Raw genomic sequence first — 1,013,288 nt, forward strand, 5'->3', positions numbered from 1 at the left:
GTGAATGGGATACGTGAAAACCGGGGACAGAGAGGCTTGAAAGGGAACCGGAAATAAGTGTGGTTCCTTGAGAAGACACCAAAGCGTCGGCGTCTCTTTCGTTTTTGTTTCTATAGCCCAACTTACTGGGAGGGAGTATGTTGGACCGCTTTAAGACAGTCTTTAAGAGGTTCTTAATAATGAATTGCTCTCTGAATGCAGGTTCATAGAGCGACCCTCTTACGCGTTCTCCATACATATTTACGCGGTTCTTTTCTTTCTGTATCTGGGGTGGATTGAATGTACCAGCGACTGCGAATGCGAGTGCGGATCAGTGGAAGTGAATGATGACTCTTGCTACCCCTAAGCTAACTTCCGTTCCCTGCTCCTCTACAGGAAATAGAAAGAAGTAATAAATAAATTTATAAAATTTCATTGAATATTGATGATATTTCCTCTAACTGATAAAAAAAATTAGCAAACGAAAATTCAAACTATTTTCCAGAAGTAAAGGTCGATTAACTCCTTAATTATCTAACACCCACTAATTGCTGGCGATCGTTTACACAGAATCTCGCTAAAAAGAATCTCACCAAGGTTCTGGAAATTCATCAGCGCGACGTGTACCGTCGTTCTAAATAAACGCGGTCGTGTAAACGAAAATCTGTGTAAGATCAGGGCTGAATACGAGGACAAACGAGGAGGGCTACCGTCGAAATAAACGCGTTCCTCGTTGCAGTTTGCTCATACAGAGCACTCACTGCGTTTAATCAACGTGTCGCTTCGCCTCCTTCTATGCACGAGACAATGTCAACAAGTCTTTCGAGAGTAAAAAAAAAAAGAAAGCAAAGGGGTTGTTTCACGCGAGTTCTACATAAATGATCGTTCCTATTTCCTTGCCCTTATCATTTCGCCTTTCATCCACCTCCTTGTCCCTTTGATGCCTCGACCCCTCCGTGTTTGATCTTTCTCGAGACTATTCAGGACTTTTCAATCCTTTCACAAGCATCCGTCCATCCTCTCCGCTATTCAAGGCTTGATGAAACGAATACCGGTGGATCGTCGATGAGTTTAACGAACCAAAGGAATACGATTAATATCGAGTATTTATTTACCTCTCGGATAATTGCATAAAAACGATCACCTCTCGGACTGTTCTTTTTTCTTCCCTATCTTTCTCCCATCGAAATGGAGAACTTTTGTCTTGAGATAATTATTCGTGCAACGACGATCGTTCGAGGGCTGTTGATTCTTGTTATCCGTAAACCATTGGTACTCGATGGATGCTCTTGGCTGAATGGTTCATCGAGAATCTTGATTTGCGGGGTGTCTAGAATACTTTATTAAAATAAGTCATTGTTGTTTTATACATTTATCCTTATTTTAAAATAAACGAATAACTATTACCATTTCTATCGATGTTGCTTCATTTTCCAGCCAATCGTCGTTATTCCCTGATAGTAACTCGAGAAGCATTGCGGCTTGAAAGGGTAGCAGAGAGAAACAGAAGGAAAGATAGAGTTGGATGCAGCAACAGGTGGCATCAAAAATTCATTCGCGATGCTCACTATCGACTACAACGAACACCTGTTTCTGGGGAATCAATTGCCCCTCTTAATTCTAACCCCGAACCGTCCATGGCAGCCCGCGTTATCGGCGACTCATTTACCGAGCCCTGTCATGGCAAACGGTCGAACGATTCCTCTTCCAAGACGTCTGATATTAGCTGATCGATCGACCGATCGATCGATCTTAGCCAGGATTAACGAATCGAAGGATCATTGGCCGCTTTTACGGCACCTTCACTGCACTTCCGGTGCGAGCTACTTATAAATCACGGCCGCCTATATTGGGTGCTTCTCTAATTGACGCTCATTAACAGGGGTCTGTTTTGATAGGAGAATATTTTTCGACGGTAACAAAGTTTCGACCCAGTTTTATAGACGTTTTTGCGATCAACTTTACCCTCTTTATGAGAATTCTATCGGAGATTTCGCTTAACACGTGGACTGTTATAAAAATCAATTGATTGGCAATATAAGTTCAATATAATCAAACAATTAGGAAATGAAGAGGATAAGTTCTATAAGTTCTATTTTTATTTTCATTCGCGAAAAGTGATTTTTAATGATAAAAAATAAAACTTTTATTAAAATTAGAAATAAATTGTATAAAATTTGAACTTGGCACAGATCAGTTCTTCATTTCCTATATGAAATATTAAACAACTGTTAATTTCAAGTCCCCCAAGAAGATCAGTATTACAAAGAGTACACTATTGCTCTCAATTCACACTTCAGTCTCATCTCAATATGCCCTTGAATATGCTCTTGAATGCTTCAACTTGAAACGAAACTTCAACTTCACTAATGGTACCTAATCTCAAACACTTAATTCAAGAATCAATCCACTGAACAGCCTTGCCCCATAAGTAGTCCTTGGTGCAGGCCAGCGCGGTATTGGACTCCACGTAATCTATCAGTTCCCTGCCTACTTGCACAAAGAATCCAAGGGTTCTTAGAAAGCCCATAAACGTTTCACGGACACGAAAAAACGTGCCGAAGGTTTTAGCAATTCCACGTGGCACGGCACGGTTGTCCGGAGGTCGTCGACCTCGATCCTTCGCCCAGAAGGATCGAGTTGATCTCGAATTCGTGCTTGTTCCTCTCGCCCAGCTGTCGTCCCCCATAAATTGCGGATAGTTGATGGGAGGTAAGAAGGGTGTTCCCACAGGAATGGTCGCGTTTCGACCTACGTTTGACTCCACCAGGAGAAAATCCTGTTGGCTCCTCCGATACCGATTATCGCTCACGTTCGGTAATTGTTTAGAGCTGTTCTCGTCTCCACAATTGCTTCCCAGTTTCTTTTCCTCATCGGGTGATCGATTCCTCTGTAACGCTCGAGGATTGATGGTGATAAATTGCCCCGGGACATTAACGATTCCTCCAGGTATTACGAACGATGCTTTTATCTTTGATCGAGTGTTCATTGGACGAATATTCGTAGCAAATATTGTCGCTTCATTGTTCCGTAATCGATATTTTTTATCGAGTGTTTCAATGAGGTTTCTGGAATTTGACGAACGTGACTCGATACCAGTTTTCCAAACACCCTGCTTCGAAATTTCATCCGAGGAAGAAGCGCGCGAAGAAGCCAGCCGCTTGATCCTCAATGGAAGCCAAACGAAGCCTCTTATCTGATCATTTACGTCACGTTTACCGCGTAAATTTCCGCGCTGATTCTCCTCGAAGCTACTCAACCGTTGTTCTACTCTTTGCAATTTCAGATTCACCGAGTTAAGCTTCCTTTCGCGAGGAAAATCGCCTTTATCCTTGTTACCTTCCAGCTCCTTAATCGCACCGTCTTCGAATCTCGGATCGGAATCTACCGTTTCTCCGACGGAAAGCAAACTACCGTCGAACGATTCCACTCGGTCCGGATGAAAAAATTGGAATAAAAATGGAACCTTTCGAGAAGCACCCGAAGAACCTTGACCCATTTTCGGAGATAAAAATTTACGAGACGAGTCCATCGATCCACCGAGCATCCAGTAATCTTCTGTTCGACTTTCTTTAAATTCATCCCTTGGAACGTCGTTCTTTCGAAGAGATAAAAGGGTTGAGCTGGCAAACTCTGAATTGGAAGGTTCCTGGGATACAGAGCGCGACACATTCGTCATATTCTTTTCGAACAGCAGAAAATACTCGGCCCAGCAGTAACCGAGAGCCACCTCTTCGTGGTACATCTTGTAGATCTTCAGCCAATATTTTAGCGTCTGTCGTATCAGAACAAAGGGATCCATCATTTCCTCGGCTTCCGCCGATAGCGACAGTATCAGAAATGACAGCACGAGAACGGGGCAAATGGTGGTCGACATTGATCCTTACGTAAATTCACCTGCGGTAGAAATAAACCAGTCTGGTCAACGTATCTCTTTTCGTCACTTCAATCACCGATCGACTCTCGACCGACTGGTCTACTCTTCAGCTTCCCGTGGCTGATATCTCGCCTCCGTTTGGTGGTTCGACGAGTCATCACTGGGACAAACTCGCGGGTTATTCGAGTTTTTCTCATGCGAAATAACCGGACGTCGTCGCTGTTTTATTTCCACTCCAACGCGACACTCGAGAGACCATTGACTTTAACTGTATTTCAAACTGGGGTCATTCGTGCACTGTTCACCTCGATTTAGCACCGAAACTCCATTAATTAAGTCGGCTCCTCGGCGGTCTGACACAAAAACCACGCACCGTCGACGAAAAATAATTTCGACGAAGGAATCGAGGAACATTACCGTCCGCTGGAGCGTAGCATCATCGGTACGAGCACTTCACCATGAAACACTCTCGAAACAGGCGAACGACAGTCTTCGGTGAACCGTTGCACGGAGGGTGGGTATATCTCGAGAGTATTTTACTCCGGCAAGGCCAAACGATCAACTGGCTAAGCTTTTACGAGACGGCTGTCCGTATACAGCAGGTACGGCAATTAGTGTCGGCGCCAAAAGTGCGGCAAGTGCAGAAGCTGGCTGGAAGGATTTCTTGTGCGTCCGACACCAGCCTTCCACTGTCTGAGTTGAATACGTGCGTGCATCTGACGGTAGAAGGCAAAGGTATATATAACGGGACAGCACATCGGCAGAAATGAGGATGAAGCAGCGGGCTGCATTCCTCTCTGAAATTATCGGATTGCGGATAACGACGGGCACGATTTCGGGATCGCTAGAACGAAACCTGTTTCCGAACGATCATCTTTGGGAATCCATTTATTTCTTCGTTTTACGGCTGCCGAGTGATGAGCGGAATGTGTATATGTTTCTTGTCGCCGTTAAGCTACTTTCCAGCCGATTTAATGGTATTACATCGAGAGTGTTTAAGTGTAATGCTTGGATGATGGTACGGCTGCAAGTGGGTTTATGGAATTTCGAAGATACGGAATTTTTAATGCGTGAAGGAGTTTATAGTTTTCAATCCTTTCCTACGTTTCCAATCATACGACGGTTCTCTTCTTTTTTTGCACATTTTCATAGAAATATTTTTCTCCGTCGTTTCATCCCTCCATCTAATCTTTTGCGAACCTTTTCACCACCACTTTGTCTTCGGCAGGATGCTTACATCGACACCCACTCGTCGATGTCGTGGGTGAATTGGAGGTTGGTGATTTCGAGAAGCAGCCTGAGGCTTCTAAAAATAAGTAGGGACTCTTTGGTCCGTTTCCTCGTCGGTGGTCAACAAACGAATGCCTGGCCCTCCCGGTTGTTACTGGAATAAAATTGCGGACTGTGGGAAGAAAGGGATAAAAGGGTGGGTCAGGAAGATCGCAACGGAGATGGTGTCTTGTCTTCTTGAAAATCGATTGGCCCCGAATCGACGATTACGAGTGCTATTATTGGTACCGGAATTGGATACTGGAACACGTTTTACGTATGTGATGACTTTCCCAGATAAGCGATAATAGTGCTCGAGATGGTGCATCGATAGAGGACGATATTTGCTGGGTATTAGAAAAGACAGTGGTAGAAAATAGCCAATTTTCTTTCTGATCTAAAAGGTATCGTTCTTTTGATTATGGAGAAGTTGCAACAACAGTTGCTTTTGACTCGCTAAAAATAATCTCAAAGCAGAATGGAAAGAATGAAGGAAGAGGAAGAAGATAATAAGCACTGTACCTGGTTGTACATATCTAAGACGAAAGACGCCAGAATAATTTAACGCTTAATAGTTGCAGCATACTGCTACGGACGTTCATAGATTTCTTTCGCTTATTTCCTTCGTATTGTGTTTCTTGTTTCGACAGTTACATCGAGGCTCGCTTATCTAGGACGAGTTTAACCGGCTTCGAGAGCTCTTGGATCCTTTAAATCTACAGGCTATCTCAAAAAAGATGCACCCCTATACATCGGATCTCCTAAGTATACTTTAAGTGATTCCTTTAACGACTTGGATCTATTCTAATTACTAACAGAAGGGTAATTAACTGAAAATCCTGAGGGGAGATCTTACGTGTCGATGATTTGAATATTTTTCATTAGAATTTTAGCAATTTTAACGGGGTATATTTATTTTGAAACGACCTATAACTTTTGGCTCGTTCTTCATTTTGCTGCTTAGCGATCGGAGAATGGCAGAACACGGTTTCCAAGGAAATAATCCTGCGAAGCAGCTTGCGTATCCCAGATTGCATGACTTCATGTAATTACGCGGACCCGATTTAAACGCACGCTCGTCCGAATATTACATGAACAGCAAATTAACAACAACGTTTCAGCGATAGCTCATTAAGGTACAACGATATTATGTAATGCATCGACTGTCGTTAAGCTGTAAACGTTATTAGTGAAGTGTAATTTAGTGGCCATTTTGAAGGAATTACTTACTAATAATGCAGATAACACGTTATGCATTAGTTTGATGTACAGATTATCCTAGTTATATAGCAAATACTATTGATTAAATCAACTCTTCCATATTATAAATACCCAATATCAAATTACAACAATTAATTAATTTAAGTCGTTACTGAAACTCGTTAAAAATTTGTAAAATTCTGTTATTTGAAACAGAAGCATACTGAAGATTGACAGTACCTATATTACCTACATTTTTCTCAGCAATTAGCGATCCACTAAAAAAGTAAATTACTTCTACTATTACTGTCGAGCGTTCAACGGTATGACGGACATGTCCCCAATGAACGCTTGATGACCGTAGTGTATCAAACTACGAGGGTTGCTCAATAATTATCCCTAATGCAACGGTATTTTTATTTGCAAAAAAATATTAGAATAATGGAAGAGTCAACTAGATTCAAAAAATTCGAAAATTTCTCGTGTTCTCTCGTTCGAAAGTTAAACCTCCCTTAGTAGCTGTCATTGATCACTCGTGTTTCCGTGTGTCGAAACGGTGTCGATACGTTTCCGGAAGCTATATCAAGCGGATAACGATCCCCGGCTTATCGTTGGTGTTACGAGCACTTGTGAATGGCTGTGGATGCGATACGATTGCTGTAATAAGCGACTAGAGATTCGTATTTGTTAGATACGATGCTCTTAAATTTACACTCCATCAGATCCTTTTACCAACATTCATAGTGTTAAATTCTTACAGGGGCGCAGAAGATTTCTATTTTTCTGAAGAAGTTTACCTTGGACTCGATGAGACGTTAAATTGAATACTAAAAGCTAGCAAGTTTAGATTTAACCAGGCACATACTTGGGTAACCGCATAAAGGTAGCGTCAGGATCGATGCAGATTGCTTTAGAAACGTCTCGAAGGAACGTCTCGTCTCTATTGACGCATTGCTGACTGCTCTTATCTAAGGAACCGACTGCAGGTGAAGAAGGAAAGCACTCATCGATTCGGGAACGAAGCCGCGATTTCTCGAAATTGCCTGGCATTTGACTTACTGGGATACCGATTGCGCCGTTCTTCGACGCCAATCCTTTGGATTCCATTCCCTTTCCTAGCAATTTTCTCCATTTCACGTGATAGTTAGATTTCCATCGATTCGTCCTAACAGGTAAATTGAACACTACGAGTGCCAAGTGCGTTCATCACAGATGACTCAATCTGTCAATGAATAAAATAAATTTGAGTCAAGAGAACGCTTCACCTTCATAGGATTTAAATTAGTTTTTTCTGATTAACAGGTGAAAAATAAAAATGACAGAAATCAATCAAATTCACGAATAAATCTTCCATGTAACCAGAAAGAGCAAAGGGAAAAGATGGAAGATAGAGCTCGTACATTTCGTGCGCTCCATTATTTCCACCAAATCGTGTTTCCAATAACGTTCATATTTTACTGTTCCTTTTATTTTTGTTAAGGAACGTCCTCGACTCTACGGTTGACGTATCGAATTCTGGATGGACGAACAGATGCACCGGGTCAGAAATAAATCTCGGTCTATGATACTCGATTTTGACCATTTACCATTTGAATCGAATCGTCCGTATTGTAAAACTTATACTTCGTCGGAAAAACTTTATTTCTTTCTCTATCCCTTCTTACTTTTTCGTTTTTATACGTTCAAACGAAATGAAATTAGTTAATAAAACATAGAACTTTTTGAAAGTACCTTGTAATAAACTTTCCTTCATTATGGAATTAGATTTACCTTTGAATATGCAATTTTGTAATCGCCTAAAAAGAAATTACAAACGTTTGATTGATTAATGCAAGTTAAACATTGGCGCCAATTAAATATTCGCAGTGAGAGGGAGCCACTTGTGAATTTGAAAGAGATCCTTGCCTCGGTGCACAAATCCATACGTGGAGTCAACGTAAGAGTGTTTAGGAAGTTTTACGCAGCGTTTCGTGATTTCTGTAAAAGGTAACAGTTGAATTAGTGAACAAATATAATTTCAACATTCATCTATGAACAGAGGAGCAACGAAGGTAATATGGTGTTTTTATACATATGTACGTCGTGCTAATATTCCAAAATATTCGAAGTAAATTTAAATTTAAATTTATGTACATTATTCAAAACCACGCTCTTTCCTCTATGCAATATTTCTAATGTTAGAAAAAGCATTTATTTGAATAAATTTATTATCATTTCCAAGGCTGCAATCATAACGATGCAATTTGATTTATTGCTATTTTAAATTGATAATAGTAATTGAACAACCTAGTTCATTATAGTTTTATAATTACTTTATTACAGAATTTTTATTTCACGAAAGAAGATTTTTATGAAGTTTCTATCTATAAGGACACAATGCATTAGCCTCGTAAGTGCGTAATTTGATTCTCCCTATTGATCTTCAAAGAGTTTTGCTATAGTAGCGAAGTCTAAAAGCAAACTCGCTTTTACCTTGTAAATAAATTTACATTCCGTATCGATGAAAATATCGAATATGATATTATGCGACGTCAAATTTTAAAAAAATTCAAAAACCCAGAGATTGTAATTATTATTTTATATGTAATATTTTGTACATTAAAATGAAACATAGAGATGCTTCACTGTATAAGCACGTTAACAGAATAACTATTTAAGCATAGCATACATAAGTAGGTACATACATTTCTGATTTAATATTTAAATAGCGAATCATGCATAAATGAAATGTATTCAACAGGTGTTTGCAAGTCTTCTATTATTAAGCAGTTGAATTACGTTTCATTTTACATTATGCACTAGCATGTATTAATTATGCTTTCACGATGCGACGAAGATATTAATAATTAATTAATTACTGCGTGAAAGAAAATTTGAATAGCAGATATAAGAGGTAAAATGCAGTAGATTTACGTATATGAAGAGAAAAAGAAGTACAGAATTTATGAAAATGATTTTGTGCATCTGTTCCTGTGAATCTATTTCACTACAAGGTTGTTAACTAATTATATAACAGTATAATCGTACCACATAAATTACCGATATCGTGGAGAAACATTTATTTCGGAAAAATCTCTGAGCATTTCTTGCAGAAAAATACCTTGGCAGAGGTCCATACGTTCTCTGTAAAGGAGGCAGGCATTAGCATTAAACTAATGAAATGTAAATTAAGCGGCGTTGTCCTGGCGACTTAGTCTATCTCTTAAATTTCCCTCCCGATAACTACCCCCCCGGATACACCTGCTTAATTGACGGCGTTTACTTGGAGGACAAACAAGGAACGACCAATCTCTCTTTCTTCCGTTTGTTGCCCTTTTTCCCCTAGCCGGGTCGCTTCATAAGTTACGATCGTTCCTGTGTCAGTGGAAAATTCGATCTATTTGTCCGCGAGAGGAGAAACCGCGTTACCTTCGATTGCACAGGTTCGAGAGGATCTAATTAACTGTGACGGGAATCGATTGATTGCTTTGAAAGCTGAGCTTCCGTGGCTTGTAGGTCGAGGAATTTTTTCAGATTTCTTCTGTATCGTATAAAAAAAATATTCTGAATTTTTTGGTTGTGCGAAGGTTTGTAATTTTTTCATTTAATTGCTGCAAGTAAATACGATTTTCTCGCAACTGTTCCATTTACAAAAATAAAGGTACGTTTAAAAGCTATTTCACTGTTCCTTAAAACTGGCACACTTCTGTTTCCTTTCTTATTAAGTTCACAGCTAATTTCTGGCACCATTAATTTTCTTTTACGCTTACTAATTATTGTAATGTTTCTGGCTTCCTGTTATAAAGAACGTTTACTTCTTACGGACTCCCATTCATTATTCCGCGAGTGGTTTCTTTTTCTTTTATAATATTCCATACACTGCTCTTCAATATCTTTAGTCCACTTGCAATATTTCCGATGAAATTGCCTTCATTGTGGAGAATACATACCGCAGGACGATTTTCAATAGAAATCTCTGCAACTTTCAGCATTTTCTTTATATTATAACGAGCGTGGTCTTAGAGAGAGAAACGAATAGGAAATTATTAGGACAAGTGTATGTTTTATAAAGAACATAAAATTGCGAGAATCATAAACTTCATGAAATGTGCTGCTATCAAAATACTAATTACCAGAGGTAACGAATGGAAAGTGCAAATTGAAAAATGAAACGATTCCATTCTGTATAATTGCAATTACAGTGTATTCTACACATAACTGTTTCCACTGTACCAATTAACGCGTTTTATTATGCATTTGTGGCAAATGGTTGCCAGAGGCTGTTGTTCCTAATGACACATTTCATTAACTAAGAGTCATAAAGCAGATAAGAAAATTCGTAATAAAATGGGTCGTTCCCAGATGATTTGCTGGAAATGCTATTTTTCAGAGGCTTCTTTAATTAATATTTTCTGTAACGATACACCAGTCGTCCTAGCCGGAGAAAAACCAGGCCATGGGTTTATATCGTAGCCGGCTTCCTCGACTACGTGGGCAGGGTCACTACCCCGCTATAAATTGCTTTAACTCGATTCCATAACTCGAACAGCGAATATCATCCACGTTCGAACCTTGTTTAGAGAACGCCGAGTTCTGGTCTTCGTCGTGAAACTCCTCCAAGGTTTTGCAGCCACATCCGGGGAAAGTTTCGTAAGTTGACCAGGCCTGCATCTGCGCACATCTTTTTTCTCAAGTCTCGTGCATCCCCACTTCCTGAACACTGCTACATCTTATTGAATGAGGGTAAATAAAGCCAGTACATCTTTCCTCCACCCTCGGGCAAACGATCGAAGCCCCGAGTCTCAAAAGTTTTTATTTGCAAAAGTAATACTATTTATTTTTTAGGATATACTTTATATAAGATATACTTGCAGTTTTTAATACGATTCTTTCAAAATTCGACAATATTTCATTGATTAAAACATTTCAGTAGCTATAAAAAAAAATTCAAGCGTCGTCGGATTCCCTCGGTATTCATCAAGACGCCAAAGCTATTCACCGTTTTATAGGACGGAATATCTTGGTCCGTGTTACCGTACGTACATTTGCATCCGGTGTTCTCGCCTATCGATCCAGAATGGAAATATAGTTTTGATCGGTTAAAAGCCCGTTCCGTCGCATTTTAAGTGCTAGCTGGGGTAAAGCGTAGAAAGAAAATGCGCGACGAGTGCGAAGAAAGGGTGGCTCGTAACCGAGTCTCGTACCGTTCTGACGAGAGGAGAAAGCGTAAGCTTTCGCTCGTTAAGACCCGTAAATAACGACGACGTCGAGGATAACGAGGCAATTTCCGAGCATGCTCACGTGACCACGTTCGAGTTTAGCTACCACCGTGACGGCGATTTGAATATTCCACTGATTTTTACGGCCCTCGGCTTTCTACCCTACGAACGGGTTGAAAGTTACGACAACTAGGGATGCTTTCGTTTGTTTCGAATTTCCGCAAGATTTTAGCTGATTGAAATTTCAGTTCTACCTTCTACCGGCAAAATAATTAAATGGAGGAGTGCTCTTTCTTTTTAATACAAAATTTACAGAGCTCCGGAAAGAACGAATTAAATATTGTAATGAAAAATTGATATTCTTTAAGATACAGTTTTTAATAGCAGCTTCGAATATAATGCAACGTTACCTTCTACGGAACATATTGGCAAAGTTCAATCGTTTAATTTAGAAACGCCCTGTATTTTACCAGATTCACAAGCAGTTCCGTTCAAAGCGGTAGTTTTACAAAGGGAAGGTAATCTTATAAATCAGGCGAACGCGTTTCCAAACTTTTTCCATAAACGAGAGCAGAAAATTGTTAGTTTACGCGACCATCTATCTATCCTACCCTATAGAAACAATTCTTATCCCCGTTCGTCCTCTTCTCATTTAATAAACACGTAATTCTTCGACAAACATCGGAGGGGAGTGCGTTCGCCACTCTTTCTCCCTGGAGATACCGCAAGTCAGGCTAACTCGATTCCTGTTAATTTATCTCAACTGTTTCTTCGGTGTTTACCAACCCCCGGGATTTATTTATCTCGAAGGATAGAGAAGAAAACAATCGCGCTCGGCATTTGGTGCCTGTTGGTCGCTTTTCAAAGTGCAATCGAATTGCACCTGATGCATCAAAGGTGTTTCCTTACGAATGGAATAGTTAGTGATTTACGGTTTGCACGTGATCGAAGGATAACCAAAGTTATCAGGCAGAATTGAAACATAGATGAAAAGCATTTAGGCATTAAGAAGTCTAATCCGGACGACTTAATGGATAATTACCCAATAAATAGAAGATTCAATCACAGAAATCCGATCTAGCGAATATTTTCACCCTTTCTAAGATGTACGTTGTTGACCATCCCTCCCTTTCCAGCGCGATGACTGTCTGTTGCTGCCAAAACGAACAAAGAAAACGTCTACCGTTCTCTGTTTCCATCCCTCGTTCGCCGCGGACCGTAGCGAGGGTAAGGGGTGCGACGAAAGAGAGCAAGGCGCAGTAACAGCGAGGAGCAAAATCTAGAAGAGATGCCGTCGAACGAGGAGAAATCGCTGTCGGGAGAATGCGAAGGAGGAGTAAAAATCGAGCTTGGAAGTTGTGCTCGATGAAGGGTGGAAGAGGTTGCATGCAGAAGAAGCAACGCGGAGATGGTAGAGCGGAGAAGTTTTGAAGAAGAAGAATAAGAAGAAAGGAGAGACAGAAAGGGGGAGAAAATTGAGCAGAAGAAGGGTAGAAGGTGAAAGAGGGAGAAAAGCGTGGAGCGAGAAGGAGGAGAGTCGGAACGACCCGGGGGTTGCCGTGGCGTTATCGACCGGACTGGTGGTCGGTACGAAACCAGGCGTCGGCGCTGTGGATGTCCCGGCTTCCTCGAGTGCCGGACCATCCTCCACCTCCACAGCTACCGCCACCATCACCACCAGCTCCACCACCACCGACGGCAGCATCATCATCAGCAGCAGCAGCAGCACCAGCAGCACCAGCACCGCCACCTCCATGGAGGTCGCGCGGTTGGCCGTCAGTAAAGCCCGGGACAGACTGCCGATCGCGTGCACGGAGGGTGCGGGTCGTCCTTGGGGATTGGTCTTCGGGATCGGGTTTGGTCGGTCGGTTGGTTGATTGTTCGGTTATAGCAGAACGATCGTATGCGATTCATCCACCCCCACCTCGGAGTGTCCATTTCTTGTTTTCCTCTCGATGTCGCCGGGAATTTTGTGAACCGTCTCGCGAGACGAACAACGTCGTCATGAGATCCGCACGAGAGTAGTGAAAGCTTGAGGAAGAGGGAGCACGAGATGAAGACACCTCGTGGTTAGTGGTTGGTGCGAGGGTGCAGGTGGTGGAGTGATGGACGAGTTTGTTCGCGAACCGATCAGACGGACGGAGTTAACCTGCACGAGTGCCGTGTGAACTAAGCCAAAGTTGGGTCGTGGCAATGATCTGTCGTGTTCCTTTCGTTTCGTTTGCAACAATGTGCTGGCTTTATCCGATCTCTCGAACTGGACCAATGGGTGACACGGTGTCGTGCTGTCGGATTTGCAACGCGGTCCGTTGATTGAAGCCGGCTATCCTGGCATTCTCTGTGCTGATCCTCGTGGAGTTTCAGAAAGTTTCAGACACGGTATGTTCAGTGTTTTACGAATAGAAGTGTTTCAAAATCATTGCTAAACGGCCGACACGTATGGCTCAGGCGTTATCGTTGTCTAATCATGTAAATTGCAAACAGCTTGCACCTCCGGGCTTATGGTTTAATAGTAAACTACTTAGCGAAGTGTTAACTTTGTTCCCCTCTCTTGAAGCCGTTTAAGTTCGAAGGTATGCAAATACCTGGTGGATTGAGAACTTTTAGTTAGCTCACGGTTTAATCACGGTTGAAAAGATTCCGTAACTTCCACGGCTTTTCCTTCCCTCCAACAGCTGCTGGATAGAATTCTTCCTTGTACGTCGATTCATTTTTTAATGATTCTTATGACCTTAAAAGTATACATCATTCTTCTAAGTATTTTTTGTTTGCAAAATTTAGTTCTCAAGATAAATCCGAAAGTAATAATTGAAGTTCCAATTTTCTTCCTTCACAATTATTCACGATGTAAATTTGAATATTGCTAGTGATCATTAATATTGGAACATTATTATAGTACCAAGCTTCTGTGTAGAATACATATTTTAATGGCAAAGAGTTAACATTAATTACCGGCATGATCATAAAGTACTATCGTAAAATGATTAACACTCCAACAGCCACAGTGAAATTGAGCGTATCTAGTACAGTACATTAATTATTCAGATCCTTCCCTCTTTCTTCTTAACTATAAATGCTTGTGAATATTCAAGTGTAACATAATTAATGGACTAACACTTTGATGGCCGTAAGTTTCGTGTAATTTACAATCTTCGTAATTTCATGAGCTTATGTGTATCTGAACTGAAGTCATTGATAAAAATAATTAATTTTCAATTATATTCATTATTTGTGTAATAATTATTCTTGAAACTCTCTTTTCATGAATCTTATGTATACCTTCGCTAATCAGTATCACTGTCGTAAAGTATGAATGAATTATTAGCGAATAACATTGGTATTTCTATAAAAAAAGTTCATTGATCTTCCCTGTCTTGACTGTCATCATCCGAATCTCAATAATTCCTAAAGGATCGATTGCGCCAGCTTGGAAGTTGGCTCCCTGGTATTATTAATCGCCCTGCTCGTCCTCTGCAATTAGTGGGAGCCAGGAATTTAATTTCGCCACGAACTACTCTTCTTCCTACCCCTTCGTTCTCCTTTCTCTTATTTCCTTGTCCTACTCGTCTCGATGATGGTCTAGTTATCGATATCTCGGCCAATAGGAGGAGACGTACAGATACTCGTCGCCTCGAATCTGACGCGTAATCCGACGACACTTTGATCCTCTTTTGAAGTTGCAAAGCCTCACCGACACCGGCCAACTTCCGTCGATGGAAGCCTCTGATAGGCGACGAATCAGCAAGTAGTTAGACTCTTGCCGGTCGCGTTTACAGTTTGATCCAAACTTTCGGATTGCAATCCTTCGCGCCAAGTTTTTCCACCACCCTTCCCATGAAACCTACTTCCCTCATCCGATGGAATATAAAATGATAGGAACGGGTGTCGTTTACTGTCGCAGACCGCCGTTCCGTCTCGGTTCGTATAAATTTTCGTTCGCGTTAGAACGCGAATGATCTTTAAACTTTAAGAGACGAGCATTAGTCGTATAAATTTTTATCGGGGTGAACGTTCGTAAGTTTAACTCTCGTGTAGTTTGCTCGGAAAATACGACCGTTCTTCACGCAAAACCATTCATCGTTACTACATTTGGAATTACATTATTTCTCGAAAGTGTTTTTCATCGTACTATCGTATCATTGTTGGGAAGTATAAATTTGACCGAATAAATGTTAATTTCGTGTAAACGAATGGGCTTTAAATTACACGATTTCATACGCGAATACAGTCGAAAGATACGTTATCTGTGAAAGGAGCTGGTTGTATTTAACAAATTAGCTTGAATACGCGAGATTAATCTGTTCTCGCAGACGAATGGGCAAATGTACGTATTGTAATTACCATTGCCGAGGTAATGTTTGGTAATTTCCTTCCGCTTCGATTCCCATTGGAGAAGAGAGTTGTCGAAGCGAACTTCGGGTTTCACGATGAACTGACTAAAGGATTGCGTTTAAACCGGCCCACCAATTGGGAAATTTCAAATTCTCACATTGCCACAGCAGCCGGGCTACTATTGGGTTTCGTGTCATTTGTGATCTCGAAACGGAACATGTTACAAATTGAGTTGCCGACGTAATTCCCAATGGAGTGAAAAAGCTCGCCGAACGTCTGTAGAAACAACAGCGAAATCGGTTAGTTTTCCCAGCCAGATTCTAATGTTATTACACCATTGTTCTCTCGCCGAGTTGTATTTCACCCATGTAGAATGTAATTTCAGTTTGTCACTGATTTGATCGGGAAATTTCGTGGAAATTACATTGCTAGTTTCACGATTGTTCTACTGCTACTATAAATTGAACAATTTCCATTATATTAGAAGTGAAATTTAACAAATTTTAATAGTAAACATTGTTTCTACTTCTGTTACAGAAAAGTGCGGCCAAGACAGCTGCGCGACGAAGAATAAATCAACTATCACCATAAGAACAGAACTAAGGAATTGATTAATAGATAACGATATACCATAAACGATCCCAAGAACTGCCAGTATCTTCGAGCCTGCATAAAGTACTTGGAAACTATTTCCCTCCGGGCTGTGCGAAGCATAGTCAAAGCAGCTAGAACTCGCTAGAAACCCTGTAAGCCGTTGGTCACCTAAGGGCTGGCACTACGGTATACATCGATACCCTCTTTGCCGATGCTTCCCTTAAAATTATTCGCTGACGTCGATTTCAGCTCGTCGTTCATCGAACGAACGACGAACGGTACGATAAACGAAGACGAGTTCCCGGAAACGCGGACACTCGTTCCTGTCCACGTACGTCCTCGAGGATGGAACTGAGAGCTTTAAAGTCGATCAGCGCGTTAGCACCGATATCTCGCGGGTTCACGGTGAACGGTTTAACGATCGAGAACGGAGAAACGACGAAGAAGTGTGGCCTGTACGCGTATTGGCAGCCGGTTAGGGATAAAGTGTGCGGAGAGATTAAGAATCGGGAGGGCAGGCAGCTGGAATATCGGAAATCGAAGGGTGCGGTGAAGAGAGAGAGAGTATCTGGGATAACGATTGAAAGTTTGAAGAAGCGAGCGAGATCAAAGGAGAGAAAAGCGACGGAAGGTTCGAAGGAAGATACGGCGGAGAGGAATAAGAGAGTAGGAAACAGTTTCGCGAGGAAAGATCAAGGTGAAAGAAGAGAAGGAATAGAAGTAGAAGAGGGAGGTCCTTTAGTAGGAGGGCCCCACAGATGCGGGGCCCGGAGGGGCCAGTCCGCGGCGGCGTGACGCGATGCGGACGTCCTCCTCCTCATCTCCGAGGAAGAGGAAGAGGAAAAACCTCTCGCCTCTTTACCCTATCGAAGGGTTACCACCCTTGGACAATAGTTTCGAACGATCGTTTATCTTCCACGATGCTCACGAGCGTCTCGACGCTGTCCGATATTCTACACCGGTCTACCAGCGGTGCCTTTGGCCGGAAACGAACGGTTACGAGAAACGGCGCGGCTCTATCGAGATCCGGGTTCATTTATCGGGAAACGAGAATGTTTGTCAGAGGGAAAGGGGACCGTGCGGTATCTGTGGTAACGAAAGTGCGAGCAGAAGAACAAGTGAAAGATGTGATGAAGATCGAGGGGGAGAGGTTGTCGAACAACGCGTCGACAGAACAGACAGATCGAAAAAGTGTTTGGCGACGATCGTCGTGTTTCTCGGACTTTTGTGCGGACATTGGTGCTCCGTCGGGGCGGAGGCTCTCGCGGGTAGCCAGAAGTACAGCACCAGGACGGTCAGGACGAGGTACGGAACTTTGCGGGGCGTCGAAGCCAGGTCGTCGACCTCCGTCGAGACTTACTATGGTGTACCATACGCCACGCCACCCGTTGGAGCGTTGCGATACATGCCACCGGTCACACCGACCCCGTGGCGCGGTACCAAACTGGCGGACACCATGCCACCTGCGTGCCCCCAAAAACCACCGGAACCGGATTCCAGTCAGCCACGGATCAGACGCGCTTACCTCGAGAGGCTAGCGCCGTTGCTGGCCAACCAGAGCGAAGACTGCCTATATTTGAACCTCTTTGTGCCCAAACCCCCTCATGGTAAGTGAAACTTCGATTTTTCTATTCTAAATGATTATTCATGGTCGAAAAACCTATTTTTTCCCTGCATAATTGAGCGGTCGGATGGAAATTACAGAAATGTCCCGTATCTAATGGCATAGTAATTTTCCGGGTTTAAATTTCGTTTAGATAAGACATTCACTCGAAAATACTCCCTTATCGGGGTTGAACTTGAACGTTAAACGGCGCGTACACCCCATGGTCCGAATAATTTTGCACGATAACCAAAGTACACCTTTGCACGCGAAACGTCAAGTGAAACTTTAACACATTCATCTTAATGAAAGCGATTATGGTCAGAAGCTACCCTTTGTACCTCACGTTTCTCGATAATGGTGCTTACCTACATTAATGACTATGTACCATTATCCTTAACATGGTCACGGATGTAATGAATTGTTTTCCCCCTTTGGCTTTTGTAGTATGTACGAGCTTCGCTAATATAATTGTTAATAAAAAATGTTGAGAATCAAGTGATTAGTCGCGTTGAATCATATCATTAGTGTCACGAACAAGATAACCGATACTTCTCACAGCCCTAGCTAGGTTCCTCAGTTAAGATTCTCTTCATGGCGAGGGTACTGGGATGTTAATTTTACTTAAGGTTTAAGGTGGTGTCGAGATAAAGGTGTTAAAGAAAATTGTATTATCAAGAGGAGACTCTGGTGCCTGCAGACAGTGCACGTGAAGGGCTTAACCCGACAGGCTCTGTCAGTTCACTTCTTTACGATACGTCGTGTTAGAGAAACCTTTGATAACAAACTTTGTCACCTATCTGTGAAATAGCCAAAAATTAGAAATATATGAAATTCAACAATTTCTCTTTAAAATAATTACTAAAATGATATTTAATTTTGAATTCAACGATGCTTAAAACCCCGCGTTCCACACGTGGAATTTGAAATATTTTAGAGAATATAATAGTTTAGCTATGGTGCATAGTTTATGTGGTATTTAGCAACATTCTAAACTATTATAGGCTAACCCATTTTAAAATTACACAGGTCAAAATTGATCCAGTGTTGGTTGAAGGAGGGTGAAACCCCTTTCTTGTTAGTATTACGTTCAGAGAAACAAAGCAAAATTGAATAGAAGCCTTTCCGGATTCAAAGTCCGAACGTTTCTTTAAAAAAGTATATTTTTCTGCCGCATAGAACAGGAGGGTTTCTACGATCATTCGAACACAGAAACTACATTTCTCTGCCGTTTCGAATGTATGAAAATAGAAAAACGGAGAGAAAGAATGGAATTGCAAACGCTGCAATTGACGTGGCAGATTCTTGCCGAAAGCATCGATTGCGGTTGGATGGCTGCTGCATTTTCAGTATATTCGATTGGATGAAAAATTTATTTAAAAATTCTCAATTTTACCCTATTTCTTCTGTTGCCATCATTTTTGTCTTTGACCCACCATCATGGTCGAAGGGTTAACAATTTATCTCTGTCAATTCCAAAATGATATCAATCCTCAAAAAATAGTCTCAGTGTCTGACTTGAGACCCTACGAAAATCAATTTCCTTCCTTTCACGATACCAGTTATTACACTGACTAACAATAAGTTATGGGAAAAAAGTATAGATGAAACATTGCACCCCTCGTGATATACGTCGTATAAAAAGCGGAGGGGAGTCCGATCAAAGGTTAGCGATCTAGATAAAACGTTTTGCACGACGTAGAAAAAAAAAGCCGAGTAGTTTCTCAAGTAACTGGGGTGCGTTTGTAGCAAGGTCTCAGAGTGCCGATTACCAAGCTCTTGATATCAACGTTGCTTTTTTTCCCTTCTCGCGCCTCGTTTCACCCTCGTGTCCCTGCCTTTTCTTCTCTTTTTTTTCCCGTTTTGATTCACTTGCGTTTCGAGGATAGCGGTAGACGGAGGATGCGGTATGGGGGCGGGTGAAAGAAAGCGGAAGAAAAGAGAGGAGCGTCTACGACAAAAGAACGCATCGATCGGTCCGTCGCGACGCTTTTCTGATTGCGAGCCAAGCGAAACGAGGAGACGACGCGAAAATCTAGACTACTCTATATCCAGCCGTTAGCTGGAAATCTGATCTTTAAACGAGTCGAGGAGGAGATGCCGCTCCTTCCGAGGGATTCTTATGCACGCGAGCCTCCCTTTTGTTCTAACCTTGCTATCGTGTCTTACGTAATGTACGCCCTCGAGTACCTTGCATAATCTCGAGATAAAATTGATTTTCCCGAGGAGGAAAATAGAAGTGTCGTTTATTATAAACGAGAGTATTTTTAGAGCTGTTCCGGGGGAGGAAAGTTGTATCCGGATCTGTGACCTGTCCTTCTAAATAAGAACACCACTAAAAGTTTTCAACTCTTTCAGTTACTTTGTTATTTGTGAAGTTAGAAAAAAAAAATGTTCCGAATACTTTACGGGGGATGAAAGTCAGTTCATGAAATGCGGAATCTTTTATCGCGAAAGTTTTTAAAAATATTTATACCTGTCGCGCAAACAATATTGCAGATTCGATTGCGATCACATATTTTTAACGTGAAAAATTTCTCGATAATTTAGATCCCGCCGTCCGAAAGGGGCCACCCACATAAATCTGTATTTTATTACTATTTGAAAATCGAAACGGCACATTGTTCGCGCGAAATGAAATTGGCCACTGGCCAATATTTGACTCCTCATGCACGAAAGAAAAGAGACCGAATGCAGAAACGAAAATGATGCATATTTCATGGTTTTTCGAAAATCAAAATGACGTATTACCGATAGCTAGTGAAGGAACAGTTGAGGTGATTGGTGGTTCATTGGAAGATTAATCATGTCGTTTGCACAAGTCAAAGTGATTCAACATTTTTGCAGCGATCGGTCTTCAATCGTGAAGAAAGTTATTCTACTTTTTTACCGAAGATAGTTTCTTCCTCCCTTCGAAGTGTATTCTATTAAAAAAACATTCTAATGAATATAACAGTAGCTTAGGTGCAATGTTAATTTCATTAAAGTAAAAACATAGAATCTGGAAGTAGTTGTGGCGTGAATTGCATTGAAATAAATTTAAGAACTTCTAATATATTAACCCATTCGATTGAAGTAACGAGTTGCATTCGAGTTGCATTTAAATAAAAATGCAAATTTTCAAGCTAAGCTTTTTGGCTGCAAATAAAAACAAGTAGTAAGAAGACAAATTCGATTATACTATTTTCGTAAGTGCGACGATGTATCTCCAGAATGTAAATGTATCCTTCTTCTCTAAATTGCATCTGGCATCTTGCATCTTGCATATTGCTTCGTGCAAATTCATTTCTTCGAAACTGCAATATATTTTTATATTAGTATATTTTCTTATCCTTTTCCGATACTCACGCATATTCTTCGATTCGAGTGCACCATCCATTTAATAAAATGATCGAGTATTAGGTGTTCAGGAACTGCAATTTCCACCGTATTTTAATTTTCGCTTAAACGTAAACAAGAATCCTTCGTAACTCGAGTTCGCTTGCGCAAAGAAGATAAGCGGTGCTCACTTTATCCTGCACAGTTTCTTTGCCCGTTTCCCGAGGAAGATAGACACTTTCCAAGCGATATTCTAGCCTGGTTTTAGTTGCGCACGGCTGCTCGTTGCAGCAAAACGAGTACGCTCCGACGTGCAAGCCTCGATTCTCTCGGCTCGTCTATGGGTAAGAAGCTTACCGTGTCCTGCGTTTTCATTCTGTGATATATGTAACCACGGAAAAACCAGTCAGCTGTCGAGGATTCTGGGCTACACTTTCGCCCGAGGTACTTCCTTTTCTTCTTTTGCTGCCATCCCGACCGTCGCGTCGAGACGCTGGATATTTAAATGTAATTCCCAGGGCGAAACGTATTTGACTTAAACCTCTGAAGGGTTTTTTTTTATTTTATTCTGCTCGAACGGGATACATTTGCAAATTGCTTTTATAGTGTAAGCAGAAGTTTTAGAATTTTACAATTTTTCAACTTTCGAACCTTAGAGTCTTAGGATAGTAAGGGTTTCATCTTGGCATGAAAATTTTAATTTTTTCATTTAAATTGCAAACAAAGCAACAGTTCGTAGAAATTACAGTAACGAGCTGAAAAGCACACGCACAGGGTCATTAATCGACACGGTCAAACGTATTACCGTTAATGTCGGAGATTATGTAATTTTCCATGTCCCCGTGGCAGTGTGCTAATCGTTTTGGTTGATGAGATATTCAATATTTCATGAAAATCACTGCGATGCGGATAACGTAGTTGCGTGTTTCCCTTTCTGGCGCGATCGTACGTGATATTCACAAAGCCAGCACGCGGTTAACCATGATTTTTCACGACTGCAAAACAAAACTATCCCCGTTTCTCGTTGCACAGAAAAGCGACAGGGATAGAGAAAATAAGGTCTGCGTTCGAGAGTGGTTCAGCAATTTCGAAAGGGGCAGCCGCTGATGTGTTCTAATTGAACGTCCTAATTAAATCATCCTCGAGGATTGGGTTCACGGGCCGTGTTCCTCGGAATTAGGTAAAGAGGATTTCCAAGCGTAAGTCCGAGTGTCGGTGTTGAAGCATCGTTAATTTATTACCGTTCTCCTGGCGTCGTTGTTTTCGAGGTGAACTTCACGTTACTCTCTTTCGTTTAAGCACACCGTAAGTGCTTTATTTGTTGTTCGATATATAGAACTCTCGGAGATGAATTTAAACAGACATTGCCTTCTGTGAATTCGTTCAGAGTATTATACAATAGGTAATGTTTCTCCTTTATAGAAATTTGTATAGCGTATACAGAGGATGGGTCAAATAAAGTGTTACAATATAGACTTCATTTTTCTTCTTTTTAAATTAAACGGAACTGGAAGACTGTCCCATTTGCTAGTGAAACAAAGGGACCACTCCTCGTTGTTTTTAAATGGAATGTCTTATTAATTCTTTCTTTTTTTATTCAGATAACTTTTATCACTGAAGTATTTCTTTTTATCATGCACACTTGAGGAATTACGAGAAAGAATATTTTTCTCAAGGAAAACTGAGAAGGTATTTTATTGAACGATATCCTTTGTCGATATTGAAGTATTAAGTAGTTTAGTAGTGGAATATAGATTTTGAGAAATAAAATCGGAATTGACAAGCACTGCAATAGTATGTCACGAACTAATAAAATGTCAGCAAAGACGTATAAAAGTACGATAAAATCCAATAATCGAATCTCAGAAGTCGAATACTATAAGATCATTCTAGCGCAAGTATCGATAAAACTAATCGCGACACTTGAATATTTTTACAGTCCTAGTTCCTGTTGTAGCGACGATGTAAATTCGCAAATTACAGCGATCTTTTAACCCGAATGGCTACTTTAAAATGATACTTAGAAACTATAACCATTTATTACAATATCTGTATCTTTATACCTACTATACATCGTGTATGATGCCGCTATCGTTGACCTTTTCATTTTTCTTTTGAACCCGTCTTCGTATACCGCGCACCATTTCTCTCCGTAAAAGTTGCTGGAAATACGAGCAGAATAATGCCGGAGATACGGCGTTAACTGATCGTGAATAACGTTGGTAATGTTAATAAATAATGGAAGTGTTCATCGGTATCATGGAACGTTCTTTACCTTGGAATTGTTACGGTTCGTGGTTGAAAAAGTATCGGGAAACAATGGAAAGTCATACTTTTATAGAAATGAATTATTACTCTGTGTAGCTGCATAAATTGTAAAAATATTGCAACACCTGTAGGTGGTAGAGGACCGTCGTGACAATTATTATGAAGATTGCTCGGTGTAACCAGGCTAATCCTTAGAGCATCATTTGGCACCAGGAAGCGTACAGCAATTTCGTGTTCGAAGTTAGTTCCGAAGTTTCGGTCGTTGGAGGATTAAGTTTTCGCGCTGTTTGGATCATTATGCTTTCGTTGAACAGCGTCGTACTTCCGGTAGCAACGAATATTTGTTGCTAGTGCTACGTAAATTGGTGCAATTGCTACAAAATGTATATCCAGTTATGAAACTTTCAAGTTCTACGAAGCAGCAAAGATTGCAATCTATGATCTATATATTTTTTAATAAATCTACATCTTCCAGTAATTCATATTCCAATTTTTCGCTTCGTTTACCCTGTATATCTTACTTCCTGGTTATACTATTCCCAGTGGTTACCATTGAAAGTGTCACTTCCTAAATTTCTTCTATTCTAGTTGCTCCTATTCCAATATCTCTTTCACCGCAGTGTCGCGATCGTTAAACATGAATGGCTGGAATTGAAAGGGTTAATTCACTGTTATGAAATGATTCGTGAAATCAGTCTGCCATGAACTGGCTTCATATTCAAGGCAGTCGCGAGAGATAATGCCGGATTCTAAAGGTACTCTCGAGTAAGACCACATAATAGATTGCATTCCAAGCTCTGCGCTGTAGCTACGGTATTAACAGCTTTTCACCAATGTACTCGTCACTTTCAGCTAGAACAAATTTTCTCCTTCGAGCAAAGCTCGAACGCTGAAGAAATTTTGTCAGAATAAATTTTTAATTATTTTTTCCCAAATAATAATTACTGCCTAGACACAGCGAGGCTAAATGTATTTTGCTTATGAAGAACATTCATTGCTGTCTGCCTGTTGTTTTTTCGCGGCTCGTCGTTTCATTTTAACACGGAAAGATCTTCCGTTGTCAGCGTGATGGTTCGAGCATTTAGACGAGCCACGGGAATGGACATGGCGTGTTTAGCGGTAAAGGGCACGTTATCACAGGGAGTCGACTGAAAACGAGTAATTAAAAGTGATAACGCTTTGTGCTGGTTCTGCTCGAAATATAGCACTCCTTTTACTGCGAGTAATTAACCGTCGAGACAGAAGCGCGCGTGTGCTGAAACGAAACCACATTAAAGCCGAACGATGCCCTCTAGAAATTTGGTAAATTAAGGCAGTTGGAGAGGGATGCCAAACGAACGGATAAGGGATGGAAAAAATGTCGTTAACTGGGACTATTAGAGAATCGGGATATGTATTTCTGTTCATCTTCCATGAAACGAGTTCACAGAGAAATAAGTAATGTTTAATTAGAATTTTCATAGAACGGAATCGTCTAAAAGTAAGTACGCTTTCTTTCACGCTAAAGCAATTTCCCTACAGCTAATCTGTTCGTTGAGCTGGCTTGTGAAAGGAAAGCGGACAAAGAATATTTTGCACGTACGCGCGTTATTACCGAGCCGAGTGTCTCGTTATTAAGTGTAGAGGAAATTTCCTAGATTCGAGGCAAACGAACGAATTACAGCGCCAGTTAAACCGTTATTTTATTAAAGCAACGAGGAACAATTTTCAGCTTTCCTTCCTTAACGAGTACGAGCAAATTGAAAAAATAATAAAGTGTCTCGAGTTTCATTAAAATTTTCAAATTTACTTTCATTTTATGATTAGAGATATTTTGAATTGTATATACGGATTGTCTGTATATTGTATAAAAATAAAAAAATAAAATATGCTCTGTGATAGATATTTTTTCCAACGTTTAATTCCCACGTTTTTTATTTTAATAATTTAGTTAAAATAACTCGAATGAACATCGTTATCTGAATATTTCATATCATTATGCGCCACGAGCGAGGTTTTTCCGGAAAAATTTACGTATCAAATTTGCCAAGGTAAAATTTCTGTTTCACCAACTTCGTTGCTTAACAATTTGCGCTTATTTGACTTTCCGCTTCCTCTCTACCCACCCGTGCATGTAATCTCTCCACGACAATGCATGCATATCCTCTTTCCCGTGGGAATATCGTTCGGCGAGATCAAAGGGGAAGGAAAACGAAAAAACGAAAGCGGATGAGAGGGTCGGACTTATCCGAAAACTGGTGAAAATTGCTGCCCTCCTCGCTCTCTCTCCGTCCATTTATAACAGCAGAATTGAACGTCACCGAGCAAGAATGCCGCGGGTCACGGACATGAAAAGGAAAGCTAAACAGGCCTGATAAGGGATGAAAAGCTAAGAGGAGGAAGTCTATAAAGCCGAAGGAGAAGAAACGAGCGTGTGCGTTGTCGCGTTGCTTCTTCAATTCCGTAGTGCATTGCAGTCGATTATTCGATTAACGAGAGAGAACCTGCAAGCACCGCGGGAGTGAGGTGGCCTCGTGGCAAATCGACTTTCTTGTCGGCGACCAACGATGGATTGAACACCTAAGAATTCGAAGAAAAGAAGACGAAGCAATGAATTTCTTCATTCTATCGTTTATTCCAATATGTTAAATATTTTTAATCCTCAGAATCTGTACCAGCGACACATTGTAACCTGGGTAAACAGAGATTCAACGAAGTTAAAATCAATTTTCCGAGGTATTCGCGTCGATGAACTTTCGAATAATGGCACTGTAGCGAAAGTTTAATTATAACTATCACGCTACAAAAAATTTAATGACCATGTAATTGTATTAGAGACTCTTAATCATTTTCAATCGAGAAGGGTCTTCGATTTAGGTCACAATGTAAACAGCACTACCACCTGTACGACCTCATTTAAAACACAATTTCTTGGCAAAATGTAACAGCATGTTATTAATAATAAAATTAAACTGTATTAACATTTTCGTTTATGAAATATAATAAATATTTTGAAAACTGGCATCTATGTTAGTGAATTAATTCGAAACACCTGTCTAAAATAAAGAAGGATACAGTTTTCCTTTACGAAGAAGCTATTCGTTTTTTCCATTTAGCCGAACATCGCATTTCCTAAGGATTCATTCACTTCTGGAAGCATGCACCCGATAAAATCGAGCGGACGTGTATGGAGGAGGTCAGAGGTCGAGGGATTAATTCTTCTTGGAAAGCTTCTACTCTCTCTACCATTTCTGCTTTCCATTCTCTTCCCTGAATACTTTTTTTTTGCATAATACCGTGAAAGGTAATTAAGGAAGACCAAAGTGATCTACGTTCTCGCTGGGCGAACGGCCGACTCCCTTAGGATATTTTTAAATTCGAGCCGCGCTTCTTCTTTCCTCCTTTCCTAACGATTTCAAGATCTCTCGTTAAGATCTTCAGATGGTGAATTTCCCGGGCGCAACTTTTCTTCACTCGAAGAATGCTAATCGCTAATTCAATCCCGGCTCCTCTCGTATTTCATTTTTAAATTTGATTTTTAATTATATAAAAACTTACTCAGAGTTTGAAAGAAGAGTTTTCCTTTTAAAATGGGTTCAAAGTAAATACCTACTATTCAGAAAATTTAATTCACTTATAGATTGCTATTTTCAAAGAAATATTTGGAAGATATAAAATCCCTCTTTCAGAACCTAAAGCTAGTTCCTAGAACAAATTTAGACCGCTTGATGCAGCTTACATGATATCTCGGTTTATAAATGCAGTCTAACCCTTATCTACGATCAAACATCGTGGACGCCGCGATAAGGAGGATCTAGCCGGTCTAAACGTCAGGGATAACGTAAAATACCAGATCTCCTCGTAAATTTATCCTAGATAGGATCTCGGCTCCTTGATGGAGGACCGAGACGTGCCGCTCGAAGATAGAAGCTGGCCTACTCACCTATCTGTCTACTCTGGCATGATAGACGTGTCAGAATTCGCAACAGGTGGATGTCTCGTCTCGTTTACAATCGCTTACGGCTTACAGAAGCACCGTTGTGGCTCGTTCGCGGACAATTATGTGATCTCATGAACTGCCAACCTGTCAATGAATCTTCGAGGAAAGTGTCTTCGATCAAATTCAAACGCTACGACAACTCCACTTGCAACAAAAACAGCTGCATTTTGTTAGATAAATTGACTCTAAAATATAATATTTTGAAATATGTCAGACTATCATAAGTTTAAAATGAAGTCATTATACTTTCTTCGATTTTCACAGTTTATCTCGAATACACCAAATTATTCTCTGCAGCAGGTGATCCTCCTGCAACAATATTCTCGATAGATGAATATAGGTACTATCATGTACAACCATGTCCTTGTTCAATCCATTTATAAATTGGAAGAGCAGGACAATATTTGATTGCTTGCAGTGCGTTGTAGAAACACAGAGCGATGCGCGTTATTTGCAATTGCACTTGAGTGCTTGGCTTTTAAGTTAATTGCGGGTCTCTGTTTTCTAAATTAAAGTTGTTGTTGCACTTTTACCGCGGGCCTGTATTCAAGATTTTACTCGGGACTAACACACGGCAAAGTGTACCGTTTTCATGTCGCATTAATTATTCATTCGCGTTTCACCACTCGCCTTATCGCGGGTGTAGTGCACCGCGAAATGCACCATTTTATGGTTCAAAATTTCTGATTAATACACAGCATATCTTTCGCTGCTATTTTATATAGGAGATATTAAATAAACGTATGAAAATTAAAGAAAATCTATTTAGGAAACAATCCGGAACGCTTTCGTTTGAAAGTAATCCCTGCACGTGACGTACTCGCGGCCGCTCGGCAAGCACCGTTCTCATCCGAGTGGCACTCATCTTTATGGGTCAATTCGTGACTTACAAAGAACGCGAGACGAAGTCGAATAAAGAATACAGACAGGAACTACATAGCGGTGCATCTAGGAGGCTCTGTGATAGGATTCATTTACGCCCCTGTTCTCGTTGAAAGGAGGTTTAACCGCAAGCTAGAATCCATAGCACAGGTTTCGACCGAGGTCGAGTAGCTGCGGTTACCAATCGACCCTGGCCGCGGATACGCCGCTACCATCGGCCAGCATTTCGACCCGAAACCATTTCATGTCCACTGCACGTTCAACCTCTTCGATTTGCTTAGATTTGCTACCCACTTGGGAACACGGTTTAGGAGTTACTCGACTACTCACCAGTACCATAAAGGCCAATTTAGACACCACTGTGTATTTGGATGCAACGTAGCTTTTACCATATTTACAAGAATATAAATATTAAATTATTGTCCCAATTTAATATTCGAAAATTACAGTATTTCATTTTGGTCCAGGCATGAATTGTGAAAGACGTTACAGAGTCCACGTATCGTAGAGAAATTATAACACGGTTATTCAATTATAACTGATGCGATCAAATTTAGTTGCTTTTGCATATTACATGTACACGTGTACAGGATGCGACGTCGATTACGATTGAATCGAATAGTGATATACGTTGCCGCAGTACCAGGTGAATACCAATAGTCATTGCTATTGATGAATATCGATTTCTATGTCTACGCTGTTCCTTTATTGAATAGTCTCCTAACAACATCGTGTTTGAAAGTATTTCTGCGATACTCGAGGAACATTCGACAATATTATTTTATCGAAAAATATACTTCTAAATGCGTTCTTTTATTAAGTAAATAAGAATTCCCTTGACGTTAGTTTTCTTTTGATTAAATAATTTTAATTAAGCGAACCTAGTTTCAAGTTCATTCAGGGTATACAAAACACTCGAATTTCCATTCAAATTTCTTTGTGTCCTTACAGAAAGTTTCATGTAGAACTCAATGAAAACGACGGCTGTTTTTTTATTATTTATTTAGACAGGGTGTGCAATGAATAGTTCGGTTGTTTTAGCACAGTTATTTCAGCGATTTTCTTGCTCGCCTTTTTTTCCACCGTTGAACTTTTAACGAGCTACGCTCGAATCGTATTAGCAGCGCTCCCGCTGCTTTTATAAATGATTATAGATTTTAAATTCTGTCCTAGTCGAGCAAGAAGATTTAATTAATAAAATTAAAAGGTTACGATTAAATGTAGATCTGTTACCCGCGGAGAGGGCTTGAATAATGGGCAAAGCGTTTCAAAAACTAATAGTGGTCAGATTAATTTCTTGAAAATTTGTGTAAAAATTCGGGAACTCAATGAACTGATTTCTGATATAATTAAATTTTTCTTAAACAGCTGCAAAATTTCACAAAATAGTTGTTTAATGTTTTAGGTAGTACCCCAGACTTGTTACCAGCTCTTCTTCTTATTCATGGTGATTCCTATTCGTGGGGTGCTGGAAATTCTTTTGATGGGACTGCATTGGCTGCTTATGGACGCCTTATCGTCGTTTCGATTAATTTTCGTCTCGGTGTACTCGGTAAGTCAATTAATTTTTTTTTCATCAACAGTGAAAATTTTCAATATTTTATTTGAAAAATGTTTTTCTATCATTTTCTTTTAATTGTCCAAATATATGTAATTTATAGTCTCTGTCGTTAGTGAACTTTATATCATTAATAATTTCGTTTGTAGTATTAGTATAAATGAACTTCCAGTGGCCATCGATCCTGAATAAATAAGAATTGAATAGTGAAGTATTCTGCTTTTAAATAATACCTTGGAACTACTTGCTCGTTACCATTGATTTTTCTACATATTCTTCGAAAGCATAGCGTTCATAGTTTCTTATTTTCTCGGTCAGCAGCCGAACTCGCTTCCTTCTCAACTTATATTAAATTCGTAACAATAATTTGAACTTCCAAGTCGGTCAACGGGTATGTTTCTTGAACAGAAATTGCTAATCGATGCAGAACAAGTTCTCTGTTCTTCCTGGAAGAAAGATGGAAAATAGGAAAATCGAGAAAGAGAGGAAGAAGCAGCTGTCTGGATTCTCAACAAGGAAAATAGCTTATCGAAACTTCTTCCTTTTTATCTGTTACTTTTTATTCCGATGAAACCAGTTTCTATTCAATAATATACTTTCGTTGAGTTTCCTTTATTTTTTGCAAACTATAATATTAGACATTATTCCTGGAGTCATTTTAATTCTGACATGACCGTACTTAGCTTTTTCTTTCGAAATTTGCACTAACAATAAGAAGAAATATAATAAGAGAAGTGCTGTTAGGTTCAATTTAGTTCTTACATAGTCGCATGAAGTTTTTTGTTTTCAACTTGCATCGCTCGTTTATGAGAAAATGAGGATTCCTACCGGTGTACGGAATTAAGCTTCTAATTATATACGGTCAGTACATTCTAAGTGGTTTTTGCCAACCAACTAAAAAGTTGCCCGCTCGTTCTTGTTCTTGAAAAAACAAGAGGATACGAGTTCGCGAGAAGGCCTTTTTGCTTGTTAACCAGAATACCAGAATTTATTTGGATAGTTTACTTTCTACGCGAATCATGTTTATCAGAGCGTACTCGGTTCGATAATTAAAAATTTCGAAGCGGATACAGTACAATACTCGCAAAATCCCATAAAGTTTTTAAAATAAAATCCATCATTTTTTCGCACGCACTTTTGTACTTTAAATTCTTTTATTTTTATTTTATTTTCTTTTTATACTTCCTTGCATTCCCGTTTCTCCGATTGCAACGTTTTCATTCCTGTCGTACCTATTTTATTTTCATATTTTCCCGGCGTTTTCACATTCCCTTTATGCTTCTCGCTTTTTGTTTCTCTCCTGCGCGCTACTTTTTGTCGCACACATGTTTTTCAGAAACAGGAACGGTTATGACATTCATTTTTAATACCTTTAATTCTATATGCAGTTTGCGGTGCAGTTTTACTTCAGCGTGAAATGTCGGGGAAGTGCAGCAGCAGTTTGTGCATTGAACTACCCGCCTTTTTAATACTATTTTCAGTTTCTTTCGCAATTTTATCAAACACTTTGGAATTTCAGTATGATTTAATATTTAAATCACTCGTCTTAATACTAGAATCACTGACGTTCGATACACGCAGAAAAAGGAAATTTTCAATCAATCACTAATTTTTACTTAATTCTTGGTGTCTTGTTTGAAAACCAGTTTTCATTAAAAATGCACGCCCTATAAGTGACGTGTGAGACTTCCGCAGCAGCGAAGTAATTCCCTAATCTGGAATCTCTCAAGCAAGCCGAGTCCCTAATGCTCAGACATCCGCATCCTTCTCAACCTGAACAGCTTAACTGTCGGTTAATCGCCCGGTGAATATTTAATCGAGCAATTTTCCTGTTGAATGATACCCAAAAGGAAGTAGTATGTCCCTTGACCTCACTATCTTTCCGTCAAGGGACATTTGGTAAATGACACGTGCCCATTTTTATAGAATTTTGCACAATTTTATTAGCATTAGAAAAGGGGATGATTATTCGTTAATCAAATCATTATTCAATTAACTGCTCGATAGCAGATTATTTATTCTAGCCGAGTTCAGATGATTAGAAAGTAACACTAGAGAAGGGTTAATCAGAAACACGAATAAGCTAGGGTCATCAGAATGAAATGATTTCTGAACGATGGACATCTGAGTTTTACAGTGTATGCGAACAAACGATGTATCCCCTTGCTATCAGAGACAAAGGGCTGGGATAACGGAGGGAAAATAAAAGAGAGACTTGTCTGCTTCGAGGGAAATATTTGAACTGGCTAAACGACAAGTTGAATGACACTTGTAAAGGTATTCAACGTAGCAAATGAATCCCCGAGTACGAAATTAGATGGGGGAAGTGGTTCGAAAGGGATGATAGAGATCTGTTGAATGTTTGAACTCGATTCCGCGACCATCTTGTTGAACGTGTTTCGAATACAGAAATAAGTCGTGCCAATTTCTTTGATGAGTTATTCCTGGGGATAATGAGGTTGTAAAATTGGAAATGTTGGGTACATTAATGAAGAGAGATTTCTTCCTTGACCTAATATTTTCCTCTTTAATGATGCTTATTTTTATTGATCAGAAGATTATTTAAAACGAAATCCCCGGAATCGTGGAGTTATCGTAAAATATTTTACAGGCAACGGTGAAAAGTTAAAAAGCTATTTCTGTTTCGAAAAATCAAGGAATGAAAGCTATCGTCGCGAGAACGATACTTTTGCTGTGCGTGGAGAAATAAAGGCCCGACGAACAAAGGGCCAAAGAAAACAAAGGAAATATAACGACAATAAAAACGCTCTGGCGATAAGGCGAGATTCAAACACGAAATGGGTCCTCTGTAAGCTCTCGAAAGGCAGTTTTCGCTATTTACCATTTCAAAGCCCCTTCGAATTGCACGCGACGCGATGACGATCAAGCATCTGAATTCTCGTTACGTCGAATATCTAAAGTGTCCTCGCGAGCAAACACTTCGCAGTCGCGAAATAGCGATGGAATTTTTAATTAAGGAAGCGTCGAAACATTATGGCTGAAAGGATTTTAAATATCTACAGAACGACCCTTGAAACGAACCCGTACCATTCATTTTGCGTTATATACAGTATACCTTTTTCTTTCCTTTTTTCATCCCTCGCTCTGTGAACCTTGAATGTAAATTGAAATTCTCAGATGTTCCGTTTTTACCTGCATTTAATGCAAGTAACTGAAATATTTTTAGTAATTCGACTGTCTTTTATGAAGACATTGCGAGAGAAATTTTAGCTGCAATAAAATGATATATATTTTTAAAAAAACAGAAATCGAAGTAAAGTAAAATCGAAAATCTAAGTAAGTATTCGTGTCATTCTTTTATATCATTTTTATTATCCTATCCCAGTATTTTCCCGTAGATATTTTATTCCCAACCTTTTGGATTTTCTTTCGAGCTCCACCTACACACAACGCTTATCGTTTTGTTTTACCCCCTCGCGCGATTCCCATAACAAAATCGAACGAGTTCTCCCGGTGAGCGGTAATAATTTTCCACCTTCTGTTCGTGTTCCTTCCTTTTATCCCATTCTTCCTTCGACTGAAATCTCGCTGCCGCAAGAAATGAGCGCACTTTCCTCGGAGAACCTCAATTTTCACCCTCGAACCCATCCCTCCCTCTCGCTCGACGTCGCTGCTTTTTGTTTTAAAACGCAAACTTGCCGGGATAAAAGAGTAATCACAGCGACCGGGGGTTGAATAGAAGCGCTATCGGTATCGGGTTGCTGTCGAGGGTTGGAAAACGAGGGGATATCGTCACTTGTGTCATCTGTTCCGTTCAAATATTTCTCGCGCGGAATTATGCTCAAGCTCGGTTTCATCGCGATGCTCATCTAATTAAATAAGTGCAAGAATATGTTCCGCGAAAATTTTTCGTTCCAGTCAACTTTACTACATGAAATGGCCATTTTAAAAAGCATCCCTGAAAAATTTCCAACTTCAGCTAACGTTATTATACGAAATGGTCATTTGAAAAAGTTATCAAACAAGGAGAAATTCGTGCAAAATTTCGCTCGACAAACTACTAAATTCAGCTCGCGTTGCGGAAAACTCTTTGCCAGAAAGAATTTCCAATGGTAGAGTTAGAAAATATTACATGAAGTGAAAAATAAAACTTTTCAGTTAATTAGGATAATTGAAATTGATAAGTCTGATGAAAAGTTAGAAGTACAGGAACGTACCAGAAAGAGCTACGTCTATCTGGTTACTTCTTTGCAACTTGTCGAACGTTAATTGACCTATCGTGATGGCGCGATATCGGGTATTAAAGCGTGCTATAAATTCAGGGTAAATCGAGCGTTAACATTCGTGTCCGCCATTCGGTACAATGCATGCCTGTATCATCAGTTGGTGTAACGGGATTTTTTCGGGTCATGCATGTGCACAATCTGCGTCTATCTATTCGGAAACGCGGCCCTGCGGCGATTAGAAGAGGAATTTGAAATTTTTTATGCTAACACGTGTGCTCGCCAGAGAATGCTCGAAAATGTATGATAAAGAGGCAGGCGAAAAATACTGGCTTCATTTTTTCTACAATTTATCCTCCTTTTTGGCTTTGTGTAGTTGGAAAAGCTGAAATGGTTTCGAGATTACTCTGTTGGGGATTCTTGTGTAAGAAAGTAACATTGCTTTGTGAGGTTCATTTTTAGAAGCAGAAAATTAGTATCGTGAAAAATACTGTGCTGCACAAAAAATTATAGGTCCTCCCTAAATTTCAAAGAGTGGCATTGAAAATTATAAGTACAGTAATTTAGTGAACAATGAACTGAACTGTTTAAATTGAAGACGATTTCAAGGAACATTTACCGAAAATAATAACACGATCGTCGATTGTGTTTCACGTTCGCTGTGAAGCTTGCCTTAACTTAATTAAATCACTTCTATTAACACGACAGAGGCAAAATATAATGGCCGAACCTGCTGGTGCACGTTATCAACTGCGGCACAACTTTCGACGGGACCTGTTCCGACGCTTTCCTTTGTTAGAATAGAACCTCCGCTACGTTTCGGTCGCCGTCGAAACGAAACAATGCGCCCATGGCATTATCCAATACGTGGCTGTCGCTCGATTCGATTCCTTCCCGTTTCTTTTTTCGCCCCTTTTCCGCCCTGGTTTCGATCGCTAGGCCGACAGAATCGGTCTACTACTTCTCGTTGCGAGCGCAAATCGACCATCATCGAACGATTAGCAATGCAAAAATTTGATAACAATCGAATTGCAAATTGAATAACAATTTTTTGGATAGAATGAAAATCGATGTCGGTCAACTGTGTTGTAAAAAGAAGAAAATAATCACCGGGCGAATCGCTGTGAAACGAAAATTTGCATTTTAATTGAAAAGTTCCCATATCAGCATTTCGAAACTCGCAATATCACCCACCTCGTAATTCACGCTTCAAAGTTTCTGATTGCTGTCTGTGAATAACCTTAGACTTTAGAAGCCATCGAGTTTGGCCCGAATTTAATGAAACGAGCGATAAGCTTTGAGTAATTACCGAGACACCGTACCGTAACATTGTCAGGGTAAATACTAGAAGTAATCATGCTACGGTCTTTGCTTTGCTCGTAATTAGACCGCTGCTGTACGAATATCTTGCGGTGTTTGCATCAGATGTCGAAAGGGGCAGCTGAGGCAAGGAGAACAGAACGATCGACAAAATTTTCCGGAAAATTCGTTATCTGATCTCCAAAAATTTAACAATACAACAATTTCGCGTGAGTTTAAATTAAACCAAGAAGAATGATCTGTTCCTACGAGATACAATGAGCCGCGAGTAATCCAATCACCGTAATCCACGAGTTAACCAAAGAGAAGCAGAGGGTAAATTGACAAAGTACAGAGGTAGGAGGGGTTCGGTATTCATCTTCATTCAGGCAAGAAGACAATCGTGTTACGGTAAGTTCGTTAGATCGGGCGCAATCTGTTTGTTCGACAAAGCTTCCTAAACTCGTCACACGAAAGAACCAGAATTACGAGTAAGAAACGGCGAGGACTTGAGCCTTTAAACCTCTTTAGGTGACAAGAATACAGTGCACGGAGTATCGTAAAGAGATCTGTTGGCTGTTACTTGTAATTTCCTATTCAATCAGCTTTTTATTCGCCTAGTAGAAGAAAGCAAAAACAGTTTTGTTTTCTTTTTCTTTTTTTTTTCAAGCAAAAGGGGATATTTTTTTTTGGAAAATCTTCATTTTAGATGAAAATATAGCAATTAATTTTCCAACATACAAGTTAATTAATTTACATAATTTATTTTTAAGTTAATATAAATTTATATTCTTTTGGAGGAAATGTAAAAATGTTACTAATTTATTCCCTCGAAGGGTGACGTTGAGTAAATTAATTTAATTTTAGTGGTGTGAACAACAACGAATACGTTAACTCGAAGCTAATACAATATTCAGGTGTACACAAAAGGTAATTATGTAAATTGACTTAACTTGTACGTGGTTTCTCGCTTTCTGCTTACTGCAAGTAGTAACGAAGAGCAATGGTCAGACGTAAATTACCAAGTTCTTGACTTTACAATTCTAATCCCATTTAAGTATGCTAGAACCCAGTTTAAGTATGTTACAAAATATTAGCCTATACATCGTTCGAATTTATATCATAAAATTATTAATAATGGGAATATGTAAAAAACAAATGCGTTAGCCAAGAAATTATCGGATGGCTTAAAATTTGATTAATATCCCTGGTTTAATTATTATCTATTAAATTTGAATAATTGTCCCTGGAATATTACAATATATTCCAATTATATTTCGAGGATATCTGAAATAGGTAATATATAATTACCAATATTGGTAATATGAATTATTACGAATAGAAACCCTTAATTGTTCTATAATCATAGTAATTCCTTGAATAATCGTATTAACCAGAAATCCACGAATTTATCTGAAATTTCCCATAAGGTTTTAGCTCGGGAACGCATAAAAGATGGCTTTATGTTCGCGATAAGAAACTTAGCGTGGCTGGTAGTTTAGGATTAGCCGTCTTTACGGAATCCTGTGACGCGAATTAAAACGTTGCCTTGGTCTTTGAGCGGAATTTCGCTCTCGCTCTTAAACTGCTCGAATTTATTTAAACGGCGCGCGAATTTTCCCTGAAAACATCCAAGTTTTGTAGCGGTTCGTTGAAATTCGAAGATACGATTCACGAACTTTTCCTACTATCGTTGAAACGTTTGCTTCGAATACGAACTTTAGAGGATTCGGAACTTTTCAAGAATTCTCCGTTGTTTCATAATACAATGGATACATGGGCGATCCATTTGGATCGAGTAACGAGAAGAGATCTTCGCGAAATGCGCAAACTGCACTGGATAAAATTTTCGAAAGAGAACTGTGTTGATTCGGGAAACTGATTTTCAGGCTTTCTTAAAACTGGCCCAAAGGGGAGCGCGCAAGGAAATTATGGGTTGATGGATTTGGTGGCAGGACTTCACTGGTTGCACGAAAACCTTGGTGCTTTTGGCGGCGATCCTGATCGATTGACGCTCTTTGGCCATGGAACCGGAGCTGCGCTCGCCAATTTTTTAGCCGTTTCACCCATGGCGAAAGGTAACAAAACCTACCATTTATATAAAAGTAATCTATAAACGTAATCCAAAATTCTAAACATAAAAAAATTGAGAAAAAAATTAAAAAATTAATAAAGTCAAGAAACTATTTGCATAAAATGCACCTGACTTGCATCACTGTCCACGTTCCTCTCGCGTTATTTTCCACGCTGCTTTACTAGAATAACCCCGTAGAACACGTACAAGTATTTCCGTCATCAAGATATCTTAGGAGGTAGCGGGCACGAAAATGAACAGCCGTTGACTGTCTGGAAATTGCAAACATTGAAACGAGATATGGCGGTCGGGTTGGCCAGTATTCATTCCACGAATATACGCTCTCCGTTATTGCAATTTCGTTTCACTGCCAGCGATTCCTCGAGTCGTTTCGTGTTTCGTTGCGGTGGAGTAGCCGAGGCATAGGTGTCAGGACACATGCGTGGGCACAGCCGAGAGAGGGATATTCCTCGAGGATGACGCTGTCATCACCGTCCCCGTTGTCGACGCCCACTAGACACCTTAATAAGCTTCCTCGAGTGCAGTCTTCTCTGATCTCACGACAGAGAATAAGGGGTGCAAAGGCAGAAAGAGGGAGGTTCAACACCGGTGTAAAGAAGAAGGAGTCGTAGCTCGTAGCGCGTTTCTAGATTGCACCTTCATCCCGCTAACGAACCCACCTCGCGTCCTTCTTAATGCCTTTCCACAATGCGTTTTACCCTCTCACACCTTTTGCTCGAATTCACCCCTAATGCTGCCTCTCTCACCGGCGAGATTCTAGGGATATATGTAACCAACGTTATGAACCTCCTCTCTGCGAACTGAATTCCCAGAAATTGTAATTTCATTTCCGTGGGATGGATTTAGATTGTGGCGGTAGTACAACACGATTGTTATAGGGTGTGATAAGATTCAAGATTCCTTGATAAAATTAATTGTCAGTGGATGTTTCTTTTTTTTATTTCACAGAGCTAGTCGAGAGGGTGGTTTTACTTGGCGGTTCGGCTCTGTCACCCTGGGCCATACAGCGTGATCCTTTAATGGTAAAACGTCTTGTCGCTGATCAGACCGGATGTCCCGGTGACGTTGAGGCTGACGATATCGCACCGTGCCTTCGTTTGCGGAATTTAGAAGAGCTTCTCGCCGTGCAGTTGCAACCGCCGAGATTCACTTCTGGATTTGCTCCTTTCGTCGATGGAGCGGTTATGCCACCACCGATCAATCAGGTATTCAAAAATCGATGTATTTTTCACGATTGTTTTTCTCTTTTCTATAATCGTTTACAACCATTTTTTAATCATACGAGTTTTATAGTAGAAGCATTTTCAAGCGTACTGGTACGAGATAAAGGTTTGAACGGCTGTAGGCGTCGATACCAGTCAAAGGGGTTAAAATCCTTTATCATTCCGCGCTATCAGTCGCTCGACGTATCGTTAGATATTTCGACCATAGAAGAGTGGACGAGACGACGTGTAAGCGATGAGCTTGCTAATTGAACCGACAACCGACTGACAGATGTCGAGCCAGAGAATCGCTGTTCTGTGAAACCGATATTAAGTCCCCGGCCTCTGTGCAGCTGCCGTTGATCGCATTTCCTACGCCTTCCCTTCTTCCTTTTTATATCTGTATTTTTGTTTCGAAAAATCAATCGACGGTATCGACGAGCGAAATTGTTCGTCGCAGAAGTTTTAATTAAAAGTCATAAAATATACGCTGTAATTGCAATTAACTGGAAGTCCAGCGAGATCGGCGACCCGTTGAAAATCAATAGTTGCCGCAACTTGCTGGTGTTCGCGTTGACTTAATTGCAACCGGGAGAGGTCCGGATCGATTTATCACGATCGCGTTCCACGATTCCGTTCAATCCGTGCTTTCTCTTTTGTTGTCAAGAATTTCCAGCCCACTGCCTCGTCGTCGGGACTGATGCCCTTGATGCCTGGACCTGGCACCGAGTTCGCCAATTTCGCCGATCGGGATTTGCTGCTCGGTTTAACGTCCGAGGAAGCTTGGGTTAATCTCACCGACGAAGATTTAATGGTAAGCAGACGCGTGAAGTTATTGCAATAAGTAGAACAGTATTCTTTTTCATTTAAGCTCAAAAGAATTCCTTTCAAAAATTTCATAAATTTAAAATTGATATTCGATTAAATTGTCCAAGTCTATCCCAGAAAATAAGGTTCCGCAGCCTTTTATCCCCGCCTTCGTATTAAATTTACATTTTAATTGAAATCCCGTGAAAAGAAAAACTGGTGTAAACGAGCGGAACGGCGTCAAGTATGCTCCTTGAATTGTATTAAATTATTTTCAATCGAAGCTGCGAGTCTAACGAGACTCGAACGATCTGCATGCATCCGGTGTATCGATAATTGACACGAACCCAATAAATTACTAATTAGCGGGCTCACGTTTGCAAAACGTGGTCATTGATCGCGCCGGACATTATCGACAATTCAATGACCACGGGCAATGGATACCTTGTGTAAAGCGCATTTCCGTAGCTTCCTTGGTAATTTGATAACAGTCGGACGTATCGTGATCCTGCTGAATTGTTCGTTTAACGTACCATTAACACTAATGCCATTCAGGTGTCTTAAGGCATTTACTTAGTTTCAAGTAAATTTGAGAAACTTTGTTAAATTTTGATTTCTTAGAGGGTGGTTATTTACGTGACATCTTTTGGCGATTACAGAACGGCTTAAACGAGACGAGGAGGGATCGTATTCTGCGGACCTACGTGCGAAACACCTATCGTTACCACCTTCACGAGATCTACTCGACCCTCCGTAATGAGTACACAGATTGGGAGAGAGGCGAACAGAGTCCATTGGCGATCTGCGAGGGTCTTCTGTCTCTCCTCGGGGACGGTCAAGTTGCCGCGCCTCTTTTAAGGCTGGCACTGCTGCACTCAGCCTCCGGGGGACGTGGTTATTTCCTGCATTTCCAGCTTGGCGATCGACCAAGCCAGAGGGGCGAGGAGGTACCTTATCTCTTGGGGATACCTCTTCTTCGTGGAGAGGTCGTGTCCGTTTTGTTCGCCCCGACCAATTACACTCTGGTCGATGAGAACCTGTCTAAACTACTGGTCCACTACTTGGCGAACTTCGTGAGACGCGGGTGAGTCTCTCTGTTCCACCTTGTTCTTGGTCCCCGGTTTTTACCCGCGGCTTTCTCCGTCACCGGGATTGCGTTTTCCTTGTCCCGGAAACCTGCGGTTCAACTTGCAGCTCCGCTTTCCGCTTCGAGATTGGATTTACTCCGAAAACCCCGTCTACCTAGCGCGGTTCGTGGCAGCTCGTTTTGAACGTGATATCGAGCGGATCCTTGCATTCAAAGTCTTTTCTTGTGGAAACTTTGGAACATCATATAAATCATTGAATATATGATATTCTATTTATCTAGAACTTTATCTGCTCGTTTTCGATGAAACGAAACGAATTTTATGCAGGTGTACTTGTTAATTTGAAAAAATCATTAGCGAAACTTGCACTGATTTGATAAGTGAAATTTTTAGAAAATTGCAAGTCTATAAAAATGAGTTTTAAGAGATGAACAGTTTAGTCTAAAGATTTCGTTGCAGATTCTTTCGAATGGTAGTTAATATCGCAAAGAGCCATCCCGAGATTCAATTATCGTTAAAGAGAATTGCTGTAATAACATTCAAAGATAACAGTTCTGATTTCATTTGTCACCATGGTTGACTTTAATTTCCAACAGTCGGGTCAGCATCATTCGTTTTATTAAAGCAATTTAACGCGGAAACGTTTAGATTAATCGATTTTTCTTTCTCGCCGTTGAAACCAATTTCGACGTCCACAAATCACAAGCATCGTTGAAGCAATTGTTGAAATGATTAGATTCTTAAACCATATTCAACCGTCCCGATATTGCTCCGCGCAATTTTAATTTCAATTAAGAGTTCCTATTTACGAGAGGTTTGATTTTGAAATAGAATATTTCAGGGAACAAAATCATTTTGGTATAATATTTCCATCAATGTGCCTGCGAGACGTTAGTGCCTTAATTAACATCGTTGTAACAAGTCTATCGCGAAACTTTAACAAGTTCGCCCGTAGAACTTTTCAAATTACGAACATCTCGCTTTTCCAATAGCCTGAAGTCGAAGCAATCAGTCGGTAGACTCGCTGACCATCCGCGTTAATTCCCGTAATTTAAAGTTGATGGACTTCGCCGTTCGATGCCTTCGAACAGATTCGCGTAGTAGACGTTCTATGAAAAGTGCAAACGACAATCGTGGAATTGAGACGACGTCCAGGGATTTGGATAATTGGGATCGAGAACAAATTACAGAGTGGTCAGCATAAAGTCCTAACTCTCAAAGTTACAATTACGATGATTCGGTACCGATTTCTTATTAAGTGTCAGTAACTACGGTCAGTAAAATTTCTCGATTTTAAAATAGAAAAAGATAACCGGTGATTTCATTTACACGAAGGAAACATTCGACCGCAACAACGCTTCTAAAGCAAACTACGAAGATATACGACTGTCCCTGAATCCCTATCGTTCCTATGTATCCGAATCGTTCGATCCAGAATACAATTTCCATCCCTGAAATCGTCTCGTCCAGCGTTCTAGGTTCGTGCCCGGGATGTTTCAGGGATCCGAACGGCGTCAGCCCGTTGACATCGGGATCCGATGGGCTACCGAACAGTCCGCCGTTCTGGGATTCGTACGATTCAATAAATCAGTTGTACCTGGAGGCTGGTCGTAGTACGGAAATGCGGTCGCATTACAGGGGCCACAAGATGTCCCTGTGGCTGAATCTGTTACCGCAGCTACATCGACCCGGCTACGAGATCAGCATGCGTCACCATCACCTGGCCGAAAGTCCCAGCCTCTACGAAGGCGCGGTACGTCCGCAGACCATGGCGCTTCCGCTACCAGCGCCCCCGCTTCCGGTGCCATCGCCCACCGAGCCGTCGTCAGTATCGAGCGCGATATCGACCACCGAGTGCACACCGAACGCAACTGTTGCCACGACACTGGCGACTACCACGAGGACGATGCAGCACTCGAACCTGGGCCCAGGACCCAATAACCTCCTTAGGAAATTAGCGTCCAGTCATTATCAGAGCTACACCACGGCTTTGACGGTCACCATAGCCGTCGGCGTGTTTCTGTTGCTACTGAACATCCTCATTTTCGCGGGGATTTATCATCAGAGAGACAGAAACGCCACGAACGCTGCTGGAGGATTATCATCCGCTTTCGGGGATAAGAAGAAAGAGGAATTATTGGAAGCTGGATGTTCCGGGATCGAGATGTCCTCCGGAAAACAAAGACTACCATCGTTGAACCTGATGGACTCGCCCTCTTCGAGTCCACCGGCTCACAAAACGAAACTGGCCCAAGAGCTCGAGCTACAATTGCAAGAGTTTCAGTGTTCACCACCTCCCGGTGGAGGCAAGAGGATACTCGAGCCACCGTTGTACAGTAGAAGTCCCTGTGTCCAAAGAACCCGCACACCGTCGCCCTGCGTCGACGCGACCACCGCAAGGATGGACGACGACGACGAAGACGGGGACAGCAGCAGCGACGATAACGACGACGAGAATCTCCCGGACCCCCCGCCGCCACCCAAGGCTCCGGCGCCCAACGTGGGTTTGTCTTGTCCAGGTATTCTTCGACAACCCGGGACACCCGGCAGTGCCAAGAAACGTGTTCAAATCCAGGAGATCTCTGTTTGAAAATGTTTCCACCCACACACACACACACACACACATCCACACCAAGTTTATTTACTTCGATCAGCGCTACTGCTGGCAGTGCGCGGTTCGAATGCTTCAATCTCTCGATTTGGATCAGGAATTAGAATTCAGCCAGTTGTTAAGAACGTCATGCCATGGATTTGAGAAGTTTTTAAGAAAGATGCCTGTGGATCTAGAAATGCGTTCAAAGGGCAATCGATAAACAAGAAGAAGAAAACAGTATTATTCAGAGAAGAAAGTCTGTGCTTATGGTTTATTAGAATCTTGTCCGGAGAAGAAAATTCATCATCGAAGATTTACTCTATTTAGTAGCCATAGAAGAGCCGGGGATCACTGTCAACTACGTAAAATTAAAAACAGAAAATTATTGAAATCTGTGCACAAATCGATGGCCTTAATGAAATTTGGTGCTCGAAGACACAGTAGGTGGGTACATACACGAAATCCGAGTGCAAATATTTTACAGTGTAATCCTACAGGAAGATCCCTAGGGACGAGCCCGAGGAGCGAGTATCTCCTATTCGAAAGAAATTTTTTCGCCCACGATTTTATTGATTGTTAATCGCGTGGAAGTGTTTGATACGTTCGAAGTTATCGTGAAGACAGACACCGATTAAAGCCCTTAGCTTGCTTGCTCGAGTTCTTCGGGATTAACAATATCGAGAGGATCTTGAGTCGGGCATTCGATAAGAAAAGAAAAACACGAGTCTTAAAGAACCATCGACTCTTTTATCTTCCTTCGAGGGTTCAGGATAGAAAGGCGAAGTTCGCTGCAGGTCGTTGCGACGCTCGACGCCGTGAAACGAGGGGATTGATATAATCTCAGGAACCCAAAAAACCGAAAAAAAAAGAAGCAACGCACGGAGGTGGCTTCCGGGCTTCCTTTATCCGAATTTTTCGGCGCACTAAGTGGAATTATTCGAGGAATTGGAAGGTCTGACCTTGACTTCTCGTGCTGTGACAGGAAGTCGAACGGGAAAATTGGACCTGATCAAGCGAAACTGCAGGTTAAGCAAGAAGGGAGCCTGTTAGCTAATGAATTGGTGAATCTGAAGTTCTCGTCAGTGTAATCGCGTGTGTATTTAGTTCCGTGCGCGAGTGCGTGTGAGAGGGAGAGAGAGATCGAATCTGAGAATGTCTGTGTGAGACAGAGAAAGAGCGAGCGAACGAGATAAATGATAGAAACGTCAAGTGGGCTTGCAAGAGAGTGGACAATATTAAATTGTAAATTATGCTCGATGCGAGGACGTAGAACGTGGAGAACGTTCTTCGAGGATGCTTACAAGGACGACGCAGCTGGGTGAGTTTCTACTATTTATTCTTTATTTTAATTTATTCATTTTAGTGACAGTTTATCTATAATTGAAAATGAGATTTAACCATATCGTGATAAAAATAAAATCGAAACTGGGCAAACAGTATTTCCTCACTGCCAACAACTCGCCACTTCTAAATTGAATGCAGACCAGAAAGCTGGTGACGGAAAATTGAATTACAAAAGTAGTTCTTGAACACAAATGGAATTTCCAATCGGTAATTTCGAGGGCGTATTTACGAGGATTGTTCCTCACTGTTCCCCAGCTCTCTCGAACAATTAGCCTTGATTACGTTTCGCTGAATGCAGAAACAAGGTTAGTCGTTTATCAAGTGGATAACAAACACGCGCAATAACTGACTGAGGGATTATTAACTTTCGAATGAAATAGAGTGAATTTTTAATAAATACGCTAACCGAACTCGCACGAAAAGCAAATTAAATTGCAGTGTTAATATTTATTATCAAAACGATACGAAAGATATATTGTTTCATCATATTTCATTTTATAGAAAAAAGAAAAATTCTCTACGATACCGAGTGTGATAATTTATGGTTGAGAATTTCTACTCCCTGCTAGTAGTACAAGTAAACGATAAACGCCAAGCACTGAGACTTTTACAACTTCCTGTACTATTTCTTCACGTTTCCTTCTTTTACTGTGGTATGGTTGTAGAAATAGCTACAACTACAGAGAGAAGTAACTGTTGACAAAGGCAATGGGGAAAGTCGAGACACAATTAAAGGAAAAGGTGCGTCGTTGTAAGCATCCGGGGAAGTCTGAGCGTTAAGGAAGAGCGAATGGAAGAAGTGGTTGCGCGAGGGGCCAGCCGTAAGTAAAATCTAACTACTAATTTAGTTTAGTTCGAGGAGCGCTCGCCATTGTAAAAGAAATCGTGCGTTCTGTATGAAGGGGTTGATTCTATTGAAACGTTTATCGAGCCGCGGCATGGCTTGAATTTTGAAAGAAAGAAAAATAAATGATGTATGTTCGTGAGAGAGAAAGAGTGAAAGACAAATTTGCAAGTGTTCTGTCGTTAATAACTCGTCGACGAATCGACGAGTCCTCGAATCGTTCGATCGGTTTCCATTTCATTCAATTCTCGCGATGATCCGACTCGAACGATACGCGGACTTGAAATAATTGCGAATTTTAGGATTCTCGATGAATTAACGCGTACCACATCGACGTTATCGGCGTCATTTCCACACAAAATTAGGCGGAAACATGTACACAAATACGATAAGGACATTGCATACAGACAAACACGTACACTTACACGATTATCAATGTTTGGAATGTTGGAATTTGTTTAAATAAATACTTAAAGCATTTAAAGCGTAAACATTGACGTTTTGATTCAGATCCTTAATCCTTTTTCTCTCGTACCGTTGATTAATCCTTCGTTTAAGCTTTCTCGTGGAACCAGGTGAGTGTTAATTTTATTTTATAAAGTGACGAACGAAACCAATCCTGTATCGAGGAAGCGACAAATAAAATCGAAAAAGAGAGATGTTGAAAACAGCGCGTTTTACGTGTTGGAAGATATACGCGAAACGTGACAGACGAGATTCTCTCCTGAGGCGGTTCTCCGTTTTCGCGAACGACGACACGCTCCGTTTCGATCACGAGGAAGCGGAGCGTTCCTCCTTGAAGATCTGCCAACATCGGCGATGCCAGCTGCCGTGAAAACCACGGGGACGCTCGATGTTTTAGGATAATGGAAATTCCGATTCCCTTGCGGCTCCTTGAGAACGAACAATCTCGAGGATCGTTTCCGCTCGGGTTATACAGGTTATTTCAAAATAAGTATCACCATTTGAAATATGACAAAATAAGTTAAAAGTATAGATTTGTTGTAAGGGGTTGAATATTGTTATCAGTACGTGATTTATACTGATATGACGTTCTTCGCGTTCAGTCATTTATATCGTCGATATGAATATCATGGGATGGTATTAAAATTTGTTCATTCATTTTGCTTTTGTTATCTGCGTAAAACTTTTATGTTTATCCTCCTGTTACGACCTGCTCAGTTCATTTTAAACGATTTTTCTTTGAAAGATTCATAAAAAAGGGAAACGTTCCACGTAAGTACGTTCTATAAGATTGTAATGGAGATTCATTTCTATAAAGAGAAAATATTTTTGTTAAAAGATTTAGATTTTGTTTGAACAAGAAGAACTGTAAAAATAAAAATGAGAACGATTTATGAAGCATAAGGGAAATTCGATGATTGTTTGTCTAAGAATTCACAAGATTCTGTAATAAAATTTTGGAGGTTTCAGGATTTTTCGGGTTGCAAGTTCAAAGCTTTGAAGTTGGCAAAGTTAGAAATTCCTATTCATAGAAGTTCAAAAAATATCTGCTTTCTGCAACTAATTTAAAGTAATATCAGAATTCTGTCTACTTTCCTGCTCACTGCAAGCGTACATGGAGGAACGAGAAACCATTGAAGACGAGAAAGTTTGATTTCTGTTTAAGGGAAATTTGAAGTAATCCTTATACATAAATTTTTCAACCAATGTGGAATATTAGAAGATAATTAGAAAAGGGGGAGATTGAAGCACGGGGTATAAATTCATTTGAAAATTAAGTTCCTAAATCCTAAATGCAAAATTGTGTTCGTGTGGTTGTATGTGCACGTTTAACTTTAGAACAATGCTGAATTTCTCTGCTGGATTGAAGTTGGAACAGTTACGAACTTTGAGTTAAATTCAGAGAAATTTCTGCATTTATCGATCCATCGTGTCCAAATAGTAGAAGCAACTTAAAGGAAAATATGAAATATAAAGAAGAAAATATCTACTTTGAACAAAATTTCCATAGGAAATGAATAAACTGCAGTGTGAACATGACGCAAAAATTTGCAAGACGCATTGCGTTAAACTTACTCTGAATTCCTTGAAAAAGTCGAAAGATATTCAGTATTAAAGGTGGAACAGAAAAATAGAAAAACACGGACGTGAAAAGAGGAAACAGAAGGAGAAGATCGTACATCAAGGCAGTCGAGCACCCGGCCAGGTAGCGTACCGGAAGAAATAAGAGTAACGTATGCTCTACCTTCCGGTTTTCTCTTGCTTCTCTGCTTCTGCTCGACGTGCTCTTCGTCCTCACAGCTGGTGGCCTCGTATTGACGTCTCATGGTCTTCCTTGCGGAGGGTGGCCGAAGCTCGAGGTTTAATGGGGTGCTTCCCGCCTCTTCAGGGCCGAACCAACGAGACCCGCCGCAGGCTCAAGTATAATTAGTCATGCCATACAGTCCATGGCATAGACCGAGTGTACCTACTATATAGGCTGTCGCACCTGATCGTACGAACGATCAGAAATATAACACCATTACAAAATATTTTTTCAATTAATACTTCCTTGATTATATAAAATGAAATACCTATTTCTATTTTGAATGCAATTTTTATCATTGTTTCATTCATCCATCTATTGCCTAACTTTTGGGGCGGAAATAAATAAAAGCGTTCATTTTAAAGAATTCAGGAACTGAAATTTTCCATTTCAGTTACCGAAACGTTTCATCAAAATAAAAACCCCGTATAAAATAAAAGTTCGACAAACTATACCCCAATTTCAATTAAACTTTTTCCTCGGGCAACCATATACCCGTTTCGATCTCGTTGGCAGAGGGAACTGAAAAGTCAGACTTGGAAACAAAAAAAGAAAGAAAATCATGGCAAAGGAAAGCGTTTTTACGATGGTATTTGCTTCACGTACGAGCACACAGCTACCAGCATGAAGTATTTGACGGCCGTTTACGAGCAACATACTGAACGTGCAGCGATAACGTTCCGCCATGGGTATCACGCCATTTTATGATCGCATGAAAAGCATTTTTCGAAATAAAAATCCTCAGCTTTTACGATCGTTAAAGACTACATTGTGATTTTTATACTCTCGCTTCGTTTGGCAGTCTGGTCGACGTCGGATTTCATTTTCGTGAAAATTAAATAGAATCTGAAATACGTCTACTATGTTTTATTGGCGAAATAAATATTTTCAGGTGGTACTCAAATATTTTTCATTTCGCTCTTTTATATCAACGAATGCAAGGTTGTTGTTGCGGCACGACTTTTCAATGCTCAAGGTGATATTCATTTTCAATTCGTATTAAATGATATTTCTGTAAACGGTTTGAAAGGGAAGGAAAATATTGAAGGAGTGTTGAAAAATTTTTCAGATCTTTTGATGGAAAGTCCCGTTTACGTGCTTTTAACGGACCTCTCGGAATGTAAGTAGAGAACGATCTATAGATAAACGTCGACGAGCTTGGTTGCTCGTAGTTTAAAAGGTTGAGCAAATATTTCCTTGAAAGTATTCCTTCTTTATGAACTGTACAGAGAGAGGAAGAGAGCTGTGAGGCCGTAACACTCTACTAAGGTCGTACCCTCTGTTTACGATGGTGTAAAAAACACTTTTGACAAGAACTTTTTACACCTTACGAGTATCAGCCACTATGATATGGGGTTCTTAGCTTCGGTTTATTTAAGATTTCAAGAAAACTTGAACTTGACTTTTCGAGATAAATTTCAGAACCAACTGGATCTTGAAAATTGGTATTTCGAAATTTGAAATTTCTATTTTTTCGAATCTGGAAATTTCTGAAAAATACATGGTGGTATGGAATCACGCTCATCGATACCTCACACACGTTTCATTCGTAAATTGCGGTTTGCTGTCGGCCGATTTTGCAATTCAGCAGAGTTATGTCCAAGGGATCGATTGTACAACCGGCCATTAGTAGCGCAGTTAGGGAATAATTAGATAACACGTGTACATAGCTTATAACACTAAAATATCCATGTCCAATGACAATGTTTCAGTTATTCTATGTATAATTTAAATTGAATTTCTAATATAATTTCAATTATTTTACATCCAATTAAATTTTAATGCAATTTTATAATTAAGTGTGTTTGCGATACAATCACCTCAAGTTAATCATGTCAAGATGTCGTAGAACTGAAAACAATTTTCTTACAAGTCTATCGGCGTTCAAGGAAAACTTGTAAATTCGTAGGGGATGAAACAGGTTCGATGGAGAGTCGAAAGCGCCATCAACCGTGTTAATCCACTCTGTTAGCTCTAACGACGGGCGTGGTTTATACCCTCGGCTTTTACCGAATCGCCCAAGCACTGGCAATGAGCCTCCTTCACATTTACCAACCACTTTGCTATTATCTAATTTTCTGCTTACCGTAAAATGCGTTTAGTCGCGCTTCGAACGTGTAGGTGAACGCGACGTGTTCAAAAGAGAGCTGCTTTTATTCCGATAAAATCAACTTCGCACAATAAACTGGTAAAATATCTTTTCAGCGGTTTAAAACAACAATTGATCCTTGAATTCATTAAGAGCACTTAGATACTTCCTCGACTGTGTCAACAATAAAAGAACATTCGGAATGAAGATCATCAAGATAAAAGGCGAAGTTTTATCAGCAGTAAACATTAGTTATTCGAGCGGTAATTGGGACTCAATAAACTGGAGCGTTGATCGAATCGATTACTCGTGTTTGAAAATAGTTTTTGCTGTCGATAACGAATGAAATGGAGGATCGGAGAAAAGAAACGAAAAAAAAAATAAAACAAAAAACGTCAATCCGTTCAGCTGTCCCGTTATCGAAGCGGAACAAGATCGATATTTTCTCGTGATTTATACCACGCAGAAATGAAAATTCTCTTTTGGTTACATCTTTCATAGGCTGTCGAAGCGAATTCAACGATGGCCATTTAAATCGCTTGACGAACGTCGATTCTCTGCTATCCGTTCATGGGAGGAAATGAGTGATTACCGGAAATATATCAGATGGCACGTGTGTTCCATGAATGAGACGCTTTATTCGTCAAATGGAGGAATTATTATTCTGAACACGAAGAATTCTTACACTCCATTTTTTCTAACTTTGAAAACTTGGGACACTTGGAAAAGCTTCATTGAATCTTCTTTTTTCCACATAACTACTTCAAGTTGTTGACTTATAATTAATTAAGCTTTTTATGTAATTTAGTGTTCTACCATTGTTTGCTTTAATTACTCTTCCAAGGATGCTTAATCTTATCATTGAGCAGGAGTTTAGTCTTCTTGGGGAACTCCATTTGTAGAAGATGTTCTTGGGAGATAGTCGGTTCTCACAATCGATTTTGGTTTACCGCAGAATTCACGAGTCATCGGGACTGATAAAACTTCCGACAACATATCTATTTTACGTTAAATCGTTAGATTCCTCCCCGCCTTCACTCCTTTCTCTTCCTCATAACTTGACTCATTCATCTTGCAAAATCACGTTTTATCTACTTATATAAATCATGTTAAATTCATTCTGTATAAATGCTTTCAATTATCGAAGGACAAAGAATATTTTCCTTTATCCTATTTCTTTCTTTTTTATTTCTGCACGAGCAAGAATCTGAGCAGTGCATCTTTTCGTCGCGACAGCACGTTCGGCTATCTCGGGAACGGATCAAGGGTGTTGGGATGGAATTTCGCGGGTCTAATCGATACTTCCAACTGGTGTCAGCAACACGATTTCCGGAAATTCGCGTAGAGCATAGAATGGCCTGCATCTTCGGCATGCCTGCACCTGTTGAATTAGGACATCGATCGAGGCTCCTTACGAGCAGATGAATGCCAGCCAAGAAAGGAGGGTCGGACTTGCTTCAGCTTCGAAGCTACTGAATAAAGTGATAAATTTCACGGAATACGAACTTTCCGACAGTTTTATCTGCTTCTTTCGTTGTACCATGGAACAGAGAAGTTAATGGCGAGAGTGTGTATCGGTAAAAGCTTAGTGCGTTTAGAGGGGTTAATTCACGAGACGCTAAAACCGAATGGATGAAATCGAAAACCGATTCGAAAATGTATGATTTTATACTAAACTTTGCCCTGTAATATCGAGTCACAATCGTGACGCAACTTACGAAATTATGAAATATTAATAAATGTATTGAAAATATATTGAATCAGAAGAATAAAAAATTATAAAAATAGAAATAAAATATTTTGAGCTCAGAAATACTTTCCAATTTTTCTTAAAAAACATACTTTTCTGAGCTGCGTCACTTTTCAAATATACGTGAGATTTATTCTTCTGTACCTATGGGGTAGCGCGAAGAAATATTTCATTGGTCGGAGGAATCGATACCAAGCGCGGGGTTGAAGTGTTACAAGACGTGGCACCGCGGACGACGTCAGTGTAAATCAAAACATTATGTCGGTCGGCCGTTCTCCGTGTTTCACCCCTTTAAAAGCAAATGTATCACTCGGTTTGTCAACGCGATCGAAATAATGCGTCACGCATCCTGTGTTCGGATTTTGACACTGCTTTCCGGTAAATTCATCGGAAATCGTAGAAATCGCGAGTTTGGTGGGTGCATCTCGGCGAGGTGAACAAAAAGAGGGTGATGGTCTTCGTTTGGTTAGGAAACGAGTGAGTGTTCTATTCCTCTCTATCTTATATATCATTTGTATAAAAACTAAAAAGAGTTCTGTCAAATGATAAATGTATACATTTTGACAATCAATAATTTATACCCTGATTCGTGTAAATTTAATATGAAATACAGTTTTCTAAGGGTTTTTAAAATGGTTTGGTTGATCGATAATGATTCATGTGGAAAGAAGTATATATAGCTTGTTAAAAAGACCAGTATTTATTGCACATCATTTGTTTCCTGCTTCACGAGAAAATTTAAAATTCCCTTGCGTTTATTCAAACTGAAGCGTTGATAGATGGCACGTCAATAGAGCTGTTGAATTTTAAATCGCTCCTGCTAGTGCAACGATGGCGAACATTTTTGGCGGTGGACCAAAATCAGATTAAAAATTTTGTAATTAAACTGACAACGAGTACTTTGAAAAATAACAACAATTTTTATATTTACAGTCTACCTTGCAATTGTCTCGCAAGTTAGGTGTTTGTCATCGTTACGCTAGTGATAGAACGGTATCGAACACTTTTAATATTTAATAAGTTCTTTAGCATTACGTCACTTTGACTTTCACATGTTGGAATATAACGTTTATATGAAAACTAAAATGAAAAGTTAAACATGTGTTGAAAAGAAAAACCAATTATCGGAATAGATTTGTCTTTCTGTTATTTATAATTTACAGGTGTATAAAATCGGGTAATTTCATCGTGTAAATTATTTTACCAAATTTCCTCTGTACACTTGATTCCTCGATTAACAGTCACGCGATAGAACGTTCAAAGGGTTCTGAATCTATTCCCTGTACTTGTGTTACCGTATACGTTATGCAGCGGAAGCTTACTATCCCAATCGTATCACGTTTACAGTTCTGGAAGCGATACTCCAAGTTTGCACTGTATCGACTGCCACTTCACTTGCAATAAACTTTCCTACCTTCCTTTGACGTAACATGATCACGTACGAGGGTGTACCTCGTCACCATTTGCACCAAGTTTCGCAACTATTTCCATAGATTTATTGTTGTGAGACAATAATATTTTGGCGTTAAATTGCTTATAGAAGATACGTGAAATCTGAAAGGGTTTGAAGAATTTTCATAGAAAACTTTTCTTAGAAAAATGTTCATAGGAAATAGTTATCGAAACGATACGAAATAGGAAAATAGAATTGCTTGAATATTTGCAATAGAGAGTATTGAATGGCCATCACCAGATATAGGCGATCTGGCGTCCCGACGACGGTAATGGGAACGCCGTCGAATCGAATATTAAGTGTTATTTACCGCGGAAAGGGCGATTTGGGGATCGTTGCGGAATTACACGCGGTTTTCATTGTGACCGCGTGAACAAGCGATCGAAAAAACTGATGAAAGAAAATTAATTACGGAAATAAGTGTACTCGATTATTACAGAAATATTTAACAGTGATATTATAATTCATTAAACAACTCTGTAATTTCTCTTTGAAATTCTCTAACTTATTTCATCCATAATTTCTATTGTATTATTATTTTTGTATAACAACGTCAGGCTGGTTTTGAACGCGAACTTTGATGAATAGCCTTTCTCTAACTTTATACAATACCTACTCGATATAACGAAGTCACTGAAAGTTCATCAAATTCTGCAAATAAACTCGCTGTTAGGTCTATAAGCTTCGTAAGATCAATAAGTTGAATACTAGCTGTTGAAGAGAAATATTTTCCATTGAAAATAATAGCGTTGAAATCGAATCAAGTCTATATACCTATACCCTTTTAAAGATTAATGGAATGCAAATTGATTTCCTCCGAAAATCTGATAATTTTTAAAATGAATATTTCACGTAAATAATAAAGCGCAGTAAAAACGGTAGCGAATTTGGTTTTGTTCCTAAAAAGCCTCGCGATCACTTAATTATTTCGATTTTACGAGGAATGTTTAACGAGCACAGGTGTTTCTGTTTCGCGTGAAACGAATTTCAATCACTAATTTGATCGGACACCTGAATCGCCGAGGGGAGATTCCATTAGCAACGATTAACACTTACAAAATGGAGGGTGGAAATAGTTTTCACCGAAACGATGGTAATCCGTGGAAAAATGAATAGCCGCGAATTTGCGAGCAGTGGAAAATACTCGAATTTCCGGCAGATATTAAAATAATCACTCGCTCTACCGATTGTGCGTTAATAGTGATAATTAAAGAGATCAATATCAACTTCTAATCGTGTACCTAAAATTGGTAGGTTGTTACGAAATTTGTAACAATTATTTTCTGGAAATTAAGGATAATTTGTCTCCTATCGCAACATGGTGGCGAAAGATAACAAACGCAATTTGTTGTGGTATTTTTATAATGCTAGAACGCGTTGGTCATTATTTTCAATAACCACTATACACGAATTTTGCATCACGATATTTTTCATTGTGTCAGCGAACATTGCGGTCCTCTAAAAGCAACCAGTTTGCGGTATTAGTAAAGAGTATGTTCATTTAATTTACAAAATACAAACACAGTTTATTTTGCTGTATTTTAGTAATATAGAAAGAAAAAAAATATCGTGGTATGTACCATTGGTCCGTGTTAAATGTTAATATTGCAAAATCAAAATTTGCGAGTCAAACTAGCTGGAATTTCTCGATATGTCGGTGATTCGGTGCGATCTTGTGTACTGGGGTGTTAAAATCAATAATTGTTTAGTAGTTATGTAAACCATAACGTTTTAGAGTTCGATTTCGGGGAATTTACACGTTATCGGTTTTCTGAATAAATTGTTCAAAAGAAACAGGTGCAGAACGGAATTTCTATTTCGACAGATTAAATTGCTCGAAAAAATTGCTATAGACGTGTTAACCAAATGTGAAAATTGTAATTTATCAAATAGATACAAATTTTTGCAATTAATTTTTGCAATTATCACAGTTTGACGAAACAGAAGCTTCTTTCAAAGACTAAAATACTGAATATTAGGATTAATTTAATAAATTTCAGGACTCTTTAAAAGCCCATTATCTCTCACAGGTTACAAGAAAAACTATCGTGTTTCTTCAGTGCAACAAGAAATTCTATTAAACTTTATGCAGGTCAGGTGTCTCGTCAAACTTTGTTCTTTTCAAAGACACGTTTCTATCGCGCTTATCATTTTGCATTTTCATGTTACGTTCCAGAATCGTGAAACTTCTAAACAACGTTTGTTTCGTCAAGTAATTTCATTAACGATTCTCGTTCAGACACGAAAGCTGCTTCATCGCCGATTCAACAGATATGAATTTTGTAAGCGGATCATCCTTTCGTGAGAAGATTTCGGAATCCACGGATTTCGGTGTAAAAATCGAATAAAATATCGAAAGGAGACCTCTAGCTTTTCCTCAAACTTTCAGTGTAATTAGATAGTGGGTTTAGCGAGGGGTCTAAATTGAACTAATAACAATCAAGAGGGAAACGGAATGCGAAACTTGAATCGTCGAGAATTCTAACCGTTGAATCGAGTGTTGATATTGGTAGAGGGTAATAGACAGCGTTAGGGGTGATAGAGAGAGCGTGAAGAGAAGCAGTCACGAGGGTTGCCTGCCATTTGTCACCCTAATACTTGGGCGACGGTGTGCCAGTAGCGGACAAGACACGCGAAGGGTGGGTGACCCTGTCGCAAGAGCATTTCACGCGATATATCCGAGTTTCCGATATAGGTCTATGGGTATTCGTGCCACGTCAACTCCCAACCCCCATGTATATTCTCGCCATTCCGATAGAACAGAGTCTGCGGGTTCCAACGGATGAAAAATCTACCCCGTAAAGCGTCGCATGGGGATCGAAGGATAAATGATCACTGTGTTCTTATGGGAATGAAAATTAAATGTCGCATTCAAGCCAGTAAATGTAACACCGACTTGAATGATACGAGATTGAAAGAAAAGTTTAACTTCAAGTTAAACCAATACGACGTTTGTAGTTGTCGCATACCGGTGTGGATTATGCGGTACGGAAACAAGCAGTGCACTTTATCACTCGCTCATGGGACTTACGAACCTGCAACGCAATAAACTGAGCTTCTAGCTCGACCTTTTTGCGCTCCGAACGCGTGGAAAAACAAAATTTCCACTAGCTGCTGATCTGAATGATATCACCGCTCTTGAGATATTGTTCAGGAAAAATTTTCTATATTCTCTACGCGAGTTTATATTACTATATGAAATATAAAAAAGGACAATAACGCAAGCTAAACTAAAAATATGATGGGTTGTACCATAAAAGTATAAGAATTCTCTGAACATAAGAGCTCAGATGCAACCTACAATGGCGAAACGTTGTGGTTATTGCAGCTAATATGAGCCACTCGCTCTCTGTCATCTCCAGCTGTCTGCAAATGGCTACTGACGTTACTGACATTAACTTTTTTTATCAAGAAGGCGTTCAGTCTTGCAGTAAAGTTTTATTCCTTATTTTTGCAATATTTTGTTATTCGTGTCGGGAGCGAATAGTGGAAATTATTTCAAATTTGATTGCTCGAAATTCGCGATACCTCGAACAGAAAGTATTTCATCATCGACGTATGATTGAAATGTTATTTCACGCAATCGCTTGTATTTCTGCTATAACCGCGTTTTGTTCGTGACACAGGCGGGGAAAGATTGCGCAGTCTGCAACGGTAAACGGAAAATTGCTGTCTGGTTGAATAAGCTTGGAAAGGATTTCGAAGCTTGTATCCAGAATATATTTCATGGCCCGAAAAAGGATCGTGAAAAATATTTAAACGAAGATCTTGATTCGCGGTAAATCGTGCGATAGGGAGAGCTGCAGGAAACTAAAGTTATTTTATACACCATTAACATGCGCACGGCGTAAAATGGAGCGGTATGTACAAAAGAGGAGGAGGAGGTTTAAAATTTAAATTACAAATTCAGCTTTATGTAAAAAAAAACCGATTACCGTAAAATCACGAAGCGAAAAGTGTGTTTAATCGAAAGGATTACACATCTTTATTAACATTCGTATTTTTTTTATCAATTCGGAATGATATGCAGTTAATCGGTGATGGTGATTTCGTATCGAAGAATGAAAAACGTACGATAATTTACAGGCCTCGAGGCTGAACGACGTTTAAAATATCCGAGAAATATATCATCGAGGGGAGATACACAGCGAATGGTGAATGGAATTTTTATGAACTTCGAGGGGACCAGAATTAATCGTCCATAATGATTTAATAGATTTGAATCAATAAAATCATGTCCTGATGTTCTGTTGATATTCTATGCGAACGAGAGATCGTTTGCAATCGTTTAAATAAATTTTCTGCAGAGTAATCAACGTTAAATTGAAGTTTTAATTTTATAATCAGCAGAGCTTTAGTATGTCTGACTATATGTAGCTATTTCCACTGTGGTGCTCAAAGTGTAGAAACAAACACAGAAAAAAACAGATTTAATATTATATTAATAAATTTTAGAGAACTTAAACTTCAAAAAAATTAATAAGGATGTGTTTCCACCATCGTTGGGTTAAATTAAATTGTTTATATTTTAATTTCCCTTTTCTCGCTTTTCTAATTTATCGCCGGATCAAAAGGTATTTTAATTACACGAGCCTCGGAAGCAAACTTTTAAACAGCCTATGGAATTTGATTCCCTGTGTAAATCAGACAATACAAATTTACATTGTACAAAGTAGACAACAGGAAAGCTTTTCTCTTTTAATTAACATGTTAATTTGCCATTGTACGGTTCAACTCCAGCTCCAACGAATTTTTAATCAATGATAAACGAATGAAATCAGAATAATGAATCGCGTAATCTGTTTTAAACATGTTATAGCTAATTCTTTCAACTGTTTGTAATTATAACTGGAATCTGAAATACATCAAACAGTTTATATCATTAATTGGAGCGGGCTTAATTGATATCATTCAAAGGAACGGAGAACTGTCTCTACCCTATTAATATGAAGCAGAGAGAAACCAGTGAGACGAAAATCAAATATTCATTTCGCTCTGTCTGTGCTTTCATCCTTGTATTAAATACATATTATGTTATTACATCTTACACACGGCCGCTAATTGCTTAGAACATTGCTATATTAGCTATCAATCGTTTCCCTCTAAATAAGATTTATTTACTTTTTTCACTTTAATAACGTTAAATAATCAAATGACCGATGAGTAAGTTTTTATCCATAGTAGAAATATCCCGTTTTTTTATCAAGAATGGATAAAACGAATTTGCATCTGAACCATTTATACACGTTATCAACAATTTGCAAATGCTGAAATATCGCTTCATCCATTTTGCATAATTGGTCTCTATACGATGAAAAAATTTCGATGAACAAAATGGAAAACAGAAGTTGTATAATTTTTAATATTCTCAATCCATTTATATGATAATAAACATGGTATTATTATTCAATTATTAACATTTAATTATTATAGAATAATGATACTAATAATTGTATTCTTTTCTCAGTTTCCATTCTCCCTCTTATCATTATTATATAATTTGAATTCCGATATGCAACGAGTGAAACACTGTTTTGAAGTTAATTAATATCTTCCATCTGCTGAATCGTAAAATGTTTCATGATTAAGCTGTATTTATTTTCAACCATTTCCGATCGATCAGTTATTAATTTTTGAACGTAATTATCGATACTAGCGTATACGAATAATTAGTACATAAATTAATAACACTTCTGCTATAATATTCTTATTGTATCTCCGTTCTTTTATCCTCTGGGTATAATTTTATCTCCTTGCATATTCTTTAATAATATTGATGTTTTATCAATAACTTTTAGTTATAACATTCTCTCTATAGACACAATTTTCAATTACGAATTTCCAAATAGTAATTAGATGATTAATATCAAATGAACTGGAATGAGAAACCTGTCAATTGATGACTCCCGTTTTGAATTGATAATTCTCGTTTCCAATGATCAAGTTCTGAATTTGATCACCAGCTTCGACAGAAACAAACTATAACATGTATCGGGATGTGATGAGGTTGTAATTACGGCCGCTAATTAAGTAAACTCGTATAGAAGAGGGAAAACCAGAACCATGTAAAGTACATGGTCAACAAGTTTTGATCATTGACAACTTCGCTTCGTTTACATAAGAGAAAATTGAAATACCTGAAGTTTGAAAGCAAAATGTTATTACTATAAAAATTAACCTGTTAATATTTTATTTGGGGATGTATAATTTAATTTAATTCTAATAAATTATCTACCTAAAAGGTTAGAGATAATGAAGCGTTCAAGGTATCATAAGAAAAATTCGCATTCGTTCGGCGTAAAAATGGAGGACGATAAGGATTCGATTAGGATGCAGAAAAATATAGTCGAAATAAATTTGAAGGATAAACGAAATAACGCGACGAGGCATTATCGTTCGTAAATATAGTGCGGACGTATCGATGTCTCGGGTGTGCAACAGAGCCGCCGTAAATCAGTGATTTATCTCTGACCTATTTGAAGTTTATAATCATGGGCTGCCGGTTGCAGACGATGTGTTGCACTTTAATTCAAATACGTTATCAGGTGCAACGTCAGCGACGCGTGCGATCCTGTACAATTCGATGTTTCGAACGTATCTGCGGTTCATCTCATAATATTGGTATTGCGTTTCGAAGATAGCATGGAATCACAGCCATAACAGGAACTAGATATAATGATAACTTTAATGTAATTGGATCCTTTTTGCTTTCAGCATGGATCTGCTCTATAAACGCTGCGTTTGGCGAATTGCTAGGCTCGTTGTTGAAAGGATGCGTATTGCGCACAAAAAAATAATAGAAAAACATATGGCATTTTGAAGTTTCCTATCTATTTTTGATCCTTGCTTGGAAAATTTCAGCTAAAATCAATTTTACTCAACAAAATGTATTTTGTTATTAGCTATGTCTAAATTCAGTTGGTCGAAATTCAAAAATGCTAGGCAGTGCACTTGGTAAAGTGTAATTATTCATTTCAAGCCTGCCCCCGTCGCCGCGTAAATCTCAATGAAAATGCGTGGAAGATTATCCGAAAATTAAAATTAATGGTGTGTATTTGCATTTTCGTACCAGCGGGCAAGTTTAGCTAAAGCATACCTAACAGGGAAGAAAACTACGAGGAAAATGCTTTCAATAATTTATCAATCCTTTTTTTACATCCTGAACTTGGATAATTTATAATCGTTCTCGCGAACGTTGGTGTTCTTAAAGTGCATCGCAGCGATAGATATATGTTAAACACCGTTAATGCATTTTAGTTCTACTAAATTAGCTTTCAGAGTGAAGAAATTTGAAATGCTTAGAATGAAAATTCAAAATAGCGATATTTTCCCCAGGATCACTAGCTATTCAAAATGCCAAATTGCTCAAAGGATTAAAATGTTAAGTGGGAACATGCAGGCAGACATTCCATTTTATATGGATTAATGGTCGTCGAAGTAGAGAAGGGTACATCGAAAGTGCTTGTCAGTACCATTAACACGAAACCGAAACCGCGTGGTCATTGACCCGTGGACATTTTGTAGTTCATCGAATTTAATTAAATCATGCTTTGATGTGTTGTTTCGCGTACCGTTCGATGAAACGGAGAAATTCAGCATAGAATTCGCGTTGTTGAAATAAGTCCACGGTATAAAACTCGGCTGGTTAGAATCGTATACATACGTTATCAAATATTTTGTAGAATATTTTCCAGAAGTCTGGTTACCATTTTCCCGGAAAACACGACACGGTCTCGCGCTAATAAAAAATATTTTCCGTGCAAAGCATCGCTGTTTTTCAGAGTTATGTTATCGGGTCGAATATCGTGTTACGTTTCAGTCGGAGAATTTTCATTAAAATGTTTTTAAACCAAAAAAAACGTAAGAAATGTAAAAAATAAGCTGTTGAATTTAATATTTCACTGAAAACGATATGAAGTTGCAATTTTTTAATATTTTAATAAATGCTCAGTCTCGTTTGCTAAGCACCTAAAAATCAATGATTATAGCTTACTAAATGGATTAAATTTTTCACAAGTGGGTGAAAATATTAGAACACTGCTCAAGTATCCTTTTTTCTTTTAGCTACTTCAGCTAACGATTATGGCAGAGCTTCTACTTCTACGATAGAATTTCGGGGAAAAAATGGCAGAAAGTTTGTCACAAATTATTTTCGCCAGAAATTCAAGGAAGGTTGCAGCGTAACGTAAGCCAAATAAAGAACAATTATCTTACTGATACTCGATTATTTCACTAAGCTGAAGCGGAAAAATTTTTATGCAAGATTCATTGCGGATGCGGGCAACCATTTCATGGTCGTTTGCCAGAATTTAAGAGATAAAAGCTTCAACCTTAAGCCGGTCATTTTTTTTTGCACACAGCTGTACGTTAATTAAATTTTCCCTTAAAATTTCATCTTCATCCCCGTATTTTCTCTAAAACTATTTCTCTTTCACACCAGAGTATTTGAACTTCACTGTGACTTTCTTTGCTGTTGAAGTAAATTTCTGTCAACATGTTTCAATGATTTCACTATTAATTAATTGCATATTTATCAGAGCGTTAATTTAAAACTTGCAAATTCATGTAGCTAGATGTTTCTCGTTGCAACTTGTGCGCGTTGCAAATATAACAGAATTCGAGGAAAATGAGAAGTAGAAATTAAACACCCTCGAATTTCTTTAGTAAAGGAAAATTTTAAGTTAATTTGCACAACATTTGCAAGTAATGTGTATACAATTTTGCTGCCCATAAGAAATTCATAAAGTCAAAATTAAAATTACTAAATAGTAGTAGTGTTGAATTTGTTGAGAGAATTTTTTGAAAGGGTTAAGCTAAGATTATCTGATTCTTTTTTTCGCGAATGGAAGACAAAAGTAAAATCTCAAGTTAACGAGTCAGATTGTTAGCAGCCCACCAATAATCACGTCAGAAAATTATTCCTCCTTGCTCTGTCGCACACTTCCTCTAACCATTACCACCAATTATTAGCCCTCGTTATCGCAGCTATGAAAATTGTTTCGACGAGCACTGTTTTCTCGCCCGATCGAATCCGAACAGTATATGGTACACACACTTAACAACATGTTTCTCGTGGTAACAACCTGTATATATATATTTTTCCTGGCGATAATACGACGGGAAAATATGCCCGGCAATTTATTTGTCGAAGTGTGAGCACAACATGTGATTAATATGAAACGCGGGAAAAACAGAACAAAATAAGAAGAAAGAAAGGAAAGAAATGTTGGCAAATAGAGAAAAATATTAATACACAATGTTCAATGTTAACACTGTGTATTATTATTACAACAATATCTATATGAAATATTAATTAGAATTCAGAATAGAAAAATCGAGGAAACGCGTCAAGGCTTAAATGTACAAGGAAAATTATCACTATGAAAATTATGAAAATTGGAAAAATTGCCAGTGGTTATTGAAAATAACTAGCTACTGACGTCTTTCGAGATTATTAGAAGTATTAGAAGTATTTGAAGTTTAATTTTCTGAGCAAACTATTTTCACGCGGAACCTATTATCTATTTTTGAACAAACTATTATCACGTGCATTGATGACAAAAGCTTCTAACATCATTCCCTTAAAATTTGTTCTTTTCTTAATTAGTAGAATAGGGTAACTTTTCATCCATCATAATTTAGAAAATTACACGTGTAAAGAGTGTTACTTCCTTAACACCAAGTACAGTTGTTGCATACAGAGGGTGTAACTTTGTGGTACCACCTATCCGAAGGTTGTCGCCAAAACCGCTATACTTTCCATGCTCGTCTGGCAGCCCTTTATCTCCAAGTGATATACGAGAACGAGCCACGCTTTTCTCCACGCGTTACATTGCTCGTTGGCCCGGGCTTTTAAGCTAATTCGAGGTGCGCCAGCTGCAACTGCACCACCTTCCTGTCGTCGTCTTGCTGTATCTTTTTCTGTGCTCCAGATATCCTGACACTGCTGTGTCCTTTGAAGCCGGCGTCAATTGCTCCATTTCCATAATTTTATTTCATTTTATTTCTTTCTACCCATTAAACTCGTGTCTTTGCTTTGTAAAACGAACAATACTAAAACTTAGACCGGAAATCTAAGGTAAGAGTTAAACTTTCATCGTGGTTTACAGGAATAAACACAATTATCTGGATCCATCTTCCAACAATACATTTGAGCGACGGCGTAGTCGCAAGTGGAAAAATAACTTCGATTTACTAGCTTCTCTTCGCCTACAGTTTCAGTGCAATTTCAATCTCACAGATGAGTTGGCCGGTGTTAAAACTTGTTAGCAACAACTGCACGATGTCGAGGTGTTCACCTTTTAACGAAGTTACCGACCCCTCGATATAGTCGTCAATTTTCCAACTCAGTCGACGAACTTGTTATAAAAGCAATAATTGTGCAATATTTCGTTTCCAATCATTCTCTGTGTACCCTATTCAACTAACATCGCTTCGTTTCCTATGGAGTATGTTCTAAGCCCCTTCTACCAGTGAAATTGATCGTTTCGTTTTGAATATCCTGGAAAAACTATTTTCACACTCTTTGAGTGCCAAAGGAAATTCCAAAAAAAGTGAAATGTAGACTAAAATAGAAAGGAGAGAAAATGAAAACTCTATTAATTAAATTTTAAATTTCTAAACTTTCAATTATTAATTTAATTATTCGACTATATTTAATTTGTGGTACCAGCCACCAATGACTTCCAGGATATTCAACGTTGCTAATAATAAATATAAACGACAGATTCGGTAATAAATTATTCCAGGCAAAGAATTTACATTGATGAATGAACGAACGTAAGCGTGAATAAAGTTATTTCGAGATCCTTTTCTCTATTCAATTTTTCGATGAAAACGAGGTATCGTGATTGTACTTGAGACAAAGTAGAGGCGGGATTGAAAGATCCGCTAACAAGACTTCTTTTAGAGCACTTGTGCGACTTCCCCCGGGACAAAGACAATGACCATCTTAAAGAGTAACGATGGTACGATAAAATATTCAGTCATACGTGCCATTCAAATACTTCCGACGACGGTGACCGAAAATAAACCTTACACACCAACCATTTCACACTGAATATTAATAAGTCTCGTGCTCTGTCTCCTATTTATTTGTCATTTAGAACAGTTAACGTCGCTCATAAGGTTTCTTCTAATGGATAATGTATAATTACCCTGATATAATTAAGCTAATTCTAAACATCACATTTGCTCAATTATTCATAGTTTACAGGGAAAAGTGTGTCCAATATTATAATACATTTCTGTGAAAGACATTATAATACATCAGGATAAAATTAAATCTGCAGAATATTTTAAATATGTACATAAATCACCGACTCGCAGCTTCGAAATCACACTTCATATATCACAGAAATACATTAATATCAAACACATATCATTGTTAAATCAACTTTCGTCTTAATAAATCTCTTGAAATTAAAATAATTTTAATTAAAATACTCATTTCATTATCCTTCTAATATCGCTTCAATTAAATTTCTATTTCCTTCCTCTATTTTTGCGCCAATTTATCCTAATGAAAAATTGAATGCCCGACAAAGCCATCGCGTTTGTGGAAACAGTCTCATCCGTCAGAAGTCGTATCCCCAAACATCTTGATCCCTCAAGATAATCTCTCCACGTAAGTCGTTTGAATACACGATTCAAGGAGCTTGAACGAATTATTTCAATTTAACTGGCTTCTGCGCTAAGTCTTGATACGTGACGAGACTTCCTTGAGCGCAATCGAGGGAGAGGAATTTGATCTTCTTCCGAAAGCGGGACAAGCGAGCGACTTGGAAAATGTTTCTTGAGGTACACGTCGCGAAACATGATAAGTGGTTTCTTGAAATGCGCCCTTTTTACTTTCGAGGGAATTCTTGCTCGATGCGTTTACTTGAACAGATGTAACCCCTGTGGGTTACACCCTAGGGAGATGGTAAATTTGCATATCATCTAGTTAACTCCACTAAGGAGAGTATCAAAGGGTACCTGACAAAGGTTTCCATCTACCTTGATAACTGACCATCTATGATCCGAAATCGCAATCATCTAGCAAGGCAATATGGAGTAATTGGTATTCAGAAACAGAAAAATAAATTAGATCGCAGAGGGTTAATCGTTTCGACCGGGTTGTTCGAGCGCTCACGCGACTACCGTGTTTGCTAGTGTGCGTAGGGGTCAGTACGCGGTCGGACGAGAAGCTGAAAGATAGATCAGAGAGATCAGAGAAACGTGGGAGAGGGATATTTGCAATTCCAATCCCATCTTCGACCTCGTACGTCTCTCCCTCTCTCTGTTCGTCCAAGTCTCCATATTCATCCGTGTATGATGAACACCGACGATTCTCGCGTGACTGCCGCGCGGAATGCTCGATGAAGGACGGAAATTCGCGTGCTCCTCGCGAGCCAAAGCGTAACGCGGAAGATCGCGGCCAGCCTGTTACGAACTCCGTTTCTTTGCGACCATAAGGAATTTTTCCAGCTCCGCTGCTCACGTTCCCCGGTAGCGAAGCCGCGTCTTCAGAATCGACCGAAGATTGCGGCTTTATTGTCAAAATTCTTTGCTCGAGAAATTGAAAAGCATCTCCCCTATGCCACTGCATTTCGCTTCCCCTTTATATCTATTTCGAGACGGTGTCACGTTCGAAATACTAAATATTTTTCTATGGTTTAATTTTCTTTTCAAATAGAAAAAAAAAATTTCGTTTTTAATATGCTATCACTTAAAATATTGATCTTTGAAAGGTGAATTAAATGTTGCTCATTAAAACAGCTTAATTAATGAAAAATCAACGTCCGGTTCACTGAATCAAAGTAAATCCGATATTAATAGTCGAACGATTGATAAATTATTAAATATTTCATTTTGAGTAAAATGACAAGATGTTTGCACGCTCTGCTTGATCGAAATATCCGAAACGTTCGATCGTTGAAAAATACGCATCAACGAACGAGCACGCGTGTCCGCGAATTCACGGCTAATGAAGAATGAAAATTCGCGACTTCCGGGAGCTCGAGTCGCACAGGCATGCGAAATCATGATTAGCGGAACGACAATATTCCCGACGCGCGTACTGCTTGAACGATGAAAAACGACCGTTCTCGACGACAGTGACACGGGAAAATATGTTTTGAAATAGACACGGCCGTATCTTTTTAGATAAGGCCTCGTGAAATTACGAAGAACTGAAAAATCCGGAGAAATATAAATAACTTGTAAATGGAAATTTCAAATGCTCCATTTCTTCCTTCATTTCACTTTCATTTATCATAGTGATATGTTTTTTGTTCTATTAAATACTGATCACTGATAGCCATCTACACGATCAATAATCTACTTGAAATTCAAAGAGTACTATTATACTGATAAAGAAATGATTATTACAGTCATATGACTCGAGTTATCTTGATCAAATATTTTCTTTCCATTATCGAGTGATCGAGTGATACCTGAAAACCGATCAACACATAATCGAGATCAATCCTTAATTATCAATTGTAACAAAACGTCTCAATATTTCTTATATCGAATAAATTTGTTTGTTAACAATATTGATACAAAATTTGTGTAGTTATTTAAAAATGTTAAATTTCAAATATTGATTACTATTTGAAAATTAGCCAATTGATTTATAAAGATTGATCCTTCGTTATCGACGTAATCAGGCGCGAATGAAACGATTGTAAGAAGAAACCTTTATCCCATGCAAGTTACAGCAAGACCGTTTTGACCCAGATACGGGCGTGTACCGTATGAAATGAAATATCGGAGGGAATGGATGCAAAGTTTTAATTGCGAGCGTTCGCGGATACTTTCGTGACTCATCGTAGACACTCGCCACGTTGAAGACGAGTAATTAATTCTGAACACTGACCGTAATACCGTGCAATCGAGCTGCGAACATCCATCGCGTTCTATCCTGGCAGGAAGATGAATCGAGTCACCGAGTCGGAAGCGTGATGACTGCTCACTACCATTGCCAACCCCTTTCACCGCTTTCCTATGCTTCGTTTCGATTCCTTCGGTGTGATTTACCGCCTATTATTATCGGCTAGGAACAATTAGAAAGAGAATTTAAGCAACAATGACTAATTTTTAACAGTAGATGAAGTAGCCTAACTTTTGAGTCATAGGAAAAGAAATTCTTCATTTTTTCAGGCTTATTTTTAAATTTCATTTTCACTTTGAAAACATATCAGAAGAAGTAGAACAGGTGTGAATATTATCACCTTTTCGTTTTATGTAATAATTGTAAGCTACTTATCTTTCTTACCTTGCGGTTAAGTAACAATTTTGTTACCATTTTTGCAAACTATAATTATTTAACTTCAATGTCACTGTTACGAGACGAGCACGAGAACATCCTTACGTTAGGATGTCCGCTAACATAAATTCAGCCTGTATGTATTCTGTTTTCACTGGCCGCGCGCGAAAAATGGTAACAAATAACGATGTGTTTACTTTTACCGTGATATATAGAATTCTTACTCAGTTTTATCGCAGTAAAACTGCGTAAAATAGCGCTTTGATTATCGCAGTAAACTATGATGGTGTTTACAATATATTTTTCTAAGTTGACGAGTAGCACTTTTTAATATGATTTATCTGACTCTTTGCAACACATAAGAGAATTATTACTAGCGCGTTTTCATCCTTGGATGTCTATTCATTTGCATTTTGTTCATTTTTAATTACAATTCTATTTGCATAAGCTCACAATTCATTACAGATTAATACGCTTTTCATTCGAAACTTCTCAAATTTTGTTTCTCAATGTGTTGCGTGCCCCCGCGAGACTCATAACTTGTTGCGAGACGAGCACAAAACGAATATAAATGATTTATGGAACTTCGCGTTTTATGTAATATACTTATTATGCACAATAAAAATTGATATTATAACACTTGAACACACTATGAATCGGAACGACGCAATGCTTTAAATGAACAAGAAAACACAACAATAGAGGGCGCTGATCACGAAATGGCGCGAGGCACTAATTTCAAATCATGTAATCTTGTATCTTGTTAGATAATGTTTACATTTCTCGTTCTTATTTCTTCTATATAGTGTTAAATAAAATTAAAGGCAAAGCAATGAAAGAGCCCTAATAAAATTCAATCGCCATCAAAATTTGTAATAATACGAGTAAAGTTCAAACTCCAAGAAAACCGCATCGTAGCTTGTTGTTTGTATGATCTAACGAGTCGAACACGTGCTTGGTGAGAGAATCGAATATAAATACCACGTGAACGCGGTTTTGCACTTACGATATAATTGTTGGTAACTAGGTAGTACACATATACGGACGGTTCGATCTTTTCCGCCACTTGCTCGGTAGAGTACTATGAGTTAGTGTCAATAAAACAGCTCGATTTCATAACTCGAATCCATTGTCAATGTTTTCTTTCCACCAACATTATTTTTTTTACAATTAACTCTATGGATTTCATTCTGTGAAATCTTTGAAATCACGAAACAATTCGCGAATTATTTAATCGAAAAACGGTAGAAAGTAAGACAATGAACTCGTTCGAGTTCAATGGATTGTCTCTCAACGACAAAACGATTTCGAGACTCGGTCAAATTAAAAATTAGCTTGCTATTGAAAGAGTTGAGTTCCCTGGGAGGCGCAACAAGTGACGATAATTCGAATTTCAAGCAGGATCGTCGAACACGCGCGATGCTAAACGAACGAAAATCCCGAAAGAAACACGGAAACGGAATCTAAAAAGCGTTCCATCTCGCTTATCTAACGATAAGAACAGACTCAACAAGTGTTCGATGAGTTCGCAAACATAATTGTTTCAAGCAATTCAGTCGGAATGTACCAATCGACGTGTAAAGGTATAAAATTAAGGAAAATTCCAAAATACAAATTAGTCGATAATTAATTAACTAGATGATTAATTCTTCTAACATATACTAATATCAGAAATTATATAATTAAGACGTACGTTCCAGCTGAAGAATTGCAAGAAATATTTTCCAAATGTCAATTACTTTTCTCTAATTTATGAATTGTCTACTAAATTAATTAAAAACATAATCAATTGTGTAATGAGACAAGAGAAGAAGCGTAATTAGGTGATCGATGAGCGGATGAGATTTGAAATATTATATAATATAATATATAAATGATACCTCGTTTTTAAATGAAATCCATTTGTTCGGCTCTCTGATTGTGTACACTCACTCGACGAAGGTTTAAGAACGAATGAATGAACGGTTGCGTTTCGACACGTCTGCTGTCGCCCGCTGATATAATTCACGTGTTTACTTCAAGGGATTATCCCTTTCTGGAATGCTGTACCAGCTCGGTCGGCTTCGTAGATGGCCTGCGGGTCTGAAGTGAACATTGTTTTTCACACGCACGCACTGGCCTGAAATAATCAAAACAGTCTTCCCCTGCTCGAACGTTTACATCTATTTCCACAGGTAACCACAGGTAAAGTTCTAACGCGTCGCGAACGGAAAAATAATACACCGGTTATAACAGATCGTAATTCCAAAATTAATATAAACCTTACACTATATCCACACGTAACAAAGGTAAACGAAGAACATAAAATAGTACATAATAAATACCACGAGCGTAAATCTTTCAGTTTGTTATTACCCTGTCGGTCGTACGCTAAATTTTAACGTTAAATATTTTCAGCGCGGAATAAAGAATAAAACTGGAAGCACTCAAACGCGGAAAATAAAATCTATATGTCAATCGAGCGTTGATTTTGTACGAAAAAATAAGTTGGAAAAATGGGATAAAATTGTTTCATACACAACTTTGTTTTCGTGAAAATTGAATTTCAAAATCCTTTAAACTATTGAAATAAAAAAATAACAAAAACTTTGACAGTTTTCCAAATGACACTACAATTTTTCGAAACAGATTAGAAGATTACTTTTTAAAGTAGCTGAGGTGTTAACACGTAGATCAAACATAACGCATCGAAATGTAATGGAAAGAGCTAAACATTGGATTGCGATATACCGTGTATCAATTAGGTATTCGACAACAGTACGATTACGTAGGACGAACGACAGGTGAAGATTCTAATTCGTCTAACGAAGCGTTTGAAAATCACGAAGAAGATGCTGAGAAGCTGGAGAACTTAATAATCTCTCAGCTCGTCTGGTATTTCGAGGTCGTTCTTCATCGCGGCTGTCGTTGGTTAAATGAACGCGTTGACCTAGAGAATCGGTGCAATCAGGGGCACGCCAGGTCGGTGGGTTAGTCCCGAATAGACTGTCAATGAGGTGTCCAGCTGTGCCCATCCTGTGCAACGCGGTAACAATTATCGCAGCCGTAACAGGTCCCTCCTTGGCCCGCGTTCCAGTACTTTTTTACCAGCCCCACCATTCGCAAAAACACGGTTTGCGGACCGGCGATGCACACTTTGCACCGTTTAGTCGTTGGTTAACCGTGCTCGTTCAACAGCGTCGTTTCCGCGCTGTTCGCGTGTGCGTGACGCTTCTCATCGAAGAAGCTCTTCGTTCGATGAAGCAAGCTGTTTTCTTTTCTATTCACGACCTTCGATGAACGAACCGATCAAGGTGAAATCGTGACACCTTGAAAAGTATAGAAATGGACAGGTTACACCGTCTTAGAGCTTTCGTTTTTGATCTTTCCTCGTTTATCCATTTTCCTCTAACTTCGTTGCGCTTCTCCTGTGAAAGGTTCGTTTGACAAACGATCAGTAGTGCAACTCGGAACGGAGGAGGCGAGTTAGAACCGGCAACGAGAACCTTGAATTTCGCGCTAACGAGGTGAACAAAGCTCGCTGCGTCGGCGGAGAGGATCCGCGTTCTAACAAAACCGGGTCAAGGTGTCAAAGACGTCAAGCAGTCGCGGAGATATCGGCGTAAGGTGTTAGCGCAGCGAGTACCCCAGGAAAACAAAGCGTCACGCGACTCAGTTAACGATCGCCGGCTGGGTATCAGCCACGTGATCGTTAATCAACGATCGGGGATCATCGTGTTTGGACTTTCTCGGGAGTCATCGTCACGCGACTCCGCTACTGTCAACGATCGTCAGGCAGAGGGAGAGCTGTGATGGTGAACCGAGCCATCTTTATCGGCAGTCAATCGCGGAAAGTCGTCGCTTGCTTGTTCCGCTGATAGCTCCGGCGACTTTTAAACTCGTCGCCTTCTACATTTTGAACTTGAACCGCGAACCGAGTGGGCGACTCGAAGGATACCGCGTTAACACTTCAACTCGTTCGGTCATTTAAAATACTTGCAATTAAGACAGCTCGGAATATAACGAAGTTTCAAGAGACCGGTGATCACGAATTATCAAAAAGAAACGGGAATTTGAGTCGCACGTTGAGTACATGGATTCGTGTTGCTTCAAGAAAATCTCTGATCTTGGAAACTGGAAATACTTGTGTATTCTAACGAGGAACTTAAAGGACTCTTGGATCCCCGTCGCCAAGCTGGACCTCTTTGCTTCAGTGCTTAGGAAGATCGCGAAGCTAACGTAGCAACTGTCTAATTAAAAGAACTTCGTTGCACCGAATTAAATTGCAACACTCGAAATTGAAATTCTACGTTCCCTGAATGCAACTCGATATCTTTGGATCTTGAGTTGAATTTTTACACGCGTTATTGAAGTTCAGCTTTCCCAGGGACAGCTGCTTTTCACCCATCGAAGAGTGTATCGATATGGAGATCGATATGACCGGCAAAACAAACAGATCTAACGAAGAATTAACGAAAAGACGCGTCTCCATTAGCGATCAGATCCTAGGACTGGATAATCCTGGCTTCGATCATCATCGACGCATAAGCGCCAGCTCGGAGCATAATTCCGATCAGGGCCGCGGTAAATCCATAATGCAACACGGGGGTAGCACGGAGAATATTCAGCACAAATTCGATCTCGAGAATGGCAGGATAAACGGGAACAGGAAGAAGTCCACGTACAGTCTGACGAGTTCCATCAGGGACAAGATCCAGTATTCGGAAGAGCTGGAACGGTGAGACTTCTACGCCTCTTTTCGGATAGGGTTCGATTTTTGCTCGTTAGTTCGAGGTGATGGGTAATTACCGGTGGAAAGTGACGGGTTCGGCTGCGATGCTGGAAGTAATCCTTAGCTCTGATAGACGTGTAATTATCGGTGTTGATATTTTTTCTTTTCGGGGATTTATCGAGGGTGAAATTGATATTGTGATATAGCAAATCTTTGGGGCGAGTGTGAAGAATCGTTAAAGAGGTGTTTTAGAGTCATTGGAAATAATTTGACGGTGCTTTTTTCAATGAAAGAATTTCTGTTGATAACAAATTTTTTTCCGAATTCTCGATCTATAAAATTTCCTTCGTATCGCTAGAATGAAATGTCACGTGGATCTTTTAATAATTTTCAAAAGCACACGTTATTTATCCTCGACGCAGATATGAAAATATTATTCCTCCAGTGCATCGGAGCGATATATCAAAGATACTTAGCAGGTACAAATTGCAAATCACAACACAGACGCAACGAATCCCGCGACATCTTCGTTTCCAATTATCCAAGCAAATATATGCCGTTCCGTTCGAAAACGACGTCCGCGTGCAATCGATTCAGAGAGAATGAATGAAAACTATTCGAAGCAGGCGATTCTAATCGAGTCGATTATAACGGATCTAGGAAGCTCCGTGTGGATCGCGATGTAACAGTCGCAGTTACAAAGCCTGTCATTTCTGATCGCCTTGATAACATCATAAAGTCTAATGAGATTTAACGAAGCGCAACGTCGAGTTTCCTACGGATTATCCGTTTGCGAGCATTTCAAAAAGTATCTGCTAAATATTCTTCTTTAGTTTCGCACTGTCTAAGATTCGGGGAGGGGGTTAGGTTGAACACCATTTTTCTCTGTTCTCTTTTTCTCATCTAATATTAAATTTTAGCATTCGTTCCAGGTCGTGGTTGTATCTGTTCTGCACGAGATGTCATGGACGCGACGACACACCGTCCTGGGAACCACCCGGTTGGAGGAAAGCTTGTCCTCATCCATTTTGTCCAAGCTACAGAAAATTCGCCAGGATCCTGTGTCTCTTTTTGTTGGGCCTACTACTCTGGGGCATCGTCTACACGATATTAGGCGATGACGCTGCCCCAGGTGGCCAACTATTCGGCCTCGCTGCCCTTTGCATAACAGCGCATTTCGCCGGATGGTTGTTCTCGCTGACCACCCTTCCTGCGCTAATTGGCATGCTGATTACCGGGATTATATTTCAAAATGTCGGCTTGGTGCACATCGAAGGTAGTTACACCGTCGTCGTCTCCAATCTCCGGTGAGTTTTTGAAATATCTCTTTTCTAATTTCGATAATTAGGCCTTATTTAGTGCTTAGAAATAAGAACGAGGCATAGAACGTTTGAATGACTATCAGTCGAAAAAGAATCTTCGGATAATAAAACGCGTGAAAATCTGAATGGGTGTTTATGTTTGTCGTGTTCCTTCAAAAGCAATTATCGTCATTTTCTTTTTAACGAACCATTAATTGTTTTCCACCAGCTTTTAACTCGACCTCAATTTACTGCGAGACATTTATAGACAATGTCTGGATTCAGGACACTGAAAATCTTTTATGCTTTTTGTTATTCCGTGCTTTTCATGCGACTTGAAAAATTGACAGTTTCTTAGAAAATTGGTTTTAACTTGTAACTGGTTAATATTGTAAGGATTTTCTGAATTAAGTATTCTAAACGAAAACATGAAATCTTTTAAATATACTCTGACACAAGAATCACAAAAAAACTCAAAAACGTTTAATTAACTTGACCGACTGAATTCAAGAAAGTTTCATCACAGACGTCTGGCGAATGAATACTGACTTTTTAAACTTCTTTAATTTCTTCAACTCTTCATTCAGTATTTGAATAGAACTTTATTATTTTCAACCTCATAGCCAAGAAAAAGGACTTTTATCTCTTCACTTCACACCCTTTCATTCTCTCATACTCTCGCCATTCCCTTTTATCTTCCTTTTTCGTTTAGGATCATTAAGTATCTCAGGAACTATTAGATTTAAAAGGAAAATTCGTAAGAAAAATCAGCTAGCAAAGTTTATAGAGAAACGCATGGAACAACCTGTATATCGATCGACGATGCAATCGGGGATAATAAAAGGATTTATGGGTTGCATGAAAAGTAACAATTTCCAAGTGTGAGACATTCAGACGGAATGTTTATAGTTGGTTGAACGACATCGTTGACCCGGGTGAGCTAAGGGGTTAATTATTACGGTGTTGCGCGTGACTACTGTTAGACTTAACTGGGCACGTGATTAAAATCATGTGCTGTTACGCACACATTGCTTCTTCGGCTGAATTTGTAAATGGAACTTCATCATTTCATAATTGAAATTTATTCCTTCGCGTCATGTGATAATATTTACTTCTCGTGGTTGGCCATGTTTCACCGGAAACGATTATTAGCCTGATCGCCGTCTTCGGAAGTGTATGGAATTCGATACTCGGAGTATTTCGCCGTGAAATTAATTCAAACGCTTAAAGGCGTTAAATACTTTATTCTAACGGTTTCATTTAATTCACATATCTTAAATAACTTATTTTATCTTCACGGTTGCTAATACTTGAGCTTAGATTCAATGCTTCGGCATTTCATTTATCTTCAATTTATCAAATCATTCATAATAAAATCTTACGTGTCGAATGATAAAAACTTACAATCCCTTAGGAAATATGTTCTGCGCATTTTTTGTACAATATTTTTAAATTAATCAAGGAATCACCTTAAGTGTCCCTTATAAGCTTTAACGAGCTTCTGTATGTTGAGAGCAGATTCATAGATCATTTAATCAAACGGTGTGATGTACGAAACGAGAGAGGCTGATGGATGAAAACAGGAAGAAAAGTGGATAAAATTTGCTAGCACGTAGCATTCAGAGATAAGATATAATAGAGAAATTTTCATTCGTCAGCTATTTCGTTGAGATTGATAGATCACGTGGGAACGATATCGAAGTTTTAAATCACAGCTTTGTGCGCGCCACTTAATCCCCTTTCCGAGTGAAAAAAATATTTCTTTTTTTCTCTTTTACTTCACCTTTGAATCACGGATAAATCCAACGAGACTTTTCTCATTTGACAGAACGTTCATATTTTGATTTCCTGCAATAAATAAATTTTAAAGTCTTCGAATTTGACCGATAGTATCGCTTTTATTTGATAATAGAATAAGATTTATTATTAATTCTGATCGAAGGAATTTTTTCATTTATCGTATCTTTCTTTTGTATATTCCAGTAGCTAAGCTAATTGTAAGCCATTTATTATCAGTATTTTTCAAGATTACACTAATCCAAGGTAAAAGTATTATTCCTTTATTCTTATTGGATTATATGGTCTTTACCTGCTCGTTTATGTGTTCTCTACGAGGATCCAAAGGTGAGGGTTTATGGGAAGTGCTCCTATGGGGAATATTCGTGGCGTAACCACACGTTCTGCCATTCATTTAGATGAAATTGTTACTAATGGATTTCAGGATCAATGTTATCACTTTGGAAAATGGGCAATTTTGAAAATGAAACTGAGCAACAATATTCCCCAAATGTAAAATCAGGGAATTATCAAAGGAAATATACCAGATTATGATATTTCCTTTGGCAATTTTGTAATGATTATGCTTTCCACTCACGAGTCTCTCGTCGAAAGTATTGATGACGAGCATCAAGAAGGTTCCCAGAAAGTCCTCGAAGCAACGACTCATCGTTATCGTAAGGTTGACCCCTTTTTAATGTCGAGGTCGTCCGACAGTCATTCGTCGTAGGCGATACATGTACAGCATAGTAATAAGCCCCATAGGAATAGAGAATTCCAGGTCCATTCCCGACTGTACTCGCTTTTAATTGAGCTGTTTATCGGAAAAGGTTACCCTTTGTTCTCTAGGTCGAACATTTCGTGGAGTCTTCTTCGGTATCCGGTGAAATTTCCAGTCACGAATGCGCTTAAAAACGTGCCTGTGCCTTGTATGAGTTTCCTTCGGTGTGCAGTCTGAAAAATTCGTGTGTCTTGGAATTTGCATTGTTCGGAATAAATTTGTATTCATCCGAGGTGATCGTTGAAATTTTACCAAGTACTCTTCTCCTTTTACAACTCTGCTCGAGAAACTGGAATTAACTGGTTGTAAGTAAATTCTTAATTATACTTACAATTAGTTATTCTGAAAAACAGATATATTCTATTCCACCGACAAAAGATCTTCTTTGTTACAATCGAACAGAAGACGATCGTTCATCTTGACGATCGACGGAGAAAAGGTGGCACTTCGAGCGAATTTTAATGCACGAATATTAGAATGCTCTGTAGTCCGGTATTCGTGAAATATTAGCTGTCAAGAATGCAGAATTTATGTCTTTGACGCGCGGTATTCGTATATCACTTGCCATCGGTTGTATTCGCTGCGCGAGTTTCGAGTGTTGCATTACGCGGCCCTCTATGCACCGACTATCCCGCCTGTATATCCCTGCTACGTAGATCCGATTTCGTTGCAATGATATTCGCATCGATATTCGCATAACGATTGTCGAAGTGTACGCGAGAGTTGCGAGCATTCGAGAGCTCAAGAATTTTGGAACGATGATAACAGAATTGGCCGTAGGAGGATTGAAATGATTCATATTAGCTGAGCTGGTTATTGTGAAACGATCGAATCACCGATGATATTGGGATATTTCATAAATATCGCATGATGGTAAAAAAAATTATTACATGGAGCAGTGAAAATTTTTGGACCATCTTCGTATGATTGTTCAATTATTTGCAACCCGATTTTTTTATATATGTATTAGTCAATTATTTGAACAAAGACCCTGAAAGCGCTATTGGCAAACCAAATAACGGTCACCGATAATCCCTAAGGCATTGAACGTGTGAATACAAAATGGCAGATTATCAGTTGCAGCAAACAATGGCTCCAGGGTGAAATACGTGTATTGTTCCTTTACAGATTTCAATCAAGACATGCCACGCCAATGGCAACCGGAAATTTAATACACTCTTTAAAGAAAATATAGCTAATGAAACGTTATTAGTTAATTTATATTAGAAAAGTAATATTCGGAGTTACATATATTTAAATTATTCTGGTTAAATCGTCCGTTTTGTCTGCAACAACCTAATGCATTGTTTCATATTACAAAACAAGTCAGAAAACGTGAGATTGAAACACGAAATTGGATTCCTCATAATTTGTACGCTTTCAGGTGTTCGTTTAATCTCCGTTTTCCGGCACCAGATTTCATTTTCATGCAAAGAATGAATGGAAAGCTACAATGTGGTACGCGTAGAATTTTCCCACAAAATTTCATTGACCAGCCAATTCAACTTTTATATGCAAAAGCAAATTTCAGAAAATTAGTGTTATCAATTTAGAAAATTATCACACGATTTCGTTTGTTATAATATGTTTTAAATTGCAAAGAATGTGAAAGGTTTTACACTAATTGCATAATGTCTTTGATGAATATATAAAATGAAATAATTGCATAAAAAACTGCTAATTATGTTTTCTTATAACATTGAAAAATCTGTCTAACATCAATCTAATTATTGGGCAATTTGAAACGACTAAATGACTTAATAACAGTAACGTTGGAATAATTACAGATTCAGTGATTTTTAATGTTAATTTATGTGTAATTATATATGTTATATAATAAAAGTGAATAGAGTGATTATAATCGAAATAATTTTAATTTAAAAAAAATTAATGATAGAAAAATTGCTACTATAACATTAAAAAAAAAGTGAATGTCGATTATTTAAACAATCTAATCCATTATTTGTACAGCGTAAGATAATTCATTCTTTGCAATTCTATCAGTTGATAAATGTAAGAATGCAGAGGCATTTAATAAATCAAAGCGATCCTGCGCGTGATATAACAATTACACTGAATCATTGATAACTTCAATTATACAGAAACTTTATTATGTCACGTGTGTGTTCATTAACAGAAATAGAGCTGCATTCTTCTCTTTCATTATCTAGAATTATTTTTTTCTAATTAATTCCTTTATGATATTTCCGTTTTATTATCAGACCCCAAATAATATCTACAGAATTATGAATTAAAATAATTTTCAAAGTAGGAACCACTTGAATTAATAACACGACCGCCTGATAATTAATTTTCTTCAACTTCAAAGTTTTCCTCTTTCAACCAGAAATATATTCTATTTCAACCTGTTTGTTGCTTAATTGAAGTCGAATTATTAATCTTTTCATTTGCATCAAAATGAAATGTTATGGTAGCACAGGATTTTCAGTCTCAAAACATTGACTGAGATGGAAATTTAAATAATTCTGAGCGTTCGCGTATTTCTTTTCCGCAATATGTACGCGGCTCGCAACGATAAAAGGAAGAAACTCTGTTGGTATGTTTTCGTAAGAATATATTGCTTCCTCGAAACATCCGGCAATTTGATGCGATATTCCAGATTCGCAACATAATATCTTGCCAGTAACGTGTACGAGTGATAAAAAATTTCTGACATGGATTTTCCGTTGGAGTCATTTTTTGCATTAGACGAGTCATAGAATTTTTCTTCCTTCTGAAGTAACATCAAAGATTTTAAAATTCTAATCATCAACACAATAATTGAAATCCTGTTGCTTTTCATTAACATAAAAATATATTTATCATTATTCCTGATAGCAGATTATAATTTGACAGTGCATGTCATTATAAGAAAAATTCTTTGATCTAAACTGGATTACTGAGAAAAGTAATTTCGTCCTACAATTTGAAGACGATATTTTAAATTCCAGAACATTCTGTAAGAAAATTTCCCTTTGGTTAAACGTGCCCTGACAGTTACTCGACGAGACACGACATTGCACACGGTTTTCTTTGCGATGCAACCCGTTACACAGGCGCACGTGGTGTCTGTGGAAAAATATATTGAAATTGCCTGCTGAGAGTTTCCCCGTGAAATTAATATCGGCGAACGTGCGCTGCAATGTGTAACGATACCCTGTTACGCGATAGATCTTCTTTCGATGAATATGCAATACAAAATAAATAAAAATAAAGGATCTCCTCTTTGATTTATATGCAATTTAAATAACAGGGAGTTCATCATACGAATATTGGATTTTACACAACTTTTTTTAGAAAATATTTTTAACAGAGATCTGTTATTCCTGAAATTCTATACAAAAGTTGTTGGCTAGTTAATCGCCAACCACTCGAAGTACATTGGTCTTTCGAAAAGAAATCTGCTTGCGTGTCTGGAATGCGGTACCTCGACGACAGACTGCGCCGAAGTTTGCCGGCAAGGTAACAGAGCGGACAAAGTGCGACATCCGGGAGCAGTCCATAAAATTCCTTCGGGAGAACACCCGTGAGACAGCCGTCCTCGTCGTTCTACCGTGGACTTTACACGGAAACGACGACAAGTCGTCACGGACGAATTCAGAGCCGTCGACCTACGGCTTCCGTTCTGGCTTCACACGATTTTATTCTTCTACCTACCAGATACTTGTCCCTCGCTACGTGTTATTGAAACATTTATATGGTGTCGTGGATCTCGTAACCTCATGCTCCGCCGAGCTTCTCCTTACTCACTGTCCTTTCGAATTTCAAACAATTTTACAGTGATTCGAGCTGTTTCGAACGGTGATTCGAACTCTTTCATATGTTAGTGTGCATTTAGAGAATTTCATGATTAAAGAAAAATTTAAACTTCTATACTTTCGATTTAGTGTTTTCGGAGTCTTAGTCGGAGCGACGCACAGCACTTAGACTCCGTTCCCTCTGTCTCGAGTGGAATTTTGATTTTCTTCCTCTTAATTTGTGAAATTTATTTGAAATATAAATGCACGTAGTAGGGTTCAAAGGGTTAAGTTGACCTTAAATCTTCAGCGTCGTAGGATTAACAGCAGAAGCAAATGTAGCACACGCTTTCATATCCCGTTAATGCTCGGGAAGTCATTTGATTCAATAAGCGTTTGGTCACTGCTCGACCACTTTGTTGGAATTGTTTGCGTGCAACTGTACGTTACAGGTTGGTCTGTGTAAGCGAGCGTGTAGGTGCAATCGTTCACAACAGTATCGATCGTGTTTGTCGAGGTTTGGCTATCTAGCTATCCCCTATCTGGCGTAAACATCCGGTTACAGCTCGCATGTTTAACCCTTTCATTGAGTATACGTCATACACAGAGCTCGGTAGAACTTGTAGTACAAGCAGCGGATTTCTCGTTAAAAAATTAAATCGAAATTGTGCAATTAATCGTTTAATTGTGTAATTAAACCGCGGTAAATGTATAAATATCCCGAAATATTAACGGGAAACAGAAATTAATCAAAATCAATAAGTAACGATACTTTTATCTCGAATGTTTAAATGTGATGATAATATCAACAATTATATCAACGACTGAACGTGATCCAGGTTATATTAAAATAAATATTGGAGAAAATATGTTGATAATATTTCATTATAAAAGTTTAAACACCTCAGCTTCGATGCTACCCGAGAGCTATAATTAAAACTCTTACAGAGAGAAAAATTCATTCAACGTATCTTTAATTTCGCAAGTTTTCAAGAGTTCGCGATTCGAGCGTCCGTAGATCATAGAAGAAGCTCGTCACTCTATGGCAATTTTCGTTGGAAATTAGCATCACAGAGGGACGTAATTACACAGGTTGTGAACAGTTTGATCTTAGAAGTCTTTCGAGGGAAATTCAGCTCGCGTGTCGCTGATACAAGTAACAGGGTCGAGCACCCACTAGAACATTGTCGTAATTTTCGTATGAAAACTTGGTTTACCTACTGAACCGGGCGAACGCGTGGTTAGGTACGTCGAGCACATCGCGAAATACTTGTTCCCATTTAACCAGAGCGTATTAATCCATTTTAAATTTCAACCACTCGATCCGTACGTACCGTGTGATGTGTACACACACTTGCCCGATGCTACAACCACTCGAGGGTCTCTTTATCTCTGCCGACCTCGTCGCAAGTTCCTCCTCAAAATGCATTTTCTAAAGCCTCGGGCTACGTTTGAAACAACAGAGGAACACGACTGACGGTTTCGATGTTTCGGATCAATTTTAACCGAGACGCGGATTAATCCACCGATTTATTAGCTCGCTGTATATTAAATATTTAATAAAAGTCTCGTGTCATTCATGTCAATCTTCAAAGGAAAATGATATTGAACCTTCAAATTTTCTCATAATATCACTTATAGTATATTAATTCGAAGCTTGCTACGTATGCCTTACGTTGATGATGTTAATGAATACTTGGAACAGTATTACAGTCCCTTTAACTTGTACGAGTAATGCCAGGAGCTTGGCTAAACCAAGTAACCACGCTCAGTAACGTGGCATACCACGTCAAAACGCGTTTAGACAGCCTAAACTCCAATATGCATTCGACATGCCATAAAATCGATCAAACGTGTTTAAGCTCGAGCCGAGAGCCAATACGCACGAAAATTCTCGAGCGTTTGCGTGACTCGCTGTTTCCCTTCTGTTCCAGGGAAAAGAGGTATACTTTAGCCCATTCCATTCATTTAATTCTGTACAAAGATTCACAAAGATCTTCGATCTAGAATTTCATTCACGAAATTTCATTATAATGATTTCTCGTATACGCGTTCGTTGCTTTGATCTTTCAATTGCAATGTTAGAAAGGGTTGAAAGTGCAGTCTAGTGAATGCATAAGCAAGGGAAGGTAGATTGAAAGGTTTCGATGGACATCTATCGATGTTAAGATGGTAATTTTCGAAAATTACTAATTTTGTTAGATTGTAGAAATTTTGGAGGAAATGAAATTTCAGTAATGTGAAACTTTTCGGAATAACAGTAACCGCGTCTAGCATTTATTTACTGCGATACGGATTGGGTAACTTTAGAAAAGGACTTGGGGAACTGTCTTAGACGGACTGCATCCAAGTAATTAACTTTTCAATCTCACTGCGCTTGGCACAGTTGTCGATTCGCTATATACTCGCTTAGTGGGCTACTGGATGATACTTCAACTTGTCCGAGCTGCAATTGAACTTCATGATTTTTCTATTTATAAATTTCCCACCTTCGAGAGCAAGCATTTATCTGAGATTTTTAAAGAAATAAATTCTTCGTTTCAAAGATAAGAAAATTTAAATAGACTCTTTAAATGTTTCATTTGAAAATGTTAAGAGACCTGAAATTTCGTGGAAGGATCGTGCAAACGAGTGATTAGCTTAATTACGTTACTTACAATTAGCGAATAGGTACTGCCTTGATTTCACCCTGTAACTATATCTATTTGTATCACGCAAATGTCCTTTGAAGTCGATGCAATTCGTAGCTTTCTAGCGCGGTTCGCGAACTGAAAAATCCCGTGGAAATTTGCATACGCACTCTCGACAACGGTGTCTTTGAGTGAGCATCGCATGGGAATCCTTTTGATCCCATTCTGGCAAATACTGCACGCTTATGCCCGTTCTTTCGTATGTATTCAAAGAATAATTAGCTTTAGTTGCTTCACGTGATTTCCATTCGACGTGAAATGCAAAAGAAGAGATGCATTCAAGCTGCAGTTGCGAACACCTTCGAACACTAGACAAGTGTTATAAGTTTTATTTAATAGAAAATGAAAACCGGATAAAGTCGTGGGATAAAGCGAATAAATTTAATACCCATAGTCTGGTTGGCTACTTAGAATTCCTAGGAGTAGAAGAATGTCTGTTGGTGCATAGAAAAAGCGCGAAACGGGAGCAGGTTTCGAGATCGTGAATTGCGAAATTCTAGAAGACCACGTACCAAGATCCTTCTACGAGAGGATTCCTTTGATCCTTCGAGACCTATCGGCGCACCGAAGATGCTCGTTAAACGAACTCTCCTTGCTTCGATCCCGATCGACTATTACACGAACGGAAAGACCGTAAATCAGAGGCTATCGATGCCATGTCGAAGACTTGTCTTTGCCTTCGATCAACGATGAAAGAGGAAAAATAGATTCTAAACCGTGACCTAAATACGACGTTTGACTTCGTAATTCAAAGTTTCGTTTTCCATAAACCCTTCGATATACTGATTCGATCTTTTTCCTTAACAGAGGATGCATGCTTAGGAATTTATACTTTGGGAGAATCAAAAAGTTTTAGTATTTTTGATGTTTAAAAAATATTAAGAAAATTAATGTCATTGAATAGGATACTTTGAAATAGAAATTGAATTTATCATTATTATATAACTATTGCAACATTGTTTGTTATCAATTGTAACACAATCTTAATTGAAAAGAATGTGTTACTCTATCTCTGTCTAGCAATAGAAAAAGCTCAATAAGAAATAATGAAAAAGATAATATCTGAGATTAGGTTGTCAGAATGGTTTTGTTAAAGAATCTTAAGAGCTTACGCAGATCTGTTAACTGGTAATGTATTACATTCATGTGCTTCTGATTCATAAATGTTTATCAGCCAATAACAAAAGAGGCTGTGTAAACACCTACGTTGATTTATGCCAATCACGTGGCATGATTTCAACTTATTGAAATCGTCACGAGGCATATCTTGTTAAAATACTTAAAAACATATAAGTTGCAGTAAATTACACAATTTCCATATGACTCTAAAATATCATCCACATGTATGTAATCATGTTAAGATAGTTACAAATAAGAAACGGGTGAAATTTCAATGTCTTATGATCATTACTCAACAGATTCCTCGATAAAGAGTTTGTAAACAATAATATAGATCAATGGAAATGGGAAACATGTAGATCAATATCTAGAGTATAGGTAAATACCCAAAAGTGGATAGTCACTTGACGAGTGGCTGAGAGTATTTGCTAATTTCACTGAAATATAGAAAGTCAGTGTGAACATGTTACTCTTATCTAGAATCTAAAATAATCTATATTTACTCTGTTATTTTCTATCTTTCTTGATGTATATTTAGCACACGACAATCGCCATCTTAATTGTCATTTTATAAAAAAAATTTCAATCAGAAGTCAACGTTGTTTAATTATGGATTTTAATTAGACGATGTGTTTAAGAATAACTAGGAAAAAATATTTGTAATCATTTGTGGTACTAAAAAAGAAGATCAAGGACAAATACAATCGAAGGTCGACCGATTGAATTCACTGGTGTGTGAATCGGTAGGTGTTGTATGTCGCTTTCCGCGTGTTACAGCAAACCATTAATTCAAATTAGAGTACATTTCACTGGTTTAGCGGCGGTCTAGTCGAAATGTAGGTCAAGTGTCCTTCGTCCGCGACACATTTTGGCCCGGAAAACAATGAAATGGCGAACGAATGCTCGCCAAACGGCGATAATTTCTTCTGAGAAGCATTTTGTCCCGCTACTTTCGCCCGGGTGTCGCGTTTTTGTAAGAATTCAGCTCTATTGTTCGTGGATATTTTAAACGAACCACTGTGCTCCTGAAGGTTATTGTTTAAATGATGCATTCTTTTATAACTACTAAACCTGATGCAGTAAAATCTTGGAAAATATCCGTTCTGACAGTGATGGAGATTTAATTACGACAATTGAAATCTCATTAAAATGTGTAAATTGGGCTGCTTGTTAATTGCGTTATCCTCGTTATTATCCAGAACATGTAGACTTCGATGTAATTATTGGTTCGTTCGATTCGCATTATTGGAATGTTAACAATGTAACATGTTGTATGTCTAAAATGAGTTATCGGAATTTCGTAAATGTTATTTTAGGACTGGTAGAATTGAATATAATTAAATTAAATTAAATTAAATGTGAACCGAAAACTTAAGAGAAGAAAGAAGCGAAGGACGTTCAAATGGAATTGTAAATTTGCGATATTTCTTTCACGTAACTCGTTGAAGCACGTCCGTTGAACAAGAAAATACCTCCCAAGAGGATAAAACTTGAAATATTTAAATAATCGTACTGCTGGAAACCGGAATGGACATTTTCCAGCGGGACGATTTTTAAATAACTTATTTCCACGTCGTGGCGAGAGCTCGATACGACTTTTGCATTTACTGCGAAGCAATGTCTTTCCCGCGGGAGAGACCGATTGAGAAAATAAATCAACCGAGTATTTTTATTGTACACACATGACCGGTGAAAAGTTTTGAAATAGTTGTTATCTGATATAAAATTCTAACCAATTGGACAAGCGTTAAAATTAAAGAATTTCGCTAAAATATCGATGAACAGGTAATGCACGTCCCCTTCGATGTTTATCGATAAAACGATAACGAATCACGAGACACGGTTGCATCACCATCGATCACTTATTATAATCGTGAACGGCTCATACTCTGGAGAGGGCAAATATTTTCGCTCACGTAAATGATCTAATTGGTTATCTCGGGACGACAGCTCGCAGGTATTTCAGCTGTTTCTCGAAAATTATTCGAGCCTTTAGTAAAATGATTTTTATGTAAAAACAGACTGATAGTATGTGAAATCTTCTTAATTAAAGAACATAAAATCTTCCGATACGAATTTTTCCTTTAAAGGTTTAATCAAGCTACTTTGTAATTACTTCAAATTAGTTTACAACGCTGTTTAACCTCACACAGGAATAAAATCGGTGCTGTAGCTATTAGTAGACACACCTGCGGATACACGGTTCGCGGGTTATTTATTGCTTGTTGTTTTCGTGTGACAACAATTTTATGGTTTTCCGCTTTTGTCCGATTCCAATCTCCAGCTTACATTCTCACTCTTTTTTTTTATTTTTTTTTATTTTCATACTGCACCTCTTGACTTATGAATTTTGTTTTTGAAATTGGAAAAAAATTGAGAATTTGTTACCATTGTCGAGCAAGTTCAATTTTGAAAATTGAACACTTAGATTTCACTATCACTCATTTCGTAGTAATTAACTTTTCTCGTTTTCATTTGGACTAAATAGAAGCATAGAAATTCGTATAACGTATTAAAGCCTTCCTGACAATTGAACTTCCATACAAAGTTTCCATTGAATCATTTGTGTTAAATAAAAACATAGAAATTCATATAACATATGTATTAAAATCTGTATGGAAATCAGTTTTGAATCAATTCAAGCGGGCTATGAATTACGTTAACATTTTAATCGTTCGAATTGAATGATATGAAGCGCAAGTTCCTATCACGTACGCGTTGAAATGATCGTGTCAGTAAGCGGGTAATTCCTTTCATTTAACGCATCATTATGCAATAACAAAGTTCCCATTCGCTGAACTGCATCGTGGGCGTCCAAGTTCCGTCCGCATTCCGCCAACTTCCTGTAAGTTCGCCTCGAAAACGATATTATTCTTCAATCAGCCAACGAGGCCGCCGTAAGGCTGCGGGATCCGAAATTTACTGAGAATTCCGTGCAGACCCGAAGGGAACAGAGATCCGGGGGAAAAAGGGCAGTAAGAAAATCTCGGTGAATTTCAATTCGACGTTCGAACGCTACGTCGGAACTTTTTTTTGCCTCGTATAAAAGTAGAAATGTTTGAAAACTGGATCCAGAAATCGTTAAAACTGGTCCTCGTCCGACGAAAATCCAGGTTAACGCTTTGCCTGCCTCGAGAAAAATAAACCTGTGTAGTTAAACGTATTTTAGGAAAAATTACTTAAGTTTATTATTTAGTAATTAACATCAGTGAAATTTAAACGAAATTTATTTCACATTACTCAACTTTTTAATTTCTAATCGACTTTGATAACGAACCTGCTAATATTTCAGAAATAATGGTTTGAACGAAAAATAGAAAATGTTTGTACTGGTCAAATTGAAAATCAGTATTTTCTAATATACTATCCATAATTATTACAGTGGCTATGTAAATAGTTAATTAAATAATTATTTTCGATTTGACACTAGGTACACATTTCAAATTGTTCCGAACCACAAATCCAATCTGAACTTAGCGAAAAGTCATACCTTGAATGATTAAAGTCGTCGAATCCTCAAACGAATCTAATCCAAACTAACTCTCGATAAACACGCACCGAGATTCTCTCACCCTGTCTCAGCTACTTAAGCTATGCAAATGAAGATCAGCAAAGCCGAAACCGGTTCTTCGAATCTGGAAAACGCGAAGCGCTTCTCGATGAAAACTCGAGATCGTTAAAGACGAGCTGACTGGAAGTTTGCTCGAGACCGATTCTGAGTCGGCCCGTCCGAAACTTATCCTATTACGAGTTTCCCGTAGAAGGGAGAGTGCGTCTCGGTCGGGTAACCGAGCCCTCCTGCAAGGCATCGGCAATCTAGAGAGAGGACGTTGAATTTACACGCAAACTCGAACGATAACCTGGCCCTGTCGCTTCGAAACAGAACACGAACGAGCCCTCCTCAAAGCAAGACCCCAGGCACAAGTGACCCTTCCCCCAGAATTGATCCATTTCCTTCTGAACTCCAGAAGCCACTCTCTAAAGTCTGCAGAATTTCCTTCTAAACGAATTTCGACGTTCTGCATGAGACTTGAAGTAGATAGGGCTGGGTAAAATAGTAAAATAAATCTGTACAGAAATTATCTATCTAATTAAAAAATAATCTTAAAATTGTACCCTATTTTAATAATGAAATAAAAATGAAGGATCAGTGGCTGATCTTTCCCTTTTTCTTTTTCCAGAAAAATTGCTCTAGTCATTATCCTCACCAGAGCCGGTCTGGATTTGGATCCAAACGCCCTGAAGAGGTTGAGAGTCACCGTACCAAAACTTGGTCTAATCCCATGGATCGTTGAGACGATCGTGGTTGCTACGTTAACGTCGCACTTCCTCGAGTTGCCTCTAGTATGGGGTTTTCTACTTGGAAGCGTGGTTGCTGCTGTTTCGCCGGCTGTAGTTGTGCCGTGTCTCTTCAGGTTACGTGCTAAAGGTTACGGAGTTGCCAAGGTAAGATTAGACGATCGTCTTAAACAGTTTTAGGCTTGATCCTCTGCTTTCTTTCGTTCACGAACCCATGAAATGCGACTTAAGGTTCCTGCTTATAGGAGCTGGCTCCATTCGCTGGAAAATTCCGTTCAATTTAGAGAAATGGTTATGTTCAGAGGTATTTTGATGATGAATGAATTGGAGCTTGAAGGAATTAGATGATGCATTTCAATTTAGAACGATTAGGGCAGCATGAAATACGTCGTGAAGATAAACTATTAAACGTAACTTCCTATTTTACAATACACTAATATTGAACAATTGGAAAATAGCATCGAGCTAGTGCACGTAGGTGAGAAAATAGATTGGAAATGTAGAATAAGGTTCTATCAGAGGGTTTCTTTTTCGAGGAAATTCAGTTTGAAAACTCGTTTCGCTCTCGTTCACTACTGTTCTTCGAGTCTACAAGATCTTGTAATTTATTTCTAACATAAAACTACCGATAGGATTATGGTCTCGAAAGTTTCTGTAAAATAGTGGTCGTACTATGTTCTTGTATAAAGTAAAATCATTCACAGATGGAACAAGAGAAAGCTCCGAGCACTCTTATACGAAGGTGTAACATTGATTAGGTGAAACTGGATCAGTTTCAGGTTGTCGAAAATCTTGCTTGCAGCTCGTTTCGTCGAAGTATGAAGCTGGAAAGTTTCTCAATCCGGAATATCACGGGTCGAATTAGTCGCGGGTGAATCGCGGATGCTTTGCTCTTCGGGGACGCATTCGTAAGTAGCGTGGCGAACTTCCAACGTCTGTTCTCCGGGAACGTGACACGCGGAACAGGGCGTTGTGAATTTCCCTAAAGCGACTCGACGCTAATTAAATTTCTTTTCAACATCGGTATGCTTTGTTCCTGTAATTTCGCGTTATTCCGCGCTAGCTCAGGGCGGGAAAAATTCGCAACAACCTCGAGCCTTCTGGCTGCTGCTTTGTGAACCGTTTGCTAGACGGTTTATTAACGCGACCGCGACGGAAGCTTCTTAACAAATGCGCTCTTTTGACTTAAGTGTTTAGTTACGCGACTTTCCACCGTTAAAATGGAAGTGTTCTCGTTCGTTATGTTTACCTTGATGTTTCAACGCTAATTTCCCGCTTTTCCCCCGTTTACATCGAGCTAATTTTCTAACAGCTTTTAGTTACAGCTATCTTTTAAAATTTAATTTTCACGAAATTTCTATATATTGGAAATAGGAAAATTCTTGATCCCGAAGATCTGAAATCGTTCCACGGCTAAATTAGTTCCAGTAGCGTTGAAATCTGGTTCGATCTCTATTTCTTCGATTCGCTCCATCGCGTCTGTATAATCGATGCGGGGAAAAGCGAGCAGAGAGCCGAAGAATGGCCAGCTTTATTCCAGTTGAACGGTCGAAATAAGACGAGAATTGGTTGCGGTTTGTCCACGTGGACGGTTCGCTTAAAACGCGAGAACCACGAACGGCTGGCTCGAAATGCTCGACGGGTCTCTAACCGGTACAAGCCGATGACGATAAATTCAGGGGAGGGCAGACTAGCGAATTAGATGGGATCATGGTTTAAACAGCGTTCTGTAATTGCGGTAAATTACGGGGTTCCCTGGTTTCGCTGAAATCTCTATGGACGGAAGCGCATTGTGTTTAGTTCCGATGAATCGAATCGCAACATGCAAACCATACAGGACAGACATTTTATCGAAGAATTTGCGATGAACATAGGAAAGGATCTAAAATTATTCATGCTTCAACTACAGAAAAATACCGAATTTATACGAGCCTGTTGAAATTAACCTTCGAAAAAGGTTCCTCTTGCACCTGGTTGGAGTTTCAAGGAAAATGGTACAAATTTCGAAAGGATCTCTGTTCATTTTCCTTGAATTAGATAGGATTACCGCCTGAACAATGTTTCGTAATTGCAGAAGATTACGGTAGACGCTGGGTTTAACCAGATCTTTATCGATGAAGTTTACTATAGCCCGCCTGTTCCACCTACCAATTAGGTGTACCTTAACGACAATTGGGTTCTATTTAAAAGAATGATAATGAATGGAGTTGACGCGCCTGGAAGTCTCAAACAACGAAGAAATTATTTTTAATTCTCCCCATTATAATTTCATTTTTTATTCCCCTGATATTTCTTGCGATCGATTAACGAATGAAATATTAGAAATGATCTCCTAGACGATCCTTCTTATTGTTAGTAAGTAAACAACGTTTCCCGGAGTTTTCGTGAAATTAAACAAGGAAATTAAACTGGCAGGATCAGATGTGGCTCCGTAATTATCGGAAGTACATCGGTCGCAGCTGGATTTTATCGAAAGTTTGCCGGCAAAGTTTACCCTCTTCTTATCAGCCAAACTCTCCTCGGTTTGTTTATTTACTCTCGAATAAAGGAATCGAACGAGCCAGGGTGGAGTAGTCGTAAAAGACAATTCCTGCAGGTCGATCGCGTATCCTTTAAACCGGAGACGACCAAATTATGCTTCGTAGCCTGGGGGCTGCATTGCAATCCCCACTGGCAATCATAAAAATTATAACACAATTTTCTTTCTATTCGTATTCTCTCGATTTAACTCCTTGATAAATAAAATACAAAGTCTAATGATAATTTGTTTCAAATGAAATCGTGAATGAAGAAGGGTTAAGTATCTTGTAGTACATGGGTCCAAGAGTGAAATTTTGGTCGCCTCTGCTTTAAATGGCGCTACATAGAATCCGCCAAAAATATCGTCTGTCGATGACCGGACTAATCGATATTCAGACAGCAGCCTTTATTCGAAAGGCGTATCCCATCCCCCGTTCACCCTCGCACCCTTCCCGATGGCCTGTCAGCAACAGTTCTTATTGACAAATCGACGTATTCATCAAATTTTCGAACGGCGCGAGGAAATTTCCATGAATGGCTAATTCAATACCACAGGCGTCTGACCATAACGATCAGTAACTACTTACCGGCACCTTTCGACAGCGGCCTGACGAATTTCCGGTGATATCCATTTACTATGTTTGCGATCAATTTAACAAACGACAATCCTGTTACTTGCGTCAAACACGAAGAAGGGTAATTTGTCTGTGAATTGAATTTGAATCGGAAAAGAAATGACCGAGAAAAACAGACATTTGTCCATTTTCTGTAATGACAAACACTTCGTCATACTTTTAGGAAACGAGTTTTGGACTAAAACGGATCTGCTATCGTATCAGCTATGAAAGATAATCGTTTTTTAATTTTAAATAATGGAGAAATCATGTTAGAGAGACTGGTTGAAAATGTTTCTGGAGGTGGTTGATCAGAATTTGTTGGGTTAAAGTTTCAGTTAAGTTTCCTTTAATGCTCTCGAAGTTGTTTCGAAGGAATTTGATTGCACTCGGTAACGAAATTTCCGCGAATCGCGGATGTTGTAGCCGCCGTTGCTGGTCAAAAATAAAGAAAATTACGGAGAAACGAGGGAAAGTACGGCAACCATCGATGGTCGTGCCGGTAAAATCTTCCTCCTGATCGATGTAGGTCGTTGGAGATACCTGATAAATCTTCTACTTCAATTTCATTATCCAAGTTACTTCAATTTCAATTCGACTCGTTTAATTATGATGGTTTTTCCTGGTTTCATATTTTTAATGGACACAAATAAATAATATTATTTTTGTTACAGGGCATCCCTACTTTAATCATCGCTATATCCGGAATCGATGATGCAGCTTCAGTTGCAATTCACGGAATCATGAAAAGTATCATGTTTTCCCACGATGCACTATGGTATCAAATAATCCAAGGACCTATATCCATTATCGGAGGACTTGGATTCGGTGTCCTATGGGGGTGGCTCGCGAAATACGTCCCGGAAAAGGGCGACGTAAGTACTCTTTACCTATCACAATGAATCAAAGTTAGCGATCTTTGATAAATTTAGAAATAATTTTGTTCGCCATTATGAAATTGTAAATTTATTAAAAACGCAAGATAAAGGACGTTAAGTGGGACATACGCGACCCGCTGGTTGTAAAATAGTTAACGTTAGCTAACTCGTTCAGTGGGTCGAATTATGGCTGCACGTCGATCTCGAGGTCCGATTATAATGGAAAGCAGATTCGCTGCCAAATCCTCGAAAGTGTTTCGTGTCAGCCGTGGCCCTACAGTAATAGCTCTTTTAATGCCATTGCCGTTGTTCGTCGCGGCGTTAAACACGCTTCACGGAGCGTGTGATCCTCATCGTTTCTGATTTATTGGCGAAAAAAGGAGGTCCATTCGCGGATGGATCTGGTGAAATCTCCGGAGAGTGGCAGATTTTCACTCTGTATCCTACTCTATAATTTCACTATAGAAGACGGTTATTTGGATGAGAAATCTCAAGAGAGAAGCCTGTCCGCCATTTTATGGTACTGGCATTAAATAATATAATGCCCGTAACACGTACAGGCTCAGATTTATTATCAAATTTTGCATAAAGTTTCCTGGCAAAAAGATTTCCCACAGAAAGATCTTTTTTTAAGAAAAAAAGGAATTTTTAGTTTAAGCTATCTTTTTTTTAAATAGATAAAAAAAATCTAGCTTTTTTATTTGTTTTATTGAATCAAAGTAAGCCCTATACTGAAAGTAATTAAAGTCTAGAATACTTGGAATCTAACTATAGAACTAGGAGAACAAATTAAATCGCTGTCATTCCAGTAGTACCAGTCAGCGCTTGATCAGACAGCCGTGAAAAAAGCGATCCAGCTAACGAATAATTAAACTTTAGTCCTCGCTCGAACACAACCTCGTGTTTCTCGTAAACACAGAGTTTTATTAATAACGATGCAACTTTTTCCAAAAGCATCATTCATTTTTCCGAACTTTTAACGACACCGTAAAATCCAGCGACCGTGCAAACAAGTCAACGGGGTTTCCTCCAATATTTTGTTACATCCCCATACTAAAAATCCGTCGTTGACTTGCGTATAATTTTATCGTTGTTTTTTTCTTCATTTCTCATTTGCCAAATTGCCGGCTATTTACGATGATTCATCGAATCATAATACTTGACCTGATCCTTGGCCAATAAAGAACATTGCTTTGGCACGCGACGATATTGTTCATGATCGATTATCAGTAAATGTTTCAGATTACAAATATAACGAGTAATTACAGAAATATTGATACTAATACCGAAATGAAAATAAAAGTAATTAATTTGCAAATTTCAAATTTTCTTTTTTCTTCAGCAAAGAATGAATTAAAGTAGAAAGAGTCTCGTTTCGCGGAGGAGTTTTATTAACGTCAGAGAAGCAGTGTCAAGGGAAAAATTCTATCCTGCTAAAAATTTTACTAAAAGATAACAGCATTACTTTAAACGAACAGCTATTATTTTAAAGAAGATTTAAGCTGTCGAGAATTTTTATTCCCCTATGTGTCTTAAACCTTCTTATTTCAGTAAACACGTGTATTTTTCATGTCCTCGATGAAACTTTAGGGCTATATCGAGGGTGCTTTCAGTTAAAATCACTTTTAGCCGACAGATACTTTTCCCTTTTAAAAGAGACGTGCCGCTATTTGAAGAATTTTCAACGAAAAATTGTATTTTCCGTGTATTATTCAGCGTCATCAGAACACCTAGAATCCTCTATCGTGCGAGAAACAGGTGAAATTTATTATTCGCCTCGTGTTTCGACATAATTTACACCAGTCGCTCCCGCGTCCTGATGCAAATTGTGCATTATCCATCTTAGTCTACCGTAACCGGGTTGAATTATCAATTTTGAGGTAACAGACGACGAAGCCACTGTTTATTATATTGCTTCGTGATAATCATTGCCTGCTATTTGTCCTTATTCGTCTCTGGTCCGTTTACGTTAACAAATGATCTTCAGAGACGAACAAAGGACTTTAGATTTTGTTAGAAAACACTCTACGTCTGTAACGGAATGATTAAATTAAAATAAAATATTCTCAGAACACTGAAAATATCGTTAATTTTGGGGACGTGGATTTATTTGTAAAATTGTAAATAAATAACGAGTGTAGGAAGTTGAGAGTGGACGAAGAATTTAAATGTGATTGAAGAGCGTTTATGACACAGCTCGAAAACTTTAGGCGAAGATAAATGGGGTACAGGATGAATTGAAAAGGATCGAGGGTCTAAAATTAGGAAACGTACGTAACTTTGCAGAACATGGAAGTTGTGATTTAAAAAATAAAAACTACAACAAAAATTACAAATTTGCATCCAGTCACATTTATCGATTCTAAAGAAATTTGTATTTCGAACAATTTCAAACGACACCAATTAAGAAAAACTAGTGGAAATGGAACAAAACCAGTTGGACTGTATCCCTGTTGGACAAACCGTGGTAAACTTTTCCGCAGTTGTAACCAGGGAAGGTGAATTGCCAGGATAGAAAGGGAGAGAAAGACAAGAGAGAAATCGATTTCCCAACAATCGTTGAAATTCGCTTCCGGCCACGAGAAAGTGGCTCGTCCGCCGCGAATCCGTGAACCAAGGTGGTGGAGGATGGGAAACGAGAGGGCTAGGACGATGGAAATATAAAAAGTCGGCCAGTGGGTCGATCAACGATAGGGCAGGTATTTCAAAGGGTTGATTTCACCATTTCTAACCACAAGATTCTAACAACGTCTTATAATAAAGACGTTTTTAATGAACATTAAAAGAAAGTAATGAGACAACTGTAAACTGGGTCGTAAATATTTTTCTTTAACATCGAGAATAGAAATCTTTTCGGTGCTTGATAGGATAAACTTCATTCGACGGGATAGGAGGGCGGGGGTAAGGGGTTGCATTGAAATATCTGTGCAAAAGGAAGCTTCATTAAGGATGGAAAGCAACGCTCAGAGTCTCTTTTTTATTTGAACAGCAGTCACGGACAGTGGAGGGATATTCTTAGTTCAGATTTGCAATCTGATTTCGGTTGAATATCTGAAAGTAGGTGAGCCTGGAAAATTAGTTGATAACAAGAGTACGCATTCTTTCGTGGTTCGTGGAAATTTATTGCTCACTGAAAAATTAAAGTCAGAATATACTTTTCACGAATCTTCAAATCGTTAGAGAACCCTAATTTTCCTCCTGTAATCGTGGAATTTCTAAAACGAAAATACACACTAGTGTGACGTATATTTACCAGCACAGCGAGGTTCGCGTGTAACTTCCGGAAGAGGGTAGACCGGAAAATGGGTCGTGAAATCTCTCTAGAGAATCGAAGTATCGTGATATCAAAATATCGTGGGTATTGTTTGAACGTTTAAGCTCAACGAAGTATTAAGTGCAAATGTGACGAGATGGAAATGAACTAGAAATTTACATCACTGTTAACGATTTCAATGATTCCCTTTTATTTGATGAAATATTAATATCCTAAGATTTTTTCAACGGGGATGTACATTTAATGCTAGCGGTTGTAGCGTTAGAGGAAGAGTTTTCTCGTGGAAAAAAACTGTATAGAAGGCAGTGTGTCACGAGGAAGGGGTCGTTCATCCCTGCGCAGGGTGGATCGCGCTTTCACGAATGCGAGCATCCAGCAGTGGGGATGCCAGATAAATCCACTTTCGCGAGATAAATCCACGTTTATCGCGGCTTTCTAGCCAGGCGAGAAAGAGACCGTGAAAAATCTACGAGGAGATCTCTCGCGAACCGAGCGTAAATCGCACGTGGCCTGGGAGTTCGTACCGTGGACGTGCGAATATCAAAACGTATTTCCAGTTTGGCTCGCTTAGAAGTTCGAGCCGTACACGAGCGACGGACCAGCCGCGTCTTAGCGATTCATCGAAAGGTGTTACGTGACGAACATACTTTGGCTAATAATTCGAGGCGGACATGAAACTTAGCGGACGGCAAATTGGACGTGTCGAGAATCCGCGATGACCTCGATCGAATTTCCACGGGGGGAGCGTTAACCTTTTCATTACTAAGGGTGACTATAGTGTCCGGAGTATACTCAGGATGACTACAGTCAACTGTAATTATCTGTTCAGGGTATACAAAGGGTGACTTTAGTCACGTTTAATCGAGCTGTAGCGCTACTTCCATTCATCGCTGCCATTTCTCGTTAATTCTCATGCAACGATACGTTTCTATGCACGGTATTCCATCCAAAGGTTAATTTGTACCAACGTGTAACATTGCTGTAACTATGTCTATTCTCTTCACTTGATGGACGAGGCTCGAGAATTTTCAATCTTTAAGAATTTGTCAAATGTCACATCACAAAATTCCATTAGTATCCTCGTCCCGAAAGAAACAAATACATTCGGTTTCCCAAATACTCTGTTGATGTTTTTGATTAATAAGTTGAAGATACCTATTTTTGTCAAGTTGCAAATTATCAGCGCAGAACGTAGAACGGTAAATTCGAGAACTCTTGAATGAACGGTGTGCCGTTATAAATTCGAAGACAAATTGTCTGGCAAGAAACTGGATTTTCATCGGAATTTCAAGCCAACGAACGGTTAAGAAGGTAGCGAGGGAAATGCGAGAAACGGGCCAGTAGGTCGATCAGCGAGACAATTGCACGGTTCTCTCTATTGAAGTGCGTTTTCGCATCTCGAAGACATTCTCGCTGGAATCGAGATTATTCGAGTAATTTAACACTTTCAAGATTGAACATACAAATTTATATCCATCTGATGCCAGCGGTTGCTGACTGAGTACATAAGAAATACTCCAAGAGATTCGCTTTATACATACTGTTCAATTGCAGAAGGTATACATGCTGGTTCTATAGGAGAAACGGGGACACGTTAGAACTATATGCATATATTTGCCGAATGCGAAGAAGAAACGTGGCAAAATCAAAATTTACTCTACCGCTTTGCCAAATTTGTTTTTCTGGCCACACTGACGGATTTTTGTTTATTCAATCTTGAAATCAAATTGCATCAAAAAAATATTTAAAAAGCACATGAATTAAAAATTCCAATGTTATGTAATTTTTTAATTCTGTAAAATATCGAAAATGGCAGTCTTCTCTAGGAAAAATAACTATATCCCAGACTCTCCTTCCTTCCCTCTCATAGGGTTCTAGGTTCCCTGGCTCTTGTCAGAAATTTCATTTTCTGCCTTTAATTTATACTTGTCATCTTGTGTCAAAAAATTCGACAAACAAATCCACGGCTGCTTAAAACAAACTTCGTATTTTTCCCGTCGTTTAAAAACAAAAATTTCCAATATAGTAAAGAGATAGAATATCCAAGGTTCAAGTCTGAAGACAAAAATGTTAGTCACACCAATGGGTAGGGGCTTAATGAAAGATGACATGAATATTTATCATGCAAAACGGTGGCCACATTAAAGTAACATTTGTCCTCGAATTCAGTGTCAATAATGTCGATGACAAAGTTTATGAAAACTTGTGTCACCGGCACCTGCCACTGACAGGATACGAAATTGGAATCTGTCGAAACAAATTTCAATTGGCACCTTGAAAAAAGAATTAAAGACTGATGCTCACGAAAAGATGAATAAAATTTTCATATTTTCAAACGACCAATTATTATCGATTTTAATTTCAAGATTCAGCGTTATATAAAACTCTAAATTGTTTGCATTCATCTTCTTCGTTTTTTGTTTTTGTTTTAATAAGTTGTACTACTCGGTACGATATACCTGTCAATTTGAAAGGTGCAAAAAGGAAGGAAAAAAGTCGTCAGATGGTGTTATATAAAATCTTATCCGTGCAAACAGGTCCTTCTTTCTCTCCAAATAAAATGAATCGACGTCTCCGTAGATTTGCCGTTCTTTCAGGGGTATTCAACGGCGCATTTCGAGCGAAAGGTGAAAAACAGAGACAAGGCGGGAAGGGTGAAAATGAAAGCGGGCATCGAGGAAACGGCGGACCGAAAATTGAAAACAATACTTCGGTTAAAATCACGCGTTCGTAGGGAAACGTTTTATCGCGTTGAAACGAAAGAACTCCACGCGCGATGAAATCGATGTACGCGACAATAATTCTTTTTCGACTGGTACCCGATTTATTTCATCAAGGAACTTCTTCCGCGTGGAATTGAGAGAAGCCCGAAATAAATAGAAATGTCGATGCCGATGAAAGTTTTGAAATTACTCATTTTTATTAAAAGAAATAATAATTAAAATGAAACTTAAAAGTAACAATGAAATATCTGTGACAGAAGAATAATTTCAAAAGTGTATTATATCAATGGGTAGAAAAAAAATTTAATTTTCCAAAATAGATCCATAAAAAAAGCTCTTTCGTTTTGCTTTCTAAAAGAAATTTGCGATGGTGGTTCTCGCGAGAAGCCGTTCGTACTTGGTTTCGAGGAGCTCATTTCTCCGACCTCCAAGTCGATGTTTTCATCCACCTTTCATCTCTTCTTATCCACGAGCGGAGCTGAATCCGCGAGTCGCGCATTCAAGATCCTCGCCGTGGAAAGAGCTCGCGGAAAAGCTCATTGTCTTCGGCCGTTTCTTTTGTCGTTGAATCGCACTGCACTGCCATGTCAACCATGTCTTACCGTCTGCATGTAACATACTGTCTACGCGCCACGGTTACGTACCTTTGCCTCTATTTAACCGCATGTACCCTTTCAAACCGAAGAAAAGGGTTGATCATCGGATCTATGATTTTATTAGATTTCGTTGTAGTTCGGAAGAAATTGCATAGAATTTCAATGCGAGGAAATGAAATTAGGGCCACAAAAGAGCAAATTGTCTTTGGATACCCGAATTATTACTAGTTACATTGATGATCGTGTATAGAATTTATTGTACAATTGCTTCCTAGTTGCTAGCACAATAGCGCTTTATTAGCGCTTCAAGAGAAACTGTACAATTTCGCTTATACAAATTGATTCCGGGATTGATTGACTGTTAAGTGAGTCAAGTGATCGTGATTGGCTCGCAAACTATGATTGGCAACTGATCGCTAATTGTAAGTTTTTCTTCTAAATTAAATCAATTAATCTCGAATGGTGGGTCAATTTTGAGTTATTATACCAACGCTCGAATACTCATTTGAGTATCACTTTTGCTAATTAGTATCACCGAAGAGTGAATTAAGTATTGTAATAAAGCTTTGTACTTTTTCGTCGGTGAAATGATAATCGTGACGTAGTACAAAGACAAATATAATTACGTACCCTGGCAAACGTTTACCTAAGCCTCAGGAGCTATTCGACCAAGGAATACGTACAAATTTAATCAAGGATCAAAGTTTACTTAGGTTTAAGCACGTTCCGGCAAAATCGTCCTGGAGAGAGAGAGAAACAGAGCTTTGCGGTGAGTAGCCTCTTAATGAATTGGATAACTGACCGCTGGCGTAAACCGTTTTTCACTTATACCGAACGGGAAATTTTAGAGAGGGAATTTTTATTAATTAAGATCCAATGTACCAATTGAAATTGATTTCATTTATAGCTTACATTGGACGGTTAAAATCAAAATTTGTTCCTTTTGTTTTAAATTTTTGTTTAATGTCACTTCAATGGTTGTGATTTTTATGATTTCTGTACACAATGCTTTCGATGCACGTTTTATTTGCGAATTGTATTATTCATGAATAAACAAATTCTCTGCCGAACACAATACGTTAGACACATAAATTTTTGGGTTTGATATAAATTCTACGTGTTTACCGATCAATGCACCCCCGATGTTATCGCTGATTTAATCAGCGTATCACGTTATTTGCATTCAAGCTTTTATCTGCCTTTTTGTTTGCACTTTATCGAATGTATTCGCACGATCATCGATGTTCAATTATTGATCCCAATTAATTTTAAATTTATTCATATGGCATTTTTCAAACGAATTGAAAATTTTGTTATTTCATTAAAAGTTTCAACAGTGAATTCTAAAAAATATCTCACTAACAGAAGGAGCTACAAAAATTCTCTCTCAACTCTATCAAGAGATTCGTCTCTTTTGTCGATGATCGTGTCCCTTTTGACGGTTCGTAGCAGAGAGCAGATTTTTCGCGTTCAGAGTCAGCGGTCAGCAAGAATACGATTCGAGATGAATCGTAGGAAGAAAAGGGGTTGCTTGGTAGGGTGGTAGAGCGAGTTGGGGGATGAACACGAGAGGCAATGCAGGTGCCGATGCGGCAACCAAGTGCTGGCCGGCTTTCCGACCGAATCCGTACACAAACATTTAATTCGCGCAAATCGATAGACGCCACTAGCAGCTCGAATCTCGACCCTCTGGCTGAATTCTCTTCAATTGAATTTTAAATCTTTTGCAATCGATACTTCGCGGACTGTCGCGTGTACACATCACTTTTAGACTTTCGTTCATAGATCCTCCGGCGATTTTCTTGTTTCTCCGAGTCTTATAATTGAATGTATCAATTGTTTTACCGTGTTCACTTAACTTTCGCAAGTTGTACGCGCATTTGCAAATATCCGAAAAATGTCGTAAACGCGGAAGGACAATGAACCGTGCAATCTTTTCGATTTCCTATATCTTACGTTCCATATTCTGTTATTTCGTTGGACGATCGGCTGCTTTGTCGGTGAACGAAAAATGGAAAACCGCAGAAACAAAGTATCGCAGTTTTATTGGCCAAAGAATCGCGATTCCCGCGGGTCCAGTGGATGAAACGAGCCGGAGAATCGGAAATAGAGAAAAGAGAGGAACGTGTCGAAGGGGAAATTGCTTCGTGGTTCACCGAACGTTAATTAATTCAACGCGCCGGTTTATTTCAGCTACCAGTTATTCTTGCCTTTTGTTCCGGCGCGGCGGTCGGCTAAATGAACAACGCTTTTCTTTTCTTTCGTCTCGAACGATGGAAATTACTCTGCAACCGGAAACGAACACAACGACGCGACGATACTTTCGAAAAATTATACGAGCAATTTTAAACTGAGTACCCCATAAAAATTGGAATGGTTAAGAATAAAGTAATTTTAATTTTGCTCTAAAATTTAATACGATTTTTGTCTAATTTTTTATACAGTTTTTTTAATTTAAAATTATCCTCTTATAAAATTTACTAATCAATATAAGGATAAAGTTATTATTCGTATTTATCAATACGAAGATTTATACGTTTTTCAGTAATAGCGTTTATATTTCATCAGTATAAAGATATCAATCTTTAATCCTTTTCAATAGCAATAAATTGTATGTGCCCATGAAAAGAAAGAAGGTGCGGTAAAAACAGGGTAGGATAGCATGCATAGATAACACATAGGAAAAACTGAGACCATAGTTCGTAGATATTGGAATCGAATCCTTCTGACTACGTTTCTTGCTGAAGATCGATTGCGAATGGGGAAAAAAGGGGTGGAAAAACGACTACGACATCGTATCGTAAAACTCATTCACGTGGTAGTGATGGGAATAAGATGGCTCGAATTCTACAGGATTCGAGATACGATCCTTTTCTTCCGCTTTCTGAATACAGAAAAGTGTTGAAAATTCGAGGCAATCTTTGACTTTTTGAATGTCTCCATCGTTTTTATTATTTTTATAAAAAGTGTTAAATACACACTGCTTTTAATTACTCTATTACATTAAATTTGTGATGTAAATGAGCATTACTCTTACATTTCATTCGCTCTGAAAATTCACCGAGTAATATTCCAGGAGACACGCATCTATTGAAAGTCTACTTATTCACGCGTGTGTACTTTCACTATACATACACTGGTTCACAGAGGAGGACGCAATATTCAGCGACTTATGGCAATATCGCAACGCATTTAGGAGAAGTCGTAGGATCACGTGTAGCCACACCAACTGATCCCTATGAACACGTGCGGGTTACGTGGATGTCCGGCTGATTTGTGGGGGCACGAAAATTTCATAACAGTGTCCCCGGCAGGACAAAATAGGCGGCTGGAAACTGGAGACATTAGCTGAAATGTCATCCAACTTTGCTATATCAAATTTCTAATTACTTTGTTTCGGTTCGTCCCCCCTTTCATCAGGATCTCTAATGAGAACAATGGCGAACAGATTGATATTTGGAATGAGCCAGTCCTTAATCCATTCATTAATTATTTCACCAAATTAAATTTGTAGTGTCAACCATCAGTTGACTAATTACAATTCGAAAAATTAATAATATTTTATTAGTATCTAATAAAAATTTAACCGATAATGATACAAGTGTTCGAGAAGGAAGGACCAAACACAAAAAGAGTCATGTCAATTGAACTGATTTCACCGTTAGCGACTGACGGTTAACCCACCCCCTTTAGTAATCACGCCACCCTCGAGCAAACTTTACAACGATCGGAAATAAGAAAGGGGGCCACGATGAGAAGGGAAATTCAGGAACGTCATTGAATTAAATTTCAAACGGAAGAGGAGAATCTTCCATCCGTTCGTGGAAGTATGAAGGGGTGAGTCGGAAAAATGACGAGGGAGGGTGGTGTGTCTTATTCCGTGCAGTTTCACAAAGTGTGACTTAACCTTAACGACTCGCTCGTTAAAAGCGGCCGGATTTACCGCGGCTGCCGACGAAATTGCCCGGAGATGAAGTGAGGACGAGGACGAAAAGAATTTCAGAGTGAATAGAAAGAGGGAGTTGCTGGGTGCAGTTTGGAGGAGGTCAAGGTGAATAATCTGATTGTCGACGCGGATCTTTTTCGCTAGGCAAGATTGATCGAGACTCGGTTCGGCCAGAAATAGTAATGGTACCAAATCGATGATATATTTAGTGGTATTATATGGAATTCCTATAGTCTGCTATCATGAAATAGTTGATATACCAAAGGTGACTACAGTCACTCGGTAATAATAAAAAAATAATAGTATTACAATAAATGGGAAGTAAAATTAATTAGTAATCTATTGATTACAAAATATTGTGTTGAGAAATGATTAATAAATGAGTTTCAGTGAGAGTGTTAATAGTAACTCGTAAACGATCATCCCAGAAGACCATTGTAATCGATCTTCCAACTCGTTAATGTTTCAGCCCTACATGGTGCCCATGAGAGTACTAATGTTATTAGGAGGTGGACTGGTAGCGGTATTTGGAAGCGAGGCGATCGAACTAGGGGGTGCTGGACCATTGGCTGTGGTCGCTGCTGCCTTCGTCAGCTGTTATTTCTGGCAAACACAAGGCTGGGAAGTCGACGACGTAAGTATAACAGCATGTTTATTGTAACAAATTTATGAAAATTATTGTTTCATCGAATTAATTCTATTTGAAATTCTCACTCCAATGAAAAATAATACTCTAACTAATAATGTCTGTTTTTCAAGATTGCTATCAATTTCAAAAACTCCAACAATTTATTCTTTTAACTATTGTCTTTTGTTAAGAACTTGACATTTTCATGGAATGCGATTTTTGTGGGAAATACAGTACCTTAAGAGCTGGCTGTGACAATGATTTATGATCAGAAAATGTCTGAGGCAATAGTTAAAAGAATAATTCAAAGGATTTCAGAGTGAATACATTGTTGGACTTTTTATGGTTGATATCAATCTTGAAAAACAGACATTATTAGTTAGAATATTATTTTATTATTAAAAACGATTTAATCATTTCTCTCGCCCTCCATTTGTTTCGAATTTATTGTTCCTTCGCACACTGGATCGTCGTAACAAAACACGTGACGAAGTTCAACAATTTCTCGGCAGCATTTTATTTTCAATAAACCGGTTGCACACGGTTCGACGCCGTTGAAGGCATGCCGTCGTTTATCGTTGACCCCCGTAACCCCGAAGGAAAAATCCGACGCGGGTCACCGGCGACTCCATAACCGGGAACGTGTTAATATTTTCCGCAGTTTGCTCATAAATCCTTCGACTTGAAAGTGGCAACCGATATCGTAACGCTGTTCCAGCTTTATGCATGCGTTACATTCTCCGTTGATCCTCTGATCATAAAATTCAGTTTCTTAACTTATTTGTTTCTTAACTTATTTAACGATTCGTATAACTTCTTCTTCTTCTATCACGCGTGTTTCCCGCCGAGCCACCCTCTTACTCTTTGTTTACGACACTATCCGGGAAAACTGACGTGCCGTTAGCTGCATGCCGTCGTAGACGTCAAAGATCGCTTCCGGTTTTATTAGAGTCGCAGCAGTTTTACGATGCACCAGTGGAAATTGAAAGGGATGACAATTGGCAGCGGGTAAACGGTCGCAGTTGCACATCTTGCGGGATCTACGTGACTGCAAGACCGTTCCCTCTGTTACGCGTTTCCGGTTAACTCTGTCGCGCTATCGGAATATGGAAATATTTCGGTGGCTGGTGCACGTTCAAAATAGCTAGAATTTGCACGTCGCCTCCGCGCACCACCGATATTTACTGCCGCTGTTTACCTGCAATCCAGATTACGTAACATACCTTGCCGCATGTTGATTTATTTAATTTAATTCCGCGCGATCCCCGTATTATGAGCTACGTGATCCTTTATACGCCGTGTCCCGATAATCCTGCCGATATTGCACGCGAGCATTGAATCATCGAAGGCATCCGTCTATGCACCGATGATATTGATGATAAATTTGGAACGCGAACGATGGCGTTCTATTTTTGTAATTACACGAACGTGTGCAATTCTATTAATTATTTGATTTTTTAAAATTTATTCTTAAAGTTGATAATCTGTTTCTAACCAGAATACACCGTCCATTTCTGCGTTCATTCGCGTCGATCACGGATCGTTGAAATAATATAGAAGGAAAATGGTAAAAAAACGTAACACTGCGCTCGGATTCTACCGGAAAACCGCGGCTCGCCTGATTTAATTAGAATCTACCCGCACAGATCAAAGGACCAGCCCTAGCGTCCCGACGCTTTTAACCTCTACCGGTTGAACCGCGGAACCGTAAACCCTGATGAAAGGACAAATGCTTCTGGACGTTTTCGCGTCGCGCCAAAAAACAAGGAAAAAGGTTATTCATAATGGTGGAAAGAACGAAAGGGATGACGTTGAATCGCATTTCCCTTCGGGGAAGAGAGCGCGAGAGAATATCTCGATGTTTGTTAAAAATGCAACAGGAAACTTTGTCGCGAGGGAAAGAAGCTTCTTCGTCGAGAAGCTCGGCAAGGAAAATTTTATTTACCAGGATTACGAGTGACGTGGAAACGGAGAAAAATGTAGTGATAGGATTATTTTTTTTTTATGTTGGTTAAAAGCCTTGGAATGGAGAAACGTTATGACTCAAAGACAGAATTTCAATTTTTTTTAATAATTTAGTTCATGCTCATTATAATTGACCGGCAATTTAAAAAAAAAGAGGAATTGATATAATGTAACAAATTAATATGCAGCTAACAATAATTTATAGCAAATTGACCCGATCAAATTAAAATCTAAACTGAGCCTAGTGGGGTTAATAACCCGCTCTGCCGTTCAGAAGCGTTAGCTTATACCGGCGGTGGTAAAGGGCGCAATTGCGCTAAAAAAATAAATCCACCCCCCAGCAGCCACCACTGTTCAAGTGGCGCCGGGTATGGATAAATTGCCAATCATTGTGTTAGGATCCAGAAAGTCTCAACACTTGACTCTTTGTCGGCATAAAGAATGTTGATATTGGGACGAAAAAGCTAACCTGAGTGGGTTAGTAACTACACCCACCAGGCGCCTTATGCCCGTATCATGAAAAGGTCTCGTTCAAAGTACCCGATGATGAAAGTCGATAATCGTCGTCACCCTCTTAACAACCATGTAAATGGAGGCAAATTCCGTTGCCGCTAGTTCCCGGTGAGTAGAACCCTTTTAAGGGACGATAAGAGGTATAGGTCTCGGTTGTAACTGGTCTGGTTTACTAACTAACACACTCTTCCCTTCATTTCCGGTCTACGGTTCCGCAATCTTGGCCAGAATGTCGGGCCATTTTCACTCTGCAAATAGATGATTTATCTGGTTGCTTCCAGCCAGATTTCGAGCTTTCACCGAAACTACCAGCTATGTTTTGCCCTTAAAATGTCTTTGGAGTTTGCGGTGGAGAAATGGTACAGCGTGTAACGCGGACGATTTGTTTATCAGACTGATGGAGAGACGCCTCCATTCGGAGACAGATTTGACTGAGATATTTACATAATTTGTGACTGGTTCCTTTTAAATGGGTTAAAAGTTGGGATCTCGTTGCCTGGAATTTTGCTGCTCATCTTGGAACGTAAATACTTACTGATAAAACTTTGGTTTTCAAGTTTTTCTTGCTACTTTCGACGTCTTTGGTAGACGTTTCATTGAAGGATAAATTATATCAGCTTGGATGAAATATTTAATGAACAGAATCCAGGTTTATTTTGTAATTATTTATTAAGGTTTCTCTTTTGAACGTGGGATTTTGAAGTAGAGGGTTGAACAATTCAATCAAAATTAGTTAGAAGCTGGACAGTTTATAAAATAAAGTTTTAAGTACCTTATAGTATAATGAAATATACCAATTTCAGAATTTCAATGAAATTTATCAGATTCACTGAGATTAATAACTCAGTTTTCCTGTTTAAATGCCAGTACAGTAAATACATTATTTTCACAACGATATTCGAAATTCTAACTCTGCTAAATTTCCCAGTAAGCTCATTTCGTTGCTTCCGGTAGCGCTAAAGCCCATTTAAATAGAATTACGAGGAAACTAAATTGTTACATTATGGAAAATGATAAACACTTCAAATATTAACGCGTGTCGTAAATTGTCTGAAAATTAAGATAAAACAGACGAAAGCAAAAGGTTTCCCCATAATAAGTTAAAGGCACTGTTAAAAAGAATATTATTTCCAGCAATTAAATGATAAAATCGTCACAGATTGCTTCATTTTTTCCCAGACATCGTTTAAATAGTCGAATTTACACGAATGCAACGTTGCACAGAGAAACAGAAATAGTAGACTGAGGAAGTAGAGGCAATACGATCGACAGAGAATGGGAGCGGTTCGTAATTAAGTACTGGAGGTTATATAATGAAGTTCGCCTTCCTTGAACGACGATCGATTTCATTAATTATGCGAAACACCAGGGGGGCGGGGAGGGTTGCTCTGGTTACAGGTCGCACTGAAAGCCCTCTCGGAACTGGCGGTGGTAAGACGGAGGGGATGGAAAAAATGGGAGAGGGTGAAAGTCGTGGGTTATATTGGGGTGGCGGAGACGAAGGAAGCGAAGAAAAGGAAAGTCGGTGCGATTCGGCGGAAATGAAAAGAACTGGCAACCCCTAATTAACTTATTCGATCGGTCCGTGTTAATTAATGCATGCCGAGCGTACAAGCGATGCAATTCAATTACGCGAAATCAACTGACGGGACGAATTGCACGACCGGGCTTATATTGCGAGTACACGGGTCCTGCAAGGGAAAAGAATTGAATTGGGCGTTGCTAATAGGGATCATCTACTTTGTTCTATCAAATTTTCAAAAAGAAAGAAAATAATTATTTATTTCTGCTCTAATGGATGAATAATTTCATTTTTTGATTTTAAATCACAGTTGTCATTTATTGATCACTCTTTTATAATATGGAATAAATGGCCTAGCTTTCCAAGAAGCAAAATATATAGAAAATGATTTCCTATAAAAATCCCTTTTCACACTGCTCAGTTTAATTATACTTGGTGCCGACGATTGTGTCGTGGAGGGCTATTTGAACTCAATTCGAACTCCATTGGCTGGGAATAATACCTGGCTGATGGTGGATTCTCCCTGAGCCACGTGTTTATATTATTCGTTTGAAAATGAGGATCGAATTGAATTGAATCGAGTCGTATTTCTTTTTCTCTCGTTATTGGAACCTTCATTTAGTAAAAAGTCAGCCAATTTTCAGCAGAAGAATCATTTTACCCTAAACAGTATAGAGATTATTTAAAATTGTTTTACTCTGGTACACAGCTTTCTCTTCCCTCCACTTTATCATTCCTTATTTCATCGTACCAAGTGGTCGAGATTTATTTTAGGTTCGACGAAAAGTTTCCAACAAAATAATCTAAATGCAGGGACACGCTGGTCGAGGTAGAGTTTGTTGGAGAACTCGCGATATCCTCGCTGTTGTTCGAGTTTTCGTTATTCGATCGATGATACTTTACCATTTGTTCCCAGATACACTACATGAACAGTTCGCTGGGGACTAATCCTCTTATGCGATACTATTGCTACGTAACAGTGACACGGTCTAAGCGTTCGACGATCGTATCGTGAAAAATGGCAAGAACAAAAGTTCCTATTGAACGCGGAAAGCTTATAGGTATATCCTTTTACAAAATTGCGTCGACCGAAACGAATGTGTTTTGAAAAGCTTTTAGCTTTTTGCAAAAATATTAATTTGGTTTTTGAAAATGGAATTCCTTCCCTCCCTATGTGTGATATTAAAAATCATAAATTTTCTTAAATTACAGTGATTAAGGTATCGTGTTGGAGCCGTTTTCCCTCGGCAATGTCCGATTAAAGTAGGCTTCGAATCCGTTATGAATTGTGCCTCTCACCACGACACGCGATACAATTACCTCACTGAGGGTGGCGTCGTTATTCTTCCGCACCGTCGCCCGTCGTCTCCCTTCAACTACCCAGGAGAGATCGTCAATTTCATTAATATTTCGCCGTGGATATTATCGTGCTTAATAACAGCCTTACACTTTCTCGTTGTAAATCAACGCCATTAATACCAGCGACCCAGCACGCTTGTCGTCTCTGTCGTCTCGCCTCGAGTCATTAAAACGAGTAAATAATTCCTTTGCCTTGGATATCCTGAATGTAAAAGACAAGTAAACTCGTCCATTCTACCGACCATTCTTCGAAGAAGAATTATCATTAAGCGTATCGTGATAATAATTATTTTAAGGTACCATTCTAACCACCCTCTTCTGTTTCAGAATCCTGTGGCTACAGCGTTCGAGATCTTCTGGATGATCTTCGAGCCCATCCTGTTCGCCATGACGGGCACGCAAATTAAAATCGACGAACTGGACGGTAAAACCGTGTATCTGTCACTCGGATGTCTCCTAGCAGCCTTCATAATTAGAATAATCGTAACGATCCTCGTTGGGGTTGGCTCGAAATTGAACCTCAAGGAGAAAGTGTTCATTGCTTTAGCCTGTATGGCGAAAGCGACCGTTCAGGCAGCTTTAGCACCCACCACTCTGGACAGAATTGACCATAACAATCCGAAAGAGATGTACTATGCTGAAACAGTGGTAACTGTGTGCATACTCTCGATACTGCTCACAGCTCCTACAGGAGCAATCCTTATTACCCTGTCGGGACCGAAGCTCCTGACGAAGACCACAGCGCCTATGGTGCCTCCCGAGGGTTGGAAAGCTCGCAGACCCTCGATTCGAGACATTTCCATCATCAACGAGGACCCGGACCTCGAGGAGACCGCAAACGAGAGGAAGCCTTGAGGCGAAATGCTTGTGCAAATGGTGCTCCCTCGAACGTGACCGTTTTTCCTTATTTCTCCGTAGATCTTGTGTTACACTCGCGTCACAGGTTAATTCAGTAGTGGGTGCCTTGGTTCTTTACAATTGAATGTTCATTGGTAACAAGGAGAGTCTGCCAAATGGTGGCTTTCAATTTTAATCAGCTTTCCTATGCTAATTGATTACATTGTTATAAGTTCTTTTGTCCTCCTTTCCCATGGATCTGCCGTACCTTCCCATAAACATCCCGGATTTCCGGCTCTGTCCATTATTCTCTGAGGGTTCAGGGATTTCTGGGCCCGATCATAAATCTCCCCTGACCCAGATTCCCCTTCTCCATAAGTGGTCTCCAAGAGAATAACGGATATAAGGGAGGACGCCCCATATTCTATTCTGAATTAATCTTAACATTAATATCTGCAAATTACAATTTTGAAAATTTTCGTATAATATTTAAATCTTTAATTTTCTGGTATATAGTAAATGATAAGGGTGTAGCTACTTGTATTGTACCACGTTTTCCCCCTTGTATACAGAGATTATAATAACGTGATTTATCAACGTAGAAAGGCTCATTAAAATCAAGGTATCACTTGGCGAGCTGTTCCTGCAAGTTTCAGGCTTTGTTGCTACAAGTTAGGAGAATGGTGATTAATTATTTTCTGATGTTTAAGGATTAAATGCGACTTCTGATTTACGCCTGGAGGTAATCCATGAGCTTCGTTTAAAAGATGAAAAATCTTGCCTCCATTCGAAATTTTAGATGATTTGTTGTGTGTTCTTTAAGGTTGTTACTGGACAACGTTTTATCTTTGAGGTTCGAGCCTAGATCTGCTTAATCAAATTCAAGCAATAAGAAAATTATTTTTGTGACTAGAGGTAATTATAATTAAGAAGAAATTCGGTAGGAATTTTATAGATCGTTATTGAAAAATATTTTCAACTCCCTACAAATACCCCTTGATATAAGGAAAAAGAAACAAACATAAATAAAAAGACTGGCAATTTGATATGTTTGAAAGTTAGGATTTTAAAGATTTTATAAGAGATGACCTCCTTTGACAGTTATTTGTAAAAATTTCTTTAACACTTACACAAAATTCAAGATCACTTTAATTCGAGGGTCAAATAATTTTCTGAAATGTGATACGTGTTAACAGAAAAAAAAGACACGTGTTGTATGAACATGGTACACACTTTTTTTTTAGATTGTTCTGAAACTATAATGTTATAAATTATAGGTATGATTGATGAATGCGTGTGCCTGTGCACGTGTGTGGATATGTGTGCTTGTACATACTCTGTGTCTATACAATTAGCCTTGAACACGAGAGCGAAAGAGAAATGCGACATAGTCAGCGAATTGATTAATCGATCGGCTGAGACTTCAAGTAAACGGTGTTCGCTTGTACTAATCGATTAATTAATTAGCTTGAGAGGACGCCGAGATTAATTTGCCAGATGGAAGGGATGACAGTGTGCCAGTAAAACCTTACTGTTGGTAGATATTAAACATTCAATTCCACTATGTTAGAATTAAAAAATAATTAGTTAACGATTTCACTGTTTTCATTTATCTTTCAGTAATATCATTTTCCAATTTGAATACTATTTTTCCACATTTAAAAATCGCTTCAGCTTTTATTTTTTATATAATCTTTCTCATATTATTCTAGCAAACCGTAAAAGCATTTTTGATTCTAAAATTTCTGTTTACATTCCTTTGGAATATAATATTTTACCTTTTTCCATGAAAATCTACTTCTATTATTTTTTTTCGTTTTTCATTAAAAGATTTCATTGAAGTGATATTGGAGTTCAAATATTATATTTCTCTATTTATTATACGTTCATTTGATACGATGAATGGAAAAATGACTACATGACAGTGTATAGAGGGTAGTGAAAGAAGAAGCCGTAAAGAAACAGGAAAATTAGTGAGGAAAAATGATTTTTCGAAAGTGCGGCCCTTCGAACCGGAAACTAGCACGGAAGTCTTTGGTTGTGCAAAAGAATGAAGGTAATAATAACAAGAATAATATTGATCTATCTCACGCGAATAACACTAAACTGCAATATTTATTTAATTTTACAAAACACCATCAGTATTTAAATTTTTTAAATTATTTCTACGTAAGATCAATTAATTCTCTTAAAGGATAAATACGTACCCAATAGAAATTAAAAATTTATTGAACATCCACTACAAATATTTTATTAATCAAAAAAATGCAGGATGAATACATAAAATATCTAATTACAAATTTAATTAAACCTCTTACCTTGAAAAAAGAGAGGGATAAAATGCACATGAAATCCATTATTCTGAAGCTTCAACTTCTTTCTTTGCACACTCTGCACTTTTCTCTTCTCTTCACCTTTCAATGCTTTCACTTTGCATCGAAGAACGGTTAATTAGCGGCGATCTATCAAGGACCAGTGGTTATCTGAATCGCCATTTGCCAGGAGCTTATCAAGTAACAAATTAAACAGCGCGAGGAACAATGCGATTGTGCACCTCAGCGGAAGTGTCAATATTTGCTGAAAGGTACATTGATTAATAATGCATTAAACCCGGGAACGGTGTTTATTAATACCTAGAGACATCGTAGCCGATATCTTTCGGACGTCAATATTTATTCTCACTTTTCAGCAATTAAACCTGGCAAGCAATACTTGTAAATTACAAGTTAATTGCACCGAAGTAACGTAAATATTTATAATTTCTCAAATATGAAAAATTAAAAATGCTGATCACTTGAATGCTTCAAATCTAATAGCATTTCGATTAAAACAAATATCTTGCAAAATGTTGCAAAAATATTTCATCCAGCGTTTTAAAAAACATCTTGTAAGGAACGGTCTGTAAAATTGCAGGATTCTCAATAATTTAACGCGTTTGTAACATCTCGGATGTCATCTATCGCGATTATTTTTCTCCGAAGTACAAATAATCGATGCAACGTTTCCACGAATGCTGCAAAACGAATACGAACCTTTTGGAAAAGTCGTTTATCATGCATCCACGTGATTTAAAGCCGGTTTAAAATCTGCGAGTATTTTTTAGAATGATGCATTGTATCTGTTCGATAGCTGAGCCTTTCAAAAAAGAATCCCCGATCTTTTTTCGTCAACTTTATCAAATTATAATAAGTTCTAACGAAGGCCATACCTTCTCAGGCTCAATGAAATACAAGTTGAAGTTCTATTACATTTTTTATTAATACATTATTCAATTATTGTGAATCGTTAACATAATCAATATAAATATTTTAGTCCTTATTTCATATAAAAATTAAAGTAACGACCTATGGAGAAGGAATAATAAAAACAAAAGACAAATTATCAAATAGTAAAAAAAATATATTTCCTTACTTCACAAAAGAGTTTAGTGGCAAGTTAAAATCGTAGAAAATCGTATACTTTTTCTACAATATTTAACTCATTGTGTAGGATAAACATTGGGTGACAAATCTGTATGATATTTCATACCCAATGCGATAAGTATGAACAGTGTGGTAACACAATTAATATTTGATTTTCACTGATCAAGGTGCTAAACTAACACCGAAACTAGACGTTAGCGTGCTGTTACTTGCGCTCATTTTCACTCTTAGTGGGTCTTGTAACATCGAGGTTCCTTGGCTCAAGCCTTTTCTCTTTTCGAAGCCCAGTCGCTTCATCAATGCATGATAAACCCTCTTCTTCATCACGAACAGTAGGAATATCAGGACACCCTGGAGACAGTTCAACGCGTCGGTCGCGTAGAACACTTGCTCCTGCCAGGTGTAATTAGTATATTGATTTACAAAGGAAGAAATTATCTCTGCGATCCAAGATATTCCCATGACGACAAACAGTTTCACGTTCATGATGAACCTACATTGATAAAAATTCAGTCTTTTATGTGAGCAAGAAAAAGGATAGGGTGTAGGGTGTAGAAATTTTGAATACAATTTAAAAAAATTAAGCTTGAAATTTGAAAATTAATCAATGTTATTCCACGAGGGTCCATTTTCACTGCGGCAGAGAACGTGCTAAAGTTGTCTTTATCTGTAAGTTCAACATAGTTAGGGTATTTCGGTGAAAATCAAGCAAATCCAAAAGTTCCCTTAGCATTCGCATCGACAAAGGGTTCGAGAAGTGAAAACGCGGACCGAGGTATTCCCGTATCGTATCTCTATCGAATTCAACGGGTTTCACTTTGAGGGAGGCCGATAAACTCACTTAGTTTTGTCAGCGTGAAATCGTTTGCTCCTGGGATCCGATGGGTCGGCAACCCTTCTTATCTCTGCTTTCACTTTGCTACACCGCTCTGACGTGAGAATGAAGAACACCACATTCGATGTCAGCTGAATTGCGATTGGTCCCCGGAAGAAAATCAGATCACCGTACATCCCGGGCTGACCTGTGACATTCACACATTTTCTATGTCAAATCATCCAGATGAAAATCATTTCTGAATTTCAACTTCTGCCTTATGATTATTAGAACACGTCGAATAATTAACGTAGATGTAGAAGAATGAGGGTTGATCCAAACAGAGGAAAGGTCAATTCGAGGTTCTTCAAACGAATAGAAAATATTTGTATTGTCGATGGCATTTTAATTAGGTCGTTGGACAATGAACTATTGCCGCATTAACGCGCAAATAATGGGTTATTGGAGAGAAGGAGTTAAGTAAGAGGAGCAACTCAACTTTCACGGTAGTTATAATAAAATCTCGCTATTCAGACGTGCAAAAGCAAGAAAAAGGGAAATGGCCGTGGAACATTTGTATTATAAAACACTTGGTCTCCGGTCGGCTTTAACGAGCTCGCCTCTTAAGGCTGGATTTCGTACAAAACCATCGTCTAGCAACACGAACTAATTAGTGTAATTAGCTGAATGGCCGACACTCGTTTAGCGTAACGGCGAAGAAACGTTGCGTGACGAGAAAAGCTTAGAACGGATGCTCATCGTGGCCTAAATACGTCTTTTCGTTACATACTCATTGCACGAATTTTTGAGGGCGTAATTAACGTGTCACGCTTCAACCGGTCAAAGGGTAAAATTTCACGTTGCACATCAAAGACTTTTGGTACAACAAAAGTGGTTGAATTATGTATCAAAATTCGGTGATTGATGAAAGTTCATCCTATGGATTTAATCAGCTTGCGTTCAAATTAAACGAAAGTCACTGAGATTTCCTAAGAATCGAGAATCATTCTTCAGTTAATTTCATTTCCATCGGAAGACTAATGGTCTATGCAGCACACGATTTCCCGTTCGACTCCTAATTCCCAGTGAAATGAAACGAGAAGAAACTTTGTAATTGGTGCTTACTTATCAATGACTAGTCGAGTGTGAGCTAAAGAAAGCCCGTACGAAACGAGGAAAAAAGATAACGAGACTGATAGTTACTTTGAATTGCCATTAAGGCAATTTGCGACTATTCCAGTCACTGAATCTTGAACATTTTTAATGACGATAGCTACGTTTTATTATAATAAAATATACTTGTTATTGCTATCTACTTACTTTCGAACCAGCAAGCTATAGTACCGAAATTAGGGCTCAGATGTCTTGGCAGAAGTTGAATCTCGTCGCTCAAAACCCCGAAGACTGTTATGAACATTGATAAGCCCCATGCATAGAGACAGTAGAAGAGGAATTGTTTGTTATGAGATTGACCTCGGCTAATTGTTCCACGTAGCCTTCTAAAAGAAAAAAAAATTTATTTTAATATTTTTTTTCTTTCGAATATTGTTCTTTCAGATTCTCTTTCTCTATCGTATCATCTACTTTAAAGCGTTTCGTATTTAGTCGCTCTTAATTTAATGCTAATCTATAAGGCCAGTCTATTTTTTTTAATAGAATCTTCTTACATAAGATGTTTTTTCAAATGTCCTCAACATTTTTCTAGAATTACGAAAGTATTCTCATTGGCACGATCGAAAAACAGCTAAGGTAACCTATAGGTTACCTAAAAATATCTCTTGTAAATATACAAAGCTTTTTGTTCTTTCTTAATATTTAACACGTTCTTTGCATCTGTAAGATGTCTAATTATTTCGAACATCCTGATCGAATGACTCACGATGAAAAGCATTCGTTCAAAAAAATTGACGTATTAACCGACAAATGAATTAACGATGATTTAGCGGAAAACTGAGAGCAAAATGAAGGACGTTTATTTTCGGGGAAGCTGTTTGATTGATATCCAAACGATTCGTCGGATCGACGATAGCCACCCTATCGATAAAACGGAAGTCGAGGAATTCGTTTTCTCAGCTCATTCGTATGAAAATGGAACAGATGTAAAATGTAATTGCAAGGTTATTGTGCCTATTCCTTGAAACAGACATTTGTAACAATATCTTCTCTTGAATTGTTAAAAATTACTAGCAATATGATCACTTCAGATATATATAATAAAAGAAACAAGGCAACAGAAAATGTATAACTTATAAATAAACTGACGACTAGAAAAATTCGAAAAATTCGAAGACTAAAAGAGTTCGAAACAATGTTTCGAAAACTGACAAGAAAAGGGAAGAACGAGAAGGCGACGATTCTCCGTTCACGTAGTTCTATTTTCTCCGCATATTTACAAATCCAACAGCTAGAATAGCATGCTAGAAACACAAACTTTTACGTGTTGCGACATGAGAGAACACACACCAAAACCTTCGATGAATCAGGATTGGATGCGAAACAATGGGGAAGCAATTTGAGGAAAACGTTAAGACGGAAGTAAACGAAATTATTATAAATTAGATTGATAATTCTGATTTTGAAGGCATTCAAATTAATATAACTTTTAAATATTAATACATGTGGCAGTCTTCTTCGATAGCACCATTTTTCTTAAGATAAATCTACCACGCTCGTTACTGTACAGTACTCGACAAATTGTTTGAAGTATCAATTACCTCTCTTTCATTTTCAAGAGGCAATCTCGAACTCTTCTAAGACTTCCAAAAGCTTCAAGAATATTTTAACTTGAAATTGTTTGAAATTCTTCGAAATTTCCAGGAGATAGTATCGGATATCCATTCCTTATCCGTAGTAACGAGAAATTACTGTAAACCGGAAATTCCCCGTTGACGGGCGCAAAGTTTACGTTAAATATCCCTCCGGAATCGAATTACCCTTCGCTACTGACACATTACCCTAGTTTTAACAGCGTCCGGTGTAATTTGGAAATGAAATCTCGGTAAACGCGTTAAAAGCCTGGATTACCGTTGTTACGTGGTCAGAGAACGGCGATACCGTGGAAATTAGAAATCGGAGAACGAAAGTTAGGGTATTTCTCAAATTACCGACCAGAGAGAGGGTTAATTCCCTCACGAGGGAAATAGGATGAAATTTATCGCGGCGAAATCCGCAAACCCGGATTATTGCATCTGTGAATATCGATGGAATTGATTAACTTTTCGATGAGAAAGGAAAATCGTTCATTTGTCATCGCTACTGGCCGGGTACTTTTTCATGAGACTGCTGAAAGATTTAGTGCTATAAAATTGACGCTTTTTTTAAAAAGCTTATGAACGGAAATGAATGATACTCTAGATTACAGTATTGAATGAAAAAGAATAAGTTCCATGGTGGTATATAACTTCCTTAATAGGAAAGTAGCAGAAAAATATTGACTAACTTCTACACTAAATAATTTATAAAATCCATTAAGTAATTCTATTAAGCAAGATAAAATATTAATCACGAATTCATCTGTAAGAAGTTGCTTAATAAATTCATTGAATTAATAAACTAGTAATCAATAATCGGGATCTTCTATGTAATCCTTCCATTGCAATTATCCGATAAGTATTTAATCGGAGGCAATTATTTTCTTACTCAATGGAAAGAATGAATTGTTTCATTTCTATTAAACTTTTCTCTTGCTGTTCATCTCGAGGGATTCGAGGAGATACCTGGTACAACTTGCAAGACTTGGGAGGAGAATAAATTATGTGGGGCAAAAACTATTCTTACAAGCTCTATCATCCTGGTAATCTATTATACTGGGGACACTTGAAAAATCGTCACGTATAAAGTACTCGTCGCAGTATTCCTCGAAAACTTCTCGATAAAGATCCACCGTGATCCGCTGGATCATTGACGGGCTCCATTTCTGTCGCATTAGTCATCGTGTACTTAAGTTACTTTGCAACTAATTCCCTTTTTATTTCACTCAATTTAAACTCGATTATCCACCTTTTCTTCGTAGTTTGCTTCGCGACAAATCTCCTTTCACAAGAATTTCGTTAAGTTGAGAAAGAAAAATGAACCATTGAAACTTACCCAAATGTTCGCCAAATATCGAAGCACATGACGTTCAACCAACAAAACGCGGACCAGAAAGCGAAGAGCATGATGAATGCTGCAAATGAAAACAGAAGATTTTATTCAGATCAAATTTGGATTTTTCTTAACACTAGAACTACCAACGTTTTATACACACTTGATTTTAAGTTAATTTTAAACCAACGTGTATTTCAACAAAAATACCTCGATGAAATTTATAAGTTATTAAAATAAGAAACTTAAAACCAGCCATTTTAACTAGTTTGGTGGTTCTAGTGTTAAAATTTATTTTAATTAAATATTTCCTTTTTTAGTTTAAATTATTATAACATTCCGAATGAAATAATTCATCAAATTTTATAAATTTTGAAAGATTTAATTAAAAACTTTGAATAAGAAGATAGCATACCAAGTATCGTGCAATATTTAGTGACATAGAGTTCTTCAACAGTTCCGGGTTCTGTCGCTGGTGTCACCCAAGGTATTATGGAAAGACAAGCAAAAGCCACCAAAAGACTCGCGGAATGGCACATCAGAGTTTTCCCATGTAGATTTTGAAGCGTTGGTAGACAAGCGTAAACCAACAACGTCAACAACAGAAACACGCAACTGATTGCCTCCAAAATGTTCGAAATTATAAATCTGAAATCAGTGCAAAGAAATAACGACGATTTTCTAAAGATCCATAGCTCGTTTCAGCTCTGTCGAGAAATCTTAGAAAACTGAAATTTCCTCTCGCGGAATGAACGTGACCACCACAAAGAAAATTGTATCTGCGCTTAATTATTCTCATTATCAAGAAGCCAGTATTCTGACAATAAGTGCTATCGAGTCTTCTCGTCATCAACGAGCTCGTTAACATCGCTTGATCCTTATTTATGCCAGAATTTAAGGAAACTTCGTAGCATTCAAATCTGTCAACCGAGTTGATTAATTTTTTTGATTAATAGAACCATGTGTGTGGGCATGAAAATGAGGCAATTAAATTCCACCGTTGCTGAGATTGAAGGAAATCATCAGAATTTATAGAAGTTCGTTCAGATGATTTACAATTCTTAATGGAGGATGTCGAAGATAAATGAAACCACTCCAGGAACTGCATTTCTGAGAAATAATATTACAAAGGTGTGCAGAGATAAACATTTGAACTACAATTGTTTCTAATCATTTTCACTGAAATTTGCTACATTTATTTTGCGCCGTATTCACCACGGACAATGTTTTAAATATCGTAAAAAGTAAGGAAAAGAAAAAGAAATATATACGACAAAAGGCGAATGTACGGTCAGATGCCACTTCGTTACGACTTGTCCCGATGAATGGCACTTTTTCTATTCATCAGACAAATGGACTTGTACCATTGTTATTTATTCTTCTGTTTGAAGATGCACGGCCGTGCACATTGTCCGCATCACTGGCAAACAACTTGGCTATCTGGCATTGATGCAGCCACAATATACGGCTATCATGAAAGAATCTGTGCTCTAGTTTGAACGATTGACCAGCAACGAGAACTTGTATCCATAGTTTTTAACTACCCACGGTTAGCAAAGCATAAAATCCACTTTACAATATACGACAGAAAATAATGAAGCAAATATAAAATTAAAATTCAATTGAAAATTGAAAAGAAATGTTTTCAAAACGGTACAGATGGAAACATAATTGCTATTGTGGGCCATGCAGTAATGGCGGTAAATTACAAAATTTGTAATTTTCTGTAAAATAACTAATTCCCTGTACGTATTCACACATGTGCTGTAAAACATCCAACAACGAATGTGAAAGTTTTGGAGCCAGCTCCTATTGAATTTCGCCAACTCGACTGGCTCTAGGTACTTGTTTAAACTTCGCGAAGTCAAACAAACGGATTCAAACAATAAATGGTCGCCATCCATCGGCTTAAAACTTTCGAACCTCGGGCAGATTGATACGAAGAGAAAACGCGGCAAAGCTAGATTTTCATTTGTCCAACTTGAATCAATTCAAATTGGATATGAACCTTTTTTTATTTTATTTTTAGACTTTTAAAAGTGAAGTACTGTCTTTTGTTATAACGATGGACCATCGAGTTTGAACATCGAGGGTGCTCGAATGGTTTGTGCGGTTTTTTTCAAATTACAGAAACATTTATCGGATAGTAATTATGCAACTTTGTGAATTGTATAACGAGCTGGATTCAATTCATGAAATTCGAGAGACCTGTTTCTATCTTTGCTCTCTCAAATATTATATGTGTAGTGGCAAGATTATTTTGTTAATCGGATTTTTATTTTATAAATACTATTCACCCTCGGTAAATCGATATCGGGTTACTTTTCACCCGTATCATAAAATTATTCTATTTCATTTTGATTTACGAGTACATCAGGCTTTTTTTATCGATGAAAAAAGATAAATAAATACATGAGATATGTATAGCACGATGTTTATCCGGTGTAGTTTAGAAAGAATACGTTTCACTTTTTAACAACTAACAGTGACGTTGAAGATTCTAAAATAACGAGGAAAAAAAACAAATAATTAAAACTTTATTACATAATAATATTATTTTAGACGGTTTTGCGTAATACTATCAAAAGGAAGAATAAATTGGTAAATCCAGAACATATGACATAAGAAATGCAATGCAACTAAAAATGCACTTTCAACTTCCTATGCACTTTTGAAAAAAAAATTGCAAAAAAATATGTATTATAAAAAGAAAAGGACGTCTTACCTTACTGTATTTGGTTCCTTAATTGGAGTATCGAAGCAAGCAAACATGGTTAGCCTGTTCATTTGTGTGTTATTGTAAAACATTTCCATACAGTATTCATCGTGGTACCACGGCTTGAAATTAGGATCGAAGCTAATATATCCTTCTGGCGTGATGCTCCACGTATCGTTTTCAGTCAGCATGAACATTCCATACTTGCATTTTGGTCCGACCATCAGACCATATCCTTTGAAACAGAAACGCGAACGAGGAATGAATAAATAAAGGGTATCAAACTATCGCATCATATTCCATTTATTTCTTACAAAACAGAAACCGCGAGAGAATAGAAATTGGCTATTTTATAGAGAAAACTTCCAGGAATATAATTTTCTAGTACCATAAATAATTTCCACGGATAAATAATTTCTTAGTCGACCCATCTACTTAAAATTCTTTAACCTCTTCCTAAACGAAAAACTGCTTCATCAATAATGATGAACGAAAAGGAGGTTCAAGCATCTGTTACATCATTTTTGACGGAGGAGGATAAATTTTCTTACGTAAATAGGTGTGACACAACCGCTGTTTGCGCAAATTCAATATGCAAGTACTCGTTAGAACGGGAAAAGATTATGTTATAGAGATATGAAACCTGTTTTATTCTAACACTGAACTAATTGTATAATCGTTCAATCTCATTCTCAGTAATAAAACCGTGTCATTATCCGTTGCATCTAGGGAATTCCATACATATTAAAATTTCAAATTTTAGATCTAACGATTGAAAACTAATCAATGATGTTCATAGAACTTCTATAGTACGTGAATTCTGGGAATTACTATTAGTAGTACAATTGCATTGGGATTAAGAAACTACTGGTCAGTAAAAAAATGAAAATAGTACTGGACACGTAGAGAATGGTCGAAATATTTTCTGATGAATCGAAATTCATGTTCTAGTGTTCCCTGGATTACTGTAACATCGCTCGGTTAAACTGGGTTAAGGGAAGGTGTCATCACGTCCCTGAGCCCACAATTTATGAGCGTAACTTGAATAGGGATATTCTGAGAGGGAGAGAAATAGAGGTGAAGGATCATACATTTTCTATTTGTTATAATACATTAATGAAAATATTAAAAATAAATAGGGAACATTTTTTCAAGAAAAATAAGTAGATACAAGATATTATTTAAAAATTTTGCAAGGGTGAATTATTATTCAAGTAAGAAAATCTACCTGCAACGCTGTCTGCTTTCAGAAGTTTCGAGACGGCTTCGTAAAAGAAACTCGGAGAATCGGGCAGGACATCACCGAGGCACGATTTTGTATTACAACATTTCCTTACGCAGACGTTATCCTGGCAAAGATCCGAACTCCTGCAAACACGAACCACCATGCGACGTGTCTTCCGGAAATCCGGCGTCAGCTCCAAACAAGCGTTCTCGCTGTTGATGCTCAATCTTTCGACGTTCCTCGCCGAGGACGTCACCGTTACCTGAAAAATCGCACGAGATAACCGGAAGGGTCAATAAAATCGGATCAGTAAGAATCTAGTTAGTTCGAAGCTGGAGAAATTCGAAGTGCCAAGAAGTTTGAATTGTTTTTACGAGCGAACCGATCGGCAGTAGCCGTGGATTCCTCGAATTCCTCGAACGATCTTCGATGCTTCGACTCGTCTTAAAGACTCCTCGGACGCGCAAAAATTTCGCCGAGAACTGGCGTGAAATCAAATATCACCGGTAGATTAAAGCGAAAGAACGTGACTAGCATCAGGGAAAAGGGAGAATTCCTGCAAATGAATTCCGTCTCCGTAGTACGTTAAATATTTCACCGCACCAGGCGTCAGGGTTTCCAGTCTTCCAGCCTTTCCGAATAAAGGAACCTTTGTCCCGTCATGGGCAATGAAACAGTAGTCATTCAGAGCTTCAAAAGTGCAGATGAATAAATTACACTGGTAACAAGATCAAGTGAGTTTCTATTCCGGTAAGTTAATAATAAATAATTCAATTTTAATACCAAACCGACTCTATCAATTTAATTTAAAATAAATTCATACAAATACAGTAGACTAATAAAGTATCACTCTCTTTTTAAATTTTTATTTAAGCACACTGAACAAACACTGTTCACTGAGGGATTGTAAATGTTACCAATACATATTGTTCCTTTAAATGACTCTCATTTATTCCCAATACAAATAAAGCCAGCGTTTCTCGTTTAACGCGGAAGAAGAATGATGGAAATATACCGAAGAAGAGAAAATTTCGCTAGAATTTCAAACGGGTCATCGATTCATCAAGCTGAGCAAACTCCCTCCGTTGAAATATCCCCCGTCCTATTATTCTATGGGAATAACAGTGCTTCAACAAAAGCTACGATCCTTCGATCATTCTCCGAATCGAGTAAATTTAGCGAGAATAAAAAAAGAAAACGATGTTCGTCGATTCGCGATGATGGTGAAAATAACGGCATCGAACCACACCGGTTGAGGAATCGTCCAAGTGACCATGGAATTTCTTTCATATTTAACCAGAGGTTCGGTTTTGGAAGGTCATTACGCGATGGTCGACGCTTAGCTCGTTTTCCGTGTCATTATTTCGCAAGTGTCGAAGGTGAACGATCGAGGAAAACGGGACCCCATTGAAACGGAGATAACGAGGGAAAGACTGTACAAGGCGGAAATGAGATTTCTGTGTTAACACTGTGACTGTCAGCCCGAAGACGATCATTGTCTATGATTGACCAAAAGCAGATAGAAAAGAAAAGAACGATGGAGACAATAATTCATTGTCCGATAGAGAATTATCGGCATGATGAGGCGAGAAGCGTTATTAGAACGCGACTATCGACTTCGCGAGGGTACGCTCGATTGAAAGCAGAGAGCAGAGAGCTTCTATCTGACACCCTCTGCAATGCGGTCCTTGGTTTCACCAGCAGCGCATCGTTCCTACGCCATTGCACACCGGTGTGCAACCACCACGCCCTGTAGATTCTCCGGCGATGAGTCGAATTTATTTACCCGCTCCGCATCCTTTTGCTGCTCGAAATAAAGCCTCGCTACCTTCAGCCACCCCAATGCGTTCGCGCCAAAAAAACAACCCTTGATATTTATTACCGGGTGGAAAAGCGCAGGATATTCAAGTTATATCGCGCGCATTTCTGTAAGCTTGGCAGAAAGGGTGAAAGGAGCAGGATGGTTTCATTCTTCTGGGATGAAACATTTGGAGTGTGCAGGTGCCTATGCTGTTTCTCTTAACTTATTCAACATAATTAACATGGTGATTACCATAGTGAAAAATAGATAAGACAAGCAACGATAAAATAATAACAACTCAAATTATACGTAAAATCTGTTTCACTTCTCAAATCCTTTCTTTTTTTACACGATGCATTTCTACTGCAACGCAGACGGAATACTATCGTTTCATAAACTCCAGTACGCTTCGTTTATTTATTCCAGTGCATGGCTGTGAACGTTTAGCACAACAAACATTGAATTCTGCGATACTGGATTTCGGTGGACACCGAGTGAACAATAAAACATTCTTTTAAAAACATCAAATGCAAATATTGACGTTGCATCTATGAATCTCACACAATGGTAGACGTTCCCGACAAAATACCAAACAGGTGCAAATTTCGTGTTTTTGTAGGAAAGATTTTTGTTATAAAATGCCCCGCGGATCTTTTCGATTTTCCCTCGTGAAAAATGGTTGCACAATTAATGTAAAAAAATTATACAACACCTAAAAGGAATGTATGAGAATTAAGGGGAGATAGGAAGATTTCTTTATGAAAACTGGCAGCTCGCTGCCAAGCTTGGATCTTATGGAGCATGAACCATAAAGGATCCTGGATCATTCTTCCCCTATTTTGGATATCGAGCTAAGTTAGCGAAGAATATACTGCAGAAATAGCTGAGCTAGCACGACGCGATATAGTCTCGAATAAAAAGTAAAATTTACTCGGTTAGGATATCGTATAAAATTTGTTCCAGCAAACTCTGATCAAAATTTTCAGAAGTTGATTTATAGAGAAACTTTCATACCGTTTGCTTGAAACAAAACGGCAAGCTTTTTATCGAAACCCGAAAAATATACACAGTTAGAACGATACCGATCTACAAATTCGCGGAAATGATTGCGTAGCTTAACGCGAGACGAAGGGTTTAAAAATGAAACTTAAAGTTGTTGCTTTGAAGTTGCTGGATTTACGGACATTCCAGACTTCTGTTTCCTGCTTACTTGGAATTTAGAGAACAGAATGCAGACATAGTTCTCCTAGAAGTTAATAAAAGTATGCTCCGTAAATTAGTTCAGTAGCTAATTTTCTCAAAGGGTTCGTAAATTAACTTGCTTCTGGCTTGTTAAAACCGTAAAAACCTGTTTTATTATTGCTTCAACGTTATATCTCTGCAACAGAAAACTAAAAGCATCTGGCAAAAGTTTATTTTAAGTACAATTTTTTCAAGGAAAAATGGGAACAGAATCATTAAAATTTAATTAATTAAAAGTAGGTTATCATCTGAATGTAGGCAATCGTTAAAGTATTATACATTATCAAATTGTCTCGTAATTACTATCATTGAAGATATTACTATTCACTTCATTAAAATTCAATCAGCAGATCAAATGTGACCTAGCCACGATGAGGATCAATGAAACTTTAATTCAATCCTAATTATAATTTGCATAATTAGCCACGTTCAAACTGACCCAAAATGGAAATTCAATATTTAATAATTTAAACTTGTGTTTCTTGAAGAAAGAAAAACAACTGTTTCCTAACAATTTGATGCATCTATAAAGAAAAAGAAAATGGGAGGAAGAAAAAACAAACTATCTCGTAGAAACAAACGTCATCTATTCAGAACAATTATGCACGTGGTGTTCGCCCAAGAAAACGGAACATCACCTCGGTGTAACGCGAGGAAAAAGACTTTACTGTTATGTGATTCGTCACGTGGTTCTTGTACGAGAGTAATGAAGGCGTCGAAATGTTTGTTATAAGGCACCCACGGCCTCGTGAATATGACTTCATCGTTTACTGGTCTGCTAGAAGAGGAAATCCCCCCAGTTATTAATACAACTGCTGCAAGAAAAGTGTACAGTCAGTGGAAACGATACACAATTGCAGATTAAAGTTTAATATGACTTTCTTCTCAACAAAGCATAAAACTACCAACATCCATGATTATTTCTAATCATCTACAATGAGACACTGTTTTTTTCTCAACTACCAAACATCACATTGAAATTTGTTGAATTCAGCATAATTTTCAAAATGAAAATTCATTGTAAAAATGTGCAAAGTTAAAATTAAAATTAAGAAGTTGAAATATTAGCTTTTATCGCGATTAAATTAAATTTTAATTTATAATTAGTTGCAACAGTTGTTGGTAATAACCCATGACCTATGCAGTTGATGGTACATGAAACTCTTACATAAAAGCAAAGGCCGCTGTTTAAAGGAGTAACAGTAAACGAGTGGCTGCTAATTACCGTCACCGTAAATGGAATCTAAAATAAGTTCTATGAAAAAAATAGAGGAAAAAACTCTTTTCTAATTGGAAAAGCTCTCACGTATCAGTTAACCGTTTCAGGTATGCTTATATGACACTTGATGGATTTTACAGACGCATTACATGATCCTCAGTGACTAACTATACGACAGGTGAATGACGATTGTGTGAATAGCTGCAAAGACATGATAACCGGTTTGCTTGATTTTTATGTGTGCATCTGTCCAGGAAAGAATATTTATAAATGCATTGTGGTATGAAATGCCATCACGAATCGCCGGTTGACCGGTGAGGCATTCAAGATGCGACTAGTGTTCGAATGCATTTGCCAAATTTTAGAAATTCCAGATGCGTGTTTGTACAATTTTTAAGAATACTTCAGATACGTGCTTTGCTTTTTTGAAACAACTGATAAGGAGACTCTGCCACAAGAAGACATAGATGACTTTTATTCTCGATCTGAATCTTTCATTTAGTGATCATAAATTTGGAATCATTTTCCTCGTTTACGTAAATCTGACAGTTTAAATATAGCAAATAAATACCAGAAGCTATCGTTTAACTACACCCAGCTATATTTACGTAATTACTGTTTGTATGCATTTGGGAACCATTTTATGGAACTATTAAATTTATCGGTTGAAGTGAAAATAAGCATTAAAAATTGGAAACGTATGAAGCACGTCATGCTTTTAAATTTTAAGAAATAAAGAAAAGCGTCGAAATAATAAATAAATTATACAGAAAATGAAATATTCCAAATTTACAAGCAGTCCGTCTAGACAATTCTATCTAATTATAATAGATCAAAGATAGACAGACTAATTAGTATAAATCAAAGATAGGAAACGTATCTCAAGGTTCATCTTCACGTTTGGTTTCAACCGAAACCAAGTTATTAGCGTCGCAAAAATCATCAAGATTAATATGCCTAATTATCTTCAAGTATAATCAGATATGAACCAGCCTGACACGCAACGTCGCGTCGGTGCGAGAATGGCATAAAATTTACGACAGCCTTGGGAATACACTATTCCATCGGCATCCGTGTATAACATACACAATTTACGTGTCATTTTAATCAAAATATTTTGTTTACCGCGTAGCTTTTCCCCGTTCAACAAATACGGCGCTGTTTTCCCGAGACGATGCTTTGATTTTCATTTTTGAAGGAATTTCACCACCATTTCGTCACGATAATACATTTTGGCACCTGCCTTGCTGCCCATATTTTGGAGGGCGCCAGGTCCAATCAAAATATTCGTAACGTGTTCGAAAAGCCCAAATAAAAAAGACGTTCAAAATAGCCGCTGAATCATTGCAAACAGACGAAGAAGCATCGATCGAAGGATCAACAAAGTAGACATTGTTCACGTTCAGAAGTAATGCTGTTATCAAGCCAATATAACACGAAGAGTGATATCAAAAGTGTCACGCCCCTGACCGATAACGATATCATTTCCCATGAATAGGAAATCCGTAATAAACGGAAGACTGTTGTAAAATTACGAAAGAGGATACATGCTATAAACAAACTGACACGTACACTTGATAAATTAGTTTGCCGTCATTAAGGTTTGTTTCTCTTTGCGCGAAGAAACGATTTTTCCCGGTGAATTTATTTTCTTATCATGCCCGGTGACCATAAATAGTCTGATCGGGTCGTGTGAGCGTACGTGGCAGAAAGCAGCCTTTTCCTTAAGGGTTAACATATGTTCCTTAAGGGTAAACTATGTTAAACTTAAGAATTCTTCTTTTTAAAATACATTCTATTTATTACTTCACCAAAGATATGTAACTTTTTAGCAATGAATGGACAAGAATTTTCGTCGGAAATTAATTTCACCGCAACATAGGTGCGGCAGAATGTTTGCATATCTGCGAAGAAATTAATGTAAGCTTCTGAGTAAATGGACACGCCTGATTAGTGGCATTGTTTCCCTTTTATCAGGATAGAATGTAAAACGCAAAATGGAATTTCAGGGCGTTTCTCTTCCGAGAAATGAAAAATGAAAAGTGCAAAATGAATTGACACTTCGAACTGAACATTTCATTCGTTTTAAGTAGCTGAGTTACATTAAATTTGCAAAGGGTATCCTCACCGGAGTTAAGTCCTCCGCTTTCGGTTTCCCTCGAGTCTGTCGCGTCTGAATCTCAAATTTTGAAATTATTTTTGAAATTTCTGTTTAAATTATTCAATTCCTATTTACAGAATTTTCAAGGAACTGGGTGAATCACGCAATCGAGATAAGACGTGTTCCTTTTTGATTGAAAATAAAAAAAAATAAGGTGAATGAAGAACTTAATATCTTTCAATCATAAATAATAGAAGAATTCTTAATCATAGTACAATTTAACACCTAAAAATTCTAGAATACACTAGATTAAAAAATTCTATAGAATTCTATTAACTGTTGATCTTCAATTTCAAGGTCCTCTGAAAATTTTCAGAAAGAAACTAAATAATCTTCCCTTCGAAGAATTTCACGTCACAGCAGAAGTTCATTCATAAATTTCAACTACGAAGAAGAAGCTTCAATTTCTTGCCGTTGTAATTCGTACCTTTTGAAAACTTTCCTATTATTTCATTCATGAAATCGTAAAATTCATGCGCACGTTTACCTGTAAGATTCCGTTCACGAAAACGAGATCCTCGGGGTTGATGACGTAAGTGAACGTCGCTCCCTGACATTTTCGCGAGATTCTGCTCACATTCAAGAAGTCCAGGCTGTCCAATTCTTTCGGCAGCATGGATAGAAATTCGTTAGTATCCGAGAAGTTTTCATCAGAAATGACGTTGGATATCGATACGCAACTTCCATTACTTTCGTCGAAAACTGTATTTCTTGGACAGCATCTTCTAATGTCCAAGAGTCGCGGTAATGACGAAATTGGTTCTTTATTTTCTTCGTCTCTGTATTTGTCCGATTGACAATGGACAATTATCGGTATGCTTTGGTACAAATTGGGTTCGTATAGAACTTCGAGACAGGATGATCCCTGAAAGTGCAGAATACTGAAGATTAATCATAGAAATTAGAATTCAATTCTGTTGCTCCCTAATATTATTGCAAACAAAAATTTTCCAAACAGAATTGCAAAACCTTTCCAAATGTAATTTCATCAATCGGTAATTGCACCATTAATCTCCTCCAAGACAGATCAATTTCTCGGTGTTACAAATCACGAGCGAAGAGTAGAAAATTAACAGATCAAGATTTAACAAATTTAAAGAGAATCAATCCGTGCCAAGAAAGAAGTTAACACGATTTTAACCAATTTAACATCCCAGAGTTGGCAAAGTGTAGTCGTCGAAAACTGCCTATCGCTAATTATTATCTTTCATCGTGGATTTATTATTTAAACTTCGTTCTGATGAGTTTCTATGATTTAGGAATCCTGTCTCCAATTGGATGCATTTATTTCGAACCTGCAAGAAATCGGTGGATTTCAGCTCGGCAATCGGCGTCGTAGCGATGTCTTCCGGATCCTCGCAGATCGGAAATTGAAATTGACTTTCAGACGCATTCGAACTGACATTCTGATCACCGTGATTAATCCTGTACAGTTCCATAGCGAATTGGGGTACCGGGACGCATCCCACCTTCGTCAGACCCGAGAAAATCTCATCAGGTGGACAACACTTCTTGAATTGCGTCTTCAAAGAGGACTCACCCACTGATAGTGAGATAAGTGTTAGAAAAATTAGAATTTTCGTCTTCATGACAAAACACAAGTGATCCAAGTAACTGAATTTCACAGAAATTTTTATTATTTAAGTTCGTCACGATTTACAACACTAAACTAAATGATTCAAAATTTGTCTAACGTTACACTAATCTAACACTGCACCTCCCTATACGACTTTCAGAACTCTAAACGGCTTCATCAATCGGAAGAAGAATTGATTAGATGAAATCGTAAGAATTCATAAAAACGTCGGTCACTGAAACGATTCCAACGAGTTCCAACCACGAACGGATGATCCCTCGAGCGGTAACTCGACTGATTTGAGTTTTTGCCCCTCTACGCACGAATTTTCTCGGAAGCTGTAACTAAAATTGACCCGTGGGTGTGCCCAGAACTGTGTACACCCGAGTGATCCACTTTCTCTATTTTTATATCACTTTATTACATTCCATCGAGGGTGAACCACTTGAGGGAACTTTGATCTCTGACGTTCATCGGGCTGCCTATTTTAATGAGACTCGTAAGTATCGAAGCACCGAGCAACGCCAGACGCAACACTATCAAACCTTCACGTATCCCTGGACCGGAAACACGTGATTAACAGTAGAATACGTCGATTGTTGGAGGCAAACTGTAGCTATACCTAGTCTCAACGGTAATCTTGTAGTCGTCGAACATAAACCGCCTGGTGGTCGATTAAATCGTCGCTTCCGTTGCATAATGCAACGCGATGCACGCACGCAGCTGCATCCTGGTAATCTCGAGGGGCGGTCTGAACAATTATAGAGGAGCTATTACTCGAAATTAGCCGGCACGTTTCGAGGAAAGTAATCTTATTCGTGTTGCGGGGTAGAAGTTCCGAGGAAACTTTACGTTCGACACCGTTCACGGTTCGTTGACCAAAAGCTTTTCTCCTGACTCCGCTCTGTCGGTTCCAGCTACCCTATCAAACGAGTCCGCGAAATTATTATTATTCCTTCGCCTCTACTTCTGATTGATTTCGCGACCCGGATCTCGTTATTTCTTCTTTATCCACCCCGTCTTTGTCCATCGATCACGTAGCCAATCCTTTTCCTCCAACTCTGCGCATTTTCCAAGAATCCGTATTCTCCTGGACCGCCTTCTTCTTCCGCGGATAATTTCCGAACGTTGCCACGAGACTTGTTAACGAGACGATCGATTTCCCGAGAAGCAGACCGCAGAAGAATGGCCTTCTCCTTCTATCTATCAATTTCCAAGGTTGTTCCACTTGTCAGCCTCGGTTGTAACCCTCGGTTTGAAAACGTCCACTCGGTATCACCCAATTCGTTCTCGATGCGCGTTTTCCACTCCGCCAGACGCTCGTACGCCGCCACTTTTCTCTTCAACACACGCTCGACTTGTTTTATACGTCTAATTTATCTCTCCTCGTGCCCTTGTCGCTGACCAATTTTTTCCGTTGTCTCTTCTTCCAGCTGCCCGGCTTGATTCTAAAGCGTTATTCGCGTTACCACCGTTCAGTCACCTTTCCCTCTCGACAGATCTTCAATGGTTACTTCTCGACTTTCTTTTCCCAACTTTGTTGAATTTCAAAGCCGACCCTACAGCCTTCTCGAAAAACACTCTACTTCCCATTGATCCGGTGGACCTGGTTACCTTCGGTGTTCGAACCTCGAGATTGCGACTCGCCTTTGTCCCGAAAGAACCGTTCGAGTTCATCGCTCGTCAACGATCCCTCCCTCGTCTCCTTCTATTTTCCGAGCCGAACGAGCCAAGTTACCCCATCAAACTCGATCCCTCTCACGGTTTACCATTCCTCGACGATTTTCCTTCCACGACTATCGGTTCGCGTTTGCCTACGAGACACCGTGATTCTCCCGGCGACAATGGGGGAACCGAGACGATTCAATCCATGGAAATCGAGCGTGAATCGCGGAAACGGGAAAGCGCGGCGAACAACCGTTCCTGGATAAATCGTGCCAATCTTTACGATACCAGTCTCTCGTGTCGCTTCCGAGATGGTGGAGGACGACACGTCAACGACACGTAACCGCGCGGTCCACACGAACGCAGAAACGCGACTGTAAGCTCGTACGAGCAGAGATCAGAGGGAAATTCGACTAAGCCTAGTACGAGAATGAGAAGACCATGCACGACGCGCCTCTTTCCGTTGGCGCCTGGTCTCCTCCTCCGCCTCCGCCTCCTACCTCACCGCATCAGGATTCCCCTCTACGGAAACAGACACCTTTTTTCTTTCTCTGTTTCTCTGAATACACCGTTCGATCGATCGATTAAACAAACGCGTCCCGTTTCATCGAAGGACTCGCGATCAGACTAACCTGCTGAACGCTAGATCCTTCGTTTTATACTTAATCCTTTTGGTCACTTTTCAGAAATTCTTTCTTTCGGACAACTGGTTTCAAACCTGTCGAGGCCTTTTTTCTCTACTGGTACCCAGTGCAGCAGGCATTTTTATGTGGTGATTTATTTTAATTTGTTGGTGTGGGTTGCAGTTAAGCAGCGCAATTATAAGGAACAGAATGCTAAGTATGTTGTAATTGTGTTGAAGGTGTAAGTGTAAATGCACGTGTGTTGGACGTCGATGTAAGTTAAATTAGATGTAAGAGAAAAAGTAGAATTTATTAAATGATGAATCAATTTATTTGCGATCTTCTCTGTTGTGTCTTGATGTCATTAAAAGAAGTAGGGCAGAACTGTTACTCTCAGACAGATGTAAAGATTTTAATGTTTCTCAAAAAATGCTTGAAAACTTAACAACCGAAGAAGGTTGCGAGCGTTTCAGTAATTACAGTAAAGAGAACCTGGACCTCGAGCTTTCCTTATGATGCAATTATAAAAAAAGCGTTTAAATATGTTTAGCTTCTTTCTGACTTTTTTTAATATTGTTTGATTACTGTAACTACAATTGGGTCATTTCATTAATGTTAGTAATTAATGGAAAAACTCATTGGTGACATGGTTTTGAAACCTCAATTTCTCTTCTAAACTGCATCGCATTTCGAATACCTTTTCAGATATACTCCTCGAATTCTTATTGGTGTCATTTGACAAATGTGTCGAATTCGATAATAGCATTCCAATGATCTCTGGTTTCTTCACGTTTGTTGGCACAGTTTCAAAGTGCTTCTTGATGAAAACTATATTTTAAACAAAAGACATCGACTCTTTTAGTAGTGAAAAATAAAAACGCTCTACGTGATCTATAAACTACACTAGTAAAACGGATCGCGTTTATTTTTAATGTCCAAAAATTCCACTGTAGAGGACCATCTTCCAAAATCGAAAATATATTATTCTACATTTAGAATTACCGACATTTTTCCCCAAATATTATAAATAGGAAATACGAAGATTGTTTTATATTGCTTTCAATGACATTTCAATTTCATTTACGACCACATTCGATCGTTTCCTCGAAATTTTATTGGTATTAATTCTTTTCCCTTCAATTATCCCTGTTTCACCAATTTCATCTCGTCAATGGTTCGTTTATTCCTCGCCAGACGCATTAAAAAGCGACGCGCCATTATAGCGGAATGCTATCGAAGAAGAATACAAATTAATTTCCGTCTACAGGACTCGTGTTTACCGCTCTGATTAATCGTCTTCGTCGCGGAGGAGAGGAACGCTGTCGTTTTCCTCTTTTCTTCCCTGCGCTTCACACCCGTCCACCGTGTTCGTTTATCTTGGGAAGAACAATTTTTTAAGCTCGTCGGCTCATTCGTTAGTCACGGTATCGGTGTGGCCGTAGAAACGGGGATAAAACTTAATTCATAGCCGTTTCGTAACCTCTTAGCCAGGATAAGCGGGAGACTTATAATTAATTTCCAGAAGATCTTCGCCTCGTAAAATATAACGCGAATGTTTCATTTCGAGGAGAAGCTGTCTGTCTATATAGATGCTCCAGCAGCTTCCACCAGCTGCGATTTCTTTTCGTCCTCTTCCTTACGCGTTCGTCTTTGGGTGCTTTCCACTCTGTCAGTCATCTTTTTTTCCCTTTACACCGACCTTCGTTATTACATCGTGAGCCAGCTTCCGTTTCTTGGCTGCCGTCTCAGAAGCAGGTCCCTGTTTTTTATTTTCATTCCAGTCTCTAAGAAATTATGAATTTTTTCTCAACCACCCTTTCGTAGCTGTTATTTTTCTGCTCGCCTTTTAATAAAAGGAACTGCATTCAATTTTATCGGTTTCATGAGTAGAGAGATATCAGGATAGATTTTGAGGGAAAATTCTTGGAAACTTGAGAAGGAAACTTGGATTCATAAACTTGTATCTTAAAAAAACCGCCATCAATTAAAGTTTTTTAAATTCGATGTCCAGCTCTATCTATACAAAAAGAGGCGCAAACTACTCGACAACTTACCGATCTATTTTCCGAAATAAAGGAATACTATCGTCATCTATAAAAAACGACTGGAACTACATACACAGTTGTTACGCCCTCTAGAATGTATTGCGACCATAGTAAAACACAGAACCTGAACCAGTCAGTTTGCCGATAAGATATTCTCGGGGCCAACATTCTGAATTACCGACGCAATTTAAAACCTTATTTTCGCCAATTGCTTGTAAGACGATCGGGAATAATTAGATACTACATAAATACCGCAACTGTGAATAACAAAATTGCATTTACATATATAAAACTCGCAGCCATTTGCTCATATTGCTCATAATAAAATAATTAATAAATTATATGATAATATCTTGCTTGTATAAGCCACGAATAACTGAACTTTCTATAAATGATTAGTAATTACATTATGATCAATATGATTGCCCAGGTCTCACCACGTGGAGGTTGCCGCGACTGGAGACCCGCCCGATCCGCACCCATCCACCCTTCCTTTTGCAAATAAAAAAATGTACTATAATACAACCAAATGTATTATCATACATTTTTTCAGTATTACTCCATTTGTTGTACAGTTACACAACGTACGACCCATGTACGTTCTGTAAATGTTACACAAATGGATATGTCAGCTAGCCTACCCGGAAACGGTACTAATTTTGAAAACACACAAAACCATTATGATACTGATAAAAAGTATCCATAATGGAAACTACACACAAATTCCATCGGTGAGAAAATCAGTAAAACAGCTAGAACACAAAATTGCAGTATTAATGATAGAATTCAAATGTGCAATACAATACAGACAAAATACGATAAATTGAATTTTTGAATTATGGTTTTAGATGATATCATTTTATTTTCATTGATAAACAGCTAATGATCAGGGTTGGGTTATCGTATGAAATTATTCGTCTGTGTAGGGAAATCTTGTTTTATCATTGTTAAAATTTACTTGAATGCAATAATTTTAAAATTTAAGTAAAATGGAAACTAATAAAAAATGATAAAAAGGATAACGATAAAAAAAAATAAAAAAAAAGAAAAACAAAGCGCGTGACTTTACTTGTTAATGTAGCAATCAATTGAATTTAAATGATTTAATTTAATTTAATTGGGAAACAACATATGTCAGTTCACAATGACGTAGTTATATTTGATGACGTCATTTGTAGACAAAATATAATATAATTTGCAATTTAACATGTTCGCTACTAGAGTCACATATATTTATCATAATATTTTGTATCATATGTTTTAAAACAGCTACAATTCAGAGTCTGTCACAAAATCCATAAAATAATATAATATAATAATATCCATAGTCTATAGTAATATTTCTTTGTTTTATGTTATTTCATAATATAAGAAAAGAAATAGTCTATGATGGACAAATTTCTAATTAAGTGCTATTACTGAACATGTTAAATTGACAACAGATATCTAGTGAGCATAGTGACTGTAAAAAGTAGTGAAAAAGATATTAATATGTACTTAAGTCAGAATTGAAGGATGACTTTCCATACAAAGAAGGAAAGACAACCTTTGATGATGTGCGATGATGTCCCACGATGTCCCACGACGATATTCTTTCTTCGACTACTCAATGAATCAGCTCAAAGATTCCATAGAAATGTGAAATATATTGAAAATGAGTGTCACACACAACGACCAACTATTAAATAGAATAGCTGTCCGAAGCATGCAACAAAAAAAAAGGAATTTTTGAGCAGATTTCATTGAAGTAGTCCTTTTTCGTCCGGGCCTAGAGCCGCGGGCGACCTTACATGCTAGGTATAGACCAAGGTTTAATCAAAATCAATTAACTAAAAAGTAATTGATTACGATTATACTACCCCAGGTGCAGACTTTTCACCGGTCCTATAAGCCCCCCCGAAAGAGAAATGTGATCGGTCTGCTTTCCTGGCCCTTCCTACTTACATCTAAATCACACACACCAGAAGTAAGCTACCTGCCTGCCTATCCCTATATTTAAAAAAGCAAAATTCATTCATTCCAACACACACAATCCACGGTACTCACACATAACACCCGGGTGCAAGCCTGCCCTAGAGAGAACGTCCCGGGACGCCTCCGTCACCCAAGCTTGTAACACACACATTTATACTTTATGTACGTACCATTTCCTGTAATCGACTGACAACGTAGCGTATATTGCGTTATTATTAATATAATATTAATGTATTGTGTCATATAAAACTATTATTGGAATGTAAAATTATTTATGCTATAATGCTGACTTTGAGTCATTCTGTTCTTTATAAAACTAAGTACAGTAATAATTAGTATTTCATTGATTTAAAAAAAGAATATGGTATTCAAATGGTAAATTTTCCTCATATATTGTAAAATATTATTATGATTTTTATACATGAAATATTCTCAAACAAGTATCCATTCGATGTAATATGATTGTATATGATATACATACAGTATGTAATATGGAAAATATTGATTAGAAATGTAACATATTTATTCTGTATGTATTTATATAAACTATTTAAGCTGAATAATAAAATCGACGTACATTCCACTAATTTAAACACACACACACACATGTGAAACGTACATCGTGCACGATACGCTAATACGTTTGTCAATCGCTGTAATATTCCTTAATTCTAAAACCGTATCCACCGCCCTTACCCAACAACGCACACCTGGGTTCGTTGATGAGCTCAGGCTAATAAGTAATGAATACGGGCAAAGAAATAATACACCTACCGTGTGAAGCTGAAAATCCTAAGCTAAAATGATAGATTAATACATAGTAAAGCTAACGGGCTAATAAACATTTTAAATTTGAAAATAATTTATTATGTAAAACATTCTTACGTTGGAACTATGTTTTCTTTGAACTAATGAGATTGAAATTGATTAGAAGAATAAAACATTAAAAAATGATTCTATTTGCAATACAAGACTCCGATTATTTAAAACTAACATAAAAAATTGCAATTGAATTAAATAATTATTAAAATAATTAAATTGTATTTAATCATAGTTAAAGAAAAAAAAACGTGTATAAAAAAATCACTACTTTAAGCAAAAACTTTAAGTATCTGTTAAATGGATCTGTATCTGTTGGAAATGCAATTTAATAATTAATATACATGTAATACATCCTCGGTTGATTGCATGTCGAAGTAAATTGTCCAAGTTACATCAAATGTACATTCGAAAATGTTACTTCGACGTTAGAATCTAACCGCCGCGAACTGTCTTCTTGCTCATAAAACATATTTAAATCAACAATATAATAATATACTGCATTGAAATATTATAGTATAATCAATGTATTGTAGCAAATGTACGTAATATTTACTGCATATAAAATATACAAATTTTGTATACATTATCAAAATTTAAGTATCTTTTAATTAAAAAAATATTTTGAAAGCTGTATTTTGCTTGTGAAATCGGAGGGTCATCCGACTTCTATCCTACAAACTATTTTTTAAAAAGAGACAAGAAGACCCTAGCCTGAACTAAGAAATACAACAATATAAAAATGAAAAAGATATGAAAAATATGTAACAGATTTCCATGAGGATACATCAACTCATGGGTCACTATGCTCACTTAAAATAAGAATAAAATTTGTAACTTTTGGGGCTCACGTATCTGATGAGTGGCTGTTGCATAGTAGCTGGAAGAAAGCACCCGACGCAACGGATGGTCTGCTAAGTAGATTGATGTGAAGAGTAGTGTAGTAGGTAGACTGTTGACATACAGGCACTGCTGATAATTCGGTAATTAAAAGAACAATAATATAACATTTGTGCAATTTTAAATTTACCATAATAATTTACTGCAACTACTTAATAATAAAACTTACCTTGAATTTGACGAAGATTCATTTAATAGTTCCATTGCAGGCTTCTGATGTTTTATTCGAATGTACTTCTGCAACAAAAAGAACACACAACAATAATATTACATTTAAGCTATTTTAAATTTACCGTAATAATTTACTGCAACTATTTAATAATGAAACTTACCTTTAATTTGAGGAAGATTCATTTAATAGTTTTATATGAGGCTTTTGATGGTTTATTAGAATGTACTTCTGCAACAAAAGAGAACACACAACAATAATATTACATTTGAGCCATTTTAAATTTACCATAATAATTTACTGCAACTACTTAATAATAAAACTTACCTTTAATTTGAGGAAGATTACCATAATAATTTACGGTGACTCCACTACTGCTTGCGGTGCTTCCACTGCTGCCTCCTCTTCTGTTCTGCAGCCTCCTCTTGTTCCGCAGCTTCTCTTCTGCAATATCCCCGCTTCCTTCGCTGATCCTAAAACAGATCTCAAAAATAAATCTCCACTAAAATCTACACCCTGACATCTGCGATCTTCGCTGCTGTGGAGCTTCTTCTCTTCTTTCCTCATTCCGTCATGTTCTCTTCCATGTTGTAGTGCTTTTCTTCTTTTCTGTCTCCTGCTTCAGTCGTTCAGGGCGTATTCTTCTTTATTGCAGCGTCCTAACCACTTCTTTCTTCTCCGTTTGTCTTCTTTCTTCACCTATTCTCCTCTGAAGGCGCTGCTGTTTCCTGCTTTGCCGCTTTCTCTTCTCCTATGGAGCTTCTCCTCTTCTTTCCTCATTCCGTCATGTTCTCTTCCATGTTGTAGCGCTTTTCTTCTTTTCTGTCTCCTGCTTCAGTCGTTCAGGGGTACTCTTCTCTATTGCAGCGTCCTATCCACTTCTTTCTTCCCCGTTTGTCTTCTTTCTTCACCTATTCTCCTCTGAAGCCACCGCTGTTTCCTGCTTGGCCGCTTTATCTTCTCCTATGGAGCTTCTCCTCTTCTTTCCTCATTCCGTCATGTTCTCTTCCATGTTGTAGCGCTTTTCTTCTTTTCTCACTCCTGCTTCAGTCGTTCAGGGCGTACTCTTCTCCGCTGCAGCGTCCTAGCCACTTCTTTCTTCTCCATTTGTCTTCTTTCTTCACCTATTTTCCTCTGAAGCCGCCGCTGTTTCCTGCTTTACCGCTTTCTCTTCTCCTATGGAGCTTCTCCTCTTCTTTCCACGTTCCGTCATGTTCACTTCCATGTTGTAGTGCTTTTCTTCTTTTCTGTCTCCTGCGACAGTCGTTCAGGGCGTACTCTTCTCTATTGCAGCGTCCTAACCACTTCTTTCTTCTCCGTTTGTCTTCTTTCTGTGCTGCATTGTCTTCACCTCTGGGACATCCTCCTCTTTCCTCTTCTGGGACAGTCTCTCTTCTTCTTCCGTCACGCTGACTATTCTGCTGAGTTATTCTTTTCTTCTGCGCTTTCTTCGCTGTTCTACAGCATTCTCTTCTTATCCGCATCGCCCTCGTCTTCATTGCAAATTCTTCTTTTCTTCTGCACCGTGCAACCTAGCCTAACGGTTGCGAATGTGCCACCGTGTTCAATAAGAAATACCGATGAAATGCGAATATCAGTATGGTCATTCGCCTTTCTACCCGCGAATTGAATTCGTTCGTCGCGGAGATTTGCGTACATATCCCGTGAGCCTTAGTAGTTTCCCGTCGCGACGCGTTGGCTCCCTAATCACCGTCATCACGCTGGGTAAGCGTGGAATATCAACATTGTCGATCGCATTCCTACCCGCGAATTCAATTCTTTGCCGCCGAAATTCGCGACTAATTCACGTGAGCCTTATCAGTTGCCCGTCGAGACGCGTTGGCTCCCTAATCACCGTCATCACGCTCGGTAAGCGTGGAATTTCATTATAATCGATCGTATTCCTACCCGCGAATTGAATTCGATCATTGTCGACAGTCGCGAATATATCACGTCCTACACCTCAGCCTCGGCTTTAGCTTTCGCCTTAGTTTTCGCCTTAGCCTTAGCTTTAGCTTCCACCTTAGCCTTAGCTTTAGCTATCACCTTCGCCTTAGCTTTAGCTATCACTTTCACCTTAGCTTAAGTTTTACACCTAGGCTTTGGATTCAGCTTTCACCTAGGCCTTAGCTTGGGTTTTCACCTTAGCCTTAGCTTTAGCTTCCACCTTAGCCTTAGCTTCAGCTTCCACCTTAGCTTTCGCCTTAGCATCGGCTCTAATTTAATCTGTCGCTCGTTCTATCTCTCTGATTTTAAGTTCACTCCCTATTTCCTAATCACCGTCTTCACGCTCGGTAAGCGTGGAATTTCATTATAATCGATCGCATTGCTACCCGCGAATTCAATTCGATGCCGCCGAAATTCGCGACTAATTCACGTGAGCCTTATCAGTTGCCCGTCGCGACGCGTTGGCTCCCTAATCACCGTCATCACGCTCGGTAAGCGTGGAATTTCATTATAATCGATCGTATTCCTACCCGCGAATTGAATTCGATCATTGTCGACAGTCGCGAATATATCACGTCCTACACCTCAGCCTCAGCTTTAGCTTTCGCCTTAGTTTTCGCCTTAGCCTTAGCTTTAGCTTCCACCTTAGCCTTAGCTTTAGCTATCACCTTCGCCTTAGCTTTAGCTATCACTTTCACCTTAGCTTAAGTTTTACACCTGGGCTTTGGATTCAGCTTTCACCTAGGCCTAAGCTTGGGTTTTCACCTTAGCCTTAGCTTTAGCTTCCACCTTAGCCTTAGCTTCAGCTTCCACCTTAGCTTTCGCCTTAGCATCGGCTCTAATTTAATCTGTCGCTCGTTCTATCTCTCTGATTTTAAGTTCACTCCCTATTTCCTAATCACCGTCTTCACGCTCGGTAAGCGTGGAATTTCATTATAATCGATCACATTGCTACCCGCGAATTCAATTCGATGCCGCCGAAATTCGCGACTAATTCACGTGAGCCTTATCAGTTGCCCGTCGCGACGCGTTGGCTCCCTAATCACCGTCATCACGCTCGGTAAGCGTGGCATATGATCGTTATAAAATTTCAGCCGCACCGCTACTGCAAATTTTCGTAAAACAGCTCGAATGCCTTGATCAAAATTAGAAATATGAAATTGAAATTTATTAACGGTGGCACAGACGCGCCCTTTTAGTCGCCTTTTACGACAAGCAGGGATACTATGGGCGTATTCTACATCCCCCCGCCCATAGGGGGTGATTTGCGACGATAAAAAATACGACACAATTGATACAATACAAATGTGCAATACAATTCAGACAAAATACGATAAATTGAATTTTTTAATTATGGTTTTAGATAATATCATTTTATTTTCATTGATGCACAGCTAATGATCAGGGTTGGGTTATCGTATGAAATTATTCATTTATGTAGGGAAATCTTGTTCTATCATTGTTAATATTTACTTGAATGCAATAATTTCAAAATTTTAGTAAAATGGAAACTAATAAAAAATGATAAAAAGGATAACGATTAAAATTATTAAAAAAAAAAATTTAAAAAAAGCGCGTGACTTTACTTGTTAATGTAGCAACAATTTAATTTAAATGATTTAATTTAATTTAATTGGGAAACAACATATGTCAGTTCACAATGACGTAGTTATACTTGATGACGTCATTTGTAGACAAAATATAATATAATTTGCAATTTAACATGTTCGCTACTAGAGTCACATATATCTATCATAATATTTTGTATCATATGTTTTAAAACACCTACAATTCAGAGGCTGTCACAAAATCCATAAAATAATATAATATAATAATATGCATAGGCTATAGTAATATTTCTTTTTTTATGTTATTTCATAATATAAGAAAAGAAATAGTCTATGATGGACAAATTTCTAATTAAGTGCTATTACTGAACATGTTAAATTGACAACAGATATCTAGTGAGCATAGTGACTGTAAAAAGTAGTGAAAAAGATATTAATATGTACTTAAGTCAGAATTGAAGGATGACTTTCCATACAAAGAAGGAAAGACAACCTTTGATGATGTGCGATGATGTCCCACGATGTCCCACGACGATATTCTTTCTTCGACTACTCAATGAATCAGCTCAAAGATTCCATAGAAATGTGAAATATATTGAAAATGAGTGTCACACACAACGACCAACTATTAAATAGAATAGCTGTCCGAAGCATGCAACAAAAAAAAAGGAATTTTTGAGCAGATTTCATTGAAGTAGTCCTTTTTCGTCCGGGCCTAGAGCCGCGGGCGACCTTACATGCTAGGTATAGACCAAGGTTTAATCAAAATCAATTAACTAAAAAGTAATTGATTACGATTATACTACCCCAGGTGCAGACTTTTCACCGGTCCTATAAGCCCCCCCGAAAGAGAAATGTGATCGGTCTGCTTTCCTGGCCCTTCCTACTTACATCTAAATCACACACACCAGAAGTAAGCTACCTGCCTGCCTATCCCTATATTTAAAAAAGCAAAATTCATTCATTCCAACACACACAATCCACGGTACTCACACATAACACCCGGGTGCAAGCCTGCCCTAGAGAGAACGTCCCGGGACGCCTCCGTCACCCAAGCTTGTAACACACACATTTATACTTTATGTACGTACCATTTCCTGTAATCGACTGACAACGTAGCGTATATTGCGTTATTATTAATATAATATTAATGTATTGTGTCATATAAAACTATTATTGGAATGTAAAATTATTTATGCTATAATGCTGACTTTGAGTCATTCTGTTCTTTATAAAACTAAGTACAGTAATAATTAGTATTTCATTGATTTAAAAAAAGAATATGGTATTCAAATGGTAAATTTTCCTCATATATTGTAAAATATTATTATGATTTTTATACATGAAATATTCTCAAACAAGTATCCATTCGATGTAATATGATTGTATATGATATACATACAGTATGTAATATGGAAAATATTGATTAGAAATGTAACATATTTATTCTGTATGTATTTATATAAACTATTTAAGCTGAATAATAAAATCGACGTACATTCCACTAATTTAAACACACACACACACATGTGAAACGTACATCGTGCACGATACGCTAATACGTTTGTCAATCGCTGTAATATTCCTTAATTCTAAAACCGTATCCACCGCCCTTACCCAACAACGCACACCTGGGTTCGTTGATGAGCTCAGGCTAATAAGTAATGAATACGGGCAAAGAAATAATACACCTACCGTGTGAAGCTGAAAATCCTAAGCTAAAATGATAGATTAATACATAGTAAAGCTAACGGGCTAATAAACATTTTAAATTTGAAAATAATTTATTATGTAAAACATTCTTACGTTGGAACTATGTTTTCTTTGAACTAATGAGATTGAAATTGATTAGAAGAATAAAACATTAAAAAATGATTCTATTTGTAATACAAGACTCCGATTATTAAAAACTAACATAAAAAATTGCAATTGAATTAAATAATTATTAAAATAATTAAATTGTATTTAATCATAGTTAAAGAAAAAAAAATGTGTAAAAAAAAATCACTACTTTAAGCAAAAACTTTAAGTATCTGTTAAATGGATCTGTATCTGTTGGAAATGCAATTTAATAATTAATATACATGTAATACATCCTCGGTTGATTGCATGTCGAAGTAAATTGTCCAAGTTACATCAAATGTACATTCGAAAATGTTACTTCGACGTTAGAATCTAACCGCCGCGAACTGTCTTCTTGCTCATAAAACATATTTAAATCAACAATATAATAATATACTGCATTGAAATATTATAGTATAATCAATGTATTGTAGCAAATGTACGTAATATTTACTGCATATAAAATATACAAATTTTGTATACATTATCAAAATTTAAGTATCTTTTAATTAAAAAAATATTTTAAAAGTTGTATTTTGTTTGTGAAATCGGAGGGTCATCCGACTTCTATCCTACAAACTATTTTTTAAAAAGAGACAAGAAGACCCTAGCCTAAACTAAGAAATACAACAATATAAAAATGAAAAAGAGATGAAAAATATGTAACAGATTTCCATGAGTATACATCAACTCATGGGTCACTATGCTCACTTAAAATAAGAATAAAATTGGTAACTTTTGGGGCTCACGGAACTGATGAGTGGCTGTTGAAAAGCAGCTGGAAGAAAGCACCCGACGACGGATGGTCTCCTAAGTAGATTGATGTTGAAGAGTAGTGTAGTAGGTAGAATGTTGACATACAGGCACTGCTGATAATTCGGTAATTAAAAGAACAATAATATAACATTTGTGCCATTTTAAATTTACCATAATAATTTACTGCAACTACTTAATAATAAAACTTACCTTTAGTTTGACGAAGATTCATTTAATAGTTCCATTTCAGGCTTCTGATGTTTTATTCGAATGTACTTCTGCATCAAAAAAGAACACACAACAATAATATTACATTTAAGCCATTTTAAATTTACTATAATAATTTACTGCAACTATTTAATAATGATACCTACCTTTAATTTGAGGAAGATTCATTTAATAGTTTTATATGAGGCTTTTGATGTTTTATTAGAATGAACTTCTGCAACAAAAGAAAACACATTTGTTCACATATATGTATACATTAGTGGTACATCATGTATATTTAACCAATTAATATTTCAGAAAATGTCCATATCCACAAAACATGAATTTTTGAATAAATATTTTTTAATTCTTTAACATTAATCAAATTTGCATGCCTATTATATTATTAAAAGTGTCTACCACCGCATAAAAGTTAATTCTGAATTGTAAAAATGTGATAATCAACAAATACGAAAGCATAAACAATGGCTGAAATAAGTGATATATTTGAATTTCCCGCTATAAAATATTGAAGATTATCGACGCCATATTGAAATGAAATCAAGATTACTTTTCTCAACTTTAAACGCCAAAATATAGGAAACAAAGTAGAAAAAACATAAGATACTAACGAGATTTAAGAAATTGTCGATGTAAAAGCAGAATAAATCAAGGAAATATTTTTTTATTTTATATCGGCAGAATAGTCAAAAGCGGAAAAATCAAGTATCACGATTTATAACAGTAAATTATGAGAAATATGTATTGAAAACATGAAAAAATGCAATAATGTTAAAGAAATTATTGAGATAAAGGGAAAATAATTCAGATTCTGTTGTTCCAACTTCATTGTCAATTCACGGCAAGAGCAAAAAATTTTACCTCGCGTATTTTTAAAGATAATGTCGAATTAATGTCAAAAAACAAAGAGCTAGACTTCTTTTCGGCTATTCTTTCTCTTTTTTGTATTTTCAACACCCGAAAGACAATTTAATTTAATGTTTGAAGATAATTTAATCTTACCTGTTGCAGACACGTGCATAACGGACGAAGTTTCGAAGAGAAATGATGCACTGCGTCACAAATCGACGCACTCGCTCATACAAGGACGTGTCTGATTGGTCGAAATGAGAGGACGCCAACATGGCGCAACCAATCACAGCCATTGGTAGAAGTTTCGTATTACTTCGAAACTGTAATACTAATCGTAAGGGAAAGGTTCGTTAAAAACTATCGACGCCATATTGAAATAAAGTCAAGATTACTTTTCTTTGATTAAAACATGAAAATATATGACAAAAAGTAGAAAAAATATAAGATACTGACGGGATTTAAGAAATTATTGATATAAAAGCAAAATAAATGAAGGAAATGTTATTTTAATTCGTATTTATATCGCTATAATAGTAAAAAACGAGAAAATCAAATATCACGATTTATAACAGTAAATTATGAGAAATATGTATTGAAAACATGAAAAAATGCAATAATGTTAAAAAAATTATTGATATAAAGGGAAAATAATTCAGATTTTGTTGTTCCAACTTCATTGTCAATTCACGGCAAGAGCAAAAAATTTTACCTCGCGTATTTTTGAAGATAATGTCGAATTAATGTCAAAAAACAAAGAGCTAGACTTCTTTTCAGCTATTCTTTCTCTTTTTTGTATTTTCAACACCCGGAAGACAATTTAATTTAATGTTTGAAGATAATTTAATCTTACCTGTTGCAGACACGTGCGTAACGGACGAAGTTTCGAAGAGAAATGATGCATGCGTCACAAAACGACGCACTCGCTCACACAGCGACGTATCTGATTGGTCGAAATGAGAGGACGCCAACATGGCGCGACCAATCACAGCCATTGGTAGAAGTTTCGAAACTGTAATACTAATCGTAATGGAAACGTTCATACAATAAATATCAGCGAAACAATCGAATAATGTACTTTTTTTAGCAACACCCGTCTTGTATTATATTTTATATTATTGTAATTATGTAATAAATAAAGGGAAATATTACTTTAATAACACTTTCCTGTGGTGTGATTTTGATAAGAAATATTTAAGAACATATTATTTCAGATATTAATTTTGACACTTATGTGCAATGTATGCACAAAAGTTATATAGAAAAATTATAATCAATCAAAAAAGCATAGAATCCTCACCAGCTAGTGAAAACATTGTGGGAAATACTGATCGAAGATAAAGAAGAACTCAACCCCATAATAATGAGTGGGGATTTTAGCTCGCAAATCGATAACCACAATCAAGTATAGAAGAATTAGTAACACAAAAAATAAATGTAACACACAGCAGAAGAGCATAAGATATTGCACTAAATTGTACAGGAAAATGCTATGACAAACAATAGAATAAATTGGCTTGATAATACTACATAGATATAATCACGGTTCAACAAAAAGCAGGTATTTGAATAATATTAATAAAAATTTCATTTATCAATTCAGTAACAACTTCAGTAACAGTGACTGAAGTACCAATAAAAACTTTCAATAACAATATAAGTGCAAAAATGAAAGTAGAAGCAAACAGATCTGTTGATTAGGGATAATAATACATAAAAAAAAGGAGATAAGGCACAGATCAAGAAAAATAATCCATGGTTTGATTAAAAATGATACAAATCTTGTAGGAAGATATAGAACAAATTAAAATTAATAACATTCTGCGTACACAAATAGCAAATGGAAAAAGCTTCTCCTTACAATTAATCAATGAAATATAATATTGCCTTACCATGTTTCTCTCTGGCATCAAACTTATATTTAATACTATGTTATTTTATAAAATGCTTTCAATCGATATGAACAAATGACTGATTATTCTGATTTTGTTTGGCTGTGTAAGATAGGATTACTGAAATTTTATTTATTTTGCCTAAAATGCTGCATTTTTTTAAATTTATAAATCTCCCTTCCCTCCTCTATTACTGTAATTTATATAAAATATCTATGCCTTATCATAAATATTAGAAAGCCACAGCTAATCGTAAATAAACTGACATAAGTATGAACACTGTACTTACCCTTACATTTAAGTAAAACTTATGTTAAGCAAAACACATAAATATAATAACCATAAAATATAAATACAGAGAAATAATAATGTATCTTTATTCTTCAACCAAATTATTATGTAAAAAACTGTTATACTAAAACCATATTTTTTTTCATATTAATAAAATTGCATTCATTCAGGACAATGAAATATTCAAAAATAAGTCTATTTTAAATGAGAGACTCTAATTTTGAACAGTGTAATAAAATAATTGATATTTATTCATAAATACTGATACTATTAATCATAATAATAAAAAATGCTGATATACATATGTAATTGTTATGTAAAAACTACATGCATTTTAATTATGTTATGTATTTCAAACTCTAATCAAAGTATATTTAATTATAATAAGGAAGTAGAGCTTTTTATTCTTTTACTCACCAAACTAATAAGCAGATGTTGAAGGGTAGTTGGATGGAAACACTCTGCTGATGATCTCAGTTGGTTGATATTGAGAGATGATATATTAACATTGGTCGCTCATTCTGTAATTATTAATATAAAAACACTGCATTTACATTGGCAATGATTCATTTATAAGTGTTTTATTTCTTATCCAAATACAATTCTGTAAAATGGAAGAACATATTTTTGCAAACATGTGCTTCAATGATACATCATGTGCATCATCAAAAAAACTACTCATACTCAAAAGAAATTCTTTAATAATTTTTTTTTTAATCATTAATATTAATCAAATTTCCATGCCTATTATATTATTATACGTGTTATTCATTGTATAAAAGTTAATTTTGAATTGAGATCATCAATAATCAACAAGTACGAAAGCTTAACACTGATTAGAATAAGTGAGACATTTGAATTTCCCGCTAAAAAGTATTGAAGATTATCGACGCCATATTGAAATAAAGTTAAGATTACTTTTCTCAACTTAAAACAGCAAAATACAGAAAATAAAGCAGAAATAACATAAGATATTAATGGTACTTAAGAAATTATCGATATAAAAACAGAATAAATGAGGAAAATAATATTTTAATGCACATTTATATCGGAACAATAGACAACCACGGAGAGATCAATTATAACCATTTATAACAGTAAATTATGGATAAAATGTAACAAAAATACGAAAAAATGCAATAAGGTTCGCGAAATTACTGATATCAAGGGAAAATAATTCCGATTCTGCTATTCTAATTCCATTTTGAATTCACAGCAAGAACAACAAATTTCAACTCACGTATTTTTGAAGAAAACCTCGAATTAATGTAAAAAATAAGGAATCTAGACTTCTCTCTAGCTATTCTTTCTGTTTTTTGTACTTTCAACACCCGAAATACAAATTAATTTAATATTTGAAGATAATTTTATCTCACCTATTGTAGAAGCGTGCAAAACGGACGAAGCTTCGAAGAGGAATGCTACACCACGCTACAAGATTGCACACCACCCACACAGCGACGAATCTGATTGGGCGAAATGAGAATACGCCGAATCAAACGACCAATCACAGCCGTTAGTAGAAGTTTCGAATTGTTTCGAAACTTTAATACTATTCGTAAGGGAAAAGTTCGTTAAAAACTATCGACGCCATATTGAACTAAAGTCAAGATTACTTTTCTCAGCTTAAAACATCAAAATATATGACAAAAAGTAGAAAAAACATAAGCTATTAACGAAATTTAAGAAATTGTCGATATAAAAGCAGAATAACTGTAATGCTAATCGTAATGGAAACGTTCATACAATAAATATCACCGAACAAATCGAATAATGTACTTTTTTAGCAACACCCGTCTTGTATTATCATTTATATTATTGTAATTATGTAATAAATAGAGAGGAATATTACTTTAATAACACTTTGAACTGCACTGATTCTGCTAAGAAATATTTGATAAACTATTATTTCAAAGTAGTTATGCCATGTTCAGACGTACCTGATTTCATCCAGTGGTGTCAGGGGCCACAAAGTTTGACTACTGCGCCATTTATCCAAACGCGGCGGAAACTCCTCAATTAATTACCGACTTATCGACTGAACTTCCGGCAGTCGGTAAGTTAACGAATAGTTTGCGCCGCTTTTGTATAGATGGCGCTAGGATCGAATTTGAAAATTTTTAATTGATGGCGGCTTTGTAAAACACAAGTTTGTCATACAATTATGTTAATAATTTTTCGACCTTGCATTAATCTTGACTGATTACTAGAAACAATTGAATCAGAGAGAGTAAAAACTATGTCTTTTTAGTTGTAAATGCGAGGTGCAACTATTATACCGACTATGCTCTTTACAGGCAGATTTATCTTCACCTGGGGGTGTTTGAGATCCCCAAACTCATGACCCCTTGATAACAAGAACATGTCCAGTCTTTTTTGTATCTGTAGTCACTGATTCGAGGTTAATCGATACAGTTAAATCTAGTATCAATCGTATCTTACTTCAGGTTACTAGCTTGTCATTCCTACTCTTTCTATCTTTTACTGCAACGAACCTAACGCCAAATTTCCTTAGCGATTCTATCCGTCTTTGTTTCGCTTATCACGTTTGGAAACAGCACTGCTCTATGCCTTTTAGTGTCAGTGATTTTGACGGAAAAAAGAGACAAAGAGTGTCAGATATCAAACGTGCGCTGAAAAAGCATGGTGGTGTCAACGATGTCACGGTGACGACAGATCTTTGTGATTGAATCTCCAAGAAGGCGCGAAAAGGTCCGAAGAATCCTCTCTTAACATTCAGAAACGTGCTATCGTCAACAGCCGATAAAATATAGATCGCTTCGTTACCGTGAACTATCGTTGGAATTATTGTAAAGTGTCAACTGGTGCCTGCTGAAAAACTTCAAATTCTTCAAGAAGTACAGTGCTGTCTTCTGATGAAACGATGCTCCTCTTCCAGAGGAGTAGTGATAGCTGCAAGCTGGATCGCTTTGCTTCGAAGGAAACAAATTAACCTCACAAGAATTATTCACCGTTAAAATGTTCAGTTTCGTTCGATGTCATGAAAATGTCCTCGAAAAGGTGGAGATTTTAATAAATTTCGAGTGTTCCTGAATTATCGAACGTCCTTTTCGAGTACACGAAGGAGCTTGCATATCAACGTCAATCATGTTCGGCTGCCCTAGAGAGGCCGTGCGGGTCAAAGTGAAGGTATAATTTTATTACAATTTAATAATATACCGTAATCCTTTATGTTTTATTAAATAAACATCGATGATTACTCAGTTATAAAAATTACAAATTATTTTTTAGACTGATAATGATTTAGTGCTACGTTATGTAGACAGAACTGCAAACGTTAAAATTAGTCTTATCAACGAGGCAAATAATTATTTTTTTTTTATTATCACATGAATATTATCAGAATACATTTTCTACTTCATTATTTCGCTACTTACCGCATAAAATGTTCTAAATAATATTTTCAAACAATGTTCGATTTAAAATAGTCATATGACATCGTTTTTAGCGCACTCTACGATACCGTTTGAAATTGAAATGACAATTTTTGAATGTTAAAATAAATTTCATTTTAATATTCATCCCGTGGTTAGAGTAGAAAGTCTCGACGAGAACTTTTACGTGATTTCGCTGCAAGAAAGTAGACATCCTTCAAAAATGCATTGCCGTCGCTAATTGGAATAACCAGCGTTCTGTAAAAATAATTAGAGCGCCGTTGTGCGTTTTGCAAATATTCATTTCTGCAGCATTGCGGTAGAAATATTCGATTCGAAACGGCAGCAATGTATTTTGTATGCATACCCTCTGACGCCCATGTTTAACATGTATCAAGGCACTTCAAACAGATGTTAAGATATCATTTGTCAACACTTGTCAACGTCGTTAACTGATTTAAATTTTTCGCGCTTTCATCCTGATTTTTCGTTTCATTCTTTTAGGTTTATACTTTAGCTAAAATTGGGGAAATTAATGACCTCGTTTTAACATAGAACCGAAAACCACAGAGTCCGCATTATGCATATACGTATAGGAGGTTTCCTAATTTGGATCCATCTGATTAATTTTTAATTTAAGCTAAAATATTTCAAAATATCTTTTAAATACTTATCATAAGTTCTAAATGGTTATAGTTGGTGGTTCGACGTTGGCATCGGTCCAATCACTTACTCCCTTAAATCATAACGAATTTACTACGAATTAGGGTAAAGTTATAATTAGATCGATGCTTCTGATCAAAATCAATATAATTAGAACGATGATTATGTAACTAATGTGGTGGTTGAACTACTAAGTGAAACCTAATTCTGGTTTTAGATTCAAGTATCTATATACATGTATACAATTAAACAAAAATTTAATAATCTCATAATAAACCCTTAAATTCCATGATATTAGGGGTGTAAAAGTACCGCGCGATTTTTCGATTCAAATTAATAAGTCTCGTAAACGACCCGCTATTATATTGTCTGTAAAACCTAAAAATTAAAAAATTTATTTGCAAAATATTTACTGAACATTCCTGTTTTGTTTTCTGCAATTGCACAGCGATATCACCTTAATTTCTAATTTTTCGTAACAACACTTGTTTCGAAAGTTTCAGTATCCTGTGCTCGGCTAAAAGATTTTCAGATTAAATTTTTATTTCTAAGATTTCTAGAATCGCAATTAATTATACAGAACCCGTACTTACTTTCCCGCAATGATATTCTAATCAGATTGTTGTAATTGATGGACTTACATAAGTGTCCGTAGTTTCTAATATTTATAACTTGATGAAACAAATAAACCTGGCAACAACAGAAACAGTCTTTTAATTCTATCATACCAAAGAAATATTTAAAGTAAAAATCGAATTTCCTTATTTTTAGAAATGCGAGACCAGGCACCAGCCGGAGTACCGGAAGTTCAGCGTGGACCCACAGATAACATCCATCGAAGTGCTCCAAAGTATACTCATCAAAGCGTTCGATATTAAAGGGTGAGATCTTATCGTCGTTAGAATTCGGTAATCGACAAGTGTATTATGTTGAGTGTACTCCAAACATGGAGAACCTCGGACTAACGTTCATCATTTATCTATCAAACTGAACTCATGTTTTTAGATTAAGAATGAAGAGAAAAATTCCCGCAATTTTTCCAGCCATTTTGTATTAAGAATATCGATAAAATGTTTACGTAGTTGTTTTCAGCAAGCTTGAAGCTTTAAATTAATATAGAATAAATGTTTTTAATTTTGTTCAATTTTAACAGAGAATTTACGGTATCTTATCGAGCGATCGACGACTATGGATCCGAAACGTACTTATTCCTGCTTTCTGATTGGGATTTGGATGCAGCGTTCATCAGGTAACTCTCAGATAACACTGTCTCTTTGCAAATGATAAAATACAACAGTGGAGGGTTTTAACCGATAACTTGTTATTTTAGCGCATCCGAGCCGTATCTATATCTTCAGGTGAATCTGAAACCTTTCGGAGAGACAGGCGACTGTGAGTGTTACTGGGAACAGAATGTACAGGAAGTGTCGACGCGGCAAGAAACCGGGTTTCCATACAAGACGCCCAAGTTACCTGGTCTCATAATGAATAAGGCGAGTATCGTTTACTTTCTTGACTCACTCACAGTCGAACAATTATATTTCTCTTTTACTGAGAAATGAGCAAGTAATTGCGGTATGTTTAAATAATACAATGAATGTATCTTGAAATATTTATGATATTTGGAACTTCCTTGATTACATATTAATTTAAAATTCAAGAGATAACATAACCACCATTTATATATTACTTTTTGTTCTTTAGTTCTTAATTTTAAAGAAAAATTGAATGGATTTAAATTAGACTGCTTTTTACAGATGGAGAGAACATTGAACATGGTTCAACGTGCTCTAGGTAACTTGGGTGAAGAATCATCACATCAGCAAGGCTCCCAACCACCAAGACAACCATTGACTGACGCTGAATTTCGACGGTTTTTGGATCCTATCGGACAAGTGATACATCCTAAAGAACTGAGAGCTGTTATATACTTTGGTGGAATAGAGCCTAGTTTAAGAAAAGTGGTTTGGAAGCATATTTTAAATGTATATCCGGAGGGTATGTCTGGACGTGAGAGGATGGATTATATGAAGAAGAAATCGCAAGAGTATCAAAATCTACGAGAGCGATGGAAAACTCTGGTACAGAAGGGTCAAAACGTTGGAGATCTCGCTTACGTCACCAGTATGGTGCGAAAGGATGTTTTGAGGACGGATAGGCATCACAAATTTTATGGTGGTTCCGATGATAATCAGAATACGGCCAGTCTTTTCAATATTTTAACTACCTATGCTTTGAATCATCCAAGTGTTAGTTATTGTCAAGGTATGAGCGATCTGGCATCACCTCTTCTAGTTACTATGCGGGACGAAGCACAAGCTTACATATGCTTGTGTGCCCTTATGAGAAGATTGAAAGATAATTTCATGCTCGATGGAATTGCGATGACTACAAAATTTGCTCATCTGGCTGAAGGTACGTATAATTCAATACACCATTCAAGTAATTAAGAGATCCTTATCTCCAATTATTCAAAAGGATAAATTAAAATTACCACAAAACTCATATTAGTTTCTAATATTTTTTAAGGTTTGCAACATTATGATCCTGATTTCTATGCTTACTTAAAATCTCATCAAGCAGATGATCTGTTATTTTGCTATCGATGGCTTTTATTGGAAATGAAGCGAGAGTTTGCTTTGGATGATGCTTTAAGGATGCTTGAAGTTCTATGGGCAGCTTTACCAGCATCACCTCCAAATGGAGAACTTGGTTTAGCTGAAATACCTTTTCCTCCGCCGTCACCACCTCCAAGCCCGAACGTGAAGCATATTCGTGAAAATGCGTACACGAAGGTTTGCGCAATTAGGCGGCAAAGTTCTTCCGCTAGTATCGCCGCCGCAGGGAAAAGAAAGAATCTGAACACAGAGGAACCCTCGTTACAAAGTTCAACAGAAACAAACGGCGATTCAAAGAGGTACTTTAGCAAACATCGATGAAAGCACTGAAATAGAAATAGTAATATAAAATGAAAATCACTATCTACAGATCGAGCTCTCCGTACGAGACGTTTTCTGAACCGGAAAACGACTTGACAACTGCAAAGAATCGAAGAAATACAGAATCCACGGAAAAGTGCCTAAGTACAGATTCTTTGCCTGGTAAATCTAAACGTGTAAATTTATTGGAATTAAAAGAAAGACTATCGTTACCTAATAGAGATCAGAGCAAAAGCAATGAACAGAATGATGGTGAAAAAAAGTGTGCTCGAGTAGTAAAAAATTTAAATGAATTTTTAAACTTTACAAGTCTGAACCGTAGTAAAATAACACCATGCGATGCTGAACCAGAATTAAGGTGAAATTAATACATTATAAACTTTTCCCTGATAACAATTCAATAATACCATTACGTATCTTTCTTAAGAAAATGATTAAAAATAATAGTATAACCAAAAATGATTTTATTGTTTAGACGCGTTTCGAGTGAGAGTGGAGTTATTAGAGTACTGAGAGACGAGCCAAGCTCTCCGGATGATCCAACAGATTTCTTCCCAATGACTACTTCAATGACTAGAGAATTAAGACTGGAATTAGAATCACTCGATCGACAAGTCTTCGGGCCATCGCCACCGAGCGATCAACAATGTGATTGCGTTCTTTCTAAGAAAGAAGGCGAGCTAATTGATAGTGAAACTGATACTGAATTAGCAAGATGTAGCCCAGCTGCAGACGTATTCGTTTGGGAGAATCCCCTTCACACATTGCAACAAAAGAATCATCCTGCTACACCAGATGAACAAGCAGAACTCGAATATGATGGTGAAATATTGGAGGATCAGAATGGTGTTAAATCAGTGACTCCCATTAGATTACTTAAACGCACTACTAGGTATGTAATTTATATGATTCCTAAAAGTTTATGAATTTAATCATTCTTAAATTACACAGATCTGAATCGGCTTCAGACAGCGAAGAAACTGAAGGTTGGCAACAAAACGCAACAGTGTCCGAAAGTCCAACGAAATCCGTGCAAGAGCACTGTGAAGAAGCTACAGAACTTACGAATCTTATTCCAGCGGGTACCAGTGAAGACCAGTTAGGAGAAAGTTCTTTACCTCCACCTCACGAATTCGGTGGTGGTAATCCGTTTCTTATGTTTTTGTGTATCACTTTGTTACTTCAACACAGAGACTTCGTTATGCGTAATCAAATGGATTACAATGAAATGGCGATGCATTTTGATAAAATGGTTCGCCGGCATAATGTTATCCGAGTGCTCAATCAAGCAAGACAGTTATTCGCTGGTTACCTCAGAAGGCATTCTTCATCGTCTCTAGCTGGAAAATCAGACTCTGTAAACGTGTAACCATGAAATGCTTGGATGTTGTACTTAATAATACCATATGCATTATAAAATGGACGATTTTAAAATATCTTGCACCGTTCAAGACAAATCATAAGAAAATAAATTCAAAATATGTTTTTTAAATCAGAATAGTGAATCAAAAGGCTCCTGTATAAAACTATCAGGTAAAATACGTATCAGTGATAAACTAGGCAATAAGAAATTAAAATATACATTCTTAAGGTGCTCCGTTAAATGTATGTAAAATCATTAACTTTTCTTACATAGTCTTTTAACATCTTTTATGTACTTGTTAAAATGTTCACAGTATTTTTATTAACTGATATTTTTAAAGAACTTTTTATAACGTTTACCGACGTTCATTTGCATTTTTCTTCTTCTACTGTCTGTTAATAAGTTTTCTATCGACAGAAATTTATTTTCTTAAATAAAATTAATTTCAATTTGAAAGGGTGGATCCTCCTTATGGTCGTGTATAAGCAAATACGAATACATATGTAAACTCATGCAATTAATTACCTGCAGTATATTAGTACTAGTAACTATCCATTCGGTACAATTTTTTATGTAGTTACAATAAATTGAATATTTCTTTGATATTTAATACGTGAAATTAAAAATACATCTTAAAACTGAAAACGTATTTGAATCGTGAATGGTATGCAGTTAGTTTTATTCACTATCTACACCATTCCTCGGCATTATGCACAATACTAATTGCACCAATTCGTACCCTTTCACTGTACCTCGATTTAAGATTAAGTAACTAGCTTAAATTTGTAAAATACATATAATTAACTTAGTAACCGTATCTTAATTTGTTCTCAAACAATGTGCTTGAGAAACGACAATAAACTGCATTTAATTTTAACGCTTATAGTTAGATTAATGTAGTCTCCCTATACGTTTATAAAAAAATACTGGAATATAAAATTATAAGTTTTATCTTACAGAAAAAACGTATAATTTTTGGATTTTATATTTTATTTTAAATAAATTAAGAATTTACATTATCTAATAACTGTAACAGAAAATGTATTGTTTGCTTTAAGCTTATATGTTCCGAATTAATTTTAAATTCGGTACTAGGATCAAACGTTGCTTAAACGCAATGTAAAAGTATGACTTCATAATTTGATACTCTAAAGATTTTCTCCCCTTTTACTTCTGTTTTCTACTGCCTCCACCTGCCAAAATAGTGAGGATTCGTACAAAGATATTAACTACATCCATATAAACAGACATGGCACTGAAACAAAAAGGATATGAAGATAAGTTTACATAGTTATTCATGATACAGTTGTATTCATCGATTTTGTCTCACGTTACGTTCGCGCTACGTGACACCATCAACTGTTAGGATAAATTACATCAATTTTTAATAAAATATTATATTTTTCATTTAATACCATAGTTAATACCTTTAGTTATGGCTCAGACTGGCATAATAACGCAGCTTAAAGTAAAAATCAACCACCGGTTCCCACGTAGCGTAAACGGAAAATCTAGTATCGATCTTTATGGACCATCGTGGCAGTTAACGTGTTAAATTACTTACTTATTAACTGGATCATATGGTCTTGCAATTTCATAGGCTGGATATGTTTCTGCCTGCTTTATGATTCTTTGTGTGTCATACAAGAGTAACATAGAAAATAGTACCAAACCGCCATACAAAGACATCGAATATAAACCAGATCCAAGAGCTGTGGTAGGTGGCAGAAACATTGATCCCACACTACTTGCAAACACAACTCCTAAACCAATTGCCAGTGGTCCTCCCATATTCAAAAACTTTTCATTTGGTGCACAAACAGCAACTGCTGATAAGCCACCAACTACACCAGCAGTGTACCATGCTGCTCTAAGAACCAAAGGTCCTCCCAACAAATACAATGGTGCAAGAATTGCACCAATAGTACCGGTGTGAAGTAACCATGCTATTTGTTTGGTACCAAATCCTTCTTTATAAGGAATACTTTGCACCAATATTCCAGAACCCCAGACAGCTGCAAGTGTTACCATAAAGGATACCCATCCCTGACGCATTACCATATTCATCATAGTTGGTGAACGTATGCATACTGCTGCTGCTGCTGCTGTAGATACTATAGATGCACCAAGATACATGTACGTGGTTCTAATTCTATCTTTAACATATTGGGGCCATAACCTGTAGAAAATTATATTAATAGATCATATTTCATGTTTATCTTCAGACAATGCTTTGAATAATTACAAAAATTAGAACAATGTTTTAAAAAATATACCTTGCATATTCTACAGCTCCCAGAGATGGTGACAAACCTAATCCATAATAACATAAAGAACCTAATCCTATTACAGCACCACAGGCAACGGCTCCTTTTCCAATGCTGAATGCTATAAAGAATATGAAATGATATATTAAAAAGTGGTTGCTTCTAAGATGTATGGTAAACATTTCACGATATTCTATGATTGCATCATATTATGTCTATGATGTTGAATGAAATTATACCTGTTTCTCCAGCAGGGGCCATCGCCCGTTCTGTAATAGTAGCTGATTTATTACGAGCCGTTCTTGCAAATGCACTACGTCCATCGCTAGCGAATAATCTTGCAGTTTGGATTCTCGGAATGAAAGTTTTAGGGGCAACCGGACTTTTTAGTAGACTAATTAATGGAGTTGATGAAGCTCCACTTCGACAAACTCTAGCGAGCATCATCTTTGCACGCTATGATCTATAAATTAAAATATATTATTAAAAAACGTAGATCTACGTCTATCAAGTGGAAAAAGTAATTTTAAACTCCATGCAATTTTTAATTGATCCGAATATCCTTGAGAAATGTAAAAGATCTTATAATTCAACGAAGTTTTTTCAAAATTCCATACCAGGTTTTGACAAAAAATTTTCGTGATTACTCACTGATGCAATAACGTTGCAATTGTTCTCGATTAATCCACAAACCGAATGGTACTTGGGTTTCTGACAATTGCGCGATATGTTTACGCATTAAATATATAAGCTACAGCTAGTATCAAATACTATTGAAAAGATGCACACGATCGAAGTGCTATCTGTTGGATTTAGTAAAGGGAGGTTGATCCAGGTTGATCCAAGTTCGTCTTACAATTTTTGGACCGAAGTAAAGTTGGCGCGGAATATTAATATTTCTTAACAATTTATGTCTTAAAAAATTGCTCCCGATTTGTTTTATAAGGTTCAATGGTCAGATATATCAATAACAATTTATTAACAAAGAGCAATTGAATCGTCTTTGCGCTTTATACATATATATAATAAAGAAAGATAAGATAGAATCAGAGGGATTCAAAATTGTCTATTTTCAGTAGTAATAGAGGGACTGGTAAAACAGGCACGATTGTCGTATTGACTGTTGTGCCTGAGGGTGCCTGAGGGTGCCTGGGATCCCAAAATCGAGACCCGTCGCACACAAAGGCATGTCCAATCTTCTACTATCTATAGTCACTGTATTCTTGAAGAAACGTAAAAAAATCATTCATATCTATAATACTTGAATGAACGTCAAAATATAGACGTAGAGAAAATATCTCGTAAGATAGTATTTTGGAAAAAAATATATAATAGTGCTATTAATTAAATTTTTAAACAACGAACTTAAATTGAGATATAAGTTATACTTGTTACAGATTACCGCAAGAAGGTTTAGGTGAATGTTATTGTACTTAAAAAGGAATAAGTTCTTTGCACTAATTACATGAAATATGAAAAGTTATGAGGAAAATCATTAATAAATGATTTCTTTTTTATAATTGTTATAATGCTGTAATAAATACGTCTATTTTTAACGATTTAATTCTCTTGGACCAAGTGTTACTATAGTTATGGCAAGTAAAATGAAAGACAATCTAATAAATATAAATGAAAAAGAAAACGGTAATCCACGTGCTTTATTTTATAAAAGACCTATTAAAAGAGATAATTATACGCTGGATATAGATAATGTTGATACACCTCAGGAAATAAGACGGCAGCGATTACTACAGTTTCAAAAAAAGTATATGTGAAATGCAATTTTTGTATTTCATAAAAAATTACAAAAGTAATAATAATAATAATGTTTCTTCTCAGGTACAGAGAAGCTGCATTTAATATTGGAAGAGGAATATTAGATGAAGCTTTTAACTCTGATGAAGATGAATGTGAAGAACATATGGAAATTGATGAAAGTGATAAAAAAAGGTATCACTTATCCAAACGATGCAAATATTATGCAAATCAGTTAATGATGTCCGAATGGATGTTAGAAGTACCTCAAGATTTTGTGGAAAAATGGATTATGGTTCCATGTCCTCAAGGAAAAAGAACATTAGTAGTTGCATGTAAAGTATGTTAAAAAAAATATATCATTTAAAAAAATAAAATTCTATTTTATTTTCTATTATATTTTCTATAGTTTTTATGTTTTACAGGGTATAACTAAAGCATATAATAAACGAGGTAATCGACTTGGTAAATTTTATTCAGCACTTCCAGGTGGCAATCCTTCTGAACACAGAAGTAGTTGTACTATTCTTGACTGTTTATGGATAAAGCAACAAAAGGTGTATCATGTTCTGGATGTGCTTGCCTGGTCTAATCAGTCCTTGATAAACTGTGATGTAAGTTAAACTGTACGTGTATTAACCCTCTGCAAATGCATATCTGTTGACATTTGCCCAAGCAATTTTGCCGTTTTGCAAAGGGTTAATATTTATATGTGCACTATTATGATTATAAATTCAACAAAAAATAAATTGTTTTTAGACTGAGTTCAGATTTTTCTGGCTAAAATCACAATTACAAGAAATAGAAGAATTACAGAAAAGAGATACATATAAAAATACATATCCAATATTACCTCTACCAAATATCAGTTGTAATACTGAATTAAGCTTAGCATTGGAAAATATTTCAGACTTATATCCTTTAGATGGTTTACTGTTTTACCATCGTGACGGACAATATACTAAAGGTCGTACCCCTCTTGTAACGTGGTTAAAACCCTTTATGTTATCCGAGGTACTTGGTATTTCGGTACCACCACCACTTGACGAAAAACCTGATGGTTATATAGATTTTAAATATTATATACTTAATAGCAGAGCAAAGAAAAGAAAGGAAACATCGGAAGTTCAAGTAAGTTTACGTTTCTTTTTAAAGATAAATTTTAATAAATTAAATCACTTATTAATTTCTGTTTACAGATGGATATTACACATGAGAATTGTTGAAATTTTATTTATATAAACGAGCTTCGAAAAGAAGCGATATACGTATACATATATAATATATTAAAGATGTTAACAGTACTGTGTTTTATAAATATAACTATCTTATGTCAAATTAATTGGCAGTAATACCTCTATCGAAGTTTAGTATTTTATACACTCTGTGATACAAAAATATTATGTCAAATATAAATAAAAATATATCATTACAAATCGTCAAATCCGTGAATTACAGTTAATATTACAGTAACTAAAAATATTATGCAATTAAGGCACGCAGCGCTACATCGACGTAACTAACAAAAATTAAAAAATGGCTTTTTTTCATTTTTAAAAACTACATTGGAAAGTTATTGTTTCGAAGTTAGGTCGGTGTTGCGTCAAATGTCTCAATTTAAGTTTCAAAATGTAAAGCATGAAATGTATCAAGAGCTTTTTCATTTAAGTATAACAGGACGCGATTCATGGTATCTGCATTCATTACTTTCATCTAAAAAGTAAAGTAATATTAGACAAATACAAACGCAAAAATCTATTTAAAAAATAATAACTTGGCTTACCTTATTTCCTATCATTGTAAATGAAGGCAAACCAATTTTGCATAATGTACATAATCCCAATTGTAAATTAGCAATTTCTAGCATTTGAGTATATAAAACTTCGCGAAACTTGTTTATATGTTCCAGTTTAAAAGAAATTTCGGCAGTTGCTTCGTCACTTTGATCCTTTATAATTCTAAACAAATTAATATGTATACAATATATTTTTAACATTGATGTTCAGCTTTAAAAATTAAAAACATACACTTTTAAAATTTTTATTAAATCTAAAATTGTGAATTTTATTGTAATTGTATCTGAATCTGGCAGTTCTGGTATTTTATAAACCATTTGAATTTCATCTTTATCCTTTGGATATTCTTCATTATTAGTTGGGGTGATTATAATTGGAACAAGCCACATTAAATCATCTTCTTGAGCATGTAATCCAATAATTATACAGTCAAACATCAGATTTAGAACATTATGAACAGTCCTTATAGTACTTTGTGCACCATGACATAGCAGAAGAGGGAGTCTTACAGAATTAACAGCAGTTAATTCATTTTTATTAGTTCTCCAAGACAAAAGTATCCCAGTGTAAAGACATTTTTTTACATCTTTTTTATCATTATTTTTACCATAAACTTCGATCTGTAATTATTTTAATTGTATGTACAGAAAGAAATAAGAAACTAATATTAATGATATTAGCTTTAAGCAAAAAGCTATTAAGAAATAAAACCTTGATTGGTGGTAGATCCTCTGGACTGGGCCTTAATGTTATGTTTTTCATAACAGTAAATTCTGTAGTATATGAAACATTTTCTTGTGTTGAAGCACTTGCAACTTCCTCTCTTAGTCGTTTTGCATATTGCTTTAAATGTACTTCATCTTGCTGGAAATTGAATAAAATAGATACCCCAAAAACAGTCCATGTTTGACGAAGCAGTCCTATAAAACATAAAATATAAAATTTATAGAGTTTAAATTTTAATAATTTACATAGAAAGTCTATCTTTGTTCACATAATATAATAATTATATGAAAACACCTTCAAATTCATCAAAACCCTCATCTGTTGCAGGTGCATATGCGGCACCTCCTAAACTAAACTGTTGCTTCCCTCTTGTACGTGATGTACAACTTGTATAAAGTGTGCGACTAGTATATGGCACAACATCTTCCACAGTAAAATCCATTTTACAATAAAACAAAGTTGTAAAATAAGATTTCTGGTAATTAGAAATTATATATTACATACAACACAGCCTAGTGTACAAAAGTTTGATCTGCTGGGGTAGTTTTGTATGAAACATTTACATTTCAAATAACTAGGTATATATGTATATATATATATATGTATGTTTTGCATCGAAAATTAAAAGAATTTTAATAATTTTCTGTCTAATTAAATAATATATTATAATATTAGATTTAAAGATATAAATTTTGTCTTTCTGTAGACAGAATTGTTTTTCTATGTATGATGGCTTGCACTATTCAAGTGATTATTTTTTTATTTATCGTTTCAATTAAACGTTATATTACGTTTTTTAAAGTCAGTACAAAAACGTGTGGTTAAATATATGAGAGTTCTAAATAATAAAAATACGAATATTTATTTAAATATGGAAGCGAAAAGGTTTTCTATCTTGATATATGTGTTATGAAATATATGTGTGCGTTTGTCAATGGAAAGAAATTTAATATTAGTGTGTGTTTATGTCATCTCCCGCGTAAAAACGTTGAGAGTTTAGCAATATTAATCATTTCATTTTTTTTCAACAGTTGATAATATTTTAAGATCTGAATGTTCGTTAAAAGATTATGGGGACAATAGAAATCACATTTCCTCCTGGAGGGCCAGGAAAAATATTGAAATGGAGAGTCCGAATGGATACAATGGTTTCAGCGGGTAGAGTGTTGTTTTTATATCAAAACATCACTCCAGGAGCTGAAGATAATAAGAGTCCTGAGAAAAAATACCGTGCTACAAAATTTGGTCGTGTTACAAAATTTTTGGTAAAGGAAGGAGATGTTGTTCAACCTGGGTATATATTTTTCTTAACCTTATGTTTGCAAAATCTACTTGCAAGCCTACCTACCTCGTGAATAAAGTAGAAAACATGACAAAAAATATTAATTAAACATTGGTTCATTTTGATCAACTTATCTCAAAGTATATTGTCTTTTGTATGTTATTGTTTTTAAATCTACATAAGTACTTAGAATTTCAGGCAAGTGGTAATGACCCTAGAAGGATGTCGTCATCCTACTGTAATGAAGGACTTATGTGCAGAATGTGGAGTAGATTTAAGGGTTGAAGGAATTGGTAAAGAAAATGAAAATATAAAAATATTACAAGCTAGTGTACCAATGGTACATAGTGTACCGGAGTTAAAAGTCTGTCCAGAATTAGCTGAAAAAATTGGAAAAGAAGATGAACAGCGTTTATTAAATGATCGCAAATTAGCATTACTTGTTGATCTTGACCAAACAATTGTTCATACAACAAATGATAATATTCCTCCTAATATGAAGGTATATTTACAGTTTGAAGCAGTAATGATGGGATTAATGTTAATAACATGTTTTACAGGATGTTTATCATTACCAACTTTATGGTCCAAATTCTCCTTGGTACCATACTCGTTTAAGGCCTAACACTAGACACTTTCTTTCTGAAATGAGTCGTTTATACGAATTGCACATATGTACATTTGGAGCAAGGAACTATGCGCATACTGTAGCATCATTATTGGATAAAGATGGAATTTTATTTTCTAATAGAATACTTTCACGAGATGAATGTTTCGATCCTGCGTCAAAAACAGCTAATCTTAAGTAAAATTATACTTGATGCAAGCCTTACACAGTTTATGATTAAAGTATACGAATAAATAATTTATTGCAGGGCTTTATTTCCTTGTGGAGATGATCTAGTATGCATTATAGATGATAGAGAAGATGTATGGCAGGGATGTGGAAATTTAGTCCAAGTTAAGCCTTATCATTTTTTTCGTCATACCGGTGATATACATGCACCACCGGGATTAGAGAAAAATGATGTGTCGGTTCTACCTGAATTACAAAGTACAAATGAAATGAATAACGATGATAATCCAGATGAATCGGGTGTTAATGGTGCACCTGAATCGACAAACGAAGAAGCTGCATCAGATAATAATTGTAAAGAAGAAATTCAGGAAATAACTGAAAATAAAGAAAATGTAAATGAGTTTTTAGAACAGAACGATGCGAATACCAAAGATGATACAAACACTAGCTCCGATTTAAATCCTAACACGAGTAATGAAAATCAAGATAATAAAACAGAAGAAGCGAAAGAAAATTCAATATCAGCTAATTTAACGCAAGATGTTAAAAGCGAGGATAAAACTTCGAATGAAAATAATATTATAGACGAAGACGACGACGATTACTTATTATATCTGGAAGATATTCTTCGGAGGATTCATGCCGAATTTTATGCTACTATAGAAAAAGAAGGTCGCGCCTCGTTACGAGATATTATTCCACGAGTTAGGGCACAAGTATTGAAAGGAGTACATATTACTTTTAGTGGATTGATACCTACTCATCAGAAACTTCATCAAAGTCGCGCGTATAAAGTAGCTAGGGCATTTGGAGCAGAAGTATCACAAGTAATAAATTGATTCTTTCTTCAAATTGATCTTTGTTGCTCGTCTATATTTTAATAAATTACCATGTATTAGGATTTGACAGATAAAACTACCCATTTAGTTGCTATTAGACCAGGTACAGCGAAGGCCAATGCCGCCAAGAAAAATCCAAATATAAGAATTGTAAATCCAGATTGGCTTTGGACATGTGCGGAACGTTGGGAACATGTCGATGAACGTTTATTTCCACTTACTGCAAAGGTATAGGTACTATAAAACAAATATAATGGTAAAAAAAAAGTAAAATTGATATCTTATTTTTATTTTTGATAAACGATATTCTTAGGGTCGTGCTTCTAGAATACCGCCACCACATTGTAGTAGCCCAGAACGCATAGAAGAACAAGAGAAAAATATAGAAGATAGTTTTGCTGATAGTATTAATCCGCTAATGTCATTTACACCAGAGGAAATAGAAATTATGGATAAAGAAGTTGAAGAAGATATGGATGATCAAGAAGCGGATGTACCTGTTTTCGATGTCGAAGAAGTAGAAAGTGCAAGGGATATTGAGGAGTTAGGAGAATTAGCGGAGATAGCAGATATAGGTGATACAGAAGAGTGTGATAAGAAAAGTTATAGAGATTCGGATTCTGAAGATTTGAAACGTAGAAAAAGTATGTGTAATTTATTTAGCTTACATAATCTATAATTTATATAACGATAAAAACGAAACTTCGAAATAACAAGTTTAGTTTATTTATTATCTAAATTGTCCAATAGGAAAGAAGAGGAATGAGACAAGTGAGAAAAAGAAGTTACTTCCGGATAGGAAGAGAAAAAAGTTTTGTAATGAAAGTTCTGAAGATGATACTTCTTCGAGTGAAAACGATGATGACGACCCCGTAACACGTTTCAGAAGAGGAGAAAGTTTGCCTGATGATTTAGATTTAGGTGATAATTCGCAAGATTCAGTTGAAGATCTTGAATTAATGGACAATGAAGATGAACGAGAATGGAATGCAATGGGTGCAGCTCTTGAAAGAGAATTTCTTTCAGAGTAATTTACTGTAGGATGGCTTTCTTTGCTTTTTTTAATCAGATCCTTACATTGATTGTAAATTTCAGATCGGTGAATTTTATTAGTTATGGATAATATTTAAAATAATTTTACAAGGAGTTTGTAGAGTTCTGACTCAAATAGTTTAAGGTAATTTTATAAAGAGTTCAAAATAATAATGAATAAGCTTAATAAGAAAAAATACGAAGCATTGTTTTGTATTTAACTATTACAATTAAACAGACAAAATCAAATATGTTTTTAATAAATTATAGTTTTATTAACATCGATTTTGTCAGTTTCTATTAAAATTGTGCGTACACGCATTATCGCGTGTAAGCACATGTAAATAATGAACATATGTTTATTCATATGTATAAGATGAATTTTAACAATTAGCTATTCAAATAATCAGACACATTTTTATTTTCGAAACTTATATTTCAATTTAAGATATACTACACAATAAATCATGATTTTTGTTTCAGAAATTTCGTTTATTTATTAGTTGGTAACAGATTTAATTAGTAAGTTACACTGGATCTAGTGCATATGGATCAGGATGATTTTCATCTTTCTTATGTTTCACGTAAGTTTTTCTGCTCGAGAAATCTCGGATGTTCTCCAGTCTTCCCCTCTCTACTGGTTTAGTGAAATCATACATTGATGGTAATTTTCCAAATAGTTCAGCATCTTCTTGTACAGTCTCCCTAATTTTATAAAATAATAGAAAATTATTTACCAATAAATTTTGAATAATTTATTTCACAGATATTTAAACATTTTCACTGAAAAATAAGGTATATTTACATACCTATATTTTGCTGCAATAACTGGTTTGCCAGTTACAGGATCTATAACATTTCCAAGTGGATAAATGACTTCAACAATCTATAATTAGAAAATATAAAACATTACATTAGAATATTAGGTATTAATGCTTTACTTTTTATATATACATACCTTATGAGTAATAAAGCGGGTTAATTTTTCAGGTAAATTTTGTATTAAAACTGTATCACCAGTTTTGCATAGTTTTTCTGGGTCAGTAGCATAAACAAATTCAAATGTAGGAAAGTGCTGTAAACAATTACGTGATATGTTATAAACAATCATATAACCTTAATTAGGCATTCAGAATTACACATGCTACAATTTACGCACCATTGAAAGATAGTCATCAAATTCTAAACGACGTACTCGTATTTTAGCAGCATTATATTTATTAGAAGGAACACATACACCTAATAAATAGGTGAGTGTTCGTTTTTTATGCGGTATTTTTGTAAGTTTTCCTATATTCATTGTACCACTTTAATTTCTCACCATGCTATATTTCCTTGCAGAAAAAATTAAAACAGTACCCTCTACCGGATGATGCCCTGTGATACACTCCTGGTATTTTCAATTCCTACCACAAAAGCGCTGTGATGGAAAAATCGCTGTTGATATAACAGAATACGACAAGAAAATGGTAAGGGGATTACATTTAGTTTCCAGCTCGATTCATTAGATGTCAGTATTCAAATTTTTAAATTGTAAAGGTATAAGAGGATGTAAAGAAGCAAAAGAAATTCATGGATGATGGCTCGGTGAATCAAGGACATTCAAGTTATCCATTGTAGACGAAAAATCGTATAAAATTAACTAAAGGTATGATAAATATAATTATTATTATTAATTTTATAATACACCCCAAAGGTACTTGATTCGATATCACGGTGCACGGCGCGTGATTTACTGTTACTGAATATTTATAATAAAAATGCACAGTGTCGTCGGTGTACACTTAACGATACTGTGTAATTATACGATGCAAGTTTTCATTCGACTGGCTTCCCCATCAATTCTCGTTTTTCCGATGTGTACGTATCTGCATTTACATATAAATATGATTGCGTACCTTCTGCTACCCCATCAGCCGAAACATTGCACGCTACGTGTATGAACAAAATGAATAAATTAAACTTGTTCTGGTATGTTCATGTATATAAACGATTCACATGAAGTGCATGGATATAAGAGATAACATATTACTTGTATCTTCAATAGCGTTGACAGTATTCATTTAACAAATAATAGTACATTTGATTTAAATTAAAAAAGAAGGATTTATTTGAAAATACAATTTTGATATTAAAGTTTGAAATGCAAAATTGCAATGTTGAAAGGATATTTGCATTGTTTGCGATCAATAAATATGGATTCCACATTAATTGAGCCGGCATCATGCATGTTTTTCCATTGATCTTTCACGCGTACAGATTCACGCGTAAACACACCATGAGGGGTGTCCCCCTTTTTTTTTTTTACAGCACAGCTGTTATACAGGGTGAGGGACAGTATATTTACACGTGTAATCGTTCCTTGATTTATGGTCGGTGGAAAAAGTAGCAGGGGTCTTTGACGCTCCACTTTAAAACCCTACGATCCCTGTATTGCAAATTAATCATCTGGAACAACGGAGCTTCTATTTTTTGCTACATTTTTCATTACATTTGCAGTTCCATTACAGTTTGCATTTAAAATGGAATACGATTTTTTGGTTTTATCATTAAGCTGCGATGGAGAAATTGCTTGAACACTTTTACTTTCGCCGAAATCGCTTTGCCATGGTTTTGGGAGAAATGGTTTAGAACGGTCTTCTTCCGGGAACAGATTTCATAGGACGTTCGTGATCTCTACGGGATTTAATGGTGTTGACGCACGCGAAACAAAATGTCACGGGACATTACACTCTCTTCCGGTTCATCTGGCCGATAGCTCTGTCCATGCATGAACCTCTGTCTCTTTTTGTTCCCCTCCCATTTCCCTTCGTGTCTGTTTCCTGAACATGATCATTGGCCTTTGAAATCTATTTTCATTGTATGTAATAGCTTTTTCATGCTCAGGGTTCAATGCGACCGAGCACACCGAGTGCATCGTTCGGCTATTGCGGTGCATTGATTTCTGAAAAACCCGCTACGTTAGCTTGATGCATGATTCGTATACCATCAGATGGAAACTCGTCTTGGATGTGATCCATTTTCCAGATTGCAAGACAATATAAACTGAATGGGAGCCGAGTGAAATGCTTGTTTTCACTCCACCTCTTTCCCTGATAACGTGTATTAGGCATTTACTTCAGTGCAGTCTTCGGTTTCAAATCATTCCATGGAGTGGTATTACCGAAACACCTAAAGTAATTTATTTATTTTTCATGACAGTACATTTGTACAATTAGGAAATTTTTAATAATTTCCAATTGCATGAATGGTTGTTAATAGCTTTATTAATAAAATAATTATTATAATAGAAATGTTAATTTCATTTACAATATGTTATTATGTGCAAGACAGTACATTTCTACGTGTTTGAATATAGAGGAAATTCGCGCCCCCATGGTTAAACGAGTTCAAGAGGGCGCAGTAAAGCCAATAAGTTGCAGTCGATCCCTTTGATCTTTGAGAGATTAATTTGTTTATATTACTTAAAAGTGCATTATTTTTATAGCTCTATAGAAAAAAATACTGATTAGGTGAAAGTTATCGTGTTAGTTATCAGTTTGGGGATCGAGAAGAAGTATACAAGTCGGTAAGCCCAATATATTAACGCAACAAGTTGCAAGAAGAATTGTAGCAAATTATTAGCATTTAATGTAATAATTGTAATATAGGTGTTGTTACTAAATGTAACAGGCCATAATATTCATTTTAATAAAGCTATTAACATTTATTTTGAATATAACCTATATTTATATTCACGCGATCAAAAAAATTAAAGATGACGTCACGAAATATCGCGATCTATGTATCGAATTGATAATCGAACAATACGGTTGCTGGTCACTTCAGGTATGGCGTGTGCAGGGGAAGCGTCGTTTCTACGTTTATCAAGAAAAAAGTGCCAATAAAGATGAAGTTAACCTGCTAATTAGTTTGGGAAACTAAAATAGAAGTGGTGTACATCCTGGTGGGTATAATCTGACTCTTGTAATAATATATTAACGCAACAAATTGTAAAAAGGGTTGTAGCAAAGTATTAGCATTTGGCATAATAATTGTAATCTAGATGTCGTTATTAAACATAACAAGTTCCAATATTCATATATATAAGTCACAATATTTAATATATAAGTGACAATATTAATTGTAAAAAGCTATTAACATTTATTTTCAATATAATCTATATATGCATTCGCGCGTTCGAACAAATCCAAGATGGCGTCAGGAAATATCGAATGCACGCGCGTTGCGATATATGTATCGAATTGATAATCGAACAATACGATTATTGGTTACTTCAGATATGGCGTGTGCAGAGGAAGCGTCGTTTCTACGTTTATCAAGAAAAAAGTGCCAATGAAGATGAAGTTAACCTGCTAATTAGTTTGGGAAACTAAAATAGAAGTGGTGTACATCCTGGTGGGTATAATCTGACTCTTGTAATAATATATTAACGCAACAAATTGTAAAAAGGGTTGTAGCAAAGTATTAGCATTTGGCATAATAATTGTAATCTAGATGTCGTTATTAAACATAACAAGTTCCAATATTCATATATATAAGTCACAATATTTAATATATAAGTAACAATATTAATTGTAAAAAGCTTTTAACATAAAAATTCAATATAATCTATATATGCATTCGCGCGTTCGAACAAATCCAAGATGGCGTCAGGAAATATCGAATGCACGCGCGTTGCGATATATGTATCGAATTGATAATCGAACAATACGATTATTGGTTACTTCAGATATGGCGTGTGCAGGGGAAGCGTCGTTTCTACGTTTATCAAGAAAAAAGTGCCAATGAAGATGAAGTTAAGCTGCTAATTAGTTTGGGAAACTAAAATAGAAGTGGTGTACATCCTGGTGAGTATAATCTGACTTTTGTAATAATATATTAACGCAACAAGTTGTAAAAAGAGTTGTAGCAAAGTATTAGCATTTGGCATAATAATTGTAATCTAAATGTAGTTATTACACATACCAAGTTGCAATATTCAGTATATAAGTGACAATATTAATTGTAAAAAGCTATTAACATATATATTCAATATAATAATTTTCAGCTAGTGGAATGAAAAGGAGTTACAACGTCATCGTGGAGCACAGTGCATCGCATAGACGGTTCTTGAATTCGAGTTGCTGAGGTGAACAGCTTTGAAGTCGACGATGTAGCATCTTCGGTGAGTTTTTAACAGACATAAATTTTCGTTTATGCGTATTGTCGGCACTTGCGTTGTGGAAATAGAGAAGGGTGATAGAGAAAGAGTTCGAAATAGTCGGAGAAGGTGGATATAGAACAAAGGCAGATCCTTTTCACGCAACCGACAGAATTCTTTCCTTCCACTTTCTTTTACCGACTCTCAGCTCTTTTTCTTGATCTCTGGCAAGGAGATATCGTCGCTTAGCCTTTTCCTGCTGGTATCCTCCCAAGGATCCCACTCGGGGTTATTTCCGACCTACAAAGGTTTGTCTATGCCGCGAAGAGTAAGGCTGGAGTATCGAAGGATACGAATGCCTGCAGATGTTACTTTCGTGAAAAATTTTTCGTCCGACCAATTCGGACTTGCTCAATTTATTCTTATAGACGACTGATAGAATTCGTGGTAATCTAGAGTCTCATACTTTCGTCGGGAAGATTTATTAATTGAAAAATTATGAAAGAAGTTCATTAGAAATTTAAAACGAATAGTTCTTTTTCTAATATTGTAAACATTACTTTGCTATAGAGGTACTTTAATTCTCAAATGGGTCTTACAGGAAGAAATGACTTACATCTGAAACTCCCAATTTACGGTCTTTTTTATTCCCGTAAAACAGTAAAGATTCAGAAATATGTTCGTTACGACTTGCTCGTAGCTTTTTACGAACTCCGGTAGCCAGTTACGCTCGTACTTGGAATTTCGAAACAACCTGCGCCCATTATGTACTCGCGAGAAGTAACGAGCGCACAAAGTACTTAACACGTTTTACCGTGGCACAAAGGTAGCTGGCATCCGACAGCTTAAGACTTATATACACGTATTTCGAAGACGTGTCTCCGTTGATTCCACTTTTCCTTCCATTCCGAGTTTTGTTTCATCCTCGTCCCCGGGTAACTCGTGTTCTCAACCACGCGCAAATGTTATTTGCGGACGTGCCTTTGCACGGTTACACGCGTCCCCTAGCATACATGCACAGGGACCGAAAAACGCGTGTCCGTGCGACGCTGTCTCGAGCGTATTCCGCGTGCGTGTTGCCGCGACGCGACGCGTATTCGCGTGTATTCGTTAGGACGACGACCACACGACGACGCCGATGTCGACGTCGACGTCGGATACGCGTCTGTTTCCATGGTTACCGTAGACGTGGGACCAGGGCCGTACGCCTTCAAACCCCACCTCGATGATGATGTGCAGAGGATCGAGAGGGGTTGTCGAGGAAGGGGCTGGCCGTAGGCGAATTAAGAGTTCGAAAAGCTTCTATCTCTCCACCTTCCCATCCGTTCTTCCCTCGCTTTTACCGCTTTTCTTCTTTATTTATTCTACCCTAATCACGAGCCTCTGAATAGCTTTCTCGCGTAGCTTGTCGTCTCTTGACAAAAAAAAAAAAGGAAGAGAGAATTCTGATTACATAATTCCCCCGGCATCAATTTTATTCTAGTCAACAGTATTCCCCTGGGGAATTGCATTCAACGGGATTGTGAAACGGAGATAGATTCTCTACGATTGCTCTCTTAATGATACCTTAATACGTTATTTCAGTTCAGTCTTTCTTTTGTAATTAATGAAGTTAGGGGTGTGATATATGAGGGTTTGTTTTATTAGATTGTTGTATGTTAAATGGTAGAATTTGAACATTGATAGAGTTTCATTCCCAATTTCCAGTTGCCTCTGTATACCAGAATAATTTCTGATATGAAATATTTCATTTCTTAAAATAATTCTAAAACAATCAACGAGATTCAACAAATTCCCTTTTAAATTGAATTTCAAAGTCTTCTGATTAAAATTTCCACTTTGTTGCTTCGACGGAAAGAAGTGATATCACAAAGAGGATGAAATTCATTTTTCCTGATACCAGGGAAACGAATATTTCATATATAACAATCAAATGAATTATCGAAGTAACATGGGTATCGCGACGTCCTATGATTGCATTGTAATCACATTGTCCCAGATACGAGGCAAGTTTCCCAGAATACGTGTAATCAAAGGAAAATTGCGATTAATGCGACAGGGACTGATTATTCTCAGAAGCCGAGTTGGCTTTAAGGGATCGAACTAGGGGGGGGGTTGCTGTAACGCGAAACGGGGCTGCAAATACGCGAGATTCGATAGCACGTGGCAAACACATTGATTAGCACCTGTAATAATTTCTCTCGCTCTCTGATGATATCATTGTTAAAATATCAAATAATTTCCATAATTTATAAATTATTCGTATCCGTCGGACACTGTCTGTATGATAATTCATAACGAATCGTCATTACGTCGCTCTTGAAACATTTCCACGTGACGTTTTCTGCAATCATCGCCCAATTGTTCGTTGGAAAATTGCAAGTGCATTGCATGCTCGGTTGTCATTGTCACGGTCGGATTAATCGAACTGGAAAATGCGTGTCCCGTGTAAGCAGAGAGCCGTTTAAAAATGACCACCCAAGAACGAATGTTTAACAGTGATTTAAGGGTGCAACGTTCGAGACAACGGGAGACTCCGTAAGGGATGAAATAGGGTGAACAAAACGTGGAAAGGGTAGCTGTTAGATAGGGAAGAGAGAAAGAAAACAAGCGATGGTATAAGTGTCAGTTCTTTTGTGAGTATATAATACATCATCGATGCGGCGAGGGCTTTTAAGCTGTCCTGAAAATACCAGCCGGCTGTACGAGTTATTAATGTCCCACCTCCTTATAAAGTACTCAATTTTCGTTCTGTACGGAAGAGAAATATTAGCCGTAATACGGGTACCGCGGCAACGAAACGCTGCACTATATCAGAGCCGCGGGGGGGAGTGAAAATTACAGCACCGACGAAGATGTTAATATCGGTGAACTTTATCGTCCGCACGACCGGACGTAGGAACACGCGACACGGGCACACATTGTTTTGACAAAAGGTCGAACCATCGAACTTTATCGCCCGCTTTGCAAAACTCCGGATAGAACGTGGACCACCGTTGCCCTTCGTTGGACATCGTAAATCACTTGGGCCCCCGGGTTACCAGCGTAAAGATTAACTTAATCGATTTCGTATCTTCACATCGGGAGATTATTGAATTCAAGGCGGACCTGGTCCTTTTTATGTTTGCCTGTCGCGAAAGTTCGGTCTGCTTTTGAATTTGCTCTCCAATTCGATTTTGCTTGATATTTTTTCTTTTAAATGGTATCCAGATTTGTGTCATTCAACAAATCAATTTTAACAGAGTCGCATCGATAAGATTTGTAATTTCCAAATATTCCAACATCTCATTGCAAATTCATGGTATTACTTTCAGCTTTGAAATTTACTCCATCGTATCTGCATTGTTTTAGAATGTAATCTTCGAAAATTGCATCGAGTAGAGTGTATTCTTGCCAACTGGCTTTCTTAAAACTCTGCAGGAAATAATTCTAACCGTTCCAATATTCTCCAATAGGAGTATGGACTGCGATCTGTTATTACAAAATACATTTTACAAGGGTAGTTTCATTTTCCACGACCAGTTGAAGGTATCAATGGTTGGTCGTTTCAAGAGAAGAGGCATACAATCGTGAAGTTTACGAGTCGTCTTTGAAGCCTCGTCTGCGCTTTTGTATCGTTACGTTTTCGTCTTATCAGAATGATTGTGAGTGTAGGAATCATGAAGAATAGGCGAGACATATAAACTTTTATTCAAAAGTGATAGGACACTTACTAAAATTTAAAAGAAAGGAGGCTTTCTTCAATAATTTACGTGCAAGATAAAATCTTTCTTCTAACAATTACTAATAATAATTAAAATTTCCCATACAGTTAAGTATCTCATAACTTTTGAAAAGAAGTTTACTTGAAGTAAACTTTTTATCCTGCGGAGTTTCTTCGGTTTCCCATTCGTGGTCCCTTTCATACTTTTCAGTTTGGAAAGGGCTTGTTTATAGCACCCTGTAGATACGGTAAAATAAGAAATAGTTCCCTCGGGGTAGGATACAGTTTTTCTTAAGATGTGATTGGAGTTACGTCCTCCGGTTCGTTTCGATCGTTTGTCGATCGAAAGCAATAAAAAGCTTCTGTCCAGGACGTATTTTCAGGATCGCCTTGTAAGAAACGGTGTCATTTTTAACAGCACATTTATCTTTGTTTCTTATTCCAACTTTTCGTTATACCTACATTTCAAACGATCCTTCTCTCTCTCTATTTCGTCTTAATTACACTCTATTATACCGCAACCTGTGTATTACCTGTGTGCTTATGTTTTTCGAAGTAATTGCGGATGCATTTACGCTTACACGCCCGTTACTTGCTGTCTCCTCGTTAATATAACCCTAAGGTACCTTACCTTGTTCTCAGACTGTGTGGTTCACCATAACCGGAGTACCCAATTAACTCCTTTGTTGTCGAATACACCGAAAAGCTGCTTAAATTATTCAAAAAGGGCTCCCGTATAGGGTGATTAAAACACTTGTGGTTTATTTTCAGATTTTTATTTTGAAAAAAGGTACAAATTTTCTACAGATTTGATAAAAATACGGTTTTCAGTGGAAAGCGTTTTAAAAGTACAGTTTTCAAAAAGCGCGTTTACCGCTGCCTCTCTGGTTAATACGCTTAGGGGTGCTTAACTTTCATCTATACGTCACCTACAGTTTTCTCTAAAATCCCTAGAATACAATATTTTACAAATTTCCAAGTAGATGTACAATTCATGTTTTCGCAAATTATTTACCCTTAACGTTAATTAGAAGATACCCCAGAATTCGGAGGGTTCTTAGGTCTTAAACAATTTCATCCAAGCGCTACTTAAACATCTCCCTATCCCCCGCGGTATCGTTACATTAGACTATTATTATATTATTATATTACATCGGTACTATTATCGCTGTCGGTTGGCTCGGACGACTTAAACGCAGCGATAATAGACCCATCTTGGTCCTCAAAGCGTTACCTGGCGACACAGAGCCCGGCTCTCCCGTAATTTCACGCTTGTACGATTCGCGAGATCGTTCCTCCGCTCCGCAACGGATGGGCTCGCCCTCGTGGACGAAATTTTTACGGCACATCCGCGGAGGGACGGAAACGCGAGACGTAAAAAAAGAGAAAAAAAAGAGGGTAAAAGAAGAACAGTATCTTCGATAACGAGAGGTATTTTCGAGGTTGCATGTGATCCGTGAGGATCCGGAGTAAAGTTGATGGTGACGCGCGTGCCTGGATTCGACTGCGCGCTCGGCGCGTCCACGCGCGCAGTCTACGAGCGGGCTAGGGTGGCGATGCTTTCGATAGTGGGGGCCATCCTTGTGGTTCAGGTGGGGGTGGCAGTTCAGGGGAAAACTACGAGAGCTGGAGCACGCGGGTTGCCGAGAGACAGAGGTCGACTACGATGGTAGGGGGTAGGGGTAGCTCTGAATCCCTCGAAACTCTCACGATGCTCTCTCTCTCGACTCAGTTCCGAAAGCAAAGCCAGAGCCGAGAGTACTACACTCGAAGCGTGTTCGTATCGCGTTCCGCGTCGAGCTTTTCCATCTGCTCCGATACCAGTTCGCGTTCATATACCCTGTTTCCGTTTCTGTTTCTCATTCCGGTGAACTTCGTGAACCCCTTGGTTCGATCGACGCGCATCAACCCTCCCGCGGCTTCGGCAGAGAAAAAGAATCCGCGGGATCAGCAGCTACCGAGAAAGCAGAGAATCACGTTTCGGTACGTCCCGACACGTTGGACGTTCTTTTGAAAACGTTTAGAGAAAAATCGTAAAGGGTTACCGAGTGCTACGATGTTTCTGAAAGGGTCGCGAATGTGTCTGCAAGCGGACGGCTGTTAAGAGAGTGAAACGTGCAGCTGAAACCACAGGCGTGGTAGTCTTTTTCTGCCCTCGTTCTTTTCTCTCTCTCTCTATTTTCTCTCTGCTCTCTTTCTCTCTCTGTACAGTTTTCAGGAAATTCCGTACTCACCGGTGACAACGAAAGAGCTCGTCGACTTTGCCGGGCACTTGTGCGCGCGGCCGTGATGATATTTGAACTCTCGAAGCCGTCAAAGCAGTCCGGGCCCTTTAACGGGCTGTGCTTTTGTTCCGAGTACGCGTACTCGCGACAGGCATCTGGCATTTAATGGCGATGATCGTCGTTTTCCTTTGTCAACCGAATGGAAGCGTTTATTTAATATCTAACCCAGTGATACGACCACGTGTCTGCTTACCCACCTTCATTTTATATTCATCATCCCTCAGTCGTCACGTTCTACCTACATGATTTTCCCGTTTGAATTTCAAACCAGACAAGATTGCTGGAAACACGCAACGATACGTGTTCGCATCCCTTCTTTTTTTGCCCCCTCTGTACGAGTAATCGAAACGTACACAGAGGGAAACGACTATTTTCCGAGCAGAAGTTTTTTTTAAACGAAAGTTAATGGACCCTTTCTGCCGTGGAAATCGAACAATCCGAGCATAGAAACGGTACACGGGCGAAAAACGCGAGGACAATGCGAGTGCTCGATGCATATGCACCAGGGGATTTTCTGTTGCCAGCTTGCGGACCGATGATTAGAGGTGGGAATAAACCGATACCAAGATATACGGCTTCTAGTACGCTCCGCTTTTCTCCTCTTCCCTTCGCATCGTTTCGAAAACAAATCTTGTAACGTTCCCCGGAAACGTTATCGTACTTCTAACTGACCGAAACGATTTATTAACTAACGAACCGTACGGACACGTAACGCGACGACGCGCTTGCTATTTTACCCCGGTTGTCAGTTTGATTTAATTTCGTCGAAACGAAACACGGTGCAGATAGTTTTTAATTAACATCAATTCCGCGGGACACGCGCTACACCGTTCAATCAGATCCACGGTTACGATCAATTTAAAAGGTCATACGTTTTCGGGTACACGTGGATGATTTACGCGCCGCCCTAAATACGTGATTTGTACGAACTGTTCGCGACGAGCCACGTTTTCCGCTTCAATTGCGCGTAAATCATTGCGCTCGAGAGAGAGAACGTTAAGTGACTCCGCGGCCGGTTCGCTGAAATCGTTACGTGCCCACGATAACGTTGCCGTCGATCTTCGCGGGGGAGTTATTTTGATTTTAGATACTACGAAGAAACGTTTCCGCGACTTCGAAGGTTTCCGTTAGCCGAGTTTCCTGTTCACGGTCAGTCGACGAGCTCTATCGTATGTAAAATCGTGTCGGTTCTTCGACTTGAATTACATTAGCGACAAGTACGTTTCAACGGGGCAAGTTAAACGCGTCCGTTCCGTCGACGTTCCGCTCGAGAAGATTCAACCGGTCCCCTAAACTCCGATAATTGGCCGGCCAGTGTGCATTCACTGCAATTGCATCAGCTGCTTCGTAGCCTCGTAAAGAACTGGGGGAACAAAGAAAAGCGAAATCGTTTCTTTCTTTCATCAATCCGGACGGGTGCATATAATAAATTTTAATTGCCGCAGTAGGAGAAAAAGGGGGGTGTAAATCATTTGACGGATTTACAGATAATGGCGAGTGGAAATCGATCGGTTTTAACGGTGAATTTAATGGTTAATCTTCGATGAAATTATTTATCGACAAAAGGAGAGTAATCGTCTCTTGGGTGATTAAGAGACACGAACGAGCCAGGGTGTTACGATGGGCGTGAATAGTTGACGACGCCATGTGACCGCGAGTAAACTGGAAATCTCGTGTATCGATGCTGTGCTCGATGTTTAAGTGCCACGGATGATAACCGGATGTTTATCAAGTGACGGTGTAGAGGAGAGTTAAACTCGGAAAAGGAACAAGGTGATCGAATCGGTGCTTCGGTGAGGATTACTGCCAAGGGTAGAAATCAGTAGTGATGCCGTGATGGGCTGCAGCTCGGGATCCTTCTTCCTGGCTACGCTCCTCGTGGGTGGATTACTGCAGGTCATCCTGTTCAGTGAAACGTCTCATGCAACCCGTAAGTCCGATATTTCAATCGTTATTATAAGATATCTATGCATAATTTCGTTATATTCTAAATGCATGTCTATGCATTTAATGCAATTTTTAATTTCAAGTACCTACTACTAGAATTGTAAATTTTGTTGTCTAGAAACTAGTACCTACTATTTTATGATTTTGGCTCTAATTTATAAATTGTTTATGAGTGGCAAATTTGAAAATATGTACTGAGGAATTATGCATACTTAGGTACCTTATAATTTATCGAACAATTGATCGCGATACTCGATTCCTTGATTAAGCTCCTTTAAGCTTGTTTAATCCTTTTCCTACAAAGGACGTATACATAGATATATACGCTCTCCATAGACAGACAGTCATTTAGGAAGAGCATATACAGTGTAAGTCATGTAATTAGGGCGGATTATATCTTGAATTTCATTTGAAATAGAAAGAAGTTGAATCGTCTATTCTTCGACAGTTTCACGTTTTTTGTGACTGCAGCGATGCACCTGAAAGATGCAACTGCAGTCTTTTTTTAAATTGGAATTTTTTCATTTTGAATTGAAGTTTTTATAAAAATAGCCATACTGTATCCACTTTGACGGTATTCTTTCCATCGTATCAAACTACATTTTTACAGAATTCGTTCAAAATAAAAAAAGCTGCAACTTTGTTAAAATATAAACGGAAATTTAGTCTTCGTCAGTTATTTTTTGAAAAAAGGATTTTAATAAAAGTAAAGGTTATTTAAATTCGATGTATCAATTTTTCACAAAAAGTTTCAATGGAATCTGTTCAGTTCTTTTTCAAGATAGTTTTGGAACATTTTATTGATATAGTTTGAAAAAAAAAGAAAAAGGTTTTGAATTACACTATCTGCTCACGTTACTTTTATTTATCCATGAAACCTTTACTTTTAGTTAAATTGGTTTAATAATTTGAAAAATGAATACGTCAAAATAAAAAAATGAATGTCATCCTTTCGGCATCGTTTTGATTCATTCGTTTTCCGATAACGAGATCAAAACGAACGAGTGAAAAACCATTTTGTCGAGATTTCAAATTTATGGTAATCAAGAAATGATTTGACAAGTTTTAAATTCAACTCCATCAATATTTTTTGTAATAAGAAATGTTAACAATAATTGAAAGAATTGACACGAGTTGGATAGTAGACACGGGCGAAACGGAGTACGATCAGTTTACCGTGAAGGCGACTTATTTTATCGCACTGTGTATTTTCAATGACAATACCTTTTATTGTTATGAAAACTGTGCGTAACGTCGTCTCCGTTTAGAGACTAAACATCGCTCGTGCGACAGTGGAAGCATTTAAGAAACCTTGTTTTCTCAGTAAGCTCTTTGCCGAACTTTCAATCCCTTTCCAATCGAACCATCAGTTGTCTTGCACAAGTTTTCGCGATCTACCCTGACGCAAATATAGCTGCATCGTACTTGTCAGCATTTAAATCTCGTCTACTACATATATTTCTCGGATACATATTTATTATACTGATTCTGAAGGATTTCGACCAATTTTTCATTCATTAATTTCGACAAAATTATCATATTTCAATCTCGTTTCCTTTTCGTCAATTTTAAAATTTGATAAAACAATGAAATGGCTACCAAAAATATACATCGAAAGGTAGAATGAATATCTACGTTCTGCGTGGTAATTCTCATTAAATCACCTGATAGAACATCTTCAACACGTTCAGTGAAATTTACTTTGAAGCTAGGTGCACAAATTGCATTAATACTGCATTCATATTATACCTTCATTTCGCTTTTCCTCTATTTTGCTTCATTGTTAACTCAAAGAATATCGTTTCTCGTTTAATTAACCGTTAGAGTGCCAGGGGCGATCGTAAGAGTACACTTGAAGAATATGAAACAGTATGGACTTGCTTTTTATACGTTCGAGAATTTTTTTATAATTCTGACAATTATAGTGATGTTCATTAATATTTAGACGTCGTGGTATTTAATTATCCCTTTCAAGATTGAGATAATTTTCACGATTACCCCTTAACGTTTTGACGACTAATTACCCTTTGAAAATGAGCAATTAAAAGCTTACGTTAAACGAGGCTCTGAAGTATTATTCGGGATGTCTATAAATCATGGCGATAAGAAAAATTCGCGTTGTTTGGGTGTCGAAATATAGGTCGTTAGGAGAATAGCAGATGGTGAGAAAGTAGAGGAATAAGAATACAAACGAGCTTGAAAGAATAAGATAGCAGGAGAAAGAGAGGACATAACGAGACACGAGGAAACGAAACGTGATGAAATGGCCTGTTTAGCTGAAAGATAGGCGACGCATCGTGAAAAGGCAGGAACGATACAACGGAGTATAACTCCCTTCGCTCGTGTTGGTTTGTCGTATCCAGTGTGTAGCAGGGTTGCTGGGTCCAGAGAGGGTGGGTAGAGTGTAAGGGAGGGTGGCAAAGAGGGCGTGAACGGGTGCGGTGGTTTGGCTCAAAGGACGTTGAAGCCAAAACGGGACGCGGACGTTGTCACGATGGGTGTGAGACGCCTGATATTCTCTTGTTTTCTCTGTTTTTTCTCTTTTTTTTATTAAGAAAAACTTTCTTTCCACCTTTCCTTCGTCTTGCTCTTTTTTCGTCTAGTTTTTTCTTCAAGATAGGTAACGTTCTTTCGACTTCCTTCTTCTCATTCATTTCGTTGGCGGACGGCTGTGGTAAATGCACATGGATGATAAAGAGAATTCTGATAAGAAGTTTGTAGTAAATCAAGGAATAATTAAAAAAACAAGTGGGAATTTGTTTTAGAATTGCAAAAAAATGTAAACGCACTTTTTTGAAAACTGGAACAGTGTATTTTATTTACATCGATTGATTTTTTTAGAATATTCTACGTAGAACAAGGTGTCGGATGCAATATACGGAAATCAACAATTCGTGGTTTAGCGTGGTTTATTTTAAAAGTTTGTACGAAACATTCCACTCCTGAATTTAAAATACTTCGTAAACTGTTGAATTTGTTATAACATGGTGTTTAAAAATATTTTTTTGCACAAATGAAATTCAACTTCGAAACAGAGGAAATTTTGTTTAAAACATTTTTTGTAAAACGATTAGCTGGACAGATTAAAATGGTACATCTGTATATTTTATTGAGATTATACACATGGAATACAATATCAGTTAAATGGCCAAAAGAACGTACCATAAACAAAAATGTTAAATCAATAATAAATAACGTTGAACCAGTGCGATATACAGGTGTTTACACGTCCCACAAATTGACAATTTTGATGAATCTTTTCATTAAACTTTGAATTGTTCACTTAGCAGCAGGTCCATTATACCAATTGAAAATCGATCGTCTTTGCAATATTTATCAATTTTGAAATTTTACTTTTTAAAAATCACCTTGAATATAGTTTTTGTAATTTTACATAAAAGCATGTTTATCATTTTTTCATCTGCTTTGATTACTCATTCATTTTCCACGATATGATATTTTTTCTACCTTTATCAAATTGCGGCGAGTTTTTAATTTCATGTGTACATTAGTACTGCTCGAAATGCAGAATCCGTTCTCTTTTATTTCCATCTTCATCCATTTTGTTCCCTAGCGTTGCTTTCAAGCAGATGGTAAATGATGTCATAGTTATTTTTATAAAAAGGAATGGCCACATTTTCTCTCGTGTTCAGTATTATTACTTTCAATGTTGTCCTCGCTACTTTTGCATTCTTGAAAAATGTTTGAGGACGCTTTCTATTCGCATCTCAGCCTTTTTGCATTCATCCTGAGTAACGCATCCCTCTTTCTTTCTTCTCATTTTCCAACTTTCCCTCAGAATTTTCTCAACCCCCTTTCGCAAACGTAATAACTATTCTTATTTGTTCTGTTCGCATCATCTTCCTTATTTTCCTCGCCGACCACGGTACGTCGAATGGATTTCTGAATGGCACTCGAGTTCGCGTATGTCCAACTTTTTCGGGGTCAGTTACAACAGATGCTTCGATAAAACTTGCCCTCTTAACGTCGTTACCTGAACGCACCTGGGATCCGCACTTCTTCTCTCGATCCATTGACTTTCCTTCGAGATTGATGACGTTTCCGAGGGTCGTTTTTGTCAGCCGCAGAGAAATCCTTCCATTCCCGAAAGAAATTCAAAATAATTTTCAGGAAAATAAAAATAAATGAATCCATCGGGTAACGGTAACGATAACGATAACGCGTTCATCGATGAAAAATAGTTTTACGTAGAAACAATTTCTTATAAAGTATTATAGATCTAATAAACTCGAAGCTTTGTACTTTCAATTTATCGAACTGGCCGTTGGCGAGCGAACGTACGAGCGAGCAAACATTTTACACCGTCACCGGGACCGATACAACTGGGGCGGATTAATTAAATTGCGAATTTTTCTTTTTTTTTCTTTTTTTTGCAACCATCCCTTGTTTCCTTCGCTCTGACGACCAGTCGTGCGGTCGCCGGTCTGTCGAATTACGAAATTATCGAGCGGCACACTTTGCCTTGCCGACAGTAGTCCGCCTTGTTTCATTTTATTGGCGTTGCTCGTTTCACCGTGAACACCGATATTACGCATTGGAGATTACCTGCGGAGCGGATCGTCGATGCGACGCGACGCGACGCGACGCGTCGCGATGCCATGCGTTCGTTCGTTCGTTTCGCGAATGCATCGAGCTGCGTTGAAAATCGATACCGGCTACCCTTTCGCGGAATTATGAGCATTACCCCGGCATCGAGCTTTTATTTGTTTTGAAGATTTATTTCGAAAATCCCGTCCCGTCCACTGTATTATACGTTATAGCGGCCGGCATTATGTTGCGCCAGCCGTATTTTCTCGCGCGTTTTGTTGATTTCGAACAGGAATCCGTAACTTTGGAGACACATATGGCACCAGCCATTCGAGTTCAATGAGATTTAAATAATACGAAGAATCGTCGTGGACCGACAGGTCAAACAAAACCGGTTGTCTCTCTTTGAATATTCATTTTTATTATTAAAAATTATTCCCCATTTGTACTGCGGTTTTGTTCATTCTCGTCTCAGGTGGATTACAGTTTGCTTTTAGGGAAACGATCTAATGCAGAGAGCTTTGACACAAAACACACGTGTCAAAATAATTAATACGTGTTTGAGTTTGTAAGTTGAGAGATAGTACTGCGGTTAACATTATTAACATTCGTCTTTTTTTTACCTCGAATAATTTGTATGGAAATTTTGTCTGTGTTAACATTGCGCAAATGCAACAAGATACATCGACTGCTTTTCATAAAATTAATTACTGTAGCTTCTTTAACGATGAAACCCATAATACCGTGAAACGTATTGTTGCGACACGATCCCACGATGGAAACGAAATGCCCTTAATTGGCGTTGGGATTACGCGCGGGAGGGTTGAACATTTTATCTTAAATTATAGCGTGGTTCGTTTAATTAGTAACGAGCAAATAATAGATTTTTTCCCCATAATATTAATAGGTATCGTCTGACATTTTTTTGGAAAAGAGTAATTAAATTTCACATTGGATAATTGGAATAAAGGGTTGGAAGGGAATTTCAATTTCTAGGGATTTTGATTAAAAACATCAAGTTCGTAACTATCCGACTGCTTTGTGTCAAGAATTTGTCATTTAAATGTCTCTTTGTAATTAGATTGTAATTATGAGCTGTACGAGTTCAAGATTCATCCACTTTACGAACAAGCATTCGTAGGAACTTAGGTTGAACTCGTTTCCGGTGAAATGCACCTCTCGGAACGATATGAACGTTAAATTATTCCAATGTGTTCGTGACGTTAATGGATAATAATTGAAGGTGCGCCTCGAAAACGGGGCATCTCGTGTTTCGTCGTTCTTCCTCGCCTATCTTTTTCAACGTCTTTGCGTCAGCGTTGCCAACAGTAGCGTACATTCTCGAACTGCTTGTCGTGCCGATAAAAGTGGTGTATCTTGTAAACGCCAGGGAAAAGTGCCTTTAGACAGCCCGGAGAATTTTCCTCGAAGAAGAGAGTGTGATAGACATTTCAAAGAGACGAGTTGATAAAATTCGTATTACCGAAGGTTTATCAATTTATCTGCTCGTTTGCGAATAGATCCGCCTTCGAATCGATACATTGGTTTCATATCAAAACTTTAGAAATTACAACTAGTTGATCTGTAGAAAATCTTTTTATAATTTCTCCATTCTATATTTATTTATTTTAATTTAAAAATTAGGTAATATTCAATGCTGATGGTACTAATATTAAAGGGTGGTTTTACCTTCGAGCATTGAATATTGGTTGAAAATAGTTTTCAAAATCAGATTTGATTGAAATGTAAATATTGTCTTGTTCAAGAATAAATACTGTGAGCTACAGGTCCACAAACTTGACCCCAAATGGAAATTCAATATTTAATAACTTGTTAGTCGAACTAGATGTATTCCCAGAGTAGAATATAAATGATACGAATGGAATAAATATTTGAATGACATACAAAAATTAAAGAGACAGATATATTTCTACGTTATGGCAGTAAAGGATTAAGAATCCTTCTTAATCGTTTCGTATAGAATCCTAGTTCGATCGTAGAGTAACAGGCAAGGTCTTCATTGGAAACGACGGCTGATCCGATCATTTATTTTACGCGAGGACTCATTTCTCGTACATTACGTCGAGCAAAGATTTATGTATTTTCGAGGATAGAACTGTACTATCTGCTTTATGACTCGGCAGATGAACGGAATGGCTTACCACCCCTTGTGTTACCCACCATCGTCATCCTCTTCCTATGTACTCCCAAAGGAGTCCTTTCTGGCAACGACCACTGTGCCCGCTAAAGCATCGACAACTTTTAATGCTCGTTTTTGATTTCCTGTCCTCCCCGAAACGCTCCTCAGCTGGCCCGGAGGTGCCATTTCTTCTATCTTCCTCCCTTTTTTAATTACTTTACATACTTACTCGCATCTGTCACGAGAGGGATAGGAGGATGAAAAAAAAGAATATAATTCAGTTAGTTCGACTCGTCATTTTTGCTGACACTCGAAACTCCTGGTGCACTGGGTTCAATTCCGGATACAGTGATTGATGTAACGATCGTTTTATCACCGTCTTTTTGTTGACGCATACGCGCGGGATTTTGAATCTTCCACGGCGTTGGGAAAATACACAGGGACGACGGATCCCGCGGGAACTGTAAACAACTGGCTAGAAATGGTACAGAAACGGTAAATTACATGGAAAGCTGTACCGTAGATATTTAGCCTCTTGCGCACATTTCACTGGATAAAATTATTGCTCTCGTTTTCGTTCAGCTTTCTGGGTCGAAATTCTTCTTTCAAAATGAACATTAAACCTTACAATTAATTAATGTACCGAACTTTCACAGCAATGGATGCTTTATACAGTCTGTTTGAATTATAGATGGGAAGAAGGCGATTTTTTTACTTGTTTGTATTTTTTATTCAGTAAGCTTCTTGAGAGTCGATGCAGAGTTGTAGTGGTTATCAAAATTATTGCAGCATTTTGGGGATTTTAAAAAAAGACTCCGTATTAAAGCTTTGACGTTGATAATGAATAATGAATCCTTCATCAGGTGTTAAATGATAAAATCTTTCGAACAGGTGAACTAATTAATCTGTACTTTCCTTTTGAAAATTTCACCAGTATTCCGTTATCCTCTTAAGTTCATCGAACGTTGAAAAACTTACCTCGAATTTATTAAAATTTCATCGAAAGAACGGTGCGCGTATCGACCAGGAAACCTTAGCTTTTTCTAGTCTGCGATGAATACTCTGTATTCGTGGTGATTCAAAGGGTTCGAAACCGTGGAATCTTTCATGGAACGCGTACAAAGGCGTCCCTTGGCGGTAATTTTCGCAGAATACTCGATAAGATCCGTGCAAGTGCAAAGCTATGCTCCCCTAATAAAACAGCCACTTTTGATCCTTTGATCCGCAATTTCGATAGACCGCGAGAATTCCAGCTGCTTGTCGGACGAAATTCCTACAACCGTTCCTCTCTCTATCCCTCTCTCTCTCTCTCTCACTTTCTCGTTAGTCCCTTTATCTTAAATCTTTCATGAAGATGCAACGGTCCGCGAATGGTCCACCGGATGCGACGACGTGCATTCGTTCCAGCGATAAGCAAGTCCCTCTGTCATCCATATCGTCGGGTCTGTTCGTTCCGACGCATCAAGATGGAAGTAAATATTGGATCGGCTACTGATCGTTTCGTTCGATCCTTTCTCGGAGGAAGAGAAAACCCTTGGCAGCTGGTTTTATGTACGTTGAAACCACAGCGATCCGTGCGTTAGCTTCGAACATGGGGGCATTATCTGACGGTAATGATGGCGCGTGCATGAATCGATGGAGAGACAAAAGAGGGTGGAAAAGAGGGTGCACCATGGGACAGAAACCTAAGTAATAGAGAAAAATGGTTGAAATCGTTAAATTGTGGAATGAATGAATGAAAAAGTATCGTGCATAAAATTCAGAATTTTTAGTGGAAAAAATGGCACGTTCAATTTTTCCTCTCTCCTTTAGAAATCTATAGTATTGTAGGGTGGCGAAGAACATGGGTAGAGACTGTAACCGGACAGAAACGAACCGTTGCATTATCGTTGCATTCATGCTCGGACAAACCCGTTGAATCGTTATGGATAAGCTATTGATACAAGAAGAAAATGGTTATTGGCGTGCTTCCTCGTTTCACCCCACACTTTCTCTCCGTCTCTGTTTCCGAACGGAAATTCGTATATTTTGACGTCATCGGTACGAACGGACCAACGGGTCCATTTGTAAAATGCTCGGTTCCTAGAATATTTCGTTGGGGAACGTTCGGAACGAAATCGAATCGGTAACAGCGTTGCGCCATTCCGTCGAAACGATTTAGCGTAGCCGGTTGAAAAGCTTCAACCTCAATTTGTTTCGGCCAAGTTAAGCACTGTGTTTTCCAACGGAAAGCTTAAAACCAGCCGTATGAAACGTATATTTTTCCCCCTCACGTCTTTCTTTTTATTTTCACCTCCGCCACTTCTGTTTACTCCTTCTTTTGAACGCCTCTCTATCGCGAATGATATTCGTGTTATCGAGGATTTTATTTCTCTCGTTTTGTTCCCTGTTCCGCTCTGCTCGTTCGCGGCCGCGCGAGAATATTCAAAGCCGATTCTCGATGATTCCCTCGGATATTCATCGTCCCGCTCGCTATGGGGTTATTGTACGGGGCGACAAAAATACTCGTGGACGTAAAACCTGATTTACGCGCCGTATTTAGAGCAAGAAACAAGCGGACGTGGTAGAATCGTAAGAAGAAGACACGGTTTCGCACACGTGTCGCCAACTTCTGTCACGTTGCCGCGAAGAAGCTTCGTGAAAACGCTTTTAACCCATCGTATTCGGGTGTGTCAGCGAGCATTGCCTCGCCGGCCCGAGAATGCCTCTAATGGACTGTTTCCGGTAATGCGATTGACTTTAATTATGACCCTCGAACGAGAGAAAAAGAAAGAAGGTACGCGCCTTGTACAGTGCGGGCTATTAAGTTTAATGGCGACGCGAGGGAGAATACAATGAGACATTAAAAATAATTGCTTACAAAGGCTTCGCTGTCTTCGCATGTTTAGAACCGTTCGTTTATCATCGTTCGAAGATTCTTTTTTAATCCATGGTTATTTAACGGTAGAATCGTGTACTCTTTTGTCTCTTTACACTTGTTGGTTCCATTCGAATTCGAACACCCGGCTGGAATCAATTTCCCCGCGAAAGTGGCGATGTTTTGCGGCGAGTATTTTCCTTGAGAGGAAAACAAACGTTTGCTGCGTGGGTGTACGTTCGATCGTGAAAGTGCAACAAATTTCCGTGGAACGGGGCACCATAATGCGTTCGATACGATGACGTTTGCACAATCGTTCGAATAACACCCTTGTGCGTTTCGCTACATACTTGACGATAAATAACATTTGTACCTACTAGCGATTTTCACCGTTCCACCCCTCACCGTTGACATCGTTTATTTTTGATTAATTGGAAAGCTCGCGTCACCCTCACGTGTTACCGAACAGCCAGTTGTAATGCAATTTGCTCTGACACAGTTTCCACCTTTTTGTTCTTTTCTCCATGACAGTCCCTTTTAGATTGACTTCGATGGTAGATGTAATTTTTCTTCGATAATAATGATTAAAAATACTCGAAATTGAATTTTTATTTCTTGATATTTCAACTTTTTGATAAGGGTCTTTCTACAGGATGACAAAAATATTGCAAAATATTATTTTGAAAACGTTTGTCAAAGATCATGCACACTCCGTGTAAGATTATATTTTAACAAAGCCTTTTAATTGCATTTCATTATTGGACTTTGAACATCAGATGTTATCAATGGTACCAAGGGAAAATGGTTGAAACACGATGCAGTGAATGCTTTTATTAGGTGATGGGGATTTTCGAGGGTTACTCGTGGTTCCTCTGGGGTTTCATCCGTTGCAGATGTTTCATGGGCGTCAAAGAAATAGCAGGGGGTCGGTGTGTTGCAGGATTTTCGATATCTTTAGATTTTAACGATGAAGAGAAGCCTTAAAACCGATGAGGCCCTTTGGGACAGCTGAAACTTCTAATAAGTTTCAGAATTTTCGAAACCCTTGAAATCTTTTCGACTTTAAATCCATTGATACTTCAGGAATTCAGAAATCTTTAAAGTTTGTGATCTCTTCAGTTAACTGTAATAGATTGCACCAATTGTTACGAATATCTGTTGCATCCTATAAAAGTAAAGTCGTTAAAAGTTAGAGAGAAAAAATATTTCTATTATGCAGCTTTCATTGTCGTTTCGATAGCGATGCGTTCTTTAATTAGAATCCCAACTCTCTGTAAATTCGACAGGGTGGTCGAAAAGGGAACAGAGGACAATTTTATCCCGAATTACCTAGCCATACGCGCGACTGGATACTCGCGCCGAGAAAGGAATTTATTGGATTGCGGAAAACGCTCGATTCGTTCGTTTCGTCGCGAGGAAGCCTACAAAAGGGAAAGCAAGGGCGACAGGGTTGGCATCGCCATTTAAGGGTATTTATCCTAATTGTAATTGCAGACTTACGGATTGGTCCATTCCTCTTTTCTCTCATCCCTTTCCGTATTTCGTAATCGTAGAATCGGAGCCCTTCTGTCGTAACCACAGAGAGGAAATAATAAAATCAAAAAGATGTCCTTTAATTTCGTTTTCACGCGAAGTCATTAATAAAAGAATGTCTTTGATCGTTACAATGGAAAATAAAAAGGTTCTAGGTACTTTTTTAATCAAGTGGTATAAATTTTGAGTACAATTTAAAATTATTTTTATAATGTAAATTGTGTATTTTTAAAGTAAAATTTAAACAATTGTGTTTCAATATTTTACAATCGTTTTAGTATTTTTGTTATTCGAAAGCAACTATCATCGACTAACTCGCTTTTACGCTCACGCGAATCTCGGGAACGACAGGTGTCGTTTCTAGTGTATTGAATTGCAACAATATGCAAAAAATGAAGGTTTTTTAAAAAAAAAATTGTATGCTTTCTGCTTTCATAGCCGTACAGATGGGTGTCAAATATTACATACATGGAAGTGGTCTATTTTTTATATTTTTCGATTCGTATAATCTGTGTTGCTTATTTTAAAAGCTAATATTATTTTTGCTTTTTGACAATCCTTTTTTTAATCCAGTTTATAGAGCTCTGATCTTTCTGTTACATTAAAAGAAAAGAAACTCCAATTTATTCAGGAAATAATAAAAGTTTAAACGTTCAGAAAAGTCTCAGATCTTTGAGCTTCTTGCGAGGGATCCGATCGTGCTCGAAATAATTACATTATCATCGGTGAGAAGAGTTTATGGAAATTCGCGAAAGGGGTATTAACGAGGCGTACGACGATGCGCGACAAATTGTTGTCGTCGTCGGGTGTTGTTCGCGTTGCTCGTTCTCCATCGTGTCACAAAGCCGAGTAATTTGCATTTAGAAAATGTCTGTCCCCCGTAACTGCTAACGCTAATCTGATTTCACCCCGTAAGCAGCAGTTTTTAACTGATGCTCGTCACGGTCTTGCCGCGTCCAGCGACCACCGTTTCATCCGATTTCACGTCACGGGGACACGTTTGCAATTACACGGTTCGTTTGTACGACGATCGTATCGCGGCCACGGTGAACGCCTTAAATCGCAAGCTTTGCCACGCTTTCGATCTGTCTTTTGCATATTTGCTTCTTTCCTTTCTCTGATCGAAAGCGCCACAATCTAATAACTCTATATATTAAACGTAATATTCAAAGAAAAATCAATATCTAGTGGGTCAGTGTTGCGTGCTGTTAATACGAACTGAATCATAATTTCTACCGCGTGAAAATTAATATTATCTTTGAAGATGGATATCTCGCGATTCCATCGTACATTCAAATTACCAGCATATTATACTCGCAGATAGTTGAACCGACGTGGCTGCTACGGAAACCTGTTAACGCCATCATTTTCATAATCTCCAAACGATAGTCGTAAGCTAATATTCATTCGTTTCTTTCATGGCTTCGTTTGACGAGGAAAAGAAGGAAGGAAATCGTGGTAATGTTTCGTTTCAATGGTCGCCGAGAGATAGAAGGCGTTCAACCCTCCCCCTCTAGAAATTAATCAGCACGGCTCGACCAGAGAAGGAAGTTTCCTCTCGCTGAAGATGGGATCTCGTACCATTTTGCATGCCCCTGTTAGCCGACTGTTGTATGAGTTACGAGAACTCCGTAACACCGTTTCTGTTGCTAATGCAATTTTAATGTGTGTGTTCCCGAATTAATGGTCGGCCAAGTAATGAAACTTTTTCGATCGATATCCTCTTTCGTTCTTCAACGGGGCTGCAAATTTAACCAGCTGTTGATTTATCGTTTGTTCGAGTGAAACAAAGCGGTGAACAAATGGGATTCGTAGTTATTTTTTATTTAAGTACCTTCTTGTTTTTTGTTCCCTCTTTCTCTCTCTCAACGTATCTCACGACTGAATTACGGTTATCCGATTAATGGTCGGTGAAAATCGTGCACAAGAGAAAACAAATTTTCCACTTTTAATTGATTTACCATTTTTTAAACCTCTTTCTGCCGTCTCTATGCGAGTGCACATTGTACGGTTCGAGTTTTCGTTGCTTCGGGTACACGTTTATTCGGTCGACCGAAAGTTCAGAATTAATTTGTTTCTCTATAATACACGTACGGTGAGGGTGAACGGGGATACGTATTTATAGGCGAAAATATTAATTATAAACGGTTATAAAGTTTTGCACGAGATAGTTTATAGTTTTCGTACTTTTTTTCTCCCTCTCGGTTTTTGTTACGCTAGGTATAGAAATTGTTCCCGTAATTTGCAGGGAAACTGTACAAACAAGTGGGAACTCGTCGTTTTGCGGACGCAATGGCGGGCAATATTGTCCCACGGAAATGGAGAATTCTCTGGTCGGCCAAGTGATTTGTCGTAATTACGGATTTTCCCCATTTTTTTTTAAAGCTTCTCGTTTTTCCTGTGTCTCCTCCTCTTTTCTCTAAATACGATCTTCACGGTTCGATGTAACTCGGTATTAAAGGAAGTAATAAGAGACTTATCGAGAAATAATAAGAATTTTCTACAGATCGGTCGGATGATCGTCCTGTTTTGTCTATCGTATTACACGGTTCAATTGTGATACTTTGTCGACGTGTTCGTAATCGATAATATCGATTAAACAGTGATGTTACTTTAATATCAATTTGATATTATCCGCTCTCTCGATATTAATTTATTTTCATGTTACTTGGAACAATGCACGTGGAATTGCATCCTCGTTTCAATAAAAATTAAAACTCGATCAGGAGATGTTATTGTTCGGTCTTTTTGTACGAATTACCAGCGAGAGGTTTGTGTAATTTATTTACGATCTCTGCACCGTAAGATTGATTTTATGCAAACATTTTATTAATCTCTTTTTCAATACACCGTTTATTTGGCTGATGTATTTTTTTGTCATTAAAAAATCAGCGGAATAATTTGAAAAGAATTTTCAACGTTGCATTTGTGAAAGTATGAAAATAAGAAGCGGAAGACTGAGAGCACAGTAGTAATAACGTGCAAGAATTCAGTCTCGTGTCTTTTCTCCGCCGGTGGTGGTTAATTGGACTGCTTTTCGTTTTCTCGGGAATTAATTTAAATTTCCTTTAGCTTTCGTGCAACGAGACAATAAAATTTCAATGAAAAACCGAGCATAGAATAATTTAACAATCACGTTCCTCTCTAATCTTTATCCGTCAGGCAAATAACAGTGTTTGCGCGACGGCCGTGCACGAATATTATTATTATAGATCGAATGTCAAACGCTTTTATTTTTATTGTGAAAACGCGGTTTCAGCTTTCAATTTATTAAATTTTATTAAGCTAGCTATATGAAAAGTTTTGTATATTTTTAATATTTTAGTAGTGTGAGAATTTTGGAACTTTAGAATCATAGAATCATAGAATCATAGAATCATAGAATCATAGAATCATAGAATCACAGAATCATAGAATCATAGAATCACAGAATCCCCCTCGGTAAATGGAGCAGTCCAAATTTTTGTGGGTGCCAGGTCCACCTTGGTCCCTTGTCAATTAATGATATAATTCCTCGAAGATTAAACGTACACAGTTAACTCCACGGTAGTTAAACAAGTCTTCGATGACTTTAGAAATTCTGTTTGTTCAGAATAAGCAGGTAGATTCGATTTGTAGGGACGAAAGGGTGGTGGACAAGAGAGGGGAACGTACGATAGTTTAACGGGGTTGATTAGTTCATCAATCAACGACGGAGTGTTTACTCCTTCGGCGTCCGATCAATTACTGACTGATCCACGGCGTCGGGTCGTAGGGGATGGACGTCGCTCAACGTTGTTTCGTACATCCACGGTGCTTCGTAATTTTGAAGCGTCACCAGGTCATTGATGGATCGTCGTCGCTAACTTTCTTTGTACTATACTCTTCTCTCTTTCCTCGTGTCTATCTATCTATCTATCTATATATAGAGTTAATCGTGCAAGTGCATCGCCTTAAGAAATTAGTTTGTCGCGAACATAGCTGGACGAGATGATGTCCTGTTTCCTTTCAAACAAAAAGCTTTTTCTTTTTCTTTCGAAAGGTAATCTTGTTGCTAGCGAGTGGATCTCTCGTGAAATGAAATTGATCGTTTGTCATTTGTTCTTCGATCGTATGACACTTTGAGATGTGGAAAAAAGTAGTCCAGAAAAGAATTCTTAATACTCGCAACAATTTGTTCTTTACTACCCGTTCAATCATAAGATTGAAAATCATTTATTTTCCATCCGTGGGAATTGATGCGTGAAGGGGGTAAGAAGTTGAGAAATTCAATCGACGAATTAAAACTCGTAGAATCGAGGGCTGGTTATATCTACCAGACTTATGTAGTTGTCTAGGTGCGTCTTGTCTTCTTCGAAATCTTCTCACGTTTCCATTATTCTAAGACTAGCGAGAAACTTTGAACTTCACGTGGGCGGGTGGATTTTCGCTGTACGGAACGAAAGGAAAGAAAAGGTGAAACAAAAAAGTTACGTGTCGGATCGAATTCGTTCTTCTTAAAGAGACGTTCTTTCGGAAACAATAGACATCGAATAAAACTGATTTCTTTTCATACACACTCTTATTCGATAATGTATTATTAATGAAAATTCAATGCAATTTCTAAAATATTTCTAATTACATTTATTTTTTAGTCGAATATAATCACTGTAGAATTTTTTCATTATATGATATTTGAATTGGATTAGATAGAAGAGCATCGTTCTGGTCGAAAAACCAGAATTCTCGTTAATTCTGTTCGTTTCACCGCTTTATCTACGATCGAGGGTTTCCAGAATGCATCTCGTCCTTTTTCGATGCCATTTTAGCCTGGAAATTCCGTATTTTCTCGCACGTACGTAACTCGGCTCATATGTTCGGTTACCAGGGAAAGAAGAAATCACGATTTGTATCTGTGGAAAGCATCGGTATTGCGATTGGTCGGTCGGGGGATCTTCATGACTGCCGAATAAATCTGTCTCATATACGAGTAATGGTAGTCGTAGAATTTCATCTGTAGGGTCGAACGTGTGTGCCGTCGTTGAAATCGTGTATCCCGGAAGTTTCACTGCTATTTTTGCATCTAACTCGCGTCGTATATTTTTTATTTCATCGTTCTTTTTATCGACGCGATTCTTCCTCTCTTTCTCTTTGTCACTCGTTTTAAACTTCCCGTTACATTCTGTCGCTTCTATCCTGGAAATGCTTCACTCTTCTCTCTGTAATTGCATTTGCCGCAGAACTTTTTCCCTTGAGATTATATTTTTATGCAGCTCCCTTGAAATTTCGACACGTTACCTTAGCGTTTATTCTCTTAGCCAAGGAAATGAGTGCTCGAGACACAGCAACGTAACAACTCGCATGTTTCGTATAATGAAACTCGAGAATGAAGCAGATCGGTAACGAGCAACCCTTATTTCACAGCGAGCGAAGAATTTTAAATTCGCGTAATAAAAGGGAAATTATTTGTTTGCGTTCGTGAAATGGGGTGCGATCGAAATTACCTCTCCATCGAAAATTGATAAGTACCAGGGTGAAAATATTCCGAGCGAGCCTTCGAGGTAATACAATTTGAAGACGGCAGGTCGACTTCTCGTGTTCGGGATAAAAGTTATAGCGATTCGATGCAAATCGAGGCTACCGTGTCTTCCAAACACCGCTGCCTAGCTTACATAATAATTGGCCCCCTTCGAATTCGGAATTCCGTGCGAGCAAACGCTCCGCTTGAAATAAGCGAATGCGTTCGATGGAATCGCCGAATTCTAACCGAGACGAATTTATGCGAACGAAACTGTTGGGTTCGCTTTATCAAACTTTACTGCAGATTCATGAAACATTATCCGAGTCGTGTTTTAATGCAAGATATTTGAAGCGATATCACGGAAGAATAATAAGACCTAACAGCTGTTCGCTGGTTGCATCGGGTCGATAAATCGATCTCATGCATTCGGATACATTCGTCGTGTTTTCACGCTAAGATAACACGCGTTCTCGCTGCCTTTCCTGCTCGACCAATGAAAATTAATGACCACGCTCCGTGGACCTAGTAATTACCGAACGATAGCGGATTCTAACTTAAGACTTGATGAAAACGTATTCGTGGACTGGGTTGAAACAAATAAAAATTTAATCTTCCTACGTTATGATTTCATCCACCGCGAGCCACAATTTTATTGCGTGATTCTACTTTAGGTAGGACAGCTCAATAATTACTCTTCCGTTGTTCCGTGAATAATTAGAGTAAGTAACAAACTTAAGCTTTATAGAAATAATTAACAGAGGTAAAATGTAATTTAATTTGATTTTAATCCTCGCGATCGCTCCAATTAACCAGGTAATTTAGATTCTGCGTGTACACACAATCGTTCCTTACGTGTACCTAATTCCAGTAGGTATACTATATTCCACTCCGTCTCGAAGATTATTACGTTCGGCTGTGAATTTTAACGGGTGCACTCGGATTTTCCGATAACGTTCGAGCCGAACGCTAATTAGATAGTTCTGTTGTTCGATTAATCTTATCGAGACGACGTAGCTGGAATAATTTGACGTACCTCGAAAGATTTTCGATATTCCTCTCCGAGCACTTTGATAACCGTATTCACTTGGAATACGAACGATGAACTTGCTCGACTATACAACTCGATCGAAACGTTATTGGTCCGAAACACCAACGTAAGCATGGAAATATCCAAAATATCCCGAAGAATGGACGATACTCTTCTAGATGCACGTCCGTCGCGGAACGAATGGTGGACGATATCTCAGGGCTGTATCCCCCTGCTTATTTTGAAAATACTTTATTTTGCGCAGCAGATTGTACCTATAGAAATAAATCCGCCCAGTTGAGCAGATAGTTGCTGCGATAACTCACAGCGTTTCCCGCCCTGCCTCCGCAGTCGATCCCACACGAAGCAGCGCGAATCCCGCACCCTCCGCACCCTCTCTTGTCGACCCCCTAGTTGCCGATCTTCCCGTATAACCTCCCTCAACCCCTTCGGCAGCCAACACTGCCACAGCGGAGCTTATTCTCTGCAGTTCAAACTCCTCTTCCACCCTTCCCTTCTAGATGCCCGACCTTTCCTCCAACCATCGAACCCAACCAACTTTACCCTCTCTCGTCTTCCCTTCCTTCCCATCGGTTCTTCGCTTCGCGCTCAGTTTTCTTGTTTCCTCCGCTATTTGCCAATATTTTTCACCCCCGTCCCTCACGGTCGTTCGCCGCCGCGACTGTTTCGATAGTAGAGACAGATTTGTAAAATTGCTGATATTTTTCCTTAGCTCGCGTCCGAGAGATCGCGAGTCTCCTTTGTTCCGCTTATCCCCGCATATTTCCTTTATGCTAGAGAAAAATCTGTATCAATCCGGTCGCGTCAATCGTTTATTGTCTTTAAAGACGGAGATTCGGACGGGGGTGGTTTACGATGCTATCACAGAGGGATACAGGCAGAGACCATACACGTCGTTATAAACGTCAAGGTGTCCTATATTCGGTTGTTTGCTGGTCACATCGGGCGACCGTAACACAGAAACACGCATCGTGCCTCGGGTTTTCGATATCCAATTCACTTTGACCGAGCGATTCTGTCTCGCGGGAATACTTTGAAGTATCGACGGAAAGACAAGAATTTAAGATCCTTCGTTTGAGGACGTCTGGGCTATCTTTAAAGCTTGCTAGAGTTTCGTCGGACCTCGTTTTCCGCGATGAAGTCTGCTTTACAGCGGTGAAGGCAAGCAATTTGCCTTTGTATTCTACTATTCTGGTCTCGATTGAAGGCCGTTCGTACGCAAACTAGAAACCGGCCATTCTATAGGGTAGAAAGGTACGTAGGGATTCTACTTATTCACCCCTTTACGTAAGTGTTGTAAACGTATCGTTCTTTATTTACTTGATTGTTGCGAACGAAATCTTGACGAATCCAACGAATTCGGGCTAACGTTCTAACGATATAGAATCTGGTTTACTCATTTGCCGAGCAAATTGAGGCACGATGAAAGCCTAGAACGCGGAGCACGTATTTCTCAAATTCCCCGGATTATGGCCGGAGGTGCGTTTGGTTTTCTTAGATGGAAAGCGCTTCGGGGAATGTATAGAACCACACCGGGTCTTTCGTGCTCGTAGACGCGTAGAGTGTCGAAGACTGTGCCGCGATGGGGATAGTAGACGGAGATGGTAAGGGAATGATGATGGCAGGGAAAGAGATGCTGCTGAGAGGGGTAGAGAGGGATGAATCTAAATTCAAATGAGAAGCGACGTACCAACACGCGAAAGCCAATCTCAGCCGATGTTATAGCTTTCCTTACCACCCTTCCGGGAGTTAGGTGGCTCCGTGAGCTCTTCGAGGTACGTTCGACTCTGGTGTCAAGGTAACAGTACGTCAATGTCAGAACATCCGACCACGACTAACGGCCCTGATCCTCTTCCAAGGATCATAAGGAGCACCGCGTCAGGATGGCTAATACCCGGAAGAAGATATTCGAATTTGTTGAGGTCCCATTCGATCCAAGCTGTTGCACCTTGAATTATTGTATCGATGATTGGAACGGGGGTTGCATTACATTTTCTCTTCTCATTATTGATATCGGTGATCTTGGATGATTGTCGGAAATTGAATTGAGAATTGACTGTCTTTACATTTATATTAGATCCTTGATTGCAGGGGAATTATAGATGTTAGTTTAAACCTGAAGGGAAAATGAATGTAAACGTTTTTGGTTTACTTTACTCGAAGGGGATTACAGAACATGTCAGGCCATCTTAACGTTACTTTATCAAGTAGATAAGCTGTTTTTGAATTTTTAAATTGAGGATCAGATGAGTACCTAATATTGTGAATTAAAATCTTGATGGAGTTGCAGGAAGCTTAAATAGAAAAAATGATCTAATATTTTATTTGCCACTCAATGCTCCCCTTTACAAATAATTTTCGACCCAAAGGCGGTCACGATTTATTTCGCAAGAGTGGAAAACGCAGACTAAAAACTCGATCCGAGCGCTAGTTTCGTATTTCACGGTAGCAGGGAATTGGAGCGTTGAAGGGTTAACTGAAAAAATCTGTCAAGTATATAATGCGTCGCAACGCGTTTTTTTTCCCATTCGCTCGAAGAAAAACGTGGAAACTATTTTGAAGGAATAACAGTGGTAACAGATAGCGATGCGACTGCAGTTTTCCGGCGACACGGAACGGCTGTTACTACCGGGTTGTTCCTCTTTGACGAAATCTGTGCCTTAGTTTCCATCGATCTGCGCGTATCCTTTCTAAACTTAAAGTACAAAAGAGCAGCGTCACGTTTTCTAGTTTACTTTTGTTTAGTAAACTCGGAATATTTCTTACAATATTGCAAAATATGAAAAGCTGGGAAATTTTAATGCAACGTTTCCAGCGTTCGATTGAAACCCATTTCGTTGAAGGGTTGAAAGGCTGCAAAATCCCGTTGTAATAAATTGCAGCAAGGTAGCGAAAGTTTATCGATAAGAGACGGTGGAAAGTGTGTCATTGACAAATATCTGAACGCTCGTATCAGCAGCGATGCGAAAAAAAAGCTCGAATGAATTATTTTCACTTGCATCGAGCTTAATGGATGCCTACCATTTTTTTTTTTTTTTTTTTTTTTAAAGATATAGAATCACGAACGATTGGCCGGTACTCTGACGCATGAATCGTCGATCGATTTAAAACGCTGTCATAGCCGGGAAATGTTGAAGCGTAAAACGAAAGAGGAAATTACCGTTTCCACTTCCATGCGCGTTTCAAGCCCTCATATGGACGTGCATCCCGACTGGCTAAGCGGAAAAGAAATCGAACATTTTTTATCGGTGAATCGCTTCACGCGAGGCTTCATTAACGCTACTATTGCAAAATTGTTGCTCTTCGTTTTAAGTACCGCGAACCGTGGAACTCACAAATGTTCACCAGTAGTAGAAAAAGTACTCCACACATTTTTTTAGGGAATGAAAATAGCTCTTAATATCGAGGTTATTTCAGAGGCTGTGTAAATAATTGTTGCAAATGTTAATTAAAATTTTTCTTTTAAATTGGAATTTATTTTCATACAGTTCACGACAGAAGTTTGTTAATAGAAAAAGAATAAAAAATATAATCTTGTCCAAGATCGGTCGGTTAATCCAAGATCAGCCAGATCCGCACGGTTTCGCGTAGCAGGCTTCTATTGTGCGTGCGATACGTGTAGAGGTTCGTTGGTCGAATGGGCAGAACCGGAACTCAGTCAGCTACCGCGGCTGAATTTTTCTATCTTCCGTCCGGCTTTTGTCCACGATTTTCGCCTCGCAAGGCTATTATAAACTGGCGGGGTACAGGGGTAGCGGGTTGAAAACCGGGCCCGCCGCGAACGGATAAAATACGGCTCCAGCGACATGGCGCAGGAAGTGGCCCTTCCACCCTCGGAAAATGGGCTTGCGCGTGGATTTCTAAATTCAACGAGAACCACCGTTCAAAACGTCTCCCTCTGTCCCTTCTATCTCTCACCCCTTTCGCAACTTGTATCTCTGTTTCTTCACCCTTTTCCCGGTCGCCTGTGTTTCTCCGCTTTCGCGATCCGCACGAGATACGTCGGGGAAAAAAATATTACGCCGAGGCCCCATCCGGTGACGCGTTTGTTCGTCGCGACCAAGCCAGATCCGTTCGTCGTTGAAAAAAATAAAAATAAAAAAAAGAAAACGATGGCTACACTTATTCTCGCCGACTGGAAACATAAAGTCTGATAGTCGATTTTTTCCCGCTGTCGAGTTTCCGTCTCTGCGCGTACCAAGCCGGATATATTTTTTTAGAACGTTTCTATTATTTCGGTCGAGCCATAGGGAACACACGGGCTTTCCTTCCACCGATGTTTTCGCCTATTGTTCGATCGCAACATGTACGTTACGATGAAATAGAGTAATTGCCTTTTTATTTGCGAAATCGCTCGAGGAGTGTTCCACACGAAGAAGGAACAAAGAAATTGTCGCATCGTGATTTGCATCAGCACTTATCATTTATAACGGTATTACGAAATTTGTGAGATCTTCCCTTTTTGTACAATTGAAAATTGTTCGATGCTGTTCTGTAAGTTTCATTTAAAAGATTTTATATTCCTCGTTGACGCCGATTGTCACGCACGAGCTGTGAAACATTCGTGCTTGCGATGTTATAAAATCACTGGTGATTGCAGACTTTCCACCCTTTCGCATTCGTCAACACGGTCGGTGACTCTGTAAAATTGTCGGGAATTTCCAGCGTAACGTATGTAAATGTTTAATCAGTGCTGAATAAATCAGGAGGAAATACATTGCGCGTGTGAGGTACGACGGTCAAATAAGTTTGAACGGATGATCGATGAAATTAATAGATCAAACATCGAAATTTCGATAATCTACCCTTATTTTTCATTTTTTTTTCTTTTTATAACCAACATTTTGACGACGCTTTGTTCGTCGGTCGGTGTTAAATTGATTTCGTTATAATTGACGCGACAAACGTACCATGCGCTGCGTCGTGATTGCGAATAATTGAATTACGTTAACTTGGCTGCGCTCTGCTCTAACGTGGTTAAGTGTTTACTCGTTAACATTTTATTTAGCAGAAACTATTTACGCAAACAAAGTCCGAACTAAAACGGTGTTTTTCAAGAAGACACTATAATTGCCGGCTTTCCATGAAAATTTTCCAGCTACAAATAAACGCGGCTCGAGAGACCGCGAAATTTCCTGATTTTTCCTCATCCCTTTATATTTTCATACGAATATTTTTCCCCGGCAAATTTTCTGCTATCGTATCGTTAATATGTTCCGGTATTAAAAAGACCGTTAAACGACAGCTTTAACGCTTTGCTTTCACCACCGCGTGTAATGTTGGCGATAATGAACATAATAAAGTGTCGTTATGTTCACTTAAAACATGTAATACAGCGCTTTTTAGAAGATCATTTAAAAATAAGATAAGATATTCAAATCACCTTTGTACAAGAGAGTCACGCAACGAGGTCATTTTATAATTTTTTTAGCTGATGATAGGGAAAAAACCAAAAATTTGTTAAAATTTCTTTACTTTTACCAAATATACAGTCTGGTGTTCGTCGAAGTGAAATCTGAACACTTGTTCGCGTCACGCGCACCTTTGTTTCAAAGAAGAACAAGCAGGAAGGAAAAATAAGTCCGAAAACAAATCTGCTTTTAAGTCGCAGCACCCTGCTGTGGCGACGGTTATTATTATGTTTTTTTTACATTCTTGGCGCGACGTTTGCGGTGTGCATCTGCAACACGAAAAGGGTGCACCGTTCCCTTGCACATGCACACGTATCTAGCCGTACGTTGCATATACGAGAAGCATAAACTACGCAGATAGTACAATGCAAACTCTTTTCCTTGCTCGTTGTAGCCTGTGTCTCCGACGATTGCAGTGGCCACTTGCAGCAGGAATAAGCTGCACTTCGGTGCACAGTATTGTCGATGTAATGACCGAAGTTACCGGTGCAGAGAAAGGGTGCATTGGCCATTGCTATCGTACAACTTCGGATGCATTCATTTTTATCCTTCCTCTTGTTACATTTTCGCCTCGATTTTGAGCTTGTTCGAGTTAATCCAAGCATCAAAAACACTGAGTGTTCAATGCCTGTTTTTTTATTCAAAGAAGGAATATTATATATCCTACATCAAATAATTACAATTAGCACTGCAGTCAGAACTCGGTCATTTCCATCGTGACAACCAATGTGTTAAGATTTAAAATCAAACGTGTCACTCAATCAACCAATTCGTTTGGTTTCCACGAGGATGATCTTCGTATAGATCTCGCATATCCGTTTTCATTTATCCGCTTATGAATTGCAACAGATTCCGATCGATATCTAAACCGTCGTATTAAAGGATTCGTTTCAAGCTCATTGTACGTTGATGATAGGATCGCATTAAACAACAAGAGAACATTGTCTTGGAATAAAAATCTTGTCCCTCCAAGCGAAAGTATTCGACGGTACGCGGTTGCGTTTCAATCCGATGCATTATCTACGGATGGATCGTTTGATTTGCATGCGATCCGACTTCGAATATCTCGTATCGTTGTTTCCAATTTATCCACGCACCAGTTTCAACTTCTGTTCATCGAAATCGGCCACGGTATCGCGGCGAAGGTATACCGGGCCCGTTTCCATCGTTTCGACGTAGGTTATGGGACAAAGCACGAAATAGGTGTAATATCGAGATGCTCGTTCTAGATAACAATACTGGTTACGTCTACCAGCCTCCAGCCATATTCTGACATGCACCCTGTATTACTCGTGTTTACCCATATGTTAAATCCAGTGGTCGCTCTTGGACGTCCGACTGTTTCGTTAAGCCTTGATCTACGTTCATGCTGTATTACACCTATGCGTGCGTGACAACTGCTTCCCAGTAGATATTGTCAACTGACGGCATTCATAACAGATGTGCTGTAACCGGGATAATGTCAGCAACATTAATGGCAACACTTCTGAGCACGAATCAATTTCCTCGATACTGTCGCGAGGGTGTTTAACCCTTTCGATGTGATCAAAAACAGCTACCACAGGTTTGATCATTTCTTTTTTAATCAAAATTTCGAGCACACGTGTTTTTGTTTTAAAAAATTTTTTTCACGCATCGTAGGATGGTCGTTGAAAAATTAAGAATCGGAAGTTGAATCGATGTTCAGACGGGGATAGAAAGGCATTGCGTTGTCGTTCGCACCAATTGCTCTGGTGAAGTTGGAATGAATCGCCACAGGCTCGAGGATTACTGTCAGTTCTCGCCGGCGAAATATGTATGGACAAATAAATCTAGGGGCGGAATGTAAAATGGAGGGAGAAAAGGTCGATTGGACTGCGATGAAGAGAAGCAAAAAGGTTGAACGTTGAACACGGTTGGCACAGGGTGGCGGGGAAGGGTAAAGGGTGTTCAGGAAATCGACGTTGGTGGTGTTACTGTGAGGTAGGATAAGTCGTGCTAGGGATAAGGAGTTTTAATGTTGGAAAAGCTGCGACACCGGGAAATACCTTTCAGAGACATTTTCAGTTGGAGGGTACGTCGATTCCAAGATTTATGGATACTATATCGTAACGTCGGCAAGATGTGATTAAATTTCATCGGATCAGGTCGCGCAGCTGGTACAGCCGTCTTTTCTGCGTTACTTGTACAATAACGTGACGGTGTAGGGATCTAATATCGAGTCGAGGAAATACTGTGTCTTTTCGATGCATGTAATTCCATTACTCGATTTCGTAGACGATTCGAAACAGACACGATAATCATTTAACCGTGCATCATCTTCTTTTCTATGGAATCAATTTTCACCGTCGACAGTGCCCTTAATTAAGAGTAACGAATAAAAGGAAATCGATTCCTCGGTATAACAAAGACCCAGCAGGATCGTGCGAGCGTTAATTGCAGCTCGAGTTAGTTCTCGGTGAATACGTTTCTCGAGTCGTTATTCGAAGACGTTCCGGTAACGACGTCCCGGCAACTTGTCGCTTTCCTGGTCGACTATATTCGGGGCAAGAAATTCGTGGTTTACGGTAACCTCAGTGACAAACGAGACTATCTCGGTTGTGGAAATGGGCCGCGAGTTGGCGCGTCCGCGGCCGGAAAGGCGGCACCCTAAATGGAATATAATCAAGATACAGGGTTAAGGGTAGGATAGTAAGGGAAGCTTAGTCGCATGTATCTATCTGTCGACAGTCCAAAGGTGGTCGCGAAGTGGTAGCGGTAGGATGAGGGGCCTCGTTCAAACGTTTTCCTCGACTGTTACTTACGGACCATTTACCCGCGATTATATCCACTCCTCTGATCTAACGTTCTCTAGCTAACCTAGGAACCTTTATGCTCGTCCAGTCCAGTTTAGCACCCCGAGAGAATCTACGGTGCTTCCTATCCCGTTCTACAACTTCTACCGTTCAAAGAGAGATCCTTAACGAAAGTTTTTGATCGATACAAAGCGTTGTGTACTTGTTGCGGTAGTGTTCCACGGGTAACGGTATGCTTTAAACTGTCTCGACTGTTGTTAATGCTCGTTTAGAAGTTTCCTCTAGAAACAGTCGGGTTCGATGCTGGATTTACCGATGGAAGAATTTAAACTTAACCCACCTTGCGACCGTTTTCCCGAAGAAATATCGCGTGGAAAAACGTTACCACCTTTCGTGGTCGAGGTTTCGTTTTGATAAGTTTCACGAATTCAGATCGATACCAAGTAGGCTATCTTCGTCGGTGTTCAGGCTGCCATTTCTGGCTAAGCGAACTTGCTTTCCATGGTGTGCAGCCGAGTTGGTTTCTGATTAAACCGTGAATGCCGGGAATACGTAGCACCCATAGCTCAATCTGTCCTGTGTGAAACTTCATTGAAACGCGTTCGGTATAGAATCACAAATAACCTCCCTTGTATCCCTGGGGATAGTTTAATTTCTCGCGAAAGAAGTACGAATAAGGGGCTCGGAGAGAAAACGTACACGTTGAAATCGCGCATGAACGGACACGCCAAGTAATCCAACTTTCAAGAAAAATTAACTTCCTCCTCGTTTTATCGTATGCTCGGTTACCCCGAAGCGAGTTCACCTTAATCTTAAATGGACGTCTAGCTGCTGGCTGTTTGCACAAGATTATCAGAGAACTTTCTTAGTTTCGTTGTTTCACGAATCAAGTACGCAATAGAAAATTAAATAAAAATCATTTCTTTTTTCTTCTCCCTTCTTACAATGTTTACCGTTTCGTAATTTATATTTCATGGTATACATTCAATTAAAGAGGAGGGATTCTCGAATATCTCGAGTTCCCATTGTTTAAAAAAATCCTTTCTCTTCATTTTAATGTATCTCAAATGAAGGTTGTTCCGGTGATTTTGATAAATTTTTAACAATGTACCGTCGTCAGCTCCGTGTTTTGTTTTTTCAAAGATGAGAGTAAAATGAATAAAATTGGCCAGCCAATTATAACTTTTTTCATTCCAGAAAATTGGGATTCCGCATTGAAAAATTTCGGTACTAATTAAGAATTTTTTTTTTGATTTTTCGTATTATACGTTTCTAGTTCACAATTTACCTGGATTGTAGCACAATAGTACAGAAAGTGGAGTTAGTTAAATGTTCGTATCGTTTAGCGCAGAGTAAAAGTCTGTTCCATGGTTTGTCCCCGGAAACATGTAACACGGTACAGGAAGCGGAACCAAAGCCTGATCTACACATAGCCCGGATATATTTCGTATTCACCCAAAGGTATTGCCCGAGACAAGCTTAATCCCGAACCGGTTACGACTTCCTAACTTGTGATCCTTGCGCGCTTCTAGAGTCGATGCTTGTGCACCGGTCCAATCCGTAATCCTCGCGCGGCTTGTAGTTTCCGAGACACATTTGCAAAGGTTCTTCTCCTTCGATTCACCTTGCCTTACCCAACCACCCGCCAGCCCACCTCTTATATTGTCTTACTCCCCATTTCCTTATTCCTCCTCTTCTTGTTCCCGTTTAAACCGTGCCGCCGGAAGGAAGAGAGGATGGTATACAGGCGCGAATTAATACTGCAAACGAGGTAATTGGAGCATAAACTCGCCTTAAACCTCGGAGGACCGAAACCAAAGTGGTCCCTCTTAATTTCTTGGTCCATCCCTCTGCGGCCGGAGTAGCGTTAGCGGATGCGGCTTGCAACAGGGCAACTCGTTAGCAAATACTATTTATGCTGGAATTCGTCCGTGTAATTCTGTTTTCCACGAAGTTTCCAAGGTGGAAATCTCAATGGGAAAAGAAAGCGGTAAGATAGAATAAGAGTTTGTAAGAAATGGCAAGTTGATGTTGATAAAAATTCTGGTACCTTTGGTCTTTCCAAGGTTAACAACGAATTACACGTTGTTTCGATTAACTTCTTCTTTCTCGCGATGCTAATTAACGACCAAGATCTCACTTTCCTGCTTCTGTTGCACGCGTTGAAAAGCTTTCGTGTACGTCCGCAAGTTTGTCGTGGAAAGGGGTTTGAAATTACACCCCTCGTACGGCGTTGAACTTTCATCGTCGCGCTAGCTCGCATGCACGAACGCTGTATTTCCCGTCAAATTACAAGCGACGACGACTGTACCGCAAGATGAAAAATTAGTTTAGCGTTCGCGAACTGTGTCAATTCGTTGTCGGCTTTACTATTCGCCGAGAGAGCAGCTATTTCATACGGAACAAAATGTCACGCGACGTAGCACGGTTAGAGCACCGAAATGATAACATTCGCGTCGCGTTGGGTCACGAGCATTCTATGTCTCTTTATTTTCCTTTTTTTTCCTTTTTTAACAGACGCATTCGTAAACAAAGTGTACCGGTGGAATAGTTCGAGTGAAAGGTGACCCAGTATGCGCCTAACCCCTTTTCGCATCTCTATCGTCGCATTCATTGGGACTCTACTTTTTATTCGAATCGCTAGTCTCTGTTTGTACAGAGACTTTAGCGAGAGAAAAGAATGTTAATACAATGCTCCTTTCACGGTTCGATAACCTTCTAGTGTTCTCAAGTTATCCTCGATTAATTTAGTTTTCCTTCTTTTTATCGTTTCGGTCGTTTTTTTTTTCGTTTTCAAGTGATATTTTTATTTTTACGCGATGATCATATAATAGCCGTGGATAGCTCGCGTGATAATGGGTTCACATTTTTGCCGCACATCAGAGCACAGCTGTCGACAAGAATGTATCTCTGGTAGTTCCATTTTCGCGTTTTGTCCCGTCGTTTGGACTTTTTATTCGGCTGCATATAAAGTATGCTAGTTCTGTACGCGGCCATCACGTGCAAACTGCTGACTGTCGGATAGGAGAATTTACTGGATCCATAAAACTGACACGAGCAAATTTATAAAATTAATACAAATCTTTGTTGAAGTACACGCCATTACATGCTGTAATATTTCACTGGCTCATTACTTTATATTGGAGAGTGCTTCAAATATTTCCTATCTGATTTACGATAGTTCAATAGCTATTATGGATATCGAAAGATATTTCGCCGATTCAAATTACACGTCAATTGCAGACGTTTTGTTTTATTTCATCATTTCTGTAGTAATTTTTATGTGTCGCGTTTGTGGAGACTTTTTTTTTAAACTGGAAATGTTTTTCAATTGAAAATTGCCCAGAGATTTATATAGGTCATCCTGGAAGTCGAGACATCCTGTATAGACCCCTGGGGATGCCGAGGATGAAAAAAAAAGTTGTGCCCCTTTCTCCCATTTAATTTATCATCGAGTCTCGTAATTACTGCTTGGTCGGGCAAGAATTTCTTGCTCGACATGACGTCTTCTGAAGAGTGTTAGGTACCGGAGTGGGAAGCTATTCTTCTGCAATCTAAAAGTTTTAATGACGTCGAAGCTCGGGAGATAGCCAATATTCACTTCGTTCCGTCACTTTTTCTTGCGTAGTTGTTGACTCCTTTTTTATTTTCAATGCAAGCGCGTTAAACCTCCTCCGACGATCGCTTCTGAATGACACACGAACGAACTACCGAGCTACAATCAGTATCGAGTAATTTCAATTATTTCCGTAATTAATAATTATGAATATCAATTGAGATAGCAGACACTAATTAAACCCTGGTACTGGATGAATTCATCGATAACGGTTCATCGGATATTCACGGTTAACGATTTTCCTGGAACAACGCGTAAAATGGATCGCCTTGTAAATTACAAGAAATACAATACCTGTATCTTGTTTATGCTTGCATAGGGTCATATACATTCGCGGCTATATTTAGCGTCATACTTTCGTTCGCGCAAATGAAAACGCAATTAAACGAGTGACATCGAAAGCCACAATTTCGTCGGGTAACTGGGGTGTAAGGGTTTCTTTTGCTTCGGAGCCACTTATTACCGTGGGGTTAAAAATGTTCCGCCTAGGGTGAGGTAAAGTGCTGCACGCCGGTTTAACGAACAGATGAATTCTGGAAACCAAGGGGAAATTAACGAAATTAATAATCTGCTCGCGCAAGAGGTAGCCTCGAAGGTAAGCAGGACGGAGGAGGGTGAATTCGTGGGAGGAGGAGGAAGGGGGTAGAAGTGGGTGCTTCAAGTTGTGCATGGTTGCGAGGACGTAGATAGAAGTTGTAGGGCTACCACCAAGGTTAGAGGGAGAAATGGTTGAAAGAGGGAAAGACCAGGTCTGCTGCTTTCAAGTACATAAAGCAATTTGCTTTCAAAGTATCTTTACTTAATTATTTCGTAATTGAAGAAATGGAGACGGTCTCCGCTCTTTCTCTAAAACTATTCCAACTATCGAGACGTTCTCTCTGTATTTTCTCTTGCACTCTATACAGGGTGTACCATAATACAGGAACGTAAGTCGTTCGCTTTAAGACGTCTTTCGGCTTACGTAAGCCGAAAATCCTAGGTTTCGCATGGATCAGACGAACGCAAAGACGAGTTCCGTTCCTTAGATACGGTGAAAGTTAAATTACACACGTGCCCGATTCTACCGCTGATGAAATCTTATGCGAGTGGATGCAGGTAGAGCGTTTTAATTAAAACAGCTTCATCGACGCGAGAAAGGGCGTGCGAGGGTGTTTTATTGAAACGTCGCTTTCATTCTTGTTATTGAAAACGTTTACCTCGATTTCCGTCACGTTTTCGAATAGCTTTCTAGTACGCGCAGTTTTCTTTTTATCTATCATCTACCGACACCTGCTTAATCATTCGGAATTCCAAATATATTCACGTATCCTGCTATTAGAATTCCAGGTATTATTCGAGCTTCCGAGTAATAACGCAAATACCGCGGCGGAATACCCAAACGTGCCTCTATCCGCTAGTACTTATCGGTAATACCGCTAAATACTTAAGAGATTTCATTGGAAACCGGTCGTATGATAATCAACTTTGGCTTATGTCGGGTTTCGTGCTCGAGCTGTGCGCGAATATTAATCGGTTGCACCGTTGTTGACCCAAACAATTTTCGTGATCAATCCTTTTTTCAATCTTCAAAGGATGTAAATTTTACCTTGTCCAACCTACGATTCAGTGCTTAAATTTAATTTGAAATTTGTTTCCAACGTACACGTCCCTCTGATCACAGAAGAGTTAATTAAGCCGGGGCCGTCTAATAACAGCGAAATTCCTGTGCGGCCGGTCCAGTAGCTTTGTCAATTTTAACTTCAGCGGCACAGAGAGTGTAACATCAGGCGCGTTATCCAGGACAGGGGCGTAGGTAACCAATTCAATAACGGGGTGTCTAAACACGGGCCTGTACGACCGCTAATGGTTAGCTTGTGACGTAGTAGTGGCCATTCTCTCTCTCTCTCTCTCTCCGTCTCTCTTGCTTTAACGTTCGTTTACTCGTCCTGCTTGCTTTCCGCTCTCTCCACCTTTATCTAGCCCTAACCTAGCTCACCCCCCTCATCCGTTTACTCTACGCGTTCTAGAAGCACAGGCCAATGGATCTGTGCGTTAGCAACGGGCCAGATAGGTGGGTACACGTTAGGCACGTATAACCGAACAGTGTTATGGGCATGTTCTCATGTCAAACCGCAACCTAACGACCTTAGGGGGTTAATGGTGGCGCCTGCCGTTGCTACCCCACCACCAACCGATCCAGTGATAAATTGCTGTTAATGAAGCCGTTGCACTTCTCTGCCATCATCTAGCTGGCCAGCTTGCGCGGTAACATCCGGTAGTCTGACCGTCCTTGTAATTTTCCATCTACGCGTACAATTTTGATACCGCGAATCAATCGTTGCACCGGATCGCACGCTCTGACTGGTTGACCTTTTTGTCGCAACATTTGCATCGGGCACACTGCGACAACAGAAGCGAACCATCTCTGGCCGCGTTCCCAACGAAAGCACCCTTTCCGGTGCTTCGAGTACACTCGACCGTCATAAGCATCGTCGACCAGCTACGTAGAGAAGAAGTGGTTAGAAGACGCGCGAATTAGTAGTTCTTTTATTCGATTCTCTTATTTCTTTCCCCTCTCTTCTGTGTTTTCCTCCCTCGTCTGACTTTTCGTGGTTTTTCCTTCGATATCCGTCGCGTTTCGGTCCCCAGAGGCTCGGGCTGAGTTTCTTCGCCGCCCCTTTTTATTCCGGGTCAGGTCGCTCTACGTGTTTGGCCACTATGGATAACAGGTATCCCGTCGAGTTTGTCTATCCAGTTTCGTACGAGGTCCTGGGGATTGGATTCTTGGAAATGTTTGTTAGAAAGAAACGACGGATAGTATGCATTTCATTCGGAACGTATCATATTTCTTTTTCGTTCTACTTTTCCTTCTCCAGATTCGATTTCCCTTTTTCAATCCTTTCGACAGGGAAAAATTACTCTACCCGGTTTATATTTTTATTTTTGGAAATCTTAATAGCCACGAAAGCTTTAATTTTACTGTTATCTGATACGTCTGATTTCTTCCTTGATTTTATATTTCCCTAATCTAGGAATTGCTGCTCGAGCATTCTCGTTTCGTCGCTTATCCCGAAATTACTCTCATCGAGGAGAGGGTAGTCCCTTCGGTTTTTCTTCTTATCCCTGCAGTACGGTAATTTGCATATACGCGAGACGCTTAAAGACTTCTTAGCAGGACGGTTTTGATTTAGCACTTTGCCAGTGGCGTTGGCGTGCCACGAGCACGAATGGAAGACAACGACGAAAGATGAGAGAGAATGTACCACGCACACGATGGAAACAGAGAGGAGAGAGAGAGATAGAAATGATGGAGGTGGGAGACATCGTTCCTCGTCTGCATCCTAATTACCTCATTTTGCTTGAAACTGGCCGGAATCCGGGATACTCAGCCCCCGGTTGGGTTTCCAACGTTCTCCCAAGCCGATCCTTGCGCCTAGCCAGAGGAGAGGGTGCAATCCCTCCTTATACCGTGCAAGCAGAGAAAGATAGAGTAGGCCGGAGGCGAGAAAAGGCAGGGAAGAGAAAAGAACGAAGTAGGGAATGGCTTTCATAAATCTCTGTCGTAAAAAGAGGATTTATTTGGGGAGGTGGGCAGGTAGCCTGATCCCGTTTCCATTGAGGCAGAGCGCGAAACCGAGCGCGGTAAAGTCGCGAGGACTGCCTCGTTAGCTCTGCGATAAAGCGTTTACCCGTCCGCCGATGTCACTTCCGGCAATCACTTAGACTCAGCCTGCTACCGAGGAAGGTTTCCTTCTTTTTTTTTCTTTCGCCCCTTCTTTCTCTCGGTCCTCTTAATTTTTTTTTTTTCTTCTCTTCCTTTTCCACCCGCCATTCATCGTGTCGTATCCACCCATTCTGAAGGGGAGCTGCGCCGTTTCTCGCGGCTCTCGTTTCGCTGGAAGAGTTTCACGTGTCTCGGTTGTCGTGGACGATGTTGCGGAAAAGCGTGTCGTCGTTGAAAAACGACGGGCCAATCTTCCGTTCCGCATTTTTATTTTTCCTCGAGTTTCGTTTGTCATTCGGAATCGTGTTCGACTCGAAAAAAAAAGAGAAAAATATTGTAACTCTTGCACTGTATTACACGAACCATTTGATCAATTTCGAGCTTCACATTTCATTCAATTCCGTCCACTCGCACCCCCCTCTTTTTTTTTCATTTCTCTTCTCGCGAATATATTCGCAACTGGACGCAGTTATAGATAACATGCGCAATTATATACGACCGACTCGTTTCCATTATTTACGGAACGTCCGGCTAATAAAATCGGGAAAAAACTAACCGCCGCGATTTATACGGACGGATGAAAATATTTTTCAGTGTATCACACGACGCAGCTGCCGCGAGATATTTTTTTAAATATATCTCGCTAGGAATGCCCTCTCTCTCTCTCTCTCGTTTATCCTCAACTCGTTAATATTCTTCGTTTAATTGATTATATCGCGGTTCGATCGAATGAAATCTATCGTCGTTCCCCCATAAATGATTCCGACCCGTTTTTTCGCCCACCCACGCGTCAATCGCGCCGCATCTATATTCGTGGAAAGTAAAGAGATAGATTTTATCGTTCGTTCCGTGCTCTTCGTACCGTCTCACGCTGGAAATTAACGGCCGATAAAACAAGCGAAACTTAACGGGCTAGCTGGATACTAGGGGGTGCCGTTTTTCTGCCGCGGGTAAGGATCATTACGCTGCTCTCCAGCAGCGTGTACACCTGTGCGCGCTCTTTATTTCAAAATTGACCTACGTGTTCTCGATTTTCCACCGTCTACCTCCATGGATTTTCCAGCATTTCACCTCACTCGTTGTACCAAGCTGACCTCTCGAGTATTACTCTTTCCGCACACAATCGCACGCGTAGCTTTGCACGCATTGTTTCGAAAGAAATACGCGAAATTCCGAGAGTCAGAGAAATTCTTCCGTTCGAGAGTGCCTCGTTATTTCTACGATTATTTTCGTACAGTAAATCGTTACAGTTGCTATCGGTAGGATCCTCTGCGTCAAGTATCACGGTTGGAGGATGTTCGTGTTCTCGTGGCAGGGAAATTCTTGTTCGAGAGGATCGAAGGGGTTCTTTTCGTCTCTCGGTTTGGCAGGGATGAACGTGATAGAAACACGAAGACAGGGTAGACAATGAGATTCGTCTAGGTAGCGAATTGGAAGGCTGCGATCGGATGATAGTCGAAAGGCGTACGTATAAGACAGTGGGAAATAAGTCTGCAACTATTTCTCCGGGGAATATCTCGCAAGACTCGCGCCTCGTCCTCTCGAGATAAGAGGGCAGCTGCCTCCTCGTCCCGGGAACGAAACGAAATCCTCAGGCGCAACTTGCTCGATCGACGACGCTGCTGCGTATTACAGAAATTGGATTTGTCTTGGGTACTATTCCGTGATCCTCGTCGAAACTAGGCAGCAGAGTTTAACGCCGTTCTATCCGAGTTTTCGGGGCCGTTCAACCTTCCCTCGGAACGATCAGTTTCCCGTTTACCTCACTCCCTCTTAGATTTACCGTAGTCGGCCAAGTTTTGTTTTACTTGGCCGTACGTTACCGAAGTATGGAGCAAGTTGGAGAATCGGGATTAAGAAAGTGGAACTGCTACGAAAAGTGGTTCAATTCGTCGACGGGGGGCAGACGGGAAACCTGGTGTAACCGAAGCTACAGGGAACATAGCCCGTGGCCTGTGTAACTTGCGACACCAATTGTCGTGGGCTGTATCAAAGCCAGTCGCGAGGGGTTCCAGAGATTCGTGTAGTTTAACAGGCAACGTCTGTAAATATATGCAGAAAGTTATCTAGCAGAGAGGTACTCGTGATTTTGGAAATTGCCACGAGCTAGATTAGAATGTTCTGAGCGAGCTGAGTAATATTCCGTCGCTAGAGAACCTTGGAATAGAACGACGACGAAGGTCCTGATCAATTATCTGAGAATTCGCTTTTCTTGCTTCTTCGTTGACGAGGAAAAACGAGGAATTCGATAGAAATTTTTGGAAATATTTGCGGTAAATATATCGCCTCTGATGGCAAGCACGTGGAGGGAAGCGGAATCACGATCAATCAAAGCGCGGGGATGATTCGATGGGGTAGTTTCTTCTAACTACGAACGAACGGGCTTGTTCTCGCAGGCACATTCAAAGTCGCAGAGAGAAAAAGCTGGCCGTAAGCCAGCTTGGCGCAAGAGTGCCTCCACTTACCAAGTTGCATACACGTTCTATACCAGACCCTCCGCACTTTCCACCGACTTTTTGGATCCGCTACCGAGTTTCGTCCTAGTCATCTTCCGGTAACAATGGCTCGCCGTTATAAACGTCGTTACGCGACGGATCTACGTGCGATCAGATTTTCCACGGATAAAATGAAAAACAAGAAAAATGCTCCTCGAGTATCTTGTTACGTTAATTGAGCTCTGCTTAACGAATCAAGGATCTACGAGACGCGAAGTAAAAAGTTGGTGACAAGTAAAACAGCGCCGTTACAAGGAACAAAAATATTGGCTTTTCCTTTAATTCCATTAAGAGGTCCACCTTCGAGGGTGAACGTATTTGAATTTCTGCCACTTTTAATTCCATCAGAAACTTTTATCGGCTATTGTATCAACGGGTAATGTTTTATGGAGTACCTTCTCGTCGTTCCACGCTCAGGCACATCTTTACAATACCTATCGTGAAACAGGATCGCTCTCTTTTATTACTACTTTCCTATACAGCAGGACGTTTTTTTTTTTTTTTCATCTCGTTCCTTTTCATCGAATTCGATCCCCGTTTCGTGCGTGTACATATATCCTTTTTTCTCCCCATCGTGTTCCATTGTTCCCGGTTACACGCGTCGCCTTTGCACGAAGTCAACACGGCCGTGCCAGTTTCACCAGGCGTCCTCGTTGTATCGGTACCTGGTCACGGTGGTGTTGTGTGCTTTGAAACAGCCCGGTGGATAGGAGGAACGATCAGCGCCGGTAGTAATTTCGGGGTTGGTCGCAGTCACGAGCCAAAATATCCCGCGGCTCGAAAGCGGCCTTTTCGTGGGCTCTGCAACGCCGGAGTTATTAGCGGCGAGCGACATTCGTTGTACTTCTTGTTACACTCGTCGGTTTGGTACACGAGCCAACCTTGCTTTTCCCACATTCTCCCCCGACCGTGGTTTTCATTGTCGCACCGTGGAAAATTTTCACGATCACTGATACACAGGGATTACCGTGTGTGAACGGTAGAATACAGATGTTCATTTTGCGTTCGATTCGAGGGTGAAAAATTTGTTCGCTTGTAAATTTCGATGCGAAACGATTACCATACATGGAAATCTCACTTTCTCGGTCATATTTCTTCGTTTGAAAAAAAGATTACGGATTCAAGGTATCGATTGTGTAGGTAGCATGTATTTCAGAGTTTGTTCTCGGTCGGACGACAGGTTTGTGCGAAAGTCCGTCGATGGAAAGGAAGGTGATCCGGGTTCTAACAAAACCAATTTGAGAAATCCCTGTCCACGTAAACCCTATCCGTAGGTTCTCGTCGCCTGCTAGAACAGCCACGTTTCGTACAAAGACGTGGATGGTCGTTAAGCGCAAGGATCACGTACTTCTTTGATAAAGTTCTGAGTCGTTTCTCTCGTTTCGAGCCGGACTCCTTATCCTGTCCAAGGAAACTGCGACGCTGCACGTGTACCCACTTACACAGCGTGCAGTTTTTCTGTTTTTTTTTTCTCTTTCGCCCTTCTATTGGCACGCTTACAAAGCCACATCAAAGTTTATCCAGAAAGGGAGCCCGAGTTTCCAGCTGGAATGACGCCTTTTGGATTTCGAATTTAATGCAGACTGTCTAATGAGACTCGACGAGTGGTGAAAAGCTTTCAAAAGTTAGCCAAAGATTAAATGGCTTCTCCCGTCCAACACCATGGAAATTTTGGAATGGAATCGATTGATTTTTAAGCAACCTGCTAACTCGTGGAAGAGCGAACGCCATTTGACTTCTAATGGATGATTGTGAGATTTTCGAAATGAAAATTTCGAGTGGCTGAAAGTGCGATAGAAGGTGATAAACTCTGGTGATATATAACAGTGAATATCGTCCCTTTATAATATCGTGGGCGGTTCTATCCAATAATTTTGTCTGTACTTCACGCTGTCACTGACAGAAATGCGTGCATCGGTCGGTCCTATGGTATCCATATGTCACTAATCCTTGTTTATGGTGCACCGACTGTTTCATGAATCGTGACCCTTCCCCTCTCGAATAGCTTTGGTGGCATTATGCCTCGAAGTTCTTTAGTCAGGTGGACTTAGTTTCATCTTTAAAAAAAGCTGAGAGTATAAGAAGGCTTTTGAACGTGATAAAAAATTCGAGGGTCTTTGAAGATTTCACGGTATCTAACGGATGGTAGTCACAATTTGGTGTCTTCTAATTTATAGAAATTTACGCAACGTCGATCGGCAGACGGGAAGCGAGCGTAATTGAATGTCGTGCGTGGAAATGCACTCTCCCGGGATGAGTTACATTCGCCAGACGAATTAACGCGATTACGTTCGCGGCTACATCTGTATATGGTAAATTCCCCGAATGCGTGCATTAATCGTCGTAGTTGTAAGAGTATCCAGGAAATGTTGATTGCTCGGCTGAGTTTCTAATGTTCAGTCAGCATGTTAGTTTGTTTCGCCGCGTTGGCCAAAGTTCCTTGCAGCTGCTTTGCGTATTTGTAAGCTGTAAGGTTGGTCTGTTCGCTTCAAGAAAGTTCCATCGAAGTTGCCGAATTCACTGGAACAGATTGTTCCTTTTATCCGTTTCCGGCGAGCCTGTGGTATTTAGCGAAGAAAATTTATCTGGAAAGAAATATCGAATATCTATGTCGGGTGAGAAACAATTGGATTTCAACTGGCTTCTCTAGGGATCCATTTACGAACGCTACTGAGGGTTATTATCAACCCTCCATCTCTGTACTATTATGTATTCCAAGGGTAGCAAGGATTGGTTATTTGATAGGAATTGCGATTACTGTCTCACCAGTTATTATATTTTAATTAAGTTTTAGTTAGATTAGTTCCGTAATTATGCAGATGGTCTTTTCTTTCTTAAATCTAATGTTAGAAAGGGGCTTTTGTTTAGACCTGTCCGAAAGAAATCTCCGGAGATTATCTTTGTAAAATGGGTCGGTAGGAAAAGCATATGAAAGAAATCTCTATTCGAAACGCTTCTCGGCCATTTGCCACATGGATTTATGGCGATAAGGCACAGGCTTAAAGCGTGACGAGAACACCAAAACGCTCTTGACTGAGAATCGTCGAATCCCGACTGGTTGGTAAGCGTTCAAAAACGAAATTCGATGCTGAACGAAATCCCAGAGTGCGGTAGGACCACACGCGAGCCTGAAATGGGCCTGTTCAGGGATTATTCTTGGGAATTTCACCAGAAAACGAATTATCAACTACGTTAATGTGTTCCTTAACAATTCATGGAATGCACGACTTTTATAATTTTGAGTTCCTTTTCTCGGTGTACCATATTTTTAAGAATGTAAACGCAACAAACTTCTTCTTTTCACCGTTTTTCACGGATCTCAGTGTCGCAATAAAGGTGTAATTATAAAGTATTTTTCAGAGCGAGTATTTTAATCAGTGGGAACAGTTTCGACTTTTCTTCTCGTAGTTATTGTCACGTATGTAGATGAAATGTTTAGAGGCGAAGAAGAAAGGGAAAAACGCCCGGATGGGTATTAAAATACAGTAGCGACAGCACGTGAGTACCGATATCGCGTTCGGATGGGAAAGGGTAGAATAAGACTAGGTGTTCGTCTAGCAATTCGGCCACGTTGCTTTGAACTTTGATATTACTTCTGGATAGGGAAACTCATCCTCTGTATATGTACGTAGGAGATACGAAAAAAGGAATCTCGACTTCCGATTCTAGTTGCATCCTCGGTGCATCGAGTTGCATTCTGTAGATGTTTGCATTTCCCGAGACCGAGGGAAATCAATGGGTAGACGAGCTTAGAAAAAGTAAAATTCGAAGATGCTTCTATCGTCGCCCTTTGAATTTTAAATTGCTTGATTTTATTTCAAATAAAAGCAGAATTTATCTTACTCGTTGGGTCTTACAAATGCAATTACAACGATCGTACGTTTAGATAAAAGGAATTATTCGTCGCGAAGGAAGGTTCGATTAAATATTCGGAAATTGGGATTCCAGACAACCGAGTTGGATGGGTCTTTATTATTTGATATGCATCACGAGTGAGCCACATCGAGCGAAGATATTTCGAATGCTTACGAAAGGACTCGAGGGCGTATCAGGAGAAATTAAATTTCGTTCCCCTACCTAGCTATGACAGAATCATCTTCGTAGCCTTAACGACTCTAGCTATCTTCAGTGATAACGAAAACTGTAACTATCCGAGATAACGGGAGAGTTTCAACTTACGAACAGCCAGGGACGAATACCGATAGCACCGACAGATTCATTCGATTCGCTCGACGAGTTTTATGGAAACAGCCGTATCTCTTCGAGGGGGGATAATAATTGTATAATATCACGGTGTTATTGGACAAATTAAGATTCATGATTGTCGAGGAGAATTCTATTCTTTCATTGTAAATCCAATTTGATCATCGGACATCTGAATTTCACCCCTCTGACAAAATATACGAAGAATTAAGACCTCGGAAGGTTAAATTAGAATTTATATTTCAACTCGAGTCACCTTACGATTTTCCCGTGAAAATTTTACGATCTCCATTTAGTAATCGTCGTCGTTTGAGGCTCCATAAAGTCTCTGAAAGAACTGTTCCGCGTAATGGTATTCCGGAGAAGGGAACTATAAAAGTTGAGTTTGCTATGCTGGAAACTGTAGTTAAAGAATGGAATAGTTTCTCGAACACCTATTTGTCCACCGTGTTCATTGAATTTATTCGCGTTCTGTCCGTTCGATTCATGAAATACGCTTGAAACAGGAACTTCCGATGCTTTCGTCGTCACCGCACTGACGAATAGTTATGGAAAAATTTTCGAATAATAAAAATTGATGCAGAAATAAAGAATCGCTTCAACGACGAACGTTATCCGCGCGGACTCCGTTAACCTCGTCACGATTATCCTCTTTGGATGGCAAGCGGTTTAGATAATCTGCGAGCAGAGGCTCGAGATGATATCGGAGCGGTGTCACAGCGTCGTGACTCTTGGGAGAAGATGGAAGGTTGGGGGATCGTCTCTCGGAAGGGGTAGAAATAAGGGACAGGGAGGAGAGAATCGATGGCGAAATCATACGGGGAGCGAGGGGTTCTGGGCTCTCGGTGTGTCCCAAACGTGCAATATCGAAGATTTCTCGTGCTGGTTAGCGGGAGTGAGAGAGAAAGGAAACTGAAAGGTATAGGTAGACGATAGGGCGAGTTTAGGGTAGCTCGAGAGGATATCAACAGCCAGCGATGTCGGCAACTATATGACGAAGGGGCGGAGGAAGATGCGAGATAAGCACTCGAGACAACCACAGGAGCCGCGATTTAATATTAACGCGGACAGCACCGCGCCGCGCCGCACTCGGCGTTGATTACACTCTATTGTGCTTCTCTCGCACCTTTGCTAATCTATATACGTCCCTACGCCGCCGTGTGATGCATACACCGACCCCGTATATCAAATGTGTCCGTAGCAAAAGGGGGAACGGAAGTGGGAACCACGAGCATACAGAGTCCGCGTAACCCGAAAGAGTGAGAGAGAGAGAGAGAGAGAGGAGATAGGGCCGATAGCGTGCGGCTCGTGAATTTCTGAATTTCGAAGCGGACCGGTCATGTCGAGCCAGGCACTAGCTTTGAATACACGTATTCTCGTAATTCATGCACGTCAGCTACTTCGTACTCGATTTTCCTGCACCCTTCTGTCACACTGATTCGCGTCGATTGCTCTGATGTTTTCTTCCTTCGAAAAAATATATAGATCGTAAACGAGTATCCGATACAAAAAGGAATTGGAACAAAGAGGTCGTTCTGTTGGGACCATGAAGCTGGTCACTCCTTCGGTTTTTCTTTCACCCGACACAGAAAGACCATTAATGGATTTCAATGCGCGGTTCACTGGTCGTGGTTACAGTTGTTTTTGAACGGTAATACGAGCAGAGAAGGACGACGGAGGGATGAAAAAATTGAATGAGAAGAAAGGGTTGGAGATCGGGCGGGAACGATTTCTTTCGATTTAATCAAAGAGGACGGAATACGTATTACTTGTCAGCTTAGCGGTGGTAGTTTCGCGGACACATTCCGTCGCGTTTCGCCGGTAGGAACGTCAAAATATTAAGCTTTATTCGGCTGTACGAGGCGAACGCGAAGCACAGCTGGTGCATTTGAATGAAAATTGGAAGCCGGAAGAGCGACGGGATCACACGGTTGTCGCGAACGAGGACGGGTCGTGATTAGCACGTCTTTCTGGATTGATATATAGCCAGAGGGAAGAACGTGACCATGTTTGCAATCACCGTTAGTTCACGTCGGTAGATTTGAAATAGTCATCGCCACCTGTCGATTGTGCAAATTGCGCACGGTCGCGCAACAAGCGCGTTAGCTACTGCCAGCTAGCCCGACCTCGTGCGATTAAATTTTAATTACAAGCCGATTCAGCGTATGCCCACGCATACTTTCCACGTGGACAGGTTGATTTTATTCCGTCCAGCTGCTGATGTTTCCCGTTTCGAAAACGCGCCGATACACCGACTCGGATCGACGAATGCGCTGATACGGGGGATGTTATTTGCGATGTTATGGACCAATGAAATTTTTCAATTACCACCTTTGTTCCTTTATCAGCCGTGATTCCGAACAACGGGCAAACCTGTCGTCATAAAAGGATCGCTTTTATCATTTAACGTACAGAGTAGCCCGCAATATGTACCGTATAAGCGTGATTCGGTATCAGAAAATGAATCGAAAACAGAGGGAATACATTTGTTTCGTATCTGACTTTGTTCTCGGGATAATTCAATTCGAAGATTATTCTTTGAAATTCTCTCATTTATCGCGTTTTCCAGTTGATTCAATTTTATGCACGTTCGTATTTTAACGATATCACGAAGGACGTTAAATGTAATAACGTTTCTTTTTCCCACGCAGCCATCAAATTATCAAGACGAGTTAATCAAATTTTTGGTTACGTTCTAGCTGCTCGCAACGAGAGATAACTTGGAATCACCGTGAAAAGCTATCGCAAGCATTTTTCGCGGTTCTCCATTGTTTTTCGCCCGCGGCTGCTGTCCGTGATATTCGCTGAACGATATTACGTATTATGCAACCAGTCGAACTCGTTCGTTACTCGTTACGTATAATATCGTGGAGCTCAGCGAGCGTGCATCGAGCTTTCGCGGTCGCGGTATATTCGCGTTCGTTCCATTCCGGGACGCCATAAACGTTTCGACAAAATCGTAAATTACCTCGTTATTCGCCGCGTGTATGATCGAACGTCGTGTACCCGGGGCTTAATCAAAGCGGTCGTGGATTTTTATGAAACTCGTATACGCGCCCCAGCCTGTCCTTAATTAATCGTATTCTTTTGTGCGGCCCGTTCTGCGCTTTGACGACGACTTTGTTAATCAAAGTGTTGATACGCGTTACACCTGTGTGCCTGTCTTGTAAATGCAAATTAGACCAGAACAAGGGGTTGCGTTCGTTGCATTAATTATTCGCTTTGTTGTTGTCGCACCCGTACGATGGTCGCGTTGTTTGCCGGTGGAAAATCTTTCGAGTGATCTCGGACGCGAAATCGTAGATATAATTAACGAGTCCACCAATTACGAAAGATGTAGCCCCGCGTAACGGCGTTATCTATCGATGCAATCAATAAATGATTCAGTAGCTCGGAAGTCTGAACGGGAGGCCGAAGTTACGCAAGCAGACGGCACAGACTTTTCCGACGGATGAATGTTTAATTGAAATTCCGTCTTTCCCGCTCGACGTTCCTCGAATGGGAACACTTAAAAGCATGGAGACGTCTCTTGGCGTTCGCGAGCGAGGAAGATAGGGTAAAGAAAGAAGGTAGGAAAGAGGAACGGGTGAAACGATTCCCATTAAGGAGACAGAATTAATTGTACGGATTTCTATATTTCGGCTTTTACGCTTCTCGTTCTGCGGTAGAATCGCGAGAGCCAGTGTCAGACGGCTCCTCGAAACTTCCCTTGCAAAATCGTTACGATTCAATTATCTTGATACGAGTCCGCGGATATTTCTGTCTCGAGAACTAAATAAACGATCGGATGTTCGCGAATTAACCGTGATGTTTGCCTCGCGCTAAAACAAACTCTCCTCCCCGGCTTCCATTAGATAACCCTTTGACATTCCTCTCGTTCATTCACCGGAAGAAATGAAAGGTTAACGAAAACAGTGTCGATTGAAATATCCCAGTCGGAAAATACTTATTCTACCGGGAACCTTGGTAGATAGCAGAGAAGTTTGGAAGAAATTTTTGATCCCGACCAAAACGTTTATGCAGGATTCTTGTAGGGAAACGAAAGGAAATCGTCAGACACGCGAGGCGCATCGCTGTCATTCCCAAACATCTTTTTGTGCTTCGACGGATCGAATCCGTAGGAACTCGGCCGTAACCGAATGGTCCTCGAGACGATGCTCGATGGTACTCGTCCTTCCGTCACAGGATCAAAGGAAGCTCGCACACGGTGCATCCTCGACGATGCAAGGATTTCTCTCTATCTAACCACCCCCCTCACTCCGCGCTTCGTATCCTAGTTTCGTCTCTCTAGCCTCGAAGAACATCGTCGCGTGGAATCCCTCGACGATGAGAGTAGATCTTCAGCGTTAGACACTGACATACTGCCGTTGGCTTACGGTTGGAAGGTAGTTTCCGTCGCCGACTGGAAAACCGGCGGATTAAGGGATGGATACACGTATAGACATTAAACTGTCGGTACAGGGGGGTGGGAGAGACAGGAGGGTGGTAAAGGGGAGTGGGTTGGCTGATTAGCATTCTAAATTGAAGCGTTGCGGTCGAGCCGTCGTAGAGCAGGTCCGGTTTGGTCCAGGGTAATTCAGAATAGACCCTCTCTAGTCTCCTACCCCCCTTTCGTACGAACCACCAGCGAGTTTCTCTCTGTCTTGTTTGCGTTCATCGTCTACCTCTATCCTGGCAACTCTGGTTCACCCCTAACCCCGCTGTGCCGATCATTCTACCCGGTTAGTTCGGCCTATGCCATACACCACAATAGGTTAGACATTTGCATTAATCGGCTTCCCTTCGTGTAACCATCCTCTATTCGATCTTCTCCATTCCACCAGTCAGCCGATAATGTCAACCGATGCTCAATTATTTCGCTCCGATCCAGAACGAGTTCTCCGCCAGCTCGATCGCGTTATTTGCATGCGGAGATGAGTCTGTTTGCGACGCTGCAAAAATTGGATAACTTTATCTTTCTGTTTGTGGAATAATATATTTTCCTCCGATTCGTGGTTTTTCGTCAGAAATCGTTCTGAAATTCCTGGAAATGAATGATCGTAACTGATGTTTTAAGAAATAATATTTTTTTTATCCTTTAATCATAGAAAGTGTATAATAGAATCGTAGAAAGGGTGTATAGAAATCTCAAGTAACAGTTTCATTTTATTCCGGTGGTAAAAGTTGCACCTGGGTACGAAACCTCAGCTGGGCTTTTTAACCCCTTGCCTTGTAATATCAAATCACACTTAAATGCGACAAATTCGAACCAAGTGCAGTTAATTTCCTCGAACCGTACGCTATAGGTATATAACAGTAACAATGAAAGAGGTAAAAGTGATATCGTGTTTAATATTCGAGCGATGGAATATTTCCCATGCTATAGTTCCCTGTGCGAGAGTTTACGTTAGCGCTTAAGCGAAGTGGTAACTCGGTAATTAAATAGGTAACGACAGAAGTTCTACCAATTCGGACTTCGATCTAAAGGGGACTCGATTGAGGGACATTCACCGAACATAATCGTAACTTCGGACTTGAGCTGTTTCAATTAATTGCTTGCGTTTACTAGTGAGAAGTCGCTTTACGAGTTCGTATTCCAGTGGTAATCGGGTTACTCGTACGCGACATCGTTATAACGTCTTATTTTATGAACGGTGTGTTTTGCGATTCAGCGTTCTGATATTCTGAAACAGCATCAATTCAAGTACCGTGTAAAACTCGCCTTACACTGTAATAGGATTTGTTTGTTGTCAACTCTTCCCATGTCGCTGGTAAATTTCCATGTTGGATTACAATTGTTCAGATGAATCCCAATGCCCGGAGCATTAAATTGCATTTAAACTTGACGTCTGTTGCAGAAGTTCAATTTTCTTTTTCCCTAATTAGACTTCGAGATTTACATGGATAACATCGGTCATCCGTGCTCGTAAATCAACTTTGTTTATTTTTTATATGGCAACAAATCACTTGGGAGCTTAGCGTGGTTTTGGGTGTGATATGGGTCCTTAGCAGTGGCTGGGTGCCGAGGATTTATATTTTTTAAATATTTTAATACTGGAGTAATTAAGGACCTTTATCTCAAACAGTATTACAACCCTTCAGATTGAATTTCTTGATTTTAATATGTTTATCAGTAATTATCTTGAACGACTTTCATTCGCGTGGTCTGCTAAAGGAAGTCGAAGCAAAAGACGGAAGCGACTAACAAATGACCGACAGTCTCCGAGGCAGGGTATAAAAACAAGTTGCACGGTGGTACTCCTTTTCTGGGGGTTTATTCGTTTTCTCATCCTGCTACCATTTCCTACGCGTTCTGTAGTCACCATGGCAACGCCTGCCACGGATGATTATAGTCAGTAGCAGCTAAAGCCTCCCTTAATTAACGCCGGCTTAAGCCATTTTCGCAACAACAAGCTGCGCCACTATGTATTTCGCCTCTCCAACCAAGGAACACCACATTCTTCCTCTATTGCGAAATTTGTTACCTTTTCGCGCTTAATCGACGACTTTGTTACGACTGATACTGTTCAAGGATCAGGCCGAGGGAATGGAAGGGAAGATAACAGGGTGCTTAACTCTGATGACCGTATATTTTATAGGATCTACTAGTCTTTTAATTTTATCTTCTTTTTTTTTATATAAAGTGAAAGAATCGACAGGTTTGTGATTTAAAATGGTAACTCATTATGTACATATTTTTAAAGCGACAAAGGAAAGAGTTTTTATGAAAGGATAATGCGATACGTTAAGAAGATTTTAACGTCGCTCTTTGTACACGTACTTCGTGCATAATTTGATTGCACGCGTTATGAAAATCGTTTTATGTCGACAGGAGTATAGTGAAATAATAATTTTGAGAAAAAAAATAATGGAACAAGGTAAACGTAACAGAGAATATCTATTTCGTTAGGAAAATAACTTCAAAGCGGTTGATACTCCATTCTGTATGGGAAAAGCTTTTGTCTTTATAATATCATAGAGAATCCATTGGAAACATAAAGAAGTTAAAATTATGTTTACGGAATATTTTGTCACGATTTTCTTCTCTGATGGATCACCGCATTACTTGCGAAAACATTTGCAGGTAAATGATGAAGAATAATTGATCGATACCTTTTCGTGCTGTGTGTGTTGTTTATAATTTCACAGAAATTTGTAAAACTCCCCTGCAGAATCCATTATAAATTCTCCATTATGTCACACCGTTGTATTATCTACAACAGTGATTACAGTATTCGTTCAAAGCTTTTTATCAGGAATCCAGCATTCAGCCTTATAATTGCGCGAATTAATTCGTCAGCTCTTCCGTTGATCATCTTTCATTTGCAATTATCATATTTTTGCAGAAATAACGAGACTACCCGAATATTCGTTCTCTCGCGATAACTTTAGACAGAATAATATACTCAGAATTGAAATTATTTAACGAATACAAAAATTCGGAAGTAGAATTGAAACATTTCAAAGTTCGATTCACTCGTTCGGAATCGTACACGTTGCGCGCACCGTTTGACGAGGTTGATTAGTTCGTTATGACAGGCGTGAAATTTAATGAAACTGGGTTAACTGGTGTGCCGTTTACGTGGCGGAATCGTATATATATATACGTATACTGGTAGATTCGCGGGCCAACTTGGCGGCGAACGATCGATACCGACTTGTCTGTAATTCAGATTGAAAGCGGTCTCGCGAAAAACGGCTTATCAGTCCCAGGAGATCGACGTCGCGTACACAAGCGGGTCGGCGTAATTTCCGGCGTTCACACGCTTCTCAAAATCAAGCCGCACACGTGACAGGACCCGGACAAAGCCGCCGCTTGTTATCTACGATCGCGTACTTGCATATGCAGTTTCGCTTGATATAGGGTCGCACGTGAAATATCGTTACGACGAGCCATTATCGCGAGTAAGCCTGCCGGATCCTGCGAGAGGATGTTCACTGGTAATCGCGTGAACTCAAAGGGTTAGCTTCGCGGATAATAACGACCCTTATCTTTCCGCCTTTTATCTTTTTCCCTCCCTTTCGTCCACTTGTCGCTAATCGGCTGCAACCTTCGAGCCTGTTGCGTTGCAACTCTTCTTCTCTAAGCTGCTGCTACAGTTGTTCCGAGACGTAAATGTGCACTCGGGTGCAATTTAATATTTTTGGACTCTGAAGTATGAAATAAAACACATATGAAATTCTCTTCATGTTTTCATTGTTATTTGAAGTGTACAAGTATTGCATAGAATGACTATGATTGTCTCCTACAATTAGTAGTAAAAGGATTAATTTTTCGTGGAATCGAGGGAAGTGGAGCGCGATGGTATTTTGCCCGAAAGCTTTTGTGAACTTATAAAAATATAATTTAATTGAATCGCTACGCTTGAAATGGAGACGTATTGTTAATCGTACTGTGAATTACCTTTGACGTTTAATAAAAATGATGAAAAATGGGTAGGATATATTCAATTTTATTCTGGAGATCATAAGTAATTTGTTTTACAATTCCTGTTGGCATTCTATGAGGTCTCGTTCCACGAAGACGATCATGTAAAATTTTTCATCAGAAACGATCGGTAACCGATTTCAGCAGCGAGCAACGTATCGATTCGTTCGTCAATAAAAGCTCGCCTGGATTACCCGTTCGACCCTGTCGCCGATATTTTACGTAACACGCGCTTCAATTTAGTGAACTGATTTATCGGCTGGCGTAGTCCGAGCTTTACATCGATTCACCCTCACAGCGGCCTGCTCTACCCTCGTAATAAGCGCGTAAACCTGGAAGCGATTAGCTGTGTTACGCAAGCTATGACGTAACTCGTAACGAAGTAACGTTCTGTCTCAACCCTCCTGCCACCCCTATACATACCCTCCTCTCTCCCTTGCCATTTCACCTTTGACCTGTGCACTTGGTGTCTCGTTTATATTTGCCCCCTGCGAGTTGAGCTTACGCCGGCGACGCAGAAGTAGCAGCGTGACAACTTAGAGTCAACATATTTAAAGTCTTAAGCAGGCGGTCGACTAGTCTTCGCACGGGACATGCATATTCCAAAGGTGTTAAGTATTGCTCTTTTCTCGGGCTTCTTCGTCGAACAAGCTAGATCGATGGGCTAGATCTATAGGAGGGTTAATTATCTCGGTGAAAAAATGACGAGAGATTGGTTGAAGCGTCGACAATTAGTAAGGGTTAATTAAGAAATTTCCCTTCGTGAGTTACGTACATGTTGAAAAGTGTCTTAAGGACTCTTAACACTGATTAATTTATCTCATAGCTTTACTAAATTAGGTTTAAAGAAAAATTAATTTAATAATTAAATCTCAGGGCGAAAAAATTATACAACCTCTAGTCTATTCTATAAATTGTTTTTATGATATATTGAACTGAATCATTGTTTTCAATTTTTATCATTAGCTTCATCTAAATGACAATTGTATGCCTTGTAATCGCAACCATAAAATCGCGAATCAATATCACGTTAATTTCTCTTGAGGATTGTAAATCTCCATCGCCTCGTTTCCGGATTATCGCTCGTTCCGTAATGAACGAAATAAATTACATTTTAAATTGAATTCCGAGCCACTTAACGAAACGCGAGACGATCCGTTGGTGAATTTACTTTTTGTCACGGAAACCGCTTTCGGGGTACAACGGGGCCAGAAGAATCTTTCGATGTCGTATCATTGACAAATTTGCATTTCTTCGTCGACCAGGCGTAAAGAGAATCAAGGATAGCCGGTCGAGCAGCGTGACGGATGTTGATCATCCATCAGGATCAACTATCCAATCATATTGATGGAGAAATGAATCGCGTTCGGTGCGCTATTGTCGACGGAAATGCGATTCCCCTTTCAGCTTGTCACGAACTTTTTGCGTTTGATATATCGTCAACGTGCAGGGAAACCGGCTGCGGATAAGAAATCCGGGAAAAACATAAGTAACGCGATCAACCCCTTTTCTAACGATATTTAGAACGGAAATCGTGACGGATTCGCGTTTCTATCTTAGTTAATCAGTGTTTCTCTTTTTCTTCTAATTATGGATTTTATATTTGTTGTAATTTAAACACGTTACATCAACGTTCTAGATATAGCACACGCGTTTCGTGTATTTTCATCGATCGCGAACGCATAAACATCGGCTGTTTAGTTTACCGAAACTAAATAGCAGCTGGAAATTTTCAAAAGGTCCGAAGCTTTCAGAACCGCACGGGCATAGGAACGATGTGTAGCCGGTTCTGAATCAATGATCGTCGGTTGATACGAGCTGAACATCGAGTTCCACGACCGCAATCGAAATTTCGAGCCGTCCGCATCGATGCGGAGGACCGCGGATCACGTGAATTTCCGCGCGACCGGCATTCGAAACGAGAACCCCGCGAGGATATCATATTCTAGTTACACCGAGGCTCCCGCGCCGATTCAGCCAAGGCCTGGTACACACTTCCGGCTCCGTGGGTTATTCGAAATCCGTCGGCTTGTGTGACGTAACGAGTGAAAAAGCCCCGCTGTGTGTACGGCTGCGTGTTCGATAAATTACCGAGCGCAGCTGGCGCATTTGCTTCGTTAATGCTTCAGGAGAGTTGCAATTAATAAATGATACCGGTTTCTTATCCCTGTTGAAACTATATCATCCATTGTTCGCAATCCCCCCCTTCTTCCATCCATCCTCTTAATTACTCCGCTGTCGTGCACGTCTTACGTTAGCTCGCGAGAAGCAAGTAGATCGTGGAGATTAAGTCTTCAGCGGGTCGCGCGTGGCCGATAGCGTGCTACGAATTAGCGAGCATTTAAAGGCTCGTCGAGACGATAAATAAACGGGAGATAGGGAAAAACTAGACTTCCCTAGGGAAAATGGGGTTGGAATAGAAGGAGGCTCCTAAGCATTTATTTGGGAAAATATAATTTAAGCAATATCCATAACATTATAGTAACCGGTGAGCCCTTTTTTTCTTCGGCGTGCTGGCTATCGAACACGACGATCCCATCTCGTTAGATAAAAAGAAGCGATCGATGCTACTATTTCGTGGTTCTTGTACGGACGTGAGTTAGTTTCGTTTTATTTGGGCGACTTTGATCAGTATCGGCTGCGATACTGCCAGGCAATTGGGTCAAATCAATTGGAAAACGATTAGTCTAAGCTTCGGCTTTCGAAAGAAACACTGATTGCACCGTCTTATTCCCTTTTTTTTTAAGTATCCAACGTCTCGCACTCGAAAGTGTATTTTTATTAGAGAAAAAGATAAGTTTTATTATTTTTTGATACATTAAATTTTGAAGCTTTAAAAGTGAGTTCATTAAATTTATTAAGAACGCGAATTCGAAAATCGAGGGAGGAAATTATTTAAGTGCGATCGATTTCGCTTAATGCTCATTGATCATTCAACGTATTACGCTACGCTCTCAAAGTTCAACGACAGAGTACATAAAAATTCAAGTGGATGACTGGTATGATTAATGAGGCACGGTGGCTCGAAGGAACAGGGTGTGCCATTTTGACCGCACCCTGATAGTCAACGGATAAAAATGGTGCTACAAGAAAGTTCTACAAGAATAAGAATATACTGTAGGGAAACAAATGATCGATCGATTAGCATAAACCTAGTAGCTAGGCTTTCTAACGATGCACAGTTTTTTGAAATTTAAAACACTCTATACATTATGCAATTTTAAGAAACGTTGCAACTGTTTCGGTATCTCGACATTTGTAAAACGAAAGGACAAATTGATACCATTACAATCTCTTTTTCTGACTTCATTTACTGCAATTTTCCGTACACAAATGGTCCATCAATCAAAGGGTTAAAATTCCACTTGCTACAGAGAGGATGGAAATTTCTCACGTTTGAACTGTAAACAGTTTCAAGAGTGTATCTCGGCATTATAGGGCAAGGGGTTAAACAAACAAATAAGAAGAATTAATGAGGAATCGTGTGTGGTTTGGTATGGCAGGCCGTAAGTCGCGCGACTTGAATAATGGATGGGCTGACAAGACAGCTCCGGCGATATACCGACAATGGGCTTCCCCTTCGTCTCGATTCACCCTTCGTTTCTTCCTTCCTTCTTCTCATCCGTCAAGTTTCATCGTGATTCCAAATCTCCTTTACAGAATATCGAGGACATAGCGGTGCAGTAGTAGATAGAAGGGTGAGCAACTGGCGTCGCAATAAATAACAAGCTGAAAAACTGCGAGAAATCGTTGGAATCTCTTCTGTCAAATGTGCCGTTTTGTCGAGCCGAGCGCGATACATCAACCTATCGTAGTTATGCCCATCTATGTATCTCGTTGAAATATCAACGAATCGGTTGCTTTCCAATCGACCAACGTTTTCTTCAAGCTAAAGGAAAACTCGTGTGTTTTCCTCCACTTTCCACGAAAGAAAGCGGAAATGCTTGGTAGCTGTTCCTCGCGAGAATCAAGGATAGGAAACAGCGGTTTTAGGAGGGATAAGCAATCGGATATCGGAAATATCGAATTCCGCGAATTCACCTTAATGGGCATCTCGTGTTCAGTCCTGAAAAGTAGACTGCTGCTGGCGGACGGAACGTTCGAGTGGGTAGATGAAGTAACGGATAGTGTCTTGAAGTTATTTAATTAAAGAAAGGCGAAGCTGGATGAAGGATGGCGAAGAAGAGTGTATATAGTCGAAGAAGAAGGAGAAGATAGAATGGGGCGAAGTAACGCTATAATGCGAGTCAGCTCCGCGTTTCAACGATCTAGCGGTAATGATAAATGAGATTCGAATCATTAATTAAGGGGATACCTATTAATGCTGTTCGCTGATTACTTACTGTTACACCGTTGACGGCTGTCATCTTAAAATTTTCAACGCGATCGTCTTTCATTTTTTTTCTTCTTTGTTTTAGAATAATGGATGATTAATAATCAACGATTCGATATAATTGGAAGGTTTTAATTTTTTGCAAATGGAGAAACAATTTCTTTATCATTTTTTAATTCACAGCTTAAGGTTGCATTCTCCAAAAATGAAATCTATCTTTTTAAAAAATAAATTCTTATCAGAATTTCGAACCATTTCGTTATCGGCGAAGGATATCCTTTTCACAGCACGTTGACGCGTTGCTAGGAACCTCGGTCCCGATAGTTTTCAGTTCATTTATTATCCCCCGGGAGAGATTCGTTCAATTATTCCCATTGTTTTCTTTGCTATCGACGCTGTGATTTCAGTCTTTGTCTTTCGTTCGTCCTGGATATTGGCCGGTGACAACGGACCGCGGGCAACCGCGAACAAAATTCTTATCTGACGGCCTCATCTGGAACCTCTCCAAGGGGTTATAACACAAACAATCCCGGAAGGGGGAGGGGAAACTTTTCTTAAATCACGTACGATATTGCGGCGTTTCTTTGTTCGCAGTTCTAGCAGAGACCGTATGGCGAAATAAGAAGGGTGGAAAAAAGAAATTCACTGGTGAGAGAAGATAGGTCAAACGTAACAGATACGGGAACGAAACTCGTTTCACTTGCTCGTAGAAAATACGTTTTAAACGATGCGTGATATTAATCCTTCCTCGATTTACCCCCTTCTATTTCCCTCTTCCGTTTTCTTCTTACGTGCTGTTCGAAAGTTGCATCGATTGCAAACGTTCTCATTCCGGACAAATCTCGCGTCTCGGGAAAGCACCTTGATGAATACACCAGCGACCAAAAATTGATGGCTGAAAGGAGCATCGTCGAAGGAATCTCCGATGTCCTCGATAATGTTGCGGGCTCGATCGAGTCCTCCACCCTTTACCGTAACGTACATCTAGGCCAGAGAATAAGAGAAGATAGACGAGTCGTATCGAATTTTGAGGAAGATCCTCGATATCAAAATCGCTGTTTGAAATGTGCCGCACGTGTTCGACGAGCTTGAGGAAGCTCGAAGGAAGCTGTCTAGTTGCGTCCTCGCCCCGCCTTATCACGTGCACGCGATCGATCCAGTTCGTCTTCGGGTTTCCCTCATTTATATTCCGCTCGTCTAGCACAGCTTTCGACTTGTTCGGTCCGGGGCGAGAGGGCTGCTTCTGGGTAATCCTGTTGCAGCGGTAAAGTTTCGCGTAACGATTTGACATTTGCCCTGTAAGTAGAACCCGTCGCGGAATCGTAACCAACGGTCGCTGTTTTCGAAATAAAAAAATAAAAAAAGAGAGAAATGGAATATAGGAAAACGTTGCCAGCTAGACGACAGGCTGCTTTCCAACCCTTTCCGTCCGAGTGTTTTTCCGATCGAACATGTAACGCAGTTATCGCCGACATGACTTTTCAGCTCTTCGATTTCTCCCTTTCCTTTTGCGGACCGGATGCTAGCGAATCGCTCCACCTTTTTTGTTTATCGTTGACCGTGTTCCACGCGTTTCAACGGACGTGCCGCTGGGAAATTGATTACTGGGAAATTGTAGAAATATGGAGCTCGAAAGCGTTTCTATTTCTTTCAAAACGATTTACGATTTTTGAAGTTCTTTGAATTAGAATTGTTTATTATTTTTTCTTTTATAAAAATTTCATTCCACTGAGGAGAGGAAATTATATTAAATAGAGCGGACATTCGGTGTGATAAATACAACCTACACTTCAAACATGACACGATTGATGATATTCGCATTGGTGAAACAATGTTCATTCGGTAGGAAGCATAGCCACGAGAGGCGGATTCCGTCGCACACGGGGGTTGGTACGAAAAATTAAATCGACGCTTAAAACAAAGCACGCTCGCGGATATCACTGCTAATGAATATGCAAGAGCGCGCAGGCTTTTCATAAGTATTCCAGGAAGCGGGATTTCGAACGTCCAGCCACGCCTTGCGCGCGATAGTAAATCGTTAAACTGAAATTTAATCTCCTGATACACGTGTGTCCTGCTTCGTGAACCGTATGCGGGAAATCTCGACGAAACGGCAGGGACCACGGTTCGAGTCTAAAGAAAAATTTATCGCTTCTATTCGCGTGACATTTTTCCATGGATAGGATTAAAACGCGATCGATCGATCGGAGTTGATCGTTCGAACCGTATCACCGTCAGATAATGCGAAATGTTCGATCGAAATTTCACGAGCTGTAATCGTTTTATTACAAGAAAATATGGGCTATCTTACAAGTCGGTTTCAAGCTGTAAAACGATTAAAAAAAAGGTAATGTAAAATGAACACAGTCAGTCGGAGTTGTAGATAAAACAAAATTGAAATTTTATTTATAATTCATTTATGATTGAAATTTTCTTCTAATCGGTAGTCGTGAAATTTTTCGTCGATTTACCGTCAGAGCAATTTTCTTGTATAAAACGTTATCACCGGCGTGTACAACGATAAGGAGGTTTCCAACGAAATGGTTTGCGCGTCGACACGATTAGCTCGAATGTAGCTATCTCGTTCTCTTCCGCCGCATCTTGGTTCGCTTTTTTCTCCTCGTCGTTTCCCGTTTCCCTCGCCTTTTCCGATCGTTTCCTCTATTTTTTTCTTCTTTTTTCCTTATTTAGCCGCAACTCGCTCGTTTGGTTCCATTTCGCGCAGCAGTTAGCTAGCGTGTGCGCGGCCAAGTCGATTTAGCCGGGCCATCGCCACGCTCGAAAACATTTCGCACACTGCTACGCGTCATGGGAATTTCGAATGAATTTTCGTATTTTCAGCAAGCAGACGCCTCGCTATCGCAGCCGAACGAGTATGCACGGCCGTTGCTACTGCGAGGTCGTGGAAAATTGCTGAATACACTGGCGTACGTTTGTTGCTCTTCTCACGAGCACGTAAAACGGGACTACTTCGCCCATTCTATTATCGAGATGATATTTTTTCATATTTTTTCCAACTGCTAATCATTAGTTATTTTTTCATTTTGCTATCTTATCTTTTAATTTTAAAACACTGCGCGATGTTTCTGGAGAATCTGAGATTTTAACTTTCTATCTGGATACAATTTGTCTCGTCACGATAGTCATGGAAATTCCGCACGCATATCTAGTGAAATTTCCATTAAAGCGGAGAATTGATTTCTTCGTGATAACTCGAGTTTCTTGTTATCGATGATTCTGCGATGGCGAAATCGTGATAAATTGGATGTGGATGTCCTAAGTCTATTGGAGGGTTTCAGATGTACCAGATACGGGGTGATAAATAGCTTCTTTCTTAAAGGAAACTTTCAATTGTGCTTTTTAACAGGTGTTTTCTTTTAGAAAGCGTTTCGATGACAGTGACCAATGAGATTAGTTAAAATGTAATGTATATTTAAATAATTTTAGATTCATCCTAATCTAAATACTCTATAATGATATCCAATAGTTCCAAAACTTCCCTTTCAATTATAATTTATCCTATAATGAAGCGTTGCTCCCGTATAAAACAGTTTATCACCCCCGATGAATAATCCTTAGGTAAATGAATTATTCCATCGAAGGGAATTTATCCGAGGGTTCGGCTCGAATAACCCATCCAAAAGGTTGTACAGTGTCGTTGCAATAAATAATTATTATCTGAACGAACAACGTCGAGCTGAAGCTCATTCGCCTAGATACGAACGCACACTCGAGCAGACGTTGCTCGAACAATTATCTTAGATAAACGTTTGCCGTAAATTGTTGGAGCAATGGCCAGGTCTGAAACCGCGGGTAACGTCGTCATTAAACGCAACAAGCTAAAAGAACGACGGGAAAAAAGGATTGTGGTAGCATGCATAGAAACGATCCATTTAGATAATCTATACACATACACGTACGTACATACAGGGTGTTCCACAAGTTATCATATAAACTTTGTTGCTGTATTTTACAGTTAAAAATTAAGTAAAAAATTTTCTACAAAAATTGTGGATAAATTCTTTAATGATTACAAAATAATTATGCATCGTAGACATTACAAATGGACATATTTTATTTCATATTTTTGTTACAATTTTTTAGTACAGTATTTGTACATTTTTTATTACATGACATTTTAGTTTTATTTTTATGGAACATGTTAACTTAGTTTACAAATCTACGATACACCCTGTATATAGGTGCACCGGTTTGCAACGTGGATGGAGTCTGTGCCAACAGCTTGCAGCGATCGTTTTGTATTATTTTTTACCTTCTTTTTTTTTTTACCTTTCCATTCGCCCCTCTACGCTTTCCTATCTTGCCGTAACAACGTTTTCAAAAGGGATCCGTTGCCTTTTTGCACATACGCTTTAAATATGTTACAACAAAAATGGTCGCAGCGATGTTTCCGCGATTTGAAACGGCCAGGAATTCGTTCGCTTTGTAAATTACATTCGATACCAATGTAATGGAATCGAATGGAACGATCACCCCCTGTTCGTTTCAACCCCTCCGCGACTCGTGAATTCGCGGCCTATCGCGGTTAAGCAAATTTGTCGTGAAACGGATTAACCCGTAATTACAGCGAAATATACCTAAATAGCGACGGCTATTTCAATGAGATCATCTACTGTACCATTTCGACGATGAATTAGGTCGTTTATTCTTTTCACCATTTCTCGCCTCGCTTTCGTTTTATCATTTCGAGACCGCGTGAACGTGCGTTCAGTTTTCTGGCTCGATTGAAATTTTCACGCTAACCTGGAACGATATAAAATGGGACGCAAACAGAATTGTTTTTTTTACGTCACAGCCACGGGGTAAAAGTGGCGAACGAATCAAAGTGTATTTTTCGAACGTTTATTGCAAATGTTGTTTCAATTAATTAAATATGTCAATCGATAGGGTCGTAAAATTTCAAGAGTTCTTAAAGTTTCATTGCTAACAGATCTTATCAATGACGAATGAGGGTAAAAAATCGATAGTAGTACACCTTTGATAAAAGAGCGCTTAAAATAATCAATGAAAGTTGAGGTTATTGTTTAAAAAAAGAAAAGGGTTCCTTGATATCAGAAGGAAGAAAGTAGTTCAACTTGAGAAAGCACCCTTGTCGACGATGGGGGTGGGTGGTGGCAGTCGGTCGTTCGTCGTAGAGCAAGAACGAGGTTAAGTTAGGTGTGATCTCTTATCGGTAGCGTGGAGTAGAGAGTCTACCCACGTTCCTCTTATCTTTCTCGCTTCCCGCTTCCCTCCCTGTTGAACTTACAACCCTTCCATACATACGTGCGATACATATTGTCGTTCGGGATCTAAGAAGCTGGCAGCCGAGCTGCACTCACCTATAGAACCCGACAACCATCGACTGTCCTCATATATGTCCTCGATGGCGAGGGTGTTCCCGTTTTTCACGGCAGTTTCGCTACCAAATCGTGCCCCCGTGTTTCACGACTTTTACGACTCTACGGTTAGCGCGAGCCTCGCGCAATTGTTCGTCGAGTAACGTCGTTAAGGAGCTCTCTGAAAAGATACCCGGGCTTTATTATATAACAATAACTTTACGATGTACCGGTTATTGCGAGCCCTCCATGATAAATACGCGTCGTTCGGCTCGACTTTCCTGCAGTTTTATACCTTCTATACGCCGGCAACGATCAGCTTCGTAACGAGCGTACAGCCTGTTGGTCCCGATCCAATCGAAATAAAATACTGGCGAAACGATCTCGTCCAAGGTAATTATTGTTTTCTCCAGTCGATCGAAAATCGATAGCGAAATGGCACGTATGAAGTCCAGTCTATTTATCAACGTTTCAAAAAAAATTAAGCACCATTATTAATCTTCAAATAATACAAATTTCTATACATATCAAGATTGACCCTATATCGTTCGCTAACGAAGACCTTGATGGTCACCCGAACTTTTCACGATAATGACCAGCAGTTGAGCTCTAATTTCACCGGGCCGATTTCACTTTACAACCGAGATAACAACCTAAATAACTACTTAACCCTTAGCCGTATTTGTCGTTGGAATTCAAGAATTTATGACCACGCTCGTTAATTCATCACGCTCGTTGAAGCCCTGACGAGCCACTATAAACAGAATTAAGAGCGGATGAAGTTTCTCTGCTGTTACACAAAGCAAAAAAAGAATTACCGACTCGCCTCGTCAAACAGACTGTCGAGCGTAAGGCCATTTCTGCTTTTTCCACGGAGAAAATGGAGGTGCGGTATGTGTGGGTGGGTAAACGATGAAAATGTGTGGGATCTTTGAAGCCGGGATCCAGTTTCTATACCACTTGGGAAAAGTCAGTCAGCCGGACGAGCCGAGAAGCGAAAGTTTTCGAAGTCGATGCGTCGGAGTGGCATGGAGGCAACGAACGAGATTGAAATACCCTCCCCGTTTTTCTGTACCCTCCCCTAAACTACTCCACCGTCCTTCCTTCTTGTCTTCTTGTTTTCTTTCGTTTCGTTGAATCCATGCCGCTTTTATCCCCGGCGCACAGGGACGGCAGGTTCGATTTGTAATTCAGCAAGTTTTCGGAGCTGGCATGCGGGGTGTAGAGTTGACGTTGCGCTCAAAAACTACCATAGATAAAGTTTGAATGTGAAAGTTACGGGCCGCTTATAGTGGCGGCAAGGGGGTGAAAGGCACGAGGAAGATATAAAACCGGTGCCCTCCCCTCGATGGGGCTGTAAGTACGTTAACTTTCCGTTTATGTTCCAAGAACGCAGGATACATCCTGGATTCCAGTGAGAAAAGTCAGCTGGAACACGTTCGCTTTCTTTTCTTTCTTTTGGTGGTTTTCTTTTTCCTGACTTCTTGATGCGGATTTTTATCATTTTTAAGGAAATCTTTTGATGGAATCGTAGAATTTAGAAACATTTCTGGAATTCTATATTATTGGACCATTGGTACAGCCAATTAAGCTGATCTACGAATTCTTTTTCTTTACAAAATCTAGCACGCGTTACGATTTCTGTTTCCTTTTTTCGTGTTATCTTCTTCTTCAGCGGCTGTCAGCTGCCCAAAGAGAAAATTCCTCCGCTCTAAAATAGCGGAAGATTCGCGATCGTGTCGTAAAATCAGTCAAGTGTAAGAACCAGCATCTTCTACGTCATAAATTCGTTCAAATTCTTTCGCGGGTTATTCGTCCACGGCCACGTTTTCAAAATATTATTTCTTTTGGGAAAATTCGAATAAGAAAATTTGTAAATTCAGCACTATAAACTGGAAGCCAATGAATTCACGAGAATTTTATCTAAATTATATGTTTGACGATATATAAGGATCCTGTTTTTTTTTGTTGAAAATCTTGATTAATTATAAAAGAAAATGAAATTCATATTTAATTTCTAATTTCAGGGTTACGACAGAGATCTGGTCCCACCGACACACCGAGGGGTGGTGAGTGTCTTTCCTTTTTTTTTTTTAATTTACTTTGATGATTAAAGAATTATAAATTTAACTCGTTCATGTGCCTGAAACAGCTGGCTTTGATCGCAAATTAGGTTGAAAAATCACCGTGTAACGAATGAAAAAAGAAATATCGCAGCAATAATAATGTAGCTTATTTCAAACGATAATTCGTTTATTCGTGAACGAGTAATCAAAGTTGAGTTCGAAACGGGAAATCGGAATGAGCCGAGCTTTTAAACGGATCTGTAATACGTTCCAAGAGCGGGTATTTAAAGGTTAATTTCCCGAATAATATCCTTGGCTGTTCGCGCTCGTTCGCGGCCCTCATTAGCGTAATTGACGTAAGCCTTTCGATTAACGAGGGCATTTTGTAGCTGTACCGGACACGGGAAAAAAACGAACAGACCGCTGATAAATTTCAAGCTGAAATGGCAGTGAAATAAAGATGTTAAAGCGCGATTGTCAGACTCGTAAATCTTTTACTCGTTTCGTGCCGATACTTACCTAGTAGAAATTACAATTATACAAGGTTTACATTTTTATTTAGGTTCGAACGCAATAATGTTCAGTCAATCGTCGATTTCCAAAATTATTCATATTTCACGGTATTTAAGCATCACCGGTGTAAAAGCGTAAAAGTTATTCTGCGTGAAACTAAAACGAAGACAATCGATTCCTTTTTTCTCCCGCATACGCGTTTCATGTACACATCGCACCTCGCATGAAATGAAATTTTATATACACATTCGTGGTGAAAATTCGGCTATTATATATATGCACGTGTCCTTTTTTTCGGGCCATTGTTACAAATATATAGGTCGCTCATACATTTTCAGCGTTAAAGGTGTTCTAAATTCAACTTTATTGCCCGGTTTAAATGGGGAGATACTGAAAATTGTAGCTAATTTATTCTTCTTTTCATCCGAGTTAATTGAAGAATCTTTCATGCTAATTAATTAGAAATATTCATGCTGAGAAATCTAGAATGTATAGGGGTTGAAGTCTATTCGCTATACAAATTAGTGCTTTAGGTCTCTTCCAGACGAAGCATGCATAATTATAAGTCATTTTTAAGAAAATTTTTCTAGAATAACATTTTTTATTATAAATTCTCAAAAATCCCTTACATTTTTGTAAAGTTTAAATTTCATTAATTAATTTTTCTTAAATTTAATTATAAATATTTCTTTACAGCCAGTCCTCATTTATTGTTCAATTTGTTTTTCTCAGCATATTTTAACCATGATCAAATTAAGAAATAATGTATTCTGTTGAGAAACAGTCGCGGTGAGGAGTCGACGAAACCCGTCTCTCCCTTTAACCTCCAATGCGGTGCTTTCCATCAGAAGCTTTCCTGTTCCCTGTAGTTGGTCAGCGGATGGAACACTCCTGACTTCCTCGTGAAAGTTAAATTGCCCTGGTCTCTGTGTCATCGTTGCATTTTTTACTTCTCCTTCCGGATGGTAGTTACGCGATCAACGTAATTTCATTGAAACATCGCTACCGCTTTCTAAATATTCCGTATATGGTGCTAGTTTTGCAAACTCGTACGCGGGCAAGCATTTATCGTTATCGTTCGGTTTAGTTCGGTGATCGATATTCGATTGAAATGCACGTATCGCCGCCGGATCCGTCGGTTTTTTGCGTTTTCAGTCGATGTAATCGCGGCGGATAGCGTGGTTTTTCTCTGTACACCAGGGCTAACACGAACGCGATGGACCAGTGCATGAAAAATATTTGGGAAAAACTAAAGGAACAGTAGAGCGGTGGGTTGGCAAAATAGCAGCAGCACCATTGAACGTGAATGATAAAATTCGAATCGGTGGATCTGGAGTGTTGTAAACAAATGTGCCAATTAAAACATGTTGTACGCCGCGTGTAGGGAAAAAGAGCAACGAATAATCGACATATTTTTATTATTCAAAAATAAATATTAGGTCATTAAAAAGTCGATAAGCAAGTTTGTTAAAAATAATTCTAGAAATAGGTATATCATATTTTGTACAATCGATGATGAATTCTTCAGTTTCGCTTATTTATATTCACTCTATTCATACCTTACACTTCTAACAAAATACCGAAAAGGAAGCAACAAAGTCAACAATGAAATCCAACCGTCAGATTTCTCATTCGTAGCAAGGATCCTGATTCGAGTTCAGAACTGGTCCCCAGAGCGAATCCTCGTTTCAGCAGGATGCTCGTTCGTACACGCTCGTGCACCAAGCGCACGAACTTAATCTCCTCGTGACATCCAGCCAGTAATTAAACTCGAATGATATTCGTTCGGTGAGCGAAAGTTTAAATTATCTTGTCGAGCATTCGGAATAGTGTTGGTTAGCCAGTTTTTCCTCTTCTTTACGACTTTTTAATCGTCGATATAACGCGTACGTATTCACGGTTCGAGCGTACGACACCGAAAGAGGAACAAAACGCGATTCAGCGAACGGCGAGGATTAACTGGCAGAGAACATTCGAGCTCGGTAGGTGGTTAACGTTTGAATTTGACGCTCGTATCTAATTCTGTTTAGTAGACCGATCGAGATACGCGGACACGGGCGCATCGTGCAGGAAAGTTTAAATTATCCTGTCCGCTGAGAGGAAGCATCCTCTCCTCGGGGAAACGGCTCGGATTGGTCGAGTCTGATTAGTTCGTCGGTCGGTGGCTCGTTTTATCCTCTCTTCTGTCGTTCTCCTTTCCACGCTTTCGTAACTACCGCGTAACCATCGAGCGAAAACGCCGCCAAGGTGTCGCGATCCTCCTTCGTTTTCGGACTAACCGGAAACTGCGAAGAGTACGGTCACCTTGCCCTTGCTCGCCCAATTTCCGGCTCCGTTCTTCCCCGAGGACGGCTATTCTTCGAATATCCCTCTCGGTACATACCGCAGTTCGCTATCGTTTAATCAGACTTCCCTCGATGAACCGGTCGACTGGTTTCTAGGAGATCTGTATCAATTTTCGCGATGAGTCCCTTCGAGGCACGGAGCTGCTTTATAGATATTCCCGGTGAATGACCCGCGGGGACAATGTGTTCCGTTTAATTAATTCGAAGCGCGACAACGTGTCTTCGACTGAGCGAACACCTGCTCCTCGAATAGACGGATCAATTATTAAAACATCTCGTGGTGATTCGTTAATTTGCTGAGAGATCAATGATGTGCCGAGCGTAGATATCTTCTTTGAGCTTTTTCACGTTTACATAATTAAATATATCTCAACACTAATTATTTGAATGGAATCGGTTAATTTTCTTCTCTCTTCGATACAAACGCACTTCCTGTACCCCGGAAATTGGAGCAAAATTGCATTCGCATCAAAGTGTCCGATCGACTCGCACTCTCGTAGTCACCTTTTAATGTCAGCTCGAAAAAGCGGCCGCGATGAAATCGAGGTAAAATAAACGAAACGAAGCGAAACGAGACGGGAACGAGTAGAGGAACAGGGCGAAACGAAATGGAAACGAATTTAACTATCCACGGTAGCTGGCGTACGTAGCCGATGGCCAGAGAAGTCGACAGCCAGCAAGGACTCGTCTTTTTCTGGAATCGTTGCGGTAAAAGGGATAGAGATTAAAAGTTCTGCGTTGTAGCCATTCGTTCTAGCGTGATACTTATCCTGCCATTACCGTTTTAACGACGATTCAAACACTCTTCCACGTACGATCCCTGTTTCTACTATCAATTAAACTTTCGTCGTTTTTATTTTAATCCTCCATCTATATAGTTGCATCTTTGATTTAGTAGATTTTCAAATTTGAAAATGATCGGCGACGGGGTGAAAGAGAGAGTGGGGAGGAAGTAGTTTGGAGGGAAAGCAACGAAGTAGTTTGGACGATGAAAGAATCCGTTGAAATACGATAAGGAGGTCGGGAAGTTGCGAACTTGCTTCTTGGCGAGACGCGTTTTACCGTTGATTCGCGCTCGAGCGGCGAGTATTGTCGGCAGCAGATGCAGAGCAGCGACATTCTGTCGAGTTTCTACAATTCGATTTGAATCTCGTAATAGCGAAGTTCGCCGAGTTCACGGAACTCGAGATAATTACGACGCCTCGTGTAACTGGGAAGAAACGAGAAGGTTTGGTCGATTTTTTTCTTCTTCTTCAATGAAACAGGAAGAATAAAAAAAATTCTCTTCCTATCGGTACGAAATAGGTACCGTCGTTGACCCGTGACCCCGGTAAAGGTACGAATTAAAGGAGAAGTAATTGCTAATTGCCTGAATGGTAATTGAAAGAAGAGCTTTCCTCGTGGAAAGCGAATCGAGTAATTAATATTCTTCGGTTCTCCGCGAAGACGGAAGTATCGTGGATGGTCGAGGCTAATGCAGCTAGTGCTATTTAATACCCCGAGGAGGAGTATACAGCTGGTCGGTCGGTCGGTAAGGACAAAACTCAATTAACAAAGTGGCTCGTCATCTTCTCTTCCGGCCTCGAAACTAAATCCGTTTAATACACTTATCTTTGTTGCCGCAGCAACAGAAAGCACTTGAAATCCGTTTAATATACTTATCTTTGTTTCTGCAGCGACGGAAAGCGTTTCTGCTTTTAACGTGTATTAACTTACACGCGAAAGGGAAAGCTTGCCTCATAGAAAACCCTGTTTTCCATGTAATCTTATTAGCGCTGGAAAATTAAGCTTACTCGTCTTCGACGATAGTTTTACTAGTTTCGTTATTTCCTTCATCGCCTTCTTCATATTCGGAGTCTTTCTACCAAAAATAAGTACCTGGAAACTTTGAAAATGCAAGTAATCCGACCGACTACTCGAACCTGACGAGTCATACTGGTATCAGAAACTTTGGAACTTGATTCCATCTATCATAGATGTAATTTCACATCGTATATCTTCGCTTACGAATTCGACCTGAATTTGCTACGTTGAAGTTCGAACATCAACGCGTAAAATTCACCGCAGGGAAACGTAGGTAGACGGAACGAAAAAGCGACGAATAATTACGCGTCACGAATCGAAACGGCAACTGGCTCGACGGGTGTTAATTTCATGACGAGAGATCTAATTTGTTCGCGTCAATTTACCACGCTCCAGCATTTTCGTCCGTGTTTACATTAATTCACAGGAAATGGTATTCGTCGAGGGTGGTAGTTGCGCCACGATCGAGATGGTTGGCTTCTTTCGGTTGGAACGAGATCCGACATCCGAGATTCGTCGTCGAGGACGCGTCTATTTTACGCCTATTTTATTTCACGCGATATTGCATTCGGTTTCGCGACCCACCTCGCGAGTGGAGCTATCGTTCTCAAAGAGACAAAGCTGAGACGAAGAGAAGAGCTCGCGTATCCACCGCCTCTTCATAGACCGAAGAACTTCTTCTTTGTGCCTCGAAGTGGCTTCTTTCGCTTCGTTCGGCGACTACTCGCGCGTGCACCCGAAAGAAACAGAGAGGATCCACTTTAGGCTGGAATTCTTTCGATTCTTGCAAGGTGCTGCTGATTCGAAACGTCACGGCTCTCGTGTTTCAATCGCGTCACCTGCTTTTGCAAGACGACGATAGGATAAAGAAATTGATTTGCTATTTTAAGATAAATCTAGAATAGATATTTGTTGTACTGTATCTTCTTACGCATAAATGTAAATAACTTTCAATCGCTTTGCACTGATACGGATCGAACTTTAGTAGTTATTCAAGTGTATCCGATCTCTCACAAAAGAACATTTGTAGTCATGTAACTGGACTCGTGACGAACGGAAGGAACTACCCTGATTGAAGTTGAAGAGAAACTTTTATCCCCCTTTTCTCATCATTCCTGTTGACTTGTAAAACTCGACATCTCTTCGCAACAGGCAAAAGGATCGTCGAAGACTTCCGCCTTTAAACTTCCCTCTGAATTAAACTTTACGAGTCGGATGTTCAACGATTTCCATCGTTTCGTTTCAGTCGATCGACACGCACCTTTTAGAGAAAATCAAATATCTGTTGAAGCATCAGGCGATTCGTGAACCGAGAAGAGCTCGGATATCTTTCAGCCGATGAAGTATTGGCTGCGAGAGGGAAAGTAACGCGATCTTTCAAACGGATGCTCAGGCGAACGGAACTCCGCTGGAAAAGCGTTCCACCAAGAACGATACGCGTCCTGCAATAATTTTCCTTCGATACGAGATTACGTATCAAACGTTTGGTTCGCGTGAAAAGACAAAAAAAATGTTGGAATTTCTATGATCAGCATGTTACACGAGGCAATTTTCATTCGCGTTACATTTCAAAGATAAATTATTGGGAAATTTTCTAAAGCAGCAGAATTATTAGAAAAATTATTGAATTTCACGCAATCTCTTTATTTTTACCGCGTCTTTTTCCTCGAGACAGTTCTGTTCGTGTCACGGTATTATTTCACCGATAGTTAGCCTGCATTCGCGCATAGATATCGGGTCGTTTCGTGCAGGACAGCTGAAACGCGGCCAGAAATTATCACCGATGACAGCCACGGAACTCGTAGTTACGGGGACAAAGTGACCCCGGTCGAAAGCGTAACTCGTAGTCGCGGGCTCGATTGCACGGACAGTACGGACAGTTAGAGAGCGGGGCCGTTCGCTAATGGAGACAATTTATTATTTTCAACTTTACACCGAGACGGTTCGCCTTTCACGAATCGTGTTCCCTCTCTTTCTACCCATCGTCGAAGCTGTTATGGGTGATGAATCGTGCTGCCGGGGTTTCGAACGAGGCCAGACGGGGCTTGGGAGAAATAGGCGTGCACCCAGGGGGTTCCGATGAAATCGTACCGACCGATGGGACCGTACAAAAGAGACTTACTGCTCCCCTCGTATGGACTATTCCCTGCAAGACTGCCACTTCATCTTATAATCGTGCTTCTGAACGTTAACTGACGTTCTCGTTTCGTTGCACCACTACTTTCTTCTTTCCTGCTCCTCTGTAAACGATGATTCTACTTCTGTCATTCCAATGCTGAAAGATTTTCTGCTATTTAGTTTGGAAATATTAAAAATATAAAGAAGGTATCTCAAATTTTAAACAAAAATTCAAAGGATTGAAAGAAACTTCTGTAATTTTTTTATTTATAAATTTATGCTTGACGGATTTATTAACGAGAAACGTGAACCATTTGTATCCGACACTATCTTCCTCGTTCAAGCAATTTCGCTTGGCTGCTCTCGAACAAGTGACTTTTCCATTCGAATGTGCCACGAGAGGGTAGACGCACGAGTTGCCGGCAAAATGCAATTACCATGTGAAACGAGCAATGCAACATTATGAGACACGAAACCGTTGATTTTCAGCAAAAATATTAAGCAATTCGAGTTGACACGAATTCGGTCGGTTTCGTGCTCGCTAGGAATAATAATGTAGACGCCGTGGCCGCTTCGTTTCTCATGTATCACGTGCTATTCTTGTTCAAAATAATCCATTATTATCTTAATTATGCAAACAGATTCTAATTGTCGTTTGTACCGCGGGCGTGGTTCCTGGTTGCACGATACGTTCAGTCCCGTTTTGGTTTACGTAGTTACATCGATGCCACATTGTTTCCCTAGAAATAGCTAATTTCATCGGTCTCGCGAACCGGCATCGTCGAATTACCGAAACGTCCAACTTCAAGCAGAACGGACTTTGCTCGGTGCACGTAATAACAGGGTGTTAAAAAGTTGCCGCGTGCACAACACCGAAGGAATTACTGCTCTGCGTGTCGCAATTCCAAATGCTCTGGGTTAGGAAGAAGGTCGTCTTGAACACAGGGACAGACGAGTGTCGAGCTAATTGGCTGCGGGTCTAAATTGGGCCAACGCTTTTACGGCTTCGCGACTCCTCGTGTCGCCAACTTTCCAACTTGTTCGATTAGAAAGGTGAAAAACACAAGAGACTACCGATTCTACTGTTTCATTTTAAAGGAACTTCTTAAATTGAATATTAGAAAGCTTCATCTTCGGTAATATTCTAAGCCTTCCCGTAGCCTAGAATCCGATCGTTATTACGAACGATCATCGATTGTCGATTACGTTATCGGGGCTCGAAGGACGCGGAAGCGTATTAAAGGTAGCCGAGGAAAGTTGAAAAATTATATTTAGCTTAGAGTGTTATTTCCAGGCCGAAGGATTTTCCAGCGACCGAGATCGTGGCGTCGGCCAATTTCAATTTCACTCTCGTTATCGATCAGCCGACACGAAGTGAGAGTACATACAGTTCGCTCGTATATCACGTAGAATTAAAAGTTTTCGATTCTGGTAACCAGAAGTGGCAGGATAATTCGTGTTTCCGATGATGCACCAATTGTAAAAGGCTATTTTCATTATTTCTTTTTTGGCATGTCAAATGGTAAATTTCGAAACATTGACAGAAAAGTAGCGTAAAATTGTGATTCATGAATTTATTAAAGTTTGTAGTTAATATTTTTATATCATAGAATCATATCGGATTTTCTGTTATTTGCTACTTTTTAATTTAACTCTTGCAATATAATGATACCAATGTTTAGCCTCGGAAAATGGAATTTTTTAAATCGCATTTCGTGTTTCGCGAAGCAGAAACCAACTGCAATTGGAGAAGTTGGTTATATTCCCTTCGAAGTAGATAATGGCCGAGCAACGAAGTTCAAATAGAGAATTACACACGGTCCAATTTCCTAGAAGATTTCGTCTGTTTGAGTTCTACAATTTCTTTGATATACCTGATAGGGATATATTCCGCTTCTATCATGCCAAGTTTGTTCAGAGTTTGATGGTTGTGCAAAGATTAACCTTAGTCCAGGAACGCGTATATGTCAGGGCAATAACTTGGGTCTACGACTTAAGATTATGATGCTGAAATTACCCGTTATTAATTTCTTATAGAACGATCATTTGCTTTCGATAAAAATGATATTTGTCAAAAAATATTTACAAAAGTTCGGCAAAATATGCTGCACCGACGCGAAGTTTAAATGATCAAAGGATAAAACAGACCGCGTTGTTTGTGGTCGTGGCTTAATTAAAAGAAAAATCAAAGGTGTCAGAAACGCGTGTCGGGTCCATTTTTCACAAAGAAAAAGACGGTCTGCGAGTAAGCACCGGAAGCAGAGGAAAAAGCTCGAGAAGGGCGGCTTGGTTGTAAAAGAGTGCGCGGTAGAGACAGGCAAAGAAAAGAAGGGAAGAGATGGAGAAGGACGAGTTTGGCATTTATCCCTTATCCCGCGGCTAAAATTGAACGCGAACGAAATTTCTGTCGCGGAATGAGGTCCGCGACACCTCGAGGGGTAAAAGAGAAAAGGGACGAACGGAAGAGATGGTGGAAGAGAGGAAAGAAAAGAAGGTAATTGGTCTGGATAGGGGACGCTCTCATTGCCGGTTTTCAAGCAATTCTAGACAAAGGCTTTTGGCCACCCTCGAGACTGCGTGCCTCTGTAATCCTCCGCTTCTTACGGCGAAGTATGTTCTTTTGGTTAGCCCCCAGCGGAGGAGCGTGCGTACTTGAAAGAAATTTTGGTCTCGTTCTTTCCAGCAAAGAGAAAGGAAGTTACGTTTCTTGGACGAAAGTAAGCAATTCTCTAGCTTTTGTTGAAATTGAACCTTTGAACGTTTTCTATCAATGCGCTTGTGCTTTGCTGAAAGAGAGGTGAACACAATCGATCCTTTGCAACTTTGTTGCTTATCAATGCGAACTTTTTAACGTTGCCACAGACGGTTCTTTATGAAACGAAATCGATAAATTTAGTATCCCTTGGTTATTAATGAATTCGAGTTGACGAGAAAATAAAAGTAATTAACGCGATGCATTTTAAATTTATTATCGTTCGACGATCGTTTTATGATTACGAAATCAATCTTCCAACTGCATAGGTGAATCAGCGATTGCATATGGGTTAGGGGGTCGAGGATTTTCCGATGAACATTTCGAGAGCGCTCTAAGGTTTGCAAGAAGAGGATAGTATCGACTAACTAACAGTATAGTATATAGCTGAAGCTCCATCGTTTCGAACTACCGACAGAATTATGATCGGATCAAGTACAAGTTAATCAACTTACCCTGAAACTGCAATTACTGTCTCGAAAATGCCGCGATACTCATTATTATTCTGAATACTGATCACGATAGGAACTTTGTCGAATTTTTAAAAGGATCTTTTTGCATTCTCTTTCGTTGCTGATAAAACTTTCAATAATAATCATCTTGTGTATCGATATAAAATTTTATCAAACGTGAAGTTTAATTTCTTTGTTTTTTTCTTCTGTTTTTTTTTAATGAAATAGAATGATCAGTTGGTCCCTAATGAGAATATTAACTTTAACGTTTCTTCGCTTCTTATGCAATCATCGAGGGTAACTTTTCGATTAACGGTACAAGTTGATCGGGAAACGGAAGTGCGATTCATAATTGAAACGATACACAAGGTTTCGCGAAACGTCGTGCTCCGATTCGTAAATTCGAGCGAAACTCGGCCAGCACCTTCTAAATTACTAAAGAACGGCACCGGAATCTGGGTGAAATTGAAAACATGCCTGAAGGTAACAAAGTAGAGTATATGAAGTTAGCGTTGAACTTTCTCAACGACAAAGAATCCTACGTCCTATAGAGAAAAATTAATTAAAGAACAAATTAGAGGACCTTCCTCGTTGTCTCAACTTAAATTAACTTTCGCGTTAAGAGACAATTTTTATAGTCATTTTGCTGTATCAGTTTAAAATGTTTTTTAAAAACTTCCCTTTGCTGTTTTCAAAATTCTTTTTGCAATTTAAACTGTCTAATTGACACCGCGTTAATTAATTAAAGCAAGCAACATCAAATCATCGAATAATACAGTGACAAAGTAGCGAGTTTTCTGAAGCACTTTTGAGTAAAATTTTTTTTTTTTTGAGCGACAAGTCGAGGTCTATTCGTTACTCGTTTCTTAAAACATTCACCTTCGTTCCCACTTGACATCGTCCCACTTCGGGCAGAATAGTTTTAACGAGAGTTGTTGTGGGATTACTTCAGTAATTACACGGAAATTGTAGCAAACCGTTGGGGTCATAAGAGCCGCGTTAAAAAGCGGCCCGCGTGTTTGTTCGAAACTTCCTCCTCTCTGTAGTTAATCACTCGCGGTATTATTAATTAGAATATTCAACACGGTCGTTTGTGTTTTTTTTCTGTAGCTCGTTTTCATTCGTTTCTACCATTTTTTTCCCCCGTCCGTTTAACGCGATTCAGCATGGACAAATAATGGTCGCACCCGATTAATATTCCGTATTACGAAGCACGGTAATTCTAATTATTTATTAACGGGATTGGCGCTTTGCTCGTTGCAAATTACTCAGCGCAGGGGACAATCGTCAAATGGGCGACGTGACAATTACAAACGCTTTCCCGATTATTCTCTCGAATTATTATTATGATGTCGTTGTATAATTTCATAATAATTACATTATAATGCTGAAACAAGCGCTGCCGAATGTCAGAAATGATCTGACCGGTATTAAAATCGAAGTTGTAATGAGAAATATTATTAGGATTTCGTTTGCATCGGATGGATTATTATTTGTTAATCAGAATTTTCGATTCTATTTGATCGAACGGTAATAATCGGTCACCATTGTAGTTGCGAATAAACGTATGGAATTTATATTACTAAAATATTGGAATCTAATTTGGAAATTAATTGAAAATATTTTTATTTGCAATCATCCGGAACAGCTATTGCGATAGTGTAATGTTACAATGCAAAATAATCACTACTATTATTTGCAACCCTTGTATGCGTTCACAATCGACGAATTTCCAACATGAAGGATCGCGACACGGTTTCTGTTAATGCAGCGGTATCGTTTATAATGTGACGTTGTTGCAAACTTCCCGAAACACCTGATTAATTTAACTTGAGCTTATGAGATTGTACCCAAAGCGCGAGATTTATTCGCGCACATGCATATGAACAACTATAATAGCCGCAACTTGCAGCTGAACCTATGTGGTCAGCTGACACACGTTTCACTCAACAGATTTAATACAATGGACTGATTAAAAGAAGTTACAATATCACATGTTTCATATTACGAAATCGTTTGTTTGACAGGTAACGTGCTAATAATGTTGCACGCGGTACAACAGATGGTTGTTTTCATCATGCAAACAACAAGTGTTGAACAAGTTTGTTGATTCTTCGCGGTAAATTTGCATCGTGTACGGATGCACGTCGAGATTTATCGCCACGGTGAAAAGACATCCGGAGAAAAAATATAGATTTCCACCATCCTGACCTTGCTTTTCCCTTTCGCTCTCGTTTACTCCTCTGGGACCAACGAGTGCGGATTTATCGAACCGCGCGAGAAGTAATGGATCAGATGGTATCCTGCATCGAAGTAGTCTAACCAATGGCTTTAAATCAGTCCGATGTTCAGGATAACGAAACATCTTCCTCGATTTCGAGCTTCCCGACGAAAGGGAGGCAGAGATTTTGTTACATAGCTCTGATCGCTCTATTTTCTCGCAATTTTCTCTGATCAAGATCCAAGTTAAAAAATTAGAATCAAGATTGACATTTTATTCCAATAGAGTCTTCTGTAATTTTTTAAAAATCTAAAAATTTTCTATTTTCTTTCCAAATCAAAATCGTTAATTTATCGAAAGTCTCGCTTTAAAAGTGTATTTTCAATCCTTGGAAAAAATTTGCAATTATTTCCTCCGTTTTTAACGTTTCGTCGGTATCGTTGAAAGCATCTTGTAAACTAAAAGCCTTCAGCCGTCGGAGTCGGCGAAATTAGTGGTGACAGTCAACCAGCCAGTCATCCAGCTGCTTTTTCAACATCGTTTCGGCCTTAATTGCTGAAAGCGGGGACAATCACTAATTGCGCCTTCGTCGCATATCCCGGCGGGTTTCAAAGCAAAAAGAGCACGGGAGAAAAGTGCTGGTTGTCCGTTTCCAAGCGGTCAACAATGCTCGAAGTGTCGAGTCGAGTGTACCGCGAGGAAAGTCAGCCTTTCTGTGTTGGTGGTTTCGTGGTTCAATGGGCGTTCAAAGAGCGTATGTGTCACCTGGAAATATCACTCTTTCTTTCACCACGTTTTTCAGCGACCAGTGTCCCTTTTTTTCATTGCGGTTAGGTGTAAAATCAAGCGTGAATTAAATATTTGATATTTTCGAGACAAATAAAATTCCAGAAGCCACGAGAATGGGTCTTCTATTTTTCATGATAACCAAAGTGACATTTCACGTGGAAACGCATCCTTACGCGGAGATAGAAGCTCACCTAGTGACAACAGAAGCAGATGACTACCTCGTTTCCAAGCAAGAGAGTTCGGAGCCGCGAAGTCGTCGACGGTGAAGAGGAAGTTGGCTTGCTTCTAAGCGTAGTTTCTTCCTCTACCCTCTTCCATTCTCCTCCAGTTTCCACCTCTGTCTTACACCCTTCTTGTTTCTCGTTGTTCCATGCTTTCCCAGCAATTCTCTCTGTCTGTCTTGGTTTTTCTATCGTCTTCTCCGTTTCTTGCTCCATCTCACCCTTGCAACAGCGTTCTATCTTCTTCCGTTCGTCTGTCGTCTGGTGGGTAGGTCCGTTTGTCCTGCTCTTGTCTGGCCTCTTGCTCTCTGTTCAATGTTCCATGCCTGAAGCAGGCAAATGACGATCTCTCAGAGTTCGGCTACTGTTCCTCCTCCTCGTATTCCTCCTTGCGCTAACCTCCGTGAACTAAAGTACTAGAAACTACAAGTTATAATTACGTCACAAGATAACTCGTACGGTCGGATGCACGGGTGTAAGTGGCCACGTACACGGGAACAGAAGTGTAGTCGCATCAGGAGGGTAGTTGCAAGTCGTTCGATGGGATGGGTACTGCTATTAAAGTTGGATGTTATTGGCGGGAGATAACACTTGTACAGACGTAATTGTTCGCGAACGTCGTAAATTCAATATTTATACGTAGCTGCATAGAAGCATCGCGTCGACAACTTCTTTCGAGAGCTATGATAAAATAATTCACCCTGGTGAACCTTTCGAAAGGGTGAAAGTGTCTCCAGAGAAATTTAGATTTTTACCCTCCGGTGTCGTTAGATAAATAGAATTTGAACTTTGAGATTTTTTCCTCTCAGAAATTTCGACGAAATTCTATGTAGAGTACTCGAAGTTGAATTTTAATGGAAAGACTTGCTCTTGTCGTTTCAGAACCATTCGGAGCTTTCGAAACTTGAATTCGATCATTTCTAGAGATTCGATTTGGAGGAGTGGTTTGCTCGCCGGAAATATTCGATGAAAGCGGCATAGAAAGTAGTTATAGACTGTTCGAATCAACCCTGGCCCATTGTCTGCTCACAAAGAGATCTCTGTCGTTGGATTAAGCTCGGTTTAAGCGTTTTCGAGGAAACTGAATCTTACTTACCGCGATAAGATCGCGTCGTATATCTACCGTCTACACCCTTAGCATCTAAAATATCTGGTATATAGCTAATTTTCGACCATGGATGAGTAATGCCATCCGCGTGACCACTCTAGGGTTAATTTACATTTATACCAGACATAATTCAACACTCGGTAACGTCCACATGAATTCCCTGAACAAACACTGACCTGTTTAACTGCTCTCAGCCATATCTCCCGGGCCTTCGACATTCGCCCCATTAAGACGCCGGAGCAAGGAGATTCCTTTTGAGCTAGCTCCTCCTCAGGATCGTATTTCGAGTCGAAATGGAGTCGTACTGCGGTTCGTTCTCCTGACGAGAACGGGTCGTATATCCAAGAGAAAAATACACGGTGGAATGTTCGGTAACTGAAAACTTCGCCGTGCACCCATAGCCGACTTTTTCGAAGTTATAAAGTTCACGTGGCACCTTGGGCACGCGCGGTTTACAGGAAACGGGAAAACGATCACCGTAGGATTGTCAAGATTTTCCTTTGTGTCACGTAACCGATGCTTTCTTCCATCGATTCTTTCGTTTTCTTCTTACATGATCACGTACGGGGACGTTTTAACGGTACCTTTCAACTTCCGGAAAATTGGAAACTTCTCTCCAGTTGATTTCCGATAGTTTTGTTGAAAAGAATCGTCGTGTTTCGAAACTGGAATAAGATAAATATATGGAACTATTTTGGATGACAAAAATATAATTTGACTTGAGGAAAAAACTTAGCAGAAAACATGTTAAGAGTACTAATAGTTTCCGATCTGAATAGAATCAGATATGAAAGAAGAAAAGAAATGTAATTTAGCAAAGAATATCTTGAACATAGAGTAACAGCAACCGTCGACAATCTTACAAGAAGGATGGGTCTTCGTGATTCTCGTGGCTGTTGCGTGACAGTAGTCGTATTCTAATCGGTTGGCTGCAAAGACAAAGATGTATGCCGCTCGGAGAAAAAGGAATACCTGTTACTTTGACCGCGTCCGGTTGAAATTAATGGCCGGTTATATTTTATGGTCTCTCTTTTGAAATTATCGGAGCTCGTTCGAGGGATAACGATCTTCGTCGGACGAACAAATGGCGGTGCCTGTTGTTTCTTAGGGTGTGCTATAAATCCGGCTGGGGTGAAGTGTTTCAGTTTACTTGTTGTACGTTAACGATAGGGTTGAGGAGATACTTTGCGCGATATTAGAATGATTCGGTTCGTTTCGATCGTGATTTTTAATCATTTTGTATCATTCTTTATGGAGATCATTTAAAAGATTTATTTTATTTATTAAAAATAATTCTAAGTTTTCCATGTGCAATTTAAAAATTTTTAAACCTCTTGGAAGAGATGTTAAATTCTTATAAATACTTATGTCTTTTTCTTCATCCATTTTACCCCCAATCTAATACCATCAATTTGTGAAAGGAGAACCATAAGAGGACTTCTGAAGTCACATTACAGTCAAGATTGTACGATATATTTTCCACGTACATCATAGCACAGGATAATTGAGCTTTCTCGACTTCACGGAGTGGAGAATATTTCATTCTCGCTTCCCCTTTTTTCTAATCGGACAGCCGTATCTTCCTCGTGGTATTCATCATCATATTTACGTTATCGCGAGGTTCGATGTGTCCAATAGTAACAGAGACGAGGAATAACGCGAGTCGGTGCAGTACATCTGAATTACATTTGACACAGCTCCATGGTATCGCGCTATTTTTACTGATTATGAATACCAGGCCAACACGTTTCTTCTTTTATATCTATCATATCCGATACCATTTCCGCTACGTTCTCTTTATCTCGCAATTTTAACTCGCAGAATAAAACAGCACATTTCCCTGGCGAAAATCTGCGGTGTAAAATTTTTATTTTTCTTTTATCTGGAGTCAGACAAAAGCTTCTAACCACCTGTATAAATTTCCCGTTGATCACAGGAACGAAATTGGAGCGTTAGATCGTCGGGCTAATAAAGCGGGCGAGGAATTTCGCGAAAAGCACCGGAGACTATTTGTAAACAAACGATCCCCCATAGTGTGCGTTTCACCATCGGGAATCAGTTCGCGAGTTTATTCTATTTCCTACGGTTTACCTGCTATTTTCGTCCTGTGTAAAAGGAGCATTTTGTACGGGCCATGGTGGAATATCGTGTACGGTCGGAACTCGGTACGCAAACTTGAATTTATAATGCGCAAGCGATGCGTATAGGTATTTTTCTGTCTCTCTCCTTCTTACCCCTGTTCCCGTCGATATTTCGTATGGATTTTTCGCAGAACCAGCAAACTCGTGTACATTTAAATTTCAGATGCTCGTGCACCGCCCCAGAAAATTTCCTCGTTGAATTTCCTGGCCCATTGAAAGAAGCTCGCTCGGTTGAATCAAAATTATTCTCGAACGCGTATTAACAAGCGTTGATCGAACTTTTCCGCAATTCTTCTGCTCGATTATTTTGTTTTAAACTATGACCACGATATTTCATTAAATCGTGTCGGGTTTTATATTGAAATTCTTTGGAATTCGAAGCAGATGCTCGCTTTATAGTTATAAGCGTTGAAGTTTGTAATAGCGGGAAAGTTTTTGAAGCTTGGCTAGATAAGCTTCAACTAGTTTTATTTTTGTCCTATGTTAGGCTCTCTTAGGATTTTCTCAAAATGAAAAGCAAATTTCATTTTATTAAAATCGTGATTAAAAAATAATAAAACGTGGCTGTACTTGGTCGTTCGAAATTGCTTATTTCTTTCGTCGTGCTGTAACGTTTGATGCTTCCCATGCAGGACTCATTAAGAAGAAATTAACAAGCGTTATTACGGAATATTTTGCGCGTGCTTTGTATATTTATTCGGTACTGTAATTCACAACGAATTGCGAATCGTTGGTAATTATGCATTCTCTCTGAAGTCGTCCATGCGTTGAGCGTAATTTTGTAATTTCTCGAAATTTTGAAATTACGTTTCCGCTGGAAATTATAGTTCGCTAATTGTTAGCTTCTAGTTTTGATAGTTTTATTCGTCGTCCGGCACAAGTTTCAATTTAATAGACGGTGGACGTCGTAGTTTAATTTGTTAAATCGAATGAAATTATATTTTTTTCGAAAGAATTTTCCTCAGTTTCATTGAGCAAGGAGCAATTATTCATATTTATAAACTCTTTTCATTTGAAGTAAAACGGTGCATGAGGGTTAATTTAAATATCTCAACTGTCTTGTATATTTAGTAGACACCCAGGGTGTATGAAAATATATTTTTCGACATTTCGATGACACCTATTCGTCGCGGTGTGAGACAAGCTGGAAGATACATATCCGAATTTGCATCTGCAAAGGGAGGCGAGAGATTGCCACCCTCCCATTGAGTTTCTGTTTTCATCGACGGGGGAATATTGGCATCGGTGCGGGTCTTTTCCCTGTAGAGCCCTTCTGGCAAAGAGCGTCATGGGGGCGATATACGATGACAAAGAAGGAGAGAAGTAGGAAAAAAGGTGGGGTGAAAGGTCCAAAGTTCGGCGGACAGAAACAAACAGTCGTAAGCAGAGGGTGAAACAGGGTGTAAGAGGACTTATAGATCTATATACAAGGTGTTTCTTTAAACTTCCCACAGATTTCCACTTTCGTCTCTTTTTTTATTTTATTAAATTCAGTGATATGAAAAATTATTTCAGATATTTGTTTTTTTTATCTTTCATAGGATATAACGGATATACATATTGATCTCTATCTATTTTTTTCGATATTAAAATGTACTCCTCTTTCATTATAAAAAAATCCAATATGCAGCAATGCAATATACAAAAATTGATATTTCATTCCATTCCTGATAAAAAAGGGTGAATGGATCTGTATGTTTTATAGAACAGAAAATTCTTGATTAATATGAACAATTTTCATCCGAAATAGTTTAAAAAACAACGCCCTCGTAGGTAGCTGGAAAAGAAATATTATAACAAATACGTTCGTTTGTATTGTTTGAAAAATGTGTCTGATCATACACTGACCATCTCTACTTCATTTTTATATATTTATTTCATTTCATTACAATGGTTTGTTGAGGGAAACAAAAAATGGCCCCGTAGAAAGAAAAATGGGTACACCGAGTATAGGTACAAAAGTTTTTGCATGTGCGTAGAGCCGCATGAATCCGCGATGTCTCGACATCGACGCGGCTTGTTGCTCGAGGGATCGAAGACGTTCGTGGCGTGTATAAAAAGATAGAAAACGACGGGGAAACGAGGGTGTGGAGGAAGAAAAGAAAAAGGTCGACGCTCGTGGCATACATATTTTATGGGGCAATCACCGGCAACCCTTATCTACGGTTTGTACACTTCTGTCCTTCTGTTTGCTTTCCTCCATCCTTCGTTCTCTTTCTGTTTCTACGTTATTCTGCCCGTTTGACCCTCTCGTCGAGTGCTCTCGAAAGATTTGCGGGATTACTAATAAACGAAAGTTCGTCCATCGAGGGACCCATTTAGCTCGAAGGCGTCGATAAATTTTTTCTATGGATCTTTGCATCGAAATTGGGAAATTCGGCTGGAATTTTGTATAATCAAGTTGGATAGAAGGATAAAATTACTTTTTCTATTACACCTACATTTTACTTTCGATACAAATAACAAACCTTTAAAGTCTTAGATGATTTTATCCATCGTAATCTACCATAATCTTCAATTATTTTTTTTCTCCTTTTTTCATTCGACCATTGCCCAGTTATTCATCGTTAATTGCAGCGACTCGAGGTCGCTTTATCGTGCCTCTTTGACCAAGAAGGGTGGAGAGTCGTAGTTTCTCGTAATGCTTATTGCCCAGCCAATTGGCCATGACTAGCAAATCGACGTGGTAAAAGTCTAAAAGAGGTTTCTGACCGTTGATAAGGGAGCCTTTCGAAGCTGACCATCGTTTCGTTTTCCCGACCAGTCTTTACAGAGTACGGGCCAATGTGTCGGCAGGTGGTGACCATGTAAAATGCATGAAAGTCGTGTATGGCGTGTATACGAGCGCAGCCGGCTGGTACCAGGGTAGCCTGAATGCGGGAATTAAAACGCAATTTCCCGCACAAAGGGGACAGTTTATGCCGGTCCCTTCACCCCCTACTCTTTTTCGCGTTCCTCTTCGCACCCTTCTTCACTGTTTCATTCTTTCTTACCTTTCGTTCCTTACCCTTCTTCCTCGCCACCTTTTACTTTCCACGCCACTTCTGCAACCCTCCAGCCATCTTCGTACCCACCCCATAACGCCGACCCTCCCCCGGGTCTGCTTAATGAAGCTTACCCGTAAGAGCTTTCTTTTTCTTTTCTTTCCTTTCCTTTCTTTTTTTTTGTTTACTCGTTCCAGGTACAGGTTACACGCCACCTCCAAGTACCACGTTGTTCCATTGCGGTGAAGCTTTTCGCGTTCTTTCTTCTCGAGTCTTCTGCTTCCTCCTTCCTTTCGTCTTTTTTATTCGTTGCCATGTTCCAGCGGCATTCCGGTAACTTTGCTCGCATTCAACCGAGTGGCCGCTCTCTTTTATCGCGCGCTACGCAATCGACTGCTTTTCCTTATTCCTTGCCTCGCCACTGTTGCTTACCAAAGACTTCCTGCGCTTTGAACGGTCCAACGATGCCTTCTCTCCCCTTTACCTTCTTTTCCGACCACTCGAGAAATATTTCATTTCTTGTCGATCGGCGAAGCGGAACGATCACGAGATCCTGATATTTTATGTTGACTCTCGAGGAATTTTCATTTTGAAATTACAGATAAATCGACGAATCACAAAGCGTTAATAAATCGCTGGAACCTTTTATGTCCAAGGTGTCAAGTTCTGTAACAATCAGATCTTTGATCTTTCCGACAAATAAACAGCGGATATGCTTGCGCTTGTACAAATTCAATTCGTCTGTCATCGAGGGGTTGGAAGACGTGGAGAGCCATCACCAGAGAGCCAACGGTGCTCAAGGAAAATCGAATGAGAATACTAGCGTGTGCGAAGCGGAGAGTGGGGTTGGTCTCGCGTGAAAGTGGTCTCGGATGGAAGTAAACTTGCTTAAGGGTTCGCGCGTTCTCCCCAAGCGTCTCGAAAGGGTTAAACCGGTTGATGAAAAAAAGGGTTTGCAGAAACGATGCTGGGGATGAGGGTTTCGCGCAAGACAAAAGGTTGAACATTCTTAAGAACATAAAACAAAATTATCTAAAAGTATATCGCTCTATTCTATCCAACTCGGATTCTTCTCCCTTTTTCTTATGTATCCCGGATATAGAGCTTCCTCCTCGGTTCGTTCGTGTTTCATCTTCTACCGCGAAGATTCTCGTTGAAATTTATGCGAAAAAATTATACCATCGGACCTTTGAAAACTGTACCGTTATTGTACCGAGTCGAGATACTTTCGAAACACCATTTCCTCTTCCTCCGCTGTACCTGTTTCTTATGCATGGTCTTCTTTGCTTTTCTTTTCCTTTGCTTCTTTCCTACTCTTTTGTTTTCTTCTTTTCTCGTTCCTCTTTGTTTTCTCTCTGTTCCTTTTTTATTATTCTGCTGTACTTCTTGGGCGATTTCTCAAGTTTTATAACGTACAGGGTGTCTAGGAATATGTTGTACAATTGATTTTCAAAATATAATATTTAATAACTTTTTAAAAGCTTTTATGACAGTTCTTTCAGTAGATATATATTTATTATATCTTCGATTTTATTTCATGAATTTTAGTGGCATTGATTAATTTATGAATTATCTTGAAAATAAAGCCGCGGATAAAATAATTTAATTCCGTATTTTCAACAAATGTTTTTTGTTATGCAGAATAACCATCTTGCTGTTTATATTATATTACATATTGCAGAGCACCCTGTATATATTAACCCGCTTTACATTCTATCTCCAGGATTTATTTTTCATTCTTTTTTGCACCCACCGCTGATCCGCTTAACACGGTTATTCTCCTCGTTTCTGTCTTTTGTTTTCTACCTTCATTTTTATAGATCTCTTTCGTTTCTTGCCACTTTTCTACTCTACCATTTTTCTCCAGTTTTATCCGGTTTTCTTTACCCATTTTCACCCTTTCTTGGTCTTCCTTCCCTCATATTTCATATTTCTACCCTCTGCACCTATTTCTTTCGCTTTTCTGTTTGCCCGCATCCTTCTTTCTTTCAGCGAGCGTTCAATCTTGCATTTTACCCACCTTCTTCCATCCTTTCCTCTCGAATATTTCTACTCGACTCAGCTGCACCATCGGTGCCCACCGAACGCTCACACGAAACGTACACAGTTTGTGTTGGTGGCGCAAAAGCGTATCCTTCCGCGCGTATCTTGTAAAAGCATAAGGGAACGTAAATCTCGCGTGGACATAAATTCCTTTATCGCGGCCCGTCTTGCAGCGAGAACGCACCGCTTGGTCCGGCTACTTCTTACTTTTCCTCTTACCACGAATCTCTATAGATTTCTTGCTAGAGCGACGACGAGCATTCGACCGTATCTAGCCAACCATGCTTCTCGTGGAACCCACCCCCTCACCGGGGCCAATAAATACCAGCCACGATATTGATGCGCAAATATTTAGGCTATTGGATATTTATATCGACAAGAATATTACACCGGCGGCTTCAGAATAGATGAATAGATTCTTCCTGGTAATTGGATTAGAAAAGTCTCTTACCATTTGGCAATTTGTATTTTTGTTTTTCAAGTAATAGCTTCGTTGGGACGATAGAAAAAAAGTTAATTCCAGGGGTTTGACTTTATTTTCTGTACGAAAAGAATCGTAGATGGGAAGGGAAGCTTTTACGAAGGAAACCGCTTCAATCGTTGGTCGTTAGTAAGTTAATCGATCAGACAACCGAGTATCCTTCCCTTTCACCCCTGCTTCATCCCCGTTCGTTGTTAATCAACCGCGCATACAGCCGGTATAGCGACCGGTTGAGAAGAAGTATTGGGCAGAAATAGGGAAAGATAGGTGGGAAATACACGCGGTGCCAATTAGCGGTACGCGGACGTCGCTCGAGACAACGAGGTAAGAGGAAACCAATTATCCGGTGAAGCGAGTGGCTACCCGCCAACGTAGTTGTTTCCTAATTGCATCGACGTTCGGACACGATGCTGGCACTAGGTTCTGCTCGTTTTCCACGAAAGTAGCCTACGTTTCCCGAAGAGGCTCGAAATTTACATTGATTTTGGCGACGCGGAAAACACGTACCTTCGTCGTCCTATTTGAAAAACGTGAATTTTTTAACCAACGAACGTGACTGAATTCTCGACTCGGGGTCTCGTTTAATTGTCGGCTACGTGGCTCGTCTTTAGAATGGAGATGAAAGTTAGAGGAGACGGAAGGAAGGCGAATGCCAAGCAAAAATTCTCGGAAATATTATAATTATTTAAGTGAGGATCGAGAAGAGCGAGAAAGAGTGTTACGTGACGGTTCTTGAAATTGGGACAGGTTATATAATCCTTTTCTCACCCCTCGAAGCGGAAATGGGGAAAGGTAGACGAAAAATTCTTGAATGGTTTAACGAGATTTATATGTCCCTTTGATCGTATCTTTTTAGCAGATATAACTGTTAAATATAATTTCTGGTTCTTTAATAGACAGATGTTTCTTTTACGTGAGTGAATAAATTTTCATAATTTTGTATTTGAAGATAGAATATCAATATATTATCCAAAATATACGTGTCGTGTCATTAAATATGATAATTATGTTTGACATTAGCCTGCGATCGAATTTAGATTACCAAATCAAATATGCTTTCCGTTTCCGCGATATGCAAATACCGTGGTGAAAGGATAACGAAAAATTGTAAATAATTGTATGATAAACAGAATATTGACGATTGAAATTAAATATTCAAATATTTAATGAGCTTTGAGGCTGAATGCATTTTGAAGGATTTTTGCGATGATCGATTGCACCGATCGATATCGGTGAAGAGAAATATCCTTATACGGTGGTATCGTTTTTCAATTTTCCCAATGGTCATTTCTCAAGTATTTTCTCGACAGCTTGCATTATCCCAGTCCGCGACACCCGTCCCTCCACCCATCGCTGGCATCGGTTTCATCAATTAGGTTACTTAAATGTTTGCACGAGGAAAATCCCGATGAAAATTACGAAGGAAAATTACGCGGCTGCATACGTTACCAAACTCGCATTATCGGCGTGAATCAGCATCAGGATAAATTATTAAAAGCTTAAACCGCGACGGAAGTATAAATTAATTAGCGCGAACATTAATGGATTTAGTCCCGTGTTCGAGTAACGCGATAATTGCGTGTCTTGCATATTTCTCTCGCGTTCGCGTGCCTGAACATCGTCGAAATCAATTGTTTGTTTATTCATTTGTACGCGACTAAAAAGAAAAATAATATCAGGAGCACGGAAGAAAGGTGTCGCGCAATTTACTCGCGCGATGAAGCGCGACAAAGTCGAAGTTTGCAAATTTTATACAGTTCGCTGATTTGTTTTACGCTCCTTGCTTTGTTTCTCCGCGCATTTCAGACCAGCGAACTCTCTTTAACGTTTCGTATCTAATAAGCTCGCGTGAGAAGAAGCAGAACGGAAGTCGAAACGAGTAGCAGGTTTAATAATTCAGTTTTACTAACGAAAGTTAAAAATGTGAAATAACATTTCTTCGTACAAAGCTTCATTTATGAATAAATTGAAATAAAAAATTCATATATTTATTAATTTTTTTGCATATTGTTTTTGAAAATTTTTCATTTAAAATTCAAGCACTTTAGTCTGGGTTACAATTTTATCATATAAATACAATTACTTGGAATAATTTTAATGACTCCATCAGTTTTTCTGATTATTTTTATCGCATCCATTCTGATCTATCTTTCAGATAGCCTTTTACAATTTTGAATATTTTATCACAACTTTCCTGTCAAATTGTATATTTAACTATAACACTGATAACATTGCATAAAGAAGGAGAATGCTGACATTGGGCACAGAGGGCAGCAACGAATTTATGGGAGTTACCAGGCGTAAGAATAAGGGATCATCCAACCTTTACATCTCCTTTTTACTGCCCCTTTCAAAGATTTGCATAACGTGTCCGAGCATCTTCTCTCAAACCGCGTGTGTCCTTTTTTTTCTGCGACTTTCACCTGAGTATAGCGATGGCTTTCGATATTTTTTACATTAAAAAAATTAATTAAAACCTTGTGGAAGATCAAGGTTCGCAGACTCGTAAGACCTCCAAAACTTTCAAAGATATCTCATTTCGAGAGATACTCGAGAAGCAATTCAAGTTCTCCTCGTATGTACATGTTCCAAACGATTATTAGCCCATCAGTTCGCGATAAGACGCGAGTTCCTTCCTCGGGGGTAACCTTTCAGTTGGAATGCTTCCTGTAGTGCGTGTCTCTCGTCGCAGCAACGTTTCGGATCGATAAAATCCGCAATAATGAGACAACTTGCTAACGAAGTTCATTTGAAGGCAGCCGATTCCAGGGCGTCGCGAATCCTTAGGTTCGAAGAGAATCTTTTATGGGTAGTTAATTGGGATCGATCGAAGGTACTTTTGACCTTTCGAGCGTGCATGCCTCGGCTGGTTGAATCGTTTTCGTTAGGGAAATATTTAATTGCTTCCAGCATTTTCCGGCTTTCGTTGCAGTCAATTACGCTTGTACACAGTTTTCTGCTGATACACTTTATTACATCGACCTCTCTACCGTCCATCGTCTGAATGGCAATTTTTCCCTCCTTCAAAGCTTTGAATTTCAATTACGACGTATTTACGCGTCACTTTGACGAACAACCTATCGTTACCTACTGTGTGATATTAATATCGCGTCGCGATTAATATTTACCTTTGATTTGATCTTTGCTCGTTCGAAGCTTTCGCTGTTGATTCCTCGTTTTGCTATTTCATAATTGAGCTTGTAATTGCTTCGAGCCGGGCAATCATTACCTTCTAATGAAATATTTCTTTCATTTTCATACATTTCAATTTCACTTATGTTAGATAATGTTAGTATTGTTGAATTATTTACAAGACTCTTGTCCTCCATAAAAATAAAAGGGTTTCGAAGAGAAAACGTCGAAGGATCTTCAAACAGTTACCAGGAGAAAATGTAAAGAAAATATTTCCTTTATTCACGGTTATGACTACGATTCATACCTGGAGCGAGGGTGTCGACTTGACTTCAATTAAGAGATCACCGAGAAAGTTTTCAAGAGCAAAGCGACCCTTTCGAACTGTTTTCTTTCCCCCTGAAAATCGGTTCATTGGCTTCAATTTCGGCATTAGTTCCACCGACTCCTTTTCTCTTCTTCTTCTTCCTCCTCTTGTATTTCTACTTTCTGATTTAGAAATCGACCATGCCAACCGACGATGTTGCCGGCGCGGCGTCTGTAATTGGATGATTCTGCTTTATTGACACTGGAATTAACTCCTCTCTGAACGTGCTTTCCGCTCGAGATCCACGTCGATTTCCCGCGGTTCCGATTTTCAACGGAATCGCTTCATTACATACTTTCCCACGGCTCGTACAGCGTTTAACTTTTCATCGTGCACGCGAAAAACTCGGACGAAATTTAATATCGCAACCAAAGGGAACCGGGAACGCTCATGTTAATTATCCGATGGATTACGGTGGAAAATTTAAGGAGAATTTTGAAATTACTTCTTCGAAATGAGAATGAAATCAGATAGGATCGGAACGTATCAGTGATATCAGTTATTGATACGTCATCAAATCAGATGTATTACTTCCCGTTCGATCTTTTTATATTAGATTACTATAAATCCATCGGGAATATATAGAGCGTTAAGAATGAAATGGTAGATTAAATCTTCGCGCCATTTCACGCACCCATAAAGAGGATTTATCAGTGGCATCCATTTGGCAAAACAGATGGAATATCGAAATATTGGAATAGAAATCAATAGTTACACGAGCGAGAATTCGATTCAACTGGATGGCATGGTCGAGGAAGGATAGTCGTTATATATATCAGAGGGAAAGGAAGAAAGCGATTGTTCTGGATAGTTCTTCCAGCTCGAAAACATTGGGAAAACTTCGAAGGGGAAGCAATAGTCACGAGTGGGAAGTTCTGAATGTCCACTAACAATCTGTGTCGTTAGAGACCCATGGAAACAGCCACAATTCCATTCCAACGTGCTCTGTTAAAGTATTGCTCTCTTCTGTCGTCGTTGCTTTCTTACTTTATCGTATAGAGATTCTAATTTACAATCACGCTACGAAAGGATTCCTTCCGCTTTCCTCAGGATCGCGATTTTTCTTCGTCCTATCTCCTCTGTTCGGTCTATTACACCGTTGACCCAGTAACTCCCGCCACCCTCATTCGCAGCATACGCTCGACGAAACTTTGATGGAGCTGAACTTTGGGAAAATAGAAACTTCCATCAGATATGGCCGGATATTGCGATATTTGAGCGAGCCATTCTCCACGACAAGCTGCTCATCCGGTCTCCCTTGGTTCGTTTCATCGGCCAACCAATGATCGTTCAAAGGAAAAAAAAATTCTATTGTTAAAACTGGGGATAACCTAATAGCTCATTATTGTTTTACATTCATCGATGGGTCTATAATTTAGTCTCACATTATTACTAAACGGCGCGTTAATCTTAGTCAAAATATTATCCTAATTATTTTATGCTAAATAGGTTGATACGAGAATTCGATACCAAGACGGTTAAAATGAAGACAAACATCGAAAAGCAAGCGAATAATTCATGCAAACGTTGGCTCGCACAATTAACCCAAACGAACAATCGAATTCGATACGTGTAACTACTTTGCGGTATAACTGAAACACACTCGACGGCTATTTATCCTAGTTTATGTTAACCATACATTATACGAGAAAATAAACAATCCGTTATGCGATACGATTCACCAATATTTGATGGCGCACGAACTGAACAATGCAGTCAGCATTCAAACGATAGAACATTTGCATCGTGAAATTGCATTTCATTTCTTGCATCCTCGCTGTTTAAGCCGCCACGCGTGTTGATAGAAAAAATTATCGATACACATTGCTAACCTGCTTTCCCGTGAGTACCTAGCCAAACAGAATTTTCCGTGATATTTCCATGAATAATGAAATATTTTGGTATGCAGTTGTTTTCGCGCATTTCAAACGCCAGTTTTAGTTTTCGATTCTTTTTATTTTCCTGCGTTTTTGCATTGAAAATGATATAGTGTACTCCCATTAATTTTTGTAGGTATTCAGAAATGTTTTTGACAAATAAATTGTCATATAAAATTCAAACAATCGATACGCTATACGTATATATAAGAGAGATAAAAAACCTTGGTGACATTTCTTGTATTCGTCATAAACGGGGTTGCAGAGTTTTCGTGGCCTACGTAAGCGTCACGATACCAATTTTATCGCGCGAATAACGCGTCAACGTAAGAAATTCTTCGAGTTCCATCTACGACAGCGAAATGTTCGTGACCTTCCGTCGTTGATCGATTTAAATTTAGAAGAAGACCGAGCACACAAACACAGACACGAATACAGACAAGCTGCACCCCTTTCCATTTGACGCGAGTTGCTTTAATTAAATTCCCGTCGATCTCGCGCGTTTCTCCAGCGACCAAGTCGGAATTCTCATTCTCCGCGAGTTGGAAAAAAAAGAGAGAGAAAATCGAGTCGAACATGGTTAACCTCGTGACCTCTACAATTCGGGTAACAAGCGTTAAGTACTTGAAATTAAAGAATCTCATTTAATTTTAGACTCCATTTATTTTTTGATAATTTAAAAGAAAATTAAGCGGGTAATTTTAGTCCAAGTATTTTCATCTCTGTACTCTTCATTTGTTAATTCCGTTGAAATTCTTAAAAAATTCTAATCGTCTCGCGTGGTATGTTTTCAATTAACATCAATTTATTCTCTCGTTATTTTTCGAAAAGTTTCCTCGTTGCTTCCTCTACGAGAAAGCCATTCGGGAACGACGGTTATTCTAATTTCAAAGTTACACGCGGAATTCCAGTTCGAGAGATATAAAAGTCAGAAGCGAGAAAGTTATGGGGCTGGAAAAGGCGGACGGTGCACGTGCATCCGAGGCATTTAATAAGTAGGTTAGAGAATGCATAGAAAATTATGAGACAGGGGATACGCTCGATGCCGATCGGAACAGGTTTCCGGCGAAGGATCCACCTAAAAGAGATCGTTTCTTTCCTTTCCCTCTGCCATTGAATCGAAGAAGTTCGAAACACGATGCCATCCACGGTATTCACCACAGTACACGATTCAACGAATCGTCGATGCAGATGCTCGTAACTGCGATTGGAATTCGAGAAACTATCCCGCTCTTTCAATAATCTTTATTTCGGCATCGAAATCCGTATTTGCTGGAAATGATCGGATACTTTGGAACCATCGATTTAGTTATTAACGCGATTCCAGTAAGAAGTGGTACAGGTTTGTGATAGCTCAGACGTACTAGTAACTAAATTTCCAAAATTTCATGAAATTTATAATTAATTGAATTGCATGTCTGATTATATAAAATAATATAGAGTACAAGATTCTTTCAGTTCTGTGTTTAAAGTTAGAATTATTCAGTAAGTAGTACAGGTCTGCGATAAGTCAGACGTACTAGTAACCAACTTTCCAAAAACAGTGGTGCATCGAAATTTCTAATTGTTCAATCGCATGCTTCCTCGCGCAAAATGATGTAGGGTTCTGTATTTAGAATTGGAATTATCCAGTAAGTAGTACAGATCCGCGATAAGGCAGACTTTAGTAATCAAGTATCGAAGAGCAGCGTCAGAAGGATAAAACCTATCCAGTGAAATTACATTGGGAAATCGTGCATCATCGAGAAAACGAAACACACTGACCTTCTCTTTCGATCGAGAAAATTTATTCTCGATCCGTTTCGTATTCGCAGCGGGTGGCTCGTATAATTTCGAAATCGATAGAAAACCGGTGCGGGAATAAATCCTCGTGAACGTACTTATCCCGCGAAATAAATGCGTGTTCCGTCCCGTTACCGATGTTGCGAGTAATATTCGATAAATCTTGGTCGAGCCACGGCCACACGTTTGAATTTGCCTTTCTTTCGAGTATGGCCATTTTCTCTCGTCGACTACTTAAAAGATTTACGACACGCCGGATTCGGAGTGCCGTGTTATTTATACCATTGTCGCACGGGTATTTACATAGGGTAGCATGTACGGTCAGCAACAGTTCGTGACGGTCGATCGTGACAATTCGATTCGGCTTTATCCACAGTTAATTCTGGCAAGTCTGCGTCGTCGGTCGGTAATTGAATCGTCACGCACCGTGTAGGACCATCGATTGCTTCGACGCGAACGCCGAATTCGCTCTCTGCGCGTAGCCATGCGGCTAAATACCTAGCGATTTCCTCGATATACATATACGTCTGACAGCGTTACGATATCTTGCTGCTATCGGACGTTTCTGTTTATTACATTGAATTACAGCCGCGCGGAAATCGGGCTCAGAAATCACGCGTCATCGAGAGGAGAGACGCGTGAGAGACAGCTTCCGGTATCCTTCGACTGCTGGTGTCGTTCTTGACTATCCTCGCACGATTGTATATTCTCGTTCAAAAATCTTGCGACACTTAACAGTTTTAATTAGATCTGGGTATATTTAAGGTGATATCATTATTCTTGGAAACTCGGTTACCGGTACGTCTGACTTATCGCGGAGTTATACTACTTGCTGGATAATTCTAAAAACAGAGTACGAAGAATCGTTCCTATCGTGTTACTTTATTTAAACGAGAATAGGGTTTTCTTTTATTTTATAATTATTTCCTTTGTTTATCACTTTTGTTTTAATCTAATAACTCAGAATTTGATTATGCAAAAAATTTAACGTGGAAAGACTTTGATACATAATTTCGTTAATTCTGGATCAAATTACGTACATGTCGGTGTTGTTAAGCAAGATTCGTTAGAACTGGAACAATTCGAGACGAAATTTACTTGGTTCGAAACTCCGAAAGCTGTTAGAGCGAGAGTTATTACAGCGGGAGTGTAGGATGCGTTGGAAAGTAGGACGAGGGTTGGTGTTTCTTATTATTATTCGAAGTCGAAATTACAGGGGATCGGATAAAATATATTGTTACCAAGTATCCCAAAAAATAGGTAGATAATATTTAGGTACGCTATTATTCGACGTGCTCCTTGAAATTACATTCATTCATTAATTAATATTTTTCCTTTGTTTTCCACGGAATTTTCATTCTTGAGTTTTATTTTAATATCGTATGCATATGTATTCAAATTAGCAACGAAGTTATTTATTAAATTTTATCTTTCATTCTTCCTGCTCGTATATTGAACTTCAATATTCCTATTGTTTGGTTTAGATGTAATAATACCGGACAATTTAATTTCGATCGCAATATTCCGCTTCCGATTTCAAATTCAATAGTACGTGACTGGGTATAGTATAAAATAACATTTTACAATGTGAAATCGTGAAACGAAATGAAATCTTGTAATGTTTGCTTATTTTTAAAAAAAGATATCTTTCAATGAAAGCTGGAAATTATTGAATAAAATAAAGTTCCAGACTTTTAATTAGTCAACAAATAATAATTAGCTCTCCTTGTTATGGGAGGGTCACTTATATAACTGTACCTTGTTTCTCAACTAAACAACTCATTTAAATTTATTTCTATTAAGAATTCTAACACAAGGTTCATCACGGAAACACGTTTATGTTTAATATTTCGTTTATGCACGTTTAAATTGAACGAGCTTCCTTTCACCCCCGGAATCAAAAGCAGAAGAGTCGCAACAGACATCGCGCAATTCCGTATAATGCATAAACTTGAACAATATTACAAGATTTCCATTCGTACGCGACAAGTCTTACACCGTAAGACCGGATATTACATATTATGAAAGTTACGAGTAATTCCCTGGCTGCACTCTTTATTGAAAGGATAAAATCCTTATATCGTCGCGATGCGTCGTGATTGCCCGACGTCATTTCATTTTTCCAATAAACCTTTTACGGTCGAGAGGCGAGTCTTTTTCTCTCGTTTCCACTTTCCCTCGGCACTGTCTCCCTTGTCAGTTCACTATCTCCCTCGCGCGTATTATGAACGAGAGAACAAATAAGAATACAGAAAGTGCGAAGGGTGTGGAGATTCAGAGAACGAATTCTCGGCGAAGTCCACGAAAGAAGGGAGATCGAGAAATGATAAGCGGATCAAGAGTAACACCATGGATCTTGTTCAGCTTGGGTCAGGAAGTTGATTCGTTGATTCGATGATCGTCTGATAATATCTGATTCTTCAGCTCGGAAAATAAAATCTTCTCTTGAGTGAACGGAATGATTTAATTATTTCTTTAATCATTTGTCTACAATTCGTTCTTGCCTGACTATCTATGGATACTGTTTGCGAGTAAAGGATTAGATCTTTTTTCTTAAAGTCTTCCTGAGGATTCGAAGATTGCAAATTTATCCATAAGGAAGGATGACATTTTCTGTTATGTAAATCATTACGCAAATAACAAAATTGTACCTTTATCCTCGGAAAGGAGAAGGGTGTTCGAAAGTTTCCGAATGAAATGCTGGTATTAGCGTAAAGCATAGGAAACACGAGGGGATAATGAAGTTTTGATAGACGTTTTAGTATGTTGATGAATATGTTCTCATTAGTAAGCAGAAGCTAGGTATTTTGGGGACGATGACGTTGGAAGAAGGGAATTCAGGTCAAACAAATGGAAAGGATGTTTTAAACTAGGATTTACGTATCTACACTGATGCGCATATTTATTCATATGTTTTTAATATCCTACGAAATGTTTCGAAACTTTGAATTTATTACTGCACATTTTTCCATCATAATCAAAAGCAAAAGGCATATGTAAAAATGTTTCGTTTGATAAAGGACTAAAATAGGATCAAAGGGTTGCAATAGAAATTTTAGCTACTATCATTCTCAGATTCAAAAATCGAAAAAGAAAATACAGACGCGTACAAACCCTCCGACTGTCCGCTTCTCTCCCAATCTTTTTTTTTGCTGAGCATGCGAATAAAATCGTTCGACGAATTTGCAAACGGGGCAGAAAGAAACGATCATCGTTCCATCCCCTATTCACCTTTGTAGTAGGAGAAATCGCCGCCAGCCAACCGCAGGGTCGTTCTCTTGAAACAATTGAGCCTCTCTTAATTTATCACCGGGCCAGAATGCAACGAATTCCACGGGAAATAAATTATCGTAGGTGGCCAGGAAGGCGGGAATTCAGGAGGGCAAGTAATTCACCGACGAATTTGTTCGGTCTCAACCCCTTCTTACCCCCGTCGCGCAAACAACAGGACGGTCAGGTCCGCGAAGAAAGTAATGTGACTCGCGTTGAGTCGAAAATTTATACCGTGACACTGGTCGGTTCTTTAACCCTTTCACTGTTGGTACACCGGAAAACGAGAAACACGAATCGTACAATTGTACTGTTTGTTGGGTACAATTTACAGAAGTTTCAAATAGTTTTTAAACTACTTTAATTAATAGCTGTTTTGTAATTTTTTTAAAGGGGTAACTTTTTGTTGCCGCAGTAGAAATGAGCGTATATGGTCAGACATACTGAAACTTTAGGATTTCATTGAAATTTTAAACTCTAAGCAGGAATGTCAGTACTTTTTATTGAATTATCGATACAGATAGCTATTCATAATTAAAGATAAATATTTGTCATATTAAATAGTTTCTATCTAGTTCAGGTCACGGATGGATCAATATTTGTTCCGAGGTTGCAAATCGTAATTCAGTGTATCGTGTTCAAAGATGAGCTCGCTTTTCAAAAGTATGGAAAATGACATCGCGACGGTAATCGTGGCGATAGGACACACGGAACGCCGACGAAATATTATGAGGTAGCGTAATGGTCGTGTTATCGAACGTGCTTGCCGGGCGAATGTCATTCCAGGCATCCCTAACTAATGGAGAGATCCGAAATGGAGGCGCGACAGAAACGGTGACAGCGGAACCGACGTCTAATGGGTCGAAAAATTTGCATAACACGCGTTTAATTTATCCGAGCGATGGAAACATTAGCGGGCCCGTTGATGCGTTCATGTCAGATCGTGGAATCGTGGATGCACGTTCTCGTTCACACGTAAATATTTCAATTTCCATAATTGAAGCTGTCCAACTAGTCAAGGATGTATTATTAACGTTACCTATCAATTATGGGCATTTTTAACAGAAAAGCTAACGTCCTTGTCTTTCAAATAAATTAGTAAATAATTATCTGAAATATAATGAGGAAAACCGTCTGAGTAAATTTATAACAATCTCTATTGATAAAGTGATACAATTCAAAGACAATCTGTTAATCGTCCCAACTTGACATCATAACAGACATTAGAATCAATCGACATAGTAATCATTGTCACGACACGAGCATTGTCTCCAAGGGCCTAGTCGTCTCATTAATCAAGGCAATCTCCCTGTACAATATTGAAAATTCCATCGTACAGCCGTGCAGGGCTGTGCATTCTCGCTCGACGACGCGGTGCGATTTCAAGTATTCGCAAAAGGAGCAACCAGATATCCTTCGTCAACGAGTGTCTCGTATACACGCACCTATATCCTCTTATGATCTTTCTTCATTCTTTTTCTTATCCTCGTAATGGGTCACTTCAGACGACTTAATTGCTCACGATTTATAGCAGAAGCCTTGAGGAAGGTACAGGTGCGCGATACGAGTCTCTGGTAATTGTTTAACGCGACTTCAAGATCGATCATACGCCGGCTGGCTGTCTTCTATTTCGTTCGCGGAGCCAGACAGTCTAGCATAAATTCAATTTATCAACGACCACTGCGAGAGGATGACTATTAATTGTGCCGCGATGCTCGACGAATAGATTGGAACAAATGCGGCTGAATGGAATCATTTCCGGTAACGATCGCGTAATATTCCAACTGATTATTATTTTAGACGAAAGGTGATTGTCCTCTGAACTCCGATAATTGGACTTTGCGCTTTTATGTTAGGAAAAAGGGAATAATGGGAATGTGAGTTAGAATTCTGAGTAGGGTAGACAGTAGATTTACAAGGCGGTGGTGGGAGTTTAATAATCATTCGCAAAGCATAAATTCGAGGCTTTCCGGCAAAGGGCAAGATTCGCTTAGACACGCGATTATACGGAATTCCTTTCGCGATTTCACAGACGCGCGATCCCACGCGACGCGTTAAAAGTACGAAGGCCCGGGCTAGCATTGGAATTTCCTATCCTCTCGTCTGCAGCTTCGCTCGAATACCTGCATCACTGAATGCTGCTAGCTAGCCAAAGGGGAGTTTTCCGCCAGAGAATTCCCCGATACGAATGCCTGCGGGAGAAAGGGCGCCCTCCTTGCTTAATACTTAGTCACCGGAATTGCGCGAGCACCGTTCGACGCGAACCCGTTTTGTTACGGCAGCGAAGTTGCGGCATGCAACCTGTTACAGAAACGCAACGGTGAAATTCCGTTCGACGGATAAATTCATTAATTTCCCGCGAGGCTGCGACCGGAACTTCCATCGGTAAAAGGAAGAACCTTCGGGAGACTCGTCGGTAATATTATTTCCAGGACTTAAGTTCCTTCAGACTTGGATAGAAAGGGAATAGCTTCGCTACCTTTTGTAGCCTTTAAGTCCCTTAGAGCTTTCGATCTTTCGCCGTTAATTAACTCGCATTTCGATCGTGCCATTGCCACGATTTTATATGAATACCGAAACGTAACCGCGGGATGTTGAATTGAATATTTTCAAAGTTGAAACGTAAAGTAGTCTGTCGGGAGCATTCCGAGAGAAGGAAGAGATACGGACAAAGGGGATGGTAGGAAAGTTTCGAGAGGTGGATGCAATTCGTGGCGGAAGCGATGAATGATCGGCAACACAATGGCAGTCAATCAGGTGGGCGTATTCACGCGAGTGAATCGGGTTCGATTATCCGCCACGGTACGAGCCGATCAACGACGAAACGGCCCGCAGTTGCATGAAAACCGCTTTCGGATTTGCACGGACGCCGCGACGCGATGCGACGCGACGCGGCTGTTTCGCCAACTGGTTAGGCGCGACGCCTCTGTTGCCGGTGTGCTGGATAGCTAGCTTCGCTGAACGTTGCAACGACGTTACCGTAATAGGGTCCGATTAAGATGCAAATTTGGGGCTAGGTCTCCGCCCGACAATTTAACCCGGTTACCGGGCTAATATTAAATAAAATGCAGGCCGGACTGCGGCCGAGGGAGATGCCAGAGGGAGGCGGTATTCGGTGCCGCACGGACCGCTTGAAAGCGGGTAATTTTCATTTTGAGAAATTGTTATTAAATTTCGTCCTGGCTTCCTCGTGCATCCTCTTTCTCCACCACCCTATCCTTTTCTTCTCGCTTTTCTTCGTCTATTCTCTCCGTTTCTTTTTCATGGAAATTGGATGCTCGATATGAATAGTATTATTAGGTACGTATGATAGAGATGGAAAATTCAATTTTTTCGTGTTAATTCTTTCGTTACTTAAATATTAAACTACCATCGGTATCAAGGAATTATTTTCCTCGTCGTGTCAGAATGTTCCCAGCAGAAGCTCTCGGGGCATATCTAAAATTATCTTCCCTTTCCCATTGTATATCGCGTGACACGTACGATTCAACAACGGGCGAACAGTCTTCAAACAATTTTCCGCAGAAGTAGAAAATCAGTAGGCAAACTGAAACTCACGGACGAGCGGAAACGCGGCACACTCGAGGCAGTATACTCTCGATGAGTTCGACGAGGACGCGTGTTAGGTAAAGTTTCCCTTTGAGGCGGCACGAAGCTCGCGAAACGGTCCTCGAAACTGACAGATTTTTCTTCCCCCTTTCGTTCGAGGGGTGAGCGAAACGACGCACGGATGATTAGTGACCCAATTACCTAATGTAACAGGGGGTGGTAGGTGTAGGGTTAGTTGCGCGCACGTCAGTCAGGCAACTTTCGCGCGCGATTAAAAATGCAGGCCAGCCTCCTCTGAGCACCCCGCGGTGTCTCTTTGAAATTCCACGCGAACGGCACGACAGGGGAAATGAAAGTTCAACTTAATTATTTTCGCATTAGCTGTAAGTAACCGCGGTATCTGGCGCCTGCACAAAGGCCGCGCCGGCGTCGTCGAACGAAATTCCGGGAGCTTTTAGCGGCCATCGAATTAATCCGCTCGAGGCACGCTTGCCGCCGATATTTTCCCCTCCGCTAAAAACCATCGCGAGCGACGCGCCGACGTCGAAGCAACCCCCGTGGAAGAAACAGGAGATCACCTCGTATTGTGTAACTCGCTTTTCGAATAATAAACGCCCCGGGCGGGACAAAGTTTTGCGGCGAGCTCCTTGAGAATTTGCCGCAGTTAACTTTCGCGAGCTCAAATAATTGCGTTCGAACGGCGAACCTTGCCCACGGGAATAATTCGATGAACGAGAGGGAAGGAGAGGAGCGGACGGACGGTAAAGAGGGCTGGTTAAATTGTACGCTCCAGAAGAAAGTGTACTGTAAAGGATTAACGTTAAACGCTTCAACTGGCGAGAGCTTATAGTTTGAAGAGTTGCAGGGATGAAAGTTATGCTTAGATTTCGTTTATTTTTCTCGTTTATTCGAAGGTATATAATTTTATGATTAAAATTAAATAATCTTTCTATTATTTTGTCAGTGAACGCGTAAACTAAACAAACGTATCGAAAATTGAAAATATAAGAGCAGCTCGTAAGCGTAAAATATAACAGTGCTCTACTGCAAGTAGCCTCAAACACGAAAGCACTCATCCTCGAAATTAGCTCGGTAAACAGGGTAGCTCGGTAAGTGACTCGATACATAATTTCCAAGTGAAACGTTCCAAAGAAGCCACGTGGAAACGTAAGCGGTGCGAATTTTCGGCTGCTAATCTCCAGTCGGCGTTCGCCTGGCAATAAAAGCAGGCGGCAGTGCATTACTGCTGGAAATTCTTGACTAAGCTTAGATGGCTCTGTCGAGGGGAGAATCCAGATGGAAGGGTGGCGGGCGGTTGTGAGAAGCCACGGAAAAGTGCAAATAAGATTACGCGCGTCTTGGAGCCGGCACGGAGTCACTTTTCAGCTTCCTCCGACCGCAGAGAGCTGAAACAAAAGTAACTAGACTGCTTCGTAACGGAGGGAACAAATACAAACTAATGCTCAACCACCATGGAAGACTCGTATACCTTTCCGTTCTCGTTCGCCTGTTTCCTGAAATTGATCTTCAAAACGGTCGAGCCATACACTCGGTAGAAACTTGTGATTTATCCTTTACCTTCTCGCTGGTATTGCACGCGTATACTTTTGTTTAGGGTTCGAAGTTGGTTGTGACAATTGCAGAGGGTGGTTCTCTCGTTTGTCTATGGAATGTTTAGAAATTTTAATTAAAACAATAAATTTTCATGAAATTCCATATATTTTTAAGTGAAATTACTATAAAATTTTACGCTGTGTAGATAATGCAACAATGTTTGCACCTGCGGATATTAATTTGTCAGACGTGTTTGCTTGAACACAACTTTATTTTGAAAAATAATTATCGGGATAAGTGGGTTGAAGCAGACTCTGTAATATCCTGAAGCAAAGTACTCCTTAACAGTACAACGGTGTACGGTGTTCTAGCCAATCCGTTACGGTACAATTAATTAAAATTGGTTAAAAACTAATTTCCGTTTAACTCGTTGGAAACACCCGGGTTTATAATAAACTTTTCCCGCAATCGTCGAGCAAAACAAGAGGAGAAGCAAAAATTCTGAACTTCGAGCGATAAATTGCAACCTTCATCCGCCAGTTTCTAAGGCGAAAGCTGAATTCACGGTATTCACTCATTATGAAAATTAAACACTTTCACACTTTTATAAATTCACCGTAACCATTAGATCTGTTTTACTTTTATTCTCTAACATTTTAATAAAAAAACGATCAGAAAATTTTCTTAATTCTCTGTAAAATTCTATAAAAATCATTGAAAGCGTAAAATGGGATGAAAATTTACCTCCAAATTTCCAACTCTATCGTTACAATAGTCTTTCCTCGTCTTTCTTCTCATTCCCCGGGGACATTGAAAAGGACAGCGACGCGGAAAAATCGTTTTCCTGCCGAGGTAATCTCCAGAGCCGCTTACAAGTTCCTCTGGGTCGGTTGACGAGGCCGTAAATACACGGGCTACGAATTGGGTCATCTGCTCGCGGGTCTACGCAAACATACGTCGGGGAATTACGTATCCGTTGGTCAATGAACGTGGTTAAACTTCTGGGAAAGTATATCGCGGCTAGAGAAGGCTGAAAGTTTCACGGGTATGCCGGCTTTCGAAGCGTATCTCTGGTCAGCTTCCGCTTGGTTCGCCTTCCTTTTCGCGTCTCTTTCGTACCAACTCCGCCCCGTATTTGTTTCTTTCTCTGGCCGTCCGTTTCCGGCTCGTCCACCGCTCCATTGTTCGCGCGATTTTCACGGTTCAAAGGCGACGGACAGCCACGCGATGGTTTGCCAAGTTCGACGTGGAAACTTCGCCAGCTTTCAAGCGAATTCTCGCTCGACTCGCTCGACCACCGCCGTCACGGCGAGCTGAACTCGCGAGCCTTCGGTAAAAATGTTGTGCGACGAGTGAAAAAGTTTGTCTCGCGTCTTACTGCCGCGTCTCGAGGCCCCTGGATCGATTCGTCGAATAAAGGCTTGCTTTCGGAATCATTTCTGGATGCTGCATTTCTATGCTCGAATTTTATTTTTCGTCTGTTATTAAGTTACCGTACATCAAATAGAGGATCAAGACGTATAGAAATTCAGCAGTGTCTTAAATTCGAGGCTGTCTCACTTGTAATTTGTTTGCGAGCCGGCTACAAAGGCAATTATCCGCGACAGCAGCGAGATACCGAGTACCGGAGACGGCACCTATTTGCGCGACACTATTTCCGCGAACGAATGAAAATGAGGTGACGAAGACTACGGGAAACTTCCGGGGAACGTTTAAACTCGCCGGGTATGCAAAGCAAAGGTACGCAAAAGGGAGCGTAGCTCTGCTCGAGGAAGCACGTTTTTTGCAAGTGTAATACAAGCACTTTGTGAAGTGGATTCGTGAACGTTTCCTCGCAACTTTGCGTTCTCAGATTGTACATTATCGAGCATTCGTTTTATTTCAATATTTTTAACCCGATGACGGCGTGCTAGAGAAATTTTATACGAGGTGTCGTCAGATCAGACACCTCCATATTTCTTTCTCTCTATATTTTATTGTCTGCGATAAATTAGAGGTGTGAAAACTTCAAAAGGGGAATTAAGATATTCTAATTGCCTGAATACATCTTTTCAAATGAATGAAGTTTAATTATAAGCAGCATTCATTAAACTGTAACGACGATAATTAGATCCAACATAGATTCAATCATACATAATTAGATCTTATTAGCCTAAGGCAAATCCGGATCTAACTACAAATGAGCAGCTATTAATACCTATGTAACGTCAACATATGTACATGTTCATACATGTTCATGGTATTTGAAGTGAATTATTAAACGACTTTTATATTGCTAGGATATTAACAAAAATTTCTGTTCGTTAAATAATTGTTAAATATTCTACATTTGCATTTATTGAAAAGCCATTATTCATTGATTTTCTTTTATTTTAATCACTGTGATACATTCACATTGAAAAGATACATTTAATTCTCTTGCTACGGATAAACAGAATATTTCCACAAAACGACAATACCACTTGTTTCAATATATCCTTTGTACATCGTCAAAGGACACCCCGGTTGAATTTGAACCAGGTTTAAAATATTTCTATACCATCGTTCACAGAGTTTCATAGAAGTCTTTAGAAACAAGTAACAGTTTGGTTTTCAAAAAAGAAAAATTCGCGTTGATCAAGTTTCAGTAGCTTTTGAAAACTTCGGTGTGTTCAAAATCCTTTGAAATTTTCCGTTCGTTACGTGTTTCCCTATTTAATTGCGTTCTGTAAAACGTTCGATCACCCGCGATTCTTTTTTCCATTCATTTTTCCTCTTCCTCTCTGTTGTGAATTTTTTTTTTTTTTAATGTCTCCATGGAGGATCGATGTTCACCGTGAAAAATATAAACGGGAACGTGCGATTCTCTTCGCCGTTTTGAACGCTGACAAAGAGACGATAGTAAATCCTGAATATAATGTAGCAGACCAGCTCGAGCGTAGGTCCTCGAATCGTGTCTCGTGTAACGACCCAGCTCCATGGGCAAACGCTTCCTGAAGACAGTGAAGAATTACCGTGATGCGAGTACACAAAGCGTCGTCCTGGCACGACGCTCGATCGTTAAAGATCTTCAAGCTTTCGTGCTTCTGTTTAAAAAAGAACAGAAAAAGGTTGAGGGTTTATGTCGCGACGCCTGATCGCTCGGATGTGTTTACTGTTTCTTTAAATGGCCGTAGTTTAATGCATCGGCGATCTTTAATTTTCTATAATGTATCTGTAAAATATTTTAATTTAGCATGGTTGAAATTTCAAGAGAAATCAATTTTTAAAAACTATTCGATTTCGAGGATTTTTAGAACTTGAATATCGATCGCGTGCTGTTAGATTCACCATGGCTCGCTGGACAACGGGCAATCGTTAGAAAGATTTATGCCACGGTCTGGGAATTGATCTGCCACGAGTTCAAGCCTTTCAGAAGTGGACGAATAAACGTTGCAACAAAACGCAGAACACCGTGGCACGATCGACGACCGGTTGTATTTTACGTGCACCTGTTGTCATTGTCCTCGCGGAAATAAATTGGGGAATTCAATAAGAAATGGTAGAAAGTTTTCTGATATTCTCTCTAAATTTCTATGAAAAATTGAAGATCGCAGAAAATAATTTATATTTATTCTGTTTAATCATTATTTGGTAATTGATTCAAATTCTAATATTCCAGCGATTTCACTTTAATCCTTTTTTTTCAAAATATAAAGGAACGAAATATAGCCACTTTTTGAATTCTACATATTGCACTATCGAAGCAGTCAAATATTCCATCCAGCATATTTACATATTGTACAAAAATTTGCATCGACTGTTGTTCTTTGCAAAATAGATATGCTTTTAAATATTTAAACTCTGAAACATCACGTCCGATAAACCTATACTTTGCAAACATCGACTGTTCAAAATTCATGCCTCTATGTCGGAGGAATAATTGACTCGTATCACTTAATAAATTACTTTCGGTTCCTTTATTATAAATACGCATTGGAACGATGAGAAATATGATCTATTCCGTCTGATAATTCCATAGCACTTCTTGTTCATCGTTCACGCTTGAAATTTTCGAAAAGAGGTAAAAAGCATTGAGCAACGTTCAGATTCGAAACTCGCGATTCGTCGCGATCCTAACAGCGGCACGGATTCGTAAAAATTGAATATACCGTTGGAGCGTAAAGCAGTGAGCAATTACGGTGGAGCAATTCATTGTCGCCGTCGACGTCGTTGAAGTAGTCGCGGAAACTGGCTACGCGTTTTCTCCACCCCCCTGTTCGACGTTGCGCCGCGAAATGAAACGAATGACACAAAACGGAGCGGAGCCACGAGAACGCGGATATTTAGCGTTTTCCGATAGACAGCCAGCCTCGAGTATCGCTGTTATTGCTGTCGGCCAGGAGTCCGCGTGGCTTTTGTTTCCCCTCTTAAAAATGGTTACAACAGCGACCGTGGGGGTTATTCTCGTTCGTCTGACGCGGCATCTCGATGTCCATTACGATTCCCCTGGCTATAATGTTTATTGCCCGTCGAATCGACGATCTCGTTTCTCCGCGACGGTTGTTTGCTTAATTTTTCTAATAAACTTGCGGCCACAGTCGAGAGTTTACTGTCTGGCGTATTAATAATGCTACAGCATTCAATTTGGATAACGTCTCAATTTTCAACGGACGAACATCGATTGCTTTGAAAATAGTAATAGAATTGTAGAGGAAAAAAAAATCATAAGTGGAAAGTGCTTGAAAGAAGGGAAAAACTGAACAGGTACTCGATGACGCTTAATAAATATCTATATAACTGAAAATTTAATTTCCGTGCAAAAGGGAGTAAAAAAAGCTGCTCGATTGGATTGTTCGATCGAAATTCGAAGCTGGATATTCCGTTCTTTTTTCTCGACTGGTTTAACTAATTAAAACAATCCGGACCATCGAGTTTATTTTTCCTAAGAGATACAGTGAATCAAAAAAGTACCAGTACACTTCACTATTTTGCAATCATTTTATTTAAAAGTAACAAATAACGTACTTATTAAAACAGAATAAATTTTTATGATATTCCAATTTTTAAATACCAATATTTTTATTTTAATTTACTGTATATTCAAAATTATCATTTATTTTTAGACTGTTGTTTTATAAATATTTGTCGAAATTAATTAATGAAAATTCCGCTCGTTCCTCTCGTTATTCGTCATAAGCTCGTTAATTTTCAAGAAAAATATTTAATTAAAAAATTTTTCTTTTCTATGTCATGCATCATGTATACATATTCAGTACAGTAAACTATGTTATGGGGTTAAACTCGTCTAGAAGAAAGTGTACGTACATTTCTGCACGTATTACAGCATGTTTTTGGAAAAAGAAAATTGTTAGCCGGTATATAGGAATAATTGGGGTCATCAAAGTTTCGTAACTGGCTATTTCAGCTTCTCCGAAATAGTGGTTGGTGGTGTAATGGTATGCATGCTCGAATGCGGTATGCACTGTCGAGGAATTAAGTTGTTCGCGAGTTTCTGAACACTCACGAAACCTGCTGTGCATACGTGAACTCAGCTTTCGTGGAAAATTGATGCATGTCACGCAGAAAGATCCCGATTGCGTGTTCTAGTCGAATAAAAGGTCATTGAATGGCGTAATGCTCTGTTGGTTTTTGTTGTGGTCAATTGGTTGCAATCAATCATCCACACTGCCATTGTGCAACTTTCCACCTAGCTTTTTCGTAAATTCTTTAATACTTATAAATAGAATTCTTAAATAGAATAATATTAATAATTAATGATGCTAAGAGATGCATATTCTGAAATTTAGGGGATGCACTTTTGTGCATCAATGCAGAAACTGCAATTGCACTTTTTCCTTAAGTGGATATTGTTCCATGTTTTTCTATTCTTAATTTTATTTTTATTTTTCCCTGGTTTCTGAAAAATTATGAAATGCGATACTGTTCCTTACAAATGGGGAGAAAAAAGAAACAGTGAGTAAAGTAAGTAAAGTTTCGCTAGAACATTATCGACGGCAAGCTTTTTTGCAATTAACCGAGCACCAAGGCGAGAGCCTGACGTAAAAATAAAGCGATGCAACAACGGCAAGGATGAAGAGGTAAAACGTAATTGGTGGAAACAGGTTGGAAAGTTTGTTGCTTGTGCGTCGATGGATTAAACGCCAAAAATCATTCCATCAACGAGCGAGCAACGTTTCAAGTTTGTAATTCTTTCTCGTAAATCAACGTCCTGTTTGAAACGGCCAGGCACGTTGAGACTTGAACTCCACCGTTGAAAATAACCGTTAGACGATATTCTTGTAACTAAAAGCGAGCACTTTGCTCGGTGGAGTTAATTTCCTGAAATGACTTTATCGATACGCGCCAGTCGTACAAGCGTGGAACGATGTTAACGGCGCACTTTCGTTCGTTTAGCTGAAAACCTTTGTGAAATTGCGTTGCCTGACGAACGAAAGTTATGTTCGTGGTAAAGATTACAAACGAAAATCACTTTGTTACACGGAGAAGTTATAAACTTAGCATCCCAGTGTGTGCCATTTATTTACCTAACAGTGATCAGGGATCCTTAATTACTTCTGTTACGCAAATGAAGTTTTAGGCAAATTTGAAATTATTGAGCGAAATGGAGAAAAATTTTAATTTTGAAATCTTAAAATATTAAAGAATATTTTGAATCCTTCATTTTAATCAGCGTCAATGTTCTCGTGTATTTTTTTATGAAAAGATTTCAAAGTGACTGGTTCTGAAAAGATGAAGTTGAAGATAAACTTAAGCGTTTCAGCAAGAGAAACATATTCACGTGTTATCTCATGAATTAGTCTCTTGTAAGATCATCAAGAATAACGTGAAACTTGTTAGCGAGAACTTAATACAAATGTCGTTTCCAGACCACATTTTCCACCATGTCTACGATATTAATTTCCCGCAAGTGCAACAAGTACAGTGCGAAACAAGATCAAGCAAAACACGAATAAACCCCTGGTACACGTTCAAAAAGACAACGCAAACTTTTGATGTTCTGAACCAGTAATTATATTAACTACTACTATGTATTCTTTAGAACAATTTATAACGTGAGAATTTTTTGGAATTTTAGCTAATAAGTATCAACGAATCAAAAAGAAAGAAAAACAAGCACACATGTGCAAAGACCTTCAGTGAAGGTTCCACGGATGACCCAGTTTACTTTGTTCCATTCGACGAACCATTCCGTTGCCTTTGATTTTTCCCATAGTTTTTAGCACGTTGAAACGGTGCGGTTCACTCGGCCAGGAACAGCGTTACATTCATAAAATCCGACGGTGGATATCGTCGTTGGCGATAGCGCTAGGAATAATCGCGTAATGGACGTGTCAAGGGCTTAAAAGTGTCCGGCACGATTTACTGCTCGATTCCGTTGGCCGGAGCAACGGCGGAACGTGCAGAGGAATTTTATCTCCGAAAATCAGGCGTGTAGCTGCCATAAAATCTCGATTTAAAGAGCGGGCCCGGAAACGGTTATCGTCAGCCCCTTTTTATAATCAATTATCGTACGAACGGATCCTGTGAAAATGTCGCGTTGATAAACGCCTCGCGATACGTTTCAACCCCGGCTCCGATTCTTCGGGGGTTAAAAATGCGATCCAGAGGAAGCTACCCTTTTGTGCATACGCAAATTCGTTCGCGTATCCATTCACCCAGAATGCTCCCGTTTCGTTGCCTTTTTTCTATGAATTATTTGCCACATTTTTCCATCGAACTCGATTCTTTATGGAGGATACCGTGTCATGACGGTTTTATTAGCGAAACTATTAGCTTTTTTTTTATTAATTATTCGTTTACATAAAATTTGAAGCAAATTCCATGGTTACATTGAATTTCATTTAGTTCCAAAACTATCCGTTTTCTCGAACTGTCCCAGAGCGACGATATTTAATAATAATTCAATTTTATGTAAATTGATTATAAGAGAGACCAAAGTCTTTCCGTTTCCTCCGTCCTAACTGACGATTAATAGATTCACCTCCGGCCTCGAGGATCCCGCGGGGTTTCCACTAGCGAGAAACTTGTCTACCCTTTCTATCCTCAACGTACGACCAGTTTCATTTATTTACAAAAGGGATTCTCGGACGCTCCCATTTAGTCAGGGACTTCCGATGCTGGTGAAAGATTAATTAAAGCTCAGCCACCGCATAATGGGAGCATTGCTTTCCACTTAAGATCGCGAACACCACCGGTTGCAATTGTTGAGACCCAGGAATCCTACCATCTGGCTCCTCTTCGTAACGGAAACTCGTCTCTATTGGAGCCGATTCCTATTTCGAACGCTAACTGCTCGTTGATTGGCTCCAGGTGGCGTGGATTTTCATTCTGGATGTTGGTCGGGTCGATATTGACCCATACCTAACCAGAGGTTCGGTTCTTTCTTCGAGGATACTCGATATCTTCGTTAGCGACAATTTCGGCAAAGATTGACGTTGCTCGTCATTAGTCCTCTTTTGCTCGCAGGCCTATGTTCTCGCTCGTTTGTTCGCCGACGTTCGATCCACTAAATCATCGGTACCACGACCGACTGACGTTATTAATGAGGCACTAATAGCGGCTGTACGAGGGCCATGTTTCGTATTCCCGTTCGACCCACTCTCATCGTTCGCCACTTAGCGATAATTGTTATCGTGGTGAGGACCTGGGTCCGGTACAAATCGGCCACCTATGAAAATCGATCATCGTCCAGGATGCTGCGAAATTTTGCCCTCCATTCAAGATATTGAAACAGGGACACACTAAACGTTTTCGGGAATCATAGCATAAAATTGCAATATACTCTTAATTAATCATAGAATTGTTCATATTAAGAAATATTCATTTCTAGTATTTAAAATGAGAAAAATTGCAAGAATTTGATGTAATTTTCTTACGATTCTGAAATCTCAATACTTTTTCAACCGACAAATTTTCTAGAAGTGTGCTCGAGGTAGGTCGTTTAAAAAATAAGGGGCTGCCATTAATTTTCGAACTATCCCCGCTGCAGGTTATAAGCACCATTAATTGCAATATCTCCTTAATTACGGCGAGAGATTTATACCGGACATTCGTTTGGTAGAGGAGCGAGCTTTCTTCCCACAGGTGATCAATGCGCGATCAGTGGTGGTTCACCACGCGAGCCGCTGTGCTCGTAAATTTCGAAATCGTGCGATTATAGAGAGCGGCTGTGAAAGATGCAACGCCTCCCAAGCGACGAACTTTTGCACCGTTCGAAAAGAAGGATGAGGAAAAAGGTGGAGGGAAAAAAAGGAGAACTGCGACGAATTTACGGTTGAACCTTAAGGAAATGCAGAAAGTACATAAAACGACGCGTCCGAGCTGGCAGAGATACTTTTATCGCTTACACATTTAGCGCTGCCAAGGGAATTGCCTCGACGAACGACTCACCGCGATGGAGGAAGTACCGTGAACCGGAAGATCGTCGATAGACCCTTCACAAGAGAGAAAGAGTAATATCTCGCACGTCGTAAATGCGACGGAATAAAAAATAACGTTTTGCACACTGCTAATAGAATCATCTCGATATTTTACGATTGCCTGTGTTCCTGCATTCTTTTCAAATATTTTTCTCGAAAAATGGAACGATAAATCGAATGAAATGGATGGGATACAAAGACCTAATTAAACCGAGAATAGTCTTGTCAAAGAGAAACGCAACGTCCAACTGATTGCATTAGCACTTGGAAAGGTTTATTTCGCCAGCAGACGAGTGGTCGACGTGTCGCGGAAATGAGACCAGCCAGGAAACTTGGCGTTCCCGTCGCGAAACCGCGTATTCTAGTCGACGTTAAACGTCAATCCGTCGGACGCTTCGCGAATGTTTCCAAGTTGCTTTCGTCGACCCTTCGTTCGTTCCTGTCTATCTGGGAAACTCGATTTCGAAACGTACAGAGCGCCGCGGCGATTTCATTCACCGCTGTCAGACGATGTTCGAAACCGGCCCGCGATGGGGAAATTCTGCCTCGTTACCAATCGAGGAATAACAAGCCGGAAAATGGATAAAACCGACGAGACGGCTCGAATCGAATCGGCTCCGCTCGGTTCGGCTCGAGTACTCCGCGCTCAAGATACGAAGAAAACTGTAGCGCCAAGAAATAACGAGACGAAGTCGCACGGGCCTGGCTCGTTAGAAGCCCATGGAAGAACGCCAACTTCCTTTCGACAGTTATTTGTCAAGCGAGCACTCGTCTCTGCGACGAGCAAACGATGCTCCGCTCGAGATTTCCTAACTTATCTATCGAACACCACCGGTTCCTCTACGCGAAATACCTGCTGATTTGCTTCAATTTATCGATGAAACAATTTCTTGCATTTTTCGAATTCTATGTTCCAATCTATTGGGACGATTCAATTCATTTTGATTTTTAACACTAGAATTATCAAACCAGTCAAAATGACTGACTTCTTAATTTTAATTTATAAATTTTATCGAACTATTCTTGCTAAAATGTATATTGGCTACTGTCAAGATAAAGAATTAAATTATGTTCCATTCTTTATTTATCTGATTTTCTACATTATTTTTAACTTAGAAATTAGTGTGCATCGAAGTGCATCGCTGCAAAGTGCATCGGTGCAAAGTGCATCGGTGCAAAGTGCATGTGCATCGTTAATTCTAGTGTTAATATGACTTTTGAATATAAAATTAGAATGTTCACGATACAACTAAAAGCTCATCGATTTGCTTGAAAGTATTCGACCAGGATATTCGTATCGATTCACTGCAGTCGAGTCTAAAATTTTTAGAACTTCTCTGCAATTCGGAAGGCACGTCTATAAAAACGTGGTACACGTTGTGTTCTTTATTTTACCTCGTACCATTCCTATAAGCATGCATCGCAGATGTTCCTCTGCGAACGATAGAGAAGCCAGTTTCGGTTTCATCGATTCGCGAAAGGGAGGCCAGACATAGCCCCCTGCCACCGTTGCTGGCACAATAGAGTCGCATGTTGGTTATGCAAAACGCTCGATGCAGGACGATAACAATTAGAGATAGAAACGGGTAGAAACAGCCCCCGCGGGTCAACTTCTTTCCGATCCTATGGATACGACGACCGGGTGATTTCCGTTTTGGCATCCGACACTGGACCCGGCACATTCGACATCCGGCATTCGGCTGTTGGCGAGGCTTCAGAAAACTTGCGAGACCCGCACGGAAAGTGTATCAATCACTCAATATCTGTGGCTCGAACCATGGGCCGGTTGGAACAGTTTGTTTGAACAGAGATTTTCCTGCGGCCATGTGATCGTGGCACTCGGCCAGCACGGAATTACTGGCATAACTTTCCGACGGAACAAAGGCAACCTCGTAAAGATTGTCAAACATTTCTTTCTTTTTCTTTTTTTTTTTTTAAATGTATAAACGAAACGTTCTCCTCCGGAGTTCGATCGAAACGAACGGAGACCGATGCACTCTACATGCATTTTTGTTTTCTTTTTATAATAAAAAAGGAATCATTTGTGAAGGATTCAAATTACCTAGACGTCTGTAGTATAATGATATAAAATGTAGGAATGTAATGGAAATGGAAACACAAGTAGAAAATCTGCAAACTTTCAACTTTACATAATTCTTCCTTTCTTCCTCTGGAAGAATAAATGCTAAGATAATCCTTCGTTTTCACACCTCGTGAGAATACTATTGCAGAAGTGAGCAAGTTACTATTATAATCAATTCAAAGAATCTTATAATTTTATAATTTCAACAATATTTTTTTTATTCAATTTTATCAATCCATACATTGTCATATTTTACTCCTCGCCAGTAATATACGCATTCAATTGAATTTCTATCCTAAGGTTATAAATATTCCTTCAATCGACTCACAGTGGACGTAGAAGTACGAGATGATAACGGTAGCGGATAATGGTCGGAGTTGAACCGATTCATCGTAACGATTTTTACGAAATGAGGAGTGGGTGCTGTCTGGAGGATCCAGAAGGGTCTCTCCAATTTAATTTGCATAGCCGCCCAGTGGTATTCCTTGGCGGACGGCGGTTTCGAATCTGGTGCTCGTTTACGCGACGATGCTACACGTCTCTCGTATAATCGTTGGCGCGGATCACAGGACGCATTACTGCGTTGCCGCGGAATTAATCAAGCCTATCTATATTAGAAGGCATGCTCTGCGGTCAGATTAGAATCCCGAGCAATCCGGCCAGCTCCGGATGGACAACGCCACTGTTAATGGAACTCCGCCCCGTCCGACATACGGCTTCCGTCAGCTGCTGCACCATATATAATATTCGCGTCAAAGAAAGATTCATTCGCCTCTTCGCCAGACGATAAGAATCCCTGCGACGCTGGAAATGCTCGTTTTCGGGATATCTCCAGGGATTTCCAAGGGGATTAACCATTCCAGTCCCCTACTCGTTTTCACGATATCGAGGATTTTGATTCGGGGATGGTCGCCCTGGATTTTGGGGATGCTCCATGGGAAAATGATTTATTTTCTTTTTCTACTTTCCAGTTTAAACATGGCCTGCTCTGTTAGACTGCTTTCACAGGGATTGTGTAGATGTTTCTTTATTTGATAAATTAATCTTTTTGTTTGTGGTACATGTTAAGTCTAGGTAGGATGTTGGATTGTGTAGGTATTTTAGTTCACAGAGTATTTAAAAAAAAAATAAATAATTCTTCAACATTCATCCCTGTTAGTGATCGATTTTATGAAATACATGGAAAAGTATGAAAGATTATTTCTCATAATCCATTGCGGGGAGTTGAAAATGTCGCATTGTTCCTCGACGTTTGCTCGTCGATTCGAATTAACGAGAGCGTCGTAGTGATTGGAATTAGCAGGCAAGGACCGGAACGAATGCTGGCCCCGTAACTGTTTCCGTAGCAGAGGGTATTACAGAGGGCTTAGTACAGGATGACACCGAGGATAGGAGTAAAGGGTGAAGAAAGATTAGAGGATCGGGACGAAGAGAACCGAGGGATTTTAGAGATAGAAGGAGACGTGGGCTAGGCGAAAATCACTGTGCTTCCTATCAAAGACGTTCGTATCATAAACGAAAATCATTTTTATCCTTTGTTCTGGTACTCGCTTTAAGGGTGGAAGTTATAAAATATAGATAATAATCACACTTTTGCATATTTCTCTAAATTTTATCAGATTTCTATAAATAGTCGACAATTAATGAGCAAACGGTAGATTCGAAAGGGGTAAAAAGTTTTAGGAACTCTTTACGAGTATCAGACGCGTTTCGCGGGACAAAGTTTTCCCTGGTCCGTTGTGAAACGTTCGACAAATCCAGTGTTCCAGGGATTAAAGACGTAGCCGAGTTTCCCCTGATTCCTCTTGGCAAATTACCGGAATTCCCTCTGGCGAACTCGCATATTTCACGTTTGATGCGTCGCGAACAAAGGGAATCGGGACGCGAGTTCTGGAAATTGGCTCCACCGAAACAGAGATAGAGGGAGACAGAGAGAATACAGGAGACTCGGAAATCGTGTCCTCGAAGATGTCAAGCAACCAACGGAATTCTCGCGGCTAGGAAGAAAAGGAGTTTATCCAGTGACACGAGGTGACAAATCCTCTTAACCGCTTTACAACCTCGCATTGTCGCGATTCGCATGCATACATGCAAACCTGCCGGCATAAGGGCGTCACGTCGCGTCACCCCGTTCGTTCTTCCGTTTCTCCTTGTTCACCATTTTTGTTTCCTCGTACAGATAACTCCGCTTATCGCGAACAGCCAGCGATAAAGAGACACGAGATGCCTCGCTGCGGTTATCTTTGCTCTGTGTAATTTTACGAGTAACAGCTACAGTGCATTCGTTGCATTCCCGCTGGTACAACGACGATGCACTTTGGTGCATTCTTCCGAAATCGTTTTATGAAAATCCTTTAGATATTATCCGTTAAATTCTTCAGAATTTAATGGGGGTATGCAAACATTGAGTGAGGCAGTGACAGGAAATGGGGTATCGTAACTTGCTTGCACCCTGCTTGATTAATGAAAGATTCGAGCACACTGGACGCTGAGTTTATCGATGTTACGACCCAGAATTTATCGGTGTCGGTGGTTGTCGAGGGATATTTGTCAAGGAAACTCTCCACGACCCGGAAATCCTTGCTGCTCACCTTCTTGACTCGGAATTCATTCGCATCGATCGATACGACCCGAAATTTATTCGATCCCGGCTGCACCGACCCGAAATTTATTCGATGCTGGTTACAGAGACCCGAAATTTATCGATAACGAGTTTCACGACCCGAAATTTATTCCATTCGGGTTATCGGGACTTGGGATTTAACGGTATCGTACACTGCCACTGAAGATTCATCGATATTGGGGTCAAGAAACATTGTATTGTTCATTTTCTTCTCCTTTGTAGTTTCGATTAACACTCGGATCTGTTTATGAACAAAGTCATAGACAACCCTGGGAACTAACTGATCCATTCCAGATCACTATAATCCAACAGCCTAGGAAGGATGAACGTGTCGTTTCTCCTTCGTTTCATAAAATCTGATCTGATGGCCCGTTCGTGTCGTGAGAGGATCCGAACGACAACGTGCTTTCACTTTCGGTTACGGCGACGTGTTCAGATACAGATCGCGGTATGTTGACATCCATTGATCATGACATGAATAATGAATGGATACACCGACTGAATAATGCATGCATCAATGTCGAACAACATTCACTCGATGCCAGTGTATAACCGGTCGGGCACATACCACCAGGAACACGTTGATGAACTCGGATCGTTCCCTATCCAACGGTATCACGATCGTATTACCAACTTGTTTTACAACCATCTTCCAACAACTTACAGGTCACCCCAGTTGAGTTCAAACTGGGTCTTTGAATATAAAACGAAATTGAAATTGAAATTGTGATTTTGAAAATGGAATAAGGGGAAGAAAATGATATCAATTATTTTCTAAATTAATTTCATTATTATTATTTTCAAAATTACAACTTTGCAATGACATGATCAAATTCTAACTCGTTTGAAAAATAATAGCAAGTCTATTTTTTATTCTAAGCTCTCCTACAACTGTGTTCAAAAATATCCACCCACGTTGCAGGTGGCAGGAAAGCAACGTTCTATTTTCCATGAAATCGTGCAAATCGAATTTCGAAAAAACGCTTTTCGCTGATGGACGGTTCGACGTCGATTAAACGATGAACAACAGGATCGATACGTACAGTATGCGCGAACAGAGGGGAATAATGATTTTACGAGGAGATTGTGTTAGTCCGTAACGGGGAAGGGGACGAAGATGTTCGTTGTTGTTTGTTGAACAATAAAAAATAGCTTCTTCCACAGTTTATCGAGGGTGGGAAGGGTGAGTTAGACACGGGTCGACAAGACGCCTCAGTTGCTCAGGATAGTTATAGCTATTTGCGGTCCATCGAAGTCATAATTAGTTTTCCTCCCGCTGCCTTGGTCGAGCCAGCCTGATAGACAGTTTTCGGGAGGATCGAGCGAGCGTTGGAAACACCATTTAGTTAAGAAGTGCTTCTGCTTAGGCGAAGTAAGTTTATTTTGCCGCTTTGTCGGCTTCCGTCGATGGGTTTGGATGATTAAAATGGACAGTTTAATTAGACGGAATAATATTGTTACTGGCTGGAGACCGAAGTGTCGTTTATGATATTAGTTTCGTCATGGTACCTCCAGCTTTCGTTGCCTATTATTAGAAATTAGCTGATTAGAATTTAATGCCATATTCTAATATAAAATATTTTCAATTTCATTCATTAAACTCTTTTGCAACCAACGTTAATTAATTTGAAATTTAATGAAAGTAAAAGTAAATTAAAATTTAATGCCATATTCTAATATAAAATATTTTCGACCTTAATTAATTTCAAACTTAATGAAAACGAAGATAAATTGTTTTCAAAATCCCATAGACGGTTCAAACCTTTGAACGTTCACTGACGAAAGGCATCGTCTAAATCACGACGTGTATGGTGGTGTTACAGGGTCCGTGAACGAGGCCGGCGTTTTCACCCTTCGTGGTAGACAAGAGGGTGGACGACGAGGCAGAAGAACAACGACGAGCACGACTAGTACAACAACGTCCAGCTCGACGTTGATTTCTCTGTCGGACGAGGTGGCGCAGCCTGCAGCCCTTTTAGCCCCAGAAGAGGACTTATGGTCTACCAGCTCCTCCGGTACAACCAACGTTCCTGTATCCTTGGATACAGCCGCCACGCCGTCAAAGCCACCCTTGGAACTGGTGGTGAAACCTCACAGCAAGGTCGAACTGCCGTGCGAGCTTGAAGGAAATTACTCGAGGCTACTGCTGCCCGGGGCCAGGTAATTTACCTTTCTTTATCGACGAATGAAACGCTGTGATCCTTTCGTGATCTCGTTGCTCTTCTCTTTTATTCAGGAATTTCTTTGTTCTATTTTGAGTTTTCTTTGAGATTGAAACAAAAGTTGAATGGTACTAGAGTGTCTATTTATCTGTGAATTCAAGTTCTTTTATCATTGAGACTAAAATTTATTTCATTTAAAATAGTTTCAATAGAACAGTCTATAGAATAGTTTTAAAAAATTCCTACACTTCGTAGGTTTAGATCAGTTAAGAGATTGTGTTTATAATTTGGTTGTGAGGAATGCGGATATTGTGTATCGGCCTTATATGGAGAGGCACCTTAAGGTGCGTGGTGGGGGGCACGCTACCTGTGATGATCTTTTAATAAACAGTTCAATTGTCGTGTATCATGGCGTGGAAAGATCTCAATAAACGCCACGCGCAGTTATTACTTTATTAGTATTAGAAATGTAATTAACTATATTAGTTTTGTATAATAAATGTGTTTAAGACATAACTGCGGATAATCCTGAGCGAGCTCTGCCGCGTCGTGTTTACATTTTCGTTTCTCAGAGCCAGTTCTGTTTCGACGTTCGCCCGAGACGGTCGCGTATCGCCGTTCTAATAGTTGTGCGTGTATTTAATTCGTTACTTCATTATTTTACGTTATTAATTAATTCAGTGAAAGACAATAAGAGATCGTGCGCCATGGAAGTGTACAGTGCACAGTTGAACAAGGAAATTTCGTTTAAAAGAGAATTAACTAGAAAATTGAAGCTGTTCGAACAACGAATCCGTGCGGGAACACAGCATTGTCGTGTGAAATTAATTCTCTAATTGGCACGAATTGTCTTGTCAGAAGCTACAGAATACGACCAGCGACATGGTTGCACGAGGGAAGTCCGGTGGATATGATTACAATCAACACGAGAACGGAGGTGAGCGGGACTGGACACAGATACATCGGCGACTCCATCACGGCTTCGTTACATATAGACAACGTTAGATTGGAAGACGACGGTATATGGGGTTGTACGTTGGAGGACGATCAGGGAAAGATACTCGCTGGCAGACCCGTGAAGCTCGTCGTTCTTGGTAAGTACATGATTATTAAATCCGATATAATATTAATAATAAGGCGATAGTGTTTCGTAAAAGCGGATTACGTTCAGCAATCTCTGTCGATCAGATTATATAATAAGTCTCTATTATACCACTTGGTTACGTAGATGCAATTTTGATATTTGGCAAAATTTTATTGAGAATCATTATATTGGCATTTTAATTGTAATGGTATTCATTATTACTTGAATAATAGTAGTCTAGAATATTTTTCTTTTAATTGGGAATTAATTTTTGAAAGGTAATATTAATTTTGATTATTAAAATCATTAATTTTATTCTCTTAGAGTATTCATATTTTTTTAATTACAAATTCATAATACAGCTATATTTTGAAACCAAAATTTATCTCAATCGAAGAATATTTCATGCATGTAAAATTTTAACGTAGAACTGTTTGCTCGCAAAGCATTAATCGAAAAGGTACAAATATTTTTGCATTTCGCTAATAAATAAATTCAATGAACATCGGGAAAGTATTCTGTCTGTAGAGAAAAAGCAGTTTAAAAAATCGAACGTACGAAGGTGGATTTTCTTCGAAAGTCGTCGAAGAGCGTGCATACATTTATGTAGAAAATTCATCATGGCCTCGCGGAACGGCAGAAGCCGGTTGCGTTCCAAGTAACGCAAGGATTTTATGCATATTAATCCGCGTCACTTGGACCAGGATGAGGGCATCGCGCGTCGCATGAATATGCATCTGCCGTAAACATTTCTCTTCTTTCTCTCTCGGTGCCCCTCGTTCTGCCTATCGTTTTTCTTCCATTCTTTTTTTTTTCCTCTCTTCCATTTTCGTTGACGGACGCGTCAGTCGTCGCGGTTTTGCCGACTGCACTTGTCTCCGCGGCAAAACGTACGCGTACACGCGAGGAAACAATGGGATCGCGAGGCGAAACAATCGGTCCGCGTGACGCACTCTTCAACCCTCTTCGCTGCTCCGCTCGAATCACGTTCGAAATGAAGCTGCGACCCCTTCCTACCACTTTTGTTTTTAATATCCCACGTTGCCCGCGCGAAGGACAGGCCTTCCTTTTATTTTCATCGCCGACGCTGTCCGCGCGTTGCTCCTCTTCAGCCTGAAACCATCCCGCTTCATTTATTCGTGGTCCGAGCGCGGTTCATCTGCCGCCAGCTTACGTCTGGCTACGTTGGATATTTAATTTCACCCGAGTACGTTTGAATTTGAAGCGGGATGCAGGGTTGTTTTTTAGTTTCGAGAGCTTGAGGATGAGTTGGGTGAAACTTTGTAGCCTCGTAGAATAGACAACAATAATAGAAACGAATTTTTTTAGCTGAATTTTAGTTTAAACTTAGCCCTCGTTCTAAGATTCTAAGATTAAAAAATTTTAAATTATAATATACTAATATTCTAATGAAACCAGCCCATAGAAGATCCTAATTACGCTGGTATTTAAGGGATGATACCACGTTTAAAATTTGCATGCGTATATTGTTAAGATTATTCGTAACGTCTGCAAAAAATCGTTCACCCTATAAAGCAAACCGGAAGCCTGAAATAGGGTGATCGAAATCGTATTAGGTCGATGATTCTGGCTCAGAATATTCAAACGTAGGGAGACGACGCGTACAAAGGAGATGGAAATAGAACATATAAAGGGGATCAAAGTGGCCGGTAACCGGCTTGTAACTCACCCGCGAGCCATAATCATCGTTCGAAGCTGCCCTTCGGAAATTCTACTGACTCATCCTTTATGTAATCCCAGGAAAGAACAGGGGGTTCGAAAGAGAGTGGAAGATGGTGCCTGGAGCATCGTAACGTCGTTCTGCGTCTGATGGGGATAGATTTGTTTAGCGCCCTCGGGGTTCCCGGCTTCGAATCCGCGAGCGAGAAAAAGTTAAGAGTAATGCGCGTTTTATGCGGCTGTTCCGCCAAATTCTTCGTATTTTAGCCGATAAATAGACAGAGAACGTCGGGTACCCTGGACAAATCGTGCATTCCTGCTATCGTCACGAAATTCAACGAATTCGTTCGATAATCTTTTTCCTTTTGTTTTCATATTTTTCGTGGAGGAAAAGGAGGGAAATTTTAGGAGTGAAGGATCTTTGTTATTAATTAATACACCAGCCTGAGTTTATTTGCTCATAAATTATTTCAATCTCCAACGTTTTATACTAGAAGCACATTTTTCACCCTTCGCCTACTCTTTATCCCTCCTCTCTTCCGTACAATCATCGAACACTAGTACGAAATCCCTTGTTCTCTGAAAAGTACTGATTTTTTCTCATCTTGTTGGTGAAATTCAATTTACTGGCTTGTTCCCGAAGCAGAAGAAGTCGAGCAGGAGTACGCGTGTGGCTGTTGTGTTGCGGTGAACGTCTGATCGTGACAACGGGCAGACTATCGCCGCTTAACGGTACTTGTTCCAATCGCAATCTTTCGATCCCCTTGACTTCCCTTTTAATCTCGCCTGCTTCTTCTATATATCGTTGCCCCTCACTTCATCCACCCTCTTTCCTCTCCATTCTGGCTGACGAGACTGGTATAAGGTACAGAGAGAAATCTTGTTGTCCGACGCGAACAACGGGCATTCCACTGTCTGACCAATATCGGTGCTTTCTCCTTTATCAGGCCAGACCGTACCGATACTACTAGCTCGAGGCCGTCGCGTCGGTCAAACTCCATCGTAGAAACCACGCGAAGGAAAATTCGTGGAATTCCGTTTTCCTTCGAGCTCGTCGAAAGGCCAGCTAGCAATATTGTCTTTCAAGACGGGTCTGTTCGATAAAACTCAAAGGTTTGCATGATAATGGTGTCTGATTCATGTAGACGTCAACGGAGACGTTCTTTATAAGTTTCTCCCTCTCCTCTCTATCTTTCTCTGTCTGATTCTTCCAATTCATTTGTCTTTTTTTCTCTTCCTCTTCCTCTTCTTTACTACCGTTTCGAAGCTTCTTTGTAGAATTTCACGGGACGAGCTGAGCGAAATGAAACGTCGATCGGGTGAACGATATTGCACGTTCAAAGGTGGATAGTATTATTTAAACTTTCCCAGAGGGACGTTAAGTCCCTCCTCTTTGACGGTACAATGAATCGTACGTTGGATGGATGAATTAAAAATTGCCTCTTTCATAGTGAATGGAATTTCGAGAGGAATATTGGCTTCACAATTTTTGCCAGATATTCTTCTTTTTTAAGAAACGGATGTAAATTTGTTTCGAAATTATTATAAGAATTACAGAATTTTATTTTAATATCTTCTATAAAATAATTGTCTTCATCGTGTCAGCGTTTACAACGTTTATTACACCGTTTCTCGAACAGTAATATACTCTTCTCTTCTGCGCGGCGAAATCTAATTAACCGTCGCGGCGTTTGTCTGGCGGGGACGAATTTCGAAAGATAAAAGTATTGTGCCGCATCGTAAACCGAGCGGAGGCTTCTTTTTCGTCTGACGTTCCTGGTGCGCCGAAACAAAAGCTGAAGTTTGCCCGCGGAACGAGCCGGGGCTGTTCATTGTTTTCCGCCGTTGTCACTGCTCGAAAACGGAAGCCGCGGAAGCGCAGGGAGAAACGCACCGGTGTCACGGAGACGTTTACACGGTGTATTTATAACAGACTGAAAAGTATAGCTGTCAGATACCGCGAGAAGAACGACTGCGAACAACAACTACCAGAGAATTTTAGGGAGGCTTTCGATCCCATTGTTCCTTTGGTTAATCGTGCTTTTCTCAATTGTATCAGATCGTTTCTTTGCTAGACATTAATTTACTTGTCACTGTTTGCTCGGGTAATTTAGCCTTTTGGTAATAATTGATCGTATTTCTCTGGCATATAAATGGACGTCAATTAACAGTTAGTTAGAACCGGAATATTCACGGTTGTTCGATCAAGTTGACCTTAATATATCGTCTTGTTCGCGGCGCCTTGCGCATACCTGTTCTGGGATCGTACACGCACTTAGACAATCGTCGTTCCGGACCAGTGGGACAAGGGCATTAATGCAGGTGGTGTAAATTAGCGCATCAAAGCCCGGTACTATACTACCACGTCGCCCAGTGATTATTGATGCGAGCCAACCATTGGCCACTAACTACCCATTGATTAGCTGAAGGTTTCCGCGTAATTAATGGAACATTCTCCAGTACCGATGGCCCAGATCGATCAATTGCCATCGTTGTCTTTGCGATGTTCTTCGAAACTTTTAATTGTCCTCCAGATGCTTTAATGAATGTGATTTTTAGTTGAAAACTTTATGCCGATCCGATAGTTTTATCGCAATTGTTTTGATAGTTAAACGCGGCGAAGAGATAAGAGAAACGTTGGGTTATTTAAAGTTTGGAAATAAATTTGAAAAGTGAGATAACATTTCTCGTTTGAAACTTTATCTTTAGGAAGAATTGAGATAATTTTTGGAAAGCATGGTTGATGGATCTTTAATTCTTCTTTTATATTTCTTAAGCTGATTATTATTTTATGATAAAATCGAGAAGGGAAGTAGGTCCAAGCAGACGGGAAAGCCAAAAACCGTCGATTACGAGTGGTTTGAGTGGAAAATCAGGTTTACAAGAGGGCTCGCTTGGCCATCGGGTTGAAGTAATTTAATCTGAACGGTCGATGATGACCACAGGAGTCGTCAAACATCGAGTGGCCGACATATTCGACGCGAGGCTGTTTCGACGCGCACGTTTCCGCGGTTACATCCGCGAACAGAATTCGCGCACGCTGTTAACGTACACTTGAACGAGTGCGCGATCAATCGATCGATTCGTTCTTGTTATTAGGGAATGGATTCTGTTTGTGCAGCTTATACAGCCAGCTTGGCTCGTCGAAAAAGCCTATTTGACGGTCGCAGTTTGATCTCGAATACGGTTACATTGACGCATCGTGTCCCTTTTGTTACCAGGTAACTCGATTTCCCAGCTGATTCGCGTTCACAGCGGGTTTCGGGTTTTCAATCGGTACGGACCTTTAAAAGGCAACCCAACTCTACGTAACCAACGTTTCACGTAATAATTTCCCGTTTAATTTTCATGAAACGATAAGCCGTGGATCGCTGCTGAAAATCCGCGAACGCGTTCGTTTACCAAACGATCGCGATTATTTCTTGTTTGCCATTGAACAGTCATGGCGATACGTTTCGATACTAATTGCTCGTTCGAGGGTTTACATTTTTACTTTCAAAACATTTATATAACTCTACAATCATTCGTGCGATTAGGATTTTTTTGGGGGGTGGACCAGATCCACCCTGCAACTACAACGTTAAGACTCGCTATTCTGAAGGGCCAAAAGCTTTTGATACAAAGGGGAAAAAAAAGAAGAAAAATTATCTCCAGACATGCTACGCTTTCCAAGCGACCTCACGTACTCGGTGTGTTTTCTGTGAAGAAGAAATTTCTGCTTTCAAAAGCCATCTCCGCTATCTGTTACGATCTCAATGTACTCTTCCGAGTTGTCTGTTGCTCGATCCTGCCTCTGTCTCGTCGAACACGAGAGCACGGGCCTATACTGACATAGGTGTGTTGCACACCGTCGAACTCCATCGAGGTGGAGTGGCGAGTCAATAACCCCGAGCTTCCGGTCGACGGTGCACTTGAAGGGCTGTCGTTCGAACCGACAACTCTGCTTCGTTGCGCGACGTTATCGTTCCTGCGCATTTAGCGTCGGTCAACGATACGCGTCGTTGAAGGAATCACGTTTCCTTTCGCTTCGGAGCCATTCATTTCTTCTCTGGATCAATCTTTATGAATCGGAAGCGAGTGCCGCTTTACAAGAATTCGAAATAACTTTAACGATTTGTTGGTCGCTTCTTATTAGATTCCTTGAAACGAAATGAAGTATTTCCTTTGAAACGATAATTATATTTTTATATAAGAGAGAATTCTTCCTCCGTTAATTATTAACACAACCAGCGGCATTCAAAGAAACACTGAAATCCTTGTACCGAATCAATACCAAGGGAAAGTTGAGAAACGTTGTTTAATATAATTATTCGGACGTTTCTCCTCGGCAAACTTTACTCCGCGTCGGAATAAAAGGACATCGCAAAGAAGATTGTCGTTTTGACGACAGATTGCCGAGATAAAGAAAGTACCCGGTCCTTTGAGCATCCAGCAGAGCGACAATCTTGAAAAAGAATCGTAAAACGAGTACTCGGTAAGCCAAAGGAACTGGTTAATTCTTCGAGGTTTAAATTAAAATACACAGCAAGAAGAATAACGTTTTCCTTGGAAATATTCGTGGGAAAAGATTCATCTTATGATAAGATTAAGAATAAAGAAATGAATAAATACAAGAGAAGAATGTTTTGCAAATGGTATGCAGCAAGATGATTAAAATAATTCTTTTTAAAGAATATCCATGGAAATTTGAAATATTATGAAATAATCCTTTGCAAGAGATATTTACGATTTACCAAGAAATATAAAATAGTCGATGCATCAATCAAGTTGATGAATGGACCATTGTAAAGATAATCAATCGACTTTAATCACGTTGACTGATATTGTGCAACAGTTAATTAACTAGTCTCGCACGGCGCATCCTTTAACGCACAACTACCAAGCGTGATCAGAATGCCGATATATATAGAGATCATTGTTCTGTTTTCTGGTTCACGAGGAACACCATAATTAGTTGACTATCTCCGGTCAGTCGTTTCATTGCTTGTTCAGTTGCCGTGCAAACAGCGGCGAAACAATCTCTGGTGTTCTACGCAATTTAATGACGAAGCCGGTCCTGTAATCCCTGCGATTATAATCTCTGTCGTATACAGCATGCTATAAAGCTCTACTCCAGTAGGATTCATTTTACGAGATAATACATATATTTTTTTATTTTAATGAAAAACAGCTTCTCATTTCTATTTATTTCATTTTTAATCTTACGTGGATCCTATATTTTATATTAGCGTGCAATTGTTTAATTAAATTTTTAATATCTTCAGGGTGATATTTTCTTAATATAAAATTACTTTATTACCCTAATTACAAACAGCAAAATTTACGCGTTATTTGGCTATTTGCATCCCTTCCAAATTCAAGGTAATCCTCCCTCGATACAACCAACGTAACAACAAATCACAGCAAATACCAAATAATTAATCAAATATTGTAACACAACTTCCATCGCAAAACCATGTTAACTCGTCGTCAATAAGCAGTACAATACTGAAGTTCTATCGGCTCGTTTGCTAATGGACATATTCATATATAGATTCTGTTGCTGATGCACATAATCATTAACATAATCGTTGAAACGTGATGCCAGATACAGATAAATGTATTTTGCGCGAAAATTATAAGTATCTGATAAATTTACTGAAACGAGATCAATACAGATTTCAAAGAACGTTAATCGATTATCAATACCTTCCCGTTTCCTCTGCAAGTAATCAAGGTTCTCTATTACGGTTGCAAGTATTTGCAACTTTGCATAAACACCAGTGTTTTGTTTCTCTAAACGAGTTATGTTGTTGGTTACAATTGCTAGTTTCTTGCGGACAAAGACATAGAGTGCCACTTCATAGTTCTGTTAAAACGTTCAATTACGAGCAAACAAGGTAACTTGAATTCTCTATCGCCAATTAAAACACGGGCTCGAAACTAATAATTTCAAAGTATCTATCGTATCCGGTGATGAAGTAGTTCATTTCTGATCTCGTTAGGTTAATTAGAATCGATTCTTGTCCCCGATAAAATCTCCGCGTTCAATTTAAAAACACTGCAATTGAGGATGCACTTGAATTCGAGTCACAGAGGTTGAGTATCTGGTAACAAGAAGCGCGTTAAACGACAATCGTCTTCAGGAACGCTGATGGTAGCGCTCAGCGATGATGTCCGTTTTATACAGGCGATTTCGTATAATGAAGCACGCCAATTTCCGGTTCCTCGCGAGCCCGGCTATCAGGGAAGCTTTTGCTGCAAGTACACAAGAAGCGTTTGGTATCAACTTTTTGTCATTGTCTCGTCGACGACGAAGACTGACAAGCGGATCATTTTGAGAATCTTTTGAGTGGAAAGGGTGAATTGGAAATGGGCTATGTAACGGCTGGTTCGTTGTCGAAAGTTATAAAACAGATTCGCGTTACGATAAGCTGTTCTGAACTTGGATTAAGGATGCTGATCGTCGTTTCATGAGATATTCAGAGAGTCTGGTCAAATTATCTGGAAAAGAGAATTTGTCTTTGCTTCAGGTTAAAGTTGAATCTCGGTTTAATTCTTTTATAGGAGCTTTCAATCATTTCTGATATTAATAATAATTATTTTCTTGTAATAATAGGATATTCTGATTACTCGTTGTTGAAATTTATTTGAATATTTCTATTTCTATTAGAATCAAATTAGACTCTCAAATCACGCGTTAATTAATACACTATTATCGTTTAAATCTTAATCGTCCCGCAAGGCTGTTATTATATAGATCGATGGTTTTGCAAGAAAGGAACTAGCCATCGTAGCGCGAAATTGTTAATTAATTTTCAGTTTTACCGTGACTCGATGACGCTTAATTAGACCGTTCGTCGGATTGAGCGGGTCTCGTTCGATCATCAACGGCTACAAAGAAGGACGGAATTCAAGTTTCCCGGGCAAAATGAAATCCAATTACCCGAGTGAGGGGGCCCACGTAAATAAGGCGAACACGATTGGATCTCAAGTTTTAATCAGAACTTTACCCGACCGACGGCTATTTTTCCCGCGAATCGTTAAGTTTCAGCGAGTACAAGCGTGTGCGCGGTTTTGATGAAGCACGGCTAATGAGTTTCAGAAAATTATCCGTACCGTAAGTACACCGACCGAGCAACCTGGATTTACCAAAGTGTTTTAAGAGTTAACGAATGAATAAGAAAACTTTACATTTTTATCAGTGCAATGTTACCATTTACACGAAATTCAACGGGGTATTTACATTCAATTAACATTCTAAATAATAATAATTTTTGTAGAAAATTATCAAACTGCAAATAATTGTAATTTCTAAAATTATTTTTACAAAGTCGCATTTCTGTGCATAAATATTATTCCTCCGAACATTCCAAACATTTTTCCACGTGCAATTTGATTTTCGAGTACGGGCATACAGGCGTGTATCATTTTACAATGGTAACCAGAAGCCTGTAATACGGATAGGGAAGCCAGCCAATCGGCCAGTGTGGTAAATCACGTTTCACCCGAAACCACCGAATCAATTGGCCTGGAAATTGGAAGCAAGTAAATAATATTACGGGATAATGGAAGCGTAACACGGCCACGAAGTGGGTGTTAATTTTCAAGCCATCGTTGAAGACGTCTCTCCCATTCGAAAGGAGACACCGATACCTAGGATTATGATATAAATCACGTAACCCCTCTTCCTTCTGTCTCGATTCCGCTGTCCGAGACCACGATCGATCGACAATTTTTCTCGACGTCCCACCACTGCAAACTTCATCAATAAGATCGTTCTTGAAGTGATCTACCAATGGTGAAAAGTGGATAGAAAGCTCTTGATAAATAGAAGATAATGGTTTGAAGAAGTCGAATCTTAATTGGAGGCACTAATTTTTGTAAGCACTCGTAACACGTGGATAATTTAAACAATAATGAACGCAATCATAATTTTAGTAATTTTCTAATGATCCTTCGCGAAGTCTCAGAAACTTAAGAGGAATTACATTCGAAGAGAAGTTTCACGGATTTCTCCACTTAATTAACGATCAGTCTCAATCAGAGCTCGTTTGAGTCGCATTAATTCATTCTGGAAAGGTTGGAAAGTTTCCATCCACCTTGGTAACTGTACGATTTCCTCTTCCTTGTCGCTACCTTCCACTACTTCACGCTCTACGCTCGTTTTATCGCGTGTACGTGAGAGATTAGCGGATTAGCCGCGTGCAAAGCATCGCTGATCAAAGTTTACGAGCGGATCGTTGAATGCGCTCCCACGGGAGGAAACTTCATCTGTACTCCACCCCAGGGTACTCGCGCAATAACCGTGTCTTTTGTAAGGGGGTGCGAATCTCCGTTGTTTGATACCACGCCGATGAGGCTGCCTCTGCTTCCCTTTTGTCCATGATTCTTGTTTCTTCTTTACTCTTTCCCTGCGAGCTACAGACACGGATGGTTCCGTTCTGATTGAACGATACTTGAAACACACTCGATACTTGATATCTCTGACGGAGTCTAATTAATCACTTCATCAAAAGTCGAGGAAATTCTTTGAAGTTAGGGTGAAAGGACTTTGAAGACTTCGAAGTTTAGAAACTGAATAAAATAGCAAGTCACAATTTGGCAGATAAAATCATTTCGTTTTATTATTCAGATTATTTAACTTCGTCAAAATGTTAAATTAATTAATTAGGATATTCGAACTCAACTGTACGGAATTGACGTTTGAAAGCAAAGATGTTTCAAAATCCTCCCCTTGTATACCAATCCTCCGGAGTGTCGTGGATCCCGCAGAAATCGTCAAGAACGTTTCAAAGAAAAAGGGAGGTATTATCCTCGAACCCTTTGAGGCGGAACCGGTCCCGAGGCGTGATCCAAGGAAAGCAATAATTCCTTGTAGGATCGGGTAGGATCTTCGAAACAGGGGAAGCGGTACGCGTCTCACGTATTTGGCGGGGAGGATAAACTCCGTCGGACCGTCATTGCCGCACAGAGCCGAGTGGTAAAGGAAAACCATTTCACGCCTGGCTTCCCTTCTCTAACCCGGCGAGAATAGTCGATCGTTTCGCGTCTCGTTAGCATCTCATCCATCCCTGGTGTCTGTCTGCCTTACCTGGCTGCCTGTTTGCTTGTCGAGCTTGCCAGTCGTTCGCTGCAGGCGGAAATTTCGACGCGTTGTTGTTGCCTTGTACCTTCATCTTCCTACGAGAAATCCGAGATTTCCTTTGGAAGATACTCCTATCGAAGCGACAACGAGCGGTTGGTCGCGAGGCAAGCATTCTACAAGCTGAAGACGAAGCTTCTTTCAGATCTTTCGTCTACGAATTCAACTCGCGACAGCGTCTGAATAAGTCATTTCGAGGGGTGTGCGTCGATGCATACGCGCGGAGGGTGTTTTACATTCGCGACACCTTTCGAGCGACGGAGGTCACAGCTCGAACTTACCCCCGTACGTTGATGCGACTTCCTGAACGCTTCGCGATATTATAGTTCGTTTAACCAGGGAGCGCATAATAGGCTCTTTGAGGGAAAATAGCGTTGTTAAATTTCTATATTTTTGTCTTCCTCGTCCTCTATTTTAATTTTCCTGAAGAAGGTTTAACCCTTTTTTAATATTGTACATTGTCTTTTCGGTGCAACGTAGATTGGATTAATTCTCGAGATGAATTTATCGCTCGATTTCCGTATGTTCCGCGAGAATCAGAAGATTTAGGGTGTCTTTGTGGATGGAAAAGTTGGAATTCGTTTTCGGGACGCGTTAATTTTGCGCTGGACGGGCTAATTTAACGCTTACGGAGGTTAAAGAAAGAGAGAAGGACGTTTCTGTTACGAAGTGGATGCTCTGGGATTTTTATCGCGAGCCTTCGAGCGACGAATCTTAACCTCGGCTGATGTCGACTCCGGCGGAGTGTCTACTTTATAAGAAGTAACATTTCTTTCGCTGCTCCGTCCTCGGAGGATATTTGCATTTTAAAAGGACCCCTCGTCCTTACTCGTGGGGCTGTAGCGACGGCCAGAGCTCGCTTGAAAAATTTGAACCTGTCCGGAGAGACGCGAGGACCACCCCCCGCCCTCTTCTTCCAAGCTTCGCCTCGTAATTTGTGGTATTCATGTTAAAATATCGGAGCGAGAGAATATCTCGAGGCGGGATGCTTTTGTCAAAGTGACTCATCGCTGTCGATATTTTTGTAGCGCGCCAACCGCTGTACGAACGAACGGTTTCTGAAAAATTTCTCGTATCTATATACGTCGTTAAAAGGACCTCGAGAAAATCTAATTCTTTATAAATAAACAATTTTGTTTCATTTATTTAGTACGGTTGTAAATTTGAAATATTGAACTCTACAGTTGATATCCAGTGTCTGACCATATATTGATTTGTACTACTTAAAACAGTACTGCTTACATGTTCGATTAATCTCGTTCGTTAAAGGTTAATTAAAAGTCGACACAAATTGTTCTAGTCACGAATAATGTTGTAGGGATTTATAACTGCGTGCACATTGAATAAATTATATTTAGCGATGGAAATTGGTGTGCAAATGATTCGTATGCACGAACGAGCAATGAATCGACGCGTGTTTTAGTCGAATTTATGTTTTTCGGTCGTCGATTCGATTATACCACAGCTACAGAATTCATGCTCCCACGTTTTCTAAACGAATGGATACTTTCATAATTAAGAGCACTTCATTGCTGGCTCGCACGAGGTGAAAATTGCTCGAGACGCGTGCATGTTCGCCCTGTTCGCTCGGATTTGAAATATATGCGCATTCGTAAAATGTAGTCGTTCATTTGCCAGCGAGTAGAGTAGAACTACTTTGCATTAAAACGTTTCTTTTACAAACGTTTCCGTCGCTTCCAACTTTGGATTTCTGAACTGGCACTTCTCTTTTGAATGGGACCATTTATTTAGGACAACTACTCGAGTTATGCTTGTTTAAATGTTTGACAAATCAAGGGTTAACGAGGAGATATTTATTTAATCATGATATTCGTTTGTTGATTGAATTATGATATTCTCATGAAAAATTTAATTTAAAAATAGGTCCTTTGAAAGTTAGTAAAATATACACAATTAAAGTATGAATGATACTTTAATTACTGCGAGTGAAGTGAATTTTCCCGCATTTGTATGCTCGTATAAATATTCATTATGAGTTTAATTATGATTTTATGCAGACGCGCAAAATATAGCCAGCTTGAGTATTGCGAAAATAAATATTAATGTAGGTAAAATCACCAATTAATATTTATCAGTCGTAATGGTTAATAATATTAGATTGCCTTGTATTAAAAGACCGATTTTAAAGTTCAAAATCTGCCAAAGGTGTCCATACAAACTTTTAGTTAATATCATTAATATATAATTAGTAACTGATGATTCAGAGTGAAATTCATACATTGTTCATTAATGGGTTTCAATTAGTACATTTCGTAACAAAAGTGTAATATAATATTTGGAAATATTGCAATTAAATTGTTTAATTGATGATAGAGTAGATCATTTTACAGAGTAAATCAACTAATTATTCAATATATAACTAATTATAAATTCACAGTATAGTATTATAAAATGAATCAGTACAGAATAAATAGGTAATTGAATAATGAATAAACCATTGAAACTCAGCATTCTTGTCTTCAGATCATCTCAAAGGTCTCGTATATTACAAATGGCAGTTCGATTATAATATTCAGAATTATGTGAAGGTATATTCATGGAATTCACATTATGCTGGCCCAGGTTTAATTACGATTTCGTGTCAAGAAACACAATACAAATAGGTCAAACTCTGCAGAACGTACCGATGCATTGTACGTGCAAATAGTTATCCGATATAGTAATTACAATATGAAGGTCTTCAATGCATCAACAAGTTTGTATAGGATGTTGAAGTTTCAAGAATGTGTAGTGCTTCTTGAAATTAGGTCACTGATGCTGTTCGAAAAAAAAAATATCAGTACTGTAAAACACTACGCTTTTGAAAACGTTGGAACGATTCAGAGATTTACCAAGCATAGGGAAGTAGAATAAACCAGTAAATAGTCAGAGGAGCATCAGTTAGGGGAACAGAAGTAGAATAGTTCGAAACACGAGAGACGCTGGAGAAGTAAAATAGGTTGGTATATGGGCAGACGTGTAGAAAGTAGAGTAGGTCAGTGTTTGGACTCTAAGTAAGTAGTGCGGGTCGCAACATAGTCAGCCAACGCAGTAACAGTATACCGGGTAAAACGGTTCAGCAATTTTGTCTGTGATTAAACATTTGTCATGAGCAAACATTGGCGATTCCATGGTATTGTAAAATAGACAAAGATATGTCGTTCTTGGTACAGATGAACCTTTTATGTGTCACATAAAACTTTATACTCAATCATTTATCTATCGAGGAACGAGTAATCTGGAATAGTATAATTCGTTCTCTTCAAACGAAACCATAAACCATTTCTGGTCGGTTCTTAAATTCTGTCACAAAATTGCCATATAAAGTTTCCAGTTTGAATAATTTTGATTCACTTTTTTCCCGCCTGTTGAATATAACTCATCTTCAAGAAACTTGTAAAATATTCAAGTCTTTCATTTTTTAAGAAAATTCAAACAGAAGATTCATCTCTTCGCTGCTTTTCTCTCGCGACGCGGGGTTAATTTCGCCTGATACCTTCCATTCAGCGAAGCCTTAGAATTTCGAAATCGCGACAAATTATGCCGACCTTCCGGTGGAATGAAAAATTATTGTCCTTAGCTGCTTCCCTTTTGAACGTCCGCGCTTTCGTTACGCGCACCTGTTGCACCTTTGTTGCGCACCGTGAAACGCAACGAGGTATTCTTTTCGGCGGCGAGCAACACGGTCAAACATCCTGCATTTCCGTGCAAACATGTCGCTGGTTCACGTGTTACCACTTCACCGAGTGTTTCGCACTTACCTACCAGCCGTGTCGACGTTTTGCGTTCTTAATTCCAGCATTTCATCTTGCCTTGCTCAATTTATCCCCGTGTTTCACCGACTGTGCTCAAGATGGGAACGTCAGTGTTGTTGCTTAATTACATTCTTGTCAGCTGAAGCAATTACACGAATGGAATGTTTCAGATTATTTGTATTTATCTTGCTATTCCAGAATAGTTTGATGGATATAGGGTAATTATTCAAAAATTTATTCCTTATAATATTGCTCTCCTTGAATTCAAAGTAAATTTCTGTTGTTACATCAGTAATTGAACGACATGTGGTGTTTGTAAAAGCATTTCGGAAATACTTTGAACGAGTGGCTGAACGTGTAATAAGAGAGTGAGTTATAAAGCGAGGAACGAATAGGTTCGAGCTAGAAATGATATAATGAAACGAGAGATGAAGGTAAGCGAGCAGGCAGGCTTCAGGCATTAATTAGAGATATTGCAGTTTCGCGTTTGGTACTTGTCGAAATGTACACCCCTATATATTTCTGTAATAATGTTGTTACTTCTTCCACTATTTGAACTGTGTATCTAGGAAGCAGTCTATAACAGCGGAAGCTGTAAAGTATGCTATAAATGGTGCAGATGATCATTCGTTTCAAATCTCGAGGGACAATATACTCTGTTTGTTTTATCTTATCAATCATTTGTCTTCGGATTACAATGCATTACCTATTGTTTCTATGGGCAGATGTATGTGCCCCTATTCTACTTGCTTGACAAGGCTGTGTTACTATTCTGTTTGACTGTCCAGATATCATCTTGTTTGATATGTCTGACCATTTACTGTCCCTATTCTACTGACCTAATTTTATTACATTTCTACCAATTTCAAATTAAGTAAATTTGAATTAAATTTGGATATCTGAAGAAGGGTTAAAATAAGTAAAAAACAATTTGAATTTCTTCCTTCTCTGGAAATCAGTTCATAATTCTGAAGGATCGATAGGTTCATACTTCTCCCAGGGTATCTGCAAACCGCTGGTACGGTAACGTATGTTAATAGAAACGATTTCCTTTTCGTCGGCGAAATCGGAAGATAGTAAATTCCCCGGGAAAAGCGAGCGGTCGAAAGATAGGCCGCGAGCCAGAGCGAGCGGATCGAAGGAGGAAAAGGTAAAAGGAGCCAGCTAATCTTTCCGCACCAGATACACCGACGACGAAGACGATGAAGTCGATCGAACGCAGTGATGCGTGCGGATTTCGCGAAAACCTTTCCCACCGGGCCATCCTCAGGCAACGACTTTAAATCTTGTCTATTTATTGCTCGCCTCGAGCGAGAGCCGAATGATTATTGGAAGAGACACGATGCCTACGAAACTTCTCCCACGATCCATCCTGTCCAATACCGTGTATCCCGTCTACCTTTCCCTGAAACTTCACCATCGAACCTTCCGACCTTTCGAACGGCGTCGAATTTCCTCGACGAAACGACCACGTTTCTTGTTTTTCCTTTCAACTACACTCTCTGCTAGATACAGAGGAAAAGCACGTAACTACTACTTCCTTTCGTCTCGTGTTACCGTGAAGCGAGGTTTGTTATTGGATAGTTCAAGACACAAGGACCTTCTGTTGAAATAGAGTTAGTTTACTGCTCCGTCAGCGATTTCTCGGAATTGAGTAGCTCTAAAAGGGACACCGCGTAAATTGGTAGGGATTTAATGGGGTACCATGATCATTCAGTATTTGACAAATTGTGTAATTATTTGTGTAACATTTAAAGTCACGAAGATCATAAATTGTTGATGAAATGGCGCATCTACCTCGCCGAAAGCTATAAGATCAGATTTCTTGAAGGAAATAAATTCTCCTCTTCCCGGTTGTTTCATAAATCACTAATGAAGACATTATTCCAAACGACACTTGCTGCTTGCACTTTCCTCCGCAAGAAAACGGTTTGTTTAAAAACAGCCAGGGAAGAAAGTGGCTCGTTAAGAAGCGAACGTCCTCCATCGGCTAAACGACTTCCAAAAACATTCCCCCTTTCTAACCGCCGACGAAAGGGGATCGCTCGCTCTGAATATTTAACGTACCCTCCTCGAGTTTTCCCTATCGGCGGAGTTAGGTAACGGCGTCTTCAGAGGCATTTCACCCCCTTCGACCCCCGTTCCATTATGATGCGCCCTTTTAAAAAGCTGCCGAACAATAATTAATCGAGTCGGCTGGTTCTCGCAGTTTCATAAACACGGATCCACTCGTAGCGAGAGGATTCTCCCTGTTCCTCGGCTTTCCACTCGTAACGAAGTAACACGGGAGTTTCCGTTAACTGCACCCCGTCGCGAGTTCGACGGTAAGTAAAGCGGCCCATTACCGTTTCTGTGCGCATCAAGTCCTTTTAATGAATGACAATGAATCTTTCAACGACAACCACGATAGCTGAGCGCGATAAACTCGAACGACGTCGCTCGCTAACTAGGATCGTGTTGGAAAATTTGCTGAAAGTAGAGGTAGAAAAAAGGTTTGCAAGCTTTTCGGTTGTAGTTTGGTACACTGGAATCGTAATGGCTTCATTTTATCTTATAGCTTAACCCTTTCGCTTCTATGGGCAAAATAGAAAAATAATAATAGAGAAAACTTTAGGAAGATATTATAATGATGGTTTATAAAATGAAGATTAATTAAACGTAAAAAAGGAGTATAGAATCGAAATTTCTGATACTTGTAGCATAATTGAAGACTTTAATAACCAACTGTTTCTGTTGGTCATCGCATAATTTACTCTACGATTAAACCTCCCTCGCTGTTGGTTACGTTATACACTGTACCAGCGTTGTAGTTCTCGTTAACAGCTAAATAGATCGCTAATACAACGGGAAAGTAGTGCAAACTCGTGGCACCTTATTAATTCAAGTTACTGGATTTTGACGTGCTGGTTACGGTGGTAACCCGACATCACGCTACAACAAGCCATCGAATGAACCGTGTACTGCAATCGATAAGATACAAAACTGTTTCTAACCCATTTCTGACCGAATTAAATTGATTCTGTTCGTGAACGTTTGAATTTATAAATGAAAGACACACGATAATTTGATATTGATTATAGAAAATCAGAATATGACGCGATACGAACGAGCATAGCACACTTTACCAAGTTAAATTTCAGTCTAACAGCTAGTTAGCGTCAGTTGCAGTTAGTTCACGTCAGAAATTCATCAACTTCCCTGTATTTCACGCTGTCATCAGAAACTATTGACAGGATATGTTTCGCTATTATAATTCAATTTAATGTCAATTTTTATTCATGCAAATTTAAATTGATATAAAATTGATGAAAATAATGGTAATTTATGATTTGAAAAATCTTGCCAACTTGATCTTGTGATTCTGTTTTATTTTGACCACGTACAATTATTAAATTCTACTTTGTTCCCCTATAAAAATTCCTCTGAAACCGCGAGAGCCAGTTCGATTCAACTCTCCCATCAGAATCAATGTTACCCTCCCTTTCCCCCTTTTTCTTTTCTTCGTTTTGCCCCTCTTCAACTTCGACAGGAGCATTCCTTCTGATATTCGCGGGCGAAATCGATCGTCGAAGGAGGTCAGGCCAGCGATATTGTGAAATTTTACGAACCATAGATAGCTAGGAAATTCCTGGTTCGAGCAGACGTGGCACCATATGTGCGAAATGCCGCTCGGCACAGCTCCTCGAAATTGTTTTTACCGTTATGTTTCTGTATTAACGCTCCTGATGCTCTTTCTTCCCCGTTAAAACGCCCACTCCCGCACCTATTATTGGGGAGGAATTTCAACAGGAAATGCTATCTTTCCGCCTTACACCACCTTCGTATGCTTATAGAGGGTAGATTGTAAGAAAGATAGTACCTTGAATAAAAGTCAGCTCTTTGAAACAAGCGGATAATATGAAAATGTAGAAAAATAATGCAATTCAGTAATTTGCTTTTTAATAAATTTTGAATTAAAGTAATGTAAAAAAAAATATAAATCAAAATTAAAATTGGGGCTACAGAGCGTGCGTAATAATTAAACTAATAACTAAAATGAATACCCACATTGTATAATGAATATTTGATTTTATGAGGGATGATAAAATATTTCATTGTCATTTATATGAAACCTAGATGCCAATAAAAATTGCATGCTTCATTATAAATAATGATATTACATAGAATTTCCATAAATTGTTTATACCAAAATATTTTTTCGGCATTCTGAATTACACAATAACAAATCTCTCTCGTCCTCTCACGATCCCGTTTTTTCAATCGTTAGAAGCGGTCGAGAGTTGTTTCTGATTGTTTAAAGCATCACGGTGCAACGAGTTTCGGAATTTACGAAGCGAATTAACAAATCTACCTAACAGAAGGGCAATCGAGGAACTTTTCATCTACTCGGGTGCTGGTACAGTGTATAATTGACGTAGGTAGTTGCGTTTCGAATATTTTATAAACGAGCCTCAGACGGGCAGGAATCAGTTGAAGCTTCGGGAATAGAAATCAAATAGGAGGCGTTATTTGGACGTTTCGGATGAAGCTTTAGACGATAGGGGTATCCTGCAAGTGTAATTCGATTCGTGCCGCGATTAAATCCTCCTCTCGATCGTTTCTGTACGCGTTTCGTGCACGCGATACAGACGCGGCCAACGTAGATAAAACAGTATTAATTCAGTGACCCGAATCGAGCCGGACGATTCCACGTTGCACGTAGCTTAAACCACTTTATTTCCACTTTATTACGTGAAAAATCTGCGATGCGTTCGTTTGAACGAGCCACGGTATTGAACGGTATTTTCAACCGGTTGAGCTTGACGAGAGTGAGAGAGAGAGAGAAAAAAAACTTGCCAACCCCTTTCGTTCAGTTCGCTCTTTCACGATATCCTGCGTACCTCGGCATTTTCCAACGAATTCCTGGAAAACGGCATTTGTTTTTTTTCCTTTCGCTCGCCGAGCAGGTCTCGATTGATTATTCAATTCGTTACTATTCCTGGAAATGTAAGAAACACTTCGAATCGTTGGAATATATTCTGATTTAATAAATTATAATAGTATATATCTGTTCCAAATTCTGTATGGATTATGTGTTAAGTGGAGTTAAGAAATTGTAGAGCCATTTGGAATCTCTCAGAAATGATGAAAGTAACAGAAAATTGTCAGAGGATATCGAGTGAATTAAAAAGAAAATTTCGTAGCCAGTTTCGTTAAAAACGAGTTCGCCGTTGAATTGTCGAAAACTAAGAAAAAGAAAAAGAAGAAGAAGCGTATGCTCGCGAGGGAATATATTACATAAGCAGCGTAGCAAGAGCCTCCTTTCCCTTCTGAATCCGTTCCTTTCCTCGATTCGCGATCGCATTACACGGATCTGGAAGTTTTCCAGCGGGCCAGGTTCCTGATTTTTAGACTGAAAATTGAGGCGAAAAGTGTATGCAAAGTGTGTGTCTGGATTTTCCCTCGGATTCTGCGTCGTTCGTTGCTTTCAGACTACCGAAGATACGATCTGCCTGTTATAAACTGGCCCCAATTTATCTTCTCCCTTGGAACGTTGAATTAACTAGACATTTATTCATTAACCCCTTGACGTACAATTTAATTTGAATTTTTCCTTTTTTCATACATATGCGATTTAATTTTCTTGCACCTGTTGGTATAAATAATGATCGAAAGGAAAAGAACGCGTTTTGTAATTATTATTATATAAAATTTCCATCGGCGATACTCGATGCTTCGAGCGATTTCAGTTTAAAGGGTTAAAGAAAACTCGAGATCGCCCCAATTTCGTTTGCGTTGCCTATGTTGCTGTGGTATAATTGGTTAATGCAAACGAAATTGGACGATGAAAGGATGAAATTGGAGCGAATTTCACAGTTCGATGAGAAATGTTAGACGATCGAATGCATGCGAGCAAACATAGTAGGTTAAAATTATTATTTATATTGTTGATTACCGCGATTGATTCTTTACTTTCCGTTAAATTATAAAATTTTGCTTACCTGTTTGTTAATAAGTTTGGTTTCAAACTTACATCATAATTGATTGACCCTTTCAATCAGGTGAAATCTCAAGAAATCTATTCTTGTAAAGAAAATCAATGATTTAAATCATTGGTAACAACTGAAAAACTGTAAATTCCTAGCAACTTTTACCATCATCAAAATGTTTTGCAATTTTATGTTAATTTACCTCCGTCGTTTCAAGTTGCATTCATGGCTTTTGATCCAACTTATATTACAAAAACACAGCGTATTCACCGAAAGCCAATTCCAGGGATGAAATTTCAAACAAAGCTTCAGGGATTTATCGAACGATCGGCTGCACTTTTTTCAGTTGGTTAAATGAAACACAGAACTTTGTCGAGACCTGTTTATTCAGTGAAATATTCGACGAAATTGCAGACAGAGAATGCGAATGTGAATACCGCGCGAATTCTTGCGTTTAACTCGTGTCGTAGATTTTCTATCGTCGATATCTCATTAGAAAGAGAGGTATAATCACTAAAAGTTTAAAAAAATTCTTAAGATTTCTATTCTGCTTCGCTGTACATGATTTACGGCCCAATTAACAGGATAGTCTGACATACGATTGACTTGCACTACTGAAAAATAGTAAAACATCAAAATTTATCGAAAGTTATCACAGTAAAAAGTCAATTAAAGTTTAATTCTTCTACTTTTTAACCCTTTTGACTAATTTTACTTTGATCAAAATTCAAGGGATAAACTTCCATCTTAAAATTCTTATCTTTTTGTCTGACCAATACTAAAGCTTGAAAGTAATAGCTTTTCCACTTTCAATATACGGGTGAAACTTTTAAGATTGCAGAAAAATCTGCACGTTGCAAAGAGTTAAGTTAAAAAGTCGATTCCAGTACTTGATAAGCGAACTAGAAGCACGTAAATCGGTATTTCCCTTGCGTTTTATTGCATTAAATTAAAACTCGTGACAGAGATTGCAATTTCGATGACCTCGAAAAATCTGCAGACCCTCTCCCTTTGGTAATCCGTTTCGAGAAGTGTCTCGTGCTGGCGTTTTGGCAAGATTCAGGCCACGAAGGAATTTAATGAACGTGACTGGATCTTATCGGTGGAGAACGAAATTGTAGAACGTGGAAAATCTCGTTGAAACGCTTGGCACACTGCTCGATTACATAAACACGATCAATTTGGATGGAAAACATGATTCTTATTACTGCTGTTCTCATTCGACCCTTTCCCTTATATATTTGACGATAGTTCTCTTCTATTCTGCTTCCGTGGAAAAGATAGTAAATTATAAAGCACTTTTTCTCATATTTACGAAGATCGTATTTTTTCGAGTAGCATAGTAAGTGTGATGGAATTTCATAGCGAGCACGTGCACGGAATTCTGTCACTATGAATCTCATATAAACTTTATTTATATTTCCATTACTACTATTGTTACGCTGATGGATACGTCTGCATTAAGTGATAAATGGTATCGCGTTCGAGGTAACCGTATAAATTAATTGAAAAATTGTGGTGGATGAAAATTCAATAAATTTTGTAATACTCTGAGGTGTAATTACATTAACGAATGACATAAATTTTATGATATTTCCAATTAACGCGTCAAGTATATATAGACAAATTGAAATTTGACAAATGAATTTTTCAAATACAACAGCTCGGAATGTTATAAAAATTACAGTACTAATCCAACATAATAAATTAAAGGAAAAGGATAATAAATCAACAAGATAAACATTTTAATCTTTAATAATCCCTATAACAATATTTTTCGGAGTGACAGTTAAACGCGTTAAAAATTTTAGCAATCACTCTCTAAAAACGAGAAATCCCTGCCACTGTGAACCCACCCTTCTTCATCACGATCCAACCCCCGTATTTCCTGACGTCGCTACTTTTTATCCTCCCTTTGGAAACAGTATCGCGACTACGCTTGTAAAGGAATATCCAGTCGGGAAGTCGTACTGTGTAGAATATATCCGACAAGATTTTTCATCGTTACAGGGTCAGGAATCGTAGAACTTAGCGGATGGTTGGATTTGTTGCAGAGGCGCCCCGGGGGACGTATCTGCTGATAGATGGGCGAAGGTTGGATCCGGGAAACCAGTTCGTGCCGGTGAAAGAGGGGTCAGAGTTGACGTTGGAGTGTGCCGCCGAGGGTGGAAACCCACCACCCGATTTAGCATGGGGGATGACTTTGTCGCAAGCCACTTTGGACGGTCCGGAACAACCACCGGACAATTTGACCGTGTTGCCCTCGACACCTGGCAGGCGCAGCGGGGCACACCTTAAAGTTCTTAGGGGACACCATAACGCAACCATCGCTTGTGTCGCTCGTCATGTAACCCTAACGATACCCATAAATGCGAGCATCCTTCTGGACGTGCAATGTAAGTGAATTTTTACTCTATTTATTTAAAATCATAGTAGAAATTTTAATTTATTAGTGATCTAAAAATAGCCGATATTTTTCCTGAAATAACAAGGAATTAGAAGACTGAATAGTAAAATGTATTCGTGTATTCCGCGATGGTACTAGTCATCTTAACTCTTGAAAGTCCAAGCGTTTCAATCTGAACGTCCAAGCAATTTGCATGACACTTCTGGGAACGTAGGAAGTTGTGTTCCACTTCAGTGACTACCACGAATTACGGAGGAAACGTGGTTCTAACAAATAAAGCAATTAGAATTTATTACTATCACACGTCCTGGACGAGTTTCTACGACAAACTACTTCGGTGTACTCCAACTAGAACATTACACTCGGTTGATTTATTTTCGACTTATTAATTCATCAAATTCGTACCGTACTTTAATTTTCTTCATATTAAACTTTTATAAATTTGGTTGGAAAGGGTAGTATTCTCTTGATTCTCATTTTTATACTTATCAAAAGAATTACATTCGGTGTTCCAATTAAATTAGGATTATCAAATAACATCGTTCTTGTTGGAGTATACCGTCCCACCCAACCCTTCACCCTTTCCAATTAGATCACCAATGTAATTCCACACCGTGGTCATCACAGCTTCGTTCCCCGAAGTCTCGTCTCCGGTGAAACGATTGCTATTTATCCCCCTTGCTACGTCTCTCTCCCTCTCTCCCCCTCTTTTCACAATAACACGAGGACGTAACAGGCAAGGGGGGCGAAAGTTACGAGCGTATTATTTAGTTGATGCCGCGGTGAAATTGCCGGTGGCCACGGTCGAGATCTAATTTCCGTAGACTTCGTAGCCAGCACAATTCTCGTTGAAATATTAGCTCGAAGAAATCGCGATACCGGGTCAGGCGTGTGAAAAAAAAGCCAGGTCGCGGGACGAGTTTTAAAAATGGGCTTAATTCGAGTCGAGCAGCCAGGAAGTGTTATAATTCCACGAATCGTTTTTTCGTGTTCCTTTTTTTTTCTCTCTCTCTTTGGTCGCCGGTTGGAAAGAAGGGGTGGATCGTTGGAGGGATGAACGAGCTAGAGAGATTTCCGCGATATTAGAAGTTGAATATAACCGGGAATAGACGAGAGACTAAAGAGCAGGGTATTGAAATTGAAATATAAATTTAATTAACCCTTGTTCGAATAGACTTTTCGTGGACAGAGTCAGATTCTATTGAAATATATGGGATTTTAACCCTTTCAGAATTGATGGTTTTCCTACCGTATTACTATGAATCACGTCAATGAATATAAATTTCCAGAGTTTAAGTTAAGCTGAACATTAGATTAGTTAAATGGTTTTGTAGAGGCTTGAATTAGCAGGGTTTCTCGTGCAGCGACGTAAGAAGTTGACCATGAGAAAATAAACCGTACACGTTAGATGGTTTACGGTGTTACCACGCGTGGTTAACGTTGTTCTCTTCTTGCTCGGTTCTGTTATCTCATGGTTTCCTTCCTCGGGGCGAGATAGGGACATGAAATCTCTTTTCTACCGTGGAAACTGCTTTCCTCCGTGATATCAACCAGTTTAATTTGATCGCGATAAACAATCTCGGTTTACAGTATTTTATCTTTGAATTCATGACAGGGTCGTTTGACAATAATCATTTAACTTCTCTAAGGAAAAGGGATAGAAATCTAAATGACTTTAAGGTTTTATTCGAAATAATTGGGCCGTTGGATTTTAATACCATTCCTTTGAACTTTTTGAAAAAAAGGACTGTTATTACAAGAATGAACAGAAATTTAGATGAATTTAATAGACATGAATTCAAACACTGTTCTTGGAGGAAGAACCACAGTGCTAGATGTAATTTCGTCGAAGTCTCAATCATCCCTACGACTTCGTATATAAGTTTCGGGAAAGACACACACCAAGCGTACAAAGAGAGTACAATTATCAGTCAACGGTGCTTCGAAAAGTTTCTGTTCGAGGCAAGTTTCGCGAAGATCCGTTACGAACGACAGCCAAGAAAGGAATATCGTTGTATCTGCCAAAGAATCGCTAGGGAAACTTCAATCAACCCGTTTTCATGATTCGCCGCTCTTTGAAAAACATTGGAGAAGTTTCCAAATACGAGAAACAGAGAGCATACTGAAGTCCTGGAAACTTCATCTTTGATGAAAATGAACGCGTGTAACTTCTTCTTTTTTTACGGATAACGGAACGATTTTTCATTGAATTATAGAAATAGGGAATAGAAGTAGAGCCGGTTCTATTTAGAAAATTTAGAAATTTAGAAACTTAGGATTTTAGAAGTTCAGAAATTTAGAAATTTAGAAACTTAGAAAATTTAAAATTTAGAAAATTCCTTGTAATTTAATTAAAATTTGTCTATGGTATTTGGAGTTTCTAAGAAGGTATCTGGAGTTTCTTGATTTGCTATATTCTGTACCATTTTCTTTTACTAACTTCTGTCGAAACATTAATTCTAAATATTCCTTCTATACTACCCCTCCGGTTACTATACTCACCGTTAAGGATATTAAGTTAAACTGAGTTTATGGTACGGACAGGATACTTCGCTATTTTCGAGGACACAGAAGCGTCGCGCACTTAAAAGACATTATTAGTTTACGAACCGGGAAAGTCCGAAATTTAATTAGGATTTCAGAAATTTGTGGAAAGTTTCTTGGTTGGTAAACTACTTTTTGCTTAATTGAGATTGTTCGACACGATCCCTCCGTTACTTGGTCTGCTAAAATTCAGGAATCTAAAAGCATTAAACCATTTCTGTTCCATTATTTTGGAACCTAAAATTAAAAAGCAAAGTATTAAATTTAAAATATCGTAAAATCTTGAATTTAAAAATTAGCCAATCTGTCTAATTATAAATGACCATTTTAATTATGATGATTAACGTTTTAATGATCCAAAAATCATCTTAAACTGTTTAACAAGTACAGAAAAAGATAAAGATAGGAGACTCGTTTTTCTTTGCTAACGTCTGATCTGGTAGACGCGTGTCGCATATCTCTGGGTGGGAATTGTTTCCGGGCAATTGGGGGAAAAATTCGTAGCATGGGAGAAATTTTCCGGACGACGGGAATACTCGCAGCGTCAAAGATGATGCGGGCGTCGTGCAACGGAGTCGAAGCACTGGAAGATGCATATTTTCTAGCCGAACAACTCTCGCACACTGTCGAGATGCCGGAAGGAGATGCGGGTGTTTCCCGGGCGATTTCTTCCGATAGGGAAAATTCTACGGGCAGACCGGCCCTTTTTCCACCTTTTCGCGCGAATTTATATTCGGATGGTACCTGTGTTCCGGATGTTGCGAGGAAAACGAAAACTCTCCGAACGCTCGTCTCTCGACACCCGAGCGAGCAAATTTTCCGCCAGAACGGATGCCGGGGACGTTTTAGAAGGCATTCGATGCCTTTACGAGCCACTTCAGAGACACGTAACGCGACCCACTTTGTCCATTGTCTGCGTAACACATACACACGCGACTTCCGGTTCTGTTATCCCTATCCATCTGCGATTCGATTTTCTTAAACTGTAAAACGTTTCATCGTTTGATTTTTCCTTTTCCCTTTTGTTTTAGGGTATGTTTCATTTAGGTGTGATTAAATTAGTTTTCTCATAAGAGGACACCCTTTGATGCATCACAGAAAATTTTAATTACTTTCGTGAAGGGTTAGGAGAAAATTAGATGAAATTAAATAAAATCATTAGGAAGTAATTAATTAATTTCTTATGAGTAATTAAGATAGGAATCTTTTCCAACGTGAAGCCAAAGACAAATTGAGTATTGTTTTTTCTCGTTCCATTGATTCAATTAAAAGAAATATTAGGGATCGAATCCAGACGGAAAGTTTCTTTTTTTTTACCGATAGAAGATCCATGTCTAAGTGAAATTTCGTGTCAAGGCGAAACGAGTCCAATTCGTAACAAAGAGACAGGTGCAAGGAGAAAAAAAAACACACCATGGTTTTATTGCTCCCCTTTTGTTTCCCAGCTCGTTTAGGAGTGATTTCTCAAAGGACTGAATGGAAGTATTGTGCTCGCGATTCCAGCATCTCCCCTGGCGGGCTTTGTGCAAATTGGTATCGAGATATTCCTTTTGCTTGCAGATAATAACATTCTTAGTTATCTATGCCGCTCGAAATGTCGGCATACTAATTGCCACTTCAACGAATTCCTTTGTGCGTTACCGCAACCGGGAACACAGGATAAATCCCGTCTGAAATAAATTTCAAGGCTCGGTTGTATTAAACGCTTATTAAAGGAATGAAGAGAGAGATCGATAAAAGGACGAAAGAGTCAACTGTTTCCCTTCGCGTTTTGTCTTCTTTGTTCCCCGGGTAAATGTAAGGCGAACTTTGTATACTTTGAGCCTTTTGTATCGGGGCATTTATGTTATTAATGATCTTAAGTAAAATGGATGTTTCCATATTTTCTGCTTAAGTTTTTCAAATGAAATTATTAGGCGTGTTTAATGAGAGTGTTAATTAACTCGTTGTTAAAAACGATTCCCTTACAATTTAAACATTCCGTTGTTTTTCTATCATAATATTTTCCTCGAAATGAATTTACCCAATCAAGATATAAATTCCAATCGTGTACGAAATAAATCTGATTGTCGGTTGAAAGCTGTTCCCATTAATTTTTCATGGCTCGGAAATGTTTCGATGGCACTTAGACAGTTGTTATTTGGCGAAGCTTGGTACTGAACTTTCGCGATATTATCGTAGTATTTTCATCGATAAAACTCCGACAGGATCTGAAAGAGCAACGTGCACGGTTGCGTAACGGGCTACGCAAAATTACTATACGCAAAGCTCGTCGTGATTTCCGGTTCTATGAGTGCGCGCGAAATGACTTTCTCATCAAAACAGCGAGATATCATCTTCATCGTGTACGAGAGCACTCGTGCCGTTTCAAACACGCGCACGCGTTTAATTCCTGCTAAAAGATCCCTCAGTTTTCATTTCTCTCTGTCTCGTTCGTCGCGTTCTATCCAACGTGTCTACTATTTTTTTTTTCTCCGCCATGAAATTAGTACTCGCATTTTCACGACGAAGTAATTACTCTGGCGCGTTTCCTCGATCTTCTGCTCGGCCTTTCATTGTTCCCCGCATTACAATATTTCAATTCGCGAAGAAAGAATCTGCGGCGTGCATGGAAACTGCAATAAGAAAATTGCAAATGAAATGTTGCATTTTTAAAAGAAACGATGGAATCTTTGGATTATTACAAATTTATTTAATGGATAACATACAGAAAAATTTCAATAAAATATTAATTGTAATTGCTTTTATCAGAATCGACAAGAAATTATCTGCTCGAAGGTCTTTCGTTAAAACAGATTCAATACATTCCTGTTACAACATGAGTGAACATAAACATATCAGCCGTTTCTTAAATACGCTGAATATCAACAGGTGTTGATTTCGCTGACCGTGTTTCGTGGTTATTTAGTTTTGGACTTCGAGCAGGTAAGAGCTGTTGTGTGTATTCGAGCCTGTGAAATTATTTCCCTGCACATCGGTACAGTTTGATAATTACGTTGGTTGCTGTTATTTGGCTTGTTTATCGTTCATCTGTGAGCATTTACATCATTTTGTCAACATGATCGATTCAGGTAACACGCTATTCCATCAAACATTGCTATGTGATAACGATACGTAAACGCGAATGTTGTTGTACAATGTGAACAACCCGTTGTTGAACTAGTGAAACTACTACAGCTGATTATAGAATTCAAGAATTATATTAATTTGAAATCCTACTATACTTTTGTAACCATAGAATTTTGGAAGCTTACAATTTTGAAAGCTTGAGTTTTAGCAGCTTAAAATATTAGAAGCTTAAAATTATATTAGAACCTTAGGATTTTAGAAGTTTAGGAATCTTACAATTTTAGAAGCTTAGAATATGAGAACCTTAGAAATTAGAAGCCTCAAAATTTGGGAATCTTACAATTTTCACCTACATCTAATATTTCTCATATATCATTAGAAATCTCTAAACCATCATCTTACAAAAATTCATTAAAATCTAAATGAGACAGTTAAGGTTCCTCTTTTATTAGTGGTAGTGAAAGCACTCGTCGAATAAAAAATAAAAAGAAAAAAGTATCTTAGAGGTAACGATGGTAGTCGTCTCATCGGATAGACGTTTCTGAAGATGAGATCATCGAGACCTGACACGAGGACGCATTTAATAAAACCAGCCGCGAAATGATAAGCATCGTCTGATGGGATCGAAGCCGCGTGAAGGGCCCTGTTGAAAGCCTAGAAGAGGGATTAGCTGGATTAGTTGGCCGGCTGAATCTATCTATTCCAGAGTTGGATGAAAGGGATACCTATAATTACGTTCCCCTTACGGTGAGAGGGCGCGAAAAGCCTCTCTATGAATGACGTCGATATCTCTTCTTCTAAAGGGACGAAATTGAACCCGCTGCACACGCTTTTTCTCTTCGCTCTACCCTTCCTGCAGAATTCCTCTCTTCGTCTGGCCTCTTTTCCTCTTGCTTTTTTTTTCAAACGGCTTTTCAGCCGCTTTCAACGCCAACGCATAACAGTATGCATGTACCGGGTCGTTCACTTATCGTGGTAACCTTAATTTTATTATTAAGAATGATCCAAATTTTCTTTTCCTTTTGTCATAGAGAATGCAATTTCAAAGGCCCCATGTTAGATTCCCCGTGTGTCTTTTTTAAATTAAATTTTTGCAGCTTTAATATATTAAAATTTAATACCGTAACAATAACTTTTATATAGGACATTTTAAAATAAATTAAAAGTTCCATTTCAATTTTTTAACTTTTGGCTTCGAAATGAATTACTGTGAAATTCATAAGTTGATTTTACGTTAAATAAGGTAGATTTATTTCAGACCACCGAATTATTTCAAAGTCAAAGACCCTGTTATGAAAAAGTGAAATCTTGTAGATAGAACGGTTCACTTAACGTTTATGTCAAAACACCTTTTCCGTGAAACCTTTTTATGCAACCTTTTTATAAAAACCATCCGGTCGAGGGGTGTGTTAAAACGACCACACGAACATGCACGATTCTCTCCATAGTAACTTTTTCAGTATTAAAACAGCCCCTGTTTCGCGTATATATGTATATTTTCTTTTAAAATGTAGATCAGAAAACATGGGGAGTTGAAAGCAACGATACAACGCGCACACCAGCAATTCTTTCCAATTTTCTGTGTTTTGAATTTGCACCAACATTTATAGCGTGCAAACAGAAAATGTTTGCATTACGTGGCTAGTCACGTTTATTAAAGGCCTCCGCGTAATTTATCATTTAAGCAATTTTGCTGTGAAAATTTTTCACACCAAATCTACTTTACGGATGAAAATTTTTTAACAGTAAATATTGTTTAATAAATAGGGTCAAATTATTTATTCCCTAGGGAAGAGGAAAGAAAGAAGATAGAAAATTTATGACAAAAGATATAAATTGAGAATTTATTTATTAATTTTTGAAGTACAATTTATGAATTACAAATTTTTTCTCAGTATTCAGTTTTGTTTTTCGCGTTCTATAAGAGCCAGAAGATCCAAGATTCATTTCTTCGGCTTACAAACAGGAGCTTTTGCCAGCAATTTAGTTTCACAGTCAGTAAGAAACTTCCTTGTGCTTTTTTCTTTTTTTTTTTTCATCTCCACAGTATCGCAAAAGTTCTCTTCTCTTGCGCTGAAAACAAATCCGCGACTCGTTACTCGTAAGCAAATTCGAGAACGTTTTTACTAGCGACCCTCTTGATTATTAGTTCGCCTGGAACTTACCTCTTGTTTTCTATAATGCTTTCGAGGGATCTTTAATTTAATCGAGTATTCATCAATTTTATTTGACAAGCAGCAATGAAAGAAGAAAAATTATTCTTTCATTCGATTCGAATTCGTAAGCCTAGATTTTCCAAACGAAGGAGCAGGGACTGGTATTTCTGAAGGATTCGCGTCAACGTCGTCGCAAGGATCGTCGCGACTCGCGAACCATCGCGCGCCTTCAATTTGAATATGATTGATTGAAAGCACTCCTAAGTGAGACGTGAATGGGTCGTGCGAGAGAGGGGTAGGAAACTAGGAACAGCCGATAAGGTGAGGGTGGTAACCCCTCTTTTGCAAAGGGAGAAGAGCTTAAGGAGACGAAGCGTGACAGTGACGCGTCCCGCGACGCTATCATTCGAACCGGAGACTCTCACTTATACGCGATAATAACATCATTACCCCGAAACCTTCTATTCGAAGATGTTCCGTTACGATTCGGGAGAAAGTGACAATGACAAATCTTGAGGATCCAGTGTGAACTTGAACGATTGTTAAGGTCGTCGTAAAATCGTCGAGGGTGTTCAAAGTATATTCAAATTACTTTCTGATGTAGTTGTTCATTCAAATTTAACGAATAACAATTTTTAATTAAAATAATCGCCATTCTAAAAGTAGGTAATAGAATTTTGATGAAGGGTAGAATCCTACACGTGTTTTCGTAATAAATTTAGAATTCTTCTATTGAAAATTACCATAATAACAGAGTAGCTACAGGTATGTAAGTCTCTTTATTACAACGCTTTAGTACTCGATGACTGAAAGGGGAAAACTGTTTAATGATCTTCAGCCACTTTTAATTAACGCTTCGGCTTCATTCCGTGAAATGTTGCTACGTTCTTGCCGGGTGCTTTGCCTTTATTTCTTACTTAACTTCGTACTTTCGGCGGGTTTCTCAACGAGGACTTAGAAATTCGAAGGCGAAACTTTCCAACGAAACTTGGAAACTCTCGAAAATTGCTAAACTGTCTTGAAAATTTATGTAATCAAACGGTACATTATGCGTTTTCGCAGTGAAAGAACGCTATACTATCGTCCCTTATTTTTATACTTATTCGAATTCCTTTGCTTTCTCGGAAATGAAGAATTTACAAAGTTTTATTTATATTCCCATGGAATACATGCATTTTTATTGTTCACGCAACGATGGAAATAAATGGGTTAACGATCCTTCAGTATACAAATTATAATTAAAATTGAAATTACAATTAAACTGTATTAAAAATATCATTCATATCTCTTCATATTTGAATTTGTAAGCTGCATTACGAGTGTGAAATAAAACAAGCACCCAAGTCGTGTATACAAAAACGTATAAATGAACAAATAATGTACTTTGATGCAGGATTTGCAAGAGAAATTCGTGCGCGTTAATAATACAGGATTACGCTGACACATGAAAGAATATTCAGGCAACAATTTTAATACAGTATGTACCATATTTTGTTTATTCGTCAAGTTGAAAAAGGGTCTTCTTTCACGAAACAAAATTTAATGTTTGCACATCAAATCTTAAAATGCTGCAATAGTATATTGTTTTAAAAACCTGTGTCTAATAAAAGCGATTATAATTGAAACAGAGAAAGTCAACTTAATTCACGGCTTTCGAATCTAATTTACTTCGCTAATAATATTCAGTTGATTTATATTGAACATCTGGAACATCTGGGACGGTTACTTTGCAATTCCAAAACTTCGGAATGTTTCTGTCGTTGGATATCTCGGTTGCGAAATGTCGAGGAATTATTGCTTTAGTTTTGAAAATAATTTCATTCTTTCGTTAAACATCAACGCAAATATTTCAGTGAAACGTTTAGTCTTTGTATTGTGTTAATATTTTTCCATATTTTTCTGTATTTACAATCGCTCCGTTTCGTATTTAATCTTTTTACGATATTTCACGTATTTGCACGCTCGAATTGATACAGTTTTCCATGAACATTTCTCGGAATCGCAATTAACGCGATCAATTGAGATTATTAGCGAAACGTCGTGACTGTTTTCTATATTCAGAGACATCGGGGAGTTGGGAAGTTTCTCAACAATAATCCTCCCGGTCTCTGGATCGTTTCTTCGACGGAATGTAGGACACGAGCAAGTTGAAACGGACGTTCGAAAGGAGATGAAGCGATCCGGTAGATACGGAATTTAGATTATAACTCGGAGCATTAAAGGCCATTTTCCTTGGAGATCAAACCGGCGCCGGTTAACAATGAGCTAGGGAATAATGGAGCGAGAATAACAGGTGTTTTCTCGTTCCACCACATCGACCATTCACACGCACACCATCCACAGTGATTGCCTTGTAATCGAGATATCTGTATCCGCGAAGCGTTTATACACGTATTAATACGTTCGATTGCCAATGCTTCGGGCGCGAGTTTGGTCGTCTAAGTCTAATGATACGAGACGATTAGATTTAACGATTAAATTCCTCCTAGGAATTTCTGGTTTGATAGCTTCATCGTTCTTAGATATTTCCTGGAGTATTAGATAATTGTAAGTTTTCATATAACGAGGCTTTTCAATTTTTCTTCTTAATTGAAAAGCTTGATTATTGGCATAAAATTGATTTAATAATTGTATTCAAGTATTTTAAAACATTTGCAATTAAGTATCATGGGTTATATCGTATTTTACATTGTTGGCTGATTAAGTCCACTGCATTCTACTTGTCTGACTACACGTTGGTCCGTTCCACTTGGCTGACCATATACGTTTCCTTTCACCTCGTCTGACTAAGCACAATAGCGTTCTACTTGTCTGACTAGGCCGTGTCCTATTCTACTTTCTTCGTCACGCGTAATCACGGCGTTCGTTTAATTGTTCTCTGTTAATTAAACCCCAACTAACTATATAACTTTTCATTCTCTCAATTGGATTTAATCAACTAAAACAGTCGAAAGAATCTTACGCTCTTTGAATTTCAAAGAAAGAACAAACGATAGATTGCATTCGAAGAAGCGTTTAAAAGAAATCAAGGTTTTTCATCGGAATGAAAAGATTTCGGTTCCCGGAAACGAGCCTCGAACTTCTTTCCACAAAGGATTCTGAAAATTCTCTCGTTCAATCTCTCGAAGCATTTGCCTCGAAAGGGGAGGAAAAAATTCTGACAGGATTTCCTTCTTCAACGATTGCAACGAACCGCTGTCCGAGCGGATCGTCCGAAGAAAACCACCGTCCCATAACGAACCATTGTAAGAACACGTTACAAGCGTGGGGCAAGGCTCGAATCGATGTAGTCAAAGAACCGATAACGAGAAGGTTAGGCGAAAAGCACCAGCTACGAAGAAAGGATATTCGAACAATTCAACCGTTTAAGCCGGGGCTACCTTCTCCATCCGGTGTAATTCTTTGGTGACCACCCGCGTTACAAACGAGTTTCTCTCCCCCCCATGACACGTTCGAATCGTGCTACAGACAAAGCTAACCCACCACCTCGAACTCTTAACCAACCACCATCCAACATCAGCTTCGCCATCGTGTCACCGTCCCTCTTCTAAAATCGAATCCACCCCTCCGCCGCCACTCCCAAACCCCTCGTCGCGTCGTCGTCGTTGAGTTTCAAGCAACCGGTAGGGAGTATCTAACGAGGCTAATCGGCCGCAAGGACGTCAATGATTTTCAGTAGGCAGTAATTTAACTAATTGTCCCGAGGGAAAGGACGGATGTCGGTTACGAACTGGCGAAGCCACAGACGGTCGTTCCTGGATTACGAAACGAGCCTCGTTACTGTCGTTAACGATCTGCTTTCATCCGTCCGCGTGACGAGTCCCCATAAACGTGACCCACCGGAAGGAGCCCAGCCGCTAACGGAGGCGCGCAGCATCGATCAGGAACACCGGAAGCTCGGGGCTGCGGTATGCTTTCTATTATCAAACGATCCCTTCAACCGACAAGACTTCTATTCGCGACGTTCCACTCGCTACTTCGACGTTTCCTCAATCGTAAACTAAGAACGTGCGCATGAGTTTGCCGATCACGTCACCGTCTCCGAAAGGGGGGTCGAAGTTAAAGGGGGACGAGTTGACTTGGTTCGAGGTACGTGCCATTTCGGCTACCGGCGCCACTTGTAATTGATTTACAAGCTTCGCATCGCGATCGGCCGAGAAACGCGAGTTTCTATAGGAGCGACCAACTAAGGAGACGTCTTCCGTCGTTCCATTTAGGCAGACTCCACTCTCCCGCGAACTGTGCTTGTAACAACCCCCCACCCTCTAACTCCGTCGTCGAACGATTGACGAGGGTGAATTTGTGCTCTCCCCGATCGAGAAATTGCTGCTGATGGTTGTTGGATGTTTGAAAATGTCTGTTAGGCGCTTGATTAATCCTCGGATTCGAGGGATGGGTCTTTGCTGACTCGAGGAATGATTTAGGGCTTCAATCTGGCTTTGAATTTTATATTGTTTCTCGGATGATATTTTATTTCAAAGTACACTTATTTTCTCTCAGTTTATTCCAAATCTGTCTTAACAATGATAGAGTCTCGTGTTCTGATTGTTTTCTGAAATTTGAAAGGAGGGTGGTTCGCGTAGCCTATTTTCTAGTACCCTTCGTTACTCTTGTTACAAGAGTCGACGAGAGATTCTCGGGCGGAGACCTATATTTTAAAGCTTCCTGAACTCGTGTGCGGGGACAAAAATTCCGCTGCCACTCGACACGGCAAATATCGAATGTGGTTTCACGGTTCGATTAGGAGTTGCAGGGAAAATTCCTCCCTTTCTGCTCTCCTCTGCTTCGAGAGTAAAAAAAATATCGAAAGTTACGCGACTACGCACCCTGTCGAACCTTCGATCGAAAACGAACTCGCTTCCCTACAGTGCTGTTCAAAAGTGTCGGCAATTTTCGTGAAAGAACACAAGGATTATTCCTATTCTTCGAAACTTGAGATTGAAAAAAATGAAAGACATATTTCGTGAAGAGAAGCTTTACCCTTTCTCCGTTAGTCTTTGCAAAGAATCAGGACTCGATTTTCGACTTGGCCAAGATTTCTTCCCGCTTAAAAGTCGCGTCCTTTCGTCTCGACTCCCCCGCTTATTCGAAAGGGGGATGGAAAAAGCGAGAAACGGCTTGGACGTTTGCCGCGACATTTCTTCCTACCCTCCCTTTCGAAGATATTCCCGAATGGAACGCAAAGTTACGTTACTCCGTTGGATAAAAGGGGGATTAGCGAGAGTTGTCTCCGCGCCAAAAGAGGCCAATACCCGTTACATCGTCAGACAGGGAACGATCCTTTCGTTCGCCTCTTACCCTTTCCCCCGTTTCATTTAACCCCTCGGCCAGCCTTTTATTTTCGGCTTCTTTTGTCTGAACATCGTTGACGGACGTTGCAACGAGATTGGCTGTTGCTTGATGGAAAACTGCAAGTAATGATGAGGACAGATGAAGAGGAGGGGGTGGAGGTATTTAGTCGGGGGTTGGATTTCTAGACGATCGTTCGCCGGAAATTGGTACTCGTAAGTAGGACATTTAAATGCTCAAATCCTGTTTTCTAAGGTTAGATTTTATATAGGGAATAATAATAAATATTTTCTATAATATTTTATAAATCCATTTATTCGAGTAATACAAAACTTCTTGCTAGATCCGTTCGCGGTTTTGCGCGTTTCTTCTTGTTGGCAGCTGTTCGTAGTCCACTTGTCTCTATTTGTTGTCCGTATAGGATCGTAAGAAATCGCTGACACGATCGAAAACGGTAGAAAGGAAAGAAAAAGTCGATGCGGGGAGGTGGGCCGCGTGCGACCCCTTTTGAATCCCGGCGCGAGATCTATTTCATGGAATCGTAAACGTTTCCTGCGATGAATACTGGCGCTCTTAACCGGGGTAATGCAGTCAGCTGCCACTTCGGATCCTCCTTTCCCGAACAAGTTAACTTCCGACTTGGAACGTCTTCGTGATCCTCGCTTTGACTATCAGCAAAGAGGATATCTCAGTCGGCATCTCGGGATTAAATGGAAGGGAAGATTGGCCATGGGATCCGACGGATGAAATGAATTTTCAATGGAGGCCGCCGAGATCGAACATCCTAAGCGAGAATAAGGAAGTGAAACAGAATCGGGACGATGGATGAAGAGAGAGACGGGTTTGCTATGCTAAAGTAATCCTGCTTTTTCAACTTTTTCTCTTATACCCTCTGCTCGAACGATCCGCGTGTCCTGATAAAATTAACAGAATTAATTTAAATTTCACCTGTAAATGAACTCCGATTTAGGCCGGATAACTATCTTAAAAGTATAAGATAGATCAGGGGCGATAGTAAAACGTTAAAACGTTGATATACTGATGGAACACAATTTTATAGAATATTTTTCCATGGAAATAAGGGTAGAATATGTTCTCGTAACGTGCTTGTTAAGAACACAAGCGTTTTCATCAACGATGGGCAAGAGGCGCGAGTTAAAACGCGGTGAGAAAGGTTTAAGCCAGGAAGCCGGATGGGGACACGAGTCACGGTAATAGAACGTAACGTTAGTCGGTGTGCAGAATGTTTTTGTTACCGGCAGTTAACCGTGGGCAATGAGGCAACAAACAACGCCGCAAGCCTTTCTCTCCTGCACCTTTTCTCCTGGAATTACACACTCGTCGCTGCCTTTTTTTCACCATCAACAACGACCCTCTTCTTCCTCTTTTTTACCTTCCCTCTTTCACCGACCCTCGTAGAAACAACGCGTTGCTGCTCGTTTTTCTCTTTCCTTTCGGCTGTGTTCGGTTCTTCAAATAGACGTTCGATATTTTCCTTCGAGTCTTTGGCGCTCTAGAGATGAATTTTTCGAAGAAACGAGGAATTATCAAGCGTAGTATCTAATTATATTAGTGCCTGTACGCAGGGGATGTTTTATGTTACATCGCGGTCATTTAGCGAGCGGTTACTGCAATTTGGGAATTAATTCCCAAAGCGGGGAATTATTAAACAGCTCCTCTGTTTACTTATTCGCGTTGAAACTTTACTTGGTGAACAGAAGGGTCTTGTTTTTGAACACTTTGAATCAAAATGTAATTTCGTCAGAGATACACACAGAGAATACGGAACGAAGGCGTAAGCTGCACACACGAACTCTGTGAAAGTCGACTAACGGCGAGCGCATGGTTAAAGAAAATATCGCTGAAGAGACGGAACAAAGAGACGGAATCGCGTAACGGTAGCAATCGAGCGAAAAATTGGGTTGTATAAACATCTATCCCTGCGGTATTCATCTTTGCTTGAGCCTCCCTTCGGGACGTTTCTTCTCGTCCGTTAGTGTCTTCGACTTTGAGCAGACATACACATTCGGGGAAACGTTTCTACGAAAAGATACTTTTGATACATCTTAAATTCTTTATTTGTTTCTGGGAAACGGACTTGGCAAATTTTATTTTAAATATCATTTTTGAGGTAATTTTTTATTTTTGTTTATTTGAATAATTGACTTCAAACATTGCATATTTACTGCTCCTGTTCCCAGAAAATGGGTTGTGTATTCATAATAGTAAAAAGCATCTCGGGGAAACGTCGGTAGAAGTCAGTAAACGAGGATACACGATGAGAATCATTGTTATCCCTCGTACTTTCAATTTCACTGCGACGAGTAACAATTTCCTGGCTTATTTACACCGGCTTCGTCATCTTTGACGCGTTATTATCGGAATTCGATAACTAATATCTTTCGACGACGCTGGAAAAAGCAGGACAGGGAATAATGGTAGATAGAAAAAAAAGGAAACGAACACAGAGGATTCTTTAACGAAGCGATTCCATGAAAACATGTAAAAAAAATGGGGGATGAGCTTTCAGATAAAGCATATGGAACATTTCTGGGTGCATTATGTTGCTGCACAAAAACGCACCCTTTCAAAGGTACATTTTAACAATCATACGCGATGAGTCTTCTGTAAAGTACTTAATTTTTTCACATAAAATATATTCTATCATAAAATGAATATTTTATACCTAATAAAAAGTTGGTACATTTTGATCAATATATCTAATAAGTTTAAGTACGATCATGATTTCGAAGTGACAGTAGGATCATTTTCCATTCTATAGGCTGAGAGGCACGTTCTTTTCGTATACAGGCTGTCGCAATTTTGATTTCTCTCACGTGCCAGCCGAGCTCTATGTAAAAAAGTCTTTGACGTCGCTAACGGACGAAGTTTAGTATTAGTATTCCAAGGCAGTGCCGTGAAAAAGACGGGGCTCCTGTGATCATCGAAAAAAGAACTTCTCCGACCCTCTTTGTCTAACAATCTCACATTACAGGATTTTTCTTCCCAACGGGGTCCAGCTTGGAAATCGAACGAACCCAACTGCTTTCTTCTCGTTTCTGATAGTTGAAAAATCTTTCTCTGTTACAAATTTTATTTTACCCTCGTCTCTAAAGATTTTTGCATTCTATTTAGAGGATTTTTATAGCCGTCGCTAGGAGTCAAATTTATTCGTCTAAAAGCTACAATTTCAATTTGTTTTTTATTCTGATCCTGAATTTTACTGACAAAGTCGAAGGGAACAACGCTTTGAAGCGTGATCCACGTTTCGAGACAACGAATTTATTGCGAAAACACTGGTTGAACGATCTCTTGAGCTTGCGTCAGCTTGTCTTCGTTCTGATCCACGTGTTCTCTCAGCGAGCTTCTTCAACGAGCCGTGACACAGGTAAACATCAGGATGGAATCATATGCGCGCGAGACATAGAAGGGAATCGTTGTATATGTATGCCAGTGTGTATTTGGAAGTGTGCGGAGCGTGTGTATGGTAATGCACCGAGGCGGGTAGACCTTTGCAGTGTTAACGATTCCGCGTTCCCGTATTAATCTGAATTTCAAATTTCCGCGCTATGGCACCTCGGCGCGTGGAATCGCTGACGAGCGAGAGCTTTTGTCGTTGGGAACTGGTGAAAATGTTAAAATCCCTGCTCCGTGTTTGACTGGGTGTGTAACGTCCGTGTACCGTGTACCATCCTATGTTTGCTCCATGGACGAAGAATGAAATTTGTTTCCCGTTCGTTCGATTTGCTGGACAGTTTTCAAATTTCAAGGGTTTTCAGAATCGATTAAATTACAGGGAAGTTATATTCGAAAAATATATGGCTTGAGATTTAAACATTTCTTGCAGTAAAAAAAAATAATATATAATTCTAAGAATTATTTAACGTTTAGAAGGATTGAATAAGAGCGATGGAACGTGTCGAAATGAAAAATTCAACCTCGTTAGCGTCACTTTTGAATGCTCGAATCAAGTCTTTGTAAGTACGCTTGGTCGAGGGAGTTTACTGCTTTGTCGTAAGTCGAGGATTACACGATGCGGCCTGGCAAAGTGAAAACATTCGCGCGGAACCAGACAGGCCGTGGCTCTGAAGCACAATCGCGTCTGGACGCCATAACGTTTCGCGCTTTTGTTCCGGAAGCCACGGAGCACAGCTTTACACCCGCCACTGTTGGCGACGTCCGACTCAAATTGTTGGGAAATCTTTTACCCTTTATTCGTACGTGGATAACACTCAAGTGTATCTCTTATCTTTTCCTTTTGTTATTTTATTATTTGTAAAACGATGACCCATAATCATCCTTAGCTTAATAATTATTTTTTCCACTCGTTTTGTCATATTTTCACGTTTCTATATCCACGTTAGCCTATTCTTTTTCTATCGCGACGTTTTTCCGCCCTTCCATTCGTTCACCTTCAACGTCGTCGACCTCTGAACCCGTCAGTCGCGTAATTTTCAACGCCAGAAAAGCTGGCGTACGAGTAAAAATGAATGTCCATCCTCGATGCGGACGACGCTTCGTTAAAGCAACGCGCTGACGATTCTGAACCCTTCCCTCCCTATTTCACCTGCCACTCGTTCGTTTCTTCCCTCAGAGCCATTTGAAAATTGAAACAACGTAAGCTCGCTGCAGGCAGTTTTGTTTCGTTTCCAAAACCTCGATAGACTCCCTTTGGCTTTTTTTTTCCAAATCATTCCGTTTGTCCATTAACTGAAATTCAAAGGATTTTGTCGTCTCTAAAAGCGGCCATCGACTTTGTAAATCGTTTTTGATTATCTTTATTCTCCTCGTAATTGGATAGAACTTTTTTTAATAAAATATCGTAGTAGTTTTGAATGGATTGATTAATTTGATAGAAAAGATAGCTCGGAGCTATCCAATGAAATTTAACGAAGAAACTCCGGCTACATCTGTCTCTGGTTTAAACACAATTTATTTCAAGGAAAAAGTCCGGAACTAATTATCCGTAAGTCGAAATACTTTCCAACGAACGGAACAGGTGCTTTCTCTGGCAACGACAGGTTTATCTAGGAACGTTAAGGTTTTCTAATTCGTATTTAACTTCGATTTACTTGAGAAAAAGATTACTCGGATATATTGGTATTCGGTTTTAAAAAGTCTTCCGAAAAACTTATCCTCTATATATCCATCAGATTTTAATACCGTTCAACATATTTCAAGTAGAAAATAAAAATCGATTCCACGCAGGACGATATTACGTGTGACATTAACCGAATATATTGCAACACTATCCTCCGATGAATTACAGTAACTTCCTCGATATGGTGCTCAGAGGAAGCCGGTAGATCTTTAATAGTTCCATTCCTTATCCCACCTTAACGTTCCTCCTTTACGTTAATCCGTCATATATTCTGCACATTCCGTTTTCCACTTATTGCCAGTGTCCGACGAGCTAACCTACCCGAGAGGCTTTATCCTTTACCGAGCTTCAAAGGGAAGCTGGAATAAATTTCAACGCTAGTATTATGCTTCCATTCTGGCGAACTCGTGGAAGCGTTTTCTACCTCGCAAAACGGTTCCTCTTTAATTTCTTTCCGTTCCAGAAGGCTAGGGTGGTGTTTTTAAAACGAGTCCGGCGAAACGCGTATTCCCCCCTCCGGTCGAAGCCGGACCCAGGAGCTTTTGATATCGAAAACGATCGATTGCCATGGCAAAAATCGCGGCCGCCCCGGGTACGCTCTTCAAAACGAAGGGATGAAAAATTCTCATAAAGCTTCATAAATATTTCAAGGATTCGCATAAACGAGCAATTAGGCTGAATTAGGGGTCCCCGGGGTAATATCGCGTTTCAGTCGTCCGGGATACCGATCCCTCTTCCAGGATTAATCGTTTCTCGATAGTCTTATATCCTGCTGGAGCCTTTTTTTTTACCAAACGTTGTTCTTTCTTCTTGATCCCTATGAATTATGCAACGTGGATGTATCATCCTCGGCGAGGGAACTGTCGGTAGAATCACGCATTCTCTGGACCCCGTTAATTATCTCGTTATTCTGAGTAGCTACTTCAACGGTAACCAGATACATCGGGATCGTGACAAACAGGTTCGTTGATTATCCCGCGAATCACGCGAAGCATTCGTTGCGACCCGACCATTCGCGACAGGGATGGTTATCTTCTAATTAGAGCGCGATTTGCTTTGCTGCAATTGCTCTGATGTTTCCTTTTGTTTCATTTTCATTGTTTTTTTCATTAAGTCTCTGTTGATTCTTTGTTCTTTAATTGCTTCTTTTCCTGGTACTCTCTGATGTCTTGTTATCATTCCTGTTGTTGCTTTGCGTCATGTAGTTTCGTTTTAAAAGCGCTGCGTCTTATGTCTGATCATTTATTTACTCGTACTACTTGCCTGACCACCTAATAATCTTTCAACCATCAACTGACTGTATTCTACTAGTCAGACCGTTAACGATTCCAGTTAATTTATATTTTATTACTAATTGGAAGGTGTAAGCTTGGAAATGATGCAATATCATTTATGATGTAAATATGCAATCTGCGTCCTACATACATTCATCAAAAACTGTTTACAAAGTGGTTGGTTATTAAACACGACGTTGTGTTCTCGACAATATCAAAACGCGCCGCTATACCCCATGGATTTCGGTCTTGCCACGCGCTCGAGCAAGATTAATAGCAGCTTCATGAAGCTCGCTTGATGCTCGGTAATTAGGTAGAAACAAGAGAATGCTTAGGCAGGTAGCAAGGCTTCCTTAGTTACTCGGGTAATACCTTAGAGGGTAACTACAAAGTTAAGATCGAGAAACTGTATGAACTTACGATTACAATTTCCTATCCGCCCCCAAGTTACTTGAAGATATTCGAGAAATCAATGATTCCCTTTGATTTCTTCTATTTATAGTTTCCCATGAAATTACTATTTATGGTACTTAAACATTTGAAATCACAGTTTAATATCTTCCCCTTGCACGAAATAATAGTAGATTCCTCGCCATTGTATTAAACAAAGTCGGTATTTTTTAATACCTATTACCACCTTACAACACCATAAAACTACCCTCTGCGTCCTCCCGTAAAATAAACACTGTCAGCGATAAAGGCTGACCTACGCGCGTATTCTATTAATTCGCGCTAGTCGTCGCGTTTCCGCGCGTTACTCCCGGCAAAAGTGGGTCGTTGGAAATAAATTTCCATCCAGCTGGGAAAAGGGGGAGGAGAATAGAAGAGCAGCGTTCGCGTAACGATCCTCGAGCTTTGGTCAGCGGTAACAATCGGCGGACGCTTTGTACGTAGCACGCATTTCAGAGGCTTACCTTACCTGCATGGTCACCGGTGATCCAATAAACTAGAACTTAAACTTGGTTACGAGGCAAGCATTGCGTGCCGTGGCCGTAACCCTTGCCCCGTGGGCCACGATGAGAATGCATTTCATGCTGCTTTTTGCTCTACGCCCGACGTTTAATTATGGGACATTGTTCCTGACATATGTTGAGAAATTTCATTTTAGTCCTCCGTTCCATTGTGTTATAAATCGAAAATAATTTTCCTCTGAAATTTCAAATCCTCGGTACTGCAGCTTGTATCAAGAAAATATGACTAATAGAATTCAAAGGATTTCTTATTAAATTTTCGCCAAAGCAAATGCATTTAAATTATGAAATTAAATTCTAAGAAAATATTGCTACTTCTTTCCGCTTGATTTATTTTAAACCATTCTTCTCTCCGTTTCATTTTCCATGCTACTTTTCTTTATTACCTAAAATTCCAGACCAAACGAATTCCCGTTGACCATAGTATCGTTGACAACATCTATCTGGCGGTACAAATTACAGACGTCTGTAAAGTCACGGTCGAAGCGTGCTTCGGTTCTTTTTCACGTAGCTACGCAACTATGGAGCAAGGTTAGGTTACTACGGTACCCTCGGTGAAACCCCTTTTTTCCGCCCTATGGGGTATAGGTTTGCTTAACGGCCCGTATAAGGTTTACGAGCGTTCCAGCAGGAACGGCAGAAAAATTTCTTTGAAGATGCTCTTCCACTTCTTCCTGTTCCCGTGAACCAGCTAACAAAAATCTGCCGTCGTTTTCGTCTCGCGTTAATTCATGACCGGCTTGAAGAGAATTATACAGGATGCTGGAGCGTAGGGAAGGTATTTCGTATCGAACAGGTCCCGGACGTGTGATTTATCGAACACTAGGTAAACGAGAATAAACACACACACGCGCGGTGTGTGCTCGCGTCTCTTTATGTGCAGAGGGTGTTTTGTTGTTAGAACAGGAGGGAACCGTTTTAGAAGCGAATTTGCCTCTAGAGGATAAATGTTACAATTAGAATCCCAAATGTTAATTACAGTTGAAAGGAAAAAGATATCTCGAAAAATACGCTTTATAAAATCAAAGTTTTCTGCGGTAACATAAGTTACATTTTAAAGTTAAGGTTAATACTTGAAAGGGTGTCGAGGTTCGCGAAATAAATCGGTGAAAGGAGATATTCGAAGAAATATGGAGGATAGGAGGAAGCCAAACGGGAGAAAAGCAGCTGAGAGAAGTAGAGGATGGAGTTTAGAAGGGAGGAGAGGGTTAAAAAAAGGAGCGAGAGGCTTTTCCTCGCTTCGACTACCGGATGGCTCCAAGTTATTCACTCGGCTATAATAGTGCGGTGCTAGGACAATGCAAGCTTAATGAAAGCCATCCCCATCCTCTTTTCACCCCCTTCGTTCACCTGCTCTCCTCGTCGCTCCTCGTGACCGGTCTCTCTCTCTCTTCTTTGTCTCTCCGCCTCTCTGTAGGTTCGGTGGTTCTTAGTCGACGCCAGCGGTAACGCCACCGCCGCTGTGTAGCTTGGGCGGACTGGCGTAAACACCGAACAAAGCAAACAATGAGACACAGAAGTGTCCCACAGACCTCGATCGCTTAATGAGAACTTTAAAGCGGCTCCGCAAACTACCAGTCTGTCTGGTTCAGAAAGGATCAGGGACGACCATGGGGTGTATAAGATGTTTCATCTAAACATCGATGACCATTTTGGTGCACTTTAATCTTTCGTCTTCGATGCGTTAAAAATAATATTGATTTTTATTGATTTCACTGGTTGAGAAACGATTTTCATTTTACGCAAGAATAGTTATCTTTGCGCGTGGGTGTAGAAACGCATATATACGCGTCCATAGTGTAGATACGGCCCAGTTCTGTCACTCGGTTCGAGGTCGTTCGTTAATGACGCGGAAGGAACGCTGCTAGAGCAGCAGAGACAAAGGGGCGGTTAGGGGGTGGCTCGTTCGTCAGGGACGCAGTTCCGTTTTGCCGATTAATAGTTTTGATGTCCATGGCAACGGTACGTTCAGCTCGTTTCCTCCTGGATGCTCATGTCGGTCGCAGTCTGAACCACCATTTTGATTTTATATCGATAATTCCTTCCTTGTGTCTATTTTTTTTTTCTTTTCGTGGATTGAATTTAACGTTTCGCAGTTCTCGGTTGAATTATTAAGAAATTTTATCGAAACTATATCCTCGTTTATTCGTGTTACACGCGTCAAGGTAAATTAACAATCTGAAGTGTTAAAATGAACGCTCTCGTATCACACCGTTCGCAGTTGATTGAATTCGCACGAATAGAATGGAACAAAACGATGAAAATAATCTAGACCGCGAGGGGTTAAAGCGGCGAATATGTGGGGTGGATGTTGTTTGTTCGGTGTCGAGGTGATTCGGGTTAAATGAACGAGTCCGGGAAGCGTAGGGTGGTGGTTTATCATAGGGGTTACATATTAGAAGTTTTGTGGCGGAGGAGAAAACGCTTTGGACGTGATTTAGCAAGGAAACGCTGATGGGTACTTAAGCTATAAACTAGGGGAAGAAATTGCATTGGAAAATTTAATCCAAGGAAGGATGCTTGGAGATATAATCTTTGTTTGTCTAATTAAAGTTTCAGTTTTAGTAGTCATTGTGGATCACAATCTTCAACACGTATTTTATTTTCTTGCTCGCGTACACTAGGATTTTGTAAACAGTTTGGGAGAAATTTAATTAAAAAAGAAAAAGAATATTTTCCTTCTTTTCATTTTTTATTTTCAATATTTTTTAATTAGTAGATTCGATAAACCTTTCCCTAGTTTTTGTAATATCAAACTTTCTGAACAATCCAATATTATTGAAAAATTGTCCGACTTTTGTTAAAGTATTCATGCTGTGGAGAACAATTAATGGGCTTATTTTTAACGAGAGTAGAGGCTATTAAAAGAGATTGTATAATGAACTTTTATTGAGAAACACGTTTGAAATTACGTTTCTTAAGCCTATGTTCTAGGCTATCTAACGCGAATTCCGTGATACCTTGTTACTATACAATTTGTGTTAAGACACTAAGCTCGGGTCTTATCGAGCAAACCTGCCGCTCCAGTTTCTCTGTGCGGAACTTTAATAAACAATAATAACATTGTAGTTTGGTGTACAAATATAAATATTGTATGGCATAAAACGTACTGATCTAAATCCCTCTGCGATTCAGAATAATTTTCACGTTTTCCAACTTTCGTTGAACGTTATTTGCTACCAAATTTTACACGTTGTTTCTTCAACCTGTCCACAAACAAAATGTTCAGTTTTATTTGTAATAAACCTAAGTATTAAGTTGATATAAGTACATTACTTTGTTTCGGACGTCTGTCGACACATTTCGCGATCGAGGGTTATCGATATCGATGCTGACACTAATTGCTTAATACCTGTTTCAGATACTCCGTCGTTCGCGATAACACGTTTACCTGGTTTTGGAATTCCGATCGTCGAGGGGATGTCTGTCAGCTTGAAATGCGAGGTGGACAGCAATCCGGCGAGCACTCCAATCTGGCAAAGGGGTGAGTGATCATTTTGCAGCGAAAAAAATCACTGAACCTATGAACTGAAACGTAGCATGAAACGTCAACTCATTGTCAGTCACCATTAGTGATCTTAAATTTAATTAAGAATTATACAAAAATTGGGTCAGTATAGAATGACCTAGAATTATTATTTATTACCAATTTTGATTTCTCAGAGAAAAATTGCAAATACCTTAATTTTCTCTGACGTCACATATCAGCATATTTTCTTATTTCATACAAAATATTCTGCTTCTTCCAACATTATCTTCCAGTCAATTAATTTTCTCCCAGTGATCAACAAACAGAACAATAAATCGTGTATAATCATGTTACTTTATACGAAAACTGATAGAGAAATACCATTAGAAGTCTAGTCGAATCAAGATAATAAATAATACAGTCGATTCTCGACGAACAACCCCCTTCCCTTTCATCGAAGATAAGTATACGAGTCAGATATTATCTAGCTTCCTAGCGAAAGATCGTGCCTTTCTCTTCTCTAATCCCGTGTTGTGAATGTCTCGTCAAGATTAAAATTCTGCACCATGCACCCTCCTCTCAGCGCCCTTCTTTCTCCTACGAATCAATGGGACTCCATTGAGATTTCGCTTCCGAAGCGTTCCGTCGACTTATTCTCGATAATTGGAAATCTCCTTGTACGAACCTCGTTGCCTCGCTCGAATTCGTTCGTCGCTTTTTTTCCTCTTCATCCCTCTCGCGTTGTAATCGATAACTCGAGGGTTGAAGTGGATCCCCGACTATGTTCCTTAGCCGAAGGAAGAAAAAGGATCTGATTTCGAAAGAGCATGGAACAGGAAGGCTTTCGTTTTATGGTCTAAAACTGATTACGAAAGATACAAAAAAATTATTATAGCAAATGTATAATATTTGTTATTAGAAAAATAGTTTCAGGATATATTGAAATGTGTAGGCTGATTAAAAGCAAACGTATTGAAAGAAATCGATAAATGGAAAAGTTCGAAGGTTCGTCGTTACATTCTTTCCTTGAAATTTCATTGGTTTTATACGAGAGGACGAGGAACAAAGAATTATTCCCGGCTGAGTGGATTCATTAGCAGTCCCTTGTTCTTTGTCAAGCTCGTCGCCGGTGGACTGGCCTACGGCTTGATAAATATTTAAAGCCTCCTATAATTTCCCCTTTTAACAGTTCCGAATACTATTTCTTTTTCTCTCTTCGAACCTTTCCAGTTGAAGATGAGATTTTTAAAGGGATTTTAAACGGATGATTGAAATTCTATAAATTAGCACCAAAGTGATTGCCAATTTGAAACAAATTAATGCAATACGAATATCGTACTTTTATATTTTTTAAATAAATTTTAGAGGTGCCATTTAGGAAATCTGATAGACCTTTCGGCTACCGTGATATATTCGTCGATGTAATAAGGTCAGAGAAAAAGCTTGTGAAAAATTTCATTTATCAAACAACCTGTGAATCTCGAAATCCCATTGGAGTTATTCTCGCGTTGGCCAGTGTCGGAATTCCCATTTTCGTAGATGCAACCTTGTTCGAGGCTGACGTTAACCTAGATTCGACGTTATGTGTCTCGTGACGGTACGTCCGTCGTACCAAACGTATTATACAGGGTGTACCAAAATTTGTGCCATAAACGAAAAAAAAAAAAAGAAAAAATATGATACATGTAATTCATATCAATTTTAATGTCTTCTCAATACTCTGTAATACTTAAAAGAATATCTGAATCCTATTGGCAATCATCAACTCTGAAAGGGTGAAAGCAACCCTTAAATTTGGAATTTCAAATTATACTTTAAATTAAAATTTTCATTAAAATATGAAGTTTTTATTAAAAATATTTTAGTATTGTATTCATGATTTATTTTTTGATGGGAAATGATATTCTTTTGTGCCATAAATTTTGGTACATCCTGTATACGTACAGCTTTAGATAATGGCCGCACCGCGAGTCGTTACATGTCCTGCTATGGGAATTAACGTTTGTTTTAATGGTACTTTTCGTCCCGAGTCTCCGTGTAACGTTGTTTCGTAACATCGTTGGTAGATTCATTTTCTCCCTTGTGTGATACAGTCATACGAACACCATGTTAGACTTGATTCAGCATTACTGATAACAATTCCGGGGGATGGTATGATTTGCAACTTGATTGCTCGATTTCGAAATACACGAATTGCTGACAGGGAAACTATTTGATAGAATCGATGAGATTTTTCGATTACATTCCCTCTATTTTTTAGATGGTAATTTTGGGACTGCAAAATGGTGATGAATTTTGAGAAGGTTCTGATTGGTTGGAATAAATGACGGGGAAAAATAGAGATGATCGCAGAAAAATATTTTTCTGATCTGCCTATACTTTCAAAATGAAAAATTTATTTTTTTTGTTTACTTAAAAATTTTTATGAATGTAGAGATTTTTTGTTAAAATTTTTTCTTAATTAGCAAAAATTTATAAAAGCTAAAGCAATATTCTATCTATTCGACTAGAAAATTGTTTTTCAAAAAATTTCCAATATTTCTCTTTTCACTTCAATAACCGAATGCTTCCAATGCGGTAGCAAATTCGATACCTTATTCTCTATATCTTCGAGGCAGGTTTCTCGTATCGGTTAGATACTTCTTCCTGGTTCGAGGTAGATTGAACCTTTTTGGTTCAGCCACGAAATCAAGAGTAGGATTTACAATCAGGATCGGAGAGGATCGGTAACGATGTTGTTTTTTTGCTCGCTGCCGGTGGCAAATAAAAGTTCGAGCCACGGTATAATTTCCTTTATTCGTCGTCAATCAGAGTAACTCGCGGATACAGATAAAGAGAGAGAGGAAAATGAGAGAAAAAGAGTAGGATTTTCGTGGCGAGTTTCATGATGGTATGGAGACCACTTTCTTGATTAGACCGTTCGATTTAAGCGAGCAAGCCCATTACGTTCGTTAAACGCATCGACTGCCCTCGCTAACTTTTCACGAAGCTACGTTTCTCCTTTTTTCTTTTTTTTTTTCGAATTCACGAATCGAACCGTACCCTTTCAGACTTTCACGAAAGTAGCCATTAATGTTACGACGTTGTTGATGTTTAATCTCGTTGCGAGGCTCAAGGATTCCTTGAAACATTTTTATCGTTATCCTGTCCAAGCGAAGCGCTGTAAAATACCAGCAACACGGTTTATTGCTTCTACTTAAGATAATTGAATGAAAGTAACTCTCCATCTATTGTAGCAAAGTTAATTATACGTGTGACAGCCTGTACACGCGAAGGTTGAATTCCCCAAATGGAAACATTCTTCACCCCCGCAGTTGAAAAGCCCCATTTCACGAAACTGGAAGGGTAGTGAAAATCAAGGGCTGAGATAATCGTACCGTCCTCGTTAGTACCGTGTTATTGAGTCGCACAAAATGCTGAGAGAAGCTGCACCTGTCACTTTCTGCCACGATCAGCTGGCGGAGAGTGATAAGGAATTTGATGGACGACCATTTACTGTCAAACAGTCTACGTGAAGAATTATTGCTGAACAGCAATCGAAAAAATCATAAATCCACTAATTTGAGCCTTAAATAAAAATAAGAATGTATTTATTTAAAAACACACAAATTAATTTTAAAGGCATTTGAATTCATACCTTAAACTAGAGAATCGAATAGGAAAAAAGCCCTATCACAAGGTATAATTCAGAAACGGTACGTATCGAAGCAATTCCTTCTTGATCGCATTACGAGTCGCGAGATTGTCCAGGAAATTGGCCGGCAAATCTCTCGCTGGCGACAGAAAAATCGGGCTTCCTGTCGTTAATGACGGATGGCTACGTTCAATAAATGGTGTGTTCGTTTCGCGTCGCGCCAGGTATACACCAGGTTATCCCATTAAATATTCAATTATTTCAGTCTGCCACTCGTGACGTTCGGAATATCAGTCGGCCTTGTACATCGGGTTAGCAACGAGCCAAGGAGGAGGATAGAAAGAGGGCTTAATCCCTATTCATAGACTCAATCGAGTGATTTCGAATAAATCCTGGCAGCGTTCCGCGAAATCCGCTGCAATTAAAATACTTTAATATCCTTTGGAGCACGTACCCGCTTCGGGCGATGCCTTCTTCCAACCACATCGTTTTTACCCTCGCCACCCCTTGACTTGTCTCCCTTTCCACCCTTCTCTCCTATCTTTATCCACGATCCCAATTTCTTCTCTTCCCTTTTTTCCTTTTTTTTTGGAAAGAGTGCTCTTATTAAACGCCCCAATCCGGATGCCTGAAGGTATCGAGAAAGCACGTTTGCTTTCCTTCAAAGAGCCCTTTATCATCGAACGAACCGTACGGCAGATATTTTGACCATTCCATGCTTCATAACTGCTGATTTTTATATATGATATTTATTATTTATAAGATTCATAAATTATGTAAAAATGACTGAACTGTTTCATGCTTCGGGAAGCACGGGAGAGATCGTTGATGTAAAGATTTATCGGAGAAAAAGCGGAAGGTAGCGCGCCACTCATTCATCGACGATCCGATCAATATGTAATGATCGCTATAAAGTGCACCGGTTAAGGGCGAAGATGCTTTAAATGAAAAGAAGGATAAATTTATCACGGCCCCGTCGAACGATTTATCACGACGATACATTCGAGCTGCGGACGTTCCAGAGAACGTACGATGGCGTCAGCTGCGGGAAACCGCTTCAGGGGAAGTAGATCCCCGTCCGATCATTGTTCATACGAAGCTAACATATAATACGATGGCAGCCAGAGTCAAATATATATCTATTATACGTAAAGTGAGATCCTAGTACGCAGTTTTTCTCGCGGCTCCGCGATGAATCTCGTTGACGGCTCTTCAATGTCCTGTTTTTATTGTGTCGAAGAAAAATTACGGTTTTTAAAATCACCCTCGCTTTCGGTGAAATGAAATATTCAAATGGTCTTACAGACTTCTAGTGCAAAAAATATAATTTTAATCATTTATTTTAACCCTCCCTTTCAGCCTCTTAACTCTTTAAATTAACCCTTCAATTTGAAAATTCAAGAAAGTAATATCAAAGTAATTTTAATTTTATTTCTTTTGCAAAATTTCAAACCAAGTAGTAAAATTCTTCATCCTTTATATATTAAATTACCCTCCAACTTGATAGAATTTAATTTGAAATATAAATGTAGTTTTGACACAGTTTTAATTCAACGACTCTGAATTGAAACAATTAATTGCTTGCACGAATTTGTCGCAGTCCCGTTAAATAGTACAAGGATTTTAAAACGATTACATTTATGTTCTCAATGTTTTTTGGGCCGGTAATTATCGCACTAGAGGACTGTAAAGCGAAGGAACAGTTTTTTAGGAACATTTATACGCGCCGTTGAAATGAATAAACTTCACGTAAACTCGTGTCTGCGGGACTGCTTCCTGTCTTAATTACTCTCTACTTTTTCTTTACGAGAAGGTGCGGAAAAACGCAATCTGTGTTACTTCTTTTACGAGTAAGTAGCCGGTTGGTCGTGTTGAAACGATAGTATCTTCTCTCGTAAAGAAAGAAAACTTCGCTCATTAATTTCATATTTATTTTGCACGAAATCATACTAATACCACTTCGAAAAGAAATCACATTTATTTCCAATGTTTTTTCAGTTGAAAACACTAAATCGACTAATTGCTTTACAATTTATACATATTCGCTCCAATTTGATTTTAATTATACTTCACCGATTCACAATAATCACAATTTTCACGTTAATTTAAAATAGAACACCCAGTAATCGATTCTCTATTTTTCGTTCTCTAACTGGAACTCTCAATAAACGAAACAAATTCGAATTTAAAGGAATTTTAGTCAAATTGCTTCACAAGCGTTCAATTCATTAACAAATAAAATTAAAAATAGTTTACATAGTAAAATTAGTTTTAAATAAGTGTAAATATTAATGGATGATTCCATACTAGAGCAATCAAAAGTAGGTCAACTTTAGGAATTAATTTTGAAATAACTACGATAGATAATTTAATACAATCTTTTGCATTTTATTGAGTATATCTTACACTATCAAAAGATACATTTGTTTTCTTAATACAACATCGAGAATTCGTTGAGTTGATTTTTCATAGAAGGCAATAATTTTATTCAACAATGTATCGGGCATTTTCATCCACCCCCTTTTGCCATCTTTACGATTCTCCTCTCAAAGAATTTCCTGTCTTTCTTCAATAAAAACTGCTCCAAGTGCCGTTTGATGTCTTGGATGAAAACGAGGCGGTGCCCATTCAAAAAATTCTAAAGTGCACGAAACAGGTGAGAATCGGAAAAGGCGAGATCAGATGAATGCGGAGGAAGCAGTATATTGTAAGCTAGCTGCAACAATTTTTGTCGGCTTTGCAAAGATGCGCGCAGCTTGAAAATGACGCCTTTGCAATTCAACAGTTCTGGATAATACTTTTTCGCCAAGAAATACAGGAAATTCTTTGAGCAAGGCATCAAGAATTTGACTGAAACGAGCCAAAGGAAAGCGAAAAAAAATAAAATTTAAGTTCCAAATCATACTCAGAGTCAACTCGTAAAAGTTTCATCGCAAAACACCTTGATACACGTTCCGCAGGGTGTTTTCTCTTGCTCGATTCAACTTTCCTTCTTGTCCCGTTCGATTACCTTTCTTTCGATCGCCACGTTGTCCAACCCTCGCACCTTCCCCCGATGTTGTTCCATGTTTGAAACGCGGTTTGAAGCTGCTGGTAAATCCAACAGCTGCGCCGAATCCTGTTTCTCGTCAAATCGCAACGGGGCTGGGGTAAAAACAACGCGCCGGAGAGATGCCTATGGCTGTGGATGAAAGTTTCGCGAACGACTTTGGAGAAACGGATACCAACCGGGTGGATCCTCCACCCCCTTTTCTTCTTTCTTTTGTTCGAGAGATAGCTGAGCTGCTGGAACTTGTTGGTTCGCTTTTATTTGTTTCGCTGAAGATGGGTGAATCGCGTGCGGTAATTTGATTAACGGAAATAAAATCAATACGATCAGGCTGTGCTCCTCAAGAACAAATGTTCTCGAGCGGAAAATTCAATGGGATGCTTCGTTTTAAATATGATTTTTTATGGAGTTATCGAGGGGTTCATGGAAAGTCTTTTATTCTTTTACACAATCGAATAAATCTTCGTTTCATTCTGTGAGTAAAATCTGAAATGGAGCAACCTGTTTATTACAACAGCCTACAAATGACGTGTAATTTGTAATCGGCGACGCGTGATTCCGATCGCACGGGGATTCTTCAAAGGACAATAATAGAGCGTCGGTTAATCGGTAGCAGCAATGTGATTTCGTGGAATCACCGAGTCGGTCGAACGGCGCGACGTTTCCAGTGTGTTAATTCCTATACTAACCAGTTTCTATGTTTGTGTTTCAGACAATGGACCGCCTGTCGAGCAGAGCGACGACGGATGGTTGAATTTCACAAAAATCACCCGCGCCGAGAGCGGCTGGTACAAATGTTACACCAGGCATATGCTCGGTATATTCACCAGCATCGGCTATTTTCTCAACGTTCGCTGTGAGTTTTGCTTTCGATTCTATCTATACAAGGTGTCTCAAGTTGGGTAGTACAAACAAATTTTCGCATTCAATTTACTCGAAAATGAAAGCTCAAAGGAAAAGAAATTTATTCCTTTTTTCGCTCTAATAAATCTCATTAATGAATAAATGAATCCAAAGATAAGAAAAATTCCATCCATCAACGCGATTTCTAAAAAGTTTATACAAAATCATATTTGTTAATGCAAAAAGAGTATCTATCCATTTTGAAGGTGGATGGTCGAGGAGACATTGACGTTAATTCGAAATGCTAGGGTGCCGTCGTCGGAGCCAATAACCGGAAACCACAGTCATTTGTCAAGTGCGGAAACCAGCGAGGCAAACGGAAATTATCCGTGCCCTGTCGTGAAAATTTGCAAATTTCCTACCCCCTTCCTCGGTCCCTTCCATCTTGTCGTTATAACCGAGTAACAGAAAGAGAAAGGGCGAAGAGGGATACGCCGGCTGGCACCCTTTGCATCTCGAATCACCGACGTTTCCAACGTTCCCTCCCTGTTCTACTCGCCCCTCGGTTCGCTCCCAGCTTCCGTTTACACCCTCGACCGACGATCCTGGATACGGGTTTCCGAGCACCTAATCTCTACGCAATTTAGATGGCTCGAAAGCACCTATAAACTAACCATCCACCGTAAGGAATTATCGATTACACCGTTACCCACGTCCTGTTCGAATCTCCTGGCCGGATTACTTATCCCGCGGATAACGTCGACCAGGATTTTAAACGGTGCACACCAATTTCGGCCAATTCTAGATAGCTCCAGCTCACGGAGAGCAACTCTGACCTTACGGAAGGGATGCTTTCAAGAGAAATTCGGTGGAATGGTGTTGTTTCGTAAATTGATTTCCGGGAGTCTTTGCTGGTAGACGGGTTTCAACATTTGTCACCAGGAACCTTTGGTTTATTATATTGATTTAGATCATTTTTAATGAATAGAATTTACAAAGTTTTCATTATTTAATCATTTAAATTGATATTAAGAAGAGCAGCATCGATGTTCGTAAGCTTGTTATAAATATGACATGCTTGTTAGAACAGATTCTCCAATAGTTGTTAAAGTTCTCTTCGCGACTGAGTGCAGAGAATACGAAAAGGATGAAGTTAGCGCAACGTGGATCGTGATAGTTTCTAAAGTTAGCGGTTAGTTAGTAGTTAGTCGATCAATTAGCAATCACTCATTAACCGGTATTACATGGGATTAGATGCAATCAAGCTTCGAACAATCTCCTGTTAGTCAACAGTCAAAGTCATAAGCTTTCATCGGATGAATGCGCAATCAAGCTGAATCTGTACACTCGAAGGACACTTGTTAATTGAACGTTGGACAAATATACACATCGCAATCCTTTATTTCATATTTTCATATTTTCATATTTCCATATTTCTTATTCAAGTCGAAATGATGATACATGTGTCCCGTCGATACAAGGACTAAAATTGTCCGGATGAAGGATGAAAGCCCGCGTGTCGTCCGGCTTTTCCGGCGATGGATCAGATTCGTAGGTAACGAGAATCGCCATTAAACGAGAGGATCGGTTCGGTGACGGTGGGTGGGCATAGAGCTGGCTAACGAAGAAAAAGTGGAAGTTCCCTGTCGGTTGCCCTCTTCACCGTGTTTGTTATAGCGTCACGACTGTGTTTGCTGTAAAATTCCGAACAAACTACAAGACAAACGAGGTATAGTCGGACAGGCGGCGAGTCGTCGAGTGTAAAAGCCTGCTATCGTCGCATCCACCACTTTGATCCCTTTGTTTTGTTAGAGGATGAGCCGGAGGATCAGCTTGCTAACTCAAAGGACTGCTCTTTCTCCGACCCTGTCCACTCTTTCTCTTTTCCTTTCTTTCCTTCGTCTATCCTCTCTCCTTTTTTTTTCATCCTCCAACGAATCCAAGCCCCCTTCGTTCTAATTCTTCGTTCGAGGAGAGATAGGCCAGGGCACATCCTCCTCTCGACACCCTTTTCCCTTCGTAATTGTGGACACAGCGTTAGCTGAAGAGCAAACGATCACGGACGTATAATTCCATAGGTAAAATCGGAAAAGGAAAGGTACACGAGAAAGCCAGACCACGCGCCAACCAGACCATCCACCTTGAACTTTATCCCTTGTACGTGCGTGTGATTCTTGATGCGCGACGATATCGATGACAACGTCCCGGATTTCGGGATCACCTTTAAGGTAGACGGGATAAGGATGCACGTTGCGTGATCCAGAATCGTGAGCAGTTGGCTCGTGAACGTAGGACGATTTGAAAAATTGAAATTTTATTATTTCCATTTATGTTATAAACCGATAGGCTGATAGGATTCATGGAATTTTTCGTAATGAATGGATTACTTTATTCAAAATAATACGCTTTATTGAAATGAAAATTTGTCGCGGCAAGTACTAAGCATGTAAATGGATATTCAGATGATCCAGATATAGAAACAGAAGCGGAAGCGTTGAACGGCGAGGCGACCGATTCCCGGAAGATGGAGGTTCAGATCGGTGGCGCGGTGACTTTGGAGTGCGACGGTGGTTGTTGGGGACACGGTCCTGGAATGGATCCAGTCGGTGGACCTGGACCATTGGCGCTGAGTCGAGTCGTTTACCAAGAGGCTGGCGAGTATCGATGCGTCGCACCTGACAGGAAAATGCAGGACACGTGGCGTGCACAGCTTCCCTATCACATCAAGGTTACCGGTAAGTGAAAATCTATAAGCAAATTTATTCAATCGACGCTGACCTCTTCGAAATCCGATTACTTGTCGGATCGGGCGTTAGGATTATTTTAACCCTTTTGCCTCTGAAGTAAGAAGGGTATTTGTAAAAATACCACGAGGAAAGCTTTTCCAGATTACATCTCCTGGTTTCTTCAGAATTGTTCATACTCGTTAAGCTTTTTTCCACGAACGTTGCACATTGTTTGCGAATTTTAAATCAACCACACACAGGATCGCGTCAAAAGAAGCGAGATCTGTAGGATTAGAATTTTTTACAATTCATATTCCATTCCCTTTTCTATTTTTTTTCTCTTCTTGTTAACGTTATTATCGTCTCTCATGATGCTGTAGCAAGTTCTGTCTTGCCTTGCCTCTTTCTATACAATGCACCACGCGTAACGAGAAAAAAAACGTATCCTTTCTATCGCGTACAATGTGCAACGAGTTTGTTGTTCCGCGAGCACATCATTACGTTGGCTATTGAGCGAATTTCGAACGGTGACGGAAGAAGAGCTGGTGATATCTATCAGTGTATGTGCAGCGTTAAATAAAAGCAACATCCGGGAAAATCGTCCGCGAGGGAGAAATTAATTAAAGGTGTATTGTTATCAGAGATCGATGAATGGTTATAATTTCGTTTCTTCGTTAAGTAGATACACAGAGCTTTTATAGAAAATTTTTAAATATTCCATTGAATCGTTCATTAAAATTTTTTATTTTTTTCTAATAGAATTTGAGAAGTTTTAAAATATTCAAAAAAGTCTTAGACTTTTTTAAAAATCATCTTGTATATTTATGATAAAAGTAGATAATGTTATAAAAAGTAGCTAGAAATTTCTTCTTGTATATATAGATATGGGATCTGGAGTTTCAGACCTAATAAAGGGACTGGTAGAAGTAGGGATGACAAAGGTGGTGACGTAGGGGATAAGATAGCCGAATACGATTGCAACAGCCCTCGGTTCGACTCCCGGTGCCCCTGGCACCTATTTTTCATAGGTTCCTACCTATATTTTCGATAGGAGTATCCTTAGTGAAAGGTATTACTATGAAAAGGTAGTAAATAATTTGATTTCGTAGACGGCACCGTAGAAGGTATTACTTATATTAGATCCCTTCTATAGTACCTTATGGTCTTTTCTTTAGTAAATTTATTCTTATCACAAAGGTACCTTTAATAGAAAACCTTTTATCATTTTTATCTTAATCCTCAACACTCCTTAAATATTAAATATGTATAATATTTCCATTTTGAAGATTTGATTTTCTAGTAAATCCACAATCTACATTTCCTACACAAAAGATAGAAACTATCCCTCGAATTTCAATTTCCAATAAAAAAAAAGAAATTCAACGAATTCAAACAATTCCAAGGATTCTCATTCCCCATCTTCTCAAGCATAGGAACACGTTTTCATAGGATAGCTTCGTTCAGGCAAATGTTCGACTTGTGGATAAATCGACACAGGGGAGAGTGGCTCGCAAGTAGAAGTCGAATCGAGGGGAAAGTAAGAGGGTCTTCGTCGTTGTGGGACTTCTGTTTGATCTTAGACGTGCACGTGGTCGTATATATAAACGTGTGGAATGTATGTGCCCTCCCTCAGTTTCCCCTCGGCGAGGGTGCAGAAAACAAGTTTATGACGCGGAATGGGAATTGGTGTCTCGTAAAGACTGTTTCGTACGTGGCGTTCCACGAGCCATCGAAGTGATCGAAGCTCGTTTCACCCGCGAGAAAGCGATCTCCCGTTCCGGGATACGTCTTTGAAATTGAGAAGCTCGCGATCATCTCATGATTTTAACTCGGACGCGTATTTTACGTTCGTTTTTCCTTGCATCGCTCTGCTTTCATGACCGATCCACTTATTTCCTTTTATTTAAGAAAAGTGTAAAACCCTCAGCCTAGAATTCGTCGTTTTATTACATGACGTGGTTGTAGATGGTTTACATCGTTTCTCTACTAAATATTTAAACCGAAGCATCCTCGTCTGTCATTTTTACTAAAAATCTTCCAAGAATCAGAAATCCAAGAATGAAAAGACAAGAGAATTTAACTTCTCTACTCCTCTTCTATCCACTCGCGAAGTAGCTGTTCTGAGAGACGATCGTTTGTCATGCTGACGGATTATGAGCACCAACGTCCATTCACTCTGGAAACTGCTGCGGGTATTAGAATCCGATTCAAAACTAAATCGGACGCTAATGGAATTGACTATTATAAGTTTGCGTGGCAAAGCTCGCAATCCTCGAACAGAAGGCAGCTTCTCCTAATGGATATCTTCCTCTAAGCAAACATTCTCGACATCCCGGCAATGTTTCTGATTGCTATACCCTTGTGCTAGTTAATTAGAGGAATCCTTCGAAGGGTAACTGGTAATTGTAGTGCTGGAGAATTTCGCTGGAATTATTGCGAATGCCCTTTATTTGCAGGTACAGTAATCTCGGTAGTTGCTGCTTACAATAGACTTTACATAAATTGCAATGTGCTCGTTTAATTTCTTTTTTTTACATATATTCTCCTTTCATTCGGTATCAAAAAAGGGTATTGATAGAAAACTCGATAAATTCGTAACATTTGTTAGAGCGTCCTTAACACAGATCTGGAAATTGACCTACATAAACGTCACTGTTGAATCCCATACTCCAAATTCCTTCTCGTTAACGGATTTCTATCGACAAAAAGAAAATATGTTTGTCACTCGAATGGTAGAGTGTTTGTATCACGATATCGAATCTCCGATTTTCAGTAATCGTCGCAATATTTTCACTGTACAGTCTGTTTCTCTTTGAAACATGATAAATGGAAATTCTTCAGCCTGCAATAGGATGACTTCTTCCTAAAACGGCAACTCGCTATCCAACCAGAAGCAATCACCGAACCAATCTCGACTTCTTATTGATTGCAGTTCGAGCAACTTGTGCGTGCAAAGGGTTCACTCGATATCCTCGGGATTTGAAAATCATTCCGCTAAATTGAACAGGAAGAGGCTCGGAAATTATTCCATTGTTTCGATTTTGATGCTCGTTCTTCTGAAACTCATCCGTCTCGTAACTTCTGTCATGCTGAATGCTAAACATTTCAATCTGACATTTCGTTCGTAAAGGATGCAAATTTATTTTGAAGTATTCCGGGGTTTTCATTTTCTAGTTACTGCATAATTCATGTAGAAATTCATACACCACAATCAACCGCGTTTTCTTCAATTTTTTTTTTTTTACGAATTTACAAAATCATTCGATGCAAACTTTATTGTAGCCCAATCCTCTCGCACTTTTTCATGCATCCTTCGTTTGAATTTTAAATTTACAATATGAATCCTTGTTGCGCCAACAGCTGGACGATGCACGGTGTAAAGTTTGCACGAAAAAAAATGGGTGAAAATTATTTTTATAATTTGAATTGCACATTGGCTTGGTAACTAAATTCGTCAGAAGATGAATTCTAATTAGTCGGTTAACAATCAGTTGAGCGAATTTTCGAATAGAAAGGGGCGAAAGTTAACAACAGCCCTTTGCAAGGGTGATGAAGGAAGCCGGCGAAGATGAAACGGATACGATGAGCTGGTATTTGCATGCTTAATAAAAGGTACGAACGAATCAGCGAGTCATTTACAAGGGAAACGTGTATCAGAGCGGTGGTGAACAAAGGTTTGATTGTGGGATCAAAGCGCAGGAAGTATGAGAGAAAGGAAGCTGATTCCAGCGTGAAAAGCTTCTCCACCCATCCTGGTCTCGTCGAGGCGTGTTGTAAATTTTTCAACCAGTCCAAGTTTCAGTTGCTCTCTTCTATCGTTTCGTTTCGACGCGGAACGGGTAACGACCGCGCGGAAATTAACCCACCGCGCCTCCCCTTTTGTGGCATCGCGCGAGCTATGTGATTAAAGGAAGCTGAATCGAGCGGATCCTTCGTCTCGATCCTTCTTCTTCTGTTGCTCTTTATTCGTTCCGCGTTATGGATCGTTGAATGGGAATCGGAAGCACCTGTGCACGTCTCGTCTGCAAACGGGAAATTCGTTGATTAAGAGGGCGAATTTTATGGATCGCTATCCCGACACCCTTAGATTTCGAAGAATTATATGGGGAAATATAGGATTCAATAGGTGTGTGAATATTTAAGAGTTCGAATATGAACAAGAATAGAAACTTTGACATTTTTTTATTTTTTAATCAAGTAGACTTAATTACATTCAACCCTTTCGAAGACACTAAATATTTAATATCTAGCTCGATTATAAAAAAACAAATTGAGTCACGTAAAGGTGAACAATCTTCCGGGAAGACAATTTTTACGGTGTCATAACTGAACACCGAAAGGTGACATGCTCGAAGTGTCGCGATTCCGGTGGTTGCTGATGGAATTCCACTTTCACGTTCACGCGCGCCACATATTCCATGGAAACCGTCACGAAGCCTCTCAACAATTTTCCCTGCAGCAATCTCGGGCTTCTCATCGAATCGTTGCGCCAAGTTTCCTTACCGTGCACCTCGTCGTATCCTTACGAACGATTGCACCCGCGACACAATGTCGAATGCACGTTTCGCGGATTGGAAAAATTTTCACGCCACGCTCTCGTAGACAATTTCATCCAGACAACCATCAGCCACCGCCTCGGTGGATGGAAAAGATTTCTTATCGAATCTGCGGAGGAGTTTTCATGGCTCCAATTAGCAGTTTCGGGCCAGGTAAACGAGACAAGGGTTAATAGGAACGTTTCGCGGAAAATTTATCTCCCTCTTCTTATCTATGCAGAAATTTTATACCGGGATCTGGATGGTTATAACAAGTTTTAGCTTCGTACAGAGATTCGTGAGATTGTTGTTAAAATTTTTCAACGTTTTTAAATTTCATTTTCAAAATTTATTTTTACTCTTCAATTATGGTCTCAAAATTTCATTGATTTTTTTTATTTCGTTATAATGTTCTTCGAATTGACCATTATTCGCGTGGTATACTTTGTCAACTGTGAAGAAAGAGAAAGATACGGTAAAGGGGTGACACGTATTACGTTTGCAGAGCGGCGAAAAAGCTAGCGGGAAGCACGTAACAAAATGTAATTCCGGAAAGGACGGTGTGCACGGCGTATCCCGTGGGAGCAGCTACGTTAAAACGAGACCGACGCCACGCTCGAAATGTTGGCTCGCGCGACCGCGACTGTAAAAATCCCTCGTTGTCGATAAAAATTGCCTTCTAACGAGACCGACTCCGAAAAACACGAGCGAACGCTTCGCTGCCTAGGGAATCGCTTTTTTTTTCTATCTCCATGTTCATCCCCATCGCCATCACCTATCGTATCGCGCGACAGAGGGCTTTCGATATGTATATTTCATTGTTCCGTTGTATCGAACATACAGCCATCTTTTTTTTTCTCTTTTGGTTGGTTACTCTTCTTGTTTGCTTTTCTTTCATCAGAGTCGATCATTTTTCTGTCACCATTTTATAATTCTATCTTTTAATTTCTTCTCAATAATTGATTTGAAACTGTTTCTACTATTTTTCATTTAACACGTTGATTGCTATTAATTATATTAATTAGAATCATAATTATAATTTAACGAGGGAAGATGATGGTTTGAAAATAATTTTAAATAGATCAAATTGTACAAAATGGAATGCAATACAATGTAATTAAATAAGTTAATTTGCTATCATTTCTGAAATACCAATCAACGTGTTAATTAAACGTTCCGACGATACAGAAGAACATTTGTCATCGTACAGTCGAATTCGTTCGATTATTCGAGCCGGCTCGGGGTGCCGATTAACCGACGAAAAAACGCCACTTGACAGCAGGCCAGGTTCGCGACAGAAAAAACGAAAAAACAAGATTGAGCGGTCGCCGATGGAACTTTTCTTCCAGCCGATGACATATACGCGTCGCGATTCGATGATGAACGACTCGCTTCTGTCAGCGGTAGACAATGCAAAAACCCGTGCACCGGTTGGATCAATTCCCCTGTCGTAATAGGCGTTGCTTTCTATCGTTGCTTTCGATCACGCTGAAGAATTACAGCAAGTTTCTCGACACCCTGTCGAGAAAACGCTTGCTACGTACTTGATAGAGTGGAATCGATTCTATTTGAAAAATGGAAAAAAAGAGATCGAAATTCGACGTTGGTTGCATTGTAAAATGGTCACGATCAGTAATACCTTAACTTCACATTTTGCATTTTACGTGTTAGTATTTCTTTTTAATTCTATTTTGGTATTCGTTTAGATTTTGAGTTTTAAATTAAAAATATTTTTACCTCGAGTATTTAGTTAGATTAGATTAAGTGACACTGCTCAGTAATAAATTCCACGGTAGTCGACATGTAAAAGGGAATTGCCAGGAAGCTCGTTTTTTTTTTTTTTTCAAATTCTTTTTACTCGAAACTATTTTTAAATAAATGCGCATGTCAAAAGTTACATATTCCGTTGGTAAAATGTAGCGGGAATATGTTTTATGCATGTTATAGTATGAATATATCATCCTGAATGAGGTATGGAAACGAAGCAAAATGCAAAAGAGAAGGGTACCGATGTAAGGGTATACGGATCGTCTTGTGTCAGACATTGTATGCAACCGATATAACGCGAAACAATACGATCGTACATTGTTTCAAAATTAATTCAAACGCAAATGCCTCTCTATGTATTTTATTGCATTAAGCTCTTGATATTTATTGAAAATTAAATAACGAGTCTCAAATTGCACAGAATCGTTTCAATTCAAATAGATTTTATTAGAAAAGAAAAATATTCTAGTGTGTACATAAGCTTTCCTGGTATACCACATAAATTGAAGTTTAATACTGTTATTCGAGCAAACTTTCAATCAATCAACAGGAAGGTGCATCTGAACCGATCTTTGTCAAACAGAAACACCATACAATATTTAAACAAACAGGATGCTTTAACAAAAAAATACGAGCCAATAATAAATGGAGGCCACCCGAATGCGTAGGCAAATACAGGCAGAAAATTGAAGACAAATATATTTTTAACTTGGCTTGCAATTTTCACTGCGATATAAAACGAACCGCGCAACGCTTTTTTTCGCAATTGCACCCCAGTGAGCCATAAGAGGTTCCGCGATCTTCATCCCCTCGCACTATCGGGAGAAAAAAAAAATTCACCGTTGCAATAACCCAAGCCGCAAAATAGTGTTGACACGAATTGTAACCATTGACCAGGGCCATCTGTCTATTCCCTACACTATTTACCAGCGAATTTCTGGAAATGTATGGAGTACAGGGGGTTGGATCTAATCATCGAGTTCTGCCCAAGGGGATGGCGAAGGGAGGAAACAGGGTTTCAGCAGTCAATGACACTCTGTCGTGTGTTCGATCCCCTTGTGACTGGATTTCTGTCAGTCGGGATTACCTTTTTTTGTCATTTCTGTCACGTGTGCCATCCCCGACCCTCGTCTCTGATATCCACCCTTCGTACTCTTCTCGCGTTTTTTTCGCGGAAACGATATTTAAAAAAAAAAGGGAAAGAAGTTAGATGGAAACGTTCCCTTGACTCGATCGTGCGACGTTCGATTGATTTTCAGTCACCGAACGAACACTTCCGTCCTGAGAGTTTCTTGAATGAGAAAATTACGCTGTCTGAAGAGATTACGGGATCATCTACTTGCTGTGAAACACTTTAAAAGAGTCTGACATCCTAGGAAATGTTCAATTTATTCTGGTTACTTTGGATAGGTGTTTTTTTTCAAGAAATCACCTCTTTGACATTCTCTGAGGTTTTTACATTAACTGCTGGGAAACATAATTTTAAATATAAAATGAAATATAAATGCAATTAAAAAAAATTTCATGTTATCGTATAATTAAAAGAATTATTTTGAAAGGGTTAATTGGACGTTCCAGTAACATACATTTTTCTCTTTTAATTGCATTTATACTTTAATTGGAAGAAACATACGTCACCCCATCATGTCACATATCATATAAATTAATTTTCTTTCACCGAATGGGTATCCTTCTGTGGTTGCGAAACAACTCGGTTAACAGGTTAAAATTGCATGGTGTTCCTGCCCCTTCATAAACATATTTTTCGAACTGTCGGAAGGTATACCTTAATTAAATTAAACATCGTGAATGTGATCGTGGTACATTGAAAAGCCAGATATTACGCGTTGTAAATTTAACTCTACAAATTGAAGCCAATTTGAAATTGAGACAGAATAAACTGACAGGGAAAAACATCGTACAAAAGTGGCACAAATTTTCCTTTGAACCTGATACCACTTTCTCTTGTATACTTTTTTTTTACGAGTGATTTATCAATTCATCAAAAGGTTAATCGATCCCTTACGACAGCCCATTATCTGTTGAACAGATTTCAATTTGGTGTTAAACCCATTGGACAGCTACATTTGCCCGAATCGCGTGATGTGTATGGGAACGCGATACGATCTCGGGGGTTGACAGATGTAGTGGTCATTAACTGTCTTTTGCTCTCGTTGCACCCTCGATACTCTTTTCGCCCCCAGTTAACCGACCCCCTATTCCACTTAGCTCCTTTTCATTCCGCCAGTTGGCCGGGAACGAAAAGTTTCTTTTCACACGAATGTTCGATCAATTCCGTTTCGTCTACGTCGTCCATAAACCATTTCAACGATCTCAGTGATGGAAATAGAATTATTAGGAATACTATTTTCTATTTCTTAAAATATTCCTTGTAGAAACAATTACAATTTTTCATTTAATTCACCCCTTTCGCGGTGATACAAACGAGTGGATATCACGATTATTCTCAAGGGTATTCATTAAGCTCCATTTTACAATGTACTCGTGATTGCAAAGGAGATAGAGAAATAGGATGATCCTATCTTGTCACGCGAATCGCGAATCAATTTTTCTAGTAAAATATGCAACGCTCCCCATTAATGTTGTTACAAATGCGCTGAAACACGAGTGTATTGGCAGGTTGGTTGAACCCCCCGGTAATGATCACGGACGGCAATTTAATAGCCGTGTAATTAACATGCGGAGCGCATCTGGAATGCGTTCCACTATTAATGAACGCAATTGAGGAAGATTAAACAAAATTCGCTCATGTTATCGCGCATTTTCACCGCGATCCACGAAAATACCTCTCTCTGCGGTTTCAAAGCTTGTAGGATCTTGTTAAGTGGAGGATCCATTAAGAAATCAGATTCATTTCACTAATATTTGAATTTATATTTAACTATTATTTTAGGAAGTTACAAATTTACAAATTTCATAATTGTAACAAAGCCCCATACAATAGTGTTCTATGGAATATTTTTAAACAGAAGGAAATTTTAATTGAGAATATTGTAATAATTTATTCGAAATCGTATTTGTATTATCATTAGATATTTCATGACTAGTACATTAATATCTCTACTCCCGTGGTTCCTCTGAAAATTCCAATCCCACATATTCATCTATATTTATTAGCACATCCTATGATACATGAATATATAATTATTACAAATGTGAGGCTGATTTATACATTTAAATGATACAAACAACCTCACATTACATTCACTAAATAATGAAAACTATCCATTGTAAATATTAAGTGGATTTTATTAAAGGTGTTTAATTGTTGTAACATTTGTATTTATATTTAATCTGATTATCGATTTATTGTAACAGAGCTATATTTTGATAATAAGGTGAAGGCTTTGATAAAAAATGAATTTGCAAAATTATCCAAACTTTACGATCGAAGGAAATGCTCAATTTTAATACAAAAACATGCAATTTTTTCCTTCATTTTTCATCAAAATTTCAAGGTAGTTTAAACATAATCATTGCAAACCCGCTCTGATATTGACGGTAAAAACGGTACCTTTCATGAAATCGTTTCTAAAGCCACGGCACAGAACAAATAACCATTTATCGCGTGGTGCTAGCGGAAACCGTTTTGCGCTTTTCATAAAAGGAGAAAAAAATATACGAGGACACAATATTTGCAAAAAATACTTTGAACGTGGATCGACCGAATTTCGCGATCGTCCCTTCTGAAATATAACTGATTTTCAAACAACCCGAGAAAAGAATTCGCTCCCTCCACATTTTTTTTTCGTCAGTTTTACGAGAGATAGTGAAACCCCGTGCACCGTATATTTACGCGAATGTTTTCATTTCAGCACCGTGAGTTTCACCGACGCGAACCTCTCCTGCTAAAGGTATAACAATTTTTAAATCAATATTCGAAGAAAAAAATTCATTTTCACTCGTGCGACAATTGTATCTTCTATTTCCTTTTTATTATTTTTATGGGGGATCAGGAAACGTGGTCCAATCTCCACAAAACTGTCTCCACTTTAATTTTGCTGACAATTTATGAACTCCTTAGTAATTTTCCAGATAAGGGTATAAAAATAGAACCACCATCCGAACTAGTTTAAAGAAATACTCTACTTTTATGAATTTATTTGTAAATTACAAAGACACTTTTTTCATTCAAATTATTTATTGATAAAGATAGAAATATGTATGAATAGGTGAGTGTAACACAAATTTCCATGGTTTTCGCGACAAAATCTTTCTCGAGGAAGTTGACAAAAAATTGTCAGGGTCGCTGTCTCCTCTCTTCTAGCTTCTTGTCAAGACGCCAAGAGACAGTAGAGCTCGGGACGGAATATCATAAAAGCGCTATTAACGAATCTGACGCGATCTGCTATGCAGATTAATCGTATTCTCTGACCCGCCTTGCACCACGGCTGAAGAATATCGCCAAGGGATATTAGGTATGCGCGCCACGACGCTGTGACCATAAATCAATTTGTATCCCGCTCGTAATATGTTCATAATTCATGCTTAGCCTAACAGGGCTCTAGCAAAGCGATGAAAAATTAATGCATCGAAAATTGTGATCGCCTTCTATTTCATTCTTATTATCAAACTACCCTTCGAGCCATTGTTTCCATCTAACTTTCCTCTTTTTAATTGAAAATTAATTTATCTTCCGAATTATTCATATATTAAATCCTTGCGATACAAGGAGTCTCGTTTTCTCGAAGTCCAGTCACAGTTGGACCGAACGTTGATCTTCGTTCTAAACGTGATTGATCTTATCGTTATTGGCTGGCAAAGCAGCTCGTCTCCTGATAGCAGGAAATAAGATGGTCGATGGTGGTTGCTCCTTGTTATCAGAGCATACAGAGTGAAATAGAACGCGGCTACCGGTCTGTTATTTCGATTCCTGCACAGGTTGGCACAGCCGAAATTAACAGCAAATCGTGACGAACATCTGCTCCTCTGATCTTCCCTCTCGCTGCTATGAATAATCCTCCGATGAACAGTGTCCTTCTATATGAACAGGATTATGGACGAAACGGTTTGTTTGCTTTCGACTACTTTGAATATCCTTCCCGTGGTATGCACGATGCACTTGGCTTTCTTGCAATTATTCTCAACCGCGGGAAACGAATACATGCTTTCCTTATTTTGCTAACCCAATTCCGTGTCCAGGGCGATTCAACGAACCCGCAGCTGTTGTAATTTTAACGCATCGCGAGAGTAGACATTTCTTCGGGATAATTATACAAGGACGGTGGTGTTGGTGGTAGAAGGAAGTGGCTCGTTATGAATGAATAAGTTGGATTAATATTGTTCTAGCTGACGTTTAGATGAATTCAACGACGTTAGGTTCAATAACAGGCTGTTATTATTTCACTGGACTGTCTAAATAGAAATTTTATTCATTTTCCGTGGTACGAATCGAGTTCGGATATTTCAGCGACAAACGAATATTTGGATAAACGGGTATTCCACTCGCAACGAACAATTGTTTCATTAGTCGAGGATAAATCCAGCGAAGCTGGTCGCGTTCATTTGCCAGCGGCGTCGACGGTAAAAGGATGACGATAATTTCCGAGACATTTATCGCGCGTTTCTCGGCCGAAAGGACACGAAGGAAGCGGAGGCGAGGCAACGACACGCGAACGAAGGCGTCACGTTCCTTCAAATTACGGAAACGAGCGGTGCCGAGCGAAAACAAAGGCGTCGCTGCGGAAAGCGCATACACGGGTGAAACACGGGAAACGCGGTGGGCCGGCTCTTCCCACGGGAATCGGTGTCGCGCGACGAGATTAATGGCGCTTTCGTCCAAAACGCAATTTACCGTGCAATCGACACGGAACGATGACTCGCCACGGACGCGAAACCCGTTCCTAAAGTTCCAATGTTGACGGAGAAAAAGAGCCGGCGACCGTGTTCGGGCCTCGACAATGAACCGTGGGCTCAATATCGTTCGTACGGATCGCGACAAGTTAATCATTCTTCCCGGAAAAGCGAGATATCGTCGCGAAAGGAATTTCCACTTTCATCTGTATACCGGCTTATCCATCAGGTTCGTTTCAATGGTTTAATCGTTGAAATTTAACATTAGAACTATCAAACCAGTCGAGATAACAGGTTTCAAGTTTCTTATTTTAAATTATCATTTTTATCGAATTATTTTTGTTGAAATGCATGTCGGCTATTGTCGAGATAAAGAAGGGTTTTTATATATTAAATTCATCCATTATTTATTTAATTTTCTACATTATTTGCAATTCAAAAATAAGGGTGCATCAGAGTGCAAAGTGCATGTGCATCGACAGTTCTAGTGTTAATATGATCTATGGAAATGTAAGTTAGATTTGAAGTAATACCTTCATTTTTAAACCCAGTTGAAAAGACTTTTCAATTTACTGGCTTATTAAAAGGCATCGAAACGTTCGAAATTCATCGAAAATATCACACTATTGCTCGTTTCCCAACACCTTGAAACGCGTATGCAGCGAGGGTTTATCGGTCGGTCGGGGGAAGAAACGTGGAAACAGGGTAGATTGTCGGTAAACGGGAAGCAAACTGAGGGGGTTGGAAGCAACGATTTTGGTAGGTTGCAGCCAAGGGAACGAGCACTCGAAGCATGGTGAATTCGTCCGGGGAGCATAAACTCGCAATCAATGCGGCGGAAGACGTTCTCGCATGCAGCTCCGAGTAGCGGCTGCTCGAGTTCGAGTTCGAGTTCGACCATAGCCGTGTGCTCGACTTGCTGAACAAGCAAACATTTGCATCGTGACACACGCGGATCACATCCTCCTTCTCTTCCTCCTACTCCTTCTCATCCTCCTCTTACCCGTACAGTTTGCTTTCCAGATTCGCGTGTACACGCGCGTACATAGACAGCTTACCCCGAGGGAAATCGGATTATAAGCGGATCCATGGTCCGTCGAGCCGATTGCCACCCCCGCTTTTGGTCGACAGAAGTCCGGTGTCTATCAATTAAGACTGCTAGGTGGAAAGGGTTATTCCTCTCTGACTTGGTTAATTTTCTGCAATTATTACGACATTTCTCCTCCTCTCGTCTAATCGCGTAATTATTATTATAGTATCAAATGTTTAACACTCCTTTTTTTATAATAATTTTCTATAGAAATCGATAAATCATAATCAGTTATACAGAGATTTTTCTGTAAAGAAGACCCTCGCACAAAAGGTAAAACTGCATTTGGAAAAATGTGAAAACATATACACTTCAATATTTCGTACTGCAATCAATGGATCCGAAAAACTGTGGACGAATTGAGAATATTTCGCATTCGTTCCTCGTAAAATTTGTTGGAACGCGTGTTAGCGTGCAGAATTGAATCAACTGTGCGCGCGGTTTTTTTCCGGAAAAATAGTCATTTCATCGAATTGACAAACGAAAATATCGGAATTGAATCTTGTAAAAAAACTCGCACAAAGGATGAAACTGCATTTTGAGAGGTGCAAAAATGCGCTTCAATATTTTGTATTACAATCAATCGCTGCCATCGATATTCGAACACACGTGATTTTGATACGACATAAATATTGAAATTCAGAGTATTTTCCATTCGCTTCTCAGAATCAGGTTTCTCCTTTTTCTTTTGCAAAAAGAAAATTTCGATACACGGGGAAGAACGAAATGTAAACCGATCAACGAAAGCACACCGTGTATCAATTCTTCATTATCGGTCGGTCCGGCGAGGTGAAATTAATTAACCTGGCCACGAAATTCAATCAACGCAGCGCGATGGTAAGCGTTGGCGAGCTGATTCCGCGAAAACGGGAAGCAGCAAGCAACTTATTCCGATCGGAATCGAAGGAAAGAAACGAAACGTTGGCACGATTTCAATTATATTCCACGTCGATTAAATTACAAGGACGATGAAAGATAACGCGTCGTCGCGTTCGACGACGATCTATTAACAACGGGATGGTTGAAAGTCGTCGAATAATCGGTGCTCGCTTGGAAAAAGAAATCTGCTGGCCAGAAGCGAGCAAGCGGAAACGCGATTGGGGAAACGACGACGAAAACGCGAGTAACGGAATTGTAAGTCGACTACGAGACCTTTTGCTTATCGTCGATTCGAGTGACCGCTTTTAGGGCACGTTTTCGATAAGGGCGAACAGCTGCATAAGAATTTTCACCTATGGTGCTTAGCTTTTCAAATGGTTTTTCCATTCATAGATATATTATATATTACTAAAATTACATTTTGCAAACGGAGTGGAAAACGCGCTCTAACGATCGCATTTTACGAAACCCATCGGGGGTAACCATTGCGTGTTATCGATTCTCGCCAACAATCGCACACCTCGAACCTGAAGACGCGTTTTCCGGAAACGGAAACGAAGACACCGAAGGATCCCAACGCCATTGTCGCGTTCACAGAGGACGATTTTTTGTCGTTCACCCTCTTCGGGTAGCAATCAAATATTGACTATCGTAATGACGTCTCCGTTCTTGCAGTTCAATTTCATGAATTCTATCTGCAAACCGGAAATGTTCCATGCGTGCATCCACAAAATAATTGAATTCCGTGGTACCCATAAAAAGCAATACCTTATCAATAATCAATAGCAGCACTACAGTTTTGTCTCGTTTCTCCGAAATGAAAAGTCCTTTATTATCGAATGAAATTCGTGAGAATATTATTAACAATTAGACGAAGTTTACCCAATTAAAATCATATACCATTTCGACTATTTGTTGTTCAAATAACATATATACATTTCAATTAACCAATCAATCTTTCACTGAATTTTACTAATAAATGAATCAAATGAGATCGTGTTTGGAAATCTGAATATTTCCAATTATTTAAAAAAATGGCTAAATGGTATATGGAACATTGGAATTGAAGAAGAACCCATATGTCTCTTAGCGTAACAACAAAATTGTCGATGATAAAGTAAAGCAATCATGAAAAAGAGCACTTCCATGGAGAGCATTTCGGACAAGGGTGTCTTCCTTTTCCATAGGGGTCTTTCAATTCCTCCAGCACCATAGTCGAGCTCGAGGCCTCTGAGATTACCGTTATCCGAACGACGCCGTTGAAACTCAACACCGGTGCAATATATCTAACTGGCCAGTGCCTCACCTTTGACCCTGTAACCGTATATAACCGGTAAGACCTCACACGTAGGAGACACCGTGAACTTTGTGCACCTTGTCGACAATGTATGTGCACACCGGCACAATGACCCACACAAGGGAACTTCTCTTATGTTGGATCCAGGGGTTAACCGTCTCTACCCCAACCCTCTAACATGCCTCGCATGGAAAATAGCTGCTTCTTTGTCCTTACGTGCTCCAGAAGGTTATGCACCCGTACAGGATGTTTCATAAAGTGTGATGTTATTTAGATAGGGGGAATTTGTTAGAAAACTGGTATTGATAAGACGTTCAGGATTATGTTTTCTTGAAATTGTAGTGGAATTTTTAGGGGTTGGATAAGGAAAAATGAAAATTCTTTATTTATCTCTTCATTGAACATTTTTCTATTCGCAGGAATAATTCGTATATTTTTTTCATCAATTCTGTTATTGCACTTTATGTGAGTATCAATTTCAAAAATTGATCTCACGATTTAAAGTGTTTGAATATTTTATTGGATACGTAGATTTATTGAATGCGATTCGTATGACATGCTCTGTTACCATATTTCTTTAAAATGGTATCGCTTGACACAAAATTTATGCATCAGGATTATTATACCATAATTTTCCCGTTTCGTATATTTCTAATTTGATACGTGAAATTCTAATTTCCTAAGGTTTTTCACACTTCCCCCCGTGCAAACATCGAATAATGGTATCCCTGTGGTGCTTTTAGCCGTCGCGTCGATTTTGAATGTTATCCGATTTACCGAATCCCACGGCTTTGACACCGTTGGTTTATTTCGTTGAAAAAGTGGATGGTACTGACTGGCCGCGCCCTATCGAGTATCCAACTGGTATACATGATAAAACAAATTTTTTTTTTTCAAATCTCCGATGGACGAACACACAAAACGATTCGAAAATAAACTGCAGGATATTCCCTGTAGAATAGAGCAAGCGTGAAAGCATTGTGCATGGATTCGAATTGCAAGGAAAATGTACCGTGTGAAATTTTACACCGAGGTAGAATTTCTAATTAATACGGATAATTTGAAAATTTTCGATCGGGTGAAACGCGATGCGCGTCGGAAAACTAACGATTCCTAACTCCGCAAAATTCATCCAATATCGACGAACGATAAAGTCGGGGGAAAAAAATAGTGAAAGAAAAAGGGTAGAAATGTTAAAGGCTGCTTAGAGTAAACTGACAATCCGACGGTCTCTAACGAAACCGTGTCACGTATACTCCTTTTGAAACAATGACTTTCCAGTGGCTCCAGTCACTGGAAGATCAGATATCGTCAGTATGTGACGTCTGGGGGACGTATTTATTTGGCAAGCTTGCGGGGAACCCTTAAGGGTTGCTTTTATTGCCGGCGGCGCTCTCTCACTTTATTTCTTCTACGTGCCACGAACCAAGGGTTCGGTTAAAGTCACCAAGAAAGTGGCGTTTCCTTCGGACTCCATCTTTACCGTTGGAATAGGTAATAAAAACGTAGTGAGATACCGTGTCCACGATCAGTGTGTGTTCGTTGACGGATAATCCTGAACCACGGGTACCATTTTATTACTCGCTGCCACGCGACATAAATAAAAATCTGAGAAACCTCCAACGACTGTTTGTCTCCTATTCGTTTCCTCGACTTTCGCTATAAACAACTTCGCCGAAGATTGCTTGCGGATTTTCAGAATAAATCGTTCTGATTAATTGTACTTTACAGAGTCGTTCAGAAAGACAAGTGGGTTCTTGGAAAATTATTCTATATTTTCAACAGTTGTTATTTAATCACTCGGGTATAGATGATTTGTTTCAAATAATTAGGTAATTAAATTCTTAATTTTGAGAAAATCTTCAAACTTTATTATAATAATCAGATACATAGTGTAAATTAATAATTTTACAATAATTTAACAAATTACTTACATATGCCAAAATTAAATTAAATTTGAGATTATTAATTAAATAACGATAGATAAGGAGAACCGATTTGTGGGTCCATTATAATAGGAAGGGATGGGGAGTGACGTTTATTGATTCACAGAGCGATTGTCTACGTTCGATTGGCTCTGCTTTTCATTGTCAACGGAACAAAAGGCAAAACGATACACGGATGGACAAATGTCGCCGACAGCGGACACGAAAATCCTGACTTTTTGCTTCCGGAGATGCGTTTTTTTCAGCACCGGCGACAAACAAGCGTCACCGTCGCCGGTGTAGGGAAATCCGACAGGACTAGTGACTTCCTCCAATGCCCACCAATCGACCCATGCGTTCCATTGTTGCGATATTGAGTTTTTTCCTCTTCTTCCAAAAATTAACACCGTTGCTAAAATTGTAAAAAAGATTATAATCGAGTTCTTAAGTCAGAATCGACGTGCAATATATTTTCATTTCACTCTAGAGTTCCAGAATTGAACTAACCTGATATTTTACTCGATTCGAGGGAGAAAAACTCCAGGAACTTCGATCAAAATTCATTTTATGAACCTCCAACACTTTTATGATCCTTTATTCTGATTTCTCAGTTCGTTCGTTCACGAGTAGCGTGAATCATAAAGGTAGGACAATAGTGGAGTTGAACTTTGAAGACCAATAATTTGATTTCAAAAATTGAAGAGGATTTCACTGTAGCATTGTCACGTGGAAATTATGGAAATCGTAAGAAAGATTCTTATAGACGTTCCCCTATTCTATTCTTATGATATGCAGATTAGGATCTCATCAAAATTCTATTGCCATTCAAATTATCCTTCTTTGAGGCAGCCGATCGAGGCAGCCGATCGAGGTAGTCGATCGAGGCTATAATCCGTCCAATGAGACGAGTTTGTATATGTTTACAAATTCACGCGCTCGACGCACGGCCGGAACTCAGTTGTTTCCACTCCTTCAAACGGTTCGGTCGAGGTTTGTGCATTGTGAGCCGGGCCTGCATCGAACACGTGCATTTGTAAGTACAACCCCTGTGGCTCGGGGGGATTAGAATACGGCCACGGTATCCCCTGCCTGTCGTAAGAGGCGACTAAAAGGGGACACACACACACAGACTCAAGCAAAAAATTGTAAAAATATGGCAAATGTATGAAACAATGTAAAATGTAAAAGGAAATGAGATTTGAAAAAAGGCGCGCAAAGCGCGCGTGGCCGAAAATGTTCGTTGGGCAAAAGGGGACAGCAAAAGTCCCTAAAGTACGCCGCCTGGAGGAAACGGGATGTAAAAATGCATCCTTTTTTTCCGAACCGGGGAAAATTAAAGTAAAGTAATTTGTAAGTACGCATATACTATATCGTCTCGTTGGATCGAGTATAATTTCTCGCAGTTTTCTTGCACTTTAAATTAGCTTCGCTGTGTTCGCGAAACGACTGCGTGTATCTCGCGCGAAAGAGTGTCAAAGATACAAACTTTAGCAAAGTGTCGTTAAGATGCGTTCCAGAACAAGATAGAAACGAGGACGCTGAGAAATGGTGGTCGTTTTCGTGGTTGACAGAGGAGTACACTGAATATCATGACTGCGTTATGAATACTTTGACTTTTCAGGCCATGCGTTCCGCTCGATGATAATTGTTCAGCAGTTAATTAACGATACCAGGTCACGACGAGCTTCAAAGTTACTCTTTGCATTGCTGAGTCGTTAATGTTACAAGGTAGAATATTTACAATTTTCTGTAATTAAATTTTAGAATTTAAAAATATAAAAAGAAAAGAACACTTGTTGATTTTAAAGTGCAGTAATTATATTTTAATTATTCATTTGATTACATGTCAGTAACACTTCTGAACACCTTTTTATTTTTATTTGCTAGTCGATATTAATTATAAACCAATTTCTTGTCAAATCTTGCATGGAAGCGTTGTATCAGGTTGTTTTAGGTTGTTTTTCATACAACCAGGTAGAACACGTTCGCGAGCTATTTATTTTGTCAGCGTACCGACGTCTGCTTATCCGGCAAGAAAGATCCGGAAGTGGTCCCATCGGGGCAGGAACGTATATACGAGCCGCATCTTCGATGCGTTTTTCGCGCGACTCCCGTTTCTTCATGTTCCAACTAAGTTTCTTCGAATTTCCCCCAACGCGAAGTAGCAATCTCCGCGTTTCCACGTTTTCTTTCGTGACGCGCGAGCTCGTTTCTTTCCTCGCGAAACCGTTCGATGCGAAAACTTAGACCGGCATTTTTGCCAGCAGTTGGCTAGCTTGGAAAATAATTCGTTCCGATTTCGTATCTTGTTTTGTTCAAAGTACAATATATAAAAATCAACGGTAGTTTAAATATTTCTGCTTCAAATATTAGAAAATCTAGAAATAAGTTGTGAAAACATATAATACACCCTCACTTTAATTATATAAGAAAATCGGTCGGTCATACGGCTTTTGATTGTTAAAAATTTAACTCTACGACGATTTGACTGTCAGGAGAATCGAATTTGAAAATTTGAAAACGTCAGCAAGTCGAGCTACTGAATTATACAGCGTCGTGGTTGAATTATCCATGAACCGGGCGAACGTTTTGTGCGTAACATTTTTTCTCTACTGTTGCCCCAACAGAATAACACGTGGAAATGTTCTTTTAATACTGTGTTACGGTTTTTAAATACCACGTGTATAATTTCATTTGTCGCAGGTTGGAAAGTTGGAGAGAGATGTTTGCGAGAGCGAAAAATAAACTTGCCGCGCAAACAACAACGCCTGTTTCTCGTTAGCGAGCCATTTTTGTTAAATAATCGCATTCTGTCGTTGTGTAAAAATCTATTTTTTCCGCAACATTTCGTTACACCGTGCCACTGTCACGTTCGACGATTGTTTCATGGAAAATGAACGTAAATATCGCTTTAATGTTCGCCGCTTTTGTTCTGCGGTTATAGGTAACGCGAGAGCAATTGAGTTTAATGAGTAAATCGAGGATCTCCGCGGTTTAACGTTGTCAATGCAATTTGTTCTACAGATTTATATTTCCCGGTTCATGGTAATTAACATTTATGGCGTTTTTTTTTAATCACAGTCGATTAACTCTTATTTGGATGGTCTATTTAATTGACAATTCACCCTTATGAAATCTATGCAAATATTATTTTATATCAAAGCTATAAATTCTCCAAACTTCCTCCCATCAGAAGTGGGAAAAAAATGGGATCTATTTTAAATTCCAAACTCCCTTCGATCGATCCAAAAGCAACCCATCGTGGATTTAATTCAAATTGCCTCCCTGAATCCATTCCGTCCAACTCCGAGAGTATAACAGCCTCGTATACACAAACCATAAGAAGCTAGAAGCCTGATCTTCGCATAGTTCGATCCATTAACGATGATCCCTGCTGGGTAAGGTTGTGTCCCCCTTTCCAGGGGCGCGTAGTTAAACACTCGGGGCCCCGGTCAAAGGCGTGATCTGTAATTGGACCGGTTTCCGTGCCGGCGACCAGAGTGCCACTAGCCTCGGGTAGTTTGAGGTTGCAACCCTCGTCGGCTAAACCTTCTCTCGTCCCCGCGTTTCCTCGATATCGATCCTACCCACGAACGTTGCTCACGATCGACCCCTTTGGCGTACTTGACATTACGAGCTCAATAGTCCATGATCTAGGTTACTCAGTTGGATAATACACGTAGCACCGGACGATTCATCGAGTGGCTCGTAACGTTTAGTTAAACACAGCCTCGATATTGCCCGGGAGTAAATAGCCAGCGAGCGAAGAGATTCATCGATCGGCTAATAAGAAACGTTGGAATAATTAGAGAAACAACGGGTTGCTTGTTAATGCTTCTTTGGAGGAAAAAAATCGCGATAAGCCGCGAGCGTTTCAACTGTTTGTCCCTCTTTAATGGAAAGGGTAATCGGATTCGTTTGTAATCTCGCAGTTTCTTGAATCCCATTGTCTGGATTTTATTCGAATTAATGGTAATTATAATTATATATCTCGCCGATGTGTCTTGAAAAACAAAATTTAATCGAAAGGAGATATCGTTATGAAATTATTTACGTGTTCTCGTCGTTCTCATTTAATTTCAAACTCACGATATCCTATATTTCCTTCACGAATGCATGTTCAGTTTCGAAATAATGCTGCATCCGAGCGAAACATCCGCGGGATTGCCTAAATAACCCGCGTTACTGCTTAACAATCCGCGCGCTGATTGCTTAACGCGCGCATTTCAAGTAGTCTGTACACGGTGTTCGGATGCTTGTGTTCCGTTAACCTCCCGGCTGCTACCGCACGATCGTGAAGCGGAGGCGCGCGTGTACGAGGTGTCAAACACACGACGCCGTTCCCCTGAACACTTATGTCACGAGTTCACGACCTGTATTTGACCATTTGCGAAATTACACCGAGACCGTGTGACAGCCGAACGAGAAGCACCCGCGAGAGGGTGATCGATATCGCTTCAGACAGAGATACTTTCATTCTTCTTCCGATTTCCCCCTTAAATCAATTGGTTGTCATCGTTTTAGATTCCTTAAATCTATAAAAACCTCGGCTAAGATCGGGCAAACTTTGGCGAACAAAGTCAAGTCGGTATTTTGTTTGTTACGATAACTCGACTAATGTTTCGCGAAGCCTTCGGCAACGCGCTCTTTGATCTCTCCTTGTTGAAATTCTTGAAAGTTCAATTGCACCGGGTTTCGTCGTCGAGTAGTTGGAATAAGAGCGTTCCCCTCGAAGGCGTACCTTCGCTCGAGGAAGTTCATCGAAGAAAAGAGTCGTCGCGACGACAGACTTCGCCTCGACGAAGTTGACGCTGAATAAGCTCCTCGGCCAGGCCGATGGGTTCGCGTAAACTGACGTCCGCGAAACTTTGCCAAGCTTTCCATTAACACGTAACCCTTCTGTTAACGACACTTTGATGGAATCTCTTGTTGGTTCAACGAATACTCTTAAAATTCAAGAATTTTTTCATAGCAAATCCCGTGTAACTCGTTCATCGATATTTGTCTCGATTTTCTAGCTGTCTGTTAGTCTCTTTTTTTTCCTGGGAACAGGAAGTCGGGGGATGAGATCTCGTCGATATCGGCTCGCTAATAATGCCAACAGAGCAGCTGAAGCTGCCTCATCGTGGCGTATTGTACGCGACGGATTGTGTTCGCGGTGGTCTACCACCAGTCGCCTCCGCGTTGCTTTCCCCGCTCAAATGGTTCATCTGCGAGAGGAAAATTTGATCAGCGACGCGATTCGATATTCTCTGTTTCTATTCACCGTTTCCCCTCTGTCTTTCTCTGGCCGTCTATTAAACCGCGACGCCCGGGAAATTTCGGAATTCAAACGGGAATGAAGAATATTTTGTAGCGCTGATTGGGGATACTCTAACTGCCGCGCGCGGGTCTATCGATGATCAGCCATAAATTCCGTTGATACTAGGATTATCCGCGGATTATAAAGTTCATCATTGATTTCGGCTCGAAGTATCAGAGAACATCGTCAGTGGTTAATTTATTAGGAATAGAAAGACGGATTTGCAAAATAAATTTTTGCGGAAGCGATAGTTTTGGTTAAACGAGAAATTTCAAGGAAATCAATATTTTTCATCGATGTATCAATTTTCTGAGTTTGTTATACTGCGTTCTACGATAGCTTCTAGATCCGAGGATGTTAGTAAGATATCTTTCTCGCACGACTGAGACGTTTGAAGGACTGATTCATTGATAACTTCCGAATGACTGGAGCACCAGGCGGAAATGAAAAGCTCTCGGTTTGACAAAAATGAATCGTTGTAAGCGAAAGAAGAACGGTACACTGGACGTCGTAAATAACCTTCTTATTTGATAGATGTTCTCTAGGAAAACTGAAGTCACTTCCTTTGATAGTGCTCGAGGCAAAAACATTACTTAAAAGAATTCCCAGACGTGTACAAGTTTCGAACATTGTAATATGTAGAAACGTGTGACAATTTATTTGCAACCAAGTTTAATACAAAATTCTGAAAATCTCCGAAATAAAATAAAATTACAAAATCTGTCAACATATTGATTAATTTTGAGATGTGAACGCTAGGGTGCTCCATGAAAAGGGATCGAAGAAAGTTCAAGGGGTTAGAAGCAGCCTCTGGAAATGTTCAATTATTATCGCGTTTCCCTCTCGAAGAAAGTAACAGTACTCCTGTCGTTTCTCTAGTTTCCACCTGGACGTTCTTCCGCTCGTCGAGAGTCAGAAGTTGCGCGCTCGTAAATTCATCGTTCCGCAATCGAGTTAGCGGAAAGCCGAGGATGCGTTTAAGACCCGTCGATCCGTACCAATCACCGTCGCCCTAAATCGGTTTCCTTCCTTCCTTCCTTCCTTCCTTCCTTCCTTCCTTCCTTCCTTCCTTCCTTCCTTCCTTCCTTCCTTCCATCTACGACCCTCAACAGTATATACGACGCCATATTTTAGCAGTGCCGGGGACTCGTTTTACATTTCGTATGCATGCGCTGTGTTATAGCAGGAGGGTGTAGGGGCTGCTTGACGGAAGAAGACATCTAAAAAAGAAGGACGGTATATATGTAGGGGGAATTTTGTGGAAGATGGAAGAAGAAAGATGAACGGACATTTTGTGTATAGAGTTTGGTCCTGCCGTTTCGCGCTGCATTCAAATTGTATTTCCCCTCTGAAATAAGTTTCTTCCAATATTCGACTTTCCCGCTGCTGCGGCTGCTGTTTCTCTTGCTCTCTGTTTGATCCTCTTTCATATCTGTCTCGCTTCGGAACATCCTAAATTGGTGGGAGTCCGGTTGGGATTGATTTTCGAGAAACGGTAACGTTACTCAGAAATTGATTGCAAATATTAGGATCGAGGGATGTTGAAGTTCTGTGTTGCTTCTGCATTTCAGAGTTCAGTTAGACTCTGAAGCTAGGAATTTTAATTGTATGATTTTCAAGCTTCCAGCTAGGAACTTTGCAAATTTTAAGAGTTGAGGATGCAAGTGTAGTGTTCTCAAATATTTAATTCTGGAAGCTCTGTATTTCGGAAATTTGTTATTCTAAGTTTTTGCAACTATAAGCATTGCAGTTTTAAATTTTGCAACTCCAAGCTTTGCAATTTCAAATTTTGCAATTCCTAGCTTTGCAATTCTAAACTTTGCAACTCCAATCTGAAGAACTCAGTTCAGAGTTCCCTCTAAAGAAGACCAGATCTCACAGCAGTAAATTGATTGCAACATTAGGACTGCGTCATGAGGAATCAAGCGAGTCGGAGCAATGCCATTTTTCAAAGTATCCGTTCACGATCCTTCCCCGTTTCTCAAGACACCTCCTCCGTTATCTATATCCTTCCTCGTGTCATCGTGGTAGGCTCGAAGAAAGAACGCCAGTCATCGAGTGGCAGACAGACGCTTATTGTTCATCGACTGTGAACGTTCGATAGGGAAGTGAAACTGTTCCCTTGTAAAAAGAATCGCGACGAGACGTCGATGCGACAAAGGAACGAACGAGCAAAAAGCTTGCCGGCAGAATGAGAGAAACGATCTCCTTGCTCGTCTTTATCCTTGCTTTTCTTTCACGTTGGACCGCGTTGATACTCCTTGGATCACGATAATCGCGAAACGTCGACAAGAAACTAATGACAACGACGGTTCCTGGCGGCAGCTTGAATAATAGTACCTGCAAAACCGTGTCTTTCTTTCCACGAGTTTGTTCCTCGTGTTAGTTACTATCGATTCGACTTCGCGAATGGTGGAAATTGGTGAGAACGATACACGCTAACAGCGACAGGATCAATCCGTGACATCCTTCCTTGGAGACTTTACGTTATCGCGAACGAGAAGGATAGACAGGTTTAATACTGTTTTACGACAATCAATTTCTACTTTGGTTATCAGTATGGCTTAGAGAATTCTTCCTTTTTGGGGATTTTCAATAATTAATAGGACTAAGTTTTTGGTATTCCTTTTGCTTGGAATATTTTATGTCTACTACCTTCTGTGACTGCTAATCCCCTCTCTTTTCTCTTCCTTTTCATTTGAAATTGGTTCTCTGTTTCTTCTTCAGGATACGCAGAATCAACGCTGTGTAATTAAGTAGACAAATAATTCAATAGAAATCGTGTTAAAATAACGTTTCATATAATACCTTCATCACCAGCTCCTGAAATCGCTTGGAATAACATAATCATCTAGTATTGATACACTGCAATGTGAATATACATAAATTATTCCAAATTGCTTGGTTGAATGCATCATCATTAATAGTTTCATCTATAATATAGTTGCTTTTACAATAGGATGTAATATCGCTTTCGAAATGGAACGTTTTGTATTCATATTCTCTTTCAATAGAATTATACTCGTAAAGATTTTTCGTATTTTCATCGTTTTCCTTCACAGTGGAATTAGCATTTACGACTATACCTCTGTCTCTAATAACTCTAACGGTTAAAATAAATTATTCTACCCATTTTCACCATATTTCGCATGAAATTTACATGATTTTATAGAAAAAAGAAGGGAAGGTAACCCTCTCGATCCATCTTCACGGTTATAATTTTTCCAAGAAAAAAAGGGAGTTTAAAGGAAAGGGTGCCGAGAAAATGGGATACGAGGCCTTTGAAGATATTCGATCGATTCAATATCCTGCGGATAATTCACATATCTCACGGAAAATATGACGGTTCCCGCTTCGATATCTCTGCCGCTGTCCTCTCCCTGCTGAAATTACGGTTAAATATTCGCGGCATAACGTGCTGCATGCGGCTTGCGTTCCAAAATAGCCATCGCTCTTTCACGATTTCGATCATTTCGTTCGGCATAAATTCGTTCCAAGTTCCATCAAGCAGCCCTTTTCATTTTTATCAAATCTATTCGGTTCCTTCTGTCTATTAAAAAATAAGTAAACGAGAAGACGGAGAATGTTAATCCTGAAGATGACAATATTTCTCGGCATCTCCTTCGCCGATAAACTTCCGGGCGAGTATAGAAATTGTATTGGACAGCGGTACTCGTCTCTCGCGACCCTTCCAATCAGATTTTCTTATTTAAAGTTCAGCAAGCCGCGTGTCTGGTTCGCGATAACGTTGTCACGTCCAAGTTTTGCGCGTGCCTCATGTTACGTTATCGTGTCCCGATGCCAGTTATAAGCCAAGCCGCGTTTCATTAAAACTTACCTCCTCTCGTGCCACCTGCACTTTTCTCCGAGGAAGGAATCCTATTTGCGAAAGTCGGACTGCAAGCTGAAAGAAGAAATGGTATTTTAAGCCTTTGAATGGATACCTATGGTTGGACGGAGAAGGGATATAAATCTTTGTCCATTAGTCATGTGACATTTATTCGTTTTAACTTTACTTTTCAATTAACCCCTTCTTGTTTTATTTTTTAACATAGGCCATTGTGTTAGAGTACTTCTACTCTTAGTTTATTTATTTAAAAAATATATGTACGATTTCTAATGTCCAAAGTTGATGGATGATTCGATGGTAAACGCGAACCATGGCCACTTAACCCAATTAAATTTTCTGGAAGGTCGGGTACGTTAATCAATTGATTGTGCCTATGTTTGGAGAAACGAGGGAAACTCGGGAATGGTGCCAACCGGTGGCCCTAATTTACGAACGCTCGGTCGCGCGTTAATTCGTCGGCTGTGAAGAAAACAACGGGCGAAGAAAACAAAAACATAATTACGAGCAGAGGCATCCTATTAATTATCAGACGATAACGGGTGTCGCTAGCCTGCTAAAGCGAGCCCGTTTTAATTCACTCACCGGCAGCTGCTTAATTAGCAGCCTTGCCATCAGATCAACCGGAAACTTCCCCGACAAATTGTCCTTTCTTACGTTCTAGAAAACTCCTATTCAGGAAGAGGAACCGTCAAAGGTATGTCGATTTATTTCCATATTGTGGAATTTGAAAAATTTCTATTTGTCCTGAAAATATTTTAGTAATTTGAAATTCCTCTTCAATCCTTCAACCCTTAATTTCACGCAACCAAAAATCATTAACCAAGATTTTTAAATTCAAGGAAATTCAAGCTCTCCTAGAAAGATTCCGTATGTATTTATTCCTTTACATTGTCGAGCAAAACCGCGCGGCTAAGCTAATCGGTAAGAACCGTTCCGCCATGGAATCAACCCCGTAACGATAATTGTTATAACGTCGAGAGGCGGAACGCATTGGAAATTATTTCACGTTTTATTCGGTCGTAGCCGCGGCTGAATTATCATCCTCGAAATACGATTATAGTTACGGGTCGACGATGTTGCGCGAATTTTTATGAGATCCATGGAGTACACCAGGGACATTTCTGTCGCGAATCGAACTCGTTTTTAACGTCGTTTAATTTGCATTCGGTTTTGCGTTTTCGATGATTGCAATCGATACTGCAAAGTTGATATCTCGAATGCTAACCAATTTTTTTTTTTCCTGAAACTTCGTTGTCTCCTATCGTGAATAACGGTTGACAACGACGTATTTGATCGTGTTAGAAAGAATTAATTGCATGGATTATGCGTTGGACACATGGGGTAGCATTGTTTCGCACTGCCTTGCAAATGATTTTCATTTGTAACGCGAGAGTTGCGGGATGAAAACTGATGAGGGAATTAGGACGCTTTGTGTAACATATTGATGCTGAATAAATCGAGTGGTTTCCTCGTTTGAAAAGGGAAATTCATGTTAATAATTCATTTTTTTTTTATGAGAATAAGATTTCATCTTGGGATGACGAAAATAAAAAGAAATCCTAGAATGCCTTATGTGGAAGTGGAAGTATTTTATTTATGAGAATTTTCCTAGCAGCTTTGTGGATTTCCCTTTTTATTGAGGCTTCTGGAATCACAATAGAGATTCATCTCTGATATGCATAGGTATATTTACTAGGAAATTGAATTTTTTTTATACAATTTATACTTTGTAAATATTCCCACATTATTATAGTTTATCAAAATTTTACTAGAAATTATCAAATTGAAATTTCTCCACTTAGAAGGAAATTCATTAAGATGACACTTATTAGAAAGTAGAACGAAGATGTAAAGCATTAAAATTGAAACTGTAGCAAACAAAAACGATCAGTGCTATGCTTCATATTACCAATCTCATTAAACGCTCAGCTCATTAACGCGACCATAAATTTTACAACGTACACAAACCAGGTATTCGTTTAGTGCCACTCGAATGCACTCCATTGTCCTAGTTCGAGGATCGAACAGAGGAACCAACTCGTTTCCGCTTGAGCATTCAACGAATTAACGTTCCTCAGCGATAAACGTTCTTGTCCCGGTAACGGAAGGAATCTCGGAAGAAATATTTGTGGCGTTCCAATAATTCGTCTTAGCTTGGCCCACCTGTATCCCATGGTTCCTAAGGAAACTTCCCTCGGAGAAAGTTGGAAGAACGACGTATCGCCTCTGGGGACTTGTTTCTTTCCTTGGAAAATAAAGATTTTCCAAGTCGATCGAATAATCGTCGTGCTCTAACGTCGAATTATTGCTAGAGGAGGGTTGGACTGTGTTTTGTTTAGGGTTTTGATAAGGGGTTGACTTTTTCAAATTTTTAATTTTTCAGATTTCTAATTTGCAAATTTTCTAAATTTCTAAAAACTTTGACTGACTCCTCCGATGATTACGCATAGTACTTCCACAATACAGAACTGAAATCAGGAAAAGCAGTCTGATTATTTGACTGATAATCGCGATTGGCATCAGTACTAATTAATACGTTTCCGGTACGGAGAAGTGGTAGGAGGTAGATGAAAAATTTAATTACAAATTCAGTCGCGTACGAATGGACGCGTTTCATTTACACACGATCGTTTAACTATGTTCAATTTAGCCGAATAATTAACGAGCGTAATTATGACGGTGATATTTGAGCGTAAATAAATCAGCGACGTGCTGCCGCGTAGCTATAGAGATCGGTGTCGTCGTGAGCCGATAATCCCTTGAGAAGTGATCGGCTAATTTCCAAGCGTAGAATTTCGCGTGTTTGCTACTTTTTCCTACCATGAAATTCTACAAAATGTTTCATTTCTGTTTTCGTGAAACAATAATTGCTTAACAGAAATGAAATGCTAGAAAAAATTGATATTCTAAAGTTTCCAGCAAAGTGGATTTTTCGCTTCCTTTCTCTTGGCTCATTTTTTAATCTTACGGAAAACCTCGAAAGTCAGCGTTTGCTCCCGAAATACAGCTTGAAAATGAATGTTTGAAGAAGTCGAATGAATTTCGCCTCGATGAAACAGCATTTTGAACAGCAATTTCATTCTTTCTTGCGTATCTACCGTGAGATGAAGTTCAACCACCTCTATTCAACGCGTTGAATCTTCTTTTCCACCTCTTTCGAATCATCCTGTAATTGGCTTTATTAACCGAGATCCCTGCTCCCTGGCGGCCGTATCCAATTTCAATTATCGTTTTAACGTTACCAGGCCATGGCGAGTCCCGAGTTTGATGCAATTTTAAAGCGTTCTTACGCTTTACCGAGGGGCTCTGATCGAGAACGGTCGAGTCAGCGTTTGAGAATCCGAAATAGAAGCAAATAACAGGGAGCTCTAATGTAATTTTTCGTAGATTTTATGGAATTAATGGATTCATAATTTTAGGTTTTTCATATTTGAACAGAAATTACTTTTGCCAAATTATCAGTTTTCAAAGCGAAAAAGTTACAATATCAAAATCACGAATTTTCAAAGCTTTAATTACAAAGAGCTTCATAATATTATAATAGAATTATTTTATATGAACTTAAGAGAAGATCATTTTAAATGTTAGACCTGTCGTTAGAGAATATGAATCCGCGAATAACCTAGATAACTCAGCTGGATTGGAAATAAAGAAAAGAAAAGAAATGAAATTGAAAGAGCAGAAAACGAAAGAACGGAATTCGAATCCCATTTCAACAATCCTATCAATTCTTATTATTTTTCTCTCTGTGTTCGAAATTTCCATCCGAGTCTCAGAATCTTGTTACAAGTGTAACTAATTAAATTCTGAACGAGAAGTACGCAAGCCTGAAAATGGACACGAAATTTCATGTTCTGTAGTAATAAAAAAAAGGGGGTCACTTCCAAAATACACTAGTCCGGATGCCTATTCTTACAACTCCGTGATTCTATTTCCCCGATAATACATGGGGATCCAGGAAGCAAGCAGATTCTGTCTCGTAAATCTTGCGTTTCTGTTCGAAAGCCCTGTGTGCCGCATATGTATTTCTCTTATTGGCCAGCCAAGCTGACCGAGCACATCGACGATATAAAAGTCCGATTGAACGATAAGCAGCCAACGAACCGTGCTGCCCGTGTACGCTGACTTATTCGATCGAAATTGCGAGATAAATCTGTGGAACGTCGGTTAATTCGCCGGTAATCACGGTGCATGAACCTTCTATCAGACATTTTCTTCGTCGTTCCTCATTTTTCTCGCCGATCTATCCTATCCACCGTGAAAATTCTTGCGCTTCAACATTCTTAGCGACGCTCGAATTTACGCCGGTTCATTAATACGCGTCCCCGCGTTATATATATCTCGTGCATGCACGAAGGTGGCGCGCGTTAAAGGAGGAATAATGGGAAATTATCTTTGAACCAGGTCAACGACCCTCCTACGTATCGCATAAAAGTTAATTAACGCATTAGCGACTGTGCTCGACGATGATTTAAAGGGATTGCACCAGGTCTTTGGCAAAATAGATATTTCTCAGTTTGAAAATATAGAGGGGAAATTTTTAATGACCACTCTAGAGAATTTTTTATTTTACTTTCGTTAATTATACAAGAAATAATTAATTTTATATTCAAATATATACGAAAATGATAATTTAATTTTCTTTGTCTCTGTTCCAGCGCGTCGCGACAAACTTTCCGCTCCGTTCAAAATCGTCTCTCGCTAGATTCTCGCATTCTTCTCTTCCGTTTCTTTAATCCTGTGTCGCAGAACATTTCCAGGATTTCTCGACGAAAATATCTCCTTCCTCTTTTTCCTCCCCGTTGCGCCGCTATCAATTCCGTTTTCGTCCGTTTCGTCCAGGGTTGTTACACCATGTACATTTACAAAAGACCAGGGTAGTTTCTCTCTTCCATGCCGTTGCCTCTGCCGTGTTCCTCGTTTGCGGCGACGATTAATCGAAAAGCTCGTCCCACCGGTCAGTCAAGTTTCGAAGTGTGCTGGTTTGTTTCTCGGATAACGAGGAGACTTGTTAAAACCATTTCGTGGCTCAACTTCTGCGGATCGAAACTACTATTCTTCCCGGCGAAAGGATTGCGTTGATTTAAGACAGTTATCTGAAACATTGAACGAAACATTTAATTATTTAATTTTGAATTTTCTCAAACTTCTCCAGATCGTTCTAATTAATTTTTACTAAATTACCTTCCTTATGGATCTTGAAAATAAAATGTCTCGAAAGGTGAATATCGTTTCCGCTCGATTCAATCCGGAAACCGCGTCGATATTCCTGTAGAAAGTATCGGAACGCGTGGTCTGGCTTGGAATACAAAGAAAAGATGAAAGGGTAGGCGTCGCGATGAAGACACCAAGTAGCCGCAGTGGCTCTGGAAGAAGCCTTAACCGCATTTCCTGTCCCATTTTCGCCAGTGTCCCACATCGTCGAAAGCTACAAAAGCCGATTCCACGGAAATAAACCGCCAGAAGGCTGACTAAGCCGTCAGAAAGAAAGGAGCGAGCGTAGGGAGGACCAGAGAGGGAACTTTTTTAACTTCACCCAACGCCGCGAAAATCTGACCTACTTTCCGTGCCTCCCTTTTCCTTGTCCGTTGAAAATCTACCAGAAATCAATCGAGAGACGAACAGAGCGTGTCACGATCTTATGAACGCGTTTACGTCAACGGAGAACTTAGAAAGGGTTAAAACGGCTATTAAAAATCATCCAACGATCTTATCTTTTATTTATACGCATAGGAATTCGGGAAATTCAATCTTTTCTTTCTCTAAATAATATCTAAGGAACATAGGCAAATTTTATTTACGAATAATAGTAAATTAATTTTTCTATTTGCATTAATCGAGTAAAAAGTCTTCAATTTTTTCTTTTTTCTTAAATAGTGTATAACTCGAAAAAGCACACAGTTTCTCGATGTTCCTTAAGCACAGTCGTAGGAAACGAAGAGCTCGAAGCAAACTTGTTTCACCAGCTAAAATTGCAAATTAACCCTTTTTCCCCAGGGGGAGTTACTCTAGGTAGAGTAAGTTGCCCCTTTTTGCTCGCTCGTTACGTGCATACCGTTTCAATGCGAACGACGAAAGAAAAACGAAAATCCGGAAAACTGGACCGTGGATACAGATAGGAACGGTGTCAGTGTTAACTTAAGACAAATTGAAAGCTCGAGGGGCCAGCTAGCCCCCAATTTGTCTTCCTGCTCGTTTCTGGTGCCCTAGACTTTACCCCGGAGGATGGCCAAAGCATCATTGGTCGATCGTTCCACCGCAAACCGAACTTTTACCATACATCATGAACCATGCCCTAATGGAAACAACGACTCCAACATTTTTTTCCAAATGAGAATTAAACCTTTGTTTTCCTATTACCTTGATTCAAGTTCTATTTCATCCTTTCTCGTGAATTGTATATTAGAATAATTATTTTAAGATTTTCAAAATCTATTTAAAACCAATTTAGAATTCTTGAATTTCCTATTAGATCCTATAATAGATCATTAATCATATGATAGAAAAATCAGAATTAATTTAATTCCCAGTAATACATTTTGAAGTAAAAAATTCCCTGAAACCACTCTTTGAACTTTTCAAAATTATATTATAGGCCAATGTAAAATTTCTAAAATCGATCAAATTTTTCTAAACCCTCCACCGTCCTTTTATTCTCACGTGAGTCGAATTTGTCGACTATCAACTGGTCGAATGTGCGGGCGTATCGCGCAGAAAAGCGTGTAATTAAATCCGCCCTTTGAAAAGGGAGTCCAGAAAAGGGGTTCGTGAAAGTGCATGACAGACACACAGCGCTTCGCTCGGCTGACTGATTATCGGGCTAAAGGTTCCCACGAATGTTTTAATGAATATCGAGAACAATTGCACAGATAACCGCGGTCTAGACTCGCGCTTCGAAACAATGGCGTCGTCCTGCGAACACTATCGCGCGTTTTCAATGCTCGTTGATTCTTATCGCATATCCGAGCGCATATAACCAAGTGAATCCTCGCTTGGATAATGTCACAACTTTCCGGGATATATCGTTCTTCCTAGAGGAGCAATCTCGAGACCCATTCGTGAGTCCTGATGCAACATAAAATATTATTCCTGCGTTTTTTTCTCCCCAGATATTATCTCCCTGAAATCGATGTCTGCATGGTAGCTTTTTAAATTTCAGAACATTTCGCATTAAACTTCTTACCCGCGTTAATTTTCGAATAGAATTGCAAATTTTCCTTAATTGTTTTTGACGATTATTCGTTCAAAATTCACTTCAGCGTTGAAATAAAAATGTTTTTTCATATTTAATCGATATTTATTTATCTATCTACACTTCTTCGCATAGCAAATATTCGACACGGTTATTTATCGAAACGGCTCATAAAAAAGAGAGAAATTTCAACATAGAAAAAACAAATGATAGGAGGGAAACGTTAAATAAACAGGCGAACAAGAAAACACCGTTGTATCTAGAAACAAAACGTTTATCAAATTGCTGAAAGCCTCGGTATATCCAACGGAATTCAATGCACGGAAATGTATATTTGAAAGAACTCGCTTGTAGAATGTGTAGGCGTGTGGAAAGCTATCGCGGTCAATCGAGCGTACGCAACGAAATTAATCGGTCAAAGACGCGTGCCATTATAATACAAAGCAAGTGGGACGCAAGCAAGGTAGAGAGAGCACTTACTCGTCTGATCCGAGGATTGGAAATTAATCGATTAATTAGCAAGCTGTTACACGTGTTCGGCTCCGCTCGGGGTACAAGTAATTCGTTTCATCGTCTGTCCGCTCGAGCCCTTCGTCCATTCGCGTTGGTTACCCTCTCGCTGCCAATTTCACGCACAGATTGCGTTTGAATCGAATAGCGTTTTCGAAAGTGGAACGCGATCGTAACGTGTCAGACAGCGAACGTGAAACGTGGAACGGTTAAACGTTCGCTTCCCTCGAATCGAGTCGAGGCAAGTAGAAATACTCGTTTTTGATTAGACAACCGTTTAATACAATGCACCATCAAATACGATGCTTGACAAAATTATAAGATACCCTGAAAATTTCTATTTAAACATCATTGAATATAAAATTAATTAAATGCCCTTTCGTTTGTGATTCTCCAAATTTTCAGATCGCCGCTTCTAATAAATTACTAATGCGAGGTTCGCCTGTACAGATAGTGTGAAGTCTATTTAATTAACGGTAATGCATTTAGAGGGATGGGTAATTTAAAAATTACATTATTAGGCTCGCAGTGGCAATTAATCAGGGAATATTTAACGAGCGAGAAAACTACGATGTAATTTGTGAAATTACCGCTAATGATATGAAACGGGGACAGCAATTTTATCTCGATTTGCAGAGAATCGTTGTACAAATTAATACCGCGTAATTAAACGGTCGATTCTTCGATCGAACGGGTCTCGTTCGCGGCCACGAAAAACGTTTCTCGAATTAAACTCGAAAATACCGTGCCGCGCGTGTACGAATGTCGCGTCGTTAAAAAACCAGTTAGTCTTTTAAGCAACGAGAGCTTTGACGATGCGTCCACGCGAAATTTTCGGGCGTGAAAACCGAAAAAGTGCTGGTTTTTTTTTCGTCGTAAGAGAGGCTCTCGGTGAAAATTTTCACCGGTTGAAACTGGTCCGGGAAATGTTTGAATATTCGCGAGTATTCGGTTCGCGTAAATTTTGGAATCCTGCAATCCTTTAATTCCAATCGAAATTTTTAGACCAATTATGGTAGAAATGAAAGAGAAGGATTGCTAATCGCTTTAAGGGTATGAAAAAAAGAGCAACCACGACCAGTTTGAGTTGCCGGTTGGAAAACGATTCGCGAACTTTTCGTCGGATCGAAGTTTCCCGTAAGGAACAAACTGCAGCACGCGAGTAGAATCGAGCAACGATCGCACGGACGAAGGAATTCGTTACGGTGACGCAACTTCTTGTCGAAACTTTTTCCACGACGGCATCAGAAATGAATCACTGTAGAACGTACCCAGCCATTGCCCACGGCTCATTTAACTTGCTAAGAGGTACTTTTCGTGGACATAACTCGTTTCTGAACTCTTCCCGGAATTCGATCAACCATCTCTGTTTTTCTTCTCGCAAACCTGACAATTATCTAAATGCACAATTCGATCCTTCTATTAGAACTTGCAACTTTTGGAATTTAATACGGTTGAGAGTATTGACGCACCGGATGCGTTCTGTCTTGTAAAAAAATTGCAATAGAATGTCATGAAATAAATATGAGACGAAAAATAACAACAAAGTGTCGTCGTTGTTTTTAATTCAGAAGTTTTTAAATAGGATTTTCCCGTCTTCTTCAAGTTCTTCTAGATAGTTTACTTATTCATGACGAAGAGAACTTTAAATTATAATTAGGACACGAGAGATCTCGAGTTTCTTCACATTCTTAATACCGTTTTGCATAATGCATAAAGCTACATGTGTGTCACGTGCTACACGCTGACACGGCTGGTATAAAAAATTCAGGAAAACGACCAACAGTTTCTTTGAGCTTCTTTTACGTTCTCATCTACATTCGCGACTCTCCGTGAATATCTTGAGAGAGGAACAAATAGTTTATCTCAGATTTTAAGATTAATGCTAACCAGATATACAACGCTAAATTTTATTTTTTCATTTAAACTATACAGTTTAGAACATGAAATTATTTGAAAATTTAAAAGATTATTTGACATTTCGTTTTTGATGCCATTAAAGGCTGATACCACTTCACCTGTTGCTCATTGACTGATTGAATAAATTACACCGTACCAAGCAAATTAGCTGTGCAATTATGGGCGTTTAAAAAATTTATTGAACACCGACGTCGAACATACCCTTTCCTCCAATTTTATTGATTTCTCAAATGAAGGTCCTCGATATAAAATTCATTTCCCAATTATCTACTACTATTTACTAACAGAATATCATATTTTATTTAAATTCTCGTCCTTCTGAAAAATTCATGACTACATAAATTTGTAAAATCTATTCCACTATCTCAAATAAAAATGTCTATCCTTTAATTTCCTTAAGAAAAACAATAGAAATAAATTTCTACAATAATCACCGATACACATTAAAAAAAAAAAACGAATAGAGAAAAAAATTCTACCATCTCGTTCATTGGTAAAAAGCAAAAGCTAGCTGTTCCCGTATCGAGACAGGTCGGCGATATAGATAGAAAAGGTTCGATGAAAGTTGAAAGAAGACAGAGAGAACGGGGTGCTTCCACCCTCACCGCAGAAACAAGAGGCACAGCCAAGGTATTCCAGTAATTTCAGTCGTAGGAATATTCATGAGCAGCCACGGCCGAGTGTACTGTTCCGCTTCTATTCACCGTTGCAGATGGGCCAACGCAGGGTCAGAAAGCTTGCTTTACGAAGCAGGAAATCCATGCAGATGAGAACGGGGTAAAAGGAACGGGTGTAGAATAGCGGAGAGGCGCGAGAGAGAGAGACGGTACACGTCGGGTCTAACCGGCCCCTCCGCTATCCACGCTTCAATTAGCCAAAGTGCAACAACAAAGCTACTGACGCGACATCGAGTAGTACGAGTAGCTCATAGTGTCTCTTCGCTCATCGATTTCTCTGATACGTATCGAACTAGAATCGCGATGGATCAAAAGCTTCCAATCAGACAGGTGATAGTTCCTTTAGATATTAGGATAGCAAGGGTTCGTTGATGAGATAATTGGCCGAACTAGATTGTGTCGATGAGAATATCTTCTCGTATAAATCGAGGCACAAAATTATTGTCACACATGGGACTTGTGAAATGTGTAAAAAATAAATTTCAATTAAATAAGGAATTCGAAATTTGCCACGCATCTGCTTCATATTTTTCCATCGTTAAAACTCAGCAAATAATAATGGACTTTTTCCATGATAAAGCAAAATGGAAACAAAATACTCGCTAATTACCGAGAAAAATATTCAACGATGAATACGGCGCTAATTTAATTATACTTCTTTTTGCAGCCTCAGCATCGTTCAACTCGATCGATCACAGAATAATTTAGCCATTTAAATAATTGAAACCGTGACGGGTATTCAAATCGATGTCTGATTGCAAACAAATTTTATTATCGCATTTCATTAAAGAAACAGAGTTTCATTAACTCTCTACATTGAAACGAAACGTTTATCCAGACTTTCGTGGACGTTGTTTTTGGAAAAGCAGCTTATAATTACGAACGAATCGTTTTAAATATTCTATAGACACGAAGGTCTGGTGAAACTACTTTTAGCAATTTTCATTTATTATTAAATGTATCGAGGGGTAGTTCGCATAAATTTCAGCCTTCGATTTCTAACAAGATCCAAAATTTTAGTCTCTTCGAGATTTCTAATTAAAAATATTCTAATTGCATTCTATGATATAATATTTTTGAAAAATTGAATACGTGTCGATAAAGTGGTGAGAAGCAGAAGAGATTCGTATTGGCGATTTAAAGGGGGATAGGATCGGTGTGGCAAAACATTTCAGGATCCCTTGTAATAATATTGAAATCGGGGATCAAAGAGACGGATCGTTACCCGTGAATCCCATCGATTTGCGATTTCCGAATGTATTTCCTCTCTCTCTGGGAACGTTAGGACGCGATTAACGGACGAATCGGCTGTCGTCGCCAGCGGCGGGACGATATTTTGACGAGAACCACGTTCGAGCTGTTCGCCGGAAATCAGAGATCGCCTTCAGGCTTTCGAATCGAGAAGCCCGTGACTGCAATTTGCACCGGAACACGCTTGTCTCTTTCTTCCCCGTTCAACGCATCGCTGTAGGCATGCGGCTACATTGTCACGCGTCTACTTTCGATCAGCCTCTGTCGTCTCGTGTTTGTCGAGAAATCGACGACGCTTGTGATACGAGTAAATCAAAAACGTCGACGCGAATCGTCAACGGAGAAAAATCCGCAAGATGTTGCGATAAAAACGTGATACGTGTTCTATAAATATTTATGAAAAGAAAAATATACGATATCTAAACGACTTCTCTTTTACCCAGTTGTTTCGTGGATTAACATAACATGTTTCAACCGACGGTTCCTCGCGATAAATTACTAAAACGACCGCTGATTATCGCTCTGCATTAACGTAATAAACATATCAACCTTTTCATTATTTGTAACAGCCATTATGACGCGTTTGATAAGCGGAACAAATTGAGCAATGAAAACCGAATTCGATTATGCGATACCGGGTATTTCTCTTTCGCATAAAGCGTTTCAATACTCTCGGTAATAACCCATCGATGCAGAATATCAATTTTACAGTAATTAGGCTTTAATTTATTCAGACGGTATATTCATAATTTATACACAAATTTACTAAAGTGTATCATATTCGATCAATCTTTATTTCAACCTTATGTTACAAATTATTTTTTACTTTTAATTATTATATTACTTAATTTTTTATACAACATATTATAATAATGCAAATTTTGTCCCTGTTGAATAATATAATTTTCTATCCCATGAAATGTTAAATTTCAAAACAGAAACTTGATAGTTAATATTTATTTAATTAATGAATAATGCAGTGCAAATAATCTAGTGAAAATTTGAAGTGGATCTCTCGACCGTTTACAAATGCAACGTTCTTCCTTTATACGAGGAAACTTTTGCTATTTCACGTCGATAGATCACGCTTTCATTTTAATGAAGTCCCGCTTAAAGCGGTAGCTTGTCGCGCCGTACTCGCGGCAATGACAACATAATTTAACAGGAATTACGGAAGATTACGTCGTTTAGCTACACGCCGAGATATTTTCATAGTTAACAAGACACAAAGCTCTGTGCAAGCTCGGGGGTTGGGTCGCGATTGCGTAACCGAAAGGGGTTGGATTTATGATCAATAAAGAAGCCCGCAATAGCGCATCGATCTAACCGGTTTGCAAATTTTTGTTCCAGGTCGACCCATGGTTTATCCACCAACTCAAACAGTGACATCGAAGGAGGGTGAACCTTTGAATATCGTCGTGGAATTTTGCGCTGAACCGAGATACACTAAAGTGTTCTGGATATCCGAGGAAAACGTTTATGTACCTGGTGCACCATCCAGAGACGGTGTTCAAGCACTTGCTATCGAGGTATATTCTATTTTTTATTTTATTTTACATTAGAAATACCAAGTTATTAATTAGAAATATCCCTTGAATTGCTAATGTATCAAATTTTGAAAAATACCAAGGGTCCATATTTCTAATTATAAAAATTCTCAAATCTTCAAATTTTAAAACTGAGATAGAAATAACATCTCGACCTCTTTTCTCCACTTCACCCTCTATATAAGAATCCCAGAAACCCTTCGAAACCCAGAAAAGATCCATTTCAAAGTTGCAAGCATGTCGCATTATATTTGGAAACACTTCCTCGATCCATAAACATAAGAGAGCCGTTAACAATAGCTTCGAAAACAAGATCAAGTAAGAAACGATTTAACTTTCCACGCCATTCGAATCGGTAAATCCTTGAAATACAAAACCACGTACAGAATCTTCGTCTCGTCGAATGGTGAAATTAGACGGTCAGCTAAAACGTGATTTCTTGTTTCAAGGAAAAAGATGAAAAGGATGAAAAGAAAAGTTGCTGAAACACGAGAAACGCTTGTTGCATGGAAATACGAGACGGAACGAGAAATGAAACACGATAGCAGGATTCATACGCGGTATTCGCGCTTATTTCATTTTCGAGCTGGCATCGTCCTCGAGCTTTCTTCCCCCTTCTTTTTCACTCTATTTTATTTCCCTTTTTTCTCTGTTCCGACAGACAGAGTCCAGAGACTGGATGTATCCGCACAAAAGACGGATTAACCGTTTTTCCGAGGAATCAGGAATAACGGGGACAGAGAGAGGAAAGTGGAGAAAGCGAAAGAGAGACGCGTTAGGGAAGCAAAGAATCCAACGTAGCTTTAAAGGGATTTGCTAATGCATCTGTGCGCTCCGTTTGTTTTTATTAACTTTTAATCTCTTTTGTGCCGGACAGGAACGTTCTTAATTCGTTCGACGAAAAAGCGATTGTCCTTGTTAATTTCCGCGTCCACGGTTCTTTTTTTATTTTCTCTGTTTTTGTTTTGTTTCTGCAGGTGTCTGCTTTGCTATACTCGTTTATCGGAGAAATTACGGATCTCATTGGAACCGTTTGAACGTCCCTTAAGCACTTCAATCTCTTCCTTGCGAACAACTCGCTCTGTATTATTCCTTTTTACGCTCGGGACACGCGCGAGTCCGCTTATTCCCCGTTCCAATCGTACGTTTCTTTCTCCGCTGAAGATTAATCGCGATTTCTATGGGGAAAAAATTGAACGATTTTCCGGTGAAAGATCTTTGTTTTTCTTCTTTCATTTTTAGAATCAAGAAATTTCATGGCCTTTCCTTCGAACAAAAGGAAATAATAACATTCAGACGCGTACTTATTTTCACGATTATACACCTTTCAACATAGCAAGCTCGAGATTTTAATTATTAAAGCGCGGTAAATTATTTCGCTACCTAATTTATAAAGTAACATCATGAAATATTGAGCTGAAGAAACTGGGGCTTAGGTTGTCTTAAGTTTAATACGGAATAGCCGTGCAAATTTAATCGCGAAGAAGAACGGGAATAAAAATGAACCCCAGAAAAAATTAAGCCAACATCCTTAATTATAAATTTCCTTCATGCTCGTGCTGTTTCTAAAAATATCAAAAAATCAACAAAACATTGCAAAAATAAAATTACTATTTCCTCGATTCTTCCACCCCTTATCAACCCCTTTTAATTTATACACCCACAAAGTTTTCTAACGAACATTTAAAAAAAAGAAAACTGAAAATCGAGAAGCTAGTTCACTGCTATCGTTAAACACATTGCCAGTGGCTCGTGGAGTACACAAGTTTCTTCATCAACTGGCGATTGCGGTGAACCGGGGGGTAGCTTATTAATTTTTCAGCGAGAAGTTTGCCCGGATAGTTGGTAAACAGTATAGACAGGGTACGGCATTCAAAACAGAATCTGGGTCAAAATAACTTACCCTCACCGCAACACGTGCATCGGCTCCTCATGCTCCTTCCTCCTCTCTCTCTCTCTTTCGCTCTCTCTCTCTAAGCCTCGTCGAGGATTTCACGAATTAATTATCCTCTAGTGCAGCGTCGGATAACAAGGGATATAGAGAACGGGTCGGGGATAAATCACGTACTAAATGCTATCAGTCGTGCTTTCGACGAATGCCAGGGAAATTTCACTTTGAGTTGTCAGGAACTTTCGATGAAATTCCTTCCCGAGGACCGACGCCCCGCGGAACTAGACTAATACGACCCTGCGGCGCACAGGTGTCTACTCGTGTTTGCACGCGCCAGGATGCGACGGTAAAGCAAGCAGAGTACACCGTTTCCGGGAAAGGCAAGCTTCTGCACGAGACAATCACTCGGTCGAAAGAATCTATTGCTAGAGTTAAATAAAATTTCCTTCTATCTTTTGGATCGTTGATTTTCTAGAACGAGTTTGATGATTAATTAAATTATTATTCATAGTGGTGTAATAGTAAACTTTAAATCACCTGTTACATGAAATTGGAGTAAATGTAGTTAATTTAATAGTGAGATTTTAGAATATCTTAGCCAAAGAATAGAGTCGATGCAAAAGGAATAGGATAAATCGGAAAGCAGTAAAACTGCAAAAGAAAAGGTAAGAGATGAAATCAGAGGCCAATCGAAGGAGGAGGAAGCGGTACGATCTAAGTAAGTTTTCAGTTTCCCCGCAGAAGTTTCGCGCGAAAGTTTAATCGTAAGAAGCTAAGCAGAATCGCGACAGATAAGAAAGACGGTCGCGAAATCGACGCTATCGAGTCGCGAGTTAATGAGCGATAAAAACGTCCCTCGCGAAAGAGGTCGAACAGCTTCGGAACTGTCGGTGAAGCATTAAATTTCGAATTTAATGAAACCTACGTTCCCGATCATTTCTCTCTACCCCTCGTATTATCCTGTTCCTATCGGTGATTTCGAGTTGAATCTCTGTAAACCTATTTCCTTATAATTATGAAAAATTAACAAAGTTACGCTATTTTAAAAGAAGAACATTGTTCTTGAAGGAACGGGGATGCGAAAGTATCTTCGTTGGTTAATAAATACGCAAATTCCGAGAGATCCATTTAAGAAATTTCAGGTGATTTTAAAAAATAACCCCAACTTCTTCGCCCATCAATTTTCCTCTTCGTAGCCCTAATAACTCTCTCAAACTTCTTCACGATCCATCATCCCTTTCTCATGGTCCAACATTATCAAATCTTCTGAATCACGTTGCAAAAGTATCTAGCGTTGGATAACAATTTTTTGAAAATTTCTTAAGACAAAATAGATGAGGGATGGCACAAGTAAGAGTGTCTCTTTACATATTTTTTAACCCTTCTTTCAGATACTGATCTATTATACAGGGGAAGGTATAGTCATAACCAAGAATCGTTGAATAGTAGAAATTTACCTCGTGCTATTCTGTTTCTCGGTACTACAGCATTCGGCTTCGATTCTTGGTTATGACTGTACCGACCCCTGCTGACCTGACGTTCATTCGTCGGTGCTGGGCGGATTGCAGGTTTCAGGCGCTTTTTACTCGAATTTTTAAACGTTAATTACTGGAAAACAAAGCCTCAAACGCTATTTCGGTATTCTTGATTTTCGTTTTATTTTGATCCCTAGAATCACCCCTTAAAATTTTGTCCACCTTCTGTCGAACTTTCGTTATTCTTGATTTTCGTCTTATTTTGATCCCTAGAATCACCCCTTAAAATTTTGCCCACCTGTTGTCGAACACCCTGTATATAGAAATAATCAAAACTAATAGACTATCGATTTTATCAAAAAAGCTACATTATTTATAAAGCTACAATTGGATCACTTAAATGGAACACACGAGGGTGGTTCGCAAACCGTAGCAGTACAGTGTCGAATTCATTAACGAGCCACGTCTCTTCCTGTTTGCTTTTCAGGACGGAGGCACGGAGTCCTGTTACAGGACGGTGTTGAGCTTCGACACGATTCAATGGTCGCACGCCGGAGAATGGTTGCTGTTAGTCCGCTCGTCGGAAGGGATAGCGGACGCTTCCGTTCTCTTGAACGTGACACGAGCCTCCGAGTACAGTCACGCTCACTTCCGGTCAACGAATCTCACCTGTCTATCGCTGTCTCTACTCTTGCTCGTTCTCCAAGAGTATCGTCGTTGAATTCACTCGTCCTAACTGTTTCTCGCTACTCGAAAATCAAAAATAAAAGAAACTTACTGGGGTAGAAACGAAGGGATAAAGAAATACAGTTCCGTCGTTCTTCCAGCGACGATTGTACATAAAACTAACGAAATAGAGAGGGTGGGTGAAAAACGTTTGATGTGTTCTTGAAAAGTCGAGGCGACTCGATGACGATGCAACGAGAATCGTGTTTGTTAGGTATCGAAAAATGAGCGCGCTTAATACGAGATTTAAAAAAAAAAAAAAAATGAAACGACGCCTTTTATCGACGCTGTCAATGAACGATTCAGAGCTTCCCGGCAACGACGATAATCCGGCCTCGACGTTCCTTACTCGTTGGATCTCGTTGCTAAGATTCCAATTCTCTTTTTTTATTTTTTAAATACCCTACGACTTTCCTAGAAGATAGGCGACGATACGAGGTAACAACCGTGCATGTACCGTTTGATTTTCCTTTTAAATAAGATACCTTGGTTCCTCCGGGGGGGAACCAAACGAAGGGGGTTGTTGTTTCCATGTGCGCTCGAAACTTCGAAACCAACGACTTCGAGTCCGCCCGCGACGTAGCGGATTCATCAGCTTTCGAAGAAATATTGTTACGCGATTTCGAATGCTTTCGATTCGTCTCGATTCAAGACGGAAGCCATGATGCTACGTTGCTAGCCACGGCGGGGCACGTGTAAATATTTGTATAGTTTATTTGTAAGGATACGACATGGCGGAGATTGAGGCACGCACCGAACTCGAAGACCAATTTTTCATCGAAGATTGTACACGCTCGATGCAGGTCCGAACTGGTGAGTGAAATTTTTACCGGAATATTAGCGACACGAATTTCCCGACCACCGAGAAATTTTTCTCGACTCAGTTCGCCCCTGGTTCGAGGGTAATTGTTGAACCTGAGACTCGCAACACCAGCGGAGGTTTTCAATGAACAAAGATAGGATTGATCCGAATATGTGTAGGGATAAGGGGAGACGAATGAAAGGGATGAAGGAATATTCCAAGAATAGGAGCATTAAAGGTAAATTGTTGTATATTATTTTAGGTAAGTAGCGTTTAAATAGCGTGTATATAGTGATTGTAAATGCATAGGCTATCGTACACCGACGGCTATGTATGACGAATTATACGGTGACGCTGTTAGAGATATATTTATTATTCGTTGATATATTTTTATAAAGTTTTATTTAGCCATAAGTTCTCGTTCGCCTTCCCCCCTCCTGGATGTCGCGTATCGATCGTGGTCAGTTTCGTTGAGAGAGGTGAGAGAATGGGAGAGAGAGCTGGCTCGATCATTTCAGTTCAGAACGTTTCAACGAGGATCGTAACAATAAAACGCACTCAGCTAAACCCCCTACGAACGTTCTAAATTAAACGTGCAGTGAGTTGCATAAATATTTTCTATCCCTTCGATCAATGCATGCATAACAGATTTTCAGAAAAACAAAATTTTTATTCATTTCATTATTATATTAGAATTATTTATCGAAGCATCAAATCATTCGCGTCAGTAGATTATACTTCACAGAGGATGGTCTGACCATAGTACACTTTTACTACTTGCCAGTGTCCAGCCACACTAAACAAGTAGTAATTAATTTTATTACATTAAAATTATTTATTGAAGCATTGAGTCATTCTTTGGTACATTATTCCTGACATAAAATGACCGTCTGACCATAATAGATTTATACTACTTGCCAGTGTCCGGCTACACTAAATATCCAGTCCTTTACTTTAATATCAACTTTATTGTCCGAAATCAATTTAATATGACAAGAACTTAATTTAATTATTGGAAAATGGACATTTTGGATTACGATCATTTTGATCCATAATTAAAACGTCATTATATTATGTGAATTTGAAGAGTAAATCGTGAAAATATGCTTTCAGGAGTATTTTCCTTTACTTCATATTGTCCGTAATGTCATTTAAATCTACAATACCTTTAATTAAATCTATAGTACCTATCAGAGCCGGTATTATGTATGACCGAGTGATTAATCGAAGGGATATGAATATTTTAGCAACTCGTTGTAAATGATGATTGCATTCTAACAGTATGAAAGGATGAGAGAGAGAAAAATCGTTGTCCTCTGTGTGTTTATTCGTTTGATCTCCACGATTGGTAGGTGAGAAATAAAAAAAAGAATAAAAAAGACGATAGCGTAGCGTCTCGTTTCGAATCGTTCCAGTTCCTTCGGTGAATAAATAAACTACATTGTTGCGTGGGATTTTTCCTAAAGACGAAAAAGAAAACGCAGTGGTTCCTAATTTTTTAATACGCCCATCACCGGCTACGATCCGTAGCTTCGTTAATTCATCCGTTCGCGCCTAATTCTCGCACGGTAGTCGGTGTTTAATTAATCAAACAGCGAGAATATATCAAAAGAAAAATTGTACATCCCGGTGTGTCTTGTTTTGCGAGTTTTAAGTTGATGCAACCAGGAATAATCGGATGTCCCTACCCTTTTTCTTTGTTGTTTCATTTTTTGTTTTACTCTTTATTTCGTCGAATTGCTTAGGTGTTACAAATAAGCAACGTGATTGTAATCGTTGTACCCCCATGACGCCTAAAAGTCCAATAAATGATATTTACAATAAAAATAATTTTAATAATCCACCCCTAAAATACGTCTCATCGAATTTCCATCCTTCCCGATTGGGTATCCTGGTTTCTAGAATAATTTTCGAATTTTTATTCTTCTTTTCATCGATTACAATTTGAAATTGAATGACGATTCGTCTATTCGTCAGTGCTCGTTGAAAACTATTGACGGAGTATGCAGAACCGAAGATAAGGTACCGTCGAATAAATCGCACGATTCAGCGACGAAAATGAAATACTGAAACGAGAAAATAAACGTGTCAGAGATAGGTGGCAAACATTACGGGTCGAACAGATAACGGAAAACGACCACGTGAACTACATAAATCGTGATCTTTCGAAAAAGAGCTTCGGCACAGATGAAAGAAATTGCATTGTCCGCGATATGTCGTTGGATTGTTAACATCGAACTTTGCGTTGCCTGTTGAAACGCGTAAATAAGGGAATAAAGAAAAAGAGAAATAACGAGGTAAAATACAATAGACTGTTACCATACTAATAGAGCCACGTGAAATACCTGTAAAAACTTGCAGTTACGCAAACGTACGTTTTGTCTGAACATAAATAAGGTTTCTTTGGAAAGAAAGAATAAAGAAAGTCCTGTTTTTTTCTTAGTAGAGAATAACTCATTGACATCGTGATATAATCATTGAAGAAATTCTTATCTTTATTATATTGTTAATTTTCCATTATCCTTTTAAGTCTTTTGCAATTTTACCAAATTATTTTATCTTTTAAATCACATCACGTAACATTGAAGAGATCCTTATTTTTATTAGATCGTTAATTTTCCATTACCCTTTGAAGTCTTTTGCAATTTTACCAAATTATTTTATCTTTTAAATCACATCACGTAACATTGAAGAGATCCTTATTTTTATTCGATTGCTAATTATTCGTTATCCTTTGGAGTATTTTATAATTTCACCAAATTATTTGATTTTTTAAATCACATCAGGTAACATGTAGCTTCGCGAGGTTTCAATTAGTAATAAACTCTTTAAAAAGTAAAACATAAGGTATAGACTTGAAACAATATCTTTGTATATATTGGAAAATCTGCCAATAGCCGTTGCTATTAATAAGGTCAGACGTAATCCTCGTGTTCCGTGCACCTCTAATCCGGAGCAAGCACATAATCAGTTCATAACGGTGGTCATTATCAGTTGACCAGATTTAACTACAACGCGATTAAGTCATTCTATTACAAAAGATTTTCACATTTTAATTGTTTAGAGTGAAGTCTGTTTAATTCCTTTTTACTATGATAGTTATTCGAGGCGGTACGATGATTCTTTATTTTTATTATTTTTAAAGAAATAATTTAATTTATAACTGAAGTACTCAAAGGGTTAGTAATCCATGGTATCGATCAGCATGTATCCCTACGATTTCGTTTGAACCCTCAAAGTTTCACGTATTAATTCGTATCGATATCCGATGAACGAGAGGAGCACGTATCAACCGAGATTCGATATTTTCTTAGCGGATTAAAATCTCAGCCAGGGCAAAATTATGTTCGGGATTTTCGGTGTTGAGTCAGCGCATTTCCTTGCCCGTTCCAGCTTTAATCTCACCGACCAGCAAGCAAGCCGATCCTCCTAATACATAATGGATCCCTAAGGCCTAAGGGTGAAGGTTCGTCCAATCGGATTAATGGCGTCGGCAGCACTTTTCCCAGCTAAATAATGCTACCGGGATTCGATGCATGCCGATCCCTTCGTAGTCTGCTTCTTCTTCGAACACACACAGACACGTTCTTGGACACGTATACCATCGTTGCAATATCTTGAATTGCCAGTGATCCTGTAGCCATCCTGCTTCGACAGCACTGCACACGTAAGTACTTACCGAATTCTTCTATTTTCTATCTTGCCAAGAAAAACGACGGACATCGACTTCGATCAAATTTTGCAGCGATATAAGGAATTAAAGAATGTCGACACCTCTTTGAATGTAATCGAATAATTGTAGGAAGGGAAAAGGGAAGGAATAAATAAAAATAAGTATTCCGTAGTATTACTAGATACATCAGATTTATTTTATACTTTTAGGTTTTGAAAGGGGTTGGCACGAGATTATGCCTACATCAAGTTTACAAAGTTTTCTATAATGTTTATAATAACTATAATACTTTAATTTTAACAATTTTTAAGGTGCTTTGAATCGATACTTGTAGTTTTATCTTCTTGTTCCTCGATTAACTCTTTTCTTCTTTTCACTATTATTCTCATCCATCTCCTTTTTTACTTTTGTGCTTGTATGATCGTCCATCTGCTTACTCTCTTTCTCTCTCTTTCTACCTCCAGTGACCATAGATACAAGAAGACTGGACATGCATTTGTTTTCCAAGGGTCATCATTTTGGGTATGACTGTCGAGCTTGTGTTACCAGCTACTCTTCTACCTCACCACCTACTCAGGACAGAAAAGACACCATTTATTATTCAAATAAATCAATATTCAATCAATTATTCGAATTATTTATTTATATAACATTCAATAACTATTTGATCTTTAAAAATTATAACCATTATATACATGAGAATCAAACTTAAATTGGAACTCAATAATTACTTCTCAATATAAGAAGGTTGACGTAGAGTAAAACCTAGTCAGTCTTGCAGCGACAGCTGTAGGGTATAGATAGCCTTGTCAAATGTTAATATACCTTTAATTTATTTTCCGAATCATTACAACTTTATTAATTTTCTTAGCTTATTAAATAAGCCCATAAGCGGAAGGAAATTTAAGATTTTATCCCACTTGTTAGCCAGCTGTCCATCCCTTTTATTTCTTATCTTATCATGCCCGCATTTTTATCATCCCAGCATTCTTTTCATCCCTGCATTCATTTTATCCCTACATTCTTTCCATCCATACATTCATTTTATCTCTTCATCCATTACATCCCTACATTCCTTACATCTCTTCATCCCTTACATCCCTACATTCTTTTCATCCCAACATTCTTATCATCCCTACATTCTTTCCATCCCTACATTCATTTCATTCCTACATTCTTTTCATCCCTACATTCTTTTCATCCCTACATTCATTTCATCCCTACATTCTTTTCATCTCTTCATCCCTTATATCCCTGCACCCTTCACAACCTATGTATGCAACCCTTTCATCCCTTACATTCACTTTCTACGACACAGAACGAAATAAATCGTACAAAATTTAGTTCCTTTTTTCGCCGCTAGAGGGCGCTGATCGGACATCGAAGTTTTAGTTCAAATTTTTGCCGCTAGGGGGCGCTCTATTTTTGAGATTTTTCGCGAAAATCTCGAAAAAACAGCGCCCCCTAGCGGCAAAAATTCGAACTAAAATTTTCGCGAAAATGCAGCGCCCCCTGGCGGCCAAATTTGGAACTAAAATTTTCGAAAAATTTTTAGTTCGAATTTTTGCCGCTAGGGGGCGCTGTTTTTTCGAGATTTTCGCGAAAAATCTCAAAAATCGAGCGCCCCCTAGCGGCAAAAATTCGAACTAAAAATTTTTCGAAAATTTTAGTTCCAAATTTGGCCACTAGGGGGCGCTGTTTTTTCGAGATTTTCGCGAAAAATCTCAAAAATCGAGCGCCCCCTAGCGGCAAAAATTCGAACTAAAAATTTTTCGAAAATTTTAGTTCCAAATTTGGCCGCTAGGGGGCGCTGCATTTTCGCGAAAATTTTAGTTCGAATTTTTGCCGCTAGGGGGCGCTGTTTTTTCGAGATTTTCGCGAAAAATCTCAAAAATAGAGCGCCCCCTAGCGGCAAAAATTTGAACTAAAATTGCAATGTCCGATCAGCGCCCTCTAGCGGCGAAAAAAGGAACTAAATTTTGCAAAATTTCCAGCGAAAAACTAACTTACCTTTACTTACCTTTACTCGAAGCAGTCTTTGTAATATAGTTATTATAAAGTTTGCAGGGTTACAAGAGATGTAGGGATATAAGGGATGTAGGGATGAAATGAATGTAGGGATGAAAATAATGTAGGGATGAAAGGAATGTAGGGATGAAATGAATGTAGGGATGAAATGAATGTAGGGATGAAATGAATGTAGGGATGAAAAGAATGTAGGGATGAAATGAATGTAGGGATGTAAGGAATGTAGGGATGTGAGGAATGTAGGGATGTAAGGGATGAAGAGATGTAAGGGATGAAGAGATGTAAGCAATGTAGGGATGAAATGAATATAGGGATGAAAAGAATGCAGGGATGTAAGGTATGCAGAGATCTAACAAAACGAGAGATGTGAAGGATGCCGCAGGGGTCCGGGGCTGGGGCCCCGGCCCCCACTGCACGCGGCACGAGTAGTGCCGACATCGGGCGTGGCCCCCGATGTCGGCGGAATTTGGCACATGGCGAAGGGTCAAACGACCCTCCCTACAACCCCTGTGCAGGCCACCGTGGTGGTTTTAGTGGGTAAAAATCCCACACTACCTCTGGCCCCTCCCCAGGGGGGTTGGAGGTGTCTTGTTGAAGATTTCCACCACGTAAAAAAAAAAAAAAAAAAAAAGAAGGATAAAAATAATGCAGTGGTGTAAGGGATAGAGAAATGCAAGGAAGTAATAAAATCAACACGTCTCCTGATGCATTTATTCAATAACTTAGGAAAAGGTAAATACAGCAAATTAAACGAACTCAGAAAATAAAATAAGGGTATGTTATGTTTGACCAGTAGGTCCGCACTCCTTGGCGGTTGCTAGAAAACTGAAGGGATTTCATTTCACTGTAGGTCGAACGGGTAGTAACGGTAGCGTGGCCAGCTGGCTACGCAGTGATGTTGCAAAGCGAAAAATCTGGATTACGCGTTTTGCAACAATGACTTGCCTTTCAGTGGCTGTAAATGTTTCTTTTTCTTTTTTATAACATGGGGAAATCATAAAGTAGCGAAAACTAGATATAACATAATTGTTTTTATAAAAACAGACATTCCAAGCGAGTATTTAACTAAAGAAGAAATAGATGACGATCAAAAATTGGATGTAAAAGTCACATGCAAAAGTATGGAAAAATGGTGTAAATACTGAGTAACAGAGAAGGAAAGATGATGCACTCTATGCAAGCGCGAATGGGATACGCTGGAACACTAGATCAAAGAGAGCAACGAGTTGGAGAAAAGGAAAGTAAGGTTGGAGACGATAGTGAATAGTAGAACAAGTTTAGAAATAATAGAATGATAAGAGAAGTAGAGAAGAGAAAAAAGAAAAGACAAAATGTAGATGTAGGTTAAAAGTATCTGAAAATATGAGATGTGTGTCTTTGTGTTGATGATAGAAACAGAATACACTAATATTGTGTCTGACTTTACATTGACCACTATCACTGTGACGGTCAATCTATTCAAAAACGACACTATTTTAAATAATTACAATTAGAACGCTCTATATTACTATACACTATCTATTTCGCTATAACAATGAACTCGTTTAATTGCGATCAATGTCCCATTCTAAGTAAGGTCAAGATAATAATCAACCCTTAACCCAAGAGAAATGCCTGCTCGTCTTTGTCCCTTTATTCCAGGGAAACTTGTTTCAGATGTTTCTTTCTACCATTGTTACCAGTGGAAAAGGAACGAGCGATTCAACGGAAGTACACCCCAGGGGAATGTCTCATCGGGCCAGAAAACAAGTAACCATACCTGTTTTCGTAACAATATTAGTAACATTTATCTTGAGTCTCCCGTTTCGCAGTTTCGCGGAAAATCAGGTTCATCCACGGCAGACAATTAACAAGGGGCCCAGGATCTTCCTGGTTTTCTAGCTGTTTCACAGGGGGAGGTAGCGAAGGATGGGATGGCTTGGGGATGAAGAGGGAGGGATGCCGAATAACGCCTACGAGGAGCCAGTAAATTACTCTTAACTTCTACGAGGGTAAAAATTACGGAGTTGTAAGGTCAGAAACCGAGGAGGGCTTAAAATGGCCCACTCCCCTTCAACCTACCCCGCGAGGAACCATAATTCTTACGCTATCTACGGAAGAGAAACTGTTCCTTGCCTTTGGACTCGCGGGGATCGCTCGTCATTTATTTATTTTCTCACGTCCATCGGGACTGGGATTCTTGGAGAATACCATGATACACCTCGCGGACATGTGAGGGTTCTAATTAAGGAGGTAGACACGGATAATGCAGCGAGGTGACGTTACCTTTTATGATTGATTCTTAATCTATATATTTGTAGCGACTTTCTAATTTAAAAAGAAAAAGTATCCTTACGCAGAGCGAGAGGAAAAGCTTGGAGTACGCGAAAGGTGCGATTAAGGGTGAGGATAAGAATCCTTGGTTAATGTGTATACGAAACGGAAGTTATTAAGGGAAAATATTCTTTGGAACGGTGTTACTCGACAAAGTAACAAAGTTGCTACACTTAATTTCATTGTATAAAGGACTTTAAAATGTGAACTACCCTTATTGTAATCTTCTAAGCTACAAAAGTTCTGAGAATTCTGAAAATTTTCAGAATTCTCAGAACGTACGAGTACTAAACGTTTACGTCGCGCGAACTGCTCGTTTCTCGCCGATTACAATTACATTAGTTCCCTAATCAGGGAGATCTCTATTCTTCGCGCGGCTATGAAGGGCCATTTCCGGTCTGTCGAGGGTCTTTTCGTAGGAAACAACCGCAACGTTCTTCGGGGTCTAAAATCGCGGTTTAAATGTTAATTCGTCCATTTTCCTTGCTCGTCTAGCGAAATCCGTGAAGGAGGTTCGCGGGGTAAGATCACCCTGCGAAAATAGCCTTGCAGAAAGAAGAGCCGAAGCGGAGTGTCGCGAGGGATATCAAATTATACCCGGCGACGTCGGTACGGTAAGTTGCGAGCGCTAAAACGTGGAAACTTTACCAATTTACTCGGACGCTACAAGGGAAATGATTTCTCTCCGGTACGACGGACAACTGTGACCATTTTATTCCGTACAGGGTGTACAATGAATCAAAAAGGTATTTACACGGGCAATTTGATAATTCTATTATTTGTAATAAATTTGTTTCATTTTAATGAATGATTCAACAGGGTAAATAATCTGATGGAATATGATGGCAGTAAAGTTACACGAAATGGTACTTATATCTATATCATTTGGAAATTATTTTTACCTTTAAAGAATGGCACGAGCTTTTCTGTCGACTTGATATTTCGAAGATTAAAATGAAAAGGAGTAGAAAAATGAAATTGAAATACCGGCTGTTTCGACGGGCTGTCATCGAAAGATTAATCACCAAAGATGGAGCTAATCCACAGGACCATTAACGATTCGATTCCATGATGAAACAAGCTGGATCCAAAGGGAACGTGTCAGCTACAGGTCACCGTGTATATCGACTGGCAGAGCTTGCAACCGCTATTACTCGTAAATACACGAGTCGCTGGACAAAATTGGTGGAAACGATCGTAATGGAAGGTGCGCGTGTGTCGACGTGAAAGGGTTGAACAAGAGGGTGAAACGACGACAGAGGACGATTCGTGCGGAGAAAGAAAGAAAGAAAGAAAGGGAAATAACGAAAAAAGGAGGGCGAAGAGATGACGAAAAGAGAAGCGAAAAAAGGGGAACGAGCGAGGAAAGCGAAAAAGGAAAAAAATGGATGAAAAGGGGTTGAAGAAGGAGCGTGTTCGCGTAAGCTGTTCTGTCCTCGATGCACTTAGCAACTGCAGTGTTCGTTTAATTTCAATTCGATTTGCGGCCGTGACGAAGGTAAACCCTCTTCAGTGAAAGCGAAAAAGTCTCGGTATCTCTCGACGAATGAGGCACCGTTTGCTCGTGATAAATGTTACAACTAAACGATGATGACGATTAAACGACGCAACTATTAGTTTCGGTGCAGTAGGACGGGATTAAACGACGCTGTTTGAAAGGGTGGTCAGCCGATCGCAATTTAACGCCCGAAAACACGATGATTTTCGATCGTTTCGCGCAACGGAAGCGGAAGAATTTCGAAATTTCACGTGTCGAGTACAATGAATGGATAAAAAGGGTAGGTCTACTCTTATCGTATGGATATAACGTGGAAATGATGGAAAAAGAAAAAAGATTGGAAAATAGAAGTGTATGGAAATCCAATATCTAATAAATTTTTTAATAAAATATTCTCTTCATGGAATATTTATTGACTTTTATTAAAGGTGCTCGAAGAATATATATTGGTCAAATAAAATATTATTTGCCTTTGTCTTTTGTTATATATGTGAACAGAATAATACAAGTGTAATAAAAGTTTGAATAATAAACAAAAGTTTGATTCTAGAATGACAGAAATGCCCCTTTTTTTAAATATAATCTCAAAATTGGGGGATGAAACGATTTCTCATGTATCGAGAGTTCGAGTTTATGAAAGATGAAAACTTTACCTTTGCAAAGCTTCGAGAACCTTTTAAATGAAATATACATACTTTAGCAAAATACAAGTTAGTAAATGAATGAAGTATTCATAACCATAAAAGCAGGTTAAAGAAAGTTGAGAAAAGTGGAAAGGGTGGAAGGAGCTAATTCCATGAAACATCTCATCATTTATTTGTAAGTAAAGCTAAGCAAATGATGAAACATTTTACAAAAATAAAATACAATATCTGCTTGTAATTTTATTTAAAAGAAACTGCAGAAAAAGATCTGGATTCAAGTATTATATAAATACTTCTATTTTCTTTTACTAACCCTTCTATTATTTCAGACAATCTTAAAATAGAACAGAAATAAAGAAAAAGTATCCAGATCCCTCATAGTTTCCATTCAAGAAAATGCCTCAAGGATAACAACATCGACTCGAAATGTTCGAATTACGTCCCTCGAAAGAAGAATCAATCGAGACTATCCAATCTGATCGTCGATCCCTCGTTCAGCTTGGTCCTACCTCTAATTCCGTCGGATAAGCCTCCATATCCGTCGAAAAGATAAGAAAAAGAGCCTTTCGTAGCTCCGAAATTTATGACAACTATGAAAACGTTACCGGGTGTTTCTCCATCAAAGCGAACACGAAGAAATATCAAAGAAAAGGGAAAGAAGAGCAAAAGAAGAGGGACTCAAAAGATGATTCGAGCCCGTTTTCTCAGAAAGATTGAACAAAGAGGGGAAGATATAAATCTCGAAGGGTGTAGAAAGGGGATAGCTTTCCTTCTGAAAACGTACCCTGGCTTGTTCGTTTGATTTATTTATTTGTTTCTCGTTAAAGTTATCCAACAGGATCGCGAAAGTTCGCGGGACTTCTTTATATAACTCGCGTCACGTGGCTCGAACGAGACGCCGAAAGCTTCGACACTTGGACGCATTCGACGGTACGAACAATGAAGCACCGATACAAAGAGACTTCCCGTTCGAATTGACGGAATAACACGATTCGATGGAGACCAGCGAGCGTGAATGAATTCCTTTCGAGTTCCGTGCCAGCGAGATTGTTCGCTCCCGCTTCGATATCCGTTTCTTCAATCCGCGTTACGCGAATGCGGACAGTTACGCGACAGAATTCTTTGCCGGCTGGAATTTAATGGACGCGTTCGTGAATGTGTCTCGGGAATAGGCTTGAAAGCGAAAGTCTACACTGGAGAATGCGAGAGAATAATCGACCGATTCGATGGAAATGAGAGACGTTTGATATTCGATTCGAGATGCAAGTTCGATAAATTTGTGAAACATAATTTCAAGATTAATTAGAAATGAAAACTATATTGTAGACTGTTAATTTACAAACTCTTTGGGATTTTAGAGATAGTCCAGAATTTCCTAGTCTTAATAAAAATTCATATGAGTCATTAAAAACACATGCTCTTAAAAGTGTAACAATGCCAATCCCAGGCCTTCGCGTCTACAATATAAAAAAAGGAAAATATTCAAAGAGCTCGCGTGGTAATTGGGGTGACACGTTGCACGTGATGGATTAAATACACATTTTCACGGTCTCCTCTCGTTATTGGTTCTCGCCGAGTGATAAAACCTCGCCGACAACGATAATAGGAGCACCTTTCCAGGCCAGGGGGACTAGGTCGACTCGTTAAAGCAGGTTGTCGGGTTTTTATCTCGACGATGGCGAACTCGTAATCGCCTCGCTATACCAATGTCGCCTTATCATTCGTATGCAACGATCCGTCACGACCAGTCATATTGTCGTGCGAAACATTTTACGTAGGTGAGAGGTGCAGCCGATTCGACGAACCACCAATAACGATAACATCTTATTCACGTACGACCACGCACGATGCGTTTCAATACGTTCGATACAATTGATTTGTGTAATATAATTGAGGACGCACCTTTTTTTATTTTTGTTTCTATTTAATTTTTCCATTTGGATCCCACGAGCAGGGTCGATAATCAATGTCCACCCACGCAGAGCCGCCCACGGTGCTTGACACCTTCAGGTAGGACGAGACTTAACCCTAACTTAAACCTAATCCCCCTTTTAGTCGCCTCTTACGACAGGCAGGGGTTACCGTGGCTGTATTCTAAACCCCCCAGCCACAGGGGGGTTAGGGAGGACGCACCTGATGCGTCTTACAATGTCTGAGATAATCAATGAAACACCATATGCGTCCTGAATTCTTATACAATAGAAACAAGGACGCACCTCATGCGTCTTGTGAAGGGTGATTATTAACTCCTATTATGATTTTTTTCAATAGTTCCTAACTATTCGTTGCTTGAATTTTAAAAGAAATAAAGAAAATTGAAATATGTCCAAATTATAATTAAAATTAAATTAAAAATCGAACCATATTAAAAGTACCAGTCAAAGACACATTTGAAGTGTAAATTGCGACACGAGTGTGTCTTGATATTACAGGGCAAAGGGATAAGGATGTTAAAAATTAATTTTTTTATATAATATCCCAGTACATGTATGGTTTATTACGTCAGTCGCAGTGTCGTAGAAAGAAATAAAGTGGTTAGACACCTTGAATGGTCGAGCTCGAGGAAAAGTTACTCGAATGAAACGGCAGCCGTCGAATGGGTAAATTAAATTAGCTGTTGCACGAGTTTTCAACGCGAAGGAAATTTTTTTTTCCCTCGGTCAACCGCAGCTTTCAAACGAGAAAAAAGCGTTTACCTCGAACACAGAGAGCGATAGAGGTACAATGCCCGGTGAAAATGAACCTTCTCCTGTGACAGAGAAGAAAGTGGAAAAAAGAAAATTACATTCATTTCTATCACCGTTTAATTAATATCGATCACCTTTGAAAATTTCTCAAGAAGTTCAACGTCTACCATTTCATCTTTAATTTGTGAAAAATATTTTTATAAAGGAAAGGAAAAATTTTTTATTTTTCTATCAAAATTGTTCGACGAAGGGAAAAAAGGGTTCGATTTGAAAATCCGATCGGCCGATTCTTTCTCTGGTCACGATAACAAGTACTCTCCCGCAGGATAGTCGGCTTTTATTGGACACGGCATTGTTGGCAAGATAAACTAGCTTCCGTGCGAAATATCCGCGCGCATCTGGGTAATCGCGACTACGTGCTGGCGAACCGACAAAAGCTCGATTCGCGGACGGACTATCAAAAAGCTTGTTCGTTCTCTTTCCCCGTGACGGAGCTGGTTAAAAAATTCTTGCACCACCGCTGCGAGCCAGCAGACCAAAATCAATGGGTAAATTGTAGCCAACAACGCATGGAATTCGATTTTTTTCCCATCGAACACCCGCGTATCCTGATATCTGACTGATGTATCCCGACGTTCGAATCCCTCGAAAAAAAAAAGGTACCTTTCAGTGAGAATCAGCTTTTCAATTGGATTTCAATTTCAAATACCCTGTGTACGTTCGTGAAATAAAGAATAGTTTGTAAATTGTTCAAACGATAATTCAAAGAAAATATTAAACGATGTCGTTCTAAAAATAAAATTGAATTTTCTTTCTCATGAATCGACTATTGATTGGCTGACCATCTTTTTTCAAGAGTCAAACAACTTTTACTGGTCCCTTCGTTCCACCAAGTATAACCCGATTCACGACACTCTATGCACCGCTATGATACTTTCTATCAAGCTTCTGGACTTTCACAATTCAATTGTCGCTGCAAGGCTGAGCCTGAACGACGTTTTTCCGCCGTTTTAGTTTGAGCAGCTTTTGGATTCAGGGTTTGTTGGAGGTTCCGGTAACAGAATCAAAGAACCGGTGGGAAAAGTGACATTTCCTATGGTCGAGGAATACCCATAGACATGGTAAAAAATTTCAGAAAGATTGGAGATCATTGAATATAAATGTTTTCGATTATAAAAGTGTAATAGTGGTACGTGGGAGGAGAAGGTCGCTCGTATCTCAAGTTCACCGAACTTAATTTCGTTTTCGTCGGCCTCGTAATGTCAGTGACTCCTAATCTCTAAACCAGGGCCTTCGACCTCATCACCTGTATACGGCAACCGAGCAATGCCAACTAAAATTACACAGCCGATCAAATATTTAACCGACCTTCTTTCAACGCCCAACGAAAGATCTTTGAAAACTTGAACCTCTATAAATATACATTCGAAAATTACCTCATCTGCCTTAACGACTTGACTGTCAAATATGTAATTCTACATAAGTAGAATTATACATATATAATCAGACACATTGAATTCAGACATCAGAATAATTAAGAATACAAGAAGTAATTAATTATCAAATTTAAGCTCTTGATTTTTTATATTCTATTATTAATATAAGACAGTAAATGTGTAGAAACTCACAAGCTCGAAGCAGAACTCGAAGCAGAAGAACTGGAAGCAACTGTGCTTCGACCCTGCATCGAGCGCGCGAATTTGTAAACACGTTCAATCACTGGTGACAATCGACGTATTAAATAATGTTAAAAATTAATAAAATACAAAACTGAATATCAGAATTAAAATATTAAGAATAATAAGTAAAAATTTAATTTAAAAAAAAATTTCATTCTCATTGGTTTTGAACTCGCGCACCTTACAATTCCTTTTTACTGCACCGTGCTTTGTATATTTTTTTAAATGCATATTTATCGCGCTGATGATTACATTATTCCCTGTTGTCCCGCCGTTTACAACGTAAAGGAACATTGTAACATAGGGGTCCAATGATCAAAGGCGGGTTAAAAGACGCTGGAAGTATCAGTTCCGCGTCCGTGGGCGTCCAATCTCTAGGAACGAACTTGACCCGGTTAAAGCAGCTGCAGGAATATTTCGTGATGTACCTGTCGGGCGCAGGTAACTCGAACGGCTGTTCGCGACGAAGGTGAACACAGAACGGAGGCCGGTGGAAAGGGACGTGACGTTTTCGTTAGCTACGAGAGAAGCAGGCTGCGCCGCGAGACAAAGAGTGGGTCAAGTTCAACGGAACGTGGTTGGAGTAACAGTCGAGTGACTCTCGCTTTCATATTCCCTGTGGCGTGTTACTGGCCCATTCACGAGTGCACGCGTGACCGCACACGCAACGAATCGCGAGCGTTCCTCTCCGCTGAGTTAACAGGGTGCGGTGCACCCTTCCTCAGGGATGAAGAGACAAACCGATCATTCGTAAACGGAAAAATTCCTCTAGCAGAAGATTCTCGGATTTGAATTACCTTAAAAATGAATTCTTCTAAATTTGCAAAACCCTGCTGCATAAATAACCAAATGCAATTTCAGAAGGGAAACCGATAACCATCACCTCCAACTTGCATTATTTCTACAACAATGGCGAGAAAGGGTTTCCAATTTTCGGAAAATTTAACTACAAGATGATATCTGCTAATGTTCATGTTCCATAGTGGTCCAGATTCCACGGTACCGATTATCCTGACCAACTGTCACGATGATTACTCGTAATCCGATTGCCGTTTGATAACAACGTCGTGGAGAATGTATGCTTTAATGGACAGCTTTAATTGCGACATCATTATGACAAATTGCAAAGACGAGATAAGAGAAGGGTAGGCTGAATCTTGGTGGAAAAATGAAGACAAAACAACGTTATCTAAGTATTCATCTAACACGATGTTAGCTGTAATTGGACTTTCAGTCTTATCTGAAAACAACTCGACCTTATGAAAACGCTGCCCGGTAACGAGATTATACAATAACAACCCCCGGGCTGTTTTCTAACGGAACAAGACATTCACGGTGGCAGATTGGGAAAGAAATGAACAAGGGTTGGAATATGGAAAGGGGAAGATTAAAGTTTAATCTCGGCATTGATACTTCCTAAACTTATTTCGAAAGAGATCATCAAAATTGACAAAAATAAATCCTTCAGAAAAATTATCGTATTTCTATATTATAAGGCTGTATCTGTATATCCATGTAATTCGATAAATAAATAAAAATAATTCTTTTTAATATAAAAATCGTTTAGAAAAATGATTTCATTCCTACACCAAAAGTCCAAATGAATAAATTCTAGCGAATGTTTGAAAAAATATAAACAAACCCTTCTGCGAGTATAATAAAAGACAGTAATATCATCGATACGAGATCGAGCACAGCCTTGATCGGATGACAAAATCATGCCGACTGTCATCGTAATCGATTGATATCTGTCCTTTGGCCCTTGACCGAACAATCGTCGAGAGAGAGGCATCGCGAAGCGTATTAAGTGCCGAGAGATTACCTTGAAAATTACATCAGGGTCGGCTTTGTATTATCATTTCGTTTCCGGCGCGTCGTTCTTGAACGTAGGATGCGAAGTTCGAACGTCCGAAAGGTGTGTGATAAAAAGGGTGGTGGAAGGCGCGACAAAGAACGAGAGTGAACAACGAGAAAGATGCAATCGTAAGAGAAGTCCCGTATAAAGAAGCCCCGATACCAGACGCTGCGACACTTTTTCATTGTTCCTCGGAGCAGAGGCTCGGGGAAACCGGAACAACATGGAATCCCGCTACGTTTGCCGGGTGTTCGTTTTTCTGCTTCTCGCCGTGGCTGCCAGCCATGTTTCCAGCGAATATAACAACCGTGAGTAAACGATATTCGACGGGACAGTTTTTGAGTAATTAGCGGAGAAATTGCGATGGTCGGTTATCGGTAATGTTCCAATCGGAACGAATTTTCTCTCGGATAATACTCTAGCATTGCCGATTCTATCGGTGATCATTAAGAGGAAAATTGATCCTTTGACGATCATTAGAATTAGAAATTTTGACGAGAATCCGACATTTCCCTTCGGCCGTCCATTTAATTATAGGAGAGTATTAAATGAACAGCGGAAGTGAATGGAGAGCCCCAGGACAGAAGCTTGCGGATTACGATAGGACACAGGAAGTTAATAAACCGAATTTACTGTTCGCCATAACTATAACGAACTTTCGTAATAGCTGTAAGCTAGTATTCTAAGATCACTGATATAAGTGTATATTTCATCTTGAATTGAAAAATAGAAATGATTAATTTCGCACTCGTGAATTGAATATTGTTTTTAACAGATAAGAGTAATCGAACGAAATATTCTCGGTATGAAAATTACGATTGATCGTCACGTTCGATAAACTTACGGTCCCGCGATGATATTTATTAAACGTAACAATTTTCCGCGACATTAGTCATTTTCGATAATACGCGCGTCAATGAAGCAGGACACCGTGAATTCCAGTTGCGCGAAATGATAGGATTAACGTTGGATTTTCGCAGTCATTCATTACCGATTAATGCAACGATGCAGTTGCACGTTGCAGCCGGTCACGCGCGATTGCTTTTTAAAACTGATGCAATTCTAATTTAAATCCTTCATATACATACGGATATAATAAACACCCACGCCGTTATGTGTATTTTCATATTTTTAACTGTGAGATATAAAACGATACCGTGGGATCTACGTACGTTGTATATCGAGGAGTACGCTTGAAATAATTGGGAGAAAAATAGACTGCGAAACTCGCGGGGATATTGGAAGATATTACATTCGATCGTTAATTGCTCGTGTGAACCTGCTTCTCTTCGAATACAGGAACAAGCGATTTAAATTGCACGGATTTTAATAAATATTCCACACGGAATAATCGAAGGTTTATTCATGAAGATGGAAAAATATTCGTTAATTATAAATTTAAAAAAGTGTAATCTATTATACGGGTATTATGTAAACTGCAGAATTGTTTGTAACTTTCATCGGTTGTAAATAACTTTTTATTTCATTGTAAATTCAAATGTGTGGAATATTTTAATATCGTATGAATAATCTTGCGTTGTGTGTAAAATTTAGAAAATGAAAATAACATGAAATACGAGATTAAATTAAAATTGGGGCTCTCTTCATGGTCCGTCGTTTGAGAGTTAAACATCTAATATTTGCAAGTTTTAATTAACGATAATTTTGAAAGAAAAGAATGAAAATAAAAATAGGGACGTGTAGGATAAACATTGATCCATTGTTACACGTGATATAAATCACGTTGCGTAGGCGGAAGATTAGAAGGAAAATTAAAAAAATGGGTGTATAACCCGGTCGAAGGCCGGGACTTAGGAAGTGTACGACCTCGACTGACTCGATGACTGTTGTAGATCCGAGCAGGGCAACGTTTGGCTCGTGTTCGGTTCTTAACCTGTCGAAGGTTGCGCAAACGCCGGTAGAAATTTAATTACCAGCCGCGGGCCCACAAATTTCCGAATTTCTCGCTACGCCGGCGTCAGGTTCGTGCATTCGACGCGCACCGCCAGGGACAAATTAATAGCTCGCACGCACGCCAAGGTAATCACGTTAATGGGAATACGTAATTGGCAATAAATTAGCGAAACGAAAATACGTCGATTTTCGACTCGACCCAATCGAACAGACTCGTCCAGTTAAAATATCAGAAATCGATCGAACGAATCATCCGCGGTGGATCTTCTTTGAAATCAATCACCGAACCATCGAAACGGTAATTAAGAAGACGAGTATGATCGATGGCCTCCAAAGTTTCACGGCTCTTTGACCGTGAGATATCGAGTCGAAAATTGCTCCAACTTCTTCCTAACAGTGGTTATCTTATCTGTCTAAAGAATCTACTTTCATTAGTATATAATAGTGATAAGTAGATGTGGGACCGATTACACACTGGATGTTTCTTGTCAAATGAGAAATCAAATGATTACTTATTTGACAATGTAGGGAAATTTATGATGGTCTGAAGCTGTCCGTCTCCGATTTTGATAAAACTTGATGGATATATTAAGCAGGTGGAAATAAGGGACACGTGTTTTTTTATAGCTACCCAATTACAAGTTTAGAGGGTGAAATCAGCCATTGAAATTTCAGCAGAAAAATGGGATCTCGAAAGCTATCAGAGATATAAGAAAATTTCTTAGGGAAAAGTTGAATTATTTATCCCAATTATGATACTAGAAATGCAATATTAATAGTATGACGACTGTGAATTTACGTAACATAAGTTCAATAAAAATATTACAAGCTGATAACATTTCATGGTAAATGTTTTGGACACTGACGTTTATATATCCTATGTACCCGTATCACAATTATCTGACTGAACTTCATTAGTATGCTTTATGGCCACAAATAAATAAGGTTTAATCAACAGAAAGTGTCTGTGTGCAAAACAATAGGATTAAAATGTCATTCTGAAATTCAATCAAATATTTTGGTATTTACACAAGGCATCATAAATTACATTAACTAAAATTGATTAATTTTCAACAATTGTCTATCATTTTCGTGAATTATGTACATATAACGATACGTGTGTTAAGTACAGAACAATGATTCTGTTATCTTAATATCTGCATGTCTGAATACCAGCCTTTGTTATAAAGACATGACACGGAAAGCAACGAAAACAAGACCTTACTGTGATTAATAAATGTATATCGCAAAAAAATAGCTGCACGTATGCTCATACATGTATATCTCACGTGGTCCGCGTATTAGAAGTTTTCTTATATCTGTGATGGTTTTCCAGATACCATTTTTCTAATTCAACTGCAAGGGATGATTTCACCTCCTCAGAGATGTTTTCTTATAAGTTTGCTAAACACCTTGTATGAAACGAATAGGAAAGCGTGGAATTTAATTGAATAAAATGAAATTATTCTCCATGAAATGGTGAAGAAGAGGGGACACATAGTAATCGTGAAAACTTTCACGTGTCTAATTCTCCAAATTCCTCGCATGACACTCGGAAATATCATTTACGAAATATTTCCGTTACGATTACGTAAATCATTCTCGTAACCAACGGGTTATAGGGTCGAGCCGTATCGAGTGGCAAGATAAATTAATTATCAGGATAAATTACCATCGATCTAGACAGGCTTAATTAATCCTTTACGATCCTATAATTCATACGCCGCGACAATCGTGTTTTCTACTACTGAATATCATATTAAAATCTACCAATGGTAGTCAGAATCCTTTTGATATTACACGTATCAAAAAAAAAAATATATATTCTATTCGGGTAATCGCTCTGCGACGAGTTTTAATCGATAGTTCTCTTTTATTTTTTTATCTGACCGATTTTAATCCGCGTGAAATTCATCGTCACGCTTCGTATCGTTTACGATGCAAATACGTTCCGCCGTTTTTCAGGGATAAACTCGTATGAAATGAAATGTTTGATAGACACCGATAATACGGATGACACTGTAAACGAGAGAACCATTGATGTGGTTAACGAGAATTTCAGGAACGTATGGCTGTTATTTGGAAGAGAAACAACCGGGATTAACGTGCAACGAATTACTCGTAATGACATTTTTTCTATTTAAAATAAATGATTAGAAATTAAGAAATCATAGAAATTATACTTTCTTGTTAACTTATAATATTTCCGATCAATTGAGAATCTTATAAATATCAATATAAATTGACTAAATATTTCAAAAGCATGTTTCTCTTCCTGCAACAGAAAGACAGTGAAATTTCTGAAAATAAAGAAAGACTCAAATCAACCCTTAACCATAAAAGAGATACCGAACGAAAGCGAAAGGGTTCGACGTCCCTATTCTCCTTTTCCTCCTCCACTGGTACCTGGTTGAAATAACTGGTACCGCTGCCACCTGCAGCCAGAATCCGTACAAAAGCCTCTAAAAAGAGTCTCCAGTCTGTCCATTCTCGAAAAAAAAACCCTGCAAACGAAGAGGAAGGGTAAACGAGCAAGGGGAATTCCCATTCCATGGTACACTGCACCGAAAGCATCAGCATATTATCATGACCATGTTCGGCCTGCTTTTGACATATCTATTACGCATTTCCGAATAGAGGAGACTTCGAATTCTATGCCCTGTTCCTATCCTTCTCCCGCTGTCTGCTCGTCTTCTTCCTTCCCTGGATGACAGAAGGGCCGATGGGAAGAGAAAGCAGAGGGCGGAAGTAGAGAAAGGGGCTGGAAACTGTGAGAGAGGAGGGTAAGAGGGTCCCACACAGTGGGTGGAGATCGGTGGTGCAGACGTAGAGGTCCAATTAATCAGCCAGGGCGTGAAACGAGAGGGGGAGGGGAAGGGAGAACGGGGGTGGTTTGGTGTTGGAGGATGGTCGAAGGGGGTGGCTACGGGTTGTCGCAGGGATTGCGGTGACAGATCCGCCGTATCTATCCCTATCTGCTCGGGGCATTAAATTCGCGCGATGCCAGTACCGGTGCCGTCACCGGCCTCGGATCCTCTTGAATCGGTTAACATTCCGCTGTACGCGTTGCTTCAGCTTTCAATTAAACGCTCGTCCACGCGTTTCGCCCACGCGTTTTATCTCGGTTTAAGGATGTTGGTCGCTTTGCGGCACCGATCACGAAAAAGACACCGAAACAACGAAATCACGATACCGTGTTTCTAATATTTTTCAAAATCACTCCCCAAATTAATTAATTCGTAATCACCGAAAGCAATCTAAAATTCCTATTAATGTGTCTCGAAACTAAAACCCTATCTGGGACATACATCCTGTAACGGGAGGACACTATTCCTGGAAGGTAACGAACGAAATAGGATTCGGTTCCGTTAATGAACACCGTGCTTGCTAAGTGATTATTTCCGATAAAAGTTGAAATGAACTTTCCTGGCAGCGTCGCAACGATGCTGCTCTGTTGGCTCGTTTAATGAAAAAAAAATCAGGAAAACTAGGACGAGCTTGTACGGCTGCTTTGTTGCAGCATTTCCCGGAATCGTTCCACCGTTTAATTGTACACAAGATCGTATATTACAACGCGTTTCGTTCGCGTCTATCGTAATCGATTGGCGACACTTTTAACGAGATAACGTGTACTTACTTGATAACAGTTGCCGATGTGCCCTGCGGCCAAGGAAGATTCGCTACACGCACGGCAAGGCTGGTCGGAGGACAAAACGCGATACCGCACGAATTTCCTTGGATGGTGAGCATCAGCAGAAAAGGAGGACACTTCTGCGGTGGTACCATTCTTAATTCAAGATTCGTCCTGACTGCAGCGCATTGCTTGTGTTCGTAAGTATACTATGCATTGTACTTTTCCTCGAGTTCCCCTACCGCGCTTTTATCCTTTCACGATTCCTCCATTGTACGAGTTCAGTATTGATAGTAATCGCAGGTGAGCTTTTGTCGAGCGGCTATTCTCGGATTTAGATACCTTTCAAATATTATTTCAACAATTGTCGATCTTAAAGTCCAGATAAAAATGAACGAATCTGATTTATAAATTCAGAACGGATCAATTAGCCTAATCGATTCGAAGAGCAGAAATAATCAACGAAAAAAGTGCATCTAAATTTCAATGCATGCACGTTAATCAATATGCAACTTACCATGGAAAATATTCGTGGCATAAAACCGACTGTTTCTGCATGGAAAGCTGCCCATTCTTCCAAGTAATCAAATCTGTAAATGTTCGTGGATGGAGATTTTATCAAAAGGATATTCGCAGAATCCGTGTGCCAAAATTGTCAGTGCCGTCTGTGTAAATGTCAGCAAAACGCTAGGAGCACCATCTTGTCCAACAAACCATGCTGTAATTATTCCAATCGCGACCTCAATTGAATAGTGTGATATTCGATTCGTTGCAGTAAAATCTCGCTGAATAGTAACTGGTTCGTTTTTCAACTGGAACCACGTAATTCGAATGTCATGGAAACGCATTAATACCGTGTATAATTTGCAATAATCATGGTCATGAATATGCGAAATGTTGAAAGGTACTTACCAAGACTGTTGGACGATGAAAGCCGAAAATCATACTAAATAGATTGATCGCTGGCAAAGGGATGGTAGAGATCCAAACTTCAATGGCAATCGGATGAAACCCATTTGAACCTGCAAAAATAAATGAATGGTTAGAATGGTATTAGAAATGAATTTGTAATTAATATTAATGAAACTTTATTTAATTATGCGAAGACAGAAGGAGCAGAGTTGGATAATAGTTTTCCAAAAAATTATAGTACCTACCTGAAATTTTGAAATTTAATATCTTTTGGTAGATTTAAAGTTTGACATTCTTTAGGAAAAGATATTTATTAATAATCCAATTTTCATCTCTCTCGTGACAAATATCCTGATGGTCCGAGAGTTGAACGCGAAATTGAAGGGAGAGAAGCATCACGTGAATGCGATTTAAAGTTCGAGGGACATGATGGTTGAATTTTTTAAGAACTCGTTCCCTCGAAACGCTTTGCGAGCAACTGCGTCGTAATCCGCTTAATCCGTTCGCGCGGTCCACGCGAAATCTGTGCCGCTTTAAAAATCCAGAAATTCGTGAAGCTGATGTTGGCCGGCTACGCTTGCAAAAATCATCACGTCCTGGTAAAAGGATAAAGGAATTTACCGGCGGCGTTCAGAAATTACGAAAGACTATTTTCCTCACGGTTACAAATTTTTATAACCCACCGCTTTAAATGGGGAAAAAATTCTTCCCTTTGGATTTTTCGTATTTAGAAATTTAAGTGTGGGAAATTTCCTTGGGACAAATTTAGAAACTTAGCGAATTTGACAATTACCAAAAATTTGGTAGTAGTAAAATTTACTAATTACCAGTTTGACATTTAGTAAATTTCCTAATTGGCAATTAGCAAATTAGCAAAGTGACAATTAGCAAAATTTACTAATTACCAAATTGGCATTTAGAAAATTATTCAACAGGCAATTACTAAATCTCCCTATTTAGAATACCAATAGAACAATTGGGAAATGAAAAGATCGGAAGAAAACTGGGTTCGTTTAATCGACGTGCGTTAATAATGAAAACTAAATGGAACGAACGAAAGGTCGAAAGGATGAGAAGGAAAAAAAATTCCTGGCCTATCACGATGAGTTTATACATGCAAATGTACTCGCTCGAATATCGAACGTTTGTTAGCAGGACAAACGTTTCTCTGACTTGCAGGCTAGCTTTGTGATCGTCGAAACGACCGGATAAACGACCAATCACTTCGTTGAAATTATATAAAACGACGCGTTCCCTCGTGGTTCGTGAAACGAGAACGATATCGATGTTAATTAGAGCGACGATTACATTTTGATTGAAACCACCGGTGTATTTTTCTAGCTCGAATGGAAACGCATAAAGCAACGTGTTTAATTAAAGATATCCATTAAATTCAAGTCCTACATTTACCTCGTTCCTGACAAAATAAATTCCGTCTCATTTCAGAAATTCGTCCTTAAAAGTGTAGATAATGTAAACGCTCGATATCGGTCTGGTAATTAGATTCAAAAGTAATTCGCTGTGCTCCCGTTTTCATCTCGTCGCTCAAAGTATCTCGCAACAGGAATTATGAAAAGTTTAGCAATCGTCCGGTATAATAGTTTTCGAAAAATATAATCGCGATGCCTCTTTCTCGGGGATTACACCGCGGAGATTTAGCAACGTCGATGCCGGTGTAATTAAATGTCGAGAGAGGAACGTTGCGCGATGAAACGTGTAGACATTGCGTATCGCTCTGTGGATGAAGCAGACAGAGGGTGGCAGAGAGGTAGATAGGGTTGAAGCTGGACAGGGTAACCATAGAGAGAATTCAACGGAGCTTCGCCGTTGTAAACCATGATTGCGTGTAGATTACAGACCACTGGGTAATTGCTAGTGGCCATGCAAAACGCATGACAAAATGTTGCCAGCAGGCGCGAGCTCGCGAAAATATATCCGACCCCGGGCCATTGTCTGCCTTTTCTTTATCGTTCACGGAAACGGTTCAAATAAATTTCGTTAATGCACTTCTGTAAGCGAAACGATATTATTCGTGGAAAAACTGCGGGAAACGAGTAGTTACTTAACCCTTTTGCCGCGTTACAAATGAAAATTGTCCATTGTACAGAGAACAGCTATTCGAGGCTTCAAATTTTCTAAATTTATTACTTCCATACGAATAATAAAATAAAAATTGCAAACTCTACGAAGAGGATAATTCGTTAAAAATTGGAAAAAAAATATACTCGTTTATCCAACAATATTCCAATTCTGAGAAGCCAAACAATACGTGAATTCATTGAAAGAGTTGAAGCGTTAATATTCGATTTACTACGTTTAATTGAAAAATACTTGAAAGCGCAGCTGAACAGTTTAACCAGGCGCAAGAATTTTATTTACAATGAACAGAATGAATCACTGAATGTAGAGTTTTATATATTGGAAAAATATTTCAAGCAGTTAATAGGTGAAATTCAATTAAACTTGTCATAACGCGGCAGACAAATAATTAACAGAATAACAACGGTTTTCCTCTTCGAGTGAATTTACAATTGTACCTCGGAAGGTACCCCAAGTTTCAGGGTCTCTGCTTTGTCTTTTCTTCGAAAACCCCCGTTAATAGACCCTTCCATCTTCGTCGAGGCCGTTCTATTGTTCCACCGTGCTCGCAGATTACACGATTTAGCCCGGTTGCATCATCGTCCCTGTTCCCCTTATCATCGCACCCTTCCAATTAAAATGCACCGCTGGCTAAACGGTGGCTCGGCCAGAGGGAACGAGTAGCCTTTTTACGGGAAGCCAACCATTAATTGTAGCGTTAATACGGTCGCACACTCTGTTGCAAAGGGAACGAGGGGTTGCTAACTGTTTCATGGCAATCTCGCTTTCGATCGTTCCATTTATACAACACTCTGTCAATTGTAAATTCGACACCCCTCTTGCTTTTGCTTTTGTTCTTTATGAAAATATTCCTAGAGGTAGAATTTCATATGATCCTCGCATCACTGCCCCCTATATTAACTGATTATTTAACAAAAATGTGAGGGCGAATAATTGTCTGTTGCCAAGCGAAGAGATCGCCAGAGAAGGGGTTGCTTTTCAAAAAGTCGGAGGTGGAGGAAATGAAAGGAGCCAGAGAAACAAGATGGCACAAACGTTTCTTTATTCCTTGTACCATCTATACGCTTGCTTCTTGGCGTACTTAACTCTCGCGATGATTACTTGCCGGCTACGTAGTCGCCGGACTTTGACTCGTTACCGGGCTGAAACCGGCAGCGGAGCAAGCTATTTGTCCTACTTGGCCTACGTGTATCCCGTAAGGTGCATAAAGTGGAAGTTATAACTTGGCATTTTTCAACGGTAACCCCGTTTTGTACCTCGAAGAGATACGAGTATAAAAAAGGTAACTCGAGTAGCTTGTTTCGACGCACTTTTGTAACCCGCGGTCTTGGACTGCTAATTAACGACGTTAAAGAAGATTTAGAAGGAATGGGAATGAAATTTATGGCACCTCCTTTTGTTGCCGATAAAGGTCGGTACAGAAATGCAACTTGTTACACGGGGAGAAGTTGGAGGAGTTTGTGGAACAACGATGATTTAAGATGGAAGTTAATTTTCTACCGTCATCCTGCTTGCAGGTGTTGTTTAGTTACCGGTATAAATCTTCAACGTTCTATGTCGCGTTGATTCTGATACTTCTATTGACGGAAAAGTTGAATATACTTTTCGAATTTCTATTTTTCTTATTACCACCCAACTAATCATAGAGACGAGAAATAAAGAAATTTCTTTCGTTCGATTCAGAGCAAGATCGATGGTACCTGCCGGTCAATTGCGAGTGAGCCTGGGCGAGTATAATCTGAAGGAACCGGAAGTGCCGGCGTCTAAAGAAGAGAGAGTAGCCAGCATTATCCTGCATCCGGACCACAAATGTGGAAAATACGTGGACGATATTGCCCTTCTAGAGCTGGCAAGGCCAATCAGTTGGTCGGAGAGCGTGAAACCCGCCTGTTTACCTGTGGCCACAGGGAAACCAGGGTACAGCGCCTTCGGCGGTGAATTTGCTAAGGCCGCTGGATGGGGGTGGTACGGGGAAGATAGATCTAAATGTAAGTAAATAATTCCACGTTCCTTCTCTGTACAGTAATTCACTCGCCAACTGAAACTCTCGACGATTAATTGCTCTACGTTTCGTGAAATTAATTGGACGACATAAAATCGAACCCGAACGAATAATTCCTTCTTTTTTTCCCTTCTTTCGCACTCTTTTGCAAGTTCTTTTTAACGAGGTCTTCACGAACGAGTTGGTCTATCGATGAATTAAGAGACGAGAGAAACGCAAGCTTTCCTGTAACGATTCAATTACCGTTTCGTTTTCATACAAATAGAAATCGTTGTTAGTGTAAATTGTCAAAGGGGTGTACACCGTGAACTTTTCCACTACGAGCTTCTATCCTTGCGAATTCTACGACTGAATTCCGGCTCGCTTCGTCGAATCAAAAGAACCAAGGCTACCTTTGGAATTGAACTTCGGTCGAAAGACGCTTTCGGTGAAATCAAATTTCAACGACTCCCGCTGAAGAGCTTTTCGATTTACGACTATTTCAACTACGTAGAACAGAAAGCATTTTCTCGATGGCAAATTGAAAAATATATATGTATCAATGATTTCTATACAGATAGATACGAATCGATTAATGTTTGCACCCTGTAATCTACCAATATACACAGTTCAAACGTACACTGTTTGCTCGACGAGATTACCCTTAAACATCGAGATCCAGCAAACTTGGGATTAAACGTTTCCGCTAGCAAAGAACGTTTCCCTGTCTTCCAGATAAACGAGCGGACGTGTTGCAAAAAGTGGACGTTCGCGTGATCGAAAACAACGTTTGTCGCGAGTGGTATGCCAGCCAGGGCAAGTCGACTCGCGTGGGAGAGAAGCAAATGTGCGCTGGCCACGAAGAAGGCGGTCGAGACGCTTGTTGGGTAAGTGAACCCTTATATTTTACCCTCCACTTGTCCCTTCCTTCCGTAAAATTTAGCAGAAACGTCGAAAATTTCCTCGAACACTCTCGAATCAAAAGTGTCCCTGATCCTAAATATCCAAACTTTGTCTCGAATTGATCATTCTTACAGTGCAATAAACTCTTGATATATTGCCGCTTAAATTAGCAGAAAATTCATGAAATTAGTGTTATAACGAGAGTTTACTGTATCGATCTTCTTTCAACTCGCGTTCAACTTGTTAGATAACGAATAGATCCGTCAATCGCTTACGCGCAGGAAATTCACGCGCCGTCGAACGACCGCGACACGAATTTCAATAAATATCGGCGGTCATGCAACGGATGCGTACGTTGAATTAACAGCGAATACCGCGAGAGGCCAAATCGTTCGACCGCGAAACAAGGGAGGAGGAAAAAAGGTGACACACGAGAGACCCAGTGAAAAATATGTTGACAAAAATATTGCGGTTCGATATAACGTAATTATCGGTGACAGCCAGCTGCGGTAAAAGGGTTCGGGAATACGTGCACGTGTTTCCAAGCCGATACGTTTTATTGCGTATTCCGTTCGCGGACCATTTCAGAGAGTGTCTTCTACTTCATTGAACCATATCGTTGATTTGTACATACTGCGGTTAGTTATCTGGGACTCTGGGAGGTAATACGGTGATTGGGTAGGATATTACTTAAGAATTGGATTCGTTCGTGTAATTAGAGATTCTTGGTCAATTGGAAAGATATGCTTGGTGAAGCATTTGAAAGCTTAGAACATTAAACTCTTAGAATCTTGGATTAATGAGGATTCAATCTACATTTTTGGAAGGACCCAAACCCATCCTTTCTTTTTTTTATTAGAAATTTATTAGAGAATAATTAGAGATTCTTGGTTAATTGGAAAGATATGCTTGATAAAGCATTTGAAAGCTTAGAATATTAAACTCTTAGAATCGTGGATTAATTAGGATTCAATCTACATTTTTGGAAGGACCCAAACCCACCCTGTCTTTTCCTATTTCATTCTTCCTTCCAAATTCCTTCACCATCTTCGATTTATAACACATAGATGTGAATTTTCGCAAATTTCAGTTTGACGAAATAGAATGATGAAGAATTTTGTGAGTTTATATTTCTTCGAAGCGTTTGCAAGATTTTGCGAGAAGATAAGAACGTTATTTTTAATGATATCATACTTTTGTCAACAGGCTGACAGTGGCGGACCATTGATGATCGAAGGTCTATCGGGGAATAAGATGATGGTCGTAGGAATTGTCTCTTCCGGGGTGGGATGTGGCCGACCACGACTTCCTGGTCTTTACACACGAGTCTCGGAATATATACCTTGGATCTCCCAACATGTACTTCCGATTCGGTGAAGAAGAATTAAAGACTTATTTCGTGGAGAATCATCTTAACAAGGGCTTGGGGATCGCATGTATTTATAAGACAATTCGTGAGACACTAGGACAGAGAAGAAAAGAATGAGAAACTTAATTTATGTAATGCAATTAACATCGGTAACCCACTAACAGTGATGCAAAATGTGATAAAACAATTCCTATTAAAGACTACAAAAGATCGTTATAATTAAATGTAAGTACTTTGTGAAATATGTTTTCCTATCTAGTCATGTTATTGTATAATTGTTGTATGGTAAAATTACAACAAATACTTTGAGAAGATGATAGTGTATTATATTGTAAATGAATGTAACATCTTGTATATAATTATATATGAAATATATAATTCAATATAAACGAATTTATTGAAAATCTGATGATACATTCTATGAATTATATCCTTCTTTGTTTCCTTGGTCTTGGAGGATTCCATGATACCCTAGTATCATCAGTGAGAGAAACAACATTCATTCCTGAAAGCTGAAGACCTTTCAAAGCACCCTGGATAAACAATAATAATAATCATTTATGATGAAAATATCATATAAACAGATATTCTAACTGCTAATGTCTGATATTCACCGCCCTACCAGGCCCAAGTCCTTGTATTCTTACTCTGACTGTTTTAATTCCTTTTTCAATGCCACGCTTAGAAAACATAAAATACATGGTAAAAGTATAAAAGAAATTTAATAGATCAAGTATATATCATTACAAGTAATCTCCTCACCAGCCCAAGTACATTAGCAGTTTGCTGTGCGGCAACATTAGTACCCTTCCTTGTATTTTTAAAACCTTCAACACCAGCGCTGTGTGTTATAATTACCTGTCCTATAAAGCATTAGAATTGCAATAGAATTATAACCATAATGCCTGAAGATCAACACCTATGAACTGAAACTTGCCTCTGTGATCAGTGAGAGTCATTATCGTATTATTCTTTGTTGCCTTTATATTAATAATATGCAACTTATTATATGGTACATCATCAAAAATCTTATTTGGTGTAGAAATATCAGGAAATAAGGTGTCTCTAAAATTGAGAAAGGTAGAAAGAGAAAGTTGTATATTATATATAATTTATAGCACTTACACCGAATCAGAGATAAGAGAAATATTAGTTACTCCTTCTCCTTCAGCAACATATGGTTTTTCGGGCTTAACTCTGAGTTTCTCTTTTCCTTGACGAAGTTCCTTCGATGCATTTGAGGTTATATGAATATTTCGAATGTCAATCAACTGAATACATGGCAATACAGTAGACTTTTTAACAGGTGAAATCACTGTCCTTGCAAGGGGACGTATCGCCAATTGCAAGGTGGATTTTATCATTTTAATAACTAAATTTGTAACGTTATTAATTAGAAACGAAAGCTAGCAGAACACTCTATCTATAATAACACAGAATGCAGCACCCTCTGCAGTGCATTGTGCTAAGCTCACATATGAAATCAATTCAAATATTCAAAATGACATTATTTTAATTCAATACGATAAAGTACATTATTGTGTTAAATCAAGTAAGTTTAAATATTAAAAATGATTCGATATGAAATTATATTCATAAAATATTAGAAATATTTTCATTATCAACCCACGATCATATTCCAACAGACGGTACCATGTTAAGTAAATTGCATTATGCACTCTGTTTATGTATAGCATTATTAATAATATAAGAAAGTATCAACCGTCTAAAATGAAAGATAAAAAATTTATATGTATATTAAATAAAAGATTTAAACTAATAATATTCGATACAATTTTCTATTTCATTAATTTATCCGACACCCACCAGATAACGCTAGACATACACCTTTCAAAGTGCACGGTAATATAAAATAAAAAATACAAAAATAGAATGAAAATTTATAAGATATATTTGCAATAGCATGATTTTGGATAGATTTTTATATTTTAATCAACGTAAAATGGCACATATACTTTTTAAAATATTAATATAATTGAATTAAGAAAAAGCGATGTATGCTAATGAATTTAAAATCCCTTTTTAATAAACAATTATACCGAACGAGAAGAAGAATCATAATACAATTTTTCCGATCATGATCATAATAAAATCCCATTATAAACCTTCATCGTTCCTGTCTGGAATTGAATATGGGACTCGTCTATCATCAGACATCCCACACGTCGAACTTATTGTATCCCTCCAGCATTCTATACATTTCGATACTGAATACGTTAATGCAACCCTCTACCCCAATTCCTGCCCCCCGTGCGGTACTATTTTATTAACATACTAAAGCGAGAATTCGAAATATTATGCTGGATTTCAATAATCCCAAATTACGTATTAACTATCACTAGATTTCCACGAACTAAACTGCACTCCACGTTTAATAAGTGACCAAAATCAAATCTCATATTTACAGAATGAATTCGGTTTAACCCGATCATAAAGGTGAAATGGAACAATTTGAAAAATGAAGAAATAAGAGAACTCTGAGTAGTATTACTATTACATTAGTAGCAGGGAGGAGACGGATCATAAATTAGTCTCTTAGCTAAACTAGTCCCTTGACTACACTATGTTAGCTAACAGTTAATACTGTAAATGAAGGTCTCACCCCATGGATACAGTGTCAATATACACTTGGAACTAACATAGCAATTGATAGCTCAGACTGGAGAATTAAATAATCATATTAATTATTATTATAAGGGTGGATGGTATTCACTCTCTTCTATTCTTTGGGTTTTTCACTTGTTTTTCTGATTCTCAGAAAATTTATGTGGACGTTGAAATTACCGAGATATGTACTTCACCCGTTGTATATCAGAACGAAGTGTCCTGGTTGAAAGTAGATCGAACGAAAGTTTGTTTATTTAACACAGCTTTACGTGCTACTAGGCTTTCGTCGAAAAATTATCTCTTGTTCAATGACGTTACCCCTTGCTCTATATCGGCCAAGTTGCCGGGTAACAAGTTGTTCAACGTTGATACTCGTGTCAGCCGATGAATTTTTCATACACCACTTTCAACGTGCTCGAGCTTTCTCGGGATCTATCATCGCGACGGATGATTAAATTCTGACCTGATCTGAACGACAAATCCGAGGACACAATTGAATTCTTTGTCCGTTAAATTGTGATCTTTCATGAAATTAAATGGTCGCCTTTCTGGCGATGTGAATTCTTATTTTTGAGACACAGTTATTAATTAATTCTCGAAAGAATACTCTAAGGTTGATGCAGAGTCATTTTGACATACACTTGGGTGCAATGCAGACTTCTCTTGGTTAAGGGTAAGCGTAGGGGTAGAAATCTACCACTAATTGCCTTCAGTCTTGGGAGAACCCAGGGTGAGACTCCTGTTTTCATATATGAAAAATATGGACTTCTCTTTTACATTTCTTTTTAATTAATCACAGCCTGAATTGCAGTCGACCATATAGAATTTTCGCACTCCAAAAAAGGACTCAATGGAGCATTGCAAATATTGAAGAATAACATGTTAACAAAATATATGCGTCCTCCTTGCAAAAAGAGGCATGGAAAATATATGTGGTAGAAATATTGTGAACTAACTGCATCATAAAATTCAATGTTTCTTTATTTTAAACAACGTGCAAATTGAAAATCGTTAGTCGTAAAAATGTTAGTATCAGCTGAAATCAATTTACCAGCAGAGAATTTGTTACTCGGACAATTAATTTTTAACAAAAGAAGAAAGCAATCGATTATGATTTATGATGTACGATTCCGAGCTATTTCAAACGAAAGGCAATACAATCAATTTTCAATTTAAATTGTATTTTTATCTTTAATAGATTCTGCGATAGCCCCGGGGTGTGAATTTTCAAAGGGTGATTTTTATCCCTTAATCTTAAAAAGATACGTTTGCCTCCACTTTAATAAAAGGGGATTTATTATTTTCCTATTTACTAAACTATTTCCATTTCTATTTACAATTGTTAATTATTAACCACTAATATTATAATAATTCCACTAATTAACTAGTATCAACATAAATTATTTCAACCCCAACCACCTCGGGTTAACTAAAATAACCCAAAGGAAACAAAATTTTTCAACCCACCCTCGTTCGATGTTCCTTCTTAGCTCGCCAGACACGAAACAGAAATAACCCAATCGTCGTAGTGCAAGGGTTCAATTCTGCAAATGTCAGTTGTTGACAGTCAAATGAACGGTATAAAGACTGGAAGGGTTGCCGCCCCATAAAGGTCTGAAAATTAACTGGTTCCGCATCACGTTTTATCGTCCACCTATATCAAATTCCCGGTTACAAATGGGGGTCGATGTGCGCCCTCGGGATATTATATCGTCGCGTTGCATTGTATACAGTTTTTTCCTTACGTTGCATGTTTCGTCATATAGGAAATAATCGGTTCGATGGCGAGCGTTAAACGACCCCACCCACCTTAACAATCCATTCCGAAATTGATTATAATATAATTTATGTAACACCTAAAATTTAATTATACTATGATTTAAACAGGGCGATGTCTAGAGCTTGATAGAATTTAATAGGTATTCAATTATTTTAAGAAATTGAACATTTTTCTTTCACATTAATTAATAATATCCATGTAAATAATTTGTTGCCATTTTCAATATAAAAAATGAAAGCGTTGCTATGAAAGTATTATGATTATTGTCTACGTTTTAATTAAATTTAAAAGTCGAAGCCAGCAGTCCTGGATTTAAAACAGAAACTCTCAATATTTTATGCTTATCAATGTTTCATTTTTTTCTATCGAATCGATCACTCCTAGCGAATGATGTAATAGGAGAAAGAAGTATCTTGTTTTTGCGATGATTCTTTTGATAGAGTTATTGATCCTCGTTGCTGTTGATACGATGTGTGAAGGGTATTCTTTAAGGTATTGCGGTAATCGGAGTGAAAGAAGCTCGAAACGCGATAAAAAGATTGAAGAAACAAGATAAGAGCGTAGGAGAAGAATAGGTATTCATGAATGTAAGCTGAAAAGAAAATTAGAATGACTATGAAGATCACTTTCAACCCTTTCATAATTAGATACATCTGACGAACCTATTACGAATATTTGTAATATTACTGCATATTAATTTTTCCTTTAAAAATTCTCTTCAACTGAAGATTGAATAAATTTCAGCCAGTAATCAAATGTTTTCCAGTCTTTATTAACCAGAACCATCAGAATACCAAGTTAATTAACTATCTGTACGAAAATTTAATTAACAAAGTAAATTGAAATCACTGTTCCTGGGAGGTAAAAAGGTACAAAGGTGGTTCAATATCGAAGATCTAATTCACAAAAATATTTTGGGGATGATTCTCAAAAATAGCACACAGTGAACCGATCGATCGCTCTCAGACTTCTCGCATAAATTAACATCGAATTTACCAAAAAAGAAAGAGAGAGAGGGTTCTGACCCCACTGTTTACAGATGCATTTTCGATTTTGTCTCCGAGGGGAAGTACGCGAGCATCGAGCCTCGTGCGCTACCCACTCCACGCCTCTCCCTGTAATTATGTAATGGTCTTACGACGAACTTCATAATAACTGACGCAAATGAGAGGGTCTCATAATTAATTCTCGCATACTTATGAATAGAATAAGAGAAGTGGAGAGTGAGACACGGTGCAAGAGTGGAGGTGCGGAGATGTTGGGGTAGAAACGGGGGTGAGACTCAGAGGAGGAGACACGTTACCCTATGCTGAGCTTGCGTAACCTAGTATCTGCAAATCCCATGTTGAAAGCCTCCCACAAAGCAGTGAATCAACCCCGTTAATTTGTTAAGTGTAAAGTGAATCAAATCCGTTCGCAATAGTCGTGTATCGTAGACGTGACCGTAAGCATCGACCGGCACTCCAGTTAGCCACAAAGACCGTTCATAAATTACTTTCACCATTCCCTCTGTCTACAGAATGATTCACATTTATACCAAAATATTAGCCGTGGAAATGAAATTTTTTTACCAGTTTGGTATAATAAATAAAACAAGGAGAATTCTTACTAGGGGATGAAGGGGTTAGAAGAGTCAGCTGAACACCCCATTAAGAAACCAAAATCCTTATCTAAAAATTTTAAATAACATTAAAGAAAAAAAATTAGTTGCTACCCTGTTTTATTTTCAGAGGATCTCTTTGAAAATATTAAAACGCTGTCAACTATAATTTCTTTCCCCTCATACTTCGATAACTTGAACATTCAGCAGTTAAACCGGTTCGTAATTCAACTTGACCATTCGTTTTGAAATGATTTGCAATTAAAAGCGAACGAACGCATCCGCGGCCATCCAGCGCAGACACGTAGGCGGGTTTTTGTCGATTTACTAGTATTCCGGTATGGCGAACGTACCATGGCCTGAATCCACTTTCGAGATCTATCTTTAAACCTTTCCTTTGCCCGGCTACCATCAGGATGCTCGTATACCTGGCGTGCTAACGAACCTGGCGAAAACACCTGCGCGGCTGGCTGTTTCATTCAGCATTCCCGCTTGAATACTTCGAATGTGTCGAACTTGAAAAGACGTTTAAATTTGGAAAAAATTCCGTTTCACGACTGGCGGGTTCGTTAAACGTCGTATCAAGCGTGTTGCTCGTTTGTCACGTGAAACGACGCGACGAATCGTGTGTCCGAATAATCGGATTCGATTGTAACTACGGGAGAATCTACGACTGCCAGTCGTAAAAATGGTATCGCAGTTTTTCTATTTTATTTTTTTTTTTTTATCTCGCAGTTATTTCACGTCGCTGAGAAAACTATTCGACTACGCGCGAATAAATTTTTACAATTTCTCCCCGTGCATTTCAATTTTCAAGGACCGACCGTGTATACGCGTTATTTGCACCAACGTCGATCAATGCATTCCATTATAAATGCGAACAAAAGAATTGTTGCGCACGGAGTAAATTGAAACACCGTCACCGGTGCATCATATTCGAATTCCAATTTCGTCCTCCACGTTTCTCTCCCTCTTGTTATTTCTCTTTTTTCTTTTTTTTTTTAATTGTTACTTAGTTATTAAAACCGCAATGGTATTAGATTAATCGATCGATCAAAATCGTTTGACTGGCAGGGATAATAAAACTACGAAAAATCGTACACATTTTTCTCTCTTTCCTCGGCTCTTTCTCTTCGAGAACGAGGTTCATTTGCACGAACCCGGGTTCATTTACCAGTGAAACTAATTCCACAGAACGAAGCTCGCTAAGAAAATTGTACCCGACGATTGTTAGTTAGGCTGAACGAATTATTAATAGGGTCTCTGCTTTACGAGCAGAGAAACCATTCTGAGGGACCTAATGCATAACTCGTCTGATCGTTTATCTGCTACCTACACTCCCAGCCAAAATGATATGTGCTATCATTCATTTCCTTAAATAGAAATTTAAGATAACAGAATTCCCATGTTGAAGCAAAAATATTCTCAGCAATTTTATAATATTTTAAATACAATTATTGGATAATCAAATGTAACACATATCTGATATCATTTTTACCGAGACTACATATCGTTCCTTTTCTACGTCCATCTTTCCACCCTTTTCACTTTGAAATTTTCATCCCATATAAGCTACCTGGAACGTACGCTTTTCGAGTACGAAACTCTCGTTAGTGAGGTCGACGAATTGATCAGAGCTCTGAAACGGAACGGAGTTATGAACCGATCGAGGATCTTCCTCGTCCTTATTATTTATTCAGTAACGGTACATAATATATATACATATATGTATTTTATATATACATATATATATGTGTATGTATACGTTGGCTGCGCTTGAATATTTTATAGAAACCATTGCCAGTGTCGGCGCTTTTCGTGCCATGATACCCCAATGGATGCGCGTTGACGATCGCTGGAAATCGTAAAATCGATGAGAAACCGTCGAAGGAGAGCCTTTTACCGGATTGGCGAAACCACGATCGCCGGTGAAAGGAAAACTATTCTAGCGTGGTTGCAACATGGATTTCTTTGGTCTGTCGTGACCCATCGAATAACCCCTTCTTAATTAACCAACGATTTTTACGTCGGAAGGAAATGAAAGGATCCCCCCACCGACTCGCAAGACGGACATTATATAAAATCGATGAAAGTCTCATCAAAAGGACCGACTTTCTCAGTTTTTGTTTAATTCTATAGGTCCGAGCATTCATCGGACCCCTTTAAATCAGGAGATGGCCGATCAGAAGGCTTCGTTTCGCAATTAACATGAAAGGAAACGGCGGCTCACGGCCGGTGCAATCACGAGGACCGATTAAAATGTTACGCTCGTTAGTTTATCAGAAATACGTTCGAACGGCGTTAAATCTTACCGTGTCCGGGTGCGATATTTTCGGAACACGTCGAAATAGTTTTCGTCGACGAAATCTAACACGTCGAACCGCGATTTAAATTCCTTCGACGAGACGGTCCATGATTTCTTACGATTCTCTCAAAGTCTCGTTTCATCCGTCATCATTATCTGTCGTCTCGCGAAATCCTCGTTAGAATGTCGAACACCTAGGTATGACTCTTTGAGAAACTCACCGAACCCATATCTACCCGCGTCGTTTCCCGCCTAGCAATCAGTTAGATTCTCTGAAAAAAAAAAAGATTTTCAATCGTACCGACATTCCATCATTCTCAAACGCATCCCGTCGAACGGTCTGCAGGTGTGGACATCGGCTATGAGTAAAACGGTTACTCCTCTCCTCCAACCTCATTGTTCCATTCTTTACCCACCCCTTCTGAAACGTCCCTTATCCTCCTCCCTCTCGCATACTAGTTTCCTTCTCTCGTTCTGTTCCCCGAGTAGCCCTCCCCTCGCCCTCTTCTCCTCTCTTTCTCACATCGAAAGTGGACACATGCTTGGCCCTAGTCACCGTCCCTACGAATTCCAGGGATCAATGCGTCGGTGCACCAAAACGCCTGCGCCACCCCCTTCAACCCCACCACACCCACACCGCTTAGCCGAGCAGCAGCAGCAGCAGCAGCAGCGGCGGCAGCAGCACCACGAGCACCAGCATCAACATCAGCAGCAGCAGCAGCAGCAGCAGCACCAGCAGCAGTAGCGACAATAGTGGCGACGAGGACGACGACGAGGAGGACGGTGGTGGCGGTGACGTTGGTGGCGATGTCACGAACAACCCCACCAATACACCCTCAACATCGCCGTCCATGCGAATCGTAAAGTACGTAGACTCGGGGCTGGTTATCAGAGTGCTGGTGGTGCATAACCGGCTGGTGGTGCCGCCGGTGTGTTCTCCTGCTCGCAGTGCCGAGAAATCCACCCTCCTTCGTGGAGGCATACCCTCCACCTTTCGTCGTACCTACCCCTCTCTATTCCGTTCCCACTACCTCCTCCGACGGGATATCCACGTCCCTTTTACCCTCCCTCGTCGAAACGCTCGTTCGCTTCTACAACGATACGAGAGGGCGCTCCCCTCTCTTTCGATGTGCGCGGTACCCGAGCCTCGGAAATTCTGAAAGCGTTTCGCGCCTGTGCGACCGGCGCGGGGGTGGCAAGGGACCGAAAATCGAGGTGAAAGGAAACTCCGCGGATCCGGCCTAAGGGTCTCTCCTAGGGCTGGTGCGTATCGGTTCTAGGCGATTTCGACGTGTCTTTGTCGTACGAAGAAGAAGGAAAAAAAAAAACGAAGTCTAACCAACTATCTCGTTACACGTACGATCGAAGTCCGCGTTTTCAACCCCCTCCGTCGTTTTACGTGTGTGTACCATCTAACGTGTAAACACACGTACGTTTGCGTGTTCCATTGGCGAGATACGGTGTACAGTGTGACAGACACATCGCGATACAAACGGATTATACATATCGTCTGAATATCGTGTAGACCTCCTTTCCCTCCAACTTCTCTGTGCCGATTCGACGGAAGAGCCGAGCTCGCTCGGCTAAGGAACAACGAACCGAGGGAGAAGAGAGGACATTTACACGAGACGTCCGATACCAGACGACGACTCGACGGACTCCGTTCGATCGTGGTAGTGGTGGTGGTTTCTTCCTTCGTGTGACACACTTTTGTCGTCAGAGAAGAGAAACTCTCTTTTTCTTTCTCTCTTTCTCTATTTCTGGTGGCTCATCCAAAAGGAGAAGACTAGGCGGACTGGATATATCAGTCCCGTGTGCGTAGAACATCGCAAGTGAGAGTTTACTGTGTATCGTGAGAGTGAACAGTGATAGGAAAGGGTTGTTTGGTGCTTGACTGAGGGAAAACTCGATTTCTTTCGAACAAGTGAATCCGTTGCCACCTAGAAACTGGCCAGGATTTACGATCAAAGACCATCGTGGATCGTGAATACGGGGGTATCATGTATCCCCGATTGCAACCCTCCTTTGAGGGTTAAATCAACGATTTTAACCGTCGGCTTTGCTGTGCTACAACCTACGCCACGGTGTGTAATTGTACACTGGAACTAGACGGAAGTTCACTTTCTTAAGGACTACCGATTTCGGCGCAAGATCTGGTCCCACTGAGGACTAACCGTGTACCACATCCCCGCGCTGAAAGTGAGTCTTACGCTATGATGCTTCTTCCTTTTTACCTCGCCCACTAGCTAACCTCTGTTTGCATCGTAGCTTCGATTTCATTCGAAAAAGAATCTATTTTACATAATGCATGACAAAATCGTACCAGCCAATTATCATCCTTATTTCGCGACGTCCATAAACTACGATTATGGATTTATTAAAATTCAATCGAATCACTTTATATGCATTTTTTTTTCTCTCTAACGAAGCAAAGTTAACAACACTTTAAATCGAATCCAATTTATCCGTCTCGCATCACTTTGTCGCAATTAAAATCCCAAGGAAAGTTGAACCGTGTCGACCAGTCTGCGACGATTTCGATCAACAAAGCGAAACCTTATTTCATTCTTCCGATTAGTGTGTCGGTAAATGATAATGCGTTTATCTATACATCCGGTCGTAAGGCTTTCACGATTGTGCTGCTATTTTCCGCTTAATTATCCAGAAGCGTTTCGAACGAAACCATAGAATCGTGACTTTGACTCTATTGTGGCGATAAATCACCGGTTACTAGACTCTTCAGGCACATTACACTTATAAGTAGACTTGAACTATCGCTTTTTTATTTCCTCATCGTAGATTGTGGAATGTTAAATATAGAAAATGATAAGGCGATTGTTGTGCCTTTTAGTCGTCTGATTCGTCGAGAATTGTTAAAGGAAATAAAATGATTTGCATTGGAGAAAATTAGGATAAAATGAGCTTCAGGTGTATCGAGACAAAGTTAACGCAGGCAATTAATTTCAAGCAGAGCTGTTTGAAATTTTTCAACGAGATAACTCTCGAAATGAAACATGATTCAACGATGTGCAAATTTCCCTTCTAATGAACTTTCTCCGAGCGCGCAACATATTCATTTCACACGCGCGAATTACACGTAATTTTCCGCGATGCAAATGCCGCGAATCGTCGAATATCCATTTCTGATTCAACTTCCCAGACAACGGGGGCGTTCATTGAATTCGTTGTCTCCTGCCTTTCGCCTCTGAGGTTATTCAACAATTCGTTATTTATGCAAATTCACCGTGAACCTTCAGAAGGTTGGACAAAAAGAATTTCGTTAGAGGCACAAAAGCATCGAGAAAATTGATGTACCGCTTCAGAGAACCGGCTGCATCAGAAAGTACAATCTTGTGTTCGACCGACTAATTCAATGTTCCGCCTTTTGTTGCACGAAAATCGAATTTTCCAATTTTTCTCTCGTTTTTTTTTCCCATGTTGAGTTACACGGATACCTGTCCTTGTGAACGCAAACGTTATCGTTAACCGTTACGATGGTATCGAGCAAAAGTTTTCTCGTGAAACGCTCTCATTAATCATCTATAGAATCGATAAAAAAGAAAATATCTTTCACAGAATATTTCAATCCAGTCGTTGACCAAGTTAAACTTACGTTATTTTTACTTCCTGCGAAGCGGCGACAAGAAGCGTTAACAAATGAAGAAATAAATATAAAAAAACCTCTTGACCGATCGATAGAGCGTTTAACCTATTTAACGCAATTAATCGTATTGCGGAAAATGAATCTTTAATAACTGCTACTTCTGCGAAGTAAAAATCTGTGAACTAAAAAACTACTAATTTGCGGCTAAGAATCAAGATAGAAAAGAAATTTCATGTTTCGTTTAAATGTAGGTGAAATGATCTTGATTATGTTATGAATATAAGGGTAGTTTCGAAACATAGAAGGTCTGATATGATTTGATGAAATAAAAGTAGAGCAAAATGGCAATTGACGTATATTAGTTTGAAGGTTGAAGTTATATGAAAATAAATATAAAAATGGTTCATTAATATTTGAATATAAAATGACTGCTTCTTTGATAAAACAAAAAGCGGATTAACCAAACCAAAGCTTAATATTGCCTATTAGTGATATTCAATTTTTAACTCCTGTTTAATCCCAGAAATGCTATTTAATGAGCTTTTTAAATCTACAATTTTCAATTTACAAACTACAGATCCTTCACGGTTTTCAAATATAAGCAATTTTGAATATTTGGTGGACTCATTAGATTCACTAATTTGTATAAAAATATTAATGAAACCTTTGTATAATCATGTTCATCAAGCTTTAAGCTTCAAATTGATACGCTGTAACTGACATTTCGTGATACTTTTATGTCATGAAATTCCATCAAAAACCTAATAATCCATCTTCCATTGGTACAATTCGATGAAACCCTTTTCGCCTAACTCGTTTATCGAGGGCGCAATTATAAAACGTTCGGTCTCTCAAGGCCGTCATAAATTCACACCCTGCTTGCACGGCGAACCTTTCTTCTAAGCATGCGACGTGCCATTGATCATGGTGGATAGAGGTAACTCGCGTGGCCGAGGGTTCGACGTTAGTTACGTTAATTTCTACGAGGCGTCCCAGTTTTCCACGAGTTGGCTCGCTGTTGCCCCAGCCAATACTGTCGTGGAAAATTACCAACGCCGTTCTGTTGACAAGCGATCCTTCTTTTTGTTATTCCACCCTTTTTTTTTACACCCTCGCTGCCTGCCTGCTTAACGTCTATCTCCTCTCCGTCGCCCCTTTTATAAGTTCCAACCCTCACGGTGTCGTTAGTCTTGGTGGCGCGGCTTCCCTTCCTAGCGAGCCATCGGATTGAAAGCGAATCAGATATTTATTAATGCGCGATAGACGACGCGGATCGAAGTCTTAATTGTCCCCTTCTCGCCCCCAACAGTTTGCACGTCGAAACGAATGCCATGGGTTACACGGCCCTTCAGGCCGACGAATAAACTCGCACGGTTACGTGGTCGACGAGGGTGTTTACTGCTGGAAGCTACGAAAGGGATTAAGAACTTATGACACTTCACGACCACGGTTCGCCCAGGGTAAACATTTTCTCGCGGGATCATCGAAACACCGGGGGTAAATTAAATTCGCCCCCGTCTGATTCTGAATTCCTGACCGAATGTTGGGGAGGAGATTTAGGTGGAAATATACCGATCAATCACGATATTTATATTTTGGAACGCTATTTTTTTTTATTAGATTGAAACGCGTTAGTGTAATTAGATTTTTGTTAGGGGTGCGCCGAGTTCCCTATTTTCGTCAAAAGAATCAAATTTTTAATATTGCTTAATTTTTCTTTTTTTTATTTGCGATGTCATAATATGGTTGGAACGAATTAAACACCTGTAATATTTATCGATACGATTGCCGAGTACGAAAGTGAAATAACGAATTGAGAAAATGAATCGAGCCTGTAAGTGTCTGCAAATTGAACGATCAAACTGTTTCTGTGTGTTCTATGAATAAAAATGAGAATCAAAGTGTCGTGTAAACATTGGTTCGGAAACAGGTACTTGTATAGAAGAGAAGATCGATTGCTTCAGGCTAGAATTCCAAGTTTTTTCCCCTTCGATTTTATTACAAAATCAACGTCGATTAATACTCAGATCCATCGTTTTCTGACAACTTTTGAAAAATACAAAGTGGAGGAAAGAAGATAAATGTGGGTCGAGTGAATTTATGATAAATTATTATTTTTTTTAAATAATGCTACCTGCGGACACGATAATCGCGTCGATGAAAATTATGAGTTAAAAACGTCGAAATATCTTCTGGAGGGATTGAAATTGATGACGGTCACCTATTATTACAATGGGAACGAGAGAAAAAGAGATTTTTGTCCTGAAAACGATGAACGAGAGAAAAAAAAAACAGTGAAGCTCGCCTGGCATTTTGACGGGTCGATAAAAAAATAAAAGAACCGGCCAACAACAAGATAAATCGGCTTGTTAAAAAGTACGGGAGGAAATATCTGCAGCAAGTGAAGTTTAAACGTGTTATTAGTTCGCCGTCGAATATCGCGCTGAGAAGTTATGGAAATAACAATGAGGAGGATTTCCATGTGCCAGTGCGTATTCAACGCGCACGCGCCTATCTTCTATAATTAATGATTTTTTTTTTTAATACACAACCAGGGATTCCAATTTTATTATTTTATATCGCACTTAATAGTCGAATAAACAGACAGTTTACTTGTAATTAATTAACCATCATTAACTGGTTAATTATCTCAACTGGAAACCATTATGGTTAAACGTAGTATTAATTATTAATTTCGTCACTGGAGTGTAATTACGTAATTATTCTTCGTATTATAATATTAGAAATTTGAAATAACAAAGATCATTGACTTACCGCGCTCTGTTAATTTTATAATCGTTACAGGCTTTTTATGCGAAAGGGTTAATATAAATGGTAAACAGATATTATCACGTATGAACAGCTCTCGGTTGAAACGAATGTGTACGGCGCCAATGAACTTTAACTCCGAATCGTTTAATGATATTCCCAGGCCATTACAGGCAATCATTGCAAGAGTCGAGCGTGAAATTTACAAGGTTTCATTAAGGCCGGTTGAACTCGCTGAACATACAACGGCAGCCCGCTAATAATCGAATTAACCGACCCGTTTTAAATTTCCTAATACGCGATCCTCACGAAAATTGCACGCTCCCGCGCTGTTTAAATCGACGCCCGTCGATTTCGCTCGTCGAGCAAACGAGCCGAGAATTATTTTGTTTAATATCCCTCGACTCGGTTGGAATGCTCTTTAAGCAACTTCTCGAAGACGTTGAGGGCTCGTTACAGAGTTAAATAAACACCTGGGCGTATTAACTAACGGGTAACCCGAAGGTATTGTTGCCTAGTTAACAAGAAAACACGTCGAGTTAGCTGGCTCGAACGAAGATGCTGTCCCGACACTCCGCTAACTTTTACAAAACTTTACGAACCTCGGGAACAACAAAACATCTGAAACAAAAGATGTTCAGAATTGTTTGCCTAACTATGCTACAACCGTTGATGATCAAAAACTTGTCTGCTCATCGAAATGGAAATATCAAATGTCGATGTGTACACCGGTTCATTAGAAACCCTGTTCTAACGGTAGATCGAGTTAAGCTAAGGCTACAAAGCTTCATTAACCCTTTCGTTACAAAGCAGGATTCAATCAAAATCCTCTCACAATGTACAAATTCTTTTGACTTATTACACGAAATTATATATTCCAGTTTATTAAATCTACTTCGCTTTATGAATTTCTACTCCATTGTTTTCTTTACTTATTGTATACACCGGACGATCTATACCAGGTGATTGTAGTTACCCTTAGTGTACAGTGACCTAACCAGTGAATGACTATACGCGTTTCCATTTAATGGCAAATAACATAATCAGTCCTTAGTACACAGCGACCACTTAATGACGGATGACTATAGCCACCCTTAACCACTTGATCAGTTCAATATACACTTAATGATAGTCTTCCTTAGTATTAACCACTTAATACAGTCTTAGTGCATAATAAGCACTCAGTGGTGGATGACTATAATCATCTCTGGTATCGAAAGGGTGAACTGGTCACGGTTCCAAGAGAGGGGTGCAACTATTTTTGACGGGACAGATACAACTCGATGGGGATCGAATTTTATCTAAACGATCGATCGAATTCGTCACGATGCTCAGGAACATAATGAAATTTATCAGAAGGATCGAGGAGAGAAATGTTGCATGCCGGTGACATCGGCACCGGGGGGCAACAACGAAGGGAGCGGCGTGGTCTGCGTGAGACCATTAACCGAGAATTTCATGATACGCTTCATTGCACTAATCCAATTTAATTAGAACCGCTCGGATAATAAGCCTGCAACGACACACTTTGCTCATTAATAACGATCAGACTCCAGGCAAGCCGTTGCCGCGAGAGTCATCCGACGTTTTATCGTCCATCGTCTGTCTTCCTTATCGTTTACACATTCCTTCCCTTGGATTATGTAACTCCCGCGAATCTTCGCCCAATTTTCCATAGATCCTTGCTTTGCTTTCAAACAGATACTTGAATTAAGTACTGTGAGGAGAAAATTCAAGTATCATCGCACAGTTTCTCCTACTCGATCAACTTGCCAATTCTACTGAAAATGAGATAAATAAAAGTCCTGACGTTTCACATCCTAAGCCATTCGCGAGAGCAAGAAACGGGCTGAGCAGAAAAACGCGCGAACGTGTAATGGAAACGAAACGAAAAGGTCGTTAAAGATCTTAGAGGGATAAAATTGTTCGAGAGGGGTTTATCGATTTAGGTTCTTCAAGGTGAGATCGTTAAAAACTTCCCGATGCGAGTCATGCTCTTTTCTAATGGCTGATGATTCGAACGTATCGATAACCAGTCAGGGTTATCGGAGAATCTTGATGCTACAGAGTATGCGGATATCAAATTCATCGAGAATCTCAGGATAGACTGCAGTGACTGCAGGTGGATCTAGAATCTGAGGATACATCCAGTGTCATTTTTCTTCGGCCACTGGAAAGAGATTGATGAAGAATTTTGTACATCTTTCTTTTATTCAATATCCAGAACCATAAAGTTGCTACTTTCATATCAAAATGTTAGTTTCGAAGAGAACAATGGCTGTTAATTTTCAATTTCTTCCTAATTGCAACACATAAATTTTATTATCTCAAATAAACTGTAGGCAGACCAAAGAAGAATGTATATAAAATGCATACAAATGTTATCCTCGTTGAAAAGTTGAAGGATTTGTTAGAATGTCAGAGAAATCTGGGAAACTTTTTAACAGAAGGATTACACTGGAAAGCCACTAACAGTTTTAACGTGTCAGAAAACGTAGCCAAGGAAAGTGACGATCTAAAATGGATCAAAACTTCCTTCTGAATCGTGAAACGAAACACTGCAAAACGTACCAATTAAATTCTTATAAACGAATTGTTACTGATACTAGCAAAAGTGTAGGAAAATGTGCAACTATTTTGAAAGGTAAATAGAAGCCGGATTAAAGTGATGTTTATTTGCACTGAACTGGTGTGTTTTGTTAATGAAATTCCAACATTTTTCAGCTGTTTCAGTGTAATTGCATCGTGTCAACCGCATCGAATAGAAAGTGCCATTTGAAAACGTTTAAAACGGAAACAAGTTTATTTGCGGCAGGGAATGCCGTTTTATTTTCAACACTTCAATTAATGAAACAATGCAAATTAAAAAAAGAAACTTTTTAGCCGCGTATCGAGGACAAGTTTAGCCGGTGAAACGAATCCAAAAATAAAAAAAAAAAGTATACTTTAATCCAATTAATCGATGGTCCCTCGAAGAAATAAAAATTTAGATAATTAAGAGATATTCAATAAAAAGTATAATATCTGATCTAAAAAAAGGATACTTTATTCCAGCTATCCGGTTAATTGATACGGCACTTCTTATTGGTGATTCGAGTAAAAAGGTAGCCAACTCTGGTCATACCCAGCGCCGAGTTAATTTCGTGCAATTAACCAGCGATATCCACGGGAAATCGATGTAACAAATGCAACTCGCGGCCTCCGAGGTTGCAACTGCCTGAAAACTACGTCTCTACCGCTGCTGTTTCGAACTAGGTTATCCACCTCGAAAAGTGTTTCGCGTTTTTCGTGCCGGCGTTATACCTTAACGTCCCTCGTAAGGATGGCTGGAAACTGTGCCACAGACGGCAATAAGGAAGACTCTTGATTACGCTAGGTTAACGGAACGTCCCTCGACAACGGGGCAGGAGAGCAAAGAAATTGAAGAAAGCTTCGCCTTTTATCCTAAGCAAACAGTATTTGATATTCGAGAAATCGTGATTGCCGGTGGCCGAACGAAGGACGGATAGGATGATAGATTCGAACGATAAGAGGGACGAGATGAATAAACGCAGACGGTAGAAATAACAGAATAAAGGAGGAGGAAAAAGTGAGGACGGGGGGGTTGAAAGTGGGGTATAAAACGAGGGGGGAAGAGTACAATGTTACCCCGAGCGATAAACTCTAGCGGAGCGATCCTCGGGGAAATAAAGTTCTGGAATGGCTACGAAGAAGAGACTAAGCTTCAGCTTCACCGTCGCGGTCGTCTTCTCTCGCTTGACCTCTGACGAATTCACGCTGGAAACATCATCTCCCTTTGTTGGATTTTTCACTTCACCGCGTCACTCACCGAGTGGACCTCTCATTCAACGTTTGTATTTCGGGACAAAGCAACGACCCCTTTATTCTTCTCTCGTTCCCTTGTTTCCATTTTTCCGGCTACTCGTAACCTTGAGTCTTTTAATTCAACATTCGTCTGACTTTGCGGCGACCGGAAGGAAAGAAATTGAAATAGAAAGAAAATGGTGAAAGACTGATGGAACATCGTCCATCTGTTATGGATAATATTGAAATCCCACAAAGGGAAACATCGATGTTTCAAACTTCCCTCGGATTTACGAGTGCATATCAAAGTTGCATATCGTGTCTGTCAGTTTCCTGCTCGTTTCTTTCGCAACTTGGTCTATTAACAGAATCGTAGCACGATGGTAGTTAGGTTCAGTGACACGGATAACGTTCACGAGCTTGTACGTTCGTTTCGGCCGAACGGATCCAAGAGTTATCGCCGCCCTCGAACACCCTTTGACCTTTGCACAAGCACACGAAATGGAAGGCGGAATCTCGAAGTCGGGCAGCAGCCGTTTGAAACGCGATTCGTCCGGCTGCTTTCATAGCCCGTTGATTCTCGGTGTAAGGAAATCGACGACGACTGGCAATTTCGATCCTCGTGAAACGAGGAAAAGAGAAACACCTGGAAGGCTTTCGCCTACGTTTGAAATACCTGATCCCCGTGTATTTTCGCTTCATTACGCGTTAAAGTTATAATACCATCAATCGTTACCGCATGAAAACGCGATCGGTCATTATTTCGCGCTCGGTTATCGTAGAACAGAAATTCGAAACCGATACCGCGTAATGCTTATTGCACAAAGAGCCCCTGTTCGAACGCCTATACCCGCGTGCACCCATCGTACACGCACTCGGTATATAGGCAGTGACGGTAATTACCGCTCATTAAATTAATACCGGGCATTATGCACAGAAGAGAAATCCACTGACCCCTCTCTTTTTCCCGTATTCCGCGGCCGAAACTCGGAACGTGACTTATTGCGACGCGGCTTCCTGTAACTTTCCTCGTTTGTCAGCAAAAATTCCACCATTATTCCTGGCTATAGAGCACCGACCGAACAGCGATCCTTTTACCGATTAGCTTTTGCCAGGAACACGATGCTCCTACCCTCCTTCCTTGCTCTCTCATCCCACCGAGATTATTAGTCCCCAGAACTTGATTAACTAAGCTGCTAATCACACTGGCCAAGTCACTTAAATGTTTTTGCAGTTTAACTTTCATATGTGTCGATATATGCGATTATTTGTGAATCATTTTTGTACAACGATTCGAAAAGAAACAAATTATCATTAAAAAAAAAAGAAAAATGTTGGAAACCAAGGATTTCAACCGTGGATCTCTAGATTGCGAGTTGTATGTGTGAGTTTGTCATACTTCAGAATGTAAGGAGTAACACTGTAATTGTTAATATCTTTTAAACAATTAGCAGTCTGCCCCCAAAAGGGGGTATAGGCGTGTTCAGCTCGACGAGCTCTACAAGCTGGCAAAGTTTCATTAATAAGTGAGTGTAACACTTGGGTAGTTCTCCGTATCAGTAATAGAAGAAATCTTTAGAGAGACAGAAGACCGGCAGTGACGTAGAGGGGAAGGAGCTGCAAGTTTGATTTCCGGTACCGGTAGTTCTTATTCTTGCAAGAAATACTCATGAATTTATAGCTATTAGATGTATCTCTCTCAGCTCGCATCCATAACGAAACAGAGGAAAGTTGGTCGGAGGTAGGGAGGTATTATTACAAGAAGTTCTGTGTTTTAAAACCGTTTCTCTCTCGTTAAGAATTCTCCTATTACGGAAAAGTTTCAACAACGGACACCGAGACACCGGTCCACTTATGAATTCACGGCGAAAGATAACTTAAAGAGCGAGCATTACGCGACGGAAAGGAAAGAGCTAGGGATAAAATATTTAGGGGTGCGCGGGCGTCTTAGGCGTAAGATACAAGATTCAAAGTTTTACGCGACACTTTCGGAAAAGCTTGCCCCACGGCATACTCTATCTTCGGATGCCTGTTCCGCGATAGGACTACTTCCCGAGTTAGTGACGTTCGTCCACGATTCCCCCCTTTTCTATATCCCATCCTCCTGTAAAAGATGTTCCATAACCCTGGATCGTGATAAGATGTTCGAAAGGAACTTCGGAAACGAGAGAAGAATACATTTCCCTACGATTGTTCCTTTCATCGAAATAATCATTTTCAAATATCTACGATTACATTTATGAGTCAAATAAATGTTACAACATTTGTGATTTTATCCGAGCTAAATAATTTTCATATTTTTGTTATTCGAAACGAGAGCCCTTTGTAAGAAATTCAATAAATCATTTTACAAACAAAGGAGGAATACAATGACATTAATTAAGTTAATCTTAAGAAAGACAATCCCAGAGAATAGTGTCTAGATTCTAAGCTCCGGTAACCGGTATTAAATTCTACACCTATAATACTCCAACCAGGTAATCCACCTGTTCTACGGTATCAAAGATCTCGTGTAGGTATTAAGCAAGAGATTTCGTATACGATTGTTCAAATATCGTTTTCCCTCGAAGAAACGTAACTAATAGTCTCTGATGTCAAAGTGAGAGCGAAGCTCGTGTTTTCTCGTGAAGCCTTTCATTCAGTTCGAAAGAATAAGTGTAATGCGATCAGAGGTTAACTGAAAGCCAACGAAAGGTAAATCACCCTTCGGCATTTTCAATGTTCATCCATGTATAACAGTACACATGCTTGTTATACATAAGTTTGAAGCAAGTAGAAACTGATCTACATAGGGTGGCTCGGATAAACATTTTATCGTATCAAATTCTAGAATATTTAGTAATTAAAAATTACATTAATATTTTTATGTATAATAACCCTCTACTATTGTAACAAATGAAATCGACTTCTCCAGGTGAACTTACTATAAATTTCTTCGGGTAAATGATCTAATTGGAAGCGATTAACTGGAAATCACAGTTACATGCATAGGAATCGTTAAAGCAAACTAACGACGTTAAACAACTTCCACGAATCCGTCTGGGATTTCCTTCGCAACTTAAACTGTAATTTGCGGGGGTGTAAAAGAATAGAAACGGCAAAACCACGTGACGGAATACACATTGAAAATAATCGTGCGACCGACAAGGAGCCTGGATCTTGCTCATCCTCGGCCCTTCCATACAAATCTAACGAAATGGAGGCGAAACACGCAAGAGAGAGGTAGCCAAGCTACCCAGAACGTCCCTCGACTTATCGCACGGCTTTCTAGGATCGTACAAAATGCACTCGACCCAATTCAAAGGCAACGAAGAAAGAGAAAATGGAAGAAGAGAGAGGTCGAAGGAACTAAGGAGGGAAGAGGATGAAGGGGGGTGGTTAGCTTCCTATGGCCAGGAAAGGGAAAAGCAGTTTGCCAGTGAGCATCGAAGCCGGCCAAAAAGGCGTTAGGGAAGCCCGTCACGTTCTGGACGGCGTGAAAGGCATCCCTGTAAAGGAAAGGAAAACGAGGGAAAAGCGGGCCCTCGTTAGCCGTTCTGTTATTATTTCGATCTGGGTCGATCGTTCGATCGGTTACGAAAGGAACCACAGCTAAGAGCTGATCGCTACACGACGTGTCGTTAACCATTCATTTCTTCCCACGACAACCTACCCCATTGCATTCCAAATTAAACATCATTTCTTCGTCTTTAATATTTTTCAGATTCATTCCATCGATATTCGGTTAATTTTGAAAATCATGGAGCAAATGGAATTTTGGGGGGGTGGGCCAAGTACCAGAATCCTAGAATTAGAGATTTCAGAATTTTAGAACTTAGAATTTTAGAATATTAAAATATTGGAATCTGACAATTTTAGAATCTTAAAATCTTAGAATTTTAGAATCTTAGAACCTTAGAAACTTCAGAATCTAAAAAATCTTAGAATCCTAGAATCCTCTCTCTTATGGAGATTGACAACTGGCTACTACGTTTAATCCCGTTTCATTGTCGTCACCGGTGCTCAATCTCTTTCCATTCTCAGCATTTCCCGGTCCCGTGTAGGTTAAAATTTAATAGGGAAGCGAAACCGGGTAATCCGTTAATGAACGAAACGCGATCTACTTGAGAAGCGGACTCGAGAAGATTGTTTAATAACGCTCATTATTCCTCGATCGATCCACTCGATTAACGTTCGCTAAAATTGAACGTTAATTGATTTCGAGGGAATTTTGATTATTACCCCGTCTTCGTTTGTTTCGAACGTAAAAAAACGCTAGAGTAATGACAAGTCGATGCATCAATCTACGGGAATATTTGATAAAATATTCTTCCTTTTTGTAAAATATCTCGGGTCATCTCTGTCACCTGTCTGTTCAGCTGAAAGCGCTTAATTCGACGGTTTGATAAAATCTCCGACGATTTGTCGTTAATCACCAGCCTGCGATGATGAACGGGAGAAAATTCTATAAAATCAAAGCACGTTTCATCGATTACCAACGGTAATTGCGGACGATCGTTCTTAAACACTAAACGGCGAAAATGAATGCTGTAGATCGAAAGTTAAAATTCGATCGAATATAAAGGGATCTATTTATTTATAGGTATGCGCAAGAAATCAAAGGAAGAGTATTGATTTTGATAAACAATTTTCATTTTAACCCATTCACCTCTATCGAGCTATATTCGTCAAAGTATTTTTTCCTTCAATCGTTTTGAAGAGCTGCTCTCGACAGGTTCTAGCATCACAAAGTGAATCTTTTTGAATATATAAGTCATGTTTGGTAAACTGATAAAAATTCATTGCTGAAGGCAATTTGTTGATCTTCGAGACCTGACCGGAAAGAGTTAAGTATTGACTTTAATAAGAGGCGAATGCATTACGTTACGAATATTTTAAAATAAAAAACCTTTCCTCGGGTTTCCATGAAATATTAAAATGTACAGAGTTTGATAATGAAATTGAAAGTTTTATACTTGTTAAACTCACGGAGCATACGCTAATTAATTTGAAAATTAATTAATTATTTCACGCTCGAAAATTTGGAAAATAAATATGAAATGGAATTATTAATAATAATAAATAGAATCAAAAAATGGATAGTATTAGAAAAATAGTAGTATTGTCAGCTAGCAATTTGAAAGTTTAAGTGTACCTTAACTCCAGACGGTTTTAATATGTCTGACTATACTACTATTTTCACTGCGACAGTCGACGTATTACAGCACTTACTCCAAAGTACCGTGAATTAGAAACTATTCCAAACACATCAAGATAAAATTATTCTTCACGACTTTGATTAATCTACGAAGAAGTTAGTCACGCTTGAAAGTTCGAAAAAGAAGCAACGTAATGGAATAATTAATAACATAGAAACGAAAGGAAAGAACTGAATGGCATTTCTATCATAGAAACTTGACATTAATTTCGCAGCCAGCGAAAAATTTAAATTAGAAAATAAAATGAACAATAATTATTGTAAGATGCTGTAAGCTTTCACTGTCGCATAGTGAAAAATAATAAATTAAAAAATTAAATTTCAAATTTAACCCCCATCCTTAAACCCATCCAAAAATTAAAATAATGTTATATATGATTAATATTGTTATGTATTACTCATGCAAGGTATCAAATGGAAAGCTTAAATTGAAAATTGAGACGATTTTGAATAATTATAATAATTATAATGTACTATACCACGCACAGATGTTTCCACTGCGATATTGAACGTGTTAATAATATAAGATAGCAAAGCTTAAATTTCAGAATTAATTATTCATGTTTTGAAAATTTGTAAATCAACTATTCTTACTCTGAATTATTATTCTACTCTGAATTATTTTTACAACACTCAACCAATGAATAATGATAGTTCCAATACGTCTTACTCCGCATGTTCATTTTCACTGCATCAATCAACATGTGCTAAATTACTTATTCTAAAACACCATGAATCACAACCCGCAATTGTTCCCCGCGATTTTGATTAATGTACGAGGAAGTTGGTGACACTCGACAGCATGAAAAAAAAAAAAGAAAAAAGAAAAAAAAGCAACACTGACCATCATCAACGATCGCACAACACAGTTTACAAGAAGGACGTTGAATATATTCTAGCAGGGCATAAATCAGTTGTCGTTGTCGACGCGTGTTAACGCGGCCGAGGAACGAGAATATCACCACGTGCCAATGGGGTTACTGTATCCGGTGAACTCTCTGCTGCCACCAAGTAATCAGGTTTATCTCGTGGTTCCACACAGAGACAGATACTAGCTATGGACACCGCTAGCTTGTTGTGTCGTTTAGAAACGACAGTCCGTCGCGAAATGCGGTGACTGCCACAAGCGATTGTCCTCCACTCCTGATATTCAAATTTTAAACTGATATTAAACTACACCCCGCCAGCCAGTGGAACAAATATGACTCTTTTTGCAGGTGTCTGCACACGAGTACAATCAAAGTTGAAACGAGCACACACTAGGTGGCGATGATGATACGCTTGAGGGTGCAACCCCAATTGATAAGCACAAGTTTATGTAGAATTTTTCTATTTTGAATTTTAATAAATTTGACCAATAAATTAAAAAATCCATAAATTAACGAGAGCACCCTGTATATGGAGCGTTAGTAAAACTCATGGTGCAAACTTTGCACCCGTGTGCTCATCGAATAACGACGCTTTTTTTTTTCACGCTTCCGATGTTAGTTCAAACATGGACAAATCGACGAGTGTCTTGTTTTTCCGAGCGTTAAATAAATTTCCATCCTATAAACTTTTGCAACCGTTGATAAATCGACAGGAGGAATTAATGGACAGTTACTAAAGAAGATAACAGAAATGGTTCGCAAAATGCAGTTGACCTAAAAAACTGCATTTTGCATCGTGCGTATGAGAGGACGTTACATTAGCAGCATTAAATTCCTTGTATCTCGGTTATATATTTATTGAATTCACCACAAACTGCTGGTACGTTTAGTAAATCTTACTAAATGGGCGCAAGACTTAAGTTTACACATTAATAATTACCACGACCCGGGGCTTTGAACGTGTGCACTTGTGTTTTGTAATTTGAAAGGGCCGGTTGCTTCAAACTGGAAGGAAAATTGAGAACGTACGCTGCGCGTTTATTTTCTCCTTAATATTTAGAAATCCTATGAATAATGAAGTACCGTGGGATATTGCTATCCTGTTTCCAAGTTACCCGATATTCCCCGTTGAAGCAACAGTACCCGTTGCCTCAGAAAGCAAGGGGGTAGACTGAATTACCGAAAATCTCAAACTGATCGAATTTACTCTGTGTACACACGATTCGGCCATTTATTTACAGAGAAACCTAATTTTGTTAAGTTGATTTTGCGTTTGGTGTATATCGAATGACCAATATCGTGACATAATTTCGTGACAGAAAAGTATATCAAAATAATATTTGACACATCGATTCAAAGCCTAAAATTCGGGGAAAATGACTACATAAAGGCTTAAAGGCTTCGTCGATACTGTTTCATAAACCGAAAGAATTACCTATCTTCCAGGCAACATGCATGGAATTCTTGAAATTCGAGCTACTATGATCGCGGGATTAAGTACCCTTAGTGAACCTCAAGTACTTACTTACATGTGCCACTCAGCTATCCAAGAATTTCAGTTTATGACACTGTCTGGTAATAACTAATTTCTAAGCCACCAAGAGTGTTCGTGACTCTTGTACGCTTCATTTACACCCAGACTTCTATATAAATTCCAAGAAACTACATAAATCATGAATGAAATAGAAATTGAAATATGGAACGAATAAAACTGGGATAATAACGAGGTGTAGAGTTAATCCTTAATATCCTTTATATCCTTAATAATCCATATCACTTTATGGTATAACTGGGTAAGGTTATTTCTATGCCAGTCACGTGTTAATTAAAAAGATGAATAAAGTATGAATCTGTCTCCAGGTATGAATATGAAATGAATGCATATGGAGATACTTTTGAATGAAATTGTAAGATGAGAAAGAATAAAGGGAGAGAGTAAACAACATTGACGAGAGAGCTGTGAGACACTGAAGTGCCTCGTGTTTATGCAAATTCTAGTTGTTACTTTAATACACATGGTGTCTCGGGTATTCCCGACGAAATATAGACATTTATTATGAAGATAAAAATAGGAAAAAAATGTTATACGAACTGTATAACAACTCGAGGACCAGAGAATGCAAATGAAATGAAATTAAAGATAGGTAAATTATTAAAGTAGAACGATTACAAGAGACAATGTTGTCACCGTAAATAACGGGGTCGTTTAAAACCCTCCCCGTCCATAAATCTCCATTACTCCTTCTACGCTATATCCACGAAACAGAAAGTCAATATTCCTTTCATATCGTTAATACGAAAATGACGGGCTTATACGAAATACGAGCGCGTTTATTCGACGCGGATTTCGTTCGGCTTCAACCTCGACGCTGTCTCCTTTTTCCTTTACCACAAGGTGGTGGTTATTTCTTATTCCTTTCACGGTCGGAAAAGCGACGTTATTCATTAGTTTCTTTCCTCCTTCCCGTTTTAATAATATTCCACGTTTCCTTTGTTCATCTATCAATTTTCTCGCTTATCTTTGTTGTCCACCCCTTTTCTTTCCTGCCGAAACGGCGTTGTACGCGATTTTTTATGGAGGAACCGTTTCTGTTTCATTGTTTCTCTCAGCTGGATGAAATATGACAAAAGTTTCCCTCTCCCCCTACACTTCTTTCCTCCACCCTCGCCGATCTCAAGTTCTACCACCCCCCTGTTTCCTTTCCACCCCTGATTCCCAAGGTTCGTCTCCTTGTTACCCGACGAAGTAAACTTCAATCAACGATACTCGTTCACGGTACGAAACGATTTGCGGAGTCAGATAAACGTCCCGCGAACAATACCGGCCGTAAATCATGTCCTTCCGAATATATTGATGCACTCGATGGCGTCGGATGAGAAAGTGGATGAAAGTGGATCGACCAGCGACGAAGCTTTTCAGAAAAACGTTCTCTTGATTCACGGTTCGCTTTTCACCTTCCTCTTGCTTATCCGTGTCTCTCTTCTGTCTGTCTCTACCTCTCGGACTCGATTAATCCACCCTCCCTTTCGTCTCTATCACTCGATCGTTTTTGAAAGGACGTCACTCTTTGGTCCAGAGAGTCGGCTCGATGCGTTAATTACTGGTCTATTATCGGCGAAACAGGGTGCAGAAAGAGAACGCGTGGACCCGTGGTCGAAAAACCGATCTAATCGGACGAAGAGCGCGAGAGACGGCGAAAATTACGGACCAGGGAGAGAGACCGAGGGTGATGCAGATGGAAAACAATTAATATCCGTCGATACGATTGCTACGATCCGTACAGCGGCTAAGCTGACGGGCAAATACGTCTGCAAACGTTTCAACGTTGCATAAATAAGCGTGATTCGTGATCGAGTGTAAATTCGTGTCTTAACGAGAACCGGAGCGTTTATGTAAATGGAAATTAAACGGGACGAATGTTGTAAGTGTCATCGATGACTGATACGAGAAATTTGATATAATAATTAACTGGATTTTTGGATAGTTTCAAATAGACAATAAAATGAGCCCTATCTTTAATCACACGTTTAAGGGTTGATCTGGGTCAACTCTTTTTTTTTCTGAAAAATGACTATCACCGAAAATCAAAAGGATTTTAACGCAAACCTACGTGAACACGATACACTGAAACGACGTCCTTTTTCATTTATTAAAAGAGTATACCCTGTCGGAAGCTCTATTGACGTTCGCGTGCGAATATCCATTCCCTCGGACGTCCATTCTGCGAACCGTCTGTTCTATGAATGGAACGTATAGTCCACGGGCATCATGCGTTAAAGATAATGCGGGGGCGACGTTTCGAAACAACGCGTACTCGTGTACGCAGTCATCAATTCTCCTCCCGTCGACTTTGTTTTCGAAGCCGTATCGTCGCATCAACGCGTCGTTCATTTTCTAAAAGATAACAGAAAGTGCGCTCGCGATTAATGAGAGGCATCCACGCGTTCGTTAGTCGTGTAATCGAATAACACTTTAACGGGATCGTGGAAAGGGTGAAACAAAAACGAACGATCGTTTCTCACTCCCTCTCCTCCTTCATCGAGGAAATACAGATTTAATTCGATTCCATGCGCGCTCGACTCTTGTAACGTCATCAAACGAACTCCAATAATTAATATTAAAACCCTTCGTCCGACCGATCGGTGTATCGTCGATTATTACCCCGCCCTATCAATTAAAACACTGGCCCGACACTTTTAAACGGTATCGCTCGTACACATAAACGATTCATGTGTGCACGCTCTTATGTGCACGTCCAGAGGAACCTGGTGTTTCTCTCTCGTTACACGTACAACGTTTCTGATCCTACGTTTCACGCGATCCGTGAATTGGGTCGAACGAGTTTATCGTTCTCGAAAGGTAATTGCTGTGCAGGTGTATCGACGGCATTTCGAGCTAATAATCGCGTGAAATTACGCCCACTTCGCGTTCGTTTACGATTTTCAATATCGAAAACGGTGCTGCAACGCGCTTTGCCGATCGTTTCGAGATGAAAGATTGGATGTTTTTTTTTTTTTTTCGTTCTAGATGAAAAATTCGTCCAGTTTTTATGGTGAAATATTATCACACGAGTCGCGTAGGCGAAACTCCAGCCGTCACGTATAATTGAGTTTCTAATCTCTCGCGATTAATCCGACTCCACCGGAAGGTACGTAGCTGGAATCGGTCGGTTGACGGAAATAAATCACCAACGTTACGTCACGATCGCAGCTACCTATAATTTTACCCGACACTTATCGTATGTCTCAATATCGAGCCTGGCGCATAAAACATCACCCACGCCTCTTTTTTATTTGGACGGTTCTTGAAAAAATTACGTTCTCGATCATTGATCACTGGTTACCAGAGATGTAAGGTAAATTGTCTGGTGAACAAGATAGACAGAGGCACCGAAAACTACTTAATGATTTAAGAGGATATTTCCATGTTTTATGTCAAGAAATTCGATTTGTTTCCTGCCATTTTACTAAACTATGATCCTTTCAGAATAAATGGTTGAAGAGTTTCCGAAAAAGTGGAAAATTCGAAAAGTTATGAAGATTTATAGCTAAGGGTGGCAAAGTGATTCTAGGACACTTCTCTTTTATATAGAAAAGATTTCTTTTGCCATCTTGCTAAATAATTTAGATTGAAGGATACGATAAGTTCTGACTGTCATTAATTTGAATTAATCTCAGCAATCGCATCGAGCTGGCTGCAATCAAGCTGTTTCATTCTGTAATAATGAAAAGTTTTGGTAACAGAGAAATATCTAGCGCATTAGAATGAAACGCACAAAGTTTTCGAGGCTACCGAACAGCCGGCCGAAAACTCTCTATTCAACGTTGAATAATTGAACGAAAGGAGAGTAAAGTGGACCTGCTTTCAAGTGATATTTTACAGAAGAGAAACCGTTACAAGGGCGTTCCATGCTGGTTTCGCGTTTTGCGAACCACTGCATGGTACACGTTACACCGGCAACTATTAATCACGGCAGGAATCGAGGTGCGATACGCACAAGCGTCATTCAACCTTTCAGCCGATTTTCACTTCGATGAATATCGCTTTCGGTTCAGGCTATTCGATGCTTCCCGACGTTCGTCTATCACTGGAACAACCGCAAAAATATTGATACACCGCAATTTATCCGGGCTTTATCGTGTTCCATTCACCAAGACACTATAATGTTTCTCCAATTAACACTATCCGATAAATCGGATAGAAAATTGAAGTGGAGGCGATAGATCAGATCTTTTTTTTATTAGATAAATAAAAATATTAGAATTTTTCATTTTTCAAATTGTCATCAAAATATCAATTGTGATAAAACTAAATATCAAAAGCCATTTAACGTTGACTGGTTTAATATCATATTTCCATTGTCCCATATAAATTACGGAATAAATAAACTGGTTTTTTAAAAGTGCTTTGCAACTTTCATTCGAAAATATATCAAAAAAAGAAATAGGCAGGATGGGTGATAAATCACGATAGATATTTATAGTTGAAAACAAATTGAAATGGTAGAATAACTTTTTCTCATATGAGGTTTCATTTTCCAGAGAAATGAATTTGAGAATCAATTGTACACATGTGTATATGACATCGTGAACTGTTACTTCACAACACAGAATGAAACTAAAATTAACTTCGTATTGCACTGTGCGATTGACGTCGTACTGAACCATGTATAAAAACAATAAGCACACCTTGTGCCAACAGATAACATAAATGTACCTCGTCTTGTCCTGTATTGAACTAACAATAAAAGAAAGGGGTATCCTGCGTGTTTTGTTTTGTTACATGACATTTTAGCTTTACTTTTATTTATAAAACACAGCTGCGAAGTCTGTAAAGAAAAACTTGAAATACCTAACATTTCAAATTATGAAAAATTAAAAAATTTTTTAAAAGAGACCCAACTAAAATTTCATAAATAAATATTATTAAACATTTTTAATACTATTATTTTTTCTACCCATCCTGCGCGTATTGTTAAATTATAATTATTTCTGTTTCGTACACGAGGTCAAATGTAATAGAATATATGTCTATAAAAACTTACAATTAGTTCATTGTTTCCAACTGTAATTACCGAAATGTATTTCGCGCATTACAGACACCGCACATGCAACAAATTGGTGTTTAACAATTCCTGCGATTTCATATTGGTGCGCCTGTTGCGGGTAACGCGTTACCAACAATAAGCACCTCGTTCTAGACAGAACATGTAATGGCATAGTCGTATTCGCATCATTAGAGAACAAAACGATGCTTATTTACCTGTGTCTAATCAAACAGTCCTATCACCTGTCCTCTAAATTTACAAGGTCTTATATTTTTAAGTAATCTTAAACACGCTCTGTAGGATTTAAATTTTGCAATTGAGACAGCAAGAAAAGCTTGAAATGTCCCTTTTATAGGAGTCAGACCATCCTGAGCGACTATAAATTAAACCCTTTAACGCCCCACTTTTATCCCCGCTGTCTCTCGATGTCAGAGAAATCTAGGAACAGTAAACGTTGATTCCGCTGGTGCGTCGCGTTTCATTGTACCGTTGAATCGGCACTGATCACGGTCCATTACAAAATTGCGCTGATTAATAATTAACGACGATTTCGCCACTTGAAATGGAATTTCCTCAAATAATATCCGTTCGTTTCTAGCCGATAGACGGGTGTACGGGGCGCAATTAAGAGCGTCGAACAGTTCAATCAACGGGCCTTTTAGCAATTTCTCCGAGGCTCTATTTCACCAGCCCCGTCCTCGTTTTACTCGAAACATACCGAACGACTGACAGTCGGCTAAAGTGTAGCCGTACTAAGTTGCTCCGTATGTACGTCGCACACATACAGACCCGAAGACGATAATGTGTTGCTGTTTATCCGTAATTAGTCTAATGGCCGTAGTCGCGTCGTTTTCGAAAGGATAATAGCGATGGTCCTCCAGCTAAATTGCACCACCCTCTCTGATACCCATCTGGACGATTCCATCGCGGAGATGAGAGAGCATCGATAGCGTACACGATGCGAGAATTGCCTGTGACTGCTCAAAATTTCTCTGTCCATCGTGATCCATTTTCGACCAGAATCGATGCTACTTTAATTCTCTCTAATTACTCCTGATCATCTCGCTGGAAATTCTTAGCCAACGGTTGGAAAACGTCATGGTAACGAGTTATTCGATTGGTTAAAGAATATAAAAGTCTCCACTTTGAACGCGGAGTTTGAACTATATTTGCGTTTAATCTCCGGTGCTACGCTTTCTAGATATTATTCAATGTAAACGGTAAATTTAGAGATGGATAAATTCAGAGAACCAAGTTCAATAATTGTCAGAGTTAATCAAATATCAATTTTTGCCAAAATTGATATGATTTAAAGAAAGCAAAACGATGCCAAGTTAAAATGATACCCCTGATTATTATTTTAGAAATATTTTTAAAAATCTTTATACTATAGAAAGAACTTTTCTTTAACGTTTGAATCCACCCTTTCTATTCTTTTCCACGATAAAGATAAAAATATTGCAAGTTCATGGTAAAGAATACCGCATAAAAGTGTAAATCGTGGCCCAGAATGATTCACAGTCGAAGAAACGATCAAACCATTTCCTTTAACGTAAGCACATATCAGCGATCCTGGACAGGCCCAACCCAGTAGGTATTCTGAACTGGACGTTCAGACACTGGCCATATTGGACGCCCTTTATTCCTTTTCATAGCGTCCCTCAAACACCTGAATACAAAGCTTCCAACCTTGCTACAGTTGAACACTGACGTCTCTACCTTTTCCTACCAGCCAGTGTTCCATGTATTTTGCGTTCGTACGTGAATTCACCTTCCATCTCGCGTATAACAAGGTGTACCTTTACAAAGCAAATAGCGAAACGTGAAATTCGTATAAATCGAGGGTATTCCAAGTTATTCAATTCATCGAGAATGCATCTACGCGTCTATATGATTATGCTTTAGAATTTTCAAATAGCTTCGAATGGAGGATAAAGGACTATTGAAATCGTTCGGTGATGTACATAATTTTCCAGCATAGCTGGCATGAAACAGAAGGAAAGGGTGCTGATGAATTTTCACTTAGGAAATGAAGAAATTTAATAAACGAATTATCCCTCAAGTAACAATAACGAACGTGATATTCCTCGAAGCTTTCCTTCTAGTCGTCTACTTAAAAAAGAGTACTTGTATCGTTGACCTGAAAGAGCGGCGAGTTCGCGTGGCCCGTTGCGTGAAATCAATACCGCAGGCGCACGCAAGTGTTTGCCTCTTCCCTTTTTTCCCTCCTATTTTCCCTTTTCCTGATTCGACGATTTTCAACCGACTCCCTTACAGTTACCCCACGGTATATCGTTAAATTAATACGCGGAAGCAACGATAGAAATCATTATTGTCGGACCGATTGATCGGTCAGGATCACAATAAATGAAAAGAGGATGAAAGAGGGTATTGTACGATTCCTTTCGACTCGCCGCCAAAGTAACTGCAATTCGCTGGATGAAATTACGTAATTGAATTTATTCTTCCTTCCTATAGAGTGCGTTTAAAACGTCCAAGATTTAATTCTTTGGGTGAAAAGCCTACTGCTTACTTTATCTCTTCAAAACCCACTGTTTGATGAGTTCTGATGATATTTCATTCGGTGGGAAATCGTGCGCTTTGAAACAATTTTGAAATTTCTGAGAATATAATTTAGTTCCTATTTTGCAATTTATACGACTATTATTTCAAACGTTTTTCATTGAAAATGTAATTGATAATTAATGTCATCGATAGCTTTACACTGTGAAACGCGATTGATTTGGATATTAACTTTTGAATTTATAATATAATGTTTACTATAGCTTACAAAGGATTACGAGTAGATTATATAGATTTATAAAAATAAAAAGTGCTAATAAAATAATAAAATAGCAAATCAAATAGATTAATTTAATCCACCTTTTCACGAAAATTTTGCCAAATTGTAATTAATAGTCGGCTACTTATAACGGGCAAAATTAATTATCGCACACCTGGTAACGAGTCCGAACAAACCCGACATAATAATCCACCGGTTTACGAATAATTTCTTTCATTTCTCGTTTCGCCGATTCGCAAAGCTATCATAACAGAAAATTTTAACTCGGCTATCCGTGGTCCGAATTTTCGCGTTTAATCAAATTCGTTAGGAACAGAACAAACGTTGAAACATTTTCATCCCCCGTCTTTTACACACACCTACCTACTTAGAAGGTACACGCGGAATACTAATAACACGAACATCCCGTATGCAGCCGGCTTTCAACAATTCATTAGCTTTCGAGCGTTGAAAAGGTTCAAACTACGAGGTCATCGGCGATCCAGGCCGAAACTTGCTGCAGAGGATTTTCAGTGGAGACATCGGTCACCGTGTCTGTAAACAGCCGGTGCGCACACACGGAGGGAGAGAGAGAAACTTCCGGTCCGGTCGACCGGTTGCGAAAATACTCGGATTTATCCAGCGGGCAGCATATCAAACTGCAAAGCAAACCCCTTTGTGTCTTCGTATAATCGCGAAAGTTTCGTTTCAATGGACTCGCTGAAAAACGCAACCGCTCTACTCCTCGCGCTTTTCTCTCGGTTCTTTTTTTTTTTTTTTTTTTTTCGCCACGCGAATCTTTACAATCGGATACGCTTTCGAAATCGAACCCATTCCCGGTGCACACCCTCGCGTCAGGTCTACGTTTAAACACGATCGAGGATATCATGGAATAGTGACCCTACTAGATACTCAGCGCCATAATTCACCTGTACTTTTAGCCAGCTCGACGATACCGGATACGGCTGGAAAAAGAGCTCGGCACACCTGCGCTTGGCACCCTGACAATACATTTCACGCGGTCCAATACACCCTGCGTATACGTGATCGAGGAAATATTGTCTCTGCGGAGACATCCAACTGCGTGGGAATCGCGGAGGGACACTCTCATATGGCGATGTTTGATCGATTCTTAATTCACGTGTTTACTTCGACGTTGTTTCTAGTTGTGTATTATACAGAGTGTTCTTGGTGAACGTGGAGGGAATAGCAGATGCCCAGGGCAATTGGAATGAATAGATAGTGGTCAGAGTGGATCTGGTTTTCCGAAAATGTAAACTGAACTACATTCTTCAATAAAAATTATTGGATATTGTATGTTCGATACTGTACCATGCAAATTTAGAACTATGTATTTTTTTTCTTTTTTTTTTGCAATGGATCAGAAATAAACTATTGTACACAATACAGTACAGAGGACGTAGAAAAATTGTCGATGTTATCAAACTTCCTAAAGGTAGAATTTCAACATGGAACGTATAGGCGTTGTATATCAAATGTTAAACGTCAGACGGTTTGGTATTCGAGGATTCCGAATTACAAGGAACAAGAATTCGTGGACGGGTTGGATCAGTTAATTGATTAAAGCTGTCGCCCAATTAGACGTGCAATTCCAACGTCTGAATGCTGGAAGTTCAAGTTTACAGAGGTCAACTAACTCAAACTATGGAAGTTCAGTGGCAATGTTCGGCAACCTGGACTACGAAAATTCGATTAATTCCGAGGTTGGATGTTCCGTTCGAACATCTGCGGGATTTTTATTTCGATCGATTTTCTCCACATCCGAGGACTACCTGTACAAATAAAGACGAGTAACGAGGGATCTTCGGAAAGTCGAAAGACCGATTAATTTTAGGAGATCCGATTTTAGAATTTATCAATCTAAAGTCATCGTTTATCGCTAAAATACAGGAAAAATGGTCTGACATTTTTATTTGCAAAAATAACAAAGAGGAATTTGTAAATCCTAACGAGTCTCTTGAAGTCTCAAGGAATTTCCCTCGCGTTACTATTGGCAACGGGTATTCTATATGGCGAAAATTCGATATCGTTACATGCACAGTTGATAAACGCGAAAATTTGTACGCAACGGTAACGCTACGTGGAAATAGGTAAATCGTAGTTTCCGGGTCTGAATGCATACAACTGGAAAAACGATATTGCGAAAAATGCTCGTTTCGACCATGTTACGCTTTCCAACTTGTCGAATAATAGTTCTACTTCGAATGGATTTTTTTTTAAATACGTGCTATTATGCATTCCAATAAATTGAATATAAACGTATTGCAGATTTGGAATTTAAATAATCTATCATTGTCATCGAAGCGATATTTTATTCGCTGGAGGAGCAATTACAGCAGAGATACTTAGCAATTAATTCTATCTGCAGAATAACTAATACTCTCCAATTAAAAATGCTCGAATATTAAATTTTTCCTCTACTTTGTAAGCCACGACGATAAGAAAGAATTAATTACTAACTTTCTCAGTAATCAACGGTGTTGGATGTTATTATAACTTAAGAACATTTAACCGATATAACTCTCAACAGTATTTCTCGGAAATAAAATGTTTTATGTTCTTTTAATAGCTTGTAAAATATTGTGAATGTTCTTTCTGGCAGTACACACATGATAGTGGTTAAGATATTGAGATAGTTTATGATGCATGGTTTTCATTAATACATTCTTGCATAGCAGTTTTCCAAGCTAGCAAGTAATAAAATAGAAATAGAAGCGTTAGAAATTTGCAAACGGTTTCTGGTTTATTTAACCAGATACGTTCTGTGTAGCAACAGGCTATTTTCTAATTAGTTCCGGCACTGCTCGTACATCACCTCTAAGTATCTTCAAAAAGCTACAAAACCGAATGCAGAAGATTTTTCATCATCGTGATGCTCCTATATTTTTCCATCCATTTAAAGTTTATCACCTCTTACCTTTTTTCACTTAAAAATCATTCCCCCTGCTTATATCCTATATAACATTTATTACAAAATTTTTCTCGCTTTTTATAACCGTCCAGCCATTATTGGATCTTCCTGTTCACTCGAAAAAGCTTCATCTGAATATTCAACGCTTCCGCATGAATAATAATGAATGAATGAAAATCATTTTCGCTCAAACAGAGCCGAAAAAAGCAACTAACTTAAACCGTATTTCTGATACAGAGAAAAAAAAGAAATTGAAGAATCCAAACTTACGGATAAATTTATATAACAAATAAATAGTAGTTATTAGATGGAGAATGCAGAATGAGCTAGCATTCGGGGTGCAAGGGTTAATTCGCGTCACCTGTAATTGCTCGCAGCCGGATACTCTATCTTTTCCGCGTAATCGCGACGAGATTACGCGAATGCTCGATATGCTAATGAGACGATATCCTCGAAGTACGGAATCGTAGCTGTAACCAAGCGTCCCTTCTATCAGCTATCGATATGTCGCGGAGCAAATAGCAATCCACTAATGTCCGAACAATGTGTACAATGCGCAGAGATAATTCGTGCCACGAGACACGCGTGAGAATGACGACACGCCGGGAATCGGTAATGACATCAATCACTTGTTATAACCAATCACCCGTACGTTTCGTTATCCCGGACCGATCCCGACCAATCGCTAGCGAACCATGTTTTACCTTTTCGGTAGAGCGGATCATTGCTCGCGTCCATATGGAAAGCTCGATGGAGAACGTATCGTTGCATAGATAATAATAATCGAGAGATCGATAAATACTAAAACGGGACTTTTGGAAATCACCCCTTAAATTAACCCTTTGCGTACGATCGTCGCATATTTTGTTTTAAATTAATCATGCTCCGTCCCCAATGAATTAAACATTGGAATTAATTGAAATATTCGCGAAAGTCAATGATTATGTCGAAAAGAGGATTTTGCATAGCTATCGAAACCAGCCGGAAATTACATCGAAACGCAGAAGACGAGAAGAAAGACAGAGGCCCTGGTTTTGCTTCCGTTCTTTCCACGATTCTCACCGTTCCGGGTCGTCATTTCCGTGAGCCAATGCAATTTTGGCTGGCTCTGTCCCAGTCCCTCGGGGACGAAAGTTGTTTGTTTTGCCGGCCGTTTGTTGCATCTTAGCGAATCCGCTCGCGAGGATCCCTATTATTTGCGACGCGACTACGCTCCTACTTTTGTCAACTTAACGGCCGAATTTATACTCCGCCAGCCAGACTCCGTGCTTCCGTATCAAGCAAGATAATCGTTTCGCGACGAAGATATTAAATTTCTTGCGCGTACGGACCGCTTTTCCGAAATAGGTCACTGAACCGGACTACTCCGGGAACAGGAGGAATGATAACGAGATCGAGGAAACTAATGTGAACCGTGATTCGAAAAGCTTGAGAATTTTGACTATTTTTACTGGAAGATTCGATATCTTAATGATATTCAAAAAATATTTTCTTAAAAAAAAATTTTTTAATAACTCTTTCGAACATGTTGATTGAAATAACGAAGTTCCTATCGCGAAAGCAGCAAACGCGTATCTAAACGACGAGCAACCACGCAGAGCGATTTCATCGTCGACGAGACGACCGTTTAAATCGATAAACAAGCAAGAGGAAGGCACAGCTTGCTGCTGACGTATTTATTTTTAATTGGTTCCGGGATGCGACAACGATGTAGAGAATTAATGGCAAGTGTGCCGAGCATCTCGAGAGGCCGTGGGTGATTCAAAACTGGACAACCCGAACCGATTAACAATTCAAAGTTTCGGAACGTTCGCGTGTCGTGGGCGGTTCACGGTGTTATATAGGGATTAACGCACGTTCATTGAATTATTCATTAGGCTACGTCGACGCCTGGAATCCTGGTGGAAAGCAAGTGCCAGCAACCGCCGTCTTTTTAATCACGTCGGATCGTTTGGAATGCGATTCGAGAACGGATGCCTTTTGTGCGCCACTGGACGATGCAAATTGTGAACCGTGCAACCATCGACCCACCAGATAACATTAACGTCCTGATAACATTATCCTCTGATTTCTCTGTTTCTCCATTACATCAACCTTCGGCGTGTAACACTGTTATTATTGATAATGCATCGTTTCCTTACATGCATAGATTATCCTGAATAACAATATTCAGAACCATACCATACCACGAATTTCGCCCAAAATTCTGATTTTGGGATGCTTTAGCATCCCTCTGGGGATTGACAGCCCTGCCAGCCCCAAACCTCGCGCATTTTTTTGCATTTTACATTATTTCATACATTTGCCATACTTTTGTTTCTGTTTTTTCGCCATACTTTTTGCTTGGGTCTGTGTGTGTCCCCTTTTAGTCGCCTCTTACGACAGGCAGAGGATACCGTGGCCGTATTCTAATCCCCCCGAGCCACAGGGGTCAAAAAGATCTATAACAATATTCAATCTGAAAGGCAAACACAGCAAAGTGGATGGCTTTATGAATTGATATTGGAACGAAACAGCTTTAGTTTTATCTAGATGATACTAATCGACGGGATTATCGCATAGTTACATAAGTAGAGTGATGGAAATACAAAATATCTACATAATATGTAAATTCGAGGAAATTTATGACCTTCGTCGTGATTTATTTGAAATGAATTGGTTGGAATGAGTTTTGTGAAGGTGCATCGTTCTATGAATGCATCGGATGCACCGTCTCGCCGATGATGGTTCAATCGTTTATCAAAAGTATAGTCCACGTACAGGTACGTGTTTGGCGAACCGTATTAGAGAGAGAAACATCAATGGTAATACAATTTACAGAGGCCGCAAATGATCGATCGGTCGGAAGCCGGATCGTTTAATTCGTTAAGTATTTAAGAGACGAGTGAACATCAACCCCCCCGAGTTTCCCGATATATTACCAGCCAACGGTTCAACTGTTGCATTTTTTATGCGTCCGATGAATGGCAATAATTACAGAACGGTTAATTACAGTGATCGAGTGACGTCCAATAGAAGATACAACTACCGATGGAAACGTGTTTTACGAACCCATTAACCCGACGAGATGAACCATAATCGACCATATTTAGAGCTCTATCAAACGTATTCGACGATGACGCTCTGCGCGATGATGAGGTGGTTGCAGCTTCATCGAGGAAATTAATACGATCATCGATTAATGTACGATACGAATCCAACAATAATATGAAGAACTCGTCAGAGAATAGAAGATCTGTGTGTAGTTTCATTTCATTTAGAATCCCTTTAAAAATCCCTTCAGAATCCCTGTCCTTAACCCAGAAGGCGAAACTTCGATCCAACTTGCAGACAATCACAATTTTTCACCAGTCCCTACAGTAATTTCTGAACAAACGTTCCTTGTTACGATCTCTCACCGAGCGTTCATCGTCGCGCGGAGAGGTTTCATCCATCATCAGGGTGGGTCCTAGCGACCAACGAAACGTCGATCGCATTTTAATCTAAAGGGAAAATCGGGGATCGCTACGGTCGAGAGCACCCCCGGGGTGTGTAACTAGTTTGCAGTACGCATTTGTTAAATCCAATCAGCTCTCGCGGTGCCAAGTGAACCGCGATTCGTTTCATTGGCGTCGCGATGCACAAGTACGATCGGTTTCGATCTCCCTTTCGTCCTGACGGACAAAAGCGTCCCCTCTCGTTTTATCCGACTTTTATCCCACATCTTGTATTTTTTTTTATTTGTTTCGTGCAGAAACGAAATCGTGCAGGAAGCGGCCTGGTAGGTACCAGCGAAATATTGGATTAAACAGATAAAGGTAGCACGAACCGCAATAAGTCCTCCGGAGCGTGTACACGCGAGGAACGGGGACGGGGAACAATGAAACGCGATACGGGATAGAGATAAGAATGAAATTGCGTTATGGCCGGTCAAGCCGTGGTTTTCGATTCGATGCGTTTTATCACTTCCCGTTGGACACCCTGCTACAATTTGTCCTGACTCGACCGTGTCCCGACGCCCTACGTCGGGACGCACAAAGGCTGCGTCCCGGATTGACGGATAAAAGGGACGTTGTTTTTGTCGCGACTTTTCCGCAGGTATTCGATCCGGCTTCGATCTCGTAATGACCAGAAGCTGATAGTATTGTCACCTTCGATGGATTAGCTTGGAGATAATCTTTTCATACGATTGGAAAAGCTTTTAGGTATTCTATGGCCTTTTTCTGCGACAACGAAGATAAACGTTTTTATCTTTTGTGAAAATTTCGAAATCGTAACTTCTCGAAGAAGTTGAAAACCATAGTTAATAATCGAACTTCGAAATTTATTCAGTTTGCGAAAAGGATGGATGAAGTTTTGAAAATACCAAACGTAAATCCTTCGGGGATTATCAAGAGCATGATGACCTTCTTTTCATCGGATCAAAGACAAAGAGGAACTTTTTCATTTTGGAAAATTTCGAAGTAGTCACTTGTAATATTAAGTTACTTTCTAAAGAAAGAAGCGGTAAAGGATATGTGATTAATAATGAAACTTTGAAATTTATTCAGTCTTCAAGGAAGATGGATGAAGATTTGGGAATACTAAACGTAAATCCTCGTTGGATTATCAAGAGTATGATATCTCTTTGTATCAAAGGCGAAGAATTTTCAAACTAAATTAACTATTACTGAGGACCTGTTAACGATGAAGAATTTCACTTTAAATAATTTTAAACTTGTAATACTAAATTATTTTACAGAGAAGAAAGCATATTGCGAGGAATATCTGATTAATAATGAAACTTTGAAATTAATCCAACTTGAGACGAAGGTAGCTGGAGATTAAGTAACAAAAATCATTAAGAATGCAAAATTTCCTTTTCACTTAATTCACCATTTGTAATATTAAGTTGATTATCAGGGAATAAAATGACGTTAATGAAATCTTTTTATTTATTTAATCTCGAGCGTCAACCCTCGTCGCATTAAAAAACCTACACGACCTGACCTAAGAAGCAAATTGAGCTAAAAATATTCAAACTCTCAGGAATAATTTACAAGTTCATTGAAATCGATGTCTGGTGAACAGATTGAAATATTTAACGAAGAATAAAATTTGCAATTCGTAATTCGATAGAGAAAGACCTGTCGTGCGTCATCGGGTTAATGCGTTTCTCTAAAGCTCCACTTCGCAAACATACTCTTGCCTGAAGTACAATTGAAACCCAGTAGATTCTAGTAGTACAGGTCAATAGATGAGCCTTCATGTAATGCACTATCCTATGTCCATGTTTCTGCTTAACCCACTGATTATCCACCATAATGGACATCCGTTTTATTAACGTGACAATAATACCAAAAACGTGTTTTACTTATCCCTCGAATGGCGGACCATGGAGAGAGCCACAGTCTTGATCTAAATACGTTTAACACTAAAACTACCGACGTTTGATGCACACTTATTTTTCAATTGAAAATAATGTAGAAAATTAAAGAGATAAAGAATGAAACATAATTAAATATAATTAAATATATCTTTATGAATTTATAAATTAAAATAAACTTGAAACCAGTCATTTTGACTAGTTTGAGATGCATCCATCAGCCAGAAATATTTGATATGGCTCCAAGTAAATAAATTTCGTTTAATCCATCTTCTGTTCTTCTTATAACCATCCAACTTTATTTTCATTCTTTTTTCTCTACACGTAATAATACTGACGTAAATCAAGATGGTATCAGATGACCCAGTCTGTACAGAGTATAGAGAATGCTGCGTTATCAAATGAACCGACAACGTGCGCGACATGCTGCGAAAATGGAAACAAAAATGAATGCTCTATCACGAATCGAGAACAGAAGAAAAAATGCCCCATAATTCTGTTCCTCTTATGAAGATTAATCGAGCCCGGTAAACGCCATATTTCGTGGAAATCGTTGTTCCATTCTTTCTTATCCGCATCATTTACCGTTGTATTCGCGTCAATCATTTCATCCAAATACGTGTTTTTCTCTCTATCTTCATTAACCGGATGAAAATTGTGATTACCCTTTCGATTAATCCTGTTAATTACCCTGCATTCCATCCGATATGAGTTTCCGTGCATTCGGAAAAACGAACGTTTAAAAGAAACATGGAACTAAATTTTCCGACTGTTTAATTTTTCATTTTTCAAAGCCTCCTATTCAAGGACTCGTTTCAAAAGTAATACACTTAACCGCGTAAGAATGAACACGTATTTCCTCGGTTCAATTTACCGACATTTTATTCTTCCATTACCGTGAATTTCATTCGTTCTCGAATTACTCGAAACTTTTTTTCCACGCTAGCGCATTTTTAACTGTAGAACCGGCAACTTTCCGCTCGTACTTTGTAAAACGTTTTGTGCAATACGAACACGTATAGAGAGGTAAAGGAATACCGGTCCTTTGTTAAATTTCGTCGGTCTGTAATCAATCGATGACCAGCCAATTAACAGTTCCCGTCTTAATTGGCAAACACGCTCGACAGGATGAAAGTTAGCGAATCTTCGATAGCAAATCAGATCGATTCGGCAAAACGTAGCCCTGTTTTTTACCCTGACGAGTCTCATTTAAATGAACGTGTAACGGATCTTCTGTATCGATACGATTCGATAGATTTACCCCAAAAGGGAGTACGAATAAGAAAAATATAAATGTTCGACGCTCTTTCGCGATATCCAATTTTTTTTTTTTTACATGAATATCTCACAAATTGACAACCCTAATCCGGATAACAGTTTGCAAATGACCAGTGAAACGATGAAATTTTCTCGTTTGATCTTACCACTTGTTGGATAACATAAATATTTATATTGTCGCCTGGCTCGGGTAACTGGAAGTTTTTTAGATGTAAATAGGAAGGGGGCAAGTTTTTTCCGTGCCGTCGCATCAAACGCTTCTCGCGACGGTGAAGTTTGAGAAGGGACACCCCGGGAAAAAACTTTAATTCTAACTTTGCCGCCGTTTGTAATTCAGTTTCTCTAGCATAACGCGAACGCTCATTACCACGGCTAACGTCCACGTATCCCGTTATATCTATGTAAATACACGTGTATTCCTTCCTTCGTCGTTCCTCGTTCTTTGCATAATAAAATACCCACCTCGACCAACCAGTTCGTCTATTTTTTTTTCATTTTTCATATTTCTTTTTTTGACACGCCGCTGTACAAGATTCTTCCTTTCTGACACCGAGGTGCATGTAATGAATACACCAGTAATATTTGAAATTTTTTACGCATGAAACCTTGTAACACAGGAGGGAATGAGATTGAAATATATACATGCTAACGAACGAACATGATCCAGGTTCGTGATATTTCAAAAGCTATATCGAACGGTAAATAATGTCGAGCAAAGCATTGAAACAGTAAAACAAGCTTCCGTGAAATTTTATCCGTCGAGATGTTGCTACCAAGTTATATACGTAAATCCTTTTAATTCTTTTTTTTCTCTCTCTCTCCCCTAGTTCATTGTAAACGAAATGTGTACGGAAAAACGACTGGATTACGTTGCTGCATCATTAATCCTCAGCGCGGTAAACAATTTTGTTCTATTTAAATGCACACCACCAAAAAATCCAGCCGTGTACCGAAATGTGCTAAAAATGAACTGAAACTCGATATAAAGCTACTTTTTGTGTTATCTGACTCGTATTACTCGTTCACAGTAATTACATCAGGAGGATACACTGGAAATAATTTCAAGCTCGGAATAAAGCTAGTTTTTTTTCAATTTCAATTCTATTATTTGTTCGGGGTAATGGCCTCGTAGAAAATCATTCAAAACAAGCTAAAACTCTAAATGATGTTATTTTTGTTATCTAGATCGTGATATTTATTTATGGTAATTGTTCTACCGATATGTCTTGATTTTAGTGCAATTTTGATATGATACAACACTCGAAAAATATTCGACATTTATTCTTTTTTTATCTACAATCGTCCACAGTGGAGAGATAAAAACTACCCTTTCAGTGGAGTTCGAAAAACATATTCCAGGGTATATTTCAAAAACCAGTAATCCTAGGAAAAAGTTCAAGTGTACGCTTTACCTACTTTTCAATCCTATAATCAATTTTCCATAGAAATAATTCGTTAAAAAAATACATAAAAAAACAATATGTTTTTTCAAATTTTTCTAGTAAAATGGTCATCAATTTTCATGAACTTTTGTGTATTTAAACTATGAACTTTGACCAAGAACATCAATCAGAATTTTCAATTTGACTCCCGGGAGAGATATTCCCGATAAAAATAAAACAAATACGTGTCGGATATATTTTTCTATTTTTGTATCATACCAAAATCAATGTGTATCAATTAATCGATATGCCTAGTTAGAAGGCTATTTTTGTTCACTAACTAAATATGAAATCCTTTTGAAATCTATCCTGATTCCTCCATCGTCTTAATGAACCTTTCATCGTCGATCAATCGTACAAAAATAGCGCAGGATTGGCAGGGAAACAGGATACTTGAAGCATCGGTATCGAACAAGCAAAGCATTAGCAATAGTTAATACGAAACCAATAAAGAGGAACGCGGTATCCGCCGGTTCGGAAATTCATCAAGAATTGATCGGAAATCGACCTAGATCCGAAGAATTTCTCGAACTCGCATGAAGAGAAGCGAGGAACTTTTAAACGGCTGCCAATAACTGGAGGACCCTTCCACGACGTTCCCTGTTCGCATAAATGTTTCGCACACGTGATACACGTGAACGCGCATATTCACGAAGACGTCGTATTTACCCGGCGTGGCGGAGAAAAACGTTTCGAGATGCAATCGGAGTCCTAGGCTGGCCTAGGTATCCGATCCGAATGAAAAACCCTTGACGCATTACCACTGGGAAATAACCTTCGCATAATTCAAACACGTTTTTGTGGAATACGACTGCATAGGAAACTACCTGCCCGTGCACCAGCAAAATCCCTTCCCAACTCTCGCTCTCCACCCCTGTGTTCCTTCTCTCGGCGCGCACAACGCCATCGACGACAGAATTTAATTAAGCGTGAAACTTTACAACTGCATGATTAATTTTTCCTCGGATTATTACCAGGACGGAAACGGTAAATCGTTTGAATAACAGCGCGGGTGTTGAGTTTCAACAACAGGATGATCGATCCTTGCCATATGTATAATATTTTGACGGACCATGGAGAGAGGCACAATTTTAATTGAATTTTCATTTTTTAAATTTCACACTGTTCCTTTAAAAATTAAACAGTGGAATAATAACCATGCTTCCAGGAAATCTGTTAACAAAAAGATATCTTTCTTCCGCTTAATTAAAAATGTGCCTTTTAATTTCACGAGAGATCATCGTCTACAAACCATCTCGAAAGGTGACTACTTTCTAAACCACAATAATCGATAAAAACCTGGAGAAAAGAAGGAAATGCTTGAGAACCATTTAAGTGTCTTCGACCAGCACTTACTATCGTCGCAGTTTAAACATCGTGGCATTCGCTCGAATCGTTGAGTCGAATGAAAAAGCGATATTTTTAAAAGCGTTGTCGAACGTTCGCCGATGCGAACGAAGCGACCCTCGATTATTTTCGCCCGATGAATTCGCTTACCATGGGACTGATTAATTCCGACAACGTGGCAAAAGGTACCGCAGACCGAAAGAGTTCCCCGAACGAAAGCTGTCTTAACTACATCATTATTTCGATCAAAAGGGGTGGACTTTGAATCTCAATAAGACGTTCTCAGACGACGGTCAACCGTTCCTTCCTTCGTACCGTTCCTCCCAGCTGATAAACGTTTATTCGTGGGAAATAACTTTTTTAATAGATTTACATTTTGCCTGGCAAGAACCGACGCTTTGAGCTCCAACGTTCTCTAATTGACTTGAAACTTTGCGGAGCCGTTGTTACAAAGAGACTTTTTAACATTCTAATTAATGCGAAAGCGACACGGATATTTAATTATAATTGTTCGTTTGTCGCTTGTCTGGTTAGTGCGTAGTCTTTACTCTGTAAACGTTGGTCAATTTTCTTCAGGTTAATTCGAAAAGTACTGAATTTTTCGCAAATTAATTTAGCTACCCCGAAAAAATTGGGAAAATTAAATTCTGCTAAAAATGACCGTATAAACCTTTCATCAATATTCTAAATACAAACTGGCTGGTTGTCAGAATTGTCTTATCGATCACTGTTTAATTCACAGTAAAATGGTTCTCCGACGAGCAACCAGGTTCTACTGAAATCAATTATAAAAGGCTTTTGTAGTCACTTTCTGCAAGCTTTGAGCTTTAAACTGGTATAGTATAAATGCTGTTTTGTAATACTTTTATGTCATCAAATCCTGTCAGACTTGTGCATTAAATCTAAGAAGTTTATAATTTCAAGTATTGAGAAGCAAATGCTTGAAATTATTTGAAAATATATTTTCCACTCACCAAAAGTGAAATATCATCCATGAAATCAACGTGGAAGAAATGGCAACGAATTCCTTATTGGAATTCCCCCAGAAAAATAAAATAACAGAGATAGTACATAATTTCATCTAAAATCGAATCTTCTCAGATTGCTTCTTAATCATTTTATATTGAAAAGTACTCAGGTAATTCTAAGGTTCGAATAGTTAAGCAAGTCAACTGCTGAAGTTCAAATAATTCAAAGCCCAAACTCCCAGCACATTCTAACTTCTGATCGACACTTAAAATTTTCATAATTACAAGCTGATGGTTCAAAACGAAGATTATTTAATAATGAAAAATTCTTAATCTTTAAGACAGCTTAAGAGTTGCTTAACACGAATTCAATTTCCATACATTCATTTCAGAAACACGTTTCATTTCATTAATCAAGTTTATATAATTTCTCCTTATGTTTCTAATATTTTTACTTAACTTTCGACGATATCTACGCGAAGTGCAATAAACAAGGTGTATCACGGTAACGCAATAACCCGAGACACGTTGAAATCCACCATTTATTTTCCAGGTATCAAATAATATTCCAAGAGAAATACTGGTTTCTCAGAAGGAATCTTTTATCAGGATCTAAAACCTAATTATCGGTACGTCGGGGTGAAGAATGAACAAAACGAAGCAGAGAAACGGCGGCCGCAAATTAAGGTTGAATTGAAAAAGTAAACGCGGTAACGTCGGAAGAGAGTGCGGAGACGTTTCAAATTAAGGAGGAAACACTCGGGGTCTATAACGGACTATTTTCTGGCCGCTATAATACGTCCTTCAATGGGCAAGCTGCTTTTCTCCTTGGCAAGCCTGAAAATATCCCCTTTAAACGACAGCGAGTCCATACATACGGCCTCGTTCGAACAAAAGAATTTTCTCCGCAGAAGTTGACATTGTAGAAAGAGGAACTCGTCACGGAACTCTCTAATGGCCGAGATTTTGCAGCTCCTTGGGATATTGCTTTAAGTAGAAAGTTGGTGAACATCCGTTTTCTGACAACCACCCAACCTCTTTCATTTCTTTTTCATTTTCTTTTTCGAAAATAACCTTCGAGATAACAAATCATCGGATGGTTAACGATTTTATAAATAAAAAATCACATACCATTGCTTCCATTTTTTCAAATTAAACTTTTCATTTACCTAAATGGTACAATATTAATGTAATGAAACATTGTGTTTTTTCAACAATAAAAAATAACAAAAGTTTCCACGAAAATTGCCAGCTTTGAAAAACAAATATTATACTTTGATTGAAATGGCAACGTGTTCATCTTGAAAAATATTGCAGTATTTATACATGTAATAATATTTGCATGTTAATACGTTTCAACAGTTTCGCGTATCATGGTTTCCCCGTTGAAGCATGTTTCATCGGCGGTACAATAATCTACTCTTCACGCGTCGACTTAATCTTGTGAGACCGATGAGCAGAAGATATATGCGAACGCGTGAAACCCTAGACGACAACGTTAAGTCGTTTAGACAGCGCGATTGCTACACGTCTGGCTTATCATACAACTTCCCCAACTACTGTTTCCAACTATTACGCAAGGAAATAAGGTGTATCGAAAAGTTTGACACGAACTTTAACATGCTCAAGGCTGTACACCTTCTGCCAGCCCTTCTAATCATTTTCATTTTTATAATTTGCAATTTTGTAAAAACAACTGTTGCAAGTTAAAGGTGTAATATCGATTGATTGTCAAAAAAATATTAGAGAAAAAAATCATTGAAATAAACCAGACATCTTTGATAATTACAATCGAGAACACGGCACGTTTCTCCCTACGGTTATGTACTAGTTTTCATCGTACAAACCATACATCATCGTTTAATCGATATAGACAGAATGAGACACTTATCTGCTAACAACCCTCGATGTGTCGACAGCCATGTGAAATGCAAACGCTCGACTTGCGTTACACGCGAATCAATAGAGGCGAACACAAACGAAAGCAGCGAGAACGTTCTGATAAACGTTCCTTCGATTCCCAGCTTCGTTTTCTCTATCACAGATGACAACGTTTATCGTACACCAGTAGTTTCACTGGTTTCCATAAAATCACGAAAATTTTCGTTAATATCTGCTGGAACAACGGATAGAACGTATTTGCCGAATGAATTGCCATTTCCAAATATCGTGTGCCCGACACGTGTTTGTTAAATTGATCGTAAATTAGAATTGATATTAATATTGAAATAATATTGATTTAATCATGCCAATCAATTCGGCTGGCATTATTATAAAATGATTTTAGTCAGCCACCGTACGGTGGGGAAGAGAAGTGTTCGAAACTCACTTGATGGATGTACATTCAATTAACAGAATGTATGTATGGTACATATATTTGAACGAAAAGAGCTGCGAATGTGTACATTCTCTAGTACGTACAAACTGAAATTACTTTTAACCAACGTCGATTTTAGGTATCAGAGATCGTGTGTCGATGACGATTGGAGATGGAAGTAATATTATACTATTATTGTTATTCCGGGGGATGAAAACCTTATTGTGCGCCGTGAGGGAATTACAATATGTTATTCGAAATTATATCATTCATACGTGTTGTATAAATTTGGATTGAAAATATTATTTAATGACTTATGGGGTAACTTTATATTACACTGTGAAAATGTAAAATTATATGTAATTTGGAAAATTTAACAAGGCTGATCATCTTGCTATTCTCTGCAGTAGTACGAGTCAATATTTATACATACATTCTTAAGTAGACATAAATATTGACTCGTACTACTGCAGAGAAAATTTAACCTTGTTAAATTTTCCAACAAACACCATAATCAACTTATCCAGAATTTATCCCCCGAAAAATTGAATCACACGCCACCCTCAATGTCTAGTATCCCCAGTGATAATAGTAAACCATCTTCCAAACATCGACCCCCTTTCGAAAGCATACTTCTGCCGAGATAAATAGTTGAAGAAGTAACACTGATGCCGCACGACAAGCTGACAAAGTCGAAAGGAATATCGCAACGCGTCAGGTCGTGGGTTTTCAACGAAATTACTCCATGTTTTACTAATCCAAGGGATGCACCGAGACGGTTGCTGCATCCTGGTCACGTATTTCCGGAAGAAATGCAACGATCCGGCAGAAAGAAAGAAAGGAAGAGACAGATGTCTACGTGGTTGAAACACCCTTGAGAATAATGGAACACCGATAGATCGCGACGGCACACGGCCACCCCCTATTCACTTTTTCCGCAATCTTTCTTAGCGGATCGTAGAACGGATCCGGTAATCATTCGTTCCGGGCGCAGCTGATCCTAAAATTGGTTTCTTATGGGCCGAGCCGTTCGTCATCGTAAGAAACGAGCCATCGGCCAACAGAAAGGATTCGGTCAGGCTGCGAAAATGATAGGACGTTACATTGAAAAACGTCATATTTCCGAGCCAACTGGCGTCCACCAAAACTTTTCATACTTTTCTTAATAAAGAGTGACGTGATAGCCCTGTTATCATAACAGGGAATAAAGAAAGTTTCGAGGAATAATGTTCTCGCGATAAAAATTTTCAGAAAAATAAAGATCTAATTAACTCCTTATTTTGGAATTTTTTTTTACAACCTACGTTTAACTTTCATTCTTGCAATTTTAGAATAAAGAAACAAATTCTGATATCCGATGAATGAATAATTAACAAAGTGCTAATAATCTAGGCTACCAAAATATTCATTATTTCCACCAAGGAGGCGTCGACGACAAAACTAGCTTATTCTCAATTACAAAGTCCCTTTAATTAAACGTAGCATCGTAAGCTACAATTACGCTAAAGCGTTTATTTAACTGCACACGTACCGAAATGCAACATTCGTGTCGTCTTTACCCAGCTTCAGCCATGTTACCTAATTCGGTATTCAAGGATCACTTTTAGCCATGGGAGAAAAGAAAAGGGAAGAGAGAGAGAAAAGGTGAAAATTAGACGGGACAGTTTCATATCGCTGAGAGAAATGATAGAATCCGAGGGAAAAACCGAGGATGACGTTTCTATGGTCTGAACTTGAAAGTTGATACAATAGAATGCCAGAGGCGTTACAGCCGGCCTCCGTTTCTCCTCTTTCTCACTTGTCCCCGGTGAAAGAAGTTCTGCTCGAAGCTTTGCTTAACCCCGTCGGAAGTAATCAACAGCCGTGTAAAGAAGTGAAATGGAAAGTGTAGGCCCGGGAAAGTGTATCTACGATGAGCAAACTTACACCACGGTTTTCCCTTCTCCTCCACCGCCTAGACGGCTGTTTATGCAGATACCAAAGCGTAATATCCCCCCTTTTCGTTTGATCGCGACAGGACGAGATACGAGGCTGAAGGTTACCTTCGTTCCGTCAAGTAGCCCTCTAAAAACTTTCCTATTACGTATTCCTTTGAGCAAGAAACTGTAAATTTATTGAAAGTATTCGTTTACTTCCGGACGATGCATATTCAACGGGGAGGACGGTTTTAGAGTCGCAACTTGCCCGGTTACACGCTGCCCTCGTGACATCCTCCAGCAAGAAGAGTAATTCCTCGCTGACAGAAAGAAATTTCTTCCCGGCAAACTGATACTATGTTTATCTTAAGCAAACGGCAACCAAGCAGCCCCTTCGCTCGAGCCTGACAATTTTACCGGCGCAAATGATAATTTCTCAAAGAGAATCCCGCTCGACGAAGCGGACCGGAATATTTCATAATTGAATAAGTCAACATTCGACCGAAACGCGGGGACGAGTCAATTAACCTCGATTACCCTGCGATCTATCATTTCCAGACTTTAAAAAATTTTAAAAAACCAAATTACTTTTGTCGAAAAACCAGCCACTTTAAGTGGCGTGTCACTCAATCTCTGAATATATCCTATGAATTCTCATCGAAATATGTTATCTATTCTAGTAGATATAATTTTACTTGGATAATTATAGATTATTTTAGATAAAAAATAACCCCTTTATACGATAGATGTATTTTTACCAGAGCATGCAGAAATAGCTTCAGACTCTTCATAATTTGCACCAGACTGGAGAACGGTGATGTCAGAGATTCCATAACTCCGGTTCGAGGCACGCGTGTCGCGAAGATGACTTTAATAAAATCCCGATTCCACCCACGCGGCCGTGTTTCACATTCTCGGAGGCCCGGCGTGCGTCAACAAACATGTAGGACGAGGCATTTTTAAGGATCGCTGGGGGTCGTTGTCGCGGATCGTTTCGAGAGGAAAAGTATCGAAAGCCGATCGTTCGGATGTTCGCTTAGAACGACAATTCTCAACGGGGACTTTCTCGTAGATCACGGAGGAACGTGATCTTTATCGATGGTAGCACCGGCAACAACATTGGCCCTACAGCTATCTCAATGATAAATCGTGACAGAACGATACGTGCCTCCGATACAAGATCGCACGGTCACTCGACTGTCGGACCAAGTTATCAAAAGCAACGAGTCGTTGGTTGGGGACAACCGATGGAACAAGGAGGCTGGAAAGTAGGAAAAAACGAAGGATGGAAACAGTTATTGCGAAGGATCTCTATCGAGCAATTCCATCCCGAGGAGCAATCCACCTAGCTCGATGTCTCCTCTACTCCTTTTCCTTTTTTACCTTGTATCCGGAGAAAGCGAAACGAGAGGACCTACAGCACCGGATGTATCGTCCTTTCGGAACTCCGTTCAGACTAATCCGACGTTCGTTTTTTCGTGATACCAGCCGTACAAGAAACAGGTTAATTACAACCGACCTAATCTTCTACCTTTCTTCTACTTTAATAAAGATCTTTCATCTAGACTTTTACCTGGTTACCTGTAATATGCGTGAGAAATAATTGAGAGCTGGACCAAGGGTTAACCAGTGTAATTAGCGCAAAAGTAGAAACATGTTTCGTTTCGTCGGCAGATAAAAATGTTGAAACAATGAGACCCACTTTGTCTAACGAGGCTACAATTATCATGAAGCGGGTGAAAGAAAGCAACGAGAACGGAGGACGGGAAAAATATTCCCTTTTCTAGTTAAGAATAATCCTGTCTCGTCAAAGAGAAGAAGCATGGTGATAGTCCGTTGGGAGGTAGAGAGGCACGCCTGCCCTGTTAAAGTATTATCGTTCCGCAACTTTCCGTGCAGCCATCGTAATGAAGTATTCACCTGCTCGTAATCCCTATTCCACTTCCCGTGCTATTCTACTCGACCTACCTTGACCGGATACCGTGTAGCGACAATGAGCCAGGATATTTCCCTCCCGCACCGAAGAAAAAAAAGCCGCATGCCTTATGTACGAACGGTTTAATCCCGTTTCTGCGGACAAAAACCGGTAGGCTCGGCTGCCGTTTTACCTTCATAATGCATATTTACATTTAGCCGCAATTCAGGAAACATCCACGGTTGCGAACCTCGCGGAAATTATTTATTTAGACGAACGAGGGAACGGGCTGGCAATAAACTAAATACTACAAAGCACGACACGGGCTTCGCGATGGTTTCTGTTAATCAGTTTTCCAGCTGGGACAAACGGTCGCCGGTGGGTGACCTTATTTTCCAAAGCTGAGTCGATGTTCGACGGGGTTTGCGAACCGTTTCCGCTCGAATTGTCGCGACGAAAATTGAAACACTTCCGACACCGTCGCTCCGCTAATATATTTTCTAGTTATTGTTGGTCAGCCGATCGTCCGAGAGTTGATCGTCGACTATTTTCAAACTGGAGAACAAAATTTAACCTACATCCAGGAACGAACCTTTCTACCTCTCCAACTTTACGCTCGATCCCAATTATGCGCCCTCGCGACCGCTTCGATAATTGCATTCGTACATTAATCGTGCGAAGTGGTCTCGTTAGTTGTTCGAGCGGAATCCGGGAGGAATCGAGCGGGGATTCCGTGGACGAGGGGAGAAGAAAAAAGAAATCGTTCTTCTTCCCCGTACGGTTTGCTCATTAAACGGGAGACAAACCTTTGCTCAACGTTTCGGCCTCGAGATCGTTCTTGAACGAGTCGTTCGCCACGAGACTTCAACTATAGAGATATACTCGAGGCCGAGAAATGAGAAACGAAAGCCACTTCTGCTATCACTTTACCAAAGATCCAGCTTAACCGTCTTCAACAGTTCCCAACACTTCGCCACTCGGCCTATTACCGTCGGACCAACTCTTTCGTTATCTCAGTTCCTGTCGAGCGTTGAAAATATCGAACTAACTTTCGAGGAAATAGCGAAAAGAAAGTTGACGGGGTGAAATTCCAAAAGGCATTAACCGAGAAATCGATCAGCACCGTTTATTTCAACGGTGTCGCTTGAAAAAGTGCGAGGCACGTACAATCGTTCGTAGGTATGCCGTAAAATTTCAATTTTCTCCTATCACGATATTTAGGAAATAGGCTAACCGTGCACACGGTCCTTTACCCGTGCCAACTTTCGCATGCACATTTGACGAACTGTGTGCACGGCTTTCAGAGGCAATGCTAAGGGATCGATACCATCGAGTCGTTCAATCTTTCGACCTCCTGTCGATACGCGAGAGTTCAAATTTATGCGAAAACTCCGAGGAGAAAAGGAGTACTCCTGACGAATCGATGACTGTAAACACTTCTGAAATTACATTGTATCAAATGTTTTATTTTATAATTGTTTCCTCCTCGAAACACAATAGCTGGTATTATTTTTAATTATTCGGAACATTATCGTTCCGTTCTTTAATTTAAACTTCCCAGTTGCAGCTCGCTTAATTAATATAATATTAATTCGCTTTCAAGTTGCCTTTTAATTACTTTTCTTTCAGTTATTAAATCCCCGACACCGATGACCCCCTCGCACCGGGGAACCCGCTATATCCTACCCTGAATTGTTAAAAAATCATCCCGCGATGCTTGAATCTCAATTTCGCGATAGATCCTGTACGAATCGCAGCACGTGGCGTGCAGATTTCGATGCAAATCGGAAAATCAGTGACGCAGGTGTCGTTTTTATTTTTTTTTATTTTTTTGGTGATCAGTTTCGATGGCGGTGCATCGTTTGCTTACGTGGTCGGATGTCCGATCGATCGTAAAATACCGGGAGGCAAAGTGGCGATAAAATCATTTTTATTTTTACGAGTTCCTTAGGGACTGTTAAAGTTCGACTGATCTCTCTAGTTTCTTCGGGGTTCGCGTTTCGATGAGGACAGGTTATAAAAAAAAGAAGATTATATTTCGATCGGCGAAATCACTTTTTACAATTAGGATCCCGGAAGTTGGCTACCGATAACCTATCAAAAATCGACGAATATAGTTGGATACGAATTTAGTGCATTTATTTTAGAAACGAGAGAAATAGACGGAAGATAGATACCCCGGCTGATATAACCGCTGTTTTTAGTAAATCGTTTTTTTTTTTTATCGACCGATAAAATCGAAGTTGTCTGGTAACAGGATCCCGTTCGACTGGTGAATTAAAAATTGAACCATCGTGTCTCTCCCAAAGCATCGCGGTGGCTGTATCGTTTTTATTGATCGTTTCGTCGATTCTCGTCATCCAACCGACAGGTCGACATTTTCTCGTTTCTCTGTTAATAATTTTAACACGTTGATCGCGGCTAGGGTCACCGGGACACCTTCGATCATGTGTAATTAACTGTTCGTGAAATTATGGATATAAAATGGGATGACGTGGATTGCTTTATTCTAATGACAGGAGATATTGTTCGACGTATCGTGTAACCAGGGCTCGCGTAACGACCCCCTTCGGAACCGGAAGTATCGCGCAAGATTACACGATAGGAAGGTTCGTGCGAAGCTCGCTCAATCATCTGCTCGAATCCGTCGGGCTTTCGGTGAAAGCAACAAATTATCCTGTTACTAGCCGTGTATTCGTTAATAATTATCTTCCGGTTGGCAAGACAGCAAACGTTTCCGATACATCGAGTATTCACTCGAACGTGCAGGATAATCTATTCATTTATCACAAAGGGAATAATTTGTTTCTTCTAAAGATGGAATTTTATTGACAGAACGAAAGAGAGTTTCGTTTACGAGGAGAAATGAAATTGTGCAAGTAATACACTTAAGTGTTGTTCTAATTAATGTCGTTATGAATAATCGTATCGTTGAATATGGAAGCTTTCGCGGTTTCAAGTGTTTGTTATACAACAAACGAGCAAGCTTTTCGTTAATATGCTAATATGATACTGCTCGGATACATAATTGACAAGGTTATAAATAAATATTAAAGGATATTGCGAGTGTTTTAATTGGAATGCGACAGAGTGGAAGACATTGAAGCGTGAATGAAGAGTAATCGTGATAGAAGGGTTAACGTGAGCAAAGTTTGGAATGAGAAGAACGAAATATAATAAAGCATCGACTGATAAATAATTAGAATAGAAGTCCTAAGATTTCAATATGCAAATTCAAGTATCATAATTATGGATTGCAATCGTTATAATAATTCAAATTAAACATTAGCATAAATATAGAAGCAAGAATAAAGGTTTCACCAATCAATCATCCTGTATTGAATATCACCGACCTACTTTCTCCGCAATAATATAAATCCTACAATATCCTTGATGGTAGACATATTCGCCGTATTAATTTATCATACTTGAATATAGAATATTGAAAATAGAAGATGAGATACTCGATTAACATTGTCATTCAATGTCATTTAATATCTTAAAACGAAATGATAGAGGGTAGATGTTTGATAACAGCATAGTTTCAATGACGTTCGGTACGTTCCTGTTAAATCATTCAGATGCATAATTCTCCCAATTATTTTGAGCACACTGTCAACTGAGAATACACGAATGTGTTCCTTGCTCTGGAAACATATGGTGACAACACGCTCGGCGCAGCTCGTTTGTACACTGAACAATATCCCACTGGCCACCATCCTGATGGACATATAATTCAAACAGTAAAGCTAACTGTAACTGAATACAGCGCATTCCGGATGCTACAGATCCAGATAATCATGATGAACATAGAAAGCCGAAAAAAATCGTAACAAAAATACCGTAACTGTTAATTAACTCTCTGATAATGGAATCTGTGATTTTTCAAAATATGAATTTTTCAACCAAGGATCAATATTCAGGATCGATCTTTTATAAAACAGAAAGGTTCAAAAGAAATTTTTACTCTCTATTTCCAACAGCTACCTCCATTCTCTCAACCAGTCGCTCGATAACTATACCGGCTCGAAATTATCAGCGCCGACCGCTCCTTTCTACGCCCGCGACCGCAAAATGCTTCGTCTGGCGTCGAAGCTGATAATTAACGCTACCGACGACATTTCACGGCGATTCATTGTCTCGGAATAAAGTGGTTCGCACGTATTCGCCAGCGAAACTGTTAGTTTCGCCTCAATTAAAAATAATGAGAGTCGCGGCTAGTTGCGAGCTACAACTGTTTGGCTAAAGGCTTCTCATTTGTTTCAGCCATTGTTTACAGCAAAGAAATGTACATTTTTTTCTTTTATAGCAGCTGAGACAATTGCCTTGATGTTAACCCTTTCGTCAGCTAAAGGTGATTAGCAAAATTATTTTAGAAATTAATTGCAATTAATTAATTGATAATTATTATCAGGCACAAAATAATCTTCTAAAATAGCAGAATATAATTATCTCTAAAATTAACATGGAATCATTAAAATTTCGAAATTAATTTAACCAAGACTCAAGTTTTCAATCAAAAATTAAAAATATATTAGAAATGAAGGAATAAAGGGAGAAGCCTATTTTGAAAGCTCAGAATTTACTCTGGCAAATCGTGGAAAACCAAACTTTGACGATTGATACCGAAGTGATTTTGATACGATCACCAGTGATCCACAACATCCCCGATGTTGTCATTGTTATCATGGAGATGTTATCATCGGCCGGATAATCGTGATGCGAACCGGACGTCGTTGCACCAGCCCCCGTTAATGACCACCATCCACCAAGCCTGATTATTTCGATCTTGGTTTGCGTATGGAACGTTTAACAACGGCCCTGTCATGCAAAACATTATGTGTACCCACAGTGAAACATTCGACCAACCCGATAGCACCGTTCCCAAGACCTCTTCAGGGTTTATAGCTGGAAACGTGTGCAACGTGTTCTAATAAGGTTTATCAGTAACACCATTATTATCACTATCATTGAATCGTAACGTAAGAAAGAATAGAGATAATACTGTTGGTTTAATCGTAACATTAATAGATTCTTCTCTTTGTTTGTACTTAATGGAGATAAAAATTATTGCTGTATCTATGTGATAAAGCAACCCTTCACCTGCAATGTGTTTCTATCAGATGAAAGCCCGCTCGTTCTCATCAGGTTTATCTAGGAAAGAGCTAAAGTTACAACAGATGAACACGATATCCAGCACGTAACGTTAATTTACTGGTTTTTTAAGAGAAACCTGCTATAACGATCACATGACCAAGAGATCTTTGCTTCTAGTTATGACGAGTTAAAAAAGATTCTAACGTACTCATTCATTTTTTATTTTAAAATTAATAACACTCGTCACTCATCTAATTGCTCGCGATACAATCGTAGAATCTACTAATCCTAGATCCAACCACAGTGACAATTACAGTCCTCCGATGTTATCGACGCAAAGTCCGTCGAAGTTTGGCAAATCGTGCTTCTCGCGCAAGTTGGAACAAAATGTATCGCGAGACACGAAGCGCACGATCCGCAAGTTTCTCCGTCTACCTGGTAAACTTGCGAAAATTCTTACACGACCAGCTGTCCGTTGCAACTGCACCGTGGAAACGAGTTGAAAGCTCGCGTCAACCGTGTCCCAACGATGAAGCGTTTCGAGGGGGAAAGCACGTGCTTCGAGTTGAAGCGAATGCTAATTGCTCTTAAGTTAATTGAGCCCACTAAGAACGAAATTGTTGTATAAGTTTGCGCAACTCTACTCGGCCACCCGACGAACAAAGTGGACAATTGCCCTTGGGTGAACATACGTGTTATTCGCATGAAAAGCATAGAAACACCCTCCCAAAAAGAAAGAAAAAAATGAAGAAAGAAAGGAAAAAAGAGAACGAAACATGCCGATTTGTTAAACACTCGCTTTTCAACGACAGACCGACAACATGTTTTTGATCTCAGCTTTTGAACAGGCTATTCACGACCTGTTTCCATTTCGTACGCACGCACCAACGGCACAAACGACGTACACGGAACAAGTGTACGTACGTATACATCGGTAATGCCACTTAACATGCGAAGTCACGAGCGATACACCCGCTGTTTCACTGATATCGCGACTACACCTTTACTCGGCCCCCTTACCAACCCTTTTCCGCCAACCGATGGATCGTTTAAGACACAGAGATTTTAGATGGAGACATTTGCACCCAGAAACATTTACAAGGGATGTTCGAGCGGGAACGGATTAAGAGTTCTAAGGGTCGGGGTAAGGAAGAAAGCACCCCTGAAGTAAAGGGCCTGAACCATGACGGGAAAGAAAAGCTGGTTAAAAAGGTCGTGAACCCGTTGAACCGAGAGTGGTCGTTTAAGCCGCTGTACAATTAGATAAATCTTGTTACGTTGCGCGTTTCAGGACATATTCGGGTGGAATGGCTTACGGAAAATAGCAGAGTCATAACAGGGAGGCTTCATAACTCAGAAAATTGAATTAACGTGTATCGATTAGCTGTATCAACAGTGTGTACTCGTGTGCCGTTGAGTTTACTGTACGTTGTTTCTAGCGCAAGTTTTTTCTAAAAATAGCGGATTAAAGAGAAACGAAGCTTAGAGGGCCGTTTGATGAAAAATCGAAAAGAATTTTAATCAGTGTAAATACCGTTGCTGTATGTACAAGAATTAGCGATGCGCGTCAGGATTTAACAAAATTAACTCGCACTCAAAGTTTAATTATCGAAATTTTCCGCCCCTTTTTTGAAAGTTTTATGAGGAAAAAAGCATGAAATTTTCAGCATGGAAATGTAAATGTGACACCTGCGAGAGTCAATGGTATGCAGAATAACGCGTTAAAATTCCAGACCGATCGGTTGGTTAGCTTTTTATTTTCCTTCTCTCGGTTGAAAAATAATAATTTTCAGAAAACCGTGTCAACTGGCTGGAAAATTCAAATACCTCAAATTAAACTGCGACCAAAATGGTCCTTTGATCGAAATTAATCGAAATAAAATATGTTGCTTTCCTCGGGAGCTGGACATGAATATATAGAGAAAATCAAGAATATCGATAACCTTCCTCATCCCATAAATCTGACATATGCTTTCAATATCCAAAAAGGTATCTCGACAGACGACTACCACGTGTTACACAGCAAACTTTTCGCATTAACGATTCCAGCCAAGTTTTCACACCGCTCGTTCTCTAACACGATCGTTTCTCGTGCAGAGGCTAATGCAACACTTCCGGGCAGGAAGAATCGGAACGATGCCTAATTCCGGGCCCAGTTCCGTATTCATCTTGCATATCAGCCCGGCAGCGAGGTCTTTCGCAATAAACATAGGTCGCACTTTAATTCTGCAAGGCCTTCGTTGCCTTCGACCCCCTAATCTTAGCCGATTCCATGCATACGTAAGAAGCATTGGCAGACGCCACATGCAAGCAGCATTCTAACTCTTTACAACTACTCCCTGCAGACCCATTTATCGATCCTCGTGCCAAAGGAAAGGTTTCCATTAACCACGCGCACCGCTGCGTGTGTCTGTGTACGTACAGTCTGTTTAAAATAAATCCAGACGCTATTTAACGCGTTGAGTAACGAGTAAGCTTCAACCCTTTGCACTCTAGCTAATTTTGTCACATGACTTACATAGGAACTTCAAAAGATTTTAGGTATTCAAAAATATTATTACATCAAATGAAAAAAAATTCATAAATAATTAGTCTCAGGTATCACTAGAGGAACGTTAATTAAGGGAAAAAGGGGTATTCTTAAATTAAAGTTTAAGTAACAGGAATACACAATTAATCCTTGAAATTCAAATATTAATATAAAAATTATATACACTACAATTTCCCTCAGAGATGACTTTAGCAAAAGGGATGAAGGGTTCCCCTTTCTTTCCGAAAAATTTCATACGATCACTTATCGATACCTGTTCGATGTCCACGTTTATTTGAAACTGACTGTACGTACGTTCTCGGTACAACAGTTTCATCAGCGTGCATTTACCATGTACATCGTCCCGTACCAGTGGTTCTACATATTCTAACTAACCAATTGCCATCTAGAACGATCTCAGTAAAGGTTAGACTGGCTACTTATCTACGACGATGTATATTCTCTCTCTCTCGCTCAGCGGGCTGCATCATCGCGCATTATATCGGCAACGAATCAATAATACCTACGCATACGCGTTACACCTACCATCCGCGTGTATTCTATTTCTATCGGTACGACGATCTGGATATATATCGGGTCCGTATCAGCACGGAAATTTATGCAAAGCAGAAAGACCGAACGGGGGTGGAAGCCCTTTCGCGAGGGCGGTAACGGAGAATGAACCCGATTCCGTGACCCAGCCACCCGGCGGGAAACAATAAATCTCGGATAACGATTGGCAACAGAGAATCTTACCTAGTATCCCGTAACGTTTTTGAAGATAGATACGACCACCGGCTACCAGGCGCATCGTGATGCATTAGTAACCGGGTGAAAGGCTGCGAACGAGTAGAGGAACGAGTTTATGCACCGCCCTAGGAAAATTTACTGGGAAAATTGGTACGATAAGGAAGCCGTGTACCACGATTCCACCAATCTACGTAAATTGCTACTTTCTCGCTGTGAATCGTGATTTCTTCTTACCTTTTTCTTTTTTGTGAAAAAAAAAAAATAAAAAGTAAAAAGTGATTCAGTGGTTTTTATCAAATACAATTTTACCGTGCTTGTACAGTCGAACTAGTTTCTATCTAGATGGAAATTTAATGTTTAAAATTTAATACGAATAATTAGAAATTAATCTGAAGTGAAAAATTTCAAAATTGAACTCTCGTTTATTTTTATCTGATTAATCTACTTGCTGGTTATTTTCTTGGTATCGTCATTCACTGGTGAAATAATCACTCAGGAAACCGATAGTAAATCGGCGATAGATTGATGTCGAACGCATACGCGAAACCACAAAATTATTACTCTGCAGAAACAACAACCGACAACCCGTTCACTAATGTTATGTTCACAACAACAGCCAATATTTGATCTAACAATAAGTGTTTATTGGAATAGTAATATTGTTACTTCACTTGGAAATCGATGTTTACATTTTAGAGTATTTCAAAATGTTCAGTATATAATTATGTAATATGTTACAACAATCAAGTATATTAAACTGAAACATTGAATCGTCCGGCTAATTTTATTTACAAACCACTTAATTGAAATTGATGCTCTAACAAACACGGTACCTATAAATATTTTGAACATGTGTCGTTCAATAAATCTAACAATAAACCAGATTTGTAAAGTTGATGAACAGATTGTCAATTGTTGCTCCCATTTAACAACAATTTTAAGATTTTTCTGATTGGTTCGATACCAATCTACGAGGAAATTACTCGTTCACTTCCAAGAATAGAAAAATGTTCATTTTTCAAATTTTCTATAAAACTATCATTTTTTTTATTCTTGGACATTTATATGTATTGGTGCAACTAGAATTTGTGGAGATTTTAAGACGTTAATTTGGAAGCCAGCCAATAATCTTAATTCGCCAATAATGGTCCCAGAGTTCTTTACTTTAAACAGAAGTGAATAATTCTGAATAATTAACTGGATGATCTAATTTTTATGCAATCGCGAGACTCGAGTACGCGTCTCAATGCATTAAATCTGGGTATTCCGAGCGTGCGTAGAAATGATTAGATAACGACGTTAAATAAAACGGCGCGATGTCGGATAAATGCAAATTTGGTTTTATCTCCAATGGTTTCTGGCATTCTTTATTTCAGCTCCCTCTCGCGTTTTCCCTAATAACAATTTTACGATAGTTAAACGGTAAATCAGGGGTATCGCGGATTAAACAGAGCGGGGGTGGAGAAGAATTTCGCAAACCATTTCGAGCCTCTTCATCTCCCTTTCCATAATTTTGTAAAAAATAATCAATACCCTCGGACTTGCGAAAATATTTTAACTTTTTACACGGAGTAGGTGCGGGATGAATAAAAATAAAGCCGAACCCGTGTTGGCGCTTTTGAAACGCTTTATTTTTATTCCCATCTCTCCCCTTCTTGTTTCTCCTCGTCTCATGCTCGAGTAAACTTTACAATCGAACCTCACGAACAAAATTACGATAGGGATTCCGAGTGAAAATTCGAAACGATAGATTTTTACGAAGCAATTCGGTAGAAAGAGTTGAGGGGAAGGGAAAAAAAAGGCGCGGTTAATGCGAACGATTCTTGCCGTGTTCCATCGATGCATCACACGACTATTTGCATCGCTACTGTTTTATTGACCGTGAAACGGCGTTTACTTGGCCGTACGATACTTGAATCAGCCAATTAACAATCGACCGCAAGAAATAAGCGTTCGTTTCTATTTCAGTCACGTGAACAGTTTAAAGTTCGTTTATAGTATCAAGGAACATTGCACGAACCGAGCAGGAAAAACGATGAAACACTATCAGTGTTGCATCTACTGCTTCTATCAGTGCCTTCATTCTGCTCGGCTCGTGCACAACTCTCGTCAATGGTATTAATGGACCTTTAATCGGCACGTCCACTGACAAATAATTACGCGTTAGTCGACAGAAGCAAGCTCGTAACAACCCGGCCATCAGAGGAATTAATCTCTTCGTTACCGTTCTGAACGCGAGGCAAAATACAATTGATCGTTTGCTAGCTGATCGTGTAAGGTTCTTTTTTATACAAGTTCGTATGGAAAGCGAGAGAAAAAAGATATAAAATATCTGGGATTATATCAGATCTTGGATGAAAATCCTTCATAGTAAGCAACTTTAATAAGGATTTTCAGAGGACTCGTTCATTGGAATAGAATAAGCTTATCGTTTACCCTCTGACGTCACACAGTTTCGTATTCACATGTACAATATTACAGTATTACGTAAACACAATATGTCATACTTAGGAAAACAAACGAAACCAAAAATGGAACGTTGCATCGATATGCAATGAGCAACTGCATCCATGCTAATTTATGATATTCCTCTTATTCCTCCACGAAAACTCAATATTTGTTTTTACATCATTACTAATGTTTATTAACGATTTGATATTGAATTTTCTCACGTAAAAAAAAAATATACTGATCGCATCGAGTAATCTCATTTTTTGAAGATTAAAAAGAGAAAATCAGCTTTAGGTCAAACGTAATCGTAACAGTCGGGTTATATTTTATAAACGCTCTTGCATTTCCCTGCCACGTAACATCCGCAAACTTTGTGCGCACGTTTTAGATCGTTATCCCGTTGTAAAGTAAAATAACGTGCAAGTATATGCAGTATGCATAGTCTGTAAAAAAGTTTGGCGATCCTGAAGCTTTGAACGTGTCGCGTACGCTTCTTGAGATATGGCACTGTTACCGCGCTAACGTCGTGAAATATACATACCACTTTAAGCGGTGTTAACTCGAAACTTGAAAGTATTTAAAAATTCTGTCGCTTTGAACGTAATGCGATGACGGAAACAAGCGACGTTCCGTACATCAGCACGAATGATACGCGCATCCGTTATGTGGAAAAACTTGGTACGCTCTTTTTAATTCGTTTCACACGAATCGCGACCGAAATCGATGTAAAAAGGATTTTATAGAATTTGATAAACGTTATAGAAATGATAAAATATTGGAAAATAATCAATATAGTGAAATAAAATTGCTTTTTACAAATTTTCTTTCGCACCGATTGAAATTGGTTTCGTAATTTATTTATTAACAAAACGATTACAGTACGTGTGATTAAATAATTTATTTAATTAAAGTATCGAACTCTAATAAAATTGAAATACTAACAAAAACAACAATTTTGTTTCACGATATGTAAATTAATTTTTCTGAGATTCCATTACCCTTGGGGGGACAATTGACCCCATCACCCCCTCTAGATCTCCCTGTGCTATGGAGAAACGAATAATTTCATTTTCCATACACACTGTTCCTGTCCAACGATAAACTAGCAATATATGACGAAGGTAAATCCACGACGAGAGGTAAAAAAAAGGAAAATATAAAGATTCATTGTTTCAGAGTATTCTTGTTACTTTTTAATATGTAAATCGTTCGAGAGCAGCACGAGTGCACCGTCGCTTTTAGATCGCTTTTTTCCCCCCGACCTTTTCAACGATGCCGTACGAAACGAAAGCAATTTGTTATAAATCAAACGCGTTCCGTGTTTCGAATGCATACGGGACACGTGAAAACGGACGGAAAAACCGTCTTTCCTTTTTAAGACGTTTTAGAATAAAAGCTTCTTGTGCTTGAAGAAAAATCAGAAATAAGAGACAATCGAATACGAGCGAATGCATACAAATTCGAGTTTCACCCCTGAAATTCAATGTTTCCTTTTCTTTTTTTTCCATAGGAGGACCTGAAACCTCGCAAGGATGCGGGACCGGCTATCGTGGTACATGGTCTTTTTGATCCTGCCGACAATCCTCTTGGCCAGGTCGCTCGATAAAGGTAAATAATTTTCTCGGGGCATTTAACCCGACCCATCCTGGATACAAGGATTTTCCCATCCTGGATACATCGTCTTCTAAACGTACTGGTGTAATTCTACCCTGGCAGTTTTAATTTGAAAAAATGATTTTATACCGAAACGTGACGATCGTAATTGGATTAAGAATTTCATCGAATACGAAATATCCTTATTTCCGTTTTGGAACAATTGCTTCGTTTGAAAGAATTTAATTACATTTCAACTACCCTTACGATTTCCTTTTTAATATGGAAAATTTTGAAATATTTTCTTTTCCAACCTCGTCAAATAAATATATAGTACATCTAGATGTACATACTAGAAGTCCTAGAAAGATTTGCAGCAGTAATAAAAATGACCACTGTTACAAACGTGTTGGTCACATGCAAGCCACCCCGTGCACATAAGAAATAACGAAAAAGGGTCAGGTACACTCATAAACTGAAATTTCCATTCGAATAGTAACATATCGCTGCGAGCTGACTGGAATTTAGTGCTGCATACTTTACTGTAAATTACAGTTTGAAGAAGAAATAAATCAACCACCGACGAAATGTTTAATTCAAAAATCTTCAAAATACATGAATTGTTAATTAGGGAATTTTTTAAACAACCAAATACTTCCATCGAAAGCAAAGCCTCCGTCAAGTGCCACATTAACGTTTGCTCATTTAGCCGGGTCCTCTAGCCTCGAGGAGCGTCTGCACCGGAAATCCTTCGATGCAAGAAGCCCCCCGAGTAAAGCGGTTGATTTTAATGCAATTAACTCTACATTAGACAAGGCCTTTGCTCGGTGTGCAATAAATAAATGCCGTGCCGCGACTGAAGGAGACACGCGAGGTCCTCTGGCAAAGGATTGAAAAGTAAGAATAGAGAAAACGCCGAAAAGCGCGGTAACCTCGCGAAAAGTCCCCTCTAGTGTGCACTTGCTCTCCCACTCAAAAGTGGCTGTGAATTGGGAATACTTAAGAAGGAAAGAAAAGAATACAATCCTGCCCAACTAACTGGTCGAAGTAAAGGTAGGAGCACCTTTTCCTCGTAGCCAGCCACCCCCCTTTTCCCACCCTCCTTGCCCCTTACTGCTTCTTGTCTCGTTGTATAAGGTTTCACATTGTCTCGTGGAAACAAAAGGCAGGTAGCTTATGCCCTGCATTCAAAAGCTCGCAAAGTTCAGTCTCAAGTGCTTGTCTTTTGCCTAGACCCTTCCTCTCCCTGGCTTCTCTCTGTTTCTCAATTTTCTCTCTTTCCATTTACGGATTTCTCTATATTCAACCGGCGCACAACTACCTACCAGTTTTCCTTATTCTTCAGTATTCTCTTTGCCGAAGCTAGCCGGTTACTTTCAAATTGCCTTCCTTGTCTCCTTCGACTTGGCTATTCCTCTTCGCCGCGTTAAACTTCCCCCTCGCCACCCTATCTTTGCACGTTAAACTTCTTCCCTCGCTTCCTGCTACCGTCGACCCACCCTTTCCCTCCCTCTTTCATACCCCGTCAACCTAATTAATTAATATTAAGCGGGGAACTGTGTATTTTCTGTTTTGCCGACAATGTTACGGAATAATCCTACTACGAATATTCACGTTAAAATTCCATGTATCTAAAATACCAGTTCGATGATTCCCTGCTTTAGGGACTTTAAAAGGCGTTCGTTTTCCTCTTTCAAAGAAACGGGAAATTATCAAGTTAATAGAGTGCACACGTGAGTGCACGAGCCGTTCCTAACGAGGAATTATATCGCACGGAATCATCGATTCTTTTCCTTCGTTTCGAGCTACCAGGAAATCAGTTCCCAGAGCTTTTTACGTCTCAACTTTTTATGTTACCTCGATACACGAAGATATCCTTCAGTTCCGAACAACAATCGTAACAAGGAATCAGAAACCATAAAAAAGTTCGAATAACAAAATTAGTAAAGCAATCCTCTTAAAGCGCGAACGGAAGAGATCCAATTTCGAAAGCCCAGCTTGATTACTATCAATCGCTTTTCGTTAAGGGAGCACACTATCCTGACAGTTTCAAAAAATCGAATTTCTTTTTCCTCTTTTTTTTCCTGGAGGTTTGATGTGTATGGTGGTATTTCAAAATTCGAACACCTGGTAAAATCACAAGGGTGGATAATGGAGATTGCTTCGAGGTAATTTAAAAAAGATAATTTCAACGAGTGGAATTCGAGTTTGAAGAATATTTTTATCGTGGTATGCGATAGGTATGAATGCAAGTTAGAATACTGAGACTTCCTTTATATTATTCTGAGAACTATGTCTTCTGACCTGGCTACCAGGAAATCTCAACTACGTATATGATTCCATTTAAATTTTATATGAAAATACTTTGCATAAGTATTCTACGAGAATGTCAAAAGACATTGTTTGAAGTAACAGTAAAGTCCACCTTCTGCAACTAATAAATTATTTCAGACCGACGAGTACCTTACAGCATACCGTCGGATTGGAAGACCCTGTGGTTCAGCAATCTGGATGAGCTGCAAAGAGTGAACGATGCGAACGATAACAACACCGTCTCGAACGTCACGGTGCAGTTGGGAGGGACAGCCTTTTTGCATTGCAAAGTTCGCAATTTGGCCGAAAGAACGGTGTCCGACGCCGAGGTAAGAAGCCCCGTTATCGGCATCGTTCAACCGGAAATAGAACCCGGAGGGGGGGAAACTGTACTTTATCACTGGCCACCCCAACGAACCACGGGACAAGAAAGCGTTGATCAACGATTTGCCCGACTGTTTCCAGATATCCTGGATACGACGACGTGATTTCCACATCCTAACCAGCTCCATGTTCACGTACACGAACGACGAGCGGTTTCAGGTTTTGCATCCAGAGGGTTCCGACGATTGGACGCTTCAAATCAAGTACGTTCAAGAAAGAGACAACGGGACTTACGAGTGTCAGGTAATATAATTAATTATCCCTACTTTCCAAGAATATAAATTATTAAATATTAATAAAGGAAAGGATGGTAATATGGCCCCCCCCAGTTTTATATTTCTTATTGAAGTCTGAATCATAATTTAAATTGCTTTAAATTTTGTTTAAAGTGTATGTAAACTAATAAAGTTATCTGTGATAAAATATGGAAATAAAAAAAGAATAATAATTTAACCGGATTCGATCTCGAGATGTTTTAGTTATGATATGAAAATCGCAAAGGTGACAAAGTACCAGCAGGGGGGCCATAATACCATTTTTCTCCTTTATCAGTGGATTTAGAAAATATAAAATAGTATATCTATCAATATTGTAATAATTTCAGTAGGTATCTGTAATGTTTGGACATAGAATTCTCTTGAAAACGACTTTGGATATTAAGGCTTTTCTTGCATCCACCAGTACAATTATTTTAATCGGCCACTTTGAATAATTAATACTTAGCTACGGTTCGCGAGTGTTCCCGCGAAAATGGGCAAGACGTGTTTAATGCGGCTGCAATATTTCGTAGTAGAACGCCCTCGAAACCCTTGGAAAGGGGTCGATTTTAATGGGAGACCGCACACGAACGGGGCGGGCAATGAGATTCGGTGCACCGGTTTCTCTGGTCTGTATACGTGCGAAAACAAATAAACAGAGGAATCTCTGTAAACTAGCTTCCAGAATACGAGTTTTAGTGTTCGTTTTAACGCATTCGAAAGCAACCACCCTTCCTATACACCCAACACTACCAACCCCCTTTTTTGTAAAAAAAAGTATAATGTAGATTTGCATTTGTGCCTTAAGTTAACAATGTGTGAAAGAGGAGCAAAATAAATTAAATTAAATAATGACTCTCGGAAACCCTTAGGAAATAAATTTGGAAATTTGTAAAAGCGTTTGCTTAATCGTCTGCTTAAATATTTTTCCAGGTCTCGAGAAGTACAGGGATACTATCACACTTTGTCAATCTAAACATAGTTATACCAGAAGCATTTATATTAGGGAGCGGCGAGCATCACGTCGATGTAGGATCCATTATAAATCTCGTATGCATAATAGAAAAGGTAAGAATCCATTTAAATCGTTGTTCATTTGTCTCGTGAAAATAAACAACGATTCCCCGGCGGTTCAGTAATGATTAATACCAGCGAGTTGAATTTTTCACGAATCAGATATAAATAACGAGACCAGATGATTCATGAATGCATTTAACGTGTACTTTCATTTAAATGTACAATCGCATTCGTATTTATGTTGACGCTGGAATTTGCTGTAAAACTTCCATCTCGTTTGTTTGCAGCAATGCATATATTTGAACATGTTTAATTCGATATTGCAATTTTTATTTGTTATAAACTGTATCTCAATTGTCCGATTAATTTGATTTTAAAAAGTATTTACCAAATTTTAATTAATCAGAAAATTGATATTAAAAAAATTTTACATTTTACTTGGAAAATTGTACGTGTATGAGTTACACAAGAAGAAATACTTTGACGTAAAATCAATTTCTCCAGCACGAAACTTTCCTAACTCGCTTAAATGCAAATTGTTGCTTTCACAAACTGACCTAATAGAATGATTACTAGAGTTTGAAAAATAATAGCAACATCTATCATTGAAAAAACAAGGGGTCTTATTCTGTAGCCTACTTTCCTCCCTTAAGTAAAATAACATTTGATACGTGCAATTACTTCTTATTTGTTACTCAAATAAAAAGTGCTCGACTCTAATTAATATCCACGACGCGTGTGTATACCCTGTGGTTCCATTATGGACACCCCTAATTTTAGATGTTTACCTTCTCAGCAAAATATTAAAGTTATGGCAAGTTTGGAAAGTATAAATTTCGTGCTGTTAGATTGTTTGAAATACAATTACGTAAAATGAATTTTGTGTACTCTGTACACATGGTGGTCCATTAATCCCCCAATTTAGATCCAATTAAAAATCTAAGTTATTCGAAAACTAATTCACTTCAAGTTTACCTGAAACGCCTAATTTACTAAAATATTAAACAAGTATAATAAGTGTTCCAAATATTAATATCGGTTTCATTGAAGCCGTGGTACACATGATGAATACGTCCCGCACTATCCATCCGCTTAACGAAGGCACACATAGAAACGCACAGCTTGCAGTTCGTGCGAACATTCAATATACGGTCGCGAATGTACAGCGGGGAAAAAAAAAGCTCTAGCGAAATAGGCGCAGCTTAGTCACGAATACAAGGAGTGGAAGTGCATTAAAGCTGCATTGCCGGCGTCGCTGCAAACTCGACACTATCGGGAAACGAAAATAAAGTGCGACGGTTCTTTTTTTTTCTCTCTCGTGACTCGTCTCGCGTATACGACTCGCGACAAAAAGGACACATCCGAGGCGTCTAATGCACGGCGAGAGTGGAAAATGCTGATCTAATAGGTTTCCAGCGGTTCGATACCGAGAAAATGCAGTTAAGAAATTCTTGCCAGGCAAATTGATCGTATTAAATGCGGTACCAATATGGCTTCCGGTGGGGAAGCGTCTTATGAGAAGACACCGGTATTCATAAATACGTCTTAGATTATGAAAAATGCTGACACTATAAAAAGCTCTTTGTACGATGTGAAAAAGAAGTTTACTCACGTTCGTCGAACTTCCGTGAAACCAGCTGACACCAGCTCCAATTGTTTTCCATTGATCAGCGCTGCACAATCGCCACGGGTATCGATCATAGGAACACTGGTCACACTGAGCACAAAACACGTGTAAAATACTGCCCGTGCAACAGAATTTCGTTAGATTGCTTGAACGAACGAACGACCGACACGGTAGCGAGCCAAAAGATGTCTAATCTATTCGTATACAAGTGACGCCACCGCGCTGCCGGTCGTGTTGATATTTATAAGATTACACTTACCTAAAATCATCGCCGGATCCTAATTCGATTTGAAACCGCGAGATACGCGCGTATGTCTATTAAACATAACTCTTTCAGGAACTTGTCTGGAGTTTTTCAGGCACTGGACATACAAATGAAAATAAAAGCATTATTATTTTTAATTTTTTTAATGAACTTACTTGTTTCATGCGGTAATTTCAAATACCTGAGAATTTATAATTACCCTTCATATCTAACTACTGAAATAAAGATTCTTCTTATTAATTTTCTTACGGTGAACAGTTATATTTGTCCGTTTCAGAGTCCGACACCGCCGCAATATGTCTTCTGGTATCATAATAATCGAATGATAAATTATGACACTACGCGAGGCAGCGTAACCGTACAAACTGATCCCAGCTCGACTCAAAGTCGGCTGACGATTCACCAAGCAGTGGAAACGGACACTGGCAATTATACGTGCAGCGCCTCGAATACCAAGCCAGCATCCATCTATGTCTTTGTCACAGAAGGTAAAAAACACCTTACTCAATTTCATTACTTCTTACGTTCTAAATACTACCTCTGATCGTGAGAAAAAGTTTCTAATCGAAAGTGATAAAAATTTTTGAAATATTGGCAAGGTATCGGTATTTTTAATTAACCGACTTCGAAAAAGGAGGAAGTTACTCGATTCGATTTTTTTTTTTTATTAATCATATATTTGTATCGGTACAAGTACTCACTATTGATTTATCTGTACTGGAGAGGCCCCTTCAGTCCACTCCTCATCCGCTCACCATCCGCTCGCCATCCCCTCGACGACACATCTCAGCCTCGGCCAGTCACCTAAAAATTAATTACTTATGTAGTTGTTTTAAATGTTTCAGGTGACAAAATGGCAGCCATACAGCGCCGTAAAACATCGGCCGCAGAGAAAAATTTCTGTGAATTGCTAGTACTACTTGTCACCGTTGCGATAGAGGTCGTTTTAACGCGATAAGCGTTTCTCTTCGATATGTCCATAATTATTATACCGTTACTTCCGTTTGTGATAGATAGGCTACTATTCTGCGATTTTAACCCTCTATTCACTCTCCTTCTTTCCCTTTAAATGCCTGAACATCGACATTATCATACGTGACTTCTCGTTTCCTTCTATCTCTTCAGTTCTTCCTCATCATTTTTTATCTTCAACGCTCCCGCCCGTATCATCTCTGTAATTTCACTTTCCTTTACCACGTTTTATTGGCTGTTTAACATAATTCTTATACCTCCCTTTATCATGTTTTTCTCATTGTAACTTCGCTTTTTATTTTCAATTTCGTCGCCGAGGTTGCCGCCGGCTGAATTATTTCAACATACGAGATTTTCATGGTAGATTGTTCTGCGTGTTCTGGATCCACATCGTTACGTGCGCCTGAAATTGTAGATATATTAGTGGTTAATTGGACAGTTTCTCTCTCTCTTTCTCTTTCTCTCACCTCTCTTTCACCCTCCACCTTCACCCTCCATCAGTAATCAATTTCTAACCGAAAGACGAATTGAAAAAAATTTTAATTGGATAGAAAGAACGTTTGAATTTTTATCCCAAGAATTAAATAATAAAGCAATACCTATAAGCATTATTGTCTAAATGTACAAAATAAGAAATTTTTTTCTCGCTCTCATCATTTTTTTTAAATATCGAAAATAGGAAACAATAATGATCTTTACATCAACATCTTTGCAAAACCGGCGGCAAATTGTTTCTCGGTTAAAAATCTAACGCAACGTCTTTTAGAAGCAATACTGATATACATACACATATGTACTGCGTGTACCATTGGTGGTCGCGTTTGCTCTCTTTGAACTAGCAATAAACTTCGAATCGGTTTTGATAGTCGTCAGAGCAACAATTCTATGCCGTGGCAATTTTCCCAAAGTTTTGCTTTCATTCAGCCCCGCGAGATACGGAAACAGACAGGAGCGTGCGTGAATCAAAGTTTGAAATTGATAGTGTTGCCAAGTATCGCCTCGAATTTCCGAAAGTTCGCGTATATCCTTTGCTAACCCTCGGCCCTACCACCATGATTCTCGTATCTTCTCCTATAATTAATCACCACTTAGGAGGTTTCAGTTCCATTTTATCGACTTCGATTCCGAACCGACTTTAGTAGTTTCAAGCGTGCAAAACCTTAGATCAATACTCCGCGCACACGCCGTTATTATTGTTCGCGACGATTTATTTAAAAAAAAAAAAGAGAAAAAAAATTGTGAATCATCTCGTTAATCGATAAGAGCCGAGGGTGAGACAGATTCCGATTTCATTTAACCAACGTTTCGTCTGCATTTGCCTCGGGATTATTTTTCAAAATCAAATACAAACGTTACATATCGTAAATGAATATTCTTTGATTAAAATTTTTTATTAAACGTAACATAGAATTTTAAAACGAAAGAGAAAAAAAGGAATGAAAAATGAAGAACTTGAAATGCGGACGAAAAGTTACAACAGGGATCAAATAACAAATATTGTATCTAGAAGAGTACGTAGTTCTCGAGTTTGATAAAATCCAGAAATAGCGAAGAAAAAAATGAAACTGCCATATATTGTTTCAAATAAGACATTCGAGATAAGTTTGAATTTTACAATTCCTCGAAATAAGCCTGCGTACAGTTAAGTAGAAGCTTTCGAAAAATATGTACAATGCGTTTGGTCTTATTACACGTAACAACTCACGTGAAATATAATCGCGTGACAGCGGTATCGATTAAAGGGAAAAAGTAGACGATGAACGAGAATAAGAAAAAGCATGATAAAAGAAGTCACGACACACCAGCTTATTTCGGATCGATTCGTTAGCTCGCTTTTTTATTTTCTCTTCCTTTCTTTACATTGTTAATTCATCGTCGCACGGAACCCTTTGCGGAAAACACCCTCCTAAATACTTTCCCCAGTGGCGCGAGCATAATCAACTAGAGGGGATCAAGAAATTTCCAAAATATTCCGAGACTTTTAATTTTTTATAGAACGGTCAACTGACCCTTCTGGACCTCCCTAATTGCGCCACTATACTACCCCCTCAAATTTTTGTCACGTAACACACCGAAATACGGTATGAAAGAGAATAGTCAATCGTAGGTATTTAATAATTCATGATTCACGATTTATTAAAGAAACAATTAGTCTAATATAGGGAAGAGAAACGCGTTAAGAGGGTAATCGAAAAGAACGATCCACTCTTGAAGATTCTTGTATACCACTTGAGTTTCTCGAGTACGAAGGTAATCATACAAGAGAAAGAGAGAGATAATAAACCTATCAACAATTTGATCTCTTTCAGGATAAGCAACAAGTTAAATAGAAACGTAAGATCCGTAGGATAATAGATAATAAGACTTTAATACTCGAAAAGAAATTCGATCTGCGACGCGTTCTGCGTGTAATATCTCAACATCGATTAATAGTAATATCTGCCATAGAAAATCTCTGTGTATTTCCGCGTCACGCGTGCATTTCTCTCCGATCTAACATCTCTGTAAATTAATTAATTTTCACTGCGTCAAATTTATACGCCGACCCCTTGGTTTCGATTATACTTTAATTGTAGTCGTAAAGATCTCAACACGTAGACGTTAAAAATAACTCGAATGACGAAAGATAAATTTGGTACGTTGCTTAACGTTCGCCCGCCTTTTTACGAATTTTGTGCCCTTACTTCGAACAATTATTCGCAAGATCCGTTGAAATCGAATTTTAATAAAAATCCACAATTGAAATATCGACTGTTTGGTGTCTGTATTATGCTCTGTCGTATTCTCATCAACCATATAGCGAACAAAACGATAAAGGGGAAAGAAAATAAGAACGGAAGGAAAGAAGTGAAGAAACGTCTAGAAGTAAAAATCTTGAACCACGTAGCAATTATATCTTCGTTAAGGTCTCGATGACAATATTTTTTAGTTCCGTAAACACACCGAAAAGTAAAAAAAAAAAAATAAAAAATAAAAAAACTGCTATACACGCGCGTGTAATTTACACACACACGTGCGTGCGTGGTTGCATGCGTGTAATATATAAGTCTGATTATTATTATAAAGACCAATTACGTCGTCCTAATTATAAACAAACTGCTCGTCTGTAGATGGTTCACGATTAAAAAAAAAACAAGAAACTGGGTTGCGTGTTTAACAATGGCATGTATGTATATTTACTTCGTCAAAAAGAGAATTTAGACGAGATGACAGACGTTTATTATCGATCAAACGTTTGTCGTTAAAATTTCTTTGTAATGTGAAGATATAAGAACGTATATACAAGAACACGTATACGTAAAACATGAAAAAGAAAAAACTCAATTCGTATCGCCTCTATTTGCTTCCCTTCGAAATCAGTTGTCGCAACAACCCTTAAACCATCTTATTAGAATCATTTGAATGGAGATACTCGTTTGCGACATTATCGTCGTGTCGTACGTGCGAAATTGGTTTTACTCGATCGTATCAATGAAGCCAAGTAAAGCCGATCAAATAAACTTACACGAGTTAAAACGTCAGGAGTGGCTCTGTTCGCGATAAAACGGTATTGCCAAGTTTCCAATCGGCTTTACTTCTCTTTTTTGTCATGTTTAACCGCTAAAAACAATCCTTCAGAACTGTCCTTGTGATCTGACGAAACGCACCAAAGGTGAGTTCGTTGAAAAAAAAAAGAAAAAAAAATCTACACGAATTTCAATAAAGCTGCAGAGTCTTTAGCCGATGCATTCTAACGTTCATTACGACGGGGAAGTTTGTTAACTTCTTAATGATCCTTGGATCCCTTACGTTTCATTTCAATCAAGGATAAATGGGAACTGATTCAACTGAATACACTTATCAGTTCTGATTGTGCTTCTTTTTTAGGTAAAGGATATGGATTGATAAATATAACGGGTAGAGAGATTCTATGTTTCAATTATAACATTAATCCCGCACCCCTTTTTGGACTCTCCCTTCCTGCACCCTAATTGGGAACACGGGCCTTCCTGGCTTAAGAACACCTGCATTATCCTACAGGACGAGAAAAGGTGAGCCCATTATTTTTTCTTTACACGAACACGCAATGTATGTTTGTTCGCGGGAAATCGGGTGTTTAACTTCCAAAGTAATTGCATTAGCGTTACTATTAAACCGAAGGATCGTTCGAAGGAAAGTTTAATGGTACGATGATCGTGATAGGAGAAATAAAGGATTATTACATACTTTTGCTTGTGTTTCTTTTTTCAGTGTTGGGTCCAAAGGGTGATGATCACTCCCAAGAGTTATGGAATCCTAAAAACAATTAATTTATATTAGAGAATGAAATTACTTTCGCTGGTATTTTAATTTTATTACATTTTTATACCCTGTATATCTTTTTTAATTTTAATAAAATAGATGATTTAATCATACATACTGTTTTTGCTTATTTTTTAATATTTTATCCTTCCTAAGACTCCTGGTTCTACCTGCTTTTTCTTCAATATTCGTTCATGAAATCGTATGAATTCCTCCTATCTCGACTTTCAATTTATAAAATACAAAATATTTCATGTTACTCCACAATTTAATGATCACTTCGTCGTAATACTGTTCAACTTTCCAGCGAAGAAAAGGTCTTGTAACACAACGAACCATAAACAAATTGTTTCTTATGGAAATATTAAATACCTTTCATCTGTACCAGTTTTCCTTATCAAAGAAATTAACGACATCGATGAGGGTCATGTCATAATACAAAAATAAAATTGACGTGTGTCTGGATATTCGCTAAAAATATGAATAAAAATGATTAATTTATGTTTAGGCACAATATATAATACAAAATCTAAATCTACGTTAATTTTCTTAAACGAAAAGTTGTCGTTAAAAACAAAAATTATTGAGTTAGATCATCGCTCGTTTGGTAATTATGGAGATTTGTATTATTGAAATTAAAAAATATTTCAGTTCTAAGAACAGATTGCAAACATAAATTTTCATAAAAATCATAGTTCAACTATCATTTGTATGAGAGCATGAGATGAAGAACATTCAAAGAAATCAAATTATGCCTAAAAAAATATCACTCGATGTATAATAGTAAATTTAATAAGTAGAATAAAATTCTTTGTTATAACTATAATCGTCATAAACTTGCGAAACAAGAAAGCAGATAAAAAAAACATAGAAGTCTATTAAACAAAATTAAAGTGTGAGTATTTAAAGAAAGGTATCTACAGAACATGTCATTAATGTCTATATTAGGAAAATTATTAATGTATGATGATAAATGGATTTGAAAGTGATTAATAATATAATCTTTTTCAATTTACAGAATATAAGATTTAATATTAAAATAGGATGGTATTTAAGGACGCTATAAAAACATTTTAAATGAATCCTTGGAAATTAAATAACCAAGTTCTGTTTAATAATTAACTTTGATGAATGTCTGCGATCATGTACGATAGAGAATGGTATATTTCAAATGAATAAAAAACAACATAAACCTTTGTCTATACAAACATCTATGTTATGTCATTTCAATTGCTTTTGTTTCTTTTAATTATCTTTGGCAAGCTTTGAATAATTTTTTTGGTAAATATGCAAATCGCACTCATACAATCAGATTACACGTAATCGTTTAAATTTAAGGTCCCTTTTCTTATCATACAATTTATTGAACAAACAAAATATTGTAAATTGAATTAACATTATATAACACTAATTTATCTGTAAAAATCTTAAAAGTTAATGTATGTATATATATATACTAATTTATATATAAAACTTTTGTGTTGAAGAATTTTTAAAAACAAAATTATTTGAAATAATATTGCTTTTATCATTATACAGTAGATTTCACTGTTCACATTAACTGAATGCACCAGCAACCCTTTCTTTTTTTTTTGTTTTTACCAACAACAAAATTTTGTACGTGTTCTTATTTAAATGACATTTATGTGTATACGTACACGTATACATGGAATCATTATGTACAGGACATTTCATAAGATGTGATAAATTTTGGAAATAAAAGATTCTTGAAGTATGATTACGATCCTGATTGTATTTATACTTTACCGTAGTAGTTATTATCTATAATCAATTACTGATGAAATTATAAAATATTACGCATCGATATAGTTATAATACATTTACAGTTTTAATGTTTCCCATAATTTTCGATATTTCCTATATACATGGTTATCCTAATATTTATTAAATATTCACAATGTATTTTATCATTATTTATATTAATCAACAATTAATTTTATAAAACTTTCAACTTTTTGGAATTATTACTTTGTTTTGTATTTTTCAAAAAATATACCCATAGTTTTACGTTAGCTTATTTCTACATTACGAATCTCTTATTTCCTGAATGTAACACATATTAAAAAAACACCTTGCAATACTCATGGTGTACATACACCATGTAGAATATAAAGAATCTTTCAACTTGTAACAAATTAAACTTACGGAAAGATTCGACAAGAGGTATTATCTATTATATAATTCTGAATGAAGTGTTTCCTTAAAAAATTTTTATAAAAAAGATAACTACTTTCTAAGCATAAAGAATTATTATAACATTTACATACAGTTTGAAAATACTAAACATTAATTACTTTATATGGAGCACTTTTACAGTTAATAATACCTTTATCGAGGTAATATAAATCTAGATAACAAAAATATATATATTTTACAGTACGATTACATTACTATAATTTTAAATAGATTGTAATCTTCGTACAGATTACATGGTAATCTTTACCATGAGAGTTATTAAACTGGATCACTCTTCTCGTAAAACTGATAAACATTTTTTGAGCAATTCCGCATGTGCCTACAAACAAAATAAATCAAATATTTTCTTCAGCCATATTCTTTTTAATCTTAATGATTTAAAAAAAAAAAAATAATTCTTACTTTTGCATGTTTTATTTCTAATTCGGTTAATTCAATTAGGTTCTTTCTAAATGCAGTTACTCTTCTTGTTTTGAAATCCATTAACTCTGTAAGAAAAATGAAAATATAATTTATGTTAACCGGTAACAAAGTTAAATGAATTTATAAAATGGTAGTAATAACCTTCTTTTCCCTTCTCCGACATTTGTTCAAATTTCTCGCATGCTTCCGTTTGAGCTTGTTCCGCCTGAATGAACAAAAATAAAAAGCAATTTCGAATTTTATTTAAATATATAACACAATTAAAGTTTAACTGAATATTTAGTACAATGTAATGTTTCCTTGCACGCGTAACTTCTGAGTTCTTTATTAAAAATTCCAATATAAACACGTAAAAATACATGCAAATTCTGCTCATGCATATTCAACGTAATGACGATTCACAGCATAGTCACTAATTATGATTTTGTGAACATTTTTTCCTCGGAAAAAAATCTATTTTAATGGTGCAGCAATATTCTAACGCTGTTTATGAACATAAATTCTTAATAACTATGTCATTCATAAAATAAAATAATTATCGTTACATACGCCGTATATGCACCATTTTAAATTTTCCATATTATCATTTTTGTATAATTTGTTTAGAAACTAAAATTGATATTAAAATTATTATGCGCTACTGCAAGGCGGCAAGCATACAAATGGGGAAAAAAACACACCTCAGCAACCTCCACTGCCTTGATGAGCAAAAAAATTGAAGTTTTGATTAGATACTCATTGAACACTGTATAATATATACAGGATGTTTCAAAAAAGATATACGCCATCAAAACTACAACTCTCTAAGAAAAAATTGAAAATCGCTTTGAGTCTTGAGAAACAAGGGGAACCGGAAGAACGGGGAGAACCAAGAAGAGTCTAAGCTAGAACTTCCTTTCCTTTGTTGGAAACGCCAACATCTATAATCCCGTGATCAATTATATTCGTTTAATCATCCAAGATTTATATTTCGGAAACAAAAAATCAAATAAAAAATTTACAGTTTTCATGGTATAAGTTTATGTTGAAACACTCGGTATATACGTATACTGTATATGATACCTTTAATACATAAGGATGTATGATTTTATGTAATTATGATTATGGTTTCTTTTCTTATGGGTTTTTATATTTCACATAAATATATCGAAAGGAATATACTCACAGCATGAACATCTTTATTTTTGGCACGAGCTTTTTCAAGAGCACGATTTGCTGATTCATATGCGTGTAAAGCTTTCAACCTTCTAAACAAAAGCCGTTTAGCTGCAGCTGTATCCCTCATATAGTAACGAAGAGTGTCTGACAATTTTAAATCTTCATCAGATGCTACCCGACCTTCAACTTTCTATTACATTGTAACATTCCAAACAACAATATGAATCATCAACATGAATAATACGATTAAAAAGGATTAAAATTAAAAGTCTTACCCTTAATTTTTCAAATGTTTCGGCAATTTTTGTTAAAAATCTTTCTAATTTACCGGTATCGGTTGTAGCTAGTTGTAAAAGATTTGTAGAGATTTTTATGTACGAATCTGCTACATCTTTATGTTTAGCGGTTTGCCGATCTGCTCGAGCTGTTGCTTCTTTTAAATTATGATGATAAGTTTGCAAAAATGACATTTCCTGGTCAAAGAAATCATTCACATCTTTAACAGTTGCTGACAAGTAGTATTCATCAGTGGTAGTAGAGAATGATTTGACTAAACCACCAAACATTTCCATTTTATTTTTTCCTAAAATAAAGTAGGAATACTTGTTATGTACCTTACAAATAAATAACTTAGTTAAGAAAAATATAGAAGTGTTAAAGCAACAATCAAAATCTTTACCTCTCACACAAAGATCTTGATCATACTCTAAAAATACTCTTAAATTATGATCATTTCGAAAAACTGGATGATGTGCTAATCTAGTTAAAACATTTCATGCATAGCAACAGTTTTCTTAAATGTAGCCAAATACTCACTGTAAGAAAAATTATATAAATTTATATTTTTATCAGTATATACAGGTACTAATATTTTAATCTGTTTCAAGATTTCTATCCAAGACTTACGCTTCCAATTCTTGTTTCATCTTATTAAATTCTTCACGAGTCATGTTACCCTCACCCTCTCCAAGTTTCTGTAATTTCTCACGGGATGCATCAAAATCTGGTCTTGGTGGACAAGGAGGAATCTAAAAATATATATTTTTTCTGTACTCTACTTAGTACTACAATTGTATAATTGTGATATATTCAACATGAACAAAAGAAGATGGCATACAATGTAACCAGCATATTCCTCATTTCTTCAAATCTATCATGTAACCATACAAATTCTTCATGTTGCCTTACAACTAAGTTATCTGGCTTTTGAAATTCAGGTAGTGTGGTTTTTGTATGTACTGTGAATTTTACTTTATCCTTTCACTAAGAGCATCTGAAATATCTACTTGTAATGACTTATCAGAAAGGTCTACATTGTCAGCATGAATTGTCTGCAAATATAAATAATTAGAATTAATTAATATAATCACAAAGTACAAATAGAAATGACAAACACGGAACCGCTAAGTTTCAAAGAAATATTATCATTTAGAATTGAAAAAAGAAATGAAAGATAACTGATGTTAAGTACCTTTTTAGAAGGAACATTATTTAAAATGTCGGCAGTATCACATATGCCGTCCTGAAACATTTTCTTGAATTAACGTCTATACGCAGTAGATTTATAATACAATAGAATAAACTACACAGTATTAAATTCGTTAAGAAGGCAAATCGGTGGATAAGTGATAACAGGTTCCACCTACCATCATGGCGTCCAAGCGTCTATTTGACACGTTCTATCTTTCACCAATATATGATTGCACAAATTAAACCAATAATGGTTTAAATTTCCCACTTTTGAAATTAATATTATACGTAAAATAGAAACTGTTAATTTTGTACATATATCTTTTACAGAATAATCGCTAGTGAAAAACTTTCAGATGGTAAAACACGCTTCACCGAATCATAATGTGTCAGAATGCGGTATACTCAAAAACATATGTTGATAAATCAGCTGTAAAGATAGAATTTGCAAAGAATAAGTAAAATAAAGTTTTGATAGACTTACAAAAACACGTCCCTAACAACTATCAAATACAGGAATTAAATCCTTGTTGAAAAATATGAAAAATTTCTTCACCTGTATAATAACTTTTAAACTGTATAAGAAATAAATAAAATAACAGTATAATGATACATTAGTTTTCACAAATACATTTCTCACTTATTGAACAGTCTTATATAACAATATTAATGAACAAGTATTTGCATCAATTTCTGATCTATCATACATATAACATACATAAATACATATGTGAACAGGTTTCTTCTATAGTCTATGTAACCCATATGATCGACCATCTAATTGTCATTACAAATACATTAACTACAATCAATATTTTATTGTAGCAATATTTACTGTTTTGTAATTATTTTTCTGTAAGTTAAAAGCGTTAATGATACTTTACATTTTATACTTTCATCACAAGAAACACTGTACCATTGTAAATTTCCAACTCCTTTTAAACATGTTCAAATGAAACGTTAGTAAATTAATTTATTAGTATATAAATTGACTTAACTCTTTTTCATGCAATGTTATTGTATTGCCCACATATTAATACATATTTGTAACATTTATTTCTTTATTTATATAGGTTACAACAAAGAGTGAATCATATATTTACATACAGAACACCAATACTTGTATTTTTATTTTATCACATTTATTGTAAATGTGTAATTCTAATTAATTTTTAAATCTCAATTATAATCTCTGCAAGAATATGCCTTTATAAATATTTTTGTTAAGTTTTAGCAATGGCAGACCAATACGATAATTTATCTTGGAAAGGTAAGCTGATAAAAAATGTATTCTAATAATTTGTAAGTTTTCAAGATTTATTAATCCTTTACATCTATAAATAAATAGAAGTAAGAGACTTATTCAGAACATGGAGAGAAGACAATGAAAGAAGAAGTAAAGATGTAGTGGATTTATGGGAATCAAAATTAATGGAAAAAATTGATCAACTTGGCAATGAAAGTATGACAAAGTATTTTATAAGTACATAATAATATTATGTAATATTAACTATACTTATAATGATTTTATATAACTTGTTTTTTATAGAGTATCTAGTTTTGGAACAAGTTTGTATGGCAGCATTGGATTGTTATCAGCTTTCCTTAGCAGAATGTTGCATTAAATTATTGAAGAGAGAATTTCCTAGTAGTTTAAGAGTTCATAAATATCATGCAATGCATTTGGAAGCCTTGGAAATGTAATGTTGATTTATAAGACTGGTGTTATGTATTATATGTATATGTTCTACATAAGAAAATTCAAATGCTTTATAGGTATAATGAAGCATTAGAAGTTTTGGATACTATCATAAAAAGAGATGAAACTAATGCAGCACCAAGAAAACGTTATATAGCTATATTAAAAGCAAAGGGTCGAATACCAGAAGCTATTAAAGAGCTTACAGAATATTTGAAAAAGTTAGTATTAAAATGAAATATCATTGGTATTCAAAAGTCATTATTCAATGTGTTAATTACAGATTTATGAGTGATCAAGAAGCATGGCATGAATTATGTGATCTGTATTTACAAGAACAAGAATATTCTAAAGCTGCATTTTGTATGGAAGAACTTATTCTGCATAATCCACATAGTCATTTAATTTATCAAAGATATGCGGAAATAAAGTATTCTCAGGTAAGAAATAGTAGAAGTTATTTGAAGCCTAAAATTTCATCATTGAATATTTACTTTTAGGGTGGATTTGAAAACATGGAATTAGCAAAAGCATATTTCTGTCAGGCAGCAAAGTTAAATCCAAATAATATTAGAGCTTTATATGGTTTACTATTGGTAAGAACAAAATTTTACAAGTGTTTTAATTGTAATTCTAATGCAATTCTATTTTCAGGCATCAAATAACATTGCTACATCTCCTAAATGTCCTTCTTCTAAAAGAAAGATGCAATAAAATTAAGTGAATGGGCAGCTAATCAAAGTGAAGAACAATATAAGTCAAAAGTTTCAGATGACATGTTGATGCAGTAGAAGGATTATTAGGACAATTACAACTTGATGCATAGGAACAGAAATTTATATTTATGTGTATGTTTAAGTACTGTATCATATGTAAATGTACTATCCACCCTTCACAATATACATGTATAATTTATTATATGTCAATTAGAAATTTTTACGTAATTAATTCTTAATGGGGAAGTAAACTTACACAGGTTTGGTGGTGTGGCGAAAGTTGGACATGATTCTGGAAGTTGACCGTTGATATATCCACCAATTCATAAATCTGACTTTCGGTGTTACATATCTAAAATAAACAAATTTAACAACAAATCATTTAGAAAGTTAGCCTTTGCCGGTACAGAGCTGTAGTCAACTTCCCGTACACCGCTATATATTAAACTATTTATTGATGCAAAATACAGAAAAATGTACTTTGCTAGTTAATTAATTTGTTAATCAGAAAACAGGAATGAAAAATTATAGAAAAATATAAAAACTATATTAATAGTTTCATAAGCATTATAATTCGACAAAACAATAGTTCAAAACTATTAAGAATCGTTTTATTTCAATAAAAAAAATTGTTTCAGTATTAAATTTATTACACGTTCGTGTATGTACATTTTTGTAATTCTTTATGATCACAAACGGCAAAAGGTTAGTGAAAAAATATATTCACAAAGAAGAAATTTGAAGGATGAAATAAATGTTTCTTACACATAAAATAATTAAAGAGTCATCTTTTGCATTTTCTTTATTATTCTGTTCCCAAAGTTCTCTGTTCTTAGCTTTTTCTACAGCTTTCTTCAGTCGTTTTTCTTTTCGACTTTCGTTCCTTAATGCAAAATATTGTTCTCGAAAAATCAATTAAATTCGTAGAAATCACTTCATCTGATTCCTGATACGGAAAATAAAAAATTTAGTTAACTGTTTATTTAGTTCTATTTACCGGAACATACCTTTGGATCCTGAATTTTTGATAAGTTAATAATCTTCGACTAGTATAATACTAAGTACTTGTTCTGAATTTGCAAACTATTCTAGACACGGATGTGTCGGCAATTGATGTTCTGAATATTGATCTCTAAAAAGAATAAAAATAATTTTTTCCAAAAGATAATTTTTTTCGTTCTAACAATACCCCTTACCTAAATAAAGGAAACCAACACACTAATCTGCCATGCATTTTAAGATGCCTGGCTGAAAAATTTAATAAATCTGTAATATTTGAGTTAAACCATAACCAACTTTAGATGGTATATGTGATGATGCTTGATGTTCCTCTATTACTGGATTTGATTTGTTGTACCTATTCTTTCTGTTGATTCTCGTATACCGTAAGGAGCTGTAAAATTGAAATTATTAAAATTAAATACATATATAATCAGCAATACCAATTTAATTATTGTTACCAACGTACGGTCCGTAATTATAGCATCTATGCGCATATCTGAAACGCCATAAAGGGTAAGAAAAATCAGACACAACAACATCAATATAGTATGATCGTTTTTCATACTGACTCATATTTGCGGCAATACTTTCATCCTTCTCCCTAATCTGGCAATTATTTTCATGAGAATTAGTAATGATTTTCTTAAGAAATTAATCTTTTTACCTTTTGTGTAATTCGAGTAGGTCTTGTACGTCCGTGAAGCATTAGAAAATCTATATCTGTTCCTAATGTATATCCTCCAAAATGAGAAGCAGCAACTAATAAAGAACCAGTACCCACAAAAGGATCAAGAACAATATCTCCTTTTTGAACCTGGGCCTGATTTGCCATTATTAATGACAATTGAGGATCCATAGAAGTATTACCTATAATTTTCTAGTTTTCAAGGATAATTTTCTGATTAAATCTCTTTGTCCACTTGTAATCTAAAAGCACATTATTTCAAATATCAGAGGTATAATCAATCATATAATGTCATTTGAATAATAGCTTACCCATCTACCAAAAAACAATTCATAAGGTTGTTCAGGAATGTCATTGGGATTTAATCCATAAAACTCTACTAACATAAAGTTGTATCTGGATTATTTAATCTCACTGGTCCTTCCAGGGGTAAATAACTGAAAGACTTTTATACAACACTTGTTTATAAAAGGATAGATTTAAATTGTTTAACTTATGTAATGTATTTGTAAAAATAGGGATTATAGAATAATTCATACATTTACCTCTATTTTGTTTACTTTTTCACATTGTGGAAAGTGTTTACAAAATGTTTCAACTATTATTTAAATGATTTGTTGTTTCCAGTATGTCTTTTTATTTCTGTAACTGGATAAGATTTTAATTTATCATGTAACTCTTCCAATGTTTACTGTTAGCCCATAATTCTATACAAAACCTCACACAAACTGCTCTACTTGAAATTTGATGTGCAATAGTTTCTGAAGGTAAATTAGTTATCCAATAAGGCTATAATAAAAATTATTTGTAATCCAAATAAATGTATGATATTATAATATATAATGTAATAATTTTAATTTCTTACATTTTCTTTCCATTTAGGTCTAACAATCTATATCTACATTGAACATATTAAGAATAGATTCCATCTCCTAAAATAAAAACAAAAATTAGCAAATATGTAAGATACTTAAATAAGTGAATATAAAATCCACTTACAGCTTCTCTAAAGTCAATATGCTCATGAGCAAACCAAAATAGATATTTTTTCCATTCACTATTCATTATTAATGTTTTATACTTATTTAAATTCAACTGCATCACACTACCTAGATGATATGATCCTAATACTATAAGTATATTTCAGTTTTAAATAGTAATTACTTGAAACAATTTGACAAAGTTTATTTAACTATCGATTGACCTAATGTCAGAAAATATGTTTTATTTTAAACTAATTCTCTAGTTTAGCCATTTATTTTGTACTTATGTCATAATATATCTTTGTCAGATTTGTAATCTCAAGTAGTTTTACAAAAGTAGTTTTACGACATAATACAAATCATTACATATTTGTATGTGAAATGATAAAAGTTATAAAATATCAAAAATACAAATCATGTAATTTACACTCTAACCAACGTGGTCAACATATTTTTTAATAATATACAGACAAAAGCGCATGTCTACTTGAAGCCATAGATAAATAAAATATAGTAAGATATCACTTATTATTGAAAAATTGTGTCCTAATTGCACTGTTATTTATTTCAGATCCTACGGATTTGAAATAATATTAATGTAATTTATTTTCATTTAATATTATCAACATATTAATGAATAAACTTATTGGTATTAAGTTTTCTATTTGGATACTAATCAATGAAACGTTATCTCTACTATAATTGTAATAAGTAGCAATTGCAGTAATGCATTAAAAAGTGTTCATAACTTAAATAAAATATTAGAAAATGTTTAAATAACATAATACTTGTATAATAAGGCCAAAATGAGTAAAAGATAATAAAAAGAAATAAGTTTGATGTACAAAGAAATAGAAAATGAATATTCTGAACGGAAAAGTAAGAGACCAAAGGGAAAGGAAAGAGATAAATTATAAATGGAATAATATACATAATAATATTAAAATTCCAACGAATGTAAAATGTGTTTTGACGCTTTTAGAATAGTTGATAAAATAGAAAACGATTATTTCGTAATCGGTAGATGTAGAAGATTATGGCTAATAGAACAATATACGAGGGGGCGCTATATTCGTAGTAACACTTCTTGTTGTTCTCATTCTAAGGTGGAATACCACTCGTCACTGTTTTCTGTTGTGTTTTTAGGCTGGAATCGGGCGAAAAACATGCCGTTTCGATAATCGAATGAGGAACAAAAGGCTCTTAAGAAGAGTTATTATATCCAGAATTAAGGAGGGTGTTGTATCGCGGATGTGTGTGAATGGTGCAGGTGTAATTTAATAAGAGCAGGGGAGGCTAGCGATTTAATAGGATATTGATTTTGTCCGCGACTGCCTTGCTGGCTCCATCGCACACACGAACCAGGTAGCATGAACGTCGATATTTTTGGGGCACTGCCTGCTGCAACGTGTCGGCTGTGCATATGCCGTGCTCTAATGTGTTTGCAGGCCTGAATAAAGCCCAAAATGCAGCCAGCCATTGACGATATGTGTTAACAATATTAGTCAAATTAACGGGTTACAACGAGTACGTTTCTACAATCATAACGACCATCACGACGGGCAACGAACGGCGACAGCGACGGCGACGGGTGACGGTGACGGTGAGGGCGACGGCAGACAGCGACGGCGACAGCGACGGCGACAGCGACGGCGACTACTGACGACAACGACGGCGACGGTGACGACCACGAAGACGACCACGGCGGCGGTCACGACGCCGACATCAACGACGACCACGACGACCACCACGATATCTATAACAAATTCGATAAAAACTATAACACTGGCAGTAATAGTAAAGACGTCAATTACAAAAAGAAAAAAAGTGGTGTTATTACTTCAATGTGCATCTTTTACAGAGAGTTTCATTACATTGGCTGTGTTCAATGTAATAGTTGAGAAAATTAAATGTGTAAACAAGATATCACAGACACCATGGATGCAACAAGCAATGGAACACCAGGGAGTGCAGTGGCTTGTCCAGTATGTACCCTCTACTTACGCGAGGGTATCAGCTTACAAAGACATTTGGACACTCATCCCAAGGAACAAGTTATTGAAGCTCTTATTAAAGCTAGTACTAATTCTTTACATTTGCAACAGACTCAATTGTCACCAACTGCACCTCCAGCATCTCCAGCTATACAATCACCACAAAGTACATCTCAAGTTACACAGAATACTCATGTATCAGCTCAATCTCCATATCCTATAGGACCTATTTTGAGTGTCCCCTATTGGTACTGTAATGCCACCTCAGTTTGCTTCATTTAGTTATCAACAGTTTGTAAATAATGGCACTATGATGATACCACAATACGCGATGGGTCCACAAGCTAATCAGATGATGCAGATGCTCTATAATCCGTATGGTATGTACCAGCAACAACAGATACCAACTGTTCAGATGATCTCACCGGTCACAACTATATCTAATACAGCTAGAATTAGGCCAGTGGTGACTATGGCTGGTGAAACAAGTGGTAGAACTGCCATTGCTGTATCTGTAAATAATTCCGAGCCAAAACAAATTTTACCTGAATTTTACCTGAGCCAGAGGCAAGAGTCTGAACAAGTGTTACCAGACATCAATCTTCCAGTATCTCCCCCTGCATTAAATGAAGATAGCTCTATACAGCAAAATGAAAATGGAACTAGTACAATTCAAATGAACATGCAGAAGAAGCACACAGTTCAAGTGCTGAACATCACATAATATGCAAAATGAATATGATAGCATTCCAAAAACATTAGAAATCACTTGTAATGTTGTTAATACTTCAGATGATAAAGTTGAAAGTGTTCTACCAGATATTGATGATGGAGAATCATCGCGTGTTATCACTGCAGATGTTCATTATGAATCATCAGAAATGCAGGAATATGTGCATAGATATAAAGATGATGATGATAATAATAAAATTATCATGCCTGAAATATCATCTGTGGTTAGTGAGAGTGAAACTGATAAAACAACTAATGAAAAAGTTCCTCACAGAAAAGAGATAAATGAAAATCAAGGTACCTCATCTGAAATGCCTAGAAAAGAATCGGTTCAACCTCAAGTAGAACAATTAGACCACCTTGTAATTACTATTGTGGCATCTGAATTTAATGGTGAATCAGAAAAAGAGTCCAATGATAAAAAGAAAGATGAAGGTCTGATACAAAATTCTTCCCTTGAAAGAGCAGAAAGTGTAATTCATGAAACTAGTAATTCTAGTGAACATGATACCAGTTGTAAATCTGACATAGAAATAAAAATTAATGAGAGTTCAGAAACTTATCTAGATAGTGATGAAAATAAAAATTCTTGTCTTTTATATCATTATAAAAACAGTTTATCTGCACCTGCATCACCAGTGGTACAAAGAAAATATAGAACATACTCGGTTCGTTCAGATTTTGGTTCGAATGAAAATCTGAATTCATGTCCAATTGGTTTTGATGCAAATACATTGCAAGATGAAGACGAAGAGGATGAAAAGAATGAAGCAGAAAATAATTTTGATGAGGCAGATATGGAAATAGAAGAAATACCTAGCCCACACACACCTTTTGTTAAATATGGAGAAAGTACAGATCATGTTAGATCGCATACTCCATTATCTGTAAGTAGTGGTATCTCTGTATTGAGAGTTAGAAAAGATCTCAGTAAACCATGTTCACCTGCATCAGTGCATTCATTTTGTCATATGGATGCTAATGACCTAAGTCATGATGAAGAAAGTAATGGAGCAATGGATACATCACCAGAAAAAGATCCTATTGATTGTTCTTCAATTGAACAAGATGTAAAAGCTGATCAATCAGAACTTTCTTTGTGTGAAAATGAAAAGAAAGTAGGAGACACAGCATATTCAGTCTGTAATCACTGAGCATGTGAGTTCATTTCCTACAATTCATTCGCAACAATCAACATCCATAGAAGAATCATATAATGCAACAAATAAGAATCATAATCTTGTAAATTTGTCAGAATCTAGTGATATTGCAAGCAGTTCTGATTCAAAATGCTTTCATTCATCTAAATCAATTATACAAAAGCAATCAGTGGAACTTCTTAGTTTAAATGAGGATGCTCATGCAGGTCCAATGAATATGTTTGAATTAGATGGTCTTCAAATATTAGTTCCTAGTACATTTATAAGTGATTCTTCACAAAAAGCTGTTAGTGCAACCAGTCAACAATCTATGGCAAGTAGCGAAGGAGGAATAGGTGTAGATGAAGAAGTGAAAAGTATTAACATGAGGGCCGATGAAACTATGCCACCCAGAGGTGAATTATCAGAACAGGAAAGCAATGGGTGTACAGAACAATCAGCTTGGCAGGTGTGTATACAATTCTTTTTCTGCAAAGAAGATTATCAGGTTGTATTTTATTTAATCGTACTTTATTTATAGTATATAAATTATTGCTATATGTTTATCAACATTAGGTTATCACTAAATTATTGTTTGAATTATAAAACTTACCTGTACAATAAGAATTCTATTTTATTCTATCTAGTTGTATGCTGGTCACGAGTCGTCGTGTATGTCAACCTCTTATGATTTGATGGCACGTGAAAGTTGGGAAGAATCTGAAGGATCGGACAATGAAATTAGTGGCCCGTTATTAGATAGCAGATCTTTAGCTACACATTTTACATCAGTTTATTCTTAGATCGAGATAGAAAAACACCGACAAAAAGAACATTTAAATGTTACCATTGTCCAGAAACATTTGATTGTCCGAAAGAACGTCGAGTACACAGTACTACCGTGCATCAAGAAGCTGGACCCAGTAGCAGTAGAGAATCAACAGATCAACCTGAAATAAAAGATATTAAGTTATTGGATGGTCGGATGAATGCATTTGACGATTTTTTTGTACCGGGTTTACATGTTCAGCAAGCTTACCATCAACAGCCACTTTTACATCAACAACCACTTTTACATCAACTACAACCACCGCAATCATTGGAATTAATAGCAAAAGTAGAATCTGATCAAAAGATTGAAACGTTGGTAATACCATCGAACATCGAAGTGCTTTGTACACTTTGTAATCAACGATTTAGTAGTGAAAAATCATTACAGTTACATCATAAAAGAGTACACGTTACCGAAACAGCGAAGAGAATTCGAGAGAGTACCAAGTGCCAGATATGTAACGAAGAATTTCCTTCAGTTTTACTATTTAATGCCCACCTAAAAATACATCCGTTAGAATGTAGCCAGTGTGGAAAGTATTTTTATAGGAAACAAAATTTTAAATTACACGTGAAAAGACATCTAGGAATCAAACCATTTCCGTGTACCGTTTGTGACAAAGCATTTTTGACGAAACAAAAATTAGACGAACATACTAATGGCCATACCGGGAATGCACCTGTCAAGTGTAATCTTTGCAATGAAACGTTTCGTAGATATTCAAATTTAACTCAACATAAGAATAGACATCATCTGAATATAAAAAAGAAATTGAAGGATTATATATGTCATTGCGGTGAGATATTTCATACAAAGAAAAAATTAGCTTGGCATAAGGAGACGCACGATGAGAAACCGAAAGCATGTACATACTGTAACGAAAGATTCATTCACATGGCTAGCCTGACTCGACACATGCGTCGAGCTCATAACAGAAGATTTGTTCCCGATGCTCAAAGAGAGAATGAAAATGTTGAATGTCCCATATGTAAGTGTATTTATTTGCGATCTTCCTTAGCAGTACATATGCGAGTTCATAACGGCGAAAGACCATAGAATGTCAAGTTTGCTCTAAAACGTTTAGTACTAAGTGGAATTACAATTGCACAAATGGACTCACGCTGCTCGTAGCACCAAACCTTTTAAATGTAATCAATGCAGTGCCGCGTTTTAACCGGCACAGCGATTACACTGCTCATATGAATTCTCATAGAAATGTGCGTCCTTTTACCTGCAATTATTGCGGTGCGCAATTCATACGAAAGTATAATTGTTTAAGGCATGTAAAAGAACACGAGGAGAACAAAGCGTATACATGCGATGTTTGCAACAAAACGTTTCATAGATCATATTATCTAAAAGAACACTTGCGAGTACATTCAGGTGCCAGACCATATACATGTCATATTTGCGGAAAGTCTAGTGGTACGAAATCCAATCACAATAAACATGTCAGAATTCATCATGCACGCGAACCTGTAAATACCGAAAATTAAAGGACGAACGAGATTTCCAATCTATTTAGTCAATATTTAATATTGTTTTACAAATAATGAATTACAATATTTTAAACGTATTCTTTTATCTTTTATTTCTTTATCTATTGATAGTAGAAACTAATTGAGCACAAAACAAAACGTGACCGAAACAAATGTAATATTTGTTTATGACCTTATATAGTTTTGTTTAAATCTCGTTCGTTTTTATTCTTGTTTATTACATACTTTAACATAGACATTTTAAACTTGAATTTATCCTGCTAGTATTAACTAGCGGTATTATCAAATGTAAAAGGTTTAATTTGTCTTATCCTGCAAGAAAAAGACGATTTTACATTATGTACTATGCATTGTGCATTATGTGTAGCACTTCGAAAATTTTCGTCATATAGTCTGCTAAATACAATGACTCGAGACTGTAACTACTTAAGATAATAAGAAATTTTTAATGAATATTAACTGATACATGTTGTCTGGAGATTTGAGTAATTTCCATAAAAGGAAGACTATAAGATGAAATGCTTTTGCCAACTTACACTAATTAACTATTAGGTAATAATAACTAACTGATCAATATTATGGAATCATTAAGCACTTTTTATGTGTTGATTATTGTACGAAATTTTTTTACAATAACTATTTTACACGAAGCATGCATATTGTGATTTTATGCATTGGCATTGAATGTGAGAAAGGATAAGAAGGCCCATATTGTATCTGCGTTAAGTTTATAACGCATATGGCCCTATTGATAATTAGCGTTATTAATTATCACAAGGTAGTTACGGATCTTAGTTATTATTCTTTTATATTTATATATTTTGCAAAATATCATAATTTTTATCTCTAATCGTAATTCCAAGACTGATCGATGTTGGTTCCTCATATTGCTCTCTAATAACAGTGAACCTTGATATATTAAATATATATCTGAAGTAATAAGAAAAATTTGTGAATCTAAAGGAACTAGTGCAAAGTTTCAGAAAATATATTTACCAGTATGTTTGGTATGATAATACTATGGCAAATATCTTAACAGTTGGTTGTTTTGTATTGAGATATTTGACAATTCATTGTCATTTAATTTTGTAAGAGAGCAATATGAAAATAGTGGAGCGCTGAACTACTACACGTATTCAAATTTCGTTGTACCGTATTAAAGGATCCGTTGTTGTTGTGAAATTAAGTTTCTGTAAAACGTTATTTCAAATTTAAACAAAACTGCATGCAACATTTTAAAAGATTATGCTGTTTCCGTATAATATATGGAGTTTCTATTTGTTAATAATTATTTGACGAATTATTTTTTTAGAATTCATAATCTATTATCTGTTTGTTTTTGTTCGTATGCAGAAAAGAAACTGTGCTTCGTTGTATTTAAATATATAATAGTTTTTAATATTGTCAACGATCAAGTAAAACTTATTTACATACATATATACATGACCAACATCGACGTCCAAACGTGCAATCGTTTAGTTAAACACGTGCATTCTAACTGAATGCGATTGTAGATAATGTAAATATGTATATCAGTTTTATTTTATAACTGGGCCAACGAATTGTGTTGGCAACTAATAATTGTCTAAAAGCAAACTCGTACTCTTATGAGAATAAAAATAGGATAATTATTATCATAAAAAGAAACTATAAATCAGCAACATGTGTATACCTTAATAAAAATTATGTATTGAGGTACTTTTTTAAATAAGTTTTTCTTTGCATTTTTATTATTAGTACCAATACCGTGTTTAATCCTTGTTTGTCAATGTAAAATAATCATATTTATGCAAAAAAAAAACCAAGTGTAAAAATGTTGAAAAAAATTTTATAAAGATTAAACTACTTTAATATTATATTTATAAAATAATCTTCATACGTTTAAATGTAAGCGTCTGCTAAATTTAATTATTAAAAGAATATGAAAAATTTATTTTTTATTACACAATATGCTGATTAGCGATTAATTTTAAGTAAATGAAGTTTATTTAAATTTATATATACAGTACGATTATTATTTAATTCATTACTCACAAAATACTTCTGAAAATGATAAATTTAAGCTGTTCACATTACTGGGTGATATTTTTTTTTTTTTTTTTTCGCCATCCCTCAAAGTGCCTGCTGTTTAAAATCAGTAAGAAAGTTGTTTATTTGACATAATTAAAAACATGATACAAAATCAGTTTAATTCTTAAGAGCAATTCAAAATTAATTGTGTAGAATATTAGCAAATAATATCAACGTTTTTTACGTGACTTAGAAGGTCGAGTATTTTTCTTAGCAGAATTGGAAGTTTCTGGGATCATTATACGACCTGATGCGATTTCATCTCTCAGTTCCGAATCTTCAACTTTCTTTTGAGCATCAAGGTAAAACATTAAATCCTGTACCTGATCCTTTAAATCTGCAACCTCTGCTTGTTTTGCTTCTTTATATTCGGTCATTTCATTTTGTAACGTTTTATACTTATCTTGCCAAGTGGCTTGATTTAATTCTAATGCCTTCCTTAACTCTTTTTCTTCAGTCAGTTCCGCCTGTACTTGTACTAATTTATTACTAACTTGTTGTAATCGTTTATCTACATTCTGTTTCTCTCGAGTTAACGAGGCTAATTGTTCCTACGATACAATATAATTTGTTTTAATATTAAATACATAATTATTAAAACAAACTAAAGCATATTAATTCACCTTAACTTTGGCGCTTTCTTCCGACACTTGACCTAACTTTTCTCTGAGCTCTGTAGTTTGTAAACAGAATGCTGTTCTAATCGTGACAATCTTTCTTCAAAGTACTGTCTTTGAGTTTCTAATTGCGACGTTAAGAGATAAGTGAATTCGAGCTGTACGGAATCTACTTTTTCCTCCATTGCAGCACCTTCCGCCTTGGTTGCTGTAGGACCACCTTCAACCATTTTTCCATCTTTATTTTGTAATAATCGATGAACAAAATTATCTCCGACATAATCCCACACTCTATTGTTGCCTAATTGCATAGCGTAACAATGGTCTGTTTCGCGGTAATGTTGGAAAGCGTGTCCTTGATGATATCGCGAGCAACCTATGTGCCCACATATCAAACAGATCCATAGAGCATCATTACTCTCTCCGGTATCTAAAAGATATTTTCATTTTTATTTTCTATTCCTATTACAGCACCTTTTTAAGTAAAACCTAAAGCATTTGTTTTTTTTACGTACTACATTCCATACAATAGCTATCTGCAAATGATTCTGGAGTCTGAGCATATCTACAAACTGGACAAGAGGTGTCCCCCCATTTAGCTAAACAACTTGCATGGAAGGTATGATTACACAGAATTGTTAAAATCCCATCAACACTTTCGTCCATTCTCTCCAAGCAAACTGGGCAAAGTGGTAACTCTGTATGCCCAGACAAAGGCATAGCATTGTATGTTACTTCTACGCTATACACGAATACCATATGACATATAACATCTGGTTCAAAAGAATTGTATGGAGTACCATTGAAAGAACCATAAAACTCTGTTGCTGCACTCTAGAAAAAGTGAAAAGCTAAACGATTATGCGAGAAACAATGGATTGAAATTTTCCTGTATTTGAAAAAATAATCCAATATAATTACAGCAGATTTAAAGGTAATTAGTGCCATATACTGATTAGGACTTCCATCTCTAAGTATCCTAAAATGCCGTACATCTTGATGGCAAGGTGCTGTAAACCTTAAAAGATCATGACAAGTCATTGTAGCTGGGACTGATAGGATGCAGATGGTTTGGGTACGTTCTGCTGCATGATGTATATCTGTTAATTTGCTGAAAAAAATTATCAACAACAGTTAGAACTGTATTTCATAATGATGTGATGAAATAAATCTGCATACTTTTCCTTATACAAATGTATAATTCCTTTGGTTACTTCAACAAATGGATTTCCAGAGATGAAATTTATTTGATCACATGCACAAGCACTTGCACCAGCCATTTCTGTATCATCATAAGTATTTTCTTCTGAATTGGCTCTTGAATTAGAGCCAGATTTACTAGTTCCTTGAGAAGGAAGTGATAAATCTCCCTTCTCAGTAAGATTCTCCATATTTATCTTGGTTGGTTCTCTGCGACCCCTCATCTTGGCAGCCATTGCTCCTGGATTACGAAATCCACTGTGAATTAATCATGATACAAACAAGTAATGATCTTCTTTGCACTGTTAATAACTATAATAACAAATTTCATACATCAAACAAAAGTAATACATCTTTTAAAAATGAGAAATTCATTAACTGACTTTAAGGATGTAATAATATAACTGAAATACAAACTACAGATATAAACACTATGACTTAACATTGAAATTTACAAAGGTAATATCATCTAATGTTTACATTTACTTAATTATATAAAATTAAAAAACAGAAACATGTATACTGGAAAAATTTATTTTGTTACATGTTTCGTTTATAGACAACGTACAGGTTTAAAAATTATCATTATTACTATGAAAAATATAATTATGTAAATATAACATTGTTGTGACACTAACATAACCTTTGAGAAGTTTGTAAACATAATGATTAATCAAAACAATTTGTTATGGGAATAAATAAGACGTTATTTAAAAAACAGCTGAAAGTGATGGCTCTAATAGAAAACAGTAACTAAATATTTACCATTCGATTCTTCAGAATTTTCATCAACAATCTCGACGCGAATAACGCAGAGAGATACCGAAATAGGAGAAGAACTCATCCCATGAAATAATATTTATCGTCCATTATTATAAACAAATTTATCATTGTGTACATTATTTGTAAGTATTTGTTGTACGTTTAAGCAACCCCCATGATTAACTAACAATCTAACAAAGTGTCACACTGCTTCTGATTAGAAGGTTAAAATTATCTTCCACTCATTGTTTTCCATTAAATTATTGTTAAGCAGTTAGAGATCCATTACATTTTGCTCATATCAAATGGTAAATACAATCAATCGTCACAATTGCAGTTTATTACGTCTTCTCATTACTCTTTTCCTTTATTTTATGTCAATCACATACAATCTATTCCTTTGAGTGGAAAACTTTCAGGTGCCAGGTGCAAAAAATAATCATGTACGCCATCTGAAATGAATCATTATCATTAAATCAGTGACTACAGATACAAAAAGACTAGACATGCCTTTGTTCTCCAAGGATCATGATTTTGGGGATCCCAGACACCCCTAGCTGAAATTAGGTCTGCATATTTTTGCCAGCTGTTTTCTTACACACTCTACGTTATAAGAACTTACCATTGTATTCTGTCAAAACAAAAACATTCATATAAAATATTTTTAAATTGTTCATTTAATTACAATTTTAAGAAAATGAAGCCTACCCTTGTAGCTGATGAAATGTTTCCTGATGGTGCTGGTTCTTACATTGAATTGGAGGAGGTAATTGTGTTATTGTTATTAAGGTTATGTTTACACCTTTCACTGACAGTTGACTTGATTTTATTTGTTAAATAATTAATGAAACCATTTATTTCAGGTTGGTGGCAGTCGCTTATTAGTTGATCTTACTGCAAGTGAAAAAGCAGTACATGCAGATTTTTTCAATGGTATTTAATTTGCATGTACCTACAAGTTATTACTAATAATATAAAGTATATGAGTAATAATTATGTCTGCTTTTAGATTTTGATGACTTGTATGATGATGATGACCTGGAATAAAGTGATATAAATTATTACATCATCAGTAACACTATCATACTTAGAATGTATTTCCCATTATCAACTTGTAATAAGTAATAATAATAGAACATATTAATTATATTAACCTGTATAAGTCACCAGTATTAATCCATCATCTTTTATTTAAAATGATAAGATAACAGTAACACAGTTTGAATTAATATTAATATATATATGTATATATATATCCATACAAATACCTATAAAAAATTAAAAGAATATTTAATATTATAATTATGTACTCATATTTTATTACAACTGAAACCTAAAACAAGTTACTAAACATATCAAGGAAAAGAAATTGATATACACAATACGTTAACATTATTACAATTTATTATTTTTAGTTTCGAAATTGAATCAGACGTGCGCCCATATCCAGAATACCATTTATCCTTGGTATATTAGTTTGGGCGATATTAATTATAAACGTGCCATAAGAAAATGAGTACTGGTCATAATGTCTCGTACACATTAATATCGATATCATTGCAAAGATTATAATTTACAATACATAGATGCTAGTCATATAAACCTGTTAAGATGATGCACAATTAAAATAGCACCCCCGGGTTTCAGTCGCGCCGCATAATCATGGATCCTGTCGATCGTCATACATCGATAGTCTCCTTTTTTAGACGAGACGTTCTGAAGCTTTTTTTGAGTTTTATCTCTACGCGATTTGTTTCTTGCTTTTTTTTTGTGTGTGTTTCTCCTTGGCCCCAATCGACATTTTATTCACTTTTTGACCATCCTCATTTCACATTAACAGACTTTTATCAACGGTGGTAACGAGGTTCTATTTTCACTAGAACCTCGGTTACCGGTACTCGTCCGCATCATGATTGCGTTCGAGAATGATGTTCTTAAGAGCGATATCGATGACGACCATGTCGAGTACGCTGCTAACAGTGACGAGTATCCTAAAATAAACAGTATTATCGTCTTCTTTCACTCGACACTTGACAATAATCAACTTCTATAAAATTACCCTGAGTCCAGCCCCGAGAAAATCGTTCGGAGTGCTAGTTAACTTCGAGATCACTATCGGCTTGGTCATCCTGGTCACTTTCTTCCTCTTCGTCCTCTTCCTCGGAATAATACTGCGAGGGTGGCGATAAAACATCTTCCGAAAGTGAAGTGTGAGAAGATGAAGGTGGTCGAGAGCCTTCTAATTTTATGTCCAGGTCTTCCATCGAAGTACTTGGTCCAGGAATGGTCACTGGGATGAATTTTTCCAAATCACCGGATGCTAGTTCTAGTACGAAACAATAAAAAGTATATGTTTAAAAAAATTATTAGATATCTAAACATAATTTATCAATAATACGCACGTTCCACATATTTTTCCAGAGATTTTGGAACCATTAATTTAGCTTTTCGCAAATTTTCCTCAGTGCATTCACCTTTTTCTAAACCTAATTAGAAATAATTATTTCTGATTAGCTAATCGATATCAGAGATGAATTAGAAAATAACAAACAAATCGTTTACCGAAAGCTAAACCCATTTGTTTTAAAACTTCAATATCGTCATGAATTTCGAACTTATCGTTAAAATTGAACAGGTACTCGGTTCTAAAATAAACAAGTTACATTATTGTTACCTCAAATTAAATATTAATAAAAATAGAAGTTATTTAGTATCATACTTGTCATTCGAAATGCTGCAATCTATTACAGTCTTTTTGCTAGTATTCACAATCAGGAATGGCAGCTGTATGGCAGAATTTGGTTTTGGTGGGCCACGCAGACTCTCATTGACACGATTACGTTCCACCAGATTTTTAAAAGAGATATGCGAAAGAATCAATTGATGTAATTGTTGCGTTTTCGCTTTGATTCTCTCGATCTTTTTCTTTTTATCTTTTTCAAGTGCCAAACATTCCTGAAGAGAATTAGTTGGCAAACCTAACCACCTAATTTCCTTTTTCTCTTTTGAAATAATATTCATCGCCATTAAAACGTTCAGAGCATCGTAAACGCGTCTTCTAATGTTTTTTTGATCATATTGCTACAAGCAAAAAATAGTATTCATGTTTATTTATGTATTGTTTAAAAAAAAAAGATAAATAGGAAGAGAAATATACCTGATCTGTTAAAGAATTTATATGAGCAGGATTAGTGAATTCTCCAACAAGCTCATCTGCAACTTCGTTGTACGACGTAGTTCCCTTCTTTTTAACTTTTTCGCAAACTTTCATTGAAAAATGACGTAATCCCTTACCTACTTTCTCTGTTTTTCTTCGTTTACTATAAATAAATCAAAATTAAAATTAATTTAAATCAATTCTCACTTATTCGGAAGTTTTTACAAACATGTAACTAACAGTTTAGAAATACCAAAGATTGCTGATACATTGTAATAAACGAAAAAGAAAAATATTCGATATAAGCATAAAAATGTGATAGGTTATTTACTCTGGTACAAAATCGCCGCCCTCGACATCCTGTCTTTTCCTAGAACCACTGTGATCCAATATTGGACTGATATATGTTTTTCCACTTGCATCTTTCACCAGTTGTTGATTACCAGATTGTTGTTGCTGTTGCTGTTGCTGTTGAGACACTATTGCCTGTTTTATATCGCTCTGAGAAGAAAGAACAAAAGAAGCAAACAATGTAATAATGTTTAATTTTCATTATATATAACTGAAGAAAAAAGTTGTTCATACAAGCTTTACCATTTGTGCAGATGTTAACTGTATAGTCTTAGTCAATACAGGTTCACCAGCTTTTGTTGTTGCTAACTTTGTATTCTGTAATGGTATTGTAACCAATCCTAAGATAATAACAAAAAAGTAAAAATGTAGACATAGATTACATTTCAAGCAACTGCTGATAAGAGACTACATTGATACAAGAAACATTTACAAAATTAAATATACAATAACCAGACATAAAAAGAGGAACTTAAGTTACTCACTTTGGCCAGGAGTTGAAGGCAAACTGATAGTTTTAAGAACTTGTGCGTTAGATGACAAAACCTAAAGAACATAAAGTTACATTATTAAATTTATTGTCAACATATGAAATTATATCTGTGACTATTTTATTTTACCTGAGATTCTTGGCTCGGAGTCTTAAAGACCTTAAGGCCACCTGCATTTGTTGTACTGACAATACCTCCCAATGCCTTATTGGCTGTACTTTGCACTACCTTTATTACTTGTGGATGACCTAAAACAATTGTAAATTTGCTAGTATTGTATGAATAATTAAAGAGAAATAAGTTTGGCAAAGTAGGAAATAAAAAATACATTAGCTTTATCAAAATATTTAATCAATTTTAACAAGGTATGAGTAATAACTACAAATCAACCAAAACTAATTCTTACATTATGAAAGATTTTTAAATCACTCCTCTTATCATTATAAAATTGATTCACTAATGAAATATACATATGTACTTATATACCATTGAAATTATATTAAACATTAATATATTAAATGTATTGACCTTCTTGAATTCTTGTAATTTAGCTAAATTCAAATATCAGTTCAAATAGGGTCTCTATATTTAAATGAAAACATTAGGAAGTCAGAGTAACCCATTCGACTGAACAACCAAGAGAAGCAAGTATGTAACTTTCCCAAGGGAAATACATCAGAATAACTTCAAAAGAAGTTAGATTCATTCATCTTATAATAGGGGGGGAAATAAAAACTTATCTACTTCAATGCAATATAGATATTTATTCTAGAAAAACACGATACAAGAGCAAAATGAATATAAGAAAAGAAAGGAGTTAATAGGAACTTACAATTAAAGGGAATCGTATAAAAAGGAAGAGGAAAATGAGCTGGAGTCGAGGAAAGCAATAACAATAGTGGAGCTAAGCGATCTCGATGGAATCTGAAGAAAATTGAGAGTATCTTCGAAGTGAGGCATGCTGATAATTGGCGCGCACTCGGCATACTCACCATTCGCGTCATGTATGAGAAAGTTCATCGTTTTGTTTTGTTGCGTCATCCTCGAGGTTAGAATTCCGTCCCGGCGTCACTGACGATCACGACGATCGACCGAATGCCGAGTGAAAATAAAAAGATCATAGGTACACTCGCTAATCTTGGCTCGGTCTATCACCAAAATGGCGACTATGATATAGAACCATTTAAGATCAGAATTCAACGATATACGGATTATACAATGTTTTATTTGACGCACGAAAGTAAAAGTTAGCTATTTCTTTATTCTACTAAATCAAGCATTTCCTTAGAATGCTTGTCTGCAAGCAAAAATATCGCACGAAAATCTAGCTTCCGCGTGCACAGTACAGAATAGAGACGAGCTTGGCGGCACGACAAAGTTAAACAGCTGATTGGTTACTTTTTCAGTCACGTGGCTCCTCCTGTTCCACGTTTATGGGCACAGTATCTGCACGAAAAACCTGTCTCTAGTAATCAAAACGATGAAGATTATTATCGGGACTTTTATTCGGAGTTGGTAAAACTTACCCGAATTTTATCCAATAATAAATTTGCTAAACTTGTTTATCCAATAATAAACGAATAAAAAACGAATACTGCGTCTTAAATAACTTTCAAATCCATTAACATGATAATGAATAGACGACACGTGAATTTAATTTAAATATCTTATTTTCTTCTAATTTCAATATGGTTCCTATGACGATATAAGATATTCCCAAATAACGATTTTTTTTTAGCAAATTTGAAGAGAAAGCCTCAACTTGACGTTGAATTTTTAATCGAAAATGAATAACCTGTTCCTTAAATTCAAATTAAGGTTTATTCCGTATTGAAATCAATGAAACTTTTCGTGATTTATATAAAATGAGTATTATCGAACATGTGATGTTCTCGCGCCATAATTCAATATATGATATATCGGATGCACAGTAACCCGAAGGATATTCTTGATGTTTTTAGGCATTCGAAATAACAAAGTAGTTCAAAATAATATTAGACAAGATCATTTTGAATTTCAACGTATGTACTTAATTGACTTAGCTTTTCAAAAGAAATCAATTAAATTTGAATATAAAGAAAGAAAAATATAAAAATTACTTCGTTCAAATGGCAGGAATAACATTTTAATTAAACGAATTGAAACGCGATTTTATTTTCAACCTATTCCAATTGGTTGAAGGAAAAGTTTCTAGATAGTCAAGACCAATAATGTTTTTGCAGATTCAGTATTAGTCGTGAAAGAATTTTGATAAGAGACGTCACAGAATCGTACAATTAGTCAAAAGTTTTTAAAGATAAATAATTTATTGCTAGCGTTCATTAAAAAAAGCTATATCGCATTGCGTAGAATTGGTATCCGTTATTGATAGAAGTGTCATAATTGTATAAATTGTGTTTTTAATACGTATTACTGAATTGAAAAGTAGTTGCCTTATATGTGCGCTTTTAAAAGAATAGCATAGGATACTTCGAACCGAGGCTGAGGGTTCGTTCAGGGTCTGACTGAATGGTAAGATTATTTTAAGGCTCGCGAGGTGATTGAAAGGCACAGGTTAAACGTTTACTATCTTGTTCGACGAACTCGCATCGTTGCAAGTCGCAACTTGACTTCTTCTTGTTTCTTTAATTCGTTGAATTTTCATCTTGTATTATTTATTTTCTCGATAAAAACGTATGAATCATGTCGCATTGTTGATTTCTTTCTTTTTTATTTTCACCTGAATCTCTTTATCGTCATTATATCGTTGATCAACTTGATATACGACCTCCATTTTTGTTGCAACTATTTCATTCGGCATATTTCTCACAGTATTGCTCGATTCATTTATTTCTTTTTACCATTTTTCAATCTTCCAATTATAACTGTTCGAGATGTATAATTTTTAGGTTAAATTAAATATGTACTTTCTAAGGAAAAAAGAGCAAATGCTAATTAATATATGTATATATAAAATCATGTTTGATGATAGTAGGTCGTAGCCTGCAACAAATTTGACATTTACATCTACAGATATAACCTGCAGGAACTTATTAGCATCATCGACTGCAGACCTTTAATACATGAAACATTCCAACATATATTCAATAATAAACCTATTAGATGTTTTAAATATAGAAAGTTTTAAAAATAATGGTTAATTCGAAGTTTGAAGTACATATCATTATGAATTAAATCATCATTTCTAGATTTAGTGTAACTTTTTGTTTATTTCTTATCTTTTAATTTAATTTAATTTTGTTAAATATATCTAAAAAAAAATGTTAAATAAACTTATTAAATTCTTTTTGTTATATATATAATAATTTGTGAAATTTGTCACATATACTTTACATGTTTGTAAATACTTGTATTAAATGACAAATAAATCTAACTTATTTTTCATTGTTTCCATATATTCTACAAGGTCTGTAAATTGTGAAAAACATGCCTCTGTTCGGAAAGTCTCAAAAGAGTCCGGCGGAGGTGGTAAAAGCTCTCAAGGAAGCAGTAAATGCATTGGAGCTTGGTGATAAGAAGGTACAAAAGGTATGTTGTCCAACCCAATTTTGGTTTCTATGATGCAATACATTGATTTTTAGGCTCAAGAGGATGTCAGTAAAAATTTGGTACATATAAAAAATATGCTGTATGGTACAGCTGAAACAGAGCCTCAAGCAGATATTGTTGTTGCCCAATTGGCACAAGAATTGTATAATAGTAATTTGTTGCTTCTACTTGTGCAAAATCTTAGTCGCATAGATTTTGAGGTATGTTTCAAGATATTAATTCAGAATACTATAATAAATTATCTTCAACAGTTTTTCATTAGCAGTAGTACAACAACACAAGTATGTAAAAATATTTATATAACAGTAAAACATTTAATTTATAATAATCTATTTCAGTGGTAGTCAAAATAATGAATATATCCAAATTATTAACATACTAATTTTATATTAATTTTTGACCTCTTTAAAAATGTGCTTGCTATTTGTTAATAGGGAAAGAAAGATGTCGCTCAAGTATTTAATAATATATTACGAAGACAAATTGGAACTAGATCTCCAACAGTAGAATATATATGTACTAAGCCAGAAATATTATTTACTCTTATGTCTGGGTGAGTTTCTTAATTGTTGTGTTGTGTTACTTATTCTGCTTTTCTATAACCATTTGTTAACACTAGAATATTTTCAACTAAAAGTGTTAACATACTACAATTTTTAATCTATTGTACCTGATTACAGGTATGAACACCAAGACATTGCTTTAAATTGTGGCACTATGTTAAGAGAATGTGCAAGATACGAGGCCTTGGCAAAAATAATGATTTACTCGGACGACTTTTACAATTTTTTCAGATATGTTGAAGTATCAACATTCGACATAGCTTCCGACGCGTTTTCTACGTTCAAAGTAAGCGATGATAAGCGCATGATATATCGTTCTTAAAGTAAACCATACTCTTGGTGCATTCGGTACGTTGGTTTTTAGGAATTACTTACCAGGCATAAAATACTGAGCGCTGAGTTTTTAGAAATTAATTACGATAAAGTTTTCTCTCATTATCAAAGGTTATTGAATTCTGAAAACTATGTTACGCGACGACAGAGTTTGAAACTGCTAGGGGAGCTTTTACTCGATAGACATAATTTTACCGTATGTATAAACTTTTAATACACCTTTAGAAATATATGCATATCTATATAAATACATATATATTTCTAAAACATGCTGATTTAACAATTTCTAAATTTCAGGTAATGACACGATATATTTCAAATCCAGATAATTTAAAATTGATGATGAACATGCTCAAAGAAAAATCGCGTAATATACAATTCGAGGCGTTTCATGTTTTTAAGGTAAATTTTATTATTTAGATTAAAATTTTGATTTTCACAGCAAATGGTAAGTTATGTTTATCATTTTTTAGGTATTTGTGGCAAATCCAAATAAACCAAAACCGATCTTAGATATATTATTGCGCAATCAGGAAAAATTAATTGAATTCCTAACGCGCTTCCATACTGATCGTTTCGAAGACGAACAGTTCAACGACGAGAAGGCGTACCTTATTAAGCAGATAAAAGAACTTAAATCTGTACATGAGAATTAAGTCCAAAATACAAGTTATTGCTACAGCTATCGTTAACTACTACTATTGAAGTCTATTCAGCTGCTGTTGCTACTGTTACACCATCACAGTCACTAATGTAGCCAATTTACCATTATTTTCTTCCTCTCTTTCAGTCTTTACTCTCCCTTTCTTTCTCTTGTTATAGTTATCGTTGATCGATTCGTAATGATTCGATTATTATTAATTATTATTATTATTAATATTATTATTATTAATTATTATCGCTATTACTTTTATTTGCGAGTAGTTCTGTAAATAAAGTTTTCGTTTAATTATGTATTATTGTATATTTACATGAAGATGATTGATATATTTCCACCTGATATCCATTAAAACAAATAGCATCAAAAGCAGAAAAATATTCCTTTTTGAAGTTAACCATTTACCTAGAAGGTACTATTACACTTTACGTTAAGTGATAAGATGATATAGTATTTCAGTTGAAAACTTATATCAATAAGGGCGCTTAATTATTATGCTTATCATTTTTCTGATAGAATAAAATGAAATTTCAATTGTAAACAGCGTGTGGTAGGGAGTGTCACGTGGTATTCAACGACAGTAATATGATGGCTGATGGCGGTCAGCTTAGGCTAGTTAATGGCAACCAGTATTGGTTGGAAATTTTGACATTAACGTCAATGTTATATTATTTAGCGAAATAATCGAATCTTCTCTTGTAAACATACACTAACTTGGTGTTTCAGTGCAATCATAGAATAAAAAGATATGAATTTAAATGGAATTCATAAAAATTGAATCATATTTGTATCATGTAAATTTAATGAAGAACGAAATCACATGAAATTGTTCAGCTTTGTGATGATAGGTGATATCTTTTTCAGTGAAGAGTATGGAATAAAAGAAAATGTTCGTAAAAGACCCCTGTGGCATCGTGTGTATCATAGTTACGTACATCGCTGTCTTTTATGCGGATTACGTCGTTGTACGCTGGGTTATCTTGCATAGTTTACAAGACAGGTGCATTTAACAACTTTTTGTATCTATGCTCATGTTTGTTTGTAGTTTTATATTTACTTTGTACGACATTTATTATGTATAAATTTATAATCATAACACTATGAATCAGTGTATTTCAATTTCTGAATAGCTTTTACATATTATATACACACTTATACCTTCAATGGAATGTTTTAGTCTTCATTATTGCACTTTTACTGTGAATAAAGAGACACAACTCAAGAAAACATATTTGTAATATTTATATAATGGTTAATAATTAATATTATTTTATATATTATTGTGTACAGTTTATGGGGTCCATTTCATGTAGTGGCTTTCAATACTGTAGTATTATTATTGATAATGTCACATTTGAAGGCAGTCTGCAGTGATCCTGGTGTTGTGCCACTACCACAGAGCCGTATGGATTTTTCTGATATTTATACAGATAATCCAGAAACAAAAATTGAATGTGATGAGAGAGACAATTGGACTGTTTGTACCGGATGTGAAACCTATAGACCACCTAAAGCACATCATTGTAGAATTTGTAAAAGATGTGTTAGGAGAATGGATCATCATTGTCCATGGTATGCTATAATTTATAGGCATATAAGTAATGTTTCCACTTTTGTAATTTCATCAAATTAAACTATCATTCATATTCTTATGGTTGTATTAATAATCAATTTTAATTTATTTTAGCCTTTTTTGATTTCTAGTCTTTGTGATTTATTTTTATATCTCATTATATCCTCTCATTAAGAATGTTTTATAAATTTTATACAAATTAGTCTTCTTATATATCTCTTTGTATATTGTGTTTTGGTATACTGTTTTTAACAATAAGTTTCTTTATAATGCTGCTGAAAGGATAAACAACTGTGTTGGAGAAAGAAATCAAAAGTACTTTATCCAATTTCTGGTGTATGTTGGAATATTGGCCATTTATGCACTAGGTTTGGTGATAACATCATGGATTGTAGAATGTTCCCAATGCAGTAATGATATTGCTGTTAAACAAAGTCGCATGTATGTGCATTTCATATCAATTTAAAAAAAAAGTTATTTTGATGTGGATTCGAAAATTTCCTTCTGCAAAAAGAGATTAATCAAGAAGTTTTTTCTACAGCTTACACTGTGTTATATTGGTTTTGGAATCAGCACTCTTTGGCATGTTTGTCGTTGCGATACTGGTAGATCAATTTCAAGGAATCCTGGGAGAAGAAAATACAGTGGAACGTGTGCAAAATAATCATCACTATAAAAGAAATAGTTCACGTACCTTGATATTACTTTCTCAAGTCTTTGGTAAAAGTCATCCAGTTCTGTGGATGCTTCCTTGCCAAAATACACCAAGGTATACTTTCAGGAGAGATGCATACCTAATTGATCATGAGGTTTAAATGCATAAGTTATTGTATACTATTATATTTTAAAAAACAAATGCTTCTATCATGACTATTTGTTATAAAGAATTAAAACATTACTTTTTGGTATAAGGTTTTGGAAAGCAAGATATTTATATATGTAAGAACTATCGCTCGTAATATTAAAAGATAATTATATTTTCTTCTTATTTAAAACTGGACTGTTTCTAGCATTTTTTTTTAAGTCTTTTGATAAGATCATATTTTTCTTATAAATTATTTAAGTACAAAAAGAAAAGTAATGTAAGAAATATTATCTTGAAGTGCAAATTAATATAAGTTTCATATTATTACCATTGAATTGCAATATATAAAATTCATATAATGTAAGGTAAACAATTAATATGTCGTTTGTTACTTGGATAGATCATTCCATTAAATTAAGTTCTTTCAGTTTAAATGTGCTTTCACTTAATACTCATACAATTGAATCAAATTATTAGCAATTGTATAGAATGTAATATTACTGAACGTATATTTAATTAAATCTTAGTAAAACTTGTAAGAATGTGCATGTATAAAAAATTGTTCAATATATCTTCCATCTAATTTCATAACATTTAAAACATTCGAAAAATTTCAATGTTTAGAATTGAATACTAGTCTTTAATAATTTTCAAAGACATTAGTATAATTTATTTGTATTAAAATTATGTAAAATACACAATTTTAGGTGTTATGTTGTTATTACGTTATATATATGTATATCGCGTTATTGTTTTTTGCGGTATTTATATGTTATCAAATTAATATATACGAAGATCTTCTATATCATAGGAAAGGAATAAAATTCACGGAATCAAAATATTTTATTTAAAATGATAGAACTGAAATAATTTAAGTTTTTTATTTTGTTTATATAAAAAGATTATTGAAAATGAGATAAGTTTTATACAAGGTTTAAAGACAAGCAGCCATTAAACCAGCAACATTCTCAAAATCAATTTTCTCTGTAATATTTTTTGTTTTTATATTTTCATCTTGATTGGCAATAAAAATAATGGATTTACCTTCTTCTTTCCATCCATATTTTTTTACCCAATGTTTTAAGGTAGTATCTAAAATAAATCAATTAATTACTAAGTCTATGTTTGTAATGCTTAATAAGTACCTATTAAAAAATATAGATAATTATAAAAAAAATTTAGTTTGTAAATTATTTGTTGAACCACCTTTAACATATCTACTTAATTTCAATATAAGTATTTTGTTAATTACCATCAACACCACCAAGAAGTTGTGCTAAGAGGCCTTTATCTATTGTTTGAAAAGTAATTCCTACTACATGACAAACAAATTTTCTTATTGAATCTTGAAATCCTACAATTCTGTCACAAACATCAGACATAGCACGGATTTTGTTCCATGCATGTTGAAAATCACACTGTTCTAAAATATCTCCTAAGTACATAATGTGACTAATTGGAGTTTCTAGCATCTGCAAAAGTAATGTGTAATTCATACATTAATATTGCTAATAGCAATTATAAAATTATAAAAAATAGTTTAATAAATAAGTGACTTGCAATTCTTTCATTCAGGAGGCATTTACATAAAACAAAATCAGTGTGTGGAAGATTTGTTAGAGCCTTTAGCAGTATCTGACATGTAATATCCATGTTAAACCTATGTGGATTTAATTGATACAGCTTTAAAACTGCTAAATTTGCTTCTAAATCATATGCATTTTCCCTTGACTGTATTTCAACGTATTTTTCAAGAGTTGCCAAATGATCTGGATTATATCTATAAAAAAATGTATGTTAATTAAATAATGTAAAAAGTTTTAGTTTGGTTACATATTTGTCATCTGTACCTTTCAATGCCTTTTAACATTCCAGCTACGGTTTGACGCATTGCTTCAGCCATTGTGCTAAAGAAATTATTATCTCCTCAATAATAAATAAAGTAAATTATTTGGTTAATTTCCAAAATATTAATTCTTTAGGTTAGAAAATGTTCTGTTCACGCGGTGACATCAAAAGGAGATATACCTAAATACCTAAATACCTACTCTTTGGTGACAGTGTTTCACAAGCTTACCAAATTTAATACAATACTAATGCCAACCTTCACAAATCAATATTTTAGGGAAACAAACCTCAGTGCCATCTATTAAATTTCAATGATTCCAATTACACATAATATTCTACAACTAATTATTTAAAAAACATTGGAACTTAGTAGCAGCTAACAAGTAGCAGTGTTTCAAAATTTATAGATGAACCTTTCAGTTTGTCATAATTCTTTCTTACAAAGAAAATGACAATAATTTCATATAATATCTATTTCAAACATAATCTTGCCTTTATAAATATATTATATTGTTTTATTTTGTAAAAACATATTTGCTAAATAAAATTTTGTATGGTAGTTTTATATCTCTACTATTTTAATAGTACAATATTTATAAAAAATGAACATCAATTACTGCAAGAAGAAACGATAGAATCATAATTAAAATCAGAATGTGTTTATTTGTATGAAAAATGAATAAATATTGCTCTTTACAGGATACTTTAATAAACCTCTGTTCATATTATTGATAACTGTAAGTCAGAAAGGAGGGAATTTAATGGAATTACTATTAGGATATCAGTTTCTTATAGGACGTGACACGGAATAAAAGGATTTTAAGTAATTCCTCCCAAATCAAAGGTAGCTTGACTCGTAAAAAAAGATTTGACCCGCAAAGTAATTCTTAATGCGGTTCCCGCGCCACTTCCCGCACATCCTCTAGTCATTGGGGATGCTCCCCTCTGCCATGCTGACCGTTAACGAGCAATCAAATCGCCTACGCTCAGGCGCAAGGTATAAAAATTAGATATAGTAAGTTTCCTGTTTCCTGAAAAAATTTCAACCACCCTAAAACCATTCGAATCATTTCTATCCGACTAAAAATTACTATTGAATTATTTAACTCTATCAACGATGAAAATTTCACGAATAACTTTTCTCCTACAAATTTGTAGCTTAATTACAAGGATTTTTTTTAAAGAAAACCCTTTTCTCTCTATAGGTAGGAGTTCCATTTCCTAGATCGAGAAGCAGTTTGCGCGTATACTAGCTGCTTTGGGATTTGTATGAGTTAATGTCGATCATCCTGATGATCTATATTACAGAGTGTACCCAGAACGGATGTAGCGATAGATCGGTGTCACGTGAACCCTCCGGATATACTAGCTTCCTAGTCTTGCTCACCTACTTTATCATGCTCTTCCATTTCGTCGGAAAGTACAGAAATTTGATTTACAAAAAGCCACAAAGATCATTAAGGAGTAAATGTCGAGTCCTAACAAAAATATTTTCAAACATTATCATTGGAAGCAATATGAACAATAGATATCTAGAGTAATAAAATCATGGTCAATTATAATATATGAAACTCTGCATATTCCTAAGATTACTCTCTCCAGTTAATTAATTCTTATTATTCTGTCGGACATGATGATCACAAGTTACTGGACCAAAGGACGTAGATCTACGCTCGGTGATCCGAACCGTAGGACCTGACAGAGTAGATCTACGTCCTTAGACATACGAATTAGCCAGGATTCAGGGATCCACCGAATCAAGTCGTGGATTTGGAAAATCATCATCGGTGGATAATGGAAAACAAAGAGGAGCAGAGATGTGTAGGAACGGTGGACGATAAAGAGCACAGCTTCGTCGGGATAGCCGTCAACTTGATGATGATATACTGTTGCGATCTTGGTGACCCTCTTTCTCCTTGTTTTCCTCGTCCCCTCCTGCTCCTCGTGCGGCACGAGTGAGCGAGCGCGCGCGGAATAAACGCGTGACACCGATGTAAACGGCAAGGGTGGACCGGGGGAAAAAAAGGAAAAGGGGGATCCCCCGATTTCGTACCCCCGATATTTCAGCTAGTTCGACGTCGAAAGCGAACTCCCGATTCTAGTTCCGAACGGGCCGGCTGAGCATACGCATCTCCTCGGACGTGGATCGGGACAGGTCCGTAACAGATCGTCGAAATTTGACAGAAAATAAGCGAAAGAAATCGAAAACGTTCATGTAGATCGGGGGTAGTCATCGATGATCGCAACGCGGAACCGTCAGGATCGAGAGGACATACGTTAACTCTTGATCGCTGAATATATTTATCAAAGTGTGTCATACTTCGATCTTCAACGATTCATGGAAATGTCGATTCGAGCCGCTGCGTGAAGGATCAAGGGTGTGCAGTGCAGTGCATACTTGATTTTTGATAAAAGAATAGTTTGGAGGTCAGCTTATTTCCCGCGCGACCCTGAGGAGGAACCATCGTGGTCAGAAGCTAGGATAGTGTCCTGGGATTGGTAGTCGGTTACAGTTAGGTTTGTATAAAATGAAAAATAAAAGGGAAATAAAATGCAAGGGATAACACGTGTTAGTATGTCTGATTATCTTGGAGAGAAACATTCGGTTAAGTTGCGGATTTAAGGAGAGACTAATTAATAGGAAAGCAAGGAATTCAAGATCATAGCAATGTCGATTATGCGGAACAACGCATTCTCGGCTAATTAGAATATAGCTGTTTTTTATGAGCGTGGAAGAGGAAGAGGGAGCCAATAGATCGGCCGCGAAGGGGCCAGGAAAGGATGAGCCTTAGGGGAACGCGGGCTCGGATATTCATTACACGGTACCCCGGCCGGACATTCGTATTTAACTGTATCGCCTATTACTTTTGCGTCTTAATTATTCCTTCGGAATTTTCACGCCGAATCTTCTTAGCTATCTCACCATAGAAATTCATTAGATATTCAAAATAGTGTTATTATTGCAAAGCCAAAAGTAGTTCAACATTAAATTCAATGTTAGAATCTAGTTTCCATTCAGCTGGTATCCTTGAATTTCAAGGTGTAATAGCTTTCCGCAGATTTTCCACGCGACAAAGCCAAAATCGCATCCGGCCCCGAAGAAAAAGAACTCGGTCGAGCTCATTTTCTACAAATCACCTCCTAGAGAGGACCTTGAGAATAGAAAGAAAAAGGCTGCGATGTGCTCTCGAAATCGAATAAATTGTATCAAGTGAGATTCATGAATTTTAACGCATGTTCGATATTGTCAACAGAAACACTGTTATGTCTTCGCGGTAGTTCCGCGATAAGTGGAGGAACAGCTGAGAGAGAAGAAACTTTTTCACGGCAAACGAGAGGAATTCAAAATGACAGTGACATCGAGAGACCCTGAACTAGCGGATCCTGAAAATTCGGACAAAACCGCTTTGAATCTGACACCTTCGTCGAACAAAAAGCCACTACCGGAACGTGGTACATGGAGCACCAAGCTAGACTTCATTCTAAGCGTGGTAATTTATCTATTCATTATTATTTTACTAATGAAATATTAATTAAACAATTATTCGAAGGTTGGTCTGGCGATTGGTTTGGGAAACGTATGGAGATTTCCCTACCTGTGTTACAAGAATGGCGGTGGTGCTTTTTTAATCCCCTACTTCTTGACCCTGGTACTAGCTGGAATTCCAATGTTTTTTATGGAGCTTGCCCTTGGACAGATGCTCACTGTTGGCGGCCTTGGAGTTTTCAAAATTGCACCCCTTTTTAAGGGTATCGGATATGCAGCTGCAGTTATGTCCTGTTGGATGAACGTTTATTATATTGTTATTCTTGCTTGGGCTATCTTCTACTTCTTCATGTCCATGCGTAGTGGTAAGTTATCTTAAACGAAGAAGGATGAGAGTATTGAATTAGACAATCATCATTTAAATTGCTTTACTTAACGCTATTTGAGACTTCCGGATGTAAACTGAGTCGATTAGAAACTTCTTCCAACATGGTACCTTGCTTCTTCAAGGGTTGAAGCACCGAGAGTTTTGACCACCTGAAAACTTGGTAAATGTTAGAAAGAAGTTTTCTTGTTAAATGTAACAAAGCATCGGTGTAATTGGGATAATTTTTTGGGGTGGGCCAGAATGCACATTTTTTAAGGGGTCAGACCCACCCTGGCCCCTACTTAATTACACCAATGTCAGAAAGTGTTGATACTATTCCTTCCCTCAGAACTGCCTTGGGGTAGCTGCAACAATTACTGGAACACGAAGAATTGCGTGAATCCTTACGACAGAGACTCATTGTTATGCTGGACCGAGGTTACCAGGCGTCACAACGTGGTTAAAATGTGTTCCGTCAACGACGTCAACATGACCATCACGGAGCTCACCGATCCAGTGAAAGAATTTTGGGAGTAAGTGAAAATCAAGGTTAAGGAAATAGTAAGGAACCATTCTGATCGCATCGAATATATTTTACAGGCGTCGAGCACTTCAGATCAGCGATGGTGTTGAACACATGGGAAGCATCCGTTGGGAATTGGCTGGTACTCTTCTTTTAGTTTGGATCCTCTGTTATTTTTGCATTTGGAAAGGTGTTAAGTGGACTGGAAAAGTAGTCTACTTCACCTCTCTCTTTCCTTACGTGTTACTGACCATCCTTTTGATTCGTGGCATCACTTTGCCCGGAGCCATCGAGGGCATCAGATTCTACATCAGTCCGAATCTTTCAAAATTAAAAGAATCAGAGGTAACTAGAATTTTTTCTGGAAAAAGTCCCATCTTGATCCCTACCTAATTATTCTAATATCTTTATTATTAAATGTTTCAGGTATGGATAGATGCAGTCACTCAAATTTTCTTCTCCTACGGATTGGGATTGGGCACTCTGGTAGCTCTCGGTAGTTACAATAAATTTACCAACAACGTTTACAAGGATGCTTTAATCGTATGCTCGGTGAACTCATCGACGAGTATGTTCGCCGGATTTGTCATATTTTCCGTGGTGGGTTTCATGGCCCACGAGCAACAGAAGCCTGTCGCGGAAGTGGCCGCTTCCGGTCCAGGGTTAGCTTTCTTAGCTTATCCTTCAGCAGTTCTTCAACTTCCTGGAGCGCCCCTTTGGTCTTGCCTCTTCTTCTTCATGCTTCTTCTTATCGGATTAGATTCACAGTTCTGTACCATGGAAGGGTTTATCACTGCCATGGTGAGTAACATCTGAAACAAAAATGATCGATGGAATTAATTTTGGAATTAATTTTTTCTAGGTGGACGAATGGCCACAACTGCTTCGCCGACGTAAAGAACTCTTCATCGCGATCGTGTGCGTGCTTTCTTATATCATTGGGTTATCCTGTATCTCCCAGGGTGGCATGTACGTCTTCCAAATCCTCGATTCGTATGCTGTTTCCGGTTTTTGTCTTCTGTTTCTAATTTTCTTCGAGTGCATCTCTATAAGCTGGGCATTCGGCGTTAATCGGTTCTATGATGCTATCAGAGATATGATAGGATATTATCCTCTTATGTGGTGGAAACTTTGTTGGACTGTTACTACTCCAATGATTTGTGTGGTAAGTTGATACCATTTTTGTTAACCCCCATAGTAGTAGGTTTGAGGAAATTTGTCTCACCTCTATCGATGTTTTATTATTTCAATAGGGTGTCTTCATTTTCAACCTGGTGCAATGGACACCAGTGAAATATCTAGATTATGAGTATCCATGGTGGTCGCACGTGCTGGGTTGGATGACAGCCTTATCTTCTATGCTCTGTATACCAGGTTACATGCTTTATGCTTGGATGACAACTCCAGGAGATAGGTCTACGGTAAATCAGCAATTTCTATCGTTGTTTCAAAGTTCAATAAATGTCACGATTAACAATTCCTCTTTGTTTCTTCATTTTCAGAAATTCAAACTGTTAGTACGAATAGAAGACGACGTAACAAGTCTACGAATGAAAATGGGACAGCCATCGGTCGAACTGACACCACTTTAACTGCCAAGGATTTATTTCCTAATAAAAAGGACTTATCGTCCTAATCTTTTATTATTTCCTATCATTAATTTAACGAGCCATTCTTTTCTCTTTTTTTTTTTGTAAAATTACCTTTCTCGTTGATTCGAAACGAACTTTTTATTGTGTTCCTGTTTGCGAAAAAACAAAAAACCATGTGTATTATTTAAACGAACTCTCTTAATTGTCTAGGAGATAGATTAGGCCTAGACTGTAGGTAGTAATTGATAGATTCTTATCGAACGGGAGCTCCCATAAAATAGAAGGCGGCTAAAAGTGTTCAGAAATCGCGCGTTTAGTATTATACTTTTAAGTATATTTAATAATTTACGTAAGTACAATTATTGGCGTACGCGAATAGTTCGTTAACAAACTGAAAGGAAATAGAAGATATCGTGTTACGACGGAACGATCATTCTTGAGAATGATTTAAAAGATTTGCAGCTTCCTATTCGAAAGATAGAAACTATTCGCGTAAGCCCGAAAGATTTAGCTGCTAACTTACTCTAGCAATGGCTAACTTACTAGCAAATATCGGGCGTGTACCATAAACGAAAAGAAAAAAACTATTGCACTCCTTGAATTTAATTATTTAAGTACACGTATATTTACGCTGCCATAATTATTATATCCTATCGTTCGATCGATCGATAAGCCGAAATATTTTTTTCTTTTTTGTATGATTACAAAAATGTCTCGGTTTACGCGCGATTCTGCAGACGGTGTACGTGCAAATTATACTGTTAAGATGAAATTGTAGATTCGCGTAGACAAAGTATGACAGTAGGTTGCATTAACTAAGAAGAAAATATTGTTACTGATATCTATTGATCAATGAGTATTTAAATTATTGTATATTTAATTGGGAATTATCACAGTTAGCTATTGTAGTTATGTACACGACGTATGTTTTTTCTTCTAGAGAGAATAACTTCGATGTGAGAAACGACGAAAAATAGGAACAAAGAATCTGTACGTGAAATCTTTTTGGTAAATAAAGATAAGTACCAAAAGTTATCTTGTTAATTATTTATGCTAATGTAACCACTCCGTTATGCTTTTATTTATCAATTGATAAACATTTGGTAGCTGTTAATTTGAATTAATGACAAATTTAAAGAATTTTTCTGTGTTTTCATCCCTTGTTTTCAGTGTTGGGAAAACTTAGGGAGAGCTGGGAGATCCAAGAGGAGCCAGGGAGGGCTAGGGAGAGCCTAGCTTAGAAGCTTCTGTATTTTAATCAATTACACACTTTTATAATACAAAATAAAATATTTTAAATAAACAAAGTATTTATTTGTATTCATTTGAAAGAAATGATTTTTTTTAATACAAAGATGGCAGCGTGGTTGATCTAACGGGTGTAACAGAGAAACTGGATTCTATGCGAGTGGTTTTCAGACGAGCAGGGAGGTGATGTTTTTTACGTGGAGTTGAAAAGCAATTACATTTCCAGTGGTGTAATTTTATGCTTTTTTACCAGTAGAAATCCGCGAGAAAATAAATTAGTATTGCTGTACTAATTATAGTAAATAAATAACATGATAGAAAAGAATGAAGAGAACACTGACAGTGATAACAATATTGTCAGGATAAGGCTAATAACTGACAAGAGAACAGTTTTAGAGAAACAATTTCTTCAGGTAATATTGTTTATAATTTTATCTATATCTTATTTAATAGTCAAATGTTTATTTAACATTTATGTTAAGGTTATGTCTGATTTTAAGGTTCAAGAGGAAATTAAAATATGCTTTGCTCAACTAGCACAAACATTATATGCTAGAGAAAAACAGCTTTTGCGACAATCAGAAGCAATTTATAGACAGCAGATATCTTTGGCATTATCCAGCCAAGAAATTCTTCCTCCCTCTGTAGCAGTATTAGATGAAAAGAATGCTCTTGAGGAGCAAATTAAACAGTTTGGAAGAATAGAACTTAAAGGATCTAATTCAACAGCAATAACTAATTTAGAACCGTATAAAATTGAAGAGTACCAAGATATTAGCAAAGATCATGTTTGTTTTGATAAGTCTATCAAAAACACAGAAATCATTTCTTCCAATACAAATACTGAATTTTCTTCCACAATGGAAAATAAAAATATGCAAAATACTTCCTGTGGATTGAGGACATCTAGTGTAACAAATTTAATAGGCAATTCCAGCCAAATTTTTAATTTTCAAGATAAGAATTCTCAAGAAGATCTTCATAATTCAAAAATGGATATAGAGTTTCAGAAGAATGACTTCAACCTTCAGGTTGTTGGCACAGATCAGCAAGAAAATGAAAAATGTAAAAATTCAACAAGAAATATTATAGAAGAACAGCATAATTCTTATGGACACACAGAGCAAGTTCAACAGTGGTTGGATCAAATACTTCTGGAAACAGAAATAGAACCAACCATTCATGAAGTTGAAAAATTACCTGAAATATCAGATACTTATATCTGTACAAAGCTTCAATTAGAAACATAAAAATTGTATCTAACTGAATTTACTCAACCCACCGTGTAATTTTTTACTTTGTATTTATTTTTAGTTATTACTGAGATAGAGAATACTTTTTTTTGATATCATTCATTCATTGTAATTGAATCATTCATTCCCATGCTCTTCTTCATTTCTTTTATTTATTTATACCTGTGGTAATTAATTATGAAATATTTTTTCATAATTAAGACCAATAGTACTACTAATGATTAAGCATATTTATATTGTTATGGTACTGAGAAGTTACTAACCATTATGACTTTAATTACAATATTTAAAACAAAAAGTGATAATTTAACTAACTTTTATTTACACATAATATGCATAAACAATGGTATCAAAATCATTTTAAACGCATTATATACTATTGTTGTTATAACATTACAATATTTAAAATTAATAAATATTCAGTAATTATTATTTTATAACTAATATTCTCATTTATAATTTGTATTCTTTTACTTACCAGTGAATAAAAGTTGTTTTTATTTATACACCTTTTTTAATTCTGTTCTCACTTTTTATCGTTGCACAAAACAAAAATTTAAAAAACAGTCACCTATAAACAGGCTATTAGTAACTGGAAAAAAATATAATCAGTGTTATAATTGAATGGTAGGTAGTTCTATGCATATCCCTTAACCTTTTATTACTTCATACACTTCATACTTCATGCAACATTTTCGATTTTTTATGTACATCTACAAATTGCTATTTGTTTAGTAAATACCAACAAGTGCAATCTGAATCCAAGATATATTCAAAATCCGTGTTAAAGAAACATATATATGTGCGTATGTGTGTGGTTAAATTTATATCTAATTGTATTTCTAGATTTATTAAAGATTTAATTACTAACATATTTATACAGTAACTTATCTGTTGTATTGATTTTTGTTTATATTCGTTTGTAGTAAATCATTGGGTAAATTAGTTTGATTATTGACAGTTAGTAGAAAAAATAATTGAGCACCTTTGTATAGTTTATTAGTTACTAAACAATTAAATAAGTACAGATAACCACCACCTTTTGTATGTACAGACGCCAGCGTAGTAGTGTCAATTGGGAGTTTATGTCCAGCATCAGGATTTTGTTTTCCAGGAACCGACTTGTTAGCAAAAAATCTGCGACTAGGATCAAATCTGGGTCATAAGGGAGAAAATGGATTGTGAATATACCTCCCTTGATACCTCAGAATTATAGATTTAATCCATCATTTTAACGATACTTGGTAGAAGACCCAGTCTTCGAAGAAAGAGGGTACAAAAGCGCTATCTTTGGTAAACGTTACGGGTACACAGAGCTGTGACAGAACTTCTTCGTACATTTGTAATGATTGTGGACAAGATGCTCCATTACCCTTTAAACAGAAGTAAGGTATTGTTAAATATCAGTTCCAAAATTCAAATAGAATATAGTCCAAATAAAGGTGTGCATAAAAATAGCTGAAACTGAATTATTTTTTACAATTAAAATATTTCTACACACATGAGTCATATATTTTCCTGTAGGCTTTAAAACTTTCATTGAAGAGTTTAAAATAAGTCTGATGAAATCCCATGCATCACCGTGTGGTGCAGTACTAATTGGTATATCTGTAAGATCACCAAACACATAATCAAACTGTCGACCTTCTTCAATCATGTGTGCCAAAGTCTTTGCACAATCTCCAACAATAATCTACAAAGTTTTAAATTGTTATTAAAAACTCTGCCGATTCCTGTTTAACTGTTACAACCAAAAACTTTTCGTGAAATTTACCTCATAGTTTTCTCCCTTTCTTTTATCCAAACAGTCTCCGCATATGCTTCTCATATGCTGACTGCAGGCTTTTATTACAATATCATCAATCTAAAACCGAAGAACTTCTTTTCAGTAAAAAGTGTAGTATATATTTTTATAACATACAATATAATGCATTATTTTATGTTTTTCAATAAATAATTTAACATACTTCTAACATAGTTACGCATTTCGGCTTCTCCTTTAACAATTCCCAAAGTAAGCCACCATCTCCTCCCCCTAAAATAACTATCTCTTTTCCGGTATAGCTCTCTTTTCCACGTTGCATTAGAGTTTCTGTATATATAAGATCTGCTTCAGATATATCTAAAAATATAATTCATTTTAGAAGATTTTTTAAAAATCGTTTCGAAAATATAAAATCCTTTTATCCCTTACTTTGTAATTCATCAAGAACCAGTAGATTCCCTAATGACTTTGAATGAACAATTTGCACTTTTTGGTAAGGCGAACGTGCCTCAAAGACCAATTTATCTATGTCATATTCGAGTAGTCTATCATCTTAAAAATAAAAAAAGGAATTTTGTCATAATGTTACAGAATTTAAAATTAAAATAACTGCATAAAGAAGCATTTAATAGACGCATGCGATGCAAAGCGCAAATTTGTAAAAACAATATAATTCCTTCTTACATCCAAAATAATAATAGTAAGAATAAAAGTATAAAAGATATTGTATTATCTAAATCTAGGGTATTAGTTATCTATCAATTCTTATGTGTTCTTAATATATATAAATTGGATAAACAAAAAGGTATACATATAAAATATGAGTATGAACATGTAAAAATGATAAATTCCATAGAATTCAAAATAGTTTATCATCTGTAGTTATAGGTACTGCAACAAAAATGATAAAGCAAATAAGAAAAGAATGGTTAAAGTGGTGTCCATTGCTAAGAAAGAAAACAAATGGAATTATGAATAACTTAGACAATACTGAGATGACACATACATGGTTTTAAAGATCATGAATAGCTGTACAGCTTCGCACGTGGATTAATGAAAAGAATGTTACTGATACAGGTAAGTTATCGAGAGAATGAATCAAAGCAGATTTCGTTTACGACGCATGATAAGAATTGTGCGGATATAGCTTTCCGCTTATACCGTAAACAGAATAATAAATAAAAAAACTCACCGGCGGTAGGAAAGTATCTCTCAAAAGGTCCGCCGCGTTTAATCGGTGTAAGCGTATGCGAACGCGTAGAGGCTGCTGCCGCTTGCAACGCTGTCTCCAATTCTCTGGCCAACTAAAGGTGGCCGTGACAAGCGAACCGACGAATAAAAAAAAAACAGAAACTATCTGGTTAAACCAATCGTGACAACTCCCCCATTATTGTTTTTTTTTTTTTTTTTACGTATGAATCAAGAGTCACTTTGAAATCCCTTTTGTCGCAAAAACTAAAAAGTAACACCGGGAAGAAGTAACAGACGCTGACCGGAAAAAAATTAACCGATCGGAGTTGTGGGTGTCTTTTATAGTGCAACGAAAACAATTCGCATGATGGTAAAAGTGCTATAGATAACTAAGTATGGGGAACTAGTTGGGGAAGTGGTTTCTACCTGATAGTGTCAGATAGAGGTCATATATGGTTCCTCGCCTTACTGGTGGCAGGCGCTTGCTGCGTTGGCTGTTCAGAGCCATCGCAACGTCCGCTTCCAGGTATCGCCACTGCTACAAGGTCCTCTTTGTTACGCGTGTTTCTTCCGCATATAGTAAAATTTCTACTTATTTCTATAATAGTAATCATCAGATGATGATCTTTTTACAATACATTTATCTTGCAACTTTTTGACATCAAATATTTCTTACACGAAGATACGCGAATTGTTTAATAATGCATCAGTTCATTTTTAAATATATCTTTTCAAAAGGTATATTCTTTTCTTTTCTTGTCATTGATTACTATGTAACAAGATGTACCTTGTAATGACCCCATATTTTGAGAGATACAAAAGCTGACTTTGTCTTTGATAGCCATGAAAGGCAACTAAATATCGTGAAATTTGCAACTAGATATTGCAAAATGATTGTTATATCTTACATAAAGAACTTTACCTCAAAATCCAGAAGTGCCTCCTCATCATCTCTCTTGTAATATTCAATGTTAAGGGTGATCAAGCCTTCAGTATATCCTCGAACAGTGATCAAGCTACCTCTTGGGCCAGTATAGAGAATCAAAAGACTTCCATCAATACTTGACTCAGTTAATGGCTTTAAACCGTTAAAATGTTCTCCAAGGACATTGGCAATTGCTAATTTTAGATTTGAACGTTTCTCTACATCTACTATTACATTTGATGGAACTGTGAAGTCAAGAAGTACTGTGTGGGCAACCATTGTGATAAATCTGAAAGAATTATTACTATTTATTATATATGCATAATTTAATGTTAAATATGAGTCAAATATTAATACCTGTTTATTAGTATAAAATTACAATAAGATTAAAGAATCCTTATTTTTGCAATTCCTATACAAATCCTTAGTTAGCATAAAGATAAATTAGTTTGTAGAAAATTTCTTATCTAAGCTCTTCCTAAAAAATAAAAAAAAAATATTGAGGTTACGTTACAACACATGCAAGGGTAAATAGGTTAAATCGACTTAAACCAATAGCTCAATTAAAACAATGAAGTAATTAACCTTATAAAGAAATACATAAGTATGTCTTTATTTTTGTGTAAAAATTAATTTCAAGTCATCTTAGAGCAACTGAAATTATGAAAACTCTATACTGTACGATTTTCTTGCTATAAATAACGTTAAAGCAATTATTTATTTATTTTCGAATTATATAATCAAAAATATAATTTCAATATAAGTGAATATTATACCCAAACTTTGATTAACATAAATTTTCATTAATGAAAAATATAAAAACTGTTTATGCAATTATTTGATGTTCACTCGTTGTATGTATTAACTTAATAGTAAAAATGTATATAACATATAAACAAAAGTATAATAAAATATTTTTAATTTCATTTATATTAAAATGAAAGAATAATGTTTGTTAAAATGTTTGTCACTTACTATATTACTGTAAACAATTACGAGTATTGTTAACGCATATTAGTTCGATTGGTTAATACTATGAATGAATACAGGAATTATACTCACAAATTAGAATATATAATTCTTGATTATAAGAATCTATAGTTCGTAAGATAAAAATGCTTTCGTGGCACAAGTCGTTGTGTTACACTTGTGTGCGTAACACTGCTACCAATTGTTTGGATGGAAAAAATTCCTAGATCATGTTGAAATCTGTACTTTCATGAATTATAAAAGTAATTCAAATGTTTCAGAAATGTTTTGATTTATTTCACTATATTACAAAACAACTTATCATAGTTTAAAATTAGTACTCTAATCGCTAGCATTATCACCCTGATTATTATCCTCTCTTCCACTTTCTGAAGCACTTCCGGAATTTGATTCTTCATCTGAATCTTTAAGAACTTTCCCTTTAATGTTCTTTTTCGCTCTGAAGGTCTCGAAATCTGAACCCTCTTCATCCGATGAATATATATTTGACGCTAAGAAAATAAAAGTATATAGATAATCCGTAAATACTTATTTTAATATAATAGCTCACCTTTAACAGGAATATTCATTCCTTTTTTATATTTATTCTTAATCGCTGCAAGGGAAATCGCACCCTCATCATCAGATCCATCATCATGGTAAGCATCAGCACCATATCCACCCACAGATCTTCCAGTAGTTCCTCTACCTGCACTACTTTTCTTTGTCTTACTTTGAACTCTCATTGCCATACGTAGTTTCTCTTCCTCTTTCTAAAGATTGCAGTAATTTTTAATATACTGCATGACTGTTAATTTAATATCATAGTTTTCATAATAACTTACTTTAATCATTTCATATCTATTTTGATCTGGATTGGTTCCTACTTGAGACAACACCTTTATACCAGAAGTCTTTTGCGATCTGTCCGCTAGCGACATTGTCATTTTTCTATGAGTGAAAGATTCTGTAGAATGTGGACGGAATGTCAATTTAGTTCTGAATACTGCTTGACCTTGGAGACCAGTTCCTTGACGGATATAGAGATGATTATGATCGCCTTGAAGTGGCTGTTTATACACATCAAAAATCTCGGAACCCAAATGTAAAGACATGCTACCATCGGACCACTTTACGAATCTGGCGTTGCTTTCTTTGACGACTTTACCATGATCGTCAAAAGTGTCCTTCCAACGAAGAGTATTTTCAACCTTTAACTTTAATCTAGCTCGACCTTCTTCATCTAAAGTTTCCTCCTCATCAATCTCATCCTCATATGTTTCCGTATCAAACGGTCGTGTTTCTACAGAAAGAAAATTAGGGAGCTTCACAAAGTGTATTTCACGACCTAAATCTGTTGAGATTTTTGGAATTTCTACATCAATTCTTGTTTCTGGTGGAGGTTCGGGTTCTTCCTCCTTTTCTTTATCCACATCCTAAATAAATTTAAGAACAATAATTCATTATACTTACTCTACTCTTATATAATGTTTTAGTTATTTAATACATACATCTTCAATAATTGCTTGACTAGGACCCTCACCACCACTGTCAGATCTATCTGGACTTCTACTTTTGCTCCTGCTTCTACTCCTGCTTTTACTTCTGCTCCCACTTCTGCTTTTACTTCTACTTCTACTCCTGCTTCTACTTTTACTTCGACTTTTCTCTCTTGGTTTCTCTTCCTTGTCCTTTTCATCATCTGTACTTATATCACTTGCATCTCCGAAAAGAGCATCTGCTGTTGGAGCTAGAGCTTCTTTTCCTGTTGGTTCACTTTCTGAATCACTATCTATTAGCGGTTTCGCTTTTTTCGCTCCATCTTCTGGTTCAGAAGCAGAGCCACTATTATCTTCTTTTGGAGCTGGACTTCCTTCTGCATCACTATCATTTGATTTTATACTACCTACAATGTTATGATACAATATTTAATCGATTCTAAATACAAATGTTAATTAACAGCTTTCTTTATTCACACACCCCTTGTTTTTACAGACTTCTCAGATTCATTATCATCCTTATTTTCTTCAGAGCTATCTGGTTTTTGTCCAGAATTTGCATGTTCAGTTCTTGAGAAATCTGGAGAATTTGCCATCCTGAAAATATTAATAGTTATCATACAAACTAATGTTTTTGGAAACTTTTTCAAGAACTGGAATTAATATCATGATAGTTTTCTACCCTTGCATTAAGCTCTTAAGAAATATTTTTAATTGTTAATTTACTAACTCTGTAGATTTTGGACTTTCAGGTGTCTTCTCTTGTGGAGAGCATGATCTTGATCTTGATCTTTGTGAGTCACTATTATGCAATGCAACTGATTTTGGAGTACCGCTTTTAGATCTCTGAGAACCAGACTTCTCACTGTGCACAGATCCAATACTTGAGTGTCTAGAATCTGATCTAGCTGGAGATGGACTTTTAGAATTTGGTCTAGAATTTACTTTTTCCTCTGCAGATTGACTACTAGACCTAGAAGATCTGTCACTAACATTTGAAGCTACTGAACGAGCATCATTTTCATCATCAGAATTTCTTTCTTGTACAGAATTTGCAGCATTAGAATTAGGTGTACCACTGCGACTTCGTCTAGAAGATTCACACTGATTGTCTGATTCAGAACCTATAAAAATTGCACTTTATTATGTTTTATTTGAAACAGGCAAGATGCAATTTTCATTACACTGGATAAAACATAAATATATGTATTAAATTAATATTGCTGTTTACCTGAATCCCAATTAGAATCAGGTGAGTTTCCTTTCATTGGTGACATTCTTTCTTTTTTATTTAAAGAGAAACTATTTTTTAAAAACAAACTCTGAAAACCATGGTTTAGAAGTGTTTCCTGAAGATTATAGATTGAACAAGTCCATAGGACACAGTGTATGAAGATACATACACTAAATGAAAAAGTTACTATAAGAATTAATAGGGAAAAACCCTAGAAGTCATGAACTGTGATTGGCGAAGTGTGGTGCTGCACCACGCGGCCAATTCTTGTAAAAGAGTAATTAGAATCTATAAAAAACCACATACACATTAGCATATGCAAGAACCGTACGTCCTTGTGTTGCACGAGTTGGTAATACAGTGTTACATTTTACCGTATTACATAAATGAATGCATAATTAATAATGACATAAAAATGAGATAAAAGTGCATTAAAGATAATGCAAAAATTAACGAAAAAATATAAGAAAGACAAAATAGAAAAACAAATTGTAAATCTCGCAGCCAATTCGCTCGCATTATTTGCTGCATAATTAATAAGTGTACCATTGAAATAATGATGCAATTATTAATTATCCATCAAATAATAACGATTGCCCAGGTCTCACCACGGGGAGGTTGCTGCGGGCGGAGACCCGCCCTACCTCATCCCATCCACCCTCCATTTATGCAAATTTTTATTATTATTCAATATCATCATCCTCTTGATGCACATTTGCAAAACGTTTTTGACTATTATGCAAATGAACAACAAAAGGAGCATTATTTTTATTCACTACCTACCTACCTACTTATTTATACATAATATCTACGTAGATTTTTGCGTTTTATTCATATCTCAACATTTTTTAATTTGGATTTTGATTACAGATCTGTAATTATTAAATATGCAATTGCATATTTGTCCTACATACTTATATTACTAAGAATACCTATATATACGAGCGCTCGTAATTATATTAAAAATTCACTTAAATCTAACGCTTCCTAATTAAACACTGCAGTGTTTGACGATTATACTTAATGACTATATACATAAATAAGTCCAATGAATATGTTGAATATGTTGAATTTGTTGATTTTGTTATCCTCATCAGAATACTTCCTAAAATAAAACTGAAAAGGATTAGATACAATTTTCAAAAATAATAAAACTCGTATTACCTTAATACTAGAATACTTTTTGAAACAGACTAAAAAGGATTAGATACCATTTTCAAAAATAATAAGACTCGTATTACCTTAATACCAGAATAATTCTTGAAACAAACTAAAAAGGATTAATTACCAAAATACGTCCTGAGATATTTCTCTGCAACAGAAACTTATTAATTGAATCCATATCAAGACAAAAAATTTAATAGCTAGAAAGAAGATGCATTAGTACACACAAAATTTCAGAAAAATCAGAGTCATTGTTAATGACTTATTTCCAATGAAAAGAAGGAACATCAATTCAATTTCAGTACCAAAATAAAGAAAAAAAAGATTTAGAAAAATATATGTCACTCAATAAGTGATTTGATTTAAAAGGATTAATTGTTTTTCATTTTATAGTATTTAATATTCGTTCATTTGTTAATAAACAGTACACGATATTTTAATTGAAACAACTATCTTTTACTGCAATATATGTACAACCATGACTCTACTTGACTTTATTGCATTATATCATTCAATACACCTTTCAATGCAAATTTATTGTAAATGGAAAAACTGAAAAGCAAATCGCGAGTGGACTTTGCTTTTCAGGAAAAGAATTTGAAAATTTATAAAAGTAATTTAATTAGCTTCTCCGTAAGCTTGAAACGAAACATCGCGATCAAAAATTAAAACTGAACAACTCGAACAACAATTATCCACTACTTTTGTTTAAATAAAGTAAAATTAAAATTTAATAAGCTATCTCGAATGAACAAATATTCCTTGAAATAAATTATCACCAATCATCAAAAAGTAAAATGAATTTCCATTTTAAATAAAACTTTGAATAAAGTTCTATTTAAACCTTATAGTATCTAATAATATCTTGAAAATATTAAAATCATAAATATTATTTAACAGTATTTCCAATAACCGAATGCTCAAAATTTTCAAAATTAAAAAAAGGGAAGAAAAAAAAGAATAAGGCCGGGGCAGTGGGAGGGAGGGTACAGGGGAACCTGAAAAGAAAAGTTTGACTGCCCATAAGAGCAATCCCTAAGCAAACCCTATAAAACAAACCGAAATCACACGCAACACTAATTTCAAAATTGCAAACATTCTGAACTATGACAAAACATCGGCTGGCAACGAAGGGTCTCACGCCCCCTAGTTCATACGCCAGACGCTACATACCACCCACCCCGCCTGGACGTCGTAACGCCAGGACAGGATGCACCCCTTCGCTAAGAGCGCTACCCGCCCGTCCAACACGTTGCATCCAACGGTGTCAGATTGACGGACGCCCATAGTATAGACAAAAGGACTACAGTTTAGAATATGGTAACATATTTTCATATGTTCCGTATTCTAAAGCTGCGCCTGCAAAGGCCTAGTAATGCACGGGTTTGTCTCCCATGAGATGGTGTTCACGGTCTCAGGCCGCGGAATCCTTAAAAGGACTCCCACCGAATGTGAGTCATAGTTACTTCCACTAATTAACAATCGCGAACTCATTCGCAACACTAATTTCATTAATTATATAATATGTACAAATTCACGCGTACGCGTGAAGGCTGCTTCAGTATGCGCAACGCTAAGCTGAAAAAAAGAAAAAAAGAGAAAACGCGAACTGTAACGCAACACTACTCAAATCTACCGAATTTAGTAAGACGCAACACTAATCTAAAAAAGGGGTACAGCCAATTCAAGGCTGTACCACGGCAGCTGGTCCATAGCTGCCTTATGGAGCATGGCAACTCCACTGGATAGTTTGGGGCATTTCATCCTATATTGCAACTCTAATGCAAAACGCGAATATTCATTACCGCAACACTAATTAGGAGGGAACTCTATAAACTAATGCAAAGCAATCGCGTATTTATAAGTCGCAACACTGGGAAACAATCGCGCTAATGTCATTCGCAACACTATCTTTAACAGACATGCAATTAAAATGCAGAAAAGGGGGATTCTAAAACCGTGAATTTTTTACTCGCAACACTAATTTGATTAATTATATAAATATGTACAAAAGCGTACGCGTAAAGGCTGCTCCATTATACGCAACACTAAGCTGAAAAAAAGAAAAAAAGAGAAAACGCGAACTGTAACGCAACTCTACTCAAATCTACCGAATTTTGTAAGACGCAACACTAATCTAAAAAAGGGGTTACAGCCAATCCAAGGCTGTATCACGGCAGCTGGTCCATAGCTGCCTTATGGAGCATGGCAACTCCACTGGATCGTTTTTGGGCATTTCATCATATATCGCAACTCTAATGCAAGACGCGAATATTCATTACCGCAACACTAATTAGCAGGGAACTTTATAAACTAATGCAAAGCAATCGCGTATTTATAAGTCGCAACACTGGGAAACAATCGCGCTAATATCATTCGCAACGCTATCTTTAATAGACATGCAATTAAAATGCAAAAAAGGGGGATTCTCAAACCGTGAATCTTTTACTCGCAACACTAAAGCAATAAACATTAAAAAGCAAAACTCTCAATAATCTTAAAGCAATCAACATTGAAAAGTTAAATTCTATTTTAAAGCAATGCAAGAAAGAAACGCGATATTTAAAGTTCGCAACACTAAATTGAAAACGCGATTTGCCCAAAATCGTGGGGGTCACGGGCCCCCTCTTCTCCTGAAATTACAAAACTACAACTACAAGCAAGCACAGTGACAAAGTAGTAACGATAATGATTTCCCATCCTTTTTTGCAAAAGGATGCAAAATCATTAGTAGTTCCCCTCTTGAAAGACAGTTTGTCGGGGCGCTTCGGCATATAGCCTTTTCTTTCTTCGGGCGGTCCACCCACCTGAAACTTATATCTAAAGCTCGAGACTTGCAAATTCGCAAAACAAAAAAAAAAACAATCAACAAAAAAGAAAAATCGCGAAGCTCTAATTGACACGTGGACGAAAAAGGACTTTATATAAGTCGTTGTTCGTGCACACGTGCCGTGCTCGAGCAGAACTTGTGCGTTTCGTGCCATCGCGATCGCGTATGACGACTTATGAAGTCGCCAAAAATTTGAAAAATTGTACAGATAGATAGAAGGCGAACAGCATACTCCATTCGTATCGATCGTATCGTCAATTCTTCAAATATATTCCAGGTACAGGTTGATCACCGAAATCGCGCCTACCCGACCAAGAGACTGTGACAACCTGTCCCGGCCCTACCTACTTACGATCTATCACACACACCAGAAGGTATATTACCTACCTACCTAACGCTATATTTAAAAAAGGCAAAATCACATTCTCACAAAAATTCATTCCACGACCCCCATACACTCCACCCGGGCGCAGAGCCTACACTAGGGAGAACGTCCCGGGACGCCTCCGTCACCCGAGTTTCATCTCACATCACACTCTACGGTACGTACCATTTTTCACTGAAATCGTCTGGCAAGGCTAGCAATCATTGCGTATAATGATAATTAAAAAATTTAATTAACTACTTTGATATAGAATATTTCATAGTAATGGTAATAATCATGGTAATAGTAATGATAACAATAGTATTTGGTTTATACGTTCATCGTACATCTTGTTGAATAAAATATTATTTCAAATTAAAAGTAAATGAAAAAGTTATTAAACCGACGCAATCCCACAGCCTAAAAACACACACACCATATGTGGAGATTACGTCGTGCACGATATACTAACACAATGCCAGCCGCTTATTAATTATTATTCTTATGAACTAGGTCATCGTGCCCATTGCCTCTACCCATCCAAGTAGCACCTGGGCACGTGAATGGGCTTTGGCAATAAACACGGAAGGGGTTAAATCTGAAAATCCTGATCTACAAACATGATTAGTACATAAACATCTAACGGGCTAATATTTCACTATTTTAATTTAATAAAAGTGACTCGACTTTGTAAATATTAAGCTTTAAGAACAAATACTGAAAAAAAAAAATAGAGCAACTATGACGTAAACATGGTGCACTGCTAATATCAGCTGGCAACGAAGGGTCTCACGCCCCCTAGTTCATACGCCAGACGCTACATACCACCCACCCCGCCTGGACGTCGTAACGCCAGGACAGGATGCACCCCTTCGCTAAGAGCGCTACCCGCCCGTCCAACACGTTGCATCCAACGGTGTCAGATTGACGGACGCCCATAGTATAGACAAAAGGACTGCAGTTTAGAATATGGTAACATATTTTCATATGTTCCGTATTCTAAAACTGTGCCTGCAAAGGCCTAGTAATGCATGGGTTTGTCTCCCATGAGATGGTGTTCACGGTCTCAGGCCGCGGAATCCTTGTAACTAATTTGATTATATAAATAATAAAAAGGATTGAGTTTAAAAACCAAAAGGATTCCCACCGAATACTAGTCAGTGCATCGTCATATTTACTCTCGCGCTGCAAATTTTTCGCAACACTAATTTAAGAAATGCAAAATTTTAATAAAACAGAATTTAATGTTTCTAATTATGAATTCTTTCCAATGAAACAAGAATTTATTGTGAAAATTAATAAAACATCCTCGGGCGACTCCCTCCTCAGAGTAAATTTTCAAGAATACGCAAAATGTGTTGAAATAAATCACTCTGAGTTGGAAATCTACCCGCCACGAATTGTCTTCTTGCACATAAATTGTTCATTTTTTCATGAACGTTTAAATAACTTAATTTTCGGTATTGAATGAATGAAATTTTACTACTCGTAAAAAATTCTAAAATTATATTTGAATTTATAATGCACAAAATGTAATTAAATCAATGTAATAGCATCATTAATATGTATATAAAGTATACATATTACTATCAATATTATATTGCTTTGAACTTTCGCAATAACTATGTCAGATAGTATTTGACTTCTCTATTACAGACAAACTAAATAAAATTGTTTCGGTATTAAAATATTTCATATTCCACATTTAAGAACATTTAAGAACATTTAAGAGCATTCACAAATAACTATTGGAATATGTGGAATGGAAATAATATTAAAACGCGATGTACAAGAAGACCTAACCTGAACTAAATTAAATGAAACAATAAAAATATTACTACTCATGAGTATGATATAATCATACCCATGGTCACTGTGCTTGCTAATCACATATACAACCGGTAGCCCGTGTCGATTCGGACCATTCGTCCTTCGACATGATTGGGCACCAGAGGAACCATAAAACATGCGACTCACCGTTCGCAGATATACTCTTCTTCCGACAGTCAAGTCAAGGTGAAGACGGAAGTCGTGAAGAAATTCATCTGTAACAAAAAAAGAAGAATTACGGTTAATTTTGAAAATTATCAATTTTTATTCTAATAAAATAATATATGAAATTGAATTTTATAAAATATTAGCAATTAAAAAGAAATCTCAATTATCAAGTGTTGAAATTGTAAATTATTCTATTTCAGTTAAAATTAATTAAATAAAGTAATAAGATACTTACACTCTTTCCTTGTGGTCCAACGCCCAAGACGGAAGTCGTGAAGAAACCCATCATCAGGATATCCAGAAACTTGGCTAAATTAAAAAATTCATCTGTAACAAAACAAAAAAGAATTACGGTTAATTTTGCAAGTTATCAATTTTTATTCTAATAAAATTATATATGAAATTGAATTTTATAAAATATTAGCAATTAAAAAGAAATCTCAATTATCAAGTATTGAAATTGTAAATTATTCTATTTCAGTTAAAATTAATTAAATAAAGTAATAAGATACTTACACTCTTTCCTTATGGAGCAACGCCCAAGACTCCTCTTTAGTGGTGCTTTGACTCTAATTCCGGATATATCGAGCAATTAAAAAAAAAATTAAAAATAAAAATAGTAACGCGACCGTGAATAATTTCCGGCGAACAATTATAGACTCTACTTTCACGATGGAAAAAGAAAAATCAGAGCCGCGATGCTCTAGAAAATATTTTATAATACGCAGAAAACACTGACTCTACTTTCGCGTGATTCCTAACTGTACAAACGCAACTCTATTCAGGGCCAGTTCACCCTTGAAAAAATCAAAACATTGGAACTATGTTCGTACAAACACTGACTCTACCGACCGCCTTGCGCGCGGCCACAACAATTCCTGGAAGAAAAGATTAGTGAGGAGGTTGGGGATGGGTGGAAATATACAAAACAAAACAACATTCTTCTAACTGAGCATTCGTAATGGAAATACTGTTATTAATGGCTTGTAAATGAAAATATCTATGTTCGTGAAATATATTCGACGACGACAAATATTGTTAAAGCTGAATATTGATCCTAGATTGAAATGAAATGTTTTAAATAATTGTTGATAATTATTTCAATGAATATTACATCGATAGAAAATCATTTTGTAATAAAGATAATAGACTATTGTATTAAAGCAGAGGATTTTTGTTGTTAAAATTGTAAGCATACTATAATTTGTTGGAAATTCTATTACGGCATGATTTATAAATTATCTAATTCTTTTCAATAAGCAAAGTCCAATAATTAACCATGCTTAAACAGCATGTGATTTAATAACGTGATTCTGTTTTAATTTAAACTTGCATCAAAAGCTGTATATTATAATATAATTACTATGATTTAATAAAAACAAATTGTTTAAAATAATGAAAATATAATTAAATAATTGTTGAAGAAAAGCAATCATCTGCAGTAGAATACACGATGTTTCAATTTTGTTCTAATTTAAAACACACGTATTAAATTATTAGTTGAAATTATTTAATAAAATGAAAAATTAATTATTCTTTTTCTATTAATTGATCAAAAGAAAATTTCTCTAATCTTTTTTTCCTTGACCTTGATACCAATTAATTATCAAACATGCTTACACTTAACAACGACTCAAAAAAAGCATTAATAATTGATTATAATAAATTAAAATGTTAACAATTATATTATATACCCTTTACAAAATTATATTTTGAACCAATATCAATGGTGTCGTATCCCATGGCGCCTTTTTGAAATCAAATAAATATCTGTAACAAATAAAAAATAAAAATTTATGCTAATTAAATTTAATCAACAAATAAACAAACGATCGAAGTCGATAATTTATGTAAATTATTTAAATAAGTAGACTATGCGTACTTTTGTATTGCTTATACGCCAGCACGACCTCGACACGTCTTCTCACTTCGACGCTCGAGAGAGCAATGACGAGACCTTCCTTTCCATCGTAGACCGGTCGGCACTTCGGCAACACTCGGCAATGTTCGGTATATTCTGCTACCGGCCGATACCTAACGAAGTACATGAACACGTCTAAACAGAAATAATATTACGATGCTCAAGAAAAGACGTTATTAAATTAAAAACAGCAAATTGTGTGAAACAATATGAAAAACATTCGATAATGTTTAGGAACTTAACGATATAAAAGAGAAAATAATTCAGATTCTACAGTTCCACTCTTATTGTACATTCCCGACGAGAGCAAAAATTTTCAACTCATGTATTTGTGAAGAAAACGCCGAATTAATGTCAAAGATCAAGAATTCAGACTTCTCTTCGATGTTTCTTTCTGTTTTTTGTACTTTTAACACCCGATCGGCAATTTAATTTAGTATTTAAAGATAATTTAATCTTACCTGTTGCAGACACGTGCCAAACGGACGAAGCTTCGAGACGACTGTTGCACGCCACCACACTCCGCGCATTGCACCCTGCAACGATAAACCTGATTGGTCGAAATGGAAGGACGCTATAATAGACGACCAATCACAGCCATTGATAGAAGTTTCGTATTGCTTCGAAACTTTAATACTAATCGTAAGGGAAAGGTTCGTTAAAAACTATCAACGCCATATTGAAATAAAGTCAAGATTATTTTTCTCAGCTTAAAACATGAAAATATAGGAAACAAAGTAGAAAAAATATAAGATATTGACGGGATTTAAGAAATTATTGATATAAAAGCAGAATAAATGAAGGAAATGTTATTTTAATTCGTATTTATATCGCTATAATAGTAAAAAACGAGAAAATCAAGTATCACGATTTATAACAGTAAATTATGAGAAATATGTATCGAAAACATGAAAAAATGCAATAATGTTAAAGAAACTATTGATATAAGGGGAAAATAATTCAGATTCTGTTCTTCCAACTTCATTGTCAATTCACGGCAAGAGCAAAAAATTTCAACTCACGTATTTTTAAAGATAACCTCGAATTAATGTCAAAAAACAAAGAGCTAGACTTCTCTTTGGCTATTCTTTCTCTTTTTTGTATTTTCAACACCCGAAAGACAATTTAATTTAATATTTGAAGATAATTTAATCTTACCTGTTGCAGACACGTGCAAGAGGGACGAAGCTTCGAAGAGGAATGCTGTACTGCGTCACAAATCCACGCACTCGCTCACACAATGACGTGTCTGATTGGTCGAAATGAGAGGACGCCAACATGGGGCGACCAATCACAGCCATTGGTAGAAGTTTCGAAACTGTAATGCTAATCATAATGGAAACGTTCATACAATAAATATCAGCGAAAAAATCGAATAATGTACTTCTTTAGCAACACCCGTCTTGTATTATATTTTATACTATTATAATTATGTAATAAATAAAGGGAAATATTACTTTAATAACACTTTCCTATGTCGTGATTTTGATAAGAAATATTTAAGAATACATTATTTCTCGGCAAGAGCAAAAATTATCAACTTGTGTATTTTTGAAGAAGACGTTGAATTAATGACAAAAATTAAGAATCTACACTTCTCTTCGACTTTTCTTTCTGTTTTTTGTACTTCTAACATTCGAAAGGCAATTTAATTGACTATTTCAAGATAATTTAATCTTACCCGTTGCAGACACGTGCAGGACAGACGTAGCTTCGAAGAGGAATGCTGTACTTCGCCACACTCCGCGCACCTCACCCTACAACGATAAACCTGATTGGTCGAAATGTGAAGACGCAATAATAGACGACCAATCACAGTCAATGGTAGAAACTTAAAATTGCTTAAGGGAAAGGTTCGTTGAAAATTATCAACGCCATATTGAAATAAAGTCAAGATTACTTTTTTCAACCTACAGCATCGAAATGTAGGAAAGTAAGTAGAAAACAACATAAGATTCTCATGACATTTAATAAATTATCGTCATAAAAGCAGAATAAATGAGAAAATATTATTTTAATTCGTATCTATATCGGCAGAATAGAATATAAATTTTCAGCTTACTACACAATAAAGTAATTTGCTATATTTCACATTTTTTACGTTTAAATGTATCATCTAGAATATTTTTAATTTAACAAGATATGTAACATTTTTATTTTTAACTTTAATATTATTTATTGTTAATATTTTATTACAATTATTGCTTTTCACAATGATTTTATGTTATGTAAATAACTAAACAAGGTTTAATTCTATCTGTTTAAAAATTTATTATATAATGTATTTTTTCTAAAATTGACATGAAATCAGTATCAGTTGTTTGAAAACAGTACAAAAGAACAGATCTTCTATTTAGAAAGGCACAGTGTGGCATATATCCTTAAAATATTTGATCAACGAAAATTGGTATTTGATGATAGTAAATATTGAGATATTACAATATAACAAGATAATACAAATGTAAACGGGTCAAAATTTCGAGTTCCACTTGTAGCGAATTATTTTTTTCAACATACAAAGAGTTAATAATAGTAGTCTTGTTCGTTGAATGTCTGTGTAAATAGTATAGCAATGTATTAAGTTTTAATATCCCGAATGGTTTTAAATTATTCTCATAAATTAGATATGCATCATATAAAATGTATGTTTTTAAAGTTTGGTATAAAATTATTCAAATTGTTTATACACAGACATTTTTCTTAGCTCTTTACATAAATATAATTTAAAAATAGGTTTAACAATGTTTAAATCACTATAACTTTTAATATTATTGACAATTTAAAATTAGTAATTTTTAAAAATATTGTTTTCAATATTATTCCTGTTTGCAGTGTTATTTAGTATAATATATTTATAGTCAACTTCATCGGGCAAGTGTGGAGTAAAATTTAGGCTACAACAAAATAAAAATATGTAATTTAAAAATGTGATAAGAGAAATAACTTTTATGTTCAATTTAATTACCTCATCATGCTTTTCTTCCTTATTTCCCTCCTCATCATCACCAGAACTATCACCACCTGAACTATCAGCAGAATTACGTTGCTGGTCTTTGTTATTTAAACTGTCAACAGCAGTTGGAGATGATGCCTTTACTTTACTAGCTGTATCATAACATTGCAAACACACTCTAACTGCCTTTCCATTTCCTTGTCCAGGTAATAACAATTTTTTATTACTGCAAGGCCCGCATACCACAGCTCCACATTGCCTACAATGGTGCTAGAAAAATTTTATTAATATTTTAAAGATTATATCGTATAAAACTATATTATTTAACAACTTGCAAAAATAATATATGTATACCCGTCTGTTTAAAACTGTAAACTGTGTTTTATTACAATGCATACAAATTGTAGCTTCATTGTCTGGAACCCAAACAGCTGCATGAACCTCAACTGGTTTTTTCCCACCTATTAAAAAAAGGAATTCAAAGCATAAGCATGGTATGACATAATAAATTTATATAATTTTTTACTAAGTTTATTATTTACTCTTTCTTAATAGATCCTCAATGCATTTAGTAATATGAGCCATCCATTCTTGCTTCTCTGTTGGAGTGGCAGCATAAACAGCAAACGACTTTGTTACTGTTTTTATGAGCCAACCATTGCGATACTCTATAAATAATAATAAAATATTACACTATCCTTGGTAACTATATATATATTTGCAATACCACATGTGTTTTTCTACATTCCTTTAGGTACCAGATATTAAAAATAGAGAATAAAAGTAAAGGATTATGATTTTATAACAGATTTGTGAAAAATCTATTAAAAAATGAAGAATATGATCTGATCAACAATGAAAATACATATAACTTACGACCATCATCAGCTAAAGATTCAAGTTTGACCTGTTCAAGTGGTATTATGTGTTGCTTGTTATACTGTTAACACACATAATATAAAATTGTTTATTATAATTGAATAAATTACAAACAAAATAAAACCATTTTTCTTTTAATACATAATTTAATACCTTTTTTTTGTTCATTACAATATTTCCATAAACCAATATATCATTAAATAAAAAGAACTGTCTTGGTTTTGGCTTCTTTCTACACATTTTTGTTAATACACCTTCTCCAACTAAAACTCTTCCAGGTACTGCAAGTGGCTGAAATATATAATATACTTAGCTACCTGACAGGATACCATTTAATTTTATAAATCTTTTCATTTAAATATTATGTTACAAATAAGTTCTTGAAAAATAAAATGTTAAAGACAACATAAAGTAAAATACTAATAATTCTAACATATTAATCTCACCTGGCCAGAACTGCCAAAGCAGTTTTCGACCATAGCAATGCGTCTGGCATTAGCCTCGCTATTTACTGGAATAAATCACATAAAAAATAATCATCTTTCAGTCAACATTCGTAAAAACACAGTGCATAGTAATGAACCGAATTCAGCAACAAATTAACTATTTCTTTTAAATAGATCTCACATTATGTATTCAATTTAACTGTCAAAATCACAAACTATCGAGTTACACCGTTATCTGATGCGATTTAACAAATCGTAGACCGTAGAACTTGTGAATTTTCCAATTCTTGAATTGAAACAAGTATTACGTATATTAATATTATATACACAAAAGAGAATTAAACCCTTTATAAATATTATAGCAATAATTAAATGATAACTAAAATATAAACTAACCCAATCGGTCAACCATGGTCCTATGAATCAGGGCTGACAACCAGGAAGTATGAATCACGTATGCTGCCTGTCACATTCGTAATAAGTCAAACTTATAATATTACAAAAATTACAATTATGTTAGAAAAATTACAAAAAAAATGTATTAAGTGACTTAAATAGTTTTAAAAATGATATAAAATTGAAATTTCTTTTTATGGAAATTATATGGTTATTAGGAACAAGATGCAAATGATGGGAATAAAAATTATATTGCATTTGCTTTCGTTTTTTATTAAAATATTCGTAATCTTATTTGTTCGTTAAGAAGTATTGTCAATGTAGTGATGTGGCATTTTATGTGAATTACACATTTTCAAATACCGGATGTAGCAATTCGAGATATCGATAACTAGTAGGACTGTTCTAAACCAAAGTCATATGATTGTCGAAGGCGTAGCAAGTTAACATTTGTACGTTTCTTATTAAGTTATCTTGGACAAAAGTATATAGAAACATATCAATTTTTACACCCAAAAATGAAGATATGTGGACCCAAATACGCCCTGTGTGGCCTGATATTATCTGTTTGGGGAATATTTCAACTAGTAAGTTATTTAACCTAATTCTAATCCATCAATATACAATAAATTTATTAGTTTCAAGAAGTATCAGAGATTATAAGTCTGCATGTCAAAGCATAATGTTAATTTAATTTTCAGCTCTTAATGGGAATATTCTTCTATGTCAAAAGTGTAGCTTTAATAGAAGATCTTCCATTAGAAGGCGAGTTTGTTAAAGCTACAGACTTTTACGCTGCAGCAGACAGGGGTTATAAACAAAATGCATATAATTGTTGGATTGCAGCCTGCATTTATGTTTTTACATTACTGTTTTCAGGACATCAGTTTTATATAAATTCAAGATCATCTTTGAGTGTTTGAAAGAATATTACTAGTGCATTGTACATCAAGTAAAGATATGTATAAATTTATAAAGTATTATTGTATGATAGTCAAAAGAAAGACACGTTTATGAATATTTTTAATTAGATTTAAAACTGTGTTGAAAGCTTCAATAATAATCTTTGCAACAATAGCATTTGGCTTTACTGGGTTTTAAAATAAGCATTAGTTAACTTGATTAAGTGTACATTATTTCATATTATTATAAAGATGTAAAAATATAAATATACCTTAAAACCCTTACTACATTTATTTTTTAGTATAATGTGAAACATTTAATTTATCCCAGTTGTAAATAACAATAAATATAATACAATTCTGATAGAAATTTGTTAATTTTGATGTCAAGTTTTATATCCATGGAAAATTATATTTTTCAAAATGTGTTTTGATATGAATCATTTTCAAATATTCTAATTATATCTATATATGTATAGTTTCATGAAACATGGGTGACATCACCTGTCATCCTGAAACTTAATATAAGTAATACATTAAAAAAAAGACATTAAGTGTTTCAAATTATTAAGACAACAAAATTTTAAGAAATATACTGTATTATTGTGTGGAAGAAACGTTAAAATCACTTGAATTGTGCACGAAAAAATTGTAATATCACAAACAATAGGTTACGTATCTATTTGCTAAATATCTTTTTCATTTTCTTTCAAATGCATGTAGTTTAAGTTAATTAATTCAATTTATATTTGAATTATTTTTTAACAGAAATGATATATTAACTATTTTGTAACTTATTAAAAGGAATAAAAGATTTTTGAAGATCGCATTTTGACTAAGTTCGCATGTTTATTAAATGTAAAAAATAAATTAAAAAACATATGCTAAAAGTTTTAAACAAGCATGATTTATTGTATAAATAACATTTAATTCTTTTTTAGTATATTGCAATGGAAAGTGAACAAAGAAGTTTAGCCGAAGACTATAGTGAAATAATACAACGTCTTCCTATTTCACTAAAATTATCATATGGAATAGGACATGTTTTAAATGATATTTGTGCTTCTATGTGGTTTACTTATTTATTAGTATTTTTTCATTTGGTACTGGGATTTGATTCTACATTATCAGGAGTAATTTTACTTATTGGTCAAATAGCAGATGCTTTAGCTACCCCATTTGTTGGACTTCATTCTGATAAAATTGATGAGTTCTGGTTATGTAAATATGGAAGAAGAAAAACATGGCATTTAATAGGTATACATACATCATACGTATATGCATTATTATTTAACTTTAACCAATTTTTATATTAAAGCACTTTTTAAATTGTGCACTTTAGGTACCCTGTGTGTATTATTTGCATTTCCCTTTATATTTTCACATTGCATTGGCTGTGAATCTGCTCATAAATGGGCACAACTGATTTATTATAGTGCATTTGTTGTGATTTTCCAATTTGGATGGGCTGCAGTTCAAATATCTCATTTATCATTAGTACCAGAACTCACACCTACTGAACATGAAAGAACAGAACTCATAGCTATCAGGTATTTTTTTAAAGTAATATTAAAATAACAATATTAAATATATGCTAATTAATAATCTTGTATACATAGGTATAGCTTTACTGTACTATCAAATATTTTTGTATATTGTATTACTTGGGCAGTTTTACATATAACAAATAACAAAGATGCAAATACGCAAATTGGTCCAGATGATGCAGACAAATTTCAAGATATTGTATTTATAGGAATAGGAACAGGAGTAGTAACATCTATTTTATTTCATATCTTTGTTAAAGAGAGATCATTGAGTAATTCTGATGGTAAAATTAAATTCTATTCATAGATTTTCTATTTGATAGTTAAGATTTTAATGTACTTGTATATTTATTTTAGGTTCATTACGTACAAATTCAAGAGCAATATCTTTATTATTAAAAGATGTCCAATTATATCAAGTAGCTTGTATATATATGCCCACTCGTTTATTTGTAAATCTATCACAAATTTATGTTCCTTTATATTTGCATGAGTCTCTAAGTATGCCAGCTACATCTTTAGCTATAATTCCCTTAATAATGTTTTTGAGCAGTTTTGCAATATCCTTAATTATAGAAAAATTAAATACAAAATTAGGTAGAAAAATTTCGTATTCTTTTGGTGTTATATTGGGTATAATTGCTTGTGTTTGGATAAAATTTGGTACTGGTGTGGTTTATACAAAATATGAAATATATCCAGTATCTTTGATGTTAGGTATTTAGCATGATAAATCTACTATTTAATAGTAATTTGAGAAATACAGTACATATTTAAAAGAATCATTCTGTTATAGGGTCTGCTGGATCCATTATGCTAGTGACCAGTCTTGGTGTTACAGCAGATTTTATAGGACAAAATGTAGATAGTGGTGCATTTGTATATGGTATCATGAGTTTTACTGATAAACTTTGCAATGGTCTAGCAGTTATGCTTATTCAATATTTGTTAGTGTGTTTGAAATCTATCAATCTAACACAATTTAACTGCAACTAATTTATTTAAAAATTGTAATAATATTTCACATTATTTTTTTCAGAGGAAGTTGGATTAATACCAAAAATTATTACAAAGATGTTTTAGTATATGTTTGCAGTTCTTCTGCAATACTTGGCCTATTAGTGATATTATACATAAAACCATTCCATAATAATGAAGGTAAAATTTATAAAATGTGCTACCTATAAAATAATATTGTATTGTAATAGATGTTATAAACTTTTGTAGCATATAATACATTAAGCTCAGGACAAACTACAGCATTATCGGAGAATGAATCTAATGATATATTAAGACAAGATCATGTTACATAATTAAGAGGTTTGTAACTTAAGCATGTATATTTCAATATAAAACTGTGGTAAAGTTCAGTTTACAAATACGACAATAATTTAATATAAGATGTTACAGTAATATGATTTAGAACATTATATTAATTAATCCGGTAATTATTTACATTGAAATTTTTAATGATAATCATTTCAACGCAAAAATAAATATGTGCGATAAGTTTAAAAAAAACACCGAGCATGGTAGACCTCTCCAGGGAAAACAGCGATGCTTCCATACGTTTTCCTGTCCTGGGGTTCTGGGATTTCTGGTCTTTCCTGGAAGATTCCCCTTTACCGACTGTTACCGACTTGGTAATGAAGCCACCTAAGGTGATGCGAACGTCGAAAACTTTACCGACAGATCCTAGAAAAATCCCTAGAAACGTGTTTTCAAATTACGTCGTCATTTCTAAACTTAATGTAAACAAATTTGAGGGACGTGTTCAGGAGGCCCTAAAGAATGGTAGTCTGGTCCTTATATTATCCAAATCGTCAAAAAGTTATAAAATATTGAAAGTTTTGTCTGTCAACTGTCAAGAAAATGGCGGATCGGACTCACCTGCATCAATTTATTCGTAATATAAACATTTCTGTGAATCGTGTGTCCAAATGGGTACCAGACTACCATTCTTTGGTTCAGATAGAACAAAACGAGCACCCAAGAGATGATGTACAAGTGAAGCCTCCAGGTAGAAGAAATTTGAAAACTACGATTTCGTTGATTGTTCACTCGCGAAAGACGTCAACAAGGTAAAACAGACTACAAATTTACTTTCTCGTTTTTTTCTATAGGGCGTAGTTCATTCGTTTTTTGCGACCGAACCGTTGACGACGATACAATGTGTCGTGGAGAATGGGACATTTGAGCCTAGAAGAGGCGATGAACTCTGACGCGTGAAAAAGACATTCACGCGTCAAAGTCCATCATTCTTATTAAAGAATAAAAAATAGCACCGTAGCTTTCTTCTAGTATAGGTTTTATCTACCCTCTGAAAGTAATTAATTAATTACTAGTAATATTTAGAGTGATCATTTTTGTTCAAGCCGCCGCCCCTATAAGGGTTCATAATTAATTAATTAGTGACTAGATTCTTACAAAACCTATATTAGAAAGTCGCTACAAGTATGTAGATTAAGAATCAATCATAAAAGTTCATAAATTATTCCTAGATAGGCCCATTTTTGCCGGTAATGTCACCTCGCTGCATTACCCCCTTAAGGGGGTAGACACGGGTAAAAATTTAACTTCAATCACTTTGGAAAATAAATCATTTTAGAAAAGCAATAAATTAATTAAAGAATAGAAGAGTATTTCTAACTGCTATTATTGTATAACGTTCAATAACTATTTGATAAAAATCAAAATTAAAACATAATAATCTCTTCTTAATATTGTATAAAAATTAAATAATTCAAACAAATTTACCGGATATCCGTGTATAAAAATAATAAATTTCAATAGATATAACAATAATTTAATTAACAAACAATTGTAAAATTATAAATAGTAATTAAATAAATTTGAATAGAATAATCAAACCAAATTTTGCAATATACCCGCGCAAAAATTGAAGAAATAAACAATTTAAACAGATATAACAATAATTTGATTAACAAACAATTGTAAAATTAAAAATAATAATTAAATAATTTTTGATAGAATAATTAAACAAAATTTTGCAATATACCCACGCGGAAATGGAAAGAAATAAACAATTTAAATAGATATAACAATAATTTGATTAATAAACAAATGTAAAATATAAAATAATTATTAAACAAATATTAACAAATATCAAATAGATATTCACCGGAACCGGTGAAACGGAACGTCATACTTGGTTGCGCGCGCAGCGCGCCGGTACAAGCGCGACCTCGAGAGGGGTCAAATCTAGTCAGTCTTATCGCGACTGCTGAACGATACGGATGGATCTGTCAAACATATACCGGTACGGGTTGATACCATGGATATTCGTGCATGGATTTATCAGTGTATTACCATAAGTGTTACTGTGTTTGCCTATAGTGTTTCCTATAGTGTTTCCCATGTGTTTTGGAATATTTATACGGATATATTAGTTCGTTTTATGGTGTGGTACCCCTTGTACCTGCATGTGCTTTATTGTGTTTTATGGCGTGGTACCCCATGTACCTGCATGTGCTTTATTGTGTTTTATGGTGTGGTTCCCTATGTGCTTCGGCATATTTTTACGGATTTATTAGTGGGTTTTATGGAGTGGTACCCTATGTGCTTTGGCATATTTATACGGATTTATTAGTGGGTTTTATGGAGTAGTACCCTATGTGTTTTGGTATATTTATACGGATTTATTAGTAGGTTTTATGAAGTGGTACCCTATGTGTTTTACTACAATTTTGCAAATATTTTATGGTCTTCTATGGTTTTGATCTTCATGTGTTTTGGGATGTATTTATTTGCATGTGTTTTACCGTATTTTATGATTTAGTTATTCCCATATAGTTTTGCATGCATATTTTTGAATTATCCTATGTATTAGCATATTAACTACAACAAATTCAGAGAAAACATATATCTTTCAAGAATCGTGATTTTTATACTTTCAGATGAATGCTTTGGCCAGGGGGGGTACCGTTTCTTTGACGATCAATCATGGATCAATCTAAGATGCGTGGCGAGTGCAGTAGTACAAGTCAACGATCGGTGAGTCGCATGCTTTAAAGTTCCTCCGGTTCCCATCATGTCGTAGGACGAATGGTCCGTAGCGACACGGGAATTGGTTGTAATTTTTATTTTTTGAGCGAGCATAGTGACCCACGAATATCACTGTATCATTTTATACAATGATAATCGTGCAAATTGTTTTTTTGTGTATTTTATGTCTTAGCTCAGGATAGGGTTTTCTTGTACATATTTACATATACATATAGATTTCGAGTTTAAAAATGTATAGAAGTCGGATGACCCTCCGATTTCACAATACACTTTCTTTTTTATATGTACAAGAATTTATTTCGCGATGAGCAGATTTCAATATCAAAGTAATAAGCATGAATACTTTTAATTACTTCAACTACTTACTTTGATAAGGAAATCGCTCTTGAAATTGAAACGTTTTTCCGATTTTATTCGTGAAATTGGCATCAGATTAGTAGATGGGCTGGCCCCCACAGGGGGGTGGGATTTTCAGATTTATTAGTGTTGCGAAAAATTTACAGCGCGGGGGTAACTATGACAATGCACTGACTAGTATTCGGTGGGAATCCTTTTGGTTTTTAAATTCAATCCAATGTATCATTTATTTAATAAAATTAGTTACAAGGATTCCGCGGCATAAGACCGTGAAACACCATCTCATGGGAGATAAACCCATGCATTACTAGGCCTTTGCAGGCGCAGCTTTAGAATATGGAACATATGAAAATATGTTACCATATTCTAAACTGTAGTCCTTTTGTCTATACTAGGGGCGTCCGTCAATCTGACACCGTTGGATGCAACGTGTTGGACGGGCGGGTAGCGCTCTTAGCGAAGGGGTGCATCCTGTCCTGGCGTTACGACGTCCAGGCGGGGTGGGTGGTATGTAGCGTCGAGCGCAAGTTCAGGGGGCCTAAGAACCTCCGTTGCCAGCTGATATTAGCAGTGCACAATGTTTTACGTCATAGTTGCCCAATTTTGCTTTTTAGTATTTGCTCTTCAAGCATTGTATAAAGTTTCCCTTTCGAACTTGAAATTCATTCTGTTACGTTCACGGTTCTCGACCCTAAACACTCATCATTCGCACTTCAGCCTCACGAACTCTATCACATAATCATTTATCCACCCGCATACCATTGTGTAGTGAAATATTACCTCGTTGGGATTTTCAAGTTTAAGTAGTGTTGCGAAAAATTCTCAACGCGAAAGTAAATATTACCCCGTTAGAATTTTCAAGTTTAAGTAGTGTTGCGAAAAATTTCCAACGCGAGAATAAATATGACTATTCACTGGCTAGTATTCGGTGGGAATCCTTTTGGTTTTTAAAATCAGTCCAATATTTTATTTATTTATTCAAATTAGTTACAAGGATTCCGCGGCATAAGACCGTGAACACCACCTCATGGGAGATAAAACCATGCATTACTAGGCCTTTGCAGGCACAGCCATAGGGTACGGGACATTTAAGTATGTCGCACTCCATACGCTAAGCTGTCTTAAAGTCCTTTTGCCTATACTATTAGCGTCCACCACTCGGACACGTTGGATGCAACGTGTTCGATGGGTGGGTAGCGCTATTAGCGAAGGGGTGCATCCTGCCTTAATGGCCAAGTGCCATTACGGCCAGGTGCCTTAAACAGGCGGGATGGGTGGTATGTAGCGTCTGGCGTATGAACTAGGGGGCCTAAGAACCTTCGTTGCCAGCTGATATTAGCAGTGGACGCATGTTTGAGTCATATTTGTTCAATTTTGCTTTTCAATATTTGCTCTTCAAGCATAATTTAAAGCTCCCCTTTAGTCATGTTACTAGATCAGGATTTTCTATTTTAATTAGTGTTGCGTAAAATAACGCGAGAGTAAATATGACGATGCACTTACTAGTATTCGGTGGGAATCCTTTTTGTTTTTAAACTCAATGTTTTATTTAATTAATCAAATTAGTTACAAGGATTCCGCGGCATAAGACCGTGAACACCATCTCATGGGAGATAAAACCATGCATTACTAGGCCTTTCAAGGCGCAGATTTAGAATGTGGCGGAGTACCAAATCTTCCATTTGATAAACTGCTGCCTTTTGTCTATACTATGGGCGTCCGTCAATCTGACACCGTTGGATGCAACGTGTTGGACGGGCGGGTAGCGCTCTTAGCGAAGGGGTGCACCCTGTTCTAGGCGGGGTGGGTGGTATGTAGCGTCGAGCGCAAGTTCAGGGGGCCTAAGAACCTCCGTTGCCAGCTGATATTAGAAGTGCACCGTTTTTGCGTCATAGTTGCTCTATTTTGCTTTTCAGTATTTGCTCTTCAAGCATTGTAGAAAGCTCTTCGTTCGTACATCAAATTCATTCTGTCACGTTCACGGTTCTCGACCCTAAACACTCATCATTCACACTTCAGCCTCATGAACTCTATCACATAATCATTTATCCACCTGCATACCTTTGTGTAGTGAAATATTACCCCGTTAGATATTAATGTACCAGACATGTTTCTAGATTAGGATTTTCTATTTTAATTAGTGTTGCGAAAAATTTCCAACGCGAGAGTAAATATGACTATACACTGACTAGTATTCGGTGGGAATCCTTTTGGTTTTTATGTGATAAAATTAGTTACAAGGATTCCGCGGCATAAGACCGTGAACACCACCTCATGGGAGATAAAACCATGCATTACTAGGCCTTTGCAGGCACAGCCATAGGGTACGGGACATTTAAGTATGTCGCACTCCATACGCTAAGCTGTCTTAAAGTCCTTTTGCCTATACTATTAGCGTCCACCACTCGGACACGTTGGATGCAACGTGTTCGATGGGTGGGTAGCGCTATTAGCGAAGGGGTGCATCCCGCCTTAATGGCCAGGTGCCATTGCGGCCAGGTGCCTTAAACAGGCGGGATGGGTGGTATGTAGCGTCGTGCGTAAGTGCAGGGGGCCTAAGAACCTCCGTTGCCAGCTGATATTAGCAGTGGACGCATGTGGAGTCATATTTGCTTAATTTTTCTTTTCAATATTTGCTCTTCAAGCATAATTTAAAGCTCCCCTTTAGTCATGTTGCTAGATCAGTATTTTCTATTTTAATTAGTGTTGCGAAAGATAACGCGAGAGTAAATATGACGATGCACTTACGAGTATAGGGTGGGAATCCTTTTGGTTTTGAAAGTCAATGCATTTAGTTAATCAAATTAGTTACAAGGATTCCGCGGCATAAGACCGTGAAACCATCTCATGGGAGATAAAACCATGCATTACTAGGCCTTTGCAGGCGCAGCTTTAGAATGTGGCGCACGACCATATGTTACATATTGTAAACTGCAGCCTTTTGTCTATACTATGGGCGTCCGTCAATCTGACACGTTGGATGCAACGTGTTGGACGGGCGGGTAGCGCTCTTAGCGAAGGGGTGCATCCTATCCTAGGCGGGGTGGGTGGTGGTAGCGTCGAACGCAAGTTCAGGGGGCCTAAGAACCTCCCTTGCCAGCCCTATATTAGAAGTGCACCGTTGTTGCGTCATAGTTGCTCTATTTTGCTTTTCAGTATTTGCTCTTCAAGCATTGTAGGAAGTTCTTCGTTCATACTTCAACTTCATTCTGTCACGTTCACGATTCTCGACTCTAAACGTTCATCATTCACACTTCAGCCTCATGAACTCTATCACATAATCATTTATCCACCCGCATACCCCGGTATAGTGAAATATTCGCCCGTTAGATGTTTATGTACTAGTTATGTTTTTAGATCAGGATTTTCTATTTTAATTAGTGTTGCGAAAAATTTCGAACGCGAGAGTAAATATGACAATGCACTGACTAGTATTCGGTGGGAATCCTTTTGGTTTTTAAACTCAATCCAATATATTATTTATTTAATGAAATTAGTTACAAGGATTCCGCGGCATAAGACCGTGAAACACCATCTCATGGGAGACAAACCCATGCATTACTAGGCCTTTGCAGGCGCAGCTTTAGAATACGGAACATATGTAAATATGTTACCATATTCTAAACTGTAGTCCTTTTGTCTATACTATGGGCGTCCGTCAATCTGACACCGTTGGATGCAACGTGCTGGACGGGCGGGTAGCGCTCTTAGCGAAGGGGTGCATCCTGTCCTGGCGTTACGACGTCCAGGCGGGGTGGGTGGTATGTAGCGTCGAGCGCAAGTTCAGGGGGCCTAAGAACCTCCGTTGCCAGCTGATATTAGCAGTGCACCATGTTTTATGTCATAGTTACTCAATTTTGCTTTTCTGTATTTGCTCTTCAAGCTTTATATTTGCAATGTCGAGTCACTTTTATTAAAATAGTCTGATCAAATCGTTTATTCGGATCAGATCGCTCTCGTCTTCGACTGATCTTACACCGCGTTACGCATATTCTTTTACCCCCAATCACTCTGTCTTTTTTTCGCGGTCATCCTCCAAGCTATCCGACTATATACTCCATCCCCCTGGGGGGGGCCAGCCCATATACTAAATCGTAGCCGTGAAATTTCGCCGATATTCTTACTTTTAATAAAGTGAGAATATCATCTTTAGTTTTTGCTAATCATACGTTTTAGCTTAGGCATTTCAGCACACATGAAGAAAACTGGTAGGTGAAAATACCTTTGGCCTTGTTCATTTTTATGCCCAAAGCTCATTCGGGTACTTAGATGTACTCGCGTGGGTGGAGGGCGGTGGACAAGGTTTAGTTTTAAGTGTAATACATTTTGGCGACTGACAAAAGTAGTGAACCAGTAGTGAACTACGATACAAGTTCCACATGTGTGTGTGTGGTTAGGATGTGGGATTTGTATCGTTTATTAACAATCTTAACTTACTATAACATTAGAAAATACTTATCAAGAATAAATTGAAAAATTTTTACATTAGATAATTCAATAGAATACTAAAATGAAATATATTACTTTAGCATAATGTTCACTATTATTTGTCAGTCGATTTCAGCAAAAAGGTATGAAATTATTAGAGTGTGAATGTTGAATTGAACTCGGGTGTCGGAGGCGTCCCGGGACGTACTCCCTAGGTGTAGGCATTTTTGCACCCGGGTGGTTGTATGAGAACCGTGGAGTGAATTTTTGTGAGAATGATTTTTGCCCTTTTTTAAATATAGCGATAGGCAGGCAGGTAGTTTACTTCTGGTGTGATTGAGTTTAGTTTATAAGTAGGCAGGGCCAGAGCAAGCTTTCATGTTTCTCTTCGTATTCTCCTCTAATACGTGAGAAGCTTGTATCTGGGGTTGGAAATTAAAAAATCAAGAGGAAAAATGAAAATGCAAATTAATTAGTTGATTAATTAATTAATTTAGCATTCTCTCTTGATTTTTTCAAGGCCAAGCCTTATTAGTTTGTAAGTCGTAGTCGTGGTACTAGACCCGATTACAAAAATGAAGTATTAAAGTGAAAGTGCAGTGAAGTGAAGTGAAATTAAAAAGTGTTTGTGCTTGGACATTTGCAAAAATTATGCAGGTATGCGAGTAGCGATTCAAGGGATCGTTGCTCGTTTACGTGCTACGTTTTTATAAATGTCTGAGCAAACGTAAAATTTTCGCGAGTGATTTTTGTGAGGCTATTGCCGAAGAAAGAAGAGGCTACATGCCGAAGAGCCCCGGCAAAATTTGCCCAGAAGAGGGGAACTACTAATGGCTCTCCATCTTCGGATGGACAGTCATTCTGTCACTATGCTCGCTAATTTGTTCTTTTCTTTTTTTTTCTTGACCGGTATGAAAAGTACCGTCGAGAACATATTGAACTTGAAATTTTATTGCAATTTTGTTTCTGTTCTCGGTATTTTCCGTTTCAATTGTTATCGAAATTTTCCGTTTCAATTGTTATCGAAATTGTGATGTTAATTATATTTTCTGTTTCTGCATTTTATTGTTGAAATTTTTATTTTATGTTGTCTGTTTTGGGGGGTTTACTATTTTATTTCAGGAAATTATTCTCTTCTTATACCGATTTCGTATTCTCGTTTCTTTTATTAAACAGCTCTGAGGTTGCAATGGTAACTATGTTTTCTGTTCGTGGCATTTTTTATTTTAATTGTTATTGAAATTGTGGTGTTAATTATATTTTCTCTTTCAGAATTTTATTGTTGAAATTTTTATTTAATGTTGTCTGTTTTGGGGGGTTTTGTGATTTTAGGGAGGTCACTATTTTATTTCAGGAAATTATTCTCCTCATGTATATAATAATCATCTTTTCTATTACAGCATTTTGTTGTTCAATTGTTATTTCGTTAATTGTTACTGAAATTATGATATTAATTATATTTTCTATTTTCTATTTCAGCATTTTATTGTTGAAAGTTTTATGTTGTTTGTTTTGAGGGGTTTTGTGATTTTAGGGAGGTCACTATTTTATTTCAGGAAATTATGCTCCTCATGTATATAATAATAATCTTTTCTATTACAGCATTTTGTTGTTCAATTGTTATTTTGTTAATTGTTACTGAAATTATGATGTTAATTATATTTTCTATTTCAGCATTTTATTGTTAAATTATTATTATTTTCTCAATTGTTTCTGATATTAGGATGTTAATTTTATTTTCTATTTCAAGATTGTATTGTTTAAATTTTTATTTTATGTTGTATGTTTTGAATGGTTTCACGTTCTTATGATTTTAGGGTGGGTCACTAAAGTAGCCACCTCCATGTGGTGTGACCTGGTAATTGATATCGTTTTCTAAAGATAACTTTTAGAAAGCGATATCAAGCTAAGAGCTACAATAAAAAGATTTATATATTTTTTAATTGGGAAACAATAGTTTAAATTCAGAAAAGTATTTTCGAGATTGCAATATTACCATATAGAACGTATAACTATAGTAATTTTATAGTTCCTGAAAAAGAAACTTGTATGATTTTTGACTAATTACAAATGACTAATTACCTCCTTCTTTTCGAAGTCGGTTAAAAATAAAATAAAAAGAAAATTACAAAATATGGAATTTAGAAAAAACGAAGTTGTTTGATACCCAATGGTAGAAAGAAATCAACCCTGGCGAAGATATTTCAAGCAGAGACGTTGTACATTGGAAAGGTCGTAAATTTCTTTATCCATGACTCTGGTCAGGCGCCAGATCTCCTCCTTGTCCACAGAGCACATTGTTTTTCATTTGATAGAAGTTCGCTACGTTGACTAATAAATATCTTTTTTATAACAATTTTCGAGAGGAATTCATTATTGAATGAAAGTAAAAATTTGCATAAATGGAGAATTGAGGTGGCGCTTAAATCGGTTTCTGTTCGACCTAATTTTCGATGAAACGTTGACTGTTTTACCGACGCGGAATTCGAAGTTCGGCCTCCACGGTTTTTCTTGTACCACGGCAACTTGTACCTTCACCAATCCAGTCAAATAGTAGATAAATCCTTGAAGACCTTTTATTATGCTGTCTATAAAATGATTGAAAATATAATAGGGCTAGCATCGCCCTAAGCATGTAGCAGCAGCACCGACGAGTCGACAAAATAATATAATCTCGAGACTGTCATACCAATTGTGTTCTGTTCGTACAGACCTAACTTCACCTGGGGGTAGCTGGGATCCCAAAAATCATAACCCTTTGAGAACAAAGATATGTTCAGTCTTTTTATATTTGTAGTCACTGTAATGTGACAGGTCAGTCTGCAAGAATGGCGACCATGGTAGAAGAACAGAATTCGATTGACATGGGTGAAGATAAAGAATCACAGTGAGTCGTGATGTATTAATTACAATAAACAAATTAACCTAATAACTTATAAACAATTCTATAAAGATGCTGTATAAAAGATATCACGACTTTAATTGGAGTTTAGGAAAATAACCTAACGCATAACAGTATCTGCAATTCTTAGCGATATTTTTTAATTTATACATCTATTTTACATTGCAGATTCGACCAAGTCACTTACAATTGGGTGGATATTACTCACGAATTTTTCGAAGCCATTACAGGTGCTTGTTTAAAAACTAATTTTTTTCCTTTTTAATGCACCCTTTAGTTATCTTTTTTGTTTTTTTATTGTACATATTTTTGCTTACCCTGTATCCACCAAAATCATAAAAATTAGATGTAATAATACATCATTTGAAACATTATTTATAATTAAGTATTTGAAGAACATTTAAAAGAATTGCTTTAAGGACTTTAGTTTATATTAATTAATAGTGTGAATTAATACAGTTAATAGCATTGTTAATATAAAATGTTTCATTGATATGTTTGTCTAGAGCTGGAATTGGGAGAACTTTTACATGATGAGTTGTTTGGGTTATTTGAAGCAATGTCTGCGATTGAAATGATGGATCCAAAAATGGATGCTGGCATGCTATGTAATAGAGGGAACAACAAACCGTGTACCTTCGCACAGGCTGTTGATTCTGGTGCATTAAAACTGGACAATTTGACTCCATCTGAAATTATAGGAATAATAGATTCAACTTATGCGTGTATAGTGTCTTGGCTTGAAGGTCATAGTTTGGCCCAAACAGTTTTCATCAACTTGTACCTTCACCAACCCAGTCAAATAGTAGATAAATCCTTGAAGACCTTTTGTTATGCTGTGTATAAAATAATTGAAATAATTAAAGACTGCATCAATAAAGCATTAGTTTTTGAGGAAGAAGATTTCCAAAGTGTTACTTATGGCTACAAATTGCAGCAGGATATTACAGAACAAAAAACCATATCCATGCTGAGAGAAGTAGAAGAAGAATTACATAGGAAAAGTAGAATAAAGCCAGTTGATGTAGAATCTGAGAAGGAAGTAGGTGCATTTTCTAAAAGGAAAGCACATTAAGCTTTTTATAATCTATGTATATCTGTTTGTTATATATATATTTTTAATAACAAGAAGGTTAAATAATTATTATCATCGTTTTTTTCAGTATAACGATGGATTAGCATTATATGCTAGAATTAGATTTACTAAAATGTTTTATCAAATACTGACATTAATGGGGAAAAAAGAGCAATTACAACAAAATTTAAATGATTGTCATAGATTATTAACAAATTGTTCGTACATGATTCAAGTCATGATTAAAACAGTGAATCGCGGAGAGAAGGCTGATGAGATATGTAAGTTTCTTAACATTATTTTGTTATCTGCTTACAGGAGTAATATAAATCATAATTTTAGCAAACTATCCAAACATTATGGGATTTGATCCTATGGTGAATCAAAGATTATTACCACCAACATTCCCGCGTTATACCAAAATAAAACCAAGAACAGAGGCCCTGAAATATTTAGATGAGTTACTAAATAGATTTCGTACAGTCACTATGATTACTAATCAAAGTGGATTTCATGCAGCTTTGGTAAGAAAAGATTTACAACAGGCATAAAATACAGGCATACATTCCAAGTACACTGATTTCTTTTTAGGACTTTTTTTTAGAATTTTCACGACAAAGTCCATGTATATTATCCAGATCAATGCTGCAAATTGTTTATTTGCCAACAACAAATCGAGTGTTTGGCGTTCAAAATTTTGCCGACGTTCTGAAAGATGCAGCGCGAAGTTTTATCGCGCCTCCCGTTTTAATGCCAAAGAGTACATTACTTCAAAATCATCAGGCCAAGGAATATGTCGATAGTTTTTTATCTCATTGCGTCAGCGTGTTTGGCAGTTTATTGCAACTTACTGGTCACAACAGAGCTAGGCAGAGAGATAAATTGGCACATTTATTGGAGGATTTTGCAACATTACAAGATGAAGTATGTTTTATAATATGTTGCTTATACTGCCAATTATATATGTTGGTTAATATTGCCAATCATTTATAATTTGAAATTTCAATAGGCCGAAAGAGTAGATGGATTCTTACATACCTTATGCTCAAAAATTGACACACACAGATCACATTTAGCATGTTTTGGAACATGGATTTTATATCATACGTTACGAGTTATGGTTATGTACTTGTTAAGTGGTTTTGAGCTTGAATTGTATTCGGTACATGAATATCACTACATATTCTGGTACCTGTATGAATTTCTTTACGGATGGCTTGTATCAGCTATTACAAGAGCAGATACATTCTTAATAGATCAAGATGTACATAACGATACACATAAAGGTAGAGGAGGTAAAAAGAGTGCTAAAAATAAAAAGAAAAAGTCGACACCAAGACCGTATGACTTAGAAATATTAATGTACCAAGCTATGCAAAATATATGTGGTGGATACTATAAAGTAAATTTTATATATCTAATTGTTATGAAATAATGTGATTTTTTAAATTTATAATTTAGCTAAAGCTGTAAAATTGTTTCAATAGGCTTTAGTAGGTTTTCGTATGGATGGGAAGATACCACTTCCCGAGATGCAATTTGATTCAGAACGAGTTCGGTATGAACATAGGTTACTACCGTTTTCTTCATTATTGACTCCGCCACCCGTTAATTATCCAGAATTTATAGATATGACTAATGCACAGATGCATAAACGAAACGTAAGTGCAATTTCTCTATTTTTCTTTCTTCTTTTCTATTCCTAAATAACATCAAGTTCCGTTTTGATAGGAGAAGGTTACTAGTGAAACGCAGTACATAGCCGGGTGCCGTCATTTTCATCAAGCTAGGAATATGTTGGAAAGAGCATTGTCCCTTTATCCACCGAACGCTAGTACCGTGAATGAGGTATACTTCTGAATTTTTTGTTCGTTTAATCTTAAACTTGTTTTTTTATTCATTGTATATATCGTTTGATTTGCAGATTAATGATTTATTAAAAGTGGCGAAAACGAATTTTGTGGTTCTAAAATTACTTGCTGATGGGCATAAAAAGGATTCTAAAAAACCTCCAGTATTTGACTTTTCTTGTCATCAACATTTCCCACTGATAAAACTAACTTAAAATTCATTTGTAATAGCCATCATTTCATGCTATAAACGACATATTATTTATTCTAGCTTTAACCGTGTAAAAAATATTTTTGTGTTGTTGACTTTGGATGCCTTTTTCTTTCATTTAATACAACCTTTGAAGCTCTTCCCCCTTTTTTGTTTTATTAACGTGCACCCACTTCATTGTACAGATGTGTATTATTTCTCGTACTTTGTGGATAAATTTCTATACAAAATGAAAAACGATATTTGTATATAGTTTATCACAAATTGTATATGTTTTAAGTGAGCTCATGTGGATATTAAGAATGAATGCGCCGATTGTTTGAGGGTGAGGTCTTTGTGAAATTGACGGGTCGCTGTGAAATGTACATAAACATGTAGAATGTATAGTCTCGAAATATTGTATAGTAACACATTTTATTAGTAAAGTTGTTAACGATTCTTGTTAGAGGTATGTGTAACATTTGGAAACTATTGAACGCTTCATCTACCAGAGTACACGTTCTGATAACAATCTTTTTTACAGAATAATTTTATAATTTTATTAATCTCATGTGACCTAATTTCTTTTCGTCTATGGGCATTGTAGCTCGGATCATCTGGACGAAAATAGCTATGGTTTATATACATTGTTAAATCCTGTACTATACATACACGAAAATTGTAATATTGAATCGAAGCAATGAATCTGAATGTAAAATTAATAATTGAAAGGAAAAAAAAAAGAATAAAATGCTTGTAAATCGCAAGATTCATGTGAGAAGGTGATGTATGTCTAATAAAAAGCGATAATCTGAGATGGATAAGAAGCGTATTTAATAAGAAGAAAGAAAAGAATCTTTTAATTATACAATACTATAGGCCGTCCAACGAGATGAGTCAGTATATGTTCACAAATTCACGCGCTCGACGTTGGGTCGGAGCACAGTTGCTTCCAGTTCTTCATACGCTTCATCGAGGTCTATATACTGTGAGTCGGGCTTGCTTCAAACACGTAAATTTTTACACATTTACTGTCTCATTTCGTTGAATGGACTACACATACACACAGCAGACATATTCATAAAAACAAATGAAATTAATAGCAGATTTTGTACTCGAAATTGAACTCGATGTACAACCTATTATTTTCTAAAATTGAATAAAACGATTTGTTGCTGTGCCATATAAATTATTTTCAATCATATATATATATCATCTCAAGATGGTTTGCTGTTCAGCGTGGAAGATAGAAGATCGAAGAATAAAGAAACCCTATTTGGGAGGATGGAGGCACAAGATTACTAAATTAGAATATTTAAATGCTGCATCTCAAACAGGACCTTTAAGAATGCCGAAAAGAAAAACGTGCAGCAGAATGGTGCAATATATTGCAACACTAGAAACGACCACGCAAACACCATGCCATCATCCAACACAGATGTGGCGGTACAATACCTTTCCTTGAAATTAAAACCACTTGGCATCATTAGAATGTTTCATTTTCTTGATGAAGCAATATGTATCTTTTCTTATCATTCGACTTAAAGCAAGGTCTTCGCAGAATGAAGAATTCTTTCTGTCCTAAGACGAAGAAACATCAGTATCTTATCCTTGATATAGCATCTCTTCTTTTTAACACTAATGAATCTAAAAATCATTTGATATTGTTGTTGAAATGATTTCTCATCCACTAATCGATTCATTCATTTCTTCCTTTTATTTAGACCAGATTGTTTTATATCAAACGGTTCCGATAAATGTTTAACGTCGAAACCTTATGAAACGTACGAAGAAATGATGAAGCGATTAGATTACGATGGAAAAGCTAGAATTATTCAAAGAAACTATAGAATATATGTATTATTGAAGAACATTAAAAAATTTGCGAAACAGTATCGGGAGTTGGTCGACGATTGCAAGATGTACGAGTTAGAAAAATCCCTAATTTACAGGTAATTAAAGTTATAAACTATCTAAGCTGTTCCCAAATGTGGAATTTCGAAATTTAGTTTAAGTGTACTATTAAAATTTGCCAAAGTTTCTCTTCTTCGAGATAGCCAAATGATTACCCTTCTTTCCCACTTTCCATATTTCCAGAAAAAGACATCAGCAAGAAATTTTTGGACGAATCAATCCAAAATCTCGACAAGATTTCGACATGTTGTACGAGCTGGTCGAGAAATGGAGATTGAATCGTCTCGACTGCACGAAGCAGCGTTTCTTCAAGGCTGCAAGATGCGCAGAAAATTATGTAATCCTGGATAAAACCGTGGAAATGTTCAAGGTGATCGACCAGAAGAGACAAGAAGTGAAGAAAGAGTATAGGAACAGGAAACGTGTGAAATTCATCACGTTTAATTGCAAATCTATCACCTGGCATGGTTACAAGGGGAAACTGGTAAAGGTAGATACGATGAGGAATCAGAAAGCACGAGAATTCAAAACGATCTACGATTCATTGATGAAATACAACGTCACTCGAGGAGAACGTATGGAGATACTGACGATACTGAAGAAATCATTAGAAGTGCATAATTGTGTGGCTGCGTTAAATTTAATTAAACTTTTAGATCAAGAATTGGCTTATCTATCAAGAGGGATGAAAAACATGTCACTGGAGTATTTTAGGAAAAGAATAATCTGTAAGAATTATAATTAATTTCTCATTCTTCAATTAATTTACCAAGGATAATTGATTGAAAACAATTATGCAGATGATTACTTGTACTTTGTACGATCGTCGCATTCCTGTTGCTGCGTCAATGATGACGAAAATTTCTGCAAAAATGTGGACGATGAGAAACTACGAGAACCCATAGAAACAAACACGAAATTATGCCCTAGTTGCTTGAAACTGCTACCCAGTCAAAAATTCACGGTCCATGGAAGGATGAAAAAGTTATCTTCATGTATAGGTACATTCTTTTTTATCCTTTTTTCTTTATTGTTAAAACATAATATTTCATTGCAACCAGAGTGTACCTGGTTGCGAGAACGAAACACTGCACACGTGAGTTACGCACCTTACGAGTTTCTTTTGGATTGCGTACGTTCTGATGAGAAAAGCAGATGTGCTTCGTCAGCTATTTCATTCGTGATGCAAAAACACGATATGTATCATCTGGTGAACAACATCTGGCATGGTCATTCGATTATGAGTGAGAACAAGGATCTTTTCGTTCTGAGAATGGTTCGATATAACGTGGAAGAAGAATGGTCACCATGGAACTGTATCCTTTTAACCCAGGAAGAGGCTGAGGTTCATTGCAGAATCAAGGATCTTCCTTCCATGTACTCGAAGCATCTTATTAAGCGGGTTTTATTAAACCATCAGTTGGCGAAGAATCAATTCAAGTATGTGCATACGTGCTTGCAAACATTGATAAATAAAATGAATATATTAATTGCACATATTGCAGGGACTTGAAACGGTTCGAAGAAGAATACAGAGAAACGTTCCATAAGATTGAAAACAAACTGGTTTATAAACCTGCGATCAAAGTGAATGATTATTTATTTTCTTGATACATTTTACAACAACCATGATCGTTTTTATATAAATTATTCGTCTGAGCAACAAATTAAATAATCTGCAAATAAACATTCTACATAATTAATTACTAATTATATTAGTTATAATTAATTATACAGGTGACAATGGGTTACCAGGATCATGGTGGAGATTCTGGGCTCGGTTCTGTACCTCCTAACCCTTTTTCGCAGATTCTATCATTTGAAAATTAATCAAGGATGGAGTATCGATCATTCAAAAATGACAGTGACGAATATTAATGAGAGTCATTAGATGAGGAAGTATTCAGAATGCAAAGACATTCAAAGACGAATGTTAGGGCAAGATGGGCATGAAATTAATAACAATGATGGGTTAATCCTGAATGCTTATGAAACAATCTACAGGATCCTAAACATCTGGAGATTCTTTCCACCCTGATGGACAATCATGGTTCAGCTACGTTTGTTGTAATCAAGGATAAGAAGAGAGGAGTTTCGAGTTTGAGAGGAAGTAGGGTAGGTTCTTTAAGTCAGTGGTATATAAAATCGAAAAATAATGGAGTAGAAAGTGCTTTTGACCGATCGACCAAGCAGGTTGCCATTGGCAACGCTGGATTTAAGGCTATGAGCTTTCGATTGGTGCAGAGCTTTCTCCTATATGGACTGCGTCGCATTAAAAGCTTCGTGTTCGTTCTTTTCCTGTCTGGTTGCTTCATTTTTTTTTCATTTATATGTCTGTTTCGATAAATCTAATAATACGTGTTATTTCAAGACGCGAGGTAGACCTTTTTCCTCCAATTTACGATCAGACAGTGCTGGTGGTTGTAAATTTCCTCAATGATGAGGAACGAATAGTCGTGACACGGTGAAACGAACAATAAATAATCGTGACGTTACGTAGATATAAACAGCAACGTTATAAAAGTAATTTACGAGGACATAAGCGATAGAGGACGAGGTGAAGCGTTTTAGGATACACGGGGGTGAGTCGAAATATAGAGTGGATTCGTATTTATTGCGTTTCCAGTCGAGGGATGAAGGGTCGTCCAGGAATTTCTTTTTTTATTAACCCAGCTTTTTTCCCTGTATCGTTTTGATTTGTGCTCGAATTTCCATAGGGAAAACTTCCAGTGCTGCGGTTTTGTTTCCATCGCTTTTTTTCAATACAATCTTACAGTAACAGTATATACAGAATCATGAAAATATACGGTTTCATATCCGAATTCACTGGTTAACGTTATTTTACAGGCATTGGAAATTTTTCGAGTTTAAATTCGAAAGGAATTTCATCGTGTCGTTATCTGATCCCTCGAAGAAATATTATTCCATCGTGTTTGTATTTAAATTTTGCAGAAACGTGTTAATCCCAGTAGTTGAAGAAAAAAAGGTATCGTTTCATAGATTCTATAGGTACATACGTTCCCAGAGACGAAGCTTTTATATCGACGATTCCCTTTTTGGATTTCTTCGATACCCGAGGCGGTTTGCTCGAACAGTTCTATATCCCAGACGTCTTTTAGCAACTTGTACTTCCTTTTTCACGTTAAATAATGTATAACAGGCGGAAAATGTTGGTTCGCTTGTGTGTCGCATGAAAATCTTTGAAGATCTTTCGTTCGTTCGATATTTCCAATTTCTGCTAAAAGAATATTCTAAGTTTGAAATTCGGGATTATGAAGCGATGTAAATTTTAAAGGAAAGTTTAGATACGAAATTGAAAATTCGTGAAAATTAATATGTTGCACTCATCGAACGCGTTACCGTTTATGATTAACACACTGATGTTTCCTTGGTCGACCAATTTATTTGAGATCGAGTTTACGCTCGCCGTACATTTATTTATGATGAAATTCACGCTGCTACGTGTTCGTTTACGACGAAATTTATGCCTCACTGACCTATCACCGATATGTTACGTTTATAGCTGAATTTATGGTGCAACGTGGATGCCTCGATGATTGACGCGTTAATATTTACGCGGTTTCCTTAATTACCGACGAGCAAAGCACGCGTTCGCCTTATTTTCGATGATTAGCGTCGTTTGATTTATGTCCCCGGTCGTGAAACAAGCCAAAAATGAATGTAATAGACGTTATGCGTACAAAATGCATCGGAATAATCCATATTTCCGTAATGAAAGAAATAAAAATTGCCCCCTGTGGCTGGGGGGTTTAGAATACAGCCACGGTATCCCCTGCCTGTCGTAGGAGGCGACTAAAAGGGATGAATGCTAAAAGTATGGCAAAATGTGAAACGAAATGTGAAAAGGACCGCTTGTCCCTAGAATACGCCACCCCTATGGAAAGGGGAAAACTGTAAAGTAAGTAGGAAATAAAAATTTAATTTCAATAGCAACAGAACGGTAATCGAAACATAACGTTGGTGTCTTCAGCAATGCACAGGTCTCTGTTCTTGATGCTTTACGAGACTGCAAGCCTCGCGATGCCACGTTTGCATTACGTGATTTCTAATGTCACGCGACTGCATTTACATTACGCTACACGTCTGCTAATGGCACGTGGTTGTGTTTACAATGCACCACGTGGATCCTCGTGTCAGCGAGCTTTATTTACCCAGCACCACGTGACCGTTGGTTTGCGATGCACTTGTAACTACGATTTACAGTCACGTTTACCTAGCACACTAAATTATGGATCTCGTGTAAACTCCAGTGATACCCAGGATGGAATAGTTGAAGTTGATTTTCGGATTAACATTGAAACTAGATAACAGGATAATAAATGCAGGTGTTGAGTTTCGCGTCGTAGCTTTGAAGAAAAACTAGTTGAAAATGAAGAAAATGTATTCCTGTCGATTTCCTGGAGACAGTTATCTTGATCTTAAACAGAGGCCAATTTCGACCCGGCGTTTCCTCGCTGTCCCAAGTGTTCTTTGGAATTGTAAAACGACGAATGGCGCAGGTCTTCCGGGCGAATCCTTTAAACCGTATCACAGTAATTTCCTTTACTACTGCCATTATCCTGGACGAGTTTTCAGCACAGCAGTTGTCCTTCCAAAGCTGACGATTCTCTTTTTTTTTAGGTGCTAGAGTCCTGATTCTCTCATCACCATGGCGCTGACCGTACGAACGGAGAAACGATCGACGAGACCATTTCTGGGTAGTTGGAGAAGCAAAGTTACCGGGATTATTTATTACAATGCCTGTACGCAAACCGGGAGGCACGGCCGGGATACCAAGGAGGAAAGAGTGCAAACTGAGTTTCAGGTCGACAAATTTACAGACATGCAACGCGATGTGGGGCTGCAGGTGAATTTTTATCCCGATGTTCGAGACAGGCTCTTAGAAGCTAGAGGTCATTCACAGAGATCCAAGGAATCCTGCCAGGATCCTGGCGACGAGAAGATCCTGAAGAGCGTCGTAAAGATACAGAGGTTTTACAGGTGAAACAACGAACGATGCAAGTTCGAGTAAACTGGTAGAAGTTGGTGGAACGATGTTCCCTTCTTCGACGGTCCAAGTTTTCGCCGAGAGCCGGGGTATAAATGTTTAATTCTTATACTCTTAATGAAAGGAAGTTTTTTATTTCAGAAAAACACGGCGCGAGTTAACCCTCGGCATCTCGGAAATATTCAAGAAATTTTCTAAGTCCTCACCGTCGAGGGGGTAAAAACTTTTTATAAGAAAGAATTCTCAAAGTCTGTTTGTCTGTCTAAAATCAACCCCAACTTCGTACCATAAATCCGCCAGCGAAGAAAATCGTTCAAACGTCCGTTCAACGTTGCTTACAGAGATCACCGCGGCGGGCAAACCGCGTTACTTCCGGTACGCGCCAAGAACACGGACGAGGATCGAGTACATACGAAACCGAGTTTCTATCGTAGCCAGGATTTCGTGATACTAAACCGCACGTGGCCGAGAACGAGGACGGACTTTGAGTTGCTGTACAATCTGCTTGACCGCTGGCGAATCCAGGAAACGAAGAGGGTAAGCGAACAGCTGTTCGAACCTTCCAGGATCGCCGTGTCCGGTCTAATCCTGTCGAAGGAGGTGGAACTGTTGCGAGCGATAGACGCGATGAAAACGACGGTTAAACAGAACAGGAAGAGGAGAACGTGCAGGAAGTTCCTGGACGAGTTGTCGAAGCCTGTCCTCTGGAAGAACAACCGCGGCCAAACGATCCTGGTGGACACTCCTGCAGTGCAACGTGCTCGTTATTTCAGGAACACCTTCGACGAGTTGTCCAACGAAGATATTTCGATCGAAGAACGTATAAAGACGTTGTCTCGGCTCAGAAACGACATCGACCCTCATACTTGCAGAACTTCTGATGAATTACTACGTTTGATAGATCAGGAAATTACTCTTCTGACCCTTAAGGTTGATCCGAGTAAATTGAACTGGTTGAGAGGTCGTTTGAGACTTGCTTTCTTCGAATTAGCTAGAAATTCATTAATTAATGAGTTTAGGAATAAAAGTATCAGGGGTAGTTCGTTAGGTCATCAAATAATTTGCAAAAGTTGCAACAGATTGTTGCCAATGGAAAAATTTCCAAGAGAAAAACAGCGTTATTCTTCTTGCTGCAATTATTGTTTGTATCTGAAGATTCAAAAGGGTCCTCGAATTATTTATGGGCAATATGAAATGTTGCTTCGTGATTTAAGACGTAGGGAGGGTAGAATGAAATGTTACACCAGTCTGGCGTTCGTAGTTGACGAGAAGCTGATTTATCGTTTAGTGAACGATATATGGCAGGGGAGATCGGCGATTTCGGGAGATGATCGTTTGGATCAGTTGAGATTGGTGAGATTTCGTAAGGGTGAGGAATGGTCGCCGTGGAATTGTCTACCGTTGACCGTAAAAGAAGCCTCGTTGCATTTGAAGGTAGACGATTTACAGAAGTTTTACGGCCCGACGGTGCTGCAGAAGTTTTACACGAAGAATCTGCAGGCGAAAGTTCAGTTCCATTCTATGTTTGAATTCAGAAATAGATAGAAAAAAATGCTGGCTTTTGTTTTCGTCTCAAGTATGATCGAGAAAAGAGCTGATCTTCCAAAGCTCTTCTATTAACCCATCAACAGTGTAATTATTTAAATTGTAATTGCGAAAATTACAGTTGAAAATTCCAAGTATTTCGAAGTTATCACAATTGATAACGAAACTCGTGAGATTCTCCGTCGGTCGTGAAAACAGTTGAAGGGGATTAAAACCCCAAGAAGTTACCAGTGTTTCTCGTTTTCCATCCGCAACTTTCCGTAGCCAACTTCGGCCTCGTTGATTGAGTTAATCACGTCGCAGTTTATAAGCTAAGTTCCTATCGGGTCAGAAAAGAGCCGCCTGATCTTGCTAACGTTTAAAACCCCTCATAATCCTCCGACGTTTCTGAACGTATATTACATCCCTCGCGTAACAATCACCTAGGAAGCTTTTAATTTCCTTCGGAAAATGTAGACGATGAATCAAGGTGTAACCGGATCGAGAAGTTTAATCGAAAAGGCAAAGTAAATGGAAACGGCGAAATGATTTCTCCTTTTCGAGAGGATCAATCGTATACATAAGAAGGTTGATCTGATTGTTTCTCAAGTTCTCATCAATGTTTGCATGTGAGATTGTCAAAGGAATAATTGATAGATTAACGTACGATCCTCTCAAAAGAGAGTACCGGAAACGGTTTCCAATTAATGGAAAAACCGGTTCGCTTTGAAGGATTGAGCCTCAGAATCTGTTCGTAGTTTCAAAAGGAACAACGAGATTAGTATTCTATACCGTGGACACTACGAATAGTAAAAAGAACATAATTTAATTATTTATATTTAATTTTTCTATAAATCTCTGTCAATCAAAATACCACTTTTTCGTTGTTTAAAACGAACCTCTCAACCCTAAACCCTTCTAGCATTGTTAAATAAAGTATTATCCCTGTGTGGAGGTAACATAAAACAAGATACGATCGCCGCGAAATGAAAAAGTATTAATAAAACGTAACGAAACGCTTGGTTTATGGATCGTCACAGGGTTCATTACTTGCATGCCAACATAAAAATGGTAACTTTTATTTTGTGGCACGCGGTGTCGTAACTACGAATGTTATCGTTGTTTACAGTAAAAAATTTCATCCCTGCCACGTGAATTTGAAGGGTTTTAACGAACGTTTGTCGTTAGGAATAAAAATTGCACCGCAATATTTGCAGTTGTAGTGCAGTGCCACTTGTCTGACCACGCGTTTACTTATACTACTTGCGCGCGGCTGATCTCGATCTTATACTACTGTGGCCATCTTAGCGTCATTAATCGCGGATTAATAATTAGATAACATTTAAGATGCATCATTAGCAATGAAATTGCTGGTATTAATAGGAAACGACTACTCACGCGCAATTTACTCGATAAATATATTCATTGAGGACGCTTTGAGGCGTGGTTCGACCGCCTGATCAAATCACTCGGTGCTTATTATTGGTCAAACGATCCCTGGAGCTAACATCATAAATTTCAAATACTCCGTCGGGTCGTTGCACATCAAAGTGATCGAATCACCCTGGGGAACGTCTTTGATACAGCAAACGCGTAAAATATTTTTCTTGAAAGTTTCATGAAATTAATCAGTTAATTAAATTATCCCCAACCGAGTTCTCCTATTACTATTTTTGAAATAAGACGAAACGAGGAGGGTTGTAAGTTTCTTTCTTGCTCGCTTTTACCCACGTAACGATCGCGATTTTAAAAGCTGGAATTACATTATCGATACTTCGACAAACTAATTACGATATGGAGGGTGGAAGAGTCGTCTTTGCAATTAGTGGATGTACACTTCGCTCTGCTCGCGATTTAATCAACTAGCCTGGTGCAGTTTTAATCGTTACATCGGACTTAATCGAATCGTTAACTTCTGTCGTTACTTTGATTACTTTTCTTTGCGACGCTGATCGAATTATTCATCCACCCACAAGATAATTCACGATTTTTATGCGATGACAGGGAACATAAATGAAATTTAAAAAAGCCAAGAAAAATGAGAAGGATATGGTTGGTAATGACAAGTCGATGACATGAAGCTTAATGATATCACGTGTAACTATGAGGTACATCGATAGATTGAAACTTCCGATTAATTAGCTATCGAAGCTCTGCAACAATTAATCATTTTTCCCTGGTACGGCTAATGAAAGGAAACTAATAAACCGAAAGCGGAATTGCGGTGATGATTAATTTTCGGTTTTTTTCCCCCTTGCCGGTCGAACGAGTCCTCGGTAAACGATGACCAATAAAGCGACAAATCGATACGTTCCAACGCAGATTCGATTATACACGATAACAGGTGAAATTTCAACTTTTCACGGGTTACACGTCGAATACTCCCGATCGATTAATCATTTTCCTTAATTAAACGAACAGCGATAGTTAATAAAGCGAAAAATGGAGCTACTATGATGGTCGATTTAAATTTGTCACGAGTTAGCTGATTCTGTTGTCGATGATCATAAAAGTCAATCAGTTAATTGAGATAATAACAGATTAACAGAGTTGTTTTTTAATTTTGACTTTTTCATTGTATTTTTCTCTTCTATTTTCTGTTGGTACAATTTACAAATAAATGCAATAAATGATCGAATTCCAAATTTTTCCGATCAAACAGCGTATCGAGGGTAAAATAACGAGACAAGCGAACAGACCACATTATCGGCCACAAATTCGAGCGGGTAATGTCGTTTCCGATATGTCGTTAATGAGTTTTATAACCACGAACAAAACGGCTGGAAAATCAGCGTTCCATTGATTTCGTAGAGTTCATAGACTGACACTACGACAGATCATCGATAGATTGATCTCCATTCGATTTTATCCACTAATTTACCCGTCACGCGGACGTGTAGAGATAATACTACTGAAATTTGCAGAGAAGAGTGTCCGATCACGCTATCATATTAACTGCTTCCCCTTCGAACTAGGTACAAGTAGAGCGAGAATCGCTCTAAAGCCAACCCCGATCAGAAGTGGCAAAAAAAAACAGAAAGTCTAGATGTTTTAGCCCTTTTCTCAAGATTTTTTAAATTTGCTAAAAACCATCTTATCCAAAGGTTCACCAAATCCAGAGATAGAATTCGACGTTATTAATCATGCCACAGGGTTTGGATGAGCGTTGCATCTTCACGGTCATGATCGCGCGATAAGTATGGAAATTGATAGGAAATCGGCGCGAAAGAGGGTGTACGGTTCGAAAAAGGGGTAACACAGAACGAGAGAGGAGAAACTGCTAGGAAAACACAATACTCATAGAGTGATTCATAACACGGCCGTCGCATAAATTGCGGGTGATATGTTGGCGCGCAATTAGGGTTTGCTAAATCGGCATTACTAATTAGATTTGGCGTACCGAGCTTGGCTGGCCGACCAGGCCGCCTCCTCGTCGTGCGTATAATTGATTCGAGTTTCAAACTAATCTATACTCACCAGGTCGACTCGATGGTGATCGATAATAATCGTTCATGATCTGCTGCGGGCCGCGCGATCTACCTAAGACCCTCGTCTCAAAGTTCTTTCGCACCTCGTCGAAATCAGTATAATGATAAATTAACATTTTCACCTGAGAGTGTTTCAGAAATCTCGGGAGAAGTTTAAGCGAAATTTGCTCTCGCGACGAAGGGGCGGTAAATATTTGATGATGCTCGATTACCGTGTATCGTTACGCAGCGATACCATCGATTAATTTCCTAGTTAATCGAGACGATAATTAGAGTGCCAGAGGAAACGGACGTTCCAGCACTCGTGGGCCCGTGCGGCTCCGTCACTTTGTCAAATCTGTGGCTGAGGAGCCACCCTCGGTTTAAATTGCACCCTCCGTTTCAGACCTCGTACGAGGAGGGTGGAGACTCTTGATACACCGCTTAACGTTCTTTCTCGTTCTCGACATTTTTCACGGAGCGAAACCTTTCATACAAGAGCACGTTGCTGCTGTATCAAAGTATTAAATCGATGCTCGTGGGAGTTCTATGTTGGTTAAACGTAGCGAAAGAAAGGGGTAGTCGCGCAAGATGAAGTCGACGCGTTATTTACAATCGTTCTGGACGATAAACAATTGATGTAAACAATTTCTTTTTCGTGGAACATTGACGGATTACTTTAATCCTTGTTCCAGGAACGATGCTTTATTCCAGAAACTCGGTTTCGTCCAGTATTCGTTTGATCGAGAAGAAAAAAACGAGGTGGACAGGGGACAAAGGATCGGTCGGAGACGTTTGAAAAATATCGGTCGTTACGGTGGAAAGCGAGCCGGCCTGTAAACAGATTATACGTACGAAACTGTTGATAATTTATGCGCTTCGAGAGCGAACAGCTCTAGGATCCGCCAGTTGGACGCGGGATAAAAATCGTTCTCCAGGGCAATCGTCGAACGAGAACTTTTCTGCGGTTTCTTGTTCGCTCGCTATGCATTACCCGCCAGAAACTTTTCGCTCTGTTTCTCGCGCGACGCGATACCTGCAAATTATTAAGCGTTTCATGAAGTTTAGCCGGATATTACGGTGACACGGACCACTTCCGGCTATCCGGCGACCTCGATCGAAATTTTAACCGGCGCATTCGTCAGCAACGTATTTCGTTTCGTGTTCGCGAGAGGATCGACGGAGAGGAAAATTTGGAAATTCTTAGAAAACTTTTTCTAAAATGTATTTACATTACAGGCTGTAAGATATATTTTCACGTCGTTTACGGATTTTTCGCGGTTGCAATTGACAAAATCGTTCTTCTTTCGAGCTCGTAAATCGTCGAACGGCCGGCGAACTTCGAGCCTGCGTTAAAAGCTCTACCCGTAAGCGGGGTCTTCTGGTTCCACCATAAATTCGGCTATTATCGAAAATCCTTTTGCCGTGGTTTCGACTCGAAACGCATATGCACAGAAGTATCGGTACCGTATGCAGCCGAAAAAGGAACGCTTTATGCCGTTTGACATTTATAACCCGACTGTAATTGTGTTAAACTGCAACGACAGCTTTCCGCGATTCCATTCCCGGAAATTGATATATTACTGGCGAACGATCCGCAGATTTTTCTCCTTTGTTTCAATTATTTATAACTAATATTTGTTAACGATGCTGTAGATAAATGTATCGCGTAAGAGAATATTTCAATCAGATGAAATTTAATTGGAAAGATTATGATTGAAGAAGAATCAGATTATGAGATGGGGAAGAGGGATGGAATGAAAAATGGTAGGAGGATATTGAATTACTAACTGTGATTAACTTAGTCTTTCAATTTAATTATAGATTATCAGATTATTTCTCTGGAAAAATATATACAAACGTCGGAAAGAACTGAAAAGTTTCTCTATATACTTTTACGTTCACCTCGTACAAACAAGTTTTGAAAGTCTATCGTAAAGAGAATTGCAGGATAAAAGAGGGTGCAGTAGCAAAAGTATCCAGGAAGTGGTACAACTCAACGCATGACACTTGAAAGTTAAAGTGGATGTTCATCGAGAAGCGAGCGAGCACGAAGAAAACCCCATCCGATAAAATTCTACGATAGAAAAGCGATCGAACAAGAGACGAGCGGGTAATGAACGGTAAATTTCAAAGTGAAACGTAATGAAATATTGGAAGAATTTAGAAGCACTTGTCTCACGACGAAAATAAAGGTCGCGTTCGAGAACACAGTCGACGCGAGTAGTTCGAAAGCGTACTCGATGAGCATTTCGAGTCTTTCAATCGACTAGAACGGACAGGAAGAAGCGGTGAGAGAAGGAAAAAAAGAAAGAGGAGACAAGATCTGTTTCAGAACGAGAACCGTCGATGAGGCGTGCTCGTAATTACGACCGTGTTTGAGCGACTGACAGGTGCTTGACGAACAGAACCGATAAAACCTTCTCGACCGTCTATCCTGTCCAATGACATTGCGGGTTACCTTTTTTACCCTTAATCTTTTTTACTCGGAAACGTTTAAGATCGTTTCCGCGTGTAACACCGAAACGTCGGTAACGAGCGTAATGATCTTGATGAAATAACATTTTGTAGTTTGAGGGAAGTAATTTGAGGAAATTTAGAATAGTAATAATATCCATAATGAATACAATGGAACGAAAAGATAGAAATATGTTAATTTTGAAAGAATCTAGAAAATGAAAGGAACTTCTTTCCTTAAGGAGGTTTTTTGGTAATCATGGATGGGATCATATGGAATGACAATAGGTTGAAGTCTCGTGAATAAATTAATTTGATGCTAGAAATAGAATTTCCACTTTATTAAGAAATTAGGAATTATACATTTTTCAGTGTTTACGATTACTAGGAAATGTTATTTATGATAGCAGTAAAGTACATCGATCGGTATATCGCTAAGGAGCGATTTATCTTCGTGGTGACTTTCTCAGCAATGAGTATGCGGAAAGTTGAGATAAGTCAATAAATATTTAACGCTTTGGGAGTTGTGCACAACCCGGTTGCTATCGTTATTTCGTGGTATTTGTTTCGGTACATCGTTTCGAAGATGAATTTCCTGAAAATTCTTTTGAAGAATATATACTTAAGATTAAAATGTCATTTTCAATCTTCTCATAATATCTCAGCAATACGATTAAGTTTTAGTAAGACAAATTTCTTGAAAGTTCATCGAAAAATGCGATTACCTGTACGCGTCTGACCAAACACGGTTTATACTACTTGATACGTTCTAGAAATTGATAGAACGTACCACTAAGCAAAAATTCTTAATTTTCATTGGATGTTGACATGAAAAATTAGTGTTTCTAATGCGATACAATTGTCAAACCTCGTTCCTCTATGACACAATTATCAAGGGATCAAAAAGGGTAGTCAAAGGCAGACTCCACCTATCTCCAGTTTCCCGCAGCAAACGAAATCCGCCATCAAATCCTCGTTCGCTGTTCCTCATCGATCCCATTTCTGAAATGGTACCCAGATTATCCAGTCGAATGGTCCGCCAGACACATCATCATCGGCGGCCTCTTTGTCTCCGACGATTCTCCCAATGGGAATTAGGTACCGCTGTCTTCTCACGGCATGGCCCCTGCTGGGGAACTATCCAGGCAAACGGGAATTGAAGAACAAAGAGGGAGACTAGGTTCTCCTCTAGGAACGAATCGAAACGAGAGAAACAACCTATCGAATGGTGGAGAGCCGAAGAAGGACAAAGGTAGAAGAGCTGTCACGGCGTCTTCGAGCGAACACAGTGAGGCATTCAGAGTAATTAAAACCTCGTCGGACTCTTTTCATTCGTTCGACGAGACTCCGCGTTGTTTGCAATAGTAGTTTCTTTTCTCGTCTTTTTCTTATACTTTGGTCGTTTGATTTTATTTCCTTTGTTTCGTTCAATTTCTTGAAACAGGACGAACGAAAGTATTCTACTGCTATTTATCGAATAACAATAAGGGACGTTAATAATTTTATGGAAAGTGCTGAGTACTTGAAAATTCTTCATTCTCTTTCATTATTTTAACCCTATTCCCTTGGCTGTTCCAGGGAAAAAGGGAAAGGGTTGCAAGGGTTAAAGGAAATGAAGTGGAGTATTAAGGTACACGAAGTAAACGATGTTAATACTTCATACGTCCATAATATTATTTTCTTTGGAAAAGGTAAAAAGCTATCACGGAAGCTAACATACACGCTTCTAACCAGAAGCAAGTTTATTCGGGAAAGAAAGGTGTAGAGCGCATAGGGAAAATTGAGTTTCGAGTGGCACCACGTGGGCTGCACGCTTCTCCCGAGACACTTTCCATCCCTTTCCTCATTTTTCCTCCATTTTACCTTTCTCCCTCGGTAAACCCGGCCGAGATGAAAGTTCGACGGAGTTTCGTCAAACTTAACCGAGTTACCCGTCAGAAGGTATAAACCATAAGAAGGTATAGTTTTGCTAGCCAGATTATTATGAAATCTTCTCGTGGACAAACACAATGATGCGAGTTTAAGATTTTTTCGTTTCTTCCCTCTCGACAATTCCACTCAATTTGTGTTCCAATTCGACGAAAAGGTTTCGAAGAAATACAAATCGATCGAGAGGGGTCAAAGACGGAAAGTTTTTAATTAGCGGATAAAAACGGTGTAATTAATTACGAGAGCATTAAAGGATCCTTTGGTTGAAAGAGAAGAATTTTTTTCTCTTTGTTACCGTTTCTAAGGACGAGGATCTTCGTTTGGGAAGTCGAGATGAAAATTTCCCTCTATTTTCATAACCTTTCCTCTGCATATTTCGCGACCCTTTCCTGCAGTACGAAAGGGGAAAAGAATTCTAACGCGTTGGAGTCTTGGTCGCTTAAGAGGCTACTTAATCACGATTTATTTAGGCGAGTTTTCTAAAAGAAGATTCACCTTGCGACTGATGAACTCGCGGAAGTTTTTCTTTTACAAATTAGTGAAAATTAAAAAGAAGGAGCGAAATCCAGCGTACTCGTTACCGTGCGTTAACGATAAGTGACCACCTAGGTGAACAGAAATGGCGGCAAAGTATCCGTGGAACAGATTAACAGGTAATCGGGTATACGATGCACACGAACGCCTTCCGGCCAGCATTCGACCGCAATTCGATTCGCACCTGAACAACCGCGTCACGATGCGTTGCATAATAAACGCGAACGAGTACGACTTCCGTCAGGGATTTCGCGTCTCTCTTGTCGAGTAAATGAAACGTTCCCAACGTTGGTCAATGACGGCGCCGTTATGTGACAGCGGTTTCGCGTTGCCAACGTTCATCCTTCCCGTGTCGGATCGTGGCTCGTATAAAACGCGTGTTCGACCGTGTATTCCCTCGCGCGGACACTGTCGATAAGCGATGCACGAATTACAACGCGTTGGCTGGAACGTGGTCACTGTTCGTACTCGAGGTTTGTTTGACTTGTACCCTTCGATTTGTTGGTTCCACTTAGCACCATCACTCAACCGTGAAGAGGATGACGGCTGGAAAAGTGGACGTTCACGCGTCATCCTAGAATGTTGCGCGCATGTAGCTTGTTTTCGTATTTCGAATTATTTGTTTCGAGATAAAATATCATATTGTTACGTTACGACAGTATTCTAATATGCTAGATTTCGAAATTTTTCTTTTCCTCCATATTCTACAACGTTATCTCAGTAATATTAAATGACTATCGTTCTAAGATATTCATACGGGAACTTTTCATATCGAGAAAGAACTATAGTTTCCCAAATGAATGCCATAAATCTATCGGATCCTATCTCGCTATCTTTAACCGTTCAATTTCGGGGTAGAATCGTTGGCCGAATGAGAGAAGCTTTTATTTGCCCAATCATATTATCGGAACGCAGGAACCCCTACGAAATAACGTCGATCCTTCGTAATCGTTTTCCACGCAACGACAGTTTGATCTTTCAGCTCGACAAACAACTCTTGGACCCTCTATCTCGTGACAGGTACTCCAATTTCGTTCGCGAAATGATTGACCAAGAATCGTCGTGGAAAATCTTATCGTTCTTCTATTTATCCTCCCTGCTAGTTTTCCAAGGATCTAATTTTTTGTTTCACTTCTCGTGTCTCCTGTACACGTCCAAAGTGTACAAGGATGATCGACGAAAGGATAGTTTTACATTACGAATTCGTGGTAAGCAAAGAAGGAAGCGTTGGAAAATGTTTGCTCGAAAGGTAAAATCACTCTGGAAAGGTAAAGTAATTTCTCACGGCTGGAGTCTGTTCGTTATTTCCCGCACGTTTCTGCTTCAATTTCCCGTTCGGTTCGCGGCCAACGCCGTCTTCTATCCGAATATTTTTCAGCCAGGATTATGCTGAACTCGAGAAATCCTCGAACGTATCCAAAAAAGTATCACGGATTTGTTTAAAGGAGCCCGACTACGGAGGCGAGAATTCTTGATCAAGAATTCAACGCGATTGTGAATTTAAATGTTCCTCCCGGAGAAATTCTTCCGGATTCCTTCTTCGAGCTCTACGAGCTACGAGTTTAACTTTAAACGAGCGATATCGATCATCAATTAATACAGAGGCGAAGTAAAAGAGTTTCGTTACGATCGAGCTTCCACAGACGGGTTTAACCGAAGATTCTAACATAAATTAATCGATGTACTCGAAACTCGTCAGCATTCCGATACGTGCGTTTAGTGACAAATATCCCTCTGTAGTCCAATCACGTTTCCATCAAAGGATAATCAACATCTTAGCAAGCACAATCTCAAGTACACTTTGACGCGAGTTTGCCAAGATTCCGCATCGAATTATTATAGCTAGGCTTTCGCTGAGATACACGCACCAACTTCAGATTCAAACTCATTACGAACAAAATATCTAGATTACGTGTTCTTAACGCAATAAGTAGAAACTTCTTTTTTTAAGTTGTAATCGCGTTAATGATCAGTTGCTTGGAGTTCGCGTATCGAGCACATCTCGAATCAATCAGCCTTGGATCAAATCCATCTTTCAAGCTTAACAAACTTTTCCTACCGCGAAGAATCATGGAAAGGGAGGGGATGGGGAGGGATACCAGCAGATGCGAGGTCCACAAAGAAGCAGAACCAGGTCACTCCGCGATAATCTCAATTTTCCGCAAGATCAGTCTTTCGTTCGAGGGTATTCAAGGCACAGACGATCCAAATCAAAAGCCGAGTCGTCCCAGAGAGATTCCTCCGGAGTAAGACCTTTAACGAACGCCATAAACCTCTTCCTCGACCAGGAACGTGCCAACTGGCCTTGTCCTTCCTTTCGTTCTTGCTTTATCATTTCGAAGATGGGCTACTAGACCCACGTAAAAGGACTGTGCAACGTCGGAATCAAGGTTTTGCTAACAATGCTTGAAGTAGTTGAAGCAGGGACCACATTGTGGACTCGAAGACGTGGCAAGTCGATCTTCAGACTAAATTGAAGACGCCATTTTGACTCGAGAAGGTTTATTTTAAGCCTTTTTATAAAATAATAGAGATAGCAAAGCAACATTGCTGAAGGAAATGGTTTGTGAGCTCTCTGAAGGGTAGAATGATGAATTTTAAGTAGTATAGGTCAATCATATGTCTGACAATGCGATAAATCCCTATTATGGCGATTATTTTTGGCTCTTTTTCACTGTGTAAAGTGTCGACTGGAAATTTAATTGCCCTCTTCTGTGTCTATATCTGATCGATGAACCGTGCAATTCGTGTATGCCGCTTAACGTCGAAATTGAATCTTTGTTATCGAACACGTAGCCGGCGAGTTGTTTTACGCTAGGCTGCCAGGCATATTGCGTTTTGTCAGCGAAAGGAAACCGTGGCTTCGTCTCTGTTTGCACGGCCGCGGGATCCAATGAAATTTTGTGAACTGTTCGATTCGACGCCCCCGGCTAGTCATCTGCCGCGATTCTCTTTTCTCCTCGCTGCCTTTTTTTCTCCCCCGTTCTCGTGTTTTTTTCCCTTTTCATCGAGCCCGCTCGCGAGAACCTTGATGCAATTCACACTTCTCGCGTCGCGGCTTCTCAAATGGCTTCAATGGAAATAATCGACAGACAAGAATATCTTTTTATTGTTACACTCCAAAGGTGGAACATTAATCGCTGCTTTCCCTTAGGTGAAAAGCAAAATTTTCTACTCGAATCACACGTCTTCTTTTATCGCTTTTTTATGCGACAGAATAAAGTGTTAGAGGGGTGCTTTAGATTTCCGCCGTTTTCATGGGGTGATTCGTGTTTCAATTTTCACGCGCTCATTGCGAGGAAACGACAAACGCCACTTCTAATGAATTTCAATGAATTGAATGGAACCTGTACTTTAATCAAACTCGACTGGGCTACTTTATGTCTCGTTTGATATTGTAATCGGCCTTTTAGTATTTATTTAATCTCCCTCCTTGAGGGTGCACGTTCTTTTGCAGACCGGGAAACACTCGGCAAGGTCTGTTGTATATTTCAATCGAAGAAAAGCTTTCAAGATGGGACAAACGTTATCGTGTTATTTATTAAGAAACTGTTTAACCTTCTGCCATTTGTCCAAAGATATATTTCTTATCTGTAAAGTTCCATTTTACTAACACAATCTGTCTTCTTCATGCACGATACATAATGTCAAAATGATACCTTTTCTTCCTATAACTTGTTTTGTTTCTCAAACGACATTGCCCGGCATAAAATCTCAATACTTCAACACCTGGTTTCAAGCATTCCACGCACGTACGATATAACATTCGATCTGTTCCCTTAGACGACACAATTCTCTGTGATCGTATTCACTTCGACTACGTAATACGATCATCAGTCGTTCAATAGGTATCAAGATCACATTATTATCGAGCGTACGATATAATTTATTCCATCAAGATTTGGTCGACAATGTCCTTTTTGTGTGCGTATGAAGAAACGGCTTTATTAATCCAGCCTGAATAATGCATCGTTTCCTGATCGAATTCCAGCTCAGATTCCATGGAATTTTACAACGGCGCTGCTGTGAAATCGAAAAGAGTTCATATGAAAGTAAAATAAAGTGTAAACTCTGTTGTACTATCTTTTAAAACGTTCCAGAATAGCGTTTCAAGCCTTGCCAGGAATGGAGGGCAGAATCAGGGAATTGACAGTAGTACAGGTCAATCATTTGTCAGACATGATCAATACCTTCACTACTGAAAGCCACAGACATTTACCGAGTGAATGGGATGAATAAAAATAATATTATAAATATTAAATAATATTAATATAACGATTATTAATATGTTAATACTTTGTTCTTTTCGAAAATTGAAAAATTAGACAAACAAAGCATGATCGATGAACTTCTTCATCTCTCTTTTCGTACTTTTTATTTTGTTTCGAGTAACTCAATATCGTGTCGGTGTATATCGATGTCATTCATCGGAAAGATGATCTCTGAAGTCTCACAACATCCTGTGATGTAGCTTCATTTAGATTCTGGCTACCATAAATGAAATTCATTTAGGTTAATCTAAAGCACCGTCCATAGAAACGATCCTCCTATTTACCGGATAGAGTTATTCGAACAAAGAATAACTAGAAGTTCAATCCATGAAACTAGAAGTTCAATCATACTTCGATTTCCTTAAAGGAGCAGCACGTTCGTGGCTGGCACGTCCAGGACGCAATAAATGCAAACTACGTACTAACGGCAACAGAAGGCGGACCCGGGGTGTCGTAGAATGTTCTGCGGCTCTTTTCCTCGGGAAAAGAAGGAGAACGAAAGGGACCTTTTGACAAACCGGACACGTGCGTCCCATTTCCGTGCTCGGCGAGACTTTCTCGTGCAAATCCAGCTGTACGCGGTCCTTGCCTCGTATACGGAAAAGGAAAACCAGCGTTCGCGGTCTGAGCCTGCTATTTCTAGCCGAGAAGCAACGATTTTGAAAATTGGCCTGTCACGATACCAGGAAATTACCAGGCGGAGCTTGGACGGTTTCAGGGTGCACCCTTTCTCTAGGTGGTGGTTAAATTATTGGTAGCAAAGTGCGAGGATTGTTTTTAAACCAACTAATTATTTACCAAAATAGACGCAAAATAGATTCGCCAGAATGTTGAATAATCATCGCGACGAGGAGAAATTCACACGTATGTATATGGAATATCGGTGACAGTTTGGTAAGCCCGGGCAGGCTGGTTGCTCGATCCGCTTTAATTCGACGAAAAGGTCGTCGACGCGTTGGTGAAAATTGAATTCGCGTATCGTTCGACGAACGAGCAGGAGAAAATTGGAACAAAAGAGAGGAGAGACGGGTGTCGTCAGGGAAATTTCTGTTGGAATACTCTATTCGTGGCCCATCGAATTAGGGCAAATTTAAACGAGACGCGTTCAGATCCGGCTGTTTGCCGAGGCTATGTGTTAGAATCGATCTCCGCGATACGGCCCATTCGGTTTGGGTTACAAACGCAGCCAGCGTGCAGAATTCCGAATAATTTATACGCTAATGGGCGACGTTTATCCGATTGTTTGGAGAAACGGACGAGGATAGAGGATAGAACGTTATTAATTCGTGAATCAAACGGAGCCCTTCGGCTGCACTGATGTTTCATTTAGAGTTTCGTTGGACAGTTGCTATCGCGACATGCTTCGTGCGATAACTAAATAAAATAAAAGAAAAGGGAAGAAGAAACGATACCGTCGCGTACGCGTTTAAACGGTAATTGCTAAACTCCTGGTCCAGCTCGAAACTCCTCTTCTCGGTTAATCCACTTTATTGAGTTTTATCGAGTTTTCAGGGGCAACGAAGTTTTGCAAGTAATTATTATAATTATCGCGGCAAGCAACTTTAAGTACCTTTCTTTTCCCTGATAAAAAGCTTCTCCTTGTTTAGTACTGGGATAAGATGAACTCGAGTTACGTTAATTAAGCAGCTTGACGCCTAGATAGCCGAAAGCCGAAATGTAATCAACTTTTGGTGCTAAACGAAAGCCTATACAGAACCCTAATGAAACATTTCCGACCAATCTGATCTTAGGGATAAGAGGCACACCTGAAACCCATGAATCCCTTGGGATTTCAAGGACCTCGTGACCGGACTGCGAATGTTTACGCAATTAGATGTCGCAATACGCTAGTTTCCAATTTCCTTAAATATCTTCGATATTTTGAACCTTTAATCAAAATATACGGATCTTGGAAATCTCACTTTAATTCGCCGCAAGAACCAATGCATATCAAAGTACAGGTATTATCTATGGAACCATACCAACTTCCACATCAGTTCAATCAAAATAGAAACTTGCGAACTACGCTTTGCGTCTCGGAGCACGAAATTGGACACGTACGAACGGAACAGAACTATCTGAGAGGGTTTCAGCTCGCGCAGCGGTTACCTATGGTCCAGGGAAATAGAAACGGTAACGTGATATCCAAAAAACATGATTTTCAACCAACACACCGAAAGGTATCTACGTACAATATGCGTACATGGGTTGCAAATTCATTCGAACGAAAACGTTCCAACTAATACTCGTTTCAAGAATATCATCTGAACTTATAATTCAAATGAAACTATAGTAAGTTACTAGAGAAACTTAACAATACAAAGTTTCATTTCGGTGTCGAAAAGGACGTCGTATAAGTTCAGCTGATGTAAACCGACTGAGGTGAACTTTCGTCAGTGAAATATTTAAAATAAAAGACAGTTTCATTTTGGTGCAGAAGACTTCTTTTTCAACGAGAGGACCGGCATTCTTCGTGGAAGTAGAAAGTCGGCAAACACTGCGAATAAATTATCATTAGTTTCCTTCTCGTTGCCCTAGAATGTCTTTACCCTTACAAGGGTGCCCTCGCGAAGCTGAAGTTGGTACACGTTAAATAATGAAGTATAACAAATTCCTGACAGGGTAAGCTATAAATTTTTCAATGATTCTAATTTATTATTCTATCATATGACAATTTAATTCACTTCCTCCGGACAATGAATGCACGCACGATAGAATTCTCCTTTCGATCCGCTTTCAAAGAATTTCCTCGGCGTCTGATTTCACAGTCACATGACCGACGTAGGGCGAATCAAAGGGTTCATTTTCAAAAACGAATCAAGACAGCAGTCTCCCCGAGCAGCCATGGCATTCGCTCATCCTTTGTACAACTTCTGGGAGCACGCAAAGGGGCTGCGCGCAGCAGTTCAGTGCCGGTGGAATGCGCTCGACGAATGGCGTGCATTAATTGTCCATTGTTTTCCAGCCGTCCCGGAATGCCTTACACCGGCTGCCGTCGTCGCACGTGTTGATTAATACATCCATATCCCTGAGATTCCGTGGAAAAATAAGAGAACCACCGATGGAATATACTCTCGAGATTCTCGTTGCTCGATTAACACTTTGAATGCATTCGAGGTCATCTACTACTACCGTCAATTCAATGTAAGTAATCGAATATCTGAGAGTATAAGAAGAATTTTAAAAAGATATTTTTGATAACACAAAAGGGTTCTTCACATATATGACAAAAAAGGTACCTCAAATAAAATTTATAAAATTAATATTAGCTTGTACAATTAATTTAGATTTGCATTTATATCGATTAATATTCAAGTGAACATTCTTAGACGCAAAATCGTCTTATGGGTGCCTTAGGTGACCGCCTAGTCTACCTAGGCCCAGGGCCGGCCCTGAGCAATGAACAGGATATTCATCACTTAATAAACCGAGTTTTGGGAGTGCGGATAGAGCAACGAAGCGGAAAACTTGTGTAGAAGAGGAAGGCGGTAGGTAGAGAATAAAGGAGGTATAACATCGATGGGTACACGTATGCATAGGTGGAAATTGGAAATGCTTTGCATAGTTGCCACGGGAAATTCACCCTCGGCTAGTTCGCGGACGATACGGTTCGGTAACAATTTCACCGGATATTTGTTTCCGGTGGAACTGGGCAAATTTTCATCTGACCAATAATATTAATTTCATTTCCTCGCGCGCGGTTAATGAAAAAGAATGCAAATGCAACAACGGGGAGAATAGTTAAACATTGTTCTCGTTTATCGTGAAAACGTAAACACGCTGATACCAGCGGGTAAAGTCACAATTGTAATAATAACTTTAGTATCGGAAGTTCCTTGCTGTACACGAGTTAGAAGATCCTCGGCAACGGCTGAGAAATCATGCGATCTCTTATGTATGCATAACGCCCTTGAAAGGTGTGGTTGTTCGGCGGTGTGAAACAGCGGGAACAGAAATGTGGCATGTTTCGGCGGTGATACTAATTCTTGCATGACACGACAGCTGCGAAGCGAAACGTTCAAGAGAGCTCGGTCTTGTCGCAAGACTAATTCTACTTCTGAAATTCCAACGAAGGCCGAGCGCGCGAAGTAAAACTATTTTATCCCTCGAAACGCGTTACTTAGATTAATTCGTTATTTCATCTCGAAATTTCCAACACGTCAAATTGACGAATACCGCGAACCTAGTTAAAAACCATTAATTTCACGCACGATTTTCAAACTAGCGGACCAACATCCGGCGATGTTTTATCGTTACAATGGCACCGAATAAAATAAAGCTTTAGAACGAATAAAATCGAGGCGCGAAAATATGCGAACGGGAATAAAGCTGATGCAAAAAATTGGCCAACGTGACAATCCCGAAAATCTGAACAATAAAATACGTGTTTATAAAACGTGCAGTACGTCGAGAAAAAATTCATTCATGAATTGTTTCATTTAATAAAATGATTTCTCGTCGTGTAGATTTTAGTCGGTCATCAATTATTTAGAACAAAAAAGGATGTTACCGTTCTGTGAAGTTTATAAATTTATTCGAATTTTTTGTATCGGTATTCTGTACGATAGATTCAATAGATTCCGAACACCGCAAGCTTCCTATACTATCGGTACCCTTCGTGACCCATGCAATTCAGAGCAGGAAAAACATCATATTTCCCTCACGTTCGTGGCTTTGACTTACCGCAGGATCGCAGTAAATACATTTACCGGTTTGTTTCCCGGGCGAAATATGCATGGAAATTACTGTTTCCCATGGCCCGATGCTCTACTAAATCACATTGCCGGAAGAGGGTAAAATTGTCTTGGGAAAGAAGGTGGATAACCGCACGGTGTAGCTACCTTGGGAGAATGATGTATCAGTTTTACCAATTGCACGTTTTTATAAGCAAACGGTAAGAACAAAAAGAAACAAAATAATTATTTGTTTTATTAATCAATCGAAAGGAAAAGCTACTATAAATTTAAGAACCTTTCTCCAGAAGCCGTAAGAAGATTTCGTGTAAAATGTAAGATTCAATTATTGGAATACCGGTAACACGAAAATAAAATTTCCAAGTTTGTGGAATGAAATTCAATCGAAGTTGGATGGGAAAATACTTTTATTGGAGATTTCAAATTCGATCGGAGAGGCTTTACAGACCGAGGGGATCATATGGGATTTCTCCGACGCTGTCGATATTAATTAAAAGAAATGCCTACCAATATTAATATTACGTCAGGTTTAATCAAAACAGTCACTGCGAGTGTTTTCATGGAATAATTTACCAAGTGTAAATGTATATGCTTTCCTGTACGAGAATTCGCCGACAGTTATTAACTATCCATTACGAGTCATTTAGTAAATATTGCAAAATTAATTACAGTAATGATTCAGAACGAAATTGTGCTACACTGATTGAAAATAAGCATATTCTACGAGCAACAAAGGTATTCAAAATATTTTATTTAAATTTATTTTAAAGCAATCGTCTACATTACTCTATTCTCCTGGAAAGCTTACAAAATCTCCCAAAATCCCGAATATCGAGAAAGTCTATTTGCCGCACGATTCAGGTAGATACTCTCGACCCCGAAATTCGTAATCACAGCATCCAGGATATTCAAGTAATATCGCGTTACGAATCACGGAGTAGCCATCGGGAGCCGTATAGAACAGCGAAGGGTAGCGAAGAAGCGTGCTCGCAAGAAGGGTGCTTTTTGTCGGCTGTTTTTCGACCGAAGGAAATGCCAGACGACGCGTACACGCCATACAAACCGGCTAATTGGTATGTTGCTACCACGACCCGGTTCTATAAACTGCACCGGCACCGTGTTCCGGAATACGGAATGCACTTTGACCCTCTGCTCGCCGGGCGTCGCCGTTAAATGGGTCAGCCTTATTTATCGTCGCGGGATATACGCGGGTCCCGCGATCACCGTGCAAAATCACGATAAGATTTCTCCCCTTTGGGAGAACGGCGTGTACGCCGCGAAATTTCCCCTCGAAACTTTACGCGGATGCTCCTGCATCGTTGATGAGCAACCGTCCCCTCCGAGCGTCGCGAATTATGCACCCGGTGTTTTTGGATCGTGCTCGCGGCAAAAATCGCTCCTCCACGACGGTGGCCATTTTTGAATGTAAATTTTCCCGGCAAAGTGCTCGTCGGAAGCATCGGACAGCTTAATTTGCAGCCCGGTCGACCGGAAAGCGAAGCGCGGTTTAGGGAAGAAGCAAAGGGAATTGCTAATTTCAAGGTAATTTTGCGGACAGATTTTAATAATTAAACGAAAAAATGGATTGTTTAATAATTTGATAGCTTTCAAAGGATTTATAAAATATTTATAAAGACGAAATTATGATCGTTTAGAACGGAAATGACGAGAATAGTGAATGGAGCGATAAGATTTCTCCAGGGTAGCAACATCAACGAAATTCGTGAGGGTGGGGTAAAAGTTTGTCGAGGTGTTGGTGCATTTTCAATAAGTAGCCAGAAACTTAGAGATCAGCAAAGTTTACCTAGATATCTTCTTGTTCGTTGTTCGTTTGATATTTGGCCACTTCTTGCTGACCTCGGCAGATTATTTCGAAAATAACGAAGCCAAACTCATTTATTCAGCTTTCAATTAAATCTTTAATTGACGTCGGTTTCGTTTCGAACAACCGAGTACTCGATTACGAGAACACCGTGCTAACCGCTCGGTGTCATTATTAGCAATTTAAAAGAAGTTACAGTAATTGAATTTCACTTGGAATATTCCCCTCGTTAGACGAATATTATATAAAACGCTTCGTTCTTCATTTGAATATCGGTATAATATTTGAAACTTTATACGGGATGATTCAAGAGGTAGGCTCGAGAAGACGCTAAATGTGTTCTTCATAGAAATAAGTTTGTTTTACAGTTTCCCTCGGTCCCGGTTACTTTCCAAGGGATCTGTTCGGCATTATGGAAATGTACATACACTTATAAGGGATTTACGAGTGTGTGTGCCTGGAAGAGAAGATAAATGTAACAGAAAGCTTGAGAAAATTGTTGGACAAAGTTTAATCATAGGAAAGAAGAGAACTTTGAACTGCATTATATATATCTATTCTATTTTTAATTTTTCTCCTAGCCATTTATCATTCGCTTCATTTGCCTTCTGTTCTATTTCCGTTCCGTCCCATTTGTAATTAACCGTTACGAAAATAGTTGAGTAGTTACGAGGAAATTCAATAACGAAACCAATGCTATCTATTTTCATCTTGGTGTACCAGCTATAGATGATCGCGAACGATAACGTTGCGGTTAATTGAATTTCTCTCAGAGACGAGTCGTATCCCAGTTTACCTTTTAATCCTGGAACGACGATGGCCGGGTCAATGGTGACCCAGACCTACAAAAGCGCGCACAGCGTAGAATCGGCGATAATTTACCACTCGAATTTCGAAACGAAGCTTTTTCATCAGTCAAAAATGTGAAAATCGGTGAAAGGTCGAATAATTTGAGGGTGACAAATTACACTGCTGCCATGATACCTTGGTGAAACGAAGCATTGAATTTTGACGGTGCAGACTGCTATTAATGCACCGTCGAAATAAATCCGACCACTTCGAAAATGGACGTGTATTAACGTTCCAGCGTTCTGCAAAGCGGTCGCATAAATAAAACTGTTCAAGTTGTAGCTTGTTGCCCGGACGGAATATTTCCTCGCTCTCCAAGGCGTACGATAGGTACACGGGGCACAGAGCAAAAGAGGGTGAATGGTATTGAGTGACCGAAACAATTTTCACTCGTACCACCGGCGTTGAATTTTATGAACTTTCACGGCCAACTCGCTCGAGCAATTCATTATCCCACGATGCAGTTCCCTTGTCGCTGCCATTTGAGAATAATCGTGTTTGCTCACCGTGTCGCGGCCACCCCTGTTGGCTATTTTCAAGAACGTCGCTCGTTTAGCAATTTAAACGTTCAAAAGCCGTCTCTTCGAGTATCGTTTCCATCCCGTTTAAACGGATATTGAAAGGCGTCCGTACAATAATACTATTAGGATTTCAATTACTTTGGTCGTTACAAAAAAATTGCAAAAATTCATTTTGGTATGAAATTAAAATATCCTGAATTAAACCATGTGACACGAAATATTCTGTAAAATATTTTCTAATTAAATTTGGTAGAGGAGGAAGAGGTTGACACGTGCATAATAACAGATGAAAGAATTTCTTGGAACACGTCGTTTACCGTTTGAAATTACCGTGAGAAGTTTGCGAGTTCATTGAATGCAGTTTCAGCAACGAGTTGAATGTGTATACGACTGGCGGAAGCATTAGCGCGTGACGTATTTAAGTTGCCCGCGTATGAAATCCGCGACAGTCTGCCGAGAGCACCGGCACTAGTAGCAGCTGGCATTACAATTTCGAAATCCTCCATTAAATAAGTCAACTCTAGAGAAACTTCGTTTCGACCCGGCCGTCTGGGATCGCGATAGGCGTTCAGATTTTAATTAAGAGCACCCTGTACTTCCGTCCGGAGATTTTCACCTTTTAACGTCTCCTTTATGGACCCCAGCTTCTCCATTCGAACACCATCGGTTTTAACTCTAACCGGTGTTGCTCGTGTCTGATCTATGATGTAGCTGTACTACTTAATTTCCTTGTTATCCCGTAAGAGGACAATGATGAATGGACTACGGCTGCTTATTTAATACTAATGTAGGCGTTTAGTCTCCCCGAAAGGGGAAAGGGGAAAAGGGAAGGTGGTAAGTCTCCCTCGACACCCTTAGCTCGGGTCGGCAACCACCAGATGGGGGCGGGATTGGTTTGTTCTCGATGGTGATTGGAATATATGAGTTCCAAAGGGGTGGGGGGTTATCTGAGACAGAGATCGGACCACAAAGGTGCCGTCGGGGCCTTGCACCCAGCCCCGACGGTGCCATGTGCCAACCCCTCCTCCTCGTGGTGTGGTCTGGGCACCGGCTTTTCCGGTGGCTAACGGGGCACTGGCTTTGTTAATTTGTTAATCTAATCGCGTCCTTTAACACCTCCGGTTATAAACCCCACAAGTCTCTTTTAAACACTGATCTGGGGAAAGATCGTCAGTCGTCAGCCTCACTAATCCCCTCATCCTGAGATGAGAAACCCTTTTTTCTGTTCCTGCTCTAAAGAGTTTGGATATTTATATTTTCAGTAGTGGAAAGGAATTTTGTAGAAACTAAACGAAAGAACGTCGATAGGTTTATTAATTTTTCTTGAAGCAACTAGAGGAGAAAGCTCGGGTCGAGTGCACATACGGAGAAGCTCGCAGCGTGACTAGAGGATATGCGAGCGTGTGTAAAGTTTACATAGCACGGATAGGAAAGAAAAACGCGATGCTCGTAAGTGCATAATAATAAAAAGTCTGCGAGGGAAGTACACGGGTCATTCCGTATGCATATTGCACCGGACCAGGTTGCTGTATGCAAAGTGCACTTTACGGAAACGTAACCGGCATCCGGTCGTCCTCAATTATACCGAGACGTTTTCCGTCCCGAGTGTCGTTTAAAACGTCTCGCGAAACGAAACGAAACGATATCGTCTTGTGATCCTCTCGTAGAAGTTCGCGTCGAGTTTGATACTTTTTCAGTCGCGATTAAAGGCCACGATTCTTCTAGCGAAATTTCAAACAACTACCCTCTAGCTGTTGAATTTTTCACAGGATTCGCCGACTTGCCCCGTCGGGCAAGTGGTTCAACTTTTTCCCAGCGAGTTCTAATTGAAAGCTGGATTTCGTTTCCGAACAGTACCGCGATTATATTTCAGAAGACGTGGCAGGACTTGGTAATTCCAGTATGTAGGTCGCGTTGTTTCGCGCTTCTAACATTCTCCTTGCTCCGGTATCCGTTATCGTGCTCCTCTTTCAACAACCATCCGGTTGGTACTTTCAACTTCTCCTCGCGAAAACTTTCCTCCTCTCTCGCGAAGTAACGTCGCGACGGTGCGGCGTATTTCGAACGCGTCGTACAGCAAATCGAAAAGAACAAATTTCGCATTTCAACGCATCAAATTTGTAGAAACGAGGCCTGCTACTAAAATCTAAAATCTTAGCGGTGTTAGGGTAGCTGGCTACAATTCACCCTGTGCAATTGACGTCACGCATCCAGCGTTTCGAATTAATGAAGCGGAACCTGCTGGAAGCTTAGTGGCTTGTAGCATGTTAATCCCCTCGGGACGTAGCCGAGAAAGGTACAACTGTTCGTTTTCACCTCGTAATATATTTTATTCGCGCATTCTAAATACCCAGTCAGCGATGCTTGATCCGTATAAAAATCTAGAGCCAAGGGAGGATCCTCGGTGATGGGTCGCACGTAAATCCTGGCCGTCGTTATCGAGCTACTCAAATATTTCCACGGCGAAATCCTGCCTTTCTCGTCTCCCTTTCGCGTTGCACGTTTTCCCACAGATTTATCAACGGTACCGAATCACGGATCAGAGTTGTTCGCTGAAAAGAGCGCGATAATACGCTGTCAGACGCAGAAGCCATTCGAATTTCGATACAACCGAGCTTTGAATGCCTCTTTTCAAACCCTTTGTCGGCTTTGTGAATCGCTCGAAACGGGTATATTTATGCAGCGACTTGATTTATCTTAATAGCGTTTCTATCGGTAAGTAGTACGGCTCGATAATTATCATCACCGTTCATTTGTCACGCTCGACAAAATCTTCCACGATCAACGAGCATCGGGGATCGTAAAAAATTCTTAACAGAGTAAAATGCATCGAGCAAGATGCGCATTCGATTACATTCAATTTCCTTCGGCGAGTTCACCGGTTACCTCTTTTTCCGCTCGACGTAGGTCGAGCAAAATGCCACCGCGCGTCACTTCATTTTCTGGCTGACTCGGCTTTTTTCCTCGTCGGTGCAGAATTATTCCAACGCGATTCCCACGAACAAAAGGACGCCCTTTAATTCCGAATTGCCGCCACGCCCAATCATCCTTCATTATCGACTGCTGTCGATGCTCGATCCCGTGAAAATTTCATCGAAATTTTCGTTCCCCACGATTTTCCGTGAAACACTTGAACGGACGTGTTATACAGCCGGCGACAACGATATGACGGCCACTCGTGACGGCGACTGGTAACACGTGCCACTGTTTGACTGATGTTCGCAAATCGCCATTTCGGTGCATCGAATACACGTGCTGGCTCCAAGTGAAATAGCCAACGATTAGGGTCGAATCGCGCCTGTTTCGGTACGACATCAGCGTTTTCTTCATTTGCGAACGATGAAAATTTCCAAATGAAAGTTAAGCATATCTTACAGATCGTCACAGACGTTCCTGTCACTCGATCTCTTTTATTTTTCAGCCTCGTTTGAAATCATAAATATTTTAGAGGGCACGATGAAATTTCATGGATTTATGAAACATTTATGAAATAGATTTAGGAGAAATTTATTAATAGTAAAATTTTATCGCGTATCCAATTGACAGACCACTAAGGAAGCTAAATAACACCACCCCAAATGCACCTATTCTCCTCGCAATGGCAATAAAATTAATTTAAATTCTTCTTAAGTTCGAAAAAAATTAAAGCTAATGCACAGGTCGAACTATAAAATAGTCGTTCGCTTTTACGAGGATCAACGACATTGTGACACCTCTCTGCAATCGAATACTCGCGGAGGAGATCGATTTGGTCGTCGTGAAATACTCGTAAAAGCGAACTCATCGATGCAGTATCGTTCTTTAAAAGGTACGTTTTATAAGTTCACGTAAACGGAAAGTATCTTTCGTAAAAGCGGTTTCCTAGAGAATCCTCGGCACAGTTTCGAATCAGGTTGCTTTCAAATTGGCAAAGACAAACGACGACGTGGATTGCCTTATTTTCGTGACGAAGGTACGACATTTGCTCCCGGTGCCATGGTGTCCCAAGAGGTCCACTAATTTCAGTCACGTCATTAACAGTAAGCTTGCTTACAATTCACCTTTGTTTCTTAATCGTTGATTTTTCTTTTCGAGCCAAACAGCTCGCAAAACAACGAATGCTGTACATTCTTTTTATGTTTTTAGTATTTTATGGAAGATTCTATAGACGCGTAAGAAACAAAGTGATCGGGTTGAAGAGGTAAAAAATGAACGTCGAATGACGACGCTTCGACCCTTATTCATTCCGTAACACAACTTTTTTTCTTCGAAATATCCCACGGTTTTATTATGATCGTCCTTCAGCATCGATCCACTTTTATTCGACACGGATCGACTGGTCCCTCGTCTTCTCCCTTTTCTATCGTCTCCTGATAGATTCTTGTAGAATACGTGTCTCCTGTTCAGCGATGTTCTTTAATGCATTAAAAATGAGGGAGGGCTGCTGGTTTAACGACCAGAGAATTTGCGAACAAAGAGAGGAAGAAACAAGCACAATGGCTAAGGTTTATAGAAAGAAAGAAGACGATTTTTAAACAGAAAGTGTTTTCTATTAAACTGAAAATTAAACTTTTACATTCCTGATATTTAATATTTTGTTAAATATCCATTACGACACCCTCGTAGTTCCAGACTTCTAAATTACACGTGATAAATAAGCAACCCTGTTAACTCGTCTCAAATTTTCCTCGCGAAAGAAGCATCCGACACTCGTGAGAGAAAAATTTGTTAATCGTTAGGGAAAATTAGGTTTCAACAAGGCAACGGCTTTAAGTGAAACACGATTGTTATTTATCGGAGGTGAAACAAGAGAGCTCTTAGCTAAAGAGTAGAATCTTTTCATTGCTTTATTTCGAAACTATCAATTGGTTGAATTCTTCGCGATCTATCGATTCGTTTGTATTTTCCGAATGCACCAGCGAGAATCGTTGGTTCGTTATTCTTTCATTTTTATTGTCGAACACTGTTCTACTTTTCGTACATTGTTTTTCCATTCCAACTATTTACACGGCCGGGAAAAATCGTTTTTTCACCGAGCTCATTCCTGGAGCCGTTTAAACACGCATCGTTAAATATTTGCGTTTCATTTATTGAGGGAATTAACGTGGCTGCGTGCATTGAAATCAGCAAACAGAGAAACGTGTTTGTTCCTATCGACTATACATCAGCAAATGTTTAGATATAATAATGATTTATTAATTCTGTACGCGTATTGCAATTTTCTTCGACCTTCTATGTAATGGCAATCGAATGAATTGCATAAAAATTGAATCGTGAACTTGTAAAATGAAATACTCGTCGAGAAATGTGATTGGAATAATAAAAATTCCTCTGCATGCTTTTAAACCTGTTATCTCTGTGTAAAGCCGGGAACATATGCTATCGAAGGGATCTTCGGAAGGTGGATCGTTGTCGCTTAAAGAGGCAGCCTCCCACGCTTCCGCAAACTGACGAGGGGAAGACGGAAGTACCCATTCAATTTGCGCTTAACAAAGCCCCTTCTTTCTTCCTATCTTCCTTTACAGCGCCAGGTAGCTGCGTTCGTTCGTGTATGAAAACCGATGGCTTCCCTCTTAATTCTTTTCCCTTTTCGTCACCCCATTTTCCATCTCGCGAAAATGAGGAACGCACGCGTGAAACCTTTCTCGCTAATCGAGCATTCGCCCGTAATTGGATCGCGCAAACATCGGAGATTTTCCTCTTTTTTTTTTTAAATTCCAACCTGGGAATTCTGTTGATACTTTGTTTGATGTTACGCGAGATTGAAGGATTAAAGGAATAATTAAAAGCAGGTCAAGTCGTGGGAGTTAATCATGGAAAATAATAATCATTTCGTCGATGTTGTTCGAACCGAGGAAATTCTAAGCTCGAAAATCTTGCAAAGTTAAATTAAGGAAACCAAGCATTCAGACGTTCCAAGAAATAACTATTCGCGTTCTTTCCCTGGAGACAGCCGTGGAATGTTTAAACGGTAGGAAAGATAGGAGAAAGTAGAAAGCCGGAAATGCAGATGGTCAGAAGGCAGAGATAAGACGGAGGACGTGTAACGCGACTAGTCACGCAATTAAGACGAAACAAAAGGCTTTCTTCTCACCTTTTGTCGCGCATGAAAATAGGCGGGTGTTTCTCTTAATTCCTTTTTCCTTTATCTTTGCCTCGCCTCTTCTACGTATGCATTCTTCTTCCACCATACGGACCGTAATTAACTTTCCGCTTAATCTTTTGTGCCCGTGCTGCAACGCGCAATTCAAACTCTTTGTTCGTCGCTTAAAAACGTTCGCGAATTTCGCGTTCAGCCACAATTATGAAGAGAACGTCGAAGCGAAAAAGGGGCGATGCAATTTTCTTTCTTTCCTCAATTTCTACCCTGTGGCGATTGCCATGTTGCCAATGTCTCGCGGATCCACCTTTCGTTGTTTTGTCTTTTTTAACGATTTCGATGCTCTTTGTTTCGTATTAAAAAGTGTCACACAAGTTGTAATTATTTAAAATTTTATTTGAATTGAATTTTTTGTCTTCTGGTCGAACAGGAAACCTTAGTTTACGAATTACAAGCCGGTTTCGAAGCTAAATCTTCTTAATTGGCAGTATTAATTAGGGAATACGGTGCGTTGGTTTAATCTGTCAAAAGGCGGCAGAGGCAAACGCGAGCCACGCGCGGAATTTATAGTAGGATATTATACTAAAGCATTGTAAATTAATAGCGGCAACAAAACTATTTGCACACTGATTAATGGTGTGATTCGTAATGCGCAGATAACGATAATTTCAAAATGCCCCACGGAATCGATGCGCCTGGCTATTTAAAATAATTGCCGTGATCACGATACCTATACGTACCTATCTACGATTGAATTCGATTTCAATTCCTTTGGTTTTTAATAAAAGCTAAAAATTATTAATAGATAATAAAAGAAAGACACGACCCATAACATTTCGCATACAGATACGATAACCATTGTTTAACAATTAATTCGTGGAGATCAAAATCCAGTCTGTTTAATTCAGTTTTCGACCATTACGTTAACCATCATTTCAATGCTTCTATATTTTTTTTAAACACCGTACCCACGTCGCCAATTATCATATTTATAAAACGTCCTGTTCCATATTCAGTCGCGTAAATTGCCAGCAATCTCTCGTCGTTGGATTAATTTTTAACCCAGATTCCATTCCCCTCGTATCGAAACGAGCGTTTCGTTTTATTTCGTTTAATCACATGCTGCAAAATGCATATCGGCCCAGAGACGTGTTACGTTAAAAATTCGTACCAGCACGCGTTACAGGGTAAAGCTTGGAAAATCGGGGTCGTGAAAATTTGGAAAAATTATACGAGTATCTCATGATTTTATGACGAATTAAATTCTTCGTTCCACGTAGGAATTGCTCGAAAAGAAAATATTTAACAAATGTAATAGAGAAATCAGGAAAAATGTGATTGCCAGTAGTACAAGTCAACCATACGTCAGACATGGTCACAATTTTCCAAATTTCTCAGTAATCATGGTCAAAATCAGTACCATTTCCGCATTGTTCTACTAAAAATAAACCTTGTAATCTGTGCCAGATCAAGGTTATCTCAATGTAAACGAGATCGTCTAGAATCATGGTGAAAATGCAGAATGCAATCATGCACTTGTCAAGTGCACAACGTGTCCCTATTCGGTGGGATTCCATGGTTGCAGGATGCAGGAATATTTCAGGAATATTTTAAAGAAATCTTACTGCTAGAATTTCAATATAATAAAAGCTCGTCGGTGCATATTCCTATTATTCGTTACAAGGAATCGTAAGCTTCGATTGTCCGAGGATCAGGGTAGAACCACAAAGCACGAAGTACGAGACCGCAGAGCATAGAAATCGGCGTTCCGTATGCAACACTGCAACGGGTTGCATGTAAATCCCCGAGCAGAATCCGGCGGCTTTCGGGAGATTAATAAAATATTTCGGTGCAGCCTCGTCTACGATCGAGCTAGCTATCTTTGGGTAATTGAAATCCATACGATTTCACGGGGCAATAAACGGGGCAAAACAACGGCTCGGAAAAGCTACTAAAATTCAACGTGACAGATCGTAATTGCATACCCGCGCCGTTTAACTTCTCTTAATTGAATTATAGCGATGATCTTTCATGGTAGAGATAGCGAGGGAGGGTTTAAAAAAGGGATTCGTGGCGAGTCGCAAATCAAGGTAGCAAATCACAGGGGTGGCAAATGAAAAGAGAAAAGAATGCCATAATCGCGGGGAAATGAGATTATGGGGCGACTATGCATTGCATTTAACGTCACCACTGTTAGAATTCGTTATACTTTTTACTCTGGACGGGGATGGGTCAGCAAATTTAACACCCCCTGGTTCCTTTTAAAATGGAATTCAAGTATCGTTGACTCCTGATTACGGTTTGAATGCTAACGAAAACTTTCATAGATTCCGTAGAACGAAACTGCGAATTAAATATTAATGAAATCCCGTTCGGGAAGGAATTAATTATAACGATCACGTTACGCTCGAATGTACGGTGAATTTTAAAAATAATTCCATTACACCGTTGCTCGTATTTTTTTACCCCGAACACGAATTTTGCATCGAGAAATTCAATACGTCGAAACGGAACGTGGAAAGACACACGATGGACGAAGAGAGAGCTTCATGAATTTTAATAATTGCTCGTCATCAATCACACCCGATTCAAAATGAAACTGTATAGAATATTCATAATTAATCGGGCAAAATTATGAGACGATTTATTAATTATTTGAAGGCACATCCAGACTCGTTTATAGTTGAAATCGAACGCAGCCTCGGTAGAATTTACGGTAAACGTTTATGCTACTTTTTAAATATTTCATTTTGATATAATATGCATGAGTAGCATCCGATCGAAATTTTTTTACGATGATGCACGTATGTGATTCGCCTAGCGTTATTTATTTTAAACGATCGAACATCCAGATAAATATGTCGGATTCGCGATTAGAAAACTATCGGGGTGATTGAATACGAATAACAAATTTTTGTATTTCAAGAATATCAATTGCTATGGCCCTATAATATTAAAACTGTTTTACGTAAGTCAAGTTTAACGTAAACATTTTCCCATAAATTTCTAACAATTTCCTTCTACAAAAAACCATTCACCAATCGGTCAATCAATCATCACTTCAACGGAAGGTCCTATCTAGTAGCATTTAGAGAAAAGGAAGTAAAGTAGATGAAATCAGAAAATCACAATCCTCGAATCTACTCGTAAACGTATGTAGAATAAATAAATAAATAATCTTCTGAACAATCACTCATGCAAATCAGGCCTGATCAGCGTGCATCAAGTGCCATTGTGAAGGACGGTAGAAAAAGAATGATGTGACAAACGTTTGGCGAGGCCGAATGTAAACGTCGTAGATCACAGTCGTCGTGTAAACACCGAGAGGTTAACAATCGTTTCCGGAATTCCGTTCAATGCAATCAAAGTTATTTTAATTTTATTTTCTAGTCTCCTTTTCTTCTTTAAATCCTTCGATTTCAATTAATCCTTCACTGAGTAAACGTAACGTTGAAAGAAGCATAGCTGCCGCGTATTTCGAGAAGCAAGTTGTTCCGTGGGACGATAAAATGCGAATATACGATGAGAAGGAAGTTTTAAAACACGAAACGCGCGAAACAAGATCGCGTTTCGTTCGAGCGCTGATAAAATACGGCAAGCTCTACTGTAAGTATACGAAGCTGGCGGGTTTCAAATATTTCACGGAATCCGGAACGACGTGGTTCGACAGGTAATTTAAACGTTCTTTCTGGCCTCGACAAATTTTAATGAAACGCGTGCCAATTTTCATATTTTAACAAAGTCTGTAAATTTCCTGGACTTGTGCTTTTAGAACGGTATGGTTCCTGTTGTACGCGTTCATGGTGCCCGCTATGGTTTACACCGTTTATTATGGTTATTTAGAATTCATGAAGAATCCTCTGATGATCAGCGTGGATACGGAATCCTTTCCCGCGTACAAATTAAATTTCCCAGGTAAACAGAAATTTTAATTAAAACAGACGAGTGTGAATTAGCTAAGTCTAATGTTTGCAGGCGTTTCCATCTGTTCTATCAATCGAATAAGTCGTCGATCAGCTGTGAAAATGGCGAATGAAATGTAAGAAATATATTACACTCATAAAGGTGTAATTGAATATTTAAGATCATCATTAATTTCAATTTCTACTCGCAAAATTTATTCAATAGTATGAATATTTTACATAAATATTGGAATTGCAGTTCATTACATTTATCGATCTTGAATTATTAAAATCTATTAATACCGAAATTAGAATCATTATTTCACTTTTAGCAACGAGAATGCATATTTGATCTCTTCCCAGTGAGTTTTTAACTAATTTCCATGAATAACGTCGAAGCTTTACACGGAAATAGAATTTTTAATTCAATTTTTGACCCGTACGTTTTACGATATTGATCGAGACCGATCAGTTATTCATAAATTAATCACTTTCATCGTAACTTTGCAACGAATTCAGAGACTGAATTTTTGATGATTTTTTCCAATTAGATATAACTCAAACATCTCTCGTTTAACTTCTGAAGAAATTCTTGACATGATTTTGCAATTGGGCGACCTTTACGATTCCGAATTCATAACACAGGCACGATCGTTTCGAACCGATCAGCTTCTGGCATATTTTAACGACGGCTATTACGACATCACCAACGTCATGAAACGAGTGAGTTTTTATTATTTCTTCAACCCTTTACAACTGGAAATCGTTCATTTAAAAGGGTTAACAGTCATTAAGAATTGTTTCGAACGATTGAAACGTTTCAGCTGACACCACAATGCTCGGACATTCTATCAAGGTGTCGTTTCAACAACCAAGAGAGGAACTGCTCAGAGATATTCGCGTTTCGCAAGACCCAAGATGGATTCTGTTGCATCTTCAATTACGCGACTAAAGGGGATGATACGCTGCTGTGAGTTTCGAGGTTTCATCTCTCTATCCGCTGTTTCTCTCAACGCTAACTCAGACTCATAATTTATTCGACTCGTCTCGCGACACCTTCCAAGCTGTCGGTCGAAATTTATTTTTCACCAGCTTCTATACGATTCCACGGTCGCGTGCATGCGAAATTTTCACCGTATCGTGTTTCCTAGCCGTTTCCATTTCCCTAGGTTTTGCCCGGGGCAAATTATTTTCCGGATAACGACAGCATCACGTGCAACAACGTTCCCTGTTTTTCAGTTTGATTTCTTTTTTCCTGTTGCGTCTTGTATCTTCGCTGTTCTATTTCGATAGGAACCCCGAGGTGGATCATAGAACGGAACCGATTAAAGTGGAGAACCTGACCGAAGACGGTGGACTATCCGTGCTGATGGAACCATTTTTGGACGATTATTTTTATTCCATACTGCCTACTTCTGGCTGGAAGGTAATTTATGAACAGACGGGGCAATTTTCTAACTTCCTATTTTGTTATTTTGGAGAAATAAGAATCGCGAGCTTCAGATAGTAGAATCGAACCGAAAATTTCTAAGTCTCCGTTTTACTTGACGTCGTTCCGAAATAATCCAACTAGACCCAAAAGCGGGAAAGTTTAATCGCGGTAAATGTGGGTCGTGGTTGCTCGCGACGATTATCGTACGAGACAAACGACGGTGCATTATGCAAATTACAGTTTTTCCTCCGGAGAACAGTCGAGATTTAGCGTTGCCAAGCGAGCGTGTAAATACGTCCAGGAGTTGGGAATATTTTATACCGAGTTGGTCATTCAACGCGTCAGGCTCGTCGTTATTCATGAATATTGAAATTTCATTTTCGCGAGAGGGTTTTTCGTGGTTATCACAAAGGATGCGTTCTTTCCGAAGGTGACGATCTTCAGTCCGTACGATTATCCGGATATGATCAGCGGGGGTGTCATCGATATTCTCGTCTCTCCGCGAACACGCAAAAGCGTGGAAATAGAGGCGATCATGTTTTACAGCACAAGGAGTATTATACCGTATCCGTTCGACAAACGAGATTGCGTGTTCGAGGACGAAATGACCTGGTTACGACCATTCTACACTTACAGCGACTGCATCGTTGATTGTAGAATCGAAGACGTATGGAAAATCTGCAAGTGCATACCCTTCTACTTGCCTAATCGAAGTAAGTTCCTCTTCGTTTCTATCGTAGAAATCACTGTAGACATTGAAGGCAAAGTTGTCTAACAAAGGAGACGTATACCATTTCTACTTTCACTTTCACGCCGACGACAAAACGACTTACAGGGCACAGAATAGTGGAAGACATTAATGATTTTCCAGCCATACTCTCTCGAGATTAGAAGCTACGAAATCTGGCTAAATAGCCTGCTTTCGCGAGCTCCCCAATGGGACTCGAAGCTTAAAGTGGATCGCACAAAATTAAACGAGGAAAATTCGACGTTTATCTAAGAATACAATCTACTTGTTAATTATTTTAAGATTTCTTTTATTTTTCGATTGTCCAGAATCTAGAAGGGTCTGTAACATAGAGGACGTGCCGTGTTTGACCCTCCACAAATGTAAGATATAATTCATTGTGGAGTTTCTATATTTTTCTCGATCGCAAGCGAAATTTTTCAAATTCCAGCCAAATGGTTTTCCGTGGTGCCCAATGAGAACGTGTACGAAGGAACGAACCACGATACAGAAACCATCATGCACTGTTACACCTGTTATCCAGAATGTAATGATATCACATACAATGCGAAATTGACTGAATCTGATTTAGTTGTGTCTGACCAACAATCAGCTAAACTACTGTGAGTATATTAATTTCAGAATCTTTAATATCGATTTCATTAATCTTTCGATGGACGATGTGTTAAAAATTCGAAGGAACGACGTGGAGATCAAGGATCAAGGCGTGCTGACGATATATTTTAATAACTTCGGCACCATGAGGCTGAGGCAAGACGTGATTTATCGATGGTACGAGCTGTTGGGTGAGTAAAATTAACTGACAGAAAATTTGTACGAAATTTTAAAACGAAGATTGCTAAGGAAATTAATATAACAACGATGCCACTTAAAATTTTATTAAATTCCAATCGAACAACTGCGAATTTCTTTCCATCGCCGATCGTACAAAATAGAAATCACTCTAAAAGCGAACGAGCCGAGTTAGAATCTCTCTTTCTCGATTTTCGTTCAACGTTTTAACACAATCCGTTCAATCCGGGGCGAAATGAGCAATCGAATCCGGCTCGATTTAAGGGATCTGATCGAGGGTACGATTACGGTGAAAATCTGTGAAATAAGATGTCGAGGAAACGTCGCGGCTGAAGATTATAAAACACAAAAGGATCTCGTTGTGTAACGAAGAGGATTCGTAGCACGAAACTTTTACCCGTCAGCGTGTAATCTGTTGCCTCGAGGCGGAAGGAATAAAAGCGCAAGGAACATCGTGCCGATCCATTGTGTTACGTATACATACTCGTGGCACCGAGTTACAAGTAGTATAATGTACACGGTATAAAAGGACTTACATTTTTCGTGAGGAAAATCCACTTTCGTCTTGTAACTTCGCGACGAGGAAATGGGTTTTATTTTGTTACACGACCACCTTGCACTAGGACAATGTGAATTATATTTTTCACGTGGTTAACGAAATTTTGCATGCATAAATTTAATGGAAATTTCGTGTCGAATGTAAATAAGAAAGGATTAAACCGTCCTTCATTTTGCGGAAATATTATCAAGTGCAAAAGTGTTCCTTTTACAGTCTTTGTTAATGAACACATATGAAATAATTTTCTATTTTTCTATTTTAATTTCGTTCGATTATTAACAAACGAATGTTACTGAAATTTGAATGTTTTTCCAGGCGATGCAAGCGGTATTTGGGGCATTTTCGTCGGTTTCAGCCTGATTGCGATCGTGGAGTTTGTCTACTTCATCGGGCTTTTCGTGCTCGAGTTGTTGAAGGGGCCTGTTTCGTTCGACAGAAACAAAAAACAAGTCAAGCATTGGGAATCGCCCATACAGTCGATTTATTGGGGCGAATTGTATTCTAACGTGAAACCAAAAACGAGCAACGATAGACATCGCAACAAATACTAACGCACGTTTCAATCATTACCAGGAATTCTTTTCTTCTTCTTCAGAGATACATGATCTAGATTTTAGATAACTGTTTCCTTCAAAATGACACGGAACGATTCAATGATGTAGACGAACAAATTCCTCCGTATTTTTCTCTTTCGTTTACGAGAAGAGTCAGGAAGAAAAAGACTCTATCCCCAGAGAAATTAGCGATCCTTTGCGTTTCTTTCCCGCAGGATTTAGCGAAAGAAGATTCAGCAATCTTGGAGGGGATCCATATTGCAACGAGGGCTTGCGAGCTTTCTAACGAGGCTTTGCCACAGGTTAGCTTAAAGCATTAAAGAGGATCTCGCTAAACGTCGCGAGGTATCACTGGGAAAGGATACTTAAAGTAATTCCCAACTGAACGTGTACTTTTCAAGCGTGTAAAGTAAGGAAACTGAAGGTGATTATTTTTTAATTGATCGAAATTACAATTATACTCTGACAGAAAGGAAAATGTTTATCGAACAGTGGAAATATCCGCTATTGTTGCATTTCAATTGCACGGTTAATTGAAATATATTCAGGGAATTGGATATTGTTGGAAATATTATATTACAGTTCGCTACGTTGAAATCGCAGAAACGTAGGTTTACAATAACGAACCGAATCAGAACATCGAGAGAGAATTATCGCGGAAAATGAAGTTTTATTTCATTGACTAAGGAACTTTTAATTAATTTATTCATGTACTGTAATTTATCACTTTTTATAGGAAAACAAATTTCTTGAAAAACATTAAGTATCTATAATTGATCGTATCCTTTACAAATTGGAGGAGACAATTATTTGTACTCTTCTATCGACGACAAGTCCTACGTAACTTTCGACCGGTATTATCTGTCCAGTATTGTTATGAAACTCGAACATTCGAACGTGCTTGAGGTTTCGAGAGGATCGACTCGTGCTTGAGATACGGACAAAGATGAAATTCAGTGTGAACCAGCGATCTGTACGAGTGAATTATTGACCGGCTCAAAAGCTCGAGAGCTTTGGTAAATGGATATTGATATCACTTAATTGTTGGCCGGCTGTTGAAATAGATTTCCTCTTGAAAGGAACGCTTTCCACGTTTCCCTGTCTCTTTCAATTTCCTTCGAGTAACAATATCGCACGTTTAAAAAAGATTTTCTGAAATATTACAAATTTCACGAAGGATTTATCAAACACACCACCTAGTCCACCTGGAAAACACACCATTATTCGGAAACAAAACGGAAATGTCTCCGGGCGTTTTTCCCTCGGATTCCATTGTTACCGTCAGCACGTGGCTAAAGTTATCAAATTGATCCGGTTCCGTAGTATCAGTCGCATTCAATTTTCGACGGTACACCGCGAGCCGGTGTCATTAAATTCGTATCGTGGATGAATTTTTATACCTGCTCGTTACTCGACGCAAAGGGGAAAAAAAATATAAAAACGATCCCGGTTCGAACGGGCGAATTTAAAAGGTAAACTATTAAAACGCAGCAGGGAACGTTGCCTCGTATCTCGCTGCAGTGTTGCAATAAAATCGTTACGATTCCAATTTTCCTTGCACCGCGCGAATTAACGCGTTTCCGTAACCGTGCTCCTCCGGAAGGCTCATTCTCGCGCCTATCTTGTCTTCGTGGGGTCGTTTCGTGGAATTGAAACGAACGATACGGACGAAGGCAACGATCTTCGATAAATTAAATTATCACGCCGTGGTTGTTCCATCGTGTTTAATTTTCTCTGTTATTAGACTTTTAAGGGGGATACCGTGGAATCTATGGACCCTTGTTTCCAAGGAATTTTTCTTTAATTAAATCTTGTCGCATTCCAAGTAAACATCGTTACTCCGCAAATGGCAAATGGATCGCTTTGATCCTGTTAGTCCTTATAGAGTTAGCATCGTGTAAACTTGATCCAATTTGCATGCACTCGTTTGTTCTTGACCCGAACAAAGGCTGTCGTGTTGCAGTTAACGTTTGCACGTGCCCTTCTCTCGTTAATGTATTCACGTCAGCCAACGAGCGACGGGTTTTCATAACGGCACACGTACGGAACACTTCGCGGTGAGCTTCGAACGATGGAGCGTGAGATTCCCGGGTCAGATTAACGACTAACCCGGAACGAGCCACCCGGTTGGATCATTCTAGTCACGAAGCTGACACACGATGAAGTTTCGAAGTTTTATGACCTTAATAACAAGGTACGAGTTAAGTTCAAGGCCACGGGTCGCAGGGATCTTCCAACCCCTGTTGGAGTTACTCAAAGAAAAATGATGTTCCAATTTGTTTTCTTTCAATTTCAACGCTTGTTTGTTTATAATTCTGTAGAGAATAGATAGGAAGTCTAATTACAACAAAGTAATAAAAATGTAGATGAAAAATTGATATTGTATCATGGCGGAATCCGCAACTTTCCAGTAATTACTGGCAGCCGATCGTGAGTCAGATAAACAGGGTTGAATTGGTAACTGAACGATGCAAGATACGCGATATCTTTGTAGTGAAATCTTTTTATCGTACCAGAGAGGTTTTATAATCCTCGTCGCAAAAGGACACTGAGTACAGTCTCGTAGAAATTGTCTTCAGCATAGTGCTTTAATCGAGAAACGTAATTCAAGCTATTCTGTATTAATTTCATTTGCTATTTTATTTTATTAAATTTAGATTATCTTCTTTTTTGCTCTTGTCTCGTAACCACATGTGGTTACATTGCCACAGCGGTTTTAGATTTATCTAGAATGTTCTTCAAATAATTAGCAGGCAATTAATACAGAATGCTTTTCGCAGGATTTTCAAACATTCACGCAGCAGCAAGTAGTGCATTCGTTTCCGAGTACTCGTTATACAAACGATGACAGATATTTTAATCGGTTCAGGGAACGATGAAATGTCTGGTAGAAACGCGCTACATCGAGAAGAACCCGACGCATCGTACAAATGGATCCCGCCGGTTACAAGCAAGTCCTCTGTGAAATCAAGCTTCTGGGAAATATTAGTGAAATATCTGAAACTCTACTGCGAGAACACCTGTTTGGTGGGCGTCAAGTATACCGTATACAAGAAAGCAACCATATTTGGAAGGTAATAAAAGTTAATGAACGAATTCATTCATGATCCATTGTATTCATTAAAGTACAAGTGAAATTACATATTATATTACATACTCATTACTGATACCGAGTATGAAACCACGAGCAAGTAGACATGCTTAATTTATAGGAGACACCTTGGTATTCGAGAAAACACAAAATTTTCTCAAATAAATAATTAGTTTCCTATAGTAGTTGGCTGTGCCATCGTTATCAACCGTTCGACCTAGAGCAAATTGAAATCCTTTCAGTCTTCTAGTGATGGCCGAGGAGTGCGGATCTGCTTGTCAAACATATATAAACCCTTATTTTATTTTCTGCGTTCATTTAATTTGCTGTATTTATTTTCTTAGTTTCTAAAAAAAACTCATTAGGAGGAGAACTAGTTGATTTCATTACTTCTTTATGCATATTTTACATACCTGATTCCATTACATCTCTACATCCTTTATATCCCTGCAACCATTACATCGCTACGTTCTTCATATTCCCGCATCTCTTACATCGCTGCATTCTTCATATCCCTGCATCCCTTAGATCGCTGCATTCTTCATATCCCTGCATTTCTTACATCTTTGCACTCCTCACATCCCTGCATTCCTTACATCTCTCCAACCGTTATATCCCTACATCCGTTTTTTTTTTTTTTTTTTTTTTTTTACGTGGTGGAAATCTTCAGAAAGACACCTCCAGCCGCTCTGGGGAGGGGCCGGAGGTAGTGTGGGATTTTTACCCACTAAAACCACCACGGTGGCCTGCAGGGTCTGACATTTGACCCTCTCCTATGTGTCAGGCTCCGCCGACATCGGGGGCCACACCCGATGCCGGCAATCCTCGGGCCGCGTGCAGTGGAGACCGGGGCCCCAGCCCCGGACCCCTGCGGCATCCTTCACATCTATATTTTTGTTAGATCTCTGCATACCTTACATCCCTGCATTCTTTTCATCCCTATATTCATTTCATCCCTACATTGCTTACATCTCTTCATCCCTTACATCACTACATTCTTTTCATCCCTGCATTCTTTTCACCCCTATATTCTTTTCATCCCTATATTCTTTTCATCCCTATATTCTTTTCATCCCTACATTCTTTTCATCCCTACATTCTTTTCATCCCTACATTCTTTTCATCCCTACATTCTTTTCATCCCTGCATTCTTTTCATCCCTACATTCTTTACATCCCTACATCCCTTATATCCCTACACCTTTTGTATCCCTGCAAACCATATAATAACTATATTACAAAGACTGCTTCGAGTAAAGGTAAGTAAAGGTAAGTAAAGGTAAGTTGGTTTTTCGCCGGAAATTTTGCAAAATTTAGTTCCGCTTTTCGCCGCTAGATGGCGCTGATTCGACATCGAAATTTTAGTTCGAATTTTTCCCGCTAGGGGGCGCTGTATTTTTGAGATTTTTCGCAAATTTCTCGAAAAAACAGCGCCCCCTAGCGGCCAAATTTGGAACTAAATTTTCGAAAAAATTTTAGTTCGAATTTTTGCCGCTAGGGGGCGCTATTTTTTCGAGAATTTCGCGAAAAATCTCAAAAATACAGCGCCCCCTAGCGGGAAAAATTCGAACTAAAAATTTTTCGAAAATTTAGTTCCAAATTTGGCCGCTAGGGGGCGCTGTTTTTTCGAGAAATTTGCGAAAAATCTCAAAAATACAGCGCCCCCTAGCGGGAAAAATTCGAACTAAATTTTCGAAAAAATTTAGTTCCAAATTTGGCCGCTAGGGGGCGCTGTTTTTTCGAGAAATTCGCGAAAAATCTCAAAAATACAGCGCCCCCTAGCGGAAAAAATTCGAACTAAAATTTCGACGTCGAATCAGCGCCATCTAGCGGCGAAAAGAGGAACTAAATTTTGCACGATTTTGCACAAAAATGTTGAAAATGTGTGAAGAATGCAGGGATGTAAGGGATATAGAGATATAAGGGATGTAGAGATGTATGGAGTGTAGGGATGGAAAGAATGTAGGGATGAAAAGAGTGTAGGGATGAAAGGAATGTAGGGATGAAAAGGATGTAGGGATGAAAAGAATGTAGGGATGAAAAGAATGTAGGGATGAAAAGAATGCAGGGATGAAAAGAATGTGGGGATGAAAAGAATGTAGGGATGAAAAGGATGTAGGGATGAAAAGAATGCAGGGATGAAAAGAATGCAGGGATGAAAAGAATGCAGGGATGAAAAGAATGTAGGGATGAAAAGAATGTAGGGATGAAAAGAATGTAGGGATGAAAAGAATGTAGGGATGAAAAGAATGTAGGGATGAAAAGAATGTAGGGATGAAAAGAATGTAGGAATGGAAGGAATGTAGGGATGAGAAGAAGGTGGGGGTGAAGGTAATGTAGGGATGAAGAGAATGTAGAGATGAACAGGATGTCGGGATGAAAATAATGTAGGGGTGAAAAGAATGTAGGGATGAAATGATGTCGGATGAAAATAATGTAGGGATGAAAGTAATATTGGGATGAAAATAATGTAGGGATGATCGTAATGTTGGGATGAAAAGAATGCAGGAATATTAGGGATGCAGTGATGTAAGGGGTGCAGAGATGTAAGGAATGTAGGGATGAAAAGAAGCTAGTCTAAAGCGCGGTTGAAGGGTCGCAGGGGGTCGGGGCTGGGGCCCCGGTCTCCACTGCACGCGGTCTAAGAGTTGTCGGCATCGGTTGTGGCCGCCGATGTCGGCGGAGCTTAGCGCATGGGGGAGGGTCAAAGGTCAAGTTCAGACCCCCTAGTGCAGGCCACCGTGGTGGTTTTAGTGGGTAAAAATCCCACACTACCTTCGGCCCCTCCCCAGGGGGGCTGGAGGTGTCTTTCTGAAGATTTCCACCACGTAAAAATAAAAAAAAAAAAAAAACGGAGAAAGGAATGTAAGAAAAGCAAGAGTTGTGAGGAAACCATAGATGTAAAGGATGCGGTGATGTATGGCATGCAGGGATGTAAGGGTGCAAAAATGTAAGCGGTGCAGAGATATAAAGAAAGCCAGGATCTAACGGATACATGGGTGTAAGGAATGCAGGGATGTAAGGGCTGCGTGGATGTAAGGGATGCGGCGATATAATTAATGCAGGTACGTAAAAGACACAGAAATATAAGGGATGTCGGGATGTGAGGAATGCAGGAACACTCGTCCGCACTCTTCGGCGGTCGCTAAGAGACTGAAGGGATTTCAATTCGCTCTAGATAGACCGGTTACTTATCTTTACTGGAAACAGTGTCTGTAATTTTTTTTTTTTTTTTTTTTAACATGGGGAAATCTTGCATAAGACCCCACACCGTCCTGTGGGGGAGGGCGGCGTGGGAGTGTCAGATTCCTACTGACTAAAACCCCACGGCGACCGGCACTGGTGCAAAAGGGGGACTTCGAAACCTTATTTGTGTTACCCCGAAGCCGCCTACACCTGGAACACAAGTGCTCACCTAGGGTGCCTAGTATGTGGCCGATACCGGGGGTCGCACCCGATATCGGCTTCTGCTCGAACCGCGTGCAATGGTATCTGGAGCCCCCACTCCTGATGCCATTCGCTTTAGATATCGAAAGCAACTAAAAGCATAATTAATTATTTTAACAACCAACTTTCGAATCGGGCTCATTGTTCATCTTAGCGCTTATAGCGAATGGACTTACTTTAGCAACTAACTATTTATTTGAGAAAATTTAAGAAACTTAAGAAAATTAAGAAACGCGAGAAGAAAGGAGGATAAAGTTCAATAAACTTTATCGAAACGTTCGAGTCGCGAGGAGGATGCGTCACGGCATGGCATGATTAAAAATATAAAACGTCCTGTCGTGTCACTTTTACAACACCAAGTCGGTAATAAACGGCTTTCTCATTTGCTCGAGAAAAAACTGGCCGACTCGTTTTTACGGCCATTTCAAGGATCATTTTTTCTTTTATGAGAGTTTGCGTTACGATTGGATGTGCTTAACGACGCCAGTACGCGTCGCGCGTTCATTAAAAAGAGAATTCGAGTATCTTTTTTATTCACCAGTTGTATAGGTTTTGTGGCGTATCGGAAATGCGATTAAAAAGTTTGATAAAACCGATGACATTAGCGTCGTAGGGTATCGTTGATCGACTTTCTTTCCTCGTTTACAGACTGATGTGGATCTGCGGATACATGTTCATTTCATATCTTACGGCCTCCTTCGTCTACGAGGTCTATACGGAATACATAAACGGGTCTACATCAACCACCCTAACAGACGAATCAGTGAATTCGGAAATACAATTTCCTGGTAATTATATAGCCGTAGAAGTACCTTCGAACTTAGATACGTTTGTTCTACGATATAAGTATAGAATTACCATTTAATCAAAGCCGCAATACACTGGCAAAGAATTCTCTTCGTTTCAACCGGTCGGTTTCAATTAAACCGCGGCGCGGTTGGTTAATTTTAATTAAGCCACCAGTCGGCTTTGGTTAGATAAATTTTACGAGCTAAACCGCGGGGCGAGGATCGAACCTAACCATTTTACGAGCTCTAAATTCCTACGTTCGCAGGTGTCGCAATTTGCACCGTCAACAGGATAAGTAAACGAGCCGGCATGGAGTTAACGAGGAAAATGTGAGTGTTAAATAAAGTACTTTTATTTCAGCGATTGAAATATTATTACAGTACGAAGATGGAAAGGTAAATTACGTAGAATTTGGCAGGAGGATTAAAAGCGAAATAGAGGAACGCGAGTGTTGGCACACCGACACGTCGCACTGCAGACAATTACACGGCACCGGATAATTTCAATAATTGCACTTGAAAAGCGTGATCTCGTTCAAGAAGCATGCACATGCTGTTGTCACACGTGTCGCCACCTAATCGCTTTGACGATCACCGTGAATGTGTTCATTATCGTTTCACGTGCTAGAGAAACCGACTGGAACATTGTTATTAATTCCAGCGTGTCGATTTAACGACGACTAACCCGCGCGATTAACATCGAGCAATTGTCTGCGAGGAGCTTTAACGCGATGAGATCTCACCTACTGATAGAATGGCCAGGTGAAAATTCATTATACGTTTTATTTCGAGCGCAGGTTCGAGGCAAACATCACTACTATGACGATGGATCAAATATACAACACAATTTTGACCATGGGCGATTTGTACAATTCGGCGTTCATGCCTAATAGAGACTACTTTCCGATCGACGAATTACTGTCCAAGTTTTACAACGATGACTACGAAATCACCGATATACTGGAAATGGTAAATGCAGTGAAATGGTTTCCACCATGAAAATAAAATTTGCACCAATTCTCACTATCATAATCGTAATCAGCACGTCAAAATATGTAAGAATCCAGAGAATCGGAGGTATGTCCTTTCCGGAAGTACACCCACCATTGACACTTAGGAATTATATTAAAGTTCCGATATCTATTATTTAAATTTGGCAAAATCTGAGTATCGAAAGATTAAATTAAGAAGAAACTTTCAGCTGACACCGCAGTGCTCGGACATGTTTGTGGAATGTTACTTTGGTGGCAAGAAACGGAATTGCTTGGAGACATTTAGATTAAGCAAGACGAGCAATGGATTTTGTTGTACCTTCAATTACATTGTCCCAGAGGAAGACCGAGCTAAGTGAGCCTCATACATGGTTATACTAATTGTCGATTTTAAAATGATAAAAATAATTATCCTAACAGGGCTGACAATGCAATGGATCCACCTGAAATATTTTTAGCTGAAAGCCCAGGCTTAGTCAATGGTTTAACGGTTTCGATCCACCCCCTTCTGGATGATTACGCTTACCCTACCCTTCCCACTACCGGATGGAAGGTAATTTACCGATTGCAATGTATTTAAGTTAATTAGATGATATTTTAAGCTTTTCGATGATTATAAGAGATTGGTATTAGTAACGTTTCAAAGTGCGATTATCCGCCACTAATCACTTTCCTTTCTTTCCACTCGGTCATCAACGATTACCCTATTTTTAGCGCAGATGTACGGCAACAAAAAGCTGGCGAAAGTCATTAGCAAGTGCGGACGCAACGCGTCTTTTTCCCTGATAAAAACCAATGCAGTGATCTCTCGCAGCGTTAAATACAAGTCTCTTCTGTTGTAGATTGTTCAACGTTTCGAGACATCATAGTAGAATTAAAATTATTACGCTTAAATTTCAAAATTCATTTAAAAACACACGTGTCTGAAATGTGGTTGATTTTATTCCTAGAAGAAGAGCAATGTTTCCTTTGATCAAAAACGCGATTACGAATAGCAAACACGAGTTCCTTCCACCTAATTTCAGTCGTGAAAATATATATATCCCTGTAAGTAGAACGTGCACGAAAGAATAAGCTTCCTTTCCTGCATTACGAAACATTTCAGCCGTGTTTCGTTACACATTGAACATCGTGCGAACTCGTAAAAGTGCAACCCGCTGTTTAACAAGTACGATGTAATTTAAAATTGTATTGTTCTTGTAGCATGCATTAAGAGAGAAATTGTATAATAATACAATTATAACGGGTAACAAAGAACGATGACCTCGTTTCACAAGCACAAAACGCGACCGGAAAGACTTTAACAATTATATGTGCATATAAGATATTACGTTCGTTATAAAATTCTCCTGTTAACCGGTGATTGTTTAACAGACGGATTCAAAGATTTATTCAATTTCTTTTTTATTACTATTTTTCAGGTGATGGTATTCAACCCTCGCGATTATCCTGACTCGAGCAGCGGCAGCGTTTTCGAGCTGCTTGTCGCCCCATTGATGCGGGAATACATACAATTACTGTTGTTTGGCTTGCTAACCAATAAAGTTATCCAATCATATCCAGTAGAGAAGCGTGGATGCATCTTTGTTAACGAAGACCAATCGTACCATAAATTGTATACCTTCAACCAGTGTATAGTGTCCTGCAGGGTTGAGGATATATGGAAAAACTGTAAATGCAGACCGTTCTTCTATCGACGCTACGGTCACACTAAACGTTAGCGCGAATTTTCTAATTTCAACAATGTTGTTCGTTATTTTTGATCATCGCCGAAACGGCAAGTTTTTAGAAGAAAACAATCTTCCACGAGAAAACTTTGCAACTCTTACCTCCTATTCGCGAGCTTCCTAACGAGCTTCCACTGCGAATTGCTTTAAAGCGTTAAAGAGGATCGCACCGTTCAGTTAAAGCTCTTTTGCCATTTAAACGTTCTAAAACGAATATCAACCTTTTTCCTTTCATAGATTCTAGGAGAACCTGCGGTGTCCGAGATATCATATGTTTGCAACAATACTACGGTGAGTTAAATTGCAAATTTTTCAAAGAATTCACTGGTTTCTCGATTGAAATTACTGCCGATTGCAGCGACGAAGGTGGACATTATACCGCATCATGACGAAACTCTGATGAATATGATTCCCGATAAGGAGAAAGCCTTGGTGTGCAATAATTGTTATCCTGAATGCGACGATACAACCTACTTCGCGAACAGCTTGAAGGCTTCTTTAGAATTTGATGATTACGATAGACAATTATTGTAAGAGAAGGTTCAATGAAATTCGGTAATTAAGAAAAGCAGTGTATTAATTGTTTTCAATAATTCGTAGCCCCGATATGAACACGACGAATCAGAGCATTATTCACGTGTATTTCACAGAAATGGAAAGTGGGCTTTTAAAACAGGATGAAAATTACCGTTGGTACGAACACTTGAGTGAGTGCATCTTTCTAAGATTAATGGAAATTTACAGACTTACGTTGTATCGTCAGAAATATTTTACAGGTGATGCCGGAGGTATATGCAGTTTCTTCATCGGTTTTAGTATCATCACCATAGTGGAACTTTTCTATTTCTTCGCACTATTTTTACTCGAAGTTTGCAGCATTTATCATGTAACTACGAAAAAGAAGAATCCCAATAAGAAGATCATGGTACAACCAACTTATTTCAACGAGTACTTTCCAAGTCCAAGAATTGACGAGACAAAGTATAAGGGAAATAACGACAGATTTTAAAGTTTCTTAGTCTTTGTGTATTTGAATTATTAGCACGTTGTAATTGTAGAAAATTATGAATAAAGATCACTGAAGCAATACTCTGATATCAAATTTATTTTTATCAAATCCAAAACGTTGCAAAGTTCGAAGGAAAATTGAACGTTTGAAAAATTTTACTTTCCTCGGGGTTGAAGTATTCGAAAGGGAAGACAAATAGGTTCGAACGGTAAGAGAAATGTACCGCCAAAAGGGTTTCAGTAATTCTCCTACTCGTAAAGAAGAATGTAACGTTTCGATATCCAGAAAGATCGAGACGGCTTCGAGTGGTTGAGGGTGTTATTAACGAGACACGTGGTAAACGGTTTGCGCTAGCAACGTTGGAACAAGAGAGCCTTCGGTCGTACGAAGAAATATATGGCCATCAAGAACCCGCCATGGCAATAATCCTCGGTCACAAAATTGCAGGATATCGAACGACCGAACTCATTTCCTGCGTCCAGAAGTATCGCGTCGTTTGTAAGGAAATTTATTAACGAAAAGAAATAATCGAGGCTATATGGGATTTCATAGAATACGATATTTCAACGCTGACAATTCAGTAAGCTGGAAAAATTTCCGATTTTCCTGCTATCAATAAAAAAAAAAAAATGATTCACTCTTCATAGTACCTACTTTGATGTAGATCGATCGGAAATCGGTCGTCCGATAATTTTGTTAGCGTTTCGGTCATCTTCATCGAGAATTTGCAGACACGTCGATACTGAAGTGTGTCTCAAAACGTTCAGCTATTCAAACATAGCCCTGCTCGTGTTCCGGATCAGTGGTTACCAATCACATTAATTGCTCAGCTGATTTAACAGAGACCCAATTTACCAGGGGTGACCACTATCGGATGATAAATTTTCTTCTAGCGGTTGTAGATTAATTTTACAACGATGGATCTCGTTAATGTCGGATCCGGTATCTGGCTAGTTCACAGCCCGAAGCTCGCAGAATTCAGTGTCGATAGAGAGAACTAGCAGGGATAACTCATCAGTCGTCGTCAATATTGATGTCCACCAAAGCCCCGGGCTGTGGGTTCTTCGACGGCAAAACAAAGTAATTTATCTGGCTTCTGACGGTAGATCTCACGTTCTAAATTGGCCTGGCCACGGTATCCTCGTTACAAATTGCCTTGCAACATTAGTTCTGTTCGACGCGACGGTCTCTCGTATACGCCGCAGGTGTTTCCGCCCAATGGAAATGTCTCCGGATCGACCACAACAACCTCCGAGTTTCATCGAACCTCGAGGGTTCGAAGAACAAGACCATGGAGCTGGTTTAATTTTTGTAACATCGACGACTTGGACGGTGGACAAAAATCCTAGCTCCAATTAGATCTCTAATCCTGGGAAACATTGTTCTATTTTTTGGAACTGGAAAGTGTCTTTCAACTTGACGCTCCACTTTTGTGCACCAAATAATTTCAATACTTTTCACCTATCGTCGGTTATAGAGCGATATTGACACCAATTTTCCAGCTACACGGATAATCGTGGTTCTCGAAAGTTCGCTAAATGTGCAATAATGCAGTGGAACAAGGTGAGGATCGTGCTTCACAGTGGATGATCGATATGATAAGAACCCGACCTATATGAGCCGAGTGCACTCAGCTTCTTGTTCGAGCAGTCATGCGACACCTGTTCTTCGCAAAAAGAATGCACTGACAAATGATAATGGTGAATCCATCGTTCGGCATGAATATTAAGAAGATGCATAGGTATCGTTTATCCGGCTGCATGAATATTAAACTATCGTTCGCGGTTTCAGCTGATAAAAGAACGGAATCCATCTTACCGAGCAAACTTCGATAAAGTGTTTATATCCATTTTTCTCTCTCATTTTTGCTTTTATTTAATTGAAATCGCAAAAGTTCATTTGCCGAACAAGTGAGATACCGAGCCAACGATGGATTTTTGATGTTTGCTGGAAACTCGAATTGAAATCGCGTGATTTTTTCAAAGCACCACCTCCCTGTCTTCGTCAACAATTGCGAATTAACGCCTCACGGCCGATCACGCGACATACATAGCTGGAAAATCGTGCTACACTCTGTAAAAGCCACCTCGCGAGGCTGAATTTCATCGTTTAAAATTTGCAATTGAACACGAACGGTCATGTTCCGCTCACCCGTTTCGATATTTCGCCTGATCCGTGCCACTTTACCTCTGCTTTTTTGCTTTATTTTGTTCATTAAAATTCGAACTGTGATCCGAGCTGTTTCAATAAGTGAAATCTATCGGAACTGGGTTGAATAGAAAATCGTTCTTTGATTAAGCAACGACGAACAATATATGAAACTAGTCTTTCTAGCAAAGGGAGTATTTGTGCTAAAATTTTATTGTAAATTTAGTATATTTTAATAAATGAAAACTTGAGGCACAGGCACAGGCACAAGGAATCATTTCAACCAGTAGTACACTGCTCGTGTAGTAGTATTAGTAGTACTAGTATTAGTATTAGTAGTACTAACCCAAGCATTGGTCAGACTATATACTCAAATGACCACACAGCTCAGTCGAAGAGATAATTTAACGAATGAAAAATATGAGTGAGTATTTTTAAACGAATTCAAGGGATTCAGGTTGTAAATGAAAAGTGACAAGAATGACAGAACGCGTATATGAAATTTAAGTAGAGCACATAAATGATTTACGCGAGACATCGTATTAGTTTAACTCCCGCATATGCAATTTATTCAAAAATAATCCCTACAATATATTATCTCCATCCTCTCCAATTCCGAATTGCAAAATCGTTGCTTTATCGTGCAGCAATTTTGCAAACAATAATTTGCACCGCTGGATTATTACGCGACGAATACAGGATTTTTGTTCATTCATAAAATGAAGATCAACGGGCTAATATAGTCATAAGCGTATATAAAGAGGATTAAGAAATATATGCACAGCGACGAAAGAGATACGCGGAAGGTTTTTAAGCGTGTTAATTCACTGAGAATAATTCTGCGTTTAAAAAGGATACGGACGAATATCACAGTTATTTCAACTTACAACGGAGAAAGGAATTAATTGTTACCTTTATTCGTACTACTGAAAAAAGAGGTACAAAGAATAAAAGCGTAGACGAGTCAAAAGAAAATTCCTTAACGACTGAAAAATGAGAATGTTACGTTAGAATAAAAACGCAATTAGAAACGAAGAAGAAGGTATCTACATCGATTTAACGGGAACTCAAAGTGACACGTTCATTTTCCGTTCGTTAAACATATCATTAATGAAAAGTCGACTTCCGGTGATTTGAAATGTAGAACGAACCGAAAAAGGCGGCAGGCACGTTACTTATTTAAGCGGAATATATTAATTTTGCGGAACAGAGGACCACCGGTGGTGCGGTGAATAAATTTCGATACTGGTCGTACGCCTACAAGTTCACCGCACGAGTCGGAAGTTTCGAGCCTGCTTGATGCTTTTTGCGCTCAAACCATACCTCTACCTACCGTCCATCCCCATCAACTCAAATTTCCCACTTCAATCTGTCCGGAACTCGAGCGCTTTTCCGCGGCTTTGATAATCGTTAACCGACGTCGTCGTGTTTTTTATCCCCGTCCCAAGGGAAATTTTTCGAGTGCTTATCTTACGCCACGGTTGATGGAAAAAATTTAACAAAATTGCTAGATCATTAAAAGCTTCTATTTTACCTTGGAGTGTATAAGGTTTTCCAGGCTTCCACGGTTAGATTCTGAACACGACGTGGCTTCTGGGATGGAGCTGCGTTGGTTGATGGTTTGTTGCCGACGTTTCGTAAACTACTGAACGGAGTCAGTATCAGGTTGTCCTTCGCCCCGAATAAGTAAACTGCAATGTTTACGAAACGTCGGCAACCAACCGTGAACCAACGCGGAGTGTATATTTGAAATTAAACTTATTTATATCATCAACGATGATATTCCTGATAGAAAAATCTTGAACTGCTGATTGTAGTTCTAAGAAAAGAGATTTATAAGATCCTTTGGGATCTTGCAAAACGTGTAGGGTACCGACAAGCACAGGCACGTACCTGTTTCGTATTAGACGTCGATGTCGAGCACCGAAACGTGCCTGTTATTCCGTCCTTCAGGGTCGAAAGTGGATTACGTTGCTTGTACTTGTTTAAATTCTGAAAAAGTCAAACGTCGCTTGATTCCTTTCATCCGACGCGCAGAAACTTTTCCCATTAAAATCCCCGCCACTCGAACGAACAAACGAAAAATGAGCACGCCAGAAGAAAAGGGAGTCACTCGTTCCTCTGCTTCTCATGCATGTTTTGAATTCTTTTCCCAGAGGAAACTTGCGGTTAATTTTGACTCCAGTACGAGATGAAAGCATTCATTTTCTATTTTTTTGGGGGGAAAAAGAAACTGTAACTTGATCGAGGATCTGAATTCCCTTTTTGCTTCTATGTCAAGTACATCTGGGTACGAGAAGTTTTCGCATTATTCCTTTTGGCAAAAGTGGAAATGGTCTGTTTAAATTGGAAAGGGACAATGAAGAAATTCTCTCCAATTTTCTCTTCGGTCACTTCGTTCTTTAACGCGATGATTGTCAAGAACGGTGACCAGTATTACGGGCTAGATTTAGTCGGAGATTGAAAAATGAAGAAACGAAGAATATTTTGAATTTATGATCTGTAGAAAATGAGAAGGTAAGGAGTGGAAGTAAACCCGAGGTAGGATGTTGAATTTGACCTCGTTATTGCTGTTCCGTATCGTAAAATTTTCGAATGGCCGTCGATGTTAGATCGAATTGCACGGGACGAGAAACGTTAGCGAACAAAATATTGTACGGTCGATGGCGCGACTTAACAAGAACGTCAGACGACCGATCGATCTCGGACAAATCGGTTTGCAGCAATCTCGGACAAACGCTCGCATCAGCCGCTAGAATCAAGGGAGAAAAAAAAAAAAGGAACTTCTATGCGGACATAAATCCTTCGGTGAACAGAACACATCGATCGGCACTTTATCTTCTCGTCGAACGTGTCGGAATCATGGGCCAGCGGAAAGATCGCCGTAAACTTTTCACGATTTTCTGGAAGTCTCCCGAACATGAAAGAGTCTTACTATTTTTACTGTTAATCGAGTAGAATTTACTATCAGTTGTATTTCTTGAAAAATAGTATTGAAAATCATTGAGGACCAAAGATTTCGTTTCATTCGTTTAAACTAATATTAAGGTGATATTAATTATCAATTGTAAATAAGATTGTACTATGGAACAGTCTGAATAAAAAAAAGAAAGAAAAAAAGAAGGATTGCATTGAATGTGACAGATTTAATTCCAGCTCCTGTTTTTTTTTTCACTCACTGTTTCTTTATATTCTGTGAACCCAGGCCGGAATTTAAATGAAGTCGATATAATGCCATTACGAGTTTCAACCGCTAGCCTGGTACCCTTTATTTTTATTCCAGGACACACGCCACCAGCTCCGGGGGATCTTTTTGGTTTCGTTCAATTCTCGTCGTTCGAATATTTCATTGCTGGAAGTGGATTCAAGTTTGAATCGGAATAATTTCGATTACCATCGGGTAATAACTTTCACAAACGTTTCATTAATGAAATTGAATTTTGATTATAATGATTTCGTTCGACAGAATGAACTGCGATTAACCTGAACATCCACGTCTGACAAACGATTGACCTATACTACTTGATACCTTCATTTTCGCGGAATTCCTTAATTTAACATTCTCTGTTCAAATTTCTGGCTATGATACCTTTATTTAAAGATTTTTTTTCAGTGTATCAGTATGATTATTTAAATTTTTTCCACTTTCGATTTTCTACATCAAAGGGGATATCGATTATTCTAAATTTCGCTTTAAGATTAATTACCCTATGCTATTAACATTATAACAACTGGTATAATTAACGTGATATTGATATTATTACTAAGTTTCCAATCTGCTATGTTCCATTAATATGTATAATACCGGAGACATAATTAGCATAATATTAATATTACGACAATATTAGTATTGCTCCAATTTTTCTTCCCTCTTCCCTTTTTCAATAATTTTATTAAACGCGTAGTATTGGTTATCGGTGATCCCGATTGCAGGTCAACTCGTTAAAACGAAATAGCAGCTGGCCGAAACAACGGGACGCCAATTTCACGTTATCAAAGATCAAATAAAAATTTAATCGTGCGTAAGCCCCGTTTAAAAGCCCCCACAGGGCGTCCAATTAATCTCGTCGAATCACTAACACGCGTGCCTGCGTTAAACGGCTAATTCGACATTAAACACCGTGTTTTCCATTACGGAAACACAGTGCCGCTCGTTCATCACTCTTTTATATTCACCGCGAATACGTAGCAACGCATTACAGTCGGATTATCCCCGGGAAAACGATTATACCAATCCTGAATGGTAGCCAATTTTATTTTCACGGTTCGAGTTTCCTCGACCCTTCCGGGATGTCGATTAAACCTTTCTATACCGAGTAAATAAAGTCGACCGGGATAATCGGATCATACGTTCTGTTCTAATTGTTCAACGTAATTAGGGCCACTCGCAGATTTTCTTCGAATCATTTCGTTCGGAATTATATCAACGAGATTCTGTTCAGCTTACATTTCAACGTAATTAATTGTTACGCTAATGATGGCGTTAATAATTAGGCTTAAGATTATACGAAAATATTCTACATTCGAATACATCATTTTATACGGTTATAAATTGTTATAAACCGAGCATAAACAAATCTCGTGATACGATTCAACGACTACGAATAGAGGACAGTATGACACTACTCACCCAGAGAAGCTCTTCCATTTGATTCATTAACTAATACCACGCTGAGGAATATTTAGCATTCCTCGTCCACTCGACAGTGTTTGCAGAGTTGTTGAATGTGCACCGAGTTCCATGTTGAATCTGCAGGAAGTTTCGGGACATCGTAGGCATGCGTTGTCGCGATTGTCCGCTAGATATATTAATCAAATACGCTTAAACTGGTGTGTTTGAGAAAAACTAAATCTTGTCAACCAATGAAAATGAAAAGTTCTTGCTCGATCGGTCTTCGATGAATCTATTCCTTCAAATAAGAATATTCGGGGATTCGATTTAATGAAAATAATGAAAATTAATTTGAGAAACCCGTCTATCATCCGTTTACCTTAATTCTTCCCGACGACCTCCCCGATTTTCCATTTCGTTGTAACGAAAATGACAGCAGGAGTTCGTTTCCAGGCTGAATGAAATCGACGATCACTGTGGAAATGAAAGGAATGAAAAGGAGGTTGAAGGAGCAACGAAACAATTTTCGGTCGAGCTTTTTTTCTGAAAACCGTAATTGTTCCTGGTAATGATATCAAGCCAGCGTGAATTATTCTTGGCCCGATTCGGTGAAATACCTCATCGTGTCCCGAGGGAAATGGCGTTCGTAGTGGTGCTTTCAATTCGTTTATTTAATAACTCACAATTGCTTTACATATACAGCTTCGAAACGGACGCGTCCAGCCGCCCATTTTAATTTATTCCTTTTCATCTTCATCACTCTTTCTTTCGATATTCATTCTTCTTTTGCTTATTCACGACTAGAACGCGTCGAGTTTACTTCGTCGTTTACGTTCTTTACAGCGGTGATGTCGATAAGTGCGAGGGACTTTATGGTATTATGTTATCTTATCGTAGTATGGTTTTATATAGAAACAACTATACAACTTATTACTATAATTAGTGGTAATACCTTCTCTCTCTCTCTCTCTTTCTCGTGAATCGCAGGTGGGAGCACGTTCTGATACGATTCATTTTAATATTCTTTTCCAAGGTAGATGGTCCATCCTTAATTTCTTTTTACTAACACCTTGATTACCACTTCATTTTTATTTTTAAATTTCAATTATAATAATAGAAATAATAGAAAAAATTTTTAGGAAATAAATATACTTCATCTGATGAGAATTTTAGAACATAGTAAACATACCTCTACTGTGGTAATCAACGTGCCAATTGAAATTTCGAAGACAAAGGAACAAAAGAAGGAACGAAAGAAAGAGAACATTTGCACCTGGAGGTAGGTATTCGCAAGAGGATTCATTTACAATGCAACTTTTCTAAATAAACACTGATTCGGGAATACTAGACAACGTTTCGTTGTAACTCCGGCCATAATAACGAAACAGCCGATGCTTCCAGGCCGAACAACGTAACTGGGAGTCGTTGATTAAACATCCGAACGGATCAACTGTTGCGGTGAATGCATTAGTATAAATTAGACTATGGCTACCATATCGCGTTTGTTTCCCTCTTGGCAACAACAATTTCATTTGGCAAACGATACCATTTTCGTTTCTATTGTTTCAATATTCCCTCTCTCGTACAACGACCATCTTCGCGATTCAATTTAGACAGTACGCCTCGGTTACGAATATTTGCCGGACTGTTTCATAAAATTATAACGAAGGCGAATTTTTGATGTTCGTTAGCACACTAATAATTTAATACTGCTGAAAGAATTTATAATTGGTAATCAATTGAAGTTGTTCTTTTTTTAAATACTCAAAGTGACTAATTAAAGGCAAGAAAAATCACCGCAACGATTCTCTCCGAAGCTTGTTTCTAAGTTTACCATTACGAAAAATGGCCAATTACCTTTGGGTCGCGGTTATACGGAAACGGGAATCGTCTGGCCGAGAAATTGGTACTTCGATTGTGACCAAATTCTCGTAGCAAGGGGTAGCGTATTCGTGGAATGCAGCCGGTAGGAGGAAGATCAGACCGGAACCGTGGGAAGAATGTGCAATTGCATCTGACCAAAAGGTGCTTCCGGATCCGCTGTATTATTGCGAATACCAAGTTCGTACGTATCGCGATGGGGCATTCACGATGTTCGGTTGCAACCCCATGCATCGGTAAATTATATTTTCCAGAGATTTCGGAGACGAACGAACTGGAAATTGACTCGAGTACCACCGCATTCGATGGCAAAGATCTACTGCAATTTCATTGTAAATTAATTTAATAATTGCATGGAGACTGTTCGGTTTGTTATATGGTAATGTAGTTTAATGAAATTTATGTTATACAATGATGATGAAAATTGATGAGCAATGTTAAAATTGAGTAATAATTAGTCGATTTTAATTAATTAACTGTAGGGGTAAATTTCTACGTACGCTATCAATCATATCAAGATTCGATCATCGGGAAATTGCAGAGTACCTTTACCAAAATAATACACGAAAACAGTTTTTGCAAACTGGCTATAGCGAACTAGAATTTCTCACCATTTTTAGAGATACTATGATCCTGACATCACGCTGACAGCACAATTTCATGAAAACCTGACGCGAGCATTGCGTGACTATGTTTTTTTTATCTCGTGATGGAAACGAAATTAATATCTTGTCAAAAAGAAAATTCCTTCTTGCTTCTGTAAAAAATCTATAAGAATTTCTATCGGGACACGGTGTATCTACGTTGAAGAATCAAGTGTAACCGGTTGAAAACAATCTGTCCAAAGATCCAAACATAATTCTCTGGTGTGTGGGATTACAATACCCATGGTCGAGTGAAAACGAAATTCTACCCGTCTCCGTGACACAGTTGTACAATTCTCAGCGATGTCGAGCCGCGCGTAACATTTCCTGTCGCATCCTGTTGCCGCATTGCAAACATAATCTCATTACGTGGCCGACAAGCCCCAAAACTCGGACTGGACCATCACCCTGTTGTTCTCTTAACACTACCCATATTTAACGCGCCTATGTTCAGCACGGAACCACCTTCGTTTCTATATCTCACTTAAACTCAAACCAACAATTTCATCCTTAATGATTGGGGTAAAATTGAAAAGGGGATTTCTCTCATTTCCACACGAAGCGAAACGACTACGAATTTCAAAGGAACACGGATCTCTGTAAAATCGGTGCTCCCATACCTGCTTGCCGTTTCTTATGAAACATTCATGAGTTAAAGCAATTCGTTCGTTTCGAGAATACATCTCGTCCACGCCTACTACTCGATCGCAGGTATCGTCTCCCTTCTCTATCTACCGCCTCATCGAATATATTTTAATAAGATAACAAGAAGGAACGCCATATTTACATATAAAAATATAATCTTATCGCGATCGATCGGGCCTATTTATAATATGTATAGATCGTGCACGTTAATATGTAGAGATAAAATCATTTTTCTCGAGCCTTGATACGTTTTCTTTTTTCTCTTTCGATGTTTCATGTTACAGAACATCATATCTCGATCACGTTTCACGTTCCCAACGCTTACGGTGAACAGTGAAAAGGAAAATGGTCGAAACGATGGATGCAACATGTCGTGTCGTTCTCCATGATCGCGGTCGCGATCTTTAATCGGCGAATCACGAGTATCGTGCTCGTGATTCCGTGAAAAGTCTCTTCGTATTCGATCAACGGAAAAATGGAACTGGCCTGATTCGATCCGCTGTCAACTGATCCGATTTTATATTCTGTTCTGCGTTCGGAACCAGAGGATTTCGAACGGAATGTATTATTTTTTCTTTTTTTTTTCAGGTGAAATTACGAGATTTTTGCAGATACTCTTTGTACAACTGGACGCTACAAAAAGCATCCAAAATAAAAAAATAAAAAAAATAGTGGAATGTACACGTGTTCGACAGAAATCCCCCTGGGGCAACAAATTGAATTATTCTCCGAGGATATTGCAGTACAGTCCTTGATGTCCTGGAAGTTCGACTGGAGGAGCACTACTTCGGTGGAAAATTGCACGTTCTATTGCCTTGAATCCAGGCTTCGAGGAGTGCTGTTACGTTGATCCTTGGCGTGCTCTGTGTGCCAGCACTCGCCTCTGCCTTGTATCACGGATATTGAAGACGCTGGCACGGTTTGAATAGCGAGTTCTCGGATCATCAGGAAACGCGAAAAAGAAGAGAAGAATGGGGAGAAAGGCTTGTACATTTAAACAGCGTTCAACTTTGGACCAGTTCCCTATTTTCCCGTCGCTTCGCATGGATCATTCTTTGGCTTTCAGTAAAACTTCACGTAACTTCACTTCCTCTATCCATATACATATGTATGCATATATAGTATAAATAAAATGGAATGAAATGGTAAATACGCGTTATGTACATTCGATCCTTCTTGCCAATTTTCCAACCCTAGTCTTCTCCATATCAAGTGATTTCAAAAGATTATTAAACAATGATTTTCATTTTAAAGCGAGAAAATGATGGAAAAATTTCGTAGAAAAGATCGACAAAGACTTATGAAATGACCTGATATTTCCTTTCAAATTATATTTCCTCTACGTGAAGATCTTCTTCTTGATTAATTTTTCGAAATTTTACATTTAATGATAGTTCGTATTGGAAAGAATTAAATATCAGAGTTAACGATTCATTCCGTTCGAGCTGAATTGAAAGATATTCGAAATATAAAAGCTTGAGAATTGGTCAACGATTTCTCGGCTCTTTCTTCTCCTTTCAAATACCATATTTCTGAACTGGAAATCCTGTCTCGTGAATGGCGGTTCGCGTAAATCGGAGTTCCGTGCCGTTCAGACCAGGCGAATGCATCTTTTCGTTCGAATAAGTACCGTCTTCCTTGAGCAATTCATCGTATACAACTATCTTTGCTTCCCGTCCCCTTTGGCGACGATTGTACTCACTTTCCGGACCCGGATTGATATACAAACAATTCGTCTCGATATTTTGAATATATATGTATATACTACGAGATCGTTGGTTTCCTCGAGGGAAAGGGGAGACAGTCGAAGATAAACGAAAGGAAAAGGGACAAGGACGAAAAGAATTCTGTAGAAATCACGATTTGCAACAAAACGCGATGATTTATCGCAGAAAAATGGTAAGAAATAATAATTAATTATTGAAAATAAAAACTTGATAAGAAACTCTGAACCAACATTTCTCTGGGTAAACTTTGAAAATGAAAAATTTTCCGAGTATAAAGTTGCTAAAGTATAGTTGAAGAATTTCTTAGTTCTTCAAGTTAAAAATTGGAAACTTTGAAGGAAATTTAATATCTCATAGGATCTGAGTTAACACTAGAACTAGTAAATTCGAATTGGTCTGTTTTTTAACATCAAAGTAGAGCAAATTGTTCTAGTGTTAAAACGAGGGTCTCTCGATGTAGACTTAACGTTCAATTAAGGAATGTGTACCACTTTGGTCTCTAAGAGTTTCTTGAGTCGATATATTCGACAAGTGTACTCGCAGTACTGAAGTTTCTCAGAGCTAAGACGATGGACTTCCTGATTGTTCCACTTCGTAGAACTGTCAGTGCCATTACATTAACACTCGAGCGATTACTTGTATCTCTGAGTTAACGACATCAAATAAATTCGAATTCTTCAAGTGAAGTGTTACAATGCGATAAACCATTCACGAGGCACCGAGATCTCGATTAAATTAAGGACTTGACCAAATCGCAATCAAGAGGAAATATAATTAGAATGTTAAACTTACCAAACGATCGATAATCCTTCGTTTCTTCCAACAAGATTCCTCTTAACAGATGATAAATCTCTGACTAAATCCTATCGAAGTAACACGTCCTCCATCGTTCTCACTCGACAAGCATACACTAGCAGATAATCTTCAAGACTGTCCACGCACTCTAGAGTGTCCGGCTAAATTAGACTGTACAATAATGGCCCACTTTTGTAACGGCGATCATTCCCAGGCGAAGAAACAGAGACATTCCGATGCTGATTGAGCTGATTCTTCGAAACAAAAAAAGGATCACCGAGTCCTTCGCTACTGATCGATCGATTAAAGATGAGATGTTATTAAAGGTAAAAACGATTCACCGGCTAATTTTATGCAGCCGAATCCTGATCAAGGATCGAACAGGATAATCAATGTTTTAGTCCTTGATTTCACGCCGATGTGTTCGTAGCTGCTTCTGTCCGCGTGTGAAATGCCAGAGGACCTCTCGACGTTGTTGAAACAACCTGCAACAAATTTAATTATTTCATTAGTTATAATTAGAAAATGAATTCAAGTATTCTTCGTCATCGACTAGAGGCGTTAATACTCGAACGATCTTGCGAAAAGTTTTTCGGGTAATGTATTCATTAGGTACACGGAGTAAATGGTCCACTAAACGGTTTAATCGATTTACCAGGCGTACGCGAGAGGAAGTTAAGGCTCCGTAAAGTTAAGGCTTACTTGCACAACTCGGCCGTATAAACTATATTCCGTGACACAAAGTTCGCGAAATCTGTTGCACACGATTACCTCTGGCGAACGCATTCCCGAACAATTTCTAATTAGACGACTCGAACGTCGGAACCCTCTCTCTCTCTCTCTCGATTAATTAAGATAGAAGAACGGAACGAATGCTAAATAGAAAGGGGCTGTAACAGGGTAGAAAGGTATAAAAGCGAAGCAACGTATTAACAGTGAGAGAATAAAAAGAACGAGGAAGATGAGATTCTTTTTTACCGGCTATAATCCGTTCCATTTTCGTTTTTCACGGTTATTTGTAGGAGGGTTTGCGCAACATCAACGAAAGCTTCTCGGTCGTCCTGTGTGTTAAACGGTCGAAAATGAAAAATTCAAAAGCAGCAGCGGACCGAGTCGCGTCGGTAGTGTGTTATTATGAATTTCAAGCGACTTCGTTACGACGAGACCCTGGGTTTCGATCTGAAATACGAGCGGTATCTTGGTTCAATCTCCCGCTGAGATTGAAGCACCGGAGGGATGTAACTTCGAATATGAATATATTGAACAGAAGAGCGCTCGTGTTACTGGAGAACACGTAGAATTGTCAGGGATACATACATAGACTGGGAAGGTGTACGCGGTTAGATTGCGATTCTCGCCGAGCACGAGTGTCTGCGAAGACGTAGTTTGTGTGCGAATCGTCGTAATGGATATTTCGGCAGACAGAGCTGTGTGCAGTTACACAGTTTAAGTGTGCTCCATTTGAATGCATCAATTATTCATTTTACACGGCGAGTTAGCTTCGTCTCGCATCGATTGATCTAAGTATTTCGATTCGGATTTATTGTATCACCTGTGACTCGAAAGAATATTATTTTCAAATTTTATTTATTATTATATTTAAATAGATGCAAATAGACCAAGGTTTTCCTGAATAGAACGTTATATTTTGAAAAAATTTCGATGAAGTGCAAATGAAATGGGCAAGCAACGTTCAAGTAAGATAACATCATCGAAATGATACAAGTTCAGCTCGGATTCAGAGACGGAAATCGATGCACGAGCATCCCGAGCGCATCCAGTACACTCATTTATCACGGTGTCAGTACGGCAACCGCATAAATCAAACGAAACGCGGCCAACTATGGATACATCCGAATCCACGACGCAACGGCTCTTTTAAAGTTCAACGATCGAATGCGTTCCGTTCTGACGGAACAAAGGCATTGTCTTCGTAACATCCGTGGAGAATTCAGCCTTGACAATACTAATGTTTCTCCTATAGATATCGCGAAGATATTTGAGCGCATGTCGCGTTCGAAATTACTGATGTACGATGATTGAAGCGGGAAGCGGATTAGAATATCTCTCGTACAGTTAGACTTCATTGATGCGGATTCTGCAAAAGTCGTGTCTGCGTGTCGCGATTGCAGGATTGACGGGTGTATAAAACAAAAAAAAGGGCAAAAACGAGGAGGGAGAAAATTGAAAATTCGTAGTCGTTCGGAGAGAAAACCGGTGACGAGGATAAAGCGCGTTCGGACAATGGAGCGTCGGTTATAACTCTTTTCCCGGAGATTTATGGAAGTTTGACAAGTGGACGTCGAACTTCTATCACCGTAACCCTTTCGGACTGGCCCGTAAACTCGTTAAATATTTACTCGCAGCACGTGGATTTGCCGATGAAAGTTCTCTTTCAGACGACTGTGAAAATTTAATGTCTTCGACGCGATGCCCAGCGAATTACGCGACGAGTTTGTTCATTTCCCATCGAGAAAGATTGTTATGAATTTTAATAACGTTTCATTGATTTTTTCTATCGCGGTTAGTTATTTTGTCGACGTGGTCGTTCAACTTTTTAATGGAGTTCCACCGTTCATGCGTGCATTGTGTTTTTCCAATCGGTTTTCGCTCGTCTGTTTTTACGATGGAAGATAATCAGGAAATTTGCCGCATAAAGTTCGATATATAAATAATATTCAAAAGAAGAATAATTTATATTTCCAAGCTAGCCTTTCGAAATCTACTTCTCGATAAGAATTAATAATTTCACCCCGACGTCCTTTCCATCCATTCTTTTTTTTTTTTTTCAATTTTTATTCCACCTTTTTGTTTTACGATATTGTCCGTGAATTGCATAAATTTCAGTAGACCAGCGATCGCCACGGTTTTATTTATACTTTCCCTTCGAACACCATAAATCGTGGAGGAGGAAGATACGCTGCGATTCTGTACGCTGCTCCACGCAGTTACAGAATTAATGAGTCCGATGAATGCGCTTGTTGTTCCATCGATTCTCCATTTGCGGCCATTTTTTTGGACAACGGCCAGAACCGGGGGTGGGTGGTGAAAAAGGCGGAAGAAAAATATGAAAAAAAAAAAGATCGACACATTCGAACGTGAATGAAAAACAGCGCGGGTCTTCATCGAACCGATGAATTTATACTCGTTTAAGCTTTTCGTCGAATTTGCTTTTCTTCATTAATTGTTTATGAAATAATAAAATAATGAATATTCCGGATGCAGTAGAACCATTGGAAAATGGTTTGATAGGGAAACGTTTTTCCAGGTAGAGATTTCTTATCCAACCGAGCTTTCGATCTTCCAGCAGTTTCATCTGATGGACAGCACGAGTCCAAACGGACCAGTCAGAGGATTTAATGAGAAATCCGCTTTGCGTACTTTTTTCACCGGATAATTGCCACTTCGCATTACGTTAATTGACAGATCCATACCGCGCCCTTTATCGCGATTATGAGAAATCGACGGTAGAAAAGCCGGGTTTCAGTTAATACTCGACCATTTGTCGCTGCTCGTTTCCGATAAACGTATTAAAATTGTAATCAGAGTTTCGAAGTCAGTTTCTCGTAAATAGATTTTAATCGTTTTATCAAGTTATCGTATATTTTTGATTGCTTTTTGAACGCCGTTGTGCGATGAAACATATTAACTTTTTAATCGTCCATCAAAAATTTATCAGCGAATTCGTTGATTTCCATAAAACATCACCAACAGTTTGCGTAATTTCGCGAGCTCCTTTCTAAAACTGAATCATTCGAGTTGATGCGAGCTTTCTTCAAACAAACAAACCATTTCCATAAGAACAATATTTACTCGTAACAGCACACGATCATCGTAGGATTAAAGTTTCTTAGTATAACGGTGGAAATCGACGGTGAACAATGAAAATTTATGAAATCACCTTAAAGCCAGTCTGCACTCTCCGCGATAGCGGAGCACACTTCGTAATTGGATTAAACCGATGAATCATGGTTGTTAAACTGTTTACCTTATGGATCAGCATTCTTCTACGTTCCTTTTCTGAGCGCACGGCATGAGAGTTTCTCTCTTGGAGGTGAAATAATAAGCCAGATTCATAATACTTCTCCTTGATATCCGTTAGTTACGACTGTTGATCAGACGTGCAATCGCACTTCTTTAGAAATATTACCAAGAAACTATAAAATATTTCATTATCCTCTTCGTTTCCAACGATACTTTATACAAATTTCAGCAGGAAAAAAATAAGGAAAAGTTAAAGAAGAAACATAGACCAACGCTGTATTCTTTTTCCAAGGAAATTAAATCCTATTTTGCAATAATTCTATGTTATCTAATTATACTGTGATAACGGTAACAACTAATTAGACGTCTGCGCGATACCGCGTAGCATATCAAGTAGTATAAATCACGTTTAATCAGACTCGCAGAGATAATAGAATTTTTCAGCCAAAACCGAGTCCAAAACTAATCTCTCGTTGTTTCGTTATAAAAGCACAGTACAAAGACAGGAAACTAATGAAGTCTAGCTCTGAATTACCCTCCAAGGATAATCTAAACGTTAAATTATCAAAAACAAAGGAGAAAGAGTCCTCTCCCAGAAGAGTACACGAAATCCCCAACATCCAAGGATCGTGAGGGAAAAAAAAAAACTTGTCCCATCCGAAACGAAGGTGGAGGACGAATAAATCACGGGCGATAGGAAAGCATCCTGGTCCCGACGGAACCGGGAGCGGAAATTGCTTCTGATTCACCGTAACCCCGCGAACGAAACGGGGTCGTGCGGTAATCCATGATCGTGGCTCGTTATCCGCTTCACTATCGGTGTCCATTCTTCGTTTCCGATCCTAGATGAATCCTCCTTACCGATCCACCATCTGCTAACCGACGATGGCCGAGACACACCGATACCGGTCGTGTGAATTAACCGATATTCATAATTCAAGGTTTTATCTGTGGGAGCGCGGCAACATTGCCGGGATATAATTTCAGAATGGCAGGTGCAGGAGGAAACCGGGGTGCCATGTTCGCCGGAAACTATAGCTTATACGACGTGGTCTGCAACCAGCGTATCTCACCTTCCGTGCTTTCATTATCAGTTACCATAGATCACCGGGTGAGCCCCAATGACATCGCATCCGTCCATCCCTCATCGCGAAACGTTGTTCAAGACCAATGACGAGCTGTTTCTCTGTTGCCCATGTTCCTGTGATGGTTAATGGTTGAAGGGTTGTACGAACCGAAATGGAAGAAGCTTAATGTTCCTACTATTATAGCTCCGCTTCTAATTAAGATTTCTGAGTATTCATGATACCCTATAGCTACCTCGGTAATATTCAAATTACCTGCTTCTATTTTGCAATCGACAGATTCACAGTGGAACTATCTTGATCGAAGCGCATTGTTTCGAACGTCTAGGGATACTCGCCGTGATCATTGAAAATTATTCACCGAATAAACCGACGATTATCCCCCGTTCTCTATAATCGGGCGAAACTCTATTAATGCTCGATGCTGCGTTGAAACACAGCTAGTTACGTTTCGTAATCGCCCTTTACACTTCATCGGCGTTGTAAAAGGTGAGCCGTGTAAAATCCAATTTAATCGGCTTCGATTTCATCATCAAGAGACCCGGTAACTTAAATTGATTTCCACGAAACAAACGCTCGAGTTACGTAAATCTAGCGAAGATTCTTCATGCAGACGGGCAACAGAGTTTACGTGAATTTATTATTAAAATGTTTGCGCTGCGGGCTGTGAAAGTTTCCGGAAATTCGTTGGTTAAATACCGCGAGCGCCTTGTAAATTTTAATCGGGAAAATTGAATCGCCGATGGAAACTCGATAACCACGACACCACAAGGAGAAACTTAACAAAAGCGAAGGAAGATTTCACGAACCTTTCCTCGCGGAAACACGGCATCGAATGTTTCGATGCCAAGATAGCAGCTCGTAAATTTTCCGTAAATTCTACGAACTTCTAACTGGATTCACGAACCGACGACGTAAACTGTAATTTGACTGAAAAGAGCAGCGGGGAAATCGACAGCAGGAAACCGCACCGTCAGTTGAAGTCCCTGATACGACGAGTAGAAAGGAAAAAGGCAGAAAGCGGACATCATCCAAGGTAAATAACAAGGGGAAACCAGCAGTTATTGCGTGGCCGACGAAAAGAAGCGGATAAAACTATAAACAGCGAACAGAAACGAAGCGTGTAAGTTAAAAAGAAGAAACCGCTGGTAACGAGAATCACGCGGCAGCCAGGGGAAAGTCCAGTGGGAAACAAAGAAGAAATTCCGGCACGCGAAAGATAAAGGGACGAGAGCGAGGGTGCGAGAAAGCAGAAGAACAGGCGAAACGAAGAGGAAAATCGTAGAATCGTGAAGGGAGGTAAACGGGCTTGAAAGAATAGAAAAAAAGAATGGAAAAGGGTCGGGCTTGGTAAAACGGATCGCAAGAACGGCAACAAAGATAGAAGAAACGGAAACTGAGTTGCCAAGGGAGTTCTAAATCCCAGGGAAACAGCAGGAAAAGCGCAGCGGGCAAAAAATCAGAGGGCAAACACAGAGGGGAGAGAAAAGTTGACAGAAATGAAGGAGAAAAAAACGGTGGAAAGTAGCGAACCGATACTCAATCGCGAGCAAACATATTGGTAACGGATAAAAAAGAAGAGATTCTGTAAACACTTCGACGGAAAATCGACGAGAAATCTACAGGAAATAAGATACTTGGTCAAGAAAAAAATAAAATAAAAAGAAGGAAATGGAACACCAAGAGGTTTCGTTGAACGCAAAACCAACAGATAAATGGTAAAACGAGAATAGAAACTGGAAAAATAAAAAGAACAAAGTGAAGAGAAATTTACGGGAAAACAAAATAATTTGTCAGGAGAAGGAATAAAGTTTTGAAGTGGTTGGTCGAAATCAAAAGGGTACGGTAATGACTTCGATAGGACAATGGGGACAACGGACAACTCGAGAACTTTACGAGCTTTGGGACGTTAATGATTACAATAATCGGCAAAGTTCTCACGGCAATCATCGCCACCGCAGACGTAATAATACGATCATCCTAATAACCATAGTTGGCGTACGGTTTTATATGTCCATCAGTATGTTCTCGCCGAGTTTCAACCGACACATGCAACGATAGTTCTACTACAGATCCTATCATTGAGCGTCGAACGACGGAATCTTCTAGCCAGTTCCCAACAACTACCGCACAAAGGATGAAATTGAAATGACATTTGAATTTCCATGGGGAACGCTTCAAATTCCGACGCTAGTTTATGTCCAACAACTGGAACTGCTTAGCATTTTCCTATTGTATCGTATATTTTTAGATAAACAGATTACGATAACCATGGGATCATTGTTTTCTATTAACATATTGTCTCAGTGAAAATGACTGTACATAGTCAGACATACCGAAATTTAATTTAAGAATACGAATGATTAATTGTAAAATTTAAGCTCACTAGTGTAAAAACGTCCAGCAAAAACCATGCAAGTGTTAAAAGAAGGTGAAATGGCGAACCATTTTACAATTAGAGACTGACCTTAATATTGTCATCTAGAGAAGACGTAGCTTATGGTTAAGTGAATTAGCCAGAGGTTCAGAAACGCCCTGGAGACCCCGTTACCGTCGTGCACCGCAGCTGGCAGCTCTCCTGAAACGAAGAAGAAGAAATTAAATTAGGTGACATCGGTGTGTTTACTGAGTTACTGGATCAATTTTCTATCTACTTTCCTTCAGGATCTTTCATTTGTCGGTGTAAAAATCCTCAAAAAAGAAACACGTTTTATTTAAAGTACAGAAGGATTTACCATCCCTTTGGAAAGGGTAAAAATTATTCATACAAATATAGAATCTCTCAATCTTTTTGCGAAACTTTAAATCCCTTGAATTCTAGCCAACTCTATATTCCCTTTTCTTTATTTTTACATGGAAAATAGTTGTCGGCCACAATTCACGAAGGCTTTACCTTCGCCCATAAAGCTTCCTACCTGTTGAACCGTCAGAAGCAATATTACTTGAAATAAAACCGACACCCATGGTAGAGTATCACGCGATCGCACCATAGGTGCTTCCTCTCCTCTACGGTCTACAGTAAATCCCGAATCGTTTCTACTAAAGCCAAGAAGATTAATCAAATCTTAAATTCTCCGAAATATTTTCACCTAGTTGAAAAATAATTTTTGGATAAAAATTTCTGTAACTCGAGACTAGCTCTACCGTTATCGAACTTTCTTAAACAGAAGTGGTTTCCTTACACAGGAAAGAAAGAAGATTGAATTTTACAGAGGAGGACAATGAAGAAGTGATCGATAGAAATGTGGAGCAAAAGTCTGGCAAGTAAAGATCAATCGAAGAATCGTTGGTCGTGGAAAACTGGACGACGTCATGGACTCGCGTTCACGTAAATCACGCGGTCGAATATATATTTTATTTTCCAGCGTAGCCAGTGACAGGCTTGTAAGCGTTCGCTCGCTAGCTCCTGGTGCTCGTGCCGTCGACAAGAACACATTTGTCATTTCATTAATGGTTGTTCCGTCTATAGGTTTTCTGTCAGCCACAGCCCGCCGCAGCTTGACGTATTTTGGTGGCGTCCGTTTAATCGCTCTTCGACCGAGTTACGTTTCCTAGATAATAGTTCGAGGCACCCTCGGCCTTTCATGAAATTAGGCAGTCCTTATTAATGGCTCTTACGCCGCGACCAGCCTATCCGCTTCATCCTTTGCTTCACTCTTCAGTCGTTCGTTCAACCGGAAGCGCCCATCGTTCAACCGAGCGACGCCCCTTTTCGCTTGCAACTTTCCACTTCTCGATGCATTCGAGTTTGCGGAAAAAGCGCGAGTTATTGTGTTATTTCGTCGAAGAACAGCGAGCATTTAATCTTTTATGGAGGGCTTTTAAAGTAGAAGAGGTACAGTTTCGAGAAAGGTAGCCTTTCCCTAGGGAAAATGGCAATATAGAGAGAGGAATACTAGAGTTACCTCGCAACGGGTTTTATTTCAATATCGATTGAAAGATTCTGATTTTACGAATAAGGCGTGTGACAATTCTTGAAGCTGCATAATTCGCTCCAAGACAGAGTATTAGAAAATTCCTAAGGGAGAAGGAAATCCAGCACAGATTGAAATGGAAGTTAATCACCGGTGTCCGGGATCCGAGATTTTCAGGTAGAAAAATAGCCACCCACCTTGTCGAGCTGTCAGGCTGTGCCCTACTGATTATCGATCATTCGAAACCTCCGGAGGATCGAAGGAACGTCCTTCCGGTTCTTCGACGAGAGCCTGATAGAAAATGTGCTCCTGGCTGATGTCCAGGATCGTCCTGGAATTTGTCTTTCTCGATACCCTTTTCCCGACCAACGTAACATCTTCGTCCTTTCGTTTTCTTTCGAGAATTTTTCAATTCGATGCTTTCGCACGTCTGTCCCCTTTCATCGGCTTCCACAAGTTTTCTTTTCTTTCAGTAGAATTCCTCCTGCCGGTGAGTTTCACAGACCGACTCTTTGATCTTTCAATTTTCCCTGACCCTGTCTGTCTGGCAATTTCCAGATTTATTTTCTTTGATTCCCCGACATTCCTTCGCCGCGAGACATCTATTTATTTGCTTTCTTTGGATCGTTTTCCGTTTCAGTTTCCACTCGCGCGGTAGACTTCTTTCTCTTCAGTTAGCTTTCCCTTTTCCGCACCATTGATCCCCTTCTTTCTCGTCTAGTTTCTCCATCGTTCTCTTTAAATCTGTCACTTCTGTTACTGACCTTCTTAGGAAGTTTCAATAAATCAACCGGTAATAATTTTATATCTAAGAAATCCAAAGCCCAATTTTAATGACACCTGGCTCCTCGAAATAAATGATCGAATTCCGCTAAAGATTTCCACCCTTCGTAAATGTCACATTTCTCCTTTTTTCCCCCATGAAACCAAGAGCCTTTTTCCTTCGATAAAGACAAAGGGATCCTCGGGGTTGGCGTTCTATCAGAACCGAGCCGGTGATAAACTTGTCAAAATGATGGCCGCAGGGATAAAGCGGAAGGTCATAGGTCAGGAGGACCGTTTCGGCTCATATGTGGGGTTACGCTTCCTGAAGACGGAAGCCTCCTATCGAAATCACGTGGCAGAATTTACTATTGGTCACTTCCTGTCCTCGTAACTTTCGTCTAGCAAACCGACCCGTAACGTTACGATCCTCTTGTTGCGATCGATTTTATTGAACACTCTAAGGTATCCTCGGAAGAAGAAGAACCGTTCCCGAGGCCTCTTTAGAAAGTCGATTTTAACTTCACCCTGTCCATTGAAACTCGAGGATCTTTTAGAAATCTTTTAGAGGATCTTCATTGATTTCGTTGGGTGTTTGGCGAATTTAAATAGACCAGAGTCGTCGAGAGTTTCGGATAAATCGTGAAAAGTTGACCCTCGAATGGCAGAGCTGCAGCTTTGCGTTTCGAGGGTTGATGGTTGAAAATTTAGTTAATTTTATTTTCTATCGATAAAAAAGGCAAACTTTCCTGTAAACACCACAACAATAAAGAACACCATCTTCAGAGCATGACACAGTTCTATAAAAAAAACCTCTTCGTGATCTAATCAAGTAAAAAGGGAATCAAAGTTTGAATTATCAAGAGCTGAGAGTACTTCAATTAGAATCGCGTGATCTTTGTGTTCATCGTGCTCTAATTTACCCCACGTCGACAGACAAGAAAGAGAAATAAGCAGATCAAGCCGCAACACCAAACTCACTCTCTTTTAAAGATTTCTCTTCGAGCGTAATCTGTAAACAGGGATACGGATGAAAGGTTCACTCGTCAAGCAACGTGATAAAAGCTACCTGTCTCCCTCAACTTTCTCCCTTTCTTCGTCTTTGATTATCGGCTCTCTTCGAATCCGAGGCACGTATACCTCTGCTAAGTTATTTCCTCCAAGATGCGACACGTTCGCCGGATTTCCGAAAGATGGACGGGATTGCTTTTTGAATAAAAGCGTCATCGTCAACGATATTTTAAACTACATAATGTGTATCTCCTTTCTTTTCTTCTTCTTATAGAAGAGGAAACATTTATATTGCGATCTAAATTGTTTCTCGGAACATTTCTTCGAGTAAAACATTTCCTGCAATGTTTCATTGCGATTCAAACACGGTAGATGGTAAACACGCTAGCTTTCAGAAAAGAATTTATGTACATATCGAATCGGGTTCGGTCGCTTCGGTAATGTTAGCTTCGATAATGATCGCTTCAATCGCGTTCAGACACGAATGTCGATCGATTGAACGTCGAGGTCAGTTAAACCCAGTCAATAACAGAGAGTCAATAATCCCTTGGTTGATAATCTAACCAACCACTTCTCAACAATCCTCTAGCAGGGAAAATGCTGATAATTGTCGAAAATTGTTGAAAATGATTCGAGAATCGAGAAATCATTCGTTCCTCCAAAATTGAATAATATCTAATCTTGTAAGTTTGATTAATAATTCATCTGGGTATAAAGTTCGATATCGATCCGGAACAATGTATCGAGCGTGTGCTTGTTTCGTAACTATAATGATCAATTTTCCGTTCTCTGATAATTAATCTTCTTACACGGTGTGCGGCCGACTCAGGCTGAAATTGGTCTAACTCTCTAATTGCGCTAATTACCTTAGCAGCTTTGAGCAATTCGAATGCTCCGACGTTTGACATTCGGCTAATTATAGGCGCGTCTCGAGTACATTCCATTGTCTCCTTTCGCCGTCTCGATTGTACCTAACTTAGAATGATTAGCATCATTATTTATTAATCTTTCGACCTATTAATTCTTTCATTTTACCATGATCTAACCTTTTAAAATATTTTATATCCACGACTGTTTCCCATAAGAGGATCGTTCAATTTTCACGAAAGAGGATAACGTGCCACGGAACCGTCCATCTTTGGCTTATTATGCCGGTCCGAGGGTGTTCTTCCGTCGAAACGTTAGCTTGGGATAGCATTAGAAGCGAGACCGAGGAGAGTCACGAACAGTCAAACATGCTGGGATAAGGCTTGCAAATGGAGGAAAAAAGTGGCCAGCACGATAACGCCATTCCCCTTCTGTCGACTCTGCTTTCATCCTCTCGTCCATCCAACCTTCCAGCTTTCACGCCTCCGACTTTTTTACCCCGTTCTCCTGTTACCGGTCTTCTCATTCCCGACGCGTTGCGCCGTCACATTAGGCTGGCGGCGTTTCCATTTTCATGAAACGCGCCTCGTCGACGGCAACGACGACCCGTTAACGCCAACGGACGAACCCTAGCGCGCATCTAGATTGCATCCGTGAACCATCCTCACCCGCTGGTTAATCTGCATTATCGCACCTTTCCGTCGGTTCGAACGTTTTTTCACCAGGATGCTGAACCATTTGTGGACCCGATAGATGTTTGATTATGATAATCGGTTGTATTTGCTTTTATGGAACGCTATTAGGATATCAAAACCATTGTCAACGTGGAAGTGGAAAAATGTTACACAGGGGGTTCTGTAACTTGATGGTAAGAGGCAATCGTAGGATTCCTTTGTCTATGGGTTAGGTCTTAGATGCAGAAATAGAGCTGTAATAATGATTCCAAAGAGCAGTAAAATGTCAAATACGGGTTAAAGGGGTAAAAGCGGTAGTATGTTCTTCCACGTGACCACAGAACTCGGTCGACTTCTTGGTGGTCAAAGTTTCGCGCGTCGTTTCGCCGACATTGTAACGGGGCGCACGTTTTCAGGATGAAAGAAGCTGAAAGCTACCGTGAAAAGGCGCTCTCTTGGCGGAAATCCTTCTGCTTTTACGACAAGGTTGAGCTTCTCTCTATCCTTGCCCGATTGTGCGATTCCAGACACAACAGTCGTTTACCATTTCGAATATACGTTTCACGATCCGGCGGGGAACAAATTCTAGACGAATTCTACTCGATCTTCGTCGATTTACCTCTTAATAACTGGCGGTTCTCGTTGGAATTACAAATCGCTTGTGGAGCACCGCGATCGAGAGAGTAACCAAGGGGTAACGCGAGATTAATCTGGTCGTTAGAAAGGTAATCCGCGATCGAATTACTTTGACCTCTTTCCAGAGAATCCATTCTTTTCCCGGCTCTTTTTTTGAACAGAATCGATACGATTTAATGATCCGTCTTCGTTTCTGACGTTACCAGCGAATATTGTTAGAAAAATTGTAACGCGATCTCTTTATTTTGAAATCTTTCCTGGGTAATTATCGGGCGGGCGGGTTGATCGAAAGAAATTTATCAGAAATTGGAAAACCGTTGGTGAAAAAGCGACTACATAATCTTGCAACAAAATAAGAAAAAAGTAAGAAATTACATTACAAGGGGAGCAGAAGGCTATCCGTCTTCATGATAGGACAATTTCTCCGTCGATTTACGAATGCGACGTTATCGTATCGCGATCACGACGAAAATTCGTGTTTCACCCTGGAAGACAAAATGGACCGGATTTTATCTCGCCTCAGGATCCTAGAGGTACACGCCCGATTAGGCATCCTGGAATAGGTTCAATCGACCACGAGCCAAGGTGATTCGCTCCAACGACACGACGTTCTCCAAAGGATAATGTTGCGAGAACACTCTGGCCTTTCCACCCGGTATACCTTTCCTTCTAGTTGATATCAAGAATTTTCAGCACATTTCGTAGGCGTGTTATCCGATAAGGAACTGTTCTATCCGACGATCATCGTAAATGTGGCTGAGATTTTTTTATGGTTAACCGATCATCGATGATGTACCGTTTATCCTAGCTTTATCGCATTTATGATTTCATATTTGAAAACTGGTAATAGAAATTTTTAATCAACGATATAATGATGTAGAAGCAAAGAAAGCAAACTATGAAAGTAATTCAAAAATTATTAGAAAAATCGATCGATTTTCTCCGAAGCAATCTAAATTTTCCTGAATCCTCAATTTCCGAAAACTTTCCACTTCATACGAATGATACAAAATGAAGACTTACCGTTCAGCACGTGGACCGCTATGGTGGTTTTCGCTTTCCCTGGCACCACGCAGCTATAGTTCCCAGCGTGTCTAGGGGTGGCTCTCTCGACGATCAAGGTGCTGACGATCACGAGGACCTCCTTGCCGGACGAGGTCTCCGTCGTCCTGTTCTCGCTGGAAAACGAGATATCCGAGCGTAACCCATATCCGGCTCACGTACCAACCTAATACCACGTATCCATGCTATGGTGTGGAGAAAAGGGGGTTCAGGCGAGGAAGGTAGAGGGTCGATGAAACGCGAGAAAGCTCTCGTTTCATAGATACGGGGTCTTAAGTGGGTCTCGAGGCGTTTTTCCTCTCGCTTCTCCTCTTGGTGTTTGATAATTTCATTAACGGTGGCTACAAGGTAACGAGGTGTTTTGTGAAATTGCTCCCCGCCGATGGTTCCTGTTCGGTGGACAGGATAAGGGTTTCGTGGCTCGTTAAAATTATGTTTCTAATAAGTGTACTCGTTTCAGGGTCGTTATGAATTCAATTGGTGGTTATTAGGTCGGTCATCGTCAAGTTTATTTAATTTTCCGATATCTCCTATGAAAAATGTTCGCAGTAGCGGATTAAGGAAACTCACCTGACATCTTCTGTCAGCGTTTCATCTCCCCTGGTCCAAACAACGGCCTCATCGAGTGACTCAATTACGTCTCTGGCTTCGCACCTGAGTTTCAGGGCGCTGCCTGCCTTTAGGTGCCTCTCTTTAGGCACAACTCGTCCAGAATCGTCCGTTATTGTCAATTCCGGCGCTGAAAATATAAAACACGTTTCCTCTGATAAACGATACCCATTCCGAAACACCATCGCGTGTAGCAGATAAAGAAAATTTCACGTTCTGCGAGGATATTAAACACAAACACTCGGGGGTTTCAATTACCAGGAACAGCGATAAAAATGTTCCTCCCCCGTGCTTGGGATTAAAGATCCAGGTAAGAGTACGATTATGCGAGGTCACGTTGAATTACATTCGCCGTTAAATGTATTCATAATTAACAGTCGTAAAGCGACAACTCGTTCGATATCTCCGGCGACTAATTTACATCGTATAATTAAAGCATCCCGCAATATCCTCGACAGAAGTGTACCCGTTAACGAGATGTCGGACGATCGCTAAGAAATCGTTTATTAAAAACCACCACCTTTCCTCGACCTATTAAAATACACGTCCTGTCAGGTAGACAAGTGGCGAAATAGGGATACCAGGTGTCTGTCCGAAAGGACATTTTCTAATTTAAAAATCAAATAACTAATCCCAACGAAAATTCACCTTATCAACTTCCTATCGGTTAAACAGGTTCAACAGCGATGCCGGAAGTCAGGATATCGTCGTCAGTTATCTTTTCGAGTATCCAACACGGTTTCTGACGAATGGGATACAGATAGGAGGTATCGGTACGTGACCATTCATACAAATGACGAGAGAAAGAAAGAAGAGTGAAGAACAGGGGATATAAGTTGTAGCTTTCGCAGGTTTCGAAGGAAAATCGACGTCGGGAAGCGTTCGTGACCGGCAGAATAAACGCTTTGAAACAGTTAAACATCGACGATCCTCGTAGCGACGTCATCGGGTTCGACGCCTCGCACACGACTCTCTTCCAGGTCGTCGTTAGAATTCAACACCGTCGTCCGACTACGATTCTCGAGTAGGCCACTATGCAAATTTCCTCTCGTCTTCTCATTACTTTTTTTTCGCCACTTTACACACTCGTATAGGGAAACTTTGACGTAACAGAGCTACCTTGTTCTACTTTTATCCCGAATCAAATAGTTGATCAATTGTCAAAACAACCCTAACGATTCGAAACTAAAGCATCTACTTTCCATTGCTATCTATCTAGGACGAAAGCGAGCCACGAGGCACGCGATTCAGAAAAACAGTGTCGTAACGATCCTCGTCAAAGGACAATCTCTACGAGCGTTGTTCGCCAAGTTGGGATGATTTCCAGGACGGAACGACAGTTTCGACTTTATCGACGACAATTGTTACGAGAGTAAGCGTAACGTTATACGAGGGAATCTAAAGGGAACAGGACAGTGTCCCGTTTCTCTCTTTCCGGCACGGATTTCGTATAATTCAGCGATTTTCCACGGCGGATGATCAATGTTCCAGCGGGACGAAGAAGAAAAAGATTGTACGGCGTCGGGATGTATCGACTGGACGCGACGGTTTAGCGGATCCTCAAAGGCGACAAGAAAAGTCTCTTTCTCGCCGAACTCAGCCATATATTCGCAATAATTCAACGGGTAACCGCGTTTTTGCGTACGCGTGACTGAAAAGAAATTCCTCCTCGCTTTCCCGTGGTAGGAAACGCGCGTGACCGGGCATACTTTCACGGATTGCTAAAGCGCATCTTTGTCGCGCGGAATTCCAAAGACGCGGACCGCTGGTCACGCGGTCGACGAACAAAACATCGCCGGGCGTGAAGTAAAATTTTATTCCGACCGGCAGACCGCAACCGTTCCGTCGGGTGTATTTTTTCTCCAACTCCGAGTCGCACGGAATTTTCAGAATTTCAAACACGCGCGATGCCCCGCGTCGCGTGTTAATAAAATTTCTATGCGACCGAGCGTCCACGTCCCTCGGCGAACCCTAATTCGAACCCTCCGGCTTCTGGCAGAAGAATTTCCCTTCGAAGGAAGAGGCAATTTAAAAATAAAAAAAAAGATACCTTCGCAGTTGCAGAAGGTAAATACAACTTTGGAATTATTCAAAAAACGGTTGCTGGGGGATATGTAAATCCGAGAGTGACCTTAGGCGAGTAAATCGCAAATAAATTCTAATTAGAAACACTCCGCTGTTATTTCTTTATCATTTATTCACTCAACGCTATGCGCAAATTTGAATATCTCATGGCATCCTAGAGTACTGGTAACTTGCAGACGGATTATGTAATCTGATACAGAAGTGATCATGCTAGCGGACTCAAAGGCAGTGCCTTTGATACACCACCATAAGCACCCTTATCCGTAAATGAAAAATCTAAACCGTGGCGTTACCCTATCGAATTTCTGTTTGTCTAAAACGTGTCGATCAATACTTCGCGATACTTCTATTCGAGCCTTAAGTTTTCAATTTATATGCAGCCGTAGGTTAGCAAGGGATATCGAGCACGCGATGTTTTCGTCGAAACGTAAGCGCCACCGTTCAAAACCAGACGAATCTGCAAACTAGATCGAGTTGTACGTACGATTCATCTGGAAACAGAAAATCTGTAACGTCGATCGACCGCGAATCGCGTTATCTGACAGACCGATTTGTCTGCTATCGTTTGCAAAAAAGGAAAAAACTAAACCATGGATCGGGTTATCATAAGGTGCACTGATAAATCGGTCAAATAGATGAGCCGAGCAATTTATCATACCGGGCGAACCTCGTTCCTCGATTGATCGCGGTGGATAAATAATTGTTCATCGAATCACGAATGGATCCCTTGGATTTTCATAGAAACCTGCCGACATCATGATTACTAAGTAATCTCCTTATTGAGAATTAATCAAAACGGGTAATTAGATTCGTCTGACGATGATCACACGGAAGATTGGTAATAGTATGCTAATACGAATCACCAAAGGTATTAAGGATTGATTATCAGGAATTATTAAGGGTATTAAAGATTCTTGTAACGACAGGTCTGGAAGGATATCGAGAAAGGGTGAGCATTCGTGATGCGGAAGCGTCGGATCTCAGCTTTGCTCGACGAACAGACGCGAGCGGAATTCAATGGAAAATTTAATCCGACGAAATCGGAGCGGACAGGATTGCGAGACGGGACCACGATCGAAATTTCTTTCGGTTGATCATTTTTTAAGCTCCTTTAGGATGAACGTTGAACGCGACGAAGGAAGAGCGTGCATCCAACCGGATCTCCGTTTTCCATGGGGATCTTAGAAAAGTCGCGGAAGGAAGGGAAGAAGAAAGACAAGTATTATTTAAATTGGATCTCGTATGACAATTCTTCTACCAGTTTCGAGAACCGATCTTCTTTCAACAGTAAATTGTCACTGTATCTTTATTCAATACAGAAAATATACCGAATAAAAATCTTGAAATAATTTTTAATTACAAAACTAATTTATTTCCTTCGGACCTCGGTAAGATGCAAACTTTTCGCATCACGAATTTGCATGCTCGGGGAGGAACTTCCGTTAAATATGAGCGCAGCTTGTTGAGGTAAGAAGACGCGCGAACGCCATTTCTCCACGGAGAAAGCGTGTCCCGTTACCGAGTGGATTGTTTAAAACGAGCAGCTTGCAAAATATCTGCTGGCAGAGGTTCATTACGCAAATAGAGGGAGTCCATTAAGGCGGCAGAGGTCGTGCGTAAATTTTTCCCCCTCGACGCCCGAGCATCCGGTAGGAAAGTAGTTTCACCGAATGCCAGCCTCTTTCCTCTCCCTAACTAAGTCATCGTTCTTCCCCGGACAAAAGAAAGCTTCCACGAGTTGCTTTGACCTTTCAAACATTACCTACGACTCGCAGATGGTGGTACGGTTAAAAGGTAGCTCGTCGAAACGACTCGGTTCCGAGGCTTCTTTAAGTAGAAGAGGGTTCTGGGGAAGAACGTCGAAGAATCCGCTTCTTCGGGCCAATAACACGTAGAGCAAGCTTTACGATCGTCTCTGAAGATCCTGTTGGCAATATTTACGACTTTTCTTTGTCCATTTTGGGTCGGGATGCTCGTAATTAAATTTAAGTGCTCATACCGGGATACCTTCTCGGAGAATGTTCTACCTTCGTGAAAGCGGCTTTCCTTTTTATTTTCCGATCATTCGTGCTTCAACGAGACGATCCTTTTCATTTTTGCAACCGTCAAAGATAGTTTGAAGGAAGAGCTTCAACGGAAGTGTGAATAGTCAATGAAAAAGATAGTGATCGGATAGGCGGGGACAGACGAAGATTCATGAATGTTGAATGCAGTTTTAAACAAATTTAATTGAGCATTCATGAAGGTTGAATATTCATCGGTGTTATTGACGAACGTTGTGTTTCATTCATGCAGTCTCTGTCATTTTGTCCCGTTTTCGTTTAATCATCCACCAGATCGATTTCTCATTCTTATCAAGTTCCGTCAGTTTACTGTATCGAATTGAAAAATAAATATCGAATACTCGAAATTTCGACCCGTATAAACTCGCAAAGTAAAAATACAATTTTCTATTAACATTCTAAGGATCCAAAGATGTTCGACAAGGAAAGGGTGTAATAAAGAATTGAAGGATAAATTGGTCCACGTAAAAACAGGCGTCGCAGAAGCGTAGCAAATATTGTCGCAGCCTTCACGGAGCTAACAAATGGAGCACGATGAATGCGTATCAATCATCGTATTAATCGTATCGATGATCGATGACCAGTCGACGCTACACGTCTGCTCGTCGACGGACGAGGCCGCGTTTCACAAGTCGTTCCGACCTGCTCGTAGCTGCTGTTCTAACGTGACAAATATGCAATTTCGAGGAACACGGAAAGTGCAGCCGCCACGCTACCCTGTATAACGTTTTAACGTCATGTTTCTCGTTTCGAATACGAACAACCCAGGACGAACTAATTCCCTTGTTTCCAGTAGCTCGATATCTCTTACAAAGAAAATCAGACGAAATCCTCCTCTTTCCGATGAAACTTTACAGGTTTAATAAGATAAAATACCACCTAGCTTTGTTTATTTTCTTGTCGCTTTATTTTCGCGGGCGACTTAGATGCGAGTGGTAGTATTTTCCGTGATTTCTGATTCCTTCGATACTTCTAGTCAACTGGAAAAACTGGTCCGAGTCGAGAAATTCACGCTGAAGAGAAAGAACACGTAGCAACGTTTGCTCAAAGGTATATTTATTTCTGTGATTGCTACTCTTGACCAACGTGCTTCTTATCGAAAAGCTTTCAACATCTTATAAATCGATACCACCCTGACTCGAAAGAAATATTTTGTTAAATAACTCGGACGCAATACTTCGCGGTAACGTAAGTGGTGTCGGTAAATTATCAAAATTTCGAACGTGATTACTCGTCGGACTGTAATTGAAAGAAGGAACAGTAAAGAATCGTCACAGAATCCTGCAAGGAAGCGAGTTTACCCGTTGGAGCCCGAATTAAGTAGTTCGATCAATCACTGAGCAGACCGAAGCAGCGTGTCGCGGACCTACGATCAATCATCTCCTAACAAATCGTCCCCCAGTGAAATTTATTTAATTCAAAAGCGGCGAACATTGTTCTTATCGATTAATCCTTCCTTCGAATTAACGTTAGAAGAAATCAAAGGTACGGGCTGCGTTCGTCGAGCGAGAAGGAATCAAAGAAATTCCAACTAGCGGAAGACGAATTGACGATTGACAGAGAGCAACAGAGAGAAAGAGAGGAAAGAAGGGAAAAAGAGTCGTGTAACAATGTCGGTTCATCCGGGTTTGTTCTGCCCTACTTCGTCCTTACGGTAGCTTTTGTTCGTCGACCAAACCCTCTTCGGGTCGGATCAGATTACTGGCACGGGGCGCTTTGGCCGAGGAAATGCGGGTTTCCATTGCACCGAATCGGCGACGTAAGGGGATTGGGAAACGCGAGACCGGCAATACTTAGCCGGCAACCCTTTATACCCCTCAAACCCTGACTCGTTCCTCCCTTTCTTGGTCTTCGATGTCGATTCGAACCAACGAATCGTCCACTATTGGTCAAGCTTCGCTTCTGATGCGAATGAGATTTCTTTTTTTTTCTTTTGAAATCAGAAACTACCGGATATTGAACCAAGAGGTTTTTTTTCTAATAAAAGGATCAGCCGAAAGGATCACTCACCCGTGACGACGACGTTAATTTTCTTAACCAAAGGTGGATGTGTCGCAACTTGGCACTTGTAGAGACCAGAATCCCTCGGAGTCGCGTACAGAATCTGTAATCTCCAGTTGCTTGGATACCTGCAGGATGTAACAGGGAATCTTACTCGCGACTCGTTTCAGAAATCCCTTCGCTTTTGTTAGGGTTAAAGCGTTAAACACGAATTGCTTTCCAATCGAACAACTTGAATTTTATTTTAAAAAGAAATTATTTCTCTTACCGAAAGTTCAGAGTGATCCTTTGATCCGCGCTGTACGGTTTCTTGCCAACTGTGAGCAATCGAAGGGAATCCTTGCTGTGCTGTTGCAACCACGTCACCTGAATCAGAAGCGAGAAAATATCTGTCGTTATTGCCTCGTAAATCATGGATTTCTAGAAACAGTTGGGCCGTAGTAAAATAGACGTGGTATTGTTTCGATGGCGAAGGAATTAAACGGGATCTCGTCGAAAGGTAATAATTTCACGGTAAGGAATCGAGAAGCTCTATTCGTTGAATCGTCCACGAATGAATACCGTCCTGCAATTTCTCGTTAAGTGTTCGAGAAAGCCTGGCTTACGTTCTTTACTCTACTTGCCCGTCTTTTCTTTCCTCTGCACTCCGTCGTCATTTTTTCTTATCATCCCGGATCCCTGTTTTATACCGTACGTGACGAGTGTCGCGATAGAGGGATACCAAGGATTGTCAAGCTTTGGCTTTTGTCCTTGGAAGCTACCATGCTGATATTTTCTCTTCTCGCTGAATAATAACTCGGTTAAATCTGTACTTTTCCTTTGCGACTTTTCATCATTTATAATTGCAATTATTCAAAATTCTCGAACGATTGCTTCGAGAATACAGAGATAATTATAATACAATAATATTATTTACTGATTAATCAAACAATACGAGACTAGAATAACCATCGGCTCTAAATATCAAACGAAAATTCACACGTGAGTATCGAGTTTAGAGGATGTTCCTCTTTCCGCAAACGGTGAACCGGTTAAAATCATTCCCTGGGGCTTTGATAATTGCGTTAACCAAAACATCATGAAACATTCACTTCTCGTGCGGCGTGCGATCATGAAATTTAATAATCGATCAAACTACACCTCGCGCCGACGTCGCGTCAACGCGCCCGGCTGAATGAAACCGATAATCGGCTCCGCGGTTATCGCTCGTGTCCGCTCTGTTACGCGACATCGCGAAAATGTTCCACCTTCCAGCTGGTAAAATTATACCCCATTAAACGAGTAGCGTTTCATGCAAATGTCCCGTGTATTCCATTCCGGATTTGTTAATTAATCGACCACGAACATCGTCCCAGAAACGCGATACTTTGACGCGACGGAGAATAATTTTCAGAAAAGGAAAAATGGAAACGAATTCTTGAAAATCGACGCATATGTACGTCGACGGTTTTACTTGTACCCCGACGAAGAGGTCGTCAGAATTGGATTCTCATTACGTATTCCATGGAATATAAATTCATCTGGAATCCGAAATGACTTCTCGTCTGGACGTCTGCGAGAGGACAACGCGGAATTCGACGAGAGCTGATTACAATGCGAAAAGTTAGCCGACGACGCTAACGAATGATGTTTGCAATTATAATCGTTCCGTTTTCGGCCCTGTTGTCTCTCGTTCGCCAGCTGCGTTTTCCGATTAAACGATGAATAGCCCAGTCCTCCCGAGAGTTGCTGCTTAAGCGCTAATTGCGATGCTTTCAACCCAGTTGCGTGTCTTTCTTCCGGATTACTCGAGACTGCGAGATACTTAATATTATCGAATATTAAGCGAGTCGACTTGTTTCTGATACCGTTATGTCATCGACACCAAAGTATTTTATACAAATATTTCAACAATTTCACTCGACTTCTTTGTAAAGAAAGTTCCACGATCCTAGACGGTGGTGAATCTCGAAAATTGCGTAAGACATTTCAAGAGAATGTTGCTTAACTTCTACAGAACGTGGAATCTCAGTTATTTTAATCAAGTAAAATTGCGTTCGTCAAAATTATTTGTATACGTCCAGAATCCTACGCCCGAAAGTTTCAAGAGAACCTCTAAACATTCTAATATTCCTTCCTTAATTAAAAAGAATTGCATATACGATTGCTCTTCAACGACACTCGAATCAAACTTTTCGATGACCCGTTTGTATCAATCTCAATATTTCCGATTTAACACAGTCGAACACTCTAACCGGAAGAGAATACACGAAATCGTAACGTATGATGCTATCTGTCATCGTTACACGATACTCTGTTCTCTCTGTACCTCTCTGTAAGAGATGTTTACTGGCAACAGAAAAGCATCTCGAATTTCATTGGAAAATATATCAGGCAACTTATAACGTTAAAGCTACAAGTACCAAAGTTCTTATTTTGAATAGTGGTAATAAATTTTTAATTACTTATCACCGGAAAATCCTCGGGTTTCAATAGCAGAACAGATTAATTAATATTAAAATTATGAAACTTTCTCTCGCGTAAAATACACGAACCAGAGCTAATAACAAATAAGTTACATTTAATATTCTCATCTTTCAATAATACGAGATTTAATGTGTATCGTGCTAAATGAATTGAAGCAACGAGGAAGGTTAATAACGAAACAGGAGATTAAACTCCGACGCGATACCTTCGTTCGTTGTATTCCTTGCAAATAAGTATGAAAAAAAGAAAAGAAAAGATTGCATCGAATGGATCGTTTTTTAACATCAGGTACAGGGTAGTTTCTTTTTCATTTTACATTGCAAGTAATCGAGAGGGTAGCGAGTTTCGAAGAGAAAATTTCAGCGGGTAAAAAGAATCGATCCGTGTTCTCGCCTCTCGCTTCATCATCGTGATATCTCTTTATCGTACGTCACGGAGACCATAAAAATATAACAAGACCGTTGCAGCCGGTTTTTCATCATGACATCGCCCATCCTATTTTCCAACTTGCATCAGCCACTGTCTCATAAAGGCAACGGTATTATAAAGGCAACTGAAAGAGCAACCGGTGAAAGGGAGACAAAATAAATAAACTTTCGCCATCGGAATGAGATCAAAAAGAGAACACATTGAACATGTTATGTCTTGCAACAATATATACATATGCCTTTTTTGATATCGTTACCTTACGAACAGAAATCCTGAGAATCGTAAAATAAATTTCAGAGAAAAATAAAATTACATTACCTCTTTATCACCGAGCATCCCGATCTTGCAATCGAGGAGCATCTTGCTCCCTATCCTGGCAGTGATATTCATATCCTGATCCCCATCCTCGAAATAAGGACCAAATTTGCCGAACGCGCTGTCCACGCTCGGCAACACGAATTTCTTTCCAGACAATGGTCTCTGGGTGCTGCTGACTGTCTGATCGTCCTCCATCTCGGTCTTGATCGAGGGTTTTATCTCGTAGAAACCCTTGGTGGACTTGCCTCCGGCTAACAGCAGATTGTTCACCGGTCTGGAATGATCCTTCCTTGTTTCACCTGGATTTCTCGGCTGTTCTTGTTGTCGCGTCTCCTCTCCAGCTGCTGGTACTTGGAACGAGATCGCCCTGATGTCCTCCACGTTCTTCTGCTCGATCTGCCTCGAGTCGGTCGCGATTGTTTCCCGGCTGGACGTCGTAGTGAAGATAAAGTCTCTCTGTATCTCTGCTTTCAAACCATTTGTTATCCCCTGTTCATCCAGGGTGTAGGAAGGCGCTTGCTCGTCCACCTGGACGCGATTTAACTCGTCTTCGCTCTTCGAGGAAGCTGTACTGGAGACAATCTCTCGAACAGACTCGGTCGACGTAGGGAATATCCTACTTATGCTTTGGATTTTGTTATTACGTTCCACCGGTCTCTGTTCTGACTGCTCAGGTTCACGTTCCACCTCGTTCTGTTCAGCCGCGAACGACACGGCTGCGCTTTGATCCCTCTGAAGTTCAGCACTGATATCTTGAACGAGTCGTGTCGCGTTTAACGAGTCGTCGAACCTTCGTTGAATCAATTGAGAATCGTGGAACATCTCGCTGTCGGTGCTGTTCTCGTGGATGGGGTCAGACTGGTTCCTCTGGTTCTCCTCATCGACTTCGGGATGATTGATACTGTGCTCGATCGCGTCGTTGCTCGATTCTGCAACACGGAATAAAATGCATCCTGTGTAGGCGTTTAGTCGTGCAGAACTATTTAACAAGAATATCTCAACCCTCGGCTGATATCAGCCACTCTATTTATTTCAAGAGACTTTCAGGAGAAATACGCGTCGTTTGTAATTTTAGGTCGAAGTTCGGTATCCTTCCTACTCTGCCCCACCTATATTCTCCTCCTCGAGTATCGACTCCTTTTCCAACCGCTCTTAAAGCACGTACCGACGATTTGTTCCCTTCAAACTTCCCTTTTATTTCTTCTTCTATTCGTGTTTTATATTTTTGCAACGTGCGTATTGCAGTTAACGAATCCGTTTAAAGAAAAACAAAGAATTCTTTCGACGATATCAAGACAAAGATCGTCTTGTATTTCAACAAAAAGGAAATAAAGATCGAGCAACTTCTGACCCGAATTCGGACGAAACAAAACCAATAGTAACTCGACGAATGTCTATACCTTTTTCACGATATATCACCGGGAATCAAACACCACGTCACCTTTTGTTTCTCAGAGTTATTGTTTTAACTGGATTTTCGGTCGATCGTCTGTCACGTCCGTTCCTTCCGGCCGATTGAAAGTGCAACATGAATTTAAGAGTAACGCCATTGTGGTCGTGGTATATTGTGAGGGGAAATTTAGTTACTTATTCAATATTTTTATGAAAGAAACCAAAACTTTAAAGTAAAAACTTAACTTTCCTCTATAAACTAGAGGAAATTTTTGCTAATTTTCTCTTAATTACAAGCCCAGGTATGAACGATCGATCACGTAACGTCGCTCGTCGATCATAATTTACAGATCTCACGGTTGAATCTGCAGCTCATGAATTCCGTGGATCATTTTTGCGGAACTTGCCTAGCAAACGGTCGTCGAAAACTTTTTCCCTTCTGTCTCGACCACGATGCATTCTCATCCGTTCGATTGTTTTATCATGATCGATGGCGAGTGAGAACGTGTTTACAGATCGAACGCAAACGATGAAGGTTTGTGTGCGAGAATGAAAAACAGATCTACTGTTAGAACGAATCAAAGAAACGATTTAAAGAGCGAAACTCTGATCGACGAATTGGAACAATTGATTTTTCTTTTTATGCATAAACAGTTAAACGCCAGAAATCCAAAGAATAAAAAAGAGAAAGGAATAATTTTTGTATAGCATCGTGTGTGACACGCGAGAAAATATCGAACAATATTCTATTTTCGATGGCTAACAACGCGACTGATCTTCGACATGCGCGTTGTTTGCGCGTAAACGAATTTTCCGCGATTATTTCCGGCTGGTGGTCCGCGTCATAAAAAGCGACGAACTGTGATCTTTCAGCTCGTGTGTCGAGCGTTTTTTTCGTCGGATCGATCGAGCGCGTTAAACGGTCAAAGCGTTTATTGTCCGGCCGAACGGAATCGCTTACGTGGCGATGCCTGCGATCCGAGTAAATAATCGCGTTCGTTAGAAACATTTGCGAAATCGTGCGAACGAAAAGCGATATTGAAGAACTATGTATGTGCTGGCTATGTAAAAGCACTCACCGGAAGCTGTGACAGTAATCATGACGGAGACAATGGCGATGACGCCGAGCGCCGATGCAGTCGGCCGCATCCTCCAGCCGGTCATATCAAGGATCCGCTCGCTCTCAACCTTCAGGAATCTGCTCCATCCCCTTCATCTTTGTTCTGTAAAAATAAGAAAAATAATCTGTTAGAAACTTGAAATAATCTGTTAGTCACACTGAAATTGAATAATTTCAACATCGAATTTTCAAATAGAACCCACCAAATTACGTACCTTATATTTTTAATAATCCTTTCTATTTCTCTGTAATTGCATTCGAAGCGTCGATCACCATTGACCTACATGACATTCACGTGTCAACCCTAAAAAGACCATCGGGTGCCCCTGTCTTCCTGGGGTTAATACCGGAAATGATCATTCGATCAACCAGTCACTCTTCACCACAAGATCAATCAATGTCTTTTACCCTTAATTCACATGGAGGCAACGAAGTCGATCCTCTTACACCAGGGTAGGATGTTAATTAAATTCCGCGGTTGTTCGAGTTTCGACGAACGTTTAATTAAGAGAAACTTTCATCGGTTCTCGAGCGGCACTTTTTAAACTCTTCACCGAATCGGATTCACGCGGTTGCGGCTTATTTGCAAACAGTTTACCCGTCGATCGAATTCCTCATTGTTTTCGAGCATAGTTTTAGGGGATCGTGGAATCTTACCGGGATACTTTTCTGATACGAATTCATGTTTCTGAGTTTGTAATTCGTTCAAATACGCACGGTTTATTAAAATTATAGACGATATTAATAATTTGACAATTGTTGACATTTAGAACACAGAACCATCGTAATTTAAAGTAATTGGTTCGCGAAATTTAGAAGAGAATCTTGAAAAGTTATGGACGCGCGTAATATACAAATTTCCATATAACCAGAAATTTTTGGGTTAAACCAAGCATTCGTATTATAGATGAGTTGCGTGTTATATATTCGAAATTTTATGACTATCGTAAATTGCTGAAACTAAAATTCCGTGACCGGCAATTTAAATGTTCATTTACAAATATTCTTGCTACAAAATATTAATCATTGAACAATGAATACACACAAATTGCAATTGTTATATCATTGCTTCTATTCAAACAGTGATACACGATTTTGAGATACGATTTTTTGAAACACCACTAAATATATAATTTTTATTCAACACCTATATCCGTTATGTTTTACTCGAATGCCGACAAAAATTTAATTCAATTTATAGCTTCACGGGTGTACGAGTATAAATTGCAAAAGACAGGGACTTGCGAATTTATTTTTTCCAAATTCGGTCAACAGCACGCGTACCTACACCGTTCCACGTCGCGGACAGATTTTCATAGGAAAACCGATCAATTTCCTTCATCATTTTCCCGGATATAATATCAAAATCGCAGCTGTCGAATCGGCGGCGTGTCGGGCGTGTTTATTTCGGTCAAAAAAGCAAGCTGAACGCGCTGGCTGACACCGATACGAACCGGTGTATATCCGAGACAATTTCAACCCCTCGCGATCCCACGGGAGTTTATGAACAACGTTGGATACAGCAATGTTTGCGCCTCCCGGTGTCAGGCACCTGTAACGTTATTACACGAACGCGTGTAATATATCAACGCTGATATAATATGCGAAAAAGGTTCTGCTTTATGAATTTGAAACTCGCTTGGCAAGAGAAAATTGAACAATCCCGAAATATCCAGTTGTCACGATTATCAAGAGCACAAGATTTCTCACCGAGTTACAACGGATTTGGAACAGAGTTACATAGTAGCTGCATTAGACAGTCCGATAGGCTAGACCGCGAGATCACACACGTTAGTGACAAATCTCGGTTGGCTCGCAATTCTAACGTTTAATCAGACGCGTAATTATGTCTACAGAGCGCAATGGTACCGGGCAGCTGCCACTTGCCAACTGGAGACGAATGAAATTTCCCTTGCGCGGCAAGTCAAATATCACCGTGATTACGCGATTTAACACGGTCCTGCACGCCGTTTCCGGCTCTTGCCTGCGACGTGCCAGCATCCGGCCGCGCCTTTCCTCTTCCATCCTCGTTCTGAAGTAATAAACGTTCACGAGCCGGCCCGAGAGTGTTTCACCGCGAACCTACGCTTTGTTCGACCGTTTCAATATGTCGTGAAGTGCTTCAACTGCAACTACAACCGTCTACCTTCCCGATATATCCCTTTTCTTTCCTCTTTCATCATTTCTTCGAGAGTTCGCGGGTCTCTAAATATCTGCTCCTCTTTCTTTTCGAGGGATAAAAACACGAGAGAACCCGTCAGTCAAATTTCTTCATCATCGTCGCGTGATTTATTAACGAAGAAGGTGAAGGTGTTATCAGGAAACTTGAAAAAAGTTTCCAAGTTTATACGTTTTCTCGGCGAGAGCTAAGGAGGTGTTGAAATATCGGGCTGCTTTAAACAACTTCCACGACGAACCGAAAGAAAAATGAAGAATCTCGATTAATAACGAAGGAAGTAAATCGGATTATTTAAGGTCAGAAGCAATTTGTCATCGATGAATCGAAGTGTACTTTGAAAAGTTTTCGGAATGAGCAGAAGAAGAGGAACAAAATTCGGGCGAGATTCCAATGAAAGGAGCCGCAAGAAACATTTACATATTCCTGGACTCTATTTGACAAAGAAATAAGTATGTCAGGGTGGATAAAAAAAAAGTGAAAGAAGAATTTCGTCGCGAAATCAGCGTCACCTAGATTCAAGGGAGCGACTGTACGAGTTTGGTCGATACTTTTATTCCTTCGACGCAATCCAATCAAACATCTACAATTTCTCACGCGAATTTCACGACGTACCATCGTTTCTCGCAACTCCTCGCATCCGTCGAAGCAACAGAGCAATTTTCTTTCTCGTCCATTCTCGTGGGACAAACATTTCGAACTTCATCGAACGGACTTTCGAAAGCTGACCGCGGTCAAACAAAGATGATTGTACGAAATTTATTCATTGCCTTCAGAAATATACACTCTGGTGCGTTCTGATAATTTCTCGAAGCACATAGCTCTTCGAAACAATTAGAAAGAAGAAAATTGAATTAAACGGGGAAGATATCTTCTAAGCTATTTGTAACTTAGAAAACAGAGACTAACTCCTGCCTCACGTTTGCAACAACAGTCTGCATGCGAACTCGGAGGTTGTGAAGTTACAGTGCCAGCTGAGTGAATTAAAGCATACTGGGGACATTTATTTTCAGTCAGAGAAACGTGCTAGTGTTGTACTGCAAATTATTCAACGTCCTCTATATATGCTCCTATTAACACTTTGGCGAATGCACATTTCGTATAAATAAACTTGTAAAATTTAAAATTATACTATTGATAGATACGTATTTAATAATTTATGGTACCGTACACTTCCGATAATTCGAATCTAAAATTTTCGTAATAAAACTTTCTAAAAAATGGCACATTTAAATGAAAAGCATTCGTGGAACACGTAACAAGCATTCAAGTTCATTGAACTTTGGACTCAAAGGGTTAAGACGATTCGACAGGAAGTTCTCTGATCGAGTTACCGAGCACAGGTTCGATATTCGAGTTAATCGTAATTCTCTGGGGAAGTCTAGACTGACTGATGGAAATTACACTGCAAGATAATCGAGCTTCAAAGAGCAGCTGTAATATGTAATACTAGCCGCAATTACGAGACTATGGTTTACCTAATGTGCTAAGAAGTTTCGCTTTCCGGAAAATTACATCTGCTCGCTTCCCTGATTGCTCCCTTGCGTTAGCGAGAACCGACGATTATTTATTTCTTTATAAATTCTAGCTGTAACGTTTAACTTGTTATATCGAAATTGTTTAGTCATAAAATATTTCTAAAATATCAGAGATTCTTTAACGGCGCGCTTTAATTAAATCACCATCTTTCATCGAAGAATTCGTTCTTCGATAGAAGAGAGTTTAAAGAAATTTTTATCTTTCCTCGAGTCATCAATTTTTAATCACAGATTCCGATATAATTTATCAATATTTAACGACAAAACTTTGATATCCATCGTGATAATAAATCATTCGTTGAAGAAAAGTTCAAGTAATCAGTTATAGTTTCTCATTAAAAATGACTATGGAAGTAAAATTGGTACAATCACTTAACTTCAGTTTCGATTTCCGCAACTGCAGCGTTTTTAAATCGCCTTTCCACCTCTTTTACGAGCAAACATCGCCACTCAAGATTCGAAGGGTGGTTGCTAGAATCTCGAGCCTGAAGCAGGTATCAGCAATTTAAAATTCACCGTGTGACAAAGAAGGTTAACGACGTAAAGAGACGTAGAACTGCGTCTTGGGGTTGATGGGACGCGTTAACGATGCGATGCGTTCGATCCTTCCCACCCCCTGGCTCTTTTACGAAGACGTAACGAGCTCGTTCCATTAGAGAAACTCTGCTCTGAAGGGCGGATTCTTTCTTCGAGGCACCGTTGATCGCGAACTTTCAAAGACCCGTTCGTGATTAACAATCTCCGTCTCGCAGATGCAGTTGCGGCTAGTGTTCCCTTTTTTTATTTTTCATTTTATTCCTCTTTGAGTATCGTCCGAGGCTCCTTTGATTACGCCAAACCATGGAATAGAAGGAGCATTGATTGCTGTGCATGACTTCCGGCTGCCACTGTGTACAATTACGCGTTCCTTTGTCATCGATATAGAAAAGCCACTCCTCGATAAATTCACTTAACCCTCGAATGAATTTTCTCCTGAACTCGCGATAGAAGGACAAGTTTTTACATGTATTAGTCGGAAAACGAATATGTCAGCCGGGAAACTTCTCCTATCAGTTATTTGCTTTCACCCTTAAACACACTCATCTTTCTCCGAACTTCCCAGTGGATATTTTCCTGTTCCTTTGATCATCTCCAAATACGTTACATGAATTACACAAACTCGGGGCTGACTCAAAGTAGAAGTTCGATTCGGTGTTCATAGTTGGAACAGGACACAGAGCAGCTCGGTATTTAACGTTCCACGATCCGAACCCTTTAATCCTGTTTGTCTATGACTGCACACGAGGAGTTCGTTTCCACCGAGACTGTTCAGCAGAAGAACAGGCACGTTAGGAACATACGTCTCTCGGCTAACGTCCTTTTAACGATTCATAAATTTCACCGGTTCCCGGCTACTGCCTGCCGGCCACACTTCCACCAAAGTTTCCATGAAAATCTGGGTCAGCTTCGCCGTCGCATCGGGACGGACAGATATTCCGGGACTAACCAGAGATCGATGCAGAAATACATACCGTATAACGATAATAAGAATTTGATTCTGTTGGGGATAGACGAAATAAACGTAAACAGTGAAATGGCTAGGAATAGTATGTTGTATTTATTTTGACGTCCGCCGTCTGCGGCGTCCCGATTCGAACTGCGGGTGCGCGCCGATCGGGCCCATTTAATGGCACGCGACTGTGGCGAGAGAGGGGGGGAATCGGAGACCCATGACTGTCTCTAAGAAAATTTACAATTTTATTTTTCTTCGGAATGTATCATCCATGAATAATTATCTTCTCCATTGATTAAAATTTTCATTGTGGTCGATGGTCGTCAGATTTCGAGGAATCGATAAACCGCACAGGAAAGTTCTGCAGAGTTTTTGAAGTCCAAGAATTCCAGAATTGTAGAATATTGCTGTGTAATTGTTGTCCAGCAGTAATTACCGAAGTTTCGGTACCAAACAATTTGACTAGAAACTTTAAACAGAGAGGAAACCATCGAGATGAAGTACCACCAGCGACGCAAATTAGACAAAGAACTGCATTCGACACTTAATTCGAATGTATTTACAAGTAATTAACGTGGAACGGTTGGAATTTCTCCAATTAACGATTAACGTTGAATTTTCGAGGACTTTAAACGTGGCTAAAGATGCGGTGATTTTTTTTTAGAGAAACTTCTTCGTCACCTCTGCATCGTCAGGGACAGCCAGACCATCCCCTGATTAATTTAAAGGAGCAAAATCGATGAGCATCCCCCTTGCTGGGGTAAAAAGGGCGACAGGGGAAAATAGACAGCGGCCGAAATGAAGTTCTTAATTAAACAAGCTTGGACTTCTATCCAGCGTTCAGTGTCGTTATCGGTGAGAGTGGACGAACAACGAGAACAAGACAACATCCAGGTTAAATTCACCCTGCGGAAGGATCTAATTTCGTCTGAACAACTTGTGCACGTGTAGCTGCCTCCGCAAACGCGTCCTGCGCAGGATAATGAATATGTCGCGGCCAGTGGAACGCGTAAAAATGCTTTTCCTTTTTTTTTATTATAATGCCATCCTCCTAAAACAGTTTACGTTTTACAAAGGTCGTTCGAGGCACTTAAAAAATTTCAACCCTTTGAACCTTTCAACAATATTGCCTTTCTTTCGCACGAATAAAATTAATAACGACAAATATCGAGTAGATTTTTGCTTTTCATATCAGCTTGAATTAATTTTGTACGCTTTGTACGCCACTCTTTGAGAAAATATTAATTATTTTTAAAAAGAATTATTAATGCTCTGTATTCGTATTTTCGTCAAAGTATTTTCCTTTGTGGATAAATGAAAAATATTTGAATCTTGCAAAGACTGATTATCCATTATTTCTGTTTTACAAAATAAAGGCAAGGACAACCATGGATTTCTACTGTAAAGATTTGTGGGGTTGCAAAAGTTAGCCGCGTAAAAAATTCTAAACGCGAGTTGCCCGCAGTTCAATTTGCACTCGCGTCGCTCTTTCGTTGTCCCGCGTTTGTGTAACACGCGCCCTAATTAAACGTGATATTTGAGTTTGTCCTTTGTGCGAAGTTTCATTTTACCCTGAGCCCAGGGAAGCGGTCTAAAGAAAACTAATTTCACAGGGCTCGCCCGATGGCGCGCGTATTTATTTTCGAAAGCGCATTCTGCGACCTCTAATGAATATATAGCTGCAGTATGAACCACCCTCGTATCCATGAAAATCTGATTGTGCATTTTTCAAACAAAATTATTCAAAATACGAGGCAGATAATTTCCAAACTTAAACTGTGCGAAACGTAGAATTGATATGCATACAAATTATTAAATATTTTCCCTTAATATCAGGGCTCATTATTCGCGAAAAAAGATTCAGAGGTTTCAGCAATTTCCTGCCAATACTGCGCGATGAAACAGGTCCATAAATTTGCCGGTAGACACGCGGATTCGAGGCGTGCATTTGGCACGAACAATTTCGCCAGCCAACGGAAAGTTTATAAGACACTTCGCCAAGGGAATAAAGAACAAAAAAAAAATGTACGTGAGGACCGTGAGGGAATAAAGGTTGGTCTATCGTTATTCGTCTGACGAAAAGGAAGCATCGCTTGAATACTGGCCCACCATCCTTGATATCCACCGTAAAACATGCACGTGAGAAACTTTTACGTTTCTTTGCTCGCTTTTCATCGCTTTCCTCGCTGGCAAATGCATCGTGAAACTTCGCTGCATACATTCGTTGCATCCCAACGGATCTCGTTCGCCATCCAGGGACTAAACTTCACCCTGTTTCAACAAACGCTTTCTAATTTTCCGACTGGAAAATGCGATTAACCGTTGGTACGTTGATTGCAAAGATACGTGAATGCAGCTTGAAAAAAGGAAGGGGTTGAAATCAAGTGTCTACATTGAAAATTCTCTAAAGGATCATTCAGAACTATGGAACGTTTAAAAGCGATCGTTTATTATTCCTAGACGATGTTCCATTAAAATCAACCCTACTGGTCGTTAACTTCACACGTGACCGGGACGTCGAGTAGCACTGCGAAGCTTTCGTTCGTTGAACACGAATCGGTCGCGATTCCCAAAGGGCCGGCTAGTACAGATCCGAGCGAAAATGCGATCTCAATCAACGTTCGTGCTGAGAGTTACTTTCCCAATTATCGTCATTTAATTGCGGTTAGTTATCGGCAGAGAGGAAAAGAAGGCCGACAGAAAGCTCAAGTGAAAAGTGTAGGAAAGAAATTTCTGGTTCGGTGGAAAAGTATCGGTGGAACGATGGAAAAAACTTATCCCTCGTCTGGCAACTTCGTTAGTTGCCCGACGACGACGACGAGAGCTCGAAACGTTATTATCGAAGTTACGATGGGGACAGGTAGGGTTCACGGTGGACGCGTGGCTGTGCCTAAGTTTCCAGCTGAGCTTCTGTAATTGGTAGTGGCAGAGAAGAGACTGCGGGGAGAAGCTGGTTCGCAACTATATTGTGTAGCACGGGACACTCCTCGTATTAATCCGATGTGTCTCAATGTGTAACGTGCCGATAATCGTGCTTCAGTGGCAGTCTCGTTTTCGAGTTCTACCAGAATACCGGATCAATGAGGAGCCGAGGAAATTGGGAACCGGGGGTGTGGAAAAAGGTATGAGATTTGGGGGGAAATAGGAGGGATTGCACCGTGCTTGATACTGTACAGACTACAAGCGTTGACCTAATAACTATAAGAGTACAAATAGGATTCATCAACTAATCACCGACCGCTCAGTGTTTAATGCTGATAACACAGGAATAAACCCATAGCTTTCGTACTAGGATTACAGTAGATCCCTTAATCAATTTTCCAACGATGGAAATGAACATTGTTACAGTATTAAGCTTCTATGTTCTACCTTTACAGTTACCAGAGTATAGAACAGAAAAAGAGAAATAAAACTGAAGTATTTTTTTTAGCAAAGTACAATCGTTAGATGAAAGAGCTTTACGAGGAAAGTAGCTGTCGATAGGACGGTCTACCGTTCAAAAGTGTTGTCGAGCAAAAAAAAGGAAAGCGATACCTCTCGTCGAAATAAATCGAGAAGGCAACGGCAAACTACTCGAGCATGGACGGCGAAGTGCAATCTATCACGTCGTTCTGAACGGGAATCTACCTCCACTTTCGCTGTTTTTCGGCAAATCGAGCCAGCTCGGCGAACAGCAAACGGCAACGACCGACTTTCATCACCGTGACCGATGTTTTGCGGCTTTGCAGAAACGTGTTCGCCACGGCGAACGTTCTGCATGTAAACGCGTCGCATCGTCGAGAGCTTAGAGGATGCGGTTTCAGGTTTAACGACTTCCCGGCCGCGTTACCGGATGATTCTACAAATGCGTCTCTCTAAATTTAAGCTTCGAGTGTTTTGCAAGTGTCGTGAAATTGTCTGTGAATTGTAACAACCCCTTCGAACCGTGCGCCCTTAAATTCTGCACTCCACCGTTTTACTGTTTAAACGGGACTGTCTATATTTCACTGATGTTCGACCCGTAATCAAAAGTTGTAAATTTCAGAAATAATAGCGGCGACCATAGAATCGTCGAAAAAAAGAGGAACAAAGAGAGGGAGGAAAAAGCGTCGGTGACACGACGTCTTGACGCGAACGACCGAAACAAAAAGCTGACCCACTTGAATTTTCGGAAACGCGGCCGGAAAAAGCTGCATCGTCGACGAGAAAAACCGCTGAATCCCTGCATTCCTTCGGGCTAGACGAAACAGTCTACTGATACACTGCTTTTTCTTCTTTTTTAATAATATTCCACTGTACGAAGAATGAAATGTACGAATATCTATTGTAATAATCGAAAAAGTACCTGAAAATAAATTTTTCTAATACTCAAATTTCTTGTTGTAATTTTACAAAACCCTACATCAATTTGTTTCTTTTTTTATTTAATTGTTCAAAACTAATTTAAAATTCCACTTCGAATTCCACGTATTTACTTATCGTGATGGTACGAAACGGCGTTATTAAAGAATGACTCGTCAGGATTGTTTGCCCGGTGTCCTTTTTGAAACGGGCATTCCGTTCCGGGTCTCTTGCGCTTAATAAACGCGTAACCGGGCTCGCCGAATCTCGGGGCTTGTTATTAAAATACACGCAGCGCGGAAAAGTTTAATGAAGCTTCCTCTGTATGGAAATTCGTGCGGAAAAATGCTTCGGATAAAAGTTGCCTCCGCGCGGATAAAGGCAAAGAGAAGTTGCGCGTACAAATCGGGGCTCGGTGCAAATTTTTCGGGACCATTCGGCGAAATGAGCGGCAGATATTATTTATTCGATGGAAAACAGCTGGAAATGAGCGGCGGAAAGAAAACGCCGGCTCAATTTTATTCGTTTGAACGAATTTTTCACCGAAAGCTGCTTTTACAAACGAAATACACGGTGAACCCAATAACTCTCTAATTGCAATTGAATTTTCAAGCTTTTGAAATGTCATTCGAACAAGCTGTACGATAATGATCTTACACCTCTTTCATCGAATCATTCGCAGGATCAATCTGAACACGCGACGCGGCAATTAGCCGGAAAACGCGTTCTAGGAAACGAGACTTCATTCGTTGCATGCAAATCTTGGCGCGCACCGCGGAAACATGCGAAGCGCAACAATACAATTTTCCCGACGCTTAATTCGCAGACAACGCGAGTAACCATGCGAAACGAGCTGCTCTTTAGAAGGACGAGGGAATAAGTTTATCAGGAAAGAAGAGGCTGGAAATATTTCCAGCTGTGGTTTTCCAGCTCTTAAAATAGACCGAGAATACTGGTGACCAGAGGGATAAAAGCAGTATCTCGTGCGGAGCTACCTTAACAGAGACAGGATACTGACCGACATTGTACAACCGTGAGACTTCCGCGGGAATACGACATCCGGTCGAGTTTACCGCTCTGTTTTATCTTTTATACGACAGACGTTAATCAAGGATCTTTCACGATAATTAATAGGATGCACTTCGATTACATTCAAATATCATAAATGAGAGCAGTGTCGTTCGAACCGCATATCAGGCGGGAAAACTCGTGGAACCGAGTTAATTGCCAGATTCCAGAAAGTTTCACCCTTCAATTAGATCTTCCGTTCACCGGCCAGCTGGCAGCTCCTAAATCATGATAATCATCGGAATCGAGTTACGAAAGTTAACAGCTCTTCGTCTACTAAGAGAAAAGTTGACTAATCAAGTAAATAGCCATCCACGGTCGTCAGCTGCAGCTTTTCTTTAATCCTGACGAAAATTTAATGAACTTTGACTCTATTACTGCGTTTCAGATTCAAACTCATTTTCCAACTTCATTATTCATTCTTTCACCGCGATTCATTCGTTGCACGAATGTTTCCCAAACTCTACGGTATCTACAAATTTATCGGATACCTTCAGGAAGAACATGTTTCATCATCGTCGAATATACAGAGAAGAGGAAAAGGATCTAATAGCCGACAGTAAAATCTTGCTTTACTGTGAAAAAAAGCTCGCTTTCCGACGCAAATGGATACCAACGTTCGCTTAAATTACAACATAGCAGGGGACCCCGTTAATTCAAGGATTCCATCATCATCCGTTCTGGTTATTATAATTGGACACCGCGTGGAGAACTCGTAAGGTATATACACACCACGTTCCGGGAAACAGAGGCTCCTTTTCTTTATTCCATTACGCGGTTATACGGTTCCGAAGAAACAGGAAAATAGCACGGTCGGCGGGTAGGTTCTTTCAACAGTTCGCCTGCAGCGTAGCTGCACCATCCTAGCCATTATTCCAACAACATTACGGCGACGAGCGGCTGTTTTAAAGGCCGGCATAAATATGAGCTTCGCCGATATAAATTTCCATTTGTTTCCAGGCGCCGAGCTTCGCTACTCTCGAACGCGTAATCCTCGCCGAAAATCGCTTTTGATCGACGGCGTCCGGGACCTGGTTTAATGAAACCCCATTTCTCTCGGAATCTGTATAGACCATTTTTCCGTAGGTAAGTTAAATATACGCTGTCCTATATCGTATTCCAGAAAATCGCGATATTTCAAAATAAAAATGGCAAAATGCAATAAGAAGAATTCGGAATATCCGACTCCCTGAAAAATGCTGTTCGATCGTGGCTCAACGAAATTCCAATTCCCCAGAAAGAACGAGGCAGAAGGAATAATAAAAGCAGCAATATCATCAGGCGAAAACGTTCATTATCTCGAGTTTCGGTGAACAAGGTTATTCGAGGAACGAACGACGGGGGGGTTTTCGCATCGCGTCGCGTCGCGTTGAAAGCTTCGGCCTGTATTTTCTGCTTTGCACTCGTTTACAATTAGGATCCCCGAGGGAAAGAGGTTCCTGCGGCTGGCGTGCCGAAAACGGTGCTTGTAATTTCAAGGTTTTAAGCAGCGGATGGAAGAGAAGCCGGCGTGGAACGTGCAACGGGGCCCGGTATAATGAGCTCGTCAGATGAATTGGACTATTCTCTGGTCCTTCTCCTTCGCCTGGATATATATCCGTGAAAAGGAGCATCCACTTTCTGAAACGGCCTTCTTAATTTCAAATTTACCACCTGCACCGTCTGCTAATCGCTATTCTTACACCGTAACTTGCTTCCGTGACCCACCGTGCCGAATTTCTTAACACTTTGACGGTCAACGTTACGTCAAAGCTTAATTTTTTACAATACTCCCCTCCTTTTTTTTAACTTTTATTCGTTCTAATAGCTTAATTCTTTAATTGCTAATAACGAGAAGCAAGAAATTCCCAGAATTTTCTCAGCACTTTAAATTGTGTATGCGTTCCAGTAGTATAAATCAACGATATTGCCGGCATTCTTTGTCGCTTCTTTCTTTTCCTCGGCCATCGTAACCGTGCTGCAAAACGTACAAACGTTTCGAGATGCTGTCTCGCGTAGAAGCGATCTTACTTGCTGCTCGTTTTGCGCTGCCCACTCGCACTAAATAACCGATAAGCACCGGAGGGCATTACGGAAGGTTACGCGGTGTTATCGGGAAAGTTCTAAATGCCACGAAGCACGTGTATTAAGTGCATCAAGTTCGCGTATCGCGTCGTTCTAGTTCACAAAAGCTCGCTTTATACGCCGCCCGTAAACGTCCGAGTGTCCCTCGTAAAAGTGAGGATTCAACGGTTTCAGTTCATCGCATCGAGCGTATATCCTCGACGTTTCATCGTGTTGCTCTTGCGTTTAATTTCGCCCCTGCTCTGTCTGTCATTATAAGATAACGCATCATACTCAGGGCTCTCTCCATAGTCCGCCGTTCGAGGATTAAGAGCAGAAGTGATCCATTTCGTCCACCAAAATGAACATTCTACGCTAATGAAATTTTGCTTCTGAAGAAAAGATCAAATTCCGCGTTAGGTGTAGCAAAATCGAACCGAAGAATCTTTGAGAGTTGACGGCTTTAGACGAGGAGGATGAAGCGTAATTTTCGTGCGCACCGCGATGCTTTATAGAGCACCGATCGAGAGCAATAAATTCCTGCGATTGTACGCTTATGAAGCATAAAAGGTTTGCTCGCAGCTCTCGTCGTCGCTTTTACGCTGGCTCGCGGAAAAATATCGTCGCACTCTAACGGAAGAACTAAACTAGTATTGCTACCTGCTAAGTGGCGCATTACAGCGAACGTGTCTAAAAAGCCGTGATAAATCTTCCCGGGGTTATTATAACGGGACACGAACGACGCTCGACGATTTCCGACCCCGCTGTTACCCGTTGTTTGCAGTTAGACTTCTTTTTATGAGTTTCGGGACACTTCGCCAACGACTCTTCTTTCTTCCTCCATCACCGGCCGAAGGGTTCGAGAGTAAATTCTTTAAACCGTTTGCGAGGGAACAGGTGACGTTGATAGGGGTGTTTCTGAGGATCTAAGTGTTTATTATATTCCATTTAGAGAAATTTTCCCTTAGCTCTTGTGAAACGTTATAATAATATAAATCACTTTGATAATTGATATGATTTTATCAGCGAAGGATAAATATCTTTGCAATAATAGTTCTCTACGACAGGTGGAAAGCTTTCCAAATGACTTCATACCCACGTCCAAACGATCATTAATCGCAACCCTCATCAAACCCTCATCAAACCCCTCAGAACAATAAGGCAGCCTATGAAAATTCTAAATCCATCACGCTATTCTTTTACTCAAGCCATCAATAGATTCTTCGATGCTGATGATTCTCTATTTCTTGTGTGTAGTATCGTTATCAGTGACCGTCGATTATAAGAATTTAAAAGGAAATACCATCCCTCAGCAACACCTTTTTCCTCGCCAACATTCCCGGTTTGCCCGTTGCTTTTTCTCAAAAATACTCTAGCCGACTTTTCGTTCCATTTCTTTTTCATCCCCCGTTCCTATTTCGTCCACTTTACCACCCTTCTCGCCTCCCTCACCTTTATTTTTCTCATCTCTCCGATCTCGAGGACGACCTCATCTGCATTCCACTTCCGTAATCGCGAACAGCACCCGACCCTTGCTAATGTTAAACGCGAGTCCGGTGCTCGTAGAAGAAACAAAATAGAAATTCGTGGCCTCCTGCTATTCGTTTATTTCTCCAGCTCGGCCACGTCCATGATACGCAAAATAAATGGGGTTAAGCAGTTCGTTTAACGCGATAGTTCTTCATTTCGAGCTTAAGTCAGTTCTCAACGGTAAAGAAAGGGGTTTCTTATCGTTCTTGAATATGCTCGTGGCTCGGCTTTACCTATAATTACCTCGTTTTATTAGGAGATCAAAACAAAAAGTGCTAATTAGATGCTTCATTATGCTTCTTTGTTTGCCATGTTTCTTTTTTAAGCTGCTATTCGGTGGATATACGGTTACGTTAAAACTTGAACAACTTTTGTTCCTTTTCTTATTAGTTATCTACCGCGCAGCGGATAGTAGGGTTGTAAAGTAAGCTTAAACAAGATTTCGCGTTTAATGGAGGGGTTCTTAAGAAATTATTATACATAAAAGCTTGTTATAACTTAGAGTGATTTAAATGTTGATTCTAGAAATTCGTATTTAATAGGGAAAATAGAAGAAAATTGCAGAAAATTCTAAAATTTCAAGCATGTTTCGAGTTCTAGGAATTGATGGAAAAGTGTATAATCTACTAAACCGAGCCCCCCGATTCACTGGAACTTGAAAAGAAAGAAATATTCGGAACAAACAAGCCGGCACAGCCAGTTTTCCACTCCAGAAACACCTTTTTTCCAGCTCAACTGGTACGAGTCTCTTCCCTTTGGTATTCGTTCGGTAAGAAAACCGCGAAAGGAAGGCTGGCAATCCCGCAGGAAGGAACGTTTTCGGTAGATCGCATTTCCGTCGCGTTTTCCGCGATCTCGCACCGCTTTCATTCGCTCGCGTGCTTTCGATTCAAAATTCATTTCGTTGCGAACGCGAATCGACGCTCTCGACGAAATTCAATTTAAGCCGCTTTAGTTGACACCAACGAAACGTTATTTCACGATCCTATCGAGTCCGTCCCTCTATATTTTTACGCTCGAATCGCGATGCAAGCAGCTACCAATTCTACGATAACACCGTCCCGTCGGCGAAGCTTTCGCTTTCAATCGCGATGCATCCACTCGAAAATCTCGCTAAGTGGTTCAAACTGGAACAGCGCATAGGTTCTCTATTTTTATTCTTTTTTTCTTCTCACGAATTTGCCAATATTTCCTCGTTTTCTCTGCTGGCATTTTTCGTGGAGCTAGACGGCTGTTGGAAAAAGGAGCCGCTGTTCGTGACACGTGCTCGAAAATTATTTCTCGCGTTGCGTGTCGATATGCTGGATAAAGCTGATAATTGATAGGTGATTTGGAAAGAATTTTAACCCGTTGCTTCGTAATATCGTAAAATTTGGTAATACGAGAATATAGGGTAGATTGAAACGATAGTAGGGTTACAATTTCTTCGCGTAATTACGAACTTGCATGTATCAATTACGAGCCGAACCAGCAGAATTAATTGAAATCCGAGGATACATATAATATGTTAGAGTCAAGAATAAAATAAATGAAAATTTTATATGTTCGAATAAATGTATGGAAGAAAAGTGTTAAATGATCGTCGTTTTAATAATTCAGAGGATTCGAGTGATTATTTTTTCGGGGATATTACCGCAAGTTTGCGGAGCAACGTTTTATCGGAAAGTTGTGCAAGTTTTCGAGGGAATTCGTTGCGTCGCGGTTACATTTCGAATTTCATTCGGAAACTTTTCACTGAACTTTCCGGCTCGAGTCTCGTTTCACAGTGGAAAAATAAAACTGGCAAAAAAGGTGAAGCGTAAATTCGACGAGGTTTCTCTTCTCCTCTTTCCCAATTTCTATCTTCGGAAACTACCTTTGTTTGTCAGGAAACGGAAGATGCCGGGAACGATGGTGAAATCGTTGAAAACGATTCATTAATTTCGCTATTCCCAATGAAATCTACCTGCTGCGAACAATGAACAATTAACACGAAATATCATCGTATTTCCAATCGACGATAACTTGTTTACACGATGAAATTCGCAGATAATATTGAAACAGAATAATATTATTATCGCGATTGTTTGTGCAGTTATGACATATGAGTATACACAGCGCAATCGGTATTAATCCGCAGTGGTATAAACATTTACACTTCTTTTGATGTAGAAACATTTTCTACGTCAGAAATATTTTCTACTGTCATGGAAAATCTTTCGAATCATCCAACGATTGGCTGTCATCGTGGAAAGATATTGTACATACGTAAAGATCGATCAGGCTGGAAATGCCGAGCCGGGTTACGAATTCGCGTAGCCGATGAACAGAGTCCTGGGTGGAGCTGAAAATTTGATTGAAACCTCCCCCAGGAGCATTCTCCGAGAAAAATTCGTTGCGAGTCGCTCGATTCAATGGTAATCCAATAAATGTTCCGACTTTTATTACACAGATATGAATTATACCGGACAAAATTGGAGGCAACGTTTGAGTATCAGTTTTCGCCGTAATTCCGTTTGTAATTGAAATTACAATTTCGATTAATTTCTCGATCGACCAAAGTTTCAAAATTTCATCCCCCTTCAATATCAATCATTCCAACAATTCCACGCCTACTCGCGTTAAATAATTAAACGTTGTATTATTATTTTCGAGGGTTCAATGCGCCTTGACCGGATGGCCTCTTTCAAAGTGACTCGTTTCGTCCTCTTTTCTCTTTCTTCCTCTCTACCCGTCGCTCGTTTCATGACCGGCACAAAGCAACGGGAACGTCTGAATTATCGCAATTGGCATTTTTCCATGGCCCTCGTGCACGTTTCCTTTGCACTGTATAAATTATCGGGCACGGGATAAATCTCGCGGCACGGTCGAATGGTCGATCTGCAATCCGAGCCGAGCGCATCGATTCATCCTTTGTATATTTTTCACCAACTCCGCCGTATGCACCTAGTCGGAAGTAGGCCACAACGTATCGACGATATGCATCCACGCTATCGTTTCCCGTCGGTTCTTTAATTCCATTTCGGCGATCCTTACCAAACCTGATCATCGTCTAACGAAATGAACGCCTTTTTTTATTAACACGTTCAGTGTCGCCAGAGTATGTTTTCCATGAATCATAACAAATGAATTGGCAAAATATGCAGTTAGGAAAGTATTGAATACCGTGTGTCGTTAACTTTCGAATAAAACAGGGAAAAAAGAAAGGATAATGAACATAATAGAATAATAATTATATGATTCTCCGATCTAGTTTCAAATATTATAAGCCTTAAATACTCCCTGGATATCCACGAAGCTATTCGCTGTTTCTTTCCGATAAAAGTGCATTGTTTTGCATTCGACCGAATCTACTTCGAAAGTGCAATTAAAATGGAAGCTTGCAAATATCTGCCGCGCGGTGCTATTAAAAAGAGGGAAAAAATACAGGTACACAGCAGGAGAAGTAGTTAATTCGTTCCGACTTTAACGACAAAATTCCTTGTGGTGAGCGCGATAGCACGGTGCATCGAGCCGGATGCATCGTGCATAATGCAGCCGGCATCTGGCCCGTTTCGAGCGCAACTTTTCCCGGATATTTTCACAGAGACGAAAGTTTACGCGTGTTGCGCCAACGTCATTCAACGTTCCTCGAATAACTGACACGTATGTTACAGGGGAGATCTGTTAATAATAATGCGACCATAGCCGTGCGTGATATAAACTTAATGACCTGGCATGCATAATTGATCCGACACGTAAATGAAATGAATATTATAAGCACCCTTTTCGCGAAAACCATTCAACCTTATTGAGAGGCAAATCATGAAATTCAATGAAAAACTATTACAATTTAAATTTATTCTTCTTTTTTTAAAAGAGAAATGATCTTTTATTTTTACAACGTATCGCAATCAAAGGGTGAATAACTTTATTCATCGGCCTGAAATCTCGTTAATAGTCGATAGAGATATTTAATGTTTTTAAAAAAATATGAAAAACATTTTCTATCTGGTCGTTTCTAGCAACGCTATCAATTGCAATAGTTCACCGGGTGATTTCGTATAGGAACGCTTTCATCTCTCTCGAAAAGCACACGTTGTTATTCAACCGCGTTCTTTTTTTTCTTGTTTAACCGTGCTTCATTTGGAGTCTGTCCCACTGTTTCACCCAAGTGTACACGGAATCGTGCACAGACGCGAGATTTGCAAGCAACGCGAACTATAAAAAAGAAATACGATCGCGGGCTGAGCAGAGTTATCCGGAGCCGTGGTTACTCTGTTAAATTTCGATATTTCACAACCGGTCGTGTTAACTATAAATATTTTGCAAATGATCTTTGATAGGAATCGAGTTAAACGCGAATTTCGTAGATGTTTATCGAGACATTTAGTCCCGATTCGAAAACACGGTCTGCTTCTTGATCGAATTTCCGAGGAACATAAAATCCTATATCGCTGGCAGATTTTATTTTCCCAAGTTACGACCGAACACGAGATATATTTTAAGCGCTCTGTGTCACCAATCTGTCGATCTAAAGTAATACGAGTTTCATATTTCATCGCGACCAAGAATAAATTTGCGAAGTTCGAATTTAATTTAGCGAAATGAAAGATGGAAAAAGGAAGGTAAAATTGTACCGGCAATCCGAGTCAGGATATTCAGGGCGGAAAGTTATCGAGAGTCTACTGTAGACATTTTAAATATTTCAGTTTAAACAGAAATACTAAATTTAACGCCAATGGTAAATGAAAATGATTCGATACAGATAGAAGATTCTGTAAGATATTGAAGAGCTCGATACGTTTCTCCATCAAAGGTTCACCGTCAAGTATGGAATATATTCAGAGTAATGGAGCGAATTTGATTCAACCATTCAGCGTTATTAATTCCACTACCGACGTATCATGATGATATTTTGTCCTGTTCAAAAGGATACTGCTTAATCATAAACTATTCAGAATTATTCAACAAGGCAAATTAATTCCAATTAGCCATCTGAGCATTGCCACACCGCAATAATTTAGCATCATCGTCTCCCTTTATTTATTACTCGGTTATCGTTGGAAAACGTTATAGCAATATTATCTGCATCGCACAGTTACATTTGCATTAAATGCACATTGAAGTTAAACACTTTAAATTTTGTAACGTTCCATGTTCCTACTAAAACACGGTGTTAAATAATGGATGTATTACCCAGTTATTTCGAACATATATTTCATTAACTTGGTGTTGTAATTGTACGACCAAAGTTAATAGAATTTTGGGGGCAACACAGTTATATCAACTTCATCCAAAATTCAATTAAAAACGAATTGAAATAGCTTAATTTTTAATTCTGCTTTCCACCTTTCTATTTGGAAAGGTAAATTAATTTAAAAACTTAACATTCGATAATTATGATGTCTAATTTTAAAATGGAAAGATCAAATGAAATTAAATTTTAACTTTTTTTCATTTACTTAAATGTTTTAAAATATTTCCCCAATTATTTTGCTTTTTGTCTTCGACCACCGATTGTTATTTGCCACTAGAAAAAATTTATTCCGGGTCCAATTTAGCACGCACGTGACCCGGTCGCTTTCTTTTTCGCCTTTCGTGTTGTATCGCAATCGTTGGTTAATGACCGGTTGAAAGATCGTCCTGGGAAATCAGCGGACACACCGATACGTTCGTCGATACTGCCACGTTTTATTTCGACAATTAGCATCGAGCTTGAAATCCGAGGGGACTACTGAAAAAGGCTCGTTGTAATTTCCGGTTTACGACGTGTCCCCGTGCTTTTCGTACGTCCTCCTTGGACCAAGAATTTTTAAAGAAAATTCTACAGCTCCCTAAAACGGCCCTCTTTCAACCACAATTTACGAAGGAAAATTCTCGACCTTTTAAACTACGTTAATCTTTGAAAAGAGAAATTTTAAAGAAAGTTTTCGAGATTGCAGTCTTATTTTAAAACAAGTTTCTGCAAAAGTGAGATGTGCTAATTTCTTTTTATTACAGAATAATAAATTCTAAGAATATTAGAATGATTAATGCTTCGTCCAAAATGATTTTCAGAGACTAACTAATCTTAGTTGGTGAACAATGGAGCGCCAACAACATAGGTAATTAGGAAGACAATTATTAATTAACAGATATTCAGAATATCATTTGCATGTTCAACATCATCACTGGCCCTACACTAAACAGGTTAATTAAATCTAAATTTGTATTAATTATCACTAACAAGACGAAATGAACAACTAAATCGTCAGAACTAAAATTTAAGTTTCATATTATTATTTTGTCGATTTATTTTCTTCAACAAAACCGAGACATGGTTGTTTATCGATTGGGCGTAACAATTCAAACAAACACGCGAGTACGCGGAATTGTTTTCGACAAAAATTGAAAATCGCAGAGAGAAATTCACGTTACATCGGGTATTATGTTGTTTTAACGGTTGTTATTCCGAAAGATAAAACCCCGGTCCGAGGGTGGATGCGGTTTAACAATGGACGCTGAAATTCCCGATAACTGTCGCGCGTTACGCAAATATTTTCCCGTAGCGCAAACGAAATTATTATTGTTGCGTTTTAAAATGGAAGGAATGCGATCGTTGTTGGGAAACACGGAGAGAAGGGAATAGTGTAATGAAGCATAATGCGCCCGAATATTTACGAATAGTCCTCGATTTTACATAATTTTCCGATTAATTCGCCCATCAATGTAATGCTCTTGGCATATTTTCGATAATAAACACATCCGCACGCCTGCTAATTCGTTACTGTGTTATGAAAGATAACACAGGCTAGAGGATACTTAAATTTTAATCCGATTTAAAGACGGGCTTACGTTCAGATCATTGTGAAAAATTTGCATTTCAATGGAAATTCGAAGTCCATCGGAATGGCGCGGATATTCATCGACTACCGTTACTAAAAAAGGAAAATCATATCTTCGATAGAAACGAGAGTACGATGTAAAGGAATCTTCGATTTAATCCTGAGATTATTCCCATTTTAGTTGAACTTGCATTTCCCAGAAAATGCTTCTATTTGGATCTTTTAGATATTTAGTTTAAAATTTTCAAGAGAAAAAGTTTTAAAACACAAAAGACTGGTCCAGACTAGTTCCATTTTTCGCGACGAACTTTTAGCACACATAAATATCCTTTTATTGAAGACGTTCGTCAGAAGCTCGAGATCCGTTTCTCGGCATTGTTCCGGAAATTAAAGGGCGGTTCCCAAGGAGGTACGAAGCAAGCCTGAGGCCAGACAATTCATCGTCCCTCATATCCAGATACCCGTTCCAATCTTTTCTCGCATTTATCGTGGCAAATACTGGCCGGTCAGTGGACGCTTTTCATTTCTAAATCACCTATTTACCGAATCGAACCACCGTGACCGACCGCCTCTATTGGATTCCTTCGTGGCGGAACTTAATCCTCTCCTCGTCGAGCTGGTCAGCGCGTGCTCGCCACGCGGAACCCTGGCTGAATCATGTCCCGTTTAATCTCTGGAGAAGATTGGAAAAATTCTGCCAGAGGATGAGAAGACAAGGGAGCCAAGGATTCTTGACGCCGCACTCGAGATATCATCAAAGGATTAATTTCATAGATCGTTCAAATGTTTTTATATCGTAAAGAAAGAAAAAGAGATAGAACTTCTTCTTAATTTTATACCTTCGAATCTATTTTCGTAATTCCAGCTCTGCTTTTCTTTGTATCAGAAGCTCTCCCATCTCGTTATTATGTTATTTTTCTTTTTCTCTTAGTTTCCTTTTGGAGCACGCGTTGTGAAAGGGCGAAGGATAACACCGAGTGTAAGCAAACGATATGGTCCACGTATTTTCTCAGTGCCGAGTATAGGGTGCAATTTATAGAGGAGACTTAGAGAAACACTCTGTCGCAGATTTAATTAAATTGGTGTCACATGGCAAATTGGAAAAGGGGAACGAAAAGCTCCGAGACGAAGCTAATTCGAGCAATGCTCGTGCTGCCGAGTACATTGTTACAGTAATAAAATTTAGCCACCACTGTCCTAGCAAAAGTTAATTGGAATTTCATTACTTTTTCGGTTTCAATTTCCAAAAACGTATGTAAACATAATGCGCGATTGATCTAGTTTCGCATTGATCGGCCAGGAAAGCGAAACGAAACGGTGAGTCGCGGAGGTAGGCGGACCGGAATCGCGCAATTAGCGATTAGGATTATCGCGAATTAATTGAGTACGCAGCCGGCGCGAGGGTTCGGTTAGAATAACGATCTGTAAGTGGCCTAACGACGCAGCACGCATCCGCTGTTCTATATTCATCGCGAACATAACCGATCGACCGATTCGTCGTCCCGCGGCGTTATTGCGTTCCATGGTAATTCAGTTTGTTCGACGTACTTCATTTTCCGCCGTACACCAGGATATATTCCTCTGGCTCGCCACGTTCGGATCGTTCGCGGGGCAGAATGGTGGCGAGGCTACGCTATCGAGGGCTCACGTTACGCCGCAATTTTCCTCTAATTACATCGGCCAAGATTGGGATTCGCCTCATTATGGGGCGACCGCAACGCGACTTCCAGCTTCTCTGCTTATTACTTGGCTGAATTTCGGAAAGACCAATTGAAGCACAATCAGATCCGATTAATGATCCTTTAAGACGAAAGGAGTTTCTGTCTTTTACGATTTTGAATAAGAAAATTAATATCAAAGTCCTATGTGTACGATTCAATAACTAAAAATTAAGATCCAAAGCGATAAACCCAATATCTATCACTTTTTAAGTAGAAAAACGTAGCATTAGTCAGACATCCTACGCATAAGATGTACAGGATTCTGTAAGTAGAATAAAGTTTCAATAACAGAGAGGCAGTACCGACATAGAATACCGTTAATTCTTGTTAAACATGCCCGTAGTAGAACAAGAGCGGTCTTGATCAGCCCTTAACGAGATTATGATCGTCCCTGTTCAGACACTGGCAAGTAGAATGGGGATCGTTCAGGGTTGGCCGATGAACAAGTAGTCAGGCGAGTAGAATGGGAACATGTAGGGTCGTAGCTTGAAAACTTGTTGAATGGAGGGAGGCCAATACCCTGGAGGATCGAGCACGAAGCAATTAAAACTTTCGCCGAGCACGAACCCTGAAGAAAGTGCACCCGAACGTACGACGGGGACGCAATGAAATCCAGATGAATTTCGGTCTATTTCGTTTACTTGGCGAATTATTCTTGTTCGCGGTGTCCTTCCTCGGGGAACGAGGTAGCTCGAAGTTAAATCTGGCAGGATTCTCGGAGCAAAAACTGACGGCTCGTTACGGGGTGCACGCGATTAAGGATAAGAGACGAATTTATCGTGTTTCTTATGGACCAATCTAAAATTCGAGTCTACGACCATGGGGTTAATGTAAAGCAGCGGTGAACGAGAGGACCCGAAGAAAAATCGTAAAACTTGCCGAGTTTCTTCGTCGATTAACTTTCTTCAATTCTTCCTTGTACCAAATCCTACCACACGCTCGTTAGTGTCCCTTCACACTTACCAGATCTTTCAGAAACACTTAGCTTCATAACACACAAGGATTTACCGTGAAATTAACTAGCTAGTTACCATTTTCTTGCGCTTACCACCGTCTCTACAACGAGGAAGCATACACTCGGTGCTGCGGTACTGCGGTTTTGCTCTTCGCGCTTAAACGTGCCAAGATACCATGTCTTTTGGTTCCAACAAAATTCTTGGCAAATAAGAGAAACGAAGTACAGACGAATATTACGATAAAAACTTCTAGCCATTCATTTTAATATTTTTCCTTCGATTTTTCTATTACTTCTGTCTTTTCCATAGTATTCGTTTAAAGCTATTCATGAAATACAGGCGATCTCGGATAAGAACGTGCAAAATCTAGGCAGATTGCAAATGGAGGTTGTAAATAATTCTTCGATGGTCGAAATCATAGAGAACCGTTGGTTTGTAGAACGTGACGGTGGTATAACGCGAGCTCGTTCCACGTTCAATGTAACATGGGATTACGTTGCTCTGTAATCGACTGTGCAAATTGTACCGCTTTTATCTTTCGTCGAAATTAACGACATTGGAGCACGTTTAATTTCATGGCCAACTTTTCATATTATACCCCGCCGATTATTGTAATCTACCGTATAAATAGCAAGAGGTTAATGATGTTCACGAACTTGTAATCAATGAAATTTACTACCATATTATGGAAGTTGAGTATAGTAATCTACGGCAGAACCTTCACGCGTGATTCTCATATTGAAAGAGCGAAAAGAAATCTTAAAATTCAAGAGAGAAAAACGCAAGAATGAAAATATTCGAAGAACTCTATTCGATAGAACGAGTAGCCCGAAGTAAAAGGGTGATCCTCTCCATTCAAGAATTGAATTCAACCATTTATTTAGGATCTCGATCTCCGTATTCTATCATTTTGAATAGAAATCTGCTTTCCGACCGATAAAACCAGTCGTACTCTGGGTACGATTCGCGGCACCGATAGTCCTGCAGTTTACATGTTTTCATGGCGAAGATATCTTTCAACGTATTCTTCCTTCCTTTCGTCCAGGTTCACGTAAATCCGTGCACATAAGACGTATGCAGAAAATACGAAGACCTTTTCCAAGGTCTTCGATACAGTTTCTGTAAAGCTTGCTTATCGATTGGCAAATCCTGACGTAAAGTGGCAGAAAGTGCATCACCATGGTCCGTAGAACCCGTCTTTATTCTTTATTCCCTTTCGGTTCGATGGCAGGCTGTTCAACTTTTATCCGTCGATACATCATGTTTGGATAGCAGGAATCTCCGTGCATCGACTTGGCAAGACTCCGTTGGGCCAGTTATTTACACCAAGTATTTTTCCCTCGGATATGACCGACATTTTAAAGCGAGCATCGGCTATGATTGAAGGCTGAATATAGAACGATACTACTGAATGCTTTCGATCGAATGAATGGTCTGTCGGGTTTATGGAACTTTTATTCGAACATTATCGAAACTTGTATGAAGTGGTCTTGTGTATTTCGATAAGCAATCAATGTATATTTCCTAAGGCCGTATTTCCACTTGCGAGAAAACTTCTGCAATAAGTGTCTGACAGACAGCAACTAGCCAATGTAAACAGTACTGCAAGTGAGATCGCACAATGGCTAGTTGCTGTCTGACAGTCTGTCAGACACTTATTGCCGAAGTTTTCTCGCAAGTGGAAACACGGCCTAACAAGTGAACAAGTAGTATAGGACCGTGTATGGTCAGACAAGGAATTAACCCTCGGACGGCGGACCATAGAAAGAGCCTCAATTTTCATTTTTAAATTTTACATTGCTCCTCTAAGCATTCTTTTTCTAATAATTGTATTAGATTAAGCAATGGAATATAATTGAAACACAGTAAATCAATCTTTACTCAGACCTGCACTCTAACTGTTATTGTTCTCACGTAGAACCTTAAGAAAATGTCAGAATTCATTGATAGCAGAAAGCAAATATTGTGTATGTAATATTGAACTTCTGACATACAGAGGGACCCATGTTTTCTTAGGTCTGACGCTCGAACAATATATCTACTGCCAATAGAACGATGTAAGGGGTTGTATATCCGAGCTACTTCCGTGTAAATTCTATCGGACATATTCGAATATTATGTTTCCTTGGAAAATAGAATCGTGCTGATTTGTCATTTTCTACAATGAATGTCACCCAGAGTCGTCAGCTTGAAATTTATTTCCAACAAATATCTAACGGCGAATATTTAAAAAAAAGATTCCAACGAATCACTGCCAAATTTATTTTTCCATCGATTTCACGAATGGACCAGCATCAAACGAGCCGTGCTTTCTCAGTTTTCCATTAGCGCGAGGACGAAGCGTTCTTAGATTGCGGCATTCACGGGCTGGCATTATTTTCATATCTTGCATCGGTTGCTGCTACCATTTACTCGCGAGCCCATTCAGCAGGCTCGTGCAATTACCTTGAGAGCCGAGTCGGACGCGGAGGTAAGACGGAGCCAACGGGGAGGGAAAATTGTTGTGCGATCGGCAGAAAATTCGATGGCCAGGCGAATTAATGGCAGACCGGCGAGAGAAAGGCGAGTGCCGGGGAAAAGTTTTCGAAGCCGGTAATCAGTCAGAGCTTTTGAATTTCGCGTCAGTTTCGCGCGAGCTAACGAGCGTTCGGCTGCTACGTACGTCGCCTCCAGGCGGAGAAATTAGCGGCCGAATAATTTAACGCGTTCGCGGATGAGCGAGCGGACAGGAGCGTGCAAACGCACAGGCCAGTGGTACCCGTCGTCAGGCGAAAATTAGATTTCCCCTGGAAAAGTAATTGTCGGACGGTCGAGCTGACCGACGGTATTTCCCTCGACCCGGCGACCCGGACGCGCGTTGGATATTGAATTCTTCTTCGGTTACCTACTCGCGGGAATTCGCCGTCTGATAGACGCGTACGCGGAGACAGGCTTGTTTCGTTCGGGATAACGTTTCACAAGGAAGGACATTTAATTCTTTCGCGAAAACGTCAAATTAAATAAAATGCTACGGCGATAGCTTTTAAGCGAAGAATAGTTTCAACTATAAATAGAAATTGATGGCACAGACAAGATCGATCAGGCGGTAGTATTATTTTCAAGGAAAGTTCGTAGCGAAGGAACAACAGCCGAGGGAATTCATATTTCTTACCTCGGTGACACAATAAATACGGTTTGATGCAAGATAAATAAAATTCCATTGAAAAGATTCCTGGCAGCGGGGCGATAGTATTTACTTTGTGGCGCATTGATAGAACGGCGTGGTTCCAGGAACCGGGAGATCCCTTTTCACCGATAAGCGACTAGAAAGGCATTAACTATAGGTTTCGGAGTACAATGGCTTTGTCGATGTTCGGTCGAGTTCGACGAATCGGTAACAGGCTCCGTATCCTTTCGGCACTGAATAATTTTCGCTCGAAACACGAGAAAATTTGCGGTTAATGCGGCCGGAGAACCATGAAACAGAGCTTTCCGCGCGTTGGATCTCATTTCACATGTGTAAATTGGATCGCTTCGAAAGTTCCGTAACACTCGTGGCAACCATAAACGATCAGGGCAAGTTTAACGACGGGATGGATCTTGTCGCGGCTTCGGTTAGCTTTCGACCATAAATTAGAAGAATATCCCAGTCTCGGCGAGCGCATCAATTTCCATTAGACGGACGAAAAGCTTCGAGCTTTCTGCGGCCTAGACGGTTGCAACAAACTATAACTCAAAGTTAGCCAATTTCCTTATCCTATGAATTCTCAATTAAAGGGGACGCGGGAGGGTCGAAAGATATGAATGTCGGATGAGTATAAATATCCTCAATAAGAAACTCGCCAAACTTCCTGGCTATATAACAACGAAAAAGTGCAAATGGATCTGCTCGATGAACTTCTTCCTGCCCTGGCAAGGAAAAAATCCGAAGCGACCTTCTTGATAAGTTTGAAAAACGAATGGTAAACAAACTTTCTTCCGTGCTGATCAGACTTTTAAATCTCCTTTCCTCTTTCCTTTTAGCATCCCCGTATTTGAATGTCATAAGATGGTTAATTGAAAGCGGATGGAAAATAACGCCAAAAATTCATAAACGTTAGAATGTTCTAATGCGAAGATTTTCGCATTTTCAAAGAGGAAAGCTTTCGTGGAGGCACGTAATCCGGGGTCGTTCGGTTTCACGGTAGAAACCATCAGATCCCATGGAACGTGGTGGCTGGTCGAAGCCATAAGTCAGCAGCAGGACTTTCGTGACTCTTCTGGATGGTAAGCGGTCCACGGATCGGTTATTCGACCCCAAAGGGAATCGGGTCATCGATCCCGGCGTAAATACGCGAGGAGTTTGCTAAGGGGTGTCTGTTTGCGTCGGCGAATGCTCGACCCCCGTCGGCAGCCCGCTTGGTTAACCCGCGAAGATGAAGTTAGCGGGCTTTACATAGTTCCAGTTTTGTTTCGAGGCCTGGCACCACGCCAGAGAAGGCCGCGTGCCTACGTAGGCCAACCGAACCTTCTGCACGCCGCATCCGCGCCATTTATGTTCGACCCTTTCGTAGCCCGCGTTTCTCGGACCAAAGGTACGCCACGATAGAAGGAAAAACTGCATCGTTGCTGCAATTGGAATTTCCAGCAACCATCCGTGTTTTCTATTTTTCATCGAATTTCAGAGTCTCTGAGAACTTTCATGTATTTGTCCCAATTACTAATTTGTACTGAATGTTTGAAATAAAATTGTAAACTCTGAATCCCAAAAAAGAGACTACTGTTTATTTTCAATTTATTTTTACGCGAGCATGCAGAATTGTGTCGTTGCGACCACGGTCTGTGTAATTAGCAGTGGGATCAATGAAACGCGTAAATTTTCACGTGGTCAGACCATAAAATAGAACCGCATATATGTTCAGGTGTCGGGCAAGTAGTATTAGACCGCGTGCGGTCAGCCGAAATAGAACAAGTAGAATTAGTCGCGTGTAATCAGACATTGCATCAATGGACCTACTCTTAATTTTTCACTTTCAAACAATCGCTAAAAGCACCCTATTAGATTGTAAGATAGTTTTCGTATTATTTTCGAATTTATGCCTGTTTCCGTGGTGTGCTTCGAGCACAGAACGGACAGTCGCGAAATTTTCGCGTACACGCGTGACTTTTCCAGGGAACCCGTGCTGGATTATATTAAAACTAGTCGTACGGACAGGAAACGTGTTGGTACTACTCGGAGAAACTAATTTAGATTCGAGGACTGGAAATACGTGGAGCGTTTCCTCGAAAACTCGGCGAACACCGCGCGCCATACGTTGCGCTACACTTCCAAATGATTTCGTTATAATAAAACCGCATATTTCGCGGTCTAGACTCTCTATTTCATCCATTCCTCTTGCATCGCCCCTACGAAGAAATTTGAATGTTTTTGAATTTTAAACAATTCTAAACCGGGTACACGATTGTTAATTTCATCCGAACGGGAGATTAAGCTCGCTCGTTCGTGAATTATATTTGATTAGCAAGATAAATTGTCTGGCAACTAATTGCGAAGATATTAAATGTCCGCGCTCCGAATGGAGCTAATATAATTCGATAGCCTTGCAGAGGAACGGGGCCCGGTTGGTGAAATTTAACTTTCAAAGCGTCCCGTTCACCATTTTCGAGTCAACAACATTTAACAAACATTCAAGTTCCTTTCAGTCGAGCGAAACGATCAACGGCACTGTTCCTTCATTTCCTTTCGCACGGACTTCACTCGACATTCAGTGAATTAAGGAACTTTGTTCATTCAGCTTTCAACTTTCCACGGTCGCAGACGCGATGCATCGTTAAATGAATCTTCTCGAGAAATTGATTCCGAATGAAATGTGCTTCCACCAGTCAACTGCAGACTCTTTTATGTTCTGGCCAAGATATATCTTACGATTAGTGAAACTTTTCGAACAATCGTTTGAAAGAGCAAACTAATACTATACGATCTAAGATTATAAAAAATTTTTATAATTTTCCTCAAGGATTAATATTGAATTTTAGTAGGAAACTTGAAAATTCATTTTCTTTTGCTAGTAAAAAGTCGTGACAATAGAATGTAAGTCACGAAAATCCTAGCGGAATATGTGGCTTCGTCGGACAGAAGCAAATTCATCTCCGGCTGCCAGGTTAAGTACCGTGGAAGGGCGGAAATGAATTTTTCATCGGTAGCGGAGAAAGAGAGGGGTGGCGAAGGATGCGCTGTTCGTCGACAAGCAACGGTAATATTTTTCGATCTTGCCCCGTAGTTTCCGTAACCAGAATCTCTAAAACGTGACTCGCGCGATGCGAGCTAATTTTCACGTCCCTTTTGATTTCCCGACGACGCTTTCCTCAACTTTTCAGCTCACCGACGGACGGCAAGTTTCCAGCCCGATATATTCCGTCCACGGCTGCGTTTCCGTCACGCTTTTCAAGTCGATTTGAAAGCGATGCCGAGCTCACTTTGACTTCCACACGGCAAATTGCTAGAAAACTTTCCCACGTTCCATCGACGAACGCTCAAACTTTCCTCCATGCTGGCCCGATCCTCCCAGGGTGTTTACGTTCGAAATCCACTTAAAACTGTCCTGATTTCTGCCCTGTCGCGTTCAATTATTCGAACGTTCCGAAAAAATATCGCATTGTTGTTATCGGTACAAAAACGTTAGGGTTGTCACAAAAAATTCAATCAAAAAAATGTTGCAAGTAACCTAACCGACCTAACCTGTTGAGAATTACATTAGCTCCTCCCTGAACCCTGATGTTCACTGAATTCTAAACAAAAACAACCCCTATCCTGGGTCCATACATTTTTCAAAGTTGATTTTCTAGTGACGAGGGTCAATGCGTGGTCAGACAAGCAATTTGACAACAGAGACACGACGAAACGTTACCAGTAACCTCATCGATCTATCCATTCGGAGAAAAAGGAATATCTACGTCGAATCGAAACGCGGCCAACAGCGACATTTAACACGCGTGAAGCATCAATCAGAGGAAGCAAAGCGTGCAGATACGATCAAAGACGGCTTTCGAGCTCGTCACAGAGCATCCGACTGTCATATGAATTTGTCGACGTCGCTTTCGATCGAGATAGAGCCGACCATGAAAGCGACTCGTGTTCTCAAGGATATTATGACTGACAAACAAGGTCGAGACTACGGCTTTCTTATCCTCGCGAGATTCGCAGCCGTGGGTGTGTTGAACAAACAGAAGCCTAAGCGAAGGTTAAACTCAAAGAAGACGCGTTTGGATGCCACTCGGTTCGAGATACTTGAAAAGTCGTGTGACGAGTATAAATGGAAGCCGAATGGGATGATTCGCTCCCTTCGGAGTGGTCATAAAACGCGTTATGACGAATTAGACCGCGTTAGAAGGATCCCTTCGGCTTTCTACCGTTCCCCTGGATATCTACATTTCTTAGGTGATGACGAAACGGGGATGCGAGTTTAGAGGGTTGCCATGAAACTGATTTGGGTCGCGGATGGATCCAATAGCGTTACGTTGCTTCAAGTTTACGCGAAAATAAATTACTCGGCTTATCCGTGTCGTCTGTGGATTTCGTCGGAAGTTTGTGAACACTTAACTTGTACATAAGGGGATAATACCTGAAGGAATTGTAATATCGCGGGATTTATTTACACGAGGGGAACAGATTGGGAATATGAAGTAATTTATGCGCCTACGTATCGGGTGTATCAATTAATTCAGTGCTTTCTTTTTAATAAAAGAAAAATATTGGAAAATTTCCATTTGGTGCTTCGCAATTTAATTGAAATGACTACACGAATGTTTCGTCTGTATAAAATAAATGGTACATTGTTGGAACGAACAAAGGATTAATTTACAGCTTACAACTGTCCATTGGCGAATGTGTGATTTTTAATTTAAAAAAATCTATGCATTTTATATCACGGATATTGATGAAATGTTTCTGTAAGTTACTTTCCCAAGCTTCTCCCTCGCATTCTACGATATTTTATTTGTAAATTTTGAACAGCCGGTAAGGGGTTCGTTTCGAGAAAACAATAGGGCAATATTTCATTACACCGTTCGAAGGAATAAATCCAGCGAAAGTGAGCGTCGTTTATTACTGGAGAACCGGAGACTGGGTCGGCCGATTTGTACGCATTATTTCTGCGGGCGGCTTAAATTATACCGGGCCTCGTTTTAAGCGTCGCCGGTTGAGGGTAGTAGCCGAAAGAGAGGTTCGAAGGGGAGGTTTAAACCGTAGCTAATACCGTGGCATTAATCTTGCCTCGAGCCTCCCAAGGCGGAGGAACGCTTTCATTAGAAATCCGGACTGTCGTAAAATTCTGGACAGACTATTTTGTCTGCGTTAATTAACCTATCGCGGCTGATCCCACTGTGGAGAAACAAAAGGGGCCCCCGGATTGGGTTCGATCGCTACGACGTTTCAACGTATCCTATAACTAATTACCTTGAAATTAATTATGCTTCGTTGGGAAACGCTTTAAACGATCAGTTATCGTGAATTGAAGCAACCGGAGACGTTAAAAGGTGTTATATTTCGTTTCCACGTGGAACAGTTTTAAACGCTTTAATTTGGTTAATTTTACTTCAACTTTTCCCACAGCATCCGTGAGAAACCTGAAAAATGTTTTGAGCAGACAATGTCCCATGACAAGACATTCACCAGCTGGGAAAGGTAAATGTATTCTACCGGTGAACGTTCATTTTCTCTCGGACAGTGGTAGAAGACAAGGGAAAAAAGAAAAAGGAAAATGCTCGAGAGACGACGAAGAACGGAGGCAGAGATTCGGAGAAAATTAAAGGGAGGTGGCGCGATGAAAGAGACCAGAAGTGTTTGGAGCGAATCACAGAGAAATAGACGAACTGGAGTGTACGGAAGGTCGGGAAAAATCAGGAAAAGATTCGTGGAGAGTGAAAAATGGTCGAAGAGTGCAGCAGAAGCAGAAAATCAATTCGAAAGAAGGACAGAGGAGGATAGAACAGAGAGAAGAAGGATTCAAGGAAACAGAAATTCGTGGAAAAGAGAAAGGATGAAAAGTTTCGAATACCGGATAAGAGCATCAGCTACGAAAACAAACGGAATGGAATAATTGGTCGTCGACTGATCGATTGAGATATGTTAAAACATTCGATCACTTTAAAGATAATTTTCTTCGTATCTTTGAAAATTATTTTCTCCTACTTAAGATGGTTTCATATTTTCGAACTAAAGTGCCCATAGAATTTTGCTATTAATTTTACCGACGCGTCTCACGATAGGCAACTCTGTTCCTTTACCCCTTTTTCTACTTCCGCCTAAAAGCCCGTGAATAACGCGACATGATACAATCCATTAAGACTTTTCCGCTACGCCGTGGGCAAAATTTCAAACCCGTCGCACTTTCTTGTACCTGAGTGCAAACCGAGATATCTTGAGAAGTGTATACAGCTTTCGCAAGAAAGTCTCGAGGAAAACTGCCAGCTATTTTCCACCTTCTCTACCTACCGACGCTTGTTTGCCTTCCACGTTAATGCATTAATTCGGATTATCAAAGTTCCTGCATTATTCATTTCCTAGCTCGGAACTATTATATCGCGGCCGAGCTGAAATCTTCAACATATTTGGTAGTGAAATATTCTAAAACATGTAATTAATTAATATATCGATAACGGTGACACGTATTTCGCGTTACGCGATGTTCGAAGATTAAAAAGAAATCGGGGCTACATTTTCGTGAAATTTCAAGTAGAATGCATCGCTATCGCGAAAAGTTCTTAAGCATCGCCGAAGGCGCGACCAAGTTGAATGATTTAAGTCGAGCGGAAAAAGAGAGCTGCAAAATGCGCGACCGATTGAAAAGTAGAATGGTCCGAACGAAGAAAGAGTAGGGTGAATCGCGCGCGTGGGAAATGGAGATCGTAGAAAACCTTTTCAAGAAGACAAGAAGGCCGTCGCGTAAAACATAAGTTTCGCGACGAGGAAACCCCGAAGCGATGGTAAACTTTCGAACGGACTTCCCTCGCTCGACAAATACTCCGACTCTGGCACAGTATCACGCGTCTTTTCTTCGTCTCACCTTTCTGTTCGTGTTTGAGAATTGCTGGGAACACTCGGGAGATTCGATTTAACCCTTCGCCCTCGTTATATTTGGTCATCTTGAAGTTCGCCACAATTTTGAAAAAGAAATAAAATATCAAAAGATATATATTTTTCATCGCGAAGCTTCTTTCCACTTTATAATGGGAATATCTTCTACGGCAATTCAATTTCAGTCTCTGACTTACCCGATACGGGAAATACAAGATAAAATTAGTAGAGGAAATTTCAGCAGAAAATTAAGTTAAGTTTGTTGAAAATAAACAACGAAACACGAAAAGATCTTTTATCTGGAGACAGTATCGATGTATCGAAGTTATATCCGGTCGAAAGGTAGCTAAACGGAAACGGAACGATTGCTTTCCTTTCAGTAACCTGATTACCTTTCGAATGGATACTGCAATCAAGAAAGGAAACGCCAGTGTTCCGAGTGTGAACGCGTGTGTGAGTTTGAATTCATCGAACATTTCTATCGTTACGATGCAATCGCTTTTAACGTGTAACAGCATTGTCGAAGAAACGACTTGCTATTTTCGTGACATTTATACCGAGTCGTTGAACAGTACAATGGTTAGTAAAGTTTCACTTAACTTTTTCTCTAAATCCCATCTTCATTTTCTTCGGTAACATTCTCCTAATTACAAAATTTATTAAACAGCCTGATAGGATTGATCCAACTGACCCATTTCCCTTGCTAGCACGATGCATGTGTATTATACCTCAAAGCACGGCTGATCGGTGTTTGACCAGTCGCGTATCTGTTCTACTAATTGGTTCGTCTGGTCAGCGAAAGGAAAGGCTCTCTTCCTATTAGTCGTGTAATCAATATTCACGGTTAGCATGTTTCAAAATGGTTACTCGTGCCGTGGTAATAATTTCGAAATCATAGAAGTATGAAAGCTAGTTAAACGCGCCATAGATTCTCTCTGTTCCATAAACATTTTCCGATGTCCGACTAAACACTCTCGTTTCGCTAGCTTCGATAACGGGGGAAAAACGAGACCGGACATAAATTGAATTATTCCATTTGCATCGAGACATCGCATTACCGTACGAACTACAACAATAACCAGGTAAAGGGAACCAATTAATTCCCCCTTTCTATGCCAGTCGGATAGAGCTTGCTGGGTCATTTTCATAAATGCCGAGTTTCCCCGAGCGTAGTGCAAGTTCGGCCTTTAGAGCAGCCCGTAACTTTCGCGTACTGGCGTACAGCAAAGATGGATGGGTGTTGGGCCACGCTACGGGGTTATCATGGGCACGCCTAATAAGCTTCCGTATGCGACGAACGAATAGAATTACGCTGTTCCTGCCAAGTTTCCGCTGCAAAATTATCCCCAAGTTATCGAGCACCGACCTAACGCATTCGTGTATTCTCGAAAGGAAGATCACCGAGTGATTACTTGCAATTAGCATAATTTAGACATTACGTTCCCCGCGTGATTTTCTTTCCGGAAAGTCGTTCTCCAGTTAAAGAAGAAACAGCAACGCGCGTGTGCAGCCAGAACAAATGGAAGTTTAATAGAGTCTCGGAAATATGCCGGAAAGTTATGAAAAGATATTCACCTGTGTCACTGTACGAGCTACGTCCCCGGGGCAATTCTGTCGAGCAAACTTCTGGCAATCAACATGCAAAGTGGAAATCAGCGAGAAGCAGCGGAATACAGACACTAAGAATTAACGTGTAATCTGAACGAGAGTTGGAGGAAACTGTAAGCTGACAGCTCAGCCGACAATCCCGAAGAATTGAAGATCGTATTAAATGACTTTCAACAAGTTGCCGGTGTTAAGTTAAGCAAAAACTTGCCGTTCCTACGCGCGATACCCTGCAACGTGTTATTATAAACAAGAGTGAAATTCAACTTTATGGAGTTAAAAAAGCAATCGATTTATTTAGTACCAAAAACCATTGCGCAACGTATAAACATGTACTCTACTTTATTGCCTGGCAATTAAATCAATTTAAAATCAGAGTGTACACAATTCGGCAATCAATAGCTCACGCGAAGATAAATATTTATTCAATCATCGTCACGTGAAAGCTGTAATTGTATCATCAATATTATTTGTTTTGCAATTCGTTAAAACACGAGAGCGGAAATGAACAAATTTTCATGGTCGTGCTTCTAATTTTTTTTTAAATCTAACGAAAAGTAAAGTTTGCAATTAAATAAATCAGAATGAATTCTGGCCAATTAAAACTCGCAATAATTACCACTCTATTACCCGCTCCTTCTCGCCTCGATTTCGTTCAAATCGAATCGCTTATTAATAATTCCTGTCGGTAAAGTTTCGCGTCAGGTGCTCCGGACCGGGTTCAACTTTAAACAGCATCGATTATTTAAGCCCGCGATGAATCGTATTCAACGGCGGCAAACGGAATCGTAACGAAACCGGGCAACTTTACCGGAGAGTTGGTGAAACTTATTTGCCAGCCGGTTGTTTGTTATCATGTCGCAGTGGCGGGCAACCAAGTTGCCCTGAAGTTACGCGGAAACTTGTTACTGGCCAGGCGACAAAAACTAATGTCTACAATTTTGGGAGGACGATGGAACAAGAGAAATTACGTGTGACCACTGTGACAGATTCGAAACCATTCCCTACCCAGATTTGCATCGCAAGATCGTTAATATCAGGGAATGTGCAATTTATTTACAAGAGTAGTAAAACTGATAAGGAAATAAGAAATTAAGAAGAAGTTAAAAGTACTTTGGCGAGATTGATACATTCCATTAGAAGGAAATTAAATCTTGCAAATTACTCTTAAACGGATCAGCCGCTCTCGACCAGGCTATAGGTCGAGGACGGCGTTAATCTGTCATCACACTATGGTCTGAAACCTTCTAATCCGATTCGCTAAAGCACGAAATAATAGGATACCCTTATAAACTATCGTTTACTGTAATTACATCCGGATCGATTGCGAGAAATAGCGGTCCTTTATATCAAACAGGATTTTCTTTGAAATTTTATCTTGAAAATACTGCATCGTTTCCTTTTAGTTGCAAGATGCAACTAAAATGCAACTATCATGCAAGTGATATTAAGATGCAGCGTACGTCGAAGAAAATTAGGATTAATGGTTATTGAATCACTAGAACCATCTATACACTAAACATTTATCTTCGTTCATAGCTGTCGGATATTTTGCTTGATTTTTTTCTCAGTGGAAAACTTTTATATTTGTTATAGAAATTAAATAATTTTTCCATAGTAGCAAAAGGGGTAAACCGTGATCTGCAATTTAACGAAATAAAAATCACGATATTTCTGAAATTCTCATCGAGAAGGCGAAGGGGAATTCTTTTATCTGGCCTGTTTTATCGTTTTTCGGTTTCTCAGGACGACAGGGAGCCGATAACGAGCGAAGATAAAAAATGACAACAGCTCGACGCCCCAGCGGTTTGCTCCTTTGTCGTCGCTCTCTCGACGTCAGTCGCCGGACAAAGGGGTAATTTCGAGGGCGAGAGGAGAAAAGGAAAAACGAAATTGTCTGTCGGAGAGCACGTTCTTGAATGGAGTTTTGATTTCGGATTCCCGACGGCCAAACCGCTGATAATGTCCCTCGACTTTAAACGTCACGATCGCTGGTTACCTTTTCACGCCTACTTATCGAGTTTATCTGATTCTCTTTTCCTTAAATTATTAGCAGACAAATACAGCTCGAAGAAAAATATTTATCTTGGGTAATTTGTACGTTGCTCGCGATACGTTCCTTTCCATCGCTGGTCAGGCATTCCACCGGGGAGAAGACTCTTGTCTCGGTTCACTCACGTAGAAACTACCCCTGTCAAGCCGTTAAACCGCGAAGTTACGTTGGTTGCAGCTTTCCGTGGATGTAAGGGACACCAGAAGGGCGGCCGTTTACTCCTACTAAATCTCAGGGGACACTTTTTCCGCTCGAACGTAAACCCACCACGTAGTGGCGACAATGGTTACGATCCTCATGATTGCCTAAAAGATCTTCACTTTTTCTACTTTCCAGACTAGACGCTAAATACTTTACATCCTGTAGCTTCGTAAAAATTTCTGCTACGATGTTGTAAATCAATCCAGTGGTATAGTAATGTATTTAAAAATGTTTAAAAATGGAAATAAAAAGAATACTAAGAGAGAATCATTTGCACGAGAGAAGTAAATTCTTCTCTTTCTTCGTCGGCCTTTTTTTTATTCGGGCTACATTTAAATTTGAAACCCTCTTAATCTTTTATGCATGAGCCATGGGCGTTGTTAAAATAAACACGTTAGACGGCCACCACTGCGCGTAGAATTCTATTCTTCTCATTCGCTTTTAATCTCTTTCATTCCCTCGCGACACAGGTAATTATATCGAATTAATAAATGAGCGATAATTCTTCTCTGTTCTCGCTGAACTTATTTATTCACCTAGTACACATCGCTTCGTAGATGCAGTTTCCCTGATAACCTCGAAACATTAGCAATTAAGTATCCGATTATTAATTCCCTTTGAACATTGCCAGTCGACGAATATAATGGAATAGCGTTCGACAATAGGATTTCCTGGTACATGATAGGAGATGAAGGAAGGGAGAATCGAGATTATCACGAATCCACGAAAGGCTGATTGAAATTGAAACCTTGTCAAATTCTCGAGAAGATATTCTGCAATTAATTCTAGATGTTCGCCGAGCAATTCTTCAATCGAACCTTATTTCTCTTCCATTCTTTTCTCGTGGATGGCATCGCGGTATTCAAACTATTGCGATTAGAATTTCTCAATTTTTCCACTACATCCAAAAAATGTATAAAGTCATCGATGATGTATCAACTTGAATCAAGCAAATTAGCGTGCTTTACGGTGGCAAAGGCGATTCGTAAGAAGGTTACGCGAGATTGGTGCGGTTAAACGTGACTGGCAAGCAAAAGCGTGCTTTCGTCCAGAGATTAAAAGCTTCTAAACGTCGTAGCAAATGCTTCGAGCGGTACTCGAGACTGGCCAGCAAAGTTTCCGCTTCGTTGGCGGATATTAAAGTCTCCACGATGGGGAAGTTGCAGTGGAGCTGGTTGGTTTTTTCGACCCTCCAGCCTGGAGCAATGCAAACGAGTGTTTGCGAAACGAAGGTACAGGCTAAGCCGAGTGCTTTCGCTTGCTGAATTTCGAGTCGAAGATGAATCTTAGACGATTTCGTGGATAGTCCTGAGAATATTTGGATAAATCGTTCTCAACCCTTGCAACACCATTTTCCCTTAAGGAGACGTGCGATTACTTCTGATTTGTTAAAAATGAAAATTATCGTGAGAGGTCGTGGAAAATAGGAAACCTGGAAGCAGAGGAAATAGAATCCAAGTCTCTTGCACTCGTATCCACCCGCTACTTCCACGATTCTTCTTATTCAACATAATTCTAAGTCAGCTCCTAAGTGACTGATGGTTGCCTATGACACCTCTGCTCGTAATACAATAGCTGTCTGAGTCGTATTTCACGAGAAAATAACATCGTCACTGTGAAAGCTTTCTTGTATTACTATTCCACCCCGAGAATATTACGTGGCAAAGAAACGATACTCGCGAATTTTCTTCGAACTCCGGCATGCAAATTCTTTAGTCGCTTCCTTTATCGAGAGAGGAGAAGAAAATATTTGTCGACGGTCTAAGTAGACACCCCCTGTATTTCTCTGATTCGAACCAAGAGGAACTTTACAAAAAATGAAAGTAGAATAATTAATTCTCAGATCAGTGACTGAGGATAAAACGCGATCGCCTAAAAACTGTTATCCAGGAAGATTAATCGTCGAATTAATTTCACGCGATGAGAAATAAGATTGATCGAAAGTAAACAAGATCGAGGCGGAGAAAGGAACCCCTAATACCCAGGAAGAATTATTACGTACAGCCATGGTAACAGTATCGAAGGGTTGTATAGGAGTGAATGGAAGTCCGTTTAAGCCGGTCGTAACCACGGAAAATGACCATCGCGATCCCGATGCTAGTTCCGTGGTGGCGATCTTTCTGCCTCGAAAATACCCGATTTCCGGAGAACGTTCCGGAAGCACGGCACACTTTGCCCGAGCAAATCGAGAGAGACGGTACCCTGCTGTTACGGCAGCTTCGACCGAATTTTTCTTCAAATGCGTCGCACCGTGAAATCGTACAGGGACAGTGCTTCATAAATTATTTACCGATTCGCTGGCGAAACCAAGAAATAAAGAGACTGGGGAAAGAGAACGAGACTCGGACGAATACGACTGGGACCGACAGGAATGAAGATAAAATCGCGCTGAACAGCTCACCCTCGGGATTATGTTAAGAAAAAGAAATGACTCTTCTTTTCCAACTTATATTTTGCTATTATTACTTTTAAAGGAAGCTCTAAAAATCTTTCAGCATTTCAAGATTGCAAGACTTTAAAAGAGTAATTTTCGGTTGATATCAAGTATTCGGCGACGCACGGTACCGAGGATCTTCAACCCTTGCTTCGAATGAATTAGTAAAATAGCAAAACTTAATTTCCTCGATATTCGCAGTGAAACGACAAAATATTCTCTGGAAGAAAGCCACCGTCGGGAACATTATACTTCCCAGTGACAAGAAAAATATCCAAAGCGCCGTTATCTCGTTGCACGCTTATACACGAATAATGTTTTATTCACAGTGCAATACCGTTGAAGTAAACCGTCCACGTAGTCGACGAGTTTGTTTCAGGTTCACAGTGAGGCGCTACAAAGGGGGTTATTAAATAAAAGAATCAAGTTTGGGAGAACAGAAAGAGAGAGACACGCAAAGGTATCTTCTTCAAAGGCAACGAAACGGAAGACAACACAAAAACAACAGATTGGTGTTCAAAAGAAAATGAAATAAAATAAAGAATCTAGCAGTAACTTGACATGAGGGAGGATTCTTCTATCGCGCGCAGGAAAAAATCGTGTCCAACGCATTTCCTTGTGACTTTTCTTCGTCTGAAACCGAGAAACGTATCGTTCCTTCGATCTACCTTTTCTCCTGGTACCTTCGTCGATGGTGTAGCTCCCCTGTTTCCCGATCGTTCTCTTCGTTACGTATCGTTTTTCGAGGATCGAATATCTTTTCCCGAGAAGAAAACGCCATCCGATGTGACTCAGTCACTGTGGTTGGTATTGTGTTCTACACAAAAGTGCTGGCCTTTTTCCAAGCTTCTTTCTGGTTCGTCTCTTTTTTCTCCGCGTACCGTTCTACTTTACAGTCCCAATTGGTACGAACCGATCGGACACAGACGAGTGATTGATCGATCGGAAGATTATTTTTGTTCTTCGTACGAAGTTACAGGGAAATAATTGTGAATTTTTCATCGCAATGTGTCTGATGATTTATGAACGGTAGTGTGCATAAGAAGAACGAGCGAGTGCAGGAGGAAAGCCGAGTCACGTCTGGTTCGCAACATTCACTTCACTGCGCGACTAATTAGCATCCTCCTCGTTTCCTCGTGAAAACACTGCCGTGTACACACACGAGGGTGGCCTGGCTTTCTCGGTTTTAACGCGACATCAAACAGTTCACGAGACTGTACACGCACACACCGATGCATTCGGCTGGATAACTCTGATAATTATTGTACGCGAAATGTGCGACTGCGAGCCAACTAGGTCTCGGGACCTCTTTGAAGCTCGCCTACTCGAGCGATTTCCGCTTTAAGCGCTCTCCCGCTTTTGTACAAGCGAGATACGCGACGGAGTCGTGCCTAGTCGCGATCGCCAGAAGGATCTTCCGTTTCCGGTGTTTAAATTTATGCTAGGAAATTAGTCGCGGAGATTACCTTTAACGAGGTCTGACGAAATTTAGCGAATGGAGACAGGTCTGATTATTTTTGCGAAAGAAAGTACAATGTGAAGCTTTTTAGTACTTTCTTCTTTGAAATTGGTTTAGTGGATTTGAATGAAGAAAGAAAAGAGAACTTTCTTTGACGATAAAGTACCCCTTTTATAGGTTCTACGGGAGAACTTGCTTTGATAAGAAATGGTAGTCAATATGAATTTAGGTAAAAAATTTCTACCGCCATATATTCAATATGTCTGTAATAAAATATCCTCTAGATTTCAGCAGTGAAATATTAAATGATGGATTCAAGTTCTAAGGTAAACTGGATTTTATAGGATATTTGCTAGACTGCTTAAGAGCGTAGGTACAAGTTCTCTTAGACAGGATTAACTGTAATTAAGAAGTAAATACTACAGATATCGCGTGTACATGGAAATGATCCGTTCCTATCTCCTGAATTTGCAATTCAAACTCTGTAATATTTTTATTTTCTTATTTTTTCAGAATACCAAGTTTCATTTTAAGATGAATGATACTGTAATTTCTTGAATACAACGGAGAATATAAATGAGCATAACACGATGACTAGTCTCCATTAAGAGATTGCCTTACAAGGATCTTTAATATCCTGAGAATGAGAGGGAAGAAACAGGGATAAAAATAAATACTAGCAATCCTTTTTAGTCCACCCACGCGACGAAAGTCAATTTGTGTTCTGCTCCTATTGCTACCATCGTTTTTCGACAAATCTCGCGCTGCTATTATCACACAACGATCACGTCGTTGCCAGGACTTTCGACTCGTGACCAGCGTACAAAGCTCATCCACGGACCAGAAAATGGAACAACCCTCCTTCACGGTAATTATTAACACGCCTTTGTTGAGTTACTACCGGGATTGAAGTTATAATCTCTGGTAGATGACTTAACAGAAATTTCCTGTCGTACTTGACTCGATAACATCATTATAGATACAACATCTAGCCATAAACACCTTGTCAAATCCTTCGAAACAGCGTTCTAGGTTTATGAAAAATATCTTGTGTAAAGTTAATCGAGAAAGCCAACGATAAGAAATCGCATCAGTGGCTTGACGATTGCCAGCCACAGGGCTCGAATAATTTCGAGGAAAGAAATGCATGCGATGCACGTAAACCGTCGCGTCGCTCGATTACACGTCACTGCAACCGAGTTCCCAAGGAAATAAGAAATTTCCCCTTTCTCCTACTTGGATTTGCACGGATCTTCTCGCGGGGATGCGACGAGTGCATTGAAATGCACCGCACCGGCCCGCCGGTAGATCTTAACAGCGACGACTGGGAACTGACAATGGCAATATCAGAGAATGAAAATTCGATCTACCAGCGTGAGTTGTAAATCTTCAGAAATGGACAATTTCGTCTGTTGACGAAGTTTTATTTATAATTATCAGACGGAGCAAGGGGAATAAGAAATGAAGGAAGGCATCTATTAAATAGCAAGTTCGCGTGGAAAGTTTCACGCCGAGCCATTGTAATCCAGTTCGGCCGACTCACAAAAGCTACTTTAAATGGGACTTTAATTAAACATCACATTAATATTACCGTACAATTAGCCCTTTACCTGGCTGTGCCGCGATCTACAGCAGCCACACCCCCTCGTGCTGGGGAACTTATTAATTATACAGGGGTGCAAAAAGAATGCATTCGCAGTGTCAAACGACCGCGACGAAGACAGGAAGAAGGATGAAGAGGTCGGTGTCTACCTTTTGTCGGCGTTCTTTGCTGATTTTGATCACCTTCCGCTGACAAATTAATCTTCTACCGCGATGAACGAGTACCGCTTACTACGCTTTACATCGACGTAGATGTAAGAAACTTTAATTATGAATCGTGGCATGAAATTCTTCGACGTTTAAAAACTGATACTTCTTTGAAAGTATCGCCGGATATCTTCGTTAATATACCATTATTAATGACTAATTGTATCTGATATTAATACGCGTTTGGAATTTAATCAAAGTTCGACGAATCATCAATCTTTCGAATATTAAGACTCTTTAAACCGGAATTACCCTGATTACTTCCTTCATCAAACACCATTGACGTCACTCTTTATAGATTAAAATGAAATTATTTCTAACTTTACCGTCTTTCATCCCGGCTTTTTACAAAACACCCTTCAAAAAGACTTCCATTTATTATAATTTCACCTATCTATTCTATCCATCCCGACGTGCATTATAAATTTCTTCAACGTACGGAATCGATGCTCGCGATTTATTATCCTTTGCATTAAAAGAAAAAGTTACGACGCGTCGTTGATAAGCGAAAAGAGCCAAATCGCCTTTTGTCGTCCCATATTCAGCCCGATACGGTGGCGTGACGATTAAAGTGATAAATTATTCAGCGAGAAAGAAGCACCTCGAAGAAAACCACGCGAGTAATTGCGCTAATTTCGCGACGCAACGTTCGCGACAAAACGGAAGACAAAGTCGGCCTGTTTCTTTGCCAGGCTCCCGCAAGTGGAATGGCCAAGATCGTGGGAGGAAGGTAAAAACGTTGAGCCGCAACCTCGTCGTTCGTTTCTTGCGAACGTGCCTTATCGATCTATCCCGGCGGGAATCGAATCGACGAGTTGACGGTGTCGCAGAAAACGCATTAAGGATTAAAATTGGCTTGCCAAAGAAATTACGGGAAATTTTTGCTATTTCTGAGGTCAGCTTGACCTAACCATTTCCATTCCTCGATTACACTGAAACTGGTATAGTTTGCACAGCAACGAGAAAAGAAATCGCTACATCGGATCTTGATTCGAGGAATCCTTTCTACGCAATTGAACTAACTGGGTCAATTCTTCCCTCGTGAATTCGGTATTCGAAACAGTAGAATAGAAATTGCCGAATTGTGTCGTTCTACAAATAAATGCCTAACGAAGGGAAAAAATGACTACGCAACAGGGGAAATGTTGAATTTTGAAAATTCTTTAACTGAATGAAAATTTTAGAAATCCTGGAAAACGGAAATTTGTAAATTCATCGACCGTGTATTTAATAACCAAAATTTTAATATACCTTACTACCCAGGATACAAAACTCCATTTTACCGATTGAATAAACTTTGCATCGAAACGTACACGTTTCCCGTAATCGATAACTCTCGTAAAGATAAATATTTATCCAACCGTTCTCGCGATGAATCCCGTGCAAGCTACAATTTTATTATCGACGTTTTTCTCTCGACGCAAATAGCGAAACGCGAGGCCGGAAGGTATCGTTAGTTTATTTTATGACGAGGAATGAAGAGAGACGGGATATTTCATAGTGTTTATTCGTAACGAAACAACGGGCTTTTATACGAAACACCTGGAATATCTCGTCGTAAATCGAGCAGGAATTACTCGCGTTATATATTATAGAATATTAAATTGATCGATCGCTTCGACGATTTTAAAACTATCACGCGAGCTTCGCGTCAATCTGATTAACGGCATCTAAAAATAATCCCCTGTATCGTATAAAAATATCAATAAATGTTATACAATGATATGCGCAAACAGACGAATCCTATTATCTCAAACAGCTATGCAAAACGATCGAAAAGCTTTCTGATGGAGATGAATGAAATAAAATTGAAAAAGAAGCATTCAAATGTACATATTTCGATAATTCCCTGTTGCCTAGAAGTGGCTCCTTTTAAAGACCCAAATGGAAGGAATTATCAAGCGCATACCGTAGGTACTTCAAATAAAATAATCTCTCCATTTTTGGACTCACTCTCTCTCAGCCAGGGTGGCCCTTGTTCATTCCGCGTAATTGGTCACGGAAAAGCGTGAAGCGTGCAGTTCTAAAGTATCAAGTGCAGCCGCTCGTCGATCGGCCTGTTTCCCGCGAAATTTTCCAGTTTACCAGGCCACTCGACCCTTTCAATTAACGACTCGCCGAAGAACGTGCACAGAGATTCACCGAGACTTCTAGTTTCGAGCGGACTCGCGCAATTACGAGTTTCGCGTGCGATAATTGTCGCGGAGGAACAAGTGCTCCCGTGGTTTGCGCAAAATGACGTCGGAACAAAGAACTTTCGACAGAGCAATTTCGTGCGTGCACGTCGGCCACAATAGGCGAACAGCGGCCACTAAAAGTTTCCTAAAATATTTCTATTCTTTTTTTCCTTTCTTTTTGTTTCCTTTCAAGCAGTATAATTACTGAGTTAGACAAATCGTTACATTTTACATAGTTCAAATTTAAAGATCTATTGATTTTTTTAAAGATAATTAAATTTCAAATGAAAGTTCAGATCAAAAACAGCATTCTACAAAAAGGTCTAACTATCCAAGCAACCAGTAGAACGAACTTCTACCAACTTCTTGGAACCGGTGCATCGATTTTTCGAACGGTCCAATTCCCTGCAGTACAGTAGATCAGAGTTGAACACAAATGTCCTTAGTTACTATTTCCTCTTGTGTATATGCGCATACCTGCACCCATTTATTCCCGACTTCACAATCAGTACCCCGTATATCCATCCATGGGTCCACCAAAGTGGATAAGAGTTCCTTTCCACGAAAAACACAAATGTTTCGCTACTTTTCAGTGATTTTATCAACGATAAGTCAGACATCGCTTCCCTTTCACGAAGAACCGAACATCAGACAAATTTTCTATTATTTTATAATAATTTTCTTCTTAGAAAATCGAAAATTTTTCGTTTCTGATGAACGACATAACGGTAAACAGATTTTAGAGCAATTTTCAGTGATTATCCTCGAAATAAGTCAGACATACTCGGTATAGCGAAGTTCATTAAAGGTAGCACTCTCGTACGAGCGCAATGTCTCTACCTAAATCCTTCCTGTACATTTACCGATGTTGGTACCTCGTACCATTTCAAGAGAAAATTCTGGTGGTTGGTCAACAGCAATTATAGGGCGTGTACGAGGCCGACAGACCGATTCGGAACAGCTGCCAGTACATTACAATCGCGCGCACTGTAATTAATACTATTCCACGTGTACTATGGAAACGGTAACCACGCGGTTCAACTATTGTTGTTGTTCTACTACGTGTACGCGTGATAGACAATAATTACCATTACATGAAATAAACGACTGACCACGGTTTTGCATTCGATACCGTAACAGAAAGAGAAACGGAATTGCGAACCGTTACACCCGTGATGCATCGCGTTCCACTTTCTTCCTTGAAAGCAAATTAATTCGCGAGCATCTCCATTACCATTGGTACCGAAGAACCCTCCGTTACCATCGCGGTAACGCGAAAATTCCAAATACTATTGTAACAATCACTGTATCGATGCCAGTTTGGTCGCAAATTGACCAATTATCTTGGCTGACCAATTTCTCGAATCGAATCTTGCTCCTCTATCCGTTGTCTTTTGTCGAAGCTATCATTTGCAGGCTACCGAGGCAGAAAATCAGTTTTTCCTTTACAAAAGAGCCAGCTAGCGTTCTGGCTTATTGCGTTGCCTGGCAATAGGTCCCAAGAGTGTGCGACAAAGTGCACGCCGCTCTTTGTGCTGTGCAACGTCCGAGATTGCACAAACTTTTGAAACTCTCATTTTCCAAGAATCTAGATAACACACGTTATTAACCGTCGACAAATTATTCGCATCATTAGAAGTAAATAATTTTCATTTCGACTAAGAAATTAACAGGTTGCGTCAATGATAATTACTCTTATTGAAATTAAGTATTAGGATACCAGAAAGGATTTATTCATAAATCTCGAACGAACGGAGCATTCGATAGGATAGGAGGACACGTGGTGTTGCGTACAAGTTATCCCGGCATCGAGGCTGAAGATCTCGTGATCGCTTCGCCTCCATAAAATCTTATTTCGAAGCTTATTGCAGCGAATCGACTAGCAGCCCGTGTATATCGCGTATCGGCAAATCCTTTTTCCACGATTCAAGGACAAATTCAGCCGGGATATCTTATTATCGGATTTCAGGACAAAATAGATGCCGGGGGCGGAAGAGCGTGAGCGTGATGCCATTATTGCAGCATAAACGGGAAATCGAGAAACAGGGCCAGGTTTATCGTTGTAAGAAGATACGATTTTGCATTTCACGATTTAAGGGTAACATTTTATCGGGTAACGAACGAAAATGTAAAAATAATTCTGGCTCTGTTACTTAAAATATCCATAAATTACGATCTTGGATCTTTCTACTGATGTAATTGTGTTCCTTTAATGAATTAATTTCAGTGACCAATATTAAACTTGAAGTAAATTCTTTGAATTTTCACTGGTTCGCTGGAGAACCAGATTCAGAACCATCTCGGCTTCCTTGAGAATTAAAAGATTATAGAAGAAGTATTCAACGAAAGAAGGAAGTAGAATTTTAAGAGCGTTCTAAACGAATCATTATCAATTCTCACATTGGAGAAACTTTTACACGTCCAACCTCTCGTCGCGTTTTTTTCACGAGAGTTACGTACCCGAAGATGGGTGAAAGCTCGTAAAAAGTGTGTTCAAGGAACAGAAGAAAAAAGAAGAATCATCAATAAGGGTGCCATAAAGTGGATAACGGCCATTGGTCGCCCATATTCCCCTCGATGTAAGATCAACGCTCGTTTATGGTCCAACCCATAGAAATTTCTTCGTACCATCGTCTTCGATGAACGGGACCAGCCCGTTTTATCTATGAAATATTAAAATCACTTTATGACACCGTAGCAGTTTTTTCGAATCCCAACGGAGCAGTATCCTCTTTTAAGTAACGTTCTTAGGAAAAGGTTTTTTGAATCTTCGCGAATGAACAGGTGGATTTTCGTTGAAAAATCGCAAGCTTCTCCCTTAAGGTAACGGATATTTGCGTTAAAACCTTTCGTTATTTATGAAACAATTCTCTGTACACGTAACGGCAATTGTACGTGACTTGAATAGGATTTAACTTAGAATTTATTGTGGAATTAGTAAGAGAATTTTGGTGGTTACTAGAGTCGAGCTGTTTATCGTTCGACTTTCGCGGATCCACTCGAAACTGGTGGTTTCGAGTTGCAATACGATAAATAGAAAATCTTGCATCAACTCCAATATTAAATTTTTTAATTTCCAAATCATCAGCTTGAAAATGCAATTGAAAAAATTAGATAAACTTACGAATATTCGGATTACTCGAACGAATTCGTAGCAGCGAAATGAACGATGATGCAATTAAGCAAAATAGTTTCAATTCGCAGAACCATTTCGAACAAGCTGATTATCCGATTATCAGAAGGCTACGGTACCGGGATACTCTGAATGTAATCGTTAACCCTTTGGATGAAATCTTCTCGTCTACCGTGCGAGACAGCTGACTGTGGTCCACTGCTGTTACACACATATCTTTCCTGATTACTCTGGCCGCGGTTTATGAAGCCGAGCGACCCCCATTTCCATCCCCAAAATGCGAATTCTTCGTCCGTGTTCTCTTTTTTCCTTCATCGTCCTCTCTTTGCTCGGCGAGCGCTTTGTGAAATACGCTCGCGACGTGTCAGGACGCTCGAGAGCCATTCTAATTCGAGCTCAAGCGACGTTAACGAGTTCCCCACCTAGCCCACGGAAAACGCCGCGCCGCGTCCCATTTTATAATGCTACTACAATTCAGACGGCTTCCGGTCTACTTAAAATTCTTTTCGTCACAGGACCACGCGTCGATGCGTACAATTCCTTTTCATTTTTTTTTTTTATCTTTTTTTCTTTTTACAGAAACTTGAAGAACCTTTTACCGCGGACAGTGGCTGCGTTTGTCGTTTTGCTTTCTAAAAGGATTTTAAGATTTCAAAGATTTTTCCACCCTGTTTCTAGCGGAACATTCGATCAATGGAACTTTCCAACAGTCAATCACACTTCACGAGATGGATCGTTTAGCGATGACCATTAACAGACCCTCTTTTTACTTCAGCCGTTAAACGGCTTCCGGTTTTCTGTATTTTTCTTTCCTTCCTTTTTTCTTTTCATTTTCAAACTGCACACGCCTCTTCGTTCGACGTACACCCGACAGATTGAATTCGGAAAGTTGAATGAGAAAAAAAGGTAGAGGTTTCCCGTTTAATATGAATCGAACGGAACCATTAAAAGGGCAATTTATTACATGTACCGTGTCGATATGAATTATTCAACGTCACGGGCAACGCACTCGCTGCAATTCCATCGGTCTCATTCGATTCTTCTACTCTCGCTTTTCCGCGCGTTCCATTCAGAAACTTTTCGTATTTCGGTTTCAGACGGGCTCTTTCTTCGATTTTCGAAACGGTTTCCGGAATTCTTAAACAGAACTCCTTAACCCGTGTAGAGAATAAAGATCCTTTCTAGGATTTAATCCTATTGTTAAGTTTATTTCAAGTTAAGCAAAGGAAAATTAGCATGAGGAAAGGCGGAAACGTGACGGATTAAGAACAATCAAATTGAACTTCTTAATTGGTTACTTGTACAACTGGATAACGAAAAGAGCGAAGGAAGGAAAGGTATGGCGAACTTAAGAAGCGTAGGAAACGTTACCTAATCGAAGGTTAGTTAAACAAATAAATAATTTTAAGTAGATAATAGAACAAAGATTTTCACGAGGGCTGAAAAATCAACGATTCGACACGAGTTATCCGAAAACCGCGTTTGTAAATGATTTTACAGAATCGTCATCAACGAAAGGATAATCTAGCCTCGTCTGTTCCTTTGCCAAGAGCTTAGTTCGCACCCTCAGCATTTATGAAAAGCCTCGTGAGCGCTTGCAGCCGCCACTGCACGCCGCTTTAAGCCCTTCAGATCAGCACGTGTATCCACTCGACAAAGTGCCACTCTGCAACTTTGATCTACGTCGAGAAGAAACGACGAGCGACAGAGACGAAATACCCTCCCTCGCCTACTGTGTACTTTCCGCTTAAGCCTATTTATGGGCCTCGCGTGACCCATATTGCAGATAGACGCGTACCACTTTTTTCCAACCAGGCTTGGTATTCACTCGATCGAATACAAAAGCACTTCCAGTCTGAGTTTCGAGGGAATCGAGAAGCTTAACTCGTTTTTCAAAGGTGCAAGCTGTCGTTGAAATTTCGCTTTAACACAGAATTTAACCGAAATCGCGAGAAGTTGCAGCTTTCAATGGGAGGGTAGTTTTCATTCAAGAAAAGGTAGAATGTTTCACGGTCCAATTTCTTGAGGATCCACGCTTCAATATTTTCTACCGTGGCGCAGACTTTTATTCGAGTTTCACTTTTGAGAGACTACAATCTTCACTGTAATTTGCTCAAATGAAGAAACTTGCGAACTTCGATTACGTACAATTACGCGATTAATCGACTAACGAGCACGATCACCACCGATCGCTGCAATTGAATTGGCTATAAATTCACGGGAGCATCGTTATTCTTTTATCTTCTCTACGATATTCTCTTGTCACAGTTTCAAAGGTAATACCTGTCTGTCAGTGGTAAGATGAATCGTCTCGGACGTTAGCTCATCGTTTACAGAGACAAACGTCGAGGTTGGACAGAGATTGTTACGCGAAAGGGCTGTTCGAGTTTTCGTAAATCATCACGTATCAGCGGGTCGCAATTTATTACCCGTATAATGGAATCGACAAGCGGTTGTTATTTATCGTGTCGCCTATAAAATTGCGTGTCGTTCGAGACACGCTCGAAGCTCGCTGCCGTTATTTACGAGCGTCGGTAATGGGCTGGAAGTATTTCACCGTTAAAAAATTATCCGCACTCTTGTTCGTTTCGTATAAGGCTAAACAACGAAATATTGCGATAATTTTCTTAATCGTTCCAATTCCGCACGGTGAAAAATTAATGCAAGATTTTTTGAAGGATCCTCTTTCAGGTCCGCGCTTCGGTAGATTGAAAGTGGTTCGCAATTTCCATTCGTTCGTTGCGAGAAACTTATTAGCTCGATCCAGCGGAAGTAGGCTCGAGATGATCGAAAGACGGGACACCCAAGAACCGGATGTTCAACTAACGAACAGACGTGCTTCTGAAAATTCCGTCTAGTTAAAGGAAGTCGTCTTGCCGTGAAGAAAATACCCGCATGCACAGCCGAAGCGTCTCCAACGAGCTTATTTATAATTATGTACCAGCTACGCTATTGATCGTCCTAATTGGATCGGAGCTCGAACGCGAGATAATCGAAGCGGCCAATTTAGATGCTGCCTCCGACCGTGCCGTGGCTGCAAATCTCATTAGCGTCGATCGGAGAATCTTGCGGAAATGGAAAAAAAAGAAGACGAAAGGCAAATCGAGTCGTGGAACCTCTTTCGAATTCCTAGCTGGCTGCTTTGCATCTCGCGAAGTTGTGCGTTGATCTTAACTTAAGGTTTTAACTCGAGGTCTAGAATTACGAAATTCCTTCAGGATCAAGTACCTATCCTCCAGAACTCGGAGTTAAAGAAAGCTGTTCCCGATAACGTAAAAACTGATATCCTCGACTGTGATGCAGCGGAATCGTGCTGGAATCTCGAAGAACCTCAGAAACCATTTCTCTAATGGATCCAGATTAATGACAATTAATCATCATCAACGTGCTAAGGGGAAGATTGATGGAGCCGAGAGACGGATACAGAAAGCGAAACTGACCGGAGTTGCCGAAAGAAAAGAAGAAGGGAAAAAGGAACTCGTATAAGGGAGGATATCTCATCGTAGAGATACATCAGCTAGTATTGTACGGTGAAAGTCGACAGATAATTATTTCTCGAGCCCCGTCACGGTTCCCTCAAACCTAGAAATTCTAAGGAAGATATTAGGCAACGCTTTGCCCGTCAGATTTATGGCGCGAATGCTTCAACACGCAACGAGCTTTCCAGATATGAAAGGCAAGCTGGCATTAGCCCAAATTGCCGAATGTCTAAAGACACCGAATCCTTATTATTTACTGGGCCACCGGCTCGATTCTGCCCCCCTGGATGCACGCAAATTTTCGTGCTACCAAGTCACCGGGAACCAAGACCTTTCTACGTTTTTCGAGGATATAAATCTTTCTCCAAAAAGACAGAATAGCTGAATTTCAACTTTGCTTGAACTCGAATTTAACTAAGGGAGAGGAATATTGTTTAGCGACCGAGAATTTTTGTGGAACATTTCGGTATTTAGACGGCGAAAAGTAAAGGGCTTAAACATTTGTCAGATGGAAATGAAGGTAACACTGAGTCCAACTTTAATGGAATTTAAACGAGCTTGAATTTTAAGGCAGATTTACATCCTACGCTAAGGTTGAAGTAATATCCTGAATTACTAAGGGTGGGACTCTAAATGTTGGAGTTTAATTTCATTAACACGTTAGATGTCACGGTGGTTACCGTCTCAAACGTAATGAAATTAAATAATTACTATTGCGTTGATAAGTATTAATGAGGTGGTTGAAAATTGATCGTTCCAAGACGAGAGATAAGAAGACGAAGATGGGCATGGATCGGCGATGGATCGAATCACGATACGATTCTCAAAGAGACGACTGTGCTTGAAACTGGGCCAGCTAATCGGATGCGTTTCACGCACTGCACCACTGTCGAGTGCATTTCCGGTTGCTGGTAGAGTGGCGGGTCAGGAACAGAGACGTACGTGGAATAATGCTGGTAATTTAGCTTTGTTTCTCCGCGAACAGCTGCTTGCTCGCACGAGGATTAATTCGTTGACAGGAACACTCGTTTTGTCATTGAAATATTTCCAAATAATAGATCTCCATTCTTCGGACGTTTCTGAGGACCCTTTTAAAAAAGGCCAGACTTCTGTCTTCTATAAAAACTGATGCACTGTGCACCATTTTTTATCTGTCAACCGCAATGATCTATGGCTTTCGGTTTATCCCAATCGAGCTTAATTTCCCTGATAACCATTATTTCTCGCAAGAAATATTGCACCTGCGTATCCGCTTGCTCTCCGTGCGTTAAATATTCATGGAAACCGGGAATGGGTTATTTATTACAACCTGATCGTCCCGGCAGCCTGTTCCCTTGAATTATAAACATCCATCCAGATTAGATCTGGTTTAAGCGTGCATCCCTTAATAACGAGGTTAATAGGATGTGTTTCAACTATGTACAACTGAGTGCATTTCCTCCGCTGCATAAATGCATCGTGTTCGCGTTAAAAATATCAAATTCGCTGCCTTTTCTTTTGTCCTAGTTTAAATGCAACTGCACTTCGTTGCGATGTTGATCATTATCAATCATTGATCTTGACTAATTACTGGCAACTGGTTAACTGATTACCGTTTGAAGGCTAACAAAGTCAGACTTCTCTAAATACCAACCTCCTGTCCATAGACTCGAATACTTCCTCGTTGAAAATTGATTAACCCTTTCGTTGCACTGAAATTTGCTACCAGCAGGTATGCTGCTACTATCTGGAGCGGTTCAAAAAACTAAACGATCCAGCTAGGAATGCACATTCTAGGTGTAAACGAGCATCAACTATAACATCGAATATCTCGGTTGAAAAACAACACGGATGTTGCGAGGTTCATTAACGAACCAACACCGGCAATGTGGCGAGAACAAGGATCGCTTTGACCAAATAATAGCCGCAATCAGCTTTGTGTCTTCGGCAAAGCGGCCAAACGCGTCGCATCCTGCATAATCCATGTAATCTCAATCAACGATCCGAGCAATACGGTTTTACAAATTAAGCTGATACCAATTAGCAGGTCTTTGCGAGCTTCCACGCGTACGCGTTGATGAAAAATTCAAGAGAAACGCGGCGAACAATGCCGGATCGTTCGTTTATTCATAGAGATCGGTCGGCTTCTTCTGTTTCAACGGAGAGGAGATAGAGGGTTCCCAAAATCATAGAGCAAATTTTATGCTTATAAGCGCACAAAAGGGTGAACGTTTCAAAGGAACGAAAAAGCAGAGCGAATGTCGAGAAAAACGAGCGATTAGATAATCGCGCAACGCGTTTATGTAAATTTCCAACGAAGCGAAAACGAGGTACGCGAAAAAGCGATTGCGTCTGGAACAGCGTGCACGACGCAACAGCCAATTTTCTCTAATCTGCTTTCGGCGAAGCGTTATCGCGCGGTTCGGCGCAACGGGTGCCGTTGACAGCGCGTAACTAAATATCAGTGAAACGCATTGTTTCGCGATCGACAGCGACCACAGTTACATCCTCGCGATCCCGATTCCGCGTGTGTTACGCCCACGCAACACGCGTTGAACGCGTGCCTCCAACTGTCTCGACAAATTCCAGCGCGTTTTCAATCCGTTCGTCTCGATTCGATGAATTTTCACGGAGAAGGAAAAACTTCTGCTAAAAAACCAGCATCGCGAAGAGACGTATTTGAAGAAAACGAAATGAGAAGTTTAAATCTTCTCCAACGAGACATTTTGGAGTATGAAAGTTTATGTGGATAATTTTTGTGGAGAAAGGATTTCTTTTATACGAACGAGGAAGTTTTGAAAAATTGAACGAATAGAAAAGTTCGAGGCATAAAATAAAATTATGTTTCTATGTTCAAAGCAAACATAAATTTGCAGTTCTGAAGAATTTTCTTTTCTCGGGGTCATTATATTCTACGCAAAGTAAATCTTCAAGTGATATTAATGTCAAGAGTCAAAGGGTTAAGCAGGATGGAAAGAAGGTTATGTAAGATGAAAGCAATTAATCATTCTCTGTGATAGAATCTCTTGCATACAGATGCGATAATTCGTTTTCCTTTTTCGTGTACTGCATATTTATAGAAGCTTCAGGGTCGAAAAAGAATTATGAAGAACGAGATGAAAAGCAAGCGAAAGCTGTTCTCAAACCTGCAACCCATTAAGATAGAAACTTGTGCATCCTTGGTTCCATGCTTCCTACTCGTCTTTCAAAGATGTGGCTTAAAACTTCGGCCTCTGGTAAGGAAGTATAAAAACTTTCGTAGTGTATGGTGAAACACGAGATCCTACCGTTGTACAGTAGAATTTTAAAGACTGTATGGGGTTCCTTACAGTGTCATCCTTTTCTCGTTTTTTTTTTTTTCAAATTTAAGCTCTAAATTTACCCTGTATTCAATTGTTTTCTTTAAACTTTCGTTAGTAATTCTAGTGGGAACTTGAAGTATTCGATAAAAAAAATTGTACACTTGAATAAACATCGACGTTCTCATCCCTGACGTTTCCATTTACGTAGAGACTTGATACATCGACAAGCACGTTTCCGTCTACAATACTCGAGGGTTCTGTCGACAGAGAGACGATGATTCTCCACGAAACGGGGCTGCTGGCATCACGGAATTAGCATGAAAAGCGGCGGCCGCCTAATCCAATGCATTTCCCGACGTTCACGCTTGTCGAATGCACTTCCGTGTCTGCACGGTGTATGCAACGGCTTACGTCGACGTAGAATCGTAGATATGTACGTGGCACGTGGTACGCGATGCTCGCTAACAACAACCAGTACATAACCCACCCACGGTTCGTCGAATAATTTATTTGCCGGGGTAATGAACCGTAAGAACATTCGAGAGCTTCGATCGTAAAAATAATTAAAACTTCCCGACGACCAGGAGGATGCCACCCATTAAAAAAAAACTTGTAATCTATTTAATTGCCGGGCGTCAAGTTTAAAACGAGAAATTAATTTTGTAATTCTCGAAGAGCCGGAAGAAAAAAAAATGATCACGACACCGATCTCATTGGACTCGAAGAACGTAAATCAGTTTTCCAACGTGCCGTTATTAATATAATTCAAAGTTCCCCGGCAGATCTTCGTAAAATTGATTTGTACCGTAATATAACTTCGGTCCAAGAATTATTATCAGCAGAAGAAGGAGGAGAAGGTGGAAGTTTTCAAAGCGGAACGAAGCAGAAGAAGTGCCGGCAAGTTATATCAAGGGTAAACTCCAAAGTTTACAGGTGAAAAAGAAGAAGACTGTTTTGAAATGTGTTAATGCCTTGGACGTTGGCGAGAGCTTTTCCGGAGAAGTTCACGGTGGATAAAGAGGTAGAAGGGTATCGGGTTGCGTGCCGTGGGGGAAATTCTGTCAGATAACACGAGAAACGAAAGGACAGAAGGAAAGTTGTTTTCTTTCGTTGGTCGAGGAAAAATTTCGAAATCTCGACGAGACAAAAGTGGGTACTTTTCAGCTTGAAGAGAGCAGATTTCCCTTAGAACGGTACGATTTCGAGAGAACGCGACGGTGTTACAGCTTCAGCCAGGTGTAAACAGAATCTTCTGGCGATGCTCGCTTACACGCCTCGACAACGAGGATCGAGCTTTTTCCGACCCAGGCTGAAACTCGACGCGGCTTTAATAAACCGTGGACGTGAAACGACCGTTTTTCAACGGGATTTTTTCCGCCCCGCGACAAAACAATGTACGCTGAAACGCGAGAACGCGCTGCACTCTCGTTGAAACGCGCTTTGCTTGGAAAGCAAACGGAGAGCTTCGCGTTCTGTTTACGCGTGAACAAGGGAGAGAGAAAAAAAGAATTAGTCGTTGTTAACTACTTGCGTTAAAAATCAATACCAGGGAGTACGATCAAGAGGAAAGTATACAACATCGTCGGGAAAATTATTAAAACGTCCTGGAAAGATCTTCGAATATTAATCGCGGAAAAAATGAGCGCACGGTCTCGAGCGAATTACAACCCCGAGACGTAGCGAACGTACGAGCGAATGAAATCTAGCTATGACCAAACACGAAAAAGGCGTATCCTTCTGGGAAGTGGAAAGCATTGCCAAAGAATGGGGCCGAGCATAACTACAGTGTCTGAAATCGAGCCAGTTCTTTCGTTCTTGCTATTCATACGTTCCGCTTTTCACCTTCTGCTTGCCTTTTTCTCAAATGATATTTTTGTTTCAACACAGTTTGCCAACGTTCGCGCGTCCTCCATCCTCAAGACGAATGGAGGTGACATTTTGCGTGACCATTTTAGAAAATTGTTCAATCTTTTAAACGACTTCTGCGTTTTCCGTTGCAAACAATAATGATTGATCAAATTATTAATTTTGGCAAAAATTTCTACCGTGTTGTTTTATTCATTTTATAAGACCACGAAAAAACCCCAACGAAATTATCTGAAAGGATAAAAAGTTCCAAGGGTCGGGGTTATTCCCTTATCGGTCGATGAAAATGTAATTTGAGCAAAATAAATATTATCAAAGAGGGAGGAAGAAGTTCTTTTTCCTTCGATTTTGATATAAGATCACGAAACGGCAACAGAGGCTTCGTGACGAACGAGCGTTCGATCGACATAGATTGGAGCCGCGACGTGCGTCGCGCGAAATGCTCGGAATAACGAGGAATAATCGCGGGAAATTCAATCGAAAAGCTGCATTATCAACGCGAGAATAGCTCGGGAGTACCCACTTTCCTTAACAAGCAGCTCCGCCCATGATCGTGCGCGTAATTGCCGGCTGGGAAATAGCGAACGCCTTTCGAGCCGATTAATTCGTCCGATCGCTTGACAAACTTGTTAGCAGAAAGCTTCGCCATCGCGAACCGTTCCATTTCACCTTCAATTTAGATCAAAAAATTCGAATTAATAACCTTAGGTACCTCGAAAAATATCGTGGAATTTCCGAATTTTCCCTGAAGCTATTCGACACATTATTTCGTCGCATCAAAGAGGAAAAACGAAGGGAAGGCGATCTCGATTATGCGCGATAGATACGATATCCGTGACGAAAAGTTTTCCATGCGACTTTCGGCGAGTTTATCAATAAGGGAAGCCCGAGCCTCCGGAAACGTTCTGTTGAAAAGTTCCGCAAGGTTGGATATAAAGCGAGATGTTCGAGGAATAAGAAATATTGAAGTTCCTGAATCAAGTTGGAAATGGCTTTCCTCGCGACGTAAGGGGATTATTCGTTCTGAATCTTCTTCGAACCTACGGATGTTGAAGCGTGTTTGCCCAACACTCCGAGCTTTCACTTTAAATATTTTCCTAAGTATTATGTAAAATAGGCGTTCACTGTTGTAACAGCGTAAATGTTTTTAATCTTTCGATTTCCGGATGGAAATTTTTACTCGAAGAGCTCGTCAAATTTTTAACGCCTTTCCGACTCGACTCCTGATTCCGGCTTTGGCGTCGATCCTCTTATACCGTTCCCGATTAAAGGCGTTCCTCGTAAAGTCAGACGACACGCGATGGAACGAGCACATTCGTCGACGTGCGAGCAAAATATCGAGCGTGGAACAAGAAAAGCCACTTGGAAGACACAGCCTCCATCAGCTCGCTAGCTCGCGCTCCTAATGGATTAGCCGACGCTAATGCGAACGAGGCTCGCGGTTACCGCGAGGAATACTCGCGAGAGACGCTAAAATGTAAAGTAGCTTTCGGGGATATTCGTCGAAATTCTCCGTGAAAACGTGCCTCTATTACGCGTTTTCTCTGTTTACCTTTTGCCGCTTGAATCCACGTGGAATTATAATAATTTTCTTCGAAAGTCTTGAAATTTAATTTGAAACTTTCACGAAGATTCGAGAGAAGAAACGAAGCATAAAGATTTAACAGAATGGAACCAGTAACGTGTAATCCCATTTTCAATTTTGGAACACGACAAACGCCCTGGTAATAAATGAAATTGCTAACAAATGAAAGCACAAAGAGTGCACAGAATCGTGCTAGCACGCGTAATCCTATTTTGGATTTTGGGACGCGACTATCCATCCCTCTAAAAGTAGATCGAATTGGTGACAAATCAAAGCACAAAGAGTTAACGGGATAAGAGACAACGATGTAATAGAATTTTCAACTTTTTTGAACATATCTGACAAAATCACGTTGTTAATAACTAGATCACCGATTGATTCTTTTTACTACAATAGTTCATTTGCGATTCTTCTGATTCAGAGTGTTTCTATTCTGTTAAAAATTTTTGAAAAATACCTTTCATTTCTATTTTCATACAAGAAACATGCTGCATCGATGCATCGTTTCCCTCTCGAGAGTTCGCTCGTTTCCGAAAGATGTTTTCGGTGTTTCTTTGATCATCGCGACCACCATGGGTCCGACATCCATTTTTCACGGCGTACCTTTCACCTCGACGATGATTTATCGTAGGATCGTCGAAAAACTTGCTAATACGTGCACCCTGCGCGAAGATACACGCTTGGAAAGAACGATGCAACCGCCACGAGTGGAGGATCGCTGCGATTTTTCCTCGAGAATTAATCTCTTTCGTTATTCAATCGTTTTCTCGAAGAAATATTACAATCGAAATAATCGCGAAGAAGAATATCTGTACACTCACCGATTTTTCGTCGTTGCCTGGAAAAGCTCGACGCATCAGTCATCTCGTTTGCTGAGGAAATCCTGGCGTCCGGTAGTCTGTGACAAAATAATTTTCCCCTTAGAAATAGAAAATTTATATTTATTTATATTTAATTTTAGAAGCAGCCACGCCAGTTGTTTCAGCGTTGAAGAAGCATCGAACCGAGCTGGCCATCACGCTCGTGCAAACTTTCGCACGTGTTGCACCGGAAGTTCGTAGCGTTTCACGGGCCGATAAAATCTCAATTATAGTTGCTGGCGTGTGTCCTACGAGGCGCCGGTTACCCTCCACGGATGAACGTTATCGCACCTCGCAATTTACCGCTTCCTAACCTTAATTTCGAGTTCATTAAAAAATTAGGACCATTGTGTTCTCGTAAAGTTTTAGCGCGCCAGCTGCCTTTCCTTCTGCTTTGCCACGACGTGCAATGCGTGTAAGTACCTTATATGATGGCTATGTTTTCTCGAGTTTACGAGCTATTAACACGGAGTAGTTTTCGAGCCAGTGAAACTTTACAATGTGACAAGATCGTAAAATACACGGACAATTAGATGGCTGGGAAATTGCCACGCGAAAAATTAATTAGATTTTTGACGACGAATTAATTGATCAAAATGACAAATTAAATATTTTTTACAATTCACTTTATAATTATCATTTTCTATCGTTTCTAAAATCAATCCCATTTATTCGCTGCTGAATTCGGACTTAGATGGAACGAAATTAACAGCGGAACACGCATTAGCACACCATAGTTAGCGGGAACCGTAATTAACATAGCTGGAATCGCAACGCGCTCCGACGAAAATCCAGCCCGCTTATCCTGTCGATAAAATCTCAATTAGGGTTACCGCTGGCAACACGGTGAGCAAGGCGTTCGCGGATCGACACAAAAGCGACATAATCGTCGAACAGATAGATAGGGAAAACAAGAGAAGGGCAATTGACCAGCGATCGTATTGGTTAATGGTGCAGCCGTTGCAATTTTGTTGGCAACACACGATTGCACAATGAAGCTTCCTATCTGTAAGCCAGATTTAAGCGCTTACGTAAAGATAGCACGTAGCTGTGCTTCAACTTTATCTCCCTTCGCGTTGAATACATCAATGTTTCCCTACTAAAAACGATATTTCTATCATATTTTACGTTTATCATATCTAACGTTTATTGTTTTATTGTATTAGTTGCTAAAATAATTTAAAAAATTAAAATCGATCAACATAGGAGAGACTTTTGCTTGCTTGCTTATGCATACCTGATCAAAGAAGATTGCTGAACTTAAATTTCTGTATTTGACAGTACGCTAAGGATCAACACTCTGACGATAAATTTAATCTCTCCTTCCTGGAGCAACATTTTCAAAGGATCTCGATTGAACACGATATACAAAGTTCCGATGCACCTTTCAATTTCGATCACCGCTAACTCTCATTTACGACCTGACAACTTAGAGGTGAACCTTGTGAAAGTGATCTGAACTTCCTGGAATTAATAGCAAAGATTATGAAACGATTACTCCGCAGGCTATAATTATCCACCACTAGAAATTTCATATATATTAATGCGTTCGTTATTAACGACGGTAACGAGTTAAAGTCGTCTGAAAATGAAATTCACCTTATTATCCGTTCTTAAATAAATAAAACCGACCTCTCGAGGACGGTTCGTCGAGCTACTCTTCGTCCGGCATGCTGAAATTACCATTTCAATAGTACTTGGCGATTCAACGAAAGACGGTAACTAGATATATCGTAAATTTCGTGACTAGATGCTGTAGACTCTCTGCGAGGAAGATAAAATCTCAACGAGCTGGAGGAACGCGTTACTTCGACCGAGAAGACCTACCAGCTCGTTATCAGCTCCTTCGCGAGGATTTACCAAAGGGGCCATCGATATTTATAGCACCTACTCCCTATGTATTCTACCGTTCAAGCACTTGCACTTTTTTTTATATAAAGAATCTTTCGCGTATCCTTTCCATCGAACACTATATCATTGATTATCATCGCGTGAAAATAATTGCTTCCTCCTTGTCGCTTACTCGCACGCGAGTGCGATCAATCACGGTCGAGCTTATCGTGATTAATCGCGACGTCCAAGACGCCTGACACGAGAAAATTCGCGATACACCGAATTTAAATTTCCGATGAGCGAAAAATCGAAATCGTACGAGACGCGTTGGCATACTTCATGCAAAAATGACGAATTGATAAGAGACATTAGGTACGTTGTTTCCAACTTTCAACAGCTGATAAATCACGTCGATTCGTTCTCGGAAACATAGTTCAGCTAGGAGAGAAAGATCTCTATGATAGACGTATCCTGAAACGAGGCGAAATTAACGCGTATTTTCCAACAGGCAAACATTTTCATCCCGAAACAAATTTTCCAGGCACAAAAGAGCGTGGAAAAGAGAGAGAAGAAAAACGATCCCGCGGGACTCGTCGGCCAATAAAGAGCGTTAATAATGATAATCGTTTGGTAAGCAGAGGGGTGGGTACGCGATATAACACCCTGTCAGATCCATTATCTGAAATTTTTTGTCATGCTCATCGTTATGCATATACTTATTAAACGGAAATATAGGGTGGGTTGACAGGACGAACGCGGGTAGATAACGTGGCTAAAGCGATAATTACGAGTGCACGTTTGGGGATATGTACACACAGAGATCGATGCAATTATTCTTTGTGACATTTTTCTGTGACTGTGAAAATACGCATCGTCGAATTTTGCATTGGGAATTGCGTGTAAAGCGAATTCTGCCATCCGGCAAAGTTATTCATTGCCGATATCGCGAATAAATCGATTTATTTTGTCGCTATTGGGAACGATATATTCAAAAAACGGCCGTTTTGTTCCTGGATAATGTTGTTCGTGTTTATTTTTTATTTGTATTCTATTTCATTGGTTATCTGATCGTATTCATAAATCAAATCGGTTGAGAAATTTTGCTTCGAAAAAGCTTTATTGATTTAATAATATTGTTCCATTTGAATTTTTTTTATACGACTTCACAGATCTTCCTCGGCTTGATATTTTTATTATTTTTACCGCTGCAGTTTATGACAACACCGCAACGTTTACGAAACAAAAGAATTTCAAAAAAACCAACACAATGGAAGCCTGCCAAAAATCATAACTTCTGTTCTGTTGATCAAAAAATATTATTGCTTTCACACTGACGCTTTGACATTTACCTCACACGTACAGTTAAAATAATAAAAGAACGTGTTATTTGACTAACGCCCAGAACCAGGACGAATTGAAAGAATGCCACGATAAACGTTTGAAATCCATCGTAACTTTTGTCTAAATTAATACAATTATTTAACTGAAATCTAACAGAATCACTGGATGTGACTGATACGAAAATAGAGAAGAAAATAGCCGGAATAAATTCCTCCAGCGTAACAGAAGGAAATTCGCAGCTTCTGCCACACCCAGGTTCAAGATAATAAGCTAAATAATTAATTCTCGGAATAATTCGCAAGCGTTTAAGTAAATTCACTGAAGCAGAATGCAAACGACTGAGAAGAGAGGAAAGATATTCGCTAACAACGGTCTTAAGAGAGAAAATTTAGATCGTAATTTTCGGAAAATCAAAATGCTGCTTCAATTTGTGTGACGAACACTTAACTCTCCGTCCATTGCGAACGGTAAAACGTCTGTTGACCTGGAGTACTGTCACTTGACATACAGTATTTGTCAAGAGTAATTCAATTTCATTACATTTCGAATGGTACATATTTTATGTAAATATTAAACGAGTAATGAAATTTTGTTACATTGCGATGAAATAATTGTGTTCGTTAATTTCTGATCCCAATTTCTAATACAATTCTATGGAAAACGAGTTTCCATACACCGTCTCGGATATCGTCGACCTCTTCTACTTAAGTTCCACGTATCCTGGTAATTGCATTATAAGCAGATTGAAAAGTTGCACGAACAAACTTCCTAAGTAGCTGTTACCTGCTAGATGTTCTTTACCAAATGATATTGTCTCTCTTGTTACTACCTAAAGTCGCGAAACTTCTTTCGAGCCTCGAAACACGATTTTGAATAGAATACTTTGAACGCGTCGCTCGTTAAAGAGCTTGTTTTCGCGATTCTCCGCACCGTCTGCTTAGAAACCATAATTAATCTTCTTGTTGATTCGTTTGCAAAAGTAGAACCGTTACTACAAACCACTGTCAACGTGTTACTTCAATTAACAGATATCCGAACAGTAGAAGCACAAGAGAAAAAGGGGAACAAGTAAAGAGTAGAAGTGTCAGAGGGATGATTTGTGATTCCCAGGACATCGATGTTCTACGAAAACAGGGTGTCCCTTTGGTCCCTTTTCAATTTTGTCGCCTCCGCGACGCCTTGCAAGTCATGCCAACTACATTCCTCAAATTCCTCTATTCCCTTGCTGGAAATTTTAATTTAATCCAGCGAAGAAGAAGAAAGGAAATCGATGAGTTACCAAAGATAAAGGCTCCCCAAACGAAGCGAGAAATGAGAATGGCTTTTTAATTGAAGTAAAATCGCCATGAATCGATATCGAACGAACGGGGAACGTTTCGAGGCAAAAGCTAGGAGAGTTGCTCGTTCGGGGACACACGTAGCGAAAATTTTTCCAATAAATGGAGCCATGATACTGCCAGAAAAGCAATTTCTGACTCCCATTTCTCGCGTTCCCCCACCACTCGATGGATCCATGTATCAGGAATTCGGTTCAAGTTATCTCTGATCCATTCGGAACGTCATCTAATACGTGGATGCATTATTGCATCCACCGTACACACATGGTAGATAGGATACCGTTTCATAAGTGTCTGATCGTAAACACTGCACCGAAACTGAACAAAGCCAAAATTTAAGAGGCGAATTCAATTAAGTCGTATCTTTCTGATATCCTGTGCTGGTATGTACCTCGAAAACACCATACACGTAAATATTGATGAATAAAATTATCGTTCGCTCTGAAACGTTAGATCCAAGCTGGAGAAATGGTTTTCGATAAGGGTACGCTTAAAAATAACAAGTTTTTTGGCAATGAGAATGGAGATTTCTAAAGCGAAGAAAAATAAGCACTATGAAAATTCAAACGCTTCAGACTGAGTGTTTTTCCTGCTCTTATTTTATATTAAATGTTTCAGAAACATAACAGTAAGAGGCTTTACCGATGAGATCGTTCTCGTAAAACGGTATTTCGAAAGAAATTTTCCTGTCGTTTGGCAGGAATCGTCTTTGAAATTGCTACATCCCTCGGTGCAGTGTCTTGTTTAGAAATTGCCATTCGGGTTGCCGCGAGATCGTGGCAATAATACAGATTCCCTCTTACGATCCTATTCGACCTGGCGACGCAAAAGAATAACGCAAATTTGATGACAGCTGCATGCAAACGACCTGCCATTCTCGTTCATGACCAAATCGAAATTTCTTCTTACTTTCGTATCGGAGGGAAACCTCTTCCCCTTTAAACTCTGAGTGCTAGAAAACTCCTTAGAAAAAGATCTCTATCGGCGATGATAATCTAGATGATATGCAATTTTTTAACGAATAAAATTTCGATTTCAATTTAATCCACGGAAGGGAGGTAAGGAAAGATTTCAAGAAGATGGGAAGAATGATGTCAGGAGGTCAACGCGTCGTTGGCTTTGATCCGTTCTAACGTCACCACAATGCGTGGACGGGGCGAATCCACGTGTTTGTCGACCGATGTTCGACAGCTTTGACGTGTTCCCGTAGGGAGGTTGGACACCGGGGATCAAATCTGGAGATGACCAAACCACTGTCCCACCACCACGACCAATTCAGGATTGGCGCTATCCAATCCTGTAGGCGAGCAGGTATTCGATGTATACAACCGAGTTACGATACCGATAACGTCTAGCTCGTATTATACTACGGATCTACCGACAGGATCGCCTTCCTGTACGCCAACGATAATTTAGATAGATGAAACCTGACCATTTCCAGCTAAACGCGTCATTTCGACACGTTTTAACAGCAATAATCGAGAGGTGAACATTCGAATTATAAATAAATTGTCAAGCTTCTTCATATTTCAATCCTGCCCGTTCGATGTGCGACAATTTAAATGTAAATAACTATTTGCAACGTAACGGCGTAATAATTAGCTGCAAAACACTTAATCAAGCAGCCATCAGGAAATGCCACGATAAAGCATCGATTTTGTTCGAACGCGTTACAAAAGCGCTACTGTTTGGAATCGTACAATACAGCAACCAGGTCACCAGACGAACGAATAGTGTGTAACGTTTTAATTAGAGTAAAACGTTGCAGAGGCTTGGTGATGTCCGCTTTTGTCCGCGATTTTTTTTTTTCTCTAACGGTGACAAACTTGAACCTCTTTTTCGTTTCTTTCTCGCGTTAGGAGGGGCTGATTTTTTTCGTGGTGAGGCTCGTTCACCGCGGAAAATCGTGAAAAAGGATGGAGACGATGGCGGGATCCGTGTCGGTGACAAAAACCGGGTCAATCTCTGTTTTTATCGGTCGATGTTACAACGAATTTCCATGGAAACTGTCTAACAGACAGAGCGGAAACGAGCGCAAGATGAGGCTCGTCCGCGACGCTTCGCTGTTGAATTTATGAAATACGACGGCCTATTTTGTACATTTAAATCCGACTAACTTTAACTTGCAAATGTCGCCGCGGACTGCATTTGAAACGCTTCAAATTTGAATACAGCGCGCGACGATTAGTAAAAATTTTTGCGGCAAGGTTTTTGCTTCTCCGCGAGAGAGATGTCATTAAACGAAAACGTGCGGGCTTTTATTCCCTGGCTACTAGAGGATAAAAAAGATGGTAACAAGCAAGAAATTTCTTCTTATTCGTACCAAATTCATTTTAAAAGCAAAGGGAAATTTTATTTGGACTGTTGAGAAACTCAGGCAATTTCTTCATCATGGTCCCTCGCAAAATAATTAATCAAACTCATAATTAATCATCGCGACTCCAGCGACGCTTAACCGTTTCCAAAAACGAACCTCCTACATCAGCGGGTATTTTATTAAATATGTCGACGAGGAGAACGAAAGGGCGGAGATGACGAGAAATTGGGGCAACAAAGGTACTAGAGGCATCGTTTTTCGTTCCATTCCCGTTAATCGAATATTCCCGGCAAATATTTGACGAGCGCAGATTGGCAGCACGTGTGTTCGCGAATAATAGGCGCGAGCTCGGCCGTCGTCGAGCGGAGTAGTTTCGATTAATCAAGATCACAGGGGTACGCGTAACGAACAATGAAACGTCGACGTTCCACTCGCTGAACACCTTTCCCGCTTCCACCGAGATCCTGACTTTCATTTCCATTAATTTCATGTAATTGTAGGCGGATGAATGAAGCGAGAGGCCCATTGTTTCGTCGCCGAACGAACAATACTTGGTACACGGTGCTCCCTGTTGCGCGTCAGGCTTCGCGTACCAACCTATGTTGCCCGCTTACAACTTCCTCGAGCGTGTACACCCGCCGCGATTAGACGCGAAACGCTTCTCTGCCAGCCGATTAGCTGTGAGATTCTTACAGGATGAAAGCTGCCAATTCGCTAACCTTCTAATTGGCTGATTCCGCGAATTTCTTCCATTCGATATTGGCCAAATTAATTTCTCTAAATCCACGTTGCATTTCTTTTTTTTTAGGAGGAGGGATTTTATTTGTTTTTAATCCTCACGATGCGACTATGTTCAATGGAAAAAAGGGGATGTTTCTGGTAATGAAATTATTAATAAATATTGTTATCAAATTACATCGAAATGGATGAAGCCTACAAAATGAAAATATGAATGTCGAGTATAATTTCGTTCAATTTCGGGACTCAATTATACGAACTTAAACGGCTGGCAAGTGACAACGAGGGGACGGAAAAATGAATAACGGTAACAAGATTGAAACGCGCGCGGATTACGCGAGATTACGTAAAACGCATTAAACGCGAGATATCGTTATTTCGCGTTAAACGCGTCGGATGTATGTATGTTTTCCAAGAGACGACTCTTTTATCCATTGTAATCCAATTAGGCCGAAAGTTGATTAAAAAATTTCAAAGCAAACGTTAAACGAACTGAAGAGCTGAAAGGATTCGCAGGAAAATTTGCCAACGAAGAGCGGCATCGAGCGGATGGATATCAATTCTCACCCCCCGTCGTACCCTTGTAAAATTAAAATCGAGCAGGATTTAAGTTCAAAAAGTCGCACGTCACGCGAGCCGAGAATTACGAAAAGACATTCAACATCCAATTATACGGAAATTAGAGAATCCTCGTATTATTCTTAAGGGAAGCAACGCAAGAGAGCAGATATTCTTCGAATTAAAACGTTCTCTTAATTAAAGCAGAACATTTTACTACCTGCTGCTGAACGATCAATTATTTCAATTATCCTCTTGAATTCCGTGCAATTTAACATGGAGGATTTAAGATTATTCTTGTGTACGAGTTAGCTTGAAATATCACTGAAGAACTCGGCAAGATGAAAAAAGATACTGAATTAAAACAGGGATTGTTTTTGAGTAATCCTACACAGGGGATTCAACTCCTGTCCGATTCCATAAATGAGCCAGTTTATCAGAAGCAACAACTGATACGTAAGCTCGTTATTCCAAAGTCATTGAACGGATCAAGGCGGATATAATCGCGCGTTGATTGATTCGATCGACCGCGCAATTATACCGGGCTACCTCTCCACCTAATGTCTTATCAGCCATTGGACTATCCTTCCTAATCAACCAAACGCCCCTTCCCCCAGCTAAATTAATTGAACAGTATAATGATAGCTAATCAGTGAATCAATCCCGACATTAATCAACGATAATAACTAGAATATGGATGAACAACCAAGTGCATTTTCTTCCGCGATGAAACTGTTAGAGAAACTTTCCGAAAATCCCTATATTGTCTCTACAGAAAAGTAGATATTTCCCAAAAATAAAAAGCCAGCCTGATTCAATGTTATTTTCAAACCCATGCTTATTTATTTCTCGAATAAATAACAATGATGAACCGAGCACAAATGATTGCATCTGGATCGTATAATTAGGTCATACGATCCCATTGACCGATCAAACGAATACGATAAGTCACTTACAGCCTAATGATCAGCAATGATTATCAGCGAACGAACGATCAACGCGAGCTACTTCCGATGACTGTTAAATACAGCCGAGTTCACTGTCAAATGAACCGGCAGATGGAAAATCTGTGTATGTCGATGGTTTTCAGGCGTGTCCGCACCAGCGACGCGTCGGAAACTAGAACGCGTGTATCTAGCGCCCTGTTAATCCAGCAGCGACCCTCTCTCAACGTCAAACAGCTGCGTGCTTTCCAAGTAAACCATACCCGGTTACGTGGCAAGCTGCAGCCTGCGTTCGCGGCCGTGTGCTGCATTCGCAACTGCATTTACGCGCGAGCCTAACCTGCCTGCCGTTTATAAAGCCGATCGGATTTCAAAAAGCTCTGCCGAAGTCATGGTGACCGCGTAACCGATTGTTAGGACGCGGTAACACGCGCCACCAGACTCGAACAATAACCGCACGAATTCAAATGGTTACGAATATTCAATGCTTTTTTCGTTTCTCCATCCTTCGTCTTTCTATCCTTTAATCTCTCTGCCTGGAGCTTTTAAAGCGCTCCGTAAACAACGTTAACAGGATTTTTGTTTGAAATACGTAGGATTAATTATTGACCTTTCAAAGGGTTCAATATTTTGGTGAATATTTGTTTTTTAACTCTTTGCGTTCAAATGAATGCTTGCCTGCAAATTAGAAGATTCGAGTTCAAAAAGAATTCGCTTTCGAAAATTGCGTTATAAAAATTTTCCTGTAACGCGAGTACTACGTTATTTATATTAAGCAAAGATATTTTCAGTAGCATGATGTAGGATAGCCGTTTGAGCTTTGATAAACCGAGCAGTTTTTTACTCGCCCACCGCACGAGAGAGATTCGAAGTGAAAAATTACGAAAGTACATCTATCTACGGTAAACGAGTAAGATCAATCGTCGGGAATCATAAACGGGAAAGAAGGGAATAATGCGAATTAACGAGGTTAAAAAATGGAACAACGGTTGAATGAAATTCATCGTAGTTGGCCGTGTTCTCAATTAAACGGAATTAAACTTTTATCATTGTACGCTCTAATAAACTTGGAATTCCGTATTTCAATTTGCGAACATCTCGATTTTTCAACGGCACGACGGTCGAGTGGCGAAACAAACGAAATAAATAGGCATAGGCAGTGTTAAAACGATTCGTGCATAGATCCGGCTTAAATATTCCACACGTGCCATAAACAAACGGCATTGTCATAAATCCGAACGCGTTTCCCGAACGAACGCGTGTCGTAATGCCGTTATCGCGATCTTTCGTCGCAATTACACACCGATATTTACCGAAACAACAAACGTAAACGGGTTACACGGCTGGCACACGGATAAATTGCGGTAAAATAAGTCAACTCGCGTCCCGAATACTCGTGTTATTAGCTAGCGGGCGCAATTCGTTTCAGGTCTCGCGTAACCTGCGCCTGCTGCGGTTTCCTCGTCAACGGGCAAAGTGCATAATTAGGGGAAACGTATACGCGTAATCAATGCTACCCAGCTAGATAATGTAATCGACGTTACTTGACATATGCGCATACTTAACGAAATCACCGACGTCCCGCGATATCGCTGTTCGTTAAATACGAACCAATGAATTTTATCGGCCTCGATACCGCGTCCCGTATCGCGCCCCGAATAAATTCAATCGACGCCAAACAGGAAAGATTACGATCGCTTTGCATTGCCCGTCGATATCGTTGCGTCACTGGTAAATAGATAATTTCGATAGAAAATTAATAGCCGTGTTACGAATCGAACCTGCATCATCGTTTGTTATTTTAGATGAAGAATTCTCCTCAATGGAGGTCAATAATTATTGATAGACGGGAAATTTACCTATAATAATTGACAATTGAAGCAATTAATTAGAACTTTTACGTGTACTTAATTGCAACTGCAGTGCCCCTTCTAACATGGCGATAAAAAGCTAGATCGCTTTTTCGATCAATCAGCAGACGAGGAAGCCCCGTTACTCGGTGATCCTTCAAGAGCAGTAAGTACAAAGTAATGGTGGTGCTGGTCGCGATTTAACAGGGATGAAATATCACGGATAGCTTCGTTTTATGACGAGATTTATTAAGAGCGTTGCCAACAATTTCACGGTCCATTGTGCCAGAAAACACAGTTTTAGAAAACGTTCCCCTGTGTACCGTGTCCATACATCTGGCTGGACTATCATCCACGAAATAATACATCGAACTCCTTCTGCACAGAACGTTCGTTCGACGGGAAAATAGGCCGCGCTCGTTACCGTTCACGACAAATCCTTCACGTTTAACGCTAGCGAAAGATCGTCGTCGGAATTGCGAGCGGCCGTCGAAACCGAGAACGAGGTGGAATCGCGCCAAAAAGTTTCCGCCAACTCGAACGCGTTTCTCCTCGATTCGAAGAAAACATCGGCTAGCTCGGAGTAACTTTCGCACTGCTAACCGACTGGCGATTTCTCGTGGAAAAATAATCGACGGAAAGGGAACTTGGACTTACCCCGATTCTTCTGTGACCCCTGCCTGTCCGACCTTCGGCTTTGCAGGGGATGAATGGAGCATCGGGAGGGACCGATCGATGTGGCGACGTTACTATACCTCCTCGATCTGAAACAGAAGAAAACTACATTATGTAGATAATTGTTATTTGAACCTTTACTTCTTACTTGAATATCGCGTCGAAAATAAAAACTATTATTTTACCAAAATCCATTTTAAGAATTCAAATGAAGTGGAAAATCTGAAAGTTAATCTCCGATTACGTTCAAGTTCTTGATCCTTGGCCTCGTTTCAGTTGAGAATCTTGAATTCGAAATTCCTGGTATTGTACGGGCTAACACGGTTCCCGCTTGATACAGCGATACTTGACGGGTTACAATTTCTGATCGGCTTATACATCGAGTTACACTGAGCACACACGTAAATGCACATACGTGGCAGGATACCGATAGCGTCACGGAGGCCATGCAATTGTCTCTCTCACCTACGACCCGTGAGTATAATCATTCCGGTGGATGGTTGAAATTCGAGATCTCCCTTCGGTGTTCCGTATCCTGTTTCGAGATGACCCATTCCTGTCTTGTCTGGCAAGGTGAACGCTAACGTTACGTGTTCTAACACGTGAGCTACATACATTCGCCGATATCCTACTCCATTTTCAACGATGTACGTTTTATCGCCTTGCGGTCCACCGAACCAGAGAGTTAACTTTGATCTTGCCCTGCTTGCGAACGAACAGAGTTTCGAAATCGGTCGACTGGCTCGGATATCAGCTGCGATTCATTGCCACTACCCGATGTGGAACTATAAATTACACTTACTTTGCTTCGCTTCGAACTTCGAGGTATCCTTGCTCGAATCTCGCGTCGTACTTTGTCTTCCTCGACTTTTCTTAACGTCTCTGATTTAGACGGTGAATTAAGACTTTAAATTAATGTATGAGTGAGTGACACAGGGTTACGGATGGATGAAAAATTACGCGACGACGATAGCAAACTTGTTAATCCTCTGACGGCGGGGCGGACCATGGAGAGAGCCACCGCGTTTTGATATAATTTTGAATTTTCTAAATTTTACGCTATTCAAGAGTTAATTATCAAAGTTTAAGCTTAAATTTTTATAAAAAAGAGTGTTAAATAAAATAAACTAAAGTTCCGAAATCAGATTAAACACAGATTTAATCCATCAGTCAATATTTCTCCTTTAATCTTCTTAAATCTCAAATGACTCTTTGCATTTCCGATACTTCATTCAATGTCCAAACGCGAATCGGATGATCAAAGTCTTATCTTAATATACAGCGTACTACAAAATATTATTAAATGCATATAGAATAAAGGAGAAACTTCCTTGACAAGGATCGCTATCCAATCTATCGAAACGTTATTGCGAATCAGTGTCAGAGCCTAGTTCACGAGGAAACAGCCGATATTCGCAGCTGCGATCGGGTCGCTCATAATCCCAGGCTAAAGCCACCTCACCCTGGATCACCGGGAAAATAACTAGACCCGAGAACGCGACATTATTCTGTACCCATCAAAGTCGTGCGCAGAGCGAAGATTTCCCTAAAATCTAGAACAGAACTCTGAGGAAAATTTCAATATTTAATGCAAGCGTATTTGCCGTAGCGTCCTGAAAAGCCTGATTCAATCGTAGGAGTTAAAAGTTTGGCCTAACAAGCGATAAAATAGCCCTGGTGACACGGAGTGGCCAAAGCCTGGTTTACACGAAGATGACCGTGCGTACAAGTACGAACGACACGAAAACGCTGGCTATCGACATTACAAATTCTCCGATCAACTGTTCGGGGTTGAAGCGTAAACCGGTGGTTTCCATCGTGGTTCCAAGTGCACCAATCAATCTGATGAATCGAACACGACAATCCACGCGTGTACACCCCGTGTCGTCTATCTGGAAAACTTTCTGCCTTTTCGATGGATCGTTCGTTGTTGACGAGCAAAGCGGCTAATCACGCAACAACCATCGTGTACAACCACAGTCCTCGTTCACGAATTTTCTCATTCTTTTTTTTTTCTACCCCCTCTATCTCCGTTACACCGTCGACCATCCTCTTCGTTCTATTTCCGATTTTCTAGCTGTTTGCACAACGTGCGGCCATGGATTGATTCCCTCGACTCGTGGGACTCGTGAAGGGTGACGCGAACGTGCAAAGCTTTTCTGATGAAATTGCTGTTTCCTTTGTCAGAGCCGTGTTAACATTTTGTGAAATAATGATGTCAGGTATACTTAGTGGATACGATTGATTTTTTAAGGAATGAAAGAAAAATGGAAATTGAAAAATAATTTGACGAAGCAATTAATAGAGATGGTACAAAGCGATGACTCGAATAATTTCGAATAAAATATAATTTTACCAGTGAATTTGATATGGTTCAAGGATCAGAATACAAAGAAAGTTTATTCGCGAAAGATCAAACGGAAATCCAGCGGAAAGCAGCAACATGGTAGAAAGTGTCTCGAGAGGGGTTGCTTGTTTTGCAATTAGCAGACTTGCACCGTGTGTTCGTGGAATAAGACCGTGTTGTTACGTGGAAACGTTCGGTAATTGCTCGAGCCACCGTGAAGCTGGGTAAAATCAGTCGATTTTGAGGTTCTCCGCATCATTTGCCGCCGCAAGGGAGTTCCTTGGCTCGTGTTTACATCGGATACCTCTAATTGTGTTTGACGTTTCCACGTGCACCGCGTATCCGTTGTTACTCGCTCGTTTTGTTCCTCTACAACCTGGTTAATTCGCGATCTCGATCGAAATCAGATCGTGCCAGACATTTCTAAGACAAATATTTGTCGGGAAATGTTATTTTCCAATCGACCGACGAAACATGGCACGCGAATAATTTGCAAATTATCATTTCAAACTTCTCCATCTCATTTTTCGTTTCGCTTATTTAAATTAGTTAGAGAACCAGGGGAACGATCGAGGAGAAACGAGTTTCCCAGAGAAGTCTCTGGTGGAAATTCACACAACTGCAAGCGAGTGCCTTGTAATTACGCGATTAAACGGTACAGTGGCCGACGTTTCTGGCTATTCGACCGGAAAATAAGTGCACATCCGTCTGTAATGATAATTAATTCTGCGCCAGCGAGATTTCACCGTGTAGTTTATTTTGCGGCTCGTGTTTCGAAGCCGGTACAAGGAAATCATTCCTATTAACGTTGCTGACAGTATTATCACTTGCATTAATGATGTTATCGTGGCGATAGTGTAATTGTCCAAACATTCGTGGAATTAATTCTGACGAGCACAAATGTTCAGATCGATTCGAACACATGGTATTTACGTTTGTACACGAAGAACAATGAAATTTCGAATAAAGAAATTCTTCCTATTCGCATTTTCTTTTTAATTAATTTCTTTAAGATGTTTGGCTTTCCTTCGTGTCTTATACAGTTTCACCTTACTTCCCCCTCACCTTAAACCTCGAACTTTGAACCCTGAAATTTCTACCCTCAGAAGACCATTCCACCCTCCCTAAAGGAAACTCCTACCCCTATAGAGGGTGGCAAGACACGTGTTCATACCCAACATTCAGTCTTTCAACTCACCACCTAACACAAACCACCTAAACGTTAATAGGAGAAAAAGTTTCTTTCGTCCCTACAATCTTCCAGGAGCAAGCAATTTTCGAACCGATACTAACTTTTACGTATCCCACTTGTATTCGCAAGTAAAAAAGCTCTAGCCACGTGATAGTAAGAGGAAAAGGTCTGAAAATTAGTTGGGGATCTGAGAAAATAGAGAGTTGAAATTTTTGTCTAAACAGGGAATTCTACAACAAGTGCAATGCAGCCCATAAATTGCTGGCTCGAGGATCTTTCCACTGGTTCGTGATGTTCTGTTCGTTTTATCGTCGCCGGGCTCGCTCTCGTAATCAGTTTCCGTTAAATCGAGCAACGGAAGCCCGGGAACATGCGACGCGTCCCAGTAGTCCGGCTTGTACCCGAAGAGAATAGAGGCCAGGAGGAAGAGCACCGAGGAGAGTTGCCTGGAGAATTTCCAACTCGGTGCCAGCGCTTCGAGCAAGTTAAAGCCATTAGCGTGTGTTTCGTCCAACGCAAATACCGTGTGTCGGCGTCTCCGGCTGGTAGCGTCGCGTCGCCTCGCGTCCCATGCATTCGGCACCATCGATCCACCCATCAAAGAGATCTCGAAGAAGTTCTTTTTTTTTTTTTCAAGAAACCACGAGACACGTTGTCGATTGAATGCAATTTTTAAGTAAACGAATGAAACGAAAGCTTGAATTGAAAAATGAAATTTGAAAGAAGATGAGATTTCAAAGAAGACAATTGCAAGCTAGCCATCGAGTCGAATGATAAATCTGTTGAGAAGTAACGGCGACAGAGGCATTATTGGCGTCCAAGTAACACCATTCTATCAGCCTTTTTGGACTCTTTTCAATTTTCTCCTCCTTTTTCTCGTCACTCGGTCGAAGCGACAACGGCTAGAAGTTGGTCATGAGCGGTCAATCCTTTTTACAATGGCGAACAGATCGTACAATGCTCCCGAGTGTCGTTAGTCCGCTAAATTTCCTTCTTTTGCCCGTTTGAACTGGCGGCTGGAAAAAAGGAGCTTCGAGTCCGACGTACGAGGAAAAAGAAAGTCGACACAGAGGCAGCTTCAAGTGGCTTCCAGTCGAAAAAGTATCCAGTGTTGAGAAATTCTTGTGGTGAAATACAGAGGGAAACGATAGTAAACGATCGCGTTAGAAAATAATAGACACGATATGTTTGATGATGAAATATAGAAACGTGTGTTCGTTTAGAAAAAGAAAATTGGTCGTTAAAAGGGAGCGAAACGAAAGCCAGCGGAGCAAAGTTCTCCACCGGAAGCCGCTAAGATGGGCCAAAGTAATTCCGTTGAAACCCATCCGTGGAGTCGAGGCTGGAAACTCTGGAAAGCCGCGGACGACGCAGAGCACGCGAGTTTCGCAGTTTAACCGGCTAAAACTGCAAAGAAACACTTCATCACCGTGGAACGCGTTAAGCCATCGCGACGACCCGCTAACTTTCGTCTTACTCCGTGACAACGAAGAAGCCAACGAAGATTCTCCTCGGGGAGAAAAAGCCCCGTGAACCATGGCTAGCGAAAAACACGCACGACAAATCTTGCTTGCGAAAACTAACGTAGCTGTGTTATTTCTCTACGTTGCTGTAATTTTCATGTCAGTTAACTTCTTTCAGAGGATGTTCACGGGTTTCGTCGGTGAAATTCCTACCTCGTATCTTCTCTTGCTACGATCTGGTACTAAGGATCTTTGATGTTTGCCCAAGTCAATTTATCGCTACTTCGAATGCCAAATTGGTTCTAGCCCATAGCAGAAGGAGAAGAAATCACACGTTGACGGCGAAAAGGGAAAAGGATCGTTCAAAGATTCAAAGGAGCATCCGATAGACGAATTCGCTTTCAAATCCACCTCTGTGATACGACGCGCGGGCCTTCTTCAATGAAAACATCGCACGCTCCAGCTCGTATATTTCATTTTCTATCGCTGCAACAACAGATACGCGGGCATAGTTTCTTCTTTCTATGGACAAGTAGAGGAGCTTCGCTGTCGCACAAAAGCTGGCTCATTCGGTTTTCCTAGTTTCCACTGATATGCGCGACGAAAATACGCAGCCTGGCTGCGCGACGATATAAAGCGGAGCGTGCCATAAAAATGAGGTTGAAATTAAAGAAACGAGATTCTAAAGCCGTTTCCCTCTTCGCGTCGTCTGAATCGTCTTAACTGTGACTTTTAATCGAGGACTGATACGCAGAACTACCCAAGTGTTACACTCACTTATTAATGAAACTTTGCCAGTATGTAGAGCTCGTCGAGCTGTTGAAAAATTATCATTAAAAAAAAAATGGGAACCGAGGACCATGGATCCGCTCCGTGGTTAAACAGATGACTCGCAATCTGAAGGTCCTCGGTTCAAATCCTTGGTTCCCAAGAAATTTTTTTTTTATGATAATTTTTATGTAATAGTTATTCAAAAAGAGACAAATTATGATTAAAAAAAAAACAAATGTTGGGAACCAAGGATTTGAACCGTGGATCTCTAGATTGCGAGTTGTATGTGTGAGTTTGTCATACTTCAGAATGTAAGGAGTAACTAACTGTAATTGTTAATATCTTTTAAACAATTAGCTGTCTGTCCCCAAAAGGGGGTATAGGCGTGTTCAGCTCGACGAGCTCTACAAGCTGGCAAAGTTTCATTAATAAGTGAGTGTAACACTTGGGTAGTTCCCCTTGTGAGAGACGCATGCAATTCTGAGCCGTGCGTCGCCGACTCTACGGACGTATTCCTGGTGTCTATAGAAGAGCATGATAGGGGAAGTTTACCGGAGGAACAAAGTTCCCTCGGCTTGGTTTAGTGAATTTGACGGAGCCAGAGAACTACTGCGCGGTCTATCGTGTTGTTCCTCGAGAGTTCCGTTGCGTCGGTATTGAACTTTCGGAAAGGAATTTCTTTTCAACAGTTCTTTTCCTTATTGCCAAGCAATGAACCACGCCGAGAACTATGTATACGCCCCTGACAGTGTTATCTTAGCACCTTGAGCGATTGTTTGCTGGAAGAAACTAAACCTTGCCATAGCGGTCTGAGCGAATGTAATAAAAAGAAGAATAGTCGGCATACTTGAAAGACAAAAGCTTTCAATAAATTCTGAAGACAATGAAAAGCGTCTTTGAAGAGGAAGAAGATGAATTGCTTAGCAACTCGACGCATTGATGTTCGTATTTGCCGAACAATTTGAGTCTGGTTTGAAATTAAACGACACCTGGCACAGCATCCAAGTTGAAACTTGATGCTGTTGCTTAAGGCGGACAAATATTCCTCCTTCCCTGTCAGCCTGCATTCCCTCCGTTCAACGTATACCCGATTATAGTCGGCAGCACATTGAATCTCAATCGCGCGACGACGTAGCGTATATCACGTTGACGGCTGTTCGTCGAACGTGTCTCGTATACGGAAATTCGACTGGCTACACTCTCGTAATCGAATAGCGTAATTAAGGGTAACGATTCGTTGCTCCGTACGTGAGCGACGCAATGAAATTCCTCCAATTACCGATCCAAGCAGTGGTTTAAACCATTCCGCGCCGATGTACTCTCGTGAAAACGTATTTGGAACAGTCGAAATCAAACTTGAAAATATTTTCAAATATCGAGGTACCCTTTTACAGTTTTCCTTCGCACGGTACATCTGCATAGAAAGTACGCTCCATAGAGGATCGGTAGAGCAAAGGTCTCATTTGCATTTTCTTATTGCAAGTGTCACGATAAAATGAAGGAACGCGAACGTTTCGCGCTGAGAAACAAAACGAGTCTTCCGCAACACCGACGGATATTGTTTCGAATATCAAAGTTGCGATGTCTGGTGAACACCGTGAGATAGTCACCCGCGGTGTACGAATGAACAACGAGGCTCGTGGGAAATCTTATGGGTTATGCGAGGAACGCGATGGTTGTTCGGATACCAGGACGAGTCTTAAACTTTCCATGCTTCCACTCTTATCGGCCTTTTGCGTCGAACTTAATCGATCGATAAGATATGCTGCTGGCTGATTTACGAATACTAGCGACGCGACGTAAAGTTCGCGAGTACTCGCGACTATGTTTCATTCATCCTTTTCGATTTTCATCGTGATCCAACAAGCTTCCGCGAACTATCGATAATATATTAATATTAGAATTGGGAAATACTTGAAATTGGGTATTCGTGTCAGAAATCAATGTAACCAAGGGAGATACACTTTCTTAGACGGTTACTCGGTAACAGCTGTGCCTGTCCGACAGTATTAATTTGATGCTCTCTAAAGCAATTTGCTGCCTTGTCAAGGGAAGACGAATGTTACAGACGACGTGGCTCGCGCGTATCTCCAATGGTCGAGGAACACCCTCGGCTCGATATCGCGCTAATAAATTGACCGCGTGATCGCGTTTGCAAATAGCCGAGTTCCTTTCGCGAATGCAAGATTGCGAAAGGCAAACGAGCCTCGAGTGCCTTCCGGCCGTGGAAACGGCCGTTTCGAGTGGACGATTAATGTTTCATAATGAAGTGGCCAGGCGCTCGCGGCTCGATTTCGCGAGACTTCAAGGAACCTTCTACTTTTCTACGTCTCTCGCGGTAAAGAGTCCAAGAATTACTTCGGTGATTTTCAACCTTACACGCTGATACTTTGTCGGAGAGCGTATAAAAGGCGTTCTTCCAGTAATCTGAACTGTAATTAAAAGTTCCACGCTACGAGCAAGCTGCCTCTTTATTCGTTCCACGATGGAGTAGTTAAACTTTCAAGTACGCAACTTTCTTTCAGTTTTATTCTACGATTGCAATTGATGCGAGATCATAAAACATTCTACTAAAAGTGTATAGAAATCGGCATGCGACACTTGCAAGTTCAGGGAACGTTATACCGCGGCAAGTAGTATGTCCAGAAATAATACCGACGGTCTAGTAGCGATGCTCAATCATAGCCGAAAAAAAAAGAAAATCTCTTTATTTAGCTCTGCTAATAATAAACAAGCGATCGTAGGTGTAACGCAAACGAGGCAGTCTCTTCTCGCGGCACAGCTTCGACGAACCATTATCGATACTCGTGCATCGAATCGTGGCAAAAGAATCGAAAGCACTCGGCTCTCGAACAGAAGTAGTTGTTTGTCATTTCGACGATCGTTCGCGAGGGAAGCGCGCAAAAGTCGACGATTGAATCCCGATAAAGGAAGATTAATTGTTTTCGTGAAACAACGATCCGTTTCGTTAACGCGACACCGCGTCGATTTACCGGCAATTACACCCGATCGAGTCGATATCGAGGCGCGAAATAGAAACGAAACGCGACACCGTTCGATTTCTCGATCGGAACGCGCAATTAACAACGGCTCGATTCTCGTTATTAAGAACCGTAAGAGGATCCCGTTTTCCAGCTACATCGTCGTTCAAACGACGAACGACCTACGTTACCGAAGAGTTTGCGTTCCTGTTATTCGAGAGCCGATAATGATTTTTCCTGTTTGCTCGGAGGATGATGGAAATACTCCTTTTTTTTCTCTTTTTTTTTAAAGACACTGAACACACTTTGTCAATTAACCCTTTTTAATTTCACGTATAGCGAAATTACTCGGAGTAATGATATTCATATTTTAAAAAGTAAATATAATACAGCAATCATTTTTCAAGCAATTTTACGTACGTCTGTAAAGTTCTTGTTGCAACAGGAGAGCATACCCGTGGATAGATAGTATGATTGTGCAACAGCGGATGAAAATGTTTCAAAAAAATTGTTTCCACCAAGCTACGAGCAAATATTTGAACGAATGTTTACGTTACTCGGTTGCATCGGCTGCGATGGTTTAATATTATTCGACAAACAACGCTCGTTAACCCCCGGGAAACACGGATGACGGTCGCGTAAAGTCGAAAGCGGGAGGGAGGTTCCTCTTTTGCCGTTGGATCCAGGCTGCTTCGTGACGGTAAATATTGAACCGGTGTATAAACTTTGCTTTTAAGGGTGCGAAAGAATCTCTCGTGAATGATATATGAAGGGTTATTCGATTGCCTTTGAATGAAAAAAAAAAAAATAGTACGACTTTTTCTGTTAGATAAACGTAGATTTTGCAATCCTTTGCTTTAATCCTCGGATGACGGACCATGGAGAGAGCCACGATTTTAATGGAATCACGTATTTCATATTAATTTCGTTTTCTAAATTTCACACAATTATAAGTTTGAATGCGGTGATTAAATAAATTTCCTGGTGTTAGTGTTCCGAAATTCTTTCAAGTTTCGCCAAGCTGAAAGGTGCACGGTACTCGTAAGTTAAACTACTTAATTAACACGAATAATGCTCGACTTCCAAGAGGCCTGGCAGAGGAAGAAAGAATGAAAGACGTTAAAAAGATCCTCGATAAAATGGGAACATACTTGGAGGAAAATTTTCATTTATACAGTTTCGAAAGCGGTTCGAGCTGAAGGGTAAATTCGCGTGGAAACCGGCCCCGCTTCGAAACGCAGTCACGCTCGACGATCAAAGGGCTTAAAGATTTTAATTGCTGCCGCTTGTGAGAATTCTGGAGGACCGGCGAAACTCTATTATGAGGAAAAACGAAAGGAAAAAGAGCGATGACAGTCAAACGATTCGCGCGAACACTTTCATGTAACCCCTTTCGCGGTATTTTCAATGCCGCTCCGAGTGGAATCAAAGACAGGAAAACTTTACGAAAATCCTAGGGAATTTTCTTATCCAGATTACGCGTCAAAACTATACGAACGCTTTTCTTTTTTCCTTACAACGAGAGAACGAATGTTGGAAAGTTTGAATCGGAATAATAATTTCATTTCAAATTCTGATCATTTTCAAACGACTTCCATGACAGTCAATCAGTTAAATAAAAGAAAAATGAAAGATTAGAGAAAAATATCACCGTCAAACAGAGGTAATAGTTTGAAATTTCGCGATGGTCGATTCGATGGCACGCGAAGGGAAGTTAATCAAAATGCGCGGCCACGTTGACCCGCTGTTCGCTCGGTTCCAGCTGCCTTTTTTTTTCCCTCCCGAAATCCACAAAATGTACCGTCAAATTCAGTTTATTAAATTCGAGCCCGACGACGCAGGGACACGTAACGAAAGTTAGAATTAATTAAAACCAATTTCCAGCCGCGGCAAAAGTTTAAATAATTAAGCAGAGCGAACGCAGGTGACGCGGTTCGTCGACGACACAATCCTTCTGGACATCCTTCTTTTTTTCTATTTTGTTCCCGAAAACCTGGCCGTGTCGATTCGACGAAAGCTTGTTCACTTCGAAACCTCGAATGATTTGTGGCTAAGAGGAAAAACGAGACGGTATTCGATTTCCTGAAAATCGACCGATTCTCCAAAGCAATCGGACGCATAGTGATTGCCCGTTAATTTTCAATTGGTATTCGATCGGCTAACCAATCTGTAAACCGATGTAACCGGTTCACAATGGATTAATCAAATACTGTAATCGGATTTGCAAAAGTGTTTCAATCAGTAATTTGTCCCAAACGACCTGGTTAGAATTCGCATGAAATTCGGTATCGTGCAGAAAATTGTCATTTTTACTGAATATAATTCCAGGCATAGATAGTCAATATTTTGTAAGACAACTTCCACGTTGTTCAAGGGTTCTATAGGATGTCGGAACCGGAAGCCACGTAGACACCGTAAATACGAACAGCCGCGATCAGATTCACGAAATAAAAAATAAACGACGGATACGCTCGGTCTGAGGGAAACGATTCGACTATAAAATCGCGGATCATAAATAAAGAACGCGCGACGTATGTGCGTGTACGTGAGTTCGCCTTTCGAACGAGCAAACTTACAGCAAAGGGTGTCAAATCAAACATCAGGGTACTTCCGAGACTCGTAAATCTCCCAAGATCTTTCCAGCTCTGCATTGGCCGGGATATTGCGTTTTTATAGACGGCACGTATCACCGCCGCGCGTAAATAGTCTTGCAAATTGCTATAAATGGGGTCTCGCATTTTCATGACAGTTTTATACGACTTTCCTTGCGAAAACGCACCTTCAGATACGATTTCAATACTGTTTAACGATTGATTGAGAATGTTAAATATCTTTTTTCTTTTCATTTCCTCGCTCATTGCAATGCAATTGATGTTAATCGCTCGCGTGCATCCAGTCGCCGCATGAAATATCAAAATCCCTCATTAAATATTAATTAACGGTCTATCGGCACGATTATATCAGGTATACGCATAATCAATTAAACAGACTGCATGTACATATAACGCAGAAAACGTTCAATTTTCACGAAATCCTGCAATATTTCGCGTACCGTGGCAAGATATCGAGCCACAGGCGTTTCGATTGAATTCCAAACGAGCCTTCACGATTGAATCAAATTCCTGTATGAAAAAAACGAAACGTATAGCTATATAAAATCGGGAGATTTTTCTCTCTTTAATCGGTTCGCAAGTGCTACTCGTAGATCGTCGCTCGCTTTTTCTGTCAATTTCACGAATTCGAAAATCATTCCTGGGAATTTTCAATGGAAAATATACTCGCGATACGTAACCGGAACGGGCAAATATTACGATGCGATGCAACGCGAGTGCCGGTTGACGGACAGCTGAATGGAAGCTCGAAAATTAATGTACGCCCGTTAAGAGTTCGCGTTCGCAGCCCACGGAAAATCAATTCGATCCCGACCCGATGTAAGATTAAGTGCTCCTTTGTTCGGCACCGACGAGACTGCGATTACGTCTGACAAGCGTGAGCGATTCTGACATTTTGGAAACGCCCGCGTCGACGGTGCTCGTTAATGGAAATTCGCGGGGTTCCTTGGCCGGATTTCCGGCGAACCGGAAGAAACCCTCGATACGACGTGTTTTTATCAAAAACATCTTGCGGTGAACTGTCGTGTCGTCTTGGAAAAAAAAGGTTCTTCGGGGCTTTGTATTATTTTTAGAAATTGTATGGGTGCGCGACCGAACTCGAGGGTAGGCAATAAAAGTAACGATTGCCAGAACCTCGGTTCGGTTGGAAGGACAGCTAACTGTCAAGGGTAACGAAGGGACGTTCTCTTGAAGCTAGTCCTTGAAGTTGGAGGGTTACTTTCCCTCTTTCAGAATTTTTCCTGGGACAAGAAAGATACGACGGAAGATACAACGAATGTAGTCTTATTACTTGTTTCGCGATACTTTTAACATTCACTCCTTTCGCTTGCGCCCCCTTTTAGTCGCCTCTTACGACAGGCAGGGGATACCGTGGCTGTATTCTAAACCCCCCAGCCACAGGGGGAGAATGTAGTCATTAATAAATGTTATTATTTGTTACCGAGTGTCGCGATCATTACGCACCCACGTCACATCGTAAAATCTTTAACCATTTTCATTATTGAAACTAGATAAAATATTTCCTAGATACATTTCCGATTGTTGCACCCTGGAGTTTGCGAGAGTTCAATCTCTCGAGAGACGAAAGGCTAATCGAATCTCGGTTGCTTTCAGCCCTCGAGTAATGACAAGAGTAATCATTGCTCTTGCTCGGCTAAATGGCACCGATTGAACGAGGAGAAAGGGAACTCTTCTCGTGCAAACAGTTTAGCTTCCCACGAGAACTTGGTCCACCCTCGGAATCGAATAAGTGCACCTTGTTTTTTCCTCTACTTTTTCCCTCGTTTCAAACACCCCGAGTCTGTCTCTCTTTTCGTATCCGAAGAAGTTCACCGGTGCATCGGGATCCGTTTAATCCTCTTAGAAGAGCATCGTTCCTGGCCTGACGCGTTTTAATTGGAAAATTTTTATCGCTCGTCTCCGCGATCCTATTACAGCTAATGCAAAAGGGAATAGGGATTCCAGTTAGATCGCAGGACTCCTTCTTTTGTGTCTGATTGTAATCTACCAACTGGTTTGTACGTTGATGCGACGAAAGAAGAGGAATATCGTGAAACACATCGATCTATAATGAAAACGCATCATCACCTTTCCGAATGTATTAATTCATTTAATCTACTCTGACATGGGACCGTTATAACGAACTCGAATATTTGATCAGAATATCTTTCCAATTTGTAACAGAATTTTAGTCGAATGATTCATGAGCTTATAATATATGGAGGGAAAATTTGAAAGGGAAAAAGGAGTGATTGAACATTCATTAATTTTCGCTACGAACCGAACGCCCTTTTCATCCCGTTTTGATGATACGTGGATTATGTCGTATCCATCATCCATTTGTTCGGAGAAAAGATTAAATTATCAGAATTCGATTAGCAATGAGGTTTCGTTGTATATAAAATATAGAAAATAATAATGGTAACAGTAACGAAGTATCTTTCTAGGAAGGAAATGTTTCGATTAATGAAAGTTGAAGTCGAGGAATGGAGCGATAAAGTTTCAAAGTTAAAATGAAAAAACTGTGAAGTTGTAAAATTGAAAATTGTCAGGTGGTGAAGTTGAAGTTGTGAATTTTCGAAGCTGTCAAGTCTCGATTCAATAAAGGAGGACGTACCGGTGCATCCATTACTCTAATCTGATCTTCCTGTAATCCAATTCTTGCGATCTTCCATTCGAACACCTACAGAAACCATCCCAGCATCGCGGTAGCTTTTCCCATTCGAATAATCAAACTAACATCACGTAAAGCGTTATCGATTTACGAGCGCTACGCTCTGGATGCAAGCAGGTTGTTCCATAAATACGAGTCGCCATGCGCCGGCTCTCGATATCGGCTATAAATACGTATTTTATCTGTCGCAGGATTTCAAATGAAAAACAGTCGCCGGAGTCTCGTGGGATTACCCGTAAAAGGGTGGACCGTTTTCCGAAGGGTGGGAAACGACACTCGTGGGACCCACGAACGAAGCTTTCGTCATTCAACGCGTCAACCACCCCTCGACTTTCTCCTCGGTTTCTGAGAATTCATAAGCGGACAAACTTCCAAACCGACGAGCATGTGTTCGCTGAAACACGTTCGATGGAATTAAATCCTGCGAGTGTCTGGGGGGATGTGTTTCTTTCCTCGGAACACGAACGCGGGAATCAAATCAATTCCCAAAGGAATTTTCCCTGTTATTCAACTTGAACGCTCGAGATACCTTAAACTTTGGATTGCGTTTCGTACGAAACAGTTCATTTCCAAACGCAAAGAAATCTAGGCTCGTTTAAACTTGATGCTTCAAATTGATATGGTGAGATAATAGGGTTAACTGAACGTGCGAGAAGGAATCGGGAATTCAGTAAACTCCTGAAGCTTAAACGATAAATGAGCTTGAAATTCGTGGAACGCAGTCTCGTATCGAAGGATTTAGCTGAACAGCAGTGGCGAAAGGTCTTAGTTACTGTTTTATGCAAATACAAAGGCGAAACGTAGTTAAACACAAAGGTGTGTCTCACGAAACATCGGTTGATCTAACGTCTAAGTCCTTCCTTGAGAAAATGAAGGTTTGCACAGGAACCACCGGGTTTCGAGCTTGCAACACCTCCCTCTGGGGTATTTCGCAACTTTACAAGGGAAGTAGATTATGAAAGCGGAGGGTTGGACGGAGAGGGAACGCTTTGGTGGTTCAAGTAAGTATCGACTATAATAACAGCGGTAGCCAAAATGGTCTAAAAGCGTACATAAGGACCCAGCATACGACTTCACAAGAGCTGCACGACGAATAAAAGATGGCTTTCGCAAACCCCACATCCTTTTCCTTATTCTCCGTGCTCGCGTGTACCCGACAGATAACAAGGGATGAAACTGTACATAATCTAACGACTACACGGTGAATAATTTCAGAATAGCAAATTTCTATGAAAGTCTTTAAGTAAAGAGGCCAATAGTAGTTTATTTCAAACCATTCACTTCTATTCACCTGAAATTCGAATTTTTATTTAATTGTCCGAACCACTCAAGTTTTTTTACCTCTGTATCGCGTCGCGTAAATGAAAACTCGTTACTTTCATTCTGGATTACCCTTAGGAAGTTGGTTCGAGCGTAAACCGTACCGACCTCTGCACGAAAGCCCATACGTTACGTGAAAACGTCAAAGGAGTAACGCGTCGCGAACCGAGCAAGTACGTTTCATAAACTGTGTCCGTTTCCGAACGTCGAGCGAGCGGAAAACGTTTTCGGGCGTGCGGTAGACCGGAGATCCGAGCCGGGGCGGGTGTAGCCGCGCGATTCACGAAAATTGAACGTCGTCCGACAAAACGGATGGCGAAAGACCGGCAACGAATGAACGTACCTCGGTTATATCCACCTTTCCAGCAACGTACCTTTCCACGGTACAGTTACTGTTATGGGGTTCTACGGGGCCAACGTCTCCGCGCTAACCCCATCGTACCTGCTTCAATTGCTACCGGTTACTCGTTTCAACGGGTTCGATCAACGCGTTTCCAGCAGCTCGGTCAAAGTCAGCCCCCGGATACAACGGTCTGCTCGAAGCAATTCCCGGGAACCGATAATATGCTAGTCGGTACGACTATCACCCTGCCCTGTTTCTGTTCGTGGTTGAACAACGAGAAATTTCACGGCGATTCAGGGTGGTTCGATAGACTTGGTCTTTCTTGGATTAATTTCATTTGACAGAAGAATCGTGTAGAGTGCAGATAAATTTTGAGTGTTATCCTAAAAAGTTTGCGAAGAAACGTGCACGATTCGATGGAACAAGAGTAATAAATTTGATCGTAGTACGAAGCGGGTCTGTTTGCATGATAACGTGGCAAATGTACGACACCCTTTTTCGCCCCGTTCCCAAAACTCATGAATATACCAACGAATATCAGTCTATCATTATCAGGTTCGATCCGATAAAATCAAATCTACCAATAGAAACTCTGTCGCGTGTATCCATTGCTCGACGCGGTGAAACGCACAATAGACCGCAAGCCGCGCATAAATTATACCGTGTCGTTCTATTTAATCGATCACGAACGTATTAAACGCACGACGAACCGTCGACCCCGGAATCGATAAAAGCTTTTAGCAAAATTGAAATGTCTTTTCGTTAAACTCATCCGTGTTCCCGAACTCCGAGGTATCTTTCATTTATCTTGGAACCACAGAACGGTGAAACGTCGACGAATGGAAGACCGTCACGCGGATCGAATAAACGTTTTCAATCATCGTTCCACCGACGGAAGTTGATAAATTATCGAACTGCTGACACGCCAGAAGTTCGACAAATAATTAGAAATATCGCGGAGAGTTTGGAAATTTCCTGGATACGCGCGAGGTTTATTATCGAGTGTAGCGAAACTATTGCAATGCGGAAAATACGAAACACGCGATTTGTCTCGTCCGATCTAATAATTTGATCATTCGTCATATCTCTCGAATGAGATTACGATTCACGGATTCATAAAATTTTGTCATCCGGCAGGATTGTACTGCTTTTTGACGCGTTTAAATTTTTCCACAACGCGCAGAGCAAATTTTTATATCCGATTGTTTCGTTTCTATCGAAAATACGTCCAGCGTCCTTTTTTTTCATTTCAAACGTGTACCTTTCGATGTTTTTTTTACAGGAAGTCAAGGATTTAATGAATTTTTTCTGGAATTCCCTTGGCAGATCGAACGATACTCGATAAGGGAATAAGAATGAACGCTTAAGAGAAAAGCAATGTTGGCCGGTGAGGTTGGAGGATGCATCTAGGGCCAAGCGGAAATGTCTTTCGTAGACAATGGGAGCTTACCGAGCGTAATACGGAGAAGCGGTTTCCCAGATTTCTATCTACCGATTAAAACCGTCCTACTTCCGTGGCATCGTGTTTCTCATTGTGTCGCGATCTTAAAAGCTCGCGAATCGATCACATCCCCGGCGACGTTCCTCCCAAAGTGGAATTTCGTCTTTTCTCTACGAACTTCAAACAACTGCATCGCTCGCTAAAAGCTATCGAAAGTAAAGCTGCTACCGTGGTCTAAGGTTACTGCCGTACGATCTGTTTCAGTATAGAACGCAGAAGAAAATAGGTAAGGATATTGTAAGGGCAAATTTTTATAAACAATGATCTTTTCAGATCTATCGTTCCATCAAAGTCGCCGAGAGATTCCGAATAATGTTTTTATCAGGGAAAGCTGCTGCTTTTTCACCCGGTCGCGTACCACCATTGTGCAGAACGATTCCAATTATTCCACGGCCGGATACAAGATCGAACCGGATGCACGGTTTGTATACAACGGGTTGCTTTGGTACGCGGGATCGTTTAAACTCGATATATTTCGATCCGACTCAATAAAGATCTCAACCGCGGTGTTATCACGAGATAAATGTTGTACCAAAATTACAGTCGCAGCTGACCTCGTCCCGAAAGTGCAATATATTTTCCCAAGCCCTGGCCAACACGCCAAAACGATGTACCTACTATCCGAACACGATTGCGTGTACCGTCGGAGTACCAGCTGTATATTGTATGAATCAAATTGCTTCCCGTTTTCACCGATACTGTCGGAGAAATTTTGCTAGTCTTCTTCTATGCTGCATTGTCCTCGCTGACAAACTGGTGACAGTAAAAGATGATGAAATTACCGGGAGATAAATTGGCTAAGTTGTTGCAAATCTTTCACTGTCTCTGCTGTTCAAAAGCGGACAAATTATCAATTCTCGAGATTGCGCACGGTGAACGATTTATTCCTGCCATCTTTGATTACTTTTTACGAATTTAATATAATCTCGAACCGTAATTGAACCATGAAATTCCACGACACCGACGATTCAATATGCACTTGCTAATTACACGCGCAAGAAGTCTACGTCATAACCGTATCCGTTACAATATTGTTCAGCGACGGAATAACACCACCCCACTTCGATTCAGTTATCTTATTGTTATTTCAGGAGACAATTAATTACCAACCGAGTTGCAAATTACGCGGCCGCGGTGAGAAATTCAGGCAAGATCCGATGCACTGTTGCAGCCACGAATTGTTTTGCAACGGATAGTTGATGAAGTGAGAACCGAACTGCACTTGCAAAGCTGAACGTTCGATAACACAGCTGTGATCCTAATTTCTAATTAGTTCTAATTAGCGCAAGAAGAGAATGGACGAAGAGGAAAATTTCTAAATTCCCATTTTCAAAAATCCTGAGTGCTAAAGTTCTAGGAAAAGCCTGGAGGCGAAGGAAAGTGCTTCAAAGTCCCTATAGATAAATATCACGTTTCACTCTTAAATTCTACGATCAAAGATCCTTTTTCACGTAGCCCTGATTCATCTTCGAAAGTGCAGAAACTTCGAATAGATGATCTTAACGACTTTCCATAACGTCAAAACGCTGACAAACCTTGAGATCGTTAGGCAAACACGAATTTGAAAATGGTACCTGGTGGAACATTTTCTGTGATCGTCGTTCCGTGCTTCAAGCAGAAGGATCGCGAGGAAACTGAGCGTGGAATGTCTAGTTTTATCGTTATAACGTGTCATTTCCACGCGTCGTTACTTTCTTTGCTTAAGATAAGAGATTGTTCGACTGTTACCGATGATTTTCTCGAGTTTAAGGCACAAGTGCCTGCGAACCTATTACCGTTTTACATCCACTTGGTATAGAACCGAGAATATTTCGAAGTGTTTTCGAGATAAGCAGAAATGATAATTAAATTAATCTGAAAATGAAACAATTCAACGTATGAAATAAAAATTGATAGAAGAATTGAAGAAATGTCTTCGCTAACGCAACGAAAACACGATCGTTCGTCTTCATAATTTCGTTAAGCCGGTTACAGTTTGTTGGTCGTTTCTGCTTGCCCGATTTTCCATTATTCTTCGATTATGGAAATAACATTGGAGAGTACCAGCAGGCCTCCTAATGACGTTCGATTCCGTCCACGTGCATGAGCAATAAACATTCCCATCGAGCTACGATTTTCCGTTCTCAGCCTAATTACGTGAAACTTCTCGAGCAGCTGGAAGGACCAACTATCGGAAAGTCTTTAGAACTTTCTGCCCGAGTCCTAAGAAAGGTATAATTTTCGGGAACCGATGACGGTAACTCGCAGTAAAATGGTATAATAGTTGGAACAATGTTACTATTTTAGACGCGTCGAGTACGACTATTCTTAAAGCAATTTATAAATCGAATCGCGTAAAAGCCTAATTTCCCGTTCACCAAATGATAGAAAAAAATGGGATGCTGTATTTCAGGGCTGTTCAAGGTCTATACGTCTTGGAACTCTATTAAAGCACAGGATAGCGGAAACACAATGGTACAGTGTATCGTCGTTGAATCGCTGTTTATGATGCTGTTAACGTAATGACTGTCTCTGGTGCAACAATCTAAGAGGCAATTGCCGTGTCTACGACGACTTATCGCCTCTTCCTACTTCTCCTTTCGCGATTAAACGTCCAAGAACGAACGAGCCTCGAGCCTCGTTCCCCGTCGACGAGCAATTTTTATTTCAACCGGCCGATGCTCCATAAATTCGGGGGGGCAATCGCGTACGTTACCCATAACTCCGGGCAAAAGGTTGGCCAAATTTTATCCTTTTTTCTCGCGATCGGCCATCACCGAGATTCATCGAAATATATGGCGAAAAGAAATTCAGAATTTCTTTCAACGAAAAAGTTATATCGCACCGGTACGCGTCCCCGGTGCTTGATCTATCGTTTTCTATACAAAAGACCTTTCCTCCCTTGGCCCGCGTTACCTCCCCGTCCAACGAGCACGCTTTTATTGGACAATTCTCTAATTTATGACGCTTATACACCTATAAAATTTCGCTAGCGAATTTGAATCCTCTTGCTCGTTCCCGACATATGTCGACGATCGTTCGCGTTCCCATCGTGACCAAATCTTTCGATTTTACGAGATTATACATTTTGAAGACATACGGTTCGACCTAGAAACCTTCCAACTGTGATATTTGTTATTTAATTGACCGTCGTTGGATTCGAGGAGGAAAATTTTTGCATTTTTCCAATCGAATAGAAACAGACTTTGTTCGTTTCTCAAGTATTTTTCGTTAATAAATATTCCAATTTTTACATAGGAAACTTGACATCGAGAAGGAAGATCGATTAGTTCCGCGAAGCGAGAATCTCTCATGCACCGTGGAACTGCAGTCGAGCAAATTTTACGTTTAATCGAGGATGGAAATCTTTCATTTGATCCACGTCGATTACAGCGATTTCAACGAGGGAGATTTCAAAGCGATCGCATTGAATAATTGGGAGCCGGGAAAAAAATTATTTCGCGAATTGAACACCGTTCGATGAAACCATTGGTCGGTGCTGTTAATCACAGAGCAGCTTCCATGATTGTCTGCCTTCATTACTCTGTCATTTCGTTCCGATGGTCGACATTTCTGTTCGTTAAACGATACGATTCTCCCGGATTAACACCCACCAGAATGAATTACTATGTACGACGATTGCTTCTTTTTCACTTTCAAAAGCGTTTACGCACGCGAAAATGAAAGAACTTTCTATTATTGAAAATTGAACAGATTTTAATTTGAATTTGTTTCAATTTTAAACAATAAATACAAGAGGTCTCGAAGGTGTTAAATAGAAGCCTGCATAAATTTCCCTGAAAATGGAGAACTCTATAGAATATTATTCAACAGCTGTTTATGCTATTCAAATCCATAGGAATTCGAAAACGATTCAAAGATTTCCTGACGGAATTGTAGGAAAATCGAGAGTGGAATATTTATACAAATGAATGAATTACGAAGGTTTTCCTGATCTTTCCTCGCTAGGTTCCAGCTGATTTCGAATTTTTGCGGTTTGTCACTCGCCAAGAATATATATACGCGTCCAGGATTGCGAATCCAGCGATCGAGAATGCATTACCGCAAACAAATTTCGCGGACTCGATAAAAAGCGGGAAAATCGAACGGCGAGCAAGGAAAGACCGCTGTAGGCGAGTGAAATTTCCGCAGATATCTTATCTACCATTTTTTTTTGTTTTTCGTTTTTTCTATCCCACCGACCGACTCTTTTATCTTGACGTTTCTGCTCGTTCAATTTCCACAGGACGCGAACTCGCTATCATGCTTTCCGCATGCCTTAATTAAAATTCATTCGCTCCTGTCGTCGATCGAGCCGCGAATTATTTCAAGTCGTAACCGTTCGTTTACCTTCCACGAATTCCACCGATCCGTTTTATCGTTCGAGGATAGCTGTTGCTTTCAATTAATAATTTAAAGCCGCCGTTTGAATATCGATACGAACATTTTCGGACAACCCCAGCGGTGTCGCCATTAATTGTACAAACGTCCAGACCCACGGTGATCGGAGGTTCTTTTATTTATCAAAGAGTTTGTATGGAAAAAACTAATCTCTCGAAATGAAGAGATGCGTCCGGGTGAAACAATCGTGACCCGCAGTTATTTTCTCAAGCTCTTTTAACGACGCCAATCGCGGTTGCCGTGTGTTTGTCGACAGTTCAAAGGGTAACGCGTACAGTTTGATCCGATACATCTCTCTTCGCTCTATTGATTCTACGCTCGCGTAAACCCGCTTTGAAATCGACAATGAAATTCGTCTGTGCTGACTAGAGCGACAGTGTTTCATGAAATCTCTCTCTATGTATATTTATCCAACTAACGATCCTATTTTTTTTTCATCCCCAAAGCAGGATCATAACGTGTAATCTTTGAATTTTCTTTACCCGAAGGAATACTCGAATAAAGTTTCCAGAGAAAGAATCTATCGCTGCCAATTTCTGTCTCGTCCGAAGCTGCTTGTTCGAGTTTCTTTTCGTTTAGTTGCGAATCGTCACGGTATCTCGCCCTTGCAAAATCGCAGCTCGACGAAGGAAGCGTACACGGCATATCGAACCGTGACGGTAGCCGAGTTTGGATTCCGTCCAAGGATGGGTCCAGGTTGGCAGCGCATAATTCGCAACAAGCAAACCGACGCCAACCGCACAGATCCGACAGCAACCGCTTCATTGTTCGTTGTTGCGAGCTTAATCGCGCAGTCGAGCGTGAAAAATACGAGGAACGGAATGATACCCTATCAGAGAACAGGGATGCTTGTAATTCGCGAGCTTTCAAACGGTGCACGCATCCCTCTGAGAGAAATAAACGCTTTGCTTTCGTGCGCCGTCGCTTCTCGCAAAGGAAACGTTACATCAACGAGCCTTGTTTTCGTTATTACATCGCCGACGTGCGTGTTTGATTCGAGATAGGTATTCTTTTGTTGCGATAAACGTGAAAACGAACAATATTCGCCGAGCCACTTTGGCCGAGGAATTATATAATCAGAACACCACTCGCCATTAATTAATTACAACTGATGAAATCTATTTTCATGAAAAAAATGAAGATCTTCCGGGAAAATCAGGTTGTTTGTATACCTTATTAACGAGATTACATGTTTTATTAAGTAGGACGGTTGTAATTAAATTAATTGCGAGTGAATGTAACGACGAATCAAGTGTTACTTTCTAAGGTTATAAATTGGGACATTAAAATCGATGAGTACCAAGATAATAGGACTTCTGATTTACTAATTATAATATCCATTCCCTTCGGCATCCAATTAAATCCACGACAAAAAAATAATTTTCCCTCCTTTAATGATCCACCTCAGTCCGTGAAAAGTAAAGAAAAATCCTTTAATGCTCCGTTCGGCAAATTTTTAATTTCAACCCCAAACACCGCCTTCGGTGGCCAACAAAGGGAAATTAAAAGGAGCGGTTAAGCAAAGGGACGGAGATTTCACGTAAGAATTTCACTTAAAAGATTAAAAGGTCTCCCTCGCGAATCTGTCGCGTCAATCTCGAAGCGTCGAATCATATTCCAGCTGGCTGAGAAACGCGACTATAATCAGAAGCGCGATGAAACCGATCGGAAAAAGGAACGTGGGAGGAAAAAACAGGCAAGCGGATAAAACCTCTTTCAACTCGGGCGCTTCCCGAAGCGTCGATCAAAGGACTAGAAAGACGTTCGCTCTTTCATCAAACAACGAGGCGGGCAACTTTCCAATTACGCTGCTGCTGTTCTCGAGTCGATGCCGAGGATGGTCCGCGTCGACTTCCGATCTGCGGATACCCGGCTATCCGGATAATGGAAAAGCGACGAGCCTCGCGAGTTCACGATACCCCCGTTCGTCCAACCGGAAACGCGTTATTAATGCGACCGGTAGTCCTAGGACAGAATCCTACTTCTGGATCTTCAACTTCCATTCGATCTTATCGATTTTCACGCTCCAACTGAAAGGAGCATCGCTCTCGACGCGTTGAAACAAGCTTCGAGTAGAAATTCAGAATTTGAAAGACCAGTGCTCGAAATTTAACAATCGCGTCAACGGAAATTAATTTCTTTTTAATTCTGGTTAAAAATGATCGGAAATGGCAACGTCAATTATTTAGGGATAATAAAATTTTCATTTCGAAGATGTCAAACACGTTTCACCGAATTCAGTCTATTAACCGATAGATGTACACAGGGGGCATAGTTATCGAAACAGTTAACATCGAACCTACAGGGGTCATTCAACGCCGGAATTAATATCTAATTATGGATATGACGGTAGAGGAAGCTGTCAGTAACAGTGTTTGAACGTCCAGTATGCATACTCTACTCGGCTAACCATGGCAGACAGAGAACAGGAATCGGTGTAAACCGACTGTCAATAGCGTAACTTGGATACCAGCTATCCTATTTCCATTAGAAATGACTTCCAACGGTCCACAGTATTTCCTCGAGATCTACGCTATGATACTTGTGTCTACGACATCCGTTAACCAACGAAATTCTATGTGCAACAGAACGGTTTAAATTTTGTATAATCCAAAGATGAAATTAAATAGATTTAATACCATTGCTACGAAATTTTATAATAAAACAGTTTGAATATTCTTTGGATTATTTTACGATGCTTTCAAATCAAATGTTGACTACCCATAACTCCTTTGGGAGCATAATAACCAACAATTTTGGTAGAACGATTCTGTTTACGATCAGATACAATATCCGTAGCCGATCGAACGTAAAATCGTCATCAAACAAAGGGAATCGTTTGCGAGACACGTTACAAATTTCCTACTCCATGAACGTTTGTTTTCCATCAACTTTTCCCCTCGTTACAAACAGAAAAACAGAAAAGCCGGGTATACGGGAATGAAATCGGTGTATCCTGAACGGAAGTGAAACGAATGGAATTCGAGCGGGGACGTCGTTAACGAGACCGTTTGCTACGAAAGCAATTTGCTTATGACTCGATCTTCTCTGGTTTGCCGAATTTCATTCGTTGAATTTTAATTAGTTCGCTCCCGGAGTGGTTGTTATTTGCTGTTTCATGGGGAACAAATTCGATATCGATGCTGGTTAAATGGTCCTAAATGTGTTTGTAACGTTCGTTTCGTGAAATTATGTTGTCCCGGAAAGAGAATTGAAAGTTACGAGGCTTTTCGAACCATTAACTTCTTCGAATCGATGCAACATTAATTGCTAATAACTTCCTTAAATTGATATCCGTGAGAAGGAAACGAATTATTTGAAAATTCTTTTTCCCGAAGACTTCGTTTAACAAACGAAACACGAGGCAAGAAACTAATGAACACAAGTTTAGTTTAGAACCGACAATTTAAAACTACACCCCATTATCCTTCGACTGCGAATCGGTTACTCTGAATCGAGTCTTCCGACCTCTTTTTTATCACGACTCTCGATGCATTTCCCAAGGGAAAACTCGATGAAACTATCATGAAATTACTTGGCCGTTTCGAGGCGTGTCGAGAAAGTTTCCGAATGACTGATCGAACGCAATTCGTTCTAGCGATTCCATTTGAACAACTTTGTTGCGGCGAATTCCTACTCGGAAAAGATTACATTTTCCAAACAATTGTTTAAATGATTGGATTTTATTGCCGCCTGCTCAGAATCAGTAGCACCTGAAAAATCTTTCCTTTGAGCAACAAAGACTCGAGTACCTCGCGTTTGAAGTTCATTCAACGTAAAATCAGTGCTTTTATCAAAGTCGAGGGAAAGGAATACTTGATAAGATCAATCATAAGCTCGAAGTAAGAATCGCGGGAAAGGAAAAAGCTTTCTGTTGGTTGCCGACGGAATATTTAACGTCTGAATTATTTCGATACATTTCTACTAGTGTCTCGAATTCGGTCTGTTCTTAGCGCGTATATCTTCGAGACGATTCGATAACTCCGTTCGAGCGTGAGCTCACGATTTTCTGCGAAGCCAGGAAATCCCGTCTCCGGGCACTGGTATTATCTTCGTTATATTAATGCAAGCCGATTTCAAACTTCGCTGCTCACGTCAACTCCTGATCTCCAGTTGGCCCGACACGATTTAGGTTTGAACAACTTCAGTCCTCCTGCCGTAGAACGTCCCCCTGATAAGACTAATGTTAGTTGAGTCACGTAGCCTCGTAACACATTCAGATATCCCAACCAGTCCACCAACTAAGCTTCGCCTCCATGTATCACGATATCAGCCGTCTCTTTTGAGACAATAGAGAAACCCGACCTGTTCGATGGACGATGTTGCAAGAAATTATTTGTATCTCTATTGCCATAACCCCGTCGTCGCATCGAGGAAGGACCTTCGCAATTAACACTTTGATGAGTCTTATCAGAGATCCATGGCTCGGAACTTTTCCTTGTTCCAAATACCGTTATAAATTACTACATTTTCCAATTTCCAGCTTCCTAATTTGGCTATCTTCAAAAACAAGTATCAGAAACGATCGATCATAGCGAGAGAATTAACGATCGATTCCCCGAAGAGATCGCGTGAAGTGAACGAAACGAAATCGAAGTTGACACGGTGGAAACGAAGCAACGTGATCGCCTTTTCAAGGAAATGAAAGGCAAGTTTTCCGCGAGGCATTAACACGATAGACGAGGGATTTGCCTCGAGAAACAGAAACGAGAAAGGAGGTTTCAATGTTCCTTTTGTTAATACCGTGGCAGATAACAAGTCGCGAGACATCCAGAAAGGCAAGTAAGTATTGTTCAACGGTGGAAGAGGGAATTCGTTCTTCTTAGCGTAGCTGAAGAGACGGTCAATATTTGTGCGAGACCGTTTCCCAGGAATGCCTCCTCCCGAATTATTATCGGGAAGCGAAAGGAAATGAGAATTCAACGTTGACGATACCTTGTTCGTTTGAACGACGAGCTGCAAAAACATCCTCTCCTTCATCGTATTTTATCCACCTCAAACTATCCACCATTCGAACGCAATTCGACTACGTAATGGAGTTTCAGCTTTAACTAACTGGCCGTAACTTCGACGGTGCCATGGTAATAAGGACATCACCGGGGGAATAGGACCTAAGGAGATCGTAAATGAACCGTGTTCTGCGCTGCTTTTGATCAATCGGACCGAGTAATGCGCAAAGTTACCGAATGATTTTATATATACTAACCGTACGGACGAGTAACTGGAAATTCCAGTGAAATTATAAATGATTAAATAATTTAAATAAATGAAGCTTCCTCTAATGCGGGTACCGTCATCGCACGCAACGATACCGAATAAAATCAATGAACCATTCGCTCGAACGATCAAAATCTAGGTTCCATCTCGTAAAACGAACCTGACAATCACTACTCTCTCCTTGAAATGCAACTTTACCAACACCGAAACATCCTGGAATCACTCGCGCGACATACAAAACATTCGCCAAGATTATTCGTTCGCAAGCCCAGGAGGCATTTTTCATTTCTCACCGTTCGCCATTAGATTTTACGTCCATCTTCCTAAACCTTTGTTCTTCTCGTCCCTGTTTTCCTCCCGATACATTTCTCATTTCTTTTCTTTTTATTAAGAGTAGAAAATTCGATTTCGTAGAAGACAAAAATCCGTAAGAAGCAATATTCATAAAATTCCGTCTATCTTCTTTGGAAAGCATAAGCATAGAGAGGAAGGAAAAATCAATAGAAGAAAGTATGCCGTGATAGGGAAATTTTGCCTATCGTTTGTGTTTGGAAGTTTGAAAGGAAGCTTCTCCTCAGCAACCAACCGCAATATCGTCTTCATAGAGACAGTTGCAAATAAACATATACGTCCAATAAAAGGGATGAGAATATAAAGGCAATCGATATGCTATGGTACACTTGGATGCAACGTAAGCTTCTCGTCGTTAAAAGTAAGTGTAGGAGGAATCGAGAGAACCTTAGAAGAAATTCAAGTCTTAGGAAGAATCTAAGGAAAGTCTAACCCAGAATCTAGTCGTAATCTTTGTCGTGCTCTATGAGAAAATAAAAAAAAAAGGAATTCGAAAGACTAAACTCTTTAGTCGGTTCGTCTGGAGCGGATGAAAACTAAGGAAGAAAAGGCTGAGTAGAAAGAAAAATCTGGAGGATGGTTAAAGAAGCAAAAGTCTCCTAGGCTGTAAACGCTAGCTGGCAGAGTACTCGAGGGTGCGCTGGCCGAGGAGCAAAAGACGGTGACGGAAACTGTAAAACGAAGGTCTAAGTAGCGAAGAGAAGCTTAAAGCTCCACCGCCACATGTGCGGGTATTCCCGAGAAGCATGTGGCTGGGCTCGAGTAGTAATCCGGACTACCATTTGCAGCCACGAAAACTAAGTACGTGAAACGAATTATTATCGGACCACGAAACGAGCTTCAAGCCGCAGCCGAGCCGAGATTATCAGCCTCGCTGTTTGCCTCGCCTCTGAACTGTCTCTACGGGCTGGTTCCTCTGAATTTAACCCGTTTCCCTCGCCCTTTTTTCAACTCGATTCTTTTGAAAGGGTCCGCGCAATTCGTCCTTCCTCGAAGCTACCTCCGGTAAATTAGTGTAAAAGATCTCGCGTATGTAACGACCTCTGATAATAATGAAGAAGTTAAGAGTGAAAAGTTTCTTCCATCGCAACCGTAATCCGTCAGGATTCGATAATTTCCTCAAACTCATGAATAATGCCGCGGTTTTCCATCAAGTTTCCGGGAAACTTACATCGGTTGACTGGCCGCTTCGGTGCTCTATAGGAAATTTTCTGATGGCGACCGCAAATACCAAAAGCCTCGGCTAGAATATTTACGAACTTCCAAACTTCGGACGTACGGTGCTTTCATTTTTAAAGCTTAATGGACGGTGGCGTGTAATCCCGCATGAAGTATGAATATCACCGGGCGCGATGTTTCCTCAAAGTTTTACGCGATTACGTCTGGACAAATGGTTCGACCCGCGGCCTTCCATTACCAGAATTTCCAAAAATTCCCGAATTAATATTACTACGCTGCCCCGTTTCATTTATTCCCATTTCAATTTGGAAAATTAATCGCTTTGCGACCTGCGCTATGAAAAGGTACGCTTTTCAAAGATACGTTCTTTTCGTATTCTTCAGGAACCACTTATAAATACCGGACAACGGGGTATCTGGCGGCCTTATAAGAAGCGGAGAAACGATAGCGCACACGCGCCCAAAATGTGCGGCTCGTTGGTAAGAAGTAACGTGGCGATAAATCCCGAGCATGACCCGGACGACTGGCTTTCCCGCAGCGTTTTGGTCTGGTTCCTCTGCAGCAAACTCAGCCACCGCTGAGCAACGAAATATTACGTTGTTTCCACGAAGAAGAATCGCGGGGAATAATTTTATCACGGATAAACTGTCTTCGCCGGTGAATTAATGGGCCAGTGATTTGATGAGGCAAAAGTTTCAAAGAAAATCAAATCTCTGCCAAGTTATTTGAACGAGACGTTAACACGATCATTTTGTACGAACAAAGTATTCGCTGTTGCCCTATTAACGAAACTTTACAGCTAAATTTTCCACGAACTAACCAAAGGAAAAAAAGAAATGCAAGGAACGTAATAAGAAGAAGAAATAGTATAAAATCCCGCACGCAATGAGAAGTCATCCTTATGAGAATTCCATGGAGATGGGTACCAGACAGTGTACCTTTATGAAATTCCATCGAAGCGGTAGAAAGAACGAGGGACGAGCGTAAACGCGATCGCGAGACGATGTTAAATATTCCAAAGTATCTATGTTTACCGTATTAAAATCAGCCGCGCGTTGTGCCAGCCACGGATCGTTAATGGAACAATAATAGGCGCGTGGGTGGTCGTATTACTGACACGTATACGATAAAATTACAGCGGCGGGTAATTAATGTTCGATAATGGCCGAGGACACTCGGTAAAATTATATTCTTGCGAGTTTTACGCGGCAGCGCCGCGATGCATAATCTATCGGGTTACGGGGTCATGCATAATTCAACTGATACGAATTATTGCCTTGATACGAATTGCACAACGTGAATTATCCTTTGTTTCTGTTTCCCTTTTTTATTTTTCTAATTTCCTCTAAACGCACCTTTTCACTGCCTATTGCATTTTTATTATACTTCACTTTAACAATAACAATCTAATAAAAAGCAAACGTTTTTATGCGATTTCCTTGCAGAATTCTTATTTGCAGAAATTGCAGATTCTAATTAGACTCTTCTCTGCACTCCTATTAATTAGCTTGTTACAAACGATACGTCTACAATTGAACTGCTGAATTTAAGTGGAGGTATACTTTTAAATTTAGAAGGACTTAGTCTCTCGACTCCACAAACTTATTAGTCCTTTACACTCAAACGCCTAACTAGCATGAAACTATTAACCCTCTGCAAACCCAATTTCTGGAGAACGTTAGGGAAATGCGAATAATAAATCACGGTAAGATTCGGCTTATTTCGTAAATTAAATAGCAGAACGCGATTTTCATTGAACGAATACGTCGTCTGTGGATCAATTTAGAAGTACTCCCTGTCCCCAGGGTGCATTATTCTCGACAAAAGAGCCGCCAGAAACTTGCGAGTTTGGTTACCCTTAATTACCAGCGGTCCTGAGGGAAAAGTTGAAATCACGGCCCTAAGTGAGCGAAAGAGAGTTCGAAAAAAAAGAAGAAATGGAAAGCAGAAGAGGACGGAGATGGGGGGATGATCGAAACGCGAGACGTTATCGGCGTGTCAAGAGTTTTCAATAGTTAACGAGCTTTTGATCTGATTATCGAGGAAACTTTCGAAGAAGTGTGACAACCCACGGCTCGAGGACCGGCCACTAGAAGCAGAGGGGTAATTTCGATGTTTTAATCTGACCCAACGAATCTTAAATGATTTATAACAACCAAATGAACAGTTCTATTCAATGCCCACTCGACTTTGTCGACTAGTTTCTTGTTTTCTACAAAAGATTTTCAATAAAACTATACTTTAAATATTAATGAGTTAAACGGTACTTCAAGGATATTAAGTGGCAGAGAAATTTGCATATTTCTTTCATTTTCCTAGTTTATCGAACGCATTCACGGCGTTTTACACGCGATAACGAAGGTCTTGTGTATCCGTGAAGGGCGCGTAATCATTCGTTTGAAAAGTTTCGCGAAATTCCAAAGCGGGCATAAATCACCGAAGCGTCGTTGCTTCGGGGCTGAAAGTCAAAGGTCGAAGAAACATCTAGTGAAAAGTTGAAAAACGAAGGAAGGCTGGTTTCTTGGTCAAGATACTGTTTTCCAGCCATTCGTTTGCGCGCCTTTCGCGCCGACTTACTTTACTTTTAATCTAATTAGTCAGGCAAAAGTCATCGGAGAAACTTCCGGCGAAAACTCGCCCGCTTTTTCGTTGGGTCAACTGAGAGGGAGGAGGAAGAAAAAAGAGAGGTACACGAACAGAAATGTTTCAACGTAACGGGAAAGTTTTTCACGAATAACGAGCATCGGGGAAAGTTTTTATTACGTTCCCCGATACAGCTTAATTCCAGTACGTGCCGGGGTAGATTCCTTGTCCATCGAGGATGATGAAAGACGAGATCTCGTATGCTTTGTTATCGTCAGACAACACGGAATCCCTCTTCATGGGACTCGCCCATAAATCAATTCGTTTGCTAGCACAATCCTCAGCTGACGCGTGACTTAGGTTCGGATATCAGGTTTTGTAAGGGATACTTTCGACTTCTCGCAATCTACTGACTAAATGATTTTTCGGACTGTTACAGCGACTCCGACCATTGGACGACCCAAACCACTGATACCCTAACATTCCCTAGCACCCTTAGTGAAAAGCATGCACCATCTACTATGTGGTATCGCAATTTAACGACTATCGATGCTACGATATAGACACCTTGTTTGAGCACAGGGCGTTAATCAGCGTTCGCTCAAACGTGTCTTTGTCTGCATGAAACCCGCGTATCCACCACGATGTAAACTCACAACGTCATGCTATGAACGATGTTACTGTAACTGCCTAATTGTACGGGATTCTCGATATACACGAACCGGAGACACCCGTCACACGGATCACACGATTAATTAACTAAAGCCGTGTTGCATCGCCAGAGGATATTTTTGATTATCACAAAATTTGTCCCGTTTTCAAAGCGGTCTTTAACAAAGAGATTGAAATTTCATAAAAACCATGAACAAATCAAATGTTTCTGATGATTAAAATGAAAATATTATACGGTCAAATAAACTGAAAATACGAAATGAAACTGTTTCTGTACAAGATTATCGTTACCAGAATATCAATGCTGAAAAACTCTGTGTTTGATTATGTTTTTAATTAACGAATCTCGTTTACGAACAACATAGGTTCGTGTATAAAAACAAACAATTTTTAATTTAATAAAATGAATTTTTTGAAACAATAAATGCTTCGTTATGGAAAACAATGCGAAAGAACAAAAGTGTTGAAAGTTTATAACGAGATTCATTCGAGCGAGTTTCCAAAATCGATTTTTTCAAAAACAGAACTTTCCTACATACATTTTTAGACGTTGTAATGAAATTTCACGAATAAAATAATTCGTTTTCTAAATTTTCTTTAAAATTCTTTCCACTTAATTCCAAGCGTGTTATTTTTATTTCACGAAATTCTACTAGCAACGTCTAGAAAGTATCTGAAATTCGTTCTTTCACGGGATTTTCCTCGTTCGTTGAAACAATCCTTAAATCGAACCGTAAGACTGGAGTTCGATGTTTACAAACGATACAAGCAAACTACAGAGACGCGCGACGATGTTCCACGGTCGCAAACACTTCAAGAGGTTCGCGTGGTCGCTGTGACTTTCGAATTCCGAAGAGTGTTTACATGGAGAAAAGTGTTTTCTTTTTTCTGTGCAAAGTTTACCGAGCCAGTCGTTGTTTCATGGACGGAGAGAAAGGGGTCAAGTGGCTTTTAGTCGAACTTACTTTATTGGTAACACGTATACACACCGAGCCACTCGACTTTGATCTGCTCGCATTTGATTCGCTAATTAGACCTTTCACGTCCAACTCGAGGCTTGAAACGAAATAAAATTCCCTCTTATCTCGGCATGAAACACGTGCTTATTGAAGATAAAACGTGAATCAAGTAATGATCTTATGAAAAGTGGACGACTATAATAATATATTTAGCTTCAAAGCGCGTCTGAAAGCCATAGAAAAGCCGGTTGAAGACCTTTTGTAAACGGAACAGTAACAGGACGGGGCTATAATCCTTTATTTTGGTAGCACGTGAAAAGCTAAAGATCGCTTATAACTCTGGGGATGTGTTTTCAACGCAAATTCGTGTTACAAACTACGCGTGTATCGTCGTTCGGATTGTTTTCCCGACGTTTCGATATCGAACTGGCTTTGTTTCACGGTTTTCTCAGCAAATCAAGGAAAAGTCGTTCGGTCGGAGTGACAAGGAAAATTCCTTACGCCGCCAATATCCTTCCCGATAACGTGTCTATCGGTAACAATTTCAATTTTCCATGCCTCGTTCGATATCGATCCCGGCCGAATGTGCGCAAGCTAACCCGAATTGAAAAGCTCCCTGAACGATCTTAAAACACAAAGAAATGAAAACGGCTGTATCACCGATTTGTGGAGGCGACTTTCCATTAGCGAAATAGCGCTCCTTCGTCGACCGGTCGTCACTTTCAGATACGCTTGGCACCCTTGTTTTCTCGCTTTTGTGTCCCTTTCCTATTTTCTCACTTCCTTCGCGTAGCTTTTACGGTCAGGGGTTAATACATTCGAAACCAACGACACATACCTTATGTGTTTCGTTTTACACATATGTAATGTAACCATAGACGCACCTTATGCGTCTTGTATTAATTAAGAAATATAATTGACTACACACCGCGTGCGTCTTCTGGTATATATCTTCTGGAATTGTATATTCCCTACTAATTATTCAATTCAATTGGCGGCGCACCGTGTGCATCCTACGACCTATACGCATTATATGATGACGTATCCTAGGCGTCTTGAGAAGAAATGGAGTCAAGGAACAAATATAGCATTACGATACGCGGTTACGTTCCACGAGCAATAATAACGACCGTACTTTTATAAAGAGTCCTCGTTACAGGATGAAGAGGACTGTATTACATTAAAATACACGTACACCATTACGGCAATTGCAATATTCGAAGCTCGTTGCGGTGAATTCGCAAGCTCTCCTCGATAGCAATTACTTTCTAACTAAGGGATAACAACGTAAGTCACGTTATGAAATTGCTCGTGGAAATCTAATAAACGGTATGATGCGAGGATGGAACCGGTATACAGAGGGAAAATACTCCCCATTTCCGCTGGTGCAACAGTTTATTTCATTATTTGTAATCGCGAGGAATATTAACGTCTACTGGTATTCTTCATTTTAATGACTATTATATCCGCACAAAAATGTAATACCATAACCAGAAAATAAAGTATGAGCAGAAATTGTATTCACCTAAAGTTTTCCGAACGATTGACACCACTGCTCCAATTCCTGCATCTCGTCGTTGAAAATCAGGAAATCCGCAGAAGGGTGTAAATCCGTCGCCCTCTCTTTTCTCAGCGGAGAAATGTCCCACACACGACTGTCGTTCTACGCACTAACGATATCCTCTGGCTTGACAGACCCCAGGTGAAGATTCGTTACACCGTAGCGTCACTCGTCAAGATCGATCGCCCACGTGATCGCCTCGATCGATACATCGATACCCGCGCACACAATGGCGTACGTGAAATTCTCGGTTATTCCATAACTGTCACCGTACCAATATACCCCGCACCTCACCAACACTGTACGTCCTATCCGTGTTTAATTAAAGCGTAAAAACGTCCTCGATTTTCACGTCATTTCAATAAAACTGTCTTAAAATTGTATCCATCCGCAGACACTTAACAAGATCATCGATGAAATTTGAGACAAGTTCCGTTAATTTCACTGCACCCGTGTGCTCCGAAGCTTAACTAGGTACTATCAAAATTCTGGTAGTGAACAACCGATAGCCATGGTGTGGGTCACTGTTTAAACGACCTCGTTAATTGCAAATTCTCACGAGAAAGACGCGAATAATATCCACCCGAAAACCGTACGCGCCGAGGATCGGGCGGTGACTGAAACCACTATCCCGTCTCGCTCTCCTTCGCCCCCCACTCTCGCGCGCGCTCGTTGAACTATACCCCCTCTCCTACATTCGAAATCGTTCCCTCTCTTTTCCTCTCACGAGTACAAAATCTTTTCCTCCCCTCTTCGTTTTTCTAATGTTCACAGTACCTCTCTTGCTCTAGATTACGATCTCTTTTTCACCTATTTTTTTATCAATATCACATTTCTCTGTCCCTCTGATAATGTTCCTTATCATATTTCTACCCTGTTCGTTCCTTCTACTAACCAATATTCCATCTCTCTTGCAACCGTGCACTTGAGCTTTTTCCATCGCATAACATCTATCTTTATTTAGTGTAGACAGTGTTCCTCATCGCACTCGCGTCTCTTTCTACAACACGCGTGTGTCTGTCGCTCGGTGTGTGCACGCGCAAGCACCCAACGGGCCAGCACAGGGTGCCACGCCTACCCCTTCTGTATATGTGCCACTGATACGAGAGAGGCGCCTAACCTCGGGCTTCCTGGAGACGCTCGAACTTGAAGCTTTTTTCTCCTTCTGCGACTACGCGACATGCATCTGAATTCGCTGCAGGACTATTGCACTCGGTTACGTGAATTGCACCGGCTTTAAGGACACGGCTGATCCGGGTCCTTGGGGATGCCGTTTCAGATTCGATTCTCGATAAGCTTGCGAACAGTTTAAATGATAATTACAGGCTGAGAAGACTGCTTAACCTATTAGACTGGAAAATATACACCTACTTGTTATTTTGAGGTTCAACAATTAGAGGATCAAAATAGATTGATAATTTATTTTTTATGCGATATTGGGGTTGAACGTTCATATGACATTATTGAAAGGAAATAAACGTCATTGCGAAAACACTAAGGAAATCCACATCCTTCTGTGGAACGTAAATCGGTCAATGTGTCAGCGAGCACAGTCACTCTGCGAGTAGAGTAAACTAATATTGCTCTGCCAGTAGTATCAACCTGTGGAGTGTCTGACGGATCCAACATTGTAAGCGATTGCTTACGTGGCTACAAACTTAATGCGTCTGCGATGAAGATGTCACAACAGCAAAACATCAAACTTAAGGGTTACTTTGTTTAATTATTTTTGTTGAAGAATCAATATAATGTTCGAGAACTTCATTACTAAAGTAAAAAGTAAATCTTCGGAGAGAAGCTTCGCAAGTTCGAACGAGAAACTTTTATCACCGCTTAAGAATTTAACAATTTTTCCCTCCTCTGTGTGTTTAATAATGCGTTTCATGTTCGATGGCCAGTTCGAAAGTAATTTCATACTGTAACCATTTCACGCTAGTAACAACAATGAAGTATTGTTAACAACTCGTCGCCGTTCGATTCTGTTGATTTTCGAAAACACGAATAATAGTCCTTTTTTGAGCTCGATGAATATGCATCGAACAAAGGAAAGCTATTTGCAATTATTAACGAAGTTGTTTAATGAATTTTCAACCAATTCTCCGCTGATGATATAAGAAAAATTCGACGAAGATAAAGAGGTACTTACAAAAATCTTTCTTCATCGAGAAACTCGAAGTGATTTCACTTTGTACCCTTACTTTGGTTTTCTTTCTCGCTGCAATATCAACGAGAAGTATGCGCGGCAGAAGTAATGCAATAAAATCAGCAACCACCATTAAAGTGTTTCGTAACGTCGATAAATAGAACGGAGGTGGGGCAAATTACCGGCTTGTTTCACTTTGTCCCGCGAAACAAAGCGCTGATTTAAAATCATGCACCAAGCTTCGCTCGCGTGGCTGCTCTAATTCTTCCCTGGGGAGTGTTTAGCCCCCTCTATTGTTACGAACGAATACATCAAATTCAACTAATTCCTTTCTATCAACGATATAAAGTAGCCAATTGAAAGACGAAATTTCTTCTTTTCTGTTTCACCCTTTCTATGAAGCGACACCGTTAATTGTTTCGCAACAACTTCCGGTGAGCGTACGTTAACAGGAAATCGTCCAACGTAGGAGAATGACGGTTTTTGGAAAGTTTTGGAAAATAGCTGGAACCGTGGACGGGAAAATGCTGGCAAGGACATACTCTCGCGTCCTTCCTCCGTTTACAATGCGGGGCCATTTTTATAACAAATGACCCCTCGGGTCGGACGCTGCGCTGGACGGCCACCGACAAATACCTAGGCCGTTGTAAAGTTTCCGCTAGCGTGTGTATGTACGCTCGAGTGAAAAGACAGGGGAAAAACAAAACGGGGCACCAAAAAAAAAAAAGAAAAAGAAAAATAAAATAAAATGAAAAAACACATCGAAGGTAACGGTACTTCTCATAAATATTTAACGCACGAGACCTGCTTCCATGGGAACTTTACTGGCTATTTCTACGACGGTAAAAGGAGCACGGTCGTTTTCTTTAAAGACTATTCGAGGAAAAAATTAGGGTGTTTAGAACAGAGGTTCGTGAGTCTAAGATACTTCCCGTTTTGAATGTAACGAGTTACAACACGAAGCTGAACGAAATCTGGATGAATATTTCTTCGTGAAATCCAACATAGCTTTCTGTGTATGCAATAATTTAATATTTTCTCCGGCTCGCTTTTTTCACCTGACAGCCGTAGCCATCCGTTTGGTCACGGTGTCACGATTTCACGGAACACTTGGACAGGTGTCGTTGCCTTTTTCATCAGCACCCTGATTCCCTGAGCGTGAATTGGTCACGGACGCGTTATTCGCAGCGCTTTTCAAGGGACACCATTTCTCGTCCGGTCGGAGCCGGATTAGCTGGGATGAACAGTCACGAAACCCAGCGAGCTTATCGCGCCTGCATACCGCTACAAAACGCGAAATACGCGTCGATCCTCCGTCGAAATGACTTTGCATAGCAGCTGGAAATGCAACGCGTTAGCTGCTTATTTCCTCCCCAAATAAGCAGCGACGATCTTGCCGGCAACGCTTCCGTGGCTCCACTAACGACGATGTCGATTAACACCATTCATGCCGGTCTCTTTGATTTAAGCGGCTGTCTTGGTGTGCTCTTAGCATCGTGGTCAGAGTTGCTTAATTATGAGCCAAGGAATTTATGGCCTCGTATCGTCACTTTGCAGGTAACGCTTTGATAATTAGACGTTTCATAATGAAAATTTTCGACGGAGAATTATGACACAGGAAAAACTGGTTTTATAAGAAGCTATGTAACACGACGGACAACATTTGTTTGATTTATCAGCAACGATCGTATTGTTTCATAATTAATTGCGGATGGTTCAATGAAGCGCCTACTTTCAACGTTTCGTTTCCCCCTTTGAAGCGCGCTTTTCCGTTTTCATTGCGTTAGTAGAGACTTTACAGCGGAGGGCTGTAAAATAAATTTCTGGGAACGGTTACGAGGGGCGAAACCACGCGAATGAAATAACCCTTTGAGCGTCGAATAGCAATATATCGGTCCGCTATAGACAAGCCAAAAATACAGGTTACGATGCGTCGTTGAAACACCGGTAGATTGATGCTGCTGGAAATACTGTGGGAATTGACACGAATAAAAATAAATCTGACTTTCCGATCAATAATAAATCTACAAGAAGGAATCGCGTTGAAAATGGTAAAACGTTTCATTTCTTTCTTCACCAACCAGAGTATATGAAATTAATTGGCGACCGCGTTTAATTATAGAATCGTAGGAATAATAAACGAAAGGATTCATGAATCGAGTCGCGAATCAGTTAAAAGATGCATTTTCAATAAAGATCGCGACACGGTAAGGGCGTTGCTTCGCGTCACGCGTTACGATAGCGCGCGCATAATTTAAATTTCAAATTTTCCGCGGGCGCGTGTCCATATATACGATATCCGCGAATGTAAATGTTTTTCTATGCAAAATACGACGGAAGAGTGTTTCGCTCGAATTAATACATCAGCCAGGTAACCGAAGCCACTCTGTTTTCTTCGCGTTGATACGCATTCGCGTAAGTCACGTGTCTGCAGACGTTTATCGCGTGTTCTGACGTAGATCAAAGGGATGTAAAAATGGATTTTAACGAAAGGGGAAAAATAAGTGGCTAAGGGCTGCACTTGTTATTAATCTTCTAATAAGCGTGTACAGGGCAACAACACGTGACCACCTTTAATAACACCTATGTACTAATAATAAGTTCGCTGTAAAAACAATACAACAACCTATTTTTTAAAAAAAGAAGAAAAATGAATTATTTCAAACGAAGTAGTAAGTGGTACTTTTAATCCAAAAGAATCCCTTCATCCATGCAACTCTACCAACTCTCAGTGATGGAACAATTTTCGATCACTATTCTCGCGCTACATTTTTTTTTTTTTGCATTTCGACAGAGAGTGAACTAAAAAAAAGAAGACTGCAGTGGAAATTGGACTGTGACGCGTGATATAGGTTTAATAAAATACCGCATACCTGCGAGGAGTGCTTGAAAATCTGCCGGACCACCGTTTGACGCGATCCGAAAATTATGTATCGCCATCTGTATCCGCGTGAAACGCGTGGAAAAAAATACGTTCGTGGAACGTGTGTCAAAGCGCGCTGATCGTCGATCGTGCACCTTTTTTGAGGCTTTCAGCCTCGATATCGGCAAATTGAGCTCATTGAAGGAAGCTTTGGCGTGAAACGAGACGACAAGGGAACAAGGTATCGGGTATATCCGCTTAATTCCATATTCAAAAAAAAAAAGAAAAAAGAGGACTTCAACGACGTCGAAGCTTCGTCGAAGCGCACTTCGGCTAATGGGTTGCTGACTTGATAATTATCGTCAAAGTGCTACATAAGTAATTTAGTAGGCTCTGATAAAGATGGTCGGAGGAATGTGTTACTACCACAAGTTGGGTTGGGATTTTCAACCTTGCGACATAATTAAAAAAAGATGTTAAAGCAACTTCTATGTAAAACTTTGTTTCAAAAATCAAGCAGACCCGCTTCACGTGTTAGAACATAATTATGTAAGTAGGTACGAGGGGACGAAGTTTCATACAGTGGAAGGAAGTGAATACCTAAATTAGAGGATTTACAAAGTTTGATACAAGCGAGCTCTCTATTTACTTTATTCAAGTGAAACAAGCTGATCCTATTTGCGAAGGAACACAACACTTAGTAGCAGGCTGGTTGCAAATAAACAGTGATTATGGTTCGTTACAAATAGTGTGAGAAGGTATGATTATGGAAATGAATTTAACAGATGCGCACTGAAAATCGGTACAGTCTTAAGGGAGTGCTCTTTACCGTAAAAAGGGAATCACTTGTACGAGGTAATAGAAACACCATTAAAGGCCAGCGTACTTGTTTCAAACGCGTAAGACGATTCGAGTACCTTGTACGAAGCATCGAGAGCAATGTGTCTGAAATTTTTATAGGCTCTTAGGAATAAATTGCGGGCTTCCGCCGAGAAACAGAAGGCGGTCTCAAATCCTCGAATACGGAATGAGGGTGAACGGTGATACCAGTAAAACATCGGAACATTTTCTGCCATCCTTAAAATAAGCCAAGAAATTTGAGAAAATTATAAGCCCAACCGTCTGAATCCTTGCCTATAAATGTAAATCCTGATGAAACTTCCAAGTCGTCAAGAAATCTATTCGTTATTACAGAATCTTATTTATTGCCGACGAAACGAAGGTGTTAACGCGCTGTCCGCCATCGCAACATTTCATTCAATAAACGTAATTTATTCGCTGAAACGTCGGGGGTGCATTACGCGTATTAAAGTTGGCGAGAGTCGTTCCTGTTGAAGCGTGTGTTCTACTTCGCGATCGTCGAGGGTTGATTAAATATTTACATCAGCGCTCCTTACAAACTTTGCAAAAATGTTTAGCGAACAACGTGCTGCGGTAGTCGACCAAATAAAAACCGACCGAGGGGAGGAAAGAAAGGATGTTATAAATATGAAACCTGCTTTCCGTGAAACCAGCATGAAACAATCTTTTCCTTTTTATTTTTGGAAAATTTCTTCGTTCCTTTCTAAACGTTAAGCCAATTAACTCTTGGAGGTCTTATTTACGCCCTTAATACTTGAATGATCATAATGAACTTTTAGTTGAACAAACAATGTAGAGATCTTGTTTAGAAAAATAATTACGTTGCTGGAAGAGGAAATCCTTTCTCTCGTTGGTGTAATTTGAAAGCAGCCCGAGGAATATTTGTTTCCTGAGCCTGTTTTCTCATTGCGGGGGTCCAAATAAGGAACGTTGAATCGCGGAAATCCTGTAAGCACGGTTCCGTGGCGGTCGAGCTTTTGAACGAGCAATGCAAGCAGGGTCGGTTGGTTTTAAAGAGCAGCTTATTATAGCCCGGTATCCTGGACCGGTTCGATGTAATTTTGCTATTGAACGCACATCGTTGCTCTGACGCGATAATTAAGGCGCGCGTTCGTCTACCATCGTTCGGTATTCCTCTTATCGATCTAACCGCTGGCTTCCATGTTAATTACCAGACCAGCAGGTCGTTTCTCTTGATATTTCCATCGTGATTAAGGCTAATTTCACATAGACTCGATCGTAACGCGGGTAGTTTCGTCCGAACTTTCGTCGACAAAATTACTATCCGAATCCTGAACTCAGCGGTGTTAAAAATGATCACGCACTTACAGGTGAAATTATGGTGATTGATATCCACGATACCATGTGGTCGGAGGTAATTAATAATTACCGCTGGCCGAGAAAATTATTCACTATTATGGTAATAGCAATTAAATCATCGTGACCGCGTGTTAGCGCGATGCGTATTTTCCACAAAGCGGATCTCCAAGCTTTCGTTAATTTGCATACAGCCTGGCCTGTTATCGTTCGCGGTACAAGAGACCGTGACGAGAAAAAGGCTACTGATAATCGAACGGTCATTAATTATATCCCTGTATCGGTTAATTGAAAGCGAACTCGTGCAACAGATAAAGAGAAAGGCTACCCTGTTCTATCGAGAGTAGCTCGTTTCTATAGAATTTCTTTTTCACCTTCGAAGCATTTTCAATCTCTGCGAATGCAGTTAAATAGAAACGAAAACGGGAGGCTGTCTTACGAATCACGATTGTCTGCTAACGAATCGAGAAAAACGCGAACGGATGAAAGAAAAGAAGAACTCGATACGCGTGTAGACGTAACGACAGGACGGAGGATGAAAGCTCTGCTTAATCCTTTCGTTTTTTTTAAGCTCCACCGTTGATACGTTTGTTCGGTAAAGTTTTGAAGACAGAACTGAAAGCATTGTTGGAAGATGTTTCGATGAAACCGAACGTTTTACCCGTGGAATATTCGCATACTTGGATAAGCGGTTAGACGGCAATCAACAGAAGCGAAGGAATAATACCCTGAAGGGAAGTTATACGTCGTGGTTTTTATTTCTTAGCATGATACACGATGATGGACCGTAAATAGAGATATGGATATTGTTTGAGAAAAGAATCGATGAAACGGAAAATACAGAGAAGGTGGGCTTGGGTAAAGCATTTTTGTAGAGCTTCATGGAGATTGATGGTAGGGTAAAAATACTATACCCTTGAAGAATCATCAAACTCTCTTTTTTCATTGATACATTATTTACCTCTCGAATGAATTAAATTCAATTTTTATGAGACCATCCTCTTTTTGCTAATAATTTTAAATAAAATGAAATCAAAGCTAGACCTCTTTCCTTACAATGAAACCGAATATTCAGTAGCTCAGATATCGCTCTGATGTAAGCAAAACAAAGTCTACAGCGATGAGGATGAACAAATCTGAACGTCACTGGCAGAGTGTTAAACACCTGCTTCTTTACCTTCTCAAACATTCCTGTTGTACTTCATCGAGATATGGCTGACGACATGGCAGCTCGTCGAAATAAATGCGACGATCGCGCGGAATAAGCAGCCCACAAATCACGCCGGTGCTCGTTTATTCACCGTTTTCGACGGCGTTCCACCGTTCCATCATCCATTCTTGAGCCGCGGAAAGAAGAGGCTGGACCAGCGGCTTATAGCCCCGTAGGAACCACCCGGGACAACAGAGGGACTCGTATTTGCCGTTTTGAAACGAAGAATGATCACCAGACATTTCGACAGCTTTCTTTCCGCTTCCTTCATCTCCTACCACGCTTTTAGAAAAATCAGTCTTCGCTTCGACATTTTTCAGAACGTTGAATGAATTTTAACGCGATACCCTTTGATGCTCGTTGTTTCTTTTAATTCGACCATCAAAAGTGTCTTTATGGGTTTGAATATTTGTACGGGATACAGGTAATTTTTCTACGGAGAACGGATATGGCGTTAAATGGAATATTCTTTAGGATCGTTTTCGGAGCTCAGCTCCTGGGAAAAGACTGGTTATCGTAAAATTTGGGATCGTAAAATCCGACAGGACTAGAACAATAAAATTTCAAGTGGTCGTCAAGCAACGCGTTCGGTATGAAATATCTTTAAATATTTTTACGGTGTTCTGCGTTTACGCGCTTGAATCGCGAATAATCATTTATTTTAATTATGCCAAGTATTCTCAGAAATATTAAAAATTTTATTGCATCGTTAAACGTGACCCCGAAGGTTTTTGTCAATCTATGAAATATGTTTTTCACAATGAAATTATTTATCTTCACAATGGAAATTTTGCAAATGGGGCGAAATGGACGCAACACAGTTGGATAAAGGTGAACTTAGGAACTAACAGAACAGAAAATTTGATTTTTTGGCAAAATGAGAAACTTTCGGGCTTTTACGAGGCCGTCAAATTATTCTACGACTTCAAATACATACTCTATAAATAAAGGAATACTAACGTCATCTATAAAAAACGACTGGAACTACATACACAGTTGTTACGCCCTCTAGAATGTATTGCGTCCATGGTAAGAAACAGAACCCTAATCAGCTAGTTTGCCGGTATGATATTCGCGGGGCCAAGGTTCTGAATTACCGACGTAACTTAAAAGCTCATTTTCGCTAGTTGTTTGACAGAATGTTCGGTAGGTGTAATTCACAATCAAGTATAGAAGAATTAGTGACACACAAAATAAATGTAACACACAGCAGAAAAGCATAAGATATTGCACTGAATTGTACAGAAAAATGCTATGACAAGCAATAGAATAAATTGGCTTGATAATACTACATAGATATAATCACGGTTCAAGAAAAAGGAGGTATTTGAATAATATTAATGAAAATTTCATTTATCAATTCAGTAACAACTTCAGTAACAGTGACTGAAATACCAATAAAAACTTTCAATAACAATATAATTGTAAAAATGAAAGTAGAAGCAAACAGATCTGTTGATTAGGGATAATAATGCATAAAAAAAAGGAGATAAGGCACAGATCAAGCAAAATAAACCATGGTTTGATTAAAAATGATACAAATCATACAGGAAGATATAGAACAAATCAAAATTAACTAATAATGAAATAATAATGAAATGTAAAAAACTAACAGAATTAGTATGTTTATTCTTCAACCAAATTATTATGTAAAAAACTGTTATACTGGGACGATATTTTTTTTTTATATTAATAAAACTACATTCAACGAGAACAATAAAATATTCAAAAATCATTCTATTTTAAATGAGAGACTCTAATTTTGAACAGTGTAATAAAATAATTGATATTTGTTCATAAATACTGATACTATTAAACATAATAGTAAAAAATGTTGATATACATATGTAGTTGTTATGTAAAAACTACTTGCATTCTAATTATGTTATGTATTTCAGACTCTAATCAAAGTATATTTAATTATAAAAAAGAAGTAGAGTTTTTTATTCTTTTACTCACCAAACTAATAAGCAGATGTTGAATGGTAGTTGGATGGAAACACTCTGTTCATGATCTCTGATGGTTGATATTGAGAGATGCTGTATTAACCATTCTGTAATTATTAAAGCAATAGCACTACATTTACATTGACAAGGATTCATATAATTCTAAATATAATTTTGTAAAATGAAAGAACATGTTTTTGCAAACATGTGCTTCAATGATACATCATGTGTATTCAACTAATTAATATTACTACTCATACGTAAAAGAAATTCTTTAATAATTTTTTTTTAAATCATTAATGTTAATCAAATTTCCATGCCTATTATATTACTATACGTGTTATTCATTGTATAAAAGTTAATTTTAAACAGAGATCATCAATAATCAACAAATACGGAAGCTTAAACACTGGTTAGAATAAGTGAAACATTTGAATTCCCCGCCAAAAAGTATTGAAGATTATCGACGCCATATTGAAATAAAATCAAGATTACTTTTCTCAATTTAAAACACCAAAATACAAAAAATAAAGTAGAAAATAACACAAGATATCAATGGTACTTAAGAAATTATCGATATAAGAGCAAAATAAATGAGGGAAATAATATTTTAATGCACATTTATATCGGCAGAATAGTCAACCACGGGAAGATCAATTATATCAATTTATAACAATTAATTATGGAAAAAATATAACAAAAACATGAAAAAATGCAATAAAGTTCAAGAAATTACTGATATAACGGGAAAATAATTCATATTCTGCTGTTTCAATTCTATTTTGAATTCACAGCAAGATCAACAAATTTCAACTCACACATTTTTAAAGAAAACCTCGAATTGATGTGAAAAATCAGGAATCTAGACTTCTCTCCAGATATTCTTTCTGTTTTTTGTACTTTTAACACCCGATCGGCAATTTAATTTAATGTTTGAAGATAATTTAATCTTACCTGTTGCAGCCACGTGCATAACGGACGAAGTTTCGAAGAGAAATGTTGCACCGCGTCACAAATCGACGCACTCGCTCACACAACGTGTCTGATTGGTCGAAATGAGAGGACGCCAACATGGGACGACCAATCACAGCCATTGGTAGAAGTTTCGAAATGCTTGGAAAAATTAACGTTAATCGTAACGCAAACGTGCATATAATAAATATCAGCGAAAAAATCGAATAATGTACTTTTTTAGCAACACTCGTCTTGTATTATCTTTTATATTACTATAATTATGTAATAAATAGAGAGGAATATTATTTTAAGAACACTTTGATCTGCATTGATTCTGCTAAGAAATATCTGATAATATCTGAAACTATAATTATATTTATGTAAATATTTTATCTCTCGTCGATGCAACGCTGTAGAATGCAGTTCCAGCCGTTTTTTATTGATGACGCTAGCGTTTCTTTGTTTATGGCGGCCGGCGTCGAGGTCGATAATGAAGAAAATGTTCATTAAGAAGAAATTGTCGACGCCGCCTTAATTAATCAGAAAAATAAACTGCGCCCTACGGATTATGTTGGGGTTTCTGGGCCCCCTAACATGGCTATGTGTATCTGTAGTCACTATTCCATGTAAATTTTTATGTTTTTAAAACATAAATAGATAAATATGAATGTTTATACATTCTGATTTTGAAAAAAGAAAGAAATATTGAACATTATGTTACTCGCTTTTGTATTATTACAGAAATGATGATAATACTTTATGTGTAACAGTTGCAAGAATTTTACTAGTGTATATAAATAAAGTATTTAGTTTCATAATAATAACAGTAGTATTTTTTTTCAGTAATAAAATGCCATATTTTCCTTATTTTATTTTTGAGAATATAAAAAGTAGCAGTATTTCTTAGTTAATTTGGCAATTTAGAAATTAGCAAGTTGTAGAAAAAAAATTGTCACGAACGGTTTATCTATGTTATAAAGGTTATATTTATGCTTTGTATTACATAAATACATAGTTAATTTGAAAGAACGCGTATTTTAAATTCTCTGGAAGTTGTTTCAATAAGATGGAGCAAGTATGTTAAACAATATTTTGTGTTATCACGGCTAAAAATTTGTTAGTGTAATTGTTTATTTATAGGATTTGAAAACAAAGATTGATGAAGCTTGCCGTACAGCCGAGGAATTTACAAAACTTTATTATGAAAGTTTAGATAAACGAAGATATGTAAGTAATTTTAAATCATTTTAAACTTGAAAAACGATAAATGTGCATAATTTTTTATCTACTTTTAGTTAATATCAAGATTGTATTTGGACACTGCAACTTTAATATGGAATGGAAATGGTATTGAAGGCAAAGATAATATACAGAAATTTTGGACAGATTTACCACCCTCTGATCATAATGTTTTTGCCTTAGATGCTCAACCAGTAACGGGTAAATATAATAAGGAGTCTTAAGTATTGCAATTAAATTTAAATATACTTGGTTCTACTATCTGCTAAATAAGATTTGTAAAATATGTTATTAGGTCCTGAGATGGCAGATCAACTAACATTTTTAGTCAAAGTTGGAGGACACGTAAAATATGATGATAGATCATCAAAACCATTTAATCAAAGTTTCTTGATTGCAGCAATGGGAGATAAATGGAAGATCGTAAGCGACTGTTTCCGAGTACAAGAAGTATTAGAAAATGCAAGTTAAAGGAATAGAATAATAGATTTGTTTTGTAAAATATTTACAAATCTTTTTGATTCAATATTCCTTTTTATTTCTATCGTCGGTCTTATATCAATGTATAAAGCGATATTAAAATTTTCGTATTAGTGAATCAGTACGTTGGTCGATCATTTAGGAGTAACTTTACACGAGAAAAAACTAAAAATAAATATAGATATAAATACTTAGACATAAACGTTACTATGATACATATCGTATAAAACATCGATTTTATATCCTTTAACGGTTCATCAACTTAAACATTCACTGATAAATGAGATTGAGAGAAGTTCTACATATACAAGTTTTTGAATGAAACATTTGTCAATCTTTAGTTCATAATACAGCTTAATAAAGTTTAAAAAATATTATCTATAATTACCCAAATTTTAAAGGAATTGTATATAACATTTCTCTATATACATTATCTGTATTCTATTTTATACTAACTCTAAAATAAAACAAAATTTTATATTTAAACATAACATGCAATATAGATTATTAGAATTGTCTACTTATAGTAGATAAAACACAGTCTTTATAATGTATGAGCTTGTTATAATAAGAATCTGAAATAGTTAAAAAGAATTATATATAATTAGGCTAAAAAATCCCTTAAAACATTATATGTAAATGAAATTGAAACCAGAATGTTATATATAATTCCTTGAAAATGATTACGTATTTACAGACAATGTTTTATCGTTGAATACTTGACTTAACAAAGTAGGAATTCATAAAAAATTCCAGTCAAAAATCTGTACATCTAGGGCTTCTCGCAAAAATCCGTTCGTACGATCGCTTGTGTCGTTCTTCTCCCATCCGCTCCCTCTTTTTCTCTCTTTTTTCTTTGAAGATAAAAGATAAGTCGATCGGTGTATCACAGGTACAAACGATGTAAAATGAAATTAGGTGATCGGACCGAAAAGAGAGAAATTCCGGTTCGCGTAACTAGTGTGTTCTCAATCGATGTTCTCTAGTAGCCATAACATAGGCAGTGTTACAAGGAAAGATTGCTTGACTCATGATTCTCAAGTGACATTTTCATTCTCGTTGCATATTTAATGGTTTTAAGTCATTGAATAAGAAAAAAAAAAAAGAAAAAAGATGTAGAACTCCGGAAACTTTCCACGGAAGACTACTTAATAAAAAGACAAAAATAATACTCTTAAACTAGTATTATAATTGAAAATTTTCAAATTAAACATTATGTTTAATTAAAGTTTAATAAATTAAGAAATAGTCTAAAAACAAATTCTTTACAATTACAAATACAATATAAATTCGATTATTTATTTTCCGTCCATTCTTTGGATCTTAATGTATACCTCAGTTCATTCATGACTGATGAATTAAAATGCAATTATACTATAATACATGATTGATAAATAAAAAGCAAAATAAATTACTAATTCACATTAACAATAATTTTACGATCAATAATTTCTATCTCTCTTTTCGTTTGTTTATTTCGTCAAGAAGTATCCGGAGTCCTGTATTTTCCATTAGCGTTTCGTGGAAGAACATCCACACGATTACGTGGACAAAACAAAACGCTTCAGAATTTGATTAATTACACCCGCTGATTTACATGAATAATACAGTAAAACCTCGATATTCTTAAACCATATATAAATCTGGTTTTTGATTATTGAAATACATGATCAAACTTTTGATTAATCGGATACTAATTATTCATATTATAATCAGCATTCTAAATTAATATTGATAAATTTTAACATTCTTGGAATATACTTTACTGATATATATTCTAAGTAATCAAATTATGATAAATATTGAAATCATTAATACTATTAAAAATGATGTGCATGATTTTCTAAATAAAGTATGAAGACGACAATAAATTAAATTGCTGCTGTATAAATAAAATGATTATAATTGATTAATCAGAAAATTGATCAATTTGAGAGTATTATTCCGATTAGTTTTCACGATCAAAGTTTTACTGTACCATTAAGCATACCTGTTATTCGACTTATTCTATACAAATACAAAAATTGTTACATTCTCTCACGCGTTAAAATGGCGTACTCGCTTAAAAGTTTCGCACTTACGATGTATAATCTAGCCTAAGACTGCGTACAATATTACGAAGCACGGCGCAAGAAAGTTCGATGAAAGAACACCGAAACATTTTACTCGACAACTATAATCACCACATTTATCGTATAGCGGACGAGTATAATTCACGTAGAACTTTACTTATACAGGATACATAGTGGATCGACGTAAAAGTAACAATAATTAATTTAAAAGAAACCAAATGTTTAGTGTACAAAAACTATTTTTTGCAGTATATGTATACATGTATATATATATAGAATTTTTTGTTTTGATAAATTGCGATTACTCGTCCCCTTCTCTACCAGTTTAAAAACTATTGTTCAAAAAATTTAAGGAACCAGTATATTTAATCCTTAGTTAGTTATCATACTTCTAGACTCATCTTGTTTTTGAGACTTAATAGTTCTTTTTCTTTTTCCTTTGTAAAACTCAATTGATAAAAAATATAAGTGAATTACTCGCTATATGGTCTTTTTTTCTCCATATCAAAAGAATAATACTTTTAGTACAACAATATCCCTAAATCCGAACGAAAATAGCTAATCGCAGTCTATGATAAGAAATATATTAATGAAAATCGAAATATATTTTTTATTCTTTAATTTAGTATCTTAATTTTAGACTTCATTATTATTTTCCCATCAAACCGATATTAATTGAGGCCGTGTTCGGTTTGAGGCCTAATTTTTCAACACTCTTGGTTTCACGTATTCTCCATAAGCGAAATTTAGACTCTTAACAGAGTCATCGTCAGAGAAGGTAGCAGCAGAATTAATAAAGAAATTCATCACGAAAACAAACATAAAACAAAATCTCAAATGAAACGGGGGAAGAACCATAAAGTTACTTAGTACGCAGAACCGAAATTTAAAAGGCTAATTCTATCGAAGAAATAAAAAGGGAAGTTTAAAATATATCCGACCGATTATACAGACGAGTATGATAAATTGTCAGATGAAAATGAGGACGAGAACAAGGGGTAAAGATGAAGAAAATGATCTTTCTAGTTTATCTTTGCACAGCATTAACAACATCCTTTATCGTGTTTTGCAGGTCAGTAAGAAGCCTTGTATTCTCTGCAACGTTTCGAGTACCAGCTGCACGAAGCTGCCGTGCCTGAAGCTCTAATCTTACAAGAAGTTCGCGAAATTGAAACCGCGCGTGTGGTGCTATACCGCTATCTGCAAGATTCGTGCACATTCCATGTAATAGCCCTACCTTGTCTGACAGCTGAAGCCAACTGGCCATTACTATTGTTGAACTACTTTTCAAATTTAATACGCTGCTCTCGATCAATGTCGAAAGCTCCAATACTGCCTGTTTCGCTGTCTTTGAATCTGTATTCTGTTTGTTTAGGTCATCCTCAGCGTGCTGGGATTTCGTACAGTTTGGCGTTGCATAAATCGATGAACCAAAGTGCTTTGTCGACGAGCACAGTGGTTTTAATGGTTTGGCAGGAACTGCCGGTTTTTCTGGTTCAGGTGGTGGCCACAGTCTGGCATCACTTTTGCTACCGGAACTATAAACATGAATCTATAATTAGCAATCATTAATATATCATAGTGTAAAAATGATGAACGTTTTAAATAACGAAATATAGGGAATAGTATAAAGATTGATATTATCCACCTCTGACTACGGGTCGAGGCTCCGCTATGATCCTCTGGTGAGTCTTCAGTCTGGTCAAGCATCTCTTGTTTGCCACTACTTCCTCTGACGTTAAGTTTCGGACTGTGAGGCTGACTGTCACAAGATTCTTTATTTTCCCAAAGTTTCTTCAAGCTACTGATACTACCGGTACTTCTACGCTTGTCATCTTGTTGCTCTTCCGATTCTGAGGATTGCTCAGTAACGGTACTTTTCTCTTCTAAAGACTTCTCCTTTTCTGCATTCTCAACTTTTCGAAGTCTCGCCTTGAAATCAATTATTTGTCCATCGGTTGCTTCTTCTTTCTGCGGATTATTCCGTTTGTCTACTCTCTTCAACTTGAAGCCAACATTTCCACTGGAGAGTAGTGATTCGGTCACTGGAGAGGATACCGACGAATCCTTGTGAGTGTTATGACTTTGTTGTTGCTGCTGTTGTTGCTCTTGAGTTATGTCATTGGTTTTTAAAGTTGACACAGCGTACTCGTTTTGGGCGTGTCTATTACAGTCAAAAAAATGTATATACAACGCACAATAAAATACAAAAAATTAATTATAATATGACATGTGTATACGATAAAATATAATATAAAATGTATAATTGTTTAACTTCAAGTACCTCTGTCCAGACTCCATATTAAAACTAGCGCAAAGTTCCGAAAGTAACTGGGATGCTGGATCGAGAGGCGCGGATGGAGTGTTACTTGTCGCACCGGGCTTCTTCGTGCTCGCGCCATGCTTCGTTTCAGCGCTTTGTTTAATTTCATTGATCAATTTTAATTCCAACATTTCTTTCATGCCAGGTTTACGTTCAAAACTATCGGGGGGTGTGTTCGTAGAAATTGGTGGCGGAGGTGGTGGTGGAGGAGGTGGTGCTTCCTCAGGTGGTGCGGCAGGCTCGATCATCTCCATTCTGGACTTAAACCCCGTTCTTTTGTTATCAGAATTTCTACAAGAATTATCTTGAGTTTCTCTGCGCCTTAAATTAACTCCAAACCTCGAACAAGCTTCTTTGACAGAAGGCTCTATATTACTAACGTCGTTTCTATCTTCCTGTTGCTCGCTATCTTCTTCCTTCGTACGCCAATCCGTATTCTTTGCTTTTCTTATAGAAAGAGGAGAATTTCTGATCTGAGATATTTCGGTACATGAAACGGGAAGAGGAAGTTCAGCTTGCTCCTGACCAGAGAAAGTTTCATCTGGGGGAGGAGGCAAGTCTGCGGGTGGAGGAGGAAATTCTAAATCAGCTAACGACGGTTGAACGGATCTTGATGGACTCGCGGTTCTGAAGTTTGAGTTACTCGAAACCCGAAAAGTTCTTAGACCAACACCTTCGGACTGATTGTTCTTTCTTACGGTTACTACACGGCCACGAGGGGAATTCGGAGGTTGGTAAGTATTAACGACACCGCTGGAAGAATTACTGCGGGTCATTTGAGGTTGATTTCGTAGATTGCTTTGACGAGGAGATAGTGATCTGTGTTGCGAATTATCGATAGAAGTCTCGTGTTGTTCTATTGAACTAGGTGCCATAGAAGAAACCACCGTTGAAGATTCTTGATTCGATGGCATACCACTTTGACGCAAAGATTCTAGATACGCTCCGATTCTAGCACCTTTTGGTAATGTACCATAACGATTAATAGCTCTTTTTACATTCTGCACTTCTAATGCTCCCACTTGTACTAGCTAAAATAAATTAAATTTTAATGTTTCAATATTAAAAGGAATATATTGATTTTTCTTTGTTTTTTCGTTTAAATTACCTTTTGCGGTAATGGTTCCTTTGATGGATAAGGTCGTGGTTTAATTTGTTTCTGAGAACAGGCTAGACCAGGTATGGGCTCCGGAGACGTCGATGGTTGTGGGATAAAATTTGGTTCCGCCGTACCTTGAGAACCCTCTCCGTCCTCCTCGACTTCGCAGCCTCCTGCAGCAATCGTTCCTTGAGCCATCGTCGCGAGATCTCGCGCAATACCTGAGTTCCCATTTAACAACAAACCGTACCGGTACATATTCTCTTTCTGCTTAGAGTCCCTTCGCTGAGAGCGAACAAATTCCGTAAGCTCGAATAACGAAATACAAACAATATATTTTGAAAATTAAAGCTAGAGCTTCGTTTACGCTACGATATTAAATTGAAGAAAACAAAATAACATTGAATTTTGTTAAGTTAGTATATTATGAAGGTATTCATTCAATTAATAAACACAACTTAACATGAAAATAACAGAAATTAATATATCAAAATAAATTTCGTATTCATAATATTTATGATTATTGTATAATTTTGAATCTTTCAAATAAGTATAAAAAGAAAGGCTCAGATGCAGAAAAGAATCGAGCATGAAAAGCCATGTACAGAGCTTACGGTAAGGAAACTGAAGCAGTACGTGCACGTATCAGTACGCTCGATTAATGTAGAATGAAAATACCTTCGAGAATCTTATCAATACCATTTAGATCCGTGGCATCGTCGAGAGTCATGGTGTTTGTTTCAGTATTTTGGGTATCTTGCTCTTGGTAGGCAGAATCGCGAAACGAACTGCACGACGACAGCAGGCTGTTACCCAATTGTTATGTTATCTTATTACTCTATGAGCAACATTTATCGGTGCTCTAACTAATTGAAACCTCGATTGTAGGAAAAAAATTCGATTAAAAATAATATCTATTTTAATGATATACCAAACAAAAAATATTTCAAATAGAATACCAAACTATTTAATTACTATTCTCTGTAAATTTAGAAAAAAACTATAGATATAGTAATCGAGGTTTCGCTGCACCGAAAATAAAAAGACGTACCTCGTTCTCTTTGGAGGTGCCGGAGCTTGTTTTCCTTTTTTATTCGTAGAACGCCTCATTTGGACGATACTGCTGTTATTTTTACTCGAGAGACCACCCGTAAATGTACTTAGCTTTGTTACCGAGCTAGTAGTTTCTATAACAAGTGAATATTATCTTCCCTTACAAGAATCAAATTATTATGAATAAAAACATAAAATAAAATGACAATTCACTCATTCGCATAATGACTGAAAAAGTTATTACAAAATAATAATAAATATTCTACATATTCCCTACATGTATACCTGAAGAGGGTAATGGCTCGGAGACTAGAACAAGCCCATGGATGTTTCCAGTACTACCAGTCTGGGATTTCTTATATGAAAGCAAAGGGATATCACCTCCTCCTTGCAGTTGTTTTTCCACTTCTATAATGACGAATTACATTGAAAATAAAGTTTGATAGATTAATTAGAAAATAATTAATGTTTATTTTACCCTCGGTAATACTGGATTCTTGGAACATATTTTCAAGAGAATGATGAATCTCTTTGAAGGTAGGCCGGTCAGCAGCAGCCCACTGCCAGCATTGACGCATCAGTTCGTACACCTTTGGTGGACATCCAGGTGGACATTCCATTCGGTAGCCCTTCTCCAGCATGTGATACACATCCGTTAAGTCGACGCCAGGATATGGAGACATACCATAGGTCGCTATCTCCCAAAGTAAAATTCCAAATGCCCAAACATCGGACTACAAAGATGATATAAACAATTAAGTACAATGTATATGATAAAATAACTAATAAAAATGTTACAGTACCTTCGTAGAGAATTTGTTGTAAGCTAACCCTTCCGGAGCAGTCCATTTTATAGGGAACTTCGCTCCAGCGTGAGCCGTGTAGGTGTCATCTCTCATCAACCGGGCCAAGCCGAAGTCAGCAACCTTCACCAGATGATTTTCACCGACTAGGCAGTTTCGAGCCGCTAGATCTCTGTTTCGAAAGTCGCGATGTTAACGCGAGCTCGTTTCTTAAGAGGAGAGGACGATGAAATTTAAAACATTTTTCCTAACTAATGCGTATCATTGTATTTCTTCAGTGATACTTGCGACGCTACGAATCGCTCCCTAAAAACAGCTACTTACAAGAAAAATATTTTGAGTGTGCGATTGCGTTTTGGCACAATTAAGGAAACTACACTATAATTCACGACATAGAAAAAATTAATTCCTTATGAAATGTATTATGTAAAAATATGGGCATATTACATCTTACATACTTATTAGACTTTATTATTTCTTTCTTGGAAAAAAATATTTAAGTTACCCTCAGTAAAATTTTAACTCCTTGATCTTCTGAAATGAATACGCAAATGTTTTGTAATAATTATAACGTATCATGATTTTACATCACAGGACAGCACCTAACAAAATTAAAATACTCACAAGTAAAATAATATGAAATAATATTAAAGGTACACTGTCAAAATAACTCATAAATAAAATTTGTTTAGTTTTCGTAGCTATTTATAATGGAATACAGTATCAGCAATAAAAAAAAGGATCATCAATTTTGTCAATTCATACCTGTGAATAAAATTTCTACTTTCCAGATAACTCATCCCGCTAGCAATCTGCGTGGCCATATGCATTAAAACGACGGCATTGATTTGATGCTTGCTCTCATTCCGCAAATAGTCCAGCAGATTCCCTTTGCTCATGAACTCTGTAATGATGTAAAATGGTGGTTCCCGAGTACATACACCTAATAACTGAACCAGATTCCTGTGTTTCATCTCCTTCATGATTGCGGCCTCCTCCAGAAAGTCTTTTAGAGCCATTGTATCTTCCTGTAAAATGTGTAAATTTCACAAATATAAAATAATAAGCAATTATCATTTGTATCGCGATATAAAACTGACCTTCAACGTTTTTACAGCGACGGTCATGTTATATCTCTTCCATACCGCTTCATAAACGTCCCCATATTGTCCTCCACCTAATTTATGCCTCATGACTATATCTGTCCTATTAATCTCCCACTCATCTGGTTCTGCATTTATAATTATTACACATTTTACTACCTTAATACAGCTTTAAAAATTATTGAGCGTTACATAATAAATTTTTATAACATACCCGGACTAAGCGGAAAAACAGTCGGTTTGTTATGCTTTGGTGCAGGATAAAGTAGCTGTGTGATTAAGCCATCAGCAAGCATTGAATGATGATGTACTAATTCTGCCAGAGTATTAAATTTGCTTTCTGTTGTGACAAACATCTAAAATATTAAATTTTTTCGTTATATAATTATGTTACATTATCTTACTGCTAATATACAGTATATGTGTATACTGTACCTTTCCTTCACTATCTTCATTGATCCTGTAATGATAGACTCTACCCTCATATCTCAGAGAAATACTGCGTTGCCCTGGGCTGCTTTCTGACTCACGAACCAGAAAGCTTCCATTTATACCAGAACTTAAGAGATACTCAGCAGCATTCCTGGATATCCTTCCATGATACCATGAATGCTTTTCCAAGGAATTTACAGGGGTGACATAATTTGAAGGAACCCACCCCACTTGACCAGTACTTGAATGAGCTTCACACCATTCTCCACTTTTATTATAACTTAGGATACGAACTTGCTCCCCTAAATCCAAATTATTTATAACATATAACATAATTCTTTTATATAATATAATAGATATTATAAGCATTTACCCTTTTTAAGACTAAGTTGGTTTTCTCCACCTGCTTGAAAATCATATAGAGCAACAAACAGTTGCGGATCATCTTCCTCCTGTGCTAATAAGTTTTCCTTACTTGTCCATCTATATGAATAATTCAAATTGTAGCTTGAATGAATTTTTATATGTTCAGTTTTGAAATATATTTATGAACTTTTTATTGTAAGACTTTAAATAATAAGTTAGAAAGTATTATCAATGACTTATAAACTATGTAAAAGTACAAAACCGTGTATCATATAACATTAAGAAACTGATGATTTGAAAATGATTAATCAATGAAAATATAATACAGTTAAACTTATGAACATAGTGGCTACAGACAGGATAAATACAATGAAAATTAACCTGTTTGCAGCTTCCAAAAGCCCTGTAGATGAAACACCAGCATGTTGCTGAATATTCACTTGCTGTGAAATTGGTTGGATGGCAGAGCCACTAGGAGGATCACCATCAGGTAATGCCGGAATGTGAGGTAGTGGTCTGCTTTGTAAAAGAGCTTCTGCGCAACATCATAATACTATTGTACACACATGACCATAAGTTGGAGAAAAAATCTAACATTCATATATCCAAGGTACAAAAATTGATCCATATTATATATTATTAAACTTATAGATGTATTTAACAGTTCAACATCTTAAACTAACATATTTGATCTTACAATTTTGTATTATTTCTTCAACTGATTTATTAACAATAGTATAACTGAGTGTTAATTATCATTCATTAGTTTAATAAAGAAGTTCTATAAACACATATACATGCAAGTACATAAATGCAGAAATTATATAACCAAAGTATTGCTTTTAATATAGTGTTTTTTCCATGTCATTTCTTGCAGCCTATTTTTTTCATAAACATTTATATTTGAAATCTGTTTCAGTGCAAACAAATTATATGATTGCAAGAGAGGGAAGGAAAGTGTGAGGGAGAGGATTGAAAAAAGGGGCGGAAGTAAGAAAGAAATAGAAGATAAAAAGCGAAAGAGTAGGAAAATAAGAGAAGGAAATTACCGCTGTGTTCTGTAAATATATTGGAACCAACAAGACGGGACTCTTTAAGGTTCCTTGGCTGTTTGCGCGTCTGTCGCGCAGTAGAGCCGGCAGGAACAATTCTCTCCTTAGTCTGTTGAGCACCCATAGTTCCCGAATTGGCATGCCCTTAGATTAATCCCGGCCGCAAAATTGCCGGGGCCGTTCACTCGGCACATTCACTTTCGGCCTGACAGTCTAACTCCAGATCGCATCTCTCGCCGGCCTCTGCCGACGACGAGAATATCTGAGATTCACCAATCTCACCGCAACGCGAACCTTCTATTCACATTTTTGACCAGCACTCAAGATCGACATTCTCGCCATGTTTGACAGTTTCGACGTCGACGATAGCTCGATTCGTACCGTACTGTTTACTACTTTTACTTACCACCAAAGTCATTGCCATTTCCTCATTGGACAACCAATTTCTTGGACAAAGATTTCATTGGTCAACTGCTTTGTTAACCGATAACATTGTCCAGATCTTATATTCTTTATTCTTTACAACAGCCAGAACGAACCATTACAATTTGGCAGCCTCCCTTGCAAGAGTAGGAATAATAAGTTCCAATAATTGCAGGTGCGGTTTTGAACAGGAAACTCCAAACCACGTACTATGGGACTATCCGAAATATATGACGACTAGGAAGAAAATGATAGAAAAATTAAATAAAGGTCTTCGAAATATAAAGAAAATTGAACCGTTTCTTCAAGGTCCTAACATAGTAAAATAGATTTAAGATTAGAAAGACAACCATTGTAAAATAGAATATAAGGCGAGACACGATTGTGAGAATCTAGATGTTGTTATGCGGATATGAGATTATGTACTTTATGAATGTAAATATATGCACACCGCATATAAGGCTTATGGACCTATGTAGGTTCGAAGCTTTTTTTACTCTTAATAAAAAAAAATTTGGGGGTGTTTGGGATCCCAAAACCATAACTCCTCGAAAACAAAGTGACTTAGTCCAGTGATTGCAAATGTAGAAGACTGGATTTATGGGGTACCAGACACCCTCAGATGAGATTAGATTTGTATGTAATCGACTCTTCGGCTGTCGGTAAGTTAACGAATAGTTTGCGGCGCTTTTATATAAATGGCGCAATGGCCGATGCTTGGGGTGTTAGGGACCCCGAAGCATAGGTAATACTCTTTGTATACCGACATCATTAATACTCTTTAATTGACTTTGTAATCGTTAAATAATGAATCTTTAAGAAAGTTATAACATGATTTTCGAATGAAAATAGGTTTATTTTATGATTTAATACAGTTAAATATATTTATTACTATTTAGTAATTAAGTATAAGTACATTACAATATTTTAACATTAAATTGAAAGTTTTGGATCACAGCCAACCCTTACAAAATACGTCGATGGCAGCGACGGCAGCGCGATATCGGAAATCCGAACTTCTTACGAATAATACGAGAAATCCCGAGTGCTACCGAAGCGATTTAGTGACGTCATGCTAAAGCAGAAGAGATAAGAAAGTCAAAAAAGTGAAGTTCTGTTTTCTAATATATTCTCAACTTTTATAGGCACCTTTGTTCGCTACGTAATTTTGAAAAATGTCGTACGCATACCTGTTCAAATACATCATCATTGGGGACACAGGTAACTACATGATACTCCTCAAGAAGCAAATAAATGATTCGCAAATTCTGCACTACGTCGACCGTGACAGAACCCATTGTTTTCGTTTCTTTACATGATAATATTTTTGATTCATAAACTTTAAAGTAATTCTAAACTTTGTAATGCGCATATTTCTCAGTAGCGTTTTGTATTATTAATTAAATGTTTCTTAATGTCTTAATTGTGTACAGTTTTCTTTATATCATATTTTTGTCAACTTGGAAGATGTCGTATTCTTTTATTTACGCTTAAGATAGATTTCACAGCAAGTTTATCGCCTTATTGTTTATTATTTTGTATAGAATAAGCGATAATTAATATTAATTAAATTGTTAACCATTGCTCTTATGAATTTTTTATATAAATATTACTGTAACATTATTGTTTTTTGTTTGATAGCATATATTGTTGCAATTAATTCTTGATCTTTTGTTTGTTAATATCAAGTTAATGTTTCATTTGAAATGTATACTGTATATTTATTTATTGTAAAATTATATATTGATAATTAATTGTTACAAAAGTAACTATTCTTTAAATAGGGGTTGGCAAATCTTGTCTTCTTCTCCAATTTACGGATAAAAGATTCCAGCCTGTTCATGATCTAACAATAGGTGTAGAGTTTGGTGCTCGTATGATAACAATTGATGGAAAGCAAATCAAGCTTCAAATTTGGGATACTGTAATTATTTATCTTTTACACGCTTGCTTGTTAATTTTTGTATAAACTTTTAAAAGATAACAGATGTTTGATGTAATTATATTGAATTCATAGGCAGGTCAAGAGGCATTCCGTTCTATTACAAGATCATATTACCGTGGAGCAGCAGGAGCTTTATTAGTATATGATATCACACGTAGGGAAACATTTAATCATTTGACAACTTGGTTAGAAGATGCAAGACAACACTCAAATTCTAACATGGTGATCATGTTAATTGGTAATAAAAGTGATCTGGATAATAGAAGGGAAGTAAAGAGAGAAGAAGGTGAGACCTTTGCAAGAGAACATGGGCTAGTTTTTATGGAAACCAGTGCAAAGACAGCAACCAATGTAGAGGAAGCATTTATCAATACAGCAAAAGTAATTTATGAAAAAATTCAAGAAGGTGTATTTGACATAAACAATGAGGTAAAATCAAAGTTACACAGGTTATGACACAGCTATAATATTATAACATTTTTTAAATAGTTATTAATAAATGCATTTGAAATATTTTCAGGCAAATGGTATCAAGATTGGACCACAACATTCACCCACAAGTCCTGGTGGTTTAGCAGGTACTGGTGGACAAGGAAACACGCAGGGTGGTGGGTGCTGCTAGGGGCTGGGGGTTGCCTGTCCACCGCTTCATCCTTCTCCAATTTAAATTAATCTTTCTACTCCTGCTCCCCATTTTATTCTCAACCAATTACTTTGTATATTTGTTTGCGCATGTCGCATCATAAGGTAACAAGTGATTATTGGTGTATTTATTATTTAAAAGAAAAACGTATACACATACTGAATAGGAATATTATAAGGTAAAATGTTATATATTGCTTAACTCATGAAATCTAATAAAGTTTTCATTTACAGATTCTCATTGATGTAAATTGATTATTTTTAAATAATGTTTGTTACATCTCTTGTATATTTAATTCTTCTACAATATAATAACATTAGTACATTTTAATAGATTCGTAAAGTAGTTCAATCTTTTAATATAACATAGAATCAATTTTATTTTTTACATATTGTAGTAAAAAGAAATAGAACTTGTGTTATTAACTCAGCACTACGTGTACTTTCACTTATTCTTACTTAAAATCGTTTAATTTCTATCATATAAAAAAAACATGAAAAATTAATTACATATTGGATACTGATCGAGCGGTAAAGGATAGGCACTTCTATTCGATGTTTTGTATTTGTTCACATTGTATATTGTATGTATTGTGCACTGATCTTTCAAATTTGATTTAATTTAATACTAAATCATAGTTAATAACATATGAATCAAAGTCGTTTGTCGAAGATATGGTTTACACTTGACTACCTAAGGCGACGCATGTATATGAATGTATCAATGTATGAAATTATGAATATATAAAACGTATAAATCAATTTTATCCTAAGGCCTATTTAACCAAATAATCGTAATTACTTAATTGTGATTGGTATTGTTATTTCTGGTATACTATATTACAAAGGTATCTTATTTACATGAAGTGAATTTTTATTTTCAAATAAAACGAAGGAAACTTCCTCGATTTTACATTTGTAGCCAATAGTAGTGATACCAATCAAAAATATAGAAAATACTAATACTACCTGTACTTTGTCAACTTCAATTTAAATGAAATACACATTTACATGTATATTTGTTAGTTTTATAATAAGTTTAATATTACTAAATTTGTTCAATGTAAAACGATCTGATTAAACGTAAAAAATATGCTATCAAAGTAGTGCATTTCGTCGTATCTATCGAAATGATAGCTGGTAAACAAATATATATATCGATATAAATGATATTTTATAAAGGAAACTAAAAAATAAACTTTGTTTAGTTAATGTAAATTGATTTTATACTTATTGCAATTACAATACATAAAAAATATTATAATACTATGTCAAATGGATGTAAAAATTAAAACACTTTTAATCATTTGTTTTCAGATAAATAGAAAAATAGATTTACATTAATTTTTACATCCGAATGATACTGCACTTTACATTGTGCTGTTTTATTGTAACAATTAGTGGATATACTTTGGTTTGCAAAGGAATGCGATCTATTACAATTTATTAATTGTTATTGTCAAGTGTTAGAAATGTGTGGTTTACTTTATATCTGTACATAAATATGATACATGTTTTTAATTGAAATATATACGTGCACATGATTTGTCTTTTTTATTTTTGAATAGCCTATTTGAAAGCAATTTAATTATTTATTTAATGGTCTATTTTTAATTGTTTGGGCATTTTTAAATTATTCGTAGCAAATTTGACGAAAATTTTTTAAAAGAACTTAGAAAGTGCATGAAAGATTAAGTGCGTCATACCGGAACAAGATAAGTAATACAAAAATATAATGAGCTGATAATGAAACTACTTGAGAGAGGAAGTAAAACAAAATAATAAAGCCAATGGTGTTCAACAGATGATATGAGTACTAATACAAAATGTTAAAATATATGTCAGTTTGAAAGCAAGTTTACGCGCCAACAAGTTTCATAAATCGACTACGCCATTGGAAGAGCGCTCGAAATAGCGGTTTGATACTGAATGTACTTCTATTGCTATATTCCAAGTGTTTCACTGTGTTCTGTTGCACGCGCGGACAGGAAGCACGTATTTATTTCGTATTTGGTACGAAATTTTGATTTGTATACTAACAACGCTATCAGTCGTTACTCGATTTTCTTATCAATATCTTCGACATTTATCCGCCGTATCAGATATCGTATCGTTGAATTCGTATAGCAGTGCATCGATATATAGTGTTTAATATCGTTTTTAATTGAAAAGATAGTCCTCTGAATAATTGATCTGTCATTTGCCGCACTTTCCAAAATCGAACGTGTTAATATTTAAAAAGTAATAGCAGTGTGCATTTATCAAGTTTCCGTCAAACGATAGCCGGATCTATGCTACGTAATCTTCTAACAATTCATGTATTGACGGAGGAATGAATTTAACACAATCGTGTCTCTTTTTAACGAAGTACACGTAATCTGGATTTCATGTGTAAACAGTTCGAAGAATTTCAGGTATGTGACATGAATTTTAATATTAAACTACTTGTTCCACCTACGGAATAAATTGAACATGTAGATATCTTCTAAACGAACATAAGGTTATACTCTCTCTATACTTGAGTATAAAAATACCGTATAAGTGCATGTTGATTTTAAATGATACATTTCAAACTATTACATTTAAACGTGTGCGATAAAAATGCGATCCTTGACCTCGTTTCAACTTGATACATCGTTTAATATCTTGTACAGGTTAGGAAATGTGTTTATTATTGTATCGATACATTTTTGAAATGTTCGATTGTTGACAGTGCTTTAAAATTTGGAGAATTTATAAAATTATCATTTAGTATAGACGCTTATTCATATCAATGGCGTTTAACATGAATATCATTCATAGTATCATGTTGTATATGTGCTTCTAAGAAAAATCTGACATCACCTAACAGGAAGCCTTCTTGTTTCTTTTACACGTAAACGCATATGTATATTTAATCGTGTGCACTACTTCTTATAGAGATCATTTGTAAAAAGAATTATAATTTGTTTGTTATCAATATAATTCTTTAAATTCTGAAATTATTTAGTATACTTATGAATAAATATATTTATAAATAAATTGATTAAAAAAAAGAAATTATAAATTAATGTATAATTACGATTTTATGTCACTTATATTATATATGTAAATTGTGAATGTTCTATATTTTTGTAAATCTGTTACTTATCAGGTATTACGTAAATCATATTTATCTATTTCTTTTATTACATATTTAAAAAGAAAAACACAAATTTAGTGTCATTTAAAAAAAGTGTACTTGATTAGGTAATAATAAGCACTGATTTAAGTAGTTGGAGTAATCAAACTGCTGAAACAACTTGAAATTTAATCGCCCTGGTAAATCGATAAATAAACAATTTGATCCCATGATAATTCAATGATCAATAGAACAATTGTATGACAAGTTATATCTTGTCTTATTTTAAATTATTATCCAAACTATTATCATCTCATAAAAATATGACCCTTAGTATCTTATTCATGACGACATTTCATTATTTTGTTATTGTTATTGAAGCGCGTTTTTAAATAAAACGCGGATAACTGATTATTCATGTTTTTAGTACTCCGATACCAGAGTCTTGTTTCATCGTTGTTGTGTCTTTCTATTACGGTAGTTATCTTTGTTTTCGCTGTAACAACTATATGTACAGGTCTTTGACTCATTCTATAATGAACTACATCTTGCCTATTCATCCATACGCGCGGGTGCAACCAGTGGAATACTTTCTGAATGAACGTAACCGTATAGCGGCACTCTTTCTGGCACAGGCATCGTTAACTGTACCGGTGCGGTGACACCACTTGGGAGGGTTAATGAACATAAAAGACCCATCATTTGGACTTCCGAGATTGCACATTTCGAATATATGTATTACGGTTTTCATTTTTCCCGCAAGAAATTTGCAGATCAAACGTTTCGAAGCCTCCAAGTCTGAAGAGGACTAATGATACCTATTGCTTTATTTAAATCATGAATCAAAATTAAAAAATATTTTTATTTGGTAATAAAATTTAAATACGTTGATTGCTATGAATTTTGTATAATAGTATGTTTGAATAATATTGGTATTATACTACTAATGATGTAAGGTTCCAAATTGAAAATTAACTGATGTTATACTTAATAATTAGTGTTTTAATATTCCATGTAGTCTCGCTACAGATGTTCATTTTCACTGCGGCAATTAAGGTGTTAATTGCCGAGGTACAATTTTTATTGCACATATGTTGAGGTGGATTAAATGTTATTAACGCTTTTAGTGCCGCAGTGAAAGTGGACACGTTTAGTCAGACATAATGTAACTCTAATTGGTGGTTGCACCGGAAGAAAGCGCATTGCCCTTATTTTTTTATAAAAGTTAGATTTTTCTTTTCGAAAACACATCGAAATTAGGTATTCACTTTCTAAAGTATAATTTTTCATAATTAAACAGTTATGATTAGAAATTGAATTTAATTCTATGTACATTTAGAAGCAATTTCAAATCTGTTTACAAACATATGCTTTCGCCTACTGGGAATATGATTTCTTGGAATATTTTACCAATAATATTACCCTTGTAGTTATTTAGAGCGGAAACTACTGGGAACAATTAATTTTTCATTTGGAGAAAGCTGTGTAAATCTAAGAATTATGAAATGTTGCTTTGCGAAACTTCATTAAAAACCGTACCGAGTTATTCATTTCATTTTCGAGCAGATAAAAAAGGATTTCACTAGTCAACTTTTCCAGGCGATGCGGCACAACCGAACGATGTGGATCGCGTTCTTTTAACGCATCTCAAAGAGACCAAACGACAAATTACCGAACGATGATTTTTCATATGGACTGACCGTTGGGATTTCTATTTATACGTGTTTCGATTATCACTGCAGCTGTTGCACGCTTTTGTCACGATGAGTGTCGTTCCACTCACCGATAAACAACTTTATCAGCTGGTAAATGAATCTGTATGTTCTTGAAACACTTTTTTACTCGTTCCTTAGTTCAAATCGAGGGTCGCTTTCCAAGAAACTATGCCACACTTTCTAGTCTTTATTGCTCATTGTTGTGTAACGTTAAAAAAAAAAAAAGGAGTAGAATTACCATTGAATTGTTTATATATTTTTTTAGAGTGTCAGTATCGGGAAAGCTGTAAATCCTACAGAGACTCCTGTGAAAGAGAAACATGTGCGAAGTATCCTTTTAAAATGTTTAATTTATAAATTAATTTCTCTTGAATGCGGTATATAAACTTAATAGAAATATAGGTGCGATTATAGGAACATATCAAGAGAAAAGTGGAATGATCTTTTGGATGTACATGTTGAAGCAACCAATTCAAGAAAATCAAATAGTAGCATGGAAATTTTGTCACGTTCTGCATAAAGTTCTGCGCGAGGGTCATCCGAAAGTAATTCCAGACTCTCAGCGTTATAGGGGTAAATTGGAGGATATTGGAAAATTATGGCAACACCTCCGAGAGGGTTACGGTCAACTGATCCAATTGTACATAAGGCTATTAATCACCAAATTAGATTTTCATAATCGAAATCCGCGTATACCGGGAAATCTTCAAGTAACTCCGGAGGAACTGGAATCCATCGGAGAGAATGATATTAACGTTTAGTAAGTTTACAATATTTTATTAATTATACAAAACAGGATCTACCTTGCTGATTAATAATGGGATAATATCAAAAGTTTTATATCATTTAATTAGATAAATTTGAAGATTGTCACACCCCATGGAACCACCCTATATTTCTATGTCTATCTTCAAAACTAAAATTGATCTATGGTACACGTAAATGAAATTATTCAGGACATTGATCTTTATACCACATGTTAAGGTCGTTGAAATCAGCGAGGTGTATCCTATTTTACATACGCACCCTACTTTCTTTAGAACCTCTAGAATTACTTTACAATTCTTCCAATAGCTTCTTACCGCTGTTTTATTATTTTCAGTTTCCAAATGTCGGTCGAGATGTTCGATTACATGGACGATATTTTGAATTTGCAACGTGCAGGTAGGTACGGAATGGAATGTTAATTATTATCAATTCAACAATCTTCCATTTCCCGACTTCGTTTCTTACACTTTTTATTGACAAATGCTTAGCATAAATTGTCAACCTTTGATCAGATATGAAAGAGCAGCGTGTCAGTTTAACTTTCGCTATTTTAACGTAATTAATCTAGTAGAATCTCAGTTATGCAGATCGAACAGAACCAAGGCTGACCGGTTAAATCAAGATCTGTACGCTGAATTAAATGAACGTGGGTGTGATTGACCGATGTACAGGATGGTAATACCGCTATGCTTCATGAATTTTTGGCAAATTCATCTTTTCTATTCCATGCAATAAGATACTTTGATATTCGATACGATTAAATCTGATCGTTCAAGATCCGTTCACTGTATCGTTTACTCCTAGTGTATCCATTTTATTAACCACTTCCCGAATTGAAAAACCTGTCTGGAAATTCTGATAATAATCATCATTGGATTCACGGTCGTGGTAACTTATGTCGATGAAATGTTTCAGTTACCACTTCTTTAAAGAATACACCTTCGAACTCTATGACTGCCAGCGGACAGTGTCGACTGGCTCCGTTAATCCCGTGTGTCTTAGATGCATCGCAGCTCTATGATTATTGTGTAAAAATTTTGTTCAAACTTCATAGTACTCTGCCCGCGGACACCTTAGCAGGTCACCGCGACAGATTTTCCAAACAGTTTCAAGAACTGAAGAAGTTCTATAATACTGTTAAACAGAGACAGTATTTTAAGCATCTTATAACAATACCTGCGTTACCTGAGGTAAGATTCATTATTATTTTTCATTATAGAAATGCATCGATTACATGCGTTCATTTATGTGTTTCAGAATCCACCAAATTTTTTGATACAATCTGAATTAAGAACTTATGTTACACCTATAGTAGTATTACCACCAGAAGAATCCTTCGCTGATTCTGAAACGGTCGTTGATAGTCTGATAGACACTTCTGACACAAGTTCATTGCCAGGGGATCAACTAGATTCCACGCGAAACGGATCGATTTCACCCGATGCAATCGCGGAAAGGTGATTGCAAAATGAATTCTAAATAAGAATTTATATTAACACAGCCGTTTGGGTTTCAGGGAAAGTCTTATTGATCATTTGCAACAAGAAAACAATCGTCAGAGGCAAGAATTGCATCGTGTATTGACTGATCATCAGCAAATTGTGGGAGAGCTGCATAGTCGTGTCGCGCAGCTTGAATCAGATTTACTTGTTAAAGTAAAGAATAATTGAATTTTATGCAAGGTTGATAGGAAATATAATTTTTAATATACATTTATTTTCTTCAGTGCCATGAGATGGAACAGGAGAAACAAGTCAATCAGGATTCAGTTAAGCAGAAAGCGGAAATGATGGTGAAGGTTCATGAAAGTGATGGTTAGTACCTATTAGTTTTATTTTTGTTAAATATTGTCATCGTTTTATTTATTTTTTTTGCAGAAAAGTATAAGATCTTGGAGGAAAAGTTTCACAAATTGAAGGATGTCTATGCAAAGTTAAGAGAAGAACATATCAGTTTAATTAGAAAGGTGGGATCATCTTAAGTCTTAAAATGTACAGTGAAAAATATTCGACAATTAAATTCCTTTTGTACAATAGAAAGCGGAAGTTGACAAGCAGCTTGGAATTTTAAAAATGTCTCAAGAACAATCTGAACGTCGAACAGTGGAAGCGGAACGTCGTCTCGAAGAATTATTACAAGGCCAAGCTTTAACACAACAGGAAGCGAAAAAGGCCGTCGAAGCGCAGCAAGATTTGGACGATGTTAAGCAACAACTCAATGGCGTGAAAACAGAAAACTTAGTTATTAACAATTTTCTTCCTCTTCAATTTACCTTAATGCTTTATTGTTATTTTATTCTGAAAATATTTTAGGCGTTGATTGCCAAAAATGATTTTATAACATCTGAAAAAACAGCCCTGGAAGGAGATTTGCATGATTTATTAGCGCAGAAGGAAGAGTTAGATTTAAAAATAGAGAAATTAGAGGTTGAAACTGAGCGATGTCGTAATGAAATGAATACTCATGCTGACACTGTGCTGCATGAATTGTTGCGTAAGTGTTTCAATTAAATCAATAATAAAATACTGGACGACACGTGGTCGCTTATCTAAGGTAAAATGAAACGTCTATTCCAGTTAATTGTATATGTGAAGCAGAACATATAATGCAGTATTCGCTGCATGCCATTGATAATCCAGCAATGTCGGATCTGACTTGTACACCTCAGTACCTTGAAAGATTAGAAGAACCGACATCGAAATCACTGGATGCTTTGGATGTAGCGTATACTGGTTTCGTATGTGACACAACGAAAGGGAAGGCACTCATAACAAGTGCAATACAGGTCGCTTACACTTTGGGACTTTATATAATCCACGCGAAATCTACGTCGAATACGTCTATTGATATCGCGTTGGGCGATAGTAAGTTGCGAATAAAAAGTCAGAAAAGATCATTAAAAAAAAAGCATTCCTATTATTTTTAATTTTACTCTACCGTAGAATTGACTGATGAGTGTAAACAATTAGGGACACAAACGTTAACAATGTTTAACCATGTGAAAGAAAAGTCACCCACAACCGTGGGTCAAATCAACGAAGTAAAACAACATTTTAAAAAAATATGCGAACTTGCCGCCACATTGTCGAATGCCCAAGGTAATGTAGAAGTTATAGGGAGTTTAGTGGAACAAGAATTGTTAGGTATGGATAAAGCGATAGAGGAAGCTGCTAATAGAATACGGGTAATTATTACGTTATATGATACTAATTAATACATGCTCCTCTTCTGTATAATTAATATCTGTCACAATGTTAAATTAGGACATGTTAGAGAAATCCCGTGCGGCGGATTCAGGATTGAAATTAGAAGTAAACGAGAAAATTTTAGACTCCTGTACAGAATTAATGAAATGTATAAGAATGTTAGTTAAAAAGTCACGATTACTACAGGCAGAAATCGTTGAACAAGGAAAGGTAACATACTTTCTTTTATTATTACCAAAGTTATTAATTTGTAGAATATAAACATGTATGTTTAATTATAGGGTACAGCCTCTGCAACTGAATTCTATAAACGTAATCATCAATGGTCTGAAGGGCTGATATCAGCAGCAAAAGCGGTAGCAATGGGTGCTAATCTTTTATTGTAAGTATAGATGCTTTATTGTAATTAACCATTTATCTACAAAACTTGTTTACGCTTATAGGGAAGCTGCTGATAAAGTTGTTGCCGGAAATGGCAAATTTGAACAATTAGTAGTAGCGTCACAAGGAATTGCTGCGACCACAGCCCAGCTAGTAGTCGCGAGCAGAGTAAAAGCAAATAGAAATAGCAATAATTTAGCTGCACTTTCTGAAGCATCGAGGGATGTTACGCAAGCAACAGGAAGCGTTGTTGCAACTGCTAAAAATTGTAGTCAACTTGTTGAGGAAAATGGTAAATATCATTACTATTGCAAACTTTTACTAATAAGAATAAGTAAATTTCAGATGAGAAAATTTAAAATATTATTTAATATTTCATAGACGACTTAGATGTTTCTGGCTTGACCCTACATCAGGCTAAACGACTAGAAATGGAGGCCCAAGTTCGCGTATTAGAACTAGAACAGGCTTTGGAGACTGAAAGATTACGCTTAGCTGCTTTACGTCGCTATCATTACCAACTAGAAGGCGAGAGAGAATGATGGGTAAGTAATACTAAGAAATAAATAAATCATAAATTATTTCGACGATTAAATAATTATATTCTAGTGAGTCTTTTTCAGATTTTTATTGAAGTCTATGTGAAGTTCACGTTAACCACAGTATTGAAAGAAACGTTTACAAATGGAAAGTAAATGATTAAATTTCACTATAAAATAATATATTACAGAAAAAAAACTCTATTTGGGTTGTCCAAAATGAATTATTGTAATATTTGCATGTTTAATGTTTAATAAAGACAATTTTATTCCTTTTTAATGATAATTGATAATAATTTTAATGATTTCCCGGACCCCCTGTGGCTCGGGGGGATCAGAATACGGCCACGGTATCCCCTGCCTGTCGTAAGAGGCGACTAAAAGGGGGTTCTAATCAGTTCTAATGGAGCGAGCGAGGCAGTATGATGTAAAAGTAAGGATAAGAAACAGAATAAAAAATACGGCGAATGTGTGAAGTAACGTACGGCGCGAATGAGAAGATATTTGAAAAATGGCGCGAATATGCATTGACGGGATATAGGACGGGTTTTCCCGCGCATGGGACGGTTTTCCTGTGCATGCGCGAGTTTTGCAGGGACGTGTCTATGTGGTGGCGCAACTACGGACTAAGCCCTAGTCACTAGTCAGTTTTGTTTACAATTATTTTAGTACTCGTCCCTTTCCTATACCCCCGAAAAGAGAAAAGTGTGAATTATGTATATATGTTATACATTCATTTTTCACAATCACATCATAACAATTTTTGCAAAATTATGCAGGGTGATTAAGGTACCCCATTTTATTGAAACTTGTACTGTACTGATGTTCAAATCGCCGCGCATGCGCGAGAAACGGCGTCCTTTTTTTTGCGTATCTCTGCGTACACGCGCGTGGTTGATAATTTTCGGTGAGTTAAATGGGGAAACTTGAAGTGAAGTGGGAGGATTTTCCCATAACGAACCCATGTTAATGAGGCCCATTAGAAATTTATAGGAAATTAACTTTCCGACAAGGTTGCGCGCTCATATCAGAGGACGCCACACTAGCAAATCCCTACAGTCAACCGCAACAATGAGCTCATCAGTCAGTCGTCGTACAAAGTGAGAAAATTTATTAATATTGTCTAAAGTATTTCGAATTTCTTCATTCCTTATCAGTAATTTGTTGATTCAAGTCTGAATCATAAGAATTCATGTATTAGAATTAGAATATTAAGTTTCGTTAAATGGTAGATTGTTTAAGGTTACGTCTACCGTAAATTCCGATTAATTTGCATTAAAATGAAAACATAAATGTTAATTCTTTATGCAGTCTAAAGATATCGGCAGGAGCCTTAGTATGCGAGGAAAGTATTTTAAAGGGAGACATCACTATTGGACCAAAAACTGTGATTCACCCAAGAGCAAGTATCATTGCAGAAGCTGGCCCAATTATCATCGGCGAAGGGAATATTATTGAGGAAATGGCAACTATAACAAACAGGTGAACTTTCAAAGTTAAGGTAAAACTGTTTATTTTCTTCTTTTTGCTAACTGAGATGTTTGTTAAAGATTACCAGCAGATGCTCCAGAGTTAACAACAGTTCGAGTGCAAATAATAGGTAATTATAATGTATTTGAAACAGATTGTACCTGTGAGGCATTTAAAGTTGGAGACAACAATATTCTGGAGAGCAAAGGTAATTATAAGATATATTATAATAATAATAATAATATAGTTTATTCCTATTGCGGGGTACAAACACGGACCTCCGCTCTACTTACAAACTCCACCTTCCCATAAGGTGTTTTCTTGTCTCTAAAAACCTCTAATGAGAGAGAGAGAATGCACACAGTTCATTCACTCCTCACACATTCACTCTCCGGACCCTCGTTTCCGCTGCTCGTCCTTTTTCTCATCTCTTCCACTCTATAAGATGAAATACTATGTTAAGTATTCATTATTTATGTATTTCATTAGAGTTGTATCCTTGTTCATAGCACATGTTGCTCGTGAAGTTGAGCTAACAAATGGTTGTGTTATTGGAGCATCATGCTCGTTAACAGAATCAGAAACAATTCCCGAAAATACCATAGTTTATGGTAGCCAATGTCAACGCAGGGAGATGTATGATAAACCATTTGTAAGTTTTTGCCGAGTTCCATTTCATATGGAAAAGTGATAATTTCAAGTGATAAGTGTGTAACACTATATAATTTCAAACATTTTCCTTCAGCCTCAAATAGGTCAGTTGGAATTCTTATTAAAAATCCTACCAAATTATCACCATCTTCGTAAGCCTAATGTAAAAGCAACTAAAAGTGAAGGGGGCTCATAATTTTTATTTAGTCAGTTAACTGACTGCTGTGAAATTTATTTACGAACACGATAAATTAACAAATACTAATAATTTCGTATTTGAAAAGATATTTAATAAAACATACATAAGTTAAATAGACTAAGAAGTTATTAAAAGTGCATTATAGTTACGTTTTTTTTTTTTATATTTAATTTATATACGATGTAGAAAAGAAGTATTTCTATTTAATAAATTGCCTACATTTACAATTAAGACTATATTTTATCGCTAGATAAAATAATTTCAGCCTTAATTTAATGTAAATTTTAAGGTAATTTTGTAATTATTATTTTGTACCATATTGTTCAATAAATAAAATAAAAGCTGCAGTTATAGACTGCCATCGATCATATCCACTCGCGAACTCGTAGTTACGGCTTCTGATAGTAGAGGACACAACCATCACTGAAATTAACTTGGTGACTCAATTGTTACCAATCTACTTAATTATTATAATTAGTAATACTCATCCACAATTTAATAAAAAATCCCACCGTTATAAAACCACTTACAGCTCCCAATATTACAAGGTGTGCCGATTTTTTTTTAAATATGGGAATTGTGTACCTTGTAGGGTGTCAATGGAAGCGCATTTTAATTCTCTACAAAAAAGTATTAACGCACTTGGGTCGAAAATTCTTCGGTTGAAAAGATATTCCTGGGAGAGACAGGGTGAGCCCAGCGGTCTCTCCCAGGGATAACTTTTTAACTAATAAATTTTCGACCCTCGTACTTCAGTAATTTTTCATAGAGAATACCAAGACGCAGAATTTGGTCGGAAAAGAATTTCAAAATTCCCAAAAAATTTTTTCTAAGATCTACGCCAAAATTTCAAATGATTTCTACCGTTCGTTAAATCAAGACCGCGGCAATTTGCAATATTTTGAAACTAAAATAATATCATTTTAATGTTTCATATATTTGTTTGATACTGGCAACAATATCATCCCCTAAAGGATGAAATCGTTGGAACGAGAAACGGTCGCAAATCTGTGCACGTTTGCGATGCGACAAGTTAATGTAACTTGATGTTTCTCCTTCTCTTCGTTCTTCTCCGAGCTAACTCTCCGGAGAATCCAGCGGCACAATACTAAACGCTACACCTATGAATATGAATTAGCGTCTCGCCGAGGGGGTTGGATGCGAACCATTTACCGTTTCCGTCAGCTTAACCGCGCACCGCAGTGGCTCTCAATGCGATACCCATTTAAGCCGCAAATGTGCAAATCGTGTAGCCACGTAATTTATTCGAATCGCTTCATCAAATATACATCGATAAAATTTCCTAGAAAATTCTTAAAGAATCATGCCAAACACGGGCCATAACAATTTCTGATGATTGCGATGAAATACAAGGTGTTTCATTCAAATCTAATAATGATAAGAAGAAGGGATGCTTCAGAAATAAATGGAAATCAAAGTGAAAACAAAACGAACAAATGTTCAGGTGATAGTTTGTTGAAGAGATGATGCATAAAAGGGAGACACGGTTAAAAGCCGCGAGTGCCGCTTTATTTTAATGATCGCAACCCCCTTCAACGCAACTCTTGTCGCGGAAAGTGGTGACCCGAGAGAGCTGTCATATTTTGACGTCCGCAACGGGCGTTCTGGCCTAGAAGGGGAGACGAGAAGAAAAGAGATTATTTTTCGTCGCGCTGGGAGAAGTCAGAAATCAGTACGAAAGCGAACAACGACGAGGGGAAACCCTTAAGGCTGGCAAGCAGAATTCGAGCGAGTTTTTCTTATCCATGCTCATCATCGACAAATGATTTAGTAATTCTTTTTTAACATAGAAAAATAAATACAGCTAACTTTTAAGAAAGAATGATTAATGTCATCTACAGAACTACCCCAGAGTGAAATCAATACCGTTCTACTATCAAGTTTCAAAAATAAAATTCACCTCATCGCAGACGAATAAATCCACTTCATTTCGCGAGTACGGTAACAAAATTTTCCCTTCGTTAATCCACGAAGCGGCGAATCCGGATCAAATTAAATCATACCATCGCATCCACGTCAGAAGTCTCGAAATGGTTATGGTTTAACGAACGACGAGGTGGATAGATGGTCTCAGGGGTAGGTTTCTCGATGATCGGCCGTCCATCAAGAACGTAAACGCGATCGTCAACAGTTGCGTTGAGCAACACTCTTCTCGCCCTCGCTTTTAGATTCGCGGACTGAAATTGACGTCCGCAGACACGGGCACCGCTTTGTCGAGCGGCAAACGAGAGTGACGAGCGTTGCGAATCTCCACGGCTCGCTTAACGTTTCCATTGTGAAGCCGGCCGGCAGAAGACGAAGGGCGAAAAATGTCATGTACGTCGGCGGGACCGCGCGTAGAATTAATTCGATACCGCAGCAGTCTGACAGGGATTCGGTAATTGCCGGAGAGAGACGCTGATTTCTGCCGAATTATGGCGATACGCGTCTCCGTCGGATTTCGGTAGATATCGGGGGTGGACATTAACACCTTACTAATCAGTTGGAAAAATTTGGATTAATTAAATCTGGGGATCTTCCATTTTTTATGGAACAGAGTGGACTTTACAATGAATAGAACGAGAAATATGACCTCCTTAGTATGGTAATAATTAAGAGATAATTAAAAGAACCACAGCCCAGAATTGTAATTATCTTGGAAATTATAATAACTTTCATTTGCCCTGTGAAGAATTAAACTTTTAACCATAATCCATCTAAAGAAACCAATCAACAATTGCAAAAGAAATGCATCTATAATCGCAAAGCAGCTGAAGCAACGATGACTGCGGTACAACTGATGATTTAACTCGAGTTAGCGGTCCAATCATCCGATGCTTGTCAACCCTGTGTATCTGTACACAGTGTCATCGAGAAGGATCTCTCGGCTGATCAGGATAGCAGCAATAGAGATAAACGATTCAATACGCGACAATGAATAATACTCGAGCAACGGTTAAACGCAGCAGCGGATCGGATCGGGTCCGCCCACGAGGCTGTCCGAAGGGAAACCACCCGTAAAATCCAAAAGGGGTGCAGTGAAGCGGGAGAGGCAGGGGGCGCCAGGCGACTCTGTGACGCGATTATGCTAACGAAGTTATTCCATTGTAACGCTGTTTACAACGGCGCGCATTAAGGCTACACCGGAACAATGGCACCCCCTCTGCACCCACCTCCCCCCTGCGTACACAAGTCAGGGAATCCTCGAGGATCGCGCGGCCATTGTACGTTCTCTTTCGAAATGAAATAGATACTTGCCGATGGCAAACAGGAAAAGATGATGAATGCAAGTACAATTGTCGAGTTTCGTAAAAGTTTCTACGATCCAAATAATAATACAAGAGAAGTTTGATTTCCTTGTTTAATCGGCACAGAATAATAACTGAAAATTATTCGTATCGCAAGTGATTTGACAACAATAATTTTTCTGCTAAATACCAATAAAACGTTTCTGTTGCCAAAACCATTGAAACACAATGAATACAAGGGGGATGGAAGGAGCCCCGACTACTTCACGCGTCTGGTTACACCCCACCGGGGCGCCACTTGACTCGTATTTAACTTTCAAATATATTTTATGCCCTTTGCATCTTAATACTTTCATGGATTCGCGATTCCTACTCCCTTCTTTGGATTCGCCTAACGCGCGTGTATTTTCGTTCCACCGAAACGTGCATGATTTTATATTACAAAGTGCCGCCACCCTCCAGAATCATAGCTATAAAACACCAGAAACACTATTCCACGGTCGCGTTGCTTTCAATCTTATCGTAGGACAAGTGTGTTTAATAAATGCATTAACGTCACAGTTTCTTGTTGAAATTCTTGATAATTTATTATCAAGATATACAGTTGTGTAAGAAGTTCACTTTTTCTATTCCTTTGTCAATTTTCTTCGACAGGATGTAATAATTTGTGGACTCTTGTTCTTCGATGACACTATGAATTCATCGTACCATCCCCTGTCAAAATTCGATTTCTTTCTGATAACAAGGAAACCCGTAAGATCAACGTGGCCGATTCGAGACACAAGAAACTCATGCTCGAACGGACCCAGCATTTTATGTGTTCATCGAAGCGTGGCAACGTTTCGACGGGATTATTTGTAGGATTCAGTCGTATACTCGACATTTCCGCCGAATCCTTTGTACCACTCACCCGTTACCACATCGGATATTTTCGATACGTATTTAGGCTTGTTTTCGACAGCCGGATATTGATATATTATCTTCAATCGATCCTACTCTTCAAATAAGAAGCAACGAAAATATTACTCTATTATTAACAGTAACACGAATATGGATAACAAAATAAGATAATTGGAGAATTATGTAATTATCTATTCACATTGAATTAGTGTCAGCTCGAAATGGAGCAAATCTTCGAAAAAATACTCTCCTATGATGTTCGTCTGTCTTTTCAACTTCTTTGACATTCATCTTTTTTGAAGTACGCCGACGACATTCTTTCCTCTTGGTGTGATAACTTTTGATGGGAAAAAAGATAATTAGTCGGCTAGACCAGCTGTGCTCGTTTTGGAGTAAACGCTGACATTAGCAGCATTCCCTAATTTTCACTTTTCAATTAATTTATTAATACCAAGAGGACTACTAATTTAGATAATTGAGAAAGGAAAACCGAGGAAAAGAATGGGATTTCGTTAGAACCAGCGAAGAACATTAATTTTTACTCGACGGTTACATAAAGGAAAGAAAAAGAAGAGAGGCAAAGAAGAAATAGAACTTTCACAAATGTTCTTTCCTGCAAAACGTGTCACGCTTCACGACAGACAGAGGAACGCCTACGTGGACGAAGAAGAAGACGTCAGCGTACACACACGTGGAATCAGATAATCTTCCCGCTTCGTCCACGAACAGAAGCGAGTATGCATATGTGGTTTGACGATGGGGGAGCCGAGCAGGGACGTAGATGGCATTCCTCTAATTTGTCGGCTCGACTTTGTCGGCTAATCAATCGAATTCGTGATTACCATGCGTCGTGAGCGTTAACCATCGTGAGCTTCCATGGTTTTCATGCCGTCTATCATAGCTGAGAATGTGTAGGTGTGTATACCTCACACATGTGTACTCGTTAGGGCGGTACCATCGATGGTTTATGGATAATTTAACTGGTGGGTAAATTTATTGAACATTGAACCCAAAAGTTTCCAAATTTTTCAAATTGAAAATTATGAAAACTTGACGTGAACCCTGGTCATTATATATAATAATTAATTTAGATAATCAAGATCCTGCAGTATTATTTGAAGTATTAAATGATTAGTTAGCCTTGTCAGAAAATGTTTTGGGATCGGTATGATCGCAAATTTGCGAGAACAAATTGCTCGTTACAAATTACCAGAACAATTAAGGACAGATTAAATTCATTTTGACGGCTATTTGGAGTCAAGCGGTGAACGTTTTAAGTCTCGTACGAGCACACGTACGCAAACGATGTGTCGTACGTGCATTCACGCGGTCTGTCGGCAAGCAGATGCACGCATCGCCGCCTTCATTTCACGCATAATTGAAAACACGTCCCATTTAGCGCCGAGGACGTTCGCCACTTCACCACCGCGGTCTTCCTCCCAAGATAGCACCCGTTTAAGTCGTGTCCCGTACGATTAACGTGATTTAGACGCTGGCCGCCCGTTTAACGTCTCAACGACGACGCTGCATACAATAATTTAAGCTGCATATTTCCGTGCATACTGTCGCTTAGTAAACTCGTATACTTACAGTGCACTCGGGTGCATCGTCGGCTTCTGTTGATTAAAGATCAGCGTAGATTTGCATTTAATCTTGGGAAAATTTGGGAAGATCCTGGGAACAATTTACGTTATCACCCCCCTTGTCCTTGCATTTAAAGAACATACGGGCATAAGGCGCCTGGTGAGTGTTTTATCCCACTCAGGTTGGCTTTTTCGGCCCAATATCAATAAAAGTCAAGTGTTGGGTCTTCCGGATCCGAACACAATGATTGGCAAATGAGTTTATCCATTCACGGTGCCACTTAGAGATTTAGCCCTATGAAAATTTAAGGAAAATGAATTTCCAGTAAAATAAAGTATCTTCTCTTCGTTTGATCTCTGATTCGCGAAACTGTTCGATGACCCCTGAATTGCGCACCTCTGTCCTAAAATGTGTCATTTAAGCCAACTCGAACGTAGCAGCCAGGATCGACGTTAATGTACCGTGTCGCGATGCACGCCACGGAAACCCCAACGATTACGAGACTAGCAGTTCGTCGTGTGCATAATTCGTAATGTCCGGCCGGCGTAGCGACACGAAGGTGGGATTAGGTTTCGCGACAGGTATCGTCGCCTCCCTATTCACTGCGCACAATTTGTCCTCCCGGAGGAGGGTAACGCGCACGGTAGCTCGCTGGTTAATCCATTACCATGGGCACCGTGTACGCGCGCCGTCTCGCTTTTACACGACGCCCACCAATTTGGTAACCATCGATTTCTCTCCTCTCTAACACCCTTTCGCGAGCAACCCTCGTAGCTTCCGTAGCGAACGGAAATAATACCGTACAACCGCGAATCGCGAATTCTAGACCCTTTCGAGGTGCTGCTATCTTTAGAAGCCGCGGCACCCGTGTCCCTTTTTCGACGGGACACAGCCTCGTCCGTTTCGCGTTTCGCTTCTACGTTTGATGGATTCGAGTGTCTCGTGCTTGCTCGCCGCTGAAAAAAGCTCGTCCTCTTCGTGGAACTGGGTTTGAAGGGATTATGGATTCGAGAATCGTGGACGCTGCTCGAGGAATGGGAATATGGATGGGGTGAAATTGTGCACGACCAGAGACGTTGTACGCGTGTTTGATGCTAATTTTGTTTTTCTTTAAATATTTCTTATATCTTCTCTTCTTCGTTCCTGCTCTCAAATTTGAAGAAAAAATTCAACATGAATTAGAAGACTTTCTAGATTTGAAAACTAATAATAGATGAAGATATTTTTCAAATCTACATTTTAGTTCGCCCTCCTGTTTTTCAAAATTGACACAAGCTTTCCTTGTAAATCATCGAGAACTACAAACACCCCGTTCGATCGTAAATCAAAAGAGCCCTCTGATGGCGACCCCTAAACGCGAGAGGGAGAAGGAAGAGAAATGCAGGAAAACAGGAGGGCGGAAGAGGAACGCGGAAAAGAACAAATTGTCCGGAGGAGATAAAAGGAAGAAAGAGTCCTGGAGAAAATAAATCGTCGAATGCATACAGTACCATCCATAATTGTTCCATTTGAACTTTGACTTCAAAATACGAAGAATGATATAATTCTTATTAAAGTATGTCGCACTAAATATAGAGTTTTCTACTGACAGGCAAATATCCATAATGACTCGTATGCATTTTCAATTTTTTTTTTCAATTCCTACCTACAGCAGCAGCGATAATTCTAAATGACACTGTACTTATTGTATCGTTCTCCTTCGTCGACGAAACTGCGAGTAATTAAAAGTTGTGCTTCTACGAGTGTCGCGGCACGCTTAAGAACCGAAGCGTTTAAGAGTCGACGATTCCGTTCACACGTGCGTAACGAAAGCTTGCGGGTCGCGGAACGACGCCTTCGCGTAGGAAAATAAAGAGAGGAAAGCGAACGGTTCGGTTCGCGAGACAAGATTTAGGGCCGTCTGAGCATTCGTGTCTGAATCTCCTTGCGCTTATTCCACTTGCTCCGTGGCAAGCAACGAGATTCTGCTCGAGAAAATCCGCACCTTGTAAAGTCGACGCGTGAAATGGGGGGAAAACGATGACAAGAATGAACGTTCCGTGAATTTCTGCTGAAGAAACACCCTTCGTGAGAACAATCGTCAGTTTCACGGTTCGTTCTTTCATGGTTACATCAGATTAGAGAAATCATTCGCTCTGGACACCTGAGACCCGTTTTAAATAATTTTATAAAACACAAGCAAAATATCATTTATGAATCGGAATAGTAAATTAAACAATTTCAAAGTACTCGACTGTGTCATAATTAGGTCCTTCGGTGAAAGCAACGATCGTTTCACAATTTTTATGTGCAACGCTTTCATGTTGCTTTACAACCCGTTAAGTGCTATTTTGTCAGACTCCGCGTCCGCCAGTAGATCCGGTCGATACTCATTTCCGTTTGGTCGTTACTCGAATAACTTTAGTCAAGACTGTTTCCTCGCACGATAAACTTCAACTGACAACGGCTCGTAAAGATGGTCATTCATAATGTTCAAAAGCTATCACAGAACATCTGGATGTAAAATAGTATATTGTTGAAGAGAGGAAAGAAAAGGGACAGTTGTAATAAAGCGATTATTTTTTGAAATCTTCTAAAGGTATGTACTTGCAACGAGCTCGAAGATACATGGCCTTGCACTTTATATAACGACCAGCCGTTTAACTTTAGATCCTGTAAGGCTCAATTAGAGCCGTGTCGCGTTAACGAGTGCCGAAATAGCGTCACTATTAGCGTGATGTACCGATTAGCCAGCTTGGAAACGCCTACAAACAGAAGAAATGATCCATGGGTGTAACCTGCCACCCGAGGTTCTTTATGATGAACGAGAAATTATATGAGTGTGTTTTTCTTACGATTAAACACTAATAATAGAACGACAAAGTGGCTATGGATTTTTTCTCAATCTCTTAATTAAGAGATTACAAACTCTGCTTTGGCAAAATACTGAACTTGCTAAATAATTCCCCAAATTTTGGACTCTGGAGGGGCGCACTAAGAAACAAGAAATTATCGAGCGTCTACTATACTGCGATATTATTATTTTATTATTTCTATATTTAACCTTATCAGCACCAAAATAAACGTATTCTTCAGTCTATTATTAAAAGAAAGCTGAAGAGAAGGTTCGAAAGTGCGCGACGGATGTTGCTTGTTAAGCGAGCGCAATCTCGATGACGCCGAGCGGATTGACAGCAAGAAGGATACATCATTATCCTGCAAGTGGATTGGCTCGCGCCAAGATCGAACGGATAAACTCGCTCGTTAAAGAAGCGTGATGCGGGGGTGGCACGGCGAGCTACCTAATGGGAAACACGTTGATCGCCGGCGTTCGCGAGTGAACGATAAAAATACATGGGACAAGCTTGGTGGGCTTATGGTAAACGTACGCAGCGCGTTGAAAGCGAGCTGGCTCGTTAACGCTGATCGCTTTGCATACTCGTTATGACGTAAATACACCCATGACCGATCGTGCATACCGGTCTAATAACCATGTCGATTATGTGCACAGGTTGATGCTCGTTCATTGGATGCAATTTTTTGTGAACATTAAATTGCTGGTTAAAAATATTGGGTGGAAAATTTAATTTCAAGTCTGGCTTTTAATTGTTTGGTTTAGAGGAAATTTTGCCTCAAAAACCAGGAAAATCTTCATAGGAATTGGACAATTAATTCTTGAAATAATCATAGACACCTGCTTCACTTTCCCCAATTTTACCAGACACTTGTCGTCCTTTTGTACTTTGTACTCCAAAGCTACATGAAACCACTGTCCAAACATCACTACCATCAAAGAACGCACCTTTTCCTTATTTTAAATTGTAAACAACCCTTTATAAACCACCCCATCAACCAGCAAACGCAGCCCTAATATCCTCCCTCATTAAATGAAAATCAGCAACAGCATCAACCTAGCTCAACAACAAAAGTAACGATAAAAACCGATCACAGCAGGAAATAAAACAAAAGGGAGAAAAAAAATAGAGTACGAGGCAGGGATAGAATGCCAGCACGATACCGGGAGAACGAGCAATTAACCGGGAATCGACGCCATGGGAACTGGACATGTACGAGGTCCTGAAATTTGACCCTTGGTCCGAGCTGGGTTGTGCTGGCGGTGGATCGCGAACACGGAAGGACAAAAGCGGCCAAAGCAGCAAGATGGCGGATCCATGGATCGGTAGGCGCGTCCGGGCACCCAGTTGGTTCAAGCAACGACCAATCCCCGGTGCGGTATAACCGCGTCTGTGCGGTTCCGCGGCCACGCCAGCTGCCAGACCGCAGCGAGTCGGCGCGGCCCAGCAATTGAAATGCGGCTCGCCGACCGCCGACAGTTTCCCGTCGACTCGTGTCAGCTACGGTCCTCTCCACGTGCTTTTCTCATCGTCCTTATCTTGTCTCTTGCACCCACGTTGCAGCATGCATTCAGTCAGTATGGCAACAATCGTGGACCAAAGTGTCACGTGTGTTTGAGACGGAGTAAGATTGCGGGAGCAAAATCAGCGATTTGGGATTTTGTTGGATTGTGCTGGACCGAGTAGACTTGTGTTTGGAAGAGAACTACGATTTGGATTATTTGAAACTGTGATTTTGGATTGGAGAAGGAGATTGAGTCTAGAAACGATTCGTCAAATTTTAGAAGTTTCAAAAGGTGGATTGTGTTGGGTTGGGACAGTTATAGTTAGCAGAAAAAACTGTTTCTCTGGGCTGTTCGAGACTATAAGGGGAATGTGATTCTATGTTGTAAATGATGGTTGATTAGAGAAACAAGCAATTTGGGCCTTTCTGTGGTGTTTGAAGAAGTTTGACACTGTGGTATGAATGCCAAATTGGAACAGCTCTATTTGGAGAACACTGTGATTTTGGGCCGTTCAAAACTATAAAAAGAATTGTGATTTCTAAGAATTTTGTGTGATCATCCCTAGGATTGAATTGTAAATTATTACTTACTGTGTATATTAACTTTGAGCAATGCTAAGCATTTAAAAACCAAAATCTTAAATAAACTGCAATCTTAAAGTGACAGGTATAATTGTACTAATATTAATTGTGATGTGTAAATGAAATATTTGATATTTCAATACCATTTTAAAATACAAAGGTGACCGAAGAATCACTCTCTTTTCGCAATAATTTCTTGCGACAGGACTGAAAATCATGATTAAAATCATCTTAAATCACTGAAGATTATATTAATCAGCATTGCAATATAGAAATCAACCAATAAAGATGGATTCTAATATAGAAGAAACAGAGCTTGACGTTGGATCAGCGAGCGACGAACTCGAATCATCGATAGCAGAATCGAAATTAATACGTCGACCGACACCAAAACCATTTACCATTGAGAGTTTGATAGGAAATTGCGGTGCGCAAAAAGGAAACTGTGATCCAACAACTCAAGGAGAGAGAACGAATGAAAATGAAGAAGATTCTGATAGAGATAGGGAGTATCTTTATCAAAGACACTACCTGGCGACTGCGGCGGCCAGCGCACTATCCCCTGGTTGGTTTGTGTTTCAAATTCCACGTTCTTTTTTTTATATTTGTGGGATAAAAATCAAAATATATGATGTCAAAAAAGAAAATTTTCTAATTTCATAAAATTTTCATTTCTGGCTTATAATGCAGGGGTTCTGCTATCAATATAACTCTAACACTGATTTGTGCTATGATAATTTTGATAATTATGGTAATTATATGTTAAAATGATTCCAACTAAAACGAAGGGTTAAACATTATTTTTCAGAAATATCAATTTCTAGTTCAATTCTAAATCCACAGATTTGAATGTAGCATATCAATCTCGTTAATGTCACAAAGCGACTGACTGCACTTTCTCAATTATTAATTACAGTTAGATACATATTTTACAATCGTCTTTTCATTCCCGGATATCGCAGTTGCCGGATGTAACGTGAATAATTGAATTCCTACGCGTCCTACTTTCAGGAAAGGATAAAGTCCATTTCCTGAAATAAATCTCCTTCTAAACGTCATCTTAAGATCGCGATATCATTCGAATTCATGTTAATCCACCTGGCGTATATATATTTCGTTCAATCGATCATTCATTAGATCGTCTAGTTCATATAATATGCACAGTTAAATGTCTCGAATTAGAACGTAAAGATTTTGAGATTTGATTGAAACAGTTTATCAAAATAACATTCTTTATTTCATTTGCGGATAAAAATAAAGGATAGCATAAATTGCAGACAGGAAGTGTTATCTTTTTCATTGAATTGCCTATCACAATACTGATAGAATACAGGATATTACGTCAAATGATAGCAGAATAAATCAAACGCGAATTACCATTTTTAGTTGGATCATTACTATCTTCTAAATTTCTGATACGTGTGAAATATATTTCCAAATAATTTTCCAAATCAAATATTAAATATTATTTTTACGAGGGATAGTGTTATTAGAATGTAATCATTAATGGTCGTTAATTTCGATTAACGAGTCATAATTAGAAGGTCACATCAGTCAATTTACGATACATTAATTGACTCACGATTCTCCAGGTTTTGGTATGCCACTCGGTTTATACGGTGCATGGTTACCGATGCGGATGTACGGTAGCGGTGGGACTTCCGGTGTTCCGATGTTACCAGCGCATACCTCCGCCAGTTATCCGTCGCACCAGGATCTCTACCAAAGTCGATTATCGCAGCATCTGGGCGCGGGGACAAATCATCTTCAGGGTGCAGCTTATCCGGTCGCTTGTCAGCGTTCATCAAACCATCGTGGTTCAACCAGCTTCACAGACAGTGAAGACGATGGTAGTATTGATTCGCCAGCATCACCTGCTCACGATCTTTCGAAATCGAGACAAGGTAATATAGCCCATTCAATTGTCTTTGCAATTGAAAGCTATATTAATTAAAAATTTCTTTGGTGAAATAGAAATTTTCTAATTTTTCAAGATTTCATTTTAAATTTTACCGAGTTAAAATGAATAAAAATTGTAAGAATAATATGATATTTAAATTGGTGGTGACGGTATGGAAGGGAAGCTCATTAGAAAAATCCCTTCGTTCGTCCTATCGAGCATCGATTCACCGGAAAAGTATAATCGATGAATTATCAGCCGGATCGAAGAAATTTCCGTGCGATGGCCCTGCGTTCGAGGAACAAGGGTTCTTCGTCGAAGGGTCGTCGAGCGTTTGAAATTCGGCCAGGACTCAACGTGTACCGTATCCACGTACGTAAACCGTGCGTGTGCTCACGGAATGTCACAGGTGTGCGTGCACGCGTGTGTGCGACCGTGCGAGATTTGACTTTCGGCCGACTATAATTTATGCACGCTACTGTGTATCTCGGGTCCTTTGCCGGCTTCGTTCGTGGCTACTGCGATCGTAGTGGAGGATACGCTCCTCGAATCCTTAAGTGTCCATCGCGATTTTTTTCAATTCGCGTTCCTCGGATAGCACAGGTGTCATTTGTCTTTTTCTTCTTCACCCTTCGTGGTTGGAAAATCCATGAAAAAAGATATGGAATTCCTTTCGTTTTACTTTTGGTAAAATTCGACGAAAGAGATATAATCGTCAACTTTTTTTTTGATAGTCAAAATTAAGATTATAATTGCTCGAAACAATATTCAACTTAATGAACGCTGATCACGAATCTACCAAGTCACGCGACACGCTGCTTGATTACTAATCATTTTTCGTTCTCGTTTCGTACAATTTATTGTTCCTCTCTTCTTCGAAACTATAGCGCACGCAGTGATTGAAGAACAATGGTATCGTACCGATATATTGATTTTCTATAAATCATTGCCGCATTTTTAAGGTTTTTCACTACTGCGTGATGCATCGCATGAGATGTACATTATACATCCACTGAAATTCATTATGCATCATGTAAAAATGACAAAAATTAAAATTGAGATTTGACTCTCAAGATCTGTTTCAATAACAACCCTTATCGATTTCAACCCTTACCGATCAGAGAGCTACTTATCGAACCCTAATTATCGTGTACAGTATAAACAGAGTTAGTGATAGTAACGATGAAAGTTTCGAGGATAGGGAGAGGTGGTCTATCGAAGATGGAAAGTCGAAACTCGCCGATCACGTATTTCCGAAGGGCGGCGGGGGGCGTACGGACGATCGACGAAGTCGCGCGCATTTATTCGTAGCCGATCACTTTTTATTGATGTACCGCCGACCGAGGCGATTTCGTATGCGCAACGAAATGGCTTCGAGGAATCTGTCATCGGTCATTTATGACGCACCGTGCCGAACCGGTGTGCCGATCGTAGCGACGAATCACACCGATCGAAACTCCTCTCTACTCTCTATCCTTGGCCCTCGATCATCGAAAATGTTCCATCCGAATCACTGTTCTGCCCTTCGACGTTTATCCACTCTTTGGTATTACGAGATTTACAGAGTGGATGCTGCTCTCTTTAAACTGATAAGTGGGCGTATGATTTCATAGTTTTCATTCATAAAACTGTCAAGATTGTTACATGTAAATTCTATTTAAGGGATGTTCGATCGTTGCTTCGCACAATTCTATTTGTATGGCGTCTGGAGTGCTTTAAACGAACCACGACGTGTCTTAAAATGGGCTCCATTTCGCTAATGAAATCCTAGTCGTGATTCTTCGTTTACAGAAAGGCGGATTTATGAATGAAGTCTGTTAAACCGATGTTTTCAATTGCTAGAAGCTTGCAGAAAATAATTTAGAAATGAATCAAATAGCAGTGCGATTAAAATTTAGAATCGGTATAAAAGAAAAATTTATCAATACAACAATATTTTATCATTCACATTCAAAGGTGTGAGAAATGAATTGAATTCTACTGAATTCAAAAATGAATTATCTTCTTTCATTAAGAAATGTCTTATTCAGCTGATGCGATAATTAACGTCGTTAATGAAACGTTCTATAGGAGGAATCTTCTAAAAATAAATAAAATTGAACATGACGAATCGATCGCAGACTAAATGAAATTATTTAGTGAAACCGTTCTGATAGGGCATTCAATGAGAACTTCGTCACTGACGTCGTTCCAGTTGTCCGGCGAATTTATAGCACCTTGAAGAACTCGTTGCACACATAGATTTAAAGGAAACCACGGAATGATCGTTTGACGGTGATTGATATATGAATTAAAAATCGAAAATCGATTGGAAGCTGATTGTCAATCTTATTATCCAGGTGCCACATATTTTTTTCGCGATGCTTTTACTCTTAATTTCAACTACATTTCAATTTAATCAGTTTAAAGAGGGCAGCATCCACTCTGTAAATCTCATAACACCAAAGAGTGAATAAACGATGAAGGGTAGAAGAGTGAAACACCTCAGTTATAATACCACTATTAATTACTATTATAGTATTATAAAGAAAATTGTCGACCACTAAGGGTTAATATACTTTCATCAAAAAACTACAAAGGAGGTAATTCGATTCCGTATTTTTTTCGCAATTTCAGCAGATTTTTTTCTTATTCATTACCCACCACTAACCCTGTGGCGATCTACACGACAAGGGAGGATCTCTTCGGGTTGTTATACGTAAGGAGAACCGAAATTCTGCCAAAAAAAGTGTCCCCTCGCAACAACATGACCGGAATCGGACCCTTCTATTAATCGATACAGTTAATAGACTAACGAAAAAAAAAGCATTCGCTTAATCTAAACTAATGAACAAGATTTTACACGAATAATAGATAATCTATCTACGAGACAAAATTACCAATTAACAATTTTTCACTTATACATGGAAACATCTGAAACAGTTTTCAACAGACGGTTTTCCCACTGGGATGTATTGATTTATTGCACGTTTTAAAGGTTCGTCTAATTTCTATCGGGGACCGACTTAATCGGACACGTAAAATTAGATCACCGATAGTCGACTGGTGAATAACTAATCCGTATTAAAAGTAGTCGTGTCGGTGTAACCTACATAAAATTGCTCAAGAGCTTATAGCTCGGTGACAGGTTTATCGACAGAACACGAAATGAGATTTCCTGACGAGTCATCAATTCAATTCTTAATGAGTACGATCGGTACAGAAATATTTATGCTGTTTAGAAATTTTAACCGTGTACAATGATTCGGTTATTTCACACGAATCAATGTATAACGAGGAAATTAGAACTCGTATGAAATTTTAATTCATTTCATAAATTTAACAATTCTGCAGGGATGCTTTCGGATGTGGATTGATATAAGAAAGATCATTAATTATGACAAATTGTGTCCACGTACGGTGGTAAGATTATCTAGTTGCCAAGGAAATGCATCTGTTTCTATTTTTCAACAGGTCCGTCGGACAGGAAATTATCACGAAGATGTATATGTTCCGACGGTGCAAGAACCGGATCGAACCTTGATATGGCGAGTGGCCACCCAAGTAGCTTCCAAATTATATTGACAATGCAGTATCGCATATTTTTCTAATAATTGCAAAGATAATGCAAATTGAGCGACTGTAAAAATAGAGCTCCTATTTTGGGAATTATTTTTGAGACTCTCCAAACTGTATTGAGATACTATTGATAGAATGTGATAATGTTTGGCGATATTTATCTATTTTCTATTGTTATCTCTTCAATTCACCATTTCTAAGCACCTGATACTTTTCATGCAACGATATCGAGCAATTGCTCTATTCGATCACAGCCCTAAATAGCAGGGGATTATAAAGATATAAAGATACCATTCGTGTAAAGACTAAGAGGAAAGTGTAAAGACTAAGAGGGGACAACGCCCGAATGTTTGCCCGTGGGATACTCGTAGGACGTCAGGAGCTCAGCTCGAGGAAATGTTATAGCCCATTCAATCGAAAATCCATGAATTAATAAACACGCGAGTGCATCAAACTCCCTCGCGGTAACTTCGTCGTGGAATTGTAACGTGGCTTGATACACTCGGGAAGAATACAGAGCTTAGTTCCGGGATTGAATTGTCGAGAGGGAGTTACGTTTACGTTCGATCGATCAATTTATTTCTCCTGAAATTGCAGGAAAGTGAATTACCTCCCTCTTGTTTCAGCAATATTGAATTTATCATTTGACAGTTGCTCTAGAATTAAAAAAATATACCCACCCTTAAGTTTCATATGTTGTAAGAATAATTCTTAAAGGAACAGTGTAAAATTTGGAGAATAAAAATAATAGGAAGTAGAAAATTAAATTAAAATTGGAGCTTTCTCCATGGTCCGCCGTCCGAGGGTTGAAACAACATAACACCTTCTGAAGGGATTAAGTTGCTTTTGTAGATTCTTTCTATGTCTTTACCAAGCGCTTTAATCAATATTTTCTATCATAAACAATGCCCGCAACGATCACACCGCTGAATTATCAATAATATCCAGTTGAAGTTAGATTCTGTTACCGTATTCTTGGGACAAAGTTTCTACTTCCTTGTAAGTAAAACGATTCCATTGAAATTCTTGTAATATTTCATCTACATGGTACTTGAAATAAAGACTAGGTAGTTCGTATAAAGAGAAGGAAAGCATGGAACACCTGGAAAATAATAGAAAACGAAGTTTCGATCGAGAAGTATACGGTTTATGATTGAGTTATTGTGTCCCGCATATTAAATTGTCTTCTTCTTTACTGTAATCGATGTTAATTGATTTCCATAATGACGTGGCACTTATAGTATTCAAAAGCAAACTACCTCGGTATTTTATGCAATTTGAATTAATAAAATTAATTAACAATACCAAGTATCGTGGAGTGCACGAATGCAAAGGTGCTCCAGTTATTTAAAATTTATTGGATCCTCGTAACAGCAAATCTCATTAAATCTTGGGTGTACTTGACTTAGTTCTCTTCAATTTGCAGGTTCGTACTCTCGTATTCCCTTTGATGTATTTTTTTTTTCTAACTAGAGCCGACAGGTGTTCAGAAACTTCTACGTTTCCAACATTAATATACCCTAAATCCATAGAAAAGGGTATTTACAAGATGCTCGAGACATTTCAAACTTCGATGAAATTTACTTCTGTAGAAATATGTCAGTCCTCACATAGGTAATCTCTTTTCAGGTTCCGAGAACGGTCGCGCTTCGGCGGACAGCGAAGACGAGGGTGGAGGGTTGAGCACCACCGGAGAGGGTCACGACCCAACCGATACCATGTCCAGCAACGCGTCCAGCAACGTGAGTCCCGGTGGATCGTTAGAAAATGGTCAAAACACTTCATCAACCGGGTCCAGCAATAACAAAGCCAGACGCAGAAGGACAGCCTTTACTTCGGAGCAATTATTGGAACTCGAAAGAGAGTTCCACGCGAAAAAGTACCTCAGTTTAACCGAGAGATCGCACATCGCTCATGCGTTGAAATTATCAGAAGTGCAGGTGAAAATCTGGTTCCAAAATCGAAGAGCCAAATGGAAGAGGGTGAAGGCAGGATTGAGCGGAGGGGGTGTTGGTACCGGAGCGACCAACATGGCGACGGCTGGTGCTTCCAGCAGACACAACGGAGCCTCTGGTCAACATTCCGGAAATGGTACCAGAATCGTGGTACCCATTCCAGTTCACGTCAGTCGACTGGCGGTCAGATCTCATCATCATCATCTGGAAAAGTGTGCCAGGCCACCAAGAGTCAGACCAACCAGCGAGAGTCCATCATCCAGTGCGTCATCGTCTGTTCTTGGAGACGCTCTAGGCTTGGTTAATTCGTCCATCAATCTGAGTGGACAGGTGCAAAGTCCTCTGAACAGCGGGGTTGGTATAGGTGTAGGAGTCGGGTTGAGAGCGTTCACTGTGCCCTCTCATCGAGGTGGACTCAGCTCTTCCGGCAGGTAGTGAATGGTACACGGTGAACCACGGACTTGATGAAACTTGAGGGGTCATGGTGATTCGTGATTCTTTGGATGAGACTAGTGAGAGTAGACACGGTGTATCGTTGATTAGGGTGAACGGTGAGGAGGAAACGATGGAGTTTAAGATCGATGGGTGATTTGGACTTTGTGAACCTTTTATGGTTAGTGCAAATTTGGAGAAGATTTTAGGATGTTTGTTACTCGAGAATGTTTCTTCTTTTGTGTTTTTGGAAATATTGGAACTCTAGTCCCGAATAATTTCCATTTGAATTTTACATAGCTGAAATTGCACTCTACTTGCCTCTACAATCTTGAACGCCGAAAAGTGAAGTAATGATTCAAATTGAAATTCAATTTGTATAACTAATCGAGTAACGAAACGATCTTCCCGAACACTCTCCCTTAACAAATTCATTCCGATCGAGTCATCCTGGAATAGTGTTTGATTTTTCATCGTTCTATGGAGATCAATCGATGTAAATAAGCGTCTGGATCGTAGGTAGAACTCTGTAAATAGCTTTCGCACAGCGTACCTAGGCTGTTTCATTGGTCGTACGACTGTAGGTCGTGTACTTGTAGATAATTTGCCTGCGTTAAGCGAACCTTCGCTCTATCCAACGAGTACTATGTTACGACGATATATTCTATCGATCGAGCGTGCGATTATTGCAGCTGCATCAAGGCAGCGATGAAGCGGAAGAACGGCCGAAGTGTATATCGAGAGGGTAATAAAACGTGCGAGTATCATGTGGAATATCTATCGTGTACCTGAATTGCACACCAAGCCATCGACTCCCAGCCCTGTTTCCCGCGACTCGTGCGATATTACAAGGCAGAAACGATTCGTTATTCCGCGAGTTGTCCAGAGTTATGGATCAAACGGTCGACTCTGAGGCTCTCAGCTTCATTATTCATCCGCGAGTTAAGGCGAATTAAACGCGTGCTCTATGCTTGCCGACGTCTATTTCAGGTCGTGACCACGAGGAACGTGTTTTAATTCCCATCTGTTCGAAGGTAAGAGATTCCTCTTCGAAGTTCCTGTTAAGGTAACACGAGCTGAAATTAAAAATTTGGAGAATTCGAAATCTCATAGAAAATTTCAAGTTGTTTCTTCAAAATTCTCCAACATGAAACCTTGGAAAAAATTCTCCTCTTCTTCCTTCTTCAGAAAATCTTTTAATTCCATTTGTCCTTCCCGTTGTATATCATTCTTTTCATTATCATTTTTTCGAATCGTTCGCCTCCGTAATCGATTCTCGAGTTGTTTTGACAATTACGTCGAAGCGAGACGCTTCGAAGGGGTGTCAGAGTCGCTTTTGTCGATCTCGACTGGCAAACGCGGTCACCGTCTCCCATGGGATCAGCTCGACGCGGAAAATTGCACCCTGTACACGACGGGCGTGGCACAGGCGCGCGTATTTTCGCAGGCTGCGGCGCGTGCTGGCCCGTTTTTCGAGGGGACCCATGGAAAAAGCGGGCCTCCGTAGGCGTGACCCCATATGCCACTTTCGGCCATGCAACCTAACCGCCTCGTAGATATGCATTTGTGCATTGTGCAGTCGGCTAATTTGTCGCCGGCTGAACTTTTCCTCTGAATACAACGAAACGAGGGATTTTTCCTGGGTTTCTTGGAAGGAATCTTATTCGAGAGCTCAGCAGATGGGCTAATAAACGATAACTTTTTTTTGTAGTTATACTTTTACTTGAAAATTAATTTGAGGTACCATTTGATCGACACGATTAGCAACTTCAGCGTTCTTTCATCATAATCCAAACGAGACACAATTTATGCGACACCTAATCGATCAAAATTTACGACTACACGAATATCAATACGTTCGTGCATCTCACGCGCATTAAAGCAGGAAGTGGATCATACAGTGACTTCGACCCGGGGCGTTGCAACTGGGGAAGGAAATTATAGGGGCACAATAGAGCAGGGTTCACCGGCACAAAGTGCACGAGGCATTTAGTTTGGTGTATCATCGCTGTAATTTTCTATCCCAATATTTGCATGATGATAATTTCAGTATTCAAACGACAGCTATTATCAACAGAACTGATGAAGGTACAAAATTGAATTAACGATTATCAAAATGTGGATATAATATTTGAATCTTTAACAAGAATTCATAGTTGATTAAGATTTTACTGAAAAATTAATTCTACCAAGTTATGAGAAACGGACATCAGAAACAAGTTTCTGAAGATTTCTGGCTACAAATCTGAAACGTGATCCAGAAACTAACCAACGAAGAAACTGAGAAGAAAGAGGAGAGAGAGAGAGAAAAGATCTAGACGAGGGGTTGCAAAAGCGAACAGGGTAGGTATAGTTATATACAGTGGGCACAATGGCAACGGCAGAGTGCATTACGGTTAATACACGAAGGACCGCGGTCGTTTAGCCGAGGATCTCGGCAGTTACCGCTTCGCAAAGGATAAATCATCTCGTGATTTCAACCACGCCTACCGGAGGACAGAAGCGGCTCCCCTAGAGCGTAACGTACGGCCTAGACGTACTGTTGCCGCTCGATGAAAACCCCCGGAGTCGTTCTGAAAGCGGAAAACTAATAATCCCTGGCCGCGGATATCCGTTCTGGAACAGTCACTGGCACGGAACCGGAATTGTATATTGATAGCCCGATCGCGGACGTTTTTGATGGAAATTTGACCGCGGAAATCACCGCGACACGTTTGCGGTGTAATTATAGATTTTCCAGGAAGACTTGAAACACTTGAAACGATACGGATACAAGTTTGAACGATAACGATTTACGGTTTTCTATTTTCGTTCGAAACAGGAAGTTTCTGATAAATTAGCTTCAATGAAATCGAAAATAGAAAGATGGAGGTGTTATTAAGTATATTAAATTGAGATAGAAAATTACTTTCAATTATAGTTTGGAGTTAAGATAAATAATTTTCTGTTTCTTGGATCTCAGGAACTGTGCTATATTTTTGTGTAGGTACATGGTGCTAATGTTAGGTTGAAGGGGTTAAAAGTAGCAGGGTAGATAATCCATGTTCGAAAGATAATGATAGGTATAATTCGAGATTAAACGGATTCTCACAGACATGTGAAGGAAGAGTGGCAAATAATAAACGCGGTCTATTTCCCACACTCGGTACTGCAGTCAAGAGCCGGGAGATTTTCCCATTTTCCCCAAAAGGGCCGTGAAATTGGGCAGACAAATCGTAACTCGAGAGAGCGAGACGAATTTCACCAGGTCCATGCCCTCTGCTACTGTATCCAACGTCTGTCACCTTCTACATCCAATTCGCCCCCTTGTTTCTCACTACTAGTAGAACATATTAATCCATTCCACTTATCTACCATTTTACCATTTTAGGTTTCAAAAAATTCTGAAAAATATATCCAATTTTTTGAAACTGTTTCCATAAAAATAAGAAATTAAATTTCGCTTGGGTCAGATATCATCAAAATCAAAGACCTCGAAGCACAAACTTCTAATATTATAATCTTCTGTCCAGTCGCCTACCCCTTAACCCACCCCAAATCATGTGATACCCCGATCAACCCCCTAGTCACACGAAACGACACACAACAGACCGTCGAAGCAGAGGTGTTTCTCGTAGAACACAATTCCTCTCCGTTAATTGCTCTCATTACCACGGCCGCTCGTAAAGCGTCGAATCGGCAGCGGCCAAGGGTGGATTCGTCGGGGTAAAAGAGGGTCGGGGGAAAAAATGAGCACGATGGAGGATCGTTTCGCGACGGACTCGGACTCGAGTAGTCGAGCGTGCAAGCTGTCTGCCTCGGGCCAGAGGAGGAGAAACGTGGCCGTGGAACGAGCGAATGAGACCCGAAGAGACGGTGATCTGGGGAGAGACGATCGGGGGAGGGAAACGGAGTTTAATGTTCCCCTCCAGTGGGTGACTCGAGGGTGTAATTGCCGTAGTGGGCGGAACGGAGCGAGTATAGCGGTGATGGGCGTGGTTCGCTGATTACACCGCGTTGATACTGATATCTCGGCTACCACCGACGAGTTTGCACCCCTCCCGCACCCTAACCGCACACCGTCGACCACTTTTCCCTTTTCCAGTCGATGCTCCACGTTCATGAAAATCCTGCGATCCACGGATCTAGTTCGTCTCGAATAGCTTCAACGGTTCCTCGTTCTCTTCCTTCGACTCGGTTACGTAGATCGTTTCCTTTCGTGGTTTCTTCCTTATGAGAGGAAGTGACTTACTTTGAACTTGCTGGAGGCTTGATTAGGATAGCTGAATTTCAGCAGAATGGAAGTGGTGCAAGAGTTAGAGAAGAAGGAGAGTTGAAGGAAAGATTTAACTTTGATAGGGTGTCTTCAGGGATGGTTCAGTTTGGGTTTGAAGGACGAAGGATGATTCTGATGAGAAATTAGTCATTTAGGATGAAATAATTAAACTCTTTAATGGATAGCTCTAGTATGTAATTTTCTGATTAATGACCGACACCATAAATTTAATTTGATTAAGATAATTAAGAATAATTTTGAATGGTACTAATCTTTTCGACCTGATGCTTTAATCAGAGTAGTATCTTTTATCACATACTGAAGTTTCACATACTTCACATACTCATTCTTCTCCGTTTAACTTTGTACCATTTCTAGTTGTTCAATTCTTCGTCGAACTTTGAATGTAAGTTTACGATATCGGGGACGTGGAAACACCGAATCAAAGCTCGCCAGGGATCCTCCTCTTTCTGATATCGCATGGACAAGTGCCAGGAGTGCAAGAATTTGAATTTCATCGCCTCGATTTCCTTTCTGTCGCAATATTATTATAACCATATCGATTTTCTCTTGTGAAACGAAGCGTTCACTGATTCCCGAATTTGCTTTATGTCTGAGAAACGATCTCGTGGACTGTCCATACAGTTCCAACTTCACTCTCTCCAGTCTCCAAAAGTTTCAACATAACTCACCGAAGAAGTAAACAGTTTTCAATTTACTGTCGTGCAGGAAATACTAACATATCAATGAATCAAATTCAATTCAACAACAACCATAAATCCTTCCAAAATTGAAAGGTAACCCAATTACCTATACAAGGATTAATCACAGAAGAAGATAATTAATCATCAATTAAATTATTTCAAATCAAGAAGAAGGGTGCATCCTAAATTTTTCATGTTGCACTTTTTGCTGCACTTCTGCAGCCGAAGTATGGCAACGGTTGAAGCAAAATTCCCAGGAACAGTTGGAAAACGCGAGGATCGCGAAAAGGGGGACGCGCAAAGTGATTGCCAGCGAAATGAACGAAACCTGCGGTGAAACCGGTGCCGTGCCATCGGCGATCCACGCCCCGCTGACTGGACTGTTTTTTATTGCCACCGCGCCCGAAAGATCGACCCGAGCTAGAGGACGATTCTCCGTCTTCCAGCCGGGGACACGTGGAACGAGCGACGGGAAAAGGAAGCGGCGTAGGAAAAAGCGGGCAACACGGGGCCAAGGGAGGATCGGAAAAGTCGAGTCCAGTACGCCTGCAGCTGTAAGCAGGGACAAAGTGGGTGGAGACACTGGCTACGAGTAAACGCTGGAGTCAGCGCAGCGGATTTTCTAAACGTATGGGGGGGTATATTTTCATGGAGAACTTGACTGCTCTTTGTCCTCGATTTCATACGGTTTTTAAAATGTGGGTAACCGATGAATACATGATTGACTGAATCGTCTGAATTGTGATCAGGGTTGAATTGGTAATCTGTTAATTAATTTATGGAAGAATGGATTATTCTTCAATTTTCCAGTTTCCTTTGTTTCAAACAACTTTAATATCAGTTCAATTTCCCTCGTATACACAACCGTGTTGTTCTTTACTCTGTGCAATCAATATTCCGGGGTATATTTAGAAATCATTTTCACTATGAATTCCACGATAGAACAAAAGGCATCGTATCAAAATTGCATTAAAATTTTCTCAACGAATAAAAGTATGTGACCAGTTTAAAAACACTTGTTCCTCTTGCTTCGATTTGCAATTTTCGGACAGACGAAAGCCACGAAAAAACGTTCCCAGAGTTTAAGAACCCGCTAGAAAGTGTACGAAATACGTTTAAACAGTTCGTAATGAAGTATTCAACAACGGGAACATCGAGGAAATCGCGTATTCATTTCACACGGAGGATCGAGTACCGCTAGCAAGAAAACAGCGAATCAGATCGATTCGACTTCGGGGATTTGTTCGTCGATCAGATCGCGGTATCGAGTGGGCGTACCGCACGAGGGTCAACCAGTCGAGATCTTGGTTTTGCCGTTTAACGAGGATCGGCCCTTCTGTAAATGAGACTCGATGACCTGGCAGAAATCGAGGAACGAGTCCGCCTTGGTTCTTGCATAGAGGAATGATATCGTAAGAAAACGAACGGGCTAGCTATGCGAACGAAAGTGCAGTCGTAGCACTCGTTCTTTTCACGGGGGGGTGTCGTCGATGACTTTCTTTCCGTTGCGCAACCCCGAATAGAATGTTGTATCGAGATCAAATTTGCTTTAAATATTTCTGCCTAGGAATTGATGGAAATTAATCCTCTCGCCTGATAGAACCGATAGTTCGTATTCTTAGTAGAATAAAAAAAGAAAATCAAAGGACACCGCTTCCTTTCCACCTTCGCCAGGCGTGATCGTCGAGATCGAAAAAGCTATTGCTAAGAGACGGGCTACTGGTATTCCTCTATCCGATCCCGTATTTCGAGAATCGTTTCGTAACCGAAGTCCGATGGTCTTTGCTCGGCAATGCCGCCGCGACGAACGCCGTCTGCATATCAAGACGTCCCCGGTAGCGCCGTGCCTTCTCTCTCCACGCGGCACGTACATCGTTCATTGTCAGTCTGTTACCTTTTTGTACTTATTTAATACCGTCCTCTGGCGTTTTCCACGTACAGTGAATGCGTAAATGGTCAGGGTGGACGTGGATCGCGCGAAATCGCGCGCGACTCCTCGCTTTTAATTGCGTCCTCGTTCTCCGGCCTTTTTTTTTTCGAAGAAAATCATTGTAATCTTACGACGATCCTGTCCTCCCTCCAAGTCCTGGTGACATTTTATCTAAGCGATTGTAGCTGAAAATAGAGGGAGAACCGTGAGAATCGAGCATACAATGTCCGTGAACTCTCTAATATCCGTAGGAGTGTAATTGTAAAACTGATCGGTAGTCTGGAACTTGAATTAGCGTGCGGAAAATAATACATGAATTATCGACTGAACGCTACACAACGATGATTACGATTACACAGCGGTGGTCGTCAGGCACGCCGACTCGGTTAACAGCCAAATAAGGGTGTCGAGAACTCGCATTGCCGGCTCTTTTATTATTCATATGCGAGAGAGTAAGGCGCGTGTAATGCTCGCCATGTCCGCGCACGAGACATTTCATTTGGACGCGTGCACGCGCGACCAAGGGAAATCGACGATCACGATACTACCCCTTTGCCAGGGGGGTGGATCGTGCGTCTGTTGTTTCACTAACAATTATAGAAACCTTTAATTCGTAAAGGTCCTTCACTGTTGAATTATGATTTTTAGAAGGGAAATACATTTTCCTACAAATATATAAAATCATAATTTAATTTTACAAATAATATTTGATATGTGATTAAAATTTCAGTTGACAGAAAATTGCTTCATTCCTCATCCAGTTTGACTAATTTCAAGCATCAGTTCAATTATTGAAATATTCCATTTGGGTCGGATCTATCAGTCATTTTCCTTTCAATTATTTGTGTACACATCTGTATGCACAAGTTTTGTTTAATATTTTACAGGGAAACGTTGATTAATCTTCTCTGAAACATATTGTTGGAAAGATTGACAGGAGTCTGTTTAATTATTCAACCCTGAAGATTTTCAATAATATTACTCATTATTTGATAACGAATTTGCAATGCTCGATATTTGTTATCTTGTCAGATACAAAAAGGGAAGTGAATTTTACCTTTGTACCAGATCTCTAGTCTCGAAAATGCTTTGCTGCCTGCCTCGCTAAGATGGGTGTGACCACGGTCCGCGATCGTATCGCCCAGGTTTGTTTAAATAATCGAACGTTTCGGGAACGTAGCGCGTATCTTCGTGTCGGCATCTGGCCAGCCAATATGTATGATAATTTTGACATGCCTACACCTCATAATAGATCCTGAGTATATACGAGTGCAGCGATACCAATACATTTGCAGGATTTAAGAGCAAAAATAAGATACTTAATAAATGATAGCAATTTCTGTCACTGTCATTTTAATAAACAATTAAATAGCAAATATCAAGTTTCTCGCTTGAAAATTTGAATATATGATATTCAAAGCTCTCTTGCATAGTACTCTTTAAAGACTTGGATCACGATAGATCAAAATTGGCAAATTAATAGGGATTACATGATCTTCATAATTAAAATGTTCTGCCTACTTAATTGGTACAATATGAACCTCGTGATTACAAAGTAATTGATATAATAAGCTGAAAATATTATATAAACCTCATTTTGTTTAGGTTTCTTCATTTCATATCAGCGCGCATTTGAAATGCAACTACTAGTGTCATCTGGTAATGAACTTCGGAACAAGCTCTACAAAAAAATGCATTTTTTGAGTAAATCAAAGATTTTTGCATTTTTTTCAGATCAGCAGAACATCGTACGATCTCAATTTAGTATAAATAATAGCAACATAGTTTATTAGAAACCTGAAACTCGATAATTCAGAAACCTGCAATCCATGGACTACAAAACGCTATAGCCATCTGACGGTGGACTGTCCCTCTGAAAAGCTTAATTAAACAATTCATGTAATCAATGTTCTGAGAAGGATAACTTTTTATTTTGAGAACTTACGACGAATAATTTGATGTCAAATGAAAGATTATCTTTCGTTCTATTTTAGAAAACCCCGAGAAGCTTCAAATATGGAAGATTTTAAATGCTAGAGGTGGGTGGGACTGGGGATGTTGGGGAGAGACCACAGTGTTACGAGACTGTTCGCGTAGTCAATGTTTTGAGCATGATAACTTTATATTTTCAAAATTTAGGACGAACAGGTTTATGTCATATGAAAGATTGTCCTTCGTTCTATCTTTGGAAACCCGGAGAAGCTGAAAACATGGAGGATTTTAAATGGTAGAAGTGGGAGAGCCTGGGGATGTTGGGGAGAGACCTGCGCTCCTTCCGAGCGATTTCATACCAGCCACGAACGGTACAAGCTTCATCGAAATTTGTTTATTTGAAACATTGTTACATTTAAACAAATTGTTACTGATCTTTCGTAAATAAGAAGCATATCTAATATCAAAACTATTGGCACAGATTTCTGCATTGGTGGCAACATATCAAAAAAGACATATAGAGGGTGTCTATACTACGGTATTCTTCAATACTGTGGTTCCAATTAAAAGTAGGTCATTTGATATTCGATATAGTTTTTTATCCAATATTATACTTATGTTTGAAATTTTAACGAAATAATTTGATGTTAAAAACGAAGATATACCCAATAATATCGGCGTATGATAATATTATCAAAGTAAGCTACATCGGTAAGAACGAAAGGACGCTGTAAGAGTAATAAATTTGACGAGGCGCTCCATGTCGAATGATTTCAGGTAGTAACAACGTAAAGCTGTCAGAGTGATTTTGGCATTCTACTGCATGTGGTTATAATAATAATAATAATAACAATATAGTTTGTGATGTGCTTATGAGATCAGTGAAAACAATTGTGATTGGAAGCAGTATTATTACAATATCAAAGAAAGAAGCTTGTTTCTACTAAACATGTCTTCCCTCCAAAAGTCGGTTTTAAAATCAAAATTACCACCATCAGGTGTAAACTATGGAGTCAGCACTAGGTTGGTCTGTTACAGATTATATATATGATTTTCAGATGAATGAAGTTTCACAATATTTTAGCTATTTATAATTCTGACTTAATAATAACTGTATTGCTAATTTATATTTAACATAAATGTTAAAGTAGGGTTAGTAAATCCAAAGGCTTTCAACGTAAAAGAGATTACGATCCAGTCCAATGGTGTCCATACTTTGATGAATCCGAAGATGTGAAAATAGGGAATAATACATTTCATGTTTATACTAAGGGAACTGAAGGACCTACATTAGTATTACTACATGGAGGTGGATACAGTGCATTAACATGGGCAGAATTCACTGTAAGTATTGCTTTTGAGATGTATCAAATCAAGAATAACTTGCATGTTTCATATGTCTCAGAAATCAATCATGACTATGGTAGTCTGTAAAGTTATGGCAATTGATCTTAGAGGCCATGGAGATACATATACAACAAATGAAGAAGATCTGTCTGGAGATACTTTAGCAGAGTAAGCTATTGAAGAATTAGGTACACATTGTATGATACATGTATTCTGATCTTACTTATTTCGTGAACAGGGATGTTGCAGCAGTTATACAAGCAACATTAGAGAACACTCCTGTAATTCTAGTGGGTCATAGTATGGGTGGTGCAGTAGCTGTTAGGGCTGCACCTTTAATTACCAATCTTTCTGGACTAGGTGTTATCGATGTGGTAGAAGGAACAGCAATGGATGCATTAGCATCTATGCAAAGTTTTCTCAGATCTCGTCCATCCAGTTTTAGTTCTATTTCACAGGCAATTGAGTGGTGGTTAGTATTTTCTTTATTATGTACAGCAAGGATACCGTATCATCTTTCTAATCGTCCACATTTTAGCGTGCGAAGTGGCCAGATCCGCAACGTACAATCAGCTAAGGTGTCAGTTCCTGGACAAATCAAAAAGTTCGTACACGAATATATGCATCGTGCTGCTCATATATCACTCTTTTATTATTTTAATATACCGTCTTCTATTTTACTGTAGCATCGAAACCAATAAATTAGCTACTCATGACATTGATTCTCTGTCGCAATCATCGTACGAATGTGATTGCGAGCCTACGATTCCGCGTGAAGATATTATTCAAGAAGAAGAACCTGTTAATATGCCACCACCGCTTCCACCTACCACTGCTACTGCTACTAGAAAGTATGTTTGGAGGATAGATCTGTCCAAAACTGAACAGTATTGGTTTGGGTGGTTTAAGGGCTTATCAACAGCATTCTTGAATGTACCAGTTCCTAAGGTACTATTATTAGCCGGTGTAGATCGGTTAGATCGAGAACTTACCGTTGGTCAGATGCAAGGTGAAACTAATATCATATATGTTAAAATTAACTATAAATGTTAAGAAAATGTATAAAAATTATATTTTTCTATTAGGTAAGTTTCAGATGCAAGTATTACCAGCATGCGGGCACGCAGTACACGAAGACGTTCCAGATAAAGTAGCAGAGGCAATTGCTACTTTTATGGTTAGACATAAATTTGCGGAACCAGCATCAGACTTTCCAAGGTAAATTTAAAGTTATAAATATTATAAAAATATATATATATTAACTTGTTGTTTTTTGGGGATATATTACAGAACTTTCCCTGCATGTTAGGTTCGTATAAAAGGAGATGAGCAATTTTATTAACAATACAATTATAAAAAAATTGATGAATTAGATAAAATGAGCATTTTATTTATTTAAAAAAGATATATTCACAAAATATATAGGGATACATATGTAAATAAAAACATTATTTCGACAAGAAAAATAAACTTGTTCTTACATACATCAATTTTTTTTTATCACCTCCATGCACACACAATGCTATATCTGTGTAGTGTATATTTATAATGACATATTGCCATCTGTACAAAAATATTAATAAAAAGTGTAATAAAAAAGATTCTATTAAAAAATTCTTATACTCTATATTCTCTCCGAATTTATAATACTTCAATATGTTCATACAAAAAATGGAGATATAAATATATACAAATTCACGACAATACACGAAAATGTATCAATTTATAATACAGACATTACTGTCTATATTAAAACGAGTGAAGTTGATATTGAAATGTATATTTCCTAATACCGTATTTTTTTTATTTAAGACACTAAATTAAAATATTTGATTTTAGTTTTGACACTCTACGTTTGAGCATGTGCGCATCGCACCATTAATTGTCAAACCCGAAATCGGTTAAATTTTTTATAACGACACAAGGACATCCTGCTCGACCAGCTTTCAAAGGAGCGACCTTAAAATATATTACCTTGGTATTTATTTATATACTAAAACTAAATGATATTTTCAGGACATTCGTTCTTACCGGTTCCCATTCGTTAAGATGAGGATCGTATGCTTCGACTAGCGTGAGGTACTGCTGGCCATCATAGCCACCCACTGCCATCAGTCTATCACCCAGTACGCAAACCCCAACAACATCCCTTGGAGCACTCATTGGTGCAACCATTGTCCATGTATCTGTTTTGGGGTCGTACCTAAGAATTTTCAAACATAAAAAACCATTAATTTAAATATTGTAACATGTATGTTTTCGAACATGTACCTTTCAACACAATCGAATCGGCTGGCATTGGGATTGGTAGAAGGTGCATCATGTCCACCCAGTGCATAAAGGCATCCATTTACGACACCTACGCCTACTCCGCCTCTCCGTTTTGACATAGGCGCACATGGAGTCCATTTATTAGTGTGTGGATCATAACACTCCACTGTATTCAAACATGAACTTATATCCCTTCCACCTACAGCATATAATCTAGAAATACGCGGATATGATATACATCATCGGATGATTGAATAGTTCACAGCTTATCTGAAAACTCACTTATCATTTAATACAGCAACACCAACTGTAGACCTTTGTATGGACATAGGAGAAACTGAGCTCCACTGACGCGTAGCTGGATCCCACCTTTCTACTGTATCAAGAAAACTCCAACCATCGTGACCACCAACAGCATATAGAGGTCCACCTAATACAGCTACACCTAACCCATGCCGATGCACATTCATAGGAGATAATGTACTCCAATTGAAAGTTGTAAAATCGAAACATTCTACAGTATTTAACGTTTTTAATCCATCTCTCCCACCAGCAACTATCAATTTCTTATCAACAATAGCAGCACCAAACTGAAGTCTCCTACCGCTCATACTGGCTATTGGTTTCCAAACATTATCTCTTAGAGAGAATGCATCTATAGAAGTAGCACCTAACAAAAGAATATTCAGATCACTAAATATTCACTTTACTGTCCATTACAGCTCATTTACCCTTATTGGCATCCATCCCTCCAACAGCTAACATATGACCCACAGTGGCTTTCCTGGGCTTTGTACGTTCCGACTGGAGTAATGGCCTACGTTCGGGTAGAAGGTGATACTTTAATGCTTCCATTACTAATTCCTGTGCCATTCTTTGATCTCTGAACATTTCATTGCTTTCAATATTATCCGCTATAAACTGTACGAACTCAATGAACTCAATTCAAATAATTTGAAATTTTCAGAAATATACGAAAGTATATAGCTCACCGCGGGCGATAATAAAGGTAATTTTACAAGACTTAATAGTTTGCTTGCATCTTTTCGTCTATTTTCTGGATCATGCTCCAGCCAAGTCATAAGTGCCTGTAGTTAATAGGAATGGTAATAGTTCTTCTATCACTTCAAGCCTTGAGTTTAATAATTATTGAACAGACATAATTATTGAACTTGAGGATTAAATTTATCTAGACAATTCTTTGTATAATTTTTCAATGTTAAAATAATGTAACTTCTTACATGAAAAATAGTCTCTTCTGAAGGTACATTAAGATCTTCAGACTCTAATAATTTGGCAACTTCGCTAGCAGAGAGTAGTAAAAATTCTTGATTTTTTGTAACTTCCATAAAATGTTTTGTAGTATATGCATGAGCATGATCTAACAAATCTGTACAACCCTGTGTGTCAGCAAACATTCTTATCCCTAAACAATTGCTTGGATGGAGTTGTTTCCTAAGAAATTGGCAACAAGCCTTAACAACTGGATTCAATTGTAGCAACCGTGCTGTTGCTAAAAGAGTTTCTACACTATCCTCTCTTAACTCTATGCAACCTAAGTTTAAAAAGATTTTATCAGCTATCATTTTCATATTGCCTGTGGCTTTGAGTCTTTGTCTTAGACAATACCTGTATAACAATAACAGACCAAAGCCCACAATGCATCCCCATCTACCTCTTTTAATTCAACTTCATTTTGTGCAGATTCCCTTAAAGAACTAGTAAACATCGCAGCAAAATATTCTGAACCTGCACTAAGTACTAGACGATGTGCTGGAAAACGTCTGCTTCCTGATCCAGTAACAAAAGAATAACAATATTTTTTACAGCATTTAAATAATCATAAGATCCATTTCACCTGATTGTAAACTCTGACAATTTATTATCAAATCGTAAACGGTAAGTTCGAAACAAAGGAACTTATCGACGACACTACTTACCAGCAATTAATATGACATCTGTCAATTGTTGCTTATGAAGATACTTCTCCATAACTCTAAGACTATTTTCTGCATGCTTTGACACGCGAAAATTTTCATCTTGCGAAGCAGTAATGCTTGAAACCATCCTTGAAATACTGTGTTCATTACCAGGCGCTTCTTTGTTCGCGAACAAAAATTCCTGTTCGCCTTTGTTCATTCCTGTTACGGTATGGTTTACTCTCGACATTTTCGCGCAATCAAATCTTTGACAATTATTCTCGTAATAATACTATCTTTTATTTCTTCAAGGCACTTTACTTTGTGAAAGTAATTTATTTTCACACGAACGATCCGTCTGTAGTGCACTGAAGCTTAACGGCGACGGAGTGTTGACGCCGTGCTTTACCTTGACAGTTCGAGATGTGTAAAACTGGATGTAAACAGTGAATCGCGCTTAGGTACGGTCAGTGACCATCTCTCTTCGTTTCTTGGGTCAGTGCACTCTGCTAACTATTTAGATTCATCATGAACCGAATATAAACGTAGGTACTAATGTTATGTTTCATTGCAGCAAACGGCATACTTGTGTTTAAAATTGCAACAAACAGTGCAACTCATCCAACTTATAAAAAACTCCGATTCCGATCCTTGCCTTTCTTTGTTAAAATCATGGAACTATATATAGCTACAATTCTTTTCGTATGAAACAATGCAAAAAGGTATGTCAATTCCGAATTTGAACACTTTTATACATTTCTGAATTTACTATTAATATCAAGGGATTTATAGTTCACATTTAATTTACGCAAATGGAATGAAACCTAAAGGTTAGGTTATGTCATTTCACTCTTTTGTTTCGTATAGCATCGAGCAAAGCTTCTTTAGAGAAAACGATGTTACAGGGAAAATAGAAATTCTCAAAATCCTAATTTTAACGATACTAATATTATAAATAATAAATAATATAGTTTCTTGCACTTCTACGTCTTTATTTTCCTCGGGACATATGCTCGACGCTGTACATGTGCTGTATATAGCATTTGAAAGTGCATATTTTATAAATATGACTCATTTAAGAGTTGTAAAAAATGCAAGTAATAATAATAAATGACTAATGTTACTTAAGGGGGATTTAAAAAGGAAAGATACGGAACATTTGTTGAAGAAATTCCAAGTTTATTGTACTCCACTGTAAATATATTACAAATATATTTCTTTGGATGACACACTGATTTCACTGTGTTCGTTTCTATTAATTAAAACATGTTAGATAACTGTATATAGTTTATCACATACAATTCATATTCATTAAAATGACAAGATACATAAAATTGCTTATATGCCGCAAAGAGGTAAAGTTACAAATGTTATGACTCGCATTAATTACCTAGTCATCTAACAATTAGTCTTGTAATTCACTACTTCACGTTTAATGACACTTTTAATAGAAATATATTTTCTTCTATTCCTCACATTTCAAAATTAATTTCGTCCACTGTTGTATGGAAAATAAGACTTAATATTTATACAAGTTCGTGTACATACAAAACTGTGCATGATGACTTTCCTTAATGACTTTGACATTACAGTTTTGTTTATACATGTAATTGTTCCTTAATAAGAAGATATATGATTTTTACATACACTTTGCATCATTAAATGTTTTTGGCAGAAAGATTAACTTTCTACAATTATCTTTAGTACGTTAATACTTTATAAATTATACTGTGTATGAACGACATTATTGCCGTTATTATTATGTACAACTGAGGCTTCCCTTAATGAAAGAAAAGCATAGAGACAAAAATGTCCTATCATTTGCCTTATTTGTACATATATTTTATTTGTGGGAGCGGAGGTTCTATGTTAGACTCTCCTTGGCTCTCCCAATCGTGAAGCCTAAGTTGCACTCGAATGTACATCCGCACACTTTCTGCAGAAATATTTTTAGCAAAAATATTTCGCAGTACGCAAACGGAAGTGAACGGAATTGTCTATCGTTAGTAACATACATATATAAAATATAAAAATGGCAGCCAACCGCAGTATTCAAAACAAACAAAAAATATAATCGTAACAATTTCATTAAAAAAATACTTTATATGACAAAATTGTCATTATAATACCCAATATCTGCCGTGGAACCATATGATCTATCTAATACATTATTGTCGATTAATGGACTATATACAGATTGCCCCCCCGCACGTTTGTTCCGGTTTCGTTGAGATTTCTGTGTTTGAATCTGTGAATGACCCGTAAAAGGGTCTTTTCCGACAACAAAATAATCGATCTATCAGCTCGGATAAATCGCTTTTCTCAGAATCATCTCTGTAGAGACCGCTAGATGCTTCGTCTGTACACGCAGCGATAAAAGTTTGTAAATCATTTTTCGGGAAACCGTCGCGATAATAAACCTTGATTGTATCGTAAGCGTCCATTATCACAGAAATGAATAAACTTAAAACCACGTATATGTACAATGAAATGAAGGTGTATAAATAGATCCTAGAATACCACCATAGTATTGGCGATTTGAAAGACGTTATAGTAAATGTGGCAAACATATCATCGCCGTTTATCAAAGCAAACAGACATTCAGAAGTTGTGGCGAGTGATCTGAATTTAATGTGATACGGGCCCAATATCAGCCAGCCGCAAAACGTAAAACCAGCGTAAATAAGAATCGCGCATATTAAATATCGTGCTACTTTCGGTGCGGCTGTTTTTAACGTTAAAATAACAACGTTATACGTTTTGAAGAAGCCGAGATATCGCAGTACACCGAACCAAACGAGTAAATTTCCAGTACCAAGGAATATGCTACACACGTTCCAATGATCGCTACCAAACTGTTTCCGTTCAATTTGTTCTTTTATCGCTGAGCCAATGATAATTAATAAATCGTTCACGATAATCATCACATACCATAGATTCAGAAATTCTAATCTCCCCTCAAAGCTCAACGATGTACCGTACGTTTTCTTGAAGAAATTCATAGTTTCGAATTTAAGTAATTGCGCTCTGTATATGGCTCTTGAGCACAATGCAAGAGATACGGTGCAAATTAAAATTACGAGCAGATTCAGTAACGTTCTTAGAATTGATTCAATGTGATTATGCGCGACGTAACGCGTATCACCTTTACATTGTAATCTCGTTGGTTCAGCGTCTAATGAAAGCAACATCTGCCCGTCGAAATCACGATTGTCGAAAATAATTTTTATATCAAATTGGTAACAGTCGGGTGGTGCCATTGGACCGGCAGCTTTTAAGTTAATTGTTTTCAAGGCAAACTTTAAATGAGCTTTGACAAGAGCCGAGAAATTTACAACGATATTTTGGTCGAACAACAAGCGCTTTGATGTACTAAATTGATGGTAAAACTGATGAGTTATATTTATGCAAGTTTCCACGATTTCTTTGTCAAAAACGTAACTTTCATTGAAACCAAATATAACACCTTCCTTATAATGGTACAAGCATAAGACAACTGAACTTATTGAATTATCTTCCGCAGTATATGAATATGATCCAATAGCATTACTAAGATTATAGTACCCATCTAAAGCATAATCAACTGTACTAAAGAAATCATCTTTCTTATAAATTGCCAAGGGACCTGTTGCTGGTGGATAAACTGGTACCTGAGGATAAAAATTATTACATCTTTATATTGTCATACATATATTAGTATGTGGTTTATACAATAAATAATATATGTTACCTCCTGAATAGCATCCCAACCTCTGAGAAACAGGTGTGAAAAAGCTATTCTATTATCCCAAGCATAATTCACATGCATGTAATTGTTATGAGCAAATAGGCATAACTGTACAGTGACTAACAGAATTTTGATAACTTGTACAGTAAATTTATATGGAAATCGACGCTTTGCTCGCCACTTTTCAATTGGATTCATGAAGAAGAATTTCAATTTTCTACGCATCTTTTCCTCTACAAACAGTGTCATATTGCACGCTGATGGATCATCATTTAGAGTTGATTGATGATGACTATAAAACAAAAAGGTTTCAAGTTTGAATATTACTGATATATATACATAATATACTACCAAAGAATTATTTAATCATCTGATATTTGCAAGAGCATGATATAGAATTGAATAATGAATCTCGAAGATACAACACTAACAATGAGTGCAATACTTTATTGTAAATGATACACCTGTTAACAAAGAAAACTAGCATACTAATGCTTGCTACTGATTAAAGTAACAAGACAATAGAAATAGGCCATACAACTAATAATATCATCAAAGTTCAATCAAGAATGATTGCGATAAATTTGCGAACCTTGGACTTATATTTTCGTTGAGCAGTCCATTCTCGCCATTCAGCTCGTCGTCGCTGTCAGGTCCATTACTCCACGAATGGTTCCTGAGAATATTACCTCTGGATTCTTCCCTTCTTTTCTGTGTTTCCGACATTTTGTATGAATCGTACTATCAAGAAACAATGGAACGAACTGAAAATTGATGATCGAAGATATTCTATCCCGCGGAACTGTCGTTCCAGTTTCCGACGGACGATGGGACTCCCAGTTGTTCACATGCGTTGATCTGCTTAGCAACACAAGAAAGATTACCGAATGACATCAGTCTGTATCGCGTGATCGTGTTTTGTTCCGTGATAGAAAAATTATGTTTGCAACGTACTGGATTGTAATACGCAACGAAGGGCGATCGCAATGATTTTACGTTGTTAGCACCAGCCATCGCACGCCATCCAATTCACGTATCTAGCTCTACTGATCGGCGCGCTCCTTTGGCCGTTCTTTGAAACCAGATGATCACGTGATGGGGATAAATGGAAGGGAGGGCGCTAATTGTCAGTTGATCGTAGTGTCATGGTAAATGTTTGACGTCAAGTTTTGTGATAAACATTTTACAAGTGTGTAATTGATATCCTGTACAAAACCGAGGGTCACACGAAAGCGACAAATAAACGTGGAACGGTCGAGTACTTAAGATTGGTAAATCTATTGATAATTTCGTACAATCGCGGTAAAACATCGAATCCTTATGCGCATTACCATACAGTCTAGCGTTCCGTATCATTCCATGATTCATGTAGATAATCAAACATTTATTGTTCATTTATAATCATTGATATTTGTTATTAGGTATATTTAAATAGCGACGTGATAAGCATTGATACAATAAACATGTATTTATAACTGGTATTTATATTAAATTTCAGTTTGCTTGAGGCGGAAGTTGAGAGTACAATTTCCCGCGCATTCGATAGCAAGCGTTGTAAACAAAATGGCGGCGCGGCAGTTTGAAGCTTCGCGGGCAGGAATGAAGTAATCAGTTATGAAAGGATAGTGAAACTTTAACGATGCAGTTGCACAAGAAAATAATTGGACAGTGTTCAAAGGTAAGCAAATAAGAATATTTTCCACTCTTACGAAACTAGAGACGCAATATTTATCGAGTGAAATTTGAAAGCAGTGAAGCATAGTCACAAAGTGAGATCAGCAGATGGAATTCGATCTAATCAATCTGGATCGAAAAAGGGAATGCAGTTGGTGATAGCACGTGGATGAATCGCCTACACTGATGCAGTGACAACGAAATGGTGAGTCTCAGATAAAATACCAGTATTCTACCGTAGTTTGGTTTAATACATAAAAAGGAGAAATTATGATTCGCTTGAAAGTGGAATTTGGAGGTTAGAGGTAAGAATGCGTGTAGGAAATTTTTATGAAGATTACAGTATATAAAAGCTCCTAGTTTCCGTGTATTCTACATAGTTTCATACATGTAGAAAACGCAATTTTCTCTGTACGTTATTTTATCTGGCCGTCACTGATGACAAGGGGGTGGGTGCGCGCGTTTCTACGTTTGAGGATCGGCGCGCGTTCTCGTTGCACCTTCTGCGCCCGCGTATCGGGGCTTCGCAACACAGACGAACGGTGTGTCCTGCCGCGCGCGCCAAGTGCCTAGGAGAGGAAGCGCAGCGACGGAGCCGAGCTAAGCTCGGCCTTCCTCGACCGACCGTAGGCGCAGTCTCTCATCGTCAGTCTTTCTCGTCCCCAGCCCCGTGAGAGCACGCTTTCGGGGTCAGATCTATCTTCCGAGTGTGTCCACCTCGACGCCAACCCTCAGCTGTCCCGGTCACCGACCTGACGGCCAGTCGGTTCTCGCTTTTAACGCGATATCCCTCACGTAACTGTGTTCAGTGTCTCGAAGTGTTGGCCTGCGGTGTGCAGTCAATCAGTATCGTAGCACAGGCGGGAGTAAACAGAGCAGCATCAGTGTGCTCTTTCTCCCTTTTTCCCTCTCGTCCATTGTCCTCTCGTTGGTACAAAATAATCGTCAATCAACAGCTCGGTTATTTTTCTCGACTTACATCCCACGTTGATTAGAGTCGCATCGCGCGGCTACAGGAGAATTTGAACGAAAACTGCAGGAAGCATGGTGGATCAACAGCAGTCGGATCAGCAACAGGAAGCTGTGCCAAGCGTGGTGGAGTTGAACGTGGGCGGTGTATTTTACACAACTGCTTTAACCACCCTCACCCGGGAGAGCGATTCTCATCTGGCCGCATTGTTTTCGGGAAAAACGCCGGTCGAGAAGGATGCGAAGGGAAAGTATTTCCTGGACCGCGACGGTGTACTGTTCCGTTACGTGCTCGATTTCCTGCGCAATCAGGCACTCGTTCTGCCCGAAGGTTTCCGGGAGAAGGAACGCTTGAAACAGGAGGCGAATTTTTACGGTCTCCCCGGATTGGAACGTGCCATTATGGAGAACGGCAAGTCTTCCGGTTCCTTGACCTCGCCGGGAAAGAGAGCAACCGGTCACATAACCGTCGGTTATCGCGGAAGCTTCGCGTTCGGCCGCGAAGGCCTGCCGGATGTCAAGTTCCGGAAACTATCGAGGATCCTCGTATGCGGTCGCGTTACTCTATGCAGGGACGTGTTCGGAGAAACCTTGAACGAAAGCCGCGATCCGGATCACGGTGCTTCCGATCGTTACACATCCAGATTTTTCCTGAAGCACAGCTCGATCGAGCAAGCTTTCGATATGCTACAAGAGCAAGGATTTAAGCTGGCCGGAAGTTGCGGCTCCGGCACAGCTGGCAGCAATTCGGAACAGCTGAAGCCCGGAATGGATTCCGAGGAGAATCGTTGGAATCATTACAACGAGTTTGTCTTTGTTCGCGATTAAATAGCATTCCTTCTTCCTCCTTGGTTTCGAATTAGCTAAACGAGCCGGTCGCTGGGAATAGTCGGTGTCATTTTATTCGATCGGCTCGACGAGATTCAATTCCAACAACCAAATGGAATTTCGGGATTATTTCGTCCGTCGAACGACAGACACGGGACAGCAATTCGCTATCCGAAGACTCTTCCTTCTCGAACTGATCGTAACCGGTAGGGTAAAAAGTAGCGATGAATCTTTTTCGTCGAACATTGTGCATGTACTATTCAAACTCATCGAGCTAATAAAATGACGATGACACGTATTCCTCTATCAAGATATTCTTTGCTCGTTTCTTCCATTCGAACGGACCCGAAATGATCGTTAAAGAAAGGGACGTGACGTTGTATTTGGATGAAGTCAGATCGCAAACGAGGTGTCTTTGTTGAAATTAGCAGACTCCCCTCGTACACGTGCACTTTAACGTGGCGAAGCACTTTCGTCGATGAAACAAAGACCAGTTCATCTTGCTTGATTCTGCGGTAATTGGCGGTGTTAAGAAGACCGAGAGACAACGGAAAGTTTGAAGAAGACGAAGCAAACGATACTGGATCGTCGCGACTTGAAGAGTTTGCTTTAATCTTCGACCAGTGTGAAGATTGTATTTCATCTGTACAACGGAAACTTTAATGGTAACGTCTCGAAGAATATAAAGAAGATGTTGAATGATACGAAAAATCAACGTTTGATCGTCAAATTTAGAGGAAGTTTCAACGAAAGATCCTCGTTTTCTTTTTCCTATTCAAATCTATTCATCACGCATCTACGTTCTTCCTGTTTAATCGTTCGTTTGCTGAATATCGTATCATTCCAATTCGAATAATATGATCCAAACTTGGGCATCGAGAATCAAAGACTCGTTAGAAATACTGTCTACATTATTCGGAAGGAGCTTCATAAAAAGGATACAAAATAAAATGCAGGATCTTTGCAATTTTTTCACTCGTAGCCGTAAATACGCAGGAAAGAAGAATACCATTAGAGGATGAAACTTTAACTAGACCAAGTAGCGTAAAGCAATCGAGACGATTCATCGTTTGAACCAATGGTCATTTTCGAACAAAAAACAAAACGAAACAAAAAAAAAACAAAACGGGTATAAAAGACGATCGAAGGATTTAGAATGAGAGAATTAATCAGGCTGTCTACCTGAAGTTTCTCTTCCGATAACGTAATTCATCTCTATCAATGCTATCGTAACGAGCAGCTGTAAGGAAGGAAGGAAGGACAGATTCAGGATTCAGCTTCAAACAACGCTGGCCGACTGTTCGAGGCTGAACTTGATATTGAACAGTTTGATTGTGTGCCACTGAAAACGAGCCTCCTGTGTCTACGTATCGTGTAACCAGTAGCTTGTGTGGACATACAAGCCAACACGGTGTTAAACACATGTCGAGCGATCCGAGTAACGCGTACGTCGAACGCCTCTGATAAGGCATTCTTGATTTAGAGACTGTTCTTTATTTCCTAATCAATATACATATAGAGAAGGATTTTAATTTTGGGCGAAAATACCGCGTTTGGTAAAAATAATTGAATTTAGTAGGTCGTTGAAGGTTTCGCGCGTTCGAGCGCGTGTAGGTACATTTTCCTTAGTTGCTGATTGAAAATTAAATCTGTGTATAACGAAATTCTCGAATTAAGCGATGTTGAGAAGGTTTATCAGATAGGAAAGGAATAAAACGGAAGTGTCGACGATGCGACGGGAGGAATCGGATTTTTAGAAAGCGACTTCTAGTTATAATTAGACGACTAAAGGGTTCGAATCGTCGTTTATCGCTAAACGATTATCGTGTTGTTAAGATTCCATTGTCTCGATTTCAAGAGGTGTGGCCAAGATATAGATTTCCTATTAATTAGAAACATATCGAATGATTGAACGTTTATGTGCTCCAAGTTCCGACGATAAAGATAATTGCAGATAAATAGCGTTATACGATAAGCGAGGTCGGCGAGCAACAGATAGGAAGACTTACCGAATTGTAGAGATGGTAGGGTTCCCGTGAACTTTTCTGAAATGCTGGCAATTTTTCAAGATAAACGAGACGATGTCAAGACTAAACGCACGGTTCCTTTCGAGAAACTTCAAACATCCATATTCGAACGAAACCTTTGTATGAATTTTATTCGACCCGAGGAAATCTCTTGGCCTGTTTCTTCTTTATTTTTTCTACTTTAAACTTAGCTCGCACGCTTCACCTGATAAAGTTTCCGCGTGACTGTTTTTCTCAGCTGCGAAACAACCTTATCTGTGTCTTACGCGATCGTAAACTCCTTTTTTTCCGGCACACTAGCTTTTATTAGACAGAATTATTTATCAGCTTGCCTGGTGTCCTTTTTTTTTCTTCATTCGAACACCCCAGAATCGACTTGCAAAATATTTGGAGCGTTTCGAATCGAACGGAAAGAATAAAAGGCGGGGATCGATAGGATCGATGCGGCAAGATATTGAAAATCCTGTTGAATTTTTCAATTTCAACGAGATTCCATTTTCCACGCCATTCCTCAGTAGATTGCAGATAGCTCCGGTTTCCTTCCCCTTTTTTTTTTTTTTTTGAAATTTTTCACGGTATTTCCGCTGCCTGGACGTGCATGCATAAAACAAGGGGACGGAAGCGACTGGTATAATCCGATCGGTTCAAGGCGAGATCTTCTCGTCCGGAACAGTGAAATTCGGTAAGAGCAAAGCCGACCTTTAGTGCTCTGACGATCGTATGGTTCATCGATAACATGCCCGACGCGTCAAAGGGGCGAAAGGTACGGACGATCTAGGCGGGAATCGTTCGAATTCGCTGACAGAGGTATCGGCTATGGTCATTCTCGTTAATTCGCGTATATAGAATACAGGCCATGGATGTGTCCGAGATCGATCCGGGTACGTCGAAGGTTACTTAGGTGTCTCGGGAATCGTTTCCTTAAGACGACCTCTCGGAATCGCGAATTCGTGCCTCGCGACGGAGATGTTTGCTTAAACGACATAGCTCCAGGTGCACCGATAAATCCGACAATGAATATTATTTCATCAAACATTAGTTTTCCTAAGGTTCTAGTTGCGCAAAGTATTAGATTTGCAATTTTAGAAAAACATTGCTGTAGATTATCCACTTCGAAGTTCAATTTACCCAAACGATCCTTCGGTTCCATTCGATGCAAATTGTCAGGAATAGAGATCAATATATCGCGCGATTAGCACGGTGAACAGAGTTCGACAATGCTCGAAGCGGAATTCAAACAGGTTGATGGGCAAGCTACTTGCCACGAAATTCCCTGAATCATGCAAATCCATTTGGCCACATTCCTAAGCTCGGTGTACCTGGCGTCTCGAGTCGGATCAGGCTCGAAAGGATCTTCGGTTCCTTCGGTGGCCCCGATATTGTCGGCTACTCCGGATATCTCGCACGAACGCAGCCCAATTCCAGAAGTCGTTGCGATCGGGAACGAACGATCTAGGATATCGAGGCGCGATCCTCGGATCGATCAGCCGCCACGCAGCGAAAGAGCGGTCCTAATTCGTAGATTAGAAACGGTGCATCGCCTTTTCCATTCGCCGTAAAAGGAAACGAGTTTCGAACGAGCGTATTTAGTTATCCGAAGAAGGAACAATACTTTAACCCTTTTAAGAAGGATTTGTTAAAAAACATCCTTCGTTACTTTGTCGTTATTGGTAATTTGTAAAATTAGTTCCCGAAGCAAGAGGCGATGATAAATCATTATCACTCTAGCAAGTAAAAGTGGTGTTACTTTGAGCCTAAAAGGGTTAAACTATGTTACGAGGGTTTCTCTCGTCGCGTGTTCGAGCCACTCTTTTCCTTCTTTGACGAAATGGAATTCAGCGAGTAGAAAAGCGAGAAGTTGCGTGCACCCTCGGCGAACAAACGCGTTAAAACGCCAACCCTTCCGTCGGGCATGCTGCCAAGATTTTATTCCGAACCCTTCAACCGTGACCGAAGCGAATCGCTTTTCCCGTAGATTTTCCTCCCGTGAAATCTACCGAGTAAACTTCGTGCTGAGAATCTATTTGGGAAGCTATCAAATCGGAAACCTATTTGTTACCTCACCTCGTATATTTCTATGCCGGTGAGTCAGAAGATCGAGAATCTGAAAATTGAACAACGAGACTCGTACACTTTCATCAGCTGAATTATTGTTCGTTGATCTTCCATTTTCGTTTTGTTCGGCGACGTTTGGGTGAAATGAATTGAAATAACGACTAAAGATCGAGAGCCTCGTTGTTTGTTCTCTGGTTTCGCGTTTGCTCGACGCACGTGCGGGCGACTTTCTCAAAAGTGTTAGGTAGCGTGTAAGGTAAGATGCTACATCGTGAAGATACTGAATCATTGTACATGTATATACATAAATCGAGAGAGGAAAAATAAAAGGATGATACGACGTGCAGCTGGAATTATTTTTCCTTCGGGTTTGTCCTCCTTTCACCCCTCTTTTTTTGTTACCGGTAGAGGATTGAATGTAAGCCGGATCGTAAAATGGGTTAGATGATAAAGTAGTGTAGGTGCTCCATGCGTTGGGAAGTGATTTTGAGGGGGATGATACGAATATTTTTTCGCATTTTTCATCATAGTATTATTTTAATTAAAAGATAATTAACCTCCAGATTCAATTAATCGAATTCTCTATTACAGCGGAAACGTTATATGAAAATATAAAATTGTTATTTTTCCAAACATAATTTCTCCTTGGTAGTTTAAATGTCAATGTTTTAATTTTTAAATCTTGCCTTTACAAATCCCTGGTATAAAAATACTATTTTATACATCACATATTCAGTATTTATTTTTCGATATTGGCTTTGTAAATTGAGGACAATTTATTTTTATTTTAATCCACGTTTATAACTCAAAAAGTGACACATGAAATCTTTGTCAATTATCACCATTGAACAGTCCTGATATATCTCTTCATTGCAATAATATTTACACCGATAAAACGGTAAACGAAAAACCAAAAATTATCTCTGAATTAAATGCAAAATATTTATAAATCGTTACACAACCATCGTGTGTTCAATATCGCTTTATCATGAATTCATCAACAATGAGTTAGCGTTATTCGTTTCTACTTTTCCAAGAGTCTATGCATTTTCTATCGCGAATAGACAGTCGAAGGCGATGATTTGTCTCGTAGGCAGTGGATATGACAGGGTGGTAATGATGATACGTATTCCCGTGGGTCGCGGGGGTGAAATATTTTCCCCGGAGGAGAAGTTTCCCCTTGAAAGAGGAGATTGCACGTTAACGAACGTCAGCCAAAGATGTCGGATGTAAACTCGATTGGCCGCTTGAATGAAACGCGTCAGCCACGGATAGATTTTCTGAAACCGTTGCTTCGAATTACGGGAAGCAATCTGTTGCTTAGTCTCCATTCATCTGTCGACCGTGCCAAGAGGGAAATAAATATTATCGACGTAAATGGCGCGGAAGCTAGGATCCTTAACAACGATCATTAACAGTGCATTGTATCCGCCGAGGTATATTTCCGTTTTGCCATCGAAACCATATCGCTTTTCTGTTAAACAAAAGGTGCCCTCTTTTGTATACGCGTTCGTTGAACCAGATAATAAGATGATACTTCTTCGAGAGGTACCCTTCATGCAATTCGTTCAAATGTTTCATCAAGCGACATTAAAATTTTGCAACGATAGGGTTATACGATCATATCTTCCACGTGTTAACTGAAAATTTTGTACAAAAGGCGCAGAAACAGCTGATTTTAACCAATTCCATCAGCGATTCATAGTCACGATCCCCATCAACCATCCACCTATCAGATTTATGACCGTAATATCCCCGAGACTTGTTTCCAGCAAGATTTTACGCTGATACAACAGACCGACTGAATTAGCAAGTCAGAAAGGTGTAATATAAAAGGAGCATAAATTTCTATAGCATACATGAAAAACAGAAGGGAAATTGATTTTGTCGACTGGTCGATTCGAGTTTCTCCCTTTAAGTTTCCATAAGTGATATTTATCGTATCGAGTGATCCGTAAATATTTGATTAACCCTTAATTGGGTATGATCTTATCGACGATTCGCTGCACATTCGTTTCCGCAATTACGCAAATCGTCGAATGCAACCACCCCCCGTGGGTGCGTCCCCCTATAGTGGAAGTGGAATATTCAGAATTCCATTTCTCCCGGCATCCCACGATTCATTACCTCGAATTTCCTTGGTCGACTCGATATTATCCCTTGGCATCTTCAATGCCATCCCCGCTGTTTCTCCAGCTGCGTTCATCGATCGAATCGGATAATTATAACGGCGCGGTTACCGGTTGCGGTTCCAGCGACGATTACACGAGCGAGAATTTCTATGGGGTGGATACAGTTGCACGTCAAACACCTACGGTTTCCTTGTAATCGCCTCGACGACCATTGTCCCTCGGACAAGCGTACCTGCGTCGAGAACACAGCTTTCGAATCAGTCAATCAACCGGTATCCACTGTTAATTACTCCCTTGTTAGAGGGTGGAATACACCCTGGTAAATAATTTTGTATACTTGATTGTATGCTTCATTTAGCGATGCTCTTTGTTGTAGAAGATCGAGGATCTGTCTCCTCTCATTGACATAATCCTTGTAGTAAATTCATGGTGATAGAGTATTTTCATATAAAGCTTATTTTAAAGGGTTAAATGGTTTGAAAATTGATTTGTAGGGATAGGGGTAGATTCTATGAAATTAATTTAGAATTCTGTTTTGATTTTCTTCTAAATAAAAAGAATTTATCAGTGAGAATTTATAGGCAAGGAAGAGATTGAATTAGAAAATTGAGAGATGGAAAAATATCACCCCTCAGACTCTTCAAAAAAATTGAAATTGATCACGACTTAGAAAGGCGCGACGCGTTCCATGAATAAAGAAAATTTAATAAACGCAAGCCATTTCCTTGTTTCTCAATTAACCATCTTGTGCAATCATCGTATCAGTCTCCTCGAATAATATCACGGACAAATTGACTCTTCAGCTGCGAGTGGCCGACGGTAAATTACTCTCGTGATAATTACTCTCACTCTGGCTCGACTCTCGAGGCTTCGTTAACGAGTGCAACTAAAAAAATTAGCGCCCTGCGGTTATGACGCGGTGGCGGTTAGCTTTTCCAAGGTGATAAATTGCTTTTTGTTTGAAAGTCGCGGGAAGGCGAAGGTTTTCTTTGAAATAAACGAAGGGCGCGGTGAATCGAGGGTATGAATGTAAAAGGGAACGTCGAACAGTGGTTGACGCGTATTGTCGCCAAGGTAATTGTATTTCGGTTTGCTGGATCCGTCTGGTTCGATGGTTCGAATCAGACTGAATGTTCGTTCGGTTTGATCAATAAAAGTAACGCGCAGGCGTCCTCGACGGCTGGTACACGAAAGCTTCCTAGTCCTTGCCCCTCTATCTGTGTCTGATCAGGAGCGGATGGATGATAAAAGATAGGGTGAATCACGAAGGATGATGTTCGCCAACGACATTCCTAGCGAAATGGTAAAAGAAGACCGTGGGAACTATCGTGGATCTTTGGACGCGTCTAGATAAGAAATGTTGTTCGATTTTACGGACACATACGACAAATAGTTCTTTTTCTTTTTTCCCTTTTGTTTCTTCGTGTATTTATCTCCCGACCAGGCCATCTTACACTAAGAAACGATTTGTTTTGTCACGATCAAACATTCATCTTCTTCTTTACGAAGGCGTTCAATGTCTCAGCCCAGTCAGCCACTGTTGTGATACGTCTTTCCGACTTTTCATTCATTTCCGTAATGGGAATTCAATTTTCTCGGTTTCCTCGTTAATCCTGCGAAAGGGTTATCGCGTTTTTTGTTTTCCACCAGCGAGGATACCGTTCCGTGATTGCCAGACATTTCCATTTTCCTTAACGGCTCGTAAGAATTCTTTTTATTGCTTCCGACGTACCGGCGAGAATTCACGGAAAAATTATTCGACCGTCCTTAACGTCGGCTAGAGAGCTTCTAAAAGTTACTTTATCATTCTAAATACTTTCTTCTATTTCCCTCCCTTCTGGGCGAAATTCATCGCTCGCCTTTCATGAAATTTGTAACAGTAACTGTTAGCCAACGGTGGAGAACTTTCCAACGTTTCGTCACGAGGGATGCGATAAATTTTGTTCCGGTTTAATGGTATTTAGAGCATCAAATCCAGCCGCAAGATAGCAATTTTCCTTCTCGTCCGTCCTTCCAGCCGATTTCAATTTTACCGCGCCCTATTTTCTCTTCCTCTGACTCGTGTAAATATTTCATTCACCGTGCAGTTGGATAGAGAAATCATTAAAACTGTATCTCCATGAGAACGTGTCATTTTCAAGCACCCCATATTCTTACCATACGAACTTAAAGGAGATGGAATTCCTTAAAATATTAACCAGCATAATTTGTAAAGTTTTGATAAACTTTGAATGACAAATTATCGAATCTTTTAATTACGTTTAACAGTCTTCTACAAATTAATTAATTTCCAAGGCGATGTCGATGACGCCAAGTTACACGTTAATGGAATTTGTATTAAGGGTGCGAAGGGAAGAGTAGAAGCGCGTCGTGGACAATGGATGTAATTTATTTTATAGCGGTTACATAACGTTTTATAGCGGTTGCAGATAGGATCGGTTGGGAAAGGTTGTATCGCGATAGGGGTAATGTCGACACAACGGTGACGTCGCTAACACAATGGATCAACAAAACGTGCGATCCATCTCACGTTCGTTTCGAATAAACATATTTTGGACGACGCGTTTGAAAGCGTGCGGCCCTTCAAACACGATCGAGTGTGCGGCTCAATCTCCTGTTATTTACCCTTTCCCGGTGTGTTGACTTTTTCCGTGACCCCCGCGCTCCGGTGAACCGCGATTGAAAGCAGCCTTTTCGATCGCGCACCGAGCCCCACGGAATTTTCTGACCTGGAAAAAGCGTCGTCTTCCTGGATATCCAAGTTTTATTAAAAATTCTAACTCCCCGGTACACGAAATCGCGATGGCTACGAAATAGTTCGAACCGAGGAAAGCTTCCGCCTCCGTAAAAATGGAAACTGCGAGTTTGCGGGAGAAGAAAAACTATTAGGGGGATTTACAAGAACCTTCTTTTTTCTCCTCGGTTATTTTTACTCCAAGCTGTAGATTGAAGAGCGTTTTTGTTTCTTCTCTCTTTCGGTTGAATTTCGCGAAGGGTTGTTTGTTCGTCCGTGAAACATTTTCCTTTTATTCTTGGGAAAATTTTGCAACAGCAAAAATTTCGAAGTTAGGTTTATACACTGTCAAATTGTAAGTTTGCGAACTGTGTCTCGAATTTTGCATGGAATTAAAGGAAGCTCATCGAATCACCTCGATCAGGGATATTAAGTGTTCGGTTCACCCCTCGAAATTCGTGAGATAGTTTCACGTAAATGGTGATGGTTCTCTTGAATGAATCATAAAGATACGTTTTATTGGCACCACCGTTAGTCGCGGAACTAATTTATGTAGAAACGTTTTCGGTGTAGTCAAAGATCGAAGTAAGTACACTTGAGAAACGAGCTAACTCTACGACCATGATTGATCCATTTCAAAGTTTAATCTCGTTTGAACATACTTCGACCTTTCTGTTCAAATTCTGAACCGTTTTTCATCCAATCGTGCATAAAATGGATCTTTAAGTTATATTTATACGATAGCCACGTCCTTCGCATTCTTCCTTTTAACCTTTTCAAAGGGACACCGTAAACGTAAACTTTAATTAAAATACTATTTTTCCGCTGTTTGTTAATAAATACATTTAATCTCATTCGATCGTGTTTTTCCTGCTTTTCGCGATAACGTTTAACGAGTTCATCGATAAGGAATTCTATGAAGATAAAAGAAATTCTGTTCGTCGAAGACTTCTTTGTATTTCTTACCTTTATCTGGATTAACAGGTGAATTCAATAAAGAAAGAAATTTGAAGTAATTTAAAAAGTGTTCCACGAGATGAATACCTGATCGTAGTTTCTATACGATTCCGTTGAAACGTATTTTTTTATTTTTTCGCAGGAATTATTTTCCTTGCTTTCCAATATCCACAAGGAGATTAATTTAAAAAAGGATTACACGAGGAAAATAAATTTTTAATCTTCCTAGGCTTGATCGTTTTAGCGCGCTAAACTCGCCATAGCTTCTCTGAAACGCGAATTCCTTGCATAAAACATTTTCTTCCTTTTCCATAGCATCTTACCGTGCCTTTAGGGTAATAAATAGAGAAGCGCTCCAGCAAAACCGACTCGGAACACATCTTTAACTCTCTTGAAATCTCTCAGTGCTATGCTGAACACGCGATATCATCCAAAAATATGTGTTCCTCGCTTGAAATAATATTCTTTAAAGTTTTCAATCGAACAGATATAACTTTCATGTAAAATTAACACTTTGATAATTCATGGTTTACATTAGAAGAACACGTCGTTCCAACGTTGTTTCATATAATTAATGATCATCGCATGCTATGTCGGGAGATAAAGTGGCAACCTTATCGTTAGGATTTTACGTTATAACTGATTACAGTTCAATGATGCACACGATTAGCTCGAACCATGCGGTGCACGTTTAATTATTCGAACGTCAGTTAACGCGATACGAGCCGGCAACGAGATTCTCCGGTGTAGCTATATTTTGCCGACGACAATCAAGAAAATTAATTCATTCGCCGTTGGCGGTAAACCGTGCGATGCACGCAGTTTCTTCGTGGACGCGCGGTCAACGTAAATAAACGACCAGCTGGTTGGTTGTTTCATGAAGATATTTCATGGTGAATGTCACCCCTATATTTAACAAAGCTGGGAGTCGATAAAAAAAGGGGTCAAGCGTCATCTTTTTTTAACCGAGTTTAACTGTGAATGAAAGCGAGCTAGGAGGTTTCACGTTTTATGCCGAGCAGTAGTCTTTACCGTTTACGATTTTATTCTCTGCCTCGTTCGGGTACAAAGCTATGATTCTTCTTTGCCCGATGTCTTGATAAAAGTACCGATGCTTTAAAAGAATAATCTAAATTAATGGAGCAATTGGAATATCTCTTAATTGATTTTGGTCTATTATGGACGATGGTAAGCTTTTGGTATTGTCCCATGGCAAATTTGAGAAATTCTGATGGTTTTCGTGTCTCCCAAAAATGGTATATAAATCGTGTAAATAGTTCTTCAGCTTTTTCAATTAAATATGTGTGAATAATTTGTAACTCTAACGAGAGTTCCTCTCAAAAATCGTACATTTTCCATTTATGGGATTTTTCGTATTTTTCACATTTCTCATACTTTCCATATTTTTATAAAATATTCACAGTCTACTAACGAGACACGTACATTTTCCAAAGAAATGGGAACTTAAGATTAGAGTATCCTGCTAACACAGTGTAAATACAGGTGCATAATAAAATGTGCTCGAGTAACTTTTCCAGCTGAAAGGGTTAATGAAATTCTCGAGCTGGTGACTTGTAAAAAATAGAAGTTCTCTTTAACGACGAAGCAGGAAGCATTGTTCGCGCTGACGAAGAAAAACTTGCAAGTTTTTCGAGTGACGGAGTTGGTCGCATTAAATGGAGGTTGCAAAACTGTTGCACGATGAAATCCTTGAAATGTACGTGGAGAACGGGATAACCTTGCGTTATTTGCGTCCTCCTCGTTGATCTCTTCTGTTCCGTAAGCGCGAAAAAATAGAGAAAGAGAGAAACAAGATAATGCCAAGGGGTGGTTTTATATACCGGTAGCAACGATTTACGATTTTTACGCGCGCTTGCTCTGACGAATAAAATCGAAACAACATGCAACTTTATGACCATCAGAGTGTCGTACGCATTAAGGTGACCCACATTATACGAGACGAGGCAGCTCGCAAACGACGTACAATTTTTGGTAGTCATTTAGGGCGTATCTCCTTGCTGAATAGCCAGAAGGCGGTTAGTAATTAATATTACCGTCGATAAATTGATTCAATCTGTAGATCTTATCTGAGATTCTTGAAAACACGAGTAACTGATTTAAGATATTGGAGATAATTATTTGGGAAGTCTAGAATGTTCTGACACTTCCGATTCGTATCTTAAGTGATAAAAAACTGTATCCTTATCCTTTGGATATTTTCAAAATAAAAATGTATTTATATTACATGTTTGCTTATACAAGGGTAAAAAATGGTTTAGAATCAATAGGGTGGATAGTACATGCTCATTAAATTCAATAAAAAATTCTTAATGAACGTATGTAAAATATTCAATCGTTTTAAATTTATAAGAATATTATATTTCTGATTGAAATTGTCTGGCTTCCTTTCGTGCTCTTCTATTCATAAGTTGATGTTTACAAACGGTGTCGAACGTAGCCTCTTCTCATTTCTACGCACGCGTCACAACAAAGGATTATCGAGGCTTCGTAAATTCTTCGTGAATATTAGTCGAGTTCGTCTTTGAGATCAGTGACCACGCGTCAGTTCGATGACTAACACGGTTTGATGAATGTTCGTTTAATATTGTGATTAATGGATGGTGGACGCGCACAGTGCATATGGTGCCAAGGTGTTGGGAATGGGAAGAGGGTGGAGGATACGTGGGCCGTTTTTTACAAATATGTAAGTAACAATACAACGTAAATTTGTTTCTTCATCTTACACAAAGAGGAAGCTGTTCTTCTAACTTTACAGTTATTGATTCTTCAACATACGTTCATTAAGCATTTTTTAATTAGTCTAGTGTGTAGGTACTATAGCGTGTAGTACATTGTGGACCTTGAATTGTATTTTTTAGCACGTTGAATGCAGGGTTAATTTTATATAACTTGCTCGCGGTGTTTAAGTAAATTTTTCATTTCACGATGAATATTCTATTATGTAAAGTGATTAAATTATCATACTTCATACATTTATCTTACAATTAGTGAAGCTTACCAGAGATCTCCACGGTTCAAAAGTGCATTTGTTTGATATTTTAACCGTATCTTGTACACTGTATTAATGTTACAAATTTAACAAATATTACCATTCATTTAATTTAAGTACTTTTATTATTATCTCTCACGATACCATTGGAAAGTCGAGTGTCAATCACAAATGACTCTTACAGCATTCAACGTGCTACATAAAATTGATTATAATGAGAAAAGGTTAAACGATAAAGCGTGTAATCGAAATGAATTGCGTATTTTTAATGCCTCTTAGAAAGTAATATGAATATTCGTTTACTAACATGACGAATGATAGTTTCCGACGTTCATCGTTAACGATAAAATTGAGGAAGTTCATTAAAAATCATACTTGTGAGAAAGTGAAGCACGCTGTTAAAAGTTTCGCGTGCCTAAAAACCCTTGAACTTTCCTCGCGCTGGACCTAACGTTCTGAAAACATTTGTCTTTCATTAATCAAGATCCCGTTGCATGCTAAACGTTCAAACAATTTAAATAATTTTCAAACAAACTTCTTTGAAAGGGGTACCCATTCAAGATTAAAATTGAAACAGTCCAGTTCATTCTGTTATTCTCTGCTAGCCGAGAAGAAGTTTTTGACTTTTATTTACACTTGGAAAGCTTTTGTTGATTTAAGTCTTTGCAGAAGTTGTTTTTTCTGAAGTATTCTACTTCATTACTTGAAGCAAGGAATCCTTGAGATTTCCGTATATAATATTCTTCGAATGTAAAATAGGTGCTTGAAAGAAACCGAATTTGATACGAAAAAGTAAGAATTCAAGATTCGCTGGAGGTCATGTTTTTCTTGATACGTAGGATCTTATAAAATAATTTTTAACAAAAAATACAACCGACTTCGAAATGCACTAAAAAGTATGAAATAATTTCTACTTCATTTATACAAATACCCAACAGCTATTAATAAAACCTATTTACTCGTTAAATAGTATACTAAATACATTTCAACCTTTTCGGAGGCGGCGCAAAATTAAAAATACCCGAATATACGATGCTGTCAATAATGATTTGATAGGTTATCGACGCTTGAATCTTTCTAGTATAAGAAAAGTTTTTAATTTTGCGCCGCCTCCGAAAAGGTTGAAATGTATTTAGTATACTATTTAACGAGTAAATAGGTTTTATTAATAGCTGTTGGGTATTTGTATAAATGAAGTAGAAATTATTTCATACTTTTTAGTGCATTTCGAAGTCGGTTGTATTTTTTGTTAAAAATTATTTTATTTCACACTTTTTAGTGGAACGAGCGGTATTTGTAGGATGCCGTAAGGTGGTTTACCGTTCTTATTGGTTAATTGCAACAACGATAGTTTTTAGTGATAACAAGTTCCATACAAGTTATAACAATAGTTATTAACAATAACAAATTGCATAAATTTTTGCAAGTGAGATATCGCGGAAATGTGAAAGGTTTCATCGCAATCGGTTCATGCCTTGGAAAGTATACATGTATACAAGAAACAGTAGAGAATCGGCGACTGCATGTTGACTCATACACCGGTAAAGACACGTAGGCATACGTAGAATTCAATGTAGTAGTAACAATAGTTTTTTACGAATATCTCGGAAACTAAAGCTTTCCGTTAATTATGCATAATGAAAAAGTTGTTCAGAATCATTTCCCCGACAACATATTAAAAGTTCATTGAAATCGTCCAATTTTGACATTAAAAACTTCCTGTATTTTACAATAACAATGAAAAAATGAAAAATTTTTTTTCAATGGGACCAACCGGAAGACATACCCTACAAGATGTAAAAGGTTTCGTTCCGATTGGTACACTCATCTCGGAGTAATCGGTGAACACACACAAAAAAAAAAAAAAAAAAAAAAAAAAAAAAAAAAAACATACATACTGATCGAATTGAGTAACCTCCTCCTTTTCGAAGTCGGTTAAAAAATGTGTAAACATGTTGTTCCTTGAAGCTATAGATTTGAGCACTTTCAATAACACTGTATCTGAAATTAATTAGGTATTTATCCAATTAATTTCATTATGGAAAATTTGAAAAGCACCTATTTTTCACTCAGAGTTTTTAAATATATAGACATTAAATACCTTTACTTTCACAAATGCAATTTATAACATCCTATATCCTATAGAAGCTTGAAATTTTATCCGTAAATTAAAGTGATTTAAATCCGTAGGATTCGCCTTAATTCTACCGTGATTAACGAGTAACAATCCCTTAACGGGCCATTAGCGGCCGTTTTAAAATCCTCAAATCGATCGGAGCTCTTCCAGCACAAATGGAATGCAAAATCGAATGCAAAATCAAACGGTGCAATAATTCGTCGACTATCGACGAGCCTACGCTCATGCCTATTTCGGATAGGTAATACGATGATGGATTACTCTCCATCCATTATTTCCAATAACGCGTCATAATTCCTTCGACGAGGCTGCGGGAGTCTCTGACGTGAGCCAATTTCCCGTGAAACGCATCGATGAAAGTATCCGAATGCGTGTATACCTTGAAGTTGAAGTGGATGGAACGAGCAAACGAGCTTCCATCGATTTCCGATCGACGTAGATCGATTGGATCCATGGATACGAGAAATTATTGGCCTTCTTTGACGATCAGGAAGGCAAGGGCAATCGGATAACAGGGGCGCAGGTTTCATCGAGATCCTTTTTCCTTTCAAATCCATTTCATATTCTCTCTTTTTAATATTAGGGCCATGCAATAGTTTTAGTCTTCTTTTGCAATTTTTCGCTATATTTTCGTATTGTATATAAAGTATGATTCGTTTGTCACAGTATTCGCCTCTATCTTCCATTATTTGACAGGCAGGAAGGTAGGAATTTATTTGAATTTAAAATAATCAAATCAGAATGCTGAAAGTAGGCTAGAAGTTTTTCATGCACTTAATATATTCTTCTTCCACCCTCCGAGACTTCGTGACGTGCCTGATAATAACGAGAATTATCGTTAGAATTACTTTTCCGACAATTGCATAGAAATGCATTTCCTCACCTCGTAGGTATGTCGAAGCATTGTTTAATTATTCATAAAAATTTTCTTTTATAATGATGTCTAATTAGTCAAAATTTAAATTAGATCAATCAATTTTTTGACATGTTAAGATACTAAAAAATTATTTTTTTGTGATATTTTTCTTGATAAATTAATTCATATTTCTTCGTTCCATTTTATTGCACGCAGACGTTAAAAATAATGAATTTCTCATTTACTTTAACATTAAATGCTTTCCACCGATTTTACCAATTATCATTTAACATTGATTCTCAATACATTTCATTTTACCGGTTCATCGTAATTTTCCGGCTACGAATTATTAATTGAATCTCACCGTACGGTTCTACCTCGCTCACATCCGGTTGCTGAAGTTTATTGGAAGCACGTGCTGAGAAATTTATGAAATTTTCAGTAATTCGGATCACCTTACTGCTCGATGAAATTTAATGCAGTTAATTGACTCGCGTGCTCAACCTGTGATCGATCTCTTTTTTTTCTCTTTAATTTTCACCTGAGATTTTAAGCGTACAGATTCTGCGTTCCCAGCATATTTAATAAATGAGACAGATTCAACGGAGATAGGGCTTGAAAGGCGCAGAAACGTCCAATTCAATTGTAAAATTTCTTTCATAAAATTCTGGTTCTTTATAATAAAATCCTGTACACAGCGAGAGATTTTATCCCCCATTTTTGTGAGAGTTCGTTTAATATTAAAGGTGGTCTGCTCTCAAAGCGATTCGTTTCATTCCTCGTTGAAACTTACGCTCGATTGCGTATTTATTGCTTATTCCTTTTGTTGCAACTTTTTTTTTTTCATTTCGCTTTTTTCCATCCCAGATGCCGTTCAAAGACAGATTTGCGCTTTTGAGCTCGAGTTAGCTCGGTATAAGCCATTTGTACAATCTTTCATTATTAATATTTGTGTCTCGATTCCTATGGGGATCATCAATGACCTATATTACGAATTCAATACTTTGATTACCGTAGTGGAAATAACTGTGCGTAATAGGGCACACTGTAATGAGAAATCATGGAAGCAAATATCAACGTTGATGTATTAAAAAGATTACATTAATAATTCGAGGTAACAAATTGAAGCATTGAATTAAAACATTAATCACGGATATTAATAGTAATTTACATCATCGTATCACGAATAGTGACTGCTTCAATGTATTATTAAAACAGAATTTCAAGAATTCAAGACGATTGAATAATATAGAATTCCGACGAATTTCTGTCGGTCACGTAGCCCCCATGACATTTCGTTGAACGTATCGGCTAGTTATACGACTCCATAAATTCCTTAAAATTTATGGAAGTCGACCGTGTTCGACCAAACATTCCGACGTTCGTGGAAATTCAGAGAAACTGAATGCAAGAGAGAATAGAAGATAGATCGTTGTACACAATGCAACTGCATATCGTATGTATCATCTAGTTGAATGTCGTGCAAATTAAATATTTGTTGATTTCTACGATACAGTTAGTTTTCGGTTATATATTAACTGAACTGTTATTTATTTAGATTTTTCAACGCTATAAATCTTAATTTTTAATTTAACCAACGCTATTCTAAGTTTGCTCTCCATTTTTTTTAAAACTAATTATTAAATTTTTCGCTACGGCAATTAAGGTGTTAATTACACAAGATAACAAGAGTTAAAATTGAAAGATAAAATGATAGTATTATGAATATGTATAATTATAGCGTGTCTGACCATACACAGTTATTTCCACTGCGGTAGTCATCGTGGTGCAGAATATGAACATTAACGAATTCATTATCCTGCACTATTTATTTTGTAGCACAATACTCAATGTCTTAAAGCATTATCGCTAGGAGTATACTAGAAAAACCTTGAAAGAAAGGATTGGGCGTGGTTGGGTCTTGATTGATCGTTCGAATTTGAAGGTAGGAGATAAGGTGAGGTCACTTAAATGGATACCATTTGTGTCCTTTCAACGATCATTCGGTCAAGGATTTCGAAGTAACTTAGACTTATAATAGATTCCTTTTATTAATAGAAGTATTACAAAAAAAAATTGATGTCTATAAAACTGTCCATAATAATATATTTGAATTTTAATAATTTACTTCCGAAATTAAATGAACAATTGGAAATGCAATAATCAAATATAAAAGTTCGATAGTTCAGACAAATTGCTATACATATAATAAAAATTGCAAGTGTCCCAATATCGAGTAGCACGTGTATCCAATCCAATCTTCCAGTTTTATCTTTTCTTACGAGCCATCTTATCGAATGGTCACCAAGATCCTCCATACGTTGCTCGGTTATTGGAACAATTTAACTTGCGGACAGCATCGTGGTCGGCCAGTTTGGCCACAAAACCACGACGCAATAAGTATTTCAACGTGTACACTGTGCTAGTGGTGCAATGGGTACGATACGGAAACTAGGTAGGCAGTGAGAGGCTGGTTTTCGTGCACAGACTCGAGGGAGAAAGAGTTACACGAAATAATGCAAAACACGAGTTTCTTTACATTTTACATAGGTGAACACGACCACCTACACACCCGTGCATCGTGTACACTTGCACCCGAGAGGGTAAGAAATGAATGGCCGCGTGACAGGGGTCACAAAGAGAGGAAGTAACTACATTTTTCCAACCTTGGATCGATAGAATTGGGACAAGTTAACCAGACGTACGATAAGGGTGGAACCCTCGATAGAGCTACGAATCGCGAATACATTTACCGTGTAACAAAGAACTCTGTTGCCGGGCTGACCACATAATTTATCAGCCAGAAAGCGTATTTTTCTTTTCGGGGTTTTGCGGTTAAGGTAGGATAGAAGGTTGAGGTCGTTTGACTAATTATACTGCTTCATGTGTACTCTGTTACATTTAAGAATTCATTTTGTTTGTTTTTTTATACTGTAGCTCGTTGTTTCAACGTACATGGGTACCTTTAGAAAAGTTTTCAACATTTTATCATCAGGGATGTTGTTTGGATCATTAAGATAATGATGTATTTCTTTGCAAATTCAAAATAAATATTGTTTTAGATGCTTCTGTTATTCGAGAATTTTTGACCGAATGAATCATTTTGTAAATACCTAGATCACTGTTCGCGTGATCTTGTTCCCTTGACCTATCGACTAAGCCTAAATAGATCCAAGGAAAACGATCGCTATCAGTGTTTAAGCGCGTTTTACAACGCTCTTCGCGTTGATTATCTCTCGCGTTTCCGCTTTAAACAAGATCGCCTGCTACCCTCCTCTATCAGACGGTCTCTCATCCTTGAACTTTCCGCGGGGAGTGTTTCAGGTGAGCTCTAGCAAGGGCCATTCGCGTGCTTCCCGCTAATTGCCAGAGCAAGGTGACGTATTTTAAGGAACGTAAAGGTAGAGCGTAGATGGAAACGCGGCCATACAGTCTCGAGGACTCGAGGGCCCCGTTACGAGGACGAGTTCCTCGCGTTCCACGCGTTCTTCTTCATCTTCTCTTTCCCTTCGACCATCCTCCTCTTTCGCGTTCCCATCCCTCGAGCAACGAATAGTCGCTTCCGGCATCCCTTGTCCTCCTTTTTCCAGCCTCGCCTTCGAACCCTGACACCCTGGGTATCCCCTTTCTTTCGAGTTCCATTATCGTCAGTCTTCGTCTACACATCGACGGGAGAAAGTTTCGTTTTCGAAACTGTCCTGGAATTACCGGCAAGATGAGATCCCAGGGTGTGAAATTTTAGCTGACCTCATTTAGATCATCCTTTCTCTCTTTCCATCGATATCATTAGCCTTTCCGTGATTGGCTATCGTTACGGTATTTGCTTTTAATCAGAGCTCATCTTCCAGTAGAATCGTTTGGTAATCAAGGGAAGTAAGTTAATTGAAATTAGACACGATTTTCTTGCCTGTTCTATTATCGTAATTAGATGGCCAGGGGGTGGAATAATAGTGGAATTGTTCTTCATGCTTCGAAAGATACAAAATTCTTACCAGATTTGTTTCTTTGACAGTTTTGTACTATCGACGGGCATTGTCGAAGTTTTGGGTAAGAAACTTGTGAATATTGTTTAGCGAACGTCAGCGATCAGCCTGGTGAACGATTTTAGCTGCGTTTCGTGCCCGGGCATAAAGTAGGCTCGAATATTACATATACGTCGTAAACACTTGAATTTCTTCGGGAAAAGGTGCCACGACGGGTTTTCGTCGTTAGACAGTCACTTTAGATTCGATAGGGAAGAATTTGAAGCTAATTGGTCTTCGCAATTTATACTAATAATTGAGAATCGTTGAAATAGTAGGCAGGCAGTGGGGTTTCATGCTCTAAATGAAATGAAAAATTATGATAAATATTTCATCACTTCGGTAAGAATTTCAATAATTCATGGAGAGTTTGATTTGTTGGTAATTGAATGAAATATAAACGAATCTGAATATCGAATCGACGTGAACCATGGAATACTGATGACCTAAATCGAGGAACATTATCCTATCGATGCGTGACGGAAAAATCATCAATTATCACATATAGCCACCATACGCGTTTGCATAGAACATTGCGCACGATGTATATATCGACATGTTTGCGAAATGACGAGAGGGAAGAGAATATGAAGCTTGTCCCTCGAGTAATTTCATCGAGATACGATCACGTGGAATAACAATCCCGAAGGTATTGTGTAAAGGTGTCTGATAAAAGACATTGTACATTTATTCGTAGTTTCAAAACGCGAAAGCTTTTATCGAGCTGGTAACGAAAGGATCGACATCTTAACGAGCATCCTGTTCCAAATATTGCCCGCATCTGTTACCGTTTTAGGAGAAGATATTTCATAACTTCCGGTACTACGATCCAATTTTCATTTCAGTGATAAATTTTCAACTACAACTTGTGTAATCTATAAACAGGCCATTGCTGTGCAGGCCATTGAGAAAGCATGAATCTGAAAATTAATTAATTTATTATTATTAAGGTACCTAGGAGGTCACCGGTGATCAGTATCTCAAATTGAAATTAAAAATTAATTTTGTAGACGATAAGAAGTATTTTACTTGAATAATTGTTAAAATTGAGGATCTTTGACGTTGCTCTTCAAGGATCGAAATGTGATCTCGTCAATGTACAGATAATTCAGTTCGCTTCGATGGGTCTATCGCATTATACCCATATCGACACGATAACGTCACGTGAAAAGAGCTTGGAACATTATTCAAAAGATTTCGAATCTCTTTTCCTCGTCGGCTATTTTTAAATTAGTTTTCCGTCAATGGATTCGCAGATTTCGACGCTGAAATGCATCCGAGGGAAAGGTGGACTGAAAATAGTAGATAAATCGATGGAAAGTGGGTATCGAGAAGAAATAAGGTATTCGATGGTTCTATTACGGGTATTTAATGAAATTTTCGGTTATTCCGTGGACGCGTTTTTTTTTCCATTCGCGCGATATCGTTCCACAGACGAGAGATATTTCCATGGAAATGTCGCTGATAGTGTGTATCGATTTCATCCTAGACGGTAACGAGAACTTTTCGTCGGTTTTTTGTCATTAGCTGTGCTACTAAAGCGACGGTTTTCGCGTGCTAGAAAGAAATATGGATGGGAAGCTCGAGTAAAAAAGAATGAGCTTGAAGGCGGATGATGAAAAAGGCGAAAGCTGACATGAAAGACTTTAATTATTTTAAGATTTTTCTCCTGTGATTTCGTATACAAAATGTTTCTTAAATCACGTCTAAATGTAATTAGTTTTCTTATTATTACTTTACTCATTAAAGTTTGATCAAAAAAAGTAAGAAACAAATATTAGAGATTCCTAAATAATTTCTAACGTTTGAAAATTATTCTCTATTTAACATTAATTTTCTTTATGCACTGGTTAGAAATTCCTATTCTGAGTTGTGAGAAATATCCTATTCATAACGTAACATTTCTACCAAGAAGTAGTGTCATACAAGTGTTTCTGGCAGAATCCAATTTTCAACTATAGCAGCCGCATCTGGCGTTGCAATATATGCCTTCAGGGTGCTATTCACGTATAATCAGCACACGTGCTTCTGTAAACAATGCTGGAACAAATATCTGGCTATATTTTATATCACCTTAGTCATTTCGATTCAATTCACTGTAACAATAACGAGTAGCTTTTTCATCATCAATTCTATGACAGAAAAATTTTACAAAATCGTATTTATCATATATTAATTTAAAGCTTAAAGTTTAATAAAAACCATTGCATAAACTTTTCATCAATATTTTTAATACCAAATGATTGATACCTCTTTGGAACTTACCATTTAGCCATTTTTAATTAAGAATATTAACAAAATATTTATACAGTCATTTTCATCGAACCTTAAGCTTTAAATTGATATACTATTCAGACGATTGATCAGACTATTCAGCAGACGTATTCCACGTACCAGTAATTAAAAAATGATTACGCGATTGAAATAAAGTTACAATTACACCGGGTAATTATCGTATCATGGTATTACAATGATTCGAGCAAAGAATTTGCAAGCCGAAAGTGAAGAGAAAATAATGGATGAACGAAGTGTACATTGAGTGAGTGCCAAAGACGATTAAACGAGGGAAGCGACAATGCCTTAAACGTGGTCGGACAGTCGTGAACATCCATTCATCGAAGAAAACAGTGGCTTGCAACGATAATGCAGGCTTGTCGGTGTCGCTTTAATTCCGCAAGATTTTCAGCACGCTGAGTGCACATTGGACGTATGCATCGTGACACAAAGCGACAGGGGACGCATAGAGATATACATAGTTACATTCCTCTTTACAAAATATTCCTGACGGTTGTTGGAGTATGCTCGTTATTTCGTTGGTTCCTCGTGTCACAGGAAACAACCGGACAACCAGGTGAAAATCACGGTTTAGCCAACAACCGACTCGAAATTAGGACGAGACACAATTTTGAACTCGAAAACAAAAAAATACCTTACAGTACCTGCTAATTGAAATACTCTGAGAAGCTCTACAAATTAAAAAATGTGCCGTTCATTTTTCTCTGAAGTTTTATATTTCTATTTGGATTTATCATTAGATGCAGTTAGGTTTGAATTATTTCACCCTCGAGTCTTTATTTCGTTACGATCTTGCTGTTATTTCTGCTCAGATTTTTCAAAGCTCGAGTGCTCGAATAAATATTTCAAGGGGACGTTTTTCTTACTAATTAAAACATGAAAGCTCCCTTTGAAGATGATACATCCTTTCGTAGGCGACCCGTACCGCGTCCCAAACACCTTTGTGAATTTATGATTATTCCTCGCAACAATGCTTGGTGGCCTACTAAACTTCACCCCGTTGCCGTTTGAATCGTGTCAAGAGGCACGTTTTATTTCTTTGCTGACCACGAAGTCTTTGAGAAATAATATCTTTTCCCATGTACATATCTGCTTTCGGCATTACACAGCTCGAGTCTCACTTTTGCCGGGGTCTAACGTCAAGATTCCCCTCGTCTCAAAGACGTGGCGATCCGTGAAAAGCTTTTCAACGACCCTTTTGTTTATTTGTAAAGACGGACAATTTTGATCGCGAAAACGACTCTTTCTCTTTTCCCTACCTTTGACCAAGGACCGCAAATTGTCTTTTGTAAATCTTTGCGAAAGCAATTAATATTCCTTTGCCCGCGTGATGAAAAGTTAAAACGCTTTTTATTTTTAGAATTTCTAAAAAGTTTTCCATATTCTACCCTCGACTTTTAGCGAACGAGAAACAAAACACGAACTCGGGCTGCTCGATTAAACGGCGACCGCGTCAAACATCAAAGTGTTCGCGGCAAATATTTCCCTGTCGCCAATTTTCCTTGTTGATCAAATCGAAAAGCCTGGCGTGCACGTTTTCCTCTTCAAACGAGATTCCTGGGGGAAATAACCGGTCGCGCTTCGATTTCGAATAATGCAACTAGCAAACTGACTGACGCGTTTCTCGGGCAAACATCGTGGAAACGAGGAAATTACTCGTTGCCGTTCCGACATCAGTGAATTTTAAAGAGTTCCACGAACACCGGTCTCGCTTATTATGTTCTTAAAGTACCTCGAAAATTCTCGAGCAGCCGGGTATTTACGGAGACCTTGGTTTTCCACTGACATATGTTCGGTTGGACTTTTAGCTGCTGGCAGAAAACATTACTCTCGCGAAACAAGCTCGCGTTCGTTCCTTCGTGCATGTGTTAGTCAAGTTCTTGCACATATTGCTCGTGTTACGAGTTCCTCGAGTGTCGTTGAAATTTCGCAAGCACCCTGAGCAAAGAACTTCAACGAAAGCGTCGAATTACTCTCACGATTCACCCACGCGACTTTGATAAAAGGAATCTAAAAGGATCTTCTATTTGAGACATTCGATCATTTTTCTATGTTTTCATAAAAACATTTCAGTATAGTTTTACTCGTAGAAAGCTCGTCAAGTGCTCGAACCGATATTTCATTGTTATTAATGTCATAATAAATATCATCATCTTAATCTGGCGATAACTGTTCATCCTCTTATGAAACATCATCCCTGCAGCCATTAAGATTATTAGATATAGATTTAAGGAAGCCTCGTTGAATTATAAATCCCTTGTTTAATATCTAAATTGATATGTATTTTAGGTGTTCTCATTTTGGTAGATTAAAATGTTTATACAGGAGATTTCACGGTGTGTAAAAGATTAAATAGAGTAAATAAAATAGTAGGTTACAGTTGTTGAAATACTAAATGTTATAAAATCGGATTACTTTTCGCTCGGCTGTACTCGAATAAGCGTAGCCAGACGTTTGTGAAGTTTAAGTAGTTTTTAATTGAGCTGCGAATATGCTTTCGCTGGTGGGTAATTAGGGCAAAGTTGACGAAGTGTGTAGAATTTTATCGTTTTTCGTTGGAAGTTCAGTGCTACGCTTGGATATTTTGATGAATATTAAATTTCGGAGTTTCATGCCATCGTACTAAACAGAAAATTAGCAAGTCTAAGTATCCCCAAGTATTTCCTTCCTTTCGTTTTCCGAAGGAACCGGATATATTTTTGCTCGGGGTAGAATCTCGAACTTGTAAATAAAATATATCAGAGCAGCGGGTGGAGAAACTTGTATTTCTAAGAGCCGGAGGAAAACTTTTTCTGTAGCTATTTAATGAAACTTCCGTTAGAGGTTAAAATAAACATCTTGTATTCGTTGTGTAATACTTTTAGTATTACAGTGTATACTTGTGTAGTCTTTTGCAATTCTAATTTTTCCCCTGGCTAAAGTTTCGAACCGCTACAACATCTGCATTTTAATTATGTCACTTTTGTAATCAGACTCGAGAAGTAATTATCTATCCACGTCGTTGCTTTAATTTCTGTATCAAGAAGTACATTCCGAGACTTCTGCTTCAATTATGTTCGGCAAATTTATGGACTGTGAACTATGGGGTGTTGTTAATGTGCCTGAAACCACCAGGAAATGAAAGGGGAATCTCATGCATTACGCTGACATTAACTAATCTCGCAAAGTTGTGACGTGTAACCTTGCATTGTATGGAATTTAATAAGTTAGTTTAATCTCCAAGTGGACTTTGAGCAAGAAATTAATCTAATGGTGTGTTAAATTTATGGTCCAAATTATTTCAATTTAATAAATGCCGAAACGTAAAAGTAGTTGGTTCAACTGGTTGATAAAATATGCTCTCGAAATTTATTTGTGTGTCATTTCAAATGACTATCACGATAAACCTCATTGAATTTGTCAAAAGAACACTTGTCAGTTAAAGAACGTATCGCTTTACATTTAGAGTGAATTGAATAATTCAAGATCCATTAACCGTTCCTGTGAATCTTCAACTTTACGAAATAGCCCTGCTTAATGGGAAAAAGGAGGAAAAAGAAAATCCTCGAAAAATCGATTTTCTCCCCTTGCTTTAAGACTAAAATTAAATTCCAGAATTGACACAATTACAATTGACCCGAAGTCAAAATAATACGATTCACTGCTGCAAATAACGACCATGCTCACAGTATTATTCGACCATCTATTTTACTCTCCTCGATTTCTTTTATTATCCCGAAGGGTTAAATCTACCCGTCGAGGATCGAAAATGGAGTGGGATCAGCAGAAACACTCGAGCACTCTCAATCACGCGGGTTCCTCGATTTCGAAGGACTTTCAGCGATTTCTCCATCATAATTTATCCAAAAGCCATCGGTTCGATTTTACTTTCACCCTAGATATATCTCAGGAATTACACGAATAATGTCTGCCGACCGATCTGTCTCATAAAAACAGTTTTTACGTCGAAGCTCGGCTTTATAGAAATGAAACGGATCGTTCGATTTAAACGATTGATATTCCGTAGGGACGACGACCGAAAGAGTATTATCTGTTCTGATATAGCGGTCTGCAATAAATAGCCGACTAGATGGCAATATCAACGGGGTTATGGATGGCCTGGTCGCGGCCAATATCCGCGCGAGATGAAGCGTCGCGCGTCGAGAACTTCGTAAACCGCTTGAGAGCGTCGTAAAGCTCGACGGAAGCTACCGGTCGGCTCGCGTTTCCGTTTAATATATTCCCGGTGTGTTCTGTTCGCGGATCATTGAAAATTTCAGCGTGGATTGACCCGTCATGAATATGGAACGTTTTTATCCGCGAACAAGTCGAACGTGATCGAATGAAATCTTTTTTTTTCATTTCCGCTTGAAAACTTTTCATCTTTCGTCGGTGTTCGGTCATGGGGTTTGATTAAACTCTGGTATCAATTAAATCCACTCGGCGAGGAAATCGATCGGTCCCGATATATATATATATATTTAGTGTTAGCCTTGTTCGCGTTAACTTGGAGCATCGGCTATTGTCCGAAGCGGATTATCAGTCAACTGTTGGGTAAAATTAATGATCTCGAGGATAACGGATGCTAGTTGCGGAGCAACGAGACGTTACATAGAAACTCCGATCGATGGTGCTCTAGGAATGCACGGAATGTGTATGTGAAAACGTTTGAAAGCTAGAGCTGTTCGTATAGCGACGAGCTCCATTATCCGGCACGATAAGCGTAAACCATCGATCGATACTCTTCTCTCACCCTCAGTGCGTCTGTTCCTGGATGCGATATGCGAATTGTGTGTAGTGGTTTAAGCTTCTCGGCTGATACATTGAAACGCGGTTACTAAGTGTTATCTTAGGTACTTTTGTATTAGATCTGAAATACCACAAAATCTATCGTTGTTTGTTGCGATCTACAACTAATCATCAGATATTAAGAATATTGATAAAGATTTTATATAGCTATTTTCAGTACACTTTAAGTTTTAAATTGTTATATTATAAGTGTTATTTTGAGATACTTTTATGTCATCTAATCATGCCGAACCTTAGATGGCTGATAGGTGAATTAAGATAAAAGGTATTTGCCAAGTGATTCGAACTTTGAAATTTTAAGAAGATTAACTTTATACGCATGCAAATAAACGAGGTCTATTAATTCAATCTGAAAAGTTAAACGCGGCTGCTTCGGGAATAAAGTTTATCGAAATGAATTCAGGAGTTTCGCCAACAAGTTTCTCGTAGCTCGGATAATTTGTACCCGAGCGAAATTAATTCGCCTTACTCCGCGTACTCTAAACTTCGACCTTTGTGTGCTCGTCGAGGCGGGAGAATGGGAAGGGATGAACGCAAGGGATGAAGTGATTAACGCATAATCAATTCCAACGTGTTTCTAAGCATTCTCACCACCCCGCCATCGCTTTTCTTTATTTTCCTCTCTTCGTTATCTTCTCACCCTCCGGCGATTGTTACAATTTTGAAAAAAGAGGCTTACGATAGATAAGACATAAGTAGCGTTAGTTTAATGTTTAATCAATTAAACAAATATGTTCTGCATCTCGCGTACCATCGATACGCGACGAGTTTAGGCACTTTTGAACTTACGCACGCGATGCTGTACACCGTGCGTGATTAGCCCGTACTTTGTTCCATCGATAAGACTTATCTTGCACACATTCCTTCTTCCTATCATTGTGCACTATCTGTTTCACACAATGTGTGTCATTCTTGCGATATAATATCCGTCTAGCGATTCGTAAACACCTTTTCATATACCTTTGGAAGCTCGTAGAAAGTTCGGATTGCACAACGATCTCGCTTTCTTCTAAACGCAAACTTCTTCTTCCCCCTTGAACGCGAATTACAAGTAGCACCTTTTAATTAATTCCTTCGACAAAAGTCTCTCGTTTAACGACCGCGCGTAATCGAATGCTTTCCTTTACAATTAAACTTCTTTCGTATCGGAAGCGTACAGTGTAGAAACATAATTATGGATCGTTAAACATTGCGTTTATCACAGACATCAGCTGCAGCTTCTGGACGTTTACGGTTGCAAATGATAGGTTTCTTCGTGGAAGTTTCAATTAGGATTTCTACCTTCTGGTTGCTAGGTGTTCCGCGAAGGCGACCTTATTAAATGCAACGACGCGTCTCGGTACTTAATCGTTAATTAGAAGAAGACTGCACATGAAACATCTATGGTTGAAGTTTGGAAGTGTCGGGTGAACATCGTAGGTGACATGGATTACGTTTAATCACGTTGATTTTTTTAATTAGAACGTTCGCTACTTTCATCGTGTACTAGTACTAGTGTCTACCCATGCTTCGTGTCGAGTCAGAATTATTGTAATATTAATCACATTCACTGTCTAAGTTTCTAACACTGACAAGAAGATTTGTTGGTTTGTCGTTGAATCTAACGTGGTCGCCTTGGTGGAATGTTCAGATCTATTTTATATAACAGACAAAGACTTCCTTGATAAAATTTTGAAATTGATTTAATAACTTTTTTCATATCATTAGTGATTTTGTAATTAGAGGGTTTTTATTTTTTTTGTTTACTTGATTCTCAAGGAAATTTTAGTTAATCATGTAAAATTGATCCGAAAATCCTTACCCCAGAAGGAAGCATTCGACAAAGTATGGATTGTATGAAGAAAAATAAGTATATTTAGTGCCATCTAACATTACCATTCTTACGCGATATTTTGTCGTGGACGCTACTGTGTTCCCATGGGAGATTCCCATGGCGGTCTATTGCAATAGGCCGCTTCTGTCGTAGCTGACAGACCTGAAAGCGTCTTCCACCAGGTCGGTCAGACACCTGACAGCTTGCAATAAAGCCGCGAGGAGAAGGGACAAAGACAAGGAGATCAGTTTGCTAGGCACTAACGCGTTCTCAGAAGAGCTTTGACTTCTGCTCGACATTTTCTTCCTCTTCCTCTTATCGAAACTCTTGCCACCTACGGATTCCTTCTCCTTATCCTGGAGCTTATCCGTCGACCCTGTACCTCGTGACTTTTCACGTGGGCGTGTAAGGTTCGTCGTCCGAGCGAAAGAAATAGACTCCAACTTCCTGCGGAAGTCTTCCGTCTTAGCCTCCACGTTGGTCCAAAGTTTCTCCTTCGTTCCCTTTTTGTTCGTTCTCGATGTTCTGTTCTGTAACATCTCTTCGGACCTGGCTTTCCCAGAAAAATCAAGGAAATTATTGTTCGTCGACTCGAACAGCAAGTTTTGCAGAGAGCTTTTACCAGTCTCGCGTTTGTCAGAAGAGTCCAAATTGGAGAACTTCGAGTTCTCGTCCAGGGAATTCGTTCTACTGTGACACTTGTCGCGACAAAATGGTTTCTTATCCGCGCAACTGGTGTTCAAATTGTAGTCGATGATCATCGATTCCTCCGGTTCCGAGGAACAGAGCCTGATGTTCTCTCTGGTTCCATCGAGAACGATTCTTCTGGGCAGCGTTTTGTTCAGACTGTTTGGAATAAAGTTCATCGCCTTCTCAGTGTAATTCGAGTCACTGGCTTCTCGAAACACCGTTGACCCGTCCACACAATTAGTGTTCGATTGATCGTCCATCGATCCTGATTGATTGTTCTCCTCGGCGTTAGCAGTGTCAGAGGACTCTTCGTTCGACGCGTCGAAAGCACCAGCACCAGCATCGTCATCTTCGTTGTCATTGTCTTTCACAGTCAGAGTACGCTCTATCCAAACTTCCTCCTCTTCTTCTTCTTCATCTTCATCATCTTCTTCGTCTTCCTCCTCGGATTCGAGGGTCGAAGACTTCCTCTTACCTATTACAGGAACGATACCATCGGCATAGAGAAGATCCTGAACCTCGTAAAGGCTCTTCTCAATGCTCGGACTTTTGTACAAAAGATTCCTCAATTCCGGGATGTCAAGATCTTGCACATGAAGGAGGTTTTGTTCGATGTTCAAGAGGCTCTCCTCGATTTGAACCAGACACTGTTCAATGTCACACGTTGGTTCCTTGCTGGAATCGCTTTTCACTTGTGATCGACTGCTCTTCTTCGATTCTTCGTCTACTTTCTCAACGTTCTCCGATTTCCGTGTCGTATCCTCTGTCACGCAAGTATTCGTGTGTTCCCTCCATGGCTCTACTGGCCAGGCAGACGTTTGTAACAAATCCCTCTGCTGCGTTCGACTATCATAGAAAACCCTGTAGTTGCTATGACTGTTAGCTACTTCGTAATTAGTGTGCTGTCTGGTGTCCCAAGCCAGCTGATCAGTCTCCGCGTTCTCTCTGATGCTTCTTTCCCTGTTCTCGGATGATATACTATGATCACCGTGGCTATTAGCCACCGAGTAGTTCGCTACATCGTCTCTATTAATCTCCAAGTAATTTCTCACTGCTAATTCGGAGTATAGTTCACTGTATCTAGCGTGGCTAGTAGATTCACGATAAGCGTTTCCATGACTGTTCGCAAGCGGGTAGGTTGTGCTCAGGTCGAAGTCCTCTCGAGTTTTTCTCGAAGTTGCTCGCCTTGTTCTACCGTAAATCGAACATTCCTCTTTGCCATGACTGTCAGCATCCTCCTCGTCGTCGTCGCCGTCGGTGGGTCCCTCGGGATAAGAAACTTCCTGCGTCTCATCTGGAACGACACTGCGTTCCAGACACGTGTCGTCTATCAGGATGTAGCCATCCAGGACGTTCTCGTCCAGATCTATCCACCTCTTCGAACGATCCTCGCACCATTTGCGATTATGCTCAGCATCCTCTTCGCTGGTCGGTCGTCGTCGTATCACTGGGTCTTGCACGTGTATCTGCACCGGGCAGAGGACGTCGGTTCTCCCTTCAACCTCGCAGATAGCTGGTGGCGTCGTCGCCACCAAGGGCTCGATTTCGTCCAACAAAGCTTCGCGAGACTCGCGGTACCTGTAACCGGGACACGGGGTGTTCACTGGGGAGTGTGATAGGAGGTTGACGTAACCACCGGCGCCTCTGCCTATCAGCGATCAGGTGACCCTGGCCGGGTGTCGATGCTGGGCCATCGCGGAGTTTTGGCTCTCGTTTAGCGCCTCGTTGGTCAGCCTTGTTCGATTTCGGGTGCACAAAACCTGGATAAAAAAAGGACAAGATTGCTAGTTAACAGTTGACTAATGATACACCTGTGTAATCTACACTATAGTTATTTAAAATTGGGGAAAAGTCCTTTCAAGAAATGTCCCTTTCAAGAAAATTTCAATCTACCTTTGGGTGAGTAACTTTGACGTTCTTAAATTCATCGCTGAACGTCAAAATGTAGATGCAGAATGCAATCGCGCATAGCCATTCCGTAACCGTGCTAGCCATGTGCAATTCCCAGCCACCGTCCTCCTTGTACCATTTCTGAGGATTCGTACCTGGAAATAAGTATCATCGTACCTCGTTAAGACTTTGAGGAAGAAATATAATTAAGAGGGATGGGAACACAACGAACCAACCCTTATAGGCCGCAAACGCCAGCGTGCCTGTAACGACGGAGATGCAGAAACAAACAGTGCAGAAGGTAGACAATGCTGTACGAAAATGCGCCAGTCTCAAAGAACTTCCGATCGGATGCAGATAGAAGGTGCACACAGCCTGAAAACAGAATGGGTCGATGAAAAGAAGGTCTCATATTTTCAGAGAGAATTTCGTGCCGTGGATGAATCCAGGAAGTTACGCAAACCTAGGGAAACAAATCAGCCTTCGTTTGGCTTGATCCAATTAAGCGACATTGATGTTTCATCCACGGCTTTTCGCTCATTTTAATCCCCGCTCTTTTGTTCGGACGAACGAAAGTTTCATTAGGAACTTTTCCAAAGGGGATAAGTGGAATGTTTTTACAGCCGCGTTGCTATGGGTTGCGTCAAATGGAATTCGAATAAAAGTTATCCGATTAAGGAGAAATAAATTGAAAAGGGAGAAAATTAAATTCACACTGAATTGTTACGTACCTGTGTCCAAAAGTACGCAGTGCTTGCACCGAAACAAAGGAATGCACCGATGAAGTGCATAACTATCACAGTCGATTCTTGAAAATTCGCTACGATGGAGAGGCCGAAGGTGCCCACTAGACCAAAAATTAAGGACCAGTAATTCCATTTTGACAAGGATTCCTGTAGGCTAAATGTACTCGAATATTCTTTCACCTGAGAGTACCTTATGTAGATGACGAATGACACTGAAAAACATGAATCAATGTTAGCAATGTTTTTGGATATTTCAAAGTTTTGTATTCGATTGTCCTTTGCTAACGAGAATCGAGGCTACTGTACCACGTGCAACGGGTCAATCGATTTTCTCGCCTCAACAGCGTAGAAAAATTTAAATGCCGACATAGTGCACTCACTGAGCATCGTTAACATGTTGATGAACTGTGCGAATATGCAGCTCTCTGGTGCATACGAAGCTGCGTCGGAGATGTAAGGAAACCCAGCTTCCACGTGGCCCAATACAACCGCTACTACGTAACTACAAAAAACAATTAAACAAAACATTGAAAGAGCAGTGAATTTAAAAAAAAATTCAATGATCATATCTTAATAGAATCGCGTCAATAATGTAAGAATATTTAATGCAAATTATTACAACATCGCAAATTTAAATCTCGTATCTATCTTTGACGTTCGTTATGGAAATTCGTGGCAATTTGCATTCCAAATTTTCAACGAAGAATATTTCAAGCAGCGTTCTGCATACAATTATGCATGCTGCACTTCAATGAGCCCAGCACCGAAAAAATTAAAAAATTGTTAAATATTTTGTGCACCAGCTATCGAAGGACAAATAAAGAAACCTTGATTTCTTTCAAATTGAACGACCACTCACGTGAGAATAAAGACGGAAGGCAAGGAAATGAACAATATAATCGGAAGATAATGCAAATTGACTAAGTAATCCTCCTTGTCCATGTTTCGGCTGTGCGTATTTGGTTGTGGTTGGCTTTCCCGCCGGAACCGATGACGTCAGGCGACGACGTCCGGGAACGACGTCGCTATCGAGGAGAAACACGCGCCGATGCACGCGTCGACGAGCAACGAACACTCATGCTCGTCTCCTTCGAGAGACCGAACCTTTTATTCCACTTCCTTCCCCTGGGAAGTAACCACTGCGACGCGTACAACGAGCGCACTGCGGTTCCACTGTCATCAACTTTTCTATGCACCTTCGAACAGAAAGGAAACGCGTTGTCACGTGGCTGGTTACTATCACTGTTTTCTTCCGCCGACAAAATGCGATCCCAATTACATTTCCACTGAGAGAAAGTCGCGTTACGTTTGAACCTCACGCCAGCTGATCCTTGCGAAACCTTTCTGAATTATTCCGCGAACGAAAATAACTTAGCTCACGAATGTTGGACGCGTGCGAACGAATCGAGTCCACGGCTCGCGGCAAAAATATCGTGCTCGATATCGTCCCGCGTAATCAGGTGTCCATGGCACGATGTTTGCCGACGATTGAGAGCGACACAGGATCTGACGCGTGCGAATATTCTCACGCGGGCGTTGTCTACTTGAACAGGGAATTGAGCACAGTGCTGTCTAGGTGAAACCAGCTGTCCGTCGAAAACGCACGAATCTTCTCGATAAATGAAACATGCTGTACCTTTAATATGCGACACTGACAGTTGTCCACCTATCGTCACGTTTCACTGAAACTGGAAACTGTTTCGAAAAGGGGTTGCACACGGTTGAAGGTCTTCCTGGCTCAGCCAGGAAGCACCCTGTATGCTCAACGAAGATACTTAAAAAAAAAGAAACGATTCACGAAAGTTTTCTTCTTGATTCGTTGATTTTAATTACGTTTTGCGGGGTTTAAATTGACGAGGCCAGAGTGAATAGACAGTAGAAATAGCAGAGGTTATGGCCGACAGTGCACGATCGATGTTGTGCCAACGAGAACGGCGCTCTCGGCAGCTGCGCCACGAGACTGACGCCGACGTCGTTGTCGTGCTCCAAGAAACGTAGGTACGTCGCGACGCTTCCCGCGGACGTGTCTTGATAATATGCAATGCGACGCTTATCGACGTTGGCGCACCTTAGGCAGATCTGTTACAATCCCACCTTTCAGTCTTTACAATCTTTTAAACGCACTTCTTTTCATGTATTTAGGATTCCGTAGGTTGCGTATATTTTTCTGCAAGTTTTATGCAAATCGAACGAACCGCTGTTGCGGCGCCTAGTTCTTGAACACGTTCTTCGAGCGTGACTGAATAACGGGCTTCATTTCTCGATAAACGAGACCCCGAGTATCCTTACTTTTGTACGGACTTCTTTAAGATCGTTCGAATTTGGTTAGAAAAGATGTTGCTGTTGATCGTCAGTTGCCAACGTCAGGATCGTCGGTTATCATCTTTAAACTGGGCGAAGAGCTTCAGGGTATTTTCTCGCTGAAGAGACTCGATCTTAGAGAGATAAATCACGTTTATAGACTAAGTTGGTCATTTATGCACTCTCCAGACTATAATTTTTTAATTAATTCTATTAGACACTTGGAATATTAAATAAAAAATTAAATTATTTAGGGCAAGGTTCTAAATTTCATCTCCCATTTGAGCAAAATTTGAGCAAAGTTCATATTTATATTTAGGTGGCCTTTCAAGATTATTTAAGTCTTTCTAAATGTCGTTTTCTCTGAAATCAGTGATTAAAATTTTCCATGATTAACATTATCAACCGTGAGATTAAAAAAATTTAAGTATATATCGATAGGGAAATCATAAATTGATACCAAGTGCTTATTTCTTCAGATAAATAAAAGATGGTTAAATAAATAATATAACTTAGAGAGTGAAACGTTGTTGATACGTTGGTTGGAGGAGGAAACATATAGACTCCGTATCATACCTCAGTTTTTCCTGGTATTATATATCAGCTTACATGCTGAGATGATATGTATTTCCGTCAGCTTTCTATTATCCCCATCAAAATAGGCATCAATTGATAATAGACTTTATCACAACGAATATGTTAGTTAATGATAACAGAAATTAATTGAATTAGCAGGAGAAATGAAACAAACGGTATACATAATTGGTTGAAATCATTTTTTAAAGAAATATAACTTAGCGATTAGCTTTGGAGTAATTTAAGATTCTTGAGTATCCAACTTATGAGATATTTTGTCATTTTGAGTTAAGTCTGGACCCTTATCCAAGTATATCAGCTAAAATCAGAAACATAATATCTTTTAATTGTGAATCCTAACTTAATTACCAATTCATGAAATGAAATCGTATCAACATTGAACTTTGATCTCAATTAAGAATCAGACAGTGTGTACGAAATTTAATTGAATACAGGACTATCTCATTAGTTTTTCTAAATGAAATTAAACAGTTAAATAATTATATTTGTCGTCAAATAAAATATCTACCGTGACCACAGGATCTTCGAAGTTAATTAGTCGGAACTCTGGCACGAATGTCAGAAGAAAAGCGCAATAGACAATTGCCAAAACCCATTCAGAAATGGCACTAGCAACGTGCCAACCCCAGCCACCGTCTGTTGGTAGCCATTTTTTGTAATCGTTACCTGCGAAATGTAAAATCAATCATCGAATCAATATATATTGAGCCGAGTCTCAGATAAAAAAATGAACAGTCATTACCTTGAAACTGTAGCATTGAAATGTATCCAGGCACGATTGTCATAACTGTTAAAATTAAAGTCAAAATTGATAAACTTGCACGAACGTACACGACAATTTTGCTATTTACTGCTGGTACCATTTTGTGACTTATATATGTCTGAAAAAAATTGAACACTGATCAGAATACCCTTATTTAAGTACCATACGCCCTTATCTTACTTGAAGACAAAAGTAGATGGTTCCAGCTGTAAAACAGGTCATAGCACCTATCATATGAGCCGCGACGACTCGAGCTTCTTGAAAATTGGCCAAAATGTCCAATCCAAAACAAGCTAGAGCCCCGCACCAGGCCGCCACAACAACAATTCTCTTGCTAACGAGATTTTTGCCCCTTTCCGATTGCCATTGAGAAACTTGTCGATGTCTAATGTACACGCAACAGGCGACTGAAATACACGAGCAACATTATCCTTTACGGTTCGACCGTAGCCATACCGAAAGGATTAATAAAAAGTTTATTGAAATTTACGGAGCAATGCAGCTATATTGAGAAATTGGGCGAATACACACGATTCTGGCGACAGGGTGCCCGTTTCAGATATATAAGGAAATCCTGGCACCACATGGTCCCAATGCACTGATATGGTGTATCTGAAATGTTAATTTCAAAGCTGAGTCATTTATTATGAAATTTGACCATGAATCATTTTACCAAAATAAAAGTATTGTCATACGTAACGAGACGACGTAATTTGAGATGTTTCATTCATTAGTATATTAATATTGTGAGCTTATTAAAATGGACGAGGAAGTAAAAATAACAAAGTGCAATGTAACTGGTTTTAAGTAATAATTTCATGTTTCCAAGACAAGTTTTAATATTTAATGTATCAAGTATGGTATTTTGAGTGATAATTATAGTTCCTTTTCCTGCATTATGCATACAGGAAATATTTGATTGCTCTAGACTCAGAAAAAGTTACATTGCTATGACGATATAATTTTATGTAATTACTAATTAATAATCAAAAAATCTAATTACAGGTATTTATAGGTAATTTCCGTTAGCATATGATTAGCTAATGATAGAATTTCCAAGAGAAATAATAAAATACTTTGTAAAAACATTCCGGGTCATTAAATCCTGTGTTCGTTTTAAAACTAGCCATATTTATAGAACAATATTTCTTATGAAGTATACACGACATAGTATAACGAATCGAATTGATTACGATTTACATTGCAGTGTCGGCTATCATTATTTCCGATACCGTGGCCTTGATCAACAATAAACAGGGTAATGAACATCGACGTCGATGTTTCGATTACGGTTTCATTTTCATCGTGAAACAGTAGTCATTGTTCGAAAAGATTCTTAGCGTTAAAGTTAAAAAAACGAAGGCGATACGAGATATAAAATGCACGAAATTTTCAAAGTTATCACGGCTCAAAGTTTTATCCCATTTGAAATTCATCTTCATCCCAACAGACTTACGTAATCAAAAATGTCACTGGGATTAGGATGAAAAGGCTCAGTGGTAGAACATGCAACTTTCCGTAGGGCATCCTCTACTCGCACGTTTTGGAATGCTGAAACAAGCGTTCCTCTTATCAAAAGTTATCGCGCTGTCTAGGCTTTCACTGCGGGATACAATTTAGTTGACATATTTTAGCGACAAGGCAAGAATAGAAAGGGGATTAAATTGTATTTGAAATTGGGTAGCTAGAGCGGAAGGTTTATAATAATAGGATGTGTCATATTATATTCTGATAGACATCTCAATTTGCTTGCTATAATGAAATTTCATTACTTAGTTGGATTATCATGCTATAATAATTTCTACAGTCTAGTATCTAGATTAATTACCCCTTCTTTGAAAGGACCATCTATGAAACTAATTGCAAATTTGGAAATTTGAAGAAGGGTTAAATGCAGTGAATAATTAAAATAGAAATTAGAGTTCAATGTCTATATTATTAGAAAAATTAAAATTTTTTAATGAAACTGTTATCTCTTGTTTAAAAAATAAAAGAAATTAATTTATGACCTCATGTTCCTCAGAACAGTTCAAGGCTGTTCTGAGAATCAACGAAAGGTCGAAAGCCTGGTGTTCCGCGAATGTAAATCATCTTCGTTGTTAGCCTTTTCAAAGAAGCCTGACATCTTACCTCGAGGGTTCGATCGGGTGGCAGGAATGGTTTTTTTTTTACAAACAACCTGATAGAGGCTACGCCAGGGGGGCACTTCGTCATGGGGCGCCTTGAAGCAACTGTCTGTCAGAGCTCTTAACATACCTCTTGCCGTACGTAACCTGCCAATCACTGATTAACACACACAATTACGCCGTCTGCTAATTAACGCACTGTCTGATTATATTTTGAATGGAGTTTATTTCCCTCGGGCATGAAGTGAAATGTTTCTTTTTTATTAATATAACTACCGTGGGTGTGATTGGTAATTAGTATCAGAAATTTAATCAAATTAAATAATTAAAAAAAAAGAAATTAAAGAAATTGATTATAAGGATCACTGATGATCAATGTTTTAAATTTAAAATTAAAAATAGAAAAGGGAAGGAAAATTTTTGATAGCATTATTAATGAAAAGAATATATAATAAATATTTTCTATAATTATTAGAATTTAATTTTTCGGTCCGTCATGTACCCCAAATTTGATCGTGGATCCTGTTTTGGAATATCAGTTCCAAAATTTGTTCGTCGAATATCAAACCCAATGGATGCACGGAAAATAGTATCCGTTCAAATGCAAATCACAGAATTGGTGGGCGTGTGGTTTACGTCTGCGGTATGGATAGATCGTGACTAAAGCGAATTAGAATTTATCGATAAAGTGTTGCTGGTGCACAACGAACCGCGTTCGATAATTCTCGCATACCAACGCGCGTAACAAACGTTCAACCACCAGCTACCAAGAATTCGTAATTAACATCGAATTATCGGTATTACGTACACTGATATGTTACGTAAAAGTATGATTTCCTCAGGTAACAGCTTCTGGGAAAAATGTTGTTATTTCTCTGTATTTTTACCGTTTTTGTGTGAAACATTACACCAAATTAGATAATTGTTTAATGATCCATGAAAAATTGAACTTGGCCATCGGTTAAAGTATTTTAGGATGCAAGGGGGAAAAGGTAAAAACAACGAGATACTTGGTAAAATCACATTTTTGTATTAACAACGTTACAATATTACAATATAGGCAGTTTTGTTCAGTGTTGCTGTGTTCCATGTAATAAACGTTACTTCGCAACTTATTGTTCTTTGTATTGCACAAGCAACACGATCGACTAGCAGCCTTGTGTTATCGCTAATGATAACGATAATATAATCTAAAAATTATTTCAAACACAATTAAGTTCTCTGTTTAAATTTTTCATTATCCAATACTTTTGATCTTCGATCAAAGAAAATTATTCTAATCATATCCAATTGCAAAAAAAAAATATAAATTTCTTCGAGTATAAAACAGAACTCTGTTGCAATGAATTCGGAGCACCTTATTTAATCTACTTCACGATAGCACACGTATGTGTACGCTTATTATCGCGTATATAGTTATGTGTGTATATATAAGTGTATGTGCGTGTATGTACATGACATGCGTATGTATAATTCTAATATAAATAGTTTGATAAATAAATAGTATCGTTATCTCTTTGCTTTTGTACCGTTCGCGACTCGCTCGATCAGAAAAAGAGAAACGCTGCTCCAAGAAAAACTCTCGAAATATCTCGAACGACGGTACAAAGATATACTCTCGTTTCTGGCTACATAATTCTATCGTTACACTATCATTACCACTTAATCGCTTTTCGATTGGACTAGTTTCAAATACCTTCAGCTAGCATTGCCTACGTGTAAGCATCGGCCTTTAAACAAATCCCTTTCAAAGAAGTCTTCTATGTCATGGTTTTTACATCAACATGAATTAAACGATCCATATTTTTTTCAAAATTGCTATTATAAAAATTTTGCTGCAGTCTCAATTTTAATTCTTGAAGCTTTCATTACTTTTCTTAATTTCAAAAATGTAAAGTCTATTTTCCTTTGGGGTTAATTTTCTTACCCTTAAGGGGTGATGCATACCAATATTTTTATTTTATTATTTTCTGCAAACTCTAAAAATTTTATTTAGATCAATGAATAAGAGTTCATGGTATTTTTTTGTATGGTCAGACACAGTTCCTTGATTATGTTAATGAAGGATCGTTCAATTCGTGCATCTACGCGTGGCAGTGATCTAGCACGAAGCTTAAACAAATACGTCGACGCGAGTCGAGGTTATCTCCATTGTGGACGGAACGTTTCCGTGGTTCCTCTCGTCGAAAGCCGACGTTATTGTCCTTAATTGCACCGCGAGCAATCGCACCGCTGGTCCAAACCAGCGTGTCACTGTTCGCTAAAATTATCGCTAATACGATCCTTAATCTTAAGTATCTTAAACGAAAAGAGGAACAAACCAAACGATCGACGGCAGAGCGAATAAAATTAGTCCCTCCAATAGCTCTCTCTTAAATCCTGCATAATATTTTTTGGTTTTGTACTATTGCAATCAATTCGTCGTTCTGACAATCAGGTTCAGTCTGTATAGAAATTCAGGTCAGGTATTCAGGATTTTCAAACGATTTCAAGTTATGCTAAAAAAAAATTGAAGCATAAAGCTTCAGTCTAAAATTTACATAATTTAAACATAAGGGAAATTGCAATTTCTTTACATACATACGGTGCAGATTTGATGAAAAATTAAATCGAAGGTGAAGCTACTTTTGAGGTCTCAAGATAATAGAATAGCAAAGTGGATTTCTTTTTAAAAATTAAGCTGCACCAAATATCGCAACGATCCTTTGATCGAGCTACGTGCTTGCTTCGTCTATTACTGTGATCACCCTATTGTTAGGAGGCACATTAGTCCCATGCCATTTCTGTTTGGAATCAGTTTCCTCGTTCGCCGATTGAAGCGTAGCAGGTCGTTCGATAGCTGGTTGGCCACCTTTTGATCGCGCAATGGACCATCTTCGTCCTCGACGATCCATGATGATCGGCATCTCCGCGATCAAATTGTTCTCGAATTCAGAGAGCATCAGATAGTTCTCGACTTTGTTGCACGAGGTTATACAGTCGCCGATATAATCGAGATCCTCGAGCATGTTGTCAGGGAGATCCATATCTGCGATACCCTCCTCGGAGATGCATGTCAGCTCTGGTTTATCTGGTTGAAGAGCGTCCATCATCTCACCTGAAATTCAATTCAATTTTTATATCATTTCTTGCATATTTTGCTGTTATGTCAGCATTCTTTAATTCAATTCCATTTGATTAGTATTAATTAAAATTTGAGAGCTGCTGATTTTGATCATAAAAGTATACCTGGAGTTGGTGATATCTCGGTGCCGAGAACAAGGGCTGCTGCTGCAGCTCCAGCAGCAGCCACATGTGGACCATCGTTTTCCGGTTCCTGACTAAACGATAGCTTCCGGCGTTGTGGACAACTGTCCGAGACGCAGAGGTGCTTGGTCCCGTTCGACCTGGTGTGCTTGTGCCTGGATAAATTCCTTCTGTGCAGATCTATAAAGAAAAGGGTGAAACCACCCACCAGAACGCAGGTCGAGCTGAAATAGTAACCAGCTTTCCCACCGCAGCCAACGTTCATGTACCCTATAAAAATGACAATTCAATTGAGTTCTTCGTTAAATTTCTTCGGATAATCGTTGTTCATTTACCGGAAATTGGAACCCCGATCGCTATGGGTATAGCTTGGGAACATTGTACGAAACCCCACGTTCTGGCGAAGTTTCTTGCTCTCACCCTTTCGTAGGTGTACATTTTTAGGCTGTAGTGGTAGCCACCGCAGAAGATTCCTGTGAAATGAATCAAAAGAAATTCAATTATTTTTGGGGATTGCACATAGCTCAGAAATTTCACTCTTTGTCTAATTAGGACGTCAGGGCCTTTACGAGGGTACGATTTTTTTCAAGAAAAATTGTTGTACCGTAAATCCAAGCGAACATGACGTATCCATGATAATTTCCTTGCACGGCGGTGAGGGCCAGGATACACAGTCCGCATACAAACACCGCGGCTTGCGTAAGATACTGACGTGCGATCCTGCATTCGACGCTGCGATGCACGACCAAAAGACCAAAGGCCACGCAGCCGAGGGTCCAGGCCAGGCCGAGATAAGCCTGAAGTAGAACTACGGTGTCACCGAGGCCTTCTTCCTCGGCCTGGTGCGCCTGAGACGAAATAAAAGGGTTAGGAGCACTTGGATAGTAAATTTAACCCTTTGCTCTGAAAGCTTTTTTTCGACAATTTTAATTATAACCTTACCAAGTAAAATATTGGAGTGTTGATCCCAAAGGCAGATATCCCAGTCGATATCAGTAGTATTCTTACAGTTTTACTCTTCAGGGTACTAAAGTCGAAGAACGGTGGTCTGTCGTCCGTCTTGTTCTTATCCTTAATCTTGCGCTTTTGATTTTTCAAATGCAAAATTGCTCGACGTTGGGGATGATAGAGGGACGCGCTTCTATAAAAGGTACCTAAGATGAAAGTAAGAAAAACCACCCCCGTCACTGCTTGAAGTCCCAAACGCCATCCAATTTTGCTGAAATTGAAATATTCATTTCCTTGATGATAATTTCATAAAAATAATAGCAAAGTGATTGGAAATTGTACGATTACCTGATCATTCCTTTTATAAAAGCAGACATAACAGCGATACCAAGGCCACTTCCGGATACGATGAAAATCTCGACCAATTCTCTTCTTCTTTTAAAATATTGCGCCACCATAAGGGTGCTGCAATCCCTCGTCATTCCGACCCCTATGCCTACGTAAAATAATGAATGTCAAAGTATAAGCTTCTCATTACCTTAATCTTTAATGTCCTCTTAAAATGATTGTTTGCTTAAAATATCGTTTGAAAGGATCTCTTTTAGGGTGGAAATGATACAGGGGAAAGTTGCAAAAGTTGAATCGTAATTGCTCCTGAAGATAAATGATCCAAAGACTTATGATTGTGTAACTTTTTATATCTTTCGTTTTTTGGAGACATATGGGAGAAATCATGGTTTATTGATTTTTTTTTCAGTGACTCACCCACAACGGTGCCATAGCTGAAGAACAACTGGTGAAATTGCGAGGCGAAAGAAGTGAAGAGGCAACCGAGTGCTGTAACGAGGCCACCCAACACTGCGGTAAGTCTTGTGCTTTTTCTCCGACAAAACGCTATTGTCACTGGCGAAACTAGTAGAGCTACTCCCGTCGACATTGCTCCCAGCCATCCTGCAAAGGAAATAACATTTTGCATGCTTAAATATATTTGTGTTTGTTCATATTTTCTATAGATAAAAAGGGGATGAATTGTGCATAAAAATTTGACCCCTGTTATCAATTTCGTCCATCATATTTTCTTCAATTTCATTGTTTTTATTCTTTCTCTTACAAGATATATCAAGCTTATCTGATTATGCTTATATTTCGTCCTTTTTTTAAAGTTTCTTATAACACAGCTATCTTGATGCATTCGTAATCTGAGAAGATATTTTCTCGAGCTGTGCCTGCAAAAATCTTTTGCATAGCATTTAATTTTCTAGCTTCTCTTTTATTTTTCATATATTTAATATATTTCTTATAAATTTTGTCAAAGAGCTTATAGAAAAATCTTGAAAGATCTTTATTTACATCTTTGTTGTTTCCACACAGATTGCAATCCCCGCAATGGCGCATAAAGATGGGAAATAGAAATAAAAATGAAATAAAACAGAAATGGGAAGTTGAAGGAATCAACATATTTTGTAAATAAATTTCCTCCAATTTCCACGATACGGAAATTCAAAGCGAAACAAAATCTTCAGAATATCACGAGCAAACCATCGCATTATTCAGATTCTCTAGCGCTTCGTTCTCATCAGTTCGATATAGGATTTATGCGTTTCGTATGCCGTTCGATCCGATTCAGTCGTATTTCAAACTAGTGGTTTGCAATCATAATAAATGCTTCAGGTTCTCGAGGTACCCTTCAATTAGAGCCGAATCGCGGCACCCGATATATCAAAGGTAATTCATGCTAGTCACCGTTTCCATGACGATCTTCGCGGCCCATTTCGACGTCGGATCACCGTTAAAAGATCCGAATGATAAATTGATTCCACTTAGAGATCATTGACGTAGCTAGGATTTTTGTCCAACAGGTCAGGTAGCTCAGTTTTATTAAAAGGATCAAGCATTTAGCGTTGCTCATCACGTTCGTTGATAATTATTTTAAGAAAAAATGTTTCCCCGCTGTTGTAAAAGTAATGACGTAGCTTAGAAACGTATCAAAACTTTTGCAATCACCTAATACCTTACCTGGACTTTCCTTCAACCACGACCGATCAATCTTCTTAAGACGCCTATTAATATAAGCAGACTAACTAAACAGAAGTTGACTCTGGATCCAGGTTAAAACCGTTTTAATTACAGTCGCGACGTGTAGGCTAAGCGACCAGCGACTCTCGATTTGCCCCAGTCGTTTAATTAATTTTCATCGTTTCTCTGCAATCTGAATCGCGGATGTCGAGTGGATCATCGATCAACCGGTTGGGTAATGTTTCCTAACAACTTCTTTTTACGAATGGTAACAATTTGGTGCTCGCGCAATTAATTTTACGTTCTTTTATCCACTCAAAATAAAATTAATCTTAGGCTTCTGAAATGATCACTTTTCAAAGTATAATTCGTAGATGATTAAAGCTACGGATAATTAGTTTTGCTATGCTATTAGTACCTATGAGAGTCGTTAAATTTTACTTAACTCGTGAAGTATAATCGGTGAAGTTCACAAGTAAGATTTATTACGATTCAGATGAAAATAGAATCTGTCAGTAGAAGGATCTGTATCTCGATTGATAGATACGTGTGACAGAAACTAATCAACGTTTCGCAAGAAACAACCAGTAGATAAGAATTTATTGATCACTTTCCCAAGTGATTCTCTCTACGTGTTGGTTATATAGGCAGTTAGTTATCCGGGTGACAAAAAGGGATCGTTATTAATCTCACAGGAACAGTTGAAACACGATAGACCCACGCGTTAAATGTTCCACGTTCGTCGGAAATAACTCATTCCTCGGGCATGCTCGGTCTCATTTAAGATCACGCTTTTGCTTTTTTCTTAATTCTTCGTTTTCTTCGTTTACCGGATATATCTTCCACCCACAATGTCTTTTTTGGAATTTTGGTAATGTTACCCATTAACACAGACTAATTTAGAAAAGTATGAAAAAAGATTATTTTCATTAAAAATTTTCAAATCTTCTGGAATTTTATTAACAAACTTAGTGTTTCTAATTATTTTTAATTAAATGATTCTTTTCTCTTTTTTATTTTGCCATTGATAAAATTTCAAAGGGAACAAGATACAATTTTTCATAGAAATAGACTTTGGACAGAAACTATCTATGCAACAAATAGAGGTGAGAAGATTTATCTAGAGCTTGTAAATTTCAAGAAAAACGCCAAGGGCGTAACACCGTGGCCATTTCGTATCGCTTCTTTTTCCATGGTTCCTTGCCGCCCTTGTCATTGGTCAGGATCAGAATTCTTTATCAAAAATCTCGAGGGCGTCTAGCTATCGTTTCCATCCTTAAATCTCGGTTTCTTTTGAAGCCAAAAGGCGAACGAGAGGGAAAGTGAATTGAGGAGGGACCAGGTCAGTGACTCGCAGGATGGTAATCTCATTTTCATGGTGATTTTATCCTGCCTTTCAGAATCTCGTAAGACTTCCAGCCGAGTATAATCGAACACCCACGAAGTAGCAATTTATTCTTTGAAACTTTGTACTTTCCTTCGATAAGAATGGGATTTCGATAATGGTTTTGTGAAACACCATAGATGAAACTTCAGCCAACTGCTATGGTGGTCATCATTTGTATTGGAAATTTAATTTGATCAAATAATTCAGCAATGAAAATGAATAATTTTATTCTAAGTCAAAGATAAAGTTTCTCGTTTAATGTTAGATTTATCTTTGCTTCAACTCTGCAAAACTTCAATTCCAAACAATCCTGGTTTTATCACAGACTATTAAACAAGATGAAACTTGGGAAGCAACTTTTCATTCTTCTCGTAAGGAACATTATTCGCTTTTCTTATACCATTTTAAGGATCCTTTGAATTCTTCAGAAGTAAATTCCTGAGACTCGTTGTTTCTAAACAACAAAGACCACAAACGGAAAACAAAGTGGAAGGAAAGTGGAGCTCGTTAACATCTAAAGAAACTATGAAAGGATCTCGAGGATAGAGGGTGCAGCGAGGTGAGAAATGAAGGGAAAAAAGAATAAGCGAAACTGGGAAAAATCGTTTTTACGAGCACCACAATAACGCTGTTGCGCCATCAGTTTTCGGGGTTCTTAGTAAATAATAATAATGAATCGGTCCGAGCACTTAACCTAATAGCTTTTGATTCAGTGGAACGTTTCAGAATAGTTATAGTTATCGTCTTGCGAGCTGAGACCGTGGACGATTGTTTCTTTCATCTTTGCTACATGAAATATTCAAACGTTATATTACTCCGGAGCTACTTCCTGTTGCTAGAGTCTGTCGAGAGCTGAATTTTATGATTTTCTTCGTATTTGTTGTACTTGGTATTCGGGAATAATTTCAGAGTCTTATTATAAATTTGTAAATTTATTAAAATTTAGTTCTTGATAGGTTGAACAGAAAAAAATTAGGGGTTGTCTCATTATTATTAGGCTGACAAAATAAATAATTTCAAGATGTTTAATTGTAGAAGTAATGTGGGTACCTAATCAAGGGTTAGAATTAAAAAATTCATCAGTCGTACCTACGTTGCAAATAGGTTGGCGATATCGTTTCGACCCTTCCAACAGCAGCCAGGCTCCGACAGCCCCATGTATTCCCGTGGAAAGAATTTGCACCATAACGCCGGTTACCACGACCACCCACCCCCAACCACTTTCCGGGTAGTAATGTTGTCTTATGGTACATTTTGCCACGTATCTACGGCACGTAAAAAACAGCTACAATACAAAAACTGACGACAGTCTTCAGTTTACGATCGCTGTTCACGGTACCGTAACGTTTCGTGCATTTCATTATACTTAATGCGTTTTTAAGTACCGTAGTAAAAAATTTCTGACACGTGCAAATTACAGTTAGAAATATCGTTTTGTAATAATACAAAATTTATAATGTAAAAGGAATTTCACATTGGTTTTGTAGTTAATACAAAATTTTATATTCTAAAATTTTTAGAATTGTAAAAAAATATTAGGTTTTGATGAACATAGGTCGACAGTTTTTAATTGCAAGCTGTTTCAAACGATCAAACCTAGGATCCCTATTTTCGCCTTCTTCGATTTCCTTTGGTTTGGGTTCCTGCAGACAAACGATTCCCTCGCACTCTCCAGAGAACGAGGGTTCGCCTAGTTCGCCGGAAGTTGCAACCCCGCTATCGTCGCAAGGGGGACTGTGAATGACATCCCTTTCGTTGCACTCTCGAGTCTTCATCCCTCGATAATCCACTCGTGCATTCCAATTATCTTTTATTTCTCATTACGAGCACCCTTTGATTGTCTTTAATCACTGTCGCTGTCATTTATTTTTGTACAAAAATATGGTTGAAAATTCCAGTTAACTTTCTGATTGAATATGGTAATTTTTCTTTTCGATCTTTTATTGTATCATACAACACCCTTTAGTATCTCGTTTCCTACATCCAAAGATTCATAAAATACACTGGTTTCGAGATAAACTTGAGTTTTTTTATATGCGAGGGACAGATGGGGATGACGATAAAGAAGGGAGGGTCGTATTTGCTATTCGAAAAGTATATTCAACAGAAATCTTTTTTGCTTGATAGATTTTTTATTTCTACAATTCTGATATCGGACCCAGACCCAGAAATATTCTAGTTTTTGATTTTTGGATGAATTTATACAGTATCACGATCATATTAGCGTGAAAATTTGTTGGAAACTTTATTCTGGTCACGTTGAAGATTAAATTCCATACCTTCTGCCGGACGGAAGGTAGCCGCACAGATAAAGTTGGCAAACCAAGTCTCTTTTCTATTCTCTTACTCGGAAACTTTCCTGGGAGGACTTTCTTTAAACCGAGTAGGAAGTTGTACTTTGAAACAAGACTGAATTTGAGACTAATGCCTGGCTCACCAAGTTGATACCTCGTTCTTTTCTCCTTCGTTGACTTTTTTGTTCATCAGACGAAATAGAGAGAAGAATAGAATTATCAGGGAACGTGATAAAAGTAGGATGAATAGTAAGGACATTTTTTAGATGCATCAGGCTGACAATTAAATTCAAGATTTTTACTTTTTTCAAATTATTTGATCTAAATAAGGAAGAACTTAGAGCCTTGTAACATAGTCGTTAGAGCCGAAAATAGAGAGCAAATGGAGTACTATTCTCTGTTGTATTAGAGCAAAAGCTCGGCAAACAAGGAGCAAAGAACAAGGGGTTGCGTTAAGTAAAGTGTTCATTGTGTAAACATATTCGTCGTACACTGAAATTGACTAAAGGAATATAGCAAAAGAGAGTAAAAGTTTGCGAATTTATCAAAAAGGAAAGCTTCTAAACGATTTTCCGAAGCAAACGATCCGTGGCAATGAAATGACCCAAGGAATCTGAAACTACTGCTACTTCCGCTTTTATTTCATTTCCAATTTAAATGGCCATTCCAATTCTGCCAAATGGAAATGTGGACGAAAATGGTTTCATTGGATTTCTATTTTCGTGATGACTTTTTATTAGTTTCAAGCTGGTATCTTTAGATTTTTATAATTTTTCACTTGAACCTTTCTAATAGATATTATTAATTTTGATAAAAAAGAGGATCAATGTATTCATACTTTTTTAAACAATTCAATAAAAGTTTCTATACAAATATATCTAGACCGTGGCATAAAAATGATACGAAGTAGTAAATTTCGAACCAAAAGAGGTCAACGACGTTACGTCCTATTCAACTGGAATAAGAATACTCGAAACGATATGCTACACCAAAACTGTCACATCATGCTCTCTTTTCCTCCTTTCCTTCTATCGTTTCGTATGCTTCCGGCATTTTGCCGCGCTTCCAATACTCACGGTTTCAAATGTCTCTATTCCATCATCCACTTATTATCTCTGATTCTTTCGCACAACATATTTAAATACAAAATCAGAAATCTATTTTAGAATTTTTGTTTTCGTTAGAACTTCCAAGGTTTTCTGATATTTTAGGCAGCAGTGTTTCCTAAGCCTCGAAAACAGGCTTAATTTTTTCAAAATTGAAAAAACAACGACAGCGACAGTGCTTTTCAACCCTTAAAAATCCGCGCCACCACCGACAGTTCAATTCACGTGCACACTTTCGCTCTTCGAGTTATTCCTTTTAATCCTATGAAACTGATGGTTGTTTAAGATGGCTCGAGCCTTTGTTTCTTGAAATTCAATTGGTGCTTCGTGACAGGAATCGCGAAAGGGTCACGACACGGTGGACGAGGTGCGCGTTGTCGGACGCGGACTGGATCCAGTTAGGTGGTTCACAGAAGAAGACTGTCGCAAGCTGAGCTTGCGTAGGGGAATCCGGTGGGCCAATCCCCTCGTTCTCCGACCTCGCCACGTGCTTTCGTGTCCATACGACCATGGGTTCCATGGTCGTCTGAATTACTATATCTGTTAAGCTCAATGAGCGAAAGGAATGGACAGAATGCTGCTTTTAAAGTTCACATATTGCCTGCTTTTTGCTTTAACGAGGCAGTGTATGTTAAATGACTAGAAAGAAAAGAAGGAATCTAATCAGAAGCTCAAAATGAAAATTAATATGGTAATTATACACTGAAAGCTGTGTTGATTGATTTATTAAAAATTAAAAACAATTACTAGCAGGCAAAATGTTAATTAGTACAGCATTGATTCAAATTGTACTTAATGAATAATCGTATGCACTTTCTACGTTTCATTGTTTCACTCTGCTGAACAAATCAATAAGGCGGTTCAATTGATTCCTCGTGGAACAATCAATCAGCGTCGAATACAGAACGTTTTCCATCGGAGAGTTTAATCAGTCGGAACGGAAAGAAACAAATGGAATGTTTCAACGTTTAAACCGTGAAAGGGTGTGGATTAATAATTGCTCGATTACGAGACCGAGTGTATTTTATGTTTGTATTGACATAAATCAATGTCAAGTCGATGATGGCTTGCTAATTTCGAGCCTCATTTAATTGCTTTGTAATCATTTGCATATATCCTGACGTGACACGACCGATACGTTATCCGTGCACCTCTTATACAATTAGCATTCGCAATAAATTAAGCGTGCAGGAAGGAATCACTCTGAAAAAGTCGTATCAATACAACAGAAGTCATAATTACATTTTTCAAATATCACACCGACTGGTTTGAGATGGCAGATTAAGAAAAAAGAGGGGAGGAGAAAGGAAGGATGAGTTTACGATCGATAATTAGAACCTGTTTCAGCAGGATGATAAAAATGATCAATTTTACAGAGAAACGATCGATAGCGCGATTAATCGGTACCGAGTATCGATTTTGCTCTAGGCCATTAATCGCCTCGAGTGGATCGTTGAAAAAATCATTTTCCTTGGCTCTCTATTAATTGAGCCATAAATTCCTGACTGAAAGCTTTACAACTAACTCAATACTTGGTTAAGTCTCAATTCTTCAATGTAATCTTCAATTACCTTTAATCCACGTTTTGAAATAAAAAATTTTTCATTTTTCACACAGAGCAATTTGTACAAATTGCATTTCATATAATATTAAAATAATCACACTGTGATGTGAAGTTTTGATCGTGAATCCTGCACACAAAATACGAGTTTTAAAAGACTGAAATGCTTTCTTGAATTATGTAAAACAGCGTGGTAAAGGCGATCTTAAAGCTTCCCGAGGGAACGACGCGTGAACTGCTTTCAAATCGTCCACTGAATGCAAAGTAGACATTCGAAATAAATCCAACAAACAACGTAGATCCCATGAACAAAGTGCTGGCAGTAAAATTCCTTTTCTCTGATCTAAGGTAACTTAAGTTCGTACCTCAATCTTCCCCAGAGGTATAAGGGATGAATTGAATATTTAGATTAGGAGATTTAAAGTGCAATATTTTGGGAGAAGATCATAGAATTTAAACAAATTTTTAAATAGTCCAGCCTTCCATAAATTATCATGGATGGGGGTAGTTAAGGGAGCATAGGGTTCGTGTATTTTCGAAGCTTTTATCCTGAGTGCGCAAATATCGGCGTGAATTTCGCAGAACAGACGACGTATCGTTAATTTAACACTCCTGTAGGGTCCTATTTTTATCATGGTCCCTACCTTGCAGCTGTCGAATCGTCAGATGGTATAAATCTTATACGCCACATCCACCCACTTTATGGCGCCGTTTCTTTAAATTCTCTTTGTGCGAGTTTCTCAGTGATTAATCGCTACATCGTTTCTCTGTGATCATTGTTTCGTGAACAGGCGAAAATGATTCTAAACAAACTATAATTAGTTAGGAAATTCATCAGTTATGAGAAGAAATAAGCAAGTAGTTCAAACGTATAAAAATTCAGTCCAGGTTTACCATAAACCATCAATTTTATTTCTCACGTTCCATTTAAATGTTAGAATGAAATTATCCGAATGTTTCAACGGAAAATGAATAAAAGTCGAATAGAATCGTTCCAATTTCTTCGTTCTCGCTCGAATTGCATTTAATCGTCAGGAAAGAAGGGATCTGAATGAAATCTTGTATCGTCTCTGACGTCAGGAACGAAATATATAAACGGCGGATACATTGTCAGTGAAATTGGCAGAATTCGTTGTTCCATTCGACGGACGACCCTAGTTAACGGCCGTTCTACTATTTCGTCTAACCAATCTCGTCGAATTCTTGGAGTAGCCGGCACTAACGGTGATCTACGACCACGAGGAACACGATTTGACCGACAATTGGTGTAACGGTAAATCGGAAAAGTCGCAATGTCAAGGTCCAACGTGATGGTAAACGATAAAAGACTCATCAGTCTGCCCTGTTCTTAGTCGACGATGATGAACGGAAACTACGAGGCAATCTCGTTTCACCGTTCTCAACTTGGACTAGGAACAGTTTCGAACAATCTCCGATCCTTGGAATGACTTTAGTTCAAATTTTTCTTAAGGTTTTTCCTGATTTAAGAAGAGTTTAATATGGAAATATTGTCAACTCCTTGATTGCTATAGAAAATCTCCAGTAATTGGTATCATAAATAAAATAATTAAGGATAATTTTGAAAACGTATAATTTTGAAGCATTACTGTTATTCTAATTCAGTTTAAAAAATTGGATTATTGTATCTTGAATGCTGAAAAGGAACATTCGTATCGCGTGTGGATCGCACCCATTCATTTTTCATATGATCGGAAGCAAGTCTGAAGAAAGGGACGGAAAGAAATATCATCACCAAGTGATAAGAAAAGAACGAAAAGGAAGAAAAGTAAGAATGATGGTTTCTGAGGGTGGCATAGATTGGCAAAGTCCTAACTTATTAAGAGGAAATTCGATGAATTCCAATTTCCTGATTTTTAATTTTTGGAGTGTATGCAATTTAATTTGCAAGTTGGACATTAGTTAAATGAAGTTTATTTCAACAATGATAGGAAAAATTTATAAACTGAAGGTTTCTGAGACTGACAGGAACATTGTCGATGTTAATAGTGTTTTTGAAATTTAGAGGTATATTGATTTTGAGATCAGAATACCTGAAGTGGGTACAGTACCATGGGTAGATATTTCGATAGTCTTCTACACCCTGAAACAGTGAGCTTGCAAGTTTTCAGAGCCGGTAAAGAAGGTTTCTCGTACTTGACCTCTGATGTTCGAGTTATCCGAACCAGATAAGCTTAGAGTACAAGCATGCACCACAAGCTGGCATTTCCTTCCTCTCAAAATAATATTTTTCATCAATATATTTTGCCAAAATTTATATTTTGACATTGTATGTTCTAATTTCCACTCCTGGAGGCCTGGCCATTATTTAAAAAAAAACATTCCTCAAAGTAAAAAATCTATCAAAGCCATGTTTAAAGACATCCACTTTTCGCAAACCATTATCTAAAGAAAAAGCATCCTTTTCATTTAACTTGCACATCATAAGATCGTTTTTCCACGATGGAAACTCAACTGACTGGAACCACTATTTCCATGAAGCAATCATTTTGCACAGAAGGAAATTTCTACCAATGAAACCTGTTTATTCCATGGATGGAAGATGGAAGCAACGACATGAAAGCAGTTCCTTTCGTCTGTACACAAGGTGGTCAGTCTTATTGAGCGTTTCTTGTAGATAAGAACAGTTACGATCCCTGCTGGTGACATCCATGGAAAGGATCTTTGCCCCTTTTTACGTCGAATATCTTTCTGGCCAGCAGGTTATACCAGCCCTTTTTTGCCCCGGGTTCTTCGCACCCTTCACGAAGGGACGATGCGTTGCTTTTGACAGAAGGCGTCGGTTATGTACATCCGATGACGAAGTGGTCGAAGGGAGGTTTTGTGTGATACCAGCATCCCCTTCGATCTGTTCGGGACGCTAGGTCAATTCTGTGACATCTAGATATTAATGGAGAAAGAATTCTTCAAAAAAATATTTCAATACTTGTGACAGACGATGTCACCTATTCGTAATTTTCGTATCTGCTTTTCCAAGTTTGCAATTACCATTTGCAATATTCTGAAATTATAATTTGGAAAGTGTGAATCTCGCCCTTGGGTTTATTTCACAAATTAATAAATGGTAATTGCAAGTGCCATAAAAAATACCTTTTGTCTTCAACACAATAGCCTAATGAACTAAGAAATTCAATATCATAAGGTTCATAAAAAAAAAATCCTAATCGTCGAAACTTCCTGGTGATCTAAATTTCTATTGAACTTAACACGAAAAGTAGCACCGTTCGACATTGATGGATCGATCTCTTTCTCCTCAGACGATCGACCACAACACTTCACCATCTCCTGCCAACTATTTCATCCTCTTTATACCCCATTGTCCGGGACGAAACTCGCGTTCACTTTCGTTGATTCGAGCGGACGATACACGGAGACAGTCGTATCGTTCAGATTTGAATCAGTTGTACGAACGGCTATTAACTTGTAACAGTATCGTCCGACACAAAATTGGTTCTTAACGCTGGCACTAAATCTTTTTTTAAGAGGGCACTTGATACTCTCGTTGGAATTAATCCCGTTGCAGGAACGAACTTCTATTCTGAGATTGCTCGAAACATCGGTGACGTGGATCGGCAGAGGGATCCACTTCAAAATCAGAATTTCGTGCTGTCAATCTTGCTTTTTATTATTTTTGAAAGTTATACAAAAGAGGATTTGAAATTAAGAAATAGTTATAAAAATGAAGTCAATTTGTTCAACGTTGAATTATATTAATTTTCAAGAAGGGCCGAAAATTCCCTAAGGATCTAAATTGATAGAGTGTCCCATTTTAAAATTGAAATTACCTTCGTTAGTATCCTCTGATATTAATGATGGGGCGCATCCTAGCACGGCAGGAAATAAACGGAGATAACCGGAAATAATAGACGGAGGTGGCGTATAATCTTGGTAATGCGTTTCAATTTATTTAAAGATACGAGCACCTGGGCGCATCGAGAGGGAAATTTCAGTATTTCACCGGAATGAACTTAACTGCGCCCAGGAGGACAGATATAATATACATACCGAGGGAAAACTATATTAAAAATTATTTACGAGCTACGGAGTGCGTTATAATCAGGGAAAGTAAATTGGTCACGAGCGTGGCTGAAAAGTGTAACTGTCAAAGGGACGAAGGAATCGTTTTGTCATCGGTGTTAACGGTCATTTTTATGGGGTTTAAAAACGGCCACCAGCCTGAACGTGATACATGCGTTCCGTACAACGTCACCGTCCCTTTTTGCTTTAGTATTTTTGCCAGACTTTCAGTCCAGTTTTATTCTCGTTCGATGTAAATCAACGTAATCCCTCTATACATTGGGAAATAAAAAACTGTGATGTTACGGTTTTTAAGCCCATAGGGACATAAAATGGTGGAACGTGCCATTGCTTCGACTGGAGGCATCAAAAACGATGGTTATACTTTCGTTTATTTTTTCACTGATAAATTTGAAGCTCTAAAATGGCATTTATTATAGTATACTACTTCAATAAATTTTTCATATTTTGATACACAATTATTGCATAATTATCTAGAGTTTAATCGTTAGATTACAAATGCCATGATAAGTTAAGGTGCAATTGCAATTATCTTAAAATCAATTATTACTAGCCTGCAGTTTCGCTTGCTATTAGATTAGGATGCAATTAAACGTGCTTATTACTAAACATACGTTCCCAGTCTTGCATAATTCTCAAGAGTTAAACACACGAAATGCAGTGTAAGAAGAGAAAATAGAAAAGAAATTGTCGACGTAAAGACGGACGAACCGAGAGGAAATTTCGCGAGCGAATATAATGTACGACGAAAAAAGAAATTTCTCTAGCAGTTTGCAAACCGTTTCATACGTCGAAATTCGAAGGATTTACGAATGCCTTAAAACTGAACGCATCTGGACAGGATGTGCTGTGACATCGTGAAACTTTATGATTTTTTACGAGCTTCCCATAAGATTTTATTTTGAGTAGTGTCGATGATTTTTAGAACACGTTACCCTATCAAAACACTCGATTCTTCGAATGATATTGAGACATAGGAACAACATAAATTTACTTTTTCGATTTCTAGATTTTACCTCGTTTTCAGTTTGTAATATTAGAATCTGTTATTTACTAATAATTACTTTAATTTCTAATTTTTTCTTTTTACTATAGAAGAGAAAAAAGATTTTTTTTTTACTGAGAAAAAAATTGGAAAGAAAATTTAGAATCTAAGAATTTAATATGATACTTGAAAGTTACACGAGTGCATAGAAGGGTGAAAATAGAGTGTCAACGCAAACAGGAAACCGTTTTCCGTGCCATCCCTATTTCCGAGCATCCCAAGTATTTTCATAAGCGCGTTTCCTCGTTTCCCGGCAAATTCAAATAATCGCGTCGTCGTGTCGCGTTTCAACGACGTGTAGCAACTTTGCCTTCCGATAAATCTGCCTTCCGTTTCTTTTTCATCTTCTCGTTTTCGAGCAACTCTGTTGCACGTTTCCTCGCCCTCGAGTATTTTTGCACCGGCCGTATCTCTCATTACTTTACGGCGGGCAATTTACGCCGTGAAAAAGCGGACGTGCATCGGTGCCTTTTAAACGCGTGCTGTTTAGCGACGCGTGTAACGATCGACTCGCGAATTGCATCTAACAAAAGGCAATTCGCGCGACCATTTTCGTCCCTGTCGATATTTACGGTTGACAGTAACGTGGCTATTGTACACCGTACATGGCAGCCTGTTGTTGGCCGGCAAATGAGGATAAAATGGGGCAATGATTTCGACCGTGAAAGTAGCTCGAATGAAAATAAGTTCAACCGGTCGAGGATCGAGCTCACTTTTTTTGACGTTTACTATGCTGTTATTCAATCATCGTGGGAGTAGAATTATATTTTGCACTTATTATACTGTAAACACTTTGATTGCTGCAGTAGAAATGAAGGGTTGTAGTCAGACATATTAAGACACCAATTATTAAGGGCACCGGGTTGATTGATTTTCAGATATAAATTTCTATTAATTCTAATGGTATTCAAAGTTCGTTCTTCCTTGTCTTTTTCTTAATAATTAAATTATATAAAATTTGATGCACCAGACACTGGTGATTACCAATGAAGGAATAGTTCCTTGACTATTTTTCCTTCAAGCTGATAAAAAACAGGAAATCGTGATTATTGTGATTGTTCTACCTGCAAGATAGCGCAGTAACAACTTGCAGTATCGAAGCCGTATCGCGGAACGAATTTCCTTTAAAAAAGGGAAAAAATTGGCAAGTAACGCAAGGGGTGGATTCTACGATATCCTACGTATTCCCGTCTGATTGTTAACGTTCGTAGAACGAGCTTGCTTCCGTCGTTGCTGATACCGGAATCCTGTTACCCGGGATTCTCTTTTCTCTCGCGAAGGCCACCTTTCTTTATCTACGGCTGTTACAATAATCCTTACTCCGAACTGAAACTTCCCCAAGAGGCGTCTGGACGACTCGCCTCCTTAACAAGCGAACATTTTGACGCCGAAAAGGAAGAGAAACGGGTTGTAGAAAAAAATAAAATTAGCGAACCCTCGAGTCTCGCAGCAGGGGGCTGTTTCAGAAAATTTTTATCGCGTTTCTCTTATCTTCCATCGTCTACCATCTTGCATTTTTGCTTCTAGCGTTTCATTTCTTTCTTTTGCAAATTCTTTCGCAACGATTTCCTTTCGTGTTGAATATTTTAATTGCGGATAATTTAATTTAAAATAAGGTTCGTGGTAGTGTTCAAGATAAACTTCAATGCTATAGTTGTCTCTTTCAACTTAAGTCGTTCCTAAATTCCAGCTATAAACTCTTTAGATTCCCCTCGTCGATCGCTTCTTTGGAACTTCCGTTTAATTCACCATTCTCTCGAAAACTTCCCTCTCATTGTTCTTGGTTAAGAACACTCATCCCCTGCATGCATACAAATACACGCCCACGTGTAATTCTAGTTGCCAGTGAACTACTCTGACGCACGTTTCCTAACTTTCTAAATAACGTAATCACATTTCGTTCTCGAAAGAAAAAAGAACTCTCTCATTGCTATATTAAGAACAATCCTATTGCGTTTGTAATGGGGCAACTGTTTGGAAATTAGAGCACCAGTTTCCTTTCAAATTAAATCTTCTGGTCAGCGATAAAATTAACAAAACATTCAAATATAATTTTCCCAGTATTATAATTTTTCTTAAATACTCAGTTTGTTTCATATAAATTATTCAACACCACAGCATTTAATTACACGATCTTGAATGGATCAAGTAACAACGGAACACTAATTAATGGGATTCCTGATTAAAGTTCTTGTACCGGTCGTGTGGCCCACCTAAAGCGAATGAAAGTTATTTTACTCGGTCAGTACGCGGCTAACAACATGATTAGAAATACGACAGCCTCGTTAAAGTCTGACTCCTGTTTTAAATCTGCACACATTTGTTCTATGTCCTTTTTCTATGGTAGTTCTTGTTAACTGGAATTCATAGAAGTACCGATTATAGAATCAGAGCGTCAACTTTCAGCTTTGATATATAATTTGATCGATGCTTTTGCACCGTCGACGACGCGTGGGTGGCGATCTGTCTTCCGACGTGAAAGTTCCCGACAGCATCAGTATGGGAGAATTATAATGCCGAATTAATTTGGCTATGAATAGAGAATGTGTGAACCGACTGGATGAATGCCCTCGTTATCTCCGGTTGACGTCGCGAAAATTAGCGTGAATTGCAAATAATACACTGTTGCTAAAATTTTATCTTCCATTTATTAGATACGTCGATTTTTACAATCCTTTAAAATTAAATGAAGTAGAATCAAAGGCGAAGGAAAGGAAAATCGTTCAAAGTGGAAAATCAGATTAAAAAGGAATTCGAGCTACCACTTCGCGATTCATTCCACGTTTCATTTTCCCTCTAACAAGTAGATCTGCCTTAAAAATGTTCCATGCAAACGGTAAAGAGCTGAACCGATTTCTCGATCTCGATTTGGATCTAGCCGACCAAAATCAGAAGTTGAAAAGAGAATCGATTTACGTTCTTCACACGACCACCTGATCTCACGTATGCACGCACTCGTTCAAATTAAACGCTTTCACGAACGGGAACAGGATCGGTGTTCCATCGTGACGTCAGTCTTAGCCACTAAATCCTTTAGAATCGAACAAGCGGACCTTCTCAGAGAATGACGTAAAAGCGAGAGAACAGTTCGTTTTTATTCGACCATTCGGCAGTTCGGTTTGACGAACGAGCTAGATCGTTCCATACGGAACATTAAAAATGATGCTGCTCGTTTTTAGAGTCGTGACCCGCGACCTAAGAGGCGCTTGAATGAAATCGTTGGGAAAATCTATACAGGCTTACGACGGTGTTTCGCCCGGTCTAATAATCCCTATAAAATATTCTCAATTCTAAGGAGATGGCGTGTTGTCCCCTGCTGTTTCTCGCATGTGGCCCAGTTATCTCTCGAAACGGAAACACGCGTTCCCTTATCGGAACACGAACAGCTAAATCGAATTGGAAAGCGAACTACCATTCAATTATCACAAAGCACACTCGTAGATCGAGCAATCGTATCAAAAATCGCGTTCGGATAAAAATCGTTCTAACACTTTCATAACTCTTCGAAGCTTACAAACGACAAGATCGAAAATGTTTGCCAAGTGTAACCAACGCTTGGTTACTTTCTTCACGCGTTGTCGCAAAGCGAAGCGGACAGGCGGTGAGAAAGTGTCGCTTATAATTAGCGCGATTCATATCCCGTTTATTGGGCGGCAGATGTAAGAATACTTGGCGACACTTGGCTGCTTGGCCCACGGCCAAAGCACGATGTACATGCGCGTCCAACGCGAAACGAGGAAAAGTGTTGAGAGGACAAAGGGATCCTGAACGAAGTGTAAGATGCATCGCGAAGATTTTCAATTTCTGTCTTTGCATTGAAAATTTCATTCGAAAAGTCATCTTTGCTAAAGGAGAAATGATTCCTTTAACCCTCGGTGATGTACTCGTGAAATTTTGGGTCAATATTAACCCGTTGTTGTCTGAACAAAGGTTAAACGTACACGTGGCTGGATTTTCGCCTGTCTCGGAATTATTTCCCCCAAGGGTGATTATGCACTCTTAGCACGCGCCGGGGGTAAATTGAAAGCCGTGAAAAATCAGCTCTGTCTCTGTCCCTTATGGGCGCAAGGCGCCTGGTGGGTGTTTTATCCCATTCAGGTTAGCTTTTTCGTCCCTATATCAACGAGTCCAGTGTTGGGTCTTCCGTACCCGAAAACGATGATTGGCAAGCCCACGAGTGGATAGTTTATCCATACCCGGACGTCACTTGGAGGGTGGTGGCTACTGGGGAGTGGATTTATTAGCGCAATTGCGCCCTTTAACACCGCCGGTATAAGCTAAAGCTTGGGAACGGCAGGGCGGGTTATTAACCCACCAAGGCTCACTTTCGACAATAATCTCTGTCCCTTCATCGATCGGTTCGTTACGCGAATGCGTGACAGGGATGCGACGTGCACAGGAATGGATTTATTCGAGGGTGTTCATTCGGACTCGACGGGAAACGCTAATGCGCGTGGTGTTTGTGTCGCGAAGGGACGTTCCACTTTTAGAACTATGCGTGGAATGCGTGAGAAGTGCGTGTTACAGCCGTGTAATTTATGAATACGACCGTTTCACTGACGTCCGGCTGTCAAGTGATTCTTGTTTTAGTATAGAACATGTGATCGCTTTGTTACAAGATAGAACAGAGTGTTAGGCCAATATTGTTGTTTGTGTCCACTTGTTTTTTATTTAAACTGACTTTTAAAATCATTTATCATTTGATGATAGTGATTCTTCAAAGACAGCTTTAACACTGGAACTACCGATGTTTGACGTACACTAATTTTTATGTTGGAAATAATGTAGGAATGCAAGAATCCATTTTGCAAAAATATTTCAGCAAAAATACTTTGTTAAAATTTATGAATTAAATTAAGATACTTGAAACCAGTCATTTTGATTGGCTTGGTAGTTCTAGTGTTAAGAAAACTTATTTCTCCAAAATTCATATTAAAATCATTTAATAAATTCTGAAGCATAGAATAGTGAAACACAAAAATAACCATAATTCAGAGTTAAGGCTAGACAAAAAGAAAACATTTAAATCAACTCGTTGTTTTTCCACATCTATCTATTCCCCTTGTTCTTTAAAAATATCCGAAACAAACACCCCCTCCGACTAACCTGATTCCAAGTACGCGTGAGGGCCAAACTTGTTAGCCACCTGCTGCAGGAAAACCCCGTTCGACCCGTGTATCCCATGGGACAACACCTGTACCAGCACCCCGGCGAATACCACGATCCAACCCCATCCTCCTTCCGGATAGTAGTGTTGTTTCAAGGTGTGCAGCTGCTTCAGATCAGCCACCCATTGTTTGCTACTATGCGGTGCAACCGCGACGTGTATTTGTTCATTGCCACTGCACGCGACACCACTGTCATGCATCGACAACCGGGGCAGAGACTTGCTGCGATACAGCAACGATGCAACCGGAGTTTCTTGTTTGAATTCTACGCCTTTTGCGTTCGCGCCATCTTTAACGCGAATTTCCGCGTATTCCACCGCGTCGCTGTCCGAATAACCGGGGTATTTATGCTGATAAGGGTGTCCTTCCACGTAAGGGAGGTGCGACTCTCCACAGTTTTCGCATTTCCTTTGTTTTCTCCCTTTACGAACCGGCTCGCGAGGACTGTCCTTACTGGTTATCCTCTCGTCGCGTCTTTTTACGACTGGCTGAGAATCGGACAGTTTACGAGCCACTTCCGTCCGAGAGGTTCCCGAACCCTCTGGCGAACCGTCCACCCTATTGGCGATAAAATTCACGTGATTCCTCAGCGAAGCCTCGCGTTGATCCCCTTTCACGATCGTGTCTCCGCGATGCTCGCCGGAGCCGACTAATTTATAGATAACTCTGGACGAAATCGACGCTTCGTTGTCCCCTGTTTTCTTCTTCGATTCCGTGATACCGTGTTTCTTAATCTGTATCGCGGGGTCGTCCACGGTGACCCGCTTGCGGATCAATCGTGGCTTGTATTCTTCTTCCTGCGAACTTTTGCGATCTTCGATCTCCTCGGAACTTTTTCGTTGGTCAGCGGATTCGATCGTTCTCTGGTGTTCATCCGCTTTATCTTGACCGATTAGAGACTTGTTTTTGCTAGAACGATCGTGACCCATCGACTTGTAGTGATCTTCGACAACGATGACTCTTTCTACTTTGTCATCCTTATCGTTAAGACATTTCGATTGACTTTCGTTGGTGGTTACTGGAGATGCCGAGGATCTACGTTCACTGCGAATCGATGATCTTCTAATTATCGTATGATTTTCGCCGATTTCCGAATCGACACGGGAGGCAGCCATTCTTCGGATCTCTCAGGCCTCGAAGCGTTCTTCAACGTCCCGTTCTCGTCTGCGTCGTCTTCGCCGTCTTCGTCCTCGGTTCTCTGCCTCTTCTGCCTCTTCCATTTCCTTTCCACCGGATGATCCCTGCTCTCTTGCTGGCTGTTTCTCTCTGGTACCGAACGAGGGATTAAGTCAGATCGATCGTGTTAAGGGTTCGATCGAGCGTTTCGTGAATCGTCGAACGAATTCTTTGTCAAGTGACAACCTTGAAGTATTATTCATCCTCCATCGCGTGTTATCTTTGACACCTTTGTTCGACGAGCTTTCAACAGGATTCTTAATCATTTATCATTCGAGACGCGATGTTGTTTGGTACTTCGGAGAGAAATACGAAGACAGGCTCGAATCGAACGAATGAAATCGGATTTTCTTCGATTAAAATCGCATCCACTGATGCAGCGATCACTGGGATCCGGGTACAGGTATCTCGATCAAAGGACACGAGTGGCAGAAGGAAGCGACCGAGCGCGGCACGCTCAGCACGCAAACTGGCCGAGAGAAGCCGCGTCGGGCAAGAATCGTGCGGCTGTCTGCGGCTACGGTCGACAGCTGCGCTTCTGGAGTCGGATCAACCGAAGCCGAAGGAATCCCTCTCTCTTTTTCTAAACCCCCTCCCGCAATGTGTTGTTCCAACCACTTTGTGTGTTCAGGGAATGTTCAGGTAGCCGTTGTGCTCCTCCGTAACAACGAATGCGATCGTGTTCGAGGCAGTACTTTATGATAGTTGCGCAACTTGCTGCGGCTCGGCCGGTTGTTGCTCCGACGACTCGTAATCTAATTGTTTCTTGGAATATTTAACTGTACACCGCTGCCCGGGAAATGCAAAAGTTCTAACGGATTCTTGTTTTTTGCTTGATTGTAGGTATTTGGGAAATGTTCAGCTTAGGACTATTTTCGGCCGAAAATAAAGGGCTAAATCATCATGATGATCCTAATCTTTTCATTCGTGCCAAAAAGCCTTTACGGTTGGCGAAACATTTTCACGCGACCCTTACATCCTAAATCCCTGGCCATTGTAGCCTTTCGTCTTCTTCTTGCTTTATTTCTTTGCTTTTATGGAATATTGTATCCATGTATATGGATTTGTGAACACTGTATGCGATATAAAAGTTCTCAAATTCCCCATTTTCCCATTTTTTGTTTTCTCAATTTTCCAATTTTTCATTTTCTTAATTTTCTAATTTTTCACTTTCTCAGTTTTCCAATTTCTCAGTATAGTGAATATTATCCTCAAAAATATTATAATAATATCAGGGTCAGAAAGGACCGAATCTCTCGATCGATGATGACCGATACCCTCTGGGTAGAGAAAAGAATTGGCTGACAGCTATTACGCGTCAAGATGACGTGCTGTGGTTCAGCAGTCTAATAATGCCTGCAAGAAATCGTCCAGATCTCTGCTTTAGATTATTACATTTGCCACAGAATGTAATTTTGCTCCATTTTTTCTAGCTACTTCCGTTTAATATTCAATATAAAATGACACATTGTAATTTCATCTGATTTTTATGATGAAATAATAGTCAATTGATTTCTTCTTTCTTTACTGTAATTCTAAAGTGATTTCGACTGCCATGGGGCTCTGTCGAACGTTTTTGTATTTTATTGCTAATTTAATGTCAGCCTCGTGAGAGGTTACAATTCATGAAACGTTTTCTATTGAAACGTTTCCCTTCTTTTTTCTTCAGTGATTCCCAGAGCTATCGTTATGTAACACTTGGAGATAATTGAATCGGGAGATTCAACGAGAGGCTTGAAATTCTTTTCTTTATTGCAACCACTCTCTTGCCAATCTCCACAATGAAGGTTCATTTGAATCATTTAGGGCATGTTTCTGTCAAATGAAACCTAGATGCTCGAGATATCAAAAGGTAGAATAGAAAATAATCAGAATTTCAATGTGTCTGACTATATATATCCTTTTCTACTGCATCAGTTAAGGATCCATTCTCAATTAGGAAAAAATTTCAATTTTTGTTTTCAATTTTAATTTAACTTGATAGTATACTGAACAATTGCTTCACACATTTGTTTTCACAGTGGCAGTCAACCTGTTAAACTCTTCTTGAACTATATTTCTTCTTAAATTCGTCAAGTAATAATGAAATGTTAGAAGAGTAATTGCGTAAATGAGGAAACTTAGGTGCTTCAGGACCAGTATAATTTACTTATTGAATATAAATCAATATTTTCTTCAATAATTGCTTTTCTCACTGGAAAAAGTTTCTGCCTTCTGTCTTCCTTGTTCGTACAAACACAGCAATAACAATAATTTTTCTTGCACAGATGGGTGATTAAAAGACATATGTGTCGGAGATATTCATTTAAGTATAAAATAGTAGATTTCTATATTTTTGGGTCTTGAATGACCCAGTGTCTATCCTCTGAGGGTTAATGAATAAAAAGAGTAAAAGAAAAGGCAGCGTGTTACATATCGACTGTTTTCTTCGGTACAATATTCTACTTCATTCAAAGATAGAGTGCGCTATGATATTCTGGTAGCTTTGGGTTAGTCGGTAATTCAGATTGAAACTTGAAAAAATTCCCTAGAACCTTTAGAAGGTTGAAAGATGTCACTATGATATGGTTGAGGGGATTGAAGTAAGTGTAACAGGATGTGGTGATCACCGCGGGCTACGAAACTTTGTATGAATACTCAGCGTTTATTTTTAGAAACAACAAACACTCTTTCCTTTCATCATGTTTTAACATTATAAATGTTTTGACCTGTTTTATTGCTGGCTAGTATATTTACTCTGTTTCAATCAAGAGTTCCATTGAAATTGAAATTTTATTCTTACATTTTATAACGAATAGAAGAAATATACACAAGTAAGAAGAAATGGTAAATTTGTGATCATGGGATTAAATTTTCAAAATATAACTTAGGAATAAATTCCTTTAAAATATTCAATCTTCTTACATACTTGAAATATTATTAATTCCACAATACTAAAAGTATTTTCTGTCATGTATATTTGTAATGGTTCTGTTGTTTGAAACAGGGCTTTTTTCTGTAAGTATACTGATTGATATTGTGTTGATAAGGGCGATCAAGTTGGAGGGCTGTGATAAATGCCCTTCATAACAGCCATCACAACTTTTTCCGATAAAGACTCTTGTCTCACATGTTACCCTTAAGAAAATATGAGGGGGTTGAACGATAAGGGATGGAACAAAAGAAACTTCGATTTCCATGGTGGTCACCACTGATTTATGTTTCATATGTAATATAATCTGTAACTGTAATTAAAAAGGATACTTTCAATGATCAACGTTGCAATTACTAATTCTCTGTTCCACAATCTCGGTGCTCAATTTCTCAATGTTACCAAAGTCAGAATAACGCGGTTTTAGCGTAATACCAACTCGAATTTACTACGTTTTCCGGTCGCCTATTAAATACCGCCGCGAAACTGAAACGTATGTTTCGAGTTTGCCAATTAAAAGGCTGTTCCGATAGGAAACAGTACTCGAAACTTCAGTATAACCAACGAAACCATCTGCTTCTCATAAATTTTAGGCAAGACTATTAAACTGACGTCGAACGCCTACAAAAAGTTGCCGTTTCCTTTTATCTTTGACTTTTATCTAGATCAAAGTATATCTCTAATTAGTCGTTTGTTCCATACGTTTGCATGTCAAAGTGATACCAAATCAATTTTATAGATTTGTAATCACTCTGTTATGCGAGGTAATAATAAACAACTTATTTGTCAACCAACATGGTGGTAACTTCGCAGAATCTCAGTGAACACTGTCAGACTCGTTTCCTCCGCACGTATCAACTCCACGGAATTCGAAACAACTTGTCACCCCCGTTCGTATCCGGAGTTGAACTCCAAAATCATCTCCGGATGAAAGCTATAACTAACATTAAGGTATCTGTGCATCGGGAACTCACCAGCCGTGTGCAGTGGATGATGATAAAACTTGACTGTAGCTGGCAGAGTTAGGGTAGCAGGGACGGACAGTTGCAAACCAGGTCCCAGTAGGTTAACCAAGGTGCTAACGACGGTGACGACCCATCCCCAGCCACCTTCTGGGTAATAATGCCTGGATAAAAATCGTCTGGCTTGTACCCGAGGGCTACCATTGTTGGGCAGACAGATTTCCTCTTTCTTCTCTGTCTTCTCTTTATCTTTCTCGTTCTTCTTCGAATTATCATCGTCCTTCTGATCAGGCTTCGGCCGCGGGTCCAAAAGCGGCCAGGACCGCGCACGCGATATCGACATCACACTTGCGTTCACCTTCGGGCAAACTACGTGCCCGTGTCGTGCACGCTCGATCCTCTCGCTCGTGCAACCCTTGGAGCGTGCATCCGAGCTGGTTGACACCAGCACTTGATTCGCTTCGTCAGAAGCATGCTGTCGATCGTCTGGAAGGCAGCGTACGTTGTTGTCGCGCGTTTCTTCCTGCTGACAATGGCACCAGCTTCGTTCCTCGTCGCGTGGACGATTGCCACGTTCCTTCGAAGACCCGTTCGCGCCGGGAATTCTTTGTGGTACTTTCAGGAGAGCTCGTTCCCCATCCCGCGTAACAAAAATCTCGGGAACTCGGCCGATTTATCTGCGGGGATTTAAGGTCTCTTAAAAATCCTCCTCGCGTCTTTCTATACGCGTCGCGTGCCGCGGACTGATCCTCGTGGCTTGTCGGGCTGATTTAGTGGATTCGAACGTGTTATTTTGTTGTTCGATTTTCTTTAGGGTGGTGTTAACCCTCGTCTGACGATCGCAAGGTTATTTGGAGATAATTTTAAAAAATGAATTTTGAGAGGAGTCTTTTGATTTATGTAACGGTGTCGAGGAAATTTTTTGGGAAAGTTGCTATGATGAATTAAGCGTATGGGTCGGCCTCGCGAAATGAACCGTCATAAATTACACCACGGTGTGGCGAACCTTTTGTGTTCTGACATCGATTCACCGTCGCGGCTACGCGAACCCTGTTAATGCACTGCCACCGGCCTAATGTTCAATTTTAATAAATTTTCGGCTCATTGTACCGTCCGGCTATTTATCACACCCGCAACAGCAAAATTTGACAATGGAACGTTGTGGTTTTAGCAAAACGCGGCTGTTGTTTAGTTATACTAATTGATACTGCAGAAATCACGCGATATCGAATCGAATAATTTTCTTACTGACCTCGAATCAATGCCTTTGAGATCATAAATACTGAAATAATTAGGTTAAAATCGTACTTAATTTGTACTTCTCCTTTTTTGGTAATTCGTTTCATTTTCAGAGTCTAATTAAATTCGTTTCTTTGATTGAATTTTATATTTAAACGAAGGTATCTTGGAATGTGGTATCTTGTGATTGCTGTATTGATCTTGAGTGTTACCAGTTGCTTTCCCATGATTTTTAAGTGGGGTGTTTAAGTAAAGGTGTATTCAAGGAATTTAACCACGCAGATCTCACAGTAATTATATCAATTCTCTTCTTTTGAAAATATACAAAATTTGGATATACATTTAGTGTCTTCAAATGAGGGGGTTGAAATGAGTTAATCAAAAATACAAATTCTATAGTTAAAATTTCAACTTGTTCCCTAAAAAAATTCTAATTACTGGGAAAAATTAGCCCCGATGTCGACCTTAAATCTCCACAAAATCGTTATTTATCAATCATTAAGAACGATTACCGTCTCCAACTTGTTGCTATGACATTTGAACGCGGTCCACCTTCGATTTGGCGAGGCAAGCCGCAAGGGTCACGAGGCTGAGCGTAAAATGGCACGAAATCGCGGGTCAGTATCGCATGTGTTCGATTCTGCGGTTGCAAAACGATCGTTCGAGTAGAACAAAGCAAGAGACTGGTAGATCTCGAAAGCGTAGGGTATCGCGCGGAACCGACGACTGATGCTGCAGCGAGGAAAGCCGTCCTCTCCTCCCTCTCTGTTTCCGCTTTGCCCCCTTCTTGTCTCGGCGTTGCTCGAGCATCACCACCTCCACCCGTTCGTTGTCTCCGCCGAGTGTATCCTTGCGTGGTCATAGGTACGAGTTTGCCGGATTTGCACCTGTGCTCGTGTCTCGAAGACGTATGACCGACTATCACAGCCCACCGTTGCTGTTTTTTCTTGGTCGATTAATGGTTACCCGGTGCACAGGTGTTCCACTCTGTTGCGTTTATCCGCCACTTTTACGCTAATTAATGTCCACTTATCGTGACGAATAAATATCTTAATGGCTCAATACTAACGATGTATTAGGAATCATCCAATCATGAAAATTCTTTAAATTACAGCACAGGCGTTTGAATTTCTATTATTAAAATTTCCCAGTGAATCAAAAATCACTTTCCACTGTCCCAGTTTTTACCGCTGCATCGTCACGCGTAAGATAGAAAATTCATCATCAACAAAGTGGATTCCAACGTTACGATTAATAGATCGTCGCGGTTGAGGTGAACGTACAAGCGGCCTGATTCCACTTTTTTAAATCGCAACCAAGAGTGTTGCGTGAACTCGAAAAATACCCCGGTGTAATCGTATCGCGGGAGGACGGGAAACGTGTGCCGACGAAACAGTCCAACGGACCGTATATTATATCTTTGGCGCCTTTCGTCGTGAGGAATCGCGACGAAAAAAAGGTGGAGAAACGAGAGGAATATATGCAAGTCGCTCGTACGTCGACAACTTTAGGAGGACAGGGTGATGCACGCGTATCACCGTGGGCTCAGACCTCGATCTTTATGGAACCGGCAAGAAACGCGCCGATTCCAGATCCATGGACAGGTTTCACGGATTAACGCGTGTCGCGTGCTCTCCTTTCGACGGCTGTTTCCTTTTCATCGGCAATCAAGCAGCGTGACGCCCGTTAACTGCTCCTAAAATGGTCCACACCGGGAACAGGTTGCTCGGTGCTGAAATAGTCCGGAAATTGTGTATCAGACTGCTCCTGAAACGACTTAGATCGTTCGCAGGGATGGTTTTAATTAACAACATTTGATGGTTTTTAATTTGGAAATTAGTAAAGGGAGATATTAATTTAATTCTTTCAAAATTTTGAGTTTTATCATTTTTTGGTTACAAGTTGTGTGCTTATAAAAAAGAGAAAATATTCTTATAGTATTAGCTATGATTTTCAAATGGGTACCATTTTTTATAATTTTATGGCACAATTTATTCAATCATCCTTTAAAATGCAAAATCCAATTCCAAGTGTCCACTATAAATTATCTTCACATTCAGGAGAGCCTTTATTTATCAGAAGTCATTTTCGTTTATTTAATGCACCGAATTATGTCCATAAATATGTCGGTAAATATTTTGTGGTGCCATTTTTATGAATTAAACGAGGAAATTCGCATCATTCATCGCCTGCGGTGAAATAACGCGGCTCTGGTTTAAAATGCCATCGGGGCGCTTGGCTAACTTCGTTGCTCTGAATCATCCAGTGACGAAATCATACGTGCAATCGAGATTTTCTGAATTAGGTAGACAACAGTGTGGAAACGGTGCTTTCTAGGTGAGAAAAGATATCCAAACTTGTCTTCAGCACGACTTAAACGAAGCGTCCTGCTGAGAAGCGTGATTAAACGAAGCGTCCACTCGCAATCACGTTGATTAAATTTGTGAATGAAAGTTCATTCATGTTATGGTGTATCTTAGGATCAGTTTGATTTCTTATTCTTTTATATCCAACAAATATTTTGAAAATGATAGAAAAATTTTCTGATCACTCTCAACCCTTTTACTTTCGAACTATAAGTAAAAACTGAATGCACTTTCGAATGCATCACACGTATGGCACAAATCCGTACCGCGTGTTTTTCTTAGCCTTTCTAGAATCCATTAGAACACACGTTTCCCTCAAAATAGACCTTTACATTCTTAACAGTCAGACACTTCCGTGCTTCCCTTCCGAGTTCCGGTTCGAATTTCTACTTCTTATGATTTTCTTTCAAATCAACAACCTAAAAACACCATACATGAAATTTCTAAAGCAGCCACTGATGCTATAAAAGCGCTGTGAGTCATTTCCATCCCATCCCCTTCGTCGGGGTCAATATTGTCCACGAAAGGGCTGTAACTCAATCCTTTGCTCGCGATGTCTTTCTTTCGAGAATCAAACAATGTATCATAAAAAGAAATCGACTTCAATATCCTCAACGTTGTATGTTTTTTTAAGAAAAATACAAATTTTTAGAGGAATCCAAGAAAAAATCCTATGCAATCGAGTTTCTTGTCTTACAACGAGCAAACATAAACTCTGAAAGCACAGCGAAACTTTTTCCAAGTTAGTGATCTTAAGTGACGTGTGTGGGCGAAGTGGAAAGCAGTTAGGTGATACAAAGTTCTCTTCCCGCGGGAATTCGTCGAGCAGGCTTCATCTAAAATCAAATGAGCCTCGGATTAAGCCTGGTGTTGCGTTGTACGCGTCAGTTTACGTTCCTCACTCGCTCGTTGCGGTTACAGAGGCTTCTTCTTAGCAAAATTGGCCTTGATTAGGCGAGTGGAAAGCCTTCGTTTATTGAATGTACCTTTCAAATTAAGATTAGATAATCCTTTGTCTTAAGCTTCTCCTAGAGTTTCTGATTTCAGAGAATTTCTTAGGGTAATTAGGGTAATTAAGTTGTTTAATGAAGCAAATAATTTGTTTCCAAGATAAATTTTCAAAAATACTCGGAACATTTTTTTTTCGAATTTAGTTTAATTGAATCCACAGCTCTTTTCCAACTTCGTTTTTTCAAGCACACTCTAAAACCGATTCTCCAAACCAATCTCGCAACATGATTTTCTTCATTTACCCAACATCGATTTCTACCAATACCGTCTCGTATTAACAGCCCCCTAAGGATTGTCCGTTTTCCTATAGAAACGAGTAAACCAGTTTGCAGTTCCGTTAATTCGTTCCTCGTTTTCCTCTTTCCCACCCATTCCAATTTCCTTGGACTCGTGTGGGTAGCTCGACGGTACCAATTTAACCCCCTCACCGATCGCGACCTAATCCCCCGTTAATGTTTGAACCCGAGGCTCGCGTCGTTTACGACGGAGCGACGCATGAATTTATACACGCGTTGCTTGATAACGAACGCGATAAAAAGGCAAGTTTTATTAGACGCGCATCCTGCGAGCAGTTGATAAACAGGCTGGTTCACTCGTAAAGTGAGCACGGGGGAAAACGGGAGGAGGAAGAAAAAGAAAACGGGGAATTCTACCGCGTGCAGTCTGGCTTGGTCGGTGAACCAATAAGGAAGGGAAGAGGATAGGACGAGTCTGGAGGCAAGAGTTCCTTCCAACAGAACGAAACTGCTCGGTGGAAACGACATGGCCGTGGAAAGGGGGTCGAATAAGAATAAGAAAAACGGTGCACGTCTGATAAGCTCGGTGCGACGGCGACGTCGCCGGCGTCCAGGGAGAGAACCGGGGCCACCACTTTCACCGAATGAAAGTAAAACTCGATTCGGCGTGCAAGACCGCTCCTGGAACGCCGGCGTGCAACGTAAACTCTCTCGCGAGGCCGGCGCGTGCCCCTCGAATGTCATTAACCGACTCCTCGTCTCCTCCGCTTCCATTTCATCTTACTCGCAAGTCCGCGAGCGATCGAGCCGCAAGCAATAAAGCTTCTTCGCTTTTACCTAACGGACCAGCACCATACTCGTCTCCTGATAAAGTTTTACGGTTACCCGCTCGCGAATTCAACCGACTGAACGATTCATGCCATGCGAAATTACGAAAGATTAATTTATTATGCCGGAGGATATTCTTTGACCTCTCTTGTTCGTTTTATTGGAGGATTTTATGTACCTGGGAGAATAATTGAAAAAACAAAGGAAAGTTTTGGAAACAATACTCTAGAAGATATTTCTGATCTGCTGGTGAATTTACATTGAATTTTTTTTTTAGAATAGTTTGGGTAAAAATGAAAGGAAAATTCGACGAACCATCGCGTGCCTGTTTCCAAACCTCAGCCAGATTCTGAATAAACATGCCAGCTACATGTTCGATATTCTAGAAAAGAACCGAACGGATACACGTTCGAAGCAGACATAGTGTATACTAACAATCGGCGGATGCATGTTATTTCCAGTCGTATCGTTCCACGAGGGCTTGGAAAATTTACGAGAAGTCTCGCCATGAGATCGCCTAGCCACGGAAGTTGCCCATTTCGCGTAGGTCAATCGCCTCGTGGCTTTATTCTCCATCGATTTTGACCTCCTGATTAGCCGTGATCCTTTAAAGGGAATCCTCTCAAAATTTTTACAATTTCAACGTTCTACTTCTTTTCTTTATAATTTAAAGATTTAGCACGTATCAATATTTGAAATTCTATTGTTAGAATTCTTTTGATCATCCTTCATAGACAATGGATCTTGTTTCTTCAGATCTCATGGAAGATAAAACTGTACCCTCGAGGGTCATAAATGCACCTTGGTCATGGTTGGTCGTCTCTACCATCGAATTTTTTTCCAACCTTCCGACTACCGTTGCAAAGTAGCTATACGTTTCAGATTGCAGCTTCTAACTCGTACGAGGACATCCGCTGATGTCTCGGATGTCTCGTGATGCACAGTCGCGCGAGGACCGTAAAACCTTTCTTTATGGTTTACACCTTGGATGCACGGTTTAGAAGAGTTCTCTTCAATTGGAACTCTCCTTGAACTAGTTTTAAATTTTTCGGGAAATAAGTTCCTCGTTAAATTTAGATTAACCCTTGCCTTGTCAACACCAGGTCAGTTTTCAGCAAGGTTACTTATTATCACGATAATAATGGCAATTTTCTACAAATTCCAGTGAGAATTTCTTAAAATTTTGTGAAAAATCTCAAATTCAAAAGCAACTAAATTTGATCTCATCTACCATAATTTTCATTTTTAAACTAAAACTCCATCACGTTTCTCATCGAATCATATTTTACTCGTGAAAGAATCAAGAAGATCTCGTTCACGATTTTCATCGAGTTCTCATGCTAGTTCTGTAGTCGCCATGATTGCCAGGAGGCGTTTCAGCGACCATAGTAAACTAGGTTTATTTCTTCAGCTTTGCTGTTTTGCATTCACCGTGGCTGGAAGACATTTGTCAGCCCCGTGATTCGGTAATCGATCTGTTGAACCGACAAGCGTTTTACACGCGGAAACATTAGTCACGTATGCAATAAGATCCCTGCAGATTCTCAGCTGCAGCAAGCTGGAAATCTTTCCAACTAGCCATTATTCCTTTTTTCCTTGTACAGGAGTAGAATCGTAAATTCATGCCTAACTATCTCGATGTAACTCAGAAAATTTTCCTTGCACGCTTTCTATTTTGAAACATAATAATTTTAAAATAGTCGTATTTGTTTGATCATTCAATTTCCAAAAAGAAACCATCTGAATTCTGGGATGCAAAACCGTCTAGTCAGCGATTGTATATAAAGTTTGGTGAATTTGAATGCATGGAAATCAGCGTCTCTCAGAATTGCAGTTCAGTCTGGAAAGGTTTAGTACCAGCACAATGTAACTGCTTGAAAAAAGATAGAACAAAAGCATTGCAGTGGGCTGAGGATTTCATTCCTGCGTGGAATTAACCTTTCCTCTGATATGATAGCGGTCCCTTGCCTCTGCTCGCAATCACTTCTTACGGATTTCGTTGCGGCCGACATTGTACCGAAACAATCCGTATTTTTCTGTCCGATGGGAGTTGCGACTACGACGTCGCTAAGATAAAAATACTCATTTCAATAATTTCTCCCCTGGCCTTTTGATGGAGAACTTTGTTTTTCTTCCATAAATAATATTTGGAGACTTCTTCAGGGTAGTTATAAATGATTTCTACGTTTGCTTGTTGATTCTAATGATGTGTGAATGTGAAATTAAAAAATTTCTTCAACATGTTCGCTAGTTTTCTTCAGGAAATAATAATTATGGAATGAGCTTACAAAAATAGTGTCTTATCTTTCTGCAGTGTCATTTAGTAAAATACACTTTGACAATCGTTTCAGGATATTACCACAGATTTTGTGTAATTAAATGGACGGAATGAAGGAAAGGATTTTCTTTTCCCTTATTAACTATATTACTGCTTGGAGGGCTTTATTAAGTCTTTAAGTATATTGATCGAAAATATTCTAATATTGTAAGTAATAAAATGGTAATAAATACAGGAGGTTTCTAATTGAATGGCTTATGATGGAATAAGAATCTCAGTATGGAAATGAAACCATTAATTCAAGTAGTATTACTTAGTAATAAAATTTACATACAGAAGTAGGTAAATTTCTTCTGGATATTAATTAATTTTCTCTGTCAGCATCGAGATGTTTGAATATTATATACTATCTAAAACGATAATTTAGATAAATTAAAGTTTCATTTTGAAATTTATCAAGAGTTGATCTTAATCAGTCTTAATCAACTCTAACTTAATTTTAGAAATTTTAAATAGAATTCAAATATTTGCAGTTTCTAGGAATTTTATGTATTACAGTTGCTTACCAGAATCGATAAGACATCGGTAGTTGGTAAGGTAGAAAAACCATGAATACTTCAACAAATTTCCCACTAAATTTGTTATTTAAAGCCAATGGAACAATTTTTTTATATACGAATTTTTTAAGTTTTTTCTCAAATACACATAAATGAACGTTTCACTGATTTCTTTTTTGTTACTTATGTTCTATTTTCTGTCTCAAAAGTAATATCTTTATAAGTCCTGAATTAATTAATGCTCAATTTCACAAATCTCATTTTTTTATGTAACAATTAAAAAAATTTGTTAATTTCATACAAAGAATGTCCCCATTTGCGAGGTAGAGTGCGCTATGCTGCAACCTCACTATTGTTCACGTCGGTATTTCAGTCTCAACGCGGTTAATTGAGTACAGCTTTATGCAAAACATTTGGAGCGCCCTATCTTCTGAATCTCCTCTGGAAAATCGTATCAGAAAATCCTTTGAAAAAATTCCTCTAACGAGAAAAAAGTAAAGGAGAAAGGAAAACGATTTTCATACGAGCAAATCCATGCTCATTATCCCCTTATTTAAATTCAGATTATAATTTCTATAATTTCTTTTTCAAATGTTAATTATTCAGGATTTTTCTCAAATTGCGTTCTGAATATGTTAAGTTGTATCTGGTTACGATGCAAGCGTTTGTACGTTCTGCAATTTCATTTTTAAATTTAAATAAAATTTCTGATCTTGAAAAATGAAAAAATGAAATAATTAACCAGAGACGCAACCGTCGTCGTTGATTCGTTTTCTTCTAACGGGCGGTACTCTCGTAACCGATAGAACGATCCAACCGAGACCGGAGTTCGCTATTGCACGTGTATCTCGTCTGCCGCAGACTCATGTAGGTTAAGAGTGCACGGTCGTGTGCAATATAGAACAGAACTCGTACAAGTCGCGGGTGCAAGTTACGGTAGGTAAGTACCGTTTGCCGGGACGACAGTTGCCGTGCAGGTGTATGGAATCGCTAACACGTTGCGCGTATCTCGCCTCTGAACCTCCTTCTCCTGTGAAAAGTTTCCTTTCTTATCAGGATACAGCTCGAACATTACCGCAAAAAGGATAGGTGCATTCGTCTCTTTCCAAACAATTCTTCACATTTAACCCTTCCAATATCATTAGCTCCTTTTCATCTAAAGACAATCCGCAAACGAGCACACCTGTACGTTTGCAAAACACGAGGATAACTTATGAATGAACGTAACAAAACCGGTATCGTTTGAATGAGTAAACAGATTTCGATCCGAAATGATTCAACTCGTTTGCAAGCATGTTGCCAATGCACGGGTGATATACAACGCGATGCACCAAGTTCTTTCTGATAAAGAAGAAATTACCGATCATAGCGAGAAATATCACACACGGCTAACTACCTGTAAGAACCTGCTCCCGGTAAGCTTATTAGACACCGATGACCATGATTGCAAGCTAAAAAGACATCATCACGTCACGCGCAGCGGATGCGCCAAGAGAAATCCTGTCTTTTATAAATGTAAAACGTCGTACCTGTTTCAAATGCGACGGTAGAAGAATTTAGATAACCGAGGCTGCTTTGCAATCAACCGTGTCATCATCGTTCTTCGTTCGCGATTCTCGAAGCCTAACTGACAGTAAATTAATTAATTAAGTAATTAAAAAGAAGAGTTTCTTTACACGAAGAAACCTGTTGGAAGCTTCTTAGCTTCGCTCACGTTTTCGATGTTATTTTAATCCCAGAAGAGGAAGTGGTCGTTTCCGACGTCGACTAATTAGTTTTATCAAAGGTTCGAGTACCACGTTTCTTCCTCTTTGAAACTAAGCTTTCATACCTGCATGGTCTATTGTTTGTTGAAATTGTTCCACCATCGGAACGAGCAACACTCCGGAGCCAAGTTGTACTCCATGACAGATCACTTGCACGAGAACAGCGACCAATACGATCACGTGTCCCCATCCACCCTCGGGATAATAATGTCTGTTGAGCGTGATCCTCTTACGTGCATTTATCGCTGTAAAAGACTGCTCTTCTGCCCCTTCCTCGGGCTCTTCGAGGAGGTCCTCGTAATCGTTAACGCTGCCCAAGCCACCTTCGAGGATCAGCTGCTCCGAGAATCGTCTTCTCATCATCTTCGGCGTGATGGTCGCGCTGCTTCTTCGTCGCTCGTTCGAAACATCCTCCTCTTTCCTCGCCTTTTTTTGCCTCTGAGTGAAACGTTTGTCCACGAGAGGTTCTTTCGACGGATCCGTCTCGTGACTTTCATTATGCAAAGACGGCCACTGTTCTTTAGCTCTGCTGGTCAGCTTCTCCGGGGAGGGACGAGGACAGGTTCTCGCGATTGTTTTCGTCGCGTTTACATCAACCACGGCGCAGCTTCGTCTAACGCAATCGTTCGCTTCTCTAGTCAACGTTTGCTCGGAGAATCGTCGGTTATCTTGCTGGCCGATCTTGGAACCGCGTGGCGACTGCGTTTGATCCGAGTGCCGACGTTGGATCACCTGCACGATCGATTCCTGATCCTCCTTGATCTCGTGAAACAGGCTGGCGACCGAGTTCCTGCCGGAAGACGGTGGCAGGATGCTCTGGCAGGTTGACACCGAGTAGCTCGAGTCCTTCCTCTTGAAACCGAACAGGAACGAGTGATCTCTGCTCGAACAGGTTGAGATCTTGCGACGATAGTACTGACACTGGCTGCAACGACACTGACAACGGCACAGACACTGACACTCGCTCGAGACGGACAGTTTCGCCGCTAAAAAGCAACGACACTTAGCCAGTCTGGTCAGTAATTCTGGGTGAGAGAGGAATATCTCGGGTATCTCGATGCTTTCGTTCCAGGACCGGCTGGTATCCGTGGACGGGGTCCTGGTTAGGTCTCGTTTCAGGACTGAACTCTCTGTGGACCCACTTTCAGATTCTAGACTGAAATTGTCCGGTAATTTCGCCTTCTTCTGGTGGACTAGTTGTTGAGATTTTATTTCAACTTCTTGACGAATGTTCTCTGATGTCTCATCGGTGATCACGGGTTCGTTAGTCATCGCGGCGCTGTAGGAGTTGCGTCGCTTTCGATAGGCGTCTCCGTTAGGTGAATTAGGTAAATTAGTCTCAGGATCCATTTCAAAGGATCTTTTTATCACAATTAGTTTTAACACTTCTATATTGAAGAATTATTTCAAGAGTGCAGACATTAGAGAAAATGAACACAAAATTCTTTAGATGTTTCTTTTAATTAATTATGTAAATGATGAACAAGAAAGGGAGCACCAATTATCAGTCAGAAATTTAAGAATTGCATTTGAGAAGTGAGTTTAAACTTCGACTCGAACGCGTTCGCGTACTATTTCGAACTGGCCCACGTGCCTGCATCAAAAGTCGTGTTCTAACTGTCGAGAAGAAACAAATTAATGGCCGACCCTCGTAAGAAGGCTTACCGGTCCTTCGCAGGTGCATCACGATGCCTTGCACGCGTGTAATCGTACGTGATCCACACCGGCGACGCGTTCCGACTGCCGATACAATGTCCCGATTTTTCACGCACGCAATTTCGTGTAAGTCGAATGAAATAATTCGTGATTGTGAAACACGTTCACAGTGATCGCGACACCCACTTGATTCCCGCTCTTCTTTTTACGAGTATCGGCTAAACGACACGTTTCCCGAAAACGCAGCAGGATTTCTTCCTCTTGCTTTTTTTTCTGACCATTTCAACGGGTCAGTGACGCATAATTCGACCGTCTAAAATATTCCCGTTACCGTCGTTAACGAACCGAAACCTTCCATTTGCATGCCACGAGGATTCACTTGGAAGAAACTTGAACATCGAGATTGCCATATTTTTCCTCCTGATACGAGGATCACCTTAATATGGTGTCCCGTATCTTCGCTTTGGCCGGGAGATAAGTTGATTACCTTTCGAAATATTGACCATTTGCGGCAATTCATATTACCGGGACGAGCAAATCGCAAAGCTGACTCAGCGAACGATATTTAAACGAACCGAGGAAAGGAGAATGTACGAAACGAGCGTCTGTTGGGGCGAATTAATGGATCTTGCAGTGATAAGCTTTTACCAGTACGACGTTACATTTTTATTTATGGATGTAACACCTTGATTTCGGTATACATTGTGTCAAAGTCGATATAAGATAATCGTCAGGATGTTTAAAAAATTTTAGAACAAAAATTACCGAGTTCTCGATTGGCAATAAATCGCCAATGAAACTTTTCTTTCGAAACGGATAGTAAAACATTTTTTGAGAAATGAATACCTATTTCAGAAGAATCTTGGAAGAATAACAAAAGTTCTGTTATTGAACAAATGTTCCGTGAACAAATCTGTCTATCACCAGAATGGATCACCCAAACTGAAACTTACGACCTCAGCGCATTGATAAACCAACATTTCCGATCGAATGGTCGAGTTCTTATCGTTAAGCTCACGTGGGTAATTTCGCATTCATACGCTTGCTCGCACAGCCTACCCGATCGTGCTGAAAGAAATGAGAAGAAAAAAGAAAGTTCGCCAAAAAAGCGTCTGATTTATGACCGCCGTTCGATCCTATCTTCTGACAAGGTTTTCACTTAGCGCCAATCAGTCGATTGCACGCTTCCCAAATTCGTGCAATTCTTCAGGTTCCCCTTCAGCAATCGTTTGGAAGATTCACTTCTGATTAACTTTTACACTCTGTAATTAATTTCTTTAATTATTCTCGAAGGGTGTTAATTTTAGAGAAAAAAGAATTGTTTCATTTTTAACTCTTCCTCTTTTTCATATTACCGGCATGAAAAGAGGAAAGAAGTAATTTTATTTAGGAATTTATTCACCTACATTGGTAATTCTAGAATGATATAAATGATCGGCCTAGTTTCTCACAATGAAAAAGAATAAATTCTGAAGTCCAATTCCGCAGAGAACGGGTATGAAATGGTGCACATGAAGCGAAGTACTGGTATTATTACTGAAATTTCAAATTTTGGTAAAAATGGAAGTAGTTAATTTTGCTACCATTCAATGGTTTCATTGGAATCGCCACCTGTTTATTTATGATTTTATTTTTTATCCCCCTTAAATTAGAGCCAGAGGAGGGCCTGAAAATAAATTTGTACCCAATACAAATATCGAAAATTGTAAAACGAACATTTTTGCTAAAAGCATCATGATCATCTTGCATTTTGTATAACCAGTTTTTCGATACAAATGCTCTGCTCTACCTTGAAGAGCTCTTTCGATTAAGATAAACGACGTCGTCTGGTTCGATCAGGCAACGGCCAATTAGGCTGCAAGGACACGTTTCGATCTTACCTGCGCTGTGAAGAGCAGGTTGATGGAACTTCAATTCGGCAGTCAGGTGCCAGCTGCCCGGCGCGGCGAGTTGTAAACCGATGCCGAGGAAATGAACGAGGGCCGAACAGGTGACGATCACGTATCCCCATCCTCCCTCCGGATAGTAGTGTCTCCTCAGGGTGGCCTCTTTCCTCGCGTCGCTCATCGGCCGACACAGCGGGTTTCCGTTCTTCTTTCGACCATATTTTTCCCTCTCCTTGTTTCTGGCGCCAATTAGACCGCTCGCGCCTATTCTGCGCCAGCTGCTCCTCATTTTAGCTTCCGTCGTGGAATATTTACGGAACGTTTCCGGCTTGCCCTGACACCGGCCTCCCCTAGCCACGTTGTTCTTCTTACTCGAAACCGGTGAACGAAAAGGGTCCACTCGTTGCTGAAGCAAACCCTCCGATGTGCATTTCGGACACGCGTGTTGCATGTTCTCCGCTGCCGAAGAGGCTGTTATGTAATCGTAATCCACTATTTCAATGTACGGGGTCGTCGACCTCTTCGGGATGGACTGGTACGACAAACCTGTCGCCTCTTTCTCTTCGAAAACATTCTGAGGACGTTTGGGCGGTTCGATTTTCACGATCGTTTCAAAAGGAAGAGGGTCTTCGTTGTCTTTCTTGAAATCTTCTTGCATTTGAATCTTTTCGACTGATTTCAATTTCGAATCCATCTGATTCGTATCAGTTCTTTCATTTTTGGATCCACATCCCTGTTCTTCATCAAATATTCTCAAATTTGATTCATTCTTCTCTGATGGATCCTCTTCTATTTGATCGTTCACCATTTCATCAGGTCCAGGTAGTTTTGATTCACCTCTGTTACTCTCATGATTATCATTGGTTTTTATGAAATTCTGGTTCATAACGTTGGGTACCAAGGGTCTCAGTTCGAAAGTTTCTCCCAATTCAGTATTTCGTTGGGTCACCTTGGTCTCGTTCGCGAATCTCCGTTTCGTTCTGACGGACGACGGGTCTCCATGATCGAGGAGTACGATCTCGTCGATCCAGCCGGTATTTCCGGTAGCCAGTAACGGATGAAGGGTCTCGCGAATCGTCGGGATGATGGTGAAGGCGCGCGACAGCGGGTCCACCCGCACTTTCACCGTCTGCGGCGCCCAATCCGGCCAGGAGCTGCTGTGTCTCATGCTCTTCGGCTCTTCCTTTCTCACTGTCATCTCTCGATCGCTTCATCAGGATCTACGAATCGCGGCGACCGATCATGGAGATTAAATTCTTGCGCTGATGAAAGCTCAGAATCGGCGAGAAAAATTGATCCCTCCTTTGAAAGACGACGCACCTAATCCACGGGACGGCAGATAAAAGGATTTCCTTGGCAAGTATAAATTTCTCCGGCGAACCGCTATTGTTTCCGAGATCCCGACCGAAAGAACACTGTTGGCTCTCGCGAGACGACTGCATTTTTCACCGTCTCTCCCGCGACTTTATGGCTCACTGGAAACCCGCGCGGCGACGTTCGGTTTAAAACATTTAAGAAATTTTTTAATCCCGACGAACTCCGATTCGATGATTCTGTCGATGATAGAATGGTAGTTTGAAAAGGAAGAAACGGTCCTGGCGAGTGCGCCAGGATGACTGCTACGCACGTGCTGCTCACTTGCGAGCAACCCTCTCTTCTCTGTCCCTCTCCTTTTGCTCGTTCTCTCCCTCTTCCCAATGGCGGGCGCATGCCTGTGATATTCGACGAATCGCGAAGCCACCGTGGCCGAGGGTTCTTTCCCGTGCATTCGACGAATTTCAAACGATCGCGTGCTAATGAAAATCCACGAAAAACTTCACGACATCCATCGGGTGATAAGAAACCCCCTTGTTCTCCGGTGAAATGTGTCGCGGCGAACCACGTCTCTCCTCGTTCACCCAACAAATACGTCCACCTCTTTGGATGTTCGATCGGCAAACGCGCGAAATCACGATCGTAAAACGTTCGTCCATAAAATTCGTTTCTTCGAACGGGGCCTTGTTGCACGCGACAACGTTTGTCAGACTTTCGACGATCGTTATCAAGAATCTTTATACTCCACCACAGGAATCGTCGCTGGCAACTCTTTCGGCTTTGACGAACTTTGGCGAGAGAGTTTGGAAGACTTTGTGTGACGAATGAATCTCCGATGAGGGTTCGATGCTTGCCTGATTTTTACGATTCCGAGGATACTTTAAGAAGAAACTTGGTCGAAGAGAATTGATTGAGTTGGAGTCTCAAGAGACTGGCGGAAGTTTGGGAGTCGATGGAGAACGATTTAGGAATTAATTTGTGGTTCCTAGGATGGGTTTCTGGCACGAATTGAAAAATTCAGATCTTCGTTAAGAATCAAATATTTTTATTTCGTAACATCCATTAAGTAGATGTAACAGGACCAGCACGAAATCTTTAAAAATCAATCCAGCAAGGACGAACGATCAATCTTGCGATCCAAGCGTTCTTGCACGGTGCTGACCCACCCCAATAGCTGTTAGCTCGTTCAAGGTGGCCGTTTCGCATCAATTCGTGGTGGACGTAGCGCAACGAGGACAATGAATTATGAGAAAAGCGCGTCCGTTGGGTAAATGAGGCGAAAGAGGGTGAAGGCGTCGGGAAGACACACTGCTCCACCTCCCCCGACATCGAGCGACCTGGATTTTAGGAAAGGGAATAGAGGGTCGTAAAAATGCGCTCGCACGGGAAGATTGGCCGCGATGATGTTATCGGGGACGGAGTCAGCTGTACAGTTATTTGACGCTCCGCGTCTCCATATGTGTCCCTTGCGTTTTCGTTTCCGTCGAAACGGCCATCCTGGACGGTTATCGTAAAATCCAGCGACATCAAGGTGCGTGGGTTACGAGTGTCCGGTTTAACTGATCTTCTTTCTAACTTGGTCACGAACAATCATTACCCGTCATCGTAGGTTTCCTTGTTGAGTTCTTATTTTATGGTTCTACTTTGCCAAAAGGGCATATATTTTGAAGGAAATTTTGAAATGGAGGATTTTTTCAAATCTTGCAATTTTAAAGTTTTTGAGGTTTTCTGAATATTTTATTTTAGCGAGGACATATGAGACTTTTCTTTTAGACATTTGAACAAAAAGGAGAGGAGGAAAGAGCACGTAGCTTTTCGCAGTAGATTACTTTTTCAAAAAAGAATCTTAATTATTGTATAGGGTAAATGATTGGTCCTCTTCCTAAAAACGTAATAAATACAATCCTTCAGACGGCGGACCATGCAGAGAGCCCAAGTTTGAGCCATGGAAATTTAATAACTTTCAATATCAATTACCTGATAAAGAAAGCTTACACAGATTTCACGACCCTTTTTGAACTCACTTTCTTCTCATGAAATCAGCATCTTCTGACCGGTAAACCTGACACCCTGTATATCAGCAGGTTCCAGGAGAACGATCTCTCGGCCTCGTAGTCATCGGGCCTGGTTTCGGAACACGGTCGTCTTTTAACCGTTGCTTTAAATTAAAAGTCCGCGGAGAAAATACGAGCGTTCGAGGGACGAACGGTCCCCGGGGAAAGACATTACCAGGCTTGATGCATACGAATACCGCGTGGACGCTTACGAGCGAGGAAATGAAGAGGCCTGCAAGCGTCGTGTTAGCCAGGACGAAGTAGAACAGAGACGCATCTGTCGTCGATGTTGCTCCTCGTAAATTCTATCACGAGCTATGCCGTCGTCTAAATGCTCGTAACTAACGGGTTCACCTACGTGTAGCTTCCTGTTTTTTTCATTTTTTCCTCGCGAGCCGATGATTTATCCGCGTTATTAATTTAAGACAGCCACCGCGAACGCGACGAAACGCGTATCTCAAAGGAATTCCGCTTAAATTGAAAATGATTCATTCGACCAGCCGGGCGAGCTGTCGCGTTCCTTGCTCGTTAAATGGCTTCGTTTGAAGGCGACGCCATTCGAATCGGCGTTTCAAGTTTGAAACTCGGCCAGTCTCGTCGGGAAGTTCACGCTTATCTGGAGGCGAGGAAAAATTAAGAAGGAGATTTAAGAGGGCACGCGCTAGCGACTCGCGTGTAAGGATCACGTATGTGTGTGCATGCAACCACGTAAGGATCGGTCGCGGTGTTTACGAGAGCCTCGTTTTAACGATACGTTATCCGACCGATCCGTTCCACTTGCCACGACTTATTATTATCCGGAACTGGGTCGATCTTGATGCGTACCGTTCGCTTAGACACGATTACTTCGTTAACCTTTTCAGGCTCACTGGTTCCCCTCTAGAAACAAGGCTAGCCGAGTGCTAGCGTGAATGTGCCATTTGACGACCGTGAAATCGACCAAACGTTAACATAGAAGTATAAACTTTGTGGGGAGATTTTATCTTAAAAATATATGGAACACCATACGGTAGACTTAAGTGGAATTGAAGCATCAAAACAGAGGTACCGTGACAGATCGTCTGTATAACTTAACCACCACTCTATTTATATGTAGAACTAAACACCCACGTGTGTAATGTAAAGTAAAATTGCAATGGGTGTTGGCTCGAGAACGATCAGTTAGAAACGTTGTAGCAGTCGTATATTCAGCATAGATTTTTCATAACAGCTTCCTATAACACTCCCACGTGTGGTCACGATAAATTTCTCGTTAGAATATGCATGAAGTTCCTCCTATTTTCTAGGGGACATCTTCGATACCTTAAATTGTGTCATGATGCTTGTTACGTTCCGTGTTACGGATAATTTATGGAACCGGTGTTATTTATGATCGGGACAAATAAACTGGATGTTCGTCCTGGGCATATATTGTACAAGGTAATTAGTGCATAATCTGTTCTGCTGATCTTGTTTTCTGGGTACTTTAAACACTTGATTAATGACGGTATTATTATGTTAATAATATTCAGTGGGTTTAAGTCTATCACCGAGTTCTTTACGATGATGATATAAAGGTAATCTGACTTGTGATCATGTACATTCTGTCGTTTATTTATTACACTCTGTTTTGATGTATGTAACGAGCTTCAAACTATGCTTATTATAATCTCGTGGCCTTTACTTACATGCGTTGTAATGAATCAAGCAAAGAACGTCTTAATATTCTCAAGATGCATTTCTCAAGAAATCATGAGAGGTAACGAAGCATTATCAATTAAATTTTCTTTAAATTCTATGTAGGTCATTAGAATTCTCAATTAGTCCTTATTTCACGAATCCAAATTTAGACTTTACCCAAGTACTTAAAGGGTAAAGGGTAACAAAGCATTATTAATTAAATTTTCTTTTAATTCTACATAGGTAATTAGAATTCTCAATTAGTTCTCACTTCTCGAATCGAAATTTATACTTTACCCAAGGGTAAGAATTTCTCGCAACCCCTGCAAAATCCTAGAAGACAACAGAAAATTATCCGAACGGGTTGATACAAAGTCACGTTGAAAATTAATCTCCCCCCCGAGTAGTTTCGATTTCCAATACTCCTCGAATCCGCTGAATCAACAGCATCCAACTCCTGTCGCCGAGGGACGTCCATTTGTCCACCAAGAAGCTTAATTCCACCTAGAGAGTTTTAAAACCAGCCATAATTGTGGCTCTTGTCCAAAGATATCGCCATTTTTTGCAGAAGTTTGCTCGTTTGTCAAATTCTCGCTTCTGGAATCAATTACCTACTTGTCACCATGAATATCGACACCGAAGGATCGACATCCTCGTTCGAATCTATGTCTAACCACCAGAGGGGTTGTCTACCGGAAGTTACTTATCTCTTATCTGAATAACATTCCTCCTTATCCTGTCGTCATGCGACAACCCCGGGACATGCTTTACTTACGAGCTATTAAACTTCGTTATGACCTTGGTGGTACTTCCAACCTTGGTTTATGGGGCTCGTAAAATTTATCTCGAAACCTAGCTTACCGTGGATTTCGAATTGTGGTTGATTCGACCCTTGTTTACCACTGCAAACTCTATCCGAACGTCATGAAATGCACCTCGTTCCGCGAACCAGTCGCGTTGTTTGCTTTGTTGCAATTCGTAGGTACTCTTCGTGGTGTCTCAAGAAGGAATCATAAAAGGAAACGATTAAAGGGGCAGTTTCCGTGTAACCTCGATAAGGGTGGAGGCAGATGTACAATGTTGCGATTTTCTGAGAGAAGATAGGATGATAAAGCACACTGAGAATTAGCGAGATGGTGTATAGTTTTATTTGGCGACCGGAAAGAAGGGCTTGGATCAAGTAAAAAGGAAATACGAGGTAATAAAGGGAGATTAGTAAGGAGAATGGTTCAGGAAAGTGTCTTTCAGAGTTTCAAATGCTTCTTGATACTTTTTTTTTCTATATGCCGAGTTTGCTTGTTTCGAAGGTGAAGAGTGGTGCAATTATGTTGTAACGAGGAACAATGCAACGAGCAGAGAATTTCCCAGCATTATCATATCATTCGAGACGTAAAAGTCGTTGGAGAAAACTCACGCGAGTTTTTATTCTAATTGATATCCAGGTGCATATCAAAGCGAGGCTTGTGCGTTACCTTAGTCATCAGAAGAAACTTTAAAGATCTTTGAATATTTGATGAAACTCGAATGATGGGACTCGCGAGCTGAAGGCGCCACATTGTCTCGGGTGTTATCTTATTTCCCACGGGTAAAACGGGAATTTACTTAGGGTTAATTTTTTTCACAAGCAACTCGTTTCCTTGTTGTTAAACGTGGTATAATTTTCAGCTTCGATAATGCGTTTAAGTCGTCAAGTTAATCTCTTCAAATTATACAATTTACATTTAGGAAAATTGCAGATTTTTCATAAGAAAATAGATCAAGAATTTCTTTATCATTTTTCAATCTACCTGAGGTTAGGATAGAAAAATAACTGAACACCCAGATGTATGATCAATCATCTCGACTTTATTATTTACAAAATCGCATTTTCCTGCTAAGAGAACCCCCTCAGGTCGCTCAAGAACACCCTCATCCTCTCCTTCAGTTGATCCGCGTACCTGAGCGCGGACTCGTCGACTCTGACGTCCTCCATGAGGATCTCGCAGTCCAAGTGTCTGTCATCGCACGCCCTATGGTGGTGCTTGAGAACGTCTTCCGGGTCGAAGTGATGCGCGCGTCTGGTGGAGGGATTCAGCGTGGCCAGCGCGTAATGGTTGTGCACCGTTAACGCTCGTCTCGTCGAGACGAAGCTTTTCACGGAATCGCCTTCCGGCGAGATACAGGCGGCTCTCACCGTGTCGAGATAATCTAGATCCTCGAAGGAATCCAGCGAATCCGTGTCAGGCGTCGCGCGGTCGCTCTGATTCCTTGTCTGCAGTTCTGGAAAGAAATAAGCGTTCCTGACCGCGTACGAGGCGAAGTCCTTGAAGTTTCTGCCGAGTTTGATCCTCTCGTCGAGCAACAGCTCGTACCAGTTCCTCTTCCTGGCTGGCACGATCGCCTCGTCGATGTCGATGGGTAACACGAACTCGGATCGATGGAGATTGTCGTAGAAGCAATGATTGTACGGTATCAGCTCCATTCGTCTCTTGATCCAGATGTCCTCGCCGAGGAATCGCCTCCTCGCGTGCTTCTCGTTCGGCAAGTCACCAGGCAACGTCAGATTGAACCATCTGATCACGTTGGATCGTTCGTACAGCCTCAACACCTTCAGCACGTTCTCGTGAACGCTGAACACGTAAAAGTAGAAGAGCTCAGCGCCGAGTATGCGATGCAGCTCGACGAACGCGACGATCTTCGACGAGATGTCCTCGTCGAAGTCCAACCCCTTGATGCACAGGGTGAACTGTCGTCGATGTTCTTCCACCTCGTTTCGGTGCCTCGTGTTTATCGCTAAACTATGACTAGCATTCTGCTGGCAGGGTTCCGGGCCCACGTACACTCTGGACGGCTCGATACCCCCGTCCACGGGTAATTGACAACCGACCAGGATACCCGCGTAACTGTCCAACGTCTCGCCCCATTCGTCCAACCAAATAGTGGAGACCAGCGCCTCCACGCTTACCGCTCTGCCTCGATCCTCCTCCTCGTACCTAGCGAACAAAGATCTTAGTTTCTGAAGGAGGTCAACTAGGATTCTGTAGGGGTGTTTCGATTAACGGGGCTCCTTGGACTTGATTTGCATAATCGTTCGAATTATGACATAGCTTGCCTTGCATAGGTATGGGGAAAGTTTGGGGAACTGGGTAAGAAGTTTGATTAGAAGTCTGCTTATGGACGATAAACTTGGAAACTGATTCGTCCGGAGAATGGCGCGATTGACCTGTTAACAGGGGGATGACGAGTTGACTCGTCGTTGGGAAACGTTTTCGTTATAATGTAGAGCGGGTTAACTCGCGGGATTTCTTTCATCCTAAAAATCAATGAAGCGTTAGAAAATAAGATAAGAGGGAATTGGGTAATGGAAATGCGAATCAATCGAGAAAAATGTCTCACCAAACGGTGCAGAAAAGGGCAGAGGTCGGCAGAGGTCCGCGTTTAACGCCAATCACCCTGAGGCTCGGATAGCCGGCCACTCTGAGGTCCAAGTGGGCGCTGTACAGGAAGAGCTGTCCGGGGATTGTCTCGAGCCACTTCGCGTCGGCTAACTTGAACGTATTTAACGTCGTTCCGTACGTTCCATTACCGTCGCACTCCTTGGAGGGTCTGTAATCGAGTGCCAATCTCCTCGCCCACGAGTAAGCCACGATGCTTCTTGTGCCTGGAGGTTCGCCACCTGGAAAATGTGTCAAGGAGATTGAGACCGTGATAGTCGCGTGACGCGCAGTGTGCCTTCGCTCATTAACACGGAAGTGGCCGCGACTGCATTCGGGGTAATTAATTTGATACGATCCCGACCCGATACCGGTTATTAAATGGAAAGCTCAGTCGCGTGAAAGGTGAAGTTCTTTTTTTAACTATTTCAATGGTCTTTCTTTGATGATATTTTTTACGCTTTGAAAGAGTGTTTGTATTTTGAATAATTAAAATTACAGAATGCCGTGTTAGGTGTTAATCTTTAAAAAGAGTTTATAAGGCTATTTAGGTACACCTTTTTTTTTGTTTCTTTCAACTGGGGAATAAGGAAGCGTTTAGGCAGAGATGACGTAGCATAAGTTAATTAAGGTATTGTTATAGGAATAGAATGAGTCATCGTAGTTTACGATCATAACGTCTCTTTCATCATTATTCATTGTGTCATAGCGTTCAAAATTTTTGTCTGTCAATTGAAAATATAGACAGGTCGAAATTTTTAATTTTACTTTTCTCCTATTTTATAATCATCGTTCGTGCAAGTTAACTTGCAATTGGTAAGGATCCGTTAAATTGCAGACTGTATCTAGAAATCTCGAAGATTCTCAAGTAGAAGCATCAATTTTACCAATACCTCCCACGCAGTACTTTCGAAGAGCAAACATACATTAATGGTGTTGCAAGTTTATAGTCTCATAGAAATTCGATTCTCGCTCTCGATGGCCACGGGTTACAACCACTCGTATCCTACGAATAGAAAGGCTGAAGTAGGAACGTTGAAGATCTCGAGGCGACCGGAAACGTTGCGTCACCGGTGGAAACCGGACGTGGCGTATAGTGAATACGTTTGCGTGTCACCGTACGATTGCGTCTTATCCGAATGGTCCTCCTCGTAATTCCTCGGTAATATCCTTAATTCTTGTCTCGAGCCACGTTGATTCGCGTCACTGACCTCGGACGAGCGTCGATCGGTTATATACACAGAATTTCAATTGCTCCGTTCGTTAATTGGCCTCTAATAGCGAATACGCTTGGTCTGCGTAGCCGAGGGAAAACTTGTTTCGCGTGGAGTCACGGAACGACCGCGAGTCACGACCACTTGCCAGCCTGGCCATATTTTAATTTCTTTTACCAGCCATCGATTCCTTTAATGAATTCACCGGTGAAATACGCGATTTATGCACGCACGATAATACGCGGACAGAAAGTCGGTAGCTGACGATTCCGTGCGACTCGGTTTCTTATGCTTTGATCAACGTTCCAGGCGAGTAATGGAGTGTACATTTTTCATGGTAAATTACTTTGACGTTTATTTCGCTGTAAAGTAATTTTATGCATCGTGTAAATTTGTAATTTACTGTTAGATTGTTGCATATCGATTGATTGATTTTCAAACATAGAAAGTTGAACATTTTTTGATGACATAAAAGTATTGCAAAATGGTACTTATGATATATTAAATTAAAGCTTAAAGTTTAAAAAATATTAATGTGTAAACATTTTCATAATAATTTCACTATTATTCACCTACTCCATATTTGTATGTCATCTTCAACAATCTAGCACAGCAGATCCGCTTAGAATGTTAAATGAATTCGATCGTTCCTTTAATAACCACGTTAAAGAAAGAATACTAACAACCTCATTCGATATGCCGTATTCATTCTTAACGCGATTATACAACCCATCAACAAGTCATACCTGCCCTCGGAGTGGGTAACCGATTATGAATCGTTACGATCACGATGATAATCATGATTTTATGATTTGCAATCGTATGAATAATCGGAACCTCCCAGTTCTCTGTATGCTTCTTTTAATCTTGAAACATAAGGCAAGTTGGTGAAACCCAATTAAAACCGATGGTCCGGCCGTATACGCGAGCATCGATCGCATCGATCCTGCACTCTAGCGTGTTAAACAATTTGTTCCGTTCGAGCGGAACGCCGATCTCAACCGATTCGTTCGTTGTACATACTGATGTAGGGTCGTTAAAAGTTGTGTCTACGCTTGACCCAACGACCGCGTATTACGCTGATGCGTACTATCCGTAAGCCTCTCTTCGTGCCCTTTACCGGCGCCGCTTCCTCCTTTCCTTCATCCACTCCACGGTTCGCCAACTTTACGAGAAAGTAAATGCTGCTACGCGAGACTCGTTCAAGGGGGGCCCCGATAGAAATACGCGAATAAATGCACGCGGTCTGGAAACGATATAGAAGAGACGATAGAACGTTCAACGTTTCTAGGCCAGCCACTTCTCGTTTGTAATTTCTGCGAAATCCTTCCCTAATGAGGCTAGGATCAGCTAATTGAAATTGCCAAATTTTTGAAACTAGGATCAGCTAATTGAAATCGAAAAATTTTTGCAAATTGAACGACGAAAAGTTTTAAAATCCTTTTAGTACCATTGTTATCATAGAATTGATCGCAGAGGTAATGAATTGATAGGAAAAGGAAAAGATACTCGAATGCAATTAATACTCCTTGGACGCTTACAGTAATCACGCCTCATCGCTCACGTTAATGCGAAAGCAACTATGCAACAAATTTGTTCAAAGGCTTTTCTCCCTATGTACTCGTGTTCTTACGTGGAAATCGAGTCTCCCGCGGATCGATCGTTGCTTCAATCGCGCTGTAAATTACGTCACCTAATGAAGTTGCTACCGCCAAGGAACCGTGTAAAGATTCGTATCCACGATAAGCCGGTGTCACTGCGTCGCGGTTGATTTACGGTGTAAGAGGCGAGCTTTTTGCACGCGATTCCGGGCCGATTCGATTTGCACGATTTTCTGGCGGAACTCTTTCGATCGAAGCCACCACCGGTAACGGGATTTATTGCGGTTTCAATCGGCTGGGAGCGTCCGGGATGGTTGACGTTGATTCAAGATGTGGGCGGAATGTGTTTATGCTAATGTTGGATTGTTATCGATTAACTAGGTACACGGTTATCGAGGTTGGACGGAGAAGAAAGAAAATCGTCGAAAGAGTGGAACTCGAATCTACATGATCATCGTTGTTGCTGGTTGTTCGCGATCCCTGTGACTTGCAACTATCGAGCTGGGCCTTCGGGAGGTTCAGGTAAGAAACAGCAGTGTTCTAGGTTGCTGAAGTTGATTGCCATTTTAACCCCTTGCATTGGAATTTAATTGATCCCTCTCGGGGATACGTACGATCGTTTAACTTCATTTGAAATGTTATAAAAGGTACATTGTAATTAAATTTCTTTTAGAATCGTACAGTGTTAAATGATCTGAAAGAGGTAGCAGAATTAATTTGCTATAAGAGTGATCTAATTAAAGAAAGTAAATTTTCTATTGCTATAATATCGAAATGACACTCAACTTCTAAACAGAAATTATAATATCGTGCATGCAATTATTTCTTCAGGTACTTATTTAAAGAGATACTAGTTGGCTAGTTAAAATCAAACGCGGTTAAGCGTAATCGCTCGAACTGTGAATTAATGATAGGCTAAAAACGCGCCGGGAATTTTCCTTTTCTTTGGCGGCCAGGCTTAATGCTGGGAAAGTATTCGTCGGTAGGAAATAGTACGAGTACTATGGCACAAATCTCTGCTAGACTCGGAACAGTGCTATGGTTGTACGTGGGAATTACCGGTCGTGTAACTACAGACCCTTCTTGTCGTATATCAATTGCTCTGTCAGCGAAATGCCTTCAACCATCTCATCACTTTTACTCTCCTTGCGACTTTTTTTCGCCATCAGGCAGATTCGCCTTTCGTCTAACTTATGATTTCCCTAAGTTTTTATTTCAAAGATAAAAGTTTGCAATTTCACATTAGAGACTCTTAGAATTCAATTATTAAAAAAATTATTTTTGTCAATTATTTTAATTTCAATTTGTAACGATTATATATAAATTTTTGATTTACTCGTGATATTATTGAAAAATCTTTGATGACTCGTATCGTTTAATACGTTCTATAAATTCCTGGTTCACGATGCTAAACCGAGATATCCGGGCAGCTTTAGGCCGTTTTGATATGCAAATATAAATTTGCATATTTAAAGCAGCACCTATCGATGACCTTTGATCGTTCAGGCTTTCATCCAGGAATAGTTAAGATTCAGCCGGGGAAATCTAACAGGTGGTAGGGAAGCATTATTCACGCGTTAACCCTATGCGAACGATTAACCCATATATGGATCCGGAGGGAATTATTCTTGACACAAACAAAAACTGTAAGTGTGGATGATAGAGATTTATTATGCATGCTTTGAGGAAGGAAATTATTACCTATTTTACTTCAACTGAAGACCTCTTCCTCCATAAAAGGCGAGGTAAATTTATTTCAACGATAACTAATCGGTGTTGATTCCTCAATCAATTCCACTCGTTTCGAGTACTCATTGATTAATGCATATCTCAAGACACAATCACGATTGTCTCGAAAAGTCAATTTCAGGGATAGAAGATTGAAATCTTCGGTTTGAAAATTGAATCAATCAATCAACCCTTTCAATTCGACCATTGAATCTGATCCCCTTAAAAATTGTACAAAGAAAAAAGATTGTCCCAAATGAATTTCAAGTTAAATTATTGCAAGTTAACACAATTTATCGCGTTAATCTGAAACGTCAACACGTTAGAGCAGAACGTACGATATTATCCTGGAAGGCGCATTAGAATCGTGAAAGGTTGAAAAGGTTAATACCAGAGGGTTGGTGTGCGTTCGAATCAACCTGGAATCCCTGGTAAGGGTCTCTAGTAGATACAGAATCAAAGGTTGGTCGAAAACGAAAGGGGCATTGTTAGGTGGCATAGGCGCGTTGGTTAGTGGCGTTGGAATTGCCGACTGTTGGGCGATAACGAAAGGGCAAAGGTGAGCCGCTGCTGGAGGCAAAGGAGCGTGTCTACGAAGAAAATTGCTTACCTGGCGTGGGAGGAGGATCCGCCGGTGGATCCGGGAGTTGTGGCGGCGAATCGAGCAGGGTCAACACGCACAACGCGGTGACCAACACGGCGACTAGGCCCACTCTGCATAGTCTTCTGGTACCAGCGACCGACATATTTCTCCTCGTCCCCTCGTCTTCGATCACCGTAGGATCGTCGAAACCCACTCGACTGTATCCATGTTCCCACGCGATTTGCAATTCAATTTTTTCGCCACTCCGAACCGAACAATCCTCCAAGAGATTAAAATTCGTTGAAAGGATTCGAAGACTACCTCTTCATGGTTCTAGTTATAACCAGAAATCATTGAAAGACACCCTTTGTTTCTGTTCGAAGAATTTGTACCAAGTCGATCAGTTACTTTTGACCGACAAATTGTATCTCTGCAGAGTATGTCTTCAATTATTCGAGTTCAGTGAATATTTGACGTGGAATCAGGAAGATGCAAAGCGATCGACCAGTCTGTTGAATCGATTCGACCCGTGAATGACGGACCGCAGACGATCAAGCTCGAATTCGCGACGGTTCAACGTGGATCGATCAGGCTTTTCTGGTTCTCCCGTCACGCTGCTTTGCATAACACGCTCCGCTACACTTTCATCGTTCTTAACGCTTCGGCCCGCGCGTTTCCAGCGATCTGTTATAAGCGTGCCTACGACACACGTACGCGCCGTATGCCGCGGACTGGTTCAGTGAAATCGCGGAAATCTGGATTTATAGGATGCGGTGCTCCGCTATAAACGCGATCTTGACGTGCTCCCGGTGCGTTCAGCCACGAGATTGAAAGTTGGCACGCGATTCCGCGTTAATGACGATGCTCGAGTCCGTTGATCGACGTAGCCGCTTTTGGACCGAAATCAAGTTCCTTTTCCCAGCTACTTCATCGGTTGTGAAACAAGTTCCTTCGATCTTCTCAATTAACCATCGTCTCGCGATCCTCTATTTTTCTCTTCTAGAAAAATTCTCGTCCGAGATCAGGTAGATTTAACAATAACAAGGTTGTGCTCGACTCGGTGGGTTTGAAAGGTAGGCACACGAATCTGTCTTCAGTTGCGTAAAAAGCAGCGTGGAAACAGCTCGACCTCCCACGCGACGCTGCCGCTTCTTCCTGCTGCTTCGTAGGCCGCTGGACCATGTATGGTCGTCCTGCGAGCTCTTCCAACAACTCTCCGCACCGTCGATAATCTAATTAACCTGGTATCTCCGTCGCTTTGACCGTTTTTTGCCCACCACTCTCTTCCTCCCGTCAATCCTGCTTGTTCAACCTTCACTTTTTCACCCTTTTGTCCCAGCGATTGTTCTGTTCGATCCGCGACAGACACGTCGAAAAGTGTCCAGCTGAATCAGGGAACGGTATCGGGCTCGATTCACGCCGTCACAACCATTTCAAATTCATTCGCCACCGTTTTTCGTTTCACCATTCGACCGAACCGTGGTACCGTGTCCACGGTGAGATCGCGTTTCTTTGCCACGGTGTCGGTTTAATTCGGACCGTGAGAACCGAACGATCGACTCTATTTACGAGCTATCGAATCGAACGTTTGCATTCACATCGCGGCGCACCGCTCCGCTCGTATCTGGAGCGGCTTTGGCTAGTTAGCGAAGCATTAGGCTCTTAAGAGGCTCGTAATATTCGCGTTTCTTCTTAGTCGTTGAACGAGAATGGTTTCTCTTCTTGTTTTTGTTAATCTTCTCCTTTCTGGATTGCTACTGGCTGCTGGTAACACCGATATAACCAGTGTCCTCCGCGTAGCTACGAGGCAGCCTAACGACCTATCAGGATGGTCGCGCGACACGTTCCTCAGCTTCTCCTTCGATGGACTGGTTCTGTCATTACGTCTTCTCATTTGTAATCAAGCACATGGACCTGTGAAATTTTCATACATTTATTTTCTCAACGATCTTTCCGAACAAACGGCACACAACTGAATAACGAACCTCCACCGACGATCCATTTCTGGACCTATGAAACAACTAATTAAACACAGCAATCAAGATCCCAATTCAGATATCATGTTGGTATTCAAGATCTCTCGCGATCACCTGGGTCCCTCTTCATCAAAGTGCGAACGAGACATTAATTCAGACAACCCGGTTCCTCCCTCGTGCCACTCTCACTCGGGAACACCATGTTCACAGCACGACGCGATCCCTTCGGTCCGATGGGCCGTCATAAGTCACCGAAAACACGTGGTCGGATCCGGTGGCCGAAACAGCCGGGTCCCTCTGGATCGTTGGGTGGCGCACGTGGTCACTGGATCGACCGAGCGGATTGGTGCAATCTCGCCTGCGCGAGAGTCCGAAGCGTACTGCGTTCAAGCGGGAGGTGAACGCGCCAGCAGAGCCTCGCCGAGTCTCGACCGCTTTGGACCCGTTGCTTCTAGCGTGGCTCGCCAATGCGCCTTGCCTTGCCCCATCCCTGCTCTGCTCGCTTCTACTCGCCTCGTCTCGCCTCGTCTCACCCTCCACCTAGCTCTTCCTTCCTCCGCGACTCGCCTTGCTTAGACTACTCTGTTCACCTCCTCCGGATAGTTAGTCGACTTTACCTTGTCGCAGCCTTGCGAAACCATGCCGCGTTTACCTCGCTTCTGTTTTCTTCTTCTCTTACCTCGCTACCCCTTTTGCACTCCTTTTTCTTCCCCACTTCTTTTGATGGGACTCGGTCTTCAGGATGTTGAGAGCGATTGTATAAATTAGGGGGAAAATTGGTGTCTTGCTTCTTGGATGATAGTTCGAGATTGAGGGTATAAAAGCCTCCTAGCAGTCAAGCTCTGTCAAGTAGTATAGGGCGTCACGATCAGACGATCTTCTCGTGTCAAGTGCGAGTTATCAGTCAATGACGCGATGCGTGATAATCGTCTGTAGGTTGTAAAGGAATTTTAGCTGGAATTCATATATCTGTCTTGAGCTGTCCAGTAGAGGGTAGCAGGAAGAGTTCTGAAGTGCCCGAGGACCACCATGATCGTCGGTATACTAGGCTAACAAATAGGCTGGAAAAAGCACTCGAAAATTGAGACGTCCAGTTCTCGAGGCGTAGGGAAGTCCTAAATAAATGACCGTGTGTATATAACTTATGTGCCCGACGCTCGAGGATGCCTGGTGGCGTCTTTGTGTCGTCTTGATAGATACCTCTCAGGTCCTCCTCGGATAGCTTCATTGTTTGAAAGTTCGCACGTTGACCTTATGATATGGTTTAAAATTTATCCTGAACCTTTGTTATAATAATAGCTCAGAATAAGTATAACGGAATAGATCGACTTTCGTGATACCATAAGTTGCATGACTGTACGCGATAACTTCATAGAATTTTATTTTCCTTCCACGTACGCGTGTACACCTTTCGATTAAACATTGCGGTAATGAAAGGGCTAAGTAGTCTGACATTTCCTGTATGTATGATTATAATAATTACGGCATCGTACAAGAAGAGATATTAATAGAAGATGAAGATGTTAGAGAGGAAGACAGTGTGTACGAATAAAATTATGGAGCTAATTATTCAAGATACCAGCTGCGACAGAACATTTGCATAAGCTTAATGAACATGAGGGAAAAAAATTCACCTTATCGCGCGGAGTAATAACCGTGATGCACGTTCGGAGGATACGATCGAAGGTTACAAATACTGAAAAAATTCTGAAACGTGTGTGCATACAATTTTTTGCGAGGACAGAAGAAAGGGTCCTTTGCAAAATTATTTTTAAATTGATTTATCAGAATGAGTATTCCAAGCAAAATCATGAAAATTGCTTCATTAATTTTAAAGCTATCGTCGAATAATTCATGCTATGACTTAACCAGCAGTTCACGCAAGCAGCCTTAACAGCCGTATCTTGAAGGCGGCGGTTTATGGATCACACTGAGTGTTTCCTTTTTTTTCCCCCCAACTTTCCGATGCAGAATGCGGCTGGAAATTTCACGACACCCTTCTGAACTCGCCGTGTACGTCTAATCGTTTCAACTTTTTCCCGTGCCCGCAGCGAACTTGCAGCTTTTTCCCGAGGCGTTCCCCGTGATCGACGATACCTTTCAGATTGCGGCACGTTCTTTCCCCTACGCGACTCGATGGCTTAACGTCTCTTTTTTCATCGAGCCGACGACCACCGTGAAGCATCTACCACTTGTTGTACTTGTCAAAGCGTATTGCGCGTTGACCGATGGCGACCAGCAATGCGGCGAGTTCATTTAAAGCATCTTGACGCGGACTCGTCCGGACGATAGCGCGTCGAGGAGTAACTTCCTCTGCAAATTGTTTCGAACTGTATCTCCGAAGAAGACGTACAGATAGAACGGTTTATTACGGACGAATAACGGGGTAGTTTCGATTTTTCATGAAAACGAAGCGAATCGCTTGAATATCATTTCAATTTTGGATCATTCTTGATCGCGCATCGCTAATATCATGCATAAATGTCGGCGATTCAGGAAAGGCAGGAGGAATTACGTTCAGGAAACTGGTATCGGAAAATGAACGGGCACGATGCATAATTCACTGGAAATGGGAACGAGTAAAATCAATCAGTAGCGTGGAATCGATTTCCCTGTCCGCAATTACACGCCAGCTAGTAGATAACACCTGCAAAAGGTCAGACAGTGTCAGCCACGATCGAATCTCCGACCTAAGCCAGATGAGAGCTCATACCTTCGCGATTGCTTACCGATAGCGAAGCTTTACGACACGGTATATTTGTACCTGTGAATTTATACCCCGCGATCAGTATGCGCTTAGTCACCGATGCTTTTTTCGTACGAATATTAACACTTCGTTTATGTCGTACTGGGTAGCACGGAGATTTACTATAAATTCAATGATTTCCGAAAGGTGATAGACATTAGTGGTAATGCAGCTGAGAAACTGGTTTCGAGGGTTGTAAATTCCGCGTTAAATTTAACCCTTAAATACGTAATATCATGAATATACATTTATTGGAAGATAAATATATGCCGAGGATGCTGGGTGAACGGAAAGGTTAATTAACGTCAATGAAAAGCAAAAGTGTAGAAAATTTCTTTTAATATTCTTGAAGGACGACAGGTGCTCTGAACTTGTATTTAATCTTTGCCTTTTTCTATAAAAAAATTTACACGATTTCGAAAGAAAAATATCGGCGTTTCGAGGATTAAAAAATAAAGCACGTCCTCCAACGACGTGCGAAGAAGAATCGGTGGCGGGACACTTCTTTCTGTCCGTCAGCAATGCAACGAGGGAAGAAACCGCTTCGTCCGCGGCGCGTAGTCGCTCCTCGTAAGAAATCGTCCGCGAACATTGGCGGAATACAAACGGCAATCACTCGAAACTTATTATCGCGCGTAAGAAACTCATAAATGCTTATGACTCGGCTGCTACTTTTTATCGCAACCTTCGAACGATCCAGTTAAAGGACCGTTCGCCCGGATTGACTACAGCTGGAGAAGTCGAGCGAGTCTGAAATAAGAAACGAGGCTCGCTAAGAGATTCAGTGAGAGTGAGAAAGGAGGAACAGAAAAGCGTAGAAAAATATGAAAGAGGAGAAAAGAGGAGGAGGAAACGAGCAAAAAGAGGAAAGTTGAAGGGAAGATGGTAGATAAAGCTAGATTTATATGTTCGTGAAATTTGCACAAACTATAATATATACAATTTTTTAATTTACTCGAAGAATTATCAAAATCAGTTTAAATGTGAAATAAAGAAATAGCGCTCTGAAATTGTCCGAATAAAAAAGTCATAATTGTAAAGTTTGATTCGTGCGAATTTTGCGAAACGCGTAAACCGAGCTTAAGAGCAGAAAGTGAAGAGAAAGAAAAAAAGACAGCAGTGTAAGGAGTTTCCTCGACGTCATTTGTAATAGCAAATGGCCTAATGATGCGAGTGGTCGTGACGGGACGGGGGATAAAAGTGGAATCGCGCGATTGCAGAGATTCATCGACGATACTTTTGCACGTCGAGCGTCGCGACGTTTCCCTGCCTACGCTCCTTTCGACTGGCTTGATTTTTATTGAGAATCCACTCTCGCGGAATACTTTCCGGCACGTAATGGTGATTCGCTGGATCGCAGAAACTGAGCCACTTTCGCGGCTGCGTCCAGTGATTTTCCTGCCCTGTGAATGCTAGTTATTACCGTGGGGAAATCGTGGTCGGGGGACAATCTCGCCGTAATATCATTTGTTCGAGTACTCGATGCTTTTTTAACAGCGACGAACGGAATGTCATCTCGCTTCGGTGCAACCGCAAACTACGTTTGCTTGCCGTTCAACTTTTTCTTCGCTCCTTTCCTTCTTCTGTGAAATTACCTTTGAGTATGGTAATTTCGAGAATGGTGTATTCTAAGGTGATCATTTCGTTGATTTTAACGATGAACCAATTTGTGGCACTCTTCTTCGTCTCCCTTTCTTATCAATTCCCATACAATATGGTACGAAAGAAAGGAAGTTCCATCCTTTTTATTTATTCATTTTGACATTTTTATAAATTGTCAGATTTCAAATATTTTATTTTCTAAGATTCTTATCTTTTTATTTGATGATTAGATAGTCGAGTTAATTCGTTCATAGGGAATGCGTTAAAATAAAGAGGGCATTTATGGAAGCACCTCTGGATAGATTTATCAATGACTCCTTATCAATGAATCAAGGGATCACGATGGGAAAAACATCGAGAGAAAAAGGTGCATACGAGCGTGTAAAGTCGTGGCAATTCCAAGCACCGAAACTCTCGTTACAATAGCGATTCAAGGGGTCCCATGAATCACGTGGCGAGTACCGATTAAGAATTTCAATTCGCGCGACACGGCGGGAGATCTGTGTCGCGTAAATCTCAGGCAAACTACTCGGCGAGTAGAAAAAGGATGAGATCGGGGATAGGGGGACATTACTCACATGTAATCGGGCCTCCTCGGTTTAAAACGCAGAATTTATATCAAGAAGAGTCCGTGTCAAAGGGAAGAAAAGAAGCTGCCCACACAGGTAGTATCGAAAGATGGGGAGTTAGAGAGAGGGTTTGCTTGCTATGTTTTACCGTGTCACAGCGTGAAATTATACAGCCTGAAAGAGGAGGCATCATCGGTGCGTTCCCAATCGGTCGTCAGAGACGTACCGTAAAAAAGATCCCCGTACCAAATGTGGAACGAATCCGCGAGACGTATTCTTTTCTGCCACTGAAACTTAGTTTACATTGCTAGAGTGTAATGGTAGATTTTTTCAATAATAATTTGTTAATAATTCCTAGCCAGGTCATAGTTGAAGTATTTCATGTTCGAATCATTGGGGCTGAGATTACTTTTTATTAGAAAGAGTTATTACCATGTTAATTATTACTTATTTATTACTTCAGGAATATGCGGTAATTCATATCGTGCAAAAATCATGAATAACCATAAATTCCATAAATACTATCTGTTTTATGAGCAAACTTTCAAAATACCTTTGAATTATAATTATCTCATATTCCTCAATGAAACACGTTAAGACCATAAAATATTTTAATATAGGTATGCAATTAAACGGCTTTAAATCTGTAACATCGTTTAATGGTTTTCGCTACCATACAATCAGGATCTAAGTTAAATCAACCATAACTATCCGTCAATATTCGATCAATCAGAAATGATTTATATTCGGTTTCTTCTTTGCGGCCCGTAAACTTTCACGGTGATCAATCTCGACTTAATCAAATCCTTAAATGGTTGAAGAGCGATGCAAATAGATCCAATCAACTAGTTGGATACTATGTATCATCTTTTTTCGTCGCATGATCGAATGAAATTAATAACAGTTGCGTCTATAATGCTCTTAGTTTAATTCCCCCAAGATCAATCGGTTAAGTCTAAAAGCCTTAACTATTACTCCGCCAATTTTTCTCCATTAATATCTTAAGAACCCGATAAGGATTCTATCGGTAGTAAAATGCATACTTTCCCACCGCATCCTATTTCATGATCTCTGAAATATTTTTGAACAGCGACTGTTAAAAGCATTAAGACCGGGAAAGTTGTAAAGCATCCAGCAGCAAATGAATTCTCTGGGCAACCATCATTGCCCATCCCTCATTGCGTCGCGCCGACATCGAAAAACCAAGGGCCCCGGTAACGGCTAATAACTTACGATGACGCGGACGTTTTAACGCGAAAGCCGCACTCGCGACAAGTCGTAAATTACGCCGGAAGAGCGATTTAAATACGACCAGCTTCTTCCACCGGTCGTCTGTTCATCAGAGAGTCTGGGTGTCCTCAGCGGGATTACCCCGGTGCACCCAACGCCACCCACCCTTTACGGACCACCCGTTGATTTACTATTTCGTCGACTCGTCGATACATCGGGGCAAGATCGATGCAACCGGCGCGGTGCATCCAGCCGCCGTAGCATATTACCGCTGTTAGAATCGTGCTTGGCTACGTGCTCGCGACTGTGAGTAATGCGTTCCATCTAGTCGATCAGCGAGGACGAAGAGAAACGGAGAAAAGAGAGGATGCGTTGCGATTTTCTTTCGAGCCCCGCGAACGCCTACGTATCGATCCATCGCGCGAGAATGCACGCGCGTACCTGCTTGATCAACGCGCACGATGAAATTGCACGCACGAAGAAGATCGATCGCGAGCTGTTCTTTCTTACGGACGAGCCTTTGTAATAGCTAGTTTCATACGTTCCAACGACGATAATTTGCATTGTGGTCGATAAAGAATCTTCTTGTTTGTCTCTTCTGATGAAATTTATTCCTATTCTTCCTTTTATGAAGTCTGCTTTGTTCTATATAAATAGAATCAGTGTTCATTTGTGATTATCCCTGTGAGGACGGACCATAAAGAGAGCCCCAATTTTTCATGTTCTCATTTTCAAAATTTTAAATTATTCTTCCAATATATGAAACTATTCTAAAATATGTTTTTTAAATTTCGGTCTCGATTGATCTAAATTTCGCTGGTCAAGGGTTTTTAAATTTTGATCTTCGTCGAATTAAAAATTGAATTAAATTTCAAACCATCTAACACCGCTTAAACTGCATCACTCGAAGGTAGTTTTTTAAAAAAGAAAAAGGAACCGTTCCCTTGTCGAGGAAGACTTTAACACCGACAGAAGACACGAGTCCGGTCGAGCCCGTACGTCGCGGCTCGTCGAGAGCACCATATCCGTCGTCCACGTGTGCACCAACCGTTAATCCTCCCCACCTGGATGAGGCACGATGTAACTGCCTTATAAAGCGTGTGCTCGTTCTCGAACCGTTCGATATCACGGTTTATATTGCTAATTAAGTAATTGAAGTTTAAACGGAGGAACGGCCGAGGATAACTGCTCGGTCGGGTTGCATCGTGATAATCCCTCAAACGTTTCCTGGTTCTCGGATCAACGGGGAACGAGTTGGGTAAAAGGAGATGCAAGAATCGCTTTAAGTAAGCGAAGGCAAAACGTTCGAGCCAGATACGTGACATCTACTTACGCATCGCGAGTTACGAACGGAATTCTTGACGTCCGGTTTCTTGGTGCCGCGGCAAAGCCACTCGACTCCGATGGATTTATGCATCGGTAATTACTTTCCTATCACGGCCCGGCTAATAGCCGTACGAAGGGATGAAGAACGCACGATCGTTTCGTATCGAACTCGTTTGGGATGGCAGCTGTTCAATGTCGATCAACCGGCCAGAAGACCGCCCGTGGCGAGGATCTATCCGTGTGTTGAATGATAAAATGACCGGCGCACCTGATAATCATGGACACGATTAATCGACTAAGATATCTGCAGCTTCTCGCTATCGAGCAACTATTTCGACCTAGGGATGCCGCGATAATCAGTCCGACCGTGTCCTCCATCCTCTTGCCACGATGATAGCAACATTAATAAGACAGATGCGTCTACTTGTCAGTATTAATCGAACGGCTTATTTTTTCCATCTGTCATCCGTTTCGCTCGATATAAAAAAAAAAATATTAAAAAATTGAAATTTATGATACCGGGAAGTCTGCAAATGATAGCTGTTGAAATTATAGTTAGAATTACAAAATAGGTTTTGAATATCAATGCTGTTATTATAAAAAAGAAACAATTAACCATTACTTGCAGTGAATGACTCGCGAAATTTAATGAATTTACTGTAACATTGTTGTATTTAATTTTACCATCGTGTTTTAATTAAGAAGGAGATTCATCATATTAATTTATCCCCTACAGAAGATAAATCGACTGTTCTATATTCGCTTCTACGATGCTCGTGTAAGAGAAAAGGAGTAATTTTCAGCCTGAAAAGTGACTGGGATAACGAGTTGAAAGTATGAAATCGATATCATCGATCCGAGGATACTAACCTTCTGTTGTGTATTAATTATAATTGAACGATCGTGTATCCTTGTATTCTCATTGATCACGATTTCGTTGAAATCAATTGATTTCAAAGGGCGCGATTGCTTAATAACTTTCTCTCTGGGAACAAAGAAGAGGCGGATGAGAAGAACGATGTGCGCGAATCACGTTGGCCGATCGACAAAAAGCTATTCCGCTTTAAAGCGGCGGCAGGATTTTTACAGAATGATTCTGACACATTAAAACGCAAGGAAAAAGGTAGCGGGTACTTAAAAACGTCTCTACGCGTCCCTGCTCTGTTTATGCACACCTGTTTTCAATTAACCTGGCCCTCGTAAGGACTCGTTCGCTATCAACCGCCTCTATGCACCAGCAAAAAACTATCTGCATGCGTGATGAAAATGAATAAAAAGCGTGTCGCTCGACAGAGGCTCCAGCGAACGGGCGATTCCGCGTACAAAACTAAATGGAGTCCTGTGGTCACTTGATATTTTAAAGCGCACCGCAAGAAACGTTCTAACTGCACCGGTGATCAAGTGAAAATGCAAAGAAGTCGTATTATTACGGGGCTTGTCGTGGTAAGTTTCTTTTCGAGCAACTTCTGGGTTTATTTAAAGAGTTTGTGTCGTCTTAATGGAATTTAGGTGTACACCTTCAGATTCGTTCTCCTTTTTATTTTGGTCATTAAGGTGGTCATTAGATATGCCAGTGTTAGGTATCATTGATTAATACTAAATGATTATTAATTGGAATAAATATTTAATAATAACCACTAATTGCTAATTAAGAATATTATTAGTTTTTAATTGGAATCCAAATACTAATTTTACGATCAGTATTTTAACAGGTAATCATTGGTCCAACTAGCAATAAATTACCTATTTTCGTCTTTAATAACGAATATATAAACTTTAATCCTTGATACCGTTAAATATTGCCCAACCCTGTCGTAATATGGAAATGATAAGAATATTTTATAGTTATCTATTTCCTTGAATCTTAATTATTCAATTTGCGTACTGGTATACAAAAAAATAAAATAAAATTGATAAGTAGGGTTTTCCAAGAAATATATAATTCGTCCAACGAGACGCGTCAGCATATGTTTACAAATTCACGCGCTCGACTCAGGGTCGGAGCTCAGTTGTTTCCAGTACTTCAAACGTTTCGGTCGAGATTCGTGTACTGTGTTTCGGGCCTGCATCGAGCATGTGAATTTCTACACATTTACTGTCTCGTCTCTAGTGATTGAACATGTTATAATTTGAAACCATAAATTGTGCTCGTTCCATCATCTTCAACTCGATGAAATATGGATTTCGCGTGGGAGACGCGTGGGACAGGACACAAACACGGAAGGAACAATACATGTAACGCATAGAAGAGAGTAGGATCGAACCGTGAGGACGACTAACGGTGTCGTTTAGATTTTTTTCTGAAATTCAGCTCTTGGCGAAGTAACTGTCTAGTGTTAATGCACATGCTACCTCCAGCCTGTTCAGTGCTTATATAATTATTCTAACGTCAGGTGCAGCTCTGAAAGCGAACCAGTCAAACTACTTATCAAACTTATGTAAGTGTACCATTAGGTTCAATAATACTTGTATTTATTCCATCCTTCTCGAATGTACCTGCAGTTATCGCGTTTAAAATAGTGAAAAGTGTAAAGTATTTTGCATATCAAATTTTTATCAAACACGGCGGACCATGGAGAGGGTCCCAATTTTATTTTCTAAATTTTATACTGTTTCACTGAAAATTATTTTTCCAATATATTTTTGTTTGATAAATTCGGTTCTCGATTGACCTAAATTTCAATTTCAAATAACATCACAAATAGACACCAGAAAATTGCCCAATGAAACATATTCTAATTGAAACACAGAGATTGCAAATAATAAAATTGAAACTCAAGCATGGCAGCTCCAATCTCTGAAAGTAATCTCCAATGTACAATGAAATCGTAGCACAGCTCCGTTACGTGTACCGGCTTCCACGCCGACGCGACATCGTTGAGTATTGTATGTTTAAAGTAACACTGCACGTTCTATATCTGGATCGTTTGACATCCGGAACTAATCGAACGAAAAGCAGAACGAAGCGATGAATCGTCTTCCCCGAACTTAGAATCCTTTATTTTCCTCTCTCGTCCATTAAGATTCACCATAATGCAAACCTCGCGAAAAAAGCATACTGCCTCCTCGTTTCAGCATCAATTTCACGCATCACGTAGAAGCGTCAAAGTTGCAATTCTAATCGAGCGCCAATAATACAAGCGTTGCTTAATCGTCACTTAATATTCCATAATTTAATGTCCAATAAAATACCCGTCAACGTTCGTGCCAACTCGAAGTCATTGAAGAGAGCCAGCATAAAAAGTCAAAGATAATGGTCCATTGAAATTAAAAACGTGTTGCTCGTACGTTGATCGTCGTTAGCTGTCGGTACGTAGGTACAAAAGGAACGTCTCTTACACCACTGGCATTAATTCGCGGTAACACGATCATCAGGCGAGTACAAATCTACGCACGCTCGTTAAAACACGGGAACGGAACGGTCAATCGACTCTAGTCTCGAGTTTCTAATCAATAATGATCCTAGAAAAGGTTTATTACTCCCTCGACTCGTCGCAGATCAAGTCTTTAACATTGAGATCGCTCGATCTGGTGTGAATCAACCTGTAATCTCTTTTCATTACGTCGCCTCGCTAATAGTTTGATGGTTATTGCAGTTTCGCGATGTTCGACGTCGTTCGTGACACGTCCCCCGGGATAATTAACGACCGGTCGTGGGAATCAATTAGCGTGGACGACGCAGGAGTCCACTCAAACTTCTCAAACAGAAAATGGATCGAGTTACGAGAAGCGGAGGTTGAAGGTTTACGATCAACAGAGCCAAACGATGTACGGCATCGCGCTCGTTAGCGTTGCTCCCGGTCCCGTTTTATGTGCGTTCCGTACAGTCCGTCGGATAAAAGAAAGAGAAAAGGGCGCGGGAACGAGGGAAATGAGAAACAAGAGCAAGAGAAAAGGGATGGTAGTCGCAGGGAACAAAGGGTGAGCGAATTGAATCGAAGGATGCCGCGATCATCGGCCGTGGCCAGTTTCTACTCGTTCCTCGAGGAACCGTCGAACGTTACGAGCTAGCCTCGCTGTTCAGGATGATTACCAGCTGACAAGGCCATTCGTGGCTATAAATTTTCAACCACTAAGGTTACGACCGACGCGACCTTGGCCAATTCGAGCTAAGGGATAAAAAGGTGCACGGTGCCACGCGATGCAGATGCATCTCAACGTTGCACCGCATCGTCGTCGGCGTGGTTGTAAATCAAACGGGATGCTTTTTGCTCGGGATAAGCGACACGCCGCCTAAATAATGGGACTTTTGAAGGAGTTTCTAGTCGCGATACTGGGACACCGGTAGCTTTCCTAGGATCTCCGGTGATTTAAGGGTTTGGAGTAGGTTGTTGGTTCGTAAATCAAGAAACAAGGGGCAATGATTTAATTCTGACGTAGGTAATTTTGAATTGGGTTGAAATTTATCTTCTACCATGATGGAATAATGGTTTTAAATTAATTAACACTACCATCAAATTCTTCAGCAACATAAATTTATTCAATGTTACAATAGCTTAGTGAAAAAAATCTAGGATAACAAGAACAGTTCTTTCTTCATTGTTATTCTCGAAGTAGAAATTCACCGAGTCCCAGTTGTTAGAAGGCAATTTCCCAGGTTGCGGGAAGTGGATCTATCGCATGTTTGAATGCACGTTTCGACCGGCATTCTCGACGATCTAAAATCACGATAAACGATTCAGCAGGGCACGCCGTTCGCGGTTCACGATCCGCGATTCATCGTCGTCCTCCTTTCTTTGAGCGATCTACCGATGCAACGGTATTCGCCTATGGCGCCCCATTCGCGCTACCAACGATCAAACGATACAGAATTTCCGTTCCTCTTTTTCCGCTGTGCCGCATCCACGGGAATCTCTTTAGTCCGTTTGATCTCGCTGAAAATCGCTACCTCGCTCCCTGATTTCATCGGCTACTATACAGTAATTTATGACACCCGGCCGAGATATTTTTCTACCCGATGATTTAGAGATTTATCTTGCTAATGATCTAGAATCTAGAGCCTGTTTCTTCGAAGAAGAAATGTGATTCTTGAAGAAGATTAAATTTTTAAGTGTAACATGAATTTATTGGGTGATGACACATTAAAGTTACAACTTTATAATTTTCTCTAATTGGTATTAGGTATTAATATGTAAATACAGAAAGAATTTTCCCGAATTTAAGAGTCGCGTTTATTAAGTGGCTAGCAGGTTTAAACTTTTACTAAGTTGGTCCTTAATTACCCGGTACCAAGTAGAAAAGTTTAACAACACTTAACTTTTGCAATTCTATCTGCATATTTATATTTGGCTAGTCGTATAAACGTACATAGAGGTGCACAGTTATTACAAGATACTGTGTTAAAAATTCTAAGATTACATTCTTCAATTCATTATAATTTTCAAATTATAATTGCAATCAGAATTACATCTAGTCGAGTGTCTAAACTTCATATAGAAAGGGTTGGAAACTATTTTCCAACTCATAGTTTACACGTATGAAAATTTGTACCTCGGTCAGAACGTATGTCGGGTCGAAGGGGTTAAAGAAAAAGGGTTAAAGAAACATCTGTGCAGAGGAAAGGCTGACGAGCCTATTTTCGTTCAACGAGACCTCCCACGCGGTGCGCGTTCCGTACCCAAGCAACTATTTTTCCGCCCCGGGGCAAGAGAATCTCGAAGATATACGGGTGCCGTAGAGAAAGGGCTAACTAATAATTAACCCGATCGTGCCGTGGCGCGGTAGTATGCTTCTTGCGCCTGTTCTTCGTTCCAGTTCTTCTTTCTCGGCTGGAAAGGCCAGGCTACCGATCCTCTCCGGATCCTCTCGGACGGTTGCATAGCCGATCGAGCGGAGTCCGAGCGGCGTGGCCTGGCTGTTGTACAAAGAAACACGCCTTCGGCGCTGGTAATCGTCGTGCTTTCGGTCGTACTCGTAAATCGCGGTTCGTTGAATACCGTTCGCCAGGGCAGCACGGTTGAATAATACCCGGGAGAGACGGTTGAAAGAAGCGTAGAAATCGAAACTACGCTCTGCTGAAACTGCTCTACGAGCCGCGGTGATTGCACTGGCCACGATCGAAGGCGTTTTCTTAACGAGAAACAGAGACGAAAAGACGGTAGGAAGAGTACGAGACGATGAAACGAGAGGATTCGTTGCGCACAGTGGCTTCGAGCGTGTAAAGTTGAGTTTACACTCTCGTGCAATTTGCACAAGATGATTTTTTTTTTCCAATCGAGGTTCGTACAGGTAGGTCGTTACCTGTGGATAGAAATTTGAAGTCTGCTGCGAACGAAATCTCTCCCGTCAGATTATTTGCATAAAATTGATAGCAAGTGCCTAAGAATGTTATACGAAGGGCTAAAAATTTCCCTTCTACATTCGATATATATTTTTATATATACTAAGATATTTATTGGTAATACAGTTGTTTGAATTTATGCAAATTGTAGGAACATGTAAACCGAGCTTAAAACGCGAAGGCACTTTGCGTTGAACGTGATACAGCAACAGGCAAGAAGTAACAAAACCGCTAAATTATTGGCTTGTCCCGTTTCCTCGGAAGTGAAACGGGTCGAGGTATATCTGAACGCTTTCAGAACGGAATATGGATAAGACAAAGTCGGTGAACAGTGTCGGAGTTTCCAGATATCCTGTAATTACCGGTACGTGGTAGGAGAACGTACGGGGTGGCAAAGCAGATAGGTTCAATTGCTTTCAACAAGTTTCTATTCCCTGTCGTTGCTTCGAGCAACGTTTCTTTCAGCTAAAATTACACGTTTCGCGATAGTGGACGTGGGGTAAGAGAGATCGCGAACGGTTGATCGTGTTTTCTAGATTGATTTGTTTGCCGAGGATCGGGCCGCGTGTTATCTCGCGTATTGTTGTAATTACGATCGCCCGGTAAGATGATTGCTTCGTTGCGTTGGAATCTTTTTCGTCCCTTTCGAACGAACATGAAACGTGTTCCGTTCAATTCTATGCTTGAAAAGGAAATTCATTTTAACGCATGTTGGCATCCCCCAAAGAATATTCCCACGCTAAGATCGATGGATCAAATCCGTGCCAGCTTCCTTCAATCACGGAAATTCGTCGTTTGCCGTCTCGTCCCACGCTGCGCGCGATTACGTGAATCGTTTTACTCCAACTGGCTGAACATTCACCATGATATCGGCCATCTACGAAAGCACGGTCATTTATACGGCGTGTAACTGCGAGCCGTTGCCGGGTATCCTTCTCGCAGGACGCGAGTCACCGTATCGTCAAACGTGTCTGACAATTTTCAAGCCTGGCTCCCTATTGCGTTTCATCGTACACCGGAACGTGCGACCCTACGATCGCAGTAATTCTCAAGGGAGAATTCTTAAGTAGGCGCATCCATGACGGGGTTAGCGAAGAATCGTGATGGTCCTCGCGTGAGTTTCAACCGAGTCACGACGTAATCTTTGATTCCTTAGGGACGTGACTTCTGACCGAGGTGACGCGAGACATCCGATCGAAAGCTACACCGGTTCCGCATTGCCAACCTTTGACAGACTGTTTTATGGCTTCTTTCATTAGACACGATGGAAGAGTTAGATTGGTTTGAATCAAAGATTCTAGCTACTTGATTGTGGAGAGTTTAGGGTAGATTTTACGAGATTATAATTTCTGGGATGGGTGCTCAGAGGAAGGGTAAAGATTGGGGAATCATTAAGGGATGAATTTATTCACTTTCATTACACTTCATCGCTTAACAAACGAAGTTATTCCTTCGAAATCGAATGGCGCCCATCGCAACCATACACTCCGCGGAGGAAGTTCCATATATTATTATCTGACCAACGGAAGGCCATATAAATACGTTCAAGGGTGACGCTTCGATGCTCCAGGCGTACATGAACTCTGTACTTTAATGGGCTCGTTCTGTCTCTGCCTATCCTCCTTCTATTTTTCCACTGGACTTTTCTTTCGTCCGTTTTCTACGCTTGTGTATTGACGGCCTACGCAGAAAAGAAGCGGCTAGTTCTGCTGCCATGCAAATGACATTGACCGCCAGGAAGGAGGTTATCCTCCAATTAATCGAGTGCCGCCGTGTAGCCCGTCAGCCCCGTGCCCTTCGACGCACGTACAGGCGCGAGATCCTCCTTCGTCGGTTATTAACGTGGTACTCTCGTATGCGTGTACACTCGAGGCACGACCTTCTTGCTCTAATTATATTCATTTCGAGGAACCTTGGGATCGAACGATCGCTCAAGCGGTTGAAAGAAATCGTAGCGGACGATGCTGGACGGTTTGTTTCTCTTTGCTAACCCATTCGTTTCACCGCTCTGCCCGTGGGATAGCAGTCTTCTGAGGTTCGAACGAGGAAATTCTGTTGCCGGGAGTGAAAGTTGCCTGCAGATGAAATATAATTGCATTGTATGCACTTGATGCGTTCGTTTGACACGTTGGTTACAAGAGATAGATTTTGATTTCTGACTGGGTTGGTTATCTGCTGCGTTCAAAGTATTAATTAGGAAAGGAAATCCGATCGAGCGATTAAACAATAACAAAACACAAAGAGTATATACTGCATCGGTTTTATTCTCGTATTTCTTGTTCCATTCTCTCAGTAATTTATTGCTCTCGATGAATTATAAAGATGCGTATAGATATAAATTGATCTGATATACTCGGCCACGTAATTGAATTTGATCTAGGCTGTTTCGTTCCATCAAGTCAGCCGTTAATGATGATTACTGTTTCCGTTTATTGGCTGATTTTGTACTTCCATCTTATTTTATGGAATATTCTGGTGTTAATTTAAGCGATAAAATTGATTACGACCATGTACTACTTAATAAAATTGTCCCAGGTGATTTCATTTTCCATTTACCATTTTCACGTTCAAACATTCTACAGCTTTGTAGAAGAATGCTTGTTCCGACGATTGTCATTTTGCATTCCACTCGAATGGTATTCCATCTATGCAAAGGAGCAAATAAAACAAGTTTCGTTCAAAAAACGTGGACGTTCTTCAGTTCCATGACCCTGAAACTCTTATGCAAAAGCGACCTCGCCTTCCAATTGTTCGTAGAACAATATTCACCGACCTTATTCTGTTCGATGCGTTTTCTTCGTGTCATTGTATCTTAAAGAATGGTGCAATATGCGAGTCTCTTATCGATTGCCAGAATCGTTGTTTCCATCACTTTGTTCGTCTTTTCTCGCGCGAGTACGCTGCGAATCGAAGCTCAACGGCCCCGAGACTACCGTAGCTTTTTATTTCTCGTCGAAGGACGCCGCTTCTCCGCAAGAAAGTCCTGCGGATCGTTCGACAAGAAGCGAAGGAATCGCAGCAGAAAATACGCGGAATCGACGCGCAACCAGACGCATCGCGCCACGATCGATCGACTCCATTGATCGCTTCTCTCATCGAAGCATAACGGGTCGAATGCACCGCGACGAACCACGACGCGACGCGACGTCTTGAGAACCGTTTCGTCCCTCGACTCGACTGACTTTGAGTGACGTTTTGCGATCGCCCGATCGGACAGCTGGTCGCTTTGCATACAGGGAGCGGCGTAATAACGACAAGATTAATTAAACTCGTTAAGGGAATATCGAAAGGGTACAAGCGTGCAGATAGCATGATTGAAAGTGCTGGCTTGAACAGTTAGGAGAAATAAAAGTTTCATGAACGAGGACTTGGAGTTAATGACATTGTTTAAGATTATTTAAATGTATATACAGACATTGGCAAAATTAGGAAAAGAATATTTTACTTAAGGTGTGTCATTTCTTGTCATAAGTGGCAGAAGAAGTTTGGGAATTAATGAATAACTTCATCATTTTGTAACATATTTATTTTTCAAAAATTGGAATATAAAGTTGAAAGTTACATTTATATATATATAAAAGATCTACATTGTTTATTCAATAATAGTCCATGAAAAAAATTCCTAAACTTTGCCTTCCTTTGGCTGCCCCAGGAAAGTGTATCTCCTTAAGTAGATTGTGCCTTGCGGTCAGACGTAGTCATACTCTACTAGTAAGACATTCATCGTCTTCTCGTCACATATACTTCATATTACAATATTTCTAATGAATCAGATGAAATAGCTTATTGAATAAATTACCTGAGAAAATTTCTGTGCCCAGCATTTTAATGTATGCAAATCAACTTCACAAATTTATTTTTCTTCCACGAAAGAAACCCTTCTATCCAGGATCTTGCGCAAAAATTTAACACGCAATCTCCCGTAACTTTCTTCTCCGACGTGAAAAGGACGTCCAGAGGCCGTTCTCGAAACTTTTCTGCAGAGTTAGTCGTTAGGAGAAAAACTGTCGCAGGCAGAGGAGCTCGGCCTCGAAAGACATCCACCTTCTCGGATACATCTTCCATCGCATAACACTGTCTGACGTTGAAATATCGATACACGCGTGCTAGCCGGCCCCCTGTTTGGTACTTAAAATAACCTCGGGAGCAGACACAAAGGCGGCGCAAGAATTTCCACCGCGCCTCGGACCCGAGACCCGTACCCGAGCCACCACCTTGAAATTACTCCGCTCGTACCGGCAAATTGATTTATCAAAACGGCTAATAGGTATAAATCGCGGGCTGATTAATGCGTCCGCGCGAGGAACGCGGCGTAACCGTGTAAACTCGCGATGCGCACAGCTCACTCCATATCTTACGTCGAAAGGGGGGCATTTATTTATTCCACCGGCGAGATACGGGATCTGTAGCCGATGGAACGACAAGAATGATCCGTATAATTGACGAACGCGTACGCCTAATAGCGTAGCAAGCTAGAAAACTCAGCTCCCTCGATCGTAACATAAATCCCGACAATAATGAGATGGGTAAATATCGGTTGCCACGCACGTTTAACCGGAATACCTTGGAACTCTCCCTGGTTCCGAGCACAAACTCGATGGGAGAGTTATTGAATCCGTCCGGTCGCGTTTAAATCGATCCAACGTTGCCTATTTTTTCCTCTACAATTCTCCTTTACCTACACTGTCTACCTTCTTTCCTGTTCTCCTCGATTTACTCCTGCTTCTTGGATACTTCTTCAATTTTTCTTCATTTCTTTGTGTAGTGCTAGTTACAGCAGTCTTCTTCTCTTTTAATTCTCCTCGTGTTCTGTAACCCTCGGATGGCGGACCAGGGAGAGAGCCCTACTTTTAATTTAATTTTTTATTTCATATTCTAAATTTTACACTGTTCCATTAAAAATTATATATTTAATTTTATGTTAGTATCCTTGTATATATTTTGTAAGTTTAAGGGTTGATTATTCATCCTGTAATTTTATGACTCATCCTGCAAATGTGAATCATTTCATCTCTCCTTCGCTGTATTTTCTAATATCCTCTTAAATCATGCATATAGTTCTAACTAGTCGACGATTTAGCCCACGGAGTGCAAATTGTTGCGCCATATAGGCAGGCGTTTCATTACTCAATTAACGACCCACGCGTATATAGCGGATCGTATAGCATACGGGCTGAACGTTATAACGCGACGTCGTCGTTCAGGCTGGTCAGGCAAATCGAACACGAGTGTCGAACACGGTACTTCGTAAATATGGACGATCCTGTCCAGAGATCAGGCTTGTGCATGGTCGGCAATCGACGAGCTACACGTGCATCGGACCGTGTACGCGTCGAGGCTCGGATGACGAGTCAGAAAAAGGACCCGAGGCTCCTCCCGATCGTAAGGGGACGATTTCTTGTTGCTCCGACTCTTATTGTTCGTTCCCATTACGAGCGACGATCGTCGATGATCTCGATTCCACGACGTTCTTTCATCGACGATCGATCTGCATCCCGATACGACAGATTTTTGACTGGACAGATATTATTGAGGTTACAACGTAGCCGTGGGCGTCTGATTATACCTAGACGATATCCTTGAATCTTATTAAAAGAAAAAATTCATGCAAGTTTGTGTCGAGTGATGTCACCTCGAAGAGAAATATGCATGTGGGGATAATGCACGGTCTTGTTTGAGAAACTGCATTTAGAAACTATATTTCATTTTCTACTTTTACCTTTTAAGATATTTCATCTTTCTACGGTAATGCAATTTAATGACAAGGTGAAATTATTTTAGAATCACACACAGTATTCTATTCATTCAGATGCTTTTATTTATAAAATTAATTGGTTCTAAAATAAACGTCTGTTATCGTCCGATTACTGAATGATTCTTTTCAATCCGCGCCGATCATTCTTCCTCGACTTCAATCTCCCCGAAGGATCTCATCAATCACCTTAAGATATTACACTTTCACCGGATCCCGGTCAATTTAGCTCGCGCAAAATAGGAGAAAACGTGCGAATGAAATTAACTCGGCCTAGCCTGACCCGTCTGTCCAGAATTCTCTATCTCTTCGCTAATTGACGCAACCGAGGGAACGAACCCTTTTCCCATTCTGCACCTGTTTAATTTCGTAAGTAAAACCAGTTTGCTGTCACGAGTTGCACTGCGACTTCATTCAAGACGATTACTCTGCAAAATAGACACGGAACCTCGTTACCTGGCTCGTTAACTCGACTCATGTAAATCACGATTATTATTTACCAGCGAACGTCTATCTGCCGCGGCGACCGATTTTATTTCGGACAGGTGTATTATTAAACGAAACGCATCTTTGCGTGTCTGTCTCGTGGAATGCCGCGACTTCAACGTGACACCGGTGATTAAATGTAATGAAGGCTGGTGATATTAAACTCGATCCGGCTTTGAATTGCGATCGAACGTGTTGCAAACTGGTTCTGAACAGTAGACCAGTCGGAGGAGAATTTAAGAGCACCGGAAAGTGTCCATGAAAACATACACTTGAAAACACAGTTTTCAGGGAAAATATTTTACGATCACTTTCGAATTCGTTTCGAAGATGTAAAATTCCTCGTAACACATTTTACTGCTTCCTTTGAAATTTATGAGCTTTTCGACTACCGCTGTCTATTATCTGCTTCAGACAAATTAGAATAAAATATCGTTACGTGTCTGACCTAGTAAAATATCACAAAATTCAAACTGTATATTCGACCTTTTCTTCTACGAAATATTCAAGGAAATGTACAAGTCCAACTTTGAATCTTCCCAGAAACATTCTATCGAAAATCATCTTTATTATCCTCTGCAGTTGCAGTTGCACTGCCAGAATGTCGAGGAAAACATCGTTCCCAATAGTTGTGTTTTTCCAAGTAATATCGAGCTTGGCTATCAATGTTGTAGCTGGACAGAAACCAAAAATAGTGCATTCAATTTTCCCTGGGAACATTTTTCAGAAGTGAAACTTTACTCGTCATCAATTTAAAGGTGTCTTGGTTTAAATACTGATAGTCCTTCAATTTCATTTTAGTCCAAATTATTTTATAAATTAAAAATATTAAAAAATCTAACTGCACCTCTTTTTCACGAACACAAAGCAAAAGAAATCGACCTATATAATCGAACACGTATTCGTTCTCGAACCTCCTGACGTCATAATTGACCCGCATAATCCACGGAATATAACCGATAATTTTCCACGATTGTCGAGCGACGGAAAATAACGAAGATCGTTAACCCTGATGGTGCGTCGCCGGGCGTCGTTAGGCGTCTTCTCCAACTTTACACGCTCGTGACTTTCCTTGAAAGTCATTCCGTGAATTCGCTCGTCGGTTCTCTTCCGTTCGTGTCAAGAAACGAGAATAGCCACGCAATCTCACGACCTGACCACTTCCGCCGATTCGAACGGTTAATTGTCGTTTGGAGACGCGCGGATACAGGTATAACTCGCTGTCCCATCAACTGTGGACGGTAATTTACGGCTAGAAACGATTACCCCGCGTCGCGTGAAAGGTAAATTAGACTGGCTGACCCGGGGGAAACGAAGCGAAACGTCTTGATTACCGACGATTTTACCCCTGTATCTGCTACTCCTCTAGGAAGACGGTGCTTTTCGGTAAAAAGAAATCAGCCGCGGGCTGTTTCCGTTCGCTCGAACGTTCGTGCATCCGCTCGTGACGTAATTTGCGATTGGTTCTTCAGCTTCTTGCGCATGGAAATGTCTTTAAAGAACCGAGCGAGAGTTTAACGCGCGTAAAGGGTAGGGTAGTTAGATCCGAGTAGTTAATGAGAATATCGAAGAGTGACGAGATTAATACCTTAATTACTATAGAGGTTGCTATACATCGAGTTAATAAGGGTACTCTTTTTCTTATTTTACTAATTAACTCTGGATATAGGGATCAATGTTTCCACCCTTGACGAGGATCATCAATGTTTTCAATTTTAGTATTTCATCTTCTGAAGACATTTATTTTGGGATCTATCGCTTTTCCAGATAGCCTAATTACTGAAAAAATTCCGCATTTTAATTGGTCGATTCCTTTTTTCCCAATTATTAATTTTCTGAGTGACATTTAACATATATGGAAAGAAAATTGTGTTCTGTTTGGAATTTTTTGCAATCGTACATTCTAGCCTCCAGGTGATTGATACTATTTCTTAAGAAATTTGATGAATCCTTACTCTCTCGAATGTACCTCCCTATTTTGCAACAGAGAATTTTCTACCATTCCATTCTCGCGAATGCGATCATCCATTCGAACAAGTAGATCATTTGTTCTCGTATCGTCCTTGCCTGTAAGCGAAGAATCTCCAAGGTATCCTTACTAACGAGCATACTGGTAAACGAAACGCCCTCCTTCCATTTCTCATCCTTTCTTTCCTTCATTTTCTTGCCTCTTACGACTGTACCTTAATATTCAAACGGCTAATGAATTAGCAAAAGGAAAGATAGATGAAATTCATGAACGTACCGAAACAGGAAGAGAACGAATGACAGCAAGGACAAAGAAACATGCACGGTTCGCTAGCCACACCGTCGTCGACGATTATGTCGGTTCAGAAACAAAAGGAAGATAGTAATAGCTCAGTACCGAGAGAAGAGTAGCGGCAAGAAGACAGTGACATGCCTAATGTCGTTGTCCGTGTCGCAACGTGTAATACTTGGAAAGAAGGCTGTGCATTCTTGGATACCTAACAGCTTTTGTCATCACGAGGAGTTACATTTTTGTTGCGTTGTTTCTGTGTTTCTTGGAGAAATGTTACCGTGTTAAATCCATAAAAGGCTGAGAATATTTTGTGGTAAATAGATGGTAGCAGTGTAAAATCATCAAGGAAATTATGTAGAAGTTAAACCGAGCACCATGTACATTTCCAACGTACGATTCTTTCTGGTTGCAGAAACGATACCAAAATTTACAATCCGATGGATTCGAGGAACCCAGATACACGCTGGAATACCGAAAAGGTTCTGACCAATACTCGATCGAAGTTAATGCGTTTCCGATGTACATCCGTTTTCTAATCGACACGCGGATCTTCCATTTGGCCGAGATTCCCTGTGTTCTCCAGCGAAATCCTCTCGCGAAAGAACTGCTACCCCTGGGCTCGTGTAGATCTATAAATTTTTAGAAAAATGGTTCATATATGAAACGAAAAGCATTAATTAAATCATCATAGAAAATTAAAAAATAATGATGTCATTTTCTCCGGTAGTCGAATGGAATCGAAAGACGCGAGAAAGAACAAAGTAACAAAGAGATGGCACGTTACCCAGGTGTATCATGGAACGAGCTGGCAAGAAAAATAGGAAACACGGTATTCCACTTATTCGAGGTGTTATCGGCCCCGCTTTCCTCGAGGAAATAATAAAGATAAGAGAAACGAACGTACGAATTTTTTGTCATATTCGGTAAACACGAAGAATCCTTCGAGGAAAAAGAAGAGGGGTGGTAAGAAGAAAGATCTCCGGAGAGATGCGCGTCTATCGATGCACCCGTGACAGCCATGGCGGTGGGTAGAAAAATAAGGAACACGGTATTCCACTTGGCAGCGCGATTCTTAGCGCGGCCAGTTAAGAAATTGAAATCGATTTAGTGGATCTTCGGGGCTGATCGGTGGTTCGGTTGCGATCTGATTTCCTGCTAATTGAGATTAATGCAGCCACGCTAAATTCTCAAGGTAAACGGAAAGTTTCGCGTAGACGGAATAATTACGTAGATAGAAATCGGATACAACGGGCCACGTTGTAGTCCCGGGACTCGTGTACTTAACTACTAGCCGAGACGAGACGAGTACTGATAACCGCCTTGAACTCGTCGTATTTGCCCGCCGTGTATCTGCCTACTTGCATTTTCAACCGAGTCGCCGCTGGAATCTCGTATCCTTCTTATCCCTTCGCGAGCAGTCGCCTTTTGTCGTCCACCATCCTCCCTTCATGCTATTTTCGTCTTCCTACTTCCTCCGGTTAAGGCCGGAGGAGGTCATCCAGACCTGGGGGTTTTGATGGACTGCTTTAAAAAGGACACCATCGTGAGATTAGCGAAGTTGGTTTCAGCATAAATCATGCTGATCTCGTTTCAGATAGGTGCTGGATGTTGATGCTAGTGTTTCTTGGTGTTCGATTGATTTATTTACTGATTATGGGGATGGAATTTCAAGGTTGGTCTTTGACAAAAATATTTAATTAAGAAACTACAAACTGCCAATGGAATTCATTATAATCTAAAATATTCTCTGTACTATCCATTTATGTAATACGAACGGAGTTGGACTTCGACAAAAATATTTAATTAACGATCTATGGAATCCATCGTGGTCTAAAATATTTTCTACCAAGATAAACGATAAAAAGGTGGAATCACCGGTTACCGTAACTCAAGCTCTCCGATTTCATATCATTTCCGCAGCATCGTCTCGCGTTCCTTCAATCAAGTCCCATTATCAATGCCCCATTCTCACCAGTCGAAAACGGTCCCTTAGCATCCGTGACCCGGCTTTATCCTCTGCTCATAAATAACCAGCCGTTCTTGAGTGAACATGAGCAGTCGTTCCCAAAGAATTTACCGTTGCTCTGGCAACATCGTGTTGCTTACACCCGCCACGACCCCTCGTCCGTTCGTATGTTTGCACACGAACGAAGAGATCCAGCGCGTCCGCGATTTAATCGGTAATCGCAGGCCGGCTAGAAAAGCCAGCCTTAGGTCACGATTCTCCGGTCAGCCTTTACCGAGCTCCTCCTTCTTCTGGCAGCTTCCCAGCTGCGATGCAGCGGGGCCTGCTGCACCGCGGGAAAATAGTTTAATCGCTGTGATTAATAGTAATCGCCTCGACTTATCGGCTTTTTTGCCCTGCCAAGAAGACACCGGATGAAAAACGAGCACAACCGGAGAGGTACACGGTTTTGGAGTCACGTTTACCTGGATGAAATCTAATTAGTTTGAAAAGCATTCGTCTGCAATTTTCATCCATACCGAGATGGAGGATGATGACGACTTCTCGAATTCTCATTCTGATAGCCATTATCTTTTATGCATCATCGCCGCGAGAATGGTCGAGTTCTTGATGAAGAATGATTCAGTACACGGTACTCGGAACGTTCATTACAGTATCGTAGATGCGTGTTGTTCGTTAACGAAGTTGAATAGATAATTCAAGAGCTCTTGAGGGATTCGAATACGATTGGAAAAACGAACTGGGTAAACGGTTCGCCTGTCTCGGCTTTATTATGGGAATCGACGTATCGGTTGTCTTGATTAATTTCATTCAGGGCGAATTGAATCGATCGCGGGGTCTTGTTTTATGGAGATTGCTTTGGCGACGAGTAAAAAGGTTTTCGTCGAGTACGTAATGGGATGGACGTTTTAAACACGTTTCGCGAGTTTTATATTCTAGGCAATAGTTGGTAATTATCCTTCCTTCAAATTGTCTTCGAATTTCATTTATAATTGGAACAGTTCTTTTTAGTCTGAAAGTTATTTGTTCCACATTTTGAGCAGGTTTTGCCAGGTCTACTTTTCAGAAAATACATTTATTTCTCTTTTTGTTAAATTACCTTAAGATTTTTATTTTTAAATTGGGGAGCTGATTTTATTGTATCGATGGAACTTTATCTGTATCTTGCGTGTTTAATCATAGTAACAAGACACTGTTTAGGTTCGAACGTCACCTTTGTCGAGCATACGTTTCACGCGTGTACCGATCTGTGACGAGGCATTAGTAGATAATGCGTGTTCCATCACTGATAAGAATCTTAAAAGCTAGCCACGAGAGAGACTCGTAAACGTAAGCAGCTTAAGAGACGATGTTATCGCGACCGGATATCAAAAGCAGAGGAAATGCGACCGCTTTCCAAACAAACTAGTTCCGTCTTTGCTCCGTGGACTATCTCGAACAACTTATTCTCCTAATCGCGTGCAACGTCGTATTAACGAGCTTGAAACCGATTACACGCTGTCCTCGGTTTCCGCCACGGATTACGCGGTAATTAATCATCGTCGAAGAAACGGGAATGAAAAATTAACGATTTATATTCATTAGTGCAGCCAGAAATCCGCGATGCCATTTCTGATTGAACTAATCGTCGGAAGAATTATGGCCATTTCCTCATAAAATTACATAATCAGAAAATTAGCATACCTGAACATGTAGGTTCATTAAACATTAAAATTTTATTCTTCGAAAGTCGAAACTTTAGAAAAGAATTTTATAATTTTCAAATCTTAAAAATTTTTTCTCCAAAAAAATAAAAATTAATCTTCTACCAATTTTGTTATTAATTTAATAAAATTCCAAAGCGATTGGAGAATACTCGAAATTTTTCCTTCGAGTTATCGGTAAACGGCAAGTGTTCTCACGTCAATAAACGCTTAACAGCGAAGCGTGAACCAATGAGAATCTGGATCGTTCTGCAAGGTGCTCCTCTTTTTTGCCAGTTGAAACGGCGTTAACGCGAAACTGGCACTTGCCACGATCGCATTCCAGGATCCTTCCTTCGCGGAAAAGGAGCGGCACACGCGAGCGAAGAAACGTCGATGCGAGCCGCATTTTACGCGAATCGACGAACTCCGCGATATATCTGCAAACCTAATTCCCTTAGGCACAAACCCCCGCATCCGTTGATCCCCTCTTTTTTCGTACACGATTGTGCTGGTCACGTTCCACTCGTTCAAACCCAGACATTCTTACAGGGATTTTCTTCTGTCGATCGTAATTGTTGATTGATGCGCGATCCTTTCGACCGAGGATTCTGTTCGTAAAACCAGATCATCGTTTAAATCTCAATCTCCAATCTTTCAAATATTTCTTCTACACGTTCGATCGTTTTAATTGATAACGATCTTCCGTAGGGATTATTTTAAAGGGAATTCAAGGTAGGGAACGATGAAAAGGATAAAACTTTGTTAATTAGTTACCCGCACGATATTCTTAATTGCACTTCAGGAAAAACAGATTTATCTATCAAATATGCGACTGTTTCGTGTTCGTGATTAAGTATCATAAAACAGTTATTCCGGGTTTACAGGAAATTACGGTTCTATACCCCCGCTATGAGTCACAACCCCCGTCGATGCTTCTTCGTTTCGCGTACGCTAAGATTAACTTGAACATGAAATATCGTGTTCGTTAATTATATCGTGCGTGATTATCGCTTTACAGGAAGCTACTTTAAGGCATCCTATATTTTTTTTTTCCATCGTACACCTGTTGATTAGTCCTTTTTACAGGCAGCCGCCGGTAGATTTCACGAATTAAACGATCAGTTTCTTAATCATTCCGTGCCCTCCCTTTCCGGGTGTTCGCAACTTTTTACCCGGATTCCGTCGATCCAGGCGGAAATTAAATGTATCTACGTTCGTGTTCCCGATCGGCTCACACCCGATAAGATCGGCGCGTTGCAATCTCGGCGGAGCGAAAAAAGAAATCCCGATGAGTGACGGGTGAAATGATCGAGCCGCGGGTGGTCTATCGGCCGTTATAATCTTTAGATATTCAAGTCGGAATATTCTTATCGCGGCGTGAATGCACGTTGCATCGGGAACGCTTTATTGCACCACGCCAACCGCCTTTTCTGACCCTAATGAAACTAACTTGGAGCGTTCGCGAACGGCTGCCAGGATGATGTTCCGGAACGTGACTTACATCCGGAGATCTCGCCCCGGCGTACCATTGCGAACGATTTCGAGCCCGCGGCCAGACAATACTGCGAGACTATCAGACAATTTTATTGCCTTCGTATCTGCTGCAATTGCTGCATAACGTGGGTGTATTTGATTGAAGTTTGTATCTTCAGACGGACACGACAACTTTACCTTCTTCTTTCAAACTATTTCATTTTCAGTGTTCAGCTTCTAATCAAATTGCAAATATTGAATTTCCTTTTCCATTTTTTACAAATATTGAATTTCCATTTTTTTATTTATTCGTACAAAAAAAAGCTACTATTTGTACCTGTTTAATTGACTAATCAACGTCGAGAAGCAGATCGTAATTTCTGAAAGACAAGACACGTCTGATGTATTCGTAGATTGTCTCAAACTTACGATCGACGAACACGTGCGTACATTCGCGTAAGTTATGTTCGAACGACTCAATTGAGGCGACCCGTTGGTCAGACACCCTTTGGCGATTCCCTCCGGGAAAATCTGGCCAGTTTACGCGAGCAGAATTTACGTCGTCCGCGTGGCAGGACGGACGGGAACGCGTAAATCATTGCAGGAAGCTGCGTAGAGTATTTTACGCAGAACCTAAGCCGCGCGTTCAAATTTACGATTCTTCTCTGGCTGACATGAGATAACCGAAGATATAGTGTAGCGGCGCGAAAGAAGCGAGTCGAAGATATTGCGGACACACTCGCGACTAGGAATACATTAGTGCCTGTTCACATGGTGAATTCTAGATGTAGGCGCGTAGGAAGGTAGGACGTGTAGGTATGAGGCATGTGGGTGGCGCAAGACTAGAACTTAAATTTTTACTAATTTTAATTAATTACAGCCCCGAATCGCCGGGAATTTTTCCAAATTCCTGATGGCCAGTTTGCCCCTGGAATAATTTTGTGCTTACTGCAATTTTAACCCTAATAATTCCTAGGGAAAATTTTAACAAAGGCTTTCAACCCTCTCGTGGATTTCCATAAATGGGCTATTATTTAATGTCATTTTACCAAATTAGACAATGGTAACGAATTTGCTTTGCAAAGTTTAAAAATTCAATGAACCTTCAACGAAAATCCTAAGGGAAGGGGGAAGTAATACCAGTCGATCGCAAGCAAAGTCAGACGTGAATTTTCTGTTTACCGTGTATCATTGCAAGATCGTGCGAACGTTGATTCGTTGCATGTTACTTTCTCGTAAGTCAGATCGAGTCAAAAGGTCGTCAGCGTTTAAGGTACAGACGATACTTGCCTTTCGAATTACATGTTCCGTTCTCGAGTCTCTTCCGTGTACATTTGCTTCTTTATGTCTTAATACCTTCTGTACGGTGATCATTGGTTGCAAGCTACTGAGCAAGAATGCACTTTCGCTTACCTTGTACACTTGCACGTTTATGTCTCAATAGATTGTCTACAGCGATTAATACAAAGTACCTAGGAAGAATACCCTTTAATGTAAGCTTTGTTTCAATAGCTTTTGTTCAAAAATGATTTTAATGCAAGCTTCGTCAATAAATAATCTGCTTCCATCCATTAATGTAGAAACGTTTTGTGTTGCTCGGTGTACAGTTGGTCGTAAATAAATTTCTAATTAGAGGCATGTAAGATGATATCTAATCTTACTTGTGCTCCGTGTTGCCACGTTATTGCAACGATCTGTTCCTGTTGCAGGAGGGTTCAGCATTGCTGGAATTCGAATCGTGACCATTCCTCATCGTAGACGAGCCAACCACCAGTCCGCAGAGGTTGTCGACCTGTCCTACAATTTTTTTATTTCACCGTTTCTTTTGTGCGAACTTGTGGCTTTCCCTTCAGGACGCGCCTTCCACCTCGCGGTGTTCCATTTACACGCGATTCTTGCCAGAGCTGACAGGTGAGTCTTTCAAGTAATTTCAATTTTATTTATTGTACCTCGTAATAAAGCGCGCACCTGCTGCGGTATTTTATTTAAAAGTTTATTTAGAACTATATAAAAAATTTGGAAATTCAAAGACCATAGCGAAAGGGTTAGTGATAGGAAACGAATAAATGTTTCTAGCAGCGTATTTCATCGATTCTATTGCTTTCATCGACTGTTTTATTGGCCGAAAGGAAAGCAACAAATGTCCGTTACACGATCTGTGTGGTAATTGATATCGTTACGCTATTAGAGTAAATGACACGGTAGATTATTGGGCGAAGCAATGGGCCGTGAGGAATTCCAACGAACCGGCATCCATGCATTATTGCCATCTCTCTATCGTATTGAATCCGAGTAATAGAGCCTCCATAGACTCACTCAGAATTACGACCTACGAATAACAGTCGAGTACAGCTCATCTATTCGTGGGGTGCATCGATCTCGTATGCATACAGAATGCACCATAAGTGAGTATAATTTCAGTATATATAAATAACACAAAACAATTCATATAACATGGTTTCTGAGTTATAGAATTATTTTTTTAAATAAAAATTGCTTAAAATGATCATCTAATTTAAATGCAAATTTTTTAAGTAGAAGACAATAATTGTGATATGAAATTAATGAAGCAGGTTTAATTTTTGAATATCATATTTATTATGTAATGGTACACTCTGTATGCTAGTCACTGATGGGTGCATCCTTATAAGTCGCGTACAATATCCTGCGGTCCAGGAACTCATTATCCTCCGCCTAACTTTAATCGCCAAGGTTCGATACGTGTTACGTGGTGCGAAAAGGTCGGAGGTCGAAGACAAACTTACTATCAACGTCTTGCAATTGACTCCTTTCCCTCGTTGTAGTGTTTTATTCTCTTTCTTCTCGGTGTAATTTTCTAACGGTCCTTTGTGACCGTGATACTTCTGCACGAGTGATTTGTGGAATTTTGTAAGCCTATACTAGAATTTTCGTATTACTCGAAGACGTTACTTAGAGGATGAGTTTGAGTGAAATATCCGGTGTTAATCACGGGTTTGATTATCAACAGTTATGTAGAGATCTATCGGTTAGGCTGCAGCAATATTATCTCTGTATTTTAATTATAATACTTTGGATTTAGAATTTGAAAACTAAAAATGTAATATTCGTCTGACTGAAAATCACTCGTGTACAGCGAAATGTTAAAATGCAGAGATGATATATGGAATTATTATAGTTTACCAGCCTAAGGATAAATTTTATCCTTCGTCGAGTTGGCAATCGGTACTATTTTCTTTCGATTTCCACGACTCCGAGCTCGCCAATGCATTCCAACACGAAACGCTCTCTGATCTCTTATCCTTGTATTGAAATTGCTATCAAAGTATGATGTGTGTCTTAAGGGTACGTTGTTCAGCAGACAAATTGAACCATTTTCCATCTTTATATTCTTTTTCTGTCCTTTTGCTGGAGAAGTATAAATCATGGCAGTGGTTTTGGAATTCAAACAACTGATACGAAATTTTCAAATATTGCAAGTTAGTTTGTATTAAAAATATTAATGAAAACTTTATAAGGTCATTTTCTACAAACTTTAAGCTTTAAATTGATGTATTATAAGTGCAATTTTATGATACTTTTCTGTCATGAAATTGGGTCAGACTTTCGGTCTTCCAAAATCAGCCATGCAAAGAGAGTTAATAAGATTCTAACTCTTGTACCTAATTATATTTTAACGAACTTATACAAATAGATGAATCATTCTAGAATTACAATATTTCCTACGTATAAAATTTCCCAAACATTGTATCGATGTTTTCTTAAGGGAAGCGGTTTCATACGTCTGATTATCGAAGGGGAACGCTTCAGCTTATTCTACGACCGCAACGATTCAAATCCGATCACCAATCCACAAATTGATCGTCACCTAGGTGAAAGACGGCGAGTAGTGTTATGCGGTCGAATGGAATTTCACGATTTTACGCTCCGTTGCGGAATCGTGGTCGTTACGCGTCCAAGTCTGAATAATATCCACGGGCTGGTACGTTTACCGTGCACACCGAATAAAGGAACGTAGTTACGTGCAATGAATGTCGAGAAGAGAGATGAAATATATCCAGTTATCGTACTTACACTCGTCTTTCTGCCAGTTGCCACAGAGGCAGCCGTTGTACGCTCTCCTTGACACGGAAACGAAGTTCCTTCCATTGCTTCTAACGAGCCACGATCGATTTTCAGTTTCAACGAACGTTGCTTTGTTTGCAATATCGTAAGTGGGAACGCTCGTGAAATTTCGATTTCCTATTGAACAATCGAATTTTATTGAACCCTGTCCATTTCAGAGTTTCTTCATTTAACGATTCGCTTTATTATCTCGAATTATTGGTGCAATTTTAATATCAATCCAAGTACAATTAGTACAGTAATTTTAAATTCAGAAATTTTTATTTAATTTAAATAGTTTAATGAAAATTTTGAAATGTGAATTCAAAGATTTATTTATCAAAGTGTTAGTAAACATTCCGACGAATAAAATGTCCCAATAAGTTAGCACGTGGATGAAATAATTTACGAGTTAGGTGAACTGTTCAGGCAATACTAACAGTCTAACTCTCTTCAGGTTTACAGCGTGATTTCATACGTGTTCAGCGAGCTGAAATGTCGTTGTGTTCCGTGTAGCATCGTGTCTAACATTCGCCATCCGCTTGAATCATGCGTGTGCTTCTTAGACCCATTTCAAGGATAACTTTTGCCTTGTGAATTCATCTTAACACGTCTTACAGGCGCGAGATGCGGTTGAATCGTAAATGATGTGCTTGAATAAATTTTCCATTTGGTAAGGCTGAAATTTTCTACCTTCGAATCCTGGACGGAAATTCGAAAAGTTTACTCGCACGAAGGGACCACGTTCTTTCTTACTTTCCTTTTTCGTAGGACGTGTTTTTTGAGACGCGAGGAAGTTTTATGATCGATTGGCCAAGTTTGAATAGTTGGATGAATCGGAGGTCATTGAATAGGAAAGGAAATTTTTCTGCTTTGAAATCGGGGTGTCTGGAAAATATTCTGTCAATTTTTGCAAACTAAGGGCAAAATAGCGGAAGGGGTGAGCTTTCACTTCGAAATCTCCGGAAATGATAAGTTCGCAGAAGTAATCAAGATATTAGATATCCATCGAGTTAGGCAACTCAATTTCGTTGAAAAATTCGTTCCGTTCGTGCAGAGGGGTAATAATTTAATGACGACACGCGATGTGGGTGAAATAAGTAACGTGTTACACAGATATTAATGGCATTTAAGCTTTTAAATCGATCACTTCCTTTTTACACCTTGGATTTTAATTTAACATCAATTTAATTTAAAATTAAAACATGCGTCAGGATACAGATACATTTCAATGCTCCTTTAATTCGTGAAACAATCCCGGTAGCTGACAAAATAGCTCTGGCGGATAAGAAATCTTCGAAGCGGTCGGATTTACAGAGGGGAGGAAAACTTATTGCCGACGTTCATGAGTTACAACAGCCAGCTTACACACAGATTACACGGGAGTTACACGTTTGTACGAATTGCCTTCGGTGGCTTGATTCTAGCAAATTTCATCCCTCTATTGAGATCGATCAACACTTTTACGATCAATGAATTTATTACTGAAAATTAGGAAAACTGCACGTTACAGAAAGACTCCCAAATAAAATAATTAATATCGTGAAGAAATCTATTCGACACGAGCGACCCGATTACCTCGATTGCTTCGAGTTTCAATTGAGAACCGTACGACTAAATTCCTGTCCTCCTTTCAGTTTTCAGTTAAATGAAAATTCTCGTTGCATTTCATTCTAGTGACACTGGCATCTCGCGATCCAATCTAACATTTTTTCGATGACACGGATACTAAACCATTAGTAACTGCAATTTGCATTTGGCAATCATGTTTCTCTCCGATATAGATACCGATCAAAATTAAGTACTCGTTAATTCTTGATGAAGGAGCATTTTTCTGGTAGGTAAATAAATATTCAGAATGATATCACAGTGTAAATTTGTGTAAATTGCAAATTTTATTGTACCTAATATGTTTTTACAAATTTATCACAAGCGGCAACGTTATCTCAAACAGTTTCGTTATCTGGTAATGACCACTCGAACGATAATTACTACGTCTTCATTAGTCCAGTTTTCGTTCGGCGAGTCGATATCGTTGGTCGATAGTTTCGTCCGGTCGTGCGGAAAATTTGCATCGCTAATCCTCTCGCCAGGGATCCGCGTCAGTGATGATAGCGATTAACAGAGAGACGTCTTGTATCCGTAACTCGAAGCTCGAATTAAAACTCGAAATCATTGAACCGGCAGTATGTAAGCTGATACCTTTGATAGTAAACTGTTTTTTGAATAACATAATCGCTCGCGTTATTGCGTCTATGGTTAATTCATCTGACTTAAAATCTTCGTTGCATGGAAAACTTTAGGCTGACAGGTTTACCTGTAACAATACGAATTATTAATGGCGTTAAAAATGAATTTCCAGACGAATTTATTATATTTGTCGCGGACTTTTCGCACGCGTGTTATTAATATATCATGGAGATATAGACACACATAACTTCTATAATGATTTTCAATTTTTAAAAAATAAATTTACGTACTTAACATCGCATTATTAACTTGTCAGTGTTGAAAAAGGAGCAACTGGACGGTGGTTGGTAGCAGTTACAAAAAAGCATGTTAATGACTACCATGAGTCACCGGTCGCAATCTCGCGCACCTTGTGTAACCAGTGATTTTACTTTAATAACGTGTCCACCTTCGATATGGAAACGACAACAACTCCGTCCCGGCATTAACAAATTTTTGTTCTTCTCTTAATGTAAGACAAATAGATTGGTTCTTGTAGGTGGTCACCTGACTACCTGTACCAATGATTTAGCGAGCTGTCGGTGACACCTTCAACCCTTTTGCTCACGTTTCAATTTTGTTAAATGGCTCCTTGAGTCGTCGTTGTAACATCGTCTCAAGGACATCCTGTGCTCGAAGCACACTAGCTTCAATTGCCGGGGTGGAGGACCGTAAGAATGTTACGTTGAATTAAGAGTTGAGAGCTTGATACCAATTTACGAGGACCTTGCAACTCGTTCGACCATTGTTGCTGGAAATTTACGGCGTGTATTTGGTTGCTCGCGAAGGTAGTAACACATGGGACTTATTTATGACACTGTTGCTCTGTGTGATCCTCTTTGTGATGGTACTTTGGATTAAGCAGGATTACGAATGGCTAGGAGAATCATTCTATTTTCACGTTTTGTATTTTGGATTAGTAAGATTTATAACGAGGAGAAATGTTGCAATTGAACTGGGAAAATTGCAATAATGATAGTTTCGTGACTGTTCGTTTAGCAGAACGACTATAATGGGATAATTCTGTATTTTTTTTCTTTTTTTGACTGAATTGGCGACGATTTTCAGTACTGGAATTGCATTCATCCGCTTTCTTTCATGGATACTTTTGTACGCCTTTGTGAACTGTCATTTGCGATGGCAGTGAATAAGATTCTTCTTTTGTACGAGAAATAAAGAAGTGTCTCCTTTTTGTTTCGTTCCTTTGAGCAGGACTTCTAAAGGATGTTATGGTAGTCCTTGAAACGTGAGACTGGGAGAACGAAATCGCAGTTAGTATCAAGTATCCTGGGTGGGATGGTGTTTAAATAGATTTAGCATCGCATTTACTATAAAATTTGTAAAGGGTATATAATTCTCTGGAAAAAAAATATAGAGATCATAAATTTAATTATCACCCTCGTAAAACGAAGACTCTAATATTTGTCGTTTTAAAGAGCTTAATTGTGCCATTGTTAAAGTTCAAAATTTTACAATGTTCCTGAAATTAATTCAAACGAGCCAAACACTGGCTGGAGAAGCCTATCTGGCCACGAATCTCCAACACTATGGAACAAGTACCCAGCAGTCCCATAAAGCAGCGGGATACAATGCGCTATCGTAGCTGGTGAATCCGCGCCTGGAGAACACGTATGTAGTCAGACTAGGCGACGGCATCGGTGTAGTTCGTTCTTTTTCTCGGTTAAAGCAAGAATCGACGTACTCGTTTGTACGTCCACATGTTGATACACCCTTTCCACCAGCCTAAACAATAACGCAAATCCGTACATGGTATATGCGTATCGTCCCATGCAGCATTCTCCCTCGAACATCCGAGAGACATTCGGTGCTCGATACTCGTATCCGTTGAATACCAATTCCATTTGTATTCCAACCGCGTTCTAGCGTCCTTCCATTCGAGAGCCAACTATCGGGCTGATAGTTTTCGAAGCATTCCCATGTATACGCGTACTTGTGTGCACGTGCATTCGCAATCTGTATTGCTGTTGGAAGTGTACTTTGAATTTTCTGACGATCGTGCACACGTTCGTGATTATGAAAATTGATGGAGGAAGGAACTTAGGGAAGATTGATGAGGAGGAAAAAGGATGCGGAAGAAATACTTATGGAAATTTAGGCTTTGGAATCTTTTCCTGCAGCTGAAGTATTTTTATTTTGTGTAATTGATGGCTTTGCAAACTTGAAAAATTTTTTCTTAGAGAAGGCATTGAATTGTGCAAGTCTGATCCAAGTCATAATCCACTCTACTTTAGATGTACAGCCTATTCTACTTCTCCTCACGTTTTACTGTGCCCCCCATTGTTTTCTGCTGATGATTTTTGTTTCAGTATTTTATTGCTAAGAGGTTGCAATAAAATGGAAGTTTTCAGAATCGTGCTTATAATGTATCTGCATTGTTTATTCTTTCTATAGTATATATTTCTACGGTTGGCTACTTTGAGAAATGTTTAATATTTCATTTTAATCTTGAAAGAATAATTCATTGATTTTGTATGAAGAAAGTAAGTTTTTGATAAATTGCCTGTATCTGAAAGAGACACGAACCTTTAAAACCACCCTTCCATTTAACACGTTGCACGTCATATCTCCAAAGAAATTGGTGACACCTACTTTCCTCCAAAGATAAATGATCCAAGAGGTGCATCGATTAAGAAAAAATTTCGAGGTGGCCTCGTTCCGCAGGAAGTTGAAATAAAGATTATTATAGAATTTTAAGTTCAGAGGAATTCTAAGTCATAAACTTTATTTTTTAAGACCACTATCTCTTAATTTACTAAATCAATAACCAAGGAGGATCAATTTCTCAGCAAACAGCCAGAACGCGACAGCCTAATCTGTTCACTCGTAAATAAATAAAAACGATCTCCCCAGGGGTGCCAACTAGAAATTGTACGTTTCACGAACTCGTAACTCAGTGCGACGAGTAAGATTTCTGTACGACACAGTAGACCAGTTTCTCCTCCCTAGAGATATTCGTAAGAATAATCGATAGAGGTGCGAAAATTGATAGCTAGCAGCGGTATCAGGGAAAGAATCTCTGGAATCTCGATCGTGGCCCATTGGCGAACTCATAAATTACCTTGGACGATCCTAGACACCGATCAGCGCGTGTACAAGATGCATGCTCGCATCGTCGAACCGTTTTGTTAAGCCTTTGGCGACTATTACAAAGCGCGTCCAACGCGAGCATTTATCGAGTTATACGTATCTATTTACTGGCTATATTATGCTCGACCAGATTCTATCATCCACCCTTGGGATAGGGTGACGCACCGCCTCGATAGAATCGAGGACGTCAATTTTATCGAGCATGAAGAACAACTGTGTTATCAGAGATACTGCATCTGAATCGTGCAGGTAATCCGTAGTGAAATTTTTTAAATTTTATAGATAAACTGTTAACCGACTGTCATCAGTCACTGACGCTTCGAATATTATTAAATTAATAATGTAGGGTAGAAATTTGAAAAGACAGATTTTGAATAGAAATTTATTTTCTATTTGTCACCTCTGCCTGATTAACTTCTCAAAAAATATCCTTTCTTCAACTTCCAAAAATGTCACGGTTAGAAATAATTTTTCATAAGAAAATATTAGTGCTAGTGTTGCTCTTCGAAGTTATTTATGAGGGTACAGCATCCCTCTGTAGTATTCAGTAACGGGCCACGTTTATTTCCACTCTGCGCATCTCATATTTCTTACTTTATTCAGATTTCATACTTTTTCTTCTCGTCCGACGATAAAAAGGAAATCATGAATATCTCGCGTCTCGTCTAAATTATTACTCAACCGGTGTTAAACGCACAAAGCGAAGTGTTGTTTTATTTTTTTTTCCTGGGATCGGGTTGTAAATCAGCGGCTAGCTGTAACGCTAAATACGCTCTAACTACGAGTATTTCCTCTCGATGATCCTTGCAGATGAAAAAAAGAAGACAACCGGTATACAATCTAGCTATAACTCGATATTATCTTTACAGATAATTTCCGATACAGCCTCTTCACGGGCACGATCGCGAGTCCAACGAGAGCGAAAGGACTTGGAACGTGCTTCGAGCTTTTATTATTCTTGTCACGGCCATTTTTCCCATCGTTCGCCACGCTGCGATACCACACGGACATTTATCACCCAGCTCCGCGATATTATAATCCTCTCATAAATTTCTGCGATCCGTTAAACGCTTGAGAAAAAAAAACGACACACAAACACGTGACCAACCCACGAGAATACCAGGCAGTTTCCTTTCACACACCTGCCTGCTTTTTCTCTCTTTTCCAATCGTTTCACAATTAACGCAATTAACCGTCCGGCGTGGTAGACACGAATTAACCTTATAGAGTTATCTGTCACGTGCCGGGACGAACACGGAACAGGTGCCAGCTACCATGTTCCTATAATTCCTGTTTTCTCGGTGGAAGGTGTACAGCAGAGAACACTAGGGGGGTCCACGATATTCCGTAGATCCTTATCCAAAGGGTTTTTCATGGCTAGTGGACGAGCCACGGCTGAGTATTAGTTACAATAGCACCGCGGTCTACCGTGCTATAAATTTTCATTATAATGCCGGCTTGACTCGCGACGATGACGACGATCCTTCATGGCTGTCAGAAGCAAGTCTTAGAGAACGAAATCGGCGTCCATTCGACGTCGATTTCTTGCACCATTCCACTATGCTATACGTCCGTTTCAATTTTTTTTTTTTTTTATAACGTCTCTTTCCGTTGTATCGTTTTCTAATATCGCGATTGTTACGTTTCTCATCGGGCTGAGTGCTCTCCTGCGACCTGGATATACGCGACGCCCGCGCCGCGAACGTAGTTTTAACTTTCTCGATTACCGGAGAACCATCGTTGAGGCGCGATGAAACGACTTGTTTCTTTGTTCGAGCATTACTTTTACGATTTAGCCGCGGAATTTATGGTTTGATTAAGAACTGCAGCCTGGGAAATTGATTTAGGATAATAATTTCATTTTAACTTGGTACTCTGTTTATTGATGAGGATGGTGTTAAGTGTCTAAGCTCTTCATTTGGGAGAGACCTGTACCTCCACCCTAAGGCTCTCTCCATGGTCCGCCCTCCGAGGGTTAATGAAAATCGCGTTAATTATGGATAAGGATAATGTTGCGATCTTGATCGCTAGTAAACCGATTTCCCGGTGAACAGATTTTCATTTTCTTGATCGATCCATTCAATATTCTCAATGGGAACAATATATTTTCAATGACCGGTGTCTGACTTGACATGATTTGACCGTATTGTGACTGCTAGTGCGAAGCTGCCTTGAAACAGCAACAAAAGATCAAAATGATTTCGATTCAAATGTCAACGCAATCATCCCGCCGTTTTCTCGTTGATTAGCGCACACTTGTGCGAGGATAGTTAATGAAACTATCGTTAGTTCAGCAGGAGGGTCGGTTTTCATCGCGGCAACTCTCCTCGCATCATCGCGCGTGGAAAGCACGCGAGGAATCTGTCTGTGCCTTCTTCTTCGAGGCCTCGGAGCAGTTCCGAGCCGATGACAAAGCTGGTTCGCACATAATTGCTTGCCATTGTGAAATCAATGCGAGAGAGCAACGCGTTGTGAACAACGGGCCGGCATCGGGATCTGCTTTTCGCCGGGGTGACTGCGGAAAAAACGTTTTCCGTATGCATCGTACGTCTCTACGAGAAACGTGATTAGTCGGTATTGTGCGCCGGACAAAGGAAAAGGCCTGTGTACACGCACGTGGCGTGGACAATCATTAGCGAGATCGTTAAATCATCGGACTTGCTTAGTCGCGAAGGTAGACACGCGACAGAATTGTACGCGCCACGTTTCCTCAGTTCCGTTTTAACTCTTTGTCATTATGGAATTTCTTTTGTTCGCGCATTCTTGAATTCTAAGAATATTGTTTATCTCAGCTCCTCTGAGATATACGACGATTTAAATTCCAGTTTAGAGTCTTCTTTATTTTTATTTGTAGCCTGTTGAAGGTTTAACTGTTTCCACAAAAGGTTAGATGATTAAGGAGATACAAGAATAGGGATCCAAGGATTGTCAGAGACGAATGGGATAGTCTTTCTGCTTTATATAAAGATCCTTCTGCATTACATCATCAGTAGAATTTAGAGGAAAGGTACCATCGGAGGATCTCTGAAGTGCAAACGAACGGCGAGTAAATATTCACTTACCATAAGTATTTACAATCGATGTTATGTTAATCAGACGTTTAAAACATGTTTTATTAACGTCGAAAGGTGTACGTTGAAGTGACTGACAGGTGTATCAATAGAGTTCAGTGAAAAATCATGTTTGTAAAAAAAGATTCCAAAATCTCTTTTAAAAAATTCTAATTAAAACGGTGTACGCTTTAATTAATTTTCTTTAACTGCTACGAAAACATTCCTTTTCCATTTATATCCATTATTTTTCGCTGTGGAATGCAATTTTAATTTTCTGCTTTCGGGATTCAATTCATTTAGCAATTTCGGCGAACAAATCGTGGCTATTATAAAATCGAAAAACCAATAAACGCTGCGATTCGTCGCGAATAACATCCCGTTTACCGTTTAATTTCCAACGGTGTGCAGCGAGCGCAGCCATCGGAACCGTGGCTCGTAATTTCATTCTAGCACGATCATTGACACCTGGTTACCTCGCGTCACGCTGGACACCTACCGCAGATAATGACACTCATCCGCGTGCGGTGTCACACACTTCGATTCGTCTCTGTGCACGCACAGAGTCCTGCTGTGATCGTTAGAACGGTACCGGGAAATTTTCTTTCTATGGACCTGATTTTTGTCGTGCGATACATGAACATCGACCGTCGACCTCGTAAATAATCTTACACTATCATCCGTGAGTATTATTTCCGATAAATTAAACGTTTTGATTACTTCTATAATAAATTAATAATTTTTTTAAAAATATGCCACACCACGTGTGTGTCTTTTTCCACTGCAGCTGGTAACAAAATAATATCCATCCGAAGACCATTTCTCGTACAATTTAACGCTTCTGCTTAATTATTCCCGTCGCATCAGAAACTGTAATCAATCTAGTGTCGTAAGACCAGCAGCGAATATCCTAGACGAATAAAAAACCGGGTAGAACCGTTACGGGAAAAGCACCGGTTGCCTGATCGATAATTTATTCGACACCGTGTACAGGTCGAATGCTCGTCGTAATTTATATTTTTAAGACCACAGTTCCCTCGGAGATGCTTGCAATTAACTACCAACATCAGTTTTTACTCTAGGTAAATTTAACCTTTTCCGTAATTTATAATGAGGGGAAGCCTATTAGCATCGTGTGTGTTTATATACACAGTGTGCAAGATCGGTTCGCGAATTCCATCGAGGGGACATCGATTAGATATAGCGGTAAATCTTGAACGGTCGATGTTGGTCGTCGAGCTATTATTGGGTAATAAAATTCGTGAAAGTCGTTAATCGTCGGGTAGAAGTCAATTAACCGAAGCGACCGTTTATTATGATAATAACTCCTCGGGTTCGAGGATAGGTTGATTGTATCGTTAGTAGTCGAACAGCATGGAACCACCCGTGGAATACACCGTGTCAAGTAGAGGAACACTGCTACCGAAGTATTTCTTGTCCGCGTGGCGTCCGCTTCTGGCATTCGGAGTTGTGGACGGAAAAACGAGACTTCCGAGCAGCCGTGCACTCGCGTGCACTCAATCAACGCCTACGGTTGTCTCGTGTCTTCCATGGGATCGATGACGAAAAGATAGCGAGCATTGTCGTTGGTATATCGCTTTTGGTAATCTTCGTTGCGGCTCGCTGACTACCACATACGTACATGCCATGTTTGATGCATGGCTTCGTTGCTCGGGGGTTGTTTTTCAACCCTGTACGATGAGAAAGTATACCGTGTTCAACTTGACATTTTTTTGTCCTCTTTCATACGCAGAAAACACGAATAGATAATTAATAATAATTTGTAAAATTTGTCTTTGATTTGATAAATTTATTTTCTTCTATTTTCTTCTTGAAAATTTAGATCTCCCGTTTTGCGAGTAGGAGACGTGAATCGTAAAAGTTAGCAGCACAACACTTAAGCGTAACGGTCAAATGGTCAGACGAGATGGAGCGTAGGTTGTCGGAAATTTATGTCCACCGTTACGTGTCACCGTTAGACGATTAGACTATTTCTCCCTGTTGATTTTCAAACTTAACAGTATCACTCAGAGCGAGGGAACGCTTCAGAGAGGCGACTTCCTTCTTCTACGTCACGTTCACCGTCGTTAAATCGTTATGAGATTGCCTGAGAGCGATCAGTCTTCCTGATGCAAACTTAACGGGTTGAACTTCTCAGCTGATCAACGAGAGACTAACGCTTATCACTTATCTAACATTTTCTGCTGCTTCATTGTGTTTAATTGATCTTCCTCTCAGGCCGTTAGACGAAAACACAGTCTGTTGCTGAAGAAAGTTAGCTGGATCCGGTAACTGATAAGAACGGTAGTAAATTTACGATCTTGTACAGTTTACTCTCTACACGTTTTGCATGTGTTTCTTCTCTTGATGTATCTCTCTTACTAATGAGTACTAGTTTAAAGTATACTGGTTCTTCGAAACAAGTTCTTACTACTGATCGTTCGAAAATACTTACATAGCTACATTCTTTATTTCTGACGTGGCTTTTGCGCCTTGCTGGAATTCAATTAATCAGGTACTTCTCATTCTAATTGCTGATACATTAATTCGATTACACGAAAGTGAAAAGTTAAAGCAATCTGACGTATAGTATTAGTAACTCTTATTAACCTTCGAACGGCGGACCATGGAGAGTGCCCAATTTTATAATATTATTTTAATTCTCTAAATTTTTCAATCTTCCAAAATGTTTCAACCATAATGTTCCGGGCAATTATAAACCTCGTTTAAGCATCGTTCACGATAACCATGTACCCAGGGAACAAGTTCCTCAATTACCCTTTTCACCTCAAAAAAAAAGGATCCAAGTCTCTCATCTTGTACCTACATCAGCGCCGATGTTCATCCATTTACCGAGAGATCACGGTTACAAGACCGTGTGACAGAACAACGATAACGAGTCTCGAAAAATATCAAAGACAGCCGCGGGAGTTAGTTTCGCCGTGACGGAAGTGGTAGTTATCGTTCTTGCGAGTAGGTCGATGGATTGCCGCGTTCCTTATCACGTGGCCGGAGCGTCGACAAATGAACAGTTAGCATCGTTCGAGATGCTGGATAAGAAGTCACGGTGCCCGGTCACTTCCGCCGTGGTTGTACGCTTGTATCCATCGTCGACGAGGATTTTGCTCGTCCAGGTGACGTTTAACGGCACATAAACGGCTGTTCCTGCTGCTCGCGAAGGCGCGAAACGTCGCGCCGTGCGATTTACCGAGCCGTGTTGCTCGCACGCTTCAAACCAGAGAACCAGAGATAGGCATCTCCGCGAGAATTCCGTTTGTAATCGTAAATTCTACCCCGACGAAAGAAGCGGATAAATGGTGAAGTATGATAATGCGAAGGTAACTATTTAAAACATGTTGATCGAAGGAAGGAAAAAAGAAAAAGAAAATTAGAATGAATACACGCATGGTAAAGTTATAAATAAGAGGATTTTGTAATCAACCTATGTTCGCATTAAATAGTTATTAGGCGAGGTTGAGGTGAATGACCAACCGCTAATGATCGCGGTAATGACGGCCAATTAGCATAAGGAAATAAGAGCGAAGCAGAAAAGACAACAGAACGCTCGAATAATAGACTAATTGGATAATAAAAGAGCGTGGTAATAAAGGTTCCCCAGAGCTATTCCGGTGTAATTAGAGAAATTCAAACGGTGATCAACTATCGAACGATTACCCCTTTCGATCCGACCATTGAAAGCGATAAACCGTTCGCCGAACCACCGGTCCCGTCTCGCTGACAACGTTTACGTTCAGGCTACAAACGGTGAAATTAACACACAATCAGTTCACGTACGCTTCGAACACGTTTACTGTCCAATTAAACACAAGATCGCCGAGAGGTAGTACCTCCTCGAAACGATTTTCCCATTTCGAAACAAGGCGAACCGATTGATACAGCTATCGAATGGATGTCGTGTAATTAGTAGCCGGCGGTGATGCCTGGTTAAGTATAAAAAAAAAAGCGTAATTTAATATATCGACCGAATAGAATCTCTGGTAGTCGCAACTGACGTTCTAATTGGTTATTAATCCTTTGCTTCGTCATGGATCGCTTCGCATTCCGATTGATTTACATCGCGCGCCCTTTAACGAGGCACGGAGTTTCTCTTACGAATGATCTGAATAGCGCGCATCGGAAACGGCCATTATCATGAGTGAATTGCGTGGACGATGATGGCCGTGAATGCTTGCAAGTATCTATTACTTGTACCTTCGATGTAACGTTAATCGCCAACGACCAAGATCGTCTGGATACTTTTATTTGCGTCACGTCCAAGGTTTCCCCTTTCGGAATTGCTTGATAAAGATACCTTTGAACGTCCCAAGAAGCTTCTTCCACTGCATCGTGGATCATCGTCTGATGAGTTTATGAATGAATTTAATGGGTGATGATGTTTATTGATTGCGAAGAAACGTGCGGTTCAATATGGCCGAGGTACTTCGCTCGGTAATCGTCGAGAGTCCTTGAAGTTATTTTGTGCCGAGGATCATGGAAATCATTTTTTCAAGGGTCTTCAAATAATCGAGGTATATTTGTTAAGTGTAACATCGAGGTACAGTGAAATTTCTCGAGGTTAGCATGAAAAGATTTTAAATTTCAAATTTTATCCTTTCCAAGTAAAAAGAAACGAGAAGTTACTTCTTTTCTCCGGATTCAAATAGAGCTCAGAACCTCGGCTTCTTCGTTAATTTACATTAGCCAGCCTCGAGCGGAGGTAATGAGCGCTACGTAAAGCAAATACTATTCTCTTTAAACAACGAGTGTGGCTTTACCGAAGAAAAAGGTGCGGCAGGAAATGTTCCACCTTCGGCCAAAGCCTCTGGTCTCATTTCAGACGAACGGGATAAAATGAGCTATTACAAAGCACGGTAAAAGTACATCTTTAAATCAAGACAATTTAGACTTCTTTATTTTATTTTTAAAGATGGGTTATAAAAATTGTAGATTTTCCTTGTGGAATTCATCTGATTCAGGAAGTGAAATTTCCACAGATAATGAATTAGATCTTTATAATTAAGGCGCTTTTAATTAATAGAAACTCTAGGTATTTTCATTATTCTCTTATCACCTTGTGGTATATCTCTTGAATCTAATTCACAGACTGTGGAATGTGAAAAATCACCCGTTAAATAATTCACAGTCACCCTTTAATCATCCCCTAAGTTCAGTCAATGTTTTAAAATCCATTCGGAATCAATTTTCACCTATTTAAATGAATCAAAAATTATGGAAATTTTGAGCCACTTGTTCAATGGCTCGCAAACCCTCAATGTATTCTAAGCTCGTGCCAGACTCGTGAGAATACTCTGCGGGACGTCCGATTGAGCAAAACATCGCATTTAATTTTCTAGGAAAGATTGCCGCTCGCCGTATATACGAGCGGACCTCACAGCCTAATATTTTATTGTCGTCCCGCAAACGTGTTCTTTCACGCGCGAACCGGCGCGCCGGTTTCGAGAACCGGAACGACGTTATCGCGTGGAATCGCTCGACGACACGCTCCTACGGCCTTCTTGCCGCTCTTCTTCCCATCGTCGTCCTCGAGAAGATTCTTTCTCGAATCTCCACCAAGACGAAGAGAGGTCCGAGGGGCAAGGACATCCTCAGTCCTTCCATCTTCTGGGTTACCTTCGCGGGTCCAGGGAGGAATTGTCGTCGAGACGGGTGGAGGAGGATAGAACGAATAGGTAATTGTTGAAGACTTGATACTCTTGGTTCACTTTAGGGTTCAGATATAGTAAATACCATGAAATTTTATTTATTATAGAAAAATTGCAAATAATACAAAGTCGAGCCAAAAATATTTTCAATCTTGCGAAAAGTGCATTTCGATCTGATCACACTCGAATGCAATTGTTAATAGGTAAAACCAATTACGTGGAGCTCCCTCCATTGCATCGATGATTTATCTCTTGACACTTGGACCGTAAATTCACCTATATTTCCGTCGTCTGAAATTTCGTGTAAAATAGAGCGTCAGCGATTCCATTTAACAAAACCCTCTTTTCTAATTTTGCATATTTATCACTAATATTGCATCCGCTTATATTTTTTTTTTTTTTTTCGTTGCTCGTTCAGTGCATCTCTAGAAACTTCCACAGAAACAGGAAGTCAATTTCGAGAGGAAAAACCGCGAAAGACACTTTCTGGTGGAAACAGAAAGTTTCGTGTTTCAACGAAACCGGCTGTAAACGCGGTTGGCCAGTTTGATTCTTTTCTAGCGGCGCGGTAGCGGCACTCGTAAATGAAAAGGCAAGCTTATTGTAACGCGGTACCTAATTTCGTTTAATTGTATATTATTACGAGGGGCTTGGTATCCAGGGAAATTTGCGGCGAGCGCGGCGGGACGGGCGTTCAGCCCTGCACGAGGGCGAGAGCAGTACGTAATGGCGAGCTCGTGCGTTCTCGCGATCGCGTAGTTTCCAGCAAACGGTCAGTATAATTGAAAAATAAATCGGCACGATTAATGGTACGATATTTATCGAGAGAATTATCATAAATCAGAGCCACCTAATAAATCGACCGTTACAATATAATATTTCCCCTGTTTTCGTTCCGCGGCTCGGGAACGTTCGCTGCCGAGCCAGCGGTTACCTTACGCCTCGTGATCGTTTTTCATTAATCCTCTGCTACGATCCTTATACACGGTGTACCGAGTGTCGTCATTTAATTTTTAGACCCTCCGTGATCTTTACAAAAAATTATCTCAGACGAAATTCAAAGTATACTCAAGTCTGTATGATTTTTGTAAATAAGAATTTATTTTATCTGTTCTTTTTGACGAGATATTTCACGTTTCGTATTTATATATCGAGAGACATGGATTCATATTCTCTATTTATGCAATTTAATATGAACCTTGATTCAGAGAATGCATTCCGTAATCAAAAATAATAAAAATGCAATTCGTGTGAACATATGTAACATTAGGACTTGTTTCGGGGATTATAAGCTGGTTTTGTTTCATGCAAGTTTGTGATCATTTATTTTCATAACAGGTGCTTATACATTGACCAGCTCGATACAAGGGTGTAAGCGTCTTATCGCCGATCTTGTCGTTTCGATACACGCAGGTGTTAATCCGATTAGCGGATCGGAAGCCTTCTTCAATTCCATGGCGAATTAATGGAACACTAAACTCGCTATAACTTGGAAACATGTTGCTACGAACTTTTTATTTCTTATTGTTTCTAAGTGATTCCCGTGTATTATCCCAACACTTAGGGTTCTATATATTATGTTACCTCTGGTGCATTAGTACACATATAGGGTGATTCATAAACACGTTACAATACAACAAACTTTTATTTTATTGCTTAACAAAATTTTTCAATCCGTCCAATATCTGTCTACATTCTGTTTGAAACTAATGAACGCCAGGTTGATTATAAAATAAGCACGTCGCCTCCTGGCAGTCTCTAGTCTCTCCTATTCCGTCGAGCCGGTACCGATCGGTCATAAAAAGCGTAATTACAAGCGCGATCGGTTCGGGGAAAGGTATCAGAGCCGCATCAGCGTGCAGGCCACCGTCCTAGGAATCAATTTAACATTTTTCCCCGTGACTTACGGAGATGGTTCGATCTGGCCGACAGCCGCGCCAGACGACTTGATAATCCAAGTGAGATAAGATCGACGGGACTGGCTGGATGGGACTGGCGGTGATTACGAACCGAGCGAATCGTACGCGAGCGGAGGTGAACGTTTCCCACGACCTGCGAATCCTAAGATCTAGTCGCTTTCTAAGCTCGCTGACCAACGCCGGTTCGAGCGGGCTCCAATTCGCTTTACAACATCGGAAACGCAGTCGCGTTTTGCAATTAACGTGGAATGCGCGGAGAAGGTGGAAAATAAGAGGGGTTAGAAACGATCGACGTCGTAAAACCAGCTGAGGAACAGACACTTCTTCGAATCTTCTATGCGTTGATGATTCCCAATTTGGATTCTCCACTTGTCCGTTAATCGCGTTCGCTATCGGCTCGTCCATTAGCATATGTTTCCACCTGCTGGTAATTAATTGCTGCTTGAAGGTACAGGAAGGTTCAAAAGCTTACTCTTTAATAATTAATAGATGGAAGATCAAAGAAATCGAAGAGAAGTCTTTGAGGAAAATTTTGATCCCAAAATAGGCGAATTGCAATTTTTATATGGAATACTTTAGCTTCTGATTCGTCCACGAAACCGGTTTACTTTGTCCCTTGGTGGTTGCTGCATTCGATAAATCAATCTCTCTACAACCAAGAACACTGCTTGGCAGGACCCACTTCGCGATACCTGTCGCCGGATGTTTCAATTTGTAATCGGAAATATCTACATTTATTATACGATTTCAGGTTATGCATTACATCCGGTCAGTGCAAGCCGCTAACGACTACGACCGATATTAATCATCGCTGATTTCATTCTCGACTACTGTCGAACCAGTTCTGTAACTTCGACGAAGGACGAACGGTAACGTGATTAATTTGTGCAAAAGTATTTCGTACAAAAGTATTAATAATTTAATATTAATAGAGTCGGTTGTAATTGAGAAAATATAATTCTGGATTATATTAATAATTTATATTTTCCTTGTGTCGCGCTATACGTTGATATTTCTACTGTGGAGGCGAACATGTTAATCGAGAATTTCGCTTGCAAAAATAAACATCCTCGAATAAAGATGCCGTGGCTCGAATGGAAGCTTAAAGAAGCATGTAATTTATCACGGTATTAATTTGGCCAAGTTTCACGGTCGGCCGTGTGATTTTATTGCTTACAGGACTGGGTCATTATGCGGCCAACTTGTTCGACGCCTTTTATCGTGAACACTTCACGTTCCAAAGTCTGTACAAGGTTATTTTCAGCTGATGTGAATAAAAATTGAGCCAGAATTTTTTATTGCAAACGTTTCGTTGAATTTGAACATAAAAAAAATGATCGAACAGATTATAGTCCAGGAATTTTAATCGTCGGATATCATTTTGTCTGACATCTTTTTTCTGGGAGAGATTGATATTTTAGATACCGCGTTCAAAATATGGCCCAGATTTATTTTCGACAGCCATATCTCTTTGGCTGTCGAATGGAAATCCTTGAATAGAGACGTTTTCGATAGCGGTTGCGTTTCTCCCGTTACCCCATAGATTACACGCAATCTCTATTCGAACACTTTCGCCGAGGCATTCATCGATAGGAACATATTTATGCGTCTTTTGTCGGCAAACTGCTAGAAGAAAACGCGCGCAAATCTCAGTCAACAACTTTATCTCTCACAGTCGAGAGATTACAGGAGTTCGGTAAACGCGAATGCCATTAGAAATATAGCCATTCCATTACTTTAGAAAAATTTTATTTCAATTTGAGATACATAATATTACATTACAGAAATTTAAAAATTAATAGTTTCATCTTCAATTTTATTCGATCAATAATTTTGAACTGCACTAGTACCCTTCGACTAAGAAAACGCATGGACCTGCCGCAATAAACTCTTCTTCCCCCAATTACCCTGTCGTAATTAACCTCGCAAGCATTCTTCCTGCTGGAAGAACTATTACTGCAGCAATCCTGCTGTCACCATAAGTAACCATCTGTCGAATATAAAAAAGAGGAACGCCATAATTCTGTCTCAGGATTTCAAGGTATAGTCGCCACTTAGAATCCTTCAGAAATGAATTCGGAACCCTCGAATTTCTACAGGAATTCATCATCTCTATTATTAGAAATTCTGTCAGTTTCTTAATTAAAAATACCGCACGGAATTCAAGGTGTTAAAACAAAACGCATTATCACCCACTGTCGCTTCTTCGGGATCTAAATTACGACCTCGGAGGTCGCTGGTCCTACGTTCTCCCGAACGGGGAATCGTGATCATAGTCCATGTACTCGATGCGCGGTTCTTGAAAAGCCCGAGCAACCGTGGAGATATCGCGAGTCAGAGCGGATTCTGCATCGAGGTCGGTGCATCCAGGCCGAAGGTTAACTCGCTTAACGTTCGAGCTACGATGGAATATAGATGCTGGGTACCGTTCGCCGCTTCATTTCCTTGAGTTATGGTCAATTACGGGTGCCTTATCTCGCCGGTCTGGGTCCATGACTACCGTCCCTCGGCTGCCGCGGACAGGGATAATCTACTGGCTTGTACCTTCTGAGAAAACATTCGACTCGACCGCGGTCCCTTTTCCACCAACCCACGTGTCGAACTTTCTCCCGGTTAGGTTTTATGGTTCGCAGGGAAAGGTTTTAGCACCGTCAGGCTTAACCCTTTGCACAATAATGGTAACCGGAAGTTCGTTTTAAATTCTCAGGAGACAGATTTTAGAATACTTTTTGTATCAAAATTTAATTGCTCCAGATGGTATTGAAATTTACATCTGATCTATAAGTTCATTTTTATAATTTTTCATCGTCGAATAACAATTTCAACGCGCTTCCGACATAGTGGATGATTTAAACGAGATCGCAACGCGATCCACGATAGCTTCAATTTCGTTCGAGGCATTCGAGCAATCGAGAGCCTCGTCCCGCGCTTTCGTGTCTGCCAGTCGTTGGAAGCAGCGCGTCCGTGTCGCTTCGACGTAACGAACGGCCAAGTTTTCCCTCGAGAAACTTTGTTTATTGGGAATTACATTACGGAAATGACGCGCGCGGCCGACAGATCCAACGTCGAAGCAGATTCTAGCTGATCGACGAACGAAAACGTTCGGCTTACCTCGATCTTGCTGAGTTGCGAGAAACTTTGTCGACAGAGGATTACACGTGGCATCGATTTTCGAACAGAGGAGCTTTCGTTGTTTCACTCACGAAATTAGATCTCTTTCGCAGAATTGCAAAGATAGGAAAAATGATTTTTCTCATCTGGAAATGAATGATCTCGTGGAACGCTTTCGGCTATGCTCGCAAAAACCATGAAATACTCGTCGACACGTAATCATCCTCTTCTGTACATTACAGGTTTCTCGTTGCCCCGGGTGGTTGTATACCTAATCCCAGAAGATCCACACGTGGGATCGTACTTTTTCAACGCTCTGAACAACCGTTGGGAATCGAGCGAAATAGTACAATATATTTATCTCTTTGCCAGTGCCCGCGGTAACGCTAGTTTTCGCAACTTGTTTGGATCGGCCACGATCGACCCGATCCCCGACGGGCAGGATTTACATACACTCGCTTTGCGAACGTTTGCGAGTCAACTTACGCGATCCGTCATGCTCCAATGTTCCATGCATCGCCGCGAGTTCTCGCTTTAAATCGCGCGTGGGTGAGTACCGTTAACTGGCTGATCGTGAAATTTAAAGTTTGAAACGTGCTTGTCAAATACTTGTTCAAATTAATTTATTCGGAAAATATGCAATTTCGATGGGTTCGTTGAAATAATTGAAAGAGAAGTTTGTCAGTTTCGTTTGGTGGAGTCCAGGAGATGAATGCACGAGAAAATGAATAATCGTTTTTCTATTCCGTCGATGCATCATGTTCGGAATGTGGAGTACACCGTGGACTGTCACGCACGAGTTATAGATGAATTCCGGTAGGGTGACGGTGCAAGAGGAAATCTCGTCGGACTTATTTTTCACGCGATCAATTTATACAGTTCAACGGCGTAACGCGACATTCGCGACAACGCGACAGGATACGCTCGTGGCTATGCGACGAACATCGCATTGTCCGCGTTCCACGCCACTTAATCTTCCTTCAACCTTCCAGATTTCTCTTGCTTCTCGTCCCTCTTTCCCTGTCCCCGCTCTGCTCGCTTCAATTTGTTGTTCGTCATAACGTTTAACTCCTTTAACCACTAGAAAATGGACAGTGCCTGTCAGGAAGTCGTTGTTATTCTTATTAAGTCTTCAGTTACGTCTTCGTGGTCTAAAATGTAGCTCCTTTATCTCGTAGATCGTATAAAATAAATGATTTTCAATATCTTCTACTTGTAAATAAAATTACAATCAGTGTTTAATTGTTTTGCGGAGTAGCCTTGGCATCTTCAGAGTCTTTCCTCCTTTTTTTCTTCTTGAATTTCCTGTTTGCGAGGAGTTATTAGGACGAACTTGCCAGGAGAGCAGAGGATCCGAGTAACTCGGAGCCTTCTTATGCAAAACGTCCCTCATTAAGCAAACTATTCAGGATGTTTTCTTCAGATCAGTGGATCGAGGCTCGTGGACACTTGCTGGGTTGATGGAATAAGTAAAAATAATATTAGCATTAATAAGATCAAAGCCGAAGAAGAGCGACGACTTACGTGTTAACTTGTTAAAGCTTCTCCGAAAAAGTTAAAATAAAAAGGAGACGAGAAGGTGGTTACGGGGCGAGCATGTAACGTTGTTAACTCGGTGAAATATAATGTGTATTAATTTTTGTATCGTGCTTTAACAGGGACAAAAAAAAGACTTGTTCCGCTCGCGCGATTCTGCGTGCGCGAATAAATTGAAGTCACGAGAGCTGCGAGAGATAAGATTTAAATTCATTACGGACGCTTTGTGCGAGTATAAATCACCTGTGAATCCTGGTGTCCAGGACAGTCAGATTTTTCAGTCGCTCGTTATTGCGCTCATCTCAATCTTGGATTATTCCCCCTTATGTTTGCGGTCGTTGTAATTGACAGGAATTACAATTTCAATGAGATTTCTCTGTACCTCGGGAATTATCATTCTAGTCGTAAATAGGCTTGACATTAAATTATTCAGGTTTCAAATTTACATCTTCTTTCGTGATTATTCATCATTTTATTTTTATTCAATTTCATTTGAGATCTGTAATTAGAGGATCTCTAATAATTATTAGAACATTTATTACAGTAATTTCTTATTTTTGTTTCAGGTTTGCACATGGAGACAAGTGGAACACTGTCCTGGAATTCTGAGACGAGGAACGTGTAGAAGGTGTTTATATTTTCTTACTTTAAAAAATTGTTTAACTAATAAATTAAAGGAATTTTGAAATAATTTCACAATTGTTACGAATTTACCCTTCTCTACACAGGTGACTATAGTGTTTCGAGGTCCACAGAGCAATAAAAACACGCTAACAAGCAATGGCGATTTAATTTTTCCATTTATGGCATTGCAAGGTTCGCCATAATCATAGCCCTCTGTAAAATTGTCGTAAGTAATAAAATCTAAGGACACCGTAGGAATATACAATTTTCAACATTCGCGACGTATCAGGTTTTCTCTGGTAGCGCAGTATGTTCCTCGGTAACATTCCCTAGTATCATAGACGGTGTTATGATTTTACGACACAATCGTCGTCGCTGGTAACAACGTTGTTCGTCAGAAAAATATCAAGGGCAGTAAAACGCGACGAGCCTTCCCGAGGAGGCGATCGTGTTTCGCGATGTCGTCTAGACTATTACGCTAATAAAGCTCTAATATTCAATTCTACCGCACGAGTAGCTTTACGAGCACGTTAATTCTCCTTTTACTACGTTCTCCTCCATTCTTTTCGTTCCTCTTCCGCCCATCGACCAACTTTCCACCGTGTTCGGTTTCCTCGAAACTCAGTAGTATAACCCAGTAAATTCAGACGCTTAACGCGATGAGTTTTCGAGAGACACGATGATGCTCGTTTCGAACGGGCAACATTCCGCTTGGAACACGAGACGACGATCTAAAATAAGCGTACAATAAAGAATCGGATAATCTGAATATACCCGTTGCGTCCTCGATGCAAACGAGATACGCGCTTGCTAAAAGGAGACGCGACCGAGCCGGATATCTGTATCTCAGTTGTGACATTCCGGCTTTGCGTGCTGGAACGTTGCTGCCAGCTCGCCGCTGAGAGTAACTCGTAAATCTTTCTTAATTTTCACCCCCGGTGAGCCGACTATTTCGCTAATTTCACTTCCAGTGGCCTGGTTACCCGACAACAATGACGAATGAACCGCGAACGGTACGCTTGAAAATCAGTCAACGTTTCGGAGCCGAGAGGAGGGTTTAAACGATTAAGCGACGAAATGTATCATTTTGCGAGTAATGGGTTCATGGAAAATTGGGCTGGGTATATTTTAAGAAAAGAAACAGTATATATAATTGAAAATAATTTTATTTAAATGCAGTAATAGTTGAAAATACAATTTTTTTTTCGCTATCATGGTACGATAGATTAGTGATTAGGGTGTGTTTATATGAACGCGTTCCTAGAAGGAGGCAAAGAAAAATCCCGATTCATCGAAACACCTGTTTCGTGAAATAAAAGGTAAAAACAGCAAAGAATTCGATCAATCGCGCGAACATTAATGCTTCCGCTAATTAGAGCAACAAAAAAGTGAACAGGCTCCGGTGCCTACGAACCGCAGGTCCAGTTATCTGATATCGATTCAACGGTGTACCGAGAGGAGGATCCAGGTATTCAAGCCATTAACCTGACCGATCGACCGTTCGATGACTCATTGAACTGTTCAGTTTTTTCTTTTTCGCTCTGTTTAGCGCGCCAGGATAATTGCGAACCCTCAAAATTTCTCGCTCACCGGATGTTATAAACGGTTTGAAATGAATACCAATACTCTTAGGGTAATCATGGTCATTCGAAATTGTCTCGCAAATTTTAAGGACTTGGTATTTGAAACAGCGAGAAATTTTGGGAACTTGGAACATCTTTCGCAGGCTTCGCATTTAGACAGATCTTAAAACGATTATTAGCCAGGTCGCTACTTTTGACAGTCGGGTTCCATTTGATTTTATCGTCGAACAAGGAGTCAGTTTGGTTCGCCGGCGTGTAGAATCGGCAAGGGTCGCGCTTATACGCACAAAGCCATATGTCATGTCGTGCCGTTTAATGGCCTTTTAATACTACCTCGCGACCAGCACGCAGCATCCCCACCCGCAATGTGGATCTCGAATGGTGCCTTTGAATAGGCGCCTCGAAGGTGCGTCTATAAAGGTGGGCCGACACGGCCAGTGGTACACAAGAGTCGCCGTCCCTCGCCGACTCAGGATTCCTGAGCGTCTGTGTCATCGGTTCGGCCGCAACCTCGTAAACTGAGGGCATTAAATGCACCCAGAGCAGCAAAGCAAGGAATGTAGACCGATCGGGAATACGTTCGGCAAGGAATCGTGGACGATCCTCTGTTTTTTCTTTTTTATTTCAAAGTGTCGTTGCAGCTGACCTTTCGCCGCTTCTTGAATAGCCGTGCATGTGTATCGCAGGCCTTCTGTCCTTGCTGCTTTCTCGTGGGGCTCTTTCAGCCGGTTGAAAACGTCTCCCCGAGCATCGGAGGGTTTCTTTTTTCTTCGCGTGAGCTTTGAATTATTCAGCGGCGAGGGACAACACCGGGCTTGAAAGATTGAATTCTATGGGTAGGTCGTACGCTTTTGTCTCGTATCTCGTTGATCTAGGTCTGGGTTTCACGGTCTCCGACAATGGATGCAACAAGTTTTTGGCTTGCATGAAATAATTTAATGAATTAATGATTAAAAATTTTAGGGACTTTGAAGTTGGTATATTTAGATATAATTATGCACGTTCAAAATACTGACCTTTGGGTGTATTTATTTCAGAATTGATTGATCAATACCCTTTTGGCTTTGTTGAAACTCTGTTTCGCCATAGCCTTGCTCATCAACGACATCAATTAACCACTTCAGAGGACTTCCGACATCGATGAAGGGAGTATGTTTCATTGTAAACCGTGTCTCGAGGACTCCACCGTGGACTCTCAATGCGGAGGTATAGGTTTTGTACGTTACAGGATACATGTACTTCCAATTAAGAAAAAGATCCAGAAGCCCAAGGATGTGTACGTTAATTAAACACAGATAAGTGTCCTTTTAGAAAGCGAACTTTTAAGAAGTAAGAAGAACTCTTATCGATATCACGAACAGATAGATTCTTGTTGAAATTTTCAAAAAACTTGTACAGTTGAGAAAAAGAACAACTGCTACACAACATGGAGTTCTTCCAACTTCCCTGGGTTCTTATTAAGTATCCTTTTAGAGAAATTCTATTTGTTTTCCTTCCTTTTTGTAATTCTGAGTTCGATAGCATGTAGAAAACACTTTATCATTGCAAAACAAAAGTTTTGTCAGTTATTCTCATTACAGTAAAGTAGAAATATTTATTTCCAGCTTGTTCGACTGTAATTTGATCAATAACCACATTTATAATATATATTTTCTTTTTAATCACTACGCATATATGTACATCAGAAATAAATTAATTAATTAATTAAATCATTTAATTAAAAATCTGAATCGAGTAAGGTAATCCTTTTCATCCCTACATTCTCTTCATCCCTACATTCTTTTCATCCCTACATTCTCTTCATCCCTACATTCTTTTCATTCCAACATTCTTTTCATCCCCTCATTCTCTTCATCTCTACATTCTGTTCATCTCTACACCCTCTTTAGCCCTACATTCTTTTCATCCCTACATTCTTTTCGTCCCTACATTCTTTTCGTTCCTACATTCTTTCTATCACTACATTCTTTTCATCCCTACATTCTTTTCATTCCTACATTCTTTTCATCTCTTCATCCCTTGCATCCCTTACATCCCTGCATTCTTTTCATCCCTACATTCTTTTCATTCCTACATTCTTTTCATCTCTTCATCCCTTACATCCCTTACATCCCTGCATTCTTTTCATCCCAACATTCTTTCCACCCCTATATTCTTTTCATCCCTACATTCCCTTCATCTGTACATCCCTTATATCTCTGTATCCCTTATATCCCTGCATTCTTCACACATTCGCAACTTTTCCATGCAAAATCTTGCAAAATTTAGTTCCTTTTTTCGCCGCCAGGGGGCGCTGATTCGACGTCGAAATTTTAGTTCAAATTTTTTCCGCTAGGGGGCGCTCTATTTTTGAGATTTTTCGCGAAATTCTCGAAAAAATAGCGCCCCCTAGCGGCCAAATTTGGAACTAAAATTTTCGAAAATTTTTTAGTTCGAATTTTCGCCGCTAGGGGGCGCTCTATTTTTGAGATTTTTCGCGAAATTCTCGAAAAAATAGCGCCCTCTAGCGGCCAAATTTGGAACTAAAATTTTCGAAAATTTTAGTTCGAATTTTTGCCGCTAGGGGGCGCTCTATTTTTGAGATTTTTCGCGAAATTCTCGAAAAAATAGCGCCCCCTAGCGGCAAAAATTCGAACTAAAATTTTTTCGAAAATTTAGTTCCAAATTTGGCCGCTAGGGGGCGCTATTTTTTCGAGAATTTCGCGAAAAATCTCAAAAATAGAGCGCCCCCTAGCGGCAAAAATTCGAACTAAAATTTCGACGTCGAATCAGCGCCATCTAGCGGCGAAAAGAGGAACTAAATTTTGCAAATTTTACTTACCTTTACTTACCTTTACTCGAAGCAGTCTTTGTAATATAGTTATTATAAGGTTTGCAGGGATATAATGGATGTAGGGATGAAAAGAATGTAGGGATGAAAGGAATGTAGGGATGAAAAGAATGTAGGGATGAAAAGAATGTAGGGATGGAAAGAATGTAGGGATGAGAAGAATATAGGGATGAAAAGAATGTAGAGATGAAGAGAATGTAGGGATGAAAAGAATGTAGGGGTGGAAAGAATGTAGGGATGAAAAGAATGTAGGGATGGAAAGAATGTAGGGATGAAAAGAATGTACGGATGAAAAGAGTGTGGGGATGAAAATAATTTATGGATGAAAAGAATGTAGGGATGAAAAGAATGTTGGGATGTAAGGGATGAAGCGATATGAGGAATGAATGGATGTAAGAGATGAAGAGATGAAAAAAATGTAGTGATGAAAAGAGTGTGGGGATGAAAGTATTTTATGGATGAAAAGAGTATAGGGATGAAACGAATGTAGGGATGAAAAGAATGCACGGGTGAAAAGAATGTAGGCATGAAAAGAATGCAGTGATGTGAGGGGTGCAGAGATCTAACTAAACGGGGGATGTAAAGGATGCCGCAGGTCCTGGGCTGGGGCCCAGGTCTCCACTGCACGCGGTCCCAGGAGTGCCGGCATCGGGTGTGGCCCCCGATGTCGCCGGAATTTGGCACATGGTGGAGGGTTAAAGGAACCTCCCTACAGCCCCAGTGCAGGCCACCGTGGTGGTTTTAGTGGGTAAAAATCCCACACTACCTCTAGCCCCTCCCCAGGGGGGCTGAAGGTGTCTTTCTGAAGATTTCCACCACGTAAAAAAAAAAAAAAAAAAAAAAAGAGATTTAAAGGATGAAGGGATGTAAGGAATGCAGAAGTGTAAGGGATGCAGAGATGGCCTTGGACTACAATGGGGGATAAAATTATACAAATTACTAGAAAAAGTAAAATAAAAGAAGTCCTCGGCTGAGACCCAGAAGAGGGATACAGTCATATATGTTAATCCCCTTTGATGAACTTATTTAATAAGCAAAAATAAAAAATAAAGTAAATTAAATTAACTGTGGAAAAAATGAGGAGACCCCTTATTATTATTTTACTGGTTGTGCCCTCTTCATACGGACCTGATTTCATCCAGGGGTGTTAAGGACCACGCTGCACAATAACACCCTATGCGTACCGAGCTGATCTCATATTTGGGTATTAAGGACTCTGAAATGCCGGTGAGTATCTCTGCATACCAATATTATAGCAGGCGGGGTGCCAGGGACCCCGAAGCACCAATGCCCATTTCTGCGTACCGACCTGATACCATCCGGGGTGTCAAGGACCCCGAAACACCGGTGAGTATCTCTGCATACCAATATTATACTAGCTGGGGTGCCAGGGACCCCGAAGCACCAATGCCTATCTCTGCGTACCGACCTGATACCATCTGGGGTGTCAGAGACCCCGAAACGCCGGCCAGTATCTCCACATACTAATATTATAGCAGCTGGGGTGCTAGGGACCCCGAAGCACCAATGCGTATCTGCATACCGACCTGATACTATCTGCGGTGTCAAGGACCCCGAAACACCGGTGAGTATCTCTGCATACCAATATTATAGCAGCTGGGGTGCCAGGGACCCCGAAGCACCAAGCCCGTCTCTGCGTAGCGACCTGATACCATCTGGGGTGTCAGAGACCCCGATACGCCGGTGAGTATCTCTGCTTACCAATATTATAGCAGCCGGGGTGCCAGGGACCCCAAAGTACCATTGCCCATCTCTGCGCAGCGACCTGATACCATCTGGGGTGTCAGAGACCCCCAGCGCCGGTGAGTATCTGCATACCAATATTATAGCAGCCGGGGAACCAGGGACCCCGAAGCACCAATGCTCATTTCTGCGCACCGACCTGATACCATCTGGGGTGTCAGGGACCCCGAAGGAAATAGCGAAATATAAGAACGGAAAACGAACAAATCGTGAAACTCACTTGTTCGGAATATTGATGGGTTTGACCGGATCTAGCGAAATATAAGAAGGGAAAATGAACAAATCGTGAAACTCACTTGTTCGGACTAGTGATGGGTTTGACTAAATCTAGCGACATATAAGAACGGAAAACGAACAAATCGTGAAACTCACTTGTTCGGACTAGGGATAGGTTTGACCGAATCTAGCGAAATAT

The 1,013,288-nt window shown here is 39.1% G+C and overlaps 53 protein-coding genes and 4 long non-coding RNA genes across 103 annotated transcripts; 30 read left to right on the forward strand and 27 right to left on the reverse strand.

The window, feature by feature from the left end:
* Nucleotides 1-500: 500 nt before the first annotated feature.
* Nucleotides 501-69,888, reverse strand: LOC114877025. Of its 5 annotated transcripts, none has more exons than XM_046288530.1 (6): nt 69,206-69,888; nt 66,936-67,112; nt 8,096-8,302; nt 7,385-7,547; nt 1,387-5,258; nt 501-1,317 (listed from the first exon to the last, which is right to left on the reverse strand). In XM_046288530.1, the coding sequence occupies exon 5, from the start codon at nt 3,854-3,856 to the stop codon at nt 2,375-2,377; it is 1,482 nt and encodes a 493-aa protein (XP_046144486.1). In that variant the 5' UTR covers nt 3,857-5,258; nt 7,385-7,547; nt 8,096-8,302; nt 66,936-67,112; nt 69,206-69,888; the 3' UTR covers nt 501-1,317; nt 1,387-2,374. The 5 variants fall into 5 exon arrangements, 4 of the variants coding, with proteins under 4 accessions (XP_046144486.1, XP_029044941.1, XP_029044940.1 ...); XM_029189108.2 differs by having other exon boundaries at nt 501-1,309; nt 7,726-8,302; XM_029189107.2 differs by having other exon boundaries at nt 7,726-8,302.
* Nucleotides 13,215-45,982, forward strand: LOC114877018 (neuroligin-1-like). Its single transcript, XM_029189088.2, has 8 exons — nt 13,215-13,902; nt 16,393-18,056; nt 29,905-30,051; nt 37,430-37,618; nt 38,584-38,840; nt 39,505-39,651; nt 40,304-40,728; nt 42,233-45,982. The coding sequence occupies exons 2-8, from the start codon at nt 17,249-17,251 to the stop codon at nt 43,320-43,322; spliced, it is 3,063 nt and encodes a 1,020-aa protein (XP_029044921.1). The 5' UTR covers nt 13,215-13,902; nt 16,393-17,248; the 3' UTR covers nt 43,323-45,982.
* A 580-nt stretch (nt 69,889-70,468) lies between the features above and the next one.
* On the forward strand, nt 70,469-110,708 carry LOC114877021 (sodium/hydrogen exchanger 9B2). 2 transcript variants are annotated; one of them, XM_029189093.2, is made up of 6 exons: nt 70,469-72,042; nt 72,957-73,343; nt 87,622-87,886; nt 91,548-91,748; nt 102,760-102,924; nt 108,605-110,708. In XM_029189093.2, exons 1-6 carry the CDS (start codon nt 71,729-71,731, stop codon nt 109,130-109,132), a joined length of 1,860 nt encoding a protein of 619 aa, XP_029044926.1. In that variant the 5' UTR covers nt 70,469-71,728; the 3' UTR covers nt 109,133-110,708. The 2 variants fall into 2 exon arrangements, with proteins under 2 accessions (XP_029044926.1, XP_029044927.1); XM_029189094.2 differs by having other exon boundaries at nt 72,969-73,343.
* Nucleotides 110,709-112,353: 1,645 nt separating this feature from the next.
* LOC114877016 (G-protein coupled receptor Mth-like) lies at nt 112,354-134,145 on the reverse strand. Its single transcript, XM_029189080.2, has 9 exons — nt 129,093-134,145; nt 128,285-128,662; nt 121,378-121,636; nt 120,159-120,384; nt 117,849-118,081; nt 117,437-117,515; nt 114,671-114,849; nt 113,378-113,558; nt 112,354-113,029 (listed from the first exon to the last, which is right to left on the reverse strand). The coding sequence occupies exons 1-9, from the start codon at nt 129,384-129,386 to the stop codon at nt 112,699-112,701; spliced, it is 2,160 nt and encodes a 719-aa protein (XP_029044913.2). The 5' UTR covers nt 129,387-134,145; the 3' UTR covers nt 112,354-112,698.
* A 15,239-nt stretch (nt 134,146-149,384) lies between these two features.
* LOC114878110 (TBC1 domain family member 25) lies at nt 149,385-156,178 on the forward strand. The gene is made up of 9 exons (XM_029191525.2): nt 149,385-150,091; nt 151,771-151,880; nt 152,153-152,248; nt 152,330-152,492; nt 152,757-153,414; nt 153,529-153,916; nt 153,988-154,296; nt 154,414-154,830; nt 154,890-156,178. Exons 1-9 carry the CDS (start codon nt 150,050-150,052, stop codon nt 155,305-155,307), a joined length of 2,601 nt encoding a protein of 866 aa, XP_029047358.1. The 5' UTR covers nt 149,385-150,049; the 3' UTR covers nt 155,308-156,178.
* A 92-nt stretch (nt 156,179-156,270) lies between these two features.
* Nucleotides 156,271-158,324, reverse strand: LOC114878114 (growth hormone-inducible transmembrane protein-like). 2 transcript variants are annotated; one of them, XM_029191534.2, is made up of 5 exons: nt 158,220-158,324; nt 157,808-158,031; nt 157,578-157,689; nt 156,866-157,480; nt 156,271-156,556 (listed from the first exon to the last, which is right to left on the reverse strand). In XM_029191534.2, the coding sequence occupies exons 2-5, from the start codon at nt 158,013-158,015 to the stop codon at nt 156,469-156,471; spliced, it is 1,023 nt and encodes a 340-aa protein (XP_029047367.1). In that variant the 5' UTR covers nt 158,016-158,031; nt 158,220-158,324; the 3' UTR covers nt 156,271-156,468. The 2 variants fall into 2 exon arrangements, with proteins under 2 accessions (XP_029047367.1, XP_029047368.1); XM_029191535.2 differs by having other exon boundaries at nt 158,186-158,274.
* Nucleotides 158,325-158,763: 439 nt separating this feature from the next.
* LOC114878115 (snurportin-1) lies at nt 158,764-160,615 on the forward strand. 2 transcript variants are annotated; one of them, XM_029191539.2, is made up of 6 exons: nt 158,764-158,869; nt 158,966-159,333; nt 159,408-159,663; nt 159,749-159,937; nt 160,083-160,454; nt 160,523-160,615. In XM_029191539.2, exons 2-6 carry the CDS (start codon nt 159,161-159,163, stop codon nt 160,547-160,549), a joined length of 1,017 nt encoding a protein of 338 aa, XP_029047372.1. In that variant the 5' UTR covers nt 158,764-158,869; nt 158,966-159,160; the 3' UTR covers nt 160,550-160,615. The 2 variants fall into 2 exon arrangements, with proteins under 2 accessions (XP_029047372.1, XP_029047369.1); XM_029191536.2 differs by having other exon boundaries at nt 158,769-159,333.
* On the reverse strand, nt 160,466-162,496 carry LOC114878116. The gene is made up of 5 exons (XM_029191540.2): nt 162,140-162,496; nt 161,831-162,039; nt 161,351-161,739; nt 161,107-161,281; nt 160,466-161,036 (listed from the first exon to the last, which is right to left on the reverse strand). Exons 1-5 carry the CDS (start codon nt 162,285-162,287, stop codon nt 160,941-160,943), a joined length of 1,017 nt encoding a protein of 338 aa, XP_029047373.1. The 5' UTR covers nt 162,288-162,496; the 3' UTR covers nt 160,466-160,940.
* Nucleotides 162,497-162,760: 264 nt separating this feature from the next.
* Nucleotides 162,761-166,283, forward strand: LOC114878111 (RNA polymerase II subunit A C-terminal domain phosphatase). The gene is made up of 7 exons (XM_029191526.2): nt 162,761-163,139; nt 163,326-163,629; nt 163,688-163,932; nt 164,003-164,753; nt 164,826-164,993; nt 165,079-165,409; nt 165,516-166,283. Exons 1-7 carry the CDS (start codon nt 162,916-162,918, stop codon nt 165,794-165,796), a joined length of 2,304 nt encoding a protein of 767 aa, XP_029047359.1. The 5' UTR covers nt 162,761-162,915; the 3' UTR covers nt 165,797-166,283.
* On the reverse strand, nt 166,195-167,157 carry LOC114878117 (28S ribosomal protein S17, mitochondrial). Its single transcript, XM_029191541.2, has 4 exons — nt 166,957-167,157; nt 166,756-166,872; nt 166,607-166,683; nt 166,195-166,502 (listed from the first exon to the last, which is right to left on the reverse strand). Exons 1-4 carry the CDS (start codon nt 167,095-167,097, stop codon nt 166,325-166,327), a joined length of 513 nt encoding a protein of 170 aa, XP_029047374.1. The 5' UTR covers nt 167,098-167,157; the 3' UTR covers nt 166,195-166,324.
* Nucleotides 167,158-176,393: 9,236 nt separating this feature from the next.
* On the forward strand, nt 176,394-397,012 carry LOC114878112 (hemicentin-2). 8 transcript variants are annotated; one of them, XM_029191527.2, is made up of 11 exons: nt 176,394-176,626; nt 178,416-178,858; nt 238,789-238,830; nt 292,260-292,596; nt 293,457-293,692; nt 316,265-316,606; nt 340,383-340,505; nt 347,886-348,029; nt 350,479-350,751; nt 390,102-390,280; nt 394,152-397,012. In XM_029191527.2, the coding sequence occupies exons 2-11, from the start codon at nt 178,765-178,767 to the stop codon at nt 394,383-394,385; spliced, it is 2,004 nt and encodes a 667-aa protein (XP_029047360.1). In that variant the 5' UTR covers nt 176,394-176,626; nt 178,416-178,764; the 3' UTR covers nt 394,386-397,012. The 8 variants fall into 8 exon arrangements, with proteins under 8 accessions (XP_029047360.1, XP_029047366.1, XP_029047365.1 ...); XM_029191533.2 differs by having other exon boundaries at nt 350,488-350,751; XM_029191532.2 differs by having other exon boundaries at nt 293,460-293,692.
* Nucleotides 397,013-399,039: 2,027 nt separating this feature from the next.
* On the reverse strand, nt 399,040-411,787 carry LOC123988440. Its single transcript, XR_006830044.1, has 2 exons — nt 407,251-411,787; nt 399,040-399,434 (listed from the first exon to the last, which is right to left on the reverse strand). It is a non-coding gene; the product is annotated as an uncharacterized LOC123988440 (long non-coding RNA).
* A 3,964-nt stretch (nt 411,788-415,751) lies between these two features.
* Nucleotides 415,752-424,722, forward strand: LOC114878106 (transmembrane protease serine 4-like). The gene is made up of 6 exons (XM_046288458.1): nt 415,752-417,027; nt 417,121-417,314; nt 421,666-422,114; nt 422,685-422,704; nt 422,818-422,994; nt 424,217-424,722. The coding sequence occupies exons 1-6, from the start codon at nt 416,950-416,952 to the stop codon at nt 424,385-424,387; spliced, it is 1,089 nt and encodes a 362-aa protein (XP_046144414.1). The 5' UTR covers nt 415,752-416,949; the 3' UTR covers nt 424,388-424,722.
* LOC123987633 lies at nt 417,321-418,883 on the reverse strand. Its single transcript, XR_006830043.1, has 4 exons — nt 418,272-418,883; nt 418,027-418,136; nt 417,632-417,926; nt 417,321-417,456 (listed from the first exon to the last, which is right to left on the reverse strand). It is a non-coding gene; the product is annotated as an uncharacterized LOC123987633 (long non-coding RNA).
* A 35-nt stretch (nt 424,723-424,757) lies between the features above and the next one.
* LOC114878108 (30S ribosomal protein S11) lies at nt 424,758-425,836 on the reverse strand. Its single transcript, XM_029191521.2, has 5 exons — nt 425,505-425,836; nt 425,317-425,444; nt 425,142-425,242; nt 424,994-425,059; nt 424,758-424,912 (listed from the first exon to the last, which is right to left on the reverse strand). The coding sequence occupies exons 1-5, from the start codon at nt 425,741-425,743 to the stop codon at nt 424,805-424,807; spliced, it is 642 nt and encodes a 213-aa protein (XP_029047354.2). The 5' UTR covers nt 425,744-425,836; the 3' UTR covers nt 424,758-424,804.
* Nucleotides 425,837-432,175: 6,339 nt separating this feature from the next.
* LOC114878109 lies at nt 432,176-496,297 on the reverse strand. The gene is made up of 4 exons (XR_003789704.2): nt 496,208-496,297; nt 496,003-496,105; nt 495,729-495,833; nt 432,176-432,964 (listed from the first exon to the last, which is right to left on the reverse strand). It is a non-coding gene; the product is annotated as an uncharacterized LOC114878109 (long non-coding RNA).
* On the forward strand, nt 433,393-500,886 carry LOC114878107 (zwei Ig domain protein zig-8-like). 2 transcript variants are annotated; one of them, XM_029191520.2, is made up of 7 exons: nt 433,393-434,891; nt 490,063-490,160; nt 492,597-492,787; nt 492,924-493,085; nt 494,033-494,167; nt 496,286-496,496; nt 496,854-500,886. In XM_029191520.2, the coding sequence occupies exons 2-7, from the start codon at nt 490,085-490,087 to the stop codon at nt 496,964-496,966; spliced, it is 888 nt and encodes a 295-aa protein (XP_029047353.1). In that variant the 5' UTR covers nt 433,393-434,891; nt 490,063-490,084; the 3' UTR covers nt 496,967-500,886. The 2 variants fall into 2 exon arrangements, with proteins under 2 accessions (XP_029047353.1, XP_029047352.1); XM_029191519.2 differs by lacking the exon at nt 433,393-434,891 and adding an exon at nt 488,168-488,374.
* Nucleotides 500,887-502,332: 1,446 nt separating this feature from the next.
* Nucleotides 502,333-506,870, reverse strand: LOC114878128 (sorting nexin-6). Its single transcript, XM_029191564.2, is given in 14 exon segments — nt 502,333-503,797; nt 503,881-503,966; nt 504,043-504,106; nt 504,582-504,599; nt 505,067-505,249; nt 505,335-505,642; nt 505,739-505,825; nt 505,828-505,874; nt 505,966-506,087; nt 506,177-506,199; nt 506,202-506,321; nt 506,324-506,390; nt 506,531-506,581; nt 506,706-506,870. Coding segments are annotated over 14 exon segments (1,233 nt in total). The 5' UTR covers nt 506,712-506,870; the 3' UTR covers nt 502,333-503,746.
* Nucleotides 506,871-507,421: 551 nt separating this feature from the next.
* On the forward strand, nt 507,422-509,172 carry LOC114878129 (ER membrane protein complex subunit 2-like). Its single transcript, XM_029191566.2, is given in 10 exon segments — nt 507,422-507,488; nt 507,758-507,799; nt 507,878-507,991; nt 508,079-508,229; nt 508,306-508,449; nt 508,512-508,668; nt 508,729-508,824; nt 508,883-508,922; nt 508,925-509,002; nt 509,005-509,172. Coding segments are annotated over 10 exon segments (879 nt in total). The 5' UTR covers nt 507,422-507,481; the 3' UTR covers nt 509,055-509,172.
* Nucleotides 509,052-513,244, reverse strand: LOC114878127 (tRNA (guanine(10)-N2)-methyltransferase homolog). Its single transcript, XM_029191562.2, is given in 20 exon segments — nt 509,052-509,853; nt 509,855-509,890; nt 509,952-509,971; nt 509,974-510,000; nt 510,003-510,076; nt 510,141-510,216; nt 510,219-510,290; nt 510,293-510,337; nt 510,413-510,446; nt 510,448-510,552; nt 510,611-510,819; nt 510,822-510,873; nt 510,943-511,013; nt 511,016-511,076; nt 511,177-511,235; nt 511,238-511,321; nt 511,324-511,420; nt 511,497-511,523; nt 511,525-511,563; nt 511,631-513,244. Coding segments are annotated over 20 exon segments (1,476 nt in total). The 5' UTR covers nt 511,733-513,244; the 3' UTR covers nt 509,052-509,667.
* A 45-nt stretch (nt 513,245-513,289) lies between these two features.
* On the forward strand, nt 513,290-519,833 carry LOC114878126. Its single transcript, XM_029191559.2, is given in 10 exon segments — nt 513,290-513,844; nt 513,846-514,282; nt 514,285-514,320; nt 514,323-515,476; nt 515,478-515,948; nt 516,127-516,265; nt 516,268-517,362; nt 517,365-517,406; nt 517,409-517,479; nt 517,481-519,833. Coding segments are annotated over 10 exon segments (4,092 nt in total). The 5' UTR covers nt 513,290-513,524; the 3' UTR covers nt 517,808-519,833.
* Nucleotides 519,834-519,937: 104 nt separating this feature from the next.
* LOC114878103 (BRCA1-associated protein) lies at nt 519,938-522,884 on the reverse strand. The gene is given in 7 exon segments (XM_029191512.2): nt 519,938-520,431; nt 520,504-520,568; nt 520,571-520,927; nt 521,013-521,331; nt 521,419-521,608; nt 521,677-521,938; nt 522,463-522,884. Coding segments are annotated over 7 exon segments (1,653 nt in total). The 5' UTR covers nt 522,542-522,884; the 3' UTR covers nt 519,938-520,050.
* Nucleotides 522,885-523,013: 129 nt separating this feature from the next.
* LOC114878105 (COP9 signalosome complex subunit 9) lies at nt 523,014-523,612 on the forward strand. Its single transcript, XM_029191517.2, has 3 exons — nt 523,014-523,225; nt 523,323-523,392; nt 523,469-523,612. Exons 1-3 carry the CDS (start codon nt 523,157-523,159, stop codon nt 523,504-523,506), a joined length of 177 nt encoding a protein of 58 aa, XP_029047350.1. The 5' UTR covers nt 523,014-523,156; the 3' UTR covers nt 523,507-523,612.
* A 233-nt stretch (nt 523,613-523,845) lies between these two features.
* On the reverse strand, nt 523,846-527,861 carry LOC114878104 (transcription factor Dp-1). Of its 2 annotated transcripts, none has more exons than XM_029191515.2 (11): nt 527,451-527,861; nt 526,588-526,706; nt 526,453-526,513; nt 526,202-526,308; nt 525,948-526,117; nt 525,617-525,779; nt 525,179-525,540; nt 525,022-525,104; nt 524,862-524,945; nt 524,519-524,785; nt 523,846-524,450 (listed from the first exon to the last, which is right to left on the reverse strand). In XM_029191515.2, exons 1-10 carry the CDS (start codon nt 527,497-527,499, stop codon nt 524,553-524,555), a joined length of 1,431 nt encoding a protein of 476 aa, XP_029047348.1. In that variant the 5' UTR covers nt 527,500-527,861; the 3' UTR covers nt 523,846-524,450; nt 524,519-524,552. The 2 variants fall into 2 exon arrangements, with proteins under 2 accessions (XP_029047348.1, XP_029047349.1); XM_029191516.2 differs by having other exon boundaries at nt 526,211-526,308; nt 527,451-527,859.
* An 809-nt stretch (nt 527,862-528,670) lies between these two features.
* On the forward strand, nt 528,671-531,586 carry LOC114878121 (protein Mo25). 3 transcript variants are annotated; one of them, XM_029191552.2, is made up of 8 exons: nt 528,671-528,969; nt 529,865-529,986; nt 530,040-530,207; nt 530,442-530,560; nt 530,688-530,856; nt 530,935-531,099; nt 531,201-531,305; nt 531,377-531,586. In XM_029191552.2, the coding sequence occupies exons 2-8, from the start codon at nt 529,885-529,887 to the stop codon at nt 531,557-531,559; spliced, it is 1,011 nt and encodes a 336-aa protein (XP_029047385.1). In that variant the 5' UTR covers nt 528,671-528,969; nt 529,865-529,884; the 3' UTR covers nt 531,560-531,586. The 3 variants fall into 3 exon arrangements, with proteins under 3 accessions (XP_029047385.1, XP_029047386.1, XP_029047387.1); XM_029191553.2 differs by lacking the exon at nt 528,671-528,969 and adding an exon at nt 528,990-529,011; XM_029191554.2 differs by lacking the exon at nt 528,671-528,969 and adding an exon at nt 529,144-529,611.
* A 97-nt stretch (nt 531,587-531,683) lies between these two features.
* Nucleotides 531,684-534,712, forward strand: LOC114878124 (palmitoyltransferase ZDHHC7). Its single transcript, XM_029191557.2, has 4 exons — nt 531,684-532,561; nt 532,852-533,133; nt 533,417-533,575; nt 533,676-534,712. The coding sequence occupies exons 1-4, from the start codon at nt 532,449-532,451 to the stop codon at nt 533,947-533,949; spliced, it is 828 nt and encodes a 275-aa protein (XP_029047390.1). The 5' UTR covers nt 531,684-532,448; the 3' UTR covers nt 533,950-534,712.
* A 93-nt stretch (nt 534,713-534,805) lies between these two features.
* On the reverse strand, nt 534,806-536,002 carry LOC114878125 (eukaryotic translation initiation factor 3 subunit K). Its single transcript, XM_029191558.2, has 4 exons — nt 535,790-536,002; nt 535,500-535,719; nt 535,192-535,411; nt 534,806-535,031 (listed from the first exon to the last, which is right to left on the reverse strand). The coding sequence occupies exons 1-4, from the start codon at nt 535,840-535,842 to the stop codon at nt 534,874-534,876; spliced, it is 651 nt and encodes a 216-aa protein (XP_029047391.1). The 5' UTR covers nt 535,843-536,002; the 3' UTR covers nt 534,806-534,873.
* An 842-nt stretch (nt 536,003-536,844) lies between these two features.
* LOC114878119 (sodium- and chloride-dependent GABA transporter 1) lies at nt 536,845-542,757 on the forward strand. 2 transcript variants are annotated; one of them, XM_029191544.2, is made up of 9 exons: nt 536,845-538,304; nt 539,042-539,278; nt 539,339-539,639; nt 539,991-540,174; nt 540,242-540,509; nt 540,591-540,965; nt 541,027-541,329; nt 541,418-541,585; nt 541,667-542,757. In XM_029191544.2, the coding sequence occupies exons 2-9, from the start codon at nt 539,135-539,137 to the stop codon at nt 541,754-541,756; spliced, it is 1,833 nt and encodes a 610-aa protein (XP_029047377.1). In that variant the 5' UTR covers nt 536,845-538,304; nt 539,042-539,134; the 3' UTR covers nt 541,757-542,757. The 2 variants fall into 2 exon arrangements, with proteins under 2 accessions (XP_029047377.1, XP_029047376.1); XM_029191543.2 differs by having other exon boundaries at nt 537,874-537,942.
* Nucleotides 542,758-543,144: 387 nt separating this feature from the next.
* LOC114878122 lies at nt 543,145-544,882 on the forward strand. Its single transcript, XM_029191556.2, has 2 exons — nt 543,145-543,417; nt 543,505-544,882. Exons 1-2 carry the CDS (start codon nt 543,316-543,318, stop codon nt 544,252-544,254), a joined length of 852 nt encoding a protein of 283 aa, XP_029047389.1. The 5' UTR covers nt 543,145-543,315; the 3' UTR covers nt 544,255-544,882.
* Nucleotides 544,883-545,239: 357 nt separating this feature from the next.
* LOC114878120 (spermine synthase) lies at nt 545,240-549,306 on the reverse strand. 6 transcript variants are annotated; one of them, XM_029191547.2, is made up of 9 exons: nt 549,201-549,306; nt 548,496-548,616; nt 548,136-548,427; nt 547,215-547,326; nt 546,452-546,574; nt 546,225-546,379; nt 546,032-546,121; nt 545,759-545,950; nt 545,240-545,630 (listed from the first exon to the last, which is right to left on the reverse strand). In XM_029191547.2, the coding sequence occupies exons 3-9, from the start codon at nt 548,415-548,417 to the stop codon at nt 545,484-545,486; spliced, it is 1,101 nt and encodes a 366-aa protein (XP_029047380.1). In that variant the 5' UTR covers nt 548,418-548,427; nt 548,496-548,616; nt 549,201-549,306; the 3' UTR covers nt 545,240-545,483. The 6 variants fall into 6 exon arrangements, with proteins under 6 accessions (XP_029047380.1, XP_029047381.1, XP_029047382.1 ...); XM_029191548.2 differs by lacking the exon at nt 549,201-549,306 and adding an exon at nt 549,114-549,198; XM_029191549.2 differs by lacking the exon at nt 549,201-549,306 and adding an exon at nt 548,724-548,844.
* A 76-nt stretch (nt 549,307-549,382) lies between these two features.
* Nucleotides 549,383-551,987, reverse strand: LOC114878118 (another transcription unit protein). Its single transcript, XM_029191542.2, has 7 exons — nt 551,838-551,987; nt 551,337-551,730; nt 551,088-551,203; nt 550,619-551,013; nt 549,953-550,543; nt 549,679-549,880; nt 549,383-549,619 (listed from the first exon to the last, which is right to left on the reverse strand). Exons 1-7 carry the CDS (start codon nt 551,881-551,883, stop codon nt 549,450-549,452), a joined length of 1,914 nt encoding a protein of 637 aa, XP_029047375.1. The 5' UTR covers nt 551,884-551,987; the 3' UTR covers nt 549,383-549,449.
* A 7,801-nt stretch (nt 551,988-559,788) lies between these two features.
* LOC114881748 lies at nt 559,789-561,849 on the reverse strand. The gene is made up of 5 exons (XM_029198601.2): nt 561,799-561,849; nt 561,276-561,443; nt 560,579-560,653; nt 560,079-560,230; nt 559,789-559,966 (listed from the first exon to the last, which is right to left on the reverse strand). The coding sequence occupies exons 2-5, from the start codon at nt 561,416-561,418 to the stop codon at nt 559,920-559,922; spliced, it is 417 nt and encodes a 138-aa protein (XP_029054434.1). The 5' UTR covers nt 561,419-561,443; nt 561,799-561,849; the 3' UTR covers nt 559,789-559,919.
* Nucleotides 561,850-562,363: 514 nt separating this feature from the next.
* LOC114881745 (pleckstrin homology domain-containing family F member 2) lies at nt 562,364-564,886 on the reverse strand. Of its 2 annotated transcripts, none has more exons than XM_029198597.2 (8): nt 564,792-564,886; nt 564,396-564,460; nt 564,103-564,240; nt 563,947-564,010; nt 563,613-563,738; nt 563,425-563,531; nt 563,083-563,340; nt 562,364-563,011 (listed from the first exon to the last, which is right to left on the reverse strand). In XM_029198597.2, exons 1-8 carry the CDS (start codon nt 564,805-564,807, stop codon nt 562,982-562,984), a joined length of 804 nt encoding a protein of 267 aa, XP_029054430.1. In that variant the 5' UTR covers nt 564,808-564,886; the 3' UTR covers nt 562,364-562,981. The 2 variants fall into 2 exon arrangements, with proteins under 2 accessions (XP_029054430.1, XP_029054431.1); XM_029198598.2 differs by lacking the exon at nt 564,792-564,886 and adding an exon at nt 564,577-564,782.
* Nucleotides 564,887-565,187: 301 nt separating this feature from the next.
* On the forward strand, nt 565,188-565,978 carry LOC114881746 (ribonuclease kappa). The gene is made up of 2 exons (XM_029198600.2): nt 565,188-565,378; nt 565,493-565,978. The coding sequence occupies exons 1-2, from the start codon at nt 565,310-565,312 to the stop codon at nt 565,712-565,714; spliced, it is 291 nt and encodes a 96-aa protein (XP_029054433.1). The 5' UTR covers nt 565,188-565,309; the 3' UTR covers nt 565,715-565,978.
* Nucleotides 565,979-565,999: 21 nt separating this feature from the next.
* Nucleotides 566,000-568,653, forward strand: LOC114881744 (major facilitator superfamily domain-containing protein 12-like). 2 transcript variants are annotated; one of them, XM_029198595.1, is made up of 8 exons: nt 566,000-566,363; nt 566,635-566,950; nt 567,036-567,243; nt 567,313-567,524; nt 567,598-567,957; nt 568,037-568,187; nt 568,280-568,398; nt 568,468-568,653. In XM_029198595.1, exons 2-8 carry the CDS (start codon nt 566,644-566,646, stop codon nt 568,551-568,553), a joined length of 1,443 nt encoding a protein of 480 aa, XP_029054428.1. In that variant the 5' UTR covers nt 566,000-566,363; nt 566,635-566,643; the 3' UTR covers nt 568,554-568,653. The 2 variants fall into 2 exon arrangements, with proteins under 2 accessions (XP_029054428.1, XP_029054429.1); XM_029198596.1 differs by lacking the exon at nt 567,598-567,957.
* A 9,237-nt stretch (nt 568,654-577,890) lies between these two features.
* LOC114872589 (N-alpha-acetyltransferase 35, NatC auxiliary subunit) lies at nt 577,891-582,231 on the forward strand. Its single transcript, XM_029179932.2, has 10 exons — nt 577,891-578,938; nt 579,122-579,183; nt 579,460-579,995; nt 580,117-580,309; nt 580,371-580,552; nt 580,620-580,952; nt 581,038-581,430; nt 581,516-581,689; nt 581,760-581,876; nt 581,953-582,231. The coding sequence occupies exons 1-10, from the start codon at nt 578,880-578,882 to the stop codon at nt 582,091-582,093; spliced, it is 2,190 nt and encodes a 729-aa protein (XP_029035765.1). The 5' UTR covers nt 577,891-578,879; the 3' UTR covers nt 582,094-582,231.
* Nucleotides 582,232-582,993: 762 nt separating this feature from the next.
* On the forward strand, nt 582,994-585,593 carry LOC114872591 (IQ and ubiquitin-like domain-containing protein). The gene is made up of 6 exons (XM_029179933.2): nt 582,994-583,514; nt 583,793-584,020; nt 584,166-584,710; nt 584,783-584,983; nt 585,044-585,422; nt 585,488-585,593. The coding sequence occupies exons 1-6, from the start codon at nt 583,291-583,293 to the stop codon at nt 585,591-585,593; spliced, it is 1,683 nt and encodes a 560-aa protein (XP_029035766.1). The 5' UTR covers nt 582,994-583,290.
* Nucleotides 585,594-587,753: 2,160 nt separating this feature from the next.
* LOC114872577 (IQ and ubiquitin-like domain-containing protein) lies at nt 587,754-593,039 on the forward strand. Of its 3 annotated transcripts, XM_029179901.2 has the most exons (5): nt 587,754-587,901; nt 587,974-588,535; nt 588,624-588,983; nt 589,332-589,527; nt 589,639-593,039. In XM_029179901.2, exons 3-5 carry the CDS (start codon nt 588,652-588,654, stop codon nt 590,533-590,535), a joined length of 1,425 nt encoding a protein of 474 aa, XP_029035734.2. In that variant the 5' UTR covers nt 587,754-587,901; nt 587,974-588,535; nt 588,624-588,651; the 3' UTR covers nt 590,536-593,039. The 3 variants fall into 3 exon arrangements, with proteins under 3 accessions (XP_029035734.2, XP_029035732.2, XP_029035733.2); XM_029179899.2 differs by having other exon boundaries at nt 589,332-593,039; XM_029179900.2 differs by lacking the exon at nt 587,974-588,535 and having other exon boundaries at nt 589,332-593,039.
* A 19,033-nt stretch (nt 593,040-612,072) lies between these two features.
* Nucleotides 612,073-626,200, forward strand: LOC114872593 (sodium channel protein Nach-like). Its single transcript, XM_029179935.2, has 11 exons — nt 612,073-620,807; nt 620,910-621,052; nt 621,113-621,176; nt 621,591-621,762; nt 621,864-622,009; nt 622,333-622,465; nt 622,902-623,184; nt 623,528-623,581; nt 623,650-623,821; nt 623,898-624,004; nt 624,886-626,200. Exons 1-11 carry the CDS (start codon nt 620,647-620,649, stop codon nt 625,119-625,121), a joined length of 1,671 nt encoding a protein of 556 aa, XP_029035768.1. The 5' UTR covers nt 612,073-620,646; the 3' UTR covers nt 625,122-626,200.
* A 1,768-nt stretch (nt 626,201-627,968) lies between these two features.
* Nucleotides 627,969-636,195, forward strand: LOC114872581 (sodium channel protein Nach-like). Its single transcript, XM_029179910.2, has 11 exons — nt 627,969-628,198; nt 632,310-632,449; nt 632,716-632,779; nt 633,247-633,418; nt 633,651-633,796; nt 633,862-633,994; nt 634,863-635,157; nt 635,406-635,459; nt 635,527-635,698; nt 635,769-635,875; nt 635,945-636,195. Exons 1-11 carry the CDS (start codon nt 627,969-627,971, stop codon nt 636,175-636,177), a joined length of 1,746 nt encoding a protein of 581 aa, XP_029035743.2. The 3' UTR covers nt 636,178-636,195.
* A 7,404-nt stretch (nt 636,196-643,599) lies between these two features.
* On the reverse strand, nt 643,600-791,790 carry LOC114872584. Of its 4 annotated transcripts, none has more exons than XM_029179923.2 (12): nt 791,705-791,790; nt 790,764-790,857; nt 746,287-746,393; nt 734,673-734,749; nt 675,067-675,210; nt 672,596-673,524; nt 669,651-669,748; nt 669,392-669,510; nt 663,195-663,363; nt 662,586-662,740; nt 656,166-656,276; nt 643,600-649,114 (listed from the first exon to the last, which is right to left on the reverse strand). In XM_029179923.2, exons 5-11 carry the CDS (start codon nt 675,149-675,151, stop codon nt 656,176-656,178), a joined length of 1,656 nt encoding a protein of 551 aa, XP_029035756.2. In that variant the 5' UTR covers nt 675,152-675,210; nt 734,673-734,749; nt 746,287-746,393; nt 790,764-790,857; nt 791,705-791,790; the 3' UTR covers nt 643,600-649,114; nt 656,166-656,175. The 4 variants fall into 4 exon arrangements, with proteins under 4 accessions (XP_029035756.2, XP_029035758.2, XP_029035757.2 ...); XM_029179925.2 differs by lacking the exons at nt 790,764-790,857; nt 791,705-791,790 and adding exons at nt 746,490-747,006; nt 747,107-747,173; XM_029179924.2 differs by lacking the exons at nt 790,764-790,857; nt 791,705-791,790 and adding an exon at nt 780,375-781,007.
* A 559-nt stretch (nt 791,791-792,349) lies between these two features.
* Nucleotides 792,350-793,447, forward strand: LOC114872580 (NTF2-related export protein). Its single transcript, XM_029179909.2, has 4 exons — nt 792,350-792,779; nt 792,845-792,931; nt 793,000-793,144; nt 793,239-793,447. Exons 1-4 carry the CDS (start codon nt 792,771-792,773, stop codon nt 793,412-793,414), a joined length of 417 nt encoding a protein of 138 aa, XP_029035742.1. The 5' UTR covers nt 792,350-792,770; the 3' UTR covers nt 793,415-793,447.
* Nucleotides 793,448-794,708: 1,261 nt separating this feature from the next.
* LOC114872579 (tyrosine-protein kinase Abl) lies at nt 794,709-804,485 on the reverse strand. 6 transcript variants are annotated; one of them, XM_029179903.2, is made up of 16 exons: nt 803,724-804,485; nt 803,056-803,206; nt 802,682-802,791; nt 802,312-802,610; nt 802,091-802,232; nt 801,874-802,004; nt 801,539-801,801; nt 800,774-800,945; nt 800,449-800,704; nt 800,256-800,378; nt 799,969-800,104; nt 799,596-799,723; nt 798,927-799,138; nt 797,780-798,849; nt 797,144-797,659; nt 794,709-797,033 (listed from the first exon to the last, which is right to left on the reverse strand). In XM_029179903.2, the coding sequence occupies exons 1-16, from the start codon at nt 803,848-803,850 to the stop codon at nt 796,523-796,525; spliced, it is 4,347 nt and encodes a 1,448-aa protein (XP_029035736.1). In that variant the 5' UTR covers nt 803,851-804,485; the 3' UTR covers nt 794,709-796,522. The 6 variants fall into 6 exon arrangements, with proteins under 6 accessions (XP_029035736.1, XP_029035737.1, XP_029035741.1 ...); XM_029179904.2 differs by having other exon boundaries at nt 799,596-799,705; nt 803,056-803,209; XM_029179908.2 differs by having other exon boundaries at nt 798,927-799,090; nt 799,617-799,723; nt 803,056-803,209; nt 803,724-804,484.
* A 716-nt stretch (nt 804,486-805,201) lies between these two features.
* Nucleotides 805,202-808,280, forward strand: LOC114872592 (ras-related protein Rab-2). The gene is made up of 4 exons (XM_029179934.2): nt 805,202-805,370; nt 805,934-806,073; nt 806,167-806,523; nt 806,615-808,280. The coding sequence occupies exons 1-4, from the start codon at nt 805,325-805,327 to the stop codon at nt 806,714-806,716; spliced, it is 645 nt and encodes a 214-aa protein (XP_029035767.1). The 5' UTR covers nt 805,202-805,324; the 3' UTR covers nt 806,717-808,280.
* Nucleotides 808,281-808,535: 255 nt separating this feature from the next.
* Nucleotides 808,536-816,731, forward strand: LOC114872613 (huntingtin-interacting protein 1). Of its 3 annotated transcripts, none has more exons than XM_046288393.1 (19): nt 808,536-809,150; nt 811,436-811,641; nt 811,817-811,880; nt 811,954-812,311; nt 812,654-812,715; nt 813,235-813,509; nt 813,577-813,776; nt 813,836-813,974; nt 814,046-814,133; nt 814,197-814,285; nt 814,356-814,559; nt 814,632-814,812; nt 814,896-815,183; nt 815,262-815,503; nt 815,583-815,735; nt 815,807-815,907; nt 815,969-816,198; nt 816,288-816,451; nt 816,516-816,731. In XM_046288393.1, exons 2-18 carry the CDS (start codon nt 811,600-811,602, stop codon nt 816,446-816,448), a joined length of 2,877 nt encoding a protein of 958 aa, XP_046144349.1. In that variant the 5' UTR covers nt 808,536-809,150; nt 811,436-811,599; the 3' UTR covers nt 816,449-816,451; nt 816,516-816,731. The 3 variants fall into 3 exon arrangements, with proteins under 3 accessions (XP_046144349.1, XP_029035818.2, XP_029035816.2); XM_029179985.2 differs by having other exon boundaries at nt 808,537-809,150; nt 811,423-811,641; nt 816,530-816,731; XM_029179983.2 differs by having other exon boundaries at nt 808,537-809,150; nt 816,530-816,731.
* Nucleotides 816,732-816,775: 44 nt separating this feature from the next.
* On the forward strand, nt 816,776-818,882 carry LOC114872615 (dynactin subunit 6). Its single transcript, XM_029179990.2, has 5 exons — nt 816,776-817,545; nt 817,757-817,927; nt 817,996-818,123; nt 818,425-818,567; nt 818,661-818,882. Exons 1-5 carry the CDS (start codon nt 817,517-817,519, stop codon nt 818,760-818,762), a joined length of 573 nt encoding a protein of 190 aa, XP_029035823.1. The 5' UTR covers nt 816,776-817,516; the 3' UTR covers nt 818,763-818,882.
* An 8,606-nt stretch (nt 818,883-827,488) lies between these two features.
* LOC114872614 (homeobox protein GBX-2) lies at nt 827,489-838,038 on the forward strand. Its single transcript, XM_029179988.2, has 3 exons — nt 827,489-829,982; nt 831,010-831,321; nt 836,505-838,038. The coding sequence occupies exons 1-3, from the start codon at nt 829,706-829,708 to the stop codon at nt 837,263-837,265; spliced, it is 1,350 nt and encodes a 449-aa protein (XP_029035821.1). The 5' UTR covers nt 827,489-829,705; the 3' UTR covers nt 837,266-838,038.
* Nucleotides 838,039-846,674: 8,636 nt separating this feature from the next.
* LOC114872605 (protein phosphatase methylesterase 1) lies at nt 846,675-849,670 on the forward strand. 5 transcript variants are annotated; one of them, XM_029179955.2, is made up of 9 exons: nt 846,675-846,794; nt 846,861-847,106; nt 847,235-847,427; nt 847,489-847,598; nt 847,669-847,902; nt 847,969-848,034; nt 848,117-848,439; nt 848,516-848,648; nt 849,447-849,670. In XM_029179955.2, the coding sequence occupies exons 2-9, from the start codon at nt 847,033-847,035 to the stop codon at nt 849,481-849,483; spliced, it is 1,170 nt and encodes a 389-aa protein (XP_029035788.1). In that variant the 5' UTR covers nt 846,675-846,794; nt 846,861-847,032; the 3' UTR covers nt 849,484-849,670. The 5 variants fall into 5 exon arrangements, with proteins under 5 accessions (XP_029035788.1, XP_046144443.1, XP_029035790.1 ...); XM_046288487.1 differs by having other exon boundaries at nt 846,678-846,794; nt 847,232-847,427; XM_029179957.2 differs by lacking the exon at nt 849,447-849,670 and adding an exon at nt 848,721-849,198 and having other exon boundaries at nt 846,681-846,794.
* Nucleotides 849,290-852,737, reverse strand: LOC114872603 (kelch-like protein 5). The gene is made up of 9 exons (XM_029179951.2): nt 851,642-852,737; nt 851,331-851,492; nt 850,943-851,256; nt 850,694-850,789; nt 850,433-850,622; nt 849,984-850,371; nt 849,702-849,914; nt 849,462-849,633; nt 849,290-849,389 (listed from the first exon to the last, which is right to left on the reverse strand). The coding sequence occupies exons 1-9, from the start codon at nt 851,868-851,870 to the stop codon at nt 849,309-849,311; spliced, it is 1,845 nt and encodes a 614-aa protein (XP_029035784.1). The 5' UTR covers nt 851,871-852,737; the 3' UTR covers nt 849,290-849,308.
* A 41-nt stretch (nt 852,738-852,778) lies between these two features.
* On the reverse strand, nt 852,779-856,413 carry LOC114872602 (mucolipin-3-like). The gene is made up of 4 exons (XM_029179950.2): nt 856,302-856,413; nt 855,940-856,205; nt 855,351-855,639; nt 852,779-855,270 (listed from the first exon to the last, which is right to left on the reverse strand). The coding sequence occupies exons 2-4, from the start codon at nt 856,071-856,073 to the stop codon at nt 853,807-853,809; spliced, it is 1,887 nt and encodes a 628-aa protein (XP_029035783.2). The 5' UTR covers nt 856,074-856,205; nt 856,302-856,413; the 3' UTR covers nt 852,779-853,806.
* A 1,165-nt stretch (nt 856,414-857,578) lies between these two features.
* Nucleotides 857,579-863,246, forward strand: LOC114872608 (BTB/POZ domain-containing protein KCTD16). Its single transcript, XM_029179960.2, has one exon. It carries the CDS (start codon nt 858,066-858,068, stop codon nt 858,816-858,818), a length of 753 nt encoding a protein of 250 aa, XP_029035793.1. The 5' UTR covers nt 857,579-858,065; the 3' UTR covers nt 858,819-863,246.
* A 24,523-nt stretch (nt 863,247-887,769) lies between these two features.
* On the reverse strand, nt 887,770-889,751 carry LOC123988427 (dentin sialophosphoprotein-like). Its single transcript, XM_046288459.1, has 3 exons — nt 889,730-889,751; nt 888,810-889,661; nt 887,770-888,698 (listed from the first exon to the last, which is right to left on the reverse strand). The coding sequence occupies exons 1-3, from the start codon at nt 889,749-889,751 to the stop codon at nt 887,770-887,772; spliced, it is 1,803 nt and encodes a 600-aa protein (XP_046144415.1).
* A 155-nt stretch (nt 889,752-889,906) lies between these two features.
* LOC114872600 (DNA damage-regulated autophagy modulator protein 1-like) lies at nt 889,907-892,997 on the reverse strand. 3 transcript variants are annotated; one of them, XM_046288490.1, is made up of 7 exons: nt 892,607-892,997; nt 891,830-892,166; nt 891,351-891,472; nt 890,956-891,182; nt 890,461-890,599; nt 890,228-890,379; nt 889,907-890,094 (listed from the first exon to the last, which is right to left on the reverse strand). In XM_046288490.1, exons 2-7 carry the CDS (start codon nt 891,910-891,912, stop codon nt 889,993-889,995), a joined length of 825 nt encoding a protein of 274 aa, XP_046144446.1. In that variant the 5' UTR covers nt 891,913-892,166; nt 892,607-892,997; the 3' UTR covers nt 889,907-889,992. The 3 variants fall into 3 exon arrangements, with proteins under 3 accessions (XP_046144446.1, XP_046144445.1, XP_046144444.1); XM_046288489.1 differs by having other exon boundaries at nt 892,250-892,997; XM_046288488.1 differs by having other exon boundaries at nt 891,830-892,997.
* Nucleotides 892,998-894,076: 1,079 nt separating this feature from the next.
* Nucleotides 894,077-897,381, reverse strand: LOC114872607 (DNA damage-regulated autophagy modulator protein 1-like). Of its 2 annotated transcripts, XM_029179958.2 has the most exons (8): nt 897,260-897,381; nt 896,762-896,914; nt 896,088-896,182; nt 895,122-895,243; nt 894,812-895,038; nt 894,611-894,749; nt 894,377-894,534; nt 894,077-894,166 (listed from the first exon to the last, which is right to left on the reverse strand). In XM_029179958.2, exons 3-8 carry the CDS (start codon nt 896,156-896,158, stop codon nt 894,089-894,091), a joined length of 795 nt encoding a protein of 264 aa, XP_029035791.1. In that variant the 5' UTR covers nt 896,159-896,182; nt 896,762-896,914; nt 897,260-897,381; the 3' UTR covers nt 894,077-894,088. The 2 variants fall into 2 exon arrangements, with proteins under 2 accessions (XP_029035791.1, XP_029035792.1); XM_029179959.2 differs by lacking the exons at nt 896,762-896,914; nt 897,260-897,381 and having other exon boundaries at nt 895,163-895,243; nt 896,088-896,174.
* Nucleotides 897,382-897,824: 443 nt separating this feature from the next.
* LOC114872601 lies at nt 897,825-936,264 on the reverse strand. Its single transcript, XM_046288460.1, has 8 exons — nt 934,980-936,264; nt 901,717-901,902; nt 901,300-901,447; nt 900,946-901,222; nt 900,608-900,851; nt 900,339-900,476; nt 899,986-900,273; nt 897,825-899,854 (listed from the first exon to the last, which is right to left on the reverse strand). Exons 1-8 carry the CDS (start codon nt 936,262-936,264, stop codon nt 899,472-899,474), a joined length of 2,949 nt encoding a protein of 982 aa, XP_046144416.1. The 3' UTR covers nt 897,825-899,471.
* A 9,063-nt stretch (nt 936,265-945,327) lies between these two features.
* LOC114872604 lies at nt 945,328-954,415 on the reverse strand. Of its 2 annotated transcripts, XM_029179952.2 has the most exons (4): nt 954,008-954,415; nt 952,050-953,936; nt 946,859-947,138; nt 945,328-946,455 (listed from the first exon to the last, which is right to left on the reverse strand). In XM_029179952.2, the coding sequence occupies exons 2-4, from the start codon at nt 952,183-952,185 to the stop codon at nt 945,357-945,359; spliced, it is 1,515 nt and encodes a 504-aa protein (XP_029035785.2). In that variant the 5' UTR covers nt 952,186-953,936; nt 954,008-954,415; the 3' UTR covers nt 945,328-945,356. The 2 variants fall into 2 exon arrangements, with proteins under 2 accessions (XP_029035785.2, XP_029035786.2); XM_029179953.2 differs by having other exon boundaries at nt 952,050-954,415.
* A 9,086-nt stretch (nt 954,416-963,501) lies between these two features.
* On the forward strand, nt 963,502-1,007,201 carry LOC114872609. The gene is made up of 4 exons (XR_006830032.1): nt 963,502-963,909; nt 983,083-983,284; nt 1,006,639-1,006,700; nt 1,006,801-1,007,201. It is a non-coding gene; the product is annotated as an uncharacterized LOC114872609 (long non-coding RNA).
* Nucleotides 1,007,202-1,013,288: the final 6,087 nt, after the last annotated feature.

This window comes from Osmia bicornis, chromosome 13 (genome assembly GCF_907164935.1).
Source record: "Osmia bicornis bicornis chromosome 13, iOsmBic2.1, whole genome shotgun sequence".
NCBI lineage: Eukaryota > Metazoa > Arthropoda > Insecta > Hymenoptera > Megachilidae > Osmia > Osmia bicornis.

Coding starts and splice junctions, on each gene's coding strand:
- LOC114881748 (XM_029198601.2), bottom strand. CDS start 561,418: ATGGCTGTGATTGGTCGCCCCATGTTGGCGTCCTCTCATTTCGACCAA. Junction 560,654..561,275: donor CTTGCACGTGTCTGCAACAG/GTAAGATTAAAT, acceptor TTATCGTTGCAG/GGTGCAATGCGCGGAGTGTG. Junction 560,231..560,578: donor TTGGCACGTGTCTGCAACAG/GTAAGATTAAAT, acceptor GTACTTCGTTAG/GTATCGGCCGGTAGCAGAAT.
- LOC114872607 (XM_029179958.2), bottom strand. CDS start 896,158: ATGCCCTACGGAAAGTTGCATGTTCTACCACTGAGCCTTTTCATCCTA. Junction 895,039..895,121: donor CAATATAGCTGCATTGCTCC/GTAAATTTCAAT, acceptor CGTGTATTTCAG/TCGCCTGTTGCGTGTACATT. Junction 894,167..894,376: donor TCGAAGATCCTGTGGTCACG/GTAGATATTTTA, acceptor TTCTGATTTTAG/CTGATATACTTGGATAAGGG.
- LOC114877021 (XM_029189093.2), top strand. CDS start 71,729: ATGGAGATCGATATGACCGGCAAAACAAACAGATCTAACGAAGAATTA. Junction 73,344..87,621: donor GTCGTCGTCTCCAATCTCCG/GTGAGTTTTTGA, acceptor TTCTTTTTCCAG/AAAAATTGCTCTAGTCATTA. Junction 102,925..108,604: donor AAGGCTGGGAAGTCGACGAC/GTAAGTATAACA, acceptor CTTCTGTTTCAG/AATCCTGTGGCTACAGCGTT.
- LOC114872592 (XM_029179934.2), top strand. CDS start 805,325: ATGTCGTACGCATACCTGTTCAAATACATCATCATTGGGGACACAG. Junction 805,371..805,933: donor CATCATCATTGGGGACACAG/GTAACTACATGA, acceptor TTCTTTAAATAG/GGGTTGGCAAATCTTGTCTT. Junction 806,074..806,166: donor AGCTTCAAATTTGGGATACT/GTAATTATTTAT, acceptor TTGAATTCATAG/GCAGGTCAAGAGGCATTCCG.
- LOC114878104 (XM_029191515.2), bottom strand. CDS start 527,499: ATGACGCAACAAAACAAAACGATGAACTTTCTCATACATGACGCGAAT. Junction 525,541..525,616: donor TAAATTCTTTAACAGATCAG/GTATATTTCTCT, acceptor TTTTGCTTGTAG/CAATATGATCAAAAAAACAT. Junction 525,105..525,178: donor TGCAGCATTTCGAATGACAA/GTATGATACTAA, acceptor TGTTTATTTTAG/AACCGAGTACCTGTTCAATT.
- LOC114872613 (XM_046288393.1), top strand. CDS start 811,600: ATGAGTGTCGTTCCACTCACCGATAAACAACTTTATCAGCTG. Junction 813,975..814,045: donor AATCAGATTTACTTGTTAAA/GTAAAGAATAAT, acceptor TATTTTCTTCAG/TGCCATGAGATGGAACAGGA. Junction 814,134..814,196: donor GAAGGTTCATGAAAGTGATG/GTTAGTACCTAT, acceptor TTTTTTTTGCAG/AAAAGTATAAGATCTTGGAG.
- LOC114872604 (XM_029179952.2), bottom strand. CDS start 952,185: ATGTCGGTCGCTGGTACCAGAAGACTATGCAGAGTGGGCCTAGTCGCC. Junction 947,139..952,049: donor GGATCCTCCTCCCACGCCAG/GTAAGCAATTTT, acceptor CACATTTTCCAG/GTGGCGAACCTCCAGGCACA. Junction 946,456..946,858: donor GCCCTTTTCTGCACCGTTTG/GTGAGACATTTT, acceptor TTTGTTCGCTAG/GTACGAGGAGGAGGATCGAG.
- LOC114872577 (XM_029179899.2), top strand. CDS start 588,652: ATGGCGCTGACCGTACGAACGGAGAAACGATCGACGAGACCATTTCTG. Junction 588,984..589,331: donor AAGATACAGAGGTTTTACAG/GTGAAACAACGA, acceptor CGTTGCTTACAG/AGATCACCGCGGCGGGCAAA.
- LOC114878116 (XM_029191540.2), bottom strand. CDS start 162,287: ATGGATTTTACTGTGGAAGATGTTGTGCCATATACTAGTCGCACACTT. Junction 161,282..161,350: donor TTAATAAAAATTTTAAAAGT/GTATGTTTTTAA, acceptor TAATTTGTTTAG/AATTATAAAGGATCAAAGTG. Junction 161,037..161,106: donor TTACAATGATAGGAAATAAG/GTAAGCCAAGTT, acceptor TTTACTTTTTAG/ATGAAAGTAATGAATGCAGA.
- LOC114878115 (XM_029191539.2), top strand. CDS start 159,161: ATGGCAAGTAAAATGAAAGACAATCTAATAAATATAAATGAAAAAGAA. Junction 159,938..160,082: donor AGTCCTTGATAAACTGTGAT/GTAAGTTAAACT, acceptor AATTGTTTTTAG/ACTGAGTTCAGATTTTTCTG. Junction 160,455..160,522: donor AGGAAACATCGGAAGTTCAA/GTAAGTTTACGT, acceptor TTCTGTTTACAG/ATGGATATTACACATGAGAA.
- LOC114878108 (XM_029191521.2), bottom strand. CDS start 425,743: ATGATAAAATCCACCTTGCAATTGGCGATACGTCCCCTTGCAAGGACA. Junction 425,060..425,141: donor CTGCTAATGTACTTGGGCTG/GTGAGGAGATTA, acceptor ATGTTTTCTAAG/CGTGGCATTGAAAAAGGAAT. Junction 424,913..424,993: donor GACTTGGGCCTGGTAGGGCG/GTGAATATCAGA, acceptor TTGTTTATCCAG/GGTGCTTTGAAAGGTCTTCA.
- LOC114878106 (XM_046288458.1), top strand. CDS start 416,950: ATGAAAAAAAAATCAGGAAAACTAGGACGAGCTTGTACGGCTGCTTTG. Junction 422,705..422,817: donor ATAGATACGAATCGATTAAT/GTTTGCACCCTG, acceptor CGTTTCCGCTAG/CAAAGAACGTTTCCCTGTCT. Junction 422,995..424,216: donor GCGGTCGAGACGCTTGTTGG/GTAAGTGAACCC, acceptor TTTTGTCAACAG/GCTGACAGTGGCGGACCATT.
- LOC114872614 (XM_029179988.2), top strand. CDS start 829,706: ATGGATTCTAATATAGAAGAAACAGAGCTTGACGTTGGATCAGCGAGC. Junction 829,983..831,009: donor GGCCAGCGCACTATCCCCTG/GTTGGTTTGTGT, acceptor ACGATTCTCCAG/GTTTTGGTATGCCACTCGGT. Junction 831,322..836,504: donor TCTTTCGAAATCGAGACAAG/GTAATATAGCCC, acceptor ATCTCTTTTCAG/GTTCCGAGAACGGTCGCGCT.
- LOC114872615 (XM_029179990.2), top strand. CDS start 817,517: ATGAGCTCATCAGTCAGTCGTCGTACAAA. Junction 817,546..817,756: donor TCAGTCAGTCGTCGTACAAA/GTGAGAAAATTT, acceptor TTCTTTATGCAG/TCTAAAGATATCGGCAGGAG. Junction 818,568..818,660: donor AGATGTATGATAAACCATTT/GTAAGTTTTTGC, acceptor ATTTTCCTTCAG/CCTCAAATAGGTCAGTTGGA.
- LOC114872581 (XM_029179910.2), top strand. CDS start 627,969: ATGACAGATATTTTAATCGGTTCAGGGAACGATGAAATGTCTGGTAGA. Junction 632,780..633,246: donor ATGGAGTTAACGAGGAAAAT/GTGAGTGTTAAA, acceptor TTTCGAGCGCAG/GTTCGAGGCAAACATCACTA. Junction 635,876..635,944: donor CCGTTGGTACGAACACTTGA/GTGAGTGCATCT, acceptor AATATTTTACAG/GTGATGCCGGAGGTATATGC.
- LOC114872584 (XM_029179923.2), bottom strand. CDS start 675,151: ATGACCGGCTGGAGGATGCGGCCGACTGCATCGGCGCTCGGCGTCATC. Junction 673,525..675,066: donor GATTACTGTCACAGCTTCCG/GTGAGTGCTTTT, acceptor TCCGTGTTGCAG/AATCGAGCAACGACGCGATC. Junction 656,277..662,585: donor AGCGGTCCACGTGCTGAACG/GTAAGTCTTCAT, acceptor TCTTCGTTTCAG/GAGAGCTGCCAGCTGCGGTG.
- LOC114877025 (XM_046288530.1), bottom strand. CDS start 3,856: ATGTCGACCACCATTTGCCCCGTTCTCGTGCTGTCATTTCTGATACTG.
- LOC114872580 (XM_029179909.2), top strand. Junction 792,932..792,999: donor GTTTAGATAAACGAAGATAT/GTAAGTAATTTT, acceptor ATCTACTTTTAG/TTAATATCAAGATTGTATTT. Junction 793,145..793,238: donor AGATGCTCAACCAGTAACGG/GTAAATATAATA, acceptor ATATGTTATTAG/GTCCTGAGATGGCAGATCAA.
- LOC114878112 (XM_029191527.2), top strand. CDS start 178,765: ATGGGCTGCAGCTCGGGATCCTTCTTCCTGGCTACGCTCCTCGTGGGT. Junction 238,831..292,259: donor CACCGACACACCGAGGGGTG/GTGAGTGTCTTT, acceptor GTGGTGTTACAG/GGTCCGTGAACGAGGCCGGC. Junction 293,693..316,264: donor CGTGAAGCTCGTCGTTCTTG/GTAAGTACATGA, acceptor GATTTGTTGCAG/AGGCGCCCCGGGGGACGTAT.
- LOC114878122 (XM_029191556.2), top strand. CDS start 543,316: ATGATAGAAAAGAATGAAGAGAACACTGACAGTGATAACAATATTGTC. Junction 543,418..543,504: donor TAGAGAAACAATTTCTTCAG/GTAATATTGTTT, acceptor TCTGATTTTAAG/GTTCAAGAGGAAATTAAAAT.
- LOC114872603 (XM_029179951.2), bottom strand. CDS start 851,870: ATGTCGAGAGTAAACCATACCGTAACAGGAATGAACAAAGGCGAACAG. Junction 850,372..850,432: donor AGGGATGGATGCCAATAAGG/GTAAATGAGCTG, acceptor TTCTTTTGTTAG/GTGCTACTTCTATAGATGCA. Junction 849,634..849,701: donor CGATTCGATTGTGTTGAAAG/GTACATGTTCGA, acceptor GAAAATTCTTAG/GTACGACCCCAAAACAGATA.
- LOC114877018 (XM_029189088.2), top strand. CDS start 17,249: ATGCGGACGTCCTCCTCCTCATCTCCGAGGAAGAGGAAGAGGAAAAAC. Junction 18,057..29,904: donor TGTGCCCAAACCCCCTCATG/GTAAGTGAAACT, acceptor TTAATGTTTTAG/GTAGTACCCCAGACTTGTTA. Junction 39,652..40,303: donor TCACCGACGAAGATTTAATG/GTAAGCAGACGC, acceptor TGGCGATTACAG/AACGGCTTAAACGAGACGAG.
- LOC114878125 (XM_029191558.2), bottom strand. CDS start 535,842: ATGGCTGAAGCAATGCGTCAAACCGTAGCTGGAATGTTAAAAGGCATT. Junction 535,412..535,499: donor GCCTCCTGAATGAAAGAATT/GCAAGTCACTTA, acceptor TTACTTTTGCAG/ATGCTAGAAACTCCAATTAG. Junction 535,032..535,191: donor ACTTCTTGGTGGTGTTGATG/GTAATTAACAAA, acceptor GATTTATTTTAG/ATACTACCTTAAAACATTGG.
- LOC114872579 (XM_029179902.2), bottom strand. CDS start 803,850: ATGGGTGCTCAACAGACTAAGGAGAGAATTGTTCCTGCCGGCTCTACT. Junction 801,802..801,873: donor TCGCTGTAAAAACGTTGAAG/GTCAGTTTTATA, acceptor CACATTTTACAG/GAAGATACAATGGCTCTAAA. Junction 798,850..798,926: donor AGGAACCATTACCGCAAAAG/GTAATTTAAACG, acceptor AATTTATTTTAG/CTAGTACAAGTGGGAGCATT.
- LOC114872608 (XM_029179960.2), top strand. CDS start 858,066: ATGGTGGATCAACAGCAGTCGGATCAGCAACAGGAAGCTGTGCCAAGC.
- LOC114878110 (XM_029191525.2), top strand. CDS start 150,050: ATGTTCGGCTGCCCTAGAGAGGCCGTGCGGGTCAAAGTGAAG. Junction 153,415..153,528: donor ATTTGCTCATCTGGCTGAAG/GTACGTATAATT, acceptor ATATTTTTTAAG/GTTTGCAACATTATGATCCT. Junction 154,297..154,413: donor GATGCTGAACCAGAATTAAG/GTGAAATTAATA, acceptor TTTATTGTTTAG/ACGCGTTTCGAGTGAGAGTG.
- LOC114872601 (XM_046288460.1), bottom strand. CDS start 936,264: ATGGATCCTGAGACTAATTTACCTAATTCACCTAACGGAGACGCCTAT. Junction 901,903..934,979: donor ACAAACAATAGACCATGCAG/GTATGAAAGCTT, acceptor TTTCCTTTGCAG/GATGGCTGGGAGCAATGTCG. Junction 901,223..901,299: donor TTTATAAAAGGAATGATCAG/GTAATCGTACAA, acceptor TTTCAATTTCAG/CAAAATTGGATGGCGTTTGG.
- LOC114881745 (XM_029198597.2), bottom strand. Junction 564,241..564,395: donor GCTTTGGCAGTTCTGGCCAG/GTGAGATTAATA, acceptor TATATATTTCAG/CCACTTGCAGTACCTGGAAG. Junction 563,341..563,424: donor TTACAGTTTTAAACAGACGG/GTATACATATAT, acceptor AAATTTTTCTAG/CACCATTGTAGGCAATGTGG.
- LOC114878120 (XM_029191545.2), bottom strand. Junction 545,951..546,031: donor GAAAGGGAGAAAACTATGAG/GTAAATTTCACG, acceptor AAAACTTTGTAG/ATTATTGTTGGAGATTGTGC. Junction 545,631..545,758: donor CAGGAAAATATATGACTCAT/GTGTGTAGAAAT, acceptor TTCTGTTTAAAG/GGTAATGGAGCATCTTGTCC.
- LOC114878119 (XM_029191544.2), top strand. CDS start 539,135: ATGACAGTGACATCGAGAGACCCTGAACTAGCGGATCCTGAAAATTCG. Junction 539,640..539,990: donor CTTCATGTCCATGCGTAGTG/GTAAGTTATCTT, acceptor TCCTTCCCTCAG/AACTGCCTTGGGGTAGCTGC. Junction 540,510..540,590: donor CAAAATTAAAAGAATCAGAG/GTAACTAGAATT, acceptor TAAATGTTTCAG/GTATGGATAGATGCAGTCAC.
- LOC114872605 (XM_046288487.1), top strand. CDS start 847,033: ATGTCTTCCCTCCAAAAGTCGGTTTTAAAATCAAAATTACCACCATCA. Junction 847,599..847,668: donor TCTGGAGATACTTTAGCAGA/GTAAGCTATTGA, acceptor TTTCGTGAACAG/GGATGTTGCAGCAGTTATAC. Junction 848,649..849,446: donor CCAGCATCAGACTTTCCAAG/GTAAATTTAAAG, acceptor TGATATTTTCAG/GACATTCGTTCTTACCGGTT.
- LOC114872593 (XM_029179935.2), top strand. CDS start 620,647: ATGCGAATATACGATGAGAAGGAAGTTTTAAAACACGAAACGCGCGAA. Junction 622,466..622,901: donor TGCCTACTTCTGGCTGGAAG/GTAATTTATGAA, acceptor TTCTTTCCGAAG/GTGACGATCTTCAGTCCGTA. Junction 624,005..624,885: donor TCGATGGTACGAGCTGTTGG/GTGAGTAAAATT, acceptor ATGTTTTTCCAG/GCGATGCAAGCGGTATTTGG.
- LOC114878105 (XM_029191517.2), top strand. CDS start 523,157: ATGAAGCCTACCCTTGTAGCTGATGAAATGTTTCCTGATGGTGCTGGT. Junction 523,226..523,322: donor CTTACATTGAATTGGAGGAG/GTAATTGTGTTA, acceptor CATTTATTTCAG/GTTGGTGGCAGTCGCTTATT. Junction 523,393..523,468: donor ACATGCAGATTTTTTCAATG/GTATTTAATTTG, acceptor GTCTGCTTTTAG/ATTTTGATGACTTGTATGAT.
- LOC114881746 (XM_029198600.2), top strand. CDS start 565,310: ATGAAGATATGTGGACCCAAATACGCCCTGTGTGGCCTGATATTATCT. Junction 565,379..565,492: donor TTTGGGGAATATTTCAACTA/GTAAGTTATTTA, acceptor TTTAATTTTCAG/CTCTTAATGGGAATATTCTT.
- LOC114881744 (XM_029198595.1), top strand. CDS start 566,644: ATGGAAAGTGAACAAAGAAGTTTAGCCGAAGACTATAGTGAAATAATA. Junction 566,951..567,035: donor AAAAACATGGCATTTAATAG/GTATACATACAT, acceptor TGTGCACTTTAG/GTACCCTGTGTGTATTATTT. Junction 567,958..568,036: donor TCCAGTATCTTTGATGTTAG/GTATTTAGCATG, acceptor ATTCTGTTATAG/GGTCTGCTGGATCCATTATG.
- LOC123988427 (XM_046288459.1), bottom strand. CDS start 889,751: ATGCTGAGCATAATCGCAAATG. Junction 889,662..889,729: donor GCTGAGCATAATCGCAAATG/GTGCGAGGATCG, acceptor ACATCCTGATAG/ACGACACGTGTCTGGAACGC. Junction 888,699..888,809: donor TGGTATCGTTCCTGTAATAG/GTAAGAGGAAGT, acceptor TGACTGTGAAAG/ACAATGACAACGAAGATGAC.
- LOC114872589 (XM_029179932.2), top strand. CDS start 578,880: ATGGCGACCATGGTAGAAGAACAGAATTCGATTGACATGGGTGAAGAT. Junction 579,184..579,459: donor ATTTTTCGAAGCCATTACAG/GTGCTTGTTTAA, acceptor ATGTTTGTCTAG/AGCTGGAATTGGGAGAACTT. Junction 580,553..580,619: donor GTGGATTTCATGCAGCTTTG/GTAAGAAAAGAT, acceptor ATTTCTTTTTAG/GACTTTTTTTTAGAATTTTC.
- LOC114878124 (XM_029191557.2), top strand. CDS start 532,449: ATGTTCGTAAAAGACCCCTGTGGCATCGTGTGTATCATAGTTACGTAC. Junction 532,562..532,851: donor TTGCATAGTTTACAAGACAG/GTGCATTTAACA, acceptor TATTGTGTACAG/TTTATGGGGTCCATTTCATG. Junction 533,134..533,416: donor ATGGATCATCATTGTCCATG/GTATGCTATAAT, acceptor TGCTGCTGAAAG/GATAAACAACTGTGTTGGAG.
- LOC114872602 (XM_029179950.2), bottom strand. CDS start 856,073: ATGTCGGAAACACAGAAAAGAAGGGAAGAATCCAGAGGTAATATTCTC. Junction 855,640..855,939: donor AACGAAAATATAAGTCCAAG/GTTCGCAAATTT, acceptor TTTGTTTTATAG/TCATCATCAATCAACTCTAA. Junction 855,271..855,350: donor GTTGGGATGCTATTCAGGAG/GTAACATATATT, acceptor TTTTATCCTCAG/GTACCAGTTTATCCACCAGC.
- LOC114872600 (XM_046288490.1), bottom strand. CDS start 891,912: ATGGACAAGGAGGATTACTTAGTCAATTTGCATTATCTTCCGATTATA. Junction 891,183..891,350: donor CAACATGTTAACGATGCTCA/GTGAGTGCACTA, acceptor CATGTTTTTCAG/TGTCATTCGTCATCTACATA. Junction 890,095..890,227: donor TCAAAGTTACTCACCCAAAG/GTAGATTGAAAT, acceptor TTTTTTATCCAG/GTTTTGTGCACCCGAAATCG.
- LOC114877016 (XM_029189080.2), bottom strand. CDS start 129,386: ATGAAGACGAAAATTCTAATTTTTCTAACACTTATCTCACTATCAGTG. Junction 113,559..114,670: donor TATAGCTTGCTGGTTCGAAA/GTAAGTAGATAG, acceptor TGAATGTCACAG/GTCAGCCCGGGATGTACGGT. Junction 113,030..113,377: donor TTTCACGCTGACAAAACTAA/GTGAGTTTATCG, acceptor TTATCAATGTAG/GTTCATCATGAACGTGAAAC.
- LOC114878118 (XM_029191542.2), bottom strand. CDS start 551,883: ATGTCACCAATGAAAGGAAACTCACCTGATTCTAATTGGGATTCAG. Junction 551,014..551,087: donor GAAGTCTGTAAAAACAAGGG/GTGTGTGAATAA, acceptor ATAACATTGTAG/GTAGTATAAAATCAAATGAT. Junction 549,881..549,952: donor ATAGATATGAAATGATTAAA/GTAAGTTATTAT, acceptor TGCAATCTTTAG/AAAGAGGAAGAGAAACTACG.
- LOC114878107 (XM_029191520.2), top strand. CDS start 490,085: ATGCGGGACCGGCTATCGTGGTACATGGTCTTTTTGATCCTGCCGACA. Junction 493,086..494,032: donor ACGGGACTTACGAGTGTCAG/GTAATATAATTA, acceptor ATATTTTTCCAG/GTCTCGAGAAGTACAGGGAT. Junction 494,168..496,285: donor TCGTATGCATAATAGAAAAG/GTAAGAATCCAT, acceptor TGTCCGTTTCAG/AGTCCGACACCGCCGCAATA.
- LOC114872591 (XM_029179933.2), top strand. CDS start 583,291: ATGGTTTGCTGTTCAGCGTGGAAGATAGAAGATCGAAGAATAAAGAAA. Junction 584,021..584,165: donor GAAAAATCCCTAATTTACAG/GTAATTAAAGTT, acceptor CCATATTTCCAG/AAAAAGACATCAGCAAGAAA. Junction 584,711..584,782: donor TTTTAGGAAAAGAATAATCT/GTAAGAATTATA, acceptor ACAATTATGCAG/ATGATTACTTGTACTTTGTA.
- LOC114878117 (XM_029191541.2), bottom strand. CDS start 167,097: ATGAATATAGGAAAACTTACAAAAATACCGCATAAAAAACGAACACTC. Junction 166,684..166,755: donor CCCGCTTTATTACTCATAAG/GTATGTATATAT, acceptor TTCTAATTATAG/ATTGTTGAAGTCATTTATCC. Junction 166,503..166,606: donor GTTATTGCAGCAAAATATAG/GTATGTAAATAT, acceptor TTATAAAATTAG/GGAGACTGTACAAGAAGATG.
- LOC114878111 (XM_029191526.2), top strand. CDS start 162,916: ATGGGGACAATAGAAATCACATTTCCTCCTGGAGGGCCAGGAAAAATA. Junction 164,754..164,825: donor TTGGAGCAGAAGTATCACAA/GTAATAAATTGA, acceptor ACCATGTATTAG/GATTTGACAGATAAAACTAC. Junction 165,410..165,515: donor AGATTTGAAACGTAGAAAAA/GTATGTGTAATT, acceptor ATTGTCCAATAG/GAAAGAAGAGGAATGAGACA.
- LOC114878121 (XM_029191552.2), top strand. CDS start 529,885: ATGCCTCTGTTCGGAAAGTCTCAAAAGAGTCCGGCGGAGGTGGTAAAA. Junction 530,208..530,441: donor TTAGTCGCATAGATTTTGAG/GTATGTTTCAAG, acceptor ATTTGTTAATAG/GGAAAGAAAGATGTCGCTCA. Junction 530,561..530,687: donor TTATTTACTCTTATGTCTGG/GTGAGTTTCTTA, acceptor ACCTGATTACAG/GTATGAACACCAAGACATTG.
- LOC114878114 (XM_029191534.2), bottom strand. CDS start 158,015: ATGATGCTCGCTAGAGTTTGTCGAAGTGGAGCTTCATCAACTCCATTA. Junction 157,690..157,807: donor GGCCCCTGCTGGAGAAACAG/GTATAATTTCAT, acceptor TATTCTTTATAG/CATTCAGCATTGGAAAAGGA. Junction 157,481..157,577: donor GGAGCTGTAGAATATGCAAG/GTATATTTTTTA, acceptor AATTTTCTACAG/GTTATGGCCCCAATATGTTA.